The sequence below is a fragment of the Pseudophryne corroboree genome, chromosome 1 (genome assembly GCF_028390025.1).
Source record: "Pseudophryne corroboree isolate aPseCor3 chromosome 1, aPseCor3.hap2, whole genome shotgun sequence".
NCBI classification, from domain to species: domain Eukaryota; kingdom Metazoa; phylum Chordata; class Amphibia; order Anura; family Myobatrachidae; genus Pseudophryne; species Pseudophryne corroboree.
Window position 1 is genome coordinate 378,724,294 of NC_086444.1, and position 1,153,433 is coordinate 379,877,726.

The 1,153,433-nt window shown below is 43.5% G+C and overlaps 3 protein-coding genes and 3 pseudogenes across 11 annotated transcripts; 2 read left to right on the forward strand and 4 right to left on the reverse strand.

Moving 5' to 3' along the window:
* Positions 1-10,908: 10,908 nt before the first annotated feature.
* TMEM233 (transmembrane protein 233) lies at positions 10,909-82,035 on the reverse strand. The gene is made up of 3 exons (XM_063913159.1): positions 81,471-82,035; positions 41,591-41,725; positions 10,909-11,597 (listed from the first exon to the last, which is right to left on the reverse strand). Exons 1-3 carry the CDS (start codon positions 81,642-81,644, stop codon positions 11,586-11,588), a joined length of 321 nt encoding a protein of 106 aa, XP_063769229.1. The 5' UTR covers positions 81,645-82,035; the 3' UTR covers positions 10,909-11,585.
* LOC134886538 (uncharacterized) lies at positions 80,552-497,862 on the forward strand. Of its 6 annotated transcripts, none has more exons than XR_010170633.1 (5): positions 80,552-80,692; positions 345,816-346,010; positions 349,274-349,341; positions 496,156-496,235; positions 496,449-497,862. XR_010170633.1 is itself a non-coding variant. In XM_063913158.1 (3 exons), exons 2-3 carry the CDS (start codon positions 271,697-271,699, stop codon positions 272,981-272,983), a joined length of 714 nt encoding a protein of 237 aa, XP_063769228.1. In that variant the 5' UTR covers positions 80,552-80,692; positions 271,606-271,696; the 3' UTR covers positions 272,984-273,185. The 6 variants fall into 6 exon arrangements, 1 of the variants encoding a protein (XP_063769228.1); XR_010170645.1 differs by having other exon boundaries at positions 496,156-496,217; XR_010170651.1 differs by having other exon boundaries at positions 345,861-346,010.
* RTN4R (reticulon 4 receptor) lies at positions 303,065-619,885 on the reverse strand. Of its 4 annotated transcripts, none has more exons than XM_063913155.1 (4): positions 619,543-619,885; positions 618,948-619,356; positions 437,229-437,355; positions 303,065-304,902 (listed from the first exon to the last, which is right to left on the reverse strand). In XM_063913155.1, exons 3-4 carry the CDS (start codon positions 437,233-437,235, stop codon positions 303,461-303,463), a joined length of 1,449 nt encoding a protein of 482 aa, XP_063769225.1. In that variant the 5' UTR covers positions 437,236-437,355; positions 618,948-619,356; positions 619,543-619,885; the 3' UTR covers positions 303,065-303,460. The 4 variants fall into 4 exon arrangements, with proteins under 4 accessions (XP_063769225.1, XP_063769226.1, XP_063769227.1 ...); XM_063913156.1 differs by lacking the exon at positions 619,543-619,885 and adding an exon at positions 467,303-467,366 and having other exon boundaries at positions 618,948-619,533; XM_063913157.1 differs by lacking the exon at positions 619,543-619,885 and adding an exon at positions 511,709-511,781 and having other exon boundaries at positions 618,948-619,533.
* LOC134945138 (5S ribosomal RNA) lies at positions 452,456-452,574 on the reverse strand (annotated as a pseudogene).
* Positions 619,886-687,520: 67,635 nt separating the features above from the next.
* LOC134948144 (5S ribosomal RNA) lies at positions 687,521-687,639 on the reverse strand (annotated as a pseudogene).
* Positions 687,640-690,313: 2,674 nt separating this feature from the next.
* Positions 690,314-690,432, forward strand: LOC134948148 (5S ribosomal RNA; annotated as a pseudogene).
* Positions 690,433-1,153,433: the final 463,001 nt, after the last annotated feature.

Sequence of the window (1,153,433 nt, forward strand, 5' to 3'; positions counted from 1 at the left end):
TGTGATTATGATACTATAGCCCAGTTTATCTTGAATACCAATTGTAAGTCCTAAGGTGAAAAGATCTTTTAGTATTGGATGTTATGGAAATATACGTGTATAAGGAGGAGTAGAGATGTGCATATTTTGAGGATTAGTAGGATCAGTTAGTAGGGTAGTATATCCCTTTAAATCACTCTGGGACATGTACAACTTACCTGGGAATATACCCCTTTAAATCACCCTGGGACATTTATGATTTACCTGGGAACCTGTATTTTGTAATGGGGGAAGTAACACACAGGACCACATGACAAATGGTATAAAGGAAGTGACCAGACCAGGTCCACTTATGCCTTGACAAAGACCCTAGAAGGGTAGAAACGCGTCGGCTATATGAGGACCTGGTCACAATTCCTATAGCCGGGAATGAGTTCAAAATTTTGAACAGAGTCAGAGTGGAGGATTCAGCACTAGCAGAAAACATTTTGGGGGGATCAGACAGCTAGCGGTGGAGAGACCTAACCAGCACAGGTAACTGCAGTACCTGTGGGATGGAAGTTACACCGTAATACATCAGGCGTCTGTCGGGTCCGGTGAGATACTTTCCCCATTTTTGTATGTAACATCAAAAAGGCTGAAGCCTATACCGCTGAACTCTGTTAAATGTTTCCTTGTTGCTGAATGGAAAAGTTTTTTTAAGTAAATTTTTTTTTATTGAAGACTGAGAAAACTTTTTTAATAAATGACTTTTTTTTTTTTACCTACACATTTGGATTATATTTCTATCTTTGGTGTGGATACTGTATATTATATGAAAACTTTCTTAGAGAATCACAACGTATATCTGCAGAGGTGGATTTGTTCTTGAACAGCACTGTATTTTATTCCTGTTTTTTTTTTTTTTTTTTGCACTATACTATTGTATACTAGTCCAGTGCAGTTTTATTGTCATAACTAATAATTATCTGCATTGTCACTGTGACTGTGTGTGTGTGCCTGTATCTGCTGTGTGGATTTCACGTTCAGTGTTTACACAGATATATCTATCACTATAGTCTGTACCCTAAGGGACTAGGGCCCTCATTCCGAGTTGTTCGCTCGCTAGCTGCTTTTAGCAGCAGTGCAAACGCTAAGCCGCCGCCCTCTGGGAGTGTATCTTAGCTTAGCAGAAGTGCGAACGAAAGGATCGCAGGACGGCTGCAAACATTTTTCAAGCAGTTTCTGAGTAGCTGTAGACCTACTCCTACCTTGCGATCACTTCAGTCTGTTTAGTTCCTGTTTTGACGTCACAAACACGCCCTGTGTTCGGCCAGCCACACCCCCGTTTCCCCAGGCACGCCTGCGTTTTTATCTGACACGCCTACGTTTTTCAGCACACTCCCGGAAAACGGTCAGTTACCTCCCAGAAATGCCCCATTCCTGTCAATCACTCACCGATCAGCAGTGCGACTGAAAAGCGTCGCTAGACCTTATGTGAAACTGCATCGGCTTTTGTGAAAGTACTTCGCGCGTGCGCAGTGCGCACCATACGCATGCGCAGAAGTGCTGATTTTTTGCCTGATCGCTGCGCTGCGAACAACGGCAGCTGGCGATCAACTCAGAATGACCCCCCAGGTGCGTCAGGGTCGTTTATATAGTGCATCACAGTATTTACCGATTATACGTATTATACTGTGCACTCAGTCACCTACTACCGGATTTATTTGCAGGTGTTGTGTACTGGGGACTCAGTCGCATACTAAAGAATTTATTCGCAGGTAGTGTACTCTGTCTGGCTTTATCGTACTCATATGCTCTATTGTTACACTTACTGAAATGTCTAACAAAAAGGGTAGTAAATCTGGGGACGCTCCTGCATAATGCAGGGCATGCACCAAGGATTTACTTGAGGGGGAAGTTTTAAATGATGGTTTGTGTAATGTGTGCCATACCTCTCCCAGTCAGTCCGCAGCTCCTGCAACCAATCAGGAGCCACCCTGGGCTAAGTTCTCAACTCTGTTGGGTACTCTGGTGGACCGCCTTACGCCTACTATGGGATCACCTGTGCTACTACAGTCACAAATTGTCCCTATGGTTAATCCGCATTGGGTGGATAATATGTCTAACCAGTTGCAGCAATTAAACTAATCTTTGGTTAGACATAAATCTGCTATAGGTCACACTCGTGCCACTGGGTCATCTAAGCGGGCTGCTACTTCCTCACAGTCCACGCATCTCTCAGAAGTTTCTTCTGATGAGGATGGGGAACTGACTGTTCTGTCAGACACTGAATCAGATGCTTCTGACGAGGAATCTTCTTTAGAGGTGGATGTCCCTGACTTGGTGGTTGCTATTAGACAGATCCTCCAAATATCTGATGATGATGAGGATACCACTGCGGTGGCTAAGAAACCTGACAAGTTTAAACGTCAGAGGGTAACTAAAACTCTATTACCACATTCTGACCATTTAGTGGACATACGCTGAGAACCCTGGTCTGAACCAGGGAACAAATTCCCCCTACCTAAATGGGCCTCAGCTCGATATCCTCTCCCTGCAGAGTTATGTAACAAGTGGGAAAATCCGCTGCCGTTTGGTGGTATCTTCTACTCTGCCTGTCACTACTGTCACCGCACTGAAGGAACCGACAGACAAACGTGTGGAGGGCTGCCTGAAATCTATTTACTCCCTAACAGGTGCTGTACATAGACCCACTATTGCTGCCTCCTGGGCGGCAAAAGGTATTGAAGCATGGGTTCAAGCACTGGAGGACGAGCTACCCGATTAATGATCTGACAAGGCCAGACAATATCTGTCTCACATTACCACTGCTGCCTATTATATTCAGGAGGTAGGTGTATTGGCGGCTAAGGCGTCGACTACGTCTGTCCTGGCCCACTGTATTCTCTGGTTGAGGTCATGGAAGGTGGACCTGGACTCCAAAAAGACCTTGGAGGTACTCCCTTTTAAGGGAGACATCTTGTTTGGGGAGACCTCTATAAAATTGTGTCTGATTTAACGGCTGCTAAGACTGCATTTCTTCCAAATCCTACTCCCTCTGCACACAGGGCAAAAGGTAACACTTTTCATTCCTTTTGGCCTCATGGGAAAACAAAAGGTCAGGCATACCCGAGACAGTCTCGTGCTACCAAAACCACAAAGCCCAAAACAAAACAGTCCTGGGCAGCCCATCAGCCTGCTTCTAAACAAGACAAGCCTGCTGCATGACAGGGTGGGAGGTATCCCAGGGTGGGAGGCCGACTTGTACAGTTCACCCAGGTCTGGTTGTTAAAGACCACTTCAGACGCATGGGTGCGGGAAGTCGTCTCTCACTGGTACGCAGTCACCTTCAAGAGACGTCCCCCTCGCCAGTTTTGCATCACGGTTATCCCTTCGGATCCGTTAAAAGCGCATGCTCTACAATTGGTGGTGAGTTCCCTTCTGGATGCAGGAGTGGTGGTGCCGGTACCTCTGTCCCAGAGAGGCAAAGGATACTATTCGACCCTGTTTCTTGTTCCAAAACCCAGTGGGTCTTTCCGGCCCATACTCAACCTCAAATCATTGAACAAGTTTGTGAGAGTATCCAAGTTCCATATGGAAACTCTGCGCTCAATTGTACTAGCCATGGAACCCGGAGACTATATGGTATCCCTGGATATACAGGATGCATACCTGCATATACCTATTGCCATGTCGCATCAGCAATATCTGCGGTTTGCTATTGGCAACATCCACTATCAGTTCAGGCTCTGCCATTTGGACTGGCTAAGGCCCACTCGGATCTTCACCAAGGTTATGGCCGTGATGACGGCTCATTTCCGTTGCCAGGGAATCAGGATCCTGCCGTATATGGACGACTTGCTGATCCTCGCAAACTCCCACGATGTCCTTCTAAGCCATCTACAACTGACAGTAAGCTTCCTACAAGCCCATGGGTGGCTCATCAATTGGAAGAAGTCCTTGCTGGTCCCAGCTCAGAGCATGGTGCACCTAGGGGCACTGCTGGACACACACAGTCAATTGCTGTTTCTGTCTCCAGAGAAGATTCTGAAGCTTCAGGACAGGATACAATGCTTCCTTTGTTGGCCCAGAGTATCGATACACTCGGCAATGCAAGTACTGGGTCTGATGGTGTCGGCATTCGACATGGTGGAGTACACTCAATTTCATTCCCGCCTTCTGCAGAGGTTAATCCTTTCCAATTGGGAAGGCCTACCTCATCGGATCAGGTCTCATATGATCACTTTGACTCCGGAAGCTTGTCTGTCGCTGACCTGGTGGCTTCAGGACCAGTAATTAAGCATGGGCCGTCCCTTCTGGATCCTCAACTGGGTCCTGCTGACAACGGACACCAGCCTGAGGGGATGGGGCGCGGTGTTGGAGCAACACTCTTTTCAGGGTCGGTAATCACTCCTCCCGATAAACATTCTGGAGTTGCGGGCAGTGTTCAATGCATTGTCTCTTGCCCTGCCTCTAGTACAGAACAGGCCTGTTCAAGTACGGTCAGACAACGCGACCACGGTAGCATACATCAACCATCAAGGAGGCACTCAAAGCCACATGGCAATGTTGGAAGTGTCAAAAATCCTTCAATGGGCAGAACGCCATCTGCCAGCAATATCGGCAGTGTTCATTCCGGGTGTCGTCAACTGGGAAGCGGACTTCCTCAGTCGCCTGGACGTGCATGCCGGAGAGTGGAGTCTTCATCCGGAAGTCTTTCAACTCTTAGTGGACAAGTGGGGCCTACCAGATGTAGACCTGATGACGTCTAGACACAATCACAAAGTTCCAGTCTTCGGATCAAGGGATCCTCAAGCAGCGTTCGTGGACGCACTAGCCATTCCATGGAACTTTCGGCTGCCTTACGTGTTCCCTCCAGTGTCACTCCTGCCCAGGGTCCTGCGGAAGTTCAAGCAAGAAGGAGGATTAATACTTCTAGTCGCTCCAGCGTGGCTCAGATGGCATTGGTTCTCAGACCGGCAGGGTCTATCGATAGAGCGTCCTCTTCTACTTCCTCAGCGACCAGACCTCCTCGTACAGGGCCCTTGTCTCTACCCAGACCTGGCCAGGCTGGCTTTGACGGCGTGGGTCTTGAAGCTTCACTCCTAAGGGCAAAAGGATTTTCTGAGGCGGTCATCCAAATTATGTTGAAGGCCCGCAAACCGGCATCTGCCCGGATCTATTACTGAGTCTGGAATTTTTATTTCACCTGGTGTGCTGATAAGAACTATGATGTTCACAGATTCAAGACGTACAGAATCCTGGCTTTCCTGCAACAAAGCCTGGACTTAGGCCTTTGTCAGGCCTCCCTCAGGGTTCACATATCTGCCTTGTCGGTGTGGTTTCAGAGAAAAATTGCATCCTTTGGATGCCGGGTTCTCATACCCGCTAAGGCGCATCCCCTCCCTTGAGGAACTGCTTTAAGACATCCCCAATATATTCCCTGGGGAACACAGTGTACCCCGATGCAGAAAAGGAGATTTATGGTAGACTTACCATTATTAAATCTCTTTCTGCAAGGTACACTGGGTTCCACAGGGAAAACATTGGGTGTAGAGATGGATCTTGGTCCAGGCACCAACAGGTTAAAGCTATAGCTGTCCCAGGATGCATTGGGGCCTCCTCTATAACCCCGCCTCCAGGCACTGTGAGCTCAGGTTCGTTAACCAGCTTTTTTGTGATTTTGCTGCAGGATTCAGAGCTGCGATTTATCAAATGTCAGTCCACAGTATGGGGCTATGTCCAACCTTTACATCAAAGCCCAGGACATCCAGTACAAATGTGTCCTCATACTTCATTGCTGCAGTCGCACCAATCAGCCCCTCTCGGTGTGCCAGGTCCATGAGAATCTGCTAGCATCAGGCATCTTTCTTATTTATCTACAAAAGTTGTTGTGTCTCTGACAATTCCAAGTAGATTTATAAAGTTAGAATTCATAAGCTTCCTTGGCAGGAGCAAATAGCTTAATGAGTAAGCTGTCTGTGGTGCATTGTGCAGTGGCACAGGTTGCACCTCCCATGTGCCTCCAGGAATACCTGCAACAAGCTCCACTGAAATGACACACATCTAGCTGCTCGATCCCTGCTACAATTAGGGTTACAAACTTTCCATTGACTCATTGTGCTGCTCCATCCCCTGCTATAGTGACCAACAGCACTGCAGGCTTTCAATGGACCCACACATCCCCCTTTGAGCTGCTTCAGTCCTGCTCTAGTGACAACAAACTTTCTAGGCTTCCCAAAGACTCTGCTCCTACTCTGCATCAGTGATGGCTAGTCCCCTGTACATGATTAGAGGAGCAAATGTAGCCTCTCCTACCCAAGATCTTTCTACTTCCTCCTGCTATCAACCCTCCAGGAACCTACCTTCCACCAAATTCAATCAACTCTCCAGCAATTAACTCCTTTGGCTTCTTGCACAACATGCCACCTTACTATCACCCGCTGTCATATCATAATAGTCCTTGCGCTTAGTGCAGTAGTGCTCCATTACTATGTGCCTCTAGTTCGCTGATTGCTTTAAATGCCCCTTAACATTTCCACATCACCTAGTCTATACCACAAGCCAAACTGTCCCACTTGACTTTACTATCACTCTTTACCCCCTTCTAGAATGTAAGTTGTCATAGGCAGAGCTTTCTCTACATTATATCTCATTACTATGTCTGTCTACAAGATGGGTTACTTGTGTTTGATGCTGAAATTTTTTTCTGTATGCCATGTGATATTTTGTTAATGACATCAAAGCATTTATTATTCTGCTCTGTTGTATGTCCCTTGTCATGTCTGTATGCCATGCGACTTGCATCCATGTACGTATTATCCATTTTCTGTTGTACCCATTCACTTGTTATTATGCATACTGTGGCACCTTATAATCAAATAGGATGATTGTTTGACAGCTTGTCATTTTTATTTATTTCTTTTTTATAAAAAAAAATCTACAATACGAGCTATAGAGCTGTGCCCAAATATTTTAATCCACTTATTTTTTATTTGACATGTGCACAAAACATCTCAGAAGTAAAAGTTTTATTTAAACTAAAAAAAAGAAAAAAGAAAAGAAAAAGACACGTAACAAAGTAGTTCAATTTTGGTCTGGTAAAATGGTATAACAGGAAAGATAATAAAAGCGAAATACGCTTTAAAACAATTTTCATTTCAAAAGAGATTAAAGAAAATTAAACTGATTGTCAAAACATTTTGTTAGAAAATGTAATGTCTGTATTATTCATAATGCAACAACAAATTAATGGTCATCACAGTAGTGCAGTAAATAGCACAGCTCCGGGGTCACGGGTTTGAATCCAACCAAGGCCATAACTTTGTGGAGCCGATATGTTCTTCTCATGTTTGCATGTGCTCCCTCCAGGCATTCTGGATTCCTACGATAATCCAAAATATACAGTACAGTATACAGTAGGTTAGTTGGCTTCTGACAAAAAATAATAAAAGTGAACCCAAGGGTGTGTATGTTGTCCACGTGGGAATAGAGGACCTGATTCAGAGATGGATACAGTTCACACTGCTGCTGTGTGTTTGGATGCAGCAGCGATGTGAAAATATGTTAATGCCACAGGAGGGCTCTGAGGGACAATGTGTAGATGGGCCCACATTTTTAGCCAAAAATTGTGCTAGTACCTACATTTTACTCCATGTTAAATTGTAGAGTTTAATATAATTGTTTTTATTACTACTGTACTTATTGCTTAGAACTGCACACTTTCTTCTGTGTGGCACTACAAGTCTCAGCAAGGTATGATCTCTTGTGTTTAAAATTAGGGTGTGCAGTCCAGCCCCCACCCTCGCCTTCCCCGCCAGACCTAGACGCTTGGCAGAACAATTCCAACAAGGTAATATGGATGTCATATGCAGCAGATACCATACCTGATCTAGAGAGATAGAATTCAAAGCATAAGGATAACTGCTATGCCTAAAGGGGCTGCTCTGCTACATGTGGGTAAGGTCCTGATAGCCTTATGGATTATGACCATAGGACAAATTTAATACAAATTTAATACAAAGTGACATCTCATCTTCCACTTATTTTACACTTATTTTTTATTTGAAATTTTGGTAGAACTGTAAAATATATGAGTACACCCATGATACACCCATGATATGCAACAATATATATCTTTATGCCCTTTAGCTTGCTCAGCATGCCAGCCCTTTACTATTACAGCACAGTTGTTTGCTTGTCTATAATGAGGAGACCCGCACGTCTTTTCATGAGCAGTGACAGCCTGTGCAGGCATGAGTATACTGTACAGCTGGAGTACATCTTGCCTCAAGTCGAAAACCTGGGTGATCAGTCTCTGTGAGCACTTGAGTATATGTGCCCATACTTTGTGAAATCAGCTATCTAGCTCTTTTCTCTTCTGCTGTCTCTGTGCATCGCTTATCCATCGTACACTATGGGCCTAATTCAGACCTGATCGCTGCTGTGCGTTTTCACACAGCAGCCGATCACGTCTGAACTGCACATGCGCTGGCGCAGAGGCAAAGGCAGAAGCTGGGCGGGAGGGGGTGGGCCGGTGGCGTTGGGACGGCATTTTAGGGGCATAGTCTGGACAATGCAGGCGTGCCCGGACCGTATGATGGGCAGGCCGCGGGGGCTGCATGACGTCACACACAGCCGATGTGACCCGGACAGCAATGGGTAGCTCCCTGTCAGCGTGCAGGAGCTGCGCTGGTAGGGAGCTACTCTTCAGGTACAAAAGCATCGCCGCCATGCAATGCTTTTGTACCTGTGCGGGTGTCGGGCGGGGGGGGGGGGGGGATGTAAGGCCTTAAAGGCGGGGCGGACTAGCCCTGTGCTGGGCGTCCCTCCGCATGTCTGAGTGACTGATCGTAGCTAGAATTAAGTCTGAATTGGGCCATATATCCTTTACCAATGGAGAATGTATGAGCAATGCTTTCTAAATGGATGATTCAAGGCATACCTCCCAACATGACCCTCTGCTCCTGGACCTCCCTCTTAATTTATGATTGCCATCACCTGTGGTGAAACACCTTTCTTATTCATTAACCTGTTCAACACAGGTGATGGCAATCATACATTAATAGGAAAGTCCAGAAGCAGAGGATTGTGTCTCCTGGAGAGGGTCATGTTGGGAGGTATGTCCAAGGGTCGCTGTCAGGGAATCGCATAACCCAGAGGAAGCAATAATACAGACAAATGCACTATATAGCACATTTATTAAATAAATCTATCCTTTAGAATGTATTGCATTAATATATACCTACAATATTCCAGGACTACTTACATCATTTTTTATATTTTTTTATTAAATACAAATAAAGTATGTGCGTAAAAATATTAGCATGATGGTCAAATGAATATATAACGCATTGCATGACATAACCTTAGCTGCTGGAAAACAAAAAGTGGCAAAATAAAGAAAATGATGATATTGCTTCTCACATATTGCTACTTAACAACCATGTTTGTGACATTGTAGCAGAGAACATGTACTGTATTGCAATGCAGCTGAAAGTTGTAATCCTGAAGAAATCATTGACATGATTGTTTCTTGTATGTACACTCCCTGGCTGCATGTTCCGATAGCTAGGGACAGTACTGGGTGTGTGCTAGAACCAGCCTGAGTTGGTGTAAACTGAGGTGGAAGTATTATAGCTGCACATATAGGGTTAGATGTATTATGCAGCGTTATGGGGAGACGTGGTATCAGCGCACATTGGGGGTAATTCAGAGTTGATCAAAGCAGCAGTTGTGTGCAATCTGAAATCTAAATTGCAGTGTAAAAATAAAGCATCCAGTATTTACCCTGCACAGAAACAAAATAACCCACCCAAATCTAACTCTCTCTGCAAATGTTATATCCACCACACCTGCAGTGCACATGGTTTTGCCCAACTGCTAACAAATTTGCTGCTGCAATCAACTCTGAATTACCCCCATTATGTCCATTATGTCTACTGACCATTTATACATTGGGTGGCACATCGGTGCGCTATTTTAAGATAGCAGTGCTGTTAATAACGGGGGGCGCATAGCACCCATGTCATGTGCTACACATCTCATTAATACATGGGGAGAAGCAGTTTCAGCACACATAACGTGTGCTGATACCACTTACCTCCCATAACACCCTTTCATACATCTATCCCACAATAACAGCACTCGTTGGAACGGTCAGTGTGCAGTAGACTCTGACAGTGCTAGAATTTACTTGGTGCAGTCGCTGACCAGGGTGGCGGCAACATTAAGCCTATTTTAATCCACCCCTGCAACAGGGTACAGGAATGCCCAAAAAGGGGATAATCTGTGTTGACTAGTGACTCTTAGTCTATTTATTAGACAATAAAGAGGCTAAAGTCTGTTAGCTGGAAAATGGTTCTTTCCTTGTTTTGTATTAACTTTGCAGTAATGTAACTTTTTAGAAGTAAACAAATTTGTATGTAAAGAACACACAACAACATAGCATATAAACAATATTCTAATCTTTACAAATATATATAACTTGTATGTCACAGACAGATTATAGGATAAACATTTAATTTAGTACAAATTTACGAAAATCTACAAACCAACAAATATAATAAATACAGCATATTTATCAAAATAAATACAACATTCTGAAAAATACATATACAATGAACATATCCCTCTTTTTATAAGCATTGCAGTTGCTAGTACATAAAATGTTTTTTTGTTTTCTTTTTCAAAATAGATGGGGGAAGATGTATTGAACCTAGAAAAGTGATAAAGCACTGAAAAAGCCATGATAAGTGGAAGGTGATAATGCACAAGCCATGAAGCCAATCATTACGAGTTTGAAAAATGACAGGAGCGGATTGGCTGGTGCGTTATCACCTTACACTTATCACTGCTTTATCGTTTCGCCAGGCTTAATACATCTGCTCCCTTGATTAGATAGAACAGAAAAGCAGTAAAAAGTAAGCATCAGAATAATGGGGGGAATCATGGAGAAAACTTATTTTATTGCTTTCAGATTGTTTATATTTTATATAGTCTTGTGGGGCAGAGGGGCATTATGATTGATATAGTCATTTATTGGATGTATATAGCTGAGCTTCTTAGGTTTTACTTTAAAATGATGTGGATGGCATGGAGCGTAATATTAAACTAGAGGAAAATTGATAGCACAACACAGATAAATATGGTATAGTCCTGAAAGTCCAGGGAATATTTGGTGTATTTAGATAAGAACTAGGTGTCATATTTCCCATGTAGGATATAAGAAAGTATATTTATGTAACTTAATCTTAAATTCTTTCTCTATTGGAGTGTTCTGTCTCCAACTGGATATATCAGTATGTGTAACAATAAAGAAGAGGATCGTATAGAATTAATTTAAGTATCCTATGGATAATTGATGTGCAAAATAAACATTTTTTCCCTGCTGGAACCACACACACACATATATATATATATATATATATATATATATATATATACAGCATACTGTATATGCGCGCGCACACATATTTGAGATGTATAGAGTTGATTTGGATTCTTCCTGATTGTTTTGAAGTTGAATACTCTCTTATACCAACACTTGCCTCTTCCTACTCGAAGTTCTGAAGAGCCTGGTTTATACCTAATGCAAATATGATCTTCATGCTCTTATATAGACTTCAAATGGTATGCTGCAATACAATAATAACAAATGACACATTAAATATTTGAACCACTTCACAAACATATCACTTAAAACTAATATTTCACCATCCATTTGGCATAATCCATAATGTTTTTCATTAATGAAATGAATTCATTAAAACAGAGAGTTTGCTTAAAAACAGAAATCTGATGTTGTGCTGTAAATATATGTTGGATAGTGTTAAAAAAAAACATTACTGGGCTCTTGAAACCATTAAAGAATACAAAATTTATCATAAATACCAGACTTTTGAAATCGTATGTATTTTCTGAGAACTGTGACATAAAGCAGAAAGCAAGTGAGAATGTTTTCTGACTATAACGTAAGAAATGTCAGCAATATAAATAGAACGTCAGTGATTTGCCCTAAATCATGTGACACAGTCTTAGCTACAACGACAGCAGACTCCCTGGACCTGCCGCAGCCCAGCACACTGCAACGTATGCTAGGCTGGGGAGAGGCTGATGTCACTGACAGGTCAGAGGAGGGCAGTGAACCTGACCCCCATGCTGGGCCCTACCAACAAGCCTGAACCCTGGTAATTAGTAACTGCTCCTCCACTCTCTTGGCACCCTTGGAGGTCAAGTGATCACTATATACATGCAGCTGTGTGAACAACCTTGATTGGGTTTTGATTCCACACCATATTTTCTTTTTCAGAGATCTTAACACTTTGCATGTGAAGGTTACAATGCAGACAGTAATGAAAGCGAATTTTGCAGAGGTGGCATTACCTGATTGTCTTGGGGTAAGACTTGTGCTATCCCTCCTCCCCCCAATGTTTACATATAGAGTCACAACACTGGCAGGAAATTTACAATGCAGAGAACATGACCAATATAACTACACAGAGGATTCAAGTAACTGATATACAACACAGATAGCAGCCTACTGACTAATATATAATATAAAGAAGTCTAGCCATGAATGTACAATACAGAGAGCATCTCAGTTACTTATATACAACGCAAAGAGAAAAGAAGGGGAGGGTAACCTCAAAGGCTGACATCTACTGTGTGAACATGAAATAGCCTACTGAGTAATCAGGGGCGTAAGCTTATCCCAATCGCCCAGAGGCAAGTTGAAGTTTGGTGTTTAAATAAAGGGTGTATGTGTGTATATATATATATATATATATACACACACACACACACACACACACACACACACACACACACACACACACACACACACACACACACACCTTGCAGAATTATATAGATAGCACTTTGAGCTGGTCTACAGGGACCAGAGCCTGCAGTGAATTGGCAGGGCTCCAGCTACACTGTGATTTAGCCGTCTACTGCATGCGGAATCAGCATTCATCGACAGGTCCCATTACATAATCCAGCATCAGCGGTGGGTGCACTGTCGCTTGCTGCAACATAGAATGAGCAGTACCAGATGGGAGCTGTCCTGTCCCCTATTGCAGGTGTTAGTAGGGCTCCTGGGATAGAGCCGATTTACCCTGCAGCAGCAGTAGAGCTTCATTGGAAGAGCAGCAGTCACACTTGGATCCTGCTGTGAACCACACAGGTGCTGCTGTACATGCAGGTGCCCCTTTAGTAGGGCTAAGAGCCCAGCAACAGGCGACTCAATCGCCTCTGGGAGTTACACCCCTGTGCGTAATCCTTCTTTGCTCTTTATACATAATTTGCATATTTTAAGGCAACAATAGAAGTTTTATATATATATATATATATATATATATATGTGTGTGTGTGTGTGTATATATTTATAGTCTCATGTAGGGTAAGCACTCACCAATCCAATGCAGAAAGGTTTCAGGTGCCCTCCGTTAGTCACCCCTATGCACAGGTACAAACATAAAGGGCCAAATGTAATAGAGTGAGAGTTTCAAAAAGTGAGAGATTTGGTAAGGTTTTTCTTTTTTTTTTTAAAGTGGCAATCATTTACACTGCAAAACCAGGTTGATCTTAGTAGATATAGTACAACTTTTGATCAAACGTAATTGATTTTGACAGGTCACCACACCCCCATTTGATAACACTTTGATGGGGTTGGGAGGTCAGTTTCCTGGGTAAGGACCTGAGGCTATCTGAGCAATTTAAAATAGACGGACACCTAATTAGCATAGTAATCTATCCATCTTTGTGAGTTTAGAGGTCAATATATCAAACTGATACCATAAACCTCTCATTGTGAGGGTTTTCAAGTGCTGACAGGTATGTTTATTGCTTACAGATAACATATGTTAAATACAAACTTTAGCTAATGAGATTATTTCATTCTATACTCCAGTTCTTCTATTTAAACTAAATGTGTTTTAGTAACTGGGAAAGCTGTCAAAGGACTTTGCAGTACATAGTATTCTTGATAATCATATAGTGGCTGAAATCAGCACTACTTCAATTCCTAGTATAGGGGGTCATCCCGAGTTGATTGCTCGCTAGCTACTTTTAGCAACCATGCAAACGCATAGTCGCCACCTACGGGGAAGTGTATTTTCCCTTTGCAAGTGTGCGAACGCCTGGACAAAAACATTTTGTGCAAAACAAGACCAGCCCTGTAGTTAGTTATTCTGTGCGATGATTGCAGCGACAAAGGTCCCGGAATTGATGTCAGATACCCACCCTGCAAACGCCTGGACACGCATGCATTTTCCCAAACATTCCCAGAAAACGGTCAGTTGACACCCAAAAATGCCCTCTTCCTGTCAATCTCCTTGCGATCAGGTCCTAACCCAGGAAACTAACCCCCTGACCCCATCAAAGTGTTATCAAAGGGGGGCGTGTTGACCTGTCAAAATCAATTAACTTGATAAAAAGTTGTACTATATCTACTGATCTTGCTGTGTAAATGATTGCCACTTTAAAAAAACTGCAAAACCTTACCAAATCTCTCACTTTTTGAAACTATCACATTTGGTCCCATAGTATGGAGATAATGGCATTCTGTGTAATAAAGACGATAGAGGCAGACTAAACTGCAATGTTTTGAGGCTTTATTTCACCAGATTAGGTTTGTACTTGTCTGATGACGGTGGATTGAAACACTGAAACATTGCAGTTCAGTCTACCTCTATCGTCTTTATCACACAGAGTGCTGCTGTCTCCATACTATATATATATATATATATATATATACACAGTGTATATATATATATATATATATATATGTATATATATCTTGGAGAGAACTGGCACTCACCCCAAAAAGAATAATGCTCCGGTGCCCTCTGGAGTAATAAACATACAGCAATAGGAATCATGCAGCGGCACTCAGAGACTAGATCCCAGTAGGTAACGTGAAAAAAGGACTTTTAATCCATAACAGCAAATAAGGTGACCAACGTTTCGGGGCGCTGGGGCCCCTTTGTCAAGGTGATACAGTGTACAAATAACAACATACCTTAAATAAGCAGTGAAGAGACCCGCGAACGGGACGCACGCCGTTGAGAAGTGGGTGTGAGCGGAACGCCGCTCTGATCACTTCCGGGTGCAGTGACGTCAGCGCTACCTTGCGTCTATGTCCGTCATTTCCTGGATACCCAGAGCTTGCTCGGTCGCCTAGGAGACCGGCGCCCGTCGGTAAGCAGGACTCCGGATGGACGTAGGATTGGCTGGCGTGAACAACAACACAAAACAATCAGTGATGCAAAACATAAGAGTCTGAACTGGATGTATTTTAAACACCCAGCTTAAGACAACACTGTGCAAATTAAAAAAGGGGCACATAGCTTTGATTTCATAACATACATGATGCCTATAGTAGTGCATTTTCATTGTACTTAATAATTAATTAGCAGAGATGCATATATAGAGCAAAAACAGGAGACACCTGGATAAAAGCATAAGGCCTTGTGTAACCTTAGGGAAATGTTAACTAATGATCAACTGAAGGGAGCTATGGTTTGTGACATCACACACAGCTGCTGCGACCCGCAGGAGCTGTGCTGGCAGGGAGCTACTCGCCAGGTGCAAAAGCATTGCCGCCATGGGGGACAGAACCAGACATGCGGGGCGGAATAGCCCTGTGCTGGGCGTCCACGCGCATGTCTGAGAAACTGATCGTAGATGTGCGAAATTTAGCACATCTATGATCAGATCTGAATTACCCTCTAAGTTCTAAGGCAGAAAGTATGTTACCATAAATAGAGTTCCAAGAAAATGGAGTGAATTAGAGTCCCTCAGATAAAAGCTGGCCGTGGTTTCTCGGGACCTTAGGTAAAAAATGTAAAGGCGTCCCATAAAACAATGTCAAATAAAAATAATAATAATAAGTTGAGTAAAAGAACAGAACAGAATGTCAGTGTAGGATTTGTTATTCACGGTTCAGATGTGATAACACAGTTCAGAACTACATTCATGCATATAGTAAACAAGTTCTAAAAATTATATATGCTCAACCGTCTAAATGGTTGCTAAATGACAACCCGCTGTGGTGTGTTCTATTTGGCAATGGTATCTTTTGAAATCCCTGATGAATAGAAGCTAAACAATAGACAATCACTGAACAGGTCACTATGATCTTTGCATGTTTCGTTATGTGTAAAAGCATAGAAATAGTTAAAAAAAAGATGTGCGGTCCCCCCAATCCATTACCAGCTCTGGACCTCTGATACCTTGCCTGTTACTGGAAAATGAGGGGCAAAAATGATGTGAGCTTTCCTCTTTTTTCAAGTAACCAGCACCAGACTGAACCATAAGGCTTTAGCAGGGAGACACAGCATTGGGTACCCCTGTCATGAAGTTAACCAGTCCAAAACTAGTTAGCCTGGAATCCCTTGGAAATCCCTAGTAAAATAAATCTACACCCGTCCCCCCAAAAAAAAATAATAATACACGGAGTCCCTCTCCCAAAGGACAACCGGCCTTGGGCTGTGGGTGCGGGGTTAATGGTAATATTACAGTTAATAATATTGTTCTTTATAGGCAGCCTACAAGTCATAGCAGGCCTGCCCTGGCATGATGGCACTTGTAGAACTACAAGTTAAAGCATTCCCTGACAATAAAGGCCTGCTGTTGCTTTTACTTTTTTTAAAAGATAAAATATTAAAATAAAGACAAGACACAAACACTGAATGTTGTATATTTATAACAAAACAAAAAAAAACAACACTCCCCCACACAACCTGAAGTTCAACACTTCAGTGCTCCAAAGGTTCTATGCCACTGTTGGCAGTGGGGAGGAGATGATGATATACAGTAAGCAAGAGAAGGAAAAGCACAAAGGGGAAATAACCCTGCTCATAGGAGCTTCCAGAGCTTCACAGTAATTGTCTAAATGAGAATATCTTGATTGTTGTGTATTTGTAAAGTGATTCATGTGAAAATCACTACATGACTCTAGAGAGCTGCAGTCATGCTGAAGAATGGCTACAGAGGTACTTCCTGAATTTCACGTGGATGTCAATGATGCATCTTCTGCCATCGACATTAAAGCAACACTGCATACATCCACGTCACCCTTTTCAAACATGAAGAAACAATAAACAGATGCCTGTGTGTGATACAGGGTTGGATGCAGAGACAGTGTGCATTAGCGAACAAACAAACAAACAAACAAACAAACAAACAAACAAACTGAAAACTGGATGATTAAGTAACATAGTCCTGGACTTTTGGATTAGGAGGCCAAGAAATTCTCCCAGACCTGGTGACAAAAAAGGGGCTAAAGGTGTGGCTGATGTCTGAATAGGCTCACTGTTGGGCAAAGTCACGGGACTCTCCTGCACCCTAATAGGTGTATCCTCAGGGGACCCATTGTCCATGATGATGGTGTTCTGACAACCTCAGTCGGTGTCAAGTGAGGTGAATGTGTTGGCTCACACACCCCTAGGAGATGGCACTTGCTATGTTCATACAAAACACTGTCAAATTGTACCACATACAGCAGCTGTTGGAATTATTGGAAGATCCCTGCACAGTCCCAGCTCTATCAAACCTGACAGGGGTCTGGATGCAGATGGTTTACACAGGGAACGACGGTCTTTAGCAATAGGATGTTTTATCATGAGTGGTTTTGAGCCATAACATCTTGCGTGTTGTTCTCAACTTGCGGTCTAGTTTGAACTTGGTGGTGGGAATGATGGTGCCAATGCTCCTGGGAATAAGGCATTTAGGAGAGGGAAGTCCATTTAGGAGAGGGAAGTCCATCTCTTGGAGTATATCTCAAATTGAGGGGCACCCTAAAAACATCAGAACCATCTCTAAAACATGTCTTTAACAAGTGCTGCATACTGCCCTTTCTGCTAGTTCATTGGACTTTGGATAGTGAGGACTGCTGGTGACATGTGAAATGTCCCATTTACTGGTCATGAACTGCATGGCATTGTTAGTAACTAGCTTGTGTGCTATGCCATGTGCAGAAAAGTGTGTTTTCATTTTGTTGAAGACTGTGTTACTTTGGGAAGATACAACCAACTCAATGGCAGCAGTCATAGAGGTCCAAAACAGAGCATCCTTAGTCTGGTGTATGGTGGCTTCATGCCTGGGGTGCCCCTGCTAAGCATAGTAGCCATGAAAGGCACATGGTATCACAAAATGTTGACCATGCAGGATACCATCAAAAATGGTCAGTTCATTGTGGAATGCAAAGAAAGACTTACGTCACAAGACAGTTTCTTGGAAGAAGAAGGCCAGCAATGCAGGATAACATGAGACAACCATTGACAGAGGTCATCCCTGAGTGTTGCATCACAGAGTACCTCCTGGAAGAGAGGACATCAAACTCCATGACATTCAGGTCATCATCAGCACCACAGTCATCCAAGTCCAGGAGGCGAACATGTTATAAGGAGTCAGGTACATGGAGGCCTTTCCACATTTGTATTCCAAATCCAGATGGTACCTTTGGAGCTTGAGCATGAAACATTAGATTCATGTGGAGGCAGTATGCAGGGGTTTGCAGGGATTGGTGATCAGGGGTTGGTGGTCTGTTTCAGCTTATCTAGGGGGTAGGCATGTGTGGTCCCAAACTAGGATGTCACCCACAGTGATATCACAAGGGTATCCCTCAGAGAGATGTACTGTATAATGTAGGAATACATCACTGCCAGTGCATGTACCTTAGGGCATGCGGAGGATGGCATATCTACCCACAGGTGTCATTAATGGGGTGAGCATGGATGATTTCTTATCCAATGTGATCTGCCAGAATACACATTTGGAATCCAGAGTAGTAAATATCTTTGCATTTGGCATATTAATTATTACTTGCTCTACAGTTCTGAGGGGGTGATGTGGTCTCATCAGAGCTTTGTTAAAATTCACAGGGTCAATGCAGATGCATACCAAACCATCCTTTTTTTTTTACTGCAGCAACCATAGCAAACATTCATGGGGTGGATCCTACTACTGAAGCAATGATCCCCAATGCTGTCATGCGATTTAACTCTGCCTTCACTTTATACTTCACGGTGAGAGCAACATCTGGGAGCATATACTGTGGGAAAGACAATCTTGATTAGATGCCTGTGATTTGTGACTGGTAGGTTCCCAGTGATATTACAATTGAACAGATCATTAAAGGCCCCCACAAACAGAACGATATAGCTGACAATCCGACGCATTGGAACGATAAAACAGCTATATTGTTTTGCGTGTATGCATGATATCGTTCATTGGACGCTCCCGTGGTGTCGTCGTCTGTGGCTTTACCCAATCTTTCTGCATGTTGAAAAAATCAGGCGATGCGACTGACAATCCCATGCAGCGCTATTTGGGAGGGGAGGGCATAGCGGGCAGTCAGGTACCGCACCACCCTATGTGTAGGGACTGCCTTATATGTTGCCCCTCGGAACCCCGGTTGCATCATACCATGTGTAGGAGCCTGAACTCTGGAATGTCCTGTTGAATGACATAGACATAAGCACTTAAAGTTATTAACCCCAGTTTTATGCTGTCCAGCAAGCCAAGGAGTGTTTTGACAATAATGTCCACTATATGAAAGTTTGTGGTGTGCAGCATGGCCCAGCCCACGGTCTTGATTACAAGGCCACAGTAACTAATTAGATTCACAGTGTGACAGCAGTCAGTAGGTGTTTTTGGGCTTGTGCACTGGAGGAGTTCATGTGACATAATGTTAAGCTTGGTGCAGTGTTCATTGTTCTTTTGATGCCATTATTTTTCTCGTTTTCTATTATTGTATGTTGGTAAATATGTCACCCTTTCAGGACCTGAGTTCAATCTTCTTGCAGTGGAGACCAATGTCTGGGGCATTTTCTGACGGAGCGTTTACAGTGTGAACGGTACGGTGGGCTGCTGCAACGTGCAGTGTAAAGCTGACTGTCATCAGCTTAAAGTTTGGCTCTCAGTGGGCTCTACATAGCAGTGTTAAAAGCATGTCTGTCCATTATAACATTTTTCACTAATAAGCATATATCATCAAACTTTTATAGTAGTGTGTCTGGATCCTCTTGATTCTATCCTTCCAAATAGACAAATGTGTTTGCTTTGTCAACAGACTCAGCACAAACTACGTTGAGAAAGGTATATGCCGGTACTCTTGATTTGACTGAGAGCCAAGCACAGCAGTATAAGCACCACTTCTGCTTGAACTTGTGCCATGCATCCACGATGGCATTGTTAAATATAGAGGATATATACATTGGGAGACCTTGGCTCATCACAGTCAGACTTTTGACACCTTGTAAAGTGGTCTGTGAACAAATCACCACTGGACTCTGGAGAGCTGCAGAAATGTGACTTTACAAGCTGCAGTCATGCTAAACAAATGGTAATTACTGGTAATTCCTGAACAACAAGGGGATGACAGTGATGCAACTTCCACCAACCACATTAAAGCAACCCAGCATACATCTACAATATTGATGTGTGCATTCAATTTGAAGGTATGTTTCTAACATTGCCTAAAAAATCATCTGGAGATGGCATTTTCCTATAAGGGCCAAGCTCCGAATGCTTTGTAAATCCAGCAGCACTGCAGCCCCCATAGGCTGCGTTTGCTGTGATGCTTCCATAGTACATCTGGGAGATGCTTAATAGTTGCAGTATCTCCCCCCCACACACCGCTGTTTTCGGGCTATATCCTGCAGTCTTGTACATTTTTCATGGTAAATAGGCCACTAGGTGTGATATGAATCCTAAATTCAAGAGTGATACAAGTGACACTGAGTAACTCATCTGACCATTGCATAAAAAGATTTTTGCATAGATGTCTTGTAAAATGATCATAGGTACTCGGACAACAAAATAAATCACCTGGGGTAAAATTTTCAAAAATTTAATCTTGGTATTTCAAGAGATTTGACAGTCTGTTTCCATTCGATTTCTATTCAATTTGGGTTGAACAGATTTACTAAAGACCAAATCAAATCTCAAATTAGTTCTATTGCCAAATTCATCTCACATCCCAATAGAAATCGAATTTCTCAAAAACATCAATGTTTTCCCATAGCCCAACATAGAATCCCCTCATTTACTAAAGTTCGATTTGAAATCGAACTCTAAACCAAACTCCAAATCAAACATCAAATCCCCAAATGTTTAGAATGATGTTAGACATTTGATTTTGGCTTATAAATTTAATGGTAGGAAATTTATAGTGATAACTGTTTAAGTACCCAAAAGCATGTAGGGCAGTGTGGAAGTAGTAATAATGGATGTCCAAGGTTATGGTATGTTGTGCACCTACCTGCACAATGCGAATCACCACCTGACTGAGATAACCCTGGAGGATCGATCAGAGCATCAGCAGCAGCTTTATGAGTTGAATAGTGCACATATTTATATTTATAGACATTATACTTATTCCATTAATGTGCAATAGATAGCACAAGAATACAATATTGAGCAATTTAGTTGAAAAATTTATAGACATTTAAAATCATGACTGTTGTAACTGGCTATCCTGATTCAACCCACGATGCCTACATCCTCAGCAATTCATCCCTATCTTCAAAAATGATTGTAGGACAAATGCCAGAGGGAAGGTTGTTGTGTAAGATACCAGTATGTGCTAATAAAGCAGCTAATAGTAATTGATACTATATGGTTCTAATTTGTTCCCCTACCACCAAAAAGGTTATTTAGGCTATGGCTGTTGCTCTTGGGTTCTAACGCCATTGTCAAATCCACATACTCCTGCTGAGCCACATATAGCCACCCAAGCCATGACAGAATACATGTTTGGTTTAAAAAACAAACAAACATTTGGAATGCATATTATCATATAATTTGATAAAAATGTTCAATATTGTGCTCTGCTGCCATCTAGTGCATAATAATAACACATTAAATAAACCACTCCCCCAGATTATACAATAAACAGGGAGTAGGCAGAGGTTATTTTTTTTTTTAGCAACAACTGATTATGTATGCACAGAAGGTGGAAGGCAGGCAAAAAAGAGCTTCTCCTTTAATTAGTGTGCATGTAATACATTTGGACCAATACAAAGCAATGAGGAAGTTCTGTTTGATTTTGCATTCGATTTTGCTGGGGATTTTAATGGGGATTTGAGGTTGGATTTGATATGGGAAATTCATAAATTCAACTCTAAATCCTTTCCCAAACTCGACCAACATTGAAATCGATTTGAAAATCAAATACAACATTTGTTTTTAGTAAATAAGGAAAATGTAAAAAAATGTAGACTCAAAAGGAATTGATTTCAACCGATTTTGAAGATTAAAAAAACACAGGCGCCTTTATTGAACAGAATAAATTGCTGCTTTCCCAGGGGTAATTGGTTTATAAACCCCTCATAATCAGCAAAACAAGAAAAACAATAGGAAAGCGCTAATTTGATCTGTAGTAGATTTTATTGAAAGGTTATTTCTAAAAACTTAAATTAATACCGGCCAGTATCAATAAAATTCACTCACATTTAATAAAAATATATATTGCACATATCTATACAGACAGTGACCTAAAAAACTGTAATACAACTGTAAACCAAGTCTCTGTATAATGTCCTTAAGTGATACTTTGTATTATAGCAACACGCTTGCCATTCAGTCCACAAATCCAATGTAGCGAATAAAGCATGCACTTAAAAGCTCCTTTGTTTGCAATAGATAGTACCCTGTTACCTTGATAATGCATTTAGTGGCTTTTTGTTGGTTTCACTGCCAAGTTAATTTGATAATTAGCAATCATGCATGGCCGTGCAAAAATAGTGTCTCACTATGTCCGGAGCTATTGTCAGCAGGTAATATATCACAACATGTTTTGTGGCTCAGTCAGCAAACCTATTACACCGCAATTGGATGATTCCCCTCCCGGCTGCAGCTTTCTTATTCAGCCTTATCTGGAGTCCATAAATCACCTCTATGTCAATGATGTTCCTCCCAGCTGCTCGTTCACCATCAGCCTTAACAGGAGTGTCAGGTCACTTCTACACCACTTAACCCCTCTTTGCAATGGGGTAAAATATGAGCCGGCCGGCTGGTAAGTAAAACTCCACTATATCTCGTGGATGGGAGACGAAGCAGACGCGTTTCCCCGCCTTAAGACCTCGGCGGCTTCCTCAGTGTGAATCACTCTCCCTGACTGCACGTCCTTTAAAACACATTTCTTTCCCACGGCCCGTGCTGGCGTTGATGTAATGCTCCTCACGCCTCCTTTTCACAGCTGACACCAACACATATGCTTAATAGCTTAACTCCTTCGTCAAGTCTGAGCCCCATTATCGGCTCATCCGTATAGCAGCATCACTTACACATATCTTCAAACATAATACTTTCAAGAGCTTCATGGTGTTTGATATTAATAATACTAATATACATATAAAAAAAACATTTAACTCATATAAATATAAATATAAATACATATCGGTTTCTTTCAACAGCAACACTGGTTACTATCCCCTATAGTGGGTGAGCATAATTAAGCATATTATCAATTCATGCATTACCCTCAATCATACATGCAATTCCCATATTCCCAATTTAGTAGAAGCAATATACACTCTACCTTTGTCTTTCTTAGATACATAATTATAATAGTAATAACCTCCCTCCTATGGATATACACGCATATAGATACATAACATTTTTAATTATTATTTAGATTTTAATATTACTTCACTCAAATAGCATTTATACACCTTAATACAATATAGACAACACCTCCTACAGACCACCCATCATTACCTAGCTTATACTGTATTTATCACACCTCTACTACAGGATTCCTCTAAAATAGATGTATTTCATATTTTTCCATATTTTAATAACACATTATATGAGTATATGCAAGTAAAATCCAGGACACTGATATACAAAATTAATTCACTAAATATTTTAAGTTCACAAGCCCCATCTAGTTTGTTGCACAGACTCCTATATAACCATTTCTTTTCGTCCCATCAAATTTCACTCCATATCCTCATATCATATTTGCAATTTATACTCCATTTAACTTTATCATGTCATTAAGGCCTGAAGGGACCATTGTATCCATTCTAAATGTCCAGTACGCTTCGATCACCCCCCTATTAGTCACCTTGATTTGTTCTATACCAATCATTTTAATATTTTCCACTTTTGAATTCTGACATTAAATCACATGGTCTGATAGTGGGTGTTTTGCACCTTTCATGATATTTCTCCTATGCTCCATATACCTAACATGAAGAGTTCTGGTAGTTCGACCTATATATTGTTTGCCACATTGGCATGAAATAAGATAGATAATATAAGAAGACATACAATTCATGAATTCCCCAATAGGGAATTTTTCTCCCGTTCTAAATGACTCAAAACTGGTGCTCTTCCTAGGTAAATTCCTACAGGATAAACAATTTAATTTCCTGCATTTATGGTAACCTATTGGTTTTTCTGGGATCCACATATTTTGTACACCCATTTCCAGTTTCCCTTTACTCACTAGGCACCAATTTTTTTCTCAAATTATCGGCCTTTCTAAAGATAGTATATCCCTTTGGATTCACCTGTGGCTTCAAATATTCATCTAGGAGTAGTAATGAGGTATTCTTCCTTATAACTTGGCTGATCTTACGTGCACAACTATTGTACTTTGTAGTAAAGGCAACACATCTATCCATATTTTTATTACCCGACTGACTCTGAACCTTGGGTTTAAGTAATAGCTCTCTCTCTATTCCTTCCATCTCTATCATCGCTGCCTCTAATAAATTTTGTGGATATCCCTGTTCTTGAAATGACTCCATAAGTTTTTCCGCTTGCTTCCGATAAGTGGATATTGAGGTACAATTTTGCCTCAATCTAACAAACTGCCCCCTGAGGATATTGGTCTTCCAGCATCTCTTATGAGAGCTGTTATAATTAAGATATCTATTTTGATAAACCTCCTTAATGTATGTGTTAGTGATCAATTGATCTTCCTCTACTGATAGCTCTATATCCAAGAAACTAATTTTTGTGTTGTTATAATTAAATGTAAACTTAAGACCATATTCATTCTTGTTTAGACTATTAGTGAAAGCATGCAATGCTTCCAAACTACCACCCCAAATTATAAATAAATCATCTATAAAACGGCCATAGTAGACCAGATCCGCCCCGAGTCCACCTCCCCATACATGTTGATCTTCAAATACTCCCATGTACAGGTTAGCGAAACTTGGAGCGAATCTGGCCCCCATGTCTGTAAATAATATTTAGTGTCAGTTTGAGTCATTTAGAATGGGAAAAAAATTCCCTATTGGGGAATTCATGAATTGTATGTCTACTTATATTATCTATCTTATTTCATGCCAATGTGGCAAACAATATATAGGTCGAACTACCAGAACTCTTCATGTTAGGTATATGGAGCATAGGAGAAATATCATGAAAGGTGCAAAACACCCACTATCAGACCATGTGATTTATTGTCAGAATTCAAAAGTGGAAAATATTAAAATGATTGGTATAGAACAAATCAAGGTGATCGATTTGATCGACTTCGGAGAAGAGAAGCGTACTGGTCATTTAGAATGGATACAATGGTCCCTTCAGGCCTTAATGACATGATAGAGTTAAATGGAGTATAAATTGCAAATATGATATGAGGATATGGAGTGAAATTCGATGGGACGAAAGGAAATGGTTATATAGGAGTCTGTGCAACAAACTAGATGGGGCTTGTGAACTTAAAATATTTAGTGAATTAATTTTGTATATCAGTGTCCTGGATTTTACTTGCATATACTCATATAATGTGTTATTAAAATATGGAAAAATATGAAATACATTTATTTTAGAGGAATCCTGTAGTAGAGGTGTGATAAATACAGTATAAGCTAGGTAATGATGGGTGGTCTGTAGGAGGTGTTGTCTATATTGTATTAAGGTGTATAAATGCTATTTGAGTGAAGTAATATTAAAATCTGCATAATAACTAGAAATGTTATGTATCTATATGCGTGTATATCCATAGGAGTGAGGTTATTACTATTATAATTATATATCTAAGAAAGACAAAGGTAGAGTGTATATTGCTTCTACTAAATTGGGAATTGCATATATGATTGAGGGTAATGCATGAATTGATAATATGCTTAATTATGCTCACCCACTATAGGGGATAGTAACCAGTGTTGCTGTTGAAAGAAACCAATATGTATTTATATTTATATGAGTTAAAAAATTTTTATATGTGTTTTAGTATTATTAATATCAAACACCATGAAGCTCTTGAAAGTATTATGTTTGAAGATATGTGTAAGTGATGCTGCTATACGGATGAGCCGATAATGGGGCTCATACTTGACGAAGGAGTTTAGCTATTAAGCATATATGTTGGTGTCAACTGTGAAAAGGAGGCGTGAGGAGCATTACTTCAATGCCAGCAAGGGCCGCGGGAAATAAATGTGTTTTAAAGGACGTGCGGTCAGGGAGAGTGATTCACACTGAGGAAGCCGCCGAGGTCTTAAGGCGGGGAAACGCGTCTGTTTCGTCTTCCATCCACGAGATATAGTGGAGTTTTACTTACCAGCCGGCCGGCTCACATTTTACCCCATTGCAAAGAGGGGTTAAGTGGTGGAGAAGTGACCTGACACTCCTGTTAAGGCTGATGGTGAACGAGCAGCCGGGAGGAACATCGTTGACATAGAGGTGATTTATGGACTCCAGATAAGGCTGAATAAGAAAGCTGCAGCCGGGAGGGGAATCATCCAATTGCGGTGTAATAGGTTTGCTGACTGAGCCACAAAACATGTTGTGATATATTACCTGCTGACAATAGCTCCGGACATAGTGAGACACTATTTTTGCATGGCCATGCCTGATTGCTTATTATCAAATTAACTTGGCAGCGAAACCAACAAAAAGCCACTAACTGCATTATCAAGGTAACAGGGTACTATCTATTGCAAACAAAGGAGCTTTTAAGTGCATGCTTTATTTGCTACATTGGATTTGTGGACTGAATGGCAAGCGTGTTGCTATAATACAAAGTATCACTTAAGGACATTATACAGAGACTTGGTTTACAGTTGTATTACAGTTTTTTAGGTCACTGTCTCTATAGATATGTGCAATATATATTTTTATTAAATGTGAGTGAATTGTATTGATACTGGCCGGTATTAATTTTAGTTTTTAGAAATAACCTTTCAACAAAATCTACTACAGATTAAATTAGTGCTTTCCTATTGTTTTTCTTGTTTTGCTGATTTTGAAGATTCATACAGTATTTTTCAAAATCGAATTTAAGTAAATATACCCCCTGGTCTATAATTTTTGCTTTGTTTCCATATTAGTGACTTTATTGTGCTGCATATTCTATATTCTACAGAAAATGTAATACAAAACTTTGTTTATGTCATATAATGCTCTTATTTATGGTCCTATTTGTGTTAAACATGCAGTGTAACCCAATGAGCCTAGATCTAGAAGTGGTACATCTATTTTGAGTCCCGTAACTTTTTACAGAGCAGAGTACAAGTTATGATGTTATTTTCCGGGTATACTGATTATTGAGGCAGCAAAAATCATGATAAAAAGTCATATTTTCCCACTAGCAACTTCCCTTTATCTCTATAGACTGTACACATTTTATAGATTTGGCTTATAACTCTTGAAAGTGTTGTTATATTTCTGTAATGACCAACTGTGTAATTGGTAATGTTGGGGGACAGCTTTTGTTATACTTCTTTTACTGTAGAATACAATTATTACAATCTGCTGATAATTATAGTCTAACATAAATATTAAGCATAATGATTAAAGAGATGGAAATAGTAATCCAAAATGATATGGTCCTAGTGCGCACCCTTTAGCAGCCTCAGTATAGTGTAGAAAATGTGGTCACACCTTTTTCCCAAATATACAAAGTTTAAACACAGTTTATAATTCTCAACATAGGCGCATAAAGGGGGTGATTCAGACCTGATCGTTTTCGCACTGCGGGCGATCAGCAATAGACTGCTCATGCGTATGCACCACAATGTGCACGCGTGTTGCCAAACAACAACAGTCATCGCCAACCAGCGGCAGGATGTTGCGAAAATTCAGATTGCATGGGCGTTCGCAAAGTGATTGACAGGAAGAGGCCGTTTCAGGGTGATAACTGACCGTTTACTGGGAGTGTCAGGGGAAACGCAGGTGTACCCAAGCGTTTTCAGGGAGGGTGTCTGACATAGACTCCGGCCCCGATTAGCCCGTTCTCATTGCACTGGAGGAGTAAGTCCTTGGCTGCGCACAGACTGCACACACTGGATTTTTGCAGCTCAGTGTACACATGCGATTGCACACCTGCACAGCAAATTTACACTCCCCCTTCGGTGGCGACTATCTGATCGCAGGACAGAAAAGTTAGCAGCCCAGCGATTAGGTCTGAATTACCCCCAAAGAAAACATTAACCACACTTCCCTTCGATAAGATTCTTTTTCTTCCACTTCAAACATAGGGGTATATTTATTAAGGTCCCGATTTTGACAGATTTTGAGTTTTTTCTTCAAAGTGTCATCTTGGGAATTTACTAAACTCAAATCTCGGCAGTGATGAGGGCATTCGTATTTTTTTTGAAGGCAAAGAAAAAAAATACAAATGAATACACCATCGGTCAAACACGCCTGTTATTTTATACAACTCGGTAATTTACTAAAAATTCGTATTCACAATCACTGCCTGCAATAGCCAAACACTGCCGTGAAAAAATACAAATCGTAAAAGAAAGCAGTTTTCAAATAGACCTGCTTTTTTTCTGATAGGCATGCACGGATCAATGAGATCCGTGCATGTTTATCAGTGGGAAGGGGTGTGAAAGTGTTAAAAATCAGAAAAAAAAATTGCATGGGGTCCCCCCTCCTAAGCATAACCAGCCTCGGGTTCTTTGAGCCGGTCCTGGTTGTAAAAATACGGGAAAAAAATGGGCTGGGGTTACCCAGGTTAAGTGGGGTCACTCTTCTGGTTGACCCCACTTAACCTCGCGGTCTACCGCAAAGTTCCCATCATTGGATATAATGTAGCGCCGCTGCGCTACATTGTATCCACAGTGCGCCACCTGACTGAGCACACAGCCAATCAGGAGAGTGCCATGACGTGGCGCTCCCTTATTGGCTGAAGGGACCCTCTTTGACAGGAGTCATGGGGGTCCCGACATTCGGGGAAAGGGGTTCCATGTGTAAACAATACATGAGACCCCTTTCAGTGCGTGGACCGGGTATTTCGCTTTTTTATTTTACCAAGTACGTGGATTATAACTTTTAAGAAGAGGACCGATCTACCCCGGATTCTTTGTAAGTATAATTTTATTTACAGGAACCCCTGGATTCTACTTGAGAAGAGGACCGAGTGCTTCGTGTCAACTTAGGTAAGTATGTGTGTATGTAAGTGTGCATGTATGTTGATTAAACTTTTACTTTCATGGTGTGTGAGTTTTGTTTTTATTTGGGTATTTTTTTTGTAGTAGAACTACAGGTACTAGCGGCCCCGTTTCCCCCCTGCATGCTGGTACTTGTGGTTCTCCAAGTACCAGCTTGTGGGGGAGGCTTGCTGGGACTTGTAGTTCTGCTACAAAAAACAATATTCTTGTTTTACACAAAAGGCTTTCAGCCCTCCATCCACCGCCCACGGATGGGGGGGGGGGCAGCCTTGGGCTTCACCCCTGGTCCTTGGGTGGCTGGAGGGGGGGGACCCCTTCATTTAAGGGGTCCCCACTCCTCCAGGGTACCCAGGCCAGGGGTGACTAGTTGGTGATTTAATGCCAGGGCCGCAGGGACCAATATAACAGTGTCCCCCGGCTGTGGCATTATCTGTCTGACTAGTGGAGCCCGGTGCTGGTGTTAAAAATACAGGGGACCCCTACATTTTTTGTCCCCCCTATTTTTTGCACCAGGACCAGGCACAGAGCCCGGTGCTGGTTGTTAAAATATGGGGGAACCCCAGTCCATTTTTTCCCTGTATTTATACAACCAGGACCGGCACAAAGAGCCAGAGGCTGGTTATGCTTAAGAGGGGGGACCCTATGCAATTTTTGGGGGGATTTTTAACACTTTATAGACTTCTTTTAAGGTACATAATGAAGCCCTGCACGGATCTCACAGATCCGGCCGGGATTCATTGTGTTAAGTCCAGCAGTGTTACACTAATCACTCCCGTAAAACACTGCCTGACATTACGAATGACATCTACATCGGAAAACACGAAAATGCAGAATACGACAGCATAGTAAATGAGGTGTAAAAAAACCAAACAGTTGCAAATTCACACATTCGATGTCATTCGTGTTTAATCTCCCTCCAAATCCCGACAATTACGAATCTTAGTAAATATACCCCATAAAGGGAAAAAGAAAAGCAAAGGATCCATGGCCCTTTTATACAAACCTTCTCACTGCTTTATATACATTTATACCCATGCTGAGGGTCTATCTGTTCTAGAGAACAAGGAGGGCATCTGAGCTAAAGACCCACTAGATGTGTCTACTATTTTTACTTTCATTGTGTATCCCCAACAATATTATGTACAGTGATGGTGATTACCTGCTGTGGATGGTTATCTGAGATGTCTGATTATTTCCAACCACTGGGAGTGTTTGGTTAAAAGGGAGCACCCCACCATACTGCAATTTAATTCATAGATTATTATATATTTATGTTCCACTTCGTGATTACTGGGGAACATTTGCATCCTTACTGTATTACACAAAGGGGTAAATTTACTAAGGTGGGAGATTTTTAGAACTGTTGATGTTGCCCATGGCAACCAATCAGATTCTACTTACCATTTATCTAGCTGCTTCTAGCAGATAATAGATATAATCTGATTGGTTGCTATGGGCAACATCACCAGTTCTAAAAATCTCCCACCTTAGTAAATTTACCCCAGAGATTTAGTTTGCTTTTCTTTCTCCCTTTATGTATTAACTACACATCTGCTGAAGTGGAAGACAAAGCATCAAAGGGAAGTGTGGTTATTGCTTTCTTTATGCGCCTGTAAGGAGATGGGAATTGTTTGCTTCCAGCCAGACTGTATGGAACATTATACTGTTTCTCTAACGTCCTAAGTGGATGCTGGGGACTCCGTAAGGACCATGGGGAATAGCGGCTCCGCAGGAGACTGGGCACATCTAAAGAAAGCTTTAGGACTAACTGGTGTGCACTGGCTCCTCCCCCTATGACCCTCCTCCAAGCCTCAGTTAGATTTCTGTGCCCGACGAGAAGGGTGCACACTAGGGGCTCTCCTGAGCTTCTTAGTGAAAGTTTTTTCAGTGAGACCTGCTGGCAACAGGCTCACTGCATCGAGGGACTAAGGGGAGAAGAAGCGAACTCACCTGCGTGCAGAGTGGATTGGGCTTCTTGGCTACTGGACATTAGCTCCAGAGGGACGATCACAGGTTCAGCCCGGATGGGTCCCGGAGCCGCGCCGCCGGCCCCCTTACAGAGCCAGAAGAGCGAAGAGGTCCGGAGAAAGCGGCGGCAGAAGACGTTCCTGTCTTCAAATAAGGTAGCGCACAGCACTGCAGCTGTGCGCCATTGCTCTCAGCACACTTCACACTCCGGTCACTGAGGGTGCAGGGCGCTGGGGGGGGCGCCCTGAGACGCAATAAAACATGACAGAAATACCTTACATGGCAAAAAATGCATCACATATAGCTCCTGGGCTATATGGATGCATTTAACCCCTGCCAGAATATACAAAAAACCGGGAGATAAGGCCGCCGAAAAGGGGGCGGAGCCTATCTCCTCAGCACACTGGCGCCATTTTCCCTCACAGCTCAGTTGGAGGGAAGCTCCCTGGCTCTTCCCTGCACTACAGAAAGGGTTAAAAAAGAGAGGGGGGCACTATTTAGGCGCAGTATTAAAACATACAGCAGCTATAAGGGGAAAACACTTATATAAGGTTATCCCTGTATATATATAGCGCTCTGGTGTATGCTGACATACTCTCCCTCTGTCTCCCCAAAGGGCTAGTGGGGTCCTGTCCTCTATCAGAGCATTCCCTGTGTGTGTGCTGTGTGTCGGTACGTTTGTGTCGACATGTATGAGGAGAAAAATGATGTGGAGACGGAGCAGAGTGTCTGTAACAGTGATGTCACCCCCTAGGGGGTCGACACCTGAGTGGATGTACTGTTGAAAATTACGTGACAGTGTCAGCTCTATATAAAAAAACAGTGGTTGACATGAGACAGCCGGCTACTCAGCTTGTGCCTGTCCAGACGTCTCATAGGCCGTCAGGGGCTCTAAAGCGGCCGTTACCTCAGATGGCAGATACAGACGCCGACACGGATACTGACTCCTGTGTCAACGGTGAAGAGACAACCGTGATTTCCAGTAGGGCCACACGTTACATGATTGAGACAATGGCAAATGTTTTTATACATTTTTGATAATACGAGTACCACCAAAAAGGGGTATTATGTTCGGTGAGGGAAAAACTACCTGTAGTTTTCCTGAATCTGAGAAATAAAATGAGGTGTGTGATGATGCGTGGGTTTCCCCCCGATAACAATTGATAATTTCTTAAAAAGTATTGGCTGCATACCCTTTCCCGCCAGAGGTTAGGGTGCGTTGGGAAACACCCCCTAGGGGGGATAAGGCGCTCACACGCTTGTAAGAACAAGGGCTCTACCCTCTCATGAGATGGCCGCCCTTAAGGATCCTGCTGATAGAAAGCAGGAGGGTATCCAAAAAGGTATTTACACACATACTGGTGTTATACTGCGACCAGCTATCGCCTCAGCCTGGAGGTGCAGTGCTGGGTGGGCATGGTCGGATTCCCTGACTGGAAATATTAGGATAGTATATTATTGCCTATAGAGCATTTAAAAGATGCATTTCTATATATGCATGATGCACAGCGGAATAATTGCCGACTGGCATCAAGTATAAGTGCGTTGTCCAATTCTACCAGTAAAATGGTCAGGTGATGCGGATTCCAAACGGCATTTGGAAGTATTGCCTTTGAAAGGGGACATTTGGGGTCGGTCTTTTAGACCTGGTGGCCACGGCAACAGCTGGGAAATCCACGTTTGTACCCCAGGTCGCCTCTCAAAATAAGACGCCGTATTATCAGGCGCAGTCCTTTGTTGGCAAGCGGACAAAAGGTTCCTCTTTTCTGCTCGTGACAGAGGGAGAGGAAAAAGGCTGCAGAGATCAGCCAGTTCCCAGGAACAGAAACCCTTTCCCGCCTCTGCCAAGCCCTCAGTATGACGCTAGGGCTTTACAAGCTCAGGCACGGTGGAGGCCCGTTCTCAATGAATTTCAGTGCGCAGTGGGCTCACTCGCAAGTAGACCCCTGGATCCTTCAGGTAATATCTCAGGGGTACATATTGGAATTCGAGACGTCTCCCCCTCGCCGTTTCCAAAAGTCGGCTTTACCGACGTCTCCCTCTGACAGGGAGGCAGTTTTGGAAGCCATTCACAAGCTGTATTCCCAGCAGGTGATAATCAAGGTACCCCTCCTGCAACAGGGAACGGGGTATTATTCCACACTATTGTGGTACCGAAGCCAGATGGCTCGGTGAGACCGATTCTAAATCTAAAATCTTTGAACACTTACATACAGAGGTTCAAATTCAAGATTGAGTCACTCAGAGCAGTGATTGCGAACCTGGAAGAAGGGGACTACATGATGTCTCGGGACATCAAGGATGCTTACCTTCATGTCAAAATTTACCCTTCTCACCAAGGGTACCTCAGGTTATGGTACAGAACTGTCACTATCAGTTCAGACGCTGCCGTAGGGATGGTCAACGGCACCCCGGGTCTTTACCAAGGTAATGGCCGAAATGATATCCCTTCGAAGGAAGGGAATTTTAGTTATCCCTTACTTGGACGATTCCCTGATAAGGGTAAGATCCAGGGAACAGTTGGAGTTCGGTGTAGCACTATCTCAGGTAGTGTTGCGGCAGCACGATTGGATTCTCAATATTCCAAAATCGCAGCTGGTTCCGACGACTTGTCTTCTGTTTCCTAGGGATGATCCTGGACACAGTCCAGAAAAAAGGTGTTTCTCCCGGAAGAGAAAGCCAGGGAGTTATCCGAGCTAATCAGGAACCTCCTAAAACCGAACCAAGTCTCAGTGCATCAATGCACAAGGGTTCTGGGTAAAAATGGTGGCTTCCTACGAAGCAATCCCATTCGTTAGATTCCACGCAAGAACTTTCCAGTGGAACCTACTGGACAAATGGTCCGGGTCGCATTTTCAGATGCATCAGCGGATAACCCTGTCACCAAGGACAAGGGTATCCATCCTGTGGTGGTTGCAGAGTGCTCATCTTCTAGAGGGCCGCAGATTCGGCATTCAGGACTTGGTCCTGGTGACCACGGATGCCAGCCTGCGAGGCTGGGGAGCAGTCACACAGGGAAGGAATATCCAGGGCTTAGGGTCAAGCCTGGATACATCACTTCACATAAATATCCTGAAGCTAAGGGCCATTTACAATGCTCTAAGCTTAGCAAGACCTCTGCTTCAAGGTCAGCCGGTGTTGATCCAGTCGGACAACATCATGGCAGTCACCCACGTAAACAGACAGGGTGGCACAAGAAGCAGGAGGGCAATGGCAGAAGCTGCAGGGATTCTTCGCTGGGCGGAAAATCATGTGATAGCACTGTCAACAGTATTCATTCCGGGAGTGGACAACTGCGAAGCAGACTTCCTCAGCACGACCTCCACCCGGGAGAGTGGGGACTTCACCCAGAAGTCGTCCACATGATTAAAAAACTCGACAGGTATTGCGCCAGGTCAAGAGACCCTCAGGCAATAGTTGTAGACGCTCTGGTAACACCGTGGGTGTACTAGTCAGTGTATGTGTTCCCTCCTCTGCCTCTCATACCCAAGGTACTGAGATTGATAAGATGGAGAGGAGAAAGCACTATATTCGTGGCTCCGGATTGGCCAAGAAGGACTTGGTAACCGGAACTTCAAGAGATGCTCACGGAGGATCCGTGGCCTCTACCTCTAAGAAGGGACCTGCTCCAGCAAGGACCCTGTCTGTTCCAAGACTTACCGCGGCTGCGTTTGACGGCATGCCGGTTGAACACCGGATCCTGAAGGAAAAAAGGGCATTCCGGATGAAGTCATCCATATCCTGATCTAAAGCCAGGAAGGATGTAACCGCAAAAACATTATCACCGCAATTGGCGAAAATATGTTGCGTAGTGCGAGGCCAGTAAGGCCCGACGGAGGAAATTCAACTGGGTCGATTCCTACATTTCCTGCAAACAGGAGTGTCTATGGGCCTGAAATTGGGGTCCATTAAGGTTCAGATTTCGGCCCTGTCAATTTTCTTCCAAAAAAGAACTAGCTTCAGTCCCTGAAGTTTAGACATTTGTAAAAGGGGTACTGCATATACAGCCTCCTTTTGTGCCTCCAGTGGCAATTTGGGCTCTCAATGTAGTTTGGGTTCCAAAAGTCACATTGGTTTGAACCACTTAAATCTGTGGAGTTAAAATATCTCACATGGAAAGTGGTCATGCTGTTGGCCCTGGCCTGGGTCAGGCGCGTGTCAGAATTGGCGGCTTTATCCTGTAAAAGCCCTTATCTGATTTTCCATTCGGACAGGGCGGAATTGAGGACTCGTCCTCAGTTTCTCCCTAAGGTGGTTCCAGCGTTTTCACCTGAACCAACCTATTGTGGTGCCTGCGGCTACTAGGGACTTGGAGGAATCCAAGTTGCTGGATGTTGTCAGGGCCCTGAAAATATTTCCAGGACGGCTGGAGTCAGGAAATCTGACTCGCTGTTTATCCTGTATGCACCCAACAAGCTGGGTGCTCCTGCTTCTAAGCAGACTATTGCTCGTTGGATTTGTAGTACAATTCAGCTTGCACATTCTGTGGCAGGCCTGCCACAGCTAAAATCTGTAAAAGCCCGTTCCACAAGGAAAGTGGGCTCATCTTGGGCGGCTGCCCGAGGGGTCTCGGCTTTACAACTTTGCCGAGCAGCTACTTGGTCAGGGGCAAACACGTTTGCAAAATTCTACAAATTTGATACCCTGGCTGAGGAGGACCTGGAGTTCTCTCATTCGGTGCTGCAGAGTCATCCGCACTCTCCCGCCCGTTTGGGAGCTTTGGTATAATCCCCATGGTCCTTACGGAGTCCCCAGCATCCACTTAGGACGTTAGAGAAAATAAGAATTTACTTACCGATAATTCTATTTCTCATAGTCCGTAGTGGATGCTGGGCGCCCATCCCAAGTGCGGATTGTCTGCAATACTTGTACATAGTTATTGTTACAAAAATCGGGTTATTATTGTTGGGAGCCATCTTTTCAGAGGCTCCTCTGTTATCATACTGTTAACTGGGTTCAGATCACAGGTTGTACAGTGTGATTGGTGTGGCTGGTATGAGTCTTACCCGGGATTCAAAATCCTTCCTTATTGTGTACGCTCGTCCGGGCACAGTATCCTAACTGAGGCTTGGAGGAGGGTCATAGGGGGAGGAGCCAGTGCACACCAGTTAGTCCCAAAGCTTTCTTTAGATGTGCCCAGTCTCCTGCGGAGCCGCTATTCCCCATGGTCCTTACGGAGTCCCCAGCATCCACTACGGACTATGAGAAATAGAATTATCGGTAAGTAAATTCTTATTTTTACTTAAAGGACCACTGAACCATTTCAGATATGATCAAAGAAGGTAAAATACATTGTTAATTGCTAATTTGACATTATAATTCAGCTATGTTAAAATGTAAAGTATTGCTGTCCTACTCCATTACATGTAACTGAACTCCCCTCCTCCAACACCGTCACAACATCTTTAATATGGCCTTAAGGGATGTGACATAGTTCATAAAGATGAGCCTAGCTTGTTGTGAGATCATTGGCCCAGCCATTTATGAATGCACCAATCCATGCTATACATTTCTGCCTAGCTATCAGCCACCTGATTGGTAACAGGAGCATATCTCGCCTAAGGGGACAACCTGCTGTAAAGGAGTGAAAAAGAGCACAGGAGGCATATTATATTAAGTTGAATGTAAATACTCCATAGATTTCAAATATGTAGTCCTAAATTTGGGACATGGACAGGCATGGCCTGGTAGCTGAAGAGCAGTGGTGCACCACTGAAAATCCAGCACGCCTAAAGCATCTGAAGCAATAGGATGCTCCCAACCCCCATCCTCTCCCCTAACTACACCAGGGACGTGCAGTCAGGGGAGGCAGGGGAGGCAGTGCCTCCCCTGTCATTAATGATTACAATAATATAAAGAAACTTATGACACATTCTGTGTCATAAGTAAATGCTTTATATTAATGTATTCATGTTTTCATTGTAAAAACAGGTTTAAATTAGTGAAGGAGGCACCGAGAGCGGTGCCTCCCGCGGACAATTATAAAGGATTGGAAGCGGGGGGCGGGGCTAAGAAATGGGCAGTAAAAAGCCCATTTAAAAAGCGCTGTAAGCGGCACTAGTGTGAGTGCCTCAGTGACAGGGGCGTGCTTGCAGCCCATATCAAAGCACGCCCCTGTCACTGAGGCAGATATGATTGGGCACCAGAATGACAGCTCCCCCCTGGGATCCAGCCCACCCTCCACCCTGAGAGAGGCTCCTGCACCAGAGCACCTGTTCCAATGGTCTGCTCACCTCTCATTGATTGCCGGGTCCCGTTCTCACTGCCGCCGGGATTGACTATTGCGCCAGGTAAGGGCCAGCATCAGGGGCGCCGCCGCCCGACATACTCCACCATCCTCCGCCCCTCCACATGTCCGTGTCCGCGCCGCTGTAGAGAGCCGCTTTAGAGAGCCGGATGTCCCGCCATCTCCCGTGTCCGTGCTGAGCGCTGCTGTGTACAGACCATAGGCTGCCCTGCACTCTGTGTTTCAGATAGCAGGGCAGCACATGGACCGTACACAGCAGCGCTCAGCACGGAGATGTGCGCACTGTGCCAGGGTATGTGGGGGTGGGGGGGGGGGGCAGCAGGGCAATTACACCATATGTGCCAGGGGAAAAGAGGAGGGGGGGCAGGCAATTACACCATATGTGCCAGGGGAAAAGAGGAGGGGTGCAGGCAATTACACCATATGTGCCAGGGGAAAAGAGGAGGGGGGCAGGCAATTACACCATATGTGCCAGGGGAAAAGGGGAGGGGGGGCAGGCAATTACACCATATGTGCCAGGGGAAAAGGGGAGGGGGGGCAGGCAATTACACCATATGTGCCAGGGGAAAAGGGGAGGGGGGGGGGCAGGCAATTACACCATATGTGCCAGGGGAAAAGGGGAGGGGGGGCAGGCAATTACACCATATGTGCCAGGGGAAATGGAGAGGGGGGACAGGCAATTACACCATATGTGCCAGGGGAAAAGGGGAGGGGGGGCAGGCAATTACACCATATGTGCCAGGGGAAAAGGGGAGGGGGGCAGGCAATTACACCATATGTGCCAGGGGAAAAGGGGAGGGGTGGGGGTCGTCATTACTGGATATATGCTGGGGCATAAAGGGGGGGGTGATTACTAGATATGTGCTGGGGCATAAGGGGAGGGGGGTGGTGATTACTGGATATGTGCTGGGGCATAAGGGGAGGGGGGTGATTAGTGTGTGTGTGTGTGTGTGTGTGTTGGGGTATAAGAGGAGGGGGGGTAATTACTGTGTGTGTCGGGTATAAAGAGAGGGGGACGATTACTACCACTGTCTTTATCAACCGGCCTGCAGCTGTAATCCCGCTTCCAGGCATACCCTCCGCTGCTCTCCTTAACCGGCCCTGGCTGCTGCTGCTTCCTAGACTTCGCTGGCATTGGTGGCGGCATCGGACTGGGAATTAGCTGTTGGGGCAACTTTAGCAGGCATTGGCAGCTGGCATGGGCGGCAGTACAGTAGCGGGCACTGGCAGTGGCCATAGCGGCGGTGGTAGCAGACATGCCTCACCAGCCACTGACCTCACTGCACGCCACTGAACTACACCCTTGCATTGCCACATGCAGCAATGACGTTCTCACTGCTCTTGTTCACCACAGTTATAGTAACCAGAACAAAAGTCCTGGCTGTTATCAATATGGTGGTACAGACTCCCAGATTTGTGACTGTCCTGCTTAAACTGGGACAAATATAAATCCATTAATATAATGCCTATGACATATATTGATGTCAAATAGCGTCTTCCTCATTAAATACAGAAACCCAACAGCAAAGTGTCCATGGAAATTAGCATTTTCTTTAGAATTAGAAAAGTTCTGGAGACATTGAATACATCACTAAACCTGTGATGTATTCAATGTCTCCAGTGAAAATTGAGAGAGGAGGTTGGTGGGGTGTGTGCTGGTACTACTAACCCAGGCCCGGCGCAGGGGCCCCTGGGTCAGCAATCACCCCCCCCCCCCCCCCCCCCCGGAAAACTTCTCCTCTCTGCCCACTATCACTGTTGGCGTGTCTGTATAGCAGTGCATGCACATCGGGCAGGGAGTGAGATGGGACTGCTATCACTGAGCAGAAACAGTTTCCTCTCTCTCACAAAAATGAGAATACCTTTGCTTTATTTTTTCCACCTCCTCTCTCTCTCTGCCTAATATGCCCCTGCACTTCTATACAGACACAACTGCAGTGGCATTAGGCAGAGAGAAGTGTTACAGGTGGGCCCCTGGAACCACCACTGTGCAGGGCGTGATGCGCATACTATTTTGTCCAACTATTTTCATGAGGGGACGTGGGCAAGCCACTCTGATGCCCCCCCTCCCTCCCTTTCCCCTTAAGTACCATGGCGTTCAAGCCCTGACTTTATAACATTCAAAAATACACAAAGGTTAAGGTACTTTAATTGCAATTTAGTGATCACAAGAAAGAATTTTTCTGTGCAAACTAAACTTGAAGTCTCAAGGATACTGAATCAACACGTGAAAAACACATCAGGAGTCAACTGATAAATAGTGACGTTTGGACAAAGATAAATGTATAATGATCCACTTTAATATTACATCAGTTTGATTTTTTTAATTCAAAAGTTACCCTTTAGACACATATCTTAAGAAGGAAATTAAGTCATTGTTTGCAATAGATCAGTTTGTTGACAGCCAATGTCAGCAGAGAGATTGTAGTCAGGATGCCGACAGTCAGGATCCCAACTGTCACAATGCTGACAGATCCCAACAGATCCCGATGGTTAGTATAAGGGTTAGTTTTAGAGTCAAGCACCAGGGGGGAAGGTTAGGGTTAGGCTGTGGGAGGGGACGGTGAGGGTTAGGCACTGTGGGGTAAGGTTAGGGTTAAGCTGTGGGAGGGGACGGTGGGGGTTAGGCACTGGGGGGGAAGGTTAGGGTTAGGCTGTGGGAGGGACGGTATGGGTTTGGCACTAGGAGGAAGGTTAGGGTTAGGCTGTGGGAGGTGACGGTGAGGGTTTGGCACTAGTGGGGAAGGTTAGGGTTAGGCTGTGGGAGGGGACGGTGAGGGTTAGGAACTAGGAGGAAGGTTAGGGTTAGGCTGTGGGAGGTGACGGTGAGGGTTTGGCACTAGTGGGGAAGGTTAGGGTTAGGCTGTGGGAGGGGACGGTGAGGGTTAGGAACTAGGAGGAAGGTTAGGGTTAGGCTGTGGGAGGGTACGGTGAAGGTTAGGCACTAGGAGGAAGGTTAGGGTTAGGCTGTGGGAGGGGACGGTGAGGGTTAGGAACTAAGAGGAAGGTTAGGGTTAGGCTGTGGGAGGGGACGGAGAGGGTTAGGCACTAGGAGGAAGGTTAGGGTTAGGCTGTGGGAGGTGACGGTGAGGGTTTGGCACTAGTGGGGAAGGTTAGGGTTAGGCTGTGGGAGGGGACGGTGAGGGTTAGGAACTAGGAGGAAGGTTAGGGTTAGGCTGTGGGAGGTGACGGTGAGGGTTTGGCACTAATGGGGAAGGTTAGGGTTAGGCTGTGGGAGGGGACGGTGAGGGTTAGGAACTAGGACGAAGGTTAGGGTTAGGCTGTGGGAGGGGACGGAGAGGGTTAGGCACTAGGAGGAAGGTTAGGGTTAGGCTGTGGGAGGGGACGGTGAGGGTTAGGAACTAGGAGGAAGGTTAGGGTTAGGCTGTGGGAGGGGACGGAGAGGGTTAGGCACTAGGAGGAAGGTTAGGGTTAGGCTGTGGGAGGTGACGGTGAGGGTTTGGCACTAGTGGGGGAGGTTAGGGTTAGGCTGTGGGAGGGGACGGTGAGGGTTAGGAACTAGGAGGAAGGTTAGGGTTAGGCTGTGGGAGGGTACGGTGAGGGTTAGGCACTAGGAGGAAGGTTAGGGTTAGGCTGTGGGAGGGGACGGTGAGGGTTAGGAACTAGGAGGAAGGTTAGGGTTAGGCTGTGGGAGGGGATGGAGAGGGTTAGGCACTAGGAGGAAGGTTAGGGTTAGGCTGTGGGAGGGGATGGTGAGGGTTAGGCACTAGGGAGAAGGTTAGTGTTAGGCTGCAAGAGGGGGCAATAAAGGTTAGGCTGTGAGAGGGGACAGTTAGGGTTAGCCTACTGAAGTGAACGGTAAGGGTAAAACTATAGGAGGGGTGGGTTAAGGTTATGGTTAGAATACTTGCTGAGATCCGTCAGCATTGTGACCATCAGAATTCTGCTGTTGAGATCCTGACGGATGGCATTTCGTACCCAACACCAGCAAAGTACTATAAATTAGTATACATTTCAAATATTCACTTTTCTGAATTATTAAATCTTGGAAATTATTAAGTTGTAAAGAAAAATTTGGACATACCGTTGTAAAATGAACAACACAGAATGTTGCAATCACCAGTAGACCGATGATTATTGATGCAATTGCAACATACAAGGCATTACGTCCCAACCTCCTCGATCCATCAATGTCTCCATCATTATAGCTGTTTAAGGCCTGGGGTATTAAAATGGACAATATCAGTTACTCTCTTAAACTAAGATGTCTATTATATTGTACATACTGCATATCATAGATAAATATTATTTACAATTATTAAATATATCCATATACATGATTTATTGCAATATGTTATACATATTCAGTTTGTTCATTAATAATAAAATACTGTGAAGAATGTTACTGGTACTCCCACTACTCATTTTAGAACTTTGATAGATACAGTATAGCTACAGATAGCTGATAGATACAGTAATTACTGAAGTAATAAACATGCTTGTCTGTGTATTTTTCCACAGTAATACTTTTATTTACAGTATATTAGCTTCATTATGGTAAGATAATGATTATAGCACAAAGCACATGCCTCAATAGGTGGTAGAATATCTAGGCACACACCTGCCAACTACTTGCTGCAAGTTTGCTGTGTTCCTTAAGGTGTGTACACACGGTGAGATCTTTGCTATGTTCGATTTTGACTATGCGATTTCCCTTGAACTCCCCCAGAAACCAGATAGCACAGATTGTACAGATTTTGACTATCTGTGCTTGAGATTTTGTCTATGTACGATTTTGACTAAGTGCCAATTCTGACTATACTTTGTACTAGATAGTACGCTAGATAGTCAAGCTTGACTTGCCTGCACAGTCTATCTAGCCTTACGCTACCGACCCCACGGGAGCGCGCATCGGGATCGAATCTGTATCGCAAGCTGCCTAACACCTTGAGATATGCACTAACTTTTCATAAGATTTTGACTATATAGTCAAAATCTTACAGATTTATCACACCGTGTGTACACACCTTTACTGTATCGCACTGCTCACGTGCCAAGGTGTTGTTGCGATCATGCTTGCACTGATGTTTCTATCGCTGAATGATTGACAAGAAGGGGCCATGGACTGCATTTGTTAAGAATGCATTTTAAGGATGTAATTTCAAGGATGCAGTTAGAACCAGAGTTTGAACTGGATTTGGATTTTGGACTACTCTAGATTCTAAAATGAAACAATTTACAAACACTGCAGCTCAGGATCATTATGTGGCCTCTCCCAACCAGGCCTACCACCCCATTGGCTGAGAACCTCAGTACTGTCCCAGTCCCTACCCCTCACGGTGAGCAGGGAGCTGTTGGGGGTGGGGGCGGGGGAAGGGGGGTTGGGAGAGCACCAGGCTCAGCAGGGACATTTTCATTGAACATTAGTGTGATCCCCACAATTTCATAACCACCAGTGCTGCGCCCATAAGACCAGGACATTTATAATTTTATCAAAATAATGTTATCCCAATTTCCCCACCTCTGTCGGTTAACCGCAAATGTGTTCTTACCGTGTGTCCCACAGTGTGCTATTCCTGTAATGTCTACTTCACTGCCAGCGGTGATCTATGCAGTGTACCCCAGATGGTTGCCTCAGATGGTTTCTGATTGGTTATCGTTAAAGATGGAAGGGAGGAAGGAGAGTCACTGTGCTACATCTAGGACTGCAGCTTGTATGTAAGATTTGTTAATGTACAATGTGTAAAAAAAAATGTGTTTAAAAAAAATGACTAGCTGATGTGGGACAATATCTAATTTATAAAAAGTGAGAGTCACAGCGCTCTCCAATTTAATGAAATTAAATTTTTTAAGGTGTTTTAAATATGTCAATACAACATCTAAGGACAATGCAGGTACATACTACCAGGGACAAAGCTTTGTCCCTGGTGGTGTCCTGAGATGTTGTCTTGACAAAGGTCCTATATGGTTTAAAGTATGAGTAAATTAAAAATTGGTTACATTGGAATTATTTTGTGAATGCTCTAAATTCCTGGTCTCATTATGTTGTATCTTTGATCCTTAGGAGAGCACCCATCTCTGGACTGATATTTTACGCTGTGAGTGCAGACACCCTTGAGATATATATATATATATATATATGTATATACATATATACAGTACTAATTCCTACACTCTCACCATAAACTAGGGCTATCAGCTGGGGTGCCAATCAGAGTCCCACATAGCAAGATGTGGGGCCCATAGTACAATACAGGTTTTTTCCACTCCAGTGGAAAAAATGATAGCACTCTCCAAACTTCGAAATCAATTAGTCAACATTGAAAATTTAATAAAGGTAGTCTCACAGTTCCAAGGTGGTATTCAGAAACGATCTCCAATGTTTAGGTCCTCGGCGGGACCTTTGTCAAGGAATGCACAGTTAAGTCAGCAGTGTCAGCGTCATAACAAACATCAGAGTAGCAGGGAAACCGGAGACAGAGATATTGCCTCACCGGCCCCTGCTAAATACCCCTCAAAAATGTGCAAAAGAGCATAGGGCACGCCCCCAGCACGTCTGCAAAGCCGCGTGGAGCGCACCTGTGGAACGCAGGCACGTCACTTACGCCGGAAGTGGGCTGCGTCCCTGGTAACAGTAGATCCTCGAATGTATCCTGCGAGTGAACCGCATGCGTGGAACGCATCGCGTCACTTCCGGTGATTACCGGAAGTTGGCTATCACTATGGTAACCGGGATAAGCAGCAGGTTTACTGTCCGCGGACGTCACATGACACTTTTTTGGAAAACATAATCAGACACATTAGGAGTGCGTCCCACGGCCCGGAGAAGTCCCGCCCCCGTTGTCACAATGGTGACAGCAAATAAAGTTTGGATACATAGAATAGGGTATAGCAGAGGCCGGTGAAGTCACACAGAAGGGATACTTATTACACAATTAATTAGAATAGTACAAGAATTTAATTCTAATATGACTACTTAGTTCAATAGTATTATGGGCTATGCAAACAATAGGGTAAAGGCATATAGTTCATGAAATAATGATAATGGTAAATACAAACATTTCACAAAGATCGACAGAGGGATACTTATTACACAATTAATTAGGATTCAATTCTAATATGACTACTTAGTTCAATAGTATTATGGGCTATGCAAACAATAGGGTAAAGGCATATAGTTCATGAAATAATGATAATGGTAAATACAATCATTTCAAAAAGATCGACAAAGGTTTTTTTTCATTCATTCCTCGCAGGGCTATTGTGTCAAGTTTATATATCCACAGGCTCTCTCTTTTCCGCAATAGGAGTGCACGGTCACCACCCCTGGGTGGTGGTGGGATCCAGTCAATCAATTTGGACCTTAGGTCAGAGACCTGATGTCTTAATGCCATAAAATGTCTGGCCACTGGTAGTGTTGCTGTCCCCGTAGCTATTGCTTGATGGATTGATGTCCTGTGGTTCGCCATACGGTCCCGGAAGCATCTCGTGGTCATCCCCAGATAATATAGTCCGCAAGGGAAAGTCAAAATATAGATCATATGGTCCATAGCACAGTGGAGCCTGTATTTTATAGCTATGGGGCGACCAGAGTGTGGGTGTGGGAAAAATGGGCCAGTCAGCATGGCCCTACAAGTAGTACACCCCGTACATTTGAAACATCCTGGACGTCTTTCATATAACCATGTAGTACTCTGTGTCCCCTCATCACTGGCCATGGGCCTCAACAGTAGTTGTTTTAAGTTTGCTGATCTTCGGTAAGCCATCATAGGCGGTGAGCTACGTTTTAACTTCAGGCGATCGTCTGTGGCTAGAATTGGCCAGTTCTTACGTAAGCTCCCCTTAAGCTTATTTGAGAAGTTATCATATGTAGTGGTGAACACCATCTGTTCAGGTGTGTGTGTGGTCTGTGTGACAGTTGGGCTGGAACCAAATTTGTTCCTAGCCTTCGTTAGGCACCTGAGTACATTCTTTTTCCCGTAGCCCCGTTCAAGGAATCTGGAAGTCATCTCAGATAACTGGGATTCCATGATGTCACGATCCGAGTTATTTCGCATTACTCTTAAAAATTGTGAAACTGGAAGATTATCCTTGAGGGCAGGTGGATGTTGGCTGCTTGGGTGCAACAAAGTAGTCCTGTCCGTTGGTTTTCTGTAGAGGCTAGTGCAGATCCGTCCTCCCTCCAAGGTGATCGAAATGTCAAGGAAACTCACATTGTGCGAGTCAATCTGGTACGAGAATTTCACCGGTGTATCCAGATCGTTTAATGAAGCAATCATCAGGTCAAATGATTCAGTCGTCCCCTTCCACAGTAGGAAAATATCATCTATAAATCTTTTATAGAACAATATATGTTCACCAAACTGGGGTAGGATATGGTCTTGCTCAAATTCGGACATGAAGATATTTGCGTACGCCGGCGCTAGGTTCGATCCCATCGCGGTCCCCTTCCGTTGCAGATAGTACTTCCCTTGATACAAAAAATGATTCTGCTTGAGGACTAGACTGGTCAGATCCAATAAGAAAGGTATAGGTGGCCCGGTAGGTGGTTGCTGATGCCAGGCGTTGGCCAATGCCTGTAAACCTTGCTCATGCGGGATGATCGTATATAAAGAACAGACATCCATGGTCGCAAGTAGGGTATCTTCAAATCCATCAGGAAGGGCTAGGAGCTTTTGTAGAAAATCTGTTGAGTCACGTAGGTAACTATCACCCTGTTCTACTATGGGCTGGAGGAATGTATCTACATAGATGGCTAATGGTTGTAGTAATGAGTTCTTAGCTGAAATAATGGGTCTACCGGGCGGCTTTGTGAGTGTCTTGTGTACCTTAGGGAGGGTGTAGATAATCGGACATACCAGGAATTCAACTGTGAGGAAATCATGTGTATTCTTATCAATATGGTGTTCCTTGATGGCACCGTCCATTAGGTTGTCTACTGTCGCTTTGATCTCTGGAATAGGGTTGTGTGACAGACAGATGTAGGTTGTCTCGTCAGCCAATTGCCTCATAATTTCTGCATTGTAATCAACCCAGTTCTGCACTACCACTGCTCCCCCTTTGTCGGCGGGTCTAATTACAATGCTCGTATCCTGTCTCAGTGAGGTTAGTGCTTTGCGTTCTGCCAAAGTCAAATTATCAAAGCGTTTATTGGATGTAAGCGTCAGAGCATCATGCTCGAGCATATGGGTGAATGTCTTGATACTTGGATTGGAGGAGGCTGGATCGAATGTGGAGGGCTTTCGAAATTGCACGTTATCCCTACCCATATCAGTAGAGAAATGTTCACGTAACCTGAGTTTACGTCCAAACTTATATACATCTACTGCGGTGTCAAATTGTCGATGGGGTGCAGTTGGCACAAACGAAAGACCCCTAGAGATGAGTTTTTTAAATTCAATAATTTTTATTTGATTTTTGATTTTGCATTAACATCTTACATACAAAACAAATCTAAAACTACAAACATACCCAGATTACACAGAAACAGCTGTACATTTACAGGGCACATGGAACAACCAGTGGATAACATTGCATAAAACACACAGTCGCAGCTCGTCGGTGTTTGGGCGTGGCATACCCAAACACATCACTATCCATAGTAGCAAAAGCATAGCACGTTAAGCGCAGTATAATGAGACATAGCGTAGCAACGCAGCAACGCCGGCCGCGAGGGCACCCACCCCCAAATCATCCCAGGCTAAAAGAAAAAAGGAAAGGGGGTACAAGTCTAAACATCATCTATCTCGAAAATATCTAGATTCCAACCACCTACCCCATATTGTGAATAATTTCTTCTCCGCCTTCCTAGCCAGGAACACAAATTTGTCATGTGCAATAGTTTCATTGACCAGGGATATCCAGGCCCCAGGTGTCGGGGCCTCAGCAGCCAGCCACAGCCTGGCTATGCAGACCCTAGCCAGGGCGCATAGATTGATGACATATCGCCTGCTGGACGGATCAAGAGCTTCCTCGTCCACAACCAGCAATGTACACAGCACAGGCGTACATATAGAAGAGGGAATACCGGTATCAATTATGGTGCGTATAACAACCTTCCAGAACAGAGACACGCTAGGGCACACCCAGAGCAGATGCCAAAAGTCAGCACCCATGGCTCCACACTTAGGGCACCGTGAGCCATGAGATCCCCCAATGTGTGTTAGCCTTACCGGGGTCATATACACCCTATGTAAAATATATAGTTGTATTTGCTGGTATCTGACAGAGGAAGTGGAGATCCGATGGGATCCCAGGGCAGTGCTCCACGCGTCATCGGATAGCACACCTATATCCGACTCCCATCTACCCCGGAGACAAGTCAGAGGGTCACTATGGTGCATCTGAAGAATACGACCATATATCTTCGAGACCAAGTGTCCCGAGTCCAGTGTTCGCAGCATTAATTTGACCGGGGAATCAACAAGGACCGGAGGGCCATTCGGAAACTGGGCGGCCAAAGCGTGTCTCAGCTGAAGGAAACAAAAGAAAAACCCGGAGGGGATATTGTGTGCCTGTTGGAGTTGCTGGAATGAGTTAAAGGTCCCATCGCTATATAAATGGCCTAAAGAGTACACTCCCCAGTGTCCCCAGACCTCCCGGACCTGAAGTCGGCATAGCTCTGGCAGCCCATGAGCATTATCCAGTGGGGCATCAGGATCAACACCGTGGCCTCGCATCACAGAGTGCACCAATTTCCATATTAGGATGGATTGTTTAATCAGTGGCAATGAGGACATTTTGATGCTACCGCAAAGGAGTAGCTGTAACGGGGAGCCACCGGGATAGTCATGGCGTATCATCAGTGAGTGCAAGGCCAGGGCATCGAGGTCGCCAACCCACTCCCAGACATGTGCCAGCTGTGCTGCATAGTAATAAAAACGGAAATTCGGGAGGGCCAGACCCCCCAGTTCCCGTGACCTGGTCAGGGTATCCAGTCTCAGACGTGCACGCCTGCTAGCCCACACCAGGGAGGAAAGCAACCCATTTATTTGTTTAAAAATCTTCTGCGGAATATAAACGGGAGAGTGCTGCAGGACATACAGGAGTTTGGGCTGAGAAACCATTTTAACCATGTTAACCCTTCCCGTAACCGTTAAAGGTAACTTCCCCCAGGCCTTCACCCGGGTACGGAGATACGTAATTTGAGGAGTGATATTCAGGGGGGAGAATTTCTGAGGATCATTAGACACCCAGATGCCTAGATATTTGAAGGAGTCCACCCACCGCAGCGGGAGAGTTACTAACGGGGCGGAGGGGACTTCACCCTGAAGTGGGGTGATAGAGGATTTTTCCCAATTAATCAGGAGCCCAGAGTAACGCCCGAATCCAGTAATAACTTCTAAGATCTTAGGCATACTCAGCATAGCGATCCACAAACAGCAAAATATCATCGGCGTATAAGGCCACCTTATCCTCACGGGCACCCACTTTAAAGCCATAGATCCCCACATCCGCCCTCACGAGGCACGCAAGGGGCTCAATGGCCATGGCAAACAGAGTAGGAGATAGTGGGCAACCTTGCCGTGTACCCCTAGATAGAGGAAAGGAGTGGGATACAAAGCCATTCACCGCAACCCTCGCCGATGGAGAGGAATACAGTAATTGAACATATTTAATAAAGTTTGGGCCTATGCCAAATCTGCGCATAACTTCCCACAAATAATCCCACTCCACAGAATCAAAAGCCTTAGCGGCATCCAAAGAAACGACTATGGAGGAGGAAGGGTCCCTATGGGGAATCTGTAGGAGGGTATACAGACGTCTAAGATTAATGGAAGTCGATTTAGTGGGCATAAATCCCGTCTGATCCGGATGTATTATATGAGAAATGTCACGATCCGGGTATCTGGACGCCATTTCTTACCCATCAGATGCCTCCTAAGGCTGGCTCAGCGCTCCAGGACCGGATCCCATCTGTTATCCTAATGTTCACATTCCTGCATCCTCTCCTGTCTCTCTGAGACGCTGTCACAGTAACGCCTTATTACATCTGGCATGGCGTCTCCCGCGGCCTCCGCCGCCGTCCCTGAGCTTCTGCATGCAGAGTGTCAGAGTGGCGATTACGTCAGCCGCGGCCTCCGCTGTGTCCGCGTGGTTGGATGTGCACTTGTCAGCCTGGCGTCTCCTGTCTCCAGTGGCCGGCGCCGCCATTACTGTTTTCATTACCACATGGATTACAAACCAAACTTCCCTCCAAGTGTCTGCATGGGCGCAGCCATCTTGGATTCTGTCAGCTGATCATTTCCTCCAATCTGTTGTCAGTATTGTTAATCTGCATAATTGCCTAGCCAATCCCTTCCTTGCTGCAGGTATAAATACACTGTGCCTGAGCAAGGAAGGCGTCAGTGCTTTGGTTGTCAAACCTAGTTCCTGTTTGTCTCTCTCCTGTGATTGTCTTCCAGGTTCCAGCTCCTGTCTCAAGACTTCCACCATAGAGACCCGCACCAGCATTCCACCTGCGGTGTAGCCTGACTCTCCAATCCATTGTGGATTCATCTGTTTCCAGCTACAACATTACCTGCTTCCAGCTCAGCTTCCAGCAGAGTACAGCTTCCCTTAAAGGGCCGGTGTCCTTTCTACACTTTACCACTCTCCACCGGTATTATTATTTCTCCGCTCTCAAGTTCTACATTTCAGTTCATATTTCATCGCTCCCAAGTTCATTTATTATTTAACTGGTTCCAGCCAGTATCCACTCCGTGCTAACAACAGTCTGGTTCCAGCCAGTATCCACAGCAGCTGTTTTATCTTCAGCAACCCAGCTTTTCCTGGAACACCAGCTGGCACAATCCTGGGTTATCTCCTTTGCTACAGTCGGGCCTGGTAAGGACTTTCCATCTAGAAGATCATAAGAACTATCTCACACTACCAGTGCCCTGTGGCTCCTGCCATCCTGTAGTACCCAGGAACTGTATTTATTATTTGCTGACTTTTACGTTTTCTTTTACTGCTGCTGTGTTGCGGAGTTGTCATAATAAACATCATTGACTTTTATCCAAGTTGTCGTGGTCACGCCTTCGGGCAGTTATTATTCATGTTACTTACATGTCCAGGGGTCTGATACAACCTCCCAGGTTCCGGTACATCTCAGCCCCTACAACTGAGGCTGCCTCCCGTCAGCTCAGGCCCTCAGTTGTGACAGTAAGCACTGACCTAATGAATCCAGCCGGAGACCAGGATCAAGCGGCCAGGCCGATGCAAGAACTGGCAGCCCGACTAGAACATCAGGAGGCTGCACAGGGCCACATCATCCGCTGTCTCCAGGATCTCTCTACTCGGCTGGATGGGATTCAGACAACTCTCCGTGGATCAGGCGCATCTGGTGCGTCAACCACAGTGACTCCAGCTATAACCCCACCCACCTTACCCATTTCTGCTCCACGTCTTCATCTTCCAACGCCAGCAAAATTTGACGGATCTCCAAGATTCTGCAGGGGATTTCTCAACCAGTGTGAGATTCAGTTTGAGCTACAACCTGGCAATTTTCCCAGTGACCGTACAAAAATTGCCTACATCATCTCTCTTCTCAGTGGCTCCGCCCTTGACTGGGCATCACCGTTATGGGAGAGGTCCGACACCCTGCTATCTTCTTACACTGCATTCGTGTCAACATTCAGGCGCATCTTCGACGAGCCAGGCCGGGTAACCTCAGCTTCATCCGAGATTCTCCGTTTACGCCAGGGGTCACGTACTGTAGGACAATATCTGATACAGTTCCAGATCCTGGCATCCGAACTGGCATGGAACGACGAGGCCCTGTATGCTGCATTCTGGCATGGCTTATCTGAGCTTATTAAAGATGAGTTAGCTACCAGAGACTTACCTTCTAAGTTAGATGAGCTAATCTCACTCTGCACGAAAGTTGATTTACGTTTCAGAGAGAGAGCAACTGAGCGTGGAAGATCATCTGCTCCAAAATCTTCTGCTCCTCCTCCTCGTCAACTGTCACCATCTAAAGATGAGCCCATGCAAATTGGCCGTTCCCGTTTAACTCCTGCTGAGCGCCGAAGACGTCTCTCTGAGTCTCTTTGTCTTTACTGTGCAGCTCCGTCTCACACCATCAATGCCTGTCCCGAACGTCCGGGAAAACTCCAAACCCTAGCTCGCCCAGGAGAGGGCCGGCTAGGAGTAATGATCTCCTCTCCATCTCCTCATGATTGTAATCTCCCAGTCTCGCTTCAAGTTGCTCAACGTTATCGGAACGTCATTGCTCTCCTTGATTCCGGAGCAGCTGGGAACTTTATTACTGAAGCCTATGTTAAACGGTGGTCCCTACCCACCGAGAGACTTCCTTCCTCCTTTTCCTTAACTGCCGTGGATGGCAGTAAAATTTTTGATACTGTTATTGCTCTAAGGACTCTACCAGTTCGTCTGAGAGTGGGAGTTCTTCATTCCGAACTTATTTCACTTTTAGTGATTCCAAGAGCCACACATCCTGTGGTCCTGGGCCTTCCATGGCTCCGTCTTCACAATCCTACAATTGATTGGACGACTACGCAAATCCTGGCATGGGGTTCCTCCTGTGTAGAGACATGTTTGTTTAAAGTATTGCCTGTCTGTTCTTCCTCCCCCAGGTCGTCTGATGTTCCACCTCCTCCATATCAAGATTTCACGGATGTGTTCAGTAAAGCTTCTGCTGATATCCTTCCTCCTCATAGAGAATGGGACTGCCCGATTGATCTCGTTCCAGGGAAGGTTCCACCTCGAGGCCGAACTTATCCGTTGTCTCAGCCTGAGACGCATTCTATGGAGGAATACATTAAAGAGAACCTAGCAAAGGGGTTCATTCGACCTTCTTCTTCCCCAGCCGGCGCAGGCTTCTTTTTTGTAAAAAAGAAAGATGGTGGTCTGCGGCCGTGCATCGACTACAGAGGTTTGAACGACATTACCATCAAGAACCGTTATCCTTTACCCCTGATTACTGAGCTCTTTGACAGAGTTAGCGGAGCTACCATCTTTACAAAGCTGGACTTGCGAGGTGCATACAATCTCATCCGGATCCGTGAGGGTGACGAGTGGAAGACCGCCTTTAACACCCGTGACGGACATTATGAGTACCTCGTCATGCCCTTCGGATTGAGCAATGCTCCAGCTGTCTTCCAGCATTTTGTCAATGAGATTTTCAGAGACATTCTATACCGTCATGTCGTGGTCTATCTAGACGATATCCTCATTTTTGCCAACGATTTAGAGGAACATCGTTTTTGGGTTAAAGAGGTTCTGTCCCGTCTCCGTGTCAATCATCTCTATTGCAAATTAGAAAAATGCGTCTTTGAAGTCAAGTCCATTCCGTTTCTAGGGTACATTGTGTCCGGTTCCGGACTAGAGATGGATCCTGAGAAACTACAAGCAATTCAGAATTGGCCGGTACCCTTAACCCTCAAAGGGGTCCAGAGGTTCTTAGGGTTCGCCAATTATTACCGAAAGTTTATACGAGACTTTTCCACCATTGTGGCGCCTATTACTGCTTTCACCAAGAAGGGTGCTAACCCGTCCAAGTGGTCTGAAGAAGCCATGCAAGCTTTTCATCTTTTAAAACAGAGGTTCATCTCTGCGCCTGTCCTGAAACAGCCTGACATCGACTCTCCTTTCATCCTAGAGGTGGATGCCTCCTCCGTTGGAGTAGGAGCGGTGTTATCTCAGAGGGCTAAAGATGGCCATTTACATCCTTGCAGTTTCTTCTCCCGGAAGTTCTCCCCAGCTGAGCGCAACTATGCCATTGGCGACCAGGAGTTGCTAGCCATCAAGCTCGCTCTAGAAGAGTGGAGGTATCTGTTGGAGGGAGCTTCTCATTTAATCACCATACTTACAGACCACAAGAACCTTTTATACCTGAAGGGCGCACAATGTCTCAACCCTCGTCAGGCCAGATGGGCACTTTTCTTTTCCAGGTTCGACTTTAAACTCCAGTTCTGTCCGGGCTCTCAGAATCGCAAGGCCGATGCCCTTTCCCGCTCATGGGAGCAAGAAAATGAGTCAGAGTCTTCAGACAAGCATCCTATTATAAATCCGTTGGCATTCTCCACGGTAGGGATGGACTCTACGCCCCCATCAGGGAAAAGTTTTGTGAAGCCGATGCTAAGGAAGAAGCTCATGCATTGGGCCCATGCTTCCCGTTTTGCCGGACATACAGGTATCCAAAAAACCCTGGAGTTTATCTCTAGGTCCTATTGGTGGCCAACTCTGAAAAAGGACGTCTTGGAGTTTATTGCATCTTGCCCAAAGTGTGCCCAACATAAAGTATCCCGCCAGTCGCCTGCGGGGCAACTGGTTCCACTATCCGTTCCCCGTCGACCATGGACCCATTTGTCGATGGATTTCATTACAGACTTACCCATGTGCAACAAGTTCAATACCATCTGGGTGGTAGTTGACCGGTTCACCAAGATGGCACACTTCATTCCTCTCACCGGTCTTCCGTCAGCTTCCAAGTTGGCTCAAGTATTCATACAAGAGATCTTCCGACTCCACGGTCTTCCTGAAGAAATTATCTCAGATCGAGGAGTTCAATTCACAGCCAAATTCTGGCGAAGTTTATGTCAAGTCCTTCAAGTCAAGCTAAAGTTTTCCACGGCTTACCATCCTCAGACCAATGGTCAAACCGAGAGGGTGAATCAGGACTTGGAGGCCTTCCTCCGCATCTATGTGTCCTCCTCTCAAGATGACTGGGTTCAATTACTTCCCTGGGCCGAGTTCTGTCATAACAACCAGTATCTTATTGACTGGAAGGGTTACGGCCCTGAGGAACGTTCATGGACCAATGCTTCTGATGTCCATGCTCCTGCCTTGGTCCGGAGATTCCATTCCAAGTTTCCTCAAAAGCCAAAGAAGTGTCCTGGGGCCACTCCTAAAGGGGGGGGTGCTGTCACGATCCGGGTATCTGGACGCCATTTCTTACCCATCAGATGCCTCCTAAGGCTGGCTCAGCGCTCCAGGACCGGATCCCATCTGTTATCCTAATGTTCACATTCCTGCATCCTCTCCTGTCTCTCTGAGACGCTGTCACAGTAACGCCTTATTACATCTGGCATGGCGTCTCCCGCGGCCTCCGCCGCCGTCCCTGAGCTTCTGCATGCAGAGTGTCAGAGTGGCGATTACGTCAGCCGCGGCCTCCGCTGTGTCCGCGTGGTTGGATGTGCACTTGTCAGCCTGGCGTCTCCTGTCTCCAGTGGCCGGCGCCGCCATTACTGTTTTCATTACCACATGGATTACAAACCAAACTTCCCTCCAAGTGTCTGCATGGGCGCAGCCATCTTGGATTCTGTCAGCTGATCATTTCCTCCAATCTGTTGTCAGTATTGTTAATCTGCATAATTGCCTAGCCAATCCCTTCCTTGCTGCAGGTATAAATACACTGTGCCTGAGCAAGGAAGGCGTCAGTGCTTTGGTTGTCAAACCTAGTTCCTGTTTGTCTCTCTCCTGTGATTGTCTTCCAGGTTCCAGCTCCTGTCTCAAGACTTCCACCATAGAGACCCGCACCAGCATTCCACCTGCGGTGTAGCCTGACTCTCCAATCCATTGTGGATTCATCTGTTTCCAGCTACAACATTACCTGCTTCCAGCTCAGCTTCCAGCAGAGTACAGCTTCCCTTAAAGGGCCGGTGTCCTTTCTACACTTTACCACTCTCCACCGGTATTATTATTTCTCCGCTCTCAAGTTCTACATTTCAGTTCATATTTCATCGCTCCCAAGTTCATTTATTATTTAACTGGTTCCAGCCAGTATCCACTCCGTGCTAACAACAGTCTGGTTCCAGCCAGTATCCACAGCAGCTGTTTTACCTTCAGCAACCCAGCTATTCCTGGAACACCAGCTGGCACAATCCTGGGTTATCTCCTTTGCTACAGTCGGGCCTGGTAAGGACTTTCCATCTAGAAGATCATAAGAACTATCTCACACTACCAGTGCCCTGTGGCTCCTGCCATCCTGTAGTACCCAGGAACTGTATTTATTATTTGCTGACTTTTACGTTTTCTTTTACTGCTGCTGTGTTGCGGAGTTGTCATAATAAACATCATTGACTTTTATCCAAGTTGTCGTGGTCACGCCTTCGGGCAGTTATTATTCCTGTTACTTACATGTCCAGGGGTCTGATACAACCTCCCAGGTTCTGGTACATCTCAGCCCCTACAACTGAGGCTGCCTCCCGTCAGCTCAGGCCCTCAGTTGTGACAAGAAATAACTGCATTTAATCTGCCCGCCAGCACCTTGGCCAAAATTTTAATATCAGTGGGTAAGAGGGATATAGGGCGATAGGACTCGACTTTCCTAAGATCTTTGTCAGGTTTGGGGAGAACCACAATCACTGCCTCAGCCATGGATGGAGGGAGAGATTCCTGTGTGAAGATTTGACTATACAACTCAAGTAGACGGGGAACAAAGAAATCCAAGTGATGCTTATAGACCTCGGAAGGTATGCCATCCAAGCCTGAGGCCTTCCCACCAGGGGAGGCCCTCACGGCTGCCACAATTTCATCAGAGGAGATAGGCGCCTCTAACATAGCACAAGCCTCGCTGGACAAAGTGGGGAAGCAAACCCCGTCTAGATAATCATTCAGTTGTGACAAAGTACAATCCAGTTTGGATTCATATAAACGGCTATAGTAAGATACAAATTCAGCCGCCATTTGCGGAGTCTGTGTCAGGGGAATACCAACAGAGTTCACAATCTCTAGCACAACACCAGTAGGTCTATCACCTCGGGCCAGGGAGGCCATGTATGACCCGGGCCTATCACCAGTAGCGTAAAATGTATGGGAGGAGAAAAGGAGTCTATGCTGAGTCTTTTCCATCAGATAATCCTTCCATTCCTTCTGAGCCGACAACCAGGCTAGCCTAGAACTGTTCAAAGAATCTTGTAGATATTGTAATTCTGCAGCGACACTCCGGGCCTCCAACTCCACCTCCCGCCGCCTATAAAATGACTTCAGACTAGACACCCTTTTAATCAAACTCCCCCTCAGAAAGGCCTTAAACGTGTCCCATAGAATAGAGATAGATTTTTCAGCACTATTTAGTTCAAAGAATTCCCGCCATGCAGCCACCAAGTCCGAGCCGTCCCCCATATGTACAAGCCAGAATGGATTAAATTTCCATTTAATTGCTTGGCTTGGCCTCTAGAGCAGTTAAAGTCTAAGGTAAAGGACAAGGGGGAGTGGTCAGAGATACCCCTAGTCTCGTACCTAATACCACTAACCCGGGGCACCATGTCGCTCGAGAGGAGGGCCAGGTCAATCCTGGAGAACGAAGAATGAGAGTGAGAAAAACAGGAGTATTGTTTAAGAGACGGGTGTCTCAATCTCCAAGGATCAACCAGGCCCAACCCTGACACCACATTTGCAAAAACGGAGTTCCCAGGACATGCTGCGAATGAAGACATAGAGAGCCTGTCCTTCGCCGCATCTAGCACATTATTGAAGTCCCCTAGGCAAATAACGGAGATCCCGGGGGATGAGGCCATGAACCCAGCAGCCTTCTTAAGAACATCAGGGGAATAAGGAGGGGGCACATATACAGCTAGAAGGAGGACAGGAACATAAAATAGTCTACATTTCAAAAACACATATCTCCCCCAGGGGTCCGTTTGTATAGACTCCAGCACAAAGGGGACGGTCCGCCTAATAAGGACTGAAACACCACGAGAGGCAGAAGTGTGCGTGGAGTGGTATGCCCATCCCACCCAGGGTCTTTTCAAGGATAAAATCTTACTACCCACCAGGTGAGTCTCCATGAGGCAGACAATATCAGTGGCATAATGTTTAATCTGTCGGAGTACCAGGGACCTCTTGACTTTATCATTGAGCCCTCTCACGTTCCATGATAACATTCTAAGCCCAGCCATAGGACGTCAGGAGTGTAATGAGCGCAATCCCCCGCGGCCGGCCATGCCAGCCACGCAGAAGCGCAGTCGCCGCGCGCCAATGCTTAAATAATGCAGCTGCGATCCACATACATACACAACATAAACTGCCACACATAAAATAAGTACAACCCGAAACTATTCCCTGCCCCCCTCCCTGTATACCACCCCCAACATGCAGCATACTTGGATCCCAAAACAAAATACAAACACCTAAAGAAAAAAATAAACAATACTTCGTAGCACCATTAGCTAGTGCAAACGCACCGCAATCGGGGCCAAGAATATAATGACCCTCGGGAGAGAACAAAATATAGAGGCAGCCACCAGCCACCGATTACCGGCCCCCCCCCCATAAAATTGAGGGGAGATTATAGAGGTCCACCCCCTGGGTCAACCTAATACACAAAGCGAAACATATACGGATATCAGAGAAACAAACCTAGCAAACCATATATGCAGCCCTCTCCCGCCCTCCCCCCCTGGGAGAGGCGAGCATAAAAACAAAAAAAAAACTACATGAATGAATAAAAATACAAAAACCACATAACAGAGATATCCGAGCAGGCAAATGAGCAACCACACAACCCGTCCCAATCTCAGGAGCGGAGTAGCGGGGAATAAAATGGTCATCAGTATCAATCAGACCCTCCCACATCCTACCGCCTTGCAGTGACTAGCTTATATGAACACAACAGGTAAAATACACAGCAAGGAAAACAAAAAAGGGGAACCGGAGAAAGTCTGCCTCCAGAGTTAGGCCGGGTGTTCAAGGATCCGCAAGGGCCCTTCTCGCCGGAAACCGTCTGTCCAGCCATACCATGGCCTCACGAGGAGTTGCAAAAAATTTTGTTTCCCCATCAGCCACCACCCGCAGCCGAGATGGGAAGAGCATGGCATATGGCAGGTCAAGTTCACGGAGTCTCCTCTTAACAGGCAGGAATTGAGCCCTATCTTTTTGTACATCCACCGCAAAGTCCGGGAACACCGATATGGGCACCCCGTTCCATTTCAAAGGGCCTTTGGTACGAGCCAGCCGTAACACTATGTCACGGTCACGGAAATGGAGAAACTTAGCAATAAAGGTGCGGGCTGGAGCCCCTGGGGGCAATGGGCGCAGTAGAACTCTATGAGCCCGTTCAACTGAGAAGTATGGCGAGAACTCCTCAGATCCAAAGGCGTCCCGGAGCCATTTCACGAGAAACTCCTCGGGAGCGGAGCCCTCCTCCTTCTCGGGCAGGCCAACGAAGCGGACATTATTACGTCGCAGGCGTCCCTCCATGTCTGTCAGCTTTTTGCGCACATCCGTCATCTGAGATTCTAACACATCGGTGCGACGGCCCAGCGGACCGACAGAGTCTTCAACATTGGATATACGGGTCTCTGCCTCTCCCACTCTCTCCCTAACCCGCTGCAGGTCTTGATGAATAATGGAGAGGTCCGACTGCACCTGCCCAATTTTGTCAGCCAGACGTGCCTCGCTGGCGGTCACAGCATCCAACACTCTCTGTAGTGCGGCATCTGGAGGGTCAGAGGAGGCGGAACTATATGCAGGAGATGGGGGTGATGCCTCAGATCTTACAGTCTCCCCCCTCTGTTGCTGAGATCCAGGATTACGGACAAACTTATCCATTGCTCCCGCCGCCGCTCCAGTCTGGCGGCCTTTCACCATTTTGGACAGCACGGTGTCACTCCCTCCAGTCGACCGGGTATATCAAAGCAAATATAGGCAGGGGGGGGCGCCCGCACCACCACCCCACACACCGACCAGCGGGCGTGAAAGAGGATATAGATATGTATAAATAGGCAGCAGGGTTAGAGATTCCAAGTGGAAAGCAAAATGTCCGCTGAAGGTATCAGGGGGGGCAGGGACCGTCCCCCCCGAACAGAACCGTGGGTTGCAAGGGATCCGTCCCCTGACGCCAACCCCCAGGCGCAGCAGATCCGCTCACTTTACTTATAATGGAGGCAGGGTCGACAAGCCGGAGGAACGAAGCAGGGGGGGGGGAGGATAGATTATATGCAGCTCACTGACACAGCTCCAAGCACTAATATTACTAATAGCCCTCACAGTGGTGGCTCGTGTCTCACATATCAGGGTCCCAGTCAGGAAGGGGACAGGAGCCAGGTGTCCTGAAAATGGCCGCAAAGGCAGGGGTTTTGATATAGGACAGCTGCACTGCCAGAGGCTCCGGCTAGAGGCACAGCTAGAGGCTCCGGCAACCAAGTCCCCCAGTCAGCTTCAGCGGACGGCGGCGGATAGCGGGAGCCGCACTTCCGGTTCCCCAGGCGGCGAGAGTCCACGGCAGCCGGGCAGCGCAGGCACACTGGATCTGAGATCCGCAGATCGACAGGGCGGCAGAGGAGAGTCCCACACTCCCGTCCCCCAGCGGGAACGGCTGGCCGCAGCGGGCGACGGAGCACCACAGGAGCCGGACTTCCGGGCAGGGGGAGACACGAGGCAGCGCCGGCTCAGCACGGATCAAGCAGGGCTCCAGGGCATCAGGTAACAGCCGCAGCCTGCTTGAACTCACTCCAGGGGGGGCAGGAGACACTCACAAGTCGATGGTCACAGCTGTGGACCCAGGGGGGGAATATAGGATATTAATTCAGGATCAAACGGCTGGAGAGCTGCACACTGCAAGTGCTACTCCATGCCCGTCCAGGCCACGCCCCTAGAGATGAGTTTTATAGTGGGTTCATCCAGTGTTTTTTTTGAGAGGTTAAAGACTAAGTCTGGTGTGGAAAAAACCTGTATTGTACTAAGGGCCCCACATCTTGCTATGTGGGACTCTGATTGGCACCCCAGCTGATAGCCCTAGTTTATGGTGAGAGTGTAGGAATTAGTACTGTATACAATTGGGGGCAGTGTAGTTTTCTGCATTGTCTCTTTCTCTGCACCCACCTTCCTTTATACCACTTATATAGCAGGTACTTTGACATGAGATTCATCACTCATTTGGGATATATACACATTGTATAGCTGTGCATAGGGTTGTTTTCTGATTGAGGATACTGTGCTATATTTGTGTTAATTCATTTACTATCATACCGCATTGGACAAGCTCAAAGACCATCCGAACTTGGAAGCTAATCATTGCGGGCCTGGTCAGTACCCGTCAGGGAGACCACGGGGAATACCAGGTGTAGTAAGTATTATCTCTGAATCACATCCATTGTGCACGATACGTATTGGCATGGCACATAGCCAATTGGGCTTTCTTGATGACAACTTCCTTGCACGGGCTGAGCATGGTGTTGTCTCCCTCACGGACGATGACGCAGAAAAAGTCCTGTTTGACCAATCAGATTTTGAAACACTACCGGCCGAGACACCTACAGACCTGTACCACCAACTTCTTAGCTTAAAAAGGAGGGAGATAGACCTGACCTTACACGGACAATTCCTCTCCGAATATTATCGGAAGAAACAGATACCCCGAGGCTTTAGGATTAACAACATCCCCACACTGGGTAGAAATAACCCCACCTTTTGTAGCTGCTGGTGTGGGGTCCTAAATAAATGCTCCCTAGACCTTATGCTCTTGGTAGTGGAGGAGGTTGTCATTGAATTAAAGAAAATCAAAGCACAAATTGACATATTTAATGGAGCGCATTTGTTAACAATTAGAAATGATAAAACCACTAACCTGGTGTTAGGCGCCGGGGTCCGCTCGTCGGTGCGGCCCGGCGCCTAGCAACCAGGGACGCCGTACGCGGACAGCCGCCGGCTCCCTGGCAACGCTGGACGCCGGGCGCGCTGAGCCGCACGGACCCTAGCAACGGGGACGCCACTGGTGGACCGTGTTCCCCGTTGCTAGGCTTTAAGAGTTAATGTATTCTCCTGCTCTCTGGCCATGCAGCAAGGCAGCTGCACGGCATTTATTCTAATCAGCCTTTTGGCAGCTGATTGGAGGACTCCTTGTTAAATACACTCCCAGGGCTTCTCACAGACGCCGGTAATAGCTTCCTGCATGCTGTTTCTGTTTGCTGAGAGTCTGTTCCAGTCTTGCTGTATCCGGTCATTCCAGTATTCGGAAGTCCTGAACTCGGAAGTTTGTCATCTTATTCCTGGAGTCCTGACTAATCACCATATAACATCCAGTGGTGTTCGTGAGTCGCGGCCTTGCCGTGTGTTGCGGCTTGTCCGCTTTATTATTTATTATTTGTGTTTTGGAGCATTTTGCGGAGGGTTCCGCTTCCACAGGTCCACTCTGGTATCCGGCGGTGCTGGGTAGGAGTATTGGACAAGTGGATTTTGGTTGTCCTTTTCCCTGGCGGGTTTCCGCACATACTTCTGTTTTTGTTAGTTAGCTTGTTGCCCCTGGCCTGTTGTCAGTCAGAGGTCCTCTTGTTATCATCCTGCCTCGGATTTCCCTTTGTCTCTCACTAAGACCGGGGGGCACCGGAGTTGGGCAGACATAATCCGCCCTTCAAACGTGGCTGCCAGGGGCTCAAGAAACCATAGTCTCGCAGGGGATTTCCGATAGCACGGGTGAGACAATAGAGTTAGGGCGCCAGGGGCAACTAGTCTTCCCTGCTCCCGTTACCTGCATTCCATTCCAGCGCTCTGGTCCTTGTCATAAAATCTCCTCCGGTCAGGAGTGCTGGAATCATAACATTATTACCGGCCATACCAAAACTTAAAATTAAATGGAGTTTAATTTTTTCTTATTCAGTTTTTGTAAGAAATTGTCGGCCTCATGAATCCAACAGGGTTAGGACCAAATCCTGGTCAGCTCTTAGTCAGTCAGATTCAAGAACTTACTCAGATGGTTCAGGATCTTTCCCTTCGGGTGAAGTCGCAGGAAGATCTTTTACGGACTTCCCCGAGGGTAGTTCCTGAACCAAAAATGCATTTGCCTGACCGTTTTTCTGGGGATAGAAAAGAGTTTTTTAATTTTAAAGAATCCTGTAAACTTTATTTTCGTTTAAGACCGATCTCCTCGGGTACTTAATCTCAGCGGGTCGGGATTATTATTTCTTTGCTCCAGGGGGATCCCCAGACTTGGGCATTTGGTTTAAAAGCAGATGATCCGGTGTTGTTGTCAGTAGACGCTTTTTTTGGGTCTTTAGGACTGTTATATGACGACCCCGATAGAGAGGCATCCGCTGAAGGTCAGTTGCGTGCTCTCAGACAGGGTAGGAATCCCGCAGAGGTTTATTGTACAGAGTTTCGCCGGTGGTCGAACGACTGTGGCTGGAATGACCCAGCCCTGCGCAGTCAGTTTCGCCTCGGCTTATCAGAATCTATTAAAGACAGTCTCCTCCAGTATCCCGCTCCTGAGACTCTCGATAAACTCATGGAGCTTTCTATTAAGATTGATCGTCGTCTCAGAGAGCGGAAGGCTGAAAAAGGAGCATCGGTCAGGTCATCTCCGTGTGTATATTCCATCCCTGAGGACATTGAGGAGCCCATGCAGATGGGTCTCTCCCGGTTGTCTCCTGAAGAGAGAGCCAGAAGGCAAAACTCTGGTCTTTGTTTGTACTGTGGGGGTAAGGGACATTTTGCTCGTAATTGTCCGAATAAGTCGGGAAACGCCTTGACCAGGTGAATTGTGAGGGGGTTCACCTAGGTCTGCAGCTTATCTCCTCGCATAACTCCCTTTTAGTCCCAGCTAAGGTTTCCTTTGGCAGCCTCAGTTCCTCGGTGTCGGCTTTTGTCGACAGTGGAGCCGCAGGAAACTTTATGGATTTAACTTGGGCCAAGGCCTTAGGCATTCCTCAGTTATCTTTGGGTAGGAGTGTCACCATGCATGGTTTAGATGGGAGTCCACTGTCCAATGGGGTTGTTTCCCTCTGTACACCCCCTGTACTACTTACGGTAGGAGCTCTTCATTCTGAAAAGATCGAGTTCTTCCTTACCCATTGCCCAGCAGTTCCAGTGGTTCTGGGTCACCCTTGGCTGGCCTTTCACAATCCCACCATTGATTGGCGGTCAGGGGAGATTTCTCAATGGGGTGCCTTCTGTGATAAGGAATGTATTTCGTTTCCAGTCAGAATAGCTGCTGCAATTCCTGAACTCATTCCCGTGGAGTACCAGGAGTTTGCTGATGTATTCTCCAAGGGCAATGCAGACATTCTGCCTCCCCATCGGCCTTATGATTGCGCCATTGAGCTAATTCCTGGTGCCGCATTGCCAAAGGGAAGGTTATATGCTTTATCCGGGCCAGAAACTGCGGCCATGAATGACTATGTTAAAGAGAGCCTAGGGAAAGGATTTATTAGGTCATCTAAATCTCCTTTAAGTGCAGGCTTCTTCTTTGTGGAGAAAAAGGATGGCTCGCTCAGACCTTGCATTGACTATAGAGCCTTAAATAAAATCTCAGTTAAAAATACTTATCCTCTGCCGCTGATTTCTGTCCTCTTTGATCAGCTGCGTTCGGCTGTGATTTTCTCCAAAATCGATCTAAGAGGAGCGTATAACCTCATCCGAATCAGGTCCGGAGATGAGTGGAAGACAGCCTTCAGTACTCAGTCGGGTCACTACGAGTACCTAGTGATGCCGTTCGGCTTGTCTAACGCTCCAGCAGTTTTCCAGGACCTCATTAACGATGTGCTCCGTGACTTCCTAGGGAAATTCGTGGTCGTTTACTTAGACGACATCCTGATTTATTCTGACTCTATTGAACAACATGTTACCCAGGTGCGTCAGGTTCTTCAAAAGTTACGTGAGAATCATCTATATGCCAAACTGGAGAAATGCGAGTTTCATGTCACGGAGGTATCTTTTTTAGGATACATTATTTCCCCTCGGGGATTTTTCATGGAACCAAAGAAGCTTCAGGCCATCCTTAGTTGGGCGCAACCCACCAATTTAAAAGCAATTCAGCGCTTTTTAGGGTTTGCGAATTATTACAGGAGGTTCATTCATTCCTTCTCCGACCTGGTTGCTCCCATTGTGGCCCTGACAAAGAAAGGAGCGGATCCTACCAACTGGTCGCGTGAAGCGGAGTTGTCCTTTCGGGCCTTGAAACAAGCTTTTGTCTCGGCTCCAGTCCTTAGACATCCCAATCCAGGATTGCCCTTCGTTGTGGAGGTTGATGCCTCGGAGGTTGGAGTAGGGGCTATACTATCTCAAAAGGATCCAGAGTCTCAGGAACTACATCCTTGTGCCTTTATGTCTAGGAAATTCTCCTCCGCTGAATCCAACTATGACGTTGGTAACCGGGAACTACTGGCAATAAAATGGGCTTTCGAGGAGTGGAGGCATTGGCTGGAGGGAGCAACACATACCATTTCAGTATTGACTGACCATAAGAATCTGCAATACATCGAATCAGCTAAGCGGCTGAATGCCCGGCAGGCTCGTTGGGCTTTGTTCTTTACTCGTTTCAAGTTTGTTATAACTTTCAGGCCAGGTTCCAAGAATACCAAGGCAGATGCTCTGTCACGCAGTTTTCTTCCGGTTCATGATAACAGTCCTGTTACTCCCATACTTCCATCTTCAGTCATTTGGGCAGGCCTCACACAAGATTTATTTACCCAGTTAAAACAGCTTCAACACCAAGCTCCTGGAAATTCTCCTGCTGGTCGTCTTTACGTCCCTGAGTTCCTGAGAGCTAATGTTTTGACTGAGTTCCATGATAACAAAGTTTCCGGGCATCCAGGGATCTCTAAGACATTGGAGTTAGTCTCCCGCTCAGTATGGTGGCCTGGTCTTTCTAAAGACGTTAAGGAGTTTGTTTCTTCATGTCAGGTTTGTGCACAGCATAAGGTTCCCCGTTCCTTGCCTATCGGGCAACTTATGCCCTTGAATGTCCCTCTCAGGCCATGGTCTCATGTTTCCATGTATTTTGTGGTGGACCTTCCCCTTTCAGCTGGATGCAGAGTCATTTGGGTGGTAGTAGACCGTTTTAGCAAGATGGCTCATTTCATTGCCCTTCCCCGACTGCCATCTGCCCAAGGATTGGCAGTGTTGTTTCTCCGCCATGTTTTCAGACTTCATGGATTGCCCACTGATATTGTTTCTGATCGGGGTCCACAATTCGTTGCACAATTCTGGAAGGAGTTTTTGTGCTTCATTAAAGATGAGATTGTCATTAACATCTGGTTACCACCCACAGTCCAACGGGCAAACCGAGCGAGTTAACCAATCATTGAAACAGTATTTGCGTTTGTACTCAGCCAAACTCCACAATGATTGGTCCGAGTTTCTTCCATTGGCGGAGTTTGCTTACAATAATTCTTGTCATTCCTCCACCAACGTGTCTCCATTCTTTTCAGTTTTTGGTTTTCACCCCAGAGCTAATTCTTTTTTTCAACATTCCTCAGTTTCCTCGCTAACCTTAACCTCCCATCTCAGAGCCATTTGGAAAAAAGTGCACCTTGCTCTCAGAAAAGCGGCCTTTCGTGAGAAAAATTTTTCTGACCGGCTCCGACGTCCTTGCAATTTTAAGGTGGGAGATAGGGTATGGTTGTCGACTCGTAACATTAGACTTCGACAATCTTCAGCTAGGTTGGGACCCAAATTTATTGGACCATTTCATATCATTAAAAAAGTTAACCCAGTTGCTTTCCGGTTACGTTTACCAAAATCTCTTCGGATTGGTAATACGTTTCATTGCTCCCTGTTGAAGCCATACATTTCTTCCAATAAATTTCCTCGGAAGATCTCTCAGGGAAGATCTCCAGTGGATGTACAGGGACAACAGGAGTTCCTGGTGGAGAAGGTTCTCGATTCCAAGTTGTCCAGGGGCCGGCTTTATTTCCTGGTTCACTGGAGAGGTTATGGTCCAGAGGAAAGGTCCTGGGTCCTGGATAAGGATCTTCATGCCCCAAGGCTCAAGAGGGCATTTTTTCGGGAGTTTCCTTGGAAGCCTGGCTTTAGGGGTTCCTTGACCCCTAATCAAGGGGGGGGTACTGTTAGGCGCCGGGGTCCGCTCGTCGGTGCGGCCCGGCGCCTAGCAACCAGGGACGCCGCACGCGGACAGCCGCCGGCTCCCTGGCAACGCTGGACGCCGGGCGCGCTGAGCCGCACGGACCCTAGCAACGGGGACGCCACTGGCGGACCGTGTTCCCCGTTGCTAGGCTTTAAGAGTTAATGTATTCTCCTGCTCTCTGGCCATGCAGCAAGGCAGCTGCACGGCATTTATTCTAATCAGCCTTTTGGCAGCTGATTGGAGGACTCCTTGTTAAATACACTCCCAGGGATTCTCACAGACGCCGGTAATAGCTTCCTGCATGCTGTTTCTGTTTGCTGAGAGTCTGTTCCTGTCTTGCTGTATCCGGTCATTCCAGTATTCGGAAGTCCTGAACTCGGAAGTTTGTCATCTTATTCCTGGAGTCCTGACTAATCACCATATAACATTCAGTGGTGTTCGTGAGTCGCGGCCTTGCCGTGTGTTGCGGCTTGTCCGCTTTATTATTTATTATTTGTGTTTTGGAGCATTTTGCGGAGGGTTCCGCTTCCACAGGTCCACTCTGGTATCCGGCGGTGCTGGGTAGGAGTATTGGACAAGTGGATTTTGGTTGTCCTTTTCCCTGGCGGGTTTCCGCACATACTTCTGTTTTTGTTAGTTAGCTTGTTGCCCCTGGCCTGTTGTCAGTCAGAGGTCCTCTTGTTATCATCCTGCCTCGGATTTCCCTTTGTCTCTCACTAAGACCGGGGGGCACCGGAGTTGGGCAGACATAATCCGCCCTTCAAACGTGGCTGCCAGGGGCTCAAGAAACCATAGTCTCGCAGGGGATTTCCGATAGCACGGGTGAGACAATAGAGTTAGGGCGCCAGGGGCAACTAGTCTTCCCTGCTCCCGTTACCTGCATTCCATTCCAGCGCTCTGGTCCTTGTCATAAAATCTCCTCCGGTCAGGAGTGCTGGAATCATAACACCTGGTGGATAAGCTGCAGACGCAGATAGATAACTACAAAAAAGAGATTACTGCAATTAAGCGCAGCAAACTGTTTACGGTCACCGCAGATTATCAAAACCACATGGTCTATAGGTGGTTGATGGGTGACTCTAGGTCCAATAGACAACAGAGACCCTTTAGACCACGACGCCAGGTACGCAGATTGCCCAATACTAACGATACCGGCTCTTCTACTTCTGCCTCAGATACAGATCTTTCAGATAGTCGCTCAACACAGATGCTTTTTTTAGAGCATACCGCCACCCCCAACCTCCCTCCGGCAACAAGCCACGGAGGCCGCACCCAAGGAAGGGCAGACACCTGGCGAAAATGCAGGGACAAAACTGCGACTTAGTCTTTAACCTCTCAAAAAAAACACTGGATGAACCCACTATAAAACTCATCTCTAGGGGTCTTTCGTTTGTGCCAACTGCACCCCATCGACAATTTGACACCGCAGTAGATATATATAAGTTTGGACGTAAACTCAGGTTACGTGAACATTTCTCTACTGATATGGGTAGGGATAACGTGCAATTTCGAAAACCCTCCACATTCGATCCAGCCTCCTCCAATCCAAGTATCAAGACATTCACCCGTATGCTCGAGCATGATGCTCTGACGCTTACATCCAATAAACGCTTTGATAATTTGACTTTGGCAGAACGCAAAGCACTAACCTCACTGAGACAGGATACGAGCATTGTAATTAGACCCGCCGACAAAGGGGGAGCAGTGGTAGTGCAGGACTGGGTTGATTACAATGCAGAAATTATGAGGCAATTGGCTGACGAGACAACCTACATCTGTCTGTCACACAACCCTATTCCAGAGATCAAAGCGACAGTAGACAACCTAATGGACGGTGCCATCAAGGAACACCATATTGATAAGAATACACATGATTTCCTCACAGTTGAATTCCCGGTATGTCCAATTATCTACACCCTCCCTAAGGTACACAAGACACTCACAAAGCCGCCCGGTAGACCCATTATTTCAGCTAAGAACTCATTACTACAACCATTAGCCATCTATGTAAATACATTCCTCCAGCCCATAGTAGAACAGGGTGATAGTTACCTACGTGACTCAACAGATTTTCTACAAAAGCTCCTAGCCCTTCCTGATGGATTTGAAGATACCCTACTTGCGACCATGGATGTCTGTTCTTTATATACGATCATCCCGCATGAGCAAGGTTTACAGGCATTGGCCAACGCCTGGCATCAGCAACCACCTACCGGGCCACCTATACCTTTCTTATTGGATCTGACCAGTCTAGTCCTCAAGCAGAATCATTTTTTGTATCAAGGGAAGTACTATCTGCAACGGAAGGGGACCGCGATGGGATCGAACCTAGCGCCGGCGTACGCAAATATCTTCATGTCCGAATTTGAGCAAGACCATATCCTACCCCAGTTTGGTGAACATATATTGTTCTATAAAAGATTTATAGATGATATTTTCCTACTGTGGAAGGGGACGACTGAATCATTTGACCTGATGATTGCTTCATTAAACGATCTGGATACACCGGTGAAATTCACGTACCAGATTGACTCGCACAATGTGAGTTTCCTTGACATTTTGATCACCTTGGAGGGAGGACGGATCTGCACTAGCCTTTACAGAAAACCAACGGACAGGAATACTTTGTTGCACCCAAGCAGCCAACATCCACCTGCCCTCAAGGATAATCTTCCAGTTTCACAATTTTTAAGAGTAATGCAAAATAACTCGGATCGTGACATCATGGAATCCCAGTTATCTGAAATGACTTCCAGATTCCTTGAACGGGGCTACGGGAAAAAGAATGTACTCAGGTGCCTAACGAAGGCTAGGAACAAATTTGGTTCCAGCCCAACTGTCACACAGACCACACACACACCTGAACGGATGGTGTTCACCACTACATATGATAACTTCTCAAATAAGCTTAAGGGGAGCTTACGTAAGAACTGGCCAATTCTAGCCACAGACGATCGCCTGAAGTTAAAACGTAGCTCACCGCCTATGATGGCTTACCGAAGATCAGCAAACTTAAAACAACTACTGTTGAGGCCCATGGCCAGTGATGAGGGGACACAGAGTACTACATGGTTATATGAAAGACGTCCAGGATGTTTCAAATGTACGGGGTGTACTACTTGTAGGGCCATGCTGACTGGCCCATTTTTCCCACACCCACACTCTGGTCGCCCCATAGCTATAAAATACAGGCTCCACTGTGCTATGGACCATATGATCTATATTTTGACTTTCCCTTGCGGACTATATTATGTGGGGATGACCACGAGATGCTTCCGGGACCATATGGCGAACCACAGGACATCAATCCATCAAGCAATAGCTATGGGGACAGCAACACTACCAGTTGCCAGACATTTTATGGCATTAAGACATCAGGTCTCTGACCTAAGGTCCAAATTGATTGACTGGATTCCCCCCCCCCCAGGGGTGGTGACCGTGCACTCCTATTGAGGAAAAGAGAGAGCCTGTGGATATATAAATAAACTTAACACAATAGCCCCGCGAGGAATGAATGAAAACAACCCTTTGTCGATCTTTTTGAAATGATTGTATTTACCATTATCATTATTTCATGAACTATATGCCTTTACCCTATTGTTTGCATAGCCCATAATACTATTGAACTAAGTAGTCATATTAGAATTGAATCCTTGTACTATCCGAATTAATTGTGTAATAAGTATCCCTCTGTCGATCTTTGTGAAATGTTTGTATTTACCATTATCATTATTTCATGAACTATATGCCTTTACCCTATTGTTTGCATAGCCCATAATACTATTGAACTAAGTAGTCATATTAGAATTTAATTCTTGTACTATTCTAATTAATTGTGTAATAAGTATCCCTTCTGTGTGACTTCACCGGCCTCTGCTATACCCTATTCTATGTATCCAAACTTTATTTGCTGTCACCGTTGTGACAACGGGGGCGGGACTTCTCCGGCCCGTGGGACGCACTCCTAATGTGTCTGATTATGTTTTCCAACAAAGTGTCATGTGATGTCCGCGGACAGTAAACCCGCTGCTTATCCCGGTTACCATAGTGATAGCCAGCTTCCGGTAATCACCGGAAGTGATGCGATGCGTTCCACGCATGCGGTTCACTCGCAGGATACATTCGAGGATCTACTGTTACCAGGGATGCAGCCCACTTCCGGCGTAAGTGACGTGCCTGCGTTCCACAGGTGCGCTCCACACGGCTTTGCAGCCGTGCTGGGGGCGTGCCCTATGCTCTTTTGCGCGTTTTTGAGGGGTATTAACAGGGGCCGGTGAGGTAATATCTCTGTCTCCGGTTTCCCTGCTACTCTGATGTTTGTTATGACGCTGACACTGCTGACTGTGCATTCCTTGACAAAGGTCCCGTCGAGGACCGAAACGTTGGAGATCGTTTCTGAATACCACCTTGGAACTGTGAGACTACCTTTATTAAATTTTCAATGTTGACTGATTGATTTCGAAGTCTGGAGAGTGCTATCATTTTTTCCACTGGTGTGGAAAAAACCTGTATTATATATATATATATATATATATATATATATACTGTATATGTAGTAACAGACCCAGTCTGGGACTACAGCTCCTGCCCAGCCACTGCCCCTTGGCTGGCTGACCACTGCCCTCTATGCCCTCTGCCCTTTCCTGATAATGCTGTTTCTGATGTGGCCTGGGTGTTGGGTGGGCTTGTTTAATTTTCTTTTCACTCTCACTTTCTCCTAGCAGTCTCATTTTCTTATTCCCTCAGTCTCTACTGTACCGCTTCCTTTACTCGCTGTCATCTGGGCCACCTCTCTCTCTCTCTCTCTCTCTCTCTCTCACTTTCCTGTTGGATCACCTCTCTCTTTATCTCTCTCTCTCTCTCTCTCGCTCTCTTTCCATTTGGTCCACTTCTCTCTCCCCTTCCCCTACAAATAGGGATAAAGGTCCTGCTCACAACACAGTTCCTTCAAATCTGAGCTGTCCCCAAGAAATCAGGACAGTTCGGAGGTATATATAAATATAGGGGGGCCCCAAGCCAATGTCTCACCTAGGGTACCCTGAGGTCTTAATCAGGCTGTGACGAATAGGAAAATTTGTATTCCAAGTTGAAAAAAAACCCCAGATTGTTTTATTTTAGTAAAATGGGAAATGTCCATTCTGTGTAACCTAAAAGAAATAGGCAAAACAGTTTTCTTTCTTTTAATCTTACATGTTATACACAGGGAAATCTTTATTTATTCAAAGGTAACAACTACCTCCTCCCAAAACACATGGGGCATACAGCTTGTCTTAGTATGTCATCCGCCACAAACTGAATGTGACCTCCCGAGGCATTCACAAGGGGTTTCCTAATCTAACTAGTTGGCAGTGAAAGGTCTTCATGGGGATTCCCTACTTTGTTCACACATCAATACAGATTATCTGAATCTTTATTAATGTGGGAAAAACACCATAACCAGTTCTATGCAGCTTCACTGCTTTATATAGACATTCTTTCCTTTTTATATCCCAGTTTCCCAATATATTAGCCAACCCCATTGAAATGAATGGTGCATAGAAATTAATGGGCAACAGAAAATACTGGGAAAAATACATTGCAACACTCTGTAAATTGCTTGTGTATTGTAAACCACTAGTAGGTATGTATGAATGGACTACTTTAAGTTTGTTGCTATTCTCTGAAAACAGTGTAATGGAACAAGCAGCATCGAAAACAAACAGTAAACAACAGCACGTAGAATGGGTTGCAGTTAAAATGCCACCGGACGGGATCCCAGCGGTCAAAATCTCGAAGCCGGAATCCCTACTTATGGCCACAATACTGACATCAAAATGCAGACAAAGGTGGGAATCCCGGCATCAAAATACTGACGCCTAGAATATCGATCATCCACTCAGCGGGATGCGTTCACATCCTGCCACAGGGGTAAGGTTAGGTTTAGGCATTAGAAGGGGGGTTAGGGTTAGAGTGTAGGGACGGGAAGGATAGGGTTAGGTACCGGGGAGGGAGGCAGGGTTGCCATCAGGGGGATGCTAGGGGCAAAGCTGTCCTGGGCCCGGCCTCCCTGACAAAGGGGGGAGGGCCCGGGATACCCATGCAACCACCTGCCTGCCCGCCACCGTCCCCGCCATTCCGCTGTCGTCCGCACTGTTGTGCGGCTGTCCTCTGACCCTCCAGCAGCTCTGTATTGAAACGTCCCTCCCAAAATGGCCACCGCCACAGAGGAGACAGTTATTCAAGATACTAGAGCCTCTAGTATCTTTAATAACTGTCTCCTCTGAGGCGGTGGTCATTTTGGGAAGGACATTTTCAATACAGGGCTGCAAAAGGATGGAGGACAGCAGCAGAACAATGGGGATGGAGACGGACAGGCAGCGGCATGAGCATCCCAGGCCCTCCGACAGCGGCAGCAATAGGGGAGGGAAGGAAGGAATCCTCGGACAATGAGCAGAACCCCTGATAACTAATAGCTACTTGCATAATTATTGTGTGACCATAATATGGTGTCAGGGGCATTACTGTGTCGGGCATAATATGGTAACGGGCATTACTGTGGGGACTTAATATGGTGCAAGGGGCATAAAATGGTGTTTCCCTATGTCTGCATAGAAATTAGATTTTTGTAGAATCTCTATTTGCTTTTATTTTTATTTTTTTGGGGGGGCTGACTATTTTGTTAGTCCCGGGCCCCGCCAATTTTGTCAGTCCCGGGCCCCACAATTTCTGATGGCAGCCCTGGAGGGAGGGTTAGGTTTAGGCACTTAGAAGGGGAGGTTAGGGTTAGGGTTAGACACCAAGCAGGGAGGGTTAGGGTTATGCACCCCTGGGGAGGGTTACGGTTAGGCAACCCTAGGGAGGGTTTGGGCTAGCACCAACAAGGGTTAGGGTAGGGGACAGGGGACGTTCAGGGTGTTAACTATAGAGCAGTCGGGATTTTGATTGTCGGGATGCCGTTGTCGGTATTCTGACCGGCGGCATCCTGCCCATTGGGATTACATACTGAATCCTGCAGAACCAACTGTGAATGCAATAGGTATGGATACCTTGAATAGAATGTGTTTTATTTTAACGGCCATTAACTTGCTTTAAAATGCAGATCATATTCAATGTTTAAATGCCTGGATTAAAGGCCTAAGAGAAGCTACCTGCAATACACTGCACTATGCTTAAAGACAGGAAAGCTAATGGGAAGCAGGAATTACAACTCCAACACAAACATAAGCTTGTATATATAAATGATACAGTATATATAGTGTTATAGTGTTACGATTGTAAGTGTTATTCATTGTTTATGTTGTTTATATGATGGTATGAAATGTGCAGTTTGTATAGCTGTAATGAGTTTTGTTTATAATATGTACTAATTTCTATCGCTCTAGATTGCGTATTGGCATGGCACATAGCCAATTGGGCTTTCTTGATGACAACTTCCTTGCACGGGCTGAGCATGGTGTTGTCTCCCTCACGGACGATGACGCAGAAAAAGTCCTGTTTGACCAATCAGATTTTGAAACACTACCGGCCGAGACACCTACGGACCTGTACCACCAACTTCTTAGATTAAAAAGGAGGGAGATAGACCTGACCTTACACGGACAATTCCTCTCCGAATATTATCGGAAGAAACAGATACCCCGAGGCTTTAGGATTAACAACATCCCCACACTGGGTAGAAATAACCCCACCTTTTGTAGCTGCTGGTGTGGGGTCCTAAATAAGTGCTCCCTAGACCTTATGCTCTTGGTAGTGGAGGAGGTTGGCATTGAATTAAAGAAAATCAAAGCACAAATTGACATATTTAATGGAGCGCATTTGTTAACAATTAGAAATGATAAAACCTCTAACCTGGTGGATAAGCTGCAGACGCAGATAGATAACTACAAAAAAGAGATTACTGCAATTAAGCGCAGCAAACTGTTTACGGTCACCGCAGATTATTAAAACCACATGGTCTATAGGTGGTTGATGGGTGACTCTAGGTCCAATAGACAACAGAGACCCTTTAGACCACGACGCCAGGTACGCAGATTGCCCAATACTAACGATACCGGCTCTTCTACTTCTGCCTCAGATACAGATCTTTCAGATAGTCGCTCAACACAGATGCTTTTTTTAGAGCATACCGCCACCCCCAACCTCCCTCCGGCAACAAGCCACGGAGGCCGCACCCAAGGAAGGGCAGACACCTGGCGAAAATGCAGGGACAAAACTGCGACTTAGTCTTTAACCTCTCAAAAAAAACACTGGATGAACCCACTATAAAACTCATCTCTAGGGGTCTTTCGTTTGTGCCAACTGCACCCCATCGACAATTTGACACCGCAGTAGATATATATAAGTTTGGACGTAAACTCAGGTTACGTGAACATTTCTCTACTGATATGGGTAGGGATAACGTGCAATTTCGAAAACCCTCCACATTCGATCCAGCCTCCTCCAATCCAAGTATCAAGACATTCACCCGTATGCTCGAGCATGATGCTCTGACGCTTACATCCAATAAACGCTTTGATAATTTGACTTTGGCAGAACGCAAAGCACTAACCTCACTGAGACAGGATACGAGCATTGTAATTAGACCCGCCGACAAAGGGGGAGCAGTGGTAGTGCAGGACTGGGTTGATTACAATGCAGAAATTATGAGGCAATTGGCTGACGAGACAACCTACATCTGTCTGTCACACAACCCTATTCCAGAGATCAAAGCGACAGTAGACAACCTAATGGACGGTGCCATCAAGGAACACCATATTGATAAGAATACACATGATTTCCTCACAGTTGAATTCCCGGTATGTCCAATTATCTACACCCTCCCTAAGGTACACAAGACACTCACAAAGCCGCCCGGTAGACCCATTATTTCAGCTAAGAACTCATTACTACAACCATTAGCCATCTATGTAAATACATTCCTCCAGCCCATAGTAGAACAGGGTGATAGTTACCTACGTGACTCAACAGATTTTCTACAAAAGCTCCTAGCCCTTCCTGATGGATTTAAAGATACCCTACTTGCGACCATGGATGTCTGTTCTTTATATACGATCATCCCGCATGAGCAAGGTTTACAGGCATTGGCCAACGCCTGGCATCAGCAACCACCTACCGGGCCACCTATACCTTTCTTATTGGATCTGACCAGTCTAGTCCTCAAGCAGAATCATTTTTTGTATCAAGGGAAGTACTATCTGCAACGGAAGGGGACCGCGATGGGATCGAACCTAGCGCTGGCGTACGCAAATATCTTCATGTCCGAATTTGAGCAAGACCATATCCTACCCCAGTTTGGTGAACATATATTGTTCTATAAAAGATTTATAGATGATATTTTCCTACTGTGGAAGGGGACGACTGAATCATTTGACCTGATGATTGCTTCATCAAACGATCTGGATACACCGGTGAAATTCACGTACCAGATTGACTCGCACAATGTGAGTTTCCTTGACATTTCGATCACCTTGGAGGGAGGACGGATCTGCACTAGCCTCTACAGAAAACCAACGGACAGGAATACTTTGTTGCACCCAAGCAGCCAACATCCACCTGCCCTCAAGGATAATCTTCCAGTTTCACAATTTTTAAGAGTAATGCGAAATAACTCGGATCGTGACATCATGGAATCCCAGTTATCTGAAATGACTTCCAGATTCCTTGAACGGGGCTACGGGAAAAAGAATGTACTCAGGTGCCTAACGAAGGCTAGGAACAAATTTGGTTCCAGCCCAACTGTCACACAGACCACACACACACCTGAACGGATGGTGTTCACCACTACATATGATAACTTCTCAAATAAGCTTAAGGGGAGCTTACGTAAGAACTGGCCAATTCTAGCCACAGACGATCGCCTGAAGTTAAAACGTAGCTCACCGCCTATGATGGCTTACCGAAGATCAGCAAACTTAAAACAACTACTGTTGAGGCCCATGGCCAGTGATGAGGGGACACAGAGTACTACATGGTTATATGAAAGACGTCCAGGATGTTTCAAATGTACGGGGTGTACTACTTGTAGGGCCATGCTGACTGGCCCATTTTTCCCACACCCACACTCTGGTCGCCCCATAGCTATAAAATACAGGCTCCACTGTGCTATGGACCATATGATCTATATTTTGACTTTCCCTTGCGGACTATATTATGTGGGGATGACCACGAGATGCTTCCGGGACCATATGGCGAACCACAGGACATCAATCCATCAAGCAATAGCTATGGGGACAGCAACACTACCAGTTGCCAGACATTTTATGGCATTAAGACATCAGGTCTCTGACCTAAGGTCCAAATTGATTGACTGGATCTCACCCCCCCCAGGGGTGGTGACCGTGCACTCCTATTGAGGAAAAGAGAGAGCCTGTGGATATATAAATAAACTTAACACAATAGCCCCGCGAGGAATGAATGAAAACAACCCTTTGTCGATCTTTTTGAAATGATTGTATTTACCATTATCATTATTTCATGAACTATATGCCTTTACCCTATTGTTTGCATAGCCCATAATACTATTGAACTAAGTAGTCATATTAGAATTGAATCCTTGTACTATCCGAATTAATTGTGTAATAAGTATCCCTCTGTCGATCTTTGTGAAATGTTTGTATTTACCATTATCATTATTTCATGAACTATATGCCTTTACCCTATTGTTTGCATAGCCCATAATACTATTGAACTAAGTAGTCATATTAGAATTTAATTCTTGTACTATTCTAATTAATTGTGTAATAAGTATCCCTTCTGTGTGACTTCACCGGCCTCTGCTATACCCTATTCTATGTATCCAAACTTTATTTGCTGTCACCGTTGTGACAACGGGGGCGGGACTTCTCCGGCCCGTGGGACGCACTCCTAATGTGTCTGATTATGTTTTCCAACAAAGTGTCATGTGATGTCCGCGGACAGTAAACCCGCTGCTCATCCCGGTTACCATAGTGATAGCCAGCTTCCGGTAATCACCGGAAGTGATGCGATGCGTTCCACGCATGCGGTTCACTCGCAGGATACATTCGAGGATCTACTGTTACCAGGGATGCAGCCCACTTCCGGCGTAAGTGACGTGCCTGCGTTCCACAGGTGCGCTTCACACGGCTTTGCAGCCGTGCTGGGGGCGTGCCCTATGCTCTTTTGCGCGTTTTTGAGGGGTATTAACAGGGGCCGGTGAGGTAATATCTCTGTCTCCGGTTTCCCTGCTACTCTGATGTTTGTTATGACGCTGACACTGCTGACTGTGCATTCCTTGACAAAGGTCCCGTCGAGGACCGAAACGTTGGAGATCGTTTCTGAATACCACCTTGGAACTGTGAGACTACCTTTATTAAATTTTCAATGTTGACTGATTGATTTCGAAGTCTGGAGAGTGCTATCATTTTTCCCACTGGTGTGGAAAAAACCTGTATTATATATATATATATATATATATATATACTGTATATGTAGTAACAGACCCAGTCTGGGACTACGTCTCCTGCCCAGCCACTGCCCCTTGGCTGGCTGACCACTGCCCTCTATGCCCTCTGCCCTTTCCTGATAATGCTGTTTCTGATGTGGCCTGGGTGTTGGGTGGGCTTGTTTAATTTTCTTTTCACTCTCACTTTCTCCTAGCAGTCTCATTTTCTTATTCCCTCAGTCTCTACTGTACCGCTTCCTTTACTCGCTGTCATCTGGGCCACCTCTCTCTCTCTCTCTCTCTCTCTCTCTCACTTTCCTGTTGGATCACCTCTCTCTCTCTCTCTCTCTCTCTCACTCTCTCTCTCTCTCTCTCTCTCTCTCGCTCTCTTTCCATTTGGTCCACTTCTCTCTCCCCTTCCCCTACAAATAGGGATAAAGGTCCTGCTCACAACACAGTTCCTTCAAATCTGAGCTGTCCCCAAGAAATCAGGACAGTTCGGAGGTATATATAAATATAGGGGGGCCCCAAGCCAATGTCTCACCTAGGGTACCCTGAGGTCTTAATCAGGCTGTGACGAATAGGAAAATTTGTAATCCAAGTTGAAAAAAAACCCCCAGATTGTTTTATTTTAGTAAAATGGGAAATGTCCATTCTGTGTAACCTAAAAGAAATAGGCAAAACAGTTTTCTTTCTTTTAATCTTACATGTTATACACAGGGAAATCTTTATTTATTCAAAGGTAACAACTACCTCCTCCCAAAACACATGGGGCATACAGCTTGTCTTAGTATGTCATCCGCCACAAACTGAATGTGACCTCCCGAGGCATTCACAAGGGGTTTCCTAATCTAACTAGTTGGCAGTGAAAGGTCTTCATGGGGATTCCCTACTTTGTTCACACATCAATACAGATTATCTGAATCTTTATTAATGTGGGAAAAACACCATAACCAGTTCTATGCAGCTTCACTGCTTTATATAGACATTCTTTCCTTTTTATATCCCAGTTTCCCAATATATTAGCCAACCCCATTGAAATGAATGGTGCATAGAAATTAATGGGCAACAGAAAATACTGGGAAAAATACATTGCAACACTCTGTAAATTGCTTGTGTATTGTAAACCACTAGTAGGTATGTATGAATGGACTACTTTAAGTTTGTTGCTATTCTCTGAAAACAGTGTAATGGAACAAGCAGCATCGAAAACAAACAGTAAACAACAGCACGTAGAATGGGTTGCAGTTAAAATGCCACCGGACGGGATCCCAGCGGTCAAAATCTCGAAGCCGGAAACCCTACTTATGGCCACAATACTGACATCAAAATGCAGACAAAGGTGGGAATCCCGGCATCAAAATACTGACGCCTAGAATATCGATCATCCACTCAGCGGGATGCGTTCACATCCTGCCACAGGGGTAAGGTTAGGTTTAGGCATTAGAAGGGTGGTTAGGGTTAGAGTGTAGGGACGGGAAGGATAGGGTTAGGTACCGGGGAGGGAGGCAGGGTTGCCATCAGGGGGATGCTAGGGGCAAAGCTGTCCTGGGCCCGGCCTCCCTGACAAAGGGGGGAGGGCCCGGGATACCCATGCAACCACCTGCCTGCCCTCCACCGTCCCCGCCATTCCGCTGTCGTCCGCGCTGTTGTGCGGCTGTCCTCTGACCCTCCAGCAGCTCTGTATTGAAACGTCCCTCCCAAAATGGCCACCGCCACAGAGGAGACAGTTATTCAAGATACTAGAGCCTCTAGTATCTTTAATAACTGTCTCCTCTGAGGCGGTGGTCATTTTGGGAAGGACATTTTCAATACAGGGCTGCAAAAGGATGGAGGACAGCAGCAGAACAATGGGGATGGAGACGGACAGGCAGCGGCATGAGCATCCCAGGCCCTCCGACAGCGGCAGCAATAGGGGAGGGAAGGAAGGAATCCTCGGACAATGAGCAGAACCCCTGATAACTAATAGCTACTTGCATAATTATTGTGTGACCATAATATGGTGTCAGGGGCATTACTGTGTCGGGCATAATATGGTAACGGGCATTACTGTGGGGACTTAATATGGTGCAAGGGGCATAAAATGGTGTTTCCCTATGTCTGCATAGAAATTAGATTTTTGTAGAATCTCTATTTGCTTTTATTTATTTATTTTTTTTTTTTTGGGGGGGGGGCTGACTATTTTGTTAGTCCCGGGCCCCGCCAATTTTGTCAGTCCCGGGCCCCACAATTTCTGATGGCAGCCCTGGAGGGAGGGTTAGGTTTAGGCACTTAGAAGGGGAGGTTAGGGTTAGACACCAAGCAGGGAGGGTTAGGGTTATGCACCCCTGGGGAGGGTTACGGTTAGGCAACCCTAGGGAGGGTTTGGGCTAGCACCAACAAGGGTTAGGGTAGGGGACAGGGGACGTTCAGGGTGTTAACTATGGAGCAGTCGGGATTTTGATTGTCGGGATGCCGTTGTCGGTATTCTGACCGGCGGCATCCTGCCCATTGGGATTACATACTGAATCCTGCAGAACCAACTGTGAATGCAAATAGGTATGGATACGTTGAATAGAATGTGTTTTATTTTAACGGCCATTAACTTGCTTTAAAATGCAGATCATATTCAATGTTTAAATGCCTGGATTAAAGGCCTAAGAGAAGCTACCTGCAATACACTGCACTATGCTTAAAGACAGGAAAGCTAATGGGAAGCAGGAATTACAGCTCCAACACAAACATAAGCTTGTATATATAAATGATACAGTATATATAGTGTAATATACTCTGCTGCTCTTTGATCATATAAAAACATGAAACCACAGAGGCAGGTTGAAGGTGTAATCAGTTTGTGTGATAAATAATTATTACTTAAAAAATGAACGCACTTTCCTGTGTGAGGTGATTCTCATAACCAGATGTGTTTTACATTCAGCGACAGTTGCGTATGATGGAAAGCTTTCAGGATGAGCTGTGATATGACACATTTACTACTCTGCAAATATAAACAAGGACGTCACTTCTCACTAACTAGAACAGTATATTTCATGTAGTGGCCCCTTCAGCATAACAGAACGATTGTAAGTGTTATTCATTGTTTATGTTGTTTATATGATGGTATGAAATGTGCAGTTTGTATAGCTGTAATGAGTTTTGTTTATAATATGTACTAATTTCTATCGCTCTAGATTGCCTCAGGAATACAAATATTTTACCACAGAGACTGCTGTAGTAATGTACAAATGTCCCATTGATTTACAGTTTTAATATGTTTATTATCAAGGATATTTGTGTATATTTTAATGACTTGCTTAATAGTTTCACAGTCACATAAAGCAGATTCAAAGGAGCTTTAAGTCTCATTTTGCATAACTGGAGATGAGAATCATTAGCAGATAACCATCTTATTTCACTATATCACAGTCTACCTGAAGCCCAGTAGCACTTCTAGTATAAATTCATTTGTGCCTGCAAAACATTGCAAATATGTAAATATATTTTCCAATTAATAGCCATGGGATATATATACACTGCTTATTTACCACCAAACTACCTCTAATTCCAACTTGGACTGACTACTGTCACACAGTGGACGACTATATTTATTTATAACTGAGTCAACAAGAGGAACACAGTGTACATTACACTGAATTATGAGATGCTTATATCTATCATTTCTATTAATCTTAATTATTTGGACATCAATAAAAAACAAATATAATTTGATTTACAAAAACTTAAGGAATATAAACATTTAAAAAAATTACAGCATTTTAGTGAATGGTGCTAAATTACTTTATGGTTTTTTTTATCACCGTATATATCCATTGATAGATAAAGTCAATAGTTATTACTTACCATTATAGAGAAGACAAATGAGACAATGTTTATTGGATATGCCGGGCAGAAACAGGCAAATATTGAAAGGATCAAGTAATTGCTGGGCCTGGGACCCTGCGAGGATTCATTTTCAACGTTAGCCTCAGGGCGCACTTCCCTTTTGATTTCTGGATTGGATGGAGTTTGAGACATGGAAATTCAGTGCACAGAAATTGGTCTATCCAGAAAATTTCAGCAGTCTAGTCTGTGTCTGAGGGGCGTCTGTGTAACCAAAGTTAGGAGTTCAAGGAAGGAGTGATCTCATCTCGGCTGATGCCTGATCAGCAGAGGAGCCAGGGTACAAGTGCAGGATGTCAGACTCAGAGACATTCACAGAGGCTTCAGCAGTGAAAAGCAGATTACTTCAGTGAGGTTGCAATTTACAAACTTGGTAGTGCTACTTGATGCCTTGTGTACATTCGTTCTAGCTAGGCTGGAACTGTTCTAGCACTGTATTGCGGTTTTATGGGATATTTCCCTGTTGGGATTCAAACTATTACTCAGTTTTTAACTCTTTTATGGATATGATTGAAGTTTATAATAATTCATTAGAAATCTCCTATATAATAGCCCAGATCTGTGACTCTGTGCCTGTGTGTATAACGCTGGGCGTGGCTAGGAGCTGTCATTGGGTTAGCAGCAGGTTTATCACACCCAGTCCACAGCTGATTGGGCGAGAAATGCCCTCCCACACAGGTTACATCCAATGGGAGGCTCTGCCCTTTAGCTGCTGTGTGTTCCCAGAGCAGGATTTGCAATGGGGCTGATGGAGCTGCAGCTCCATGTCCACACCACAAAATAGACCAACTGCATCTACAGCAACATACCCGCCAACAATTTACACATAAAAATCGGTTCAAACTGAAAAAGGGGGCGTGGCCACCGATAAAGGGATGTGGCCACGCCCCTTTTCCTATACTTTCAATGGCAGTTTGGAGAGCCAAAAATTAGTACAGACCATAAAAAAAGGTACTGTGCCTGCCAAAAAGGTACAGTTGGAGGGTATGCCACTGCATCTGCAGCAAGTTTCTGCGCTGTAGATAGGAAAAAAAAATCCTTTTACTGCAGCGTACTATGTCCTGGGGATCCGGTCTGAAGATCGACAGTGTCTAGGTCGACAATGTTTAGGTCGACCACTATAGGTCGACAGTCACTAGGTCGACATGGATGGAAGGTCAACAGGGTTTCTAGGTCGACATGTGCTAGGTCGACAGGTCTAAAGGTCGACATGAGTTTTTTAAAATTTTTTTCTTTTTTTGGATTTTTTCATACTTAACGATCCACGTGGACTACGATTGGAACGGTAAAGTGTGCCGAGCGAAGCGGTAGCGGAGCGAAGGCACCATGCCCGAAGCATGGCGAGCGAAGCGAGCCATGCGAGGGGACGCTGTGCACTAATTTGGGATCCCGGTCACTTTACGAAGAAAACGACACAAAAAAAAAAAAAAATCCTCATGTCGACCTTTAGACCTGTCGACCTAGCACATGTCGACCTAGAAACCCTGTCGACCTTCCATCCATGTCGACCTAGTGACTGTCGACCTATAGTGGTCGACCTAAACATTGTCGACCTAGATACTGTCGATAAAACGAACCACACCCATGTCCTGATGCCAGTCCGCCTGCCCCCTCTGGCATCAACAATCCCCACTCCCTAGCCTCGGGGTAGGTGAAACAAAAGCTGCTGCGCCTACCGGCATAGATGTGTATGAAAGCGACGCAGTGGAAGGCTTTCATTGCCATCCCTGCGCCGCATACTCTCTGAGCCCCAGAGGCTCCTCTGCGCGTGATGCCACAGAAGTGCCACCCCGCCACAGCTGTGCCCAGATCTCCAGAGGCTCTGACTCCACAACGCAGCACCTGGGCTGCCGGCCTGGAAGCCTTGAGATGGCTAATGTAATGGATAGAGTGGGTGATATCACAGAGGGTAATGTCTGGATGCTGAATCAATGTAAAAAGGTGACAGTGCTGTGCAGTGCAGTGGGTGTGCAGTGTCACTGACACTGCACAGCACTCTCACCTTTTACATTGATACAGCAAGTCAGTCAGTTCTGCTAGCCAGACACTATTGTTAGCGCCGGTGTCCCAACGCACCACATTACAGGGAAGTAGATGCACCAAATAAACTACAGCTCCCAGCAGCCCTTAGCGCCGAAGCATTCCGGCACTAAGGGCTACTGGGAGCTGTAGTTTATTGAGTGCATCTTCTTCCCTATAATGCGGCGCGTTGGGACACTGGCGCTAACAATAGTGACTGGCTGCTTGGCTGATGTGCGAGTCCCTGGGAGAGCCACTGCCAAAGGGAGGAGAAGCATTACCCACCCCTCCCCCACTCGCAGTACCTCTAGGCCCCATCCACGGCATCCCCACCCCCCCTCCACCACCCGCGGTGGCCCCAGACCCCTCCCCCACTCGCAGCACTCCTGCAACTTCCCCTCCCCTCCCCCACCCGCCGCACCACCATGCCCGCCCCTCCCCCACCCGAGGTGGCTCCGGACCCCTAACCGCGGCACCCGCCCCTCCCCCACCTGCAGCACCCCCGCAACCACCCCTCCCCCACCCACGGCACCCCCAGACCCATTCCCCCATCCGCATCTCCCCTGCACCCGCCGCTCCCCCAACCACAACACCTACTAGGCGATTCATCAGGCTCTGTGTGCGCTGTTCACACTGTTGCAAAGGGCTACAACCCCTTAACCATCGCACGCCCTTTCTCCGTGCAATATTTAACCACTCAGACAATTATGATAGGAGGTAATACTCCATATTAGAGATGAGCGGGTTCGGTTCCTCGGAATCCGAGCCCCCCCGAACTTCACCCATTTTACACGGTTCCGAGGCAGACTCGAATCTTCCCGCCTTGCTCAGTTAACCCGAGCGCGCCCGAACGTCATCATCCCGCTGTTGTATTCTCGCGAGATTCGTATTCTATATAAAGAGCCGCGCGGCGCCGCCATTTTCACTCGTGCATTGGAGATGATAGGGAGAGGACGTGCAGTGTTCTCTCAGTTGTGTTCAGTGTGCTTGCAAATATCTGTGCTCAGTGTGCTGAAAATATCTACGTTCTCTGCCTGAAAAACGCTCCATATCTGTGCTCAGTGTGCTGCAAATATCTGTGCTCAGTGTGCTTTATTGTGGGGACTGGGGACCACCAGTATTATATAGTAGGAGGACAGTGCAGAGTTTTGCTGACCAGTGACCACCAGTATTATACGTTCTCTGCCTGAAAAATGCTCCATATCTGTGCTGCATTGTAGTATATAGTAGGAGGACAGTGCAGAATTTTGCTGACCAGTGACCACCAGTATTATATCAGTACGGTACAGTAGTCCACTGCTCTACCTACCTCTGTGTCATCAAGTAAACTATCCACCCATACCTGTGGTGCATTTTAGTTGTTGTGCGCAGTATATATAGTAGGAGGACAGTGCATAATTTTGCTGACCACCAGTATATAATATATAGCGGTACGGTACAGTAGGCCACTGCTTTACCTACCTCTGTGTCGTCAAGTATACTATCCATCCATACCTGTGGGGCATTTTAGTTGTTGTGCGCAGTATATATAGTAGGAGGACAGTGCATCATTTTCCTGACCACCAGTATATAATATATAGCGGTACGGTACAGTAGGCCACTGCTCTACCTACCTCTGTGTCGTCAAGTATACTATCCATCCATACCTGTGGTGCATTTTAGTTGTTGTGCGCAGTAGTAGGAGGACAGTGCATCATTTTGCTGACCACCAGTATATAATATATAGCAGTGCGGTACAGTAGGCCACTGCTCTACCTACCTCTGTGTCGTCAAGTATACTATCCATCCATACCTGTGGTGCATTTTAGTTGTTGTGCGCATTTGTAGGAGGACAGTGCATAATTTTGCCGACCACCAGTATATAATATATAGCAGTACGGTACAGTAGGCCACTGCTCTACCTACCTCTGTGTCGTCAAGTATACTATCCATCCATAACTGTGGTGCATTTTAGTTGTTGTGCGCAGTAGTAGGAGGACAGTGCATAATTTTGCCGACCACCAGTATATAATATATAGCAGTGCGGTACAGTAGGCCACTGCTCTACCTACCTCTGTGTCGTCAAGTATACTATCCATCCATACCTGTGGTGCATTTTAGTTGTTGTGCGCAGTAGTAGGAGGACAGTGCATATTTTTGCTGACCACCAGTATATAATATATAGCATTACGGTACAGTAGTCCACTGCTCTACCTACCTCTGTGTCGTCAAGTATACTATCCATCCATTCCTGTGGTGCATTTTAGTTGTGCGCAGTATATATAGTAGGAGTACAGTGCATAATTTTGCTGACCACCAGTATATAATATATAGCAGTACGGTACAGTAGGCCACTGCTCTACCTACCTCTGTGTCGTCAAGTATACTATCCACCCATACCTGTGGTGCATTTTAGTTGTATGCAGTATATATAGTTGGAGGACAGTGCATAATTTTGCTTACCACCAGTATTTAATATATAGCAGTACGGTACAGTAGGCCATTGCTATTGATATATTACTGGCATATAATTCCACACATTAAAAAATGGAGAACAAAAATGTGGAGGGTAAAAGATTAAGATCCACTTCTACCTCATGCTGAAGCTGCTGCCACTAGTCATGGCCGAGATGATGAAATGCCATCAACGTCGTCTGCCAAGGCCGATGCACAATAAGTAGAGAGCATGTAAAATCCAAAACACAAAAGTTCAGTAAAATGACCCAAAACTCAAAATTGGAAGCGTCTGATGAGAAGCGTAAACTTGCCAATATGCCATTCACGACACGGAGTGGCAAGGAACGGCTGAGGCCCTGTCCTATGTTCATGGCTAGTGGTTCAGCTTCACATGAGGATGGAAGCACTCATCCTCTCGCTAGAAAAATGAAAAGACTTAAGCTGTCAAAAGCACAGCAAAGAATTGTGCATTCTTCTAAATCACAAATCCCCAAGGAGAGTCCAAATGTGTCGGTCGCGATGCCTGACCTTCCCAACACTGGACGGGAAGAGGTGGCGTCTTCCACCATTTGCATGCCCCCTGCAAGTGCTGGAAGGAGCACCCGCAGTCCAGTTCCTGATAGTCAAATTGAAGATGTCACTGTTGAAGTACACCAGGATGAGGATATGGGTGCTGCTGGCACTGAGGAGGAAATTGACAAGGAGGGTTCTGATGGTGAGGTGGTTTGTTTAAGTCAGGCACCCGGGGAGACACCTGTTGTCTGTGGGACAAATATGGCCTTTGACATGCCTGGTCAAATTACAAAAAAAATCACCTCTTCGGTGTGGAATTATTTTAACAGAAATGCGGACAACAGGTGTCAAGCCGTGTGTTGCCTTTGTCAAGCTGTTATAAGTAGGGGTAAGGACGTTAACCACCTAGGAACATCCTCCCTTATACGTCACCTGGAGTGCATTCATCAGAAGTCATTGACAAGTTCACAAACTTTGGGTGACAGCGGAAGCAGTCTACTGTCAACTAAATCCCTTCCTCTTGTAACCAAGCTCCTGCAAACCACACCACCAACTCCCTCAGTGTCAATTTCCTCCTTAGACAGGAAAGCCAATAGTCCTGCAGGCCATGTCACTGTCAAGTCTGACGAGTCCTCTCCTGCCTGGGATTCCTCCGATGCATCCTTGAGTGTAACGCCTATTGCTGCTGGCGCTGCTGTTGTTGCTGCTGGGAGTCGATCGTCATCCCAGAGGGGAAGTCGGAAAACCACTTGTACTACTTCCAGTAAGTAATTGACTGTCCTATAGTCCTTTGCGAGGAAGATGAAATATCCCAGCAGTCATCCTGCTGCAAAGCGGATAACTCAGGTCTTGGCAGCTTTGGTGGTGTTAAACGTGTGTTCGGTATCCAGCGTTAATTCACAGGGAACTAGAGAATTGCTTGAGGTAGTGTGTCTCCGGTACCAAATCCCATCTAGGTTCCATTTCTCTAGGCAGGCGATACCGAGAATGTACACAGACCTCAGAAAAAGAGTCACCAGTGTCCTAAAAAATGCAGTTGTACCCAATGTCCACTTAACCACGGACATGTGGACAAGAGGAGCAGGGCAAACTCAGGACTATATGACTGTGACAGCCCAATGGGTAGATGTATTGCCTCCCACATCAAGAACAGCAGCGGCGGCACCAGTAGCCGCATCTTGCAAACGCCAACTCGTTCCTAGGCAGGCTACGCTTTGTATCACCGCTTTCCATAAGAGGCACACAGCTGACAACCTCTTACGGAAACTGAGGAACATCATCGCAGAATGGCTTACCCCAATTGGACTCTCCTGGGGATTTGTGACATCGGACAACGCCACCAATATTGTGCGTGCATTACATGTGGGCAAATTCCAGCACGTCCCATGTTTTGCACATACATTGAATTTGGTGGTGCAGAATTATTTAAAAAACGACAGGGGCGTGCAAGAGATGCTGTTGGTGGCCCGAAGAATTGAGGGCCACTTTCGTCATTCAGCCACTGCGTGCCGAAGACTGGAGCACCAGCAAACACTCCTGAACCTGCCCCGCCATCATCTGAGGCAAGAGGTGGTAACGAGGTGGAATTCAACCCTCTATATGCTTCAGAGGATGGAGGAGCAACAAAAGGCCATTCAAGCCTATACAGCTACCTACGATATAGGCAAAGGAGGGGGAATGCACCTGACTCAAGCGCAGTGGAGAATGATTTCAACGTTGTGCAAGGTTCTGCAACCCTTTGAACTTGCCACACGTGAAGTCAGTTCAGACACTGCCAGCCTGAGTCAGGTCATTCCCCTCATCAGGCTTTTGCAGAAGAAGCTGGAGAGATTGAAGGAGGAGCTAAAACGGAGCGATTCCGCTAGGCATGTGGGACTTGTGGATGGAGCCCTTAATTCGCTTAACCAGGATTCACGGGTGGTCAATCTGTTGAAATCAGAGCACTACATTTTGGCCACCGTGCTCGATCCTAGGTTTAAAACCTACGTTGTATCTCTCTTTCCGGCAGACAGAAGTCTGCAGAGGTTCAAAGACCTGCTGGTGAGAAAATTGTCAAGTCAAGCGGAACGTGACCCGTCAACAGCTCCTCCTTCACATTCTCCCGCAACTGGGGCTGCGAGGAAAAGGCTTAGAATTCTGAGCCCACCTGCTGGCGGTGATGCAGGGCAGTCTGGAGCGAGTGCTGACATCTGGTCCGGACTAAAGGACCTGCCAACAATTACTGACATGTCGTCTACTGTCACTGCATATGATTCTGTCACCATTGAAAGAATGGTGGAGGATTATATGAGTGACCGCATCCAAGTAGGCACGTCAGACAGTCCGTACGTATACTGGCAGGAAAAAGAGGCAATTTGGAGGCCCTTGCACAAACTTTCTTTCTTTTACCTAAGTTGCCCCCCCCCTCCAGTGTGTACTCCGAAAGAGTGTTTAGTGCAGCCGGTCACCTTGTCAGCAATCGGCGTACGAGGTTACTTCCACAAAATGTGGAGAAGATGATGTTCATCAAAATGAATTATAATCAATTCCTCTGTGTAGACATTCACCAGCAGCAATTGCCTCCAGAAAGTACACAGGGACCTGAGATGGTGGATTGCAGTGGGGACGAATTAATAATCTGTGAGGAGGAGGATGTACACAGTGAAAGGGGTGAGGAATCGGACGATGAGGAGGAGGTGGACATCTTGCCTCTGTAGAGCCAGTTTGTGCAAGGAGAGATTGATTGCTTCTTTTTTGGTGGGGGCCCAAACCAACCAGCCATTTCAGTCACAGTCATGTGGCAGACCCTGTCGCTGAAATGATGGGTTTGTTAAAGTGTGCATGTCCTGTTTATACAACATAAGGGTGGGTGGGAGGGCCCAAGGACAATTCCATCTTGCACCTCTTTTTTCTTTAATTTATCTTTGCATCATGTGCTGTTTGGGGACTATTTTTTAAATCTGCCATCCTGTCTGACACTGCAGTGCCACTCCTAGATGGGCCAGGTGTTTGTGTCGGCCACTTGGGTCGCTTAGCTTAGTCACACAGCTACCTCATTGCACCTCTTTTTTTGTTTGCATCATGTGCTGTTTGGGAACTATTTTTTAAATCTGCCATCCTGTCTGACACTGCAGTGCCACTCCTAGATGGGCCAGGTGTTTGTGTCGGCCACTTGGGTCGCTTAGCTTAGTCATCCAGCGACCTCGGTGCAAATTTTAGGACTAAAAATAATATTGTGAGGTGTGAGGTGTTCAGAATAGACTGGAAATTAGTGGAAATTATGGTTATTGAGGTTAATAATACTATGGGATCAAAATGACCCCCAAATTCTATGATTTAAGCTGTTTTTGAGGGTTTTTTGTAAAAAAAACACCCGAATCCAAAACACACCTGAATCCGACAAAAATTTTTCAGGGAGGTTTTGCCAAAACGCGTCCGAATCCAAAACACGGCCGCGTAACCGAATCCAAAACCAAAACACAAAACCCGAAAAATTTCCGGTGCACATCTCTACTCCATATAATACAAATATTGTACGCCACAAAGGCGTGCAAGGTTTAAGGGGGCGTAGTCCCTTACGACGGTGGGAAGAGCGCCTGTAGGGCGCGATGAATCACCTAGTTGTTTTTATATGATGTATTGTTTTGCATTTATTATTCTCTAAGATAGCCCCATGAATAATAATAATAATAATAATAATAATAATAATAATATTTAAAATAATAAGAAGAATATACCTGTCCGGTTTCAGCTGCCCATGAAGAGGAGAATCATCGAAGCAAAACACAGCAAATCGTCATTCATAGGCCTCATACCTGTTGGTGTTAAAATGATTAATTTTACTGGTGGTTTTATTCCAGTTAAATCACGAAAAGATGTAACAAGAAAACCCATTTTATCAAATAGGACCCTAACTATGTGTGTTTTTGTCGGTTTCATTGTTTTTGCTTTGTGATGCTTTTTCTTTAGATGCTTCTTGTTCCATTTCAAAATGTTAAAAGAACACATCAACTGGAAAATGTCATTCATCTCAGTGAGAGCACATGGGGAGCATAGCGTTAATATATTATTAGCTTTTATTTTTAAACTGCTAATATATTAGGTAGTGCTGTACTTTTGAAGGGATCATGATACAAATAAATAACATACAAAGATGTCTTTACCCAAATGAATTACAGTATAAGAAGTCTAGGGAACAAATAGTACATAAGGTAATTGTGGTATGTAACTGACACATCCGTTTGGCTTGAACATGATCAGACTGGAAGCTTGCACAGAGAGAAGTGTGTGACTGAGCAGCATGGACCTGGGGGATACGGTCATTAGGTCGATCACACTTAGGTTGACAGTCATTAGGTCGACCACTATTGGTCGACATGCATTAAGTTGACATGGTCAGTAGGTCGACATGCGTTTTTCTATTATTTTTTTTTTACTTTTTCATACTTTCCGATCCACGTGGACCACGATTGGGAATAGTAACCTGTGCCGAGTGCAGCGGTATCGGAGCGAGGCACCTTGCCCGAAGATCACTCGCCATGCGAGGGGAGATGGTGCACTAATTGGGATTCCCATCACTTTACGAAGAAAACATCAAAAAAAGTTAAAAAACTCATGTCGACCTTGTTCATGTCAACCTAATGGCCATATCGACCTTGTGACCATGCCGACCTAATGCATGTTGACCTAAGTGTGGTCGACCTAATGACCCATACCCGGACCTGGAGTAGAAATGCTTAAATGTGTTTCCAAGTGGTACAAAGGTTTTCCATTTGTGATAAATTTGAACACCAGACAGGCAAAAATCTGAGCAAGGTGAACAGGTCTGAACTTTTTTGGAGCATAGATAGGTAATGTTCTAAATGTTCTACAATTTAGACAAACTGAGCACTGAAATAGGTATATCTTACAATACAGTTCTATTAGTCGTTAATGCAGTCCCATAGCACTAGGGCTGGCGTGAAGCGGTAAGCGGGGATATGATAGCACATTAGTATCGTATGAACTTGTTACTAACTTTATTTTTTGATAGTTTGTTTAACACAGACATTTAGAAAGCAATATACCTTTTTTTTTCTTTTCAAGATTAAGGAGCATATTTATCACAATCTGCATTTTTAATGTATTTTAGTCCTAAATTCACAATGGGAAAATCTTAATTTTCACCTCAATTTAGTATTAAACTCCTGCTGGGAGACAGACTCCAAACAGAGCCCATCCTGGCAAAAAACTGGTAGTAGAGGGATAGCTTATGCTATCACTCTGCTTCCTGGTGTGTATCCAGATAGCGTACTGCGATACAGTAGCCCATAGGCTACTACAGGCTAAAGCCATTTTAAGATAGCTTAAATTAATGGTATTTTATAAGAGTTTTTGTTCAATTATATTGTAAATAAGGGAAATGACCTTGGGTCAGTGACACAGGGACTGGTTCAGAGATAGATGCTATTAAGATAGCTTGTGCGCAGCAGTTGTGAGATATTATGGAAAAAGGCGCCCACTGCAGGATTTTCTAATCAGCTGCAGTGACCAAAGGAACAGCATCGGATTACCATCAGGCAGTCATTAGCCATCTGAGTAAGCCTCGGCTGACATACAACGGCCGCCTGAACTCAGCAGCCGAGGTCAGTAAATCTGCATCAGAAGATGCAGACACTGGCAACGGCACACCCAGAAAATGGGTTCAACATGCCACAGTTTTCTGAAATAGATGCCCTCTCTGCCCTGATACTGTGACTGGAGGTGCCGTTATATCACTGCACTGCGGGTCTGGTACATGTACAGTCCTCCCACCATCAGACAACTGCAGGAATAATAAAAAATGCATCTACTATATCTCTGAATCAGGTCCACACTGTCTATAAATCTGCAAAAAATCCCCAATATTCTGTGAGAGAAAATCAATTAATCCCTGTAATTTACCACTGCTAGTTAACCCCCTGTGGATATTCAATTGTCTATAACCCTGAATGTGTTTTTTTTCACCTGCCTGAAGCTGGTGGACAAAATCCCCTATACTCAGCCCCGTTTTTACAGCCACGATTGCGTAAACACATAGGTCCATGAACTTATCACGAATCCTATGTATTTTTGCCCAAAAATTGGAAAATAATTTTTTGGGGGAGAAAATCTTGAACAAATTGGAAAAATATAGCGAAAAACTCCCATTATTCATGGCTGAAATTTTTGGGGGCTGATTGAATTACTCTGTGTATATTTATTCTTCACCACTACTTACCTAGCCAAATGCATATTATGATACTCTTCACATAGGGACAGATGTACTAGGACTTGGAAGGTGATAAAGTGAGAGAGAAAAAGTACCAGCCAATCAGCTCCTAACTGCCAGTTTGTGTTTGAAAAATGACATTTGGGAGCTGATTGGTTTGTGGTTTATCTCTCTCCAATTTATCACTACCCAAGGCTTAGTAAATCTGCCCCTATGTCAGGATATGGGACTACATTTAAGGTAACCATAATACTTTTAATTTCATCATACCTCGTGATTCCCTAAGACAAAGAAACCCAAATAATAGAGATGTGCAGCGGGCATTTTTCGTGTTTTGTGTTTTGGTTTTGGATTCGGGTCAGCGGTCGTGTTTTGGATTCGGACGCGTTTTGGCAAAACCACCCTTTCGGGTTTTGGATTCGAATGTGTTTTGGATTCGGGTGATTTTTTAAAAAACCTCAAAAACAGCTAAAATCATAGAATTTGGGGGTAATTTTGATCCTATAGTATTATTAGCCTCAATAACCATAATTTCCACTAATTTCCAGTCTATTCTGAACACCTTACATGTCACAATATTATTTTTAGTCCTAAAATTTGCACTGAGGTCACTGGATGACTAAGCTAAGCGACCCAATTGGGCGGCAAAAACACCTGGCCCATCTAGGAGTGGCACTGCAGTGTCAGACAGGATAGCACTTAAAAAATAGTCCCCAAACAGCACATGATGCAAAGATAAATAAAAAAGAGGTGCAAGATGGAATTGTCCTTGGGCCCTCCCACCCACCCTTATGTTGTATAAACAGGACATTCACACTTTAACAAACCAATCATTTCAGCGACAAGGTCAGCCACACGACTGTGGCTGAAATGACTGGTTGGTTTTGGCACCCACCAAAAAAGAAGCAATAAATCTCTCCTTGCACAAACTGGCTCTACAAAGGCAAGATGTCCACCTCAACATCATCCTCCGATTCCTCCCCACTGGAATCCACCATCAAAGGTCCCTGTGTACTTTCTGGAGGCAATTGCTGGTAAATGTCTCCATGGAGGAGTTTATAATTCATTTTGATGAACATCATCTTCTCCACATTTTGTGGAAGTAACCACCTACGCCGATCGCTGACAAGGTGACTGGCTGAACTAAACACTCTTTCGGAGTACACACTGGAGGGGGGCGGGCAACTTAGGTAAAATAAAGCCAGTTTGTGCAAGGGCCTCCAAATTGCCTCTTTTTCCTGCAAGTAAAGAGAGATACAACGTAGGCTTTAAACCTAGGATCGAGCACGGTGGTCAAAATGTAGTGCTCTGATTTCAACAGATCAACCACCTGTGAATCCTGGTTAAGCGAATGAAGGGCTCCATCCACAAGTCCCACATGCCTAGCGGAATCGCTCCATCTTAGCTTCTCCTTCAATCTCTCCAGTTGCTTCTGCAAAAGCCTGATGAGGGGAATGACCTGACTCAGGCTGGCAGTGTCTGAACTGACTTCACGTGTGGCAAGTTCAAAGGGTTGGAGAACCTTGCAAAACATGTAAATCATTCTCTACTGCGCTTGAGTCAGGTGCATTCCCCCTCCTTTGCCTATATCGTAGGCAGATGTATAGGCTTGAATGGCCTTTTGTTGCTCCTCCATCCTCTGAAGCATATAGAGGGTTGAATTCCACCTCGTTACCACCTCTTGCTTCAGGTGATGGCAGGGCATGTTCAGGAGTGTTTGCTGGCGCTCCAGTCTTCGGCACGTGGTGGCTGAATGCCAAAAGTATCCTGCAATTTTTCAGGCCACCGACAGCATCTCCTGTATGCCCCTGTCGTTTTTCAAAAAATTCTGCACCACCAAATTAATTGTATGTGCAAAACATGGGACGTGCTGGAATTTGCCCCCATGTAATGCACGCACAATATTGGTGGCGTTGTCCGATATCACAAATCCCCAGGTAAGCCATTCTGCGATGATGTTCCTCAGTTTCCGTAAGAGGTTGTCAGCTGTGTGCCTCTTATGGAAAGCCGTGATACAAAGCTTAGCCTGCCTAGGAATGAGTTGGCGTTTGCGAGATGCTGCTACTGGTGCCGCCGCTGTTGTTGCTGCCGGAGGCAATACATCTACCCAGTGGGCTGTCACAGTCATATAGTCCTTAGTCTGCCCTGCTCCACTTGTCCACATGTCCATGGGGACACTTTTTCTGACGTCTGTGTACATTCTCAGTATCACCTGCCTAGAGAAGTGGAACCTAGATGGGATTTGGTACCATGGACACACTACCTCAAGCAATTCTCTAAGTCCCTGTGAACTAACGGTGGATACCGGACACACGTCTAACACCAACATAGTTGTCAAGGCCTGAGTTATCTGCTTTGCAGCAGGATGACTGCTGTGATTTTTTATCTTCCTTGCAAAGGACTGTTGGACAGTCAATTGCTTAATGGAAGTAGTACAAGTGGTCTTCCGACTTCCGACTTCCCCTCTAACGATCGACTCCTAGCAGCAACAACAGCAGCGCCAGCAGCAACAGCAGCAGTAGGCGTTCAACTCAAGGATCCATTGGAGGAATCCCAGTTAGGAGAGGACTCGTCAGTCTTGACATTGACATGGCCTGCAGGACTATTGGCATTCCTGTCTAAGGAGGAAATTGACATTGAGGGAGTTGGTGGTGTGGTTTGCAGGAGCTTGGGTACAAGAGGAAGAAGGGATTTAGTTGTCAGTGGACTGCTTCCGCTGTTACTTAAAGTTTTTGAACTTGTCAATGACTTCTGATAAATGCGCTCCAGGTAACGTATAAGGGAGGATGTTCCTAGATGGTTAACGTCCTTACCCCTACTTATTACGGCTTGACAAAGGCAACACACGGCTTGACACCTGTTGTCCGCATTTCTGTTGAAATATTTCCATACCGAAGAGGTGATTTTTTTTGTATTTTGGCCAGGCATGTCAATGGCCTTATTCATCCCACGGACAACAACTGTCTCCCCGGGTGCCTGATTTAAACAAACCACATCACCATCAGAATCCTAATCGTCAATTTCCTCCTCAACGCCAGCAACATCCATATCCTAATCCTGGTGTACTTCAACAGTGACATCTTCAATTTGACTATCAGGAACAGGACTGTGGGTGCTCCTTCCAGCACGTGCAGATGGTGGAAGGAGCCACCTCTTCCTGTCCAGTATTGGGAAGGTCAGGCATCGCACCTGCCGACACATTTGGACTCTCCTTGGGGATTTGTGATTTAGAACGCACAATTCTCTGCTGTGCTTTTGACAGCTTAACTCTTTTCATTTTTCTAGCAGGAAGATGAGTGCTTCCATCGTCATGTGAAGCTGAACCATTAGTCATGAGGAACATAGGAGAGGGCCTTAGCTGTTCCTTGCCACTCCGTGTCGTAAATGGCATATTGGCAAGTTTACGCTTCTACTCAGACGATTTTAATTTAGATTTCTGGGTAATTTTACTGAACTTTTGCTTTTTGGATTTTACATGCTCTCTACTATCACATTGGGCATCGGCCTTGGCAGACGACGTTGCTGGCATTTTATTGTCTCTGCCATGACTAGTGGCAGCAGCTTCAGCACTAGGTGGAAGTGGATCTTGATCTTTCCCTATTTTACCCTCCAAATTTTTTTTCTCCATTTTTTAATGTGTGGAATTATATGCCAGTAATATATCTGGAATTAGACGGCAGTAATGTCTGGAATTAGATACCACTAGATAGATACCAGATACCACTGTGACTGGAATGATGATTACCTATGCACAGTGACAGGACACTACCACAGCACCCTACAGCAGCAAGATGCAGCACAAGACACTGAGCCCTGACCAGTGATACTGAGCACTGATGATACTACTGAGCAGTGATACTGAGAACTGACACTGAGCAGCACAAGACACTGAGCACTGACCAGTGATACTGAGCACTGATGATACTACTGAGCAGTGATATTGAGAACTGACACTGTGCAGCACGATGCAGCACATGACACTGAGCACTCACCAGTGATACTGACCACTGATGATACTACTGAGCAGTGATACTGAGCACTGATGATACTACTGAGCAGCGATACTGAGAACTGACACTGAGCAGCACGATGCAGCACAAGACACTGTGCTAGTATTAGTAATGTATTACCGAGCAGCACGATGCAGCACAAGACAATGAGCACTGATACTGAGCACTGATGATACTACTGAGAACTGACACTGAGCAGCACGATGCAGCACAAGACACTGTACTAGTATTAGTAATGTATTGCTGAGCAGCACGATGCAGCACAAGACAATGAGCACTGATACTGAGCACTAATGATACTACTGAGAACTGACACTGAGCAGCACGATGCAGCACAAGACACTGTACTAGTATTAGTAATGTATTACTGAGCAGCACAAGACAATGAGCACTTATACTGAGCACTGATGATACTACTGAGAACTGACACTGAGCAGCACGATGCAGCATAAGACACTGTACTAGTATTAGTAATGTATTACTGAGCAGCACGATGCAGCACAAGACACTGTACTAGTATTAGTAATGTATTACTGAGCAGCACGATGCAGCACAAGACAATGCACAGTGATACTGAGCACTGATGATACTACTGAGAACTGACACTGAGCAGCACGATGCAGCACAAGACACTGTACTAGTATTAGTGAGCAGCACAAGAGCACTCTGGAATTGTCACCCCCCCCCAGATTCTACTGTGACTGGAATGATGATGACCGATGCATAGTCACAGGACACTACTACCACAGCACCCTACAGCAGCAAGATGCAGAATAAGACACTGTACTAGTATTGCTGAGCAGCACGATGCAGCACAAGACAATAAGCACTGATACTGAGAACTGACACTGAGAGAACGTAGCCATGTCCTCTCTGTACTCTCTACAATGCCCGAGTGAAAATGGCGGTGACGCGCGGCTCTTTATATGGAATCCAAATCTCACAAGAATCTGACAGCGGGATGATGACGTTTTGCCTCGTACGGGTTTTCCGAGTCAGGCGGGAATAACCAAGCCGGGCTCGGAACCGTGTTTGACACGTGGAGTTCTGGGGGGTTCGGATCTCGGCGAACCGAACCCGCTTATCTCTAATAAAAATACATCATGAAAATAGCATTATCATTGAAAATGTTCTTGAACATTTCTGTGCTTTGTTCCCTCATTGTTTATAATATGACATACTCACCATCACTATAGATTATATACTCTTCCTCATAAATAGTTCACATTCTCCTTGTGCCTTCAAACTCCTCTCTCTCCAACTTCCTTTCTCAGCCTATCCCAGTGGTCAGACTCTTTTAATCATCGGGATGAGCATTCGTTTTATCTTGTATTCTCGGGACTATACTTAGTTTATGATTTCCTTATTACTCCTTTCCACCTCTCAGATCATCACCTTATCACCTGCAAGTTCTCCATTTCTTTCTGCTACTGAATGCTACCAAGCATCCTCATTCCCACAGAAATATTAACTGTTCATTTTCTAAAACATTCCAGCTCTTCAACGACAAGTTCTCTCAACACTTTTTACATTCACTTGATATTGTGCACCATATCTTAATTAAACTCTGAAAATAGCCATTGTAGAAGAGATTCCAGTACTCTTCACACTCCACGACTGCCTCACTGTTAGCCATAAGAAAGCACAACATCTTCAAAAGATTTATATCAGCCTAGAATGCAGAAGGATCAGAACATTTTTAGGTTGGGGGACCAAGATATAATCTTATTTTGGTGCCCCCTAAATAGCTAAATCCACATCCAGAAAAGCCAGATACAGTACATACTAAATATGTATTGGCTGTCTCATGTAATTAGAGGCCAGAATGTCTGATGTTTGGTGTCACTCCAGTTCAGCCTTGTCACTCCAGTTTCCCCACACGTGTTACTCCAGTTCTTCCATGTGACTCCAGCACCCCATATGTTAGTCCAGCCCCCATCCCATGTGTCACTCCGGCACCCACCATCTTCATTTCTGCTTCCCGTCTCTGAAAGGAAGAGGAGGCGCTAACTGAATGGGAGAGCAGGGCAGGAGGTGGGTGCCCACACATGCAAACAAGTGCATGTCAGTGTTGACACGGTGGACATGGCAGGGAAGTAAATCAAGCATTGGCAGTGACCAATGCATTGCTGGCGCTGAGGTGTCTGACAGCTGTGGCTGCGGCTGGTTAGACCATGGCCGCCATTAGTCTGGCACAATGTGAAAGAAGGAGCGGTACGGATGGTGTAATGGTTAGCAATACTGCCTCACAGCACTGAGGGGTTCAATTCTCACCACAGCGTTAACTGTATGGAGTTGGCATACTCTCCACGTGCTTGTGTCGGTTTCCTCCGGGTACTTTTTTTTTTGCCACACTCCAAAAATATATTGGTTAATTGGCTCCGGACAAAAAAAGTTAACCCTAGTGTGTAAATGTGTGCAGGTACATGTGTTTACGGCAGACTAGATGGGCCAAGTGGTTCTTAAATTCTATGTTTCTAAGGGTCAAATTCTATGTTTCTAAGGATGTCTCTTTCTGAGCCAGCCTTCATTTATTATATTAACAGATTAAGTTGCACCCTCCTCTGGCTGGCACCTTTAGGCAGTTGCCTAAATCCACCTAATGATGGTGACCGCCTATCACTGACCTGGTTTGAGGAGGTTGTGGACTCGGGGTTTCTTCCGATGACCGGGAAGTGGAACCGCAACTGGGCCGCAGCAGAGATGGCCGGATGTAAGTCTTCCTCATGCAGGATCTGATCGGCGGACAGGAGGCACGTGCGGACGCTGAAGGTCTCCTGAAAGAGAGAACTTAACAGGTGCTGGTAAATCACGGAGGTGCTTGGAGGCACGGAGGTGCTTGGAGGCATGGATGTGCTGGAGGCACGGAGGTGCTTGGAGGCACGGATGTGCTGGAGGCACGGAGGTGCTTGGAGGCACGGAGGTGCTTGGAGGCACGAATGTGCTGGAGGCACGGAGGTGCTTGGAGGCACGGATGTGCTGGAGGCACGGAGGTGCTTGGAGGCACGGAGGTGCTTGGAGGCACGGATGTGCTGGAGGCACGGAGGTGCTTGGAGGCACGGATGTGCTGGAGGCACGGAGGTGCTGGAGGCACGGAGGTGCTTGGAGGCACAAATGTGCTGGAGGCACGGAGGTGCTTGGAGGCACGGAGCACTGGAGATCACAGGTACAGTTGAACGATGATACTCAGGCGCCGGAGCACTGCCTGGCGTCTGAATTTAAACTTCCCGCCAGGGCCTGATTGGAGGACGGGCCGATGACGTCACCCGCAGCTCCCGAGGACGTCGGACGTGGAGGCCTGCTAGACGGAGCGCCGGACGCCGGGACCCGCCAGCGAGGACGGCCGCACGGAGACCCAGCGCGCCCGGAGAGGTAAGTATGAAGACCGCGGCGCCGTGACAGTACCCCCTCCTCTAGGAGTGGCCCCTGGACACTTTCCCGGCTTCGTAGGATGTCTAGCATGGAAGATCCGGACTAGTTGAGGAGCCGAGACCTCAGAAGCCTTTATCCAACTTCTCTCCTCAGGACCATATCCTTTCCATTCCACCAGATATTGCAGATTCTTGTGAAGGTAACGCGAGTCTAGAATATTTTTGATCTCGAAGTCTGTTCCTGTTTCAGTCTCCACTGAGGTGGTGCTAGAGGTCTTTGAATGGAAACGATTAAGGACGAGAGGACGAAGAAGAGAAACATGGAAGGCGTTCGGTATACATAGGTGCGAAGGTAAACCCAGCTTGCAGAACACAGGATTCAGGACTTGTAGCACAGGGTAAGGACCGATGAATCTTGGAGCAAACTTCATGGTGGGCACCTTCAACCGGAGATTACGTGTGGACAGCCATACCCTGTCGCCAACCTTGTATTGTGGAGCGGCTCGCCGTTTCTTATCCGCAAAGAACTTGTACCGGACTGAAACCTTCTTAAGATTAGCATGAACCTTACTCCAAATTTGTCTGAAGTGTAGTAGAGTGGACGTTACGGCTGGAACCTCTTCCATCGGAAGGCTTAGTAATTCTGGAACACTTGGATGTAACCCATAGTTGATGAAAAATGGAGATTCACCAGTGGAAGAATGAAACGAATGATTATGGGCAAACTCTGCCCAAGGTAACAACTCCACCCAGTTGTCCTGTGAAGGGGAGAGATAAAGACGGAGGAAAGTCTCTAGATCTTGATTGACTCGTTCCGTTTGTCCATTCGTTTGGGGATGATAAGCGGAGGAAAACTTAAGTTTAATCTGTAGAGTCGAACAGAGGGCTTTCCAAAACCTTGCGGTGAACTGTACCCCACGATCAGAGACTATTTCCTGTGGCAACCCATGCAACTGAAAATGTTCTTGGATGAACAGTAGAGCTAGTTTCGGGGCTGTTGGTAGACCAGTCAAAGGAACGAAGTGTGCCATCTTCGAAAAACGGTCGACGATTACCCAAACGGTGTTGCAACCCTTGGAATGGGGCAAGTCAGTGATGAAGTCCATGGAAATATGAGTCCAGGGTTTCATAGGAATGGACAGAGGACGAAGCAACCCAGCAGGAGGTAAACGGGGAGATTTATGCTGTGTACACTGGGGACAGGAATTAACGTAATCCTGTACATCCTTCCTCATGGAGTCCCACCAGTAAGATCTTTGCAGAAACTTGTACATCTTCTGGGCGCCGGGATGACCGGATAATTTGGAGATATGGGCCCACTGAAGTATCCTCGACCGGAATTTGACCGGTACGGACATTCTTCCAGGAAGAGGACCTGGAGTAGTCGAGGCAGCAGAGACAGAAATTGGATTTAGAATTAAACTCCGTTTAAAGGAATCCTCATCATCTGTGGGAGTTTGTGAACGGGACAGTGCATCCGCTTTGGTATTGAAAGTCCCGGCTCAGTATTTGATAATGAAAGAGAATCGAGTGAAGAAGAGTGCCCATCTAGCTTGGCGAGGATTCAAGCACTGTGCGGTTTTGATATACAACAAATTTTTGTGATCAGTGTAAATGGTAGTCACATGTTTGGCCCCCTCTAAGAGATATCTCCACTCTTCCAAGGCAGATTTAATCGCCAAGAGTTCCTGGTCTCCAATAGTGTAATTCCGTTCAGCTGGAGAGAATTTACGAGAGTGAAAGCCGCACGGATGTAATTTCTTATCTGAGGCATACTGAGAGAGAACGGCCCCAACTCCGACCGAGGATGCGTCGACTTCTAGGAAGAAAGGTTCCTCGAAATTTGGTTGTTGGAGTACCGGAGCAGACATAAAAGCTGATTTCAAGTGGGAAAAGGCCTCTATGGCTTCGGGAGGCCACAACCCCAGGTTGGAACCCTTTCTCGTTAGGGCGGTAATGGGTGCAACAATGGTGGAGAAACCTCTAATGAACTTTCTATAATAGTTCGCAAAACCCAGGAACCTTTGTATTGCTTTCAAGGAGAGTGGCTGTGCCCAGTCCCGAATGGCAGAGAGTTTCTCCGGATCCATGCGAAGCTCCTTCCCCGAGATAATATAACCGAGGAACGGTATTGATGTTACTTCAAAGGTACACTTGGACATCTTGGCATAGAGATGATTCTCACGTAGATGGCGGAGTAACTCTTTGACTTGTAATCTGTGTTCAGCAAGGTCTTTTGAAAAAATCAGGATGTCATCCAAATACACCACGACACTTAGATATAACATGTCTCGGAATATTTCGTTGACGAATCCCTGGAAGACTGCAGGAGCATTGCTAAGACCGAACGGCATCACCGGGTACTCATAATGCCCATCCCGGGTATTGAAGGCGGTCTTCCATTCATCTCCCTCTCTGATGCGTATAAGGTTATAGGCCCCCCTCAAATCGAGCTTGGAAAAAACATGGGCACCACGAACTCTATCAAATAACTCTGTGATTAGAGGCAAGGGGTATTTATTTTTGATGGTAATATCATTTAAGCCGCGGTAGTCGATACATGGTCTTAACCCTCCGTCCTTTTTTTTCACGAAGAAAAAGCCCGCTCCAGCCGGGGAAGTAGAGGGGCGGATGAATCCCTTGTGAAGATTGGTTTTGATATAGTCAGACATAGCCTGTGTCTCTGGGAGGGACAGAGGATAAATGCGACCCCGAGGCGGCATTTTTCCAGGGATAAGGTCAATGGGGCAGTCCCAAGCTCTATGGGGTGGTAACTGGTCGGCTGCTTGTTCCGAAAACACATCTCTAAATTCTTGGTATGCCTCTGGAATAGGTTCCTCCTCCGCCTTAGAAGAAACACGAAGCGGACAAACAGGGGTGAGACAGTTAACGTGACAAAAAGAACCCCAAGACCGAATCTGTGCGGTCTTCCAATCGATATGGGGATTGTGACTTTTGAGCCAAGGTATTCCGAGAACCAGATCGTGATGCATTTCCGGGATCACCAGGAACTCCAAGTATTCTTGATGTAGAGCCCCGACCTGTAGTTTAACTGGAACCGTGCGTTCTGTTATGATACCCTTGGATATCCTAGTACCATTGATGGCTGTCAAGGAAATAGGCCGTTCAATGGACCGTACTTCCAAATTCAGGCTTTGAACACAGAGGGAAGAAACGAAATTCCCCGCAGCTCCAGAGTCCAACAGGGCTTCAAAAGACTTGGAAGTGGCCTTGGTGATTAACGTTACAGGAAGCAAACAGTCCGAAGTGGGAGAAGATTTGGTCGTAACCCCCAACTTGACTCCTCCGGAACAAGCTAGGCCTTCTCGTTTCCCGGACGGGATTTGCAGGACTTGATGAAGTGACCCGCAGCTCCGCAGTACAGGCAGAGCTTACCCTCATGACGACGTTGCCGCTCCTCCGGGGACAATCGGGATCGGTTAATCTGCATGGGTTCGTCTGGACTTGGACCCACCGCTTGCCTTGCAGGAGGAAGCCGGAACCTAGAACGATCCGATCGACTACGTTCTCCTCCACGTTCCTGCATCCGGAGATCTACCTTGACACAGAGGGAGATCAATTCCTCTAAAGAATCCGGAAGCTCTCGAGTGACCAACTCGTCCTTCAGGCGATCAGAAAGACCGTTCCAGAAAGCAGCTCTCAGAGCCTCATTATTCCAACGAAGTTCAGAGGCAATGGTTTGGAAATGAACCACATACTGACCCACGGATCGGGAGCCTTGACGGATGCGGAGTAAGTCAGAAGAGGCCGAGGTCATCCTGCCGGGCTCGTCAAAAATTAGTCGAAAAGACGTGATGAATTCAGAGTAATTGGAAACCAGTGAATCAGAACGTTCCCATAATGGAGACACCCAGTCCAAGGCAGATCCTTCCAGCAGAGAAATAATATATGATAACTTGGACCGGTCTGTAGAAAAGTTGTTTGCTAGTAGCTCGAAATGTACCTCGCATTGGTTTAAGAAACCACGACAATTCTTAGGATTCCCATTGTAACGGGATGGCGTAGGCAGCTGAAGGCGCGGAGTGGCACCGGCCGATGGTTGGACATTGCTGTAGTGGCAAGTGGTGCAGCTACCAGAACTGGTGCCGGAATTACTGAGGCTAGAGACGCCTGAATCTGATCCAGATGTCCGGACTACTCCTGGAGGTACTGCATCACCTGACCTTGTGCCGCTTCCTGACTTTGTACACGGGAAGCCAGGTCCTGAATGGCACTTGAGTCCATGTTCCGATTCCCCGGGTCCATGTGGCCTGAGTATACTATCACTGACCTGGTTTGAGGAGGTTGTGGACTCGGGGTTTCTTCCGATGACCGGGAAGTGGAACCGCAACTGGGCCGCAGCAGAGATGGCCGGATGTAAGTCTTCCTCATGCAGGATCTGATCGGCGGACAGGAGACACGTGCGGACGCTGAAGGTCTCCTGAAAGAGAGAACTTAACATGTGCTGGTAAATCACGGAGGTGCTTGGAGGCACGGAGGTGCTTGGAGGCACGGATGTGCTGGAGGCACGGAGGTGCTGGAGGCACGGAGGTGCTTGGAGGCACAGAGGTGCTTGGAGGCACGGAGGTGCTTGGAGGCACGGATGTGCTGGAGGCACGGAGGTGCTTGGAGGCACGGAGGTGCTGGAGGCACGAATGTACTGGAGGCACAGAGGTGCTTGGAGGCACGGATGTGCTGGAGGCACGGAGGTGCTTGGATGCACAGATGTGCTGGAGGCACGGAGGTGCTGGAGGCACGGAGGTGCTTGGAGGCACGGAGGTGCTTGGAGGCACGGATGTGCTGGAGGCACGGAGGTGCTTGGAGGCACGGAGGTGCTGGAGGCACGGAGGTGCTTGGAGGCACGGAGGTGCTTGGAGGCACGGAGGTGCTGGAGGCACGGAGGTGCTTGGAGGCACGGATGTGCTGGAGGCACAGAGGTGCTGGAGGCACGGAGGTGCTTGGAGGCACGGAGGTGCTTGGAGGCACGGAGCACTGGAGATCACAGGTACAGTTGAACGATGATACTCAGGCGCCGGAGCACTGCCCGGCGTCTGAATTTAAACTTCCCGCCAGGGCCTGATTGGAGGACGGGCCGATGACGTCACCCGCAGCTCCCGAGGACGTCGGACGTGGAGGCCTGCTAGACGGAGCGCCGGACGCCGGGACCCGCCAGCGAGGACGGCCGCACGGAGACCCAGCGCGCCCGGAGAGGTAAGTATGAAGACCGCGGCGCCGTGACACCGCCATACCATAAAGAGTATATTTTTGAGACTGCCAAACAATATACTGTAGGGGACAAAGCAACTGTTTTGAGAGAATCCGCGCACTCTGATGCACTTATCAGGCACTTCTACCCGCAACCTCTGGAGATGTAGGCATAAATCTGCATAAAGTGTGATTTTGGGGCTGGGAGGGAGTGCCGGATGCACCATAATCTGCAGCGTGCACTTACCATGGGAGAAGCAGCTTAATGCGCTAATCCAATGCATTCTCACACAAAAATGTGACCATCATGACCAGCACGGGGCTAGTTGTACAAACAATTGCATTAGCTACCGGCTGCCTTACACGGGAACTAATTCTCTCAAACCATTGAATCACCCCCTTAAAGCGCAGTTGCGCAGCCATCATATAATAGCCCTCGCATATCAATTAAATTAATTAATATAATATTAACCCCCTCATTATCTCCCTCAGTATAATCAAAATAACTCCTTAATATTTATTAACTACAATTAAAGCAATAACACCTTCATTTTAACTTTTTTACGGGCATAATGTAGCCTTCCTCCATATCTTACTCCCATATACTTATTAACTCTACTATACCCTTTTTCTCCTCATAACGTAACTAGAGATGTGCGGCTGGCACTTTTCGTGTTTTGGTTTTGGTTCTAATTCCCCGGTCGTGTTTTGGTTTTGGATTGGTTTTGCCAAAACCATTCTTTCGTGTTTTGGTTTTGGATCTGGATGAGTTTTGAAAAAAACATAAGAACGGCTAAAATCACAGAATTTGGAGGTAATTTTGATCCTACGGTATTATCAACCTCAGTAACATTAATTTCCACTCATTTCCAGTCTATTCTAAACACCTCACACCTCACAATATTGTTTTTAGGCCAAAAGGTTGCACCGACGTTGCTGTATGACTAAGCTAAGCGACACAAGTGTGCGGCACAAACATCTGGCCCATCTAGGAGTGGCACTGTAGTGTCAAACAGGATTGCAGATATGAAAAAAGGCCCCAAACAGCACATCATGCAAATATGTAAAAGATTTGCAATGAGGTAGCTGTATGACTAAGCTAAGCGACACAAACAATTGGCCCATCTAGGAGTGGCATTGCACTAACGCCGGATACCGGACGCACGTCTAATACCAGCATAGTTGTTATGGCCTCAGTAATCTGCTTTGCAACAGGGTATATATATATATATATATAAATATATATATATATTTATATATACATATATATATATATATATATATATTAGTGATGTGCACCGGAAATTTTTCGGGATTTGTGTTTTGGTTTTGGATTCGGTTCCGCGGCCGTGTTTTGGATTCGGACGCATTTTGGCAAAACCTCCCTGTAAAATTTTTGTCGGATTCGGGTGTGTTTTGGATTCTTTTTTTTTTTTTTTTTTTTTTACAAAACCCCCTCAAAAACAGCTTAAATCATAGAATTTGGGGGTCATTTTGATCCCATAGCATTATTAACCTCAATAACCATAATTTCCACTCATTTCCAGTCTATTCTGAACACCTCACACCTCACAATATTATTTTTAGTCCTAAAATTTGCACCGAGGTCGCTGGATGACTAAGCTAAGTGACCCAAGTGGCCGACACAATCACCTGGTCCATCTAGGAGTGGCACTGCAGTGTCAGACAGGATGGCCGATTTAAAAAATAGTCCCCAAACAGCACATGATGCAAAGAAAAAAAGAGGTGCACCAAGGTCGCTGGATGGCTAAGCTAAGCGACCCAAGTGGCCGACACAAACACTTGGCCCACCTAGGAGTGGCACTGCAGTTTTCTAGCGAGAGGATGAGTGCTTCCATCCTCATGTGAATCTGAACCACTAGCCATGAACATAGGCCAGGGCCTCAGCCGTTCCTTGCCACTCCGTGTCGTAAATGGCATATTGGCAAGTTTACGCTTCTCATCAGATGCTTTTAATTTTGATTTTTGGGTCATTTTACTGAACTTTTGTAGTATACTTGACGACACAGAGGTAGAGCAATGGACTACTGTACCGTACTGCTATATATATACTGGTGGTCAGCAAAATTCTGCACTATAAGGAGTAGTGATGAGCGGGTTTGGTTCCTCGAAAGCCGAACCCCCCACGAACGAATATGAATCTCGCGAGAATCCGACAGCGGGATGATGACGTTCGGGCGCGCTCGGGTTAACCGAGCAAGGCGGGAAGATCCGAGTCTGCCTCGGACCCGTGTAAAATGGGTGAAGTTCGGGGGGATCAGATTTCGAGGAACCGAACCCACTCATCACTAATATATATATATATATATATACACACGGCAGCATCACTGGAATTATATGGCAGTACCACTGGACATATACGGTAGTATCACTGGAATTATATGGCAGGATCACTGGAATTATATGGCAGGATCACTGGAATTATACGTCAGGATCACTGGAATTATACGGCAGGATCACTGGAATTATACGGCAGGATCACTGGACTTATACACCAGTACCACTGGAATTATACGGCAGGAAGACTGGAATTATACGGCAGGATCACTGGAATTATATGGCAGGATCACTGGAATTATACGGCAGGATCACTGGACTTATACACCAGTACCACTGGAATTATACGGCAGGTACACTGGAATTATATGGCAGGATCACTGGAATTATACGGCAGGCTCACTGGTTTTATATGCCAGTACCACAGGAATTATATGGCAGGATCACTGGATTTATACGCCAGTACCACTGGAATTATACGGCAGGATCACTGGAATTAAATGGCAGGATCACTGGATTTATACGGCAGTACCGCTGGACATATATGGCAGTATCAATTAGTGATGAGCGGGTTCGGTTCCTCGAAATCCGAACCCCCCCGAACTTTACCCATTTTACACGGTTCCGAGGCAGACTCGGATCCTCCCATCTTGCTCGGTTAACCCGAGCGCGCCCGAACGTCATCATCCCACTGTCGGATTCTCCCGAGATCCGTATTCTATATAAGGAGCCGTGCGTCGCCGCCATTTTCACTCGTGCATTGGAGATGATAGGGAGAGGACGTGTAGCGTTCTCTCAGTTTCTGTGTTCAGTGTGCTGCAAATATTTGTGCTCAGTGTGCTGCAAATATCTGTGCTCAGTGTGCTTGCAAATATCTGTGCTCAGTGTGTTGAAAATATCTATGTTCTCTGCCTGAAAAACGCTCCATATCTGTGCTGCATTGTAGTATATAGTGAGAGGACAGTGCAGAATTTTGCTGACCACCAGTATTATATAGCAGTACGGTACAGTAGTCCACTGCTCTACCTACCTCTGTGTCGTCAAGTATACTATCCATCCATACCTGTGGTGCATTTAAGTTTTGCGCAGTATATATATAGTAGGAGGACAGTGCATAATTTTGCTGAGCACCAGTATATAATATATAGCAGTACGGTACAGTAGTCCACTGCTCTACCTACCTCTGTGTCGTCAAGTATACTATCCATCCATACCTGTGGTGCATTTAAGTTTTGCGCAGTATATATATAGTAGGAGGACAGTGCATAATTTTGCTGACCACCAGTATATAAGATATAGCAGTACGGTACAGTAGTCCACTGCTCTACCTACCTCTGTGTCGTCAAGTATACTATCCATCCATACCTGTGCTGCATTTTAGTTGTGTGCAGTATTGTATAGTAGGAGGACAGTGCAGAATTTTGCTGACCACCAGTATATATATAGCAGTACGGTACAGTAGTCCACTGCTCTACCTACCTCTGTGTCGTCAAGTATACTATCCATCCATACCTGTGCTGCATTTTAGTTGTGCGCAGTATTATATAGTAGGAGGACAGTGCAGAATTTGCTGACCACCAGTATATATATAGCAGTACGGTACAGTAGGCCACTGCTCTACCTACCTCTGTGTCGTCAAGTATACTATCCATCCATACCTGTGCTGCATTTTAGTTGTGTGCAGTATTATATAGTAGGAGGACAGTGCAGAATTTTGCTGACCACCAGTATATATATAACAGTACGGTACAGTAGTCCACTGCTCTACCTACCTCTGTGTTGTCAAGTATACTATCCATCCATACCTGTGCTGCATTTTAGTTGTGCGCAGTATTATATAGTAGGAGGACAGTGCAGAATTTTGCTGTCCACCAGTATATATATAGCAGTACGGTACAGTAGTCCACTGCTCTACCTACCTCTGTGTCGTCAAGTATACTATCCATCCATACCTGTGCTGCATTTTAGTTGTGCGCAGTATTATATAGTAGGGGGACAGTGCAGAATTTTGCTTACCACCAGTATATATATAGCAGTACGGTACAGTAGTCCACTGCTCTACCTACCTCTGTGTCGTCAAGTATACTATCCATCCATACCTGTGCTGCATTTTAGTTGTGCGCAGTATTATATAGTAGGAGGACAGTGCAGAATTTTGCTGACCACCAGTATATATATAGCAGTACGGTACAGTAGTCCACTGCTCTACCTACCTATGTGTCGTCAAGTATACTATCCATCCATACCTGTGCTGCATTTTAGTTGTGCGCAGTATTGTATAGTAGGAGGACAGTGCAGAATTTTGCTGACCACCAGTATATATATATAGCAGTACGGTACAGTAGTCCATTGCTCTACCTCTGTGTCGTCAAGTATACTACAAAAGTTCAGTAAAATGACCCAAAAATCAAAATTAAATGCATCTGATGAGAAGCGTAAACTTGCCAATATGCCATTTACGACACGGAGTGGCAAGGAACGGCTGAGGCTCTAGCCTATGTTCATGGCTAGTGGTTCAGATTCACATGAGGATGGAAGCACTCATCCTCTCGCTAGAAAACTGCAGTGCCACTCCTAGGTGGGCCAGGTGTTTGTGTCGGCCACTTGGGTCGCTTAGCTTAGTCATCCAGCGACCTTGATGCACCTCTTTTTTTCTTTGCATCATGTGCTGTTTGGGGACAATTTTTTTGAAGTGCCATCCTGTCTGACACTGCAGTGCCACTCCTAGATGGGCCAGGTGTTTGTGTCGGCCACTTGGGTCGCTTAGCTTAGCCATCCAGCGACCTTGGTGCACCTCTTTTTTTCGTTGCATCATGTGCTGTTTGGGGACTATTTTTTAAATCGGCCATCCTGTCTGACACTGCAGTGCCACTCCTAGATGGGACAGGTGTTTGTGTCGGCCACTTGGGTCGCTTAGCTTAGCCATCCAGCGACCTTGGTGCACCTCTTTTTTTCTTTGCATCATGTGCTGTTTGGGGACTATTTTTTAAATCGGCCATCCTGTCTGACACTGCAGTGCCACTCCTAGATGGGACAGGTGTTTGTGTCGGCCACTTGGGTCGCTTAGCTTAGTCATCCAGCGACCTCGGTGCAAATTTTAGGACTAAAAATAATATTGTGAGGTGTGAGGTGTTCAGAATAGACTGGAAATTAGTGGAAATTATGGTTATTGAGGTTAATAATACTATGGGATCAAAATGACCCTCAAATTCTATGATTTAAGCTGTTTTTGAGGGTTTTTTGTAAAAAAAATCGAATCCAAAACACACCCGAATCTGACAAAAAATTTTCAGGGAGGTTTTGCCAAAACGCGTCCGAATCCAAAACATGGCCACGGAACCGAATCCAAAACCAAAACACAAAACCCGAAAAATTTCCGGTGCACATCACTAGCATCAATGGACATATACGGAAGTATCACTGGACATATACGGCAGTAGCACTGGACATATACATCAGCACAGGGATACCACCACTGGACTGATGCAGGACAACACATCACCACTGCAATGGACTGGACTTATACAGCAGCACTGGAGGGTATCCGTTCAGATGGTCGACCATGTTATGGTCGACAGTCATTAGGTCGACCACTATTGGTTGACATTGACATGGTCGACATGGACACATGGTCGACACATGAAAATGGTCGACACATGAAAGGTCGACACATGAAAAGGTCGACATGAGTTTTTTTACTTTTTTTTCTTTTGGGGAACTTTTCCATACTTTACGATCCACGTGGACTACGATTGGAACGGTAATCTGTGCCGAGCGAAGCGAAGGCACCATGCGTGGCGACGCGGTGCACTAATTGGGGTTCCCAGTCACTTTACGCAAAAAACGACACCAAAAAAAGTTAAAAAACTCATGTCGACCTTTTCATGTGTCGATCATTTTCATGTGTCGACCATGTGTCCATGTTGACCATGTCAATGTCGACCAATAGTGGTCGACCTAATGACTGTCGACCATAACATAGTCGACCATTCATACCGGAACCGCACTGGACATATGGCAGCAGAGGATACAGTGGCGTAACTAGAAATTTTTCTCCCCCAAGCCAAAAAATTCTCTGGCGCCCCCCCCCCCCCCCCTTCATAATTGTCACTAGCAAAGCAATGAATCTGCGCGCGTGCCGCAAAAAGGGGCATGGCCTTGCTGAAATGGGCGTGGCTTTGCATATAGGGGCGTGGCGTTGCATGAAAAGACTACCTAACACCCCAGTTTTGCAACCTGCACGCCAAGACGTTGGCCACCACAAGAAAAAAAAATAATCCTGATTCATGCCCCTTACATTATTTGTCATTTTTCCTCCTTATAGTAATGCCCAGTATACATTATGCCACATACTGCAATGGCCCTTAGACATTATGCCACACACCATAATGCCCCCGACACATTATGCCACACACCGTAAGGCCTGTGACACATTATGCCACACACCGTAATGCCTGTGACACATTATGACAGGAATCGCAATGCCCGTTATACAATATGCTACACACTGCCATGCTCCTGATACATTATAGCACATACAATGCCTGTGACTCATTATGACACACACCGCAATGTCTGTGATATATTATGCCACACACTGCAATGTCCGTGATACATTATGCCACACACTGCAATGACCCTGAGACATTATCCCACATACCACAATGCCCGTGATATAGTATACCAAGCCCCTCCTGCGGTGCAACCCCTAATATAATTAGCTGCGCACGCCTATGTGCACCGCAATGCGCAGGCGCGTCGTACGGGTACAAAGAGGATCATTGCTGTGTAATGGATTTAACGAAGAATCCATTCGTACAGCCGATCGCAAGGTAATTGACTGAAAGAGGGCGTTTATGGGTGTCAACTGACCGTTGTCTGGGAGTATTTGGAAAAATGCAGGCGTGTCCAAGCGTTTGCAGGGCGGGTGTCTGACGTCAATTCCGGGACCAAAAAGTCTGAAGTGATCACAGCGGCTGAGTAAGTCCAGAGCTACTCAGAAACTGCAACAAACTTTTTTGTGCTGTCGGCTGCAAAAGCGTTCGCACACTTGCAAAGCAAAAATACACTCCCCCATAGGTGGCGACTATCTGATCACATTACAGCAAAAAGTTGCTAGCGAGCGAACAATTCAGAATGACCCCCAATGTCCCGGTTTAAAGGGATAGTATGGCAAGACTATGTATGACTGTTAAAGATCTGGAAACTTACAATTTGCTATCATGCTAAAGCACAGAAGTATAAGAGATTTACCGATACTTGCCTACTTCAAATATCTCCTCTCCGGGAGAAGCCCGGAGAGGAGACACTGCAGGAGACTTTGGGGGGCGGGGCTGTGACATCATTAAGCCCCGCCCACACCCTACGGACTCTCGAGTACGGGAGAGTATCTCTTCATCCTGCCCGCATCACTAGGGTGCGAGCAACTTGGATGTGGGAGACATGCCTACTCTTCCGGGGGTGCGGGGGGCTACCTCAAAAAACATGAGCCTCCCGCAGCTTCAGGGAGAGTAGGCTAGTACGGATTTACCACTTAGACCAGATTTCACTATTTTATATGTCTCCTTTTATGTGTGATGGACTAATGATCCACCTACTGTTGCTTTTTGTGACTTCCTTACAGTCTATTTATTAACATTTGGCAGAAGGTCAGGCTTTCTATCACTATGGGGTATATGCAATTGCCGGCGAATCGCGGCAATTTTTCGCCCGTTTTTTAATTCGACACAATTCGACCGTCGAATTCCAGCAAGTGGGTGCCGGAATTCAACATATTCAATAAAAAACGGATTCGACAGTCCCGCTGTCGAAAAACGGCCGATTTGACGGATTTTGATTAGACTTGTAAAAATGTAAAAAAACCGGTAAAAACGGTAAAAACACAGAAAGAAAATTGCGTGGGTTCCCCCCTCCTAAGCATAACCAGCCTCAGGCTCTTCGAGCCGGTCCTGGTTCTAAAAATCTGGGGGAAAAACTGACAGGGGATCCCCCATATTTTTAAAACCAGCACCGGGCTCTGCGCCTGGTGCTGGTGCAAAAAATACGGGGGACAAAAAGCGTAGGGGTCCCCCGTATTTTTTACACCAGCATCAGGCTCCACTAGCTGGACAGATAATGCCACAGCCGGTGGTCACTTTTATACAGCGCCCTGCGGCCGTGGCATTAAATATCCAACTAGTCACGAGGCTGTCCCCCCCATCGAAGGGCTGCGGATGGGGGGCTGATAGCCTTGAGTAAAATGATAGAATATTGTTTTTTCCAGAAGAACTACAAGTCCCAGCAAGCCTCCCCCGCAAGCTGGTACTTGGAGAACCACAAGTACCAGCATGCGGGTGGAAAAACGGGCCCGCTGGTACCTGTAGTTCTACTGAAAAAAAAATACCCAAATAAAAACAGGAGACACACACCGTGAAAGTAAAAGTTTATTTCATACATGTCGACACACACATACTTACCTATGTTGACCCGCCGACTGCCACGCCCCCCTAGTCACTAAAGAATCCGGGGTACCTGTGAATAAAATTATACTCACCTGATCCAGTGTCCGGATCTTTTTAAATAATCCTCGTACTTGGCAAAACAACAAAACAGCAACCCGGACCAAACGGACTGAAAGGGGTCCCATGTTTACACATGGGACCCCTTTCCACGAATGCCGGGACCGCACGTGACTCCTGTCACAGAGGGTCCCTTCAGCCAATCAGCGAGCGCAACGTCGTGGCACTCTGCTGATTGGCTATGCGCGTCTGAGCTGTCAGACAGCGCATCGCAAAGCCTTACCATTATATTCAATGGTGGGAACTTTGCGGTCAGCGGTGAGGTCACCCGCGGTCAGCGGCTGACCGCGGGTAACCCCACCGCTGACCGCAAAGTTCCCACCATTGAAACTAATGGAGGGAGCTGTGCGATGCGCTGTCTGCCGGCTCAGATGCGCATACAGCCAATCAGGAGAGTGCCACGAAGTGGCGCTTCCTGATTGGCTGAAGAGACCTTTCTGTGACAGCAGTCATGGGGGGGTCTCTGCATTCGGGGAAAGGGGTCCCATGTGTAAACATGAGACCCCTTTCAGTCCGCCTGGTCCGGGTGTTCGTTTTTTGTTGTTGTTGCCAAGTACGAGGATTATAATAAAAGACCACAGGACACTGGATCAGGTGAGTATAATTTTATTTTCAGGTACACCGTGGATTCTACTTGGACAAGTGGACAGAGGTCGGCATGTGAACATAGGTAAGTATGTGTGTGTCGACATGTGTGAAATAAAGTTTTACTCTCACGATGTGCGTGTCCTGTTTTTATTTGGGTATTTTTTTTCCAGTAGAACTACAAGTACCAGCGAGCCCATTTTTCTCCCGCATGCTGGTACTTGAGGTTCTCCAAGTACCAGCTTGTGGGGGAGGCTTGCTGGGACTTGTAGTACTACTGGAAAAAACAATATTCTTTCAATTTTCAAAAGGCTATCAGCCCCCCATCCGCAGCCCTTGGATGGTGGGGACAGCCTCGGGCTTCACCCCTGGCCCTTGGGTGGCTGGAGGGGGGGGGACCCCTTGATTGAAGGGGTCCCCACTCCTCCAGGGTACCCCGGCCAGGGGTGACTAGTTGCGTATTTAATGCCACGGCCGCAGGGTGCTGTATAAAACTGACCCCCGGCTGTGGCATTATCTACCCAGCTAGTGGAGCCCGATGCTGGTGTAAAAAATACGGGGGACCCCTACGCCTTTTGTCCCCCTTATTTTTTGCACCAGCACCAGGCGCAGAGCCCGGTGCTGGTTTTAAAAATACGGGGGATCCCATGTCAGTTTCCCCCCGGATTTTTAGAACCAGGACCGGCTCGAAGAGCCCGAGGCTGGTTATGCTTAGGAGGGGGGACCCCATGCATTTTTTCCCCCTGATTTTTACCATTCCATTAAAAAAAAAATAAAAAAAAAATATTTTTAAAAATATATAAATAATACTTGTGCCTCCAAAATAGACAAACCAAGTACCTAATCCCTTCTAATATAAATAGATATGCTATTACCAATAAAAAAACAAAAAAAAAACCATGTTTTTTAAATTTTTTATTAGATTCCGCCAGCAAAGTGTGGCGGATTGAAAATGACGAATTTACTGTCTAAAAGCACTGTTGTCGAATTTACAATCTTCAATTGAATATACTTTTGTCGAATTGCCGCATTTGTACCATTGCAGAAATGTCGAATTTGACAAATGTCGAATTTCCAAAAGTCGAATTTGGAAAGTCCGTTTTTTTGTCGAAAAGTACTGAATTGCATTGTCGAATTTTTTTTTTGGGCGAAAATGTCCCGTTTTTCGACATTTTCGGGAATTCGACCGCAATTGCATATACCCCTATATCATCTGCAGAATTAGAAACTGGCCATAAAATACACTGTTTTCTTCTATTGGCCAAGAGCGGTAAGAGTTAACCCACCATTTTATCAGGCCAGTCTTCAGAATTATTCCGAAGTGTGACCTTTATGTGAACAAAATTTAAGTGGATTCCAGTGCACACAAGTTGTAAGAAAAAGAGAGAGCAATTTTTAAAAACGTTTTTTCGCAAATGATAACTCACACTGAGGGGAGTCATGTTGCTTATATTTATGCGAATAAAGTCACAGCTGGGGTACTGCGCACGCGAGTTGTAAAAAAAAAAAGTTTTTTTTTTAATTTTTGTTTGCAAATGACAACTCACACTGTGGATTCACAGTGCTTATATTATTTATGTGAATGCAGTGTGGTACAGCCTGCAAAGTCACAGTGCAACACCAGTGTGACACACTTAAGGGAGGTACACATGTAGCGATGGGGTGTGGTGTGCGTTGCCTGCGGCCGGGTCCCCGGTGGCCAGTATACCGGCGCTGGGATCCCAACCGCCGGCTTGACGACAGCGGGGCGAGCACAAATGAGCCCCTTGCGGGCTTACTGTGCTTGCCACGCTGCGGGCACGGTGCCACGCTACGCGCGCCATGCTATCTATTCTCCCTCCAGGGAGGTCGTGGACCCCCAGGAGGGAGAAAAGGTGTTGGTATGCCGGTTGTCAGGATTCTGGCACCGGTATACTGTGCGCCGGAATCCCAACAACCGGTATACTGAATACCACCATATGCGATGTGTGCTTAAATTCTAAGCAATCTGACTAGTTTGCTTAGAAATGATACATACATCTCTCTGTGTGTATGCCCCATAGCAATAGCGATGCGCGCTCCTGCACGTCGCTAAACCCAGTTCTAGATTGGCCTGCATGCAGGCACAATCTATTTAGTGAAGTGAGTGTCCCCCTGCCCCACCCCCCTCTCGCTCAGCACACATCGCACTGTGTGCTGAGTGGGGGGAGAGATGTGTACTGAGCGGTCTGTGCTAGATTGCTCAGCATGTATCGGTACGTGTGTACCCCTCTTTAGACTATCGTAGATGTAACTAAGTTCCTGTACTAAAAAAATTAATAAACAACGACTTGCTAACTCCCTGTTCTGTAACCCAGACAATATTAACAACACTAAGGAGCCTGGGGGACTGGAGTGGACACATAGGTCAGCTCCGCACTGGAGTGGATGGACACTGGACAGATAGGTCAGTTCAGCACTGGGGTGGATAGACACTGCACAGATACTGTAGGTCTGCTCAGCACAGCACTGGAGTGGATGGGCAGATAAGTCAGGTCAGGTCAGCTCAGCACTGGAGCAGATGAACAGATAGGTCAGGTTAGCTCAGTACTGAAGTGGATGGACACAGTGGACAGATAAGATATGTCAGGTAAGCTCAGCACTGGAGTGGATAGACACAGTGGACAGATAGGGCAAGGTCAGCTCTGCACTGGAGTGGATGGACACAGTGGACAGTTAGGTCAGCTCAGTGGCACTGGAGTGGACAAATAGTTTAGCTCAGCCACTGGCATGGATGGACACAGATAGGTCAGGTCAGCTCAGCCATTGGAGTGGATGGACACAGGGGACACAGATAGGTCAGGTCAGCACAGCACAGCACAGCACTGGAGTGGATGGACAAAGCATGGAGTCAGCACAGACCATCAGAGCACACAACTCTACAACGGTCCTATATGAAATGGTGCCTGAATCACTGCCGTAGGGACTTACTGTATATCGAAGTCAAGACCCGCAAGTTCCTACACTGTGATGATAACATTGTGCTTCCGGATTCCCTCGGATTGTATAAGTTCTGGTGGGCTTGCTCATCTTTAATTTGTGTATATGTATATATACAGTATATGAAGGTTCATGCCTATTTTTTGGCTGGAACGCCATTCCTGAAGGTCATTTCTAAAATGACATCATCAGAAACGGTGTTCCGGAACGTCTGAAACCTGCTCTGCTGTCGCTGCTGCTTCCCGTGTCTGAGGGTAGTAGAGCGCAGCCCCTCACTGTGTCTCTGTCTCCGGCGGCCACTAAGAATGTTGCTCGCCCATCAATTAATCAGAGATCATGGACCGGCAGCGGCAGCTGCTGATTGGCTCACTTTGATTGGCTGTGATTGGCAAGCTTTGATTGGCTCACTAGCCGGCACCATACTTTGAATGGCCGCCTGAGAGGGGACATAGTGAGAGGCAGTAGAGATGCGTTGTGCGCTCTCCTCCCCTCCCTTCGGTAAAAGGCATCTGTGGGAGCAGCAGCAGCAGGAGCAGCAGCAGCGGGAGCAGGTGCAGCGGAGCCAGAGGTGAGCAGCACTATACCAGGGGCATTGTGTATCTGGCACTACTGGGGGCATGTGTAAGTGGTGCTGTTGGGTACACCGTGTATCTGGCACTACTGGGGGCACTGTGTATCTGGCACTACTGGGGGGCATTGTTTATCTGGCGCTACTGGGGACACTGTGTATCTGGCGCTGCTGGGGCCACTGTGTATCTGGCGCTGCTGGCAGCACTGTGTTTCTGGTACTGCTGGGGCACTGTGTGTTTGGTGCTGCCAGGGGAATTGTGTATCTTGCACTGCTGGGGGCATTGTGTAAGTGGCACTGCTGGGAGAATTGTGTATCTGGCACTGCTGGGGGATTTGTGTATCTGGAGCTGCTGGGGGCTTTGTGTATGTGGAGCTGATGGGGGCATTGTGTATCTGGTGCTGCTGGGGGCATTGTGTATCTGGCACTGTTGGGGGCATTGTATATCTGGCGCTGCGGGGGGCATTGTGTATCTGGCACTGCTGGGGGCATTGTGTATCTGGCACTGCTGGGAGCATTGTGTAAGTGGCGCTGCTGAGCTCATTGTGTATCTGGTGCTGCTAGGGGCATTGTGTATCTGGCACTGCTGGCGGCACTGTGTTTCTAGCACTGCTGGGGGCACTGTGTGTCTGGTGCTGCCAGGGGAATTGTGTATCTTATGCTGCTGGGGGCATTGTGTAAGTGGCACCGCTGGGAGCATTGTGTATCTGTTGCTGCTGGGGGCATTGTGTATCTGGTGCTGCCAGGGGCATTCTGTGTATGTGGTGCTGCCGATGGCATTCTGTGTATCTAGTGCTGCTGGTGGCATTCTGTGTAACTGGCACTGCCGGTGGCATTCTGTGTATCTGGCGCTGCCGGGAGTATTGTGTGTCTGGCGCTGCTGGGGGTATTGCGTATCTGGAATTGCTGGGGGCATTGTGTAAGTGGTGCTGCTGGGGTCATTCTGTATCTGGCACTGTTGGGGGCATTGTATATCTGGCACTGCCGTGGGCATTGTGTATATGGTACTGCCGGGGGCATTCTGTGTATGTGGTGCTGCCGATGGCTTTCTGTGTATCTAGTGCTGATGGTGGCATTCTGTGTATCTGATGCTGCTGGTGGCATTCTGTGTATCTGGCACTGCCAGGAGTATTGTGTGTCTGGCGCTGCTGGGGGCATTGTGTATCTGGCACTGCTGGAAGCATTATGTGTTTAAAAAAAAAAAAGTTTGTGCACAATTAATGACCCGCCCCCCCCTGGTGACTCCACCCACATCACCGTCTACCTCTGCCCCACCCACAGTTCCTGAACCTATTTTTCTACAAAAATAGCACCGTGTATGCTTACCATACTATCCATTTAAACAGGGACACTTATGAATTACACAGGTTCTGTGGCTGGCTGACTACAAGCATGCATTTCACCTGGTTTTAATCAGCTAGAGTAAGTCATAAGTGTTCCAGTTTAAAGGGATAGTATGGTAAGCCTGTATACAGTATATGGCCTCTTATCAATACAGAGCTAGTGATTAAGGGGTCTTGGATGGAGATAAAGTGGAGATAAAGTGGACAGAGATAAAGTACCAACCAACCAGCTCCTAACTGTCGTTTTTCAAACACAGCTTGTAACATGGCAGTTAGGAGCTGATTGGCTGGTACTTTATCTGCGCCCACTTTATGTCCATCCAAGGCTTAGCTAATAGACCCAAAAATCTTTAAAAATTCAAGAATTATGATAGGAAATGAAAGAGGTAGAAATTAAAAAGACTGTTGTACGGGATCATAGATGTGCACAGCTAATTCTATTAGGGGGTGCATTGCCTTTTGGGCATGTCTTGCACCGCCTTTTGGCCATGCTAGCACTATTTTACATTCTCTCAGTAAAATCACATAGTACTTAATAATACAAGTAGATATAATACACCCCAAAGAAATAAAATGAAACATAATGGTGCAACCGCTGGCCAGTACCGATTGTCCGCTACGGCATAACCCTGAGTCCCAGCTGCCGCTGCACCCTATCACTGCTTGCACTTCCCCAACCAATCCCTAGCCCAGTGGCAGAACTAGAGAGTGGTGGGCCTAGGTGCATATATATTGCCCTCCCCTTCCCACACACATCCCACCGATGGCAACCCCCAGCACCTACACCCAGATTTTGAGTGGGCCACTCTGAAAACTATGGGAGATTTAGGGGGTCGAACATTTGAGTTTTAATATAACACAAGTAAAGTTTAACATTTACACATGTGCCATCAAAGTCTCAGTGGCTTCTTTATATGCCATCAGACTCCTCTTCTGTAGGACACCAGCATTTTTCACACTTGTCCCCAATCCCACCAGCTACTGACAGTAGTGTCTCTTATATACATTATGCCACACAGTATGAGCCGAAATTCACGTTGTGCCACACAGTATGAGCAGAAAATCACATTATGCCACACAGTATAAGGCAAGTTCCCATTATGCCCACAGTGTGAGACAAAATTTACATTATGCCGCACAGTATGAGGCGAAATTTACATTACGCCACACAGTATGAGCCGTAATTACCACTGTGCCACACAGTATGTGCCGAAATTCACATTATGCCACACATTATGAGCTTAAATTCTCATTATGCCACACAGTATGAGCTGAAATTCCCAATATGCCACACAGTATGAGACAAATTCACATTATGCCACACAGTATGAGCTGAAATTCACATTACACAACACAGTATGAGACAAATTCACATTAGGCTACTCAGTATGAGCCAAAATTTACATTACGCCACACAATATGAGCTGAAATTAACATTATTCCACACATTATGCCATACAGCATGAGCCGAAATTCACATATGCCACACGGTATAAGCCAAAACTCACATTATGCTACAGTGTTTGAGATGAAATTCACATTATGCCACATGGTATGAGCCAAAATTCACATTATGCCACATGGTATGAGCCGAAATGTACAGTATGCCACACAGTATGAGCCAAATTCACATTATGCCACACAGCATGGGCCGAAAATTATCATTATGCCAAACGGAATGAGCCAAATTCACAACATGAGCCAAAAAACACGTTATACCACTCACTCACAGTGACAGACAGTACTGCTGAACAACTGCTGGCTGATTCATTAAGTCAATGGGGCCGATTCAATTGTTCTTGCACCTCCTGCTGGGCATCTTTAGCAATAGGCGTCTATCGGACATATTCAATTGTTGCTCCAGTCAGATGCCCATTGCTAGTTCAGGCGCCTGTTAGCCTAAAAAGCCTGAATGGGCGTCCAATGTCCGTATTTGGGCGCTTTGGGCAGCCAATCTACTGACTTTTTAACACATTTTCTCTTGCACCTCTGGGGAAAAAACTGTTTGCCGCAACTAATGGGTGCCTATCGGAGCAACAACTGAATAGCTCCAATAGGGGCCAATTCAATTGTTTTGGGCATCTAAAAATACTTTTAGATGTCCAAACAATGCTAACAATTCAATTGTGCTTGGGTGCCCATGCACTTTGCGCATGTCGTGCCCAAACAGACCGGATTTAGCCAACTAAAATGGCTAAACATGACCAAACTCCTGCTTTGGACCACACACACAGTTTCCTCGACAGGCTGCTGAGCGCCCTAACATCAGAACAATTGAATCTGCCCACTAGTGCCCCTGAAACACATTATTTACTACATGGTGCCCCCAAACATATTTGATAATACACAGTGAACCCTAAACACATATACCAAACAGTACTCGCTCAAACATATTATGTAACACATAGTGCCCCCCAAAAATATTATATATTACATAGTGCCCCCCAAATACATTATGTGACACATAGTGTCTCCAAACACATTATATTGTATATTGTCACAAAGCTCATCTTCTATTACCTCTCTGTTCCACTATGGTTGTCACTGTCCTGCTGTACAGGGTGGGCTGTGTGGAGTGACACATGGGCAGTTACTGCCTTGTAGCGTCCTGTATTCCACCTTTCTTACTTGTGGGTGTACGCCACTGAGCGCTCCTCGCCTCTGGCCACTCCATGGATAACTCCTCACTCATCTCTCCTTTGCCCCCCTCCTTCCCAGCAGTGGGTTCCGGTAGCGGGTGCTGCTGGGACATGCATCCTGTACTGCCTCTGCATCGGCATCTCTCTGTCCCCTTAGTCCCCACATCACCGTGCCTGCTGACCAGGCGCAGCAGGGTATGTGTGTGGAGTGCAGGCATGTGTGTGAGGAGAGTGCTGGACATTAGGTGGTGCCTGTGCACACCAGGCACCCCCCGTGCGCATGCTTATGTACTGTATAATGGAGAAATGGATCCGAATTAAACATGTTCTAAGCGACAAACATTGGAAGGAAAACCAGTGAATCAACTGCAACTGTCTAGAATCGCATGCCGAGGGGCCACCCAGCCCAGGGAAAGGCCACCCAGCATACTAAAGGTGGCCAGCGATGCAATCACAATTCAATTGTGAACACATTGCTGATTAAGGGAAGCCCCCCTGCCTGGGCAGCCTGGCTGTGAAGGCAGTCGGGCGCCACCATTTTCTCCATTGCAGCAGCCACGTGTGACGTCATGCGGCCACCCCGAAACTGGCCCTGACCAGCCCCCTCTTTTGTTTGAGGTTCCACCTGTCCGTATCCAGCTACGTAACCCAACTTCTTTGCTTCTCTTTGGGCCATTGTACATTTTTCAGGGTTAGCTGTGAAATCTGTGGATTTTAATGAGGCCAGTACTACCTCAACCTACTGTAGATACGATTCCCAGTCTTGCGAGTGTATAACTATAGAGATGTGCGGCGGGCACTTTTCGTGTTTTGTGTTTTGGTTTTGGATCTGGATCCCTGCTCGTGTTTTGTATCTGGATTGGTTTTACCAAAACCACCCTTTTGGGTTTTGGATCTGGATGATTTTGGAAAAAACATAAAAACCACTAAAATCACAGAATTTGGGGGGAATTTTAATCCTATGTTATTATTAACCTCAATAACATTCATTTCCACTCAGTTCCAGTCTATTCTGAACACCTCACATCTCACAATATTGTTTTAAGGCCAAAAGTTTGCACAGAGGTATCTGAATGACTAAGCTAAGTGACACAAGTGGGCGGCACAAACACCTGGCCCATCTAGGAGTAGCACTGCAGTGTCAGACAGGACGGCAGTTTTAAAAACTAGGCCCCACCGAGCACATAATGCAAAGAAAAAAAGAGGTGCAAGATGGAATTGTCCTTGGGCCCTCCCACCCACCCTTACGTTGTATAAACAGGACATGCACACTTTAACAAACCTATCATTTCAGCGACAGGGTCTGCCACACGACTGTGGCTAAAATGATTGCTTTGTTTTGGCCCCCACCAAAAAAGAAGCAATTAATCTCTCCTTGCGCAAACTGGCTCTACAGTGGCAAGATGTCGTCCTCATACTCAGATCCCCCCCCCCCCCCCCCCAGTGCTTACATCCTCATCCTCACAGAGAAATAATATACAAACAAACAAATCCCCGTCATTTAGGTGTCAGTGGACTGCTTACTCTATTACCCAAAGTCTCTGAACTTGACAATGACTTATGATGAATGCACTGCAGGCGACGTAAAAGGGAGGATGTTCCAAGGTGGTTAACGTCCTTACTCCTACTTATTTTGGATTGACAAAGGCAACAGATGGCTTGACACCTGTTGTTCGGATTTGTGGAGAAATAATTCCACACCGAAGCGGTGTCTTTTTTGGTATTTTGCCCAGGCATGATAATGGCCCTCATTCCGAGTTGTTCGCTCGCTAGCTACTTTTAGCAGAAATGCAAACACCGACCTCTGGGAGTGTATCTGGGCCCTCATTCCGAGTTGTTCGCTCGCTAGCCGCTTTTCGCAGCAGTACACACGCTAAGCCGCCGCCCTCTGGAAGTGTATCTTAGCTTAGCAGAATTGCGAACGAAGTATTCGCAATATTGCGAAAAGATTTTTCTGTGCAGTTTCTGAGTAGCTGGAGACTTACTCTTCCAGTGCGATCAGTTCAGTGCTTGTCGTTCCTGGTTTGACGTCACAAACACACCCAGCGTTCGCCCAGACACTCCCCCGTTTCTTCAGCCACTCCCGCGTTTTTCCCAGAAACGGCAGCGTTTTTTCACACACTTCCATAAAACGGCCAGTTTCCGCCCAGAAACACCCACTTCCTGTCAATCACACTCCGAACACCAGAACGAAGAAAAAACCTCGTAATGCCGTGAGTAAAATACCAAACTTCTTAGCAAATTTACTTGGCGCAGTCGCAGTGCGAACATTGCGCATGCGCAATTAGCGGAAAATCGCTGCAATGCAAAGAAAATTACCGAGCGAACAACTCGGAATGAGGGCCCTTAGCATAGCAGAATTGCTAATGAAAGATTAGCAATTTCTAACGAAAGATTAGCAATTCTGCTAATATTAGCAGAATTGCTAACGAAAGCAATTTCCTTGCAGTTTCTGAGTAGCTCCAGACCTACTCCTAGATCACCTCAGTCCGTTTAGTTCCTGGTTTGATGTCACAAACACGCCCAGCGTCCGACCAGCCAGTCCTCTGTTTCTCTAGCCACTCCTGCGTTTTTACCTGGCATGCCTGCGTTTTTTAGCACACTCCCTGAAAACGGCCAGTTTCCGCCCAGAAACACCCACTTCCTGTCAATCAGCAGAGCGATTGAAAAGCTTTGTTCGCCTGAAAGTAAAATAGCATAATTTTGTGTAAATTTGCTTAGCGCGTGCGCACTGCTGTGCATACGCATGCGTGTGTGCAGAACTGCCGGATTTTAGCCTATTAGCAATTCTGCTAAAATTAGCAGCGAGCGAACAACTCGGAATGAGGGCAAATGGGCTTTTTCATCCCATGGACAACAACTGCCTCCCTCGGTGCCTGATTTAAACAAACCACATCACCATCAGAATCCTCCTCATCAACTTTCTCCTCAGCACCAGCAACAACATTATCCTCATCCTGGTGTACTTCAACAGTGACATCTTCAATTTCAATATCAGAAACTGGACTGTGGGTGCTCCTTCCAGCACTTGCAGAGGGCGAGCAAATGGTGGAAGGAGCCACCTCTTCCCGTCCAGTGTTGGGAAGGTCATTCATCGCAACCGCCGATACACTTGGACTCTCCTTAGAGATTTGTGATACCATCTTAGAACGCACAGTTCTTTGCTGTGCTTTTGCCACCTTAACTCTTTTTATTTTTCTAGCAGGAGGATGAGGGCTTCCATCGTCATGTGAAGCTGAACCACTAGTCATGAACATAGGCCAGGGCCTTAGCCGTTCGTTGCCACTTCGTGTCGTAAATGACATATTGGCAAGTTTATGTTTCTCCTCAGACGATTTAAATTAATTTTTTGGGGTCATTTTACTGAACTTTGGCTTTTTGGATTTTACATGCCCTCTACTATGACATTGGGCATCGGCCTACTGTATGGCATTTCATCGTCTACTGTATGTTATGACTAGTGGCAGCAGCTTCAGCACTAGGAGGAAGTGGGTCTTGATCTTTCTCTATTTTATCCTCCAAATTTTTGTTCTCCATTATTTTTCTGGAGTTATATAACACAGTATGTGGCACAGGAGAGCGTACCCCTATACCACACAGTGCAAACCCTGTAAAAATGATTTGGATAATAACCCTTTTGTTTGGAGTTATTATAATAATATGCAGCACAGGAGAGCGTACCCCTACACCACACACACACGGTAAAGCCTGTTAAAATTATTTGGATAATAACCCTTTTATTTGGAGTTATTATAATAATATGCAGCACAGGAGAGCATACCCTTACACCACACAGGGCAAACCCTGTAAAAATTATTTGGATAATAACCCTTTTATTTGGAGTTATTATAATAATATGCAGCACAGGAGAGCGTACCCCTACACCACACACACACGGTAAAGCCTGTTAAAATTATTTGGATAATAACCCTTTTATTTGGAGTTATTATAATAATATGCAGCACAGGAGAGCATACCCTTACACCACACAGGGCAAACCCTGTAAAAATAATTTGGATAATAACCCTTTTATTTGGAGTTATTATAATAATATGCAGCACAGGAGAGCATACCCTTACACCACACAGGGCAAACCCTGTAAAAATTATTTGGATAATAACCCTTTTATTTGGAGTTATTATGATAATTAGAGATGAGCAGGTTCGGATTTAATGCCAGAATTAACGGCAGTTCGGTTTTATCTGGATTTTTCTTATTGGCTATCCAAAACACGTGACATCCGTGAGCCAATAAGATGCCGTTTTGAGATCCAAGTAAAACCGAACCCGCTCATCTCTAATAAAAATATGCAGCACAGGAGAGCGTACCCCTAAATCACACACACACGGCAAAGCCTGTAAAAATTATTTGGATAACCCTTTTATTTGGAGTTATTATAATAATATGCAGCACAGGAGAGCATACCCTTACACCACACAGGGCAAACCCTGTAAAATTATTTGGATAAAAACCCCTTTTAGTGCAAATTAAGTTTTTAGTGGTAAATACAAGGTAAATACATATAACAACAATACTTAGTACTAAGTTGTAAACATTAATCATATCTAGGGCCTGATAAATGGACTGGATTCCAGCAGATAACACACCAGAGCAACTAATAAAACTTTATGGACATCCCATAAAGAGAACAGAAATATAAACAGACCTGACTACAAAGATATAATAAAAAAACAATTAAAGTCAATGAACCAAATCCTCAAAAAGTACAAGTAGTACAAGTAGTACAAGTAGTACAAGTAGAACAAGTAGAGCAAAGAGAAAGTGAGAAAGAGAAGAGAAGGGGGGGGGGGGGGGGATAAAAGACCTGATCCAGTGCTGGAGAAGAAAAAAAGAAATAAGTAAAATCTGTGAGATTCAATCTCATACAAGAAAAGTCAAGTATGGGTATGCTTTAGGGCAGGGCTGGCCAAACCGGTCCTCGAGATCTACCAACAGTTCATGTTTACCATGCCTACTGGAGATCTTTAGAATTGTCAGTTAGGAATGAATGCAGCACATCTTAATTAGTAATGACTACACCAGTGCACCAGCTAGGTGGTCTGGAAAATGTGAACTGTTGGTAGATCTCGAGGACTGGTTTGGCCAGCCCTGCTTTAGGGGGACTGATGACGGCCATTAGCAAGAATCTCCCTATATGCTGGAATCTTTGAATGTCAACCATCTAAACCAAGTATTTCTAAAACGTGTGTAGCCAATGTCTACAGAGGACATTATGTGTCATACATTTCCATGTAAAGATAAAATCCTATGGAACCAGTCTAACACGGTTGGAGGAGAGGGAGAGCGCCAGCGGACAGGAATAACCGCTTTAGCTGCATTGTTGAGGTGACATAATAATGATTTTTTGTAGTTGGAGATGGACCCAGAGGAGAAGTGGAAAAGCCAAAACAGCGGGTCTGTGGGAACATCTTTCCCTAGTATTGTAGCAGAGAGGGAAAAAACCTCCTTCCAATAAGGTTGCATGACGGGACAGAGCCACCAAATGTGGAATGGGTTTCCCAGTCCATTAGAGCATCGCCAACAAACATTAGAGACACCCAGTCCCATTTTGGAGAGGGTATCAGGGCACCTATACCATCTAGAAATTAGTTTATATTGGGTCTCAATGACTAACGTGCTAGCTGAGCAGGAGTGAGCTAGTTTAAACATTTTTTCCCACTGGCCGTCGTCAAGGTCGGCACCCATTTCAGCGTTCCACACCTGAGTGAAAGGAGGCAGGATCACACTAGAGTCAGCCAGAAGGCTATTGTAAATTTTAGAAATAGAATGGGTAGGGATCTCTGAACTAGCGCAGAGACGTTCAAAGGGTGTCAAAACAGAATACCAGGACCTGAAGGGGCCATACGATTGCAAAAAGTGGTGAACCTGTAGGTAGCACCAGAAGTCTCCCGAGGACAATCCCCATGTAGTCTGTAAATCTGAGAAAGATACAATCCCATCCCCACTCACCAGCTGTCCAACACGAAAGAGGCCCTTGTCATACCAGGAATGAAGTGCCTTTATATTCCAACCCAGGGAGATATGAACATTGAACAAGAAGTAAAGGTATGAAGAAGTCAACGAAGAAACGGACGGCAATTTCCTAACCGTCTTCCAGCAAGATAAAGTCGGGCCAACAGTAGGATGGGAAGGGTTAGGAAGAGCTGGGAGCCATGGGTCTACAGCTATAGGGATTGACAGAGAATGTTTTTCTATTTCAACCCACTGTTTAGAGGCATCTGGTCTGGACCATTCCATAATCCTGCTCAAATGACAAGCCTGATAATACCCCTGAATATTAGGGAGACGAATCCCGCCTCTCTCTTTCTGTCTGAACATCAAACTAAACCTCAGACGTGGACTTTTCCACCCCAAAGGAAATCTCTAAATAGTGCTTGGATATCCTGAAACCATTTCAAGGGGATTTTGATAGGAAGAGTGTCAGGAATCAGCATTCAGTGGCATCTCACTTACCAGCGCGTTGGTGTGCAGGCCTCCGGAGGTCACGGCCCCAGTCTGCGGCTGCATGAATGCGCTATCCATGGGCACGGTGCCCATTGTCATTGTGTACCCCTGAAGTCCATCTAGTGTGTACCCACCATCTGTGCAACATGGGTGCCGCCATGACACTTGCAGTCAGCTGACCTGCAAACACACAATCCTGCTCTTTGTCTGCACACATGATTCAAGCATCCAAAACCTGCTGACCAGGGGATATAAATCCAGAACATCGGCTCAGTCTCATCACCTTGAGCAACGCAACACATCCAGTGTACAGCGTCTCCTGGCTCCAATCTCCTTTCTCCAGTGATTTCCTTGCTCCAGTGTCTCTATGGAACTACAGGCTCCAGCCATCCTGCTCTGCTACAACTCCTTCCACAGTCAGCTTCCACCTCTGCATGCACTAAGAGACTCTCTCCAGGTGCTACTTACCATTCTCACCTGTGTGTGTTGTTTATCTGCGTTCAGCACTGTGCTATTCCATCTGGCACTTAAAACAACCAGCTTGCAATTTACAAACTGACTCCTGCTTTGGCCTTGCTTGGCTTTGTGGACTTTGTGCATATATACAGACTGTGTGAACTTATTGCTGTTGGTTTCCAGATCAATCTCCGGAGTTACTATTGCCTGTGTTCACTGTCATCAGCTGCATTACTATCGTCTGCATTTTTGATCCTGTTACCCAGGGCCGTAACTAGGTGTGTGCGGAAGAGGCCGCACATAGCGCTGCAGAGTAGGGGGCTCTGTTGGCAGCGCTTCTCAATTACCTGTTTTAATTACTTTCACTTGCTGCTTCCCCTGTTTTTGAAGCCCAGCATCTCCTGACCGCCCCTGTCTCCTACCCCCACCACTTCCGTCACTAATACCTATACAACATTCATGAACTCCACTAAAGATTCCTTCTTTAGTGAAGTGCATGAATGTGGTATAAAGAGGATTTGTGTCCAAATCCATTTTCTTGCAGTGGTCTATAAATGTGTGTGTATTATATTATACAAATATAAAAATGTGGGGAGGTGTATCATAGCATGGGCTTTCTCTGGGATCAGTCTTGTCATGCCCCTTACCCATGAGGCATGCACCTTATGTCCCTTTTGGAAAAATGGGGAGGGGGGGGGGGCACCAATTCTCTCTCTGGCACAGGGCACCAAAAAGTCTAGTTACGGCTCTGCTGTTACCATCAACTTCCAAGTTGACAATCGATGTTTGCCATTGGCTTCCAGGCCGGTCATCACTGTTATTAATTTCATTGGTTTACAGATCATCACCTGTGACTGTTGTTATACCTCTGTCAGCTTCTTTGCTCAAACCATCAGTATTGTTATTCTGCATCAGTGACTGTTCATACCTCTGTGTGCTAATAAATATCATTGCGCACATGCGCAGGAATCTTCTACAGCCTCCTTGTTTCCTCCACCGCACCATCACTGACCCACTAGTGCCCCCTCCGGGAACAGACACAGTTACAGACCTGACAAAGAGCCTGCAATAGATAGAGAATTTTAGGGAGATAATTCATTTTAAGTATTCCCAGTCTCCCAAAGCAAGAAAACAGTTTTGAAATCCAAGTCTGGAGATCGGGCCGTAACCTAACCAATAACAGGGCAAATTAGAGTCAAATAAGTGTGAGAGATCCCTAGTAAGAGTAACCCCTAGATACTTAAGTTGAGAAGCATTACAGGAGAAAGGAAATGCCAGTTTAAGCCCCGCCACCATTGAAGGAGGAGACATGATGTTCAAGGCTACCAATTTGGAAAAATGTATTTTAAAATTGGAAAGGTCCCCGAAAACTTTGAACTCCTCAATCAAGTTAGGGAGAGAGATTACCGTATTAGTAATAGTGGCAAATAAGTAATCGGCAAAAAGGGCGAGCTTGTGTTCATTACCCTGTACCTTGATTCCTGAAATATTAGGATTAAGCCTGATTGCCGTCGCTAAAGCCTCAATGCAAATAATGAATATTAAAGGTGAAAGCGGGCATCCCTGTCGGATACCATTATGAATATCAAAAGAGCCTGACAGAGAGCCATTAATCCTAATTCTAGCTGTGGGGGAATTGTATAGGGCCAAGATTTGTTGAAGGCACTAAGGACCCAATCCCAGATGTCCCAGCAGGCCGGCCATGAAACCCCAATCAACCCTATCAAAAGCCTTTTCGGCATCAGTAGATAACAGAATAGCGGGGGAGTCCGAGGTTGAAATGTAATGGATGAGAGCTACTATCTTGGAGGTGTTGTCCCTAGCCTCATGGCCAGGGACAAAACCCACTTGGTCAGTATGTATGAGGGACGGCAAAATGCATTTTAATCTATTTGCAAGAAGTTTTGTAAAAAGCTTTATATCAGTGTTGATGAGAGAGATAGGCCCGTAGCCGGGTTTAGGAATAACGGTAATGTGGGCTTCCAGAGACTGACGAGACAAAGGTGCATTATCTGAAACAGTATTGCAAGCCTCTAGAAACAAAGGAATCAACATATCTCTAAAGGCTCTATAGTAAGTAATAAAGAAGCCATCTGGGCCTGGGCTCTTTCTGGATGGGGTTGATTTGAGAGCCTCTTCAAGTTCCAAAGAGGAAAATGGTTTCTCAAGCCCCCCACTAGCTTCAGCAGTGAGTCTGGGAAATGCGATTTTCGTAAAATAGGAGTGAATGACCTTCAGCTTCTCGTCAATATCTGTGTAGCCCACATGGGAGGGTAAATTTTATAACGATGAGTAATAGGAGCAAAACGTCTCAGCTATATCGCCTGTATTGTGTAAAGTGAAACCCTGCTCATTTTTAATAGAGGGAATATATGAAAGGGCTCTCTGAGAGCGTAAAGCCCTGGCTAAGATCTTGCCAGGTTTGTTCCCCCAGCGATAATATCTATTACGGCATTTCCGAAAGGAGAATTTAACTTTGTCTAGGAGCAACTTGTTGAGTGACGAACGGGCCGAAACAAGCTCTGCATAGACGTCAGATGAGATGGTATCTTTGTGGGAGGATTCCAGAAGCTGGATTGTCCATAAGAGCCCATCAATCTGACCCTGCCTCTGCTTCTTAAGATAGGACCCCAATTGTATACATTTGCCACGCACTACACACTTCTGTAGTGACAAGGCTCGACACCTCAGGGGAAACATTGGATTCTATGTACATGTCTAGGGTTTCCTCTAATTGAGTTTTGCAATAGGGATCGTTTAGGAGCGATTCATTGAACCGCCAAGAGCGGAAGGTAGGGTCGGGGTTGCCAAGTGCCAGGTCCAGACGGACAGGCACATGATCCGACCAAGTTGTCAAGCCTATAGATGCGTCTCGGACCAACTGAAGATAGCTATGATCTAAAAGGATGTAATCTATCTTAGAATAGGAACGATGAGGGACAGAGAAATTAATAAAATCCCGAGTGGAAGGATGGAGTATTCTACAAGCGTCAGACAGCTGGTGAGTGTGGAGTAGGCACCTCAACCGTCTCGACAGATGGGTCAGAGTAGATGAGGAAAAAGAGACGTCAAGCTGAGGGTCAAGAGCCCAATTAAAATCCCCTCCTATAATTAAAATTCCCTGTTTAAGCGAATCGATTTTGTCAAAAATCCTGTCTAAAAACATGAATTGCCCTTGGTTGGGAGCATAGATGTTTACAATAGTAAAAGTAGTGTTAAATATGGTGCAAACTAGCAAAAGGATAATAACCCTTTTATTTGGAGTTATTATAATAACATGCAGCACAGGAGAGTGTACCCCTACACTACACAGGGCAAACCCTGTAAAATTATTAGGATAATAACCCTTTTATTTGGAGTTATTATAATAATATGCAACACAGGAGAGCATGGCCCTCATTCCGAGTTGATCGTTCGCAAGGCGATTTTAGCAGAGTTGCTCACGCTAAGCCGCCGCCTACTGGGAGTGTATCTTAGCATCTTAAAATTGCGAACGATGTATTCGCAATATTGCGATTACAAACTACTTAGCAGTTTCAGAGTAGCTCCACACTTACTCGGCATCTGCGATCAGTTCAGTGCTTGTCGTTCCTGGTTTGACGTCACAAACACACCCAGCGTTCGCCCAGACACTCCCCCGTTTCCCCGGCCACTCCTGCGTTTTTTCCGGAAACGGTAGCGTTTTTTCCCGCACGCCCATAAAACGGCCTGTTTCCGCCCAGTAACACCCATTTCCTGTCAATCACACTACGATCGCCGGAGCGATGAAAAAGCAGTGAGTAAAAATACTATCTCCATTGTAAAATTACTTGGCGCAGTCGCAGTGCGAATATTGCGCATGCGTACTAAGCGGAATTTCACTGCGATGCGATGAAAAATACCGAGCGAACGACTCGGAATGAGGGCCCATATCCCTACACCACACAGGGCAAACCCTGTAAAAATTATTTGGATTAAATATTAGTAACCCCTTTATTTGAAATAAATAATATACAGCACAGGACAGCACCACTGGACTTATATGGCAGTACTGCTGGAGTTATAAGGCAGTACCACTGGACTTATATGGCAGTACCCCTGGACTTATACAGCTGTACCGCTGGACTTATACGGCAGCACCACTGGACTGGACTTATACGGAAGCACCACTGGACTTATGGCAGCACAGGGCACCACCACTGGAGTTATGGCAGCACAGGACACCACCACTGGACTTATGGCAGCACAGGACACCACCACTAGACTGATGCAGCACAAGACAGCACCACTGGACTGGACTTATACAGCAGCACCACTGGACTTATGGCACCACAGGACACCACCACTGGAGTGACTGGACTGATGCAGCACAGGACACCACCACTGGACTGATGCAGCACAAGACAGCACCACTGGACTGGACTTATACAGCAGCACTGGACTTATGGCAGCACAGGACACCACCACTGGACTTATGGCAGCACAGGACACCACCACTGGACTGATGCAGCACAAAACAGCACCACTGGACTGGACTTATACAACAGCACTGGACTTTCTGCAGCACAGAACACCACCACTGTGACTAGACTGATGCAGCACAAGACCCCACCATTGGACTGATGCAGCACCAAGACACCACCACTGGAATGATACAAAAGATCAGGTCTCCACCCCATGCGCCACGCCACTTTCCCGCACAGACACTGAGGAGACACGTCCTCTCGCTACACTCTCCAGGACTGTAGTGAAGATGGTGGCGATGCGCGGCTGTTTATATGGGATCCAAAACCTGCGAGAATCCAACAGCGGGATGATGACATTTTGCCTCTTTCTGATTTCCGAGTCTGGCGGGAAAATCTGAGCCAGACTCGGATCCGGACTTGGAGCGTGAAGTTTGGGGGACCTAGATAGGCTGCCACATAGGCAATATGGGGTTTCATGGTCATCACCCTTTGGAAAGTTTCCGGCTCTCCATGTACACTGACGGGTAGGACCTTATACTGGAAAAGGCCTTCAGGGGTAGAAAAATATGTATTTTCCTTGGTTGCAGGTGTAAGAGGAATCTACCAGTAGCTCTTTGTGAGATCAAGGTTAACTATTTGCTACCGGCCAAACTATCTACCACCAGTTCATCCACCCATGGCATCAGATAAACAATTAACTGGACACACTGTTTAACTTTCTCTAGTCATTGCAGAACCATAAGATGCCATTGAGTTTTGTAATCATCACAATTGGGATACACCACTTACTGGTAGACTCTCAATTATCCCCAGTTGTACCATGCTGTCCACCTTCCTTCTAACTACACCTAGTCTCAGGGATCCTGCAGTGCTTTTGTTTCACTACTACCCCTGGAGGTGTGACAATATCTTGTTCAATCAAGGCCGTGCACCCTGGTAAGGAGGAGAACATGTCCTTGTTCTCTTGTACTGTACTATCTCCTTCACCTGCAACTTTTGCTCTATGTCCAGGCTAAGTTCTATGGTAATCAAGGATATTTCCACTACCATACTCAACAATCTTGGTACTGAATCCTCATCATGGTATGGTTTCAATAAATTTACATGATATATCTGCTTTTCCTTCTTCCTCCTGCCAGACCTTATAATTCACAGGGCAAATCGCTTTAATCACCTTATAGGGCCCCTGCCAATGAGTGAAAAGCTTGGTGAAGCAGCTCAACCAGTCTGAAGCAGGTACAGGATGTCTTCTAGATGCTGGATGAAGGGTCTCCATTGCAGCCTCAAAATGACTCAAAATTAATCCCACGCATATTTCGCTTGATTTGTAGGAACACAAAGATGTCACAGGGGGCCAGATCTAGACTGTACGGTAGATGACCAAGGTCCTGGCAGGGGTGGATTTAGGGGTGAGGGTGCCCCTAGGTACAACAATAAAGGCCGTCCCCCTGCCTAATTTTATTATTTTTATTGATTGGCTATAAGCAGTCATTTGATGATAGCCAATAGATTTATAATAAAAGCCACTATGACATTAATTGATATTTAATTATGTAAGCATACTAAGTAGGACAGCTTAGAGGGGCCATATGTGCATGTCCTACCCATTTACACTCCATTCAAGATGGTATATGGTACAGTACAGTGGAAATGTTTCTGCTATTACTGGTACATTTCAGGATGACTTTACCAACACAAGCATCCAAGTGCTACTCCCCAACAAGTGCCGTCCCTAGGCACATGCCTCATGTGCTTAATAGGAAATTCCTCACTGGGTCCTGGATGTGTTCATTGGCCAGAAAAGCCAATGTCGTGATGGAGATGGTCACCACGAGCATGAATTCTTTGACAGCTCCTGGAAATGACTTCCAGAACTTGCAGATAGTGTTGGCTGGGGTTCAGATGGTGCTTCTTCCCCAAAAGCTCTCGCAGATCATTCTTATAGTTGTAAAAGATCATAGCTCTCCAATGGCCTCTATTGAGCTCCTTAATGAGTCTGTGAAGGATGTAAACATGCTGACTTCTGCATGTGTGCAGTGCTGCTTATATATGGTTCTGTGCCTTGATATTTTACAGTAATTAGTCAGAGATTATAGTTCACAACCACACAGTCAGTTTTTGTCTACACTACCTAAAAACTGCATATTCAGAAAGTTATTGCACACCCCTCGTATAGATGTATAAAATGATTTACTGTATTTCCTAATGGAAGCCACATATTCAGCGAAAACAGTTTGTTTTTTTTGTCCAGATAGGGCTTTGATAAATAGACACAAAAACACACAGCCTTACAGTCTTCTTAAGCTTGTCTCAGCTCATCAAGCAGTACCATAATGATTTACTGACACCTTGTGGTGAAAGCTCTGGATACTTTTATTTTTAAATTCAGCAATGACTGAAGCAGTGGGCCACCACACCCTGTTTTTTTCTCTAGTGGCATATTTCTGCCACCATGCAAATATCTGATGTACACAGGACCCTTCCTAAAGGTGTCTATTTAGAAATGAAGGGCCTAATTCAGAGATGGATGCAGCAGCGCCACATCCACCTGGTTTGCACATGCACAATGACCGCAGTGTACATGCGTGACATTACACATTGCGACCACATGTGAGTGACAGCGGCAGCCGACGGAGGAGGGGGGGGGGGGTTGTTGCGGGGACGCGCCAGGAGCATTTGTGGGGCGGCTGCATGACATGACATACAGCTGCTCCGAAAAAAAAATGCCCTTTTGCCTCTGCAATTTAATTGTGGACACATCGGACACATGCTGGGTGGCCTTGCCTTGTGCAGATCTGGCTACACATACCTCCCAACTGTCCCGATTCTATTGGGACATTCCCACTATCCCGTACGCGGCTCACAGTGTCCCGTGGGCGGGGGCAGTTGGGGGAGCCTGTGATCACCCGCAGTCTGCTCTGCAAAGCAGCTGGTGATCACTGAGCATGCAGACGGCATCTATTCAGTGCTGGGAGGTGAGCAGGGGGTGCCCAGCTGCTTAGGAAGCACTGGGCACGCCCCCAAAATGGCGAAAAACGAATCCACTTTGTGAGACCATGCCCACTAAACATAAACCACACCCATTCTATCTGAGGCCACGCCCCCTTTCCTGGTCGCCGTGCGAGCGTCCAGCTCACTTAATTGAAAAGTTGGGAGGTATGGATACATGAACATCCAGTGATATAAAAAGAACCTTTGAGCCACCAAAACAAATTTCTGAAATGGCCCTGAAGGTTTATAGGTAGCAACTTCTCCTTCATAGGGACTGATTCTGAGTCGGAGGCAGTCGCGGCCTTCCTTATGTTTTTTACTGCAGTTGCGCCTGGGACTCTATGCTTATGTCACAAAAATGCCCTTCCCTGGTTTACCCACAATCATGTCTACAGATGCTGCAGTCATGCTTTGTGCATCTTTAAATGCCACCATTGTTCACGCTATTGAAACTTGCACAAGCCAATTGTTAGGAGCAGATCATTCGAGTATGGCCTCCAGTGTGAGCAATTCAGTGTCTCTGTAAGGAATCACTTTCAGTAGCCCGCCAGTATTACGCAGTGGTGCAAGTAGATTTTATTTTAGTTGTACTCTGTGAGCGCGCCACAGACACGTGTGCCAAAAAATGGGTGTGGCCGCATGCCACATGGGGTGTGTCTAAAGAAAATAGGGGCATGATACAAATATGGGGGGCCAGATACACATATGATCCCAATAGTGGAGTGCCAGATACACATATACCCCCAGTAGTGCATTGCCAGATAAACATATGCCCCCACGGTGCCAGAAATGCCCCCACAGTGCCAGATACAAATATACCCCCCAGTGCCAGATGCACATATGCTCCCACAGTGCCAGATAAAAATATGCCCCCACAGTGCCAGATACACATATGCCCCCAGTGCCTAATATGCCACCACAGTGCCAGATAAAAAGATGCCCCCATAGTGCCAGAAATGCCCCCACGGTACCAGATACACATATGCTCCCAGTGCCAGATATGCCCGCACAGTGCCAGATACACATATGCCCCCAGTGCCACATATGCCCCCCAGTGCCAGATACACACATGCCCCCAGTGCCAGGTACACATGCTCCCTAGTGCCATGTACACATATGATCCCAGTGCCATGTATGGCCCCCTCAGTGGCAGGTACACACACTCCCCTGCTCACTGCAGCGCTCACCTCTCCTGTGCCCCTCCTGTGTCTCCATCGGCGGCGACATGTCTCTCAAATGGGCGCCAGTAGGTGAGCCAATCAGAGCTCGTGGACTGGAATCTAATCAGGAGCTGTAGCTGCTGGTACGCGAGCTCTAATTGGTTCACAAACCGGCACCTCATTTCAGAGACAAGCTGCCGCCGCCGGAGACACAAGAGGGACACAGGAGAGGCGCGCGGCTGGCAATTTCTTACCAGTACGCAGTACCACCCCGTATCGCCCTACTCGCAGCACTGGTGTCACGCCAAATACACGCCCATACTATGATACATGTGTGTCTGCTTAGCCAGATGGGAAATTCCCCACTGGGTCCTGGATGTGTTCATTGGCCAGAAAATCTACCACTTTCCCGAACTTGTGGGTGCATTGTCGTGATGGAGATGGGCACCACGAGCATTAATTCTTTGATGACGCCTGGAAATGGCTTCCAGAACTTGCTGCAGGTATTGGTTGGCGTACCAGTCCCAGTGATGGTGCACTGCTGCACAAGCTACTAAATGACTAGTCATGTCCAGTCTTGTCCACAAAACCACTCAAATACAGGGGTTCAGATGGTGCTTCTTCCCCAAAAGCTCTCGCAGACCATTCTTATAGTTGTAAAAGATCATTGGCCCTCATTCCGAGTTGTTCGCTCGGTATTTTTCATCGCATCGCAGTGAAAATCCGCTTAGTACGCATGCGCAAAGTTCGCACTGCGACTGCGCCAAGTAACTTTACTATGAAGAAAGTATTTTTACTCACGGCTTTTTCTTCGCTCCGGCGATCGTAATGTGATTGACAGGAAATGGGTGTTACTGGGCGGAAACACGGCGTTTCAGGGGCGTGTGGCTGAAAACGCTACCGTTTCCGGAAAAAACGCAGGAGTGGCCGGAGAAACGGTGGGAGTGCCTGGGCGAACGCTGGGTGTGTTTGTGACGTCAACCAGGAACGACAAGCACTGAACTGATCGCACAGGCAGAGTAAGTCTGAAGCTACTCTGAAACTGCTAAGTAGTTAGTAATCGCAATATTGCGCATACATCGGTCGCAATTTTAAGAAGCTAAGATTCACTCCCAGTAGGCGGCGGCTTAGCGTGTGTAACTCTGCTAAATTCGCCTTGCGACCGATCAACTCGGAATGAGGGCCATAGCTCTCCAGTGGCCTCTGTTGAGCTCCTTAATGAGTTTGTGAAGGACGTGAACATGCTTACTTCTGCATGTGTGCAGTGCTGCTTATATATGGTTCTGTGCCTTGATATTCCACAGTAATTAATAAAGATGTGCGGCGGACACTTTTCGGGTTTTGTGTTTTGATTTTGGATCTGGATCCCCACTCGTGTTTTGGATCTGGATTGGTTTTGCCAAAACCACCCTTTCAGGTTTTCGTTTTCGTTTTAGATTTGGATGATTTTTGAAAAAACATAAAAACAGCTAAAATCACAGAATTTGGGAGTAATTTTGAGCCTACGGTATTATTAACCTCAATAACATTCATTTCCACTCATTTACACTCATTTCCAGTCTATTCTGAACACCTCACACCTCGCAATATTGTTTTTAGGCCAAAAGGTTGCACCAAGGTAGCTGGATGACTAAATTATGCGACACAAGTGGGCGGCACAAACACCTGGCCCATCTAGGAGTGGCATTGCAGTGACAGACAGGATGTCAGTTTAAAAAAAGTAGGCCTCAAAGAGCACATAATGCAAAGAAAAAAAAAGAAGTGCACCGAGGTAGCTGGATGACTAAGCTAAGCGACACAAGTGGGCGGCACAAACACCCGGCCCATCTAGGAGTATAATTCCAGTGATATTGCCGTATAATTCTTGGAATACTGGCGTATAATTCCTATGATATTGCCGTATAATTCCTGTGACATTGCCGTATAATTCTCGGAATACTGGCGTATAATTCCTGTGACATTGCCATATAATTCTCGGAATACTGGCGTATAATTCCTGTGACATTGCCGTATAATTCTCGGAATACTGGCGTATAATTTCTATGATATTGCCGTATAATTCCTGTGACATTGCCATATAATTCTCGGAATACTGGCGTATAATTCCTGTGATACTGCCATATAATTCCTGTGATACTGGCATATAATTCCTGTGATTCTGACGTATAATTCCTGTGATATTGCCGTATAATTCTCAGAATACTGGCATATAATTCCTTTGACATTGCCGTATAAGTCTCGGAATACTGGCGTATAATTCCTGTGACATTGCCGTATAATTCTCGGAATACTGGCGTATAATTCCTGTGACATTGCCGTATAATTCTCGGAATACCGGTGTATAATTCCAGTTATCCTGCTCTATAATTCCGTATAAATCCAGTCCAGTGGTGCTGCCATATAAATTCAGTGGTGCTGTCCTGTGCTGTATATTATTTACTCCAAATAAAGGGGTTATTATATTTAATCCAAATAATTTTTACAGGGTTTGTCCTGTGAGGTGTAGGGGTATGCTCTCTTGTGCCGCATATTGTGTTATATAACTACAGAAAAATAATGGAGAACAAACATTTGGAGGAGTTAATAGGGAAAGATCAAGAACCACTTCCTCCTAGTGCTGAAGCTGCTGCCACTAGCCATGACATAGACGATGAAATGCCATCAACGTCGTCTGCCAAGGCCGATGCCCATTGTGATAGTAGAGGGCATGTAAAATCCAAAAAGCCAAAGTTCATTCAAAAAGCCAAAGAAATTTAAATGGTCTGAGGAGAAACGTAAAGTTGCCAATATGCCATTTACGACATGGAGTGGCAAGGAATGGCTGGGGCCCTGGCCTATGTTCATGACTAGTAGTTCAGCCTCACATGACGATGGAAGCCCTCATCCTCCCGCTAGAAAAATTAAAAGCGTTAAGCTGGAAAGAGCACAGAAAAGAATTGTGCGTTCTGAGATGGTATCACAAATCCCCAAGGAGAGTCCAAGTGTGTCAGCGGTTGCAATGCCTGACCTTCCCAAAACTGGACGGGAAGAGGTGACTCCTTCCACCATTTGCACGCCCCCTGCAAGTGCTGGAAGGAGCACCCACAGTCCAGTTCCTGATATTGAAATTGAAGATGTCACTGTTGAAGTACACCAGAATGAGGATATGGGTGTTGCTGGTGCTGAGGAGGAAGTTGACGATTAGGATTCTAATGGTGATGTGGTTTGTTTAAGTCAGGCACCGGGGGAGACACCTGTTGTCCGTGGGATGAAGAAGCCCATTGTGATGCCTGGGCAAACTACCAAAAAATCCACCTCTTCGGTGTGGAATTATTTCTCCACAAATCCGGACAACAGGTGTCAAGCCATCTGTTGCCTCTGTCAATCTGTAATAAGTAGGGGTAAGGATGTTAATGACCTAGGAACATCCTCCTTTATACGTCACCTGCTGCGCATTCATCAGAAGTCAGTGTCAAATTGTGAAACTTTGGGTAAGAGCGTAAGCAGTCCACTGACGCCTAAATCCCTTCTTCCTCTTGTACCCAAGCTCCTGCCAGGGCCGAAACTAGGGGGGGGGGCTAGGGGGGCAGGTGACCTGGGCGCCGGATTGGAGGGGGCGCCGAGACCCCCAAACACCGCCGCGGCACTTTTAAACCCCCTTCTCCCGAGTGCCCAGCTCGGGGGGCGGGGTTTCGTGGAATGACGCGATTGCGTCGTGACGTCACGGTGCAAACGCGTCATTCAACGAAACCCCGCCGGAGGAGGGAGAACTGAAGGGGGAGCCCGGAGCCGCGCAGACGAGGAGGGAGAGGCGGCTGAAGAGCGGCGAGAACCGCTTCAAATGTAAGTCAGCCCCTCTCCCTTCCTCTCTCTCTCTCCCTCCCTCTCCCCACCACCTGCCGTAATGTTTAAAATGGGGACCTGTGCCTGCGTACTGTGTAAAATGGGGACCTGTGCCTGCGTACTGTGTAAAATGGGGACCTGTGCCAGCGTACTGTGTAAAATGGGGACCTGTGCCAGCGTACTGTGTAAAATGGGGACCTGTGCCAGCGTACTGTGTAAAATGGCGACCTGTGCCAGCGTACTGTGTAAAATGGGGACCTGTGCCAGCGTACTGTGTAAAATGGGGACCTGTGCCAGCGTACTGTGTAAAATGGGGACCTGTGCCAGCGTACTGTGTAAAATGGGGACCTGTGCCAGCGTACTGTGTAAAATGGAGACCTGTGCCTGCGTACTGTGTAAAATGGGGACCTGTGCCAGCGTAATGTGTAAAATGGGGACCTGTGCCAGCGTACTGTGTAAAATGGGGACCTGTGCCTGCGTACTGTGTAAAATGGGGACCTGTGCCAGCGTACTGTGTAAAATGGGGACCTGTGCCAGCGTACTGTGTAAAATGGGGACCTGTGCCAGCGTACTGTGTAAAATGGGGATCTGTGCCAGCGTACTGTGTAAAATGGGGACCTGTGCCAGCGTACTGTGTAAAATGGGGACCTGTGCCAGCGTACTGTGTAAAATGGGGACCTGTGCCAGCGTACTGTGTAAAATGGGGACCTGTGCCAGCGTACTGTGTAAAATGGGGACCTGTGCCTGCGTACTGTGTAAAATGGGGACCTGTGCCTGCGTACTGTGTAAAATGGGGACCTGTGCCAGCGTACTGTGTAAAATGGGGACCTGTGCCAGCGTACTGTGTAAAATGGGGACCTGTGCCTGCGTACTGTGTAAAATGGGGACCTGTGCCAGCGTACTGTGTAAAATGGGGACCTGTGCCAGCGTACTGTGTAAAATGGGGACCTGTGCCAGCGTACTGTGTAAAATGGGGACCTGTGCCAGCGTACTGTGTAAAATGGGGACCTGTGCCAGCGTACTGTGTAAAATGGGGACCTATGCCAGCGTAATGTGTAAAATGGGGACCTGTGCCAGCGTACTGTGTAAAATGGGGACCCGTGCCAGCGTACTGTGTAAAATGGGGACCTGTGCCTGCGTACTGTGTAAAATGGGGACCTGTGCCTGCGTACTGTGTAAAATGGGGACCTGTGCCAGCGTACTGTGTAAAATGGGGACCTGTGCCAGCGTACTGTGTAAAATGGGGACCTGTGCCTGCGTACTGTGTAAAATGGGGACCTGTGCCAGCGTAATGTGTAAAATGGGGACCTGTGCCAGCGTACTGTGTAAAATGGGGACCTGTGCCAGCGTACTGTGTAAAATGGGGACCTGTGCCAGCGTACTGTGTAAAATGGGGACACTTGCCAGCGTACTGTGTAAAATGGGGACCTGTGCCAGCGTACTGTGTAAAATGGGGACACTTGCCAGCGTACTGTGTAAAATGGGGACCTGTGCCTGCGTACTGTGTAAAATGGGGACCTGTGCCTGCCGCAATGTGTAAAATGGGGACACTTGCCAGCGTACTGTGTAAAATGGGGACACTTGCCAGCTTACTGTGTAAAATGGGGACACGTGCCTGCCGCAATGTGTAAAATGGGGACACTTCTTCCTGCCGCAATGTGTAAAATGGGGACACTTTTTCCTGCCGCAATGTGTAAAATGGGGACACTTTTTCCTGGATATGAAATTTATGTTAGAAAAGGCAGTTTTTCAGGTTAAAAAGTTCTGAAAGAGATATATATATATATATATATATATATATATATAATATTTTTATTCATTTATTTATTTATTTATTTTTTATTTTATTATTTTTATTCATTTATTGTAAAGTAATTTTTTTTTTTTTTGCGGGGGGCGGGGGGGGGGGGGGGGGGGGTGTCAAATGACTACCTTGCCCCGGGTGACAGAAATCCTAGTTTCGGCCCTGCTCCTGCAAGCCACACGTCCAACTCCCTCAACGTCTACTTCCTCCTCAGTCAGGAACGTCAGTAGTACTGCAGGCCATGTCACTGTCAAGACTGAGGAATCCTCTCCTAACTGGGATTCCTCCAGAGGATCCTTGAGTGGTAAGCCTGCTGTTGCTGCCGCTGCTGTTGTTGCTGCTGGGAGTTGATTGTCATCCCAGAGGGGAAGTCGGAAGACCACTTGTGCTACTTCCAGTAAGCAAATGACTGTCCAACAGTCCTTTGTGAGGAAGATGAAATATGACAGCAGTCATCCTGTTGCAAAGCGGATAACTGAGGCCTTGACACTTATGTTGGTGATAGACGTGCGTCCAGTATCCGCCATTAGTTCAGTGGGACTTAGAGAATTGATGGAGATTGTGTGTCCCCGGTATCAAATCCCATCTAGGCTCCACTTCTCTAGGCAGGCGATACCGAGAATTTTTTAAATTTTTATTAACAGTTTCTTATATAGCGCAGCATTTTCCGTTGCGCTTTACAATTAGAACAACAGTAATAGAACAAAACTGGGTAAAAACAGACAGACATAGAGGTAGGAAGGCCCTGTTCGCAAGCTTACAATCTATAGGGAAATAGGCATAGATATACAAGGATAGATGCTATCTATTGCATAATGGTCCACCAGACTGCTACGTTCTTAATGGGTTGTATGATGATACACCGCAATGTTGGCCAAGTGTCAGGAGGGTGTGAGAGTAAAGAAAGACAAAATATGTGGTGTTATGTATACTACACAGAGAGGATGTAATTAGATAGGGAAGCACTGAAGGTTATGTGGGTGGTCTGGAATTTGATAGGCTTGTCTGAAGAGGTGAGTTTTCAGGGAACGTTTAAAGGTTTGGAGACTAGAGGAGAGTCTTATTGTGCGTGGGAGGGCATTCCACAGAGTGGGTGAAGCCCGGATAAAGTCCTGTAATTTGAGTGTGAACAAGTAATGCGTGTGGATGAGAGACGTAGATCTTGTGCAGAGCGGAGAGGTCGGGTAGGGAGATATTTTGAGATGAGTGAAGAGATGTATGCTGGTGCAGTTTGGTTAATAGCCTTGTATGCAGAGGCGGATTGGCCATAGGGTTTACAGGGAAGATTCCCGGTGGGCCGACGCACCCATGGGGCCTGTTTTGTTTGAGGACATGTGGTCCTATTAATAGACATAATGAATAAAATGCTAAATAATTTGCATATATGAAAATGACTTTGCCACTTAGCCTGTGATTGCAGATGATCTAGTGTATGCTCTGTCTGCCTGCTTGGCTGACATATAAGATTGAGTGAATAGTGATTGGGATACGGTTGGTGTAATAAGCAAGAAAATATATCTTTCTACAGAATGATATAGTTTACTAAATTCTAAAGGTGTATCATATAATGTGCTTATAAAATTAAATGTTATTTCCTTTTAACTTCCCCTTGATGCTGGACATCCCCACTATCTGGAAAGTCTTGGGGGGAGGGTGCTGCTGTCACGGCCCATGGCTAGACCTTACACCTCTGGTGCTGCCCATGTGGGGACACTAGTACAAATTTTTCCAGGGCCGCTTTTTGTTCCCAATCCGCCCCTGCTTGTATGTCAGTAAAAGTATTTTATATTTAATATGGTAGTATACCGGTATCCAATGGAGGGACTGACAGAGCGGATCTGCAGACAATGAACGTCTAGCGAGGAAGATTAGCCTCGCAGCTGCATTCAAAATGGATTGTAGTGGTGAGAGCCTATGTTTGGGAAGACCGGTCAGGAAACTATTACAATAATCAATGCGGGAGATAATGAGAGCAAGGATTAGAGTTTTTGCTGTGTCTTGTGTAAGATATGGTTGTATTTTAGATATGTTTCTTATGGGCCCTACATACATGCCGATCCGCCGCCAAGCTGCCCGACGGCGGATACGGCCGACGAGCGACCCGGCGGCGGGGGGGCAGTGACGGGGGGAGTGAAGTTTCTTCACTCCCCCCGTCACGCCGCTCCATTGAAGTGCAGGCAAATATGGACGAGATCGTCCATATTGGCCTGCATGCACAGCCGACGGGGGACCAGCGATGAACGAGCGCGGGGCCGCGCATCGTTCATCGCTGGAGCCTCCATACTGAAAGATATGAATGAGTTCTCGTTCATTTATGAACGAGATCGTTCATATCTTTCAAAAAAATCGGCATGTGTGTAGGGCCTTAGATGTATGTAACATGATCTTGACACAGAGTGAATGTGGGGAACAAATGTACAAAAATGCGATTGTATCCAGTGTCCACTTAACCACGGACATGTGGACAAGTGGAACAGGGCAGACTAAGGACTATATGACTGTGACAGCCCACTGGGTAGATGTATGGCCTCCTGAAGCAACAACAGCAGCGGCAACAGTAGCAGCATCTCGCAAATGCCAACTCGTTCCTAGGCAGACTACACTATGTATCACAGCTTCCTGTAAGTGGCACACAGCTGACAACCTCTTACGGAAACTGAGGGACATCATTGCAGAATGGCTTACCCCAATTAGACTCTCCTGGGGATTTGTGATATCGGACAACGCCACCAATATTGTGTGTGCATTACATCTGGGCAAATTCCAGCACGTCCCATGTTTTGCACATATAATTAATTTGGTAGTGCAGAATTTTTTGAAAAATGACAGGGGTGTGCAAGAGATGCTGTCGGTGGCCAGAAAAATTGCGGGCCACTTTCGACATTCTGCCACCGCGTGCCGAAGACTGGAGCGACAGCAAATACTCCTGAACCTGCCCTGCAATCAACTGAAGCAAGAGGTGGTAACGAGGTGGAATTCAACACTCTATATGCTTTAAAGGATGGAGGAGCAGCAAAAGGCCATTAAAGCTTATACATCGACCTACGATATAGGCAAAGGAGGGGGAATGCACCTGACTTAAGCGCAGTGGAGAATGATTTCTGTCTTATGCAAAGTTCTCCAACCCTTTGAACTTGCCACACGTGAAGTCAGTTCAGACACTGCCAGCTTGAGTCAGGTCATTCCCCTCATCAGGCTTTTGCAGAAGCAGCTGGATAAATTGAAGGAGGAGCTAAGATGGAGCAATTCCGCAAAGTATGTGGGACTTGTGGATGGAGCCCTTCATTCGCTTTGCCAGGATTCAAGGGTGGTCAATCTGTTGAAATAAGAGCACTACATTTTGGCCACCGTGCTCGATCCTAGTTTTAAAGCCTACGTTGTATCTCTCTTTCCGGCAGACACAAGTCTGCAGAGGTGCAAAGACCTGCTGGTGAGTAAATTGTCAACTCAAGCGGAACGTGACCCATCAACAGTTCCTCCTTCAATTTCTCCCGCCACTGGCGCTGCAAGGAAAAGCATAAGATTTCCTTGCCCACCCGCTGGCGGTGATGCAGGGCAGTCAGGAGCGAAAGCTGACATCTGGTCCGGACTGAAGGACCTGCCAACGATTACTGACATGTCTACTGTCACTGCATATGATTCTGTCACCATTGAAAGAATGGTGGAGGATTATATGAGTGACAGCATCCAAGTAGGCATGTCAGACAGTCCGTATGTATACTGGCAAGAAAAAGAGGCAATTTGGAGGCCCTTGCACAAACTGGCTTTATTTTACCTAACTTGCCCCCCCTCCAGTGTGTACTCCAAAAGAGTGTTTAGTGCAGCCGGTAACCTTGTCAGCGATCGGCGTAGGAGGTTACTTCCACAAAATGTGGAGAAGATGATATTCATCAAAATGAATTATAAATTCCTCCGGGAAGACCTTTACTAGAAATTGCCTCCAGACAGTACAGAGGACCTGTGATAGTGGATTCCAGTGGGGACGAATTAATACTCTGTGAGAAGGAGGAGGATGTACACAGTGAAAGGGGTGAGGAATCGGAGGATGAGGTCGACATCTTGCCTCTATAGAGCCAGTTTGTGCAAGGAGAGATTGATTGCTTCTTTTTTTGTGGGGGCTCAAACAAACCAATAATTTCAGCCACAGTCGTGTGGCAGACCCTGTCACTGAAATGATTGGTTTGTTAAAGTGTGCATGTCCTGTTTATACAACATAAGGGTGGGTGGGAGGGGGTGGGAGGGCCCAAGGACAATTCCATCTTGCATCTCTTTTTCTTCTTATCATCATGTGCTGTTTGGGGACTATTTTTTTTAAAGTGCCATCCTGTCTGACACTTCCGTATATGTTCAGTGGTACTGCCAGTGATTTGGGCGTATAATTCCAGTGATTTTTCAATTTAATTTCAGTGATTTGGACGTATAATTCCAGTGATTTTGCCATTTAATTCCAGGGATTTGGATGTATAATTCCAGTGATTTGGATGTATAATTCCAGTGGGAATTTTTGTGTCACTTGGCTTAGTCATACAGCTACCTCATTGCATCTCTTCAACATCTTTGCACGAGGTACTGTTTGGGGCCTAGTTTTTGAAAAGTGCCATCCTGTCTGACACTGCCGTATGAGTCCAGGGGTACTGCTGTATTAGTCCTGGGGTACTGCCGTATAAGTCCACCAATTGCAGAATTTTTTTTAAATGACAGTAGAGTGGGCCGCAATTGTTCGGTCCACGGACAGCATCTCCAGCACAGAGATGCTGTCCGTGGACTGAACAATTGCGGCCCACTCTCGACATTCAGCCACTGTGTGATACTACTAGATGGGCCAGGTGGTTGTGTCGCTTAGCTTAGTCATACATCAACCTTGGTGCACCTTTTTTTCTTCTTTCCATTATGTGCTGTTCGGGGACTAGATTTTGAATAGTGCCATCTTGTCTGCAACTGCAGTGCCACTCCTAGATGGGCCAGGTGTTTGTGTTGCACACTTGTGTCGCTTAGCTTGGTCATACAGCCACCTCAGTCAATATTGTGAGGTGTGAGGTGTTCAGAATAGACTGGAAATGAGTGGAAATGAATGTTATTGAGGTTAATAATACCGTAGGAGCAAAATTACCCCCAAATGCTGTGATTTGAGCTTTTTTTATGTTTCCCCCCCAAAAAAATCATCCAGATCCAAAACCAAAACCGAACATGAAAGTGGAATTAGAACCAAAACACAAAACACGAAAAGTGCCAGCCGCACATCTTTAATCTGAATTACCCCCACAGTGCCCTAATATTACACTCCAGTACACATAGCACCCCATATTAGATTCTAGTATTCATAGCTTTCCTCCCACATACTACTCTTCAGAACATACAGCACCCCCATAATACATTCCAGTAAACACAGCCTCCATATACTACCCTCCAGTACACACAGCACCCCCATATTACATTTCAGTTTTCACTGCCCCCTTCTCCATATTACCACACAGTATACACACACACCCATATTACATTCCAATATGCACAGCTCCCTCCCCTATATTAACCCCAGAACACACAGCATCTCCATATTCCATTCCAGTATACACAGCACCCCCTATCCCATATTACTATCCAGTATGTACTGCCCCCTCCACCATGTTACTGCACAGTACACACAACACGCCAATTGTACCAGGCTTTTTTGCTTCATATAAAACTCAGCAGAGAGCCAGGACAGTGTGTTGAGGTAGCACAGGCAGCGAGTCCAGTGAGTAGTGACTCTCAGATCAGTTGAGGAGCAAGAGTTAAGGGGGGAGCCACTGAGGGGAGTATGAGGTATGCCACACAGCCCAACGGGAACTGTCCCACCGACCCAATCCACCCTATACCTGGCATGCCAGTGTCAGTGCTAATGTAAGCTAGTAGGCCTACCAGTTGCAGGCAACGCATTAAAGATAAGTGCATAGGTACATAAGGATTGGGTGACAGCAGCAACTGACTGTCCAAACCTTTATATAAAAATAGTATTGATCTGGTTAGGTTTAAAATCTGCATTGCTTCTACCCATTAATGGGCACTTAAGACATTGGAGGTAATTCCAAGTTGATCGCAGCAGGAAATTTTTTAGCAGTTGGGCAAAACCATGTGCACTGCAGGGGAGGCAGATATAACATGTGCAGAGAGAGTTAGATTTGGGTGGATTATTTTGTTTCTGTGCAGGGTAAATACTGGCTGCTTTATTTTTACACTGCAATTTAGATTGCAGATTGAACACACCACACCCACATCTAACTCTCTCTGCACATGTTATATTTGCCTCCCCTGCAGTGCACATGGTTTTGCCCAACTGCTAAAAAAGTTCCTGCTGCGATCAACTTGGAATTACCCCCATTGTTTAGATCTATAATGTATAGGTACTGTAGATCAATTGCAAAGATGTGTCCATCATCATCATCATCATCATCATCATCATCATCATCATCATCATCATAGATAAAGATGCCTATAAGATGGTGAAGATATGCATTCTAAAAGGTGTATCTTAAGGTATGTAAAAATTTAAAACTGTGTGTATCTACAGTAATATATACTGTACTGTATGCTTCTTCTTCAGACGTGATCTAAGGGGCTGCAGGTACAGTATATGTAGGTAAATGTGGGTCTATGTAGCAGCATTTTGGTATGCAGGCACCATTCCAATAGACATGTTTTTAATTTAGCAGGCATGCATTCCACTCTAAATAAGAAGTGCAGAGTCTGATCGCAGTGTGCAGTCAATGCTTTCTCTTAATGGGGCAGATGAGCTAAGCCTTGGAGAGTGATAAAGTGGAGAGAGATTCTACAGTTCCAATCAAGTGGCTCCTAACTGTAACTTTTCTTTTTTAAAACAATTTTTTCTTTATTGAAGTATGTATAAATTACATACAGTGCATCCGGAAAGTATTCACTGCGCTTCACTTTTTCCACATTTTGTTATGTTATAGTCTTATTCCAAGCTGAAATAAATTAATTTTCCCCTCAAAATTCTACACACAATAACCCATAATGACAACGTGAAAAATGTGTTTTTGAGATTTTTCAAAATTTATTAAAAATAAAAAACTAAGAAATCACATGTACATAAGTATTCACAGCCTTTGCCCAATACTTTGTTGATGCACCATTGGCAGCAATTACAGCCTCAAGTCTTTCTGAATATGATGTCACAAGCTTGGCACACCTATCTTTGGGCAGTTTTGACCATTCCTCTTTGCAGCACCTCTCACGCTCCATCAGGTTGGATGGGAAGTGTTGGTGCACAGACATTTTCAGATCTCTCCAGAGATGTTCAATCGGATTCAAGTCTGCGCTCTGGCTGGGCCACTCAGGACATTCACAGAGTTGTCCTGAAGCCACTCCTTTGATATCTTGGCTGTGTGCTTAGGGTTGTTGCCCTGGTGAAAGATGAATCGTCACCCCAGTCTGAGGTCGAGAGCACCCTGGAGCAGGTTTTCATCCAGGATGTCTCTGTACATTTGCTGCATTCATCTTTCCCTCTATCCTGACTAGTCTCCAAGTTCATGTTGCTTAAAAACATCCCCACAGCATGATGCTGCCACCACCATGCTTCACTGTAGGGATGGTATTGGCCTGGTGATGAGCGGTGCCTGGTTTCCTCCAAACATAACTCCTGGCATTCACGCCAAAGAGTTCAATCTTTGTCTCATCAGACCAGAGAATTTTGTTACTCATGGTCTGAGAGTCCTTCAGCTGCATTTTGGCAAACTCCAGGCGGGCTGCCATGTGCTTTTTACTAAGGAATGGCTTCCATCTGGCCACTCTACCATACATGCCTGATTGGTGGATTGCTGCAGAGTTGGTTGTCCTTCTGGAAGGTTCTCCTTTCTCCACAGAGGAATTCAGTAGCTGATCGTGCAAGTACTGAGATGCCCACTTTTACCTGTAATAATGACTGGTGCATCCTTATACAGTACATCACTTTCAGTTGCACCACTGAATCTTGCAGCAGCTCTATGGCAAATGCAGTGTCTCCTTCTGATCACAGCATCCTATGCTTGTGGCTGCATGTTTGTGAACACAGGCACTTGCATTGAGCCACCTGTGAAACTCCCATAATATCAGAATCAGAATCACTTTATTGCCAAGTATATCAGTGCACAATACACAATACACAAGGAATTTGTCTCCGATAGCCACCGCTCTCAGACAGTATACATACATAACAAGACCAAAACACACATGGGGAAGAGCAGCATGATAGGTACGTAGATACATGTGCCAGGTTAAATTGCAAATGGAATGGGCTAGCTGTACTGCCTCCCTGATGGCAGCCTTCTGAACATGTCATGAGCGGGGTGGGATTGATCACCGATGATCCTTTCCGCCCGCTTAGTAACCCTTGCCCAATATATATCCTCAATCGCCGGGAGATTTGTCCCTATGATTTTTTCTGCTGCCCCCACTATTCGCTGTAGTCTGTTCCTGTCCTGAGTTGAGGCCGAGCCAAACCACACTATTATCGAGGTGCAGATAACGGATTGGATAATAGCTGAGTAGAAGAGCACCAGGAGTTCCTGCGGCAGTTTGAACTTCCTAAGTTGGCGTAAGAAATACAGCCTCTGCTGGGCTTTCCCCACAATGCCGTCGATGTTGGCCTTCCACTTCAGATCCCTAGCAATCGTGGAGCCTAAAAATCGAAAGGATTCAACTACCGCTACTGCACTGTCCGCAACTGTTAGTGGGGGGAGTATAGGGTGATGCTTCCTGAAGTCTATGATAATCTCAACTAGAGATGAGCGGGTTCGGTTTCTCTGAAACCGAACCCGCACGAACTTCATGTTTTTTTTCACGGGTCCGAGCAGACTCGGATCCTCCCGCCTTGCTCGGTTAACCCGAGCGCGCCCGAACGTCATCATGACGCTGTCGGATTCTCGCGAGACTCGGATTCTATATAAGGAGCCGCGCGTCGCCGCCATTTTCACACGTGCATTGAGATTGATAGGGAGAGGACGTGGCTGGCGTCCTCTCCATTAGAAATTAGATTAGAAGAGAGAGAGAGATTGTGCAGAGTCAGACAGAGTTTACCACAGTGACCAGTGCAGTTGTTGTTAGTTAACTTTTATTTATTTTAATATAATATATCCGTTCTCTGCTATATCCGTTCTCTGCCTGAAAAAAAACGATACACAGCAGCAGCCAGTCACACAGTGTGACTCAGTCTGTGTGCACTCAGCTCAGCCCAGTGTGCTGCACATCAATGTATAAAAGGCAAAGCTTATAATAATTGTGGGGGAGACTGGGGAGCACTGCAGGTTGTTATAGCAGGAGCCCCCAGGAGTACATAATATTATATTAATTTAAAATTAAACAGTGCACACTTTTGCTGCAGGAGTGCCACTGCCAGTGTGACTAGTGGTGACCAGTGCCTGACCACCAGTATAGTAGTATATTGTTGTATGTATTGTATACTATCTCTTTATCAACCAGTCTATATTAGCAGCAGACACAGTACAGTGCGGTAGTTCACGGCTGTGGCTACCTCTGTGTCGGCAGTCGGAACTCGGCAGGCAGTCCGTCCATCCATAATTGTATTACAATATATACCACCTAACCGTGGTATTTTTTTTTCTTTCTTTATACCGTCGTCATAGTGTCATACTAGTTGTTACGAGTATACTACTATCTCTTTATCAACCTGTGTACAGTGCGGTAGTTCACGGCTGTGGCTACCTCTGTGTCGGCAGTCGGCAGGCAGTCCGTCCATCCATAATTGTATTATTATTATAATATATACCACCTAACCGTGGTTTTTTTTTCATTCTTTATACCGTCATAGTGTCATACTAGTTGTTACGAGTATACTACTATCTCTTTATCAACCAGTGTACAGTGCGGTAGTTCACGGCTGTGGCTACCTCTGTGTCGGCAGTCGGCAGGCAGTCCGTCCATCCATAATTGTATTATTATTATAATATATACCACCTAACCGTGGTTTTTTTTTCATTCTTTATACCGTCGTCATAGTGTCATACTAGTTGTTACGAGTATACTACTATCTCTTTATCAACCAGTGTACAGTGCGGTAGTTCACGGCTGTGGCTACCTCTGTGTCGGCAGTCGGCAGGCAGTCCGTCCATCCATAATTGTATTATTATTATAATATATACCACCTAACCGTGGTTTTTTTTTCATTCTTTATACCGTCGTCATAGTGTCATACTAGTTGTTACGAGTATACTACTATCTCTTTATCAACCAGTGTACAGTGCGGTAGTTCACGGCTGTGGCTACCTCTGTGTCGGCAGTCGGCAGGCAGTCCGTCCATCCATAATTGTATTATTATTATAATATATACCACCTAACCGTGGTTTTTTTTTCATTCTTTATACCGTCGTCATAGTGTCATACTAGTTGTTACGAGTATACTACTATCTCTTTATCAACCAGTGTACAGTGCGGTAGTTCACGGCTGTGGCTACCTCTGTGTCGGCAGTCGGCAGGCAGTCCGTCCATCCATAATTGTATTATTATTATAATATATACCACCTAACCGTGGTTTTTTTTTCATTCTTTATACCGTCGTCATAGTGTCATACTAGTTGTTACGAGTATACTACTATCTCTTTATCAACCAGTGTACAGTGCGGTAGTTCACGGCTGTGGCTACCTCTGTGTCGGCAGTCGGCAGGCAGTCCGTCCATCCATAATTGTATTATTATTATAATATATACCACCTAACCGTGGTTTTTTTTTCATTCTTTATACCGTCGTCATAGTGTCATACTAGTTGTTACGAGTATACTACTATCTCTTTATCAACCAGTGTACAGTGCGGTAGTTCACGGCTGTGGCTACCTCTGTGTCGGCAGTCGGCAGGCAGTCCGTCCATCCATAATTGTATTATTATTATAATATATACCACCTAACTGTGGTATTTTTTTTTCTTTCTTTATACCGTCGTCATAGTGTCATACTAGTTGTTACGAGTATACTACTATCTCTTTATCAACCAGTGTACAGTGCGGTAGTTCACGGCTGTGGCTACCTCTGTGTCGGCAGTCGGCAGGCAGTCCGTCCATCCATAATTGTATTATTATTATAATATATACCACCTAACCGTGGTTTTTTTATACCACCTAACCGTGGCAGTCCGTCCATAATTGTATACTAGTATCCAATCCATCCATCTCCATTGTTTACCTGAGGTGCCTTTTAGTTCTGCCTATAAAATATGGAGAACAAAAAAGTTGAGGTTCCAAAATTAGGGAAAGATCAAGATCCACTTCCACCTCGTGCTGAAGCTGCTGCCACTAGTCATGGCCGAGACGATGAAATGCCAGCAACGTCGTCTGCCAAGGCCGATGCCCAATGTCATAGTACAGAGCATGTCAAATCCAAAACACCAAATATCAGAAAAAAAAGGACTCCAAAACCTAAACTAAAATTGTCGGAGGAGAAGCGTAAACTTGCCAATATGCCATTTACCACACGGAGTGGCAAGGAACGGCTGAGGCCCTGGCCTATGTTCATGGCTAGTGGTTCAGCTTCACATGAGGATGGAAGCACTCAGCCTCTCGCTAGAAAAATGAAACGACTCAAGCTGGCAAAAGCACAGCAAAGAACTGTGCGTTCTTCGAAATCCCAAATCCACAAGGAGAGTCCAATTGTGTCGGTTGCGATGCCTGACCTTCCCAACACTGGATGTGAAGAGCATGCGCCTTCCACCATTTGCACGCCCCCTGCAAGTGCTGGAAGGAGCACCCGCAGTCCAGTTCCTGATAGTGAGATTGAAGATGTCAGTGTTGAAGTCCACCAGGATGAGGAGGATATGGGTGTTGCTGGCGCTGGGGAGGAAATTGACAAGGAGGATTCTGATGGTGAGGTGGTTTGTTTAAGTCAGGCACCCGGGGAGACACCTGTTGTCCGTGGGACGAATATGGCCGTTGACATGCCAGGTGAAAATACCAAAAAAATCAGCTCTTCGGTGTGGAGGTATTTCACCAGAAATGCGGACAACAGGTGTCAAGCCGTGTGTTCCCTTTGTCAAGCTGTAATAAGTAGGGGTAAGGACGTTAACCACCTCGGAACATCCTCCCTTATACGTCACCTGCAGCGCATTCATAATAAGTCAGTGACAAGTTCAAAAACTTTGGGTGACAGCGGAAGCACTCCACTGATCAGTAAATCCCTTCCTCTTGTAACCAAGCTCACGCAAACCACCCCACCAACTCCCTCAGTGTCAATTTCCTCCTTCCCCAGGAATGCCAATAGTCCTGCAGGCCATGTCACTGGCAATTCTGACGATTCCTCTCCTGCCTGGGATTCCTCCGATGCATCCTTGCGTGTAACGCCTACTGCTGCTGGCGCTGCTGTTGTTGCTGCTGGGAGTCGATGGTCATCCCAGAGAGGAAGTCGTAAGACCACTTTTACTACTTCCACCAAGCAATTGACTGTCCAACAGTCATTTGCGAGGAAGATTAAATATCACAGCAGTCATCCTACTGCAAAGCGGATAACTGAGGCCTTGACATCCTGGGTGGTGAGAAACGTGGTTCCGGTATCCATCATTACTGCAGAGCCAACTAAAGACTTGTTGGAGGTACTGTGTCCCCGGTACCAAATACCATCTAGGTTCCATTTCTCTAGGGTTGCGATACCAAAAATGTACACAGACCTCAGAAAAAGAGTCACCAGTGTCCTAAAAAATGCAGCTGTACCCAATGTCCACTTAACCACGGACATGTGGACAAGTGGAGCAGGGCAGGGTCAGGACTATATGACTGTGACAGCCCACTGGGTAGATGTATGGACTCCCGCCGCAAGAACAGCAGCGGCGGCACCAGTAGCAGCATCTCGCAAACGCCAACTCGTTCCTAGGCAGGCTACGCTTTGTATCACCGGTTTCCAGAATACGCACACAGCTGAAAACCTCTTACGGCAACTGAGGAAGATCATCGCGGAATGGCTCACCCCAATTGGACTCTCCTGTGGATTTGTGGCATCGGACAACGCCAGCAATATTGTGCGTGCATTACATCTGGGCAAATTCCAGCACGTCCCATGTTTTGCACATACCTTGAATTTGGTGGTGCAGAATTTTTAAAAAAACGACAGGGGCGTGCAAGAGATGCTGTCGGTGGCCAGAAAAATTGCGGGACACTTTCGGCGTACAGGCAGCACGTACAGAAGACTGGAGCACCACCAAAAACGCCTGAACCTGCCCTGCCATCATCTGAAGCAGGAGGTGGTAACGAGGTGGAATTCAACCCTCTATATGCTTCAGAGGTTGGAGGAGCAGCAAAAGGCCATTCAAGCCTATACAACTGACCACGATATAGGAGGTGGAATGCACCTGTCTCAAGCGCAGTGGAGAATGATTTCAACGTTGTGCAAGGTTCTGCAACCTTTTGAACTTGCCACACGTGAAGTCAGTTCAGACACTGCCAGCCTGAGTCAGGTCATTCCCCTCATCAGGCTTTTGCAGAAGAAGCTGGAGACATTGAAGGAGGAGCTAAGACAGAGCGATTCCGCTAGGCATGTGGGACTTGTGGATGGAGCCCTTAATTCGCTTAACAAGGATTCACGGGTGGTCAATCTGTTGAAATCAGAGCACTACATTTTGGCCACCGTGCTCGATCCTAGATTTAAAACCTACCTTGGATCTCTCTTTCCGGCGCACACAAGTCTGCTGGGTTTCAAAGACCTGCTGGTGAGAAAATTGTCAAGTCAAGCGGAACGCGACCTGTCAACATCTCCTCCTTCACATTCTCCCGCAACTGGGGGTGCGAGGAAAAGGCTCAGAATTCCGAGCCCACCCGCTGGCGGTGATGCAGGGCAGTCTGGAGCGACTGCTGATGCTGACATCTGGTCCGGACTGAAGGACCTGACAACCATTACGGACATGTCGTCTACTGTCACTGCATATGATTCTATCACCATTGATAGAATGGTGGAGGATTATATGAGTGACCGCATCCAAGTAGGCACGTCACACAGTCCGTACTTATACTGGCAGGAAAAAGAGGCAATTTGGAGGCCCTTGCACAAACTGGCTTTATTCTACCTAAGTTGCCCTCCCACAAGTGTGTACTCCGAAAGAGTGTTTAGTGCCGCCGCTCACCTTGTCAGCAATCGGCGTACGAGGTTACATCCAGAAAATGTGGAGAAGATGATGTTCATTAAAATGAATTATAATCAATTCCTCCGCGGAGACATTGACCAGCAGCAATTGCCTCCACAAAGTACACAGGGAGCTGACATGGTGGATTCCAGTGGGGACGAATTGATAATCTGTGAGGAGGGGGATGTACACGGTGATATATCGGAGGATGATGATGAGGTGGACATCTTGCCTCTGTAGAGCCAGTTTGTGCAAGGAGAGATTAATTGCTTCTTTTTTGGTGGGGGTCCAAACCAACCCGTCATTTCAGTCACAGTCGTGTGGCAGACCCTGTCACTGAAATGATGGGTTGGTTAAAGTGTGCATGTCCTGTTTTGTTTATACAACATAAGGGTGGGTGGGAAGGGCCCAAGGACAATTCCATCTTGCACCTCTTTTTTCTTTTATTTTTCTTTGCGTCATGTGCTGTTTGGGGAGGGTTTTTTGGAAGGGACATCCTGCGTGACACTGCAGTGCCACTCCTAGATGGGCCCGGTGTTTGTGTCGGCCACTAGGGTCGCTTATCTTTCTCACACAGCTACCTCATTGCGCCTCTTTTTTTCTTTGCGTCATGTGCTGTTTGGGGAGGGTTTTTTGGAAGGGACATCCTGCGTGACACTGCAGTGCCACTCCTAGATGGGCCCGGTGTTTGTGTCGGCCACTAGGGTCGCTTATCTTTCTCACACAGTCAGCTACCTCATTGCGCCTCTTTTTTTCTTTGCGTCATGTGCTGTTTGGGGAGGGTTTTTTGGAAGGGACATCCTGCGTGACACTGCAGTGCCACTCCTAGATGGGCCCGGTGTTTGTGTCGGCCACTAGGGTCGCTAATCTTACTCACACAGCTACCTCATTGCGCCTCTTTTTTTCTTTGCGTCATGTGCTGTTTGGGGAGGGTTTTTTGGAAGGGACATCCTGCGTGACACTGCAGTGCCACTCCTAGATGGGCCCGGTGTTTGTGTCGGCCACTAGGGTCGCTTATCTTTCTCACACAGTCAGCTACCTCATTGCGCCTCTTTTTTTCTTTGCGTCATGTGCTGTTTGGGGAGGGTTTTTTGGAAGGGACATCCTGCGTGACACTGCAATGCCACTCCTAGATGGGCCCGGTGTTTGTGTCGGCCACTAGGGTCGCTTATCTTTCTCACACAGTCAGCTACCTCATTGCGCCTCTTTTTTTCTTTGCGTCATGTGCTGTTTGGGGAGGGTTTTTTGGAAGGGACATCCTGCGTGACACTGCAGTGCCACTCCTAGATGGGCCCGGTGTTTGTGTCGGCCACTAGGGTCGCTAATCTTACTCACACAGCTACCTCATTGCGCCTCTTTTTTTCTTTGCGTCATGTGCTGTTTGGGGAGGGTTTTTTGGAAGGGACATCCTGCGTGACACTGCAGTGCCACTCCTAGATGGGCCCGGTGTTTGTGTCGGCCACTAGGGTCGCTTATCTTACTCACACAGCGACCTCGGTGCAAATTTTAGGACTAAAAATAATATTGTGAGGTGTGATGTGTTCAGAATAGGCTGAAAATGAGTGTAAATTATGTTTTTTGAGGTTAATAATACTTTGGGATCAAAATTACCCCCAAATTCTATGATTTAAGCTGTTTTTTAGGGTTTTTTGAAAAAAACACCCGAATCCAAAACACACCCGAATCCGACAAAAAAAATTCGGTGAGGTTTTGCCAAAACGCGGTCGAACCCAAAACACGGCCGCGGAACCGAACCCAAAACCAAAACACAAAACCCGAAAAATTTCCGGCGCTCATCTCTAATCTCAACCTACGTCAATGCATTTAACTGTAGATTGTTAGTGCTGCACCAGGTGACCAGCCGACCTACCTCATTCCTGTAGGCAGTCTCCTCTCCCTCCAAGATCAGGCCAATTAGCGTGGTGTCGTCCACAAATTTAGGGAGTTTCACCGACATGTCCTTGGAGATGCAGTCATTGGTGTAAAAAGAGAAGAGGAAGGGGGGAAAAAACACAACCCTGGGGGGTGCCCGTGCTGGTTGACCACCATATGCCCACTGAACAGACCATTTATGTGTGCACTTCCTTCCATTCTCCACTCAGGAACATCCATCACTTTTCTGACACACTTCTGATACCATCTGTCCCAATTGCAACAGCACCTTTGTGCATACCGTACACTCCATACTTGCCAAACCCTCCCGGAAGCAGCGGTAAACTACCGATTTTTAGGGTAGTTCCCCACAGCTCTGGAAGGGTCTGTGACTCTCTCGCAACCACCTGCATCCTGCCCGCTTCCTATTAAAGTGGGTAGGACAGAGATAAAATCCTGAAAAACACATCAGCAGTGAAAAGGGCTAAATATGTAAATCGTGTCTTTTAGCCCTGCACATACTGTACTTCACAGGAATTTCTCTGGCTTGGGTGCAGGTCCTAATGACATGACAGTCCTGTCCCTTCCCCCAAAGTGATCTGTTGTGTATCCTCTCCGGAGCAAAATAAAGTGGGCAAATATGTTGCACTCACGGTAACTCATTCTGCATAGGAGAGTTCACAATTTTTCAGGTATGTTCAGTTGCAAATAATCTATCAACTAATAATAATCTATTGCAACTAATAAGTCTTGCAATAGACAGAGAAAGCTAATTGCTGATTGGATGCTTGCATGCACTGTTAGCAAATCACTTTTAAGAGTTTATGTTTTATTAAGTCTTAGAATAAATACTGTGTACTGAGGATATGTTTCACTTACAGATCATTGATTCTTATTTTATAGCCCTGTCATACTGTAAAATGTTGAACACAGCAGAATACAGGATAATGAAAGACACTAATGTGTCCCTAAATCTCTACCATAAAGTGGAAATAAATTGATAAACGAATAAACCATTAACTTTAACATTCCCTTCAAGAAAAGTTGTGAAAGTGATTATTTTTTTTTTTATACAGACTTGTACCACGTTTGGAATGTCAGCCTCTATTAACTGGAAGCATGAATGATATGCTCTTATATGGAAATGTCCATTATCTCAATCAACCCGTTTCACATGTGGAAATGCTAGTTTTCATAGTTTTAGGTAATGGGCCCATTCATTATTAGGGGCCTGATAGGACTGCCTAGAATTCAGCAAACTCCAAAAACTTAAAGATGTCAGAAACTGCCTGTGGGAGCCAACGCCATTTCCAGATGGTGTTGTTTCCTAGAGCCACGCTCCTCCATATACTGTAGGAAGGAGGTCTGTGCTTGCAAAAATGTCACTGTCGCCACCACAGTGAATGCAGCCTTGGTTTGTGTAACCTCGAGAAACCTCTCAGGCTGCATTCTTAGCACTTGCTTAAAAGTGTTATGACCATGCAGACCAACAGGAAGCTATGGGTAAATACAGTTACTTCGATCAACCTGTAGTGTGGCTAAACTGAAGACACTTCATAGCCCCCCAACCAGGGCCACTGACGCGGGCATACCTGGGTGCAGGGTGGTTGCCAATGGAGACGGTTCACCTATTCCCCCTCATTGTGTACACACCTATGGTGGTCTAGAGAGAGTTAAATAAGTGAAGGTTGCCAAAGCCACCTAACGTGGCGCTGGGAGAGCCTTTTGTGAGGAGCTTCATTTAGCTGTTTTCCTTTCTACCACTGCAGTGCCTCCTCTTTTTTCTTCCACTGGGGCTTCTTCTGTGGACAGCTCTTCCTTCTTTTTTTTTGGGAGGTCTTATTTTCTCCCTAAACTGAATTTAAAGTTCTTCTACGGCGCTCAACCACCTGCTGCCTGAACAAATAATTAAGGATCATCTTCCCTCTAGAATACAATTAAGACAAATATAACAATATCAGGGCTTGCCACTGGTGCTGTCTAATTAACAGGGATAGTCTCTTGTGTTCCCAATATTTAACAATACATAGGTCTTCTTTTCTATTATACGTTCTTTCTTCCCTCTCCCTCCTGATGCTGTACTTAGTTCAGTTTGTGGAAATAAAAAATGTCCTTTATTTCAATAGCATTTATTTCTGATCCTCTCATGTGTCTTCCCACTGATTATGTGAGTCTTTTCTTTTTTCTCCTCCACTATCCAGTAAATTCTTCCAGTAGCAGTAGGCAAGAGTATATGTCTCAGAGAAAAATATTATAAAACTGCATCTAGCGCATTAACTCTTAAAAGTTACTGTATGGTTTTATTACACACAAAACACATTAAAATGAGTAAAAAATCAATTCTATAAAAACATTCCAAAGAAATAAATCTTTCCTGCAAGTTTACCTACCGGAGCAAATGGCTCACAGCGAGATGAGCGTGTTAAGCCGAAATGTTGTTAGTCTCCCGGGAACTGGCTTTTTACTTCTGTCTCATATCTGCCAAAGCTCTCATTAAGCTTTTCTACATTGGAGCATAACTTTCACCTGGCTGCCGATACATTTCCACCCCAATGGGTCTTTGTCAAGGCAGACGTGAAAGTAAATGATTTTAGAATTTCCTCCCTCTCTGCTTCTCTCCCATCACAGCACAGCACCCCTCACAGTACAGCACCCTTCTCTTATCACAGTACAGCACCCCTCGGGATCAGTATGATTTTCCAGTGGTCGGGATCCCGGCTGTCATGATCCTGACCACGGGATCCCATCTGCCGTAATGCCGGCAGCGGGGCAAGTGCTAGAAAGCCCCTTGCGGGTTTGCTGCACTCGCCATGCTGCGGGCAAGCTGCATTCGCCAACACTGTGAGCATGGTATACAAGATAGGGGGAATAGGGGTTCTGCACTCAAATAAGGGTGCCTGTCAAGTGACACTATTCCTGCTGTGAGGAACGAGGTATACGCCCAAAATACCTCAGTAGGTTACCAGTAGATAAACTATAGGTAATCTATATACATGCAAAGGGTTGTAGATCCTCTAGCGCAAAAGTGCTATTATAATGGACAAATAACACTTACTTTTCTAACAGTAATTTTATTTTCTCAAAAAGTTCATGGATAATATAGACATGGTAATCAATGGTTTAAACTGAACATGGGGTCATATGTACGCTATAACTGATAAACCTAATAAGTACCGGTATACAAACATTTAGACAACATATAACATAGAAGGAATATGTGAGGTTGAAAGTGAAATTAGAGATGATGTTCAATAGTTCTTGCAAATTTTAGTGATGGTTGCAAGTCTCCTCTGGGTTAAAAATATGCTTTAGTGACGTTTTACGTCTTACCCCTTAGTGTATCTGTTGGGAGAATTTTTCTTTCCTCAAGATCTTTCTTCAAACCGTGGAAGTAAACCCAATAGATGTGTGATTTCAATGGTTCAAAGTCCAAATATGTGCTGTTCTTTGAAGTAAATGATAGAAAGTACCTTGGTTTTTCAAAGATGAGGTGTCTGCTGGCAGACAAGTCAACTCCTGTATCAACGCGTTTCACCCCTGGCGTGGGGCTTCCTCAGGATCAATGGAGTATCCTATCCTCATCCCTGGCTTGTTATTTAACCTAATCTGGCCGGATGCCACTTCCGGTAATTCACTTCCGGTTCTGGTACGACGTACTTCTGGTTCCAGTTGGCAGATTTACGTATGGTTGGCGCTTGATTGGATTGGCTGTCGGTCTGTGAGCTGTGACTAGCTCATGACCAGTACCAAATTCAAACAGATGCTGTAGTTGCCTGACAGGCACTGGGGCAGTGACAGTCCTGACGCTGGCTGCCAAAGTAATGTGCCAATATGACATACCATTTCATATCAGCACACTTCGAGCAGTGAACCTTTTGCAGTAAGGGTTATAACATATGGCAGTGTCTGAATGCAGTTCTGCCACTGTGATATATTGCCATTTCTGGTGTGATGGGGAGAAGCATTTACCTTCACCCCCATGTGTTATAACAGCAGCAATTTTGCTGTTGATATCAATTTGATTTTCTAGCCTTGTAAAGTGGGTCCGGTGTCTTCAGGGGTGTCTTCTGGGTCCAGCGGTCATGTCCTCATGACTTCCAGTGGATTCTGCAGTGCTTATGGGATGAGTATATCGCTAACCCGACCCTAACCTTTAACCACACCTAGTGCCTAACCATAAACACCCCAACCATAGCCTAACTCCAGCCTTTCCCCTAGTACCTAGCAGGGCCATCTTAACAGCAGTGTAGGACCCTGGGCAAAGCAATGAACTGGGGCCCCTACACATCCTCCAGCGGTAGGGGTGGGGGTGCTATCAGCAGCAGCGTTGATGCCCTGTGGGTGGTAGGGTGTTTTATCTTTCGTTCAGCAGGTAGGACTTGGAGCAGTCATTTCTGCTAATTACTCCTTTACTGCAGATATGGTGGGAGATGGGGCGGGAGGCAAAGGCTGGCTGGCAAGGGGGGCAGGTTGCCATCTGCACCCTGGGCCAGTAAAATTGAAGTGATCCAGTGCCTCCTGGCTGCATTAGTTCTGACTGCTTAGGACTGCTCTGAGTTATAACTTTTAACCCCCCTGCCTGGCTGCTGAACAGCAGGGGCTAGCAGAAAATGGCTGCTCCCATAGCAGGCTATTTGAAAATGGCCACTGCTGACTAATGGGGAGCCATGTGTCCTTTCCCAGGACCCTAGGGGCTGGAGAGTAGATACAGGGGTTGTGGCTTATTGGTGGAGTTGGGCTGCTCTTCCTTTTGCTGTATAGACAGGGAGGGGGCTACACAGGCAAGTACAGTTAGGAGCAGTCTAGAATAGTGCTACAGATGAGTCCTCCGTTATCTTGGCTGGCTGAGGCGTTAGTCACGATCGGACATATGCAGCATGCCTGGGCGCAGGGAGGCGCGCCTAGTCGTAGGGAGGTGCACCTAGTCGTAGGGAGCATTTGGCATTACCTTTAAGTGTAATACCTGCGATCATCCACCAGATGTCGCTTTTTAAAATCACCACTGTGCATGCGCGTGGGCTCCAGTAAGATACAATACCGAAATACATAGTAAGAACTACTTTACTGGTGCGTCTCATTATGCTACAGTATGCTACAGTATGCCATACAGTATATTACAGTGTACAGACGTACTGTAAATACAGTAGTACAGTATATACAGATGCAAACGAACGTGATAAAGTCACAGTATAGTCCATTTACAGTACGTTAGGAATATGTGAGCATCCAAGTCCCGCAGACAAATCAACAAATAAAACCAGTAGTGTACGCAGACGCAAACGGACGTGTTACAAGTACATTGTGGTCTATTGATGTTAGGGATACTGTATGTTAGCGTCCTAATCCCGTAGCCATTATGGCATAATCAAAACCAATGGGCTTCCCGTGATTAGAGTCCCGGGTTCGAATTCCTAAAGTACTGTACGAATGCATGTTAGTTTTTTCCAGACACTTTATTATTTTTTTATCTATCATACTGTACTATACTTTCACATTCAATAGAAGTGTGCACACAAGTTTTACATAAAGCAGGGCAAAGCTGCAGGAGCATTTCTACTGTAAAATACACAGCGGCTATGAGGATAAGGTTCTATGCACCGTACGGTACACATACAATTCTGTAGCAGGGCAGATTCGATTGAAATGGCTACCACCTGTGACTCCTTGCCTCATGGCAGCCCTCAGCTATGGAGCGAGTGATGGCATAGGTTTTGCAAGTTACAGGGAAATGCTGAAGGAGCATCACAATCCCCTAGCTAAAATACATAGAGGCGATAGGGCTAGGCGAGCTCTATGCACATTATTGATACACCAGACTTGATCGCCTAGCAAGTTGACAAAAAGGCCACTGCCTGGCTCCCCCCGCCTCGTGGCAATACTTGGCTATCGAGCGAGCGACGGAGTAGGTTTTGCAGGCTATGGGGCAATGCTGAAGGAGCGTCACAATCCCCTAGCTAAAATACACAGGGGCGATAGGGCTAGGCGAGCACTATGCACATTATGGTACACCAGAATCGATCGCATAACAAACTGACAAAATGGCCACCGCCCGACTCCCCCCGCCTCATGGCAATGCTTGGCTATGGAGCGAGCGACGGCATAGGTTTTGCAGGCTATGGGGAAATGCTGAGGGAGCGTCACAATCCTCTAGCTAAAATACACAGGGGCGATGAGGCTAGGCGAGCTCTATGCACATTTCGATACACCGGACTCGAACACATACTGTAGCAAGTTGTCAAAATGGCTGACACCAGTTATCCCTTGTCCAGTGGAGGCCCTCGGCTATGGAGCGAGTGATGGCATAGGTTTTGCAAGTTACAGGGCAATGCTGAAGGAGCGTCACAATCCCCTAGCTAAAATACATAGAGGCGATAGGGCTAGGCGAGCTCTATGCACATTATTGATACACCAGACTTGATCGCCTAGCAAGTTGACAAAAAGGCCACTGCCTGGCTCCCCCCGCCTCGTGGCAATACTTGGCTATCGAGCGAGCGACGGAGTAGGTTTTGCAGGCTACGGGGCAATGCTGAAGGAGCGTCACAATCCCTTAGCTAAAATACACAGGGGCGATAGGGCTAGGCGAGCACTATGCACATTATGGTACGCCAGAATCGATCGCAAAACAAACTGACAAAATGGCCACCGCTCGACTCCCCCCGCCTCATGGCAATGCTTGGCTATGGAGCGAGCGACGGCATAGGTTTTGCAGGCTATGGGGCAATGCTGAGGGAGCGTCATAATCCCCTAGCTAAAATACACAGGGGCGATGAGGCTAGGCGAGCTCTATGCACATTACGATACACCGGACTCGAACACATACTGTAGCAAGTTGTCAAAATGGCTGACACCAGTTATCCCTTGTCCAGTGGAGGCCCTCGGCTATGGAGCGAGTGATGGCATAGGTTTTGCAAGTTACAGGGCAATGCTGAAGGAGCGTCACAATCCCCTAGCTAAAATACACAGGGGCAATGAGGTCCCGTAGAGTGATCAATGAATAAATATAACATATACAGCAGTACGGGATTTGGATGCTCATACTGTACTCTAATACCCCCTTATCCCCATAAGCCACTGTGTATTTTAAATAGTGGAATGTGACGCTCCTGCAGCTGTGTATTGATTTATGTATAATCTGTGTGCACGCTTCTATTGAATGTGAACGTATATTACTATAGACTCCAAAAAAAAAAAAAGTGTCAGAAAAACAACAACATGTATTTGCACTGTGGGAATGGAACCTGGGACTCTTAGCATGGCAAGCAGCACACCTCACCCCTCGGACACGACGGCTCATGACAACTGCGCAAGCTCATGTGTAATTTTACTGTAAGCAGTGATCCCTTCACATTGATTTTTGTGTAGTGGACTTGGTCGCTCATGTTTGACGCTTTAGCAGATAATAGAATGAATACTTTCTGCATGACATGGTATTTAGCCAACACCTCCCCCCACCCCCATCCCGCTTCCCCCTTTCCCCTGCTCATTTCTCAGACAGACAGGGAGGTCAGGTTACAATAAATTGTCATTACAGTACTAATGTAGACAGTAAGTAAATGAAGAGCTGATAAGAAGTGCAGACACAAGCTCATACAATAGACAGGGAGGGAGGTCAGGGTACAATAAATGTGCAACACAATACTACAGTATACTGTATATGAAAATCACATAGAGAACTGCAGTCATGTTGATAGGTGTGTAAATGGTACAGTAGCAGTGATTCCTTCTCATAAAGTACTGTACAACACAGATTCTCTATCGCCGATGATCTACAGTACTGTGTTGCTCGAACAGTTAATTGTGTCAGGATACACTCATATTTATTGATATGCCTACGGGTGCTCATTACTGCTGTGTGTTTTAGATAGCAGAATCAGATGCTCATGCAGATGTACCCCGATTCATGTGAAACCTGTGTGCACCCTTCCATTGAATGTATTACAATGGATTACATAGAAAAAAAAATTAATAAAGTGAATGTCAGGGAAAAAAATATACATTGGCACTTTGGTAATCGAAACAAGGACTTTCAGCGTGGGAGGCGAGAGCCTTCATTGTTTGCCCACGTGGCTGCATGGAAGATACACAAGTTCATGTGTAAAAGTAATGCAAGCAGCGATTCCTTCCCATTGGTGTTTGTTTATGCCGTTAGGAGACTCAGACGCTCATATTTCAAAACACGGTATTTAGTGCACTGTACATACTTTAAAGTCAATGAGCTACATTATTCCTTTCACACATTAGTTGTGTCTGCATACACAAGTGTTTTAAAATGTTCATTTGCGTCTGTATAAACTATTTTTTTTAACTCTCTGCGTCTGACCTTTGGTCACCATCTGTGTGTACAGTATGCAGTACAGTACTGTATATTAACATTACAGTCGTCACTGACCATTTGCCAGAGCTTGTACTGTAGATCAATCCACCGCTATTCGATCTAAAGTACTGGATTAGTGGAGCATTAGCCACCCAGTGGTGGAGATGTGTATTGCATGCTGAGTATCTAGTCATGCCTCAACGCGCCTGTCCGTGATTAAACTCAGCAACCTAAGCTATCGCCTAGGCATGACTAAACCTCCGTCTAGGCGCAGAAACAGCCAAGATAACGGAGGACCCATCTGTATGTAGACTTCTGGGCCTGATTCACCTTTGGAGAGATTGTATTGGGAGTAAGCTGCTGTCTGCAAACTAAAGCAGATAAAAACTTGTATACCATTATTATACTGTATAGCTCAACCTCTGCTCCCACATTGTAGACACTGCCACTGTAAAACTCTACCCCCATGTACACTGACACTGATCAGTCCCACATGTTCCCCCACTTTGTATACTCTGTCATTGTGCAGCCCCCCTTTGACCCCACCCTGTGTACACTGGTACTATGCAATCCCACCTGTGCCCACTGACACCGTGCATCCCCTCTGTGCCCCCACCCTGTGTACACTGGTACTATGTAGCCCACCTGTGACCACTGACACTGAACATCCCCCCTGTGCCCCCACACTGTGTACACTGGTACTATGCAGCCCACCTGTGCCCACTGACACTGTGCATCCCCCCGTGACCCCACTCTGTGCACACTGGTACTATGCGGTCCCACCTGTGCCCACTGACACCATGCATCCTCCCTGTGCCCCCCCCCCCTTGTGTACACTGGTACAATGGAGCCAACCTGTGCCCACTGACACCATGAATTCCCCTGGGCACCCATCCTGTGCACTCTGGTACTATGAAGTCCCACCTGTGCCCACTGACACCATGCAGAACCACCAGAACATTGCAACTTGATAGGTTGTATAGTTTTTGGCAAAAAACACATTTGTGCACATGTGTTACCTCCATAAACTATAAACTGATGCTTACCCTGAGTACATGTTGTTGCTGATATGAGTTACAGTACTGTATCATCTGTATGCTCCTGGGACAGGGATGTTAATGGTTTATTGTGATTTATGAATTGCTTATTCAAACACCTCAGTGTTGTGAATGTGTTGGTTTTGTTCTGCACCGTCTTACTTTTTTTTTTCTTGATATATATATTTTGTGTAATTTGGACATTGAAGGAACTGAGGGAGGTGATGTGAAGTGGTTATTGTACAGTGTATTGGACCTCATTCTGGTCCAGTTGATGTTGCTACTTATTATCGGTACTTTGCTCAGGCGCGGGACCCGTTGAGTGACAATCACTGACAATCTGCTGCCATCTTACGTCCTACATCGCAGGACTGCAATGTAGGAAGTACAGTAGGATGGCAGCAGATTGTCAGTGATAGACAGTCAGCTGCCATTTTGGGGCGGGGAGTGGTGGCAATGCTCTCAGGTTCCCATAAATGAGGCATGTCTCTGCTGTTTAGGGGGAGAGAAGAGGCCAGGAATCTGTGCAGGCTGTCTGATGGGGAGTCAGTGATCTGATGTCTGCATCCTAGGATGCAGGTCAGATCACTACTGCAGTAGGAGGCATCTACTTGTAATAGACACCTCCTGCTGTATCACCATACAGCGCTATTACTGCTGCTTCCAAGGATGTGACATCCACATCTGAATTAGGCCCATTATTTCCTACGTTTTATAGTCATTAGTATAGTCATTAGAATAGTTTCTGTTTGTCACACAGGACTAGTAGGCAATGGATTGCTCTTAGACATAATGATTTTTCAGATATTTCACTACACATTTAAAATCCATCCACTTTAGATAAACCATGCCTGCAGTTTTTTATGTGCCACATCCATTTTGATATTGCCATGTGCTGGTAGAGAAGCCAGGGCCACTTGATTTCATTTGCCCCCAAGCTAAAAGTTGCCAGCCAGCCCCTGGGGGAGGAAGAACACTAAACTGTATAAGGGGGCATTGGGCTGAATGAAGGAGCCCTGGTACATGACTTCCAGGGTGGTAGGGGTTGAGTAATATGCAGTGGAGCGGTGGATAGTGGAGTGTGCTTAATATTCATCCTTTTCATGTGGGAGGGCAGCTTGCTTGACTGCAGATATCTACAGTTCCTGGAAATAGATTTCTTAGCTTTCAATGGGATAACAAACTAGAGAGTCGCACCTTTCATGAGGTACTGGGAACTTGGGGTCAGAGTTCGGGAGCCAGAGCAAGCCATCAACAAAAATAAAAAACTGCATACCAGACGTGTGGAGCTAGAAAAGGGACCAGCTGCTGAAAGGCTGATATCTCTGGTTCTGGGCACAGCAGAGACAAGCTGTCAGTCTCCATCGAAAGAGGATAGTCCCTTTTTTTGAAGTATACCCTCAGAAAAACTATATTTGAGAAAGAACCTGAGATATCTGACTGGGAAGAGCAATTAACAGGCTCAGATGGGGACCACTGCTTTGAAGTCGTATATCTCCGGTTCCCCAAGGCCGATTTAAAAAAATCTAGTACCCCTGGGAAAAAAGGGACCCTCAGCTATCAGCCAAGGGCCCTTACACTTCTGGGACCCTTGGGCAACTGCCAATTTATGCTCATATGAAAAGACGGCCCTGTCCTTACTGCAAGATCTCCGGCTGCTGAGTGTCTGCGTCTGCTAGACTTTGGGCTTCAGTTCAGGCACCAGTGACAGGAATAACAGAAGCAAAGGGTCAGACCCAATTGCCTTAGGGAATGTATCCTGCCCGCAGGCTGTACCTTGCCCACCACTGTTATAATGCCTTGTATGCAATTGTTAATAATACCCTAGGGTATATTCAATTAGAATCGGAAACTGATGTCTTGTCGGAAAGATGGCAGTTTCCAACTGCAATAAGTTGGAAGGGGTTCCGACCTATTCAATCCTGCCTCATTTTTTCCGACAAGTCAGGAATTCCTACTTGTCGGAAAACTGTCAGAATACACGTGGATCGGCGGCTTCAGCTGCCGAGCCGCGTGTATTGTCGGAAGCAGGGTCAAACTGAAAAGGTTTTAGCCCAGTTTCTGACAATGCCAATCCGACTTTTAAAAAAGTCGGATTGACACTGTCGGGAATGGGCCAAACCTGTTGGGTTTGGCCCGGCATTGAATAGAGAGCTGTCGGGTCCTTTCTGTCGGAAAGGACCCGACAGCAATTGAATATACTCCCTTGTTTGTATAATTTACTGTCCTAAGTCCATAGAAGATTGTGTTCCTTTGTATGGTACATAACTCAGAAAATAATACAAAAAATTCTAGAAGGCAAAACAAAAAGTTGAAATTAGTTTAAAGAGTAAATTTAACAAGTAATAGTAGGCACGTGTTATTGTTCCTTTTGCTAGCATGCACATTTCTCTAAAAGACAGCATTCTGACACCTGATTGCGCAAAGTGCATAAATGCCTTACAAAACAACACTAATTAGGCTTACCATACCATTCTTTTAAACCAGGACGCTCATAAATTACACAGGCTCTGTGGCTGATTAAAACCAGGTGAAATGCAGGCTTGAGCTAAGGATGGGTACACACCTGACAGGTACTGTATGTTGGTGGACAAACTGTTGCACTGTCCAAGTGGCCAGTCAAGGTAAGTGTACACACTTGTCGTTTGGCCGTTCAATTTGTCAGTCCCTGTCATGCAGCTGGGCAGGCATTTGAATTGCCAAGCTGTGACATCGGCCCCGCAGCATGTGTACACACAACACGATGCGCCGATATATCTGCAGATATATCGGTCATCGGCTATGCTGCGTGGCCGACGCAGTATGACTATGAATTATGGCCCTCATTCCGAGTTGTTCGCTCGCTAGCTGCTTTTAGCAGCATTGCACACGCTAAGCCGCCGTCCTCTGGGAGTGTATCTTAGCTTAGCAGAATTGCGAACGAAAGATTAGCAGAATTGCGAATAGAAAATTCTTAGCAGTTTCTGAGTAGCTCCAGACGTACTCAGCCATTGCGATCAGTTCAGTCAGTTTCGTTCCTGGTTTGACGTTACAAACACACCCAGCGTTCGCCCAGACACTCCCCCGTTTCTGCAGACACTCCTGCGTTTTTCCCAGAAACGCCAGCGTTTTTTCGCACACGCCCAGAAAACGGCCAGTTTCCGCCCAGAAACACCCACTTCCTGTCAATCACACTCCGATCACCAGAACAATGAAAAATCCTCGTTATTCCGTGAGTAAAATACCTTACTTTTGTGTAAAATAACTAAGCGCATGCGCTCTGCGAACCTTGCGCATGCGCAGTAAGCGACTAATCACAATATAGAGAAAATCGGCAACGAGCGAACAACTCGGAATGACCACCAATGTCGTTTACAGACATATTGGTAGCACACACTTGCCGATGTGCACATAATATATCGGCACTTAAGTTGAATGAGACATATATCGCCCATTGTATACCCAGCATAAGTCAACCAGCCTGTGTGGTTCTTTAGTGTCCCGATTTAAACATATAGGAGGTCATTCCGAGTTGATCGCACCAAGCAACTTTTTGCTGCTGGTGCGATCAACTAATCTCTGCCTACGGGGGAGTGTATTGTAGCATAGAAGGGCTGCGATCGCTTGTGCAGCTCTGCTATGCTAAAGTTTCACTCAAAACAAGACTAGCCCTGGACATACTTACCCTGTGCGATGGATCCAGCGATGATGGGGCCGGATTTGACGTCAGACAGCCACCCTCCGTTCGCCTGGACACGCCTGCGTTTTACTTACTGCTCCCCAAAAATGGCCGCCAACGGACAGGTGACGCCCCGGAACGCCTTCCTTCTGTCAATCTTCTTGCGGTCGCTGCTGCGACCGCTTTCTTCATAACCAGCATCGTTGCCCGGCGACGACGTGCGTGTGCAGTGCGCATTCCAGACCCGTTCGCACCGCAGCGAAGAACCGCTGCGTGCGAACGGTTCGGAATGACCCCTATAGTGTGGTAAACCTAATAATATTGCAATACAATAGTGCATGTGCACATGGTCAAATTGGAGTATATGTGTCACATAGGGCCTAATTCAGGGGGTAATTCAGATCTGATCGCAGCAGCAAATTTGTTAGCTAATGGGCAAAACCATGTGCACTGCAGGGGGGGCAGATATAACATTTTGTAGAGAGAGTTAGATTTGGGTGGGTTATATTGTTTCTGTGCAGGGTAGATACTAGGGAGGCCAATCCCGGGATCGGGATCGGCGGGATCCCGGGATTTGGCCCCAAAAATACCGGGATTTGAATCCCGGGATTGGAGCCTCCAATCCCGGGATTCACGGGATTAGAGTGCGCATGCGCATCTTTGCCGGACAGCGCTGAGCACTACAGCACAGCGCTGCCCGGCTGTCAGCGATATAACACTGACCTCGCTGGCGGCATTTCAAATGTAGCGCCGGCCGCCAGCCAATCAGAGCTGGCAGACCGGCAGCCAATCAGGGAAGTGGCAGCAGCCGCGGCTCCTGATTGGCTGCCAGAATGCCAGTTTTGACTGGCTGGCGGCCGGCGCTACATTTGAAATGCCGCCAGCGAGGTCAGTGTGTGTGTGTCCATGGCTGGTGCCCGCGGCGCATTAATTAGTAAGTGTTCTCTACCTACACCCACACTCCCTCTCTGAGCCTGAAATCCTCCTTGCTCGCTACACCCACCTTCCCTTCCTGCTCCCTACACAGCCACCCTCCCGCTGCTCCCTACAACCACTCTCCCTTCCTGCTCACTACATCCACCCTCCCTTCCTGCTCCCTACACCCACCTTCCCTTCCTTCTCCTTACATGCTCCATACACACCCACTGTCCCACTGCTCCCTACACCCACCCTCCCTTCCTGCTCCTTACATGCTCCCTACACTCACTCTGCCGCTGCTCCCTACACACACCCTTCCTTCCTGCTCCTTACATGCTCCCTACATCCACCCTCCACCCCTCGCTGCCCTCTACATATACTCTCCCTGCTCCCTACACTGCTCCCTACTGCAATCCGGGATCGAGCATTTTTCAATCCCGAATCCCGGGATTGAAAAAATGCCCCGGGATTGGCCTCCCTAGTAGATACTGGCTGCTTTATTTTTACACTGCAATTTATATTTCAGTTTGAACACACCACAGCCAAATCTAACTCTCTCTGCACATGTTATATCTGCCCTTCCTGCAGTGCACATGGTTTTGCCCATTAGCGAACAAATTTGCTGTTGTGATCAGATCTGAATTAGGCCTTCAGACTTGATCGCTGTGCTGCAAATTTGCATAGGACTGCGATCAGATAGTTGCCGCCCAGGGAGAGTGAAAACCCGCCCTGTTCAAGTGTGCGAATGCATGTGTATGCCATGTGAAAATTCGGCCAGACAGCGGACAGCTGCAAATCCGTTTGCATCTCACTCACCATCAAATGATTTTTCCAGTCTATGCAGTCTGTGCGCAGCCCAGGACTTACTCCTACAGTGCGACACAAACAGGCTGATTGGGGCCGGGTGCTGACGTCACTCACCCTCCCTCAAAACGCTTGGCAACGCCTGCGCTTTTCCTGACACTCCCTGAAAACGAGCAGTTACCAGCCACAAACGTCCTCTTCCTGTCAATCACATTGTAAACGCTTTGCGATCTAAATTTTTTGCACAATCCTGTCGCTGTTTGGTGACATGCCGGCATATTGCGGTGCATACGCATGCGCAGTCATTCGATAATCGTCCGCTGTGCGAATTTGCACAACAGCAATCAAGTAGTAAAAAAAGGGATGGAAAACCAGTGTGCAATTAAAACCAAAGGTGCAGCCAAAATAAGCGTGACACAGTGCACATCCAAAACACTAAAACAATAGGTATAAAGAAGGAGTTACGCATACATATGGTGCTCAAAGGCGGTGACACACACAGGTGTGTTCACACTACTTGGAGGTATAGATAGGACTTGATTGGAAGAGGCAGTTACACTTCTGACGAAGGACTTTTAAAGTCCGAAACACGTTAAGTGTTCTCTTCCGATCTCTGCACTATCTCTTTGTGTTTTCATGTGCCTAACCTCAAACGCATGCTGTGTGGAGGTGATCACATTCTATTTTACAGATTAAAACATCCATCTGTCCAAATTCCCCGCTCTGGTAGGACCTGGAGGTTTTTTGCTGTCTGCCGAGCTGTATGCCTTAATAGGATCATTGTGACATGCTGGTTTAACAACTTTTGTTTGTAAGTGCACCGATTTATTAAAATTATCATTTTAAAAGGACCACTGCACATCTTTTTTTGTATTTTATGTGCCCAACCTCAAACACACGCCGTGTGGAGGTGGTCACATTATATCTTTCAGATTACATGTAAGGACGGTGAAAAAAATCCAGTCATTATTCATCTCAAGCATTCCTTTGGAAACATATTGGGGTGATTATTGTTTTGAAAGTCCTATGCATGAAACTATTTTAGGTGAACTATATTTTCTCCTCTGAGCGCCATATGTATGCGTAACTCCTTCTTTATACAACAGCAATCAAGTCTGAATCGGGCCCATTGTCTGGTGTGCTTTTGTGCCCCAGTGACCTTTAAATGGAAACAGAAGATCATACTTGGCCTAAGATTACTTCTGTTACAAGATTTGTTGTGCTATAAAGTTTAGCCAGCAGATGGTAGTATTATCATGTGTATGGAGCGTATCAAGGATTTCTTGCTGGCACATTGGTGTTTTTGAAATAATTTTAGATATTGTACCTTTTATTTCAGTCTAAAAATATTATATTCAAAGATCTATTCCCTTCTGGAGGTCAAGCAGTATTCACATTAGAAAAAAAACTAAAACCAACATAGCTTTTGAAACATCTAAAAGAAATTTAATAAAAGAAAGAAGATAAACCCAGGGGAAGGCTGTAGACAGATTGTTAGAGGTATAACTGAGCATGGGTGTTTTATTTGGTAAAATAATTATAATGATGACTCAAAAGGGGATTCCAGCAATTTTAAATTCTCTTCACCAATCAATACCAATATGGATTGCAAATCATTATCTTTCTATTTCTACAGCATTATGGTGAACACAATGAACTTAATAATGCTGTTCTAGCACATACGGGAATCTCGGTGACCTACTGGATATCAAATGGATATAACTGCTGCTCACAGCCCCCTTTCCATGACTCATTCATTAGAACAAACCTTGGTAGGCAGCCAGCTGTAACTATTCTTACATTTTGAAAGAGAGCTAACACCTGTTCCATTGCTGAGGGAAAGAAGATACACTGACATCTTGTATTTTGGAAAAAACAATGTGTCCCAAAAATGAAAAGTGATTTGTAGATCAACTAATTATCAATTATATTAAAAAGTATATTGAGATCTCTTTGAATAACCCAAAGGTCTACATTGTGTTGTCTGTGTTTATTATTAGAACTGCTGATAAATGCAGATAGGATGAAAGTACTGTATGTAGTATTTTCAGATGTCTTATGTTAGCAATTGTGTATTTCATATTACAGTAGCTTCTGTCCTTTCTCCACCGACACATTTAATTTGAAAATGCATCATGTACAGTATAAAGCCCTTATGTGGTAAGTAATTGTTGACATCCACTTTGGACTAGACGTTTCATACTGTACATCAAAACAGACAAAGGAGGCAGTTACAGAACTTCAAATCTAGGGGGTTAGTCAGGTTTGTTAGCTAACCAAAAAAGCACACTATTGAGCAAAACCAAGTAGCTCTGCAGGTGGGGCAGATGTAAAGTGTAAAATCTAACTCTATCTGCCTATGTTACATCTGCCCCACCTGCAGTGCAACTTGGTTTTGCCCAATAGCATGCTCTTTTTGTTTGCTAACAACCCTGAATAAGGCCCCTAATACAGAAAGTGAATTGTTGTAATATTCATTTCATTGTTTAAGAGAGTGTGAATGGTACAAATGGGTTCCTCCAGTAGGGCCTGGGGCACGAAGGGCCCACCAGGGAATGCAAGGATAGGAGCCTTAGGGTGTGACCAGAGGGGGTGTGGACAGCTGCCACAGAGGTTTGGCTAGCTATTAGAGAGTGCAAGGACTGGGCCCCTTGGTAAATATATATTTAATACTGCTAGTGCATGCATGATAATGTAGCAGATTAATAATGGCAATGCATTGTAGAAAATACACCATAGTCCCAAGAGGAAGTTGGCCCCTAGGCAGTGGGGCCCACCGGGAGTTTCCAAAATGCCCCTGTGGCCCAGTCCAACCCTGGTTCCTCTGCAGTTATGTAACATTGGGATCTATCAGCTCTTACCTGCCATGTTACAGGCTGTGTTTGAAAAATAACTGTTAGAAGCTGATTGGTTTGTACTTTATCTCTGTCCACAATATCTTTCTCCAAGGCTTAGTAAATAGACCCCCTAGTTTCTATAGGTGAAAGAATCTTTCACCATAAAAATGGATGTTCAAGAAACAGGTAGAGTTTCAATGATAGGCTGTATTTCCTTGTAGGGCTTGAACATTGACCCTAGAAGACCTCTGATTTAGTTATGCCATTTACTTTTTTGTCTCCTTATCAACAATTGGATCCAGACTAATATTGTGGATGACTTTGCTATTAATATACTGTAAAATCAGATAATCTGACATGTTTTGGACCAGTCGTCAGCCATAGATATACACAAGGATGTAGCTACCATAAGTGCAGGGAGTGCAGCTGCTATGGGGCCCAGAGCTGAGAGGGGCCCACCTTCCCTGTAATACTTATGTTTGTTAAATACATTTTTCACCATTGATAGATACATACGGTCCTTACAAACTTTTGCCTTGGGGCCTACAATATATCTAGTTATTCCCCTGGACATACTCAATGTAATGTGGTATAAAATGAACTGTAGAACAATATAACAAGTGCTGCAGATAGGTGTCTCTCTAGAAGCATTGGGACAGGGCAGAGGCGTCACTGCCCCTGATCACACCTGTTGCGGGCTGCCGCGAAAAGGATGTGTGGCCGTGCAGAGGGGCGTGGCTTAGCAGGAGGGTATGGCCTTGTGGCCCGAACCCCTATTTTTGGCATTACAGGGGTTTGGGTTGGGTGATACGGGCTGCCCCGGGTGTGTGTGTGTGTGTGTGTGTGGGGTGGGGGGGTGGGGGTGCTATGGCTGCAGTGCCGGCTCCTACAAGGTGATAGGATCCAGGTGCTGCACGTAATGTTAAAGTGCAGCACCTGACTCCTGTCATTGAGCAGAAGCCATCATTTTGGTGTCACCCCTCAGCGGGTGACACTCGGGTGCAGCCTTCCCCTTATGATGCCACTGGTACAGGGGCCTCTTCAAAATGTTGCTATGGGGCCCACAAAGTTCTGGCTATGCCCTTCGGATATACAGTATTTTTGCACACATCCCCATTATAGAGTCTCTAAGCAAATGGACATCTCTTCTCTTTTAACTTGACAGAATCAGTTGATTGGTGTTAACATGAAGTAAAGTGTTCTAGAGCTTTATTGTTGATGGAAAACTCAAGTGACCATGGCAGTGTTAGCCCCTGGTTGGCCTGAAGGCGACATATAAAAAGAGAGGAGAGCACCCTTTTCCCTGTGTTTTCTGTATTGAGCATGCCCTATGTTTCCAGTGATATCTGAAGAGCAGATATCTAGAAACATGGTGCTTGCTCCTTATTCCTGATGGAGAGGTAAATATTGTGAATGGGTACAGGGTCTGCAGTATGAGCCCCCTGGACCCAAGGTCCCATGTGCACCACACACCCTGCACCCATTATAGATAATAAAATGCTATTGTTTTGTAAATGAAAAGCAAAAGTATGCATGATACTGTATCTCAGGATAAAACAAATAATTTAAGTCCGCTGATGCCATGGTGTAGAGCAGAGGTTCCCAAACGCGGTCCTCAAGGTACCCCAACAGTCCAGGTTTTAAGTGTATCCATGCTTGGACACAGGTGACTTAATTAGCACCTCACTCAATTTGATTTAACCGTCTGTGCTGAGCCACGGATATACCTAAATCCTGGACTGTTGGGGTGCCTTGAGGACCGCGTTTGGGAACCAGTAGCGGATCTTGCCACAGACAAGCAGGACTTTTACCCGGGGCGCCGCCTTCCGGAGGGCGCCGGTGCCATCCGGAGGGTGCCGCACCAGGGCAAGATATGCTGCTGCTGTGCCCCCCGCTGCCCACTGCGCCCCCCGCTGCGCCACCCGCTGTGGAGAGGACCTTTACTGTGCAGTGCGCGATGACGTCATTGCGCACCGCACAGCAAAGGTCCTCTCCACGAAGGGAACTAGATGCTACGCGTCTAGTTTCCCTTCTTGGAGAGGACCTTTGCTGTGCGGTGCGCGATGACGTCATCGCGCACCGCACATCATTTCAGAGCGCTACTACTGTACAGGGGGCGTAAATAACCACGCCCCCTGTATGAAGCCACGCCCCCTATTGCCGCCCAGGGCGCAAAAAGCCCCTGAACCGGCCCTGTTGGGAACCTCTGCTGTTGCACACAAAGGTGTCCTTCTACATCACTGCACCAGCAGATTTGCTCTTGCACTTGTAAGGTAGTACATTCTCATCAATGCTTTTAAAGGTTTGACTCTGCCACACATGGCGCTATGTTCCTGGCTGACAGTAGATCCAACCTGTAATTTTCACACTTGCGTTTCACTGTTGTATGCACACAGCAGAAAGCAGAAGCTAAGCGCACATATGACGCAAGTCTTTTCTGTTTTTTTTCTTTACTTTTGAAAACAGCGGAGTCTTAAATCCGCTCATCACTAAGATACATTATATCCCTGAATATATTTCTATCAGTGCAAATGCTATTTATCACATATTATGTTTATATTTAATTAATTGTTATTTACATTTCACCTGTTTGTTTATATTTGTATGGATGTCACTTAAAATTACTAACTAATGTGCACACTTCCAAATGTCCATGCAGGTGAGAGGTTTTGTATTTTCTTATATGCGAGGGGTGTTCAATAAATAAGGCAGTGGCGTAACTACTGCCCCCGCAGTCCTCGCGGTGGCTTGGGGGCGAGGGGCTGCGGGGGCGCCACTGACTTAGAACAGATTGACATGCGGACGAGCGTCCGCATGTCAATCTGCGGTCTCCTCTCCCTCCCTGCTGTGTTGGAGGGACACGGAACGCACATCGCGCGTCTCTCCTGTGTCCCTCCCTGGCTCTCCCCCGGCCGGTCTAAGGAAGTGCCGTTCGTGAGCTCTGATTGGCTCACGAACCGGCACTTCCTTTATTAGACCAGCGGGGGAGAGCCAGGAGGGACACAGGAGAGACGCGCGATGCGCTCCGTGTCCCTCCAACACATGGAGGGGGGGGGGCAGGCACTTGGGGCATATACCTGGCACTGTGGGGGGAAGATCTGGCACTTGGGGCATATACCTGGCACTGTGAGGGGCAGATCTGGCACTTGGGGCATATACCTGGCACTGTGGGGGGCAGATCTGGCACTGGGGGCATATACCTGGCACTGTGGGGGCAGATCCGGCACTGGGGGCATATACCTGGCACTGTGGGGGACAGATCAGGCACTGGGGGCATATACCTGGCACTGTGGGGGCAGATCTGGCACTGGGGGCATATACCTGGCACTGTGGGGGCAGATCTGGCACTGGGGGCATATACCTGGCACTGTGGGGGGAAGATCTGGCACTGGGGGCATATACCTGGCACTGTGGGGGCAGATCTGGCATTGGGGGCATATACCTGGCACTGTGGGGGCAGATCTGGCACTGGGGGCATATACCTGGCACTGTGGGGTGAAGATCTGGCACTGGAGGCATATACCTGGCACTGTCGGTGAATATCTGGCACTGGGGGCATATACCTGGCACTGTGGGGGAATATTTGGCACTGGGGGGAGCAGGCACTGAGGGGGCATATGTGGCACTGTGGGGGAATATCTGGCACTAGGGGCATATACCTGGCACTGTGGGGGAATATCTGGCACTGGGGGCATATGTGGCACTGGGAGCATGGCCCTAGCAACAAGCACTACCCCCTAGCAACGAGCATGACACCCAGTGCATGAAACCCCTAGCAACGAGCATGACACCCTGAGCATGAAAACCCCTGGCACCGTGCATGGAACCAAGAGCATGAAACCCCTGGCAACGAGCAGGTAATTTAAAAGTAATTAGAAGCCTTACTGTAGAACTTAATGTGTAATGGGCATTACGGTGTGTGGCATAATGTATCACGGACATTGCGGTGTGTGTCATAATGTATCAGGCATTACGGTGTGTTGTATACTATATCACGGGCATTGTGGTATGTGGTATAATGTCTCAGGATCATTGTGGTGTGTGTCATACTGTGTCACAGACATTGTATGTGCTATAATGTATCAGGGGCATTGCAGTGTGTAGCATAATGTATAACGGGCATTGCGATTCCTGTCATAATGTGTCACAGGCATTACGGTGTGTGGCATAATGTGTCTGGGGCATTACAGTGTGTGCATAACGTGTCATGTGCTTTATTGTGTGTGGAATAATGTCTAAGGGCCATTGCAGTATGTGGAATAATGTATACTGGGCATTACTATAAGGAGGAAAAATGACAAATAATGTAAGGGGCATGAATCAGGGTTATTTTTCTTTCCTGTGGTGGCTAACGTCTGGGCATGCAGGTTGCAAAACTGGGGTATAAGGTAGTCTTTTCCTGCAATGCCACGCCCTCCACGCAAAGCCACGCCCATTTCTACAAAGTCACACCCCCTTTTTGCCGGCGCGCGCCTTTGGCGCGCGCATTTTTCTACCTCTGCCGGTGCCAATTACGGGGGTTATGGGGGGGGGGGGGGGGGCGCCGAAGGATTTTTTGGCTTGGGGGAGAAAAATTTCTAGTTACGCCACTGAAATAAGGTAACAAGACCTCAACTTGTACATTCAGTATATGTATAATCAATAGTATGGCTTTGGTGCAGATTATTTTTCCACATAGGTCCCATACTTGTCTAACTATTTGTTCAAATGGTACACTGAGGCATCTGTTCCGGCATAGAGGAAATCAATGTTAATCACCTGAAGCCAAGACATGACTTCTTGCTGAATGTCACTGTTGGTTGTGAATCGCTTTCCACCCAGGTGCTTCTTCAATGGTCCACAGAGATAAAAATCACTCGGTGCTAGGTCAGGGCTGTAGGAAGGATGGTCCAGTACCTCCTAATGGTAGTGCTGTAACAACTCATGAATGCGGGTGGCTAAGCGTAGCCTGTTTGCAGAAACCCAGGTTGTTTTTGACTATTTGCCCTCCACAGCTACCTCAATGTGTCACAATAACAGTCAGCATTCACAGTATCTCCCTTGATGAGGAAATCAAGAAGCACACCCTTGTGGTCCCAAAACATGGTCACTCTGATGGAGTTGTTTTGAATTTCTTGAAGGTGCAGATGATGTGTGGTTCCATGTCATGGATGCTTGCTTCCTCTCCAGTGTCACATGATGCACCTAAATTCCAACCCCTGATACAATACACTGCAGGAACTGCACTCTCTCCTCATGGTAATTCATCAAGTGAACGAGAGACAATTCCATCTTTTCGGTTTTGTGAACTTCTGTGAGTTGCTTTGATACGCAATTGAACATTTTTTTCTGTACCCCAGTTTCTTGTGAAGGATTTTGTGTACAGTACACACTGAGATGTTTAGTTTGCAAGCAATATCACTAACTTAGAGGTGTCTGTCCTCCTGAATCAGACCTTCAATGTGGCACAAATTGTCATCTGTGGTGGACATGCCTGGCCAGGCAGATCGCTGCTTATAATGAACATCTGTCCTGCCATTATCAAAGGCAGTGCACCAAACCCAAACCTGTTTTGGTGACATTATCACCATACACCTCGACAAGTTGGCAATGAATTTCAGCTGCTGATGTGCCCATTAGATGCAGATATCTGATCACACTACGGACCTCAATGTTTGACCATGTTTCTGCCAGCCCCACCATCTTCCAACTGATACTGGGACAGTATGATTGATATGAGGCGCAGTCTAATGGCCATGAGGGGAAGCAGTGGTCTACAATCTCTGGCCTGGTGGGAAATTAGAATGAAATAGAGAAAAGTACACGTGAGACGTCTTGTTACCTTACTTATGGAACCACCCTCGTATAACAAAGAAGTGCCAGCTATTGTGGAGTGCAAGAATGGCACTATAGTCGGTACATTGTATATTGCATCGATGAGTATTAGAGGTGAGTGAGACATTTGTTGTCCTCAAATCTGAGTTCCTGCTTCCCCTTGAGGCTTCTGCTATAAAATCTTAAGTAGAACTCCCATCTTAGTAAATTTACCCCACTGTCTCTGTTTTACTAATTGTTTAGAATTAATGCATTTCAGAAAATAATGCATTATTTTTTTTAATGTAGCAATAGCACTGTAGGCTTGATTATAAAGAATCTAGAGTGAGATTTACTAAAAGAGGTTTTCTATGCAGTTTGTAAACTACCAGATATCACATGCAGATTTTAGAGCCAAAGCGCCAGATTTAAAGGGCAGTTTACAAAGTCCTAAACTGCGTGTGATTTCCTGAAAACTGCATGGAATTTTCAGCAAACTGCCAGTTTCAGCCTGAAACTCATTAGTGTTTAAAACATGTTTTTAACTATACCGACAGGAGTGTATTGGTGGCCTCGGTGGGAGCTTTCCTGGTGGTCTGGACAAATTTTGGGCCACTGGAATAATTTCTCTGTTTTATTTTTATTTTTTTAAACGTGCCCTGGCCAGCGTTCATCAGGAGCCAGCCCTGGAGAGCATGTCAACTAAAGAGTTGGAGGAAGGATCCTCCTCCAGTCCTCACAAATGGTGGCTGCTGGAGTATGAGCTGAGGACTGCATTGGGTAGCACTGCATAAGAGTCCTAATGACCCCAACACCACATGGCTCCTGGGGGCTCCCCAAGCAGTGACCACTGGTGGCCACCTCTTCCAGACACACCAGATCCCAGCAGCAGTAGCTGGAGCAGAGAGATGGAGGGACTGCTCAGGAGACATACTGTCTACTGGAATAGCAGAAAAAACAGGTCCTCTTTTCCCAGCTCAGTGTCCCAGTATCTCCCCAGCCCAGTACCCCCAATCTCACTGATGTCCCGCACTCCAGTGTTTTCCCCTTCTCCAGCCCAATGTCCCCCACCATCTCACTGACCCCCATATCCCAGTGTCTCCCAACCAGACAGCCTAGTGTCTCTCCCCTTCCCTCCTTAACCAACTCACTATCCCTATCTAACTGCCTGTGTCCCTCCACCTAGAACCTCCCAGGCAGCCCAATCACAGTTTCACCCCTCCATTTAGCCCAGTGTCAATTCCTTTGCTAGACTATTGTTAACCCATCCCACCCCATCTCAATGTTCCCCTTCTAATCTAGCTCAGTGTCCCTCCATCGCACTGTCCCACCATCCAGCCCTATGTCCACCTCATATATCACTCCCTTGTGGGCATGGTATTTCATGTGAGATCACATCCCCTTTTCCATTACCTTTCTCATCCCTTTGAGACTTTTGTGTGTGCAAAGGTCTCAGTATCCACTACTAGACAGTTTGGAGGTATGATGTTTACTGGGATACTGTCAATACTGGGGCTAATGGTCTGCTAACCTCACCAATGTTTGCTTTTTTCCATGCCTACATAGGGCCACTTTTGGAAATTTTTCCAGGGCCACTTCAAATCCCCAATCTACACCTGCATACCAATTTGACTTGACACTTAAGAAATTTAATTTTGTAACTTCAGTCTATAAACACTTTGGAGCTTCCTTATTAACTTTGTTGAGGGCCTGTAGGGAGAGGGTATAGGAGAGGACAGTTGTATAGTGGTGATGGTATCGGGATGCCGAAAGAATACAGAAAGCACCAGAGGCGTATGGGCCATAGGGTTTATAGGGATGATTCCAGGTGGGCCGACGCACCCGTGGGGCCTGTTTTGTTTCAGGACATGTGGTCCTTTTTATAGACATAATGAATAAGATGCAAAATAATTTGCATATATGAAAATGACTTTTCCACTTAGCCTGTGATTGCAGATGATCTAGTGTATGCTCTGTCTGCCTGCTTGGCTGACATATAAGATTGAGTGAATAGTGATTGGGATACGGTTGGTGTAATAAGCAAGAAAATATATCTTTCTAAAGAATGATATAGTTTCCTAAATTCTGAAGGTGTATCATATAATGTGCTCATAATATTTAATTTATTTCTTTTTAACTTCCCCCTTGATGCTGGACATGCCCACTATCTGGAAAGTCTTGGGGGGAGGATGCTGCTGCCATGGCCCATGGCAAGACCTTACACCTCTGGTGCTGCCCATGTGGGGCTTTACTAGTACAAATTTTCCCAGGGCCGCTTTTTGTTCCCAATCCGCCCCTGGACAGCGCTAACCCGATGCTCAGGATCCCGACACCTATTTCATGAGTAAACTACCCCTAACCTCCCTAACCCTCCTTTCCTGCAGCCTGACCCTAGCCCTTCCCCACCCCCACAGCCTAATCCTAACCCTCCCCGGTGGTGCCTAACCCTAATCCCCCTTACCCGCAGACTAACCCTAAAACTCCCCTGGGGTGCCTAACCCTAACTCCACGCAGCCTAACACTAACCTCCACACCCCACACAGCCTAAACCTACTTCCCACCCCCCATCCTTCCGGCAAACAGTACCACTGAGGACTCACGAACAGAGCTTTATCAGGATTCCAGTGATCAGGATCCTGCAGCTGGCATTTCCTTCCATGACGGGAGGCCAGCGTCTGCATTCCGAGAAGTGTCGGTATTCCGGCATCAGTATTCCGACTGCTTGGATCCCGTAAGTCATGATCCTCATTGGATCCTGTATAAGGTACTTGTTAACCAAGTGTTGCTGAAAGTTGTCTTGTGATTTTTTTTTAAATTATTATTACTCTTTGCTGTGTTTATTATTTACATTAAGTCTGCTTTACTGGAGTTTTATTTGTGTGCAGAAAAGGGGGGGGGGCTCTATTCACGAAGAACAAGATGCAAATGTGATACTTACTAGTTTTAAGTAGACATTCAGTAATACTTACCTTTCCAGCAATAACATCTGATAAGCTGACCCCTTCACTATCCAACCAACCAGTGTGGAGACTCAAATACTGCGATTTGTATAAGTCTTGTGCATACAGTGCATGCACCGGCAGTGCCTTGCATGCCAGCGTCTGCTCAAGTCAGAAGGCAGACGTGCTTTTCTGAAGTCATATCATACCTGCTGCAATGATCGCTGGACTGAACAAAGGAATCAGAGCGAGTGGCCAGGGAAGATATTTTTAGCAGGGGCAAGATTTCTCCACATAAACCCTTGTCTGATTAGGATGACTAGGTGAAAAGCCCTGTTAACAGTAAAACAGGGGTAATCAGTTATTCACGACTAGAGCCTAGGGATGTTGACAAGAGCCAGTTGTCCAAAACTAAAGCTGGGCATACACTGCACAATTATCTGGTAGACCATCTGTCCAATCTGGCTGGTTGAAATGACAATATACCATATGCTCCCAAAGTGGACAAAAAAATGGATATAAATTTCAGACAAATTGGTTAAACCACTGACTTAATCAGTTTGCCTGAACGACTTTTGTCCATTTTCCAGTGTTTAGGAGCAATTGGTCGATTGTCATTTGCTTCTATACATTACTAGATTTTCATTCTAACCAGGTAGATTGGACAGATGGTTTGCCAGATACTTGTACAGTGTATGCCTGTCTTAAGCTAGGTATACACTGGCAGATTTTTTTGGTCGTGCTGACAATTGGTCCGATTATTCACCTAGAGGAGGCTCCTGATATCTGTACTACACACTTCATTCATAACACTGAAAAATCGGATGATTTTTTTTTTTAAATCGATCTTTCCAAAAAATCGATCTGTACTCCACACTAGATTATTTTAATACTTGGGGGCATGGATCATGGGTGTGTTTTTGTCCAAAAGGTTGGCTTAAATGAAAAGTGGCCTGGTTTTTTTGGGCCAGGTGGAAGGCAATCTTACCTTATTTTTCCCTATATATTTATTATGCACCTGTGTATGTTCTTGCTTTTGACCTCCACAATGGATCCTGTGCAAAATCAAGCCTGTGCTGTGTTTGCCCTTGCTGCTGTCCCTATTTTAAATGACATGAAAAGAATGAGAAGATAAAGGAGAATGCGCTGCTGGACCAAGGAATGGCTGCTAAATAGACAAAAGTACTCACATATGCCTTTATTCCAGCAAATTCATCAGAATGAGCCTGATGATTTCAGAAATTATCTCAGGATGAGTGATGAACAATATGTGGAGTTGTTGGAACTTGTCACTCCATATATCCAAAAACAAGACACCATCTTAAGACCAGCCATTCCTCCAGAACAAAGACTTCGTGCAACATTAAGGTTTTTGGCCACTGGGAGGTCCCTGCAAGATTTGAAATTTACATGTGCTATATCTCCTCAAGCTTTGGGTTACATAATACCAGAAACCTGTGTTGCACTATTTGCTGCATTGAAGGATCAATATTTTAAGGTACTTTAATAATCTACATATCATGCATACAATAATGCCCTTACACATGGTTTCTAAACAAAACATTTTATTGACAAAATAACTAAATGTAGAATACATTTTGCAGGGGGCGTGACTTAGCTGTGAGAGAAGGTGGACGTGGTGAAACCAAGCTCCTGCAAAAATACTCATATTTAACGATCACCGTCCACGCCACATACTCAGTGAAACCCACCAGAAGCCTGTCACAGCTCCCCTGCACTAGGTGGGTAGGTTGCGGAGCCGGCGGGTGCCCCCTGCGCCCGTGCGGGTTGCGGCCTGTCTGCCTGGTTGGAGCCGGGGACTCGAGCCGGGTGCTGCCCCGGACCGGAAGTGACGCGGCGGGACCTCGATCACGGCCGTGGACGGCGGCGGCCCTTCTCCTGACCCCCCTGACGGCATCTTCCCTGCCTCCTGCCGGACCGCCCTGTGCGCCATCACACCCGCTAGCCGCGGCACCCGCTGTGTACATCCGAGAAGCGGGAGCGTGCGCGGCTGTGCTCCCTGGACGGGACGCGGCTAGCGCTGCCTCCCTCGTCTGTCCCCCGATCTCTGTTCCCCACTGCAATACAGTGAGGGGGAGACCCGTGCCTACAGAGGTAATCCCCACTTCCACCAACGCAACAGACGGGGACACGGGAACCAGAGCTGCAGAGGCCCAGGATTGGAACCTAGCAGCGCCATTTTAAGTGCTGGCAAAGAGTGCCAATAACAAGAGCTGCTAAGCTGGGGACGTGGCCTAGCTACTAAACAGGGCGGACATGTTTCTATCGCCGAGGTGACCACCCTGCTTCCTTTTCCTCCCTGCACCGCTGCCTACTGGGACCCGGATCCCCTGGAGACCGTTGCCTGTGGTCCGCCTGTGTCCCCTCCTGCGGCTCTAGACGGAGAAGCTGCGGGCCGGTGGAAGCCGCGGGCGGGCCTCTGACGTCACTGCCCGCTGTACCCGGCGCTGTGGTTCTCTGCTCCGGGGAAACACCATCTGCCGTCCCCTGTGGCTGAGACTCCTGCGGGCGGTGGCTGCCTGGCTGGAGGGGTGAGGGGAGCTCCCTGCATGCTGGAGGTGCCTGCCCCCCTCCTGGATCTCCCACTGTGCTGTTCCTGGCTCAGCAGGTGGGATCGAGCTTCTGCATATTCACCCACCCAGCACGCCTGACGGAGGCATCCCCATATAACGTGCCTGGAGGAGACACCGCAGACGCGACCACCAACACCACCGGACCCGCTGCTCTGTGGCCTCCTCGCATCCCGGAGGCTTACATTTCCGGGCCTGGTGGGGGACCCGGGGGCCCCGGGATCGCGGGCCTCAGCATCGACGTTCCTGCGGGGATGATGCCGCTGAACCCTACCAGTGGACTAGCTGCCACCTGCTAAGTCCTGTGTGCGCTGGCGAAAGGCTCCTGAACCTGCTGCGGCTGTACCGTCTTTTTGCTTGGTTGCATATCACCTGCTTTCAACGGGCGACTGCCGCACCACCTTTCTGACGCACTGAACCTTCCACCGGAGAAGAACGTTCTGCCTTACCCGAGGTACCTACCCGTGTTCGGCCCTACGACCTTTGGGTCATCCACTCCCTTCACCAACATTGGGACCCCGGTTCGGCACCTGATGTCCCACACCCCACATCCAGCCGGTGCACCAGTGTGTACTCACCCACTTTAGAAGAAATGTCACTTTAACATTTATCTACCTGTATTACGACTGCCGGTGGGCGGGACGTCTGTGACGACCGCATCTTAACACGATTCCGGACCCAGCAGCTACTTCCCTGCACCCATATCTGTGGATACATGGCATACATTGCTATTCCATGAAGGGAACACCTTTGGAACTTTAACTGCTGCACCCGAAGTCTTAGTCCTCATCCCCGGAGTCAGGCCGCAATCCTCGACCGCGAGACGAATTTCTATCCTTCTACTCGGGCTGTGAAATTACGCCCTTCACCCCCACGCAATATCTGCTCTCACACGCCATCTCTACCCCTTGCATCACAATGGCCTCACAGTGCGAGAAGCCTCCCTGGACGGCGGATCATATTCGCCACACTAACATCTGCTACTGCCGATTCCCCCTCCCCGCAGAGGCTTCTGATCCTGCCACTCTATCTACGAAATCTCTACCTATGTGCAAATCCTGCACTACAACATCAACAACCCTCCTTGAGCTTCCTGTCACTACTGATCCATGGCACTACCGGATTGGACCCTACTGACTCTCCTGGAGCAACAGACGCCCGGCCCTCAACCATCTTACAACTCTTTACTACCAACTGAGTGCACGAGGTGAACTCTGCCCTTGCCTTATCTAACAGCTGAATTGCCTTTCAGAAGTTGCATGCACTCCCCCTACTGCAGTCGCCCTGTGGGACTGCGCGACCTGTGATTACGGCCAGTATTCTATAAATATTTTGTATTAATTTTTTTTTTTGTCTCGGGTTGTTATGTAACTGATGACTTTTCATACTGTGTCTGCTTTCAATTGACTAAACCTAGAGTTAGTGGGGTACAACCAACACTTTGCACCCTAGATCCGGGTGTTCCCCCTCCCCTAATAACCCGGTGCTCTCTCCAGTCCCCTCACTTCCTGTCATTTCCCCCGCGGCATTAGTATGTAAGTTGTAACTCCCCGCCTATGCAATTTCTCCTGGGGACTCCCGACATGTTCTGATACTTTATGGTTATATCCTGCCCTGGTATTACTCATTGTATATTATAAACATATCTTAGCACCAGCTTTTGTGTGAGTATTTAACGCCTGCTTATCCCCCCCCTTTTACAGGGGTATGGATAAATTCATAGACAAAAACATGCCTTCCAGAAACTCCAACCCAGCTAATAAGGGCGGGAAAAATAAGGCACCCCCTCCAAAATCGACACCATCCTCTCCAACCCACTCCGATCCTGGCATGTCTGAGGCCTCAGGAGACAAATCCTCACCTCTTACTGCGAAGGAGATCTCGGGCTTCCTTATGCCCCTTATAGACAAGAGGTTTGAGGGCCTTCAGGCACGGCTGGACGCTGGCTTGGCCCGCATTGACTCCCATGCCTCACGTATTACGGCATTGGAAACCCGGGTGGGGGATGCAGATGATCTTATTCAATCATGTCAATCCACGTTAGAGGCCCATGATAGAACCACACTACAGTTACTTGAAAGAGTAGATGACCTTGAAAACAGGTCTCGTAGGAATAATCTACGCTTTGTGGGGGTTCCTGAGTACATCACTGGGACGGCCCTTATCACTTTTCTAACCGATGCCCTACCATTGGCCCTAAATATTTTGGAGGACATTGACATACTTCACATTAAAAGGGCACATAGAATCGGCCCACCCCAAGAAGGGACCAAACGTCGGTCCCGACCGGTGCTAGCACGGTACCTGGACTATAGAACTAAGGAAACTATACTATCCACTTACCGCAAATCCGGGGAACTTATAGTTCAGGGCCATAGAATCTTGATTTTTCAGGATTTTTCGGCCATGATGTCCCAGAAACGCAGGGAATTCTCTGAGGTATGCACCTATTTGCATGATAATAAAATCCGCTTTGCGCTGTTGTATCCGGCCAAACTTAGGGTTTTGTTGAATGGCACCCAGGTGTTCTTCACAGATCCTCTGACAGCAAAATCCCAACTCATGGCCCAGGACTCCCCCTCATCATCCCCACCTTAATAATGTCTCACTGGGCACTACCCACCCTGGGCAGGATACAATTCTGTTTACCATGTCCCCAGAGTATTGCATACTCTTGCTTTCCCTCCCTATTTTGATTTTATTTGAAGTTGATTGAGTGCGCACCGCTAAAAATTTGGTAGGTGCCCACTATCTGTTTCATGGTTAGGAAAATTGTTGAAAATGTTAATTTGAGGTATTTCACCATAACAAGACCACGTTCACATGCATATGTTTATCTGATGTTAACAACTTGCTTACTTTTTGTATTTGTATCTATTTTGTCTATTGCTGGTTATGTCCTGGAGCTCGGGGGAAACAATTTCCCTGCTTTTCTACCACACACTACTAATATATTTACCACTATCTGCCTCTTGATGTTCCTCCTGGGGAGGGTGAGTAGCCATGCTGTCTACGCCCTCTGATCCTATTACCTCCCTACCCCCGAGGCCCCTGCAAATTTTATCTTGGAATGTTGGTGGATTAAACACTCCTATCAAATGCAAGAGAGTTACGACCCACCTTAAACGTTTCCACCCTGACATAGTATACATTCAAGAAACGCATTGGGTCACCTCTGAATCAAATTCGCTAAAGGCTACCTGGATAGACACATGCATCTCCGCCTCCTTTAAGCGAAAAGCTAGAGGCGTTGCTATTGTTTTTAGGAAGGGCCTACCTATTTCTATCCTCTCACAAACCATAGACCCTGAAGGTAGATATATTATTCTTGACGTCGAACTGTACCACTCTAGATACACACTTGTCAATGTCTACGCCCCAAACATTAACACACATCACTTCCTTCAAGACCTGGGACACCTCCTGCGTAGTAGATGCAACTACTCTTTAATTCTTGGGGGTGACTTTAATATGGTGGAAGACCCTTCCCTCGATAAATCCCCCCCTCTTTTGCGAAGTGCGAACACGTCACACCGACATCTCACAGCGTTTCGACATAATTTACAACTATCCGACCCATGGCGAATATTAAATCCTACGGACAGGACCCACACTCATTTATCTTTGGCCCACGGTTCTCTCTCTCGCATAGACAAACTCTATATCTCTGATGACCTAATGACAGACATCCAACAGGTTGATATTTCTGACATTGTTATATCGGACCATGCCCCCATACTCTTGGCCCTCTCTCACCCACAGATGCAACCTACTGACCGCATCTGGCGATTCCCCTATTACTTAGCCCATTCTGACGAGTTTAAAGCGTATCTCGTTCATCATTGGAACAATTATGTAGACGACAATTTAGACTATTGGGACTGCCCGGCTCTTTTCTGGGAAGCTTCCAAGGCAGTGATGAGGGGTCATATTATCAGCTACGTTTCCCGTAAAAGGAAGGAATCGAAAATCGAATATGATAACCTTAAAATAGCAATGCATGACTCATTTCTGCTTTACACTGCGAACCTGTCTGAGAATACCCTAGCTGCATATAAACAATCTAGACAGTTCCTTGAATCCTACCTAGCAACCCAAGCTCGTCATTCCCTGGAATACACTAAACACAAGTTCTATCGTTGGGGAAACAAAGCAGGCAAACTTTTGGCTTCTCTTTCCAAACCATCTAAGCCCCGTCCCACAATCACCTCTTTAAAACACCCTTCCACCGGAACTGTACTCACCAAATCCCAAGACATACTGTCACTATTTCAATCCCACTTTGAAACCTTATTTCACTCCTCCCCTATCAACACCGCTCTGCAAGACACTTTACTAACTGACGCAACATTACCGAAATTAAGTACAGAACAAAGAGACGCTCTAACAGGAGATATCACTATGGAGGAACTTAACTCCGCTATCTCTAACCTTCCTCACAATAAAGCCCCTGGCCCCGATGGTTTCTCTGGGGAATACTATCATATACTACAACCTCACCTCACCCCCACTTTATTAGAATTACTCAAAGGCATCCAAACACATGGATTGACCTATCCTACCTTTAACGCTGCACACATAATTCTTCTACCCAAACCTAACAAGGACCCCACACTGCTAACATCTTATAGGCCAATAAGCCTGCTTAATGTCGATTACAAGCTCTTAGCCAAGATTTTAGCCACCCGCCTTCAAACCATCCTTCCTGACCTATTGACTGACCACCAAATGGGCTTTGTCCAAGGTCGTCATGCAATTAAAGCAATCCGAACAGCAATAGCAGCGATCGCTATGGCGAACAATTCCCCCAGGGAACAGAACATGCTTCTCAGCTTGGACATCCACAAAGCATTTGACACGGTCTTATGGCCGCATCTATTTAAAATATTGGAAGGGAGGGCTTTTGACACGGGTTTCGTAGATCTCATACAACACCTATATTCCACCCCCTCAGCTTCTTTACTAATTAATGGCATGGTGGGACCTCAATTTAGCTTGGAAAGGGGGACGCGTCAGGGGTGTCCGCTATCCCCCTTACTGTTTAACCTGGCCTTAGACCCCCTACTGCGATCTCTGCAAAGCGACCCCACATTTCAAGGCATTAAACTTGGACACCGAGAAGTTAAAATATCGGCATTTGCAGATGACATTCTCCTTTATATTGGTAATTCGGAATCCTCCTTTACATCTATTTTACACATAATCAAAAATGTCAGCTCCATATCGGGCCTATACATCAACATGGATAAGTTCACTGCAATGTTCCTGGGTGGCACGGTTGGGCGCCCCCGTTGGGCCCCGCGATTCCCATTCATATGGGCAATGAATTATATCCCCTATTTAGGAGTCCTATTACCCCGTAACTTACATTCACTGTACAAATTGAATGTTACCAAGGCTATTCACGTACTTACCGAGAATGTAAAATCATGGAGCCGTTTGACTCTATCGTTCTTGGGCAGAGCTAATCTTCTCAAGATGATAGCGATCCCACGCCTATTGTACCCCATCCAATCATTGCCAATTTTACTAACTAAAACTGACTCTCTCCACATTAACTCGACTATCCGTAGGTTTATCTGGAATGGCACCAGAACCAGAATTGCTTTGCGAAAACTACAACAGCCAAAAAATAACGGAGGTATAAATCTTCCAGACATTGTAACCCACAATCAAGCAGCCCTCCTACGTCACTTACGTGACTGGATCTCTAAAACGTCAATATATACTGATACGTCCCTAGAACAAAATTTCTTGGCTGATTATGACCTAACCTGTTTCCTCCACCTTCATGACCAGGAAATCCCAGAACCGATACGATCCAACCCGTTATTATGGTCCACTAGACCGCTATGGCATATCTTGCGCCATAAAAAGGGCCTTAACTCATACCATTCCCTCCATTTACCCCTACTCCGGAATCCCAACTTCCTCGATGGCATGGCTGCTCACCCTTTCATTGCTTGGAGTATGGAGGGCTTGCATACTTTGAAGTCAGTGGTCTCTACTACCCAAGAACGCTCTCTCACTCCTGGGGAATTATCAGTTACCTTCCCTATAGTGGCCTCTCACCCACTGGCACTCTTACAATTACGTTTTTACACGGCCCTTGTACTGAAACATTTCTCTAAAAAAGATTGGCACAATCCTTTGGACAACCTTTTGACCCACCCACCGCCCCAGCGCAAAGCTCTATCCATTCATTATATTTTTTTAAGAGATATATTAGATAATGCTGCCATACCAGAAGGGATGTCGAAATGGTTAAGTCATTTCCCGACCCTAACTATACCGACACTGGAGAAAGCTTTAGTGTTTTCTCAAAGAACTCTATCGGCTAGCATGTACACTGAATTATTCTTGAATACATACCACAACACATATTTATCACCACTAAAGCGCTATCGCATGGGCACTTCGGAGAGCAATGCTTGCTTACGCTGCCACCAGGAAGAAGCGGATACTTTTCATTGCCTATGGGCTTGCCCCGTCATTCAGTATTTTTGGCACCTAATCCGCAGATATGCGGAAGCCAAACTAGTTAATCATGTCCCCTTCACTCCGGAATGGGCGATTCTGGGATTATTTGACCCCCATCAACGAATAACCCTGGCATGCAAAAAACTCCTGCTAGCCATCAGTGCAGCAGGAAAGAAAACAATATTACAAGGCTGGTTGGACAGTACACCGCCTCAAATACCCTTATTCTTGACTAAATTACAATTTATTTTCAAGATGGATTGGATGGAAACACTATTACATAAAGAGAGGGAAGTGGAGAGATTTTTCTTAATGTGGGAATCATATATAGATACACTACCCCTTTCCACTAAAACGCAAATACATCACAGCCTAAAAAACACTGTATGGTATCTCACGAGGTTAGCGATACAAGATCCGCCAATTACGTTGCTTTGATATCCCCCGAGCTCCGGATGTGACTAATACTGTACGAGTCTATACTGATGTTGCATATTCATGCAACTTTATGACCCTACCAACTCCCTACCACATATATCGGCATGTTTGTAATTTCTCAACCCAACTCTCTGTGAGTAAGTACGATGATCGTTGTGGTCTATTGATTTATTGTTTGCAATATTTTCTGTTGCTGTTTTTCCTTAACTGTTAATACCTCAATAAAAAAGTAATTAAAAAAAAAAAAGAATACATTTTGCACACAGAAACTTTATTAATGTGAATATTGTCAACTTAACTGTAAGCAACTGCTCCTTGCATTAAATAACTGTAAATGTTTGTCACAAAATCACAAAACCTATAAATAATGATATATATAATAGTGGTGAGCGGGTTCGGTTCCTCGGAATCTGAACCCCCCTGAACTTCACCCATTTTACATGGTTCCGAGGCAGACTCGGATCCTCCCGCCTTGCTCGGTTAACCCGAGCGCGCCCGAACGTCATCATCCCGCTGTCGGATTCTCGCGAGATTCGTATGCTATATAAGGAGCCGTGCGTCGCCGCCATTTTCACTCGTGCATTGGAGATGATAGGGAGAGGACGTGTGCAGTGTTCTCTCAGTTGTGTTCAGTGTGCTGCAAATATCTGTGCTCAGTGTGCTGCAAATATCTGTGCTCAGTGTGCTTGCAAATATCTGTGCTCAGTGTGCTGAAAATATCTACGTTCTCTGTCTGAAAAACGCTCCATATCTGTGCTGCATTGTAGTATATAGTAGGAAGACAGTGCAGAATTTTGCTGACCAGTGACCACCAGTATTATATCAGTACGGTACAGTAGTCCACTGCTCTACCTACCTCTGTGTCGTCAAGTATACTATCCATCCATACCTGTGGTGCATTTAAGTTTTGCGCAGTATATATATAGTAGGAGGACAGTGCATAATTTTGCTGACCACCAGTATATAATATATAGCAGTACGGTACAGTAGTCCACTGCTCTACCTACCTCTGTGTCGTCAAGTATACTATCCATCCATACCTGTGGTGCATTTAAGTTTTGCGCAGTATATATATAGTAGGAGGACAGTGCATAATTTTGCTGACCACCAGTATATAATATATAGCAGTACGGTACAGTAGTCCACTGCTCTACCTACCTCTGTGTCGTCAAGTATACTATCCATCCATACCTGTGGTGCATTTAAGTTTTGCGCAGTATATATATAGTAGGAGGACAGTGCATAATTTTGCTGACCACCAGTATATAATATATAGCAGTACGGTACAGTAGGCCACTGCTCTACCTCTGTGTCGTCAAGTATACTACAAAAGTTCAGGAAAATGACCCAAAAATCAAAATTAAAAGCGTCTGATGAGAAGCGTAAACTTGCCAATATGCCATTTACGACACGGAGTGGCAAGGAACGGCTGAGGCCCTGGCCTATGTTCATGGCTAGTGGTTCAGATTCACATGAGAATGGAAGCACTCATCCTCTCGCTAGAAAACTGCAGTGCCACTCCTAGATGGGCCAGGTGTTTGTGTCGGCCACTTGTGTCACTTAGCTTAGTCACACAGCTACCTCATTGCACCTCTTTTTTTCTTTGCATCATGTGCTGTTTGGGGACTATTTTTTGAAGTGCCATCCTGTCTGACACTGCAGTGCCACTCCTAGATGGGCCAGGTGTTTGTGTTGGCCACTTGGGTTGCTTAGCTTAGCCATCCAGCGACCTTGGTGCACCTCTTTTTTTCTTTGCATCATGTGCTGTTTGGGGACTATTTTTTGAAGTGCCATCCTGTCTGACACTGCAGTACCACTCCTAGATGGGCCAGGTGTTTGTGTCGGCCACTTGGGTCGCTTAGCTTAGTCACACAGCTACCTCATTGCACCTCTTTTTTTCTTTGCATCATGTGCTGTTTGGGGACTATTTTTTAAATCTTCCATCCTGTCTGACACTGCAGTGCCACTCCTAGATGGGCCAGGTGTTTGTGTCGGCCACTTGGGTCGCTTAGCTTAGTCATCCAGCGACCTCGGTGCAAATTTTAAGACTAAAAATAATATTGTGAGGTGTGAGGTGTTCAGAATAGACTGGAAATGAGTGGAAATTATGGTTATTGAGGTTAATAATACTATGGGATCAAAATGACCCTCAAATTCTATGATTTAAGCTGTTTTTGAGGTTTTTTTTGTAAAAAAGCACCCGAATCCAAAACACACCCGAATCCGACAAAAAATTTTCAGGGAGGTTCTGCCAAAACGTGTCCGAATCCAAAACACGGCCGCGGAACCGAATCCAAAACCAAAACACAAAACCCGAAAAATTTCCGGTGCACATCACTAATATATAAGTGTGCCCAGTATCCTGGGTTGAAGGTGTAGTACTTGCTGATGGTGGATAATATGACTGTCTTGGTTGCTGCATGTGTGTTGGGTATGTTTGCATTGTATGTTGATGTTGGTATGTTGGCTGGAACATGTGTGATTGTCTGTAGTGACCACTTGAAGTAATGGTGCAACTGTCATCAAGTTCACCATTATTAGCTTTGCAAAATATGTCATGTATCAATCTTTCTGCAGTGTGTCGATATTGTGGGTCTAAATTCCTCATCTTTGCAGCTATAGTCACTCCATAGGCATCAAACAAATCAGTTGGTTTGTTGAAGAAATCTTTGCATGACTGTAGAATGATGTGTGTGATGGTGTCATGGCTTCCTCCAGATGTGCGGCTTCATCTTCTGCCTCTAGTGGGCATGGTTGTATGAGTGTTTGACATGACGGGTGTTTCTTCCCCTGTTGGCGACTATGTGGCTGGTGGTTCATCACTGAAAAGTGCTGGCTGGGAAAGTACATAATCATTGTTAAAATATTGGACACTTTAGATTAATGTTATTTGTTCTGTTTCCACAATTTCCAAACATACCAACAGAATGGCAACAGAGTTTGAGCAAAAGTGGAATTTCCCAAATTGTGGTGGTGCTATAGATGGGAAGCATGTTCGCACCAAACACTGGCTCTTACATTTATAATTACAAAGTGTTTTTAGTATTATCTTCATGGCCATTGTGAATGCAAATTATGAGTTTATTTTTGTTGACATTGGTAAAAATGGTAGTGTTTCTGTTGGTGGTGCATTGGAGCAAACAAAGTTCCATGATTATCTGAAACAGGGCAGATTATGCCTCCCAACACCAACAGAAAACAAAGGGTGGGTTTAATTTTGTATTTGTTGGAGATGAGGCCTTCGCTTTACATCCAGATATTTTGAGGCCTTTCCTACAGAAGCTATTAATCCCACCAAGGCGCATCTTTAACTACCGTTTGGCCTGAGCTAGACATGTAGTGGAGAATGCCTTTGGCATAATGAGTACTAGATTTAAAATTTTCCACACAAGCATCAATTTGTCTGTGGCAAAAATAAATAAAGTTGTTTTAGCTTGCTGTGTACTTCATAATTATCTGCGAAGGAAGAACAGGCAACAAGCCCCAGAAAATGATTTGGAGGACAGTCAACAGCTAATAGAGGAGATTGAGCAGTGGACTCCACTTGAAGTCAGTGGAGGCCGCAATTTCTCTGAAGAGGCAAAATTTAACCAAAATAAATATTGGTATTACTTTAATGGAGAGGGGGCAGTTGAGTGGCAAAATGTATTTTGTATTTTTTTTGCCCTTCAAACATGTGAGAATATTGGATTTATTTGTCAATAAAATGTGTGTATGTTAAAGTGCAGTGTGTTGTGGTATTTCTCCACAAACTTACCAATCCAATAATATCTTGGCTTTCTGTAAGTTGGCTTTCAAAGCGGTCTTGGGTTTTGTCCAGGTTTGAGATTGAGGGGCTTGGCAACTCCTGGTCTGCGGTGAAAGATAGCATGTCATAATACCAAAGATGTGGGGTATAAACTTCCTGAGTGCCTGCTCCCAACCTTTCGGACTCCTGCACTTTGTTGAGTTCTTTTTTATATACTGTACATAAGTTGGCAATCTTGCTCTTCACAAATTCTGCATTGGCATTGGGGTGGTATGGCTTGCAAACCTGGATAAGGGCTTCCAAGGCAGCATTCCTTTTCTGCTTATTTAAATAATCTGCAGACTTGGACTGCCACAAACAAGGATGTTGTTGATAAGTTTCAATAAACTGTCTGATAAATTATTTGTTTTTCTCTGCAGACCTTGTTGTTTGTTATCTGTTGATTGAAAAATGGAGTCAAAATCAAACCAGAAAAACATTGCAAAATGCATCATTGCTAGGGATGCTCTTTGGCCATTGATGTTTGTTTGTCATCCATGATGTTGAAATTATTCAAAATACATATGGGCCCATTGTGAATATTCTGGCACAACATCAATAGTGACCAACCTTACTACACACAACCACGAACAAACTTCAGAAACAAGAACCAATATAACAAAAATGTAGTTATGTTATATCTCCAATAGCAAAAATGCATGTTGGAGGGTGGTGATTGCACTTATACATCCCCATCATTAACTTATTAATGCATAACATACAATACCAAACACAATTTACCTTCATGTTTTTTTTTTTTTAATGTTCAATAAAAAACACATACTAAACTAAATAGCAATATGCACTCAGTGGTGTCTAAAACACCACAACAATGGTTTTGAATCCAGACTAATGTGGTTTATACTTTAAAAAAGTGCTATGGAACTACAGAAATCAACATGACCACAGACAGTAATCTAACCACACAAACAAAAACAAAAATTCAATGTTTGAGACTAGACTGACAGTGTTTTTTAAGGGCAACTAACAATACAGTGTTTATAGTACAATGGGGATGATTAAATTGCAAGAAAAACCATGAAAAATATTGTGTGCATGATGTACATAAACATAAGTGAGTACATTTTAATCCATTTAATAAACATCATTTAACAACTTAAACAAATAACATGGAATAATTACACCCAAACAACACTAATATGGGCACTTTAATTACTACTACAAATGGACATTTGGGGTATCAGAATATGTAAAATGCAAAATAAATAAAAACACTTTGTAGTACCTGATGAAAAGTGGTGTGAAGATTTCGTAAGATGTTGGCACGACCAGTCCACAGAAACCTCGGAGGCAGTCAGTTGAACAGGCACCAGAATGTTGGCAGTTCTTGATTGTGTGATTGTTGTGTGTCTCACAATCCCCCACAAATGAATGTTCATTAGTGACGATATTTTGTGGCAGAAGGTCTGCCTACAGCACACACCTCATGACTGTTTGGAGCCAAAACAGCTCCGCGGCTGCACCTCGGACATCTGGGCAAAGTGCCAAACAACTTGTTTGCAGCAACAACGCCAATACACCTGAACTCATCATGACAGAACCAGAAGATAGGTCTGGGCAAGCTACCAAAGAAAATGATTTAGGCAAAAATAAACAAACACCACACCTGAACTCATTATGGAAGAGCCGGAGGACAGGTCTGGGCAAGCTGCCAAAGAACATTCCAGAGAACACGCTGTAAGCAGAGCCACACCAATGGCAGCAGCAGAAACAGAAACCATGGTGCGGTTCTTTGATAGATGGGACTATGATTGTCTACAAAAATACTATAAAAGAGTGAATCAGTGAAAATCCAAAATAATGCCGCGCATGATTCAGATACTACAATCAAAATATGGTCACACACGCCAGAAGGACCAAATCCAAAAAAGATGGTCAGACCTTAAAAGAAAGGAGAAGTTTAAACTTGTCAGCAATAGGAAACAAATCAGAAGTGAGTACTTTTCCATCACCTATTACTTGCACAACACCACCATTACATGTTAAGCCATAATACATGCTTAATGTGTGCTGTTAATTTTATAGAACAACAAGTGATGAAAACTCAAAAGCAACACACAAAAAAAAACTACTGAAAGGCAGAATGCCAAGGACACTGGAGATGTGAGTGTGGGCAGAGGCCAGGCAGAAGAAAACACAGGTACAGTACATGCACACTTCCTTTAAGTGTACCAAACACATGTTGCTTAGGGCAGTGTCATGATCCTTATTAAACTAACAACATACATGTTTCACACAGTGACAGAGGTCATAAAAATAAAACAGGAGAAAAATGGCACCTCCTCAGATAGATAAACACACCAAGATAAGAAGCCGGTTCTGCAACAGGTATAGCATACCTTGCAATGCATTTCAGATGGGGACTGTAACCAACCACTATCACATACATAAAATCAGTAATAACACGTATCTTCTCCTAAAGATCCTATAGTGATATCAGATGACAGCACAGAGGATGACATACCTACACATATGAGGAAGTCAAGAATTGATGTCCAGACAGCTGCAAAACATAAACAAACACAGCCCAGCAGAAGAGATTGCCATTCTGGTGTAGGAGTGCACGGCTAAAATAATCCTCATAAAGGAACAAACGTGGGATGTGGAGTCTAACTTAAAATATATCCTCAGTGTGACTTCATCAGAGTGTAGTTGTAACATTCTCCCAAAGGGACAGTATAATGTGTGGTAGTTATTGATATCCAGTTTTTTTTTAGAAAAAAACAACCCTGTTGTGAGTTAAATTGTGTGTGTACACTGACTGCACCTGTTTATGTAAAGTGCATGTAGAGAAGTATTGTACACAAATACACATTTGTGAGTGTTTGTTGGACTGCAATTATGCAATAGACGTGGCTCATTCAAACCGGGTCCTTAACGCACCCCAACAGGCCAGGTTGAAATAATGGGGGTCATTCCGAGTTGTTCGCTCGGTAAAAATCTTCGCATCGCAGCGATTTTCCGCTTAATGCGCATGCGTAATGTTCGCACTGCGACTGCGCCAAGTAAATTTGCTATGCACTTAGTAATTTTACTCACGGCTTTTTCATCGGTCTGGCGATCGTAATGTGATTGACAGGAAATGGGTGTTACTGGGCGGAAACAGGCCGTTTTATGGGCGTGTGGGAAAAAACGCTACCGTTTCCGGAAAAAACGCAGGAGTGGCCGGAGAAACGGAGGAGTGTCTGGGCGAACGCTGGGTGTGTTTGTGACGTCAAACCAGGGACGACAAGCACTGAACTGATCGCAGATGCCGAGTAAGTCTGAAGCTACTCAGAAACTGCTACGAGGTGTGTAATCGCAATATTGCGATTACTTTGTTCGCAATTTTAAGATGCTAAGATTCACTCCCAGTAGGCGGCGGCTTAGCGTGAGCAACTCTGCTAAAATCGCCTTGCGAGCGAACAACTCGGAATGACCCCCCATATCTGCAGTTTGTGTAACATGCTTAAAACAAACTGGACAACTTAATAATGAAGTGATGTGTGGACATACATTAATATCCTTAACACCTGGACTGTTGGGTCTCCCTGAGGAACTATTTTGGGCCCCTATGGCATGATTGTATGGAAAATGTTGGCCATAGTAATGGCACTTTACTGTTTGTGTGAGTTTGGCCAGACACAAATAACCATTTTAATATTGTCAACAATATTATAAAAATGTTATGCATATCTTTTGGTGTTTTAATTTTCTTGTGTGAATGTGCCTTTAGGGGTTAACACATACTAATTCATACTGTAACTCCTCCCATAAGGGTGAAAAATGCTGTGCTGCTGGCCAAACAAATGAAACTTAAATTTGATACACATGTGTAATTGTAATGATATGTTGACACAGGTATTTGCTATCATATTTAGAGTGTCCAGGTGGAGAACAATTGAAACCTGATGGCAGTAGCAAGTTTGTGGGGGTGTATGATGAAACACAGTATTGATTAAATTATGTCAGTTTACAGTATTGTAGCTAGTTTTTTGTGTGCAAAAATTACTTTGTGTGCTGCCAAGCATTGTGAAATGTAAGTGCGCACAGTGTGAATGCACATACAGTAAGTGGCTAGGATGGTTGTAATATTTATCAATGGTGTTTGCTTGCCATAAGGCAAATTTAGAATCAGCACTATTTTACTTTTTTTTTTTTTTTAAAAAGACTTGTATATTAGACAGCAACTTAGTTTACATTTTAAAGTACTATAGTGATAGTGTGTAGTGCTCGTTTTTCAAAATTACTTTGCTGTGCAGCACAATATGCATTGTAGGGTTAAATCAGCGCAAGGGACACTGTATGAGCTGTCCAAGGTACTTACTGACAGATGACTTGCAAACACAACACAGGAGTAATATGTTGCCACCCACAAGGCAGATGACGTATGTATGAAAAATCGACTGATATACTGTATGGTGAGAGTATTGAGAATGCACACATACTGGCCGATATCAGGGTTTTTTGACCAAGATTTTTGGTCTGGGCCGATTGAGAGGAAATTCGATCGTTCGGGTGTGTGTGAACTAGTGATGAGCTTGACAGAAATATTGCCAAAAACACTGAAACGATCGTTCGTACATACTATACAATAAATCAGACTGATGTCCCAATTATTGGCAAATCGGCCCAATAATTGTATAGTGTATACCTAGCAATACAGTATTCAGTTTTCTGATCTTAAAAACTGTGTTCATCATTACTAACATAGGGCCTAATTCAGCTTCAGACGCTATTGTGCAAAAATGACGCATGCGTAAGGTATGTGTTCTCTTTTAGGGACGCGGTACGGACAACGGAAGCGTGACATAACATGCAGCCCCTGTAACCTAAAAAAAGGGCGCCTGCCGGCTGCCTTCGCAGCTAGGCTGCGTAGGCAGGAGGCAACCCTAAACATGCGAGCACATTGCTGTAGTTATGCGATTTTTGTGCAAAACTACAACTCAAGCTTAATTAGACCCATAGTACGATTATGTACTACAGTTGTTTGACTTTTGTAGAATCCAGCTGCAAGTAGCAGTTCTGGAAATGAATTTACCTAGCTGTCAAGGCAGTTATCCTATAAAAACACGCTATGGCATGCTGCACAGCTCAATATGCAGATATCAAGATGTACCTCATAGAAATAATTCTGATGAAAAAGGACTGCTCTCTCATGCTTGCTGAATACCTCCGATGTGACTAAGAGCTCATGTGCCTTACCCAGTGGAGTTTTTGGAAGGCATCAATGTGCCTCCAGCACAACGGCAGGGTGGTAAGTATAGCCTGCATTTTATCTATACATATATGGTTAAAAAAGTACAATACTAACAGGCTAAGAAATGTAAGTACAGGAAAATGTCATGTGTTGCTATAAAGTAGAGATGAGCGGGTTTGGATCTCCGAGATCCAAATCCCCCTGAACTTCACGATCTGACCTGGGAACCGAGTCCAGCTCGGGACTTCCCACCAGACTCGGATCCCAGAACGCGGCAAAACTTCATCATCCCGCTGTCGGATTCTCATGGGTTTTGGGTTCCAAATCCGCCATTTTCACTCCGGATTTGGAGAGTGAGGGAGACAGACTTCTGTCTCTCTCTGTGGGTGGTGGCATTGGGTGCTGTCCTGTCCCTGTGTTGTCCCTGTGCTGTTAGGGGTGCTGTCCTGTCACTGTGGTGTCCTGTGCTGTTAGGGGTGCTGTCCTGTCACTGTGGTGTCCTGTGCTGTTAGGGGTGCTGTCCTGTCACTGTGGTGTCCTGTGCTGTTAGGGGTGCTATCCTGTCACTGTGGTGTCCTGTGCTGTTAGGGGTGCTGTCCTGTCACTGTGGTGTCCTGTGCTGTTAGGGGTGCTGTCCTGTCACTGTGGTGTCCTGTGCTGTTAGGGGTGCTATCCTGTCACTGTGGTGTCCTGTGCTGTTAGGGGTGCTGTCGTGTCACTGTGGTGTCTTGTGCTGTTAAGGGTGCTGTCCTGTCACTGTGGTGTCCTGTGCTGTTAGGGGTGCTGCAGCTGTACATGAGTGTCGCTGTCCTGTCACTGTACTGTACAGGGGCACTGTCCTTTATGCTGTAAAAATACAAGGGTGCTGTGAAAATACAGAGCTGCTGGTTCTGTCCTGTATGTTGTAAAAAATGCAGGGGTGTTGTAAAGGTACACTAGCCCTGTCTTGTAGGCTGTAAAATTATAGGGGTGCAGTGAAAATAAATGTACACTGGCCCTGTCTTGTGTGCTGTGAAAATTAGAGATGTGCGGTGGACATTTTTCTGGTTTTATGTTTTGGTTTTGGATCTGGATCTCCGTTCGTGTTTTGGATCTGGATTGGTTTTGCCAAAACCACACTTTCAGGGTTTCATTTTGGATGTGATTTTTTTTAGAAACCCCCCAAAACATAAAAACAGCTAAAATTACAGAATTTTGGGGGTATTTTTTTGATCCTACAGTATTATTAACCTCAATATCATTAATTTTCACTCATTTCCAGTCTATTCTGAACACCTCACACCTCACAATATTGTTTTTAGGCCAAAAGGTTGCACCGAGGTAGCTGGATAACTAAGCTAAGCGACACAAGTGGGCGGCACAAACACCTGGTCCATCTAGGAGTGGCACTGCAGTGGCAGACAAAATGGCAGTTGTAAAAACTAGGTCCCAAAGAGCACATGATGCAAAGAAAAAAAAGAGGTGCATGATGGTATTGTCCTTGGGAACCCCCCACCCACCCTCATGTTGTTTAAACGGGAGGCATTTGATATGCCAGCTGTCGGGATCCCGACGCTCACCATACCGACGCCGGAATCCTGACAGTCAGCATACCAACAACTATTCTGACTCTTGGGGTGTCCACAACACCCCTGGAGGGAGAATAAATAGTGTGCCTGCAAAGGGCTCTTTTGCGCTCATCCTGCTGCCTGCATGCCGGCGGTCGGGATCCCAAGTGCTGGCATAACACACTACACCCATTTAAACAGGACATGCATCGTTTAATAAACCCATAATCATGTCAGCGACAGGTGATCCCCCTGGAAAAAGCTTGCCAAGTTCTACAAATCATAGCTAGCTACAAACATAGCACCTCCATATTTGATGACTTTTCACATTATGAGAAGAGGCAAGAGGAAGAGGACAGTGTCAAGAAGGTAATTAGAAATTAGAGAGGCACACGCAATCAGCAACAACACACAGGTTTTCACCTCCACTCCTATATTGGTGTGGAACAGAAAGGACTTTAACCAAGCAAATATATAATTACCACATTATTGGACAAACTGAAAAACTAGGGGCCAAAGCCTCAGAATTTGTACCCACTTCTCCATTTTCAGGGATTAAGATAATCTCGGATTTAATGCTGGGATTAAACTGGTGTATGCCACAACATCAAGATTGGATATTTTCCCCTCCACGGAGTCTGTAGACTTACTTTGTAAAAAATTTGTTGGTTTCTTTTTTTCCATTTTTTAATTGCATTTTATTTACACATTTTGTGGCAGATGCCTTATTTTAGATTTTCACAGCTCCCAGTTACACGCATGTAGGCATACCTGTTTGTCCCAGTTACACACATGTGATCATACCTGTGTGTCTTATTTATTTTATTCATATTTTATTTTTAAATAAAGCAGCCCCTTAGATGTTTTAGCAGCCCCTTGTGAGCCCCCACAGCAGCCCCGGATCAGGCAAGTTGAGTTCAGGTGGGTTTGGTACAGTACTAAGCAGGACTGTGCAGTGAATTTTTTGTTATTGACCCCTGCCCTAGTGGAGCTACAGTCGAAACTCATTTCATACTATATGTAGGACTGTGGGAGAAAGCAATGCTAACCTCTGTGCCGACAGCATGCCCCAGCCTGGCAAGCCAGACATCTTCCTGGCTGTAAGCCACCATGAGACTCCATACTGGACCTTATTCAGTAATACCCCTTTTACACCTAAACGTGGGTTTTAGCCAGGAGCCTGACACGGGTGCTACCCGGCTGCAACCCACGTCAACCCCCTTTCCTTCTGCAGTCACCAACCCCGGTATATTACCGGGTTGGTGACATTGCCAGTGACATGGCGGGGGTGGCGCTGGGAGATCACATGATCTCCCAGTGCCACCCTTCCATACACTGTGAAAGGGAGCCGGGTAGCATCAACCCGGCTTCCGTTTACACAGCACAGCTGGCCGGGTTGAACCCATGTTCAACCTTGCAAGCTACCTGAGTTGGAATACCGGGTCACTCGACCCAGATTATTCCAACTCGGCCCTTTTACAGCAAACAGAAACACGGGTTATGCATGTTCATGTGCATTAACCCATGTTATATGCTGGTTGGTGTAAAAGAGGAATGACTGTTTGCGCCTCACAGGAGCTCTTGGCCCATCTAGTGCTGAAGTGCAATGGAAAGCTGATTCAATGCAAGATCACTGAAGCTCTAGTCATCTGACACCGCAAGGTCTTGTAATAACCCTACACAGCCCTTACATTGTACAATTATTAAGGAGAAAACATTTACAAAATAAAAGTAAAGAACCTGCATGGATTCACTAGGGGGAGATCATGTCAAACAAATCTTATTGACTTTTTTGACTGTGTGACTAAAGTGATGGATAAAGGTGGAGCCATGGATATAGCTTATCTAGACTTTAGTAAGGCTTTTGACACTGTTCCACATCGCAGACTGCTAAATAAACTTGGAAGCTTGGTATTGGATACTAGGATTATTGAATGGATAAGATCATGGTTGCAGGATAGTAAACAGAGAGTTGTGGTAAATGGAGTGCATTAACAGGAGGGAAATGTTACAAGTGGAGTACCCCAGGGATCTGTACTTGGACCAGTGCTTTTTAATATCTTTATTGGTGACATTGCAAGTGGCATTAAAGGGAAAGTATGCCTTTTTGCAGATGACACAAAGGTATGCAACAGGGTAGACACACCAGGTGGGGTAAATCAAATGACTGATGATCTAGGTAGACTAGAGGAATGGTCAAGAGTGTGGCAATTACAGTTTAATGCCCAAAAATGCAAAATCATGCACTTGGGTCTCAAAAATCCAAAGGCTAAATATAGTATTAATGGCACTATACTGGAAACTATTGAGGAGGAAAGGGATCTAGGAGTCACTATTTCAGGTGACTTAAAGGCAGGTAAGCAATGTAACAAAGCAATGAGGAAGGCTAGTCAGATGCTTGGCTGCATTGGGAGAGGAATCAGCAGCAGAAAGAAAGAAGTAATAATGCCACAGTATAGGTAATTGGTACGGCCTCATCTAGAATACTGTGTTCAATTCTGGAGACCATATCTTCAAAAGGATATTAATACATTAGAGACTACAAAGAAGGGTAACTAAAATGGTGCATGGCCTACATCACAAAACATACCCAGAAAGGCAAAAAAACATCTCAATATGTATAGTTTGGAGCAGAGAAGGGAAAGGGGGGACATGATAGAAACTTTCAAATATATCAAGGGTTTTAACAAAGTCCAGGAGGGAAACATTCTCCAAATGAAGAGAAGCAATAGGACACGAGGACATGCACTGAGATTGGAGGGGGGGAGTTTCAGGAGAAATATGAGGGAAAATTACTTCACAGAAAGGGTAGTATACAAGTGGAATAGCCTCCCATCAGAGGTGGTAGAGGCTAAGACAGTAGAGCAATTTAAACATGCATGGGATAGACATAGGGATATCCTTACAAAGAAATAAGGATCAAATAAGTTTTGAGATAAAAATATGGTTAAAAAAAGGGCAGACTAGATGGGCCAAGTAGTTCTTATCTGCCGTCAAATTCTATGTTTCTATGGGGGTCATTCTGACCTGATCGCACGCTGCAGTTTATCACAGCAGTGCGATCGGGTAAGAACAGCGCATGCGCCGGCGCCGCAGTGCGCCGGCGCATGCCAGACAGCCAAAGGCCGTCGACCCGCTACGATCGCCCCTGCCTGATTGACAGGCAGAGGCGGTCGCTGCGGGCCGGGGAGGGATGAGTAGCTCCCGGCCAGCACACTAAAGCTGCGCTGGTCGGGAGCTACTCTTGAAGTGCAAAGGCATCGCCACTGTGCGATGCCTTTGCACTTCTGGGGGGGGAGGCACTGACATGCGGGCAGGGATAGCCCTGTGCTTGGCGTCCCCCCGCATGTCAGTGTGAATGATTGTAGCTGTGCTAAACTTAGTACAGCTACGATCATCTCGGAATGACCCCCTATGTTTCTAACCCTGTACAACAAATGCGCATCTTGTAAATAATCATCATTAATAATAAATCAAAATGAAGGTTGACTAATTGGAGCCATTCATTTGAGTCCCTAACATGAAATAATTGAGAAGAACCTCTCTCTAATGCTGGGTACACAGTGCACGCTAGAAGATATAAATGAGCGGGTTCAGACTGGGACCCCTGGAATTATATGGCAGACATATAGACAGAGGTGTGTTTGGAAAATCTAGTTTTCCCTGGGAGTTGCACTAGATTATAATTCTGTCTCTTCTAAGCCTGACTGATTTTGGCCACAAATGTGGTCTCATTGGAAAACACTTTGTCAAAATTGCAATTTCCATTTCCACCTTTGCGGCTATGTTTTCACAAATATGGTTGTGATGTTGAAGCTTGTTTCACATTCTGCTCTAGGCTTTAAGTTAAACATAGAATCAAGTACAGCAGCACCCCTGGAATTATATGGCAGCGTCTCTTTACAGCAGGTAGGTAGCACCTCTGGACTTTTACAGCATAGGTAGCAACCCTGAAGAATTACACAGCATAGCAGACAGGCAACAGCAACCCCTGGACTTAAAAAGCAGTGGGGCAGCACCCCTGGACTGATAGGGCAGAGGGGCAGCACCCCATATAGAGCAGCACCCCTGGAATGATGTGGCAGACAAAGAAAAGACGTGCAAGATAGAATTCTCCTTGGGCCCTCCCACCCACCCTTATGTTGTATAAACAGGACATGCACACTTTAACAAACCAATCATTTCAGCGACAGGGTCTGCCACACGACTGTGGCTGAAATGATTGGTTTGTTTAGGCCCGCTCCAAAAAATAAGCAATTAATCTCTCCCTGCACAAACTGGCTCTACAGAGGCAAGATGTTGTCATCATCCTCCGATTCTTCCCCCTCTTCAGTGTTTACATGCTCATCCTCCTCCTCACAGAGAAATAATTCCTCACCGAAGAGGTGGATTTTTTGTTATTTTGCCCAGGCATGACAATGGGCTTTTTCATCCCATGGCCAACAACTGTCTCCACTGGTGCCTTATTCAAACAAACCAAATCACCATCAGAATCCTCATCGTCAACTTCCTCCTCAGTGCCAGTTACACCAATATCCTCCTCATCCTGGTGTATTTCTACAGTGACATCCTCAATCTCAATATCAGCAACTGGACTGGCGGTGCTCCTCCCAGCACTTTCTGGGGGCATGCAAATGGTGATAGGAGCCTATTCTTCTCATACAGTCTTGGGAAGGTCAGGCCTAGACATCGCAACCGTGGACACACTTGGACTCTCCTTGGGGATTTGTGATGAGCGCACAGTTGTTTTTTCCTGTGCTTTAACAAGCTTTATTTTTTTATTTTTCGAGAGGGAGGAGGGCTTCCATCTTCATGAGAAGCTGAACCACCAATCATGAACATAGTCCAAGGCCTTAGCCTTTCCTTGCCACTTCGTGTCGTGAATGGCATATTGTCAATTTTACTTTTCTCATCAGATAATTTATTTTTTTCTTTTGGTTCTTAATTTTTAGTACATTCCCTCTATGACATTGGCCATTGGCCTTAGCAGACAATGTTGATGGAATTGCATCATCAATGTCATGACTGGTGGCAGCAGCAGCTTTAGCACTAGTACTAGGAACTGGAAGTGGTTCCTGATCTTTCACTATTTATTCCCCCAAATTTTTGTTCTCTATTTCACAGGACAGCAACCCTTTATTATTACAGCACACAGAACAGTGCCCCTTTATTTTCACAGCACCCCTGTATTTTTACAGCACAGGACAGGGCAAGAGTACATTTATTTTCACAGCACCCCTGTATTTTTACAGCATACAGGACAGGGCCAGTGTACATTTATTTCACAGCACACCTGTATACAGCATACAGGACATGGCCAGCCCCCCTGTATTTTAGCAACACAACTGTAATTTTACAGCAAACAAGACAGGGCCAGTGTACATTTATTTTTTACAGCACCCCTGAATTTTTACAGCATAAAAAACAGGGCCAGTGTACATATACAACACCCCTGTATTTTTTTACAGCATACAGGACAGAACCAGCACCCCTGTATTTTCACAGCACCCCTGTACTTTTACAGCATACAGGACAGTGCCAGCACCGCTGTATTTTAACAACTCCCCTGTAATCTTACAGCATACAAGACAGCTTGATAAAGGGAAGGTAGGGTCAGGGGAAGGGGAAAGGAAAAACTCAAGCACAGGTAACAGGAATTAAATAATACGGTTGACACAACCAGCGAATTGATAAACCTCAATTATCTGAAATGTTATCCCTATGTTATCCCTATGAAAAGGGTTTCAGAAATGACTCGTGTGGAGGTGCTCCCCTGAGAGTAGAATAACATTAAATAGTACACAGGAGAAAAAGAAACTCTCGTTTTTTGGGGGGCACTCATTAAGGAATTTATATCAATATAAAATATAACTTTTATTTCTTACAATTAAAATAATGTACCACAAACCAAGAAAAAAAACATTGACATGTACACATAAAGGGTTTAAAACCACACTCATAACTCGGTGTGGAATATTAGTATCACGTTAGGAGATAAGTGCAATTAATTGAGTGTCACTTGTAATTGATGATATCTAAGTTGAAGGTTATCTATGCAGCAAGCAAATTCTCAACCCACAATTTCATATAGTTTATAGGGTAGTTTCACTCTGTGTTGGATATAGCTAATTAATTAGCACTTTTGATATAGGATATTATATATACCACAACCAATTGTTGCTCTAGATCAGCGGTGGCCAACCCGTGACTCTTGAGCCGCATGTGGCTCTTTCTTTATTCAAATGTGGCTCCTGACACTTGAGGTGCACAACAGATCCAGAAACCGCTGCACTCCAGCCAGACACGCAGCAGCATTATGGAGACTGACAACTGAGGAAGCCAGATACTAGAGTTGAGACACCCACCGGCAAACAGAGGACAAATAAGGCGCTGCTGCAATGGCAAGAGTTGAGGGACTGTAGTGACACATGAGAGTGGGCTGGAGTGACACAAAGGAGAGCTGACTGGAGTGACACAGGAGGGGGCTGGCAGGAGTGACTCATAGGGGAGCTGACTTGAGTGACATAGAAGGGTGCTGGCAGGAGTGAAACATGGGAGAGTTGGCTGGGGTGGCAGGAGTGACACATGGGGGAGCTGACTTGAGTGACATAGAAGGGTGCTGGCTGTAGTGACACAGAAGGGTGCTGGCTGTAGTGACACATGGTGGAGATGAAGTGTATTATGTGAATCTGTCTTTTTCAATATACACTGCTCAAAAAAATAAAGGGAACACTTAAACAACACAATGTAACTCCAAGTCAATCACACTTCTGTGAAATCAAACTGTCCACTGATTGACAATCAATTTCACATGCTGTTGTGCAAATGGAATAGACAACAGGTGGAAATTATAGGCAATTAGCAAGACACCCCCAATAAAGGAGTTGTTCTGCAGGTGGTGACCACAGACCACTTCTCAGCTCCTATGCTTTCTGGCTGATGTTTTGATCACTTTTGAAAGCTGGTGGTGCTTTCACTCTAGTGGTAGCATGAGACGGAGTCTACAATGCACACAAGTGGCTCAGGTAGTGCAGCTCATCCAGGATGGCACATCAATGTGAGCTGTGGCAAGAAGGTTTGCTGTGTCTGTCAGCGTAGTGTCCAGAGCATGGAGGCGCTACCAGAAGACAGGCCAGTACATCAGGAGATGTGGAGGAGGCCGTAGGAGGGCAACAACCCAGCAGCAGGACCGCGACCTCTGCCTTTGTGCAAGGAGGAACAGGAGGAGCACTGCCAGAGCCCTGCAAAATGACCTCCAGCAAGCCACAAATGTGCATGTGTCTACTCAAACGATCAGAAACAGACTCCACGAGGGTGGTATGAGGGCCCGACGTCCACAGGTGGGGGTTGTGCTTACAGCCCAACACCGTGCAGGACGTTTGGTATTTGCCAGAGAACACCAAGATTGGCAAATTCGCCACTGGCGCCCTGTGCTCTTCACAGATGAAAGCAGGTTCTCACTGAGCACATGTGACAGACGTGACAGAGTCTGGAGACGCCAAGGAGAACGTTCTGCTGCCTGCAACATCCTCCAGCATGACCGGTTTGGCAGTGGGTCAGTAATGGTGTGGGGTGGCATTTCTTTGGGGGGGCTGCACAGCCCTCCACGTGCTCGACAGTGGTAGCCTGACTGCCATTAGGTACCGAGATGAGATCCTCAGAACCCTTGTGAGACCATATGCTGGTGCGGTTGGCCCTGGGTTCCTCCTAATGCAAGACAATGCTAGACCTCATGTGGCTGGAATGTGCCCGCAGTTCCTGCAAGACGAAGGCATTGATGCTATGGACTGGCCCACCCGTTCCCCAGACCTGAACCCAATTGAGCACATCTGGGACATCATGTCTCGCTCCATCCACCAACACCACGTTGCACCACAGACTGTCCAGGAGTTAGCGGATGCTTTAGTCCAGGTCTGGCAGGAGAGCCCTCAGGAGACCATCCGCCACCTCATTAGGAGCATGCCCAGGCATTTTAGGGAGGTCATATAGGCACGTGGAGGCCACACACACTACTGAGCCTCATTTTGACTTGTTTTAAGTACATTACATCAAAGTTGGATCAGCCTGTAGTGTGTTTTTTCACTTTAATTTTGAGTGTGACTCCAAATCCAGACCTCCATGGGTTAATAAATTTGATTTCCATTGATCATTTTTGTGTGATTTTGTTGTCAGCACATTCAACTATGTAAAGAACAAAGTATTTAATAAGAATATTTCATTCATTCAGATCTAGGATGTGTTATTTTAGTGTTCCCTTTATTTTTTTGAGCAGTGTATTTTATGTGGATCGGCTTTTCAATTATTTTATGTGGAAGTAGCTTTTTTAATATATTTTATGTTGTATCTGACTTTAAAATCTATTTTATGTGGATCTAGCTTTTTCAATTTCTTTTTTTTGTACCAGGGGCGTGGCCTAGCAGGAACAAGGCCACACCCCATTTTTACACATGCAACTTTGGTTCGATGTCGGCTCTTAGATGTACCTAACGAGATATTTTTGGCTCTTTGTCTCTGACTGGTTGGCCACCCCTGATCTAGATTGTAAGTGTATGTAACCACACATACAACTGTAAGAATTGCCTAAGACACATCCTACATTCCATGTATATTTTTCAGATGGTTACACATTCTGAAAGTAAGAAATGGCTGATTAAGTATTAATCCACTGACAATATCAATGTGAAGGAAATGCTTCCCAGTACCACAGCCAGTAGTAGTTGAGAATACCAAAAATGATAAATTCCAAAGAACACAACCACAATTCCTAATTTCACACCCACAATTTTATGTGGGTCCTTTAGACAGTATTAAACATATTTCAAGGGTTTGCGGTATCACACCCAAAGATCCCTATAGATCACGTGATGTATAATCTCTTGTAGAGGTAATAGCGAAATAATGTTACAATATTCAATAAATATAGGGTATAAATACCCAGATTATAAGCAGGACTTGCTATGAAATTGTCTTAGTACAAATACTGTAAATTTACCCAGTGCAGTATACAGGTTCACATATTATTAATGTACTCCATTTCTAATAGGCATATCCAGTATATAGAGTTCACCACTCCACATCTCAGGTGTTTGAAAGTATGCTCTCTGTTGTAGATTCAAAATATAAACAGGAACACTTATATGAATCTAAACAAACTAAGACAGGAATGTATCCAAAGATTGTTACACATTTGTAACTGTTGTATCGGTATTGGGAGGCAAATGAAACAGTGTATAATGTCACCAATATTGGTCCTCATCCTAATACAACATATTGTTCATGTGTACTTATTGCCTGGATCTGGGGATATAGAAAATCCCATATGTTGTTTAGATGTGTAATAATGTATATATAAAAAAACAAAGAAGGAAAAAGGCACACCTATTATTGGTGCAGCGAGGCAGCTGCTGTTCACTGTGTGACATGCATTGATACAGTGAATGAGCGTGCTTCAACTGCATCTAAGGGTTGGAAACAGACAAAATGCTTCTACTTTTGAAAAGATGACCCCGGACACCCTGATGTAACAGCGCAGGGGGTCCTGTGAGTCCTCATTAACAATGAGAGAGCATAGAAAAGAGTGCAGGTTATGTAGTAAATCAGAAGAGTAAGTAAAGTGCACTAATTCCTAACGAGTGTAAGCTGCTTCCCTGCATGTGTAAGAACATTGATGCAAGGTGAGCATTACTCTCTTATCCACCCCATAGTGCCTGTAAAGAAGATAGTTAGGTAACTATCCTAATCTGTGTATATATACTCCTAGTATTTTCTATGATTCTAACATCTCACTCTCTCATCTTGTCAGTGGCGGTTCTTGCCACGGGCAAGCGGTACTTTTGTCCGGGGCGCCGCCTTCCGGAGGGCGCCGGCGCCATCCGGAGGGCGCCGCACCAGGGCAAGATCCGCCACTGTGCCCCCCGCAGTGCCCCCCCGCTTTGAAGGGAACCAGACGCGTAGCGTCTAGTTTCCCTTCATTGAGAGGACCTTAGTTGTGCGGTGCGCGATGACGTCATCGCGCACCGCACAGCAAAGGTCCTCTCCATGAAGGGAAACTAGACGCTACGGTCTAGTTTCCCTTCGTGTAGAGGACCTTTGCTGTGCGATGCGCGATGACGTCATCGCGCACCGCACAGCATAGTGGCACAGACACTAGGGGTCATAATTGACCTCTAGTGTCTATGCTGTTCTATGAGAAGAGAGAGGGGAGAAGAGCAGTGCCGCCGGCGGAGGGGGTCTGGATCAGGAACGGGGATGGTAAGTATTCTTTTTATTTATTTATTTATTTTCTTGCAGCGCCGTGACCACGCCCCCAATTGAAGCCACGCCCCCATATTTTGCCCGGGGCGCCACAAGTCTTAGAACCGGCCCTGCATCTTGTATAATCAATTATGATATCCCAACATAAGTGTGCTCTAATTGTGTTTTTATTTTGTCACTTTTTATCATTTTTTTAATTATTTCCCAGTATACTTCTTAAATTTTATTTCATATGCTACGCATTACGCATTACCCATATCGATTAGTATACATAATGGGCATTAACCAGTGGAAATAGGCTTAATTACGAGGACCAATATTGGTGACATTATACACTGTTTCATTTGCCTCCCAATACCGATACAACAGTTACAAATGTGTAACAATCTTTGGATACATTCCTGTCTTTGTTTAGATTCATATAAGTGTTCCTGTTTATATTTTGAATCTACAACAGAGAGCATACTTTCAAACACCTGAGATGTGGAGTGGTGAACTCTATATACTGGATATGCCTATTAGAAATTGAGTACATTAATAATATGCGAACCTGTATACTGCACTGGGTAAATTTACAGTATTTTTACTAAGACAATTTCATAGCAAGTCCTGCTTATAATCTGGGTATTTATACCCTATATTTATTGAATATTGTAACATTATTTCGCTATTACCTCTACAAGAGATTATACATCATGTGATCTATAGGGAGCTTTGGGTGTGATACCGCAAATCCTTGAAATATATATAATACTGTCTAAAGGACCCACATAAAATTGTGGGTGTGAAATTAGGAATTGTGGTTGTGTTCTTTGGAATTTATCATTTTTGGCATTCTCAACTACTACTGGCTGTGGTACTGGGAAGCATTTCCTTCACATTGATATTGTCAGAGGATTAATACTTAATCAGCCATTTCTTACTTTCAGCATGTGTAACCATCTGAAAAATATACATGAAATGTAGGATGTGTCTTAGGCAATTCTAACGGTTGTATGTGTGGTTACATACACTTACAATCTAGATCAACAATTGGTTGTGGTATATATAATATCCTATATCAAAAGTACTAATTAATTAGCTATATCCAACACAGATTGTGACACTACCCTATAAACCCTATGAAATTGTGGTTTGAGAATTTGCTTGCTGCATAGATAACCTTCAACTTAGATATCATCAATTACAAATGACACCCAATTAATTGCACTTATCTCCTAACGTGATACTAATATTCCACACCGAGTTATGGGTGTGGTTTTAGACCCTTTATGTGTACATGTCAATGTTTTTTTCTTGGTTTGTGGTACATTATTTTAATTGTAAGAAATAAAAGTTATATTTTATATTGATATAAATTCCTTAATGAGTGCCCCCCAAAAAATGAGAGTTTCTTTTTCTCCTGTGTACTATTTAGCATACAAGACAGGGCCAGTGTACATTTTTACAACACACCTGTATTTTTTACAGCATACAGGACAGAACCAGCACCCCTGTATTTTCACAGCACCCCTGTATTTTCACAGGATACAGGACAGAACCAGCAGTCCTGTATGTTCACAGCACCCCTGCATTTTCACTGCATACAAGACAGTGCCCCTGTACAGCACAGTGACAGCCTGGACAGCAACACACATGTACAGCTGCAGCACCCCTAACAGCACATGACACCACAGTGACAGGACAGCACCCCTAACAGCACAGGACAAAACAGTGACAGGACAGCACCCCTAGAGAGCACACACTGACCACTCGCAACACCACCACCCACAGAGAGAGACAGAGGTCTGTCTAACTCACTCTCTAAGTCCGGAGTGAAAATGACAGCGACGCATGGCTCTTAATATGGAATCCAAAACCCGTGAGAATACGACAGCAGGATAATGATGTTTTGCCTCATTCTGGGATCCGAGTCTGGTGGGAAATCTCGAGTGCTGTGAAAATAAATGTACACTGGCCCTGTCCTGTATGCTGTAAAAATACATGGGTGCTGTGAAAATAAATGTACACTGGTGCTATCTTGCATACTGTAAAAATATAGAAGTGCTGTGAAAATAAAGGTACACTAGCCCTTTCCTGTATGCAGTAAAACTACTTGAATGCTGTTTTTAAAATGAAAGTACACTGGCCCTGTCTTGTATGCTGTAAAATTACAGGGGTGCTGTTAAAATAAAGGTACACTGGCCTTGTCTTGTATGCTGTAAAATTACAGGGTGTTCTTAAAATACAGGGGTGCTGGCCCTGTCCTGTATGCTGTAATAATACAGGAGTACTGTGAAAATAAAGGGGTGCTGTGAAAACAAAGGTACACTGGCCCTGTCTTGTATACTGTAAAAATACAGGGGTGCTGTGAAAATAGAGGGGTGCTGGCCCTGTCCTATATGCTGTAAAAATTCAGGGGTACTGTGAAAATACAGGGGTTTTGTGAAAATAAAGGTACACTGGCCCTGTCTTGTATGCAGTAAAAATACAGGGATGCTGTAAAAATGCAGGAGTGCTGGCCCTGTTCTTTATGCTGTAAAAATGCAGGGGTGCTGTTGTGAAAATAAAGGTACACTGGCCCTGTCTTGCATGCTGTAAAAATACAGGGGTGCTGTGAAAATACAGGGGTGCTGGCCCTGTCCTGTATACTGTAAAAATACAGGGGCACAGTGAAAATAAAGTTACTCTGGCCCTGTCCTGTATGCTGTAAAAATACATGGGTCCTGTGAAAATAAATGTACACTGGTGCTGTCTTGTGTGCTGTAAAATGATAGGGGTGCTGTTTTTAAAATAAAGGTACACTGGCCCTGTCTTGTTTGCTGTAAAAATACAGGGGTGCTGGCCCTGTCCTGTATGCTATAAAAATACAGGGGTGCTGGCCCTGTCCTCTATGCTGTAAAAATACAGGGGTGCTATTGTTAAAATAAAGGTACACTGGCCCTGTCTTGTATGCTGTAAAAGTACAGGGGTGCTGTTGGTAAAATAAAGGTATACTGGCCCTGTCCTGTATGCTGTAAACTTACAGGGGTACTGTTGTTAAAATAAATGTACACTGGCCCTGTCTTGTATGCTGTAAAAATACAGGGGTGCTGTGAAATACAGGAATGCTGGCCCTGTCTTGTATGCTGTAAAAATACAGGGGTGCTGTGAAAATAAAGGTACACTGGCCCTGTCCTGTATACTGTAAAATTACAGGGGTGCTGTTTATAAAATAAAGGTACACTGGCCCTGTATTGTATGCTGTAAAATTACAGAGGTGTAGTTAAAATACAGGGGTGTTGGCCTTGTTTTGTATGCTGTAAAATTACAGGGGTGCTGTGAAAATAAAGGGGCACTGTTCTGTGTGCTGTAATATTAAATGGGTGCTGTCCTGTGAAATGGAGAACAAAACTTTGGAGGAATAAATAGTGAAAGATCAGGAACCACTTCCAGTTCCTAGTACTAGTGCTAAAGCTGCTGCTGCTGCCACCAGTCATGACATTGACGATGCAATTCCATCAACATTGTCTGCTAAGGCCAATGGCCAGTTGTCATAGAGGGCATGTAAAATCCAAGAACCAAAAATTAAGAACCAAAAGAAAAAAATAATTATCTGATGAGAAAAGTAAAATTGACAATATGCCATTCACAACACGAAGTATCAAGGAAAGGCCTATGTTCATGAATGGTAGTTCAGCTTCTCATGAAGATGGAAGCCCTCCTCCCTCTCGAAAAATTACAATTATTAAGCTTGTTAAAGCACAGGAGAAAACAACTCTGCATTCAGAGATATCACAAATCCCCAAGGAGAGTTAAAGTGTGTCTGCAGTTGTGATGTCTAAGCCTGACCTTCCCAAGATTGTATGGGAAGATGACGCTCCTACCCCCATTTGCACACCCTCTGCAAGTGCTGGTAGGAGCACCACCAGTTTAGTTGCTGATATTGAGATTGAGGATGTCACTGTATACGTACACCAGGGTGAGGAGGATATTGGTGTAGCTGGCGCTGAGGAGGAAGTTGACGATGAGGATTCTGATGGTGATGTGGTTTGTTTGAATAAGGCACCAGTGGAGACAGTTGTTGGCCATGGGATGAAAAAGTCAATTTTCATGCTTGGGCAAAATACCAAAAAAGCCACCTCTTTGGTGAGGAATTATTTCTCCACAAATCCGGACAACAGGTGTCAAGCCATGTGTTGCCTTTGTCAATCCATAATAAGTAAGGGTAAGGATGTTAACGACCTAGGAACATCCTCCCTTATACGTCACCTGCTGCTCATTCATCATAAGTCATTGTAAAGTTCAGAAACTTTGGGTAATAGCATAAGCAGTCCTCTGACACCTAAATCTCTTCTTCCTGTTGTATCCAAGCTCCTGCAATCCACACCACCAATTCCCTCAACGTCAATTTCCTCCTCAGTCAGGAACACAAGTAGTCCTGCAGGCCATGTCAATGGCATGACTGACTAGCCCTCTCCTATCCGGGATTCTTCCGGAGGATCCTTGAGTGGTACGCCTACTGCTGCTGCTGTTGTTGCTGCTGGGAGTCGATCGTCATCCCAGAGAGGAAGTCGGAAGACCACTTGTACTATTTTAACTAAGCAAGTAGTACAAGTGGAAGATGAAATATGACAGCAGTCACCCTGTTGCAAAGCGGATTACTGAGGCCATAACAACTATGCTGGTGTTAGACGTGCATCCGGTATCCTTCATTAGTATAGTAGGATTTAGACAGTTGTTGAATGTACTGTGTTCCCGGTACCAAATCCCATTTAGATTCCACTTCATTAGGCAAGCGATTCCTGGACTGTACAGGGACATTAAGGAAAGTGTCCCCAGTGTCCTCAAAAATGCGGTTGTACCTACGGTCCACTTAACCACGGACATGTGGACAATTGAGCATGGCAAACTAAGGAGTACATGACTGTGACAGCTCACTGGGTAGATGTATTTCCTTCTGCAGCAACAACAGCAGCGGCACCGGCACCATCACCAGCATCTCACAAACGCCAACTCGTTCCTAGGCAGGCTACGCTGTACATCAACGGTTACCATAAGAGGCACACCACTAACAACCTCTTACGGAAACTGAGGGACATCATCGCACAATGGCTTACCCCACTTAGACTCTCCTAGGGATTTGTGATATCCGACAATGCCACCAATATTGTGTGTGCACACTTCCCATGTTTTGCACATATTATTAATTTGGTGGTGTAGAATTTTTTGAAAAATGACAGGGGAGTGCAGGAGATGCTGTCAGTGGCCTGAAAAATTGTGGGCCACTTTTGACATTCAGTGACTGCATGCCGAAGACTGGAGCACCAGCAAACACTCCTGAACCTGCCCTGCCATCACCTGAAACAAGAGGTAGTAACAAGGTGGAATTCAACCCTCTATATGCTTCAGATGATGGAGGAGTAGCAAAAGGCTATTCAAGCCTATACATCCACCTAGGATATAGACAAAGGAGGGGGAATGCACCTGTCTCAAGTGCAGTGAAGAATGATTTCCGTGCTGTGCAAGGTTCTCCAACCCTTCGAACTTGCCACACGTGAAGTCAGTTCAGACACTGCCAGCTTGAGTCAGGTCATTCCCCTCATCAGGCTTTTGCAGAAGCAGCTGGAGAAATGGAAGGAGGAACTAAGACAGAGCAATTCCACAAAGTATGTGGGACTTGTGGATGGAGCCCTTCATTTGCTTTGCCAGGATTAAAGGGTGGTCAATCTGTTGAAATCAAAGCCCTACATTTTGGCCACCGTGCTGGATCCTAGGTTTAAAGCCTATGTTGTATCTATCTTTCCGGCGGACACAAGTCTACAGAGGTGCAAAGACCTGCTGGTGAGAAAAATGTCAGCTCAAGCGGAACGTGACTCGTCAAAAGCTCCTCCTTCATTTTTTCCTGCAACTGGGGCTGCGAGGAAAATAATAAAATTTCCTAGCCAACCCGCTGGTGGTGATGCAGGGCAGTCAGGAGCAAGTGTTGACATCTGATCCAGACTGAAGGAGCTGCCAATAATTACAGACATGTCTACTGTCACTGCATATGATGCTGTCACCATTGAAAGAATGGTGGATTATATCGGTGACAGCATCCAAGTAGGGATTTCAAACAGTCCGTATGTATACTGGCAGGAAAAACAGGCAATTTGGAGGCCCTTGCACAAACTGGCTTGTCTGAAACTACAGTGCCACTCCTAGATGGGCCAGGTGTTTGTGCCGCCCATTTGTGTCTCTTAGCTTAGTCATCCAGCTACCTCAGTGCAACCTTTTGGCCTAAAAACAATATTGTGAGGTATGAGGTGTTTAGAATAGACTGGAAATGAATGTTATTGAGGTTAATTATATTGTAGGATCAAAAATACCCCCAAATTCTGTTTTTATGTCTTTAAAAAAAAAAAAAAAGATCCAAAACCAAAACCCGAAAGGGTGGTTTGGGCAAAACCAATCCAGACCCAAAATCAAAACCCAAAAAGAGTCTGTCGCACATCTCTACTATAAAGTGTACACATTGATAGCACTCCTCATAAATTAATATTCATTGTCTCATGGTTCAATCAACATCTGACAACTCCATTGTTTCCAACCACAGATGAGGAGGTAACTGGTGAAATGCCGTCAGGGCCAGTTTAACAACAGGTTAGCATGTATGAGGGAACCCACACATACATCAGCCACACAGCACTAGTATCAGCGGCACAGATGCATAAAGGGAACTGGAGGTTCTATTTAATGTGACCTGGAGACACTGTAGTGTGCTGAACACATTAGTGCTACTGGCAGCAGCTACAAATTACACCTATTTATAAACATTGCCAGTATATCATTCTGACATAGGGTCCCCACAGATTAGTTGCCCTGGGCAACCCACAAACCTTACCTGGCCCTGAATGTCAACATGTGGCCAAATATATGAAATCCTTATACATACAGTATGTTTCCATTTCCAGAACCATCATGACAATATGCTGCAGAAACAATCCAACAGTGTATACATTAGAGATGAGCGCCTGAAATTTTTCGGGTTTTGTGTTTTGGTTTTGGGTTCGGTTCCGCGGCCGTGTTTTGGGTTCGAACGCGTTTTGGCAAAACCTCACCGAATTTTTTTTGTCGGATTCGGGTGTGTTTTGGATTCGGGTGTTTTTTTCAAAAAACACTAAAAAACAGCTTAAATCATAGAATTTGGGGGTCATTTTGATCCCAAAGTATTATTAACCTCAAAAACCATAATTTACACTCATTTTCAGTCTATTCTGAATACCTCACAATATTATTTTTAGTCCTAAAATTTGCACCGAGGTCGCTGTGTGAGTAAGATAAGCGACCCTAGTGGCCGACACAAACACCGGGCCCATCTAGGAGTGGCACTGCAGTGTCACGCAGGATGTCCCTTCCAAAAAACCCTCCCCAAACAGCACATGACGCAAAGAAAAAAAGAGGCGCAATGAGGTAGCTGTGTGAGTAAGATTAGCGACCCTAGTGGCCGACACAAACACCGGGCCCATCTAGGAGTGGCACTGCAGTGTCACGCAGGATGGCCCTTCCAAAAAACCCTCCCCAAACAGCACATGACGCAAAGAAAAAAAGAGGCGCAATGAGGTAGCTGTGTGAGTAAGATTAGCGACCCTAGTGGCCGACACAAACACCGGGCCCATCTAGGAGTGGCACTGCAGTGTCACGCAGGATGTCCCTTCCAAAAAACCCTCCCCAAACAGCACATGACGCAAAGAAAAAAAGAGGCGCAATGAGGTAGCTGACTGTGTGAGTAAGATTAGCGACCCTAGTGGCCGACACAAACACCGGGCCCATCTAGGAGTGGCACTGCAGTGTCACGCAGGATGTCCCTTCCAAAAAACCCTCCCCAATCAGCACATGATGCAAAGAAAAAGAAAAGAAAAAAGAGGTGCAAGATGGAATTGTCCTTGGGCCCTCCCACCCATCCTTATGTTGTATAAACAAAACAGGACATGCACACTTTAACCAACCCATCATTTCAGTGACAGGGTCTGCCACACGACTGTGACTGATATGACGGGTTGGTTTGGACCCCCCCAAAAAAGAAGCAATTAATCTCTCCTTGCACAAACTGGCTCTACAGAGGCAAGATGTCCACCTCATCTTCACCCTCCGATATATCACCGTGTACATCCCCCTCCTCACAGATTATCAATTCGTCCCCACTGGAATCCACCATCTCAGCTCCCTGTGTACTTTGTGGAGGCAATTGCTGCTGGTCAATGTCTCCGCGGAGGAATTGATTATAATTCATTTTAATGAACATCATCTTCTCCACATTTTCTGGATGTAACCTCGTACGCCGATTGCTGACAAGGTGAGCGGCGGCACTAAACACTCTTTCGGAGTACACACTTGTGGGAGGGCAACTTAGGTAGAATAAAGCCAGTTTGTGCAAGGGCCTCCAAATTGCCTCTTTTTCCTGCCAGTATAAGTACGGACTGTGTGACGTGCCTACTTGGATGCGGTCACTCATATAATCCTCCACCATTCTATCAATGTTGAGAGAATCATATGCAGTGACAGTAGACGACATGTCCGTAATCGTTGTCAGGTCCTTCAGTCCGGACCAGATGTCAGCATCAGCAGTCGCTCCAGACTGCCCTGCATCACCGCCAGCGGGTGGGCTCGGAATTCTGAGCCTTTTCCTCGCACCCCCAGTTGCGGGAGAATGTGAAGGAGGAGATGTTGACAGGTCGCGTTCCGCTTGACTTGACAATTTTGTCACCAGCAGGTCTTTCAACCCCAGCAGACTTGTGTCTGCCGGAAAGAGAGATCCAAGGTAGGCTTTAAATCTAGGATCGAGCACGGTGGCCAAAATGTAGTGCTCTGATTTCAACAGATTGACCACCCGTGAATCCTTGTTAAGCGAATTAAGGGCTGCATCCACAAGTCCCACATGCCTAGCGGAATCGCTCCCTTTTAGCTCCTTCTTCAATGCCTCCAGCTTCTTCTGCAAAAGCCTGATGAGGGGAATGACCTGACTCAGGCTGGCAGTGTCTGAACTGACTTCACGTGTGGCAAGTTCAAAGGGCATCAGAACCTTGCACAACGTTGAAATCATTCTCCACTGCACTTGAGACAGGTGCATTCCACCTACTATATCGTGCTCAATTGTATAGGCTTGAATGGCCTTTTGCTGCTCCTCCAACCTCTGAAGCATATAGAGGGTTGAATTCCACCTCGTTACCACTTCTTGCTTCAGATGATGGCAGGGCAGGTTCAGTAGTTTTTGGTGGTGCTCCAGTCTTCTGTACGTGGTGCCTGTACGCCGAAAGTGTCCCGCAATTCTTCTGGCCACCGACAGCATCTCTTGCACGCCCCTGTCGTTTTTTAAAAAATTCTGCACCACCAAATTCAAGGTATGTGCAAAACATGGGACGTGCTGGAATTTGCCCATATTTAATGCACACACAATATTGCTGGCGTTGTCCGATGCCACAAATCCACAGGAGAGTCCAATTGGGGTAAGCCATTCCGCGATGATCTTCCTCAGTTGCCGTAAGAGGTTTTCAGCTGTGTGCGTATTCTGGAAAGCGGTGATACAAAGCGTAGCCTGCCTAGGAAAGAGTTGGCGTTTGCGAGATGCTGCTACTGGTGCCGCCGCTGCTGTTCTTGCGGCGGGAGTCCATACATCTACCCAGTGGGCTGTCACAGTCATATAGTCCTGACCCTGCCCTGCTCCACTTGTCCACATGTCCGTGGTTAAGTGGACATTGGGTACAACTGCATTTTTTAGGACACTGGTGAGTCTTTTTCTGACGTCCGTGTACATTCTCGGTATCGCCTGCCTAGAGAAGTGGAACCTAGATGGTATTTGGTAACGGGGGCACACTGCCTCAATAAATTGTCTAGTTCCCTGTGAACTAATGGCGGATACCGGACGCACGTCTAACACCAACATAGTTGTCAAGGCCTCAGTTATCCGCTTTGCAGTAGGATGACTGCTGTGATATTTCATCTTCCTCGCAAAGGACTGTTGAACAGTCAATTGCTTACTGGAAGTAGTACAAGTGGGCTTACGACTTCCCCTCTGGGATGACCATCGACTCCCAGCGGCAACAACAGCAGCGCCAGCAGCAGTAGGCGTTACACGCAAGGATGCATCGGAGGAATCCCAGGCAGGAGAGGACTCGTCAGAATTGCCAGTGACATGGCCTGCAGGACTATTGGCATTCCTGGGGAAGGAGGAAATTGACACTGAGGGAGTTGGTGGGGTGGTTTGCGTGAGCTTGGTTACAAGAGGAAGGGATTTACTGATCAGTGGACTGCTTCCGCTGTCACCCAAAGTTTTTGAACTTGTCACTGACTTATTATGAATGCGCTGCAGGTGACGTATAAGGGAGGATGTTCCGAGGTGGTTAACGTCCTTACCCCTACTTATTACAGCTTGACAAAGGGAACACACGGCTTGACACCTGTTGTCCGCATTTCTGGTGAAATACCTCCACACCGAAGAGCTGATTTTTTTGGTATTTTCACCTGGCATGTCAACGGCCATATTCCTCCCACGGACAACAGGTGTCTCCCCGGGTGCCTGACTTAAACAAACCACCTCACCATCAGAATCCTCCTGGTCAATTTCCTCCCCAGCGCCAGCAACACCCATATCCTCCTCATCCTGGTGTACTTCAACACTGACATCTTCAATCTGACTATCAGGAACTGGACTGCGGGTGCTCCTTCCAGCACTTGCAGGGGGCGTGCAAATGGTGGAAGGCGCATGCTCTTCACGTCCAGTGTTGGGAAGGTCAGGCATCGCAACCGACACAATTTGACTCTCCTTGTGGATTTGGGATTTCGAAGAATGCACAGTTCTTTGCTGTGCTGCTTTTGCCAGCTTGAGTCTTTTCATTTTTCTAGCGAGAGGCTGAGTGCTTCCATCCTCATGTGAAGCTGAACCACTAGCCATGAACATAGGCCAGGGCCTCAGCCGTTCCTTGCCACTCCGTGTGGTAAATGGCATATTGGCAAGTTTACGCTTCTCCTCCGACAATTTTATTTTAGGTTTTGGAGTCCTTTTTTTTCTGATATTTGGTGTTTTGGATTTGACATGCTCTGTACTATGACATTGGGCATCGGCCTTGGCAGACGACGTTGCTGGCATTTCATCGTCTCGGCCATGACTAGTGGCAGCAGCTTCAGCACGAGGTGGAAGTGGATCTTGATCTTTCCCTAATTTTGGAACCTCAACATTTTTGTTCTCCATATTTTAATAGGCACAACTAAAAGGCACCTCAGGTAAACAATGGAGATGGATACTAGTATACAATTATGGACTGCCTGCCGACTGCAGACACAGAGGTAGCCACAGCCGTGAACTACCGTACTGTACTGTGTCTGCAGCTAATATAGACTGGTTGATAAAGAGAAGATGTCTATGTAACTATGTATGTATAAAGAAGACTGAAAAAAATCCACGGTTAGGTGGTATACAATTATGGACGGACTGCCTGCCGAGTGCAGACACAGAGGTAGCCACAGCCGTGAACTACCGTACTGTACTGTGTCTGCAGCTAATATAGACTGGTTGATAAAGAGAAGATGTCTATGTAACTATGTATGTATAAAGACTGAAAAAAATCCACGGTTAGGTGGTATACAATTATGGACGGACTGCCTGCCGAGTGCAGACACAGAGGTAGCCACAGCCGTGAACTACCGTACTGTACTGTGTCTGCAGCTAATATAGACTGGTTGATAAAGAGAAGATGTCTATGTAACTATGTATGTATAAAGAAGAATGAAAAAAAACCACGGTTAGGTGGTATACAATTATGGACGGACTGCCTGCCGAGTGCAGACACAGAGGTAGCCACAGCCGTGAACTACCGTACTGTACTGTGTCTGCAGCTAATATAGACTGGTTGATAAAGAGAAGATGTCTATGTAACTATGTATGTATAAAGAAGAATGAAAAAAATCCACGGTTAGGTGGTATTACAATTATGGACGGACTGCCTGCCGAGTGCAGAGACACAGAGGTAGCCACAGCCGTGAACTACCGTACTGTGTCTGCTGCGACTGGATGATAAATTATATAAAAAATATATATATATCACTACTGCAGCCGGACAGGTATATATTATATATTATATAATGACGGACCTGCTGGACACTGTCTGTCAGCAGAATGAGTTTTATTTTTATAGAATAAAAAAAAAAAAAAACACACAAGTGAAGTCACACGACGAGTGTTTAACTTTTTCAGGCAATCACAATATAAGTATACTACTAACTATACTGGTGGTCAGTGTGGTCAGGTCACTGGTCAGTCACACTGGCAGTGGCACTCCTGCAGCAAAAGTGTGCACTGTTTAATTTTAATATAATATGTACTCCTGGCTCCTGCTATAACCTATAACTGGCACTGCAGTAGTGCTCCCCAGTCTCCCCCACAATTATAAGCTGTGTGAGCTGAGCAGTCAGACAGATATATAATATATATAGATGATGCAGCACACTGGCCTGAGCCTGAGCAGTGCACACAGATATGGTATGTGACTGACTGAGTCACTGTGTGTCTCGCTTTTTTCAGGCAGAGAACGGATATATTAAATAAACTGCACTGTGTGTCTGGTGGTCACTCACTATATAATATATTATGTACTCCTGGCTCCTGCTATAACCTATAACTGGCACTGCAGTAGTGCTCCCCAGTCTCCCCCACAATTATAAGCTGTGTGAGCTGAGCAGTCAGACAGATATATATAATATTATATATAGATAATAGATGATGCAGCACACTGGCCTGAGCCTGAGCAGTGCACACAGATATGGTATGTGACTGACTGAGTCACTGTGTGTATCGCTTTTTTCAGGCAGAGAACGGATATATTAAATAAACTGCACTGTGTGTCTGGTGGTCACTCACTATATAATATATTATGTACTCCTGGCTCCTGCTATAACCTATAACTGGCACTGCAGTAGTGCTCCCCAGTCTCCCCCACAATTATAAGCTGTGTGAGCTGAGCAGTCAGACAGATATATATAATATTATATATAGATAATAGATGATGCAGCACACTGGCCTGAGCCTGAGCAGTGCACACAGATATGGTATGTGACTGACTGAGTCACTGTGTGTATCGCTTTTTTCAGGCAGAGAACGGATATATTAAATAAACTGCACTGTGTGTCTGGTGGTCACTCACTATATAATATATTATGTACTCCTGGCTCCTGCTATAACCTATAACTGGCACTGCAGTAGTGCTCCCCAGTCTCCCCCACAATTATAAGCTGTGTGAGCTGAGCAGTCAGACAGATATATATAATATTATATATAGATAATAGATGATGCAGCACACTGGCCTGAGCCTGAGCAGTGCACACAGATATGGTATGTGACTGAGTCACTGTGTGCTGTGTATCGCTTTTTTCAGGCAGAGAACGGATTATAAAGTAAACTGCACTGTCCTCACTAGTAAACTCTCTCCACTCAGTCTCTACACTTCTACAGTAACAGTACTCCTCCTAGTCAGCTCCAGTAAATCTCTCTCAGTCTCTTATAATCTAAATGGAGAGGACGCCAGCCACGTCCTCTCCCTATCAATCTCAATGCACGTGTGAAAATGGCGGCGACGCGCGGCTCCTTATATAGAATCCGAGTCTCGCGAGAATCCGACAGCGTCATGATGACGTTCGGGCGCGCTCGGGTTAACCGAGCAAGGCGGGAAGATCCGAGTCGCTCGGACCCGTGAAAAAAAACATGAAGTTCTGGCGGGTTCGGATTCAGAGAAACCGAACCCGCTCATCTCTAGTATACATTACTGCACAGACAGAGGGAGAAGAGGACACCCTTATTGCTCTACATCATCATGCCATTGACATGGGTACTGCACCACCTGATACTGCTGAATTGAGATAACTCAGCAGGCTCAGCATGATGCCACCCTGGTATTCATATGACAGCTGCTGTGGGTGATTTAAGATGCAGCCAAAAGGTCTTAATGCACTCCCAAAATTGACAGACGCATAAAGTCACAAAGGAGCTTAACGCCCCAAATCTTTATGTATTTAGTACAAATGACTGCTAAATGAAAGGGTTTAACAGTATATGTAATGGAACTTTATACAAATAAGTATTGTACGTTAGAAATAGATGAATATAGCTGTACATAATGTAGAAGTGCTGGGGGAGGGGAGGGGGAGTGTGCTGTAAATGTATTATCCTGCTTATATTCCTGTCTTTCCCACATCACCTACTAGAAACAGGCCTCATACTCGCTTGCTGTCTTCTGGGTTACTAGATCTATCTTATAGTAACACCAGGTTGTGCAGTAGACTGCATACCACTATACCATTTGCTGCATAAAGTAGCACATCACCAGATTAATCAGGGCAACTTAATCTGCTCTTCTAAAAAGTCACTGAGATTTTACATTTACTAAACATATATTGCACTTAGCTCATGAGAAACAAACAATATTACATGTCCAAAGTAATTATTGTTTTTTTACATACCCAAAAGGTATCCCTATGCCATACTTGCCTACTCTCCCGGAAGCTGCGGGAGGCTCACATTTTTTGGGTAGCCCTCCGCACCCCTGGAAGAGTAGGCAAGTCTCTGGCATCCTGCTCGCATCCTAGTGATGCGGGCAGGATGGAGAGATACTCTCCTGAGTTCACGGGTCCGTGGAGTGGGGAAGGGGTTTAAATGATGAGAATCGCATAATTTTAGCCCCGCCCCCTTCCCACAGACCCGCAAATCGCATTTTTTTCCGAATGTGGGGGTGGGGTTTGATGATGTCACAGCCCGCCCCCTGAAGTCTCCTGCAGCGTCTCCTCTTCGGGCTTCTGCCGGAGAGGAGACATTAAAATTAGGTAAGTCCTGGGCCATGTCTCCCCTTGTTCTGCTTCTGGGAGAAAAGTTAGAAAATTACTTTGTACATGATTATCTGCATTGACTTGTTCTACCATTGTCATATAATTGTAGCGCCCTATAAAATGAGTTTCCATTCTGCACTTAAACATCAGAATAGGACACCTTTATTTAATATGCACATTGGTATAACGGGATCCGATCATGTGACCAGCACTCAGGATTCCACTGGTCACCAGGCCGACACTGGGATCCCAATCAATCAAAATGCTGGCAAACAGAATGCCGACTCATAGGCACTATTTCCACTTGTGGGTGTCCACCTATAGAGTGGGAATAGAACCTGTGGCGAGCGCAGTGAGCCAACGAGTCAGCAAGGGGCTTTGTTGTACTCACCCCCCCCCCCCCTCCCCTCCACCAGAATTCTGCTGCCAGGATCCCGGGGTCGGTATGCTGACTACTGGGATCCCCAGCACCGGTCTCCCAGCACCAACCCGGTTTAACAAGTAATATGAAAAATAGTAAACTCCAGACCTTGTCAGCATATACATTAGTGTTCAGGGTACACAATAATGTGAATGTGATTATGGGGTAATTGTTATAGTCTTGCAATGCAGGGGTGGTGAGTTCCCTGGAAGACTGCCCGATGTTTAAAAGGTGCAATCAGTTAATAGGCAAAACCAGGCTGGGCCCCTGAGATGTAGTGGTCTGTGACCAATGACATAACTGATGAATTTGCACCCAAGAATGTCATGTGAATGGCTTTCTGGAGAACACATACACTGTGGCCAAAAGTGCAAGAAATGACCCTCAGATTCCTGTTTAGTACTAATATGCTGATTTCTGTAAGTGCAGAGATCAGCTGCAATGGGATGTAGCTGATGATCAGTCTCCCCATATATATGTGCCCCACTTTGCTCTGCATTAGGAGGAGGGAAAGGTCTCAGGGTGACAGTAGAGGGTGGTGATACTATCGGGGGGGGGGGGGGGGATTTAATATGGGTGGGGGTACGTATGTTAATACATATATAGTAACACAGGCACCCGAAAAATGGGGGGGGGGGGAGCAGTGGCACTATGGACACCTACAATATGGACACTAGTGGTGGTGATGGTGGGATGGTGTATAACACTGGGGGCTAGATGCATCATCGCTTGGAAAGTGATAAAATGGAGAGTGAAAAAGTACCAGCCAATCAGGTCCTAACTGCCGTGTCACAGGCTGTGTTTGAAAAATGGTAGTTAGGAGCTGATTGGCTGGTACTTTTTCACTCTCCATTTTATCACTTTCCAAGCGATGATGCATCTGGCCCCGGGTATCTATTACCTCTGGGGGTGGGGAGTAATGTCTCTACAGAGCTATTGCTACAAGGGAATCTGATTCCTCGTGGCTCTATATAAATAACGGATAATAATAATACAGGTTGAGTGTCCCTTGTTGGGACTAGAAGTATGTTAGATATCGGATTTTTCCGTATTTTGGAATAATTGCATACCATAATGAGATATCATGGTGATGGGACCCAAGTCTAAGCATAGAATTCATTTATGTTTCATATACACCTTATACACACAGCCTGAAGGTCATTTTAGCCAATATTTTTAATAACTTTGTGCATTAAACAAAGTGTGTGTACATTCACACATTTTTTTTATGTTTCATATACACACAGCCTGAAGGTCATTTTAGCCAATATTTTTAATAACTTTGTGCATTAAACAAAGTGTGTGTACATTCACACATTTTTTTTTATGTTTCATATACACCTTATACACACAGCCTGAAGGTCATTTTAGCCAATATTTTTAATAACTTTATGTATTAAACAAAGTTTGTATAAATTGAGCCATCAGAAAACAAAGGTTTCACTATCTCAGTCTCACTCAAAAAATTCCGTATTTCAGAATATTTGGATATGGGAAAATTGTTATTTTTATTTTTATTTTTATTATTATTATGGGGCAGGGGTATATAAGGTCATGTTACAGTGAGAGCTTTTGGACATGGTGGAATGGGGCGAGACAATTGCTATAAAATATTTACATACATTTTGTAAAACATGTTTTTTATCTAACTAAATAAAAAAAAAAACTATTTTGAGGGTTTTCTTGTAAAAAAAAAATCATGAGTGAAATGGTTAAGAAGGAGATAAAAACAGGGAAATGAGGAAAAGGGGAAGAAAATAGTGAAATAAATCAGAGGTTTAAGAAAACAGAAAGAGCACAAAGAAAAACCAAATTAAATGAAAGAAATATAGTTTTAGTATTTCAAGTTATATTTTTAATTAAGATTGTTTACAATGTTGTTTGTTAAAAGATACATTGTTATTTGGTTTTTAATTTTTCAACAGCATGTTTACAATTTTGTCAAACACTATTGAATATGAATGTTTAAAATCACTGCGATAATAAAAAAAGTCACTAAAAATATACATTAATAAATAAATTAAATAAATAGAAGATAGAGCTTAAGATAATTAGAGATAGAAACCAAATGGAGAGGGAGAAACTGAAGAGAAAGTTTAGTAAATATCTTAAATCCTGAAGTGAAGAGATGGCAGATTACATTACTATACAGTGAGCGATAAAAGAAATGAACTAGGGGGGAATAATTACAGTGTGTCATAGTGAGGAAATAGAGTAAAGGTAAGAGAATGGAAATATGTTTACATTTAATGCTAAACAAATACACACAGATATCTTCTGTAGACTCTCTTCAATGCAGTCCCCATCAGGGCCATCTTAATGTATAGACTCATGGCAAGTGACGTAACTACAAAGGGTGCAGGGGGTTGACTAATACTACTTTAACCATATTGTTGCTGTTTGAGTTGATGTTAAGTAAATTACTGTATTGAAGTCAGATTTAGAAAAGCAATTGATTATTTATTGTAGGGACCACGCCCGTATACAGGTTGGGAGACCACATTCTCTCCACCTGGGTCAAAATTAATCAACCCAGAAACATGTCAATACAATGATTTTTATAACATCCAGTTACGCCCCATTCTTATAACCCTCCCATATGATTTCATGCATCTTGAGTACAGTGTTATGCTCATATTAGGACAATTGTCAAAAACAACAAAGAGATATTTAGCAAGCACATCCTTGTGACGAAGCTGGCTCCTGTTCTCAACCATGTGTCCTTGATAATATTAAAGTATACAATTTCCTAATTTTTCATTGTTTTCAGTTGTGTGTGGGGGTAATCCTTATTAGGAATTAACTGGACTTCGGATATGCGTACGTGGACTTCGTACTAGCCAAATAAGTTGGTTTTTGTACTTTAGTCTGTATAAAGTTCATCTGAATATACTTTCCTATTTAAGCTAGAAACAAAATGGAGTCTGTTATGCTTTTAGACTATAATGGTGAATATGAGGTCACCTTTGATATTGTGATTATTATGTGTATGCATAATATACGTACCATCCTGTAGTACATATAAATAGCTGTTAGGCCTTTAGAATGTTGCCTCTGTCACAGTATTTGACAGGGTGCAGCTGCTATGGGGCCCTGGCTGCTTCCAGGGCCTGCAGCTCCCACTGCACCCTGCCATTGGGTACCTCTGAGGCCTGCCACTCACCCTTCAGCCCAGTGGCATGCGGTGAGGTCAGTGGCTGGTGAGGCACTGCAGCCATAATGTCCACCGAGTCCCACCGATGATCCCTACCGCCGCCAAGCCAATGCCTGCTACTGCCACTGAGCAGATGTCTGCTACTGCCACCGTCCCTGATGCCCACTACCCCTACCACTAATGGCCACCACCCCCACCAATGGCTTACAAAATCACACACCATCAACTACCCCGGCCACCCCCGCCACTATTTCGCATATCAGTCCGATGCCACCGCCGCCAATGCCTGCAGCCTGTCTGCTCATCACACTTGTGATAAGCAGGTGGCTAATATATTGTAAATTTTTATTTAAAAAAACCCCAAAAAAATGAACTAGTCTTTGGGACTGGGGAGGGAGTGGAAGGAGGACATAAATGCAATTTTGTTATACAGTGCTTCCCTTAACTTAATAGCACCATGGGTGTGAGAGGGTAATGCTAGGGAGAGGGTGACACCAGAGAGAAGGTGACAGCAGTGGGTGACAGGAAGAGGGTGACGCCAGGTAGAGGGTGACAGCAGTGGGTGACACCAGATAGAGGGTGACAGGGAGAGGGGTGACAGCAGTGGGTGATGCCAGAGAAAGCGTAACAGCAGTAGCAGTAGGTAAGACTGTGACAGAGAGAAGGAAAGGGTAATGGGGACAGGCAGTGAGTGACAATTATATTGCTATTTACTTGCCTGGTCCAGGGCCTAGAACTGCAACGTGGCTCTTCCTTTGAGGTTAACTCCGGGGATCGCCGGTGGAAACTGCAAGCAGGAATCCAGGTTCGGAGGTAGAGTGAGAGAAGAGGGGATGAGCGGAAATCGTGCCTCTCCTTCCTCCTCTGGCCGGACTGCACTCAGTGACAGCTGCAGCTCATGATTTTAGTTAGTGGCAGAGTAGGCCAGAGACGGGCAGTGAAAGTGAGGTGGGCGCAAGTAAAGGGACTGGGGGCTCTCTGGCTGGGCCGCACACTGGGAAATTTCTCAGCAACCACATCCCTGACCAGCGGCACCCCACCTCTGCCACGGTGCACGGGCAGAGCCGGATTAAGGCTCCAGGGGGCCCGGGGTACTTAAGACATGGGGGGCCCCTAAGGACTAATATATAGTTATATAGGGTATATGGCATTCAATTCAAATAACTGGACACAAGAGTCTCCTTCACAATCAACGTTTCGGTATTATTAATCTTTTAACCTAACGCGTTTCGTCCATTAGACTTCATCAAGGTGATGATGGACAAAGTCTGATGGACGAAACGCGTTGGGTGTACCTCTACTGACTCTCCATTTTTACAGATAAGCATTACTCTCTTATCTTAAAATAGCTTTTATTAGTATTATATTGCTTTTACTGGTTTTATGTGATTCTGGGTTCTAGCTAAATTATACATTTTTTATCCATTCTTTTTGGTATTTTTTAAGCTTTTACCTTCTATTTTTTATCCCATCACTATGTTTTAAATTGTACAAATAAATATATTGTTACTTTTTTTCTAAACCGTATCCTGCAATATTCTTCATTTTTATATCAATATATTAGACACTGCAAGTCGCTGATACCCCTATCCCCCCTTTTTTCCATATATATATATATATATATATATATATACACACACACACACACACACACACACACACACACACACACACACACACACACACACACACACACAGTGATAAACTGCACTACATCACATACTGACCACGGACAGTCTGTATTACACCCAGACTGACCCTATATATACTGCACTACATCACATACTGATCATGCACACAGTACTACACCCAGACTGACCCTTTACTCACTACACTACATCACATACTGATCATGCACACAGTACTACACCCAGACTGACCCTTTACTCACTCACTACACTTACAGAATAAGCTTTCACACACTACACACCAAACTGACCTTTACACCATAAACTGACAAGTTGCGCACACTACTATGCAGAGAGAGCACCCCAGCCTTGCCGCCTAGCACGTCCCCGGTTACATTGCGCAGGGTGGGCCAGAGCAGGTAAACAGAGAACAGCAGTGCTGCCAGCAGCGCACCGACATCTCCCTCATCCCGGCGGCACTTCCAGGTGTGGGGCGTTACCCTGCGATCCATCAGCTCCTTGCGGATGTACACTAGTGTACATGGCAGAGACAAAACAGGTGAGGTTGTGAGGGTGTGCGGGCGCAGCGTAGTACGGAATGGGCGCCGAGCGCTGTATGCGGTACGGGAATATAGAGGAGCGGGGGGGGGGAGGATGGGGCGTTTGGGTTAGCTAGGGTTACCAGAGTGATACCACAGCCAATAATAAAAATCCAAGATGACAGGGCGGACGCATGCCTTGGTGCTCCCTCCCCAAGCCGCCCCTGCCCAATCATAACATCCACAGTGACAGGGGCGTGCTTTCATTTGGGCTGAAAGCACGCCCCTGCGAAAGAGGCACTAATACCAGTGCCGCTTTCAGTGATTTTTTGAATGGGCTTCTACTGCCCGATGTTTGGCACCGCCCCTCGCTTCCACTCCTTTAGCATTGACAGCTGGAGGCACCGAGAGCGGTGCCTCCAAAACACTATTACAACCTGTTTTTGCAAAGGTAAAACTAAAAACTATTAGAATAATATAAAGGATAAAACAGATAATAAGAATTTACTCACCGGTAATTCTATTTCTCGTAGTCCGTAGTGGATGCTGGGCACTCCGTAAGGACCATGGGGAATAGCGGGCTCCGAAGGAGGCTGGGCACTCTAGAAAGATTTATGACTACCTGGTGTGCACTGGCTCCTCCCACTATGACCCTCCTCCAAGCCTCAGTTAGGACACTGTGCCCGGACGAGCAGACATAATAAGGAAGGATTTAGAATCCCGGGTAAGACTCTTACCAGCCACACCAATCACACCGTACAACTCGTGATACTATATCCAGTTTGACAGTATGAAAACAACTGAGCCTCTCAACAGATGGCTCAACAATAACCCTTTAGTTAACAATAACTATTTACAAGTATTGCAGACAATCCGCACTTGGGATGGGCGCCCAGCATCCACTACGGACTACGAGAAATAGAATTACCGGTGAGTAAATTCTTATTTTCTCTAACGTCCTAGTGGATGCTGGGAACTCCGTAAGGACCATGGGGATTATACCAAAGCTCCCAAACGGGCGGGAGAGTGCGGATGACTCTGTAGCACCGAATGAGAGAACTCCAGGTCCTTCTCAGCCAGGGTATCAAATTTGTAGAATTTTGCAAACGTGTTTGCCCCTGACCAAGTAGCTGCTCGGCAAAGTTGTAAAGCCGAGACCCCTCAGGCAGCCGCCCAAGATGAGCCCACCTTCCTTGTGGAATGGGCATTTACAGATTTTGGCTGTGGTATGCCTGCCACAGAATGTGCAAGCTGAATTGTACTACAAATCCAGCGAGCAATAGACTGCTTAGAAGCAGGAGCACCCAGCTTGTTGGGTGCATACAGGATAAACAGCGAGTCAGAGTTTCTGACTCCAGCCGTCCTGGAAACATATATTTTCAGGGCCCTGACAACGTCTAGCAACTTGGAGTCCTCCAATTCACTAGTAGCCGCCGGCACCACAATAGGCTGGTTCAGGTGAAACGCTGACACCACCTTAGGAAGAAATTGGGGACGAGTCCTCAATTCTGCCCTATCCATATGGAAAATCAGATAAGGGCTTTTACATGATAAAGCCGCCAATTCTGACACTCGCCTGGCTGAAGCCAAGGCCAATAACATGACCACTTTCCACGTGAGATATTTTAGATCCACGGTTTTTAGTGGCTCAAACCAATGTGATTTTAAGAAAACTCAACACCACGTTGAGATCCCAAGGTGCCACAGGGGGCACAAACGGGGGCTGAATATGCAGCACTCCTTTCACAATGCCTGAACTTCAGGTACTGAAGCTAATTCTTTTTGAAAGAAAATCGACAGAGCCGAGATCTGTACTTTAATGGAGCCAGACTTAGGCCCATATTCACTCCTGCTTGCAGGAAATGTAGAAATCGACCTAGTGGAAATTCCTCTGTTGGGGCCTTTTTGGCCTCGCACCATGCAACATATTTCCGCCACATGCGGTGATAATGCTTTGCCGTAACATCTTTCCTGGCTTTAATAAGCGCAGGAATGACTTCTTCCGGAATACCCTTTTCCTTCAGGATCCGGCGCTCAATCGCCATGCCGTCAAACGCAGCCGCGGTAAGTCTTGGAACAGACAGGGCCCCTGCTGAAGCAGGTCCTGTCTGAGCGGCAGAGGCCATGGGTCCTCTGATATCATTTCCTGAAGTTCCGGGTACCAAGCCCTTCTTGGCCAATCCGGAACCACGAGTATCGTTCTTACTCCTCGCCATCTTATTATTCTCAGTACCTTTGGTATGAGAGGCAGAGTAGGGAACACATAAACCGACTGGTACACCCACGGTGTCACTAGAGCGTCCACAGCTATCGCCTGAGGGTCCCTTGACCTGGCGCAATATCTCTTTAGCTTTTTGTTGAGGCGGGACGCCATCATGTCCACCTGTGGCCTTTCCCAACGGTTTACCAACAGCAGGAAGACTTCTGGATGAAGTCCCCACTCTCCCGGGTGTAGGTCGTGTCTGCTGAGGAAGTTTTCATCCCAGTTGTCCACTCCCGGAATGAACACTGCTGACAGTGCTAGTACGTGATTTTCCGCCCATCGGAGAATCCTTGTGGCTTCTGCCATTGCCATCCTGCTTCTTGTGCCGCCCTGTCGGGTCACATGGGCGACTGCCGTGATGTTGTCTGACTGTATCAGTACCGGCTGGTTTTGAAGCAGGGGTCTTGCCTGACTTAGGGCATTGTAAATGGCCCTCAGTTCCAGAATTTATATGTAGGGAAGTCTCCTGACTTGACCATAGGCCCTGGAAGTTTCTTCCCTGTGTGACTGCTCCCCAGCCTTGAAGGCTGGCATCCGTGGTCACCAGGACCCAGTCCTGTATGCCGAAACTGCGGCCCTCTAGAAGATGAGCACCCTGCATCCACCACAGTAGAGACACCCTGGTCCTTGGAGACAGAGTTATCATTTGATGCATTTGAAGATGTGATCCCGACCACTTATCTAAGAGGTCTCACGGGAAGGTCCTCGCATGGATCCTGCCGAATGGAATTGCTTCGTATGAAGCCACCATTTTTCCCAGGACTCGTGTGCAACGATGCACCGATACCCTTTTTTGGTTTTAGGAGGTCTCTGACTAGAGATGACAGCTCCTTGGCTTTCTCCTGTGGGAGAAACACTTTTTTCTGTTCTGTGTCCAAAATCATCCCCAGGAACAGTAAGCGAGTGGAAGGAACCAGCTGTGACTTTGGAATGTTCATAATCCAGCCATGCTGTTGTAGCACCTCCTGAGATAGTGCTACTCCGACCAGTAACTGCTCCCTGGACCTTGCCTTTATAAGGAGATCATCCAAGTATGGGATAAATAAAAACTCCCTTTTTTTTTTTGAAGGAGTATCATCATTTCTGCCATTACCTTGGTAAACACCCTCGGTGCCGTGGACAGTCCAAACGGTAGTGTCTGGAATTGGTAATGGCAATCCTGTACCACAATCTGAGGTACTCCTGGTGAGGAAGGTAAATAGGGACATGCAGGTAAGCATCCTTGATGTCCAGGGATACCATGTAATCCCCCTCGTCCAGGCTTGCAATAAACGCCCTGAGCGATTCCATCTTGAACTTTGTTATGTAAGTGTTCAAGGATTTCCATTTTAAAATGGGTCTCACCGAACCGGCTGGTTTCGGTACCACAAACAGTGTGGAATAGTAACCCCGTCCTTGTTGAAGTAGGGGCACCTTGACTATCACCTGCTGGGAATACAGCTTGTGAATTGCCTCTAGCACAGCCTCCCTGCCTGAGGGAGTTGTCGGCAAGGCAGATTTGAGTAAACGGCGGGGGGGAGACGCCTCGACTTCCAGCTTGTACCCCTGAGATACTACTTGAAGGATCCAGGGATCCTCCTGTGAGCGAGCCCACTGATCGCTGAAATTTTTGAGGCGGCCCCCCACCGTACCTGGCTACGCCTGTGGAGCCCCCGCGTCATGCGGTGGACTCAGAGGAAGCAGAGGAAGAATTTTGATTCTGGGGACTGGCTGCTGGTGCAGCTTTTTCCCTCTTCCCTCGTTTGACCCGCCTGCTTTTTTGAAGCCGAAAGGACTGTACCTGATAATACAGTGCGTTTCTTAGGCTGTGAGGAAACCTGAGGTAAAATATTTTCATCCCAGCTGTTGCTGTGGATACGAGGTCCCAGAGACCATCCCCAACCAATTCCTCACCCTTATAAGGCTCTATGTGCCTTTTAAAGTCAGCATCACCTGTCCAGTGTCGGGTCTCCAATACCCTCCTGACAGAATGGACATTGCAATAATTCAGGATGCCAGCCGGCAAAATATTCCTCTGTGCATCCCTCATATATAAGACGACGTCTTATGTTCGCAAAATAGTATCCCTGTTTGAAAGGGGTACAGACCACGCTGCAGCAGTCTGCAGGTCTCAGTCTAGTACCTGAGTGTGTAATTACAGACTTCAGGATAGCCTCCTGCTATTTATCAGCAGGTACCTTCAAAGTGGCCGTATCCTAAGACGGCAGTGCCACCTTGACAAACGTGTGAGCGCCTTATCCAACCTAGGGGATATCTCCCAGCGTAACTTATCCTCTGGCGGGAAAGGGTACGCCATCAGTAACTTGTTAGAAATTACCAGTTTCTTATCGGGGAAACCCACGCTTTTTCACACTTCATTCACTCATTTGATGGGGGAACAAAACACTGCCTGCTTTTTCTCCACACACATAAAACCCTTTGTTTTTAGTGGTACTTGGGTTAATGTCAGAAATGTGTAACACATTTTATATTGCCGGGATCATGTAACGGATGTTCCTAGTGGATTGTGTATATGTCTCAACCTCGTCGACACTGGAGTCAGACTCCGTGTCGACATCTGTGTCTGCCATCTGAGGGAGCGTTGATGGCCTTTGAGACGTCTGGGCAGGCGCGGGCTGAGAAGCCGGCTGTCCCATAGCTGTTACGTCATCCAGCCTTTTATGTAAGGAGTTGACACTGTCGGTTAATACCTTCCACCTATCCATCCACTCTGGTGTCGGCCCACAGGGGCGACATCTCATTTATCGGCATCTGCTCCGCCTCCACATAAGTCTCCTCATCAAACATGTCGACACAGCCGTACCGACACACCGCACACACACAAGGAATGCTCCAATGAGGACAGGACCCACAAAAGCCCTTTGGGGGGACAGAGTGAGAGTATGCCAGCACACACCAGAGCGCTATATAATGCAGGGACTAACTGAGTTATGTCCCCTATAGCTGCTTTTATATAATTTATACTGCGCCTAAATTTAGTGCCCCCCCTCTCTGTTTTAACCCTGTTCTGTAGTGTAGACTGCAGGGGAGAGCCAGGGAGCTTCCCTCCAATGGAGCTGTGAGGGAAAAATGGCGCCTGTGTGCTGAGGAGATAGGCTCCGCCCCTTTTTCAGCGGACTTTTCTCCCGCATTTTTATGGAATCTGGCAGGGGTTAATATACATCCATATAGCCCTGGGGGTTATATGTGATGTATTTTTGCCAGCCAAGGTGTTTATATTGCTGCTCAGGGCGCCCCCCCCCCCCAGCGCCCTGCACCCATCAGTGACCGGAGTGTGTGGTGTGCATGAGGAGCAATGGCGCACAGCTGCAGTGCTGTGCGCTACCTTGGTGAAGACTGATGTCTTCTGCCGCCGTTTTTCCGGACCTCTTCTTGCTTCTGGCTCTGTAAGGGGGACGGCGGCGCGGCTCCGGGACCGAACACCAAGGACTGGGCCTGCGGTCGATCCCTCTGGAGCTAATGGTGTCCAGTAGCCTAAGAAGCCCAATCCGGCTGCAAGCAGGCGAGTTCGCTTCTTCTCCCCTTAGTCCCTCGCTGCAGTGAGCCTGTTGCCAGCAGGTCTCACTGAAAATAAAAAACCTAAATCTATACTTTCTTTCTAAGGGCTCAGGAGAGCCCCTAGTGTGCATCCAACCTCGGCCGGGCACAAGATCTAACTGAGGCTTGGAGGAGGGTCACAGTGGGAGGAGCCAGTGCACACCAGGTAGTCATAAATCTTTCTAGAGTGCCCAGCCTCCTTCGGAGCCCGCTATTCCCCATGGTCCTTACGGAGTTCCCAGCATCCACTAGGACGTTAGAGAAACTTATGACACAGAATATGTGTCATAATTATCTTCTTTATATTATTTTAATCGTTAATTACAGGGGAGGCAGTGCCTCCCCAGCCTCCCCTGACTGCACGTCCCTGCTTCACCCCCAGCTGCAAGGCAGAATGGCCATCTGGGATGTAGCAGCGTGGGAGGGGGCCCACACAATGACAAATGTCTCAGCCTGTCCCACCCGCTCTGCCCTGCCTTCTACCTGGCCGTCTGCAGGGAGTGCAGTGCCGCGATTCACAGGTATTTAGGGGGCAGGGCCTAATACTGTAAAGTGCCCGCCCCCATCAGAGGCATGTGCAGTGTGCGGTAATCAGGTAATGTCTCTCCTGCTTATTCCCACTCCCTCTCTCCCCCTCTCTCTCCTGCTCACTCCCTATCCTCTCTCTCCCCCTCTCTCTCCTGCTCAATCCCCCTACCTCTCCCCCCTCCCTCTCCTACTCACTTCCACTCTCTCCCTCTCTCTTTCTCTCTCTCTCTCTCTCCTGTTCACTCCCTCTCTCCTCTCTCCCCCTCTCTCTTCTGCTCACTCCCCCTCCCTCTCTCCCCCTCTCTCACTTTAGTTTACTCCCTCTCTCTACCCCCCTATCTCTCCTACCCGCTCCCCCTCCCTCTCTCTCCTGCTAACTTTCTCCCTCTGTCCCCCCTCTTTCTTGCTCACTCCCCCTCCCTCTCTCTGACACTCTGTCTCACTCTCTCTCTGACACTATCTCTCCCTATATCTCTCTGTCTCTCCCTGGTGCTGCCGCTCCCTCTATGACACTTTCTCTCTCTCTCTCTCTCTCTCTCTCTCTCTCTCTCTCTCTCTCTCTCTCCCTAACACACACTCTTTCTCTCTCTGCCTGATGCCCCCCTTTTTCTCCCTCCCTGACACTCTCTTTCTCCCTTGTTCCCCTCTCTTTTACTCACTCTCTAACACTCTGTATCTCTCTTTCCCACTCACTCCCACTCCCTCTGTCTATTTTGCTCCCCTTTCTCTCTCTCTCTACCCCTGACACTGTCTCTCTGTCTCTCTCTATCTGACACTGTCTCTCTCTCTCGTCTCCTGACACTGTATTTCTCTCTTATGCACACTATTTCTCTCTCTCTCTTTTTCTGACACTGTCTCTCTCTCTCCCTGACACTGTAATTTCATTTCTCTCCCTCTTTGACACTATATCTAACTCTCCCTGACAATGTTTCTGTCTCCCTGACACTTAAACACTCCCTGTCTGACCCCCCCCTCCTCTTTCTCTCTATCTATCTCCGTGACACCCTTGATCTTTCCCTCTGTCAATGATGCTCTCACTTTCTCATTCCCCTCTTTCTCTTTCCCTCCCTCTCTGACACACTCTCTCTCACTTCCGCTCACTCACCTCCCTCTCTCTCTTACTCCTTCCACCTCTCTCACACACACCCTCTCTCCCTGATGCCCTTTCTTTCTGAAGACCTCTCTCTCTCTTGCTCCTCTACCTTTCTCTCATTCTCTCTTTTTCTCCCCCTGCCAAACTCTTTATTTCACTCTCACTCCCCTCGCACTTTCTCTTCCTCCCCTAAGCGGCATTGTAGTGACAAGAGTGGAAAGGGGGCTTTCAAGATTTTGCTATTGGGCCCACACAGTTCTAGTTATGCCCCTGCTCATGGTACCTCAACGCTTCACCCCTGGTCCTTGGGTGGCTGGAGGGGGGAACCCCTTGATTTAAGGGGTCCCCACTCCTCCAGGATACCCCGGCCAGGGGTGACTAGTTGGGGATTTAATGCCAGGGCCGCAGGGACCAATATAAAAGTGTCCCCCGGATGTCGCATTATCTCTCTGACTAGTGGAGCCCGATGCCAGTGTTAAAAATACAGGGGACCCCTACGTTTTTTGTCCCCCGTATTTTTTGCACCAGGACCAGGCGCAGAGCTGGTTGTTTAAACATAGGGGAACCCCAGTCATTTCCCCCCCATATTTTTACAACCAGGACCGGCTCAAAGAGCCCGAGGCTAGTTATGCTTAGGAGGGGGGACCCCACGCAATTTTTTTGGGGGGATTTTTAACTCTTTCACACCCCTTCCCACTGATAAACATGCACGGATCTCACTGATCCGTGCATGCCTATCAGAATACTGTAAAAAAAAAGCAGGTCTATTTGAAAACTGCTTTTTGTTACGATTTGTACTTTTTCACGGTAGTGTTTGGCTATTGCTGGCAGTGATTGTGAATAAGAATCTTTAGTAAATTACTGAGTTGTATAAAATAACAGGAGTGTTTGACCGATGGTGTATTCATTTGTATTTTTTTTCTTTGCTTTCAAAAAACATACGACTGCCCTCATCACTGCAGAGATTTGAGTTTAGTAAATTCCAGAGATGACACTTTAAAGAAAAAATACAAAATCGGAAGCTTAGTAAATATACCCCATAGACTGGATGGGCCATTTGGTTTTTATCTGAGAACAAATTCTATGTTTACCTATATTTATATATATATCTATATTTATGCATCTTCATACATCTAGCCTCAATACACCATGCAGTGCCAAATGCCTGACGCGAGTGAGCTGGGAAACTTTGCAAACATTGGGCATCTTTTTTATTTTGCAGAAAATGCATCTTACAGTATGCTGGACATACATCAGGATGACCCGCATCCGATGTGAGTTATATAATGATTTCCCTTGAACTCCCCGACAGCTCCCTTGCAGTCTTGGACACACGAGTGGCACTAACGATCGATTGTGTGCCTCACAAAAAAAAAAAACGTCCAGGGAAATGACACTCAAAATTGTACGCATCACATCATAGGTGCATAAAACATGGTATGATGTGCATCCAATTATGACGGATAATGTGGGCTGCATGTATGATCAGAGGATGCAACATTCGACCCACGGGGCCACGCATCGCATCATAATTGTACACAAGACATGCATGATGTACACACGTTGCATCGTATGAGGCGTCAAAATCGTGTATTTGTACACGATATCGACCTAGTGTATCGCCAGCTTTAGTTGCAACACAATGTGATTATCATGCACGAGGAGACTGTGCTGATTAATTTAATATATGACACTTGTATACCTATGTCTGAGTCTTTATACGGAGTAGAACAGAACAGTATTGGAAAAAAGCTGCAGCTGTTACATTGTAGTACTCATTGTAGTACATTATCGTACACAGGGCCTAGGGCAGTGTTTCCCAACCTCGGTCCTCAAGGCACACTAACAGTCCTGGTTTTAGTGATATCCAGGCTTGAACACAGGTGACTTAATTAGTACCTCAGTAATTTTGATTTAACCATCTGTGCTGCAGCCTGGATATCACTAAAATCTGCACTGTTGGTGTGCCTTGAGGACCGCGGTTGGGAATGCCTGGCCTAGGGGGTCATTCCGACCCGATCACACGCGCAGTTGTTCGCAGCGCAGCGATTGGGTCGGATTTGCACATGCGCTGGCACCACAGTGCACCGTGCATGCCAGAAGGCCTAAGGCCGTAGTTACCTAGCAATCAGGCAGAGGCGGTCGCTGGGCGCGAGGGGGTGGTACGGCAGCATTTGGCAGGCATTTTTGGGGTGTGGTCCGGCCAACGCAGGCATGGCCGGACCGTGCGAGGGGCGGACCGCAGCAGCTGTGTGATGTCACACGCAGCCGCTGCGACCTGGGGCAGCGACGAGTAACTCCCGGCCAGTGTGTGCGATGCTTTTGTACTTGTGTGTGTGTGTGTGTGTATGTGTGTGTGTAGGGTGGGGGTGGGGTTTCAGAAGGACATGCGAGGCGGAATAGCCCTGTGCTGGGCGCCCCCCTCGCATGTCTGGGAAGATGATCGTAGCTGTGCTAGATTTAGCACAGCTACGATCAACTCGGAATGACCCCCCTAATTCAGACCTGATCGTAGCAGCAAATTTGTTAGCAGATGGGCAAAACCATGGCCCTCATTCCGAGTTGTTCGCTCGCTAGCTGCTTTTAGCAGCATTGCACACGCTAAGCCGCCACCCTCTGGGAGTGTATCTTAGCTTAGCAGAATTGCGAACGAAAGATTAGCACAATTGCGAATAAAAATTTCTTTGCAGTTTCTGAGTAGCTCCAGACTTACTCAGCCATTGCGATCAGTTCAGTCAGTTTCGTTCCTGGTTTAACGTCACAAACACACCCAGCGTTCGCCCAGACACTCCCCCGTTTCTTCAGACACTCCCGCGTTTTTGCCAGAAACGCCAGTGTTTTTTCGCACACTCCCAGAAAACGGGCAGTTTCCGCCCAGAAACACACACTTCCTGTCAATCACAGTACGATCACCAGAACAATGAAAATTCCTCCTTATGCCGTGAGTAAAATACCTAACTTTTGTGTAAAATAACTAAGCGCATGCGCTCTGCGAACCTTGCGCATGCGCATTAAGCGACTAATCGCAATAAAGTGAAAATCGGCAACGAGCAACAACTCGGAATGACCACCCATGTGCACTGCAGGGTGGGGGCAGATATAACATGTGCAGAGAGAGTTTGATTTGGGTGTGGCGTGATAAAACTGAAACCTAAATTGCAGTGTAAAAATAAAGCAGCCAAATATTTACCCTGCACAGTAACAATATAACCCGCCCAAATCTAACTCTTTCTGCACATGTTATATCTGCAGTGCACATCTGCTAACAAATTTGCTGCTACTATCAGGTCTGAATTAGGCCCACAGATTCAGATTCAGGGACTGAGGGGGTCATTCCGAGTTGTTCGCTCGCTAGCAGTTTTTAGCAGCCGTGCAAACGCTATGCCACCCCCCACTGGGAGTGTATTTTAGCTTAGCAGAAGTGCGAACGAAAGGATCGCAGAGCGGCTACAAAAAAAATTTGTGCAGTTTCTGAGTAGCTTCAGACCTACTCAGCGCTTGCGGTCACTTCAGACTGTTCAGTTCCTGTTTTGATGTCACGAACACTAGAGATGAGCGGGTTCGGTTTCTCTGAATCCGAACCCGCCAGAACTTCATGTTTTTTTTCACGGGTCCGAGCGACTCGGATCTTCCCGCCTTGCTCGGTTAACCCGAGCGCGCCCGAACGTCATCATGACGCTGTCGGATTCTCGCGAGGCTCGGATTCTATCGCGAGACTCGGATTCTATATAAGGAGCCGCGCGTCGCCGCCATTTTCACACGTGCATTGAGATTGATAGGGAGAGGACGTGGCTGGCGTCCTCTCCGTTTAGAATTAGAATAGATTAGAGAGACACTTGATTTACTAATTTTGGGGAGCATTAGGAGTACTCAGTAGTGTACAGTGCAGAGTTTTGCTGATAGTGACCAGTGACCACCACTTTTATTTATAATCCGTTCTCTGCCTGAAAAAAGCGATACACAGCACACAGTGACTCAGTCACATACCATATCTGTGTGCACTGCTCAGGCTCAGGCCAGTGTGCTGCATCATCTATTATCTATCTATATATAATATTATATATATCTGTCTGACTGCTCAGCTCACACAGCTTATAATTGTGGGGGAGACTGGGGAGCACTACTGCAGTGCCAGTTATAGGTTATAGCAGGAGCCAGGAGTACATAATATATTATATAGTGAGTGACCACCAGACACACAGTGCAGTTTATTTATTATATCCGTTCTCTGCCTGAAAAAAGCGATACACACAGTGACTCAGTCAGTCACATACCATATCTGTGTGCACTGCTCAGGCTCAGGCCAGTGTGCTGCATCATCTATATATATTATATATCTGTCTGACTGCTCAGCTCACACAGCTTATAATTGTGGGGGAGACTGGGGAGCACTACTGCAGTGCCAGTTATAGGTTATAGCAGGAGCCAGGAGTACATAATATTATATTAAAATTAAACAGTGCACACTTTTGCTGCAGGAGTGCCACTGCCAGTGTGACTAGTGACCAGTGACCTGACCACCAGTATATAATATTAGTAGTATACTATCTCTTTATCAACCAGTCTATATTAGCAGCAGACACAGTACAGTGCGGTAGTTCACGGCTGTGGCTACCTCTGTGTCGGCACTCGGCAGCCCGTCCATAATTGTATATACCACCTAACCGTGGTTTTTTTTTCTTTCTTTATACATACATACTAGTTACGAGTATACTATCTCTTTATCAACCAGTCTATATATTAGCAGCAGACACAGTACAGTGCGGTAGTTCACGGCTGTGGCTACCTCTGTGTCGGCACTCGGCAGCCCGTCCATAATTGTATATACCACCTAACCGTGGTTTTTTTTTCTTTCTTTATACATACATACTAGTTACGAGTATACTATCTCTTTATCAACCAGTCTATATATTAGCAGCAGACACAGTACAGTGCGGTAGTTCACGGCTGTGGCTACCTCTGTGTCGGCACTCGGCAGCCCGTCCATAATTGTATATACCACCTAACCGTGGTTTTTTTTTCTTTCTTTATACATACATACTAGTTACGAGTATACTATCTCTTTATCAACCAGTCTATATATTAGCAGCAGACACAGTACAGTGCGGTAGTTCACGGCTGTGGCTACCTCTGTGTCGGCACTCGGCAGCCCGTCCATAATTGTATATACCACCTAACCGTGGTTTTTTTTTCTTTCTTTATACATACATACTAGTTACGAGTATACTATCTCTTTATCAACCAGTCTATATATTAGCAGCAGACACAGTACAGTGCGGTAGTTCACGGCTGTGGCTACCTCTGTGTCGGCACTCGGCAGCCCGTCCATAATTGTATATACCACCTAACCGTGGTTTTTTTTTCTTTCTTTATACATACATACTAGTTACGAGTATACTATCTCTTTATCAACCAGTCTATATATTAGCAGCAGACACAGTACAGTGCGGTAGTTCACGGCTGTGGCTACCTCTGTGTCGGCACTCGGCAGCCCGTCCATAATTGTATATACCACCTAACCGTGGTTTTTTTTTCTTTCTTTATACATACATACTAGTTACGAGTATACTATCTCTTTATCAACCAGTCTATATATTAGCAGCAGACACAGTACAGTGCGGTAGTTCACGGCTGTGGCTACCTCTGTGTCGGCACTCGGCAGCCCGTCCATAATTGTATATACCACCTAACCGTGGTTTTTTTTTCTTTCTTTATACATACATACTAGTTACGAGTATACTATCTCTTTATCAACCAGTCTATATTAGCAGCAGACACAGTACAGTGCGGTAGTTCACGGCTGTGGCTACCTCTGTGTCGGCACTCGGCAGCCCGTCCATAATTGTATATACCACCTAACCGTGGTTTTTTTTTCTTTCTTTATACATACATACTAGTTACGAGTATACTATCTCTTTATCAACCAGTCTATATATTAGCAGCAGACACAGTACAGTGCGGTAGTTCACGGCTGTGGCTACCTCTGTGTCGGCACTCGGCAGCCCGTCCATAATTGTATATACCACCTAACCGTGGTTTTTTTTTCTTTCTTTATACATACATACTAGTTACGAGTATACTATCTCTTTATCAACCAGTCTATATATTAGCAGCAGACACAGTACAGTGCGGTAGTTCACGGCTGTGGCTACCTCTGTGTCGGCACTCGGCAGCCCGTCCATAATTGTATATACCACCTAACCGTGGTTTTTTTTTCTTTCTTTATACATACATACTAGTTACGAGTATACTATCTCTTTATCAACCAGTCTATATATTAGCAGCAGACACAGTACAGTGCGGTAGTTCACGGCTGTGGCTACCTCTGTGTCGGCACTCGGCAGCCCGTCCATAATTGTATATACCACCTAACCGTGGTTTTTTTTTCTTTCTTTATACATACATACTAGTTACGAGTATACTATCTCTTTATCAACCAGTCTATATATTAGCAGCAGACACAGTACAGTGCGGTAGTTCACGGCTGTGGCTACCTCTGTGTCGGCACTCGGCAGCCCGTCCATAATTGTATATACCACCTAACCGTGTTTTTTTTTTCTTTCTTTATACATACATACTAGTTACGAGTATACTATCTCTTTATCAACCAGTCTATATATTAGCAGCAGACACAGTACAGTGCGGTAGTTCACGGCTGTGGCTACCTCTGTGTCGGCACTCGGCAGCCCGTCCATAATTGTATATACCACCTAACCGTGGTTTTTTTTTCTTTCTTTATACATACATACTAGTTACGAGTATACTATCTCTTTATCAACCAGTCTATATATTAGCAGCAGACACAGTACAGTGCGGTAGTTCACGGCTGTGGCTACCTCTGTGTCGGCACTCGGCAGCCCGTCCATAATTGTATATACCACCTAACCGTGGTTTTTTTTTCTTTCTTTATACATACATACTAGTTACGAGTATACTATCTCTTTATCAACCAGTCTATATATTAGCAGCAGACACAGTACAGTGCGGTAGTTCACGGCTGTGGCTACCTCTGTGTCGGCACTCGGCAGCCCGTCCATAATTGTATATACCACCTAACCGTGGTTTTTTTTTCTTTCTTTATACATACATACTAGTTACGAGTATACTATCTCTTTATCAACCAGTCTATATATTAGCAGCAGACACAGTACAGTGCGGTAGTTCACGGCTGTGGCTACCTCTGTGTCGGCACTCGGCAGCCCGTCCATAATTGTATATACCACCTAACCGTGGTTTTTTTTTCTTTCTTTATACATACATACTAGTTACGAGTATACTATCTCTTTATCAACCAGTCTATATATTAGCAGCAGACACAGTACAGTGCGGTAGTTCACGGCTGTGGCTACCTCTGTGTCGGCACTCGGCAGCCCGTCCATAATTGTATATACCACCTAACCGTGGTTTTTTTTTCTTTCTTTATACATACATACTAGTTACGAGTATACTATCTCTTTATCAACCAGTCTATATATTAGCAGCAGACACAGTACAGTGCGGTAGTTCACGGCTGTGGCTACCTCTGTGTCGGCACTCGGCAGCCCGTCCATAATTGTATATACCACCTAACCGTGGTTTTTTTTTCTTTCTTTATACATACATACTAGTTACGAGTATACTATCTCTTTATCAACCAGTCTATATATTAGCAGCAGACACAGTACAGTGCGGTAGTTCACGGCTGTGGCTACCTCTGTGTCGGCACTCGGCAGCCCGTCCATAATTGTATATACCACCTAACCGTGGTTTTTTTTCCTTTCTTTATACATACATACTAGTTACGAGTATACTATCTCTTTATCAACCAGTCTATATATTAGCAGCAGACACAGTACAGTGCGGTAGTTCCCGGCTGTGGCTACCTCTGTGTCGGCACTCGGCAGCCCGTCCATAATTGTATATACCACCTAACCGTGGTTTTTTTTTTTTTCTTTATACATACATACTAGTTACGAGTATACTATCTCTTTATCAACCAGTCTATATATTAGCAGCAGACACAGTACAGTGCGGTAGTTCACGGCTGTGGCTACCTCTGTGTCGGCACTCGGCAGCCCGTCCATAATTGTATATACCACCTAACCGTGGTTTTTTTTTCTTTCTTTATACATACATACTAGTTACGAGTATACTATCTCTTTATCAACCAGTCTATATATTAGCAGCAGACACAGTACAGTGCGGTAGTTCACGGCTGTGGCTACCTCTGTGTCGGCACTCGGCAGCCCGTCCATAATTGTATATACCACCTAACCGTGGTTTTTTTTTCTTTCTTTATACATACATACTAGTTACGAGTATACTATCTCTTTATCAACCAGTCTATATATTAGCAGCAGACACAGTACAGTGCGGTAGTTCACGGCTGTGGCTACCTCTGTGTCGGCACTCGGCAGCCCGTCCATAATTGTATATACCACCTAACCGTGGTTTTTTTTTCTTTCTTTATACATACATACTAGTTACGAGTATACTATCTCTTTATCAACCAGTCTATATATTAGCAGCAGACACAGTACAGTGCGGTAGTTCACGGCTGTGGCTACCTCTGTGTCGGCACTCGGCAGCCCGTCCATAATTGTATATACCACCTAACCGTGGTTTTTTTTTCTTTCTTTATACATACATACTAGTTACGAGTATACTATCTCTTTATCAACCAGTCTATATATTAGCAGCAGACACAGTACAGTGCGGTAGTTCACGGCTGTGGCTACCTCTGTGTCGGCACTCGGCAGCCCGTCCATAATTGTATATACCACCTAACCGTGGTTTTTTTTTCTTTCTTTATACATACATACTAGTTACGAGTATACTATCTCTTTATCAACCAGTCTATATATTAGCAGCAGACACAGTACAGTGCGGTAGTTCACGGCTGTGGCTACCTCTGTGTCGGCACTCGGCAGCCCGTCCATAATTGTATATACCACCTAACCGTGGTTTTTTTTTCTTTCTTTATACATACATACTAGTTACGAGTATACTATCTCTTTATCAACCAGTCTATATATTAGCAGCAGACACAGTACAGTGCGGTAGTTCACGGCTGTGGCTACCTCTGTGTCGGCACTCGGCAGCCCGTCCATAATTGTATATACCACCTAACCGTGGTTTTTTTTTCTTTCTTTATACATACATACTAGTTACGAGTATACTATCTCTTTATCAACCAGTCTATATATTAGCAGCAGACACAGTACAGTGCGGTAGTTCACGGCTGTGGCTACCTCTGTGTCGGCACTCGGCAGCCCGTCCATAATTGTATATACCACCTAACCGTGGTTTTTTTTTCTTTCTTTATACATACATACTAGTTACGAGTATACTATCTCTTTATCAACCAGTCTATATATTAGCAGCAGACACAGTACAGTGCGGTAGTTCACGGCTGTGGCTACCTCTGTGTCGGCACTCGGCAGCCCGTCCATAATTGTATATACCACCTAACCGTGGTTTTTTTTTCTTTCTTTATACATACATACTAGTTACGAGTATACTATCTCTTTATCAACCAGTCTATATATTAGCAGCAGACACAGTACAGTGCGGTAGTTCACGGCTGTGGCTACCTCTGTGTCGGCACTCGGCAGCCCGTCCATAATTGTATATACCACCTAACCGTGGTTTTTTTTTCTTTCTTTATACATACATACTAGTTACGAGTATACTATCTCTTTATCAACCAGTCTATATTAGCAGCAGACACAGTACAGTGCGGTAGTTCACGGCTGTGGCTACCTCTGTGTCGGCACTCGGCAGCCCGTCCATAATTGTATATACCACCTAACCGTGGTTTTTTTTTCTTTCTTTATACATACATACTAGTTACGAGTATACTATCTCTTTATCAACCAGTCTATATATTAGCAGCAGACACAGTACAGTGCGGTAGTTCACGGCTGTGGCTACCTCTGTGTCGGCACTCGGCAGCCCGTCCATAATTGTATATACCACCTAACCGTGGTTTTTTTTTCTTTCTTTATACATACATACTAGTTACGATTATACTATCTCTTTATCAACCAGTCTATATATTAGCAGCAGACACAGTACAGTGCGGTAGTTCACGGCTGTGGCTACCTCTGTGTCGGCACTCGGCAGCCCGTCCATAATTGTATATACCACCTAACCGTGGTTTTTTTTTCTTTCTTTATACATACATACTAGTTACGAGTATACTATCTCTTTATCAACCAGTCTATATATTAGCAGCAGACACAGTACAGTGCGGTAGTTCACGGCTGTGGCTACCTCTGTGTCGGCACTCGGCAGCCCGTCCATAATTGTATATACCACCTAACCGTGGTTTTTTTTTCTTTCTTTATACATACATACTAGTTACGAGTATACTATCTCTTTATCAACCAGTCTATATATTAGCAGCAGACACAGTACAGTGCGGTAGTTCACGGCTGTGGCTACCTCTGTGTCGGCACTCGGCAGCCCGTCCATAATTGTATATACCACCTAACCGTGTTTTTTTTTTCTTTCTTTATACATACATACTAGTTACGAGTATACTATCTCTTTATCAACCAGTCTATATATTAGCAGCAGACACAGTACAGTGCGGTAGTTCACGGCTGTGGCTACCTCTGTGTCGGCACTCGGCAGCCCGTCCATAATTGTATATACCACCTAACCGTGGTTTTTTTTTCTTTCTTTATACATACATACTAGTTACGAGTATACTATCTCTTTATCAACCAGTCTATATATTAGCAGCAGACACAGTACAGTGCGGTAGTTCACGGCTGTGGCTACCTCTGTGTCGGCACTCGGCAGCCCGTCCATAATTGTATATACCACCTAACCGTGGTTTTTTTTTCTTTCTTTATACATACATACTAGTTACGAGTATACTATCTCTTTATCAACCAGTCTATATATTAGCAGCAGACACAGTACAGTGCGGTAGTTCACGGCTGTGGCTACCTCTGTGTCGGCACTCGGCAGCCCGTCCATAATTGTATATACCACCTAACCGTGGTTTTTTTTTCTTTCTTTATACATACATACTAGTTACGAGTATACTATCTCTTTATCAACCAGTCTATATATTAGCAGCAGACACAGTACAGTGCGGTAGTTCACGGCTGTGGCTACCTCTGTGTCGGCACTCGGCAGCCCGTCCATAATTGTATATACCACCTAACCGTGGTTTTTTTTTCTTTCTTTATACATACATACTAGTTACGAGTATACTATCTCTTTATCAACCAGTCTATATATTAGCAGCAGACACAGTACAGTGCGGTAGTTCACGGCTGTGGCTACCTCTGTGTCGGCACTCGGCAGCCCGTCCATAATTGTATATACCACCTAACCGTGGTTTTTTTTCCTTTCTTTATACATACATACTAGTTACGAGTATACTATCTCTTTATCAACCAGTCTATATATTAGCAGCAGACACAGTACAGTGCGGTAGTTCCCGGCTGTGGCTACCTCTGTGTCGGCACTCGGCAGCCCGTCCATAATTGTATATACCACCTAACCGTGGTTTTTTTTTTTTTCTTTATACATACATACTAGTTACGAGTATACTATCTCTTTATCAACCAGTCTATATATTAGCAGCAGACACAGTACAGTGCGGTAGTTCACGGCTGTGGCTACCTCTGTGTCGGCACTCGGCAGCCCGTCCATAATTGTATATACCACCTAACCGTGGTTTTTTTTTCTTTCTTTATACATACATACTAGTTACGAGTATACTATCTCTTTATCAACCAGTCTATATATTAGCAGCAGACACAGTACAGTGCGGTAGTTCACGGCTGTGGCTACCTCTGTGTCGGCACTCGGCAGCCCGTCCATAATTGTATATACCACCTAACCGTGGTTTTTTTTTCTTTCTTTATACATACATACTAGTTACGAGTATACTATCTCTTTATCAACCAGTCTATATATTAGCAGCAGACACAGTACAGTGCGGTAGTTCACGGCTGTGGCTACCTCTGTGTCGGCACTCGGCAGCCCGTCCATAATTGTATATACCACCTAACCGTGGTTTTTTTTTCTTTCTTTATACATACATACTAGTTACGAGTATACTATCTCTTTATCAACCAGTCTATATATTAGCAGCAGACACAGTACAGTGCGGTAGTTCACGGCTGTGGCTACCTCTGTGTCGGCACTCGGCAGCCCGTCCATAATTGTATATACCACCTAACCGTGGTTTTTTTTTCTTTCTTTATACATACATACTAGTTACGAGTATACTATCTCTTTATCAACCAGTCTATATATTAGCAGCAGACACAGTACAGTGCGGTAGTTCACGGCTGTGGCTACCTCTGTGTCGGCACTCGGCAGCCCGTCCATAATTGTATACTAGTATCCAATCCATCCATCTCCATTGTTTACCTGAGGTGCCTTTTAGTTGTGCCTATTAAAATATGGAGAACAAAAATGTTGAGGTTCCAAAATTAGGGAAAGACCAAGATCCACTTCCACCTCGTGCTGAAGCTGCTGCCACTAGTCATGGCCGAGACGATGAAATGCCAGCAACGTCGTCTGCCAAGGCCGATGCCCAATGGCATAGTACAGAGCATGTCAAAACCAAAACACCAAATATCAGTAAAAAAAGGACTCCAAAACCTAAAATAAAATTGTCGGAGGAGAAGCGTAAACTTGCCAATATGCCATTTACCACACGGAGTTGCAAGGAACGGCTGAGGCCCTTGCCTATGTTCATGGCTAGTGGTTCAGCTTCACATGAGGATGGAAGCACTCAGCCTCTCGCTAGAAAACTGAAAAGACTCAAGCTGGCAAAAGCACCGCAAAGAACTGTGCGTTCTTTGAAATCCCAAATCCACAAGGAGAGTCCAATTGTGTCGGTTGCGATGCCTGACCTTCCCAACACTGGACGTGAAGAGCATGCGCCTTCCACCATTTGCACGCCCCCTGCAAGTGCTGGAAGGAGCACCCGCAGTCCAGTTCCTGATAGTCAGATTGAAGATGTCAGTGTTGAAGTACACCAGGATGAGGAGGATATGGGTGTTGCTGGCGCTGGGGAGGAAATTGACCAGGAGGATTCTGATGGTGAGGTGGTTTGTTTAAGTCAGGCACCCGGGGAGACACCTGTTGTCCGTGGGAGGAATATGGCCGTTGACATGCCAGGTGAAAATACCAAAAAAATCAGCTCTTCGGTGTGGAGGTATTTCACCAGAAATGCGGACAACAGGTGTCAAGCCGTGTGTTCCCTTTGTCAAGCTGTAATAAGTAGGGGTAAGGACGTTAACCACCTCGGAACATCCTCCCTTATACGTCACCTGCAGCGCATTCATAATAAGTCAGTGACAAGTTCAAAAACTTTGGGTGACAGCGGAAACAGTCCACTGACCAGTAAATCCCTTCCTCTTGTAACCAAGCTCACGCAAACCACCCCACCAACTCCCTCAGTGTCAATTTCCTCCTTCCCCAGGAATGCCAATAGTCCTGCAGGCCATGTCACTGGCAAGTCTGACGAGTCCTCTCCTGCCTGGGATTCCTCCGATGCATCCTTGCGTGTAACGCCTACTGCTGCTGGCGCTGCTGTTGTTGCCGCTGGGAGTCGATGGTCATCCCAGAGGGGAAGTCGTAAGCCCACTTGTACTACTTCCAGTAAGCAATTGACTGTTCAACAGTCCTTTGCGAGGAAGATGAAATATCACAGCAGTCATCCTACTGCAAAGCGGATAACTGAGTCCTTGACAACTATGTTGGTGTTAGACGTGCGTCCGGTATCCGCCGTTAGTTCACAGGGAACTAGACAATTTATTGAGGCAGTGTGCCCCCGTTACCAAATACCATCTAGGTTCCACTTCTCTAGGCAGGCGATACCGAGAATGTACACGGACGTCAGAAAAAGACTCACCAGTCTCCTAAAAAATGCAGTTGTACCCAATGTCCACTTAACCACGGACATGTGGACAAGTGGAGCAGGGCAGGGTCAGGACTATATGACTGTGACAGCCCACTCGGTAGATGTATGGACTCCCGCCGCAAGAACAGCAGCGGCGGCACCAGTAGCAGCATCTCGCAAACGCCAACTCTTTCCTAGGCAGGCTACGCTTTGTATCACCGCTTTCCAGAATACGCACACAGCTGAAAACCTCTTACGGCAACTGAGGAAGATCATCGCGGAATGGCTTACCCCAATTGGACTCTCCTGTGGATTTGTGGCATCGGACAACGCCAGCAATATTGTGTGTGCATTAAATATGGGCAAATTCCAGCACGTCCCATGTTTTGCACATACCTTGAATTTGGTGGTGCAGAATTTTTTAAAAAACGACAGGGGCGTGCAAGAGATGCTGTCGGTGGCCAGAAAAATTGCGGGACACTTTCGGCGTACAGGCACCACGTACAGAAGACTGGAGCACCACCAAAAACTACTGAACCTGCCCTGCCATCATCTGAAGCAAGAAGTGGTAACGAGGTGGAATTCAACCCTCTATATGCTTCAGAGGTTGGAGGAGCAGCAAAAGGCCATTCAAGCCTATACAATTGAGCACGATATAGTAGGTGGAATGCACCTGTCTCAAGTGCAGTGGAGAATGATTTCAACGTTGTGCAAGGTTCTGATGCCCTTTGAACTTGCCACACGTGAAGTCAGTTCAGACACTGCCAGCCTGAGTCAGGTCATTCCCCTCATCAGGCTTTTGCAGAAGAAGCTGGAGGCATTGAAGAAGGAGCTAAAAGGGAGCGATTCCGCTAGGCATGTGGGACTTGTGGATGCAGCCCTTAATTCGCTTAACAAGGATTCACGGGTGGTCAATCTGTTGAAATCAGAGCACTACATTTTGGCCACCGTGCTCGATCCTAGATTTAAAGCCTACCTTGGATCTCTCTTTCCGGCAGACACAGGTCTGCTGGGGTTGAAAGACCTGCTGGTGACAAAATTGTCAAGTCAAGCGGAACGCGACCTGTCAACATCTCCTCCTTCACATTCTCCCGCAACTGGGGGTGCGAGGAAAAGGCTCAGAATTCCGAGCCCACCCGCTGGCGGTGATGCAGGGCAGTCTGGAGCGACTGCTGATGCTGACATCTGGTCCGGACTGAAGGACCTGACAACGATTACGGACATGTCGTCTACTGTCACTGCATATGATTCTCTCAACATTGATAGAATGGTGGAGGATTATATGAGTGACCGCATCCAAGTAGGCACGTCACACAGTCCGTACTTATACTGGCAGGAAAAAGAGGCAATTTGGAGGCCCTTGCACAAACTGGCTTTATTCTACCTAAGTTGCCCTCCCACAAGTGTGTACTCCGAAAGAGTGTTTAGTGCCGCCGCTCACCTTGTCAGCAATCGGCGTACGAGGTTACATCCAGAAAATGTGGAGAAGATGATGTTCATTAAAATGAATTATAATCAATTCCTCCGCGGAGACATTGACCAGCAGCAATTGCCTCCACAAAGTACACAGGGAGCTGAGATGGTGGATTCCAGTGGGGACGAATTGATAATCTGTGAGGAGGGGGATGTACACGGTGATATATCGGAGGGTGAAGATGAGGTGGACATCTTGCCTCTGTAGAGCCAGTTTGTGCAAGGAGAGATTAATTGCTTCTTTTTTGGGGGGGGTCCAAACCAACCCGTCATATCAGTCACAGTCGTGTGGCAGACCCTGTCACTGAAATGATGGGTTGGTTAAAGTGTGCATGTCCTGTTTTGTTTATACAACATAAGGGTGGGTGGGAGGGCCCAAGGACAATTCCATCTTGCACCTCTTTTTTCTTTTCTTTTTCTTTGCATCATGTGCTGATTGGGGAGGGTTTTTTTGGAAGGGACATCCTGCGTGACACTGCAGTGCCACTCCTAGATGGGCCCGGTGTTTGTGTCGGCCACTAGGGTCGCTAATCTTACTCACACAGTCAGCTACCTCATTGCGCCTCTTTTTTTCTTTGCATCATGTGCTGTTTGGGGAGGGTTTTTTGGAAGGGACATCCTGCGTGACACTGCAGTGCCACTCCTAGATGGGCCCGGTGTTTGTGTCGGCCACTAGGGTCGCTAATCTTACTCACACAGCTACCTCATTGCGCCTCTTTTTTTCTTTGCGTCATGTGCTGTTTGGGGAGGGTTTTTTGGAAGGGACATCCTGCGTGACACTGCAGTGCCACTCCTAGATGGGCCCGGTGTTTGTGTCGGCCACTAGGGTCGCTAATCTTACTCACACAGCTACCTCATTGCGCCTCTTTTTTTCTTTGCGTCATGTGCTGTTTGGGGAGGGTTTTTTGGAAGGGACATCCTGCGTGACACTGCAGTGCCACTCCTAGATGGGCCCGGTGTTTGTGTCGGCCACTAGGGTCGCTAATCTTACTCACACAGCTACCTCATTGCGCCTCTTTTTTTCTTTGCGTCATGTGCTGTTTGGGGAGGGTTTTTTGGAAGGGACATCCTGCGTGACACTGCAGTGCCACTCCTAGATGGGCCCGGTGTTTGTGTCAGCCACTAGGGTCGCTTATCTTACTCACACAGCGACCTCGGTGCAAATTTTAGGACTAAAAATAATATTGTGAGGTGTGAGGTATTCAGAATAGACTGAAAATGAGTGTAAATTATGGTTTTTGAGGTTAATAATACTTTGGGATCAAAATGACCCCCAAATTCTATGATTTAAGCTGTTTTTTAGTGTTTTTTGAAAAAAACAACCGAATCCAAAACACACCCGAATCCGACAAAAAAAATTCGGTGAGGTTTTGCCAAAACGCGTTCGAACCCAAAACACGGCCGCGGAACCGAACCCAAAACCAAAACACAAAACCCGAAAAATTTCAGGCGCTCATCTCTAACGAACACGCCCTGCGTTTGCCCAGCCACGCCTGTGTTTTTCCTGGCATGCCTGCGTTTTTCCGAACACTCCCTGAAAACGGTCAGTTGACACCCAGAAACGCCCTCTTCCTATCAATCACTCTGCGGCCAGCAGTGCGACTGAAAAGCTTTGCTAGACCTTGTGTGAAACGACATAGTTTGTTGTAATAGTACGACGCGCGTGCGCATTGCGCCGCATACACATGCGCAGAAGTGCTGATTTTTTGCCTGATCGCTGCACAGCGACCGAAATCTGCTTGCGATCAACTCGGAATGACCCCCCGAGTATCTTTTTAAAAAATATATACATTTTTTATTATTGTAGTTCAATTGCAAATTTTGCTTAGGTTTCCCTCATTAATGAGTTAACACACTAATTTGGATTGTGCACCTGTAGAAGTTTTTTCTCAATATCTTATTTAACTTGATTTCACAATTATTAAATTAACTAGTGCCTGGTTACAGTTTTGTACTTTTTAAGTTGCGGAGAGCATTGCTTTCTGGAGCTTGTGCTTGATAGGCAGCAATATCTATAGATGGCATAGCCTATAGAAACCTATGGGTTTCATTTTGCAAAAAGCCACCAGATCTGAATCCAAAGAGTAAAGGGGGGTACTCACGGAGATAGCCATGCTTAAAATCTAAGCAATCTGACTAGATTGTTTAGATTTTAAGCATGGATCTCTCGTGTGTATGCACCCCCCAGCGATAGCGATGCGCGGGCTATTGCCGGTGCTAGATTGGCCATGCAGGCTCAATCTAGCATAACACTCTTTTCACCCGCTGGGTGAAATGAGCGGCCGCCCCCCCCCTCGCTCAGCACACATCGTGCTGTGCTGAGCAGGGGGGGGGGGGGGGGGAGAGATGCGTGCTGAGCGGTTCGCACATCTCCCCCACATCTCACCCGTGAGTATGGAACTTAACTTTCTCTTCCTAATGGCTTGTGCATGCGCATTAGGACTTCTGGCTCATTACCTTGGAAGTCAATCCTTCGTCAGGAGCACTCTATGGAAGGGATGTGTCGGCGGGTATATATATTCATGCAAATTGGTGTTAATGCGGGCATGCATGCAAATAGGGGTAGGATGAGTTGTATTCAAATTGCAGTACATGATATAGCCCACTCTCTGAGGGGAAAATTTACTAAGATGGGATGTTGCCCATAGCAACCAATCAAATTCTACTTCTCATTTATCTAGCACCTTCTAGAAGATAATACCTGGAATCTGATTGGTTGCTATGGGCAATATCCCATCTTAAATAGAACTCCCATCTTAGTAAATTTTCCCCTGAGTATTTGCCTACAACTGCCCCAACGGGAAGCAATCACAAGACCGCCTGTTGGGATCCTAGTGGTCACAATGCTTATGCTGGAATTACGAAAGATGGTGAAATGCTGTTCCACAGGCTTTTCTCCCTCTATGGGTGTCCACGACACCCATAGAGAGAAAATCTAATCTGTGGCGAGCGCAGCGAGCCTGCAAGGGGCTTTCTTGTGCTCACCCCGCTGCCAGCATACTGGTGGCCAGGATCCCACTGTCGGGATCATGATAGCCAGGATACCGGCCACCGGTAACACGTATGTATTCGGCCCTGGCAACAAAGAAGATAAAAACTTTATTGCTTAACTGTCAATCTGCAGAGACAGTACACGTGCACCAGAAAACCAAAGCATTGGTGCTGGGTGACCGGCGGTGGGTATCCCGTCAGTCAGCATACCAACCCCGGGATCCTGACCTTATAATGCCGGCAGGAGGGGCATAACAAAGCCCCTTGTGGGCTTGCTGCGCTCACCACGTAGCAAGCTCAGTGGCTTGCTGCGCTCGACACAGGTTCTATTCCCACTCTATGGGTGTCGTGGACATGCCGACTAACAGGGAATAGTCCCTGTTAGTCGGCATGCCGACTGTTGGGCTTTTGATCGTTTGGGATCCCGGCATCAGCATGGTGACTGCCAGGATCCTGAGTGCTGGTCACATGACCGGATCTCAAACCAAAAACCATTCAAAAAGTTCTATTATATTAGGAGAAGACTTCACTCAGGGGGTCATTCTGACCCGATCACACACAGCAGTTTTTTTGCAGCCGTGCGATCGGGTCTCAACAGCGTATGCGTGCGGGCCGCAATGCACAGGCGTGTCGCTGCCCGGCGATGGCCGTTGCCAGGCAGCATAAAAAAGAATGAAGAAAGCGTTCGCAGCAGCGAACGCAAGAAGATTGACAGGAAGAGGCTGGCTGGGGGTGTCAACTCACTGTTTCCTGGGAGTGTATGTCCGAATGCAGGCGTGCCCGGCTGTTTCCAGGGAGGGATCCTGACATCACCTCCAGGCCGGATCGTCACAGTGACTGAGTAAGTCCTGAGCTGTGCAGAGACTTTTGTTTGTGCAGCTCTCTGCACAAGCGATCGCACACTTGCACAGCATTTACCCCCTCCCCCTGTAGGCGGCAATTACCTGGTCGCAGCAGTGCAAAAATCCGCCTGCATGCAACCAGGTCTGAATGACCCCCTAAGGTCAGCAAGTGGTACCACTTAAACACATGTAACCACTTGTTATGTAGTGTGTGTGTATATATATATATATATATATATACATATATATACACACACACAGTGACGGATGGCGGTCATTAGGTCGACATACATTGAGTCGACATGCATTAGGTCGACGTGATCACTAGGTCGACATGGTCATTAAGTCGACATGTGCTGGGTCGACAGGGAAAAAGGTCGACATGCGTTTTTCACAATTTTTTTCATTTTTCGACCTTTTTCATACTTAATGATCCACGTGGACTACAATTGAGAACAGTAACCTGTGCCAAGTGCAGCAGTAGTGGAGTGAGGCACCGTGCCTGAAGCATGGCGAACGAAGTGAGCTATGTGAGGGGTTACGGTGCACTAATTGGGGTTCCCCATGACTTTTTGAAGAAAACTACACAAAAAAGTAAAAAACTTATGTCGACCTAATGACCATGTCGACCTAGTGTTCATGTCGACCTAATGAATGTTGACCAAATATGGTCGGCCCAATGTATGTCGACCTAACTCATGTCGACCTAATGAACCACACCCTATAGTGACATGTAAAATGGAAATGTATTATTTAAAGTCTGTATTACTTGTATTGCTTTGGGGGCATTGGATTTTAGTGCTGCACACTGCACATATACATTTCACAGACATTGGTGACAGTTGGAGAGAGGGGCGGAGTGATATAGCTTGTGAGTGATTGGTCCTGTCAGGGAAAGAAGTTTGGGGGTACCTGTTTTTGAAGAGCAAAGCATACACCATCAGCTCCATCTCCCCATAGTGTCACCAATAGATGGGAGTGTGACAGTGTAATAGATGTAGTGCATTCCCAGAGTGTCGTTACCTGAGGAGGACTTGTGAGTAGCTGCCTGTCACCACTGAAGGGGCCAACTCGAGCCTTGTCACTATCCCTAGATGCCTGTCAGCATGTGAGCAAACTAAAGGTACAGGAGCTGCGGCTGGAGGAGAGTTACCTCAGCATAAGGGATCCCTGGTGTCCATGAACACAGTGATGGCATGAGGGAGTGTTGACAGGACAGAGGCCAGCAGCTGCTAATAGAAGGGAGCACAATTTCATCAATATACAGAGAGAGGAAGGGGACTAGAAAGCGGATATGACAGTAAAATAAAGCACCATTCAGATCCATCTAGAGCGGATGGTAACTAGCTAGGGGGCAGAGTCGGAGTGCCTATATAGCTGAAGTAGCTCAGCTAATGGTGAGAATCAAATCCAATACTAATGCAGCAGACATCCGCAGCTACTATGCTAGTAATATGCCTGGACAGACAAGTAACCCTTTGTCAAGCTGTCCGTACAATATATGTTCATACAGGAGATTGGTCTACTTTTACTAGCGTTGCAGGCAGGAGTTATATTTTATGTATATTGAAACAAACTCCAGTGGTATAAAGTGGAATAGACTATTGAATTGTAAAAATAAGATGGAAAAATAAGACATTGCTTCCCTACCATAGAGTACAAGAGAACTAGTGTACTGGATACCTGTAGGACCCTATGAGGTATATTTACTAACATTCACATTTCTGCCGATTTCAGTTGAAATAGAAGTTGACTGACATCGGCCGTGCAAAATTGCAACTTTCTGATTTTTAATTTGGTAATTTACTAAGCTACCGTGTTTGTCATATTCGTGTTTTCTGATGTTGATGTCATTCATATTTCAGGTGTGTGTTTTCTGGCCGTATGTGTCTGTGTTCGGCCGAACATGTATATTTGGATGCATGATTCATATATTTCAAGTGCGGCAGTGTTTTTTGGACAGTGCGGCCGCGTTTTTACATTTACTTTCGACTTTGAACGTGATGCGTGATTGGTTGTGTAGAATACGTGGGAGTGTCAAAGCACAGCCATATAAATACACTCCAAACCATCCACACCTCGTGGGTTTAGTTAGTGGAGAGGTGAGAGATAGTAGTCTGAGGAGTTGGTGAGTTTAGTGGTTTTCTATTTATCGATTTCTGATTGCTGTAGTGTGTTTGAAAGTGGTCTTGACTTTATTGTTGTATTGTTATTTAGTAGTTTGTCTTATTTTCTGTGAGTTTTTTTCATTTAGTCTCTTGTCACTGTGTGTGTGTGTGTGTGTGTGTGTGTGTAAATTCCTGCTGCGATCAACTTGGAATTACCCCCAATGTTGTTTTTTATTTGACATAAAATTAAAAATTTGACAAATACCAGTTTTGGATTCATTAGTAGCAACATATGTTTATTGATTCAAATTTTAGATCATTAATTAAATGCTTCATAACCATTTACAGTAGTGATGTGCACCGGACATTTTTCGGGTTTTGTGTTTTGGTTTTGGATTCGGTTCCGCGGCCGTGTTTTGGATTCGGACGCGTTTTGGCAAACCCTCCCTGAAATTTTTTTGTCGGATTCGGTTGTGTTTTGGATTCGGTTTTTTTTACAAAAAACCCTCAAAAACAACTTAAATCATAGAATTTGGGGGTCATTTTAATCCCATAGTATTATTAACCTCAATAACCATAATTTCCACTAATTTTCAGTCTATTCTGAACACCTCACACCTCACATTATTATTTTTAGTCCTAAAATTTGCACCGAGGTCGCTGAATGACTAAGCTAGCGACACAAGTGGCCGACACAAACACCTGGTCCATCTAGGAGTGGCACTGCAGTGTCAGGCAGGATGGCACTTCAAAAAAATAGTCCCCAAATAGCACATGATGCAAAGAAAAATGAAAGAAAAAAGAGGTGCAAGATGGAATTGTCCTTGGGCCCTCCCACCCACCCTTATGTTGTATAAACAGGACATGCACACTTTAACAAACCCATCATTTCAGCCACAGGGTCTGCCACACGACTGTGACTGAAATGACTGGTTGGTTTGGGCCCCCACCAAAAAAGAAGCAATCAATCTCTCCTTGCACAAACTGGCTCTACAGACGCAAGATGTCCACCTCCTCCTCATCGTCCGATTCCTCACCCCTTTCACTGTGTACATCCCCCTCCTCACAGATTATTAATTCGTCCCCACTGGAATCCACCATCTCATTTCCCTGTGTACTTTCTGGAGGCAATTGCTGGTGAATGTCTCCACGCAGGAATTGATTATAATTCAGTTTGATGAACATCATCTTCTCCACATTTTCTGGAAGTAACCTCGTACGTCGATTGCTGACAAGGTGAGCGGCTGCACTAAACACTCTTTCGGAGTACACACTGGAGGGGGGGCAACTTAGGTAAAATAAAGCCAGTTTCTGCAAGGGCCTCCAAATTGCCTCTTTTTCCTGCCAGTATACGTACGGACTGTCTGACGTGCCTACTTGGATGCGGTCACTCATATAATCCTCCACCATTCTTTCAATGGTGACAGAATCATATGCAGTGACAGTAGATGACATGTCAGTAATCGTTGGCAGGTCCTTCAGTCCAGACCAGATGTCAGCACTCGCTCCAGACTGGTCTGCATCACCACCAGCGGGTGGGCTCGGAATTCTTAGCCTTTTCCTCGCACCCCCAGTTGCGGGAGAATGTGAAGGAGGAGCTGTTGATGGGTCACGTTCCGCTTGACTTGACAATTTTCTCACCAGCAGGTCTTTGAACCTCTGCTGACTTGTGTCTGCCGGAAAGAGAGATACAACGTAGGTTTTAAATCTAGGATCGAGCACGGTGGCCAAAATGTAGTGCTCTGATTTCAACAGATTGACCACCTGTGAATCCTGGTTAAGCGAATTAAGGGCTACATCCAGAAGTCCCACATGCCTAGCGGAATCGCTCTGTTTTAGCTCCTCCTTCAATGTCTTCAGCTTCTTCTGCAAAAGCCTGATGAGGGGAATGACCTGACTCAGGCTGGCAGTGTCTGAACTGACTTCACGTGTGGCAAGTTCAAAGGGTTGTAGAACCTTGCACAACGTTAATGTTGAAATCATTCTCCACTGCGCTTGAGTCAGGTGCATTCCCCCTCCTTTGCCTATATCGCAGGCAGATGTATAGGCTTGAATGACCTTTTGCTGCTCCTCCATCCTCCGAAGCATATAGAGGGTTGAATTCCACCTCGTTACCACCTCTTGCTTCAGATGATGGCAGGGCAGGTTCAGGACTGTTTGCTGGTGCTCCAGTCTTCGGCACGCGGTGGCTGAATGCCGAAAGTGGCCCGCAATTTTTCGGGCCACCGACAGCATCTCTTGCACGCCCCTGTCGTTTTTTAAATAATTCTGCACCACCAAATTCAATGTATGTGCAAAACATGGGACGTGCTGGAATTTGCCCAGATGTAATGCACACACAATATTGGTGGCGTTGTCCGATGTCACAAATCCCCAGGAGAGTCCAATTGGGGTAAGCCATTCTGCGATGATGTTCCTCAGTTTCCGTAAGAGGTTGTCAGCTGTGTGCCTCTTCTGGAAAGCGGTGATACAAAGCGTAACCTGTCTAGGAACGAGTTGGCATTTGCGAGATGCTGCTACTGGTGCCGCCGCTGCTGTTCTTGCTGCGGGAGGCAATACATCTACCCAATGGGCTGTCACAGTCATATAGTCCTGAGTCTGCCCTGCTCCACTTGTCCACATGTCCGTGGTTAAGTGGACATTGGGTACAACTGCATTTTTTAGGACACTGGTGACTCTTTTTCTGACGTCTGTGTACATTTTCGGTATCGCCTGCCTAGAGAAATGGAACCTAGATGGTATTTGGTACCGGGGACACAGTACCTCAATCAAGTCTCTAGTTGCCTGTGAATTAACGGTGGATACCGGACACACGTTTCTCACCGCCCAGGCTGCCAAGGCCTGAGTTATCTGCTTTGCAGCAGGATGACTGCTGTGATATTTCATCTTCCTCGCAAAGGACTGTTGGACAGTCAATTGCTTACTGGAAGTTGTACAAGTGGTCTTCCGACTTCCCATCTGGGATGACGATCGACTCACAGCAGCAACAACAGCAGCGCCAGCAGCAGTAGGCGTTACACTCAAGGATGCATCGGAGGAATCCCAGGCAGGAGAGGACTCGTCAGACTTGACAGTGACATGGCCTGCAGGACTATTGGCTTTCCTGTGTAAGGAGGAAATTGACACTGAGGGAGTTGGTGGTGTGGTTTGCAGGAGCTTGGTTACAAGAGGAAGGGATTTAGTGGTCAGTGGACTGCTTCCGCTGTCATCCAAAGTTTTTGAACTTGTCACTGACTTCTGGTGAATGTGGTCCAGGTGACGTATAAGGGAGGATGTTCCTAGGTGGTTAACGTCCTTACCCCTACTTATTACAGCTTGACAAAGGCGACACACGGCTAGACACCAGTTGTCCGCATTTGTGTTGAAATAATTCCACACCGAAGAGGTGATTTTTTTGTATTTTGACCAGGCAAGTCAATGGCCATATTCGTCCCACGGACAACAGGTGTCATCCCGGGTGCCTGACTTAAACAAACCACCTCACCATCAGAATCCTCCTTGTCAATTTCCTCCCCAGCGCCAGCAACACCCATATCCTCATCCTGGTGTACTTCAACAGTGACATCTTCAATTTGACTATCAGGAACTGGACTGCGGGTGCTCCTTCCAGCAATTGCAGGCATCGCAACCGACACAATTGGACTCTCCTTTGGGATTTGTGATTTAGAAGAACGCACAGTTCTTTGCTGTGCTTTTGCCATCTTAACTCTTTTAAGTTTTCAAGCAGGAGGATGACTGCTTCCATCCTCAGGTGAAGCTGAACCACTAGCCTTGAACATAGGCCAGGGCCTCAGCCGTTCCTTGCCACTCCGTGTCGTAAATGGCACATTGGCAAGTTTACGCTTCTCCTCAGAGGATTTTGATTTAGATTTTTGGGTCATTTTACTGAGCTTTATTTTTTTGTATTTTACATGCTCTCTACTATCACATTGTGCATCGGCCTTGGCAGACGACGTTGATGGCATTTCATCGTCTCAGCCATGACTAGTGGCAGCAGCTTCAGCACGAGGTGGAAGTGGATCTTGATCTTTACCTATTTTACCCTCCACATTTTTGTTCTCCATTTTTTAATGTGTGGAATTATATGCCAGTAATAGATCAACGTATAATACTGGTGGTCACTGGTCAGCAAAACTCTGCACTGTACTCCTCCTATATAATATACTGGTGGTCCCCAGTCCCCACAATAAAGCAGGGTGAGCACAGATATATGCAGCACACTGAGCACAGATATGGAGCGTTTTTCAGGCAGAGAACGTATAATGCTGGTGGTCACTGGTCAGCAAAACTCTGCACTGTACTCCTCCTATATAATATACTGGTGGTCCCCAGTCCCCACAATAAAGCAGTGTGAGCACAGATATATGCAGCACACTGAGCACAGATATGGAGCGTTTTTCAGGCAGAGAACGTATAATACTGGTGGTCACTGGTCATCAAAACTCTGCACTGTACTCCTCCTATATAATATACTGGTGGTCCCCAGTCCCCACAATAAAGCAGTGTGAGCACAGATATATGCAGCACACTGAGCACAGACATGGAGCGTTTTTCAGGCAGAGAACGTATAATACTGGTGGTCACTGGTCAGCAAAACTCTACACTGTACTCCTCCTATATAATATACTGGTGGTCCCCAGTCCCCACAATAAAGCAGTGTGAGCACAGATATATGCAGCACACTGAGCACAGATATGGAGCGTTTTTCAGGCAGAGAACGTATAATACTGGTGGTCACTGGTCAGCAAAACTCTGCACTGTATTCCTCCTATATAATATACTGGTGGTCCCCAGTCCCCACAATAAAGCAGTGTGAGCACAGATATATGCAGCACACTGAGCACAGATATGGAGCGTTTTTCAGGCAGAGAACGTATAATACTGGTGGTCACTGGTCAGCAAAACTCTGCACTGTACTCCTCCTATATAATATACTGGTGGTCCCTAGTCCCCACAATAAAGCAGTGTGAGCACAGATATATGCAGCACACTGAGCACAGATATGGAGCATTTTTCAGGCAGAGAACGTATAATACTGGTGGTCACTGGTCAGCAAAACTCTGCACTGTACTCCTCCTATATAATATACTGGTGGTCCCCAGTCCCCACAATAAAGCAGGGTGAGCACAGATATATGCAGCACACTGAGCGCAGATATGGAGCGTTTTTCAGGCAGAGAACATATAATATTGGTGGTCACTGGTCAGCAAAACTCTGCACTGTACTCCTCCTATATAATATACTGGTGGTCCCCAATCCCCACAATAAAGCAGTGTGAGCACAGATATATGCAGCACACTGAACACAGATATGGACCGTTTTTCAGGCAGAGAACGTATAATACTGGTGGTCACTGGTCAGCAAAACTCTGCACTGTATTCCTCCTATATAATATACTGGTGGTCCCCAGTCCCCACAATAAAGCAGTGTGAGCACAGATATATGCAGCACACTGAGCACAGATATGGAGCGTTTTTCAGGCAGAGAACGTATAATACTGGTGGTCACTGGTCAGCAAAACTCTGCACTGTACTCCTCCTATATAATATACTGGTGGTCCCCAGTCCCCACAATAAAGCAGTGTGAGCACAGATATATGCAGCACACTGAGCACAGATATGGAGCATTTTTCAGGCAGAGAACGTATAATACTGGTGGTCACTGGTCAGCAAAACTCTGCACTGTACTCCTCCTATATAATATACTGGTGGTCCCCAGTCCCCACAATAAAGCAGTGTGAGCACAGATATATGCAGCACACTGAGCGCAGATATGGAGCGTTTTTCAGGCAGAGAACATATAATATTGGTGGTCACTGGTCAGCAAAACTCTGCACTGTATTCCTCCTATATAATATACTGGTGGTCCCCAATCCCCACAATAAAGCAGTGTGAGCACAGATATATGCAGCACACTGAGCACAGATATGGAGCGTTTTTCAGGCAGAGAACGTATAATACTGGTGGTCACTGGTCAGCAAAACTCAGCACTGTACTCCTCCTATAATACTGCTGGTCCCCAGAATAAAGATATTTGCAGCCCCCTGAAACAAAGTGAGAGGACGCCAGCCACGTCCTCTCACTATCATTTCCAACGCACGAGTGAAAAATGGCGGCGACGCGCGGCTCCTTATATAGAATCCGAATCTCGCGAGAATCCGACAGCGGGATGATGACGTTCGGGCGCGCTCGCGTTAACCGAGCAAGGCGGGAGGATCCGAGTCGCGCGGACCCGTGAAAAAAAAGGTGAAGTTCGGGCGGGTTCGGATCCCGAGGATCCGAACCCGCTCATCACTAATTTACAGTGTCCAAAAAGTCAAAAAGAGCCTCTGGTCCTGTATGCACTCCTACTGAAGCTGAAGATGCTGATGAAGCTGGTAAGTACATTAGCATTCGGTGTGTTATCACATCACTTTGGATAAAATAATAATTTTTATATTTGTTAGGTCCATCCACACATGTGTTGCCACCATGGAAACGCAGTCTAGGTGTGTCATCAAGGCCAATACACGTCACACCACACCACCACATTGACGCATGTCAGAGGTATCAGCCGTGCCACCACTGCATCTCCTGGACAGTCTGCAGCCAATGTCACCACATTCGCCACACCTGCCTGGTGAGTAAAAAAATTACAACACAAAAAGGACACATACTTTCACATACACACTTTACCATAAGTCAAACATTGGGCTAAATTTTCTAAACTATGAATTCTATTTAAGATGGGATGTTGCCCATAGCATCCAATCAGATTCTACTTCTCATTTATCTTGCACCTTCTAGAAGATAATACATGGAATCTGATTGGTTGCTATGGGCAACATCCCATCTTAAATAGAACTCCCATCTTAGAAAAATTACCCCATTGTAGTTTCACATTTAGACAAAGTGACAAAGTGGTGATGCAAATAATGCACCGCTAACAAACGTATCATTATGGTGTTAAATCACTTATACAAATAGAATTGATGTGCATATGTTGTCCATAGCAAACAATCAAATTCAGAATATAAATTAGCAAATGAATGCCCTAAAAGAGTAACAAATATTCATAATGGGGATAAGGACAACATCAACAAATTACGTATTAAAGTAACTTACCTTTTGTAGCCCTAGGAAGGAAAACACATAGGATATTCATCATTAGTTGATAAAATTATACTTACACACAACTGGTTTCTCATTTCAGGAGACACCATTCTTCAGCCAACTCAGCCAGGCCAAGTACAGCAACCTGAAAATGAACAGACATTTACTTTAAATCTGCCAGCAATACCACCGCCTGACCCAACTACTACACATATGTCAACTCCTCCAATTCAAAGTACACCTGAACACGACATAAGCCCAACCACACCACTACCCCAGTTTCACGAACAGGTTTTTTGGGACAGCTGGTCCACCCAGCAGGCAAATAACCTTGAATGTTTGCATAGGCAAACACAATGTATTGGTAGTCTGGCCAATCACGTACCCAGATTATGCAGAATCAACAGCTTACAAAATACAGAACTCACCAGAATGTCTAACATGAGGGTAGACAACAATAGGATGCTAGACACATATCAAAGAATAATGGATGAGAACCAGAGGCTCCATCAAGCCTACCTGCATATATTAACAGCCACCCAAAATACGCAAAAGAGCATGGTCTGCATCATGGAAACCCACACAACAGCCACTAGAGACTTGAATGTCACTCTTACAACCCTAACACAGCATCTAACTCATCAATTTGAACAAACAAGCACCAGTTCTACAGGCAGAACCCATTTAGTGTCACCTGTAACCTCGCCACCAAGACGTTCTGTACGAACATGAACAGACATGAGTGGAAAAAGGCCATCCAGCTCCAGAGGACGACCGGGGAAATAATTTCTCAGAAGAATGTTGTGTCTGGAATGGACATTGAAAATTTTATGCAAGTAGCATTTTGCATGTTCTGGTCACAATTAAGGCCATGGTTTATTTTTTGATATGAAATGTCAAAATTTGGGATTTCCTAAACTAAAACCAAGGTGAAAAAAGGAAAAAGTTGTCTGTGAATTAATTCTATAGTAATTTGAGTACAGTTGTTGAAGTATATAATATGCATTGTCAAATTCCAGCAACATAGATTACACATGCATCAGTGGTAAAGTATTGATATAGAGAAGAGTGAACAAAAAAAAAAAAAAACTATTTATTCTATTATAAAAAAATACCTTAGGGAGATGTAAAAGCATGACCAAACATACACAAATCAAACGGAAAAAATCACATAGAGTACTGTGCTACTATAATGTTTATACTAACTTTACTTTTTAGTTATTATAGAGTGAAATGTATAATGCATACAGTAAAAGTGATATGTTGTTTAAAAAACTAAAAAAAAAACACATTAAAACTTTAACACTATTTTCTAAACCATACAGGGATGTTTTAACACTTACCTTAGTTGGAGAGTAGTGACAGATGTTAAACACGCCAGCCAAAAGCAGTTCTTTTTGCAATGTCTTAATTTCTACAAATCGAGGCCTTTTGCGGCCGAGTTTAAGGTATTTTCGTCCACATTCATAAATACGAATCCTTGGTAAATTACCGTGTTGTATGAAATAACAACAGCATTTGACCAATGGTCTATTCATTCGTATTTATGTAGTCAGCCGAGAAAAACAATACGAATGGCCCAAATACTGCCGAGTTTACTGTTTAGTAAATTACCGAGATGCCACTTAGAAAAAAAGGTCAAACTCGTATGAAATCGGGACCTTAGTAAATTTCCCTATCAGTCGGAAACCTCTAACTACCCATTACTTATTATCTCAAAGGTTTTATTCGCTGCAGCTTCACTACCGTACAGCTGGAGACATCTTTTTCAGCCCGTGTAGACACAGGAAGCAGGAATATATAATATACTTAGTAATCTGGTGTAAGGACTGGAGACCTATAATAGTTTGCTTCTCAATACAAGGGAAGTAACTGTACCTGATATCTATAGATATATGGATAATATATATATATATATATATATATATATATATATCATAAACCAGGACTTCAATTACTAGTAAGGCAGGAGCTGTGCACAGTTATTCATAAAACTTGGGGGAGTAAATTATTGTTTGTTACTATACAACTAGGACCAGTTATGCAAATGAAATGAGTTACCTTGCTGGTTATTAATGTGATATGTTATAAATGTTCTGTGACATTGGAAGAGGAAGTGAGTGTAATTATATTAATAAATCTACCTGATTCTTGAGCAGTATCTAAAGGGCAAGGGGGCGATAAATACTTTCTTAATTAATTTGTGGAAAAATTATAATAAAAAAAGGGGTTTGCCCAAGTAGGCCCTATATGGATCAGTGAGTACACATACTTGGATGGAGGCACATCAGTTATTTTTTTAAGTAGCCCATATACATCTAGCATTATAAATTGGGTTACACACTAATGATAGCAATGATTATATTTAGTCCTTGCTAGGGGAATCGTGTGTAAACAGCATCCACACAGATCTGACAACTAAACATGGATTGATATAGTCTTTAGGAAGTGTAGCTATAAACAGAATCTTATAAGACAGAGAGAACTGCAAAGACAATAAGAGCATAGAGTACAATGCAATCCTGCAACCTGAACATAAACATGAGCTGCAAAACTCTGTGTTTTGAGTTGCATTTATCCAATGTAGGAATGTTATCATCATGTACTATAAATAAATGATTTAGGCCAGGACATTTATAGGCCTTAGTGAGGCAGCACGTGACCATTAATACCCCATTTCACACAAAAACACCAGCTTTAGCCTAATTCTGAACCCAGACACTGAGCATGAGTTGAAGCTGGGGTTTCAGTACTTACCCCTTTTCACACATGGGTGACAAATGCCATCTCCAAGCTCTACTGTGCCTGCCAATCTGCTCCTTTTAGGCATGAAAGGATGGGATTTGTACTATGTGGCATAATATGTAAGGAGGAAGAGGGTGATTTGTCCTGTGTGGACTAATGTGTAAGGGGGTGGTTTGTAATATTTGGCATACTGTGTAAGGGGAGGGGGGGGGGGGGTTATACTATGTGGCAATGTGGCATACTGTGTAATGGGGATTTGTACTGTGGCATAATATGTAAGAGGGGATTTGTATTGTATGGTAATGTGGTATGCTGTGTAAGGGGGATTTGTACTGTGTAGCATAATGTGTTAAGCGCACTACTTCTATGGCATATTGTGTAAGGGCACTACTTCTGTTGCATATTGTGTAAGGGCACTACTTCTGTGGTATATTGTGTAAGCGCACTACTTCTATGGCATATTGTGTAAGGGCACTACTTCTGTTGCATATTGTGTAAGGGCACTACTTCTGTGGTATATTGTGTAAGCGCACTACTTCTATGGCATATTGTGTAAGGGCACTACTTCTGTGGTATATTGTGTAAGGGCACTACTTCTGTGGTATATTGTGTAAGGGCACTACTTCTGTTGCATATTGTGTAAGGGCACTACTTCTGTGGTATATTGTGTAAGCGCACTACTTCTATGGCATATTGTGTAAGGGCACTACTTCTGTGGTATATTGTGTAAGGGCACTACTTCTGTTGCATATTGTGTAAGGGCACTACTTCTGTGGTATATTGTGTAAGGGCACTACTTCTGTTGCATATTGTGTAAGGGCACTACTTCTGTTGCATATTGTGTAAGGGCACTACTTCTGTGGTATATTGTGTAAGTTGCAGAAATGTGCGGTAAGGTGATGCAGGTGAGGTTGAGCCTTTCCTGTCATACTAAATTATATGCCAGAGTCTTGACTATATAAAGTATATGAAAAATACAAGAATATATTAGAAATATCTTCTTTGTATTATTCTAATAATTTTTATAGTCAAAACTCTGGAGTAAACAGTCTATGGCAGGGTCCTATATTTCCTTTATATATCTGATCAAAACTCACCAAATTTACAGCAGTATACATTATACTACTGCACCTTTGTATAATGCCTACATGAACCCTTGGTCTCATATATTGTGTGTAAATCTAGCTCTGGTACTAGCCAGTGCCTTCTCAGCCATTTACCCCACCGGACGCCCCCTGGTAAGGGGCACTACTACTGTGTGGGGTAACGTGCATAAAGGACACAACTGTATCAAGACCACAGCCCACAAGAACACAATCCTTTTTGGGAAGTGCGCTGTCACTTTTTAAAATATGGGGAGGGGGACACTAATGCTCATTCTGGTACAGGGCACCAAAATGTCTACTTACAGCTATGACAAAATGAGTGCTGCTGGTGGCTGATCAGAAGTAATACGAACAAACAAAAGCACATCTGTAGCCAATGCCACATAATTTACCCCAAAAAATTACAGGTAAGCACAATATTCTGATTGTAATCATTTATACTGAATGACTCAACAGGAATAGTCATGAAAATAATCTTGTAATACTAGGCATGTTGTGAACTAAGAATAATAATTCTAATAATTATTTTATTTATATAGCGCTATTTTTGCAATAGTACTGAAGGCTCTTAACAGACAGAATGAACATACAGTGATACAGTACAGAAACAATGAAGTACAGAAAAGATTTTCATAAGCATGGAGAGAGATACTAAATGGACATTAAGGAAATACTTAGTAAACAGGAAAGTCTTCCTTCTGTTTTTGAAGGATTCTAGAGTGTGCAGGAAAACAAGTTACATAGTGGTGAGCAGCTGCAGGAGCTCTTCTCCTCATCCCAGCATACGCACCAGGGAGGTGCTCAAAGTACTATTTTTTTCCCTATATTTTTTTTCTAAGGGTGCAGGGCCATGCCTCCTGCGGTTAGGCTATGCCCTCCGAAAAGTTCTTGGTCCCGGCCAGGCACTCTATTGCCCCAAGATTTGGAACTGCATGACTAAAAGGATTATCCCCAGATGAATTCTTGGACATTCTAGATACTGCTGAAAGTCCTTCATCTACAGATTGTAATAACTGAGGAGAGCAGTATGGAATCAGAAGCTGTTTCAGATACCTTGGGCCCTGGTCATGTAATGCTTTGAATGTCATTAAGCCAGTCTTGAAAGCGATTTGCCATCTTACAGGCAACCATTGGAGAGAGTAGAGAATGGGTGTTATGTGGCTGCATCTTTTACCATCTTTAAGCAGTGCAATTCTTTTGCCAGGAAACCAAGGTAGAGGGCATTGCAGTAGTCTAATCGAGACAATACAAATGCATGTATGACTTTTGGAAGATCTTCAGAGGAATTAAGTGCTTTATTCTGGCTGTGTTCCTCAGATGAAAGAATAAGGATTTGATTGTGCTGATATCTGATGTCCAGTTGGTTGGCTATGCTGCAGTCTTGTCCTTTGATGTTGAGGTCCTATCATAAGGACCACTGTTTTATCAGGATTCAGTCGCAGCCAACTGGCACGCATCCACTCCTGGAACTCAGCTAGATAGCCATTTAGAGTTGTTATTGGGTTCTCAGTACCCATGGGCAAAGGACAGGTACAGTTGTGCATCATCTGCATAGCAGCAGGCCATTAGTCTGATTATTTCACCCAGTGGTAGCATATATACTGCAAAAAGCATGGGGGATAGTATAGTACCTTGTGGAACATCACATGGCAATGGCACTAGTGACGATGAGTATACTCCAGAGTAAACTCTCTGTGACCGGCCAGTGAGAAATGATTTGAACCAGCTAAAGACTGGTTCAAATCATTTGGGAATGACTGTGGTTATAGTTGTAGGTTCAATTGAGGAGAAACACTTCTCCACAGTAACATTAGAGAACTTCAGCTGTGAAGAGGAGTATTTCCCCATCACTGCGATATATACACAGTCCTGCTAAGGAGAAAGTGAACATAAAATATTTTTCTTGCTGACATTGATCCGAGGGAAAACCCCATAGTGCTGTATTCATTAATATATTCATTTCCTCAATTACCTTTTATGTGGAACAGTAGTAAATAGGATAGCACAATCTCACTGCATTTGCTTTGCATCCTTATCCGCTTTGACTATGTGCTTGAGAATTCAAAAGGGGGATAGCTGAGACAGCTTTTACTGGAGGTATTTTCATATTCAATTAAATATGTATCAGTAAGCTTTAGCAACTAGGAAAATGGCTATACTAATATGCAATTGCACAGCAGTTGGAAAGGTTATATTAATCCATTGTACAATATGTAATGTGTATTTCTGAACTCATCTGTGTGCTAAAGAACTGCTTGGTCTGCAGTCTTACTAGTGCACACTGTTACTGTAAGACCTAGACAGCTGCTTGTTCTGTTTGCACATAGCAGTCAGTGTAAAACTTCCTATCACTATGAAGAATGCTGCTTTGCTGTGGTTCAGTGCAAAGTTTGCACATAAATGTAATGCTAGTATCCCTGTTGTCTGTGCTGATTGTTGTCATATACGAGGTGTGGCTATTAAATAACTGAGACTGTACTTGTAAAAAATAAACCACACTGCATGAGTTAAAAGAGAGTGGGGGAACACTGACTTTGGACTATCCCAAAGTGGTTTTACAAGTTTTACCCCTCTTGCACAGATAGTTTGCTGACACTCAGTGTTAGAAGAAGTTGTGTTTTTCCCTTGTGTCATATAAATGCTTAGTTTAAAAGTAGAGCAACGTATTACCTTAAAATTTTTATTTAAATTTAAAAAACTCCCACCGAATCTTCCGTATACTAACCGAGCCTTATGGAGCAGATCGTATGTCACATGCACGTGTATTTAAGCTGCACAAAAGATTCAGTGACAGTCGTGATGATGTCAAAGATGATGAGCGTCCCAGAAGTCCTTGCACATCAAAAATAAATGAAGAGAAAAATGGTGAACAAAGTGTCGCTGGCGCTAGATCCGTATGGATGTGTGAGGAACCCCAATGGCGGGGTTCTGTATCCCTGAATGGGGATTTGATCCTTCAAATGATAAATAGTAACTCAATAACGATGGATATAAAACACATATAAATATTTAATGTTAAAAACATACAATACGTTAATACTGAACGTGCATGGTAACCATGGACAATCCAAGAAGGTGACTTGTGCTGTTTTTCTTTATAAACCACAAAAAGTATTCTCACCCTTTTACTGTGGTGCGGTGGGCTAGCTTATGAAATAAGCTGGTGTGGTCCTGGGCTGAGTCAGCCTAGCACCACCGCAGAAGATTTATCAGCATGGATTCACCTCCAGTTCACATGTGCTTCTCCTCAGTCCAAAAACTCTGGTATTGTACAAATCTTCTTTTATTGAACATCAAAAATAAATGAAAATGTGGGAAAAATTTAGAAAACTGTTCGAATTGACCATCAACTCAGCATCCGAATGATAGCAGAAATGGTAAACATCGACAAAGCAACTTTTAGACAATTTTTTCATCTTAACAGATGGTTCCAAGGCTTCTCACTGCTGAGCAGAAAGAAAATAGAAAGCAAATTTATATAGACATTTTGGAACAAATTCAGGCGTGATTTGCATTTTTATAGATAATGTTTGTACCCGTGATGAAACATGGATCTTCCTGTACAATCCTGAGACAAAACGCCAGTCATACACTGGAAAACGCCATCATCATCACCAATAATGAAGAAAGCACATCAAAGCAAATTCATATTCAATGTTAATGTTTTTTGTTGATATCAAAGGTATAAATTTGATAGACTTGGTGCAAGAATGCAGAACAACAGTGAACCAACATTACTACAAAAATGTTCTAAAAATTTTGCGGGAAAGAATGAGAAGAAAGAGGCCAGAGTTGTGGTAAAATGGTTTCATCCTTCATCAGGACAATAAACAAGCCCACACAGCTCTTTATCTGTGAAACAGCTTTTGGCTGAGAAACAGATTGCAGTGCTAGAACACCTTCCATACTCCCCAGACCTAGCACCATGTGACTGCTTTATTTTCCCTAAAGTCAAACTTGTACTCAAGGTAACCCGTTTTGCATCAGCTACTGAGGTAAAGACGAAAAAGACGAAGCTGTTAAGACAGTTCACTAATTATAAGCTACAGCACTGCTTTGATCAATGTGAAAAATAAGAATGCAGCGGTGTGTGAATGCAGAAGGGGAGTACATAGAAGGGGAATGGAGTTAAAATGTACTTAATATAAATAAATGTAAATTATGGCATCAGTCTTGTTATTTAATGACCACCCCTCATATACTTTGGGGGTGATTCAGACCTGATCGCTGCTGTATGTTTTCGCACAGCGTGCTATTAGGTACTAACTGCACATGCATATGTACCGCAATGCGTATGCCCATCGGACAGCAACAAAGGGCATCACCAGTCAGCGATGGGATGGTGCGAAAATTCCAATCGCACAGGCGATTGGAAAACAGCTTCCTCCTGTCAAAGTGATTGACAGGAGGAAGCCGTTTGTGGGTGGTAACTGAGCATTTATTGGGAGTGTCCATAAAAACGCAGGGGTGTCCAAGCGTTTTCAGGGAGGGTGTCTGACGTCAGCTCCAGCCCCGATCAGCCTGTTGTGATCGCACAGTAGGAGTAAGTCCTAAGCTGCGCAGAGAATGCACAAAGTGGATTTTAATAGCTGAGCATACACATGGGATCGCAGACTTTCACAGCAAATTTACACTCCCCCTGGAGATGGCAACTATCCAAATGCAAGACAGCAAAATTAGCAGCCCAGCGACCGGGTCTGAATCACGCCCTTTGTCCTTTATTTTAATATATCCCCATAATGTTCATTTAGCTCTTTTGTCTGACTACAGAAATCTTGGATTGTGTACTGTGCTCCCTGTAAAATGTTATGATCCCCAAATTTTCTGGACACTGCTACCTACAGATCTGGGGACTCTTCTCAAGTCACCCTATTCATTTGCTAGTGGTAGAGGGTTGTCTGCGCAACAAGTTTTATCCTTATCAATTTGGTTAACTTTTTTGCGTGTTTACTATGTGTTAGGTCATATTATTATTATTACATTTTATTTATAAGGCGCCACAAGTGTTTCACAGTTACATACAAAGGACAGTACAGGGAGACAAAACTTAGCATTACAGTAAATAAATAACAAAAATAGAGTGCAGGTAACAAAGAACACCACATTTCTCAAGACATAATACAGCTAAGATGTAAGTAGTGAGGGAGTGATCATCGTACTACTAGGGACTGGTGGCCATAGATGGAGATGAGCCTTTACCAGCAGGAGAAAAAGTGGGTACAGATGGTCGCTGAGTAGGGGAGAGCTGCGAGTGAAATGTGTTGAGAAGAGGGCTTAGATAACAATAGGAAAGAGGGCCCTGCTCTGAAGAGCTAGCAATCTAGTGGGTAGGGTCGACAGACAGATGACATGAGGTGCAAGCAAGCGGGAGGTAGCCTGATGGCAGTATGTAAGCAGAGCTGAGATTTTCAAGGCATGAGGCAGGGGGGTGGAGGAGCAGCCTCAGGACTAGGTTATGCATCAGGAGGGTATGCTTTGATGAATAGGTGGGTTTTTAGTGCCCGTTTGAAGCTTTGTAAGGTCGGGGAGAGTCTAATGGAGCGGGGGGGGGGGTGCGTTCCACTGAAGGGGTGCAGCATGGGCATAGTCTTGAACTCAAGCATGGGAAGCAGTGATCAGGGCGGCGGAGAGGCGACGATCATTGGTAGACCATAGGGGGTGAGAGGGAGCATGAAGGGAGAGGAGGTTGGAGATGTAGGGAGCAGTGGAATTAGATATGGCCTTGTATGTGAGGAGTTTGAAGAGGATTCTGTAGGGGAATGGGAGCTAGTGTAGATTTTGTTGAAGGGAAGTGGCAGATGTGGAGTGTCGGGAGAGGAAGATAAACCTAGCTGCGGAGTTCAGGACAGATTGGAGGGGAGCAAGATGGGAGCAAGCGAGGCCAGTGATGAGAACATTGCAGTAGTCGAGTCGTGAGATGACCAGTGAGTGGATGATAATTTTAGTTGCACTCTGGGAGAGAAATGGCCTGATGCGAGCAATGTTGCTTAGCTGGAACCGACAGGATTGTGCTAGAGCTTGGATGTGGGGTGCAAAGGAGAGGGAGGAGTCAAGAGTGATGCCCAAGCAGTGGAGTTGGGGAATGGGGTAGATGAGATGGTGGTGCTGTCAACAGTGATAGAGATATTGGTAGGGGGTGTTACTCTGGATGGGGGAAAGATGAGTTCAGTTTTGTCCATGTTGAGCTTCAGAGAGCGCTCAGACATCCAGGAGGAGATTGCGGAAAGGCAGCTGGAAACCTGAGAGAGGACAGAGGGGGACAGATCAGGAGAGGAGAGGTAGATTTGTGTGTCATCAGCATAGAGGTGGTATTGAAGGCCAAACGAGTTATGAGCGCAAGAGGTGTACAGGGAGAACAGAAGAGGGCCAATGACAGAACCTTGAGGGACACCAACAGGAAGGATGGAAGGGTGTGAGGTGGTGCCGGAGGCAGACACAGAAAAGGAGTGGCTAGTGAGGTAAGAGGAAAATCAGTCAAGGACAGTGCTAGAGAGGCCAGCATTTTGGAGTGTGCAGAGGAGGAGAGGATGATACACGGTGTCAAAGTCATATATATGATATAGGAGTAGAAAAAGATTTATAGTGTTTACATAATAATAATAATACATTTTTACTCCAGTAAAATATACAATAAACATATATCAATGGGTGTCACATAGAGAATGTCATTGGTATATTAACATTACAATTCCTTAAAATTGGGTTTATCTAGCTATTTCTCTTTTCTTATTCATATAAAAGCATTGAACAGGCAATCACTACAAAGTTGTGCATTAAGGAACAGAAAGGCAACCAGCAATAGCTAGCTTGGGACCACCTGCCTCTAATATTGTCACAACTTTGTATTGTTTGTTTCTTGAATGCTCTTATATGAATAAGAAAGGAGAGATAGCTAGACAGAGACAGTTTTAAGGAATTGTAATGTTTAAACATCTATGCCATTGATGTGTTATTGTATATTTTACTGGAACAAAATATTTTTTTTTTTAGCCAAACTGTTTTATTGAATACAAATGTCATACAACCTTGGAAATACAAACATAAGATCAAAAAAGAGGTACCAGACATGGAACCCATAATTCATATCATAAGAGGGGGCTGGTGGAGTGGTCCTGTGGTGATCCATTAATCGGATAGCAGAGAATATATACTAAGGTGGGAGGAGAGGGGGAACTACTGCGGTACCCAAAAGCTGATGCATAAAGAGAGGACTCCTTAATTTCCAACCATGGCAACCAAGTGTCTGAAAAGAACGTAAGCTGGCTGGAAGAGAAGGAAATAATATCCTCCATATCCATGTAATGGTCAATCCTCTTAAACCAGTCCTTAATGGAGGGGACAGTGGGGTCACAGATTTTGCTGCATTATTGAGATGACTAAGGAGGGATTTCTTATAAGTGCCAGTAGTAGCAGAGGAGAAGGAGTCTGTTACCCCCACATTCCCTGTGGAAGACTCCATATGATTTCCATTTAGCCCTGGAGAAATATTTGCCATTTGGAGGAGATTGGAACCCAGCTGTGCTGTGAGTACTCCGTAAGTCAGTAGAGCAGTGAATTTGCCGGCTAAGAGTAGATGGTGCACACTTTGCTAGTAGTGTGCAGTGCGAGAGCGATCAGCAGTGTTCAAACATGGCAAACATGCCTCATTTGGCACTGGCACATGGAATAAAAGGGTACCCAGTTATCCGGGAACATAGACCTTTAAAAATATATGGTCACACACGGAGATAAAACCATTCAAGTTGGACATTTTACAAAGGAGGGGTGAGACACCCATATGAAAGACACATGCATGTGTAATATTAAAAGGGACTTTACAATACACAGAAACACTTGGAGGATTTGTGTGGTTGTAACCCTTGAACCAACCAGCAGATATGTACAGCATTTTATTATCACCTATTATGTATGTTGTATAATAACATACATCAAAAGTTCATGATCAACATGATCAAAAGTTTACATACCCTGGAGATTTTGGCCTTATAACATGCACACAAGTTGACACAAACGGGTCAAGTCGACCTGTCATTGGCTACAGCAGAATAAAGTGAAGGTTCTGGAGTGGCCATCTCAGTCTCCTGACCTCAATATCATTGAGCCACTCTGGGAAGATCTTAAACGTGCAGTTCATGCAAGACAACCCAAGAATTTACAGGAACTGGAGGCTTTTTGACAAGAAGAATGGGCAGCTTTACCATCTGATTAAATAAAGAGCCTCATCCACAACTACCACAAAAGACTTCAAGCTGTCATTGATGTTATATCCCTTTCCTGTTTTATACAGTTCAATTACCTTTTCCCGCAGATCCTTTGACAGTTCTTTTGCTTTCCCCATGACTCAGAATCCAGACACGTCAGTGCAGCACTGGATGAAAGATGCAAGGGTCTTTCAGGAGTCCAGAAACTCACTGACCTTTTATACACACACACTGATTACAAGCAAACAGATCACAGGTGAGGATGGTTACCTTTAGTAGCCATTCAAACCCGTTTGTGTCAACTTGTGTGCATGTTATCAGGCCAAAATCTCCAGGGTATGTAAACTTTTGATCAGGGTCATTTGGGTAGTTTCTGTTGTCATTATGATTTAAAAAGAGTAAACACAGTTGTTTGACAATAAATGGCTTCACCCAACCACTAACCATGAGTGAAAGAAAAGTTTGTGAGTTACCATTCATATTCTCTGACAAATGGCCAGAAAATCACAAATTCTACTAGGGTAATTAAACTTATGAGCACAACTGTATATATATATAAAATGTACAAGAAGAGAGGGCACTCACCAGGCTTCAGCACATAAAAACTTGAAACTTTAATTCATCCCATTAAAAATCACGGTCGGCGTTCCGGCTCATGGCAGAGCCTTTCTCAAGACCATAGCAGTGCTCAGGGCACCCAAACAGTAAAATGCAGACCAAACCATAATTACCCCACCAGTGGCTCTATACATACCAGCTCATCCCTCATTCCAGATTCCCGCATCTGCGCGTCACCGGAAGTGACGTTGCGCGGTATCCAGACCAATTGACCAATTGATCACATCAATCACATCAAATATTAAACTAATATTCCATACCAGTGCATTAGTGTACTCATCCATACCTTACATGTGTCTACACGCTGGTGTACTGTATACAACTTCCGGTCCCTGAAACGCAGGAACAGGAAGTTATGCGGTTCAGCTATATTTACATCAGAGCGGTGCTTAAATGAAATATATCTTGATCCCTTAAAGTTGTACGATTCATCTATACATACTGTACATCAAAGCAGGAGACAATTGTCTGATAATGATACGTATGAGAAATTGCGCTTTAACCCACTACCACGAATTAAAAAAGAGATTGACGCATTGTTACTCTTAGCCCTTTCCAACAGATGGATAGATGAGAATACCAAGTCCTTTCTGACAGTGGAATACCCTATTAGTCCTATATTGTACACTTTACACAAAGTGCACAAGACACTTATAGATCCCCCTGGCAGACCGATTATCTCTGCCAAGGGCTCTATTTTACAACCAATTGCACAATTTTTGGATTATTACTTGCAACCATTGATTAAGAAAAGTAAGAGATATCTAAGAGACACTGGACATTTTATGTCTGCTATAAGAAGGTTGGGTATTATACCTGGTGAGTATAGGTTAGCTACAATGGATGTTTGCTCATTGTATACTGTGATCCTGCATGAACAAGGGATAAAGGCAGTAGAAAATGCAATGGTTGATGGACCTTACAATGGCCCGCCAATTTAATGGATGCTTGAGTTACTAAGGAGGGTCTTAGAATGCAACCATTTTCGCTCTAATGTAAATATAGCTGAACCGAACTGAATGACGGAGCCGGAGAAGACTGTTCCCTCTAGCAACCAGAGGAGCGGTCCCTCCGGTACAGAAGGGAAAAAAGATAGTGAAGTACCTACTCAGGTTGTGGTGGTAGGGGATTCTATTATCAGGAAGGCAAACAGGGAAATCTGCTACCGGGACCGTGATCACCATATGGTCTGTTGTCTCCCGGGTGCTCGGGTACGGCACATCGCGGACCGGGTAGACAGATTGTTGGGAGGAGCTGGTAAAGTCCTAGCGGTCTTGGTGCATGTCAGCACCAACGACAAAGTTAGTGGTAGGTGGGATGTCCTTAAGAAAGACTATAGGGAATTAGGCAAGAAACTTAAGGCAAGGACATCTAGGGTAATATTCTCAGAAATATTACCAGTGCCATGCGCTAGTCCAGAGAGACAGAGGGAGATCAGGGACGTAAATGTGTGGCTTAGGGACTGGTGTAGGAAAGAGGCGTTTGTGTTCTTGGAACACTGGGTGGACTTCTCAGTCAGGCGCCATCTTTTTTGTCGCGATGGATTGCACCTGAATGAGAAGGGGGCTGCGGTGCTGGGGGGCAGGATGGTTAGAAGGTTGGAGGAGTTTTTAAACTAGGAGCCTGGGGAGAGGGTTTAACTAGAAGTTACGGGTCAATGAGAACAGTAAGGTGTTACGATCCTGATGCTCAGGACAGGGAAGATCTTATGTAGTGAGTCCTGAGCACCAAGACGGAATGCTGGGATTGGGAAATGGGAAGGAAATAGCCCCTAGCACCCTACCTCCGTTGTCTTACCCGTGTTATCAATTCACGCCTGAACGACTATGGTTTCTTGGGCCCATGGCAGCCGCGTTTGAAGGGCGGGTTAGGTCTGCCCAACTCCGATGCCCCCTCAGGTCTTAAAGAGAGACAAGGCGTGAACTGAGACAGGGTAATAACAAGGGGACCTCTAACTGAAACAACCACGCTAGGGGCTATAAACTACCTAAAAACAAAAACGTATGTGCGGCACGCCGCCAAAGGAAAAATAACTACAAAGAAACCACTGTCCACTTCCCTACACGGCACCGCCGAGTTCCGGGGAGGACAGTGAAAGCGGAAACCTCCGCAAATGCACCAATTCACAGTAAAGTAAACACTAAGCGGCAGAAGCCGCTACTCACGAAACCAGGCGAGAACCCCAGATGACAAACAGGTTCACAAGGACTAGAAGGATTCCCAGGACCGGCTTCGGACCTCCAAAGTACCAAAGGGCAGGGAGCAAGATCCACCAAACACGGCTGACAGGAACAGAGTTCTGCAAGGCAGGAACAGCATACAAGAAGCTATCACCGGCGGGGCTGCAGTGTGCTGGCTCACATAAAAAGGCCCTGCTGGCCAATAACAGGAGGGCCAGCAGGACCAGCCCCCAGACCCTAATTACTAGTTGCCGTGCAGCTGCCCTGCTGCACGAGCAACCTAATAAACTATTCTTAGCAACGGGGAACGCGGTCCACCTGTGACGTCCCCGTTGCTATGCACGCACGGCGTCCTGCGTTGCCAGGGACCCGGCGGCTATCGTGCGCACGGCGTCCTGGCGTTGTTAGGCGCTGTGCGGGGGACAGGGAAGGAGAGAGGTGCGGCGGCCGTGACCGCTGCTCATTCAGGGCACGGCCGAAGACCGCCGCGCCTAACATAAGGATGGGGGTAGTGAACAAATTGGGGGTGGCAAAGGGGGGAGGGAAAGATCAGCTGGCAAGGGTAATTGCGGGGGTATTGACACAGAAATTACCGACAAAGGTATTGCCCATGGTATCCCGACATTATTATCTACATTATATACGATTATGGTCCTACAGTATGGTATATAAAATATGATGTCCATAGCATAAGGGAAAATACCTTCATCGGGGGAGGTTTTTTTTTAGAAAGACCTAATAGGTCTTATAGTAGTAGTAGTAAAGAAGGCTGTATTAAGTATGATGGGGGTGCTAAGGGAGGGAGGAGAATAACATTCGGCAAATGTAATTTTAGAAAGGCACTTGTAAATGAGGATAACATTCCATTAAAACAAACTGGCAAGGGTAATATTAAGCTAAAATGTATGCTTGCAAATGCAAGAAGCCTATCAGGTAAAATGGGGGAATTGGAATGGCTTGTATCAAAAAATCAATATGATATTATAGGTATTACGGAAACGTGGTGGGACGACTCCCACGACTGGGTTGCAAATTTGGAGGGTTATACACTTTTCAGGAGAGATAGGGCTACCAAAAGGGGAGGAGGGGTATGTCTCTATGTAAAACCATCTCTAAGGCCAAGCATAATATATGTTTTTTTTTACGAGGGGACTGGAGATAACGTGGAATCGCTATAGGTTGTGATCGCAAGCGGGGGCATTGAAGCAAATAAAACTAGTCATTGGCACGTGCTACAAACAACCATATATTAGCGTACAGGACGAGGAACAACTCTGGCAGCAAATTGAGAAAGCTGCGGGAATGGGGGACATCCTAGTGATAGGGGATTTCAACTATCCTGATATAAATTGGAGAAACGATTTGTGTGTAAAAGCTAGGAGCAGCAGGTTTCAAAACACATTAAAAGATCAGTACTTGTCTCAGTTAGTTGAGTACCCAACCAGAGGTAAAAATATTCTGGACCTAGTTATTACCAATAATGTGGACATTATATCAAACATCACAGTTGGGGAGACCTTGGGAAACAGTGACCACTATATGATCTCATTAGACATTAGTTTAAAAAAACAAAGCTATAAGGGATCAACCAAAACATTAAACTTTAGAAAAGCTAAACTTCAATAGGCTGAGGCAGGCACTAAACAACATTGACTGGGAAGTTTTGTTTCAGGGTAATGGACACTTCGGAAATGTGGGATGCTTTTTAAGAGTTGCTTGATAGCAATATTCACAAATTCATACCCAACGGCAATAAACGCAGGAGTACTAAACACAAACCAATGTGGCTTAATGAGAAGGTAAAAAAAGAAATGGCTAATAAGAGGCGTGCTTTCAAAGCATTTAAATCAATTGGAGGAGATGAGGTATTCCAGTATTACAAGGAATGCAATAAAAGATGCAAAAAGGTAATTAGAGCAGCTAAAAATTGTAAACAAAAAGAAAATAGCTATAGAGAGTAAAGCCAATCCTAAAAAGTTTTATAAATACATAAATAGTGAAAGGTTAACAAAGGAGAATGTAGGCCCTTTAAAAGATGAACTGGAAGCTTTGATAAACGATGACAAAATAAAAGTGAATATACTGAACAATTTTTTTTCATCAGTATTCACCAGGGAGGATCAGACGGTGACAGTAGTGCATAACGACAGAGATGATAATGATTTGTGGCTAGATACCTGTTTAAGTGAGGAATTAGTCCTGGAGAGACTAAGCAACATAAAGATTAATAAATCACTGGGCCCAGATGGCTTTCACCCGAGGGTTATTATGGAGCTTAGGGCTTAGCTGGCAAAACCCTTATACTTGATTTTCTATAGTTCAATTAGATCAGGTATGGTACCGAGGGATTGGCGCATATCTGAGGTAGTGCCATTATTTAAAAAGGGATCTAAAAATCATCTTGGGAACTATCGACCAGTTAGTATAACCTCTATAGTGGGTAAAATATTGGAAGGAATTTTGAGGGATAGCATAGAGGATTATCTGCGGAATTCTAAGTGTATTAGCAACAGTCAGCATGGGTTTTTAAGGGATAGATCATGTCAAACTAACTTAATTAACTTCTAGGAGGAAGTGAGCGATAATCTCGACCAGGGTAAAGTGAATGTGATCTTTTTAGATTTTGCAAAAGCCTTCGATACCGTGCCTCACAAGAGACTGATCATCAAATTAAGGGAACTTGGACTAGGAAATACTACATGGATAGGAAATTGGCTGGATAACAGGGTACAACGAGTAGTGGTTAATGGGATGTTCTCCAGCTGGGCACCAGTAGTTAGCGGAATACCACAAGGGTCCATAATTGGCCCGCTACTGTTCAATATATTTATTAATGATCTAGGAATAGGCTTGGAAAGCACAGTGTCAATCTTTGCAGATGATACTAAACTGTGTAAGGTAATTCATTCAGAAATCGATGTGGAGTCTTTACAGAATGACTTATTTAAACTTGACACTTGGGCGTCTAAATGGGGAATGAGATTCAATATTGAAAAATGCAAAGTTATGCACTTTGGGATTAGAAACAAACTTGCATCCTACACTCTAAATGGGGAAAAAGATAGGGGTAACTGTGGTGGAAACAGATTTGGGGGTGCTCATAGATAATAGGCTTAATATCAGTACAAAATGTCACAATGTCAAAATGCAGCAAAGAAGACAAGTAAAGTCCTTGCATGCATAAAACGGGGTATTGAGTCAAGGGACGTGGATGTAATCCTGCCTGTGTATAAATCATTGGTACGTCCGCATCTGGAATATTGTGTTAAATTTTGGGCACCATATTATAAAAAGATATCGGGTAGCTCGAAAGAGTTCAAAGGCGCATTACTAAACTGATTAAAGGGTAGATACACTGGAGTATTTACTGGGTTAAATTTGTATTCCCTTGAAAAGAGTAGACTAAGAGGAGACATTATTAATATCTTCAAATATGTAAGTGGGTTAATACAAAGAGTTAGCAGGGGATTTGTTTACTAATAAAACTCTGTATAGGACACGTGGGCACTCACTGAGGCTAGAGGAGAGAAAATTCCATACACAACGTAGGAAAGGGTTCTTCACCGTAAGGGCAATAAGGATTTGGAACTCCCTGCCGGAGAAGGTGATAATGGTGGACTCTTTAAACCATTATTTTGGTTGGTGCATTATAATGTGCACTGCTTAATACCAACCCAATGGGCATTTTGCCTTTTTTCAACCTCACTAACTATGTAACCATATAACTTCCTGTTCCTGTGTTCCAGGGACCGGAAGTCGTATACAGTACACCAGCGTGAGCGGCGGTGCTGCCATGGGTGGTGAATGAATGCGGGCTGCTATGAGTTTATAGACACATGTATGGTATGGATGAGTACACTAATGCACTGGTATGGAATATTAGTTTAATATTTGATGTGATCGATTGGTCTGGATACCGCGCAACGTCACTTCCGGTGATGTCAGACGCGGGAATTTGGAATGAGGGATGACCTGGTATATATAGAGCCACTGGTGGGGTAAGTATTGGTTGCTCTGCATTTTACTGTTTGGGTGCCCTGAGCACTGCTATGGTCTTGAGAAAGGCTTTGCCATGAGCCGAAACGTCGACCGTGATTTTTAATGGGATGAATTAAAGTTTCAAGTTTTTATGTGCTGAAGCCTGGTGAGTGCTCTCTCTTCTTGTACGTTATATGGAGGCATTGTCGACGTTATATGGAGGCATGGGCGTTTAATGGGCGATGCAACATTCATCCAGCATGACCCATGGTTTAGTATCCTTAGCCCCGGTCCATTCCAAGACACGGTTCAGTAATACGGCTTGGTAACAGCTGAGTATATGGGGAAGTTGTTATCCACCCATGTATTTACGACGATGTACTGTATTATGTTTAAAGCGAGGTGGTGAGTGGCCTAAGACATATTGGCGTACAAGACACGGAATTGCCTGAAACCATGCCGAGGAAATATGAATTAGGAGAGGCTGCAATAGGTAAAAAAAAATTTGGTTAGAGGGTTCATTTTCACTACATTATACCACTCCAGGAAATGCGCTTGGAGCGCCACTAATGATTGTCTGACCAAATGTCCTGTAAAAGGGGAGTAAAAGTTGAGGGAAACAGTTGGTATAGATCTTTAGAAATGTGAACTCCTAGATATTTACCCAACTTCCCGGTGTCAGGAAAAAGACCGTTTCAGATCGTTAACTATGGCAGCAAGCACAGTGAAGGTCAAAGCTACATAGTTGTCAGCGTCAGAAGGGAGATAGCAAAATGTCGGCTCCTCCGCAGTGACAGGTGTCGGGTGCTGCAGTGTGACATTATCCTACATTTCTTGGCTCCTGTCACAGAGGATAGAGCCGTCAGAGCATGTTGGACATTTAATATTTAGGCTGCAGTCATATGCATATATATAATGGGATAGAACTATCCAAGAAAGGATATAAGAAGAACTCTCTTGCATGGGTACTGCCCCTGTAAGGGAGTTCTTCTCATATCCGTTCTTGGATAGTTCTGTCTTACTACTACTCACTCTCAGGGAGCACCTACACAGAGTTATCCCCAAGGAAATTGATGAGAAATGTATGATATGTGAATAGTTCTATACTAAAACCTATCTTACTAATTGGGATTCTTCAGTGCTCACACCATCCCATTCTCCATTTCCCTCACACCATGGTATTTATAAGGTGCACAGGTTCAGGCCAGTGAATCAAAGAGATCCCCACCCTGCACCCAGGGTATACTTACGGTGTGTCCCTTCCCCTGCACAGCGCCATCTTCCCAGTGCTTTCTTATGCACATGCATTTTCCCGAATATCACTGGAAAGATGGCACTGTGGAGGAGGAGGGACCCGCTTGCAGGTGCAAGTTAAGATGTGTGGCTGGGGTGCTGCACACAGGTCCCCTCTGGCTTTAGGATGTCCCTGGCAGGAGATGTACTGTATAAGCAGTGAAAAGAGTGGAGAACTGTTTTGTTCTTTTACCTTTAGGGGATTTTAATTAAATTGTTTAAATATGTTTAAACAATCGGTTGATTTTTTTTTTTTTTAAGGTAAATCTGACTCCAAATATCCATTTCCATTTTAATAAATGTGAAACCTTTTTAAATTGGTAATACATTTGTGAAAAATATTTCTCCTTTGAAATTGCTTTTAATATTATAAAATAATCTATTGTATTTCCTACTTTTTTATCTTTTCTTTTTTTTTTTTTTTTTTAACTCAGGGCTGCAAAGTTTATTTAAAAGTTACTAGTTCTGTCCTTGAAACTATTTGTCCAAGGCAGACATATTTCTAGAGAAACAAATTTCTATAGCTTTGCACCATACTGAGCTGTCACATTTTTCATTTGAAGGAAGAACAGGTCTGTAAGGCTTATAAATTCCCAGGTAAAAATGCAGTGATTTAGGAACATTTAACCAGCAAGATTTAAAATTCAATACGAGAATGTGGCATGTGGAAATATTCAGCATAATACCCCAGTGGCGCACGCAGGGGGGGTTTCCGAGTACCCAGAAACCCCCCTCACCAAAAAAATAAAAAAAATAATTTTTTTTTTTTTTTTTTAAGTTTTTTTTCTGCATGACTATTATTATGCCTGCTGTCTTCCTGGTGGTACTTATAAGTGCTTAATAAAAGTTTACTTTATTTTAATTATAGTACATATATATCCATGTGCATACATTATATACACATGTATATACATACATATAAACACACACACACATATGATATATATAAACATGGGTGTATATATATATATGTGTACTGTATATACGTATATGCATGTTCAATATGCTATGTATGTATATATATACATATATATATGTGTGTGTGTGTATATATATATATATATAGAGGTGTATATACGGTATATATATGTGTGTAGATAAGTATATATATATATATATATGCATATATATATATATATATATATATACACACATACACACACACACACACACACACTAGTTTTACGGACCCATCATATACTGGGTCACCTCAATCCCCACCCCCGTGCTTGGCTCCACCCAGTTCTGGAAACCCCCCCCCATGCAAATCCTGCGTTTGCCACTGTACCCTGCCGAATTTCAGATGGACTGTTTGAAAAGACTTCAAGAAAACAATGATATATGTTCGGGGGCGCTTCTAGAGAGTAGGAGTCCTGTGTGCAAACTCCATCTGGACCTCGTCCTCTCTAGTCGGCAGCGCTGTAAAGACTCTGGGCACTAGGGTCATTGAGTCTAGTGCAAATGCGCAGATCTCTGGGAAAATGGCACCGCAGCCATTTTCCCAGTGTGTCAGAATGCGTTTGGAATTCCCTTTGTATGAACATATTCACAGGGACTGATGTTCACTGTACAATAGTAAGTTTATTCATACAGGGTAAAGCAGTGTACAACTGTAAACAATAAGTATTAATCAGGAGTGATTAGAGAACACAAAATGAAAGGGAGAACTGGAATTGCACTTGCAATGCTGGGAGTCTGGGAAGTACTTGGCAGTACTGGATACTTGGGAACACACTAGTGATACTGGGATTGAAAACTCACTTGTGATGCTGGGAACTGAGGGGACACGGGATGCCAGGAGACTGAGTACACGGGATGCCAGGAGACTGAGCACACGGACACACTGAAGACTGTGATTACATGAAAACGGTGTAGACTGTGGAAACACTTGAGACACTGTGGACTCTGAAAGTACTTGTAATATGATTGTTCTGTAGCAGATATAGTACCATAGCAGGATGCACTTGAGCAAAGAATGCAGGGTTGCCGTAGAAGGTTAGCACCGTAGCAGGATGCACTTGAGCAGAGAATGCAGGGTTGCAGGATTGCACTGTAGAAGGTTAGCACTGTAGCAGGATGCACTTGAGCAGGGAATGCAGGATTGCAGGATTGCACTGTAGAAGGTTAGCACCGTAGCAGGATGCACTTGAGCAGAGAATGCAGGTTTGCACTGTGGTAGAGTATGCAACATACCAGGATAACAGGATTGCACTGTAGCAGGACCACAGGATAGCACTGTGGTAGAGTATGCAACATAGCAGGATAACAGGATTGCACTGTAGCAGGATCACAGGACAGCACTGTGGCAGAGTATGCAACGTAGCAGGATAACGGGATTGCACTGTAGCAGGATCACAGGATAGCACTGTGGCAGAGTATGCAACGTAGCAGGATAACAGGATTGCACTGTAGCAGGATCACAGGATAGCACTATGGCAGAGTATGCAACATAGCAGGATAACAGGATTGCACTGTAGCAAGATCACAGGATAGCACTGTGGTAGAGTATGCAACATAGCAGGATAACAGGATTGCACTGTAGCAAGATCACAGGATAGCACTGTGGTAGAGTATGCAATGTAGCAGGATAACAGGATTGCACAGTAGCAGGATCACAGGATAGCACTGTGGTAGAGTATGCAACGTAGCAGGATAACAGGATTGCACTGTAGCAGGATCACAGGATAGCACTGTGGTAGAGTATGCAACATACCAGGATAACAGGATTGCACTGTAGCAGGATCACAGGATAGCTGTTGGAGCCTGGCAGTACTATGGGTGATTTCAGCAGTAGAGACCAGCATAACCAGGACCAGGAACTGAGACAACCTTAGCACGATGAACTGGCAACTGGGAGCCTGTGTGGCTGGCCTATATAGTGAGTTCAGGTGCTGCTCACAGCTGTGGTAACAGCTAATTACCAAGCTGCAGATACAGAGCAGAGAGTGCTGAGCCCCAGAGCAGAGAGCCCCACCCCAGGCATGGGGGAGAAACTGCATGGATCGTGACACAGTGATTTTCTTACTACACATGTGCAAAACATCAGGAATTTGTTAGTGATTTCTGCAGTACTGCTGCTGCCAATTTGGCACTCCGGAGGGTAAGTATTGAAAAAAATGGGTGCAGGGTATGCAGTGTGTGTGCACCCATTATAAATGTGTCAGTGTATATTTTGCTCAGTGCTGGGCATGGGTAATATTTTGGTGGTATGCCCTAATCATGGGAAGCTTGGCCCATCCCCGTTGAAGAAAATGGGGAAAATAAGGTATTTTAGTACCATGAAGCAGCACTCCGTGATGAACGAGCCAGGGTCAAATCCAGCAGCCTCTCTGGCCTTACCTCAACCCAGTACACAGCAGCTGAGCTGGGGAGACAGGCTGCTACTGCTGTTGGGTAAGAGGATAGGGTAGGTTGATTGCACATACTTTGGCCCCTGAAGACCTCTCCAACAAGTCGGGCCCAGGTAATTAGTACCCGCTACCACCCCGCTTGGTGGCCCTGATGTTGCAGAAGGACAGAATGTAGCCCAAACATTATATTCTGGATCAGTGCTTCCAAATTACAGTCCTAGGTACCCTTAACAGTGCATGTGTCCCATAGTCTGTGCACGAGCACTGGTGCACTCATTGCTGAGTCGCTGACTGACATATTTTATAAGATCCACATGTGGCAATAATTCATTAGCTTTTTTGTAAGGAAGCCTGGAAGATATACTATATAAGGGTTCGTTGAGTATTGGAGTTGGAAAACTGAAGCAGGGCCAAATGAAAACACATTCTAGCAGGGTGGCTGATTTGGGGTGCCAAAGCTAAAGGGGCACTGCAGCCCAACTGACCCCTACACCACAGAAAGGTTAAAGTGCCTGCTGTGCACCATTATTCACAAAAGATGAAGCACATTGCACAGCTGTCTGTATGGCTGCGGCCGCCTCCCCCTCTGCCAGCCTGTAACATGCAGATTTCTCTGCTGTGCTGAGCAGCATACAAAACCTCTTGATGTCAACCCATTGGGCCACTGAAGGGAAGAGGAGCCACTCAGCTGTGAAGAAAAGCAGGCAGGGGAAGCCTGAAGGCAAGGAGGTATGTAAGAAGGGGCTGCGGAAAGGTATGTTATGACACAGAATCTATGAGGCATGAGTCTGGAAGCGAGGTAGGGGGCATGTGGCTGAAAGGGACGCAGGGGGCATGAGGCTGGAAGGGACACAGAAGGCCAAGAGGCTGCTATGGATACAGAAGGCATGAAGCTGGAAGTGATGCAGGAGGCATGAGAATGGAAGGGGTCGCAAGAGGCATGAGGCTGGAAGTGACATAGGAGACATATGGAACACTGCAGTCAGGGGCTATATGAGCCTTTGTATTTTTTTGTCTTTATTTGTCAAAAAGTTTTCTAAAATTAAAAGCAAGTAATTTTTTTTCTGTTAATAATAAAAGGATTATTGATAAATGTAGTTTGATGGGGGCACTTTAAAAATTCTTGCACATAGTGCTGTTAGAGCTGGGAGACATTTTACTTTTTCAGTCCATGTACCATTATACACTACCACCACTGAGATTTCCTGTGTTAAAATTAGATTACAGTTTCTTTGGAGCAAAGGTATGAGGTGTAAGTCGCAGCTGTGCAGCTGGTACATTGCTCAGCAGCCCTCCACAGTGAAGGGGCCCCTCAGCTGGCAGCATTATGAGTCAGAATGACTCATTATATGTAGCCACCCACCCCTGCTGAGTGGGCTGCCAGTCCCCCCAGTACCAAAGAATGAGCAGCTATGACTGAGCTGCTGTCTGAATGTAGAGACACTGCTGCTGGAGGGAGAAAAGGCTCTGCAATCCCCTCTCCTCCCAGCTCCACCCCTCTCCTCTTCTTATTGCTCCGATCATGGCTTCCTCTCTGACTGAGGCTTTCCTTGCAACTGGGGTAAGTAAATTGCAATATATTTGTCACATACTGCCTGTCACCTTCTCCCTTTCACCCACTGCCTGTCATCCTCTCACTGTCACTCACGGCCTCTCTCTGGTGCCACTCAATGCCTCTCCAGTAACCCTCCTTCTATTACCCACTGCCTCTCCCTGTCATCCTGTTCCTCTCTCTGGCATCAACCACTGCCTCTCTCCTGTCACCCCTGTCTCTCCATGTCACCCTCTGCCTGTCACTGTCTGCTTCTTCCTGTCACCCTCTTTGCCTCTCCCTTTCGCCCACTCCCTGTCACCCTATTCATCTCTCTGCCACCCTCTCCCTGTCATCCTCTGCCTCTCCCTAATACCATTCACATGTCATCCTCTGCCTCACCATCTTACTCTCCACAACACCCTGTTTCTTCCTGTCATTCTTTGCTTCTACTTGTCACCCTCTGCCTCCTTCTGCCCAGGGGCTGGCTAGGCAGGGGGGCAGGTGCCATCTGCCCCCCGAGCCAGAGCAATTTAAGTGTTCCAGGGCCATTTTTGCATTGCATTCCCTGTGAAAAGCTGGGCCACTTGCTTGAGTCTGCCCCACAGGCTGAAAGTTGCCAGCCAGCCCCTGCTTCTCTCTATCTTGCACCCTCTGCCTCTTTCTGTCACCTTCTTCCTGTCAACCTCTGCCTCTTCATGTCATTTAATGCCTTACCACATCACCTTCCACCTCTCCCTGTCACCCTTTTCCATCAATATGGTGATAACTACTGCTGACTTGGAAACTTGGGACTTTGGATTACACTCTGACCAAGGTCATATCTGCATGAATTCTGTATATTCCTTCTGTGTTCACATGGGATCCTCAGAGTGCTTTGGGTTCCTGCCATGTTCCAAGAATATACTGGTCACATTGTTTTTGCTTTGTGTGTGATCTGGAGTTTGACTGTAAGTGCTACTGTGGCAGGGACTAATATGCCTGAATGCCTTAAACAAATCTAGAATAATAATACTTCAGTTGCTAATATAACATCTAATATTAGAATTCTAGATGCTGCAGGAGGATGCACCATGGATAATATGGGGCAGTATCTGACATCTTAATCCAATCTCAAATAATACATTGTGAAAAAGAAAAACAGTGCACTGAAACACTGATGCTATGTGAAATAAATATGATGACACTTTATACACCTGACTATGACCAAGTAAGAAAGATAATAGATTTCCCTCAGGGCCGTTCTCCTCAACAACATTTCAGTTATTTTTTTTTTTTAGAGGAAACATATCTCAAAATTCGATATAAAAAAACATACTGTAGAATAATTTGATGTATTTTAAAAAAAAGTACAATAAGTATGGAAATGGGAGCAGCTGCTTTGGTGTCCTTTAATCATAATAATTGTGTTTACCATCATAAAAACTCCATTCTGGTTAATAGTTATACAGTACTGAGATTTCTATAATCTTTTATATACGTTAAATCTCAAATGGACAATTGTATTTCTGCTGGTGAATATACTATGCAAGTGGGTATCAAATGCTGTCCTCAAGGCAATCCAGGTTTTAAGGATATCCATGTCTGAGCACAGATTCTCAAGTCAAAATGATTGAGGTTCTAATTAATTCACCTGTGCTCAATCATGAATATCTTTTAAACCTGGACTGTTGGGATGCCTTGAAGACCATATTTGGGAACCACTGTGCTATGGGGTTGGGTCTGATATGCTGGCGATCGGGATGCTGGCAGTCAGAATACCGACTGCAGCATCCTGATGATAAGAGTCCTGACGGGGCCAGGTAAGTATACTTACCTTTCCCCAATGCCCCTTAACCCCAAACCTACCTTACTGCAGCCGAAACCTAACCCCCCCCCCCACACCCCCTTGCAGCCTAACCCCAGAGCCGGCCCTAAGCATAGGCAAATGCCATGGGCATTTGGTATGCCTTGGGGCACAAGAAGCTTCTGCTGATTAAAATGATAAGTGATATGTGGCATGACTATATTCTGTGTGTGACTGCGGCTGTATCTGCATACAAAATGCTACGTTACAGTGTATTCCTGGAAATCACTGTAACGTAGTATTTCGTATGCAGATACAGTCACAGTCGCACACATAATATAGGCATGCCGCATATCACTTGTGCATCCTAGACACATAGTAATGCAAATAAGATGCAGTTTCATAAAAAAAAAGGTGCCCGACGTTAGCAGAGCTGGTTGGGAGCTGCCAGCTGACTCATACCAGGCATCTCCTGCTGCATGGCTTATTGAGGCAGGATGTATGAGGACACATCTGTATTCAAGCAGAGGCAGAGGTCACAGTGTTAGCAGCCATGTGATTGCTGTGTGCGGGTTGGTTGGTTCTGCAATAGTGTTCTGCGTAAGGGGCATTATGTGTGTCATTATGTGTACAGGGCATTTTAATGTGTGGCATATGTGCAAGGGGCACTATGTGTGTCATTATGTGTATATATGCATTAATAATGTACAGCATATGTGTAAGGGGCACTATGTGTGTCATTATTTGTATAAGGGCATTATAATGTGCGGCATGTGTGTAAGGGACATTATGTGTATTAGGGCATTAATAAAGGTTGGCATAATGTCTAAGGTGCATTATGTTTATAAGGACATTAATAATAATTGCCATATGTGTAATTACTGCGCTTATTATGTGTATAAAGGCATTACTGATGTGTGGCATTATGTGTATAAGGTGCTTTACTGTGTAGCATAATGTATAGAAAGGGCACTACTGTGTGGTCTAATGTGAATAAAGAGCAATATGGTGTGATGTAATGTATATAAGGAGCAATTCAGTGTGATGTGAATAAGGGAACTACTGTGAGGAGTAACGTATATAAGGTAAAGTAGTACTACTGTGCGGTGTAATGTGAATTAGGGACACTATCGCATGATAAAATGTGAATAAAATTGCACTACTGTGTGGCATAATTTGAATTGGGCGGACTATTGTGTGGCTATGCCCCTTCCCAGCAAGAACACACCCCTTTTTGGGCTGAGCACCGAATGTGCGCACTGTTCCTATTTAACATATAGGGGGTAGGAACACCAAAATGAGGACTGTTATGGGTGAGGGGTGATGGTGTTGGGAAAGGGGTGCAGGGTCAGAGTCGGAACTAGTGGTGGTGCTAGGGGGCACCAGGCAAAATTTTGCCTAGTGCATCGTATAGGTGAGGGCCGGCTCTGCCTAACCCGAACCCTCCCTGGTGGTTCCTATACCTAACCCCTCCTTCCTGCAGCCTAAAAGCTAATCTTCTAGCCCCAAAGCCTAACCCAAACCCTCCCTGGTGGTGCCTAAGGTTAGGTCCCTCCTTCCCGCAGCATAAAAGCTAATCTTGAAGCCCCGTAGCCTAACCCTAACCCTCCCCAGGGTGCCTAAACCTAAACCCCACTTCTGACCGGATTCTGTGCTATGCTGTATTTGTTACTTATTTTATTGTAAAAAAAACATTTTTATACTATACATACTGGTACTGTACTATTTGTCCTACTATTCTCATTTTCATGCTGTGATATTCAACTTCTGGCGCCTTTGAAAATTCTAGAAATAGAAAATGGTTTAGTGATGGGTCTTTAGCATAAAGTGAGAGCACCTACTGTATTTTAGCTATCCTTCTGATTCAGCATCTACTGTGCAATCCTTCTTCACTGAAATCACTTGGGTGGAATTCCGATTGAACTATTACACTTTTTTTTGTTTGTGTTTTTTTTTATTTTTTGTGTGATATATTTACTGCAAAGAAGAACTGAAGTGATGTAGATGAACACAGCACTGAATGACATCTATCAGATCATTATCCATCTCGCCCCACCTAATTGTTAACACTTTGCACATGCCAGAGTTTAATAGCTGGAAACCTCCATGCATGATTCATTTAAGGACAACAACCTCAACATTTATCTCACTTTATTAGTGTTCTGCAGGAAAGTGAATTTGAGTCATGTCTATTTTTCTGTCTTTTGCTTGCGGTGGATAATGAGTATGTATTTACACAGAGAGCAGTCTTGAGTGGTCAAAGAAAACACAGAATGACATTATATATATATATATATATATATATATATTACAAATAGAAATGGATTCTCGTGGGAGCCAATATGCCTTTTGTATGACAATAATTAAAAGTTTTTATTGTACAGAAACAAACGATATTTATCCTAAGCGTTCGTTATTGACACAACCTTCTAAAAATTCATATAAAACAATATTACAATCTTATACATAAATTACAGTTGGATGTGAGGATTTTACAGCCAGGTGATCACAGTCAGAACTCGAAATGGATGTATCTCCAACCAGATGTTTGTGATAAGGACTTTGTTAACCAGACGTTGCAAAACCCAACGCGTTTCGTCCGTTAGGACTTCATCAGGGGTTTGGAATCAGTTCTTATAGTAGGAGTGATTACCATTGATTAGAAAGGTTTAGAATATCCAATGATTACATCCAATCACATATTCAATTCGATAAATATAATATCTAGATAGACTTCAAAAAAAATATATAAATTTGGTTGAAATTAGATGATGTTACGTTCCCTATTTTCAATCAAGAATGGTGGAACCTTATAGTCTACCTCTGTTTATACATGTCACCAAACAGAGAACTTAGGAAAATGTCAAATCCTGAACGAAACTATTCCCTATTTTCAATCAAGAATGGTGGAACCTTATAGTCTACCTCTGTTTATACATGTCACCAAAAAGAGGACTTAGGAAAAATTTCAAATCATGAATGATACTATTCCTTTTTACAGGAACAAGTGCAACCTCACTGAATACCAACTAAAGCTGTAGTTGGTATTCAGTGAGGTTGCACTTGTTCCTGTAAAAAGGAATAGTATCATTCAGGATTTGAAATTTTTCCTAAGTCCTCTTTTTGGTGACATGTATAAACAGAGGTAGACTATAAGGTTCCACCATTCTTGATTGAAAATAGGGAACGTAACATCATCTAATTTCAACCAAATTTATATATTTTTTTTGAAGTCTATCTAGATATTATATTTATCGAATTGAATATGTGATTGGATGTAATCATTGGATATTCTAAACCTTTCTAATCAATGGTAATCACTCCTACTATAAGAACTGATTCCAAACCCCTGATGAAGTCCTAACGGACGAAACGCGTTGGGTTTTGCAACGTCTGGTTAACAAAGTCCTTATCACAAACATCTGGTTGGAGATACATCCATTTCGAGTTCTGACTGTGATCACCTGGCTGTAAAATCCTCACATCCAACTGTAATTTATGTATAAGATTGTAATATTGTTTTATATGAATTTTTAGAAGGTTGTGTCAATAACGAACGCTTAGGATAAATATCGTTTGTTTCTGTACAATAAAAACTTTTAATTATTGTCATACAAAAGGCATATTGGCTCCCACGAGAATAAATTTCTATTTGTAATCTACTTTTAATACCTTATCTGACAGAGGGTATTTCTTGTTGGTTTGAGACTAGAGGTATAGCGCAAGATATTAGGGTTGATTTTTTGTTTTATATATATATATATATATATATATATAGGAAGGAAAGAGAGAGAGAGAGAGAGAGAGAGAGAGGAAGAAAGAAAGAAAGATAAAGAAGGAAAGACTTAACATGTCACTATATATATATATATATATACCCCACTTTGGTAGGTGCTGTTGTAATTATATAATGCTGAATATAATTAAAAAATTATATTAACAAACACATGGTTAAATTTTTTTATTGTAAAGAAAATTGAAGAAAAAGAAAAAAGAACATGTTTATTTTATTTTTTTTACGTAATTTCAACACAGTCAAAATAAAAGGCATATCTATATGTGTAACATGGAGAATGTTTAAGTAAATGGATAGTATTCTTCAACAAATACCACCCAGAAACATATAATGACAGAAATAATTACAATGAACTATAATAGTCATAAACAGAGCAGACAAACAGCATTTTTACATTGTACATTATGAATTATTATTAGGTACAACTTTAATTACAAAGGCTAAACATTCATGTTCAGCTCTTTTAAAATCTTTAAAGGATCATTTCCTTACTTATATGAGAAAAAAAGAAAAACTTAAAAAAATACTTAGTCACCTCGTGAGAAGCAGCTTTTTGTGAAGCACATTCTTCCATATAGTTACAATTTCTGAAGCTCATTCATTGTCTCTCTTTTTAAAATTGCCTTTAAAACAAAAATATATTTAGACTTTCAAAGTGCATTTGAAGGATGAAGAACAGTGTCATGAAGAGAAGATGTGTGGTGATGAAATTCAGAAGCCCCGAGTTTGTTCCTGGTTGGTACATTCGGCATTGGGATTTTGACTTCACTTTTTTCGAGCAGGGAATCCTTTTTTTATTTGGGACCGTAGAAGGTTCAACAGAATCAAAAACATTGTTTTGATTCAACTTGGTTAAGGAATGATCTATTTTGCTTGTGAATGTTCCAACGGGGGAGTAACTTATTGGCTTATATGTTCTGTTTTTTCTGTGGTCAACATTTCCAATAATTTTTGTTTTTGAAATATTTTCTTTGTCTTTGATTGGGATATTTGGCAAAATTCTACTGGTATGAGAAGAAGGGCCAGCTTTGTCATTGACTGCAGTTAGTATTGGCTTATCGATTTTAGGTTGACAGCAGCTATCGGAGATCTCATAAGGATTTAGAGATGTCTTGAAACCAAACGTACTTGGTCCAATGTGATGGAAAGAAATATTGGCACACCCATCAAGATCACTCCGAGCTAGTTTTTTAAGGTCTTTCCTAGCTAAATTTGGTGGAAGGTAGCACTCCAATTCTGATGACGAACCTTTAAATGATTTCAACCAGCTCCAGAGTGATTTAGCCCTGCAGTCGCAGATCCACTGGTTTGCATTTAGACGTAAGTATTGAAGTGATACAAGAGGTGACAATATTTCTCCTTTAAGCATGGTCAAATTATTACTAAACAAATACAGAGTTGTCACTTTTTTAAGCTCATGAAAAGTCCTGGGATGGATCACATCCAATCTGTTTTGATGTACCAGTAATCTATCTAAGTTTATTAGGCCACTAAATACATTTTCAGATAAGCTATTGAGCTTGTTGCCATGTAAAAACAGGTAAGTAAGGTTCCCCAGATCTACAAAAGTATCATCATGCAGGAAATGTAAGTTGTTGTCGTGAAGATAGAGGTACTGCAAGGAGAAGAGACCTTGGAAGATTCCAGGGGGCAAGTCTTGCAGACCGCAGCGATTAAGATGTAGAGTGTGTAGATGAACAAGACCGCGAAATGTGAGTGGCGTAACTGTTTTTAGGTTATAATTGTCACTCATGTCTAGTTCTTCCAGTTTTGTTAATCCATGCAGTGCTCCAGACTCAATATGACTTATGTTGTTTGAATGTATCCATAGGATGGTAAGGTTCTGGCAGGGTGTGAAGCTAGTTGACCTCACTAAAGTTATTTTGTTATTATGAAGAAAGATGCGCTGAGTCTGTACTGGGATGTTGGAAGGAATTACAGTCAGTCTTTGCTGCTGACAGCTGAAGGTGATTTTCGGTTCATTATAACATAAGCAGGCCTCTGGACAACATTCCACTTTAAATTTGTAGATAATGCAGCAGGTAAAAAGTAACAGCAGCTTAGCGCCTGTGGAAGAAGAGAAAATAATGTGTTTAGTTTAGTTTCACGTTGGATACAGTACTTGGGAATATGATTCTTTTATTTTAACATAGAAATGAATCTATTATAAAGATATAAACAAGTAACTAAATAACTATGAAGACACTGGTGTTTCAAATGCATGTTTAGTGCAGGCTAAAAGGCAAGAAACTATACAAAATATACCTGCATAAGGTATGTAGGAATGGAGGCCCACTGAATAATAATAATAATAATAATAATAATAATAATAATAATAATAATATATTGCGGAGGTGCTGAAATACATTTAGCATAATAACCATGATATAGCTAAAATATAACACAACAATTAATAATTAGTGAGCATGATAGCAAGCAATGCAGTGTAATGGAAATGTCTTAGTACCTAAGTACAGTATATCCTCCCAGTGCATCGAAATAAGCCAGTGATTAATTGACATGATTCTCTCTTCCCAGGGGCCTTGGACTTTTTGCATGAAGTGGTAAACATGAGGCACTATTGTCACAGAGTACCATTTGTCATACTCTGGTTTTCCTATGAGGAAGCTAATGGCAGACATCACACACACAACATTGATAGATTTATGTTTTCATAACAACCATAGGGACTGACTGGCTAGCAGAAAGATTTAAAATGATAAAAATAAAAACTGACGCTCCATGTTCAGCATTATTATATTCATTCTGTAATATAATAAATGATAGACCACACAAAATATGAATCACCTTCACAGCTCATAGCCTTTTATAGTTTATTCATTGATATAGGGCCTGATTCTAAGTTGTATGCTAAGTAGTAACAGCTGCAACTCTTGTCACAGCCGCTACTGCTAATTTATTGTAATGTCATAGGAAGCATCTTGGGTACATAGACGCCTCCCATCGCTGACTGGAGATGCCCTTTGTTGTTGTTCGATGCGCGTGCACATTGTGGTGCATACGCAGTTACTACCTGATCACGCGCTGTGCGACACACAGCAGTGATCAGGACAGAATCACCCCCCTTTGCACATTTTGCATACCCTTCCCCACTGCAGTGCAATGTGGTTTTGGCTGGGTATCAGATTCTACCGTCTACCTGGATTTCCTCTTTACTCTAAAGGTGAGATCCTTGCTATGCCCGATTTTGACTATGTGATTCCCCTTCAATTCCCCCATAGCCAAGATAGTACCGATTTTGACTTTGAGGCTAATTCCGACCTGATCGCTAGGATGCGTTTTCGTACAGTGGGCGTTCAGGTCTAAACTGCGCATGCGTATGCACCACAATGTGCAGGTGCACTGCACGGGTGCAAAGTGGATCACAGCTCAGCGATGGGTTTATGCGAAGGATCCATTCACATGTGCATTCGCAAGTAGATTGACAGATAGAAGGAGTTTGTGGGTGGCAACTGACCATTTTCTGGCTGTGTTAGGAAAAACTCAGGCGTGTTCAAATGTTTGCAGGGAGGGTTCCTGATATCAATTCTGTTCCCGGACAGGCTGATGTGATCGCAGCAGCTGAGTAGGTTCTGGGCTACTCAGATACTGCACAAAGGGGGTCATTCCGAGTTGGTCGCTCGTTGCCGATTTTCGCAACGGAGCGATTAAGGCAAAAATGCACATACACATGGTACGCAGTGCGCATGTGCTAAGTATTTTAGCTCAAAACTTAGTAGATTTACTCACGTCCGAACTAAGAATTTCCATCGTTGAAGTGATCGGAGTGTGATTGACAGGAAGTGGGTGTTTCTGGGCGGAAACTGGCCGTTTTCTGGGAGTGTGCGGAAAAAAGCAGGCGTGCCAGGATAAAACGCGGGAGTGTCTGGAGAAACGGGGGAGTGGCTGGCCGAACGCAGGGCGTGTTTGTGACATCAAACCAGGAACGAAACGGGCTGAGCTGATCGCAGTGTAGGAGTAAGTCTCGAGCTACTCAGAAACTGCTAAGAATTTTCTATTCGCAATTCTGCTAATCTTTAGTTCGCACTTCTGCTATGCTAAGATACACTCCCAGAGGGCGGCGGCCTAGCGTGTGCAATGCTGCTAAAATCTGCTAGCGAGCGAACAACTCGGAATGACCCCCATAATCTGTTTGTACAGCTCTGCTACATATGCGTTCGCACACTTGCACAGCTAAAATACACTCCCCTGTGGGCGGCAACTATCTGATCGCAGCAGTGCAAAAATCGCTTGCTAGCGATCAAGTCTGAATTAGGCCCAATGTACAATTTTGACTAAGTGCCAATTTTGACTATACTATGTACTAGATAGTACACTATATAGTCAAGATTAACTTGCCTGCACAGTCTATCTAGCCTTGCAATACAGATACCACCAGAGTGCACATCGGGATCGAACCGGGATCACAAGGTGGCTAACACCTTGCAATTTGCACTAACTTTAATTGCGATTTTGACTATATAGTCAGAATCGAAAGGAGAAATCTCACCGTGTGTACACACTTTTAATGCAGTCCAAATTGTTTTGCTAAATATTTGCCTACATTTTTGTTTAAATTACATATAATCAAACTTGCTATTTATGTTACAGCATAATATGATTGCTTTATTGTTGTTGCACTTTGCAAGATTCTTCTTTCAAGTCTAGAATTTTGGAAAGTAGTTTATTATTGCCTGCAGATGTCACTGTTACTGTAAGTATTTACAGAGAGGTTAACAGATGTCATACTCCAGCATACTGATCAGTAGACAGCAAACTAAGAAAGGAACATTTTCTAAAAAATAGATAAATTACATTCTACACACAACTGTATATTAGAAATTGTATCTTGGCGACTGAAAACTAACACCAAGAACAAAATAATAACCCACAGATTAAATATATATTGATGTTGACTTTACAATAAAAATACCAGGCCTTTTGTGCAATTCATATATTATAGAGTGTCAGCAAATATTGCAGAACGCTGCGGTCTCATTGTCACTGACTACATCGGGATCTCCATTCTGAGATATGCTTGTATGTCTTATTCTGAGCAAACCATAAACCTGCCGCAACTTTATTTTCCCAATTAGCTCCTTCCCATCCCCTGAGTACTAGCTCACATCCTATGTTATACTCTGTGGTGTTGACCTATATTTTCCATGGGTTCCTTTCCTATTTCTCTCTTGTAGCTAACAAGGACTTATCTTTGCAGGTTCAGCAGGGTCTTTACACATTAGGAGGCCATCGATCATTGCAGCAGCAATGATATGTCTTTTTTTTTTAGAACATGTTTATCTTGCACTAATCTCTCAAAATCCGAACATCAACAGAATGTGATAAATATCAACACTGATTGCATACTGATACTTGGTTTATGGGCCAGTGCAATACAGGGCCTAATTCAGAGATGTACGCTAATGCTGCCGCAGCTACAAATGTGTATACGGGGACTGTGCGAAAATATGTAAAGGCTGCAGACACCTGGATTTGTAGTGAGATGCACACTGGCAGCTGTGCAAATCCCAGCGGCTGTGTACAATGACACAGCATCGGTCGCAGATCAGTTGAGTAGCCCTATTGTTGTGCCAGGACGTAAGACGCTGGAGCTATTGCAGCAGAATACGGTATCACCATTGCAGGATGAGACATGCCATGAAAATGGTCACCATACTCCTGCGTTTTGATCATCACTCCCCATTACCTCCCCCAAATGTCAACCACTTTGTGACTAAGTCCTCTCTGCCACCGCTGTTGCAAGGTCATGGTGGGACACATGGAATGCGTATTAGATGCATGCGCAGTTGGAAGATAATATCTCAACTAAGTAAAAATTGGGTTGTGTCCATCTCTAAATCACAAACATAGTCCTAAAGACAGGGATGTACAGCATAATGGATATATTCAAGCTGCATGAAGACAAAAAATACATAAATCAAGAAACACATGTGCACTTCATGTGTCAGTATGCTAGATGCAGTCTCTAAAATATATTTATTTATATTATAAATGCTTACGGGGGTATTCAGTTAGCCACAGGGTTTACCCCGCAACTAATTGCCGCACTGGTGCAATCCAATTAGCAGGGATTATCCCACGTGTGAATGCCTGATGTGGGGCAAAACCTCACAGTACCATGTAAAAACTGCAAAATCGGGGGTTTGCATGCGGGAAGACCCCATTGATTTAGCATTTTACGTGGAATCAGTGGGTTTTCATGTCTGAATCCCAATTATTAGCACACGAATACATTTAATTGAATAGATTTTCCTCCAGCTGCAGGGATTTTAGCCAGCAATTAACCCCTTAGACTAGTATTACTGGACGCATTTTTGCGCACTTTCTTTTATATTTCATGAGCCTTCAACTCAGTATTTATACAAGAATCTAAAATACTATACAAGATAAAGAAAAATGCTGATACAAAATCTATACACTAAGAATACTGAGAGTAACAATGATTTTGATAAACTCCTAAAATTAACATGGAGTAAAAGTGAAGGTCTTAGCACAAATTTGGCAAAATGTGCTAGCCTATCCATCGCATCCAGGTGAACTTCATTAGATGGGTCCCTAACATCTCTAGTAATAAAACACATTATATAAATAAATAAATAAATAAATAAAATAATTTAAAATACTTCAGATGGAGGCAGTAGCAGGACTAAAAGTAAGAGTGAGTTTTTGGTCATCTATAATGTTTAATAGTTGTTTGTTATTACAGTAAAAGATGCGTAAATAGGTTTCAAGAGGAAATGTGTGTCATGGATTGTGTAACTGATTACCCAAACCTCTTTTGTGGCCACCATCCTAAACACCTTAGATTTTCTTTTATGTTAGAATTGTGGAAATAGGCCAGCAACACACAGGTAGTATACAAATGGATCAGTCTTCATATAGATATGTGCACACACTGCTCTAATACACATCATAATCATTATATGTATAATAACAGTAAAAAGGTGGACATCTTACACCGTACTGCAGTATTTACTTTATGAGTTTCCCTAATTTGATATGCAGAGGCAAACTAACGAAATATGAATGCCACAAAGGTTTAGTCCCAGAGAGTACTGCTGTGTTTTGCTGATAATTTTAGAGAACAAGAAAAGTGTGTAAGACTGAATATAATTCCCAGCATCTGTTCTTATGATTTATTGAAGATGAATATTTAAAATATAAAAGAATTGTATTACAATTATGTCCATAAGTCATGCTGTGTTGGAGCACAGACAGTCTTATGTCCATGTAGAGTACAATGCAAGTGATGTGTATAGACACAGTGAACTGTATTCAATTTTTAGCAACTGTTAATAATATGTGAGTTGCAACAATCCATTACATTGCTGAATTGAAAACTGCATAACCACCTACATAAAAGAACTTACTAAGGTGCCTTAGCCAACTCCCCGGTGGCCGCAACATGCAGATGTATTTTCTAGGACTCTGCAGAAACCAGATAATTAATTAGGTTCATAACTTTTAAATAGTGATGGAGGGGGCTGTGAGCTGGAAGATCAATCACAAGCAACAATTTCTTGATTGCAGCTTGTATTTTGTCCTCCCACTCATAAAACCCACTGGTTTTCAGATGGGTCTATATTAGAAAGAAAGGAGCACTGGGGAAAAACAACTACACAGAACAGCCTCAGGGGTTTCTACTGGGGGGTGAGGCATGTTAGAAAAATCTTGTTTTAGGTGGCAGGGCAGCTTTAAATTATGTTACGTACTGTAATTTATTAAGTACAAGCCCAACTAATGTTTATTCACTCTATTTGAATTAATATAGAAGACAGAAAACAAAAGATAAGATAACAGAAGTTACAATAAAGGTGGGATTAAGAGATTGGGTGAGTGTTCATTTAAAAATGTAAGAGTTTGCAGGGCGTAAATTCATACCAGGCTCCTGAAGGCAATAAAGAAGGAGATGCCCCAATCCCCCTCTAGTGGCTCCGGCTTTCACATGTGCTGATGTCCATCAGAGCAGTAGCACAACTGAGAGGGCAAAGGAGGAATTGATGTGATCACAATGTTTATTCTCAGTGGTCACATTATGACAGATGCAGCCCCATATACACATTACGCCAGGCGCAGCGCCTTTTACACATTACACCAGGTGCAGCGCCTTTTACACATTACGCCAGGTACAGCTCCTTATACACATTACATCAGGTATCGCCCCTTATGCAGGTTATGCCAGGTACAGCTCCTTATACACATTACTCACACATTATACACATTATGCCAGGTAGAGCCCCTTATACACATTACGCCAGGTGCAGCTTCTTATATACATTATGCCAAGTACAGCTCCTTATACACATTACGCCAGGTACAGACCCTTATACACATTACATCAGGTACAGAACCTTATACACATTATGCCAGGTACAGCTTCTTATACACATTATGCCAGGTACAGACCCTTATACACATTACACCAGGTACAGCTCCTTATACACATTATACCAGGTACAGCAACTTATAAACATTACACCAGGTACAGAACCTTATACACATTATGTCAGGTACAGCCCCTTATACACATTACACCAGGTACAGCTCCTTATATACATTATGCCAGGTACATCCACTCATACACATTATGCCAGGTACAGCTCCTCATACATATCATGCCAGGTACAGCTCCTCATACATATCATGCCAGGTACAGCTCCTTATACATATTATGCCAGGTACAGCCCCTTATAAACATTACGCCAGGTACAGCCCCTTATACACATTATGCCAGGTACAGCTCCTTATACACATTATGCAAGGTAGTGCACATTATTCACATTACACCAGGTACAGCACCTTATATATGTTATCCCAGGTATAGCTACTTATACATGTTACACCAGTTAGAGCACATTAAACACATTACTACAGCTACAGCCCCTTATACACATTATGCTAGGTACAGCTTCTTATACACATTACACCAGATACAGCCCCTTATACACATTATGCCAGGTACAGCTCTTTATACACATTATGCAAGGTGGAGCACGTTATACACATTACACCAGGTACAGCACCTTATACATGTTATGCCAGGTACAGCTCCTTATACACGTTACGCGAGATAGAGCACGTTGTACAAATTACTCCATCTATAGCCCTTTATACACATTATACCAGTTACAGCTCCTTATACACATTACGCCAAGTACACCCCCTTATAAACATTATGCCAGGTACGGCAATTTATACACATTATGACAGGTACAGAACCTTATACACATTACACCAGGTACAGCCCCTTATACACATTAGGCCAGGTACAGCTCCTTATAGACATTAAGCCAGGTACAGCTCCTTATACACATTCCAGGAACAGCACATTATACACATTACACCAGGTACAGCTCCTTATACACGTTACACCATGTACAGCTCCTCATACACATTATGCCAGATACAGCCCCTTATACACATTATGCCACATACAGCTCCTTATACATATCATGCCAGGTACGCCCCTTATACACATTACACCAGGTTCAGCTCCTTATACACATTATGCAAGATACAGCCACTTATACATATTACACTAGGTACAGCCCCTTATACACATTATGCCAGGTGCAACTCCTATTCTGCATTCCTCCTTATCATCATTACTCTACCCCATGAGAGAGTGAAAGAGGTAGCTGTGTGTGTCTGTGTCATCTTACTTGTCCTATATGCTCAGGAACCCGGATCCTGTGACCGACACCGGCTCCAGTATCACCCACCCACGTGCTCCTGTACCTGGAAACCACTCTACAGGAGAGGATGGAGTGGGGCGGAGCACATGGTAGACACAGCGTATCCTGCACTGACTTCAATATTTACAGCACAGTCACATACAGCTGCATACTATCGGTGGGATTCCAGACAGTGCGCCCACACTACAAATGCACGGTGGGCAAAGCACCATCCACACACACATAGTTATGGATCTGGAGGGAGTTGTCTGGTAGATGGAGAGGTTGAACAACCATAAGAGGTCTAGAACACCTCAGTAAAGTACTAAAAAGTTTATCTTTCTATTGACACGTTTATGGAGCATGTAATTCTTTTGATACATGTAACAATTGCACATTTATAAACAGACCATGAAATAGGCAGTTGGAGACCTCTGTTAGACCAGTATGGGGAAGACTTAAATGTCTAAATATGGGCCTAATTCAGACCTGATAACAGCAGCAAATTTGTCAGCAAATGTGCAAACCCACATGCACTGCAGGTGGGGCAGATATAACATGTGCAGAGAGAGTTAGATTTGGGTAGGGTGTGTTTAAATTGAAATCTAAATTGTAGTGTAAAAATAAAGCAGCCAGTATTCACCCTGCACAGAAACAAAATAACCCACCCAAATCTAACTCTCTCTGCACATGTTATATCTGCCACACCAGCAGTGCACATGGCTTTGCCCATTTGCAAACAAATTTGCTGCTGCGATCAGGTCTGAATTAGGCCCTATGTTCAGCCAATTGCTGTTGAGCTTTGAGATAAGCATCTTAGAATTGTTTCCTATTTGCAGAATTATAAGAAATTATTGCTTCCCTTATGACTGCTTTATGGGCCCTACACACTTGTCGACACGCCACCAAGCTGCCCGATGGCCGATACGGCCGACGGCGGGGGGGGGGGAGGTGACAGGGGGAGTGAAGTTTCTTCACTTCTCCTGTCACCTGGCTCCATAGCAGTGCATGCTAATATGGATGAGATTGTCCATATTGGCCTGCATGTTTAAACAAGCCGGAACCAACGAAGAATGAGCGCGAGGCCGTGCATCGTTCATCGCTGGTACCTACACACTAAAAGATATGAACGGTATCTCGTTCATTAATGAACAAGATCGTTCATATCTTTCACTGGTATCGACCAGTGTGTAGGGCCCATTAGAGGCTTGCCAAGGCAAAGGTGGGTTGTCCTCATAATGGGAGAGGTTAATTGAGCAATATACTTCCCATACAGCCTCTACTTTATTGCAAATCTTTGGTGACTGGGAAACGGGGAAATTTCTCTTATCTGAATCAATATGTAAATCTAGCCACATAATGGCATGGTCCAACATACATGTCAGTTAAATTTCCAAACGTACATTTTTGGGTAACAATGCAGTAGAAGGTAGCATATAATCTATACTAGATAAAAGTCTGTGAGTGGCTGAAAAACAGTTAAATTTTTTGGTATGAAACACCCTCATGATATATGTTAGTTGTAATCTACAGGCAAACATTGGAACCCCAAACTTGGTGGTTTTACTACTACACCTGGCGGGGTATTGCTTGTCTAATTGTTATGAGATTAAATTTAAGTCACCACACACCTGATGAGGAATAAGGAGTGCCAGTACTTTTTGGATAAATACCTTTGAATTTACATTTGGAGCATAAACTTTACATAGAACACATTTCTGACATGCTATGGAAACTGTACATATATAATAACAGCCAGCAGGATCCGCTGCGGTATAAATAAGATGCTGCTCATATTATATGTTAGCGAGGCCAAAAGGCGATTTTTAGCTGATACGGTATAAAGTGACAGGACCATTTTTGTAGTTACATTAATTCTACACACTGGAGGTGCAATCCAAATTTTGATCCGATTGTCCATTTGGGCGTTATCGTTCACACAACGCAAGCCCTGCATCGGTAATGATATCATTGTGTCAACCACCTTTTCATCCCCTTAGGGGAGGTTTATTATATTCATAATTACATGGTTTTTCTATTTCCCAACTGAAGAAAACCTATGTTAAATGTCTGCTTCCTAACACAATGGGAAATAAGAGAATTAGTGATAAGTCAGTCAGTTAGTGAGTGAGTGAGTGAGTGAGTTAGTGAGTGAGAGATACGGTAAAAAGTAACAGGACCATTTTTGTAGTTAATGCAATTCTGCACACTAGAGGTGCAATCCAAATTTTTATCCAATTGTCCGTTTGGGCATTACGTTCATGCAACGCAAGCCAAGCATCGGTAATGACGTCATTATGTCAGCCCCTTGTTCATCCCCTTAGGGGAGGTTTATTACAATTCTAGTTACATAGTTTTCGTATTTCCCAAATAAAGAGTACCTTACATTTCAGCTTCTTAACATATCGGGAAGTAAGAGAATTAGTGATAAGTGAGTGAGTGAATGAGTAAGGGCTTACACACACACACACACACACACACACACACACACACACACACACACACACACGGATAAAGACTCACACACACAAACACACACACGGATAAAGACTCACACACACACACACACACACACACACACACACACACACACACACACACACACGGATAAAGACTATGATAGTATACTTGACTATTGTTTAGACTTCAACAATCCCTGGGGGTCCCTTTTCTGTCCAAATCAGACACCCAGACTGAAGAAGATTGACTAATCCTGTTTTTTAGCAGCAGCATTAGAACAGTAACCCTATCTGCGCCCGAGCACCAACCTTGGTTAATTTTTCTTTGTTGCACCCAGATTGAAGTACATGGAAACTGAACATCTCCATTCATATCAACTCCAGTTACAAAGAGGCCAAGATGTGTCGCACATCACAGCCTTGATACGAGGTGGTCTCTCCTCAGAAATGTATGCAAACTATTTAGCATCTATTTATTGATGCTCTACTTTATTAGCAGTAGGAGGCAGTATTGATCTATTTATAGATACTGAATAATAACATGTCTGTTCTCAAGGTCACTTGCGTTTTGAAATAGGCCCAATAACAACCCATGTTTGGACTGTGCAAAATGTTCTCTTTACATCCTACAACACACAAACATGCAGCCTTATCATTGTGGGACAAGAATGAATTTTAACATTAACCCACCTGCTTACACTGAGGGATATCACAGGGGCAACCCTGTGGAAACACTATCACAAGAGTGAACAGGACTTCCGACAAGAAATAGCTGGTAGTACGAAACAGCCAATAACAAAGGATACAAAACTCCCAAACAGCTCAGCTAAATAGAAACATTGTTTTTGAACAGTGCAGTGCTGGAGGGATAATTTATGGCTCAAGTTCAGAACATAGAACCCCCTGGGCTACTACTGCAGCTATCCACATGGCCATCTATTGGAAATAGTAACCACCTTGCCCGAAGCATGGAGAGTGTAGCAAGTCCACAAGGGTACATGTTTTAGGGTCTGAACATGTTTAATGATGTTCTGAAGCAGTTAATTATGCTAACCCAGGGGGTCCCATGTTCTGGACTTGAACCTAATTTAAAAATGGGCAGGCATCATAGTGACATATACAAGGAAAGCCCTTTTGGCGCAAGTTTTATACTGTTACCCAGTGTTGGACTGGGGCATGAAGGGCCCACTAGGGCTAGGCATCATATTGACATATACAAGGAACAACCTTTTGGCACAAGTTTTATACTGTTACCCAGTGTCGGACTGGGGCATGAAGGGCACACTGGGGCTAAGCATCATATTGGTTTGAAGAACACAGAGTCATAAAATTAAACCACAAGACAAAATATGAAACAGAAATTTGTAAATAGTCCAGAAAACTCCAGCAGGTAGCACAGGATCAGTCGAAATTAGAAACCAAACCAAACATTTCGGTAAAATTGAAATGTCATTGCTGTGGGATCAGTACCCAGAGATGTCTCAGCTCCCTCCTGAAGGTAGGCCTCAGCATCAGCCACTGTAGTAACATCCACAAGCGAGGAGCTGTCATACAGGCTTAGGTGTGCAGGGTACAAAAAAAGCTAATTTCTTGTTTTGTTGAATCAGATGTCAGCAAAATGGGAAAAAAAATTCTGGGCTTTGGAGGAATGATGTTGAAATATAATCTTTTTGTAATTGTCCCAAATTAAGTCACGGTGTTTGTAGGAGCTCCATTATATAAATAATTGAGGAATTTAAAAAGCAGAGCTCGAGGGGCAAGCTCCTGTTGGGTATGATGGAGACACACATTGAGCTCTTTCTATGACCAAGTCACCACAGACATCTTGGATATGCATAAAGAGGGTAATATATTATGTATAATCACAGTCTCTTTACAGTCTCTGGGAGACCTACAATACTGTAGTTTGTGTGGTTCGACCAATTTTATAGGTAATCAAGTTTTTTCCATATCTGATCATTCCATTTTAGTCGACGATTTTTTCACAGTAGCCTCATCATGAAATAATTCCTCCAGTTTTTGTCCAAAACCCTTTGTGAAAGTTGTGACAGCTGGCATTTAATGTCAGCAGTTTGTGGCTCTAAATGGGGGCCCAATAGCATCTCTAACTGCATGTACCATATACCCATAGGTAACTGGGTATCAGGAGAAGGCAGAACCTGCTCACATGCCAGGTGGTGAAGCAGTCTCAGATGCCCTGGAGGTGTGTCAGCATCGGCTATCTGTGGGGGACAGGTTGCTAAATCAGCGACGTCCGGTGGCTGAGTTAGCAGCGTCCGATGGGGCAGGGGACATTAGTTGGAGGCCAGTCAGCACCCGAGGGAGCTAAAAAGGCTGGGCGTTAGCAGAACAGCATGAAATTTCACATGCCGAAGTCAGAACTGGAAGTTCCACTGTAATGTAAATATTCTGGTAGAGGGTTAAGTGGAACGCATCTGTAAGTTGTACAATGACGAAATCACAAAGGACCTGTTATATTTAAAATTAATAGAAGCAGTGGGGTACAGTGTGCTGCGAAGGCTTGTGACAAAGTGTATCACTCCTGAAATGAACTGAATTTTTATACCTTTTTGTTATGCTACTGTATGTGTCACTACACACTGGATTCCCTTCTTATAGTGAAACTAGTCCAGCAGATGCCAGTTGCAGCTTTGAAGGGGAAACCTACACTTTGTTTTAGAGGTAACAAGACCAAATTATCTATTCTGGTGCTTGGTTCACTTTGTGTGGGGGCACTCTGTTTTCATTAATGTATTTATTATTAACACAGCACAGAACCTTGCCAGCATCAACATATATCTCTGCATTAATGGGGGAGCCTGACATCTCCGGATATGTGGCCTACTCAGAAATTATTGCATTTTCAGTGGTCGTGCCGCCCCCTTAATCTGGGTACACACATGTAGAATCACCCTGCTGTACAGGTTAATGCTCCCGTTTAGCAGAGCAGTGTGTCCCTGGCCTGACCTGCTGCTGACACCCGTACACACATATAAAATAAGGACGTGAATTATATATGTGTGTATGGGCATCTAGTTGATTGGGAGGTTGGCCCGACAAATATTAAACTGCACATAACATGCAACCTCCCAATCCCAATCCCGACCGTTACAGGAGTGCTATAAGCCATTTATCAACTAACGCACCTGCATCGGCACTGCATACACACCTATACAATAAACTCCCGATATCGGAAGAACGGACCAAAGATTGTATACTGTAGATGTGTACCCAGCTTTGCAGTAATTTAATTTCACTTTGTGAAAGAATCTTTTATATACACCTACTTTTAAAATAAGGTCTGTGCCCCTCTGTCAGCTTCAGTTGCAGTTTTGCTATTTTAGCAAAACTGCAACTGGCTGCGATCGCATGCTGGGGGCCGCCCAGCACAGGGCAAGTCCGCACAGCATGCAAATGCGGTCGCAATGCGGTCGCAATTCATTGCTGATTTGTGGAAAACCCCCTGCCAATGCAGCCATGCTGCAAAGGAAAGCACAGTGCAGCCATTTTCCGGGTCACAGCGAGCTGCGTGTGATGTCACATGGTTGCCCTGAACCTTCCCCCATTTTCGTCACCATGCCCATCCAACGCTGCGTCACTGCCCCCGCAATGGGGCATCGCTGCCCCGTACCGCTCAGCGAATGCATCTGTCTGTCAATCAGGCAGAGGCTTTTGCATAACTGAGATGCAATCGTATCTCCGCGCACCTGCAGAGCAGGCCCTGCATGTGTGCACTGCGGGAGCAGATGGGTTGTCTGATGCTGAATAACCCCCAGTGTGTACTGTAGGATTTTACACCCCTCACATATATCAAAGACAGGCACCGGACAAATAAGCACATCCTACACTGGCACATTCCCATAGACAGACAAAAAGAGAAATCTCACACACTTTTTTTTGGCATTTGGATGAAGCACCTTTTATTTATTTATTTATTTATTTATTTCCCTTAAACATGAGCAAACAGGGACAGATTGGCCATAGATCCCATTGAGTTTCTATAATGGGCCAATGTTCCTCATGAAGTATTACAGGTCAATAATTAAATTTTTTTAAATGCATAATTTTTCCAGTTAATCGGGGCCGATCTTAGCATGCTAGTAGGCAGCCCTTCATGTTGGCTGGACACTCCCCGGGAACAGTGTGCCACTTTGTCAGTGGTATTGGCTTTTGGCTTTTGCTCCCTGGCGTTTTAAAACATTTTTATATAAAAAGCATCTACTGTATCTATCTATCTATCTATCTATCTATCTATCTATCTATCTATCTATCTATCTATCTATCTATCTATCTTTCTATCTTTCTGTCTGTCTGTCTGTCAATCTATTTATTTATCTTGTACATTCAAAAAATGTTTTATATACTGTATGTATTTACACAGTATACTGTATGTTCAAAATTGTTTTATATATGTATTTATATATGTAATCCAAAAGTATATATTTTGCACACGTTTTCACAGCATAGTATAACGTCCATAAAATGTGGTAGTGTAAAGCCCTTCCATGAAACCCCCCCCATTTTTTTTTTAACTCTAAGGAGCATATACCTTAAGAGTATATACTGACACAAATGCAGTGAAGTATTGAAATGTATTCTATGTTTAATAAAGTAAGCAGTATAATAAAGCAAGGCATTATTATTTAACTTTTCTGTGCAGAGACCATATAAATATAGGGGGTCATTCCGAGTTGTTCGCTCGGTAAAATTCTTCGCATCGCAGCGATTTTCCGCTTAATGCGCATGCGCAATGTCCGCACTGCGACTGCGCCAAGTAAATTTGCTATGCACTTAGGAATTTTACTCACGGCATTTTCATCGTTCTGGCGATCGTAATGTGATTGACAGGAAATGGGTGTTACTGGGCGGAAACTGGCCGTTTTATGGGCGTGTGGGAAAAAACGCTACCGTTTCCGGAAAAAACGCAGGAGTGGCCGGAGAAACGGGGGAGTGTCTGGGCGAACGCTGGGTGTGTTTGTGACGTCAAACCAGGAACGACAAGCAGTGAACTGATCGCAGATGCCGAGTAAGTCTGGAGCTACTCAGAAACTGCTACGAGGTGTGTATTCGCAATATTGCGAATACATCGTTCGCAATTTTAAGATGCTAAGATTCACTCCCAGTAGGCGGCGGCTTAGCATGAGCAAATCTGCTAAAATCCGCTTGCGAGCGAACAACTCGGAATGACCCCCATAGTTCTATAGATGACCGTCTGTGAAATGCACCATACTGTATATAAACAGATGGACATTAATCGTCACCTCTACATATAGTCAGAAGATTGGCAAGTGAAAAGCAATTAGCTATCTAATCATAGCTTTGAACAATCTGTAAATCGTTAATTGAACATGTTGCTTATTAATTCTTTCAATGCTTTTACAGCAAGAATACCAAATATCCACAATTTCTTTTATAAAACATTTTAGAACATTTCAGATTGCATGATTGAGGAGTTTTATCTGAATGACAGAATTCGGTTCTAGGAGCAAAATAGATGTTAATACTAAATTTAGTATGGTGTAATCTCAAAATAGAAGCAAATGTAAAACTATGGGACCAATAAACTGTTCCATATGTACAGAATGTAATGTAGCATTACCAGGTACCATAGTATCCGTTTCCCAGCTCACAACTACAGTGAACTGACCAAGTAGTTTGAAGATTTTTGATATATTTAACGTTTTAGCTAAAATATCTTAGCTCTTGAACGTTATTGACTACATGTTGAAATTACTTATTTACAAATGTCTTTGGCACTATGAGTGGACCTGATTTGACACTACAGTAGGCAATAACTTATTTTAGGTGTGAAATCTCCAGCGATATCTATAAGCAAGTGCAAGGCTTTACTAAGGAACCGCCTTAGGTTGTGGCCCACCAGTTTTGCCATGCTAGGCAGTTGTTGATTATGGAAACAGGAATGAGATGCAACACAATTTTAGATGAGGTTGAATTTAAAATACTGTAAGTATCAAACAAATGGGTCATTAGCCAAAAAGTGAGGGAACAAATAGCATCTAGATAGCCAAACTATTGGCCTATAATGCCTGCTACTCAGAAAAGCAGGAAACACTAAGCAGATATTTATACCCAGAAGATGTGAACAGGCTTTGGCAGGATGAGCAGGGATTGTAGGGCAGTATGGATGGGGTAATGGTTAGCGTTAGTGCCTCACAGCACTGAGGTCATGGGTTCGATTCCCACCATGGCCCTGTGTGGAGTTTGTATATTCTCCCTGTACATGCGTTGGTTTCCTCCGAGTACTCTGGTTTCCTCCCACAACCCAAAAATATACTTGTAGGTTAATTGACTCCTAACAAAAATTAACCCTAGTGTGAATGTGTGTGTACATGTGGTAGGGAATATAGATTGTAAGCTCCACTGGGGCAGGGACTGATGTGAATGGCCAAATATTCCCTGTAAAGCGCTGCGGAATATGTGTGCGCTATATAAATAACTGGTAATAAATAAATAATAAATGAGCAGATACATCTGATGCTGCCAATATATTTGCTTTCTGTTGCATAGTATGTTATTTACTTGTGTCAAGTTCCCTTGAATAAACTGCGCTATATAATATGCTGACACTTTATAAATAAAAGATAACATTAATATGCCAGGATTACAATTTATGTCACTATCTTTATGTCAGATAGCTAAATTACACCAGCTGATGCAATGAAGACTGGGACATCTGGGTATTACAGCATTGGAAGTACAGAAACACCACTGCAGTCATGAAAGAAAGTACTTCAGTGAGCTACATAACAAAAACAAGATACAAAGCAGCGAGAAAAGAAAGAATGGAGTCAGTATGTGTGCACATGCCTCATATCAGACCGAGCTTGTGTAGTTATTATCCACAGCCTGGAGCTATTTTTTACTTTTCTTGTTGGTGTACAGTATGTGGATAAATTGACTGAAAGGTGTAAAACTGAAATGACCTTTATTAAGTATATTATGTGGCTCAGTAACAGTTGGACACAATTTTCTCCCAAACATATACGGGAAATGTTGCACATACTGTATGAAAAAGTGCAGTTATGGGCAAACCGTATGTTCAGTTAAACTGTAAAACAGTATCATATGTGTCAGTCAGAAATATGTAAGGTATACCGGTGTGTATACTCATCAACTCATGCCTCATGGTAGCATACAGACCGGAGAGGCTAGTAATTAATGCTAAAGGGGCATTATCCTATTTGTACTGAATATAAAAATGTAATGAGGAATTATAAACACAAGAGATATAGGGTCAAATCTAAAAATAATCCGCTCATTTTCCATTTTCCAATTTTACAACTAAAGCTGAATAAGGCCCAAATAACTAAATAAAAATATACCGTATATACAAGTGTGAAATTACTTTTCATTCAAACTTTAGTAACATTATCATCCAATATAATTAAAGGATAACTCTGCTTCTCACCTCTATTGGGGAATGCAAGTGTTTTGCTCGCCGGCGGCCACTAGATAGCGCCTGACAGAGCAATTCATGTGTTGCACCAGTTGGGCGCGTACAGCCGCCGGTGCTGACATTACTGTTAAGTTTTTCTGTAATTTTGACAGGCTGGTAACTAGTATCAGATAAAACAGGAAACAAAACATAGGACATTGCAATTCCATTTTGATTATGTGACTTACATTACAATTTTATTTATTGGAAAAGCAAACACTAACTTTATTAAACAGTAGCAAAACAAATATTAACTTGGGTATCAGTAAGAATCAAAATTAGATTGGGGACAAGAATTACACTTTGCTACTTTAATGTAAAAACATAGGGGGTCATTCCGAGTTGTTCGCTCGGTATTTTTTTCTCGCAACGGAGCGATTAGTCGCTAATGCGCATGCGCAATGCCCGCAGTGTGACTGCGCCATTAAATTTGCTATGCAGTTAGGTATTTTTCTCACGGCATTGCAAGGTTTTTTCTTCGTTCTGGTGATCGTAATGTGATTGACAGGAAGTGGGTGTTTCTGGGCGGAAACAGGCCGTTTTATGGGTGTGTGCGAAAAAACGCTACAGTTTCTGGGAAAAACGCGGGAGTGGCTGGAGAAACGGAGGAGTGTCTGGGCGAACGCTGGGTGTGTTTGTGACGTCAAACCAGGAACGACAAGCACTGAATTGATCGCAGATGCCGAGTAAGTGTGGAGCTACTCAGAAACTGCTAAGAAGTGTCTATTCGCAATTCTGCTAATCTTTCGTTCGCAATTTTGATAAGCTAAGATTCACTCCCAGTAGGCGGCGGCTTAGCGTGTGCAAAGCTGCTAAAAGCAGCTTGCGAGCGAACAACTCGGAATGACCCCCATAGTGTCTTGAAAGCATAACTCAAAGACCTTTTTTTTTATGACTGAGGCCCTTATTCGGAGATGTGAGCAAACCTGATGGTTAGTGCACATCTCCAATGGTGGCACACCTTCACATGTGCAGAAAGGGTCCTGAATCATCACGCAGTGTCCCTGAGCTACAGCCTGATTGACAGGCTGCATTGGTTTGTGGGTGGGAAGTGGGTGAAGCTGGGCTGTGTACTTCCTGACTTTAGCTACAGAGCTGTGAGGGACAATCTGAGTAACCTCAGGTTACTCATATGTTTGATGTACTTACAGATAATCCAATGCCTAGTCTTTGGACGCAGCACTCGGATCTGCGATGCTGTCATGAGGTGTCTATTTCCCTCAGACGCCTCCTGCTGCATTAGCATAGTTTCACATCGCTGCTGCATCCAAAGCCATGTGTCATTTCTGAAACCGGACCTGTGTGTGGTGGACGACATGGGGATCACTTTATCTGCAGGACAAACTCCAAGCCTGCATTGGACTTTTGGACTTACTGGGCTAACAATGTTGTCCATAATAATAACTTTCTTTATTGGTGGCGTTCAGCAGAATTTAGAGTCAAAATATTAAAATCCACAGATCCTTGGTGCTGCATGAAAGGCCAAGTTTTGCTTTGTCTAGGGCATGTTAGTGACACATTGTTTTAAACTGACCTATCCTCTGGTGTTTTGAAATTGGGTGTTTACATTTGTAACTTATTATTAGAGCACAAACCACATACTGTACATCAAGTCAAACTGAAACATGGGTCACACAAGCCCCAGAAACTAAGTCATGAAGTACAGTAACTGCCTCTGTAGTGAGCTGTAGTGCAGCAGGGGAGTACCACTGAGGGGATGCAGTTAAAATACCTGCTGTCGAGATTCCGGCGATCAGGAGACCGATGCCGGAATCCCAAAAGCTTGTGAAATGCTGACGTCTAGAGTCCTGACCACCGCAGGTTAGTCCCATTTGGTTGGTGGGTCCACACCACCAACCGAGTGGGAATAGAACCTGTTGCAAGTGGAGCAAGCCACTGAGCCCGAAGTGTGGCAAGCGCAGCGAGCCAGCGAGGGGACTCAATGTCTCATTGCCGGGATTCCAACAGACGGGATGTCGCTGTCGGTATACTGACAGCCGGCATCCCGTCAGCTGGTAAACCATATGTATTCCCCTCTGAGAATGTTAGGGGATGTAGGGACAATAGGCTGAGAGTAAGGGGGACATGTACTAAGCAGTGATAAAAGTGGAGAAGTTGCCCATGGCAACCAATCAGCTGCTCAGTATGTGTTTATAGTATGCAAATTATAAATGTTACGTCAATGCTGATTGGTTGCCATGGGCAACTTCTTTTATCACTGCTTAGAACTTGTCCCCCTTAGCCACTGTCGTCCAGCACATGGTAATAAAGTGATATATTTTATGTTAGTAATATCTGTGAAAAAATAATAATAATAATAATAATAATAATATATATATATATATATATATATATATATATATATATATATACATTATGTGTAATAAGTACTAGAGGCAAATGTAATGTGAATAATGTGCATGTGATGAGCTTGGTGACAGATTTAATTATTTTCATTAATTGTACATTATGCTTAGTATGTCCATGTGGAGAATAAGAAGGCTGTTATTGTGGGCGTGATATAAAGTATTTTTAATGAGCAAAAACAGCTTGGTAATGTACTGCCCCACTGTTCACATACAAGAGCAGACAGAAGCATATAGATTATATAGAGTAGCTCTGAGTGTACACAGGCTGCGTATAACAGACAATGGCCCTCATTCCGAGTTGATCGGTCGGTATTTTTCATCGCATCGCAATGAAAATCCGCTTAGTACGCATGCGCAATATTCGCACTGCGACTGCGCCAAGTAATTTAACAATGAAGATAGTATTTTTACTCACGGCTTTTTCATCGCTCCGGCGATCGTAATGTGATTGACAGGAAATGGGTGTTACTGGGCGGAAACACGGCGTTTTAGGGGCGTGTGGATGAAAACGCTACCGTTTCCGGAAAAAACGCAGGAGTGGCTGGAGAAACGGAGGAGTGTCTGGGCGAACGCTGGGTGTGTTTGTGACGTCAAACCAGGAACGACAAGCACTGAACTGATTGCACAGGCAGAGTAAGTCTGAAGCTACTCTGAAACTGCTAAGTAGTTTGTAATCGCAATATTGCGAATACATCGGTCGCAATTTTAAGAAGCTAAGATACACTCCCAGTAGGCGTAGGCTTAGCGTGTGTAACTCTGCTAAATTCGCCTTGCGACCGATCAACTCGGAATGAGGGCCAATGTACAATGCAAGGATAAATCAGTACATACATATGTATTATTGTTGTAGGGATCGTGATGTGGCATGCCCTCCCATTATATGAACTCAAGCAGTCAACTAGATGGTTAATGTTTTGGGTCATGACATTAATTAGCTCATTTATGCCCAAACAGACTGTAATACGGGCAGTGGTGAGATTTTAGCAATGCAGTTGCTAGGTTTGGAATTGCACTTTGTTTTAGGGCAACACCAACCTGATTTTGCCTTAAAAAACTGTACTGACTTAAATCTAAGGAAAAATGTAGGGGGTCATTCCGAGTTGTTCGCTCGGTAAAAATAGGATTTTGGTACTTACCAGGTAAATCCTTTTCTTTGAATCCATAGGGGGCACTGGAGTACTCTTGGGATATGGACGGCTTCCACCGGAAGAAGGCACTGAATAAATTAATTTTGAGACTACTCCTCCCCTCCATATCCTCGAGCACCTCAGTGTTTTTTACTGAGCCGAACAGGATCGATAGAGAGATTGACAAAAGGAGAATTACATATAACATCACGGACAACAATAAAGTTGACACATAACGTAACTGACAACTAAACAGTTGACACCATAACCGATTAACATTTGTTACATTTAAACCAGTCGTGAAAGTGTGTTACCATAAGAACCACTGAACTTACTCTAAAACAGGTAAACTGCTCTGGGTGGGCGTCCAGTGCCCCCTATGGATTCAAAGAAAAGGATTTACCTGGTAAGTACCAAAATCCTATTTTCTTTTTCATCCACTAGGGGTCACTGGAGTACTCTTGGGATGTACCAAAGTTTCCCCCATGGGCGGGAGAGCTGTTTGGCACCTGTAACACCAGGCGGCCAAAGCTAGATGCTGGTGCCGCAAACGTATCAAACTTGTGAAAGCGCACAAACGTGTGCACTGAAGACCAAGTAGCCGCACGGCAAAGCTGTGTCGTAGAAGCCCCACGACTCGCTGCCCATGACGTTCCCACAGAACGTGTGGAATGAGCTGTTACTGATGTAGGTGGCTGTAACCTAGCATGAAGGTAAGCCTGACGTATGGTCAGTCTAATCCATCTGGATAAGGTCTGCTTAGAGGCTGGCCAACCCCTCTTGGCCGCATCATAGAGAACAAACAACGTATCCGTCTTACGAACTGTAGACGTTCGGGATACATAAACGCGTAAAGCGCGAACCACATCCAACGTTCCAGAATTTTCTGTTAATACCGGAACTACTATTGGTTGATTGATGTGAAAAGACGACACTACCTTTGGTAGGAAAGCGGGATTCGTCCGAAGTTCCGCTCTGTCATCATGAAAAACTAAATACGGTGACTTGCACGACAAGGCACCTAAATCTGAAACACGCCTTGCCGAAGCTAAGGCTAAAAGAAAAATCGTTTTCCAAGTGAGAAATTTAATATCCACTTGTTGTAAGGGTTCAAAGTAAAAGGACTGTAAGAAATCTAAAACCAGATTCAAGTCCCATGGCGCTGTAGGTGGAATGAATGGAGGCTGTACTCTCAGTACACCCTGCAGAAACGTATGTACCGACGGCAACAAAGCCAATTTCCTTTGAAAGTAAATTGACAATGCAGATACCTGCACCTTTAGTGTGGATAGACGTAGTCCTCCATCTAACCCCATCTGTAGAAATAACAAAAGACGGGATAATTTGAAAGATGATGTCGGAAACTTCCGAGCTTCACACCAACCTATATAAGTACGCCAGATTCTGTAATAATGAGCTGCCGTAACCGGCTTCCTAGCTCGTACCATGGTTGGTATAACAGACTCAGGAATGCCCTCTCTTCTTAAGATGGCCTTTTCAACAGCCACCCCGTCAAACGCAGCCGCGCTAAATCGGGGTAAAGGAACGGACCCTGTTGTAACAGGTCCGGACGTAGTGGGAGTGGCCAAGGATCGTCTGCGAGTAGTCCGAGGAGATCCGAGAACCAAGTTCTCCGAGGCCAATGAGGCGCTATTAGTATGACTGTGACGGACCCTCTCTTGATCCGTTTTAGTAACAGCGAGAGCAGCGGAAACGGTGGAAACAGGTACACGAGGCTGTACGGCCACGCGGCTGTGAGAGCATCCACCGCCACTGCCTTTGGATCTCTCGTTCTGGACACATATCGTGACACTTGATGATTGTGGCGGGATGCCATCAGATCCACCTGAGGGTAACCCCACCTCTGGACCAACATCTGAAACACTTCTGGATTTAATGCCCACTCTCCTGGATGAAAATCCCGACGACTGAGAAAATCTGCCTCCCAGTTGTCCACTCCCGGAATGAACACTGCCGACAATATCACCTGGTGATATTCGGCCCACCTGAGGATCCGAGCTACTTCCCGCATTGCCATGCGGCTTCTCGTTCCTCCTTGTTTGTTTATGTATGCGACCGCCGTCGCATTGTCTGACTGCACCTGAACAGTCTGAAAACGAAACATGTGCACTGCTTGTCTTAGCGCATTGTAAATCGCCCGGAGTTCCAGGACATTTATAGATAGCAATCTTTCGTGATCTGCCCAGAGGCCCTGGAGCCGATAACTCTGAACTACAGCTCCCCAACCTCTGAGACTCGCGTCTGTTGTAAGAATTATCCAATTCCAGACGCCGAACCGTCTCCCTGCAGATAGATTGTGTATCTTTAGCCACCAGAGAAGAGACACCCTGACCTGTGGCGACAATCTCACCCTGTGGTGAATCTGCAGATGTGAGCCCGACCACTGTGCTAGCACCTCCAGTTGAAAAGGACGTGAGTGAAATCTTCCGAACTGAAGCGCTTCGAAAGCCGCCACCATTGTGCCTAAAAGGCGAATGCACAAATGTACTGAGACTGTGCGTGGCTTGAGCACTAATTGTACCAGATGACGAATGACCTGTACTTTCTGTTGTGGTAGGTAAATTTTTTGATTTACTGTATCGAAAATCATCCCTAGGAATTGAAGTCGTTGAGACGGAATTAGATGTGATTTCTTGAAACTGACTATCCAACCGTGCTGAACTAGTACATTGTACGTTAGCAACGCATGCTGGAGAAGCATCTGTTGAGACGGAGCCTTGATGAGTAGATCGTCCAAATACGGAACAATTATTACTCCTAGGGATCTGAGATGAGCTATCATCACGGACATCACCTTGGTGAATACCCGAGGCGCTGATGAGAGGCCAAACGGCAGAGCCTGAAACTGGTAGTGGTCTCGTCTTATTGCAAACCTTAAGAAACTCTGATGAGGTGGCCAAATCGGAATGTGTAAGTACGCATCTTTGAGATCCAGCGCAATCATGAATTCCTGTGGCTCTAAACCTGCAATTACTGACCTGAGAGATTCCATCTTGAATCTGTAGTAAGTGACGTATTGATTGAGACCCTTTAGGTTCAATATTGGCCTGACTGAGCCATCTGGCTTTGGTACCACAAACAGACTGGAATAATAACCCCGCCCCTGTTCTTGCACAGGGACCGGAATCACAACTGCAGCATTCAGCAGAGACTGAATGGCAACCTGCAGAACTGCCTTCTTGTCGTCCGACACAGGCAGTCCTGTCTTGAAAAACCTCCTTGACGGAAGACAATCGAACTCTATTTTGTAACCCTCTAACACTAAATTGCGGATCCACCCATCTGTGGACGTCTGAAGCCACGCCCCCTGAAAGCTCTGAAGGCGTGCTCCCACAATTGGAGATCCGAGATGGGCTGGGAGCCCGTCATGCCACTGGCTTGTTAGTGGTCTTAGCGTCTTGACGACGTGCATTGGATTGTTGGGCACCACGTCCCCGACCTCTTCTACCAAGCGTGACCGCTCCTGTGCCCCGCCCACGAAAGGGCTGAGTTCTAAAGGATTTGAACGCCGGACCAGAATATTTCCGTTTAGGTACAGTTGTAGGCGATGGAAGAAACACAGACTTTCCTCCCGTAGCCTCAGAAATCCATCTGTCCAATTCAGGACCGAAAAGCTTCTCGCCACCGTAAGGTAATGCCTCTATACCTTTTTTAACCTCCGCCTCCGCTTGCCAAGAACGTAGCCAAAGTGCTCGTCGTGCTGTGACTAGCGATGAAGAAAGGCGAGAAGTAAGCTGACAGACGTCAGTAGAAGCTGTACATAGATATTCAGCAGCTTCCCAGATTTGATCCGCGAGAAGTATAAGATGATCATCCTGTAGAGCCGACTTGAGCTCTTTTATCCATACCATTAATGCTTTAGTAACCCAAATGCCAACCAACCCAGGTCTCAGCAGCACTCCTGCTGCTGTATACATGGACTTTAGCATAGATTCTATTTTACGATCTGCAGGGTCTTTAAGCGTAGTAGCAGTTGGTACTGGTATGGTTAACTTCCTTGTAAGTTTAGATACGGACGAATCCACCAAAGGTGGGTTCTCCCATGTAGCTGTCATGGACTCTGGAAACGGGTAACTCGATTTAAATCTACGAGGTATAGAAAACCGTTTATCCGGATTCTTCCGTGTTTCCAGTAACATTTTATTAAGAGATTCCGAAACAGGAAAACACATCGGAGATCTCTGTCGTTTAGTAAAGACTACTTCATCATTCGTCAGAGGCTCCTCAGTTTCCGTAAACTCCAGCGACTGACGCACTGCTCTGATGAGATTATCAATGCCTGGGCTGTCAAAATCGTCACTGTCTGACTGTTGGTCTATTTCGCCCTCCTCATACTCATGTTCAGTGAGGTCTAGCATCGCAGAAACTGGCAAATAATTAGGAAAAGGAAACTTATCCTTTCCACCCAAGGTGGACTTTTGACCAGATTGAGACTCCTCTGGTAACTCAAGCGGTCTCCTCTTAAACTCAGATCTTGCCGCCTCCCGCTCTTCACGAGAGGCGGCCAATTCTGATTGCAAACCAGCTAAGACATTTGCAAGCATAGCCCATGGAGGGTCCGGAGACGAACCTGGCTTTAATTCTGGAGTGGAAATCGTATTTGTATTAATAACACATACTGTACATGTGGTAGATCCATCAGGCAACACACTTTTACAGACATGACAAGAAAATTGTTTCTTAGATTTTGCTGGTGTCTTACTCATTATGAAGACAGACAATACAAACTACACACAGACAGTTTGCACGACTCAGTAATAACACTAAGGTTCTTTGTATATATCAGGCAAGTGCAGTGCACGCCAGCAATAAGAAAACTGATTCCCAAATTCCCCTAACACCCCTCTTAAGTAGAGATGTAATATAGGAACCCTGGAACAGACAGGAGAAACATGAAGTATGTTAAATACCAAGTTTTCCGTATAATACACAGTCAAAGCTTAATACTGCTAATACTGCTAATGTGTCTCCCCCCACCCCCACGAACTCCGTGTACAGCACCGGGTCGGAGGCACCGTGGAACACACAGCATAGGGCCGTGGAGCGGCCTATACCTGTGTAGCCAAGGCAGCGGGGAACTCATCGGCTGCTGCGGCGCTGGGAGCGGCGGTCAGCGGGAGCAGAGAGCGTACTGCACAGAGCCGTGGAGCGGCCTATGCACACGCGCTCCGAGTCGCGGGAGAACACACAGCATAGAGCCGTGGAGTGGCCTATACCTGTGTAGCCAGGCAGCGGGGAACTCATCGGCTGCTGCGGTGCTGGGAGCGGCGGTCAGCGGGAGCAGAGAGCGTCCTGCATAGAGCCGTGGAGCGGCCTATGCACACGCGCTCCGGGCCGCGGGAGAACACACAGCATAGAGCCGTGGAGCGGCCTATACCTGTGTAGCCAGGCAGCGGGGAACTCATCGGCGGCTGAGGTGCTGGGAGCGGCGGTCAGCGGGAGCAGAGAGCGCACTGCATAGAGCCGTGAAGCGGCCTATGCACACGTGCTCCGGGCAATGTATCTAGAATGCGGCGCTGGATAATGTGCTCAGGCTGTCCCCCAATACATTCCCTCAACAGTGGGGCGGCAGCGTAAGCTGACCGCCCCTACCCAACATACCTGGACAGTAACGAGGTCTATGACGGGGCTTCTTATTCAAGCTCCGTCCAGCTTCTAGCAGGCAGCCTGCACGTGGTGTGAGGGAGCTCTTTACAGAGAGGTCCGACACTCACAGCTGCTCTCAGCAGCTTCCACTATCCCTGACCCACGCCTCTCAGAAGGGGGGAAAGGATGTGGCAATTATTGAAAGAAAAAACAAAACTTAGAAAAAAATTCCAATACTTGTGGACAAACTCCACCAGCCTTCTAACTGTGTCGAGCACAGAAAAAACACTGAGGTGCTCGAGGATATGGAGGGGAGGAGTAGTCTCAAAATTAATTTATTCAGTGCCTTCTTCCGGTGGAAGCCGTCCATATCCCAAGAGTACTCCAGTGACCCCTAGTGGATGAAAAAGAAAATCTTCGCATCGCAGCGATTTTCCGCTTAATGCGCATGCGCAATGTCCGCACTGCGACTGCGCCAAGTAAATTTGCTATGCAGTTAGGATTTTTACTCACGGCTTTTTCATCGTTCTGGCGATCGTAATGTGATTGACAGGAAATGGGTGTTACTGGGCGGAAACAGGCCGTTTTATGGGCGTGTGGGAAAAAACGCTACCGTTTCCGGAAAAAACGCAGGAGTGGCCGGAGAAACGGGGGAGTGTCTGGGCGAACGCTGGGTGTGCTTGTGACGTCAAACCAGGAACGACAAGCAGTGAAATGATCGCAGATGCCGAGTAAGTCTGGAGCTACTCAGAAACTGCTACGAGGTGTGTAATCGCAATATTGCGAATACATCGTTCGCAATTTTAAGATGCTAAGATTCACTCCCAGTAGGCGGCGGCTTAGCATGAGCAAATCTGCTAAAATCCGCTTGCGAGCGAACAACTCGGAATGACCCCCCGTAATAGGGTGTGAGAATCAGAAAGTGGGAGATTTTGGTAAAATTCTGTTTTTTTAAAGTGGCTATCATTTACATGGCAAACCAGATTAATTTTGCCATGTAAATGATCGCCACTTTAAAAAAACAGGAGAATTTTACCAAAATCTCTCACTTTCTGATTCTCACACCCTATTACATTTCCCCCCATGTGTCTACATACCTGAAATCTCCCTGTTGCCTGCATCTCGCAGGCTATTACATTTGGACCTCTGTGTTTTTATTTTTCACTATATTGCACCTGCTCTGAGTAAAGAAACAGAAAGTTTACTTTAGCGTCCTCTGTGTGCTTCCTGTCACGGGATGCTGGCAGCTTCTGGTCCTGTGTCAGTGACACCACAGCTCACAACCTGTCACTTACAGATGAATAGACATGCCAGTTACCTGTCTGCCAGCCCTATCTTGCTCTACATACTGTAAGTCAAGCAGAAGAGTGGTCAGAGTGGCAGTGAGGTGCAGTGGTAGTGGGCATTATGACAGGCAGGTAAAGGGTGAAGAAGTGCACCAAAGGAGAAGTTGCCCATAGCATGCAATCAGCTTTAAGGTAGCATTGATTAAATACATTATAGGTACAGTAGAAGCTGATATAGGTACATTCTAGGTATAGGTACAATAGAAGCTGATTGGCTGATATGGCAAACTTCGCACTGATCCATTTCTCCACTACACTGCAACAAGACAGTCTTCAGGGGCAGCCAGCATCTCCTGGACCATTGGAGTAATGCATACAGGGTCGGGACGTAAAGCCATGCTCCTTCCAGCTAAGCCACATCATCTTCCTGTTAAGCCACAACCCGGTTTAAGCACCACACGCCTTAGGCGTGTGCATAGAGTCTACAAACTGCATCAGGTGTTATCAAGGTAAGTGATGCCCCTGAGGTACCCAAAATATATGGGGCTTGGCCATACAGCTGTATTTCCTATCTGCCAGAAAACATGTTTTTATAGGGCTAGATGCATTATTGCTTGGAGAGTGATAAAATGGAGAAATAAAAAGTGCCAGCCAATCAGGGCCTAACTGCCATGTCACAGGCTGCCCCTGAAAAATGACAGTCAGGAGGTGAATGGCTGGTGCTTTTTCGCTCTTCATTTTATCACTTTCCAAGCGATGATACATCTGGCCCATAAGCTTTAGTATAAGGCGGTTGACCAATAACATTAAGGAGATGCCAGTGACACAGCATGTTGATCGCATCTGACATTTAGTAGTTACCACCGCTTACACATGTGATTGGTGGGAGAGCATGACACCAACATTCCCATTTATATAACTTATGATGCATGCAGAGAAGTGGCCTTCGGAGCTCTGCTTATATCAGGTTTGATAGTGAGACTGAAAGCTGTACAACACATCAGGGATGGACATAAAATTAGTAGTGATGTGCACCGGAAATTTTTCGGGTTTTGTGTTTTGGTTTTGGATTTGGTTCCGCGGCCGTGTTTTGGATTCGGACGCGTTTTGGCAAAACCTCCCTGAAAATTTTTTGTCGGATTCGGGTGTGTTTTGGATTCGGATGTTTTTTTACAAAAAACCCTCAAAATCAGCTTAAATCATAGAATTTGGGGGTCATTTTGATCCCAGAGTATTATTAACCTCAATAACCATAATTTACACTCATTTTCAGTCTATTCTGAACACCTCACACCTCACAATATTATTTTTAGTCCTAAAATTTGCACCGAGGTCGCTGGATGGCTAAGCTAAGTGACCCAAGTGGCCGACACAAACACCTGGCCCATCTAGGAGTGGCACTGCAGTGTCAGGCAGGATGGCACTTCAAAAAAATTGTCCCTAAACAGCACATGATGCAAAGAAAAAAAGAGGTGCACCAAGGTCGCTGTGTGACTAAGCTAAGCGACACAAGTGGCCGACACAAACACCTGGCCCATCTAGGAGTGGCACTGCAGTGTCAGGCAGGATGGCACTTCAAAAAAATTGTCCCTAAACAGCACATGATGCAAAGAAAAAAAGAGGTGCACCAAGGTCGCTGTGTGACTAAGCTAAGCGACACAAGTGGCCGACACAAACACCTGGCCCATCTAGGAGTGGCACTGCAGTGTCAGACAGGATGGCACTTCAAAAAAATTGTCCCCAAACAGCACATGATGCAAAGAAAAAAAGAGGCGCACCAAGGTCGCTGTGTGACTAAGCTAAGCGACCCAAGTGGCCGACACAAACACCTGGCCCATATAGGAGTGGCACTGCAGTGTCAGACAGGATGGAACTTCAAAAAAATTGTCCCCAAACAGCACATGATGCAAAGAAAAAAAGAGGCGCACCAAGGTCGCTGTGTGACTAAGCTAAGCGACCCAAGTGGCCGACACAAACACCTGGCCCATCTAGGAGTGGCACTGCAGTGTCAGGCAGGATGGCACTTCAAAAAAATTGTCCCCAAACAGCACATGATGCAAAGAAAAAAAGAGGCGCACCAAGGTCGCTGTGTGACTAAGCTAAGCGACACAAGTGGCCGACACAAACACTTGGCCCACCTAGGAGTGGCACTGCAGTGTCAGACAGGATGGCACTTCAAAAAAATTGTCCCCAAACAGCACATGATGCAAAGAAAAAAAGAGGCGCACCAAGGTCGCTGTGTGACTAAGCTAAGCGACACAAGTGGCCGACACAAACACCTGGCCCATCTAGGAGTGGCACTGCAGTGTCAGGCAGGATGGCACTTCAAAAAAATTGTCCCCAAACAGCACATGATGCAAAGAAAAAAAGAGGCGCACCAAGGTCGCTGTGTGACTAAGCTAAGTGACACAAGTAGCCGACACAAACACCTGGCCCATCTAGGAGTGGCACTGCAGTGTCAGGCAGGATGGCACTTCAAAAAAATTGTCCCCAAACAGCACATGATACAAAGAAAAAAAGAGGCGCACCAAGGTCGCTGTGTGACTAAGCTAAGCGACCCAAGTGGCCGACACAAACACCTGGCCCATATAGGCGTGGCACTGCAGTGTCAGACAGGATGGCACTTCAAAAAAATTGTCCCCAAACAGCACATGATGCAAAGAAAAAAAGAGGCGCACCAAGGTCGCTGTGTGACTAAGCTAAGCGACACAAGTGGCCGACACAAACACCTGGCCCATCTAGGAGTGGCACTGCAGTGTCAGGCAGGATGGCACTTCAAAAAAATTGTCCCCAAACAGCACATGATGCAAAGAAAAAAAGAGGCGCACCAAGGTCGCTGTGTGACTAAGCTAAGCGACACAAGTGGCCGACACAAACACCTGGCCCACATAGGAGTGGCACTGCAGTGTCAGACAGGATGGCACTTCAAAAAAATTGTCCCCAAACAGCACATGATGCAAAGAAAAAAAGAGGCGCACCAAGGTCGCTGTGTGACTAAGCTAAGCGACACAAGTGGCCGACACAAACACCTGGCCCATCTAGGAGTGGCACTGCAGTGTCAGGCAGAATGGCACTTCAAAAAAATTGTCCCCAAACAGCACATGATGCAAAGAAAAAAAGAGGCGCACCAAGGTCGCTGTGTGACTAAGCTAAGCGACACAAGTGGCCGACACAAACACCTGGCCCACATAGGAGTGGCACTGCAGTGTCAGACAGGATGGCACTTCAAAAAAATTGTCCCCAAACAGCACATGATGCAAAGAAAAAAAGAGGCGCACCAAGGTCGCTGTGTGACTAAGCTAAGCGACACAAGTGGCCGACACAAACACCTGGCCCATCTAGGAGTGGCACTGCAGTGTCAGGCAGGATTGCACTTCAAAAAAATTGTCCCCAAACAGCACATGATGCAAAGAAATAAAGAGGCGCACCAAGGTCGCTGTGTGACTAAGCTAAGCGACCAAAGTGGCCGACACAAACACCTGGCCCATCTAGGAGTGGCACTGCAGTGTCAGGCAGGATGGCACTTTAAAAAAATTGTCCCCAAACAGCACATGATGCAAAGAAAAATGAAAGAAAAAAGAGGTGCAAGATGGAATTGTCCTTGGGCCCTCCCACCTACCCTTATGTTGTATAAACAGGACATGCACACTTTAACGAACCCATCATTTCAGCGGCAGGGTCTGCCACATGACTGTGACTGAAATGACTGGTTGGTTTGGGCCCCCACCAAAAAAGAAGCAATCAATCTCTCCTTGCACAAACTGGCTCTACAGAGGCAAGATGTCCACCTCATCATCATCCTCCGATTCCTCACCCCTTTCACTGTGTACATCCCCCTCCTCACAGATTATTAATTCGTCCCCACTGGAATCCACCATCTCAGATCCCTGTGTACTTTCTGGAGGCAATTGCTGGTGAATGTCTCCACGGAGGAATTGATTATAATTCTTTTTGATGAACATCATCTTCTCCACATTTTCTGGAAGTAACCTCGTACGCCGATTGCTGACAAGGGGAGCGGCTGCACTAAACACTCTTTCGGAGTACACACTGGAGGGAGGGCAACTTAGGTAGAATAAAGCCAGTTTGTGCAAGGGCCTCCAAATTGCCTCTTTTTCCTGCCAGTATACGTACGTGACTACTTGGATGCGGTCACTCATATAATCCTCCACCATTCTTTCAATGGTGACAGAATCATATGCAGTGACAGTAGACGACATGTCAGTAATCGTTGCCAGGTCCTTCAGTCCGGACCAGATGTCAGCACTCGCTCCAGACTGCCCTGCATCACCGCCAGCGGGTGGGCTCGGAATTCTTAGCCTTTTCCTCGCACCCCCAGTTGCGGGAGAATGTGAAGGAGGAGCTGTTGACGGGTCACGTTCCGCTTGACTTGACAATTTTCTCACCAGCAGGTCTTTGAACCTCTGCAGACTTGTGTCTGCCGGAAAGAGAGATACAACGTAGGTTTTAAATCTAGGATCGAGCACGGTGGCCAAAATGTAGTGCTCTGATTTCAACAGATTGACCACCCGTGAATCCTGGTTAAGCGAATTAAGGGCTCCATCCACAAGTCCCACATGCCTAGTGGAATCGCTCTGTTTTAGCTCCTCCTTCAATGTCTCCAGCTTCTTCTGCAAAAGCCTGATGAGGGGAATGACCTGACTCAGGCTGGCAGTGTCTGAACTGACTTCACGTGTGTCAAGTTCAAAGCTTGCAGATCGTTGAAATCATTCTCCACTGCGCTTGAGTCAGGTGCATTCCCCCTCCTTTGCCTATATCGTGGGCAGATGTATAGGCTTGAATGGCCTTTTGCTGCTCCTCCATCCTCTGAAGCATATAGAGGGTTGAATTCCACCTCGTTACCACCTCTTGCTTCAGATGATGCAGATGATGTAGGTTCAGGAGTGTTTGCTGGTGCTCCAGTCTTCGGCACGCTGTGGGTGAATGCCGAAAGTGGCCCGCAATTCTTCGGGCCACCGACAGCATCTCTTGCATGCCCCTGTCGTTTTTTAAATAATTCTGCACCACCAAATTCAATGTATGTGCAAAACATGGGACGTGCTGGAATTTGCCCAGATGTAATGCACGCACAATATTGGTGGCGTTGTCCGATGTCACAAATCACCAGGAGAGTCCAATTGGGGTAAGCCATTCTGCGATGATGTTCCTCAGTTGCCGTAAGAGGTTGTCAGCTGTGTGCCTCTTATGGAAAGTGGTGATACAAAGCGTAGCCTGTCTAGGAACGATTTGGCGTTTGCGAGATGCTGCTACTGGTGCCGCCGCTGCTGTTCTTGTTGCGGGAGGCAATACATCTACCCAGTGGGCTGTCACAGTCATATAGTCCTGAGTCTGCCCTGCTCCACTTGTCCACATGTCCGTGGTTAAGTGGACATTGGGTACAACTGCATTTTTTAGGACACTGGTGACTCTTTTTCTGACGTCTGTGTACATTTTCGGTATCGCCTGCCTAGAGAAATGGAACCTAGATGGTATTTGGTACCGGGGACACAGTACCTCAAACAAGTCTCTAGTTGCCTCTGAATTAACGGTGGATACCGGAACCACGTTTCTCACCACCCAGGCTGACAAGACCTGAGTTATCCGCTTTGCAGCAGGATGACTGCTGTGATATTTCATCTTCCTCGCAAAGGACTGTTGGACAGTCAATTGCTTATTGGAAGTAGTACAAGTGGTCTTCCGACTTCCCCTCTGGAATGACGATCGACTCCCAGCAGCAACAACAGCAGCGCCAGCAGCAGTAGGCGTTACACTCAAGGATGCATCGGAGGAATCCCAGGCAGGAGAGGACTCGTCAGACTTGCCAGTGACATGGCCTGCAGGACTATTGGCTTTCCTGTGTAAGGTGGAAATTGACACTGAGGGAGTTGGTGGTGTGGTTTGCAGGAGCTTGGTTACAAGAGGAAGGGATTTAGTGGTCAGTGGACTGCTTCCGCTGTCATCCAAAGTTTTTGAACTTGTCACTGACTTCTGATGAATGCGCTCCAGGTGACGTATAAGGGAGGATGTTCCTAGGTGGTTAACGTCCTTACCCCTACTTATTACAGCTTGACAAAGGCAACACACGGCTTGACACCTGTTGTCCGCATTTGTGTTGAAATAATTCCACACCGAAGAGGTGATTTTTTTTGTATTTTGACTAGGCATGTCAATGGCCATATTCATCCCACGGACAACAGGTGTCTCCCCAGGTGCCTGACTTAAACAAACCACCTCACCATCAGAATCCTCCTTGTCAATTTCCTCCCCAGCGCCAGCAACACCCATATCCTCATCCTGGTGTACTTCAACAGTGACATCTTCAATTTGACTATCAGGAACTGGACTGCGGGTGCTCCTTCCAGCACTTGCAGGGGGCGTGCAAATGGTGGTAGGCGCAAGCTCTTCCCGTCCAGTGTTGGGAAGGTCAGGCATCGCAACCGACACAATTGGACTCTCCTTGGGGATTTGTGATTTCGAAGAACGCACAGTTCTTTGCTGTGCTTTTGCCAGCTTAAGTCTTTTCATTTTTCTAGCGAGAGGATGAGTGCTTCCATCCTCATGTGAATCTGAACCACTAGCCATGAACATAGGCCAGGGCCTCAGCCGTTCCTTGCCACTCCGTGTGGTAAATGGCATATTGGCAAGTTTACGCTTCTCATCAGACGCTTTCAATTTTGATTTTTGGGTCATTTTACTGAACTTTTGTTTTTTGGATTTTACATGCTCTCTACTATGACATTGGGCATCGGCCTTGGCAGACGACGTTGATGGCATTTCATCATCTCAGCCATGACTAGTGGCAGCAGCTTCAGCACGAGGTGGAAGTGGATCTTGATCTTTCCCTATTTTAACCTCCACATTTTTGTTCTCCATTTTTTAATGTGTGGAATTATATGCCAGTATCAATAGCAATGGCCTACTACTATATATACGGCGCACAACTGAATTGCACCACAGGTATGGATGGATAGTATACTTGACAACACAGAGGTAGGTAGAGCAGTGGCCTTCCGTACCGTACTGCTATATATACTGGTGGTCACTGTCAGCAAACTGCAAAACTAAAATGCACCACAGGTATAGAATCTAGATGGATAGTATACTTGACGACACAGAGGTAGGTAGAGCAGTGGCCTTCCGTACCGTACTGCTATATATACTGGTGGTCACTGTCAGCAAAACTCTGCACTGTACTCCTCCTATATAATACTGCTGGTCCCCAGTCCCCACAATAAAGCAGTGTGAGCACAGATATATGCAGCACACTGAGCACAGATATGGAGTGTTTTTCAGGCAGACAACGTATAATACTGGTGGTCACTGGTCAGCAAAACTCTGCACTGTACTCCTCCTATATAATATACTGGTGGTCCCCAGTCCCCACAATAAAGCAGTGTGAGCACAGATATATGCAGCACACTGAGCACAGATATGGAGTGTTTTTCAGGCAGACAACGTATACTGGTGGTCACTGGTCAACAAAACTCTGCACTGTAATCCTCCTATATAATATACAGGGTGGTCCCCAGTCCCCACAATAAAGCAGTGTGAGCACAGATATATGCAGCACACTGAGCACAGATATGGAGTGTTTTTCAGGCAGACAACGTATACTGGTGGTCACTGGTCAGCAAAACTCTGCACTGTACTCCTCCTATATAATATACTGGTGGTCCCCAGTCCCCACAATAAAGCAGTGTGAGCACAGATATATGCAGCACACTGAGCACAGATATGGAGTGTTTTTCAGGCAGACAACGTATACTGGTGGTCACTGGTCAGCAAAACTCTGCACTGTACTCCTCCTATATAATATACTGGTGGTCTCCAGTCCCCACAATAAAGCAGTGTGAGCACAGATATATGCAGCACACTGAGCACAGATATGGAGTGTTTTTCAGGCAGACAACATATACTGGTGGTCACTGGTCAGCAAAACTCTGCACTGTACTCCTCCTATATAATATACTGGTGGTCCCCAGTCCCCACAATAAAGCAGTGTGAGCACAGATATATGCAGCACACTGAGCACAGATATGGAGTGTTTTTCAGGCAGACAACGTATACTGGTGGTCACTGGTCAGCAAAACTCTGCACTGTACTCCTCCTATATAATATACTGGTGGTCTCCAGTCCCCACAATAAAGCAGTGTGAGCACAGATATATGCAGCACACTGAGCACAGATATGGAGTGTTTTTCAGGCAGACAACATATACTGGTGGTCACTGGTCAGCAAAACTCTGCACTGTACTCCTCCTATATAATATACTGGTGGTCCCCAGTCCCCACAATAAAGCAGTGTGAGCACAGATATATGCAGCACACTGAGCACAGATATGGAGTGTTTTTCAGGCAGACAACGTATACTGGTGGTCACTGGTCAGCAAAACTCTGCACTGTACTCCTCCTATATAATATACTGGTGGTCCCCAGTCCCCTCAATAAAGCAGTGTGAGCACAGATATATGCAGCACACTGAGCACAGATATGGAGTGTTTTTCAGGCAGACAACGTATACTGGTGGTCACTGGTCAGCAAAACTCTGCACTGTACTCCTCCTATATAATATACTGGTGGTCCCCAGTCACCACAATAAAGCAGTGTGAGCACAGAAGTATGCAGCACACTGAGCACAGATATGGAGTGTTTTTCAGGTAGACAACGTATACTGGTGGTAACTGGTCAGCAAAACTCTGCACTGTACTCCTCCTATATAATAAAGCTGCTCCCTAGTCCCCACAATTAAGCAGTGTGAGCACAGATATATGCAGCACACTGAGCACAGATATGGAGTGTTTTTCAGGCAGACAACGTATACTGGTGGTCACTGTCAGCAAAACTCTGCACTGTACTCCTTCTATATAATACAGCTGCTCCCCAGTCCCCATAATTAAGCAGTGTGAGCACAGATATATGCAGCACACTGAGCACAGATATGGAGTGTTTTTCAGGCAGACAACGTATACTGGTGGTCACTGTCAGCAAAACTCTGCACTGTACTCCTCCTATATAATACAGCTGCTCCCCAGTCCCCACAATTAAGCAATAAGTACAAATATTTTTGCATCAAGAATTCAAGATTAATAAACGGAGAGGACGCCAGCCACGTCCTCTCCCTAACATTTCCAATGCACGAGTGAAAATGGCGGCGACGCGCGGCTGCTTATATAGAATCCGAATCTCGCGAGAATCCGACAGCGGAATGATGACGTTCGGGCGCGCTCGGGTTATCCGAGCCATACGGGAGAATCCGAGTATGCCTCGGACCCGTGTAAAATGGGTGAAGTTCGGGGGGTTCGGTTTCCGAGGAACCGAACCCGCTCATCACTAAAAATTAGTGAGTCAAGTGATTTTGCCTGCTTGGCTTCAGAAGTTTAGAAAAGAAAATAATATAATAGAGGCTACTGATGTTACTGATGACTGCTAGTCTTGGAAAATAAAGTCAGAATAAAGAAAGTACCTTCTGAACCTTCTCCCCCTAACTACTATAGCAACAGTTCACCTTGGTATAGGATTCCTGTATTTCTCCATTAAAAATCATGAATACTTATTATTTGTCTACCAGGTATATACTGAATAATTGGAATGTAGGATTTCAACTGATAATTTGCTCGTTGAAAATCTTGTAGCACAAGTGGAACTCTCAGGATGACTGACCAATGATTGTTCCATGCTGAGGAAGAAGATCCTTAAAATCTCTTATGGAGATGAAAGCAGGTTTCTTACTGTGTTCATAATAGAACAATGCCTTGCTATATCTCTGCTGGTGCCCTGTGTATAGACTAGACACTGAGTGCGGTCATGTACGCCAGCAATCTGAAAAGATAACTCTTTATTTTTTCATCACTTTTGCTGCATCAACAACACATAATCCACAAATCCTGCCAACACAAGTCAAAAGCTAGATAGGAGCAATGACACCGTCATATTTTCTCCTGTATCTCTACTATCCTTGAAGTTATACTTTTTTATATATATAAAAAAAAAAAATATATGAAATGTTTTTTTTTTTTTTTTTTATGTGGTTTCAAGCGCAGAAACACAGACAAAAATAAAATATTAAGGTCTAAAAAAGTCACAAAAAAGGATCTTGGCTCTAAATAAACATTTATCTAAATATACATTCTCTTTGCTGAGATATTTAATTTTATCACCTCCATTATCACCCCAATTATTTCCTTTGTATTTATTTAGACAGATCTTAAATGGATAATTTGACATATTGCAGCAGAGATTCATTGTGCATTTTGAACACATAGGGCCTAATTCAAGGTTGATTGCAGAACAACATTTTCCTCTAATAGGCAAAACCATGTGCACTGCAGGTGGGACAGAGGTAACATGTGCAGAGAGATTAGATTTGGGTGGGTTATATTGTTTCTGTGCATGGTAAATAATGTCTGCTTTATTTTTACACTGCAATTTAGATTTCAGTTTGAACACACCCCACCCAAATCTAACTCTCTCTGCACATGTTATATCTACCCCACCTGCAGTGCACATGGTTTTGCACATTAGAGGAAAATGTTGTTTTGCAATCAACCTTGAAGTAGGCCCATAGGACCTTATTCAGTAAGGAGTGCAGATTATGCTTTTTCTCAGAATCTGCAATCCTTGCAATCGCATGCTGGGGCCTCCCATCGCAGGGCAAGGCCATCCAGCATGCAATCCGCCGCCCACCCAATGCAATTACAACATGGTCGCTGAAATTGTGGATGCCTCCTGCTAGCATAGCTGCTGCGACAGCAGGAGTCTCGCCACATTTTCTTGATTGGAGCCCCTAAAATGCCAAAGACACGCCCCCCCATTTCCCCAATGCCACCCCGAAAACGCTCGGTTGCCGGCCCCCATCCTACTTGCGAACGCCTCTGCTTGTCAATCAGGCAGAGGCGTGCACAGTTAATGCAATCCAACACATTAACTACATGCGCAGGACAGGACCTGCACGTGTGCAGAGCACGCCTTTCTCAAAATCTGCAGTCGCATCGCAATCGCGATGCAACCAGAATAAGTACTATAGACAGAAGGATTATCTTATTGGTGTCTGTGAGACATCTCTCTTCTGAGATACATTAATAAATGATGGACTGCAGTGCTTGTGCTAGGCTAAACTGAATCTTCCAAATACTTTGCATATATGACTTCTATAAGCATCAAGTGCTTATAGAAGTCCAGGACTATTATCACTTTGATAGGGTTTTGAGGTTAATTATATGAGTGCTACTTTTAGGCGGCATTCAAGAGAGGTATTATTCTAGTAAGTCCATGACTGGTAGGAGGATCTTATTGAGCAGATAGGTCTTCCCTTTAGCCTGTCATAATACACCAACTCCTTTTTTTTTAATATGGGGTGGGGATTGAGATGTCAAGGTAGATAAGGGTCCCAGTACTGAAGGCACTGTGAGCAAATATTCTAGCATTGTATATGGACTAGAATCCAGGAGCTGCTTCAATGTTCTGGTTAAAATTAGTAATTTAATTGTGGCCTCCTGTGTACAGTTTATCATTCTACTTAATTTAATTTACTTACCTTAAGCTACCCACTGGCACTAAAAAATGACCAAACCTCCATGAAGTGACAGGTACATTGACTGATAGGGGCACATGCATTGGCGTTTCTACAATGGGTGTGGTGCACATGGGCCCTTGGGTCCAGGGGGCCCACACCAAACACACTGCACCCATATTTTAATACTTACCTTTCTGGAGTCCCGTGTTGAGCGCTGCAGCTGTGGCGATAATCACAGTCAAAATGGCAGCCGTGCATGTGCAGCAGTGAAACTGATCTCCAGATCCGTGCAAGCGCAGTAGACTCCGGCACAATGCAGGAGACTGCTGCGCCATTTTGGAGGAGGTGGCCCACCTGGATTCTGCACAAGGGCCTTCTCCTCTATTAAAACAACCCTGGGTACTTGCACTAACATACTGGCTTATAGGCTTTAGTGTTGTTGACTTTCTCTTTGTCCCTGACCATTGCTTCTTGCTCTTACTTTAGTCCCTTTTCCTGACATTATTTTTTACTGCTGATTTTGTTAACTGCTTTGTCCAATGCATGTAATAGCCTACTTGTCCTACAGTATCTTACCCTTCGGTTGGTTGTTAGCAAAACTGTCTACTGACTACAGATGTATGTACAAGACCTGGGGGTAGCTGAGTTCTTGTGAGCACATTAGAGTAGACACCCTGTCAATGATTGTACAAAATCTCTCCAGTGTTTTAGTGTGTAACAGTGTAAATCTAACTCTCTCTGCACATGTTATATCTGTTCCACCTGCAGGGCACATACAGTAGTTTTGCCCATTAGGGGAAAATGTTATTTTGCAATCAACCTTGAATGAGGCCCATAATCCTCTAATTTATGGCATAATAATAATAATAATAATAATAATAATAATAATAATAATTTTATGTATATAGCACTGTTCTCCCATAGGACTCAATGACTAGACTAAAAAACATAAAATCACAAAATACAACACAGAACCAACGAACACAATATGGGGGTTTAGATATGCAGGAAATACCACGACCAATGAATTACTACAAAGTGTGTGGCAGCCATTTTGGGTCAGCAGTAGCAGGGATTATTTATCATCCCCATGAAGGATGTAGGTGAGGCTGCCATTTTAGGCGCACTACATATGATTACAATGGGCAGAACTGGTAATGGTGATGACGATGGCTGAGACAACATTAAATGGTAAGATCATCAGACCCATGCATTTTTTTATTCTACACAGAGCACCAGGCAAGGCAGCCATGTTGGGTGCACTATACTGGTTACAATGTGTGAATAAGCAATATATGTATAAAGGACATATTTCTATAAAATGAACTGCGAGTCAGTGGGACACATCTGTGGTTGCCCATCCTGCCATTTCATATTTGAAAAAATGTTTAACTACACATTCTTCTGTTCTTTCTACTGTACCATACTATAGAACATATCATTCTGAATATGCTGATGTGTTTTCTACAGTGCCCCTACAGGAAAGGTTAATTCTTTGTCTGAACATTCGAACAGAGCTATGCAGGAATGCGGGATGCAGTCAGAACGTCGGCTGTCGGGATCATGACTGCAGAAATACAGACAATGGAATCCCAACACCCTTTAGAATCCCGATGCCGGAACTTGGAAAGGGCCAGGAGACAGACGCCAGAATCCCAACCATAAGTATACCTGTCAGATTAGGTTTAGAGTTGTTGTAGGCTGGGGTGTGTGTGTGTGTGTGTGGGGGCGGGTGTGGTTAGATGAGGGCTATGCGGCATGGAGGGAGGTTTAGGATTAGGCAGCGGCGATGGGACTTAGGTTTATGCACCTCCAGGGGGGCAGTTAGGATCAGACACTAAGGGGTAAAGTTCAAGTTAGGCTGCGGGAATAGAGGGTTAGGATTAGGGGGTAGGGGAGGGGGAAGAACACCCCACACTCACCGCTGTCGGTCATACCATTGTCTGGATCCTGGCATCAGTATTATGACCGCCGGGATACCTAGCACTGACATTACATACTGGAACCATATAATACATAGGAGACATCTGAAATATGGTTTTATGCATATCACGCTTCTCCTGATGGAACAGGGGTTTTATTTAAAAAAAAATATATGGGTGTTTCTGTAATACATATTCCCTTGTAACTAATCTATTTCATCACATAAATGTCCAAAGATTTAAGATCAGAAATAATTTGATACAATTTAGACAGAAGGACGAATGGATAACAGATATTGTTAGGCATATACTTTTGTTTCTGTAATGCATCGGTTATTTTTTAAGGATTTTGTAAATAGTACTGATGCTCTTATGTCCTGTCTTATAATTATTTGTATAAACACCAAGGTTCATCAAAAATACTTTACATTCTACTGCTGATCAAACAAATTTAGCTGTGAGCCTAAAATCATTACTTTTAAAATTCAATGAGCCCTGACAGAGGCAACATCTGACAAAACGCCTAATAAATGAATGTATGTTCTAGCCGCTGTTTGTTTACCCAGTCTAAAATAAACATAGGACCCAAGACACCCATGGCAACTGCCTACTTAAAGAAGATATATTAAATGTGACTGTGCACTCCATATCATTCCTTTTGCTCTGCTCCATTTAGTGGGCTTCAACCTTTTGCCTATAGCTATAACCACTTTGCTTATACAGTATATTAATGGATTTCATTGTTGATTTTCCTTTATCCAAAGGACTGACTGTTATATAGGTGATTGGAATTCAGTGCAATGTCTTACCTTAGTCTTTTGACCTGCTTAACAATTACCAAACAACTGGACAAGATATTTGTAGATATTGATAATGTATTCAAGTATAGTCGGAGTAGCACCTAATTCCTATTTGCGGATGGGATGTGTAATGTTTTGCACTTCACATCTCCGTGGATGAGTGTACACAGGGCCTTATTCATGTTTGTATGCAATGGCCGATTGTCACACAACGGAGTGGTTATAGGCAGACTGGACATGCGCAAAGTTACTGCTGCAATCCTGCTTGCAATGAGGTTTACATTGCAAAGTGATTGACAGGAAGTGAATGCTTAGAGGTGTCAACTGGGAGTTTATGGGGAGTGGTTGTAAAACGCAGACGTGTCATGGTCATTTTCTGGGCATGCATCTGCCATCAGCTGTGAGCTCGTATGTACAAATACATGGTTCCTGCGTTCCTGATGCTGTGTTCAGTCTGTATAGCTACCCCTTAACCGTGATGTTCCATGTTCTTGTCTAAAGGCTGTGACTATGTACGCAATTGCGAGTGAGTTTCCTGGGCAGCAGCTTCACTTACGAACATTAGCAGTTCTGGTGCCTAGAAAATCACAATAGCAATTGCAAACAAACAAGAATTAGGCCCACAGCATTGTGCAATTACAAGAGATTCTGAGACATACCTAACTCAATTGCACCCCCATTTGCGGCTGAATGGGCATACCTGGATGGCAATGGGGCGTTCGTATGTAGGGTAGGCACGCTGAGGGTGTGTAATCAGTGTGTGGTCAGAATTGTGGGCTTCAGAGGACCTAACAATGTAAAGCCACCATCCTGAGGCCTAGCTCTACAATTCTAAGCATGGGTGGTCTGTAAAGAAAACCAGAGTGGAGCACTCTCCTGAGCATATAGCACCAAACTTGCACAGAGTGGTGGATTTGTGAGGGTTAACAGGCATCACTACCGTAAATGTTGCTATGGGACATGGTGATGCTGTGTTGCACCTGTACTTTCTAGGGGTATATTCAATTGGTGTTGAAAACGGCCGTCTGTCGAAAAGACGTCAGTTTTCGACTTTTTAACTATCTCAGTCCGACATAAAAAATGTCGGACTGAGATGAGGGACCCAGAGGAGGAGGGGGGGGGGAGCCGCGGGGAGATGGGGGACAGCCGCGGGCAGACAGGGGAGATCAGCGTTACAGTAGCGCTGCAGCAGGATGTCTCACTGCCGCGCCACTCACGGCAGCATCCACCCGGCTCCAGCAAATGAGGTCACGCTTGCTGGAGCCAGGTGTACACTGCCGTGAGGTTGGGCGGCTGTGTGACATCCTCCTGCGGCGCTACTGTAACGCTGATCTCCTCCGTCTGCCCGCCGGCTGTCCCCGCTGGTCTCCTTGTGGCCCCCCCCTCTCCTCCTCTGGGTCCCTCATCTCAATTCAACTTTTTAAAAGTCGAATTGAGATGAGATTTGAATAGGGGTTGTCGGATCCATTCCGACAAATGTATGTCTGAATGGATCCGACCCTGACTGAATATACCCCCTAGGCTATAATGGTTGACTTACAGATGTCACAAGTGAGGATTGTTAGCCTATTCTTTTATGCTGCATGTCTATCAGAGTATGAGCCGTTAAAAATATAACTAGTATGGACACATATTGGCTGAACACTAGCTATTGTGCAGGGTGTGTTTTTTTCTCTCGCCCCCCTGCTTCCCAATGCTTTCCCCCTTTTCCTCCAAGAACTGAGTTGTAACAACAGTACGTGTGCTCATGTTGTCAAAGCTCAGTGATGGTAATGCAGGCTATATATAGTTGGATGTAAGAGTAAGAACGCATGTTTCCCAGCATATTTTCCTTGCACCTAGTATAAGGCTGGCGCATGTGCACAATGATGTAGATTATTACCAAACCAAGTGTATGGATAGGGGGCAATGGAGCTGCAAGATATGCACTAATCTGCCTATGTGAGCAAATGTACACAATTTTCTGTGCAAGCAATGTTGGAGCACATGTGCCCCTAATTTCCATTCAACTCAGTATCAGTCCCACAGTGCACACAGATGTCTAATCAATGCATATGTTCAAGACATATTCAATCAGGAGATATGGGACCAATGCAGACTTGGGCATAAGTTGGCTGTAATTATACACACATTGCATGTATGGATAAAGATGCAGATATTCACCTGTATGCAGCACATCTGTGTAACCACTCGCTTTGTTCCATAGCTGTCATCATTATCATTCTGCACCTGCAACAGCCCTAACCTCGCTGCAAGAGATCTGTCAGAGTACAGGTATGACTTTGCTTACACTCATTTCGGCATAGTCCGCGGTTGTGTAGATACACCTTCTACCTGTCCGCCCTGAATGTAGCCTACATGCGAACCCTTCACCTGCACCTGAAAATGCCACTGGGTATGACTTTGAATAACCAGTACATACATCTGTTTGGCTACGGAGCATGAACAGTGTGATACTATTCATGCTATAGATTTTTACTTTATCTGTTCTTCATTGGGTTGAGACTGAATTATTATTTATTAAGTAAAGAAAGTACTATATATGTATGGTACAAAATTTGTATACAAAAATTTAAAAAATACATAATAATATATAGACTGTTTGGGGAGCCCCGTTACAAACAGATTATACTTTCTATATTCTACATTTGTTTCTAATCTGTTCACTAGTGCAGCAGAAAGTCTTCTGTGCACAAAGTTTGGAAACAAAAGATAAGGATTTAGTTATCCTTTAATGCAAAGCTATTTCCATCTATGTGTGTATTTGCATGCATGCACATATAGGGATTACCATACATCTAGAAGACCATTATAACACTCTCATGATAATAAATACCTAAACTATTAATCTTAAACTATAAAAGTTCATCAACCCTACCTGATGTGAAATTGCTTTGCCTGGATGATCACACTTTCTTCTTTCTAGTCAGTTTTAACTGTTCATATTACCTTTACTTCTCCATAAATATATTAGCATCTAACTCCTGCTGAAAGTCTTTGTCTTGCACTCAATTACATATTGCATTAACTACAACAGTCTACAGGTCTGATTCAAGGTCATTCACTCACCAGCTCTTAATAATGGTCTCTCACCACTAGAACCTCATGTAAAAATCCATTATCTGACACTGGCCAGTGGCTGTGAAATATATTTCCTCTCTCCGCTTCCTTACTTCTATCCTCCCTAAGTTCAAAACTCAGATCTTAAATGTTAGTGTTCTTTTACATTCTTGCCATGCATCTTGTACTCAAATGCTACGTACATATTCACCTGTGAAGCCGCATCCCTAAATAGTGTATAAACATTCCCTATGACAGAGGTCCATGCTTGAGCAAGATCATGTAACCAATAACAGGACCACATTTGTATTTATTTATTTTTTATTCTTACTTTTTTTCTAGAGTAGATCTACAGATGCGATATATGTACTCGGTTGGTGCACATGGCATGCCGACTCAGTAGTAATGTAATTTAAAGCATTGTAGATATTAGAGACAGGATGTACTGTATCAAGCAGTGGAGCGAGATAAATTTGAGTAGCTACCCAAGACAACCAAAACTAAATATAATTTAAAAATCTAAGCTAGATAAATGACAGTTATGGTGGGCACACACTAGACGATTTTGTAAACAATATCGCTCATTTTTACCAGTGTGTATGCTGCTAGCGATGCCCAATGCACGCTAATGACCCCCGCTGTCGGCTGTACATGCAGCTCAATCTGACTATATAGTCAGATGCTGCATGTTCGGGCCAGCCGCGGCATGATGTCACTCTGCGATATCACTTACGATATTACATAGTGTGTATGCACTATGTCGGTGGGTGGGAGGGGAAAGGAAACACTATGCAATATCGCTCATGGAGCATATCGCATAATGTGTACCTACCATTAGAAGCTAATTGATGCTATCAACCGTTTCTCCACTTGATATCTCCAAGGCTTGATACTTTTCCCATTAGAACTTTAAATCTGATGGTAAAACATGTTTAAAGTTCTGTTGCCCTATACTGTTAAAATGCATTAAATCACATTATTACCGTGATGGCATGGAGTGTTCAACACTCTGCTGTCCACATTCTCAGTGTCAACATTGTGACTATTTACAAAAACGACATTCCATGAAAAACGATGGACCTGATACAGAGCTGGAATTATATTGGGCATACATTGCTCAGAAAAAGTGTGCATAGAAAAGAATGTGTAAGTTAGCCCATATGCAGATATGTACTGTATATACTCTCTATGATGTATTTGCACTTGGTTTCCTGCTAGGCATCATCATCATCATCATCATTGAGCACTGGCTTCTGCTCTGTTCTAGGTTCATAGTTCGTATTTGTGTGAAAACTCCCCATCATGTTATGGTGCTTTGTAAAAACAACATACCGAGTTATTAATACTGTACACATTAATATCTGTTTATGTACAGACAAATGATTCACTATGCTCTGTTCAATACATAGTGAAAGGGAAGGATCTCAAGCACTGGCTCCTAGGCCCATGTTTCTTAGTTCTTAATGGAAGAATTCCTCTTTAGTAAATACAATGTTCTATTGTACCATTTTTTTTTATAGGAGAAGTAGAACTCAGACAGTGAAATGGTTTTATCACAGTAAGCCATGAAATACTGTAATTCTAAAAACATAAAGGGGTCAAGGGAGATTTACAATTCATGGTAAAATCAACTGCAGATACAATGTGAATGTTAATATATCAGACCTACATTATTCATTTTTTTTGTTAGTAAAACTCCCCAAACTCCTTGTGGCTCTTATTCTAAAGTCTACACTTCAAAACTGCTCTCTGGAACCTTTATTTTAAATAGCTTTGTACTATCGTACCATGAATGATACCCTCCTATAATTCCATTTTCCTTTGCAAAAACTCTGTGTGGGGCTTGATATGACTGCAACTGAGGGAATATATCAGTCAGCTAAAACATTTTGTTTGGAGACAGCAGCCTGAGTTCTGATTTAGAACCAGTCAGTCAGGAAGCTCCTCAGTAGAAACGTGAGGGAGGAGCAGCAGGTTGTTCTATGAAAGTCAATGCAAAAAAGATGTATACTCAATAGCCTCTTGTCACTATATCATTTGATGGGTGACTGTGGTTGCCATGAGAGTCTCAATTAGCAACTACAAATCATAACAGCATTTTAATATAAAACACAAATGACATAATCTACAACAAAAACAATTTTTTTATGTCAACCAAGCGATTTGTGCATAAAAACATTACATTTACATTATTTTAATATGGGATTATATCTAAAATGCAGCTACCAATATTATAGTAATAAAAGCAGCAATTGCAAGTGCTATAGGGGGTCATTTAGAGTTGTTTGCTCGCTAACTAATTTTAGCAGCCGTGCACACGCATTGTCGCCGCCCACCGGGGAGTGTATTTTTGCTTTGCAGAAGTGCGAACGCCTATGCAGCAGAGCGCCTGAAAAATCTTTTTGTGCAAAACAAGACCAGCCCTGTAGTTAGTAGTGTGCGTTGATTCTAACGATGGAGGGACGGATTTTGACGTCACACAGCCGCCCAGCGTTCGCCCAGCCACGCCTGCGTTTTTCCTGACACACCTGCGTTTTTCTAAGCACTCCCTGAAAACGGTCGGTTGCCACCCAGAAACGCCCACTTCATGTCAATCTTCCTGCGTCCGGCCGTGCGACTGAAAGCTTTGCTAGAACCTGTGCAAAACCACAATGCTCTTTGTACCCGTACAGCGCGTGTGCGTATTGCGGTGCATATGCATGCGCAGATTAGCCTTTTTTTTCACAGATCGCTGCGCTGCGAACAATGGCAGCTAGCGATCAACTCGGAATGACCCCGATAGTGTGTATGTGGTTCTGAAAATATAATCCTAATTATAAACTGACCAAAAAGCGCAGCTAAAGCAAAGTTAACAAGTAAATTCAGAAAAAGGGACAAGCACAGCAATGCAGAGTGATACAGAGATGTTATATTATGCTCAGAGGTAGATTGGCTTTTTCTGCAGCATTTTGTTCCATCCCTGCCATGCAAACCTTTTGAGAATGTCTTACATTTTATATTTTAAACTCAAACAGGATAAGCTATCACAATGGTGCTGGCTACATCTGAACTGTATGTTTCAAGTTCTTTAGAGTTCACATAGCAGATCAATAGATTTTTTTCAATAGAATGAGCACAACATGGTAGTTACTTTATACTCTGAAAAAAAAAGCAGCATTCTACTAGCCTGCCATTTGAGCTTTGAGGAAATGGAAACATACCCTTTAAAGTAGAGGAAAATAGAACAAGGACATAAAAAAGGCTCTCTAAAACATAGCTTTAATAAGCAATTAAAACAAAGCAGCTTGTTGTATAGGGTAGACAGTCTTTCAGCCAAATGATTTGTAGTTCATGATAAATCGCTTTTTCTTACTGATACACTGACATACCACTGACATCTAGCCATTTAAAATCCACTGATCAAACTTTCATTAAAGTGAAAATAGGATCCCAATTGAGATGTTTTATCAGTTGAACACAATATGATTGCATTTTGTTTTTCAGAGCAGACAAAACCAGTTTTAGAGCATTTTGAATTGACAAAGCCTCTGTACCAATTAGTGCTCTGTGTCATCATTTGGAAGAGTTCTAGTTGCTTGCCTGCTAATACGCATCCAGAGTGGGTGTGTAGACTCACATACAGTCATTCCTTCATGCCTTTACGTATTATACACAGCAACTTGCAGTTATTATACACAGCAACAGTGGTTAACATTGCTGCCTCAAATCACTGGGGTCATATGTTCGATGCCAACTAAGGTCCTATATGCAGGGCCGCCATCAGTGGCATAGGCCTTTCTATAATGGGTGTAGTGTGTGCGGTGCACGCAAGCCCCTAGGTCTGGGGGGGGGGGGGGGGGGGGCACACCACACACACTGCACCCATATAGTAAACTTACCCCTCTGAAGTCCTGTAGTGGCGGACACAAATCACTTGGAAAATGGCTGGCATTATGCCAGAGTCTACTTTAGGGGTGGGCAACATGCGGCCCGCGGGCCGGATGCGGCCCGCGAACCGATTCTGCCTGTCCCGCTGTCCCATACCACTGTGCAATGACAAGCGGCCCGGCTGAGCCGCTTGTCATTGCGCTACGAAGCTCCGAGACGCAGCGCCGCTGAGGAAATACCCGGTCTGCTGAGCGGGATTTCCTCTGTGACATCAGGCGCTGGGCGGCATAGGGGCGGAGCCACGGCAGGAGAGTGCAGCGGGTAGCAGCAGCGGCTCTGCGCAGCGCAGCGGGCAGCGGATCTGGCAGGGAAGGTGGATAATCTGGGCAGCAGATCTGCCAGTGAAAAAAACACATCTAAGGTAAAGCTGCTATATGGGTAGGGGGGGGGGGGGGGCGGGGGGAGGAGGAGGAGGGCGGGGGGGAGAGGAGGAGGAGGAAGGAGAGTGGAGAGGAGGGGGGTAGAGACTGCTGCATAGGTTCAGGGGAAGGGGTGAAGGGGGGTAGTGACTGCTATGTGGGTTCAGGGGTGGGGGAAGGGGGGTAGAGACTACTATATGGGTTTAAGGGAGAGGGGAGCTGTGAATACGATTGATAACAGCATTACACAGGATGCTGTTTGTTTGTTTGTTTTCAGCAGTTTTTTATTTTTATTTTTTTTATTACTGGATATGTTTTTTAAGCCAAGTACCCACGGGCCGATTTGGGAGAGATGTGTGCTGAGCGAACCGCTCAGCACACATTTCTCCTGCCGCTCAGCACAGCGCGATCTGTGCTGACCGTGCGGGGGGAGACGAGGGGGGGCGATCACTTCACCCAGCGGGTGAAGTGAGCGACCCGCTAGATTGGCCTGCATGCAATCTAGCAGCAGCGATAGCGATGTGCGGGGCCGCGCATCGCTATCGCTGAGGGGGCTACACACATGGTGTGTGTGTGTTTTTACAGTTATATATATATACATATGTATGTATGTATGTATATATATATATATACATATACACACATCTGTATATAATACTATGTTTTTATAGTTATTTATATATATATATATATATATATATATAATGGATGGAGACAGGCGGCACTCAAGCAGACTCAAATAGAGTGAAAAAAGCGGTCCGTTTATTGATCCATATATTGGATCAATAAACGGACCGCTTTTTTCACTCTATTTGAGTCTGCTTGAGTGCCGCCTGTCTCCATCCATTATATTGAGGATCAGCATTGTTTCTCTAGGAGGGCACTGCAGCACATTGCCATTTGGAGAGGGAGTGCCGGGATTACTACACTTTGTGTATATATATATATATATATATATATATATATATATATATATATATATATATATAAAAACTATGGGCCTAATTCAGAACTGATCGCTAGGGTGTGATTTTTGCACTGCTACGATCAGGTAGTCACCGCCTACAGGGGGAGGAGGGTAATCGCATGTGCAGGAGAGCTGCAGAAACAGAAGTTTGTGCAGTCTCTGCGCAGCCCAGGACTTACTCTTCCAGTGGGATGATCGGGGCCGGAGTTGACGTCAGAAACCCTCCCTCCAAACGCCTGGTCTCTCCTGCATTTTTCCGTGCACTCCTCTAAACCGGTCAGTTACCACCCACAAACGGCCTCTTTCTGTCAATCACCTTGCGATCGCCTGTACGATTGCTTTGTTCGCACCATCCCATTACTGCCCGACGCTCCCCAGCGCGGCGGACCGACGTGCCTGCGCACTGCAATGCATGCGCAGTTCAGACCCGATCATCTGCTGTGCGAAAATACACAGCAGCGACCGGGTCAGAATTGGGCCCTATAACGGGTCTTATTTTTCAGCAACTACTGACTAAGAAGCTGATTCAGACCTGATCACTGTGCTGCAAATTTTGCTGTCCTGCGTTCGGGTAGTCGCCGCCCCCAGGGGGAATGTAAATTCACCCGTGCAAGTGTACGATCGTATGTGTACGCAGAGCTGCAAAAATCTACTTTGTGCAGTCTCTGCGCAGCCCAGGACTTACTCCTACAAATATTTGTCATTTATATTAGTCCCCGCCCATGTGTGTGGCCCTCGAACATTCACTGGAAGTGTTAAGCGGCCCCCCAGCTGAAATAATTGCCCACCCCTGGTCTACTTCTACATAAGTCCCCAAATGGGAGTAGCCACACCCCCATGAAGGACCACAAGCTCCTAAGGCCCAGCACAATTCTTGATGGTCCTGATCACATATGAGAGCTACAACTATGCTAGAATGAGTGGGACTCAAATTATAGGGACCCATGGACCAATAGGACATTCCGTACATATACAGTATATTTTTCTTTTATAGTCAGACTACCCTCTTGGGCTATAGTTCTTGTTACTCTGTCTATAGTTCTTGTTATTCTGTCTGTAGTTCTTGTTAAATTAACAGATTTACTTAACATATTGTAAATTTAAAATAATCATTTTCTTTATTTTCTTGAGCATAGTTAAGCGTTTTATGCAAAACAGAGGTCATAGTTTATGGATATACACCACTGATGTGTTTGTTCTAATTTACTCTACTCCCTAAAAGCTTCTAATGCATATAAGTTGGCATGAGTCTACAACTGCCATCCAAATTATCTTAAGAGAAAAACATAATTGGATAAAAAAAGGCAACAATTGGATCAAAGTGGCAGCTGCAGACCTCTGTGCCAGACTGTTTGAAGTCAATATGTGTAATGGCTTCATAAACTTAGCCAAACTACTGATTACATTGACTACAGATGTCATCTGACGGGCAAAATGAAATAAAAATGAAGACCCGCCTTTTCCTCATCTGAATCATTCACAACCTGGCACATCATATTTCTACTTCTGAGAAGTGCAGATTACAATTTAGCAAAATCAATATCCATGTCTGTGTTAGAAATGTAAGGAAATGTTATATATTTTAATATGAACTGCAAAATGAAAATAAGAATTTACTCACCGGTAATTCTATTTCTCGTAGTCCGTAGTGGATGCTGGGACTCCGTAAGGACCATGGGGAATAGCGGCTCCGCAGGAGACTGGGCACAACTAAAAGAAAGCTTTAGACTACTGGTGTGCACTGGCTCCTCCCACTATGACCCTCCTCCAGACTTCAGTTAGGATACTGTGCCCGGAAGAGCTGACACAATAAGGAAGGATTTTGAATCCCGCGTAAGACTCATACCAGCCACACCAATCACACCGTATAACTCGTGATACAATACCCAGTTAACAGTATGATAACAACTGAGCCTCTCAACAGATGGCTCAACAATAACCCTTTAGTTAAACAATAACTATATACAAGTATTGCAGACAATCCGCACTTGGGATGGGCGCCCAGCATCCACTACGGACTACGAGAAATAGAATTACCGGTGAGTAAATTCTTATTTTCTCTGACGTCCTAAGTGGATGCTGGGACTCCGTAAAGACCATGGGGATTATACCAAAGCTCCCAAACGGGCGGGAGAGCGCGGAATGTGCAAGCTGAATCGTACTACAGATCCAGCGAGCAATAGTCTGCTTTGAAGCAGGTGCACCCAACTTGTTGGGTGCATACAGGATAAAGAGCGAGTCAGTCTTTCTGACTCCAGCTGTCCTGGAAACATACATTTTCAGGGCCCAGACTACATCCAACGACTTGGAAGCCTCCAAGTCTTTAGTAGCCGCAGGCACCACGATAGGTTGGTTCAGATGAAAGGCTGACACCACCTTAGGGAGAAATTGGGGACGAGTCCTCAATTCTGCCCTATCCATATGGAAAATCAGATAAGGGCTTTTACATGACAAAGCTGCCAATTCTGATACACGCCTGGCCGAAGCCAAGGCCAACAACATGACCACTTTCCACGTGAGATATTTCAATTCCACGGTTTTAAGTGGCTCAAACCAATGTGACTTTAGGAAATCCAACACCACGTTGAGATCCCAAGGTGCCACTGGAGGCACAAAAGGGGGCTGAATATGCAGCACTCCCTTAACAAAAGTTTGAACTTCAGGTAGTGAAGCCAGTTCTCTCTGGAAGAAAATCGATAGAGCCGAAATCTGGACCTTAATGGAACCCAATTTTAGGCCCATAGTCACCCCTGACTGTAGAAAGTGCAGGAAACGGCCCTGCTGAAATTCTTCCGTTGGGGCCTTCCTGGCCTCACACCACGCAACATATTTTCGCCATATGCGGTGATAATGGTTTGCAGTTCCTTCTTTCCTAGCTTTAATCAGCGTAGGAATGACTTCCTCTGGAATGCCCTTTTCCTTCAGGATCCGGTGTTCAACCGCCATGCCGTCAAACGCAGCCGCGGTAAGTCTTGGAACAGACAGGGCCCCTGCTGCAGCAGGTCCTGTCTGAGCGGCAGAGGCCATGGTTCCTCTGAGATCATTTCTTGAAGTTCCGGGTACCAAGCTCTTCTTGGCCAATCCGGAACAATGAGTATAGTTCTTACTCCTCTTCTCCTTATTATCCTCAGTACCTTTGGTATGAGAGGAAGAGGAGGGAACACATAAACCGACAGGTACACCCACGGTGTCACTAGAGCGTCCACAGCTATCGCCTGCGGGTCTCTTGACCTGGTGCAATACTTTTCTAGCTTTTTGTTTAGGCGGGACGCCATCATGTCCACCTGTGGCCTTTCCCAACGGTTTACAATCAGTTGGAAGACTTCTGGATGAAGTCCCCACTCTCCCGGGTGGAGGTCGTGCCTGCTGATGAAGTCTGCTTCCCAGTTGTCCACTCCCGGAATGAACACTGCTGACAGTGCTAACACGTGATTTTCCGCCCATCGGAGAATCCTTGTGGCTTCTGCCATCGCCGTCCTGCTTCTCGTGCCGCCCTGTCAGTTCACATGAGCGACCGCCGTGATGTTGTCTGACTGGATCAGTACCGGCTGGTTTTGAAGCAGGGGTTTTGCCTGACTTAGGGCATTGTAAATGGCCCTCAGTTCCAGAATATTTATGTGCAGGGAAGTCTCCTGACTTGACCATAGACCTTGGAAGTTTCTTCCCTGTGTGACTGCCCCCCAGCCTCGAAGGCTGGCATCCGTGGTCACCAGGACCCAGTCCTGTATGCCGAATCTGCGGCCCTCTTGATGATGAGCACTCTGCAGCCACCACAGCAGAGACACCCTGGTCCTTGGAGACAGGGTTATCAGCCGATGCATCTGAAGATGCGATCCGGACCACTTGTCCAATAGGTACCACTGAAAGGTTCTTGCATGGAACCTGCCAAATGGAATTGCTTCGTAGGAAGCTACCATCTTTCCCAGGATCCGCGTGCAGTGATGCACCGACACCTGTTTTGGTTTTAGGAGGCCTCTGACTAGAGATGACAGCTCCTTGGCCTTCTCTTCCGGGAGAAACACTTTTTTCTGTTCTGTGTCCAGAACCATCCCCAGGAACAGTAGACGTGTCGTAGGGATCAGCTGTGACTTTGGAATATTTAGAATCCAGCCGTGCTGTTGTAGCACCTCCCGAGATAGTGCTACCCCGACCAACAACTGCTCCCTGGACCTCGCCTTTATCAGGAGATCGTCCAAGTACGGGATAATTAAAACTCCCTTCTTTCGAAGGAGTATCATCATTTCGGCCATTACCTTGGTAAAGACCCTCGGAGCTGTTATGCACACCAGTGCCAGCAGGAATGTACTGGTGTCTGAACGGTGAGGGATGCAAAACAAATGAACTCACAGACAGACTGGGGAATATGACATTACATACACAGAAGGTGATAGGGTAACAAAATAAACACAAAGTGAACAGAGAAGCCCAAAGGCTAAGAACCTGGGTGTCTCCCTAGTATTAGGAATGCTCAGATGGAAAGAAGCGAGATGTAGTGATTTAATACGTAGAGAACCCGAAATGCTGTTGCTAAGGGCAACAGCAAAACCCTAAAGGGTTACCAACAGGTGTGGCAGTAAACTCCTTGGTCAGAGATGGAATAATAGACACAAGGAGAGTCTCCACAATCCTAGTCCTCACTTGCAGTGCACTGGTTCAGCTTACTGCCACTAAACTGACACCTGAACACCTTGCACAGTGAGAAAGGATTTTGGCAGGCAAGTCTGAGAATACAGCCGCAAACTTGCTAGGTTCACAGAGTAGCAAAAGAACCCCAGCAGGTTAAACGACTGACTCCAGTCTTACTGCTAGGTCTGGATTGGCAGAGTGTAATACCAAATCCCAAGGCCTATTTGCAGTAAGCAACAAACAAATACAAAGTTTACACAGTACTAGCTAGATTTCAGGAACTGACTAACCAACAAAGATTCAGCAGCATCTGCCTAACCTGAGAAGAAGGTTTATATAGCAGGTGCTGTCCACGCCCCACTCAGACCTCACAGACTGTGAGCACAAAAACCAGCACCGGATCCCCTGCCCTGCACAGAGCCTGTAACCACTGCACAGCAAAAGACCCGAACCGGAGTATCAGCTACGCTCAGGTTACTCCGCTAGCACTTGTCTCCCGGTTGCCATGACGACGTGGCAGCACAGAGCAGGAGACCCTAACAGTACCCCCCCTCTGACGAGGGGTCAAAGAACCCCTACCACCGGGTTTATCGGGGAACTGCGAGAAGAAAGAGCGTAACAGTCTGGGGGCATGAAGATCACAACTGCGCACCCACGACCGCTCCTCCGGGCCATACCCCTTCCAGTGCACCAAAAATGACAGCCGACCCCGAACCATCTTGGAGTCAAGAATCCTTTCAACAACAAACTCCCTCTGGCCACGTATCAGAAGAGGGGAAGGTCTTCCACTGGAAGAAGGATTACTAATCGCCCGTTTTAAAAGGGAACAATGAAATGTTTTATTGATACCCAAAGAACGGGGTAGGTCTAACTGAAATGCCACCGGATTGATGACCCTAGTGATCTTATAAGGACCGATGAACCGGGGGCCTAACTTATGAGATGGCTGTCTCAACTTCAAATTCTTGGTAGACAACCAGACGAAGTCTCCTAATTTGAAGCAGCAGGGTCTTTTCCGCTTATCAAAAACCCTTTTGGTCACTAATGACACAGACACAAGGGCTTTCTTCACTTTCCTCCAAATACCTCTAAGGACCGAAACCACAGAGGAACCACCAGGCGTGGAGTCCAGGGGGTCAAAAGAATTGGCCTTAGGATGATGCCCATACACACAAAGGAAGGGAGAGATCCCTGTAGCAGAGTGAGCCGCGTTGTTATAGGCAAACTCCGCCATGGACAGATGAGCAACCCAGTCAGTCTGACACTTGGAGACATAACACCTGAGGAACTGCTCCAAGGACTGGTTCACCCTTTCAGTCTGCCCATTAGACTGCGGATGGTAGCCTGACGACAAGCTGACAGAAATCTGGAGATCGGAACAAAATGCCCTCCAGAATTTGGCCACAAACTGGGATCCGCGGTCAGAGACCACATCAAGTGGCAACCCGTGGAGGCGCACAACATGCAGCATAAATAATTCAGACAGGCATCTGGCCGATGGCAGCCCAACCAATGGAACGAAGTGCGCCATCTTCGAAAACCTGTCAACGACAACCCAGATGGCTGTCATCCCCGAGGATTTGGGCAAGTCCACCACAAAATCCATTGAAATGTGGGTCCATGGCTTAGATGGAATAGAGAGTGGATGTAATGGGCCAACAGGAACCCCTCTAGGAGTCTTATTTCGGGCACAGATGTCACATGCCCGAACCCACTGATCCACATCCCTAGCCACCGAGGGCCACCACACCGCCCTAGATAGCAACTCCCGAGTTCTGGCAATACCCGGGTGACCTGCCGACTTCTTGGCATGGAATTCCAGGAACACTCGCTGTCTTAACCTAGGAGGCACAAACAAAAGACCTACCGGAAGGTCTGGAGGAGCCTGCTCCTGTGCTCTAAGGACTAATGACAAGAGGTCCTGGGTAATGCCCACTTTAATACATGATGGGGACACAATGGGCAATGGCTCCTCGGTGGTCTCCTGGATTGGAGCAAAACTCCGCGAGAGCGCATCAGCCTTGATGTTTTTTGACCCAGGGCGATATGTTATCAAAAAATTAAAGCGAGCAAAAAACAAAGCCCGTCGTGCCTGCCTGGCATTGAGGCGCTTCGCTGACTCTAAATATGCCAAATTCTTATGGTCGGTGAGAATTGAGACCACAAACTTAGCCCCCTCAAGCCAGTGTCTCCACTCCTCGAGTGCATCCTTAATAGCCAACAATTCCCGGTTACCCACGTCATAATTCATCTCGGCAGGCGAAAATTTACGGGAAAAGTTAGCACAGGGATGAAGGCGATTATCAGACACCCCCATCTGAGAGAGCACTGCCCCAATACCCATCTCAGAGGCATCCACCTCCACCACAAAAGGACGCTCTGGATCTGGGTGTCGCAGCTCCTTGGCCGAGACAAATGCCCTTTTGAGACGGGCAAAAGCCGCTTTGGCCTCACAAGACCAGTGAGCAACATCCGCCCCTTTCTTAGTGAGTGCCACCAAGGGCGCCACTATAGACGAAAATCCAGCGATAAATCGTCTATAAAAATTCGCAAAGCCCAGAAAACGCTGAAGCGCCTTCAAACTAGTGGGCTGCACCCAATCCAGGACTGCCTGTACCTTGGAACCATCCATTTGGAAACCTTCTGGGGAGATAATATATCCTAGAAATGCGATTTGCTGAACTTCAAATTCGCACTTCTCCAGCTTCGCCCCAAGCCGGTGGTCTCTGAGTTTCTGGAGGACTAAGCGTACATGCTTCCGATGTTCCTCCGGGGAATGGGAGAAGATTAGGATGTCATCTAAGTATACAACTAAGAATCTATCCAAATATTCCCTGAGCACATCGTTCATGAAGTCCTGGAAGACTTCCGGGGCATTACAGAGCCCAAAAGGCATCACCAAATATTCATAATGCCCTGAGTGGGTATTAAAGGCAGTCTTCCATTCATCCCCCTCTCTTATTCGGATTAGATTGTACGCACCGCGTAGGTCAATCTTAGAAAAAATGGTGGCAGTACGAAGCTGGTCAAACAAGACCGAAATGAGAGGCAGTGGGTATGAGTTTTTAATCGTGATACGGTTCAATTCCCTGAAGTCGATGCAGGGTCGCAACGAACCGTCCTTTTTACCCACGAAGAAGAACCCCGACCCAACTGGAGACTGTGAAGGTCTGATAAATCCCTTAGCCAAGTTCTCCTGAATGTACTCTGCCATAGCCTGAGTCTCAGGACGTGACAGGGAGTACAACCTGCTCTTGGGAAGCTTAGCATTCGGCAACAAATCAATGGCACAGTCATAGGGGCAATGGGGAGGCAGTACCTCTGCAACTCTTTTGGAGAACACGTCCGCAAAATCTGCATAACATCCTGGCAATCCTGGCAAACTTAGCTGCAAAAGCCTGACTGGAAGGCTCAAGCAACTCCTGAAACAATCAGTACCCCAACTAAGAATCTCCCCAGAGACCCAGTCAAATTGAGGATTGTGGGCCCTTAACCAGGGTAACCCCAACACCAATGGGGCAAAAGTACAGACAGTCACATAAAAGGACAATTTTTCAGAGTGTGTGGCTCCAATAAACAAAGAAATCTGGCTAGTGCAAGAGGTAATTTTACCCTGGGATAATGGTTCCCCGTTTAACCCACAAATCTCAATTTCCGATGCCAAGGGTACTAAGGGAACAGAGTGTTTCAGGGCGAATTGGCGGTCCATAAAAACCCCGTCGGCCCCACTGTCCACAAAGGCCTCAGTCTTGACAGTTTGACCGAGGATCTTCAAGGTCACCGGAATGATAAAAGTCTTCTTGGGAAATTCTGACTTCTGGCCTGACAGGATATTTCCCATCACCCTCAGGCCCTGAAGTTTTCCGGCTTTTCTGGGCATGATACTAGCACATGACCTTTATTCCCACAGTACAAACATAACCCCTGCTGTCTCCTCCGCGTCTTCTCACGCGAGGAGAGGCGGGTAGCCCCAATCTGCATAGGCTCCTCGGAAAATTCCTCAGAGTCTGAGGTTCCCTTGGGAAAGAAGGAAACCTCGGTCTCCCTTTCAAGCCTGCGCTCTCTCAGCCGTCTATCCACCCGAATGGATAACTGCATGAGCTGATCCAAGCTATCAGGCAAGGGATATTGTACCAGTTGGTCTTTTAACTGGTTAGAAAGACCTCTTTGGTACTGGTGTCTCAGGGCTGGGTCATTCCACTGGGTATCATGGGCCAACCTCCGAAACTCCGTACAATAAACCTCAACTGGCCTTCGCCCTTGCTTAAGGATCGAAATCTAAGCCTCGGCTGAGGCCGTCTTGTCAGGGTCATCATACAACATACCCAGTGCCGTAAAAAAAAAGCATCAACACTTTTAAGCGACGGACAGTCAGGCTGCAACCCATATGCCCAGACCTGTGGGTCTCCTTGTAGCAAGGAAATCACTATGCCCACCCGCTGAATCTCCGACCCAGAAGACTGAGGCCTAAGCTGGAAATATAGCTTGCAGCTCTCCTTGAAACAAAAGAACTGCGAGCGATCTCCAGAAAAACGATCCGGGAGATTTACTTTCGGCTCTTTAACCCCTGAAGGTACTGCTGCTGCGGGAGCTCCGCCAGCGGCCTGTGAGGTGTGCATTTTAATGGACAAATCATTAAATTGTCGAGTCAGGACCTGCACCTGATCGACCACCTGTTGCAAAGTATTTTGAGGGGTATGCTCCATATTCCCACAAAATTTCAACAGGAGTATTGGGCTGCTGAATATGTTATGCACACCAGTGCCAGCAGGAATGTACTGGTGTCTGAACGGTGAGGGATGCAAAACAAATGAACTCACAGACAGACTGGGTAATATGACATTACATACACAGAAGGTGATAGGGTAACAAAATAAACACAAAGTGAACAGAGAAGCCCAAAGGCTAAGAACCTGGGTGTCTCCCTAGTATTAGGAATGCTCAGATGGAAAGAAGCGAGATGTAGTGATTTAATACGTAGCGAACCCGAAATGCTGTTGCTAAGGGCAACAGCAAAACCCTAAAGGGTTACCAACGGGTGTGGCAGTAAACTCCTTGGTCAGAGATGGAATAATAGACACAAGGAGAGTCTCCACAATCCTAGTCCTCACTTGCAGTGCACTGGTTCAGCTTACTGCCACTAAACTGACACCTGAACACCTTGCACAGTGAGAAAGGATTTTGGCAGGGAAGTCTGAGAATACAGCCGCAAACTTGCTAGGTTCACAGAGTAGCAAAAGAACCCCAGCAGGTTAAACGACTGACTCCAGTCTTACTGCTAGGTCTGGATTGGCAGAGTGTAATACCAAATCCCAAGGCCTATTTGCAGTAAGCAACAAACAAAAACAAAGTTTACACAGTACTAGCTAGCTTTCAGGAACTGACTAACCAACAAAGATTCAGCAGCATCTGCCTAACCTGAGAAGAGGGTTTATATAGCAGGTGCTGTCCACGCCCCACTCAGACCTCACAGACTGTGAGCACAAAAACCAGCACCGGATCCCCTGCCGTGCACAGAGCCTGTAACCACTGCACAGCAAAAGACCCGAACCGGAGTATCAGCTACGCTCAGGTTACTCCGCTAGCACTTGTCTCCCGGTTGCCATGATGACGTGACAGCACAGAGCAGGAGACCCTAACAGGAGCCGTGGATAGACCGAACGGCAACATCTGGAATTGGTAATGACAATCCTGTACCACAAATCTGAGGTACTCCTGGTGAGGATGGTAAATGGGGACATGCAGGTAAGCATCCTTGATGTCCAGTGATACCATGTAATCCCCCTCGTCCAGGCTTGCAATAACCGCCCTGAGCGATTCCATCTTGAACTTGAATTTTTTTATATATGTGTTCAAGGATTTCAAATTTCAAATGGGTCTCACCGAACCGTCCGGTTTCGGTACCACAAACATTGTGGAATAGTAACCCCGTCCTTGTTGAAGTAGGGGCACCTTTACTATCACCTGTTGTAAATATAGCTTGTGAATTGCCTGTAACACTGCCTCCCTGTCTGAGGGAGTTGTTGGTAAGGCAGATTTGAGGAAACGGCGGGGGGGAGACGTCTCGAATTCCAGCTTGTACCCCTGAGATACTACTTGAAAGATCCAGGGATCCACCAGTGAGCGAGCCCACTGATTGCTGAAATTTTTGAGACGGGCCCCCACCGTACCTGGCTCCGCCTGTGGAGCCCCAGCGTCATGCTGTGGACTTAGAGGAAGCGGGGGAGGACTTTTGCTCCTGGGAACTGGCTGTATGCTGCAGCTTTTTCCCTCTACCTCTGCCTCTGGGCAGAAAGGACGCGCCCCTAACCCGCTTGCCCTTATTGGGCCGAAAGGACTGTACCTGATAATACGGTGCTTTCTTTGGCTGTGAGGGAACATGGGGTAAAAATGTAGACTTCCAAGCCGTTGCTGTGGAAATGAGGTCCGAGAGACCATCCCCGAACAACTCCTCACCCTTATAAGGCAAAACTTCCATGTGCCTTTTAGAATCTGCATCTCCTGTCCACTGCCGAGTCCATAACCCTCTCCTGGCAGAAATGGACATTGCACTTATTTTAGATGCCAGCCGGCAAATATCCCTCTGTGCATCCCTCATGTAAAAGAGTGCGTCTTTAATATGCTCTACGGTTAGCAATATAGTGTCCCTGTCTAGGGTATCAATATTTTCCGACAGGGAATCCGACCACGCAGCTGCAGCACTGCACATCCATGCTGAAGCAATAGCAGGTCTCAGTATAACACCTGTGTGTGTACTGTGTATATATATTCTTCAGGATAGCCTCCTGCTTTCTATCAGCAGATTCCTTCAGGGCGGCCGTATCCGGAGACGGTAGTGCCACCTTCTTTGACAAGCGTGTGAGCGCTTTATCCACCCTAGGGGATGTTTCCCAACGTGACCTATCCTCTGGCGGGAAAGGGTACGCCATTAGTAACCTCTTAGAAATTACCAGTTTCTTATCAGGGGAAGCCCACGCTTCTTCACACACTTCATTTAATTCCTCAGATGGAGGAAGGAGGAAAAACCACTGGTAGTTTTTTCTCTCCAAACATAATACCCTTTTTCGTGGTACCCGGGGTAACATCAGAAATGTGTAACACATTTTTCATTGCCTCAATCATGTAACGTGTGGCCCTATTGGAAGTTACATTAGTCTCATCGTCGTCGACACTGGAGTCAGTATCCGTGTCGACATCTGTGTCTGCCATCTGAGGTAGCGGGCGTTTTAGAGCCCCTGATGGCTTTTGAGACGCCTGGGCAGGCACAGGCTGAGAAGCCGGCTGTCCCACATTTGGTATGTCGTCAAACCTTTTATGCAAGGAGTCGACACTGTCGCGTAATTCCTTCCACAGCACCATCCACTCAGGTGTCGACCCCGCAGGGGGTGACATCACATTTATCGGCATCTGCTCCGCCTCCACATAAGCCTCCTCATCAAACATGTCGACACAGCCGTACCGACACACCACATACACACAGGGAATGCTCTGACAGAGGACAGGACCCCACAAAGCCCTTTGGGGAGACAGAGAGAGAGTATGCCAGCACACACCAGAGCGCTATATAACACAGGGATCCCACTATAAATGAGTGTTTTCCCTTATAGCTGCTTATTTTATATATATTGCGCCTAAATTTAGTGCCCCCCTCTCTTTTTTACCCTTATGTAGCTTGACAACTGCAGGGGAGAGCCAGGGAGCGTCCTTCCAGCGGAGCTGTGAGGGAAAAATGGCGCCAGTGTGCTGAGGGAGATGGCCCCGCCCCTTTTCCGGCGGACTTCTCCCGCTTTTTCTGGAATTCTGGCAGGGGTATTTATACACCTATATAGCCTTCCTGACTATATATGGTGTAGATTTGCCAGCCAAGATGTCTTATATTGCCCTCAGGGCGCCCCCCCCCAGCGCCCTGCACCCATCAGTGACCGGAGTGTGAGGTGTGTATGAGGAGCAATGGCGCACAGCTGCAGTGCTGTGCGCTACCTTGTTGAAGACAGAAGTCTTCTGCCGCCGTTTTTCCGGAACACTTCTTGCTTCGGGCTCTGTAAGGGGGCCGGCGGCGCGGCTCCGGGACCGAACACCAAGGTCGGGTCCTGCGGTCGATCCCTCTGGAGCTAATGGTGTCCAGTAGCCTAAGAAGCCCAAACTACCACCAGTTAGGTAGGTTCGCTTCTTCTCCCCTTAGTCCCTCGCTGCAGTGAGTCTGTTGCCAGCAGATCTCACTGAAAAATAAAAAACCTAAATATACTTTCTTTCTAGGAGCTCAGGAGAGCCCCTAGTGTGCATCCAGCTCAGCCGGGCACAAGATCCTAACTGAAGTCTGGAGGAGGGTCATAGTGGGAGGAGCCAGTGCACACCAGTAGTCTAAAGCTTTCTTTTAGTTGTGCCCAGTCTCCTGCGGAGCCGCTATTCCCCATGGTCCTTACGGAGTCCCAGCATCCACTTAGGACGTCAGAGAAATAAAGGATAGACCATTTATTATATCAATTATTATATGTGATCAATAAATATAATTAAGATAATGAGGCTCTTGCTAAGTTGTCTGTACACATGTATCCTTAGCGCAATTTAAGCAACATTTTGCAGCATGGGGAATATTTACCAGGGCCGTCAACAGAAATCTTGGTGCCCGGTACCATGATATGTATGTATATATATATAAAGTCCAGGGACATTTGCACACTTCCATATGATTAACACAGGTGCTCCCTTAATTCTGTTCCATTTGGTTCAGAGCAAGGTACGGGTATTCACAAAGGGCACTCAAACATATTATATAAAAAAAAATCTTGTATTTATTTTCACCCAGGTCGGGCACTCCAAAAGATATTTATATAGGTGGCTCCATTTCAAGCATGTTATTTTCTCTTAAATGATGTATAAACAACCAGGCAACCAATGTGCCTACATATCCAGCTTGAAATATGATCCTAGTAAAAAGAGCATGTTACTTATCTGTCTGTCGACTTTGGTCAGTGAATGACCGTTAAAGACCAAACCATCACCACCCATATGTACAGTATATCTCTCCTTCCTCCCCCACACACCCCACAGTCTGTCTCTCCCCAATGACTGTATACTGCATTCCCAGCTCCTTCACCCCATCCCAAAGCCCTGTATCCTCTCACCAATCCACCCTTACCCTTAATGCAAATTAGCACAGGAATGAAGGTGTTTTGTTGGTAAAACAGTGCATGTGGCCAATAGGAATGCTTTTGTATGATTTTGGGTCAATTTTTGATCGATTTTCTTTGGGTTTTTAGAGATTTTTGGTCGATTTATGGTGAATAGTACACATATGGAACTTCAAATAGAACTCACATCACCCAGTGATTTTAAAATGAAACTCAAAATTGACTTTTAGTAAATTAGCTATTTGGAATAGAAACACTATAGTTGATTTTGTGGGGGTGTTGGTTCTATTCTGGTTGATTCTAAATAGAACCAAAATTGACTTTTAGAAAAATACCCCCACATGCCCATCAATAAAATGTGAGCCTATATCTGCAGCTAGATATGTCATTAGGTGTCTATTCATGAAGCAGTGAAAAGTGTGGAGAATTGACCCAGTGGAGAAGTTGTCCATGGCAACCAGTCAGCATTGAAGTAACATTATAATTTGCACACTATAAAATTATACAGAGCAGCTGATTGGTTGCCATGGGCAACTTCTCCACTTCTCAACGTTTCACTGCTTCATGAACAGACCTCTTAATCAGATAGGTTGTCAGATATGCCACTTGTGCCTCCTGATGCTTAGGGGTAAATTTTCTAAAGTTTGAGTTTTTTAAGTGGAGATGTTGCTCATAGCAACAAATCAGATTTTACTTATCATTACTCTAGCACCTTATGGAAGATAAAATATAGAATCTGATTGGTTGCTATGGGCAACATCTCCACTTCTAAAAAACGCACACTTTAGTAAATGTATTCCTCAGAGAGTTAGCACAGGGTAGGGATGAGGCATGCAGAGGCAGAGCACAGTAAGGAGCATGTTTGAGTAATAATGAACCAAGGCAGAACCGCATGGAGACATATTTATGCCTGTTAGTAGCTGTGGGGGAGATTTATCAAAGTTTGGAGAGCGATACAGTACCAACCAATCTGCTCTTTACTGTAAAGGCCACCTTAAATCAGTGGGCGAAATCCCCCAATTCCCTGACTTGCTGGTACCGGCAATCCGCCGACCATATCCGCTAATCGTCGGCCAGTAATGATGGGCGATCAGTCAGGGAATCAAAGAAAGTAACCATGTTAAAAATGCCTGATTCACCAATCGACCTGGATTTTTAAACATGTTTAATTTTCCCAGCACTGGCCGTTGGGGGATCAGGGCATTGCCCCAATACATCTGTGATGTATTGGGTCCTTAACTGTAATTTTTCAAACACAGGGCTTAATGCATCACAGAGAGAGAGAGAGAGAGAGAGAGAGAGAGAGAGAGAGAGAGAGAGAGAGAGAGAGAGAGAGAGAGAGAGAGAGAGAGAGAGAGAGAGGCTAGAAGCCTTGTAAATGATTGCCCCTTTAAAAAAAAAGTCAGAGTTCAGCTAGCATCCCACACGTCGGGCGAACTCGGACTCCATTAGATCCCAAGACCTGCACAATATTCTTTGTGTTTGTTAGTGATGTGTGTTTTGTGACCAAATTCAGAGTAATTAATCTGTAAAAGCCCTTATTTTCTTACATAAAATATTACAAAGATGCTGGACTCCTGCTTACATGTAAGAGTATAGAAACAGGCCTCAAATGAGCAGTGTGTAGACAGATGTACAACAGACACCTAACTTAGGGTCTAATTAATTTCAGACCTGATCTTTGCTGTGTGAAATCGCGCAGCGGACGATTATCATATGACTGCTCATGCGTATGCACTGCATTGCGCACACGTGACGCCAAACAGTGACAGGATGGTGTGAAGATTTCGATTGCTAGGCGTACGCAAGGTGATTGACAGGAAGTGGGCGTTTGTGGGTGGTAAGTGGACGTTTTCTGGGCGTGTCACAAAAACGCAGGCGTTCCCAAGCCTTTTCAGGGAGGGTGTGTGATGTCAGCTCTGTCCCCCATCAGCCTGCTGTGATCGCACTGTATGAGTAAGTCAGACTGCACAGTATGGAACGGATTTGCAGATATCCGGGGAAATTTTTGCACAGCGTACACTTGCATTTGCACACTGGCATGGTTGGGTTTTCACTCTCTCAGGGCGGCGACTATCCGATCGCAGACCTCTGCAAGTTTACAGAGGAGCGATCAGATCTGAATTAGGCCCTTAATCATATTAGTCTTCTTGTTTAGAAAGTAAATATTCCAGAAAATGCGATCACCTCTGCCTGTCAATCAGGCAGAGGAGGACGTGGGGCAGGGGCGGCAATGCTCACTTTCCACGGCAGAGATGGAGCATTGCAGGGGTGGCAACGGAGAAACAGGGGGGGACGATGGGGAAACGGTGGGCGTGAAGGGGGTGTGATCGCGGCGGCTGGTTGGCGTCACACACAGCCGCCGTGATCGGAAACATGGCTGCGGTCCTCCGGTGGGCACAGCAAAGTTGCGCCGACAGGGGGCAACCTTAATTTCTGCTAACAAGCAGAAAGTGCACTGCGATTGCAGTTTCTGCTCGATGAAGGGGGAGGCGGTAGTCAGCATCCTGGGCGGTCTTGCCCTGCGATGGGTGGCCCCCAGAATGTGATCAAAAGGATTGCAAATTCTGCTACTTATCAGAATCTGCAATCCCTTCTGAATTAGGCCTATTGACTCACGGATTTTAAAATTATGGATCCAATTCAGTAAGGATTGCAAATTCTGCTAAGTAGCAGAATTTGCAATCCTTTTGATTGCATTCTGGGGGCCGCCCATCGCAGGGCCATGACGCCCAGCATGCTATCAGCCGGCCCCCCTGAGACCACACTGAAATTGCAGTTGCACCGCAATTTCAGCGTGATGGCTAAAAATAGGATAGCCTCCTGTCGGCGCTGCCTTGCTGTGTCCGCAGGAGGCCCGCTGCCATCTTTGTGATCACAGTGGCTGCGTGTGACGTCACACAGCCACCGTGATCACACCCAAGACACACCCCCATTCGACTGGCGCCTCCCCCATTTTCATGCCGCTGCCCCCACAACGCTTTGTCACGCCTAGGAGATGTGCCTCGTTCGCATCATCTTAATAATTTTTGCAGTTGGATCGCGTTTTGCGATCCATCCTGAATAGGGCCCCATGTTCTATAAAAGAACATTTTTTTTTATAATGTTTCTTGTGGTAATGATGTTATTCCTATTTATTTACCTCTGTTCACACAGCTGCTCACCTGAACTGTGCCTCCCCAGGCCACACAGCCAGTCACCTGAACTGTGTCACCATCCCAGAACAGACAGCTACTAACCTTAACTGTGCAGCCCTAGGCCACACAGTCAATCACCTGAACTTGCCCCCCCGGCCATAATAAAGAAATACACCGTTGTGAATAAAGATAGCCAGATGACTCCTCACTAATGATAGATTCACTATTAGTAAGTTGCGCAAGAATACAAGTGGTTACATATCCATATAAAATTTATTATCACAATTAAGACCACAGATAAAAAATATTTAGGTATCTTTTGTTGTTACCTAAATATTTTTTTATTTGTGGTCTTAATTGTGATACTACATTTTATATGGATATGTAACCACTTGTATTCTTGCGCACCTTACTAATAGTGAATCTATTAGAACTTTTGTTGTGTTATTGCCACCTGTTGGGCATAGAGTATGGAGAAGAGCCCTGGTGTAATTGGCACAGGACTGGTTTTACCCAGGAGGGTGTGTCTACATACTTTTTAGTGGGCCCAACCAGCTGGCCTGTGGCTCTCTGGAATCATGATAGCGAACCACTTCTTACTGCTTGTAATTCCTCTATGGTTCCAGCAGCCCAGGTGGGAAAATCCCTCTACTGCTAATCCTTAAATCAGGGTGGACCATGTTGATTTTCCCATGATTTTGGGGTAACCAGCACTAGACTGTGAGCAACTATTTATTTATGTTGAAAATGCAGAAGTAGGCAGACACTGTCCACCTACCAGGGCAGGATTATAGAGGGGGCAACAGCTGCAGTCGTCCGGGGGCTCCCACACATAAGAGGCCCACACAAATACTACATTAACGGAAGGCAGGACAGCATTTTGCTGCCTGCGCTCCAGGTCTCCCCGGCTCAGCGTGTTCTCCGCTCCTTCCCCAGCAGCAGCTGTGGGTGTGTAGCGGCTGGTGACCAAAGGCAGAGAGACCGCTCTCGTGCTGAGGTGGGAAGACAGCATTGCAGACCACAAGGTGTCAAACAGTAAGACTGTGCCCTGTCGTGTACTTTATCATTGTTCTGGGAGGGAGGATGGATGCTAAAGTACATGAAGTACTGTACATGCTGAAGTAGATGTCTGTTTACTTTTAACAAGTCCTCACTTACAAGCTGGCCACAAGCTATATAGAATAGGAAGTAATACGATTGTGTTAATACTAGGGCCCCCCACAAGTTTATTGCCCAGGGGCCCCCACAAACCTATATTCAGTCTTGCTACCTACTTCTGTGTAGCAAGCTGACTGGTCAGAAGTTGACTGGACTTCTGGAAAACTTTAGATTGGTTGGCTGTCTGATGAAAAAGTTGGTTAGGTGCATGGCCGGATTGGCCATTCTTGTAATTCTGTCAAAGGCCAGAAAGGCTGATTGCATGATGGGCCAGACCAGCTGCCTTTCGGTGTTGGGGGTGGGGGAGTTGTTCAAAATTTTGCTACAGGACCCATAGAGTTCTAGTTATACCCCTGGTGACGATAATAGTTATTGCTAACACTGTGAAATGTTGCTTTTATAAGTTATTTTATTACTCTCTCAAGTAAATGAAAAATCCATCTCTACTAATTGAAGCAGATGTTAGATCCAAGGCTCGCAGGTGTTATTAAATCATCATATCCCCATTGTTCATGTAGTGAGAGTTTGTAGCTGCCCTTACTGCAGTGACACAGCGCCATGTGACATATTACTATGCTTAAATAAAAACATAATAATGACAATACACTTGTGTGCCTTGATCCTCTCTAACTACAAACGCAAAGAGGCAAGGAAAGCAATTCTGTAATCACTGGAGACCTAGTTACTAAATACTATATTGATATTGTTGCCTTCCAGCAGATATACAAGCCAATAATATTATTTCCAGGCTGGCACAGGCATTTATTCATCTCAATATCCATTGCTGTGCCAATAGATAATTGCATCGCAAATGGATTTTTGAAAAGATATTGTAAAAATGTAAATTTATAATGTGTATAAAAGGGCAATTTGGATCAACTTATCCTAACTAGCCATAACGTATAACTGAGGCCCAAACTGAAAGATACATTTAAACGATTCAGAAAAACAGTCTGTCTGGTACAGCTGTGGGGCTGTATCTATCATGTGGTATGAGGGGAGCACAGTTCATTGGGCACCAGACAAACATATAATAATATCTATTATATACTAATAATGTTGTTTTCTTTTTTTTTTCTTTTTTCTTTTGCTAAATGTTCTGTGTCGGATGCCATATTATGGGGTATATGCAATTGCCGGAGAATCGCGGCAATTTTTCGCCCGTTTTTTAATTCGACACAATTCGACCGTCGAATTTTGGCAAGTGGGTGCCGGAATTTAACATATTTAATAAAAAACGGATTCGACAGTCCCGCTGTCGAAAAACGGCCGATTTGACGGATTTTGATTAGACTTGTAAAAATGTAAAAAAACGGGTAAAACGGTATTTATTTATTTTTTAAATGGAATGTTAAAAATCAGACAAAAAATTGCGTGGGGTCCCCCGTCCTAAGCATAACCAGCCTCGGGCTCTTCGAGCTGGTCCTGGTTCTAAAAATCCGGGGAAAAAAACTGACAGGGGATCCCCCGTATTTTTAAAACCAGCACCGGGCTCTGCGCCTGGTGCTGGTGCAAAAAATACGGGGGACAAAAAGCGTAGGGGTCCCCCATATTTTTTACACCAGCATCGGGCTCCACTAGCTGGACAGATAATGCCACAGCCGGGGATCACTTTTATACAGCGCCCTGCGGCCGTGGCATTAAATATCCAACTAGTCACCCCTAGCTGGGGTACCCTGGAAGAGTGGGGACCCCTTCAATCAAGGGGTCCCCCCCAGCCACCCAAGGGCCAGGGGTGAAGCCCGAGGCTGTCCCCCCCATCCAAGGGCTGCGGATGGGGGGCTGATAGCCTTGAGAAAATTGAAAGAATATTGTTTTTTCCAGTAGTACTACAAGTCCCAGCAAGCCTCCCCCGCAAGCTGGTACTTGGAGAACCACAAGTACCAGCATGCGGGTGGAAAAACGGGCCCGCTGGTACCTGTAGTTCTACTGGAAAAAAAATACCCAAATAAAAACAGGAGACACACACCTTGAAAGTAAAAGTTTATTTCATACATGCTGACACATACATACTTACCTATGTTGACCCGCCGACTGTCACGCCCCCCTCGTCACTGAAGAATCCAGGGTACCTGTGAATAAAATTATACTCACCTGATCCAGTGTCCAGGTCTTTTTAAATAATCCTCGTACTTGGCAAAACAACAAAACGGCAACCCGGACCAAACGGACTGAAAGGGGTCCCATGTTTACACATGGGACCCCTTTCCACGAATGCCGGGACCCCACGTGACTCCTGTCACAGAAGTCCCTTCAGCCAATCAGCGAGCGCAACGTCGTGGCACTCTGCTGATTGGCTATGCGCGTCTGAGCTGTCAGACAGCGCATCGCAAAGCCTTACCATTATATTCAATGGTGGGAACTTTGCGGTCAGCGGTGAGGTCACCCGCGGTCAGCCGCTGACCGCGGGTAACCCCACCGCTGACCGCAAAGTTCCCACCATTGAAACTAATGGAGGGAGCTGTGCGATGCGCTGTCTGCCAGCAGACGCGCATACAGCCAATCAGGAGAGTGCCTTCCTGATTGGCTGAAGAGACCTTTCTGTGACAGTGTCACGATCCGGGTATCTGGACGCCATTTCTTACCCATCAGATGCCTCCTACGGCTGGCTCAGCGCTCCAGGACCGGATCCCATCTGTTATCCTAATGTTCACATTCCTGCATCCTCTCCTGTCTCTCTGAGACGCTGTCACAGTAACGCCTTATTACATCTGGCATGGCGTCTCCCGCGGCCTCCGCCGCCGTCCCTGAGCTTCTGCATGCAGAGTGTCAGAGTGGCGATTACGTCAGCCGCGGCCTCCGCTGTGTCCGCGTGGTTGGATGTGCACTTGTCAGCCTGGCGTCTCGTGTCTCCAGTGGCCGGCGCCGCCATTACTGTTTTCATTACCACATGGATTACAAACCAAACTTCCCTCCAAGTGTCTGCATGGGCGCAGCCATCTTGGATTCTGTCAGCTGATCATTTCCTCCAATCTGTTGTCAGTATTGTTAATCTGCATAATTGCCTAGCCAATCCCTTCCTTGCTGCAGGTATAAATACACTGTGCCTGAGCAAGGAAGGCGTCAGTGCTTTGGTTGTCAAACCTAGTTCCTGTTTGTCTCTCTCCTGTGATTGTCTTCCAGGTTCCAGCTCCTGTCTCAAGACTTCCACCATAGAGACCCGCACCAGCATTCCACCTGCGGTGTAGCCTGACTCTCCAATCCATTGTGGATTCATCTGTTTCCAGCTACAACATTACCTGCTTCCAGCTCAGCTTCCAGCAGAGTACAGCTTCCCTTAAAGGGCCGGTGTCCTTTCTACACTTTACCACTCTCCACCGGTATTATTATTTCTCCGCTCTCAAGTTCTACATTTCAGTTCATATTTCATCGCTCCCAAGTTCATTTATTATTTAACTGGTTCCAGCCAGTATCCACTCCGTGCTAACAACAGTCTGGTTCCAGCCAGTATCCACAGCAGCTGTTTTATCTTCAGCAACCCAGCTTTTCCTGGAACACCAGCTGGCACAATCCTGGGTTATCTCCATTGCTACAGTCGGGCCTGGTAAGGACTTTCCATCTAGAAGATCATAAGAACTATCTCACACTACCAGTGCCCTGTGGCTCCTGCCATCCTGTAGTACCCAGGAACTGTATTTATTCTTTGCTGACTTTTACGTTTTCTTTTACTGCTGCTGTGTTGCGGAGTTGTCATAATAAACATCATTGACTTTTATCCAAGTTGTCGTGGTCACGCCTTCGGGCAGTTATTATTCATGTTACTTACATGTCCAGGGGTCTGATACAACCTCCCAGGTTCCGGTACATCTCAGCCCCTACAACTGAGGCTGCCTCCCGTCAGCTCAGGCCCTCAGTTGTGACAGACAGGAGTCACGGGGGGGTCTCTGCATTCGGGGAAAGGGGTCCCATGTGTAAACATGGGACCCCTTTCAGTCCGCCTGGTCCGGGTTTTCCTTTTTTTTTTTTTTTTTTTGCCAAGTACGTGGATTATAATAAAAGACCACGGGACACTGGATCAGGTGAGTATAATTTTATTTTCAGGTGCACCGTGGATTCTACTTGGACAAGTGGACAGAGGTCGGCGTGTGAACATAGGTAAGTATGTGTGTGTCGACATGTGTGAAATAAAGTTTTACTCTCACGGTGTGCGTGTCCTGTTTTTATTTGGGTATTTTTTTTCCAGTAGAACTACAGGTACCAGCGGGCCCGTTTTTCTCCTGCATGCTGGTACTTGTGGTTCTCCAAGTACCAGCTTGCGGGGAGGCTTGCTGGGACTTGTAGTTCTTCTGAAAAAAAACAATATTCTATCATTTTACTCAAGGCTATCAGCCCCCCATCCGCAGCCCTTGGATGGGGGGGACAGCCTCGGGCTTCACCCCTGGCCCTTGGGTGGCTGGGGGGGACCCATTGATTGAAGGGGTCCCCATTCCCCCAGGGTACCCCGGCCAGGGGTGACTAGTTGGATATTTAATGCCACGGCCGCAGGGCGCTGTATAAAAGTGACCCCCGGCTATGGCATTATCTGTCCAGCTAGTGGAGCCCGATGCTGGTGTAAAAAATACGGGGGACCCCTACACTTTTTGTCCCCCGTATTTTTTGCACCAGCACCAGGCACAGAGCCCGGTGCTGGTTTTAAAAATACGGGGATCCCCTGTCAGTTTTTCCCCCGGATTTTTAGAACCAGGACCGGCTCGAAGAGCCCGAGGCTGGTTATGCTTAGGACGGGGGACCCCACGCAATTTTTTGTCTGATTTTTAACATTCCATTTAAAAAATAAATAAATAATAAATATATTTTTAAAAATACATAAATAATACTTGTGCCTCCAAAATAGACAAACCAAGTACCTAATCCCTTCTAATATAAATAGATATGCTATTACCAATAAAAAAAACACAAAAAAACCCATGTTTTTTAAATTTTTTATTAGATTCCGCCAGCAAAGTGTGGCGGATTGAAAATGACGAATTTACTGACTAAAAGCACTGTTGTCGAATTTACAAACTTCAATTGAATATACTTTTGTCGAATTGCCGCATTTGTACCATTGCAGAAATGTTGAATTTGACAAATGTCGAATTTCAAAAAGTCGAATTTGGAAAGTCCGTTTTTTTGACAAAAAGTACTGAATTGCATTGTCGAATTTTTTTTTTGGGCGAAAATGTCCCGTTTTTCGACATTTTCGGGAATTCGACCGCAATTGCATATACCCCTATACCTTTATATCCAAATAATAGGGATTGTTAGCCAGACAGTATAGTTTTATACTTAGCGGTCTACTTACTAAGGGGCAGGTTTCATTTTTCAGCTGGATTGTGGTGTTTACTGACAAAATGCAATCCCACCAATTTACTGAGGCCAAGAACGCTGTAATCACGCCGAGATACCACATTTTAGAATACATTTGAACATTGACGCACCATCAATGTTTATTCTACTATAGCTTTAGAAACCCAAGAAGTTAATCACAAATGACATGTCCATAAGAATGAATTCTCAGGAATCTGGGTGGATTGTGGCACCTCCAGTGAATTTACAGGCGGCAGCATTACGTTATTGTGCAAAAGCGATTTTTGCCTCTGAGTGACCAACTGTCTTTGTGTGTGAGACTCGTTGAGGTTCTGTGTAGATGAACTGGGCAGGAGGGTGCTGGGAGAGAAACTCTCGTCCGTTTTGGCAGCACACACTTGCATGGCTGCTTGGATGGACTCAGGGGCGTAGCCAGAACTTTGTAGAGAAATTAATAGAGGCGCTAATGAGATCCACACACCAGATTTTCACAGGTTCAGTAACAACCAAAGAATCAGATGAATTAATAAAAAATATATATATTTATTAAATGACAATACTCTAATAAGAATAAAAATACTATTTCATAATAGACAATTCATAAGTGATGTTACTTATAACTTTTCTTGATTGGTCAAATACAAGGGTTTAAAAACACATGAATTATCTGGGCTTTGACTACTATAATAAGTGTCATTTAAATTTCACTGAACTGGATAATTGGAAGTTCAAAATGTAACAGAGTGTTGCAGTCCTTTGGAAACACTGTTACCACAGCTACTAGATGTGGTTCCTGAGTATATCACAGTAACTGCACGTTTTGAGGATTAAGCTTCAATAAAGATTACCGGCATGAATTGGTTGTATATATATGAAATTACCTCTCCATAAGGGCTGGTAAACCCGAGCGTCCCCGGGTAAGTCCAGAATTTGCCCAATAGGTGGTATAGCTGGAGGGTGCGTGACGTATCTGAATGTGTCAACCGGCCGCTGGGTTTGTTCGATTAACCTGCTGGTATTCACCTTGTTACTGCTATGCAGATAATGGTGGGCGGCAGGCGTGTGGCTGCTGGATCAAACGCCGTCTAGGGTGTCCGGCTGTATTGGCAACCTTCCTTCCAGACTACCTGGACGTGCACCGTCCGCCGGTAGACAACGGGGTGGAAGATGCTGGAGACGGTCGTCGTAGCCGCACAACGCCTGCGGCTGGATATGGAGCCAAATAGAAGTCGCCCGTGACTGTCGTAGGTGAATGCCAGGTGAGGTGGCTGTAACCTGGAAGCGTCCTGGATGCAGGTGTTCAGTGAAAGAACAAAAGGGGAGGAGTCCTGATGCGTTTCGTCACGTGACCCGTGACTTTTTCAAAGACAGTATAGTTTTATACTTAGCGGTCTACTTACTAAGGGGCAGGTTTCATTTTTCAGCTGGATTGTGGTGTTTACTGACAAAATGCAATCCCACCAATTTACTAAGGCCAAGAACGCTGTAATCACGCCGAGATACCACATTTTAGAATACATTTGAACATTAACGCACCATCAATGTTTATTCTACTATAGCTTTAGAAACCCAAGAAGTTAATCACAAATGACATGTCCATAAGAATGAATTCTCAGGAATCTGGGTGGATTGTGGCACCTCCAGTGAATTTACAGGCGGCAGCATTACGTTATTGTGCAAAAGCGATTTTTCCCTCTGAGTGACCAACTGTCTTTGTGTGTGAGACTCGTTGAGGTTCTGTGTAGATGAACTGGGCAGGAGGGTGCTGGGAGAGAAACTCTCGTCCGTTTTGGCAGCACACACTTGCATGGCTGCTTGGATGGACTCAGGGGCGTAGCCAGAACTTTGTGGGCCCCATAGCAGCATACTGAATGGGCCCCTGTCCCAATGCTTCTAGATAGACACCTCTTCGCAGCAGTTGTTAATTTTCTGCCACATAACAGTGTCCTAGTTCATTTTCTTCCCCATAGTAGTGCCCTATTTTATTTTCTGAATCATAGTAGTGCCTTTGTTAACATTATGTCACATTGTAGGGCTGCCAGTACACATTATGCAACAAAGTAATTCACATTATGACATACAGGGTCCCAGTTCATATTATGTAACATTCTAATGCCCTCCAGTTCATTTCATACCACATTACAATTAGCAAGTCCAGGGGCATTACTAGATTGTTAGTGCCCCAAGGCAAATGTTTGGAGGGCTCCTATGTATCACCCAATGGTGAAAAATGTACATAACACATGTAACTGTGACAGGGAAGGTGGTCCCTCTCAGCACTGGGCCCCATATCAGCTGCACTCCCTGCACCTACTGTATGGTAGCTATGTCCTGTATATAACACATGTAACAGTGACAGGGAAGGTGGCCTCTCTCATCACTGGGCCCCATAGCAGCTGCACTCCCTGCACCTATGGTAGCTATGCCCTGTATATAACACATGTAACAGTGACAGGGAAGGTGGCCTCTCTCAGCACTGGGCCCCATAGCAGCTGCACTCCCTGCACCTATGGTAGCCATGCCCTGTATATAACACATGTAACAGTGACAGGGAAGGTGGCCCCTCTCAGCACTGGGCCCCATAGCAGCTGCATTCCCTGCACCTATGGTAGCTACACCCTTGGACGGGCTATACCCCTGAGCTAAAAGTTAGCAGCAAGAACCTGTTTATTGGGCAGTTCCTGCTTCAGTTGGTGATCATAGATACCTTCCCTTCCCACCCTAACTGAAATTAGTATTTCTTTATGTCATCTGAAGTGCTGGTACTCAGGAGCTGGCTTAGATTTTCAATGGAAAGCCTTCTACAACAGTAATCAGTTTAATGTGCAGAAATTCAAATACCAATGTACTAAAAACATTCCTATGTATGATATGTAATAAAAAAATACACCAGTATGAATCAAGACAGCCAGAATGACTCCTCACTACTGCATAATGATTTATTATTAGGATCTATTTAAGTAAATAGGACGAGATGTAATGAAGACTTAGGGCTTAATTCAGACCTGATCGCTGGGCTGCTAATTTTTCTGTCCTGCGATCAGATAGTCGCAGCTCAAGGGGAGTAGAAATTCGCCCATGCAAGTGTGCGATCGCATGTGTACGCCGTGCTACAAATGTCACTCAGTCAGATGACAACTGCAGATCCACTGTGTGCAGTCTGTGCACAGCCCAGGACTTACTCCTCCAGTGCAGAGAGAACAGGCTGATCGGGTCCAGAGCTGACGTCACACACCCTCCCTGAAAATTCTTGGGAACGCCTGCATTTTCCCTGATACTCCCAGAAAACGGTCAGTTACCACCCACAAAAGGCCTTTTCATGTCAATCACCTTGAAATTTTCACACCAGCTTGTCGCAGTTTGGCGATGCCTGTTGTTATTTGGTGACATGCGTGCGAAAAAGCACAGCAGTGATCGGGTCTGAATCAGGACCTTAGTTTGGCAGCCGTGGGGGATGCCGGCTGAACTCTAATCATGTTAGTTAGCTGGCATTCCACATGGCCACTGAACTTGGACTTCATTACTGTTGGCAGAGTGTTGCGGTGTTGGATAGGGATGTTAGTCCACACAAAGGCACTTAACTTTTATTGGTTTATTTAGAGAACAGGGGGTAACAGTTTAATATACACAGAAGAGGTTCTGCAGCAGCAGGAACTTACATCAAAATGACAGGGTAACACGGTAGTTACACTGTGGCTTTAACTATGCAGGGTGAGGCTATGTTCAGGCAAGGTCTCTCTGTACGCAGGAGACTCTCCCAGGAAGAACTCGGAAGGGCGAGCGGTCCCTCCTGGACAGTATCATCAGGCACCTCCTCCTGCATCACCCAACATTAGGGGGAAAACACTAGAGCTGACTCTAGAACTGGGACAGATAGATTACTGAGTGCTCTCCTCTCCAACAATTACATCTCAGACATAGTTTTTTTAGGAGAAAAATGCTGCAAAAGGTTATGGACAGTGGGGATTATTCAAGTCCGGTCGTAAGGCAAAGTTGTACGCAATATACCAATGTTTGGTACATTGCGCATTTGCAGTACGGGTCCTGCATCGTTGGACATCATACAGTAGTAGATGTCAGTTGATTGATAGTCTGCAGCCGCTTAGGGTGGGGAGGGAGCCAGTGACATGCGGTGGGGTGAGGCAGGTGAGGCAGAGCCTTTCCTGTCATACTAACATTTGTGACAGAGTTTTAACTGTGTAAAGTATATGAAAAACACAAATAATATGTTAGAAATACCTTCTTTGCATTATTCTAATAATTTTTTATAGCAAAAACTCTGGAGTAACAAGTCTATGGCAGGTAAGGCAGTACCTCACCTGCCTATCTTTTCCGCTCATCTCTGATCAAAACTCACCAGATTTCTAGGAGTTTATACTGCCGCACCTGTGTATAATGCCCAGATGTACCCTTTGACTCAAATATTGGGTGTAAATCTGGCTCTGAGGCTAGTCAGTGCCACCTGAGTCATTTAGCTCACCGAACATCCCTGGAGGGAGCGGTGGTGGCCTCTACTTATACCAGATGCATCATTCTGCATTCCCATATCTGAGCATCGCTTCTGCTTCCAAGTAAGCAGCAGCAATGCAGGGCCGTAACTAGGTGTGGGCGGATAGTGCTTAGCACACAGCGCAGTTGCTCTGTGGGCGCACCATCCGCGTCCACACTGATTGGCTGCCACCAGCTGCAGCGTTGCCCATGTACAGTATATTATTAGCGTTGCGCCCAGCTCCTTCCCTGCTGGAGGCAACGCTGCTAATATACCTTCCAGGCACAGCAGGCACTGCTGGGCAATCTGTGTCTGTGAGTTTCTCTATCTCTCCCCATGTGATCTGCTCCGCCCCCCTCCTCCTGCTCTCCTGCACTGTAGTGTACACTGGCTTCTGGGTCCTGTAAAAGAGATGGCTCAGCTGCTGCTGCTAAACACAAGTGAAGTTGCTCTCTCTACCTCCCTTCCCTCGTGCAGACTCTAATGCAAGTGCTGCTTATACTGCAGGTATGTGCTTATTAATATTTATTTCAGTAAAACAAATAACATTAAGAATGACTTTCCTTTTGTTTGGTAATTCTGGACTGTCTCTCAGTGACTTTTTAGATAAACTACTGTACTGCAGTGTAGAGAGTTTGTAAAACCCCCCCAAAAAACTGCACATACATTAATCTAATATCCCCTGTAAATTGAAAACATAATATTGTGTGTAAATATTCTTCTGCTATAGTATAAGACTGGCGGACGCTACCGTGCTGTGTAATGTGACTGGCAGACGCTACCATGCTGTGTAATGTGACTGGCGGACGCTACCATGCTGTGTAATGTGACTGGCGGACGCTACTGTGCTGTGTAATGTGACTGGCGGACACTACCGTGCTGTGTAATGTGACTGGCGGACACTACCATGCTGTATAATGTGACTGGCGGATGCTACCGTGCTGTGTAATGTGACTGGTGGACACTACCATGCTGTGTAATGTGACTGGCGGATGCTACTGTGCTGTGTAATGTGACTGGCGGATGCTACTGTGCTGTGTAATGTGACTCGCGGATGTTACCGTGCTGTGTAATGTGACTGATGGATACTACCATGCTGCGTAATGTGACTGGCGGACGCTACCATGCTGTGTAATGTGACTGGCGGACGCTACCATGCTGTGTAATGTGACTGGCGGACGCTACTGTGCTGTGTAATGTGACTGGTGGACACTACCATGCTGTGTAATGTGACTGGTGGATGCTACCGTGCTGTGTAATGTGATTAACAGATGCTATCGTGCTGTGTAATGTGACTTGTGGATGTTACCGTGCTGTGTAATGTGATTGGAGGACGCTACTGTGCTGTGTAATGTGACTGGACGATGCTACCATGCTGTGTAATGTGACTGGTGGACGCTACCGTGCTGTGTAATGTGACTCGCGGATGTTACCATACTGTGTAATGTGATTGGAGGACGCTACCGTGCTGTGTAATGTGACTGGCGGACGCTACCATGCTGTGTAATGTGACTAGTGGATGCTATCGTGCTGTGTAATGTGACTTGCGGATGTTACCGTGCTGTGTAATGTGATTGGAGGACGCTACTGTGCTGTGTAATGTGACTGGCGGACGCTACCATGCCGTGTAATGTGACTGGCGGACGCTACCGTGCTGTGTAATGTGACTCGCGGATGTTACCATGCTGTGTAATGTGATTGGAGGACGCTACCCTGCTGTGTAATGTGACTGGCGGATGCTACATTGCGGTGCAATGTGACTAACGTACACTACCATGCTGTGTAATGTGACTGACAGATACTACTGTGCTGTGTAATGTGAATAATGGGCGCTACTGTGTGGTGTAATGTGACTAACGGGTGCTAATGTGCAGTCTAATGTGAGTAAAGGACACTACTGAGCAGTGTAATGTGGCTGGCTGACGCTACCGTGTGGTGTAATGTGACTAACGTATGCTACTGCGCTGTGTAATGTGACTAACGGAGGGGTGACAATTCTCTTTCTGGCAGAGAGCACCAAAATGTCTAGCTACCGCTCTGGCAGTGGCATAACTAGCAGTGTATGATTGATGGGATGGGGGATGAAGTAGCATTAATTTCAAAACATGAATGGGGGGGAACGAGTCGGGGCGCCAATGCGGTTTCTTGCACACAGTGCTAAAATGTCTAGTTACAGCACTGTAGCAATGTACTTCCCAAACATCTGAATCATCCCCAGTGTGTACAGAGTAAAAACTTCTGAAATTGGAAAGTATATATAGTGGCAGATGCTCAATTAGCTTAGTGATATCATACAGGTGCTTGAAAGGGAGGGGGTATTTCTAAGCAAGAAAAAAAGCATTTTGTTTCCTCCAGCACCCTGAATGATAGCAGTAACCGTGTATAAATCCCACATAATATTAGAATTCAGAGATCTCAGTTTCATATACTTGCGCAAATGTATAATTAATAGTGATGTGCACCGGAAATTTTTCGGGTTTTGTGTTTTGGTTTTGGGTTCGGTTCCGCGGTCGTGTTTTGGGTTCGAACGCGTTTTGGCAAAACCTCACTGAATTTTTTTTGTCGGATTCGGGTGTGTTTTGGATTCGGGTGTTTTTTTCAAAAAACCCTAAAAAACAGCTTAAATCATTGAATTTGGGGGTCATTTTGATCCCATAGTATTATTCACCTCAATTACCATAATTTCCACTCATTTCCAGTCTATTCTGAACACATCACACCTCACAATATTATTTTTAGTCCTAAAATTTGCACCGGGGTCGCTGGATGGCTAAGCTAAGCGACACAAGTGGCCGACACAAACACCTGGCCCATCTAGGAGTGGCACTGCAGTGTCAGGCAGGATGGCCCTTCCAAAAAATACTCCCCAAACAGCACATGACGCAAAGAAAAAAAGAGGCGCAATGAGGTAGCTGTGTGAGTAAGCTAAGCGACCCTAGTGGCCGACACAAACACCTGGCCCATCTAGGAGTGGCACTGCAGTGTCAGGCAGGATGGCCCTTCCAAAAAATACTCCCCAAACAGCACATGACGCAAAGAAGAAAAAAAAGAGGCGCAATGAGGTAGCTGTGTGAGTAAGCTAAGCGACCCTAGTGGCCGACACAAACACCTGGCCCATCTAGGAGTGGCACTGCAGTGTCAGGCAGGATGGCCCTTCCAAAAAATACTCCCCAAACAGCACATGACGCAAAGAAAAAAAGAGGCGCAATGAGGTAGCTGTGTGAGTAAGCTAAGCGACCCTAGTGGCCGACACAAACACCTGGCCCATCTATGAGTGGCACTGCAGTGTCACGCAGGATGGCCCTTCCAAAAAATACTCCAAAAACAGCACATGACGCAAAGAAAAAAAGAGGCGCAATGAGGTAGCTGTGTGAGTAAGCTAAGCGACCCTAGTGGCCGACACAAACACCTGGCCCATCTAGGAGTGGCACTGCAGTGTCACGCAGGATGGCCCTTCTAAAAAATACTCCAAAAACAGCACATGACGCAAAGAAAAATGAAAGAAAAAAGAGGTGCAAGATGGAATTGTCCTTGGGCCCTCCCACCCACCCTTATGTTGTATAAACAGGACATGCACACTTTAACCAACCCATCATTTCAGCGACAAGGTCTGCCACACGACTGTGACTGAAATGACTGGTTGGTTTGGGCCCCCACCAAAAATGAAGCAATCTCTCCTTGCACAAACTGGCTCTACAGAGGCAAGATGTCCACCTCATCATCATCGTCCGATTCATCACCCCTTTCACTGTGTACATCCCCCTCCTCACAGATTATTAATTCGTCCCCACTGGAATCCACCATCTCAGGTCCCCGTGTACTTTCTGGAGGCAATTGCTGCTGGTGAATGTCTCCATGGAGGAATTGATTATAATTCATTTTAATGAACATCATCTTCTCCACATTTTCTGGAAGTAACCTCGTACGCCGATTGCTGACAAGGTGAGCGGCGGCACTAAACACTCTTTCGGAGTACACACTGGAGGGAGGGCAACTTAGGTAGAATAAAGCCAGTTTGTGCAAGGGCCTCCAAATTGCCTCTTTTTCCTGCCAGTATACGTATGGACTGTCTGACGTGCCTACTTGGATGCGGTCACTCATATAATCCTCCACCATTCTTTCAATGGTGAGAGAATCATATGCAGTGACAGTAGACGACATGTCAGTAATCGTTGGCAGGTCCTTCAGTCCGGACCAGATGTCAGCATCAGCAGTCGCTCCAGACTGCCCTGCATCACCGCCAGCGGGTGGGCTCGGAATTCGTAGCCTTTTCCTCGCACCCCCAGTTGCGGGAGAATGTGAAGGAGGAGATGTTGACGGGTCGCGTTCCGCTTGACTTTAAAATTTTCTCACCAGCAGTTCTTTGAACCTCTGCAGACTTGTGTCTGCCGGAAAGAGTGATCCAACGTAGGTTTTAAATCTAGGATCGAGCACGGTGGCCAAAATGTAGTGCTCTGATTTCAACAGATTGACCACACGTGAATCCTGGTTAAGCGAATTAAGGGCTCCATCCACAAGTCCCACGTGCCTAGCGGAATCGCTCTGTTTTAGCTCCTCCTTCAATGCCTCCAGCTTCTTCTGCAAAAGCCTGATGAGGGGAATGACCTGACTCAGGCTGGCAGTGTCTGAACTGACTTCATGTGTGGCAAGTTCAAAAGGTTGCAGAACCTTGCACAACGTTGAAATCATTCTCCACTGCGCTTGAGACAGGTGCATTCCACCTCCTTTGCCTATATCGTGGCCAGATGTGTAGGCTTGAATGACCTTTTGCTGCTCCATCCTCTGAAGCATATAGAGGGTTGAATTCCACCTCGTTACCACCTCTTGCTTCAGATGATGGCAGGGCAGGTTCAGGTGTTTTTGGTTGTGCTCCAGTCTTCTGTACGCAGTGCCTGTACGCCGAAAGTGGCCCACAATTCTTCTGGCCACCAACAGCATCTCTTGCACGCCCCTGTCGTTTTTTAAATAATTCTGCACCACCAAATTCAAGGTATGTGCAAAACATGGGACGTGCTGGAATTTGCCCAGATGTAATGCACGCACAATATTGCTGGCGTTGTCCGATGCCACAAATCCCCAGGAGAGTCCAATTGGGGTAAGCCATTCTGCGATGATCTTCCTCAGTTGCCGTAAGAAGTTTTCAGCTGTGTGCGTATTCTGGAAAGCGGTGATACAAAGCGTAGCCTGCCTAGGAACGAGTTGGCGTTTGCGAGATGCTGCTACTGGTGCCGCTGCTGCTGTTCTTGCAGCGGGAGGCAATACATCTACCCAGTGGGCTGTCACAGTCATGTAGTCCTGAGTCTGCCCTGCTCCACTTGTCCACATGTCCGTGGTTAAGTGGACATTGGGTACAACTGCATTTTTTAGGACACTGGTGAGTCTTTTTCTGACGTCCGTGTACATTCTCGGGATCGCCTGCGTAGAGAAGTGGAACCTAGATGGTATTTGGTAACGGGGGCACACTACCTCAAGCAATTGTCTAGTTCCCTGTGAACTAACGGCGGATACTGGACGCACGTCTAATACCAACATAGTTGTCAAGGCCTCAGTTATCCGCTTTGCAACAGGATGACTGCTGTGATATTTCATCTTCCTCGCAAAGGACTATTGGACAGTCAATTGCTTACTGGAAGTAGTACAAGTGGTCTTCCGACTTCCCCTCTGGGATGACGATCGACTCCCAGCAGCAACAACAGCAGCGCCAGCAGCAGTAGGCGTTACACTCAAGGATGCATTGGAGGAATCCCAGGCAGGAGAGGACTCGTCAGACTTGCCAGTGACATGGCCTGCAGGACTATTGGCTTTCCTGGGGATGGAGGAAATTGACACTGAGGGAGTTGGTGGTGTGGTTTGCGCGAGCTTGGTTACAAGAGGAAGGGATTTACTGGTCAGTGGACTGCTTCCGCTGTCGCCCAAAGTTTTTGAACTTGTCACTGACTTATTATGAATGTGCTGCAGGTGACGTATAAGGGAGGATGTTCCGAGGTGGTTAACGTCCTTACCCCTACTTATTACAGCTTGACAAAGGCAACACACGGCTTGACATCTGTTGTCCGCATTTCTGTTGAAATACTTCCACACTGAAGAGCTGATTTTTTTTGTATTTTCACCAGGCATGTCAATGGCCATATTCCTCCCACGGACAACAGGTGTCTCCCCGGGTGCCTGACTTAAACAAACCACCTCACCATCAGAATCCTCCTTGTCAATTTCCTCCCCACCGCCAGCAACACCCATATCCTCATCCTGGTGTACTTCAACACTGACATCTTCAATTTCACTATCAGGAACTGGACTGCGGGTGCTCCTTTCAACACTTGCAGGGGGCGTGCAAATGGTGGAAGGCGCAAGCTCTTCCCGTCCAGTGTTGGGAAGGTCAGGCATCGCAACCGACACAATTGGACTCTCCTTTGGGATTTGTGATTTCGAAGAACGCAGTTCTTTGCTGTGCTTTTGCCGCAAGTCTTTTCTTTTTTCTAGCGAGAGGATGAGTGCTTCCATCCTCATGTGAAGCTGAACCACTAGCCATGAACATAGGCCAGGGCCTCAGCCGTTCTTTGCCACTCCGTGTCGTAAATGGCATATTGGCAAGTTTACGCTTCTCCTCAGACGCTTTTAATTTTGATTTTTGGGTAAATTTTTTACTGATCTTTTGTGTTTTGGATTTTACATGCTCTGTACTATGACATTGGGCATCGGCCTTGGCAGACGACGTTGATGGCATTTCATCGTCTCGGCCATGACTAGTGGCAGCAGCTTCAGCACGAGGTGGAAGTGGATCTTGATCTTTCCCTATTTTTTTAACCTCCACATTTTTGTTCTCCATATTTTGCGCACAACTAAAAGCCACCACAGGTATACAATGTAGATGGATGGATAGTATAGTATTACTTATGGACGACGAGTGCACTGACGACACAGAGGTAGGTACAACCGTGGCCTACCGTACTGCTGCTTATATATATATATAATATACTGTATAACGGACCTGGTGGACACTGTCAGCAGACTGCTAAACTAGTATGAAGAAAGAAAAAACACCACAGGTATACAATGTAGATGGATGGATAGTATAGTATTACTTATACTTATGGACGACGAGTGCACTGACGACACAGAGGTAGGTACAGCCGTGGCCTACCGTACTGCTGCTTATATATATAATATACTGTATAACGGACCTGGTGGACACTGTCAGCAGACTGCTAAACAAACTAGTATGAAGAAATAAAAAAAAAACACCACAGGTATACAATGTAGATGGATGGATAGTATAGTATTACTTATACTTATGGACGACGAGTGCACTGATGACACAGAGGTAGGTACAGCCGTGGGCCTACCGTACTGCTGCTTATATATATATATATATATATATATATAATATACTGTATAACGGACCTGGTGGACACTGTCAGCAGACTGCTAAACAAACTAGTATGAAGAAAGAAAAAAAAAACACCACAGGTATACAATGTAGATGGATGGATAGTATAGTATTACTTATACTTATGGACGACGAGTGCACTGACGACACAGAGGTAGGTACAGCCGTGGCCTACCGTACTTCTGCTTATATATATATATAATATACTGTATAACGGACCTGGTGGACACTGTCAGCAGACTGCTAAACAAACTAGTATGAAGAAAGAAAAAAAAAACACCACAGGTATACAATGTAGATGGATGGATAGTATAGTATTACTTATACTTATGGACGACGAGTGCACTGACGACACAGAGGTAGGTACAGCCGTGGCCTACCGTAGTGCTGCTTATATATATATAATATACTGTATAACGGACCTGGTGGACACTGTCAGCAGACTGCTAAACAAACTAGTATGAAGAAAGAAAAACAAAACACCACAGGTATACAATGTAGATGGATGGATAGTATAGTATTACTTATACTTATGGCCGACGAGTGCACTGACGACACAGAGGTAGGTACAGCCGTGGCCTACCGTACTGCTGCTTATATATATATAATATACTGTATAACGGACCTGGTGGACACTGTCAGCAGACTGCTAAACAAACTAGTATGAAGAAAGAAAAAAAAACACCACAGGTATACAATGTAGATGGATTGATAGTATAGTATTACTTATACTTATGGACGACGAGTGCACTGATGACACAGAGGTAGGTACAGCCGTGGGCCTACCGTACTGCTGCTTATATATATATAATATACTGTATAACGGACCTGGTGGACACTGTCAGCAGACTGCTAAACTAGTATGAAGAAAGAAAAAAAAAACACCACAGGTATACAATGTAGATGGGTAGATAGTATACTATTATTACTTATACTTATGGACGACGAGTGACGACACAGAGGTAGGTACAGCCGTGGCCTACCGTACTGCTGCTTATATATATATAATATACTGTATAACGGACCTGGTGGACACTGTCAGCAGACTGCTAAACTAGTATGAAGAAATAAAAAACACCACAGGTATACAATGTAGATGGATGGATAGTATAGTATTACTTATAAATATGGACGACGAGTGCACTGACGACACAGAGGTAGGTACAGCCGTGGCCTACTGTACTGCTGCTTATATATATATAATATACTGTATAACGGACCTGGTGGACACTGTCAGCAGACTGCTAAACTAGTATGAAGAAAGAAAAAACACCACAGGTATACAATGTAGATGGATGGATAGTATAGTATTACTTATACTTATGGACGACGAGTGCACTGATGACACAGAGGTAGGTACAGCCGTGGCCTAACGTACTGCTGCTTATATATATAATATACTGTATAACGGACCTGGTGGACACTGTCAGCAGACTGCTAAACAAACTAGTATGAAGAAAGAAAAAAAAAACACCACAGGTATACAATGTATATGGATGGATAGTATAGTATTACTTATACTTATGGACGACGAGTGCACTGACGACACAGAGGTAGGTACAGCCGTGGCCTACTGTACTGCTGCTTATATATATATATATATATATATATATATATGTAAAATATACTGTATAACGGACCTGGTGGACACTGTCAGCAGACTGCTAAACAAACTAGTATGAAGAAAGAAAAAAAAAACACCACAGGTATACAATGTAGATGGATGGATAGTATAGTATTACTTATACTTATGGACGACGAGTGCACTGACGACACAGAGGTAGGTACAGCCGTGGCCTACCGTACTGCTGCTTATATATATATAATATACTGTATAACGGACCTGGTGGACACTGTCAGCAGACTGCTAAACAAACTAGTATGAAGAAAGAAAAAAAAAACACCCCAGGTATACAATGTAGATGGATGGATAGTATAGTATTACTTATACTTATGGACGACGAGTGCACTGACGACACAGAGGTAGGTACAGCCGTGGCCTACCGTACTGCTGCTTATATATATATACTGTATAACGGACCTGGTGGACACTGTCAGCAGACTGCTAAACAAACTAGCATGAAGAAAGAAAAAAAAAAACACCACAGTGTTTTTCAGGCAGACAAACGTATACTGGACTGGTGGTTACTATCAGCAAAACTGTGCACTGTACTCCTGCTATAACTGCTCCCCAGTCCCCACAATTAGGCAGTGTGAGCAGAGCAGTGCACTCAGCACAGATATATCATGCAGCAGTGCAGCACACTGAGTGAGCACAGCCACAGATATGGTGGATCGTTTTTTTCAGGCAGAGAAACAAAGGATTAAAATCACTGGTGGTATAATCAAAACCCTGCACTGTACTCCTTAACAGCTGCTCCCCGTCCCCAATCCTCCCCACAATTATAACAATGTCACTCTTAGACTTAGTCTTTTCTATTACGGAGAGGATGCCAGCCACGTCCTCTCCCTATCAATCTCAATGCACGTGTGAAAATGGCGGCGACGCGCGGCTCCTTATATAGAATCCGAGTCTCGCTAGAATCCGACAGCGGGATGATGACGTTCGGGCGCGCTCGGGTTAACCGAGCAAGGCGGGAGGATCCGAGTCGCTCGGACCAGTGTAAAAAAAAGGTGAAGTTCGGGCGGGTCGGATTCCGAGGATCCGAACCCGCTCATCACTAATAATTAAGCCCCCAAGCCATGTGAAGGCCACTCTGTATATTGGGGGTCCCTATTGCTATATCTAGGAGCAGGGTGTGGCACCCAAAAATCAGCATAAGCCAGAAAGCCCAGGGCAGCATACCAGTGAAAAAACTATAGTGTTAATAAATTAGTGTTAGGAAGCCGAAGCTATAAGGAAGTGATGCAAAAATGAGATGTACTTAAAATAAGAAATAGTGTTAAAGAAATTAGTAAGTGATAAATGTTAATAGAATGTAAAGGTCTGCCACACTGAATCCATCCAGCTCAGCCAATCCAGGGGCACCACACCCCACACCTCCATAACCCCAATCTGGGTCTATGATTACCCAGCAAAGAGCTGGCTCCTTACTTAAATATATCTAAGCTTAGAGCTACCTACCTTGGAGCAACCCCATAATGCTCCATATTGCATATCAGGACCTGCACCTCCTCCTAATGCAGGATCCTTTCTGCCTCTCACAACAGACATATATAGTGGCAGATGCTCAATTAGCAGGTGCTTGAAAGGGAAAGGTATTTCTAAGCAAAAAAAAAAAGCATTTTGTTTCCCACAGAACCCTGAATGATAGCAGTAACTGGATATAAATCCCACACAATATTAGAATTCAGAGATGTATGATTAAGCCCCCAAGGCCTCTCTGTATATTGGGCTTCCTAACACTAATTTAGTAACACTATAGTTTTTTTCACTGGTATGCTGCCCTGGGCTTTCTGACTTATGCTGATTTTTGGGGTGCCACACCCTGCACCTAGATGTAGCGCTAGGGACCCCCAATATACAGAGAGGCCTTGATGTGGCATGGGGGCTTAATCATACATTTGCGCAAATATATGTAACTGAGATCTCTGAATTCTAATATTGTGTGGGATTTATATCCGGTTACTGCTATCATTCAGGGTGCTGGAGGAAACAAAATGCTTTTTTTCTTGCTTAGAAACTGGAAAGTAGTTAATGCATCTACATATATATATATATATATATATATATATATATATATATATATATATGTGTGTGTGTGTGTGTGTGCTAGGTAGTCAGATAGTGCATATGGGCATAATTAATTAGCCTCACATCAGCATACTCTGCATAAACTAAATACCAGTAAATGTCAATCTTAAAAATTTCAGTTGCAAACCAAGGTAAAACACTGTTCAGTAAATACCAGACATTCCTTTGCTGCTCTATTTAAAATCAAGGTGAAGATTTATCAAATCTTGGGGCTGTGGGGCTATTCAGAGATGGACGAAGTGGTTTAAAATTTGCAAACGGACGCTTTTCGTCCGTCTGCGCATGCACCGGAAGGATGCGATCATATTATAATAGGCAGCGGTCGTCCGGGGGTGGCGACACGGCATTGGGGGGAGTGAATCAGGAAATGCAGGCATGTAATGGCCGTTTTCGGTGCTGGCCAATGACGTCTGCATTTCCTGTGATCAGAAACATGGCAGCGGTGCGCCTGTAGGGGTCAACCTCTATTTGAGTTTTTTTGCGAAAATTGTTGGGTGGTGCCACACATGCTGGGCAGCCTTGCCCTGTGCTGGTTGGACCCCAGGATGCAATTTTAGTTGTCGCCGTTTTTGCTAAAATAGCAAAAGCTGCGACCAACTCTGAATAATCTCCTATATGTGTGAAGCGGCAGCTCTTATGTGCTGATGCTTTTCAGTGGGTGAAAATTTTAAATGGCAGTAACACCGTTTAAAGCATGAATGGCTTTACACTTAAGGGCGGTACACTCGGGGAGATGTGTGCTGAGCAATCTAGCACAGAACGCTCAGCACACATCTCTCCCCTTGCTCAGCACACAGCGTGATGTGTGCTGAGAGGGGGGGGGGGGGGGGCGGGCGCTCACTTCTTCCAGCGGTGAAGTGAGCGATCTGACTAGATTGTGCCTATATGCAGGGGTCGCGCTTTGCTATCGCTATGGCACATACACATGGAGCAATCTAGTCAGATTGCTTAGAATTTAAGCACACATCTCAACGTGTGTGCCCCCTTTACGGGGAGATTTAGCAAAGCTTGGAGAGACATACAGTGAAAAGAGATAAAGTACAAACTAATCAGCTCTTAACTGTTATTTTACAAGCTGTGTTTGGAATATGACAGTAAGGAGCTGTTAAGATTATTTGGTAGTTTATATCTCTCCACTTAAGCTCCTTCCAAGCTTTGATAAATCTCCCCCTTGATGTTAGTGAGGCTTTACATTTTCACCTGAAACCCGCTAAGAAGCAGCAGAGTATAAAAGCTGCCAGTTCTGAAACATAGCCCTTGGAGAATGATAAAGTGGAGACGCTGCTCATACCAACCAATCAGCATCTATCTGTCATTGTACAGGCTGTGCTAGAGAAATTACAGTTATAAGCTGATTGGTTTCAATAAGCTACTTCACTTTTATCACTCTCCAAGATTTGAGAAATCTTTCCCCAAAATAATGTATTACCTCCCAAAATTGATTCTTTTGGTTGGTTTTAAGTAGAAATGAGTGGGTTCGGTTCTCCGAGAACCGAACCCCTCCCCCAAACTCCACGTGTTTTACATGGGTCCGAGGCAGGCTCGGTTGTTCCCGCCTGACTCGGAAAACCGGAACGAGGCAAAACGTCATCATCCCGCTGTCGGATTCTCGCGAGATTCGGATTCCATATAAAGTGTCGCGCGTCGCCGCCATTTTCAGTCGTGCATTGTAGAGGGTACAGAGAGAACATGGCTACGTTCTCTCAGTGGCAAATCTCAATATCAGTGCTCAGTATCAGTGCTTATTGCTGCTCAGTAATACTAGTACAGTGTCTCTCTTGTGCTGCATCTTGCTGCTGTAGGGTGCTGTGTTAGTAGTGTCCTGTGACTGTGCATCGGTCATCATCATTCCAGTCACAGTGGTATCTGGGGGGTGACAATTCCAGAGTGCTTTTGTGCTGCTCAGTAATACTAGTGCAGTGTCTTGTGCTGCATCGTGCTGCTCAGTGTCAGTTCTCCGTAGTATCATCAGTGCTCAGTATCATCAGTGCTCAGTATCAGTGCTCAGTATCATCAGTGCTCAGTATCAGTGCTCAGTATCATCAGTGCTCAGTATCAGTGCTCAGTATCATCAGTGCTCAGTATAATCAGTGCTCAGTATCATTAGTGCTCAGTACCAGTGCTCAGTACCAGTGCTCAGTATCATCAGTGCTCAGTATCATCAGTGCTCAGTATCATCAGTGCTCAGTATCATCAGTGCTCAGTATCATCAGTGCTCAGTAGTGATGAGCGGATTCGGTTTTACTCGGTTTTACTCGGTTCTCAAAACCGAATCTTATTGGCTCACTGATGTCACGTGTTTTGGATAGCCAATAAGATTCGGTTTTGAGAACCGAGTAAAACCGAGTAAAACCGAATCCGCTCATCACTAGTGCTCAGTATCATCAGTGCTCAGTATCATCAGTGCTCAGTATCAGTGATCAGTTTCTTGTGGTGCTCAGTAATACTACATTACTAATACTAGTACAGTGTCTTGTGCTGCATCTTGCTGCTGTAGGGTTCTGTGGTAGTGTCCTGTCACTGTGCATAGGTCATCATGATTCCAGTCACAGTGGTATCTGGTATCTATCTAGTGGTATCTAATTCCAGATATTACTGCCATCTAATTCCAGATATATTACTGTCATATAATTCCACACATTAAAAAATGGCGAACAAAAATTTGGAGGGTAAAATAGGGAAAGATCAAGATCCACTTCCCCTTAGTGCTGAAGCTGCTGCCACTAGTCATGGCAGAGACGATGAAATGCCATCAACGTCGTCTGCCAAGGCCGATGCCCAATGTCATAGTAGAGAGCATGTAAAATCCAAAAAGCAAAAGTTCAGTAAAATGACCCAAAAATCTAAATTAAAATCGTCTGAGGAGAAGCGTAAACTTGCCAATATGCCATTTACGACACGGAGTGGCAAGGAACGGCTAAGGCCCTCTCCTATGTTCCTCATGACTAGTGGTTCAGCTTCACATGAAGATGGAAGCACTCATCCTCCCACTAGAAAAATTAAAAGAGTTAAGCTGGCAAAAGCAAAGCAAAGACCTGTGCGTTCTAAATCACAAATCCCCCAGGAGAGTCCAATTGTGTCGGTTGCGATGCCTGACCTTCCCAACACTGGACGGGAAGAGGTGGCTCCTTCCACCATTTGCACACCCCCTGCAAGTGCTGGAAGGAGCACCCACAGTCCAGTTCCTGATATTCAAATTGAAGATGTCACTGTTGCCACCTCAAACTGAATATTTCAAAGACAGAGTTAATTATATTTCCACCGGCTAATAGTAGGTACCAACCTGATATCTCTATCACTGTTGAAAACTCGACTATCTACCCTACCCCACAAGCTCGCTGCCTAGGTGTCATCCTTGACTCTGATCTGTCCTTTGTTCCCCACATTCAATCTGTCTCAAGATCATGTTACATGCATCTAAAAAACATATCCAAAATACAACTATACCTTACACAAGACACTGCTAAAACTCTAATCCACGCTCTCATTATCTCCCGCATTGATTATTGCAATAGTCTCCTAACTGGTCTTCCCAAAACGAGACTCTCACCACTACAATCCATTCTGAATGCAGCGGCGAGGCTTATCATCCTTGCTAGACGTTCATCGTCTACAGATCCACTCTGTCAGTCCCTCCATTGGTTACCTGTACTCTACCGCATACAATATACAATACTTTTACTCAAATACAAGGCCATTAACCAAACTACACCAACGTACCTCACTTCGCTTATCTCAAAATATCTCCCAACCCGACCTCTTCGCTCTTCACAAGACCTGCGTCTCTCATCCACACTCATTACTCGCTCCCACTCATGAATGCAGGACTTTCATCGGGCTGCACCCACTCTGTGGAATGCCCTACCACGCACAATAAGACTCTCCTCTAGTCCCCAAACCTTCAAGCATTCCCTGAAAACTCACCTCTTTAGGCAAGCATATAAAATTCCAGAACCGCCCACATAACTTTCATAAACCTTCTTATCAAATTGCATCCACTCTGTACAGTCCACACATATCCTCATATGTCTACTCATTCTTCACTGTCCCTTCCTCTCAAACCTGGTTCATCATTGCTGTATGACCATATCATACAGCCCTCCAAGAACCTTTGCAATCAGGCGAACAACTATGCAATAGATAGCACCTTTCCTTGTGTACACATGCCTATTTCCCTATAGATTGTAAGCTTGCGAGCAGGGCCTTCCTACCTCTATGACTGTTTATCACCCAGTTTGTTATTGTTATTTGAAATTGTAAAGCGCAACGGAATTTGCTGCGCTATATAAGAAACTGTTAATAAATAAATAAATAAAATAAGTACACCAGGATGAGGATATGGGTGTTGCTGGCGCTGAGGGGGAAATTGACGAGGAGGATTCTGATGGTGAGGTGGTTTGTTTAAGTCAGGCACCCGTGGAGACACCTGTTGTCCGTGGGATGAATAAGGCCATTGACATGCCTGGTCAAAATACAAAAAAAAATCACCTCTTCGGTGTGGAATGATTTCAACAGAAATAAGGACAACTGGTGTCAAGCCGTGTGTTGCCTCTGTCAAGCTGTAATAAGTAGGGGTAAGGACGTTAACCACCTAGGAACATCCTCACTTATACTGTATGTCACCTGGAGCGCATTCATCAGAAGTCATTGACAAGTTCAAAAACTTTGGGTGACAGCGGAAGCAGTCCACTGACAACTAAATCTCTTCTTCCTCTTGTACCCAAGCTCCTGCAAACCACACCACCAACTCCCTCAATGTCAATTTCCTCCTTAGACAGGAACGCCAATAGTCCTGCAGGCCATGTCACTGGCAAGTCTGACGAGTCCTCTCCTGACTGGGATTCCTCCGATGGATCCTTGAGTGGACCGCTTACTGCTGCTTTTGCTGCTGGCGCTGCTGTTGTTGCTGCTGGGAGTCGATTGTCATCCCAGAGGGGAAGTCGGAAGACCACTTGTACTACTTCCAGTAAGCAATTGACTGTCCAACAGTCCTTTACGAGAAAGATTAAATATCACAGCAGTCATCCTGTTGCAAAGCGTATAACTGAGGCCTTGACAACTATGTTGGTGTTAGACGTGCATCCGGTATCCACCGTTAGTTCACAGGAACTTAGAGAATTGCTTGAGGTAGTGTGACCCTGGTACCAAATCCCATCTAGGTTCCACTTCTCTAGGCAGGCGATACCGAGAATGTACACAGATGTCAGAAAAAGTGTCCTCAGTGTCCTAAAAAATGCAGTTGTACCCACTGTCCACTTAACCACAGACATGTGGACAAGTGGAGCAGGGCAGACTAAGGACTATATGACTGTGACAGCCACTGGGTAGATATATTGCCTCCTGCAGCAACAACAGCGGCGGCACCAGTAGCAGTATCTCACAAACGCCAACTCGTTCCTAGGCAGGCTACGCTTTGTATCACCGCTTTCCATAAGAGGCACACAGCTGACAACCTCTTATGGAAACTGAGGAACATCATCACAGATTGGCTTACCCCAATTGGACTCTCCTGGGGATTTGTGATATTGGACAATGCCACCAATATTGTACGTGCATTACATGTGGTCAAATTCCAGCACGTCCCATGTTTTGCACATACAATTAATTTGGTGGTGCAGAATTTTTTGAAAAACGACAGGAGCATGCAGGAGATGCTGTCGGTGGCACGAAAAATTGCGGGCCACTTTCGGCATTCAGCCACCGCATGCCAAAGACTGGAGCGCCAGCAAACACTCATGAACATGCCCTGCCATCAGCTGAAGCCAGAGGTGGTAATGAGGTGGAATTCAACATTCTATATGCTTCAGAGGATGGAAGAGCAGCAAAAGGCCATTCAAGCCTATACATCTGCCTAAGATATAGGCAAAGGAGGGGGAATGCACCTGACTCAAGTGCAGTGGAGAATGATTTCCATGTTGTGCAAGGTTCTCCAACCCTTTGAACTTGCCACACGTGAAGTCAGTTCAGACACTGCCAGCCTAAGTCAGGTCATTCCCCTCATCAGGCTTTTGCAGAAGCAGCTGGAGAGATTGAAGGAGGAGCTAAAAAGGAGCGATTCCGCTAGGCATGTGGGACTTGTGGATGGAGCCCTTAATTCGCTTAACCAGGATTCACAGGTGGTCAATCTGTTGAAATCAGAGCACTACATTTTGGCCACCGTGCTTGATCCTAGGTTTAAAGCCTACGTTGTATCTCTCTTTCAGGCAGACACAAGTCTGCAGATGTTCAAAGACCTGCTGGTGAGACAATTGTCAAGTCAAACGGAACGTGACACGCCAACAGCTCCTTAATTTTCTACCGCCACTGGAGCTGCCAGGAAAAGGATAACATTTCCAAAACCACCCACTGGCGGTGGTTCAGGGCAGTCAGAAGCAAGTGCTGACATCTGGTCCGGACTGAAGGACCTTCCAACGATTACTGTCTACTGTCACTGCATATGATTCTGTCACCATTGAAAGAATGGTGGAGGATTATATGGGTGACAGCATCACTGTAGGCATGTCAGACAGTCCGTACGTATACTGGCAGGAAAAAGAGGCAATTTGGAGGCCCTTGCACAAACTGGCTTTATTTTACCTAAGTTGCCCCCCCTCCAGTGTGTACTCCAAAAGAGTGTTTAGTGCAGCCGCTCACCTTGTCAGCGATCGGCGTAGGAGGTTACTTCCAGAAAATGTGGAGAAGATGATGTTCATCAAAATGAATTATAAATTCCTCCGTGGAGACATTTACCAGCAATTGCCTCCAGAAAGTGCACAGGGACCTGTGATGGTGGATTCCAGTGGGGACGAGTTAATACTCTGTGAGGAGGAGAATGTACACAGTGAAAGGGGTGAGGAATAGGACGATGAGGATGAGGTGGACATCTTGCCTCTGTAGAGCCAGTTTGTGCAAGGAGAGATTGATTGTTTCTTTTTTGGTGGGGGCCCAAACCAACCAGTCATTTCAGCCACAGTTGTGTGGCAAACACTGTCGCTGAAATGATTGGTTTGTTAAAGTGTGCATGTCCTGTTTATACAACATAACGGTGGGTGGGAGGGCCCAAGGACAATTCCATCTTGCACCTCTTTTTTTTATTTATCTTTGCATCATTTGCTGTTTGGGGACTATTTTTTTAAGTGCCATCCTGTCTGACACTGCAGTGCCACTCCTAGATGGGCCAGGTATTTGTGCCGCCCACTTGGGTCACTTAGCTTAGTCATCCAGAGACCTCGGTGCAAATTTTAGGACTAAAAATAATATTGTGAGGTGTGAGGTGTTCAAAATAGACCGGAAATTAGTGGAAATTATGGTTATTGAGGTTAATAATACTATAAAATCAAAATTGCCCCCAAATTCCATGATTTAAGCTGTTTTTGAGTTTAAAAAAAAAAAACACCCGAATCCAAAACGCATCCAAATCCGACAAAAATCCAAAAGGGTGGTTTTACCAAAACGCATCCGAATCAAAAACACGACCGCGGAACCGAATCCAAAACCAAAACACAAAACACGAAAAATGCCCGCTGCACATCTCTAGTTTTAAGACACAGAAACATTCCATAGGATGTTTTTTTGTAAGATAGGATTGATGCTGTATTTATTAATGTTGTGTTATTATAAGCTTGCTGATTACAACCTTTCATTGATTCAATGCATTCTCCTATCTAACTCAGATGTGTCATTTAAGTCCAAGTTCTCCTGTTCTTTCTGACCAACTAGATTAAAATATAAAAATGTAAAATACCATTACAAAGCCATCTTTAAATATAAAATGAGGTTATACTATAGTCCAAGTTTCTCTTGGTTTAAAAATAAATAGTACTGAATGCTTCATTGTACAGACTGTATTTGTCTTAATATTCTAAAAAGCTTTTTTTGCTAATACAGCAAGTGCTATTTTGAGCGAACATGCGTGCTACAGTAGATCTGAAATTTATTTTTGGAAATATGTGTCCAACCACCTCACATTTACATTTGCCCACTCAGTACCATGTGATCTCCTAATGTTACTGTAAGTCACAAATCACTATGTAATATACGCAGAGAGATATATTGAATAACTAGTTCAGAAAGCAGTTTTAACATATAGTTAATATATTATGTTTTATTGAAAAGACTAAACATTATAAAGTCTGCATCGTGGACCCTTCTTCCGAATCAAATTATCAAATGCACCTAAACACACTCAAAGTGGTTTACCTATATAGGGTTTTTGCAAACTGCCAATTTTGGTGGTTTTGTTGTGGCAGCAATATTTTGCCTGTAAAATAAATGACTGCATTAAATCCTACAGCAAAGCTGCTAGATTTGTCAGATTTACTCACCAGAATATATAGCAAGTGCCAGCATCAGGACTAATAGGATAGCCTCAATGGAGTCAAGTAGACACGGTAAATTACAGCGGTTAACTGGATACCGCCTTATATAACACAACACTTATTATTCTCCCCCTCCTCCTTAGCTCATTATTTCAGTAAATAGTCCTTCTATTCTCACCTGGTGACTCCTTCTTCAATACTTCCCCAATCAGAACAGCATCATGATACTGTCTCTGTGCACTGCAAAGCTTTGCAAAACCCAGCATGTCACATTTACTGAATTAGAGTTTTTTATATCATTTTTTCAATTCAATGCACCTTAAATGATAAGACCTTGTGTAGATGGTAAGAATTGCATCAATCACACACAAAGAAATGTATTGACTATTTTTATTATTATGTACATATCTGTTTCTATATACTGTATTTGCTATGCTATTGTCTTTTTACCTGTACTCCATAATTATTTCAAACTGCTCTATCATTGTTTCACACCTGTGTTATGTAACATTATTTATTATAGTATTATAGTGCTACTACCATCATAGTTTCAGATAATTAATTTTCTTTTTATAAGACTCTAGTTCTACTTTCATATTCACCAGCAGTGTCCTTACCTGCATATTAACATTTTGACTGCACTGCTTTTGCATCTCACTGCTACAGTACCCTTACTAATGTCATTTCTCCTCCCCATTCTCATCGACACCATGTCCCTCCTGTTTTCAACTCTCTACCATTTTCATCAGTTTTCTTCTACCTCCTGTTTCAATCCCTCTCACCTTTCACTAGTCTCCTCTCCCACCTACTCCCCGTGTCTACCTTCCTTTTTCCTCTCCACCACTTTGTTACTCCCTCCTTCCTCCTCCTGGCCTCCATTTTCAAGCACTTCTCTCTTCCCATGGTACAATTCCACCCCAGTAAGGCACTGCACCTTCCTTTTCTCTCAGGCAAGTGTCCCCACCTCCACTTGCTTCATCTTAAACTCCCACATTCCTCCTTGCCCACTGGCAGTTTGCCTATATTGCCTACTTCGCTACAACTTCCCAGCGCTGTCTCTCCCTGCACCAAATCAATCTCACCATCATGCTCCAGCACACCTTATAATTTCATTCATATCTCTCCTTTCACTCTGTCCCTCTCTCCTGCACCCTCTGGAATGTCAAGTCTGTCTGCTAAAAACAGTTCCCCACCCACAACCTTTTTATCTCCAACTCCCTGAATCTCCTAAAACTGTATCATGGATTTCCTCATTTAACACCACATGTCTTGCTGTCTACTCCTCTTGTGGCCTTTTATTCTATCTAACTCCTTGGGAGTTATAATGTGGGGTTGGCATAGGGGTCCTTCTCCACCTTTGCTGCTTATTCTAGTTCATACCCTTAGAACCCTCCCTGTCATTCTGCTTTATTGAGATATATGCTAGTCACCTCTTCCAACGTTTTCACCTTTCAGTAGCTGACATCTAGCATCCCCTTGTCTTGTATCCCAACTAATGACAACTTTGCCTCATGACTTCTTCCTTCCTTCCTTCCTTCCTTCCTTCCTTCCTTCCTTCCTTCCTTCCTTCCTTCCTTCCTTCCTTCCTTCCTTCCTTCCCACCCTCCCTCACTCCCTCATCTACTTGACTTAAATATCCCTATTGATGTTTAAACTTATTGATGTTTCCACTGACCTCTTTACTTCTAATCACCTTTTGGTTTCTCTCAATGGACCTCCTTGCTCTTCCACATGAGTGGGCACTTCCCTTATCTGGTCTTCATTCACTGTTGCGATATCTGTGACTTACCAATTTTCAATCCCCTCTCTCTGACCATCATCCACCTAACTATGGACATGTGGACAAGTGGCATTGATCAAAGAAATGACTAGATGACCGTGACAGTCCACTGGGTGGGTGTGTCACCCTGGGCAGCAGCAATGCCAGTAGCCAGCAGTGACAGTAGCATCATTCTCATCATTCTTCTAGCCAGCAGTGACAGTAGCATCTCCCTCATCATCCTGTTACTCTATGTATTGCTGGCTTCACTAAGAAACAAACCAGCCTGAGTGTCGTCATACACCAAATCAAACTTTAGGAAAAGCTGTTAGAGAAGAGAAAGAAGATCTGAAAGCAAGCAATTCTGCTAAATATGTTGGCATTGTAAATTAAGTTCTGCATTGGCTTTGCAAATACATAAGGATTTGTAAGGTCCTGAAATATGGTTACTACAACCATTATCAACCATGCTTGATCCTAGGCTTAAGTCCGACCTCATGCCTTCCTTCCCAAATAACTCTGATCAGATTCATAACAGATTTAAACAAATCTTTGTGATCAAGTTTTCAGATCAGCTCACAAATGCCAACTCCACTCCTTCAGAGACATGTTTTCGCAGGGTTACATGTATGATGAGCATAGCACACCAATATGAAAATTTTCTATGACATCTGGTTAAGCTAATAAGAAATCCTCCAATTTCACAGTGACACCTCTACCACATCTCAATATCATACAGTTTCTCTTAGTACTAATTAGCATCCCAGACAGTCCCTTTGCATTCTGGAGAGAACAAAGTATTTGATGCCCCTTGTATTTAACTAGCAAAGGGGTTCTTAAGCTGCCCACACTCTACTGAAACAGTGCTTAGGAGGCTACCACCAAAAAATGTGCAGAAACTGGTATCTCTCAAAATTAATTACATTATTTTTGAGGAATACCATAGCTGTCAATTACAACATGATTTGTAGTGCCAGATTTCAGTGGGGATGAAATGATATTGGGTGATGATGATAATTTCATTGACATCAGTGATGAGGAGCATTTAGACTATAATGACAATCACATTGTTAAGCCTTCATGCCCCAGTCCGACTACTGGCTGAAGATGACCATTAAAATAATAAATAAGTAAAACCGACCTGTATATTATAATTTAATAACCCTGGGGGTCATTCCGAGTTGTTCGCTCGCAAGTGGATTTTAGCAGATTTGCTCATGCTAAGCCGCCGCCTACTGGGAGTGAATCTTAGCATCTTAAAATTGCGAACGATGTATTCTCAATATTGCGATTACACACCTCGTAGCAGTTTCTGAGTAGCTCCAGACTTACTCGGCATCTGCGATCATTTTACTGCTTGTCGTTCCTGGTTTGACGTCACAAACACACCCAGCGTTCGCCCAGACACTCCCCCATTTCTCCGCCCACTCCTGCGTTTTTTCCGGAAACGGTAGCGTTTTTCCCCACACGCCCATAAAACGGGCTGTTTCCGCCCAGAAACACCCATTTCCTGTCAATCACATTACGATCGCCAGAACGATGAAAATGCCGTGAGTAAAATTCCTAAGTGCATAGCAAATTTACTTGGCGCAGTCGCAGTGCGGACATTGCGCATGCGCATTAAGCGGAAAATCGCTGCGATGCGAAGATTTTTACCGAGCGAACAACTCGGAATGACCCCCCCTGTCCATTCTACAGGCCAAGAAGCAGCAACCAGAATGTTTTCTTTTGTGAAAGAATCCTGACTATAGTGTGATTAAAGCACTGAAACGTTGACAACTATTTTGATTGTTATCAATTTATTTAAGCGGAGTGCCGTACCTTGGAATAAAGTAATATTTTTACTGTGAGGGCACCCATGCTGTACTACAGGTATTTGGGAGTGCCGGATCTCCGAATCTATCTATCTGTCTCTCTGTCTGTCTCTCTCTCTCTCTCTATATATATATATATGTATATATACACACACGCACACATGGGGGCTACCCTATTAGCCCCGATGGCTGTGTCCTTTTCCCCCCGATGCCGGCACTTATCGGGGATTATGCTTTGTCTGCCTCACGCATAAATTATTCTTACTATCAGTGTTCTTAGTGCTAGGAGTGTGCATCTGCATCTCTATTCCTCCAGGATAGTATTAGAAGTCTCGGAATGATAGCACCTCTTGATATCTTTAGTAATAGGGTGTGCAGTCCAGGCTCCCCTTTTTCCTTGTGCCTCAGGCATGCAAAGCATAATTCCTGATAAGCAGCTGCCAAAGCCCAGAAATTACATGGGATCGGGAACTTTTTCCTGATCCCATGTGTTATCGTGTGATCTTGGGTCCAATGGATACTGCAATAATGACCATCGGTTATTATTTGTGACATCTGTCTGTTTTTAATGTCTGAAATTGCATCGGGCTAATAGGATACTTCCCATGGAGAGAAAAAACAGAGGTGATGAAGGGGCAAGGGACACAACCGGGGCTTGCTGCAAAGAAGGGGCTTACTGCTGCCAGCATTACCAGCAGGCCAGCCAGGTACAGTACTAATAATGAGTCAGACTGACTCGTTATAATACACCACTGGCTGCTGCAACACAGGCAGTAACAAAAAGGGAGAAGCAATCCTCTCCCCTCACTTCACCACCAGCTCCTCCTCTCTGTTTCCTCTCTGAGGTGGTCACACTGTGGGGAGAGGAACTATCCTGCCGGCCCCTGCCAGCTAGCCCTTGCAGCCCCCTCACACGCCACTTTCCTTCTTGGGCTGATGTGTGCCATGGAAGGGCTTAGAGGTAGAAGACATCAGTGGTTGGTATAATGGCCCTCATTCCGAGTCGTTCGCTCGGTAATTTTCTTCGCATCGCAGTGAAATTCCGCTTAGTACGCATGCGCAATATTCGCACTGCGACTGCGCCAAGTAATTTTACAATGAAGATAGTATTTTTACTCACGGCTTTTTCTTCGCTCTGGCGAACGTAATGTGATTGACAGGAAATGGGTGTTACTGGGCGGAAACACTGCGTTTTCGGGGCGTGTGGATAAAAACGCTACCGTTTCCGGAAAAAACGCAGGAGTGGCCGGAGAAACGGGGGGAGTGTCTGGGCGAACGCTGGGTGTGTTTATGACGTCAAACCAGGAACGACAAGCACTGAACTGAACGCAGATGCCGAGTAAGTCTGAAGCTACTCTGAAACTGCTAAGTAGTTTGTAATCGCAATATTGCGAATACATCGGTCGCAATTTTAAGAAGCTAAGATACACTCCCAGTAGGCCTAGGCTTAGCGTGAGCAACTCTGCTAAATTCGCCTTGCGAGCGATCAACTCGGAATGAGTGCCAATGTGAATAAGGTGCACTACTGGAGCATAATGTGAATAAGGGGCATTACTGTAGGGTATAATATGAATAAGGGGCACCACTGTGTGGCATAACATGAATAGGAGGCATTGTGTGGCATAATGTGAATAAGGATCATTATAATGTAGCAAAACTTTTTAAGGGGCATTACTGTGTGACATAATGTGAATCAGGGGCTCTACTGTGTTGTGTAATGTGAATTGTGGCCACTACTGTGTGGTATAGCATCCATATAAGTGGCACTACTGTGTAACATAGTGTGAATTGTGGACATTACTGTGTGGTGTTATGTGAACAATGGGCACTAATGTGTGGCATAATGTGAATTGAGGGCACTATTGTATGGCATGTTAATTTTGGGCACTACAGTTTGTGTGGCATAATATGAATTGGGGGGATTATATTACAGTACATAAAGTATAATGTATCACTGATAGTATTCATCATATACAGTATGTGTGTTGATTTTTTGTGTGTGTTGGGGCGGAAGATGGTGGGGGAGGCAATGTACTGTATATTATCTTGTCGGAAAGATGGTAGTTTCCGACAGGTTTAGGTCGAAAGGGGTTCCGACCTATTCAATGCTGGGCCATTTTTCCGTCAAGTCGGGAATTCTCGACTTGTCGGAAACCACGTGGATTGTCAGATTAGCCGCGGATCCACATGTCCCGCAGCCAAATCCGACAGGTTTTGGCCCTGGTTCCTACAATGTCAATCTGACTTTTTTAAAGTCGGATTGACATTGTCGGAACCAGGGAGATGAGACAGCGTGTAGCGGGGACGGATGCTGGGGTCTGGGTGAGTAGTGGAGCGTGGACGGGCTGGCGTGGACGGGGGACCAGCAGTCAGAACGGAGCGGCGGGGAGTGGCTGTCAGGATGGAGCGGCGGGGACCGGCTGTTGGGACTGAGGGCCGTGGATGGGTGAGCAGCGGGGAGTGGGTGAGCGGCTGTCAGTTGGATTTGGCCAGCTCATTGAATACTGTAAAACAAAAGTATTGTAGCGCATATAGATTGGGCAACAAAATTTATTGCTTCATTTCAAAAACAACAATAAAATTTAATACATCATATAAACATCACCACTGGCCGGTAATTTAAACACATCAATATATCATTTTAAAAAACATAAAATATGCTCTTTTCTGTCTGGACAATATTAATAAATTTAGACAAAAACTCATTCAGCAATATCCTCTATAGTGTATATTTTGACTGCTATACTAGATCAGTCCACTTAGATAATGTAGCAGTCCTTTGGGATATTTAAAACACTGTATCGCTGTAGAAATGATATGGCAACGTGACACACTGCACGCTGATCCTTCCAACCAGCAAGATCACTGGTAACTGTAATAGAGGATTTCAATGAGAGCAACGTAACAATGTCCATTCAGTGATTTAAATCCGGTGAAGCTTAAAACTTAATTCTTTACAATGTCTGGCCAGACAAGATATGTATGCTCACCGCTCTCTTCCAGCATTAAAATCTCCGTGGCTTCCTCCCGGCTGCTGGTGCTTTCAACCTTTTAGAGCAGTCATCTCTGGAGGAGGTCATCCGTGTAGATCTAATAAATATTGCTGGCGGTGGGCAGTACAATTGGCAGTGGTATGAAGTAGAAGTATACGAGTCCTTAACGCGTTTCCCCGCCTCCCTCCGGGTTCAGCGGCTTCATCAGAAATATGATTTTTCTGATGAAGCCGCTGAACCCGGAGGGAGGCGGGGAAACGCGTTAAGGACTCGTATACTTCTACTTCATACCACTGCCAATTGTACTGCCCACCGCCAGCAATATTTATTAGATCTACACGGATGACCTCCTCCAGAGATGACTGCTCTAAAAGGTTGAAAGCACCAGCAGCCGGGAGGAAGCCACGGAGATTTTAATGCTGGAAGAGAGCGGTGAGCATACATATCTTGTCTGGCCAGACATTGTAAAGAATTAAGTTTTAAGCTTCACCGGATTTAAATCACTGAATGGACATTGTTACGTTGCTCTCATTGAAATCCTCTATTACAGTTACCAGTGATCTTGCTGGTTGGAAGGATCAGCGTGCAGTGTGTCACGTTGCCATATCATTTCTACAGCGATACAGTGTTTTAAATATCCCAAAGGACTGCTACATTATCTAAGTGGACTGATCTAGTATAGCAGTCAACATATACACTATAGAGGATATTGCTGAATGAGTTTTTGTCTAAATTTATTAATATTGTCCAGACAGAAAAGAGCATATTTTATGTTTTTTAAAATGATATATTGATGTGTTTAAATTACCGGCCAGTGGTGATGTTTATATGATGTATTAAATTTTATTGTTGTTTTTGAAATGAAGCAATAAATTTTGTTGCCCAATCTATATGCGCTACAATACTTTTGTTTTACGATTTCTTCTTCTGATAAGGTTGAGTAGCCTTATTTGTTGGCTGCATCTAGATTGGTGTGTATCGAGCGCTTGGCTATATATTTTATTGTCATTGTATACTGACCTGTCGGATCCTTTCCGTCAGAAAGGAACCGACAGGTATTGAATACACCCCATAGAGTAGATATTGTTGCAATCCTACTACAAAAGTCAGAGCTATCTAAATCATAAATAGATCTATTAACCACTTAACCACTTAACTGCCTAATCCCCCCCCACCAAAACCACTAAGAAATAGTTTTTTTATGATTGAAACAGGTTAAGAACATTTATTTAAAACATAGCCAACAGATTTTATAATTAAAAAATAAATAAAAAAATTCCAGTGATTGGTGGACTGCAGGAACTGAAGGATGGAACCAGGAAACTGGGGGCTTGGAGGTCCTTCTGAGAGGGGCATTTCCAACTGTTTGCATCAGATGCGACCATGTCAGGGAAAGCACCAAAAGAGTAATGAAATCTGCCCTAAAGTGTATTATGTCAATACTGGGCGGATTGCTATATGTTGCTAAACTAAACTGTTACTTTCTATGGTGTATTTGTTACAGTTGTCATTTTATGCAATACTGAAAAGAACTACTGCAGTTAAGCTGGGTACACACTACATGATGTGTGTACCCAACAACATCGCGGGCAATGCGACACGACAAGGGGGGGGGGTGTTTGCATTGACAAGTGCATACACTCTTGCCGATGTCAGCGGCGATGAAGGGATGACCTTTGAAATGTCTCCATAAAAAAATAACCTAGGTAAAATAGGCATCGCTCACCATATGCTAATCCTGGACCTTACCCTTCCAGTCATCACCCCACTTATCTATGAAAAATCATAAATTAAATTGAAAATCAACAAATGGTTTTCTGTGTACTGGCTTCAGGCCTGCATTTCTTTACATTCACAGACAATCACTTATCTCAGCAACATAGACTTTTTGTTGTAAATATCTACAATTCAGAATTTAGATTGCAAAAACAGTATTTTTAGATTCCCAAAAGACCCCAAAAAGATTCCTAAACTGTGGGGAAGGAGGAAGGTTAGTGTAAGGGTTAGGATTTAGGGTTAGGGAAAGGGGAAAAAGTCACCAATATGCTAATTATGTCGAAGGGCTGCATGTCGTCCTTTGACCACATGGACATTCTCATGTTGATCTGATGCATGTTGACCTAACATACCAAACCCCTCTAAATGGGCCCCTTTCAATGAAGAAGCTTTTCTATTAATCTAAAAGCACAGTAAAATTAAGTGGAGCTACAAAATATTACAAATAATAGTATTTCAGCATCATTTTCATACATTTTGCTTGCAAATAACAGAAAATATAAAATGTGTTAACCTTTTGCAAAAAGTTATGGGCCCAAATGTAATAGCCTGTGAATTGATGGCGCAGGTAGGAGTTCAACAAGGTAGAAGCTAAATTTTGCATTAAAACTAATCGCCATTTTAAATGAAGCAGCCAACTCGCTAAAATCAGCACAAATCTCAGGCTATTACCTTTGGGCCAGGGAGTCCATTCCATGTTTATCTATATAACTGAAGACATCTGCACAGAAAATGCTATTTATTTATACAGCTCCTTTTTGACCAAATAATGCTTGTTGTCTATAACTGAAGTTCTAATCTGCCAATCTCTTTTAATCTGTTCTAGCCACCATTTATCAGTCCATCACTTAACCTGCAATTTTCTTCTTATCTTCACCTGAATTGGTGGGACCTTGAGTTGCTTAGTTTCTTTGTTTTTTATGTATTTATTTTATTCAGATGGGCAAGATGAAATGAAATACACAGTAAGATGATAAAAATGGGATAACCTAATGATATTATAAGTGTGCTTTAAAAAATAACAAGCAAAAGCTTAACTTCAATTGTTTTATTATTTTCTAAATCATTTAAAAACATGAAATAACATTCAAGTTGAATTGTGTTAACTACAAGCTAATACGACAGTGTATATTGTATATTTACAATATAGGGGGGAACCAATGCACAGGATACCAACGCTGGAATCCCGACAGCCGGTAAAATGCCGGAATCTCAACAGTCAGAATCCCAATCCAGCCCAGCCCAGCGCAGTGTGTCCCTTTGTGGGCTCGCTGCGCTCGCCATGATTCGGGCCCGATGGCAACCATAATCTATTCCCCCTCGGGTAGTGGCGTGGACCATCACACAAGTAGGGATTCCGGGCAGAAGTCGGGATTCTAACCGCTGGCATTTCAACGGGTGTTGGGATTCCGGCGTCGGTATTTCGACCGCCAGGATCCCGACAGTTGGAAAAATAACTGCGTCCCGATTGAGAGGCTGTTGAAATATATAGGTTCTAATTTAAACATATAAAAATGAAGAACTGAAAATACCTTATATACAAACAGGGTCGGACTGGCCCACAGGGGTACGGGGAAACCCACTACAACCTGGTTGGGGGGGCTCCTTCATCTAGGAATCAGGTTCCAGACTGTGCATTTGAATTATACACTATACATATCTTACATTATATTGCACAGGACTATGGTGTATTTTCTACAGTGCATTGCTGTTATTTATCTGGTGCATTATCATGAATGCACTAGCAGTATTTACTTTATATATTTGTAAAGTGCCCCAGACCATGCAATTGTTAATGGTTAGCCAAGCCTCTAAGCATGAGCCCCTGCCACTGCATTCCCCCGGTGGGCCCTTCATGCCCCAGACAGTCCGACACTGTGTACAAAAAAATATAAAACTTTCTCAACAAAGATAATACAGGGAACTTACATACCATCCAAAGTCAAATCAAGCATTACATAAGCATGTATATCTTTTAAAATTAGCAGAACTGAAAAAAAATATTTTTTATAGTGAAATTTTCAGTAAAATCACTGTATTCAATAAGAGAGCAACAGGTTAATGATCATACGGTCTGGATGCTGGCGGTCAACCCATACCGCTGGCATCACGAAGGTAAGTATTGGGGCGAGGGTTAGGGTTAGGGCCCGGGGGGAGGAAGGAGGGGGTAGCCGTAGATGCCACCCCCGAGTCTTAGCCCCATTCGCCACCCCTTGTGATTAGCTGTAGCTGCCACCCCCCACTATCTTTGCCCTAGCCGCCACCCCAGGCGGATTAGGGTTAGGGTAGGGGGCAGTGGAGGGATAAATTCATTACCTCGTCCCTTGTCGGCATTCAAAAAATTGGGATGCCGCAGTTGGTCATGTGATTTCCTATCACACCCATACATGCTGCTAGCACAAAATTATGAGTGAGACACAGTACATGGCAAAGTAACTATTTAAAACAGCATTGCATGCATTAACATATTTTTACAGCCAAAAAATATATAATGAAATATGCACCTGACATGCCTGGTTTTGTAAAATAATAAACACATCGTCATCAAACAGTAAAAAGACTGGAGAACCACTCAGCTCTTAACTGTCATTTTTCAAACTCAGCCTGTAACATGACAGGAGCTGATTGGCTGGTACGTTGGGGACTATGCATGCATCAGTGAAATGCCCTGTATGAGTGATAATAGGGCTTATCACTGCTTCCTCCAATTCAGAGAAGGGGTTACCATGGAGGGTATCTGGATGATAGAAAGTGTCTATGTCGATAGTCAATAGGTTGACACCATATGGTCGACATGCATTAGGTTGACAGGTACAAAAGGTCAACAGGTACAAAAGCTTGACAGATGAAACATCGACAGTGCTTAAGGTTGATAGATTCAAAAGGTCGACATGACAATGTCAACACACAAATGGTCGTATTCCAACATTTGCCTGGTTTACTATTCATGTGGACTACAGCTGTACTAGTGATGCTTGCACACGTAACGCCCCCTGTACCAGTGACGCTTGCACACGTAACACCCGCTGTAGTAGTGACGATTGCATACGTAATGCCCCCTGTAGCAGTGACACTTATACACATTATGCTGCACAGTCACACATACACCACATACACATATACATACACACACACACATACTGTACATACATTACACACATACAGTTCAATCGCACACACACACACATACATACATATACACAGATACTGTACACACACACACACACACACACACACACACACACACACACACACACACATACATATACACTCACACTCACTCTTTCCAGCCACTTACATAAAGGAGTCTGGCAACTCGTCCTTCTGTGTTGCAGGCAGCAGCCTGGCTCTGTGTAACTCTGCCACTTATTCCCGTGTAGCTTCGACCCCTTTTAGATCCGCCCAGCACACTGCACTGTGAGGTGAGTCTGTGACAGGGGAGGGGGAGAGGAGGCTTTGTGATGCCGGCGCCGCTGCCTGTCATAGAGTGTGACAGGCGCAGCAGCCGGCATCAGCAGGGTATCTCAGCAGCGGGGATGCAGAGCAGGCAGAGCGCCTCTCCTTCCTGGCGCTTACCTGCTTTGCATCCCTTTGCTGAGCGGTAACCGCCGAGCGAACGGGTCCCTACTGCGCATGCGCCGGCGCTGTAGTACGCCGGCGCATGCCAGACGGCCGAAGACCGTAGCAGGGCTGCGATTGCCTATGGCTGATTGACAGGCAGAGGTTGATCGCTGGGCGGGAGGGGGCGGAACGGCGGCATTTTTGCTGCCGTTTCGTGGGAGCGGTCCAGCCAACGCAGGCGTGGCTGGACCAAATGGGGGCAGGACGCAACGGCTGCGTGATGTCACATGCAGCCGCTGCGGGCCGGGGAGCGATGAGTAGCTCCAGGCCAGCACACTAAAGCTGCGCTGGCCGGGAGCTACTCTTGAAGTGCAAAGGCATCGCCGCTGTGTGAAGCCTTTGCACTTCTGCGGGGAGGACCGACACTGACATGCGGGGTGGACTAGCCCTGTGCTGGGCGTCCCCCCATATGTCAGTTTGAATGATCGTAGCTGAGCTAAATTTAGCACAGCTACGATCAACTCGGAATGACCCCCCCATAAGCCAAAACACTGGCCAGTCTCCAATAAAACGGCGATTGTAGATTTCACTGTGTGAAACTCATAGATCTCTGTGATATACATAGTGGGAACATAACAATTGGCAATTTTTATTTGTGTATAATTGGATGGTAGACTTCTTTATAATAGTTGTCCTTGAGTTTACAATCATTTATTTATAACACAATATATCATACAGGATATTAGTAATGTGAAGGCTGCACAGATGGGACTTGATAATGCAATAGATGGTGGCAACAATATTGTTAGTATATGAAATGAACTTGCTAAAACTGAGTTTTTGTAATGAAAGCAGAAATGTGCGCTGTTGGCAGCAGAATCTCTAACAGACTTTGTTCTTCATTTGCTTGCTTTCATACAATAAAAAAATATGATAATAAATATTAAACTGATTACTAGAACGCAAGATCCCAAAATATAAAGTTGTGTGGAAAATGTTACTAAACATGTAATTTATATTTTCAGATATTACAATAATTAATACTAAAAAAAAATACAAATCTGAATAAAGTAATGCAAAAGATAAATGTTAGCCGCCCAAAAGCTTATAATAACAGAGGTCATTCATAAAACATATAATAATCTTTATACAGAGGCGTAACACTGGGAGGCAACGGAGTCATCTGCCACCGGGCTCCTGCTCTGAAGGGGGCACCTCTCCTCCCATTCTGTGACACCATTAAATTAAGTTAATTGATAGTTTCCGCTATCTCTTCAGTGGCCAACTTCCTCACTGGTCACTGCAACTTACAAATCACACTTTTTATTACACTGTAGATACACGTTTTACAAGTGTCATACCCAGGATTAGAAACCACAACCTATTACATTGGAAGCAGACACCTTACTGATGAAGCTGGTTGCTCCTGTATAGGAAATAATAGAATTCTAACTATATGAAGTTACTTCTCAGACAATTACACATAACTTCATATAGTAAGAATTCTCATACTTCATGCACAGGAGCAAATAGCTCCACCAGTGAAGTGTAACAGGTCATGGGTTCTAATCCTGGGCATGACTGCTAAGAAATGTGTGATTTAAAATAAAAGACAATGAAATGTATATATACAGTATAGTGATGAGCGGGTTCGGATCCTCACGATCCGAACCCGCCCGAAATTCACTTTTTTTTTCACGGGTCCGAGCAACTCGGATCCTCCCGCCTTGCTCGGTTAACCCGAGCGCGCCCGAACGTCATTATCCCGCGGTCGGATTCTCGCGAGATTCGTATTCTATATAAGGAGCCGCGCGTCGCCGCCATTTTTCACTCGTGCATTGGAGATGATCGTGAGAGGACGTGGCTGGCGTCCTCTCAGTTTCTATGTTCAGTGGGCTGCAAATTGTGCTGCAAATATCTGTGCTCAGTGTGCTGCAAATATCTGTGCTCAGTGTGCTGCAAGTGCAAATATCTACGTTCTCTGCCTGAAAAACGCTCCCTATCTGACTGTGCTCAGTGTGCTGCAAATATCTGTGCTCAGTGTGCTAATTGCTTTATTGTGGGGACTGGGGACCAGCAGTATTATATAGTAGGAGGACAGTGCAGAGTTTTGCTGACCAGTGACCACCAGTATTATACGTTCTCTGCCTGAAAAACGCTCCATATCTGTGCTGCATTGTAGTATATACTGTAGTAGGAGGACAGTGCAGAATTTTGCTGACCACCAGTATAACTATATATATAGCAGTACGGTACAGTAGTCCACTGCTCTACCTACCTCTGTGTCGTCAAGTATACTATCCATCCATACCTGTGGTGCATTTCAGTTTTGCACAGTTTGCTGACCACCAGTATATACTATATAGCAGTACGGTACAGAAGGCCACTGCTCTACCTACCTCTGTGTCGTCAAGTATACTATCCATCCATACCTGTGGTGCATTTCAGTTTTGCACAGTTTGCTGACCACCAGTATATACTATATAGCAGTACGGTACAGAAGGCCACTGCTCTACCTACCTCTGTGTCGTCAAGTATACTATCCATCCATACCTGTGGTGCATTTCAGTTTTGCACAGTTTGCTGACCACCAGTATATAATATATAGCAGTACGGTACAGTAGGCCACTGCTCTACCTACCTCTGTGTCGTCAAGTATACTATCCATCCATACCTGTGGTGCATTTCAGTTGTGCGCAGTATAGGCCATTGATATTGATATATTACTGGCATATAATTCCACACATTAAAAAATGGAGAACAAAAAGGTGGAGGGTAAAATAGGGAAAGATCAAGATCCACTTCCACCTCGTGCTGAAGCTGCTGCCACTAGTCATGGCCGAGATGATGAAATGCCATCAACGTCGTCTGCCAAGGCCGATGCCCAATGTCATAGTAGAGAGCATGTAAAATCCAAAAAAATAAAGCTCAGTAAAATGACCCAAAAATCTAAATCAAAATCGTCTGAGGAGAAGCGTAAACTTGCCAATGTGCCATTTACGACACGGAGTGGCAAGGAACGGCTGAGGCCCTGGCCTATGTTCAAGGCTAGTGGTTCAGCTTCACCTGAGGATGGAAGCACTCATCCTCCTGCTAGAAAACTTAAAAGAGTTAAGATGGCAAAAGCACAGCAAAGAACTGTGCGTTCTTCTAAATCACAAATCCCCACGGAGAGTTCAATTGTGTCGGTTGCGATGCCTGACCTTCCCAACACTGGACGGGAAGAGGTTGCGCCTTCCACCATTTGCACGCCCCCTGCAAGTGCTGGAAGGAGCACCCGCAGTCCAGTTCCTGATAGTCAAATTGAAGATGTCACTGTTGAAGTACACCAGAATGAGGATATGGGTGTTGCTGGCGCTGGGGAGGAAATTGACAAGGAGGATTCTGATGGTAAGGTGGTTTGTTTAAGTCAGGCACCCGGGGAGACACCTGTTGTCCGTGGGACGAATATGGCTATTGACATGCCTGGTCAAAATACAAAAAAAATCACCTCTTCGGTGTGGAATTATTTCAACAGAAAAGCGGACAACTGGTGTCAAGCCGTGTGTTGCCTTTGTCAAGCTGTAATAAGTAGGGGTAAGGACGTTAACCACCTAGGAACATCCTCCCATATACGTCACCTGGACCGCATTCATCAGAAGTCAGTGACAAGTTCAAAAACTTTGGATGACAGCGGAAGCAGTCCACTGACCACTAAATCCCTTCCTCTTGTAACCAAGCTCCTGCAAACCACACCACCAACTCCCTCAGTGTCAATTTCCACCTTACACAGGAAAGCCAATAGTCCTGCAGGCCATGTCACTGGCAAGTATGACGAGTCCTCTCCTGCCTGGGATTCCTCCGATGCATCCTTGAGTGTAACACCTACTGCTGCTGGCGCTGCTGTTGTTGCGGCTGGGAGTCGATCGTCATCCCAGAGGGGAAGTCGGAAGACCACTTGTACTACTTCCAGTAAGCAATTGACTGTCCAACAGTCCTTTTTTGCGAGGAAGATGAAATATCACAGCAGTCATCCTGCTGCAAAGCGGATAACTCAGGTCTTGGCAGCCTGGGTGGTGAGAAACGTGTTTCCGGTATCCACCGTTAATTCACAGGGAACTAGAGACTTGATTGAGGTACTGTGTCCCCGGTACCAAATACCATCTAGGTTCCAATTCTCTAGGCAGGCGATATCGAAAATGTACACAGACGTCAGAAAAAGAGTCACCAGTGTCCTAAAAAATGCAGTTGTACCCAATGTCCACTTAACCACAGACATGTGGACAAGTGGAGCAGGGCAGACTCAGGACTATATGACTGTGACAGCCCACTGGGTAGATGTATTGCCTACCACAGCAAGAACAGCAGCGGCGGCACCAGTAGCAGCATCTCGCAAACGCCAATTCGTTCCTAGGTAGGCTACGCTTTGTATCACCGCTTTCCATAAGAGGCACACAGCTGACAACCTCTTATGGAAACTGAGGAACATCATCGCAGAATGGCTTACCCCAATTGGACTCTCCTGGGGATTTGTGACATCGGACAATGCCAGCAATATTGTGCGTGCATTACATCTGGGCAAATTCCAGCACGTCCCATGTTTTGCACATACATTGAATTTGGTGGTGCAGAATTATTTAAAAAACAACAGGGGCGTGCAAGAGATGCTGTCGGTGGCCCGAAGAATTGCGGGCCACTTTCGGCATTCAGCCACCGCGTGCCGAAGACTGGAGCACCAGCAAACACTCCTGAACCTGCCCTGCCATCATCTGAAGCAAGAGGTGGTAACGAGGTGGAATTCAACCCTCTATATGCTTCAGAGGATGGAGGAGCAGCAAAAGGCCATTCAAGCCTATACATCTGCCTACGATATAGGCAAAGGAGGGGGAATGCAACTGACTCAAGCGCAGTGGAGAAAGATTTCAACGTTGTGCAAGGTTCTACAACCCTTTGAACTTGCCACACGTGAAGTCAATTCAGACACTGCCAGCCTGAGTCAGGTCATTCCTCTCATCGGGCTTTTGCAGAAGAATCTGGAGACATTGAAGGAGGAGCTAAAACAGAGCGATTCCGCTAGGCATGTGGGACTTGTGGATGGAGCTCTTAATTCGCTTAACCAGGATTCACGGGTGGTCAATCTGTTGAAATCAGAGCACTACATTTTGGGCACCGTGCTCGATCCTAGATTTAAAACCTACGTTGTATCTCTTTTTCCAGCAGACACAAGTCTGCAGAGGTTCAAAGACCTGCTGGTGAGAAAATTGTCAAGTCAAGCGGAACGTGACCCGTCAACATCTCCTCCTTCACATTCTCCCGCAACTGGGGCTGCGAGGAAAAGGCTAAGAATTCCGAGCCCACCCGCTGGCGGTGATGCAGGGCAGTCTGGAGCGAGTGCTGACATCTGGTCCGGACTGAAGGACCTGCCAACGATTACTGACATGTCGTCTACTGTCACTACATATGATTCTGTCACCATTGAAAGAATGGTGGAGGATTATATGAGTGACCGCATCCAAGTAGGCACGTCAGACAGTCCGTACGTATACTGGCAGGAAAAAGAGGCAATTTGGAGGCCCTTGCACAAACTGGCTTTATTTTACCTAAGTTGCCCCCCCTCCAGTGTGTACTCCGAAAGAGTGTTTAGTACAGCCGCTCACCTTGTCAGCAATCGGCGTACGAGGTTACTTCCAGAAAATGTGGAGAAGATGATGTTCATCAAAATGAATTATAATCAATTCCTCCGTGGAGACATTCACCAGCAATTGCCTCCAGAAAGTACACAGGGACCTGAGATGGTGGATTCCAGTGGGGACGAATTAATAATCTGTGAGGAGAGGGATGTACACAGTGAAAGGGGTGAGGAATCGAACGATGAGGAGGAGGTGGACATCTTGCCTCTCTAGAGCCAGTTTGTGCAAGGAGAGATTGATTGCTTCTTTTTTGGTGGGGGCCCAAACCAACCAGTCATTTCAGTCACAGTCGTGTGGCAGACCCTGTCGCTGAAATGATGGGTTTGTTAAAGTGTGCATGTCCTGTTTATACAACATAAGGGTGGGTGGGCCCAAGGACAATTCCATCTTGCACCTCTTTTTTCTTTCCTTTTTCTTTGCATCATGTGCTGTTTGGGGAGTATTTTTTTGAAGTGCCATCCTGCCTGACACTGCAGTGCCACTCCTAGATGGGCGAGGTGTTTGTGTCGGCCACTTGTGTCGCTTAGCTTAGCCATCCAGCGACCTTGGTGCACCTCTTTTTTTCTTTGCATCATTGCTGTTTGGGGACTATTTTTTAAATCTGCCATCCTGTCTGACACTGCACAAGTGGCCGACACAAACACCTGGCCCATCTAGGAGTGGCACTGCAGTGTCAGGCAGGATGGCACTTCAAAAAAATAGTCCCCAAACAGCACATGATGCAAAGAAAAAAAAGAGGCGCACCAAGGTCGCTGTGTGACTAAGCTAAGCGACACAAGTGGCCGACACAAACACCTGGCCCATCTAGGAGTGGCACTGCAGTGTCAGACAGGATGGCACTTAAAAATATAGTCCCCAAACAGCACATGATGCAAAGAAAAATGAAAGAAAAAAGAGGTGCAAGATGGAATTGTCCTTGGGCCCTCCCACCCACCCTTATGTTGTATAAACAGGACATGCACACTTTAACGAACCCATCCTTTCAGTGACAGGGTCTGCCACACGACTGTGACTGAAATGACTGGTTGGTTTGGGCCCCCACCAAAAAAGAAGCAATCAATCTCTCCTTGCACAAACTGGCTCTACAGAGGCAAGATGTCCACCTCATCATCATCCTCCGATTCCTCACCCCTTTCACTGTGTACATCCCCCTCCTCACAGATTATTAATTCGTCCCCACTGGAATCCACCATCTCAGATCCCTGTGTACTTTCTGGAGGCAATTGCTGCTGGTGAATGTCTCCACAGAGGAACTGATTATAATTCATTTTGATGAACATCATCTTCTCCACATTTTCTGTCAGTAACCTCGTATGCCGATTGCTGACAAGGTGAGCGGCTGCACTAAACACTCTTTCGGAGTACACACTGGAGGGAGGGCAACTTAGGTAGAATAAAGCCAGTTTGTGCAAGGGCCTCCAAATTGCTTCTTTTTCCTGCCAGTATACGTACGGACTGTCTGACGTGCCTACTTGGATGCGGTCACTCATATAATCCTCCACCATTCTTTCAATGGTGAGAGAATCATATGGAGTGAAAGTAGACGACATGTCAGTAATCGTTGGCAGGTCCTTCAGTCCGGACCAGATGTCAGCACTCGCTCCAGACTGCTCTGCATCACCGCCAGCGGGTGGGCTCGGAATTCTTAGCCTTTTCCTCGCACCCCCAGTTGCGGGAGAACGTGAAGGAGGAGCTGTTGACGGGTCACGTTCCGCTTGACTTGACAATTTTCTCACCAGCAGGTCTTTGAACCTCTGCAGACTTGTGTCTGCTGGAAAGAGAGATACAATATAGGTTTTAAATCTAGGATCGAGCACGGTGGCCAAAATGTAGTGCTCTGATTTCAACAGATTGACCACCCGTGAATCCTGGTTTAGCAAATTAAGGGCTCCGTCCACAAGTCCCACATGCCTAGCGGAATCGCTCTGTTTTAGCTCCTCCTTCAATGTCTCCAGCTTCTTCTGCAAAAGACTGATGAGGGGAATGACCTGACTCAGGCTGGCAGTGTCTGAACTGACTTCACGTGTGGCAAGTTCAAAGGGTTGCAGAACCTTGCACAACGTTGAAATCATTCTCCACTGCGCTTGAGTCAGGTACATTCCCCCTCCTTTGCCTATATTGTGGGCAGATGTATAGGCTTGAATGGCCTTTTGCTGCTCCTCTATCCTCTGAAGCATATAGAGGGTTGAATTCAGGCCCGGCGCTACCCGCTCAGCGAAGGGATGCAGTGCAGGGAGGCGCTGGGATGGATAGGTGCTTCCCCTACTCTGCATCCCTTCCCTGCTGCACCGTCCTGTCCCCCCTGCTGCTGCTGCTGCTGCCACTGCTGTGTCTGTCACTGTATGACAGGCACTGGCAGCGGGCACCTGCAGCATGATACGCCACCTCCCTCCCCTCCCCTCATCTGTGTGACAGCGCCGAGTACGGGACAGAAGGGGGCGGAGCTACGTGGGACTGTAGGGTGTGTGGCTAAACGGGTCATAAGGGGGCGGAGCTACACGGACCTGGCTGCTGTACAGAGGGAGACTGGATTAGGTAAGTGGAGGGTGAGAGAGAAGTGTGTGTGTGTGTATATGTGTGAATTGTGTGTGTGTGTGTGTGTGTGTGTGTGTGAGGTATGTCTGTGCGCGCGCTCTTTGGACGCCACTACTGGGGGGGCATTATGTATAAGGACGCTATTACCACAGGGGGGCATTACGTATAAGGACGCTATTACTACAGGGGGGCATTACGTGTAACAACGCTACTACTGGGGGGGCCATTACGTGTAAGGACGCTACTACTACTGGGGCTGGGGGCATTACATATAAGGACGATACTACTACTGGGGTGCACTACGTATAAGAACGCTACTACTACTACTGGGGGGGCATTATGTACAAGGACGCTACTATTACCGGGAGGGCATTACGTATAAGGACGCTACTACTACTGGGGGGGCATTATGTATAAGGATGCTACTACTACTGGGGGGGCATTATGTATAAGGATGCTACTACTACTGGGGTGCATTACAAATAAGGACGCTACTACTACGGGTGGGGCATTACGTATAAGGACGCTACTACTACGGGTGGGGCATTACGTATAAGATTAATAAGATTGTGCTACATTGTGGCGTAATTTTAAATGGGGGTACTACTGTGTGGCCATGCCCCTTACTTGTGAGACCACACCCCTTTTCCCGGCGCGCGCCAAAGGAATATGGGAGGGCGCAAATTTATAGTTTGCAGGGGGGCGCCGAACACCCTAGCACCGGCCCTGGTTGAATTCCACCTCGTTACCACCTCTTGCTTCAGATGATGGCAGGGCAGGTTCAGGAGTGTTTGCTGGTGCTCCAGTCTTCGGCACGCAGTGGCTGAATGCCGAAAGTGGCCCGCAATTCTTCGGGCCACCGACAGCATCTCTTGCACGCTCCTGTCATTTTTTAAATAATTCTGCACCTCCAAATTCAATGTATGTGCAAAACATGGGACGTGCTGGAATTTGCCCAGATGTAATGCACGCACAATATTGCTGGCGTTGTCCGATGTCACAAATCCCCAGGAGAGTCCAATTGGGGTAAGCCATTCTGCGATGATGTTCCTCAGTTTCCGTAAGAGGTTGTCAGCTGTGTGCCTCTTATGGAAAGCGGTGATACAAAGCGTAGCCTGCCTAGGAACGAGTTGGCGTTTGCGAGATGCTGCTACTGGTGCCGCCACTGCTGTTCTTGCTGCGGGAGGCAATACATCTACCCAGTGGGCTGTCACAGTCATATAATCCTGAGTCTGCCCTGCTCCACTTGTCCACATGTCCGTGGTTAAGTGGACATTGGGTACAACTGCATTTTTTAGGACACTGGTGACTCTTTTTCTGACGTCTGTGTACATTTTCGGTATCGCCTGCCTAGAGAAATGGAACCTAGATGGTATTTGGTACCGGGGACACAGTACCTCAATCAAGTCTCTAGTTGCCTGTGAATTAACGGTGGATACCGGACACACGTTTCTCACCACCCAGGCTGACAAGACCTGAGTTATCCGCTTTGCAGCAGGATGACTGCTGTGATATTTCATCTTCCTCGCAAAGGACTGTTGGACAGTCAATTGCTTACTGGAAGTAGTACAAGTGGTCTTCCGACTTCCCCACTGGGATGATGATCGACTCCCAGCAGCAACAACAGCAGCACCAGCAGCAGTAGGCGTTACACTCAAGGATGCATCGGAGGAATCCCAGGCAGGAGAGGACTCGTCATACTTGCCAGTGACATGGCCTGCAGGGAGTTGGTGGTGTGGTTTGCAGGAGCTTGGTTACAAGAGGAAGGGATTTAGTGGTCAGTGGATTGCTTCCGCTGGCATCCAAAGTTTTTGAACTTGTCACTGACTGCTGATGAATGCGGTCCAGGTGACGTATAAGGGAGGATGTCCCTAGGTGGTTAACGTCCTTACCCCTACTTATTACAGCTTGACAAAGGCAACACACGGCTTGACACCTGTTGTCCGCATTTGTGTTGAAATAATTCCACACCGAAGAGGTGATTTTTTTTGTATTTTGACCAGGCATGTCAATGGTCATATTCGTCCTACGGACCACAGGTGTCTCCCCGGGTGCCTGACTTAAACAAACCACCTCAACATCAGAATCCTCCATGTCAATTTCCTCCCCAGCGCCAGCAACACCCATATCCTCATCCTGGTGTACTTCAACAGTGACATCTTCAATTTGACTATCAAGAACTGGACTGCGGGTGCTCCTTCCAGCACTTGCAGGGGGCATGCAAATGGTGGAAGGCGCAAGCTCATCCCGTCCAGTGTTGGGAAGGTCAGGCATCGCAACCGACACAATTGGACTCTCCTTGGGGATTTGTGATTTAGAAGAACGCACAGTTCTTTGCTGTGCTTTTGCAAGCTTAAGTCTTTTAATTTTTCTATCGAGAGGATGAGTGCTTCCATCCTCATGTGAAGCTGAACCACTAGCCATGAACATAGGCCAGGGCCTCAGCCGTTCCTTGCCACTCCGTGTCGTAAATGGCACATTGGCAAGTTTACGCTTCTCATCAGACGCTTTCAATTTTGATTTTTGGGTCATTTTACTGAACTTTTGTTTTTTGGATTTTACATGCTCTCTACTATGACATTGGGCATCGGCCTTGGCAGACGACGTTGATGGCATTTCATCATCTCGGCCATGACTAGTGGCAGCAGCTTCAGCACGAGGTGGAGGTGGATCTTGATCTTTCCCTATTTTAACCTCCACATTTTTGTTCTCCATTTTTTTTAATGTGTGGAATTATATGCCAGTATCAATAGCAATGGCCTACTACTATATATATTGCGCACAACTGAAATGCACCACAGGTATGGATGGATAGTATACTTGACGACACAGAGGTAGGTAGAGCAGTGGCCTTCCGTACCGTACTGCTATATATACTGGTGGTCACTGTCAGCAAACTGCAAAACTAAAATGCACCACAGGTATAGAATCTAGATGGATAGTATACTTGACGACATAGAGGTAGGTAGAGCAGTGGCCTTCCGTACCGTACTGCTATATATACTGGTGGTCACTGTCAGCAAACTGCAAAACTAAAATGCACCACAGGTATAGAATCTAGATGGATAGTATACTTGACGACACAGAGGTAGGTAGAGCAGTGTCCTTCCGTACCGTACTGCTATATATACTGGTGGTCACTGTCAGCAAACTGCAAAACTAAAATGCACCACAGGTATAGAATCTAGATGGATAGTATACTTGACGACACAGAGGTAGGTAGAGCAGTGGCCTTCCGTACCGTACTGCTATATATACTGGTGGTCACTGTCAGCAAACTGCAAAACTAAAATGCACCACAGGTATAGAATCTAGATGGATAGTATACTTGACGACACAGAGGTAGGTAGAGCAGTGGCCTTCCGTACCGTACTGCTATATATACTGGTGGTCACTGGTCAGCAAACTGCAAAACTAAAATGCACCACAGGTATAGAATCTAGATGGATAGTAAACTTGACGACACAGAGGTAGGTAGAGCAGTGGCCTTCCGTACCGTACTGCTATATATACTGGTGGTCACTGTCAGCAAACTGCAATACTAAAATGCACCACAGGTATAGAATCTAGATGGATAGTATACTTGACGACATAGAGGTAGGTAGAGCAGTGGCCTTCCGTACCGTACTGCTATATATACTGGTGGTCACTGTCAGCAAACTGCAAAACTAAAATGCACCACAGGTATAGAATCTAGATGGATAGTATACTTGACGACACAGAGGTAGGTAGAGCAGTGGCCTTCCGTACCGTACTGCTATATATACTGGTGGTCACTGTCAGCAAACTGCAAAACTAAAATGCACCACAGGTATAGAATCTAGATGGATAGTATACTTGACGACACAGAGGTAGGTAGAGCAGTGTCCTTCCGTACCGTACTGCTATATATACTGGTGGTCACTGTCAGCAAACTGCAAAACTAAAATGCACCACAGGTATAGAATCTAGATGGATAGTATACTTGACGACACAGAGGTAGGTAGAGCAGTGGCCTTCCGTACCGTACTATATATACTGGTGGTCACTGTCAGCAAACTGCAAAACTAAAATGCACCACAGGTATAGAATCTAGATGGATAGTATACTTGACGACACAGAGGTAGGTAGAGCAGTGGCCTTCCGTACCGTACTGCTATATATACTGGTGGTCACTGGTCAGCAAACTGCAAAACTAAAATGCACCACAGGTATAGAATCTAGATGGATAGTAAACTTGACGACACAGAGGTAGGTAGAGCAGTGGCCTTCCGTACCGTACTGCTATATATACTGGTGGTCACTGTCAGCAAACTGCAATACTAAAATGCACCACAGGTATAGAATCTAGATGGATAGTATACTTGACGACATAGAGGTAGGTAGAGCAGTGGCCTTCCGTACCGTACTGCTATATATACTGGTGGTCACTGTCAGCAAACTGCAAAACTAAAATGCACCACAGGTATAGAATCTAGATGGATAGTATACTTGACGACACAGAGGTAGGTAGAGCAGTGGCCTTCCGTACCGTACTGCTATATATACTGGTGGTCACTGTCAGCAAACTGCAAAACTAAAATGCACCACAGGTATAGAATCTAGATGGATAGTATACTTGACGACACAGAGGTAGGTAGAGCAGTGGCCTTCCGTACCGTACTGCTATATATACTGGTGGTCACTGTCAGCAAACTGCAAAACTAAAATGCACCACAGGTATAGAATCTAGATGGATAGTATACTTGACGACACAGAGGTAGGTAGAGCAGTGGCCTTCCGTACCGTACTGCTATATATACTGGTGGTCACTGGTCAGCAAACTGCAAAACTAAAATGCACCACAGGTATAGAATCTAGATGGATAGTATACTTGACGACACAGAGGTAGGTAGAGCAGTGGCCTTCCGTACCGTACTGCTATATATACTGGTGGTCACTGTCAGCAAACTGCAAAACTAAAATGCACCACAGGTATAGAATCTAGATGGATAGTATACTTGACGACACAGAGGTAGGTAGAGCAGTGGCCTTCCGTACCGTACCGCTATATATACTGGTGGTCACTGTCAGCAAACTGCAAAACTAAAATGCACCACAGGTATTGAATCTAGATGGATAGTATACTTGACGACACAGAGGTAGGTAGAGCAGTGGCCTTCCGTACCGTACTGCTATATATACTGGTGGTCACTGGTCAGCAAAACTCTGCACTGTACTCCTATATAATATACTGGTGGTCCCCAGTACCCACAATAAAGCAGTGTGAGCACAGATATATGCAGCACACTGAGCACAGATATGGAGCGTTTTTCAGGCAGACAACGTATACTGGTGGTCACTGGTCAGCAAAACTCTGCACTTTACTCCTCCTATATAATACTGCTGGTCCCCAGTCTCCACAATAAAGCAGTGTGAGCACAGATATATGCAGCACACTGAGCACAGATATGGAGCGTTTTTCAGGCAGAGAACAGATAAAACTGGTGGTCACTGATCAGCAAAACTCTGCACTGTACTCCTCCTATATAATACAGCTGCTCCCCAGTCCCCACAATTAAGCAATAAGCACAAACGGAGAGGACGCCAGCCACGTCCTCTCCCTAACATTTTCAACGCACGAGTGAAAATGGCGGCGAAGCGCGGCTCCTTATATAGAATCCGACAGCGGGATGATGACGTTCGGGCGCGCTCGGATTAACCGAGCCATACGGGAGAATCCGAGTATGCCTCGGACCCGTGTAAAATGGGTGAAGTTCGGGGGGGTTCGGTTTCCGAGGAACCGAACCCGCTCATCACTAGTAATTTCCCATTATATCTTTTCTCCATTGTGCTCTATAGTTTAGGTTGCCCTCGAACTGTGTTGGACTAATAGGATTAAAACCATAAAGTCTTTACATATATGTACATATACACTTTAGTATCTAAGTGTCATGATTAATAGCAATAGCGTGCTATGAAATATTATTTGGGATGTATGGCTAACATCAGCAGACTAATAACTGAATCTTTTATAGATAGTATGAACTTATAGAGTATTATATGGTAAAAAGGTTGTGTTTAATGTAATTTGGCTTAAAAGGAAAGAAAATAAATTAAAGTTGGCTTGAGTTGTGGGTGGGATCGGGTTTGTTTGGGTTTTGAACTCGGGACCCTGTGGCTAGATGGCCAGTTGCATTCCCTTTGAACCACCAGAGCCTCTTATGAATTGAATGGATAAATGTTATGACTAATAGTAATAATGATGTGTTATGAAATAATGTTTGTGAGGTATGGTTATTACCAGCTGAGTAATAATGAATCTTTTATGGATACTATGTACCTATAGAGTGATACATACTAAAGAGGTTGTGTTTAACATTATTTGGTTTAAATGTAAAATAAATAGAACAAAATAAAAGTTAACTTGAGTTGTGGGGATTGTTTTGTCTGGGCTTTAAACTCAGGTCTCTGTGGATGAATGGCCAGCTACATTTCCTCTGAGCCACCAGAGATTCCCTTGAATTCAGTGTATGTTTTTGTTATGTTAAACCTGTAATTGAAATGTTCATTATATCTCCTGGTCAGTCTCTTATATATTTATATATATATTTATTTATTTAGATATGATTTTAGATATTTTTAAATATATGTCGCTAATTTTATGCGGTTTAATGATTATACCACCAAGATTGTTTGAATTGTTATACTTTTGATTTTTTTTATAATGGTGATTTCATACTCCATATATATGTATAGAATTGATACAAACAACAGATGTGATAAATTAATGTCATTAGTGTTTTGATTGGTCCACTCTATTTTAAAAACCACACCAATGCTGCTGCAGAGAATATCCTCTGACGAAACCGCCTGCCAGTTTAGCGGAGAAACGCGTAAGGAAGGCACCTACATTTTGCTGCCCATTATTATTATCCACCTTCTCTGCTTGCCGGTGAGCCTCCAAACAGGGTAAAGGCTATTGCGGGACCGAGCTAAGGAGGTCCGCACCCTGTCCATCCGAAGCCGCTACAGCCATGAGTAATCCGTGACATCTATTGCGGCAAGACAGAACAGGGGTGGAGTATATCGCTGTGGCCACAATCCAACACAGCGTACTCCCCCTGTCAGTAAAAATTCTACAAGCGACTCAAAACATTAATTGTTATCTTTAATCCGGCCAAAGAGACATTTAACACGGCAACATACAATTTGGGGTCGTAGCATACCGCTGTGGACAGTTCAACACACAGCGTTCTCCCCCTGTCAGCATTATAAATCTCACCAAGTGGCTGCAATTAAAGACTGCAACTTTGTATCCCGGCCTATAAGAGATGGTTGTCCAAGAGTAACAATTGTTACCAAATACACAAGAGACACTATATGGACATTTTTCACAAATGAACTTTAAGGGCAATTTACTAAAGAGCTATTGTATGTGGATCTTTTTATATTGATCATAGTAATTTTATACATAAATTTATATATATGTTTTTATGTTGTATACTTGGAGTATAAATAAATTAAATACATTTAAATCCATTAAGGTTTCCGGCGCTCCCTTGATAGTGTATACTATCTTTTGCATATACATACCATATGTAGCTATCCGGTACTCAGGGTGAACAGTAGCAGCGTGCTCAGGTACCTTTCCCAATAGTAATATAGATACACATAGAAAGTGGACGCACTCCAAGTCAGTCATTACAATAAAACAGACACCAGCATACCATTATAGTATACCTACAGTGCTCCCTCACCCGCCAGCAGGTCTCGATGGAGATGCTTTGGCGCAGCGGTGTGCTGATATAATTAGTGTTCACTCTAGGATTTTTTTAGGGCAGGGTGCTGATCACGGGGAGGGCACATTTTTACATTCGGGAGGGCACATTTTTAAGTTAGATGGGCAAACTTAGGTACATAGTATAATGCTTGGTGCTCCCATTCCTATAGGCAAAAACTCGGAGAGTGCGCGCCGAAGGCGTGCAGCAAAAATTTAGGGGCATTTTTTCATGGGGAAGGGGCGTGGCCACATAATAGTGGCAATTCACATTACACCACACAGTAGTGCACTTAATACACATTGCACCAAGTAGAACCTCCTATACACACTGCGACAGGTAGAGCACGTTATACATATTGCGCCAGATAGAGCACTGAGGCACACTGCACCAGGTAGAGAGCACTAAGGCACACTGCACCAGGTAGAGAGCACTGAGGCACACTGCACCAGGTAGAGAGCACTGAGGTACACTGCACCAGGTAGAGAGCACTGAGGCACACTGCACCAGGTAGAGAGCACTGAGACACACTGCACCAGGTAGAGAGCACTGAGGCACATTGCACCAGACAGAGAGCACTGAGGCACATTGCACCAGGTAGAGAGCACTGAGGCACATTGCACCAGGTAGAGAGCACTGAGATTGAAGTTTACAGCTGCAAAATACTTACAAGGTTAATTTAGCCCAGGGGGACTCTCGTGTGCTTACCGGGTCCGGCGGCGCACGGCTGGGTCCGGCGGCGTGGCGGGGTCTGGCAGGCAGCAAATGGCGGGGCGGCGCAGAAAAACTGGCAGGGCGGTATTCACCTGTCTAAAAAAGGGGCAGGGCGCAGCGCCCTGTGAAAGACACCTAGCGTGAACACTAGATATATATATAAAAAAAACACACAAACGCCTCATTCACTTAAACACACACACACGTCTCTTTCACTTAAACACACACGGCGCTTTCACACACACACATGCCTCCTTCACTTAAAAACACACACGCCGCTTTCACACACACACACACACACACATGCCTCCTTCACTTAAAAACACACACACGCCCCTTACACACACACACACACACACACACACACACACACACACACACACACACACACACCGCTTTCACTTAAACACACACACGTCGCTTTCACTTAAACACCCACACATGCCTTACACACACACACACACACACACACACACACACACACACACACACACATGCCTTTCACTTACACACACACATGCCTTTCACTTACATGCACACACATTCAGAACGGACACCCCTCCATATATTTGTAAGGTAGCGTGTACCCAGACCAGGGGTGTGCTCTGTACATAGGCCCTCATTCCGAGTTGTTCGCTCGTTATTTTTCTTCGCATCGCAGCGATTTTCCGCAAACTGCGCATGCGCAATGTTCGCACCGCGCCTGCGCCAAGTAAATTTGCTAAGAAGTTTGGTATTTTACTCACGGCTTAACGAAGACATTTTTTCGTTCTGGTGATCAGAGTGTGATTGACAGGAAGTGGGTGTTTCTGGGCGGAAACTGGACGTTTTATGGGAGTGTGTGAAAAAACGCTGCCGTTTCTGGGAAAAACGCAGGAGTGGCTGGAGAAACGGGGGAGTGTCTGGACGAACGCTGGGTGTGTTTGTGATGTCAAACCAGGAATGAAACTGACTGAACTGATCGCAGTGGCAGAGTAAGTGTCGAGCTACTCAGAAACTGCAAATAAATTTCTGATCGCTATTCTATTCACTATTTTGCGAATCTTTAGTTCGCTAATCTGCAAAGCTAAGATTCACTCCCAGTAGGCGGCGGCTTAGTGTGTGCAAAGCTGCTAAAAGCAGCTAGCGAGCGAACAACTCGGAATGAGGGCCATAGTCCTGTAGAAATGCTCAAATGCCTCCTTTAATCCTCTCCTCTCACACACATACCTCTCACATACACACAAACACACCTCTCACACACATGCCTCTCACTTACACACACACATGCCTCTCACTTACATACACATGCCTCTCTCACACACACACACACACACACACACACACACACACACACGCCTCTCACTTACATACACATGCCTCTCACACACACACACGCACACACACACGCCTCTCACTTACATACACATGCCTCTCACTCACTTACACACACACACACACACACACACACACACACACACACACACACACGCCTCTCACTTACACACACATGCCTCTCACACACACACATGCCTCTCACTTACACACACACATGCCTCTCACACACATGCCTCTCACTTACATACACATGCCTCTCACTTACACACACACACACTCACACACACATGCCTCTTACTTACACACACACACACACACACACATGCCTCTCACACACACATGCCTCTCACACACACATGCCTCACACACACACACACACACACACACACACACACATGCCTCTCACACACACACATGCCTCTCACTTACATACACATGCCTCTCACTTACACACACATGCCTCTCTCACACACACACATGCCTCTCACACACATGCCACTCACTTACACACACACACATCACTCACTTACACACACACACACACACACACACACACACACACACACACTTAAAAACAAGCACACACAAAACACAGTGCATCCCCCCCCCACGTCCCCCTATCCCCCACCCCCCATACAGTGCATACCTTTGGCTATCATCAGGCTGACCAAGGAGCAGGGAGCTCTGAGCTTCCCTCGGCTGGCTTGCTTAACTGGAAGAGCCCGGGAGGAGCTGCGCTCTGGGGCTCCCCCTAGCTGCAGCCAGTGCCAGCTCTCTGTAAATACAGGAGGCAGCTTCCGTGTCACTGACACAGCTCCTCCGTCTGCAATAGCAGCGAGCGGTCCTCAGGCAGCGGGAGACAGTGGAGGAGATATGCCCCCTTGTGGTTAGGAGCCCGGCGGCAGCAGACTCCACTGCCTCCACAGTTCCGCCACTGTCAGCAGAATCGACACCTGCTTGACAATTTACAGGACTGATGTCTGCTAGGTTCATGTTGGCTAAAAGAAAAACATTAGTAATTACTTCTGTAATTTTACTGCTTACAGTATGTTTTACAACTGTTTTTATATTAGAATATTTGCTGGTGAGCCTATTTCTACACTTTTTGGGCTGGTCAAAATGGCCAAAAAAGTGTTTTCTTTTATCAAGTTTCCAAGAAAATGAACTAAATGCAAATGAGTGCATTTTTTTTTAACCGATACCAAGTATTACTTTGTAGAAATGTGGACATTAGAACCTCCCATCCCTGGATTTCCTGATACTTTCTGTAGCATAGTGTGATATTGTCTGATGGTCACCTGAAAATAGCCCAAACAACAAAAGATGGTACACAGTATGAAAGAGGGGACTATGCCCTTTTTTCCAGCTGACTTCGGGATTCCCTACTGCGTCATAAACATGACCAGACTGCTGGCTGAGAATCAAGGGATATTGGAGATGCATACCTTCACGAATAGGCAGGGCACACTTTTGGAGCCATCTAGGGGAGCTACCCATCTGTAAGAACACTGGTTATGGTAAAATGACACTTTTTGATGACAGCTGAGGAGGGGAAAGAATATCAGAGATGGCTTAAGTTCTGACAAATTTATTCGGTAGAAACGTATAAGGTGGTTATGCAAAACAAAACCTCAGTCTTGGTACTTCTGTATTTGTAAAGCAACATCCTGCTAAAAGTCTTAAGGAGAGGCTGCAGTGAGATACAATACTGCTGTATAAAGACTGGTGTCCCTAGTAAGAAGAAGGCATGCAATCAGTATGTCTCGGAGGGGGCTTTCAGCTAAGGTAAATTACCAGTGATTTGGGAAGGCTTGATTCATTTTTTGTCCAGGTTCTAAAATCAAAAGGTGCCTACAGATAATTAAGGCTATTCATTTAAATAAAGATAGCGGGAGGAACAGGGCCAGATTAGCAATGGGGCGGATGGAGCTCCAGCTCCAGGCCTCCACATAAAAATAGGCCCATCATCATGGCAGCATGATGATGGCCAGCCATCAGCTGGATACATAGTTGCCCATAAATCATAACTATTAAGATTAGATTTCTATTTTTCTCCCAAAATTATGCAATTGTTATATATTTTTACATAATTAGGGAGACATTGGGGCTGATACTGTAGGGGATATACATGCCCATTTGGCTCTGGACACACCCACACACAGCACTTGTCACACCTCCCCGATTCTCACAATAGGCCCTTGAATATTTTCAGCCCCCAAGCCCAAGTGGCCTTTAATCCGGCCCTGGGGAGGAAGCATGGATTCGGTGTCCTTTTCATCACAGCTAAATACCTACAGAATAAACTAGTACTGCCTATCTCCACCTACACACACACACACACACACACACACACACACGCACACACACACACACGCACGCACACGCACGCACACACACACACACACACACACACACACACACACTTACTCTCCCTCCACTTACCTAATTTTTCTAAAAAGTCTGGCTGGCCGGATCTGAAGCAGCTTATCCTCTTCCTCTGACATACAGCAGCCCTGGTCCTGTCTAGATCCTCCCCTTCAGTCCCATGTAGTTCCACCCCTTTATTCCCATGTTGCCCCCCTCTGCCACTTTCTCAGGGGGGTGGGGCTGGGAGGACACTTCAAGCTGCTGACACTGCTGCCTGTCATACAGTGTGACCAGCACATCAGCTGGCAGCAGCAGGGGACATCAGCAAGGTTACAGAGTTGGGAGAGTCTGGTGCCTGCCTGCTTTGCATTCCCTTGCTGAGCAGGTAGCATCAGCCCTGTAATCAATGCTGGCCCTGACCAATTTGATTACCGAGGCAAAATTGTGGCTGGTACATCACCCCCACAATGTGAGACTTTTTGCACTCCCGAGAAGGGGGCATGGCCTCACCGAATGGGCATGGTCTTTTGACAGTGGATGACTGTGGAAGCAGAGGGTGTTAGTGTCTCCAGCAATCAAATCACTACCCTTTGTGTCTCCAGCCATAAAATATCCCCACTTCTGTGTCTCCAGCAATCTAGCCTCCCCCCACTTTGTGTCTCCAGCCATCAAATCTCCCCCACTTCTGTGTCTGCAGCCATCTAGCCTCCCCCCACTTTGTGTCTTCAGCCATCAAATCTTTCCCCCTTGTGTGTATCTATCCATCAAGTCTCTCACCACCTTGTGTCTCCAGCCATCAAGTTTCTCCCCTTGTGTGTCTCCAGCAGTGATGGACTGGGGCCAAAAATCAGCCCTGGCATGCGCGTGTGCCGTGAAAGGGGGCGCGCAGACACTATCCATGGGGATGTGCCACGAGTCAGAGGCCTGATCTCCAGTAATCAAATATCTCCCCTTTGTATTGTAGGTCTCCAGCAATCAAGTCTATCCCCATTTTGTGTCTGCAGTCATCAAATCTCTCCCCCTGTGTGAGTCCAGACTTCAAGTCTTCCCCCATCTTGTATCTCCAGCCATCAAGTCTCTCCCCCTTGTGTGCCTCAAGCCATCAAGTCTGTCCCCCACCTTGTGTCTCTGGCCATCAAGTCTCCAGCTGTGATGTCTCATACCCTTGTTTTTCACAGCAATCAAATTTATCTTCCTTGTGTATCTCCAGCAATCGAATCTCTACCCCTTTGTGCAGGGTCGGACTGGCTATCTGGCACTTCTAGCAAAGGCCTGTTGGGCCGGTCCAGCCACACAGAGAGCCGGGATGGCCATGCACAGCGCAGCCTTCCAGCTCACTATTTGCCTGTAACCCCCAGCTTCTTTCATTTGAGGCGCTTTCTTCTGTGAATGACACAGATGTGACCTTAGGTCATGCCAGCAACACAATAATGGAAGCTGCAGAAGCTGTATGATCGGCGATGGGCTGTACAGGCTTTCAGTGCTGCAAAGCCTGTACATCTCATTGGAGGACAGCCACTATCAGTCAGGACTTCTGAAATCTTGAGCTCAATGGCCAGTCTGCTCAAATGCTCATATGCTTTTTCAGATGCCCCTAAGCATTTGCCTATACTGCCTATACCTAGGGCCATCTCTGTATATAACACTATGCATCTACTTTTATTTTTTGGAATCCTTGTTTACTTCCTCTTTCTTGCCTGTGAGCATTTCATAGAACTTATAGTGGGTCTCTGTCAGGATTGCCAGTCATAGGGTGTCATGTTTCAAAGAGGAAACTATGGTAAATAGAGGGAGAGATTAAGACAATTTTTTTTGTGATAAATGATACATCTCCCACATCGACTGACTGACCAGTACTGCCTCGACACAAAGAAGTAAGACTCCAGTGCTCCAACTTTCCCTTCTCTTCTACATTAAAGAAAATCCCTCTACAAATAATCTACCTAAAAATGGTTTAGAAAGGAGAGAACACAACAGACTGACTCTGGCATGGAGCTGCATCAGTAGAAGGTTCTATAGAGTGGCACAATGCTTATGAGGTTACTGATAGGCAGTGTATGAAAGCTAAAGAAAGAACATATCATATACATGAAAAGGGGGAGTGGAAACATAATATGCGGAACATTATAAACTCCTGTAAAAACAAACAAACCTGAATTGGTTATTACATTGTGGTGAGCAGCCATTCCTCCAGAATAGTCTCATACACTATTGAGACTAATTAAATGCGAGAGAATTTCCCCCCCGCCCCATTTAAGTTTACTAATTTCTTCATTTATTTTCCTTTAACATTTGTATATTAACATACATCTATTTTGAGCAATAATAATGACTGTATCCCAACACATGCACATATGTATATAGTTCTTTATTACCTTGCATGTTTATAACTTGAAATCTTTCATTTTCTTTGAATTCTCTTGTGAACCAAAGAAGAGCTGTTCCTCATTCCCACAAGTCCAAACAATGAAAAGGAACGTGTACATCAACCACTGGATGTGCCTACAAAGGAGGAAATGTTGTTACTAACCAATAAACCTTCAAACAGCAGCAATACCTTTTTTATACATGATATGCCTGAAGCCAGTCAGCCTGGGCTGGCAGAGATTTCAACATCATAAAAAACAGCTCTGGATGTGAGATTTCCAATATCCAGCAAGTCTTCAGAAACAATCTAAATCATAAGATCTTAGTCATGTACAAGCCACTACTGGCAATCTACAACACTTCAGATGCAGCTCGGCAGCAGTGGGTACCAGCAGTTGATACCACTTATACAGATTGAGATATGGATTTCCCAAAATGCTTTCACCCAGGGCAACAAACTGGTATCTCTCCCTTATGTAAGAGATTTTCACTCAATATGAGTTGGTTACCTAGACTTTAAGAAGCTTAAGCTGATTTAATGCAACCTGCACCAATTTACTATGTGCTAATGTGAGCACATATATGTGCCTTAAACTAGTGTTAGAGCACCCACTGTAATTATTACTCAAAACTGGTTACACGAAACTAGGAGATGAAATGAGCATGGCTAGAACAGACTATAGCCAATCAATGCACTAGGAGGATATAAAGTACAGTATATCAAGTAGTAGTAGACCAGTGGAGACGTTATCTATAGAGTAGCAACCAATCTGCTTGTTTCAAATCTAATTGGTTGCTATGGGCAACTTCTCCACTGTTTACACTGCTTGATACATCAATCCCTCAGAATGTTAACAGCTGCACAGATTTCAGCTTGTATCTTGCTCTCCATGTGTGCACAAGTTGTAAATTGGAAGTGGTAGGCCAACATATAGCCAAACCAAGTATCAAAATGTCAGTAAAAGTACAGAGTAATTATATGAGGCTGCTGTCAAAGTGGTTTAAGAAGATTGTGGTGCCAAACAAACCTATAAATAAACATTAAATGTGTTCACATATGTAATGCTATATGTGCATAATTTAACTAGAAAGAAAAATTGTGTATTCAATAAAAGGAATACAGTTTAGAGAATATTTTAAGAATAGGTTATTGTTTTCCTGTTGACCGTTTTGGCAGCAATGACAGAGATTATGGAACACAGCACTGCGCTTTGGGTATTCCCAATCAAGTATGCAATAAAAGTGTGAGTCAGCTCTTTGTCTGACAAATGAGCGCAGCGATCAGGTCACTACAGCACATGCGTATGCACCGCAATGATATGAGTACAAAGGGGATCATTACTGGCGATGGATTTAATGAAGAATCCATTCGCAACGCCGATCGCAAGGCGATTGACAGGAAGAGGGTGTTTGTGGGAGGCAACTGACCGTTTTCAGGGAGTGTTTGGAAAAATGCAGGCGTGTCCATGCATTTGCAGGGCGGGTGTCTGACGTAACTTCCGGGACCAAAAAGACTGAAGTGATCGCAAGGGCTGAGTAAGTCCAGAGCTACTCATAAACTACAATAAACTTTTTTGTCCCGCTCGGCTGCACACGAGTTTACACACTTGCAAAGCAAAAATACACTCCCCCGTGTTTGCACGGCTGTTAACAGTAGCTAGCGAGCAATCAACTCAGAATGACCCCCAATGGGCCTAATTCAGCATGGATCATTATTCTGAGAAATTGTAGTTATCTATGAGTAGAAAGGTGCTGCCCCAATAGGAAGAAAAAATGTCCCATGCAAGTTTGCGGATGCATCACACATCACGATCCAGTTACAGATGTATACTTAATTTCCAAAACAACAAAGATTGTTTGCCGTCTGACCAAATGTAAGTAGGTCTGAGGCTGCAACTAATCTGATACGGCCTGGAAGTGGTCTGCGCTGACATCAGAGACCCTCCCCAAAAACGCCTGGGCATGCCTGTGTTTTCACGGATACACCAAGAAAACCACAGGTTTCCACCCAGAGACGTCAGGTTTCCTCTCATTCAAACAGCGGCTACATTGCAATTACAATCATTACGCCATTTTCTGTCTCTATTACCCCTCGTGTGTGTGCAATGTGAACGTTAGGAATGCACAGTCGTTCTATAATCGCTCAATTTGCTAATTCTCTGAATCCATGCTGAATTAGGCCTTTAATTCAGTACACAAAGGATTAATAGTAGTTGAATAGTAAGCAGAAGCAGATTGTCTCAGTCAAGCTCAAATGTCTCTTGTGAAGATGCAGAGTTCTTTTGCAAAGGTGAGCATTCTTCTCCTAACCTCTCTACTGACCAGAATGTCTTAGGGATAGATGGCCTGATTCATATTTGTAAGTAAAGCAAATTATCAAGCAACTGGGCAAAACCATGATGCACTGCAAGTGGGGCAGTTATAATGTGCAGAGAGATTTAGATTTGGGTGGACTGTGTTCAAGCCAAAATCTACTGTAAACTGCAGTGTAAAAAAAAGCTAACATGATTCAGGCCCATATTCACAAGCTAGTACAATGACTTTAATCAGACTACAACCAGCTCATCTTTGCTACAGAAATCTGTATCCTCGTAAGATACTGGTAATTACACATCTGCAATCTATGTTGGGAAATCCTGAAGACGGGAAATATTTATTTATAATCTATGCCCAAAAAAGCCTATTGCATTTTGAAGTATATAATACCCCTCATTTAGCACCTCATGTTGGGAATGACTGCGGTTGAAACTCCAATTGTATTACATCATATAGTGGGACTCTGGTTCCCATATACTGTACGCATATTTGGTACCAATGTTCTTACATCTGTACACTTTGTGCACTTTTTTTAATGTATAGTTTTCTAATGAAATGACACAATTGTATTATTTGATTCATTATATATTTTATTTTATTAATTGATATCTGGTCTACATAGCACAATTTTACATTCTTCTGGGTTAACTATAGTGACCACCTGGACCTGATGGATATAATGTTTCCATATCCTGATGGCTCTGTGCACTGAAATATAATTTTCGGAATACAAAGGTTTTGTGAATTGATTTATGATTTCCACCTTTTTCTGCTTGTGGACAGCAGGCTCATACAGTTGTAGCTACAAAATTAATCCCTCATTACAGTGAAAAGCTTATGCGCAGAGGAATTATTGTTGATCAGATTTAATTAATATAACTGGAGAAGAATGTATTAATTATTGGTTCCACTGAATAATTTTGTGATTCCGGCCTAATTTAGATAAGAGTTGCCAGGTTAACAGAAATTCACCATGAAGCTAATTAAAATAGTGGCCAGCTCTAACAGCGCTGATAATTAATCACTTCCACTGATACACACATATGCTGTATTACAGTCTACTGTACTTGTCATTTTATACACTTTACACATCTTGAGGTGTGTGTCCTTAATAGGGCAGTACAAGACTTTGCAGGTTTAATTTACAGGACACAAATTGGAATGATTTACACAGTAACTTCTATAGTAAGTGAATGTAACACATACTGCAGTATGTGTGGTTACAGACAAAAACTAAATGCTACTAGCAAAATAGCTGCAAAATGTCTAAACGAAGTTTTAGGGTGAAGCAGGTAATTTTGCAAAGATTCACAATACAGTGATTCCATCTCTGAGTTCCCCATTTCCTTTCCTTTCTACAGAAAGTGGTTCTGTGCTGTTATTGTAAATTTACAATTTGCTGACTGTATAGCCGATATAGCTGAGATGCCAGCAGTCAATTCTGCTGTATGGTGTGGCTGTATACAGGGCCAGTTCGAGACTTTGTGGCGCCCAGGGCGAAAGTTTCCTTTGGCGCCTGGCACCCCCGACAGGGAAAACAGGGTTAGTGCGCGCCATAGGTGTGCGCAAAAAACCCAGTGGTGTGGCCTCATGGGGAAGGGACGTGGTCGCAGTTATGCCTCCTGTAGCTGTGCCCTCAGTAGTTGTGCCCCCAGTTCTGTGCCCCCTGTAGCTGTTCCCTCAGTGGTTGTGCCCCCAGTACTGTGCCCCCTGTAGCTGTGCCCTCAGTAGTTGTGAACCCAGTACTGTGCCCCCTGTAGCTGTGCCCTCAGTAGTTGTTTGCCCCAATACTGTGCCCCCTGTAGCTGTGTCTCTTGTCGCTTACAAAAATAAACAAATAAATACTCACCGTCCCCGCTCCTGATTCCCGACCGCTGCTGCCCTCCGTCTCTGGCCGCCGGCGCCGCTCCTCAGATCTATGGGAGAGACGTCATGACGTCTCTCCCATAGCACCACACAGAACCTTTAGGTCAATTATGACCTCAAGCATCTATGACCGCTCCCACAATGGTGTGCGGTGCCTGATGACTTCATCGTGCACAGCATGGCACCAGTAGCGGATCTTGCCACGGCGGCGGCGCCCTTGGGATGGTGGTAACACCCTCGGGACAGTGGCGCCACGGGCAAAAATCCTCCTTGCCCATGGCAAGATCCGCTACTGGCGGTATAGTGTGACTGGGGTAAGCAGATCTCACCTGGAAATGTGTCAAATTTTGTGGCCAATAGCAGAACGAGGTGAATATACTATGAATAGATTTTAATTTCATTCATTTTAGAATTTACTTATATATTCTACAGAGAAAATCGTCTATCTGATAAACACCAAATTTTCCCCTAAGATACTGTGGTTATATTTTAGGGATACTGTGGGTGGTACAAAAGGGCAGTATATCACGACCAACTATGGTCTTTATCGCGGTAGCCAATTAGAGGCCATTTTTTTACAGTCGAAATTGGACCCATGATCCCACAAAAACACATGGGATCGGTGATAAATCCATGATCCCATGTGTTATCGCGACTTCGGCAGCTGCTTGTTAGGGATTATGCTTCAGGTGCCTGTATCTGGGGAAATGGATGCTGGCATTGTGGCTAATAGGATTGCCCCAGTGATCCTATTAGCAGTGGTAAAGTACTGCTGCTAATAGGATATCACCCTGTATCTTCTATTCATACTGGGCTGGATTAATGGGCACAAGGCCTGGTGCTGAAAATGGTCATGGGCTTCTTGTGAGAAGCAGAGGAGTTGTCACCAGTTCTGTGTTGGTGTAGCAAGTGTTATATAGGCATGCACACTTCCTAGTGTTACATAGGCATGCACACTTCCTAGTGTTACCCCTTCCACACTATCAGCCCTAAAGTCTCCCTAAACACATACAGTATAAACAGAAAAATTGCTTCAGTTTGGAAAGAAAATAGAAATTCAGTTTTAATACGTTTATGGCCAACAGTAAGGCCACCTGGGCTTTCGGTAGTCATCACACTGTGATGATAATGGGCATAGTTTTATGTATTGTCCCCACTGGTAGGGAGCTACTCTTCAGGTACAAAAGCATCGCCGCCGCGCAATGCTTTTGTACCTGTGTGTGTGTGTGTGTGTGTGTGTGGGGTAGGGGGGGGGGGGCAGAGCCAGACATGCGGGGCAGACTAGCCCTGTGCAAGGCGCCCCCTGCATATCTGTAAAAGTGATCGTAGCTGTGCTAAATTTAGCGCATCTACGATCAAGTCTGAATTACTCCTAGAGTGGACTTTAACTGGCAGTAAGTGTACAGGTGGGAGACTGTAAAGTAACACTGAGCCCGACTGATTCTCGCGATAGATTCAAGAAACCGGTTGAGAATGGTGACATGCCTATACAGTACCTGCTATATTCTTGGGAGCCACAAGATGCAAGCTAATCTTAAAGCATGTCATTGTTCCTATTGTTGAACTCAGTTTCTGGAGTCAGGACTCTGCCCGCTACCCAGCAGTCCTGATCAAAAGAAAGCTACAGGGAAGAATGAATCTAATCCGCATACACAACACTCAGAAGCAAGTGTTGGTAGTGACTATTCCCTTCAGAGAGAGTATTTTGCAAGTTTGCATATCTTCCGTGAAATCACATGGATCAAATCATGTATTATGGTGGTTTTGTCTTGGGCTTCAATCCTGACAAAACCACATTCTTTTGTTTCTATGGACTAAGGGGCAGATGTATAGATGGGTCCACAGTTATCTTAACTCGTTTTCTGCACCTAGGCACAACATGACTTATTAGCATAAACCCTTCATCTATTGTTCTCAACTGCAATACAATACAAAGAACAATACAGCAGGGGATTAAGTCATTACAGCAGGGGATTAAGTTTGATTGGCCAGTTTCCGTTAATCCTATTTAAGGTCAAGATAAATATGGACCCATCTGTACTAAGCATTGGAGGGTAATAAAGTGGATAGAGATAAAGTGCCAACCAATCAGCTCCTGTCATTTTTAAACACAACCTGTAGCATGGCAGTTAGGAGATTATACTTTACTTCGCTCCACATTTATCACTACCCCTAAATCTGGTAATAATATTTTGGCCAAAAATGTATTAAAAAGCTTTACATCTACAGCATATTTAACACAGAGGTTCATCTGTAAAATTTAGAAAACGATCTTAGAGATTATTGTTAGTATGTGCGTCCTGTGAGAAAGGGGAGAATATCTAAAATGAGGCGATGTAATACAAAACACACCAGATCTTGGGCTCTCGAGGAATAAGGATGAAATTGACACCTCTCCAGTAATTACATCATTATGAAGATACAATCCAAGGTCTCTTTTCCTTCTGAGATTTTGGAGAAGTTACATTTTTGAAGTAGGGGGCTTTTAGCTTCTAAAGTAGACTTTAAAATAGAGAATTCCATTATGTGTATGTTGTATAATTTAGCATAACAGAGATTAAAGGTCTTTGTTATTTTAAATGCATAATATGCTTGTTTTTTTTAACACTACATTTGAGGCAGGGGATTGTTTTACAGTAATTTGTTTAAATTAAGCGGTCATACACACTAGCACATGCTAGCAGTTGCTGATGCTATTTATAGGGGATTGGGATTTAAGGCCCATATAGACGGGCCGATGCAGGAGAGATGTGTGCTGAGCGAACCGCTCAGCACACATCTCTCCCACCGCTCAGCACAGCGCGATCTGTGCTGAACGTGCGGGGGGAGACGGGGAGGGGGGCGCTCACTTCACTCAGCGGGTGAAGTGAGCGACCCGTTAGATTGGCCAGCGCCAGCGATAGCGATGCGCAGGGCAGCGCATCGCTATCGCTGTTAGGGCTTCACACGGAGCGATCTTGCTGAAAATCTAAGCAATCTAGTCAGATTGCTTAGATTATCGCTCCGTGTGTACCCCCCTTTAACCTCCGGATAGAGATAATGATCAAGGTATTGGTTAAACACGTAAAATCTATATTGTATAAAATACTGTGTAAGCAAAGTTTTTATGTCTATCTTGTGAAAATATTGGTTTTAATATAAAATTATTGTATACCACTCTATTAATTGTGACCATTGGCCTTGTTTCTTGGATGATTCTTGTTGGTGTGAGGGTGTAATTGTAGAGCCCTTAAAGAACTCACAGACAAGCTCAGACATTTTATGGAACATTAATATGTCATCTGACTTCACCTGATTTTAAACAAAGAAATTGAACACTTGGGTCAGAACTTTCAAGTTTAGAATCCAAAGCCTCTGAAGCATAGTTGAATTTAACCTGCTATATTGTATATTCATTGCATTTGTATTATTAAATTACATTAATCCCACTATTCTAGTGCCCTCCCAGTTTTATTTAAGACAAAAGCACCTATTCAATTGTCTATGAAAACATTTTCACTGTAATTTTACCGCAAATTTCGATTCACCAACTCTGAGCAGGAGATAAACTTGAGGAAAATCCCTATTTTAAGTTATAAATGTAAGGATTTGTTTCTGAACCCCTGGGACAATCCCCTAGTTAATGTTATGCTCCATAGTAGTGCCCTAGTTAATGTTTTGCACCATGGTAGTGCCCTAGTTAATGTTATGCTCCATAGTAGTGTCCTAGTTAATGTTATGCCCAATAGCAGTGTCCTAATGTTATGCTCCATAGTAATATCCTAGATAATGTTATAACTCATAGTAGTGCCATTGTTATTATGCTCCATAGTAGTGTCCTTACAACCCATAGTTGTGCACTAGTTAATGTACCCATAGTAGTGTCCTAGTTAATGTTATGCCCTATACTAGTGCCCTTGTTAATATTATGATCCATAGTAGTGTCCTAGTTAAAATTATGCCCTATAGTAGTTCCCTAGTTAATACTATGCCCCATAGTAGTGCCCTAGTTAATTTTATGCCCCATAGTAGTGCCCTAGTTAATATTATGCCCCATAGTAGTGCCCTAGTAAATATTATGCCCCATTGTAGTGTCCTAGTTAATATTATGCCCCATAGTAGCGCCCTAGATAATATTATGCCCCTTAGTAGTGTCCTAGTTAATGTTATGCCCCATAGTAGTTCCCTAGTTAACATTATGTCCCATAGTAGTGCCCTAGTTAATGTTATGCCCCATAGTAGTGCCCAACGTATTTGTGATGGCAATGCTTCAAGTGCTCCATGCCTATTGACAGCTTTGGAATCTGATATGACCCACATCTGCAGTTGTTCACAATCCTTCCTATGTTTACAGCTATAAGCATAACTGTTAGCTAACATGGGTAGAATCTGGTAAAAGGCATTTTGGGGGTTAACAGGGTCCTTCATCTGCAAGACTCAGCATAGCATAATGAGTTCCCCAATTAATGATGTCACAGCAAGGCATCTAAAGTGCCACATTTGTAACTCGTTTTGTCATCTGGATAGTTCTTTTTTAATGCCTTAGATTGAAGGTCTTATGGGCAGGGTTCTCTCTACCCTCTGTTTTATGTCTGTTTCTTCTCTGTCAGCTTTATATGTCCTTGTTCTGTTTCTATGTAGAATTTATTCTACTGTCATGATCTGTAGTGTTATGTGATGTCTGATAAATACAGTATGATAATGATGATGATAATGATAATGTATATCCATCTACCCTAGTCCTGACAGCCTTACCTGTCTCTGTCACTACCTTTGATAAGAAATAAGTGATTACAGAGATTGGCTATTGGACTTGATGGCTATATGATCCCACTTGATAACGAACAATTCAATTTCCCATTACATGAATTTACTGACTCAGAGAAAGAGATTGGACTGAAAATGAATGGAAATCTGCGCATAGAATACCTGCATTTATGTACAGTAATTCTCCAAAATATTCTTTTACAGAAATAAAAATAATCCACAATTCTGTATATGAAAAGGGGAGAAAGGTCAGTTATGATTTATTGGCATAACCCATTTCTGCCCTTACTGTGTTCACAAATCTAATAAGTTTTAAATATTTAGCAAAAAAATTATATTATAGACTTTGTACGAATGAATGGAAAAAATATGACAATGATTATTATAAAGTTTAACAATTATTATTTATTAAAATATCATACCATAATGTAGTTCTACTTGTTATTTTGGTTATAATAAAATCTATGCCTAGTAGCATTCCCTATGATAAGTAACAAAAAGGAATGTGATCTCCATATATAGTATATTAGTATATACTGTACATTAGGCTTTATTAAATAATTAGCAATCATAGCCAGGGGTGTAGCGAGGGTGGCTCCGCTGGAGCGCGAGCTCCGGGTGCTGAAAAAGTTAGAGGGCGCCCTGCCACCTGACTCCCCCCCTCCCTCCACCCGCTATATCACGGGCCGCTGTTCAGGCAACCACAGCGCATGAGGAGGTGAAGCAGAAAGGGCAGACTTGGTATGGAACAGGGCAGGCCAAAGGTGACAGCAGGAGACACTGACAGCCAGCACATGCCGGAGCTCTGCCCTCCTCTTTATATGTCTCACTGCTTGTAGCTGTGCAGCAGGGGTACTTCTGTCCAGCTACACCACTCTCTGCCCTGGCTGCTGCTGCACCTCTTTCTGCCCTGGCTGCTGCAGCACCTCTCTCTGTCCTGGCTGCTGCAGCACCTCTCTCTGTCCTGGCTGCTGCAGTACCTCTCTCTGTCCCAGCTGCTGCTGCACCTCTCTTTGCCGGGCTGTTGCAGCACCCCTCTCTTTCCCCCGGCTGCTACAGCACCTCTCTCTCTACATTGATGCTGCAGCACCTCTCTTTGTCCCAGCTGCTGCTGCAGCACCTCTCTTTGTCCCAGCTGCTGCTGCACCACCTCTCTCTGCATTAGAAGCTGTAGAGTAACATGTATAAGCGGCTCTACTGTAGTGTAGCGTGTATAAGAGGTACTACTGTGTGGTGTAATGTAAATAACGGACACCACTGTGCAGTGTAGTCTGAACTGGTACTATTCTATGGCCATGCCCCTTCCCCATGAAGCCACGCTCCTACATTTTTGTTATGTGCCTTTGGTGCGCACTGCCCCAATTTTAAAAATGGGGGCACCCAAAGGAAACTTTCGCCTTGAGCTCCACAAGGCCTAAAATCGGCCCTGTCACCAATTTTTTATTATTTTTTCTTTTTAAATATCAGATGCACCCAATTCAGTAAAGGGGAGGGGGCACCAAAACATACCCTTGCTTCGGGCACCATGGCACCTAGCTACACCTCTGATCATAGCTAACTACTGGCATGGTTGGATCTAGTCGTAGTCAGCACTAGTTTTTATGCAGTGACAGAACAAGCCTCATAACTGCAGAGACTTTATTCCAAGTGGCAAATACCAGACAGTGTATGTAACCCATTAAGGAAACAGAGGTAAAACACTTTCCCTTTGGACAGAGACTGCCAAAAAAATCACCATTGATTTCTAATATATATCACCAGTGGGGTAAAATGCTATTTAGTGTGCCATCAGGTAATTTATATATTTATATATTTATATGTTTGTCCATATGTTTTATGTTTGTCATGTTAACATTTGTCACGTGTACCGGTACTGGAGAAATTGCATAACAAACAGCTACACACAGAAAATCCGTATTTATTATTCACTCGGTTTTTATTTATTAACTTATTCATACAAATAAATTGAGATTTTAATCAGATTTCTGTCTCATTGTGAACATCTTTTATTGTTATTAAGTATAGTTTACTCAAGCTAGGGGTGCGCTAAACACTACATTCATCATACCTGTCACGTCTTCAGTGGGATCCTATAGTATACCCACATAGTGTAATATAGCAGCAACGAACTAGAGGGAGCTATGGCCCTCATTTCGAGTTGTTCGCTCGTTATTTTTCTTCGCATCGCAGCGATTTTCCGCAAACTGCGCATGCGCAATGTTCTCACCGCGGCTGTGCCAAGTAAATTTGCTAAGAAGTTTGGTATTTTACTCACGGCTTAACAAAGAAATTTCTTCGTTCTGGTGATCGGAGTGTGATTGACAGGAAGTGGGTGTTTCTAGGCGGAAACTGGCCGTTTTATGGGAGTGTGCGGAAAAACGCTGCCGTTTCTGGGAAAAACGCGGGAGTGGCTGGAGAAACGGGGGAGTGTCTGGACGAACGCTGGGTGTGTTTGTGACGTCAAACCAGGAACGAAACTGACTGAACTGATCGCAGTGGCAGAGTAAGTATCGAGCTACTCGGAAACTGCAAAGAAATTCTGATCGCTATTTTATTCGCTATTTTGCAAATCTTTCGTTCGCAATTCTGCAAAGCTAAGATTCACTCCCAGTAGGCGGCGGCTTAGTGTGTGCAAAGCTGCTAAAAGCAGCTAATGAGCGAACAACTCGGAATGAGGGCCTGTGTGCAGGAATAGCACCCTTTTTCTTTTAGCACTAGTTATATCTACAGACAGCTATATTAGTACTCATATACTCATAGCTGGATCCAGCTTTAAGTATAAAGACCCCTGAGGGCATAAGTATGTTATATATAGGAAAAAAATGACATGGTGATGCATTTCATATACACTATACAGAACTGTGGCTTTAAAATCAGAATATCCATAAAGATGACTAAAAGTGGAAATCAGATCTGCTTAGGTCTGCAGGTGAATCTCTTATGGGCTGCTTGTCGCTCCACGCGCATAATTACAGTCTGGGTAAAATCTTTGCTATCTGACAAATAATAGCCAAAAGTATAATTATTATTGATTGTCATAATAGTTTGGGCTGTGTAAGCATCCAAATCTACAGTAAATGAGATTGTTTTCTTTTTCGTAACCATCTGTATTTAACTCTTTGCATCTGGATACATTGTTGTTGAACAGATCAATCTTTTCAATAAAAGAAAAGACATTTATACAGTTTTTTTATGTGCCATGTACCAATCAAGCCAAGTTGAAATATTGCTCTTTTTCCTTCCCACATGCTATACTCTCTCAGCAAACCTGCTCATATTTTCTTGCCATTGGCTTTGTCTCAGTAAAGATGTCTTTCTCTAGTGTTTACAACATGCAACATCAACTGTAGACAGCACATAGGAAAGCTAATACAGAAGAAAGAAGTGGTGTTACTGGAAACAGCTAATCAGATTCTGCAGCTCTGTCCACTAGATGAGAACATAAATGGAGAGAGCTTATTACTCGGGGACTAAAATGACCAGGAGCACCAATCCTTCATCAACACTTTTTAACATGGAAACAGCTATACAGACAACATAGTTAGAGCCAGACCAACTAGACTAAGCGAAAGTGTGTGGTCTGGGAATTTTTATTTACAAATATATCCAGAAGTAACACATAACTATTGGCCTTGACTGAGCTAAAATAAATACAATGCTTGTGTGACAAAGATTTTGTAAGTTGTAGTAGCATGCACATACATCTCTTTATTGCATCTCTTAATTGCATATTGCATTTCAGCATGAAGAGACAGCCATAATACTTGATACCTATAAGACATAGTGAAACACCACTTATAGTTCCTGAGCAGGGCTTACTGATGTTCTGTGCCAGCCTCACCCCTGAACACATGACTTTATGTGAGGGGACGTGGCCGCTGGTAGGATTAAATAGAGATCTGCTTAGATGCTTGGGGAGGCTCTACACACTGCAGAGTGTATTCCTAGGGTGATCCGGTCTTTAGGTCGACTGCACTAAGGTCGACCACTATTGGTCAACATGCATTAGGTCAACATGGTCTATATGTCGACATGGTCACTAGGTCAACATGGAAAAAGGTCGACATGAGTTTTTCAAATTTTTTTCAATTTTTTTAAAACTTTTTAATACTTTACGATCCACGTGGACTACGTGGACTACATTCTTGCCCAAAGAATGGTGGGCAAAGCGAACTATGCGAGGGGGCATGGTGCACTAATTGGGGTCCACGGTGCACTTTTCGAAGAAAACGACACCCCAAAAATTGAAAAAACTAATGTCAACCTTTTTCCATGTCGACCTTGTTCATGTCGAACCAATGACTGCGTCGACCTATTTCAGGTGTCGACCTAGTCAATGACGACTAATAGTGGTCGACCTAGTGACTGTCGACCTTGTTACTGTCGACCTTATCCACACCCATTTCAGGCAACCTGCTAGCCAGATGCAGGGGCAATGGGCAATGACATGACTCCCTATGGCCCTGACCTCTTATCACACTAATAAACGATTACTTTTGAAACAATTCATCTATGAAAAATATTTGTTTAAATGAGATTAAAATAATGGCATAATTAATCTAAAAGGTGCATCATTTAGTAAAATAGACACAGTAAAACACCTTTCTAAATTGCATAAGTCAACTTCCCATTCCTGGCTGACTCTGTAATAGGAAGTTTATTTAGCAAGTTAATTGTTTTCAAAGGAACACTGCTATTTTTCAATTTAAATGTGTGCAGCTCTAAAAGTATTTTGCTGTAGTTAGGTTAAATGCTTCAGAAATGGCTAATTGTGTAGTTGCATGCTGTTGTTTTTTTTAACACTATCACTGTTCCAGAAACTGTAATATATAGAATATATACCATATAAAAATGGTATTTTAGAATCTTTATTCAGTTGTTCGGTATATTGAGCTGCCAAAATGCATATTAGTGTTTTCACTTTCAAACGTCTATTGAAATGCATAGACAACTTTAAATATTGTATTAGAAATCCTTCCATATTATCACATAGCACAGATGACTGAAAGAATACGGTAAAGTTTTAGGTTTAAAATCTTTAAAATCTCTATTATATAATGCTGCAAGGCGTGTGTCTAGCATATGTGCTTCAGAGAGCTGCAGGAAGGCCCCACCCCCACTATCCACTCACAGCTCTTACTGGCTGCCTTCTAGACAAAAGGCACAGCCTAATTTCTCTCCAAGTCAGTGCTGTCAGTCCCTGGAACTGGCTCCCTGCCCACTCACTGCTCCCAGCTTGAGACACCTTCAAGACCTCCAAAAGGCACACTATTCCGCCATCTCCATTTCTCTCCATCAGATGATGGAGATGGGGAGGGAAGAGGTGGACAGAGCTGACTTGGAGAAAGAGAAGAGGAAGATAGAGATGAAAACGAAAGGGAGGGGGCAGAGATGAAAGAGAAAGTGAGGAGAGAAGGACAGAGGTGAATAAGGGGAGGGGGGGGGGTAAAAGGGAGAGGCAATGGGAGAGTGATGAAAGAGAGAGACCAATACAGAAAAGGGGAAGAGGAGTGACAGTGATGAGAGAGACAGAAGGGTGTTGGGTGGGGCAAAGATGGAAACATGAGCGATGATGCCAGTGTCAGTGTTTGGAGCTGGCATCCATCCCCATTTCCCAAATCACCCAAATCAACTAGAACAGGGGTGTCAAACTCGCAGGCCCTACCGCATCCTTTTGCGGCCCGCTGGCAGGGGTCATTATGGGTTGCAAAGGAAAAGAGAGACTCTTTGTTGGGGCACGCTTGAAAAAACTAAAACTTAACTTTTAATAGGAATCTAATTAAATTATGGTACACAAGAGCAACACACATATATATACATTTTTTATGACACTTTTAGGAAACGGCCATAAACTTGTTATAGCCTTTCTCCCCTTGTGTTTTTTTATTTATTAAAAGAAATAATTCTCAATCATAGAATAATTAAGAGTAATCAATCTACAATTAATATAACTGATAAAGATGACAGTGACACCTGAGCCGAAAATATTAGAAATTAGATTTAAATATCACAGGGTAATGGGAAATCCTTAACATAAAAATCATAGGCAGTAGATATGGTACGATTAAACTACAATTGTAGTCTTGCAATAATTACCTATAGAAGTGATATATCCTGGTAAAGGTTAATCTGCTACCTTGGAATTTATGATAATAACGTGCAATAGATGAGAGGACGAATACTTATTGCAAATAAATAATAAATCAGAAAAACTAATTAAGTAAGAAGAGGGAAATGTAGGTGTGAAAAATGGTAATGGTCAAAGGTTGCTCCAACACCTCTGCTTTTCACATGAACACAGAGGTATTTATTACTGCACCTGATATTCCCTAGCAGTCTCCCATATAGGTACTAATCAGGCTGTTCACTGCTTAGCTTCCAAGATCAGACGAGGTTGGGCGTAGCCAGTGAGATATGGTAGTAATATCACATAGATTGTGAATGCAATGGTGTATGGTTATTGGCATATACCAGAAGAAGTACTTCTATTGTTCATTATTATGCACAGTCTCTCTGTTGCTTTTGCATTGCCGAATAGATGTATGACTGGCATCAAAAAATGAGAGAGTACTGGAAAATAGAATCTAGGAAACGTATAGGTTCAGGGCCCGTCTTCTACTATCCACTGTCAAATGCATATCTCAGACAGTGGACATAGGATGAGAGAAATGGGTTACCTGTGCCTAATGAATATAAGTGTGAAATTACATAGGTATCTTAAGTCCTAACGACAGTAGCAAGATAGGGGGCTTAAGGGTGCAAAATTGAACGTTTCACAAAAAAATATGTAAGTAGCAGATTAAACAAATCTTAAATAATTAAATGATCAGAATTTCATATTATACGATACCAGGAGGTGAATGGGCTGAGCCGTGCACTGCTCAGCTCCACTTAACACAGACGGCCGTTTCACCGGAAGGTGGCTTGTTCACTGTGTGAAGAAGTGGTGGAAAACAGTCTATTTAAGGCAAAGATGGGAGTGGTCTAAATGTGGGGACCAATCATGAGGCAGAGAAAGAGGTAGATGTGATGTTGATGTAACATCCTGCGCATCACTTCCGGTCTAAGAACCGGAAGTTGGAATAATAATTATACTTATTGGCCACAGATATCTGGGGCAGGGTTAACACAGACTGGACCGTGTTAACTGAATCCGCTTCCTTCTCTCCCTATCTGTCCCCACACTGCATCCTCGTCCGCCCAACTTGTCTGCACCACCCACCTCATTCAGTCATGGCTGATGCAGGAGGAGAGGAGGCTGTGTTCTGGGCAGTCTAACCACTGCCCACACTGCCCACTGCACCCTGTCATGGCTGCTGTAAGAACAGATGAGGCTGGGTTCTGGGCAGGTTTACCACTACCTGCACTGCCCACCGGTGCCCATATCAACAGACGGCCCGCCCTGCCTTCAGAGATAATGTCAGATCACATGTTTCCTGTGAGGAGGGAGGAGGGAAGCCGCCCTGAGAGAAAAAAGAATGCCCATGCAAACGCTGAAGACTGTGAGTGTGAGTCTCACCCACAGAGATTTTCTACAGCTAATAAAAAGGTTAGACCTTCCCTCCAAAGTCCACATACTGTGTATGTTAACCTGCTTCCTCTCTGTGTGTGATTTCCCCGCCTCTCCCCAGAATGGAAAAATATCCTGCATCAGTCTGATATTTGTAAGCAAACTGTGAAAATCAGTGTATGAACATAAAATAAGATGCTAAATTTTATGTTCATATGCTGGTTTTCACAGTTTGCTGTTTTGGAGGTACATGATGTTATCATTGCTTTGGAATTATTGTTATATATACTGTGTGTGTATGTATATATATATATATATATATATACACAGTATATGATATGAGGCTAGCAGCACACATTTACATTCAACAGACGGAGTGCAAGGCTCATACAGGTTACGATATGAACAAACATAGCCAGCAGCATCCAATTTGAATAGAAAAAATTACTTGGTATTTATTGCATATAGCAATGAAAAAGTGCAATGCATTTCAAATAAAGTGCATCAAAAACATGGGAGACCGGGTTAAGTCACATTCAAGCAGCATCATGAAAACAGGAGTACTTATCCCACAGATGTCAGGGTAGTAAAACAGTGCCAGTCATCCCACAAGGTTTAACGTAAGAGGAGACCGCACAGTTGATATACAGTATGAGGGGGAATATCACAGCTCCCAGTTCACACTGATATGTGGTATTATTAATAGATAGAGGAGAGGGGCTGCACAATGATATATGAGGGGGCATATCACAGCTCCTAGACTCTTTCTGCGGCCCACAAAAGACTTAAGACACATACACAGAGTGTGATTTTCCGTGCGATATGGACTATATAATCAATATCACACAGAAACATAGTGTCTATCGCACTTTGTGTATAAGCTTACAATGCCGATACGTGGTCCTGCGGGATCGGCATCGCAAGAAAATATAGTGTGTGCAGGCAGGGCCAATACTGACTACATGCCTTAGGGCACAATATAGTCAGTATCGGCCAAAAGCTTGCATTGCACCGTGTGTATGCAGCTTTAGACCTTGATTATTTGGCGCAGTTGGGATTTTGAGTTTGACATGCCTGACCTAGACGATACCTAGGAGATGTATCATAGTGGCAAAGATCGTCACAGAGTTGGGTAGCCTAGTGCTGATGAGATGTGTCTAACAACCTGACCGGCTCCACTGGGCATGCACGAAATCTCGCAACCATAAAGTAAATGTGCACTTATCATTTTTTAATCTAAATGTTTTTATGTCACCATATAATAGTATGGTGACAGCGAAATCGTTATATGCAGATACCGTAGAGAAAAGTAATTTTTCGCTATGATATGTCCGGTTACGGATCAATGGATCGACCTGGATTTGGTCGACAGTCAATAGGTCGACCACTGTTGGTTGACACTGACATGGTCGGCACAGGAAAAAGGTTGACACATTAAAATGGTCGATATGGGACAGGTCAACACATAAAAAAAGTCAACATGATATTTTTAAACTTTTTTTGTTGTGGTTTTTTGCATAACATGACCAGGAACCCCAATTAGTGCTCCACATCCCATTTCATGGTTTGCCTCACTTGCCATGCTGTGGGCAGGGTGCCTTACCCAATCATAGTCCAACTGTATGTAAAGTATTATCAAAGTTAAAAATATTAACAACAACAAAAAAGTCATGTTGATCTTTTCATGTGCCTGCATGTCCCGTGTTGACCATTTTAATGTGTCTACCTTTTTCCTGTGCCGACCCTGTCAATGTCAACCAATAGTGGTCGACCTATCAACTGTCGATCAAATCCATGTCGACCTACCATCCGGATACCAATATATGTTTTCATATATACAGGGAGTGCTTGTAAGTGTCAAATAGCGCTGGTTATAATGCATTTGACACTTACCACCTCTTTATACATATCCCCCTGTGAGGCTCTAGACACATGGGAGGAGGGGGTGGGATAGGGTCATGACCTGGAGACACACAGGGTCACACAAGATTGTAACCTGACAAATGTCAGGTCAAAAATACTAGTTTTATAATTATACTATTGTACTAATACTGCAAATCGACCTGTGACGCCAATCATGACAGATTTGCTCCTCTCTACTATGTTGTGGTGTAAAAATGTACTACAAAATTCATGTTAGCTATCAGTGATACCTAATTATGAGACAGATGTACTAAGTATTTGGAGTGTGATAAAGTGGAGAGAGATAAACTATCAGCCAATCAGCTTCTAGCTGTCATTTTTCAAACACAGCCTGTAACATTGCAGGTAGTAGCTGATTGGAGGGTACTTTACTTCTCTCCACTAATTCACTCTCCAAGGCTTAGTACATCTCCCCCTATGTCTGGCAAAATGTAATAAGTGTAATACTGTAAATCAGTTGTTGACAAATGCCAACCAAGCAGGGCCATCATAACATGTAGGCATACTGGACAGATGCCCAGGGCTCCACAATTCTAGGGGCCTTCCAATAGGAGTGGGTGGTTATCACACAATTACAGCAGGACAGTATTTTGTGCCTGCCCCCCAGCCTGCACCACACAGTGAATGGCTGTCAGCATGCCGACTGGTGGATAGCTAGAGCTATCTACATATCAGAGTCCTGACATCCATTCACATAGGCATATTATATTTATGATGCCGATTTGCTTGCATCTGACAATTGTTCCTGTATATGACTGAAATGGTGTGACTTGGTGCTCCTGACAGAAGCACAACTGCGTGGATAGGAAAATACAGTACATGGGTGTTTTAGAGCTGGGGTAAATACATGTTGATGGTGATGATACTCCGCACTTACTTGCCACTTCTGATTCTGATTGTGAATTCATCACTGAAGCTGATATTTACAGTGCATAAAGAATATTGTGATTTTTTTGTGATTATTTTAAAAATAATTTAAATTTTTGCCCATTTCAGTTGAAGAAACGTGTTATATATTTGGCTTCTCATTGAATGTATGGCACATTTAATGGAATTAACAGAAGATGCTGAATATAAACTTATGGATGGACATCTTAGGTATACTACCATTGTCAGCCATTAATAAAGGTCTTTTTTCTCTGCATATTTTTACTTGAATATGTCTAGTAAACCACAATCGTGACAGTTATTTTATTCATTATGAAATATAATGCCTTCATTTCATGTTGTTTTGAAGTCAATAGAATGGAGATAGGAAAGAATTCATATTCCTTTTTGCCAACAGATTTGTCTTGTTTTGAACATAGCAGTATGTGGTATTTCTAAGTTATGTTAATAAGACGACGATTCTCTTGTCATCTTTAGACATGTGAAAAATGTTGAAAATGTGATTATGCTGCTTTCATTTGTCCACACATTGTTTATCACTGCATATTTTGCAAATCCTCTATCTGTATTGTATAAAAAGCACTGCGACTGTGGATGGATGACACTTTTGATGAAAGATGCTAAAACTAAGTATTAGGAGGCAGAGTTTAAAATTCTTGGAGTGATAGTCTTTGTACGGTTCAGTATTTTGGATATTAAGACAGAGCTTGATTCAAGTTATACGCTCTAATAGCAGCTGCTACTGCTAAATTATGGTAACGCTGCAGGAGGCATCTTGTGTAAATAGATGCCTCCAACCGGCTTCTGTGATCGGCTGCTGCGTCAGATCATCTATGTGAAAATCAGCCATCTGAGTACTCCTCAGGTAGCTCAATATGGTCAGGCTGATCAGGCCTCCGGGACCAGTAAATCATACCTCCCAACTGTCCAGATTTTTGTGGGACAGTCCAATTTTTTTTCCGGACTGTCCCACTGTCCCACCAGCGGTTCGCAGTGTCCCGCGGTGGGGGGGAGTAGTTGGGAGGCTCCTGTCACTTACTGCCCTCCAGAGCAGTGGTGAATAGACAGGTCTATTCACTGGACACAGAATGACTGGGGACATGCCAGCAGCTCACAGAGCGCTGGGCATGCCCCTTCAGTGACGAAAACGGGGACATGGCTCGCGATCGCCGCACTCCCATGAAGCCATGCCCCCTTTTTCATAAGCCACATGCAAGAGAGTTAAGCATTGCTCCAGATGATGGGAGGTATGAGCAAATCTGTATCGGGAAAAGCAGATGCTGGCCTCAGCACACCCAGAAAACAGGGCCAACACATCCCAGTTTTTGGGAACATGGCACAGCTCATCCCATCCTAACTCCCAAATGGCTGCATGTCAATCATGCTGCAGCTTAGGGGGCACTGGGAGCAGGGGCGGCTCCAGAGGTGGGGCTGCAGCTCAGTTCAAAATTCAGATAAGCGATCCATACCAGCTGCCAGTGAGTCAGTTTGAGGTGACAGTTGGTGAAAGTTGTTATGGCTTCCCTATTTGAAATTTTCACTCCTATTTCCATTTTTTTTCTCAACTATTTTACCTCATCCATACTATATGGGGGTGATTCCGAGTTGTTCGCTCGCTAGCTGCTTTTAGCAGCATTGCACACGCTAAGCCGCCGCCTTCTGGGAGTGTATCTTAGCTTAGCAGAATTGCAAACGAAAGATTAGCAGAATTGCGAATAGAAATTTCTTAGCAGTTTCTGAGTAGCTCGAGACTTACTCCTACACTGTGATCAGCTCAGCCCGTTTCGTTCCTGGTTTGACGTCACAAACACACCCAGCGTTCGGCCAGCCACTCCCCCGTTTCTCCAGACACTCCCGCGTTTTTTCCTGACACGCTGCGTTTTTCCGCACACTCCCTGAAAACGTCCAGTTTCCGCCCAGAAACACCCACTTACTGTCAATCACCTCAACAATGAAAATTCTTTGTTCGGACGTGAGTAAATCTACTAAGTTTTGTGCTAAAATACTTACCGCATGTGCACTGCGTACCATTCGCATGCGCATTTTTGCCTTAATCGCTCCGTTGCGAAAATCGTCAACGAGCGAACAACTTGGAATGACCCCCTATGTTCAGGTTTTCAATAACCCTCCCCATCACTAATTATCTAATTCGTTATTTTTACCCCTCCTCCCACCTCTATCATTCTATCCTAGTCTCCTACATCTCCTACTCTCTCTCCTCCTCCTTTTACCCTCTAGCTGCTCCTACCAACTCATACCCACTGAACCGTCCTTTACATTCTCTACATTTGACAACTTTGCTTCTTGACTTCCTAACTTCCTCTCTTCTGACTTTCCCTCCATTATCTTAGGCAATTTCAACATCCCAATCGATACCCCCACAAAATCACCTGGCTCGAAATTCCTTATCCTCACTACTTTGCTTGCAATCTCCCAATGAACCTCCTCAACCTCCCATGTGAATGGGATCTCAATTGATCTGGTCTTCACTAACCATTGTGATATTTCTGATTTCTCCAACTACACATTTCCCCTCTCTGACCACCATCTGCTCTCTTTTAACTTATCTCTCTCTGCTTCTACATCGCTACATCCTAAGGCTACCATCACTAAGCGTAACATTCAGGCCATCAACACAACTTTCCTATCCTGCCTGTTGACTCACTTCTCTCTCCTATTCTCTCTCTTTCATGCCCTGAACAAGCCACTTCCCTATGCAATGCATCCTTTACTTCTGCTCTTGACTCTGCCGCTCTACCGACCACTATTCACTCTCACAGATCAACACCTCAACCCTGGCACACCAAATGCACCAGATATCTGCAAAAATGCTAACATACTGCCAAGCGACAACAAAATCACGTTCTAAGGCAGACTTTATCTATTTCAAACTTTGCTTTCATCCTTCAGTGCTGCTCTTTACGTTGCTAAACAGTCTTCCTTCAAGAACCTCATCCCAGTTTTCAAACTCCTGGCGATGTCCTCCTCTCTCCACCTCAACTCCTCTCCTCACACTCTATGTTCTTGACTTTGCCACTTAGTTTGAATCCAAAATTGACTCCATGTCAGGACATCACATTGCACCTCCAGCAACCAGTTGCCTCCTTTCCCTTACAACACGTTCCCATCCCTCTTACCAACCCTGACATCTTTTTCCCATTTATCTGGTGAGGAAGTCATGGCGTCATTCATTCCTCCCCCCTCCACTTGACCCTATCCCCTCTCACCTCCCCCGCTACCTCTTTCCTACCTGTTCCCATCTTGCCCACCTACTCTATCTCTCCCTTTCATCAGGCACTGTCCCTTCTGTCTTTAAGCATTTAAGTCTTTACTAGTCTTAAAAAATCTACCTTTGATCCACACACTCTCTCCAACTACTCACCCATCTCTCTCCTCCCTTTTGCCTCCAAACTCCTTTAGTGCATTGTCTACAAATGCCTTACTGTCTTTTTTCCTCCCACTCTCTGCTTGACCCATTCCAGTCTGGCTTTCATCCTCTCAACTCCACTGAAGCGGCCCTCATGAAAGTCTACAATAACCTTCTTTCTGCTAAATCCAAGGGCCACTACTCTCTGCGTATTCTCTTTGACCTCTCTGCTGCTTTTGACACTGTAAACCACCCTCTCCTTCTGCAAATCCTTCACTCACTTGGTGTGCATGATACTGCCCTCTCCTGGCTATCCTTTTACCTCTGACTGTTCCTTCTCTGTCTCCTCTCATGACTCTACCCCCACTTCCACTAACTGTAGGTGTCCCCCAAGGTTCTGTTCTTTGTCCTCTCCTTTTTTCTCTCTATATGTCCTCTTTAGGTGAGCTCATTAGCTCTTTAGACTTACAATATTATCTCTATGCTGATGATACTCAAATCCACCTTTCCTCCCTTGACCACTCCCCTCCACTCCTTACTCGTATCTCCAACTGTCTCTCTGCTGTCTCTTTTTGGATGTCACAACGCTTTCTTAAACTTAACTTATCTATGACTAAGCCATACTTGCCTACTTTTGAAAAAGCATTTCAGGGAGATTGTGAAAGTAACACCTAGCAGCGTGGACGTGGACTGCCACATCTGAGAGGCATGTCATAAACATGACTTACTGTACATCCAAATATGAGCCCCAAAGTTAGTAAGATTTACTTGTTGAAGAAAAGACACTGATATTTTGCAGGATTTGTTAATGTATTGTGTTTTACATGAGGTTCCATATATTGTAAGTGGCCACAACAAACCTTATTTAAAATGCATGTAGTGATATAGATCATTGTGCCTTATAACCAATGCAGGTGAATGGCTTTGATGAGTCCATTTGAATGTATATATCTATGATTTATTTTTCCCCCCCAAGAATGTAACAGCTGCATAATGGGGATAAGGTGCAATCAGGGAGATTGCTGGACTATTCAGGGAGTGAGGGAGATTGTTTCTTTTTCAGGGAGTCTCCTGCAGAATGAGGGAGAGTAGGCAAGTATGGACTAAGCTGATAATTTTCCCACCCTCCCGCACAACCTCACCTCCCACAATTTCATTATCTATTGATGGCATGACTATCTCCTCTATCCCCCAAGTGCACTATCTTGAAGTAATCCTTGACTCCTCCCTCTCCTTCAAACCACACATTTAGTACCTCTCAAAAACCTGCTGTTTTCATCTTTCTCACAAGGGATGCCACTAAGACCTTTATCCACTCACTGGTCATCTCCAGACTGGACTACTGTATTCTTTTCCTATCTGGTATCCCTGACAAACACCTCTCTCCACTCCAATCTATCTTTAATGCTGCTGCCTTGCTCATCTTTCTCACCAAACGTACTATGTCCACCTCCCCTATCTTACAAGCCCTTGACTGGCTTCCCTCCCCTTCTAAATCCAATTCAAACTTCTCACACTCACTTACAAAGCCCTCTTCCACTCCTCTCCCATTTACATCTTTGTCCTTATCTCATTTTACACCCTCACCCATCCTCTTTGCTCTGCTAATGTATGCCGCCTATCCTACCAACTGATTACCTGCTCCCTTTTCTATCTCCAAGATTTTGCACATGATGCTCCCTTACTATGAAATTCTGTACCTCTCGCTTCAGACTCTGCACCTCTGTACAAAACTTCAAACGGACTCTCAAGACCCACTATTTCACCAAACCCAGCAAACTCTCATCCTAAACCCTCTGTCCCACGCTGTCTATCCCTTCTGTGTCACCCTTGTCTGTCTGCCCTCCCTTTTAGAATGTAGGCTCTCACGAGCAGGGCCCTCATCCCTCATTTGGTTTTCCTTCTCTTAAACTATCTTCTACTCTATACTCCCTTCTCAGCACCAAATCTGTTGGTTTTCGCCACCCTGATACTTATGTCAGTGCCATCTGCTTATGCAGCTACTGTATGTTAATATAGCCTGTATTTGTCCTATGTTGTCTTGAACTGTAAGTTTGTCATTGTTTTCTTGTTTTGATTATTTAAGTACTTTGTAATTGGCCATTGCAGATCCCTTGTGGCAACATATAAATAAAAGTTAAAAATAATAATAATAATAATAATAATAATAATAATAATAAAATTCACAACTGCTGTAGAGACATGTTTCTCTAGAAGAATTGGACAGGGTCCACAAATGTTACTATGGGGCCCACAAAGGTCTGGCTTTGACCCTGAATACTAGCCTGACTTATTCAGTAGGGTCAAGGCTACATTATATCAAGCTGCGACCATCTATTTGCATTACTTATTTGTCAGTTCTGGTTTGACTAATGCAGGAAAGCAGATTTTCATTGATTTTCTAAAATATCAAAATCCAAATGTAGTTTTTATGGATTTATTAATATTACTCTCAAAACACAATTCTCTATTGCACATATGATATTTTTCCATTAATATATTATGTACAAGTAGGGTTATATACTGTAATTTTTGCCCTTACTCGTTAAGTGGAAGTATATATAGAATGCATCAAAGTCTAATGTGCACCCTTTCCTTCTACCTTCATATTAGGATTAATAATTGCAGCTGTTTAAAAACATAGTAACACAGAACATAGAATTTGACAACAGATAAGAACCACTTGGCCCATCTAGTCTGTCCATGTACATACACACACTTACATGCTTTAGTTAATTTTTGGTGGGAGCCAATTAACCTACCAGTATAATTTTGGATTGTGGGAATAAACCGGAGTACCCGGAGGATACCCATGCAAGCATGGGGAGAATGTACAAACTCCACACTGTTGGGGCCATGGTGGGAATCAAACCTATGGCCTCAGTGCTAGACAGATGTTTTGAAGTTATTGGTCAAAGGTTTGGATGCAGAGTTTAAACTCAGAGGTAACTGATTTTGCCCAATATTCATATACTGTCTCTTTCGCATAATCTGTGCCTACTATGCCAGTGCATTAAAAAAATATCTCACAATGGGCCTGATTCTGATTTGGAAGTAAAGCAAAAAAAGCAAGTAACTTTGTATCTGCAACAAAACATGTTGCAATGCAAGGGGAACAAATACATTTATAGTTTTCTGTGCAGAGTAAACACTGGCTGCTTTTGCATGTATCCCACAAATGTTAGCTTTATTTTGACACTGCAATTTAGATTTCAGTTTGGACACACCCCACCAAATCAACATCTCTCTGCACATGTTACATCTTGCCCAACATGATTTTGCCCAGGTGCACAGTTACTGCTTTTTGTTTTTTGTTTACTTCCAAATCAGAATCTGGCCCAATGACATCAATTTAGAGATGGACAAACAAAATAAAAAATTAGATTGAAGACTATTAACAAAAAAAAATGCATTAACAGTTAGAAGCAGCTATGATTCCAGTTGGTTTTGAATATTATATACTCCGGGGTATTTTACATTTTTTTGTGTTAATTTGTCTCCTAGACATATAAGCAATGTCCTGCTAAGTTACTTGTCATTGTGCTGTCACTTTGGTTCCAATAATAGATTGTGATCAGTGTACATATGGCAATTTAAATATTGTAACAGTGGATCAGCTTAAAATGGCATTAAAGCTTTCAGTAATTACCAGATAATTTGTGAAGTGACTACACGCATGCTTATTATTGTTCAACTAATTTTTTAATTGCTGAGATATATTTGTAAACAGCACAAAGTGCTGCATTGCAGGTAGTCATTATTTGCTTGGGTGAGCAGTGAGGGTGTACTGAAGCAGATAGTATTTCCATTGGGCACAGTATAAATGTGGTTGTTGTGAATTCTATCTATCTATCTATCTATCTATCTATCTATCTATCTATCTATCTATCTATCTATCTATCTATCTATCTAGTAGATTTCTATCACTTTGGCTAGATTCTAGCTGGACAGATGATTAAAAGGAAATTAAATCATAGTCTGTTGAGCTTTTCATTCCTTTCTTGGCGATCATTCCTTGGCATTCCCTGGTAGTTATGTTAATTCTAACACTGAATTACTATCTGAACTGTTTTTTCTGACCTTGCACTGTGAATGTGACTACTCTCTGGATTACTGCCTGCCCCTGACCATTAATATCTGTTATTTTAGTCTAGACTCCCATGTCTTAAAAACAATCCTTTCATTAACTAGATGTCTGGAGAGTTTCAGCTTCTGCGTAATTACTGTTTCTGTACATTGTGTATCTCTTATTTGTCTATCATCTTCCAGCCAAACTGCTCTACAGAATTTTAACCTCTGGATAAGAAACTATTAGTGGCAGTGACATACCATGAGTTTTAGATGTGTTTGAAACCAGAGGATTACCCTTAATTGCTTCATAGATTCTTCAGCTGTTCTATTAAATGGTTCCTAGGAGCAACTGTTTCATTCACATGCATTTACCCCCATGCAGAACTTGAACTTTTGGCTTAGAATTTGATGGCAGATAAAAACCACTTGGCCCATCTAGTCTGCCCTAAACAGATGTACACGCACACACATTTTTAAGGGAGCCAATTAACCTACGAGTATATGTTTGGATTGTGGGTGGAAACTGGAGTACCTGGAGGAAACCCATGCAAGCCCGTGGAGAAAATACAAATTCCACACAGGCCATGGTGGGAATTGAACCCATGACCCTAGTGCTGTGAGGCAGTAATACTAGCCATTACACTGTCCATATTGCCCTGAGATACATGAGAGACAGTCTAGATACAGTAAGTGCTTCATCTGACCATCCACATCATCTACTAGGACTTGTATATTGTTTTTGTGGAATAGAAAACAAAGATATTCTTTGCCTATGAATCTATTGCATTTGCAACTAATGTAATTAAATTATCTTGCCTTAAAGAACAGGTTCCACTCTTACTCTAATTCAAATGTTTCAGTTAAATTGTTCTCCACTCTGAACCTCAGAGTGGAACATGCTTTTAGAACCTTGCATGCTAACATGGCAATTTGCTTGTGGCTTTATAATACCTCATTAAGGGTTAATCAGAGTTGTTCGCGAACCATAAAAGTTAGCAATTGGGAAAAAATATGTTTCACTGCAAGTGGGGCAGATAAAGCAGCCAGTATTTACCATGCACATAAACAATATAACCCACCCAAATCTAAATCTCTCTGCACATGTTACATCTGTTCAACATGGTTTTGCCCAATTGCTAACGTTTGTGGTTTGCTATCAACTCTTAATAACCCCCTAAATCCAAGACTTTGCTAGTGATATTTTCATAAACTTCTTTGTAATCATGCACTTAGATAAGAACTTAAATTTACCAGATGCAACCATTTACGGGCCACAAAGAAGCCACAATTAAATGAATTCAACACCATTTGTGCAGAATTTGCACATTTCTTATAAAATATAACATTATTCACAGAAATAAATCAGAAAAGTGTCAGCAGCTACAGAGCCAGATTTCAGTTAATGAGTTACCTGCTGTTCTCTATTCCACAGATATACTGTAGGGTCTAGAGTAGAGCCGGATTCATATTGCATCAAAAATACATACAGAGATCAAGATGCAGCCAGTCGATCAGAAGTGGCTGCCAATTGTCATCATCATTGTGTATTTTGTTCCAGGACTCAAATTGCTACTAGTTATCAGCTTCATGACAGATAGTTTGTCTAATACATGTTTGCTGAATGTGCTCTTACTACATTCGTCCAACACTTGCCAGCCCCTCCCTCCATTCAGCCACTCAAAGGAGAAGTAAGGGCTACATGTGACCATATCTACATGGGTGTGGTTCGTTTTATCGACAGTATCTAGGTCGACAATGTTTAGGTCGACCACTATAGGTCGACAGTCACTAGGTCGACATGGATGGAAGGTCGACAGGGTTTCTAGGTCGACATGTGCTAGGTCGACAGGTCTAAAGGTCGACATGAGGATTTTTTTTTTTTTGGTGTCGTTTTCTTCGTAAAGTGACCGGGATCCCAAATTAGTGCACCGCGTCCCCTCGCATGGCTCGCTTCGCTCGCCATGCTTCGGGCATGGTGCCTTCGCTCCGCTACCGCTTCGCTCGGCACACTTTACCATTCCAATAGTAGTCCACGTGGATCGTTAAGTATGAAAAATCCCCCCCCCAAAAAAAAATATTTGAAAAACTCATGTCGACCTTTAGACCTGTCGACCTAGCACATGTCGACCTAAAAACACTGTCGACTTTCCATCCATGTCGACCTAGTGACTGTCGACCTATAGTGGTTGACCTAAACATTGTCGACCTAGACACTGTCGATCTTCAGACCGGATCCCATCTACATACTACTACAATTACTACTATTAATAATAATACTGTTATTTCTATGGCACTTTTCTCCCAAAAGCACTCAGTACTTTAGATTTGCATTTAAAAAAAAGAAGGATTTAAAATAAACTTTTTTTTTTTTTAGCAATAAAGTGACATAAAGGAAATGTTTGAGCAAACAGGTACTGTGAGCCCTGAGTCCTTTTTGAAGGTTTCTAGAGTGGAGAACTAAAAAACTGTTTGAGGAAGCAAGCAAAACAGTTGCAAAGCCAAAACCTTGACAACCAAATGAATTAATGGAGATACTGGGTACTGCTAGTATGCCAGCTAGAGAGACAGAAGGGGCTTGGCAGGTGAGACAGAAGGGGCTTGGCAAGTGAGATAGAAGTGTACATGGCTTGAATGAAAGTAGGGGGCTGACTGGTGAGACCGAAGGAGGCTGGAGCTGCAGAAACAATGGGGGATGAGCCTAAAGAGAACTGGGGGAAGTGGCTGGAACTTATTATGAATTAGCAGGATTACTTTCATATTACATCCTCCTTTGCCACCCCAACTGTGCTACTGCACATGCGCTGCTATAACTGTACAGCATAGAAAATTGTTTAGTGAATTCTATTCAATGCTCAAAATAAGGGTTCTATGGGGTGGTCTTCAGCATGCCGACTGTCGGGATCCCAGCGCACAGTATACCGGCGCTGGAATCCTGACAGCTGATATACCGACACTTTTTCTCCCTCGTGGGGGTCCACGACCCCCCTGGAGGGAGAATAAAATAGCGTGGCGCGCGTAGAGAGCCACCGTGCCTGCAGCGTGGTGAGCGCAGCGAGCCCGCAAGGGGCTCATTTGCGCTCGCCACGCTGTCGGTATGCCGGCGGTTGGGCTCCCGGCGCCGGTATGCTGGTCACCGGGAGCCCGGCCGCCGGCATAACATACTACACCCGTTCTATGTACTACCGGGAGATAGAGGGGGCTAAATGAAAAAGGCAGATAAAAGACCTGTACATATTGCTTCTTGATATATACTAAAGGGATTTGCTCTGCCTCCAGCCTGCTAGCGCTATTAACAGGCTACAATATTGTCGCTGCACCTGGGTCACTAGTGCTGCCATAGGCACCTATGGTAGCGTTAAGTGTCTAAAGTGTTACTAAGAGTAGAGGTAACTTACCGTCAGGTGTCTTCTCCAAGCGCTGGTATCGCCATTTCCAGCTGCAGGTATCTGCCTCTCCACACTGTAGAAGCAGGAAGTGAGCTCTGTTACTTGGCCGGTTGTCAATAAAGGTTTAAAAAAAAAAAATCTCACTGCTGCAGCTCTATGGAGATGGAGATCGGTGAGTCACAGTCACTCCTCTATCTCTGCTCTGCTGCCTGACACCGTCGAGGGGGTGACTTAACTTTCACTCTCCTTGGCAGGTCTATTACTAGTAACAATCGCTGTAGCCAGATCTTGCTTCGCAGTGGTAGTAGGAGCAGCTTTATCTCCATGCTAAGTGGAGTTTTAGTACATATACCTGTTAGTCCTAAAGGCTTTGATGCACAACTTTTTTTGATATCATTTCTCTTATGCATTAAATAATGAATTAGCCTAGTCTAGTTTTACAACTATATACAGTGCATCCGGAAAGTATTCACAGCGTTTCAGTTTTTACACATTTTGTTATGTTATAGCCTTATTCCAAAATGGAATAAATTAATTTTTTTCCTCAAAATTCTACACACAATACCCCATAATGACAATGTGAAAAAAGTTTTTTTTAGATTTTTGCAAATTTATTAAAAATAAAAAATGAAGCAATCACATGTACATACTGTAAGTATTCCCAGAGTTTGCTCAATACTTTGATGCACCTTTGGCAGCAATTACAGCCTCAAGTGTTTATGAATATAATGCCACAAGCTTGGCACACCTATCTTTGGCCAGTTTCGTCCATTCCTCTTTGCAGCACCTCTCAAGCTCCATCAGGTTGGATGGGAAGCGTCGGTGCATAGCCATTTTCAGATCTCTCTAAAGGTGTCTTGTTTCTTACCTGGTCAGTTTTAATAAATTAAATGAATACAATTTGGTTTTGTAATTTAACCCTGTTGTTTATTGTATATATCAATATATAAAGTCGGTTGCTTGACGGAGTTGAACCGCAATTGCGGGTGCTCTGTACTTATGTGAAAAATCCTCTGAGCCACGAGAGCTCCTTTTGAGATAAAACCCCTTTTGTAGGTACCTTGTTTTTTCTCCTGGTCAGTTTTAATAAATTAGATTAAATCAATGAATGCAATTTGGCTTTGTAATTCAACCTTATTGCTTGAATAGAAAGAGAATATTTATTCTTAGTATAATGCTCATTTAACATACCACCAAAGAAACGATTAATTTGATAAAATTTATGTATTGTTTATGAACTGTTATATTAAGGAAGGTCCATGTATATATCTACAACAGCTGAGTGCAATTTGATTAATCCATGTATTGATTGGCTCGCCGCCCTTTAAAAATGGGATTAGCCAGACTGCAGGTATACTTCTCTAACGAAACCGCCGGCCCTTTAGGCGGAGAAACGCGTAAGAAGGGCTCTACTATTCTGATCCCGGTGCCCTGAGACGTCCATGATATCCTGTTACCGCACTGAAGTGCCCACCAGACATTCAACTGGGGACAAAGCTAAAGCGTGACCAAGTGAAAGGCGGTCCGTACCCCGTAGAAAGCCGAGGCGGCTGTGAGTATATCTCTGTCTGAGGCGGGCAGCGGCTGGGATGATTAAGGGGTCGTAGCATACCGCTGTGAAAGACAATCATCACACAGCGCTCTCCCCCTTCTGCTACATATCAAAGTTATTTTGTGAATGTAACTGAATGCAAAGAGACTGTTACTACCTATTACCATTTAAAAGTGACACAGCCAGATTTAACTAAAAATATCAAGCGGGTTTGGAACGGATCATTATAAATAAACAATTGGACATTCATTCAACCTGAGCTCAGGGCATAGATGGATCATTGAGTGCATATTGTTGTTTTTTAAAATATCCGGATATTATCCTTTAAATTGTTTTTCTCTAACGTCCTAGTGGATGCTGGGACTCCGTCAGGACCATGGGGAATAGCGGGCTCCGCAGGAGACAGGGCACATCTAAATAAAGCTTTTAGGATCACATGGTGCGTACTGGCTCCTCCCCCTATGACCCTCCTCCAAGCCCCAGTTAGGTTTTTGTGCCCGTCCGAGAAGGGTGCAATCTAGGTGGCTCTCCTAAAGAGCTGCTTAGAAAAAGTTTTTTTAGGTTTAAATCTCAGTGAATCCTGCTGGCAACAGGATCACTGCATCGAGGGACTTAGGGGAGAGATTTCCAACTCACCTGCGTGCAGGATGGATTGGAGTCTTAGGCTACTGGACACTTAGCTCCAGAGGGAGTCGGAACACAGGTCCTCCTGGGGTTCGTCCCGGAGCCGCGCCGCCGATCCCCCTTACAGACGCTGAAGACGGAGGTCCGGAAAGCAGGCGGCAGAAGACTCCTCAGTCTTCATGAAGGTAGCGCACAGCACTGCAGCTGTGCGCCATTGTTGCTACACGTCTCACTGATTCAGTCACGGAGGGTGCAGGGCGCTGCTGGGGGCGCCCTGGGCAGCAATATTAAATACCTTTAGTGGCAAAATAAATACATCACATATAGCCATTAAGGCTATATGTATGTATTTAACCCAGGCCAGTTTTCTTAAAACCCGGGAGAAAAGCCCGCCGAAAAAGGGGCGGAGCTTATTCTCCTCAGCACTCAGCGCCATTTTCCTGCTCAGCTCCGCTGGTGAGGAAGGCTCCCAGGACTCTCCCCTGCACTGCACTACAGAAACAGGGTAACAAAGAGAAGGGGGGCATAATTTGGCGATATTGATATATTAAAAGCGCTTATATCAAAAACAACACCTTCTAGGGTTGTTTATATACATTTATAGCGCTTTTGGTGTGTGCTGGCAAACTCTCCCTCTGTCTCCCCAAAGGGCTAAGAGGGTCCTGTCTTCGATTAGAGCATTCCCTGTGTGGCTGCTGTGTGTCGGTACGTGTGTGTCGACATGTATGAGGACGATGTTGGTGTGGAGGCAGAGCAATTGCCGGTAATGGTGATGTCACCCCCTAGGGAGTCGACACCGGAATGGATGGCTTTAGTTATGGAATTACGTGATAATGTTAGCACATTACAAAAGTCAGTTGACGAAATGAGACGGCCGGAAAACCAGTTAGTACCGGCTCAGGCGTCTCAGACACCGTCAGGGGCTGTAAAACGTCCCTTACCTCAGTCAGTCGACACGGGTACCGACACAGATGAATCTAGTGTCGACGGTGAAGAAACAAACGTATTTTCCAATAGGGCCACACGTTATATGATCACGGCAATGAAGGAGGCTTTGCAGATCTCTGATACTGCTGGTACCTCAAAAAGGGGTATTATGTGGGGGGTGAAAAAACTACCTGTAGCTTTTCCAGAATCAGAGGAATTGAATGACATGTGTGACGAAGCGTGGGTTAACCCAGATAGAAAACTGCTAATTTCCAAGAAGTTATTGGCATTATACCCTTTCCCACCAGAGGTTAGGGCGCGCTGGGAAACACCCCCTAGGGTGGATAAGGCGCTCACACGTTTATCAAAGCAAGTGGCGTTGCCGTCTCCTGATACGGCCGCCCTCAAGGATCCAGCAGATAGGAGGCTGGAAACTACACTGAAGAGTATATACACACATACTGGTGTTATACTGCGACCGGCAGTAGCCTCAGCCTGGATGTGCAGTGCTGGGGTAGTGTGGTTGGATTCTCTGACTGAAAATATTGATACCCTGGATAGGGACAGTATTTTATTGACTCTAGAGCAATTAAAGGATGCTTTTCTTTATATGCGAGATGCTCAGAGGGATATTTGTACTCTAGCATCAAGAGTAAGCGCGATGTCCATATCTGCCAGAAGAAGTTTATGGACGCGACAGTGGTCAGGTGATGCGGATTCCAAAAGGCATATGGAAGTATTGCCATATAAAGGAGAGGAATTATTTGGGGTCGGTCTTTCGGACCTGGTGGCCACGGCAACTGCCGGCAAATCCACTTTTTTACCTCAGACCCCCTCCCAACAGAAAAAGACACCGTCTTTTCAGCCGCAGTCCTTTCGCTCCTATAAAAACAAGCGACCAAAAGGACTGTCTTATCTGCCGCGAGGCAGAGGAAAGGGTAAGAGAGGGCAGCAAGCAGCCCCTGCCCAGGACCAGAAGCCCGCCCCGGGTTCTACAAAGCCATCAGCATGACGCTGGGGCTTTACAAGCGGACTCAGGAGCGGTGGGGGGTCGACTCAAGATTTTCAGCAATCAGTGGGCTCGCTCACAAGTGGACCCGTGGATCCTGCAGATAATATCTCAGGGTTACATGTTGGAGTTCGAAAGGTCTCCCCCTCGCCGGTTCCTAAAGTCTGCTTTACCAACGTCTCCCTCAGAAAGGACGTCGGTTTTGGAAGCCATTCACAAGCTGTATTCTCAGCAGGTGATAGTCAAGGTACCCCTCCTACAACAGGGAAATGGGTATTATTCCACACTATTTGTGGTACCGAAGCCGGACGGTTCGGTAAGACCTATTCTAAACCTGAAATCCTTGAACCTGTACATACAGAAATTCAAGTTCAAGATGGAGTCACTCAGAGCAGTGATAGCGAATCTGGAAGAAGGGGACTTCATGGTGTCCCTGGACATAAAAGATGCTTATCTGCATGTCCCAATTTACCCCTCACACCAAGGGTATCTCAGGTTCGTGATACAAGACTGTCATTATCAGTTTCAAACGCTGCCGTTTGGTTTGTCCACGGCCCCTCGGGTCTTTACCAAGGTAATGACCGAAATGATGGTTCTTCTACGAAGAAAAGGCGTATTAATTATCCCTTACTTGGACGATCTCCTGATAAGGGCAAAGTCCAGAGAACAGCTGGAAGTCGGTGTAGCACTAACCCAGGTAGTGCTTCAGCAACACGGGTGGATTCTGAATCTTCCAAAATCTCAATTGACCCCGACAACTCGTCTGCTGTTCCTGGGAATGATTCTGGACACGGTTCAGAAAAAGGTGTTTCTCCCGGAGGAGAAAGCAAGGGAGTTATCCGAACTTGTCAGGAACCTCCTAAAACCAGGAACTGTGTCAGTACATCAATGCACAAGAGTCCTGGGAAAGATGGTGGCTTCTTACGAAGCGATTCCATTCGGCAGATTCCATGCACGGACATTTCAGTGGGATCTGCTGGACAAATGGTCCGGATCGCATCTGCACATGCATCAGCGGATAACACTGTCACCAAGAACAAGGTTGTCTCTCCTGTGGTGGTTGCAGAGTGCCCATCTGTTAGAGGGCCGCAGATTCGGCATACAGGACTGGGTCCTGGTGACTACGGATGCCAGCCTACGAGGCTGGGGAGCAGTCACACAGGGAAGAAACTTCCAGGGCGTGTGGTCAAACCTGGAGACGTCCCTTCACATAAATATACTGGAGCTAAGAGCGATCTACAATGCTCTAAGCCTGGCAAAATCGCTGCTTCAGGGTCAGCCGGTGTTGATCCAGTCGGACAACATCACGGCAGTCGCCCACGTAAACCGACAAGGCGGCACGAGAAGCAGAAGAGCAATGACAGAAGCTGCAAGGATTCTGCGCTGGGCGGAGAATCATGTCATAGCACTGTCAGCAGTGTTCATCCCGGGAGTGGACAACTGGGAAGCAGACTTCCTCAGCAGACACGACCTTCACCCGGGAGAGTGGGGACTTCATCCAGAAGTCTTCCACATGATTGTGAACCGTTGGGAAAGACCAAAGGTGGACATGATGGCGTCTCGCCTCAACAAAAAATTGGACAGATATTGCGCCAGGTCAAGAGACCCTCAGGCAATAGCTGTGGACGCTCTGGTAACACCGTGGGTGTACCAGTCAGTGTATGTGTTCCCTCCTCTGCCTCTCATACCAAAGGTACTGAGAATTATACGGAAAAGAGGAGTAAGAACAATACTGGTGGCTCCGGACTGGCCAAGAAGAACTTGGTATCCGGAACTTCAAGAGATGCTCACGGAGGATCCATGGCCTCTACCTCTAAGAAGGGATCTGCTTCAGCAGGGACCTTGTATGTTCCAAGACTTACCGCGTCTGCGTTTGACGGCATGGCGGTTGAACGCCGGATTCTAAAAGAAAAGGGCATTCCAGAGGAAGTTATTCCTACCTTGATTAAGGCTAGAAAGGAAGTGACTGTACAACATTATCACCGCATTTGGCGAAAATATGTTGCGTGGTGTGAGGCCAAGAAGGCTCCAACGGAAGAATTTCAATTGGGTCGATTCTTACATTTCCTGCAAGCAGGATTGTCTATGGGCCTAAAATTGGGGTCCATTAAAGTTCAAATTTCGGCCTTATCAATCTTCTTCCAGAAGGAATTGGCATCAGTGCCTGAAGTACAAACTTTTGTCAAAGGTGTACTACATATACAACCCCCAATAGTGCCTCCAGTGGCACCGTGGGATTTGAACGTAGTTTTGAATTTTCTCAAATCTCATTGGTTTGAGCCTCTAAAATCGGTAGATTTAAAATACCTTACATGGAAGGTAACCATGCTATTGGCCCTGGCTTCAGCCAGGAGAGTTTCAGAGTTGGCGGCTTTATCATACAAAAGCCCATATCTGATTTTCCATTCGGACAGGGCAGAACTGCGGACACGTCCTCATTTTCTCCCTAAGGTGGTTTCGGCTTTTCACTTGAACCAGCCTATTGTGGTGCCTGCGGCTACTAGCGACTTGGAGAACTCCAAGTTACTGGACGTTGTCAGAGCATTAAAAATATATATTTCAAGGACAGCTGGAGTCAGAAAATCTGACTCGTTGTTTATATTGTATGCACCCAACAAGATGGGTGCTCCTGCGTCTAAACAGACGATTGCACGTTGGATCTGTAGCACAATCCAACTTGCACATTCTGTGGCAGGCCTGCCACAGCCTAAATCTGTAAAGGCCCACTCCACAAGGAAAGTGGGCTCATCTTGGGCGGCTGCCCGAGGGGTCTCGGCATTACAACTTTGCCGAGCAGCTACGTGGTCAGGGGAGAACACGTTTGTAAAATTTTACAAATTTGATACTCTGGCTAAGGAGGACCTGGAGTTCTCTCATTCGGTGCTGCAGAGTCATCCGCACTCTCCCGCCCGTTTGGGAGCTTTGGTATAATCCCCATGGTCCTGACGGAGTCCCAGCATCCACTAGGACGTTAGAGAAAATAAGAATTTACTTACCGATAATTCTATTTCTCATAGTCCGTAGTGGATGCTGGGCGCCCATCCCAAGTGCGGATTGTCTGCAATACTTGTACATAGTTATTGTTACAAAGATCGGGTTATTACTATTGTTGTGAGCCATCTTTTCAGAGGCTACTTCGTTTTTTGTTATCATACTGTTAACTGGGTTCAGATCACAAGTTGTACGGTGTGATTGGTGTGGCTGGTATGAGTCTTACCCGGGATTCAAGATCCTTCCTTATTGTGTACGCTCGTCCGGGCACAGTACCTAACTGAGGCTTGGAGGAGGGTCATAGGGGGAGGAGCCAGTACGCACCATGTGATCCTAAAAGCTTTATTTAGATGTGCCCTGTCTCCTGCGGAGCCCGCTATTCCCCATGGTCCTGACGGAGTCCCAGCATCCACTACGGACTATGAGAAATAGAATTATCGGTAAGTAAATTCTTATTTTACTGATGTTTTATATGTGGACCATATTAAATTTATGATATAAAATGAATTTGTTTTCAGCGCTCCCTTGATTAAATCTATTTGCATATTCTCTCTAAAGGTGTTCAATCGGATTTAAGTCTGTGCTCTGGCTGGGTGATATTCACAGAATTGTCCTGAAGCCACGCCTTTGATATCTTGGCTATGTGCTTAGGGTCGTTGTCCTGGTGAAAGATGAGCCGTCACCCTAGGCTGAGGTCAAGAGCGCTTAGGAGCAGGTTTTCATCCAGGATGTCTCTCTACATTGCTGCATTCATCTTTCCCTCTATCCTGACTAGTCTCCCAGTTCCTGCCACTGAAAAACATCCACTGTTACCACCATGCTTCACTGTAGGGATTGCATTAGCCTGGTGATGAGTGGTGCCTGGTTTCCTCCAAACATGATGCCTGGAATTCACGCCAAAGAGATCAATCTTTGTCTCATCAGCCCAGAGAATTTTGTTTCTCATGGTCTGAGAGTCCTTCAGGTGGGCTGCCATGTGCTCTTTACTAAGGAGTGGCTTCCATCTGGCCAATCTACCATACAGGCCTGATTGGTGGATTGCTGCAGAGATGGTTGTCCTTCTGGAAGGTTCTCCTCTCTCTACAGAGGAATGCTGTAGCTCTGACAGAGTGACCATCGGGTTCTTGGTCAACTCCCTGACTAGGGCCCTTCTTACCCGATCGCTTAGTTTAGATGGCCGGCCAGTTCTAGGAAGTGTCCTGATGGTTCCGAACTTTTCCATTTATTGTTGATGGAGACCACTGTGCTTATTGGGACCTTCAAAGCAGCAGATATTTTTCTGTACCCTTCCCCAGATTTGTGCCTCGAGACAATCCTGTCTCGGAGGTCTACAGACAATTCCTTTGACTTCATGCTTGGTTTGTGCTCAGACATGCACTGTCAAGTGTGGGACCTTATATAGACACGTGAGTGCCTTTCCAAATCATTTCCAATCAACTGAATTTACCATGGTGGACTCCAATTAAACTATAGGAACATCTCAAGGATGATCAGTGGAAACAGGATGTACCTGAGCTCAATTTTGAGCTTCGTGGCAAAGGCTGTGAATACTTATGATCATGTGATTTCTTAATTTTTTATTTTTAATAAATTTGCAAAAATCTTAAAATTTTTATTTTTTTTCATTGTCATTATGGGGTCTTGTGTGTAGAATTTTGAGGGAATTTATTCCATTTTAGAATAAGGCTGTAACATAGCAAATGTGAAAAAGTGAAGCGCTGTGAATACTTTCCGGATACACTGTAATAACAATTTCTGTTCATTAACATTCTAATTAAGACAAAAATATATTGTAGATATAGGTAACACATTGCTTCTTTATAGTACCAACTACTAAATAAACTCCATGTTAAATGCTGAAATATATATAATAAAGCAGAGAACTTGTCATTTCTTGGATATTCCTTCTTACGTAGTGCCTTACATCATAATGAAAGTAGGTCACTTTTAGTTGATTGTTAGCAGGGCCAGGCCGCAATTTCATTGTTATGAGCCAACCTGATCCAATGCTCTACCTCTTCACCTGCCTCTCTCCTTCTTCTGGCTTCACTCCATTTGTGCCAACTTCCACCACCTATCCCCTGTTATGCATAGAGATTTCACTGCATAATAAAATCTTGAGAAAGTTGGAGAAGTCTGCTTTCCACAGCATTCTACAGAGAAAGTGTCTTGGGGAGGAATATTAATATAATGTGGAGACTGTGAAGTGTAATGTTATGTGGGAACTGGTATAGGGAATATAATGTTGTGTGTGGACTAGTTGGAGATGCATCTTATGTAACTACTGGTGGGGAGGTTTAATTTTGTGTGGGGAATAATGTTGTGCTAAGTAATATTATATATGCGGGTAGGGGGTTAAAGTTATGGGTGAACAGACCCATTATAAATTTTATAAGGGAAAAATTAGAAGTAAAAGTCAAAGCGCACCTGAGGGTGAGGTGATAGTGGCTTCAATTGGAAATAAGGCTGATATTTAGATAAAGAGGACCACTTGTTGTATATGCGATTTAGAAAAAAAAAATCTAAGAAAACTTAAAATGAAAACTAAAACATAAAACTTAAAAACAAGAATAATAAATACTAAAAATTAAATATCATTCAATTGATAAGCTACAAAAATAAAAAAAAATGATGAAAAAGCATAATGAGAAAAATAATAATAATTAAAATAATGACAAAAATAATAGAGCGATTCTAAAAGGAAAGGTAATTCATGAAAAAGGAAGGTTACAAAGGAATAGATAGAAAAGAGGAAGTGCCTAAAATTGTGTATATAGTGGTTTGTATAATAAGTTGAAGTATAGAAATAATATTAAGGTACTATTGTGTGTGTGTGTGTGGGGGGGGGGGGGATTTTGGTGTGCATTAAGACTGACAATGTATAGGTCAACAGTCAATAGGTTGAGACCATATGGTCAACATGCATTAGGTCGACAGTCCTTCATCACAGACTGCCAGCTGAGTAAGCTTTAGCTTACTCAGGCTAGCCATCGCGTGGGGCCTTGTGAGGCCAAGAAATCTGCATCTGAGACGCAGACCTTGGTCTCGCCACTCCCAGAAAACAGGGGCGACATGCCCCAATTTCCCAGAAACGCCGGCTGCCTCCCCCCCCCGAATGTCTCTGTCTGTCAATCAGGCAGAGACTGTTGTTAATTTGTGATCCACATGTAGGTCCCACTCTGCACATGCGCAGAATGGGTCCTATGACTGCAGTTTACAGATAATCGGGATCCAATGTGAAGGGTGGCCTTAGTCACTAATAACAACCTACTTACTCCACTGTTTACTGCATTAATTGAAAGCTGTGTTAATTTCATTTTTTGGCAAATTGAGAGGATTTTCACATGTTTAGGACAATGTCCTAATGGGATCTGATGCAGCCCAAATTGCTGATATTATTGTCAGTTGAGATGTTGGGACATTTCTTGGTTCAGTCCTGTGTAGCAACTTGCAACCTACTTACCCACACAGGGAATTTCTAAAGAACAAGTCTGCAAGTCACTGCATGTCTCTTAATTTTCTCCCTTCTAACAAGGAAACCTACTAAAGAAGGCTGGAAGAGATCATCATGGACGCATGTGGTTAACAGTTATTTCAGGCATAATATTCACTTTAGTAAGACATACTGAGCCTAATTCTGAGGTGAGAGTAAGTAACAAAGTAACAAAGCAAGTACCTGCACCTTGGCAAAACCATGTTGCCGTGCAGGTGGGGCAGATTTGAAATGTTCAGAGAGCTTTAGGCTTGGTAGACACTTGTACGACAGGTGATCGGGCCTATGGTCTGACTGACTTCCCTTTGGCCTGGACCATGCCCGATTGCCTGTACACACCAGTCCGATGTAATAAAGAAATGATAGATCACTGTTCTCTCCTTCATTACAAAGCACTGGGTCTCATGCAATATCTTCCGGTTGGCCATGCAGCATGGCCGACTGGAAGGACCCACAGGGGTACGTAACAGTGTGTGCACACTAGCCGATATGCACAATTTGTCATGCTGATACGGCAAACCATGTGTGTACCTGGCCATAGATTTGAGAGTGGTGTGTCCAAACTCAACTCTGCAGTGTAAAAATAAAGCTGCCCAGTATTTGTGGGTTATATGCAAAAGCAGCCAGTATTTACCCTACAAGCAAAATTAATAAAATTATTTGCACCCCTTGCAGTCCAGGTCTACAGTTACTTGCTTTTTTTCTGTACTCCAAAATCAGGCCTACTATTTATCAGCCTTTTATATACTGTACCATATACTAGAGCTATTGTGTATATAAGTATATATAGTTAATGTCTACTGTTTTGTGCCGGAAATATGCCTGTGGTAATGGTTTTTTTCCCAATGTGCATCTATTCAATATGAACTGTATGCTGTTGTAGAGATGAGCGCCTGAAATTTTTCGGGTTTTGTGTTTTGGGTTCGGTTCCGCGGCCGTGTTTTGGGTTCGAACGCGTTTTGGCAAAACCTCACCGAATTATTTTTGTCGGATTCGGGTGTGTTTTGGATTCGGGTGTTTTTTTCAAAAAACCCTAAAAAACAGCTTAAATCATAGAATTTGGGGGTAATTTTGATCCCAAAGTATTATTAACCTCAAAAAACATAATTTACACTCATTTTCAGCCTATTCTGAACACATCACACCTCACAATATTATTTTTAGTCCTAAAATTTGCACCGAGGTCGCTGTGTGAGTAAGATAAGCGACCCTAGTGGCCGACACAAACACCGGGCCCATCTAGGAGTGGCACTGCAGTGTCACGCAGGATGTCCCTTCCAAAAAACCCTCCCCAAACAGCACATGACGCAAAGAAAAAAAGAGGCGCAATGAGGTAGCTGTGTGAGTAAGATTAGCGACCCTAGTGGCCGACACAAACACCGGGCCCATCTAGGAGTGGCACTGCAGTGTCACGCAGGATGGCCCTTCCAAAAAACCCTCCCCAAACAGCACATGACGCAAAGAAAAAAAGAGGCGCAATGAGGTAGCTGTGTGAGTAAGATTAGCGACCCTAGTGGCCGACACAAACACCGGGCCCATCTAGGAGTGGCACTGCAGTGTCACGCAGGATGGCCCTTCCAAAAAACCCTCCCCAAACAGCACATGACGCAAAGAAAAAAAGAGGCGCAATGAGGTAGCTGACTGTGTGAGTAAGATTAGCGACCCTAGTGGCCGACACAAACACCGGGCACATCTAGGAGTGGCACTGCAGTGTCACGCAGGATGTCCCTTCCAAAAAACCCTCCCCAAACAGCACATGACGCAAAGAAAAAAAGAGGCGCAATGAGGTAGCTGTGTGAGTAAGATTAGCGACCCTAGTGGCCGACACAAACACCGGGCCCATCTAGGAGTGGCACTGCAGTGTCACGCAGGATGTCCCTTCCAAAAAACCCTCCCCAATCAGCACATGATGCAAAGAAAAAGAAAAGAAAAAAGAGGTGCAAGGTGGAATTATCCTTGGGCCCTCCCACCCACCCTTATGTTGTATAAACAAAACAGGACATGCACACTTTAACCAACCCATCATTTCAGTGACAGGGTCTGCCACACGACTGTGACTGATATGACGGGTTGGTTTGGACCCCCCCCAAAAAAGAAGCAATTAATCTCTCCTTGCACAAACTGGCTCTACAGAGGCAAGATGTCCACCTCATCTTCACCCTCCGATATATCACCGTGTACATCCCCCTCCTCACAGATTATCAATTCGTCCCCACTGGAATCCACCATCTCAGCTCCCTGTGTACTTTGTGGAGGCAATTGCTGCTGGTCAATGTCTCCGCGGAGGAATTGATTATAATTCATTTTAATGAACATCATCTTCTCCACATTTTCTGGATGTAACCTCGTACGCCGATTGCTGACAAGGTGAGCGGCGGCACTAAACACTCTTTCGGAGTACACACTTGTGGGAGGGCAACTTAGGTAGAATAAAGCCAGTTTGTGCAAGGGCCTCCAAATTGCCTCTTTTTCCTGCCAGTATAAGTACGGACTGTGTGACGTGCCTACTTGGATGCGGTCACTCATATAATCCTCCACCATTCTATCAATGTTGAGAGAATCATATGCAGTGACAGTAGACGACATGTCCGTAATCGTTGTCAGGTCCTTCAGTCCGGACCAGATGTCAGCATCAGCAGTCGCTCCAGACTGCCCTGCATCACCGCCAGCGGGTGGGCTCGGAATTCTGAGCCTTTTCCTCGCACCCCCAGTTGCGGGAGAATGTGAAGGAGGAGATGTTGACAGGTCGCGTTCCGCTTGACTTGACAATTTTGTCACCAGCAGGTCTTTCAACCCCAGCAGACCTGTGTCTGCCGGAAAGAGAGATCCAAGGTAGGCTTTAAATCTAGGATCGAGCACGGTGGCCAAAATGTAGTGCTCTGATTTCAACAGATTGACCACCCGTGAATCCTTGTTAAGCGAATTAAGGGCTGCATCCACAAGTCCCACATGCCTAGCGGAATCGCTCCGTGTTAGCTCCTTCTTCAATGCCTCCAGCTTCTTCTGCAAAAGCCTGATGAGGGGAATGACCTGACTCAGGCTGGCAGTGTCTGAACTGACTTCACGTGTGGCAAGTTCAAAGGGCATCAGAACCTTGCACAACGTTGAAATCATTCTCCACTGCACTTGAGACAGGTGCATTCCATCTCCTATATCGTGCTCAATTGTATAGGCTTGAATGGCCTTTTGCTGCTCCTCCAACCTCTGAAGCATATAGAGGGTTGAATTCCACCTCGTTACCACTTCTTGCTTCAGATGATGGCAGGGCAGGTTCAGTAGTTTTTGGTGGTGCTCCAGTCTTCTGTACGTGGTGCCTGTACGCCGAAAGTGTCCCGCAATTTTTCTGGCCACCGACAGCATCTCTTGCACGCCCCTGTCGTTTTTTAAAAAATTCTGCACCACCAAATTCAAGGTATGTGCAAAACATGGGACGTGCTGGAATTTGCCCATATTTAATGCACACACAATATTGCTGGCGTTGTCCGATGCCACAAATCCACAGGAGAGTCCAATTGGGGTAAGCCATTCCGCGATGATCTTCCTCAGTTGCCGTAAGAGGTTTTCAGCTGTGTGCGTATTCTGGAAAGCGGTGATACAAAGCGTAGCCTGCCTAGGAAAGAGTTGGCGTTTGCGAGATGCTGCTACTGGTGCCGCCGCTGCTGTTCTTGCGGCGGGAGTCCATACATCTACCCAGTGGGCTGTCACAGTCATATAGTCCTGACCCTGCCCTGCTCCACTTGTCCACATGTCCGTGGTTAAGTGGACATTGGGTACAACTGCATTTTTTAGGACACTGGTGAGTCTTTTTCTGACGTCCGTGTACATTCTCGGTATCGCCTGCCTAGAGAAGTGGAACCTAGATGGTATTTGGTAACGGGGGCACACTGCCTCAATAAATTGTCTAGTTCCCTGTGAACTAACGGCGGATACCGGACGCACGTCTAACACCAACATAGTTGTCAAGGACTCAGTTATCCGCTTTGCAGTAGGATGACTGCTGTGATATTTCATCTTCCTCGCAAAGGACTGTTGAACAGTCAATTGCTTACTGGAAGTAGTACAAGTGGGCTTACGACTTCCCCTCTGGGATGACCATCGACTCCCAGCGGCAACAACAGCAGCGCCAGCAGCAGTAGGCGTTACACGCAAGGATGCATCGGAGGAATCCCAGGCAGGAAAGGACTCGTCAGACTTGCCAGTGACATGGCCTGCAGGACTATTGGCATTCCTGGGGAAGGAGGAAATTGACACTGAGGGAGTTGGTGGGGTGGTTTGCGTGAGCTTGGTTACAAGAGGAAGGGATTTACTGGTCAGTGGACTGCTTCCGCTGTCACCCAAAGTTTTTGAACTTGTCACTGACTTATTATGAATGCGCTGCAGGTGACGTATAAGGGAGGATGTTCCGAGGTGGTTAACGTCCTTACCCCTACTTATTACAGCTTGACAAAGGGAACACACGGCTTGACACCTGTTGTCCGCATTTCTGGTGAAATACCTCCACACCGAAGAGCTGATTTTTTTGGTATTTTCACCTGGCATGTCAACGGCCATATTCCTCCCACGGACAACAGGTGTCTCCCCGGGTGCCTGACTTAAACAAACCACCTCACCATCAGAATCCTCCTGGTCAATTTCCTCCCCAGCGCCAGCAACACCCATATCCTCCTCATCCTGGTGTACTTCAACACTGACATCTTCAATCTGACTATCAGGAACTGGACTGCGGGTGCTCCTTCCAGCACTTGCAGGGGGCATGCAAATAGTGGAAGGCGCATGCTCTTCACGTCCAGTGTTGGGAAGGTCAGGCATCGCAAACGACACAATTGGACTCTCCTTGTGGATTTGGGATTTCAAAGAACGCACAGTTCTTTGCGGTGCTTTTGCCAGCTTGAGTCTTTTCAGTTTTCTAGCGAGAGGCTGAGTGCTTCCATCCTCATGTGAAGCTGAACCACTAGCCATGAACATAGGCCAGGGCCTCAGCCGTTCCTTGCCACTCCGTGTGGTAAATGGCATATTGGCAAGTTTACGCTTCTCCTCCGACAATTTTATTTTAGGTTTTGGAGTCCTTTTTTTTCTGATATTTGGTGTTTTGGATTTGACATGCTCTGTACTATGACATTGGGCATCGGCCTTGGCAGACGACGTTGCTGGCATTTCATCGTCTCGGCCATGACTAGTGGCAGCAGCTTCAGCACGAGGTGGAAATGGATCTTGATCTTTCCCTAATTTTGGAACCTCAACTTTTTTGTTCTCCATATTTTATAGGCAGAACTAAAAGGCACCTCAGGTAAACAATGGAGATGGATGGATTGGATAGTTTACTAGTATACAATTATGGACGGACTGCCACGGTTAGGTGGTATAAAAAAACCACGGTTAGGTGGTATATATTATAATAATAATACAATTATGGATGGACGGACTGCCTGCCGACTGCCGACACAGAGGTAGCCACAGCCGTGAACTACCGCACTGTACACTGGTTGATAAAGAGATAGTAGTATACTCGTAACAACTAGTATGACACTATGACGACGGTATAAAGAATGGAAAAAAAACCACGGTTAGGTGGTATATATTATAATAATAATACAATTATGGATGGACGGACTGCCTGCCGACTGCCGACACAGAGGTAGCCACAGCCGTGAACTACCGCACTGTACACTGGTTGATAAAGAGATAGTAGTATACTCGTAACAACTAGTATGACACTATGACGACGGTATAAAGAATGGAAAAAAAACCACGGTTAGGTGGTATATATTATAATAATAATACAATTATGGATGGACGGACTGCCTGCCGACTGCCGACACAGAGGTAGCCACAGCCGTGAACTACCGCACTGTACACTGGTTGATAAAGAGATAGTAGTATACTCGTAACAACTAGTATGACACTATGACGACGGTATAAAGAATGGAAAAAAAACCACGGTTAGGTGGTATATATTATAATAATAATACAATTATGGATGGACGGACTGCCTGCCGACTGCCGACACAGAGGTAGCCACAGCCGTGAACTACCGCACTGTACACTGGTTGATAAAGAGATAGTAGTATACTCGTAACAACTAGTATGACACTATGACGACGGTATAAAGAATGGAAAAAAAACCACGGTTAGGTGGTATATATTATAATAATAATACAATTATGGATGGACGGACTGCCTGCCGACTGCCGACACAGAGGTAGCCACAGCCGTGAACTACCGCACTGTACACTGGTTGATAAAGAGATAGTAGTATACTCGTAACAACTAGTATGACACTATGACGACGGTATAAAGAATGGAAAAAAAACCACGGTTAGGTGGTATATATTATAATAATAATACAATTATGGATGGACGGACTGCCTGCCGACTGCCGACACAGAGGTAGCCACAGCCGTGAACTACCGCACTGTACACTGGTTGATAAAGAGATAGTAGTATACTCGTAACAACTAGTATGACACTATGACGACGGTATAAAGAATGGAAAAAAAACCACGGTTAGGTGGTATATATTATAATAATAATACAATTATGGATGGACGGACTGCCTGCCGACTGCCGACACAGAGGTAGCCACAGCCGTGAACTACCGCACTGTACACTGGTTGATAAAGAGATAGTAGTATACTCGTAACAACTAGTATGACACTATGACGACGGTATAAAGAATGGAAAAAAAACCACGGTTAGGTGGTATATATTATAATAATAATACAATTATGGATGGACGGACTGCCTGCCGACTGCCGACACAGAGGTAGCCACAGCCGTGAACTACCGCACTGTACACTGGTTGATAAAGAGATAGTAGTATACTCGTAACAACTAGTATGACACTATGACGACGGTATAAAGAATGGAAAAAAAACCACGGTTAGGTGGTATATATTATAATAATAATACAATTATGGATGGACGGACTGCCTGCCGACTGCCGACACAGAGGTAGCCACAGCCGTGAACTACCGCACTGTACACTGGTTGATAAAGAGATAGTAGTATACTCGTAACAACTAGTATGACACTATGACGACGGTATAAAGAATGGAAAAAAAACCACGGTTAGGTGGTATATATTATAATAATAATACAATTATGGATGGACGGACTGCCTGCCGACTGCCGACACAGAGGTAGCCACAGCCGTGAACTACCGCACTGTACACTGGTTGATAAAGAGATAGTAGTATACTCGTAACAACTAGTATGACACTATGACGACGGTATAAAGAATGGAAAAAAAACCACGGTTAGGTGGTATATATTATAATAATAATACAATTATGGATGGACGGACTGCCTGCCGACTGCCGACACAGAGGTAGCCACAGCCGTGAACTACCGCACTGTACACTGGTTGATAAAGAGATAGTAGTATACTCGTAACAACTAGTATGACACTATGACGACGGTATAAAGAATGGAAAAAAAACCACGGTTAGGTGGTATATATTATAATAATAATACAATTATGGATGGACGGACTGCCTGCCGACTGCCGACACAGAGGTAGCCACAGCCGTGAACTACCGCACTGTACACTGGTTGATAAAGAGATAGTAGTATACTCGTAACAACTAGTATGACACTATGACGGTATAAAGAAAGAAAAAAAAATACCACGGTTAGGTGGTATATATTGTAATACAATTATGGATGGACGGACTGCCTGCCGAGTTCCGACTGCCGACACAGAGGTAGCCACAGCCGTGAACTACCGCACTGTACTGTGTCTGCTGCTAATATAGACTGGTTGATAAAGAGATAGTATACAATACATACAACAATGAATATACTACTATACTGGTGGTCAGGCACTGGTCACCACTAGTCACACTGGCAGTGGCACTCCTGCAGCAAAAGTGTGCACTGTTTAATTTTAAATTAATATAATATTATGTACTCCTGGGGGCTCCTGCTATAACAACCTGCAGTGCTCCCCAGTCTCCCCCACAATTATTATAAGCTTTGCCTTTTATACATTGATGTGCAGCACACTGGGCTGAGCTGAGTGCACACAGACTGAGTCACACTGTGTGACTGGCTGCTGCTGTGTATCGTTTTTTTTCAGGCAGAGAACGGATATAGCAGAGAACGGATATATATTAAAATAAATAAAAGTTAACTAACAACAACTGCACTGGTCACTGTGGTAAACTCTGTCTGACTCTGCACAATCTCTCTCTCTCTTCTAATCTAATTTCTAATGGAGAGGACGCCAGCCACGTCCTCTCCCTATCAATCTCAATGCACGTGTGAAAATGGCGGCGACGCGCGGCTCCTTATATAGAATCCGAGTCTCGCGAGAATCCAACAGCGTCATGATGACGTTCGGGCGCGCTCGGGTTAACCGAGCAAGGCGGGAGGATCCGAGTCTGCTCGGACCCGTGAAAAAAACATGAAGTTCGTGCGGGTTCGGTTTCAGAGAAACCGAACCCGCTCATCTCTATGTTATTGCATGTTCCTCATCTCTAAATAACCCTCTCTACATGTGCACATTATACTGTAGCTCTAAAATAATAACACCTTTTTCTCATGTTAGTAAAAATAAGCATAGGTTATTATCAAAAAGAGGGTAGGTCATCAGATTAGTATTAAAGGCTTAGAAATTGTAATATATCTGAGAACTAGGATGATGTATTTTGGTTGCATCCTCAGAGGTGGCTGCAGCATGGACGTTACCATGGAAGCCAGATGGAAGAGAAATCATTTGAAAGATACTAGAATTTCTGCAAAGAGCAGGATATTATAAAAAGCATGATTGAAAGAAAATGTGTACAAAATGTGAATAGATGTTGATACTAGTATAAATAACAATTATTCACCTGTTAAATAATATGCTAATGACCATTAATTATCTGGAACTTAATCTTCAAAGTTTCCCTAGTGTCTCTTAACACTTTTTTTTTTTTAAACATAATTAGGCTATTGTATAATACATAACTAAAACTAGAGTGCTACATAAAACATTTAGTGGGGGTGGGGGTGGGGGGAGGACGACGAGAACGTAATGTTTCTGCGAGATTAAACTTGGTGGAAGCAGCTTTGAATTTTCAGCGAGTTGGAATGTGAACTTGACGAATGTAATAGGTTGTAAGTTTGAGGCAACTCTCACTGGCATTCCAGCATGTTTCCAGCACATATCTGGAAGCACTCTATTTAAATATAAAAAAAAGTGTAAGGTCTCCCTTCTAATCTTTAGTGCTGTATCAAATCCCATATGGACATTAATCTGTCACTTGGTCAGGCCCTAAGGCTGGAGGCAGTTTGGGGCACCTGTACGCGGATCTCGAATACTGCGATCGGAAGTCAGCTCCGATCCGGCAGCTAAGCATGCAGCCAGCAGTAGGAGCGAGCAGCAGACAATGTAGGCAGCAAGCAGCAACTCAAATGGCCGATGGAGGGCTGCAGCGCATGCCCAACCACAGCAGCTCCTCTTCCATGGGCCTCAGCTTAGATAAAGCATCTTAGTAAGTTCATAAAGTTTCAATGAGGACCAAATCCAAGAATTTTAAATTTGTATTTTTTTATAACCTGACTTATGTTTTTGACAAGTGAATGATGTCACTTCCAGTTCAGGTCTGGAAGTACCACATTTCAGCACTTTCTTCAGCCTTATAATGATAGAATCCACACACAGGATACATTTAAGCCTTAAAGAAGAGACCTTGCATCTAGACAGGCGTTGGATACTTGTTCCTCTGAAACACTGGACTTGGTTTGGGTCATAACTTACAAATATCTGGAATGCTTGGAGCCTAAGCAGGGTATATCCGGAGGTACTCTGCTAAAACTACCTGCGACTCCTACATCTCCATTTGTTATGATTCACTCCTATTCCTACTGGTCTTTGATATGATTATATTTTTACACACTCCTTGCCATTAATATAAGCTATTTCAATTGTGTGTTTTTATATATTTATAATGATACCATTTTATTGCTTGTATTTCTATACATGCTGAATCAGCATTCAACGTGTTTTTTATCAAGTATCTATTCAATGTTATTACAATATTTGAACTGAATTAGTATCCATGAAATTTTAGAATAATTTTTCTGTTAATTATCATACATATACTTATGTATTGATACTCATTGTACTTGGAATGTGATCATATAGCATGCCACATTCAATCATTCATGTGGTACTCACTGGTAAGCGCCTATCACGTTATTTGCAGTTTGCAATCTTCCTAAAAGTTATTAAGGCTCATTTACAGTTAATTATCTCCAAAACTATTATAGCTTACAGAGCCGTAGTTTCAGTTCAAACCACAGACATTTTTTACAATGTTTTGCTGGTACCTAAAGAGTTCTAGATATGACAAAGAAACTAATTTAAAAAAAGTCAGATTAAGTCATATAAGGAGGACATTTAAATTGTTGATGCTTCTCAAAAGAGAAATTATATAAGTGAATGCAAAGAATACTGATGTTATTTGGAGGATACAAGAATGAAATTTAACTTCAAATGCATTATATGTGGCTGTATATATGGAAGAAAATGCAAGGAAATCTGTAGCGTCTTGATAAACACCATTTAAAATTGCTGATTTAACACAAAATTGTAGTTATAACTAAGTTTAAGATTGATAGAGCACCTGGTTCAGATTGTTCTATCATTGTGTGCCAAATGAGTTCAATTCAGTAAAATAGAAACTAGCAGTTGTAAAGTTCACTTTTCCAAGGTCAAAACATATTTTTGTTGTCAGTCATCAATTCCTGGTTGTCTATGTGTCTCAAAATATGATCTAGGTTACTGTACATGTAGACAGACCATCAGATTGTTCATTGTAGCACAGATTATTTTAAGTAATGAGTATGCTGTACTAGAAGTAACCTGATTGTTTGAGTAATTGTGTGTTGTCAGAGTTTTATCTGACAGGGACAGTGTCTTGATTAAGGGAAATGAGATTTAAATACTGGAAAGTGCAGCATCTCCTACCAGCACAGAGTGGAAATGTTAGGTTCATGTCACATGGATGAGGGAATACTATGTACAGTATATTAATGGATGCCTTTGCACCAAAATATTTGTAGATTTAAAATCGTTAACCAATTTTTGAAAAGGAAATAACATTTCTGCCAAGAAATTACAGACAAAGCACCTATCAGTATCAGCTGTGTGTTCCTGATCAGCCAATCAGACGCAGTTTGATAGTACTCCCGATAGTTATCATCATCATCATCATCATCATCATTATTATCATCACTGAGTATTTGCATCTGCAAATAATACAGGGTAGATATGCATATATGAGTCTTTGACTTAGTCTGCAGCCTCACTCTTCCATTCCTCCTTTTCGGGAGCATGCATGTATGTTAGATTCACTCAAATCTGCATAGGCGCATATGTGTGAGGCCTGTTTTCTGTGCATACATACAATATTACATATTTTGTACCTGTGGTACATTTATTATATTTCCTACTATTCCATCTCTCAAATTTCTATTTTTTGAAGTGCTAACTATCCACATTTTCAACCCCTCCTGCATGTGTGTTACACCCCCAGACCACCCTCAAACTTCCCTTAAGCATTTATCATGAGCTATTTAAATATCCCATTTACTCATCAACATTCCTCTTGTGTCTCTAAACTATTGTCTCTCACCCAGGGATGGGCAATAAGTGGCCATCCAGCTGCTGTAGTTCCACAAATCTCAGTATGCACTGCCAGAGTATTGCTACTTGGCCATGCTAAAACCATTGTAGGGGATGCATTGCCATAACTAAACATTTTGGTGCTCTATGCCAAAAAGAGAATTGGTCCCCCACCCTTACGAAGGAGGTATAGTCAAAAATAAAGGGGCGTGACTTTGTGGGGAAGGGGCATGGTCACAGAATAGTACCAATGCACATTACACCACACATTAGCGTCAGTTATTTACAATACACCACACAGTAGTCTAGTATATCTGTCCCTGCTATAATCATCCAGAAAATCATTTTTAAATAGAGCTGCTCTGGTGGGGCTTATCATAGCAGAGCAATGATATATAATAAATAGACCCCTCTTTATTTCCCCACTTCCCTCTCTCATTTCCTTCCTAAGTACTTTGCTATTCTTTAGATACCTCAAAACTTTCTAACCCACAATACAGAGGTGACAGGGACAGGGCAGTGGGGACAGAACAGAGGGGACAGGACAAAGGTGAAACACACAGAATAAAAGTGACAGGGCCAGGACAGAGGTGAAAGGGAAAGAATAAGGACAATGGTAACAGGGACACGACCATGATAGAGTGGCTAGAACAGAGGGGGCAGGACCAGGACAGGAGTGACATGGCCAGTACTGAGATAACATGGACAGTACGGTGGGGTCAGGAAAGAGGGGACAGGACTAAGACAGAGGGGACAGGAAAAGGACAGGGGTGACATGGCCAGGACAGAACAGAGGGGACAGGAGAGAGAGGTGTTAGGAACCGGAGAGAGGTGAATGGGCCACTACAGAGAAGACAGGGACAGTAGAGTGGGGAAGAACAGAAATGACAGGGCCAGGACAGTGTTGACTTGACCAAAATAGAGGTGACTCACTGGAGTCACTGCTGCTGGTTGCTGCTGTCCCACTTCAACCTGGGGTGGATTCTAATGCTGGAAACTGGGCTGGGCTGTCCAAGCTGCCTGGCTTGACATGTCCTGGACCAGCTCTCATCTCATTCAGTGCCCTCTACCCGAAACGGTGCATCTTATCGCGGCTCAGGGCACTGTGGGAGTGGGCTGGGGCTGGGAGAGATGTCATGACATCTCTCCCAGGAGATGCAGTGGCCAGAGATGGGGGAGATGGAGCATTTGGTTGGACAGCTGCAGCACTGCCCAGCTAGTTGTAATGTATGTAATGGTGCGCAGGGCAGAGAAGGAGCTGGGCATGCCGTACTGCTACATACAATACAGCAGGCAGCGCTGCAGCTAACGGTGGTGGGGCTGGGGCATGAAAGGACAATAGTATGGCCCTACGGGTGTTGATGGCAGGATCTCCACTGTGCTGTGTGCCAGTCACCATCGCCACCACCCTAGTTATGGTCCTGCTGGGATGTATAGTTCAACAGCAGATGAAGGGCCGCTTATTGCCCATACCTGCACTAACCTCTTCTCTCGACCTCTGCCAGTGGACTTAGGAGGACATTTACTAAGCAGTGAGAAGAGCAGAGAAGTGAGCCAGTGGAGAAGTTGACTCATCAACCAATCAGCAGCTCTGTATAATTTAATAGTATGCAAATTATAGATGTTACTTCAGTGCTGATTGGTTGCCATGGGCAACTTCTCCACTGGCTCACTTCCCCGCTCTTATCACTACTTAGTAAATGTCCCCTTAACGCTTCTACTCGTCATGACAACTGCCTTGATACTATTTTTACAGACCCTGTTCAGTTTTTGATTCCTTCAACACTACTCTCCCTCTCTTAGACCAGCACCGTATCACCTGCCATGCTTCTACCACCTTAACCTCTTTTTACACAAATTAAATGAAGAATCCACGTACTCACAAAATGTCAGTTGTATAAATTGTCAACAAATATAGCAAATCCAGGATCACAAATCCTCTTAATTAAAGCCCTTGGTAAAATTGCCACAGCTACTATTTCTTTTCAGCATAGGCCATAATTCCAGCTGTGGCACACTGAACAAACAAACTCCCTTCAAAAACGTCTCTATAAAGTTGAGTGTCTTTGGCAAAAGTCTCATACATCTCATAAGTCTGTCAACTTCCCCAACTCCTATCAAAATACTCTGTTCACTACTAAGCAAATGTACAGTACCTCCAAACTTTCATCTCCTCTGAGGTTTCTTAATACAAATGCTTCTGTGCTGCCTGATGTTTATTTGCGTCTCACATGGTCATGCCCCTATGTGATGTCCAAGATCCCCCCTTCACAGACTCCTTCATCATTGGTTAGTGAATGCAGCTACCTGACACACCCCATTATCCCCTTTTATATTTTGCACACAGCACAGAAGCAATCACATATCACATTCACATGTGATTGTCAGCAACTCTGGCATCTGTAACTATCCACCCCACATTCTGCGAGATTTACATATCATATTGTGACACTTGCTTTGCTGCAATGCAGCCGGCTCCACACAGAGAATAGGGGAAGAGCTGCAGCATGAGAGGTGGCCAGTATGCCATCCTGAGGTGATGTATGTTTACACTAACATAGTAACAATAATCCCCATATTTCAGTGTGGTCCAGATTAGGAGTTAAGAGTAAGCAGTAGATATTAGTGATATCTGCTGCTTTACCTATATAATGAGTTTCAAATAATCTGTGAGTGATGATGAATATGCCCTAAATTTCTCTGCACATTTTAGCTCTGCCCCACCTGCAGTGCAACATGGTTTTACCAAGGTGCATAATTACCCAACCAAGGGCACATCTAGAGAGGAGGATCCATCTGGGCCCCATCCTCTCTAGCCGGCAGCACCGTAGATCTGGGCACTAGGGTCACTAGGGGACCCTAGTGCTGTCTCAGAGTCTAGTGCGCATGTGCAGATCTCCGAGAAAATGGTGCTACAGCCATTTCCCCAGTGATTTCCTTAATGCACATGCGCAAAACACTGGTAAAATGGGGCCATACTGTTGCTGATGAGGGATTCTGGATGGTAAGCATTGGAAAAAATTTGAGCAGGATGTGCGGTGAGGGCTCCCCTGGACCCCGGGGGCTTGTGTACCCTACACACACTGCACTCATTATAAATATACCAGTGTATCCATCTCAGAATCAACTCCACTAAGTTTAAATTGTGAATGTGTGTAAATTCTTTATTGTGCAATAGTATACCTATACTAAAATGGATTATATATATCTTTCTGCCATCGTAGACCTACTCTGAGAAGATTTAAAAAAAGAAACAATGAAAAATGTCTCTAAAAAATACATAAATGCTACATTTAATCTTACAATATGGATGCACACATGCAAATATGTACACAAACAGCTTTAAACTAAAGACTGTAGTTGACATCTGTTCACAACACATTTGAGGTGATAAAATATTATATGAGCTTTATAAATAATAGGTTTCATGACACTTTAATAGATTTTGTCTGCTGAAGTGGAACATTTTAGAAATAATTATTATTCCCCAAATACTCTAGAAAGGATTTATATTCAAAGTTATAATTTCTTCATCTTTTGATTATAAATTCATAAGAATTTACGTGTCCAGTTTTGTCACTTAGCATCTGGGGCTGAAAGTGTTTACTCCCAAATACATATATTCTGCATTTTACTCGCCAATTAGGAATACACTGACAGTTTTCTCAATTGTAAGATTAGTATATGCAAACATATATTAAACATAAATGCTCTATTTTTTTATTATAAATGAAAAAACAAAAGCAAATAATATTCTATAATAATACATTATATAATTGGGCGATGATTTGCTAATATACACCTAAAAAATTCTTGTGCAATAAATGTCTCACAGGTCACATTATTAATTGATGGAATATAATTGCAGGTGGGAAATTGAAAAAAGCCAGCAGCTGCTGGGTTTTGGTATTGGATTACAGGACAGAAAATGAGACACAGTGATTTCTATAGAAATCGCACATCCAGAGCAAGTCATATTTTTCCTAAAATTTTTGTTTTTTAGGAAAATTCAGCAGGACTTGCTCTTTGCACCTCAGCAGCTGCCTCACCCACGAGGACTAATTAAGCAACTGGAAGTTTCCAATTATCTTAACTAGTCAGTAATTACTCACCTCACAAAGCAGGGTCTTCTATCTTCTTCCAGCGCCTGGAGCTGGTCTTCTGTAGCATCGATGAGTATGTAGTCTGTGTGTTTGAAAGTGAGTGTATGTGTAAGTGTGCATGACTGTGTGTGTCATCCCCCCTGGATCCCACTGCAGGGAGAACTAGATTACATCTCCCAGCAGCCCTTGCATCTCCCAGCACCCCTGGAGCCTCCCAGCAGCCCCCTCCCTAATGGCAAGATAGAGGGGAGACCACTGGGAGACCAGGAGGCCACTGGAGAGCACTGGACAGGTATTATTTTTTTTAAATTGTATTTTTTTCAAGTGCCACTGAGTTTTCTGCTATGAAAACCCTGCAACCATTTTTTTTTATTGGATACTCTGTGTATCAGGGACACACATACCCGTAGTAATCCAAAACTGGGAGCGAACAAGATTTTTTTTTTACCTCACTAGACCTTGCACTCAATTGAATTCCATCCTTAAAGTGTTTCAGTTGATTTCAAAATACATATTCTTACCAACCAAGGTCTTCACTTTAATGATCAATAATATTTGAGAAAAAAAGAGAAAATGTGGTACTGCAGAATGCAACAATCATGAAATCTATGGTTTTAGTATTTCCTGAATCCCTACAGAGTTCATCATAAGGAACTGGAAAACTATGGCACATCTGTAAATATTTAATCTGGAACTGATAATATCAGTATGAGAAGTACAGTTGTTATGGAGGCCACCAAGAGACATATGGAAACTCTCACAGTTACAGTGTTCAATGGCAGAGATGGGATAACCTAAGATGGGATAGCAAACCCAATAAAAACATTAAATTAGATGGCTTTTGTGTTATTCTAAACTATGCAATCTTTTACAGCTTCTTGTTATTTCCATATCTCACTTGTTCCAAAATATAATAGTTTCAACTTTCTAAGCCAATAAGACTTGAATAAAAAAGGGCAAAAATCTGAGAAACATGAAAGAGCAAGCTGAGCTTCAAGGAACAGGTAAACAGGCAAACAATGTAAGTCAAGGCAGTCTGAGTCAGTACCAGCTGTCAATTCAAGATCAGAGACAAACAGGTATAGTGGAGAGCATTCAATATCATCAGCACAAGGTGTGTTAATTTCCTGCTTTATATACCCACAGCCTGTAACAAGCCTTCCTCGTTGTGGCCTGGAAGTGGGCAGAGAGGAGGGACTGTTCAGAAAATCAAGTATACGAGAAGAGCAAAAACCTAAACAAACTAATGTACTATTGGCTCTCTTTGAAAAAGCTCCCAGACAGGAGTGAAACGGGTTAGAGAATTACCTGTTGCAACATTTGTTCTTTGCATTGCATTACACACCTCAGCTTCCCGAGCCACCACCAACCTCTCTGCCGCTTCCCGGACATCGGGGGCCCCATCTGCCTATACGCCATCGTCAGTGTACCGGAGCTGCAGCCAGATACTATAACTGCACCCTAGTTGCACCACATGGAGACGCACCCCAGATGCTGATGTAGCAAGCCGGTTGGCAGTTGAGAGGGTCATTACTATTGCACTATCCAGAAGCTGTGATGTGGACACAGCCAATATTGTGTGTGTCACAAGGAGACTTGATGCCATTAATTTGCATGGATTACAACATCACAGCTATTATTGCCTCCTATTCAGGTACTAGCAGCACCAATTATATACAATTTTGGTCACATTGATTTCATATATAAAAGGCCAATTTCCAGACTGGATTATGAATTGGAAAGCTAAAACCAACATGTGGGCCCTATAGGAGCTCCTCAACAACAAATATATATTCACCTGTGTGGAAAGGACACCTCACATATGACAGTGGTCATTTGTAAAGAAACTCTTCTGTAATCATAATAGACCAGCCTTATATGTTTTGTTATTGTATTATTGTTAATGTTGTTATTGTGTTTTTGTGTACAAACGGTTGCGACAATTTTTATGTGTACATTTATTGAATAACAGACATAAAAACATTAAGTCTGTACAAAATAAATAAAAAGATCTGTCTTTTTTATTATATGATTAGTCCTATGCTGTATTTTGTGCACATGTCAGACTACATGGTGATAAAGATTAGTGCATGCTCCCACTAAACTGAAGTTCTCTTCTTATACATCAACCGTCAGGTTGATATGTAGAATATTGTTCATATGTTCACAAACATGTAGAGAGTTTTTTTCTGCTGCTGTGATTGAATAATAACGTTTTTTCAATATATGATTAATATTTTTTGTATTAACCAGCACCTAGCTGTTTTTGTTTTCTTACTGTACATTCAGTGTAGCCTAACTGGCTAGAGTGCTGGCCTCAAGTTCACGGGGTCCTGGGATCATACCCTGAGAAGCACATCAGTACTTTGTATTACAGGATCATTCTTCTAACAGTTGGCCCTATATTGTTTTTCTCTTTTGATTTTGGACCTTCACAATAATTGCTCCCCTGCTGAAAATATTAATCATTAATATGGGTCATTGTTCAAGTGTAACTGTTCAGTACTTTGAGTTCACTGTGACTATATTTTTTTGTCAAACTCACATTACAGGTGAAAGCTGAATACATTGGACAACCATGTCAAAGCAAAAGATTACCAGGACAGCCAGAAAAGTACATCCCAAATTACCAGTAAAGTATAAATTTAGCATTACATTGCAACAACTGTTGTACTGTGCGTCTTGGTGGGGATTCTATATAGTGGGAATTACTCTGATAAATGTCAATTGCCACATGCATCGTGTCTTCGCTAAACACAGTTTCTATGCATTGATGCCCTTTAAAAATGTGAACAGTATTTTATGCATCCATGGAATCTCTCCTTTTATTTCATGTTCTCATTAGAAACACTGAATACCATGGATAGATACAGCAGAACATAAGAAGCCAGAACAATGAAAAACAAGGACAACACCTATTTGCAGGGATTTACCACACTTATTAGTCTATAACAGTGATCACCAATCCATAGCTCGCAAGCTTCTGTCTGAGGGCGCAGCATCAGATCACTCTGTGACACCATCAGCCATCTGAGTGACTCTCAGTTTCTGAAGCCCAGCTGCCGCTGCTCCTTCAATGAGGCCAGGGAATCTGCATTGGAAGACTGAGAGCCTGGCCTTGGCACTACCACAAAACAGAGTTAACACATCTCTGTTTTGTGAAACAGATCCCATCGCTGGCACCAAACGGTTGCAGACTGTCAATCACTTGACATCTGCAGTATTACTGCACGCAAGGACGCAGGACCCATACTGCACATGCGCAGATTTCCTATAATCGGAAAACTGCCCGAAACCTTCTACTATTCCCACACCTGACTCAGACCCATAGATTTCCAGTAAAAGATTTTGTAATGTGGTACACTAGAAATATTATTTACTGTATTTAACTGAAGTGTGTTTGTTTTACGTTTGCTAAAATCTAGACAAATGGAGATACGCATGGCTGAACACATATAGAATATCAAAAAATGTCTGAGTACACATTCATGGTCAGCCTATTTCACAGAAATCCAGAAATGTTCAGAGGTGTCAGTAAAAAAAATGTTGGAGTGAATCCAATTAATTAAACCCTAGTGGTAAGCCAATAAAGCTGTAATGAAATGGGGTTTTAAACTCAAGACTTTAGCCAGGTGGCTTAAATTCTGGGATAGCTCAGAAGAGAAAAACCATTTCATGGAACCTAATAGCTGAAGAAATCCAGTACAAGACCATATTGCAGATAACCACTATCTCCATGAACATAAAGAAGTTTAAAGATTATATTAACTCCATGTTGAAGATGACACACACAAAAAATGAATTGGAAAGCATACAGTATAGCCTAATTATTTACTGTTTATACTTAAGCAATTTGTTGGGATCTTATGCCATGCCTCAAATAATCTTTTCTTCTCCTCATATCAATATATTACTTTCATTACCGCTTGAGAATCCCTTCTTCTCAAGCTCTATTCGCTGTTTTACGTGCTGTAGATAAATCAGTATTTTACCCCTCATGTTTGAGAATCACAATCAATGGAATGACTGAAATGATTTACTGCCAACTAACATATACTCTTTTCAGTCGTTCCACCGTGTTTTTCTGTGATTAATTTACAAATGAAATCATTAAGTCACGTTAAACTGTACTTTAAAATATTTCCCTTTATCACAATATTTAGTCTAAAAAAATTGACAAGCTGCTGACAGATTTGTTATTGTATGATACAGTTTTCACATAAACAAATAATAATCTGTTCTCTATTGATGTATTAGCTAACAAGGTAAAACATATTTGGCTTTTTTCAATAAATAAATAAATAAATGATTAAATAAATAAATAACAATACTAATAAGAAATAAACAAAAATGAACTTTTTTGTTTGTAAAACATTACAGGGTTGAATAAATGATGTATCAACTATTTAAACAAGTTAAATACTTTTAAAGCAAATATGTATGCATGTAAAGGAGCTTCTACATTCAATACATACATCAGAGTGGTTCATTTACATATACTAAAGGACCTGATTTAGAGTTTTATGCATTTGCATTCCAAAAATTGTGATCTTTTATGTGTATTTTGCATCTTAGGAATTTTGACATATTTAAAAGATACAGTATGTAATAGTACTAACGTGATATACATAATTCAATGCTGTTGTAATAACATTTATATAGGAAGAAAATCACGCAATCTAAAAATTAAATGAATGGGGTATCTCAGAAATATGAGCTTGACCAATGCTTGCTCTATGAACATTTATAAACCCAAAATTCTTTACACATTATCTTACAAATTATTTACAGCACAAACATAATAATACAATATGAGGAATATTGAAATATTACTTCTACAAAAATGTACAAAATGAAATTCCTGACCTTAAAATCTCCAACCCAATAGTAACAAATGAAATAGATCTTTAGAATTCCCTCACTTTACGCCCTTCCTCTTGTTCATTTCTATATCTAGGACTATCTGTAAACATTATAAGTTATAGCAGTGGTTCCCAAAAGTGGCCCTCAAGGCACCCCAACAATCCAGGTTTTAAGGATGTCCATGCTTAGGCACAGGTGACTTAATTTGTACTCCAGTTTGATTACACTATTCAGGGGCGTCTGTAGAGAGGAGGGGTCCCGTGTGCAGACTCCGTGTGTGGGCTCCCTTCTCTCCCGTAGCCGTTGCGCCGCTGCTAGCACTCTGAGCGCTGTAGACTCTGGCACAGTGCCAGAGTCTACAGCGCATGCGCAGGACTCTGAAAATGGTGGCTGCACCATTTTTTCGGAGTCCTGCGCATGCACTGTGCCAGAGTCTCTAGTGGTCAGTGCTCTTGCAGCGGCGCGACGGCTACGGGAGAGGAGGGGGCCCACACATGGTCAGCGATGGACTCCGGAAAGGTAAGTATAGGAGAAATGGGTGCATTGTGTGCCCTCCCAGAACTCAGTGGCCCGTTTGCACCGCACACACTGCACCCATTATAGAAATGCCAATGCATCTATGCCCAAACAGGGATATCCCTAAAACCTGGACTATTGGGGTGCCTTGAGGATTGTGTTTGGGAACCACCAAGTTAAGGTAAAACACGGTCTGTGTGAGGGGTTATAATTTCAGTAAAATTAAACTATCAAGATTAAGGGGGGCATTTATCAAAATGAAGAGAGAGATAGAGAGATAAAGTAGAGGTAAAAAAAAAGCACTAACCAATTAGCTCCAGGGCCGTCTTTTCGTATGGGCTCAATGGGCTCTTGCCCAAGGGCCCCAGGAGTATAAGGGCCCTAGGCTGATAGCTGAGGGTCCCCTCTTTCCAGAGGTACCAGATTTTTGAAAATCGGCCATAGGGAACCAGAGATATCGAACTTCAAAGCAGTGGTCCCCATCCAAGCCTGTTAATTGCTCTTCCCAGCCAGATATCTCAGGTTCTGTATGACTTAAGAGTTTTCTGAGGGTACAGTTCAAAAGCTGGGACTCTCCACTTTCGGTGGACACTGGCAGATTTTCTCTACTATGCCCAGAACCAGAGATATCAGCCTTCAAGTAGCTGGTCCCTGCTCCAGCTCCACACGCCTATTATGCAGTTTTATATATTCATTGGTGGATTGCTCTGGCTCCTGAACTCTGATCCCCAAGTCCCCAGTACCTCCTGACAGGTGAGGCACTCTAATATTTTATCCCATTCAGAGCTAAGAAATCTTTTTCCAGGAACTTGAGATATCTGCAGTCAAGCAAGCTGCTCTCTCACCAGAAAATGATGAATATTAAGCCCACTCCACTATCGACCCCTCCCTTACATATTAAACACCCCCTACCACCCTGAAAGTCATGTACCGAGGCCCCTTCATTCATCCCAATGCCACCTTCTACAGTTTAGTGTTCTCCCTCCCTCCCCATCTGTGCAGTAAAGCAGTAATTAGCAGAAATTACTGCTCCAGGTCTTATATGCTGAGCAGAAGATAGAACACCCCATACCGCCCGTGGTACATCAAAGCTGCCGCTGATAGCATTCCCCCCTGGAGGATGGGTAGGGGCCCCAGTGCATTGCTGTGCCCAGGGGCCCACACTGCTGTTAAGATGGCCCTGATTAGCTCCTCATTTTTCAAACATAGCCTGTAAAGTGAGAGATGCTGATTGGTTAGTACTTTATATATCTCCATTTTAACTCACTTCATGCTTTGATAAATAACCCCCTTAATGATTTAGATGCCAAATTAGTATTGAGACTGGAACAAGGGAACTCAATAAGGAAAACTTAAGTGTATATTTGCAAGTGCTAGCAGTTTTGGAAGGGGAATTGGAAAACTGGAGTTCTTCACATTTGAGTAGCACAACTTGACTGGTGCAGCCGTAACTTGGTTGGATAATTCACGTCTGGACTATTAATATTCATGATTATACTTTCTCTATGAATTATAGGAAGAATAGCAAAGGTGGCAAAATGCATATTTTAGAAGTGTTCTGAAAGGGACTATGAAATTAATAATAAAGTTCTTGATATCATGAATACATCACCTTGACCAGCTGGCTCACATTTTGTGAGTACTCAGAGAGCTTAGATTTGATATTGTAAAGCAACAGAATGGAAAGTTACCAATTCACAGAGGACTCTGACTGGCAACCATAAGCCAGTAAAACCACATACAGTACTGAGAGGCCATTATGAGAAAACATTGAACACACTGGTTTAGAAAACAATATAGTCAGCACAACCAGCATGGATTTATCAAAGACAGATCTTGTCATACAAATCTATTTGAATTTGGGGATATGGCTTGAATGCCAAACTTGGTGTATGCTTCCCACTATAAATCCACAGACATCAGAATATTTTCCCCTACTCAAAAATAAATTGGCAATTAGGATTACTTGAGAAATCTTCCACACAGATTTCAAATACTCTCTAATTATAAAATCTGTCAATCTGCATTAGTTTGGTGCATACTCAGCTATATTTGAAAACAATATTTAAAGTTTGTCTGCAAACACAAATAATGTACCTTAAGAGGAAACAAACAAAACTAAACACCTTGCAAATCTGCTAATCTAGTACACTTATTTACACCAAGAGCTAACACTACTGAGAGGGGTCTTTTACCAGGACTCACAAAAGTTGGAAACTCTTCCAAGTCCAACACAACAGGGTAAGTCTCCAGACCCTGATGGTTCCTTATCACTTCTAACTATGTAGATAAATTATTTATACTGATAGCAGAAATTACTGTACTTGGACTTTCTAGATTATTCTAAATCATTTGTGCCAAATGCCTTACCTTTTGTTTGCTGTATAATCTAGGAGAGGCCGACATCTCTAAATGGCAGCATCATTAATTATAAAATCTCTATTCAGGGAAGTGGCACAGATCTCACATGCTAACAATTCAGTATTGTTAACAAGATGGAAGAGCTGGTCTTCTTGCATTACAAACTGATCTCAGTACATAATGCCATTAAAAAAAAGCACATTTTACATCTTGGAAGACAGGTAAAGGTGTGACGACATCAAAATCTTAGGAATTCTATAGTAAGAATTCAGAGCAAGATCTTTATATTGACCACATCAGCAGAAATATAAACACATATCAGAACCTACTCCGAGGGACATTCTTGTAAGGATGCATAAGGATGCATTTTTTTCATATCAAAGAACCAATTGTGAGCCGTCAGGCACTCAGAAATTGTTCCCATATACTGTCATATGGTACTTTTAGTACTTTGTGCCAAAAGTTGGTTATTATAATGTTAAATTAAATTATATGTTACTCTATGAAGTACTACACATTGAACCATTACCTCATACTGTGCTCTGTGTCAGTAACACTAGTCATCATAGGTGGACTATTTCTGTTTCTACTTTAGTAACCATGCCACTGCATATATCCCACTATTACCCCCAACCCTGCAGACACACTAAATACATTTAATTATTACTTTCTGTATTTTATGGCAGTCAGGGAGATGTTGAAATTCATAACTTTCCACTTAGCACCCTTGTTAGAGTCCTGTGTTATGGTTAATTTATGTTCTATTAATGCATGGTGAGGCAACTCCTCTAAAATGTATAGACTAGCATTAATACCTTGCATAAACAAAAAGGAAATGTAATAGTGGTTTAAGAGGGCCACTTTTCCTCACATACTCTCCTTTTATACAGATAATCACTTTCTTCTTTGTTATACGGCTAAAGGGTCATTTAAGTTTAATGGAGTGGATATATTATTTATTCATTTAAAAAGGCCCCATAACAGGCTACCTCTAGATTCCCAAGGGTTTTACACTGCATAATAAAAATACACCTAATTACTTTCAACTTTCATTTTTGAGCTAGCCAAACTAATTCCTGACCCCACCTTACCTACATTGAATCCAGTCAAGTAATTTTCTTCACGTAACTTCAATCCCAGTTTTAGGTTTCTCTTTCTTAAGCATTTTCTAATACTAAGACATAGAGAGTGTCCTCACAGGACAACACTTTACAAATGCCACTTAATACTTTGCTGACAAACAGAAAAAATGCACAGGAGCTACCTCCTTCTTGTACTGTATATCTAGATGTTTTAATCATTTGGATATTATGAAACTAGGAAACAGTCCTACAAGACTACCCAGATATTTGCCATGCCAATCTAAACATTGTTGGTGTAACTACAATGAGGGATATTATACATATCTTTTTGAATGGCCTATCTCTCCGTTGGTTATGTTGGGAAATCCACAACGTTATAAAATACAGTATGTTATACTTGCAGATCTGGCACCTTCTTCAAGTCTAGTACTGCTCCATCATTATCCACCACAACTACAGAGTATTGGAAAACCCCTCCTATTCCGCCTTTAAGAAAATGGTAACTAAAATTCAGAACAGTTGTGATATGGATGTGACTGCACTGAAATACTCAACTTCAGCTTTTTAACCTCTCATGAAGTGGTCTCCAGTACTACAGTATGTCATGTTTCTACTCTGACCGGCTCTCATCAACTGGCAGAAGCCTTAGGCAAGCACCCAACTGTACTGTATGTTGTCAAAAATAATGAAAATGAAAAAAGTGTCATCAAAAGTATTTATACCTGTACCTAGTCTTAGGCTATGTAGCAGGTCCCGGATATGAACTTGCATGGTTAATTCTCATATTTACTCTGACTGATGGTATGTGATTTAAGTGAAGCATGTGTGCAGCCGAGACAAGTGGAGTGTATGGCTTACAGTGCATATTGGGACAGTTAAGAGATTGTGAGAAGTGTAGGTGTGAGTAGGGTCAGCACTAATGAAGAGGTGTTTTCAGAAAGTGTTTAAAGACTTGAGTGTGGGACAGAGTCGACCTCTGTACTCACAGCAGTGATCTCGCCCTTACTATACTTGCCCTATGTTGAAACATCTCCTGGTTCCAACTATGTAATGTAAAGAGTAGTGAGTGTGAGATGCTCCTGAGCCTCTATAAGGTCCTGTCTTCATGTGCATGGTAGAATGGACAGGCACATTGTGTAAATTATGGCTTTTGACCAACTGTACTTGAGACCCTGTATGAAGAGTGCCAAATAAGGTAACAATTTAGGTTCTAGATGAGTTATTAGGAAGGGACAAGAGAGAAGGGATTTGTTGAGGCATTTGTGGTGAACTTATGGTCGGTGTCAAGAAAAGAGGGTTGTGGCCTGTTTATTGCTCCTAAATACTAAGGTGAGGGGTCCTTGCATCAGTACCAGAAATGCACATGCTGATCCCATTAAAAACCAGTAGAAATCTTCATGCAAAGAACATAAAAAGCACTAAATATGAGGAAACCTACTGTATACTGAGAAATGTTTGGTGAGATATGGAGGGAAATGTAATAACCTGTGACTTGCATGCATTGGCAAGATTCCAGCAAGTCTGACCATTACACAATGTTTTGCAGTGCCAATTATTTAAAAGGCAAAACCGTGTTTTGCCATTTAAATGATTGCCACTTTAATATACTGTGCAGACTCAACGGAACAAAGATGATTCTTGCAAGATGCAGGCTATAATATTCTCACCCTGATGTCTGATGTCTAACCTAATCTGAAGGTCCTTTATGATTTATTTCTTAAGTATTTATTATGGTGAGCATTGTAATTATTCCCCATCTACAAATATGCATATAATATAAATATAAAAATGAAATAGCTGCCTAAAGTAATACTGACAGATAGTGATAAAAACAAATAATTAAACCCACACTGAAAGGTGCTGAATAAGCACTACTCTGAAATATGCCACAGTCTCCTTATAATTGATTTCAGATCTGTCATCGTATTTTGCAGGTATGCATACATTTTACAATGCAATAAAAGCCGTGATAGGACAAGACCCAGAAGCAGTTAACTGTTGAGACATCCTTTGAAATGCAAACTAATTATGATCATAGACACCCTGTGGCACATAATATTACAAAGGAATTGACTGTTATTAGCATTAAATATGCATTGTAGATGTAATATTGATTCAGCAGGCTTTCACAAGCTAATGGCTATTCTCCGCCCGCATTTTCAAAATTCACCTGCAAAATGCTTCTGAAAATAAACTATACAGTATAATATCAAAGCAATCAGAAGAGGAGACATTTCCATTAGCATCTTAACTCTGACCACTGATGTCTATCTAGTGACCCAAGCACATTAAGATGAATACGGCATAACTTTCTTGTCTGTACAGTAGCAACATCAAGGGCTATCTGAAAATCTTTGCCATGTGGTCAAGCACAAGGCTTAGGTGCCATGAGTTCTGGCCAACTATTGGGTTTAGGTAAACACAGGTCCCCAGGTTTTGCTACAGAAATTGATTTTTGCTGACAGCAAATAGTCTTGCCCTTTACTGTATATTAATGGGGCATTGGCGGCTCCTACCTGTTTGGGTGAGGAAGGCTGCCCATACTGCAGTCTGGATGGCGCCGTGGTATGGACTATTGCTAGAAATAAGGAGTCAAACTGTTTAGTAAGCATTAAAGCAGCATTGTATGTTAGTAATACCATTCTCAGGTGGCATTACCATAACAGCAGCATTTTATTTAATGCAGTACTGTTTCAATTACATATATTTTTATTTTTTTAAATAAAAGTTATTATAATGTAGCTACAATGTTCTCCAGTGCCACTTCTTCTACTGAACTGCTGTTTAAATCCCCCACTGCATGTCCCAAGTAATAACAAGAGCCAAGCAGGAGAGTATTTATAAACAGCTTGTTTCCTTGGCAGAAGAAGTTAGATAGTGGGCTGCTTGGTGCAGGGTAGTTTGTGGCAGATTTGCTGAAGTTTCTCCCTACCACGCACTCTAAAGAATGTACAGTGGTCTCATTTCCATTAGGAAATAAATGCTCTTGGCCACCAGAAAGTGTGAGGGGAAATTTACTAACAATCGTCTTGGTGCTATTTGCCAATCTTTTGCGATAATACCGCAATTTAGCAAATCATGAATTTACTAAGGACCAGTTCGTATGGAAATCGCAAGTGAAATGCGACTTCACACTCTAAATCATGGAAAATAGCCATTGCAAAAAACATCGTTAAAATAAATGTTTTGCCAATGCAAATCATAAATTTACTAAGAATTGTTTTTGCTAAAATCGCACCACAATCACTTCTCAATGCACCAAATTAATGCACTTGCTGTTAGCCGGGTTGGTATTAATTTACACTGCAGTGCTGCAAGCATGGCGGTACGGGGCGGTACTGCGTACCGGTAAGAATTTTCCAGCCGGTACGCAGTACCGCCGGGCCAACTGCCAAGCTTGCAACCCGCTGCTGTGTCAGGAAAGGAGAGGAGAGTGCAGCATGAGCGCGGTACCTCAGTGCTCAGTCAGACTTTGGTGTTGGTCTCTGGCGGTGGTGTGTATCTTCTCATTGAGGTGCCAGTTTGTTAGCCAATCAGAGCTCACGGACTGGCAGCAGCGGCTCCTGATTGGCTGCCGGTCCAGGAGCTCTGATTGGCTAACGAACCGGCGCCTCATATGAGAAGATACGTGCTGCCGCTGGAGACCAGAGTCTGACTGAGCAGCACTGAGGGACTGTGCTGTGCTCTCCTCTCCTATGCTGACACAGCAGCAGCGGGTGAGCAGCGGGGAAAGGGAGGTAGGGTTCGGTATATTGACTGTGATTTCTGGTGCTATGGGACATATCTGGCCCTGTGGGGCATATTTGGCACTGTGGGACATATGTATAACTGGCACTGTGGGGCATATCTGGCACTGTGGGGTATATGTACAGATGGAGCCTTCTTTATCTTGGCCTTTAATAGGATTAACTGAGCCAGGCCAGTCAGACTTAATCCCCTGCTGTAATGATTTAATCATCTGTATTGTATTGCAGCTGAGAACAATAGATGAAGGGCTTATGATAATAAACCATGGTGTGCCTAGGCGCAGCAGAGAAGCCAAGATAAGCTTGGCTCCATCTGTATATCTGGCACTGTGGGGCATATCTGGCACTATGGGACATATGTATAACTGGCACTGTGGGGCGTATCTGGCACTACTGGGGTCATATGGGGTCATATGTGTATCTGGACTCCCATATGTGTATCATGCCCCCATTGTCATTGGCCATGCCCCATCCATGTAACATGTGGCCACACTCATTTTTGTTGCACGCACACAGTACCACTAAGAAAGTTTTTCTACTTGCATCACTGATTGACAGTGCAGTCACAGCCAACAGCTCGATGTTACATCCAGCTCCCATAAGTCTTTCCCATTAGTAATGAGCATTTGACACAGTACCAGTGTCCAAGTATACAGCAGAGGGAAGTTTTAATACTTATTAGCCAACAATATTAGCCAATAATTATGACAGCCACTGCAGTACATTAATCACCAGATCAGATGTCTTGGCATGAATTATCCTTCAGGTACTGTAGGATGTCTCATTCAACACTAGCCCCAGAGAAGAGAGAAGTCTGAGTACACTGCAGCCAACAGGTGGTAAATCCTGCTATAAACTACAAGTCCAAAACTTCTGTGATATATCACCAGTTTTCTTATGCATTAGTCACAAGTGGCATGTCCCGCTGTATACTAGTCACCAGTTGGGAAGTCCTAAAAATTATACGGTATATACCAACCACAAGGTGTGATCTCCGACACTAACCGATAGAGTCTGCCCTGCTACATACAGCAGCCACCAGAGTGAAAGTATTGCTATGCATTAGCTACCACGTGAGAAGTCCTGCTTTGCATTATCTGACAAATGGAAATTCCTTCCCTACACTAACTACCAGTGAGAAATCTCAGCTACACATTAATCACAAGTTGTGAGCTCCTGACAAAGACGATGTTTGAGGTCCTGATCTTGAGATTATACAGTACATTCAAGACTGTCCTATGGACATTTATTTCTTTCACTTTGTACTTTTCATTGTTTTGATTCATTTCCTGGACACCTAAATGGCGTACGTACCTTTTTGCTTAGATATGCATGTAAGATTACTTGACTGATCATGTTATTGCTGGGAGGTGGATGAGAGGTGAAAAGGTCTACAGTCAATAGGTCGACACCATATGGTCGCCAGTCCATAGGTCAACAGGTACAAAAGGTCGACATGTAAAAGGTAGACAGTACAAATGGTCGTCAGGTTCATAAGGTCGACATGATTATGGTCAACACACATATGGTCGACATTTATTTTTAATTTACTATCCATGTCATAAACTATCATCTTTTTTAACCTTGTGACGAGCGAAGTGAGCCACCATGCCTGAAGTGCGATGAGCGAAGCAAGCATTTTTACTAATCCAGGTCATATAGAGTTAAACATGCAAAATAACACCCAAAAAGAAAAAAAATTTGTCGACCTTTTTGTGTTGATCATTTTCATGTCGACCTTTTTACTTTATCACCTTTTGTACCTGTTGACCATTTGTACTGTCTACCTTTTTCATGTCAACGCTTTGTTCCTGTTGACATTTAGACAGATGGCCACATTGTGTCGACCTATTGACTGTAGACCTTTTGACTGTCTATCTGTTAATCCACACCCATTATTGCTTCAGCTTGAAAATGCAATAGTCAGAACTGTCACATAGCCCCTTTCCAGGGGTGTTTTCAGAGAGGAGGGGGCCCGTGCGCAGACTCTGAATGGACCCCCTCCTCTCCACGGTGAAGTAGTCTCCAGTATTGTGCTGGACTCTGCTGCACATGTGCAGGTCTCCGGAGACATGGCGCCCGCCATGTTCTGGAGACCAAATTCGAATTGCGCATGCGCAGCTGCCATTATGACAGTGATTTTTGCCATGGCTGCTGCGGCCGCAGCACTCATCGTGGGACTCCGGAAAGGTGAGTATTAAAACAGCATGAGTGCAGTGTGTGCGGCGTGGGCACCCTTGGAACCAGGGGCCCGTGTGCATCACACACATTGCACCCATCATAGAAACGCCAATGCCACTTTCCTTTTAAGTGCAGTAGGACTGGTCAGCAAGACATTACCATGTTTCTTTTTTACATTGTGCCTCCCATGTTGCAGTGTTCTGCCAAATGAATATCAGGAAGATGATTATTGTAAGTCTTGCTGTCAGTTCAGAGGGAACAGAAATACCGTATAAATAACATTAATTGCAAATCATATTATCAATTGGAGGCTACGGTGTTAACGTTTAGTAGACTTCTCCTTTAATGAACTATTTTTTTGCAAAACAGTTTATCAAGTTTCAGTTTTAGGATAACACAAATCTAATAATCCAGTTTTAAAGCTAGCAAGAAAAATGTGATTATTCGCTTTGATCAGCTGTTTATGTCTGTAAACGGCTCCCAGTTTCTCAATTAAATTGGTTAAACTGTGAAACAGCCATGGGCAAATCTTCTTTTCCTAGCATTTCAAATGGACAAAGAAAGACACCAGGGCATAGTTACGAACAACAAAAATGACTCAAAGTGGCTCTTTTATGTATTTTTTTGTCAGCTCAGCCCATTTCATAGTGCGCACCTACTTACTCAGTTTTGAAAGCACTCCCATAAAAGGGAGAAGCATATACATTTGCAGGTGTGTGGATGCTAGAGGTAGAAATACATAACTCTAAATTCCAACTTACTTTCACTTTAATATCACTTCTCGTGATCACATTTTTAATTTTTCCTCCTAAAAGACTTCACAGGTTAAGGATCATTTATGTAGAAATGTATTATTAGAGGGAGGGGACATTTGCATTGTTTATAATAATATGTCTTTGTGTATTTGAATGTGCTTTTCCCCCAAAATGCAAGTGGAATGTGCACAATGTGTACCATTGATAGTATTCCATTCTAAGCACAGGCCTTGTTCACACAGTTGCGTGATGATGCCATATGCCTCATTGTGCAGCAGTAGAGCCCTGCAGTGTGTATCGTCGCTGTACTCTGCACACCAATGTATGATAATGCAATTCACAACATAGCGCAGAGATGGACACAGCGTTGGATGGGCTGTCATACTGCGAAATGCGCCACCTTTATCTGCATACCCTGACTTTGTGGAGTTTATGAAGAGCAGGACTATAAAGTCAGTAAGTACCTATGTATAAAACTTACTGAGTAAAAACACAAGTAGCATACATTGAACTACGTCACTTGAAAATTGCTCTAGCAACTTCTAAACAAATGCCTACACCTGTAAGTTTGCCTAAACCTGTATTGCATCCTCTACAATTTTGAAAGTAAAATAGCTACATTTCAATAATATTCCACAGGGTTAAACACTGGGATAGACTGAAATATGAATACATGTGTTTGTCAGTGTTAAATATGCTTGTGGTTTATAAAATGGATAATTTAAAAGAAATACGCAATTATGCATGAAAAAATTTAAACGTCAACAAATTATTATTGTTATTTAAGAAAATGATCGCACTGTCAGCTGCATGAAAAATAATTTCATTTAATCTAATTCCATTGTTGGAATTGTTGTTATCATCATCTCCAACATAATATATTAATTATGATAGTTATCACATTTCGAGTAACTGGACTGCATTAATAAAGAAGATTTACAAACACTGAGACAATATTAAACAAGGTCTTGGAGCCTTGTCTGTGTCTAAACACAACTCTGCACATTGTAATCAAAATGACAAAAGATTTAGAGGTCGAGTAATTGAATTTATTATTGCAGAGGCATGATAATTGGATCCAAGCAAATGATAGGGTATTTATATTTTTTCATTTAACTGTTAAAAAACATTGTAATTTTGTCTCTATTAGACTTTTTCTTTTCTTTCTTTTCTTTCCATATATCAGCGTTACACATAGCAGGCATTATTAATGTTGATTGTTAGATTATTGCACTGCCAAGGATCTACGTTAGTGATAGTCAAGTCATTGAAATGACACAATGATTACACATTAGCTGACACATTTAAAGTGGAACTAAACCCAAAACAGTATGTCGTATGAAAAGTCAACATTCAGAATGTTGACACCAGAATGTCGTGTCATGATATGTCTGTGAACAACGTAATTCACAGACATATAGGGGGTGTACCCAGCTTAACTCTAAACGTAACCCTAAAAATGTACTGTGAACATTCTGTGTCAACATGATGAATGTTGACATTAAAAACATGTCAACATTTTAACTATTTCAACATTTGTGAATGTCAACATGTTTCTTGTTGGCATTATGTCCATGTTGACATTCTGAATGGATACACCCGGCCAAAACATATAATTTTATGGTATATAATAAGGGATATAAATTGAAGGGTGGTGCCCACAACATGGGTCAATGGATCAGTACAATGGCACCACTTAGGGGTTGCGGGGAATGTGGACCACACCAGGTGACACCAGCAGGGTGACATGAAAATTCTGGAAGCCAGGAGCAGGTGCTGCACAATAATGTCACAGTGCAGTACCCAGCTTCTGGTCACTAAAGTGCTGCCCATCAGTCCCGGATGGCTTGCTGCAATGCATGATATGCTGGCGACATGCCCAGTAATCCGTGGCTCTCTTCCTCATGTTCTGGGTGGTCACTGTTTACTGTGGGAGTCTGAGGGAGGACAGAAGAGAGGACGGTCCCAATGGAACCCAGAGCTGCGAAGATCTCCCTGTCAATAAGTTAAACATAACTGGAGGGAGGGGGAGCACAAGTTTTAGGATAAATGTAACTGATGGCAAGAGGAGATCTAGTTATAGGATAAATTTATCTTTGGGGAGGGGGCACTGGTTGAATGAAACATATAGCTGGGGGAGGGAGTACTGGCTATAGGAAAAATGTAACTGAGGGAGAGGAGGCACTGGTTATCTGGAGTGGGGCATTAGCTGTAGGATAAATGTAACTGGTTCTGGAGAAGGGGTACTGGCTATAGCATAAATGTAACTAGGGATAGAGGGGTCTTTGCTAATAAGATGGATAAATGTTACTGGAGGAGGAAGGGGCACTTACTATAGGATAAATGTAACTGGAGGGGGCCTTGGCTATTGGATTAATGTATCTGGGTGGAGGGGATATTGGTTATAAGATGAACGCGAATTGTAATTTAAAAGTATTATTTTCATTTTGCCACTATTGCCATTCTATTCAGTGATATATGAGAATTACAGTTTATGAGAAACATTTATACAAAAAACATTATTAAGTATTCTGTATGGTCTGATAATGGAAGAGGTCCATGGTGGTAATACCATGGGATACTGCATTGGGTGACACTAACCTTAGTGACGCCATTGGGTCAGCATGCTGTTTGAGAATGGTTCATTATGATCCTTTTTTTGAAAACTGATAAACTAGTAAGAAAAAAGATTCATTACAATTGGAACTATTCACATGCATAATCTGTGTGAGAAAAAGTTAATAACCCTTATTATAGATGATGATGATGATGATGATGATGATTAACTGCATTGTTTTATTTTACTACTTTAATATTAGAACCCCTAGGATATTGGAGCCAGTGTCTTCCCTGCCCTAACTGACCCAGCTGTAATGATTTCCCAGCAAATCCCAGGAGTGCATGTGGGCTGTTAGTTACAATTAACATTTTGTTCCTTGTCCTGTTTCCATACCCACTTTGCATCCAACATTTTAGTTAATTGTTGCATTGAGCCTTTTCTTTTTGGATTAGTCTGTGTCTTTGCATTCTGTTTTCCCTGTCCTCTTGTGTGCGCTTGTACTGTTAATATTGCTACCTTCAATGTTTCTCTATTTGGACCTACAGTTTGCTCTGATGTTGATTGAAATATCCTATCCAAGTACTGAAAACATAAGAATACCTGAGGGCAGTTCAGAAATAAAGGATAGCTACTTAGTATGGAAGGTGTAACTTAGCATTTACTACCTCACAGCACTGAGGTTGTAGGTTCGATACCCACCACGGCCCTAACTGTGTGGAGTTTGCATATTCTCCCTGGTACCCTGAGCAGACTAGAGAAGCCATGTGGTTCTTCTTATTTACCGTCAAATTCTATGATTCTAAGTGCATGTTGAGACTGGGAACTCGGGCTATCAGTAGCGGTTTGGGTGTCAGAACCATTCCCTTCCCCATCCATGAGTTTTTCCTGGCTCAGTCTTGTCTGATATCTTTTATTGTGTTTGGGTATTCTGTATTCTATTTATGTTTGTATTTAACCCTGCTTGGCTACATTATTTTACAATAAATTGTATGACTGCATGATCTGGACTTATCCTTTCTTGTATCCTGTTGTGACTTCTTTCTTTGGTTACCATGAGTCATGCTGTAATACCACTCTGCATAATCTCTCAAGGTACGTAGCCTATAAATGTATGTTCTTGCCCAGATATTCCATCTTCTCTCAGTAACTGATAAGCCACCCCATGATGATTACAGCAGCAATACTATGCAGCATACAGTAGGTGGCTGTATAACCATCTAAAATATTGTTACATACTGACAATTCTATAATTGGTTTATCCTGCCATCAGAAATTTTCCAGGCTTAACTAGAGATGTGTGAAGCAGATTCGTTATAATGCAAGTGTAAAAAATGACATGCCAGTGAGATTTAGAGTGGTAACAGATGCAGCTTCAACAATAAGACAATTACAAATCAAATTTCTGAAGACTATGCACTGTACAATGTTTAAACTAGAAAGTTAAGTATATATTATTTTACTATGTATTATTATTTACACAAAAAGCAAAGTGTACACTATTTTGATGAAAATGTGCATTTAATCTTCCTTAAAATCTCCTTGATTGGTGAGGAATATGGCTTCAGATATTGCATAGATCACATTATTAAGGCACTGAACTACAGCATATAATTGTACATCTGGTCACCCGTATTCACCTCTACTTCCAGATCAGTTAGAAATGGAGGACTCCAACTGACCAGATTTTCTACTATCCAGTTTACAGTCTTGCACAACAGAACGGATCATGAATCAGACATGATGGTGCTATACACCATGCAATGGTCAGCATGCTAGTTTAAATGTAGAAATAAATATATTTCTCATGTACATGTAATATTAATTCAGTTATCTGATTACTGCTGCAATGTTCCCCCTGAAGGGCATACAAGGTTACGCCCCTTGGTGATGCAAACAGACAAGAATCACTAAGGGGGCAGTGACAGTTAGGGCCTGTAGTTGACACTTAGTAGTCCGGCACTCCCTCTGTGATCTGGGAACAGGCCATGGCAACTGCTGTGAGGGCTCTAAAATTAGCTCAGTAGTACTCAACGCATCCACCCATGTAATGATGCAGGTACATTAACGTTTGTAGAAAGTGTGTGTGTATGGGGGTGTGATAGGGGGGACATTCTACACATACCAGTGACTACTACAGGAAAGGGCTAGCATCATACACAATAGCTCCCGGCAGAAATTGAAATAATAACTGTGACATCTGAGTGACAGTTAAGAGCCATCTCATTACTGATTGATAAGCATATTGCAAGTGTGAAGAAAGAGGAGTGAATATATTTTTCTATTTTGAAACCTAGTTCATGTCCTTAGATGTAGAATAGATATTTGTCAACCTCACTGCAGGTCTTCTTGTGCACTCCTTTGTGTCAAGCTCAAAATGTATGATGTTTTGAGGGCATGGCCTCAGTTAACGACCCCAGTTTTTTCATGCTTCAGGCTTGCCCAGCTCTACAGGAGCTGCTGGGCAGCCCCCAGCCTCTCTCTGGTCTCATTGCTGCTTGGTGACCCTTATGCCAACAATGTATTGTGCTATACAGTAGACTTATGGGTATAGAAGGGAAATGTCACCAGGAATATGTATTTTAATCAACTTATAACTCAGGGGGTAATTCAGACTGAATCGCTGCAGCCGCATCAATCGCAGTCTGAATTACTTTGTGGAGTGAGCACGCGCAGCGGCCGCACTGCACGTGTGCACCCGGGAGCCCAGTGAAACGCTATCAGCATCTCACTGGCTGCAAGCGCCTCTGCCTGTTACGTTCCTGATGCTCAGTACTAGAGAGATGTTGCATAGTGAGTCCAGAGCACCAGGACGTGACGCTGAAATAAGGGATGGTACGGGAATAGCCCCTAGCACCCTACCTCCATTGTTTTACCCGTGTGGTCAGTTTACGCCTGAGTGACTATGGTTTCTTGGGTCCACGGCAGCCGCGTTTGAAGGGCGGATTAGGTCTGCCCAACTCCGATGCCCCCAGGTCTTAGAGTGAGACAAGGCGTGAACCGAGACAGGATAATAACAAGGGGACCTCTAACTAAAGCAACAGAAAGCTAGGGGCTACTAACTACCCTAAAACTAAATATATGTGCGGCACGCCGCCAGAGGAAAAGAACAACAAAAGATACCACTGTCCACTCCCCCACACGGCACCGCCGAGTTCCGGGGAGGACAGTGAAAAGCGGAAACCTCCGCAAAAACCACCAATGCAAAATAAACACAAGGACCAAGCGGCCTAGGCCGCAACACGCGGCAGAAGCCGCTACTCACGAAACCGGGAGAGAATCCCAACAAGCGAGAACCCCCAGATGACTGCAACAGGTTCACTTGGACAGGAAGGATTCCCAGGACCGGCTTCAGAACTCCAGGACTCAGGAGCACAGGGAGCAGGATCGACCAGATACAGCTAACCAGGAACAGACGTTGCAAGGCAGGAACAGCATACAGGAAGCTATCACCGGCGAGGTTGCAATGTGCTGGCTCCCATAAAAAGACCCTGCTGGCCAATGACAGGAGGGCCAGCAAGACCAGCCCCCCAGACCCTAATTACTAGTTGCCGTGCAGCTGCCCTGCTGCACGAGCAACTAATCAATCCTATCTGGCAACGGGGAACGCGGTCCGCCAATGGCGTCCCCGTTGCTATGGACCCAGCGGCTGAGGACGCCCGGCGTCCTAGCGTTGCCAGGGACCCGGCGGCTACAGTACGCACGGCGTCCTGGCATTGCTAGGCGCCGGGCGGGCAGGGAGGGAGGTGCGGTGGCCGTGAGCGTCGCTCGGAAGCAGACCGAGCGGCGCCGCGGACCGTGGCACCTAACACTGCCTGATTGACAGGCAGAGGTGGTTGCGGGGTGGAAGGGGGCGTGCCAACGGTGCTGGAACGCCATTGGCGGGGTGCGGTCCAGACAACTGCGACTCAGAACGCGGTGGGTAGCTCCCTGCCAGCGCACATGAGCTGCACAAGGAGGGAGCTACTCACAAGGTACAAAAGCATCGCACAGCTTTTGTACCTGTGCGGTGGGTAGGGCTTGACATGCATTGTAGAGTAGCCCTGTGCTGGGTGTCCTCCCACATGTCAGAGTAAATGATCGTAGATATGCTACATTTAGCACAACTACGATCAGCTCTGAATTACCCCCCCCCCCCTCCATAGGAAAAACAAAGAGATATCACTATTACAATCTAGAGCCACCAGCGATCCTCATGTAGATCCTCATCCATGAGTAATGGTGATGATCTGATAGTCCAATGTTTAAAAAAATGTTTTTTGTACACATACACACACACACACACACACACACACACACACACACACACACACACACACACACACACACACACATATATCCATATAGGGTCGCACTCACATCAATGTTTAAGTGCAAAATTCTGGTGAGTACTATTCATGTAGTATCTGTTTTTATTGTAACCTTTTTATTATCATTTTTGTAACTACATTGTGCTCTTTCTGTAAATAAACTAAAGTATTATTTTATTATGTCTGTTCATACAGAATATCCTCTGAAACTTTACTTTTTGAAGAACCTGCTGATACCTTACAGTAGGTTATCTTTACAACTATCGGGTTATTGTAACTAAGGGCCATTGCAAACTGTTATGCACACCAGTGCCTGCAGGAAAGTACTAGTGTCAGAACTGTTATGCACTCCAGTGTCTGCAGGAATGTACTGGTGTTTGAACTGTTATGCAAAACAAATGGACTCACAGACAAACTGGGGAATATGACATAACGTACACAGAAGGTGATAGGGTAACAAAATACACACACAGTGAACAGAGAAGCCCAGAGGCTAAGGAACTGGGTATCTCCCTTGTATTAGAACTGCTCAGATGTAAAAAGCAAGATGTTGTGTTTTAATACGTAGAGAACCCGAAATGCTGTTGCTAAGGGCAACAGCAAAACCCTAAAGGGTTACCAACGGGTGTGGCAGTAAACTCCTTGGTCAGAGATGGAATGATAGACACAAGGAGAGCCTCCACAATCCTGATTCTCACTTGCAGTGCACAGGTTTAAGCTTACTGCCACTAAACTGACCCCTGACACCTAGCACAGTGAGACAGGATTAGACAGGCAAGTGTTAGAATACAGCCGCAAACTTGCTAAGTTCACAGAGTAATAACAGAACCCCAGCAAGCTAAACGAATGACTCCAGTCTTACTGCTAGGTCTGGATTGGCAGAGTGTAATACCAAATCCCCAGGCCTATTTGCAGTAAGCAACAAACAAATACAAAGCTACACAGTACTGGCTAACTTTCATGAACTGACTAACCAACAGAGATTCAGCAGCATCTGCTTACCCTGAAAAGAGGCCTTATAAAGCAGGTGCTGTTCACGCCCCACTCAGACCTCACAGACTGTGAGCACAAAAACCAGCACCGGATCCCCTGCCGTGCACAGAGCCTATAACCACTGCACAGCAAAAGACCCGAACCGGAGTATCAGCTGCGCTCAGGTTACTCCACTAGCACTTGTCTCCCGGTTGCCATGACGACGTGGCAGCACAGGGCAGGAGACCCTAACAGTACCCCCCCTCTGACGAGGGGTCAAAGAACCCCTACCACCGGGTTTATCGGGGAACTGCGAGAAGAAAGAGCGTATCAGTCTGGGGGCATGAAGATCACAACTGCGCACCCACGACCGCTCCTCCGGGCCATACCCCTTCCAGTGCACCAAAAATGACAGCCGACCCCGAACCACCTTGGAGTCAAGAATCCTTTCAACAACAAACTCCCTCTGGCCACGTATCAGAAGAGGGGAAGGTCTTCCACTGGAAGAAGGATTACTAATCGCCCGTTTTAAAAGGGAACAATGAAATGTTTTATTGATACCCAAAGAACGGGGCAGATCTAACTGAAATGCCACCGGATTGATAACCCTGGTGATCTTATAAGGGCCGATGAACCGGGGCCCTAACTTATGAGATGGCTGTCTCAACTTCAAATTCTTGGTAGACAACCAGACGAAGTCTCCTAATTTGAAGCTGCAGGGTCTTTTCCGCTTATCAAAAACCCTTTTGGTCACTAATGACACAGACACAAGGGCTTTCTTCACTTTCCGCCAAATACCTCTAAGGACCGAAACCACAGAGGAACCACCAGGCGTGGAGTCCAGGGGGTCAAAAGAATTGGCCTTAGGATGATGCCCATACACACAAAGGAAGGGAGAGATCCCTGTAGCAGAGTGAGCCGCGTTGTTATAGGCAAACTCCGCCATGGACAGATGAGCAACCCAGTCAGTCTGACACTTGGAGACATAACACCTGAGGAACTGCTCCAAGGACTGGTTCACCCTTTCAGTCTGCCCATTAGACTGCGGATGGTAGCCTGACGACAAGCTGACAGAAATCTGGAGATCGGAACAAAATGCCCTCCAGAATTTGGCCACAAACTGGGATCCGCGGTCAGAGACCACATCAAGTGGCAACCCGTGGAGACGCACAACATGCAGCATAAATAATTCAGACAGGCGTCTGGCTGATGGCAGCCCAACCAGTGGAACGAAGTGCGCCATCTTCGAAAACCTGTCAACGACAACCCAGATGGCTGTCATCCCCGAGGATTTGGGCAAGTCCACCACAAAATCCATTGAAATGTGGGTCCATGGCTTAGATGGGATAGAGAGTGGATGTAATGGGCCAACAGGAACCCCTCTAGGAGTCTTATTTCGGGCACAGATGTCACATGCCCGAACCCACTGATCCACATCCTTAGCCACCGAGGGCCACCACACCGCCCTAGATAGCAACTCCCGAGTTCTGGCAATACCCGGGTGACCTGCCGACTTCTTGGCATGGAATTCCAGGAACACTCGCTGTCTTAACCTAGGAGGCACAAACAAAAGACCTACCGGAAGGTCTGGAGGAGCCTGCTCCTGTGCTCTAAGGACTAATGATAAGAGGTCCTGGGTAATGCCCACTTTAATACATGATGGGCAAACAATGGGCAACAGCTCCTCGGTGGTCTCCTGGATTGGAGCAAAACTCCGCGAGAGCGCATCAGCCTTGATGTTTTTTGACCCAGGGCGATATGTTATCAAAAAATTAAAGCGAGCAAAAAACAAAGCCCATCGTGCCTGCCTGGCATTGAGACGCTTCGCTGACTCTAAATATGCCAGATTCTTATGGTCAGTGAGAATTGAGACCACAAACTTAGCCCCCTCAAGCCAGTGTCTCCACTCCTCGAGTGCATCCTTAATAGCCAACAATTCCCGGTTACCCACGTCATAATTCATCTCGGCAGGCGAAAATTTACGGGAAAAGTAAGCACAGGGATGAAGGCGATTATCAGACACTCCCATCTGAGAAAGCACTGCCCCAATACCCATCTCAGAGGCATCCACCTCCACCACAAAAGGACGCTCTGGATCTGGGTGTCGCAGCACCTTGGCCGAAACAAATGCCCTTTTGAGACGGGCAAAAGCCGCTTTAGCCTCACAAGACCAGTGAGCAACATCCGCCCCTTTCTTAGTGAGTGCCACCAAGGGCGCCACTATAGACGAAAATCCAGCGATAAATCGTCTATAAAAATTCGCAAAGCCCAGGAAACGCTGAAGCGCCTTCAAACTAGTGGGCTGCACCCAATCCAGGACTGCCTGTACCTTGGAACCCTCCATTTGGAAACCTTCTGGGGAGATAATATATCCTAGAAATGCGATTTGCTGAACTTCAAATTCGCACTTCTCCAGCTTCGCCCCAAGCCGGTGGTCTCTGAGTTTCTGGAGGACTAAGCGTACATGCTTCCGATGTTCCTCCAGGGAATGGGAGAAGATTAGGATGTCATCTAAGTATACAACTAAGAATCTATCCAAATATTCCCTGAGCACATCATTCATGAAATCCTGGAAGACTGCCGGGGCATTACAGAGCCCAAAAGGCATCACCAAATATTCATAATGCCCTGAGTGGGTATTAAAGGCAGTCTTCCATTCATCCCCCTCTCTTATTCGGATTAGATTGTACGCACCGCGTAGGTCAATCTTAGAAAAAATGGTGGCAGTACGAAGCTGGTCAAACAAGACCGAAATGAGAGGCAGTGGGTATGAGTTTTTAATCGTGATACGGTTCAATTCCCTGAAGTCGATGCAGGGTCGCAACGAACCGTCCTTTTTACCCACGAAGAAGAACCCCGACCCAACTGGAGACTGTGAAGGTCTGATAAATCCCTTAGCCAAGTTCTCCTGAATGTACTCTGCCATAGCCTGAGTCTCAGGACGTGACAGGGAGTACAACCTGCTCTTGGGAAGCTTAGCATTTGGCAACAAATCAATGGCACAGTCATAGGGGCGATGGGGAGGTAGTACCTCTGCAACTTTTTTGGAGAACACGTCCGCAAAATCTGCATAACACCCTGGCAATCCTGGCAAACTTAGCTGCGAGAGCCTGACTGGAAGGCTCAAGCAACTCCTGAAACAATCAGTACCCCAACTAAGAATCTCCCCAGAGACCCAGTCAAATTGAGGATTGTGGGCCCTTAACCAGGGTAACCCCAACACCAATGGGGCAAAAGTACAGACAGTCACATAAAAGGACAATTTTTCAGAGTGTGTGGCTCCAATAAACAAAGAAATCTGGCTAGTGCAAGAGGTAATTTTACCTTGGGATAATGGTTCCCCGTTTAACCCACAAATCTCAATTTCCGATGCCAAGGGTACTAAAGGAACAGAGTGTTTTAGGGCGAATTGGCGGTCCATAAAAACCCCGTCGGCCCCACTGTTCACAAAGGCCTCAGTCTTGACAGTTTGACTGAGGATCTTCAAGGTCACCGGAATGATAAAAGTCTTCTTGGGAAATTCTGACTTCTGGCCTGACAGGATATTTCCCATCACCCTCAGGCCCTGAAGTTTTCCGGCTTTTCTGGGCATGATACTACCACATGACCTTTATTCCCACAGTACAAACACAACCCCTGCTGTCTCCTCCGCGTCTTCTCACGCGAGGAGAGGCGGGTAGCCCCAATCTGCATAGGCTCCTCAGAAAATTCCTCAGAGTCTGAGGTTCCCTTGGGAAGGAAGGAAATCTCAGTCTCCCTTTCAAGCCTACGCTCTCTCAGCCGTCTATCCACCCGGATGGATAACTGCATGAGCTGATCCAAGCTATCAGGCAAGGGATATTGTACCAGTTGGTCCTTTATCTGGTTAGAAAGACCTCTTCGGTACTGGTGTCTCAGGGCTGGGTCATTCCACTGGGTATCATGGGCCAACCTCCGAAACTCCGTACAGTAAACCTCAACTGGCCTTCGCCCTTGCTTAAGGATCGAAATCTGAGCCTCGGCTGAGGCCGTCTTGTCAGGGTCATCATACAACATGCCCAGTGCCGTAAAAAAAGCATCAACACTTTTAAGCGACGGACAGTCAGGCTGCAACCCATATGCCCAGACCTGTGGGTCTCCTTGTAGCAAGGAAATCACTATGCCCACCCGCTGAATCTCCGACCCAGAAGACTGAGGCCTAAGCCGGAAGTATAGCTTGCAGCTCTCCTTGAAACAAAAGAACTGCGAGCGATCTCCAGAAAAACGATCCGGGAGATTTACTTTCGGCTCCTTAACCCCTGCAGGTGCTGCTGCTGCGGGAGCTCCGCCAGCAGCCTGGGAGGTGTGCATTTTAATGGACAAATCATTAAATTGCCGAGTCAGGACCTGCACCTGATCGACCACCTGTTGCAACGTATTTTGAGGGGTATGCTCCATATTCCCACAAAATTTCAACAGGAGTATTAGGCTGCTGAATATGTTATGCACACCAGTGCCTGCAGGAAAGTACTAGTGTCAGAACTGTTATGCACTCCAGTGTCTGCAGGAATGTACTGGTGTTTGAACTGTTATGCAAAACAAATGGACTCACAGACAAACTGGGGAATATGACATAACGTACACAGAAGGTGATAGGGTAACAAAATACACACACAGTGAACAGAGAAGCCCAGAGGCTAAGGAACTGGGTATCTCCCTTGTATTAGAACTGCTCAGATGTAAAAAGCAAGATGTTGTGTTTTAATACGTAGAGAACCCGAAATGCTGTTGCTAAGGGCAACAGCAAAACCCTAAAGGGTTACCAACGGGTGTGGCAGTAAACTCCTTGGTCAGAGATGGAATGATAGACACAAGGAGAGCCTCCACAATCCTGATTCTCACTTGCAGTGCACAGGTTTAAGCTTACTGCCACTAAACTGACCCCTGACACCTAGCACAGTGAGACAGGATTAGACAGGCAAGTGTTAGAATACAGCCGCAAACTTGCTAAGTTCACAGAGTAATAACAGAACCCCAGCAAGCTAAACGACTGACTCCAGTCTTACTGCTAGGTCTGGATTGGCAGAGTGTAATACCAAATCCCCAGGCCTATTTGCAGTAAGCAACAAACAAATACAAAGCTACACAGTACTGGCTAACTTTCATGAACTGACTAACCAACAGAGATTCAGCAGCATCTGCTTACCCTGAAAAGAGGCCTTATAAAGCAGGTGCTGTCCACGCCCCACTCAGACCTCACAGACTGTGAGCACAAAAACCAGCACCGGATCCCCTGCCGTGCACAGAGCCTATAACCACTGCACAGCAAAAGACCCGAACCGGAGTATCAGCTGCGCTCAGGTTACTCCACTAGCACTTGTCTCCCGGTTGCCATGACGACGTGGCAGCACAGGGCAGGAGACCCTAACACAAACACAATAACAGCCTTTATTGAAACAGTGGGAGCGAGAATATGCAAATGCTAATCTCCCCCTTCCCCTTGTGCACCAGTGTGTGAAAGACAGTACAAGCACTGAGGTGCCCACTTTTAGATTCCGGTAACTGTGCAACTGCATCAGTGGTCTCTACCATCGGCGCACCATCGACACTTGTGACAGCCTATGGGCTACTCAATGTTGCCATCTCAAATTCCCTCAACCTTGTTCAGGTCCGTTAAGTGCTCTGATGGGTTTAGATGCTAGGGGTCGTAGCTAAATATGGGTAGGTGTGGCCATGCACTTTTGGGAAACTTTTGTTATACTCCTATAACATGCCCATGACACAGCATTTTTTTTAACAACACTTCAGCCCGCCTCCTAGTCACTAGCCAGGAACGCCCATGGCTGTATGCCGCTAGCTCAACTGCAAGCAACTTCATATGCAACAGCGGTCTCTACGTACACTCAGTGGTAAAACTCATAGGGAATTTCTGTAACTTTCGTGCATGAGCAGTGGCAAAACAATGCTCAACTGCGTAAAAATCAACATTGTGTCAACCACTGAAACAGGCCTAAGTAACTGTGTAATAGTTTGTGTCACATAGACTGTGCAATTGTAACTAAGTGATTTGGGGACCTATGAGCCTGGTACCCTAGGTAGTGGCACTCTACTAGGTAATATAGATTCTTACTTAGGGGGGTGCATCATTTAATGACAGACTGATAACAATGTTACAATACCTGTGTTTACAACTTGTGGCTTTGATATTAAATCTGCACACACAAGGATCCCTTCTACACCTAACACACAGCCCATGAGCTTGAGCAAAGGAAAGTAACAGAGTAGAAGTGTATTGCCTACTGTACGCAGACACACAGATACCTCACATCAAATGCACAGTAATAGTAATTACACTATATGGTATGAGGTTCAAATACCGACTCCCAATAAGGGTACTATTCCCAGACGGAATACCGGCGAAGTAGGTGCTACCCCCTCTGTGGGTGATACCCCCATAGAGGTAGGATAGAACCTGTGGCAACCAAAGCTCGCCACCAAGCCCGCAAGGGGTTTTGTTGTGATCCCCCCCACGGCATTCTGGCACATGGGATGCCTATGTCGTTATACTGACATTTGGCATCCTGTGCGCCAGCATCCCAATCCAATCACCACTATACTAAGCAGGGGCGCTTTAAGAGAGGAGGAGACCCGGGTGCAGCCTCCTCCGTTCAGGCCCCCTTCGCTCTGCCGGCAGCACTGAGAGTCTGAGCACTAGAGCGCTCAGGCTTTACTGCGCATGTGCAGATCTCCGGGAAAATGGCACGGCGGCCATTTTCCCTGAGATTTCTCTACTGCGCATGGATGAAGCGTGTGCGGTGGGGGCCCCCTCTGGACTCAGAGGCCCGTGTGCACCGCACACACTGCACCCATTATAGAAATGCCAGTGATACTAAGGTTTTTATTGCCAATCTTTTGAAAAAAGGTTAAGTTGTCAATACTTTATGAATATTTTATATGTGTCATACACATCTTAACAATTGAAAGAATTCCCAGGAACGGGTATAAAAGTATAGCTATGAAGGCCAATTTATAAATGGTATAAACATTTTGACATATTTAGAAACAATAATGCTTCCAACTCTTAAAAGCAGACAATTTGTGGGTTATTTTTCCTTCCCAAAGGCCACTAGAACTGCTGTATGATATAATTTATATGCAATGCAGTGCTAGTTAATTAATCAGCAGTGTAACTGTTTAATTATTTCTAGATGATTCATCCCAGCTAATAATGATAATGTAATATTTATTAGAATTTGCTAAAAAAGAGGATAAGACTATTCATTATAGATTATGAATACAGGGGTGGTTTAATTATTCATAGATACCTGTAATAGAATAGTTGACTAAAAAATTTGTAGAATTTATAAAACAATGTCAATCATTAATACTTAATTATTGTTCATAAAAACGCTTATTGCCCTCTTATAATTATCCCTTTTAGACTGAGACCACAACCGGCTATAGTACATTTTTGCAATATGTTTGGAACATGCCAGGGGAAATTTGAGTTTGATAATTTACTTATTACAATGAAGCCTTATTAGAATTTGCATTAATAATTTTGTAATTATGTCTAGAATAGTAATGACTGCTATTCGTGTTGCTTTACATTTTGTAACACCTTGAAACAAGACATCCACAACTGTCTTTATAATTATTACTCAAATAGTGATCATAGTAATATTAAAATGAGTGTGATAAAATGATCCTTTAATAGATAATGACACCCAGTATAATATCTGCTATCAGTGCCTATTTACCATGTACAGTAGGCACATGCCAGCACTGTTCATATTTAACAAAAATGACTACATTTCATTACGCGTATTTGTGGTCTCTCGTTTTTTGTTCATTACCCGTTGACTATTTATCTACTCATAGCTCAATGCCTACTAATAGCCTGGCTGTTAATTGAATTGTGTGTCACAAAAATGTGCTTTGTTTTACTGGACGGACATGTGTAGCAAAATGCATCAGCATTTAAAATTAAATGTAGCTTTCACTTCTGGCTCCTACTGTATGTCTAGAAAGACAATCTATGCAGAGAGGGGGTAGGGGGTGGGAAGAGAAGTGCAAGTTAATTGACACACTGGAGGTGCAATGTATTTAGAATAAGTTACATCCAGGGCCAGCAGATGGTGGGAGGGCCCTGACAGGTGGCCACACCCCATAAGGTTCCCTTTTGAGGAAAGATGCGTGGCCATGCCATCTTAGAACAGGGCTGCTGAAAGCAGAGCCTAGGTACTGGGGGGAAGGGGGTTGTGCATTGCCAAATTCAGGAGGGGTTGCTAGTCCCTAACAAAAAAACAATAATATTAATGTGTTCCCCTCAACAGCACTGCATAGGCGAATCCTGGACAATTGCATCACTAAGCTATGTGACATCCGGTGTGGTGGAAATAACCCATGTGCACACTGAAGGTGCAAGACAATAAAAAGAGGGTATTGTCATGTGGTAAGGGGGCATGGCCTTGTGGCCCGACTCCTAGTTGCATCACTCCTCAGAGGCTGTCTGCAGTGCCGTATCCTACATTGGGACAGGCGCCGCGTGCTGCATGTAATGCTACAATGCAGCACCTGGCTCTTGTTACTAGAGAGGAGCCGCCAGCATTTTGGAGTCACCCCTCGGCAGGTGACACCCGAGTGCGGCCTGTACCCCCATAGTGATGTCACTGACCCTGGGTGCTCCTGTCTACATCTTCAAACATATCTATAGGAGGAGTTTCGACAGCCATTCCTGAATATACAGTATAGTGTAAAGATACATGCAGATGATAATGTTCATCAGCATACTGTTTATCTTTTTTGTTGATAAAAACAAAATGAAACAATAAAAAAATATGTCTACTGTAATCTTTGACAAATACTAATAAAAATTAAAATTTGAACAAAAAAATAATAATGATGTCTACCAGTGATAAAGCTGGGGATCAGGGAGCATGATGTATTACCAGGCAATGCCAGGTTGGGCATGTCACACTATATTAAGGGCTTTTACTCAGATGATCAGGGTTTTGAATATGAGATGCTGTGCCTGGTTCAGAGATGGAGACTACTGCTTCTGCACTAGTGACCATCGGTAGAGTCGCAAGTGCGATAATATAAAAATACTAGCTTCAGCTTTCCCCTTGTGTACTATTGGGCACTGGAAGGTGCAAGTTCTGAGACCCACATTTTCTGGCATCCTTGGACACAGTAGCACCATCGCGTCCACCATCGACACTTGCACCATCGACATTTGCCTATGGCAGGTGCAATGTCTCCTTCAGAACATGGCCCCTGTGGAAAACACAGAAAGCTTCCAATGATACGCCGGCAACATTCCCATAATATATCCCCAACATGAAGGATATTTTTTGTATATAATTTGGACCTCCTCACAGTCACTGCCCGGGAATGCCCATTGCTTGAATACTCTATCTCTTATATCAGTAACCCCGAACACAGTAGTAACTTTGTGCTTACAGTCAGGGTAACGCATGCGCCATGGGGTTTTCCAGCAAATTTTGCATATAAGCAGTAGCAAATAATTGCTCAACTGTGCCAACATCGACATTGCGTTCAGTTGACATCCATCACTGAATCAGGCCCACTGTATTTTTTTTCATACTAGTCAAAGTGAGATGTTGGCCTAAGACGTTATCTGTTCTTATTGCACAATTACTAACTGAACTGTTCCTAATTTCTAGATATAAACTGTTTTGACAATTTCTCCCTGTTTGACATAGGAAATTCTCCTACCTTTTCAACTGCATAGTACTATTCCTCTTCTGTCCATGATTGATTTACTATTTGCTTATTCTGTTATCTTTTCTAAATTAGTATTTATTTAAACAGTACACTTACAATAGAATGCAAACAAATTATATTCTAACAAATGTTATAATGGGAGTTCAATGTTCTTCAACAAAGTGACCCTGGAAACAAATTGAACATGGTGACAAATATGCAATTTTCACTTGAAATTACTGTTTTTCATGTAGATTGTTTTGCTTTTATTTCTGTGTTAACAAGGTAGCACTCTAATCAAATTCTATAACCACAAATATTGTTCTGGAATGTCCTCAAATGATATCCATCACTATGACACTTCACTGCCATTAGAGATGAGCAAATGACTGACCTTCTTCCTCATTTGGTGGTAGAATATAGCACATTTCACTGCATGGAATTTGAACTAAAATACTTTTGACTAGCTGGGCTAAATGTAGAGACATTGGTTTGATACTAAGGAGGGGGGGGGATTCAAATTTACTGTGGCTAATGGATCCCCAGGGGCTAATTCAATTGATGATGATAGCCGGCACTATCAGGGATTTTGCTTCACCTGCCCCGGAGGCAGGAGTAACAAAATCCATGATAAGTTACGTTTTTTTACAGCCGCAATCGTGAAAACACATGAATCCGGGATAAGTTTCCAGATCCCTGTGTTTTCGCAAGAAAACTGGTAAATTTTACAGCAATAAATGAGCATTAATTGAATTGCCAGGTAAAAAACTTCTCCACTGGGTAACTTCTCCACTGGCCTACTTCTCCACTATTTTCACTGCTTCGTACATCTTCCCCTAACCCTACTATGAGTCTCTCTATTCAGATCAGTAATCTTTACAGTATTTGAGTATGTTTGTGTCCTCTATGTTCCCCTTGTTGGGAGAGCTGCATTCTGTTGTTGACTCCTATGCCGCATACACTCCGGGCACTAAGGCCCAGAGTCTGCAGGGGGTGCAACCTGATGTGCTACAGCAGCCATTTTTACTGTAGAAGAGTTGTCACAATACTGCACACAGATGTAGTTCTTAGCACCAGAGGTGACACACTCAGATACCTGCTATTACCCACTGTTTGATACCACTGCTGTTAACCCCTGCATTACCATTGTATTCCTGCATTAGCCTGTTACTGGTGTCTACCAATAAACCCAGCATCTTAATATGTTAGGCTCCGTGTAGCCTAACTGACACTTTCACATCCGCTGTGCACCTATTGTGACCACCATATCAATAGGATATATATCAACACCCCATGTCTTAAATAATGCTAGAAATTAATGCAAACTGTAGAGATTTTAGTCTCCTGTATACAATATAGTCAAAACATATGGCTATGATGGACCATAATATTGTTTAGCTGCACAAGTTACATGATAGGTTTCTAATATGGCCACATACGTGCACACCCCTCCCCTTAGAATGTAAGCTCTCACGAGTAGGGCCCTCTTCCCTCATGTGCTTATCCTTTTCATACTTTAATAATCCTCAACTGCCCAAATCCCGCAGTTTTTTTTGCCCACCTTGGAACTTATCTCTATGTCGTTTACTATCCCATAGATTGTAAGCTTGCGAGCAGGGCCTTCCTACCTCTATGACTGTTATCACCCAGTTTGTTATTGTTATTTCAAATTGTAAAGTGCAACGGAATTTGCTGCGCTATATAAGAAACTGTTAATAAATACTAGTGTAGTTATGCTTAGTTACCCTGTACTTGTCCTATATTGTCTTCAACTGTAAGTCACTGTTTTCCTGTTTTGATTATGTGCATATGTACTCTGTAATTGGGCGCTGCGGAACCCTTGTGGCACCATATAAATAAAGGATAATAATAATAATAATAATAATAAGAAGAAGAAGAAATGGTCAGATTCCACAGAATTGGCAATTCAGTGCTGGACCAAATCACATGGTAGCCTGTCAGTACAGATGATAGATGAGTCAACACTAAATATCTGCTGCCTGAACTTTGCTGCATTACAGTGATTGTGATCAGATCATTCTCAGTATGCTGGCTGTTTTGGTAACAGCGCTTACCAATGCCATGTGCATCTGCAGTTACCAGACCTGCTGTAGGCCTTATGGGCAACATCGTCACCGATGGCCATGCAGTATGGCCCCCCTCCACCCAACCGCAATCACTCATCACTGGCATCGGCAAGTGTGTTGTGTACCTGCCCTGCCGTTGTGTCCCGTCGCTGACAGCATTGCGCTGGGTACATATCTTCTAGTGTGTATCCAGCCTTTATAACACTTATTTTCAGTTGTTGAGTTTACATACTGTATATATTATATTGTTATATTATATAACAAATGTGTATTTGTCTGTTACCATTTGTTGTTTGTATTTATGTTGCCATTAAATAAAAATGATTAATGTATTTCATGTTTACCTGTACGGGGTTGAAAAACTAAACAAAAATGGAGTTAAACGAATATGTTATGGATGGCAGCATAGTTCTGTACCACACATTACTGACATTTCTTCAATTAAGAGGCAATTAACTGAATAAGTCTGTTCTCAGTTTAATCAGTGCACATCTATTACCATGAAACACTGGCCTGCATGGAGGCTATATTTGCATGTGCAGGGCATTGCCAGGAACACTGCAGAAAAGAATTTGAGAGTATTTATTAATATTTGATTTCTCTGCAAAAATCTGATATTCTGTGCATCCTATTTCCCAAAGGCGCCACTGCCTTATTGGTTATTAATAAGATTCAACATAACAACAGCAACTATAATACACTGCTACAGACACTGTACAACAGCTAATGCAGTAATCTGTTTTCTTTTGAATTTGTGTAGCTCATCATTTCATGCAAATTGTTTAATAATACCCAGCTAAATGCAGCATGAGCTTTGATAAATAGCGCTGAGAACATTAAAAACTGCACAAAAGACAGTATGTGTTTATCAATACTGCTGTCATTTGATGCCACCAAAAGCTAAGTACAATCTAAATATGTAGGATGGTATAACAAAAAATAATAAAAATGACAGCATTCATTCTCCTTCCGCTATTTTCATGCATCTACGCCGGCTGACGAATATTGTGTAAATTTGCTCTAAAAAAGCTAAAGCACAATCTTTCTGCTCTTTCATCATCAACCGTACTATCACCTTCGAGGTGCAAACTGTCCTTATAGGAATTACTGGGTAGATCAACTATATATTTTTATATGTACAAACATGAAATTTGGATTTGTAGGACATGATTACTGAAATTAGTAAGAAAGAGAAAACTTTCAAGCATGCAAAGTATAGTTTCTGATTCTGATACGGTTGCAGCACCCACGTTACCTCCCAGTCAGCGTACAGGAACACCCCTTACATTTCTGTTACTGTGCGTCCAAGTCTGTACTGCAACTCTGTACATACAAAACTGGGATGCATTTGCGTCAGTGGCGGCACCACTCAGATGCATATGCAGATGAATAAGCATTGGCCATTTGTGTGTAAATTGGAATAGCCGCATAGTAAGCAGTTGTAATTTGAGGTCATTTTAATTAGAGATGAGCGGGTTCGGTTTCTCTGAATCCGAACCCGCCCGAACTTCAGCTTTTTTTACACGGATCCGAGCGACTCGGATCTTCCCGCCTTGCTCGGTTAACCCGAGCGCGCCCGAACGTCATCATGACGCTGTCGGATTCTCGCGAGGCTCGGATTCTATCGCGAGACTCGGATTCTATATAAGGAGCCGCGCGTCGCCGCCATTTTCACACGTGCATTGAGATTGATAGGGAGAGGACGTGGCTGGCGTCCTCTCCATTTAGATTATAAGAGAGAGAGATTTACTGGAGCTTAGGACTAGGAGGAGTACTGTAGAAGTGTAGAGAGTGCAGAGAGTTTACTAGTGAGTGACCACCAGACAGTGCAGTTTATTTAATATATCCGTTCTCTGCCTGAAAAAAGCGATACACACAGTGACTCAGTCACATACCATATCTGTGTGCACTGCTCAGGCTCAGCCCAGTGTGCTGCATCATCTATATATATTATATATCTGTCTGACTGCTCAGCTCACACAGCTTATAATTGTGGGGGAGACTGGGGAGCACTGCAGTGCCAGTTATAGGTTATAGCAGGAGCCAGGAGTACATAATATTATATAGTGAGTGACCACCAGACAGTGCAGTTTATTTAATATATCCGTTCTCTGCCTGAAAAAAGCGATACACACAGTGACTCAGTCACATACCATATCTGTGTGCACTGCTCAGGCTCAGCCCAGTGTGCTGCATCATCTATATATATATTATATATCTGTCTGACTGCTCAGCTCACACAGCTTATAATTGTGGGGGAGACTGGGGAGCACTGCAGTGCCAGTTATAGGTTATAGCAGGAGCCAGGAGTACATAATATTATATTAAAATTAAACAGTGCACACTTTTGCTGCAGGAGTGCCACTGCCAGTGTGACTGACCAGTGACCTGACCACACTGACCACCAGTATAGTTAGTAGTATACTTATATTGTGATTGCCTGAAAAAGTTAAACACTCGTCGTGTGACTTCACTTGTGTGTTGTTTTTTTTTTTATTCTATAAAAATAAAACTCATTCTGCTGACAGACAGTGTCCAGCAGGTCCGTCATTATATAATATATAATATATACCTGTCCGGCTGCAGTAGTGATATATATATATTTTTTATATCATTTATCATCCAGTCGCAGCAGACACAGTACGGTAGTTCACGGCTGTGGCTACCTCTGTGTCTGCACTCGGCAGGCAGTCCGTCCATAATTGTATACCACCTAACCGTGGTTTTTTTTTCTTCTTTATACATACATACTACTACGACATCTCTTTATCAACCAGTCTATATTAGCAGCAGACACAGTACAGTACGGTAGTTCACGGCTGTGGCTACCTCTGTGTCTGCACTCGGCAGGCAGTCCGTCCATAATTGTATACCACCTAACCGTGGTTTTTTTTTCTTTCTTCTTTATACATACATAGTTACATAGACATCTCTTTATCAACCAGTCTATATTAGCAGCAGACACAGTACAGTACGGTAGTTCATGGCTGTGGCTACCTCTGTGTCTGCACTCGGCAGGCAGTCCGTCCATAATTGTATACCACCTAACCGTGGTTTTTTTTTCTTTCTTCTTTATACATACATAGTTACATAGACATCTCTTTATCAACCAGTCTATATTAGCAGCAGACACAGTACAGTACGGTAGTTCACGGCTGTGGCTACCTCTGTGTCTGCACTCGGCAGGCAGTCCGTCCATAATTGTATACCACCTAACCGTGGGTTTTTTTTCTTTCTTCTTTATACATACATAGTTACATAGACATCTCTTTATCAACCAGTCTATATTAGCAGCAGACACAGTACAGTACGGTAGTTCACGGCTGTGGCTACCTCTGTGTCTGCACTCGGCAGGCAGTCCATAATTGTATACTAGTATCCATCTCCATTGTTTACCTGAGGTGCCTTTTAGTTGTGCCTATTAAAATATGGAGAACAAAAATGTTGAGGTTCCAAAATTAGGGAAAGATCAAGATCCACTTCCACCTCGTGCTGAAGCTGCTGCCACTAGTCATGGCCGAGACGATGAAATGCCAGCAACGTCGTCTGCCAAGGCCGATGCCCAATGTCATAGTACAGAGCATGTCAAATCCAAAACACCAAATATCAGAAAAAAAGGACTCCAAAACCTAAAATAAAATTGTTGGAGGAGAAGCGTAAACTTGCCAATATGCCATTTACGACACGGAGTGGCAAGGAACGGCTGAGGCCCTGGCCTATGTTCATGGCTAGTGGTTCAGGTTTTTTGGAAGGGACATCCTGCGTGACACTGCAGTGCCACTCCTAGATGGGCCCGGTGTTTGTGTCGGCCACTAGGGTCGCTAATCTTACTCACACAGCTACCTCATTGCGCCTCTTTTTTTCTTTGCGTCATGTGCTGTTTGGGGAGGGTTTTTTGGAAGGGACATCCTGCGTGACACTGCAGTGCCACTCCTAGATGGGCCCGGTGTTTGTGTCGGCCACTAGGGTCGCTTATCTTACTCACACAGCGACCTCGGTGCAAATTTTAGGACTAAAAATAATATTGTGAGGTGTGAGGTATTCAGAATAGACTGAAAATGAGTGTAAATTATGGTTTTTGAGGTTAATAATACTTTGGGATCAAAATGACCCCCAAATTCTATGATTTAAGCTGTTTTTTAGTGTTTTTTGAAAAAAACACCCGAATCCAAAACACACCCGAATCCGACAAAAAAAATTCGGTGAGGTTTTGTCAAAACGCGTTCGAACCCAAAACACGGCCGCGGAACCGAACCCAAAACCAAAACACAAAACCCGAAAAATTTCAGGCGCTCATCTCTAATTTTAATGAGTAATTTCTGACATAAACAGAGCTAAAAAGGTTTTTATTTATGACATAAGCAGAGGAAAAACATAGCTTAATTAATTAGGAATTATTGTCTTTCCACCATCCACATCTGTAATCAGACTCCTTTATGGCTTTCTATGGACAGTTCTGAAAAAGGGATCCGAGGGAAGGCGGGGGTTGGTGGTGGTGGGGGGAAGTTTAGGCTGCGGAGGGAGGGTTAGGATTAGGCTGCAGGAAGGGCAGGTTAGGTTTAGTCTGTGGAGAGGGGTGTTAGGCAACCCTGGGGAGGGTTAGGTTTAGGCTGCGGAAGGGGAGGGTTAGGGGGTCATTGGGGGAAGGTAAGTATGCTTACTTGTCAAGATTCTCACTGTTGGGATGCCACAGTTAGTATTCTGACCACCGGCACCCCGACGGCCGGCAAAACGATCCCAACTACTGAAAACTATGGATTTTGCAAAGCAGACAATTAAGAATGTTTTGTGGAGGGATGTAGTAGGCATCATGTTGGCATTAATTGCAGTTTTGTAAAGCTCCTTTACTCTGTGAATCGCACCCCTAATTTATGCATCTGAGTATTATTATTATTATTATTATTAAATTTTATTTATAGGGCGCCACAAGTGTTTCACAGTGTCATACATACAGCAGACATTATAACAATACAGGGTACACAGAACTTAACATTACAGTAACAGAAAAACTAAAACAGGGCACAGGTAACAATTAGCACCTTAATTCTCAGTACATAATACAGCTGAGATGAAAGGAAGCAAAGGAATAGTTGGCATACTATTGGGGGCAAACAGCCACTGGAAGAGATAAACAGTAATGCAGGTATAGACATTCGCTATGTAGTAGGGAGCTGTAATTGAAGTGCAAGAGAAGATGGTTGTGAGAACAGGAGGGAAGAGGGCCCTGCTCCGAGGAGCTCACAATCTAGGGAGTATGGTTTCAATTGAAAATATAGTAATCATTTTTCATGTAACTGCAACAAACAGGCACATTTTGTTTTTCTTCCATCTAATTTTGCACCTAACAGTGTTTCAACATTAACATGATTAAAGATGGACTGTTACCTTCAAACTTCCAAAAGGGACCAATAAAATGACTTCTCATCTTTGTCTTCCTTCAGTTTGTCTAGACTGCATATAAATCAGTTTATTTAACTCTGCCTCTCACCCCACGCCTATCATTTCAGAAAAGTCCTTGCCATATAATCACAGGCCTTTTGTAGCAGATAACAGCCAGCATTTGACCATACATTACTCCCAGTGTTGAGCGGCATCTCATAGATATCAATAGGAATCTGACCTAAGTGGTCATTAAAATGTCTGTAAATTTGTAGCTTTACGGATTCCAGCACAGTTTACACTAGAGATGAGCGGGTTCGGTTACTCGGAATCCGAACCCCCCCGAACTTCACCCATTTTACACGGGTCCGAGGCAGACTCGGATCCTCCCGTCTTGCTCGGTTAACCCGAGCGCGCCCGAACGTCATCATCCCGCTGTCGGATTCTCGCGAGATTCGTATTCTATATAAGGAGCCGCGCGTCGCTGCCATTTTCACTCGTGCATTGGAGATGATAGGGAGAGGACGTGTGCAGCGTTCTCTCAGTTGTGTTCAGTGTGCTGCAAATATCTGGGCTCAGTGTGCTGCAAATATCTGGGCTCAGTGTGCTGCAAATATCTGTGCTCAGTGTGCTGAAAATATCTACGTTCTCTGCCTGAAAAATGCTCCATATCTGTGCTGCATTGTAGTATATAGTAGGAGGACAGTGCAGAATTTTGCTGACCAGTGACCACCAGTATTATAGCAATACGGTACAGTAGTCCACTGCTCTACCTACCTCTGTGTCGTCAAGTATACTATCCATCCATACCTGTGGTGCATTTTAGTTGTTGTGCACAGTAGTAGGAGGACAGTGCATAATTTTGCTGACCACCAGTATATAATATATAGCAGTACAGTACAGTAGTCCACTGCTCTACCTACCTCTGTGTCGTCAAGTATACTATCCATCCATACCTGTGGTGCATTTTAGTTGTTGTGTGCAGTAGTAGGAGGACAGTGCATAATTTTGCTGACCACCAGTATATAATATATAGCAGTACGGTAGAGTAGTCCACTGCTCTACCTACCTCTGTGTCGTCAAGTATACTATCCATCCATACCTGTGGTGCATTTTAGTTGTTATGCGCAGTAGCAGGAGGACAGTGCATAATTTTGCTGACCACCAGTATATAATATATAGTAGTACGGTACAGTAGGCCATTGCTATAGATATATATTACTGCCATATAATTCCACACATTAAAAAATGGAGAACAAAAATGTGGAGGGTAAAATAGGGAAAGATCAAGATCCACTTCCACCTCATGCTGAAGCTGCTGCCACTAGTCATGGCCGAGACGATGAAATGCCATCAACGTCGTCTGCCAAGGCCGATGCCCAATGTCATAGTAGAGAGCATGTAAAATACAAAAAACAAAAGTTCAGTAAAATTACCCAAAAATCTAAATGAAAAGCGTCTGATGAGAAGCGTAAACTTGCCAATATGCTATTTACGACACGGAGTGGCAAGGAATGGCTGAGGCCCTCTCCTATGTTCTATGTAAAGACTTAAGCTGGCAAAAGCACAGCAAAGAACTGTGCGTTCTACTAAATCACAAATCCCCAAGGAGAGTCCAATTGTGTCGGTTGCGATGCCTGACCTTCCCAACACTGGACGGGAAGAGCTTGCGCCTTCCACCATTTGCACGCCCCCTGCAAGTGCTGGAAGGAGCACCCGCAGTCCAGTTCCTGATAGTCAAATTGAAGATGTCACTGTTGAAGTACACCAGGATGAGGATATGGGTGTTGCTAGCGCTGAGGAGGATATTGACAAAGAGGATTCTGATGGTGAGGTGGTTTGTTTAAGTCAGGCACCCGGGGAGACACCTGTTGTCCGTGGGACGAATATGGCCATTGACATGCCTGGTCAAATTATACAAAAAATCACCTCGTCGGTGTGGAATTATTTTAACAGAAATGCGGACAACATTTGTCAAGCCGTGTGTTGCCTTTGTCAAGCTGTAATAAGTAGGGGTAAGGACGTTATCCACCTAGGAACACCCTCCCTTATACGTCACCTGGAGCGCATTCATCAGAAGTCATTGACAAGTTCAAAAACTTTGGGTGACAGCGGAAGCAGTCCACTGACAACTAAATCCCTTCCTCTTGTAACCAAGCTCCTGCAAACCACACCACCAACTCCCTCAGTGTCAATTTCCTCCTTAGACAGGAACGCCAATAGTCCTGCAGGCCATGTCACTGTCAAGTCTGACGAATCCTCTCCTGCCTGGGATTCCTCCGATGCATCCTTGAGTGTATCGCCTACTGCTGCTGGTGCTGCTGTTGTTGCTGCTGGGAGTCGATCGTCATCCCAGAGGGGAAGTCGGAAGACCACTTGTACTACTTCCAGTAAGCAATTGACTGTCCAACAGTCCTATGCGAGGAAGATGAAATATCACAGCAGTCATCCTGCTGCAAAGCGGATAACTCAGGTCTTGGCAGCCTGGACGGTGTTAAATGTGTTTCCGGTATCCACCGTTAATTCACAGGAAACTAGAGATTTGCTTGAGGTACTGTGTCCCCGGTACCAAATACCATCTGGGTTCCATTTCTCTAGGCAGGCGATTTCGAAAATGTACACAGACATCAGAAAAACAGTCACCAGTGTCCTAAAAAATGCAGTTGTACCCAATGTCCACTTAACCACAGACATGTGGACAAGTGGAGCAGGGCAGACTAAGGACTATATGACTGTGACAGCCCACTGGGTAGATGTATTGCCTCCCGCAGCAAGAACAGCAGCGGCGGCACCAGTAGCAGCATCTCGCAAAAGCCAACTCATTCCTAGGCAGGCTACGCTTTGTATCACCGCTTTCCAGAAGAGGCACACAGCTGACAACCTCTTACGGAAACTGAGGAACATCATCACAGAATGGCTTACCCCTATTGCTCTCTCCTGGGGATTTGTGACATCGGACAACGCCAGCAATATTGTACGTGCATTACATGTGGGCAAATTCCAGCACGTACCATGTTTTGCACATACATTGAATTTGGTGGTGCAGAATTATTAAAAAAATGACAGGGGCATGCAAGAGATGCTGTTGGTGGCCCGAAGAATTGCGGGCCACTTTCGGCATTCAGCCACCACGTGCCGAAGACTGGAGCACCAGCAAACACTCCTGAACCTGCCCTGCTATCATTTGAAGCAAGAGGTGGTAACGAGGTGGAATTCAACCCTCTATATGCTTCAGAGGATGGAGGAGCAGCAAAAGGCCATTCAAGCCTATACAGCTACCTACGATATAGGGAAAGGAGGGGGAATGCACCTGACTCAAGCGCAGTGGAGAATGATTTCAACGTTGTGCAAGGTTCTGCAACCCTTTGATCTTGCCACACGTGAAGTCAGTTCAGACACTGCCTGCCTGAGTCAGGTCATTCCCCTCATCAGGCTTTTGCAGAAGAAGCTGGAGACATTGAAGGAGGAGCTAAAACAGAGCGATTCCGCTAGGCATGTGGGACTTGTGGATGGAGCCCTTAATTTGCTTAACCAGGATTCACGGGTGGTCAATCTGTTGAAATCAGAGCACTACATTTTGGCCACCGTGCTCGATTCTAGATTTAAAACCTACGTTGGATCTCTCTTTCCGGCAGACACAAGTCTGCAGAGGTTCAAAGAGCTGCTGGTGACAAAATTGTCAAGTCAAGCGGAACGTGACCCGTCAACAGCTCCTCCTTCACATTCTCCCGCAACTGGGGCTGCGAGGAAAAGGCTAAGAATTCCGAGCCCACCCGCTGGCGGTGATGCAGGGCAGTCTGGAGCGAGTGCTGACATCTGGTCCGGACTGAAGGACCTGCCAACGATTACTGACATGTCATCTACTGTCACTGCATATGATTCTGTCACCATTGAAAGAATGGTGGAGGATTATATGAGTGACCGCATCCAAGTAGGCACGTCAGACAGTCCGTACGTATACTGGCAGGAAAAAGAGACAATTTGGAGGCCCTTGCAGAAACTGGCTTTATTTTACCTAAGTTGCCCCCCCTCCAGTGTGTACTCCGAAAGAGTGTTTAGTGCAGCCGTTCACCTTGTCAGCAATCGGCGTACGATGGTACTTCCAGAAAATGTGGAGAAGAAGATGTTCATCAAAATGAATTATAATCAATTCCTCTGTGGAGACATTCACCAGCAATTGCCTCCAGAAAGTACACAGGGACCTGATATGGTGGATTCCAGTGGGGACGAATTAATAATCTGTGAGGAGGGGGATGTACACAGTGAAAGGGGTTAGGAATCGGACGATGAGGAGGAGGTGGACATCTTGCCTCTGTAGAGTCAGTTTGTGCAAGGAGAGATTGATTGCTTCTTTTTTGGTGGGGGCCCAAACCAACCAGTCATTTCAGTCACAGTCATGTGGCAGACCCTGTGGCTGAAATGATGGGTTTGTTAAAGTGTGCATGTCCTGTTTATACAACATAAGGGTGGGTGGGAGGGCCCAAGGACAATTCCATCTTGCACCTCTTTTTTTCTTTAATTTATCTTTGCATCATGTGCTGTTTGGGGACTATTTTTTAAATCTGCCATCCTGTCTGACACTGCAGTGCCACTCCTAGATGGGCCAGTTGTTTGTGTCGGCCACTTGGGTCGCTTAGCTTAACCATCCAGTGACCTTGGTGCACCTCTTTTCTTCTTTGCATCATGTGCTGTTTGGGGACTATTTTTTTAATCTGGCATCCTGTCTGACACTGCAGTGCCACTCCTAGATGGGCCAGTTGTTTGTGTCGGCCACTTGGGTCGCTTAGCTTAACCATCCAGTGACCTTGGTGCACCTCTTTTCTTCTTTGCATCATGTGCTGTTTGGGGACTATTTTTTTAATCTGCCATCCTGTCTGACACTGCAGTGCCACTCCTAGATGGGCCAATTGTTTGTGTCGGCCACTTGGGTTGCTTAGCTTAGCCACACAGCTACCTCATTGCACCTCTTTTTTTCTTTGCATTATGTGCTGTTTGGGGACTATTTTTTAAATCTGCCATCCTGTCTGACACTGCAGTGACACTCCTAGATGGGCCAGGTGTTTGTGTCGGCCACTTGGGTTGCTTAGCTTAGTCACACAGCGACCTTGGTGCACCTCTTTTTTTCTTTGCATCATGTGCTGTTTGGGGACTATGTTTTGAAGTGCCATCCTGTCTGACGCTGCAGTGCCAATCCTAGATGGGCCAGGTGTTTGTGTTGGCCACTTGGGTCGCTTAGCTTAGTCATTCAGCGACCTCGGTGCAAATTTTAGGAGTACAAATAATTTGTGAGGTGTGAGGTGTTCAGAATAGACTGGAAATGAGTGGAAATTATGGTTATTGAGGTTAATAATACTATGGGGTCAAAATTACCCCCAAATTCTATGATTTAAGCTGTTTTTGAGGGTTTTTTGTAAAAAAACACCCGAATCCAAAACACACCCGAATCCGACAAAAAATTTTCAGGGAGGTTTAGCCAAAACGCGTCCGAATCCAAAACCAAAACACAAAACCCGAAAAATGTCCGGTGCACATCACTACTTTAGACCAGTGTGTAAAAAGAATGCTACTGCTGCCACTGCTGAACAGTGCTGCGGCCTTGTAAAGCCAGCAGTGCTTAGTGATATAAGGAAGGAAATATGAGCTGTCTCCAAATAACAGTTACAATGAAGGAAACCAAGGAGTCTTTAAAATGAAGGGGTCTTTTTATGAAAGGCTCATATCCTTCACTGGGGGACTTCTGCCATATTTCCTCAGCTGTTCTTAAACATAGAATTTGACGGCAGATAAGAACCATTTGGCCCATTTAAACTGCCCCTTCTTAAGGTGCCCATACACTAGACAACCTGCAAATGATGATTCCTCGTTAACGATTTCCCTTGAACTCCCCTGGCAGTAGGGAAGGACAGAAGCTCAGACCAACGAACAGCGGGACCGCGCATCGTGATCGTTACCATTCACAGATGCTGAACGATTTGCACTATTATGAACGATTTGTAGTTCCGATCCATCGGAAATGACCAAAACGCTCATAATATCGTCTAGTGCAGAGGTTCCCAAACTGTGTGCCGTGGCTCCCAGGGGTGCCCTGGGTTGGTGGTCCAGGACCTATTCAAATTATTCATGGTCAAAATAATAGGCAAAACCAGTGCTGGTGGCTGCCAGTCATAAAATATGTGGCCAAACAGAAGAAAATCTTGTCCCTCACCACACAACTGACCCTAAGGATGACATATAAATGCGATCTACATAATGTAATATTTCTTTCTAAATTTCTCAATAAGAAATTTTTGGCCTAGGGTTGCCGTGAAAAAAATTCTTATATTCTAGGGCGCCGTCATTCAAAAAAGTTTGGAAACCACTGGTCTAGTGTATGGGCACCTTTAGACTGCAAACCTCAGTATGGTGTTGGCTGAAGGTGCTCACTGAAAACAATACTTTATTATTAAAATAAATATTACCATTTAAAAAATATATATATTTTTTTCTTTATTTAACTTAAAAAAAAAAACCCTCACAAAACTTGTATTTACTATTTTTATGGAATCCAGATTTGGAGCTGATATGCCACATCATACAAGTGTTTCTTGACAACTAATTGGCAAGGCAGGTGGCAGGACTACGCTTACCACTGCCATTCAGCGTGGCTGAAAAACAAAGCATTATTCAGCTGCCCCAGTGATAAATTGCAGAACCAATGATTTTCTATCGCTGCAGTGAGTAATGATAGAAAGTATTTCTTTCAGTGTGGTCCTAATAAATAAATCCCTAGGTATTTTAATAAATAGATCCCTAAAATAATAAATGATTATGTTGATTTGTAATGCTTTCATTATAATACTACTAGATGTATATCTTCAGACATAATTGGTTGACATTAATTATTATTTTGAAATGGCAACGACCATTAAGTGTTAACCAAGCAGCACAAATTTACAAAATCAAATGAGTTAAATACTTTAAAACATCTGTTAGTGTTCAGAAAATTGCAGCAGCTGTTAGATGCATTCATTTCCTGCATTAAACCTGCATATGTTCCAAAGTATCAGTGGAATAAATTATGCAATCTACATTGGCTGTGTGCCACTGATATCTCCAGGGGCCTGGGTCCCATTAGATCACTATGGTTAAGACCCCTGATACTTTCCTGCATACAATAACTGCAGGGCTTTGGAATGTTGTGGACCCATGAGAAAGAAAAGATGTTCCTGATATTGGAAAAAGGTTAGCCAGAACTGAAAGATTAGAACGTGGTATACATTGCAGAACTGCTCTCTTTCAGTCATTTTTAGCTAGTACTCTAGTCAAGGTTGGACTGGGCCTCAGGGAATCCCCCGGTGGGCCCCACTGCCAGGGGCCCCACCTCCTCCTGTAGGGATCAGATTCTAGACTGTGCATTTGAATTATACATTATGTATATGTAACATGTATACTGCACAGGGCTATTGTGTATCTTCTGCAGTGCATTTCTGATATTAATCTGGTACATTGTCATGCACGCACTAGCAGTATTTACTATATTTATTTATCAAGGAGCTCAACCCATGCACTCTCTATTGGCAAACCAATGTGGCGGCTGGCAACACCCTGTGGGTAGTGGTCACACCTAAACACGGGCCCCTATCATTGCATACCCTCCGGTGGGCCCTTTATGCCTCAGTCCGACATTGACTGTAGGTAATAAACAGCACGAGGAAGAGATGGACACTTACAATGGGCACCAATTGGAAATAATAATCTATGGTGCTTTTTGTCCTAATAATGCTCCATTCAATTTACCCTAAACTGTCCAGTTTATATACAGGACATCCAGGCATACTCTAATACGTTATAGTCCAGTAAGATACTTTTTGCAGCACAGTGAAGACTTTGGGGCAGATCTATAAAACTTTTTATTTGGTCATAGCTCCAATAGTTTAGCAATTTACATGGCAATTTTTAATTTACCTAAACATTGAAAGGCAAATTGCCATGTAAATATTTACTTTTTCAAACCTCAATAAAGAAATAATTCACCCCATTTCTCACAATGACAGAAATAGTTGATGTATACGAATCGCCTAGTCAAACAAATTAGAAAAATTGAGTCAACTGAAAATATTTTTTTTCTTATAGACCGAAAAATTTGACGTATAAATTAATGATCTATTTATGGAGAGTTTGGCATTTTTTAACATTATGAACAGACTGGATTTGTGATAAAGTTCCCGAGTCTGTGGGAGAGAAGCTCTAATTATAACAGCAATAGTGTAGCACTTATTATAACAATCCTACTGAACAAAATAGAGGCTTTAGTGTAACATTTTTATATACAAGGGGGACACACACCCATGTCATCCTTATTGTATATTTAAATTTGCATGTAAATTCTATGCAACTTTGATCATAGCACCCTTTTAGCTATTCATTGCAGTTTTAAAATTAAAATTCTAGATTGTCAGATAACTATATGGTGGATACTAATATATTTACCAACTCTCATTGTTGCTGGCATCATGTACCACTGAGGAACACTTTGGTTGGAGACAGCCCATTATGCCCAGTAATCCAATGGCAGTAGCTACACCACCGTATTTATTTACATTTTAAAATGTTAAAGCTCAGACTCTAATAGTAATATACATACTAAAATGGATAGGTGCTGTTCCTGTAATTTGAGGCATTATGCTTAAAATATACCAAATGACAATAAACATGGCGCCATCCTTTCTGACGTTGTCTGTGCCCTTTCTCACCTTATTACTTTGTTCACATGTTCATCAAATTGACTGTAGAAAACAAATCTCATTAATCATGTCTCTGACATGACATTATCTTCTAACAGTAGCAAATATAACTGGGTCCTAGACAGAAAATGTCATAGTTGTTTTTTTACTAGTACATTTTTATTAGTAGTTTTGAAAACACAGCCAATGTCAGCTACGAGCAAACAAATAGTAAATAACAAACATAGGTGACAGGATAATAAAAAACAAAAACATACCAACATATCAAAATGAACAACAATATAAAGTCTATAAGGTTGTGAAGAGATAATGAAGCTATTAAAATACACGATGGCATACAAAAAAGGAGACATATAAAACAAACCACAACACACAAAACACTACAACCTCCTTTAATGAAATGGGAATATATAAGACCAAGCTATCATAACTCTTTTGAACATATACTACAATCTTAGACAGGGCTGGGGGGATCAGGGGTTTTCCTATATTGGGAAATAGCCGATCTGGTGGTAATAAAGATTTGACCACTTATATATCTGAAATGTGACTGGAGAGAGGTTGGGTAATGGTGAAGAAAAGCAGTCTCAGCTGCTAATGGGAAAGTGATCCCTGTAATTTTAGAAATGGGACTAAAAATGTCAATCCAAAGCATGTTAAGTAGTGTGCACAACCCAAAAATATGCAAAAGGGTACTAACCTCTCCAAAGTTTCTTCAACAGAGCCAAGAGATGTTGGGACAAAACCTATGCATACATATATACCGTGTATCAGCTCAACCAGCATTTCTGAATGATTAATGCATTTGAAAATTTTAAACTCATTCCGAAATATTTTCTCCTAATCTTCATCTGATAAAGAAATGTGCAAATCCTCCTTCCATTTGAACTGAACAGATAATTTGGCCATTTCACAAGGGTCCATACACTATGTATTCATCCTGAGATAGCACCTTTCAGAGAGGGGTAGTACAATTTGGAAATTACAGTGGATGGGGTAGAGCTAGGGTCATGGAACCTGTTGGCAGTGTTTGAAGGTAATGCCAGATACGTTGATACTTCTAAAAATCACAAGTAGGAAAACAGCATTGAGATTTCAACTGTGCAAATTACTTGATGATACCGGTATTTTCCAGTAAATCAAGACACCTGGGCAACCCCAGATGTCATAGATGTTTTAATTTACGTTACATATGTAAATGCTAATTAATTTTAGTATATAACACTCATATAATCTTAATTTACTTTATGTGGGGAATTCAGTTCTTAGCAATATCTGCAATGTGCCATGAGAATGGCATAATGATGGTTGGCATATTGAAACCTTGTGGACACCAGAGAGATACTCAAAAAAATGAGTGATATTTGGCTATGATTATCTTTAGAATTGTGTGCAGCCAAACAACATGGTGAGAATTGTACTAGCCCAATATGTTAACTACATATATGTTTTGCAAGTGGTGACAGAATGTCTTCTGAAGTATATTTACAGACTGGATTTGTGGGCATTCCCTGTGCAGTGTTAGACTGGGGCATGAAGGGCCCATGGGGGTAATGCAGTAGTTGGGGCCCATGTGTCCAGCCACCATAGGGAATTGGCTAACCATTAGAGAGTGCACTGTCTAAGTCTGACCGTGTCCCTATGCCTAATTTGCTAATGAAGTAAGAAATACCACATGATCAACCTGTGTTACATGTATGGTTTAAGATTGATTTTATTTTTAATCTACACAGTAGCTGCAAGATCTTTGTTTGTTCTACATCATCTATGCACTTGGCAAGAGCAAGAGGGGCTGACACAAGTTACTTCCCTCAGCCATAGAACATAAATAATTCTGTATACAGTGACAAATGATATCACATGCCTAAATTTTAATTACTAATTTTTACTAATCTTTAGCTCATTAGTATTGTAACATTCACATTGTTGTGTTTTGCAGTAATTTATCTATATGATTTTCTAATCTACTATAAACTGGCTCTACTGTAAAATCAGTCTCATACAGGGCAAGATTATCTTTAAAGCAGTAGAAGTGGCTGCCTAGGTCCTGGTGGGAAATGAGTGAGGAGGGGAGATCTGTTTGGCAGGGTGATCTCTGTGAGGGGGTAAATATATACTGTATGTATGTATATATACACACACACACACACACACACACACACACACACACACACACACACACACACACATCATTGGGTCCATTGAGCTGTCTTTGGAGTAATATTGTAATTATGGCATTATTCTATTCAGTCACAGAGGTATGACTTAGCTCTAGCCTAAAGCTGGGAACACACTATAGTATCAGCGTAATATGTAAATTCTGGACGAATAGGAAAAACATAGCGTCCGGATCAGCTTTACAGTGTGTATGACCAATCTGCATTTTCCCACAGTCGCATGCAATATCATCTGCATGCCCAAACGCCATACAAGGTAATGAAGGATGGAACAGGGGATCATTCCGTCCTTCATTACATCATTCTGGTCTCTACCGCGGTAGCGCTATGTTGGCATGTTGGCCGTTATATCTGAAGCAGTGTGTGTACCCAGCTAAGATATTTATGAGTTGTAAACATTTGTTTTTAGAATTCTATTTAAACAAACTTCTTCTTGTTTCTTGTTTTTAGTAGTGAGTAACATTGTCACTCATTTCTCTACTTCAAAAAAATGGAAAGTTTTTTAACTGTTCAACGCAAACAGTAATAATTTAAGTGAAAGGTAAATATTCAAAATATAGTGGCTAATTCAGACCTGATCACTAGCAGGCGATTTTTGCACTGCTGCGATCAGATAGTCGCCGCCTACCGGGGGAGTGTATTTTAGCTGTGCAAGTGTGCGAACACAGGTGTAGCCGAGCTGCACAAACTGATTTTGTGCAGTCTCTGCTCAGCCCAGGAATTAGCGGCTGCAATCACTTCAGCCTGTCCGGGACCATAATTGATGTGAAGAACCCTCCCTGCAAACGCATGGACACGCTTGCATTTTTCCAACCCCTTCCTGAAAATGGTCAGTTGCCACCCACAAATGCCTTCTTCCTGTCAATCTCCTGGCGATCACCTGTGCAAACGGATCCGTCGCACAAACCCATCGCTGAGCGGTGATCTGCTCTGTACCCGTACGACGCGCATGCGCATTGCGGTGCATACGCATACGCAGTTTGGACCTGATCGCAGGCTGTGAGAAAACGCAGCCTAGCAACCAGGTCTGAATTACCCCCATGATGCCAAAGGTCCTGCAAGTGCAGTATTCCCAATAGCCCAGCTACTGTAGGCATCTAATATAGTTTGCATATGGTCCAAGAGTGATATAAACAGTCCAGTGTCTCTGTTGGGACTTTGGGGCACAGGTCAGAATTTTAATAATTTGCTAACTTTTATGTATCATAATTATTATTAAAGTTATATAGAAACAAGCCCATAATAAGTAGCATAATGTAGTCAAAGGTATGAAACCAAAAGCTTACTAGATCCTGATTAATTGTTTTCATTAATTGAATCTATTAACATTATAAAATGTGGATCATTCTGATCAGTCATTGTCTGAATATTGTAAGAATGTAATATTGTTTGCATTTTACAAAATTATACAGGATAAATATTTTGCAGACATTTTATTGATGTTATTTATGTATAAAGTGCTGACTTATTACACAGCATGTACGTTGACGAGATTATGATATAAACAAAATGTGCACAAAGAAAAGAAACAAAAAAATATAGAGGATTGTGGATAAATGAGCCAACGGGGAAAAAGGTATCTAAGATAGCGGTAGAACAATTGCAGCTGTTGATAAGCTATTGTGGCAGCTGGAAGGATTAGTATAAGTATTATCATCCACCCATATTTAACCCCTTTCCTGAAGAGTACGAATGGGAATAGTCCTCCACTTATACATTAAGACTGGGAGAGGGAGGGATGTACTAAACTTTGAAAAGTGATAAATTTCACGGAGATAAAATACCAGCCAATCAGCTCCTAACTGCCATGTTACAGGCTGAGTTTGAAAAATAACAGGAGCTGGTTGGTTGGTTCTTTATCACCATGCGATGTATCACTTTTCAATGCTTAGTACATCTGGCCCCGGAGGAGAAATCCTACTCATCCTCCACACCGAAAGGAAAGCTTTGAAAAAAAGATAAACATTTTACCTCTTCCCCACTAATCTAGATAACTGTTGAGGATTGCTGGTGACTGCTAGGACAAATTGGGAAGTGATACCATTGTGCAGGCTCACCCCAATATCACTTTTGTGAACTAAGAAAATAAAAGGAATGTAAAAATTGGGGGAGGCACCTCAAGTCCCTCTATCTCCCCACCATTGCAGCCCAGGACACTTTTTGGCCCTGGCATCTGTGCCCATGCACACTTGAAAGGGGGCACATGTGACATAAAAGGGGTGCACAGACACTGCTCATGGGGGCATGCTGCAAGTCAGGGGGCGTGGACTTACGGATCGCCTCCATATTGCTTAGCAATGGGCATTACGAGCACTACAGGTGGCAGGGGACAAACAATAGATCCGGAAGCTGCCTTCCCGACTCTGTTGACCGGACTGGCCCACCAGCCCATCGGCCCTTCTGACATTTGCCAAAAGTGACATATGGGCAGCCGGCTCTTATGGCAGCTACAAACTTGAGAGTGCTTTCATTTGATATAGGAAAGTTTAATAACCTAAAAGCTAGTATGATCGCCATACATTAACTTCCTGCACTACAGAAAAATCATGGAGTCCAGGAGTGGGGGAAGATCTCCACACTCTGGATTTAAAAAAATAAAGGGAATCCACATTGGAAAGAGTGGGGCGGGGGGTGGTGGAGGGGGGGGGGGGTCACCCGTCATCATCATCATCACAAGACATTGTTACGATGAGCTATGAAAACACACATTTCCATATATGGGTGGGAAGGCACGATGGGCCCTATCACACCCATAGTTGCAACTGAACTCACATATAAAATAGCGGAGTCCTCTCTTTCAAGACGTGGTCCTTAGCAGGTGTTGTCTGATGATCTCCTGTGATGACCAGCCAATATCCCCCTGAGCTACAGAAACCTTTTGTTTTCCACAGATATGGTAACAGGAACACTGGGGGTCATTCCGAGTTGTTCGCTCGCAAGCTGCTTTTAGCAGCTTTGCACACGCTAAGCCGCCGCCTACTGGGAGTGAATCTTAGCTTATCAAAATTGCGAACGAAAGATTCGCAATATTGCGAAAATACTTCTCTGTGCAGTTTCTGAGTAGCTCGAGACTTACTCTGCCAGTGCGATCAGGTCAGTGCTTGTCGTTCCTGGTTTGACGTCACAAACACACCCAGCGTTCGCCCAGACACTCCTCCGTTTCTCCAGCCACTCCCGCGTTTTTCACAGAAACGGTAGCGTTTTTTCACACACTCCCATAAAACGGCCAGTTTCCGCCCAGAAACACCCACTTCCTGTCAATCACATTACGATCACCAGAACGAAGAAAAAACCTCGTAATGCCGTGAGTAAAATTCCTAACTGCATAGCAAATTGGACATTGCGCATGCGCATTCGCGACTAATCGCTCCGTTGCGAGAAAAAAATTAAGAGCGAACAACTCGGAATGACCCCCACTGTACCTTATATCCCCCATAGTAGCCCACACACATGTTTGAAGGAGGGGAGTCCCCTCTTTCAAACAATGTGCCCTATCAGCATTAGTTACTATCTGACGCATTAGTGGACGAATGCCTTGGAGACATCTGCATGTGATACTCAGATAAACCTGTGATGTTAACCTTTGCAAGTGGCTATTTTGGATGACTTATTTGTGGCCCCGCTTATTAACACTGTCAGTTTTGCTTTTCCTTTATAAAGATATGGATTTATTACTGCTTGACCTATGTGTGTGTAACCCCTGTGACAGATTATTGTTTACATTGGCAATAATCTCCATACAGCAGCAGCCGGCACTCCCATAAACAATCAAAGTGCTCAGGTGCCAGAATAAGAATGTGTACAAGTCCAGCAATAGACGACACTCTGAAACAGCACAAGTTCAAAAGCAGTGTATTCCCCCGTCAACGTTTCGGAGCCCAAAGCTCCGTCGTCAGGACAAGATAGCAGTGTACAGGAAGAAGGCGTTTGTAGGTGTCAACTGACCATTTTCTGGGAGTGGTTGGAAAAACGCAGGGGTTCCCAAGCGTTTGCAGGGTGGGTGTCTGACGTCAATTCCGGTCCCGGACAGGCTGAAGTGATCGCAGAGGCTGAATAAGTACTGGGCAACTCAGAAACTGCACAAAATGTTTTTGTACCGCTCAGCTGCACATGCGATCGTATACTTGCACAGCTAAAATACACTCCCCGGTGAACGCAGGACTGCAAAATAAAAAACCAGATAGCGACCGATCAGGTCTGAATTACCCCCATGGTTTTGCCCATCTGCTAACAAATTTGCTACAATGATCAGGTCTGAATTAGGTAGAGAGGTGCAGCGGGCACTTTTCGTGTTTTTTGTTTTTGTTTTGGTTCTGGTTCCATGCTCTGGTTTTGGATCTGAATTGGTTTTGCCAAAACCACCCTTTTGTGTTTTGGTTTTGGATCTGGATGATTTTTGAAAAACAAACCCTGTAAAAACAGCTAAAATCACAGAATATGGGGGTAATTTTGATCCTATGGTATTATTAACCTCAATAACATTCATTTCCACTAATTTCTAGTCTATTCTGAACACCTCACAATATTATTTTTCTAAGCGACACAAGTGTGCGACACAAACACCTGGCCCATCTAGGAGTGGCACTGCAGTGGCAGCCAGGATGGCACTTAAAAAAAAATAGTCCCCAAACAGCACATCATGCAAAGAAGTAAAAGAGGTGCAATGAGGTAGCTGTATGACTAAGCTAAGCAATACAGGTGTGCGGCACAAACACCTGGCCCATCTAGGAGTGGCACTGCAGTGGCAGACAGGATGGAACTATTCAAAAACTAGGCCCCAAACAGCGTATCATGCAAAGAAGAACAAGAGGTGGATTGAGGTAGCTGTATGACTAAGCTAAGCGACACAAGTGTGCGGATACCGGACGCACGTCTAACACCAGCATAGTTGTTATGGCCTCAGTAATCCGCTTTGCAACAGGGTGACTGTGGTTATATTTAATCTTCCTCGCAAAGGACTGTTGGACAGTCAATTGCTTAGTTGAAGTAGTACAAGTGGTCTTCCGACTTCCCCGCTGTGATGACGATCGACTCCAGGCAGCAACAACAGCTGCGGCAGCAGTAGGAGGAAGTGGTTCTTGATCTTTACCTATTTTATCCTCCAAATTTTTGTTCTCCATTATTTTTCTAGAGTTATAAAACAAAATGCAGCACAGGAGAGAGTACCGCTACACCACACAGGGCAAACTCTGTAAAAATTATTTGGATTAAATATTAATAACCCCTTTATTTGGAGTAAATAATATACAGCACAGAACAGCACCACTGAATTTATATGGCAGCACCACTGAACTGGACTTATATGGCAGTACAACTGGACTGGATTTATACGGCAGTACCACTGGAGATATATACGGCAGTATCACTGGAATTATATGGCAGTACCACTGGACATATACGGCAGTATCACTGGACTAGATTTATATGCCAGTACCACTGGATTTATACGGCAGTATCACTGGACATATACGGCAGTACCACTGGACTGGATTTATACGTCAGAATCACTGGACTGGATTTATATGGCAGTATCATTGGACTTATATGCCAGTACCACTGTAATTATACGGCAGTATCACTGGACTTATATGGCAGTATTACTGGACATATACGGCAGTATCACTGGACAGGATTTATTTTATATGACAGTACCACTGGATTTATACGGCAGTACCACTGGACATATACGGCAGTATCACTGGAATTATATGGCAGTATTACTGGACATATACGGCAGTATCACTGGACTGGATTTATTTTATATGCCTGTACCACTGGATTTATACGGCAGTACCACTGGACATATACGGCAGTATTACGGAATTATATGGCAGTACCACTGGACATATACAGTAGTATCACTGGACTGGATTTATACACCAGCACCACTGGATTTATACGGCAGTAACACTGGACATATACGGCAGTATCACTGGAATTATACGGCAGTACCACTGGATATATACGGCAGTATCACTGAACTGGATTTATATGCCAGTACCACTGAATTTATATGGCAGTATCACTGGACATATATGGCAATATCACTTGACATATACGGCAGCATCACTGGACTTATGCGGCAGTATCACTGTACAGATACGGCAATATCACTGGACTGGATTTATATGCCAGTACCACTGGATTTATACGGCATTATCACTGGACTTATATGGCAGTATCACTGCACTGGATTTATACGCCAGTACCACTGGATTTATATGGCAGTACCACTGGAATTATACAGCAGTATCACTGGACATATACGACAGTACCACTGGACATATACGACAGTACCACTGGACATATACGGCAGTACCACTGGACATATACGGCAGTACCCCTGGACATATACGGCAGGACCACTGCACATATACAGCAGCACAGGGACACCATCACTGGACTGATGCAGGACAACACAGCACCACTGCAATGGACTGGACTTATACAACAGCAATGGACATATGGCAGCAGAGGACACCACCACTGTGACTGGACTGATGCAGCACAAGACACTATCACTGTACTGATGCAGGACAACACAGCACCACTGTACTGGACTTATACAGCTACACTGGAAATATGGCATCAGAGAACACCACCACTGTGACTGGACTGATGCAGCATAAGACACTACACTAGACTGAGCAGCACAAGACAGCTCTGGAATCACCACCCCACTTACCCTACTGCACAGACACTGAGGACGGAGACACGTCCTCTTGCTACACTTTCCAATGCCGGAGTGAAAATGGCGGTGACGCGCGGCTCCATATATGGAATCCAAAACCTGCGAGAATCCGACAGCGGGATGATGACGTTTTGCTTCATTCTGGTTTCCGAGTCAGGTGGGAAAACCCGAGCCGGGCTCATATCCGGGCTCGGGTAGTGACGTCCGGTAGGGTTCGGTTCTCAGGGAACCGGACCCGCTTATCTCTAGAATTAGGCCCCGAGTTCTATTCTCCTAACTCATAATACTGTGACATTTTACAGTGACATTTTAAGTAATTATTTTGTTCTCTCATCATTGCAGTTAGTTGAAAAAAATACAATGATTAAGAAAATAATTACAAATATTTTGAACATACAAAATTATTGAAAGTCAATAGATCAGGTGCATTTGATAACAATACTGTACTAGAACAGATAGCTGTACTTGTAGTTAGTTATGTGACATTTTTACTCTTGGCAGGCGGCGTTCCAAATAATTGGCATATGACAATAATACTATCTATGGGGGTGATTCAGACCTGATTGCTGGGCTGCTAAATTTGTTGTCCTGCGTTTAGATAGTCGCTGCCCAAGAGGAGTGTATAGTGCAAGTGTGCGATCGCATGTGTACGCTGAGCTGCAAAAAATCCCTTAGTCAGCGGACAGCTGCAAATCCGTTCGCAGCTCATTCACCATTGAATGATTTTTCTACTGTGTGCAGTCTGTGCGCAGCCCAGGACTTACTCTTACAATGCGATGAGAACAGGCTGCTTGGGCCAGAGCTGATGTCATTACCCTCCTTGAAAACGCTTGGGAACGCTTGCGTTTTCCCTGACACTCCCAGAAAACGGTCAGTTACTACCCACAAACGGCCTCTTTCTGTCAATCAGCATGAGAATGGCAGTGCGATTGGAATTTTCGCACCAGCCCGTTGCTGTTCGGTAATGCCTGTTCTTGTTTGGTGACACGCGTGTGCATAGCGGTGCATATGCATGCCCAGTCTATCGATAATCGTCCGCTGCGCGAAAATGCACAGCAGTGATCAGGTCTGAATTGGGCCCTATGTTTGTAAAGTGCTTAGGTGGTTTACACCTTGGGCATACATTACTGGAGCTGGATTACCAGGTGAGATCATCTAAATGACACATATACAGTAGGATGCATTTAATGTAAGTTCCCCATGCTACATAACTGGATCTGTGAATGTGGCTAGATATTTCACATAGTATCTATCTTATTAAGCTGTTTTACATATGCTATTTGTTCCGGATCATTTAAAACTACGCAGTAGCTATTAAATTCAAAAGCATTTGTCCTGTTCACACAGCATCTAAACAATTTAAAACTTGAATTGATATAAATTGGTATTTTAGCTGTGGACTACACGTGTGCAGAGACAATTATCAAGCTAATGGGATCATTTAAAAACATGCAACTGCTGATGTTTTCATTTTGCAGAATTGCAGGGTTTTCTTTCCAGTTAATCAGTGACCATGTGCTCTATTACTACATTAAACCTGTAGATACTGATAGTATAAAATATTTAATTCTGAAATAATCTGAAGCGTAATGATTTATACATCTTTGCTACAGTATTTGCTTGCAGTCTTATGGCATCATTTACAATTGGATACATTTGTTTCCAAAACAAAGGTGTAAAATGTGTGTCAAATTGACCTGTTTGTTTTGTGTTGCACGTAACTTAAGCTAGGTACACACTACACGATGTTTGTACCCAGCCTCATCGCGGGCGTCATTACCCGGTGTTGGGGTCGGCATTGGTAAGTGCATGCACACTTACTGATACCGGCAGCAATATACCAACAGCCTGTTGGCCCTGCAAATCAGTGGCAATGGGGGTTCTTCACTGCAGTGCAAATGGGTCAGGACTGTGGCTGTGCGGCGCCCGCAATGCGCACGTGCGTCATTGCCTGACGACGGTCATCGCCAGGCAGCGACGCCGCCAGCACTGAAAGTGATCGCAGCAGCGATCGCAAGAAGATTGACGGCAGGGAGGCGTTCCAGGGCATCTACTCACCGTTTTCCGGGCATGGAGATCCGAACGCAGGTATGTCCAGGCATTTGGAGGGCGGATGTCTGACGTCAATCCCGGGACCTTCATCGCTGGATCCGTCGCACAGGGTAAGTAGGTCTGATCCTGGTTTTGTTTTGCAGGAAACTTTTTTAGCATAGCAGGGCTACACAAGTGTTCGCAGCCCTGCTAGGCTAAAATACACTCCCCCCATAGGCGGCGTCAAGTTGATCGCACGAGCAGCGAAAAGTTGCTACGTGCGATCAACTCGGAATGACCACCAATGCATGGGAGCAATGGTAAGCACTAGACGATGTACTTTAAGCACATAGTGATGTGGCAGCATACAGTACTTGAGACACCAGTCATATTAAATTGTGAAAAAAATGGCATTTTTGCATGTGGCACAGACTTGGTAGCCATAATCTGTTTGGTTAGCCAGAACTTTATGGGCCTCATAGCAACATTTTGAAGGTGCTCTTGTCCCAATGCTTCTAGAGACACCCCTCCACTGAAGTTGTTAATTTTATGCCCCATAGCAGTATCCTAGTAAACTTTTTGAACCAGATTAGTGCTTTAGTGTTATGCCCCATAGTAGTGTCCTAGTTTATTTTATGAACTACAGTAGTGCCATAGTTCACGTTATGTCACATTGTAGGGCCGGTACACATTATGCAGCATAGTATGCCCAGTTCATTTTATGTCACTTTACAGTGCCCCCGGTTCATACAGTATGATGCCACACTATAGTAACTCCACTTCATAGTGTGCCACATTACAGTGCCCCAGTTCATATTATGTAACATTATAATGCCCTCCAGTTCATTTTATACTATATTACAATGAGCAGGTCCCGGGGCATAACTAGATATATTGTAGCCCCAAAGCAAAGTTTGTAAGGGTTCCTATGTGTGACCCAATCGTGAAAATGTATATAACACATGTAACTTTGGCAGGAAAGGTGGGCCCCTCTCAGCTCTGGGCCCCATAGTAGCTGCACTCCCTGAACCTATGGTAGCTATGCCTTTGGTTAGTGCCTTTACAGCTACAAATGCCAGCATATTCACGGATACCATATACAGAAATTATTATTTTTTCATTAGCTCACTATTACCTTAACAGTCACCACACAGTGGTGTTGGGATGAGATCCAGTGCTTCCATCACAAGGTGGATTTATTCCCAAGGGTGCATTTTCGTTTTCCGCAGTGTCCTCATTTCCAATACTATAACTGTATTGCAAATGAGAACACTTGCCCTGATCTAAAGAGGGGCAATCCATAAAATTATTATTATTACCAGTTACTTATATAGCGCACACATTTTCCACAGCGCTTTACAGAGAATATTTGCCCATTCACATCAGTCCCTGCCTCAGTGGAGTTTACAATCTATATTCCCTATCACATGTACACACACATTCACGCTAGGGTTAATTTTTGTTGGAAGACAATTAACCTACCAGTATATTTTTGGGTTGTGGGAGGAAACCGGAGTACCCGGAGGAAACGCATGTACGGGGAGAATACACAAACTCCACACAGTTAGGGCCATGGTGGGAATCGAACCCATGACCTCAGTGCTGTGAGGAAGTAATGCTAACCATTACACCATCCGTACTGCCCTAAAATTGCTCAGTTTAGGTCTATTAACCCCTTCACTGGGGGTAATTACAATTTTTTTCTGCATAACAAAATTAGCTACAAAATATTTATTAAACTGTTGAACAATATAGTTGTAATAATAATAATAATAATAATAATAATAATAATAATTTATGCAAGTCCACCATAAGGGTACAGGCAGGGCAGTAGAGAGCTTGGCTGGCCCCCCTTTGACAGGGGGCGTGGACTAATCACAGGAGGTGTAATCATGCACCCTTAGAAAAAAATACTGAAAAAAATGGTATTTTAAGTGCCTCCATGGCCACACTGCAGCCCAGCACACAGCAGGGCTATGAAAAGCTGCAGCTGCTACTGCCAGTTCATGGGGAGGGGGCCCAGGGTTCCTCCATCATACCTGGGCCCGGGTAATTTGTACCCTCCCCCCCCTCTCTCAGCACCACTGGGTACAGGCAATACAAGTGTATGAGGCCTAGACAGGAGGTATCTGGTGGCTCCAATATTCCCATTTGCAAAGTTCAGTAGGTGCCTGCACTGGGGCCTCCCTCTTTCAGAGAAGTCTCCAGACTGCTATGGAAATGATATGTAAAATTTAAAGAAGAAAATGGTATGATAGTGCTTTCAGAGCAGTTCAGTCATGCTGGGCGTCTGTAGTTATGGCTTTTCGACAATCAAAATGTCTGCAATCGATATATACTTATAAGTTATCAAGGGGATTAACCAGTTACCTTACCTAGGGCCCCATTGGTTCTCAGTCTGGCTCTGTTTTGCCCTTACACCTTGGGATGTACAGACTTAGAAAGATTGCTCTCAGCTAGAATAATATCTGAGCTGTAATACAGTTCACAGCACTGGAAGTGTTGTGGATAAAGTAAATCCCAAGGCAGAAGGATTATAAGATTAATGTTGACCTGTGCAGTGAAGCAGTGAAATTAACTGTGTAAAGCCACCATGTGCTTTGGTCTGTGATGCCTTTTGATGCCCTATGTTTGTATGTTGTGCCCTACTGTTACTTGGAAATATTAAATCATAGCCAGTAATTATCTGCTGGGAGTGGGACCCTGCATGCACTCCGGAAGCTGCACTGTTGTGCTACTGTGCAACTGGATCCTGTAAAAAGAGAGAGAAAGAGAGAGATAGAGAAATTGTGAGGGTGTTCTCAGAGGCATATATATATATATATATATATATATATATATATATAAAGAATACAAGGTGTTGGCGCTCACAAAGTACATTTAACATCCTGCTGGGGTGCACCTCAGGCGTATCCACAGAATCCATCCATAGTAGGCCATATATATTCATCCAAAACTAGAAAGAGCACTCACCAGTCTTCTTTCTTTAAAGTTCCAAATGTTTAATTAACTTACAGCATGGTGAACAGAACAATGTCGACGTTTCGGGCCTCACATGGCCCTTTTTCAAGACACAGATGTCCAAATGAAGGAGAGCATATCACATCACTGGCCAAACTGGGCTTATTTATACCAGTGAAGTGAGCACACAGCCAGCCCACATGACACACCCACAAACCATAAAACACATTTTATGCATTAGGTTAATTAGGATCGAAATAGAAGCATCAGATCGGTTAACTTATAACCTAAAGAGAGTTATATCAATTATAGTGCAAACCACATTATAGGAAATTTCCACAAGTTCTCACAGTCTTTTAAATCTCTTAAATCATTTAAATCAGATCCGAGCTCAGAAGATAGGATGTAAATAGTCCCGTCTTATCAGACATCCCCCAGTGTACACCAGACTCCACAATTCAGTTCCCCTCATATTGAAATAGCTTATACCAAGAGCGCACTGGTTCCTGCCACCTTCTATCGCTTCCGCCAGCCACATATGCGGTCATCAACCAACGCAGTGTGATGGAGTACTTCCGCCCGCCACAGAGGTCAGCTGGTAGGGCGCGCATAGCCGCCCCATACAAACGAGCACACAGGCACTTTCGTCAACAACATCAAAGCAGCGTGCCTCCGCCAACCAACAAACTCACTAGCTAGTAGCTTCCGCCAACCACAAACACTAAATAATACAAGACACTCTGCGCTAATCAGATCTATCAGGCTTGAAAAATTAGAGTGAATTCACATATAAGAATATAAAAAACATTTATCCAATGAATTGATCATATAGATCTTCAAATAAATATATATACTATTACTCACTGAATACAGATAGTTAAAAACAGTGTACATACACAAATAACCATGTAAATAAACCTAGTTGGATCCTATGTCTATTAGCCGGCTACAAATTGCAAATCTATATGCGGGAGGATCAGATATTAAATGTAAACCGTGTCCACAGTCTGTCATGTGAAAAATATCCTCATTAGTGATGTATTTATAGATGACCACAGGTTGTTCACTTATCAATAGAACAGAGACCATATAATGGAATAAAAAGTTCATCAATTGATGTTTAAAAAGTCTCAACAACCTCCTTGTAATTGACAACAGGCTCCAAATAGCCTAAGCAGGCTAACTGTATTACGCTCACCCTCCGTCTCAATGTAGGCTCAAATCCTTCTGTCTCTTTATGTAATCCCAGACAGACTCCATGATGTTGAGATCAGGTCTCTATGACGGCCATATCATCACTTCCAGGACTCCTTGTTCTTCTTTACACTGAATATAGTTCTTAATGACATTGTCTGTGTGTTTGGGATCTTTGCCCTGCTGCAGAATAAATTTGGAACCATTAGATGCCTCCCTGATGGTATTGCATGATGGATAAGTACCTGCCTGTATTTCTCAGCATTAAAGCACAAAGAAACAGAAAACGGGAAAATGGGCATCAGATGAAAGACACATCATGCTTACTTCCCTTTGAAATTGGAAGATGTACAGCAGCTCAGAACTAGTAGAAACTAGTGGTACCCAGGTACACCCGTCTACTGTTCGGAGAAGTCTGGCTAGAAGTGGTCTTCATGGAAGAATTGTGGCCAAAAGCCATAAATTTGATGTGGAAACAAGGCCAAGCTACCCAACTATGCTCAAAACACAGAAACTGGGGTGCAGAAAAAAGGGCAGCAGGTGCTCTGGACTGATGAGTCAATATTCTAAATATTAGGCTGTAACAGAAGACAGTTTGTTCGCCAAAGGGCTGGAGAGAGGTACAATAATGAGTGTCTGCTGGTAGCAGTGAAGCATGGTGAAGGTTCTTTGCAAGTTTGGGGCAGCATTTCAGTAAATGGAGCTGGGGATTTGGTCAGGATTAATGGTGTCCTCAATGCTGAGAAATACAGCATACTTATTCATCATGTAGTACCATCAGGGAGGCATCTGATTAGCCCAAACTGATTCTGCATCAGGCAATGATCACAAACATACATCCAATGTCATTAAGAACTATCTTCAGTGTAAAGAAGAACAAAGAGTCCTGGAAATGATGATATGGTCCCCACAAAACCCTGATCTCAACATCATTGAGTCTGTCTGGGATTACATGAAAACACAGAAGTATTTGAGTAAGCCTACATCCACAGAAGATCTGTGGTTAGTTCTCCAAGATGTTTGGAACAACCTCCTTGCCGATTTAAGTACACCAAGCAGAATGTATGCTGTTTTACAAGGAAATGGTGGTCACAACAAATATTGATTTGATTTAGATTTCTCCTATGTTCATTCACTTTGCATTTTGTCAGTAGATACAAAATAAACTACTGTACTAACACTTCTATTTCTGAAGCATTCTTACTTTGCAGCATTTTTGTCATACCTTCCTAATATATATATATATATATATATATATATATATATTGTTATATTGTTATATTGTTATATTGTTAATGCTGATTAATTTACAGGACGAAAAAGCAATAACCTTCTACACTAAAGTTCAGGCTGCTGCGGACGCTGAATATAATCCTTACCTACGTACTTGACAATATATATATATATATATATATGTATATATGTAATACATAAAGCCTAGTTTGGATTTCCTGTTCATAGGTCTGCTTGTATCAGTATTATCATATGACTAATAGAGTTTTGAGCCACAATAAGAAGACATCACTATATGCTGTACTTTTGTCTGTCAAGGTGTTGGATTGCCATGTTACTGGAAGTAGTGACCATCCAGGGGTGTAGCATGGATAGAGCTGGGAGGCAGCAGCTGGAGGGGTTGTCAGAATAGGGCAAATTACATTTAAGGAGATAGTAATAGCAGTTTATTAATTCAGGGATGGAAGCAATATTGGCATACAGTACAAGTAGCAGCTTTGCTAGTAACACACAAGGGACACAGCTGTCCCTATATTAGTGATGTGAACCGGAAATTTTTCGGGTTTTGTATTCGGTTCCGCGGCTGTGCTTTGGATTCGGACGCTTTTTGGCAAAACCTCCCTGAAAATTTTTTGTCGGATTCGGGTGTGTTTTGGATTTGGGTGTTTTTTTTTACAAAGAAACCTCAAAAACAGCTTAAATCATAGAATTTGGGGGTCATTTTGATCCCATAGTATTATTGACCTCAATAACCATAATTTCCACTCATTTCCAGTCTATTCTGAACACCTCACACCTCACAATATTATTTTTAGTCCTAGATAATTGTAGCGTGTTACAGAAGATCATTGCAGGGGGTGATAGGAGATCATTGCTGGTTGTGATAGGAGATCATTGCAGGGTGTGATAGACCATTGCAGGGTGTGGCAGAAGATCATTGTAGGGTGTGATAGAAGATCATTGTAGGGTGTGATAGGAGATCATTGCAGGGTGTGATAGAAGATCACCGTAGGGTGTGATAGAAGATCATTGTAGGGTGTGATAGGAGATCATTGCAGGGTGTGATAGATCATTGCAGGTTGTGATAGGAGATCATTGTATGGTGTGATAGATAATTGTAGCGTGTTACAGAAGATCATTGCAGGGGGTGATAGGAGATCATTGCAGGTTGTGATAGGAGATCATTGCAGGGTGTGATAGACCATTGCAGGGTGTGGCAGAAGATCATTGTAGGGTGTGATAGAAGATCATTGTAGGGTGTGATAGGAGATCATTGCAGGGTGTGATAGATCATTGCAGGTTGTGATAGGAGATCATTGTAGGGTGTGATAGATAATTGTAGCGTGTTACAGGAGATCATTGCAGGGGGTGATAGGAGATCATTGCAGGGTCTGATAGACCATTGCAGGGTGTGATAGGAGATCACTGCTGCAGTGCCGTAACTAGACATTTTAGCGCTGTGTGCAAAAAACGGCATCAGCGCTCCCCCCATGCAACATAAGGGCAGTATATAGGGGCGTAGCTTCATGGGGAAGGGGTGTGGCCACAAAATTATACCAATTCATACTACGGTGCACAGTAGTCTCCATTATTCAAATTACGCCACACAGTAGCACCACTACACCATGTAGAACCCGTTTTACACATTACAGCGGACAGATTCCCCTTTTTACACATCACGGCAGTGTCCCCTTTTTACACATTACGGCAGACAGAGTCCCCTTTTTACACATTATGGCAGACAGAGTTACCTTTTTACATTACGGCAGAGAGAGTCCCCCTTTTACACATTATGGTAGACAGCGTCCCCCTTTTTACACATTACGCCAGACAGCGTCCTCTTTTTACACATTACGGCAGACAGCGTCTCCTTATTACACATAATGGCAGACAGCGTCCCCCTTTTTACACATTACGGCAGCCAGTCCCCCTTTTACACATTAGGTAGACAGGATAGATAGATAGATAGAGAGATAGATAGATAGATAGATAGACAGATAGAATAGATGATACTTACCATCTCTCCGCAGGCTCAGGCAGTCAGGCTGCTCAGTGCTGGCAGCTCTGGAGGCAGGGGAGAAGGAGGAGGTGGGAGGGGGACTTGGGAGCTGCAGCAGCGCACTGTAATTGGTAGCAGCGCCGCTCTCCTTTCGCATTGGCTGGCCGTCGCCGCTGTGAATGCTGGAATGAGGGAAGTACATCCCAGCATTCACACTCAGCAGTGGCAGCTAGCCTATGTGGAAGGAGAGGGACAGCTGCAGCTGTGCTGCCAGCAATTACAGTGCGCTGCTGTGGCTCCTGAGTCCCCCTCCCTCCTCCTCCTCCTCCCCTGCCCCCGGAGATCATTGATATATGCCCACTGACTGACATGTGGGTGAATACTACCCAGAGCCGGCCCTAGGCATAGGCAAACTAGGTAACTGCCTAGGGCACTTGGAATGCCTAGGGGCACGAGCAGCTCATGCTGATTAAAATGATATGCGGCATGCCTATATTCTGTGTATGTCTGTGGCTGTACCTGCATATGAAATGTTACATTACAGTGTATTCCTGTAAATCACTGTAATGTAGCATGTCATATGCAGATACAGTCCCAGTCGCACACAGAATATAGGGGTACTACAATGAGGAGTAACATATATAAGGTAAAGTGGTACTACTGTGTGATGTAACGTGAATAAGAGACACTATCACTACTGTGTGGCATAAATTTAATTGGGGGTGCTATTGTGTGGCCATGCCCCTTCCCAGCAAGAGCACACGTCGTATGTGCCCACTGTTCCTATTTAAAATATAGGGGGTAGGAGCACCAAAATGAGAACTGATATGGATAATGGGTGATGTTACTGGGAAAGGGGCGCAGGGTCAGAGGCGGAGCTAGCGGCATTCTAGGGGGCACCAGCCAAAATCTTGCCTAGGCCATCATATTGGTTAGGGCCGGCTCTGATACTACCTGTGCATGTCATCAGGGTGTTTGCACATTGTGTAACTCAGTGTATGGCTGCTTTTGCATGTAAGGGGGAGGATCACAACAGGTAATGCACAAGTTATGGACAAGTTATTTTGAGAGTGCATTGTGTGTGAATGACATTGAATGACAGTCTGTGTGATGGACGCTGCAGACTTTGTTACTGTTGCTACAAAGATGGTTTGCAAACATTTCTGTTGCTGCCAACTGCTTATGAAAGGAAGAGTATAAAATTCTGTTAAAATAGACCACCGAAACCAAATAAACGAATAAACTGAAACCCCCCCAAAAAACCCTCATGTCGACCTTTTCCATGTCGACCTATTTCAGGTGTCAACCTAGTCACTGTCAACTAATAGTGGTCGACCTAATGACAGTCAACCTAGTTACTGTTGACCAAACAAAACCACACCCATTTGGGGGTGGTAACGGGGAGTGGTGGCAAAAATGCAGGCGTATCATGGCCATTTTTGGGGCGTGTATCTGACGCCAGCTGTGATCATGTACGCAGAGAAACATGGCACCTATGTCGCTACTGCCACAGCCAGTCTGCATACTCATAGACCTTCTTGAGCAGTCAATGTTCCCTTTTGTTGCGTGTAGGCTGCAAATGTGTATGGAGTTGCAAATTGGTTTGCTATCGCTTCGGTGGGCGGCTCTTTTCATTTCTGGACAGCAGCTTCACTTGCTAACATTAGCAGTTACCCAGGCAAGAAAATTGCAATTGCCTCTGTGTAGAACTCTGAATTTTGGCCCAATGTTTGTTATCAAAACCACAATGGTATATTTATTTATACTACATAGAGTATAGAAAAGAAGGTGGCAGTCTCTGAACTGTCAAAATAGCAATAGCAATTGTAAGAATACACACAATTATGTGACACAGCAATGCAACAATCACAGAAGTAGAAATAGATTAACCTCACAAGTAGATACAGTAGGACATGGCTAAAGAGACAATAGGCGATGCATGAAAATATCAGTAGATATAGTGGGGAATTCAATTGCAGGCAAAGGGTATGAGTAGCCATTGCAGCAGCACTGAAACGCCAGCAATGGCACCACATCTCGCACCCCCCCAATTTGCACAATCTTGTACGCAGCCCTATGGTCCGAGCTGCCATAAAGTGCAGCTATTGCCACAATTACTCGCGGGGATGAAAACATCAGAAATCGATGATTGACAGTACTTGAAGTTACCAGCAATGGAAAATACTGAGCAATACACATGCAATATGTCTCTAGTGTAGGCACTCACAATGTAGTATGTGTTTAGCATGAATTTTTAGATGCAAACAATAATATGTACTATAGATAGCTACTTATTAGAGACTGTTGACATGTAGAGATGAGATCGTAACAATACTACTATCACTTGGAATGATTTCAACAACAGATGACACACAATTAGCTTCAATGACTCCCTTAACTCCAAAGATCACAATGCAATCCCTAATAATCCCTACCCAGGATAATAACTATAGCCACATACCACTTTTATACACAATAGTGCAGCATGGAAATACACATTGGCAGTATTGTTGTGAGCTCGGTCTTTCGGTGGATACAAGTGGCATTTTTTTTACTATGGGCTGCAGGGCTGCAGTTTCCCCCAGCAGGGCCAGATTAAGCCTTAAGAGGGCCCGGGGCACTTAAAACAAAGGGGTTGCGGGAGAGGGGGTGGGGTGTATATTAGATTGTGCATACCTCCCAACATGACCCATTCCAGGACGGACAAAAAGCTGTGCTCCTGTACTTCCCTTTTAATATATGATTGGTATCACCTGTGTTGAACTATTTAATTGATAAGAAAGGTATTTCCTCAACACAGGAGAGGAGAAGATGCTGGGATCCCTGGGTCAATTACAGCACCCTCCCTCCTACTATCTCTACTCTGGTCGTGAAGCTCCATCGGTAGGTCATGAAACCTGATACTCCTGTATCTCTGCCTGCGCTGCATACGGTCCTACTCACATTCTGGCTGCCTTGTTCTGCTGCTACACAAGAGGGAGAGCTTGTTGTGCTCTGGCCTGGGAGGCCCCTGACAGAGGGGTGCCTGGGGTACATAATCCCTTGGTCTTCCCCTTAATCTGGCTATGCCCCCCAGGTAAAATCCACAACCCAGCTCACTGTCAGTGAAGCCAGATGTAGTCTGTGAGACTGCACTGGCTTCACTGTGGCTGGCAGTGACTTCCTATTGGAAGTCATGCGCCAGGTCTTGTCATCTGTGAACTGTACATAGTACAGGTGCTGGAACCCAGGTGTTGGCGGGGACAAGGCGGTGTAGACCACGAAGCATTGCCAGTGGCAACCCTCCTCCTCTCCCAAGGTAGGAGCCGCAGCTGGTGGGTAACATAAATGTTTGGCACATACAATATAGTTGCCTACCCTCCCGGATTCTGGGGTAGAGTCCTATTTCAATTTTTTAGCTATAGTAGTGACAATTATTTGCATGCTTTATATTATTATACTTTAAAATAAACGGAAGCTACATATTCTATATATTTCCACAAATTGTGCTTTGTTTAATACTAATAGGAATTCCTTGTGCTTTCTTAATGTTCACACATAGGCAAGTGTGAGGCTGATCCGAAGAAAAGTGTTATTTCCACATATTCTTTCCTCAGCCTTATAATAAACCTCTTCTTCTTGTACATTTTGATCAAATAAGTGCCATATACAGTATCACCACATATCCTGTAACATTACAGCTCTGGACTGAAATATATATTCTTACAAGATATTTATGGCCTGTCAGATGTAGAAAGCCAGTATCTATCTATCTATCTATCTATCTATCTATCTATCTATCTATCTATCTATCTATCTATCTATCTATCTATCTATCTCTTATTGACCTTTTGTTTAGTCTTAGAAGGAATCCTTTGTGATTTCTGAATGTTCACACATAGGGAAGTGTGAAGCTGAGCTGAATAAAGAAAAGTGTTTTTACACATATTAATTCTCACCCTTATGTTAAACCTCATCTTCTACATCTTGTAAACTGTCAACTTTCAGCCTATATTTATCTTTTAATGACATAGCTATGGCCTGCCAGATACAGAAAGCCAGTCATAATGCACAGGGGAGCAACATCGCCAAGTCTCATAACCACATTATATTCCCATTCGCTCCAGAAGCCACCAGTCTGCTCTTCTGAGCATGTGCGAGGGCTAGCACCCAGTAACTCCCCATGTACAGTAACTAGAATGATTTCATTATTAAACATGGTAACCAAATCAAACTGAACATTTACAAGTGATTTTAGCAAGGAGTCTGCAAGGGATGCTGCAGTTTTAAGGAATAACTTACTGTTTTTGAGTAGGCAAAATGCTATTTTATTGAATAGATCCTGACGTGAAATCAAGAGCCTTTCCCTGTACAGCAAAATCCATGGCTAATCGAATTCCCTCTATGTGTGTCTAGTTACCTTTATCACCTTCCTAAAGCTAAACATCTAAGAAGTATGGGATTGTCATATCACTCTGGAGTTGATTTTTCTTAACATAAGGGTTTAAAAGTTACAACTGTGCTGGCTGCTGGGAAATATGGGGTGTAACCCAATATACTGTAGGTGACTATACCCCAAATTGGTCACAGCTAGTTTTACTTACAGATTTATATCTGAGAGCAGAACAGAGGGTATAGGTCTCTCTAGTCTGCCCATTGGGGCTGTTTTGTTTTCTCCTTAATAGTATCTTAAAAATAAGGATCGTATCTAATTAGTCACAGTAATTTACGACTGTTAATTGACTCTTCTGGGGTTATCCTATTAGTCCCAATGCTGGCACTTATCAGAAATTTTACAAAACCAAATTAGTGATAAGTAACCATTTTTTCCACAATGGCGGCTGTGGAGACACATAGGTTTCCAAGAGAAAACAGGTAATTTTTCACACGGAAAAAACGGACTATAATTGGATAGTCAGATAATGACCATCGCGCAAAAATCACAATAAAAGTAAATTTTTTCTGTGCAAAAAATTACCGTGGCTAAATGGATGCCGCCGTAAGTCTTAGCAATAGCACAATGATTGTCCCATGTGCACTCTTGAATTTATTTTACTGTTTGAGCCCTGATCATAACTCCTCTTCATGGATTTATCATTTTTTCTGTAGAAAAATATCTTCCTTATGTTACCTATGGATCTTCTTAACTACATTAAAGTGTATCTTCTCGTTCTAGAACTCATATTATAGATAGGAAATAGTCTGTTCCTTCTCTATTCTAAACTGTTGTACTGCTTATTATTATTATTATTATTATTATCCTCATCATTATTATGATGAATAAATATAATAATAATAATAATAATAATAATAATAATAATAATAATAATAATAATAATAATAATAAATGTAGCACTTTTCCCCCAATAGGAATCAAAGTGCTTGACTACAGCTTCCCTCAATAGGAATCAAAGTACTTGACTACACAGCTTCCATACCAAATAGCTCCAACAATATTTTCTCTGATCACTCATTATAAAAAAAAGGGGGAAGCTGACTGAGTGATAGATGAGGAGAATTCCTGAATCGGCTGAAAATGTCTTGTGGTAAAGCAAGTACATGCCACACAGATAGTTCTATGGTCTGAATCATACTTGCCTACCTGACCCTCTCCATGAGGGAGTAAATGCTCTGTTCCTGGACTTTCCTGGTAATGTATGATTGCCATCATCTGTGGTGAAACACCTTTCTTATCAATTAACCAGCTCACCACAGGTGATGGCAATCATACATTACCAGGAAAGTCCAGGAACAGAGCATTTTCTCCCTCATGGAGAGGGTCAGGTAGAAAAGTATGGTCTGAATAGAACTCATAAGTTGACCAATGTGAGACAGCACAGCTAGCCATCTTGCCACTGTGCCCACCTTGCTGTCCTATTTTATTCTGTAATTTTCTTCTGGGTGTCTGTGTCCCACATGCAATGCTTTACATTTTAATGTATTCACTTTAATATTCCCCATTTAATCCATTCCTTTTTTCAAAGGTTCTATTATGACAAAAAATTGTTACCAGCAGTACTGTTCAGTGTCATTACTGCTTGCAGTGACACTTCCAATGATTCCACCATACTGTATTTCTGTCCAGAGACGTGCGGCAGTGTCTCCCTCCTCATCCTTCTTCTATTTACTTGACATGTGCAAAAACATAGCTGTTTAACCTGGCCATAGGAAAAGCATAGGGTCATTCATTTGTCTCCAGTGCCAGCCATAGAAAGAGTATGTTTGAAGATGTCATTGCCTAGCAGTGAAAACTGTGCATTTCACCACACGTTAAAAAGGATTTAGCGATGCGATCCCCACAGAGTCCAAAGCGAGGTTAGGCTGGATAAATCTCTTAACCTTATATTGTCATCTTCGTACATCTCACCACTGGCATAAGAGCTCTAATTAACTACACTTCTTTATACCGTCCGTAAACAATATTTTTAGCATCTGTAAAATGATATAACTGCTGTACCAGTACCAGTCCAGTAATATTAGTAGTGAAACCATAAAATCCCTGACATACTCTGCTGTTTACCTTCTGCTAAGCTTAAAGCACTGACTACACCACTCTGTCACTATATCCATTTCACAATCATTGGGTCACATCCAATGACATTCATTTCTTGAACTGATTTATTGTGGAATATTGCATTAAATGTCTTGTCACTGATTTGCCCTGATCCTTACCAAATAAAAAGTAAGGAAAAAATAGATATGTCTGGCACTCCCTTAATCAAATCTATGCAGTCATGTCATTTTTTGGACTATAAAAAGTAAAACAAATACTTCATGTGTAAGTGATTCCATTTATTTAGCTACTATTGATGAAAGACTCACAAGTCTATAGTTACAGTATTATGATATTGTATATCACCTTTTTATTTTTTGAAGGACTGCTGTACTGTATTTGCCATTTTTCCATCACTTTTCATTTATTCCTGTCAGCAGCAATTGTTAGATGAATAGAATATCTAGATATGAACCTTGAAAAAAATAATATATATATATAGATACTGTGTATATATATATATATATATATATATGTATATATATAGATACTGTATATATATAAATATATATATGAAATATATATGAATAAAAGGCATTGATCAACTGCACTCACCACCATTCCTACAGGTATATTTGTATTGCATGAGGCATGTGGCGACATTGTTTACATTTTGTATCTACTGTATACGTACAGTATAATAAAAATGTAAGGGTTGTGTCTGTACATAGCATTTGTCACGATCCGGGTATCTGGACGCCATTACTTACCCTTCAGATGCCTCCTAAGGCGGGCTCAGCGTTCCAGGACCGGATTCCGCTGTTCCTGAGTTTCCACATGCAGAGTGGTCTTTTCATCAGCCGCGGCCTCCGCTGTGCCCGCGTGGTTAAATGTGCATCTATCAGCCTGGCGTCTCCTGTCTCCGGTGGCCGGCGCCGCCATTACTGTTTCCCAGACCACATGGATTACAAACCAAACTTCCCTCCAAGTGTCTGCATGGGCGCAGCCATCTTGGATTCTGTCATCTGATCATTTCCACCAATCTGCTGTCTGTGTTGTTGATTTGCATAATTGCCTAGCCAACCCCTTCCTTGCTGCAGGTATAAGTAAGCTGTACCTGAGCAAGGAAGACGTCAGTGCTTTGGTTGTCAAACCTAGTTCCTGTTTGTCTCTCTTCTATGATTGTCTTCCAGGTTCCAGCTCCTGTCTCAAGACTTCCACCATAGAGACCCGCACCAGCATTCCACCTGCGGTGTAGCCTGACTCTCCAATCCATTGTGGATTCATCTGTTTCCAGCTACAACACTACCTGCTTCCAGCCTCAGCTTCCAGCAGAGTACAGCTTCCCTTAAAGGGCCGGTGTCCTTTCTACACTTTACCACTCTCCACCGGAATTATTATTTCTCCGCTCTCAAGTTCTACATTTCAGTTCACATTTCATCGTTCCCAAAGTTCATTTATTATTTAACTGGTTCCAGCCAGTATCCACTCCGTGCTAACAACAGTCTGGTTCCAGCCAGTATCCACAGCAGCTGTTTTACCTTCAGCAACCCAGCTCTTCCTGGAACACCAGCTGGTACAATCCTGGGTTATCTCCATTGCTACAGCCGGGCCTGGTAAGGACTTTCCATCTAGAAGATCATAAGAACTATCTCACACTACCAGTGCCCTGTGGCTCCTGCCATGCTGTAGTACTCAGGAACTGTATTTATTCTTTGCTGACTTTTACGTTTTCTTTTATTGCTGCTGTGATGCGGAGTTGTCATAATAAACATCATTGACTTTTATCTAAGTTGTCGTGGTCACGCCTTCGGGCAGTTATTATTCATGTTACTTACATGTCCAGGGGTCTGATACAACCTCCCAGGTTCCGGTACATCTCAGCCCCTACAACTGAGGCTGCCTCCCGTCAGTTCAGGCCCTCAGTTGTGACAGTAAGCACTGACCTAATGAATCCAGCCGGAGACCAGGATCAAGCGGCCAGGCCGATGCAAGAACTGGCAGCCCGACTAGAACATCAGGAGGCTGCACAGGGCCACATCATCCGCTGTCTCCAGGATCTCTCTACTCGGCTGGATGGGATTCAGACAACTCTCCGTGGATCAGGCGCGTCTGGTGCGTCAACCACAGTGACTCCAGCTATAACCCCACCCACCTTACCCATTTCTGCTCCACGTCTTCATCTTCCAACGCCAGCAAAATTTGACGGATCTCCAAGATTCTGCAGGGGATTTCTCAACCAGTGTGAGATTCAGTTTGAGCTACAACCTGGCAATTTTCCCAGTGACCGTACAAAAATTGCCTACATTATTTCTCTTCTCAGTGGCTCAGCCCTTGATTGGGCATCACCGTTATGGGAGAGGTCCGACACCCTGCTATCTTCTTACACTGCATTTGTGTCAACATTCAGGCGCATCTTCGACGAGCCAGGCCGGGTAACTTCAGCTTCGTCTGAGATTCTCCGTTTACGCCAGGAATCACGTACTGTAGGACAATATCTTATACAGTTCCAGATCCTGGCATCCGAACTGGCATGGAACGACGAGGCCCTGTATGCTGCATTCTGGCATGGTTTATCCGAGCGTATTAAAGATGAGTTAGCTACCAGAGACTTACCCTCCAAGTTAGATGAGCTAATCTCACTTTGTACGAAAGTTGACTTACGTTTCAGAGAGAGAGCAACTGAGCGTGGAAGATCATCTGCTCCAAAATCTTCTACTCCTCCTCCTCGCCAACTGTCACCAACTACAGATGAACCCATGCAAATTGGCCGTTCCCGTTTAACTCCTGCTGAGCGCCGAAGACGTCTCTCCGAGTTTCTCTGTCTGTATTGTGCAGCTCCGTCTCACACCATTAATGCCTGTCCCAAACGTCCGGGAAACTCCAAATCCTAGCTCGCCAAGGAGAGGGCCGGCTAGGAGTAATGATCTCCTCTCCATCTCCTCAAGATTGTAACCTCCCAGTCTCGCTTCAAGTTGCTCAACGTTATCAGAACGTCATTGCCCTCCTGGATTCCGGAGCAGCTGGGAACTTTATTACTGAAGCCTATGTTAAACGGTGGTCCCTACCCACCGAGAGACTTCCTTCGTCCTTTTCCTTAACTGCTGTGGATGGCAGTAAAATTTTTGATACAGTTATTTCTCTAAGGACTCTACCAGTTCGTCTGAGAGTGGGAGTTCTTCATTCCGAACTTATTTCATTTTTAGTGATTCCAAGAGCCACACATCCTGTGGTCCTGGGCCTTCCATGGCTCCGTCTTCACAATCCTACAATTGATTGGACGACTACGCAAATCCTGGCATGGGGTTCCTCCTGTACTAAGACATGTTTGTTTAAAGTGTTGCCTGTCTGTTCTTCCTCCCCCAGGTCGTCTGATGTTCCACCTCCTCCATATCAAGATTTCACGGATGTGTTCAGTAAAGCTTCTGCTGATATCCTTCCTCCTCATAGAGAATGGGACTGCCCGATTGATCTCGTTCCAGGGAAGGTTCCACCTCGAGGCCGAACTTATCCGTTGTCTCTCCCCGAGACATATTCTATGGAGGAATACATTAAAGAGAACCTAGCAAAGGGGTTCATTCGACCTTCTTCTTCTCCAGCCGGCGCAGGCTTCTTTTTTGTAAAGAAGAAAGATGGTGGTCTGCGGCCGTGCATCGACTACAGAGGTTTGAACGACATTACCATCAAGAACCGCTATCCTTTACCCCTGATTACTGAGCTCTTTGACAGAGTTAGCGGAGCTACCATCTTTACAAAGCTGGACCTGAGAGGTGCATACAATCTCATCCGGATCCGTGAGGGTGACGAGTGGAAGACCGCATTTAACACCCGTGACGGACATTATGAGTACCTCGTCATGCCCTTCGGATTGAGCAATGCTCCAGCTGTCTTCCAGCATTTCGTCAATGAGATCTTCAGAGACATTCTATACCGTCATGTCGTGGTCTATCTAGATGATATCCTCATTTTTGCCAACGATTTAGAGGAACATCGTTTCTGGGTAAAGGAGGTTCTGTCCCGTCTCCGTGTCAATCATCTCTACTGCAAATTAGAGAAATGCGTCTTTGAAGTCAAGTCCATTCCGTTTCTAGGGTACATTGTGTCCGGTTCCGGACTAGAGATGGATCCTGAGAAACTACAAGCAATCCAGAATTGGCCGGTACCCTTAACCCTCAAAGGGGTCCAGAGGTTCTTAGGGTTCGCCAATTATTACCGAAAGTTTATACGAGACTTTTCCACCATTGTGGCGCCTATTACTGCTTTCACCAAGAAGGGTGCTAACCCGTCCAAGTGGTCTGAAGAAGCCATGCAAGCTTTTCATCTTTTAAAACAGAGGTTCATCTCTGCACCTGTCCTGAAACAGCCTGACATCGACTCTCCTTTCATCTTAGAGGTGGATGCCTCCTCCGTTGGAGTAGGAGCGGTGTTATCTCAGAGGGCTAAAGATGGTCATTTACATCCTTGCAGTTTCTTCTCACGGAAGTTCTCCCCAGCGGAGCGCAACTATGCCATTGGCGACCAGGAGTTGCTAGCCATCAAGCTCGCTCTAGAGGAGTGGAGATATCTGTTGGAGGGAGCTTCTCATTCAATCACCATCCTTACAGACCACAAGAACCTTCTATATCTAAAAGGCGCACAATGTCTCAACCCTCGTCAGGCCAGATGGGCACTTTTCTTTTCCAGGTTCGACTTTAAACTCCAGTTCTGTCCGGGCTCTCAGAATCGCAAGGCCGATGCCCTTTCCCGCTCATGGGAGCAAGAAAATGAGTCAGAGTCTTCAGACAAGCATCCTATTATAAATCCGTTGGCATTCTCCACGGTAGGGATGGACTCTACGCCCCCATCAGGGAAAAGTTTTGTGAAGCCGACACTAAGGAAGAAGCTCATGCATTGGGCCCATGCTTCCCGTTTTGCCGGACATACAGGTATCCAAAAAACCCTGGAGTTTATCTCTAGGTCCTATTGGTGGCCAACTCTGAAAAAGGACGTTTTGGAGTTTATTGCATCTTGCCCAAAGTGTGCTCAACATAAAGTATCCCGCCAGTCGCCTGCGGGGCAACTGGTTCCACTATCTGTTCCCCGTCGACCATGGACCCATTTGTCGATGGATTTTATTACAGATTTGCCCATGTGCAACAAGTTCAATACCATCTGGGTGGTAGTTGACCGGTTCACCAAGATGGCACACTTCATTCCTCTCACCGGCCTTCCGTCAGCTTCCAAGTTGGCTCAAGTATTCATACAAGAGATCTTCCGACTCCACGGTCTTCCAGAAGAAATTATCTCAGATCGAGGAGTTCAATTCACAGCCAAATTCTGGCGAAGTTTATGTCAAGTCCTCCAAGTCAAGTTAAAGTTTTCCACGGCTTACCATCCTCAGACCAATGGTCAAACTGAGAGGGTGAATCAGGACTTGGAGGCCTTCCTCCGCATCTATGTGTCCTCCTCTCAAGATGACTGGGTTCAATTACTTCCCTGGGCCGAGTTCTGTCATAACAACCAGTATCATTCTTCATCTTCCTCAACACCATTCTTCACCAACTTTGGATTCCACCCTAAAGTCCCTGAGTTCCAACCGCTTCCAGCAACTTCTGTTCCCGCAGTGGATATCACCTTGCATCAGTTTGCCAATATCTGGAAGAGCGTACGATCAGCTCTGCTCAAGGCATCGTTCAGGTACAAGAAGTTTGCGGATAAGAAGCGTCGAGCAGTTCCTGCTCTCAAGGTGGGTGATCGGGTATGGTTATCCACGAAGAATTTGAGGTTAAGAGTTCCCAGTATGAAGTTTGCACCTCGCTACATCGGTCCTTTTAAAATTGATCAAGTCATCAATCCTGTTGCTTACAGACTCCAGTTACCTCCCTTCTTAAAAATACCCAGGACATTCCATGTTTCCCTGTTGAAACCACTAATCTTGAATCGGTTTCATTCCTCACTTCCACCAACTCCGAAAGTCCAAACTCAACGAGGCGTTGAGTATGAAGTGGCCAAGATCCTGGACTCACGTCACCGTTACGGTCAACTTCAGTATCTCATTGACTGGAAGGGCTATGGTCCTGAAGAACGCTCTTGGACCAATGCCTCTGACGTCCATGCTCCTGCCTTGGTCCGAAATTTCCACGCAAAGTTTCCTTTAAAGCCTAAGAAGTGTCCTGGGGCCACTCCTAAAGGGGGGGGTGCTGTCACGATCCGGGTATCTGGACGCCATTACTTACCCTTCAGATGCCTCCTAAGGCGGGCTCAGTGTTCCAGGACCGGATTCCGCTGTTCCTGAGTTTCCACATGCAGAGTGGTCTTTTCATCAGCCGCGGCCTCCGCTGTGCCCGCGTGGTTAAATGTGCATCTATCAGCCTGGCGTCTCCTGTCTCCGGTGGCCGGCGCCGCCATTACTGTTTCCCAGACCACATGGATTACAAACCAAACTTCCCTCCAAGTGTCTGCATGGGCGCAGCCATCTTGGATTCTGTCATCTGATCATTTCCACCAATCTGCTGTCTGTGTTGTTGATTTGCATAATTGCCTAGCCAACCCCTTCCTTGCTGCAGGTATAAGTAAGCTGTACCTGAGCAAGGAAGACGTCAGTGCTTTGGTTGTCAAACCTAGTTCCTGTTTGTCTCTCTTCTATGATTGTCTTCCAGGTTCCAGCTCCTGTCTCAAGACTTCCACCATAGAGACCCGCACCAGCATTCCACCTGCGGTGTAGCCTGACTCTCCAATCCATTGTGGATTCATCTGTTTCCAGCTACAACACTACCTGCTTCCAGCCTCAGCTTCCAGCAGAGTACAGCTTCCCTTAAAGGGCCGGTGTCCTTTCTACACTTTACCACTCTCCACCGGAATTATTATTTCTCCGCTCTCAAGTTCTACATTTCAGTTCACATTTCATCGTTCCCAAAGTTCATTTATTATTTAACTGGTTCCAGCCAGTATCCACTCCGTGCTAACAACAGTCTGGTTCCAGCCAGTATCCACAGCAGCTGTTTTACCTTCAGCAACCCAGCTCTTCCTGGAACACCAGCTGGTACAATCCTGGGTTATCTCCATTGCTACAGCCGGGCCTGGTAAGGACTTTCCATCTAGAAGATCATAAGAACTATCTCACACTACCAGTGCCCTGTGGCTCCTGCCATGCTGTAGTACTCAGGAACTGTATTTATTCTTTGCTGACTTTTACGTTTTCTTTTATTGCTGCTGTGATGCGGAGTTGTCATAATAAACATCATTGACTTTTATCTAAGTTGTCGTGGTCACGCCTTCGGGCAGTTATTATTCATGTTACTTACATGTCCAGGGGTCTGATACAACCTCCCAGGTTCCGGTACATCTCAGCCCCTACAACTGAGGCTGCCTCCCGTCAGCTCAGGCCCTCAGTTGTGACAGCATTTTTTTTTAATATACTTCTTTGGTCTGTTTATGACCTGTGGAGAATTTTTTTCCAGATATTTTATCTATTTGTCTGTTTGTTCGTTCCAGCATCACGCAAAAACTACTGGATGAATTTGGATTGTGTTTTCACTAATGTATAGCTTAGTGACCTACAAAGAAACTGAGGCATGTACAGCATGATTTTGATGTGATATTAGGGAGAGGAGCAATAAAGGAAAACCAGACGCTTGACACTCAGCAAACTAAAAGTTTGTGTACCTATCATGCTTCTGCAGAACTTGACTCCAACCAATGTATGCAACAGAACCCAACTTAACATGACTGCACTGCAGAGGAACAAATGGAGGCAGAGACTCTAATGGTATGTGGTGCTGGTGAGACTGTATTTATGCCAGGTATAACCATTTCCATTATCCCAAAAATTTTTCCTGTTCAATTCAAGTGCCTTCAGATTCCTGTAAATGTCTGCTTTGATATGACTATCAACAAGTCACAGGGGCAAACGCTCAGGGCTGCACGTGTAGATCATTGGACCTGCTGTTTCTCCCATGTGCAGCTTTACGTGGCTTGCTCACAAGTTAGTAGCTCCAAACACTGGCATTTCTATAATGGGTGCAGTGTGTGCGGTGCACACGGGTCCCTGAGTCCAGACCACACACACTGCACCAATTTTTTTAATACTCCCCCCCGCGCCGATTTCACCGGTGCTGTTAAAACCTCGTAAAAATGGCACAGTGGCCATTTTCCCAGAGATCTGCGCATGCGCAGTAGAGTCTGAGCCCTCTAGTGCTCAGACTCTACAGTGCTCCTGTAGAGAGGAGGGGGGCTGTACAGAGGAGGCTGCACACGTGCCTCCTCCTCTCTTAAAGCGCCCCTGGCCCCAAGAATCTGTTTGTGTTAATCCATGAAGGAAAACCTTTAAATATTGTTTACAAAGACATTTTATGATCAATGTGTATAATATAAAATATACATCACATTATTAGATGGCACTACTGTCTAAAATGAATTCCGCTGAGCAATAACTGACATCCACGCTAGCGAATCCACAGGCAAACACTAGTGTGTATATACACACTATATAAGACTTGATGAAGGATGAAACGCATTGGGCCTCCCTCACTGTGACCTCCAGCTTTATAAATATAAGACACCTCCTATTTTTTTATATAATTTTTTTTATATATTACTTTTCATATACCACTTCTTCAATTTACTTTTAATAGGCTTATTATTTGTCTTAGTACAGTTCCACCTACAGTCTGTTGAATTTTATGCTCTTTATATACTGTCTTAAATAAAGGGCTCTTGTTAACTTTTAATTGAATATATTTATTGATCTTTTATCACGTAATATTATTGATTATTAGTACTGTAACAACACCAGTGGTCGCTGATATTCCCATCTAATCTGCTCACATTTCTCGCTCAGCAGTTTACCACTGCTACTTATTTGGGGTTAGCTGACACTCTATATCACAGGGAGTGCCTTTTTACCAGGCTAATTGATTTGTACAAGCTAAGGGGTATACCACAAGCGGCGCTGATCTTCACCATATATATATATATATATATATATATATATATACTGCATATATATGTATGTCCATAGAAAAAGATGAGAATTGCGCCCTCTGGGGTAGCATATTACTGGATGTTAATGGGTTCCCATCACCAATTAAAGGCACCCAAATAATGAAGGTTTACCTCATACAGTTGTATTGAACCACTTTTCAAATTGCAGCTTTAACATATAATACCCAGGATGATATTCACTGTACATCAATATTGATCCTCAGAATGGTATGATGCAATAAAATAGAAGAGAGAAGGCAGGCACGATAGTGTAATCCAATTTAACACACCATTTAACAATTAAAAACAAACATATGCCAATACATTGAAAATAGAATAGATAGCTTATATTAAAGTTCTCATAACACATTGTAGGAACAGGTAGAGATTCGGTCAAACATCCTTAACATGTTTTGTCCTTCATGCAAGTGTCTGGAATTCATTCATGTAGCCAGGATGTCCCTTTAGCTATATTTATACCCAATACAATCAATTATGCCTTGGTAATCATGTCACTTCCTTTGTGTGTCCACAGGAAGTGTCCATGTTGACCTGATTAAAAGTGTCACTTCCTGTGTGTGCCCACAAAAAGTGTTCATGTTACCCCGGTTAATCGTGTCTCTTCCTGTGTGTGTGTCCACAGGAAGTGTCCATGTTGCCCTATGTTAATTGTGTCACTTCCTGTGTGTCCCCACAGGAAGTGTCCATGTTGCCCTGGTAACGGAATCTAATTAAAACAGGATGACGTTTAAACACTGTTTAATAATGTTGCTATGTTGCTCCGGCTAACGGCATCTCCCATTTTTAATTTTCAGAGTTAATTTCTTCCGTAGCTTCCGTTCTTCCGTAGCAAATATAATGTAGTAAACATAATTATGTCTACAATACAGCTGGGTATATATTTTTCCTTTAGTGTAGCTGGCTTCTCTGAATATATTACATTAAACACATAAAATATATTTAAGCAGCTGTTTCTTTGTCTCCTGTATCACACCCAGGGCGGGATGTACTAAAGGGAAAATGCAGTAAAACCCCTGTTTTCGCGGGTTTTACTGCATTTTCATATGTACTAACACTTGTCCGCCGGATTTTCGACGCTGATGGTATCGCCATCTTTTGATGGCGATACCCTATAGAAGCCAATAGGCTTCTTACCGCCAGCCGCTGCCCCACGCTGCTCACGCCAACCCCCCTCCCCCGGGGCATACCTCTGTGCATGCAGCCCTGGTCCTGGACCCAAACTCCTCCTCCTCCTCCAGCAGCACAGCCGGAGGTTCCTCCGGCTGCAAGGAGGAGGAGCCTGGGATTGACTGCTGCAGTGCCTTCTTGCCGGTCTGGGAGGTGAGACCCCAGGGAGGTGACGGAAACCCCCCACACACCTTCTGACAGGAATCGCGGGGGGCCTCTGTCACTGCATTGCGATGTTAATCGCATACTTTATGTTAGTACATATGCAATTAGCATCGCTGTGGTGGGCGGCGATGTATTTTAATACATCCCGCCCCCACTCCCTTCGGTTTTCAAATACTTTTTGAGATGGATAAACTGGACAATGGTTCACTCACTGCTGTGTTGTGATGGTGTGCACACAAGAAGTTGGTCTAGTTGTGCTTTCTGGGGAGTGACTAGTGCCTCTGACATGTTGGACTGACTTACGTTAGTTTCCTCTCCCCTGAAATGACCTTTTAAATACCTTGTGTACCATTGCAACAATTCACTTCTTTACAAAGCAGTAGTAGAAACAATACATTTCCCAGTCGTCCAGCCCAGCCAGGACAGAGATGTCTCAAAGGCGGGGTGGCAGGACAGGGACCAAAATCTGGATTATAATGCCTAAACTGGGACACGTGTGGGGTACATATGGTTTAATACTTTCATGTTCATCCCTTTGCTTTTTGTCTTTCCTTAATGTACTGTATCCAAATATATTTTTTTTCATACTGAGCAATCTTTTTGAGCTTTAGAGAGTTTCATTGTGTGTTTAGCCGCTTTTAGGCAAACATATATATATATTTTATTGTACTATTATGGGGTCTATCTATATTTCTTGCATGCTGCCAGTTGCTTTAAGAACCATAATGTTTTTTTCTTTTCTTTTCTTTACTTTTATTACTATATCTGGCACACAATTCTATTGCATTTAATAGGGCCTTTTTTCACTTTATTGCACTGCTCCTGCGCTCCACATCTCAATTCCCACGCTGCCAGAAACTCACATAAAAATTTCTCATTTGAACAGTCATCCTTTCTAAAGTCTAAAACCTTTGTTTCTGCTACCTGGATATTAAATCAGGATGACTAATGGTCACTATAACCCAAGTTCTCTCTCCTACAGACACATTTGATATTATATGTCTTCATTTGCAAGACCTAATTCTAGAATTGCTCCTTGGTTGATACTGGAAGATTTAGCAATTGGCGCATTCTTGTCCACATCAGGCATGAAATCTCTCAGAATTATCACCACAGTTTTCATTAGCATTTTAGTGATTTAATCTACTAATACAGGAGCACAGTAGTCTTTCAATTCCTCAGCTTGTCTTGGTGATCTGTAAATGGAAAACCCTCCCTCCTTACCTACATACAGTGGCTTATCTAAGGGGGTTATTCCGAGTTGATCGTAGCTGTGCTAAATTTAGCACAGCTACGATCATCTTCCCTGACATGCGGGAGGACGTCCAGCACAGGGCTAGTCCGCCCCGCATGTCAGTCGCCGCACCCCCCCGCAGAAGTGCACAGCGGCGATGTCTTTGCACTTCAAGAGTAGCTCCCGACCAGCGCAGCTTTAGCGTGCTGACCGGGAGCTACTCATCGCTCCCCGGCCTGCAGCGGCTGCGTGTGACATCATGCAGCCGCTGCGGCCCGCCCCCCATTCGGTCCGACCACACCTGCGTTGGCCGGACCGCACCCACGAAACGGCAGCCAAACACTGCCGTTCCGCCCCCTCCCACCCAGCGATCACCTCTGCCTGTCAATCAGGCAGAGGCGATCGCTGTCCTGCTATGTCCTTCGGCCGTCTGGCAAGTGCCGGCGCGCTACGGTGCCGGCGCATGCGCAGTAGGGACCCGCTCGCTCTGCTGCGTTAAAAAGCAGCGAGCGAATGGGTCAGAATGACCCCCTATAATGGGTGCAGGGTATACGCAGGACATGGTTCCCTGTGCCCAGGGGGGCCCACACTGCGCACCTTGCACTCATTCTAGTATACCTACATCTCCAGAGTCCCATGCAGTACCGCCAATCATCCAAGATTTGTACATGTACAGTATAGCACAAAAATCACCTGGAACATGGCTCGGGCACAGTGCCAGAGTCCACTCACATCTGCGCTGTGGAGAGAGGAGGAGTCTGTACAGTGGATGCACATGGGCTCCCACCTCTCATAATCTGCCCCCGCCTAAATAATCTTAATTCTATCTGCAGCATCCTGTATTAAAGTTGCCATTATCAAGATGCAGTCAAATGGTTGACAATGACAATGTTGTCATACATATTGTCAACACAATGTCAACAGTTATTTTGAAACGGTTAAATATCGTCATGCACTGTGTCGACATTTCGGACTGTCAACAAGTGAAATATTGACATTGTCAGAATGTCGATATTATGGTTAGGCTGCATGAGGGAGGGTTAAGGTTAGACTGTGGGGGGTTAAATTATATTGTCTGAGGACGATGAAAATGCTGCCTGCCCAGGCTAACGGACAAATAGCCCTATGTCTATTCCAACATCTTTGGAAGATACATAATTAGTTACAGCATGTACAGTAAATCAACCTCTTCCTAGACTGACCAATTTAGCAGTCTTTACCATGTGCATCCCATCTCTAAACAGTAACTCAGAGCAGGCACTTTTTATTAGGCAGGATACAGAAAAGTACAGGATGGGCCACATTACAAATTTCAACAAATCCCAGCATTGAAAAATGTGATCGCTTTCCCTAGCCATACTGGAACTAGTGGCGACTAAGACACTTGGCCCTGTGTAAGCCATTTCTAACATAGCGTTATGGTGAATCGCAGCATAAAAAAAATACATTTGGGTGGGGCTATCATTATTGATAATATTTTTGTGATTGGACTTGAACTTTTCTTTTGGTATTTTGTTGAAGGTGGCAAATTGATAAAGGTTTTGTTAAAAAAAATACACTATTTTTTTTTAAATGCTGTTTCTCCAAATTAGCTGTACAAAGTCTCTTGAAAATGTAAAAATGTAGCTTGCTAATATTTTGCATGATATTTTGCATTCAGATCATGTTTTCTATCCCAGAGTTACTACGGAAGGCTGAGTTAATCAATTAAAATCTATCTATCTATCTATCTATCTATCTATCTATCTATCTATCTATCTATCTATCTATCTATCTATCCCTATATACATTTCGTTAATAGATACGGTGGATGTGTAATTTAAGAGTGAACTTAGGGGGTCATTTAGATCTGATCATAAATGTGCTAAATGTGCCAGCACAGGGCCAGTCCGCCCGCATGTCAGGGCTTTCCCCCCCTGCGAAAGTATCGCATGGCGGCAATGCTTTTGCACCCTACGAGTAGCTCCCTACCTGCGCAGCCTAGTTGCGTTGGCAGGAGGCTACTCGCCGCGTCCCGGGTCGCAGCAGCTGCATGTGACATCATGCTGGCGCCACGGCCCGCCTCCGCAACGGTCCAGACATGCCTGCATTGTCCGGACTGCGCCCCACCAACGGCGTTCTAACACCATTGGCACGCCCCCTCCTGCCTCGCAACCGCCTCTGCCTGTCAATCAGGCAGAGGCGATCGCAGCCCTGAGATGTTTTTGCATCTCTCTGGGCTTCAGACTGCGATCGCTGCTGCTGCAGCTGTATCACAGTGGCATCATTAGGGAGTTGTGGGGAGTGCGGCCTGGGTGTCAGGGGGTGACACCAAAATGCCTGCTCCTCATCAGTGACAGGAGCCAGGTGCTGCAGTGTAACAGTCTCCTGCAGCACTCGGCTCCTGCCATAGATGAGGAGCCGACAGTACAGGAAGACTGTCTCTGGCGGCAGCCCAGCATGTCTAGAGATGCTGGGCACGCCCTCTGAGTGCTGATCGCGGGATCCCCGTGAGGCCACACCGCTCTTTATATGGCCACATCCCTTTATATGTGTCCACACCCCCTTTTCATCAGATTCAGAGTACGCACTGGGTGTCACACCTGGTGACACCTCTGATGTATCATGACTTGGAGAGAGATAAAATGGAGAGAGATAAGGCATCAACCTATCAGGGGTTTGTGTACTAAGCCTTGGAAAGAGATAAAGTGATAAGAGATAAAGGGGGAGATGTAATAAGCAGTGATAAAAGTGGAGAAGTGAGCCAGTGGAGATTTTGCCCATGGCAACCAGTCAGCATTAACATAACATTTGCATGCTAGAAAAGTATACAGAGCAGCTGATTGGTTGCCATGGCAATTTCTCTACTGGCTCACTTCTCCACTTTTATCACTGCTTAGTACATATCCCCAAAGTACCAACAAGCTCCTATCTGACATTTTTCAAACACAGCCTGTAACATGGCAGTTACAGTAGGAGCTGATTGGCTGGTACTTTATCTCTGTCCAGTTTATCTCTCTCCAAGGCTTAGTTAATAGACCATTAAGTCTGTAAAATTACAATTAGCAGCTGATTGGTATTTTATCTCTCTACACTTTATCTTTTTCCAAAGTGTTATACATTGCGCCCCCCCCACCCCCCTATATGGAAATGAAGAAAAGCTCAATTTGGTATTTTATCTCTCTTCACTTTATCTTTTACCAAAGTTTGATACATTGCCCCCCTCTATATGGAAATGAAGAAAAGCTCAGTTTATCTAATAGAGTGCTAGCTCTCATTTCTAGGTGTGTATTAGATTTTATCACACTGCTGTCCAGCATATCCGGCAAATAACTGAGATCACCTGGGAGTGACCTCTAACAAAATAATAACCTTGAGGTGGAGAAGAGATTGTGTGAAGTTAAAATTCACTATATGGTGTGAATTTTCAAAAACCAATGTTGTTCATTCCTACAGGTTTGGCACTACAATACCCATGATGCTCAGCTGTTAGGCAGGTGCTAATTGTATATGCATACTCCAGGGATTAACAGTCATATCTATGTAATGATTTTAACAAATAATTTACAAATGAATTCCTGCTTCCAGGATTTGAAAGTATCTGGTGTATCCTGAGGAAAATGACTTATTAAATTGCTTAGCTTTTCTTCTTTAATGCAAAACAGGTAATTGAACATTTCACCTTGAAATTGCTCTAGCTTTACTTCTGTCATTTAATATTTATGTTTTAAACATTGAAAGATGTTTCTTGATTTTTGTTTTCAGTCTTAGTATTCTGATGGCATTTTATCAATATTTGAATTAGTTATAACTTCAATAGTCTTAATGGCTTTTTTCAAAGCTCAGCGATTGGAGACACTCAGAGAATGACACATACTCAATCTTGTGTGAAAGGGTGAAATATTTATTAAATACAGCCCATCATTTCCAATATATGTGTGCGAAATTCATAATCATGAAGAAAAACCTGCATACACATAAAGATAAAGGGATTCAATCAGATCTCAGCATTAGAACACCTTTCTCTAAAGAAAAAAATATTTGTATCTACATCTTTAAAAGTTAGTTGTACTCACATAAAATGAAAGGTATGGTATTATTCATTGTTATCACTTGAGCAAAGCATGTGCGATATATATGAGTGTGATTACTACAATTACAAGAATGGATCTATGTGTCTTACATTGTTATACAGACAACTTATTTTTCTTATCATGTCTTCAAGAAGTCAGCAGGCTTGAGATATGATTCCTAGTATCGTGAGTGAGTCCTACAGGTTTCCTTTGCAGCTGATTACATTCTAAATCCAGTTTTCCACAAATAACAGCATTATTTATAATATCTATGACCTGCGCTTCGAAGACACCTCTGTAATATACAGCGTGCACATCTCATCCCTAGTCTAGCCCGCTATAAATATGTGATTGTCACTGAACTTAAACCTTGTCAATATAGTTGAATATGTTATTTTTGTAACAAAAAATAAATACATTGTAATCAGGTGTTTAGATTTGTTTTACAACTGATAATGGGGGTCATTCCGAGTTGTTCGCTCGCAAGCTGCTTTTAGCAGCTTTGCACACGCTAAGCCGCCGCCTACTGGGAGTGAATCTTAGCTTCTTAAAATTGCGAACGAAAGATTCGCAATATTGCGATAAGACATCTCTGTCAGTTTCTGAGTAACTCGAGACTTACTCTGCCAGTGCGATCAGTTCAGTGCTTGTCGTTCCTGGTTTGATGTCACAAACACACCCAGCGTTCGCCCAGACACTCCTCCGTTTCTCCAGCCACTCCCGCGTTTTTCCCAGAAACGGTAGCGTTTCTTCACACACTCCCATAAAACGGCCAGTTTCCGCCCAGAAACACCCACTTCCTGTCAATCACATTACGAACACCAGAACGAAGAAAAAAACGTGTTAAATTCCTAACTGCATAGCAAATTTACTTGGCGCAGTCGCAGTGCGGACATTGCGCATGCGCACTAAGCGGAAAATCGCTGCGATGCGAAGAAATTTACCGAGCGAACAACTCGGAATGACCACCAATATCCATTCCCTTCTTTCAGTAGCGTAACTTGTCTCAAACACCAAGAAGGTCACTTATGTCTTTTCTGTGTCTCATAGTCAATGTGCTGTTTAACCAGTGACTATAGGGGGTCTATTTACTAAGCCTTGGATGGAGATAAAGTACACGGAGATAAAGTACCAGCCAATCAGCTCCTAACTGCCATGTTACAGGCTGAATTTGAAAAATGACAGTTACAGTAGGAGCTGGTGGGTTGGGACATTGGGCCTAATTCAGACCTGATCGCTAGGCTGCGTTTTTGTACAGCGGACGTTCAGGTTTAAACTGCGCATGCAAATGCACCGCAATGCGCAAGCGCGTTGCACGGGTACAAAGCGGATCGCCGCTCAGCGATTGGTTTGTGAATGGGTGTTCACAAGGAGATTGACAGAAAGAAGCCGTTCGTGGGTGTCAACTGACCGTTTTCTGGGAGTGGTTGGAAAAACGCAGGCGTGTCCATGCGTTTGCAGGGAGGGTTCCTGACGTTAATTCCGGTCCCGGACAGGCTGAAGTGTTTGCAGCAGCTGAGTAAGTCCTGGGCTACTCAGAGACTGCACAAAATCTGCTTGTATAGCTCTCACTTGCAAAGCGAAAATACACTCCCCTATGAGCGGTGACTATACGAATGCAGGACTGCAAAAAAACCCTAGCTAGCGAACAGGTCTGAATTAGGCCCTTTATCTCCATTCAATGCTTAGTAAATAGACCCCATTAGGTATGAGGTTATATTGCATTTGTTCCTATTGCATTTATTCTCCTTTTGTATACAAGTCAGAAATGTATTAGTGACATCAGTAACTGGTAATATACCAGAGGTGTCACCGGGTGTGGTGACACCCGGTGCGCACCCCTGATCTCCTGCCGTGATCGTGGCAAAAAAGGGGGCATTGTCTTGCACTTAGGGGGCGTGGCTTCACAAGGATCCCGGAATCGTCACTCCGGGGGTGTGCCCAGCATCTCCGGAGATGCTGGGCTTCCCCCAGAGACAGTCTCCATGCGCTGTCGGCTAATCTTCTATGACAGGAGCCGGGTGCTGTAGGAGGCTTTCTCACTGCAGCACCTGGCTCCTGACACTGCGGAGGAGCTGACATTTGGTGTCACCCCCCTCCAGGTGTCACACCCGGGTGCGGGCCGCACTTCCCGCACCCGCCTTGTGACGGCGCTGTACTATACCACTTATTGAGATATTGCTAAATCCTTTCTCATTTCTATCACAATTAAAATCTAGATATATTGACTTTTACCATAACCTACTGTTATTAACATTCAACCTCGTCTGCTATTTCTGTAGCTAACTTGCTGTTTAAACTATCTTCCTCTATGTTAGTAAATCTACATACTGTATTATAGCTTAGTGTCATCTGCAAGTGAGGACATCTTGCTTTCCAAGCCATCGACAAGGTCATTAATTAAAACGAGTGGAAAGGACAGGATTCAATACCAATCCCTGTGGTATCCCCATAACAACTGAAACTTAGTTTTGCCTACAGTATGTTACATTTACAGTACAGTAAGCCTGTGCATTTTATCATTCAGTCAGTTATCTAACTACAGTATGTACTTTAGGATATGCCCAGAAGATATGGTGCTGGGAGAGGATTATCACACCCCAATTAAATTGAAAGTTAAAGACAGGGAGAAGATAGAGAGATCATGAAAGAACAAAAAGAACATAATAGAATTGGTGACCTCTGCATTCAGATTTACTAACACCACCACAGAACTTGGGTGTAGCTCTATAAAGAGAATATTTTCATACAAAAGTTTGAAGCAATATAACAGTTTAGAGCACTTTAAGTAAAACATTTTAAATTTATAAAAAGGTTCTTTGCATGAACTACTGTATCTCAATGCCATGGAAGTAGAATAAAGCATTCTAAATTCTAACTAATATAAATTAAGGTTATATAGATGGTTATTCTGATGTGGGCAGATGCTATCATTGAGGACATGTACGGTATATGTAGTTACTTATAAATGTCTAATTCTTTATACTGTAATGTATTTTTATCACACATCTTTTCTTACTAAAACTATTTAGGACTTTATGTTCTAATAGGACCTGGCAGTCCAGGAAGCAATTATAATGCTAAAGTGGTTGTCAACCTAAATAAATGGATAGCATTGCTGCACTTTGTGTACATGCATATAGATGCCCCTGATATACTCTACAATCCTAATATACATCTTTTTTGTCCAATGACAACATACAGTTGCTATTACTGCAAACACATGCTAGCTACTATTCTGCCGTTGTAAGAGGACTTGAGAGGATGCACTTAGGTTCCTGACAGTCTGTATCCAAACAGTCAGAATGCCGTCAGTGGAATCCCAAAGGTCAGAGTCCCGATAGATACTGACGTATGAACTGGGCTGAGGCTTAGGCTGCGGGCAGGAATGGTTAAAGTTAGGCTAGTGGAGGTAACATTTAAGGTTGCAGGATGGGTGGGTTACTTACTGGAATCTGTCTGGATACTGACATTCTGGATTTTGAATGCTGGGATTTTGTACCCAACCTAACTAGAGGATTCTATTGATTGTTTAGGTGAACTGTAAAGAGACATGTAGATACTACAGTACAGCAATTGAAATATATACAGTAGCACACAAAATGACAGCATAGCTTCACAATAAAGCACCATGTGGAATTAGTACTATGCCAACTGTTGTATCGTAATTTGGTAAATTTCCACTATGCCTGCCCAGAACAGTGTTCATACACAAATTCTCCCATACAGATTAGCGAGATTAGCAAGATTCTGCCACTGAGGCTTGCCTGCACTTGGATAGGCAGAACAGGTGTGTTCTAATTTAGGCCAAGTACAGTGCATGAAGTGCATATTAAACATGGAGCCTTCTTCATCATTGCAGTTTCTCTGCCTAAACAAAGGATTAGTCGCACCTAGGCGATATCTTAGGTTGTTGAGTTTATGCATGGACAGACATGTTGAGGCACGACAACATACACAGCATGCAATAGCGGCGGATTGAGCTACATGCTCTGGCAAATGGTCAGTGATGACTGTAATGTTACTGTATACTGTACACAGAGGCCAATGGACCATAGCAGTAACACGTTCGTTTGCATTTGTATACACTAATTTTATTTATTGGTTTGTCTGCGAGACTTGAATGCTCACATATCCCTAAAGTTAATGGACAATAACTTTAACAAGTTTGTTTGCATCTGTATACACTATTTTTATTTATTGGTTTGTCTACGGGACCTACAGCATTGCCCATACAATGTACAGTAAAGTACTGTAGTACTGTAGTAAAGTAGTAGCACTATAGTGTACAGTACTGTATGTCAATGGAGACCACATGCATGCGCAATGTTGATTTTAAAAAGCGACAGGTGGATGATCGCAGGTATTACACTCACCGGTAACGCCAAACGACTAGGCACTTCGTCTTGCGCCTAGGCACGCTGCAACTCTGTGATAGGGACTAACGCCATAGACAGAATAGATGAGCAAGGCTCCATCTGTACCTTCATATGGCCAGACACAGGTAAAAAAGGTAGATAGTGAGGTTAGTTGCTGGCAGTAGCACCAGCAAAGCACTTGTGGCTGTCTATTTGCTAACTGTTGTCTATATGCTTTGTCTCCTACAGTATATTATGCTCGTTTTGTATCTGTTTCATTTTCTGTTTACTATTTGTGCATGCAAGACAGGGATGATCCACTACATTATGTAGTTAAATTGATGCCCCATAGCAAATACATTTGTTGCACATAAAATAAAGGCTTTACAACTCTGCATTATTCCCAGTCTGTTCAGTATAACTCGGTATAATGCTAATGGTATCAATAGGGTCTGGTATTATAAAAAACAGTGCAATATCAATATAGTTCAAAAAAGAAAACAATAGTTACAATTCTGCATAAAGGAGAAGCCAAGAGGATTGTTGCTATGGAAGATGAAAAAAAATCAATACACATATAATTTATGTAGGTCAGAATTTTAAGAAGCCTAGTAATAAAGATGACTTCTATGAGGAGATAATAATTAATATTGCCTAGCATTCTCTCAGTTATTCTAACTGTTCCTGGAAAATGTGTAAACAGGGCATGTAATTGGACCATTTGTAGACATGATGGATATGATAATAGGAAGAGAAAGTAAATTATATTATAAATAAAACTAATTTTACACGTAATATATTGCTGTTAAATCTAAGTATTTCCTATGCACAGATTTACATTTAATGAGTATAAGACTCAGTTACAAACATGCAGTCGTTCACTACTCTTACTTTTTTTAGGGGCATCACAAAATGCTCCAATTTGTATTAAGAAGCACCATTGCTAAATTACTTATTTGGTGGATGGGACTACCCATGATCATGCATGATTATGACCAGTGACCCAGCAGGCCACACGGTCGGCCATAAATCAAAATTTAGAATTGTATATTTTTCCTTACAAAATCATACAATGTTTCAACTTTTAAATATTTAGTGTTTGGGGATAATAGTGTAGGGGGTCTACATGCCTGCATGGCATGGGCTACACCCGCATTGCACTGGTCTCAGCTACTCCACTTCAATAGGCACCAGACTATTTTCAGACCCTGGCCCATGTGACTATACATTTGGCACTAGTAAGTACACTGAAGGGTTTTCAGGGTAAGATGACCACATCTTCAGGAAAAGTCTGATGGAAGATGATTTCAAGATTTTGCTATGCTAAGTTCTAGTTATGCCCCGGTGGGATCTATTCCATTTTATGCTTAATGGGTTAAATCCCAGACTTTTATAACAGGTGAATGAAGGGCCTTATTGGCCATGAAACATGCGGAGCAGAAGGTATTTTGAGAGCAGCAACAGATAATGGTTCAGAGAAGCACCAATATCATTTATCTTCCCTGTCTCTGTGTGTAGAGTGTATACAGTCAACCCTGACAGTATGACATTGCTCACAGGCATTTTATGTCTGTATATATGCTTGGATCCAAAGCTCCAGTTGTAATCCAGTCTTATCACACCCGAGTACAGCAAGGGGAGGGAGCTACAGCCAAGGGGAGGGGGTCACAGTTTTAGATTTGAATAAGCAAAGCAGTCTGAATCAGATGCAAAAATGCAAATGTATCTGCAAACATATTTTGTGATTCTGTAGGCATCTGACTCTGAATGTGTAACAGATAATATACATCATACTGTAGACCTCATGGTTTTCCAATTGCCACTTAGATGACATTGAGGAAAAGAAGGGGTGGCCATGACAGAATTGAGTTAACATGATTATCATGAGTAAAAAAAAAATTCACTGCTACAGTATTTGCTTATTTTATGCCTTTTCCACTAGGTCTTTCCAATATAATATGTTTGCCTAGAAATACTGCTGAATTTTTTTTTTTAATATGAAATATAGTAAGATTTATGTTATTTTCTTATCCTATATGGTACCATCCTTTACACATGCAAATTATAAAAATAGCATGTATAAAAAATACATGTCTATAGACAGTATACAGTACTTTTCCAGGTAAATGCAATATATAACTACAGTATAAAAGCAATATCTAGTGCACCAAATACAGTAAATAAATAATAAAAAATACCATATACAGTATGTGGACCAACTATTACCACAATGTACTCTTGCGAATCAAACTATTAGAGAATATATAATAGATTATTATAAAGAAGATAAAACACATGCTGTTAATGCAATGTACTGTACTGTTACAATGAATAGTCTCATACTTCAAATAAGTGGTCCATTAGGGATCTATACTGACATAGCAGTCTCTTGTGAATGAGCTCTACTTCATTCTATATAATTGGAATCATCACCCACTCGAGTAGACCCTATCACCCAAGTAGAAGAAAATATCACTCTGTGCAATAAATATATTTAAAAGACCAAAATGATCACTTACATTAAGGAAAACATGACAAGTCCTAAGCAAATAATTTCCCTGGCATTACTAGCTAAATGGTGGCACCTCTTATAGTTCCTCCTTACATTTCACCACGGTTACAGAAGCCTGAATATCACACAATAATGATTCACTGTACACACAGGGTATTATTAAGTCCATTACTGTAGTCATTGGTCCAGGATAACATCCATTATACAGAAACTGCATATCATGTGTTTGTGTTCGTATCTATCTATCTATCTATCTATCTATCTATCTATCTATCTATCTATCTATCTATCTATCTTTCTTGTTGGGACCTTAGAGCATTTTATAGCTGGGATCATAAGAGCCATCTCTGTGGATTCAGTGCCTGATGACCCCCCATATTTGTGCTGCCACTATCCATGTCTATGCACGGCATTGTTCCGTCATATCAGTATTGCGGTACTTGAGCATTCCAATAGTTTAATTTAACTCCTATGGTTGTGAATCTGACTGAAGAACATTCTTCAATTTACAGTAAGTGAAATTTGAGAAATAAATACATATTTTAGAACTGATAAAAGTAAAAACAGAGAATAAACAAAGGAATGATAATGTAGAAGCCAATACAAAATTCTCACATGAATATAGTCAAATATGTTAGGTGCATATTACACACTTGTTCCAATAGAATAAAGCTCATTGCATTGAAGAGCTTACAATATATGATGGAAAGAAGTAAGAAACTACAGACAGAAACACTGGAAATATGGGAATTGACAAAGACAAGAACAACAGAACATTGTAATACAATATATATATATATATCATGACTAGAGATGAGTGACATTTTGAAAACTGTTATATGAAATATTAGCCTCATTCCACAATTGACAAAGAATTTTTGTGTGTTTTGCCAAAAGAACCTGGCCTTAAGTTTTCTCAGTCCTGCTGCAACCACTCACATATCAGAATGAATTGTCTATCGTGGTTCCAGCTGAGCTTGAATCACAAAGCACAAAAAATATTGCCATCATTTATAAGCATTTTCCCTTCACATTTATATCTTTACAAATTACATGCAATAGCTTTCAGTTCATGAGGGGGAAGGATTTGTCATTAATCTAAGTTAGACAAATATTGTTAAGATTCTGGCCCTACTGTGAAAATCTCTACCTCCCAAAGACAGGTTAATTCACAGCTGAGACTATTTAATTGTATGCTCCAGAATTACCATACTTTCTAAAAACCATTATTTCTTATGTTGTATATATTTTATGATATAAAATAAAATAATATAAATAATATATAATACATAGAATATTAAATTAGTGTTGATTTTGCGGTCATTTATGAAAGCTGAAGCAAAGGGAATACATTGTTCTTTTTCTATTACAGATTAGAACATAAAATAATTCATCTGATTGCTCGAGTGGCCAACACCAACTTTCTTCAGCCTTTGAGCCAGTTTTTGTTAAGAACAAATATTAGTAAATAGACAAGATAGATGGTCCTAAAGAGGATCAGTGAGGCCTTTTCTACTCAACTTTAAACTGATCATGTAGCACAAGTCCCCCTGGCCATAATCATGCTTTAATTGATAAAGAAAAGGCATAATAAATATAATATCATTATATTATTATTATTATTATTATTATTACTACTACAGGTTGAGTATCCCATATCCAAATATTCTGAAATACAGAATTTTCCGAAATACGGAATTTTTTGAGTGAGACTGAGATAGTGAAACCTTTGTTTTCTGATGGCTCAATGTACACAAACTTTGTTTAATATACAATACTTTAATACACTACTGTATTTAATGACCTGTGTGTATAAGGTGTATATAAAACATAAATGAATTGTGTGAATGTACACAAACTTTGTTTAATGCACAAAGCTATTAAAAATATTGGCTAAAATGACCTTCAGGCTGTGTGTATAAGGTGTATATGAAACATAAATGCATTCTGTGCTTAGACTTAGGTCCCATCACCATGATATCTCATTATGGTATGCAATTATTCCAAAATAAGGAAAAATCCGATATCCCAAATACTTCTGGTCCCAAGCATTTTGGATATGGGATACTCAACCTGTATTATTATTATTATTATTATTATTATTTTATTCTCATGTTAAAGGTTTTTTTTTATACTTGCAGTTTATGCTTGTGGAGCATTCACCAAACTTGTATTTCTTTATCTAAACCAACAGGTAATTTAATTGGAAAATTCCAATATTTAGATGGTTCGCCAAAACCTTGGTGAATTTATTACATATTAACAGATTACCCCTAATCACATTTTCTGATTATAAAATTACTCTTGTTGAGAAAGAAATATCTACTATTCTCCAAGTTAAATTACATATTATAATTTCTGAAATTCAGGAAACAAGCAGTAAAATGTTTATACTTAACAGAAGAAAAAAAGCTCTGGATTGCTAAGTAAAGAAGAATACCTTCACTTGTATTACACTTAGATTAAAAGACAAATCAATTCCACATCTTCTTCCTAACGGTCAGAGCTCATCAAGTCACCACATCCTACCTCTGTTGGCTTTAATGCTCTACAAGAGATTCTGCACCTACTAATTTCCGCCCAAACCGTTTATCCACTTTTTAGAAGCCATCAGTAATATGTATAAGCTATGGACTTGTTATGAAAGTTGCAGATGAGAATTTCCATGACATACTGTAGCACAACAGTAAGCAGTAAAATATCATTAATATTATTGAATATTAGAAGTCCTAATCAAGTAGCAGAGATTCTGAATCAGTATATGTATTATCCATTATATTTGTCACATTATTATTACTATTTTTTCTTCAATTGTATTTTGGTGTAACCAACTATTCCACTTGAAGTTTGCGCTGTCTCAAGGATATATACAGTGATGTGACAAGAAATCACATATACTGGATAAAAGTCCAACACACTTTATTATAAGCAGGTTACAACTTCATACACCAGGCTTGCAGTTCAGGTTATTAGGCAGTTCTCAACGGCATATGGTACAGCAGTACAGGATCACATCAGCATAGTTCACAGCAGCACAGGATCATGTCATATGATCATATCACAGGATCAGTGGCCCTGACATCCCCACATCCCCCTCTGGATGCTAGTCACCATCAGAAACAAAGTCTCTGTGCCCTGAACAGATACTTGAAGGCAAATTACATGTGCAGTTTAATTAATTAGCCTAGCTTCTGGCTGACAACTGATTGAAGCAACACCTGAACTAGACCCTTCGTTCCTGCTGCTGCTCTGCTAACTCTGGGAAATCCTGATTTCCCACATTAACTCCATATGGAACCATGCTGTCTCTGCCACAGTATATTAAAACTATTTAGTGAGAGATACCCTGTAAACAGCAGGAAAATTTGAGCATCCCCAGGATATATATATATATATATATATATATATATATATAATATATATATATATATATATATATATATGTATATGGGGTACCTAAGATATCTGCTGTGGTTTGCAATTACAGCCATCATAGGTTTCTAAGGGAGCTGCTAAATTGTAAGATGGCGATAACCATTGTAGCCTATATATTGTCAGATGGCTTTAACCATTGTAGCCTATGGGCCACAAACTGCAACATGTACAGTACTAGTAGTGAGATCTGTATGGCTGCTTGCACAGTAATCACTTTACTTTTACACATCACAGAGATGAGCTACTGGCTGAGCCCCTATCAATGCAAATAATTTTGAATACATTTGGGTGTATCTTAATTTCTCATTGCCACCAAAATTGTTTAATTTTCTGGTGCAAAACTTGATCATTAATAAACATACTCTATATAAGTGTTTAGTATTCAGCATTCACTGCCTCAAGAAAGTATTGAGCAATTCACCTTAAGTATCAGAATTTAAAGGTAGGTAGAGACTCTACCACTGTTTCCTGCTGTGGCACAGTGGTTAGCATTGCTTGGATAATGAGTTAGGCTCAAAACTAGGGTCCTCTATTTGGAAATGTATATGTTCTCCCTATGCCTGTATGAGATTTATTCTGGTACTCCAGTTACCTCCTACAGTCCAAACAACATACTGGTAGGTTCATTGGCTGCTGACTCAAATGTGTGTGCCTGTGTTAGGGGGTTATACAATAAACTGTACTGGGGCAGGGCTAGATGTGAATTACAAATATTCTCTCTCTCTACAATGCTTTGGCACTATATAAATAATAATAATAATATTAATAATAATAATAATTAGCTGATGTGCCCGATTTCAGCCAGGCAAAGGTTTGCTGGGTGGAACATTATACCCCTTTTCACTCCCTTAGGAGTCAAAAAATGCCTGCTTGGTGGGTGGCTGCAAATAATGGTGACCGGGATATATAGGTGTACTATGGTGGCACTGATCATGCCGGTATAACTCTTCCTGTTTTGCCTCTTTACTGAGGTGAAGCAGGAAGCAACAATGACGAGATGTATGAACATCTCGTTTGCCGCAGCGTAGGAGTGAAAGCTCCCCCTCTCCGGTGATCGCCGCTAGAGTGCATAGTGCATCAGCCTAGTGCTGACGCACTGTGTCTCTCCCCCCAGCCGACTATCTGACATGCATTAGATCTTGCAAGTCTTGTGAGATCTCCCGTGCAGCCCGGAGCCGGCATAGCACCCCTGTCATATAGTACACACTGCCATAGTAATACATGGGGGTGAAGTGGTATCGGTGCGCATACCGTGCAGCTGATACCACTTCTCCCCCCATACCGACTAATCACACATCTATCTCATAGTTTCCAGACCACTCAGCAGATCACATGTTCCAGGTCACCTAGCAGGTGCACAGGGAGAGTTCACCAACATTTTCTTGAGCACAACGATGATGCATTGTAAATGGTAGATGTACATTTTTCCACATACTGTAACTCCAAGATGAAGCAACCAATAAAAATACCAATATTTTTCTGTAAATCTACAGACCAAAACTTTTCATTTGGTATATGATATGCCCTGTTCAGACAACGGCAACACAGAATATGTCACTCATAAAAGTCACCATTCTGCTATTAATATAATAATAATAATAATAATAATAACAACAATAACAATAATAAACACACACACTGTGTGAGAAGATCAGGAGTATGAGAAAATAAATATTAGCTTTACAAAGTGCACTTTGCCCATAACTTTCTCCCCCATGGACAACTTGAAATTGCCTCCACAAAGGTTGCTGGAAAATATCCTCCATACCTTAAAAGACAAATAATGCATGTTAATTATCGGGGGCATGATTAACATTCTGCCTCGCATCATTGCTCCAGTACAGAGATAGATGATGCGAAAATCAGTAGCAGTGAAAAAATTCATTAGTGCTAGCACTAGTGCGCTGGAGTGAACTAGGGTTCTCACAGGTTCACAAGCTCCCGGTGTCCGGCGGAAGAACGACAATGGCGGAGGAATCCAGGAGGACCCCGGTGCTGCTTCAAATTTGAGCGATTTGTGACTGTCCCACCAAAATTTGGGCAGCTGAAATACCGTTTTGTGACGTTACACACCCAATTTTGCCTGTGTGCCTAGTACAAAAGGGACATGCTGGCATTCCTTGGCCTGGTTGCTGGTATCTGCAGGGATCCAAGGATTTGTACAGACGAATGAGAAGAGTTTGGTGTATTTGAGCATGTTCGCTTGTGCTCTGAAGTGCAGAAACAAGACATCATTTTGCAGGTTGGGATAATTGAATGAGATAAAGTGCTGAAGGAGGTGCATATATGAGAGTGTTCCATGCTTTATGAGATGGCCAACAGCGTTTCTCTCCCCTTAAAAGTACTCACGTTTTTCACTACTTCTTCCTTTTAGTCATAAGGGAATGCAATTTGAGCTTTCCACTTGTACAGTAGTTCTATAGGAATAAGGTTCAAATATGCAAAATGATGTATGTAATAAGTCACATAGCAGTTTAAAGAATAATTTACATTAAGGAAAAAATGTAGGTCAGCAGTATTTTAAGAGAAAAACAAAGGGGCATACTTAATAAACATAATTATTCCAAAAAATAAAAAAAGAGATAAATATATCTTCTCTAGTGGCAGTTACAGTGCAGTCTAAAATTCAACTAGGGAACCAAAACAACTGCCACCCCAAACGCTGCCAGATATCACTGGCCGGGACTCACAGGCAGTTGGTGCGGCTCCCATATTTATCTCTTTTCTTATTGTGAATGCTGGGGGGGCTGGGGGGGGGGAGGGGGGATGTTGGTCACGGTGCTGCCGCAGCTTCCCCGCTGGAGGTCCCAGTGCTGAGTGACAGCTCCTGGGCCACGGTGCCCTCCCTGCAGTCCCAGCCTGCTGCTGCTGTGGTGGTCATGGGACAATGTTGCCACAGTTATCGGGGATTTTGTTTCACCTGCCACGGTCAGTCGAAACCAAATCCCTGGAAACAACCCCGTTTTCACCCAAAAACGGGATTGCTTCTCACGAAAACACATAGGTTTCAGAGAACTTGTGTGTTTTAAGGATGAAAGCTGTTTTTTTACGGGCAATCCTAATTGGATAGCCAGTAAAAAAAAAAATCAGTGAAACATCTGAAAAAACTGCGAACAATGGAAGTTTTTCTGCACCCAATATTTTATCTCCTGCAATAGGATACCGCCCTATGTATGTTATTCCCTGGTACATAAAACATAAAAGGAAACTGACATTTTGGGGGAGATTCAAATGTTTGAAAAGTTGGTTCGGTGTCTGTTTTTTCCTGTCTCTTAGATAGGAAAAAACAGACTCCCAACTGACTTTTCAAACATTTGAATCTCCCCTTTGAGTGCAATGGGAAAGGATCAGAATAGGTAGGGCTTAGTTATTTTATTCCTTTTTAGAGAAGTATCTCTTTTTAGATGCTTACAATGTCTCAAAGAGCAAATTCGTGTGTAGATGTCTGCAAACTGTGAGATATCATACTGTATATTCAGTGGAAATATTTAATTAGTGAAAAGTCATTGGAGTTAGGGAACTATTCTGTTTTATACTGCATTCGTTATTTATTTATTTTTACTTTCTGAATAATAGCAATAAACTGGCTAAATGAGCACTCCTATTGAATTATTTTAAAGCAGTTTATTTTGTAATATTTAGTGGTTATTGCTGTCTGGCTGAAAGATCTGACAGTATTGTATTTTTAAGTAAGGTCAACATGTAATTTGCCCTTATAAGCTTTAACAGGGCTATTTTTTCAATTGCATCACCAGTATTCTTATAGATCGCTCTTGTAATGAAGCTGAGGACATTAAAACACTTTTCTGTGGTTTTTGATACTCAATACTGGATTGGAAACAAGTCAATTTTCAAGAGTACACAGTAATGACTGACCATTACTTTTTTTTTCATTTTGTTCTTCAAGTGTGTTTGATTGTTTCCTTAAGTTGAATCCAGGCCAGTTTTGTTATGTAGATGTAAAACTATGTTTGTTTATGCATTTGACTATATAATGTTATTATTATTCTGTAATACCATAACCTAAAATTACAATAACACAAACAATAAAGTAAGTTCAAACACACGAACACAGGAAGGAAAAAAAATCACACAATGAGATCTTAATACAACAGAGTGACAATAGCAGTCAGTGCCCCGGGAAGGCAGATAGACAGGATTAAAGCTGCTGAGTGAATAAGTTCAAACCAGAGACAAAGACAATGCTGGGTGAGAAACAAGTTTATGGAGGGCCTAGCTCTTGAGAGTTTACAGTCTAAGTGAATAGAGGTAAACTGGTAGGTAGACCTTGTAAGAGATAATGGGGAAGGAGAGAGGGCATTAGTTAATATTCTGATGAGTGATGGCCAGCTTTGTTGAACAGGTGAGTTTGAAGGCTGGTAGGGAGAAATATAAGGTGGTGAAATGAGTTCCAGAGGAAGGGAGCAGTACAAGAAAATTCTTGGATGTAGGAATGAAAGGAAATGATAAGTGTGGAGTAGAGGTGACAGAGGAAAAGCAGAGGTGGCGAGAAGGAGTGTGTACTAAGATTAATTTGGATACATTGGAACGGGGAATGATTAAGTGCTTTGAAAGTTAGGGTGAATTACGGAGTTAGAAATAGGAAAGGTTGAGTAAGTGCAATAAGATAATAAGATGAGATGGGCAGCAGATCTGAGAATGAATTTAAGAATAAAGAGGTAACGTAGAGGAAGGTCAAAGAGTAAAAGGTTGAAATTGTCCATACAGTAGAAAACAAGTAGGAGATTTGATTGCCTCCAGGGTGCAAAAAACTCTGATCCTGAAGACATTCTGGATATGAAAGCAGAAGGACTAGGAGGTAAAGGAGAGAAAAAGAGAAAGAGAGAGAGGAGGGGAAGAAAAGGGGCCCTAGAGGGAGGGGAGACAGGGAGATCAGGCTGAGACATGTTCACTTTAAGAATGCACTGACACATCCAAGAAGAGATGGAAAAGATACTGTACAGTTGGAGATATGAGAGATGGTGTACAGGGAGAAGTTAGGAGGGAAAAAGTAACATAGTAACATAGTATCTAAGGTTGAAAAAAGACAATTGTCCATCGAGTTCAACCTATTTGTGGTCTCCTATGCACGATTATTTTGCAGAATATTTTGACAGAAGTTGATGACTGCCGTTACGTTTTACCCCTCTTTTTTATAATAACCATAGTGCGTGACTATTCCCCATAACCCTGGATATCCTTATCCATTAGGAATGTATCTAACCCATTCTTAAAGGTGTTGACTGAGTCCGCCATTAAAACTCCCTCAGGCAGGGAATTCCAAACACGTATCGTCCTTACCGTAAAAAAGCCTTTACGCCGTATTGTGCGGAATCTCCTCTCCTCTAACTTGAGCGAGTGTCCATGAGTTCTCTGTGTTGATCTGACTAAAAACAGGTCCTGCGCAAGATCTGTATAATGTCCCCTTATATATTTGTAAATGTTGATCATGTCCCCTCTTAATCTCCTCTTTTCCAGTGTAAACATGCCTAGTCTTGCAAGCCTTTCCTCATATTCCAGCGTCTCCATACCCTTAATTAATTTGGTCACCCGCCTTTGAACCTTTTCTAGCTCCAGGAAATCCTTTTTGCAATAAGGTGCCCAGAATTGTACACAGTATTCAAGGTGTGGCCTCACAAGTGATTTATATAATGGGAGTATAATACTCTCGTCCCTAGCATCAATTTCCTGTTTTATGCATGCTAATATCTTATTAGCCTTCTTTGCTGCAGTCCTACTTTGGGTACTACTGCTTAGTTTGCTATCTATGAGGACACCTAAGTCCTTTTCCAGTACAGAATCCCCTAATTTTACCCCATTTAGTAGATTTTTGTTCTTGTTACCACAGTGCATTACCTTACACTTGTCTGTATTGAAGCGCATTCTCCATTTCGCTGCCCAAGCTTCTAATTTAACTAAGTTGTTCTGAAGCGACTCAGCATCCCCCCCTGCATTTATAACTTTACACAATTTGGTATAATCTGCAAAAATTGACACCATGCTCTCTAGACCTTCTGTTAGGTCGTTAATTAAAATATTGAACAATAGCGGTCCTAATACTGAGCCTTGCGGCACACCACTTAGCACTTCAGTCCAAGTTGAAAAAGATCCATTAACCACAACGCGCTGCTCCCTATTATCTAACCAGTTTTTGACCCAAGTGCATATTGTGCTTCCTAGCCCTGATTCTTGTAGCTTGTAGATAAGTCTCATGTGTGGTACAGTGTCGAATGCTTTGGCAAAATCTAAAAAGATTACAACCACCTCTTTACCCTGATCTAGGTTTGCGCTTATTGTTTCATAAAAGCCAAGTAAATTGGTTTGACAGGATCTGTCCTTCATAAACCCATGTTGATTCCTTTTAATGACCTTATTGACTTCAAGGAACTTCTGAATACTATCTCTTAGAATACCTTCCAATACTTTCCTCACTATAGATGTAAGACTAACTGGTCTATAATGACCTGATTTATATATTATCACCAAACAAGTAATAATGGAGAATGAGATTATAGTAAATTGAAATTAGAGAAGATTGAGAGTAGAAGAGGTATAGAGAGAGATGAGAAGGGGGCCAAGGACAGCCCCCTGTGGAAAACCAACAGGAAGAGGAGAGGTAGAGGCAGATAAGGAATGGCTAGAAAGTTAGGAGGACAACCGTAATAGAACAATGTAATGGAGCCCAAGAGAGTGGAGTCTCTCATGGAGGAGAGAGTGGTCAACTGTGGCAAAGGCCGCTGACAGGTCTATGATGGAAAAATAACCCACTGATTTATTGGTGCAAAGGTCATTAGTGATCTTGGTTAGGGTAATTTCTGTAGAATGAAAGACTGATCGAAGCTGATCAAGGGGAGAGTGGGAGCAGTGGAAGGTGGACAAGTTTGTTTTAGAATGAGAGAGATAAGAGCATGTTTAAAAGTGGAGAGGACAGTTTCAAAGGATAGAGAGATTACAAAGGAGATCCAGGTGAGAGCACGCATCGTGAGAGAGAGAGACAGAGTGCAAGAGAGTGAGTGGAGGAGTTGAGAAAGAATGAAGTTAGATATAGGGGAGGAGAACAAAAGAAGGGAATCAATATCTATGGTGGTGGTGGTGGTGGTGGTGGTGGTGGGAAATAAGGAAAGGTGAGCTGGACAACAATCGGAAATAGGGGAGTAGCAGAAGAGGGATTTTGGGAGGATATATCCTGACAGATCGTAGTAATTTTGGTAGAAAAGCAGCAAGAAAAATTAATGGCCATGAGGATGGATTGGGGAGAAGGGTAGACAAAATTGAAGGTGGCAAAGACATGGTGAGGTTTGGTAAGAAATGGTAGATTAGAAATAAGTTTGTTAAAAGAGAGAGTGGAGGAGACATAGTGGAGCATCAATGAATAGTGAAGGGGGTCAGAAAGTAAATCGGATTTTCTCCAGTGCCATTCTGCTGTGTAGGTACATTTGTGGAGGTAGCAAGTCAGTCTAGAGTGTCAAGGTTGGGGTGTGGAACACAGGCCATTGGTATTAATTGCCAGGGCAGCAAAGCCAGTGACAGAAATAAATGTACAGTTAAAGAAGGAAGCAACTTTTTCAGGGCAGAAAAGTGTATGGATGGAGGAAAGAACAAGTCAAGAGATGAGGAAAAAGAATAAACATGAAGTTCTCCCAGTTGATTGTAGTTTTAAGAAAGGTGGTGCAATGAAAGAGTAAGATGGAGAGGAAGATGAGGTGGCAGTTGGAAGGGGTGAAGGGGAGGTTGGTTAAATCGGAGATGTCACAATAGAGAGAGAAGACAAAAGTATGACAAATGGAGTGAAAAGGGGTGGAGGATCATTAAATGAGGACAAGGGTATGCAAGGAAAAGGAGTTTAGAGACAGCAGTATCTATGATATTACAAATATGGATATGGACATCACCTACAATGAAGTGGGGAGTTCATAAGGGTGAAAGTGGGGAAGTCAAGCAGCTGACTAGTCTAGGAATGTGGACCAGGAGGATTATGGATGACTGCGACTAGGAGGTGAAGATTAGGTTGCATTTTAGGAGAAGCAGAGTGAGAGCTAAGTATGAATGACACAATAAGTTCCCTGGGGGAGAGAAAGATATCCATGCTACCAGTGACATGCCATGGGGTGAGGCAGAGCCTTTCCTGTCATGCTAATGTTTATTTCCAAGTTTTGACTGTTTAAAGTATATGTAAAATACAAAGAATATGTTTGAAATATCTTCTTTGTATTATTCTAATCATTGTTATAGGCAAAACTCTGGAGTAAAAAGTATATGGCAGGAGAGGCCATACCTATCTTTTCTGCAAATCTCTGACCAAAACTCAGCAAATTTCCAGGAGTTTATACTGTTGTGCCTGTGTATAATGCCTACATGAACCCTTTGGCTCATACTGTATATTGTGTGTAATTCTGGCTCTGGTGCCAGCCAGTGCCTCCTGAGCCATTTAGCTCACCGCACATCCCTGCATGCCACCACTCTGTCAGTAACCAGGGTGGGGAATTTGAGGGAAAAGGATGGCTTGTTGAGAGATCAGCCGGGTAAGTGGTGTCATGTTGAATGATCCAAGTCTTGATGATAGCTGAGAGGTGAATGGAGTTGAAAATGAAGTGATCATGAACAGGGACCTGTTTGCTACACACAGACCTGGAGTTCCATGAAGCACAAGAGTGTGATATACAGTGGGGCAAAAAAGTATTTGGACAGCCACCGACTGTGCAAATTGATCCACTTAAAAAGATGAGAGAGGTCTGTAATTTCCATCATAGGTACACTTCAACTGTGAGAGACAGAATCTAAAAAACAAAAACTAGGAAATCACATTGTATTATTTTTAAACAATTTATTTATATATTCTTGCGGAAAATAAATATTTGGACAATCAAAAGGTTTAACTCAATACTTTGTAATATAACCTCGGTTGGCAATTACAGAGGTCAAACGTTTCCTGTAGTTCTTGACCAGGTTTGCACACACTGTAGCAGGTATTTTGGCCCACTCTTCCATGCAGATCTTCTCTAGATCTATCATGTTTTGGGGCTGTCGCCGGGCAACACAGAATTTCAACTCCCTCCACAGATTTTCTATTGGGTTGAGGTCTGGAGATTGGCTAGGTCACTCCAGGACCTTGAAATGCTTCTTATGGAGCCACTCCTTAGTTGCCCGGGTGGTGTGTTTGGGGTTCATTTTCATGCTGGAAGACCCAGCCATGTTCCATCTTCAATGCTCTTACTGAGTGAAGGAGGTTTTTGCCCCAAATCTCACGATACATGGCCCCATTCATCCTCTCCTTAATACTGATCAGTCATCCTGTCCCCTTTGCAGAAAAGCAGCCCCAAAGCATGATGTTTCCACCCCCATGCTTCACAGTGGGTATGGTGTTCTTGGGATGCCATTCATCATTCTTGTACCACCAAACACTGCGAGTGGAGTTTAAACCAAAAAGTTAGATTTTGCTCTCATCTGACCACATTACATTCTCCCAATCCTCCTCTGGATCATCCAGATGGTCACTGGCAAACTTTAGATGGGCCTGGACATGTGCTGGCTTAAGCAGGGGGACCTTTCGGGTGCTGCAGCATTTCAATCCATGACGATGTAGTGTGTTACTAATGGTAATCTTTGTGACTGTGGTCCCAGCTCTCTTGAGGTAATTGACCAGGTCCCCCCATGTAGTTCTGGGTTGATTCCTCACCGTTCTCAAGATCATTGATACCCCATGATGTGAGATCTTGCATGGAGCCCCAGGTTGGGGGAGATTGTCAGTGATCTTGTATTTCATCCATTTTTTAATAATTGCGCCAACAGTTGATCTCTTCTCACCAAGGTGCTTGCCTATTGTGGAGTAGCTCATCCCAGCCTTGAGCTCTACAATTTTGTCACTGGTGTCCTTAGACAGCTCTCTGGTCTTAGCCATGGTGGAGAGGTAGTAATCTGACTATTTGAGTGTGTGGACAGGTGTCTTTTATACAGATAACCAGTTCAAACAGGTGCCATTAATACAGGTAACGAGTGGAGGATAGAAGAGCTTCTTAAAGAAGAAGTAACAGGTCTGTGAGAGCCACAAATCATGCTGCTTGGTAGGTGTCCAAATATTTATTTTCCACTAGAATATACAAGTAAATTGTTTACAAATCATACAATGTGATTTCCTGTTTTTTTTTCTTCCAGATTCTGTATCTCACAGTTGAAGTGTACCTATGATGGAAATTACAGACCTCTCTCATCTTTTTAAGTTGGTCAACTTACACCATCTGTGGCTGTTCAAATACTTCTTTGCCGCACTGTATGTACTTGAAAATAGGAACTGGAAACTGAATTGCTTTTTTAGTTATCAAATGAACATAGAAACATAGAATTTGACGGCAGATAAGAACCACTTGGCTCATCTAGTCTGCCCTTTTTTAACCATATTTTTATCTCAAAACTCATTTGATCCTTATTTATTTGTAAGGATATCCTTATGTCTATCCCATGCATGTTTAAATTGCTCTACTGTCTTAGCCTTTACCACCCCTGATGGGAGGCTATTCCACTTGTCCACTACCCTTTCTGTAAAGTAATTTTTCCTCATATTTCTCCTGTACCTTGCCCATCCAGTCTCAGCGCATGTCCTTGTGTCCTATTGCTTCTCTTCATTTGGAGAATGTTTTCCTCCTGGACTTTGTTAAAACCCTTGATATATTTGAAAGTTTCTATCATGTCCCCCCTTTCCCTTCTCTGCTCCAAACTATACATATTTAGATTTTTTTAGTCTTTCTGGGTATGTTTTGTGAGGTAGGCCATGCACCATTTTAGTTGCCCTTCTTTTTACAGTCTCTAAAGTATTAATACCCTTTTGAAGATATGGCCTCCAGAATTGAACACAGTATTCTAGATGAGGCCGTACCAATGACCTATACAGTGGCATTATTACTTCTTTCTTTCTGCTGCTGATTCCTCTCCCAATGCAACCAAGCATCTGACTAGCCTTCCTTGTTGCTTTGTTACATTGCTTACCTGCCTTTAAGTCACTTGAAATAGTGACTCCTAGATCCCTTTCCTCCTCAGTAGTTTCCAGTATAGTGCCATTAATACTATATTTAGCCTTTGTATTTTTGAGACCCAAGTGCATGATTTTTCATTTTTGGGCATTAAACTGTAATTGCCACACTCTTGACCATTCCTCTAGTCTACCTAGATCCTCAGTCATTAGTTTTACCCCACCTGGTGTGTCTACCCTGTTGCATACCTTTGTGTCATCTGCAAAAAGACATACTTTCCCTTTAATGCCATTTGCAATGTCACCAATAAAGATATTAAAAAGCACTGGTCCAAGTACAGATCCCTGGGGTACTCCACTTGTAACATTTCCCTCCTGTGAATGCACTCCATTTACCACAACTCTCTGTTTTCTATCCTGCAACCAAGATCTTATTCATTCAATAATCCTAGTATCCAATCCCAACCTTCCAAGTTTATTTAGCGATGTGGAGCAGTGTCAACATACTGTAGCCAATACTTACCCTTTAAGTTAGATTCAGGTAAATCAGAATGATTATGTTATTTGTTGAGAATTACTTCATTAGAAAATGGCCAAGATGTGGGAAGATAAACTCCTAAAAATTCAGGTGTTTCCAGGACATACCGTAAGAGTGGGCAAGTATGGTACACAGTCCATATAATAGACATTTGCGAGTATATAATATGAAGCACAAAACAAATGCAATATTTACACTTATAAAAATAAGATTTTACTTACCGATAAATCTATTTCTCGTAGTCCGTAGTGGATGCTGGGGACTCCGTAAGGACCATGGGGGATAGACGGGCTCCGCAGGAGACAGGGCACTTTAAGAAAGAATTTGGATACTGGTGTGCTCTGGCTCCTCCCTCTATGTCCCTCCTCCAGACCTCAGTTAGAGAAACTGTGCCCGGAAGAGCTGACAGTACAAGGAAAGGATTTTGGAATCCAGGGCAAGACTCATACCAGTCACACCAATCACACCGTATAACTCGTGATAAACTTACCCAGTTAACAGTATGAACAACAACGGAACATCAGATCAACCCTGATGCAACCAACATAACCCTTATTTAAGCAATAACTATATACAAGTATTGCAGAAGAAGTCCGCACTTGGGACGGGCGCCCAGCATCCACTACGGACTACGAGAAATAGATTTACCGGTAAGTAAAATCTTATTTTCTCTAACGTCCTAGTGGATGCTGGGGACTCCGTAAGGACCATGGGGATTATACCAAAGCTTCCAAACGGGCGGGAGAGTGCGGATGACTCTGCAGCACCGAATGAGCAAACACAAGGTCCTCCTCAGCCAGGGTATCAAACTTGTAGAACTTTGCAAAGGTGTTTGAACCTGACCAAGTAGCCGCTTGGCAAAGCTGTAATGCCGAGACCCCTCGGGCAGCCGCCCAAGAAGAGCCCACCTTCCTTGTGGAATGGGCATTAACTGATCTAGGCAGTGGCAGCCCAGCCGCAGAATGAGCCTGCTGAATCGTGTTACAGATCCAGCGAGCAATAGTTTGCTTTGAAGCAGGCGCCCCAAGCTTGTTGGAAGCATACAGGATAAACAAAGATTCTGTTTTCCTGACCCTAGCCGTTCTGGCTACATAAACCTTCAAAGCCCTGACCACATCTAGTAACTCGGAATCCTCCAAATCACGAGTAGCCACAGGCACCACAATCGGTTGGTTCATATGAAAGGATGACACCACTTTTTGCAGAAATTGTGGACGGGTCCGCAATTCTGCCCTGCCCATATGGAAAACCAGATAGGGGCTTTTATGTGACAAAGCCGCTAATTCTGACACACGCCTAGCTGAAGCCAAGGCTAATAGCATGACTACCTTCCACGTGAGAAATTTTAACTCCACGGTTTTGAGTGGCTCAAACCAGTGTGACTTCAGGAAACTCAACACCACGTTAAGATCTCAAGGTGCCACTGGAGGCACAAAAGGGGGCTGAATATGCAGCACTCCCTTTACAAATGTCTGGACTTCAGGAAGAGAAGCCAGTTCTTTTTGAAAGAAAATGGATAGAGACGAAATCTGGACCTTAATGGAACCCAATTTCAGGCCCAAAGTCACTCCCGACTGTAGGAAGTGAAGGAAACGGCCCAGCAGGAATTCCTCCGTAGGGGCATTCCTGGCCTCACACCAAGCAACATATTTTCGCCATATATACGGTGATAATGTTTAGCCGTCACGTCCTTCCTAGCCTTTATCAGCGTAGGAATAACCTCATCCGGAATGCCTTTTTCTGCTAGGATCTGCGGTTCAACCGCCATGCCGTCAAACGCAGCCGCGGTAAGTCTTGGAACAGACAGGGCTCCTGTTGCAACAAGTCCTGTCTTAGAGGCAGAGGCCATGGGTCCTCTGTGAGCATTTCTTGCAGATCCGGATACCAAGTCCTTCTTGGCCAATCCGGAACAATGAGTATTGTTCTCACTCTTCTTTTTCTTATGATTCTCAGCACCTTTGGTATGAGAGGAAGAGGAGGAAATACATAAATCGACAGGAACACCCACGGTGTCACTAGTGCGTCTAAAGCTATCGCCTGAGGGTCTCTTGACCTGGCGCAATATCTCTGTAGCTTTTTGTTGAGGCGGGATGCCATTATGTCCACCTGTGGCAGTTCCCACCGCCTTGCAATCTGCGTGAAGACTTCTTGATGAAGTCCCCACTCTCCCGGGTGGAGGTCGTGCCTGCTGAGGAAGTCTGCTTCCCAGTTGTCCACTCCCGGAATGAACACTGCTGACAGTGCTCTTACGTGATTCTCCGCCCAGCGAAGAATTCTGGTGGCTTCTACCATCGACACCCTGCTCCTTGTGCCGCCTTGGCGGTTTACATGAGCCACTGCGGTGATATTGTCTGACTGAATCAAAACCGGTTGGTCGCGAAGCAGGGACTCCGCTTGACGTAGGGCGTTGTATATGGCCCTTAGTTCCAGGATGTTGATGTGAAGGCAAGTCTCCTGTTTTGACTTGGAAATTTCTTCCCTATGTGACTGCCCCCCACCCTCGGAGGCTTGCATCCGTGGTCACCAGGACCCAGTCCTGAATGCCGAATCTGCGGCCCTCGAGAAGGTGAGCACTCTGCAGCCACCACAGGAGAGACACCCTGGCCCTGGGGGATTCGGTGATTAACCGATGCATCTGAAGATGTGATCCGGACCATTTGTCCAGTAAGTCCCATTGGAAGGTCCTCGCATGGAACCTGTCGAAGGGAATGGCCTCGTATGATGCCACCATCCTTCCCAGGACTCGAGTGCAGTGATGCATTGACACCTGTTTTGGTTTTAATAGATTCCTGACCAGTGTCACGAGCTCCTGAGCTCTCTCTATCGGGAGATAAACCCTTTTCTGGTCTGTGTCTAGGATCATGCCTAGGAGAGGCAGATGAGCTGTAGGAACCAACTGCGACTTTGGAATATATAGAATCCAGCCGTGTTGCCGTTACACTTCCAGAGAAAGTGATACGCTGTTCAGCCACTGCTCTCTTGATCTCCGCAGGAACACCATCATCTCCGCCATTACCTTGGTGAACATTCTCGGGGCCATGCAGAGACCAAACAGCAACGTCTGAAACTGGTAATGACAATCCCGTACCGCAATTCTGAGGTACACCTGATGAGGTGGATAAATGGGGACATGAAGGTATGCATCCTTTATGTCCCGAGTCACCATAAAATCTCTCCCTTTCAGGCTTGCAATGACCGCTCTTAGCGATTCCATCTTGAACTTGAACCTTTTCAGGTATATGTTCAGGGATTTTAAATTTAATATGGGTCTGACCGAACCGTCCGGTTTCGGGACTACCACATGGTCGAATAATAACCCCCTCCTTGTTGAAGGAGGGGAACCTTGACCACCACCTGTTGAAGATACAATTTGTGAATTGCAGTTAACACTGTTTCCCTCTCGTGGGGGGAAGCCGGCAGGGCCGTCGGTGAGGGGGCATCTTCTCAAAGTCCAGCTTGTATCCCTGAGACACAATATCTATTGCCCAGGGATCTAACAGGGAGTGAACCCCCTTGTGGCTGAACTTACGAAGGCGTGCCCCCACCGTGCCTAGCTCTGCCTGTGGAGCCCCAGCGACATGCGGTGGATTTTTGTAGAGGCCGGGGAGGACTTCTGTTCCTGGGAACTAGCTGTGTTGTGCAGCTTCTTTCCTCTGCCCCTGCCTCTGGCAAGAAAGGACGCACCTCGGACTTTCTTGTTTCTTTGTTCGAAAGGCTGCATTTGATAATGTCGTGCTTTCCTAGGCTGTGTAGGAATATAAGGCAAAATATCAGAATTACCAGCTATAGCTGTGGAGACCAGGTCCGAGAACCCTTCTCCACGCAATCCTCAGCCTTCCCTATGCCTCTTAAATCGGCATCATCTGTCCATTGCATATTCTACAGGACACGTCAAGCAGAAATCGACATAGCTTTGACTCTAGGACGCAGTATACTCATGTCTCTTTGGGCATGTTTTATATATATATATCTCTTAAGACAGCATCTTTAATATATATATATATCTCTATATATACATATATATATCTATATATCTATATATATATATATATATATATATATATATATATATCTACATACTAGGGTCTCAATCTCTGCTGATAAGGTACCTGTCCACGCTGCCACAGCGCTATAAACCCATGCCCACACAATCGCCGGTCTGAGTAGTGTACCAGAATGTGCACGCTATCTGCAGGATCCCTGAGAATAGCTTTTACGTCAGGGCTACCTTTTGGGCAAACGTGACACCCTAAGGGAAGATTCCCATCCTATCCTGGCCCTAGTGGGGAAAGGATACTGCCTGAGAATTCTTTGTGGGAAACTGCAGTCTCTTGTCTGGAGATTCCCGCTCTTTTTCCTCATGAGAGGAGGGAAATTTACCTCAGCTTTCTTCCCCTTAAACATGTGTACCCTTGTGTCAGGGACAGATGAGTCATCAGTGATATGCAAATCATCTTTTATTACAAAAATCATATTGAATACTTTTCTGCCATTTTGGCTGTAACTTTGCATTATCGTAGTCGACACTGGAGTCAACCTCCGTGTCGATATCAGTGTTTATTATTTTGGATAGTGAGCATTGAGAGACTCTGAAGGTCTCTGTGACACAGGGACAGACATGGGTAGATTTCCTGTCTGTTCTCTAATCTTTTGTGCAATAAATTCACCTTAGCACTTAATTACACATATCCAAACAGGTGTCGGCGTTGTCGACGGAGACACCCTCACACACACATATTTGCTCTATCTCCTCCTTAGGGGAGCCTTTTACCTCAGACATGTCGACACACACGTACCGACACACCACACACTCAGGGAATGCTCATCTGAAGACAATTCCCCCATAAGGCCCTTTGGAGACACAGAGAGCGAGTATGCCAGCACACACCCCAGCGCTATTAACCCAGGAATAACACAGTAACTTAATGTTAACCCAGTGGCTGCTGTTTATATTGATTTTTGCGCCTAATTATGTGCCCCCCCCTCTCTTTTTACCCTCTTCTACCGTGTAACTGCAGGGGAGAGACTGGGGAGCTTCCTCTCAGCGGTGCTGTGGAGAAAAAACATGGCACTGGTGAGTGCTAAGGAAGAAGCCCCGCCCCCTCAGCGGCGGGTTTCTGTCCCGCGTTTCTGTGTAAAAATATGGCGGGGGCCCATGCATATATACAGCGCCCAACTGTATATATGGCCACTTTTGCCAAGAGGTCTCTAATTGCTGCCCAGGGCGCCTCCCCTGCGCCCTGCACCCTACAGTGACCGGAGTATGTGGGTTTAGTGTGGGAGCAATGGCGCACAGCTGCAGTGCTGTGCGCTACCTCATATGAAGACTGGAGTCTTCTGCCGCCAATTTCGAAGTCTTCTTGCTTCTGTCACCGGCTTCTGTCTTCCGGCTCTGCGAGGGGGACGGCGGCGCGGCTCCGGGATCGGACGACCAAGAGTGCGATCCTGCGTACGATCCCTCTGGAGCTAATGGTGTCCAGTAGCCTAAGAAGCAGGACCTATCTTCAGTGAGTAGGGCTGCTTCTCTCCCTTCAGTCCCACGTAGCAGAGAGTCTGTTGCCAGCAGATCTCTTGAAAATAAAAATAAAAACCTAACAAAATACTTTCTTTTTAGCAAGCTGAGGAGAGCTCACTAAGTTGCACCCAGCTCGTCCGGGCACAGATTCAAACTGAGGTCTGGAGGAGGGACATAGAGGGAGGAGCCAGAGCACACCAGTATCCAAATTCTTTCTTAAAGTGCCCTGTCTCCTGTGGAGCCCGTCTATCCCCCATGGTCCTTACGGAGTCCCCAGCATCCACTAGGACGTTAGAGAAATATAATTTTCGGAACACATCAGCTTGCATCTTCTTCTACAAAAGGAGTATATCGTCCTTCAGAAGAAACTGAGGGTTTGTTCCTTGTAGAAAATCATCATGGTTTCACCTGGCAGATCATCTGATATCTTGACAATCGGAAGTACTTTGATGCTTATTACCTATACATCAGAGCAGCGCCACATCCCATCTCAACAACAACAGCATGTATCATGTCTGCAGTGGAGACTACCCTCACAGTAGCTCGTAGCAAGTCCAACTCACAGCCACTGTGGGCTGATAGAAGAGGTGTCCTCTGGACACTACAGGAAAGTTCAGACCATAGGCCTGATTCAGAGATGTACAGTATTGCAATAACATACTAATTCTGCAGGAGTTGTCTGTAGGAAAAAGACGCCTCCAGCATGCATGCAGAGCAGATCTACGTGCTGTGTCAGAAGATGCAGCATTAGAACTTACAATTGAAATTGGTATGGAGCATCTGTCCTGTATCACCTATGAATCCGAGGACTATTAGTAAAGGTTTTTACAGGTGCGGCCTATGCACAGGTTGCAAAAATATTGAAAACACCTTTGGTATGAAACTAACAGAAGTGATTGTAAATGGAAAAACACACAGAATAAGAGCGTTAATTACCTGTCACACCTCAAATGTTATCTATGGAATTGAATGTTCTTGTAATAAATTTTATATTGGTCGCACGAGTAGACCACTTAAGACCCGGATACGGGAACATTTAAGGAATATAAGAAAGGGGTTGGAAACGCATGCACTTTTATTGCACCTTAAAGAAGCTCATCAAAGTAATACAAATTATATAAAGAATTTCTATGGGTTAAAAAAGATCACGGGGGACATAAGGGGTGTGGATGTGGCACAAAAGTTGGCACGTAATGAAATGAACATGATTTTTAATTTCAAAAACCCTGGTCCAGAATGGATTAAATAAGGACTTTGAATTAAAGTGGTTTTTATAATCCTCCATAATTTATGTTATTGGGATACCTGAATTTGGTTTTATGTTTTCCTTTTTCACTTTCCTTTTCTTCTTATTGGCCCCTTTTATTCTAAAATGGTATTTTTAACGTGTCAAAATTTATGTTTTTAATATTGTTTTATCTTCGTATATTCCATATGCTGTTGATTCACGATAACATTGATTACATATTGGGAACATGTATGAAATTCTGAATCCATAAGATAGAGAAGATACGACACAGTCCGGTATTATGGATACCTAAATAATATGAACTTCCAGAAATCGGAACACATCAATGGAACGCATAACTTCCGGATTGATGACCACTTCTGGCCAGTGATCTCCGAGGGAACTCAGTTATGCGGAATGTCCAAGGTCAGGATCTGTTCCTGGCCAGCCTCTAAAATGAGAGGAACACTTCCGGACTGATCAGGAACAATGTATCACAAGGTCTTATTTGTTACAGCGGGACATAAATATGGAAAAGTTGAAGTGGACTATGTGAATGAGTCACAGCATAGATATTTAGTATAGGCCGTAATGGGTAGAAGATCCATGTCTGGTATTAGGCCATTCTTTGATAGGGTTTAAATAGTGAAGTCACGGTTTTTCCTCCATATGCCTTGAAAAGACACTGTGTAGGTGTTGAAACGCGTTGGATAAAGGAGGACTCTGTTTCATCGGAGGACGTCTTCTCACCTCTGGCTCCACAAGTTCCAGGGACGCTTGGGATATGTGTCTTCGATTTTGAGCTCAATTGTTTACTGTTGTTGTAGACCAATGCATATGGTGAGAGGCCAACCCTTCTGTCATATTACATGTTGTTTTGTTTTTGAATAACTGATACTGCTCCATTGGAGATTTTCTTTCTCTTATATGAGTTTTGGACAATGAAGTGGTGACTAGATGGAATAGGGACACCTCAAAACCATTATCTACACGGGAATTACCCACTTTATCAATAAGCGTCACATGTCTATCCGCAGTTGGTAGACCATCTAAAGTGGTACGAGGCCTGACAATTCTGCCCGCATGATATTTAAATTCACTCTCTTGTTCATTTTACATATTGCACTATGAGATGTTTTTTTCCTGTTTTCTAGCATAAACAGTGTTTAAACAGTAACTGCCAAAAAGTGCTGGTGGACCCTGTATGGTGAACCTTTTTTTGCTTGTTCAGTCTGTTTGGGGTGTAAGGTGACACTTGATTCACTAAATGGGATCATTTGGCCGCTTTCACATAGGCACATTTTGCTTTATATCTATATCCACTTGTCTAACAATTTTTATATGGGGCATTCAGAAGATGAGGGAAATATAAAAAATGTAATCTAAATATCTGCTTTGTTCTACAATTTGGCATATCTTGCTGACTGAATTTGGCCTTTTGTCAAGAATTTTCAGTTATGCCCCAACCACACAACAGAATTGACTGGCTTCTTCAATACTCTATTTTTAGACTATAGCACAGGTTCTCAAACTCAGTCTTCAGGACCCCACACAGTGGATGTTTTGCAGGTCTCCTCACAGAATCACAAGTGAAATAATTAGCTCCACCTGTGGACCTTTTAAAATGTGTCAGTGAGTAATTAATACACCTGTGCACCTGCTGGGTTACCTGCAAAACATGCACTGTGTGGCATCCTGAGGACCGAGTTTGAGAACCTGTGGACTATGGGGATAATGCAGAGTTGATCGCAGCAGCAAATTTGTTAGCAGTTGGGCAAAACCATGTGCACTGCAGGGGGGGGGGGGGGGGGTGCAGATATAACATGTGCAGAGAGAGTTAGATTTGGGTGGGTTATATTGTTTCTGTGCAGGGTAAATACTGGCTGTTATATTTTTACACTGCAATTTAGATTTCAGTTTGGACACACTCCACCCAAATCTAACTCTCTCTGCACGTGTTATATCTGCCCCTTCCCTGCAGTGCACATGGTTTTGCCCAAATGCTAACAAATTGGCTGCTGCAATCAACTCTGAATTAGACCCTATATCATACCTAAATAAGGAGTGCTAAAGAACTAGTTTGGAATATATTAAAATAAATAACCTATCAACTAAATAATGATAAAAATTTTAATAAAACGTCAAAATATTTTAAGATTAAAAACATAAAAATATTAGAAACGATGAAACAATGAGTTGTTAGTACAAATATAAATGGTTATATTAAGAATATTTAAAAAAACAAAACATGTTTTAAACTTGTAGCAACAATATATCCTGCCAACTGATGAATTGTTTAGAAATTGACAAAATACCATCAGTATCTGTATGTAAATGTCATGCCAGACATCAATGAAGCCTGCTAGGACCTTTATAAATGAACTGTGAAGATGACAGCTGGCTTGTCCTCTCTTAAATTTGAGAGTGGAACCATTCTGCAGTGATAGTTTCCAGTCCGAGTGGTTTGCATAGAAATAGTTTCATCGCACACCAATGCACTTGATAAGCAGAAAACGTAATTATTTTCTACCTGAATTCTGTATCCTCCTATGAGGAAGCACAGTTTATACATTTGGGTTGCCATAGTAACCAGTGCTGTCATCCTGACATTCCTGGGGAATCCCTGCTGCTAGGGGGAAGAGGCCAGATCCAGCAAAGTTGCAGCCAGCATTAAATTACTCATATTTTTGGCAGTAACAGTAGAGTACTAAGATGTAGAATGTCTACCTTATAACAATCTGGCCACACCCTGACCAGCTTGGTATATTATACATATCCTCTCTCCATCCAGCTCCCTTCACAGCCCAAGAAAAAACATCTGTATAAGTCTACATGATAAGCAAGCATCTCCAGCAAAAAAAATGTAAAAGAATAAATGGAAATAAGTTTGCTATGCTGCAAGAAAGTAACTGTGGGAAGAGTAGAAAGGTGTATACTTTTTGTATTATTTTCATTTTAATCAATACTACCCATAGCATAAAAATATATTTATTGAAATATACTGATAAGGGAAAAACTGTCTATTTCAGCATAATAATAATAATAATAATAATAATAATAATAATAATAATTTTAATAATAATGATAATAATAATAATAATAATAATAATAATAATAATAATAATAATAATAATTATTATTATTATTAACTTCTTCACCATGAAAAAATACTTTATACAAAAATGGGGTGAAAATGGACTAGCGACAAAGGGGCAAAAAACCACTAGATAAAGTAATTGCACTGAAAGGATAATCACAATATCTTCTGATATTTGGTAATATTTATCTGAGCAAATAAATTGTACTTTGGTTGTTTTTTCCCACTAAAATAACACATGGGTTGTGGATCTATGTCCAAATATTACAATGTATTCTGATTAACTGCACTAAATGCAAATGTATGTGATATTTGCATTCGATTGAAATTGTTATATGCATTTCAAAGTGAATGTTTTACAATTTACAAAATCCTGTTCAAAGGGAAAAACTGCTTATACAGCAATGGTTTCAATAGCTGAATAGATAGATAGAAAAAAAGAAACCACTGGGATTTGAACACAATATACCATTGTATATTGGTCCAGACACAATTTTAATGAGGGTAATAAAATATGAAAAATTAATTCATAACGTTGCTATAAAATGAAATGCTTGACTTTGCAATGTTGTAAAAATTAAAATGGCTCAATGTTTTTTTTCCCCTCCTAAGTAGGCCCTGTCACTAGATTCTCTAATATCTTTTTATTACTGTACTACACAGTGCCTTATGGAACCTAGAACTATAATGTGTAATCAAATATATCCCTTTACAGTGTCTCCGAGAGGAAAGAGAGCTGCAATGAAATGTGGGTCTGTTGACCTATCAAATAGCTTCCATGAAGGCTGGCTGCAGGAAGCTGCACGGTGTATAGCTTTTGCACACCACTCCATTAGTGCTGGAATCTCCAATGGGATAATTATAAATAAAACAACATCCATTACAGAGCTCTGATCATAAACAGGTGGTGGGAAGGGAGAGGTCATAATTTAGATGGAGAACCCCTTTAATGTGTATGGCAGAACACAGTATATTACTTCAGGCTTTGCTTGACATCTCCTGAAAGTGTTCCATTTGAGGTTTACATATACAAGTTAATATATGAAGCATTTTTTTGCATATTATACTGCAGCTCCTTCATTCAAGTAATAAAAAAATGTTAATTTACTGGAAATAAGCTGCACTCTTCACTGGCACTGTTGCATTGTTCCTATGTATAAAATCACCAATCCACATCATGCATTTTTATTGCATGTCTATCATCCATACTCAGCTGATTCAGGTATAGAAACACCTTCATTCTGTTATGGAAAATTGCTGCAAAACTGAAAATGTGCACTAATACAAACATGTACACTAACATACAGAAGCATACACATGTGCATGCTCACACACACAAATGTTTTTTTGGGATTATTATGCTCTGACCAAGAATGTATCCTATTGTGCAGTTCAGTGTGTTGTTTCTTTATTTTGTGTAGTTGCTTGTACTGTAGCTATTAAAGATAAATTATGCCTTCTGGTACCTAGGCCACATCTGAAAATATGTTGCAAGTGCAAAAAAAGTGCAGACTTTTTAATGCTATTAGTAGACATTTATTCCCTTTGTATATTTTTCATAAAATGCTAACCAAGCCACAGTGAAAGATGCTGTATTGCATGTTATTTATATAGCAAAGACCTTGCAAGCGAACATCAAAGCCCAAAATCCAAATTCAACAATGTTGACATAAATCCCTTTCCCTTCTCATCTAGACAAAATACAAATCAATAACACTGAGCTAAGCCTTGCATAATGAAAGTTCAATAAACCACATTACTTTATTCAGTTGAGTTAGGAAACCTAAAATGTCTCTGAAAATTTAAATTAATATTATTACGTGTCTGAAATGTATTTAGTTAAACACCTATGACAAGACAGCAGAGCCAGTCTCACCCTAGATGCTATGAATTACATTAACCTCAATGCAAGTAAATATATGGCTGTGTTCTCACCACCCAGAGCAGTGATTGATAGAACATAAATGCTGTTCAGTAGGCCTGAAAAGAGTTTCACATGATTTAATATGACTGCAGTAAACCCGTAATGTTAGAAGATAAGCAGATTTTCGAAGTCACCACAAGTGTGCCAAGTTAATACTAAGAACGCTGTCTCAAACAAGGACACTTTTTTAAATAAAGTCTTAGAATTGCACAGTATAGTGCATTTCTGCAAAGAATAATATACTGCAGACTTATAAAGTTCTCTGTCACATATGCTGCATAACATGCATATAATGATATCTCACTCACTACAAAGATATATCAGTAGGACATGTACAGAAGAAAGGGACTCATATGCCTCTAGTTCTAATAAAAGTGTCAGATTTACAATTTAAATCCTTGAATATAGAGATATATTTTAGATCGGGTCTCATTTGTACAGAATCCTATTGTACCACATATTGATTTGCAAATGAATTGCTTACTTGCTATTTGCAGCCCTACAACTGATAAATAAAGATTCTACATAGAATTTATTAAAGAAGAGGACAGGGGATATAAAAACCTGATAAACTCTACCAGACAGAGCATTGTAATATAATATTGTAACAACAATTTTATAACAAGACAGTTAAGTAAACCTTAAAAGAACACTTTATTGGGGCTCATCTCTTTTATGAAACAGGAGATGATCTATGTAGTAATGCACATTCACCGCATTGTACTGTATGTACAAACTCTCAGTAAATATATTGTACTGTGCTGGGATTGCTGTTAAGATTACACTCCAGAGAACACAACCAACATAATGATCAACACTTTGTGTGGTGAAATAATGAGTGGCATTGTAAAAGTCAATATACTGTAATGTAGATCATAGAAAAATATCTATCTATCTATCTATCTATCTATCTATCTATCTATCTATCTATCTATCTAAATGATATGTATATGTATACTTATGGATTCAAAAACAAACATATCTATCTATATATATACATACAAATCATTCTACATGTGACCTTATGATTTTTACAGTCTGAAATGCAATAGTTGCTTTAGCTTTAATTATTTTTTTACTACATGCATTTAACTTTTAGAGATGTGTCAGGGATGTCTTAGGCAGTGCCACTAACACCCAGGATCATATGATTGCGGAGGGCGTCTGCATTTTATCATACAGTAGCTTGCTTGGTGGATTATGCAGACCTACTGTATCACGACTGTGAAACATTGCATAACAGGCAATGCACAAACCCTCATCTGGTTAAGATCAAGGTGGCAGTATACAGTACTATATATGCATCAATGTCCATTGTTTAAAAGACAGCACAAAGTGTTATGGTAAAGTAAAAGCAGAATTCAATGTGCAGGAACCTATTGCTAATCCTGCATATTGCGCATAGGAAATGTAACGGTCACGGTTATCCACTTTTAATTTAGGTGTGATTTAAAATACCGTCACTAACTCGCTAACACTGCATATTCATGGAATAGAGCTGAAGACTCCATCCTGGGTACCATTTAGCATCACTGAGAATCCCTGAAATGCAGTGAACAACTGAGGAAGTACTCCCAGAACACATATTATAAATAGACCATATGAACAGCATATTCAGATGTTATATCAGACACAAAAACAAGTTTATCATGTTACATAGAGCAAAGAGCTGAAGTGACCCAGGGGACATATCCACCGCAAGATCCGGTAGCTGTCTCCCAAGTGTCCTTCTGGATTCCTGACCTACTTTGTGCTATGTATTGCACTATAGCTGTGAGGATAGCGTATGAAATAGTAATTCCCAATCCCCCATCCTTTAATAATCGACTTCTTAAAATGATTTCACCAGTGTAATATTAAACAGTGCCTATAACTGCAAAATATTTATTGCACTAGGAAAAGTCCTAATCTAAATACATCGGATTAGGAAAGGCTCCCTGTTTTTATATGCATCCCGAATCTAGATTATGCAACATAAATTTAGTACTGTAGCTCTCCTCTAGGTTGCTTAAAGATAGAGCACTATGTTGCTAAACATACAAAAACTAAAAAAAAAAACAAAAACAAAAAAAACAAACAAATAAAAAACCCAAAAAAATAAAAAACAACCCCGCACACACACCTTTTAAAAACTGGAATCACATGTAAATATTATCAGGCATTAGTGAACGTGAAATGATAAAACAAGGAAACCTACCTTGATTACACAGTATTTTCATTGTGATTCTTTTTTATATTCCGTTATACACAGACTCAGGAAAAATAACGCAATCCTTAGGAAATTGAAACTTCAGTAAAATAAACCACACTCCAACATACAAGAAAGAATATTCCCCATCCAGCTGCCCCCTTCAGTCTTTGGAGTAAAACACAAATCTTCCTGTTTGCATATAACATCCATTCAGAACAGCTATTGCCTTGTCTTCATGTACCCAAATCGCAACTACTTCTGTACCGGGTAGTTGTGAGCTTCCACCACGAAGGCAGCTGGTAATGAGATCTCCCTGTCTTCCCCCGCACTGTGGTTGCACATCAGCGTGTGATGTGCTTCCTCCGGCTGCCAGGCGCTGGGGCCAAATCACTGTTCTTTTCCTTCCCTGGTTACTCTGTGGAAAAGCAGTGAGAGGAAAAGCAACGATGAATGTTTTATGGAACTGGATCAGGGATTGAGAGGTGATGAATGTTTTATGGGATCATGTGGTTTGACGTGAGGGGAATCAGGCTTGATCCGATTTACAGGAGACAGACTGGAGCAGATGGGAGGGAACGAACAGAGAAAACAGCAAACAAACCGGGATAATGAAACATTGCAAGTCCGAGCTGGTGGAGTGCGCTGTCCATTCAGCACCACGGATCTGCTGTGCAAAGAGGCTCTGGAGTTTCGGAACGCTTGGAATTAGCTTTGATTTGGCAGAATATACAGTCATGTGCCAGGCTCAGGGAGTTATACTAGTGTAAAGAAGTACTATCACACAGTGGTGATGAAAAATGGCTGGGAATAGTTAATTAAGGAGGTAAAATCTGACATACTGCTCACACTTAACAATCACCGTTTCTTATTAACGCATACAAATAATGAAAACTGATAATTAGAAACCTCTAAAAGAGCTGGACGAATACTGTGAAATCACACACACACACACACACACACACACACACACACACACACACACACACACACACACACACACACACACACACACACACACATCTATCTATCTATCTATCTATCTCTCTCTCTCTCTCTCTCTCTCTCTCTCTCTCTATCTATCTATCTATCTTATATATATATATATATATATATATATTTATAAACATATGTGTGTGTGTGTCTGTGTAGTGTGCATCAACATATTTATTAACCCTTTAGCTGCAAGTTACAGTTTAGTGGCATAAAGTGATCTGGGTTAACCTTCCTTTATTAGACTAAGCTAGCAGACCATAAAATAGGATTTCAATCTAAGACCAGATCATTGTGGCACTGGTGTCCTAGTGTTATTTGGTAGGTATGGTTTAAACCATTGCTGTTACAGTGCTTAAGTTTACATAGCATTACTGGCCCCTCTGGCAGTGGAAGGATTAGGATCTTACAGCTAGACTGAAATGGGAAGTACAAATGAGATTACATTTCTGAGAAATGGAAGGAAATTTATAATTTGAAAGCTTATGTACAAATCACAGCTGTCTCAACATCTTCAAACTTGCATGCAACATTTAACCCTTTTTTTTTTTTTTTTAAATGATCACAAACAAGCAAACATTGACATGGAAAGTGGTGGAATTGGATAAATGACCTGCAAGTAATTTTTATTTACTACATCATATAGACCTGTGATATGAGGTCTTACCTCTGCTATAAATTAATATAAGCTAAAATGGGGGAAAAATTGTTGAAACATCTCAAGTCAGTGTGTGATTGTATGATTTTATACATTTTCATTCCATTATATTGAATACATTAAAGCACATATAAGCACAATAGTAAGACATTAAAATACTGAGTTCCCTAAAGAATCACCATCATTAACTTTTTATATGATAATTACACCAACATACAATGCATCACTTTGTAGATAATATTTCATTATTGAAGCTAAGGCACCCTGAGCAAACCCTTGCAAAAATGGGGAAAATATGGAGGGAGGGGGGCACAAATAAAATCAGCTCCGATATTGTACTCTGATGCTCATAATACAAACAAATTAGTTTAGACTCGATAAACTTTAGTAGCGTTATTGGAGCAAGTTAGCATTTTTACTTAATAGACTATACATTTACAGTACATGCACTCAGTAATTGTAGGTATAGGCCTTGAAAACTTTAACTCATGTGAATTTGAAAGGTCAACCTTCAATGAATATGCATGACATTGACTTGTAATTAGCATGGAAGAACCTTCACTATTTTTTAAAAGTACTTTTTTTAATTCATAATTATAATTTTATTTTACAATAAGGGAACACAGTTTTTAATAATAATTTCAAATACTTATATTAAGTAGCAACAGCATGTTACTATAGGGATATCACTCAATACAAAATGCTTATTTTAAAATGAATATATTTCACATTCCAGAGTAAAACTAGTGCACTAAATGTGCTGCTAATATCAAACAAGTGTTTTTTCACTTTAGTTATAGTGTAGCCTCTAGATGGCATTGCACTATTTATGTCTAAATTACTATTTTCTTTAGTGGCAGAAACAATATGACATCTCTCATTGGTATTAATAAAAGTACTGTAAATATGTTATACAAGAGTGCTACATTATATTTTAACTCCTTTATATTGCAAAGTTGTTCGCCCCTCAGTGAAAGAGTTAGGATTATAACGGGTTATCTACTTAAGCTAATTTTGTATATACTTTTTCTTTGAAATTCATTTAGTTCTGTGGGACACATACACAATTTGTTTAGATTAAATTGAAGTTTTATATTTAATTTCATCACTTTTGGACACAAAACTAGACAAAATTCATAATAATACTTTTTAAAACTTTTCTCACAGTTACAGTGCATTCGGAAAGTATTCACAGCGCTTCACTTTTACCACATTTTTTTTATGTCACAGCCTTTTTCCAAAATGGAATAAATTCATTTTTCCCTCAAAATTCTACACACAATACCCAAAATGACAACATGAAAAGTTTTTTTGTGTGATTTTTGCCAGTATTCAAAGCCTTTGCCATGAAGCTCAAAATTGAGCTCAGGTGCATCCTGCTTCCACTGATCATCATTGAGATGTTCCTACAGTGTAAGTGGAGTCCACCTGTGGTAAATTCAGTTGATTGGACATGATTTGGAAAGGCACACACCTGTCTATATAAGTTCCCACACTTGACAGTGCATGTGTGAGCACAAACCAAGCATGAAGTCAATGGAATTGTCTGTAGACCTCTGAGACAGGATTGTCTTGAGGCACAAATCTGGGGAAGGGTACAGAAAAACATCTGCTGCGTTGAAGGTCCCAATGAGCACAGTGGCCTCCATCATCCATAAATGAAAGAAGTTCGGAACCACCAGGACTCTTCCTAGAGCTGGCTGGCCATCTAAACTGAGCAATTGGGGGAGAAGGGCCCAAGTCAGGGAAGTGACCAAGAACCCGATGGTCACTCTGTCAGAGCTACAGCATTCCTCTGTGGAGACAAGAGAACCTTCCATAAGAACAACTATCTCTGCAGCATTCCACCAATCAGGCCTGTATGGTAGAGTGGCCAGATGGAAGCCACTCCTTAGTAAAAAGCACATGGCAGCCCACCTGGAGTTTGCCTAAATGCACCTGAAGGACTCTCAGACCATGAGAAACAAAATTCTCTGGTCTGATGAGACAAAGATTGAACTATTTTGTGTGAATGCCAGGCATCATGTTTGGAGGAAACCAGGCACCGCTCATCACCAGGCCAATACCATACCTACAGTGAAGCATGGTGGCAGTAGCATCATGCTGTGGGGATGTTTTTCAGTGGCAGGAACTGGGAGACTAGTCAGGATAGAGGGAAAGATGAATGCATCCTGGATGAAAACCTGCTCCAGAGCGCTCTTTACCTTGGACTGGGGCGACGGTTCATCTTTCAGCATGACAACGAACCTAAGCAAACAGCCAAGATATCAAAGGAGTGGCTTCAGGATAACTCTGTGAATGTCCTTGAGTAGCCCAGCCAGAGACCAGACTTGAATCCGATTGAACATCTCTGGAGAGATCTGAAAATGGCTGTGCACCGACACTTCCCATCCAACCTGATGGAGCTTGAGAGGTGCTGCAAAGAGGAATGGACGAAACAGCCCAAAGATAGGTGTGCCAAGCTTGTGGCATCATATTAAAAATGACTTGAGGCTATAATTGCTGCCAAAGCAATCCACGCCACCAACCGAGTGGAAATATAACATGTGGCGAGCAAAGTGAGCCACCGCGCCTGAGCTGTTGCGAGCACAGTGAGCCCGCGAGGAGACTCACTGCCTCGCTTCCAACAGACAGGATGCTGCTGTCGGTATACTGACAGACGGCATCCCTTGTACCTGTAAAACATACAAATTATATATATATATATATATATATATACCACAAATGAATCTGCACTTGCTCCAAATGATGATTATTGCCCCGGTGCCTTCCGGAAAAAATCCACATGTATAAAGTTATCCAACAAGCGATGGCACTCAGGAGTCCGGTCTCAGCAAATAAAGTGCATCAGTGCAAAACGTGCTTTAATGAGATTACTTCATATTGGGTATGAAGTGATCTCATTAAAGCACGTTTTGCACTGATGCACTTTATTTGCTGAGACCAGACTTCTGAGTGCCGCCGCTTGTTGGATAACTTTATACATACATATATATATATAAATATATATATATGTATATACACAACAGTATCCTAATTTTGCGCCTAGATAAAAGCAGCACTGCGGAAGAGATCTCTGTTGACAAATATCAATTACACATAGAATAAAAACACAATTCCCAAGTGCGCTGTATTGGTTGTTTTTACATAGATTCTTCCAAGGAAACCCAATTGGATGTACACTGTACACTGGAGAATATTAATTCCTGGGGTCCTAGAACAAATAACTCCTCCCCTGAAAATCACCCAAGCAAGAGGCCCAAGGCCAATTAGTAAAAAATATTCTGAAACTTCCACATGTATGGGTGCTGCTAAAGCTATCTAGATCCAATTGTGAATTTTACTGGAAGTTTCAATGTCCATATTATTTTTATAAAACCAGCTATTCAGTTGTGATGTATACATTTGCCATCAAATCTGAGTAAAACCATTTCTGATTATAAAAACTGTATAATATATTCAGGTGGTTTGAAGGACATCAGTTTATGGGTATTATCACTTCTGAGATGAGCTTGAATACAAGCTATTTTTAAGAGCCATATATGAGATGAATTTTTTCATTCTCAAGGTTATCGTATGACATTTTATACATAGATTTTTAAATACTTTTCTGTTCCTACTTTCAATACTGTTACCCCTGATGAAGTCATGTAGATGAAACGCATTGGGTCTGTCAGCCATGAGCTATTAACCCAGTCTGTGAAGACACTCCCTTTGAGCTCACACCTTGCTAAGGTGAGGGAGTGTCTAAGTCATCATCATACACTGGATATTTATTACGGACTTACACTTTTTATAAATTCTATGTAAAAACACTGTAAAACTGTCTGTAAAGAAATCTTACTAAACGTATATGCGTTTAATCTGTGACATTGGGGGTCATTCCGAGTTGATCGTGGCTGTGCTAAACTCAGACATGCGGGGGGACGCCAGGCACATGGCTAGTCCACCCCACATGTCAGTGCCGCCCCCCCCCCCCCGCAGAAATGCGAAATCATCACACAGCGGCAATGCTTTTGCATCTCAGGAGTTACTCCCAGCCAGCGCAGCTCCTGAGGCTGGCCGGGAGAACCTCTTCGCTGCCCTGGGTCACAGCGGCTGCATCTGACGTCACGCAGCCGCTGCGGCTTGCCCCCCCGATGGTCCGGACATGCCTGCTTGATACTGCCATCCAGCCCCCTCCCGCCCAGCGACCACCTCTGCCTCAGAGGCGATCGCTAGGCAATGACAGCCTTCGGCCATCCGGCATGCATCGGCGCACTGCAGCGCTGGCGTATGCACAGTTCCGACCCGATCGCTGTGCTGCAATAAACTGCAGTGAGGGATCGGGTCAGAATGACCCCCATTAAACCAATATTTTTTACTAATTGGCCTTGGGCCAATTAGTAAAAAATGAGGGGTTACTTGTTCTAGGACCCTAGGAATTAATATTCTCCAGTGTACAGTGTACATCCAATTGGGTTTCCTTGGAAGAATCTATGTAAATACAACCAATACAGCACACTTGGGAATTGTATATATGTATATATATATAAATGCAATTTATGGCACTCACTGTTCCAATACATAAGCCAGGGTGCCTTCCTCACAGATACATATGGAATATGAGTTCCCTGGGGTACCTTTAGCTCAGTACTCCCATTGCTTTGAAAGAACCAGGTGGCATTCTTCGGGCTTTGCAACTCTGTACATGTGTATAACATCCAAGTAAAGTTTACAGCAAAAACAATCAGATGAAGTGCATAGTGGAAATCACCAATGTTTCAACACCACTAGGGTGCTTTTTCAAGGTGCCATGCTGCAGGGCAGGTTGATAAAAACCAAACAGCTGTTTGGATAAGGATATTTTAGCACCGAGTCTGCTACAATTCAAAATAGTGGAAAAGAAATCCCTAGGATGTACTAAATGTACTGGTGTCTATAAATGTTGACAATGTAATGTTTGTCAGTATGTACAGAACAGTCCAAAAAAATGTGAAAATACTATGGGTACATGTGAATTTTCAATTAAACAATTCATGAATTAAAATAGTTAATCAATCATTTATATGCTTGAATGTCCGTGCAAATTGAAACATATTGGGAAAACTAAACGTCAGTTAATGCTGTGGATACACGAACACATTGGGGCCATTAAAAATAATGTAGAAAATCATTCAGTTCCAAAACATTTTAAAAACAAACATACTCTAAAGTCCCATACACACGGTGAGATTCGGGCTATGCCCGATTCTCATTATGCGTCAAGGGCCAGGTCGGCATCGCAAGCACATAATGAGTGTGCTTGCGATACTGGCTATGTGCGATTTTGGCTAAGTGTCAATTTTGACTATCTCTTCTATAGAGATAGTCAAAATGTACTTGTCTGCACAGTCTATCTATGCTTGCAATGCAGACCGCGCATCGAGATCGAATCGGTTTGGCAAGGGGACTTTCACCTTGCGATCTGCACTAACTTTTCTTACGATTTTGACTATATAGTCAAAATTGTAAGGAAAAAAATCTCATCGTGTGTACACGCCATTATGCAGATCAAAATCTATTTAATTTAAAGCTTTGGAGTTAGTAAAACTAGGGGAAAAAGAGGATGGAATCTCCAGAACAAGTTATCTCAAAGAGAAATGTTTTGGGCCCTCATTCCGAGGTTGATCGCTAGCTGTTTTCGGTCGCTGTGCAGCGATCAGGTTAAAAATGGCAATTCTGCGCATGCGTATGCGGCGCAATGCGCACGCGCAACCTACTTTCACAACGGCCGTTGCAGTTTCACACAAGGTCTAGCAACGCTTTTCAATCGCACTGCTGGCCGCAGAGTGATTGACAGGAAGTGGGTGTTTCTGGGAGGTAACTGACCGTTTTCGGGGAGTGTGTGAAAAAACACAGGCGTGTCACATACAAATGCAGGCGAGCCTGGGGAAATGCAGGCGTGGCTGGCCGAACGCAGGGCGTGTTCGTGACGTCAAAACAGGAACTAAATAGTCTGCAGTGATCGCACACTAGGAGTAGGTCTGGAGCCACTTTGAAACTGCACAAAATTATTTTGTAGCCGCTCTGCGATCCTTTAGTTCGCACTTCTGCTAAGCTAAGATACACTCCCAGAGGGCAGCGGCTTAGCATTTGCACGGCTGCTAAAAGCAGCTAGCGAGCGAACAACTCGGAATCTTGGATCTATCAGTTTAATTCTATGGTACCACATGGCCTTAACGAGTCATATGAAATTGCACCTTTTTTTTAATAAATATTAACAATACTATTCATGGAAAATTTTTGTATAATGTATGGTCTCTTCTCGCTGCTTTTTTAATTAATAGTTTTTATTTGAAATCCATGCATGCTAGCAATATATATATATATATATATATAAACAAACACGAGGAACCACTGCACTCGCCATTCCCAGGGGTTGGGGTGCGGTGGGCTGTGACCACCGAACTCAAATATACCAAACAGAAAACCCAGCACTCTCCTAAGCAGCTTCATTCACCTTAATGCTTTAATATACATCTAAATAAACAATGGGGTTTTGGTTTATGAATTGTACAATGCATGTAAGCTTGCAGCCCACTCCACGGGACCCCATTTCACCGCAAGTCCTACTCTATCACAAACTTTCACGTAGGTTTCAATAAAATCTATGTGAAAGTGCTGTGTCTGTCAGCGTAGTGTCCAGAGCATGGAGGCGCTACAAGGAGAAAGGCCAGTACATCAGGAGACATGGAAGAGGCCGTAGGAGGGCAAAACCCAGCAGCAGGACCGCTACCTCCGCCTTTGTGCAAGGAGGAATAAGAGGAGCACTGCCAGAGCCCTGCAAAATGACCTCCAGCAAGCCACAAATGTGCATGTGTCTACTCAAACGATCAGAAACAGACTCCATGAGGGTGGTATGAGGGCCCGACGTCCACAGGTGGGGGTTGTGCTTACAGCCCAACACCGTGCAGGACGTTTGGCATTTGCGGGAGAACACCAAGATTGGCAAATTCGCCACTGGCGCACTGTGCTTTTCACAGATGAAAGCAGGTTCTCACTGAGCACATGTGACAGACGTGACAGAGTCTGGAGACGTCAAGGAGAACGTTCTGCTGCCTGCAACATCCTCCAGCATGACCGGTTTGGTGAAGGGTCAGTAATGGTGTGGGGTGGCATTTCTTTGGGGGGCCGCACAGCCCTCCATGTGCTCACCAGAGGTAGCCTGACTGCCATTAGGTACCGAGATTAGATCCTCAGACCCCTTGGGAGACCATATGCTGGTGTGGTTGGCCCTGGGTTCCTCCTAATGCAAGACAATGCTAGACCCCATGTGGCTGGAGTGTGTCAGCAGTTCCTGCAAGACGAAGGCATTGATACTATGGACTAGCCCGCCCGTTCCCCAGACCTGAATCCAATTGAGCACATCTGGGACATCATGTCTCGCTCCATCCACCAACGCCACGTTGCACCACAGACTGTCCAGAAGTTGGCGGATGCTTTAGTCCAGGTCTGGGAGGAGATCCATCAGGAGACCATCCGCCACCTCATCAGGAGCATGCCCGGGCATTGTAGGGAGGTCATACAGGCACGTGGAGGCCACGCACACTACTGAGCCTCATTTTGACTTGTTTTAAGGACATTACATCAAAGTTGGATCAGCCTGTAGTGTGTTTTTCCATTTTAATTTTGAGTGTGACTTCAAATCCAGGCCTCCATGGATTAATAAATTTGATTTCCATTGATAATTTTTGTGTGATTTTGTTGTCAGCACATTCAACTATGTAAACAACAAAGTATTTAATAAGAATATTTCATTCATTCAGATCTAGGATGTGTTATTTTAGTGTTCCCCTTATTTTTTTGAGCAGTGTATATATGGAAAAAATCAGTAGCATATGACAATAATCAACATTATATATATATATATATATATATATATATATATATATATATATATATATAAATGTTGATCATTGTCGTATGCTACAGATTTTTTCCTTTTTCAGTTTTTTGGCATTTCTCTATGGAGAACCCATTATACCATTCTAAAGACGGTGTTTTAGTATTTTTGCTCTCACCATACAGATGTAGCCACCTTTATCTTGACCGATTCTCCGTCAAGACGGACGTTTAGTCACGCTAAGGCGATAGCTGAGTTTAATCACAGGCAGGCGCGTTGAGGCGATTCTGGATACTCAGCATGCATTACACATCTCCACCACTGGGTGGCTAATGCTCCACTAATCCAGTACTTTCGATCGTACAGTATAGTGGCGGATTGATCTACAGCTCTGGCAATTGGTCAGTGACGACTGTAATGTTAATACTGTAGGCGTAACGGGAGGCGGTGGAAAAAGATGGTGACCTACACTGTGCTTTTAAAATACATGTACAGTACATGAGCGTCTGAGTTCCCTAAGGCATAAATGGGAATGGTGGGCTAGCGGGAGTAGGTGGAAAATACCGTGCTTTACAAATGCGAGCGTCTGAGTCCCCTAAGACATAAACCAACACCAATGGGGAGGGGGCCGAGCGCTATTTGCTGTACTTTTACACATGAAATTGGGAACCTCTCATGAGGCATCGTGGGCTAGCGATTAAGGCTCCCACCTCCCACGCTGGGGGTCCAGGGTATGTGCCTTTTTTTTTTTTTATTGTAATAATATACTGTATTATTTTATTTTCATTGTAAGACAGTCAATGGAAAGGTGCACACAAGTTACATATAAATCAGAGTACATCTGCAGGAGCGATTCTTTACGCTAAATGCAACTACACAGCGGCAATGAGTAGAAATGAGTGTATTCTGACGCAACGAATTGAGCAAAACAACTTAGGGAGGAGCTTTAATCTCTCCATTGTAATCTTTCTAAGTATAATGGAGAGAGATAAAAGCTCCTCCCTAAGTTCCTAGATGCCAAATCACCGTCCTTAGTATCTCTGTACAGTATGTTCTACTAGTGTATTAATTAGCACGAACAGCTTGAAATGTACAGTTGCAAGTTTAATCTTTCTATGTATAATGGAGAGAGATAAAAGCTCCTCTGAAAGTTCCTAGATGCCAAATCACCGTCCTTAGTATCTCTGTACAGTATGTTCTACTAGTGTACTAATTAGCACGAACAGCTTTTAACTGGATGCCAAATCACCGTACTTAGTATCTCTGTACAGTATGTCCTATTAGGGTACTAATCAGCAAGAACAGCTTGTAACGTACAGCGGCAAGTTTAATCTTTCTATGTATAATGGAGAGATCAAAGCTCCTCAGTAAGTTCCTGGATGCCAAGTCACCGTCCTTAGTATCTCTGTACAGTATGTTCTATTAGTGTACTAATTAGCAAGAACAGCTTGTAAAGTACAGCAGCAAGTTTAATCTTTCTATGTATAATGGAGAGAGATAAAAGCTCCTCAGTAAGTTCCTAGATGCCAAATCACCGTCCTTAGTATCTCTGTATAGTATTTTCTATTAGGGTACTAATTAGCACGAACAGCTAATTAGTACCCTAATAGAACATACTGTACAGAGATACTAAGTACGGTGATTTGGCATCCAGGAACTTAGGGAGGAGCTATTATCTCTCTCCATTATACATAGAAAGAATAAACTTGCCGCTGTACGTTTCAAGCTGTTCGTGCTAATTAGTACCCTATTGGAACATACTGTACAGAGATACTAAGTACGGTGATTTGACATCCGGTAAAAAAGCTGTTCATGCTAATTAGTACACTAGTAGAACATACTGTACAGAGATACTAAGGACGGTGACTTGGCATCCAGGAACTTACTGAGGAGCTTTGATCTCTCCATTATACATAGAAAGATTAAACTTGCCGCTGTACGTTACAAGCTGTTCGTGCTAATTAATACACTAGTAGAACATACTGTACAGAGATACTAAGGACGGTGATTTGGCATCTAGGAATTTACAGAGGAGCTTTTATCTCTCTCCGTTATACATAGAAAGATTAAACTTGCAACTGTACGTTACAAGCTGTTCGTGCTAATTAATACACTAGTTGAACATACTGTACAGAGATACTAAGGACGTTGATTTGGCATCTAGGAACTTACAGAGGAGCTTTTATCTCTCTCCATTATACATAGAAATATTAAACTTGCCACTCTATGTTACAAGCTGTTTGTGCTAATTAGTACACTAGTAGAACATAGAGTACAGAGATACTAAGGATGGTAATTTGGCATCCAAAAAGTTAGGGAGGAGCTTTTATCTCTCTCCATTATACTTAGAAAGATTACAATGGATAGAGATTAAAGCTCCTCCCTAAGTTCATGGATGCCAAATCACTGTCCTTAGTATCTCTGTACAGTATGTTATACTAGTGTACAAATTAGCACGAACAGGTAGTAACGTACAGTAGCAAGTTTAATCTTTCTAAGTATAATAGAGAGATAAAAGCTCCTCTGTAAGTTACTAGATGCCAAATCACCGTCCTTAGTATCTCTGTACAGTATGTTCTACTAGTGTACTAATTAGCATGAATAGCTTGTAACGTACAGTGGCAAGTTTAATCTATAGAGATAAAAGCTCCTCCCTAAGTTCCTGGTTGCCAAATCACTGTCCTTAGTATCTCTGCATAGTATTTTCTATTAGGGTACTAATTAGCACAAACAGCTAATTAGTACCCTAATAGAACATACTGTACAGAAATACTAAGTACGGTGATTTGGCATCCAGGAACTTACTGAGGAGCTTTTATCTCTCTCCATTATACATAGAAAGATTAAACCTGCCATGTACGTTACAAGCTGTTTGTGCTAATTAGTACCCTAATAGGACATACTGTACAGAGATACTAAGTGCGGTGATTTGGCATTCAGTTAAAAGCTGTTTGTGCTAATTAGTACACTAGTAGAACATACTGTACAGAGATACTGAGGACGGTGATTTGGCATCTAGGAACTTACAGAGGAGCTTTTATCTCTCTCCATTATACATAGAAATATTAAACTTGCCACTGTACGTTACAAGCTGTTCATGCTAATTAGTACACTAGTAGAACATAGAATACAGAGATACTAAAGACTGTTATTTGGCACCCAGGAACTTAGGGAGGAGCTTTTATCTCTATCCATTATACTTAGAAAGATTACAATGGAGAGAGATTAAAGCTCCTCCCTAAGTTCGTGGATGCCAAATCACTGTCCTTAGTATCTCTGTACAGTATGTTCTACTAGTGTACTAATTAGCACGAACAGCTTGTAACGTACAGTGGCAAGTGTCATTTTTCTAAGTATAATGGAGAGAGATAAAAACTCCTCCCTATGTTCCTGGATGTCAAATTACCATACTTAGCATTTCTGTACAGTATTTCCTATCTAGCCAGAAACCCTGCATCCTGTGCAAGCTAGGCGGACAACTGGAGGGTACCTGAAACACAGTTGCTTCCCGTTTCCCTTTCCAGTGTCACATAAACGAGTGGTTGGTCTACCCCGAAAGCCAAGAGTCTCCTCTTTTGTATGGTACCAATCCTGTGTCTCTGGGACACCCAAAACCAGAGATATCAGTACACAAAGTGGACCCATTTTCCCATAGACTATAATGGGCCCATTAATTCAGACCCACCATGGGTTCCGACGCTTGCCATGAGCCTTGTGGGGGTCACAGAAATTTGGGGTTGGTACCCTCCGGTAGCTAATTGTCTCCCCTTCCATACCAACCTAGCGATGAAGGCTTTTACCTCCCACGCTGAGTACCAAAGTGCCAACCCTTTTTTTATATGTTCCCGTGACATTCACTTTATTTTTATTTTTTCTTTGTTATACATTCAATGAAAGGGTGCACACAGGTTTCACATAAATCAAAGTAAATCTGCAGCAGCAATTCATTCGGCTATATACAAATACACAGCGGTAATGAGTATAAATTAGTGTATTCCGACGCAACTAACTGAGCAACACAGTACTGTAGATCGTCTGCATTTGTGTATTGTACCTAACCTGAACTTCCTCCCTGTCCACTGCATGACTTGTGCAGGCTCCCAGGGGGGAAGGGCGATGGGGGTATGGAGAGGCGGTGGAAAATACAGTGCTCTTGAAATACAAGTATTAGCGTCTGAGTCCCCTAAGGCATAAACCAACACCAATGGGAAGGAAGTGCCAACCTTTTTTTAATGTGCTCCTGTAACATTCACTTTATTATTATTTTTTTTCTTTGTTATACATTCAATGGAAGGGTGCACACAGGTTTCACATAAATCAGAGTGGGCGGGGGATTTTCCTACATACAGTAGTATACTGTTGCACATGTCTTGTAACCTGATCAGAACTCCCTCCCTGTCTACTGCATGTACTTTGCAGGCTCCCAGGGGGGATGGGGAAAGTGGGATGGCGTAGGGCGAGGCAGTGGAAAATACAGTGTTCAAAGAAAAGGCATAATCAAAACCATGGGGAACTTTGCGGTGTATCGTTATGTGCATTGACCTCGCTTATCCCTATCACCCCTGTGTATTTTAGCTAGGGGATACTGACGCTCCTTCAGCATTGCCCCGTAGCCTGCAAAATCTGTGCTGTTACTTGTTCCATAGCCGAGTGCCTCCATGGAGCTAGGAGTCACAGGCGGTAGCCATTTCAATTGAGTTTGCCCTGCTATAGAATTTTATGTGTACCGTACAGTGCATAGAACCTTGACAGTAGAAACTCTCCTGCAGCTTTGCCCTGCTTTATGTAAAACTTGTGTTTTGTCAGTTTGCTATGCGATCGAGCCCGGTGTAACGTAATGTGCATAGACCTCACTTATCTCTATCGCCCCTGTGTATTTTGGCTAGGGGATTGTGACGCTCCTTCAGCATTGCACCGTAGCCTGCAAAACTTATACCATCTCTCACTCCATATCCGAGCGCTGCCTGCCACATGGTGGGGGTTCAGGGGCAGTGGCCATTTTGCCAGTGTGCTATGCGATCGAGTCCGGTGTACCGTAATGTGCATAGACCTCACTTATTCCTATCGCCCCTGTGTATTTTAGCTAGGGGATTGTGACGCTCCTTCAGCATTGCCCCATAGCCTGCAAAATCTGGACGGCTACTTGCTCTGTAGCCTAGGGCCTCCATGGGGCAAGGAGTCATAGGTGGTAGCCATTTCTATTGAGTCTACCCTGCTACAGAATTGTATGTGTACTGTACGGAGCATAGAACCTTAACAGTAGAACCGCTCCTGCAGCTTTGCCCTGGTTTATGTGAATAAAAATAATAATAAGGTGTCTGGAAAAAACTAACATGCATTCGTACTTTAGGAATCGAACCCGGGACTATGAGTATAGGAAGCGGAACACTTCACCACTTCGCCGCAGACAGATGAATAGATCCATTGGTTTTGATTATGCTGTAATGGCTACGGGATTAGGACGCTAACATACTGTACAAAACTCCTAATCTCAAGAGGCAATAGTGAACTTCTAACACGTCCATTTGCGACAGTATACACTACTGGTTTTATGTTGTTTTGTCTGCGGGACTTGGACGCTCACATATTCATAAAGTACTGTAGATGGATCATATTCTGTATGCTGTACTATTTGCATCTGTACCGTATATACTGTATTAAATAACGCAGCGTAATGAGTATTCACTGTATTAAATAATGCAGCGTAATAAGTATTTACTGTATGCAGTGTAATGAGACGCCTTAGTAAAGTAGTCCTTATTATATATTTCAGTATTGTATTTTACGGGAGACCACACGCATGCGCAGTGGTGATTGTAAAAAGCGATATCTGGTGGATGATCACAGGTATTACATGTAAAGGTAACGCCAAACGCTCTCCGTGCGATTAGGTACGCCTCTCTGTGACTAGGCGCGCCTCCCTACACCCCGGGACGCTGCGTATGCTCGATCGGGACAAACGCCTCAGCCAGTCAAGATAAAGGTGGCTACATCTGTACTATGGAACAAAGTTTCCGTTTGCTTCTCAAGTTGAAAGAAATGTACTGTTTTATATCAATGAAACGGCCTCTAAAACCTGCAATACCAAAAGATGGACTAGTTTATTACCAAATGAAGAAAATATACAGTGAATATGATTGCAGCCACACTTCCGGCCTATGGATGTTTCCAGCTGAGGAACTTCTGGTCCGTGTCCATCATGGTGGTGGAATCTGCAGAGGATGGAGGAGGCGCGCCATTTTTCTGATTTGCGGCCACCTTGGATGGGGCACCATATTGTCTGAGGGACCATGTACCTGTAAGTCTGGACTTGGGACTTACGGTATTGTGGCCATCTTAGTAGAGGCAAACGGTGATGTGGCTATCAAAGAAAATTGGAGACATTCTCGGAGTGTTATTTGGTTAAAATTTGTATCCATTAATGTGTGAATAAGAACACATGTATAACTTGTAAAGGAGTTCATCAGAAAGGATATATTTCCGTATTTCCGGTTTTATCATTAACGGACATATTGGTGGGGGTGTACATATATTTATATTCTGTATTGTGGAAGTGAGGTCACTTCTTGTTTAGTGGAGCAGATTACACCTACCCCCCATCTACCTATTAGTAAGAGTATAAAAGGGGTCCTAGGAGCACTGGTAAAGTATCCTCCTGATGAAGTTCTAAAATATTTGCTGTGGATGAAATGCGTTGAGAGAATCCTCTATACTCCTAAATACTGGCTTGGGAAAAAAAATCAAAACTTTTGCCTGATATAAAGGGTACATGCACAATTTATATGAATATAAAATTAACTGGAAATTGGTCTATAATGCACTAGGAGGCATTTTTTTTCTGTCACTATTTTTCCAGTTATTTATACAGATGTGAACCATTGGATTTAACTACACAAGCTGCCACTGAAACCACACAGGAAGGGCATCACGTCACAAAGGATGTAACAGCTTCCACTCTTCTTGGAAGGCTTTCCTCAAGATTTTGGAGTGTTTCTGTGGGAATTTGTGCCCATTGACTCTGTAGATCATTTATGAGGCCAGGCAGTGATGTTGGTAGAGTAGGCCTGGCTCGCAATCTCATTCCAGTTCATCCCAAAGATGCCTGATGGGGTTGAGCCCAGGGCTCTGTGTGGGCCAGTCAATTTCTTCCCCACCAATCTCATCAAACCATGTCTTTATAGTCCTTGCTTTGTGCACTGGGTCACAGTCATGTTGGAATAAAAAAGGGCCTTCCCAAAACTGTTGCCATAAAGTTGGAAGAATAGCATTGTCCAAAATGTCTTGGTATGCTGAAACATTAAGATTGCCCTCCACTCGAGATAAAGGGCCTAGCCAAAACCCTGAAAAACAGCCCCATACCATTATTCTTCCTTCCCTAAACTTCATAGTTTGCATAATGCAGTCAGGCAGGTAATGTTCTCCCAGCATCCTCCAAACCCAGACTCACCTATCTGACTGCCAAACAGGTAAGCATGTTTCGTCACTTCACAGAACACATTTCTACTGCTTCACAGTCCACTGTTGGTGTGCTTTACATCACTCCATCCGACACTTGGCATTGGACTTGGTGAGGTGAGGCTTGCATGCAGCTGCTCGGCCATGTAAACCCATTCCATTAAGCTCCCGTTGCACAGTTTTTGTGCTTATGTTAATGCCAGTGGAAGTTTGGAACGCTTCAGCTATGGAATTAGCGTTGACGACTTTTGCACACCATGCACCTTAGCTGTCATTGACCTGCACTCTGTGATTTGACATGGTCTTCAGCTTAGTGGCTGAGTTGCTGTTGTTTCTAAACGCTTCCACTTTCTAATAATAACACTTACAATTGACCGTGTAATATCCAGTAGGGATGAAATTTCACAAACTGTCTTATTGCAAAGGTGGCATCCTATCACAGTACCACGCTTGAAGTCACTGAGCTCTTCAGAATGACCCATTTTGTATCACAAGTTGGATACAGTTTTGGATACTGTGCAGGTTATTGTTCAGGATGGATACAATGCAGGACAGATACAGTGTGGGCTGGATACAGTGTCGGTCGGATACAGTGCAGGTTATAGACCAGGGGTGGCCAACCAGTCAGTGACAAAGAGCCAAAAAACCTTGTTAGGTACGACAAAGAGCCGACATCGAGCCGATGGCACACATGCGAAAATGGAATGTGGCCTTGTGCCTGCTAGACCACACCCCTGGTATAAAATACATTGAAAAAGCCAGAATGACATAAAATAATTTTTTAAAGCCAAATCCATTAAAAAAGCCACTTTCACAAAAAATAATTGAAAAAGCCAGATTCACATAATAAACTTCAGCTCCTCTATGTGTCACTCCAGCCAGCACCCTCCTGTCACTCCAGCCAGCTCCCCCATGTGTCACTCCTGCTAGCACCCTCCTGTGTCACTTCAGCCAGCTCTCCCGTGTCACTCCAGCCAGCTCCCCCATGTGTCACTCCTGCTACCACCCTCCTATGTCACTCCAGCCATCTCCCCCATGTGTCACTACTTCCAGCACCCTCCTGTCACTCCAGCCAGCTCCCCCATGTGTCACTCCTGCTAGCACCCTCCTATGTCATTTCAGCCAGCTCTCCCGTGTCACTCCAGCCAGCTCCCCCATGTTTCACTCCTGCTACCACCCTCCTATGTCACTCCAGCCAGCTCCCCCATGTGTCACTACTTCCAGCACCCTCCTGTCACTCCAGCCAGCTCCCCCATGTGTCACTCTTGCTACGACCCTCCTATGTCACTCCAGCCAGCTCCCCCATGTGTCACTCCTGCTAGCACCCTCCTATGTCATTACAGCCAGCTCCCCCGTGTCACTCCAGCCAGTTCCCCATGTGTCACTCCTGCTACCACCCTACTATGTCACTCCAGCCAGCTCTCCCATGTGTCACTACTTCCAGCACCCTCCTGTCACTTCAGCCAGCTCCCCCATGGTCACTCTTGCTACGACCCTCCTATGTCACTCCAGCCAGCTCCCCCATGTGTCACTCTTGCTACCACCCTCCTATGTCACTCCAGCCATATCTCCCATGTGTCACTACTTCCAGCACCCTCCCACGTCACTCCTGCCAGGACCCTCCTGTGTCTCTCCAGCCAGCTCTGCCATGTGTCACTCTAGCCCACCCTCATGTATCACTACAGCTCCCCCATCAACTCGTGCCATTGCAGCAGTCCCTAATGTGTCCTCTGTTTGCTTGTGGGTGTCTCACCTCTAGTATCTGACTCCTTCGGTTTTCAGTCCCTGTAGTGCTGCTGTGTATCTGGCTGGAGTGCAGCAGTTTCTGTATCTGTTGTGGTCACATGATTTAGAGGGTTGGGAGCCACATTTGAATAAAGAAAGAGCCACTTGCGGCTCAAGAGCCACAGGTTGGCAACCGCTGTTATAGACAGTGCAGGTCAGATACAGTGCGGGTCAGATACAGTGTGAATTGGATACAGTGTGGGTTTGATACAGTGCAGATTGAATACAGTGCAGGTCGCATACAATGTGGGTTGGATACACCAAGAGTGCACTTACTGTGACACCAGGTGGGAGGGGTGCCTCCGATGATAGATGCCCCAGGTGGTGTCTGTTAGAAGGTTGATGCTGGCATTGTCGGCAGTGTCAGTGTCCAGACTGTGGCCTCTGTGCGGGTGTGCCAGCAGTTTTGGCAGTGCTGGGTTGCTGGTGGTGTCCTCTGTGTGGGTGAGTCAGCATTGTCGGCAGTGTGGGGGGCTGGCTGTATCAGCTGTGTCAGCAGTGCCGGCGGTATCTCTGTGTCAGCAGTGCAGGGGTGCTGCCGGTGGTGTCCTCAGTGTGAGCGGTGTTTGCGGTGAATTGTGTCTTTAATGCTATGCTCATGGAATGCTATGGGCAAGCGATAATTCGCTTTGATCCATGATAGACGGCTCTCTCAACAGATCAGTAGTCAGCCCATTGAATACAATGGGACTGGCACCCGAGGCAAAAAAACTCAAGATCTGACAGCAGGATCACAAGGTTTTGCCTCGATTTTGGAACTGGGGCAGGCAGGGAGATACGAGCTATGGCTCGGATCGCCACAGATCCCAGAAGTTTGGGTGGGCCCAGTTCTCAGACAACTGGACCCACTCATTTCTAGTAATTACCATATTTTCAAATTCATCTTTTACACCTAGCATAGACTGGTGCAAGTGCTCATTGATAATGCTGATTACTACTAGCAATGGATAGTTGAATACATACAATAATAATAGACACAGAGAGGGGTTGGAATAAATATAATATTGTATGTAGAGGAGGGGGAGAGAACATAATAATGGATACAGAGGTTGGACACATAATAACGGACACAGAGAGGGGTTGGGGTATACATTATAATGGATGTGGAGGAGGGAGAGACAACAAAAAAATGGGCACGGAGGGGGGGAGTAGATGACATATTAATGAACACAGAGAGAACATAATAATGGACACAGAGGAGGGTGAGAGAACTAAATAATGGATATGGGAACACACACAACAATGGACCCAGAGAAGGAGGAGAGAACATAATAATGGTCACATTGGAGGGGAGAGAACATAATAATAGATGCAGAGGAGGTGGAGAGAACATATTAATGGATACAGAGGAGAGCGTAATCATACACACAGAGAGGGGTCGGGTGGACACAGTGATTTATACAGAGGAGGAGGAAGAAGGGAGCACAAGGGGGTGTATTCAATAACTGTTGGATCCATTCAGACATGCATTTGTCAGAATGGATCCAACAAGGGCTATTCAATGGTCGGCCAAATCTGACTGTTGGATTTGAGACAAATCCGACTGTCGGATTTGGCCGTACCTGGGGTGCTGTTCTGCCGGGTGCGCTGACAGCGGCAGCAGGGGGAGCAGGCGGCGGGTGGAGCTGGACGGCGGTGTGGGGAGCTGCCAGTGTCTGCGGAAGCAGAGAGTGATGTCTGTGGCGGGTTGGGGAGGCGCTGCAGGGAGAGAGGTGCCTGGCCGGGGGACTTTTTTCCCTGCCAGTAGTGAAACGTACTGTCTGACATGCCTATTTGGATGCTATCACTGAAAGAATAATCAACCATGAATATTACACTGTGGTACAGCCTTCAGTGTCACAGTAATTGTATGGAATAATAAATCTACAGTGTCACAACATGTGTATGAATATTACACTGTGGTACCACTTACAGTGTAACAATACTTCAATGAAATTGGGGTACCACCTACAGTGTCACAATATGTATAAGAATATTACACTGCAGTACCACCTAGCAGCATCACAATACTTGGATTAAATTGGGGTACTACCTACAGTGTCACAATATGAGTATGAATATGATAATGTTGATATTATCTTAAACTGTAAAGCTATACCTTTAAACACACTTTTATAATGGAGCCGCTGCGGCCGCTAGACTTAATACACACGCTACGCGCTTTGTACGCTATTTGCGTACAGAGTCCCGTACCTTGTACGGACTTAGCGTACAAACGCCGCGCTGGGGGTACAAAGTACACACAGCGCGCGCACACACTCTTGATAAACTTTAAACCTTATTAGCAATGCAATGCAATGATGTTACACCTTAAACCTTACACAGCGGTGACGGTATAAAGTACCCGCAGTGCGTACAAACCTTATCAATACACTCTTAAACCTTATACAGTTAGGTAATGTAATACGCTTTAAACCCTAGCAGGGAAAAGAGGACACAACACCGATTTGTAGTTAAACACTGGGCTCCGAAACCTCAGCGTATATATCTGGAAGGGGATAACAATACAATTTATACACTACAAAATACAACACAGTAAAATGGCTACAGTCAATGTACATACATGAGAATATTCGCTTGCGCAACCTGGTCCAGTCCTCCGCTAATCAGGTAGATAGCGTTAAGAGTCTTGTGATAGTGACCTGGCCTGCAGCTCGCTCTTTATTCAGTAGATCAAAACATAATACAATAGACACTGTGTGCTCTTCTTCCATTGGTTCGGGGGTGGGACATATCCTGTGCACCGGGGACCATTGGTCAGCTCAAGAAGTGGGCGATGGCTAGGACTTGAGATGTGGTTTCTGTTGTTTACATCTGAGTTCCCGCCCCATGACCAGTTAAACCCATCACAGTAAACATACATAAATCTGGTATTATTAATAACTTAATGAGGTAATATATAATAATGTTCTTATTCCCACCAGATTAATGTTTACGTGACTCTGAACAATATGATCCCACACATGATATGATTATCTATTTCAATCCTCAAAATATACATATATCCACATATATCCATATACTCATATATATATATATATATATACATATATATACACACACACATACTCCTGCTATTACAATTTGTTAGGAATTATATATATATATATATATATATATATATATACAAACAAACACATACATCTCCATGAGTTTTGACTATGAATGTTAATATTTTAGATTTCTAACTGTCTGGTTTTGTGTTTTGGTTAGCTATTGTTAATTGATTTTCTAACAGCGTCGGTTCCTGGGTATTGTCTCTTCGTTTGTTTTTGCCTTCAGGTGAGACAATGACAATCCAGTACTCATTGTTTAAAATAGAAACTCGGCTATCCTAGTAAACAAAGGTGTTTGCCTTCTTCATAGAATTTCAAAGCTTAGTGTAAATAAGGCCATTGTATTTTAGTCTCTGGGAGTTTTAATTTATGTGTGACTGATCTTCATGCTATTTAGAAGAAAAAGCAGACAGTGTGGGATTTATACAATATATATATTAGATTTATGATATGTCTTTGTGGCTTTTTCATGAGAGTACAAACTCCACTGTAATTACTCATACCACGCTCAAACCGCGCAGGACCGCGGGAGTGACCATACACAATTTGCGAATATGTGCATGCACAGCCGAACACGCATGCACACGGAGGCCACCTATGTGGTGTTTGTATGTAATGTGTGTTTTGTAATATTTTCTGACTTCGACAGTCCACCCTTTGGCAGTCATCAATAACTGCCACTAACTAATCAATAAACAGGAAAAAAAAATATTACCTATACAATATATACTAAAGCTTGGATGATCGGGGAAGAGTTGTAGGTGGGAAATGTATGACCTAGTGGGATAGTAAAAAGCATGTATGTATGAATCCATGTCTGAGGGGCATGTATCATCGTGCCATATATGTTCTAGATAAGCTTCGAGGTATTGCGAAGTAAACATTAAATCCTTCTTATCCCGTATTAAGGGTCTGTAAGTGGGCCAACAAACACTACCGAGCTCTTTTCGGCTTCTTGTTCCAACAAATGGGGTGCACATTTAGTTGATGATACATGGAGGGGGAACATATGTGAGTGCTAATATATGTGGATATCACCTGTCGACTATGTGTGTCACTAACTGAAGGTTGTAGAGTTGAAGATAAGACACATATCTAAAATACAATCACTTAACATTTTCGTAATCATTCTTGGGTGTAGTTGATGTCTTTTCCAGATCGATGTATCTGGGCAAAGGGGGAGACAAAGGAAAAACGGGTGAAAGAAACGGGCCATGGAATTCATTTGCAATCCTTATAACAATGTCTCTATGGATGGGTCGTAAATCAAATCTGCTGCTGTAACAAAGCCCCCGCTCCTTAAACTCATCAAATTTGTGCCGTGCTTGCGCCGCGTTAGAATTCGAACACACCTAAATATCAAGCCAATAATTATGACGACTCCAAGGATACAAAGGAGAAACTTTCCTACACTCATAATAACATTTTGAGCCCATTCTCCTAAACCTGAAAACCAATTGCGTGGGTTCAACCATGAGATCCAGCCGGTCAGTTCATTACTCACAGCAATCAGGGTAAGGTTGTGTCTCCTTCGGAACTCCCACTTCAACTGCAAGATATCGTCCATCTTTTGATCGATGATCTCGGTTGGGTCATCAGTGCTGCTTGTAATATACGTGCAGCACTTCACCCCATATTGAGTTGCCAAAGTGACACAGTACCCACCCGTCACGGCTGTGATATAATTAAGGACCATCCTGTGCTGGATCAGTTCCGTTTTGTAAGCTTGCAACTCCCTACCCGTATACCTGAAGGTGTCGTCATACATCTCAGTGATATTATCTATCAAGTTCGCTAGCGCATGGATATACCTATAATTTATAATTCCTCTGGCAGTACGGGTGATGTCTAATGCGAGAAGGAATTGAATCCCGGTGGATTCGTGGATCAAATCAGAGGCTACGTGCTCTGTTCTTTCTATGAGGTGTCTCTTGACGATGTGTTCATAGTGAGTATGAGTATAAGGAGCCTGAGCACTGCGGTGAACATCTTTCATCTTATCATGGATTATGGTCATGACCTCTGGCAACACTCTCCCAACGTAACACAATCCCTCTGAGTTTGGGTAAGCCACTTATACGCCTTCTTTCCACATATGAAATAGACATCATCGGGGAGAACATAGGGGACAGAATATGACATTACCATATTACAAATTTTCCAAGTGAAAAACCCAATACCTAGTTCTCCCATCTGCTCAGTACAAGTATCAGGCTGGATGATATGAGCACAGTACCCTGGTGATACTTCTCCAACCCACATGGTCTTGCTTCCTCGAGTATACCTATACCGGAAATATCTTCCACTGTTGGCTATTTGGCGTACAAGTTCAGAGTCTATGGGTATCTTATCAGCTCTGTGCGAAAAGGCCATGGTCTGGTTATTCCATGTCACCTCCCAATTTCCCGGCTTTCGGTAATTGGAAATATTGAAACATAATAAGGATCTATCTACATGATACTGGTGGAGCTTCAAACTAGGGGGCCTAGAAATATTAAATTTCTTGTCCACCGGTCTCCCACCCCGTAATTCGAGTATCTCATCTATTGCTAAAGGGTACGGTACTAATCCTGACTTGCTCTGACCTTGAGGTACTTGTGAGCACACCCAGCATTCTGTTTGGTTTAAGACCTTACCCACTAGTGAGTGGTAATCACTCAATGGATGACGGTCCATGTTGATATTAAGGCTGGACTGACATCTCTGGATGCACCCATCCTCGACTATGTTCTCACAATTCTTACAAATATAATTTTCCTCAGCCAATAACCCTTCACAGTGCCTCCGAGCTCCCTGACTACCAGATCGTTTTCTGATACTCGCCTTTGCTCGAGTGATGTGTTTGCTCTTGAGATTCTACAAATCCATCCTCGCCATCAGAACCCAATCCAGATCCTTTCTCGACCTCTCTGGTACTCTTACCGAAACAGACTGTTCTGGTCAACAACAGGGTTAACAGGAAAACCCGGAACGCAGTCTCTTGGGGTAAGTGCATCTTGTTAAGGGAAGAGAAAGGAAACAAGAAGGGGGAGGAAAAGGGAAGGAGAGAAGGAGGGTAGTGGGAGATGGAGAAAATAATAAAAAAAAGAAAAACTGGTGCGACAACCGCCTCTTGGTCTTGTTGTTCTCCGCGCTCAGGTGCCGTTTCAACCGTACTGCCTCTCAGCCTTCCTGGAACTGACACTCCAGTGATACGATGTTCTCTCCGGGTCAGCGACCTTTCTGTAGGAAACATAAATCTGTTTAACTGTTGTGTATTTTCAGTTGTGTGATCTTTGGGAAGTGAGAAGAGAGGGGAAATAATAAAAAGAAAATTTGTCAGATTTGCGTTCACCATCAGGCTGTCACACCATCATGTATATCGGTATCTATGCACAGTCTATCTTTACCAGTATTCCCATTCTCCACCCTTTGTGCATTACCAGGCACACTGATACTGGAGTCCCTATGCTGGTGAGATATACTGGATTTAGGCAGAGCTCTAAAAGACCGAATAGGCATGTGGCGTTTGAACTATAATCCTGTCAGTGAACGTAAAAAATGAAGAGGAAACTTTGAAGACAAATCACAGAGTTTACCTGGCCGCCCCTGTATCTACAAGGAATGATCTACCAGCTACATCAACTGTGACCTCAGGTTCACTACCAAGGCTAGCAATCAACTTCACTGGCTGCAGACTACAGGTGTGGCCCAACCCCTATTGTATATTGTGACCCTCCCGCAGCGAACTGGCAGCTACAATATGTGAGGGGGGTAACTGAGAATTTTCGGAGACTTGCCAGTCCCTCCTAGGTGGATACCTCCTTGTTTCCCCTACGTGTGGCTCATAATTTTTCCTATGTGATCCCTGATCCCAATTACGTGTATCATAACTTTGCTCATGTTCTTGTCTAGGGGGTCTGAATTTTTGTGTGCTGTTACAATTGCTGGCAAAATGTCCTTCCCTTTTACACAGATAACAAACTCTTGGCTTTCTCCATGAGTCAGGGGCCTGGGGTTTTGGCTGATGGGGCTTTGCTGTAAGAGCATGTATACTTACTGTCATCAGCCTTTCCCCCTGTACCTCTCTGTGCTTAATGATGTTCCTATCATGCTCGACAGCGGACTCTCTCAATGCAGCCACGAGATACCTCTCCAGTTAGGTAGAGAGGTTTGTACCCTTGTTCTCAGTGCCTCCTTCAACCCGTCCATTAATACTGACACAGCAACCTCCCTGTGATGTACATTTTCCTTAATGTCCTCGATCCCAGTGTATCTAGCCATTTCCTGCAGTGCTCGATGGAAATATTCAGATGCCGTTTCACCTTCTTTTTGTCTTATGGAAAAGATTTTATTCCATTTGACAACAGTTGGGAAATATACTCCTAATTACAGATTGATTTGTCGTACATTCTCCTGAGTGTGCTCTTCAGTGAGAGGTACTTCTGCGTCTAATTTGCAATCAGTAATGAATTTCGCGGGGTCAATATTGGAAGGTAAACATACTCGTAGCACTGTTCGCCAATCTTTGTGGGTTCGGTGGCGTTACCTAATTCTTTAATAAACCTCTGGCATGTGACTAGATCCTTTCTGGGATCGGGAAATTCAGACATAATTGTCCTCAATTCTGTTCGGCACCAGGGACAATGCATAGCAATGTTTCTGATGGGAGTGATTCCCTGAGCGTCAGTCCTCCCATTGGGGACTGCGTTCACCCTGACAGGATTTAGTTCAATTACATCATTCTGAGTTGATTCTACAATGTGAGGTGCAATTGTCTCTGCATAATGTACGGTACCGTACTTACCTGTGGACACGACCTCACCTATCCCTCCGCTAGGGGCCTTTACTACTGATCTTACTGGTTGAGCCGTGCCCACCTGAGTGTTCTGTATGGTGGCTGCTAGAGAGAGTGCCGATATCGTGCTGGGCACATCTTCTTGCTCGCAGTCCTGAGGAAAGTTTAAAATGGGATACAACTTGCACGGGTTAGCATTAGCACATTTATCAACTATACTCTTATCAGATACCAGTATGCCATTGTCTGTAGCCACTTTCTCCCCTACAATATACGGTGGTGGTGTTGATGTGGTTGCCATCATTTTCCTGCTAGGTTTGGAACCTGCTGCGTGAGCTAGTTCCCTCTGCATATCGCCCTCTTGCTGCCATAAATGTAAACAATCTGCATGTCTAATAATTTGTTTTCTGGATTTTATTAGACATATCCTACTCCTTAAATTCTGCAATACCTCTGGATCAAAACTACCTATCCCAGGAAATGATGCTTTATCCCCCACAGTCATTCGTGTCCATTCATCACAAAATGTCTCAGTGTGGGGACCATACTTCCCCCACATTACCAACCGAGCTGACCCCCTGGGTCTCAATTCTGCTGTCTGAACCCTGACTGAGGAACGTCCCTGTGTTGTGCACTTGGCTCCCATTGTGGACCCTTTTAATACGGGAAAACTTCCTAAAATGCTCCAAACACAGTAGTCTAACGGTGGAAGTCCTTAAAGTTCTTCCACTAACTTCTTCTGCTCCGAGTACCACGGATCGGCCCGTTTTAGCAGACACGTGTAGCCAATGCAGGCCCTACTTCGGCCTATATCCCCTGGGCCTTTAGGAGTAACTTACCGTACCCAGTGAATATCTGCCTAAAAGACAATGTCTACACAATCACGCTAGCATGTGCTCTACACAACGCGTATGATGACGAGATTTACGCACAAATATGCAAAACTTCGTATCACGTTGCGCCACATATTGCTCACACAACCGTGCAGTCCAATCGTACTGCTTATAGACACTTGCTATCTATAAGTTGAAGGATCACTGGAGTCTTCACACTGTGCTCCAAAACAGCCGGAGTGTAATACCAAGAAAACAACAACTTCACACTCCATTGCACGTATTCACCTAGACCGTGCTCACCAAGTTCACCGAGTTTACCGAGTTAGTTCACCAAGTTCACCGAGTTCACCAAGTTCACTGAGTTCACCGAGTTCACCAAGCGGGGTTCAATACATTCACACCTTTTTCAGCCCACACTAACACTCTATAGTTTTCAGATCAGAAAAATATCCTTTCCTGTTAACTGATAGCTTTCCCCAGAGGTAATACAGTAGAAAAGGTTTTATTTAAACTAAATTTTGGAAACCGAGCAATTTGTGCTATTGTAGCGTGGCTACTGTTCCGCCCCTAAACTAAACAATGCTATTGTGTAATTTGTACTTAGCGGTCGTACCCTTATGCACGTTGCGTAAACACGCGACCATGCGTATGTCTTTACGTTGCGTACGCAGTCCCGTACTTTGTCCGAGACACGTGTACAAAAACCGTACGTCCGCAATAGTACAAATCCCACACTTCTATAAATGTAAGCGATATTACCTATAATCGTTTACTTAACACAACACAGTTTCTTTCTGTATAAACCTGTTTAACTAGGCCAGACTGTATTTGTGTTTTAAGTTTACTTCCCTAATATTTATTCTATATTTTAACTAAATAGCAACAAATTTCTCAGCACAGGTCAAAATGAATCTAATAATCACTACTCGTTCCTAGGCAGGCTACGCTTTATATCACTGCTTCCCGTAAGAGGCACACCGCTGACAACCTCTTACGGAAACTGATGGACATCATGGCACAATGGCTTACCCCACTTAGACTTTCCTGGTGATTTGTGATATTGGACAACACCACTAATATTGTGCGTGCATTACATGTGGGCAAATTCCACCATGTCCAATGTTTTGCACATACAATTAATTTGGTAGTGCAGAATTTTTTATTAAATGACAGGGGCGTGCATGAGATGCTGTCGGTGGCCCAAAAAATTGTGGGTCACTTTTGAAATTTAGCCACTGCATGCCGAAGACTGGGGCGCCAGCAAACACTCCTGAACCTGCCCTGCCATCACCTGAAGCAAGAGGTGGTAACGAGGTGGAATTCAACACTCTATATGCTTCAGAGGATGGAGGAGCAGCAAAAGGCCATTCAAGTCTATACAAACACCTATAATAAAGACAAAGAAGGGGGAATGCACCTGACTCAAGTGCAGTGGAGAATGATTTTCTCTTTGTGCAAAGTTCGCCAACCCTTCAAACTTGCCACACGTGAAGTTAGTTCAGACACTGCCAGCTTGAGTCAGGTCATTCCCCTCATCAGGCTTTTGCAGAAGCAGCTGGAGAAATTGAAGTAGGAGCTAAGGCGGAGCGATTCCGCTAAGTATGTGGGACTTGTGGATGGAGCCCTTAATTCGATTTGCCAGGATTCACGGGTGGTCAATCTGTTGAAATCAGAGCACTACATTTTGGCCACCGTGCTCGATGCTAGGTTTAAAGCCTATGCTGTATCTCTCTTTCCAGCAGGCACAAGTCTGCAGAGGTTCAAAGACCTGCTGGTGAGAAAATTGTCAACTCAAGCGGAATGTGACCCGTCAACAGCTCGTCCTTCATTTTCTCCCGCAACTGGGGCTGCAAAGAAAAGGATAAGATTTCCTAGCCCACCTGCTGGCGGTAATGCAGGGCAGTCAGGAGCAAGTGCTGACATCTGGTCTGGACTAAAGGACCTGCCAACGATTACTGACATGTCTACTGTCACTGCATATGATTCTGTCACCATTGAAAGAATGATGGAGGATTATACGAGTGACAGCATCCAAGTAGGCATGTCAGACAGTCCGTATGTATATTGGCAGGAGAAAATAGGATTTTAATACCTACCGGTAAATCCTTTTCTCTTAGTCCGTAGAGGATGCTGGGGACACTTCAAGAACCATGGGGTATAGACAGGATCCGCAGGAGACATGGGCACTTTAAGACTTTCAAATGGTGTGACCTGGCTCCTCCCTCTATGCCCCTCCTCCAGACTCCAGTTTAAGGAACTGTGCCCAGGGAGACGGACATTTCGAGGAAGAAATTTATTGTTAAACCACAGTGAGCATCTTACCAGCTCACACCTCAGGCATGCCACAGACCATGGCATTCAACAGAACCCAAGCCAACGGCATGAATTATTTTGCAACAATATGCTGACAAAATCGTAACACAATCTGTGTGTAACCACAACCAATAACTGCAGATACAGTACGCACTGGGACGGGCGCCCAGCATCCTCTACGGACTAAGAGAAAAGGATTTACCGGTAGGTATTAAAATCCTATTTTCTCATACATCCTAGATCCTCTAGGATGTATGAGAAAATAGGATTTTAATACCTACCGGTAAATCCTTTTCTCTTAGTCCGCTGGGGACACTTTAAAAACCACGGGGTTATACCAAAGCTCTAGAATGGGCGGGAGAGTGCGGACGACTCTGCAGCACCGAATTGACCAAACATAAGGTCCTCAACATCCAGGGTCTCAAACTTGTAAATTTTCGTAAAGTGTTTGAACCCGACCAAATAGCTGCTCGACAGAGTTGCAATGCCGAGACCCCTTCGGGCATCCGCCCCGGATGAGCCCACCTTTATGGTAGAGTGGGCTGTCACTGATTTCGGTAACGGCAATCCAGCCGTAGAATCATCCTGCTGAATTGTATGACAGATCCAGTGCGAAACAGTCTGCTTGGAAGCAGGATTTCCAATCTTGTTGGAAGCATACAGGACAAACAGTGCTTCTGTTTTCCTAAGTGGAGCCGTTCTGGTGACATAAATCTTCAAAACCCTGACAACATTTAGAGAATTTGACTCTGCAAAGGCGTCAGTTGCCACCGGCACCACAATAGGCTGGTTCATGTGGAACGATGAAACCGCCTTCGGCAGAAATTATTGACGAGTCCTCAACTCTGCTCTATCTTCATGGAAGATTAAATAAGGACTCTTGGGAGACAATGCCGCTAACTCAGACACCCGCCTTGCGGATGCTAAAGCCAATAACATGACCACTTTCCAAGTGAGAAATTTCAACTCCACCTGTAAAGGATCAAACCAATGTGATTGAAGAAACTGCAACATCACATTAAGATCCCATGATGCCACTGGGGCCCAAATGGAGGTTGGATATGCAAAACTCCTTTCACGAAAGTCTGAACTTCTGGAAAGGAGGTCAATTGTTTTTGAAAGAAAACCGATAAGGCCGAAATTTGTACTTTAATCGAGCCTAACTTTTGGTCTGCATCCACACCTGCTTGCAGAAAATGGAGAAAACGCCCTAACTGAAATTCTTCCGTAGGAACCTTCTTGGATTCACACCAAGACACATATTTTCTCCAAATACGGAGATAATGTTTTGATGTTACTCCTTTCCTAGCTTGTAGAAGTGTAGGAATGACTTCACTGGGAATACCCTTATGGGTTAGGATCCAGCGTACAACCGCCAAGCCGTCACACTTAGCTACGGTAAGTCGTGATATACGCACGGCCCCTGCTGTAACAAATCCTCTCATAGAGAAAGAAGCCAGGGATCTCCTATGAGTAATTCCTGAGGATCTGGATACCAAGCTTTCCTTGGCCAGTCTGGGACCATGAGGCTCGCCGGATTTCCTTTTTTATGAACCCAGAACTTTTGGAACGAGAGAAAACATAGGGAATACATATACTGACTGAAAACCCCCACGGTGTCACCAGTGCCTTCACTGTTCCTGTTTGAGGGTCCCTTGACCGGGAACTCTGAAGCTTCTTGTTGAGACGAGATGCCATCATTCCTACTTGAGGAAATCCCAATGTCATGTCTTCGAAGACTACTTGGAAGAGGTCTCCCCCCTCCTGGATGGAGATCGTCTGCTGAGGAAGTCTGCTTCCCAGTCGTACACTCCTAGAATGACCATTACTGACAAAACGCTTTTATGTTTTTCCACCCTGCGGAAAATCCTTGTGGCTTCTGCCATTGCTGTTCTGTTTTTCATTGTAGAAAATCGTTGTAAACGGCCCTTAACCCTAGACCGTTAATGTGGTGATCAGTTTCCTAACTTGACCATCTTCCTTGGAAGTTTTCCTCTTGAGAGACTGCCCCCCAGCCTCGGAGGCTTGCATCTGTGGTCACTAGGATCCAGTCCTGGATCCCGACCCTGCGCCCCTCTAGGATGTGAGAACTGTGCAGCCACCCCAGGAGTTAGATTCTGGTCTTGGAAGACAGGATTATCCTCCGGTGTAAGTGTAGGTGGGAACCGGACCCCTTGTCCAACAGGTCCCTCTGGAACACCCTGGCATGGAACCTGCCAAATTGAGTGGCCTCGTAGGCCGCAACCATCTTTTCCAGCAACCGAACGTTTGATGAAACGACACTCTTGCTGGTCTCGGACTTTGTTTGACCAGACTCTGAATCTCCAGAGCCTTTTCCACTGTAAGAACAAAACTCCTTGTAGTTCTGTGTCTAGTATTATTCCCAAAACAGACAACCGCGTCGTTGGGACCAACAGTGATTCTGGCAAGTTCAGGAGCTAACCCTGTTGTTGAAGAACTGTCAGGGAGAGTGCAATGTTTTGCACCAACTGGTTCCTTGAACTCGCCGTTATCAGGGAACTGTCCCAGTATGGGAAAACTGACTCCTTACTAGCGACGGAGAAGTATCATTATCACCATCACCCTGGTGACAATCCTTGGAGCCGTGGACAGACCCACGGCAACGTCTGACATTGGTAATGACACCCCTGAATTGCAAACCTCACTCAAGCCTTCTGCAGAGGTTCTTTATGTCTACTATGACCATGGAAATTTTTTTTTTTTTTTTTCAGATTGGAGATCACTGCCCTGAGAGATTCCATCTTGGATTTGAATTTCTTCAAGTAGAAAATGAGGGATTTCAGATTCAGGATTGGTCTGACCAAGCCGTCTGGTTTCGGGACCACGAAGAGGCTTGAATAAAAACCTTCTCCCTGTTGTGACAGGGGAAAACCAGGTCAATGACCTGATCCTAATGCAACCTAAGAATTGTGTCTCATACTACCTCCCCATCCGGAGGAGAATTTCTAATTTGAAAAATTGGTGAGAGGAAATGTCTGGAAACTCCAGTATGTACCCTTGGGACACTATTCGTAAAAACCCACAGGTCCAGGTCCATTCCAGGACTGACTGATGAGTTTTTAGACGTGGCACCACCAGTGTGGACTCCCGCAAGAGAGTCCCAGCATCATGCGGTGGATGTGGCAGAACAGAGGATGATATTTGCTCCTGTGATCTTGAAGAGGTTGCGGACCTTTTCCCTTTCCTCCCTCCTCTATCTGCAAAGAAAAGGGAATCTGTATCTATTGGGCTGGAATGACTGCATCCAACAATGATGCTTCATCATCCGTTGTGAGGGATCATAGGGCAAGAAGGTAGACTTACCTGCGGCCTCTGCCGAGATCAACTTAACTAGGACTTCACCAAACCAGTCTTCACCTTCATAGGGAAGAGACCCCATTTCTTCTCGGAGTCAATATCAGCATTCCATAGGTGAATCCACAATGCTCTCCTAGGCGAGACCGCCATAGAATTGGGCCGCTAACCCAAGAGTCTCATATCATTTGCAGTCGCACAAAAGTATGCTGTAGTGTCCTTGATATGACCCAACGTAAGGAGTATCCTATCTCCTCACCAGGGTATCTATAACGGCTGACCAGGTAACCGACCAGCGCCAGCAACACCCATATCCTCATCCTGGTGTACTTCAACAGTGACATCTTCAATTTGACTATCAGGAACTGGACTGTGGGTGCTCCTTCCAGCACTTGCAGGGGGCGTGCAAATTGTGGAATGCGCCACCTCTTCCCGTCCAGTGTTGGGAAGGTCAGGCATCGCAACCGACACAATTGGACTCTCCTTGGGGATTTGTGATTTAGAAGAACGCACAGTTCTTTGCTGTGCTTTTGCCATCTTAAGTCTTTTAAGTTTTCTAGCAGGAGGATGAGTGCTTCCATCCTCATGTGAAGCTGACCCACTAGTCATGAGGAACATAGGAGAGGGCCTCGGCCGTTCCTTGCCACTCCGTGTCGTAAATGGCATATTGGCAAGTTTACGCTTCTCCTCAGACAATTTTAATTTAGATTTTTGGGTCATTTTACTGAACTTTTGTTTTTTGGATTTTACATGCTCTCTACTATGACATTGGGCATCGGCCTTGGCAGACGACGTTGATGGCATTTCATTGTCTCGGCCATGACTAGTGGCAGCAGCTTCAGCATGAGGTGGAAGTGGATCTTGATCTTTCCCTATTTTACCCTCCACATTTTTGTTCTCCATTTTTTAATGTGTGGAATTATATGCCAGTAATATATTTATCAATAGCAATGGCCTACTACTATATATACTGCGCACAAAAACTGAAATGCACCACAGGTATGGATGGATAGTATACTTGACGACACAGGGGTAGGTATAGCAGTGGCCTACTGTACCGTACTGCTATATATTATATATACTGGTGGTCAGCAGACTGCATAACTGAAATGCACCACAGGTATGGATGGATAGTATACTTGACGACACAGAGGTAGGTAGAGCAGTGGCCTACTATACCGTACTGATATATATTATATATACTGGTGGTCAGCAAACTGTGCAAAACTGAAATGCACCACAGGTATGGATGGATACTAGTATACTTGACGACACAGAGGTAGGTAGAGCAGTGGCCTACTGTACCGTACTGCTATATATTATATACTGGTGGTCAGCAAACTGTGCAAAACTGAAATGCACCACAGGTATGGATGGATAGTATACTTGACGACACAGAGGTAGGTAGAGCAGTGGCCTCCTGTACCGTACTGCTATATATTATATACTGGTGGTCAGCAAACTGTGCAAAACTGAAATGCACCACAGGTATGGATGGATAGTATACTTGAGGACACAGAGGTAGGTAGAGTAGTGGCCTTTTGTACCGTACTGCTATATATTATACTGGTGGTCAGCAAACTGTGCAAAACTGAAATGCACCACAGGTATGGATGGGATAGTATACTTGACGACACAGAGGTAGAGCAGTGGACTACTGTACCGTACTGCTATATATATAGTTATACTGGTGGTCAGCAAAATTCTGCACTGTCCTCCTACTATATACTACAATGCAGCACAGATATGGAGCGTTTTTCAGTCAGAGAACGTATAATACTGGTGGTCACTGGTCAGCAAAACTCTGCACTGTCCTCCTACTATATAATACTGCTGGTCCCCAGTCCCCACAATAAAGCAATTAGCACACTGAGCACAGATATTTGCAGCACACTGAGCACAGATTTGGAGCGTTTTTCAGGCAGAGAATGTAGATATTTGCACTTGCAGCACACTGAGTACAGATATTTGCAGCACACTGAGCACAGATATTTGCAGCCCACTGAACATAGAAACTGAGAGGACGCCAGCCACGTCCTCTCACGATCATCTCCAATGCATGAGTGAAAAATGGCGGCGACGCGCGGCTCCTTATATAGAATACGAATCTCGCGAGAATCCGACCGCGGGATGATGACGTTTGGACCCGTGCAAAAAAAGGTGAAGTTCGGGCGGGTTCGGAACCCGAGGATCCGAACCCGCTCATCACTAATATATAGATATATACAGACATAGCCCTTTCTGATATGCATTACATTCACATGCAATCTTTTTTACCCAGTCAGATATTGATGGCGTCGACAGGGCCACCCACTCACATCTGTGTCCCTAATATAGTTTTCTTTTGTGAAAAAAATTCATAATTCTCCGACCTTTTGTACCAAGTACCACCAGGAGTCGGCGGTGCCGACAGGGTCATTCCCACAGTCGTTTGTGGGAAGCACTCTGCCACAGACATGCTGACACACGTGTATTAACCACCCACTGACATATAGTGTACAGATTCACAGTATAATTCTGTCAGAGAGACACAGATAAGTTTGCCAGCTCATAACCCAGCGCTTTCTGAATGGTTTTGAAGACTATATAATAATAATGCCCCAAACCTGCAGCACTTTTATATTGAATATATATTTCACATTTACTGCCCCCCCCCCCCCGTTTTACACCCTGATACTGTCAGCAGTGTGAGGAAGGACCAGCGTTTCTACCACAGAAAATGGCCCTGGCTGTGTGAGCTGTGAGGGCTAAGCCCCGCCCCCGCTATGGCGCGCTTCAGACCCGCTATTTCTGTTACTTTCTTTATACTGGCGGGGATTAGGACAGTGCCCCTGGCACCTATGTCCCCTGTTGCCAGTCCATATTGAGGTATACCTGCTGCCCAGGGTGCCCCCCCCTTGCACCCTGCACCCTGTAGTGCCTCTGTGTGGGAGCATGGCGCGCAGCACGGCCGCTGTGCGGTACCTCATAAGCCATCACTGAAGTCTTCTGATCTTCTTCTACTCACTTGTCTTCTGACTTCTGGCTCTGCAAGGGGGTGACGGCGGGCTCTGGGAATGAACCCCTAGGCGTACCTAGTGTTCCAAACCCTCAGGAGCTAATGGTGTCCTGTAGCCAAAGAAGCAGAGCCTTTAAACTCCCTAGAAGTAGGTCTGACTTCTCTCCCCTAAGTCCCACGATGCAGGGAGATTGTTGCCAGCAATCTCCCTGAAAATAAAAAGCTAACATAAAGTATTTTCCGAGAAACTCAGTAGAGCTCCTCAGTGTGCATCCAGTCTGCCTGGGCACAGATCTAAACTGGAGTCTGGAGGAGGGGCATAGAGAGAGGAGCCAGGTCACACCATTTGAAAGTCTTAAAGTGACCATGTCTCCTGCGGATCCCGTCTATACCCCACGGTTCTTGAAGTGTCCCCAGCATCCTCTAGGACGTATGAGAAAGAGGCAATTTGGATGCCTCTGCACAAACTGACTTTATTTTACCTAAGTTGTTCCCCCTCTAATGTGAACTCCGAAAGAGCGTTTAGTGCAGCCGGTAACCTTGTCAGCGATCGGCGTAGGAGGTTACTTCCACAAAATGTGGAGAAGATGATGTTCATCAAAATGAATTAGAAATTCCTCTGGGATGACCTTGACCAGCAATTGCCTCCAGAAAGTACAGAAGGACCTGTGATGGTGGATTCCAGTGGGGACGAATTAATACTCTGTGAGGAGGATGTACAAGCTGAAAGTGGTGAGGAATTGGAGGATGAGGATGAGGTCGACATCTTGCCTCTGTAGAGCCAGTTTGTGCAATTATATGAGTGACCACATCCAAGTAGGCACATCAGACAGTCTGTACGTATACTGGTAGGAAAAAGAGGCAATTTGGAGGGCCTTGCACAAACTGGCTTTATTTTACCTAAGTTGCCCCCATCCAGTGTGTACTCCGAAAGAGTGTTTAGTGCAGCCGCTCACCTTGTCAGCAATCGGCATACGAGGTTACTTCCAGAAAATGTGGAGAAGATGATGTTCATCAAAATGAATTATAATCAATTCCTCCGTGGAGACATTCACCAGCAATTGCCTCCAGAAAGTACACAGGGACCTGAGATGGTGGATTCCAGTGGGGACGAATTAATAATTTGTGAGGAGGGGGATATACACAGTGAAAGGGGTGAGGAATCGGACGATGAGGAGGAGGTCGACATCTTGCCTCTGTAGAGCCAGTTTGTGCAAGGAGAGATTGATTGCTTCTTTTTTGGTGGGGGCCCAAACAAACCACTCATTTCAGCCACTGTCATGTGGCAAACCCTGGGGTATATTTACTAGTATTCATGTTTGAGTCGGTTTGTGTAGTGTTTAAACTCGTTTTGTATCGGGTGCATTTTCATGCAACTTTTTGAAACTATATACGCAAAGTTACGAAGCAGTCGACTTTGTGGTTTTCATGTTTTGCGATGTCGATGCCAGTCGTTTTTTTTTGGACCATTCTCGGCCGTCATTGTCATTTGCGTACGTCTTTTGGTTGTTTTTTCCGGTATTTTTTCTAAGTTAAACGCGGCAGGGTTTTTTTAAGACCCCGACCGCATTTTCACTTTTAGTTTAGTTTTTCATCCCCGTTCGTGATTGGTTGTGTTTCAGATGTAGGAGTGTCTGTGCGCAACCATATAAATATGCCCCAAACCGTCTGCACCTCGTGGGTTTAGTTAGTGGTGAGGAGGAGGGAGGTTGTGCTGTGGAGGTAGGTGAATTTGTGATTTGGTGAGGAGTGTTGGTAGTGATTTCTGAGTGTGGTATTGTGTTTGAAAGTCATCTTGTCATTCTTGTAGTCTTGTTTTTTTTGTGGTTTTGTCTCATTTTTTGTCCAAGTTATTTTTCTTTATAGTCCCTTGTCAGTGTTTGTGTGTGTGTGTGTGTGTGTGTGTGTGTGTTGTGCAGTGGTAGTGGAGGAGTGTGTTGTTTGTCTATTTTTTTTCTGTGTTAAGTGTTTAGACACACAATTATGTGTGACTCAGAGGTGGGTGAGGTGGAGGGTGTGAGTGAGGGGGAGGAGGTCGGTCAGGTGGAGGAGGTGAGTGAGGTTGCTGCAGCAGCCTCAAGTGACAGTGATAGTGACAGTCAGACAGCTACGCAGCCACGCACCACTACTAAGACTGGGCGGAATGTAAAGTTTAGTTTTGCTGAAAATGTTGCATTGGTGCATAAGCTGATGAAGTATCAGCGGCAGCTATTTGGGCCTGAGTCCGCCAAGGTGCCAACACAGAGGAAGACGGTGTTGTGGGTGAAAGTTGTTGCTGCTGTCAATAGTGAGGGGGTGGTCAAGCGGACGGAGGACACGTGCCGCAAACGGTACTATGACATAAAGCGACGTGTCAAGTCCAAAATGGCCAAGGAGGCGAAGTCGGCTCAAAAAACCGGTGGTGGCCAGCCCTATATTGCAAGATATCTGGAGTACGAGAAGCCCATGCGGAGTGTAATACCTCCTGAAGTAGTCTCTGCAACCCATGTCCGGGATTCAGTTAGGCCCAGGAAGAATGGTGAGCATGTGTATTTGCTTTAACATTCTATGACCTTATTTATTTTACTTTTTTTAAATGTGTGTCATGTCACGTTGCATATTACTCCCATTTTCAAGTGTGGGTCAGCAAATACATTGTTTTGGGTAATGTTTTATACAAAAGCCAATGTAACATCTTACTTTATTGTATGTCATGTGTTTTTTTGCAGTATATTTTGCATGTGTAGTTTGGACTTGGTGTGTAATTGAATTGTCCTGCAATAATGTTTTCCTTTTGGACATTTTTTGTTTTTAAATTTGGACTATGTTTTATATTTAGGTTATCCATGTGCAATGTTTCAAAAACAGTGGTTGTCATGTTAGAGGCTGGAGTAGTGGAAAGTGGTTTGGAAACCACTTACATGTTTAATGTCATTAATACAGAATGTAATATTTTTTTTTTAAAATCCAGTATTTGTTTGCTCAGTTTGAATTTGTATTTGTACCGTGACACAACACTGCAGTGTAATTTTTGTTTTTGTTTTTGTTTGGCTCATATAGTGGTAATGTGTGTTTGGAGTGCCACATCACAGAGCAATTTATATATTGCATCTGTAATATTTTTCCTTTCATTACAAAATGAAGATGTGTGTGTTTGTGGTTGTTAATGTATGCATTTTTACTTGTGGCCTATGTCATTGTCCTGTACATGTTTTCCTGTGTTGAACTTTCCATAGTGCATATGGCTATTGGACAATGTTTATTGCTTTATATAGTGTTTTTTTTGTTTCCGGTCCTTATGTTTTTCATAAAAATAAAGCAAGCATTTCTTAAAGAATACATGTTTATAAGCATAATGGGTGGATGTATCAACAATAGCATGAATACATGAGTGTTTTTTTTTTTTTTTACAGTGTTTGAAAAAAGCAGTACTACTTGTCCTCCAGTAACTCCCAGCACATCTGATGATGATGACGCTGCGGAAGCAGGTAAAGTGTCCATTGTAGTATAGGGTATGTTTGTAAAGGAATGGCTATAACAAAATTTCACTTTCATTAATAGGTCCATCAAAAGAAGTCTGGAGCAGCAGAAGTGGGACTTCTGTAAGACATCACCACAAAAAACCTGTGGCAGCAAAGAAAGCAAGGTCTGATGTCCAGGGCCAACCACAGCAGGCTACCCCGCCACAAAGATTATCGACAGTATGTTCTGTCCCCCCACTCCAAATTTAGGACACACCTCCAAGATGTCATCCACACTCCCCTCATCTTGATTGTGAGTATCAAACTGAAATAGATGTAAACAATTTTAGATCGTAATCAAACTTTTTCTTGACTGCATTAAGTCAAAACACATCAAAAACTTATATACTTACCGAAGTAAGTAAAACATGAAATGGAATCCAAGCAAAATGGCCTTGTCCACATCCAGTAAAGATATGTATGTCCAGTTGAGCCATACAGTAGCACATTGTGTGTAAGATGCTGCAGCAGAAACTCATGTTTAATGTTTGCAAATAGTAAGGTTGTTTATCAAATTTTCACATGTGTGTTTGAGCTCACATTGCCAAATACATATAAAAACATTACTATGTTTGTTTTAGAAAAGCTATAATGTAACACATTATGGATTCCAATGTGTTTTTATGGTGGAGTATGTCTGATCTACAATAAAACTAAAGTGTTTGCTTTCACAATTAAGCAACCAGACACATTTGCCACAAACAGGCATATGTATGTATTTAAGTTATGAGTGATGATGTTGCTAGGCAGAATATCTGAAAGCAACAGTGAATGACATGTGTTACATGTGTAGTGATTTGTTTTCATTTATCAAACATATGGATAGCTAACGGCACATTTTTCGACATTTCAGCTTCTAGTCCTGGTAACAGCATCCCTCCGCAACAACAGCAACACAGTGACATGGAGGAGACAATCATCTTAGAAATGCAGCCATTAAGCCAAGGAATCAGCCCCCCAGCACCTGTGAGTACACCACCACAGCAAAGCACACCACCACCACAACACAGCCCAACAACACCAGTAACACAAGGCCCTGATCAGGTGTTTTGGATCATTTGGGCTAGACAGCAGGCCACTAATGAAGATTGCCTGCGTAGCAGACACAAATGTTTGCAAGCCTACCATGTCACCTCAGAAGAATAACCAGAAATATGAGTAGACAAAATGAACAAACAACCAGAATTGGCAATACCATGGAACTCATGCGTACAGACATTACACAGGTCATGGGCAACTTACAGCGCATAATGGAAGAACAGCACAGACTAATGGAAGAACAGCACAGACAACAGCAAAGTTATATGAACATTTTTCAAAACAATCAAAAGATTCATGAAAGTTTATTCCGAATTGTAGACAATCAAAATGCTGCTACACGTGAACTCAATGCCACCCTCACTAACCTTTATGACACACTCAGATCCATGCACCAACAGCAAACAAGCAGCAGTTATGGTACGACTACTCCAAATATCACGCCAGTCTCATCACCACGAAGACGCTCCACCAGAGCACGACAACATAACAGTGTTAAAGGCAAAGGGCAGGACAAGCAGGCACCCAAAAAAAATTAACACAAAACAAACAAATTTTACATTTCTGAGAAGTAATTCAAAATAATTAGTAAGTGTATGTTTGGCAAAATATAAATAACACTTAGCTCCTTGACAATTTATACAACATCATTAATTATAAGTGGCACAAACAACAGCATAAAATTTGTACGCACATTTATTCTTTACCATCTTTGTTTTCTTATGGAGGAGGGAAATGTTGTTGGATCTGCACATACATGTTAGCAGGAAGTAACCAGACCACTTGATTTTTTCTAATCATTACTCTTTCTATATTCCAATCATTCTCCTATCCTGCACACACAATCATTGCCAGGCAGCCACATACATGTTAGCAGGGAGTAACCAGACCACTTGATTTTATTCTAATCATTACTCTTTCTAGATTCCAATCATTCTCCTATCCTGCACACACAATCATTGCCAGGCAGCCACATACATGTTAGCAGGAAGTAACCAGACCACTTGATTTTATTCTAATCATTACTCTTTCTAGATTCCAATCATTCTCCTATCCTGCAGCCAATCCACATTACAATGTGATTGTTAACTATTTTACTTTTCTTCTCTATACAACATTACAAGAATAACACAATTGAGTTGCGTAAAAAGCTTTTAATATGTTGTCATTGAATTAAGATAATTCATTGCCAAAATGAATGTCATTATTGTTGGGCCATGTTTGTGTGTGTTAAAAATGAGTAATAATGTTATTACACATGATTCAGAAACAAAAACAAAAAAATTTTTACAACCAAAAAATACATAATGTGTATAATAATGTATATATGTGGCAAACTGTGTATTTACTCACAAATCAGCAAGTTTACTGCAGCAAACATTACGAAATAAATTATTTTGGATGAGAGTAAGTTTGTGTCCCTTAAATATGATGGAGCATCACACATAGGGACACATGTATTCCTCAAGGCTAACATATTATATGTTGAGGACTGTTTATTTAGAACACAGGTACTCAAACTCGGCCCTCAGGACTCCACACAGTGCATGTTTTGCAGGTCTCCTCACAGAATCACAAGTGACATAGTTAGCTCCACCTGTGAACCTTTTAAAATGTGTATGTGAGTAATTCATACACCTGTGCTTCTACTGGGTTACCTGCAAAACATGCACTGTGTGGGGTCCTGAGGGCCGAGTTTGAGAACCTGTGCATTAGGACGTTACACACATTCATAAAGTAAAATACTAAATAAATTACTATGTGGATTATGTGTGCTTGTAATAAATTATCAGTGCAAGTTTAAGAACACTTATCCAGACTTAATGCATGGCACTCATAATCTGTTGCTTTGATTTTTCAAATAAACACAATACACATGCAACATTAGTTTTGCATAAAGCGAGGGTATGTTTGTATGTCTCAAGGAGACAGACACATTCTGAGTAATGGTTTTTACAATAAAAATGGCCCAACATCTATTTATGATTACACAACAAATGAAATTAGCAAACCAAACTTACCTTAGAAATAGCGAGTGATGAGCTCTTGCCTAACCTGCCTCCCTACATCTGTACTCCAAGTATCACCAGATGTCTCTAATTCCTCTGCTTGCTGGCTGCTTTCTTCATCCTCCTCCACCTCCTCCTCAACATGTGGCAGATGTTGTTGCAAACACATGTTATGAAGAAAGCAGCAGCAGAACACAATTTAAGTCACCTTCGAGGGACTATACAACAAAAGGCCACCAGACTTATCCAGACACCGAAACCTAGATTTCAGCACACCAAAACATCTTTCTATCACATTCCGCATGGACTTATGTGCATGATTGTAATTGTGTTCAGCAGGGGTATCAGGTCGGGACAATGGAGTTAGAAGCCAAGAGAAACAGCCATATCCTCCATCTCCTAAAACACAGATATAGTAACGTGATTCATGTTAAGATACAGCAACACATAAGTAACACACTGTGGGCAAGATGTATTAACCTGTAGAAGGCATAAGGAAGTGATAAACCAGTGATATGTGCAAGGTAATAAAGGCAGCGGACAATCTGTTCCTAAATGTTCATTTACATATTGGAGCTGATTGGCTGGTGCCTTTATCACCTTGCACATATCACTGGTTTCTCACTTCCTTATGCCTTCTACAGGTTAATACATCTGCCCCTGTATTTGGACAAAGTATACGCAGGTCTACACATATCAAATTACATACCCAGCAGCCACCCTTCTGGCATTTGTTCGTCCTCAAACGTATCAAAGAGGGATGACTGACTGAGGATGAAGGAGTCATGGCAGCCCCCAGGGTTACCAGCAACAACACTCATTATTTTGAGATTTGCATCACAAACCACCTGCACATTTGTGGAGTGTTCTTGATGGTGATTAGTATATATGTGCTGCCTGCCCCTAGGTGGTCTCAGCTGAATGTGTGTGCAATCTATGGCTCCAAGCACATTGGGCATGCCAGCCAGCTCATAGAAATCTACCCTTACATCATGCCACTGAGACTCCTGGGTAGGGAAGCAGATTGAGGCATCAATGTGGGGCTGCAAAACAGCCAACACCTGTGTGTATATTTGAAAGAACAATAAACATGAGATTTTAGGACAGAACTGTCCACCGAGAAATAAAAAAAAAGAAAAAAAAAGAAGAAGAGGTAGTTAGGTATACATCACCTGTGTTAATATTCTCGAAAATGGGGGCAGTGAGATTCCTATGACATCCCCAGACACAGCCTGAAAGCTACCAGTAGCCATAAAGTGCAACACAGCCAGGAGTTTGTGCAGGCCTGAGACAGAGCGAGAGCGTGCTGTCTCAGGGTCTAGGCCCAGTTTGACAAGGTCATACAGACGGAAAATGTTGTAACGATTTAGATGGAACATCTGTATGACCATATCATCGGACAATGCGTTCAAGTTTAAACGCCCCCTAAAAAAACGAGGCCTGCGCAGCCTCCACGGAACCTGTACAACCTGCTGACCATGTTCAGTTTGTTGGCCCTGGTTACTTACAGGCTGATGCCTGAGTCTGAGGAATCCCACAGCACACAAAATATCACTGGTCCACAGTCCTGCTGCCATTTCTGAGTGTAGGTGGATTGAATTGGGCCTAACATCCTTTTATAGGCATCCGTATTCAGGTGTGATTGATTTTTGAGTTGCAACACATGTAAACACGCCTGAAAAAAGCAGGTCTATTTTTTTGCCGCTTTTTTTAACGATTCGCAAAAAAATACGACCGCATTTGAGCACTCAGAGACTAACACCCAAATACGAATGAATAGTGAATTCCCGTATTGTATGAAATAACCGCCGCGTTTGACCGATGGTCTATTCATTTGTATTTCTGAACTTTGCAAATCAAACCATTATGAATAGTCCAAACACTGCCGAGATTGGTGCTTAGTGAATTTCCAGATTGGGACTTAGAAAAAAAACACAAATCGGCCAGTAAGTTTGTGTCCCTTAAATATGATGGAGCATCACACATAGGGACATATGTATTCCTCAAGGCTAACATATTATATGTTGAGGACTGTTTATTTAGAACACAGGTTCTCAAACTCGGCCCTCAGGACTCCACACAGTGCATGTTTTGCAGGTCTCCTCACAGAATCACAAGTGACATAATTAGCTCCACCTGTGAACCTTTTAAAATGTGTATGTGAGTAATTCATACACCTGTGCTTCTACTGGGTTACCTGCAAAACATGCACTGTGTGGGGTCCTGAGGGCCGAGTTTGAGAACCTGTGCATTAGGACGTTACACACAATCATAAAGTAAAATACTAAATAAATTACTATGTGGATTATGTGTGCTTGTAATAAATTATCAGTGCAAGTTTAAGAACACTTATCCAGACTTAATGCATGGCACTCATAATCTGTTGCTTTGATTTTTCAAATAAACACAATACACATGCGACATTAGTTTTGCATAAAGCGAGGGTATGTTTGTATGTCTCAAGGAGACAGACACATTCTGAGTAATGGTTTTTACAATAAAAATGGCCCAACATCTATTTATGATTACACAACAAATGAAATTAGCAAACCAAACTTACCTTAGAAATAGCGAGTGATGAGCTCTTGCCTAACCTGCCTCCCTACATCTGTACTCCAAGTATCACCAGATGTCTCTAATTCCTCTGCTTGCTGGCTGCTTTCTTCATCCTCCTCCACCTCCTCCTCAACACGTGGCAGATGTTGTTGCAAACACATGTTATGAAGAAAGCAGCAGCAGAACACAATTTGAGTCACCTTCGAGGGACTATACAACAAAAGGCCACCAGACTTATCCAGACACCGAAACCTAGATTTCAGCACACCAAAACATCTTTCTATCACATTCCGCATGGACTTATGTGCATGATTGTAATTGTGTTCAGCAGGGGTATCAGGTCGGGACAATGGAGTTAGAAGCCAAGAGAAACAGCCATATCCTCCATCACCTAAAACACAGATATAGTAACGGGATTCATGTTAAGATACAGCAACACATAAGTAACACACTGTGGGCCAGATGTATTAACCTGTAGATGGCATAAGGAAGTGATAAACCAGTGATATGTGCAAGGTAATAAAGGCAGCGGACAATCTGTTCCTAAATGTTCATTTACATATTGGAGCTGATTGGCTGGTGCCTTTATCACCTTGCACATATCACTGGTTTCTCACTTCCTTATGCCTTCGACAGGTTAATACATCTGCCCCTGTATTTGGACAAAGTATACGCAGGTCTACACATTTCAAATTACATACCCAGCAGCCACCCTTCTGGCATTTGTTCATCCTCAAACGTATCAAAGAGGGATGACTGACTGAGGATGAAGGAGTCATGGCAGCCCCCAGGGTTACCAGCAACAACACTCATTATTTTGAGATTTGCATCACAAACCACCTGCACATTTGTGGAGTGTTCTTGATGGCGATTAGTATATATGTGCTGCCTGCCCCTAGGTGGTCTCAGCTGAATGTGTGTGCAATCTATGGCTCCAAGCACATTGGGCATGCCAGCCAGCTCATAGAAATCTACCCTTACATCATGCCACTGAGACTCCTGGGTAGGGAAGCAGATTGAGGCATCGATGTGGGGCTGCAAAACAGCCAACACCTGTGTGTATATTTGAAAGAACAATAAACATGAGATTTTAGGACAGAACTGTCCACCGAGAAATAAAAAAAAAAAAAAAAAGAAGAGGTAGTTAGGTATACATCACCTGTGTTAATATTCTCGAAAATGAGGGCTATGAGATTCCTATGACATCCCCAGACACAGCCTGAAAGCTACCAGTAGCCATAAAGTGCAACACAGCCAGGAGTTTGTGCAGAGCGAGAGCGTGCTGTCTCAGGGTCTAGGCCCAGTTTGACAAGGTCATACAGACGGAAAATGTTGTAACGATTTAGATGGAACATCTGTATGACCATATCATCGGACAATGCGTTCAAGTTTAAACGCCCCCTAAAAAAACGAGGCCTGTGCAGCCTCCGCGGAACCTGTACAACCTGCTGACCATGTTCAGTTTGTTGGCCCTGGTTACTTACAGGCTGATGCCTGAGTCTGAGGAATCCCACAGCACACAAAATATCACTGGTCCACAGTCCTGCTGCCATTTCTGAGTGTAGGTGGATTGAATTGGGCCTAACATCCTTTTATAGGCATCCGTATTCAGGTGTGATTGATTTTTGAGTTGCAACACATGTAAACACGCCTGAAAAAAGCAGGTCTATTTTTTTGCCGCTTTTTTTAACGATTCGCAAAAAAATACGACCGCATTTGAGCACTCAGAGACTAACACCCAAATACAAATGAATAGTGAATTCCCGTATTGTATGAAATAACCGCCGCTTTTGACCGATGGTCTATTCATTCGTATTTCTGAACTTTGCAAATCAAACCATTATGAATAGTCCAAACACTGCCGAGATTGGTGCTTAGTGAATTTCCAGATTGGGACTTAGAAAAAAAAAACACAAATCGGCCAGTAAGTTTGTGTCCCTTAAATATGATGGAGCATCACACATAGGGACATATGTATTCCTCAAGGCTAACATATTATATGTTGAGGACTGTTTATTTAGAACACAGGTTCTCAAACTCGGCCCTCAGGACTCCACACAGTGCATGTTTTGCAGGTCTCCTCACAGAATCACAAGTGACATAATTAGCTCCACCTGTGAACCTTTTAAAATGTGTATGTGAGTAATTCATACACCTGTGCTTCTACTGGGTTACCTGCAAAACATGCACTGTGTGGGGTCCTGAGGGCCGAGTTTGAGAACCTGTGCATTAGGACGTTACACACAATCATAAAGTAAAATACTAAATAAATTACTATGTGGATTATGTGTGCTTGTAATAAATTATCAGTGCAAGTTTAAGAACACTTATCCAGACTTAATGCATGGCACTCATAATCTGTTGCTTTGATTTTTCAAATAAACACAATACACATGCGACATTAGTTTTGCATAAAGCGAGGGTATGTTTGTATGTCTCAAGGAGACAGACACATTCTGAGTAATGGTTTTTACAATAAAAATGGCCCAACATCTATTTATGATTACACAACAAATGAAATTAGCAAACCAAACTTACCTTAGAAATAGCGAGTGATGAGCTCTTGCCTAACCTGCCTCCCTACATCTGTACTCCAAGTATCACCAGATGTCTCTAATTCCTCTGCTTGCTGGCTGCTTTCTTCATCCTCCTCCACCTCCTCCTCAACATGTGGCAGATGTTGTTGCAAACACATGTTATGAAGAAAGCAGCAGCATAACACAATTTGAGTCACCTTCGAGGAACTATACAACAAAAGGCCACCAGACTTATCCAGACACCGAAACCTAGATTTCAGCACACCAAAACATCTTTCTATCACATTCCGCATGGACTTATGTGCATGATTGTAATTGTGTTCAGCAGGGGTATCAGGTCGGGACAATGGAGTTAGAAGCCAAGAGAAACAGCCATATCCTCCATCACCTAAAACACAGATATAGTAACGTGATTCATGTTAAGATACAGCAACACATAAGTAACACACTGTGGGCCAGATGTATTAACCTGTAGACGGCATAAGGAAGTGATAAACCAGTGATATGTGCAAGGTAATAAAGGCAGCGGACAATCTGTTCCTAAATGTTCATTTACATATTGGAGCTGATTGGCTGGTGCCTTTATCACCTTGCACATATCACTGGTTTCTCACTTCCTTATGCCTTCTACAGGTTAATACATCTGCCCCTGTATTTGGACAAAGTATACGCAGGTCTACACATATCAAATTACATACCCAGCAGCCACCCTTCTGGCATTTGTTCGTCCTCAAACGTATCAAAGAGGGATGACTGACTGAGGATGAAGGAGTCATGGCAGCCCCCAGGGTTACCAGCAACAACACTCATTATTTTGAGATTTGCATCACAAACCACCTGCACATTTGTGGAGTGTTCTTGATGGCGATTAGTTTATATGTGCTGCCTGCCCCTAGGTGGTCTCAGCTGAATGTGTGTGCAATCTATGGCTCCAAGCACATTGGGCATGCCAGCCAGCTCATAGAAATCTACCCTTACATCATGCCACTGAGACTCCTGGGTAGGGAAGCAGATTGAGGCATCGATGTGGGGCTGCAAAACAGCCAACACCTGTGTGTATATTTGAAAGAACAATAAACATGAGATTTTAGGACAGAACTGTCCACCGAGAAATTAAAAAAAAAAAAAAAAAAAAAAGAAGAGGTAGTTAGGTATACATCACCTGTGTTAATATTCTCGAAAATGAGGGCTATGAGATTCCTATGACATCCCCAGACACAGCCTGAAAGCTACCAGTAGCCATAAAGTGCAACACAGCCAGGAGTTTGTGCAGAGCGAGAGCGTGCTGTCTCAGGGTCTAGGCCCAGTTTGACAAGGTCATACAGACGGAAAATGTTGTAACGATTTAGATGGAACATCTGTATGACCATATCATCGGACAATGCGTTCAAGTTTAAACGCCCCCTAAAAAAACGAGGCCTGCGCAGCCTCCGTGGAACCTGTACAACCTGCTGACCATGTTCAGTTTGTTGGCCCTGGTTACTTACAGGCTGATGTCTGAGTCTGAGGAATCCCACAGCACACAAAATATCACTGGTGCACAGTCCTGCTGCCATTTCTGAGTGTAGGTGGATTGAATTGGGCCTAACATCCTTTTATAGGCATCCGTATTCAGGTGTGATTGATTTTTGAGTTGCAACACATGTAAACATGCCTGAAAAAAGCAGGTCTATTTTTTTGCCGCATTTTTTAACAATTCACAAAAAAATACGACCGCATTTGAGCACTCAGAGACTAACCGCCGCGTTTGACCGATGGTCTATTCATTCGTATTTCTGAACTTTGCAAATCAAACCATTATGAATAGTCCAAACACTGCCGAGATTGGTGCTTAGTGAATTTCCAGATTGGGACTTAGAAAAAAAAACACAAATCGGCCAAACTCGGATTTTTAGTAAATATAGGCCCCTGTCACTGAAATGATTGGTTTGTTAAAGTGTGCATGTCCTGTTTATACAACATAAGGGTGGGTGTGAGGGCCCAAGGACAATTCCATCTTGCACCTCTTTTTCTTCTTTGCATCATCTGCTGTTTGGGGACTAGTTTTTTAAAGTGCCATTCTATCTGACACTGCCGTACAAGTCCAGGGGTTCTGCCGTATAAGTCCAGGGGTACTGCCGTACAAGTCCAGTCCAGTGGTGCTGTCTTGTGCTGCATCAGTCCAGTGGTGGTGTCCTGTGCTGTATATTATTTACTCCAAATAAAAGGGTTATATACATTACTTATATTATTATCCAAATCATTTTTACAGGGTTTGTCCTGTGTGGTGTAGAGGTACGCTCGCCTGTGCTGCATATTATTATAACAGCTCCAAATAATAGGGTTCTTATTAAACAAATTAATTTTACAGGCTTTGCCGTGTGTATGTGGTTTAGGGGTACGCTTTCCTGTGCCACCAATATTGTGCGTGTATTACAACTTGGCACATTCCAGCACGTCCCATGTTGTTTGTGTCACACACTTGTGTCGCTCAGCTTAGTCATACATCTACCTCATTGCGCCTCTTTTTCTTCTTTGCATGATGTGTTGTTTGGGGCCCAGTTTTTTTAATTGGCATCCTGTCTGCCACTGCCGTGCCACTCCTAGATGGGTCAGGTGTTTGTGTAGCACACTTCTGTCGCTTAGCTTAGTCATACAGTTACCTCGGTGCAACCTTTTGGCCTAAAAACAATATTCTGAGGTGTGAGGTGTTCAGAATAGACTGGAAATTAGTGGAATTAATGTTATTGAGGTTAATAATACCGTAGGATAAACATTACTCCCAAATTCTGTGATTTTAGCTGTTTTTTTTTTAAATCATCCAGATCCAAAACCAAAACTCGAAATGGTGTTTTTTTCAAAACCAATCCAGATCCAAAACACAAGGATGGAACCAGAGCCAAAACCAAAACACAAAACACGAAAAGTGCCCGCCACACATCTCTACATTGAACCATTAGATAGAAAATGTGCCACTTACAGTACTTAGTCACACTCAGTTCCATATTTCTGAATTTTGGATATGGGAGACTCAACCTGTAATTCTAAATTTTGTGCCAAGACCTGGAGGCACCCCAGGTTCCTCCATTATTGCACTTCAAAGATCAGCATACCCTATAACTACTGATCCCATCCATGCCTCCAGAACACTGATACATATACAATGGTAGTTGCTATCATTATGTAGAATAGTAACATAGTAACATAGTTTAAGACATTGAAAAAAGACCATTTGTCCATCGATTTCAACCCATATATGTTCTCCTACTCTGTATTATTTTCAGGACTAGTTTTATCTGTTTGATAAAGTCAGCCATTGTGTTGTATTTCCTAATTTTATTGTAACTATAGTACGTAATCTATCCTCCATAACCCTGTATATTTTTATCCATTAGAAATTTATCTAGCCCATTCTTAAAATTATTGACCAAGTCTGCCAGCACTACTCTCTCAGGCAGGGAATTCCAAACTCATATTGTCCTCTGTGTGCGAAATCTCCTCTCCTCTAACCTAAGTAGGTGTCCAGGGTGTGGTTCATCAAATCAACAGTATCTAGGTCGACAATGTTTAGGTCGACCACTATAGGTCGACAGTCACTAGGTCGACATGGATGGAAGGTCGACAGGGTTTCTAGGTCGACATGTGCTAGGTCGACAGGTCTAAAGGTCGACATGAGGTTTATTTTTTTTTTGGTGTCGTTTTGTTCGTAGAGTGACTGGGAACCCCAATTAGTGCACCGCGTCCCCTCGCATGGCTCGCTTCGCTCGCCATGCTTCGGGCATGGTGCCTTCGCTCCGCTACCGCTTCACTCGGCACAGATTACCGTTCCAATCGTAGTCCACGTGGATCGTTAAGTATGAAAAAAATCAAAAAAAGAAAAAAAATGTGAAAAACTCATGTCGACCTTTAGACCTGTCGACCTAGCACATGTCAACCTAGAAACCCTGAGGACCTTCCATCCATGTCGACCTAGTGACTGTCGACCTATAGTGGTCGACCTAAACATTGTCGACCTAGACAGTGTCGACCTTCAGACCGGATCCCGGTGTCCACGTGACTGTAGGACCAGTAGAGTAGAAACACCTTGCCGTGGTATATGAATTGCCGTATATTTGCAAATGTGAGTAATTGAGAGCTATGCATTTCTATTATTAGGCAGGATGTAAATCTCTTTAACAGTGTGCTGGGTAATTTTTTTTCTTGATTAGATTAAGTCCTTCCTTACATGCACCTGGCACATATGGGAAACCACCACTCACGGCAACATGCCTCCCAACTGTACCGCATTTAGTGGGACAGCCCCATTTTCCTAGGACTGTCCCGTTGTCCCACCTGCAGGCTGCAGTTTCCTGTGGTGGTGGTGGGGGGTGCAGTTGGGTGGAAACATACACCCCTGCTCGTAGCAGAGCAGTCAGTAAGCAGCATGTACTGTAAATAGATGCTGTGCACATCTAGTCACAATACAAGGAGATCCCACGGGTGAATCAGGGGTGTTGTAAAGATCTGCCCTGTTTCCCAAGGCTCTTCCCCTTTGTGCCCACGCCTTCAGTGCACCAAGGGTCCCCATCTACTGTCCACCAATATTGGGCATCTCTACTCTGCTGGTCCCATGCTACATAATAGCATTTACTTTGGGTCAGAGGCATAAATAAGGGGCGTCGAGCAGGGCACGTGCCCTGGGCACCTTGGCAGGCCCAGCAGAGGGGGGAGGCGCCGCCGGCGGCCAGGGCTTCATGCCCACTCACCCCCGCTACTGTTCCTTTGCCATTGGGCCGTCTTTCATCCCGCTGTTATGTGATAATGTGAGGGGAGGAGAGCACAGCACCTCTCCTACCCCTCAATGTGCTCAGTGTCTGGTGACGGTCTCCAGTGCGGCGGCTGGGCTATTCTCCTTGGTTTGGTAGCCAATCAGAGCTCGTGGACCGGCTTCTGATTGGCTGCCGGTCCGCGAGCTCTGATTGGCTAATGAACCGGTGCCAAGAAGATACCCGCAGCCAGAGACCGGACTGGACTTCATGGTGCGTTGAGGCCGGGCAGGAGTGGTGCTGCTCGCTGCTCTCCTCCCCTCACATTATCACATATCAGCGGGGAGCGGGAGCCCCAATGTGTATCTGGCAGTGGCACTGTGGGGCAATGTGTATCTGGCAATGTGTATCTGGCACTGTGGGGCAACGTGTATCTGGCACTGTGGGACAATGTGTAAAAAGGGTCTCTGCCTGCGTACTGTGTAAAAAGGGGACTCTGCCTGCGGACTGTGTAAAAAGGGGACTTTGCCTGTGTACTGTGTAAATAGGGGACTCTACTGCCGTAAAGTGCAAAAATTGAATGAAGGTGTGCTGAGAGACGACACAAGGGGTAGGTGATAGTGTGCTGCGAGACGACACAAAGGGTAGGTGATAGTGTGCTGAGAGATGACACAAGGGGTAGGTGATAGTGTGCTGAGAGACGACACAAGGGGTAGGTGATAGTGTGCTGAGAGGCGACACAAGGGGTAGGTGATAGTGTGCTGAGAGGCGACACAAGGGGTAGGTGATAGTGTGCTGAGAGATGACACATGGGGTAGGTGATAGTGTGCTGAGAGGTGACACAGCGGGTAGGTTATAGTCATGTTGGCATGCCCCATTTTCAGTGGCCATCCCCTTTCTGGTATGTGACCACGCCCTTTCTGGTGTGTGGCCACGCCCATTATTTCGGTGCGCACATACTTGACTGTGGGTTTTTTTTTGGGGGGGGGGCAACTCTTCATCTTGCCCTGGGCTCTGAAAATCCTAGTTACTTGCTTTGGGTCATTCATTTATGCATTTCTCTCTAAATTGAGAGCCAACTCACCTGGAGACAACCAAGATTTCTCTAGCAGGGCACTACAAAGATCAGCATACTCTTCAAGCATTGATCCCATCCATGCCTCTCATAACAGTGAAACACAGAATGGTAGTTGCTCAAATTAATTTATAGGCCCATCACATGTGCATGGAAGGGAGGGGTTAATCTAGACAAGAAGATCCCAGCCCACTGGATAGATGAGCAAAAGAGATTTAAATCTGACACAGTAATAGAAATGCTAAGATATCAGTTACTAAATGTAGTGCCATATTGGAGGATCTTGGGGTGTCTCTAGGTAAGTTACAGTAGCTCTCAATTTAGAAATACATATATCTATGACCCAAAGTAGTGCCATTATTATGTAGTGTAGCACCACCACAGCAGAGCTGTATGGAATCAGTAGCTGGAGGGTATGCTGATCCATGTAGTGACATATTGGAAGATCCTGTGGAACTTCCAGATAACTTGGCTCTCAATTTAGAAAAATAAAATAAAATGAATCAAAGTGATGTATTATCATGTAGTGTAGGACCACCAGAGCAGAGACGTCTTTCTGTGTCTGGTGTCATACAGTATGCAACTGTATGTATAGTAACTGAAATTTTTGCATTACTATTATCATATAGGATGTATGTTTCTTTTGCTGGCCTAGTGCAGTGTGCTGGATGAATTGGTTTGTATTTGTTGTCCAGATTAATCCCATACCTTACATACACCTGTGAAGGGCCAATAAGTTGTTTTGAACAACTTCCATTCAGTGTATTAAGGTTTTCTTCAACAAAAAATGATAATTGATTCATTGGTGCTTTATGTCAGATCACTCAGGGGGTTATTCAGAGTTGTTAGCAAACCAAACAAGTTAGCAATTGGGCAAAAACATGTTGGCAGGTGGAGCAGATGTAACATGTGCACAGAGAGGTAGATTTGGGTGGAGTGTTTTCAAACTGAAATCTAAATTGCAGTGTAAAAATAAAGCAGACAGTATTTACTGTACCATGCATAGAAACAATATAACCTACCAACATCTAAATCTCTCTGCACATATTACATCTGCCAAACCTGAAGTGCAACATGGTTTTGCCCAATTGCTAGCCTTTTTGGTTTGCTAACAACTCTGAATTAGGGGTGTGCACCAGGCCATTTATCGGGTTTTGGTTTTGATCTCCTTCTTGTTTCGGATCTGGATAGGTTTTGCCAATACCACACTTGCGGGTTTTGGTTTTGGTTGTGGATCTAGATTTTTTTAGAAAAATAATCAAAACAGCTAAAAAAAAAAACAAAATTTGGGGGTGTTTTTGCTCCTACGATATTATTAACCTCAATAACATTCATTTCCACTCATATACAGACTATGTTGAACACCTCACAGCTCACAATATTGTTTTTATCCAGTTTAGGCCAAAAGGTTGCACCAAGGTAGCTGGACGGAGCAGCAGCAGCCCTTGGATGTATATACTGGGAGGACAAAATATTTTAAAAAAGAATGTATTTAAAAAGAGATGCATTAGGCATTTCAGTTCACAAAAAGACGATTAAGGTGAAGAATAAAAAAGACAGTATTTTAGATTTAATTAATTTAATTTAAATTTATTTTTAATTTAATTTATTTAATGTAATTTATTTAGTCTCAAATTCTTAATTTCCTCAAAGATATCTTCGATATGCAGAAAGTTGACTGTGTGTGTGGAGAGTTTATTTATATATTCATTTAATTTTAATGTATCTAATTTATAATTATTATTCATTTGAATTAATTACAATGTGGTGATAAGAAGAGTTATGAAAAAAAGACAATAAGTTATAATAAGAATATGAGCACCACACTGTGAAATGGATGGAGCACGCTTGTATGTATTCTTAGATGTATTGCACTCTCCCTGCTTGCTCCTTTCCTAACAGCACACAGCACAGAAGGTACACGTCCTTACTGTGCACTCTCCAAGTCACGAGTGAAGATGACGCTAATCACCGGGACAGTGGGATGATGATGTTTTGCCTCATTTTCTGATCCAAGTTAGGCACACAAAACCGAGCCTGACTCGGATCTGGTATCGGATCTCAAAGTTCGGGGGGTTTGGTTCTCAGGGAACCGAACTCGCTCATCCCTACTCTGAATAACCCCCTCTGTCCATTTGGCAACCAATTATATCAGAATATCCGGATAATGACATTAAACATTCAGCATCTGAAAAATTGGAGGAGCATAGAAGCAATTGGCAATGCACACCACCAAAGTAAATATTGCTGTTTAGTTTAAAACTTTAATGTAAAGTACATTGTTTTACAAAACTGTACTGCAAGTGTAGTAGTGTAGTGTACTTTTTAAACTACAATAATCCAACAGAGTTAGGACAGGTACACAAGATCCTCTCAGGTGCACAAGGCTGACCACCCAGAACACAAATTCCCCAACACTTGCATTGCCACGACACCATTATCAATTGAACTATTCAAGATTTATATGGACAAAACTTATAATTACTCAATGTGTTTCTTACAATCCACTGTATAATTATTTGTCCCCCCTAACTAATAGTTGGAAAAGTCTGTAAAATATTGTAATCAGGGTATTTGGGTAACCCTAGGACACAACTGCTCCCACTCATCCCCATGGTTAATTAAAACACTAATTTGCCTCCATCTGTAAAAAGTCATAAACTGACAATCAATTTTATAAAAATAAAAAATGAAATAAACAATAATAAAAAATTAAAGATTCAGGAATTTCTTAAAAAAAGAAAAAATCTAAAAATTTTGCTGTATAGGCCATCAACATTTGCATGGTCTGTTCCCCATTGAGGATGTCCATTAGAACTAGAGATGTGCTCCTGACTATTTTTGCTGGTTTTGGTTTAGTTCTAATTTGTTGTCTGGGTTTTGATTTAGGATTTGGGTCTTTTTTTGTTCCTAGGGTATTATTAACTTCAATAACATTTTAGGCCAAACACTGCAGTGAGCTTGCTGGTTACTAACCAACAGAGCAGTGGCACAAACACAAGGCAGTTTATAGCAGATCTAGAAAACATTGCCACACAGCAGTTTCAGAAAAGAAAAGTGGTGCAAGATGAAATTGTCCTTGGGACCCCCCCATGATGGATTTTAAAAAGGACATGCACAGTTTAGCAAACTAAGCACTTCAGTAACAGGGACTGACACTTTTGTGGCTGAAGTACTTGCTGTGTTTGGGCCCCCACAAAACAATTTTTTGGAAGGACTACATATGGTCAGTAATGAGGAGGTTGATGATGAGGGTGTTAATTACATTATAATTTTGTCAAATAAATTTCATAACTTGCCGCAAATGATGTAACATTGAGAAGGTGACTAGATGGCTAACATCCCTACCTCTACTAACTTTGGTCTCACAAATGGAGCAGATGCCTTCATAAACATTGTCAAGATTTTGGTAAAAATGATCCCACACCCAAGAGGTGGCATTTTTTGTTTTATGCCCAGGCAGCACAATGGCTTTCTTTTTATCATGGGCAAGAACTGCAGCCAGTGGTGGCTGACTTACACAACAACATCATCAACATCCACATCTTCAGTGTCAGATAGTAGTAGTACACACATATCCACCTTATCCTCTTTCACTTCCACACAGCATCCTCAATTTTTGTATGTTCTAATTACCATCTTTACTTGTACTGCTCCCCACATGTGCAGAAATGGTGGAAGGATGTGAAAGAAGCTTGTCTATGAGGACAGTGTGAGAAATGGCGGATTTACACATAGCTAATGTGGACACCCCTAAATGTTCCTCAGGAATGAGTGACAGTTCTGAATGCACAGCTTGTTCTACTGTCTTATTGGTTTTCATTGATTTGACACCTGTACTAGACTCTGAGTGAAAAGTTCTTACATCGTCATGAGACGCAGAAAAGGATGCTTCACTGACAGTTTCAGAACCACCACTTATAAATAAAGACCAAGACCTGAGCCTTTCCTTGCCACTTCATGTGGTGACACTCCTGCACATGTTATATCTGCCCCACCTGCAGTGCAACATGGTTTTGCCCATTAGATAAAAATGTTGCTGCTGCGATCAGGTCTAATTAGGCCCTGAGTTTTATCTGCTACAACATATCAAGAAATGTTTTATATAATGTTTTACAGAGGTTATTTATTCACTTTTCATTGTCACCTTATGCGGCTCTCTTCCTCATCAATTTGTCCGAAATGCAGTAAGGGGGTAATTCAGACCTGATCGAAGCAGCAAATTTGTTAGAAGTTATAACATGTGCAGAGAGAGTTAGATTTGGGTGGAGTATGTTCAAACTGAAATCTCAATTACAATGTAAAAATAAAGCAGCCAGTATTTACTCTGCACAGAAACAAAATAACCCACCCAAATCTAACTCTCTCTGCAAATGTTATATCTTCCACACCTGCAGTGCACATGGTTTTGCCCAACTGCTAACAAATTTGCTGCTACGATCAACTCAGAATTACCCCCTAGACCCGATGTAAGGTACCCCTATTCAAACATTTTGGCTTCAAGTTAAGCAATCTGGAAGAATGCGTAACTTTTTTACCACTTACCCCAGAATGGGCCATCTTTTCATCCAGGGGAAATTGGGAAATGAAAGTGGCCCTGGAAAATTTGTTGAAGTGGCATCACATGGGCAGCACTAGAGGTAAACCATGTAACCATGGCGGCAGTACCACTCATCACATGTCAACAAACAAAACAGGCCCTACGTGCACATCGGCCCAAGGGACATCTTCCCTGTGAGCCCTATGTCCAATCCGCCACTTTTGGCATTCTTACAACTAGTTTTAAAATTTCACTGGGGTGCCGCAAACTGCTATTGATACTCTGAGCTGTTTTGAGGAAATGTATACTGCAGCAGTGGATACACCCTTCTCATGTTTCTATGCAAATGTTTAAAGATAACATTTTTCATGTGTTTAAGATGGACTGCCAGGAAAAATCTCTAAACAAAGAACAATGACTTGACAAGTTTTATTCCATCTGGGAATCTTTTATTGATACCTTGGACATTTCCATTAAATGTCAAATTCACAATTGCTTTCATAGAACAGTATGGTATTAGATCAAAATATTTACGTCTGATCCTCCTAATCAACTCGATTCCTTAACCTCTCTTTCTCCTTTGACCCCCCTTTTCATTCTTCTCTATTTCTTTACTACAAATTTTACCATAATTATGTTAATTATATTCAATTGATTGTATGATGTATGCAATATTTATTATTTCCCTTGTAATCACTTATAATAATTATTTCCATATGGCTTTGTATCCTAAATATTGGAAATCTCTAATAAAAACACATTTGATAAAAAATAAACTGTGACTCAAATTTGTAACATTAGTTCTCACACATGTGCATTGTATTCTATAATGAAGAACTACAGACATTAACAGTAATTAACTAAGTGTTTGCCATGTACACCATAAAGATTTGCTAATCAATAGTAGAAATACTTTTCTTCAAATAGATTAAGTAAATTGTACAAACAGCTCAAGGGGATGGAGTGCTGCACCATAAACTCTGCAATAACTTGAACATATATTTGATTTGTGTGTTAATTTGCAATGTTTCTACTGCTTTGGTCAGTTACACTTTTATTTTTGTCTAAATGATTTTCAAATCATAATTCTATTCAAGATTATTTGCATTATTTTCATGGATGTGTAATGTGTCATTGGGCTCTGCAGCACAGGTAGTGTGAATAAGGGCATAAATAAAAATTAGAGATGTGCGACTGGCACTTTTCGTGTTTTGCGTTTTGGTTTTGGTTATAATTCCACTTTCGTGCTTTGGTTTTGGCTTGGTTTTGCCAAAACCACCCTTTTGTGTTTTGGTTTTGGATCTGGATGATTTTTGAAAAAACATAAAAACAGCTAAAATCATAGAATGTAGAGGTCATTTTGCTCCTACAGTATTATTAACCTCAATAACATTCATTTCCAGTCTATTCTGAACACCTCACACCTCACAATATTGTTTTTAGGCTTAAAGTTGCAATGAGGTGGCTGTATGGCCAAGCTAAGTGACTCAAGTGTGCGGCACAAACACCTGGCCTATTTAGGAGTGGCACTGCAGTTGCAGACAAGATGGCACTATTCAACAACTAGTCCCCAAACAGCACATAATGCATAAAAGAAAAAAAGGTGCACCAAGGTTGCTGTATGACTAAGCTAAGCGACACAACCACATGGCCCATCTAGTAGTGTCACACAGTGGCTGAATGTCGAGAGTGGGCTGCAATTGTTCGGCCCACTGACAGCATCTCCAGCACGCCCCTGTCATTTTAAAAAAAATCTGCAATTGGTGGACTTATATGGCAGTACCCCAGGACTAATACAGCAGTACCCCTGGACTCATACGGCAGTGTCAGACAGGATGGCACTTTTCAAAAACTAGGCCCCAAACAGCACCTCATGCAAAGATGTTAAAGAGGTGCAATGAGGTACTGTAGCTGTATGATTAAGCCAAGTGACACAAACAATTCCCACTGGAATTATACATCCAAATCACTGGAATTATACGTCCAAATCACTGGAATTAAATGGCAAAATCACTGGGATTATACATCAAAATAACTGGAATTAAATAGCAAAATCACTGGAATTATACGTCCAAATCACTGGAATTAAATGGCAGTACCACTGGACATATACGGAAGTGTCAGGCAGGATGCCACTTTAAAAAAAATAGTCCCCAAACAGCACATGATGATAAGAAGAAAAAGTGGTGCAGCATGGAATTGTCCTTGGGATTCCCACTCACCCTTATGTTGTATAAACAGGACATGCACAGTTTAACAAACCAATCATTTCAGTGACAGGGTCTTCCACATGACTGTGGCTGAAATGATTGGTTTGTTTGAGCCCACACAAAAAAAGAAGTAATTAATCCCCCCACCAAAAAAGAAGCAATCAATCTCTCCTTGCACAAACTGGCTCTACAGAGTCAAGATGTCGACCTCATCCTCATCCTCCGATTCCTCACCCCTTTCACTGTGTACATCCTCCTCCTCCTCACAGAGAATTAATTCATCCCCACTGGAATCCACCATCACAGGTCCCTCTGTACTGTCTAGAGGCAATTGCTGGTAAAGGTCTTCCCAGATGAATTTATAATTCATTTTGATGAACATCATCTTCTCCACATTTTGTGGAAGTAACCTCGTACGCCGATTGCTGACAAGGTGAGCGGCTGCACTAAACACTCTTTCGGAGTACACACTGGAGGGTGGGCAACTTAGGTAAAATAAAGCCAGTTTCTGCAAGGGCCTCCAAATTGCCTCTTTTTCGTGCCAGTATACGTACGGACTGTCTGACGTGCCTACTTGGATGCGGTCACTCATATAATCCTCCACCATTCTTTCAATGGTGAGAGAATCATATGCAGTGACAGTAGACGACATGTCAGTAATCGTTGGCAGGTCCTTCAGTCCGGACCAGATGTCAGCACTCGCTCCAGACTGCCCTGCATCACCGCCAGCGGGTGGGCTCGGAATTCTTATCCTTTTCCTCGCACCCCCAGTTGCGGGAGAATGTGAAGGAGGAGCTGTTGACGGGTCACGTTCCGCTTGACTTGACAATTTTCTCACCAGCAGGTCTTTGAACCTCTGCAGACTTGTGTCTGCCGGAAAGAGAGATCCAACGTAGGTTTTAAATCTAGGATCGAGCACGGTGGCCAAAATGTAGTGCTCTGATTTCAACAGATTGACCACCCGTGAATCCTGGTTAAGCGAATTAAGGGCTCCATCCACAAGTCCCACATGCCTAGCGGAATCGCTCTGTTTTAGCTCCTCCTTCAATGTCTCCAGCTTCTTCTGCAAAAGCCTGATGAGGGGAATGACCTGACTCAGGCTGGCAGTATCTGAACTGACTTCACGTGTGGCAAGTTCAAAGGGTTGCAGAACCTTGCACAACGTTGAAATCATTCTCCACTGCGCTTGAGTCAGGTGCATTCCCCCCTCCTTTGCCTATATCGTAGGCAGATGTATAGGCTTGAATGGCCTTTTGCTGCTCCTCCATCCTCTGAAGCATATAGAGGGTTGAATTCCACCTCGTTACCACCTCTTGCTTCAGATGATGGCAGGGCAGGTTCAGGAGTAACCAAACAAACAAAAATAACAGCGCTGATCTAAAAAATATGTGTACTTTTTATTAAATACAGTTTAAAAGCAATTTATACATATAGATACCAAATTCCTAAGTACCGATTAATCCTGCAAGCATGACATAATAGACATAATTAATACAGTGCGGTCTAGAAAAAGCCTTGATAGTAATTTTAACTGTGAAATAATTGATTACATCACATGAGTGTAATCACTCTAGCCTGACAGTCTCTTCCAGCAGTGATAAAATGATTTAGTAGAAGCCAGTCAATTAGTAGCAGCAATTAGTAGTATTAACAGTTTCCACTGAGACAGGTTTATCAGTGGATTTTGCAGTTCAAAGCAAGTAATGATGAATTAGTGCGTGTTTTAAATTGAACTGTCAGAGATCAATGAAAATGTCCGTGTAGCTAGTACATACGACCTGCCTTATGGGTTAAGATTTAACCTTTGTGGTCCGATGTTTGGTATCTCCCGACTCCTGGTGCATTAATTGGCCGTTTTCATGGGTCTTATCCGGAGTGTCCAAAACAAGGGTCCAATTCGGAGCAGGTTAAGAAGGCTTAAGCAGGCTTGAGCAACCGGTACCGGGTAGGGTGAATAGCTCTTACGTGTTTCTCCGCCTGTCACTTATTCAGCGGCTTCCTCAGAGGAAGCCGCTGAATAAGTGACAGGCGGAGAAACGCGTAAGAGCTATTCACCCTACCCGGTACCGGTTGCTCAAGCCTGCTTAAGCCTTCTTAACCTGCTCCGAATTGGACCCTTGTTTTGGACACTCCGGATAAGACCCATGAAAACGGCCAATTAATGCACCAGGAGTCGGGAGATACCAAACATCGGACCACAAAGGTTAAATCTTAACCCATAAGGCAGGTCGTATGTACTAGCTACACGGACATTTTCATTGATCTCTGACAGTTCAATTTAAAACACGCACTAATTCATCATTACTTGCTTTGAACTGCAAAATCCACTGATAAACCTGTCTCAGTGGAAACTGTTAATACTACTAATTGCTGCTACTAATTGACTGGCTTCTACTAAATCATTTTATCACTGCTGGAAGAGACTGTCAGGCTAGAGTGATTACACTCATGTGATGTAATCAATTATTTCACAGTTAAAATTACTATCAAGGCTTTTTCTAGACCGCACTGTATTAATTATGTCTATTATGTCATGCTTGCAGGATTAATCGGTACTTAGGAATTTGGTATCTATATGTATAAATTGCTTTTAAACTGTATTTAATAAAAAGTACACATATTTTTTAGATCAGCGCTGTTATTTTTGTTTGTTTGGTTGTTTCAGTTAAGAGGGTAGAGTACTCTCCCTCTTTTTAACAGCTGCTATCTAAACAAGAGTGTTCTTTTATACTAATTTCATGCACACACGATCTATATAGCAATTAGCGCTAAGCTGTTGTTTGTTTGCAGGTTCAGGAGTGTTTGCTGGTGCTCCAGTCTTCGGCACGCGGTGGCTGATTGCCGAAAGTGGCCCGCAATTCTTCGGGCCACCGACAGCATCTCTTGCACGCCCATGTCGTTTTTTAAATAATTCTGCACCACCAAATTCAATGTATGTGCAAAACATGGGACGTGCGGGGGCGTGGCCTGAGCGTTAACCTGGAGAGTTGTGCTGTGGCTGAGCTCCAGCTAATTGGGTGTTAAACCTGCTTATTGCTGCTGGCCCCTGCCGCTAATCAGCCCTACTCAGCTCTACCCACGACTGTGGCCAGTAACCTTTGTTCAGGGACACCATCGGGTGGCCCCTCCGGCGTGTTTTGCGGCTGAGGCCTACCACTTGTCCAGAAGCCGGGGCCGGAGCGCGGCTGAAACGGGACCCGCGGCTGCCCACCCTCTCGCCTGGGAGCCCCCTCATACCTCCTCCAGCCTGCCTTAGACCCTCGGGCACAATTGGGGCAGGAAAGACTCACTGCCTGTCCCCTGGAACCACAGATGCTGTGTGAGATCTTCAGCCTGTGTATATGACGGCGGCCACCTTGGATCCCACAGCTAAAATGTAAATGGAACTGTTCTACATCCACTCCTGGTGCGCAGCTCACGATCCCCATCTCTTCCACATACCTCTCCCCTCATCCCCCCAGAGTGACTGTGAACTTGCCCTGCTAAGGCCCTACACGGCTGAGAGTACATCCTGCGGGCTGTCATCGGGAAACGGCTACACAGGCGCTCGCGACCTTTAGCCGGGTCACGCACGGTTCGGCCGAGTCGTGGATTCTGTGACCCCCGTCCTCCAACTAACTGCTGCGACCCCCAGCGGACCCCCGGCCACCCTGAATCCCTCTATTACCTCCTGAGGACCTCCCCCAAAGCCGCGACCTATTTGAAAAGCCTAGCTGAAGCACATTATATGAACTGCCTCCCTTGCTACTCCGCGGCGGTCATCTTCCTAACGGCTGCTGGTGCCAACGCGGCCTTCCCACCGAGGCTATGTGAACACCAAAAGTGGAACGTGACCAACTGGGTTCTATACGCTGCCACTCTGCTGATTCCAATGCTTACAGGCGTTCGACTGACGTATACTATGCTATAATACGACCAAGCCACGCAGAGGGGATAGCGGGTTATACTTCTAATTGGGATATGTCCTAATGTTTTCTTCCTCGAGGCCCTGTTCTGGACTCTGTTCTCTTCACTCAGACAAATGACAAGACGGCGCCGCTCTGGTAACGCATCAAAAGCCAAGTCCGCAACCACACAAGCTGCAGCCTTTCATACTCTATTTGGCACCCCCGTTCCTGACCCCACCACCTCCACCCCTCTCACTGACTCCTTGCCGTCAACCATCATGGAGGATACCGAGGCCCTGCCCTCTCCAAAACATCGCCAAGCTGGGTCTGTCAGTAAAGACTCTGCCGATATGGCGGCGGTCCTCATACAGCTACGCTCTCTTCTGACTCGCCAAGACATTCAACAAGATTTGTCCAACATGGAAAAAAGAATTAATGATTCCCTACAAGCGAGTCTCTCCACCATCCAGTCTGATCTCACGCAAGTAGCAAACAGAGTGGTCGACCTGGAAGATCACAGAGATGAGACGGACTCTAAACTCGCCGACCTCCACGATCTTGTACCTCGATACTCACGTACCACCACTGAAATGAGACGTAGACTGGACGATATAGATAACAGAGGTAGGCGGAATAACTTGAGGGTCAAAGGTCTACCCGAAGATGTGCAGCCCCAGGGCTTGGTCGCGGCGTTGACTACAATATTCAACGGCCTTCTTGGTGCCGACCCCAGCTCTCAAATAGTGTTTGACAGAGCACATCGGGCACTACGACCGAGAGGAGCGCCCACGGAGCGACCTAGAGATGTCATCTGCCGACTACATTACTTTCAGGTGAAAGAGAATATTCTACAGAAATCCAGACAGGCCTCGACCATAGATTTTAAAGGCCACCACATACAGATTTTCCAGGACCTTTCCTGGGTGACCCTACAACAGAGGCGTCTTCTCCACCCCCTTACGGAAGCTCTTCGGAAAAAGGATATTAGATTCCACTGGGGCTTTCCTTTAAGTGTCCAAGTCACCCGTGATGGGAACCGATATGTTCTCGAGGACTATGAAGGTGTCCCGTCATTCTGCACCGCACTGGGTCTACCGTTAATCTCACTGCCAAATTAGACGGACCCCCTGGAGCTTCCCACTACGGCACTTCCTCACAGGGAACCTTGGAATAGAGTGGGCGCCTCCAGACGATGCAATCGGACTGGCAGAACTGATGAAACATCTGAAATTTCATGACTGCGTTTGCCATCCTAAATTGTGATATCCTTTTTTTAGGTTACCTCACTGAAGGCTCACATAGATCTTTTTACTGGTTATTGAATATATGAGCTTCAACTGCCCAGAGACTGCCTACTATTGTCTTATTGTTAGAAGCTAATTACGTACTTAACCTGGGAGGTTTCTTGTGGGCTGTGTGGGATTAGGTGGCGAGATGGGAGGAGGTGGTTGATTGGTTTCCCTCCGCCCATTTCCTTCCTGATCATGATGTATCCCTTTAAAATACCCTTTTACTTAACTATCTAAAATTGTTGAACCCGGTATCACCCTTTGGACCCCCCTCTCTGCTGTACATTTCTTAGACCATGGGATGCGTAATTTATACCCATGGCTATCAATGCAGAGATTGCTATTATATGTTGTTGTCTATATTTCTTTTTTTGTTTCTCCATTTCTTTTTCTATGTTAAAATAACTATGTCTTCCTTTCTTTCCTCATGTGTTTACCCACCTACACCCCCCCCCTCCTCCCGTTCCACTACCAATTCCAGGTTATTTATGGTGCGGCAATGTGTCGGAATCGTAGTCAAGGTAAATCGTTCAGTCAGTTGATCCATGCTTTCTTTTCTATATGGCTAGCTTAAAAATTGTTTCATACAATGTGAAAGGTTTAAATATCCCAGAAAAGCGATCAGGCCTACTACACACCTTACATACTGATGGAGCAGTGGTTGTTTTCTTACAGGAAACACATTTCAAGCAGGGGGCCTCCCCGGGTATTCGCTCTCGTCATTTTCCCAATGGTTACTTTAACGATTATTCTGGAGCGAAGGCTAGGGGTGTTGCCATTCTTTTTGCCAAGCATCTGAGACCGCTAGATGTTTCCGAAATGTTGATAGGTGATGGGAGGGGGATTCTGGTTAGAGCTTCCATAGCCCATCAGACATTCACCTTTGTAAATCTCTACCTTCCTAACCGAGGACAAACTCAGTTTCTTAGGGAATCATTAGAACTAATAGAGCAAAACCTGATGGGTACCTTGGTAGTGGGAGGAGATCTTAACTGGGTCCTTGAACCCCGCTTGGATTCCTCCTCTGGGTCCCCATGGAATACTCTTAGAGAGTCCAGACGATTTAGAGCTGTTCTACATGATTTTCAACTGGTTGACGCTTGGCGTCTTCTGCACCCTTCAGATAGAGACTTTACTTTTTACTCACCCCCACATAACTCATATTCACGAATAGATTGCCTCTGCGTGAGCCATGCCCATCTGGATCTATTGATTGATGCAACTATCGGCCAAATAACAATATCAGACCATGCCCCAATTACACTCACACTTTCTCTCCGCCATCCCCCCCCCCCAAACACTGGCGCTGGCGGTTCAATGAACAACTCCTTCGAGACCCTGTTTGTCGAGCTCAAATTGAGACAGCAATAGACGACTACATCTCTTTGAATGCGACTGATGATGTATCCCCGATTACATTATGGGAGGTACATAAATGTGTGATTAGAGGCCAGTGCATACAACTAGGCTCGCGCCTGAAAAAACAGAAGGTTGAGTGTAGAAACGCCTTACTAGAGAAAATAAAAAAACTGGAACTGATTCATAAGTCCACGTTGGCGTCGGACACATTTGCCGAACTCCAAACAGCGAGGCAAGCTCTTGCTACTTTACTCAGCGACGGTACCCGCAGGGCGTTCCGTAAATGTCGACATAAATATCATAGATGGGGAAACAAACCTGGTAGACTTCTGGCACGTGCTCTTAGAGCTCAGAGATCTCTAACGTACATACCTAAACTCACAGGTGCTGACGGGGTATCCCGGACCTCTGATACAGAGATAGCGGAGATTTTCCATAACTATTATTCAGCCTTATACAACCTGACCTCTACGCGGACATTAACTGCACGCAAAGACCACAAACATAACATACAGAAGTTTTTGGAGGAAGTCACTTTCCCGACTCTTCCAACGGACATTGCTCGGGCCCTAGATGACCCTTTTACTGGGAAAGAACTGCAGGCTGCCCTAAAGTCGTCTCCTAACGGTAAAAGCCCAGGGCCGGATGGTTTCCCAGTCACATATTATAAGGCCTTTCAGGATAAACTCGGTCCCCTTGTCCTGCAGGCCTGCAATGCCATATCATCAGCGGCTCCTTTATCGAGCCAGTCCTTGAGCGCCCATATTACTGTCATCCCAAAGGACTCTAAAGACCCGACTCTCCCTTCCAGTTATAGGCCGATATCGCTATTAAATGTAGATGTTAAATTATTTGCAAAACTCATGGCTAATCGCCTTAAGCCATTACTGCCAGATATACTACACCCTGATCAAGTCGGCTTTGTTATGGGCAGAGAGGCAAGGGATAATACAATTAGAGTCATTGATCTGATAGCACACGCGCAGATAACTGATACTCCCCTCATGCTCCTTTCCACAGACGCAGAAAAGGCCTTTGATCGGCTGGATTGGGATTTTATGGAGGTAATGCTTCGGCGCTTGGGTCTGGGAGATGTTTTCCTACAGAGGATTCTCTCATTATATAGAGCCCCGTCTGCTCGGGTTAGGGTGAATGGCGTCCTTTCCAAACCCATATCAATCTCCAACGGCACACGCCAGGGTTGCCCGCTGTCACCCCTAATTTTTGTTCTATGCATGGAGGCCCTGGCTCATGCGATTAGATGCAACCCTAACATTGCGGGCCTGCAGGTGGGCAAAACTGACCATCGTCTGGCCCTCTTTGCGGATGACTTATTGGCGGTCATAACGAATCCTTTGATTTCACTACCCAACCTTATGAAAGAATTTGCGCGGTTCGGAGACATGTCGAACTTTAAAATTATTATTCTTGAAATCTCAAAATGAAGCAATGAGTATTATAAAAATATAATTTTATTAACAATATCAGTAAAATGATTAATTAGTAGTTGGATATACAAACAAAGAAATAAAGGGGGAAAAGAGAAAACAAAAAGAAACTGGAACGAATGATATAGGCGTAAATGCTTGGTGAACGTTCCAGTGCTGTCCGGGTTTCAGACACATAGATTTTCCACAGCTAACTGCCTGATAATATAATCCTGAACTGAAACAAGTCGATAGGCAGCTCATCAATGATGATAATGGTTATGATTACTGGCCACTTGTATTAGGAAAGAGAATAGAAAAGACTGAATAGATAAGATGAATCTGCTGTCAGTGTTAGACGCTGAGCATGGTCGTCCCAATCTTCTACTGAACTGAGTATTCCTCAATAGTCTCCCACTTGAGTACTAACTCAGCCCAACACTGCTTAGCTTCCAAGATCGGAAGGATTCGGGCGTTGCCAGTGTGGTATGAAAGTAGAAAGTATATCCAATGTTGGTGGGCTCTGGAATCACTGATGAGAGTTCACGAAAATTGTAGTAAGAATAGGATAGTTGATAGATGGGAGAAGAAAATAGGGGATCTGCTGCCAATGTTAGACAGGGACGGATGCCCCTGAATCAATGGTGAGAGTCCTGAAAATAGGTAAATATAGGAAAGAAATAATGGAGATATGAGGAAAGGAAATTGAAACTAAATTGCTCTAATTAGCAACCTGTAGTGGGTTAAGGCTGAACACTATGACATTAGTGAAATATTTCTTGGTAATTGCACCTGAAGAGATCGTCAAAATAAATACTTCATTTTTGAACGAATATAGTAAAGATATGAAGAGAATAAATTTGAGCTAGATTGCTCTGTATAGCAACCTGTAATGAATTAAGGCTGAACACTAAAACATTGGTAAGGTGAGTGAAAATTTCTAGGTAATTGCACCTGAAAAAGTTATCAAAATGTATACCTCAAAAATGAAAACAAGCAGATGTCCTTTTGTTTTCCAACAAAATAGAGAAGATGGTTAGAAAGTGGCTAATTTATAATCTAATACTATAAACAATAGTGAAATGTAACTGATGAAAAAACCAAAAGTAGCTAAGTACATTCTCTATAATAATTCAACCAATCCCTTTACCTTGTTTTCCTCCACACTAGCCACCTTCACTGCCTTTCCCCTTTCTTTCCCCTTCTCCCCATACTGCCATCTTCCACTCATTTATTTACGCACGTACCTATTTATTTCGTACACCCTGGCCTTAAAAAATCATTACCATATATTTCCATCTTAATAATTTATTACAACCTAGATATTCGACACCACAGAGCAATAACACAGTTTGAGCTCTCATTCAATACGTATCATGTCAGACGCCCCCCCCCCCCCTTTTTTTGTCCCCGTCTTGCCAGTCGCTGTGCTTTTTTCATCTCTGGCTACCCATTCCCCTTCCCTCTCTTCAGCTACTTTGCTACCTTAATATATTTAAACTAATCTAATTTATATCAATTAATCAGAATCACCTTACTGACATGGCAATATACATGCATGTCTCCCTTTTTTTTTTTTTTTTATATATTGCACATGCGGGTCCAGCATACTGTCATTAAATTATTAAAGTTATCGTTATAATTCTCAGTTTTTACTGAATACAAAAAAGACACTAATTTGCTTATTTTGTTTTATTTTTTATGCTCGTGAATGGGCTCCAGATTGTAAGACAATAAGAATGGCATACCATTAATTTCAAGAGTGAATACAGCCTCGCAACAATCTCAATATGGGATGACACACCCCCTTATTGACTGGATAACGGCCAGCCTTTTCATAATAAAGCCCGCAGGAGCCTGCAATGTATCAGGAAGTGACCAAGCCCGGTGAACGGGCGAAACGCGTCTTCCACACACCCCTGTCCGGGGACACAGCCATCCTCAGCCTGCCTCAGCTCCGTTCAGCCACGTCCTATCCAGGACCAGCATTCACCCAACTCTTCCTGTCCGCCATGCGCTCTCACTACGGGACATCTGACACCGCATCCTAAAGACATCCCGTACAGACTTGGACTAACCGTGCATTATTCAGCACAGCGGCCACACGGCATTACAACGTCGGACCTCTCCACGGACGTTTTCCATCTGCTCAGCGTCCCACCTTGATCTAGCGTCTCCCAGTGACGGACCCGCTTCACGGACGTCTCCTGTCTGCACCTAATCCCTGTCTCGCTCCAGAAGCACGGCGCAGGACTCATTCACCTTGGACTCGGGTAATATCTTTATATATTACCCGAACTACACACTTAAACCAACATTGCTGCATAATACACCATATCTGGTCCATCGCGACCATTAGCTTCTTTTTTTAAATGATCTCTTTATATTCATTGTTCTGTCAAACATTATATGGCACGGGTTAATTGTAACCAAGGTTAATTATAACCATATTTCCCTTATCCCGTTAATTGATGCTTTTTTTTGACAGCTTGTTCATTTAATTTGAATTATCAGCTATTCAGAGACTTCTCTCTTGTTACAATTATTATAGAGAATGTACTTAGCTACTTTTGGTTTTTTCATCAGTTACATTTCACTATTGTTTATAGTATTAGATTATAAATTAGCCACTTTCTAACCATCTTCTCTATTTTGTTGGAAAACAAAAGGACATCTGCTTGTTTTCATTTTTGAGGTATACATTTTGATAACTTTTTCAGGTGCAATTACCTAGAAATTTTCACTCACCTTACCAATGTTTTAGTGTTCAGCCTTAATTCATTACAGGTTGCTATACAGAGCAATCTAGCTCAAATTTATTCTCTTCATATCTTTACTATATTCGTTCAAAAATGAAGTATTTATTTTGACGATCTCTTCAGGTGCAATTACCAAGAAATATTTCACTAATGTCATAGTGTTCAGCCTTAACCCACTACAGGTTGCTAATTAGAGCAATTTAGTTTCAATTTCCTTTCCTCATATCTCCATTATTTCTTTCCTATATTTACCTATTTTCAGGACTCTCACCATTGATTCAGGGGCATCCGTCCCTGTCTAACATTGGCAGCAGATCCCCTATTTTCTTCTCCCATCTATCAACTATCCTATTCTTACTACAATTTTCGTGAACTCTCATCAGTGATTCCAGAGCCCACCAACATTGGATATACTTTCTACTTTCATACCACACTGGCAACGCCCGAATCCTTCCGATCTTGGAAGCTAAGCAGTGTTGGGCTGAGTTAGTACTCAAGTGGGAGACTATTGAGGAATACTCAGTTCAGTAGAAGATTGGGACGACCATGCTCAGCGTCTAACACTGACAGCAGATTCATCTTATCTATTCAGTCTTTTCTATTCTCTTTCCTAATACAAGTGGCCAGTAATCATAACCATTATCATCATTGAGGAGCTGCCTATCGACTTGTTTCAGTTCAGGATTATATTATCAGGCAGTTAGCTGTGGAAAATCTATGTGTCTGAAACCCGGACAGCACTGGAACGTTCACCAAGCATTTACGCCTATATCATTCGTTCCAGTTTCTTTTTGTTTTCTCTTTTCCCCCTTTATTTCTTTGTTTGTATATCCAACTACTAATTAATCATTTTACTGATATTGTTAATAAAATTATATTTTTATAATACTCATTGCTTCATTTTGAGATTTCAAGAAAAATAAGAGTGCGCCCACAAAAGAGTCTTCTTTTCTCCTTCCCCTTTGCATGTTTCATTACTGACTCAGGGTGCACCACCAAATCTAAGACCAACTAGAAAACAGTGGTTTTCTTTGCACACCGTCTTATTTTGGTAATTACATTATCCGCTCTATACTTTATTATTCCCCTGTGCGGTATACCCCCCATACATGAACTTTAAAATTAATTATTCGAAATCCATGGCAATGAATGTCACGCTCCCACCTGCCACGGCATCCCTCTTGTCGCAATCATTCCAATTTACATGGCAAAAATCCCATATCACATATTTAGGAATTCAAATCTCATCGGCACTCACCACTATAGCTAATATTAATCATACCCCTCTACTTCGCAAACTGAGACAGGAGATGAGGCACTGGCTCACGCAGAGGTTCTCATGGCTAGGCCGTATAAATATAGTGAAGATGAACGTTCTCCCCAGGTTGCTATACCTTTTTCAAACCATCCCTTTGAAACTTCCCCCTCAATTCTTAGCTGAAGCACACAAGGCGATAAGCCATTTAATTTGGGGCGGTCGGAAGCCTAGGTTCAAGCATAGCCATTTATCTAGGCTGAAATCTCAAGGCGGACAACAATTACCTATGATTACTACATACTACCATGCCACACTATTACATAGAGTTGTGGACTGGTCACGCCCCACTTCCCATAGGAAGCAGTGGGTTGACCTGGAGTCTTCTTCCACCAATCTTAACCTACAGGCAGTGCCCTGGTCCCCTAGAGTTGGTCGCTTATCACATCCCACTGTGGGGCCCACATTAGCTTTATGGCGGACGCTTCGCTACAAGATGGGAATCTCATCTAAACGAACATCCCTTATGCCTATTTTCGACAACCCGATATTCCCCCCGGGAAGGTCTAATAAGATTGCTTCTAGATGGGAGGAGGCGGGTGTAACTAGGGTAATTCACTTGCTTGCACATGGCAAACTCAAAACGTTCTCTGAAATACAGAAAACGGGCGATATACCCGCTAAAGATTATTGGTTCTACCTTCAGGTACACCACTTTGTTACCTCACAGCGAGAGGCGATAGACCTTTATAAGGCTCTCACTCCCTTTGAGTCCATGTGCAGTCAAGAGATAGCCCCCTCACATGTAGTGTCGGGTATCTACAAGATTCTTCAACAGGGTTCCTTTCCTACGGCCCCTTCTTTTTGTGACGCCTGGGATAAAGATTTAATACATTGGGGAATCAAGATCCAATGGGACACACACTGCAGGGTTATGGCACAATGCTCCACTAGCCTAGACGTTGTGGAAACACAATACAAATTGCTGACGAGATGGTATAGATGCCCGTCTCTTCTACATAAATTTTACCCCTCAGTTTCCCCTCTATGCTGGCGATGTAGTAGGGATACTGGAACACTGATCCACATATGGTGGGACTGCCCGTCAATTGCCCCATTTTGGAATACAATTATGGATCTATCAACAAAGATTTTGGGAGGCCCAGTTCCACCGGGTCCCGACTTTTGGCTATTATCACATTCAGATATACCCCTTTCCTGCTACAAGAAGTCCCTCCTTAAGCACTTAAATAACGCGGCAAGAGCTGTACTCCAGGTGCATTGGAGATCCACCAACCCACTGACAATATGGGAATGGTTCCAACGCATTGATTTTTACATGCATATGGAAGATGTTTATTCTGACGCCTTAGATAAACACTCAGACTATATAGCTACCTGGTTTCTTTGGATTGACTTTAAAACCACTAAGACCTATGCTGACTATGCACCCTGAATACACACTAATGATGGAGGTTGTTGGGGCCCCCACAGTGCCCTCTAAATGTTTTACGTTTGTGGCCTATATACTCCCCCCCCCCAATTCCTCTTCTCCCTTTTCCCTTCTTCCCCTTGTCCTCCTCTCTTTGTTTGTTTCCAAATGTTTACTACCTCACACTTTGTTTAAATACTGTGTTACTAAGCGATATTGTTACGGGGTTGCTCTTTATTTCAGATTCTGTGACTTCTGCTGAACGGTACACAGTTTGAGATAATATATAGGAATCTGTTAATCTTTCCTTTTCGCAACCATTTACTGATGTTTTATAACTACAGTTGATAAGATACGAGACTGTTGTCTATGTTCTACTTTTGATATGTTTGTTGACATATTTGGAAAATGTTCTATATTGCAAAATGAAAATAAAGAATAAAAAAAAAAAAACATGGGACGTGCTGGAATTTGCCCAGATGTAATGCACGCACAATATTGCTGGCGTTGTCCGATGTCACAAATCCCCAGGAGAGTCCATTTGGTGTAAGTCATTCTGTGATGATGTTCCTCAGTTTCCATAAGAGGTTGTCAGCTGTGTGCCTCTTCTGGAAAGCGGTGATACAAAGCGTAGCCTGCCTTGGAACGAGTTGGCGTTTGCGAGATGCTGCTACTGGTGCCGCCGCTGCTGTTCTTGCTGCGGGAGGCAATACATCTACCCAGTGGGCTGTCACAGTCATATAGTCCTGAGTCTGCCCTGCTCCACTTGTCCACATGTCCATGGTTAAGTGGACATTGGGTACAACTGCATTTTTTAGGACACTGGTGACTCTTTTTCTGAGGTCTGTGTAAATTTTCGGTATCGCCTGCCTAGAGAAATGGAACCTAGATGGTATTTGGTACCGGGGACACAGTACCACAATCAAGTCTCTAGTTGCCTGTGAATTAACGGTGGATAACGGAAACACGTTTCTCACCGCCCAGGCTGCCAAGGCCTGAGTTATCCGCTTTGCAGCAGGATGACTGCTGTGATATTTCATCTTCCTCGCAAAGGACTGTTGGACAGTCAATTGCTTACTGGAAGTAGTACAAGTGGTCTTCCGACTTCCCCTCTCGGATGACGATCGACTCCCAGCAGCAACAGCAGCGCCAGCAGCAATAGGCATTACACTCAAGGATGCATCGGAGTAATCCCAGGCAGGAGAGGACTTGTCAGACTTGACAGTGACATGGCCTGCAGGACTATTGGCTTTCCTGTGTAAGGAGGAAATTGACACTGAGGGAGTTGGTGGTGTGGTTTGCAGGAGCTTGGTTACAAGAGGAAGGGATTTAGTGGTCAGTGGACTGCTTCCGCTGTCATCCAAAGTTTTTGAACTTGTCACTGACTTATGATGAATGCGCTGCAGGTGACGTATAAGGAAGGATGTTCCGATGTGGTTAACGTCCTTACCCCTACTTATTACAGCTTGACAAAGGCAACACACGGCTTGACACCTGTTGTCCGCATTTGTGTTAAAATATTTCCACACCGAAGAGGTGATTTTTTTTGTAATTTGACCAGGCATGTCAATGGCCATATTCGTCCCATGGACAACAGGTGTCTCCCCGGGTGCCTGACTTAAACAAACCACCTCACCATCAGAATCCTCCTTGTCAATTTCCTCCTCAGTGCCAGCAACACCCATATCCTCATCCTGGTGTACTTCAACAGTGACATCTTCAATTTGACTATCAGGAACTGGACTGCGGGTGCTCCTTCCAGCACTTGCAGGGGGAGTGCAAATGGTGGAAGGCGCCACCTCTTCCCGTCCAGTGTTGGGAAGGTCAGGCATCGCAGCCGACACAATTGGACTCTCCTTGGGGATTTGTGATTTAGAAGAACGCACAGTTCTTTGCTGTGCTTTTGCCAGCTTAAGTCTTTTAATTTTTCTAGCGAGAGGATGAGTGCTTCCATCCTCATGTGAAGCTGAACCACTAGCCATGAACATAGGCCAGGCCCTCAGCCGTTCCTTGCCACTCCGTGTCGTAAATGGCATATTGGCAAGTTTACGCTTCTCCTCAGACGCTTTTAATTTTTGGGTCATTTTACTGAACTTTTGTGTTTTGGATTTTACATGCTCTGTACTATGACATTGGGCATCGGCCTTGGCAGACGACGTTGATGGCATTTCATCATCTCGGCCATGACTAGTGGCAGCAGCTTCAGCACGAGGTGGAAGTGGATCTTGATCTTTCCCTATTTTACCCTCCACATTTTTGTTCTGTGGAATTATATGCCAGTATCAATAGCAATGGCCTACTACTATATATACTGCGCACAACTGAAATGTACCACAGGTATGGATGGATAGTATACTTGATGACACAGAGGTAGGTAGAGCAGTGGCCTACTGTACCGTACTGCTATATATTATATACTGGTGATCAGCAAACTGTGCAAAACTGAAATGCACCACAGGTATGGATGGATAGTATACTTGACGACACAGAGGTAGGTAGAGCAGTGGCCTCCTGTACCGTACTGCTATATATTATATACTGGTGGTCAGCAAACTGTGCAAAACTGAAATGCACCACATGTATGGATGGATAGTATACTTGACGACACAGAGGTAGGTAGAGCAGTGGCCTTCTGTACCGTACTCCTATATATTATATATTGGTGGTCAGCAAAATTATGCACTTTACTCCTACTATATACTACAATGCAGCACAGATATGGAGCGTTTTTCAGGCAGAGAACGTATAATACTGGTGGTCTTTGGTTAGCAAAACTCTGCACTGTACTCCTCCTATATAATACTGCTGGTCCCCAGTCCCCACAATAAAGCAGTGTGAGCACAGATATATGCAGCACACTGAGCACAGATATGGAGCATTTTTCAAGCAGAGAACGTATAATACTGGTGGTCACTGGTCAGCAAAACTCTGCACTGTACTCCTCCTATATAATACTGCTGGTCCCCAGTCCCCACAATAAAGCAGTGTGAGCACAGATATATGCAGCACACTGAGCACAGATATGGAGCATTTTTCAGGCAGAGAACGTATAATACTGGTGGTCACTGGTCTGCATAACTCTGCACTGTACTCCTCCTATATAATACTGCTGGTCCCCAGTCCCCACAATAAAGTAGTGTGAGCACAGATATATGCAGCACACTGAGCACAGATATGGAGCGTTTTTCAGGCAGAGAACGTATAATACTGGTGGTCACTGGTCAGCAAAACTCTGCACTACTCCTCCTACTATACTGCTGGTACCCAGAATAAAGATATTTGCAGCCCCCTGAAAGTTCTGAAACAAAGTGAGAGCCACGTCCTCTCACTATCATTTCCAATGCACGAGTGAAAAATGGCGGCGACGCGCGGCTCCTTATATAGAATCCGAATCTCGTGAGAATCCGACAGCGGGATGATGACGTTCGGGCGTGCTCGGGTTAACCGAGCAATACTGGAGTATCCGAGTATGCCTCGGACCCGTGTAAAATGGGTGAAGTTCGGCGGGGTTCGGATTCCGAGGAACCGAACCCGCTCATCACTAACAAATACCAAAACAAAAACAAATTTCGAAGAGTGTGATTCGTCGAGTGAAGATCTGGGAGTGGTTCCGAAGCTACATAATACTAGTGGCAGTATCTATGATCACAATAGTACAATTTCAAGCTTTGCTCCTACTTCTAGGGGTACCATTATCTACACACAAATTTCTGCGCAATTTTTCTTTGCGGTAAACACAGCAGCATCCGTGGTGGCAGGAAATGCCTCTACCCAGCTTGAGAAAACATCAGTGCACACCAATACATAACAATAATTCCTAAAGGGTGTTGACTGTACGAAGTCGATTTGTATTTCCTGAAAAGATCCATCTGCAGGAGGGATATGGGATGGCTCTGTTGGTATTGCTTTACCAATATTCTTCCTCAAGCAAGCAAAGCAGGACATTGCTCTCTTTACCTGCATGAGAATAGAATCCTGGCGCACACCAGTAGGCTCTCATCAGCCTGCACCTACCCTCTTTGCCTAGATGAGTCAGATCGTGTGCCACCTCAGCTAGACTTGGAAGGTATGCTCTGGGGGCTACTGGCTTACCGTGTCCACCTGCCCACAGTCCTGAGGACTCCTGGCCATACCCCTTTGTCCTCCAGACTGCCTCTTCCTGCAGGGAACACAAATTTTTGTATCTTAATTTAACTATCGTGTGTGTGCAATGTAGAGTACCATGAGCATAACTCAAAAAGAAAAAAAAAGAAAAAAGAAACATCTCTAGAGGAGAGAAGGAAGAAGAAAATGAAAAAGAAAATGTCAGGTTTGCCATTCACCAACAGACATATCAGTGTCTATACAAAATTTCCCTTCACCAGTATTCCCATTCTCCACCCTTTGTGCATGACAAGGCACACTGCAGTAATACTGGTGTCATCGTGCTGTTGAGATATACTGGGTTTTGGCAGAACTCTGAAGGACCTAGGCATGTGGAGTTTGAACTGTTCTTGGGTCCATGTATTGTACCACCCTGTGTGAACTCAAAAGATGAAGAGGAAACTGTAGAGAAACAGAATAGAGGTTGGTGACAGATGAGTTTGTAGAGGTGGAGAAGATTTTATAAAAATTTGACAACTGGATTGGGCACTATGGGGAAGTGATTCTCTACTTGGTCTACTCCCCTTAAAAAAAAATTCTGTGTGTCTTAGCTCTACTGGGACTATCCCAGCCATCAATCCAGTGTCCTGTCCATCCGAAGTTCATAGGGAACCCGGTATCTGTGAGATAATTTCCTCTACCTGTGATGGACATGCATCTAGAACAGTAGAATGCGACATTAGTCTTCAAGTTTTGTCAAAGGGTAATGTTGCATTTATTTTGTTCTTCTCATTAGCCGAATCTGTGTTTTCTATATGGCTTATGATTCCTTACTATATGTCCCTTGGTCCCGTCTATGTGTTTAATAATGTGGCTTGTGTTTTCTGTCTAGGGGATCTATATTGACTATATTGACTATGTGTCCTACTACTCCTACAATCTCTGGCAAAATGCCCTTCCTTCCTACAAGTGTAACATATTATTGACCATTAGGGATTTGGTGTTTGGACTGATGGGTCTTTCCTGTATGTGCCAGTATACTTACCGTCCTCAACCTCTCCACCTGTTGTTCTCTGCGCCTAACACTATTCTTGTGATGTTCAATAGCACACTATCTAAAATTAGCTACTGTGACCCCTTTCCAATTTTGCAAAGAAGTCTGCACCCTGACACTCAATGCCTTATTGAGCCCGTCCATTTGCACAGAGACAGCCACCTCCCATTTGCCGAATTAGTGTTACCAGTGATCTTATCCAGATGGAGAGTTTTCTATTTCTGCAAAAGACAAAAACAAAAAAAAGTTTAACAAGCTTCTAGGTCATTCGAAGTATTTCATTCAATCCTTCTCATCCCGTATTAAGGGTCTGTACATGGTCCAACAAACATTTCCAAGCTCATCTTTACTAGGGGCATTACTAGGAATGAATACTTCTTATATGGTAACTGAAAGAAATACCCTGGGGTTACCTTGTCTCTGCCCGCTTCCCTACTGGCAAATACTAAATGTGCAGACAGGTTTTTTTTCTCCATTTCTGACGTTACTTTCTTGATTTTTTGGTTTTTTTTTTTACTATATATGTACACGAATGATACCATACTTACCTGTTCCACTGGTCTCAGCCACTTCCCCCACAGGCTACTGCTCTTCTTTTACCGGTTGGATACTCCTCTGGGTGCATGAGAAATGGCTGAAAACAATCAGGTCACCTTCTTCTCCTAAATAAAACTTCAACATTCATTAGTACATGTATAGGTTACAGTAATATTTTTCATATTTTTATTATTTTCTATAGTTTGTATGCTGGCCGTAACTGCTTCCACATCTACATAAGGCGGTGTACTTGCATTCTCTTTTTTCCCCCTACTTATTTATTGTTGCTACAAGTTCAAACAGTTCTTATATTTCCATTCTTGTCTTATATGACTTTGGTTAGACATACCACCTGCAATACCTTAGGATCAAACTCCCCAACCCCTCTTGCTGTCACAGGTTTAAACAATTTGTATGTCTGACCCTTTGTTTTCGGGATTTTATCAGACATAGTCTTATCCTTAAGTTCTGCAATACCTCTGGTTCAAAGCTGCTCACCTTAGGGAATGGTACCCTATCTTTGTCAGTCATACATACCCATTCATTGCAAAAAGCCTCCATGTGTGAACCATATTTTTCACACATAATAAACCTCGCTGACCCCCTGGGCCGCGGCATCTCAACCTGAACCCTAGTTACCAAACGCCCACTGCTTGTGCAATTGGATCCCATCGCGGACTTTTTGCCAATAAACGTAATCCCCAATGCACACCGCAGATAGACGGTGAAAGACACCCAACGCTTTCACTCGCTCCTTCTCCACTGAGTACCACGACTCACTCCAATAGTGACCACCGCGTACCCAGCGAGGCCCTAACTGGTTTCTATTCACTGGAAGTGTTTAGGAGTGACTTACCTATTCCAGTGAATATCTGCCGCTGGAGAATTTCCTGAGAGAGACCAGCGAAAACTCCCTATACACCTATACACAAATCACACTTGCGTATGCTCTATACAGCGCTAATGATACCGCGATTTTATGCAAAAGCTCGTAAAGGGGTATCCAGTTGCGCTATATATATCGCACCCACAAATGCGCGGTCCAATCGCACAGCATATAGGTACTTGTTACCTATCTGCCGTACAAACACGGGTTGTTGTACAAACTGGAACCCTTAGTCCGGAGCGTAATACCAAAAAAACCTTTTTACTTCAATACTTCGCAATACAATGCACTATCACGCTCCTCTACAAATCACCTCACGATTTGCGTATTTCAATCTATATTAACGTCAGTCAGCCACTTCACGCCACCAAGCCTCCTCTTACTTGATGTACCACGGGACCCGACTTCCGGGGTTCAGTTCCACTCACTCCTACGTTCGCTCGCTCAAGTACACTTTGTCTTTTCTGTACAGAAAATTTTGATTCATTGAGATAGGCAGCTTTACCCCAGAGGCAATACAGTTTTTAAACTAAATTTAGAGTAACCTGCTTTTGAAATCTGATAGTTATGTGCTATTGTATTAAATGTCTACTATTCCACCTTTGAACTAAACGACACTATTGTATAATTTGTACTTAGCGCCCGCATTCTTACGCACTTTGCGCAAACACGCGACCGTGCATGTCCCTTACGCTGCGTGCGCAGTCGTTTACTTTGTCCGAGACATGTGTACAAAACCCTGCGTCCGCAATAAAACAAATCACACAGCTTCTATAAATGTGAGCAATACTAACTACTATTGCACACTAGACACAACTTGTTCTGTATAAACTTTTATGCAGACCTGCTTTTGTGTCTTTATACTTACTTCCTTAGACATTTATTTTAGTTTTACCTATATAGCAACAAATGTATCCTATTTCACACAGATCTATAATGACTCTAGCAATAATCAATAATTTAAATGATACAGATGTAGCCACCTTTATCTTGACTGTTTCTCCGCCGAGACGGGCGTTTAGCCACGCTAAGGCGATAGCTGAGTTTAATCACAGGCAGGCGCGTTGAGACGATCTAGATACTCATCATGCATTACACATCTCCACCACTGTGTGGCTAATGCTCCACTAATCCAGTACTTTCGATCGTACAGTATAGCGGCGGATTGATCTACAGCTCTGGCAATACTGTAGGCGTAACGGGAGGCGGTGGAAAAAGTATGGAGTACAGTACTGTATGTGTATGGAGACGCAACTACAGTAATTGTGTAAAAGGAAGAATGTACAGTACAATGTATAAACACCGTGCTTTTAAAATATATGAGCGTCTGAGTTCGCTAATGCATAATGGGAATGGAGGACTAGCAGAAGGCGGAGGAAAACACCGTGCTTTACAAATGCGAGCGTCCGAGTCCTCTAAGGCATAAACCAACAGCAATGGGGCGGGGGCCGGGCGCTGTTTGCAGTACTTTCACACATGAAATTGGAAATCTCTCATGAGGCGTCGTGGGCTAGGGGTGAAGGCTCCCACCTCCCTCACTGGGGGTCCAGGGTTCGAGACATGATGTGCTTTCTTTCTTTTTTTTTTTTTTTCTGTAATAATGCACTGTATTATTTTATTTACATTGTAAGACAGTCAATGGAAGGATGCACACAGGTTTCACATAAATCAAAGTACATCTGCAGGAGCGATTCTTTACGCTAAATGCACCCAAACAGCGTGAATGAAATGAGTGTATTCTGACGCTACCAACTAAGCAAAACAGTACTGTAGATCTTCAGCGTTTGTGCATTGCACAGGACCTGAATTTCCTCCCTGTGCAGGCCCCCAGGGGGGAAGGGCGATGGGGGTAGGGGGGAGACGATGGAAAATACTGTGCCTTTGAAATGCAATTACAGTACATGAGCGTCCGAGTACACTACGGCATACTGTAAACCAACACCAATGGGAAGGAAGTGCCAACCTTATTTTTAATGTGTTCCCGTGACATTCACTTTAACATTTTTTTTTTTCTCTCCAATACAGTACATCCAATGGAAGGATGCACACAGGTTTCACATAAATCAAAGTACATCTGCAGGAGCGATTCTTTACGCTAAATGCAACCTACAGTACGGTACTGTAAGTGAGCAAAATAGTACTACAGTGGGCGTTTGTGTATTGCACATGACCTGCATTCCCTCCCTGTCTACTGCATGATCTGTGCAGGCTCCCATGGGGGAAGGGCAACAGGCTAGCAGGAGGCGGAGGAAAACACCGTGCTTTACAAATGCGAGCGTCCGAGTCCTCTAAGGCATAAACCAACAGCAATGGGGCGAGGGCCGGGCGCTGTTTGCAGTACTTTCACACATGAAATTAGAAATCTCTCATGAGGCATCGTGGGCTAGGGGTGAAGGCTCCCACCTCCCTCACTGGGGGTCCAGGGTTCGAGACATGATGTGCTTTCTTTCTTTTTTTTTTTTTTTTCTGTAATAATGCACTGTATTATTTTATTTACATTGTAAGACAGTCAATGGAAGGATGCACACAGGTTTCACATAAATCAAAGTACATCTGCAGGAGCGATTCTTTACGCTAAATGCACCCAAACAGCGTGAATGAAATGAGTGTATTCTGACGCTACCAACTAAGCAAAACAGTACTGTAGATCTTCAGCGTTTGTGCATTGCACAGGACCTGAATTTCCTCCCTGTGCAGGCCCCCAGGGGGGAAGGGCGATGGGGGTAGGGGGGAGACGATGGAAAATACTGTGCCTTTGAAATGCAATTACAGTACATGAGCGTCCGAGTACACTACGGCATACTGTAAACCAACACCAATGGGAAGGAAGTGCCAACCTTATTTTTAATGTGTTCCCGTGACATTCACTTTAACATTTTTTTTTTCTCTCCAATACAGTACATCCAATGGAAGGATGCACACAGGTTTCACATAAATCAAAGTACATCTGCAGGAGCGATTCTTTACGCTAAATGCAACCTACAGTACGGTACTGTAAGTGAGCAAAATAGTACTACAGTGGGCGTTTGTGTATTGCACATGACCTGCATTCCCTCCCTGTCTACTGCATGATCTGTGCAGGCTCCCATGGGGGAAGGGCAACAGGCTAGCAGGAGGCGGAGGAAAACACCGTGCTTTACAAATGCGAGCGTCCGAGTCCTCTAAGGCATAAACCAACAGCAATGGGGCGAGGGCCGGGCGCTGTTTGCAGTACTTTCACACATGAAATTAGAAATCTCTCATGAGGCATCGTGGGCTAGGGGTGAAGGCTCCCACCTCCCTCACTGGGGGTCCAGGGTTCGAGACATGATGTGCTTTCTTTCTTTTTTTTTTTTTTTCTGTAATAATGCACTGTATTATTTTATTTACATTGTAAGACAGTCAATGGAAGGATGCACACAGGTTTCACATAAATCAAAGTACATCTGCAGGAGCGATTCTTTACGCTAAATGCACCCAAACAGCGTGAATGAAATGAGTGTATTCTGACGCTACCAACTAAGCAAAACAGTACTGTAGATCTTCAGCGTTTGTGCATTGCACAGGACCTGAATTTCCTCATATACTGTATGCTGTACTACTGTATTTGCGTCGGTGTCGTACTGTATATACAGTACTGTATTAAATAATGCAGCGTAATGAGTACAGTATTTGCTGTATGCAGCGTAATGAGACGCATTAGTAAAGTAGTCCTTATTATGTATGTCAGTATTGTATTTTACGGGAGACCACACGCATGCGCAGTGGTGATTGTAAAAAGCGACATCTGGTGGCTGATCGCAGGTATTACACGTAAAGGTAACGCCAAACGTCAAATGTCTGTCTCCGTGCGATTAGATAGCCTCTCTGTGGCTAGGCGCGCCTCGCTACGCCACAGTACGCTGCGTATGGTCGAACGGGACAACCGCCGCGGCCACTCAAGATAAAGGTGGCTACATCTGTATGATTCAGATTGGATAGCTATCTTGCAGAACATACACTGATATAAATATACACATAGTTATAATAATTATATATATGTACCATTCACTGGTCTCCTATGAGACTCATTTACCCATTCAGTGCTTCTAATTTGCATATCAACAGAGGTTCATATGCCTGTTCAAGAAGGTAGTGGGACAGGTTAATTAAGATTTCAATGGCTATCCTAAACTAGCAAGTTACTAAATCCTAGAGGTAAAAGAAAAAAAAACTTTTTTCTTTTTTTCTTTTATATCTGTGTGTAATTCTTACATCAAGTATTCATCTCTTAACTCTCACTAGGCCCAGCTGAAACTATTTGTAATTGACTATGGCATGGGTTAAATAAATGCATTGGTAACTCATAAATGGTGTTTGATGTGACCAAGGAGAGCTGATTATTCTGAGCAGTGAAAATCAGCCACTTAGAAAATTACCTTCCCAAAGATGGCCGCTGCTCCTCCCCCTTCCACATCCATGAGGATTACACAAAATGGTGGACAGGCCATGTGGTTAGTCCAAAATGGAGGACAGACCATGCGGCTTCCTTTGTCACAAAGAAATCACACATCATACAAGCACCAGAAGTTATTTTAGGCCTGAGTTAAAAATAAAAACTATATCAAGGCTATGCAGCAACTTTTAAATGTACTTTTAACCCTACTTAACAGATAAGCAATCCAAACTGAATCAAACTCAATATGACTTATTTTAACCTTGTTTTGCAACAATAAAAATAAATTTTTGCATCTTAAATATTATGAGAAACGCATTGTCCCTTGAATTTCATATCAGCGTCTTACTAATAACACAACAATACACACGGATATGATGATTTTCTCAGCTTTTATGATGCGTCCATCACAAGCTGATCGACCACAGCGTCGCGTTTATAATGTACAGTGCATCATTAAGAACGTGATATCGCTGACCAGCCCCCATCTAAGAATGCCAAATTGATTTCTCACAAATATTTAAAATGCCCGCTCTAATATATATTGCAGACGCCAGGCGCATCTTATTACCATATATGATAAAAGTGCGCTGTACATCGCAAAACACTGTATCCCATAAGAGAAAACAATACACCCACACATAATCTGAGTTCCAAAGCTCATTGATGTATATATTTGTTATTAAAAAGGATATGGATTCAATATATATTACAAAGTACAGTATACCTATAGTTACATGGTTACACTCACACAGTAAGCAGTTAAAACATAGATACATACAATTACATGCCATTACATACAGTTTTAGCTACAGGCCAGCGATACAATACCATATCTTTCTCATATAAATTTGTCCCTCCATATGACTCTCTCTCTCTCTCTGTAAAATCATGCAAGTACTCCATCATCGTCTGAGACCAAAAAGCCAGTGAGCTCCTTTGTGATCAATGTGTTATCTAGTTTCTGGGGGAGGGGTTCATGATGAGTCACTATTCTCTTTGTATATGCTGATCAGGTTCAGCCTTGAAGACATCCAAAGGGCTTTTATACATGTAATCATAACTATCCGCTGCAATGTCCCACAACTTCACAACAAGTATCAAATGAATCTACACATCAATCTGGTTGCCTCAATAGTAAACATGACCGGTCTATTTGGTTTCGTTCAAATAATACACATACATGACATTACTTCAATATATATATAATTTTAAATCATCATGATGTCTGGTGCTTGATATCACCACAATTATGTACTGTATGAAATAAGTGTCGAATCCATCTCTGTGTCATGTCCATGTAAATGCGTGTGTTACCTGTGCTCGCTGCGCATATTTGCAAGTATAGCGACTTATATGTGTTTAGAGCTTGTATGTTCTCTTTATGTAATATTTTTTTGACTTCGACAGCGGATACCGGACACACGTCTAACATAAACATAAGTGTGAAGGCCTCAGTTATCCGCTTTGCAACTGGATAACTGCTGTCATATTTCATCTGCCTCACAAAGGACTGTTGGACAGTCAATTGCTTACTGGAAGTAGCACAAGTGGTCTTCCGACTTCCCCTCTGGGATGATGATCGACTCCCAGCAGCAACAACAGCAGCAGCAGCAGCAGCAACAGCAGGCGTACAACTCAAGGATCCTCCAGAGGAGTCCCGGTTAGGAGAGGACAGGCAGGTGTACCATTCAAGGATCCTCCGGAGGAATTCCGGTTAGGAGAGGACTCCTCAGTTTTGACAGTGACATGGCCTGCAGTACTACTGACATTCCTGACTGAGGAGGAAGTTGACATTGAGGGAGTTGGTGGTGTGGCTTGCAGGAGCTTGGGTACAAGAGGAAGAAGGGATTTAGGTGTCAGTGGACTGCTTACGCTCTTACCAAAAGTTCACAATTTGACACTGACTTCTGATGAATGCGCAGCAGGTGACATATGAGGGAGGATGTTCCTAGGTGGTTAACATCCTTACCCCTACTTATTACAGATTGACAGAGGCAACAGATGGCTTGACACCTGTTGTCCGGATTTGTGGAGAAATAATTCCACACCAAAGAGGTGGCTTTTTTGGTAGTTTGCCCAGGCATCACAATGGGCTTCTTCATCCCATGGACAACAGCTGTCTCCTCTGGTGCCTGACTTAAACAAACCACATCGCCATCAGAATCCTCATCGTCAACTTCCTCCTCAGCGCTAGCAACACCCATATCCTAATCCTGGTGTACTTCAACGGTGACATCTTCAATTTCAGTATCAGGAACTGGACTTTGGGTGCTCCTTCCAGCACTTGCAGGGGGCGTGCAAATGGTGAAAGGAGATACTTCTTCCCGTCCAGTGTTGTGAAGGTCAGGCATCGCAACCACCGATATACTTGGATTCTCCTTGGGAATTTGTGATACCATCTCAGAACGCACAGTTATTTTCTTTGCTCTTTCCAGCTTAATTTTTTTAATTTTTCTAGTGGGAGGATGAGGGCTTCCATCGTCATGTGAAGCTGAACTACCAGTCATAAACATAGGCCAGGGCCTCAGCCATTCATTGCCACTCCATGTCGTAAATGGTATATTGGTAAGTTTTTGTTTCTCCTCAGACCATTTATATTTCTTTTTTTGGGTCTTTTTACTGAACTTTGGCTTTTTGGATTTTACATGTCCTCTACTATCACAATGAGCATTGGCCTTGACAGACGACGTTTCATTGTCTATGTCATGGCTAGTGGTAGCAGCTTCAGCACTAGGAGGAAGTGGTTCTTGATCTTTCCCTATTTTATCCTCCAAATGTTTGTTCTCCTTTATTTTTCTGGAGTTATATAACACAATATGCGGCACAGGAATGACTGATGGCTGATGGCCAGGACACTACCACTGTTCTGATGCAGCACAACACAGCAACACTGTGAGGGACTTGTTGTTATTATTAATATTATACGTCAGCAGTGGACATATAGCAGCAGTGTATACCACTGTGACTGCCTGGTCACTGGAATGACTGATGGCCAGGACACTATCACTGGTCCGATGCAGCACAACACAGCAACACTGTGAGGGACTTGTTGTTATTAATATTATACGTCAGCAGTGGACATATAGCAGCAGCATATACCACTGTGACTACCAGGTCACTGGAATGACTGATGGCCAGGACACTACCACTGGTCTGATGCAGCACAACAGAGCAACACTATGAGGGACTTGTTGTTATTAACATTATATGTCAACAGTGGACATATAGCAGCAGTGTATACCACTGTGACTGCCTGGTCACTGGAATGACTGATGGCCAGGACACTGCCACTGGTCTGATGCAGCACAACACAGCAACACTGTAAGGGACTTGTTATTATTATTATACATCAGCAGTGGACATATAGCAGCAGCGTATACCACTGTGACTGCATGGTCACTGGAATGACTGATGGCCAGGACACTACCACTGGTTTGATGCAGCACAACACAGCAACACTGTGAGGGAGTTGTTGTTGTTATTATTAATATTGTACATCAGCAGTGGACATATAGCAGCAGCGTATACCACTGTGACTGCCTGGTCACTGGAATGACTGATGGCCAGGACACTACCACTGGTTTGATGCAGCACAACACAGCAACACTGTGAGGGACTTGTTATTATTATTATACGTCAGCAGTGGACATATAGCAGCAGCGTATACCACTGTGACTGCCTGGTCACTGGAATGACTGATGGCCAGGACACTATCACTGGTCCGATGCAGCACAACACAGCAACACTGTGAGGGACTTGTTGTTATTAATATTATACGTCAGCAGTGGACATATAGCAGCAGCATATACCACTGTGACTACCAGGTCACTGGAATGACTGATGGCCAGGACACTACCACTGGTCTGATGCAGCACAACAGAGCAACACTATGAGGGACTTGTTGTTATTAACATTATATGTCAACAGTGGACATATAGCAGCAGCGTATACCACTGTGACTGCCTGGTCACTGGAATGACTGATGGCCAGGACACTGCCACTGGTCTGATGCAGCACAACACAGCAACACTGTAAGGGACTTGTTATTATTATTATACATCAGCAGTGGACATATAGCAGCAGCGTATACCACTGTGACTGCATGGTCACTGGAATGACTGATGGCCAGGACACTACCACTGGTTTGATGCAGCACAACACAGCAACACTGTGAGGGAGTTGTTGTTGTTATTATTAATATTGTACATCAGCAGTGGACATATAGCAGCAGCGTATACCACTGTGACTGCCTGGTCACTGGAATGACTGATGGCCAGGACACTACCACTGGTTTGATGCAGCACAACACAGCAACACTGTGAGGGACTTGTTATTATTATTATACGTCAGCAGTGGACATATAGCAGCAGCGTATACCACTGTGACACCCTGGTCACTGGAATGACTGATGGCCAGGACACTACCACTGGTCTGATGTAGCACAACACAGCAACACTGTGAGGGACTTGTTGTTATTAATAATATTATACATCAGCAGTGGACACATAGCAGTAGCATATACCATTGTGACTGCCTGGTCACTGGAATGACTGATGGCTAGGACACTACCACTGGTTTGATGCAGCACAACACAGCAACACTGTGAGGGACTTGTTGTTGTTATTATTATTATTATTATTATTATACATCAGCAGTGGACATATAGCAGCAGTGTATACCAGTGTGCAGGGGCGGATTGGGATGGAAAACCAGCCCGGGAAATTTCTGGAAGCAGCCCTAATGGAGGCGGGGTCTGTTGAAGTGGTGGGGTATGTTGAGAGGGTGGGATACTCTTCATAGAGCCTGACACAGCTGTCCTTGCATCTTTTGCTGCAGTTGGGCCTCTGACATTTATGCTAATTCTACTACATAACCCTTCCATGGTGGCATTTGTCTACTCTTACTATATACAGTACTTTACTGTCCTAATCAATGGTCATTGCTTAGTCTGGCTCAAGTTCAGAACATGGGAACCCTGGTCTATTAGTTTCACTATTCACGTGGACATCTAATGGGAACAGTAACCTGTGGCAAGCAAAGTGGAGCAAGCGACGCAAACCCACGATGGTACATTTATTGTTTTGACCAGTGTAGTTATACTAATCCAAGGGATCCCATATTCTGAACTTGAATCCTTAGTTCTGCTAGATTACTTATGCTCCTACACTATATTTTTGTTACATTCTGTGGTATGCGGTTAACTCGTCGAGATCCCGACTGTCACAATACCGATGCCGGGATCCCGACGGCGGGGGGCACCATACTGCTGCCGGTATACCAGTGAAGTAGATCATTCCCCTTCTATGGGTGTCCACAACACCCATAGAGGGAGAATAGAACCTGAGGTGATTGAAGCTTGCCACCGAGCCTGCAAGGGGCTTCGTTTTGCTCGACCCCCTGCCGGCATTCTACCGCTCATGATGCCGATGTCGGGATACAGATGGTAAATCATACCGAACCGCACAGTCTCATCTGTACCTTTTATCCTCTTTCTTCTTTGTACATTCTGTCATGCCCTACACTTTACTCTTGTTCCACTTCACTTATTATATAGTCTCTCATTTATTTTATCATAGTAATATTATGCTCATTATCTTTACTCTTCGTCCTTTACTTTCTCCAAATTTCTCTTTTTAGTTTCCTTAATTTTTTATCTGTCCACGCTCTCATACTACATACTCATACTATATTATACCGCACACAGATCCCTTTCCCTCTATATTACAAAACACGCAAGTACCTGTCCCTCTATACTACAACACACACAAGTCCCTGTCCCTCTGTGTTAGAAAACACACAAATCCTTATCCCTTTATATTACCAAACCCAAGTACATGTCCCTATATATTACAACACACGCAAGTACCTGTCCCTCTATAGTACAACAGTCCATGTCCCTCTACATTACAACTCACGCAAGTCCCTGTCCCGCTATATTACAACACACAAGTCCCTGTCCCGCTATATTACAACACACAAGTCCCTGTCCCTCTGTATTACAGCACACACAAGTCCCTGTCCCGCTATATTACAACTCACGCAAGTCCCTGTCCCGCTATATTACAACACACAAGTCCCTGTCCCGCTATATTACAACACACAAGTCCCTGTCCCTCTGTATTACAGCACACAAGTCCCTGTCCCTCTGTATTACAGCACACGCAAGTACTTGTCCCGCTATATTAAAATACGCAAGTCCCTGTCCTTCTATATTACAACACCCGCAAGTCCCTGTCCTGCTATATTAGAACACACAAGTCCCTGTCCCTCTGTATTACAACATACACATGTCCCTATCCCTCTATATTACAACTCACAAGTGCTTGTCTCTCTATATTACAACATGCAAGTCCCTGTCCCTTTATATTACAACACGCAAGTCCCTGTCACTCTGTATTACAACACACACAAGTACTTGTCCCTCTATATTACAACACGCAAGTCCCTGTCCCTCTATATTACAACACGCAAGTACCTGTCTCTCTATATTACAACATGTAAATACTTGTCCCTCTATATTACAACACACAAGTCCCTGTCACTTTATATTACAACCGCAAGTAAGTCCCTGTCCCTCTATATTACAACACGCAAGTACCTGTTCCCTTTTCTTGACTCTTTACACTCTTTGAAGCCTCTTTAGTCTTTATACTTTAGTCTCGTTTATTTTATCTTCCTTTTTCTCCATAATAGCTTACTGACATATTTTCCTTCCTAATCCCTGACATAGAGCCTCTTACTTGCCTTATTCTCTCTCTCTCTCTCTATCACATACTTTTCTTTGCCACCTCAATTTATTTTCTTTCACTCCACTTTTATTTTCATTAGTAATCCATATACCTCTCTGTCCTCTCCCTCATCCCTTCTTCTACTGCATCTTACTGTACTTTACCTTGCACTGAGCTACTGAACCTCTTTCTGCCTCTGTAGTCGGTTTAGTCACTTCTCTGCAGCAGACTCAGAGCAGTGCCGAGTGCTGGCCACGCCCCCTACATGACGTCATGCCTAGTCCGGAGCTTGCTGTATGAGGAAGTGCTGCACGGACTGCAGCATCACTGGCAGTTGCTGTGCACTGTGTGCAGGGGCCGTTTCCAAGCTCTGCCTGATCGGAGCTGAGCTCCGATCGTGGACGGAGGCCAGGTGGAGGGGTGAGTCAGCCTACTAAGGGGACAATGGGACCGGCCAACCAGGAACTGGCCCGGTGTCCCGGCGTCCCAATCCGCCCCTGCCAGTGTGACTGCCCGGTCACTGGAATGACTGATGGCCAGGACACTACCACTGGTCTGATGCAGCACAACACAGCAACACTGTGAGGGACTTATTATACAGCAGCAGTGGACATATGGCAGCAGAGGACACCAGCACTGTGAATGGTCACTGGACTGACTGATGCACTGGACAGTAGCACTGGTCTGATGCAGGACAACACAAATAATTATACAACATCACTGGGCATATGGCAGCAGATGACACCACCACTGTTTAACGGTCACTGGACTGACTGATGCCCAAGACACTACCACTAGTCTGATACAGGACCACACAGCAACACTGTAAGGGACTTATTAAACAGCAGCACTGGACATATGTCAGCAGAGGACACCACCACTGTAAAAACCCACACTTCAGTAAATATACCCCTATGAATAAGTATAGGTATTTGCAGACTTGTGGATGTAGAAGAGTGAAAAAAACAAATCAGTCTTGTCATAGAAATAATATAAATTGAAGTTTGGATAGAATGGTGACTGGAATGAGAGAGAGGAGAAAATAAGTTCTTTTTTTGGACTAATTGGGGGCATTTGAACTAGCTGTGTTGTGTCACTGCTGACATCACCATTTATTATGGTACCTCAATAATATTGATTTTCCACATCTATGCAATGTAAAGATCAAATCTGTGATGCTGGTGGTTGTGAAGTGCTAGAAAAATGGCTTACTGAATTGCCAATGTTGAGTTTTAAGTAGCATTGGGGCATTATTATGCAGATAACATAAAAACACTTGGTTACCCAAGAAAATACAGAGGAAAGAAGTAATGAGAAGAGAGGCAGATTTGGGTGTCACTAGCATAGAGGTTGTGCTAGAGGATGAATGTGTTAATTTGTTCTCCAGGGTGTACAGTACATTAAGGAAAAGCCTGGTGGGCCCCCCCCCCCCCAAATATTGGGACTGGAGGAGAGAATATACCAGAGATGGAACACTGAAGGAGCAGTTTAATTGGCAGCAGATGAGAGTTCCAGGTTTGACTCTACTTCCTAGGTGTGAAACCTGCTGGGGTTGGAATGCCCCCCTTTCATATTAACAGTGTCGGGACCTGCCCTATTACAAGCTGCTCCCTGACACTGAGTGGCTTGTTTCCTAGGGCTGCCCCCTCATAGCTGCCAGATCCATCATTCTAGTTACTTCCTTCTCTCTTCTCCCCTCTCCACCCTCAGTTCCCTTTTCCTGCTTGCCCCAGTCACGGCACCCCCAAACCATACTCATTACAACTGTTACTCTTTCCTGCTCTCTCTGCTCACAGCTCCAACCCCACACAACCTGTGGTTAGTGGTACTGGCAGTTAGGTTATATTGGTGCTGGGAGATTATAAAAGGGGTGCTGGGCAGTTATATTAGAGGTGTTGGGTGGTTAGATTAGTGATACTGGCATTAGATTAGGGTTGTTGGGCAGTTATATTAGAGGGGCTGTGCAGTTAGTTTTGTGTGTTGCTGGGCAGTTAGATAATTGGTGCTGGGAGATTATATTAGGGGGGGCTGGGCAGTTAGATTGATTGCTGAGTGGCTATATTAGGTAATGGGTGATTATATTGGTGTACTGGGCAGATAGATTAGGGGTGCTGGAAGGCTATATTAGGGGGCATGGGTGGTTAGATTAGTTGTTCTGGGTGGTTATATTAGTGATGTTTGGTGGTTTGGTTAGGGATGCTTGCAGGTTATATTAGGGGTACTGGGTGATTAGATTAAGGATGCAGGGAGGCTATATTGGGGGGTGCTGGATGGATAGATTAGCATTGCTGGGAGGTTAGATTAGTGGTGCTGGTTGGTTAAATTGGGGTGCTGATAAAGTAAGGGTGTTGGGCTGTCAGATTAGCAGTGCTGGGTGATTAGTGGTGTTGGGTGATTAGAATAGGGATGCTGGGAGGTTGTATTATGGGTGCTGGCCAGTTAGATTAGGGATGCAGGGAGACTATATTTGGGGGTTCTGGTTGGTTAGATTATCAATGCTGGAATGTTAGATTTGGGGTGCTGGGCTGTTAGATTATGGGTGCTGGACAGTTATATTATATCTCGCTTCTGACAAATATTTAAAAGGGGCAGACTAGATGGGCTAAGTGTTTCTTATCTGGTTAGATGGGCCAAGTTCTACGTATGTTTATATGTATGAGAGGCCACTGCTGTTGCAGAATAACTGCTAGGAACCTGTTCCGGGTGCAGGAGGAGGGCATTGAATATGCATACAGCCCTGACTCAGCCTTGGGAGCGGGGGGCACCATGTAAACTGCTGTGCTCTGTGTCTCCTGTATGAGAGCTACTGCCACATACTGTAGCTGCTGATATATACAGTACCTGCCTGTGTGGCAGAAAGTTGCTGCTGCTAGTGTACATGAGAGAAACAGATATAAGAAAATTGTAACCCTGCAGAACTACATGTAACAGCTTGGACTCCACTCTTCCCCTTGCTGTGACAGAGGTTGTTAGTTCTGGGTATTGGCTGTTAGAAAGAGGTCTCCATTCATCATTACAGACCATATACACAGAAACAGCAGTGCTTTGCTCATGGTTTGTGTGCTGCACTCTCTCTGCATCTACCCACTACCTCCCCAGCTGCCATGTTTTGTTACTAATCCTCTTACCCAATTCCCACCACCTCCATTCTCCATATGCCACCATCACCCCTGCTACCTTCACCAGTTGCCATGTATCACTACCACGACCATCAACTTCACCACTTACCCCAGCTGTGATGTATCCCTACTACTATTACTACTACCCAGTCCTCCTACCATCATCACCCACCACCACCTCCCCCAGCTTCCATGTGTCACTACTACTACTCCTACCCAGTACCCACCATTTCCCCAGCTGTCATGTGTCCCTTCTACTATGACCATCATCACTCCCATCCACTAGCTGCCATGTGTCACTACAATGACCCCTATCCAGTCCCACTAGCTCTACTATATCACCACTCCACCACCTTTCCCCAAATGCCATGTGTCACTACTACTACTTCTGCAAGTCTCTCCTACTGCAATCATCATCACCTCCCATTGCTGCCATGTCTATGTAGAGCTGCCTGTCACTTCTGTAGGGCAGCTCTCCAGCTATGTTTACCTGCCCATGACCATGGAGGCTGAGAGTAGTTTTGAGGATTGGGGGGGGGGGTAACCTATAATATTGTGCCTAGGGGAGACCTGATCAGTAAATCTGCCTCTGGGAGGATAAGTGACTATTAGACTAAGGGGAGTAAAGAAATAACTGAAATTAAAAGTGTAGGAAATGGTGGATAGGGTATACAGGAACTTTAAGGAGCTAATACTGTTGAAAATTGCCAATTTTTTTATTGAATTACAGTAGGTGGTAAATTATGGGCTGTAATTGAGGAGTGGTGCAGGTAGCAGCAAAATGAGTTAAAGGTGGCAAAATATAAACATACATGTGAAGATCTATGAGCCTTCCTCCCTCTCACAAATATAGTATGTGCTGGCAGTGTATCCGGGATTGGCAGCGGCGCGTGCAGAACCCAGGTCTCGGCACTAGGTTTCACTCTTCTAAACTGACCCCCAGACTCATGTGAAACTAGCCAATTGGCGAGTTTAGGAGAGTTAATCCTATTGCATGCTGACTGAATCCTGAGTTCATCATGGCGGCTGTAATATACAGCGTGCCACTGCTGATCACGGATACACTGACAGCACATATAAACATACATGTGAAGATGTATGTAATACATGTGCTTAGTGCTCCCCCTGCCCTAGGTAGTGGGCGCTGCTGACCAGCTGCTGTAGCTGCTGCTGAAAATAACAAATGCTCACAGAGTCACAGATCATTGTTTAAACTGAAAGGATGTATTTATAGTGGAGGATATTGTATATTATATAGATATATATATATATTATGGTTCACCTGGATTAATGAGTAAGCTTTTAGAACCACACTACAGAAGTCTTCACTTATAACAGCTGTGCTTTTCCCAAAGAGAAAGATGTTCTCCTTGGTACTGGGATGCTGCCAGGATTTAACTCAGGATAGTAAGAGCTTACACTGATAATCGAGTTACTGCATGATATAGAATGGAGTAGAACTTTACTGTAGTGATAGTAAACAGGACAGAATTGAATTTGCAGATGAGTACTATAATAGCAGCACAATGGCCCTCATTCCGAGTTGATCGGTCGCATTGCGAATTTAGCAGAGTTACACACGCTAAGCCGCCGCCTACTGGGAGTGAATCTTAGCTTCTTAAAATTGCGACCGATGTATTCGCAATATTGCGATTACTAACTACTTAGCAGTTTCTGAGTAGCTCCAGACTTACTCTGCCTGTGCGATCATTTCAGTGCTTGTCGTTCCTGGTTGACGTCACAAACACACCCAGCGTTCGCCCAGGCACTCCCACCGTTTCCCCGGCCACTCCTGCGTTTTTTCCGGAAACGGTAGCGTTTTCAGCCACACGCCCCTGAAACGCCGTGTTTCCGCCCAGTAACACCCATTTCCTGTCAATCACATTACGATCGCCGGAGCGAAGAAAAAGCCGTGAGTAAAATTACTTTCGACATAGTAAAATTACTTGGCGCAGTCGCAGTGCGAACATTGCGCATGCGTACTAAGCGGATTTTCACTGCGATGCGATGAAAAATACAGAGCGAACAACTCGGAATGAGGGCCAATATACTAGAAGTATACAGATAATACACTGGAGGCAAAATACAGAAGGTTCAGGTAATGCTGGGGGTATGAGGGTGCAGAGAAGGCTGAGTAGATATGTAGCAGGATCCAGGAGCAGAGCTGGAGGTATATCTAAAATTATCTGGGAATACACAGGCAGGAGTCTGAAGACAAAGCTAAAAGGCAGTGAGGAACCCGGACTTCAGCAGTCTAGAGTTTTCTCCAAGTGGCAGAATCAGCGAGCTAAACACTAGGGCTTAAGCAATAACGGGCAAGGAGGCTAAGCCTTCCCTGCCTTAAATCATGATCATCAGCCAATCAATTTGCATTCTGAGAGACAAGCCTATATTATACTAATCATGTGCAGCTGTGCACTGTACATAAAAAGAACAATGTACTGGCTGCTTAGTAACAGCAAGGACTAAGAACCTGCGTGTCTGCCAGGAATCCTGGTTGCTGGTACTTTATCTACAGCAACTTTATCTCCATCCAAGGCTTAGTAAATAGACCCCATAGAAACATAAACTTTTATGGCAGATAATAATCACTTGGCCCACCTAGTTTGCCCCTTTTTATTTACCTTTCACAACGGCCGGGACCTGATGAGGGGGAGAGCCGCAGTGGCAGCTCATAGTACATTGGCTTTAAAGTCAGATTTACTCCATTGGTCCTCAGCAGTTTGCATGTAGTGTGTGTGTGTTTTGAGTGACATAATTTAAGTTTGGATCGTCAGAGATTGTGGTGACTGGAGATGCATTGTCTAAGGGCTGAAGATAGTGTGAAAGAAATAACCAGAAAGAAAGGGATAACCAGATCACAGCTAGGTAGAGTAATCACAGGGGAGGGGGGGGGGGGATATTTCCTTATTGAAGATGAGAATGAAATGTAACTTGAGTGCTTACATGGTGTAGTGATGGAAAGATATGGATAAAATGGTATTACTGTAGCTAAGGTAGGTAAACCTTGAAGTAGTGCATGTACACAACAAGCAGCAGTTAGGATGAGTCACTCCTACAACTCAGATTACAGAAAAAGTATATAGGAAAGTTATAGCAGCACTACAGCTGTTATACAAATGTTAACTTTAAAATAAAAAAATGAGGTGTGTTGACCAGATATTAACTTAAATATATTGACTTAATTATGTACAGTATAACTGATAAACAATGCATTTCAATAAAAATAGTGGTATATACGATTTAACAGTATAAAGAAACACTGAAACAATAGTAAAGGGACTATATAAGACCCTCCAAACTCAATTTCAATTAAAGTAATGCTTACACTGGTCTCTTGTTCCTAATACTGGCTTGCAGCATTTCATAATGCCGCTGGTAAGTAGATAGTGGGGGTCCAATTTGGGTATATACAGTGTATGTATTTATGTATATATGTATGTATGTAATATATATATATATATATATAATATATATATATATATATAGTCGTGTGCAGGCTGGCACTCTCTCCAAACAATAGTATGATACCTCGGTGCCTCCAGAATAGGTCTTGCGACCAAATACAGTCCGGGAAAGCTGTGGCACTCGCAGGCTTTGCAAAGAAATCAATACAGGACACGGCGGTCTCTGCTTTTAAACTTCAACGTTTCGATAATTTAATATCGTCATCAGGATAACAAATACAGGTACAGTGAACACAATATATACATTACTCACCCTCCACGTGCACACCCTCCCCGCGAGCACCGGGTCTTCTGACGACACCCCCTTGCGTCGCGCACTTCCTGTGCGCCCGGCCGCTCACGCGGTCACCTAGCAACCAAAATAATCAAAATAAACACCATGTGATTCACTGGACACGGAGACATCAAGAATCTGCCGCAGGGGAATACAGAGATACACTATGGTTGAACACAGTACACAGGCATAATAACATGAATGATTCTGAGTAATCAATCCCTGGATTGATAAAGAAGTCCCATGATCGCAATGCGCCTGTAGGGAAGAAATAAACATAGGCACAGACTAACAGATACGGCCATGCATGTGTATACAAGTCAGCATAATTAAAGCCTCAACTCTAGTGTGTGTAACCGAGCCCGTATGTGCACCTCCTACTAGAGAAAAAAAAAAAAAAAAAAAAAAACAGAATGGTATACGCATTGAGGGGGTTAATGGGAGATATAGACAGAATACTTTATAAAAAGCAATTCAAGGGAAGGTGTTCATTTAAACCCCTAGGTGCGATCGTGTTCAGGCGGTGTATCCAGCGTGTTTCTCTCTGAAGGAGGGCTTTACCTCTGTCACCGCCTCTAAGACGTTTAGGCTCAGAGTCAATGATTTTGTACCTGAGTGTCGCAAGGCCATGATTGAAAGATTTAAAGTGTCTAGCCACTGGTTGATTAAGGCCACCTTTGCCACCTTCCAATGCATTGCGGATGGCCGACCTGTGCAGTGCCATGCGTTCTTTAAACTGCCTGGTGGTCTTCCCTACATAGAGAAGACCACACGGGCAGCGGATGATGTAAATCACATGTGTGCTGCTGCATGTAAGTACTTGTCTGATGGCAATTCGTTCCCCTGAATGTGGATGAGGGAAAGAATTGCCAGGTTCCAAGTAACTGCATGTGGTGCATCCAGTGCAACGGTAGCACCCTGTCTTCCTAGAGAGAAACGTGCTGGGACCGCTACCTTTTCTGTCTGAAATGTCATTCTTGACTAGCCAGTCTTTCAAGTTACGATTTCTGGTGTAACTAGACATAATCTTGGTGTTACTCAGCATCCGAAGGTCTGGGTCAGAGGTGACCACCGGCCAAAGATTTTTCGTTGCCTTGGCAATGGCAGGACTGGCTGAATTGTAGCGTTGTACAAACGGAATCATGTTCTGGTGTTGTTTCTTCTTCGTTGCGGATGGAACAAGGGTATCTGCACGGGGAATGGCTAATACCTTCTTCTTTGCTTTTATCAAATTGTTGTAATTATACCCTCTCGTAACAAACTGTTTGATCAGGATATCAATTTCTTTATTAGTCTCGGCCAGATCATCCGAAATGCGATGGATTCTTAGAAACTGGGAAAACGGGAGACCGTTTTTAGTGGCAGCTGGATGTTGGCTGCTTCCATGTAAGATAGTATTCCTATCTGTCTCCTTTTTGTAAAGTCCCGTGCATAATTTCCCGTTCCTAAGGGAGATCTTAACGTCCAGGTAATTCACTGATTGAGAGCTCATCTGATAGGTGAATCGGATAGTACCCTCCATGGAATTCACCCTTGTGATCAGATCAGAGAATTCCATCTCTGTTCCTGTCCAAATGAGTAGGAGGTCATCAATGTAGCGCGTAAAGAACACGATCTTATTCGCCACATTGGAATCGCTGAAGAATGCCTGTTTCTCAATCTCAAACATATAGGTGTTGGCGAATGCTGGTGCCACGCAAGATCCCATTGCGCAGCCTTGTTGTTGGACAAACCAGCGTGAGTCGAAGAGAAAGTAATTTCTTTTCAAGGTCAATTCTAATAATTTCAGAAAGAACGACACATCTGGACCTGTATAGATGGAACTGGTTGACAGGAGCCGGAACACTGCTTCCAACCCACCCGAGTGGGGGATATTGGTATATAGGCTGACAATGTCCATGGTACACAGCCTGGCATTCATGGGGAGTACTGGTAGATTCTGTAGTCGAGTAATTAATGTCGTAGTGTCCTTTAGATAAGTCTTCTGTGCTTGGACCACAGGCTGAAGAAATGTGTCCAAGTATTGGGAAATCTTGTAGTAGATGGAGTCTCTTGCCGAGATGATCGGGCGACCGGGTGGTGCCACTGGGTTTTTATGGATCTTCGGCAAGGTATATAGGACAGGTGCCACCGGGTTTTCTTGAATCAGTGACTGCATGATAGAGTTAGAAATGACTCCATCTGTTACTGCTTGCTGTAGAATCACCCTCAGTTCCTGGTTGAATCTTATTGTGGGATCAGCTGTTAGTTCCATATAGACTGTGGTGTCCTCCAATTGTCGATAGATTTCATTTTTGTACATAAGGAGGTCTTGTATAACAATGCCGCCACCTTTATCCGCCGGGCGGATGACAATACTGTTGTCACTGCTCAGGGTTTTCAAAGTTGCCCAATCTGCTTTAGACATATTGGATCTAGGCAGTTTTAACGACTGGACAATACCCTTGGCGGCCTTATCTAAGGACCGATTGAAACAACGAAGTGAGGGATTCATGCTTATGGGGTCAAAAGTGGATCTGTTCTTGAACTTTGGTAGCGGGTTCACGGGGTGAGCTGTATTCTCCTCCGTCTCCCCAAAGTGCTCTCGTAGTCTTAATTTTCTATCAAGGCGATAGGAGTCCAGTTTCCACTGGAAGTCATCAAATTTAGTAGTAGGTATAAAGGTGAGTCCTTTGTTCAACAGCATCTTTTCTTCAGTCGTAAGGGACCTGCTGGATAAATTGAAGATCATTTCTTCACTGTTGTCTTCTTTTTTTGCTTTGAGGAGCCTTTGCCACTGTCCTCCTCTTCTGGTAAAAGGTCTCCTGTGGCTTCTCGCTGTGCTCGAGTACTTACCCCTAAAGGGGGCTTGCCAGTATTGGTTCTGTTTGATGCCTCTCCCTCGCTTTGGGATGACTGTCCTCCACTCGACGTCTCGGTATCCCCAGCAAATTTCCTAAAACGTCGTTGTTTAGGTCTGTAATCTCTCTTATGTCCAGGGAAAGCTGCCCAAGGGTAAACCTTGCCTTCTGCGTAATCTTTCTGGACTATTGTCAATTTGTTGGACTTAAATTTGATCAGGTCTCGACGATATATCTCAATTTGTGTGTTCAACTTAGCTATCCAATCTGTATTGGAGTCCTTTTGTAATGTCGGAAGATGTAATGTTTCGAATTCAGCTTTCTTAAGTTTGATCTCTTTCAATTCCTTTGATGCTTCTGAGATCACCAGACAGGAAGTGCGCGACGCAAGGGGGTGTCGTCAGAAGACCCGGTGCTCGCGGGGAGGGTGTGCACGTGGAGGGTGAGTAATGTATATATTGTGTTCACTGTACCTGTATTTGTTATCCTGATGACGATATTAAATTATCGAAACGTTGAAGTTTAAAAGCAGAGACCGCCGTGTCCTGTATTGATTTCTTTGCAAAGCCTGCGAGTGCCACAGCTTTCCCGGACTATATATATATATGCATGCGGAGGAACAGTAAGGGCACCGGACCAAATAACCAGCCATACCAGTGAGTGCCAGATCATTACATTGAATATATATATATATATATTAGTGCTGGGCAAGATAACGCGTTAACGCCATAAGGCAATAACGGCGATAATATTGTAAACGCTGTTAACGCTGCTGCGCCGGAAGCAGTAGCGGAAGAAGCCATCGGAAGCAGTAATTCATCTGACCCCCTTGATGGAGAAGCCGCTGGATGCCGCCGGAGAAGAGGAAGCCCTCGGATGCCGCCGGAGAAGAGGAAGCCGCCACCGCCATAACCTCTTGAGACTGAGACATCTTCACAATATCTCTGTGAGTACTGGTTTTTATATAGGGCCCTAGCAAAGGCATAGGATTCCCTTATAGCTGCTCTTTAGCATTTAGTTTTTAGTTAGATAGGTAGCGATTAACTTAGAAGTTCTAACTAAGTTACCCAGCTCCGGCCAGCGCGCGCTACGGGATCCCACTCACCCAGTCCCACCACGGCGCAGCTCCCGCTTGTGTTCTAAGTTAGAACACAAGCGGGAGCTGCGTCACGGTGGGACTGGGTGAGTGGGATCCCGTAGAGCGCGCTGGCCGTAACTGGGTAACTTACGCGTGGCTGAGGAGAAACCTTGGTCGCGTGGGTTGCAGCACGCAGGGCAGCCCTTCTCTTCTTTGGCGGGCGCCGCTGTGGGACTGGATGGTCCCGCAGCGTGCGTGCTGGCCGGCGCACAAGTATCAGAGACAGCGCAGGAAGCACTTCTCACCGGCGGCTATTCACTGGTTCTATCAACGCCACTGTGGGACTGGATGTGACAGGTTTATGTACATTGGGGCTGATATTGCTTATAGTAACAGGAGAGTTAGTGGATGGGATTGGAAGTTTGGGCCTCCTTCGTTCATTAAGGTCTCCCTGCTGAGCTATTATACTCCCTTTTATTGCTGGGGTGCCTAATCTGCTATAAAAAAAAATAGTTTTTTTTATTTTTTTTATTTTATTTATTTAAAAATGTTTTCACAGAAAATGGAGAAAGGAACCGAAATCTTACATGGACATTTTCATTTTAAATCTCTACCAGATGGCACAGTTGATAAAACCAAAGTTATTTGTAAACACTGCAAAGCTGAATTTTCTTATCACCGGAGTACTTCGAGTCTGAAGTATCACTTAAATGCAATACACACCGTTGATGACAGCAACTCACCCACTCAAACAAACAGTGGAGGGAAGCTTCAGCAGACTACATTGGATACAGCGTATGGGAGAAGTATAGATAAACAAAAGCAAGAAAAGCTAACAAATAACATAGCGAAGTGGATAGCTACAAACTGCAGGCCAATTAGTATTGTCGAAGATGTCGGTCTGAGGAACGTTCTTAGGATCGCAACGAATGACAGCACGTATGAGCCTCCCTCAAGACGCACCATCACAAGAAGAATACATGACTTGTATGAAAATGAGAGGACTACAAAAGCGATGGCGTTACAATGAGCACCACATATTGCTCTCACTGGAGATTACTGGACATCGCTGGGTAACCATAATTACCTTGGAGTTACAGTGCATTATATTGATGAACACTGGGAGCTACATTCACATGCTCTGACTGTAATGAAAACAGAAGAGAGACATTTTGCTGAAACGTGCGCTGAACATTTTATTCATGTTGCACAGGAGTGGAACATTTCAGATAAAGTCGGCACACTTAGCACAGATAGTGCAAGAAATATGATTGCTGCTGCAAGACACCTGCGTTTTGAGCAAGTCCCCTGCACTGCGCACAGTCTCCAGCGTTCTGTCACAGTATCTCTGCAGAACAGTGAGTTTGACAATGTCCTGGCCAAATGCAGAAAAGTTGTAGGCCACTTTAAACACAGTCCAGCAAGTGCTGCAGAATTACAAAAACAACAAATTCAACATAGACAAAATAAGGAGTAGCTTATACAAGATATTCCAACCAGATGGAATTCGACTCTGGACATGATAAAAAGTGTCTGTAGAAATGAACAGGCACTGAGGGATGTCCTCACCACACACAACACCAAGATTGCCATGCCAACTACAGCTGAAATGGACAAACTGCAGAGGTTGGAAACGCTACTGGAGCCCTGCAGGTATATTTTACATACTTCATATATTTCATTTTTCCACTGTCCTGTCTGTAAAAAATATAGCATGAATGGGATGTAATTAGGTAGGTTTAGGCACTTACTGGTGGTGGGTAGGAAGCAGGGAGGGTTAGGGTTAATAAGGAGCAGGGAGGGTTAGGGTTAGTAGGGAGCAGGGAGGGTTAGGGTTTGGCTGCATGGAGGGAGAGTTAGGGTTAGGCAGCACCAGCGGACTTTTAGGGTTAGGCACTATGCAGGGAGGGTTAAGGGTAGGGAGGGTTAGTATACTTACCGGGGACTTTTGGGTATCTGGATTCCAGGATGCCGCTGTCGGTCTTCTGACCACCAGCATTCTCCTATACCCAAAGAAATGGGTTTGATTTTTTTTGCTGTTGCAGGTATGTGACTGAACTTCTGGGAGGAGAAAAGTATGTTTCATGCTCTGTGGTTCTGCCTGCTTTTTGCCATCTCTCTCGGGTCATGGAGAGTTGAGATGATGACCCTGCCTACGTGGTCAAATTTAAGTCTACATTCAGAACAGATCTGGAGACACGCAAAGAAAATGCCAACATTGCATATCTGAAGATTGCTACCGCATTGGACCCTAGATTCAAGGACCTCAAGTGTATACCCAGAGCTGAGAGGGGTGAGGTGTGGGCCTTAGTCACCAACTTACTAAAGGAACAGAGGTTTGTTGCAGAGAAACCTGTGGAAGCAACAACATCAGAGCCACCAAATAAAAAGTTAGCCCTATTGGCTGCTTCATCAGAGTCTGATTCTGAACAGGAGGAAGATTCAGTTGAGAACAGTGTGCGTCGATTCAGAGCGGAGCCCACCATCAGTACAGAGTCCTGTCCATTAGAGTGGTGGTCTAAACATGCAGGCTCACACAGCAGGCTGGCCTCCATTGCACAGAAGTACTTGGCCACACCTGCAACATCAGTACCCTGTGAAAGGTTGTTTTCTCTTGCTGGTCATATTGTACAGAAGAAGAGAGTTTCTTAATCATCTGAAAATGTTAATAACCTTGTGTGTCTTAGCAACTGGCTTGGTGCAGAGGAGTAAATAGGTTACACACCTAAAATATATCTGTCCAATCTGGTGGGAACAAAAATCTGGCAAAGAAAACAGATTTAGATTCTCAGAAAACATATTTTATTTTTAATTTTAATTTTTAACGTTTTTTAAATGCTACCGTGTTAAGGGAAAACTGCAAACCAAATGTGTTTGCAGTGTTTAATGTTATTGCACTGTTGTTCATATAGAAGTACTAAAAGTGCGCAATACACCACTTTTGAATTCATTATTGACTTTAGTCGGCTAACAATACGATTAATCGCTATCAATCGCATGAAATCCTGCGATTAATTGCGATTAAAAATTTTAATCGTTGCCCAGCACTAATATATATATATATATATATATATATATATATAGTATGAGCAGGTTCAGATCTCATAGTCCGACTGTACTTCCCGCCAGACTCAGATCCCAGATCGAGGCAAAACGTCATCATTCCACTGTTGGATCTTGCAGGTTTTGAATTCCATATAAGGAACCTTGTGTTGCCACCATTTTCACTCTGGACTTAGAGAGTGAGGGAGACAGGCCTCTGTCTCTCTGTGGCTGGTGGCATACAGGGGTGTTGCTGTCCTGTGCTGTACAGGGGTGCTGCTGTCTTCTGCTGTACAGGTGTGCTGTTCTATGGTGTCCAGTGATGTTAGGGGTGCTGCTGGCCTGTTCTGTACTGGGGTGCTTTTCTGGGGTGCTATCCTTTAGTGTCCTGTGCTGTAGTCCTGTGCTGTACATGGGCACTGTTCTGTGTGCTGCAAAAATAAAGGGGGCAGTAAAAATAAAGGAGCCCTGTCCTGTGTGCTGCAAAAATAATGGGGCACTGTTCTGTGTACTGTAAAAATAAAGGGGTGCAGTAAAAATAAAGGGATGCTGTTCTGTGTGCTTTAAAGATAAAGGGGCACTCTTCTGTGTGCTGCAGAAATAAAGGGGTGCTGTGGCCCTGTTCTGTGTGCTGTAAACATAAAAGGGCACTGTTCAGTGTGCTGTAAAAATAAAGGGGCCCTATTCTGTATGCTGTCAAAATAAAGGGGTGCTGTGGTCCTGTCCTGTGTGCTGTAAACATAAAGGGGCACTGTTCTGTGTGCTGTAAAAATACAGGGGTGCTGTGGCCCTGTACTGTGTGATTTTAAAATAAAGGGGCACTATTCTGTGTGCTGTAAAAATAAAGGGGCACTGTTCTGTGTGCTGTAAAAATAAAGGGGCGCTGTCCTGTGAAATGGTAGAACAAAAATTTGGAGGAAAAAATTGTTAAAGATCAGGAACCACTTCCCAGTACTAGTGCTGAAGCTGCTGCCACCAGTCATGACATTGACGATGCAATTCCATCAACGTTATCTGCTAAGGCCAATGCCCAATGTCCTAGAGAGCATGTAGTAATACAAGAAGCAAAAATTAAGAACAAAAAAAAGAAAAATTATCTGAGAAATGTAAAATTGGCTATATGCCATTCACGACACAAAGTGGCAAGGAAAGGCTAAGGCCATGGCCTATGTTCATGACTGGTGGTTCAGCTTCTCATGAAGATGGAAGCCTTCCTCCCTCTCACAAATTTTTTTTAAATAAAGCTTGTTAAAGCACAGGAAATAACTGTGTGTTCAGAGATATCACAAATCCCCAAGGGGAGTACAAGTGTGTCAGCGGTTGCGATGTCTAAGCCTGACTTCCCCAACACTGTATGGGAAGAGGAGGCTCCTACCACCATTTGTATCCCTTCTGCAAGTGCTGGGAGAAGCACCGTCAGTCCAGTTGCTGATATTGAGATTGAGGATGTCACTGTAAAAGTACACCAGGATGAGGAAGATATAGGCATAGCTGGCGCAGAGGAGAAAGTTGATGATGAGGACTCTGATGGTGATGTGGTTTGTTTGAAAGTGGCACAAATGGAGACAGTTGTTGGCCATGTGATGAAAAAGCCCATTGTCATGCCTGGGTAAAATACCCAAAGATCTACCTCTTCAGTGTGGAATTATTTCTCTGAGGATGCAAACACTGAAGGGAGTGAGGAATCAGAGGATGATGATGAGGATGACATCTTGTCTCTGTAGAGCCAGTTTGTACAAGTAGTGATTAATTGCTTCTTTTTTTGTGGAGGCCCAAACAAACCAATAATTTCTGCCATAGTCATGTGGCAGACCCTGTCGCTGAAATGATTGGTTTGTTAAAGTGTGCATGTCCTGTTTATTCAATATGAGAGTGGGTGGGAGGGCCCAAGGACAATTGTATCTTGCACGTCTTTTCTTTGTCATTCTAGGGGTGCTGCCCTAAATGGGGTGCTGCCCCACTGCCATTTAAGTCCAGGTGTGCTGCTGCCTGTCTGCTGTGCTGTGTAATTCTCCATGGGTGCTGCCTATGCTGTATAAGTCCAGGGGTGTTGTCTGTCTACTGTATAACTCCAGAGGCGCTGCCGTATAATTCCAGGAGTGCTGCTGTACTTGATCCTAGGTTTAAATTAAAGTCTATAGCAGAATATGTAACAAGCTTTAATATCCCAACCAAGATTTTTGAAAACATATAGCCACAAAGGTGGAAATGGAAATTCCAAGTTTGAAGTTTTCCAATAAAGTGAGGAGAGACCACATTTGTGGCCAAAGTCAGTCAGACTCAGAAGAGACAGAATCATAATCCAGCGGAACGTGACATGGCAACATCTCTTACTACATTTTCTCTGGCAACTGCTGGATAAAACTAAATTTTCCAAACACACCTATATCTATATGTCTGCCATATAATTCCAGGGGTGCCCTGTCTACTAGTGTGCACTGTGTACCCAGCATTAGAAAGAGGTTCTTCTCAATTATTTAATGTTAGGGACTCAAATGGATGGCTCCAATTAGTCAACCTTAATTTTGATTTATTATTAATGTTCCACATTTTGGGATTATTTACAAGATGTGCATTTGTTGTACAGGGTTCTTTTCCTTTATTTTGTAAATGTGTCTTTTCCTTAGTAATTGTACAATGCAAGGGCTGCGAAGGGTTATCGCAAAAATTTGCGGTGTTAGAAGAAGAATTTCATTGATCTTGCATTGCATCAGATTTCCATTGCACTGCAGCACTAGATGGTCCAGGAGCTCCTGTGAGGCACAAACAGTTACTGAATAAGGGCCCAGTATGGAGTCTCATTGTGGCTTACAGCTAGGAAGCTGTCTGGCTTGCCAGGTTGAGGCATGCTGGTGGCACTGAGATTAGCATTCCTTCCTCCCACAGTCCTACTTGTAATATAAAATGATTTTTGACTAGAGTGGTAAACTCTTCTAGGGCAGGGGCTGAATAACAAAAAAAATTCACTGCACATTCCTGCTTAGTAATATACCAAACCCACCCGAACTCAAGGGGTTCACAAGGGGCTGCTATAACATCTAAGGGCAGGTTTATTTAAAAATAAAATATGAGTAAAGACACACAGGTATGCTCACATGCATGTAACTGGGACACACAGGTATGCTCACATGCATGTAACTGGGACACACAGGTATGCTCACATGCGTGTAACTGGGACACACAGGTATGCTCACATGCGTGTAACTGGGATCTGTGAAAAACAAAAATACATCATCTGCCACAAAATATGTAAATAAAAATGCAATTAAAAAATGGGGGGGGGAAAAGAAACCCACAAGATTTTCACGTAATACGTCTCCAGACTCCGTGGAGGGGAAAGTATCCAATCTTGATCTGTGGTACAAACCAGTTTATTTGCATCCTGAAAATGGAGAAGTAGGTACAAATCCAGAGGCTTTGTCCCCCTAGGTTTTCAGTTTGTCCAGTAATGTGGTAATTATACATTTGCTTGATTAAAGTCCTTTCTGTTCCACACAAAGATAGGAGTGGAGGTGAAAGCCTGTGTGTTGTTCCTGATTGCGTGTGCCTCTGTTAGGGTCTCCTGCCCTGTGCTGCCACGTCGTCATGGCAACCGGGAGACCAGTGCTAGCGGAGTAACCTGAGCGCAGCTGATACTCCGGTTCGGGTCTTTTGCTGTGCAGTGGTTACAGGCTCTGTGCACGGCAGGGGATCCGGTGCTGGTTTTTGTGCTCACAGTCTGTGAGGTCTGAGTGGGGCGTGGACAGAACCTGCTATATAAGGCCTCTTCTCAGGTTAAGCAGATGCTGCTGAATCTTTGTTGGTTAGTCAGTTCCTGAAAGTTAGCCAGTACTGTGTAGCTTTGTATTTGTTTGTTGCTTACTGCAAATAGGCCTGGGGATTTGGTACTACACTCTGCCAATACAGACCTAGCAGTAAGACTGGAGTCAGTTGTTTAACTTGCTGGGGTTCTTTTGCTACTCTGTGAACTTAGCAAGTTTGCGGCTGTATTCTCAGACTTGCCTGCCTAAATCCTGTCTCACTGTGCAAGGTGTTCAGGTGTCAGTTTAGTGGCAGTAAGCTGAACTTGTGCACTGAAAGTGAGGATTAGGATTGTGGAGACTCTCCTTGTGTCTATCATTCCATCTCTGACCAAGGAGTTTACTGCCACACCCGTTGGTAACCCTTTAGGGTTTTGCTGTTGCCCTTAGCAACAGCATTTCAGGTTCTCTACGTATTAAAACACAACATCTTGCTTTTTCCATCTGAGCATTCCTAATACTAGGGAGACACCCAGTTTCTTAGCCTCTGGGCTTCTCTGTTCACTTTGTGTTTATTTTGTTACCCTATCACCTTCTGTGTACGTAATGTCATATTCCCCAGTCTGTCTGTGAGTTCATTTGTTTTGCATCCCTATCCGTTCAGACACCAGTACATTTCTGCAGGCACTGGTGTGCATAACAGTTCAGACACCAGTACATTCCTGCAGGCACTGGTGTGCATAACATATTCAGCAGCCTAATACTCCTGTTGAAATTTTGTGGGAATATGGAGCATACCCCTCAAAATACATTGCAACAGGTGGTCGATCAGGTGCAGGTCCTGACTCGACAATTTAATGATTTGTCCATTAAAATGCACACCTCCCAGGCCGCTGGCGGAGCTCCCGCAGCAGCAGCACCTTCAGGGGTTAAGGAGCCGAAAGTAAATCTCCCGGATCGTTTTTCTGGAGATCGCTCGCAGTTCTTTTGTTTCAAGGAGAGCTGAAAGCTATACTTCCGGCTTAGGCCTCAGTCTTCTGGGTCGGAGATTCAGCGGGTGGGCATAGTGATTTCCTTGCTACAAGGAGACCCACAGGTCTGGGCATATGGGTTGCAGCCTGACTGTCCGTCGCTTAAAAGTGTTGATGCTTTTTTTACGGCACTGGGCATGTTGTATGATGACCCTGCAAGACGGCCTCAGCCGAGGCTCAGATTTCGATCCTTAAGCAAGGGCGAAGGCCAGTTGAGGTTTACTGTACGGAGTTTCAGAGGTTGGCCCATGATACCCAGTGGAATGACCCAGCCCTGAGACACTAGTACCGAAGAGGTCTTTCTAACCAGATAAAAGACCAACTGGTACAATATCCCTTGCCTGATAGCTTGGATCAGCTCATGCAGTTATCCATCCGGGTGGATAGACGGCTGAGAGAGCGTAGGCTTGAAAGGGAGACCGAGGTTTCCTTCTTTCCCAAGGGAACCTCAGACTCTGAGGAATTTTCCGAGGAGCCTATGCAGATTGGGGCTACCCGCCTCTCCTCGCATGAGAAGACGCGGAGGAGACAGCAGGGGTTGTGTTTGTACTGTGGGAATAAAGGTCATGTGGTAGAATCATGGCCAGAAAAGCCGGAAAACTTCAGGGCCTGAGGGTGATGGGAAATATCCTGTCAGGCCAGAAGTCAGAATTTCCCAAGAAGACTTTTATCATTCCGGTGACCTTGAAGATCCTCGGTCAAACTGTCAAGACTGAGGCCTTTGTGGACAGTGGGGCCGACGGGGTTTTTATGGACTGCAATTCGCCCTGAAACACTCTGTTCCCTTAGTACCCTTGGCATCGGAAATTGAGATTTGTGGGTTAAACGGGGAACCATTATCCCAAGGTAAAATTACCTCTTGCACTAGCCAGATTTCTTTGTTTATTGGAGCCACACACTCTGAAAAATTGTCCTTTTATGTGACTGTCTGTACTTTTGCCCCATTGGTGTTGGGGTTACCCTGGTTAAGGGCCCACAATCCTCAATTTGACTGGGTCTCTGGGGAGATTCTTAGTTGGGGTACTGATTGTTTCAGGAGTTGCTTGAGCCTTCCAGTCAGGCTCTCGCAGCTAAGTTTGCCAGGATTGCCAGGGTGTTATGCAGATTTTGCGGACGTGTTCTCCAAAAAAGTTGCAGAGGTACTACCTCCCCATCGCCCCTATGACTGTGCCATTGATTTGTTGCCAAATGCTAAGCTTCCCAAGAGCAGGTTGTACTCCCTGTCACGTCCTGAGACTCAGGCTATGGCAGAGTACATTCAGGAGAACTTGGCTAAGGGATTTATCAGACCTTCACAGTCTCCAGTTGGGTCGGGGTTCTTCTTCGTGGGTAAAAAGGACGGTTCGTTGCGACCCTGCATCGACTTCAGGGAATTGAACCGTATCACGATTAAAAACTCATACCCACTGCCTCTCATTTCGGTCTTGTTTGACCAGCTTCGTACTGCCACCATTTTTTCTAAGACTGACCTATGCGGGGCGTACAATCTAATCCGAATAAGAGAGGGGGATGAATGGAAGACTGCCTTTAATACCCACTCAGGGCATTATGAATATTTGGTGATGCCTTTTGGGCTCTGTAATGCCCTGGCAGTCTTCCAGGATTTCATGAACGATGTACTCAGGGAATATTTGGATAGATTCTTAGTTGTATACTTAGATGACATCCTAATCTTCTCCCATTCCCTGGAGGCACATCGGAAGCATGTACGCTTAGTCCTCCAGAAACTCAGAGACCACCGGCTTGGGGCGAAGCTGGAGAAGTGCGATTTGAAGTTCAGCAAATCGCATTTCTAGGATATATTATCTCCCCAGAAGGTTTCCAAATGGAGGGTTCCAAGGTACAAGCAGTCCTGGATTGGGTGCAGCCCACTAGTTTGAAGGCGCTTCAGCGTTTCCTGGGCTTTGCAAATTTTTATAGACTATTTATCGCTGGATTTTCGTCTATAGTGGCGCCCTTGGTGGCACTCACTAAGAAAGGGGCGGATGTTGCTCACTGGTCTTGTGAGGCTAAAGCGGCTTTTGCCCGTCTCAAAAGGGCATTTGTATCGGCCAAGGTGCTGCGGCACCCAGATACAGAGCGTCCTTTTGTGGTGGAGGTGGATGCCTCTGAGATGGGTATTGGGGCAGTGCTCTCTCAGATGGGAGTGTCTGATAATCGCCTTCATCCCTGTGCTTACTTTTCCCGTAAATTTTCGCCTGCTGAGATGAATTATGATGTGGGTAACCGGGAATTGTTGGCTATTAAGGATGCACTCGAGGAGTGGAGACACTGGCTTGAGGGGGCTAAGTTTGTGGTCTCAATTCTCACCGACCATAAGAATCTGGCATATTTAGAGTCAGCAAAGCATCTCAATGCCAGGCAGGCACGATGGGCTTTGTTTTTTGCTCGCTTTAATTTTTTGATAACATATCGCCCTGGGTCAAAAAACATCAAGGCTGATGCGCTCTCGCTGAGTTTTGCTCCAATCCAGGAGACCACCGAGGAGCCGTTGCCCATTGTGTCCCCATCATGTATTAAAGTGGGCATTACCCAGGACCTCTTATCTTTAGTCCTTAGAGCACAGGAGCAGGCTCCTCCAGACCTTCCGGTAGGTCTTTTGTTTGTGCCTCCTAGGTTAAGACAGCGAGTGTTCCTGGAATTCCATGCCAAGAAGTCGGCAGGTCACCCGGGTATTGCCAGAACTCGGGAGTTGCTATCTAGGGCGGTGTGGTGGCCCTCGGTGGCTAAGGATGTGGATCAGTGGGTTCGGGCATGTGACATCTGTGCCCGAAATAAGACTCCTAGAGGGGTTCCTGTTGGCCCATTACATCCACTCTCTATCCCATCTAAGCCATGGACCCACATTTCAATGGATTTTGTGGTGGACTTGCCCAAATCCTCGGGGATGACAGCCATCTGGGTTGTCGTTGACAGGTTTTCGAAGATGGCGCACTTCGTTCCACTGGTTGGGCTGCCATCGGCCAGACGCCTGTCTGAATTATTTATGCTGCATGTTGTGCGTCTCCACGGGTTGCCACTTGATGTGGTCTCTGACCGCGGATCCCAGTTTGTGGCCAAATTCTGGAGGGCATTTTGTTCCGATCTCCAGATTTCTGTCAGCATGTCGTCAGGCTACCATCCGCAGTCTAATGGGCAGACTGAAAGGGTGAACCAGTCCTTGGAGCAGTTCCTCAGGTGTTATGTCTCGAAGTGTCAGACTGACTGGGTTGCTCATCTGTCCATGGCGGAGTTTGCCTATAACAACGCGGCTCACTCTGCTACAGGGATCTCTCCCTTCCTTTGTGTGTATGGGCATCATCCTAAGGCCAATTCTTTTGACCCCCTGGACTCCACGCCTGGTGGTTCCTCTGTGGTTTCGGTCCTTAGAGGTATTTGGAGGAAAGTGAAGAAAGCCCTTGTGTCTGTGTCATTAGTGACCAAAAGGGTTTTTGATAAGCGGAAAAGACCCTGCAGCTTCAAATTGGGAGACTTCGTCTGGTTGTCTACCAAGAATTTGAAGTTGAGACAGCCATCTCATAAGTTAGGTCCCCGGTTCATCGGCCCTTATAGGATCACCAGGGTTATCAATCCAGTGGCATTTCAGTTAGATCTGCCCCGTTCTTTGGGTATCAATAAAACATTTCATTGTTCCCTTTTAAAACGGGCGATTAGTAATCCTTCTTCCAGTGGAAGACCTTCCCCTCTTCTGATACGTGGCCAGAGGGAGTTTGTTGTTGAAAGGATTCTTGACTCCAAGATGGTTCGGGGTCGGCTGTCATTTTTGGTGCACTGGAAGGGGTATGGCCCGGAGGAGCGGTCGTGGGTGCGCAGTTGTGATCTTCATGCCCCCAGACTGATACGCTCTTTCTTCTCGCAGTTCCCCGATAAACCCGGTGGTAGGGGTTCTTTGACCCCTCGTCAGAGGGGGGGTACTGTTAGGGTCTCCTGCCCTGTGCTGCCACGTCGTCATGGCAACCGGGAGACCAGTGCTAGCGGAGTAACCTGAGCGCAGCTGATACTCCGGTTCGGGTCTTTTGCTGTGCAGTGGTTACAGGCTCTGTGCACGGCAGGGGATCCGGTGCTGGTCTTTGTGCTCACAGTCTGTGAGGTCTGAGTGGGGCGTGGACAGAACCTGCTATATAAGGCCTCTTCTCAGGTTAAGCAGATGCTGCTGAATCTTTGTTGGTTAGTCAGTTCCTGAAAGTTAGCCAGTACTGTGTAGCTTTGTATTTGTTTGTTGCTTACTGCAAATAGGCCTGGGGATTTGGTACTACACTCTGCCAATACAGACCTAGCAGTAAGACTGGAGTCAGTCGTTTAACTTGCTGGGGTTCTTTTGCTACTCTGTGAACTTAGCAAGTTTGCGGCTGTATTCTCAGACTTGCCTGCCTAAATCCTGTCTCACTGTGGAAGGTGTTCAGGTGTCAGTTTAGTGGCAGTAAGCTGAACCTGTGCACTGAAAGTGAGGATTAGGATTGTGGAGACTCTCCTTGTGTCTATCATTCCATCTCTGACCAAGGAGTTTACTGCCACACCCGTTGGTAACCCTTTAGGGTTTTGCTGTTGCCCTTAGCAACAGCATTTCGGGTTCTCTACGTATTAAAACACAACATCTTGCTTTTTCCATCTGAGCATTCCTAATACTAGGGAGACACCCAGTTTCTTAGCCTCTGGGCTTCTCTGTTCACTTTGTGTTTATTTTGTTACCCTATCACCTTCTGTGTACGTAATGTCATATTCCCCAGTCTGTCTGTGAGTTCATTTGTTTTGCATCCCTATCCGTTCAGACACCAGTACATTCCTGCAGGCACTGGTGTGCATAACAGCCTCTCTATTTTTTAATCACCTTCTTGACTCTGTTCTCTTCCTCTTGCCTCTTCTCATAATGTGAAGTCATCAAATATGGAGGTGGTATGTTTGTAGCTAGCCATGATTCGGAGAACTTGGCAAGCTTTTTCCAGGGGGACCACCTGTCGCTGAAATGATGGGTTTATTAAACTGTACATGTCCTGTTTAAACAACATGAGGGGGTGTGGAAGGGCCCAAGGACAATTCCTCTTTGTTTTTTCTTTGCCTTATGTGCTCTGTGGGGCCTAGTTTTTAAAACTGCCATCCTGTCTGCCATTGCTGTGCCACTCCTAGATGGGCCACGTGTTTGTGCCACCCTCTTGTGTCGCTTAGCTTAGTCATCCAGCTACCTCGGAGCAACCTTTTGGCCTAAAAACAATATAGTGAGGTGTTTAGAATAGAGTGGAAATTAACGTTATTGTGGTTAGTAGTAATACTGTAGGAACAAAAAAAATGATTTTAGCTATTTTTACCCCCCAAAAATAATCCAGATCCAAAACAAAGACCAAAAACCGGAAGGTTGGTTTTGTCAAAACCATTCCAGATCCAAAACACGAAAGGAGACCCAGATCTAAAACCAAAACCCAAAAATGTCCGGTGCACATCTCTAATATATTAGAGATCCTCGCTCTCGCTCTTGTGCTCTCGCTCTTGTGCTCTCGCTCTTGTGCTCTCGCTCTTGTGCTCTCTCTCTCTCGCGCTCTCTTGTGCTCTCTCTCTCGCGCGCTCTCTTGTGCTCTCTCGCTCTTTCTTGTGCTCTCTCGCTCTTTCTTGTGCTCTCTCGCACTCTCTTGTGCTCTCTCTCGCGCTCTCTTGTGCTCTCTCTCTCGTGCTCTCTCTCTTGCGCTCTTTCATGCTCTCTCTCTTGCTCTCTCTCTCGCTCTCTCACTCTCTCTCGTGCTCTCTCTCGTGCTCTCTTGTGCTCTCTCTCGCGCTCTCTTGTGCTCTCTCTTGTGCTCTCTCTCTCGCGCTCTCTTGTGCTCTCTCTCTCTCTCGCGCTCTCTTGTGCTCTCTCTCTTGTGCTCTCTCTCGCGCATGCTCTCTTGTGCTCTGTCTCTTGTGTGCTCTCTCTCGCGCTCTCTTGTGCTCTCTCTCTCACTCTCTTGTGCTCTCTCTCTCGTGCTTTCTCTCTCTCGCGCGCTCTCTCTCCCGCTCTCTTGTGCTCTCTCTCTCTTGTGCTCTCTCTCTCGCGCTCTCTTGTGCTCTCTCGCGCTCTCTTGTGCTCTCTCGTGCTCTCTTGTGCTCTCTCTCGTGCTCTCTCTCTCGCGCTCTCTTGTGCTCTCTCTCTCGCACTCTCTTGTGCTCTGTCTCTCGCACTCTCTTGTGCTCTCTCTCTTTCTTGCGCTTTCTTGTGCTCTCTCTCGCACTCTCTTGTGATCTCTCTCTCGCGCTCTCTTGTGCTCTCTCTCACGCTCTCTTGTGCTCTCTCCCTCTCTCTCGCGCTCTCTTGTGCTCTCTCTCGCTCGCGCTCTCTTTTGCTCTCTCTCTCTCGCGCTCTCTTGTGCTCTCTCTCTCTCACGCTCTCTTGTGCTCTCTCTCTCACGCTCTCTTGTGCTCTCTCTCGTGCTCTCTTGTGCTCTCTCTCTCACGCTCTCTTTCTCGCTCTCTTGTGCGCTCTCTTGTGCTCTCTCTCTCGATAGATACAGTATTATATGAGAGGCAAGTAGTTGGTCACTCTGCTCGGCAGTTTATCAATTTAATTATGATACCAGAACTCAATAGTATATGGTATAAAATAAAGATGCAAAGCACTCCGTTGTTTGTAGAATGTTTATGCTAAATTTTTTTTCACATTTAAACATTTATTTTTATTTTTGAATTAGGGGTTATGTCTGCAGTAGCTGCCAAAATATTTATATTTTTATACGTTTTTAATAATTTTAAACATTTTCTGGACTTTGTCATCTAGCACTCTACTTAGAATTGGATCTTGTTTCAGGGGTTCATAGTTTTTATTCAAAGCTCTTCTAATTTTTATAAAATTGTATTTGGAGAAGAGTGGTACAAATTTTGATTGTGTATTCCCTTCCTCTCCAAGTTCAGTTTTAGGGATAAGTAAAGAATTAGCTACGGCTTTGTTTTCTCATAGACTTCCAAAAATAAATCTTCTGGATATTTCTTAAAGTCTTTAAACATGAGGTTAGCTTGAGTTTAAAAATATTTACATTATGAACAATTATGACTAATATGGTTAAATTGACTGAAATAAATTCTCTTTTACCATTGCTTAAAATTGTCACTATTATAGCGTAAAAAATTGCTTGTATCTACAGGTTTTATGAAATTAGTAGAAATAATTGAAAAGAAATTCATCTTATGGTGTGTACACATGGTGAGATCTTTGCTATGCCCGATTTTCACTTTGCGATTTCCCCTGAACTCCCTGGAGCCCAGCACCACCAATTTTGACTAACTTTTCTTGTGATATGGACTATGTGTGCTTACGATTTTGGCTTATGTGAGATTTAATTGACATGTGAGATGAACTAGATTGTACACCGATCTAGCAAGGATTGACTTGCCTGCACAGTCTATCTTTTCTTGCGATACTGACCTGGCGGGACCGCATCCGGATCGAATTGGGATCGCAAGTGGCATAACTCCTTGCGATTTGCACTAACTTTTCTTGCGATTTTGACTATAGTCAAAATCGAAAGAAAAAATCTCACCGTGTGTATACACCATTAGAGTTTCAGAGTGGATAAATTTGTGTGTTCTTTAGATTCCAATTTTTCATGTTAAAGTGAGAAACAAACTCCTAGTACAGATAAGTGTTGTCTTTATTCTTTTATTGCTTAGTCTAAACATATCTCATTCTACCTATGGTTCAGATATCTCGATTAAAATCTACATATGCAGTAGGTCAAAAATATTGGGGCTTGATGTCAGAGAATGTAATTCCTTTGCTGATTGAAGACATCTGGTTTGGTGTAAGTTGTATGGAAGACAAATTAAAATATTTCTACTATCTAATTTAGAAGTTTTTAGTAAATTTTTATGGTTGTTTCCCTCATCTACTTCCTTTGAACTTGAGCTTTTTATTCTTTTTGGTGTACCTAACATCTCTTATTGTTTGGACACAACTGGTATACTTATTGCAATATTAGATTCCCCTGTGGGTCGAGCATCTACTGTATATCTCTGCCTATATGTTGCATCAGATCCTTTTCTTTGAATCTTGATATCTACTGTATATTTGTACTAGGTGTATACTTTTTTATATTTTGTTGTGGTTTCTCTCTAGATTTATTTGGAGAGGTACTGTATTTTGGGGTCTGGAACGTTCTTACATAAAGCCTTTCTAAATTATCTTTTTCCCTTTTTCAAGTTCCTTTATTCTCTTCTTAATTTCCTATGTTTATTTTCCTCAAATCTTTCCATCCATTTTACAGTAACTTCCTCATTAACCTTCTCAAACACTAACTTAATTTGTTCTATATTTAATTATTATATTCATTAATACAAATTAATTCTTATTTAGGGCTGGAGTCAATTCTATTTGAAAACTTGAAAATGGAGGGGTTGTATTGTCTAATACCAAATGGAATTAGTTTTCTATCAACATGTCTTTTATTCATGCTGTCTAACCATTTTTTTTATTTTTATTTCCAATATTTACTTCCAATTTAAAAAGATCTTCCAATTTATAATATTTAGGTTATCTACTATCAGAAGAATTTACGCTGCTGTATTGCTATTACATTGGGAGAGAAAGGACATCCCTACCAGGGAAGCAACTTAATACTACAACATAGGAACAAAGGGTGCAGGTGCACCATACACCATTAAAATTATTATAACCATAATATAATATTTGAGGTTCTTGGCATATATTGGCCAGTATATGAGCCTGCCCACCTGCTTCACGGTGACCTCATCGGACAGGTCCCTAACACTATAAGGGGTCACCTCCGGGATGCAGAGCACCCCCAGACCACCCCAGCCAAACCACCCCAGGGCATCACACAGAAAAAATGATAGGAGTGAAAGATCAGTGTTAAGCAAATGAAAGAGGCTGCTGAATGTAAAAGAAAAGAAGAGGACAGGAGTAAAGTGTTAGAATGTGAAGTTTAGCTGAGCAGTGTTAGAAGTGTAAAAAATTTGTGCAAAAAGCTACATGAATATAAAAACAAACACAATGTGATATAAGTGTTAAAAGTAAATGTAAGGTGGTGATGCCCCAAGGTGGCCCAGCCAAAGCAATATAGGGAGCTCCACGCCCCAAAAGCTCACCACCAAACTGACTTTGTATATAATTAAAAGGATCATACCTATGTCTTTTGTGCAGTCAGAATGTGCTGGTTCCCTGTTTAAAAGCCTGAGAGGCAGTGGGTGGGGTGCTAATCCAGAGATGAGGGCTGTCAATCCCTCAGGTGTGTATACACACACGTAATATAGACTATATGGAAACGGGGCCTGGACTGCACACCCTAGCTTATTATAATGGGATGTGCTACCTTGCTGGGACTAAGTACTGTAATACTACAACATAGGAACAAAGGGTGCAGGTGCACTATACACCATTAAAATTATTATAACCATAATATAATATTTGAGGTTCTTGGCATATATTGGCCAGTATATGAGCCTGCCCACCTGCTTCACGGTGACCTCACCGGACAGGTCCCTAACAGAAAGGACATCCCTACCAGGGAAGCAAATTGACTGTTTTAGTAACATTAGGGAACCAGCATGTGAGCTGTAAAACAGATCACGGACTAGAGCCCAACATTTTAAAAACAGTGTACTCTATGTGCAATTTGTATCTTCCCTTTCTGGTTTACTATGCTGTCTAACTAATATAACTATGGGTAAGTTTGAAACAATCTATTTTCCTGTAGGAATCGAAATGCTTAATTTTATATTAAATCCCTGCATTCAGGAGATCATGATTTAGGGATGTATTTGTGGAACAAATATTTACTAAATGGCTAGACAGGAAGTTGCTATGTAGGCAGTGGCATTACAAGGGGGGTGCGGCCAGCAACCGGGTGTCACCCGCCGAGAGGTGACACCAAAATGTTGGCTCCAGCTCAGTGACAGGAGCCGAGTGCTGCACTGTTACTTTATGTGAAGCACTCGGCTCCCTTCACCAGGTAGGAGCTGGCACTGCAGGAAAAGCACTCTGCGGTAGGCAGCACGCACCTCCCAAACCCCCAAGTGATGAAAAACGGGGGTGGGAAGTAAAGCCCAGTCCCCTCTCACGAAGCCCGCCCCCCCTCTTGCGAAGCCCCATCCCTTTTACTGGCAGCGCCGCACCGGGTGTCTAAGGCGTAAAAGTTACGCCTCTGTATGTAGGGTATATGCTCCCTGCAATTAGGCATGCTATTTCTCTTCCTACTGGTAGGATTATGGATATAAGAGCAATATCTGAAACTGATAAAGTATTTAGATTTCTTATTACCTATGTTTGGAGTCAGGGGGATTATTAAATTATTATTATCCAAAGTGCTAGAAAACTTAAGCAATGAAACTGCTAGCACATTACAAAAATCAATGCAGTAATGTCTGACGTTAGAACTGGATAAATCTGCCATTAAAACTGATCTTGCAGAAAGCATTACATTACAATTTATGCTGGTCAGTAAAGGAGAAGCACAAGCCCCAAGGAATACTGTATGTGGATTTCTAAAAATGTACTATAGCTGTTTGATCATACAGATCTGAACACTTTAGACAATAAGTATGAAACTCGCATCAAGGTGAATCCTGGAATTTGCTTGGTCAGTAGCTCTAAGGACAACACATTGTTGTTGTAGGTTTTATCATACTGTATATTTGCCCATTATGTTTACTAAATGTTGTCTTGATCATAAGTATAATAAAATGACTAAAGACTATGGGGTAGATTAATCAAAACTTGTAAAGAGAAAGTGGTGAGCGATATACTGTAAAATGAGAGTTAATTGCTCATTTATTGGTGCTTTTTTCCCCTCTCCACTTTATTTCTATTCTGCATTGATAAATTCCCGCCCAAAGTATGAACCAAACACCTTCTTCTCACTGTAATTTTACAAGCTGTGTTTGTACTTTAACTGTCTCCAAAGTTTGATAAATCTCCCCCTATGTATGCAGAAAAAGGAATATTAAACTATTGTTTTGATATAAACATACAACAAGGTAACAAAGTACAAGAAAATGACCCATGTTGTACCTGGTTTTATCACTATTCCTCACTAATATATATATATATATATATATATATATATATATATATATTAGGGATGTGCACCTGAAATTTTTCGGGTTTTGTGTTTTGGTTTTGGGTTCAGTTCCGTGGCCGTGTTTTGGGTTTGAACGCGTTTTGGCAAAACCTCACCGAATTTTTTTTGTCGGATTCGGGTGTGTTTTGGATTCGGGTGTTTTTTTCAAAAAACCCTAAAAAACAGCTTAAATCATAGAATTTGGGAGTCATTTTGATCCTATAGTATTATTAACCTCAATAACCATAATTCCACTCATTTTCAGTCTATTCTGAACACCTCACAATATTATTTTTAGTCCTAAAATTTGCACCGAGGTCACTGGATGGCTAAGCTAAGCGACCCAAGTGGCCGACACAAACACCTGGCCCATCTAGGAGTGGCACTGCAGTGTCACGCAGGATGGCCCTTCCAAAAAATACTCCCCAAACAGAACATGACGCAAAGAAGAAAAAAAAGAGGCGCAATGAGGTAGCTGTGTGAGTAAGCTAAGCGACCCTAGTGGCCGACACAAACACCTGGCCCATCTAGGAGTGGCACTGCAGTGTCACGCAGGATGGCCCTTCCAAAAAATACTCCCCAAACAGCACATGACGCAAAGAAGAAAAAAAAGAGGCGCAATGAGGTAGCTGTGTGAGTACGCTAAGCGACCCTAGTGGCCGACACAAACACCTGGCCCATCTAGGAGTGTCACTGCAGTGTCACACAGGATGGCCCTTCCAAAAAATACTCCCCAAACAGGACATGACGCAAAGAAGAAAAAAAAGAGGCGCAATGAGGTAGCTGTGTGAGTAAGCTAAGCGACCCTAGTGGCCGACACAAACACCTGGCCCATCTAGGAGTGGCACTGCAGTGTCACGCAGGATGGCCCTTCCAAAAAATACTCCCCAAACAGCACATGACGCAAAGAAGAAGAAAAAGAGGCGCAATGAGGTAGCTGTGTGAGTAAGCTAAGCGACCCTAGTGGCCGACACAAACACCTGGCCCATCTAGGAGTGGCACTGCAGTGTCAGGCAGGATGGCCCTTCCAAAAAATACTCCCCAAACAGCACATGACGCAAAGAAGAAAAAAAAGAAAAAAGAGGTGCAAGATGGAATTGTCCTTGGGCCCTCCCACCCACCCTTATGTTGTATAAACAGGACATGCACACTTTAACCAACCCATCATTTCAGCGACAGGGTCTGCCACACGACTGTGACTGAAATGACTGGTTGGTTTGGGCCCCCACCAAAAAAGAAGCAATCAATCTCTCCTTGCACAAACTGGCTCTACAGAAGCAAGATGTCCACCTCATCATCATCGTCCGATTCATCACCCCTTTCACTGTGTACATCCCCCTCCTCACAGATTATTAATTCGTCCCCACTGGAATCCACCGTCTCAGATCCCCGTGTACTTTCTGGAGGCAATTGCTGCTGGTGAATGTCTCCACGGAGTAATTGATTATAATTCATTTTAATGAACATCATCTTCTCCACATTTTCTGGAAGTAACCTCGTACGCCGATTGCTGACAAGGTGAGCGGCGGCCCTAAACACTCTGTCGGAGTACACACTGGAGGGAGGGCAACTTAGGTAGAATAAAGCCAGTTTGTGCAAGGGCCTCCAAATTGCCTCTTTTCCCTGCCAGTATACGTACGGACTGTCTGATGTGCCTACTTGGATGCGGTCACTCATATAATCCTCCACCATTCTTTCAATGGTGAGAGAATCATATGCAGTGACAGTAGACGACATGTCAGTAATCGTTGGCAGGTCCTTCAGTCCGGACCAGATGTAAGCATCAGCAGTCGCTCCAGACTGTCCTGCATCACCGCCAGCGGGTGGGCTCGGAATTCGTAGCCTTTTCCTCGCACCCCCAGTTGCGGGAGAATGTGAAGGAGGAGATGTTGACAGGTCGCGTTCCGCTTGACTTGACAATTTTCTCACCAGCAGTTCTTTGAACCCCTGCAGACTTGTGTCTACCGGAAAGAGAGATCCAACGTAGGTTTTAAATCTAGGATCGAGCACGGTGGCCAAAATGTAGTGCTCTGATTTCAACAGATTGACCACACATGAATCCTGGTTAAGCGAATGAAGGGCTCCATCCACAAGTCCCACATGCCTAGCGGAATCGCTCTGTTTTAGCTCCTCCTTCAATGCCTCCAGCTTCTTCTGCAAAAGCCTGATGAGGGGAATGACCTGACTCAGGCTGGCAGTGTCTGAACTGACTTCACGTGTGGCAAGTTCAAAGGGCAGCAGAACCTTGCACAACGTTGAAATCATTCTCCACTGCGCTTGAGACAGGTGCATTCCACCTCCTTTGCCTATATCGTGGGCAGATGTATAGGCTTGAATGGCCTTTTGCTGCTCCTCCATCCTCTGAAGCATATAGAGGGTTGAATTCCACCTCGTTACCACCTCTTGCTTCAGATGATGGCAGGGCAGGTTCAGGTTTTTTTGGTGGTGCTCCAGTCTTCTGTACGCGGTGCCTGCACACCGAAAGTAGCCCGCAATTCTTCTGGCCACCGACAGCATCTCTTGCACGCCCCTTTCGTTTTTTAAATAATTCTGCACCACCAAATTCAAGGTATGTGCAAAACATGGGACGTGCTGGAATTTGCCCAGATGTAATGCACGCACAATATTGCTGGCGTTGTCCGATGCCACAAATCCCCAGGAGAGTCCAATTGGGGTAAGCCATTCTGCGATGATCTTCCTCAGTTGCCGTAAGAGGTTTTCAGCTGTGTGCGTATTCTGGAAAGCGGTGATACAAAGCGTAGCCTGCCTAGGAACGAGTTGGCATTTGCGAGATGCTGCTACTGGTGCCGCCACTGCTGTTCTTGCAGCGGGAGGCAATACATCTACCCAGTGGGCTGTCACAGTCATGTAGTCCTGAGTCTGCCCTGCTCCACTTGTCCACATGTCCGTGGTTAAGTGTACATTGGGTACAACTGCATTTTTTAGGACACTGTGGAGTCTTTTTCTGACGTCCGTGTACATTTTCGGTATCGCCTGCCTAGAGAAGTGGAACCTAGATGGTATTTGGTAACGGGGGCACACTACCTCAAGAAATTGTCTAGTTCCCTGTGAACTAACGGCGGATACCGGACGCACGTCTAACACCAACATAGTTGTCAAGGCCTCAGTTATCTGCTTTGCAACATGATGACTGCTGTGATATTTCATCTTCCTCGCAAAGGACTGTTGGACAGTCAATTGCTTACTGGAAGTAGTACAAGTGGTCTTCCGACTTCCCCTCTGGGATGACGATCGACTCCCAGCAGCAACAACAGCAGCGCCAGCAGCAGTAGGCGTTACACTCAAGGATGCATCGGAGGAATCCCAGGCAGGAGAGGACTCGTCAGACTTGCCAGTGACATGGCCTGCAGGACTATTGGCTTTCCTGGGTAAGGAGGAAATTGACACTGAGGGAGTTGGTGGTGTGGTTTGCGCGAGCTTGGTTACAAGAGGAAGGGATTTACTGGTCAGTGGACTGCTTCCGCTGTCGCCCAAAGTTTTTGGACTTGTCACTGACTTATTATGAATGCGCTGCAAGTGACGTATAAGGGAGGATGTTCCGAGGTGGTTAACGTCCTTACCCCTACTTATTACAGCTTGACAAAGGCAACACACGGCTTGACACCTGTTGTCCGCATTTCTGTTGAAATACTTCCACACTGAAGAGCTGATTTTTTGGGTATTTTCACCAGGCATGTCAATCGCCATATTCCTCCCACGGACAACAGGTGTCTCCCCGGGTGCCTGACTTAAACAAACCACCTCACCATCAGAATCCTCCTTGTCAATTTCCTCCCCAGCGCCAGGAAAACCCATATCCTCATCCTGGTGTACTTCAACACTGACATCTTCAATTTCACTATCAGGAACTGGACTGCGGGTGCTCCTTTCAACACTTGCAGGGGGCGTGCAAATGGTGGAAGGAGCAAGCTCTTCCCGTCCAGTGTTGGGAAGGTCAGGCATCGCAACCGACACAATTGGACTCTCCTTTGGGATTTGTGATTTCGAAGAACGCACAGTTCTTTGCTGTGCTTTTGCCGCAAGTCTTTTCTTTTTTCTAGCGAGAGGATGAGTGCTTCCATCCTCATGTGAAGCTGAACCCCTAGCCATGAACATAGGCCAGGGCCTCAGCCGTTCCTTGCCACTCCGTGTCGTAAATGGCATATTGGCAAGTTTACGCTTCTCCTCAGACGCTTTTAATTTTGATTTTTGGGTCATTTTTTTACTGATCTTTTGTGTTTTGGATTTTACATGCTCTGTACTATGACATTGGGCATCGGCCTTGGCAGACGACGTTGATGGCATTTCATCGTCTCGGCCATGACTAGTCGCAGCAGCTTCAGCACGAGGTGGAAGTGGATCTTGATCTTTCCCTATTTTTTTAACCTCCAAATTTTTGTTCTCCATATTTTGCGCACAACTAAAAGCCACCACAGGTATACAATGTAGATGGATGGATAGTATAGTATTACTTATACTTATGGACGACGAGTGACGACACAGAGGTAGGTACAGCCGTGGCCTACCGTACTGCTGCTTAGTGCTTATATATTAATATAATATACTGTGTGTATAACGGACCTGGTGGACAGTGTCAGCAGACTGCTAAACTAGTATGAAGAAAGAAAAAAAAAACACCACAGGTATACAATGTAGATGGATGGATAGTATAGTATTACTTATACTTATGGACGACGAGTGACGACACAGAGGTAGGTACAGCCGTGGCCTACCGTACTGCTGCTTAGTGCTTATATATAAATATAATATACTGTATAACGGACCTGGTGGACAGTGTCAGCAGCAGACTGCTAAACTAGTATGAAGAAAGAAATAAAAAACACCACAGGTATACAATGTAGATGGATGGATAGTATTACTTATACTAATGGACGACGAGTGACGAGTCGACACAGAGGTAGGTACAGCCGTGGCCTACCGTACTGCTGCTTAGTGCTTAATTATATATATAATATACTGTATAACGGACCTGGTGGACAGTGTCAGCAGACTGCTAAACTAGTATGAAGAAAGAAAAAAAAAACACCACAGGTATACAATGTAGATGGATGGATAGTATAGTTTTACTTATACTTATGGACGACGAGTGACGACACAGAGGTAGGTACAGCCGTGGCCTACCGTACTGCTGCTTAGTGCTTATATATAAATATAATATACTGTATAACGGACCTGGTGGACAGTGTCAGCAGACTGCTAAACTAGTATGAAGAAAAAAAAACCACCACAGGTATACAATGTAGATGGATGGATAGTACAGTATTACTTATACTTATGGACGACGAGTGACGACACAGAGGTAGGTACAGCCGTGGCCTACCGTACTGCTGCTTAGTGCTTATATATAAATATAATATACTGTATAACGGACCTGGTGGACAGTGTCAGCAGACTGCTAAACTAGTATGAAGAAAGAAAAAAAAAACCCACCACAGGTATACAATGTAGATGGATGGATATTATAGTATTACTTATACTTATGGACGACGAGTGACGACACAGAGGTAGGTACAGCCGTGGCCTACCGTACTGCTGCTTAGTGCTTATATATAAATATAATATACTGTATAACGGACCTGGTGGACAGTGTCAGCAGACTGCTAAACTAGTATGAAGAAAGAAAAAAAAAACCACCACAGGTATACAATGTAGATGGATGGATAGTATAGTATTACTTATACTTATGGACGACGAGTGCACTGACGACACAGAGGTAGGTACAGCCGTGGCCTACCATACTGCTGCTTAGTGCTTATATATAAATATAATATACTGTGTGTATAACGGACCTGGTGGACAGTGTCAGCAGACTGCTAAACTAGTATGAAGAAAGAAAAAAAAACACCACAGTTATACAATGTAGATGGATGGATAGTATAGTATTTCTTATACTTATGGACAACGAGTGACGACACAGAGGTAGGTACAGCCGTGGCCTACCGTACTGCTGCTTAGTGCTTATATATAAATATAATATACTGTATAACGGACCTGGTGGACAGTGTCAGCAGCAGACTGCTAAACTAGTATGAAGAAAGAAAAAAATAACACCACAGGTATACAATGTAGATGGATGGATAGTATTACTTATACTTATGGACGACGAGTGACGAGTCGACACAGAGGTAGGTACAGCTGTGGCCTACCATACTGCTGCTTAGTGCTTAATTATATATATAATATACTGTATAACGGACCTGGTGGACACTGCAGTGTCAGCAGACTGCTAAACAAACTAGCATGAAGAAAGAAAAAACAAAACACCACAGTGTTTTTCAGGCAGACAAACGTATACTGGACTGGTGGTCACTGTCAGCAAAACTGTGCACTGTACTCCTGCTATAACTGCTCCCCAGTCCCCACAATTAGGCAGTGTGAGCAGTGCACTCAGCACAGATATATCATGCAGCAGTGCAGCACACTGAGTGAGCACAGATATGGTGGAGCGTTTTTTTTCAGGCAGAGAAACAACGGATTAAACTCAAAACCCTGCACTGTACTCCCTAACAGCTGCTCCCCGTCCCCAATCCTCCCCACAATTATAACTAACTAAGTTCTAATATAATACAACGGACTCGGAGAGGACGCCAGCCACGTCCTCTCCCTATCAATCTCAATGCACGTGTGAAAATGGCGGCGACGCGCGGCTCCTTATATAGAATCCGAGTCTCGCGAGAATCCGACAGCGGGATGATGACGTTCGGGCGCGCTCGGGTTAACCAAGCAAGGCGGGAGGATCCGAGTCGCTCGGACCCGTGTAAAAAAAAGGTGAAGTTCGGGCGGGTTCGGATTCCGAGGAACCGAACCCGCTCATCACTAATATATATAATATAAATAAACACACACACACACACACACACACACACACACACACACACACACACACACACACACACACACTTGTGCTCATAAGTTTACATACCCTAGCAGAATTTGTGATTTTCTGGCCATTTGTCAGAGAATATGAATGATAACTCACAAACTTTTCTTTCACTCATGGTTAGTGGTTGGGTGAAGCCATTTATTGTCAAACAACTGTGTTTACTCTTTTTAAATCATAATGACAACAGAAACTGCCCAAATGACCCTGATCAAAAGTTTACATACACTGGAGATTTTGGCCTGATAACATGCACACAAGTTGACACAAACGGGTTTGAATGGCTACTAAAGGTAACCATCCTCACCTGTGATCTGTTTGCTTGTAATCAGTGTGTGTGTATAAAAGGTCAGTGAGTTTCTGCACTCCTGAAAGACCCTTGCATCTTTCATCCAGTGCTGCACTGACGTGTCTGGATTCTGAGTCATGGGGAAAGCAAAAGAATTGTCAAAGGATCTGCACAGTGGCGGATTCAGGGGGGGGGGGGGCACCAAGGCACGTGCCCCCCCCTGTCATTTAGAAGAAGATTTTTTTTTAATTGATAGTGCTGTGCACAACACTGTAAGGGAAAATGGGACGCGGCGGCCCCCTGCAGTACGGGGGGAGATGGTGCAGTCCTGTTGCTAGACTGCACTGAAGTCCCCCTCTGACCGGTCCGCGTCCTGCTGCTGAGTGCCGTCCTGACACCCGTGCTGCTGCCAGCTGCTGTGCGGTGCTGGCAGCATGAAAAGCCCACTCCCCCCCACCCCTCACCTGTGTGTCAGTGGCTCGGTACATATCAAAGGAGAGGGCGGAGCTACACAGATCATAATGGGCGGAGCTAAACAGGACAGAAGGGGCGGAGCTACATGGACCAGGCTGCTGCAGTGCTGTACTGAGGGAGACAGTGGCTTAGGTAAGTGGTGGGTGACAGAGAAATGTGTGTGTGTGTGTATATATGGTGGGTGTGTATGTGTGTCTATGTGTGTGAATTGTGTGTGTGCGCACACGTTTTATGGATGCTACTACTGGGGGGGTGCATTACGTGTAAGGACGCAACTACAGGGGGGGCATTACATATAATGACGCTACTACTACTGGGGGGGCATTACGTATAACGACTTGACTACTACTGGGGGGGGCATCACATGTAAGGACGCTACTACTACTGGGGGGGCCATTACGTGTAAGGACGCTACTACTACTGGGGGGCATTACGTATAAGGACGCTACTAGAGAGGGGGCATTAATTATAACGCTACTACTACTGGTGGGCGTTACATGTAAGTACGCTACTACTACTGGGGGGCATTATGTATAAGGATGTTACTACTACTGGGGGAGGCATTACGTATAAGGATGCTACTACTACTGGGGAGGCATTATGTATAAGGACGCTAATACTACTGGGGGGGGCATTATGCATAAGGACGCTACTACTACGGGTGGGGCATTACGTATAAGATAAATAAGATTGTGCTACATTTTGGCGTAAATTTAAATGGGGGTACTATTGTGTTGCCATGCCCCTTACTTGTGAGACCACACCCCTTTTCCCGGCGCGCGCCAAAGGATTATGGGAGGGCGCAAATTTATAGTTTGCAGGGGGGCGCCGAACACCCTAGCACCGGCCCTGCTGCAGCCAGATCTCCATATCTGACATCAGGTAAAGGTCCGCTCCCCATCCTACCCCTGGTACCTTCCGTCCACTCTTCTCAATGCCAGTACCAGGGAACAGTTTCCATAGCAGGGGGCCATCAACAGTGTTAGTGTGGGGGTACGGGGGTGGTATATCAGTGGGTAGGGGTAATTCTTTGTGTTCCCCCCACCAGCCCACTGCGCCCATCGATGTCATTGCCCCCCCACCTAGATCCTACCTGCCAGTTCAGTCACAGGGATCCCCCTGCCCCCTTCCCATCCTGCCTAGCATCCCCCACCATCTCACTGGCCCCCCTCCCATCCCAATGTCTCCCACCCTACCAGCCCTGGGTATTCCCTCCCTTATTAAGCCCAGTGTACCCCCTTCTCCAACATAGTGCCACCCCTTCCCACCATGTCAGTGCCTATTTCCCATTCAGCCCAGTGCCCCCCTATATATCATCCACTGCCTCTCCCCATCAACCTCTATCTGGTGTCATCCATTGTCTCTCTCTGTCACCCTTTTAATGTCACCCACTACCTTTCCCTGTCTCCTACTGCCTCTGCCGTCACCTTCTCCCTCTCATCATCCACTTCCTCTCCCTGTCACCCTCTCCTTTCACACACTGCCTTTCCCCTGCATCACTATCTCGACATCCGCCTCTCTCTCCTGTTACCCTCTTCAAAGCATCACCCTCTCCCTCTCCATGTCAACTTTTCCCTGTCACCCACTGTGTCTCCGTGTCTACCATTCCTGTCACCCACTAGCTCATGGATACAGCATTCCCTTTGAAGCCACGCTTATTATTGTGGGCCACACCCACTTTCCCGGGAGCGTGCTTGCCTTTGGCGCACAAAGTACCCCCCAAGTCATGGTGCCCCCCCTGTCATTTTTTTCTGGATCCGCCCATGGATCTGCGGGAAAAGGTAATTGAACTGTATAAAACAGGAAAGGGATATAAAAAGATATACAAGCAATTGAGGATGCCAATCAGCAGTGTTCAAACTCTAATTAAGAAGTGGAAAATGAGGGTATCTGTGGAAACCAAATCACGGTCAGGTAGACCAACAAAAATTTCAGCCACAACTGCCAGGAAAATTGTTCGGGATGCAAAGAAAAATCCACAAATCAGCTGAAATACAGGACTCTCTGAAAAAAAGTAGGGTGGTTGTTTCAAGATGCACAATAAGGAGGCATTTGAAGAGAAATGGGCTGCATGGTCGAGTCGCCAGAAGAAGCCATTACTACGCAAATGCCACAAAGCATCCCACTTACAATACTCCAAACAGCACAGAGATAAGCCTCAAAACTTCTGGAACAAAGTAATTTGGAGTGATGAGACCAAATTGAACTTTTTGGCCACAACCATATACGTTACATTTGGAGAGGAGTCAACAAGGACTATGATGAAAGGTACACCATTCCTACTGTGAAACACGGAGGTGGATCTCTGATGTTTTGGGGATGTGTGAGCTACAAAGGCACTGGAAACTTGGTCAAAATTGGTGGCAAGATGAATGCAGCATGTTATCAGAAAATACTGGAGGAAAATTTGCACTCATCAGCCCGGAAGCTGCGCATGGGACGTACTTGGACATTCCAACATGACAATGATCCAAAACACAAGGATAAGTCGACCTGTCATTGGCTACAGCAGAACAAAAGTGCAGGTTCTGGAGTGGCCATCTCAGTCTCCTGACCTCAATATCATTGAGCCACTCTGGGGAGATCTCAAACGTGCAGTTCATGCAAGACAGCCCAAGAATTTACAGCCCAAGAAGAATGGGCAGCTTTACCATCTGAGAAAATAAAGAGCGTTATCCACAAATACCACAAAAGACTTAAACATGTCCTTGATGTTAAAGGGGGCAATAAATGGTATTAAGAACTGGGGTATGTAAACAGTTGAACCTTTTAAACTTTTCTATTGTTTCCCAATTTGCCTACGTTTGGTTTTGTTGTGACACAGATTTTTATAAATGTCCAGGATTTTGCATAATCCTCACTAGTTTCTCTATTTGTCTGGTTTATTATTCATCTGTATACTTAAGTGGTACTTCCTGTTCTAGTGCCTTAAATAGCCCTTGGCTTTGGCAGAACAGTATGCAGCTATCATTTGGCTCCTGGCACTCAAGCTGTGAGTATGCTACCTCTGTTGCTACCCTTGGTGTTCTAATAAGGTTGGTTTGTAAGTATACTTCTGTTCTTAAATTGCAGATCTAGTGTTGGACTAAGCTGATTGAGCCCTAGCTGCCATTTGTTGTCTTATAAGTTATCAGGTATGATCCCCATTGGGTGGTACTTTGGTACCTTTGTTTTACATTTTTAAATCTTTTGGGTGTTTGCCTGACAGGCTATATGCCCTACTTTCATTACAGTGGTTCTTGTGTAAGAAAGGAGTAACTAACCACACCACTATGATTTAGTGTTTTGTTCAGGTAATTTCACCTGTTGTGGTTATTGGTATTCTAACGGAGGTAAAATATGAAGGTGGAGGTTTTCCTAGACTACTGTTAGGGTCTCCTGCCCTGTGCTGCCACGTCATCATGGCAACCGGGAGACAAGTGCTAGTGGAGTAACCTGAGCGCAGCTGATACTCCGGTTCGGGTCTTTTGCTGTGCAGTGGTTATAGGCTCTGTGCACGGCAGGGGATCCGGTGCTGGTTTTTGTGCTCACAGTCTGTGAGGTCTGAGTGGGGCGTGGACAGCACCTGCTTTATAAGGCCTCTTTTCAGGGTAAGCAGATGCTGCTGAATCTCTGTTGGTTAGTCAGTTCATGAAAGTTAGCCAGTACTGTGTAGCTTTGTATTTGTTTGTTGCTTACTGCAAATAGGCCTGGGGATTTGGTATTACACTCTGCCAATCCAGACCTAGCAGTAAGACTGGAGTCAGTCGTTTAGCTTGCTGGGGTTCTGTTATTACTCTGTGAACTTAGCAAGTTTGCGGCTGTATTCTAACACTTGCCTGTCTAATCCTGTCTCACTGTGCTAGGTGTCAGGGGTCAGTTTAGTGGCAGTAAGCTTAAACCTGTGCACTGCAAGTGAGAATCAGGATTGTGGAGGCTCTCCTTGTGTCTATCATTCCATCTCTGACCAAGGAGTTTACTGCCACACCCGTTGGTAACCCTTTAGGGTTTTGCTGTTGCCCTTAGCAACAGCATTTCGGGTTCTCTACGTATTAAAACACAACATCTTGCTTTTTACATCTGAGCAGTTCTAATACAAGGGAGATACCCAGTTCCTTAGCCTCTGGGCTTCTCTGTTCACTGTGTGTGTATTTTGTTACCCTATCACCTTCTGTGTACGTTATGTCATATTCCCCAGTTTGTCTGTGAGTCCATTTGTTTTGCATAACAGTTCAAACACCAGTACATTCCTGCAGACACTGGAGTGCATAACAGTTCTGACACTAGTACTTTCCTGCAGGCACTGGTGTGCATAACATATTCAGCAGCCAAATACTCCTGTTGAAATTTTGTGGGAATATGGAGCATACCCCTCAAAATACGTTGCAACAGGTGGTCGATCAGGTGCAGGTCCTGACTCGACAATTTAATGATTTGTCCATTAAGATGCACACCTCCCAGGCTGCTGGCGGAGCTCCCGCAGCAGCAGCACCTGCAGGGGTTAAGGAGCCGAAAGTAAATCTCCCGGATCGTTTTTCTGGAGATCGCTCGCAGTTCTTTTGTTTCAAGGAGAGCTGCAAGCTATACTTCCGGCTTAGGCCTCAGTCTTCTGGGTCGGAGATTCAGCGGGTGGGCATAGTGATTTCCTTGCTACAAGGAGACCCACAGGTCTGGGCATATGGGTTGCAGCCTGACTGTCCGTCGCTTAAAAGTGTTGATGCTTTTTTTACGGCACTGGGCATGTTGTATGATGACCCTGACAAGACGGCCTCAGCCGAGGCTCAGATTTCGATCCTTAAGCAAGGGCGAAGGCCAGTTGAGGTTTACTGTACGGAGTTTCGGAGGTTGGCCCATGATACCCAGTGGAATGACCAAGCCCTGAGACACCAGTACCGAAGAGGTCTTTCTAACCAGATAAAGGACCAACTGGTACAATATCCCTTGCCTGATAGCTTGGATCAGCTCATGCAGTTATCCATCCGGGTGGATAGACGGCTGAGAGAGCGTAGGCTTGAAAGGGAGACTGAGATTTCCTTCCTTCCCAAGGGAACCTCAGACTCTGAGGAATTTTCTGAGGAGCCTATGCAGATTGGGGCTACCCGCCTCTCCTCGCGTGAGAAGACGCGGAGGAGACAGCAGGGGTTGTGTTTGTACTGTGGGAATAAAGGTCATGTGGTAGTATCATGCCCAGAAAAGCCGGAAAACTTCAGGGCCTGAGGGTGATGGGAAATATCCTGTCAGGCCAGAAGTCAGAATTTCCCAAGAAGACTTTTATCATTCCGGTGACCTTGAAGATCCTCGGTCAAACTGTCAAGACTGAGGCCTTTGTGGACAGTGGGGCTGACGGGGTTTTTATGGACCGCCAATTCGCCCTAAAACACTCTGTTCCCTTAGTACCCTTGGCATCGGAAATTGAGATTTGTGGGTTAAACGGGGAACCATTATCCCAAGGTAAAATTACCTCTTGCACTAGCCAGATTTCTTTGTTTATTGGAGCCACACACTCTGAAAAATTGTCCTTTTATGTGACTGTCTGTACTTTTGCCCCATTGGTGTTGGGGTTACCCTGGTTAAGGGCCCACAATCCTCAATTTGACTGGGTCTCTGGGGAGATTCTTAGTTGGGGTACTGATTGTTTCAGGAGTTGCTTGAGCCTTCCAGTCAGGCTCTCGCAGCTAAGTTTGCCAGGATTGCCAGGGTGTTATGCAGATTTTGCGGACGTGTTCTCCAAAAAAGTTGCAGAGGTACTACCTCCCCATCGCCCCTATGACTGTGCCATTGATTTGTTGCCAAATGCTAAGCTTCCCAAGAGCAGGTTGTACTCCCTGTCACGTCCTGAGACTCAGGCTATGGCAGAGTACATTCAGGAGAACTTGGCTAAGGGATTTATCAGACCATCACAGTCTCCAGTTGGGTCGGGGTTCTTCTTCGTGGGTAAAAAGGACGGTTCGTTGCGACCCTGCATCGACTTCAGGGAATTGAACCGTATCACGATTAAAAACTCATACCCACTGCCTCTCATTTCGGTCTTGTTTGACCAGCTTCGTACTGCCACCATTTTTTCTAAGATTGACCTACGCGGTGCGTACAATCTAATCCGAATAAGAGAGGGGGATGAATGGAAGACTGCCTTTAATACCCACTCAGGGCATTATGAATATTTGGTGATGCCTTTTGGGCTCTGTAATGCCCCGGCAGTCTTCCAGGATTTCATGAATGATGTGCTCAGGGAATATTTGGATAGATTCTTAGTTGTATACTTAGATGACATCCTAATCTTCTCCCATTCCCTGGAGGAACATCGGAAGCATGTACGCTTAGTCCTCCAGAAACTCAGAGACCACCGGCTTGGGGCGAAGCTGGAGAAGTGCGAATTTGAAGTTCAGCAAATCGCATTTCTAGGATATATTATCTCCCCAGAAGGTTTCCAAATGGAGGGTTCCAAGGTACAGGCAGTCCTGGATTGGGTGCAGCCCACTAGTTTGAAGGCGCTTCAGCGTTTCCTGGGCTTTGCGAATTTTTATAGACGATTTATTGCTGGATTTTCGTCTATAGTGGCGCCCTTGGTGGCACTCACTAAGAAAGGGGCGGATGTTGCTCACTGGTCTTGTGAGGCTAAAGCGGCTTTTGCCCGTCTCAAAAGGGCATTTGTTTCGGCCAAGGTGCTGCGACACCCAGATCCAGAGCGTCCTTTTGTGGTGGAGGTGGATGCCTCTGAGATGGGTATTGGGGCAGTGCTTTCTCAGATGGGAGTGTCTGATAATCGCCTTCATCCCTGTGCTTACTTTTCCCGTAAATTTTCGCCTGCCGAGATGAATTATGACGTGGGTAACCGGGAATTGTTGGCTATTAAGGATGCACTCGAGGAGTGGAGACACTGGCTTGAGGGGGCTAAGTTTGTGGTCTCAATTCTCACTGACCATAAGAATCTGGCATATTTAGAGTCAGCGAAGCGTCTCAATGCCAGGCAGGCACGATGGGCTTTGTTTTTTGCTCGCTTTAATTTTTTTATAACATATCGCCCTGGGTCAAAAAACATCAAGGCTGATGCGCTCTCGCGGAGTTTTGCTCCAATCCAGGAGACCACCGAGGAGCCGTTGCCCATTGTTTCCCCATCATGTATTAAAGTGGGCATTACCCAGGACCTCTTATCATTAGTCCTTATAGCACAGGAGCAGGCTCCTCCAGACCTTCCGGTAGGTCTTTTGTTTGTGCCTCCTAGGTTAAGACAGCGAGTGTTCCTGGAATTCCATGCCAAAAAGTCGGCAGGTCACCCGGGTATTGCCAGAACTCGGGAGTTGCTATCTAGGGCGGTGTGGTGGCCCTCGGTGGCTAAGGATGTGGATCAGTGGGTTCGGGCATGTGACATCTGTGCCCGAAATAAGACTCCTAGAGGGGTTCCTGTTGGCCCATTACATCCACTCTCTATCCCATCTAAGCCATGGACCCACATTTCAATGGATTTTGTGGTGGACTTGCCCAAATCCTCGGGGATGACAGCCATCTGGGTTGTCGTTGACAGGTTTTCAAAGATGGCGCACTTCGTTCCACTGGTTGGGCTGCCATCAGCCAGACGCCTGTCTGAATTATTTATGCTGCATGTTGTGCGTCTCCACGGGTTGCCACTTGATGTGGTCTCTGACCGCGGATCCCAGTTTGTGGCCAAATTCTGGAGGGCATTTTGTTCCGATCTCCAGATTTCTGTCAGCTTGTCGTCAGGCTACCATCCGCAGTCTAATGGGCAGACTGAAAGGGTGAACCAGTCCTTGGAGCAGTTCCTCAGGTGTTATGTCTCCAAGTGTCAGACTGACTGGGTTGCTCATCTGTCCATGGCGGAGTTTGCCTATAACAACGCGGCTCACTCTGCTACAGGGATCTCTCCCTTCCTTTGTGTGTATGGGCATCATCCTAAGGCCAATTCTTTTGACCCCCTGGACTCCACGCCTGGTGGTTCCTCTGTGGTTTTGGTCCTTAGAGGTATTTGGCGGAAAGTGAAGAAAGCCCTTGTGTCTGTGTCATTAGTGACCAAAAGGGTTTTTGATAAGCGGAAAAGACCCTGCAGCTTCAAATTAGGAGACTTCGTCTGGTTGTCTACCAAGAATTTGAAGTTGAGACAGCCATCTCATAAGTTAGGGCCCCAGTTCATCGGCCCTTATAAGATCACCAGGGTTATCAATCCGGTGGCATTTCAGTTAGATCTGCCCCGTTCTTTGGGTATCAATAAAACATTTCATTGTTCCCTTTTAAAACGGGCGATTAGTAATCCTTCTTCCAGTGGAAGACCTTCCCCTCTTCTGATACGTGGCCAGAGGGAGTTTGTTGTTGAAAGGATTCTTGACTCCAAGGTGGTTCGGGGTCGGCTGTCATTTTTGGTGCACTGGAAGGGGTATGGCCCGGAGGAGCGGTCGTGGGTGCGCAGTTGTGATCTTCATGCCCCCAGACTGATACGCTCTTTCTTCTCGCAGTTCCCCGATAAACCCGGTGGTAGGGGTTCTTTGACCCCTCGTCAGAGGGGGGGTACTGTTAGGGTCTCCTGCCCTGTGCTGCCACGTCGTCATGGCAACCGGGAGACAAGTGCTAGTGGAGTAACCTGAGCGCAGCTGATACTCCGGTTCGGGTCTTTTGCTGTGCAGTGGTTATAGGCTCTGTGCACGGCAGGGGATCCGGTGCTGGTTTTTGTGCTCACAGTCTGTGAGGTCTGAGTGGGGCGTGGACAGCACCTGCTTTATAAGGCCTCTTTTCAGGGTAAGCAGATGCTGCTGAATCTCTGTTGGTTAGTCAGTTCATGAAAGTTAGCCAGTACTGTGTAGCTTTGTATTTGTTTGTTGCTTACTGCAAATAGGCCTGGGGATTTGGTATTACACTCTGCCAATCCAGACCTAGCAGTAAGACTGGAGTCAGTCGTTTAGCTTGCTGGGGTTCTGTTATTACTCTGTGAACTTAGCAAGTTTGCGGCTGTATTCCAACACTTGCCTGTCTAATCCTGTCTCACTGTGCTAGGTGTCAGGGGTCAGTTTAGTGGCAGTAAGCTTAAACCTGTGCACTGCAAGTGAGAATCAGGATTGTGGAGGCTCTCCTTGTGTCTATCATTCCATCTCTGACCAAGGAGTTTACTGCCACACCCGTTGGTAACCCTTTAGGGTTTTGCTGTTGCCCTTAGCAACAGCATTTCGGGTTCTCTACGTATTAAAACACAACATCTTGCTTTTTACATCTGAGCAGTTCTAATACAAGGGAGATACCCAGTTCCTTAGCCTCTGGGCTTCTCTGTTCACTGTGTGTGTATTTTGTTACCCTATCACCTTCTGTGTACGTTATGTCATATTCCCCAGTTTGTCTGTGAGTCCATTTGTTTTGCATAACAGTTCAAACACCAGTACATTCCTGCAGACACTGGAGTGCATAACAGTTCTGACACTAGTACTTTCCTGCAGGCACTGGTGTGCATAACAACTACTTGAGTATATGCACTTTAGTATTCTGCTGCTGCACTGTTGTGCCGTCTTGTGTCTGTCATTAGGGCCTGGGAGGCACTAGTGGTGATGGTGTAGGTAATCTGGTTTTTATGTTATATTGATTTGAATTGTTTTCAATGTTTATTGTTCAGATGTTTTGAAGTGCCTGTCTTGATAAAGGTCCACACATGGACCGAAACGTTGATGAATAACGGCATCACCATTGAACCTGATAAAAATAAGTTGATACAACAAGTGATCTCAGAGACTGATTCCGGCGAGAGTGCACCATCCATTCTGGTGGTAGTTGCGGTATATTGTTGGCCTATATGGCCATTAGGAGCACCCGCCCATTTATCCATGTGAATTGATGAGAGTGCAGGACATTCTGTGGAGTGTATATATATATATATATATGTACAATAAAGGTGTATAATGAGCGCTTAAAACCTAAACCGTTTACAATAAATACATAAAAATTCGTGCATAACCATTCACGTTAATTCCAAACAGCACTCCCACGTGTAGGGGCTGCAGTATAGACTCTCTTATTGACTCGTATTTCGCTGAGTCACAATTACAAATGTTCAAATAGGAATAAAGTCTCTGCGCCTTCAGTGCTTGGGTATGGAAACTTCCATCTGTGTATAACCAAAATGATATTTATATGCGTACCGGAAGTATGATCAAATTGTGCCTGTAGTGGTATCTTTAATTGGTCATCTCCCCTTGTCTTCTTACTCCATGTGTAAACGCCCTCAGCGGGGTGTTGAACCACAATTTACATAGGCAGAGAGGGAAGATGTGTCAGCAAGAATGCTCTTACTGTTATAAAGTGACTCGTGCCATAATTGTGCCAAAAAAAATGTTTTTTATATATAAAGTGCTCTGTGCCTATAGTGTTTCTATAAACCACTATATTTCTTGTGATTTCTAATATAGATAATCAGAATCACACCCCAGTGGCTAATAAAAAAATAAATAAAATAATAAAAGGAAGGTAATGACTCACTCCTTTTAAGAATGCTGCTCCTATGAGGCGATCATTGACCTAGTCATGTACAGTAAGGATAACTGTGGAGAGATAACGTGTTACCCTGCAGACTGAGTAACACGATGTGTAATTACACAGATAATAACGTATACTCAGAAGATGTGCTGGTGTCCACTGTCTCCTGTGTTATTATTGCAGCACTTTACCGGTCTCTTGTTTTATTTCTGTTACTTCTGTAAAAGTTTTCTGATCTCTCTCTCACTCTCCCTTTTCCGCATTGTGGAGACAGGAGCCTGGATTATACCCTCCACACTGCAGCCTGGCTCCTTCCACCAAGAGCAGGCCTACCACCCGGCTGCAGCTAGTCCCTCTCATCTCTGGATAGAAGTAACAGAAATAAAACAAGAGACCGGTAAAGTGCTGCAATAATAACACAGGAGACAGTGGACACCAGAACATCTTCTGAGTATACGTTATTATCTGTGTAATTACACATCGTGTTACTCAGTCTGCAGGGTAACACGTTATCTCTCCACAGTTATCCTTACTGTACATGACTAGGTCAATGATCGCCTCATAGGAGCAGCATTCTTAAAAGGAGTGAGTCATTACCTTCCTTTTATTATTTTATTATTTTTTTTATTAGCCACTGGGGTGTGATTCTGATTATCTATATTAGAAATCACAAGAAATATAGTGGTTTATAGAAACACTATAGGCACAGAGCACTTTATATATAAAAAACATTTTTTTTGGCACAATTATGGCACGAGTCACTTTATAACAGTAAGAGCATTCTTGCTGACACATCTTCCCTCTCTGCCTATGTAAATTGTGGTTCAACACCCCGCTGAGGGCGTTTACACATGGAGTAAGAAGACAAGGGGAGATGACCAATTAAAGATACCACTACAGGCACAATTTGATCATACTTCCGGTACGCATATAAATATCATTTTGGTTATACACAGATGGAAGTTTCCATACCCAAGCACTGAAGGCGCAGAGACTTTATTCCTATTTGAATATATATATATATATATATATATATATATATATACACTCTCAAAAAAATAAAGGGAACACTTAAACAACATATCCTAGATCTGAATGAATGAAATATTCTTATTAAATACTTGGTTCTTTACATAGTTGAATGTACTGACAACAAAATCACACAAATTATCAATGGAAAGCAAATTTAATAACCCATGGAGGTCTAGATTTGGAGTCACACAAAATTAAAGTGGAAAAACACACTACAGGCTGAACCAACTTTGATGTAATGTCCTTAAAACAAGTCAAAATGAGGCTCAGTAGTGTGTGTGGCCTCCACGTGCCTGTATGACCTCCCTACAATGCCTGGGCATGCTCCTGATGAGGTGGCAGATGGTCTCCTGAGGGATCTCCTCCCAGACCTGGACTAAAGCATCCGCCAACTCCTGGACAGTCTGTGGTGCAAACGTGGCATTGTTGGATGGAGCGAGACATGATGTCCCAGATGTGCTCAATTGGATTCAGGTCTGGGGAACGGGCGGACCAGTCCATAGCATCAATGCCTTTGTCTTGCAGGAACTGCTGACACACTCCAGCCACATGAGGTCTAGCATTGTCTTGCATTAGGAGGAACCCAGGGCCAACCGCACCAGCATATGGTCTCACAAGGGGTCTGAGGATCTCATCTCGGTACCTAATGGCAGTCAGGCTACCTCTGGCAAGCACATGGAGGGCTCCCCAAAGAAATGCCACCCCACACCATTACTGACCCATTGCAAAACCGGTCATGCTGGAGGATGTTGCAGGCAGCAGAACGTTCTCCTTGGCGTCTCCAGACTCTGTCACATGTGCTCAGTGAGAACTTGCTTTCATCTGTGAAGAGCACAGGGCGCCAGTGGCGATTTTGCCAATCTTGGTGTTCTCTGGCAAATGCCAAACGTCCCGCACGGTGTTGGGCTGTAAGCACAACCCCCACCTGTGGACATTGGGCCCTCATACCACTCTCATGGAGTCTGTTTCTGATAGTTTGAGTAGACACATGCACATTTGTGGCTTGCTGGAGGTCATTTTGCAGGGCTCTGGCAGTGCTGCTCCTGTTCCTCCTTGCACAAAGGCAGAGGTAGCGGTCCTGCTGCTCGGTTGTTGCCCTCCTACGGCCTCCTCCACATCTCCTGATGTACTGGGCTGTCTCCTGGTAGCGCCTCCATGCTCTGGACACTACGATAACACAGCAAACCTTCTTTCCACAGCTCACATTGATGTGCTATCCTGGATGAGCTGCACTACCTGAGCCACTTGTGTGGGTTGTAGACTCTGTCTCATGCTACCACTAGAGTGATAGCACCGCCAGCTTTCAAAAGTGACCAAAACATCAGCCATAAAGCATAGGAGCTGAGAAGTGGTCTGTGGTCACCACCTGCAGAACAACTCCTTTATTGGGGGTGTCTTGCTAATTGCCTATAATTTCCATCTGCTGTCTATTCCATTTGCACAACAGCATGTGAAATTGATCGTCAATCAGTTGTTTCCTAAGTGGACAGTTTTTTATTTCACAGAAGTGTGATTGACTTGGAGTTACATTGTGTTGTTTAAGTGTTCCCTTTATTTTTTTGAGCAGTGTGTGTGTGTGTATATATACATTTGTGTGTGTGTGTGTATATATATATATAGGAATGTTACAATGCATTTAGAAATGCACCTAAAACAAGATATACATATTCAATAACTTGGAGGGGCGCCCAAGATGGCTGCCTCACCTTTTGTATGCTCCTGATCATCTCCATAAAACAGCTTAAATTCACCACAACTGACCTATGAATCATCATAAATATCCAAGGACTTACCTTTAACTTGTACTACTCTACGCGGGCATCTCATCAAAACCAACGGATTGCATTCCTGCGCTGAGATACACACTGGATTGAATCCTGGACTGAATCCTCTGCAAACCTCCACTGAGAAATCCTTCAGTTTAGCAGCTGCTGCACTCTGCATTGGACATTGCCCAGATAAGGTACTGTGGATTACAACCTATCTTTGGCTACATCTAGCCCCTCACTTAGACATCATCCACCTCTGTTCTCTGAGCAACTAATAACTGACATTGCATTAATCTACTAATATCAGTATATTCAGGCTCTGAATTGCTGAAGGCTCACTGTTTCAACTCAGGATCCATTTCCCAGGACATGTTATCACTTCCCCCCACACACAAGAAACCTACTTCAAAGGCCTCTCACACTGAGACTTTTCACACCTACACAGTAGGAATTGGCTTCTAACACCTTCCCAAAAGTCTGCCTATGCTAGGATAATTGATTAAATCAGCAGCTATTTTATTTATCACTTGCTTCAAATATACCCAATAGGTTATAGCAATAACTTTGTTCATAAACCCATTAGAATTTTGGATCAAATACCGATTGGGGGAAAACAAAACACAAAAAGGAAGAAAAAAAACAAAAACAAAAAAACACTGCTTTCTCTCCCTCTCTCATCATCATATGCAGCTCAAACTCATAGTAATCTGTCATTGATGACCAAATGTATACATATTGCTCCAGCTTCATTCTTTCACTCCGCCCACCACTTTCTGCAGTTCCTATCACACCATCACAGGCTTCTATTCTCCAATCCCTTGGCATTTTAAAAAGAAAACACAGGCGCATTCGTGGGAAGCGAGCAGGCAGGAAACTTATTTCCCCCGGTAACCATCTACGTCCTTTGCCCACCTGCTCACCCCCATACACAAAGAACAATCAAATAGAAGTAATACCCAAAAGACGGCCCTATGTTTGGAAGGACAGAACTGTCAACTCTCGCTTTGTGACCCCCATACCCAGAGCTCCTGCACTTAACATAAAGAAAACTGAAGGCCCTCTGGTATGCCCAATCAGGTCAGTCCTTTGTAATGCCAGATCTATAAGAAACAAGACTGCAACAATTGCTGACCTTATTGAATCTGCAGATCTAGCCTGTATTACAGAGACCTGGCTAGACGAAAATGCAGCACCTATATTGGAGGCTGCGGTACCAACAAACTACTCTGTCATCCACAACCCAAGACTGGACCGCAGGGGTGGCGGGGTGGCTATCTGCTTCAAAAATGAACTTAAACTTAGGGTCCACCCTATTGAAATTACTCGCTCATTTGAGTGCATTGCTGCCCAGAGTTCGACAGGATTAGGTTTCAGAGTACTTCTCATCTACCGGCCACCTGGAGATGGAAAGATATTTCTACAAGAAATTGCAGACACTGTTGCTGGCCTGGTTCTGGAACATCAAAGATGGCTCATCCTCGGGGATTTCAATGCATGGGTGGATGATGAGCTCTCACGCCTTGGCCAAGACCTCCTGTGCACAATGAATGGTCTGGGCTTCACACAGATAATTCCCTCTGCCACACATAAAAGTGGTCACACTCTTGATCTTGTCTTTCAGATTGGATTAGAAGTCACTGACCTAAAAATAAACCCAGTCATCTGGTCAGACCACTACTCCCTCTGGTTCTCAGTTGCAACCCCTCAAATAAGATCTCTGCCCGTGGAGTTGACCAGGTACCGTCCAAGGAGGGGTATGACTCCCCAGGCTCTTGCAGCAAATATGGATCTCTCTGCTATACTGGGTGCCTGTGAAGATCCCTGTTCCCTAGTCCGTTATTATAATAGGGATGTTAAGGCTGCAATTGATATTATCGCCCCTGTGCGTATAAGACCTCGTAAACCACATCGTCAAGCTCCATGGTACGACAACAGTGTTAGTGAGCTCAAGAAAAGGGGGCGTAGACTGGAAAGACGATGGAGGAAGACTAACCTAGTGGATGACAAAATAAAACTAATAAAGCATAACGAAGAATATCAATCGACAATCACTCGCAAGAAATCACAGTTCCTGTCAAATGAGATCACAGCAGCAAACAATAGGCCAGCTCAACTTTTCCGCACAGTGGAGATGCTTTGCAAGCCAGCATGCCTGCAGACTGATGAGACCCTTTCCCAAGCAAGATGCAACGAGTTTGCAAACTTCTTTGCAGATAAAATATCCACCATCCGGGCTGGAATATCCACAGCGCCATCAAAGGAGAGCCAAACTACAAAGCCTGCCAATATAAGCTACCTGCCTTCATGGACCAGCTTTGACCCAGTGGATGTAAAGGACACTGCTGAAATTGCTCGGATTTTGCGTCCCACCACCTGTGGCCTGGACCCAGCCTCAACCAAGCTTCTAATAGGTTGTACGGATATAATCGGTCCTGTCTTTGCAAAAATTGTTCAATGCTCTTTGCAGACAGGCATTTTTCCTGGACCCCTAAAGGAAGCAATTGTTAGACCACTTCTTAAAAAACCTAATTTAGATCCCGACTGCATGTCCAACTACAGACCGGTATCAAACCTTCCTTTCCTAGGAAAGGTTATTGAGAAAGTGGTTGCAAATCAACTGGAAACTCGCCTGACAACCCATGATATTTATGATCCATTTCAATCAGGATTCAGGAGAAGACATAGCACTGAAACAGCCCTGGTGTGTGTGTTAAATGATCTTCTGATGGCAAAAGACAGAGGTGACTGTTCAATATTAATCCTTCTGGATCTCTCGGCAGCATTTGATACCGTGGACCACGGGCTTCTGATTGAGCGACTGATACACTTCTGTGGTCTGGATGGCACAGTCCTAAACTGGTTCAAATCATTTCTCACAGGCAGGTCACAGAGAGTATCATCTGGATTATACTCATCACCACCAGTGCCATTGCCATGTGGTGTCCCACAAGGTTCTATACTATCCCCCATGCTTTTTGCAGTATACATGCTCCCATTGGGCGAAATAATCAGGCGCCATGGCCTGGTCTACCACTGCTATGCAGATGATACACAACTGTACTTGTCCTTTGCTCCGGGCACTGATAACCCAGTAGCAACCCTGAATGGCTGTCTAGCTGAACTACAGGAGTGGATGAGCGCCAGTTGGCTGCGACTGAACCCGGATAAAACAGAGGTCCTTATAATACGACCGCAACATCAAAGGACAAGACTGCAGCATAGCCAACCAACTGGACTTACACTCGGGGATTCAGAATTACAGACCAGTGATCATGTGCGGAATCTTGGCGTTGTCCTGGATGATGGCTTGACACTTAAACATCAGATATCAGCCACAATCAAATCCTCATTCTTTCACCTGAGGAACATAGCCAGAATCAAGCACCTAATTCCCTCAGATGATATGCCAAAAGTCATACATGCATTTGTATCATCTCGATTAGACTACTGTAATGCCCTCTACCTTGGTCTACCAGCAAAAGAATTGCAACGCTTACAGCTGGTGCAAAACACAGCTGCCAGGCTGTTAACCAAACAGCCCCGTTCCAGCCACATAACACCCATCCTCTACTCCCTTCACTGGCTGCCTGTAAGATGGCGAATCCTCTTCAAGATTGGCTTACTGAGTTTCAAAGCATTACATGACCAAGGCCCAAGGTACCTGAAACAGCTTCTGATCCCATACTGCCCCACTCGATTACTGCGATCTGTAGATGAAGGACTTTTAGCAGTACCTAGAATCTACCGTAATTCATCTGGGGGTCGAGCTTTTAGTCATGCGGCTCCGACTCTATGGAACTCACTTCCCAGCACAGTGCGAGAGGCCCCAACTATAGAATCCTTCAAAAGTAGACTCAAGACTTTCCTGTTTACTCAAGCATTTCCATAGTGTCTCTTTTAGTATCTTCATGCTTCTGTATTTTATGAAAAATGTACTTCATTATTTTTCTGTACTATATTATGCTGTGTATCTGTTAAGCGCCTTGAGTCCTATTGGAGAAAGAGCGCTATATAAATAAAATTATTATTATTATTATTATTATCTGGTAAGCAATAAAAATCCCACTGAATGTTTAATCACTTGCCGGAAGTAATTATTATTTGTTTATGTATCTAGCAGAAAAAAAATCACCTTATACAATTTGATCGGTGCAGGGGCACTTTACCCCTCCACGGAGTCACAGTTGGATAAATTCCTCCCGGCCGCTGGTAATATCTCCTTTTTAATTGCGGTTTTATTCAGAATAAATTCAGCTAGTGGCAATGATGGTAAAGGTGGTATGGGAACTCGTCTCCCCAGGCTATGCGGTGTCTAGCTGCAGTTCGTGTCAGGAGAGCAAAGACACGCTTGCCGCTCCCGTAAGCGCACCGCTATATGGTGTAATATAGTGCAGGGATTCTGCTGGTTTCTTAAGAGAAAGCGGGATCAAATCAATTACTGGCTGGTATATACTTAGTCGACTGATCGGTAATCGATTTGATCCCGCTTTCTTTGGAGAAACCAGCAGAAAGCGTTTCCTTGCTCTCCTGACACAAAAATTGATTGTACTTTTTAAAATACAGTAATTTCTGAATAAATCTTACAGAAAACAGTTATGTAATCTATTGATCTTTTCCCATTATCTTTCATAATTGTGTATAATGAAGGTATGTAAAAATGGTTTATACTTTTAGTGGCAGTGTGAATATATTTGGATGTATGCCACTTATGCTGTAAAATATGTAATATGGGATGTGGTTATGTGACCGGCGGTCAGGAGACCGACGGTAGCATAACCTCCCCCTACATCCTGCCCCTCACTTTCCTGACTGTTGGCATGCCGACCAACAGGGACTATTTCCACTCGTGGGTGTCCACGACACCCATAGAGTAGAAATAGAACCTGGTCGCCACCGAGCCCGCAAGGGGCTTGCTGCAATCACCACCCACTGCTGGGATTCCACTGCCGGAATCCCAGTGTCTGTATGCTGACTGGAAGTCTACTGACTGCCAGTCACGCATACCACACCCAATAAATGTATAGTTGCAAAACATTTCTACTAGAAAGTAACACTTAAAATGATGAATTAAAAAAATGTCCTGTAGAGGGGGAACATCAGAAAAAGAGAAGGGGCCAGCTTACATATAGTAATAGCAGCCAAATGTAGCATTTTATCTATTAAATTTTGAGCCCAGTCAGAAAGTTTCTGAGGAGTCAATATTATGGATATATGGGTCTATGTAGGTAAGAAGACCCTGAAATCAGGCTAGTTGAGAAAAGGTTTGAAGTCAGTGCAGTCAGATATCATCTGAAATCAGGAAGCGCAGATGAGTACAGTAAACAGCAGGGATGTTTTATACAAAGTACCCTGTGGCATAGACAAAGGTGGAAACAGAAACTTTAAATAGAGATGAACAAATTAATTTGACAAATTTGGAAATTTTGTTGCTATTATCTCTAGCACAACATTTGAATTACAAAAGATATTCATATAACAGCACTCTTTCATTTTAACCTACATAGGTAATATTATCAAAGAACCAAATAATATAATTAGTCCATTTAATGATGCTACTGGTAAGGAATCCAATCAGGCTATTTCTAATTATCTGAGTATTAAGGATTATATTACTGTTCAGAAAAATAGGGAATTCACTCAGAATTATATACTGCTCAAAAAAATAAAGGGAACACTGAAATAACACATCCTAGATCTGAATGAACCACTAGAGTGAAAGCACCGCCAGCTTTCAAAAGTGACCAAAACAGCCAGAAAGCATAGGAGCTGAGAAGTGGTCTGTGGTCACCACCTGCAGAACAACTCCTTTATTGGGGGTGTCTTGCTAATTGCCTATAATTTCCACCTGTTGTCTATTCAATTTGCACAACAGCATGTGAAATTGATTGTCAATCAGTGTTGCTTCCTAAGTGGACAGTTTGATTTCACCGAAGTGTGATTGACTTGGAGTTACATTGTGTTGTTTAAGTGTTCCCTTTATTTTTTTGAGCAGTGAATGTGTGTGTGTGTGTGTATATGTATGTATGTATATATATATATATATTATATATAATCCCTCTCTCAAAGATAGAAATCGAAGAGGTTGAATACAAGATATCTCAGTTATAGCACCTCTGAAATTAGAAATAACAACTTACAAAGTCGTGATTTTAAACAATCACCTGCACATAACACTTTGCTCAAAAACAAAGTAGATGAGATTGATTGATGGGAATAAAAATGTTAACTTGCATCTCATGAAGACAACACATAATGAAGCTGAATATAAAATATAGATAATGCTGGATAAAAATGTTTTAACTTATTTTCAAAATAGTTTGGCGTAGTTAGTTAGAAGATATAATAAAAAAGGAAAACCTAGATTCTTCAAGCCCCAACCTTGCCTCTAAAAATATAATAAACTGTACAGATTGGATTGATATAGTTTGGGATCCCGGCATCGGTATGGTAACTGGCGGGATAACAAACACCGGTCACCCGAACCCAACCCATCACTGACTGTGACAGTTTGCATAGTATGACTTGAATCACATCTAACACCCAGAATTTTAATCCTTACAGCTGGATAGGTGGTATGGGGAAATGAAGGGACGTTCTTGCGCAGTCCCATATGGGCTTCTTCCATCAAATGTAACATATGGAGGCTGCATATATACCTGTAAGTACAGTAGGCATATTATTGGCAGGTGCTTGTTGCTTTGTTTGAAAACAAAATTCATTAAAAAAAAGTTTTCCTACGATAATGTCCAGCAGCCACAGTCTGTTCAGCACAAGGATGAATTTCCTTGGAGAAACAGGTACAAATAAATAAATGTGCTTCTCCCTAGGACAAAAACAGCCCAGTGCTTATGCACTATGGATCACCCAACACCACCTGGGCAGAGAGTTTGGTGTAAGAAATGGCTAAAGAATAGTTATGTATTTTTTAGCTAATGCCCTGTCAGTATTTCGGTATGTTCACACTTGTAGAGGGTAGGTCAGAAGTCAGTGTGCAGCAAACCACCTTCCCGCCACTTCAACTCTTGTAGCCTTTATTTGAAAATGTCGCTTTAAACAACCATTAGCACCAAAGTGTTGACGCTCAGGTGTTTTGTCATAACAGGTAATAATGTATCCACTGCATTTTTATTGGTTTTGTGAAGGTACACTGTGAAATTTTCCTCACTTTCTGAAACTGTAAGTTCTAGTATACCCATGACTTTCAGAGCTCACTGGCACTTGTATTCTCACTATTTCCATTTCCATAACATTTCTAAGAACATGCCACTCTTACCCATGCACTCATCATCTCCCACTCTGACAATTATATGCTTCTCTTCTCTGGCATCCCCTTTTTCTCACCTTTCCCCCAGATAGTCACATCTAAAACAAAAAGGGAAAAAAGAGGAGGAAAAATGAAACCAAGAAAACGGAAACCTAAAAAGAGGAAAAAGAAATTAGTGAAAACGGACACGCCTAGCAATGGCGATATAAATGTGGATCCCCTCACAGCATCCATTAGTCAAAATGATTCTGTGGGTAATGAAACAGATAAGGTAAAGATTTTTAACCTAAGTACACATATTCTTTCCATAAGTGAAACATCTGTATTACAAAAAGGGTCTGAAATACGCTCCCAGTAATTTTGTTGATTCCTTCAATTTGTATATAGATTTACAAAAATACGTTAGAAAACTTACAGTTAAAAAGTTTTTTGCCTATCAAGTCCAGCAGGATGTTCAGAATACTCTCCCTCTTACCCCCTATAAACCTAAGTCTGTATTCTTCCCCAGACATGTACAGGGGCCTTTTCTTGAATCCTTTGCTATACTAGTAATGGAAGATCTGAATAAATTACAGGATCAACCAAAAAAATTGTTTAATTTGACAGCAAAGGAAAGAAAAGCATTGGGTGACCTGAGGAGGGCAGACACTTTTGTTATCAAGCCTGCAGATAAAGGGGGTGGGATCATTTTAATGGCTGCGGACAAATATGAAGGTGAGGTCCTTAGATAGTTGAATGACACCACTGTATATAAAAAACTAAGAAATAATTCAAACGACCAAATCTACTCCAAACTCAGAATTCTTGTTGAGCAATATGAAAAGAGGGGGACTTTGAGCCAAAAGGAGATGAGTTTCATTTTGGTAGAAAATCCCATTGGGCCTGTAATGTATATTCTCCCGAAGGTCCATAAGAGTCTAGTGGACCCCCCGGGACGACCGATTTATATCCGGGGTGGACTCAATAACTGCCAATCTGCTGCAAGTCATTGACCACATTCTCCAACCCCTAGTTCTTTTGAACAAATCCCATCTTAAGGATACTAAAGATTTCCTTGTGGCCTTAGAAACCATTAAATGGGAAGAGGGAGATTATCTGGTTACTGCTGATGTCACCTCCCTCTACACCATTATCGACCATAGACAAGGTGTACAGGCGGTCAGACCCTTTCTGAACCTATCAGATCTGTCAGACGATGTAAAGGAATTTACTGTAGACGGGATAACATTTATTCTGGAGAATAATTTCTTCTTGTTTAAAGACCAATTTTATCTCCAGAGAACAGGGACGGTGATGGGCACCAGGTTCGCCCCAAGCTATGCCAACCTCTCTATGGGGTTGTGGGAGACCGAAGCCATCTGGTCGGGCGATGGCTTTGGGGCGAGCCTGGTGTCCTATCACCGCTATATAGATGATATTTTTTTCGTCTGGCGTGGTGACGCAGACTCCCTGGTTACTGCTGATGTCACCTCCCTCTACACCATTATCGACCATAGACAAGGTGTACAGGCGGTCAGACCCTTTCTGAACCTATCAGATCTGTCAGACGATGTAAAGGAATTTACTGTAGACGGGATAACATTTATTCTGGAGAATAATTTCTTCTTGTTTAAAGACCAATTTTATCTCCAGAGAACAGGGACGGTGATGGGCACCAGGTTCGCCCCAAGCTATGCCAACCTCTCTATGGGGTTGTGGGAGACCGAAGCCATCTGGTCGGGCGATGGCTTTGGGGCGAGCCTGGTGTCCTATCACCGCTATATAGATGATATTTTTTTCGTCTGGCGTGGTGACGCAGACTCCCTGAATGTTTTTTTGTGAGGTCCTTAATTCCAATAATAGGAACATTAAGTTGTCTTTCACCATAGATCAACAACTGATTAACTTCCTTGATATACAGGTTGAGTATCCCATATCCAAATATTCCGAAATACGGAATATTCCGAAATACGGAATTTTTTGAGTGAGACTGAGATAGTGAAACCTTTGTTTTCTGATGGCTCCATGCATACAAACTTTATTTAATGCACACAGTTATTAAACATATTGTAGTAAATGACCTTCAGGCTGTGTGTATAAGGTGTATATGAAATATAAATGAATTGTGTGAATGTACACACACTTTGTTTAATGCACCAAGTTATTAAAAATATTGTCTAAACTTACCTTCAGGCTGTGTGTATAAGGTGTATATGAAACATAAATGTATTCTGTGCTTAGACTTGGGTCCCATCACCATGATATCTCATTATGGTATGCAGTTATTCCAAAATACGTAAAAATCTGATATCCAAAATACTTCTGGTCCCAAGCATTTTGGATAAGGGATACTCAACCTGTAACAGTTTACATAGATGATGGAAGGATCAATACCAAGACGTACTCGAAACCCACAGATTCGGGCAGCTATATTTTAACTGATAGCTGTCACCATCAGAGTTGGCTCAAATCTATACCTGTGGGCCAACTAAAAAGGCTAAAGAGGAATTGCAGCGATAATGCCACCTTTCAAGAACGAGCCAGCATCTTATCCCAACAATTTTAAATCTGTGGTTATAAAAGTGCAAATTTAGCTAAGGTCATGGAAGATATTAGCTTAGTGGAACATCAGGATCTCCTAAAGGTTAATAATATGGAAAGGGAGAAGGATAAGACATATGAATGGGCGTTCATAACAGAGTACACCACACAACATAAATCTATAGAAAAAATGCTTAACAGACATTGGAACCTTGTGAGAAATGACCCTGTCATTGGTCCACTTGTTCCCACTAAACCTGTGCATATATATCGCAAGGCTCCAAATTTGAGATCCAAGTTAGTTTCAAGTGCCCATCACACTAAAGCCTCTGCACCTGGAATAGTCTCAAAAGGCTTCTTCAGGTGTGGGAGTTGCATGGGCTGCAGAAATATAAAAAGCGGGGGCAGTAGTAAAATTGAAAAAATCCTCATCAATGGGAAAACTGTAGAAATAAAGGATTTTATTACCTGCGATACGAAGAACATAGTGTGTGCCATTACGTGTAAATGTAATTTAACATATATCGGACGCACATCAAGACCTTTTAAAACGCGGCTAGGTGAGCATATTAGGAATATCAAAAAAGGGTTGGAGACCCACTCCCTTTCTGCTCATTTAAAATCAGAACATGGGTGCCGTACTTCAGATATCAGTAGTTTCTGTGGACTGAGACACATCAGAGGTACGCAGCGTAATAACAATACGGCTGTCTGGCAAAAACGGAGATGAGCTGTATTTTTAACTATAATACTCTGCATCCTGCAGGTTTGAATAATGATTTCGAGCTAAAATGGTTTATGTAAATGTACAATGATGTGTGCGATGGATATTAATACATCATTGTGAATTTGGATTATGAATTTGAGATGTTTTTAAGCTCTAGTTTTTGCTGATATTAGGGCATGTCAAGTAATATGATTTCTATATTATATGCCATCCTTTCCCCGCTGGGGAGTCTACTAGTGCACTTTATATTCATCTTTGAGCCTTGTTTATGTTAATTTTTAGTGCATGCGAATCAATATGGTTTAAGTCATATGTAATCTCTATTCATTTGGGAGCTCACTAGTGCACTTTATATTTATTTTGTAGGCGCACTATGTATCTTTTATTTATTAATTCCAGGACTCTTTACATCATAGTATGCTGCCTCTATTGGAAAACTACACATCCTATGGATCCTTTCACCAGGATTACATCACTTCCGGGTTTGACACTTTCCTGCCTGAATATAGGCAATCAGACTCCAGTGAACTACATTTCCCATATGCCCCGGGACAGGATGTTGCATCGAGGATGTCTGTCCATTTTATAGTACACAGAAACTCCAATTCCCAGAATGCCCGGGACCCATAATTTCCGGCCGACGTGAATGTTTTTATTATAGTTTTGCCAATTCAGTGTCTCCACAGGATATAATAATAGATGTATAATAGATGTTTCTAAGAATGTGAATGGGTAACACTGTGATCTATTTGCTGTGAAAATGGCAAAGAGGATAAATACCACATAATAATAACCAATTCTAACTAACTAAATTATGACATCACTTCCTGTTGAATTTCTATTGGGCACATGCCCTTTAAATATCAAGCAACTGCCACACTCCATTATGTCTTGATAAAGGCCCAGGCCAAGGCTGAAACATGTTGACAACAGGAGTGTGAGTAGTTATTTACCTATTGGATATTTCAAACAAAAACTTTTCTGCTGCTTTGAAACTTTTAACCCCTTTGCCGATTTTTGCTGCTATTTTTCTATTTGTTTATTTTATGGATGGACTCTATTTTAAGTGTTCATGTTTGTGATTTTTATTAAATCCACTTGAGGAGAGTGAGTTTCTTTGGGGAGCCAACATTACCACTTTATGAACACAGTCCGGGAAACAGAACTGAAAGATACCTTTTATGGGAGTATCATCACACCGAGCACTGTGAGTTGGGGTATGCTTGAGTGGACCCATATTTCACTCCTTTCCATAATAAAGATACCTTGATGTGTTTAACACCCACCTTGCGAGTGTGAGTTCTTGGGTACGCTTTATTTATATATATTTCCATCCTAAAACATCACGCCGGGCGTAGTTCAAGTGGGCGAGGCCACGGCATTGGGCAAAGAAACCTTGATGGGCTTATAGCTTCTTAATCAAAGTGTGAGTGGGGTACGCTCCTAAGCCACCTCTTTATCATATAAAAAATACACTAAGAACTGTGGATACATAAAAGGAATCTACTACACATTGGTCTTTATTTTTATTCCCTACATGTTACTATACTCTGGAGAAATTCCATCAGAACATTCGCTTTGAGGACTCCATCACAGGAACCTTCATTAAGGGACGTTATGGTGATTTTTATTTGTCTATAATTTTGTGTTAAAGCGCTGTGGTTATAAACACAGATCTCTGATTTTGTGGTTGTAAGTTCTAGTATACCCATGACTTTCAGAGCTCACTGGCACTTGTATTCTTACTATTTCCATTTCCATAACATTTCTAAGAACATGCCCTTTCTCACCCATGGTGACACCAAAACTCTTACCCATGCACTCATCGTCTCCCACTCTGACAATTATATGCTTCTCTTCTCTGGCATCCCCTTTTTCTCACCTTTCCCCATTTCTATTGATCATTAGCACTGCTGTCCTTCTAATAGTTCTGCTTTGACGACCTCCTCTGCAACCCGCTTCAGTGGCTCCCAATCCCCATCCAGACCGAATTCAATCTCCTGTCTCTCACTTACAAAGCACTTAATTTGTCCTTCTACATCTCTAACCTCATTTTGGAGCCCTTCTTCCTCATGTTCATACTCAGTTTATCCACTGTCCTTGCTTTCATGGCTCCTTGTCTCTTGTCTCCTAGTCCCTGTCAAAGACTCTGATTCTGCGCTTCTCCTTTGCTGAATACCGTATCATTGAATAATGATCTGCCTTCCCCTCCCTGTTACTCGCCTCCACTTGTCTGTCTAGATAATGTACAGTGAATTGCCCAACTCTCCACATCCTTTGTAGATTGTTGGTATGTTACTCTGAATTGTCATCAACCTACAGTTACTGTACCACTGATATACAAGTTCCTCTTTCACTTGTATTTTAATTGTACAGTGCTATGTGTTCCTTAACAATAATGTATAATAACTGTAAGCACCAGCATGCCTTAGCATCCATTGCCTATAGTTGGCCTGTAAAATAAACACGAAGAAACTTCTATCATCCATATATTACATATTACACTCACTCACCCCACTCTATTTCTCAGCTGTATCTATGGGGTGTCCTACTGTTGCTTTTTTACTTGTAATCCAGAAGGGTTCAAAAAGAACCACAGTAACATTGAGAGTGCTGCTCCTTTTACTAACAGTGCAAAGAAACAGTTACTCTCATGGTTACATACAATGTACAGTACCCAATTCATAAGTTGAACTAAGTTTACAATAATATTAATGCTACATAAACTTCAAAACTGAATTCATAATTAGAGATTTTTTTTTATATAATCCTTACAGAAACCACATGCTGTATAAAATAAACCTGCATATCCATGTTTTTTTAATTTTACTTCATCAAGGAAGATACTTGATTGTTATAATCTAAAGTATTTGCATACTACAAATGTATTTAAATCAAACAAGATAACTCTGGAATACTGTTAAGTATTGTTTGTGGTTGGAATTGTAGTTGACCTCCTTAAAATGGGTACAGGTGAATAGTTAGGATAAACTAGTCTTTATTTTTTAATCCAGAAATATAATGGCGACTTGATTTAGTGTATACATAAAAGGACAAAAATTATTATTATTATGAATATAAAATCTTAAGCATAAAGCAATTAAAAATTCCCAGCATAAGAAGTGCATAGAAATGACATAAATATACAGTGGAAAACAAACTTTGTTTTCAAATTTAGTATAAATCCCATGGGAACAAACACGTGTGTGTGCTACTACCTCTAATCACTGGATTATTGTCACTTAGACTTACAGTATCTAAAGTTATCAAATCTTAAAAAAGCTCTCTAGGACAGCTACAGCTTTTCAAAGTATTATTTTGGTCTGCTTATGTCTCTTCAAATAAAAGTTCTAAAGCTTTATACATTCCTGTTAGTATCTTTGTCTCCGCTAAGCATTCTTTTTATCTTCAACATCTGACCTTTAGGTGTATTTTTAATCAAATATGAGCAAAGGTAGAGTACAATATCTCCACCAAAGGGTACTGCATGAGGATGAAATCGTGTAAAGTATAATATAACCATGTGTTCTTTTTGTATTGCAATTGCTTCAATATTTTTAGAGGTATTTTAATCTCATTCATGGTACGATATTTAGGCCACTCATAAAGTGCAGTAAAATTTACTTTTTTTAACCCAGGTATTATTTTATATTCAGATACCATATCTGTGAACCAACGGTGTGAAACAAAACATTTGTGATCTGTCTTTTAAATGTAAAAAATCTAAAATGGCGTTAATATTGAAGTCAGTTTTAAGTCTGTTTAAACATAAAATATTCTTTGTTTAGTCAAATTTTTGACTGATGGGTGGCGTACAGAGCCAGAATAAGAGTCCATGGGGCCATATGAAAGATACTAGCTCTGAGCGTTCTCCTAATACTTTGTCCCTATAAAATGGGTATATGGCAAAATAAGGCTAAAGTTGGCCCTAAAAGTTAAGATTATCTGTCCACCCATTCAACTAGTTAGTTGGTTGAAATGAAAATCTGGTAATGTATTGGAGCAAACAACAATTGACCATTTTGCTCCTAAACACTGGAAAATAAAATGGTCTTTCAGACCAATTTTAAAGTCTGTTTGATTTTATTAATTTGTCTGGACAAATGCTTTTGTTTGTTTTCTGGCATTTTGGAGGAAATGGTTGATTGTCATTTGGTCACACACATTACCAGATTTTTGTTCCAACCAGACAAAGAAAAAATTATTATTAGTAATATAAAGCATTCTTACAAATACTTTTGTTTCTTCTATTTTTTACTTTGTTTTTTCTTTTTTTGTTGCAGAGAATCTGTCACCTGAAGTGCAAGTATCCAGTTCTTTTGGGCATGTGGGAGCCAGAACCAGATCACACATGTCCTCCATGACACAGGACTGGCAAGCTGTAAGACTTGGAGTTGAGTTTTGCATGACCTTTTATTGAGTAATCAGCAGGACAAAGATTCACTATTAGAGGGAAATGTATTAAAACTTGGAGAGGAATAAAGTACAAAACAATCAGCTCCTAACTGCAATTTTTCAAACACAGCTTGTAAAAATGGCAATTAAAAGCTAGATGGAACTTTCTCTCAATTTTATCTCTTCAGATGAATTGCTTTCAATTTAACTTAGTTTATTTATTGTCACTTCAACATTAACAGCTAGCTTGTACAGCATCTAAGGCATATATAACGTTTCTTTGTGGGTTAAAGCAGGAGTTACATGGATGACTAGATCAGAAATTATCTTATTTGCTTTTGCTAAGCTCCTCCTAGCAACAATGTCCTCCATCTTTGGTAGATTGTCCAAGGATTCCCTCAGCTGCTTTAACTACCCCAACTAAAGATACATGGTCAGAACACTTGGCATTCCATTACCATATCATGATGGTGTAAATTTAAGAGGATTTTAATTTTATCTTAAAAAGAATAGGCATTGCTGAGCCATCATGACTACAGCTGTGATACTGTATAAGACGAAAAATCATCGGTAAACTTACATTCGTTGACCATATCTACCTTAGAGCCATTCAAGAATAATGGCTTTGTGACAGATTTTATAGATATCCAATTGAAATACATAGGATATGCCAGTGGATAGGCTGGTCATATGATCAAAACCAACATTCCAAAAAGGGGTGGGTAAGTATTTTTACCCTCCCCCTTGCCCCCTAACCCTTCCTTCTTCCAAACACTAACCCCCCTGGAACCTGACCCAACCATCCCCCCACAGATTAAACTTAACCTACCCTCTGGGGACTCCAGGCAGAGATCAAATCAGGATTCCGGTGTTCGGAATCCCACCGCCGTTATTTTGATCATTGTCAGGATCACCACTTAACAAGTTGCTCAACCTCATTTATTATAACTATCTTTGGGGTCTATTCATGAAGCAGTGAAAGGTGTGGAGAAGTGAGCCAGTGGAGAAGTTGCCCATGGCAACCAATCAGCATTGAAGTAACATTTATCATTTGCATACTATAAAATTGTATGGAGCAGCTAATTGGTGGTCATGCGCAACCTTTCCACAGGCTCATTTATTCGCTCTTTTCACTGCTTCGTAAATAGACCCCTTTATTCCCACCAGTAATCAAGCCCACTATTGTAGTATCATTTGAAAATTTTACAATAAAATTAGACTGTTTGAAATACAATCAGATGTTAAAGAATATAAAATGGGCTTAAAACATACCCTTGAATGTATATATGTTCAGATGAGAGCACAGTCAAAAAAACAGACAATCACACAAAGGCACATCAAAACCAATCTCTCAAAGACTGACAACTGGCACAACTGGTATAACAGCATTGAAAGCAGAACTATTATACACAAACAACAACTTTGCATATGAGTCCCTATTCTCTATATAACATGGAAACTTTTGGAGAAATGTAAGAGCAGCATCCTAAGTGGATCTATTTCACCTATATGCAAATTGATGGTAGTGTAAACCCACTGGGATGTCATCCTTAAGGTCTCCCAAAATCACTCTAAAAACACTTTTTAACTTATTAAGTGAGAGCAATGGGGCTATAGTCATCTAAACTAGATACCAATGGAGATTTAGGGGCAGGAACAATTATATACTGTATGTCCTTGAATAATACACTTTGCTAATGAGAAATTAAAATTCCTACTGTAGCAAAGATACCCAGGACCTGGGGCCTTCCTAACATTTGTTTTATTTAAACATAGCCTAACATCCGACTCAAATAGAGTAGAAAAGCTATCTAATGGGGCTCACATATTTTCACTGCAGGGGTTAAATTAATCTTATAGAACCTTGCATAAAATTCCCTAATGGGTATGGCAACTTGAAAGCTACACAGGCAAAATAAAACTGTGGTATGACTGCAGTGCAAGGATGCACATCTTTGAGGTGGGGCAAAAGGTCCTGTTTCTCATCCCTATGTGGCAGAACAATTACAGGCTACCTACACCATTCTACAGTGGATTAATGATTTCAATTATGTAGTGGCCAAAGAGATGGGGTATTAGAGGCAGAAGGTATACAACATCAAACATGCTCAAAAGTATCATGATAGGGAAACTTGTGTGTTAGCTGTGTGTAGTTTGCCTGTGAATGATCAGGAACCTGACAATTTGGTAGATCTGGCAACTGCTGCTAAAGAGGGGGATCCCTGGCAGATGTCCACTACAGTGAGGAGCTGTCTGAGGTGCAGTTAGAACAGCTATCTGACACACTACAGCCCTACCAGTTCGATTTCCCAGGGAAGCTTTGGAAAACACAATTGGTCACATATCATATAAACACAGTATCATACTTCCATAGAAGTGTTACCTGAGGCCCATAAGAGATCCTAATGTATCACTCCATTTGTTTTGTTGTTTTAAGTTTCTGGTCAACCCTTTGGGATAAAACATGCTCCTGCATATTTCCAGCACCTGGATAATGACCTACTGGAAGGCCAGGAAAGATGTACAGTTGATTACCTGGATGACATTGCAATATTCATCCATACCTGGGAAGAACAGGTAATTTCTCTAAATAGTGTGTTAGGACAAATCACTTGGGCAGGTCTGATGAGAGAGGTGTAATATCTAGGACACTGTGTAGGAGGAGTTTCTTTCCGCATAGGCCCTGACAAAGTAGAGGCTATTGCTGAATGACCTACTCCTAAGTCTAAAAAACAGGTCATGTTGTTTTTAAGTACTGCTGATGCGTCCGAAAATTTGTACCCCAGTACAGCACACTAGCCAAACCCCTGCCAGATTTAACAAAAAAGAAATCATACAGGTCATCAATTAGACATAGGACTGTGAGAGGGCCTTCATAGCTTTGAAGTCAGCTTTAGCTCAGTCTCTTGAGCTGCATGCCTCAGATTTCAAAAAGAGGCTCATAGTACAGACTGATAGCTCTAATTATGGGTTAGGCACTCTGCTCAGTCAGGTCAATGAGCCGGGAGAACCAGTGCCGTAACTAGACATTTTAGCACTCTGTGCAAGAAACGGCATCGGCGCCCCCCCCATATTTAAAATAGTGTCAGTGCGTGACCAAAATATAGGGGCATGCCTTCATGGGGAAGGGCCATTTTTACAAAATAACACCAATTCCTATTATGCTGAACAGCAGTCTACATTATTCGAATTATGCCGCACAGTAGTACCACTTATACACATTACACCAGTTAAGGCATCCTAACACACATTACACCAGACAGAGCCCCCTTTCACTCATTAAGCCAGACAAAGCCCCCTTTTATGGCTACTCTTCTGGATAAGTAGGCACCCAAATCCATTTTAATATATTCCAAAATCCTTTTTTAATCTTACCTTTCTCTTACTCTGTATGAGCTGGCTGAGGGCTGCTGTGCTCTGCCTGCAATTCATTATCGCTCTTTGTCTTTTTGAAGAGCGGAAAGTGGAGCTGGGGACACAGGAGGAGGATGCTGGTACAGGAGGAGGGGTGCTGGGTATTAGAGGAGAGCCAGGTATAGGAGGAGGTAGGAGATGGGGAAAAGAGTAGTAGGCTGGGATAAGAGAAGGAGCAGGGGTACTGGGTATTAAAAGTTGAGGGGAGCTGGGAGCAAGTGGACAGGAGGAGTGGTGCTGGGTATTAGAGGAGGGCCAGGAACAGGAGGCGGGGCACAAGAGTAGTAGGCTGGGACAAGAGAAGGAGCAGGGGTGCTGGGTATTAAAGGTGGAGAAGAGACGGGAGCCAGGGGACAGGAGGAGTAGGCTGGCACTAGCACACGTAGGAGAGGAAGATTAAAAATACAAAAAAAAACCCTGGAACCTCACTGAATGTACAGATCCCTTGTCATACATAGTAGAAAGTGGGTGGGGCGCTATCATTAACTCTGCCCCTCCCATATCCCCCCGATTTGCTCAATTAAGTTGTGGCGGAGCTGCCCAGCCCAATGAGTAATCTGGGCTTAACCTGTCCCTGAATGAAAAAATAAAATTATATATATGTATATAATATATATAGAGATGAGCGGGTTCGGTTCCTCGGCATCCGAACCCCCCCGAACTTCACCCATTTTACACGGGTCCAAGGCAGACTCGTATCTTCTCGCCTTGCTCGGTTAACCCGAGCGCGCCCGAACGTCATCATCCCGCTGTCGTATTCTCGCGAGATTCGTATTCTATATAAGGAGCCGCGCGTCGCTGCCATATTCACTCGTGCATTGGAGATGATAGGGAAAGGACGTGCAGCGTTCTCTCAGTTGTGTTCAGTGTGCTGCAAATATCTGTGCTCAGTGTGCTTGCAAATATCTGTGTCCGGTGTGCTGAAAATATCTACGTTCTCTGCCTGAAAAACGCTCCATATCTGTGCTCAGTGTGCTGCAAATATCTGTGCTCAGTGTGCTTTATTGTGGGGACTGGGGACCACCAGTATTATATAGTAGGAGGACAGTGCAGAATTTTGCTGACCAGTGACCACCAGTATTATATCAGTACGGTACAGTAGTCCACTGCTCTACCTACTTCTGTGTCGTCAAGTATACTATCCATCCATACCTGTGGTGCTTTTTAGTTGTTGTGCGCAGTAGTAGGACAGTGAAGAATTTAGCTGACCACCAGTATATAATATATAGCAGTATGGTATACCTACCTCTGTGTCGTCAAGTATACTATCCATCCATACCTGTGGTGCATTTTAGTTGTGCGCAGTAGTAGGAGGACAGTGCATAAAAATGCTGACCACCAGTATATAATATATAGCAGTACGGTACAGTAGGCTATTGCTATTGATATATTACTGGCATATAATTCCACACATTAAAAAAAGGAGAACAAAAATGTGGAGGGTAAAATAGGGAAAGATCAAGATCCACTTCCACCTAGTGCTGAAGCTGCTGCCACTAGTCATGGCTGAGACAATGAAATGCCATCAACGTCGTCTGCCAAGGCCGATGCCCAATGTCATAGTAGAGAGCATGTAAAATCCAAAAAACAAAAGTTCAGTAAAATGACCCAAAAATCTAAATTAAAAGCGTCTGATGGGAAGTGTAAACTTGCCAATATGCCATTTACGACACTGAGTGGTAAGGAACGGCTGAGGCCCTTGCCTATGTTCATGGCTAGTGGTTCAGCTTCACATGAGGATGGAAGCACTCATCCTCTCGCTAGAAAAATGAAAAGACTTAAGCTGGCAAAAGCACAGCAAAGAACTGTGCATTCTTCTAAATCACAAATCCCCAAGGAGAGTCCAATTGTGTCGGTTGCGATGCCTGACCTTCCCAACACTGGACGGGAAGAGGTGGCGCCTTCCACCATTTTCACGCCCCCGGCAAGTGCTGGAAGGAACACCCGCAGTCCAGTTCCTGATAGTCAAATTGAAGATGTCACTGTTGAAGTACACTAGGATGAGGATATGGGTGTTGCTGGCGCTGAGGAGGAAATTGACAAGGAGGATTCTGATGGTGAGGTGGTTTGTTTAAGTCAGGCACCCGGGGAGACACCTGTTGTCCGTGGAACAAATATGGCCATTGACATGCCTGGTCAAATTACAAAAAAAATCCCCTCTTCGGTGTGGAATTCTTTTAACAGAAATGCGGACAACAGGTGTCAAGCTGTGTGTTGCCTTTGTCAAGCTGTAATAAGTAGGGGTAAGGACGTTAACCACCTAGGAACATCCTCCCTTATACGTCACCTGGAGCGCATTCATCAGAAGTCATTGACAAGTTCAAAAACTTTGGGTGACAGCGGAAGCAGTCCACTGACAACTAAATCCCTTCCTCTTGTAACCAAGCTCCTGCAAACCACACCACCAACTCCCTCAGTGTCAATTTCCTCCTTAGACAGGAAAGCCAATAGTCCTGCAGGCCATGTCACTGTCAAGTCTGACGAGTCCTCTCCTGCCTGGGATTACTCCAATGCATCCTTGAGTGTAACGCCTATTGCTGCTGGCGCTGCTGTTGCTGCTGGGAGTCGATCATCATCCGAGAGGGGAAGTCGGAAGACCACTTGTACTACTTCCAGTAAGCAATTGACTGTCCAACAGTCCTTTGCGAGGAAGATGAAATATCACAGCAGTCATCCTGCTGCAAAGCGGATAACTCAGGTCTTGGCAGCTTCGGTGGTGTTAAACATTTATCCGGTATCCAGCATTAATTCACAGGGAACTAGAGAATTGCTTGAGGTAGTGTGTCCCCGGTACCAAATACCCTCTAGGTTCCATTTCTCTAGGCAGGCGATACCGAGAATGTACACAGATGTCAGAAAAAGAGTCACCAGTGTCCTAAAAATGCAGTTGTACCCAATGTCCACTTAACCACGGACATGTGAACAAGTGGAGCAGGGCAGACTCAGGACTATATGACTGTGACAGCCCACTGGGTAGATGTATTGCCTCCCGCAGCAAGAACAGCAGCGGCGGCACCAGTAGCAGCATCTTGCAAACGCCAACTCGTTCCTAGGCAGGCTACGCTTTGTATCACCGCTTTCCATAAGAGGCACACAGCTGACAACCTCTTACGGAAACTGAGGAACATCATCGCAGAATGGCTTACCCCAATTGGACTCTCCTGTGGATTTGTGACATCGGACAATGCCACCAATATTGTGCGTGCATTACATGTGGGCAAATTCCAGCACGTCCCATGTTTTGCACATACATTGAATTTGGTGGTGCAGAATTATTTAAAAAATGACAGGGGCGTGCAAGAGATGCTGTCGGTGGCCCGAAGAATTGCGGGCCACTTTTGGAATTCAGCCACCACGTGCCAAAAACTGGAGCACCAGCAAACACTCCTGAACCTGCCCCGCCATCATCTGAAGCAAGAGGTGGTAACGAGGTGGAATTCAACCCTCTATATGCTTCAGAGGATGGAGGAGCAGCAAAAGGCCATTCAAGCCTATACAGCTACCTACGATATAGGCAAAGGAGGGGGAATGCACCTGACTCAAGCGCAGTGGAGAATGATTTCAACGTTGTGCAAGTTTCTGCAACCCTTTGAACTTGCCACACGTGAAGTCAGTTCAGACACTGCCAGCCTGAGTCAGGTCATTCCCCTCATCAGGCTTTTGCAGAAGAAGTTGGAGAGATTGAAGGAGGAGATAAAACGGAGCGATTCCGCTAGGCATGTGGGACTTGTGGATGGAGACCTTAATTCGCTTAACCAGGATTCACGGGTGGTCAATCTGTGAAATCAGAGCACTACATTTTGGCCACCGTGCTCGATCCTAGATTTAAAACCTACATTGTATCTCTCTTTCTGGCAGACACAAGTCTGCAGAGGTTCAAAGACCTACTGGTGAGAAAATTGTCAAGTCAAGCGGAACGTGACCCGTCAACAGCTCCTCCTTCACATTCTCCCGCAAGTGGGGCTACAAGGAAAAGGCTAAGAATTCTGAGCCCACCCGCTGGCGGTGATGCAGGGCAGTCTGGACCGAGTGCTGACATCTGGTCCGGACTGAAGGACCTGCCAACGATTACTGACATGTCGTCTACTGTCACTGCATATGATTCTGTCACCATTGAAAGAATGGTGGAGGATTATATGAGTGACCGCATCCAAGTAGGCACGTCAGACAGTCCGTACGTATACTGGCAGGAAAAAGAGGCAGTTTGGAGGCCCTTGCACAAACTGGCTTTATTTTACCTTAGTTGCCCCCCCTCCAGTGTGTACTCCGAAAGAGTGTTTAGTGCAGCCGGTCACCTTGTCAGCAAGCGGCGTACGAGGTTACTTCCACAATATGTGGAGAAGATGATGTTCATCAAAATGAATTATAATCAATTCCTCCGTGGAGACATTCAACAGCAGCAATTGCCTCCAGAAAGTACACAGGGACCTGAGATGGTGGATTCCAGGGGGGACGAATTAATAATCTGTGAGGAGGAGGATGTACACAGTGAAAGGGGTGAGGAATCGGACGATGAGTAGGAGGTGGACATCTTGCCTCTGTAGAGCCAGTTTGGGCAAGGAGAGATTGATTGCTTCTTTTTTGGTGGGGGCCCAAACCAACCAGTCATTTCAGTCACAGTCGTGTGGCAGACCCTGTCGCTGAAATGATGGGTTTGTTATAGTGTGCATGTCCTGTTTATACAACATAAGGGGGAGGGACCAAGGACAATTCCATCTTGCACCTCTTTTTTTTCTTTAATTTATCTTTGCATCATGTGCTGTTTGGGGACTATATTTTTTTAATCTGCCATCCTGTCTGACACTGCAGTGCCACTCCTAGATGGGCCAGGTGTTTGTGTCGGCCACTTGGATCGCTTAGCTTAGTCATCCAGCGACCTCGGTGCAAATTTTAGGACTAAAAATAATATTGCGAGGTGTTCAGAATAGACTGGAAATGAGTGGAAATTATGGTTATTGAGGTTAATAATACTATGGGATCAAAATGACCCCCAAATTCTGATTTAAGCTGTTTTTGAGGTTTTTTTGTAAAAAAACAAACCCTAATCCGTCAAAAAAATTTCAGGGAGGTTTTGCCAAAACGCGTCCGAAACCAAAACACAAAACCCGAAAACTTTCCGGTGCACATCTCTATAAATATATAAATATATATATATATATATATATATATATATATATATTGCTCAAAAAAATAAAGGGAACACTAAAATAACACATCCTAGATCTGAATGAATGAAATATTCTTATTAAATACTTTGTTCTTTACATAGTTGAATGTGCTGACAACAAAATCACACTAAAATTATCAATGGAAATCAAATTTATTAACACATGGAGGTCTGGATTTGGAGTCACCCTCAAAATTAAAGTGGAAAAACACACTACAGGCTGAGCCAACTTTGATGTAATGTCCTTAAAACAAGTCAAAATGAGGCTCAGTAGTGTGTGTGGCCTCCACGTGCCTGTATGACCTCCCTACAACCCACACAAGTGGCTCAGGTAGTGCAGCTCATCCAGGATGGCACATCAATGAGAGCTGTGGCAAGAAGGTTTGCTGTGTCTGTCAGCGTAGTGTCCAGAGCATGGAGGCGCTACCAGGAGACAGGCCAGTACATCAGGAGATGTGGAGGAAGCCGTAGGAGGGCAACAACCCAGCAGCAGGACTGCTACCTCCGCCTTTGTGCAAGGAGGAGCACTGCCAGAGCCTTGCAAAATGACCTCCAGCAAGCTACAAATGTGCATGTGGCTACTCAAATGATCAGAAACAGATTCCATGGGGTATATTTACTAAGCTCCCGATTTTGACCAAGATGGTGTTTTTTCTTCAAAGTGTCATCTCGGGAATTTACTAAACTCAAATCTCGGCAGTGATGAGGGCATTCGTATTTTTTTACGGCTGTGTAGTAAAAATACGAATGAATACACCATCGGTCAAACGCGGCTGTTTAGGTATAGAACTCGGTCATTTACTATGCATTCGTATTTGAAATCTCTACCGTGAAAATGCATGTGCGGCCGTGAAAAAATGCAAATCGTAAAAAAAAGTAGACCTGCTTTTGAGAAGCGTGTTTACATGTGTTTCCAATTCTACATTACTCACACCTGAATTTTTGGACCTTTAAAAGGGACCCAAGCACATTTTTAACATCTCTCACTCTGAAATGGCTGCTACCGTGTGTAGTAATGATTTCTTGTTTGCTGGGGGATACCTGAGACTGCTCCATGAGGCAACAATAAACCAAGGCCAGGAAACTGAACATGGTCAGCAGGTTGTACAGGTTCCGCGTAGGCTGGGCAGGCCTGGTTTTTTTAGGGGGCGTTTAAACTTGAACAAATTGCCCGATGACCAGGTTATACAGATGGTCCGGCTTTATAGATAAAACATTTTCCGTCTGTATGACCTTGTCAAACTGAACCTAGACCCTGAGACAGCACGCTCTCGCTCTGTCTCAGGCCTGCACAAACTCCTGGCTGTGTTGCACTTTATGGCTACTGGCAGCTTCCAGCCTGTGACTGGCGATGTAATTAGTATCTCACAGGCTACCTTTTCTAAATATTTAATTCAGGTGAGTTAAAACATACATACACGTCTATGTTTAAGTGGTGCTTCTGTTATGTAATATAACACAGTATTGTATTGATTACAGGTCATGACACTCACCTTAAATTTTGTAATGTCCACTCATGTTTTGGATGTTTTGGATGCCCACATAGATGCCTCTCTCTGCTTCCCTACCCAGGAGTCGCAGTGGCATGCAGTCAGGGTAGCTTTCTCTGAGCTTGCTGGCATGCCCAATGTGCTGGGTGCCATAGATTGCACACACGTTGAGCTGAGCCCACCTAGGGGCAGGCAATATATTTATACCAATAGACATCTGGGCCAATCTACTAATGTGCAGGTGGTTTGTGTAGCAAATTAAACAATACACATATTCCGTGTGAATAATTTATTACCTTGAACACAGGCATTTTTTGTGTAACAATTCAAAAAACATTTGTAACAAACTATCTGCTGCAGCCATCATTATTATTTTTTTGTGTGTGCTGGGTGCAGAGGATTGCCCTGGTTCGTTGGTCTGGGTTCTGCTGGAGCGTCTAACTGGGGAGTTAAGTGGGGTCTGGCTTGGTGTAGTTGTTCCCGAGCTAGAGCTTAGTTGGTGTGATGCCAACACATTAAGGCTTTGGCTCAGGTTATTTAGGCTTGCAGTGAGTTGGCTATTAGCGGCAGTGTTTGCAATAATTCTGGACAGGTTTTCGTTAATCATTTGGTTGTGTTGAATCAGTTGAATGAGAGCTTGTTGCTGCCGCTGTTGCTCATCCATGATGCGTTGCAGATTGGCTTGCATTTGGGTGTTGTCTGCCCTCATCTGCTCCATTGAATTGGCAATTCTGCCAACCTGAACTATCAGTCTGCCTGAGTTTCTACTGAGTCTAGGCAGATGATGGGGCAGACTGGCAAGGTATTGGGTGTGGGTGTTCAGGCACGCATAGTGTTGCCCTTGTTGTGTGGCCCAACTGCTCCAAACCTCTGGGGCCATTTGTTGCTGGGGTGGTGTTGGGCTCAATTGGGGGCTGTGGGATGTTTGGGGTGGTTTGGGTACGTCCTGCGGCGTGGTTGGCTGGGTAGGATCTATCGCTTGCAGGTGTAGTGTGTACGTATCCTGCTGGTCACTTTCCTGCTGGGCATCCTCAGCCATGATGGATGGTTCTGTATGGGGTTGAAGACAGCCACTATTTAGTCAATATTTTGCATTGGTCTTATTATAGCTTTATGCCAACATGCATTACTTCTTTAATATTCATGTTGGAATTGATAAATAGATTGTGGCCTAGACTTAACTATGTTGCTCACCTTTTTGTATAAATATGTGGCTTCTAACGGTCACTACTCAGTTGAAAAATGTTTGAGGGAATTGTTGGACTCTGAGCCATAATTAATGTGCGAACACGAAGAACTCTAACAAATACAAATTACTACATTTACATATTGTGTATGAAGCTTTCTTTTGTACAACACATACAATACAATAAATGTGTTGAGCAATACACTCATACATTGTTCAAGGCAGTCAGTGGTCTGGCCAAAACTTAAACAAATATAGTGGTAAAAAATGAATACATTAACAATGGGGGAAAAAAGTCTTAAGGTGGCCTATGTTTAGAACTGGTGATGTTGGTCATGCAAAACAATTGGATGAGACTTAACATTTATGTAGCTGTTTCTAGCAAAGATTAAAAATAAAAAATGTTGTTGCTATGCCCAACATCACATCTGAAAATTAACCAAAAAAAAAAATACCTTACCCCCATGTGCTTGCTGTTGGTGATTATTACAATGATCACTGTTTAATTGTGACACATTTTTTTTTGCTGTGCACAAACAGTGGGGCAGATGAATTAACCTGGAGAAGACATAAAGAAGTGATAAACCAGTGATATGTGCAAGGTGATAAAGGCGCCAGCCAAACAGCTCCAATATGTAAATTAACAGTTAGGATCTGTTTGGCTGCTGCCTTTATCACCTTGCACATAGCACTGGTTTATCACTTCCTTATGCCTTCTCCAGGTTAATACATCTACCTCACTGTTTTTTAACTTCTTTACAAGTAATTGTTATGTTTACTCCCCAGACAGCTGAGGGGATTGTGGATCCTCGCTTTGTGGGCTTGCCAAAATGGCTTGTGGTGGCAAGGCCGACACTGTGGAGATGCGCCGTTGGGGTGGTGAGGATGCTGCTGGTGATTCAGCCTCAAGACGGCGTCTCTTGGTTGGCCTCCTATGTTGAGTATCCGAGCCCTGTGATGTGCGTCTTAGTGGAGGGGGGTTTGCTGAAGAAGAACCTATGTGATAAAATAAACATTAACATTCTGCTTTTCTATGTGCTTTCAGAATATGTGTTTACACTAAAAGCTTACCTGCATTGCCAGCATCTGCATCTCTTGGCAGTGTGGGATGTGGCCTGGCTGTGCTGTTTCTCTTTCGTACTGTAGAAATATGAAGAATGTCCTTATGAACATACTATTATGTTTATATGTTTATGCAAATTCCTTATTGTGATGTAAACATATGTGGAACCAGATGAGAAGTAAACTAAACTATACTTATGCTTTTCTGCCTGACTTTATTGGGTCCGTATAGTTGAAATCAGAAACAATTTCACCAACCAATCCATACACAAAGGTGCATAATGAACAATATTATACTACTTAAAACCCAAACATGGTAGCTTGACACAACCAGAATATTGGGGGTAATTCCAAGTTGATCGCAGCAGGAAATTTTTGAGCAGTTGGGCAAAACCATGTGCACTGCAGGGGGGGCAGATATAACATGTGCAGAGAGTTAGATTTGGGTGGGTTATTTTGTTTCTCTGCAGGGTAAATACTGGATGCTTTACTTTACACTGCAATTTAGATTGCAGATTGAACACACCCCACCCAAATCTAACTCTCTCTGCACATGTTATATCTGCCTCCCCTGCAGTGCACATGGTTTTGCCCACCTGCTAACAAAGATCCTGCTGCGATCAACTCAGAATTACCCCCCTTGCTCGCTATTTTTAAAAATTTTGCTGCTAACAACAAAACACTACCCCCAAATATCTGCACAAAATTGTAAGCATCAAATACAAATATGCATGAAAAATCACATCAACCACACAAAGGAAAACCCAGAACAACACACAATAACCATAAGTCCATTGAAAATCTTTAAAAAAACAAAAAACTTTTCATAAAACACATGAATCACACTTCTTTAAAATACACCTACAACAATTTACTTTTGAATTAAAACACCAGAAAAAGCCCAAGGCAACCTGCTAAATTGACAATACAAAGAATAAAAACATAACTAATTGTGATTAAAACTACATCACCAACACATTAGAAAAATGAACCAACTTACAATCACAATTAGCTAGAAGACATTTCAGACAACTAAGGACAAAGCACAGATGTTTAAATTATAAAAAAAAAAAAATTAAACTCACCATCCTGCCTTGGGCGATCCGAATCCCGGACATGAGTCGCACCAACCACTTCTGGTGGAATCAGAGTACGCACAGGCTCCTCCCAATCCTGATATGACGCTCGGAAGGGGTGTCCACCCCCTGCTTGGCGGGCTGATTTAGCCTCCTTAGAAATCTTAGCCTTGACACGGCGCTTGATGTCGTAGAATCACTTGCGACACGTGTCCTCGGTCCGCCTCACCACACCCTCACTATTAACAGCTAAAACGACCTTCCCCCACAGAACAGTCTTCCTGCGTGACGAAACCTTTGCAGCATCATGGCCAAACAGCTGTCGATGATGCCTTATCAGCTCCCGCACCAATGCCATATTCTCAGCGTAGCTGAATTTAACATTGCGGCCCGTCTTTGTAGTGGTGCGTGGCTGCGGAGCCACAGCACCATCACTGTCACTATTACAGGAGGCCGCAGCAGCAATCTCCCCCTCACTCACCTCCTCCACCTCACTCACTTCCTCCACCTCACTCACCTCCTCCCTCTCACTCACCTCCTCCACAACACTCACATCTGACTGGGACATAATCAGGACAAACAACAAATAACACTGAGAAAAAAACAGTAAACACACTCCTCCACTACCACTACACACCAAACACACACACACACACACACACACACACACACACTCACTCACTCACTCACAAACAATGACAATAGACGTTAAAAAAAAAAAAACTAGACAGACTTTTAAATAACTACACAACAAGTATGACAAGACTACTTACACACACAGTACAGCACTCAACAATCGCAAAGAACCTCCTCAAAACCGCCAAAAACTCCTAACAACTCACCAATTCCTAACACACCTTCCTCTCACCTCTCCACTAGCTAAACCCACGAGGTGCGGATGGTTTGGGGCGGTTTTATAGTAATGAGCACAGACACTCCTCCATCACGAATCAAACCAATCACGGACGAGTGACAAAAACGAAACTTAGAAAAAAAAAGCGGCCGGGAACGGATAAAAACTGCCGTAAACGAAAAATGATGCAGTCGGGGAAAAAAAACTCATAACACGTAGAGATGAGCGGGTTCGGTTTCTCTGAATCCGAACCCGCCGAACTTCAGCTTTTTTTACACGTGGCCGAGCAGGCTCGGATCCTCCCGCCTTGCTCGGTTAACCCGAGCGCGCCCGAACGTCATCATCCCGCTGTCGGATTCTCGCGAGGCTCGGATTCTATCGCGAGACTCGGATTCTATATAAGGAGCCGCGCGTCGCTGCCATTTTTCACACGTGCATTGAGATTGATAGGGAGAGGACGTGGCTGGCGTCCTCTCCGTTTAGAGTGACTAATAGTACTAGAGAGAGAGAGACACAAATTTTGGGGAGCATAATATAGGAGGAGTACTACTTGCTGCTGATAGTGTGACCAGCGGCAGTGACCAGTGCCACCAGTTTAATGAATCCGTTCTCTGCCTGAAAAAAAACGATACACAGTGTGACACAGTCACACATACCATATCTGTGCTCAGCCCAGTGTGCTGCATCATATACTGTATATCATTATCTGACTGCTGAGTGCTCACTGCAGTGCTCACACAGCTTAATTGTGGGGGAGACTGGGGAGCAGTTATAGCAGGAGTACATATTTTAAGTACAGTGCACACTTTTGCTGCCAGAGTGCCACTGCCAGTGTGACTGACCAGTGACCACTGACCACCAGTATTGTGATTGTCTGCTGACCACCAGTATATTGTGATTGTCTGCCTGAAAAAGTTAAACACTCGTCATGTGGTGTTTTTATAAACGCATTCTGCAGACAGTGTCCAGCAGGTCCGTCATTACATAATATATACCTGTCCGGCTGCAGTACTAGTGTGATATATATATATATATATATATATATATATATTTTAATTTTATCTCATTATCATCCAGTCTATATTAGCAGCAGACACAGTACGGTAGTCCACGGCTGTAGCTACCTCTGTGTCGGCAGTCGCTCGTCCATCCATAATTGTATACCACCTACCCGTGGTTTATTTTTTTTTTCTATCTTCTTGATACTAGTAGCTTACTTTAGGAGTCTGCAGTGCTGACAGACAGTGTCCAGCAGGTCCGTCATTACATAATATATACCTGTCTGGCTGCAGTACTAGTGTGATATATATATATATATTAATTTTATCTCATTATCATCCAGTCTATATTAGCAGCAGACACAGTACGGTAGTCCACGGCTGTAGCTACCTCTGTGTCGGGACTCGGCAGTCGCTCGTCCATCCATAATTGTATACCACCTACCCGTGGTTTTTTTTTTTTTTCTATCTTCTTGATACTAGTAGCTTACTTTAGGAGTCTGCAGTGCTGACAGACAGTGTCCAGCAGGTCCGTCATTACATAATATATACCTGTCCGGCTGCAGTACTAGTGTGATATATATATATATATATATTAATTTTATCTCATTATCATCCAGTCTATATTAGCAGCAGACACAGTACGGTAGTCCACGGCTGTAGCTACCTCTGTGTCGGCAGTCGCTCGTCCATCCATAAGTATACTAGTATCCATCCATCTCCATTGTTTACCTGAGGTGCCTTTAGTTGTGCCTATTAAAATATGGAGAACAAAAATGTTGAGGTTCCAAAATTAGGGAAAGATCAAGATCGACTTCCACCTCGTGCTGAAGCTGCTGCCACTAATCATGGCCGAGACGATGAAATGCCAGCAACGTCGTCTGCCAAGGCCGATGCCCAATGTCATAGTACAGAGCATGTAAAATCCAAAACACCAAATATCAGTAAAAAAGGACTAAAAAATCTAAAATAAAATTGTCGGAGGAGAAGCGTAAACTTGCCAATATGCCATTTACCACACGGAGTGGCAAGGAACGGCTGAGGCCCTGGCCTATGTTCATGGCTAGTGGTTCAGCTTCACATGAGGATGGAAGCACTCAGCCTCTCGCTAGAAAAATGAAAAGACTCAAGCTGGCAAAAGCACCGCAAAGAACTGTGCGTTCTTCGAAATCACAAATCCACAAGGAGAGTCCAATTGTGTCGGTTGCGATGCCTGACCTTCCCAACACTGGACGTGAAGAGCATGCGCCTTCCACCATTTGCACGCCCCCTGCAAGTGCTGGAAGGAGCACCCGCAGTCCAGTTCCTGATAGTCAGATTGAAGATGTCAGTGTTGAAGTACACCAGGATGAGGAGGATATGGGTGTTGCTGGCGCTGGGGAGGAAATTGACAAGGAGGATTCTGATGGTGAGGTGGTTTGTTTAAGTCAGGCACCCGGGGAGACACCTGTTGTCCGTGGGAGGAATATGGCCGTTGACATGCCTGGTGAAAATACCAAAAAAATCAGCTCTTCGGTGTGGAAGTATTTCAACAGAAATGCGGACAACATTTGTCAAGCCGTGTGTTGCCTTTGTCAAGCTGTAATAAGTAGGGGTAAGGACGTTAACCACCTCGGAACATCCTCCCTTATACGTCACCTGCAGCGCATTCATAATAAGTCAGTGACAAGTTCAAAAACTTTGGGCGACAGCGGAAGCAGTCCACTGACCAGTAAATCCCTTCCTCTTGTAACCAAGCTCACGCAAACCCCCCCACCAACTCCCTCAGTGTCAATTTCCTCCTTCCCCAGGAATGCCAATAGTCCTGCAGGCCATGTCACTGGCAATTCTGACGAGTCCTCTCCTGCCTGGGATTCCTCCGATGCATCCTTGCGTGTAACGCCTACTGCTGCTGGCGCTGCTGTTGTTGCTGCTGGGAGTCGATGGTCATCCCAGAGGGGAAGTCGTAAGCCCACTTTTACTACTTCCACCAAGCAATTGACTGTCCAACAGTCCTTTGCGAGGAAGATGAAATATCACAGCAGTCATCCTGTTGCAAAGCGGATAACTGAGGCCTTGACAACTATGTTGGTGTTAGACGTGCGTCCGGTATTCGCCGTTAGTTCACAGGGAACTAGACAATTTCTTGAGGTAGTGTGCCCCCGTTACCAAATACCATCTAGGTTCCACTTCTCTAGGCAGGCGATACCGAGAATGTACACGGACATCAGAAAAAGACTCACCAGTGTCCTAAAAAATGCAGTTGTACCCAATGTCCACTTAACCACGGACATGTGGACAAGTGGAGCAGGGCAGGGACAGGACTATATGACTGTGACAGCCCACTGGGTAGATGTATGGACTCCCGCCGCAAGAACAGCAGCGGCGGCACCAGTAGCAGCATCTCGCAAATGCCAACTCTTTCCTAGGCAGGCTACGCTTTGTATCACCGGTTTCCAGAATACGCACACAGCTGAAAACCTCTTACGGCAACTAAGGAAGATCATCGCGGAATGGCTTACCCCAATTGGACTCTCCTGTGGATTTGTGGCATCGGACAACGCCAGCAATATTGTGTGTGCATTAAATATGGGCAAATTCCAGCACGTCCCATGTTTTGCACATACCTTGAATTTGGTGGTGCAGAATTTTTTAAAAAACGACAGGAGCGTGCAAGAAATGCTGTCGGTGGCCAGATGAATTGCGGGACACTTTCGGCGTACAGGCACCACGTACAGAAGACTGGAGCAACACCAAAAACGCCTGAACCTGCCCTGCCATCATCTGAAGCAAGAAGTGGTAACGAGGTGGAATTCAACCCTATATATGCTTCAGAGGTTGGAGGAGCAGCAAAAGGCCATTCAAGCCTATACAATTCAGCACGATATAGGAGGTGGAATGCACCTGTCTCAAGCGCAGTGGAGAATGATTTCAACGTTGTGCAAGGTTCTGCTGCCCTTTGAACTTGCCACACGTGAAGTCAGTTCAGACACTGCCAGCCTGAGTCAGGTCATTCCCCTCATCAGGCTTTTGCAGAAGAAGCTGGAGACATTGAAGGAGGAGCTAACACGGAGTGATTCCGCTAGGCATGTGGGACTTGTGGATGGAGCCCTTAATTCGCTTAACAAGGATTCACGGGTGGTCAATCTGTTGAAATCAGATCACTACATTTTGGCCACCGTGCTCGATCCTAGATTTAAAACCTACCTTGGATCTCTCTTTCCGGCAGACACAAGTCTGCTGGGGTTCAAAGACCTGCTGGTGAGAAAATTGTCAAGTCAAGCGGAACGCGACCTGTCAACATCTCCTGCTTCACATTCTCCCGCAACTGGGGGTGCGAGGAAAAGGCTCAGAATTCCGAGCCCACCCGCTGGCGGTGATGCAGGGCAGTCTGGAGCGACTGCTGATGCTGACATCTGGTCCGGACTGAAGGACCTGACAATGATTACGGACATGTCGTCTACTGTCACTGCATATGATTCTCTCCCCATTGAAAGAATGGTGGAGGATTATATGAGTGACCGCATCCAAGTAGGCACGTCAGACAGTCCGTACTTATACTGGCAGGAAAAAGAGGCAATTTGGAGGCCCTTGCACAAACTGGCTTTATTCTACCTAAGTTGCCCTCCCACAAGTGTGTTCTCCGAAAGAGTGTTTAGTGCCGCCGCTCACCTTGTCAGCAATCGGCGTACGAGGTTACTTCCAGAAAATGTGGAGAAGATGATGTTCATTAAAATGAATTATAATCAATTCCTCCGTGGAGACATTGACCAGCAGCAATTGCCTCCACAAAGTACACAGGGAGCTGAGATGGTGGATTCCAGTGGGGACGAATTGATAATCTGTGAGGAGGGGGATGTACACGGTGATATATCGGAGGATGATGATGAGGTGGACATCTTGCCTCTGTAGAGCCAGTTTGTGCAAGGAGAGATTAATTGCTTCTTTTTTGGTGGGGGTCCAAACCAACCCGTCATTTCAGTCACAGTCGTGTGGCAGACCCTGTCACTGAAATGATGGGTTGGTTAAAGTGTGCATGTCCTGTTTATACAACATAAGGGTGGGTGGGAGGGCCCAAGGACAATTCCATCTTGCACCTCTTTTTTCTTTCATTTTTCTTTGCGTTATGTGCTGTTTGGGGAGTGTTTTTTGGAAGGGCCATCCTGCGTGACACTGCAGTGCCACTCCTAGATGGGCCAGGTGTTTGTGTCGGCCACTAGGGTCGCTTATCTTACTCACTCAGCTACCTCATTGCGCCTCTTTTTTTCTTTGCGTCATGTGCTGTTTGGGGAGTGTTTTTTGGAAGGGCCATCCTGCGTGACACTGCAGTGCCACTCCTAGATGGGCCAGGTGTTTGTGTCGGCCACTAGGGTCGCTTAGCTTACTCACACAGCTACCTCATTGCGCCTCTTTTTTTCTTTGCGTCATGTGCTGTTTGGGGAGTGTTTTTTGGAAGGGCCATCCTGCGTGACACTGCAGTGCCACTCCTAGATGGGCCATCTGTTTGTGTCGGCCACTAGGGTCGCTTAGCTTACTCACACAGCTACCTCATTGCGCCTCTTTTTTTCTTTGCATCATGTGCTGTTTGGGGAGTGTTTTTTGGAAGGGCCATCCTGCGTGACACTGCAGTGCCACTCCTAGATGGGCCAGGTGTTTGTGTCGGCCACTAGGGTCGCTTATCTTACTCACACAGCTACCTCATTGCGCCTCTTTTTTTCTTTGCGTCATGTGCTGTTTGGGGAGTGTTTTTTGGAAGGGCCATCCTGCGTGACACTGCAGTGCCACTCCTAGATGGGCCAGGTGTTTGTGTCGGCCACTAGGGTCGCTTAGCTTACTCACACAGCTACCTCATTGCGCCTCTTTTTTTCTTTGCGTCATGTGCTGTTTGGGGAGTGTTTTTTGGAAGGGCCATCCTGCGTGACACTGCAGTGCCACTCCTAGATGGGCCAGGTGTTTGTGTCGGCCACTAGGGTCGCTTAGCTTACTCACACAGCTACCTCATTGCGCCTCTTTTTTTCTTTGCGTCATGTGCTGTTTGGGGAGTGTTTTTTGGAAGGGCCATCCTGCGTGACACTGCAGTGCCACTCCTAGATGGGCCAGGTGTTTGTGTCGGCCACTAGGGTCGCTTAGCTTACTCACACAGCTAACTCATTGCGCCTCTTTTTTTCTTTGCGTCATGTGCTGTTTGGGGAGTGTTTTTTGGAAGGGCCATCCTGCGTGACACTGCAGTGCCACTCCTAGATGGGCCAGGTGTTTGTGTCGGCCACTAGGGTCGCTTAGCTTACTCACACAGCTACCTCATTGCGCCTCTTTTTTTCTTTGCGTCATGTGCTGTTTGGGGAGTGTTTTTTGGAAGGGCCATCCTGCGTGACACTGCAGTGACACTCCTAGATGGGCCAGGTGTTTGTGTCGGCCACTAGGGTCGCTTATCTTACTCACACAGCTACCTCATTGCGCCTCTTTTTTTCTTTGCGTCATGTGCTGTTTGGGGAGTGTTTTTTGGAAGGGCCATCCTGCGTGACACTGCAGTGCCACTCCTAGATGGGCCAGGTGTTTGTGTCGGCCACTAGGGTCGCTTAGCTTACTCACACAGCTACCTCATTGCGCCTCTTTTTTTCTTTGCGTCATGTGCTGTTTGGGGAGTGTTTTTTGGAAGGGCCATCCTGCGTGACACTGCAGTGCCACTCCTAGATGGGCCAGGTGTTTGTGTCGGCCACTAGGGTCGCTTAGCTTACTCACACAGCTACCTCATTGCGCCTCTTTTTTTCTTTGCGTCATGTGCTGTTTGGGGAGTGTTTTTTGGAAGGGCCATCCTGCGTGACACTGCAGTGCCACTCCTAGATGGGCCATCTGTTTGTGTCGGCCACTAGGGTCGCTTAGCTTACTCACACAGCTACCTCATTGCGCCTCTTTTTTTCTTTGCATCATGTGCTGTTTGGGGAGTGTTTTTTGGAAGGGCCATCCTGCGTGACACTGCAGTGCCACTCCTAGATGGGCCAGGTGTTTGTGTCGGCCACTAGGGTCGCTTATCTTACTCACACAGCTACCTCATTGCGCCTCTTTTTTTCTTTGCGTCATGTGCTGTTTGGGGAGTGTTTTTTGGAAGGGCCATCCTGCGTGACACTGCAGTGCCACTCCTAGATGGGCCAGGTGTTTGTGTCGGCCACTAGGGTCGCTTAGCTTACTCACACAGCTACCTCATTGCGCCTCTTTTTTTCTTTGCATCATGTGCTGTTTGGGGAGTGTTTTTTGGAAGGGCCATCCTGCGTGACACTGCAGTGCCACTCCTAGATGGGCCAGGTGTTTGTGTCGGCCACTAGGGTCGCTTAGCTTACTCACACAGCTACCTCATTGCGCCTCTTTTTTTCTTTGCGTCATGTGCTGTTTGGGGAGTGTTTTTTGGAAGGGCCATCCTGCGTGACACTGCAGTGCCACTCCTAGATGGGCCAGGTGTTTGTGTCGGCCACTAGGGTCGCTTAGCTTACTCACACAGCTAACTCATTGCGCCTCTTTTTTTCTTTGCGTCATGTGCTGTTTGGGGAGTGTTTTTTGGAAGGGCCATCCTGCGTGACACTGCAGTGCCACTCCTAGATGGGCCAGGTGTTTGTGTCGGCCACTAGGGTCGCTTAGCTTACTCACACAGCTACCTCATTGCGCCTCTTTTTTTCTTTGCGTCATGTGCTGTTTGGGGAGTGTTTTTTGGAAGGGCCATCCTGCGTGACACTGCAGTGACACTCCTAGATGGGCCAGGTGTTTGTGTCGGCCACTAGGGTCGCTTATCTTACTCACACAGCTACCTCATTGCGCCTCTTTTTTTCTTTGCGTCATGTGCTGTTTGGGGAGTGTTTTTTGGAAGGGCCATCCTGCGTGACACTGCAGTGCCACTCCTAGATGGGCCAGGTGTTTGTGTCGGCCACTAGGGTCGCTTAGCTTACTCACACAGCTACCTCATTGCGCCTCTTTTTTTCTTTGCGTCATGTGCTGTTTGGGGAGTGTTTTTTGGAAGGGCCATCCTGCGTGACACTGCAGTGCCACTCCTAGATGGGCCAGGTGTTTGTGTCGGCCACTAGGGTCGCTTAGCTTACTCACACAGCTACCTCATTGCGCCTCTTTTTTTCTTTGCGTCATGTGCTGTTTGGGGAGTGTTTTTTGGAAGGGCCATCCTGCGTGACACTGCAGTGCCACTCCTAGATGGGCCAGGTGTTTGTGTAGGCCACTAGGGTCGCTTAGCTTACTCACACAGCTACCTCATTGCGCCTCTTTTTTTCTTTGCGTCATGTGCTGTTTGGGGAGTGTTTTTTGGAAGGGCCATCCTGCGTGACACTGCAGTGCCACTCCTAGATGGGCCAGGTGTTTGTGTCGGCCACTAGGGTCGCTTAGCTTACTCACACAGCTACCTCATTGCGCCTCTTTTTTTCTTTGCGTCATGTGCTGTTTGGGGAGTGTTTTTTGGAAGGGCCATCCTGCGTGACACTGCAGTGCCACTCCTAGATGGGCCAGGTGTTTGTGTCGGCCACTAGGGTCGCTTAGCTTACTCACACAGCTACCTCATTGCGCCTCTTTTTTTCTTTGCGTCATGTGCTGTTTGGGGAGTGTTTTTTGGAAGGGCGATCCTGCGTGACACTGCAGTGCCACTCCTAGATGGGCCAGGTGTTTGTGTCGGCCACTAGGGTCGCTTATCTTACTCACACAGCTACCTCATTGCGCCTCTTTTTTTCTTTGCGTCATGTGCTGTTTGGGGAGTGTTTTTTGGAAGGGCCATCCTGCGTGACACTGCAGTGCCACTCCTAGATGGGCCAGGTGTTTGTGTCGGCCACTAGGGTCGCTTAGCTTACTCACACAGCTACCTCATTGCGCCTCTTTTTTTCTTTGCGTCATGTGCTGTTTGGGGAGTGTTTTTTGGAAGGGCCATCCTGCGTGACACTGCAGTGCCACTCCTAGATGGGCCAGGTGTTTGTGTCGGCCACTAGGGTCGCTTAGCTTACTCACACAGCTACCTCATTGCGCCTCTTTTTTTCTTTGCGTCATGTGCTGTTTGGGGAGTGTTTTTTGGAAGGGCCATCCTGCGTGACACTGCAGTGCCACTCCTAGATGGGCCAGGTGTTTGTGTCGGCCACTAGGGTCGCTTAGCTTAGTCATCCAGCGACCTCGGTGCAAATTTTAGGACTAAAAATAATATTGTGAGGTGTGAGGTATTCAGAATAGACTGAAAATGAGTGGAAATTATGGTTTTTGAGGTTAATAATACTTTGGGATCAAAATGACCCCCAAATTCTATGATTTAAGCTGTTTTTTAGTGTTTTTTAAAAAAAACACCCGAATCCAAAACACACCCGAATCCGACAAAAAAAATTCGGTGAGGTTTTGCCAAAACGCGGTCGAACCCAAAACACGGCCGCGGAACCGAACCCAAAACCAAAACACAAAACCCGAAAAATTTCAAGTGCACATCTCTAATAACACGGCCACAAATCCACAAAATTGGCCGCATTCTACCTTTGAAAAACACGAATGACATCGACATTGGAAAACACGAAAATGAAAAATACGACAGCTTAGTAAATGAGTCGTAATAAATTAAAAAAGTTGCAACATTACACATTCAAAGTCATTCGTGTTTGAACTTTAATCCCATTCTGAAAAATATGAATTTTATTAAATATACCCCCATGAGGGTGGTATGAGGGCCCGACGCCCACAGGTGGGGGTTGTGCTTACAGCCCAACACCGTGCAGGATGTTTGGCATTTGCCAGAGAACACCAAGATTGGCAAATTCGCCACTGGCGCCCTGTGCTCTTCACAGATGAAAGCAGGTTCTCACTGAGCACATGTGACAGAGTCTGGAGACGCCAAGGAGAACGTTCTGCTCAGTGGCGGAACTAGCGAGCGGTGGGCCCATGTGCAACAAAATGGCTTGGGCCCCCCCCCCATCCAATCCAAGTCCACCCCCTCACCCCTGGAGAGGATCTGATGAGGGGGACCTGCTCAGGGAAGTGGATACCTAGCAACAGTGCCGTAACTAGACATTTTAGCACTGTGTGCAAGAAACGGCATCGGAGCCCCACCCCTGCATGCAAAACAGGGGCAGTGCGCGCCGTAGGCGCACGCAAAAATACATAGTGGCGTGGCTTCGTGGGGAAGGGGTGTGGCCACAAAAATACCAATTCATAAAACGGTGCACAATAGTCTCCATTATTCAAATTACGCCACACAGTAGCACCACTACACCAGGTAGAGACCCTTTTACACCTTACGGCGGACAGATTCCTCTTTTTACACATTACAGCAGACAGCGTCCCCTTTTTACACATTACGGCAGACAGCGTGCACTTTTTACACATAACGGCAGACAGCGTGCACTTTTTACACATAACCGCAGACAGCGTGCACTTTTTACACATAACGGCAGACAGCGTGCACTTTTTACACATAACGGCAGACAGCGTGCACTTTTTACACATAACGGCAGACAGCGTGCACTTTTTACACATAACGGCAGGCAGATTCCCCCCTGTTAAACATAGCGGCAGGCAGATTCCCCCTTGTTAAACATAGCGGCAGGCAGATTCCCCCTTGTTAAACATTGAAGAAAGAGTTTCTTTCTCTCTCTCTCTCTCTCTCTCGGCTCAGGCTCCTCGGTGCAGCGTCAGACGATTCCCGGGCAGGAGAGGAGGAGAGAGCCGCCGCAGCGCTGTGTTATTGGTGGAGGCGCTGCTGCCCCTCTGCTTCACTATAGGCTGTTCTCGGAAGACAGCCTATAGTGAAGCAGAGGGGCAGCAGCGCCTCCACCAGTAACAAAGCGCTGCTGCGGCTCCCTCCTCCTCCTTCCCCCGTACCGCTGCTCCTCTCCTCTCCGGGCGGCTGTGCGCTGCGGGCAGCGGTTGCGCACAGCGGTATGTAATGAGTCAGTTTGACTCATTACATGCTTTGGGCCCCTGGACAGAGGCGGGCCCCAGTGCAACGCACTGGTTGCACTGGCGGTAGTTCCGCCTCTGGTTCTGCTGCCTGCAACATCCTGCAGCATGACCGGTTTGGCAGTGGGTCAGTAATGGTGTGAGGTGGCATTTCTTTGGGGGGCCGCACAGCCCTCCATGTGCTCACCAGAGGTAGCCTGACTGCCATTAGGTACCGAGATGAGATCCTCAGACCCCTTGTGAGACCATATGCTGGTGCGGTTGGCCCTGGGTTCCTCCTAATGCAAGACAATGCTAGACCTCAAGTGTCTGGAGTGTGTCAGCAGTTCCTGCAAGACGAAGGCATTGATGCTATGGACTGGCCCGCCTGTTCCCCAGACCTGAATCCAATTGAGCACATCTGGGACATCATGTCTCGCTCCATCCACCAATGCCACGTTGCACCACAGACTGTCCAGGAGTTGGCGGATGCTTTAGTCCAGGTCTGGGAGGAGATCCCTCAGGAGACCATTCGCCACCTCATCAGGAGCATGCCCAGGCATTGTAGGGAGGTCATACAGGCACGAGGAGGCCACAGACACTACTGAGCCTCATTTTGACTTGTTTTAAGGACATTACATCAAAGTTGGATCAGCCTGTAGTGTGGTTTTCCACTTTAATTTTTAGGGTGACTCCAAATCCAGACCTCCATGGGTTAATAAATTTGATTTCCATTGATAATTTTTGTGTGATTTTGTTGTCGGCACATTCAACTATGTAAAGAAAAAAGTATTTAATAAGAATATTTCATTCATTCAGATCTAGGATGTGTTATTTTAGTGTTCCCTTTATTTTTTTGAGCAGTGCGTGTGTGTGTATATATATATATGTATGTATGTATGTGTATATATATATATATATATATATATGTGTGTGTGTGTGTGTGTGTGTATATATATACACACACACACACACACACACACACACACACACACACACACACACACACACACACTCTCTCCTATATAATAGCCTAGATCTGTCACTCTATGACTGTGTGGATAACGCTCGGCATGGCTAGGAGCTCTCATTGGGTTAGCAGCAGGTTTATCACACCCAGCCCACAGCTGATTGGCTGCTGTGTGTTCGCAGAGCAGGATTAACAATGGGGCTGATAGATCTGCAGCTTCAGGCCCACACCCCAAAATAGGTCCATTGCATCTGCAGCAACATACCCTCCAACAATTTACATATAAAAATTGGTACAAATTTGAAAAGGGGGCATGGCCATGGCTAAAGTGGCGTGGCCATGCCCCCTTTCCTATACTTTCAATGTAAGATTGGAGAACCAAAAATCAGTACAGACCATAAAAAAGGTACTGTACCTGCCAAAAAGGTGCAGCTGGAGAGTATGCCACTGTCTCTGCGCTTTAGATAGGGGAAAAAAATCCTTCTATTGCAGCGTCATATGTCCTTCTGCCAGTCCGCCTGCCCCCTCCGGCATCAAGAATCTCCACTCCCTAGCCGCGGCACAGGTGGAACAAAAGCTGCTGCGGCCACCGGCATAGATGTGTATGAAAGTGGCACAGCAGAAGGCTTTCATAGCCCTCCCTGCGCCGCATACTCTCTGAGCCCCGGTCCCTCCTCAGCGCGTCATGTCACAGAAGTGCCTCCTCGCTACAGCCTTGCCCAGATCCCCAGAGGCCCTGACTCTGCAACACAGCAGCTGGGCTGCCGACCTGGATGCCCCGAGATGGCTAATGTAACTGGCTGGCAGAACTGACTGACACGCTGAATCAATGTAAAAGGTGACTGTGCAGTGTCACTGACACTGCACAGCACTCTCACCTTTTAGATTGATTCAGCGAGTCAGTCAGTTCTGCCAGCCAGTCACTATTGTTAGTGCCAGTGTCCCAATGCGCCATATTACAGGGAAGTTGACGCGCTTCATAAACTACAGCTCCCAGCAGCCCTTAGTGCCGAAGCATTCTGGCGCTGAGGGCTGCTGGGAGCTATAGTTTATTGAGTGCATCTTCTTCTCTGTAATGCGGCGCGTTGGGACACCGGCGCTAACAATAGTGACTGGCTGCTGTGCGAGTCTCCGGGAGAGCCACTGCCAAAGGGAGGACAGCAGCTTAGCTGCTTCCAGGAGGAGAAGCAGGAGAAGCATTGCCCGCCCCTCCCCTACTCGCAGTACCTCCGGGCCCCATCCGCGGCACCTCCCTCCACCACTTCTCAGAAAGCAATCAGAGGAGAGGCATAGAGAGGGGTGCAGGGCCACATGGCTTCACTGACCAGACAGCAAATAGCTTGCGAGTGGCGAGTGTGACCCATGCTGCAACACGGCAGTTATCAGATGCCGGCCCAAGTTGCTGACAGTGGATTGGACAGGGTGCATCTGTCACCCTGCCCAGTCCGCCTCTGCTTGTATGGTGGGTGCGCTCAGCAGGAGAGGCACTCAGCGCACACCAATACATACAAGCGCTGCAGCGGCAGGAGGCAGGAAGGGAGATAGAGAGTAGCAGGCCGTTCAAGTGGTGCTGCCAGATGGTGCGTCCACAGTGCATATGCGCTGTGGGCAATTCAATATTGGCCCACACCTAGTTACGGCTCTGGGGAGAACATCCTGTTATTTTCTTAAGAAATTCCTCCCCGTGAGGTGACCTATGACACCACTGCTTTTACATTTGGTTGGTATGGTTGGGAGGAGTTACACGGGACATTGTTCTGTGAACACCTTCCTACCCAGCTGACGGATACCTGCACCGCCCAACGTTAATTGCACTGCAGGTGTATAAGTAAGGTATGTTTGTTACATGTTCTTTGTGTAAGATGCCTGACGAAGGGAAATAAATCCCGAAACGTTGCTGCAAAGCTGCTGTCTCCTGAGTGACATTTCTTTAAGACCACTTGAGCATTTTGAGTGGTCACATTTCTTTGACCACTTTAAGACTATTGGAGTTGCTTTATTTTCTGTGAGAAGAGGGTACCGGTCTATTGAACTTTGATTGATTTTTATATATATATATATATATATATATATATACATACACACACACACACACACACATAAGCTGCAAAAAAAAAAAAAAAAACTTACATTTGTGATTACATACACTACACATCCATGTAACAATAGGTGTAAACCTACAAATAAGCTATTTGATTTTGTGCTAATATACAACAGAGTCTGATACTGTATGTGAATTACAATGTTTTACTTTATTGATTTGTCATACTACATAGCAACTGGTTGCTGTATAAAAACACAAACACACAATAAAAGAATAATATAACTATAAATAACCAAAATCATTTATACAACATACATAATAGATCAGTGGTTCTCAAACTCGGTCCTCAGGACCCCACACAGTGCATGTTTTGCAGGTAACCCAGTAGGTGCACAGGTGTATTAATTGCTCACTGACATTTTAAAAGATCCACAGGTGGAGCTAATTATTTCACTTGTGATTCTGTGAGGAGACCTGCAAAACATGCACTGTGTGGGGTCCTGAGGACCGAGTTTGAGAACCTGTGTAATAGATGATAATAAATGTTATACTTATCTGTTGGTTGGATCAAGGTTTAAAACCACAACACATCTTCAGGTGTTTCTGTGTATTGTTGTTATCAATGTTTCTTAAAGTATAACTGTTATATAATGTATCTACTGTTGTTAGCCAGCAAATTCACTGCTCTCCCGGCTAATGGAGTACTCACAGCACGGCTGAGTTCCAGTCTCCTCCAAATGGCAAATTCTCCATGGCAAATTGAAAATCATAGGGGGTCCTCTACGGGCAATGCGTGGGCTCCTTATCTAATGTTTTTCACTTCTATACAGTGGGTGCAGTGGCGGAACTAGTGAGTGGTGGGCCCAGGTGCAACAATATGGTTAGGGCTCTCAACCCTAAATGAAAGCCTCTTCGTGCATGCATAAGGTGTGTGTCCAAAAAGGTTGTGTGGTCTCATTGCCATATACTAGACAGCATTAGTGACCATCATGTACTACAGACAGTATCACTGACCCCATATACTACAGACAGCATCAGTGACTGTCACACAGCATTAGTGACCTGCATATACAAGAGCGTTAGTAACCACCCTATACTATACACACCATTAAATAACTCATTCTTAAACATGCAGAGACTCCAAGATAAAGCCAATTAAAATGTCCTGAAAATCTTCATGTCTAAAAGGGCCCTGATTGCTGCTCCCACTGCTTTATAATACAGTATATAAATATATTTCAGCAACTTCTCTCACTCCATACATTTTTTTTATTACCAGTTATTTTTATAGTGCACATACGTTCCACAGTACTTTACAGAGAATATTTGGTCATTTACATCAGTCTCTGCCCCAGTGGAGGTTACAATCTATATTCCCTACCACATGTACACAGACATTTACGTTACGGCTAATTTTTGTTGGGAGCCAATTAACCTACCAGTATATATTTGGATTGTGGGAGGAAATCCACACAAGTATGGGGAGAATATACAAACTCCACACAGTTAGGGTCATGGTGGTAATTGAACCCATGACCTCAATGCCGTAAGGCAGTAATGCTAACCATTTCATCAACCGTGCTGCTGTTGTTATACTGTATTATGATTTTTTTACAATGTAGATCATACTCCTAATTGCCCCATTATGATTCTTTTGTTTTTTTCCTTCTTTTCATTGTATGTATAAGCATGTTTTAGGGCAGAATGATCTAAAGATAGGGTAGAAATACATAACCAATATCAGTAGATGCGTGGGTCCAATTCCAGTGTGACTTCATCTCTCATTTTATTTTTTTTACATACACTCCTATACCGACTTCCTGGCACGTATGCACACCAGTGACCAGGGAGGCCAGGCAGGAGTGGGGAAGGACATCTAACCTAGGGTAAGCAAAGTAAAGGTGAGGTAAAATCATTGCAAATACAAGCAGATTGATGACCATATGCACTAACATGCCTGAGAAATCCAGACTATTAGCTGCTGGTCAGGTGCAAATGTAGAGTTGATAATGTGAAGGCAGTCACCAGCACTAATGAACAGCTTGTGATTGGTCACTTGCAAATGCACAGCTGTTACTGATAGGTGCTCTCTTCAGTGCCTGGGCAAATATGATGCTACTTTTTTCATTTCAGCAATCCCCCCCTCCAACCTCAAACACAAGACAGAGAGTTGCAACATATCTTGCTATGCTAGCCTTCTTTGCTCTGGCTGACTCTGGCAGTAAGGCTTTTCATTGCAGCTGCTCATGCCTCCAGTCCAGTGCACACACTGACAGTAGATAGCTTCTTTACTGTCCCTCCTCTACAATCCCACTCCTAAAGTCCCAGCATTGCAGGGTGTGCCCTCAGCCAGGCTCTAGAGCAGATACAGAGAAGAGATGATTCAGCTGCCGACTTGAAGGGTGATTATGTTTCACCCTTCATCTTAACTATTAACACTGCTGTTGTGGCTCCCTGCCTTCTGTCACCTGAAACAGAGGCATAGCTAGAACTTTGTGGGCCCCACAGGAAAAAGTGTAAGGGCCACCTTTCCCTTATGGGCACACCTAGCACCTCTGCCCTCCCCTTGCCATGCAGACTTAACACACCAGCACAACCCCCTTCTCCCTTACTGGGCACTTAGCACATCTTCACGTACCTTGCCACCCCCATACTCCCTTTCTGAGCTCTTATCACCTCTTCCCCGCCCTTACCACCTCTCCTCTTACACTAGCCACACCAAGCACCTCTTCCAACCCCCCTCCCTTACTGGACACCTACTGTAGCACCTCTTTCCCCTCATTTATTTATTATTACCAGTTATTTATATAGTGCACACATATTCCACAGCACTTTACAGAGAATACTTAGCGATCAGTCCCTGTCCCAATAGAGCTTACAATCGATATTCCCTATCACATGTACATGCACACACATTCACGCTGGGGTTAATTTTTTTTTGTGGGGAGCTAATTAACCTACCAGTATATTTTTGGATTGCGGGAGAAAAGCTCAGTACCTGGAGGAAACCCACGCAAGCACGGGGAGAATATACAACCTACACACAGTTGTGGCCATGGTGGGAATTGCACCCATGACCTCAGTGCTGTGAGGCAGTAATGCTAACCATTACACCATCTGTACTGCCCACCATCCATACTCCCTTGCTACCCTTATCCTCCCTTACTGGGCACTTAGCACCTCTGCCCTTCCCTTGCCACTCAGACCTAACACCAGCACAACCCCCCATCCAGATAGTACCTTTTCTCCCCCTTGCCAGTGCAGCTGCCTACCTTTCCGGTCAGTAGGTAGGTAACTGGGCATCTCTGTATTCAGGGGTAGGTGGCCATGATCCGGGCAGCTGGTAGAAGGCCTGACATCATCGCCCCTCTCAGCAGACTGCTAGATAACTCAAGGGGGCCCCACGCTAGATGCCGTGAGAAGACAGCTGGCAGTGGATTCCCTGGTAGGAGGAGTGACATCATTGCCTCTCTGAGCAGGCTGAAAGGTCCATATTAGTACAGTGCTGGACACAGGGAGAGATGGCTAGGGGTGGGGAAAGAAACTCTAGGTTATGATGATGGTCATTGAGGTGAGAGAAGCTCGATGCAGGGAGGTGGATCCAGGGAGACATAGGCGGGTCCAGGGAAGGGGGATGGGGGTCAGGCTATGTAGTCCTTGCACCTAGGTAGCTAGCATTCATTTGTCACAACCCGCAGCACAGTGGCAAGCGGCATATGAGTCAGTCTGACTCATTATAATGCCGCTGACTGCAGGCCTCGGTGCAATGTACTGGCTGCAGCGGAGCAAGTTCTACCACTGAGTGGGAGCTTTTTCAAAGAGTAATTATAAGCCATTCACAGAGCCTTTATATACACAGTGTCTTGATTAGTATATAGATTAGATTTGATTGGTCAAATAGTTTTTTCATGCTTAATGACTACAAATAGAAACACTTGATTAGGTTCACTGATTTTATACTAGCTGAATCAAACAGATAGCATTTATAAAACATATCACCATCAGCATAATAAATAATCATTGAACCACATTTGTAATAATAATAACAAAAAATTAAGTAAAATAACATGAAATAAAATAAAAATGAAATTTAAAAACAGTTTGACCAATGAAATCTATATACTAATCAAGACAGTGGGTATATAAAGGCTCTATATGTTATATACAACACTATAGCATATCTATCTATATATTATAAGTATATTTAAAAAAGAAATCGCATGTACTCTTAATATTCTTCCGTATCAATGTCTTTGCTCAGCACGTCTCCCTGATAAAAATAATTGTAATAACCTACATATCATATATTATATGCTGATGTACATATATAATACTTCTCTTCAAAGGAATAGAAGTGTTAGATCACCAGGAGATGCCGTAAAACTTGAGGAAGGAAAGTACAGTATAGAGGAAATTTTAGGAAAATTTACTTCTCGGTAAGGGTAGTGGACAAGTGGAGAAGCTTTCCATCGGAGGTGTTAGCCTTCCATCAGAGGGGTTAACAATTTCTAGATTAAACTTCTGCATACTTACCTACCTTAGGTAAATAATACCGGTCAATAATAGGACCCCTACGGAATTACATCTTTAGTATTTAATTATACCATAACTGCATTTCTTTTGAAATGCCCCATATATCATCATCTTTTTTCCTTTCTCTTCCCTATTATTGGGATTATTGGGATTATTGGGATTATATGCATATACTTACCGCAATATAGTCTGTATGGTTTTTGTTCACTGATTAGTGATTTTTCTCACTATTGAATTGTAGTAATTTTTGTATCTAATAGGTTCCTGTTAAATATTACTGGGAATTTATGATCTTTAACTGGGTAGCTTTGCTACATATCATATACATAGGACTGCTTCCGGCACCTACAATTGATTAGTAATGAAGAAGGACTGTGAATAGGTAGCATTCCCCCCTTTAAAAGCAATGGATCATTGGCTACCCAATTACCTGTGATCAAGCTTTGTGAAACGTACGTCAGGTCTTCTAAGAGGGCGAGTCACGTGGTGCGCACACGTGACCCACCGGTCCATCAGTGGAACAGCAGTGTGGCAGCTGGGAATGGAGGGAGTGTCTGTTTGCCGCTGGCCAGAGCGGCCGCAGGAGGACGGGACCCCGCGCGGTTGATGGACGGCAGGGATCGTCCCTGAGTGTAGACGTCTACATGTGGGACTCTGGGGTGGCATTTCCCCCTTCTCTCTGCGTCCTGTCTCGGGAGTGGTAACTATATAGACACAGTGGTGGCCAGTGAATCTATTCACAACTTTACACGTGATATTTAAATACCTTGTTTCCATCTTAAAGGATCAGGACAATAACCATGAGGATACAAATTGTTTAATATTTATACAGTGCTATTCTCAAGGTGTTATTTCAAGAACAGCAACATGTCCTGTGACAATGTATCATCTCTTTTTTTGACATATATAACATTTGGCAAGTATCAATAGTGGCTGCAAATACTGGCAGTAGCAGCAACACTGCATCAGAGAGAACAGCTAATTATGATATGCTAATGAGCCTTTCGGGAGTTACCTATTGTTACATTTAGCAAGCAGTAACAGTGGCTACAATTACTGGCAGTAGCAGCAACACTGCATTAGAGAGAACAGCTGATTATGATATGTTAATGAGCCTTGTTAGCTATTGTGATGATTTTTTCCATTATTCTTGTGTTGGGGTATATATAGGAAGACAATAGTGGTAAAGAGAGAATAAGTAGTAATATTATCATGCAATTTGGCTTACACTGACAATAGCCAACAGTGGTTAAAACCACAATTAACCTCTCGGGAATGTACCGCATTAGAGGCAAATGTGCAGTTTTAAATCTCTGCACTACCTGTCATAAGGCACCAGGGAATACCCGCCTGAGTCTCCTTGCTTGATACCTCCTCTTTCTTCCTTCTGGCCAAGTTGGGTGCACCTACCCTCTCTCATTCCTCGTCCTATACCTGCTGGCAAGACGGGAGAACAGCAGAAGGGAGGTTTGTCTATATCTTGGCCACTTTTCACACCTCTATGTGTTCAAAGTACAATATGTCTTTAATCTAGCACACTGAATTAAGGTAACAGCTGTTGAGAAATTAAGAGACACATATGCTTCACACCTAGGTTTCAGTATTATGGTCATCATCATAGGAATTTAAAACTTCCAAATGCATAAGTGGCTGCTGGTAAGAACTAAAGCTTCTGGGCCTCATACCTTTGTAAAGCAATTAATATCACTTGTGAACTATTGACAAAAACTGAGGTATCGGTACCTCATACCTCTGGCAGTAAACGATATCAACATATGTAATTGCTTGGTAACTGTTAAAAAGAACCAAAGCTCATCATGCCTTATACCTCTGTCAAGCATTTTGAAATCATCTGACAGCCTGTGAGAGAAATCGAGGTATTGGTACCTCATACCTCCGATTGGATATGATTGTAAATAACACCTCTTTTTCACTTCAGCATTTTGAAATTGTCAGATTGTTGCTGAATTAACTGTTTGATAGCCATCGATAAAAACTGAGGTAGTGGTGCCTCATACCTCTGTCAGGACTCTTGCTCAAACTATTGGGATATATGTGGAAGAATTAATGGTAAAGAGATTTGGAGTGATACGGCGTGGGTTCTTCACAGAAAAGATTTGCCTTTTGAGATATAGGTGTACTCAGTTGTGGATAATCAAGGCACACTGCTTTTGGAGTATTATTATATGACTGTTGACACGAAGCAACTTATTAATCAGACAATTGCCTTAAGTATTTCTACCCCAATACTTCCTCCCTTAATCCAGCAAGTGGAATGTCTGACAAACTGCTGAAAATGGAGGCACATGTACCTCATACCTCTACATAGCAGCTATTGTGATCCATATCTAAGGTAAATTGATTCCCCCTTTTGGGTGATTAACCTAAGAATAATTGGGATAGAATACACGGGGTGTATTCTTATGATACGGGTGCCCTGTATTCTCTCATTGTATATGTGTGTGAACCAACACAAACTTAAAATCCTTATCTCTTTACACAGGTGGCACCATTTTTATGTCTTATTGATGGCATGCCCTTGTCTGTTACATCTCGAAAGAAACGGCTACACAGACACCTCTCCTCGTTAACTGGGCCACACACTGATACATAAGTGACCCAACTCAAAATAATCCCTCAAGTGACCTATGATTCAAAATTACTGCCCTGAGAATTTATACATGGGCAATATAAATGATAAAGATGATGGTCACATTATCAAATTTTTGATACATTTTGATTTAATCTTACATTTATGAGAAGGGAATTATCACACAGACGGACTTAAACATATTTAATTGTTTTGACTGAGGTCATCTAGATAAGACCATATATTTTTTCAACATATTTTTGCAATAAGATCACATATTTATTAGTTTATTCATATGGATGTTGTATAATAATTTTTAAGGCATACCTAATAAAATTTGTAATTTTAAGACTATTATTATTTTTTCATTAGTACATATTAATTTTTCTTGTCACCTCAGATAAGAGTGCTTCCTACCAGGGTTATCTTGTCTTCCTTGTAGTCGTTTCCATGATACTTACCTACCTGTTCAGCCTTTTCCTGATAGCTGATCTAGCAAACCTTGAAGAAAGATGATGGTCTAACAATATATTCTGCATTTAATAGTTTCTGCATAATAAAAAAAAATGGTTATATAAGTTAATGCAGCAAACTGTAATGTAGTACAACCATCTTTTTGCTAGTACACATGCAATAGGCTTATCCAGGTGTGCCTAGAAAATTAGATAGCTTGGGTGGAGGCACTTAAAGTATCCTATAGTTAAGGGAGTGTTACATTTTGAAGGCATGGATGGGGTCTCCATCAACTGGCTTTGTCTAACTGCTGCAGTTCTAAATGACTTATCCAGCAAAAAGCTAAAGATAAAGCTAAATCTTCAAATGTAGCTCCTAATGCACTTATTAGTTCACCTTGTGAAGTGCTTCCAATATATACTTTATAACACAACCCTTTTTACATCTCCCACTGATGCCTCAATCCGCTCATCATCAGTCTCCATAACACTGTGATTTGGGATTCTGGATAAGGAATATTAATGGTTCCTGGTCTGTATTTCAAAAATAAATCATGCAATGCTATAGTGAAAGGTCAACATTGTCCTGCTGCAACAATCTTTACTGTGATTTGTATATAGGTTAATGGGTTATTGTCAGTGTGAACCTCAAAGCTAACTCTGTACAAATAATAATGGAATTTCTTTATGATACACCAATTACCTCTGTCAAGAATCTTAGGAGGCCCATAGTATTGTCTTTCTCAGTAGATATCCCAAGTTCTGTACCCATATTTTTATAAAAATATTGCAGATTTTCATCTTTCTCCAAAATATCAGTATTTCACTCAATTAGGTTTTATTGTACTACCTTATTTCCTGAGTTCCTTGGATTGGGAATCTTTTACCCTCTTTTTTAGAAATTCTCCAAATGATCCTCCTACCCAATAGGTAGTAAAAAACGAAAAATGTGGTACAAAATATTAATGTGCAGTTGTCACGGTCCGGGTAACTGGACACCGTTTCCTGCCTGGTAGGTGTCTCCTGAGGTTGGCTCTGCAAGTCAGGGCCGGGCTATAGCTATGTTTTGGCTTTCATCTCTTGCTTATGGCCTGCAGCGCTGGTTCAGCAGCTTCCTCATTGTACTAATTTGTGGTGGTGTGGCGCTCTCAGCCCTGCCGCAGCCGTCACTGCCGCGTCTGTAGTTCCCCACTGGATGTGCATCCTCTGTATGCCGCGGCCGCCATCATCATCCCTGTGGCCGCTGTGCGCGTGTGGGAACATGGAGTTTCTGCTGTTGTGGCCTCTGCCACCATTACCGTTTGACACATGGTCTCAGAGTGCTTTTCCCCTTCAATCCCCGTCAATGGGCGCAGCCATTTTGGATCTAATCGCATGATACACTCGTCACCTATCCGCAGTGCTGCTGGAGTCTGAACCTAACTGTCAGCCAATCCCTGCTATTGAGCAGGTATAAATATCCTGTCTCAGCACCCAGAGGGTTGTCAGTGCTTCCATTGTCTCTCCAGCGTTCCAGTATGCAGCTTCATTAAGGACTCTCCTGTGAACTCTCCCTGCAGTATAGCCTGACATCCTCTGCGGTGCAGCTCCAGTTCTCCGGTGCTGAGGCTCTGTGGTGCAACCTGACTCTCTCTAGTTCCCGCACCCAGCGCTAGCAGAGTGTATGACTCCGGCTTCCAGCAGCCACTCTCTAGTAGTCCTCTGTCTCCGTTACTCACTCCAATAGTGAAGTATTTACCTGTGATCCCTAGCATCACTCAAGCTTTACCTGTGAACCCTAGCATCACTCAAGCTTTACCTGCGATCCCTAGCATCACTCAAGCTTTACCTGCGATCCCTAGCATCACTCAAGCTTTACCTGCGATCCCTAGCATCACTCAAGCCTTAACTGTGATCTCTAGCATCACTCAAGCCTTACCTATGATCCCTAGCATCGCTCACGCTTTATCTACGATCCCCAGCATCACTTTATATTCCACCTGTATTTCCAAGTGTTATTAAGCACCTTCACTTATCCTCCAGATTATTGGTCAATACCAGTTGTGATTCAGAGACTCACTTGTGACTGTTATTGTTTGGTTGCACATTCTTATGATTTAATAAAAACCCTCAAAGACACTTCCTGTTGTCGTGGTCACGCCTTCGGGCACTTGGTACTACAAACTCATGTCTAGGAGTCCCCTCCTGCCTCCTAAATTCACGTACCCATTAGCCCCTGCAACTGAGGCCTCTAGCTAATGACACCAGCCCGCAGTTGTGACAGCAGTGCAACACTGAGAAATGGTAGCTGTATAAATGCGTTGCTAAATTAACTCAATAGGATTTGATTATGTTGCCAGTCCAAAAGGATTTAACTAAGGAGGGATTGGATTCCGTTAAACTGAGGAGAAATAATGTCTCCTGTAAGATAACAAGTTCTGCAAAGGACAATGTCTTATTGCATTCGTATGATTGTTGTTAGGATTGCTGAGTCCCAGAAATGAAATTGAAATTGATGAAATAAAAAACAAACAAATGCACTGGGTATTGTGAACTGTAAAAAGCTGCAAAATCAAGTACTAAAAGGACGGTGGGGTGGCTGTGTTTGGGGGAGCCGGAATCCCGAACTCCCACAGGTACACAACTTACCCTATCAACGATAGCGATGGCCTCACTCCAGCCACCTGATCCAGCCACCTGATCCATGTCTCGCTGCTTGGGTTTTCTCCCACGTCGATACGGCTGTGCTGCCGGAGATGCCGAGAAGCCTTTACACCTCCGGAGCTTCTGAACCTGTTAAACAGCAGCTTCCGGTGGTGCTAAGCTACTGTTTGGCCGCTCGACTCTCCGAGGGGAGAGGAGACTCACTTGTTAGCCTGCTGCTGTGCAGGGCACGTTCCTGCATGGGATGCCCAGGTGTCTTCAGTATTTGGATATGTAGATCCTTAGTGTAAGTCCTGCACTTAGCTGTGCTGTATGGGATGTTTCCTCAATGTGTATCAGCCACTGGCCTTCATCAGGAGGTTGGATGTATGGGTTTGGGTTTAATTGGCTATTTATCACGTCCCAGTGATCTGTCATCACCACTGGCATGGCTGCTGAGTCTAGTAAACTGTATAGAGAAAAAATATATATATAAAAATCATATATGTATTTTATGAATAATGTTGCTGTGTTATTCATAATTTTCTTGAGGGTGTTGTGTCCAATAATAAAGGTAACATCCCTGATGTTGCCAATGGTAGTGTTAGTACTAATTGATGTGGTTAGGCTCATTTCTAATTGCTGCACAAATTAAAGCTGTGCCCTTCCTGAATGAATATTCCTTGTGCTTATTTCAGACCCTGTTACTGTGTGTGTATATGTATATGTGTGTGTATGTGTGTGTGTGTGTGTGTGTGTATGTATATATATATATATATGTATGTATGTATGTATGTATGTGTGTGTGTGTGTAAATATATATATATAGGCCCGCAATGGTGTGGCACTCGGCTGGATAAATGGACAATAAACCAGTCAGGTCTTACAGGTTTATTGTCCATTTATTCAGCCGAGTGCCACACCATTGCGGGACTATATTTATACATTGGTATATGTGGAGGCACCGGCGCAGCTATTGGAGTTTTCGTGGAGTGCCGGTCTGAAATTGCTGTGTATCTTGGGCTGTGCTATCAGTCCTAATGGACAAGGCACCTGTTATTTTATTACCTGTTCAAAATCTACCCAGGATTTCTTTGGATTTTCACGGTGGTTGGAGGTGAATATCACCCACGGCTCTGTTTGTTCAATGCAAAGGAACTACATGTGAGTCGGTAAGAACAACTGGTTTTATACATTTATTTTGAAATAAGCATACAAGTATCTTTGTTGAGAGACTGCAACATTTGTGGCTTAACATGGCGGAAGGAGGAGAAAGGGATGAGGAGTTCCCGTTTAATCCTGCATTATTTTCCAGGAGTGATACTTTTGGTTTTTCTGAAGCGGAGGCAGAAGCTATATTGGAATTACAGGGTTTAAATGCACAACCTGAGGCTTCTTCTTGTGATATCTTATATAAAGAGCTTTGGAAATTAAAAAGGAAGGAAATTGATTATAAATTTCATGCTATCTCTTTAAGTGATCACTACCGTGCTAAAGTCATCCCGCGTGGGTTACGTATGAAGAATGGACCAACTGTGGGTAGACAAGATCCACAGTTTTGTAATAAGTGGATTGGCATACTTAATCGCTGCTCATTTGATTTGATGTTGCTTATAATTGAGTATGCTAAGAGTGAACAGACAACATTAAGGGACAAGATAAAAATTTTTAAGGATCAATATTTGACTACATTAACGACTGACACTGAGGGTGACTGGCTGAGCAAATTAGAGAACCAAGTTGCCACATATCGCCGAGATTTACTAAAATTTAAAAAAGAGAAATTCTCTAAAGTCCAATTAGATTATGAACAACATACGGTGTATCAGTGGATCTCTGGTAACAGGGGGACCTCTAATAGACGCCCATTCTTTAGGCGTTATCCAAGATTTGGGGAATCTTCCTCTCAAGATTATACCACTAATAGTGATTCTGATTTCTCCCAGACGGGTAAAGCCCCTTTAGGGACACAAACCCGTTCAAAAATCAAGGCAAAAAATGTAAAGCAACAAGGAGGGGTGGCCAAAATAAAAGAAGGGGCCCCTGGAAAGAAACCTCCAGCAGCCAAGAGGAAATAATATTCAATCTTTCCTCTTATGATTTATCTAGGACGGAGCAGTCCTTACTAAGTAGAGGCCTATTGTTTATCCCGACCACATATTTTGATGACTTTAGATGGCAACAAGAGAAGCATCAGATATTTCGAAAATTAAAAATTAAGGAGTTCTTTAATAAATTTGTGCTCTCTACAAGTGATATACAACCTGACCCTGTGCCAGAACAACTGAAAAAAATTCTACCTAAATCTAATTATGATCCTAATACGAACAATCCTAGTCTGAAAACATATATGCGACTAGTGGATAAAGAAATTGGTATGGTAACATCTGGTCCTACGGTTGTTCATCCTAATTTATCTCCTGGTGAAAAATTAGCTATTAAAACCTTATCTGGCAATACAGATTTGATTATCAGACCCGCCGATAAGGGTGTGTCAATTGTACTACAGGATGTGCAAGACTATCATAGGGAAATTCTACGCCAATTAAGTGACACCAACACCTACAGGGAACTGTCATTTGACCCGGTGAATACGTTTCAAAAGGAATTGGGACTGATTCTTAAAAGAGCAGTCGATAATAACATAATTAATCAAAAATTAGCAGATTCATTACTTCCTAAGTTTCCACTGACCCCTCTCATTTACACCCTCCCAAAGGTGCATAAGGGGTTAACCCCCCCCTCCAGGATGGCCGATTGTGTCGGCGCGGGGCTCGTTGTCACAGCCAGCCTCGGTATACCTGGATGCATTACTTCAACCTTTGGTTAAAAAACACAAGAATTTCTTATTGGATACTACTATGTTCTTGAATGAACTGATTACTCTGCATGAGATTCCTGAAGGGGCATGGAGGATCTGTGCAGATGTGGTGAGCTTATACACAGTGATACCACACAAGGCATGTTTACAGACGGTTAAGGAGTTTTTGGTTAACAGTAGAATATATTCTGATAGTTTTGTGGAATTCTGTATAAGTTTATTGGAATTTGTTTTGAAGAAAAATTATTTTCTGTTTGACAATAAGTATTACATTCAATTGAGCGGATGCTCAATGGGTTCTGCTGTCGCTCCGATGGTAGCTAATATCTTTATGTTCAATATAGAACAGAAAATCTTTTTTTCCAACCCAGATATCTCATCCAATATTGTATTATACAAACGTTTTATAGATGATTTATTTATAGTTTGGAGGGGCACTGATATATCTTTCACTGAATTGATAGAAATTAATAATAGTAGTCATTGTCCTATTAAATTTACTATAAGAATGAGTCAAGAAAGGATCGATTTTCTTGATGTTGATATCCAGATTGAGGCCCAAAAGTTTGTGACATCGGTACATACGAAATTAACCGATCGTAATACACTTCTTCAATATACTAGTTGTCATCCCCCTAGTTTAAAGAAATCACTGCCTTATTCACAAATGTTGAGAATTTGGAGAATTAATTCTGACAGCACTTTAGCTAAAATACAGATTGAGTCTTTAATTGAGAAACTTGTTACAAGAGGTTACCCCAGACAAGATTAGGTGAAAACTAGGGATAGAGTAATGACCCTTGATAGAACACATTTGTTAGAAAAATCTGAGACAATAAAGAATGAGAATACTCGATTCCCGGTAATTAATCAATTTAATACTCAATCTAAAAATGTCAATGAGGTACTTAAAAAGCATTGGCACGTTATTAAAACGGATCGTCAATTGCCCTTTGAAAATATGAATCCCATGCCATGTTTTACAAGAGGTCGAAATTTAAGAGATTTACTGGTACATGCCGATATTAGTGTTACTAATAAAGATAAACCATCACACTTTCTTTCCAGCAAAAGCTTAGGCTGTTTTAAATGTGGTTATACCACTTGTGGTTATCTTATTCCTGGTGACACTTTTTGTCACCCCCACACAGGTAAGGAGTATCGTATTAGACATCATTTAACCTGTAATTCGACCTATGTGGTGTACCAAATTATCTGTCCCTGTGGTCTCTCCTATATAGGAAAGACCCAGGGCAGATTTAAAGATCGTATGTCGGTGCACCGATCGGCTATTAGAGCTGCTCTGGTTAGCAAGAGCAAATCGGACCAGCCGGTAGCTCAGCATTTTGCTGAATTCAATCACAGTGTTGCTAGTATTAAATATAGAATGATCGATTTTGTTAAGAAGCTCCTAAGGGGTGGTGATCGCAATCGATTGTTGTTGCAACGTGAGACAGAGTGGATTTACCGTCTGGGAGTATTATCACCTAGAGGGTTAAATGAACACCTGAGCTTTAGTTGCTTTTAGGAATTACCCTTTTGAAGCAATGGATACTTTTTTTCAGAGCCGTGTGTGTGATTATTTGTTTGTTGTCATGGTTATGGGAGTCACTAACGTGATGATGTAATACGTGTTGGACGTTAGGGGGAAGTTTAGACGGACCTCCTGGCGCGAATTCACTCTGGGTGTATGATTATAAAGGTATGTAATGTCATTTATGTGCATTGTATCCTGACGATAGTGCAATAAAGCACTGAAACGTTAAAGTAAGACCTGACTGGTTTATTGTCCATTTATCCAGCCGAGTGCCACACCATTGCGGGACTATATTTATACATTGGTATATGTGGAGGCACCGGCGCAGCTATTGGAGTTTTCGTGGAGTGCCGGTCTGAAATTGCTGTATATATATATATATATATATATATATATATATGTGTGTGTGTGTGTGTGTAAAAACACCATATATGTATTTTATGAATAATGTTGCTGTTATTCATAATTTTGGTGAGGGTGTTGTGTGTCATAGTAAAGGTAACATTCCTTGTTGTTGCCAATGGTAGTGTTAGCACTAATTGATGTAGTGAGGGTCATTTCTAATTGCTGCACAAAATAAAGCTGCACCCTTCCTGTATGAATATTCCTTGTGCTTGTAATTTACTGATTACTATTCACAAGGGTAGGGTATCTTGTTAGGGTTCAAGCTGCACCTAAGCTTACATGAGATAATAAATCCCTACAAAAGTGCTATATATCTGTACTACCTATAATAGGGTTCTTCCTTGCACCTGTTAGGCCAGGGGCCACTTTCCTATCATATTCCGTATTATTTTTCTCTCCTAGTTTTTTTTAGCAGATTCATTTGCCATTAAAGGGCTTAGACTTGCATCTAAATCTTTTTCTGTCTCTATCAACATTGCACATAAAGGATCTGATTCAGCATGGATCGCAAAATCATTCTCTAATGGGCAAAACCATGTGCACTGCAGTTGTGGCAGATATAACATGTGCAAAGAGAGTTAAATTTGGGTGGGTTATTTTGTTTCTGTGCAGAGTGAAAACTGGCTGCTTTATTTTTACATGGCAATTTAGATTTCAGTTTGAACACACCCCAACCAAATCTAACTCTCTCTGCACATGTTATATTTGCCCCACCTGCAGTGTACATGTTTTTGCCCAATAGAGAAAAAAATTGCTTTTACAGTCCATGCTGAATAAGGCCCAATGTTACAAGTTCACCCATCCAGTTATCTGTAACAGTATGTGGGGTTGAACAACCCAATACAGGGTCTTTTTTGTGCAAGCACCTCCCTTTCTGAAAATTCAGAGATAGTCCCCACCTATCCCCAAACACCTTTGTGTTTTTTTTCTTTCTGTTGGCACCAAAGAAATGAATCTTCACCTGTGATACACTCCTTCTCTTCTGCTAATCCCAAGTTTAATTATAATTAATTGTATAGTTATACTTTTCCATCTCAGCAGTGCCTCCAAATGTAACCCACTTTTACCCTAGTAGGGGTATTACTGATTAAAAGTACTTTAGCAAAACTTTAGAATTTTTCTCAGCAAAGACAATTTTTCCCATTATTTCTGTAGGTTTAACAAACAAGCATAGCAAATGTTGCAACCCATATTCTATATACAGTATATGTATGTATGTGTGTGTATATATGTATATATGTGTGTGTGTATATATATATATCAACACACACACACACACTGTCAAAGTCAGAAAAATATCACGATGCACACTGCCATATTTGCACCTCACACAGGTCCGCGCTGCGCATGCGTGCGCTCTCCCGTGCGTGCGCATACTCGCTGTTGCGGGCACCCGCAGGCGCACGGTATGCGCATTTACGGTAGAGTTTCTGTGCGCCCAGCGTGCGACTCAATTGTTATATATTTTCACCATATAATGTATTTTGTAGATCATGGTCCCCTTGATAGATTCTGAAAGTTTAGTTAATATAACATGTTCATGGACAGAGAGATCCCTCTTTGTTTGATACGAAGGGTCAGACATGGGTCATACAGTGGTGTTTAGTATCCATCGGAAGAGTATTTAATTAGCAATATTCCGGTGTTGGTTTGAAGCAGATTAATCGCTCGTGCGAATAGTTATGGACATAAGAAGTTTATGTACATTTACTATTATTTGCACTTACTTATCCATGCGGCGGGAAACCTAGTTTCCCACCCACCTGAGCAGTTGGAAATGGTCTCAGCCCACCTGTATGAATCAACCTATGACCTTTTGTTATAATGCGAAGACGAATTCCTGTGTCCAATGAACAATGAGATTGTAGGGACCATTGAATTGTATTGTGTGTGGGGCATAAATAGACAAGCCGACCATATCCAGCTCACTCTCTTCAACGGTTCTCATTGCTGATAATCGGGAGCTGGATATCAAGGCGCATGCGATCGTTCCCCTTGTGCGTAAGTTTTTCTCCGCAATCATATTGTCTTTCTTGTTATTGTGAGCCATATCTCTCTCTCTCTCTCTCCTCCTCTTTCTCTCTCATTTTCCCTTAAACGTAATTGTATTGTATTGTATTTCCTGTGTAGTTATCTGGTTAGTTAGTCTATGTTATATTGTAGTGTATGATTTGTATTGTATTATTCTTTTGCAAGTATAACATTTATATAAGGCGTTAGACCCTAAGCCAGTGGTTCCCAAACTTTTTTGAATCACGGCACCCTAGAGTATCAGAATTTGTTTCACGGCACCCCTAAGCTAATAGTTTCTTATTGAAAAATTTAGAAATAAATATTACATTAAGTAAATTGTCTTTATATGTCATCCTTAGGGTAACTTCTGTGGTGAGGGACCAGATTTGCTTCTGATTGTCAATATATTTTATGATTGGCAGCCATTAACACTGGCTTTGCTTTTTACATTGACCATGCAGAATTTGAATTGGTTCTGGGCCACCAACCCGAGGCACCCCTGCAAGTGTCCCAAGGCACCCCAGGGAGCCACGGCACACAGTTTGGGAACCACTGCCCTAAGCCCAGTATTTGTGTATTTCTTATAGTGTTAAGTATTCTCAGAGCGTCGGTGATGCTCAAACAGCTTTTGAGTTAATAAGGTTACACTGTGTTGCATCTACACTCTATCACTACACTAAAGGTCTTCCTGCATATTACATTGTTTATGGTTTAGATATAAAGGTTTAACATTGTGAGCGTTAGCGCCGCTGGTGATCTCCTCGTGGTCCCGGGTGTTCGCTACGCTATAGCGAAACATTACGTTAGTCGGCAGCCAATAGCGTGCCTGTCTGTGATCTCTTGGCCGTGAGCGAACGTGACGCTTGAGCGTCTCGACTATGGCTAAGCGATCGTTACGCAACGTGTGTACCCTTACGGTATTCCATACGTCAATAGCGTACAGTGTTCTTAGACCTCTTAAAGGATTTTAAGTAAGACAAATATTTAGCTTTGTCAATTGGCGGCTCGTCCGTCCTTCACATATCTGCACTAGGTAATTTCAGCAGACATTATCCATCAGCAAAGGGCGGGAGATCATATTCCTCGTAGTGCTGTCTGGATAAGCGTCTGCTTTGCTTAGTAAAGGGTGCTGAGGGAATCCGGAACCGGAGGTAAGAACAACACACTAGTGTCCTTTAAAACTGTTTATTTCTGTCTTGCGTACGCACACACGCATATCTGCATTTCTTTTATTCGTGTATTTTCATATATCACTCTCCTGTTTGCCATTTTATAATTGATAAACGTGCTAAGAGAGATTTGTCGCTATTTCATAGTTAAAGTGTAAAAGTAATACATTAAGGGATAAAGTGCAAAGCACGCACGCAGCTCTACCTAAAGATACAAGGAGAGATTGGCGTGGTGTTCGGTAGATGATCGAGGATCATCTACATTGATAAACGTGTAAATTGTGTTACGGTGGATATTTGCTTTGCGTACACGTGTCTCTAACAAAGGGTGAGACTCGCGTACGCAACTCAAAGGCCGACGCACGCAGCGTATATTACGTAACAGAGCGTCCGGGCACGCTCACGTAACAAATCACACACTAGTGTTATTGTAACAGGCGAAAAGGTGGCAATGCAATAAATAGCGCAAGTCTATTTTAGTGTCCGAAATTTAGACTAACAGATCCTTCTCCAAATTTACAACACATCTGGTCTAAAGGAAAGAAAATTTCTGCGCAGAAATAGAAATAGAAACAAAAGTGTACATGTGATGAGTGAGTGTTTTGTATATATAAGTTTATACAATTTTTGAGGTTGAACCACCAGAAGTCGAGTACTCGTGAGGTACATGCATGTAAGTGACGTACATGGTGGCTAGGGAGGCATCCCTTGTTAAACATAAATCTGAGCATTAGAGTATAGCAGACCAGGAGGTCATACTGTAGTACAGACCAGGAGGTCCAGAACAGACCAGGAGGTCCAGGTACAGCAGACAAGGAAGTCCGCTATAAATAGAGAAAAGAGCACAACCCAGGGGGTTGGTGCAGAACCCATATAGGCCATTAAAGCTCATGCTGAAGGAATTCGCAGCCGAAATTTTCGATTCCACTGGTCGCTCTGCACATAAGATTAGTTGCTTATGTTCTGAACGATTGTACCGCACGTAATTGTGTGCATTAGTTAAATCTGACCAGTACCGTTTGTGTACGAAACGGGTCATAAATACTATTTGTACATTCTGACGTGATTTGTGTAATTTTTTATTTTTTTAAAGGGAAGTTCGCTGGTCACTCAGGAATTGTCCAACAACCAATAGTTACTGGAAAGGGTCAATGCTCTGTGGAACACACTCACATGTTCCAGTAAATAAAGGTTCATAGGGGCCCTGGGTCGAGTACGCCAGCACTAGGGCAGTGTGTAGATCGTATTGGTCGGCGTGGGCGAGTGAGTGGGGTACTCGGTAAACCGCCACCGTCAGCCTATCTTGAACATTTTGGTTTTGTAAGGGTTCGCTGAAGACCCTGATTGAAGGTCAGAGGTGGTGAAAGCAACGCCTACAGGTATGGGGGCCAATTGTTCAGGTAGGGGGCGATCAACCTCGGTTCGGGTTGATTCAGTGAACCGACCAGTCGGGTCGGCAAGGTACGTAATGTGTGAAAAATACGGTTCACACACAGAGGTTTTATGTGATGAATGGGAGAGAATGACGGTACATGACGGGGAGAAATTCCCAAGAGTAGGTAGCTTTAGCCCAGAAGTGTTACAAAATCTAAGGAGGAGGATATGTCTCATTAAATCAACAAAGAGACGAATCAAACATTATGATTATTTGCAGTTATGGCAACAGGAGGGTGAAATACAGAGAGGATTGGCTCAGGCGGCGGGATCTAACCCTATCAAGAAACTGATAGCCACGGCCCCGCCGCCACCATACATATCAGGAGAGAAATTGGTTGCGGAGAATGACGCATTAGGGTGTAACAAACAAACACTTAGCAACTGTGTAAATGTTAATAAGTTAACCAATGCAAGTATTAACCCGTGCAAGTTGTACCCTGTTTTGAACTTTCCCCAGGAGTGTGATCAAGAGGACGAATCGGCAACAATATCAGCGCTCTCTCTAGCAGCCACCATATCAGAAACTACAGTAGGCACGGCCCAACCCTTAAGATTAGTAACAAAGGCCCCTAGCGGAGGGACAGGTGAGGTCGTATCTACGGGTAAGTACGGCACCATACACTATGCTGAAACCATTTCACCACAGGCTGTAGAATCTACACAGAATGATGTTGCTAGACTTAATCCTGTTAGGGTGATAGCTGTTCCAAATGGGAAAACCGACACCACAGGAGTCACTCCCATTAGGAACATTGCCATGTATAGCCCATTTTCCCGAATGGAATTAAGAACCATAGTGTCTGAATTCCCTGACCCTAGGAAAGACTTAGTTGCTAGCCAGAAATACATCAGAGACCTAGGGAACACTTTAGAGCCCAATAACAAAGACTGGCAGGTATTGCTGAGGGCTTGTTTACCCTCCAATGTCGACTCGGCTCAATTTTTAGCTGACTGTGGCTTGGATCAGGATGTACCTCTTACAGATGTGTACACAAAGATAATGTAAAAAGGATAAGTTTACAGTTACAGGAGTATTTCCCAGCTGTAGTTAAATGGAACAAGATATTCTCCATAAAACAAAAAGAGTCAGAAACAGCTGCAGAATACTTTCACAGGGCATTATTAGATATGGCAAAATACACAGGCATAGAGGACATTAAAACAAACATAAACCATCGAGAAGTAGCAGTATCTGTACTAATGGATGGTTTAAAAGAAGCATTAAAGACAAGGGTACAGACCACGCAACCATGTTGGCGAGGTCTGTCGGTGGCTACTTTGAGAGAGGCAGCTATTGATCACGATCGGAATATCACCAGACACAGGGAATTACAAGGTGATAAGTTAATGACCGTAAGTATACAGGCCCTGACCACAAGGCAGCCTTTGTATAAATCACCAAACCCTGTGGGTAAGTCAAATGTGGTAACCTGTTTTTCTTGTCATAGAGAGGGACACTTTGCACGAGACTGTAAATCGAGAAACATACAAAAGTCTTATCAACCCCCTAGACAACGACACGACACACGACATTGGGAGCAGGGTCCACAGAAACGGAGTTATGAGCCACATGCAGGGGAAACAAAAAGATACCCCCCGAACAGAGACTGGCAAGCCTCTGGTAGTTCCCATTTAACCCCTTCTCAAGTAGTTGCTGCCAGCGGGATTCAGGGAGGTCACCATACCCAATAGGGGTGTGGCCATACCTGTAATCTGCAGCCAGTAAAATTGATTGCAAGTCTTGGAAGTGAACCCGAAATTGCAATTAATGTAGCTGGTAAATCATTAAACTTTCTTGTAGATACAGGGGCGGCCAAATCAGTGATAAATTCGACAGTGGGCATGAGAACCACTGGTAAGACAATTCCAGCCATGGGAGTAACGGGAGTAGTCCAGCATTACCCTGTTAGCAAACCAGCCGAGATTACAATAGGGCCTTTACATACCAAGCATTCCTTTTTGCTGGCTGCATCGGCACCAACTAATCTCCTGGGAAGAGATTTATTGTGTAAAATGGGGTGCGTCATTTATTGTACTCCTGAAGGTGTATTCTTGGACATACCTGAGAATCACGCTCAGGAAGTGCGAGACATGTTAGACTCCCCATCAAAATTAATGTCACATACCATTATGACAAATAGGACTCCCTCCCAGGTAGAAGAAATGACATCCCAGATACCAGAGTCACTTTGGACTAAAGATGGACAGGACACTGGATTAATGGCAAACGTAGCTCCGGTAGTTGTACAAGTAAAAGATGGTAGGATAGCTCCAAAAATCCCACAGTACCCTCTGAAGCCAGAGGTGGAGTTAGGAGTTTACCCAGTAATAGAGCGCTTGCTACAACAGGGCATTCTGGTAAGAACATCCAGCACTGCCAATAGTCCCATCTTCCCTGTGAAAAAGAGTGGGGGGAGGGGTTACAGGCTAGTGCAGGATCTAAGGGGGATTAACAAAATAGTTGAGAGTCAGTTCCCCGTAGTGCCAAATCCAGCTGTCATCCTTATGCAAATCCCTCCCACTGCGAAATTTTTCACTGTTATTGACCTCTGCTCCGCTTTCTTTTCGGTACCTCTGCACTCTGACAGCCAATATTTGTTTGCATTTACATACAGAGGAGTCCAATACACATGGACTCGATTACCACAAGGTTTCATAGATAGTCCAAGTATATTTTCTCAGGCTTTGCATGATTGTTTACAGTCTTTCCAACCAGGGAGTGGATCAATATTGATACAGTACGTGGATGATTTACTACTGTGTTCAGATTCATTGGAAGCATCCCTGAAGGATACGAAACAGCTCCTGTTTCATCTTTCAGACACAGGACACAAGGTTTCCAAAGACAAGTTACAATTATGCCAAACTAAAGTAAAATATTTGGGACACTGTCTAACACAAGGACTGAGACACCTGACCGCTGATAGAATTCAAGCAATTAGAGACATGACTCTGCCTCAAACCCAGCAACAGATCAGAACGTTTTTAGGAATGTGTGGGTATTGCCGTAACTGGATCCCAGGATTTTCCATTCTAGCATTACCTTTGCAGGAGATGGTTTCCTCAAACAAACCTGATCGGATTTCGCATACAGACGAGTCCGAGATGGCATTTGAGAGACTTAAACAGTGCCTAACGCAGGCACCAGCATTAGGTATGCCAGACTATGGGAAACCCTTTGAGCTGTACGGAACAGAAAGTGCTGGTTGCGCGGCAGGCGTCCTAACCCAAAAGCACGGTGATGCCAGCAGGCCGGTAGCATACTACAGCGCTCAGCTAGATACGGTAGCGCGATCCCTCCCCACATGCTTGCGAAGCGTTGCTGCGATAGCATTGCTAGTAACGAAAAGCGAAGATGTAGTGCTAGGTCACAACCTCACAATTCATACACCACATGCAGTGTCAGCCTTGTTAAATTCTGCCCAAACCAGGCACGTCTCATCAGCGCGGTTTACAAGATGGGAATTGGCACTAATGGCCCCCGTAAACATCACCATAAGGAGATGCAGTGCATTAAATCCTGCAACATATCTCCCAGGTGTGCCTGGACAGGCACAAAGGGTGGAGGATGAGAGTGGTGGGGAAGGAGGATTTAATACAAAGGAGGACACACATGATTGTATGGAATACTTGACCCAAAATTTTACCGCAAGGCCTGACATCAATGACAACCCACTAGAAGATGTAGATCTAACCTTCTACACGGATGGTAGTTGTCACAGACAGTCAGACTCGGGAGACTTGTGTACTGGATACGCAGTCGTAGATGACCAAGGCACCATAGAAGCTGAACCGCTAGGCCCACCTCACTCAGCCCAGGTTGCTGAACTGGTCGCCCTAACCAGAGCATGTGAATTGGCTAAGGGCAAGTCAGCCAATATCTACACCGATTCTAGATACGCATTCGGGGTGGTCCATGATTTCGGAGCCCTATGGCGCCTCAGAAATTTCATGACAGCAGCTGGTACACCGGTAGCGCATGCAGCTCACATCAAAAGGCTTCTAACAGCGATACAGGAACCCGACAGAGTGGCTGTTATCAAGTGTAAAGCACACACATATAGCCAGGACCCAGTATCACTTGGTAACAGCCGAGCAGACGAAGCTGCTAAGTTAGCAGCTGGTACTCCCAGACAGACAGACACCACACAATTGATGGTATTTAATACCATCAACACACAGAAGTTGTGTGAAATGCAAAATTTGTGTTCCACACAGGAAAAGGCAGTCTGGAAGGCAAAGGGATATGGCCAGGAGTCCTCAGGACTCTGGACGGATGGACAAGGTAAACCAGTGGCCCCCAGAGCATATCTTCCATGTTTAGCTGAGGCAGCACACGGGCTGACTCATCTGGGCAAGGAGGGAATGTGCAAGTTGGTAAGAGCATATTGGTGCGCCCCAGGATTTTCGTCTCATGCGAGTAAGAGAGCAATGTCATGCCTTACCTGTTTGAGAAAGAATATCGGAAAGGCAATACCAACAGAACCATCTCATATCCCACCTACAGGCGGCCCTTTTCAGGTAATACAGATTGACTTTATTCAATTACCCCCTTGTCGAAATTTGAAATATGTACTTGTTTGTATAGATGTATTCTCAAATTGGGTCGAAGCATTTCCTGCGGCCACAAACACCGCTATGTTCACTGCTAAGAAAATCGTGCAGGAATTTGTATGTAGATATGGTATCCCTAGAATAATCGAAAGTGATAGGGGTACCCATTTTACAGGTGATGTCTTTCAAGGAATGTGTAAGTTGATGGGAATTGATAGCAAGCTGCACACTCCATACCGTCCACAGGCGAGTGCGAAGGTGGAAAGAGTGAACAGCACTATTAAAAATAAACTGAGCAAAGTTATGGCAGAGACAGGATTGACATGGCCAGAAGCTTTACCCATTGTACTGTACAGCATCAGAACCACTCCCAGGTCCCCTCTTAATCTGTCTCCCTTTGAAATCTTGTTTGGTCGACAACCGCATGTTATGATTAACCCTCAGGATGATTTGAAGTGTAACAATGAAGTGACTGTAAAGTACCTGGTTAACATGAGTAGACAGCTAAGGAATCAAAATGATAATTTGAAGTTAGTGATTCCTGAGTTACCAGATAGTAATTGTCATGACATTGAACCTGGGGATTATGTAATGATACAGAATTTTCTACGCTCAGGTTGCCTTATAGACAGATGGGAAGGACCATACCAAGTCTTATTGACTAGCACTACTGCATTGAAGGTTGCCGAGAGAGAGACTTGGGTTCATTCGTCCCACTGTAAGAAGGTTGCTGATCCAGAGAGGTCCCGTGATAAGGAACAGACGGTAGAGGAAGTTGTATCACTGGAGTGTCTGTTCCAGGAGGACTGAGGCGGCACCTGAGCATCGGAAAATCATAAGATCAAAAGCAGTTGTCGATTCCCTGTTCCCTTTTATTGTTTTTCTCCACTTCCCATCCCCTCTCCCTCAATTATTTTTTTTCCCCTCCTCATTCTTCTCCGTTTCCTCCTATAAGATGGACTTGCCCCAAGAGACTGTGATCCGGATTTTCCTGTTGACAATGATGTTGACCAGAGCAGTCTGTTCCGGCGAGAGTACCATGGAGGTCGAGAGAGGTTCTGGAATGGGTTCTGATGACAAAGATGGAGGCGTAGTTTTCCAAGAACAACTTAACCAACAAGTAAAGGCGAGTATCAGAAAACGATCCGATAGCATTGACAATAGAAGGAATTGTGAAGGATTGTTAGCTGAAGAAAACTGAATCTGTAGGCTCTGTGACAATGTAGTTGAGGATGGGTGCATTAAGAAATGCCAATCCAGTTTTAATATCCACATGGACCGGCATCCATTGAGTGACTATCACTCCTTAGTGGGTAGTGTGTTAAATCAAACAGATTGTTGGGTATGCTCTCAAGTACCTCAAGGTCATAGCAAATCAGGACTAGTACCATTTCCTTTAACGGTAGGGGAGGTACTTGAGCTAAAGGGTGGGAGACCAGTGGACAGGAGGTTTAATATCTCCAGCCCTCCTAGTTTGAAGCTCCACCAATATCATGTGGATAGATCCCTAATATGTTTTAACATTACCAATCCCCGAAAGCCGGGAAATTGGGAAGTGTCATGGAGTAACCAAACCATGACCTTTTCATATAGAGCAGATAGAATGCCTACAGATACAGAGCTTATACGCCACATAGCCAGTAGAGAAAAATCTTTCCGATATAGGTATACCCTAGGAAGTAGGATTACGAGAGTTGGAGAAGTATCACCAGGATACTGTGCACATATCGTACAAACGGATACGTGTACTAGACAGATGGGAGAATTAGGGGTAGGAGATTTCACATGGAGGATGTGTAATATGGTTATGTCCTACTCCGTCCCATATGTTCTCCCCGATGATGCATATTTCATATGCGGGAGGAAGGCGTATAAGTGGCTTGCCCCAAACTCTGAAGGATTGTGTTATATTGGAAAAGTACTGCCTGAGGTAATGACTGTATCACATGCCAAAATGAAAGATATACACCGTGGTGCCCAAGCTCCTTATACTCACACCCATTACGAGCACGTAGTTAAAAGGCAACTGACAGAAAGGACAGAGCATTCGGCCTCTGACATGATCCATGAATCCACCGGGATCCAATTCCTAATCGCGCTAGATTTCACTCGCACCGCTAGAGGAGTGCTGAATTATAGATACATATCTGCGCTTGCAAATTTGTTAGACAATATCACAGAAATGTATGATGACACGTTTAGGTATACTGGAAGAGAACTTCAAGCTTATAAAACAGAACTGGTTCAGCATAGAATGGTTCTTAATTATCTCACGGCAGTGACAGGTGGATATTGTGTCACACTGGCAACGCAGTACGGCGTGAAATGCTGCACATATATAACGAATAGTACCGAGGACCCGGTCGAGGTCATAGACCAAAAGATGGACGATATTCTCCAATTAAAGTGGGAATTTCGCAGGAGACACAATCTCACTCTTGCTGCTGTGGGTAATGAGCTGACTGGTTGGGTGTCATGGTTGAACCCGCGAAATTGGTTCTCTGGTTTAGGAGAATGGGCTCAAGGAGTCATAATGGATGTAGGGAAGTTTCTCCTATGTATCTTAGGTGTTGTCATATCGATTGGCTTGATATTTAGATGTGGTCAGGCTTTAATGAAGTGCAAACGTAGTACCAGGGTAATGAGTCTAAGGAGTGAGGACATTGTAATTCCAATGGATTTGATTTATGACCCAACTGTAGAAACAATGATGTGATGAAAATGCGATTATACGGTCCGTTTCTTTCACCTGTTTTTCCGGTTTCTCCAAGGTAAAAAGACCCACTTTTGACGAGGAATTTGATGATCCTGTATACAGACAACTGATGGATTAAAGAAGAAGTTTTGACAACCTTATACACAGATATTTGATGAACTATGCCATAGACCCCCAGTTTCCCTAGAAATTTTAAAATCACGCTAGCCCAACACTTTTGTAAGTCTATGGACATTGACAAAGCTTTTTGCCCACACCTTTTGGCAAAAGCCCAAAGAAGACTGCATTCAACAGACACCGAACAAGACTTCAACCGACAAATGTTCATTAACCTGACATAGAATACCACTGCATTTACCATAAGTGTTCTTTATCTTCATCTCTACAACCTTCAGGTAATGACACACATAGTCGATAGGGAATACAGGCACAGATATCAGCAATCACATATTCCCCCATTCATGTATCATCAACTAAAATGTGCTCCCCCATTTTGTTGCAACCAAAATCCGAAAAGAGCTCGGTAAAGTTTGACAGCCCATCCACAGACCCGTACCGCGGGATAAGAAGGAATTCAAATGTATACTTCGCAATACCTCGAAGCTTGATTTACAACACGTACGGCACGATGATATATGACCCCCCAAACATGGATTCATACACACATGCTTCTGCTATCTCACTAGGTCATACCCTTTTCACACCTTCTTCTCTCCTCCCCTACCCAACCATGGAAATGTATTTACACCTGACATATATTTTTCTCTTTTTGAAATGTTTTAGGAAGTGGCAGTTATTGTTGACTGCCAAAGGGTGGACTGTCAAAGTCAGAAAAATATCACGATGCACACTGCCATATTTGCACCTCACACAGGTCCGCGCTGCGCATGCGTGCGTTCTCCCGTGCGTGCGCATACTCGCTGTTGCGGGCACCCACAGGCGCACGGTATGCGCATTTACGGTAGAGTTTCTGTGCGCCCAGCGTGCGACTCAATTGTTATATATTTTCACCATATAATGTATTTTGTAGATCATGGTCCCCTTGATAGATTCTGAAAGTTTAGTTAATATAACATGTTCATGGACAGAGAGATCCCTCTTTGTTTGATACGAAGGGTCAGACATGGGTCATACAGTGGTGTTTAGTATCCATCGGAAGAGTATTTAATTAGCAATATTCCGGTGTTGGTTTGAAGCAGATTAATCGCTCGTGCGAATAGTTATGGACATAAGAAGTTTATGTACATTTACTATTATTTGCACTTACTTATCCATGCGGCGGGAAACCTAGTTTCCCACCCACCTGAGCAGTTGGAAATGGTCTCAGCCCACCTGTATGAATCAACCTATGACCTTTTGTTATAATGCGAAGACGAATTCCTGTGTCCACAGAACAATGAGATTGTAGGGACCATTGAATTGTATTGTGTGTGGGGCATAAATAGACAAGCCGACCATATCCAGCTCACTCTCTTCAACGGTTCTCATTGCTGATAATCGGGAGCTGGATATCAAGGCGCATGCGATCGTTCCCCTTGTGCGTAAGTTTTTCTCCGCAATCATATTGTCTTTCTTGTTATTGTGAGCCATATCTCTCTCTCTCCTCCTCTTTCTCTCTCATTTTCCCTTAAACGTAATTGTATTGTATTGTATTTCCTGTGTAGTTATCTGGTTAGTTAGTCTATGTTATATTGTAGTGTATGATTTGTATTGTATTATTCTTTTGCAAGTATAACATTTATATAAGGCGTTAGACCCTAAGCCCAGTATTTGTGTATTTCTTATAGTGTTAAGTATTCTCAGAGCGTCGGTGACGCTCGAACAGCTTTTGAGTTAATAAGGTTACACTGTGTTGCATCTACACTCTATCACTACACTAAAGGTCTTCCTGCATATTACATTGTTTATGGTTTAGATATAAAGGTTTAACATTGTGAGCGTTAGCGCCGCTGGTGATCTCCTCGTGGTCCCGGGTGTTCGCTACGCTATAGCGAAACATTACGTTAGTCGGCAGCCAATAGCGTGCCTGTCTGTGATCTCTTGGCCGTGAGCGAACGTGACGCTTGAGCGTCTCGACTACGGCTAAGCGATCGTTACGCAACGTGTGTACCCTTACGTATTCCATACGTCAATAGCGTACAGTGTTCTTAGACCTCTTAAAGGATTTTAAGTAAGACAAATATTTAGCTTTGTCAACACACACACACACACACACACACACACACACACACACACACACACACGGTGAACATGTGAAATAGGACAGACTGCATGGGTGAAGAAGTTCTTAGCTGCTTTCAAATGTTTCAAATTCTCTGTTTCTATCCAATGTTGATTATCACTTAAATCTAACTCTCTCTGCAGGTTTTATATCTGCCCCCCTGCATCAGTAGATGCACTACAGAGATAAGGTATGATTTTAATTTACATTTTTATTAAGTTAAATGACAAGTGTCCACATGAGAAATGTGATATTGATATATTGTTGCACTGTGTGCATTGATTATAATTACTAGCTTTTTGCCCGCGGCTTCACCCACGTGGAAATTTTTACGCAATAAGACTATTTTTATTGCGCCCATCTTCAAGTTAAAGTTCACTACCCAACCCTTAAAAGAATTAGAATGAAGATACATAGCCTATATGTTAATGTACAGTCTAAAGAACATATCAATTTTAAAAATGCATTTAGCAGTTCCTGAGTTTATCTCGTACAAACAACCAAACATACACACATTCCTTACCCGGCATTGCCCGGGTATTTAGAGTTCTTTTTGTTCTTTTCAACTGAACTTGGGCTTACATGTCATCGAGACTGTCACCAATTAGCTGTCATGACTATGGTTTTTGTGAACCTTGTGTTCGTGAAGTCTATGCAGGCGACTGGAGCACTATGTGTATATTTGGCTGGTCTGTAGGAATCAGTGAGACGAAGGAGAATCCCTGACCGGGGATCGAACCCGAGCCTCAGCAGAGGGAGCCGTATCCTGACCACTGGATCACCAGGGACTTGGTGTTGCTAGTAGGATGGTGTATGTATTGGTGAGATTGAACTGGGTATACTGTCACAGGAGTAGGTGCTTGTGTACTCAAAGTTACTATGAAATAGGTTCTCTGGAGTTGTGCAGAACTGGGCAGGTTACTGACGAGATTGAGAACTGGACTGGTTACTGGTGAGACTGGAACTGGGCTGGTTACCGGTGAACAGTGAACCGCACTGTGAACCATGCTGTGTACTGATATACTAGAATGCAACTGTAATCCAGGCTGGTACCGGATATAACTGGAAACAAAACTGTAAGTAGAACGATGACTGTGGCTGTGACTTTAAGAAAATGCTGAAGAACACTGCAACTGGGTCTTTAAGATGAGACTGAAGAATACTGCGGCTGTGGCTTTAAGACGAAACTGAAGAAATACTGCAGCTGTGACTTTAAGATGAGACTGTAGAATACTGCAGCTGTGGCTTTAAGATGAGACTGTGGAAATACTCCAGCTGTGACTTTAAGATGAGACTGTAGAATGCTGTAGCTTTAAGATTAGACTGTAGAATACTGCAGCTGTGTCTTTAAGACAAGACTGTGGAATTCTGCGGCTATGGCTTTAAGTCAAGACGAGTACTGGATATCAATGGTAACACAACTGTAATCCAGACTGGGTAGCAAGAGCAGAGTTTTTCGGAAACCAAAGAACAAGTGTTACCTTTTAGGGAGCTCAGCTTCTAAGCTCACACCAAGCTGTGTGTGACACTAGGAACTGGTAGAGTTTGCAACTCAAGTCTATATATACACTGCTCAAAAAAATAAAGGGAACACTTAAACAACACAATGTATCTCCAAGTCAATCACACTTCTGTGAAATCAAACTTAGGAAGCAACACTGATTGACAATCAATTTCACATGCTGTTGTGCAAATGGAATAGACAACAGGTGGAAATTATAGGCAATTAGCAAGACACCCCCAATAAAGGAGTTGTTCTGCAGGTGGTGACCACAGACCACTTCTCAGCTCCTATGCTTTCTGGTTGATGTTTTGGTCACTTTTGAAAGCTGGCGGTGCTTTCACTCTAGTGGTAGCATGAGATGGAGTCTACAACCCACACAAGTGGCTCAGGTAGTGCAGCTCATCCAGGATGGCACATCAATGCGAGCTATGGCAAGAAGGTTTGCTGTGTCTGTCAGCGTAGTGTCCAGAGCATGAAGGCGCTACCAGGAGACAGGCCAGTACATCAGGAGACATGGAGGAGGCCATAGGAGGGCAACAACCCAGCAGCAGGACCGCTACCTCCGCCTTTGTGCAAGGAGGAACAGGAGGAGCACTGCCAGAGCCCTGCAAAATGACCTCCAGCAAGCCACAAATGTGCATGTGTCTACTCAAACGATCAGAAACAGATTCCATGAGGGTGGTATGAGGGCCCAACGTCCACAGGTGGGGGTTGTGCTTACAGCCCAACACCGTGCAGGACGTTTGGCATTTGCCAGAGAACACCAAGATTGGCAAATTCACCACTGGCGCCCTGTGCTCTTCACAGATGAAAGCAAGTTCTCACTGAACACATGTGATAGAGTTTGGAGATGCCAAGGAGAATGTTCTGCTGCCTGCAATATCCTCCAGAATGACCGGTTTGGCAGTGGGTCAGTAATGGTGTGGGGAGGCATTTCTTTGGGGGGCCGCACAGCCCTCCCTGTGCTCGCCAGAGGTATCCTGACTGCCATTAGGTACCGAGATGAGATCCTCAGACCCCTTGTGAGACCATATGCTGGTGCCGTTGGCCCTGGGTTCCTCCTAATGCAAGACAATGCTAGACCTCATGTGGCTGGAGTGTGTCAGCAGTTCCTGCAAGACAAAGGCATTGATGCTATGGACTGGCCCGCCCATTCCCCAGCCCTGAATCCAATTGAGCACATCTGGGACATCATGTCTCGCTCCATCCACCAGTTGGCGGATGCTTTAGTCCAGGTCTGGGAGGAGATCCCTCAGGAGACCATCCACCACCTCATCAGGAGAATGCCCAGGCGTTATAGGGAGGTTATACAGGCACGTGGAGGCCACACACTACTGAGCCTCATTTTGACCTGTTTTAAGGACATTATATCAAAGTTGTATCAGCCTGTAGTGTGTTTTTCCACTTTAATTTTGAGTGTGACTCCAAATCCAGACCTCCATGGGTTAATATCTTTGATTTCCGTTGATAATTTTTGTGTGATTTTGTTGTCAGCACATTCAACTATGTAAAGAACAAAATATTTAATAAGAATATTTCATTCATTCAGATCTAGGATGTGTTGTTTAAGTGTTCCCTTTATTTTTTTGAGCAGTATATGTATATATATATATCAACTGACATTTCTCATGTGGACATGTGCACTATATCTGTGTCTAAGTGATGACAGCAATCAAAAGATAGCATTATCCACTTATTCAAATGGACAGAGCTCCAGAACTTCAGTCTGTGTGAATGCAATGCAGCTCATGCATTGTATAGTTAGTTAGATAGTTACAATGGTAATCTGGAACAATATGGTGATACAGAAACAATAATGTCCTAATGTGAGATGAATGTAGCAGACACTTTGGATTTACATAGGAACCTCCACAAACTGACCAGAGAAATGTCTGATTAGTATATTGTGGGAGACGGTCCTTAGGTCGACAGCCATTAGGTTGACATGGATATTAGGTCAACATGTCAAAGGTCGGCAGATGAAAAGGGCGGCATGAGTTTTTCACAATCTTTATTATTTATTATTATTATTATTTTTTTTTTTACTTTTTGCATACTTTGCGATCCATGTGGACTATGATTAGGAATAGTTACCTGTGCTGAGTGCAGCGGTAGGAGAGTGAGGCAGCTTGCCTGAAACATGGAGAGTGCAGTGAGCCATGCAAGGGGACACGGTGCACTAATTGGTGTTCCCGGTCACTTTACAAAGAAAACGACACCCAAATAAACTTTTTCTTTGTCGACCTTTTGCATGTCGACCTGATTATCATGTCTGCCTTTTCCAAGTGTCAACCTAGTGCCTGTCAACCAATAACAGTTGACCTACTCAGTGTCGACCTTAATAGGGTGGACCCAACAAACCCTTTTCTATATCGGAGAGAGTTCTAAACAGATCCAGCATTGGATAGAAGTTTCCCTGATGGAATCTGCAGAAATGAAGCAATTCGCTTATCAATTAAACAAATACATGCAGTAAGCTGCAAGTAACAGTAATCAAACAAGGAATCCCAGTAGTAATTGGCACAGGTCCAGAGGGTTTATAAATGGACCGTTATATCCATTCCACAGCTCTGACATTTTTCACCTCATTAGTTTTTTTTAAAGAGTCACAGCATAGTTATTTTAATGCTACAAAGTGGTGTCTTTGCAGCCATATTCCCCCCAAATCTCATAATAATATCAGCCTACAATTTTAATAATTACAACATAGTTCTTATGATGTTATAAGCTAGTATTGCAACTTAACTTGGAATTGACTATCTGGTCTTTACCATCCCCCATGCAACCTCTGCACCATTCTGCACTTTTTCTGCCACTTCCGCTCCTTCAATCCCCTTCTTCCTCTTCCACATTCTAGCAGCCAGCCCACTTCTTCTCTTCCTTTCTGCATAGACACCTGCCAGCACAAAAACAATACAAAATAATTTCCACCAAACTATTATGTACAAAATTATAGCAAGGTACCTATGTATGTTGTGAGGTCACAATACTGCATTTCCACCCTCCATATTAACCAATGGTTTGGCTCTGAATGTGATGTGTGATGGTTTACAAGCACTATTTAAAACCGCTGCTTAATAAATTCTCCCCACAGTGTCCATAAAAGTCTCACTATGAGTCTGGTGCAGAATTAAATGCAAGTAGGCTGTAATTGGCCTTGCATTGTGTGTACAGAACTAAATGCATATATTTGCCTCTATATAGAGCAGTACATGTCTTTGTGGCTGCACCACCAACATCTTCCAACAGTCATCATCATTTCCAGTATGCATGTGCACCTGCATTAACATTGCATACACACAACTCTGTATAACACACAACTGTTAATATACTTTCCCTTAACTTTACCACCTAGTCACCTTCCATCAGCTGAAAGTGGCACTGTCACTGTGTGGCATATGACTCTGCATAAGCCGTACTTGCACAAGTCTGACACTGAAGCATGACCAGTGTGAATAAAACTGGCTTGCATTCAACCCTGCATCAGCTCCAATATTTTTGTGACAAAAATAGTACAAACAACCACATAAAAGATATGCTCTCAGTTTTACAATAACAAGTCTCCATCTACCATGTTTACTGGTCCCAGTATCAGTAGCAAAGTTCCCGCAGCTGCCTTTACCCAATATGCGGCAGTTAACTTGAGTGTCCTTTGCATCACAGAGTGTGATAGTAAGCATGTGCATGCACTGTAGATGGCTGCATGTGTCCTGCACACTGCACCAAAATCTCTCTTGTGTGAGCATGAGAAGTATTTGCCATGCCCAGGGCCGGATTAAGGCTGGTGCGGACCCAGGGGCAATAAAGTTGTGGGGGCCCCCCCAGTAAAACTGCTTAAAAACACCCCCACCCCCTGTGTAACACACACGCGCACACACAGCTGCACCAGTACAGAGACGCCCCAGCCCCCCCCCCACAACACAGAATTGATCAAATAAATTATACATAACCAAATTTACATACTCACAGTCCCCTTCCTCAGAATAAAATAACTAATTAATTGACTCACCCAGCCCCCAGTCCTATTCTCTCCTTAAGAGAAGCAACAGGATGTGGCAATGTCTCAATGGGCTGGGCTGACTGGTGTGGCACTGGCCTGCAGCAGCATTTCATCCTTTTCCACCTGAGTACCGTCCCTACTCCGAGTACCGGTTAGTGATGGGTAGTTCATGAATGATTAGTTCAAAATGAACTAATCTTCAAAGTGAACTAGTTCATTCAGTTCACTGCTCTGGCAAAGATTAGTTCATCAGGAAGGAGGAGTTAGACACAGACAGAATAGAGCCAGCAGCTGCATTAGGCTAGTCACTGTCTCACTCACTGGATTTTCACTTCCTGAATCTGATGCTGTAAAATTAAAGTTAAAAGTACAACACAGCCCAGCAATACATATCTAATAAAAAAAATCAGCTGCACTGCCTAGACAAAGTCTATGTGTGTCTATGAGTGAGCATGTGTGGTCATGCTGCTCACCTTTCTGTGATACAATCACTGTCCTATTAGTCCAGATGTCCAAACACTTGCTGCTGCTTCTGGTACTACTGGCTACTGAGCATACTGCTGTGCTAAATCTTCTGCTGGGTGTTGTGTAGGTGCTGCAGCAGCACTGTTGCTGTTCAGTGCTCACTCAGCAATACTCATGAGCCAGTACATCTCTGCTGCCACAAGTGGCACTGCTGTGCTCATACATGGAGTGGACTCACTCTGTGGAACTGATTGAGCTACATTGTCCTGGCGACTCATGAGTCATTCTCCTTGCAAGTAGCTCAGCAGTTCAGTGATTCATTCAGATCACTGATAAGCTCACTGACTCAATTACTCATAGTCATATGAGTCAGTACAGTATCCCTAAGCTACCATGTCTGGCACTGCTGTGCTCAGGCATATGCATTGATTGTATGGAGCTGATTGAGCTATATTGTCCTGACGACTCATGAGTCATTCTCCTTGCAAGTATCTCCACTTTATCTCTATGGTCTGTTACATTGGGGCAAAGGGACATTTTTTTTCCTTTTTAATTACTGTATTTTAAAAGCAGAAAAAAATGACTTATTACATTACTCTGAATTTGGGTCTTTCACTTGCATATTATGAAGTAAAAATTAGTACCAACAATGGGATTAATATTGCAGAGATAAACATGTCACTATAAGGTTGCTATATAAGTTATTGCTTTTCTTAAATATAAAAAAACTGACATATTAAACATATCTGATCATTTGAACAAGACTATAACTCCCACAATGAGCTAGTATTAGAAATACAGACTCTATGGGGTATATGCAATTGCGGTCGAATTCCCGAAAATGTCGAAAAACTGGACATTTTCGCCCCCCAAAAAAAAATCGACAATGCAATTCACTACTTTTCGTCAAAAAAACGTCCATTCCAAATTCGACTTTTTTAAATTCGACATTTGTCAAATTCGACATTTCTGCAATGGTACAAATGCGGCATTTCTTGTAAATTCGACAACAGTGCTTTTAGAAAGTAAATTCGTCATTTTCAATCCGCCACACTTTGCTGGCGGAATCTAATAAATTTTTTTAAAAACATGTTTTTTTTTGTGTTTTTTTTATTGGTAATAGCATATCCCCATGCAATTTTTTTGGGGGGGTTTAACCGTTTTTTAAACATTTTTAAAAATCTAATCAAAATCCGTCAAATCGTCCGTTTTTCGACAGCGGGACTGTCGAATTCGTTTTTTATTGAATATGTCGAATTCCGGCACCCACCTGCCGGAATTCGACGGTCGAATTGTGTCGAATTTAAAAACGGGCGAATAAGTGCCGCAATTCGCCCGGAATTGCATATACCCCTATGCGTAATAGTCTAGACTAGTTCTAAATCCATTCACTCCTTTCAGTCTCAGAGTCAGTGAGTGAAATGAACTAAATTAACTACATTAACTAATCTTCTGAACTAATCTTTTCAGTGAACTAGATCATAATGAACTAATCACCAAAATGAATAAGATTTCCCCTCACTAGGACTCCTTGTGCCTGCTTACACTGGTACTGCTGCGCGGCGCTGCTGAAGAGGTGGGTCAGCTTGGGGAAGCGCTGCGTGACCTCTGACATCACGCGGCACAGCCGGGCAGCATCTGAGCCGAGTGCTCTTGTGCTCAGTGCTGCTGGCTCACTCACACTGTCAGGGGGGCACAGATGTATGTGGGGGCCCCTAATGTGTGTGGGCACCGAGACGACCTCCCCTGTTGCCCCTGCTTTATTCCGGCTCTGACCATTCCCCCAAAGATTACATCAATGTAAGAGGCATGTGTAATGTAGAAGCAGTTACTTCTTCACAGTGAGAACAATTATATAATACTTGGGGAAAGAATTATCAAAGCTTGGAGATAGAGTGGAGAGACATAAAGTGCCAACCAATCAGTCCCTAACTATAATTTTTCAAATTCAGTCTGTAAAATGACATTTAGAAGCTGTTTGGTTAGTACTTTAGCTCTCTCCAAGCTTGGGGAAAGATTTATCCAAGTATTACATATTACTCATTGTGGAAGCAGTTCCATATCATGTACTATATACTTAACGGTATTCTTTATAATATGAAAGATCACTTTACATAAATTCTCAACAAACCCTAAATATCAGTCTTGTACACTGGTGCCAGCGAGTAACCGAGTAATTATCATGCCTGGCAAAGGGATGCGGTCAGGATGCCGCTGGACGGAATCCCGGCGGTCGAAATACCGACGCCGGAATCCCGACCGCCACAATCCCGACCGCCACAATCCCGACATATTCTCCCTCCGTGGGTGTCCATGACACCCATAGAGGGAGAATATAATAGTGTGCCGAGCGTAGCGAGGCACCGTGCCCGCAGCGTGGCGAGCGAAGCGAGCCCGCAAGGGGCTTCGTTCCGCTCACCACCCCTGTCGGGATTGTGTGGTCGAGATTCCGGCGTCGGTATTTCGACCGCCAGGATTCCGACCGGCGGCATTTAGTACTGATCCCCTGGCAAACGGTGTAAGTGAGGGGTGGATTACTTTGTTTTGGGATTTAATGGAGAAATAAATAAAAATATCTATCTAAAAAGCATTAAAGTAACGAAGGCAGCTGTGAATTTATTTTCACTTTACCATTCTAATTCACAATATAATTTTTATTCTCTATAGTTACATATTTGTGTAGTTTACTGTATATTACAATACATTGTCTCAACATATGTGAGACGATATTGAACCAGTGCAGGTGAGTAGCCATCTGGACACTGCGAAGGCTGAAAAGCAGGCCAAGTGGCAAGTAATACAGCTGTAGGTTTATTGCATATGAACGCATTACCTTATTTACTTGACCTTTTATTCTTTGTTTAAGACCTCTGCATCCCACAGGAATCAGGATCAATTCACCTTCAGCCATTTAACAAACTCCTTTTTATTGTGTTTTCTACAGCTGAGTTTGATAAATGTAATGTTGGAGTGCAATTAATAAAGGGAAAAAACAAAACGCAGGGTTTTTTTTGAAAGAGGAAATGTAATAAAGTTTTTTTTTTTTACTTTTATAGAAGGTAAAGTGTCTCAATGTAATATTGTTCTATTCATACTGTGGACAAATTATCATTAAAATAGAATAATGCTTGGCTAAGACATTTTTCAGGATAATTCTCCAACTTATATCATATGAGAACAGTTGGGTGCAACTTACATTATAAAAATGTGAAAACGAATGAAGCATATACTGTATTTGCACATATAAGGATCATTCTGCCTGGGAAGCAAATGTAACAAATTTACACCAACTGCCAATAATGCAGTGCATCCAGAAAGTATTCACAGTGCTTCACTTTTTCCACATTTTGTTATGTTACAACCTTATTCCATAAATAAATTAATTTCCCCCCCTCAAAATTTTACACACAATACCCCATAATAACAGCAGGAAATAAGTTTTTTTTTTATATTTGCAAATTTATTAAAAATAAAAAAATCACATGTACATAAGTATTCACAGCCTTTGCTATGAAGCTGAAAATTGAGCTTGGGTGCATCCTGTTTCCACTGATCATCCTTGAGATGTTTCTACAGCTTAATTGGAGTCCACCTGTGGTAGATTCAGTTGATTGGAAATGATTTGGAAAGGCACACACCTGTCTATATAAGTTCCTACACTTGACAGTGCATGTCTGAGCACAAACCAAGCATGAAGTCATAGGAATTGTCTGTAGACCTCAGAGACAGGATTGTCTTGAGGTACAAATCTGGGGAAGGGTACAGAAAAATATCCAATGCTTTGAAGTTCCCAATGAGCACAGTGGCCTCCATCACCTGTAAATGGAAGAAGTTCGGAACCACCAGAACTTTTCCTAGAGCTGGCCGGCCATCTAAACTGAGCGATCAGGGGAGAAGGGCCCTAGTCAGGGAGGTGACCAAGAACCCGATGGTCACTCTGTCAGAGCTACAGCATTTCTCTGCTGAGAGAGGAGAACCTTCCAGAAGGACAACCATCTCTGCAGCAATCCACCAACTAGGCCTGTATGATAGAGTGGCCAGACAGAAGCTACTCTTTAGTAAAAAGCACATGGCAGCCTGCCTGGAGTTTGCCAAAATGCACCTGAAGCACTCTCCGACCATGAGAAACAAAATTCTCTGGTCTGATGAGACAAAGATTGAACTCTTTGGTGTGAATGCCAGGCGTCGTGTTTGGAGGAATCCAGGCACCGCTCATCACCAGGCCAATACCATCCCTACAGTGAAGCATGGTGGTGTTAGCATCATGCTGTGGGATGTTATTCAGCAGAAGGAGCTGGGGGACTAATCAGGATAGAGGGAAAGATGAATGCAGCAATGTACAGAGACGACATGGATGAAAACCTGCTCCAGAGCGCTGTTTACCTCAGACTGGGGTGACGGTTCATCTTTCAGCATGACAACGACCCTAAGCACACAGCCAAGATATCAAAGGAGTGGCTTCAGGACAACCCTGTGAATAGCTTTGAGTGGCCCAGCCAGAGCCCAGACTTGAATCCGATTGAACATCTCTGGAGAGATCTGAAAATGGCTGTACACCGACGCTTCCTATCCAACCTTATAAAGCTTGAGAGGTGCCGCAATGAGGAATGGGTGAAACTGCCCAAAGATAGGGGTGCCAAGATTTTGGCATCATATTCAAAAATACTTGAGGATGTACTTGCTGCCAAAGGTGCATAAACAAAGTACTGAACAAAAGCTATGAATACTTATGTACATGTGATTTCTTAGTTTTTTATTTTAAATAAATTTGCAAAAATCTCAAAAACACTTTTCTCACGTTGTCTTTATGGGGTATTGTGTGTAGAATTTTGAGGGGGAAAAATTAATTAATTCCAGTTTAGAATAAGGCTGTAACATAACAAAATGTGGAAAAAGTGAAGCGCTGCGAATACTTTCCGAATGCACTGTATGTAAATATGCATAGACTTACTATACTAGCCCTTTAAACTGGGACACTCATGATGAATTACACAGGTTCTGTGGCTTGCTGACTTCTAGCAGGCATTTCATCTGGTTTTAACAGCTAGAGAACCTGTGTAATTCATGTGTGTCCCTGCTTAAAGGGGATGATATCGTGTTACTATCAGACGCGATTCCAGCAGTCAGCATCCCGAAGCCGGGATCCCTGCCGCAGAATGCCGGCAGGGTTGTTAGGGTGAAGGGAGGGGGTGAGCACAACAAAACCCCTTGAGGGCTAGCTGTGCTCACCACGCTGTGGGCTCATGTTGTGGACATCCACAAGTGGAAATAGCCCTGTTAGTCGGCATTTCGGGAATTTGAGTGGGCGGGATGTAGGGGTCGGTATTGTGACCTGAGGACACCTGAATGCCGCTCACATAACTACATCCTTTTTAAAGTGATAGTATGGTAAGCCTAATATGCATCCAGAGCAATGTACACATGCCTAAACCAGCATTGGCAGCATATGCACCACATTTACAGCTGATGTATATACACATAAGCCAATTATAATTGCAAATATGCCCATAGCTTAATTAGGCTCATTACTCACTACACCATGGTTTCACACCAAATAAATAATAATGAAAAAAGTGTATACCTTAATTATAGACATTTTGACTACTCACACAACCCTACTAATGCATTATTTCTTTATAGCCACCTCACACCTCTTTATTTTAAGAAAAAAATTATGATAAATGTTTTAACACCAATATCTATTAAATAAATACTCATTAACCACTAGTATCAAACAATTACTACCAAAGTAGAGTTAGAGTCAATTTGATATTTCTGGGACATTACTGTGCTCAACATTGTGGGTTAATGCTATTACATGAATCCACAGGGGTGATTCAATTGTTTATCAGTCCCACAGTTCCCATGTAAAGTGACCAGGAGCTTTCGAGTGTTTTGCGCACCCAGGCCCGAGGCTGCAGTTATCACAGATTTCTGATTGTACCATACTGAAATGTGAGCAGGGATCTGCGTAAAGTAGAACTTTATGGTTGTGTGCAAGTGCCTTAACTGCAGCACTTGAGAAGCCAATTGAATTGTTGCCCATATTAAAAAAATGTGAAATGTGTATCTGATATTGTGTACAACTATCTGATACCATCATAGGAATGCTTGCCTAGCTAACCCTGCATCATTAACACTTTCAGCACAATTTAGATCTATACATTCCCTTCACTTGCAAGAAACATACATTTTTACAAAGAAACACATTTTGTGTGTTGCCATGGAGGTAGCACCGCAATCAGGTAAAGCTCTCATGATTATATACATGATCAATGAGGAATACATACAACATACATAAGATGTCTCAAAGAGATTTGAATGCTGTACATGGATTTTTAGTCATTTTATTAATGGCTCCTATTTATTTCAGAAATGAAATACAGATCGGGATGGGAGTTAAAATGGAGGAAATAAAATATAGTGCAGTTATTTCAAATACCTACACACTGTATGAAATCGCATACACAATATGACTGGCCATGGCCAACATGGGCTCATCTGGAGAACAGAAAATGAATTCTCTTCTTTGGTGTTGAGTAAATACAAATATTAAGGATGAAATTAATCAAGAAACATAATTTTTAGCTGTCACAGGTGATTGTGTACCCTTGATATATTTAACATACTGTATACACGAGTTCCTATATATACCCTTGATATATTTAACATACTGTATACACGAGTTCCTATAACTAAGATAAATAAAACACTTATTAAACCTTCAAGGAGACCGATTGTTTCTTCACTTGGATGCCTTTGGAAACCATTTTCTAAATACATAGATTTTTAATTTATAACTGGTGGTACAGAACACATGCTATTACTTGAAGGACACCACTGACTTTATTAATACATCGGATGCACTTGGACCAGCTTACTCGAAACATTAGACCATAAAAGCCTGTAGATCTGTATTAGTCATATTGATAGTCATTCTCTAGCCTTATCTCTGCCAATCCAGTCTCTAGGGACACAACCATATAATTTTTGTTATTGCCTATAGAAATTGTACGATGTAAGAATTATTTTCTCTTTGAGATTTCTTTTTTTTCATGCATCTGAGGGGGACTGCTATGGGGTCCAATATGGCCCCCTCATATGCAAACCTCTTTATGCATATGTATAGAGTGGTATATTTTCACATAGGGTAGGAAGGGCTGAATATGTGCACACTTTAACAAACTGATAAAGTATAAAAATTCTATTGACACGTTTTTATAAAAATATCATTCAAATTGATCACAATGAATATTCATATAAAATTGTCACTATTCCATATGACAGCTGTAAAATTCTCCACTTTTGGATGTATACAATAAATACTTCATAGGAATACAAATATTAACAGTGATGCGTTAATTATGATTTAAAAAACAACAACAACAACAATCCAGTAAATCTACACACTTTGTCTCCTTGGAGAATTCCTCATGGATATGTCTCTATGGTTAGTCGATCTAACTAAAGTTCTCCATTGTGTTGCACTTTTGATTTTAACTAAAATGGTGTTTTTGTGAATAGCCCTCTATTATAGGCTGAGTGTAACAAACTGCAAACCTTTGGTGCTTGTATGACAATAAATGGTTGAGAAATAAGGCTTCAGGTAAACAATGGCTCTTAGGACCTGGCAAGCAGGTCCTCCTTTCTTACTTGAGCAAAAAGTAGTCAGCTGCAATTCAACTCAAAGTATTTTTTTTAGGCTTATTGATGATGTATTCTTGGTGTGTACTGGTGGGGCAGAGTTACTGACAAAATGTATGCATAATTAAATATATTGGACTCCACCATTAGCTTTACACTTTCATTTAGTGAAAGTCTCATTAATTATTATGATAGCTATGTGATGAAGAGTGTGGACACACTTTCCACAAGACTCTACAGAAAAGATACTGATAAAAACTCCATCCACTTCCTCCTAAACATGGGGCAATATTTACTAAGATTCGTGTTTGAGTCGGTTTGTGTAGTGTTTAAACTCGTTTTGTATCGGGTGCATTTTCATGCAACTTTTTGAATCCATATACGCAAAGTTACGAAGCAGTCGACTTTATGGTTGTCGTGTTTTCCGATGTCGATGGCAGTCGTGTTTTTTTGGCACATTTACGGCCGTCGTTGTTTGCGTACGTGTTTTTGTTGTATTTGCTGTTTTTTTTCCTAAGTTAAACGCGGCAGGGTTTTTTTTTTCCAAGCGGCCGCATTTTCACTTTCAGTTTCGAGTTTCATCCCTGTTCGTGATTGGTTGTGTTTCAGATGGTAGGAGTGTCTGTGCGCAACCATATAAATACGCCCCAAACCGTCCGCACCTCGTGGGTTTAGTTAGTGGTGAGGAGGAGGGAGGTTGTGCTGTGGAGGTAGGTGAATTTGTGGTTTGAAGAGGAGTGTTGGTAGCGATTTCTGAGTGTGGTATTGTGTTTGAAAGTCGTCTTGTATTTTGTAGTTTTGTCTCATTTTTAGTCCAAGTTATTTTCCTTTATAGTCCATTGTCAGTGTTTGTGTGTGTGTGTGTGTGTGTGTGTGTGTGTGTGTCTGTGAGTTGTGTAGTGGTAGTGGAGGAGTGTGTTTGTCTTTTTTTTCCTTGTGTTAACTGTTTAGACACACAATTATGTGTGACTCAGAGGTGGAGGGTGTGAGTGAGGGGGAGGAGGTCGGTCTGGTGGAGGAGGTGAGTGTTAGTGAGGTTAGTGAGGTGGAGGAGGTGGGTGAGGTTGCTGCAGCAGCCTCAAGTGATAGTGACAGTCAGAGTGCTCTGCAGCCACGCACCACTACTAAGACTGGGCGGAATGTAAAGTTTCGTTTTGCTGAAAATGTGGCATTGGTGCGTGAGCTGATGAAGTATCAGAGGCAGCTATTTGGCCCTGAGTCCGCCAAGGTGCCAACACGGAGGAAGACGGTGTTGTGGGCAAAAGTTGTTGTTGCTGCTGTCAATAGTGAGGGGGTGGTCAAGCGGACGGAGGACACGTGCCGCAAATGGTACTATGACATAAAGCGACGTGTCAAGTCCAAAATGGCCAAGGAGGCTTGGAAAACCGGTGGTGGGCAGCCCTATATTGCAAGATATCTGGAGTATGAGGAGCCCATGCGGAGTGTAATACCTCCTGAAGTTGTCTCTGCAACCCATGTCCGGGATTCCGATAGGCCCAGGAAGAATGGTGAGCATGTGTATTTGCATTTACATTCTATGTTTTTTTTTTTTTTTAAATGTGTGTCATGTGACATTGCATATTACTCCCATCTTCAAGTGTGTGTCAGCAAATACATTGTTTTGGTTAATGTTTTATACAAAAGCCAATGTAACATCTTACTTTATTGTATGTCATGTGTTTTTCTGTCAGATATTTTGCATGTGTAGTTTGGACTTGGTGTGTCTCTGAATTGTCCTGCAATAATGTTTTCCTTTTGGCCGTTTTTTCTTTTAAAATTGTGACTATGTTTTATATTTAAGTGATCCATGTGCAAAGTTTAAAAAACAGTGGTTGTCATGTTAGAGGCTGGAGTACTGGAAAGTGGTTTGGAAACCACTTACATGTGTAATGTAATTTTTAGATAATATTAATTATTTTATTAAAAAAACAATATTTTTTTGTTTTTGCTTGTATTTGTACCGTGACACCACACTGCAGTGTAATTTTTATATAAATTGCTGCATTTTGTTTTTGCTCATATAGTGGTAATGTGTCTTTGGAGTGCCACATCACAGAGCAATTTATATATTGCATCTGTAATATTTTTCCTTTCAATACAAAATGAAGTTGTGTGTGTTTTTCTTTTTGTTTTTTGTTTTCTTTAACTTGTGGCCTATGTCAGTGTCCTGTACATGTTTTCCTGTGTTGATGTTGCCATAGTGCATATGTGTTTTGGTCAATGGTTTTTTTTTGTTTTTTTTAATAATTTCTGGTCCTTATGTTTGTTTTAAATAAAAACCAAGCATTTCTAAAAGAATAAATGTTTATAAGCATAATGGGTGGATGTATACACAATAGCATGAAATTTTTTATTTATTTATTTTATACAGTGTTAGAAAAAAGCAGTACTACTCGTCGGCCAGTAACTCCTATCACATCTGATGATGATGACGCTGCGGAAGCAGGTAAAGTGTCCATTGTAGTATAGGGTTTGCTTGTAAAGGAATGGCCATAAGAAAATTGCACTTTCATTAAAAGGTCCATCAAAAGAAGTATGGAGCAGCAGAAGTGGCACTTCTGTAAGACATCACCACAAAAAACCTGTGGCCGAAAAGAAAGCAAGGTCGTATGTCCCGGCACAAACACAGCAGGCTACCCCGCCATGAAGATTATCGTCCGTATGTTCTGTACCCCCACTCCAAATTTTGGACACACCTCCAAGACGTCATCCACACTCCCCTCATCTTGATTGTGAGTATCAAACTGAAAAAAATTTATAAAATATCAGAATGTAATCAAAATCTTTCATAACCGCATTAAGTCAAAACACATCAAAAACTAAAATACTTACCGCAGTAAGTAAAAGCTGAAATGGAATCCAAGCTAAATGGCCTTGTCCACATCCAGTAAAGATATGTATGTCCACTTGAGCCATACAGTATGACATTGTGTGTAAGATGCTGCAACAAAAAAGCATGTTGTTTTTTTTGCAAAAAGTAAGGTTGTTTTTCCAAATTTCACATGTGTGCTTGAGGTAACATTGCAAAATACATATAAAAACATTACTATGTTTGTTTGAACAAAGCTATAAGGTAACACATTATGTATTCCAATGTGTTTTTATGGTGGAGTATGTGTGAGCTACAATAAAATGAAAGTGTTTGCTTTCCCAATTAAGTAACCAGACACATTTGCCACAAACATGCATATGTATGTATTTAAGCTATGAGTGATGATGTTGCTAGCCAGAATAGTTGAAAGCAACAGTGAATGACATGTGTTCCATGTGTAGTGATTTGTTTACATTTCACAAACATATGGATAGCTAACGGAGATTTGTTTAACATTTCAGCTTCGAGTCCTGGGAACAGCATCCCTCCGCAACAACAGCAACACAGTGACATGGAGGAGACAAACATCTCAGAAATGCAGCCATTAATGCAAGGAATGAGCCCCCCAGCACCTGTGAGTACACCACCACAGCAAAGCACACCACCACCACAACACAGCCCAACAACACCAGGAACACAAGGCCCTGATCAGGTGTTTTGGACTATTTGGGCTAGACAGCAGGCCACTAATGAAGATTGCCTGCGTAAGCAGACACAAATGTTTGCAAGCCTACCATCTCACCTCAGAAGAATATCAAGAAATCTGAGTAGACAAAATGAACAAACAACCAGAATAGGCAATACCATGGAACTCATGCGTACAGACATTACACAGGTCATGGGCAACTTACAGCGCATAATGGAAGAACAGCACAGACAACAGCAAAGTTATATGAGCAATTTTCAAAACAATCAAAAGATTAATGAAAGTTTATTCCGAATAGTAGACAATCAAAATGCTGCTACACGTGAACTCAATGCCACCCTCACTAACCTGAATGAAACACTCAGATGCATGCACCAACAGCAAACAAGCAGCAGTTCTGGTACGACTACTCCAAATATCATGCCAGTCTCATCACCACCAAGAAGCTCCATCAGAGCAGGACAACATGACAGTGCTAAAGGCAAAGGGCAGGACAAGCAGCCACCCAAAAAAACGTGAAAAAAATACAAGTTAGACATTTGTGATAAGTAACTCAAAATAGTTAGCAAGTGTGTTTTTTGCTAAAAAAATATAACACTTAGCTCCTTGACACTTTTTTCTACATCATTAATTATAAGTGGTACAAACAAAAACATAAAATTTGTATGCACATTTATTCTTTACCATTTTTTTTTTGTATTGGAGGAGGGAAATGTTGATGGAGCCACACATACATGTTAGCAGGAAGTAAACTGACCACTTGATTTTTTTCTAATCATTACTCTTTCTAGATTCCAATCATTCTCTTTTCCTGCAGACAATCCAAATTACAATGTTATTGATACATATTTTAGCTTTCTTATCTATACAACATAACAAGAAGAACACAATTGAGTTGTGTAAAAAGCTTGTAATATGTTGGCTTTGTTTTGTTTGAAAAACATTGTCTAAATTAATGTCAGTATTGTTGGGACATGTTTGTGTGTGTTAAAAATTAGTAAGAATGTTTTTACACATGATGCTGAAACAAACAAATATGTACTTTTACAACAAAAAACAAAAAATGTGTATAATAATGTATATGTGTGGCAAACAGTGTCTTTACTTACACATTATCAAGTTTACAGCATCAAACATTAGGAAATAAATTATTCCTGATTACAGTAAGTTTGTGTGTCTTAAATATGATGGTGCATCACACATAGGGACACATGTATTCCTCAAGGCTAACATATTATATGTTGAGTGTTTTTTGGGAACACAGGTTCTCAAACTCGGCCCTCAGGAACCCACACAGTGCATGTTTTGCAGGTCTCCTCACAGAATCACAAGTGACATATTTAGCTCCACCTGTGAACCTTTTAACATATGTCTGTGAGTAATTCATACACCTGTGCTTCTACTGGGTTACGTGAAAAACATGCACTGTGTGTGGTCCTGAGGGCCGAGTTTGTGAACCTGTGCATTAGGACGTTACACACAATGATAAAGTGAAATACTAAATGGATGATGTGGGCTTGTAAGAAATTAGCACTGCAAGTTTATGATCACTTATCCAGACTTAATGCATGCCACTCATAATCTGTTGTTTTGAGAATAAAAATACACACAATACACATGCAACATTTGTTTTTCATATAGCGAGGGTATGTTTGTATGTGTCAAGGAGACAGACACATTCTGAGTAATGGTTTTTGGAAAAAAAGGCAAAACATCTATTTATGATTACACAACAAATGAAATAAGCAAAACATGCTTACCTTAGAAATAGCGATTGATGATCTCTTGCCTAACCTGCCTCCCTACATCAGTACTCCAAGTATCACCAGATGTCTCTAATTCGTCTGCTTGCTGGCTGCTTTCTTCCTCCTCCTCCTCCTCAACATGTGGCAGATATTGTTGCAAACACATGTTATGAAGAAAGCAGCAGCAGAACACAATTTGAGTCACCTTGGAGGGACTATACAACAAAAGGCCACCAGACTTATCCAGACACCGAAACCTAGATTTCAGCACACCAAAACATCTTTCTATCACATTCCGCGTGGACTTATGTGCATGATTGTAATTGTGTTCAGCAGGGGTATCAGGTCGGGACAATGGAGTTAGAAGCCAAGAGAAACAGCCATATCCTCCATCACCTAAAAGACAGATATAGTAACGTGATTCATGTTAAGATACAGCAACACATAAGTAACACACTGTGGGGCAGATGTATTAACCTGTAGAAGGCATAAGGAAGTGAAAAACCAGTGATATGTGCAAGGTAATGAAGGCAGCAGACAATCTGTTCCTAAATGTTCATTTACATATTGGAGCTGATTGGCTGGTGCCTTTATCACCTTGCACAGATCACTGGTTTCTCCCTTCCTTATGCCTTCTACAGGTTAATACATCTGCCCCTGTATTTGGACAAAGTATACGCAGGCCTACACATATCAAATTACATACCCAGCAGCCATCCATCTGGCATTTGTCCGTCCTCAAACTTATCAAAGAGGGATGACTGACTGAGGATGAAGGAGTCATGGCAGCCCCCAGGGTAACCAGCAACAACACTCATTATTTTGAGATTTGCATCACAAACCACCTGCACATTTGTGGAGTGTTCGAAATGGTGGTTTGTATATATGTGCTGCCTGCCCCTAGGTGGTCTCAGCTGCATGTGTGTGCAATCTATGGCTCCAAGCACATTGGGCATGCCAGCCAGCTCATAGAAATCTACCTTGATGGCATGCCACTGAGACCCCTGGGTAGGGAAGCAGATTGAGGCCTCGATGTGGGGCTGCAAAACAACCAACACCTGTGTGTATATTTTAAAGAACAATAAACATGAGATTTTAGGACAGAACTGGCCACCGAGGAATTAAAACAAACACAAAACAGAAGAGGTAGTTGGGTATACATCACCTGTGTTAAGATTCTGGAAAATGAGGGCTGTGATATTCCTATGACATCCCCAGACACAGCCTGAAAGCTGCCAGTAGCCAGAAAGTGCAACACAGCCAGGAGTTTGTGCAGGCCTGAGACAGAGTGAGAGCGTGCTGTCTCAGGGTCTAGGCCCAGTTTGACAAGGTCATACAGACGGAAAATGTTGTTACAATTTAGACGGAACATCTGTATGACCTTATCATCGGACAATGCGTTCAAGTTTAAACGCCCCCTAAAAAAACGAGGCCTGCGCAGCCTCCGCGGAACCTGTACAACCTGCTGACCATGTTCAGTTTCTTGGCCCTGGTTACTTACAGGCTGATGTCTGAGTCTGAGGAATCCCACAGCACACAAAAGATCACTGGCCCACAGTCCTGCTGCCATTTCTGAGTATAGGTGTATTGAAATGGGCCTAACATACTTTTATAGGCATCCTAATTCAGGTGTGAGTGATTTTTTATTTGCAACACATGTAAACACGACTGAAAAAAGCAGGTCTATTTTTTTGCCGCTTTTTTTAACGAATCGCAAAAAAATACGAACGCATTTGAGCACTCAGAGACTAACACCCAAATACGAATGAATAGTGAATTCCCGTATTCTATGTAATAACAGCCGCGTTTGACCGATGGTCTATTCATTCGTATTTGTGAACGTTGTCATTCAAACCATTACGAATAGTCCAAACACTGCCGAGATTGGTGCTTAGTGAATTCCCGGATTGGGACTTAGAAAAAAAAACACAAATCGGACAAACTCGGATTCTTAGTAAATACTGGCCATGGTCTGCCTTTGTCACAACTGCTAAGTGTAGTACAAATTATGTCTGATAATATTGAATTACTACAATCCCTACATGCAATGGGAAACAGATATATTGAAAGAGGGTACTCAGAGTATGAAGTCCAGGAAGCCATATCCCAATCCCTTAAATTGCCACGTGAACAAGCTTTGGCAATAAGGACTACAAGGATGCTATGAGTTGAATGGTGTTCACCTTGACTTATTCCATTGCATCACACATAACACAATTTTGAAACACTGACATATTGTGCATTCCGATGAAGCTATGGGTCCTCTATGCTAAGAAAAAAAACTTAATTTTGTTACAAAAGAAGTAATAATATTAAAGACATTGTTGCAAAATTGGATCTTGGACCAATGAAGACCCGTACCTGTCTGAAACCCAAAAATGGAGTTCACAAGTGTAATGGGTCTGTTAGCTGCAAGCTTCTTTGTGTTGGAACTCACTTTTTTGACCCCATAAAAGATTTTAAATCTGAGGTTCAAAACCATCTGACTCTGAACAGCCATTTTGTTTATCTGATTTTATGTCCTTTTCCACTACTTTATGTGAGGAAGACTATCAGATTATTTAAAGGATAGCTTTTCATTGTTCTTTAATCAAAAATGCAATGTTTATGGGGGATTCTAGTAAGCCACCTGTTGAGAGACATTTTATGTTGTGTAAACATTCCTGAAAGGATTTTCACCTTCCACCTATAGACCATATATCCCTACATCTCTATCTCTCTTTCCCCATGCCTTACTCTCTTTCCCCATTCATCTCTCTCTTTCCTCACCACACTCTCTTTCCCCATGCCTCTTCTATTTTCTTATGTCCCCTTGAGACTATCAACCATAGTTATGCCTCTGCTGCTGGTAATTTGAAACTAGTATGCATCCAGTTATGTGTTAGCACCATCTCCTTTTAGCTGAGTTTATTGAAGCCCTATACTAAAGAATACAGGCAATCTCATTGATCAATGGGTAACTGCTGCAGCTGCAATTGTAACTGTAAGTAATCTATATCTTCCTTTTAACACGTGTTATCCTTAACTAACAATTATGTGTCACATCAATGGGCATTCTTTTTATTTTATTTTGCTTATTTCTCTCTTGTCTTTGCCTCTCTCTGCCCTCTCTCTACCTGTATCTGCACTCTCTGCTTCTCTCACTCCTTTCTTCTCTCTGCCTCTCTCGTTCCTCTATCTGGATCTCTCTCCTCTCTGCACCCTCTTTTTCTCCTATCTGTGCCTTACCCTATCATCTCCTTTCTCTCTCTGCCACCTCTCTACTCCCTGTGCCTCTCTCTCCTCACTCTGCCACTCTTTCCTCTCTGTGCCTGTCTCTCTTACTTCTCTATTCTCTCTACTCTATGCCGCCTCTCTTTCTCTCCTCTATCTGCCTGAAACACAAACCCTTCACAGCATGGGCATGTCCTCTGCTAACTCCACTTAAAAGAAAAGTATAGATCTGCCTCTGCTGGGCTCCTGTTCAGGGATAATTCGGCTTATCCCTAGCATCTGCCACCATCAGCAGCTCTCCCAGCAGCAGTGACTCAAAAATCTGCTCCCACGGCAGTGCAGTGTGCAGGAAAGACCTGCACTGCTGCTGCCTTATGTGTGTTTGTTTATATATATTTATACAAGGGGGTTTGCAATAAATTTCTGGATGTGCAGTGCCTAGGTAGAGCACATACAATCTGACTGGTTGTAAACTATCTCTGACTAAAACAGCACAGCACACCAAAGTCAGCATATTTAGTTCTTTAACAAACTCATTATGAAGCCAACAAAGGCAACTGGAGAGCCATGATCTTCTACAACTACAAGAGTGGTTTTCGCAGAGAAGCAGGAGAATTTTGACAGACTGCAAGCTGCTTTTGGTGAGGACACAACATCACAAACCACTGTGTTTGAGTGGTTTGCAGAATTTCGGTGTGGGAGATGGATCCTGGAAGATGAGGAATGCTGCAACTGACCTGTGTCTGCCATCACTGAGGACAACATTGCTGCAGTATGCACCATGGTTAAAATGGATGCCAGGGTGACCATGCCCAGTTAGAGAAGGAGATAGGCATCTCATTGGGATCCATCTGCTCAATACTTCATGAAAAGCTTGTCCTGAGCAAGATTTCTGAATGTTGGATGCCTCATCAGTAGAAGAAGGCTTGGGAGACTTGGTGCTGCAACATGCTGGCCAGGTTTGATGGCAGTCACTCAAACTCTGTTTGGGAAATCATCAGTCTTAATGAATCCTGGATCAACAGCTTCAACTCGAAAACCAAACAACAGTTGTCCCTTTTAACTAGAGATGAGCGGGTTCGGTTCTCAGATAACCGAACCCTACCGGACTTCACCACCCGAGCCCAGATCTGAGTCAGGCTTAGGTTTTCCTGCCTGACTCAAGAAACCAGAATGAGGCAAAACGTTATCATCCCACTGTCGGATTCTTGCGGGTTTTGGATTCCAGAAAAGGAGCCGCGTGTCGCCACCATTTTCACTCTGGCATTCGAGAGTGTAGAGAGAGGACGTGTCTCCGTCCTCTCGGTGTCTGTGTCCTCTGCTGCATCTGTCCAGTCACAGTGGTTGTGTCCTCTGCTGCCATATGTCCAGTGTTTCTGTATAAGTCCCTTACAGTGTTGCTGTGTTGTACTGCATCAGTTCAGTGGTGGTGTATTGTGCTGCATTAGTCCAGTAACAGTGGTGGTGTCCTCTGCTATCATATGTCCAGTGCTGCTGTATGAGTCCAGTCCATTGCAGTCGTGCTGTTTTGTCCTGCCTCAGTCCAGTGGTGGTGTCCCTGTGCTGCCGTATATGTCCATTGATACTGCCGTATATGTCCAGCGGTACTGCCCTATAAATCCAGTGATCCTGCTGTAGAATTCCAGTGGTACTGGCATATAAGTCCTGTGATCCTGCCATATATGTCCATTGATACTGCTGTATATGTCCAGCGGTACTGCTGTATAAATCCAGTAATCCTGCTCTATAATTGCAGTGATCCTGCCATAAAATCGCAGTGATCCTGCTGTATAAGTCCAGTGATACTTTCGTATAATTACAGTGGTACTGGCATATAAGTCCAGTCCAGTGATACTGCCATATATGTCCAGTGATACTGCCATATATGTCCAGTGATACTGCCATATATGTACAGCAGTAATGCCGAATACGTCCAGCGGTACTGCCGTAAAAATCCAGTGATACTGGCGTATAAGTCCAGTGATCCTGCCGTATAATTACAATGTAATGGCGTATAAGTCCAGTCCAGTGATACGGCCATATATGCCCATTGATTCTGCCGTATATGTCCAGCAGTACTGCCGTATAAATCCAGTGATCCTGCCGTATAAGTCCAGTGATCCTGTCATATAATTCCAATGATCCTGCCGTAAAATTCCAGTGGTACTGGCATATAAGTCCAGTGATCCTGCCGTATTATTGCAGTGGTCCTGCCATATAATTCCATATACATCCATATAATTTCATATAAATCAAGTCCAGTGGTGCTGCCATATAAGTTCAGTGGTGCTGTTCTGTGCTGTATATTATTTACTCCAAATAAAGGGGTTATTAATATTTAATACAAATAATTTTCACAGGGTTTGCCCTGTGTGGTGAAGAGGTATGCTCTCCTGTACCGCATATTGTTAAATAACTCCAGAAAACAAATGGAGAGCAAAAATTGGGAGTCCAAGTGTGTCAGCGGTTGCAATGCCTGACCTTCCCAACACTGGATGGGAAGAGGTGGCGCCTTCCACCATCTGCATGCCCTCTGCAAGAACCACTTCCTCCTAGTGCTGAAGCTGCTGCCACTAGTTATGACATCGATGATGAAATCCCATCAATGTCATCTGCCAAGGCCAATGCCTAATTTGATAGTAGACGGCATATAAAATCCAAAAAGCCAAAGTTCAGTAAAAGACCCGAAAAAAGAAATTTAAATGGTCTGAAGAGAAACGTAAACTTGCCAATATGCCATTTACGACACGGAGTGGCAAGGAATGGCTAAGGCCCTGGCCTATGTTCATGACTAGTAGTTCAGCTTCACATGACGATGAAAGCCCTCATCCTCCCACTAGAAAAATTATGAGTTAAGCTTGAAAAATCACAGCAAAGAACTGTGCGTTCTAAGATGGTATTACAAATCCCCAAGGAGAGTCGAAGTGTGTCGGCGGTTGTGATGCCTGACCTTCCCAAACCTGGATGGGAAGAGGTGGTGCCTTCCACCATTTGCATGCCCTCTGCAAGTGCTGGAAGTAGCACCCACAGTCCAGTTTCTGATATTCAAATTTAAAATGTCACTGTTGAAGTACACCAGGATGAGGATATTGGTGTTGCTGGCGCAGAGGAGGAAGTTGACAAGGAGGATTCTGATAGTGATGTGGTTTGTTTAAATCAGGCACCGGGGGAGACAGTTGTTGTCCGTGGGATGAATAAACCAATTGTGATGCCTGGGCAAAATACCAAAAAAGCCACCTCTTCAGTGTGGAATTATTTCTCCACAAATCCGGACAACAGGTGTCAAGCCATGTGTTGCCTCTGTCAATCTGTAATAAGTAGGGGTAAGGATGTAAAACACCTAGGAACATCCTCCCTTATATGTCACCTGCAGCGCATTCATCAGAAGTCATTGTCAAGTAGTAAAATTTTGGGTAACAGTTTAAGCAGTCCACTGACACCTAAATCCCTTCCTCCTCTTGTACCCAAGCTCCTGCAAGCCATACCACCAACTCCCTCAATGTCAACTTCCTCCTCAGTCAGGAACGTCCGTAGTCCTGCAGGCCATGTCACCGTCAAGACAGAGGAGTCCTCTCCTAACCGGGATTTCTCCATAGGATCCTTGAGTGTTACGCATACTGTTGCTGCCGCTGGGAGTCGATCGTCATCCCAGAGGGGAATTCGGAAGACCACTTGTACTACTTCAACTAAGCAATTGACTGTCCAACAGTCCTTTGTGAGGAAGATGAAATATGACAGCAGTCATCCTGTTGCAAGTCAGATAACTGAGGCCTTTACAGCTATGTTGGTGTTAGACGTGCAGTTGGAATACACCATTAGTTCAGTGCGACTTAGAGAATTGGTTGAGGTACTGTGTCCATGGTATCAAATGCCATCTAGGTTCTACTTCACTGGACAGGCAATACCGAGAATGTACAGAGATGTCAGAAAAAGTGTCCTCAGTGTCCTACAAAATGCAGTTGTACCCACTTAACCATGGACATGTGGACAAGTGGAACAGGGAAGACTAAGGACTATATGACCGTGACAGCCCACTGGTAGATGTATGGCGTGCCCCAGCAACAACAGCAGCAGCACCAGTAGCATTATCTCGCAAACACCAAGACATTCCTAGGCAGGCTACATTATGTATCACCGCTTTCCATAAGAGGCACACTGCTGACAACCTCTTACAGAAACTGTGGGAAATCATTGCACAATGGATTACCACAATTAGACTCTCCTGTGGATTTGTGATATCGGACAATGCCACCAATATTGTGCGTGCATTACATCTGGCCAAATTCCAGCATGCATCATGTTTTGCACATACAATTAATTAGGTGGTGCAGAATTTTTTGAAAAATGACAGTGGCATGCAGGAGATGCTATCGGTGGCCCGAAAAATTGCAGGCCACTTTCGGCATTCAGCCACAACGTGTCAAAGACGGGAGCGCCATCAAACACACCTGAACCTGCCCTGCCATCACCTGAAGCAAGAGGTGGTAACGAGGTGTAATTCAACACTTTATATGCTTCAGAGGATGGTGGAGCAGCAAAAGGCCATTCAAGTCTACAGTATACATCCACCTACGATATAGGCAAAGGAGGGGGAATGCACCTGACTCAAGACACTGCAAGCTTGAGTCAGGTCGTTCCCCTCGTCAGGCTTTTGCAGAAGCAGCTGGTGAAATTGAAGGAGGAGTTAAGATGGAGCGATTATGCTAAGTATGTGGGACTTGTGAATGGAGCCCTTAATTTGCTTTGCCAGGATTCAAGGGTGGTCAATCTGTTGAAATCAGAGCACTACATTTTGGCCACCGAGCTCAATCCTAGGTTTAAAGCCTATATTGTATCTCTCTTTCTGGCAGACACAAGTCTGCAGAGGTTTAAAGACCTGCTGGTGAGAAAATTGTCAACTCAAGCGGAACATGACCCGTCAACAGCTCCTCCTTCACTTTCTCCCGCAACTGGGGCTGTGAGGATAAGATTTCCTAGCCCACCCACTGGCCATGATGCAGGGCAGTCAGGATCAAGTGCAGACATCTGGTTCGGACTGAAGGACCTGCCAATGATTACTGACATGTCTACTGTCAGTGCATATGATTCTGTCACCATTGAAAGAATGGTGGACGATTATATGAGTGACAGTATCCAAGTAGGCATGTCAGACAGTCCATATGTATACTGACAGGAAAAAGAGGCAATTTGGATGCCCTTGCACAAACTGGCTTTTTTTACCTAAGTTGCCCCCCCCCCCCCCCCCTCCAGTGTGTACTCCGAAAGAATGTTTAGTGCAGTTGGTAACCTTGTCAGCGATCGGCATAGGAGGATATTTTCACAATATGTTCATCAAAATGAATTTCTGTATAAATTCCTTAGGAAAGACCTTGACCAGCAATTGCCTCCAGAAAGCACACAGGGACCTGTGATGGTGGATTCCAGTGGGGACGAATTAATACTCTGTGAGGAAGGGGATGTACACAGTGAAAGGGGTGAGGAATTGGAGGATGAGGATGAGGTTGACATCTTGCCTCTGTAGAGCCAGTTTGTGCAAGGAGAGATTGATTGCTTACTTTTTGGTGGGGGCCCAAACAAACCAATCATTTCAGCCACAGTCATGTGGCAGACCCTGTCGCTGAAATGATTGGTTTGTTAAAGTGTGCATGTTCTGTTTATACAACATAAGGGTGGGTGGGAGGGCCCAAGGACAATTCCATCTTGCACCTTTGCACCTCTTTTTCTTCTTTTCATGATGTGCTGTTGGGGTCTAGTTTTTTTAAGTGCCATCCTGTCTGCCACTGCAGTGCCACTCCTAGATGGGACAGGTGTTTGTGCCACACACTTGTGTTGCTTAGCTTAGTCATACAGCTACCTGATTGCACCTCTTTTACTTCTTTGCATGGTGTGCTGTTTGGGCCTAGTTTTTTTAAGTGCCATCCTGTATGCCACTGCAGTGCCACTCCTAGATGGGCCAGGTGTTAGTGCCGCACACTTGTGTCGCTTATGCTGCTTTCACATCGCAAAACCTGCTTTTGAAATGGTATTTGAAACGGTTCTTAAAACGGGTCTGAGCAGTTAAACCCCTTTCACATCTCATGTTGTAACCATTAAATTACCATTTCATTACCGTTTTGGTACCTTTCACACTGAACCCGTCTCACCCATAGAAAACAGTGGTTGTCATTATAAATGGACTTTTCTGGCCCACACATTATTAATAATTATTAATTAATTCATTATTAATAATTTGGATAGTCGTACAATGGAACCCAGCAGCTTGAAGCATTTTTGCTATGTTTTTATATATGAGGGTATCCTTGACTGTCCCAGTAATTTGGCAGCAGATTTCCTCATCCTAAAGCAGCTCCCTCACCTCTTCTTCACTCCAATTAGACATTTTATAATGGCTTTGCAGTCTAAACGTTTATAAAGCCACTCTCACATGTGTCTCCTGTGTTTTCCAAGCTGTTTCCTGGTTGTGGCTGCTGACATCACACATGGAGACAGCCTATGACCTGCTGGGGCTTGCAAATACCGTTTCAGACCCTTTCACACTGCACAGTGAAATGGGACTGAAACGGGTAGGACCCTTCTTTTTTACCGTTTCAAAATACCGGTATTTTGAAAACGGTAAATTGAAGGGGACCCTTTCACATCGCAGCTTGACCCGTTTAGGAAGCCAGTTAAAATGGCAAAATACCGGGTACAAGCTGCGGTGTGAAAGGGGTATTAGTTTAGTCATACAGCCACCTTGGTGCAACCTTTTGGCCTGAAAACAATATTATGAGGTGTGAGGTGTTCAGAATAGACTGGAAATGAGTGGAAATGAATGTTATTGAGGTTAATAATACCGTAGGATCAAAATTACCCCCAAATTCTGTGATTTTAGCTGTTTTTATGTTTTTTTCAAAATTCATCCAGATCCAAAACCAATAATCGAAAGGGAGGTTTAGGCAAAACCAACCCAAAACCAAAACACGAGTGAAGAATTAGAACCAAAACACAAAATACGAAAAGTGCCCGCCGCACATCTCTACTTTTAACCCCAGTTGGAGGTGCACTGCTACAGAAGTTCTGACTTTATTACAGCATGGCCAAGCACGTCCAAGCAGAAGGTGGCTGGTTTTATGGCCAAAACTGGTCATGTAGCTGCCGTACCATTCATACAGCAGTGCCCTGTCACTGGAGGCTGGTACTCCAACAAATGCCTGCCAGAAGTGCTGGAAGTAATTTCCAGGCACCTTCCAAGACCTCTTGTTCAGTTTTATGAATTAAAACTTTTGTCAGATATATATATATATATATATATATATATATACACACACACACACATACAGATGGATCCACGCTAATCGTGACTTCACCTGCAACTAGGTGCGCCCGGCAAGGCGCAAGTCTGGAAACAAATGGGATGAACGTGCTTTGTAGACGCGCATGCACCCGATTCGAAGTGAATGGGAGCGTCTCTGTTAGCTTGGTGGTATGCCGAGTTGCAGGTGCACCTAGGCATGGTGCGTTCCCCCACCTGCGATGCTGCCACGCTGAATGAGTGTGGCTCCATCTATCTATATATATATCTATATATATATATATCTATATATATATATATATATATATATATATATATAATATAGTATATAACAGTTTGTTTTTGGACCGACACTCCCACTTATAGATCCACTATGCTCCGGTACCCTTAGAAATTCACCTTGACAAATGGGCGAGACGGCCACGAAACGTTGGAGCTTGATGTGAGGATTTAATTACACTTTGCATGGTTTAAGACTCTGAATGACGCAGTTATTTCGTCTAAGTGGTATATATACGTGAAGCAGGTTCATCATTGCCGCAATGTATATGCACATGCACGCACATCATGGCAGCGACATGCGCCCATGTCTAAACAGTTGCATCCGTTATCACACAATGTATTTTCTATGGATCGCTGCTTCGTTGTTGCAATTATTTGCACATTTCCTGGAAACATACACACTAGTGGCGACAAACAATTCACACCCACGGATACTCGCAAGTGGAATGACAGCAACTACATCTGCATATAAATACCAAAAACACTCGGACAAAAGACAACACATTCTGATTAGGCAGTGGAAGTTCTCTGGTTTTAGTATACCTCAATTTATTAATAAATATACCAAAAAATTCAATAATATAATACAAACTTATACAAAAATTGTTAAATAAATGTAATTATATAGCTTATAGCAATCTAGAAAGAACTCTCTGAATCTAGGCAGTGCTGCTTTATGAAAATGATCATATTAAACACTTTAGTGTAACAATGCTTAATGCGATCTACACAAAAATAGCACATGCTGAATTGAAAGATTCAAATACACATAATGACCCAGAGTTATTGTAATAATGGAATAATACTTTGCCCAAGTTATCGATTAGTTATAAAAATAAAACAGCAGATGCTCTGGTTACAGAAATAGAAAATCTGTCAGAATTAGAGGTCTATAAGAATTCCCTTTTTTACCACTAAAGATAAACTTATTTAAAAAAAGAGTTGGATGCCCTGAAGAATAAGACATTTATGAGAGAAGCTGAGGATTAAAGATCAGACAAAGTTCAGTCTTATTCTAGGAATAAAAAGAAGCATTTAGTGTCTGAACCTTTACAGAGTAGCTTCTGGTTACAAGAGCCCTTACACTCTGCTGAGGAAACAATATTCTAGCGAATACATGAGGGACAGTCTAGAATGGAAATCTATTTCCTCCAGATATAAAGATAATCAAAGTCCCCATAATCTAACAGATTTACATTTTTTAACATGTCCCAAAAAAGGTGCAAACAATTGTATGGGTAGGAGTTATTTTCTGAGGGCTACATTAAATCCCCATGAGGCTAAAATTTGCTCACACAAACCCAGTATCTATTGTTCTTCCTAATGACTGAAAAACATTAAGTGGTTTCTAGGTTACTGCAAGAAAATGTAAATTCATTTATTTAACATTATGTTTTTATTGTGCTTTTTAAATAACGTTTAAATTTGCTTCAAAATACGGTATGAAAACAGGCCAACATATACTTGAACAGAATACACATAGGGCCTAATTCATGGTTGATTGCAAAACAACATTTTCCTCTAATGGGCAAAACCATGTGCACTGCTGGTGGGGCAGATATAACATGTGCAGAGTGATCTAGATTGGTGTGTTCAAACTGAAATCGAAAGCTTAAACTTCAAACGGACATGGCGGGAGTTCTGCCGGCAGACTCATCAGCCCCTGGGACCGACACAGAACGAGAGCCAACAGTGAGTGACACTGGAGCAATGCCTGAAAGCACAGCAGCACAGCGGTGCCATTTACCTTTTGCCACAGAAGAATTGATACTTTTTCCAGACACTGTTTTACTACACAGCAACTGCACACTTAAAGCAGAGCATATAAACAGAAGAAGAGAAAAATACCATTGTTACCACCAGGAGTGAGGCATAAAGGGCCAAAGTATTATAAGCACACTTTTAACTCTAAAGGTACAGGGAAGGTAATTCGCCTTCAGTGTTTTCCCTGTATAGAACAAACCAATCATGGATTATTATTAACCTATCATGAACCATACTGACACAGCAACTTTGCAAGAAAGTTGTAAGAGAACATTATTATATGTTGTGTCTGTCTATTTTATGTTAGTAAATGTTGTTTTGTACCCCAGTATACCAGTATCAGGTCACCATGCTGTAATTACTTCTATTAACTGCTTTTATATAAAATAACATTGATTTTTATACAAATTTATGTACGCATAAATTTTTTTTGCGATTGGAAATTGTGATCTCAAATGATAAAAAATAAAGAAATTCAATCAATTTGATCAACTTAAGAATATTTATCATTATTTATATTTTCATAGTCAGGGACCAGGTATGCGCTAGATAAACGTCCTACTACCTAAACTGGTGAATCATTTAAAAGACTCAAATATCTTTATCAGTAACGGAGGTGTTCATGCAAAGATCAGAAAAAGACCTAAGCCTGCCACATGAGATTAAATTACCTATTCAACAATTTCCGGCTGCCAACCAGGTGTATATAATCCATTTAGAAGTACCAGGAGGATAAAGTGGGTTATTTAAGATTGGAATAAGAAGCAACACTACAGATAATAAGAAGCAACACTTCCAGGTCTCCAGAGTGGGGCCAATAGTCAGATGGGATGTAGTTAATATACCAGCTGTCGGGATCCTGGCATACAGGATGCCGACGCTGGAATCCTGACAGCCAGTAAAATGCTGGCGGTTGGAATACCGACTGTTTCCTGGTATTCCCACTTGGGTGGTGGGTCCACGCCACCACCCGAGGGAGAATAGAACCCATGGTGAGCGAAGTTTGCCACTGAGCCCTTTTCCATGGTCCCATTCAAGGTCTAAATAATAGCCTGAAAACATGTAGAGACAATGAGCAGCATCTTTTCCACCCTGGAGATTCTGGCAGAAGAGTACTGTACTGCATGCCTGAACATGGGCTTCATATCCCCACACACAAACTGCAGAAAAGGCTAGGTAAGGAATCCAACAATGATTGTCTGTAACTGAGAATATGAGAAAGAACATACATTATAAAAAGTTACATATAGCCCGATCATGAAAAATGTACCGAAGACCACTGCTCCAACTCCTTTCTAAGTGTATGAATTAAGGAAATGTGGTTTTGGGTTAATAGTTGGCTAATGTGTGGACAGAAGAAAAGTAATAGTAAAGAAAGTACTTCATATGTGAGGGATGGTTTTTAAAAGGAAAGGAAGTATGGAGGGCAGATACTATCTCTTTCAATTTAGTAACATTCAGCGTAGTAGACAAATGACTGAATCACCTGAGTTCTTGTAGCATATTACTAAGAGATGTAACAGGAATAGTGACCACAGCCAGTTAGTGACCACAGTTTATTTGACAAGATGGCAACATAGTAGTGCATTGAGCCAACACACATCCAGAGATATTCAAATTTGCTCTTATTGCCCTCTCCAGGGCCTCTAAATGAAGAGCACTGGTGATAGTGGACACCCCTGTTGCATCCCATTAGTGATATGTATCTTATCAGACATGACCCAATTTACCTTGACCTGTGCCAAAGGGACTCAGTAAAGGGAGAGTAGCGTATAAAAGTAGTCATTATCTCCATCATTAAGCTCCAGTCTACATGGTCAAAAGCCTTTTTGGCATCAGTAGAAAAGAGTATGATTGGAGTGTTTGGTGCGCATAGCATGGTGTATCAAGTTGATGATTCTTGGAGTGTTATCTTTAATCTCTCTAACTGGGGAAACCTACTTTATCTGAGTGAATTAGATCAAGAAGAGAATTGAGGCAAATGTCACGCATAACTTTATATCCACATAAAGTATGAATGGTGTAATGGTTAGCATTACTGCCTCACAGCACTGAGGTAATAGGTTAAATTCCCTCCATGGCCCTGTGTGGAATTTGTATATTCACCCTGTGCTTATGTAGGTTTCCTTGAGGCACTCCAGGTTCCTTCCACAATCCAAAAATATACTGGTAGGTTAATTGGCTTCTGACAAAAAAAATTAACCCTAGTGTGCATAAACATGTTTTTAGAGCAGACTAGATGGGCCAAGTAGTTATCCCATCAAATTCTATGTTTCTATGTAGGATATGGGTCAGTAGCTTATACAAAGGGAAGATCCTTTACCCTCCTTTGGTATAACAATTATAAGAGTATAATATGGTAAAACCATAATATAATATACCCATAATATAAAAACTGAAAATGTTGTCAGGAAGTCCAGCTAATGCAAAGCATAATAGACAAAATACATTGAAGAATTGTGGTGCCATGAACTCTTTCCTGTTTCTGGTGTTATCTTGTGGATTCTGGGACTATCAGATAAGTAATTAATGTTATGTAGGAGTATTTATAGATTTTTATTGTGTGGTGTTTTATCACAATTTAAAAAAATACTACACCATGTAAGCCACTTTATTTTGTTTTGCATGGGAAACAAATGCTAATGGATGATTGCACAATTTTGAGAAACAGGAGAAGAATTATAAAGCAAGTTATACCGTAGCCAATCTTAGGAACCATAAAGAGGAAAAAGTAATGTTTCCAATGTGTTGACTGGCACACAATATGACTATTATTCTTTAACAGCAATCATCAATTACAATTTTTTTTATACTATATGGCACTTTTCTCTCACTTCCTTTTAGTAATACACACACACACACACACACACACACACACACACACACACGCACACGCACATGCACTCAGCCCACCTAGCAGTTAGTCCTGGTCGACCTTGCATGGCATTCTATACTGTAGCGCTCCAAAACCTGCCAAGCTGCCCCCTCACTTAAAATAACTACCTACTCCTGATATAAAGTGTAAGGACTTGTTTTCCCACTTTTTTTTTATTGTCACTAAAATGACTGGGAGTTAGTTTAATTTGAAGATTATCAGCACTTTTAAAGCACACAATTGGCTTTTCCTTGGATTGTTGTTTAAAATGGTATCTAGGTGAAGGATCTAAAAGTTTTTATTAATAATACTTTTGATTTTCTGAGAGACACTAACTTGCTTGTATGGGTTGTGGTCATTAGGTCAACATGCATTAGGTCGACAAGCATTGGGTCGACCACTAAAGGTCAACATGCACTAGGTCAACAGGGTGTCTAGGTCGACAGGTTCATCAGGTCGACATGTGCAAGGTTGACGGGTCAAAAGGTCGACATGAGTTTTTCATGATTTTTTTACCTTTTTCATACTTTACGATCCACGTGGACTACTAATGGGAATGGGAATCTGAGCCGAGCGCAGCAGTAGCAGAGCGAGGCCCCTTGCCTGAAGCATGGCGAATGATGTGAGCCAAGCGAGGGGACGCGGTGCACTAAATGGGGTTCCCCGTAACTCTATGAAGAAATCAACACCAAAAAAAGTTAAAAAACACATGTAGACCTTTTGACCTGTTGACCTTGCACATGTCGACCTAACGACCCTGTTGGTCTAGACACCCTGTCGACCTAGTGCATGTCGACCTTTAGTGGTCGACCAAATGCATGTCGACCTAATGTGTGTCGACGCAACGACCCATACCCGCTTGGATACCAGAACCAAAGATCCATTATATTTATTATTTGGTGTCTTCTTTTTCTGAACTAATAAAGATGACCTATCCAAATGAAGTGTGTTTTGGATGGCTGAGTCCAGTAGTTCAGTAGGATATATTTCTTTAAACAAATTTAGTAGTACAGCCCGCCTGTTCAACAAATTTGGAGTTTTCTTTATAATTTAATTCTATATAATTGACCTTTCAGTATACTGTTTAACCATGTAACCTGGTGATTGCTATTGTATTCTAAATAATTATTCTAATTTACATCTTTATGGTAATCGGACATAGAGATCTTACCTTCTATTATCTTGAGTGTCATATACAAAAAACTGTATTGTTTTATTTCGTATAGTGTGTGTGAGGTTAAACAATATTCTTCCTCTTCTTCCCCTTTCCAAAAAAATAAAATAAATTATCGATATAATGAGCATTCTGAAGTCGCTGTCCCAAATGTGCTGTTGTTTGAATGCACCCATATACATTTTGGCATAACTCACAGTGAACATGTTCCCCGATTGCTGTGCCTTTTAAATAAAAAGTAATTGTGATGGAGACTATAATAAATAGAGATTAGAATACATTTGTGCTGTTCTCCAGAGACCCCATGAACTTCCCTCAGACTATTCTCGACTGGCAATTATCCTACTGTATGTCATGTAGGATATTGTATATAGTAGAAATGTGCACCTGGCCACATTTGCTGGATTTGGATCTGACTCTGGTTCATTGTCAGACTTTGGATTTGTATTTGCCAAAATGCTGTGACTGGTTTTGGATTTTTTCAAAAATGTATAAAATAAGTAAAAATCACATAATTGTGGGGCTTTTTTGTTCCTAGAGTACTATTAACCTCAATAACATTATTTTCCACAAATGTCCAGTCAATTTTGATAACCTCACACCTCACAATATTGTTTTCACCAATATTGGCTAAATGCTGCAGCAAGCTGGCTGGTTACTAAGTGACAGAGCAGCAGCACAAACACACAGTATAGCATATCTATGAAACATTGCCACAACCAGTGGCAGAAATGAAAGGTGGTTTAACATGGAACTGTCCTTGCAGTAGCAAATGCAGGATTTTTAGAGGGTGGTTTCCAAATGCAATTCACATTCTCCCACTCTGCAGAACATTGGAGCAAATACAGGAGCCTGGGGGAATGATATAAGAACCTAAGAACAACCCTGGACATTAATGTAAATATTGGTCTTTTTATACACTGTATAGTGTATGGAATACAGTATTAATAAATAACACTATAGATGGTCTATAGTATAGGCTGTATCATCCATATTTAACTAATTTAAATAAGATAATTGGTCAGGAAAAGGTTAAACATACTATAATAAATAAATTCTCCCACCTTATGGTAAGGCTCCTGTCTCTTAATCCTGGTAGCTACTCTCTGGTCCAGTACACTGATTGAGGACTCAGATCCACACAAGCAGCAAACTTGGCAGAAGAAGCTGCTACCAATGGGCTTGTGCAGCAGCTCTGCTCTTTCCCTTAAATTACATAATGTGGTGCCAGCTCTAGTAATCGTATTATATACCATTGCTATTGTTGTCATAATTTGAGCTATTTGCCAAGAGAAGAGGGGTTTCCAGGCAACTGGAACCCCCCCTGCATTTGCCTATGCCATGGGTCCTCCCACCCACCTTTATGTTTAATATTAAAAGTAAATGCACAGTTTAACAAACCAAGCACTTCAGTGACATGGACTTTTGTGATTGAGGTGCTTGGTTTGTTTGGTCCCCCACAAAATAAGCTACCAATGGTCTTATGGCAACAGCTCTACAGTGGTAAGACGTCATCATAATTGCCATCCTCACCCTCATCAGTATGTACATCATCCTCATGCAACATTAAATCATCCCTGCTGGAATCCACCATGACAGAAGTCTTTGCACTTTGAAGTATTTGCCAGGAAAGATCTTCCTCATGGAATTTATAGTTCATTTTAATGAACATAATTTTTCCCACATTATGAGGAAGTAGCCTCCTACTCTGTTTGCTCACAAGGTTCCCAGCTGTGCTGAAAACTCTCTCAATGCAAATCCAGTTTGTACAAGAACCTCTAAATTGACTTTTTCCCTTCCAGTACTCAAAGAAACTATGTGACATGACTATTTTCATGACTTCAAACAAATAATCTTCCACTATTCTTTGGATGGTGACAATATCAGATGGAGTTATGGTAGAGGTGTCACTAACGTTGGGCAATTCTTTGAGACCAGACCATACAGTATGTCAAGATGTTGTGTTGACTTATCTGCATTACCACTGGGTCTTTTGAGAAACCTGATTTTTTTTTCTGGCTGCTGTCAAAGAAACTGAAGGAAAACATAGTGCCATGTGTCACTTGAGCAGCCAATTTGCTCACCAGGAGCTCTTTGCATCTCTTAAGATCTGGGCCAGCTATAAAAAGACACAACTTAAACCTAGTATTAAGAATGGTTGCCAAAATGTAGTGGTCCGATTTTAAGATATTGGCAGCCCTTGGATTCTGGTGAAGCGAAAAAAAGGACATAATCTACAAATTGAACATACTCTTCAGACTAGCTTTGTATCATCTCCTCCTTCAATTTCTCCAGCTGATTTTCCAAAGCCTAATTAGAGGAATCAACTGACTTAAGCTAGCAGTGTTGGAACTCACTTCAAAGGTGCCTACTTCAAAGGGTTTGAGCACCTTGCTCATGACAGAAAGTACTCTCCACTGCAATGGGCTGAGGTACACTCCCCCTCCTCTATATACAGATGGTGTAATGGTTAGCATTACTGCCTCACAGCACTAAGGTCATGGGTTTGAATCTGTAAGACTTTAAACAAACAGGGTACCAAAGTGATTTAATATGGGGCAATCCAAGAAAATATAAAACAAGTCAACAATTTGGGAATAATATAATAATAATAATAATAATAATAATAATAATAATAATAATTTTATTTATATAGCGCTCTTTCTCCAACAGGACTCAAAGCGCTTTACAGATATCAAAAACAATGCACATGATACAGAGGATTTGAGTAATACAACAATAGATAAGCCACACAAACATAAAAGAAAACCTTAAGCACACAAAAAGCATAATGCAGGATTGGTGTAGGCATTTTGGGTAATAACTTCCAAGAGTTGTGTATTCTACCCTCACAAGGTACCAGGTGCGGCAGCCATCTTGGGCGCTCAGCATAGGATTACCCAGGGTGGAATAGTCCACCCCTAGAAGAGATGACACAAAATGGGGGTGATTTCAGAGTCCTACAGTTCAGAGTAGGGTTCCATCAAAACCATCAGGCCTATGTATTTTTCATCCCATCCACAAGTGTACCATATGGGGCAGCCATGTGGGGCGCACTTTGAAGGTTACACTGTGGGAGGTGAGCCATACAAGGGCCAAGTTCTTATATGGGAAAACTGATGCTTATGTAGTAGTATGATGTACCCTGCATGTAGGGCACAATGGAAAGGTGTGCAATCAGTGGAGGTAAAACATTACATGAAAAACAGATGGTGGGGTTGAAGTGAGCAATGGAAAGACAGAAAAAAAACCACACAATAGCAGGCAACTAGTGGCAGAAGTAGGATTGGGATAACATTATTTTGATCAGATCTTAGTACGGGTGGGTAGGAGAATGTGGGGGGCATACTCAGAAGCAATGGGGATGTCCCTGCTGAGCCTGGTCCTGGTGCTGTGCCCCCACAGTTCTCTGTTCATCTTGATGGTTAGGCCCAGGGGCAGAATTGATGTTCTCAGCCAGAGAGGAGGTAAGCCTGGTCTTGGTGTTCTCATGTTTGAGGCGAGGAGAGGCCACATAAAGTTCCAGAGTTTTTTGGTTGTAATGCAGTCCTTCTGTTATCTTGTTAGTTTGTTTGCCTTCTGTTTTCCTTCGGTTTAACACAGGTATAACACTGCTGTTGATTTTCGCTGCCACTTGATAATCTATTCATGAGCTCGATTACCATTTTGAGATAGTTTGAACACAGTGACAGCCATAAGAGGTCATGTAGATGTATTTATAGTTCACAGTCATGAGTGTTTTCAGAGTACAGTCTCATATTATGTTGCAAAATCAGATATTTTGTTTGCTATAGCATTAGTTTTGGGTGATTGGTATGTAGTCACTTTGTTTACAGTGAGTGACTATGACAATAGTGGTTATGTCGAATCATGAATTACCACAAGGTTGTAAATACTACTGAAAAGCATTTAATGCAGCTTGTAATGACTGGTAAAGCAGCATGTTTAAAGTTAGAATGCCTGCACTGTTAAAAGGCTTTTATGACATTACAACTGTCATGAAGGTGGTGCAAGTATTCTGGTTTAAATATATTCATTGCTGACAAAGGGACTGTCCAATTCACATACGTATCCCCATTCTGACACAGATAAGGTTAAATGAGGTGTCTACTGTGGCAGATCAGTGTGGGATTTATTAATCAATCAATTAGGTTTAAATCCCTGGCTCTTCAGTCGTTCAACAGTCCGACAGAAAATGGATTATTTCCTGTCCTCAGAGATCACAAAACGGAATCTACTGCAGGTGAAACATTTATTTATTAACAGTTTCTTATATTACTCAGCAAATTTCATTGTGATTTACAGTTTGAAACAATGATGAAACAAAACTGGGTAATAACAAATAGTCATAGATGTAGGAAGGCCCTGCTCACAAGCTTACAATCTACAGGACTAAATGTTTTACAGGCTAAAAAAGTGCTGGTATCAGTTTTTGGTTGAATGTGCTGGTGAGAAAACACAGTAATAAATAAATAATAATTTTGGCAATGAAAACCTGTACATGATAATTGCATTTCTCTTCATGATTAAGCTCCTGAATCTTTAATGGGAACACCCATATGGCTAATGTCATATAAGCCTTTATTTCTTATAATTTATTTTGATCCTTATATTGTACTGTACAGTTATTCCTTTTTTACCTATACTAACATTGCAGTACAATTAGATTTTTCTTCCTTTCCTGCTACGATCACTGTATTTTGGCACACTGAGCTCATTTTATGCAATATGCCAACAGACTGAAAGTCACCAGTTGATACAGTATTACAATTTGCTGATTCAGCAAAATGTAGCTTTGTTTGACCTAGTCAAGTTAGACAATGAATATAAATGTAGTATTGATTGCTATAAATTCTGCAGATAATCCACAATACCTCAAGCCATGACTACTGATTGATGTTGAGACTTGATATTCCTAGTTGCACTTTCAGCAAATGAAATTACAGCATTGTGTAACAACAATATTAAGTGTGCATTAAGTAGCAGAATAAGAAAACAATATTCAAGACATACTCGCAAAGTTTTCTTTTTGATGAATTTCAGATGAGTTTTATGGGGCTTGTAAATAATCTAATGTGCTACAAAGAATAAAAAAAAACCTGTAAATTAATTGCAAAATAATAAACTTTGATTTATTTTATGCTGGGGAAGATGATGGAGAATTTATTAATGTCATGAAAATGTTGAAACACAGTTTAGAGTTAATTATATATCAGTACTGAAATAGGTCTTCGAAGTTTCAAGGAATTATCACAACAGAGGTCCTCACAGGAGCAGTTTCTGGGAATGAATATTCATTAACAGTCTTCTCAAATTGAGCAGTGATCTTGTTTTGTGTGTTATTAAGGGAATCATGCTGATACATTTTTTGATTGGTTTTGCATTGGAAATAACTAGATTAACATATATACTAGATATAAACGGGTAATAAATGTGATGCCCAATTAACTAAAAAGGCACTATTATTAAGGACACTTCAAAGTTCTAAAAGTTACCTATTGATTTAAATAAAAAAAACCCTAAGGAGTTTTGAGTATTGATTATGTAGAGGATACCCTTGGGTGGATTCACTTTCAAGCACCAGCTTACCTGCCATTTCTTCACTTCAAGCCAAATGATGATCTCCACTCAGTGAGGTGTAAATAGAACTCCCCCCACTCCCCATTATAGTATCTTGCTTCAACAGATTTTAGAGAAAAGTAAAAAGAGTTTGGTGGTCAGGAGTAGAGATGTTCATGTCATTTTGCCTGTGAAAGAGAACAGGATAGACAAATGTGTGTAACAATTTACTAGGCAATTATAATCTTAGAATCTACTTAGATGGATTAGATAGTAAAGCACTGCGTATTTGTGAATAAATTGTACTGTAAGGTATGGCTGGGTACACACTTGCCGATGCACATCAGATGTGATATCATGCAATATTTCCCCCAACAAACGATATCGTTCATACACATTGAACAATATTGTTTGGTATACTGGATGACGGCACCCGGGCTCATTCTGTCTTCAAGGAGAAAACTAAAGATATCGTACATTGTTAACGACCCGCTGGAGCAAGCATCATTAACGATATAGTGAATATATATTGGACGATGTAAATGGTATATCGTCCGGTCTGCCAAGTATGTACCAGCCTGTCATATTGTCTCATGAGGAATCACCAACATACAGTAATATGTCAGGAGTTAAGTTTTTTTGAGTAAAGAAAATGTAGGATCCATATCCATAAGCTTTTTCTCTGCCTCCATGAAGTATTTGGCTTCAGGCAAAGCTCTTGCTACAGTACATCAAGACTTTAGAATTACTTAATGTGCAAATAGAACAGCCAATCAGTGAGGTCTCCTTCACTCCTCACCAAATGTGCAAAGAGAAGAAATAAATGGAGAAAAATAAACTTAGCTGGTGCTATTCACCAATTTCTGGGTCTAATAGACTCTGCAGATGTTCCTAATTCATAAATATACTATCATAAAAAATAATATAGGTCAGCTATATACAGTGAAGTACAGTTTTAATATAAAATACATATATAAACATACATACTGTACACACAAAAAAATAATAGTCAGATTTGACAAAGATCCAAAGTCAGTATATGTAGCAGGTAATTACCGAATAAATAAGAACTGTAGCCAAATAGTTCTTATAAGTGTTAGGATTTGATTCAGGAGTTCTGGATAATCACACCAAAACACTTGCTTGGTAGTAATGAATACTGATCATTCACTCTGCTGACACTGACTGGGACCACTGCTGGAACCACCAATGCGTTTCCACCCCGTTTTGTCAGCTCTTGCTGTCTTTTCTCATTGGAGTTCTTGATTTTAAGTTAAATGGTTATTTATTTTGGTATGTCTTCCTGTTGTGTTCTCTTATGCATTACATTGACCTGTTACAGAATAATTGCAAATATTTAAAAAAGAGTGCTGAACATAAGTATTAGGACTTGTGTTGAACATGAAGGCAGAGAATAAAAAGACAAACTACTGTTGTCTTGCTTATTATGAGAAGGCAAGCTATGTTGAAATAGATGAGAATGAGAACAAGGTTTGCCTTTATTTTGAATGAATATTATCTGAGCATTCTTAGGACTGGATGTCTTTTCTTCTTGATATTAGGTATGCATATCAGTATTTTCTTTGGTCATATCAATTCTCTTCAGCTAGTGTCTCAGAATGCTCACAAGCTAAAGGGACTCTGGTGATCTGATATTGCATTAATCAATACAACAATGAAGCATCCATTTGTTCTTAGGCTATGTAGAGATATACCTTTCAAGTCTTCTGTTTGTCTGTTATACCCCTTTCACACTGCACAAATAACCTGGTATTGACCTGGCACATTGCTGGGTCGACACGGGTCGGTGTGTGGTGTGAAAGGGCCATGGTTGAAATCCCGGGTCGCCTGACCATGTAATTCAACCCGGGAATAAAGCAGTGTTATTCCTGGGTTGAATACCGAGTAAGTGGCAGCGTGAATGGGTTCCCGGGTCGATGCAACCCGGGACCCGTTCACTAGATAGGGAGAGGTGGGGTGGAGATGAGCTCATCTCCTAGCGCTGCCTCCACTGCTGACTCCACCTCACACCACTATGGCAACTGACCCATCAAATTGCCAGATCGGGACGCCACCTGTTAGGGTCCAATGCTGGATCTCACCCGGGAAGAACCCGTTTCCAATTTTCGGGTTGTATTCGGCATTGGCAGTGTGAAATGGGTATTAGTAACTAATTGCCATTTAATAAATCACTAATGTAGAGTTCTAGAGATGGGTGTGGTAACAAACTTTCCTTGCTCTTTCCTAATAGTGCCAATGCCTTATACTAAAGTGTACTGAAGAAAATAAGCTGACATATGATTGAGGTAATTATACATGCTTTTTTGTATTTTCAAAAGAAGTTGCCAATACATTGGTCTATTTGAGATATTATAAAGCCACAATTAGTCACATTTGGCAATATATAAAAGAGAGAAAGACATTGGCAGTAATTTATAAACTGCAAATTATGATACTTTAGTTTTGCACTGGTGTTCATCGAGTATTTACACAGTGCACTGCATGAAACTTAATATCCACTCTTGGAAGAAGTCACCAGAATCTAGAAGTATACCTTATGAAGTGGCTCACTCTGCCAAAGTGTTAGCACGCGTTTCTCAACCTATGCCTGTTTCCTGCTTCCTCTGAGGAAACAGTCAGTGGCTGAGAAACGCGTCTTAGGGTCCACTGAATTGTGACTCAAAGTGAAATCCAAGTATGGACCCTGGCAGTATCAGCATGTGTGAAAGGTCTGCCTTTAATCCATCAATAGCTGAGCATTCCCTCCCTGATCAGCATTCCTACTACAAGCTGCACAGCCTTGCTGTGATAAGCAGACTATGCACCTCACTAGTTTCTGAGGCAAAGACTTTAATTAAGGTGGTTCAGCAGGCAGAGCAACATGTGCATATCTGACAGTAATGCTAATTTCATACTCTGGATTATCTGAAGTGTTATTTGACACACTATAAGAAAAACTTCAGTGTGCTTTATAAACCACCAATGTACTGACTACCTGTGGATCACATATGATTTTCCTTGATATCAAGGCAATACATTATTATTCTATAATTAATCAAAGAGCATTAATCCCTTATCACCAGGATTCCTCCATGATTAAATGTGATTTCTAAGGCATGGTGTGGTAATGCTCTTACTCCCATTTGGAGAGTTATCTGCTGATCTACATTTATCTGTTTGAGTTCTTATTTGTATTCTTTGGTGCCTGATTCTAACTATATAGATGTATATGTAATTTTAAATGGTTATCACATATTGCATGCTTATATTTTTTTAAATCAAATTATTATTGTACTTACTTTAATGTATTTGACAATTTTTGCACTTTTTAGGAAACTTTTGTTAACCCTATATTTTATTATGTGAGAATCTATACTGAACGGACAGTAGGTGATGCTATATTTTAAGATATCACTGTAGACTTATTTCTTCTGATAGTGTTATCTCTTCTAGATTATTCTTTTACTGTAAATCTTCAATGTTATGAAATTTCAATGTACTGGTCACATACAGTAGCTTATCCTTCAAACTTCATTGTGTCAAAATTCCCTGCATGTTTGAGACTTGAAAAAAGCAGCATATTCTGCAAAGGGGTAAGGGTCCAGACTTTTGGGCCTAATTCAGACCTGATGCCCCATGCCGTGTGTGCACGCTTACCTGCCGAGTAGCTCCCTGCCTGTGTGTGCACAAGTGAGATGTGAAGGCATCTCACTGGTGCGATTGCCTCTGCCTAATTGACAGGCAGAGGTGGTCGTGGGGTGTATTAATGGCATTGCAGCAGCGTTTTTGTGGCATGGTCCGGACAAAGCTGGCGTGTCCAGACTATTTATGGAGCCAGCCACCGCGGGCAAAAACATGGCGGGTAGCTGCCTGCCTAGGCTGCGTAGGCAGGGAGCTAATCGGCAGGTATGAAAGCATTGCCGCTGTGCGATGCTTTCGCACATCTGAGGTGGGTACGGCCTGGCATGCGGAGCGGACTAGCCCTGTGTTGGGCGTCCCCCCACAGATTGTGATCAGGGATGTGTTTTTTTGCACATCTACGATCAGCTCTGAATTAGGCCCTTAATGCTACAGAAGAATACAGGTACTCTTCCAGTGACATCTTCAGAGCGTATATGAGTACCTAAACACTGTATTTAAAATAGATTAAAAAAATTTAAATTGAAGAAACTGGTTGACCATGCTTTATAATGACCATAATCAGCTGTGGAATTGAAAAGTTGAGCTGTTGCTATCCAGAAATGACTTAAGATGAGTTGTGGGAGGTTTATACTACATTTAAACTAGAGGTTAAATATCTGGAATGTAATAAGACAGACAGATGGGCATAAACAATTATAAGATTATTAGTTAATGACCAGCTAATTTGCATAAGATAGTGGGACTTTCTCAAAGGGCATGTTGGATGTATTACTCAAGCTACATAAAAGATCCAGTTTAAATAGTAAGTGGTTCTTCTAAGAAACCTTGATAAAGGAAATGACATGCAGGAGCATAACATTGGACAAACAGAGAAAATGGCACAACTGCAATCAATAGGGGAGGACATAATGTGTAAACACATGGTAGCCATAATTTTGAGCCGGTTACCTGACACAAGAAGAGTTGACACCAGGCTTATGGGTAAACAGCAGCTTTTATAGGAAATCATAACACACAGACATGATGATTAAATTTGTTTGTGGTGAAAACCCTGTTACACAGTTCCAAAAAAGGCATACAGGGACAGCAAAAGCAGAACCTAACACATGAACTCATATAATCAACAATTATGAGGTAGGATTTTTGCAAAAAGGCTAAAGTCACAAGATCGATGTTTAACTGAGTGTAGATGAGTGAATTTGATCACACCAGAAGGAAACAGACACACAGTCACTTTTTTGGATTCACATTCATTATATACAGTCACTTACAGTATTTAATGAAGGACAAAGTTGAAGCATTTATCAAAATATCAAAATACATTCCCATTTTAAAGTGACAATGAAAATTAATTATTTATTATTTATTAACAGTTTCTTAGATAGTGCAGCAAATTCCGTTGCGCTTTACAATTGGAAATAACAATGATATAAGAAAACAATGATATAACAAGACTGGGTAATAACAAACAGTTATAGAGGTAGGAAGGCCCTGCTCGCAAGCTTACAATCTATAGGGAAATAGGCATGGATACACAAGGAAAGGTTCTATCTATTGCATAGTTGTCTACCAGATTGCAAAGGTTCTTGGTGGGCTGTATGATATGGTCATACAGCAATGATGAACCTGGGTCGAGAGGAAAGATGAGAAGACGTGAGGATATGTGTGGACTGTGCAGAGTGGATGCAATTTGATAGGAAGGTTTATGAAAGTTATGTGGGCGGTTCTGGATTTTGATACGCTTGCCTGAAGAGGTGAGTTTTCAGGGAAAGCTTGAAGGTTTGGAGACTAGAGGAGAGTCTTATTGTATGTGGTAGGGCATTCCACAGAGTGGGTGCAGCCCGATTAAAGTCCTGCAATCGTGAGTGGGAGCGAGTAATGAGTGTGGATGAGAGACGCAGATCTCTTGAAGAGCAAAGAGGTCGGGTTGGGAGATATTTTGAGATAAGCAAAGTGATGTACGTTGGTGTAGTTTGGTTAATGGCCTTGTGTGTGAGTAAAAGTATTTTATATTCATTACGGTAGAATACAGGTAACTAATGGAGGGACTGACAGAGTGGATCTGCAGACGATGAACATCTAGCAAGAAAGATTAGCCTCGCAGCTGCATTCAGAATGAATTTTAGTGGTGAGAGTCTCGTTTTGGGAAGACCAGTTAGGAGAATATTGCAATAATCAATGCGGGAGATAATGAGAGCATGGATTAGCGTTTTAGCAGTGTCTTGTGTAAGGTATGGTCGTATTTTGGATATGTTTTTTAGATGCATGTAACATGATTTTGAGACAAATTGAATGTGGGGAACAAAGGACAGATCAGAGTCAAGGATGACACCTAGGCAGCGAGCTTGTGGGGTAGGGTAGATTGTCGAGTTTTCAACAGCGATAGAGATATAAGGTTGGTACCTACTATTGGCCGGTGGAAATATAATTAACTCTGTCTTTTAAATATTAAGTTTGAGGTGGCGAGATGTCATCCAAGATGGCAGATAGGCATTCAGTGACACGGCCCAGTACAGATAGGGACAAATCAGGGGAGGATAGGTAGGTTTGAGTATCATCTGCGTACAGATGATACTGAAATCCAAAAGAGCTGATTAATTTACCAAGAGATGAGGTATAGATAGAGAAAAGCAGAGGACCCATGATTGAGCCTTGAATACTCCAACTGAAAGAGGTATCAAAGAGGAGGTAGATTCAGAGAAGCGAACACTGAAGGAGCGATTAGATAAGTAGGATAGGAACCAAAAAAGGGTTGCGTCTTTAAGACCTAGGGATTGTAGTGTTTGTATGAGAAGAGAGTGGACAACAATGTCAAAGGCAGCAGATAGATCTAGAAGAATAAGTAGTGAGTAATGGCCTTTAGACTACGTAGTGACTGTCTCTGTGGAGTGTTGGGAACAGAAGCCTGACTGAAGTGGGTCCAATAAATTGTGTGAGTTAAGAAAGTGTGTGAGTTGAGTGTAGGCAAGTCTCTCAAGTAGCTTAGAGAGACAAAGGAGATGAGAAATAGGACGGTAGTTTGAGAGAGAGTTAGGGTCAGAGTTTTGTTTTTTCAAAATGGGAGTAATCACTGCATGCTTGAAGAGTGAAGGAAAAATACCAGTAGAGAGAAAGAGATTACAGATATTAGTTAAGGTAGGGATGAGCACCAGAGACAGAGCTTTACTTATTTGTGACGGTAAAGGATCAAGAGCAGAGGTAGTAGAGAAGCAGGATGAGAAGAATGATGATACTTTATCTTCATTTGTGGGATCAAATGAAGAGAGAGTGACAGAGGGTTCAGGTAAAGAACTGAGCAGGTCACTGGCTGCCGAAGAGTATACCATTTCATCTCAGATCTTATCAATCTTCTCCTTGAAGTAGGAAGCAAGATCTTGTGCCTTGATAGTGCTGGTGGGGTAGGTGAGGGAGGATTCAGAATTGATTTAAATGTATTAATGAGTAATTTGGGGTTAGAGGCTTGAGCAGAGATAAGAGTTTGGAAATATGTTTGTTTGGCAGTGTCCAGGGCATTTCTATAAGAGTGGTAGACATGTTCCTCCAAGAGACCCACTGGTTAGACGATCCTAGACATACATTTTCCTATCCAAGGGGCTCGTAGGGTATCTCATCTCCATACCATTCTAAGTATATTGGGGTTGCGATACTGTTTTACGCCAATCTCCAATATTCTATACTGAGAAAGCTCTATGACCTTGAGGGTAGATTTCTGTTATTAGACGTATGTATTAATGATGTTGTATATACCCTTCTCAACCTCTATGCACCCAACATCTCACCCGATTCTTTCTTTGTAGACCTTTTAACGAGGCAGCCAGAATTTAATTGTCAGCGGAGACTTCAATTTAGTGGTCGACCCATCCATGGACAGATCCAGGGTAAGTGCCTCCACTGCTATGATTCTCACACAACTTCTATCTTCCTTCTGCTCCCAGTCAGACCTCTTGGACCCCTGGCAGATACTCCATCCCACTCAGAAGGACTTTTCTTTCTATTCCCATCCTCATTCTTCTCACTCTCGAATTGATTATATCTTTACTGCCACTCACCTCCTTTCCAAAGTTACCCACACCTCCATTGACAACATCATTATATCCGACCATGCCCCTATATCTCTCCATATCCAACTAGCCATGTCCCCCTGCAGTCCACCCCATTGGCGTTTCCCTGCCTATGTACGACAATCTACTGATTTCCTTCTCTATATGAAGCAATCTTGGCTCATCTATACTTTGGATAACAACGATCAGAGTCTAGACTCACCAGTCTTCTGGGGAGCGGCTAAGGCCGTCCTCTGAGGACATGTTATGTCATACACTCACTCTAGATGGAAGAAGTTTTCTTCTCAATTACAGTCCTTAAGTACCACGCTTACCTCTGCATATAGGAGGTATACCCAGCATGATACCCCCACCCACAAAGAGGCTTATCTCTCAGCCAAACTTGTCTATGACACATTCTTCACGGAACGTGCCCAATTGTCCTGTGATTATCAACATAACAGGCTCCATAGGTGGAGCAATAAATCAGGCAAATTGCTGGCCAATATGATTAAAGGTCCTAAAGCCCGCACATGGGTAAACGCAATCAACAGCTTGGGCACGCTGAGTTCCGACCCCAAAATCATTTGCACTAAATTTAGAGACTTTTATCAATCTCTGTAGGCCAAGGGCCCTGACGACTTGGATGCCAACCTCTCTTTTCTGGAGGAGGCTGCTCTTCCCATTTTGACTCAGGAGGAGAGAGACTCTCTAGAGAGTCCGGTCAAGGTCGAGGAAGTTGTTGACGTTATCAAGACTTTACCGAATAACAAAAGCCCCGGTCCTGATGGCTTTGGCGCAGAGTTTTATAAAATGCTTCGTGATGAGCTGGCCCCTACCCTCACGTCTCTTTATAATCATATCCTTACCTCCAAACAAACCCCAATTAGATTTAATGAGGCCACGATTATAGTCATAGCGAAACGTGGAAGGACCCCTCTCTACCTGGCTCTTACAGGCCGATTTCCCTCCTTAATCAGGATTTTAAAATCCTTACAAATTTGATGGCCAATAGGTTATAGCTCTGTCTCTCTCGTATTATATCGCCTGTACAGCTGGGCTTCATTAGACATAGACAATCTGTACAGAGCATCAGAACCGCCTTGGCGGCCATAACGTACTCATAATCTCATGGATAATATCCTAATAAACCTTGACGCGGAAAAGGCTTTTGATAAGATTGCCTGGTCTCACCTCGCAAGAGTTTTATCATATCAGCAATATGGTGATAACTTTCAAGGCCTTGTTGACTCCCTTTATGATGCCCCTAATGCGCAGGTGATAGTCAATAACATTTCCTCATCTCCCTTTATCCTTGAAAGAGGGACCAGACAGGGCTGCCCTCTTTCCCCCCTCCTCTTTAATCTAGCTCTAGAGCCTTTTATACGTTACATCCTTAATCTCCCTGTTTTTCGAGGTGTTAAAATTGTCGACAGAGAGGTTAAATTGATGGCATTCGCAGATGACATCCTTCTTCTCACCTCCAACCCGAGACAATCCGTCATGGCATTACAGAATGCTATCTCTTGTTTTTCCTCCTTTACAGGGTTCTCGATTAATTTTGATAAATCAGAGGCATTGGCTATTTTTCCCCAGATCACTACAGGATGGGACACTCCTTTTCCATTTCGGTGGGCCCCCGCCCATATTACATATCTTGGAGTCCTTCTTCCTTCTGAGCCTGCTTGTCTTTACTCTGACAACATACATCCCATCCTCGCTAAAATCCAAACTGAATTGGTGCTATGGCAAAAACTGCCCCTTAATCTTATGGGTCGCTGTAATCTGGTGAAGATGGCTAGCGTCCCCGAATTGCTCTATGTCCTTCAGATGGTACCTGTCCTGCTCTCTTAATCTGACCTCTCTCTCCTTAACTCGTCTATTTCTAAATTCATCTGGGCCAGTAAAAAGAACCAGAATAAGCCTCTTTAAATTATCTCAGACGGTACAGAATGGGGGGCTGAATCTGCCGGACATAGAGCAATACAACAGAGCCTGTCTTCTTCGTTTCGCAGTGGATTGGCTCATGGGTACACCGGTCTTTACCAATTCGCTAATTAACTCCCAACTCTACACCCCTCTGCATCTTAGCTTTTTCCTACATGCATCCAAATCTGACTTACCAGCTACTTTTCTAGACAATATACTCCTAACTTCCACTGCGGTGGCATGGAGATTATCTAGGAAATCTCTAAAATTACAGCACACCTACTCCCTATTTCTTCCTCTCCTTGGTAACCTACACTTTCAACTGGGTCAGGCCTCACATCCTTTCAATGCTTGGCATACTGCTGGTCTTACACGAGTCAGTGATTTTACTGAAGCACTAACCAAATATGACATTAACCCTAACCACGGATTCTACTTATTCAAGCTTCACACTATGTACATTCAGTCCTCTCCCATCTCAGCTCATCAGACTTTGTTAACAGCGTAGACGCGCTTCTGCGCTCCGGGACATGCTCCATCTCATCTCTATATGCCCGCATTCGAGTAGAACATATCCCCACTGCTGAACTGCCCCAAGTACAGACACGGTCATCTCACATTCCTTCCATGTCCTCAGAAGCCATAATGGACAGTTTTACAACCTCCTTTAAACTTATTCCGGCTAGTTTATATCGGGAAATGTCCTACAAGATATTACATAGAGCCTATATCTCCCCAAAGAGGAGTCATTTGATGGGTTTATCTGACTCTGCAAAATGCTTGAAATGCTCTGCGCCAGTAGCTGATCTTATGCATTGCTTTTGGCACTGCCCCCACAGTCAAGAGTTTTGGGCTGAACTACAGATATATGGTGCCTCCGAGTTAGGTCTCCACTTCCAATGCACTGTCCCTTGGGCTCTCTTTGGTCATACCCTGGATCAACCTGACCTTTCCCCCAGGACACGAAATTGATAGTGATTCTCTCAGCGGTAGGCAGGATAGCTATGCTCCAGCAATGGATCTCCAACAACCCCCCCACACTGCCACTAGCTACCTCTAGACTCCTCTACCTATTCACAATGGACTGGCTGGAAACGTCTCTAAATAAAGAATTACTAACTCCTGCATTGTTTAAATGTTGGGGACGATTTATTAATAGATTGCCCACCCTAACAAAATTAGCTGTCAAACAAAGTTTTCAATGCACCACATGGTATGGACACCAACTTTTATCTGATGGCCCTCCCATTTCTCTCCCGTAACCACGTAATCCTCTCCACTTCTTTGCTCTTCTGGTTTTCCTCTCTCTACTGCTGCGTTTCTTGCTGCCGCTTCCCTTGACCTTCCTTATCCCTTCCCTCTACACCCTCTCTATTATTCTCCGTTGTCTACATATCTTCTCTCGCTCTGTTGATATCTCCATGGATGGGTCGGCAGTTCCCTCACCCTGGCAGGTATTGTTTTTTCTATTGTTTTTTCTATGTCTTTTTGTTTCTTTTATTTTTTAGTTACTCGTTCCGCAACGGAGAGAACGTATTAGTATGTTGTATGGTTTGTACTGTTTGCATTCTTGTTTTTGTATCAAATTGGTGATAGATAGCTCTATGATTTGGCTTTTCCAAGACTTCTATAACACTGTCATCTACAGTTCTTCTATTTTGTACTAGAAAATGAAAAAATGAGCTTTTGCTTTATATCCCGTTGTCCACACAACTTGAAGGTCTTGGACCTTATTAGTCTTTATTTTAGAATGGGTACTATGCTTATTTCTGACATTGATTGTTATATTTTCTGAACCTCAATAAAATATATATTGGAAAAAAGAGTGGTAGACAGTCTTGAATGTGAGGAAGTCGCTTGAAATACGAGATTTATGACACTGATGTTCAAATTTACGTGTGAGTTTTTGTAGTTGTCTTGTTAATTTAGAGTACCATGGTTGACATCTAGGCCTACATGGAGTGTGATGGGTAGCTTGAGCCACTTCATCAAGAGCTAGTTCTAGAGTCTCATTCAGGTGTGATACAGCCATCTCAGGAGAGGTGAATGCAGAAATAGGTGAAAGCAGTTTTTGGAGTGAGGTGGAAAGTGCTTGAAGATTAATTGTGTTAGTATTTCTGGGGGTTTGAGGAGGATTGGAGGACTTCAGCAACACAGAGTTTGAATTGATGCGGAGAACATGCAGGTGATAAGGTTGTGATCTGAGAGGGGGAAAGGAGTTTTAGTGAGTTTAGAAATGGAGCATAGTCTTGTGAATACTAGATCAAGGCAGTGGCCCTCCAGATGAGTAGAGGAGTCAGTCCATTGGAAGAGGTCGAGAGAGGAGGTTAGAGAGAGTAGTTTGGAGGCGTGAGAAGCAGATTTTGGACAATCAATAGCAATATTGAAATCACCCATGATGATGATGATGTCATCAGAGGATAGGAAGTGAGGGAGCCAGGCAGAAAAAATCATCCAGAAATTGTTTGGGATGCCCAGGTGGGCAATAGATAGCTGCAACATGTAGAGAGAAAGGAGAGTAAACCCTGATGGAATGTACTTCAAATGATGTAAATGTAAGTGATGGAACCTGTGGTAGAACAGTGTGTGCAAAAGATTTGGAAAGTAATAGTCCAACTCCTCCTCCTTTATGGTTACCAGGCCCGGAGGTGTGTGTAAAGTGGAGCCCACCATGTGAAAGTGCTGCAGGGGAGGCTGTGTCTGATTGTGTGAGCCATTAATTTACAGGACATAAGAACAACTTAAAAACTTCTTATACAGGGATGTAATCAATTTGCCAGTTGTCGGGATTCTGGCGGCCAGGATCCCGACAGCCGACAGTGCCGACAGCCCGAATCCCAGCACACTGGGGTTATTCCTACTCGTGGGTGTCCGCAACACACATAGGGGGTCATTCCGAGTTGATCGCTAGCTCGTTGTTCGCAGTGCAGCAATCAGGCTAAAAATTGGCATTTCTGCTCATGCGTATGCACCGCAATGTGCACACGCGACGTACAGGTACAAAGTCCTTCGTGGTTTTGCACAGGTTCTACCAAAGCTTTCATTCGCACGGCACAACGCAGGAAGATTGACATGAAGTGGGTGTTTCTGGGTGTCAACCTACCGTTTTTAGGGAATGCTTAGAAAAATGCAGGCGTGTCGGGGAAAACACAGGCGTGGCTGGGCGAACGCTGGGCCGGTGTGTGATGTCAAAAGCCGTCCCACCATCGTTAGAATCAACGCATACGAAGAGTAACTACAGGGCTGGTCTTGTTTTGCACAAAAAGATTTTGCAGGCGCTCTGCTGCACAAGCGTTCGCACTTCTGCAAAGCGAAAATACACTCCCCAGTGGGCGGCGGCAATGCGTTTGCACGGCTGTTAAAAACTGCTTACGAGCGATAAATTCAGAATGACCCCCATAGAGTGAGAATAGAACCTGTGGTGAGCACAGTGAGCTTTCAAGCCTGCAGTGTGATGAGTGCAGCAAGCCAGCAAGGAACCTCTTTGCACTTGCTCCACTGCCGGAATTCTGGCAGACAGGATGCCGCTGTCGGGATCTTGACAGCCGGCATCCCGCCAGCCAGTAAATAGTGTGTATTCCCTTACAATAGGCAAAAAGAAAAAAGTACTCCTATGTAGGGCACTCACTGGAATGGTGTTAATTGGTATTCCACAAATACCAGATGTGTCCACTTACATCTTTGCTTTTTTACAAATTTGGCACAACATGCAAAACACGGCTAAGCTGTTTTTCACGAGTAGCGAGTGGATGAATTTGAAAATTTTTGTTTGCCGTAATAGAATATGTATAAAGTAACATATTAAAGAGGCAATTCAGAAAAATCACAAAGCATGGCTAAATCTCTGAGTCTATATGCCATAGACTCAGAGATGTAGCCATGCTTTGTGATTTTTCTGAATTTGCCTCTTTAATATGTTACTTTATACATATTCTATTACGGCAAACAAAAATTTTAAAATTCAAAACTGTGCCATGCAAAACTGTGCCATACATGGTGGGATATAGCAAAGATGTATGTGGACACATCTGTATATTAAATGGTAGAAGTCTAGATATAAAAAAATGATTAAAATATAACCTTTATTAGCATTTTAATTAACGTAGTATAAAAACTAGCAAAATATATGTGAAAATAGTGATAAAAAAGAAAGCAGTGAAAATAAGTAAATATTAGATAATAAAAATAATAAACACTTCTCTCTCAATTACTGTATGTCTGTGTGTCTCTTTCCATAGTCCTGTTATACAGTAAGTGTTGACCGATAGCATCTGATCTCAGTCGTGCATAATCATAGTACTGTATTTGTTATACCACAGGTTTTAACTATTATAAATGTTGCACAAATTGTATTTAGGTATAGGATGTTAGTGTATAACATCAGGTAAAACAATAATTATTAAATATGTTCACTTAATGACATTTCTCAATTTTGATTATGATTAACTTCATTCACATTGCTTGGCAAGATCTTTTAATCAATTTTCATTACACTCCACTCATGTAAATTTTGTTATATGTTTATGCAGGAAGTAGGAGAACCGGTGATAGCCACCTTTTATATGTTACCTAAATACATAAACATGAGCCTTTACCTCCAGGAAGTCCAATCATGTCTGGTATTAAGTTTCTGATAGAACAAGCCATATTTCTTTATACTTACCTCACAAAATATGGTGTGAATTTACCTTCTTACACAGAGGACACAACTTTTTATGGAAATTGTATGAAATTCATACTGATGAAGGGGTTCTACTGGCAACATGTAATGTAGAATCACCTTATACCAGTATGAAACATGAAATGGGCATTCAATCTGTAAGACATTTCCTTGAAAAAGAGGCAATGAGAAATTTAAGTTACTTTCTCATAAAATTACTTACCTTTGATTTGAATACATACATTTTTAATGACAAAATGTATCTGAAAAATAAGGACATAGTGATGGGGGTGGCTTGTGCCAATATGTATGCCAACATCTAGTGTGGATGGTGGCAGAATACCCTGGTCACAAATGAGGATAATGAAAAATACAGCAAACATGTCATTTTATGGATGAGGTATATACACGCACCTTTCTATTTTTATGGGATGGTCCAAAGGACAAATTCATCAGGTTTATTGATTTCCTCAATCTGAATGATTTGAACCTCAGACTCACTTATGAGATCAGTGAGAAGGAGATTACATTCCTTGATTTGAAAATATGTAGGATTGATGATGGTTGGATTGTTACGGATCTTTACAGAAAACATACAGCGACCCACAGTGTGTTGCATACTGTATGTCTAGCAGTGAGGTGAGGCAGGTGAGGCTGAACCTTTCTTGTCATACTAACATATACAGTATGTCAGAGTTTTGATTATATAAAAGGTATATGAAAAATGCAAAGAATATCTAACAAAAATATCTACTTTGTATTATTCTAATGATTTTTATAGTCAAAACTCTGGAGCAAAAAGTATATGGCAGGTGAAGCAGTGCCTCCCCTGCCAATCTTTTCCTCACATTTCTGATCAAAACTTACCAAATTTCCAGCAATATATACTGCAGCATCTTTGTATAATGTCCACATGAACCCTTTGACTCATATATTTTGTGTAAAACTGGCTCTGGTAATAGCCATGCCTTCCCAGCCATTTACCTCACCGCATTTCCCTGATGTAATTTACAACCTGTACTTACAGTAATTCCCAAAGGTTAGTTCCTGCAATTGAGGAAAATTGTTCAGACACATCAGTTTGAGATAAGATCTCAAGAACTTATCAATTGACTTATTAATCAAGTATATAGTAGAAGGGTAATTTTATTAATTGCTCAGTATGCAGTGAGGAAGAAGAGTAGAAATGCTCCTCTGTATTCCAACAAGATTAATCTACAGAATCAGAAGTGGCCCATTTTGCATTTTTGTAGGGGATTACTGTATAGAATGGTGTGAAATACAGGATATACTTCAAATACATTGGTAAATACTTAAGCAAGTTCCTGATCTGGATAAAGAAAAAAATATATGAGTTGGAGACAGTCATCTAATCTTAAAGATAAACTGGTCTGGAGCCGAAACGTACAGAAGGAAAGGAAACCAACAATCGAAGGGTCTTTTAAGTGTAGAGATTGTAAAGCGTGCAATTACATACACCATACAACTGAATTTGAGGACATTTATCACCATAGGCACATCATGCTTAATTTCATCAATTGTAAAATGGCTGGAGTTGTATACTGTGAGAGCATGGTATTTAACAATAAATGAACGTTTCATAAGGAGAATTTTGTGAGGAGCAATGCAGGCAGACTAAGATATTAATCTAACTACTCATTTAAGTGGAACTCTTGTAATACTACAGGCCATAAACCAGGGACATCAGCAATGCAAACTTGTTATTCAAGTGGAAACAGTAGAATATGTTTATTTCTTAATTAAAGCTGGAATATACAAAAAATAATTGAAGATTCTTAGAAGTAAAATGCAAAACCATGAAGTACTGTACTCTCACTGAAACTAATTACAGAAACAAAATGATCAATCAAGGTATTTCCCTACCAGATAATAAATCAACCCAGCAAAGCAATAGGAAAATTGCTCTACATAGCTGCCATCACCAGACTTGACATTATAGCAGCAGTGGGTATCTTGTATAGAAGGGACATATTGATTGGAATGCTGTAACAAAGGAGGTCATTCCGAGATGATTGCAAGTAGCAACTTTTTGCTGCCCGTGCAATCAACTAGATGCCGCCTATGGGGGAGTGGATTTTTGCATAGCAAGGCTGCTAACGCTTGTGCATCCCGGCTATGCAGAAAAAGTTTTGTGCAGAAGTAGACTAGGGTAAGAGTTACTCACCCTGTGCAATAACTTCAGCATTGCAGGTCCCGGAATTTACATCAGACATCCGCCCTCCAAACATCTTTACACGCCTGCGTTTGGATCTCCACGCCCCAAAAACAGTGAGTTGACGCCCGGATCCGCCTTCCTCCTGTCAATCTTCTTGCGGTCGCCGCTGCATCCGCTTTCTTCGTTGGAGGCATCGCTGCCTACCTGCGCAATGCAGCCACAGCGCATGCGCAGTTCCGACCCGATCACATGGCTGTGAAGAAGCGCAGCGTGCGATCGGGTCAGAACGACCACCAAAAGTTACAAATAAAATGAAGTAAAGTAACAAGCATGAATTCCAGCAGTTGACAAATTCAGTTTGACTGTAGGGCTGTGCAATCAGTAAGCCAATCTTTTGACTTTGATTCCTCTATTTTACTGTACTACTAACCATGGGCAGATCCAGAAGAAAATGAAAGGGATGATAGGGATAGGTTGGGTGGTTAGTGATAGGTATATTTGTGAACTCTGAAGGCGAACTCACTCCTGGGGTGTGCTCTCACTACAAGGGGCATGGCCTCACCAGATATTCTGTCCTTGCAGGCCACAACACTAGTAGTAGTACCCCTTACACATTATGCCACACAGTAGTACTGCACCTTGCACAGTACGCCACACAGTAGTAGTAGTAGTGCCCCTTACATATAATGCCGACACAGTAGTAACACCCCATGTTCATTAAGCCACCCAGAAGTAGTAGTGCCACATAATAATAATAGTAGTGACACATAATGTCACAGAGTGGTAACACCCCTTACTCATTAAGCTACACAGTAGTAGTAGTTGAAGGCATGTACACTTAATGCCACAGAGTAATAGTAGTGCCTCGCCACCACCTCCCTCTACCTCCATATCACCCATTTAGTGTGTCTGGTAGAGTGTGGAGAAGAGAGTTGATGCTTCAAAAATAGCAAGTAACTCTGTATATGAAACAAGCACTGCAAATTGGGCATAATTCAAGGTTGATTGCAAATCAACATTTTCTTCTAATGGGCAAAACCATGTGCACTGCAGGTGGGGCAGCTATAATGTAAAGAGGGAGTTAGATTTGGGTTGGTTATTTTTTTTTCTGTGCAATTTAGAATTCAGTTTGAACACACCCCATCCAAATCTAACTCTCTCTGCACCTTTTATATCTGCCCCACCTGTTGTTTTGCAATCAACCTTGAATTAGGCCCGTAGTACATTATTTTTGCATGGAGGGTAAACACGGTCTGCTTTTGCATGTTAGGCCACAAATGTTGGGCAGTATTATTTTACACTGCAATATAGAACTGTATTTTGACATGCTCCTCTCAAATCTAAGGGGTTTATTTTCTGAAGGTCGATCAATAATTTTTTAGTAATTTCAAATTGATGAAAATCAATCTCAATTGATATTGGGTTGCAGGGGCTAAAACACACATTGACTAACAGATGATTTTTTTACTGATTTTTAAAAGTTAGTCAATGTGTGTTTTAGCTCTTAATATCCAACATCGATTTAGATCGATTCCTATCCATTGAAATTCAACCATTTAGAAAAAATATCCACCAAAGGGGTATACTGTATTTACTAAAGGTCAGGTTTTCAGAAGTGGAGATGTTACCCATCGCAACCAATCAAATTGTACTTGTCATTTATCAAGGAATGTTTAGAAGATGTTAGCTAGAATCTGATTAATTGCTATGGGCAACATATCCACTTCTAAATACCCACACACAATTTAGTAAATACACACATCAGTCTCTCTGCACCATTTAGATCTGCACCAGCAGTGCAACATGCTTTAACCATGGTCCAAGTTACTTGCACTTTTTGCTTTACTCCCAACTCAGAATCAGCCCCAATTTTATCACTGATACTTATATAATATTCCAGGAGGGTGGTGCTGGTGAGAAGCTTATATATGCAGAGGAGACTGCTAGTGAGCTAAGGTTGGCATCACCTCAGCACTCATGCATGCCTCCCAACTTTTAAGGTGGCCTACCTGGGATGTTGGCATGCGCCTACCACATGATCCAAAAATAAGAAGATGTGGCTTAACATTGAGGGGGCATGGCCTAATAGGAATGAGGAATCTACAAGTCATGCCCCCATTTTTCATCATGGTGGCTGCAGGACAGCCACCAACCTAGAGTCAGAGCCGGCAGCATGTGCATGGATGACAGGCGCTTGCACTGAGAGCAGCAGTGTCGGCATGTCTCCACCCAACCTCCCCCTGCCTGTGGGTGGGTCAGCGGGACAATCCAAAAAAAAATGCATCTTTAAAGGTAGTGATATGAATTTCTATAGTAGTTTGTGATCTGCACTAATGACTGCTGAATAGAGTAAATATCATTCACTGAAGTGGATATAACCTCATCTCTTTATTAATGGTAGACAAAGGGCCTACTGCAGACCTGATCGCAGTAGCAACATTTTTCTCCAATGGGCAAAACCGTGTGCAATGCAGGTGGGGCAGATATAACATGTGCAGAGAGAGTTAGCGTTAGACTGAAATCTAAATTGCAGTGTAAAAATAATGCAGCCAGCATTTACCCTGCACACAAACAATATAACTCACCCAAATCTTACTCTCTCTGCAAATGTTATATCTGGCCCCCCCCCCCCCCCCCTCTCTGCAGTGCACGTGGTTTTTCCCATTGGCTAACAAATTTCCTGCTGCAATCAGATCTGAATTACTATAGGCCCATAGTAATGTTTCACAAAGTGGATGCAGTTAATACACCGGCTGTCGGGATCCCAGCATTCGGGAGACCGATACGTGAAACCCAACAGCTCGAGAAATGCCCCTGGACGGAATCCCTATGAAAGCGGGGTATTCCCACTTGGATGGTTGGTCCATGCCACCAAGTGAGTGGGAATATAACCTATGGCGAGCTAAGCAATCCACTCCCTGAATCGTGGGGAGCACAGCCAGCACGTGAGGGGACTTGTTGCATCGCTGTTGGGATTCAGACAGATGGGATGCCGCTGTCGGTATAGTGCCAGCTAACATACCACCTGCCAGTAAATCATATGTATTCTGCAGTGTGTGAGGACATCTTCAATATAATACAAGTCCGCTACAGATTATATATGTAAATATAATTCACTGCTGATGTGGGAGGTTCAATGTTCATCAAAGTGGCAGAACAAGAAAGCAGAGAACAAAATGTTTCTAAACTTGATGTGCTTACTGCAGTTAATGGTTACCATTTCAGTGGAAGGTACAGATATAGGGGCTGATTCAGGTCACATTGCCACCACAATTTCAGTGACAGACCTCCCATGCTTATGCGCAGATCCCGTCCTGCGCATGCACCCATAGTTAATGTGGTCGGTCTGCATTAACTGCGTACTCCTATGCCTGATTGGAATGCAAGGGCGTTCAGTGGGCGGGCAGGAGGAGGAGGGGGATGGTGACCGAGCATTTTTGGGGTGGCTTTGGGGAAATGGGGGTGTGTTGGTGGCATTTTAGGGGTGGCTAAGTGATGACACACGCAGCCGCTACGGTCTAAAAAATGGTGGCGGGACTCCTGCCGTCGCAGCCAGGATGCACCGGCAGCAGGCATCCACAGTTTCTTTGACCACGCTGTAATTGCGGTGCAATCACAATTACAGTGTGATCTCAGTGGGTGGGCGGTCGGTCGGTAGCATGCTGGATAGCCTTGCCCTGTGATGGGCGGCCGTCAGCATGCGATTGCAAAATCTGCCAAAAAGCATAATCTACAATCCTTACTGAATTAGGCCAATAGTTTATACTGCAGCATACTGTACTTACAAGGAAATGGGACAATTCATGCCTACTGCTAGTACATGTCTTAAGCACAGACATGGCAACAGTACTTTATTGATGAGTAAATATAGAGCCAGCTGGCAACAATAACTAAAAGCACATATTTTAAGATAGATTGTGAGTAAAGAGGTATTAATAACAATGCATAAAGCTAAAGCTTGCTATATCAAAGCATAGATGCAGTGGCAGAACTGTGGGAGGCAATGGTGTCAGCTCCTGACCTGCAGGGGGCACTTCTCCATTGCCTCCCACCCAGGAGCGGATTTACTGCTAGGAAACCAAAGCAGCTGCCTAGGGCCCGATAGGTCCAGGGGGCCTGGCCAGTGCTTAATTGTCTAGCAGTAAATTCGCTAATGCTTCCCAGTGTAACGCCCACCAGCAGTGTCAGCCAGCTCACCCGCTGCCCATCTCCGCTGATGCTCATACATACCTTCTCCAGCCACGGACATTGTCACCTTTCTCACTTCCCTCTCCTGGACAAACAACACTGATCAGAGGCAGAAATGCCAGAGACAATAGGGCTCCTGCTGTGAAGGGGGTACAGGATGCATAACAGTAACCGGCATAGGACCATACATATCCCCTATCCTGAAAGGCCAGCCATTTTGTATGATCCTGTTCAATCCCGAAGGTCTGGATGTCCCCTGAAAGGTGAGATTTCCAGCTTTTGGGAACCATTGTCAGCTTGTTGATAGACCCATGGGCCGCGGAGATATCTGCCTGCAAAACTATAAAACCGCATTTTTTTCCTGACCGGAGACAGGCTCCAGGGGGACCCTTGTGTCAGTCTCTTCCCATTCTGGCATTTCCAGTCCGATCCTGGCGACCTGGGTGTCCCCTGAAAGAGGAGAGTCCCTGCTTTTTGGAACCGTTGTTTGATTTTTGATAGAACCAGGGGTCACGGAGATATCTGGCTGCAAAGTAGGCGGGACCATGCATTATCTATGGGGAAATTAAATGAGCTCTCTGTTTGTGGAACATTTAATCCTTGTCTTGGCTGGAAATCTCTGGTTCTGTAAAACTTAGAGTTTGCTCGAGACACTCGAAATTTAAAGGAGACTCTTAGCTTCCAGGTGATCCTGGATCCAAGTTTCTATCCCTAATAGAACCGGAAATATCCTGCTTCAAGCACCGTGTTCTAGTGCCAGCTCCACATTAGAGATAAATCCAGTTTCCTTGGTAGCATTTGTTTGACCTTTGACCCCTGATATCTCTGGAAACACCGGCCAGATCTACTTGACCCAGGTACCATCCGATAGCTGAGTCTCTCTTATTCAGGAACCGGTGAAATCTAATATTTAGACACCCCAGTCTGCGGAGCTATCCCCCTCAGAAATGACCACCCCCTCCTGAAAATATGGATTATAAAGCCCACCCCCACTGGTCTTCACCCTTGTGTGTTCAAGATCAACCTACCCCCACCTACAAGTCAGTGAGGGTGCTTATCTTTCTTTTTCCATCCCTGACACCCTCTCGCTCTGCCATCTCATATTCTCTCACTTTCCCTGATACCTTCTTTCTTTCTCGCTCCTCTCTTGGTCTCTCTCTTCCTGACACCCCTCTCTCTCTATCCCTGATACTCTCTCACTCTCCTTTCTCTTTCTCTCATTCCCTCACTTTCCCTGACACCCTCTCTCTTGCATGCCTCTCTCTGTCTCTCTTCCTGACACCCTCTCTCTCACCCCATCTCTATCCCTGACACTGTCTCGCTATCTCCCCCTCTTCTTCCCCCACATTCTCTGACCCCCCTGTCTTTCTCTGATACCCTCTCTCTCTTGCTCCTCGCTCTACCTTGATACCTTATCTCTCTTTCATTCTCCCCTTTCTCCTCCTCTCTCTCCCTCACCCCCCCCCCCCCACCTTTCTCTTTTTATCTATCTAGCTATCTATAGGGGGGCACCAACATTTATCTTGCCCTCTGGGCGCATGGGACAAACTTACGCCACTGCATAGATGAATATATTGACATTTATGATTACAATTTTGCAGTATTGATAGAGTTGTCTAATTTACCTATTTACTGGATTGTTTAATCCTCAAAGGACCATAAGTAGCAGTTAAATAAATAAATAAATTAATAAAATAAATAAATTAATTAATTGAATTAATGCATTTGGGATTGGGTTGCCTCCACCTCTTTGCCAAGGAATAAAGAGAAAGCACCCCTGTTGCAGTGTACATGATTTTCCGAAACTACCTAATCCACTGGACACAATTGATGAGTGTCACTCTATAGCAGTGGAGTGTTACATTTTGCTCCACCAGATTGTGGCGATTCTTTCATATGTACTGTAGGTTTACGCAGCAGATTTTTTTGCATCTTTAAATACTGAGCAGATTATAACATTTTTTTCTGTCATTTTTTCTGTCAACAAGTAGTTTTAGTTATGTGACAATCTCAATTTGTGCATAAATTACCATTTGAATTATTCTTAAATTATTTTATATAAATAGTTACAGGCTGATTTAAGAGCTACAATAAACAAAATAAACACTGTGCACCTTGTCAAACCATGTATAGTAGCATTACAGATGGGGCATGTTTAAAATGCAGTGTAAGACTAAAAATTAAGCTGTCTAGCACTTGTGGGCTACATGCAAAAGCAGCCAGCATTTACCCACATTCAAATATAAAAATAAAAGAATGTATGCACCCATTGCAGTGGTTTATCCAGGTGTAAAGTTACTTACTTTTTTTTTTTGCCTTACTCCGGACTCAGAATCAGCCCCTTAATATTATATACTTTTGCTAAATAAATGTGATATTGCATGCCAAAAAAAAAAAAAGAGTTTGCAATTACAGTATTTACTGCCTGGACTGTTTTTTCCCTTGTCTATTCTTATATACGTTATAACCCAAACCTCTCTACTTAATTCTAACCAGGTACTGTACATAGCTAGTCAGATGTAACAGAAAATTGGGCAGTATTTCATAATGACTTTTTTTTTTATAAATGTTCTAATCATTTTTAGGCTTATGCAAACATCCTGTTGGCACATGACAGCTGTCAGTCGGTGTGGGCAGTCAGAAGACCACATGAACAGGCCCCCTATGTAACCTAACTGATGAGCCTTCCTGTCAACCAGCTGAACATGTCCATGTGCACAGATAAACTGGAGATGGATACTGTTGTTCAGAGCATGAACAGTGTGGTGGGATAGGACTGTACGATGCCAGCTTTATTTTTTTAAATTTTTTTACCAGATATCCAGAGAAAAAAAAAATGTAGACTGCAATACAGTTACTGTTCATTCTTTTTACATTGATACATTAGGTCTGTGCTTTCCTAGACCTTAGTTGTAGTTACAGAAATTAATATACTGTTTAATTTATATATAGATAATGCAAAATTAATGATATAGACACAATTTTACATGACATGTATTGTTATTTTGTTTCATAGAATATTTGCTAAATATTTATGTTTTTTAAAATTATTTCACTATATAATAATTCATCATCAGATCTGAGCACCTTTTGCGAATATGCAAATCGAATCTAATTATTTCACAATTATGTGAGCAATTAACATCTAATTAGGATTTTTTTGCAGAACATTAACATATCATTTGATGCTTAAGGACTTAATTGGAACTCAAGGGGATAGAAAAACTGGTTATAATAGATACCAGTAGAACTGAATCTAGTATTCAATGGCTACTTAATAGAAAACTTGCAAAATGTATTCTTTGATATATGTGTCAAGAAGGTTTAGCATGGTTTTCTAATAATGGGCCTAATTCAGAATTGATCGCAGCAGCAAATTTGTTAGCAGTTGGGTAAAAACCATGTGCATTGCAGGGGGGGCAGGATAACATGTGCAGAGAGAGTTAGATTTGGGTGGGGTGTGTTAAAACTGAAATCTAAATTGCAGTGTAAAAATAAAGCAGCCAGTATTTACCCTGTACACAGGGCCAGATTAAGCCTTGGGGGTGCCTGGGGCACTTTAGAAGGGGGGGGGCTGTGTATAAGATTGTGCATACCTTCCAACATGACCCATTCCAGGAGGGACAACATGCTCTTTACATGGACTTCCCTCTTAATATATGATTGTAGTCACCTGTGTTAAATTATTTAATTGATAAGAAAGGTATTTCAACACAGGTGATTGCAGTCATAAATTAAGAAGAAAGTCCAAGTAGTGAGCATATTGTCCATCCTGGAATGGGTGATGTTGGGATGTATGGATTGTGTATATTAAGTTTAGCCCAATGGTGTATGTTAGATTTAAACTAATAGTTTATTAATACTTGGGTATTGTTTATCGCTCCATCTAATTGAAAGACAACTATTATATAAAATGTTCTTGTATTGGAACAAAGACAACTTAAACAACCTTATAATACACATAGAAAAATAAAATCTATAATTTATCTTGTCACATGCAAGAATAGCAGCAGCCTCTGTACTACTTACACACTGGGACAGGAATCAGGAGGACTCTGTGTGTGTTTGTGTGTGTCTCTCTAGACCCTCATTAGATAGTAAGTTATACAGGGCTCCCACCTAGGTGTGGAGAGAGCTGTAAGTAAAACAGGGATCCCACCCTGTGTCACTTACAACTCTCACTTTCATCCTATCTCTCCTCTTGTTGGGGAGCTCTGTCGATAATTCATGAATCTGATGCATAAGTGGGAAAGCTGGTGATGTCAGTGTGCTCTGCCTGGGGGGCCCACTGACAGAGGGGGGCCCGGGGTACAGTATTCCCTGCATCCCCCCCCCCTTAATCTGGCTATGCCTGCACAGAAACAAAATAACCAACCCAAATCTAACTCTCTCTGCACATGTTATATCTGCTACACCTGCAGTGCACATAGGGGGTCATTCCGAGTTGATCGCTCGCTAGCTATTTTTTGTAGCACTGCGATCAGGTCAAAACTCAGCAAAACTGAACATGCGCATGCACCGCAATGCACAGGCGCGTCGTATGGGTACAAAGAGGATCGGTGCTGGGCGATGGATTTAACAAAGAATCCATTCACACAGCCGATCGCAAGGTGATTGACAGAAAGAGGGCATTTATGGGTGTCAACGGACCGTTTTTTGGGAGTGTTTGGAAAAACGCAGGCGTGTCCAAGCATTTGCAGGGCGGGTGTCTGACGTCAATTCCAGTCTGAAGTGATAACAGCGGCTGAGTCAGTCCAGAGCTACTTAGAAACTGCACAAAACTTTTTTGTACTGCTCGGCTGCGCAAGCATTCGCACGCTTGCAAAGCTAAAATACACTCCCCTATAGGCAGCGACTATCTGATCGCAGCACTGCAAAAAATAGCTAGTGAGCGATCAACTCGGAATGACCCCCATAGGGCCTAATTCAGAGTTGATCACAGCAGCAAATTTGTTAGCAGTTGGGCAAAACCATGTGCACTGCAGGGGGGGGGCAGATAAAACATGTGCAGAGAGAGTTAGATTTGGGTGGGGTGTGTTCAAACTGAAATCTTAATTTGCAGTGTAAAAATAGAGCAGCCAGTATTTACCCTGCACAGAAACAAAATAACCCACCCAAATTTACCTCTCTCTGCACATGTTATATCTGCCACACATGCAGTGCACATGGGGGGTCATTCCGACCCGTTTGCACGCTGCGGTTCATCGCAGTGGTGCGAACAGGTCGGTTCTGCGCATGCGCGGTGGATGCAATGCGTAGGCATGTCGTTGCTCAGCGACGGTAGTCGCTGGGCAATGACGTCGGGAACGAAGAAAGCGGTCGCATCGTGGACCACAAGAAGATTGACAGGCGGAAGGCGGATGGGGACATCTACTCACCGTTTTCTGGGCATGGAGATCCGAACGCAGGCGTGTCGAGGCGTTTGGAGGGCGGATGTCTGACATCAATTCCGGGACCTTAATCGCTGGATTCATCGAACAGGGTAAGTAACTGCAGGGCTAGTCTTCTTTTACACAAAACTTTTTTAGCATAGCAGGGCTGCACAAGTGTTCGCAGCCAGTGTCGGACTGGGGAATGTAGGGCCCACCGGGGAAATGCAGTGGTAGGGGCTCATGTTAGGGGTGTGGCCAGTCTGCAGAGGGGGTGTGGCCTGCCACCTCATTGGTTTGACTAACCATTAGAGAGTGCAAATTTTGGGCCCCTTCATAAATATATATACAGTAAATTCAGCTGCTGCATGCATGATAATGTACCAGATTAATAACAGATTAATAACAGCAATGCACTGTACAAAATACACCTATGGGGTACATTTACTAAGCAGTGATAAGAGCAGAGAAGTGAGCCAGTGGAGAAGTTGCCCCATCAACCAATCAACACTGAAGTAACAGCTATAATTTGCATACTATAATATGATACAGAGCTGCTGATTTGTTGATGGGGAAATATCTCCACTGGCTCACTTCTCCGCTCTTATCACTGCTTAGTAAATGTTCCCCTTAGTCCAGTATAAGGTAACATATGTATAATGTATAATTCAAGTGCACAGTCTAGAACCTGATCCTTAGAGAGCAGGAGGTGGGGGCCCAGGCAGTGGGGCCTACCGGTGGTTTCCCCTGTACCCCTGTGGGCCAGTCCGAGCCTGTTCGCAGCCCTTGTATGCTAAAATACACTCCCCCATAGGCGGAGTCTAGTTGATCACATGAGCTGCAAAAAGTTGCTACGTGCGATCAACTCGGAATGATCCCCATGGTTTTGCCTAACTACTAACAAATTTGCTACTGCGATCAACTCTGAATTACCCCCAATGTCAGTACTCTATTTCTTACAAAATAACTTTATCAGTTGGTTACCAATGTGTTTTGTACAGTATGTCTGATGTGGCTATTAACCATGCAACATAATCCAACTGATTACTAATTTAAATAAATATACACATAGTGGGTGATCCTTGAAGTCTAATACATTGCACAATATCAGGAAAATCTTGCTTGTATTAGCTCACATGTGATACCGATGTATGCTTATACAAGCCGGAAGTTTGCATTGCTGCAGATTGAATGAGGTGCTGATGGGCAGTGGTGTACCTACAGAGGGTGCAGCTGCTATGGGGCCTGAACTGCTTCCAAGTCCCCCTTCACCCCCACCCATGGGGGGTCATTCTGATCCGTTCGCACGAAGCGGTTCTTCGCTGTGGTGCGAACTGGTCGGAAATGCGCATGCGTGGCAGACGCGTTGCGCATGAGTGTCGTTGCCTGATGAGAAATGTGATCGCACCAGGGACAGTCCTTTATACAGCCTCACTCTCTGTACTGCTGGGACATGTAGTGCTCCTGTTGGGGACAGTCCTTTATACATCCTTACTCTCTGTACTTGCTATCGCAAGAAGACGGACAGGCGGGAGGCGTTTCGGGATGGATACTCACCGTTTTCCAGGCGTGGTGAGTCCAATTCATGCGTGTTGAGGCGTTTGGAGGGCGGATGTCTGACGTCAGGACCGGGACCTTCATCGCTGGATCCGTTGCACTGCAGCCCTGGTCTTGTTTTACTTGAAACTTTTTTAGCATAGCAGGGCTGCACAAGCATTTGCTGCTGTGCTATGCTAAAATACACTCCCCCATAGGAGGCGTCAGGTTGATTGCACGGGCAGCAAAAAGTTGATACGTGCAATCAACTCGGAATGACCCCCATGGTGAGAAAAGCGGCTGTAGTCGGTAGCACCCCCCTCCCCCTCAGCTTCCAGCTACTCGTAGGATGTATGGGGGGGGGGGGAGGGCAGTGCGGGGGCACTTCCTGGCTAGTTCCATGTCTTGTCTGCCAGTGCAGTGATTCGCGGGTATTTAGTGGGCAGGGCCTAATTCCATGAAGTGCCTGCCCCCATCAGAGACTTCTGCTGTTTTCAGGATGGACAAGTAATGTATCTCCTGCTTGTTCCCCCCTCTCTCTCTCCCTGATATTATATCACTTGCTCCTCTCTCTCCCTGACACACTCTCCTTCTCTCTGAGACTATCTCACTCTCACTCTCTTTTACTCCCCTCTCTTTCTCTGTACCTCCCTCCCTGACACTCTTGCTTACTCCCACCCTCTCTCTCTCCGATGCCCTCTTTCCCCCCTCGTCCCTTTCTCTCTCTTTCTCCCTGACACCCTCTCTTTCAGCCCTGACTCTCTTTTTCTCATTCCCTCTTTTTCCATGAAACTCTCTCTCTCTCCCTCTCTTTCTTGCTCCTTTTGCTTTCTCTCTCTCTCTCCCCCGACACCACCTATGAGTGTCTCTCTCTCACTCTCCTCTCTGCTCCCATAACCCATAAGGGTGGGGGGGACCCTTTCAAGATTTTGCTATTGGGCCCCCAAAGTTGTAGTTATGCCCCTGCTGATGGGACTTTGTGCCGAATTAAATTGACTCTAGACCAGTGATTCCCAAACTTTTTTTGAGTCAAGGCGTCCTAGAGTATCAGAATTGTTTTCATGGGACCCTTAGGCCAAAAATGTCTTTTTGAGAAACTTAGAAAAAATATCAAGTTAAGTAAATTGTGTTTATATGTCATCCTTAGGTACAGTTATGTGTGAGGGACAGGATTCACTTCTGTTTGTCGACATGTTTTATGTTTGGAAGCCGCAAGCACTGGTTTTGTCTATTACATTGACCATTAATAAGTTGAATTGGTCTTGGATCGCCAACTCAGGGCACCACAGCAAGTCCCCTTAGGCACCCAAGGGTGCCTATGCACACAGTTTGAGAACCACTGCTCTATACTGAGTATCTTTCTTGACAAATTACAGTTAAAAAACAAACAATCAATCCAATACACTTAGGGGTAGATTCAATTAGCCATGGGATCTACCAGCCCTGAGCTATTCAACCAAGGGCCGCTACCCACGCGTTAAGCCCCAGATGGTGCATCTAAATTTAAAAGCATCCTATGGAACTTAGGGGTCTATTTACTAAGCCTTGGATGGAGATAAAGTTGCTGGAGATAAAGTACCAGCCAATTTTCAAGCACAGAATGTGGCATAGCAGTTAGGAGCCGATTGGCTGGTACTTTATCTCCAGCAACTTTGTCTCAATCCCAGGCTTAGTAAACAGACCCCTTAATGGGTGAGTTAACCCATAGAGTCCTGCCCTTACCATCAAATCTATGGGTTAACGTATATTACCTGGTTAACATTAAACCTGGAGCTTTAAACATGCAGTTAACACATCATGTAACAGAATCTGTGTCTTATTATAGCTGTGAAAGAAACTGTAAAAATGCCAGAGTTCTATTTGAATTTCCCTGTGTGGGTGTGTCTAATACTAGAAGACCCACAGAGATAAGTGAACATAAGGCAGGGTTAGGGCAAGGTAAGCAGGTGGTACTTCGTTAACTGAGGCACTTGGAGATTAGCAGGACTATTGCAAGTCAAACTGGTACAAGCATTAGGAGCATGCAATACACAGACACAAGTATTGCAGATAGCTCACTGTAAAATAAAGTCCATGGGAGAAATGTAATAGGGTGTGAGAATCAGAAATTGAGAGATCTGGGTAAAATTCTCCTGTTTTATTAAAGTGGCAATCATTTACATGGCAAAGTCAACCTGGTTTTGCCATGTAAATGATCACCACTTTAAAAAAAACAGGAGAATTTTACCAAAATCTCTCACTTTCTGATTCTCACACCCTATTAGATTTCCCCCCGTAAGTCAGTTGGCTGCAGCACACAGGTACACTGGGACTTAGCAGGTAACTCTCAGTAGCATAATATCCATAATACAGTGTAATATGCACCACATGGAAACACTGTGATTCAGCAGGTAACACATAGTATAATAAATCAGTTAAATGCAGCACATGGATACACTGAGATTCAGACACCTAGGAATGACTTGACAAAGGTACTCACTGGTCTTGCACAGGGAGACTGTAAGAGTAACAGAGGTAGACTTGATGATGTGGTTCAGGAAGGCTTGTGAAGCAGCTTTAAATTAAGAAGTTACAGGTGCTACCCACAGCTGCTTCATCATCTGAGCTCCACAGACTGCACATACCAGGGTGTTCTAGAAGCAATAGAGATGAGAGCCACACCACAGGAGGGTAGTGGTATTGCATGGATTGTGACAAAAACATTGAACCTGATTCAGATGCAGTTGCAATACTGACACAGAAGCATTCTTTTTAGTGATGGAACTGTGAGGCATTGCAAGTGTATCAGCCAGCTGCAAGTGAGTAGCCTGTGTTGTCCTCAAGAGTGTCTGGTCTGCTACAGCTGCTGATTGATGAATTCAATCTTCTCTATCAAACAGTGCCTTGGGTACACTAGTGGGCATTCCTAGGCTGGGTAGCATAATTACCTCTCTACGGTGGCAGTGGCCCTCTATTCTAGTGGGAGAATTGGGAGGATCTCCCTTGTTAGGTCTTGGAGCCCCTACAGTGGTGGCCCTTCAATACTATCCTCTAAGGTTGGTCCTGGGGCTATGTGTAGTTCTGCCCACATGCAGACTGCCACAGCTTGTTGTTGCAGGGTCATGGATGCAGCCTCAGTGTGGTCACATAACAATAGAAAGTTCACCTCCAGTGTCATATTGGATAGTCTTAGTGCGGTATCAGTTCCCATTCCAGTGTGATATTGGATAGTCTTAGTGCTGGACCAGTTCAATATAGAGCTCTAAATACCTCACAAGATGGACACCTGGTTTCCCCTCCTCTCTATGGGTCTTTCCAGCTGAGCTCTCTCAATTTTTACATTAAGTGGGCATTCTAACAGCTTGGTCCAAGTTCTTATTATCGTGTGTGCTGCTGGGGCTCCTGTGTCCTTTGCATATTTTGCGTACCTGAGGTGCTTCATTGTGATTGTTCATCTGCTCTCCTGTTGTCCCTCCACATCCTTGTCATGTGCTATTGTCATTCTTTCCTTCCTATCTCCCACTTCAGCTTAAGGGAACACAGCTTTAGAGGCTGTTGCAACTCCTGGTACACTAGCAGTTGATCTTGCTCCTGTGGTTGCGGCTCTTTTGCCCCTTGCTGAGGCTCTTGGTTATGCAGTCTGTTGCCCATTTACCTATGCTTTCCCTTATTGCAGCCACTGTATAGCTCATTCCTGATGCACAGCAGTTGTGGTCATTAATGGATTGTACAAAATTGGTCCATAATTGGAATTACACCTAAAAGCAGTTTTGTCCACTTGACTCCACAAGATGAAATCATAGCATTATGCTAATCTTGACACTAATTTAAAATGACATTAAGTCCTTATGTTGACAATAACAAAGTCAACAGTCAAAAGTTGTACACCATAATGTCAATGTTCATATTGTTGACAAGGTTAAACTGTGGACACCCAACATGTCAACACCAGTAAAATGTTTACACAGTCAAAATGTCAAAATATGACTAGACAAACTATCAAAATCACTCACTGATTGCTATTGCAAAAACTATCCCACAAAATGCCAACACTAGACAGCCAATTAACAACCCTTGCTAAGTGAATACAGGGTTTTGTACATATTATATAGCTTGTGCATGTGGGTTTAGCTAACCAATAGGAAAGAACCAGATACTGCTAAATGGTTTCTGTCAGTTATGTGTCAGTTTCCGGCTAATTTGCAGTGGGTTTTGCCTTAAACAGGTTCCAGTTAAACAAATGGGTGTGTGGTAATTTTAAACCTATGAATTGGCTCAAAAAACTTTTGGTGATGTCCATCAGTTTTAAAATGGGGCCAAAAATGGGCTTAGTAGATTTCCCACGAAGACTGTATAGTGGGGGTAATTCCAAGTTGATCGCAGCAGGAATTCTGTTAGCAATTGGGCAAAACCATGTGCACTGCAGGGGGGGGGGCAGATATAACATGTGCAGAGAGAGTTAGATTTGGGTGTGGTGTGTTCAATCTGCAATCTAATTTGCAGTGTAAAAATAAAGCAGCCAGTGTTTACCCTGCACAGAAATAAAATAACCCACCCAAATCTAACTCTCTCTGCAAATGTTATATCTGCCACACCTGCAGTGCACGTGGTTTTGCCCAACTGCTAAAAAATTTCCTGCTGCGATCAACTTGGAATTACCCCCAATGTACAATAATTTAGTTACACCCTAGTCAAATGCATGTTAAATTCTATTTTACAGATTGACATGAAACTTCCAAAACTTGCATTATTTACTTCCCATTGCTATATAATACATTTTACATACATTTTTGCCATTTTCTTAAATGTAAACATTATGTATGCACTGCACTTTAATAATACTCTTGCCCATAGAGAGCAAAGCAGTTTCATTATTACATACAGTATGTATTAAATATATTGAAATATAATTGAAAAATATATTGAAATATATTGAATTAGAATGCTTGCACAGAGATATAATTTCTATGTAAATTAGGTAATCAACATCTCATCATGCTTTGGGTCATGTATAAAATCAATCCTATACATGTCTAAGAGCTAAGTTTTTTTGCTTATCACAGCTCTATAGAGATCTAAATGACTTTGTGACAGGAGGGAATGTTATAAACTGTTTGGCAGGACCTACAATAATAGAGATTGTTGAACTTGCTGATCTTTCTTAGGAACTGTGACAAAGAAATGTTGGCATAGGGAAAGACATTCTAAACTGGCAGCAATAGCACTTTTTATGAACATTTATAAAATACCAAATAATATGGTAGGTACTGTAATGTCAAATAGAGGGATATTCTTTGTTCACATATCTGCACCTTGGTCCAGAATCTTTTTAGCATACAGTAGGTTCACATACACTTTAGATTGACGTGGCTAATAAAATACTTTATTACTTTAACACCCCTTTCACACCACATTTATAATCTTCTTATGGGTTGATGTGAAAGGGTCTACCTTGGATGTGTTACTTGGGAATCCAGCTATGGTCACTACCAGGGTCAAACCCAGCACCGACTCAGGTAGCCCACGGTGTGAACGGTACAACCAAGGTAATCCTATTAGTATACAGAGAGCTTGGAGAGTATGTAATCTCCAAACACAAGCAAAAGGAATAACCCAAGCATAGTCTGCAGTCTGAATGGGATCAGTATCAATTACTGACGGCCAGGATGCCGGCCATCAGTATACATATAACAGAATCCCAGCTGTCAGTATGCTGGCAGCATGGCGAGTACAGAGAGTGCCCTTGCAGGCTCAGTGGCTCGCTGCATTCACCACAGGTTCTATTCCAACTCTATGGGTATCGTGGACACCCACGATTGGGAATAGCCCCTGTGAGCTGGGATTCCGGCTGGCGCCATTGTCAGCAGAAGGGATTCCGGCGTTGGTATCCTGACCTCCATGATTCCGACTGCCGGAAATTTAACTGCAGCCCATCTGAATGTGGTTTCAAGCAGCTGGGACATGGTTTGAAACCGTGATCAATAACCCAGGCCAGACCTGGGTTTTTGGTGTGATAGGGGTATGAGTGTCTATGCGGTCTATCTCATGTCAAAAATCACATGTGGAAATTAAACACAACAGAAAATATTGAATAATTTGTCCCATTCAACTACTGTAGTTCAGTGTTTTGCTGTGCCTTTCTAAAATTTACTTTGAATGTGTGTGAAAAGGAAACTAGGGTCAGCAATAAAGGTTTGTAAAGTCTTGTTTGCTCTGGACTGTTTCAGTGTACATTATCTACTGTAAAAGGTCCCTCAGTTAGAAATATTTGTTTCACGCATAGGTACATTGCCTAAAAAGTGCACATTACATTATTAATATAATTTCCAATTTTGTGTATAATTATAGATTTAGCCATGTTTTGATTTAATTTGGATTTTTTTCTACAATTGTGATATATAGCCCTAGTATTAAAATCCATAGTAAAACAGCATTCTTTTTTTCAATTAATAGATATGTAAAGAAATTCAGTGTACCAGATTTATGGTATAAAGTGCTGTTAGATTTAAGGCCTTTACCAAAGAATACAACACAGAACATCTGTTCTTTCTATGGCTCACAGAGAGAATAATTTCCTCATTCTTTTTCTTCCTGTAAGCTCTCCGTTATAAGAATCTTACAGGCATCACATTAAGCATCTTTCATCTTCATCATGTTAAGCATCTTTCAACTGCTCAGATAAGCAGTTTAAACAGTAATGCTTTTAATGCTTAGTCTGTCTGTAATTCAGAGAAAGCAGTTCAATTGAAAGTTATGTTAGCAAAAGCAGATGGTTTTCAAACTATAGAAGGTAGAGGTCTGCATATAATGCAAAGATTTGATGAAGCCAAATGAGGAATACAGGATGAAAATATAATTACTTTCCAAAATATTATTATGTGCGGAAAACTATTTATGGAAAAACAATGCTTTATGTTTAAATGACACAATTACTTTGGTCTTATAGTAGACTGCCTTAAATAATAATCTACTTTCTAGCATTAGATAACCCCCTATATTACTAGTTAGTGAACTGCTCATGCACTTTTTGTGTAAAGAATTATGTCTAGCTCTGTCTTTTTTATTTTAATATGTTACAGGACAAAAATATGGCATGCATAATAATATACATTAAGTCTCAACTGCCAGTAGAATATACAGACATTTAGCACATTTCATTTTGTCCAAGTTCAGTTATGTCTGCTTAGTGCATATTCTACGTGCATGCAGTCTTGCCAACTTGGATTATGCCTCCATGACAATGCACTGTACAACTATTGGCATTGGTGCAAGTCCAGATTTATTAATTTGTTTATTCAATAATTACAAGTTATTTATATAACACACACACACACACACACACACACACACACACACACACACACACACACACACACACACACACACTGTAGATAAATGTATATACTGAGGTAAAAATATTTTGTCATAGCCTAATTAACCTACCAGTAAGTTATTGAAATGTGGGAGTAGACTTGAGTACATGGAGGAAACCCATGCACACACACAGGGAGAATATACAAACACAAGACACATAAGGCCTTTTTGGAGAAAGTAAAAGTGAAAAAAAAAAAGAATCCAAAGTTTGGCCTACTAAAACTTTCGGCCTACTCCCTTCATTTAATAACATTTCTTGTATTTATTTGAAAGTTACACTTTTCTCCTGTAATACTGCTCACCAAATCCTTATGCCTTATACGTAACATATACATTTTAAATTGCAAAATAAAAATATGCAAGCCCAATAAACACCTCAAACTTCCTGCCAAAAAATAATTCCTATAAGATTGTCTTTATTACTAAATTGAATAACACAATATTTATCCAGTTAGTCAGTATGTATTATAAATGTTTATAACTGTGTCTAATTCTGAAAGCAAATTATGATGTTTGATACCTGTATTAATTTTGTTGCAATCATTCAAGCTTCCTTTTGTTCTTCTTTTTGGATAGTGAGGCTGGTGAAGAAAACTGTACTATATTCCAGACTAAAGCCCTTGTTTATCAATGTGAGTGATAAATTGCACCAGCAAACCAGCTCCTAACTTCCATGTTACAGGCTGGGTTTGAAAAATGACAGCGAATTGGCTGGTGCAATTTATCACTCACAGTGAAATGTATCACTCATTGATAAATAAGGGCATAAATGTAATCAATGATTTGTAGAGGCAGAATTCTCCAGCACTATTTCATTACCTAATTTTGGGCCTGATTCTGATTTGGGAATAAAGTAAGAAAGCGTAAGTAACTGTGCATCTGGGCAAAACCATGTTGCTTTGCAGGTAGAGCAGATGTAACATGTCCAGAGAAACTTAGATTTTTATCTCAATAAATGTTATTGAAAAAAGAGCAATACAAGTTCTACAAAGACATTACACACAAAGAAGTAACAACTTTTATCTGAAATAAAGAAGCATTAGGGAGGGGTAGGAATAATAAATAAACACCAAAAGCATGAAACAAGAGAAATCAGAAACATATGAGCAAATTGCTGCACTCAATGCATTGAAAGAGGGGCAGCACCCACTTAAGGAACTCAAAAGACACAGAGGTTGACTAAATTAAGGGGATAAAAGTCTGTGGGGAGAGTAGAGTAGTATTCATACCAGAGGCTCCATTTTACAAAAGGAGATGAAGGTCCTGAGGAATATCTAAAACACAAATATACAATCTTATAGCTATGTTGAACTTAGGAAATAATTTTGAGTGTGGGAGGCAGGTCAGGCCTTTTCCAATATTGGGCCAATGCTACCCTAGTGGCTATAAGGATATGGGATCAGCATAATATCACGGCTGTCGGGATCCCGGCGGTCAGGCGACTGATTCCTGGATCCCGACAGCTGGAATATCAGCGGCGAGTGGAGCATAGCCCCTTGCAGGCTAGCTACGCTTGCCATGCTTTGGGCCTGGTTAGCGACCTTAGGTCTCCACAGGGTTATATTCCCCCTTGGGTGGTGGCATGGATCACCACCCGAGTGGGGATTTTGGCTGGTGGTGGGGATTCCGACCGACAGTATCTCACAGGGTGTTGAGATTCCGGCGTCAGTCTCCTGACAGCCAGGGACCCGACAACCGGCAAATTGAATGCCTCCCATATTTACTATGAGATTGTACAAAGGGGGAAAATGATGTAGTAAAGCAATATTGGGTAGTTGAGGAGTGACTCCGCTGTAACCTGAGAGAGGAAGTCTGAAAATTGCCAGCCACAGGGGTCCAAAATTGCAGTGTACGAATACAGTATTTGTGGGCCACAAGGAGAAACAGTCAGTATTTACCCTGCATGCAAAAAATGTATTGAGTATATTTGCACCTTGTGCATTGTAACATGATGTGTCCAGCTGCACAGTTACTGTACTTGCTCTTTCTTAATTTATCCCCAAATCAGAATCAGACTCTTTATGGTTAGGAGAGTCTTACACATTTGTGCTGCTGCAGATTGACACTGAGCAAGCTTACAAATCAACAAGCTCACCTAAATATTTCTGTCAATACAAATCCGGCAAATAATATTCACAAAATATTCAACATGAAGTTTCCTAATGTCTAAAAGCATAAGTCATAATTTTTGAATTAATTTAAATAAGGTTTGAAAGTAACACATTATTTTATTGACGTATTACTTTACCGAATATCTGCACATTCACTAATTATTTACAATGATTTCCTCCATCTCCTAAATTCCTCAGTAACATTATCTAAAATGCTGATGAGTAGCTAGAGCTCACATCACAAGTTAGCACTTGTCTAGGGTTTGCTGCTGCCTGTGCACTCTGCTCTGTCTACACGGAATACATAGTATTTCCCGGCTGTCGGGATGTCAGCAATCACATGACTGACCATGGCATCCCGACATTGAAGTATTTCTACCCCCCGTCCTCTACCCTAACTCTAACCCTCCGAGGGTGTCGGCTATGGCTAACCATCGGGCGGTTGCAGCTTCGGCTAATCCTCTATAGAGCCTAAACCTAACCCTCCATAGTGCCTAACCTTAACCCCTCCAGGCCCGGAACTTAACCCCCAAACTGATTCTCAACTTTGGGATGTCGGCTGTCGGTGATCCAGCTCCGGTCTCCTGAGTGGTGTCAGGATTCCAGCGTCGCATTCCGTCTACACCTGTTGTAGCACATTTAAATACTTGTGTATATGAAAGCCTGTTTAGGCAGGCAGAGCACACAAATGTCTCTGTCAGAAAGAAGCCATGTTTGCCTGACAGAGCAGAATGAAATTAAGAGGAAAAACACATGCCTTTACAATAGAGATCACAACATGGTTACATTTCAATGGAGAAAAATGGACCTGTACCATAGTTTCTCGATATATTAACATCGACTGACTCAAAATCCAAAATAGGAAAATGCTCTTTACATTATTGATGTGCTTAGTTACTCTATAAATGTACATTAGTTTACATGGTAAAGCTTATTTTTCTTAAAATTACTTTGTGGCACTGTAGTATGGCACTTGTACTTGTAAAGGGATGCGGTCATGTGACCGGCACTCGGGCTCCCAGCGGTCACCATGCCGATGCTGGAATCCCGAGCTGTCATAATACTGCACACTGGAAAGTAGAGATGAGCGCCGGAAATTTTTCGGGTTTTGTGTTTTGGTTTTGGGTTCGGTTCCGCGGCCGTGTTTTGGGTTCGACCGCGTTTTGGCAAAACCTCACCGAATTTTTTTTGTCGGATTCGGGTGTGTTTTGGATTCGGGTGTTTTTTTCAAAAAACACTAAAAAACAGCTTAAATCATAGAATTTGGGGGTCATTTTGATCCCAAAGTATTATTAACCTCAAAAACCATAATTTACACTCATTTTCAGTCTATTCTGAATACCTCACACCTCACAATATTATTTTTAGTCCTAAAATTTGCACCTAGGTCGCTGGATGACTAAGCTAAGCGACCCTAGTGGCCGACACAAACACCGGGCCCATCTAGGAGTGTCACTGCAGTGTCACGCAGGATGTCCCTTCCAAAAAACCCTCCCCAAACAGCACATGACGCAAAGAAAAAAAGAGGCGCAATGAGGTAGCTGTGTGAGTAAGATAAGCGACCCTAGTGGCCGACACAAACACCGGGCCCATCTAGGAGTGTCACTGCAGTGTCACGCAGGATGTCCCTTCCAAAAAACCCTCCCCAAACAGCACATGACGCAAAGAAAAAAAGAGGCGCAATGAGGTAGCTGTGTGAGTAAGATAAGCGACCCTAGTGGCCGACACAAACACCGGGCCCATCTAGGAGTGGCACTGCAGTGTCACGCAGGATGGCCCTTCCAAAAAACCCTCCCCAAACAGCACATGACGCAAAGAAAAAAAAAGAGGCGCAATGAGGTAGCTGTGTGAGTAAGATAAGCGACCCTAGTGGCCGACACAAACACCGGGCCCATCTAGGAGTGTCACTGCAGTGTCACGCAGGATGTCCCTTCCAAAAAACCCTCCCCAAACAGCACATGACGCAAAGAAAAAAAGAGGCGCAATGAGGTAGCTGTGTGAGTAAGATAAGCGACCCTAGTGGCCGACACAAACACCGGGCCCATCTAGGAGTGGCACTGCAGTGTCACGCAGGATGGCCCTTCCAAAAAACCCTCCCCAAACAGCACATGACGCAAAGAAAAAAAGAGGCGCAATGAGGTAGCTGTGTGAGTAAGATAAGCGACCCTAGTGGCCGATACAAACACCGGGCCCATCTAGGAGTGGCACTGCAGTGTCACGCAGGATGTCCCTTCCAAAAAACCCTCCTCAAACAGCACATGACGCAAAGAAAAAAAGAGGCGCAATGAGGTAGCTGTGTGAGTAAGATAAGCGACCCTAGTGGCCGACACAAACACCGGGCCCATCTAGGAGTGGCACTGCAGTGTCACGCAGGATGGCCCTTCCAAAAAACCCTCCCCAAACAGCACATGACGCAAAGAAAAATTAAAGAAAAAAGAGGTGCAAGATGGAATTGTCCTTGGGCCCTCCCACCCACCCTTATGTTGTATAAACAGGACATGCACACTTTAACCAACCCATCATTTCAGTGACAGGGTCTGCCACACGACTGTGACTGATATGACGGGTTGGTTTGGACCCCCACCAAAAAAGAAGCAATTAATCTCTCCTTGCACAAACTGGCTCTACAGAGGCAAGATGTCCACCTCATCATCATCTTCCGATATATCACCGTGTACATCCCCCTCCTCACAGATTATCAATTCGTCCCCACTGGAATCCACCATCTCAGCTCCCTGTGTACTTTGTGGAGGCAATTGCTGCTGGTCAATGTCTCCGCGGAGGAATTGATTATAATTCATTTTAATGAACATCATCTTCTCCACATTTTCTGGATGTAACCTCGTACGCCGATTGCTGACAAGGTGAGCGGCGGCACTAAACACTCTTTCGGAGTACACACTTTGGGAGGGCAACTTAGGTAGAATAAAGCCAGTTTGTGCAAGGGCCTCCAAATTGCCTCTTTTTCCTGCCAGTATAAGTACGGACTGTGTGACGTGCCTACTTGGATGCGGTCACTCATATAATCTTCCACCATTCTTTCAATGTTGAGAGAATCATATGCAGTGACAGTAGACGACATGTCCGTAATCGTTGTCAGGTCCTTCAGTCCGGACCAGATGTCAGCATCAGCAGTCGCTCCAGACTGCCCTGCATCACCGCCAGCGGGTGGGCTCGGAATTCTGAGCCTTTTCCTCGCACCCCCAGTTGCGGGAGAATGTGAAGGAGGAGATGTTGACAGGTCGCGTTCCGCTTGACTTGACAATTTTCTCACCAGCAGGTCTTTCAACCCCAGCAGACTTGTGTCTGCCGGAAAGAGAGATCCAAGGTAGGCTTTAAATCTAGGATCGAGCACGGTGGCCAAAATGTAGTGCTCTGATTTCAACAGATTGACCACCCGTGAATCCTTGTTAAGCGAATTAAGGGCTCCATCCACAAGTCCCACATGCCTAGCGGAATCGCTCCGTGTTAGCTCCTCCTTCAATGTCTCCAGCTTCTTCTGCAAAAGCCTGATGAGGGGAATGACCTGACTCAGGCTGGCAGTGTCTGAACTGACTTCACGTGTGGCAAGTTCAAAGGGCATCAGAACCTTGCACAACGTTGAAATCATTCTCCACTGCGCTTGAGACAGGTGCATTCCACCTCCTATATCGTGCTCAATTGTATAGGCTTGAATGGCCTTTTGCTGCTCCTCCAACCTCTGAAGCATATAGAGGGTTGAATTCCACCTCGTTACCACTTCTTGCTTCAGATGATGGCAGGGCAGGTTCAGTAGTTTTTGGTGGTGTTCCAGTCTTCTGTACGTGGTGCCTGTACGCCGAAAGTGTCCCGCAATTCTTCTGGCCACCGACAGCATCTCTTGCACGCCCCTGTCGTTTTTTAAAAAATTCTGCACCACCAAATTCAAGGTATGTGCAAAACATGGGACGTGCTGGAATTTGCCCATATTTAATGCACACACAATATTGCTGGCGTTGTCCGATGCCACAAATCCACAGGAGAGTCCAATTGGGGTAAGCCATTCCGCGATGATCTACCTCAGTTGCCGTAAGAGGTTTTCAGCTGTGTGCGTATTCTGGAAACCGGTGATACAAAGCGTAGCCTGCCTAGGAAAGAGTTGGCGTTTGCGAGATGCTGCTACTGGTGCCGCCGCTGCTGTTCTTGTGGCGGGAGTCCATACATCTACCCAGTGGGCTGTCACAGTCATATAGTCCTGACCCTGCCCTGCTCCACTTGTCCACATGTCCGTGGTTAAGTGGACATTGGGTACAACTGCATTTTTTAGGACACTGGTGAGTCTTTTTCTGACGTCCGTGTACATTCTCGGTATCGCCTGCCTAGAGAAGTGGAACCTAGATGGTATTTGGTAACGGGGGCACACTGCCTCAATAAATTGTCTAGTTCCCTGTGAACTAACGGCGGATACCGGACGCACGTCTAACACCAACATAGTTGTCAAGGCCTCAGTTATCCGCTTTGCAGCAGGATGACTGCTGTGATATTTCATCTTCCTCGCAAAGGACTGTTGAACAGTCAATTGCTTACTGGAAGTAGTACAAGTGGGCTTACGACTTCCCCTCTGGGATGACCATCGACTCCCAGCAGCAACAACAGCAGCGCCAGCAGCAGTAGGCGTTACACGCAAGGATGCATCGGAGGAATCCCAGGCAGGAGAGGACTCGTCAGAATTGCCAGTGACATGGCCTGCAGGACTATTGGCATTCCTGGGGAAGGAGGAAATTGACACTGAGGGAGTTGGTGGGGTGGTTTGCGTGAGCTTGGTTACAAGAGGAAGGGATTTACTGGTCAGTGGACTGCTTCCGCTGTCGCCCAAAGTTTTTGAACTTGTCACTGACTTATTATGAATGCGCTGCAGGTGACGTATAAGGGAGGATGTTCCGAGGTGGTTAACGTCCTTACCCCTACTTATTACAGCTTGACAAAGGCAACACACGGCTTGACACCTGTTGTCCGCATTTCTGTTGAAATACTTCCACACCGAAGAGCTGATTTTTTTGGTATTTTCACCAGGCATGTCAGTGGCCATATTCCTCCCACGGACAACAGGTGTCTCCCCAGGTGCCTGACTTAAACAAACCACCTCACCATCAGAATCCTCCTGGTCAATTTCCTCCCCAGCGCCAGCAACACCCATATCCTCCTCATCCTGGTGTACTTCAACACTGACATCTTCAATCTGACTATCAGGAACTGGACTGCGGGTGCTCCTTCCAGCACTTGCAGGGGGCGTGCAAATGGTGGAAGGCGCATGCTCTTCACGTCCAGTGTTGGGAAGGTCAGGCATCGCAACCGACACAATTGGACTCTCCTTGTGGATTTGGGATTTCGAAGAACGCACAGTTCTTTGCGGTGCTTTTGCCAGCTTGAGTCTTTTCAGTTTTCTAGCGAGAGGCTGAGTGCTTCCATCCTCATGTGAAGCTGAACCACTAGCCATGAACATAGGCCAGGGCCTCAGCCGTTCCTTGCCACTCCGTGTGGTAAATGGCATATTGGCAAGTTTACGCTTCTCCACCGACAATTTTATTTTAGGTTTTGGAGTCCTTTTTTTACTGATATTTGGTGTTTTGGATTTGACATGCTCTGTACTATGACATTGGGCATCGGCCTTGGCAGACGACGTTGCTGGCATTTCATCGTCTCGGCCATGACTAGTGGCAGCAGCTTCAGCACGAGGTGGAAGTGGATCTTGATCTTTCCCTAATTTTGGAACCTCAACATTTTTGTTCTCCATATTTTAATAGGCACAACTAAAAGGCACCTCAGGTAAACAATGGAGATGGATGGATACTAGTATACAATTATGGATGGACTGCCGAGTGCCGACACAGAGGTAGCTACAGCCGTGGACTACCGTACTGTACTGTGTCTGCTGCTAATATAGACTGGTTGATAATGAGATGTAGTATGTATAAAGAAGAAAGAAAAAAAAACCACGGGTAGGTGGTATACAATTATGGATGGACTGCCGAGTGCCGACACAGAGGTAGCTACAGCCGTGGACTACCGTACTGTACTGTGTCTGCTGCTAATATAGACTGGATGATAATGAGATGTAGTATGTATAAAGAAGAAAGAAAAATAAAAACCACGGGTAGGTGGTATACAATTATGGATGGACTGCCGAGTGCCGACACAGAGGTAGCTACAGCCGTGGACTACCGTACTGTACTGTGTCTGCTGCTAATATAGACTGGATGATAATGAGATGTAGTATGTATAAAGAAGAAAGAAAAAAAAAACCACGGGTAGGTGGTATACAATTATGGATGGACTGCCGAGTGCCGACACAGAGGTAGCTACAGCCGTGGACTACCGTACTGTACTGTGTCTGCTGCTAATATAGACTGGTTGATAATGAGATGTAGTATGTATAAAGAAGAAAGAAAAAAAAAACCACGGGTAGGTGGTATACAATTATGGATGGACTGCCGAGTGCCGACACAGAGATAGCTACAGCCGTGGACTACCGTACTGTACTGTGTCTGCTGCTAATATAGACTGGATGATAATGAGATGTAGTATGTATAAAGAAGAAAGAAAAATAAAAACCACGGGTAGGTGGTATACAATTATGGATGGACTGCCGAGTGCCGACACAGAGGTAACTACAGCCGTGAAATACCGTACTGTGTCTGCTGCTAATATAGACTGGTTGATAATGAGATGTAGTATGTATAAAGAAGAAAGAAAAAAAAAACCACGGGTAGGTGGTATACAATTATGGATGGACTGCCGAGTGCCGACACAGAGGTAGCTACAGCCGTGGACTACCGTACTGTACTGTGTCTGCTGCTAATATAGACTGGTTGATAATGAGATGTAGTATGTATAAAGAAGAAAGAAAAAAAAAACCACGGGTAGGTGGTATACAATTATGGATGGACTGCCGAGTGCCGACACAGAGATAGCTACAGCCGTGGACTACCGTACTGTACTGTGTCTGCTGCTAATATAGACTGGATGATAATGAGATGTAGTATGTATAAAGAAGAAAGAAAAAAAAACCACTGGTAGGTGGTATACAATTATGGATGGACTGCCGAGTGCCGACACAGAGGTAGCTACAGCCATGAACTACCGTACTGTGTCTGCTGCTAATATAGACTGGTTGATAATGAGATGTAGTATGTATAAAGAAGAAAAAAAAAAAAAACCACGGGTAGGTGGTATACAATTATGGATGGACTGCCGAGTGCCGACACAGAGGTAGCTACAGCCGTGGACTACCGTACTGTACTGTGTCTGCTGCTAATATAGACTGGATGATAATGAGATGTAGTATGTATAAAGAAGAAAGAAAAATAAAAACCACGGGTAGGTGGTATACAATTATGGATGGACTGCCGAGTGCCGACACAGAGGTAGCTACAGCCGTGAACTACCGTACTGTGTCTGCTGCTAATATAGACTGGTTGATAATGAGATGTAGTATGTATAAAGAAGAAAGAAAAAAAAAACCACGGGTAGGTGGTATACAATTATGGATGGACTGCCGAGTGCCGACACAGAGGTAGCTACAGCCGTGGACTACCGTACTGTACTGTGTCTGCTGCTAATATAGACTGGATGATAATGAGATGTAGTATGTATAAAGAAGAAAGAAAAAAAAAACCACGGGTAGGTGGTATACAATTATGGATGGACTGCCGAGTGCCGACACAGAGGTAGCTACAGCCGTGGACTACCGTACTGTACTGTGTCTGCTGCTAATATAGACTGGATGATAATGAGATGTAGTATGTATAAAGAAGAAAGAAAAAAAAAACCACGGGTAGGTGGTATACAATTATGGATGGACTGCCGAGTGCCGACACAGAGGTAGCTACAGCCGTGAACTACCGTACTGTGTCTGCTGCTAGTATAGACTGGATGATAAATAATGATATAAAAAATATATATATATCACTACTGCAGCCGGACAGGTATATATTATATAATGACGGACCTGCTGGACACTGTCTGTCAGCAGAATGAGTTTTTTAATTTTTATAGAATAAAAAAACACCACACAAGTCACACGACGAGTGTACTTTTTCAGGCAGACATTCAATCACAATATACTATACTGGTGGTCAGTGTGGTCAGGTCACTGGTCACAGTGGTCAGTGGTCAGTCACACTGGCAGTGGCACTCTGGCAGCAAAAGTGTGCACTGTTTAATATGTACTCCTGGCTCCTGCTATAACCTATAACTGCTCCCCAGTCTCCCCCACAATTAAGCTGTGTGAGCACAGTCAGATATTATACATAGATGATGCAGCACACTGGGCTGAGCACAGATATGGTATGTGAGTGTGACTGAGTCACTGTGTATCGTTTTTTTCAGGCAGAGAACAAGAACAGAACGGATTATTAAATAATAATAAATTATAAAACTGCACTGGTGGTCAGGTCACTGGTCATCAGTCACTAGTATAACTCCTCCTAAGCTCCAGTAAGTAAATGAAGTGTCTCACTCTCACTCTCCTATCTATTTTAATTTCTAAACGGAGAGGACGCCAGCCACGTCCTCTCACTATCAATCTCAATGCACGTGTGAAAATGGCCGCGACGCGCGGCTCCTTATATAGAATCCGAGTCTTGCGATAGAATCCGAGCCCCTCGCGAGAATCCGACAGCGTGATGATGACGTTCGGGCGCGCTCGGGTTAACCGAGCAAGGCGGGAAGATCCGAGTCGCTCGGACCCGTGTAAAAAAACATGAAGTTCGGGCGGGTTCGGATTCAGAGAAACCGAACCCGCTCATCTCTACTGGAAAGCCGACACACAGGGTCTATTCCCACTTGTGGGTGTCCATGAGTGTGAATAGAACATGTGGTGAGTGCAGCAAGCCACCGAGCCCGTTGTGTGGCGAACATAGCGTGCCCACAAGGGACTCTCAGATGTGCTACCCCCCCCCCCCCCACCGGCATTCTGCTGCCGGGATCCTGTGGTCGGTATGCTGACCGCCGGGATCCCGGCCGCAAGCAAAGCATTACCACCTCCTTGTAAATTCTCCTGGCAAACCTATATGTTTATGACCATTTGTGAAATATGGCATATATTTTGTAGAAAAGTTCTAAAACTTTTGTTCAAAACAGGTGTCTACTCAAAGTACAGCATTTTATTTAAAGTTGCATGCAGTGTCGGGCTGGGGCATGAAGTATCCTCTGGGGGAATACAGTGGTAGGGGCCCATATTTACGGGTGTGGCCACTCTCCAGAGGGGATGTGGTTGTTAAAGCGTGCATGGGCTAGACGCCTTGACAAATTTATTTAGTAAATACTGCTTATACATGTATGATAATGTAACAGATTAACAACAGCAATGTGCTATAGAGAATACATCATAGTCAAGTGCAGTATAAGGTGACATATGTATAATGTGTCATTCAAGCGCACATTCTGGAACCTGATCCCTAGAGGGGGGGGGGGGGGGCAGGCAGTGGGGCCCACCAGGAGTATGCCCTGTGCCACTGTGGCCCAGTCCGACCCTGGTTGCATGTGGAGATTAATAAAAAAAAATAGATGAGTATTTGTCTTCCAGATCAATGTCTCTTTTCAGCTGCCTATTACTATTATCTGCCTGTAATAAAAGAGAGACATGGTTACTATGGCATTTTATTTGATGCAGCTTTATACTGTAACACTTGCATTCGAGCATCACATAAGCGAGTTCTTATTTTCAGCAGGCTACAACAGAGGTACTTCTGTATAATAACCATCTACCCAGTTACAGATAAATGATTGCATACAATATATATATATATATATTTTCATAATTTAAATAGAACCAACCTTAAAGAAAAAAACAAATACTAGTTTTGGATAGTCAGACTTTTGACAGAAATTTATTCTGGACTAATTATAGACCATTTTAATGGCCACTCATTTTCACCAGAGGTAAATTAACTGTAAAGGTACCAGAGTAAATGTTATGCTCGTTTGCTTTCCTAGTTGACAGGTTTGCAAGAAAGCAACCTTACAGTATGTGTCAGTCTGGTATCCCTGGTAACTCCTAGTGGATTTAATACAATCACCTACTTGATTAGTGGTTAAAATAAAACCCTGTATTGTCAAAGCACAACCCACAGGATCATAGTAATTGCAGGAACAATTAAGGAGGGCCATTGCACCAAGCCTAGGATGTAACCCTACCTTGAAAGAGTTATTTTTACTTCTTCTAATGAACTGCAATCTTATGTTCCTCTACTAGCTTGATGGTGTTATGAACTCCCCTGGGTTTCAGAGAAACCAAACCTGACAGGAGATCGCAGTGAGCACAATAGGTTGTTTATTGTGGGGAACACTTGATGAGGCAAAAGTTCATAAAAACAGAAATACTTAATATGCAGATGCTGAGCAATATAGATGAACACTGATACAGAAGGAGTCTTGTATACACACAGGTAGTGAGGAAGTGTAGATAAGCTTAATGATACAGATTCCCACTTGATGAGGCAACTGTTCATGAAAACAGGAATACTGTTACGAGCACTGCAGTGGCTCAGCACTAGTCCCAGTCTTTGCTAGGCGACTGGGACATCACAGCGCTTCCATCCAGAGATTTTTGGGACATCCACTGGGACGTGTAGCACTCTGGCTATACAGAGTTTGCAATCAAAGAGGGGATTGTCCCAGCTAGCCTCCAGATTGGCTCTCCTCCCCTTTAATCCTTCAGACACTCCTGCCTGACCTTGCTGGTTATAGTACCCAGTTATTGCGGGATCCCTTGCTGCTATGTTTAGTACTCTGGATCTTCCTGGCTACTTCTTTCTAAAGCAGCTATTACAGAAAAACCTGATATGTCTGTTAAAAATCATGCAATGACAAGCTTTGATCAATTCTGCACACCTGGTCTGTCTGCTAACATCCTTCAAGGACAAGCTTTGGTCAATCCAGCACACCTGGTCTGTCTGCTAGCATCCTGCAATGCCAAACTTTGGTCAATACTGCACACCAGGTCTGTCTGCTAACATCCTGCAAGGCTAGGCTTCAGCTAATCCTTCACATCTTTCACTAACATCTTGCAAGGACAAACTTTGGTCAATCCTGTACACCTGGTCTGTCTTCTGACATCCTGCAAGGCCAAGCCTTGCCCAATCCTGCACACCTGTTAATCTGCTGACATCCTGCAAGGCCAAGCTTGACCAATCCTGCTCACCAGGTCTGCCTGCTGAAGTCTTGCAAGGCCAAGCTAAAGCCATTCCTGCACACCAGTCCTGTCTGTTAATATCATACAAGTCCAAGCTATGTCCATACCTGCACACCCGGCTTGTCTGCTAACATCCTGTAAGGTCAAGCTACCGCTGATCTGTGTATAGTTTGCCTGACTGCTGTTACCCTGCATGGCTGAAACACAGGTCTGTTTGCATCTGCCTACATTTTACTCAATTTCTCTGCTACCTCTGGTACAGGTGGATCACGTAAGACCCAGTGGTACTGAAGTCTATGCGAAGTGTGACTTTGTTACCAAGACTCTGCTATATCATCTATCTTCAATCATTATCCTGTACTCTCTGGGGTCTTTGGTCTATTGGGTGAGCTCCTACTGCTGGAGGAATTAAGTCCAGGGGGCACCCTAAGTACCGGTGTGCGCAACCAGCAATAAGGGAACAGCTGGGGGTTTCTAATAGTGAAAAGCCTCTTGAGCACTTTAAGCATCTCATCCCAATAGTACCAGAGCTCCTCTCAACAGCTAGCAAGTCCAAGGTTCCTACATTCCCTAGTAGTACTGGAGTACTCCACTACATCTTGCAAGTCCAAGAATCTTTTCTTTGGAGCCCTCCATGGCATCTATCAAGTCCAAGGATCTAGCCTTTCCTAACAAATTCTTGATATGTAGATGCTTGGCTACTGAAACAGCAGGAGTCTTCTATAAATACAGGTAGTGAGGAAGTGCATGTAAACTTAGTGGTACAGATTCACGCTTGACGATGTACTGGTTCATGAAAACAGGAATACTTGATATGCAGAGACTGGTATAAATAATAAGCAAACTAGAGTCCAGAATCACAGCATTACACAATCAAACTTGAATATGCAGGGATATCATATGCAGATAAAAAGAAGTTTTGACATAAATGAGAACCAAACAAAACATGCAATAATAGCAGTAAAATGATAACCTGAGCAGTTGCAGAAGTTTCTTAAGGATTGCAGACTTGATACTAACACTACAGTCCAAAATGAACGAACGAACGAACGAACGAATGAATAAATAAATAAATAAATACAGGAATTGAACTGGAAGCATGAGAGTACCAAATACAGGACCAAACACAAAAATCCAGATCTCTGGCAGGTAACATTAATGACTCAGCCCAGAATGCTGAGCCCAGGAAGATTAAATAGCCCAGGAACCAGGAGTTTTCCATGCTAGTAATTGGAAAACAATACCCAACACTTGAACACAATTCCAAGACAGAAATGCAATGTCTAGGCAGATTCCAGAATTGCAGCAGACAAATAAGCTCCCTGGTGACCCCTGGTAGTAAGGCAGCATACAACAGGGACACACTACAAACAGACAGGAATATTGTAACAGATGGAGACCAAGTTCAATGAAATCTTGCTTTTGACACACTTACACAGAAATAGAATCTACTGAGGCTTCAATATAGTCTACTAAAAGACACAATATGCCAATATTTCTAACAAGAGCTATAGCCCATTGAGCTGCCAAGGCCTATCACATTATTGATGGGGTATTGAAAGTTTTCATGCCTGGCCTGACTGGGACGGTGGCAAGCAAGGGCGTCGCTACCATAGGTACAGTGCAGCTGCTATGGGGCATAGAGCGGAGAGGGGCCCACCTTCCTTGTCACAGTTACATGTTTTAGATACACCTTTAACCATTGGTTGGTACATAGGGTCCCTTACAGACTTTTGCTTTGGGGCCTGCAATATATTTAGGTATGCATCTGGATCTGATGCATTAATACATTACATACATACATTACAATTACACTGGAGGGCATTACAATGTTACATAATATGAACTGGGACACTGTTATATGGTACAATATGAAATGGAGGCACTATAGTATGGCATAATATGAACTGGGGCACTGTAATGTGACATAATATGTACTTAGATCACTGTATGTCATAATGTGAATTGAGGGCACTGTGTGGCATAATGTGTACTATACTGAAAGCCCTACAATTAGAGATGTGCGGCAGGCACTTTTCGTGTTTTGTGTTTTGTTTTTGGTTCTGGTTCCATGCTCCTGTTTTGGATCTGGATTGGTTTTGCCAAAACCACCCTTTCATGTTTTGGTTTTGAATCTGGATGATTTTTGAAAAAAAACACCCATAAAAACAGCTAAAATCACAGAATTTGGGGGTCATTTTGATCCTATGGTTTTATTAACCTCAATAACATTTCCACTCATTTCCAGTCTATTCTGAATACCTTACACCTCACAATATTGTTTTTAGGCCAAAAGGTTGCACCAAGGTGGCTGTATGACTAAGCTAAGCGACACAAATGTGCGGCATAAACACCTGGCCCATCTAGGAGTGGCACTGTAGTGTCAGACAGGATGGCACTATTCAAAAACTAGGCCCCAAAGAGCACATCATGCAAAGAAGAAAAAGAGGTGCAATGAGATAACTATTACTAAGCTAAGCGACACATGTGTGCGTCACAAACACCTGGCCCATCTAGGAGTAGCACTGCAGTGGCAGACAGGATGGCACTTAAAAAAAACTATTCCCCAAACAGCACATTATGCAAAGAAGTATAAGAGGTGCAATGAGGTAGGTGTATGACTAAGCTAAGCGACACAAGTGTGCACCACAAACACCTGGCCCATCTAGGAGTGGCACTGCAGTGTCAGACAGGAATGCACTATTCAAAAACTAGGCCCCAAACAGCACATCATGCAAAGAAGAAAAAGAGGTGCAATGAGGTAGCTGTATGACTAAGCTAAGCGACACAAGTGTGCGGCACAAACAACATGGGATGTGCTGGAATATGCCCAGAAGTAATACACGCACAATATTGGTGGCACAGGAGAGCTTACCCCTACACCACACAGGGCAAACCCTATAAAAATGATTTGGATAATAATATAAATAATGTATATAAGCCTTTTATTTGGAGAAAATAATATACAGCACAGGACACCACCACAGGACTTTTGGCAGCACAAGACACCACCACTGGACTGATGCAGCACAAGGCAGCACCACTAGACTGAACTTATACGGCAGTATCCCTGGACTTATACGGCAGTGTCAGACAGGATGGCACTTTAAAAAACTATTCCCCAAACAGCACATGATCCAAAGAAGAAAAAGAGGTGCAAGATGAAATTGTCCTTGGGCCCTCCCACCCACCCTTATGTTGTATAAACAGGACATGCACACTTTAACAAACCAATCATTTCAGCGATAGGGTCTGCCACATAACTGTGGCTGAAATGACTTGTTTGTTTCGGCCCCCACCAAAACAGAAGCAATCAATTTCTCCTTGCACAAACTGGCTCTACAGAAGTAAGATGTCGACCTCACACTCATCCTCCGATTCCTCACCCCTTTCAGTGTGTACATCCTCCTCCTCCTCACAGAGTACAGGTTGAGTATCCCTTATCCAAAATGCTTGGGACCAGAAGCATTTTGGATATCGGATTTTTCCGTATTTTGGATTAATTGCATACCATAATGAGATATCATGGTGATAGGACCCAAATCTAAGCACAGAATGCATTTATGTTTCATATACACCTTATAGACACAGCCTGAAGGTCATTTTAGCCAATATTTTTAATAATTTTGTGCATAAAACAAAGTGTGTGTACATTCATACAATTCATTTATGCTTCATATACACCTTATACACACAGCCTGAAGGTCATTTAATACAATATTTTTAATAACTTTGTGTATTAAACAAAGTTTGCATACATTGAGCCATCAGAAAACAAAGGTTTCACTATCTCACTCTCACTCGAAAAAGTCCGTATTTCGGAATATTCTGTATTTTGGAATATTTGGACATGGAATACTCAACCTGTATTAATTCGTCCCCACTGGAATCCACCATCACAGGTCCCTGTGTACTTTCTGGAGGCAATTGCTGGTCAAGGTCTTCCAGGAGGAATTTAAAATTCATTTTGATGAACGTCATCTTCTCCACATTTTGTGGAAGTAACCTCCTATGCCGATCGCTGACAAGGTTACCGGCTGCACTAAATACTCTTTCGGAGTACACACTGGAGGGGGTCAACTTAGGTAAAATAAAGCCAGTTCGTGCAAGGGCATACAAATTGCCTCTTTTTCCTGCCAGTATACATACGGACTGTCTGACAGGCCTACTTTGATGCTGTCACTCATATAATCATCCACCATTGTTTCAATGGTGACAGAAGCATATGCTGTGACAGTAGACATGTCAGTAATCATTGGAAGGTCCTTCAGTCCAAAACAGATGTCAGCACTTGCTCCTGACTGCCCTGCATCACCACCAGTGGGTGGGCTAGGAAATCTTATCCTTTTCCTCGCAGCCCCAGTTGCGGGAGAAAATAAAGGAGGAGCTGGTGACAGGTCATGTTCCGCTTAAGTTGACAATTTTCTCACCAGCAGGTCTTTGAACCTCCGCCGACTTGTGTCTGCTGGAACGAGAGATACAATGTAGGCTTTAAACCTAGGATCGAGCACGGTGGTCAAAATGTAGTGCTCTGATTTCAACAGACTGACCGCCCTTGAATCCTGGCAAAGCGAATGAAGGGCTTCATCTACAAGTCCCACATACTTAGTGGAATCGCTCTGTATTAGCTCCTCCTTCAATTTCTCCAGCTGCTTCTACAAAGCCCTGATGAGGGGAATGACCTGACTCAAGCTGGCAGTGTCTGAACTGACTTCACGTGTGGCAAGTTCAAAGCGTTAGAGAACCTTGCACAAGATGGAAATAATTTTCCACTGCGCTTGAGTCAGGTGCATTCCCCCTCTGTCAAAAGTGGCCCACATTTTTTGACAGCATCTCCTGCACGCCCCTGTCATTTTTCAAAAATTTCTGCTCTACCAAATTAATTGTATGTGCAAAACATGGGACGTGCTGGAATTTGCTCAGATGTACTGCACACACAATATTAATGGCGTTGTCCGATATCACAAATCCCCAGGAGAGTCTAAGTGGGTAAGCCATTGTGCGATGATGTCCCTCAGTTTCCGTAAGATGTTGTCATCGGTGTGCCTCTTCGGAAAGTGGTGATACATAGCGTAGCCTGCCTAGGATTGAGTTGGCATTTGCGAGATGCTGCTACTGGTGCCGCTGTTGTTGTTGCTGCGAGAGGCAATATATCTACACAATGGGCAGTCGCAGTCATATAGTCCTAAGTCTGCCCTGTTACACTTGTCCACATGTCCGTGGTTAAGTAGACAGTGAGTACAACTGCATTTTTTAGGACACTGAGGACACTTTTTCTGACGTCTCTGTACATTTTCAGGATTGCCTGCCTAGTGAAGTGGAACCTAGATAGGATTTGGTACCGGGGACACACTACCTCCATCAATTCTCTAAGTCACACTGAACTAATGACGGATACCGGACACATGTCTAACACCAACATAGCTGTCAAGGCCTCAGTTATCCGCTTTGCAAAAGGATGACTGCTGTCATATTTCATATTCCTCACAAAGGACTGTTGCACAGTCAATTGCTCAGTTGAAGTAGAACAAATGGTCTTCTGACTTCCCCTCTGGAATGACGATAGACTCCCAGCAGCAACAACAACAGCGGCAGCAGCAGTAGGCGTGCCACTCAAGGATCCTCTGGAGGAATCCCAGTTAGGAGAGGACTCCTCAGTCTTGCCAGTGACATGGCCTGCAGGACTACTGACGTTCCTGACTGAGGATGAAGTTGATGTTGAGGGAGTTGGTGGTGTGGCTTGCAGGAGTTTGAGTACAAGAGGAAGAAGGGATTTAGGTGTCAGTGGACTGCTTACGCTCTTACCCAAAGTTTCTGAACTTGACACTGACTTTTGATGATTGCGCAGCAGGTGACGTATAAGTGAGAATGTTTCTAGGTTGTTAACATCCTTACCTCTACTTATTACGCATTGACAGAGGCAACACACAGCTTGACACCAGGGCCAATATTTACTAATATTCGTGTTTGAGTCGGTTTGTGTAGTGTTTAAACTCGTTTTGTATCAGGTGCATTTTCATGCAACTTTTTGAATCCATATAGGCAAAGTTACTAAGCATTCGAGTTTATTGTTTTCGTGTTTTCCGATGTCGATGCCAGTCGTTTTTTTTTGCCACATTTACGGCCGTCATTGTCGTTTGCGTACGTGTTTTTGTTGGATTTGCTGTTTTTTTCACTAAGTTAAACGCGGCAGGGTTTTTTTTTCCAGCGGCCGCATTTTCACTTTCAGTTTAGATTTTCATCCCTGTTCGTGATTGGTTGTGTTTCAGATGGTAGGAGTGTCTGTGCGCAACCATATAAATACGCCCCAAACCGTCCGCACCTCGTGGGTTTAGTTAGTGGTAAGGAGGAGGGAGGTTGTGCTGTGGAGGTAGGTGATTTTGTGGTTTGAAGAGGAGTGTTGGTAGCGATTTCTGAGTGTGGTATTGTGTTTGAAAGTCGTCTTGTCATTCTTGTTGTCTTGTATTTTGTGGTTTTGTCTCATTTTTAGTCCAAGTTATTTTTCTTTATAGTCCCTTGTCAGTGTTTGTGTGTGTGTGTGTGTGTGTGTGAGAGTTGTGTAGTGGTAGTGGAGGTGTGTGTTGTTTGTCTTTTTTTTTCCCTGTGTTAAGTGTTTAGACACACAATTATGTGTGACTCAGAGGTGGAGGGTGTGAGTGAGGGGGAGGAGGTCGGTCAGGTGGAGGAGGTGAGTGTTAGTGAGGTTAGTGAGGTGGAGGAGGTGGGTGAGGTTGCTGCAGCAGCCTCAAGTGACAGTGACAGTCAGAGTGCTCCGCAGCCACGCACCACTACTAAGACTGGGCGGAATGTTAAGTTTAGTTTTGCAGAAAATGTGGCATTGGTGCGTGGGCTGATGAAGTATCAGAGGCAGCTATATGGGCCTGAGTCCGCCAAGGTGCCAACACGGAGGAAGACTGTGTTGTGGGCAAAAGTAGTTGCTGCTGTCAATAGTGAGGGGGTGGTCAAGCGGACGGAGGACACATGCCGCAAACGGTACTATGACATAAAGCGACGTGTCAAGTCCAAAATGGCCAAGGAGGCCAAGGAGGCTCGGCAAACCGGTGGTGGGCAGCCCTATATTGCAAGATATCTGGAGTATGAGGAGCCCATGCGGAGTGTCATACCTCCTGAAGTTGTCTCTGCAACCCATGTCCGGGATTCAGATAGGCCAAGGAAGAATGGTGAGCATGTTTTTTTTTTTATAAGTTGTATTTTGTAATCTGTGTCATGTGACGTAGCATATTACTCCCATCTTCAAGTGTGTGTTTGCAAATACATTGTTTTGGGTCATGTGTTAGCTAAAAGCCAATGTAACATCTTACTTTATTGTATGTCATGTTTTTTTCACACAGATATTTAGCATGTGTAGTTTGGACTTGTTGTGTCTACTGTATGTTTTTTTTTTTAAATATGTGTCATGTGACGTTGCATATTACTCCCATCTTCAAGTGTGTGTCAGCAAATACATTGTTTTGGTTAATGTATTATACAAAAGCCAATGTAACATCTTACTTTATTGTATGTCATGTGTTTTTCTGTCAGATATTTTGCATGTGTAGTTTGGACTTGGTGTGTCTCTGAATTGTCCTGCAATAATGTTTTCCTTTTGGGCGTTTTTTCAGTTAAAAATTATGACTATATTTTATATAAAAGTGATCCATGTTTTTTTGAATTAAAATAAGTCGTTGTCATGTTAGAGGCTGGAGTACTGGAAAGTGGTTTGTAATACATGTGTAATGTCATCTTTACTGAATGTTTTTTTTTTAATAAGTTTTAAAAATAAAATTTTTTTGCATGTATTTGTTCTGTGACACCATACTGCATTTTTTTAAAACTTAACATTTGCTGTTTTTTTTGTGTGGTCATATAGTGGTAATGTGTATTTGGAGTGCCACATCACAGAGCCAATTAGATATTGCATCTGTATTATTTTTAAAAACAATACAAAATTAATTTGTGTTTTTTTTTTTTTAAAAACCCATTCCTTTAACTTGTGGCCTATGTCAGTGTCCTGTACATGTTTGCCTGTCTTGATGTTGCCATAGTGCATATTTTTTAATTTTTAATTAATTTTTTGGTATATCTGGTCCTTATGTTTTTTTAAAATAAAAACCAAGCTTTTCTAAAGGTATAAATGTTTATAAGCATAATGTGTGGATGTATACACAATAGCATGATTTATGAATATATCTCTTTTTATACAGTGTCTGAAAAAAACAGTACTACTCGTCGGCCATTAAATCCTAACACATCTGATGATGATGATGCTGCGGAAGCAGGTAAAGTGTCCATTGTAGTATAGGGTATGCTTGTAAAGGAATGGCCATAACAAAATTGCACTTTCATTAAAAGGTCCATCAAAAGAAGTATGGAGCAGCAGAAGTGGCTCTTCTGTTAGACATCACCACAAGAAACCTGTGGCCGAAAAGAAAGCAAGGTCGTCTGTCCCGCCACAAACACAGCAGGCTACCCCGTCATGAAGATTATCGTCCGTATGTTCGGTCCCCCCACTCCAAATTTTGGACACACCTCCAAGACGTCATCCACACTCCCCTCATCTTGATTGTGAGTATCAAACTGGAAAAAAAGTGTAAAATGACAGAACATAATCATAATCAGTCATAACCGCATTAAGTCCAAACACATCCAAAACAAAAATACTTACCGCAGTAAGTAAAAGCTGAAATGGAATCCAAACTAAATGGCCTTGTCCACATCCAGTAAAGATATGTATGTCCACTTGAGTCATACAGTATGACATTGGGTGTAAGATGCTGCAACAAAAAAGCATGTTGGTTTGTTTGTTAAAAGTAAGTTTGTTTTTCAAAAAATCTCATGTGTGCTTAAGGTAACATTTCAAAATACCAACCAAAACATTACTATGTTTGTTTGAACAAAGCTATAAGGTAACACATTATGTATTACAATGTTTTTTTTATGCTGGAGTATGTGTGAGCTACAATAAATCTAAAGTGTTTGCTTTCACTATTAAATAACCAGACACATTTGCCACAATCAGGCATATGTATGTATTTAAGCTATGAGTGATGATGTTGCTAGGCAGAATAGTTTAAATGACATGTGTTCTATGTGTAGTGTTTTTTTTTTTCATTTCACAACCATATGGATAGCTAACGGAGATATGTTTAACATTTCAGCTTCGAGTCCTGGGAACAGCATCCCTCCGCAACAACACCAACACAGTGACATGGAGGAGACAAACATCTTAGAAATGCAGCCATTAATGCAAGGAATGAGCCCCCCAGCACCTGTGAGTATACCACCACAGCAAAGCACACCACCCCCACCACAACACAGCCCAACAACACCAGGAACACAAGGCCCTGATCAGGTGTTTTGGACTATTTGGGCTAGACAGCAGGCCACTAATGAAGATTGCCTGCGTAAGCAGACACAAATGTTTGCAAGCCTACCATCTCACCTCAGAAGAATCTCAAGAAATCTGAGTCGACAAAATGAGCAAACAACCAGAATAGGCAATACCATGGAACTCATGCGTACAGACATTACACAGGTCATGGGCAACTTACAGCGCATAATGGAAGAACAGCACAGACTAATGGAAGAACAGCACAGACAACAGCAACGTTTTATGAGCATTTTTCAAAACAGTCAAAAGATTAATGAAAGCATATTCAGAATAGTAGACAATCAAAATGCTGCTACATGTGAACTCAATGCCACCCTCACTAACCTGAATGAAACACTCAGATGCATGCACCAACAGCAAACAACCAGCAGTTCTGGTACGACTACTCCAAATATCACGCCAGTCTCATCACCACCAAGACAGTCCACCAGAGCACGCCAACATGACAGTGCTAAAGGCAAAGGGCAGGACAAGCAGCCACCAAAAAAAAACGTAACAAAAAAAACATAGACATTTGTGATAATTAAAGTTAGCAAGTATTTTGATGCTTTACAAAATATCACACTTAGCTCCTTGCCCCTTTTTTAAACATCATTAATTATAAGTGCACCAAATTAATTGTTAAAAATAGTACGCACATTTATTCTTTTTCATTTTTTGGGGTATTGGAGGAGGAAAATGTTGATGGAGCCACAAATACATGTTAGCAGGAAGTAAACTGACCACTTGATTTTTTTCTAATCATTACTCTTTCTAGATTCCAATCATTCTCTTTGCCTGCAGATACAATAATTGCCAGCCAGGCAGAATGTCTTTAGCAGGAAGTAAACTGACCACTTGATTTTTTTTCTAATCATTACTCTTTCTAGATTCCAATCATTCTCTTTGCCTGCAGACAATCCAAATTACAATGTTAGTGATACATATCTTAGCTATCTTATCTATACAACATTACAAGATTAACACAATTGAGTGGCGTAAAAAGCTTGTAATATGTTGCCTTTGCTTTGTTTGAAAAACATTGTCCAAATAAATGTCAGTATTGTTGGGACATGTTTGTGCTAAAAATTATTAAGCATGTTTTTACACATGATGCTGAAACAAACAAATATGTACTTTTAAAAAAAAATCTGTTTATAATAATGTATATGTGTGGCAAACTGTGTATTTACTTACACATCATCAAGTTTACAGCATCAAACATTAGGAAATAAATTATTCCTGATTACAGTAAGTTTGTGAGTCTTAAATATGATGTTGCGTCACACATAGGGACACATGTATTCCTCAGGGCAAACATATTATATGTTGAGGAGAGTTTTTTGGGAACACAGGTTCTCAAACTTGGCCATCAGGAACCCACACAGTGCATGTTTTGTAGGTCTACTCACAGAATCACAAGTGACATAATTAGCTCCACCTGTGAACCTTTTTACATATGTCTGTGAGTAATTCATACACCTGTGCTTCTACTGGGTTACGAGAAAAACATGCACTGTGTGTGGTCCTGGGGGCCGAGTTTGTGAACCTGTGCATTAGGACATTACACACAATGATAAAGTGAAATACTAAATGGATGATGTGGGCTTGTAAGAAATTAGCACTGTAAGATTTTGAACACTTATCCAGACTTAATGCATGCCACTCATAATCTGTTGTTTTGATATTAAAAAGACACACAATACACATGCAACATTTGTTGACTATATAGCGAGGGTATGTTTGTATGTGTCAAGGAGACAGACACATTCTGAGTACTGGATTATGACCAAAAAAACAAAACATCTATTTATGAAGACACAACAAATGAAATAAGCAAACCAAGCTTACCTTAGAAATAGCCATTGATGATCTGTTGCCTAACCTGCCTCCCTACATCAGTACGCCAAGTATCACCAGATGTCTCTAATTCCTCTGCTTGCTGGCTGCTTTCTTCCTCCTCCTCAACATGTGGCAGATGTTGTTGCAAACACATGTTATGAAGAAAGCAGCAGCAGAACACAATTTGAGTCACCTTGGAGGGACTATACAACAAAAGTCCACCAGACTTATCCAGACACCGAAACCTAGATTTCAGCACACCAAAACATCTTTCTATCACATTCCGCGTGGACTTATGTGCATGATTGTAATTGTGTTCAGCAGGGGTATCAGGTCGGGACAATGGAGTTAGAAGCCAAGAGAAACAGCCATATCCTCCATCACCTAAAAGACAGATATAGTAACGTGATTCATGTGAAGATACAGCAACGCATAAGTAACACACTGTGGGGCAGATGTATTAACCTGTAGAAGGCATAAGGAAGTGAAAAACCAGTGATATGTGCAAGGTAATAAAGGCAGCAGACAATCTGATCCTAAATGTTCATTTACATATTGGAGCAGATTGGCTGGTGCCTTTAACACCTTGCACAGATCACTGGTTTCTCACTTCCTTATGCCTTCTACAGGTTAATACATCTGCACCTGTATTTGGGCAAAGTATACGCAGGCCTACACATATCAAATGACATACCCAGCAGCCATCCATCTGGCATTTGTCCGTCCTCAAACTTATCAAAGAGGGATGACTGACTGAGGATGAAGGAGTCATGGCAGCCCCCAGGGTAACCAGCAACAACACTCATTATTTTGAGATTTGCATCACAAACCACCTGCACATTTGTGGAGTGTTCAAAATGGCGGTTTGTATATATGTGCTGCCTGCCCCTAGGTGGTCTCAGCTGAATGTGTGTGCAATCTATGGCTCCAAGCACATTGGGCATGCCAGCCAGCTCATAGAAATCTACCCTGACGGCATGCCACTGAGACTCCTGGGTAGGGAAGCAGATTGAGGCCTCGATGTGTGGCTGCAAAACAGCCAAAACCTGTGTGAACATTTTAAAGAACAATAAAACTTGAGATTTTAGGACAGAACTGGCCACCGAGAAATTAAAACAAACACAAAACAGAAGAGGTTGTTAGGTATACATCACCTGTGCTAAGTTTCTGGAAAATGTGGGCTGTGAGATTCCTATCACATCCCCAGACACAGCCTGAAAGCTGCCAGTAGCCATAAAGTGCAACACAGCCAGGAGTTTGTGCAGGCCTGAGACAGGGCGAGAGCGTGCTGTCTCAGGGTCTAGGCCCAGTTTGACAAGGTCAAACAGACGGAAAATGTTGTTACGATTTAGACGGAACATCTGTATGACCTTATCATCGACAATGAGTTCAAGTTTAAAAGCCCCCTAAAAAAACGAGGCCTGCGCAGCCTCCGCGGAACCTGTACAACCTGCTGACCATGTTCAATTTCTTGGCCCTGGGTACTTACAGGCTGATGTCTGAGTCTGAGGAATCCCACAGCACACAAAAGATCACTGGCCCACAGTCCTGCTGCCATTTCTGAGTGTAGGTGTATTGAAATGGGCCTAACATCCTTTTATAGGCATCCTAATTCAGGTGTGAGTGATTTTTTTATGTGCAACACATGTAAACACGACTGAAAAAAGCAGGTCTATTTTTTTGCCGCTTTTGTTAACGAATCGCAAAAAAATACGACCGCATTTGAGCCCTCAGAGACTAGCACCCAAATACGAATGAATAGTGAATTCCCGTATTCTATGAAATAACAGCCGCGTTTGACCGATGGTCTATTCATTCGTATTTTGGAACGTTGTCATTCTAACCATTATGAATAGACCAGACACTGCCGAGATTGGTGCTTAGTGAATTCCCGGATTGGGACTTAGAAAAAAAAAACAAATCGACCAAACTCGGACTTTTAGTAAATACTGGCCCAGTTGTCCAGATTTGTGGAGAAATAATTCCACACAGAAGAGGTGGCTTTTTTGTTATTTTGCCCAGGTATCACAGTGGGCTTGTTCATCCCATGGACAACAACTGTCTCCCCCGGTTCCTGATTTAAACAAACCACATCACCATCAGAATTCTCCTTGTCAACTTCCTCCTCAGCACCAGCAACACCCATATCCTCATCCTGGTGTACTTCAACAGTGACATCTTCAATTTGAATATCAGAAACTGGACTGTGGGTGCTACTTCCAGCACTTGCAGAGGGTGCGCAAATGGTGGAAGGAGCCACTTCTTCCCGTCCAGTGTTGGGAAGGTCGGGCATCGCAACCGCCAACACACTTGGACTCTCCTTGGGGATTTGTGATACCATCTCAGAACGCACAGATCTTTGCTGTGCTTTTGCCAGCTTAACTCATCATTTTTCTAGTAGGAGGATGGGTCTTCCATCGTCATGTGAAGCTGAACCACTAGTCATGAACATAGGCCAGGGCCTTAGCCGTTCCTTGCCACTCCATGTCGTAAATGGCATATTGGCAAGTTTATGTTTCTCCTCAGACCATTTCAATTTATTTCTTGGGGGTCTTTTTACTGAACTTTGGCTTTTTGTTTTTTCATGCCCTCTACTATGACATTGGGCATCAGCCTTGGCAGATGACGTTGATGGCATTTCATCATCTATGTCATGACTAGTGGCAGCAGCTTCAGCACCAGGAGGAAGTGGTTTTTGATCTTTCCCTATTTTATCCTCCAAAGTTTTGATCTCCATTATTTTTCTTGTATTATATAACACAATATGCGGCACAGGACAGCACCACACAGGGCGAATCCTGTAAAAATAATTTGGATTAAATGTTAATAACTCCTTTAAATGAAGTAAATAATATACAGGACAGGTCAGTACTAATGGATTTATATGGCAGTACCACTGGACTGGATTTATATGGCAGTGTCACTGGAATTATACAGCAGTACCACTGGAATTATATGGCAGTACCACTAGAATAATTCAGCATTATCACTGGAATTATACGACAGTATTTACTGGAATTATACAGCAGTACACTGGATTTATTATGCATTACCACTGTACTTGATTTATATGGCAGTATCACTGGATTTATATGCTAGTACCACTGGAATTATATGGCAGTATCACTGGAATTATACGGCAGTACCACTGAATTTATATGGCAGTACCACTGGACTGGATTTATATGGCAGTATCACTAGATTTATATGTAAGTACCAGTGGAATTATACGGCAGTATCACTAGACTTATACAGCAGTATCACTGGAATTATACGGCAATACCACTGGATTTATATGGCAGTACCACTGGATTTATACGGCAGTACCACTTGACTGGATTTATACGGCAGTATTACTGGAGTTATATGCCATTACCACTGGAATTATACGGCAGTATCACTGAACTTATACGGCAGTACCACTGGACTGGATTTATATGGCAGTATCACTGGAATTATACGCCAGTACCTCTGGAATTATACGGCAGTACAAATGGACTGGAATTATACGCAGTATCACTGGAGTTGCATGGCAGTATCACTGGAATTATACGGTTGTACAACTGGACATATATGGCAGAAGCACTGGACATATACGGCAGTACCATTGGACATATACAGCATTACCACTGGACTGGATTTACATGCCAGTACCACTGGACTGAATTTATATGCCAGAATCACTGGCATATAAATACTGGCATTTATATGCCAGTTTCACTGGACTGGATTTATATGGTAGTACCACTGGATTTATGCAGATAGTACCACTGGACATATATGGCAGTATCACTGGAATTATATGGCAGTACCACTGGAAATATACTGCAATATCACTGGATTTATACGGCAGTATCACTGGACTGGATTTATATGGCAGTATCACTGGATTTATATATCAGTTCCACTGGATTTATACAGCAGTATCACTGGACATATACGCCTGTACCACTGGACATATACGGTTGTACCACTGGACATATACGGCAGTACCACTGGACATATACGGCAGTACCACTGGACATATATGGCAGTACCACTGGACATATACGGCAGTACCACTGGACATATACAGCAGTAACACTGGATTTATACGGCAGTACCACTGGACATATAAAGCAGTATCACTGGACATATACGGCAGTATCACTTGAATTATATGGCAGTACCACTGGGCATATATGGCAGTATCACTGGACTGGATTTATATGCCAGTACCACTGGACTTATATGGCAGTACCACTGGACTGGATTTATACGGCAGTATCACTGGACATATACGCCTGTACCACTGGACATATACGGTTGTACCACTGGACATATACGGCAGTACCACTGGACATATACGGCAGTACCACTGGACATATATGGCAGTACCACTGGACATATACGGCAGTACCACTGGACATATACAGCAGTAACACTGGATTTATACGGCAGTACCACTGGACATATAAAGCAGTATCACTGGACATATACGGCAGTATCACTTGAATTATATGGCAGTACCACTGGGCATATATGGCAGTATCACTGGACTGGATTTATATGCCAGTACCACTGGACTTATATGGCAGTACCACTGGACTGGATTTATACGGCAGTACCACTGGACTTATACGGCAGTACCACTGGACTTATACGTCAGTACCACTGGACTTATACGGCAGTACCACTGGACTTATACACCAAGACCACTGGACTTATAAGGCAGTACCACTGGACTGGAATTATATGGCAGTATCAATAGATTTATACTGCATTATCACTGCAATTATACAGCAGTACCACTGGACTTATATGGCAGTATCACTGAAATTATACGGCAGTACCACTGGACATATACAGCAGTTTCACTGTATTTATATAGCAGTACCACTGGACATATACGGCAGCACCACTCCACTTATACGGCAGTACCACTGCACTTATACCGCAGTACCACTGCACTTATACAGCAGCACCACTGCACTTATATGGCAGCACCACTGCACTTATACGGCATCACCACTGCACTTATATGGCAGCACCACTGCACTTATACGGCATCACCACTGCACTTATACGGCAGCACCACTGCACTTATACGGCAGTACCACTGCACTTATACGGCAGTACCACTGCACTTATACGGCAGTACCACAGCACTTATATGGCAGTACCACTGGACTGGAATTATACGGCAGTATCACTGGACTGGAATTATACGGCAGTATCACTGGATTTATACTGCATTATCACTCGAATTATACAGCAGTACCACTGGACTTATATGGCAGTATCACTGGACTTATACGGCAGTATCACTGGACTGGATTTATACAGCAGTATCACTGAAATTATACAGCAGTACCACTGGACTCATACAGCAGTACCACTGGACATATATGGCAGTTCCACTGGACATATACGGCAGGTCCACTGGACATATACGGCAGTCCCAGTGAACATATATGGCAGTTCCACTGTATTAATATGGCAGTACCACTGAACATATATGACAGTATCACTGGACTGCATTTATATGGCAATATAACTGGAATTATATGACAGTATCACTGGAATTATATGGCAGTACCACTGTACTGGATTTATATGGCAATATCACTGGACCTATACACCAGTACCACTGGAATTATACAGCAGTACCACTTGATTTATATGGCAGTACCACTGGAGTGGAATTATACGGCAGTGTCACTGGAATTATATGGTTGTACCACTGGACATATATGGCAGATCCACTGGACATATACGTCAGTACCACTGGACTGGATTTATATGCAAGGACCACTGCACCAGTATGGCTGTACCACTATATGCCAGTACGGCTGTACCACTGGACATATACGGCAGTACCACTGGACATATACGGCAGTATCACTAGACTGGATTTATATGCCAGTACCACTGGACTGGATTTATATGCCAGAACCACTGTCATATAAATACTGGCATTTATTTGCCAGTATTACTGGACTGGATTTATATGCTAGTACCACTAGATTTATACAGATAGTTCCACTGGACATATATGGCGGTATTACTGTAATTATATGGCAGTATCACTGGATTTATCCGGCAGTACCACTGGAAATATTTGGCAGTATCACTGGACATATATGGCAGTATCACTGGACTGGATTTATACGGCAGTATTACTGGATTTATATGCCAGTTTCACTGGAATTATACGGCAGTACCACTGGACATATACGGCAGTACCACTGGACATATACGGCAGTACCACTGGACATATACGGCAGTACCACTGGACTGGATTTATATGCCAGTACCACTGGACTGGATTTATATGCCAGAACCACTGGCATATAAATACTGGCATTGATATGCCAGTATCACTGGACTGAATTTATATGCTAGTACCACTGGATTTATACAGAAAGTACCACTGGACATATACGGCAGTTTCACTGGACATATACGGCAGTATCACTGGACTGGATTTATATGCCAGTACCACTGGACTGGATTTATATGCCAGAACCACTGTCATATAAATACTGGCATTTATTTGCCAGTATTACTGGACTGGATTTATATGCTAGTACCACTAGATTTATACAGATAGTACCACTGGACATATATGGCGGAATTACTGTAATTATATGGCAGTATCACTGGATTTATCCGGCAGTACCACTGGAAATATTTGGCAGTATCACTGGACATATATGGCAGTATCACTGGACTGGATTTATACGGCAGTATTACTGGATTTATATGCCAGTTTCACTGGAATTATACGGCAGTACCACTGGACATATATGGCAGTACCACTGGACATATACGGCAGTACCACTGGACATATACGGCAGTACCACTGGACTGGATTTATATGCCAGTACCACTGGACTGGATTTATATGCCAGAACCACTGGCATATAAATACTGGCATTGATATGCCAGTATCACTGGACTGAATTTATATGCTAGTACCACTGGATTTATACAGATAGTACCACTGGACATATACGGCAGTTTCACTGGATTTATGCGGCAGTACCACTGGACATATATTGCAGTATCACTGGACATATAAGGCATTAGCACTGGACATATAAGGCAGTAGCACTGGACTGGATTTATACGGCAGTATCACTGGACTGGATTTATACGGCAGTTCCACTGGAATTATACTGCAGTATCACTGGAATTATACAGCAGTACCACTGGACATATACGGTAGTACCACTGTACTGGATTTATACGCCAGTTCCACTGGACTGGATTTATACGCCAGTACCACTGGATTTATACGGCAGTACCACTGGACATATACAGCAGTATCACTGGACATATACAGCAGTATCACTGGACATATACGGCAGTATCACTTGAATTATATGGCAGTACCACTGGACTGGATTTATATGCCAGTACAACTGGATTTATACGGCAGTCCCACTGGACATATACGGCAGTATCATTGGAATTTTATGGTAGTACCACTGGACATATACGGCAGTATCCAGAGGCGGATTGCCCATAGGGTATACAGGGAAGATTCCCGGTGGGCCGACGCACTCGTGGGGCCTGTTTTGTTTGAGGACATGTGGTCCTTTTTATAGACAAAATAAATAAGATGCAAAATAATTTGCATATATGAAAATTACTTTGCCACTTAGCCTGTGATTGCAGATGATCTAGTGTATGCTCTTTCTGCCTGCTTGGCTGACATATAAGATTGAGTGAATAGTGATTGGGATACGGTTGGTGTAATAAGCAAGAAAATATATCTTTCTAAAGAATGATATAGTTTCCTAAATTCTGAAGGTGTATCATATAATGTGCTCATAATATTTAATTTTATTTCTTTTTAAATTCCCTATTGATGCTGGACATGCTCACTATCTGGAAAGTCTTGGGGGGAGGGTGCTGCTGCCATGGCCCATGGCTAGACCTTACACCTCTGGTGCTGCCTATGTGGGGCCACTAATACAAATTTTTCCAGGGCTGCTTTTTGTTTCCAATAGGCCCCTGGCAGTATCACTGGATTTATATGGCAGTACCGCTGGACATATACAGCAGTTTCATTGGAATTATATGGCAGTATCACTGGACATATATGGCAGTATCACTGGACATATACAGCAGCACAAGGTCACCACCACTGGAGTGATGCAGGACAACACAGCACCACTGCAATGGACTGGATTTATACAACAGCACTGGACATATGGCAGCAGAGGTCACCACCACTGTGACTGGACTGAAACAGCACAAGACACTACCACTGTACTGATGCAGGACAACACTGGACATATATGGAAATATCACTGGACATATACTGCAGTACCACTGGACATATACAGCAGCACAGGGACACCACCACTGGACTGATGCAGGACAACAAAGCACCACTGCAATGGACTGGATTTATACAGCAGCACTGGACATATGGCAGCAGAGGACACCACCACTGTGACTGGACTGATGCAGCACAATACACCACCACTGAACTGATGTAGCACAACACAGCACAACTGGACTGGACTTATACAGCAGCACTGGACATATGGCAGCATAGGACACCACCACTGTGACTGGACTGATGCAGCACAAGACACCACCACTGGAATGATGCAGCACAACACAGCACAACTGGACTGGACTTATACAGCAGCACTGGACATATGGCAGTAGAGGACACCACCACTGTGACTAGACTAATTCAGCTCAAGAAACTACCACTGTACTGATGCAGGACACTGATGATGGAGACATGTCCTCTCGCTACACTCTCCAATGCCGGAGTGAAAATGGCAGCGACACGCGGCTCCTTATATGGAATCCAAACCCTGTGAGAATCTGACAGCAGGATGATGATGTTTTGCTTCGTTCTGGTTTCCGAGTCAGGCGGTAAAAGCCGAGCCGGGCTCAGATCCGGGCTCGGGACGTGAAGTCCGGTAGGGTTCGGTTCTCAGTGAACCAAACCCGCTCATCTCTATGTACAATGTGACATAATATGAGCTAGGGCACTACTATGGGGCATAACTAGGGCACCATTATTAGTCATACACTTAACACCTGCTGTGTAGAGGTGTATCTCTTTGTGCTTTGGGACAGGGGCCCCTTCAAAATGTTGCTATGGGGTGCATAAAATTCTGGCTGCGACCCTGGTAGCAAGGCTTCAGCAGGGCAGTTTCTGGATAACTCACCTGGCAACAAATTTGCACCTGCTTATTGGAGAGACTCTCCCTGTCCACAGGTTTAGTAGGCACCCAGTGTTGAATGAATTTTGGCAGTCAACTGGGACAGGAAAATACTCCCTCAATGAATAAGAGAAGAATAAATTACATTTACCTACTGGGCATTCTGAGCCATTTCTCAGATTAAACATACTGTATGTAGTCTTTTACAATGAGATCATATTTTCACCCACCCAGCGCTTCTTACATAACATGGCTAACCAGTCATGTAATAAATCCTGCACAGTATCTGCCAGCACATAGTGCAGCTTCCCAGAATGTCTTTGGTCCACTTTGGGGACTATTAGTGATCCTAGCTCCATTAGTGAACATATTAAATTACTTAATGGTGCATAGAGGACATACAGTACTTGCCAACATTTAGGAACTGTAAAAACAACCCTACCTACATAAATCAGTTTCTTTCTAGGTTACTAAACTGTACAATAGTGAAAACACGATCCAATAGTTTTTGTGTGATGCCAAAGCACACAGATTAATAGACATACAAAAATACTGAAAATTATTATTCACATTGTCGGGATCCCAGCTGTCAGAGTTCTGGCATCAGTATCCTGACCCTGTCAGAATTTTGATGTCGGAATTTTGATGGGTGTCGGGATTCCAGCGCCGTAAAAACCCGTAAACCTTTACAGTTTTATTTTATGTATAAATTCGAGGTGTCAGCAGTCACCTGTAGCCAGAAGTTTCTACTGATATATATTGCTCAGCGCCTAGTTTAGTCTATAAACATAACCCTGTACATCCTTCAACACAGACCAGAACTGAGATCTAGCCATATTTACACTCACAAAACATGGGACAACTGAAATATATCACAGTTAAGCCAGCCCATCTTAAATGTACAGCAGCTACACACAAACAAGGAAGGAGACTAATCCTATGCATGCCAATCCAGACAACATAAGGCATAGTGTTCTGTCAAATTCACGTTGTATATACGCAAAATCCACAGCCAAAGAAACACTAATAAACCAACAACACAAAAAATACCCATATGAAGCAACCACTGAGTTTACAACTCGCGCCTAAAACATTACCAGAATTTGTCCTAAACATATACTATATACCAGCTTCTGCCTGGCGAGTTTGACAGAAGCATGCACAGATCAGTGAGATCTGTGCATGCTTCTGTCTGCAAAAGTGTTTAAATAGTTAAAAAAAATCAAGACGTACAGTTCCTCGCAAAAGCATTACCAGCCCCAGGCTCTTTCAGCTGGTCCTGGTTGCTAAAATACAGGGACAGACGTAGTGGTCCCCCCGTATTTTTTGAAACCAGCAGCAGGCTCCAGTAGTCAAGGAGATAACGCCACAGCTGGGGGACACATTTATACAGGTCCCTGTGGCTGTGCATTACTCCACCAACTAGTCAGCCCCCTCCAGGCACCCAAGGTCCAGGGCTGAAACCTGGGCTGTCCCTGGCAACCCTGGGCTGTGAATGCTGGACTTATAGTGCAATTGAAAAATTAAGAAAAGCATTGTCTTTTACCTGTGGAACTACAAATCCCAGCAAGCCTTCTCCAAATGCAGCTAATTGAAGAAACAAAAGTACCAGTATGTGGGTCAATAAAGGGCCCACTGATACCTGTAGTTCCATCTGTAAAAAAATGTTACAATAAAGACAAGACACACACTCACACATAAGGGGCCTACACACTTGGTGACTGGCCGCCGAGCTGCCCGACGGCTGATACAGCCGTCAGATGACCCGGTGGCAGGGGCGGGGTGAAGAAACTTCCACCTCACCCGGCCCCATAGCCCTGCATGCTAATATGGATGATATTGTCCATATTGGCTGGCAGGTTTAAACGAGCCAGCACCAACGATGAACGAGTGCGGGGCCACGCATTATTCATCATTGGTGCCTACACACTGAACGATATGAACAATATCTCATTCATTAATGAATTAGATCATTCATATTTTTCACCGGTATCGGCAAGTGTGTAGGGCCTATTAGATATGCTTACCTACCATCCCAAAAACTGATTCGGTCCCCTTGATAAAAAAAAATAGTACTTATCGGTCATTGCAGATAATACAAAAAATGATTCCATAAAACAAAACTGTGACCATTTAAACCTTTTACAAGCTCCACAGGTATCTGAGCTGCAAGTCAGTACATTCCCATCACTACTTCCTGTGGCCACAGAAGACCGTCTGTGGAAACATCCCCTGCATCAGGTATAACTCTGTCCAGACAAAGTACTTCTGCCAGAAAGCAATAGCTGACACTCCTACATGAATCATCACCTGCAATGATGTGGACATGATAATTAAGCACAAAATAAAGGAGAATGTCATACAGTAAGTAAGCATAGCATATGGGCATAGTATAGGCTTGTATAGCTTATGGGCATGTACCTGGCAGCATACATACACAACTCCTCTAGTAGTTGGCATGGAAGGAATCTATTATGTTTTTACCAATGTGATGAAACCACAACCTTATGTTGCACAACATTGGTTTGGATGCATGGGAATAGAATGATGTATACTAAAATAAATGGTTTGTGTTTTGTTTATAAAACCAATTTCCTTGGCTCCATGAAGCCATATTACCTGGTGCCCCTCCAGTTCCAGAACACAGGAAATGGCAAATGTGTTCTGTGCACCTCTCTGATATGTCAGAGCCACGCTATGCTGCTGCGGCTCCCGGCTAGTGGCGCCAGGAAGTGCCCACTAGCAGGAGCAGATGACAGCTTCAAATTCCTGCAAGCATGTCTGCGGGCAGTCAGTGTGAGCCAGCCTGGCCATCATTGTGAGCCTGCCTGGCCTCAGTGTGAGGGGGCTATGGGACTGGCCCCGGACAGCAGTATGAGCCAGTGGTGGAAATGATGCTACTGTACTTGTTCATCGGAGCAGCTGGCATGACAGAGAGGTGATGGGTGGCCACTGAGGGTGCAATGAGACCAGTTCAGAAGGAACCTCAGAATCCCAAACCACCCCTGGCTTATTGTATATTGATTCTTCCAGCTGCTCCTTAGTGTCATAGCTACTCAACATCAAATGAAAGCCATCAATTTGTAATAGGCAATTGACATTTACATTTGGACTACTATAGGAAAGAAAATGTAATTTGATTTTAAAAAGTGGTAAATAGCAGATGTTTTTATCTAATTTAATTTGTGTTTGTATTTAATTAAATGTTATATTGAAAATTTGACTATCACATTTAATAATAATTATCCAGATTATTCTCTCTTGTATTTATGACAGTACGTTTGTTATGATTCCCGTACTCCAGACCAGAGGAGATCTTATGGCAGAGGTCTGAGTACAGGAAAGATATACTGGTTGTGGGAGCAGGAGAGCCTAGTAACCCCTGGCGCCCTAACTCCGTTGTCTCGCCCGTGTTATCAGAAATCCCCTGCGAGACTATGGTTGCTTGAGCCCATGGCAGCCGCGTTCGAAGGGCGGATTATGTCTGCCCAACCCCGATGCCCCCTCAGGTCTTAATGGGAGACAAAGGGAAATCCGAGACAGGGTGATAACAAGGGGCCCTCTGACTAAGCAACCAGGCCAGGGGTTACAAGCTAACTAACTAAACCAAAGAAGTATGTGCGGACTAGCCGCCAGGGAAAAGGACAACTAAAGATCCCCTGATCCGTCACTCCTATCCAGCACCGCTGGATACCAGAGTGGACCAGGGAGAGCGGAATCCTCCGCAAAAGCTCCAGAACACAAAGATACAAAATAATAAACAGTAAGCGGTCAAGCCGCAACACACGGCTATGCCGCGACTCACGAACACCACAGGATGTTAAAGGTGCTCGGTCAGACTCCAGGAATAGATGACAAACTTCCGAGTACAGGATCACTGAGGACAGGAACAACCGGATTGAGCAGGACTGGAAACTCTCTGTAACTGACACAGGCAAACAGGAAGCTATCACCGGCGTCTGTGAGAAGTCCAAAGGGTGCTTATAACTGTGAGCTCCCCAATCAGGAGCCAGACTGGGTAATCACAAGTAATGCCGTGCAGCTTGCATGCTGCACGGCCAGCACACCATTAATACAAATTAGAAAAGACCCAGCAACGGGGAACGCGGCCCGAACGTGGCGTCCCCGTTGCTAGGGTCTGAGCGGCTCCGTGCGCCCGGCGTCCAGCGTTGCCAGGGAGCCGGCGGCTGTACGCGCACGGCGTCCCTGGTTGCTAGGCGCCGGGCCGCACCGACGAGCGGACCCCGGCGCCTAACAGTACCCCCCCCTTGAGGAGGGGTCAAGGAACCCCTAAAGCCAGGTTTCTGGGGAAATTCTCGAAAAAATGCCCTCTTGAGCCTCGGGGCATGGAGATCCTTATCCAGGACCCACGACCTTTCTTCTGGACCATAACCTCTCCAATGCACCAAAAAATAAAGCCGACCCCGGGACAACTTGGAATCGAGAACCTTCTCCACCAAGAACTCCTGCTGACCCTGTACATCAATTGGTGATCTCCCCTGAGATATCTTATGAGGAAATCTACTGGACGAGACAAATGGTTTCAGCAATGAGCAATGGAAAGTATTTCCGATCTGTAAAGTTTTTGGTAAACGTAACCGGAAGGCAACTGGATTGACTTTTTTGATAATGTGAAATGGTCCAATAAATTTAGGACCCAATCTGGCTGAGGTTTGTCGAAGTTTAATGTTGCGAGTCGACAACCATACCCTATCTCCTACTTTAAAAGTGCACGGCCGCCGGAGCCTGTCAGAAAATTTCTTTTCCTGAAATGCCGCTTTTCTGAGAGCCAGGTGCACTTTTCTCCAAATGAGCCTAAGATGAGAGGTCAAGGTCAGTGAGGAGACAGAGGAATGTTGAAAAAAGGAATTAGCTCTGGGGTGAAAACCAAAAACTGCAAAAAATGGAGACACATTGGTGGAGGAATGACAGGCATTATTGTAAGCGAACTCCGCCAATGGAAGAAACTCAGACCAGTCATTTTGGAGTTTGGCCGAGTACAAACGCAAATATTGTTTTAGTGATTGATTAACTCGCTCAGTCTGCCCGTTGGATTGGGGATGGTAGCCTGACGTTAAAGATAATTTCATCTTCAATGAGACACAAAAAGATTTCCAAAACTGTGCAATGAATTGTGGACCCCGATCAGAAACAATATCAGTGGGTAACCCATGGAGTCTGAAAACATGGCGGAGGAATAAGACTGCCAATCCCTGGGCAGATGGCAATCGGGGAAGAGCAATGAAATGGGCCATTTTGCTAAAACGGTCCACTACCACCCATATGACTCGGCATCCGGCTGACAGAGGGAGGTCCACCACAAAATCCATGGAGATATGAGACCATGGCCTAAGAGGAACATTCAAGGGCATAAGCTGACCGATAGGCAAAGAACGGGGAACTTTATGCTGTGCACAGACCTGACACGAAAAAACAAACTCTTTAATGTCTTTGGAAAGACCAGGCCACCATACTGAGCGGGAGACTAATTCCAAAGTCTTAGCGATTCCCGGATGCCCGGCAACTTTGCTATCATGAAACTCCGTCAAAACAGTTGCTCTCAAAAACTCAGGGACAAAAAGACGACCAGCAGGAGTATTTCCAGGAGCTTGATGTTGAAGCAGCTTTAACTGGGTAAATAAATCCTGTGTGAGGCCTGCCCGAATGACTGAAGACGGAAGTATGGAAGTAACAGGACTGTTGTCTTGAACTGGAAGAAAACTGCGTGACAGGGCATCTGCCTTGGTATTCTTGGAACCTGGCCTGAAGGTGATAATGAATTTGAAACGAGTAAAAAATAAAGCCCAACGAGCCTGCCGGGCATTCAGTCGTTTAGCTGATTCAATGTATTGAAGATTTTTGTGATCAGTCAAAACTGAAATGATATGAGTCGCTCCCTCAAGCCAATGCCTCCACTCCTCGAAAGCCCATTTAATAGCCAGCAATTCCCGGTTACCAACATCGTAGTTGGATTCAGCAGAAGAGAATTTCCTGGACATAAAGGCACAAGGATGTAATTCAAGGGAATCCGGATCCTTCTGAGACAGGATAGCCCCTACTCCAACCTCTGAGGCATCAACCTCAACAATGAAAGGCAATTCTGGGTTGGGGTGTCTGAGGACAGGGGCTGAGACAAAGGCTTGTTTCAAGGCCTGAAAAGATAACTCAGCTTCACGTGACCAATTGGTAGGATCTGCTCCCTTTTTAGTCAGTGCCACAATGGGAGCAACTAGGTCAGAGAAAGAGTGAATAAATCTTCTATAGTAGTTCGCAAACCCTAAAAAGCGCTGAATTGCTTTTAAGTTGGTGGGTTGCGCCCAACTGAGGATGGCTTGGAGCTTTTTTTGTTCCATACGGAATCCCCGAGGGGAAATAATGTATCCTAAAAAGGATACCTCCGTGACATGAAATTCACACTTCTCCAGCTTGGCATATAGGTGATTTTCACGTAATTTTTTTAGAACCTGACGCACCTGGGTAACATGTTGTTCTACAGAGTCAGAATAAATCAAAATATCGTCTAAGTAGACTACAACGAATTTTCCAAGAAATTCACGGAGCACATCGTTAATGAGATCCTGGAAAACTGCCGGAGCGTTAGACAGGCCGAATGGCATAACCAGATACTCATAGTGGCCTGACTGAGTACTGAATGCTGTTTTCCACTCATCCCCTGACTTGATTCTGATGAGGTTATATGCTCCTCTTAGGTCAATCTTAGAAAAAATCACAGCCGAACGTAGCTGATCAAAGATGACAGAGATCAGTGGCAGAGGGTAAGTATTTTTTACTGAGATTTTATTCAAGGCTCTAAAGTCAATGCAGGGTCTGAGTGAACCATCCTTCTTCTCTACGAAAAAGAAGCCTGCACTTAAAGGGGATTTAGATGGCCTGATAAATCCTTTCCCTAGGCTTTCTTTAACATACTCATTCATGGCCACGGTTTCAGGTCCGGACAATGCATATAACCTTCCCTTAGGCAAAGTGGCACCAGGAATTAGCTCAATAGCACAATCATAAGGCCTATGGGGAGGCAGAATATCCGCATTGCCCTTGGAAAAAACATCAACAAAATCCTGGTATTCCACAGGAATGAGTGCGGGAATGGCAGCAGCTATTCTGATGGGAAGCGTAATACATTCTTTATTACAGATGGTACCCCATTGTGAGATCTCCCCCGACTGCCAATCAATGATGGGATTATGAAAGGCCAGCCAAGGGTGACCCAGAACCACTGGAACTGCTGGGCAATGGGTGAGGAAAAACTCAATTTTTTCAGAATGCAGAGCTCCTACCGAGAGTAGAACAGGAGGTGTACAGAGAGAAATAACCCCATTGGACAAGGGACTCCCATCTAAACCATGCATGGTGATACACCTACCCAAGGCTAACTGAGGAATACCTAAGGTCTTGGCCCATGTTAAATCCATAAAGTTCCCTGCAGCTCCACTGTCCACAAAAACAGAGACCGAGGAACAGAGGCTGCCAAAGGAAACTTTAGCTGGGACTAACAGTGAATTATTTGAGGAGATAAGCTGCAGACCAAAGTGAACCCCCTCACAATTCACTTGGTCGAGACGTTTCCCGACTTGTTCGGACAACTACGGGCAAAATGTCCCTTACCTCCACAGTATAAACAAAGACCAGAATTTTGCCTTCTGGTTCTTTCTTCAGGAGACAGTTTGGAGAGACCTATCTGCATAGGCTCCTCTATGTCCACAGGGATGGAAAAAACACAAGGAGTTGACCCGACAGATGCTCCTTTTTCAGCCCTCCGCTCTCTGAGCCGACGATCAATCTTAATAGAGAGCTCCATGAGTTTATCGAGAGTCTCAGGAGCGGGATACTGAAGGAGACTGTCTTTTATAGACTCAGATAAGCCGAGGCGAAACTGACTGCGCAGGGCTGGGTCATTCCATCCACAGTCATTCGACCAACGGCGAAACTCCGTACAATAATTCTCTGCGGGATTCCTACCCTGTCTGAGAGCACGCAACTGAGTCTCGGCGGATGCCTCTCTATCAGGGTCGTCATATAACAGTCCTAAAGACTTCAGAAAGGCGTCTACAGAAAATAAAGCCGGATCGTCTGTCTTTAAACCAAAAGCCCAGGTCTGAGGATCCCCCTGAAGCAGAGAAATAATAATTCCAACCCGCTGAGCCTCCGTACCTGAGGAGACTGGTCTCGAACGAAAATAAAGTTTACAAGACTCTTTAAAATTAAAAAACTGTTTTCTATCCCCAGAAAAACGGTCAGGCAGATGCATTTTTGGTTCAGGAATGACCCTTGGGGAAGTCCGTAACAGATCTTCCTGTGACCTCACCCGAAGGGACAGATCCTGAACCATCTGAGTAAGTTCTTGAATCTGACTAACTAGAAGCTGGCCAGGATTTGGCCCGACACCGGTGGGATTCATGAGGCCGATAAATCTCCCAACTGAACAAGGGAAAAATTAACTCCTGTTAATTTTAATTTTTAGTTTGGGCCGGTGATAATGTTATGATTCCCGTACTCCAGACCAGAGGAGATCTTATGGCAGAGGTCTGAGTACAGGAAAGATATACTGGTTGTGGGAGCAGGAGAGCCTAGTAACCCCTGGCGCCCTAACTCCGTTGTCTCGCCCGTGTTATCAGAAATCCCCTGCGAGACTATGGTTGCTTGAGCCCATGGCAGCCGCGTTCGAAGGGCGGATTATGTCTGCCCAACCCCGATGCCCCCTCAGGTCTTAATGGGAGACAAAGGGAAATCCGAGACAGGGTGATAACAAGGGGCCCTCTGACTAAGCAACCAGGCCAGGGGTTACAAGCTAACTAACTAAACCAAAGAAGTATGTGCGGACTAGCCGCCAGGGAAAAGGACAACCAAAGATCCCCTGATCCGTCACTCCTATCCAGCACCGCTGGATACCAGAGTGGACCAGGGAGAGCGGAATCCTCCGCAAAAGCTCCAGAACACAAAGATACAAAATAATAAACAGTAAGCGGTCAAGCCGCAACACACGGCTATGCCGCGACTCACGAACACCACAGGATGTTAAAGGTGCTCGGTCAGACTCCAGGAATAGATGACAAACTTCCGAGTACAGGATCACTGAGGACAGGAACAACCGGATTGAGCAGGACTGGAAACTCTCTGTAACTGACACAGGCAAACAGGAAGCTATCACCGGCGTCTGTGAGAAGTCCAAAGGGTGCTTATAACTGTGAGCTCCCCAATCAGGAGCCAGACTGGGTAATCACAAGTAATGCCGTGCAGCTTGCATGCTGCACGGCCAGCACACCATTAATACAAATTAGAAAAGACCCAGCAACGGGGAACGCGGCCCGAACGTGGCGTCCCCGTTGCTAGGGTCTGAGCGGCTCCGTGCGCCCGGCGTCCAGCGTTGCCAGGGAGCCGGCGGCTGTACGCGCACGGCGTCCCTGGTTGCTAGGCGCCGGGCCGCACCGACGAGCGGACCCCGGCGCCTAACAACGTTACATTATTATATTGGATACAAATAGTGTAAAGTGACTTTGGCATTTACAATTACTAAAGTTATGCCATACAGTATCTCTATGCTCTCTGTACACTATTGTTGGAGGTGTGGGAATACATACACGCAAGATATACTATATGTCTGATGCAAATACTACTGTTTTTGAGCTGGATGCATCTTAAGATCAGTCTACTTTTCAATACTTTCCATTTTTAAATTGAAATACTGTACTTGCATTGCGGCACAGATTAAGAAATCTGATGTTTTTCCTTTGTAAGACATACTCTCACTCCAATCAACTTCTCCCGTCAACCATTGCAAACTTCTGCTACTCCACAAATGTTGAAGACATTTTTGTGATGTGATTCTTAGATTGGATGCTACTGTATGTTCCTTTAAAATGCTCTTTCTGGTTTCATGTCTGCTTTGTTTATATGTAGTTATCCTTGGGCTCATAACACATGTAATTGTGACAGGGAAGGTAGGCCACTCTCAGCTGGCCGGCCCTATAGCAGCTGCACTGCCTGTTCCTATGGTAGCTACTGCCTTGGCTCTAGGGTTTTCTTTTACATGTCTTAACTTTACAGTGCCGCTGGGATGCAAAGCATCCAGCATGTCGGCTGCTTTGGTTGCCTAGCAATGGTGCCCAGGTTGATGTTGCTCGGAGACAGCATGATGTCATCACTGGATGCCCCGCTGTCTATGCCACAGGTTTCTGCCGGATGCACCTGTGTGGTTTGTCTTCCCTTTATATAGTGGTTAGTAGCTCTTTTTCTTGCTGTACAGTAGGTTGATATTTATATGACTAATGTATTCCTGATGCCTGTGTGGATGGACACCGGAATGTTGACATGCAATTCTTAGTGTTTTAAATACTTTTATCAGCTTTCTAAAATACAGGAAATTCTGTCCATTTGTTCCATTTCTATCTATCTATCTATCTATCTATCTATCTATCTATCTATCTATCTATCTATCTATCTATCTACAGTGTCTATCTATTTGCTCTTTCTGCTTTGTTTATATGTACTTACCCTTGCACTTTAGGATTTTCTTGTGCATGTCTTCTTTTTACAGTACTACAGGGATGCAAGGCATTCAGTATGTTCCTGGTGGATTCACCTGTGTGGTTTGTCCTCCCTTCATATGGTGGTTGGTTACTCCTGTCTGTATGTTGTTATTTATATGACTATTGTAATCCTGACAACTGTGTGGATATGTTAACATATAGTTCTTAGTATGGAGTGCCAACCCATTGTTCCATTTGCCTTTCTTTCTCTCTTTCTCTCTTTCTCTCTTTTTCATCTATATCTATTTATAGATGAGATTGATTTTATATATATATATATATATATATATATATATAACAAACAGGAACAGCCCGGCACTCCACTCCAAATGTGGACAACTGCTGTGGTGCCCTCCCAATCAGGAACACAGAGTCCCGAATAGACAAACGTGGTGATGTGGGCGGCACTCCAAACAGACTTCGCAGCGTAGGTAAACAAAACTTTATTAGGCCAACATGTTTCGGGGACCAAAACCCCGTCCTCAGGGCCAGACGTCTGGCCCTGAGGATGGGGTTTTGGTCCCCGAAACATGTTGGCCTAATAAAGTTTTGTTTACCTACGCTGCGAAGTCTGTTTGGAGTGCCGCCCACATCACCACGTTTGTATATATATATATATATATATATATATATATAGCAGCAGTAAATGGATGGTACGGCACTCCAAGCGTCTTAAATAAATCAGTCTTATACCAGCATTCCTTATGCTGGTATAAGACTGATTTATTTAAGACGCTTGGAGTGCCGTACCATCCATTTACTGCTGCTGTCACTTCCTCGTTCGGGCACTCGGCGCACAAATACCACTGACGGGAGAGCCGGACCACCAATTGTATGTATATATATATATATATATATATATATATAATAGCTGAAAACAAACACAACTTTAAATAGTATCCAATTGTTTTCTTACTTTGATTCTCCAATGGAGGCTGATGTCACAATTAATCTTCTAATTCACTGCTAATTCACTGCACAAAGAGTTTAAGACTGTCAGAAAAGAAATGCTTACGCAGCCTATTACTTTGTTATTCCCTATTTCATTTATTTTTTGCAGAAGATGCTCATTAGAATGAACTATAGCTAATTCTCAACAAACTGACACAAAACAGAGGTTAAAGATTGCCCTAACAATTCCGTTTTTGATGCAAATGTCAATGGTTGAATTTCAAGTTCTGTCAAGCATTTTAGGCCTTCACATATATTAAGCAGTGTTATTAGTTGCGCTTTTATCTAGGGAACCACAGTGTAGGTTTAGTTGTCCTTTTACACAATCTATGAACTGCATTAAATTAAAATGAAAGTGCAAATTATTAAAAAAATATTTTGTAGAATTTCTTGGAGCATAAACTAAATGAATGAAATTGATGATGATTAAATGTGTTTAAGAAGAGTCAATCAATCATGGTGCCAGCAATTTTTAGATGTGTTTCTTATTATTTGTTCTGTGGCAAAAACTGTACAGATATAATCCAGAGACAAACCAAAGGCAACAAGAGAATAAATAGAGCATTATATGCTCTGGAAGGTTTTACCATGGGCCAGCATCCAATTATCAAAAATTACACTTTACTTTTCTAGGCCCAAGTTATCGACAATTTGGAATTACCAGTGGAAATAACCACTTACAACATGTGATTTTGCTAGTAGTCTTGAAAGCAGGTCCTTGGAAGAGAAATTAATACTGTATGTGTATAGGAAATGAGTTATAAGTGACTAATGATTATGATTTATAATATTATTCCCACTTATGCTCTTGCAGGATTAGTGAATGTAATCCTTGGATAACTATGTGTTAAATTCATAGTATAATTTATCAAGGATTGTAAGGGTATCTAGAGAAAATGAAGAAAGAAATATTTGATAATTCTTTTATGCTAATTTCAGTTAGGAGGTCATAAAGTCAACTAAGCCACATTCAGGAACATTTCAATTTAGATTTTTAGTTTATAACTGTCTCACAATGCTGCTGTTTATTCAGTTGAAGCAACTAATTAATGTAAACCTATCCTTGAACCATAGAATTCATTGTATGCCTGATATTCTTGAATTTATCAAAGATCTTCTACTCATTCTCATTATGACAATAATCAGTTATGCGTAAAGGTTTAGTTACAAAATGGAAATTCATAAGACTGATTTTTTTTAATGTATTTTAATCTTTTTCTTGAGGGATTTCTGCCACCATTTAATCTAATTCCTTTTGACACTTCATCCATTTGAACACTGAGCAGTTTGAGAACAAAGAGATGAAGCTGCCGGAATCTTTGAAAGCTGAGAACAAATTGCAATACGTATTCAAACAGCTTTCTGCTGGTCGGTCAAACATATATTATCTACTAAAAGCACAAAGAATTTTTTAAGTATAATTAGAAATAAAGTGTCTAGAGAAACCTTACAGAAGGATTGTTAAGATTGGTTCTTGTCTTATTGCAGAAACATTTTCCTTTATATGACTTTATGTTTGACAGAGTAATTTGGAATTATATGTTTTACTAATGTCTCTTTAAAAACTGCATTTTAAGCAGAAATGTATAAAACAACATTTTAAACACAAATACATTTGCTTACAGTGCATCATGAATTTGGCATGAATGGGTTGAATCCATGGAGATAAGAATACATTTTACTTATATTCCAAGTATTAAGTGGAGCTAAACTCAACTGTGAGAGAGGGGAGTTTTACTGTACTTAGATCATTAAGGTATTGTATAACCCAATGACAAAAAATGTCTTCCTCTTCAGTTTGTTTATTTTAGATGACCATCTGAAAGCTCTTAGAATACATTTTGTAGTTTGGATTGTTTCTGTCTTAAAGTCATAAGTCAGCCCTTAAAAATGACTTTTTTAATATTTTGTATGCCAACTATCAAAAAATCATAAAACATCAGTTTGTCTTGAGTGTAGGATCCTGATATAACATTTTAATACAATGCTGATTCATTTACATTTTTTGGTAGATGACAGATTATAATACCTGATGCACTAAAATATATTTATAATTATTTTGGGATCTCCATTTTAACTTTTGCATTTAGTAAATCTTTACTTATCTGAAGTGTAGTTAATATGTTCCAGACTGCATAGGATTAATTCAAAATACTACCAACAATCTTGACACTTCAATAAGAATCGAGTTAGTAGAATAAAACTGAAGTGGACACAAGGAACCAGGAAATTTTGGTAAATTGAACCTTCAGTATACAACAAATCTGCATCGCCAGTATTTAATAAGATTTTGAAATATTGGCAATGTGAACAAAGTTGTATACTGTAGGACTTTTTTTCCCAAAATTGTGGCTGTACATTTCTGACTTATTAAACGTTGCTGACAATGATAATGATGAAGATAATGATGATTGCTTGATACTGCTGCCAATGTAGCTGTTTTCTATGCCATATCTGGACATTTTGTATTTGTTCTTTGTAATTTAAGAGTATAGTGGCTATGCATTGAGTAATTAGTGCCATAAAGCCATTACTAACATACATGCTACTCCATAGGCTCTCCTAACTGCCCACCACACATGAGCAGCGGTCCTTTTGTTACCCAGAGAGGAGAGATAGAGTGACTTGTGAGCAGGGGTGTGGAGCTACATGGGACCAAGCAGGGCTGCTGTCAGAGAGAGAGAGAGAGAGAGAGAGAGAGAGAGAGATAGATGCATTGCTACAGATGCCTGTCCAGCCATACAGTGATGTAGTGTTGCTACTTCTGAAGTAAGCATGTATGTGTAGTGTTTGTGTGTGCAGTGTAAACAATAGGGGGCAGTGTGTGGGGAGAAGGTGATGGGGCAATGTGTGCAGGAGTCAGCAGTGAGGTGTGATGTGGTATTGAGATGGGGGGCACCAATAAGGCGTGGGTTGGAAAGTGTGAGCTATAGGTGACAGTAAGGTGTTAGGAGAGCAGTGGGAGCTGTGGAAGGGAGGAGGGCAGTGAGATATGGAGGGAACTAGAAAGCGCTTTGAAAGGGGTAATGAAAATGCTTTGGGGACATATAGAAAGAGGTAACAGTAAGAGACAAATTCTTTTTTTGGGAAGGGGTGCAAAAATGTTGGCCTGACCCCTGGATCTGCCTCTGATTACAGGAAGTCCCTGGTCAATGGATTTTTGTTTTTGTAAAATTGTGCAGTCTCTGTATAGTAAAATGAAAGACTGTGCCACTGAACAGAAAACTTTACCAGTGATTAGGAAATATTTGCTTTACTTTTATTTTTGCTTTTTTTATGTCTTAAAAGTTTGCATCAGTTGTTTATAAAGGCATTTCTTGTAGTTACAGGTCTGTTCACATTATTCTCCTTAGTTACATAAGTTATCAACATGATTATTATTACTTCACTCTGACTTATTATGATCAGCAGTACAATGACCAATTTTGATTCTTAGTCACTATTATCATCAGAGTTAGACAATGAAACAGCAAAAAGAAAAGTATCGTTAAAAGCACCACTCATGTTGGGAGAATGCAAACAGACTGCTTTGGGATTGAGGGAGGATCTCATGGTGCACTTTATTTTAGATTTTTTTAAAGGAGAATCCTGCTATGGAAATTTACAATATAGTCCCAAACTGTGTTCATATTCAGTGTACAGTCAATCTCTACCTCTATTCACTTAGTCCCTTTATATATTTTCATTTTTTATTAGATAATGTATTACTATTTATGATCTTAATATATATTAGATGTGATATTTTGGCTATTTGTGGATTAATATATACTTTATATAGTTTTAAATATTCTATAGCATTAAACTGCATCTAGCACTTGTCCTTATTGATTATCTAAATAGCTGAAATGTAAAGGATGTTTACACTACATACTGTATACTGTCTGAGATGCAAATGATTTATCAGTGCAGAGGGGGATTCCTTAGAGTAGGGGTGGGCAACAGGCGGCCCGCGGGCTGGATGCGGCCCGCGGACCGATCCTGCCTGGCCCGCTGTGCCCCACCAGAGTGCAATGACAAGCGGCCCGACATGCCGCTTGTCATTGCACTGCTCTCAGACGCGGCGCCGCTGAGGAAATCCCGGTCACGTCACAGGGTCAGCTGACCGGGATTTCCTCTGTTATCATGCGCTGGGAGGCACAGGGGCGGGCGAGAAGCGGTGAACGGCATCCGATTTGAGCAGCAGGAGGGCGTGATTATGCAATGCGTTTCCCACCCATACCTTCCCTACAGTGTGTCTCCCGGAGGGCATTTTTAAAATGACAGAATTTAAGGTTTTATCATTGATAAATAGACCACTAAAACATGTACACGTCTGCACATATATACATATAAGCAGAATGGGAATCCTACTGCGGCCTTCAACAGCTCAGTCCTAAAAACCACATAAATCAGTAAAAACATCTCTATTCTACTTTGGGAAATGTATATAACGTCCCAGGGATTCAGGAACCATTCTAGAAGGGGGCGTTATAAATACATCATTCCTTCACTTTATACTCAGCATTAAATGAGTGATAGCTCTATTGCATTAAAAAAGCACATTGCATTGCCAGGATAAACAACAAGAGGTCAGTTGTGGGGCTGTCTCACTCCCCTCTCCCAGAAAACGGGGGCGCTGTCTGCCGTAATGTGTAAAAACGGGGACGCTGTCTGCCGTAATGTATAAAACGGGGGCGCTGTCTGCCGTAATGTATAAAAACGGGGGCGCTGTCTGCCGTAATGTGTAAAAAGGGGACGCTGTCCGCCATAATGTGTAAAAACTGGGGCGCTGTCTGCCGTAATGTGTAAAAACGGGGGCGCTGTCTGCCGTAATGTGTAAAAACGGGGGCGCTGTCTGCCGTAATGTATAAAACGGGGGCGCTGTCTGCCGTAATGTATAAAAACGGGGGCGCTGTCTGCCGTAATGTGTAAAAGGGGACGCTGTCTGCCGTAATGTGTAAAAACGGGGGCGCTGTCGGCCGTAATGTTTATAAACGGTGGTCGCTGTCTGCCGTAATGTTTAAAAACGGGGACGCTGTCTGCCGTAATGTGTAGAAAGGGATCTCTTTTTGAGTATTTTGTGTGTGGCCCTCGAATATTCGCTGGAAGTGTTAAGCGGCCCCCCAGCTGAAATAATTGCCCACCCCTGCCTTAGAGGCATAGTGAAGCCTGACATGAGATGAGAACAAAACTGATCATTAAATTAGGACCATTTAATAGCTCTGTATATTTTGTAACAGATCTGATGACACCTCTATTTGTAATTATTTTTAAGGTTACTGAATTGAGTGAGTAGAGGAACCTGATTATAACCTGCATATGGACATTGTCTGGCCTGTCTGCAGCTATGGGGCAGATTTTATTAACTGTGAAGTACCATAGTAGTTTCACACAATGTGTTTCTGTGCAAATAATGGCAATTATGGTAAATAAAACTTTGCTATTGTTTCTATTATTACCATAATTATCCTGTACAAACATATTATTCAAAGCTTCAACAGAACCTCACAGTTAATTATTTTCCCTATAAGCTGGAAATATAATATGTTATGTTTATAATATGTTTAGCATAGCTGAATTTGGCCTCTTTCTGAATTACAGTATGTAGAAATGTAACCTCTCCAGTAAGACAGAGTTAATTGTTATTTTCCCTATATGCTGGAAATATAATATGTTTAGCAAAGCTGGAATTTGGCCTATTTCTGAACTATGTAGAAATGTACCTCTCCAGTAAGATATTAAATATTTAATGCATGTATGTATAGATAAGATATTGTTGTTACCCTTACTTTCCCAGAGCTAATCAGAATCTAAAAGAACAAAGGGTTGCTGGTAATTAAGGGTGTTTATTGAAAAAATAACAAAAACACAGACCATTTGCAAAACTGAGGCAAAGCAGGTAGTAAATAGACCAGGTGTATATGCAGCTATGGGAAAAAAATAAGGCATAGATGGTTACAGACTGAGGTATTGTCGGTAAATGGATTGTCCAGAGAAATGCAGAAATGTCAAAAGCTAGAACACAGGATACTTGCAGACTGAGGTAATGCTGGTAAATGGATTATCTAGGTATATGCATAAATTATTGGAACCCAGTAAACAGAATATTTGTAGATAATGGAATGCAGGTATAAACAGCTACAGCAGACCTTGCAGGATGTAGGCAGGACAGGAGTCCAAGAACAACCACAGCTTGGCCTCTGCAGGGTATTTGGCAGACAGGTAATCAGGTATAACAAGAACAACTCCAGATCAGCAACTTCCTCACATAGGAACATGAAACATAACGACCATCAAAGTGTATTGGCCTCAAGCAGACTTTAAAAGGCGGATGACAGGTGTCCAGACTTTGCTGATTAAGTGATCACTCACCAGGCAACTAATCTGCAAGAATGTTCAAAGAGCAGCACCTCTAGCAAGGAGAGGAACTGCAATCCAGAAATGTCTGGTGACTCCTGGTGGTGAAACAACAAATAAACAAACAAAATAGACATAACAATTGTGATTATAGCTATTTCAAAATATGACAAATATATGATATAGTAATAGTTAAATACAGATGCATTAATAACATTTATTAGCATGTTGTCAATATCTAAATTTACTGGTGATTTATAGTTCCAAATTGTTTTATCCTTTAGGTTCTAATGTTTATTTTACAATATTTTGATTTTACTTTATCCTCTGTTTGATATTCTGGGTTAACTGAAATTTTATTAAACTGACAATAGTAAATTAAGATTTTCTTTGCACAAACGAATACACTTTTATCTCTAGCCAGCAACTTCCATGTTCCAGAGCCTACAAACACCTCTTTAAAAGTTTGTAAAATTAAATTTCAAAATGCATTAGGACAAAGTGCATCACCCCCCCCCCCCCACCACCACCACCACCACCACCACCACAACCACCACCACCACCACCACCACACACATAACTTTTTTTAGATTTTGCAACTTTTTATGCATCTAGAGTGTCCAAGTACAAATAAATAATGTGCAGCTTAAGTGAATGACCCAAACTTTATATATCACAGCCAAACACCAACAGACAGCTCATGGAGCCTTAAAAGCAATAAATATGGTATGTGAATGTTGCTAAACTATGAACTGATTTTGAATTTGATACTTGTCCTTTAATTTTCTTGAATGCTCCAGGCATTAAAATATATGGATAAGATCAAAACTGTGTCGTGCAACTAATATTAAAAGAAGAACTCTTTGATGGAGATCATTCATTGCCCATATGCATGAAAGACTAGATTGAATATTTTCAGTTGGGTTGTAAATATGAGGGGCTTATTGAACAAAACAGAAACTATTTTATTGCCATTTGCATACATGATTCCTTAATTGCTATAGGCAATAGTTTGCTCCCATCCAAATTCTAGATAAGAAAATTATCAAGAGACATTTTATTAACCATTGTAATCAAAATTGTGTGAACATTTTATTGCTATTCAAATCAATGTACTATTTTGCAAAGAAAAAAATATTGGAAAACAATGGTTCAAACTAAGTTAACAGTGCAATAGATTACTATTTATGTTACATGGTGCCAATCTCATACCAGTAGGGCAAATAAAACTATGGAAGGCATGATTCTTAAATATGTCAATATTTATTTTCATAGTTCTAGTGCAATGCAATTTAAATGCCTGCTACTGATTTAATAACAGGGCTACAAAAAAGTTTCTGTCACATTGGGCCTGATTCAGAGGTGGATTTGAATCCTGTCATAACTGCATCTTTGTATGTTGCCATACTGAGAACTTACGCAAATGCTACAGCTGCTGTCTTCTGTACAGAGATGACCATTGGCTGCATCTCTAATTCACAAGTTGTTTACGAAGCTGCTGAATTAGATGTACATTGGTCACACCAGCAAACTTCAGCGGAACCCACGGCTGCTCATAATGTCCTTTGGAACTAATACATCGGAGCCAGTAAAACTGGGCCCAAAAACGCAGTCACAGGTTGCACTATGTTCACAAAATGCTTGCATACAACTGATTTTGACAAACCCTTCCCCTGTTACCTCCCATAGACGCTTCCTGACTTTCTGAGTCCAAATCCTCACTATGACCGCCAGTGGTAAACAATCACAACATTGCACAGTTTGACTCGGACAAAACACAAAAAACATTGGCTAACTGCACAAACATCGGCACAGCATTCACCTCGGAATCAAGACTATTATTGCAGAGATCACGTAGTGACAGAAACAGCTATATCTTCAAAAGTGCTTGTTGTCTTCATAGTGACAGCTCCAGAGGTGGGGTTGCAGCACAGTCCAACATTCAAATAGAGTAGCCACACCAACTGCCACCCTGAACACTGCCAAACATCACCAGATGGGACTTACTGGCAGTTGGTGAGGTTCCCCTATTTGAATTTTGGACGGTGTTGCACCCCACCTCTGCATCGGCCACTAATTGTAAGTCTTATCTCTCTGTCAATGAAGAATAATTATTAAGTATAATAATATGAAAAATCTAAAAATTCAATATAAGGCAACCGGTATTACTTAATATTTTATGCTGTTGCGCAATCCCTTACTAAATTATCTAAAATATTACTTCTATCTTCATATGAAACAAAGAAACAAAATCTGACCACAAATGTTAATAATGGGTAATTAAAAACTACAATTTATTAGGGATGAGCGGGTTCGGATCCCTGAGAACTGAACTCCCCTGAACTTCACGCTCTGAGCCCGGATCCGAGTCTGGCTCGGGATGACTCATCAGAACGAGGCAAAAAAAAATCATCCCGCTGTCAGATTCTCGCAGGATGTGGATTCCATATAAACAGCCACACATCTCCGCTATTTTCACTACAGACTTAAAGAGTGAGGGAGACAGGCCTCTGTCTCTCTCTGTGTGTGGTGGCATCGAGTGGGGTATAGTGTGTGCTCTGCAGGGGTGCTTCTGCATTCAATGTAAAGTACCTGTGCTGTATTAGGGGTGCTGTCCTGGCTATCACTGGTGTTTCATGTGCTGTTACGGCCATGTGCTGCTGTACATGGATGTAAAAATTAAAATAGCACACTGCTCATGTATGTTGTAAAATATAGGGGTGCTGCTGGCCCTGTATGTTGTAAAAATTCATGGGTACAGTTGTTAAAAATGTAAAGCACACTGCTCCTGTATGCTTTAAAATATAGGGGTGCTGCTATTCAAATAACATTACACTGGCCCTGCCTGTTATCAAAATTCATGCGTTCAGTTGTTAAAAATTACAAGCACACTGCTCCTGTATGCTGTAGAATATAGCGGTGCTGCTGTTCAATTAACATTACACTGGTCGTGTATGCTGTAAGAATACAGGGATGCTGTGAAAATAAAGGGGCACTGTTCTGAGTGCTGTAATAATAAAAAGGTGCTGTCCTGCGAAATGGAGAACAACAATTTGGAGGAAAGAATAGTGGAATATCAGGAACCACATCCAGTTCCTAGTACTAGTGCTGAAGCTGCTGCTGCCACCAGTCATGACATTGACGATGCAATTCCATCAACGTCGTCTGCTAATGCCGATGTCCAATGTTATGGAGGGCATGTAAAATCCAAGAAGCAAAAATTAATAATCAGAAAAAAAAGAAATGATCTGACGAGAAACATAAAATTGGCAATATGCCATTCACGACACAAAGTGGCAAGGAAATGCTAAGGCCTTGGCCTATGTTCATGACTGGTTGCTCAACTTCTCATAAGGATGGAAGCCCTCCTCCCTCTTTAAATTTTTTTAAAATTAAGCTATTTAAAGCACAGGAAAAATAACTGTGCATTCAGAGATATCAGAAATCCCCAAGGAGAGTCCAAGTGTGTGTGTGCGCAGTTGCAATGTTTATGCCTGACCTTCCCAAGACTGAATGGAAAGAGAGGTCTCCTACCACCATTTTCACACCCCTTGCAAGTGCTGGGGAGAGCACAGCCAGTCCAGTTGCTGATATTGAGATTGAGGATGTCACTGTAGATGTAACCCAGGATGAGGACGATATAGGTGTAGCTGGAACTGAAGAGGAAGTTGATGATGAGGATTCTGATGGTGATGTGGCTTCTTTGAATAAGGCAACAGTGGAGACAGTTGTTGTCCATGGGATGAGAAAGCCCACTGTCATGCCTGGGCATAATACAAAAAAAGCCACAGCTTTGGTGTGGAATTATTTCTCCACAAATCCGGACAACAGGTGTCATGCCGTGTGTTGCCTTTGTCAATCCATAATAAGTAGGCGTAAGGATGTTAACAACCTAGGAACATACTCCCTTATGCGTCACCTGCAGTGCATTCATCAGAAGTCATTGTAAAGTTCAGAAACTTTGGGTAAGAGCGTAAGCAGTTCACTGAGACCTAAATCCCTTCTTCCTCTTGTACCAAGCTCCTGCAAGCCACACCACCAACTCCCTCAGTGTCAATTTCCTCTTCAGTCAGGAACGGAAGTAGTCCTGCAGGCCATGTCACTGGCATGGCTGACAAGTCATCTCCTAACTGGGATTCCTCTGGAGGATCCTTGAGTGGTACGCCTACTGCTGCCTCTGCCGCTGTTGTTGCTGCTGCTGAGAGTCGATCGTCATTCCAGAGGGGAAGTTGGAAGACTTGTACTACTTCAACTAAGCAATAGACTGTCCAACAGTCCTTTGCAAGGAAGATGAAATATGACAGCAGTCACCCTGTTGCAAAGTGGATTACTAAGGCCATAACAACTATATTGGTGTTAGACGTGCATCCGATATCAGCCATTAGTGCAGTGGTATTTAGACAGTTGATGGATGTACTGTGTCCCAGTACTAAATCCAATCTAGATTCCACTTCAATAGGCAAGGGATTTCTGGACTGTACAGGGACATTAAGAAAAGCGTCCTCAGTGTCCTGAAAAATGCAGTTGTACCCACTGTCCACTTTACCACGGACATGTGGACAAGTGGACCAGGGCAAAGTAAGGACTACATGACTGTGACAGCCCACTCGGTAGATGTATTGCCTCCTACAGCAACAACAGCAGTGGCACCAGTAGCAGCATCTCACAAATGCCAAGTCATTCCTAGGCAGGCTACGCTGCATATCATCAGTTTCCGTAAGAGGCACACCGCTGACAACCTCTTATGGAAACTGAGTGACATCATCGCACAATGGCTTACCCCACTTAGACTTTCCTGGGAATTTGTAATATCGGACGACGCCACCAATATTGTGCATGCATTACAGCTGGGCAAATTACACATGTTTTGCACATACAATTAATTTGGTGGGGCAGAATTTTTTGAAAAATGACAGGGGCATGCAGGAGTTGCTGTTGGTGACCCAAAAAATTGTGGGTAACTTTCGACATTCAGCCACTGCGTGCTAAAGACTGGAGCACCAGCAAACACTCCTGAACCTTCCCTGCCATCATTTGAAGCAGGAGGTGGTAATGAGGTGGAATTTAACACTCTATTTGCTTCAGAAGATGGAGGCCATTCAAGCCTATACATCCACCTATGATATAGGCAAAGGAGGGGGAATGCACCTGACTCAAGCACAGTGGAGAATGATTTATGTATTGTGAAAGGTACTCCAACCCTTTGAACTTGCCACACGTGAAGTCAGTTCAGACACTGCCAGCTTGAGTCAGGTCATTCCCCTCATCAGGCATTTGCAGAAGCAGCAGGAGAAATTGAAGGAAGAGCTAAGACAGAGTAATTCCACTAAGTATGTATGACTTGTGGATGGAGCCCTTCATTCGCTTTGCCAGGATTCAATGGTGGTCAGTCTGTTGACATCAAAGCACTACATTTTGGCCACCATGCTCGATCCTAGGTTTAAAGCTTATGTTGTATCTCTCTTTCCGGCAGACACAAGTCTGCAGAGGTGCAAAGACCTGCTGGCGAGAAAATTGTCAACTCAAGCAGAACGTGACCCATCAACAGCTCCTCCTTAATTTTCTCCCGCAACTGGGGCTGCGAGGAAAAGGATAAAATTTCCTAGCCCACCTGCTGACAGTAATGCAGGGCAGTCAGGAGCGAGTGTTGACATCTGGTTTGGACTGAAGGAGCTGCCAATGATTACTGACATGTCTCCTGTCACTGCATATGATGCTGTCACCATTGAAAGAATGGTGGAGGATTATATCGGTGACAGCATGTCAGACAGTCCATATGTATACTAGCAAGATAAAGAGGCAATTTGGAGTCCCTTGCACAAACTGGCTTTATTTTACCTAAGTTGCCCCCCCCCCCCCCCAGTGTGTACTCCGAAAGAGTGTTTAGTGCAGCCGGTATCCTTGTCAGTAATCAGCATAGGAGGTTACTTTCACAAAATGTGGAGAAGATGGTGTTCATCAAAATTAATTATAAATTCCTCCATGCAGACCTTTACCAGCAATTGCCTCCAGAAAGTACACAGGTACCTGTGATGGTGGATTCCAGTGGGGACGAATTAATACTCTTTGAGGAGGAGGATGTACACACTAAAATGGGTAAGTATTCGGAGGATGAGGACGACATCTTGCCTCTGTAGAGCCAGTTTGTGCAAGGAGAGATGTATTGCTTCTTTTTTGGTGGGGGCCCGAACAAACCAGTCATTTCAGCCACAGTGGTATGGCAGGCCCTGTTGCTGAAATAATTGGTTTGTTAAAGTGTGCATGTCCTGTTTATACAACATAAGGGTTGGTGGGAGGGCCCAAGAACAATTCCACCTTCCACCTCTTTTTCTTTCTTTGCATTATGTGCTCTTTGGGGCCTAGTTTTTAAAACTGCCATCCTGTCTGTCACTACCTAAGTTGTCCCCCCCCCCCAGTGTGTACTCCGAAAGAGTGTTTACTGCAGCCGGTAACCTTGTCAGCAATCGGCATAGGAGGTTACTTCCACAAAATGTGGAGAAGATGATGTTCATCAAAATTAATTATAAATTCCTCCAGGAAGACCTTTACCAGCAATTGCCTCCAGAAAGTACACAGGTACCTGTGATGGTGGATTCCAGTGGGGACGAATTTATACTCTTTGAGGAGGAGGATGTACACACTGAAATGGGTAAGGAATCGGAGGATGAGGACGACATTTTGCCTCTGTAGAGCCAGTTGGTGCAAGGAGAGATGAATTGCCTTTTTTTTGGCGGGGGCCCGAACAAACCAGTCATTTCAGCCACAATTGTGTGGCAGACCCTGTTGCTGAAATGATTGGTTTGTTAAAGTGTGCATGTCCTGTTTATATAACATAAGGGTTGGTGGGAGGGCCCAAAGACAATTCCATATTGCACCTCTTTTTTTTCTTTGCATTATGTGCTCTTTGGGGCCTAGTTTTTAAAACTTCCATCCTGTCTGCCACTGCAGTGCCACTCCTAGATGGGCAAGGTGTTTGTGCCACCCACTTGTGTCGCTTAGCTTAGTCATACAGCGACCTCAGTGCATCTCTTTTTTTTCTTTGCATTATGTGCTCTTTGGGGCCTAGTTTTTAAAACTGCCAAAAAGGCCCCAAAGTATAAGCTACTTTAACAGTACCAGAGAAAACTTCCAAGCTAGAGGAAAAGATAGCCAATCTAGTCCAAAGAGGTCTCAATCTATCAGGAAGTGATGCCAGATGGATAGAGGTAGCATCTAGACTAAATTACGGAGTTGCCAATCCCAGAGGATATCCTTTCATGGCCAGGGGGCAACCAGAGTACATGTCCAGCAGTGTTAATATTGCAAAGGATTTTCAATTTAGTTTTAGTCATAGTCGCTTATTTAAAATTGGAGTTGGTTGAAAGTTAGAGTTTAGTCTTGTTTTTTACTTTATTTTAGTCAACAATTAGATAGTGGATCTCAATTTTCATTTTTGTCTTATTTTTGGTCAATGTTTTAGTTTTGAACTTTAATTGTACTGTAATAGATTTTGCTGAATAACATTTCTTTAAAATTCCCTTGAGAAGTCAACTACTGTATGAGTTTACTAGTAATCTAGGCTCAGTAGGCTGTGAATGTGTTACATACTGAGTCTGATTTATCATACTACTCCCATAGATCATATACAAATAAATACCTTAAGTATGTTAGAACAAACAAGTGCAATATACAGTACTATACAATTCTATTTTCTTCAAAGTAGGTAATTTATTTTCTGCAAATATCTAGAACACATCTTTATTTAAAAAATTAAAACCCTACTTTCAGTGTTAATTTTGACAAGGATTTTAAATTAACTTTTAGTCTTAGTCACATTTTTTTGCTTTGTTTTTGTTAAGTTTTAGTTAGTAGATTTCAGTCTTCATTTTAGTCCTGAAATAAACTGCAGTTGACGAATACTTTTAGACAAAATTTTCATCAACAAAATTAACACTGATGTCCAGCCATAAGGAATGCATCAGTTCACACTGAGAGCAAAAGAAGAAAGTCCACCCAGAGGGCCTAATTCATGTTTGTATGCGATGTTGATGTTCACACAACTGATCAATTATTGGTAGTTGCACATGGGCCACGATCTCACTGTGCACATTACCTTAGTGATAACACAGTGAGAATTTAAATACAGAATGATTGACAGGAAGGTACCTTTTGGGGGAGGTAACAGGGAGTGGCGGCAAAAATGCAGACATTTCGCTGCTTTTTTCGGGGCACGTAACTACTTTCAGCTGCAATCATGTGTACAGAGAAACAGCGCAAGCGACGCTACTTCCACGGCCAGTCTGCATGAAAATAGACTCACTCGGGGTGTATGTTTAATATTCCCGATTCCCCAATCCAGCTGTTGGGGGATCAGGACATTGAAGCAATTAATCGCTAATGGGGTCAATTACACCAGAACAGAACACAACATAAAAAAAACATAATTGTCCAGGTAAGACAAAAAAATGTTGAGTATTTTTGCCTTTGTCTATTACAGTGCAGTGTTGTACAGTACAGTAAATGTATTTTTTACGATAGTATTGAAAAAAAAATCAACAAAATGACTATTAATCTTATATTCAATTAAATTAATTTGTACTGTGTTTTTTATTCTATGAGCTTGATATTTCTCATAGCAATGTTTAGAATTGCTTTGCCTATTACATAGCAGCTGTAATCTTTGGGCTTTAACTGGCTATCCATAGAGATGGAATGATCACAGGGACAAAATGAAAAGTCTGTAATTTCATTTAAATAAAAGGTTAAAATCGATTACTAACAGCTTGATAAACTACTGAGAACTCAACACCACCTCTCACTGTGCCTAAAGGCATTTATTCTAACCTAACATTTCTTGTACATGTTTCTTAAAAGGTGATGTTGAGCTCTCTCTATTTTATCAAATTATTTCAGAATAAAGTTTTACAGTCAAGCAACTATTGTTAAATTTTTTGTGTATACAGTTAAGAAAAGCTGTTCTTGTAAAAAGGACATTTATTTTACAATGATTTCATGCAATTTTTTCAAACAGTTTGCAAACACAGTGCAACACTAGAGTTTCCTCTTACTAAGAACCTAGAACAACCACTATTACTACAATACTTGCAGATGACCAGAGGTAAAGTTAAAAAAATAGTGGTAGATAACCAACCATCAGGGAGTTTATACCTGGTATTGTACAGGGATTATTAGTTATGAGCTGTGAGGATGCAGTCATGAGAATGGTTAACAGTAAAACCTTAAAAATCTCCTTCTAATGTTAAGTGCAGGACAGGTGAATAATAATAACCTCTTTCATAGTATGGGATCCTATTCCTTCCCTTAAGAAGCTAAGTGGGATAAGGAAGATGAGTATAGTAACACCAATGCTAGACATTCTACACTTTCCATACACCAGTGGTGGCCAGACTTTGTCCCAAAGAAACCCTAACAGTTCATGCTTCCCAGACCAACCCTGTGTCTTATTAAATGTGTCAGTTAGTAATTAATACACTTGTATACCAGTTAGGAGATCTTAAAGATATGAACTGTTATGGGTCACTGCTATAGGACTTTGGCTACTGCTGCCATATGCTTTGTGCAGGTTTAAGTGTAAAAAAAATAAAGACAAATACTGTATACAGCTACTTAAAAACAGATAGGGGAGGTACTTCACAATTGCATCTTTGAAAATCTATTTATTTTCTCCTATTGTGCCTGTTTAGAGGGGTTCTGCCCTGGGAAGCCATTCTCCTGTATTATAGAAAACTTATACACCGAGGCGTAGCTATGCCTAATGGAGTCACATAGCAAACAAACTTTTCATGCAACCCACCACCATACTGCAGCCCAATGTGTCCCCCTGCACTTCATCCACCTTCTGTACTTCGGCCTACAACACTGCAACCCAATATCATCTTCCCTGCACCGCACCTGTACACCTTCTGTTCTCCTACACACACACACACACACACACACACAAACACACACACACACACACACACACACACACACACACACACACACACACTGAAACCCAATTTCCCCCTGCTCTCGCACTCACCTTCTATGCCATCTAAAGGCATATTGTAATGCCTTGGGCTGGTTGGCTTGTGCTGATCTGGGGGGTCCCATGCTCTGGATTTAAATTTTGGGAAAATTTTAGGGACCCACCAGATGAGGTCACCTGATTGTGCTAGGTCGTCCTATATTTTTGTCCCTAAGCACCTTAATTTTACTCTCTTTTATATCACAGAGATTATTGTAATTATTCTGATAAGCAGTGTTTAGTACTTAGATCAGGCATTCTCACCCTTGGTCCTCAAGACACACTAAGAGTGCAGATTTTAATGAGACCCAGGCTTCAGCACATATGATTAAATAAGAAAAAACTGAGGTACTAATTAAGCCACCTGTGCTTAAGCCTGGATATCACTAAAAACTGGACAGTTAGTGTGCCTTGAGGACAGAGATTGGGAAGGACTGACTTAAAGTGTGCACCTGCATTTTCACTTTCTACGTGGAGCTACAAGTCTCAGCATGGCAGCACCTCTCATTATGTTTAGAATAAAGGGTGTGCAGTCCAAGTCCCCCTATATTTTATATTGTGTGCATGTGTAGTCTTGAAATGGGAGACTCCTGCAGCTTGGATTAGCACCCCTCTCACCTGCCTAAGGGTGTTTTTAATTAGCACAGGTTTCTAGCATTTGCAGACTGCATATTGGAAAAGGCGCTATTAATGGTAAAGGCGCTATTAATGGTGAGTCCTGAATATGCAGTATTTATATAATTTGTCAGTTTTAGGGACAAGTTCGGGGTGTGGGGAGAACTGGATTGGTGTGGCCTGGTTGTTGCTTTGGGGCATCATATTGTAACACTTAATCTAGCACTTTTCTAGCACACAAATTGTTTTTTAACAAATATAAAATTTTTAAACACCTTAATTATTACCTCTCAACTAGCTTCTGCTTCTTACTAATGTAACACTTTTAGGACTTAAACCTCTCCTAGTGTGATGCTTTGAAGTAGTTGGCTTGTGCTGGCCTGGAGGGCCCCCTACTCTAAAGACAAACCTTAAGGACAGATTTTGGTATCCCTAATGCACACTGAGTGACTTTTGAAATAATACTACATAATAGAAAAATATACAGAGATCTTGTTTGCTTATATTTGTAAATATAAGGTTTAAGCCTCAAGGCAAATTGGCAAGGCATCTCTGTTTCACTGGGGTACCCTAACAATATGTATGAGTCCAGGGCACAGGACCCCACCACGCCGGCACAGGCTGGACACCTCAGGGCAGCACACATGTGAAAATTAAGACATTAGTAAGGATTAATTAAGAAGCACATAGTTTTGCTATATAAGTGATAGGTGTGATTAAAATAATAAAAAATATAAAAAATTGATTAGAAAGTTTTTCTAATCACATTTTTAATATTTTTGTATTATTTTAATCACACCTATTACTTAATCACACCTATTACTTACATGCCCCCAGCCCCTTCCCCCCCACTGCAGGCAGAGTAGACTGCTGCTCAGTGGCAGTGACTTTCCAGTACCCCCCCCCCCCCCCCCCCCCAGTGCCTCTGGTCAAGACCCCTGCATTATACAGGTACAGAGAGGAGGATGCATATGTAAAAAGTTCCTTTAATTTAGAAATAAATACATAAATATTTGTATTGAATGTACAGCATGTATTTTTCAGATTAAGTTATTTTTTTGGGACGTTCTCAAACTCTGGCACAAAATATGAACAAATGGCTGATTAGCCATACCATTCTTACTACTGAACCTGAAAAACAGAGAAACTGCTAAATTATTAAGTGAAGCCACATAAATTTGATAACAATTATTCACCCATCTCCCTACTTGTTTTAAAATGTTCAAGAGAAGTGCAAGCCTAGCTGTGTCAATTAGAATGTCAATTAATTTTAATGTAAGCCTAATAACTGTAAACAATGACTACAAATATTTTTGAACTGAAAGAGCAACTCATCAATATGTTCTGTATTATGCACTAGACATACTGTATATTATTATTTGAATTTTGTCCTAATTGAATCCATGTGCCTTTACCAGCTTGATCCATTTTGATTTGGCTAAAAATAATTAGCCCTGTCGGTTGATAATGATATCTCATGAAATTTAATTCCTGACATACGCTTGTGTTTTGATACAATATCTGAAATCCAAAATAAAATAAAAAAAACCTAAGGAAAATGAAATAGAATAACCTTGAAGGCCAAAAAGCAGATGGATTTTAATATTTTTAACAACTTTAACATTTCAAATGTAACAGTACACTAAGGGATGAATGTAATGGCCTACAAGTTTCAGGTACCAGTGGGATGTTCAGTGATTTAGCTGCTAGATTTAAATCCTGCTTTTGCCTTTTATAATGTTACCACTTTAATATTTTGGCTACACTGCCACAAACACACAGCTTTCTGTAACTTGCAGGTTATTATATTTACCCCTCAGAGTCTTCCGTTGCAATTTTGAGCAGTTTGGTTAATAGGAAACAAAATTGTAAATTTCTGTAATTGGAATATGAAATTCACCATATATTTCACCATATATTTTCCCAAGCCCCTTTCCCAGCACCATCATCCCTCACCCATAGAAGTCCTCATTTCAGTGCTCCTACCCCTTATATTTTAAATAGGAACAGAGCACACATTCCAAAAAGGGGCATGTTCTTGCTGGGAAGGGGCTTGGCCACACAATAGTACTCCCAATTCAAATTACTTCACACAGTAGTGCAACTTTATTCCCATTATATCATGCAATAGTGTCCATTATTCACGTTACATCACACAGTAGTACCACTTACCTTATAGACGTTACTAATCACATTAGTGCCCCTTATTCACAATTATATCACACTGAATTGCTACTTATTCACATTATACCACACCATATTGCTCTTTATTCATATTGGACCACACAGTAGTGCCCTTTCTATATGTAATGTATACACAGTAGAGTACCTTATACACATAATGCACACATTAATAATGTCTTTATACACCTAATACCACACAGTAATGCCCCTTACACATATGACACACTTTATTAATGTTCTTATAAACATAATGCACCTTTTACATTATGCCAACCTTTATTAATGCCCTTATACCCATAAAGGCCCTTACACATATGCCGCACATTGTTAATGCCCTTATACACACAATGGCAAACATAATGCCCCTTACACATATGCCACACATTATTAATGCCCTTATACACATAATGACACACATAATACCTCTTACACATACGACCAGTGCCGTTTCTTGCGGCGGACGAGCCGTGCAACTGCACTGGGCGCCCGCCGCGGCACTTTATCCATTCACAGCTCCCCCTCATCACTCCTCTTCCCAAGTACTCCGTTCGGGGGGCGGAGTTTTGCGGAATGACGTGGTTGCGTCGTGACATCACAACGCAACCGCGTCATTCCATGAAACTCCACCCCCGAACGGAGTACTAGGCAGGAGAGCAGTGACGTAAAAACAGTGGGGCAAGCAGGGTGCCCGGTGCATCGATCCCACCCACCCACCACCATTATCCCACAGCCGCCCACTGACACAAATCCGCCGCCGAGCAAGACCCGCCGTGGTGCTCGGCGGCGTTACTACAGCAGCTCCTAGACTTCCTCCTTGCTAGCTACTGCCGGGAGCATCTGCCGCCAGTCCTCACCACCCCCCCTGCTCCAGACCAGAGTGTCATACTGTCATTCCTTTTAGTATCTCCTCTGTCCTTGCTGAATTTGAGTGGTGAGGGGGGGGAACCAGACACATGGAGAGGCAGAGAATAAGGGTGTTTGCGGGGTGCACACAGGCAAAGAATGAAGGGGGAGGGAGGTACACACAGAGGCATACAATAAGGGGGGCACACACAGGCACAGAATGAAGGGGGAGAGGGGTACACACAGAGGCGTAGATTAAGGGGGTGCACACACAGGCACAGAATGAAGGGGGAGGGGGTTACACACAGAGAGGCAGAGAATAAGGGGGGCACACACAGGCACATAATGAAGGGGGTTACAGAAAGAAAGGCATAGAATAAGGGGTGGACGACAGAGATGCAAAGAATGAAGGAGGAGTGGGGATACACACAGAGGCATAGAATAAGGGGGAGGACACAGTGAAGCAAATAATGAAGGGGGGAAGGGACACAGGGAGACATAGGTGGGTATCCAATTATCCCTGATGCGGTTTTGCACGATAAAAACGTCCGGTCATCACGATTAATGACCAATGGTCATTATCGCGGTATCCAATTACAGACCATTTTTATTGGCCAAAATTGGACCCGCGATCGTGCGATAATACATGGGAACAGGAATAAGTCCCCAATCCCATGCGTGAGCGCAGCTCCGGCAGGACACTTATAGCGGATTATGCTTCCGGTGCCTGAGGCACCGGAAGCAAAATCCCTGATAAATGCCGGCATCAGTGCTAATTGGATAGCCCCCGGCGATACAATTACCCCAGCGGTCATTGACAGTGGGTAATTGGATATCCCCCCATAGAATGAAGGGGGAGACGATGCGTGCTGATGGTGTGCTGAAAGACGACATGGGGAGGTGATGGCGTGCTGAGAGACGACAGACAGGAAGGTGATGTGTGCTGAGAGCCCTCACACAGCCCTCGCAAGTGGCATTACACAGCCCTGGCAATGATCATGACACCCGTCCCAGAGCATGCAACCCCTGGCAACCAGCAAGGATCCCAGAGCAAGAAACCCCTGACAACCAGCATGGATCCCAGAGCATGAAACCCCTGGCAACCAGCATGACACCCAGCACGTGAAACCCTTGGCAATGAGCAGGTAATTTAAAAGTAATTAGAAGCTTTACTGTAGGGCATAATGTATCAAGGGCATTGCGGTGTGTGGCATAATATGGTGCAGGGGAATTACTGTGTGGGGCATAATATGGTGGAATTTTTTTTTTCCTGTGGTGACCATGATCTGTTGGTGCAGGGTCAAAAACTGGGGTCTAAGGTAGTCTTTTCAGGTAAGACCACTCCCATTTTAGCGAGACCACGCCTATTTTAGCAAGTCCACGCCCCCTTGCCGGGAGCGGGCGCACATTTTAATTCTTTATATCTATGGGGGGGGGGCGCATTTTTTTATGTCAATGCAGGGGAGGGGGGGCGCATTTTTAAATCTCGCACTGGGAGCCAAATTGGCTAGAAACAGCCCTGCATACGACGAACACTATTGCACAACCAACCCACCCGCAAACAGCACTCACAAGGCCCTTAATACTGTGACCTCTGCCTCTGCTTAGACACAGATGTGTCCTCATACTGTACATCTTGCCTCAATACACCATGTAGCAGGAGATGCCTGGTGTGAGTCAGCTGGCAGGTCCAGGCCAGCTCCGCTAATGAAGGATACATATATTCTGTGTGCGACTGTGGCTGTATCTGCATACAAAATGCTACGTTAAAGTGAATTCCAGTATTACTCCATAATGTAGCATTTTGTATGCAGATATAGCTGCAGTCACACACAGAATATAGGCATGCTGCATATCATTTTAATTAGCAGAAGCTTCTTGTGCCCCATGGAATTCCAAATGCACTAGGCATTTACCTAGTTTGCCTATGCCTAGGGCCAACTATGGTGATGTCTCAGTGTGTCTTCAGCTCAGTATTCCATAGAGGAGTGATGTGCCCTGTGCAGTGGCAAATGCAGGATTTCTAGATGGGGGATTCCAACTGCTTGATGTTAGAGTGCATGCGGCCAGTCCATGAAGAGGGCATAATTAGAATGAAGTAGCTATAACTAAGGAGGCCAATCCTGGGACTTTTTTTCAATCCCAGGTATCGGGATTGAAAAAAGTAAATCCCGGGATTCCCTGGATACCCGGGATTGGTTTGAAGACCTACCCACCCAATCCCAGCCTACACAAATACTCACCATCATGGGTGGGAGTCGGGCTTGTGGGTGGTGAGGTGCAGTCCAGGTGCCTTGGGTGTCTAGTGTCAGACTTACCATCATGTATGGGAGGGCTTGCGGGCTGTGGGTGACAGGTGCGGGTGGTGAGGTGCGGTCCTGGTGGCGCTGGTGGCTGGCATCAGACTGCACAGCATGACCTCTGACATCATCTCACGCTGCACAATAGGCACTGCCAGGGGCAGGAGGAGATGGGAAGAGGGAATCAGGCTGCGTCTGAGCCTCCTGAGATTGCTCAATGCTGCCCGGCATTAAAAATACAATGGGGCAAGAAAATTCTGCAATCCCCGGGATTGGAGCTTTCAATGCCAGGATTGAATCCTGACCATGTTTTGGTCTAAATAACAGGATCCCCCCTATCCCGGTATTGGCCTCCATGCCTATAACATGCATCTTACAAAGTGCAATGTACTGTATGTCATAATTCCCATATATACAGGTCCAGTAAGCCTTTAGATGTGGCAGTATGGACATCCTGCCTGAGCTGAATGGTTTATATCAGATGTGGGCACCAATCCAGAGCATTGGAGCAAGTCTGAGGGAGCGGTAAAAGAACCTAGAAACTGCGCTGGACATATATGTACACATTACAGTATTAAAAATGAACCCTATAGATGGTATATAGCAGAGCACCCCTAACAATGCATTTTTTATGGATTCCTAATCGGTACCACATGTGTATTACTGGTTGACACATTTTAAAAGATCCACAATTATTGCTAATTATATATTTGTAAAAGTGAGGATAGTTTAAAAACATGCAGCTCTAGTACAATTGCTATAGTAGTCATGGTGAGGGCTAGAGATGGGTGTTTCCACTCAACTGGAACCCCCCTGCTTTTGCCTATGCCCCTGTGTGTCTGCTCAAAGAGACTGCTTACACTACATGAGAGACCCTGCCTACTCCACTGTTTCACCACCACTATATATCTATGTGGGCGCATACTCTATTGCTGCTGAGGTTTATTCGTATATATGCTCACTACCTTCAGCCAGCATACTGGTGCAGGGATCCCAACCACCGGCAGCGCGGCAAGCGCAAAAGAGCCCCTTGCGGGCTTGCTGCACTTGCCATGCTGCGCTCACCACACTGCGCTTGCCATGCTGCGCTCGCCATGCTGCACTCGCCATGCTGTGCTCGCAATGCTGCGCTTGCCACGCTGTGGGCATGGTGTAGTGCTATGCATGCCACGCTACTTACTCTCCCTCCAGGGGGGTTGTTGACCCCCAAGAGGGAGAATAGTTGTTGGTATGCTGGCTGTCGGGATTCTGGCACCAGTATACTGAGCGCCGGGATCCCGACAGGTGGCATATCAAATGCCTCCCCTGACAGGCAGATACAGACCTTACAGCCAGGGCACTTACAGCTGGAGCCCTTATAGCTGGAGCCCTGATGCCCTGACCCCTGAAGCAGCATGCCCACAAAGGAGCATCCTGCTAATGTAAGTCTCTGAAGCATGCTGCACAGGGGATTGGGGTGCAATGGGAACATTACAGATGGAACCACGCTCATCTGAGGTTGCTCTACCACAGGCGTGCACTCCTGGCGTGACTAGGCAATCCGTCCGCCTGGTCATGCCAGGAGAGCACAGAGATTCATTCTTTGAAGGAGAGAGCATCTCCATTCGGCATGCACCCAGAAGGAGACACTCTCCCATTCTAGTGAATGGGGCGCATCTCTGTCATGGGTGCACGCACCCGCCTGGATGGAGACACTGTTGTTGCTAGTTGCAGCTGCGTGGGTGCGCCCAGGCACAGACGGAGCCACGACTAGCATGGCTCCATCTGTATGTGCAACTGGCACTATACTGGGAGACATTATGTGTAACTGTCATTTTACTGGGGGACATTATGTGTAACTGGCACTATACTGGGGAACAGTATGTGTTACTGGTACTATGCTGGGGGATAAATTCAGATGTAGCCACGCTCGTCGTGGCTGCGCTTAGTTGCACCCACAGCTGCAGGTGTGTGATGCATACACACACCAGCGTACGCACGCATATATTCACACCCGTGCCACATATGCATTGCTGGATTGCAGGTGCAAATAAGCAAGGCCAAGAATTACCACGATGCATGCAGACATGCGTATATTTTGCAGCAATGATGAGCCTGGCTACATCTGTATATATATATATATATATACACAAATGTGTCAACGATTACCTTTCTGAAAAATGTGTCATGGCCTGCCATTCATGGCACTAGATAATCTTTCCTGTCAAGACATACATGGCAGGTCATGTGTAAATCGTCTGAAATATAGCGCAGTACCACTTTTCAGACAGCAGGTGGCATTTTCAGAAACTGAGCAAGCAGAAAGTCTGAGAGAAAGATTCTAGAGGGGGTAATTCAGACCTGATCGTAGCAGCAATTTTGTTAGCAGATGGGCAAAACCATGTGCAGTGTAGGAGAGGCAGATATAACGTGCAGAGAGTTAGATTTGTGTGGTGTGTTCAAACTGAAATCTAAATTGCAGTGTAAAAATAAAGTAGCCAGTATTTACCCTGCACAGAAACAAAAAAATCCACCTAAATATAACTCTCTCTGCACATGTTACATCTGCCTCCCCTGCACTGCACATAGTTTTGCCCATCTGCTAACAAAATTGCTGCTACTGTATGATCAGGTCCAAATTAGGCAGGCAGGCTTATAAAATATTCAAGAAAGGGGTTTGTGGGAGCCGCACCGGTCTAGCAACAATTTTTGTAAGAAAAGCAATCTGAGTAATGTCCTCTGAGAAACTGAAATTTGTGTTATAGAATTGCTTCAGATTAAGGTAACTGTGCATATAGGAAGATATTATATCTTTCAAGGTGCACTAAATATAGTTACCATTCAGTGGTGCTCCCATGAGTCAAAAATATATTGAGAAAGATACCAAATAAGAGAAAATGGAAAAAGAAGTAGACTCTTGTTTGGGAGCACTCTAACTCAGAGGAACTAAGTTGTATACATGTCTTAGACTGGTAAAATCATGATTTTAATAGATTCTTATTAAAATATATAGAATTATCGGAGTTCAAAATTTATTATATGTGATTCAAGACTATTGTGCAAAAATATCTATATCAATTTAGTAAATAATTAGCGAGAATTGCTATAGTATAATGTAAGCCGGAAAAGTTTAAGAATTCACAAAAAGGGGGGAGGGGAAAAACCTTCTAGTCTCAATGGTGTCTGTCAAATGAATATATGACCATCATTCTTACTGCAAAAATCCCAAATGGAAAAAGTAGTTGCAGGAAATTAAATCATTGGTCATATGAATCCGAGTACCTATCTGTGACTTAGAATTGGGCAAATAAATTTTGCAGCCCAATTCTAAGTCACAGATAGGTACTCGGATTCATATGACCCATGATTTAATTTCCTGCAACTACTTTTTCCATTTGGGATTTTTGCAGTAAGAATGATGGTCATATATTGATTTGACAGACACCATTGAGACTAGAAGGTTTTTCCCCTCCCCCCTTTTTGTGAATTCTTAAGCTTTTCCGGCTTACATTATACTATAGCAATTCTCGCTAATTATTTACTAAATTGATATAGATATTTTTGCACAATAGTCTTGAATCACATATAATAAATTTTGAACTCCGATAATTCTATATATTTTAATAAGAATCTATTAAAATCATGATTTTACCAGTCTAAGACATGTATACAACTTAGTTCCTCTGAGTTAGAGTGCTCCCAAACAAGAGTCTACTTCTTTTTCCATTTTCTCTTATTTGGTATCTTTCTCAGGCTTATAAAATAGCCTGCAAATTTTACCTACACAAACTGTACAATAAAATAATGTTAGTACAGTGTTCCTGCAAAATGTGTTTTTCTTTTCTTTTTCTTCTTAAAACATACTTCCACCCCACTGTGTGCTATTCCTGTAATGTGCACCTCCACTGATTGCACACCCTGCCAGCAGTAACCTACACAGTGCGCCCCACATGGCTGCCTTGGATGGTTCCTTAGTGGGCAGGGTGTGTTGCATTTGGATCTTTCCATGCAGGGTATATCATACTCCTACTCACGTGTCAGTTTTCCAATACATTTATTTGGCACTTGTATGGCTCATCTCCGACTGTGTAACTTTTGTAGTGCACCCAACATGGCTGCCTTATCTGCTGTGCTTGTGGATGGGATGAAAAATACATGGACCTGATGATTTTGTTGGAACCCTACTCTGAACTTTAGAACTCTGCAATCTCCCCATTTTGTGTTATCTCTTCTAGGGGTGGACTATTCCACCCTGGGTAATCCTACGCAGTGCGCCGAAGATGGCTGCCGCACTTGGTACATTGTGAGGGTGGAATATACAACCCTTGGAGGTTATTACCCAAAATGCCTACGCCAATCATCCATTATGCTTTCTGTGTGGTCATGGTTTTTTTTTTTATGTCTGTTTTTTTTTATGTGTTACTTAAATCTTCTGTATTTCTGTTTGAGTTCAAGTTGGTGCCACGGATAGCTGCCTTGGTGCTGCTCTGCCAAACAGCCTTCATTTTTAGTTTTACATGTATAATATGTTGAGTCTATTGTACAGTTGCAATGTGCAGTATGAACTCACACGTGTAATGTTTGTAATGTATGCTACATTTATCCATCAGGCACACAGGAAAATCAGCAGCTGAAGCTAATTGTGAAGTATTAATATATCTCCAATACATCTCTCATACTAACTTCCATACAGGTACCTGGTTCTCTCATCCCAGCATCTGGGCTACTCTGCAATACTCTATAGCATCAGGGAGCCCTGTGCAGCAATGCGGGAAAGCAGAAGCTGGTGCTTCTACTTTTATCTCTTTCCTTATCAGGGTTTGGTAACAGCTCTCTCTCATTCAGTATTCAATGCTGATAGCAGATATTGAACAACAAAAGAGTTGTTTCCTGTCAATACCATGATATACATTTTTCTACCTCTTTAATACTCTGTGGTCAAATGCTGCCTCAAAAACAATGTCTTTTTCTCCTGTGCATATTACAAGTCAGAGTGGGCTGCTTTGATGCCGAGGCTATTTGATTAACTGTATTTCTAAATACTAGAGCAATATATGGCACTGCATTGGCTCAATATTTTACATTGATTTTGCATGATCAACAAATATATTGTGAAACTGTCACACTGGGTGAAAGCAATTTAAAGATATAGGGCCTAATTCAGACATGATCGTAGATGTGCTAAATTCAGCACATCTACGATCAGCTTCTCTGACATTACGGGGGGATGCCCAGCACAGGGCTAGTCCGCCCCGTATGTCAGGCCCTACCCCGCTGCACAAGTACAAAAGCATTGCACAGTGGCAATGCTTTTGTACTTGAAGAGTAGCTCCCTACCAGCGCAGCTTGTCAGGGAGCTACTCGTCGCGGTCTGGGTTGCAGCAGCTGAGTGTAACATCACGCAGCCACCGCAGCCCGCCCCCCACATAGTCCAGGCATGACTGTGTTGCCCGAACTGTGCCCCTAAAATGGCGGCCAAATGCCGCCAGCCCGCCCCCTTCCGCCCAGCAACTGCCTCTGCCTGTCAGTCAGACAGAGGTGATCGCAGGGCTGAGACGGCCGTCGGTTGTCTGACATGTGCATGTACTGGTTTGCCCTTATGATCTCCTCCATGTTACTGCAGTACATAACATTATACCTCTACAGTATTTTTGTACACACTACAAGATAACACGCACAATTTCAGAGTGTGAGCCAAATCATTGCTAAAATAAAGAAGGAGAATAAGAAAACAAGTGAGATAAACCAGTGCCTGCAATACAGTGGTATTGAGGTCAGTTTACCCACGGTTTGTTATCATGCCTTTGAGAGGACTTTACTTAGAATCAACACACCTACCAAATGCACATGGTACGTATAGTCATTTTCAATATCTGTTTAATTTTTTACTTTAGAGTTTCAAAATATGTCACTATATTTAATATTATGAAGCCAGGAAATCACATTCTTTTTAAATGACTGTGCAGTTTAATGTAGAAATACAGTACAAATTAGTGCTTCAAAATATGGCACCAAATAGTATAATGTAATTAAATTACTGACAGTGATTTTGTGACTTTCATACACTGTTTTCCCCAACACACAGGAAGGAGCAATTAATTTGGAGACAGTGCATGTGCTACTTTGTGAGTAAGAGACTGTACAAAAGTCTCAATACAACATCAATTAGCATTAACAAAAGGCAGGGGAGGGGAAATGGAAACCTAATTTTTTGTCTGTCTGAGGACAGTGCACTGGGCCTGATGTACTAAGCTTAAAAAATGATAAAATGGAGAGTGATAAAGTACCAGCCAATCAGCTTCTTACTGCCATGTCACAGGCTGTTTTTGAAATATGACAGTTGGGAGTTGATTGGTTGGTGGTTTATCACTCTCCACTTTATCACTTTTTAAGGCTTAGTACATCTTACCAACTGTCGAAGTCAAAAGTATTACATAGAGAGAACATACAGACTCCACACATTATGAGTTGCTATGCTTGCGAATACGCACAGCGCGCACAGCAATATATGGTAACATACGCATTTACACAGACATGCCACAAAGATAGATTCAACACATATTTCATACAGCACATAAATTTAAACATATCAAGCACCAGACATCATAAGGTTTTAAGTTATATAATGGAGTGACGTCATGTATGTGTATTATTGGAGCAGAGCAAGATGGACATGTCGTGCTTGGTGTCAAAGTAACCAGATTAATGTGTGTGTCTATTTGATGCCTGTGATTAGGTTGTAGCACATTGCCATGAGTAGATATGACTAAATGTATGAAAGCTAAAGTCACTCTTATTAGAACAATGAACTTCCTGGAAGACAGCATGTTTGCAGCTTGGTACCGGTGGCTATCTCCTGTAATTACACCATCAAGGCTGGATGTTGCTTGCATATGAACTGACCAATGACTCATCATGAATGAGAAAGTTCCCTCCCCTAGACCAATAGCAAGAGATCTGTACACGCCCAACAGCCTCAGTGTATAGCTGATCACACACGCAGAGCCGGCTGCCCTGTTTTTCCCAGACGCTGATCGAGATGGGTTTCTGCCGATACTCTGCTGTGAGCATGGAGTGGGAGCGTAGTGAGCATTGAGGGAGATGGTAATTGTATTGCTGGCCGTGTCTGTATTTGAATTAGTTTGTAATAACTTCTTACTGTGTAAATTGTAACCATGTAACTATATATATACTGTACATTGTGATATATTGAATACATATCCTTTTAATAACAAATATATACATCAATGAGCTTTGGAACTCAGATAATGTGTGGGTGTATTGTTTTCTCTTATGGGATGTAGTGTTTTGCAATGTATGGCGCACATTCATAGTACATGGTAATAAGATGCGCAGGTGTCCACAGTATATATTAGAGCTGGCATTTTAAATATTTGTTAGAAAGTAATTTGACTTGAACACAACTGTCTCCAAATTAATTTCTCATTACCCCTGTGTGTTGAGGCAAACAATAGATGAAAGCAGGGACGCTTTAAGAGAGCAGGAGGCCCGTGTGATTTCTGACATCGCTGGGCTGAAAATCGCTCAGTGCATACACACTGAGCAATTTCCCCCATGCCCAGCGATGTCAGTGGGGGTTAATGGCTTTCCATAGTAGGTCGCTATGGAAAGCTGTCCACCCCACCGTTCATCTGTTGGTAATACCAGCAGATGAACAGCAGCTGCTGGCGATGAAGCAGGAGCACGCATCAGCGCTCACCACTCATCGTCGGGGCATACATACTGGGCAAATTTCGAGCTGAAAGCAGCTCAAAACACCAAAAGTGATCTGCTTTCAGCTCAAAATCGCTGGGGTAGGTTGCACCAATACACATACAGTAATGTACACCTTTGTCATTTGTTTTTATTTAACCCCTTTGACAATACTGTATTCTTGCTGAATTGTCATAGATATACTGTAGATAGTACTTTACATTTTGATTATTATCTCTTATTTTTCATTCATTGTACTTTAGGAGAGTCAAGAAAATAATAGATGAGCTGACTGCTGATAATGATGAGCTTACTGCCATAGAACTCCATCGTATTCTGCAAGCTGAGTATGGCCTTGACATCTCCTGTAGTAGTATAAAAAGAATGCGGAGGCAACTTGGTTGGACTTATGCCGGTGCTAGGTACTGTAGTTTTAATTTCAATTGCAATTTAAATTAAATTAGCATTTTAAAATACAATACACAATGGTATAATACAATTTCTATACAGTTTGTATACAGTACGGTAAAATAATTACAGCTGTGAAATCTGCATCTGATTTTTATTTAACATTATCTTAGTTTTGATGCTCACTTATCCTATTTCCACTGTAAAATGTATACCATTTTACATTCCTGTCAGAGGATGACTCACATGATTAAGGATGTTAACAAGGAAAAGAGAGTTCAATAGGCTCATCAATAGATTACTATTGGAGAAAATTTTGACAATGTCATATTTACAGATGAAACTTCTGTAGCACTTGAGATGTTTGCAAGGAGGTCCTTCTGCAAACATGGCCATTTATCATTTAAACCATCTCCAAAGCACTCATTAAAAGTACATGTGTGGGGTGGTATCTCCCGCAGGGGCCCAGGACGAATTTTAATTTTTGAAGGTACATATAAAGTACAGAAGTAATGTACATTACTATGTTGTTTTTTAATATCTTCCTATTTAGAACTACTGTCCAGTGACTAAGTTCAATTCTCGATTCAGCTTACCACCACCAGCTGCACTGTCATTTACAATCCTGTACATTACAATAATCAAGCTGTAAGGTATTGGATTTCACTGTACCCTGTTTAACCAATTGCAATTTTTTTATTGTTCTGTTACTGATAGTCAGAGGGAGAGTGTTAGAGTCATATAGAAAGAGACAAAGTAAGAGGGAAAGAAACACTGAGAGACAGAGTCAGGGGGAGAGCGATAGGGTCTGGAGGAGAGAGAGACAACGTCAGGAAACAGAACCACAGAGAGATAGTTAAGGGGAGAGAGATAGAGTCAAGGAGAGAGAAGTAGAGTTAGAGGGAAAGAGACAGTCAGATGGAGAGAGAGTGAGGCAGAGTCATGTGAGAGATAGAGTCAGTTGGAGAGAGATAAAGTCTAGGAGAAAGAAAATCAGAGGGTGGGAGACACTGAGAGACAGAGTCAGGGAAGAGAGAGTCAGGAGGAGAGAGATGCAGTAGAATCAGAGGGAGGGAGATAGTCAGAGGGAGAGGAATAGAGTCTTATGGAGAGAGGCAAAATCAGAGGGAGAGACACACTGAGAGACAGAGTCAGGGGGAGAGCGATAGAGTCAGGAGGAGAGAGAGACAAAGTCAGGGGACAGAGACACACAGAGATAGTTAAGGGGAGAGAGAGAGAGTCAAGGAGAGAGAGTTAGAGGGAGAGAGACAAAGTCAAATGGGAGAGAGAGAGTCAAGGAGATAGAGTTATAGGGAGAAAGACAAAGTCAGATGAAGAAAGACAGTGAGACTAAGTCATGTGAGAGAGATAGAGTCAGGGGGAGAGAGATAAAGTCTAGGAGAAAGACAAATCAGAGGGTGGGAAACACTGAGAGACAGGGAAGAGAGAGTCAGGAGGAGAGAGATACAGTAGAGTCAAAGGGAGAGAGACAAAGTTAGAGGGAGAGAGACACTGAGAGACAGTCAGGTGAGAGACAGAGTCAGAGTTGGCTGGTTGGAACAATATCATTCAATGTACACTATGGACAGCTTTATCAATGAATTGAAAGCAGTGCTCTTCCTTCACACCTGCTCCCTGATCACAGCCAGCAGTGGCCCTGTGTGCCCCTCACCCACCATAAGCAGAGTGAAAGTAATCACAATACCCTGTTTGACATTCCTGAAAAAAAAAAATTTTCTTTGAACAAAGCAGCTTATATTTAAACGCTTTTTTTAAGAATTAAAATTTATATAAAAGAGAGTTGCTTTCCTGGGGTTTGAACCCTGGGTACTTGGTTACTAAATCAAAACATTTTCCACTAGACTACGTTGGTGTCTAGTAAACATTATTCATTTGTCCTCTTTCTGTACTTCTGTACTTTTTGTATCTGTTCTACAACAAATGTAGGTGTAAAGCTTACATGATGCACTGACCACCCAGTGGTGAAACTATGAATTGTCATGGCACAACATCATAGAACAACACAAGGAAGTTATGTCCTGCCAAACTGAGTGCCATGGCACTGTTTTCATAAAGGTAATGGTGGACACATCTGTTTATATATATATATATATATATATATATATATATATATGTACACACACACACACACACACACACACACACACACAGATTGAGCCTCCATTATCTTTGCTGTTTCTTCACCTAAACAGAGGTTTAGTCGCACCTAGGAGATAGCTTAGGTTGCTGAGTTTATTCATGGACAGGTGCGTTGAGGCACGACTACATACTCAGCATGCAATACACTTCACCACTGGGTGGCTAATGTTCCACTAATCAAGTACTTTTAGCAAATAGCTGCAGATTGATCTACAAGCTCTGGCAAATGGTCAGTGACAATTGTAAAGTTAAATGTACTGTATACTGTACACACAGACCAATGGGCAGATGGAAAGTCAATAAAAAATATTTTATACAGATGTAAACAAACATGTTAGAACACTTATCCTTTGCCGTGTTACTGTATGTGAGCGTCCTAGTCCCATAGACAAAGCAATTGCATACAGACGCAACTAATATGTAAAAGCAATAATGTAGTTCATTGACATAAAAGTATGTACTCTGTTCTGCAGTATGAGTGTACAAGTCCTGTAACGGCATACACAAGCACCAATGGGGAGGGATTAATGCTTACAGTACATTTACACAGGAGCTTTTCTATTTCGCATGAGGCGTCATGTTTGAGTGGTGAAGTGTGCCGCTTCCCATGCTAAGAATCCCGGGTTCGATTCCCACAGTGTGAGTGCATGTTTGTTTTTTCCTGACACTTTATTAATTTTCTGTTATGTAAGCTAACAGCTATGGAGCCAGCAATGGCATCAGTTTTGCAAAGGTCAGGGCAATGCTGAAGGAGTGTCTCAATACCCTAGTTATATTACACAGGAACAATAGGGATAAGCGAGCTCTATGCACATTACAATACACCAGACTCAATTGCATAGCAAGTTGACAAAGTGGCCGCCGCCCGTGACCCTGTGCCTCTCGGAAGCCCTTAGCTATGAAGCCAGTGATGGCTTCAGTTTTGCAAGAGTCAGGGCAATGCTGAAGGAGCGTCTCATTACCCCAGCTAAAATACACAGCGGCAATAGTGTATCTTGATGCAACTAACTGTTCGAGCAATGCTGTACTGTAGTTTATTGATGTTATTTACATATGAGATCGTGTCTATACAGTACTGTGTTGTACATTTATTGTAACCTGAGCTCCCTCCCTGTTTATGAAATGAGAAGGCTCCCAGGAGGGATGGGGGAAGTGGGATGGGGATGGGGGGAGGTGGTGGCCAAATACAGAGTTTTGAAATATGAGCGTCCAAGTCCTGTAACGTCATCCACAAACACCAATGGGGAGAGATTTATGTACTGTACATTACTCTATTAATGTTCAAGTCGCAATTGTGCTTACATGTTTCAGTATAATACTGTATGTTACACAGTTATATAGTTACAACAAGGAATTTGTAAGGACAGTGATTTGCGCCAGTAAAAACAGGTACAGTATGACTGCTACTGTACAGTACTTGTGCAAAGCAGTCCTGACTCTAAGCTACCCCCTGCTAGTCCCCCCTGCGATAGAGAACACATCCTGTGTACCACAAAGCTTCTTACTGTACTGTATAGTATAGTATCTCAATGTCTGCTAATACTCAGAAGTGTGAGGTGCAAATGTTTTATTAGTAATACATTAGGTACTGTACAAAGAAACATAGATTTTGACGGAAGATACTGTAAGAACCACTTGGACCATTTAGTTTTCAGTTAAACAGACAAAAGACTTTGGACAAGGTTATTCTAAATTACATTTGGAATTTAATGTATACAGTAGATATCTGTCCACACTGTACTGTACATACAGTATTTCCTTTATCCTGCCATGTATGGTATAGCTCGTCTTAAAATCTCAGACTATAAGATTTACAGTACAGTAGCCATGCTTTGTGATTATTCTTAAGTTGCTTCTTTAATATGGTATTTTATACATATTCTACTGTATTATGGCAAACAAAATTGTTGGGTGTATAGTAGGCTGGTCTATAAATATACTGTACAGTAAGTCAGTTTCCAAAGAAACACTGTTCAATACTGTACATCAGGGATGGGAAACCCTCAGTCCTAAAGCTGTTGTTGAACTACACATCCCAGCATGACCTGCAACAGTTTTAACATGGCCAAATAGCAAAACTGTAGCAAAGCATGCTGGTATGTGTAGTTTATTCAACAACAGCTGGAGGACCGAAGGTTCAGTGTGAAGTAAAAATAAAAATGGATCAGTAAAGAAAATGCTCCATGTACAGTCCTGTACAGGATTGTTAATCTTTTCACAGGAAATGTGTAATAGAGGTATACTGTGTACAGTAAATGTACAGTAATATTTTTTTTAAATTACAAACACACAAATGCATCCCAGATGCAAATCTGCTGTATTTTACAGTACAGCAAACAGCTTATGGTGTCAGGACTCACTTATCCCCACCCATAGTCACTTTGTATTTTAGATAGCGTAATGAGATGCTCCTGCAGCATTGCCCTGATTCATGTAAAACCCGTGTGCACACAGTACTTCTATTGAATGTAAAGTTACAGTACAGTACAGTATATTACAATAGGAAAAAAATTAATAAAGTGTCAGGGGAAAAAAGGCATGCACACACCTCATGACAGATACACAAGCTCATGTCTAAATGTACGCAATTATCCCATGCCATTGGTTTTAGATTATGCCCTAATGGCTACGAACTTGGCCACTCACATACTGTACTGTACTGTACTATGGGGGTCATTCCGAGTTGATCACTAGCTGAATTTGTTTGCAGCGCAGCGATCAGGCTAAAAAACTGCAGTTCTGTGCATGCGTATGCGGTGCAATGAGCATACGGGCACAACGATCGATGTAGTTTTGCACAGGGTCTAGTGATGCATTTCAGTCTCACTGCTTGCCGCAGAGTGATTAACATGAAGTGGGTGTTTCTGGGTGGCAACTGACCGTTTTCAGGGAGTGTGCAGAAAAACGCAGGCGTGCCAGGAAAAACACAGGAGTGGCTGGACGAACGCCTGGCGGGTTTGTGATGTCAAATCCGGAACTGAATAATCTGAAGTGATCGCAAGCGATGAGTAGGTTTTGAGCTACTCTGAAACTACACAATTTTTTTTTGCAGGCGCTCTGTGATACAACTGTTCGCACTTCTGCTAAGCTAAAATACACTCCCAGTGGGCAGCGGCATAGCGTTTGCACGGCTGCTAAAACTAGCTAGTGAGCGATCAACTCGGAATGACCCCCAATATCCCTAACTTCAATTGACAATACTGTAGCTTAAACTCCTTGTTTTGTGTATGTATACACTATATTTATTAATTGTTCATTCTACGGGACCTCATTGCCACTGTATATTTTAAATAGGGGATTCAAATGCTCCTTCAGCATTGCCCTGTAGCCTGTAAAACCTATGCCATCGCTTGCTCCATAGCAGAGAGCTTCCATGAGGTGGGGGGACTCGGGCGGCAGCCATTTTGTCAGTTTGCTATGCGGTCGAGTCCGGTGTATCGTATGGTGCATAGAGCTCGCTTATCACTATTGCCCCTGTGTATTTTAGCTAGGGGATTTAGACGCTCCTTCAGCATTGCCCTGTAGCCTGCAAAACCTATGCTGTCACTCACTCCATAGCGGAGGGCTTCCACGAGGCAAGGGGTCACGGGCGGCAGCCATTTGGTCAACTTGTTATGCGATCAAGTCTGGTGTATTGTAATGTGCATAGAGCTTAGCACTATCACCCCTGTGTATTTTAGCTCCTTCAGCATTGCCCTGTAATTTGCAAAACCTATGCCATCACTCGCTCCATAGCTGAGGGCTTCCATGAGGCAAAGGGCCACAGGTGGTAGCCATTTCAATCGAGTCTGACCTGCTACAGTATTGTATGTGTACCGTACAGTGCATAGAGCTCGCTTATCCTCATAGCCACTGTGTATTTTAGATACGCTCCTGCCGCTTTGCCCTGCTTTATGTAAACCTTGTGTGCATACTTCTATTAAATGTGAAGGTATAGTACAATAGATACAAAAATAAAAAAAATAATACAGTGTGAGCATTGCTTAAAGTCATCCTAGAGAGGTGGTGGAACTCACCCCCCTCCCCAAGGAGAAAAAGAAGTAAAGTTATTGCAGTGTGCCACCAGAAAAGGGGGTGTGACCTCAAAAGGGGCATGATCTAAAAAAGAAAGGGGCGTGGTCACACAATAGTAATAATGCCCACAGTAGTAGCACCCCGTAATACACATAATGCCCACAGCAGTAGCGCCCCTTATACAATGCCCACAGTAGTAGTGCTCCTTATGCAATGACCACTGTACTGGTAGTGCCCCTTATATAGAACCCATAGTAGTGGTGCCCCTTATGCAATGCCCACAATAGTAGTGCCCCTTATGTCCCCAGGAGTGATGTCCCTTATGAAGTGCCCCCTTTACAATGCTCTTAGTAGTGCCCCCAGTAGTAATGCACTTAATGGTAATGCCCCCAGTAGTAATGTTGCCTGCAGTAATGCCCCCAGTCATTTAGCCCCAGTAGTTACACCCCCAGTGGTAATGCCCCTGCAGTTATGACCCCAGTAGTTTATCCCCCAGTTGTTTAGCCCCCATGTAGTTTGCCTGTTAGTAATGCCCACAGTAGTTTGCCCACTTGTAGTTTGCCTCCTTGTAGTTCAGCCCCTGTAGTTATGCCCCCTTTTAGTTTGCCCCCTTTTAGTTTGCCCCCTTGTAGTTTAGCCCCCAGTAGTTTAACCCTTGTAGTTATGCCCTCCTGTAGTTTGCCCCAAGTAGTAATACCCCTGTAGTTATACCCCCAGTAGTAATGCCCTCCTGTAGTTTGCCCCCAGTAGTAATGCCCTCCTTTAGTTTGCTCACAGTAGTAATGCCCCCAGTAGTAAGCCCCTGTTAGTACTGCCTTCAGAAGTTAGCCCCCATGTAGTTTAGCCCCCAGAAGTAATGCCCCACTGTAGTTTGCCCCAAGTAGTAATGCCTCTGTAGTTATACCCCCAGTAGTAATGCCCTCCTGTAATTTGCCCCCAGCAGTTAGCCCCCATTAGTAATGCCCCCAGTAGCTTGCCCCCTTGTAGTTTTCCCCCAGTAGTTTGCCCACAATAATAATGCCCCCAGTAGTTTGCCCACAATAGTAATGCCCCCCAGTAGTAATACCCCCAGTAGTTTGCCGCAGTAGTAATGCCCCCCCAGTAGTAATGCCCCCAGTAGTTTGCCCACAGTGGTAATGCCCCTTCCCCCAGCAGTAATGCCCCAAGTAGTTTGCCCACAGTAGTAATGCCCTCCCAGTAGTAATGCCCACAGTAGTAATGCCCCCCCAGTTGTAATGCCCCCAGTAGTTTGCCCCCAGCTGTTAGCCCCCATTAGTAATGCCCCCAGTAGCTTGCCCACAGTAGTAAAGCCCCCAGTAGTAATGCCCCCAATAGAAACGCCGCTACACATAGGGAAAAAAATAAAATAAAAATCACCATACTCACCAATCCCCGCTCCCACTTCCAGACAGCTGCAGTCCTTCCTTCCGGCACCTGCTCCTCAGCACTATGAGAGAGACGTCATGACGTCTCTCCCATAGCACACAGTGACAGAGCCGGAAGCCTGAGCTCAGTACTGAGCTCCTGACTCCAGCTGCTGCTGCGGAGAAAGAGGCGAGCGCCCGCTGGTAACACAATCTCAGTGGGCCCCCAGCATCTTCCAGCAGCGGCGGCGGCACATAGCGGGTTAGGTGAGCCGGAGGAGGCGGAACTGTGTTCCATCTCCGAGTGGAACTGACGGAACGCAGTTCCGCCCCATTCCAACTCACTTTAACCCCTGAGTGTCAGGAAAAAATAACATGCATTCGCACTTTCAGAATGGAACCCGGGACTCTCAGCATGGGAAGCAGCACACTTCACCACTCGGACACGTCGCTGATGCATAAGCCCATTGGTTTTTATTATGCCATAATGGCTACTGGATTTGGAAGCTCACATGTCCCTAACATCAATATACCATATCTGTAACATGTTCTTGTGCATCTGTATACACTACTATTTTTATGTGTTGATTTCAGGACTTGGATGCTCACATATTCCTAATGTCAATGGACTCTACTGTGGCTTTATCATGTTTGTTTGCATCTGTATATACTGTACTACTGTATTTGCATCTGTACACTGTAATATACTGTATGACATACTGTAGCATATTGTAGCGTATTGAGACGCACCAGTAAAGTAGATATTACGCTGTAGTTCAGTATTGTATTTTAATGGAGACCACATGCATGCGTAATGGTGATTTTAAAAAGATGATCACAGGTACTACACCTAAAGGTAACACCAAACGCTCTGTACGCTTCCTTATGACTAGACAAGCCTCTTTGCGTCCAGGCATGCTGCGCATGCCTGTTCGCGATTAATGCCTCAGCCAGCAAAGATAATGTAGGTTCCATTTGTGTATCTATATATATATATATATATATATACACATATATTTATACATATATATATATATATATATATATACATTTACACACACACACACACACACACACACACACACACACACACACACACACACCTTTCTTTTCTTGTGGTCCACACAAGATTTAGACTTTGATAATTAGGGCCAGTTGGGATTTTGAGCTTGACATGTCTGGTCTACGGCTATAAAGTTATATGTCAAATACATAGTTTCTAATTCAAATTACACAGAGTATCCCCCTTTTACCACAAGTGGAGTCAATTCAGTTATTGCAGCTGTGAAATGATTATTCTAAAAAAGTTTTACTTTTATAAGAGGTTAAAAGAAAACTTGCCTCAAAATTTACCTTCTAAACAAATGATTACAAAAGCATGTAACAATGATAAAATTTCTGCCAATGAGGAAGAAATATTACATTAGCCAAACCTAGATTATCACAAAGTAATGTAAATTGTTGCAAAGTATACAGAGGCCCTCATTCCGAGTTGTTCGCTCGGTAATTTTCTTCGCATCGCTAATTGCGCATGCGCAATGTTCGCACTGCGACTGCGCCAAGTAAATTTGCTAAGAAGTTTGGTATTTTACTCACGGCATTACGAGGTTTTTTCTTCGTTCTGGTGATCGTAATGTGATTGACAGGAAGTGGGTGTTTCTGGGCGGAAACTTACCGTTTTATGGGAGTGTGTGAAAAAACGCTGCCGTTTCTGGGAAAAACGCGGGAGTGGCTGGAGAAACGGAGGAGTGTCTGGGCGAACGCTGGGTGTGTTTGTGACGTCAAACCGGGAACGAAGCTGACTGAACTGATCGCAGTGGCAGAGTAAGTGTCGAGCTACTCAGAAACTGCTAAGAAATTTCTATTCGCAATTTTGAGAATCTTTCGTTCGCAATTTTGCTAAGCTAAGATTCACTCCCAGTAGGTGGCGGCTTAGCGTGTGCAATGCTGCTAAAAGCAGCTTGCGAGCGAACAACTCGGAATGAGGGCCAGTATATCATGCTAAATCACCATTAATGCAATGACTGAAAATAATTCCAAAGCAGCAATGTTTTTTGTAATACTGTAACTGTTGATAAGGAATGCAAGAGGCCAATTACGTAAAGAATGAGCCCTACAAAAATAAGCATCAAAGCAGCATCAATGCAAAACTGTTTCACATTACAAAAAAACTATTTTCATTTAGGCTTTATACAAAAGAATATAACTGATAAAATCTATATGTACTAGTTATTCTTATATTTTCGCTGTGGTTCAGTGACACTTACAGTAGATCACATCACCGATCTGAGAATTCATTTCTCAAACTGTTTTTTATTAAACTTACCAATATCCTCCTTACCCCCTTACATAAAGCAGGGTTACTAATTGTGTGTGGTGGATATTAGTTTGATCACCATACAGATGTAGCCATACTTATTGCGGCTACATTGTCACGTGCATTCGAACCTCCTGTGCCACAGCCGCGTGGTGCCACGTATATTAGACGTGCACGCGCCTATTTGCATGAATGGGGGTTGGCAAAAGATGGCAGATGTAGCCAACATGACCATGGCTACATCTGTATTTATTTTATCCATTACCTAGTAAATTTTACTTTACTACAGCATTCTACTACGGATGCCATTTTAGTGAATATCCTTAAAAGCTACGTTTTAGCAATATTTGGGTAGGACGAGTGCCCCACGAAAAGAAAGTATTTTTCTTTATTGTTTGCATCTAAATAGCCTACTCTCATGGGTGCATCTCCAACATTAGAATTATTACACAGCCACAGAGTTCTTATTGCTTGTGATAGTTGGATAGTTTCCCAGCCCCCCCACCCCCCTATTCTATATTTTACTTTACATTCCTGAGCTCCGGAATACACCCATTCTCCTATACTGTGGGAAAACAACACTTTGTGTTTGACATTTTTAAACATCTTTTTAGGGGCAAATGCAGGATTTGTGGGGGGCACTGGCATGCAGTGGCAAACGCAGGATTTGCATGGGGGGGTTTCCAGAACTGGGTGGAGCCAAGCACGGCGGTGGGGACTGAGGTGACCCGGTATGTGCTGGGCCCGTAAAACTAGTGTGTCTGTTTGTGTATGTGTATATATATCTATCTATCTATCTACACATATATATACCGTATATACACCTATATATGTATATGTGTGTGTGTATGTATATATATATATATATATATATATATACAGACATACATACATACATATACACATAGCATATTAAACAGGCATACATATATATATATATATATATACATACAGTACACGTATATATACGCATGTATATATATCATATGTGTGTGTGTGTGTGTTTACATATATGTGCACATGGATATATATGTACTATAATTAAAATAAAGAAAACTTTTATTAAGCACTTACAAGTGCCACCAGGAAGACAGCAGGCTGCAGAGGACACTAGACAACCATTAATAATACTCATGCATCCAAAAAAAAAAGATTTTTTTTTTTGGGTGGAGGGGGGTTTCTGGGTGCTTGGAAACCCCCCCTGGGTGCGCCACTGCCATGTGCTATGAAAGGCAAGCACATGCACAGACAGTACCCACAGGGGCATGCCGCAACATGCTACAACATGGCTTTGCTAAAGGAATTGATGGAGTGATGTTCGGCTGTGCATAATCACAGCCTGGCACGCCATGTAGCATGCCGTGATGCAGCATGCCACATCGCAGTGAGTGAGCATGGCTACATCTGTACACACAAATGCACACATACATATACACAGAAATACATATACATAGCACACAAATACATATACATAGAACACTAACACACATATATAGAAAATATACACACAGAACATATACACACAAACACATAGAATACATATGTTCATACATATACACAGCTAAAACACATACACACATAGTAGACATACACACAGACACAAAGCACATACACACACACAAATAGAACACATACACACACAGAACACATACTGTACATAAACATAGAACACACACATATACACACATGCACACACACATAGAACACATATTGCACATAAACTTACACTGGAGCCTGCCCAGATGCCATAGGCCATAATTGCTGGCCTGGGACACATTTCACCATTAGGCCACGCCCCCACAGCAATTTGTGGGTCGGCGGGGAGGGGGAGACAATATGACGTAATTATATGAGAATTGTCATATTTATCTGCCCTCTCAGCACCACCTCACGAATCACGACATACAGCCTCGAGGGACGGGGCTCCAAACTCCGGCCGTAGGACAACAGCACTTTGAAAAACAAAATTGATCTACCGGGGAGGTGGGGTGGTTTACTCTGAAACCCCCACTGCATGCACTTTGTTCTTAATTAAACTGTTTATATATATATATATAGCAATCAGTAGCCTTAATACTGTAAATTTAAGCAAATAGTTTCTAAAATGAAACCCTGTCCACTGGAAATGCCCTTACTGCAAGATTAGAAGTGTCCATTTCTCAATTGAATTAGCTTGTTAGATGCAGTCAATGGTGAGATTATGGTCATGGTAGATTTGAAACAGCACTTTTTAGACTTGCTTGCAATCACATTTTGTACTGTATCTCTTAGAAGCAGTAAAGTTAAGGTTTTAATAGTTTTGGCCTTCGGTAACCTGTATGCCATTTAGCTAAAGGTATATAGTAACAAATATTTTTTAGAAAGTACAAAGTAAGGTAATATATGAGATAGATCTTTTGGGCATACTATACAAAAAATCATCTAAGTAATGGACTAAAATAAAAAGCTTGAAATTTGCAACCTAACATTTTAATATAGCCAATTAAATATATATCTTTGCTGTAAGTACTCTAGGGCCATTGTATCAGATGGAGGCACTGCATTTGAGAAGGGAGGAGGGGTGGGTACCTGGCCAAACTATTACATTATACTTTTCCCTGTCCAGGTATACTGTGATAACCAAAAGGTGCATGGGCTGTTCAAACAACCAAGACATTTTTCGTATGTACAGAATAATAGCAAATACTGAGAGTAATCTAAACATACAGAATTTGGTAAAAGGTCAGACAAGATCTTGTGCAGAACAATAATACAGACAGAAAAAAATGAAACAAATGTTGATTTCCCCAGACCCCTACAGAAGAATGACCTCACTTGTTAGGCTGTCACAGATAGCTGCAGAGCTAATTCCAGGAGACCAGCCTCCAGTTGCTCCAGAAAGTCCAGACCAGTGACTGCCTTCCTCCAGAGAGTACAGACCAGGCCATTGTGTTGGAACTGGGTCCCTTCCTCACCATCCTCAGCCCTCAACACCTCAGCATCTCATCACTTTCATCAGCCTCTCAACACTGTCCCCAGACACTCCTCATCATCCTCAGTCCCTCATCACCATCCTCAACCCATCATATCTTTCCTCTGCCACAGACTCATCACAGTCCTCAGCTACAGCCACCATCACCTTCCTTTGCCCCATCACCTTTCTCAGCGCCATCATCTTCCTCAACCCCATCGCCATCCTCAGCCACAGCACCTATCAGCTTTCTCAGCCACAGCCCCATCACCTTTCTTAGCCCATCACCTTCCTCAGCCCTATTACCATCCTCAGCCATAACCTCTATCACCATCCTCAGCCACAGCCCCATCACCTTCCTCAGCCCCATCACCATCCTCAGCCCCATCACCATTCTCAGCCCCATCACCATTCTCAGCCCCATCACCATTCTTAGCCTTAGCCACATCATCATTCTCAGCCCCATCACCATCCTCGACCACAGACCCTTCCTCAGCCCCATTACCATTCTCAGCCACAGCCTCATTGCTTTTCTCAGTCCCATCACCATTCTCATCATAGCCCCATCACCTTTCTCTGCCCCATCACGATACTCATCCCCCAGCCCAGAGCTGCCCAGGCTAGGCTGCAAGTGAGCTGTAAGGGTCCTGGCTATGGCTGCACGGTGCCCTGTGGCTTTTTTGGCAACTGGAACTTGCGCTCTACTGGAACCACCTTCCCTATGGTATGTATAATATGTACAAAATAGTATGTAGCCTGAATGCTGACATTCAGAATTTTAATATTCAAAATGTGAACACTGCAATATTGGCATTCAGAATATTAACATGTTCAGTCAACATGGTGAAATGTTCATAATGTCGATATTCTGTATAACATCAATATTCACAATGGTGACACTGAAAAAATGTCAACATTTTTAAAATGCTTTCTCAGATGTTTAAATTGTCGACCTTGTATAGTATCATCCACATGTACTGTATATCTATAGGGACATCAAAGTTACCCAATTTGCAGAATTTATCAAGCTCCTTGTGTAACTTGACCCCAGTAGTCATCTTCACATTGAATTACCTATAATTTCCCATGATTAAAGCTCCATCAGCAGTGAGCTTTACCATTTGATAATAAGCTATCAGGAAATTATGTCTTTTGCTACTGCATTAAACTATCAGTGAAAGATTTTTCAATAGGAAAGCACTACAGTGGGACCGCCTCTTTTAGGAAGCATGATGAAAGCAAGTTCTTTTTTCAATGATGAAAGCATTGTTCAGTATCTCAGATTAATTAGGAGATACTGTACAGAATGAAAAATGTATTCTTATTTTTTTTAACAAAAAACCCTAATAAATAATAAATAGGCCAATTAACAGTTTGTGACGGACTGATTGATTCTTCAATAATGCAGTACAGACTTGTAACATTGGGAATAACTGCAGGAAGGGAAAAACTGCAAGAAGGTCAATATAAAAAAACAAAACAATAAAACAAAACAAAGAAAATGTACTTATCATAGCTAAGGGTAGTTGTATTACCTGTATGATAATAATGTTATGTATTTTTTAATTGACCAAAACAGGCTTAAGCCCAATTAATTTGCCCACCATTACATCATTTTTTACACTGAAAATTCAAGGCACAGTAAATAACAAAAAAGTTTTAGTCCATGGACAGACCCATGGTCCAAGCTGGGTTGGCAAAAGTAAATTAAAGTAGAAAAGTAGAAAATTTTATTTTCTAATTGCTTCATATTAAACAATTACTTGGTTTAACACTGGTGGGCCTAAATGGTTCACCTGGTGCAATTCAATGTATAGAAAGGCATGAAGTTTTGTGGGATGATAAAGAAGGCATGAACCTACAATAAAAATCCACCCTCTTATTTATTTTCTACTATTCTACTTCTTTTGAAAAATTGTTTCTATTATTGTGTTAAAATACTGCTTACTTTTGTCTCATTTACATAGTAGCTTAAATTAAACTTCAGAGAAAGGAGAGAGGACAGTGGGGATGCTAATTAGCTCTCTTGTGTGCTTACAGCTTTGTTTTTTTTACGTTAGCCAAAAGGCTCCAAGGCCCTGTCCCCCATCGTCTGCCTCCACCCACCTGTGTATGTGCCGCCAACAGCTGCAGGGCTCCCTATCCCCCTTGTAATGCACGATGCACCTCTGCTAATGGACAATTGCTGGGTATTGCTTTGTCTCCTCCTCTCCAGTTTTCCACTCTGTTGCACTGCTTGAGGTGCCTGTGACTTATCATGTCACATGCACAGAGAGAGGAGCCACGTAGTAGTTGAAGTGAGTCACCACACTGAAGGTGGGGTGGTGTATGCAGCACCAGTGCCTGCCAGGTGTATTTACTGCCCCCCCCCCCCCCATGTGTCAATGCCTCTGGCTGGGTCTGCACAGCTTCTATGTGAAACTATCCAATGGGAGTCTGGGGGCAGGCTTAGAAGGAGAATGAAGCCTAATGCTGAGTCCTGGGTGCCGCAAGGCTACTGTTATACACACAGTGCTGCAATCCCGGGGAATTTACAGCAGCACAAATATTACTAACAGCATAATGTGTATGTTTATATGTGCTAAGCGCCCCCCACCCTGCACTGGGGGCTACTGCTGCCACTGCATACATACCTTGGCAGAGGACACCAGAGTTGCTGGTTCACACTGTTCTTTACTAAACATTTCCATCTGTGAAAAGGGCATGTCTGGAAGTCATGTGGACAGCTACCTTGTGAACACATGGAAAAGATCCATCACATGGGAATTTTATGAGAGTGTCATGGGCATGTAGTCAGTCCTTGGTGGTATTTGAGCTGGGCATACAAAAATTGATCTGCCTCTAGAAGTGGGCTTGTGTAATGCTGATACTACTGTATGTCACATGTGCAGTTTTCTAAAACCTGTTAGAAGTGGCCACATACAAACCTACATGTGAGTCAGTCCAAACTGTACACAGTGGTGGCATTGGGGTCGATGACACATGGTGCTGCCAATAGCCCCCCCCCACATGTACCAAAAGAGCATGATCTCAAAATGGGGAGTGGCCTCGTGGAAAGGGGTGTGGCCTCATGGGAACTCCCACTTTTACATCACTGTGGGGGCATGGCCTCATGAAAAGTTCTCCATTTTCATCACTCTGGGGGTGTGCCCAGCATCCCCACAGATGCTGAGCTGCCCCTGAAAACAGTCTGCACTAGCCAGATCCTTCTCAGTGATAGGAGTCAGGCACTGCAAGATAGTGTCCTACTGCGGTGCCCAGCTCTCTGTCAGGAGCTGACATTTTGGTATCACCCCCCCTGGAAGAATGACACCTGGGTGAAGTCTGCACCCCTTGCACCCCACTTGTGATACCACTGAGTTTACATACGGTATGCTGTAACTCAACTATTGTATGTTCTGTGATATGACATATTTTACATACATATGGCGTTACACAATATGTTAAGCTATAGTTCCTCCTCAGATCTCTGGTACATCAACGGGAGGAAGATGTATTTCCCTGCCTAGAATTTATGACCTTTTTTTTGCTTGTACTAGAAACGTTAATATTAGTATTTTCAGGGCAGGACTTGTTTTTTTAGCATATGTTAAAAGGCCAAACAAACAATAATGAAATAAATAAATACGTTTATTTATGATTTTTCCTTTATTTTCCTTATTTTACAAATTGTTTTAATTAATGAAATATACACTTACAGTAAATTATTTGGCAACTCACAACGTTTATAGGAATTCCAAATACGTTTAGTTTATTGAAGGTTGGAATAAGGCTCCATCGAGAATATGGAAATAGATTTTTATTATAAATGCAAAGGGAATCCAAGTGGATTATAAAACTGGATTTCATGAATGTTATGGGATTTAATGACAAAATTTATATTGCTATCTTTGTTACTGTTTTGTTGATGTGGTCTTGGGATTTGTTTTTTATATCCAATTTTGATTGCTGTCTTCACACTTACTGAATATTATTTATTGACCTAGAAATTCAAACATACTCTATATCTTAGAAAAGTGACAGATTATTTGTTCATGATAAAAAAACGTCACTTACAGAAAATATCTGTCATTGAAGTTATATAAAGCCTTTGATATATAATATGTGTGGTTCACTACATACATTATCTTCAATAGCACTGAAGATTTGGTCTGTTTTTTTAATTGTGATTTATGTGTTAACATTCAATTGCATAAACCTAGATGGAATTCATTCCTTCCATACCAAAGCTTTAATTTTTCACTCTAGATGTTATACATGTAGCCTCAGAGAACACTTTATTTCTCCTCCTCAATTGTTACAATGATACCGATCCACTAAATCTAGCCTGTTTAAGTCTTTTGCATTAAAGAGGTTTCTCCTGTAAGGACACGTATAGAGTTTGTGGAAAACTGTTGGTTGGAAAAAATGTATGTACAGGATTGAGAATGTAGCAGAGTTTCCGTGCACACCAGTGAATGCCTTACAACAATGAACAGCCCAGTTAGTTAACCAAGTACAGAGTTGAGTGAAGTGGCGTGCCATATGGTTCACCAGCCGGTGGGTGTATGTAGGCATTGGGTAGTGATGCAGGATGCTGAACAATGGTTAAAACAGCAGCTAAACACGAGTGTCACTGGAGTTAAGTGGAAGCCTACTGTCTTCCACTGTGGCACTTCTCACAGTCTCAATATGGCTCACGCACATGCTAAGTAATAGCCTCGGTGGCTAACTTGGTACAGGTAATGAAGGACTCGCAACACGGAGTTCACACAATAGTGCTCTGCACTTTCAACAGTCCATGGTGTCAAATTTCTAGACCCATGAGAATCTTTCTTATGATGCAGTAATCAGTGGGTAGTTGAGGCATCTGTCATTGTGCAGCAAGCACTTAATACAATTCCATATTTATTGTAATTTTTTTTAAAGCAATGAAGGGTTGCAAGTCACAGCTCATTCTTATTGTAATCTAACACAGCAATGGATTCACAAACAACTTTAGAACAAAAATAAAAACACAACAGAGGAGCGCTGATATTGCATTACATCGGCGTAATATCAGATAGCAGTATAGCCAGCTTCACACAGTCACAAAGAAACAGATAGTAGGCTTATCTAACTAACTTGAATGTGCAGGTCTCCAGAAACTACTCTTTATAGACAATTCAGCAATTCTTGTCAGAACCAAGAATATCTAAAATAATATATGCAATAATCTGGTTTTAAAAAGCTTTATTCCAATTGACAATTGTCATGAAAGGAACTGTACATGACAATGCAGCCAATCACATTAGCTTAATATGTTGATTACCAAATAAATGAATATTGTCTAAATGAATAGTGTCATCAGCCATGTGACCAGAGGTGACGTCTGCGTGGAAGACAAAACTTTATGGCATACAGTAGTCATGGGCATAAATTCGGGTAACAGCTAGCAGATTGAATAGTAGATATTTGTTACATTTGTTCATTAACAAAATAAACCATTATGTTTAGATAGCTCATTGTGGATGGTTGACAGCAATCGCATAGCCTGAAGCTTGGTGACAATTAATTAGTACTCAACAATCACTGATAACTTTAACACACTGATATCCTTCTATGGACCTCTTAACATACACGTTTTAATACAGTATATTATTTGTGTTAGAATTCATTTAATTAAGACTAAATAAAATGTATGCTTTATACTCCTCAGCCTTTGGGGAAGAGTGCTTTACAATCCATGTACGCATCCTGGTATTTGGCAAAATAATAAAACATATGGCACCACGCAGCTAACTCTAGTGAGGTCCCAATACTAATGGCAGGTCAATTGTGCCCAGTGTCATAGAAATGAAAGGAAGCAGATTGATTGGACACAGCAAAGCAGTTCACAGGTTCTGATCAATCAGAGTACTCCCATTAATTCCTATGGCAGTGCCTGAGAATGACCTACCATTAGCATTGGGGCCTCATAAGGGGCAGCCTTGCATTATCCCTGTTTGTTTACTACTGTATGTCAAGAAACAGGAGTTTGCATGGAAGGAAGAGGATGATTTAGCCAAATTGCCTCTCCGCGGCTACTCATTTTTGGGGTATTTTTTTCAGCAGGTTTGGGACAAGAATGCCTAGGGTTTCTCTACTATTCATGGGTGAGTCTAACCATTTTTGTCATTTAGTAAATTGGCAAGATTTGGTAACGAAGATATAATGGTTTGTTCTAGGATTTAACGAGGGCAAATAGGAAACTGGAGACATCATATTAATCAAGTGAGGGATATTTGTACATGAACATACCATTATTGGGGAAAAATTTAGAATGTGGTGATACATTCATTAAAACTGTTAATCTCCAGTATATATTAACTCAATATAAGGTGAAGGTAATCAGTTTAATATATAGCTACTAAAAATGGTTATTAAAATTGATTGAAGCTTGATCACAACTCTGGGGATCATTATTATTAACTAGTTTTTTTATTTCACTGTGAATCTTTTTTTATTTTTACCCCTTTATTAATATCCCTTTAATTTAATTTAATATCCCTTTCATTTTACCCCTTTATCATCAAATATCCAATTTTGTATTTAAATATTTGGGCCAGTGTGTTATTTATTGGAAAGTAGTAGGACCAAGGTTCATTACACCTATAGCTTAGTCGCAGGAACTCCTCTGAGCTGACCTCAAATCTATTTGAGAGAAATGAAGGCCCAGTTGGAGGCATCCACAAGAAGAGAGATTTTCAGAGAATCCCATAATTTAGATTTGTGTGAGCCTGTTTCAGGTAAGAGAGTAAAATAATAGGCAAGCAAGTGTTACATATAAAAAAAACTGCATTTTGGAGTACAGGACATCTTTTAGCCTAAAGCTTGGTACACACTGTCAGATTTTTTTTGAGGTCAGCCCAACAATCGGCTGATTTTTCTGTAAATTGTAGGCACCAATATCTGACCTACACATTAAAAGACTTCTTTTTTTAAAGTTAACAATTTTCTGGCACACCACAATGCATTTGCAAATGTCTGCCCACAAGGAGGATAACACAGTGAAACAAAGGAAATATGGGCAGATTATTGAGAATGAATACACACTGGTCGTTAGTGGGAGATTGTGGCCAAGTTTTTGGTTTAGGACGACAGAACGGAAAATTGATTGTTTGTGTGTGTGGGAAAGATTTTTAAGAAAAATCGCCAAAATGCCGAAATAATCATTCGTACACACTATACAATAACTTTGGTTGTTCTTCCGATTATTGGCAAATTGGTGTGTACTTAGCTTTACAACTGAGTTGCAATGTCCTTTTGAATGCAATGTGCCTATTTATAAAGGTCTTTAAATGCAATAATCATGTTGAAATTTCAGTTTTGCATGATTATCACATTTTTAAGTATCAAACCTAATTATGAATGTATTATCACAACAATGTATCTTTTATTAATTTAGGGATAGAAGAATAAGGAAATATTAATTAAAGTGTATGGGGATATTGGGAAAATCCTATTTATCAAGTTTTAAAAACACAAAGTTGACTGTTTAAATTAATTCCATCTCAGGTTGGCATTATCAGCCACAATGATCCTGAAAAGCTGTGCAACCGTGGTCTACCTCTGCTGTGACTGCTGTTCCTTCTTCTCTCCTTTTCTCCTTAATTAACTGCAGGAAAATGGAGTTGCACCAGGGAAAAAATAAAAGTAAATTTTATATATATATATATATATACATCACTTGTGGCCCGGCACTCTCCGCATAGCAGGATTACTCTGTCTGTTGCCTTCCGTAATTAGGAGAGTGAAGCAACTCCCCAAATATGCAAGTCTTAAACGGCGGCACTCAGAACAAAATGACACAACACTGCAAGTTGTTGCCAACGTTTCAAAGCAGACAGCTTTTTCGTCAGGGCATAAACATTACATACATACACTCACCCTTTATGTGCTCACAATCACCACGCCGCTTCCCGCCGCCGGCCTCCTCCGTTCAGCCGTGCGCGGGTTGATGACGTCACCGTGCGACCCGTCACCATAGAAACAACTGTAAACAATGTTTTACAATATAACAGTGCTCAGATGTTACAGATAGACATTAATGGAAACATACATAATGCACCCAAGTACTATGTATCCTGCTATAAAAGCTAATGCATAACAATAATAGTTTAACTAATCATATAATGCACTTACTAACAGGGCTATAAGAAACTATGTAAAGCATTGTTTTCATTGAGCCCTTTAGGGCTGAGGGTATCAAGCAAAAAGATCCGCCTAGCCTCTCGCTGCCTAAGCAGCTTGGAACGGTTACCTCCTCTGGGTAATGCTGGAATGTGATCAATTATCTTATGTTTAAGTGAAGTAGGGGAATGTCCTGCCACGGCGAAATGCCGGGCAACAGGTTGTTCACTTTTTCCAGAGAGGACAGCCTCCCGGATCGCAAATCTATGTTGTCCCATTCTAATCTTGAATTCGCAGTCGGTCTTGTCCACATAATATTTACCACAAGGGCATATCAACACATAAATTACGAATTTAGATGAGCAAGACAGATGGTGATAGATTTTAAATGTTTGATTCTTAAAAGGATGTTTAATCACGTCCCCGGTCAACATGTAGCTGCATGTTACACACCCGAGACATTTAAAGCAACCAGGCTTTTTATTGCCCAAACAGGTAAAAGGCAAATTGCGTTTACCAAAACCCGTAATGTCGGTACGCACTACAAAATCGCGGATATTCCTGCCCCATGAATGGCAGCACATAATCTTTTTGTTGCCTAAACCCGAAAGCTTTTTATCAGAGGCAATGATGGGCCAATACGTGTTAACAGCTTGTCTGACCTTGTCACTAGCTAGATTAAACCTGCTAGGCCAAATAATCCTATCAGAAGTAGATTTAGCATTTTTAGATTTGAGGGTATCCGTTCTAGGGATTGCTAATACTTTTCTTTTGACTTCTAAAAGTGTCTTTCTATCATAACCCCGTGCCTCAAATTTGTCCACCATTAGGTCAAGTGATTGTATGGCCTCATCATCCTCACTGCAAATGCGTCTCACACGTAAAAATTGGGAAAAAGAGAGACCCCTCCGTATGGGCATGGGATGATGGCTGGTGGCCTGCAACAATGTATTGCGATCAGTGGGTTTAACAAATAAAGATGTTTTAATTTTGTCCCCGCATCTTTGAATTCTAACATCCAGAAAATCAATGCTGTCAATATCAGATTTACAAACCAGTTTGACAGGGCTGTCGCTGTGGTTGTGTCGTTCAATAAGGGATTGCAATGTATCTACATCTCCCAACCACAGCAGCAGCATATCATCAATACAGCGTGAATAGTGCAGTATCTTGCTGGCAACATTATGATCATTAAAGAAAATATCCCTCTCCACTGAATCATATAAGCATTTGCATACGACGGGGCCACCGAGGACCCCATCGCACACCCAGCGAGTTGAAGGAAAAATTTACCATCATAATAGAAATAATTCCTACTTAGTACCATTTCCAATAAGCAGCAAAAGAAATTGACGTCTGGTCCCTTATACCAAATATTATCAGTGATAAGTTGTCTAGTTGCCGCAATGCCTTCGGCATGAGGTATACAAGTATACAGTGAACTAACGTCAATGCTGCTGAAAATGACATCAGAGGGAAGTTTATCCAGCTTCATCAGTTGTAACAATAATGAAGTCGTATCCTTCAACACATATGGAGCATTTTGTACACAAGGCTGAAGATATGTGCTTAGGCAGCGAGAGGCTAGGTGGATCTTTTTGCTTGATACCCTCAGCCCTAAAGGGCTCAATGAAAACAATGCTTTACATAGTTTCTTATAGCCCTGTTAATAAGTGCATTATATGATTAGTTAAACTATTATTGTTATGCATTAGCTTTTATAGCAGGATACATAGTACTTGGGTGCATTATGTATGTTTCCATTAATGTCTATCTGTAACATCTGAGCACTGTTATATTGTAAAACATTGTTTACAGTTGTTTCTATGGTGACGGGTCGCACGGTGACGTCATCAACCCGCGCACGGCTGAACGGAGGAGGCCGGCGGTGGGAAGCGGCGTGGTGATGGTGAGCACATAAAGGGTGAGTGTATGTTTGTAATGTTTATGTGTTAAAACAAGGAATAGAGGACTGCGCTGTCGTACTACCCTGATCAACTCAAGCTGCTATGGAGCGAAAATTAGGATTTCCACTATCCCCACAGAAACACTAAAGAAAAGAATAAAATGTCTCCCAGCGCTAATGTTGTCAGGTATGGAGTCGATGGTCAATGGCAATATCTGCTCATAGAAATATAAATCACTCAAAAAACAATATAATTTATAAATAAAATAATATTTTATTAACCTAACACAGGATAAAAATTTCCAATATATATATATATATAAATGTGTAATGGACCCTAATATCCAGGTCCTCTCTATTCTTAAAAATCTAAAGTGATCCTAATACCGGTATACACAAGGACAATCACATACAACAAAAAACATAAAAAACACTGTGATACGCTAAATAGCGATTTATTCACTTGAAAGATCTTTATATTCCTCAGGTACGTATAGGTATATGGGGGTGGTTGTTATACCACAGTCATTGATCATATAAAGAGTGAGTCCAATGGGTTAAACATCAGTGATACGCTAGGTAGCGATTTATTCACGTGATAGATGCTTATATTCCTTAGGTGAAAATATGCATGTGATGTCTCAGTCACTGCTCATGCAGGAAATTGGTCCAATAAAAGTTCTGGTTAATACCAGCCAACCTGTATAAAGTCCTTCCTGGATAAGGATCAAGTATTAAGGATAAAGAACTGACGATTCCAGCCTTAATACTTGATCCTATTAGGATTAGGATCACTTTAGATTTTTAAGAATAGAGAGGACCTGGATATTAGGGTCCATTACACATTTATATATATATATATATATTGGAAATTTTTATCCTGTGTTAGGTTAATAAAATATTATTTTATTTATAAATTATATTGTTTTTTGAGTGATTTATATTTCTATGAGCAGATATTGCCATTGACCATCGACTCCATACCTGACAACATTAGCGCTGGGAGACATTTTATTCTTTTCTTTTTTGTAATGTTTATGCCCTGACGAAAAAGCTGTCTGCTTTGAAACGTTGGCAACAACTTGCAGTGTCGTGTCATTTTGTTCTGAGTGCCGCCGTTTAAGACTTGTATATATATATATATATATATATATATATAATCCATGTAAAATCCAAAAAGCCAAAGTTCAGTAAAAAGACCCAAAAAAAGAAATTTAAATGGTCTGAGGAGAAACGTAAACTTGCCAATATGCCATTTACGACACGGAGTGGCAAGGAATGGCTAAGGCCCTGGCCTATGTTCATGACTAGTTGTTCAGCTTCACATGACGATGGAAACCCTCATCCTCCCACTAGAAAAATTATAAGCGTTAAGCTGGAAAAAGCACAACAAAGAACTGTACATTCTAAGATGGTATCACAAATCCCCAAGTAGAGTCCAAGTATGTCGGCGGTTGTGATGCCTGACCTTCCCAAGACTGGACGGGAAGAGGTGGATCCTTCCACCATTTGCAAACCCTCTGAAAGTGCTGGAAGGAGCACCCACAGTCCAGTTTCTGATATTAAAATTGTAGATGTCACTCTTGAAGTACACCAGGATGAGGATATTGGTGTTGCTGGCACTGAGGAGGAAGTTGACAATGAGGATTCTGATGGTGATGTGGTTTGTTTAAATCAGGCACCGGGGGAGCCACCTGTTGTCTGTAGGATGAATAAGCCCATTATGATGCCTTGGCAAAATACCAAAAAAGCCAACTCTTCGGTGTGGAATTATTTCTCCACAAATCCGGACAATAGGTCTCAAGCCCTGTGTTGCCTCTTTCAATCTGTAATAAGTAAGGGTAAGGACGTTAACCACTTAGATACATCATCCCTTATATGTCACCTGCCATGCATTCATCAGAGTCAGTGTCAAGTTCTGAAGCTTTGGGTAAGAACGTAAGCAGTCCACTGACACCTAAAACCCTTCTTCATCTTGTACCCAAGCTCCTGCAAGCCACATTACCAACTCCCTCAATGTCAACTTCCTCCTCAGTCAGGAAAGTCAGTAGTTCTGCAGGCCATGTCACTGGGAAGACTGATGAGTCCTCTCCTAACCAGGATTCCTCCAGAGGATTCTTGAGTGCTATGCCTACTGCTGCTGTTGCTGCTGTTGTTGCTGCTGGGAGTCGATCATCATCCCAGAGGGAAATTCGGAAGACCACTTGTACTACTTCAACTAAGCAATAGACAGTCCAACAGTCCTTTGTGAGGAAGATGAAATATGACAGCAGTCATCCTGTTGCAAAGTGGATAACTGAGGTCTTGACAGCTATCTTGGTGTTATATGTGCATCCAGTATCCACCATTAGTTCAGTGGGACTTAGAGAATTGTTTGAGATAGTGTGTCCCTGGTACCAAATCCCAACTAGGTTCCACTTCACTAGGCAGGTGATACAGAGAATGTACAGAGATGTCAGAAAAAGTGTCCTCAGTGTCCTAAACAATGCAGTTGTACCCACTGTCCACTTAACCACGGACATGTGGACAAGTGTAACAGGGCAGACTAAGGAATATGTGACTGTGACAGTCCACTGGGTAGATGAATTGCCTCCCGCAGCAACAACAGCAGCGGCACCAGTAGCAGCATCTCGCAAAAGCCAACTCGATCCTAGGCAGGCTACGTTATGTATCACCACTTTCCGTAAGAGGCACACCACTGACAACCTCTTACGGAAGCTGAGGGACATCATCGCACAATGGCTTACCTCAATTTGACTCTCCTGGGGATTTGTGATATTGGACAATGCCACAAATATTGTGCGTGCATTACATCTGGGCAAATTCCAGCACGTCCCATGTTTTGCACATACAATTAATTTTGAGGTGCAGAATTTTTTGAAAAATAACAGAGGCATGCAGGAGATGCTGTTGGTGGCCCTGAAGAATTTCGGGCCACTTTCGGCATTCAGTCACCACATGCCGAAGACGGGAGTGCCATCAAACACTCATGAACCCGCCCTGCCATCACCTGAAGCAAGAAGTGGTAACGAAGTGGAATTCAACACTCTATATGCTTCAGACGATGGCGGAGCAGCAAAAGGCCATTCAAGCCTATACACCTACCTACGATATAGGCAAAGGAGGGGGAATGCACCCAACTCAAGCACTGTGGAGAATGATTTCTGTCTTGTGCAAGGTTCTCCAACCCTTCAAACTTGCCACACATGAAGTCAGTTCAGACACTGCCAGCTTGAGTCAGGTCATTCCCCTCATCAGGCTTTTGCAGTAGATGCTGGAGAAATTAAAGGAGGAGCTAAGACGGAGTAATTCTGCAAAGTATGTGGGACTTGTGGATGGAGCCCTTCATTAACTTTGCAAGGATTCAAGGATGGTCAATCTGTTGAAATCGGAGCACTACATTTTGGCCACCGTGCTCGATCCTAGGTTTAAAGCTTACGTTGTATCTCTCTTTCCGGTAGACACAAGTGTGCAGAGGTTCAAAGACCTGCTGGTGAGAAAATTGTCAACTCAAGCAGAATGTGACCTGTCAACAGCTCCTCCTTCATTTTCTCCCACAACTGGGGCTGCGAGGAAAAGGATAAGATTTCCTGGCCCACCCACTGGCAGTGATGCAGGATAGTCAGGAGCGAGTGCTGACATCTGGTCTGGACTGAAGACCTGCCAACGATTACTGACATGTCTACTGTCACTGCATACAATTGTGTCACCATTGAAAGAATGATGGACGATTATATCGGTGACAGTATCCAAGTAGGCATGTCAGACAGTACATCAAATTGAATTATAAATTACTCTGGGAAGACCTTCACCAGCAATTGCCTCCAGAAAGTACACAGTGAAGTACACAGAAAGTACTGTGATGGTGGATTTCAGTGGGGATGAATTAATACTCTGTGAGGAGGAGGATGTACACACTGAAAGGGGTGAGGAATTGGAGGATGAGGATGAGGCCGACATCTTGACTCTGTAGGGCCAGTTTGTGCAAGGAGCAATTGATTGCTTCTTTTTTGGTGGGGACACAAATAAACCAGTCATTTCAGCCATAGTCATGTGGCAGACCCTGTCACCGAAATGATTGGTTTGTTAAAGTGTGCATGTCCTGTTTATATAACATAAGGGTGGGTGGGAGGGCCCAAGGACAATTCCATCTTGCACCTATTTTTCTTCTTTGCATCATGTGCTGTTTGGAGACTAGTTTTTTAAAGTGCCATCCTGTCCGACACTGCCGTACAACTCCAGGGGTACTGCCGTATAAGTCCAGGGGTACTGCCATATAAGTCCAGTCCAGTGGTGCTGTATTGTGCTGCATCAGTCCAGTGGTGGTGTCTTGTGCTCCCATAAGACCATTGCTGGTGTCCTGTGCTGTATATTATTTACTCCAAATAAAAGGCTTATATACATTACTTATATTATTATACAAATCATTTTTTACAGGGTTTGCCTTGTGTGGTATAGGGGTACACTCACCTGTGATGCATATTATTATAATATCTCCAACTAAAACAGTTATTATTATCCAAATTAATTTTACAGGCTTTGCCATGTGTGTTGTTTAGGGGTACGCTTTCCTTCGTCTCCAATATTGTGCGTGTATTACATCTGGGCAAGTTCCAGCACGTACCATGTTGTTTGTGCCACACAATTGTGTCGCTTAGCTTAGTCATACAGCCACCTCCTTGCACCTCTTTTTCTTCTTTGCATGATGTGCTGTTGGGGCCTAGTTTTTTTAAGTGCCATCCTGTTTGCAACTGCAGTGCCACTCCTAGATAGGCCAGGTGTTTGTGCCGCACACTTGTGTCGTTTAGCTAAGTCATACAGCTACCTCATTGCACCTCTTCTTCTCTTTGCATGATGTGCTGTATGGGGCCTAGTTTTTAAGTCTGCCATCCTGTCTGCCACTGCAGTGCCACTCCTAGATGGGCCAGGTGTTTGTGCCGCACACTTGTGTCGCTTAGCTTAGTCATCCAGCCCCCTCTGTGCAACTTTTTGGCCTAAAAACAATATTGTGATGTGTTCAGAATAGACTGGAAATTAGTGAAAATTAATGTTATTGAGGTTATTAATACTGTAGCATCAAAATTACCCCCAAATTCTGTGATTTTAGCTGTTTTAATGGTTTTAAAAAAAAATCATCCAGATCCAAAACCAAAACCAAAAGGGCGGTTTTGGCAAAACCAATCAAGATCCAAAACACAAGCATGGAACCAGAACCAAAACCAAAACAGAAAACACGAAAAGTGCCCGCCTCACATCTCTTTATATATATATATATATATATATATATATAAAATAAATAAATAGATGCGGGGGCGCACGGGTAACGTTCAGTGGGCACTAAGAGTGCACGTGAATCTGTGATTTTAAAAGAATAAATATATATAACGTAAAAACTATAAAACTAACCCAATTAATGGGTGGCAGCAACCTTAAACAATGTGATATGTGCTTGGATGGGACATAAAGGGTAAAATATGAAACTAGTGAAGATAAGGGCGCCTATTTAGTGTTTCTTTAAAGAATTGATATGAAGTGAATCAAGTGGTAATGTATGGACATCACTCATCTGGTATATACACTTTCTTCGGTCTCATGACCAGTGCACATATGTAAAAATAAATAAAACAGAAATATCATAGCGCGTACAATTTTAAAGCATATTTCACCATAAAAAATAGAAGTACCCAGTACCTATGGCGGCTGATCGCAGCGGGCACTTTGTTAAGCCTAAATCCGCATTTAATATAAGTTATTCCTGTTACCGGAAGTTACGTTCTACCTTCCTTTTCCGGACCCGGAAGCGCCTTTGCGTTCCAGCGTGCGTTCCACGCCGTCTTTTATGATTCTTATTTCCCTGACAAACAGTACCAATTATTAAAACAGTTTAAAAGTCTCATGAATGAATATAAATTTGTGTCAAGACTGTTTCTATTTTATTTATATATCCTTCTTGCAAATCTCTTGGAATATTCTCACTTTCCTTGACAGGAAGTGAGGTCATTACTTGTTGGACCATGTGTTAGATCCTCACACTGCTCACATGTATAAATAGGATACCTGTTCACTACTGACTATATCCCCATGATGAAGTCATACTGCTGACGAAACGCGTTGGGACTGCTGTACCTGAGACCTCCTTATGGACAGATAAGCTTTTTTAACTCAAATTTCCTGTACGTTTGCACTTTTACCAATATTGGATTTTTATGGAAAACATGATGTATCCGATTGTACATACAGATTGATAAGCTCGAATCTTGTTATATTTTGTACGCTTGCATTTTTACTATTTTATACCTTCTATGTTATATGTTGTATTAAAATTTTGTGAAAAACCCCAATAATCCCTGCTGGTGGATTTTTACCATTGAGGATTTGCTTATCCTTAGGAGGTTTTTTAGATACAACTACTTCTATTTTTTATGGTGAAATATGCTTTAAAATTGTACGCGCTATGATATTTCTTTATAATTTATTTTTACATATGTGCACTGGTCATGAGACCGAAGAAAGTGTATATACCAGATAAGTGATGTCCATACATTACCACTTGATTCACTTCATATCAATTCTTTAAAGAAACACTAAATAGGCGCCCTTATCTTCACTAGTTTCATATATATATATATATATATATATTTATATATATATATATATATATGATAGGAGTGATAGTTATGCTTAGTATAGACCATTCAGCAGGATAATAGGAGTGCTGGGTATAATATATAGAACCTAGGACCAGCCCTTGTAAAATGGGAGACTCTATGACACTGCTTCAATACTATGCACATGGCCGAACCTATTTTGGTGCTCTTGCAAAATAATATAGGTTAGATCACGCACTGTAAAACTCTACTTGGACAGTGGGTTTTTGCAACTGTATGGTCACTATTTTGATTGTGGTACACACAAAATCAATCATATAGCCTGGGCACTTAAAACACATAATCACACTTCCCTCGGATTTGGTCTGCAGGTCTCTCTGTTTCTCTATTAGGGGCAGATTGATCACCATCTGCATCTGAGGATGCGGATGTGAGGTCATAAAATTTAGAGATGTGCATCTGCCCATTTTGTTTTTTTCTACGTGTTTTGGTTTTGGATTGGTTTTGCCAAAACAGCCCTTGTGTGTTTTGGTTTTGGTTCTAATTTTTTTTAAAATCATAAAAACAGCTAAACTCACAGAATTTGGGACTGTTTTTGTTCCTACAGTATTATTAACCTCAATAACATTAATTTCCACTCATTTCCAGTCTATTTTGAACTCCTCACAGCTCACAATATTGTTTTTATCCAGTTTAGGCCAAAAGGCTGCTCCGAGGTTGCTGGATGACTAAGCTCAGTATCAGAAATTGGAGGCACAAACACCTGGCACATCTAGGAGTGGCACTGCAGTGGCAAACAGGATGGCAGTTTTAGAAACTATGCCCAAAAAATGCTCCAGAGAGCACATAACCCAAATAGATAAGTTGCAAGATGGAATTGTCCTTGGGCCCTCCCACCCACTCTTATGTTGTACTAACCTAGTGGATGACAAAATAAAACTAATAAAGCATAATGAATAATATCAATCGACAATCACCCGTAAGAACTCACAGTTCCTGTCAAATAAGAACACGGCAGCAAACAATAGGCCAGCTCAACTTTTCCGCAGATTGGAGATGCTTTGCAAGCAAGCATGCCTGCAGACTGATGAAACCCTCTCCCAGGCAAGATGCAATGAGTTTGCAAACTTATTTGCAGATAAAATATCCACCATCCAGGCTGGAATCTCATCAATTCCATCAAAGGAGTGCAAAACTACAAAACCTGCCAATGTAAGCCACCTGCCTTCATGGACCAGCTTTGACCCAGTGGATGTAAAGGACATTGCTGAAATTGCTCAGATTTTTCGTCCCACCACCATGTTCAAAGCTCTTTGCAGACAGGCATTATTCCTGTACCACTAAAGGAAGCAATTGTTAGACCTTTTCTTAAAAAACATAATTTAGATCCTGACTGCATGAGCAACTACAGACCAGTATCAAACTTTCCTTTTCTAGGAAAGGTTATTGAGAAAGTGGTTTGCAAATCAACTGGAAACCCGCCTGCCAACCCATGATATTTATGATCCATTCCAATCAGGATTCAGGAGAAGACATAGTACTGAAACAGCCCTGGTGTGTGTGTTAAATGATCTTCTGATGGCAAGAGACAGAGGTGACTGTTTAATCTTAATCCTTCTGGATCTCTCTGCAGCATTTGATACCGTGGACCATGGGCTTCTGATTGAGTGACTGATACATATTTGTGGACTGGATGGTACAGTCCTGGTTCAAATAATTTCTCACAGGCAGGTCACAGAAAGTATCCTCTGGAGTATACTCATCACCATCAGTGCCATTGCCATGTGGTGTCCCACAAGGTTCTATACTATCCCCATGCTTTTTGCAGTATGCATGCTCCCACTGGGTGAAATAATCAGGCACCATGGCCTGGTCTACCACTGCTATGCAGATGACACACAACTGTACTTGTCCTTTGCTCTGGGCACTGATAACCTAATAGCAACCTTAAATGGCTGTCTAGCTAAGCTCCAGGAGTGGATGAGTGCCAGTTGGCTGCAACTGAACCCAGATAAAACAGAGGTCCTTAAGATAGGACCGCAACATCAAAAGGACAAGACTGCAGCATAGCCAACCAACTGGACTTACACTTGGGGATTCAGAATTACAAAACACTGATCGTGTGCGGAATCTTGGCATTGTCCTGGATGGTGGCTTGACACTTAAACATCAGATATTAGCCACATTCAAATCCTCATTCTTTCACCTGAGGAACATAGCCAGAATCAAGCACTTAATTCCCTCAGATGATCTGCCAAAAGTCATACATGCATTTGTATCTTCTCAATTAGACTACTGTAATGCCCTCTACCTTCATCTCCCAGCAAAAGAATTGCACCGCTTACAGCTGGTGCAAAACACAGCTGCCAGGCTGTTAACTAACCAGCCCTATTGTAGCCACATAACACCCATCCTCTACTCCTTTCAGTGGCTGCCTTTAAGATTGGGAATCATCTACAAGATTGGCTTACTGAGTTTCAAAGCACTACATGACCAGTAACACAAGGTACCTGACGCAGCTTCTGATTCCATACTGCCCCACTTGATTACTGCAGTCTGTAGATGAAGGACTTTTAGCAGTACCTAGAATCTCCCGTAATTCATCTGGGGATTGAACTTTTAGTCATGTGACTCCGACTCTATGGAACTCACTTCCCTGCACAGTGCGAGAGGCCCCAACTATAGAATCCTTCAATATTAGACTGAAGACTTTCCTGTTTACTCAATCATTTCTATAATGTCCCTTTAGTATCTACATGCTTCTGTATTTTATGAAAAGCTGTTCTGTACTTCATTGTTTCTGTACTATATTATGCTATGTATATGTTAAGAACCTTGAGTCCTATTGGAAAAAGAGTGCTATATAAATAAAATTATTATTATTATTATTATTATTATTAATAATAATAATAAACAGGACATGCACAGTTTTACTAAACCAATAATTTCAGCGACAGGGACCATCACTTGTGGCTGAAATGATTGGTTTGTTTTGGCCCCCATAAAACAATTTTTTAGAAGGCTTTCCTCCGTTAAGAATTACTGTGAGGATGTTGATGATGAGGTGTTAATTACATTATAGGAGAAGGAATGGGTGCAGATACACTATGCAATCATTACTGTAAATTACAATATATAATATATAATAAGGTTGTTAGCATATAATTGGCCAATGATATAGGCTTGCCCACCGCGTCAAGGTCACCTCTATCGAGCAAGTCCCTAACACTTTGGGGTTCATATTGGGGCGCAGGGCACCCCCAAATCAGCCCAGCCACGACCCGCCCCAAGGCCTCACACTAGTAGAAAATAGTGAGGTGTAATAAATTATAGAATAAGCAGAAGTAGTTACTGAGTGTAGAAAGTGTGTTAAGATTAGATATAAATAGATAGATATAAAATAGGTGAAAAAAATATACATGGATAAAATAACAGGAAGTGAAAAAATAGTGAATATAAGTGTTAGGGTGTGATGCCCTAGAGTGGCCTAGACAGAACAGTTCAGGGGAACCCACGCCCCAATGGGCCACTCCAGGGCATCACAGCCTAACACTCATATTCACTATTTTTTAGAGATGTGCAGTGGACACTTTTCGGGTTTTGTATTTTGGTTTTGGATCTGGATCTCTGTTCGTGTTTTGGATGTGTATTGATTTTAGCAAAACCACACTTTCGGGTTTTGGTTTTGAATCTGGATGTTTTTTGAAAAAAACATAAAAAAGCTAAAATCACAGAATTTTGGGGTATTTTTGATCCTATGGTATTATTAAACTCAATAACATTCATTTCCACTCATTTTCAGTGTATTCTGAACACCTCACAATATTGTTTTTCTGCCAAAAGGTTGCTTTCGGAGTACACACTGGAGGGGGGACAACTTAGATAAAGTAAAGCCAGTTTGTGCAAGGGCATCCAAATTGCTGCTTTTTTCTGCCAGTATACACATGGACTGTCTGACATGCCAACTTGGATGCTGTCAATGATATAATCCTCCACCATTCTTTCAATGGTGACAGCATAATGTGCAGTGACAGTAGACATGTCAGTAATAGTTGGAAGCTCCTTCAGTCCGGACCAGATGTCAACACTTGCTCCTAACTGCCATGGCATCACCGCCAGCAGGTGGGCTAGGAAATTTTATTCTTTTCCTCGCAGCCCCAGTTGCAGGAGAAAATGATGGGTCACGTTCCGCTTGAGTTGACTATTTTCTCACCAGCAGGTCTTTGCACATCTGCACACTTGTGTCCGCCGGAAAGAGAGATACAACATTGGCTTTAAACCTAGGATCGAACACTGTCACCAAAATGTAATGCTGGATTAAACAGATTGACCACCCTTGAATCCTTGCAAAGTGAATGAAGGGCTCCATCCACACATCCCACATACTTTGCAGAATCGCTCCATCTTAGCTCCTCCTTCAATTTCTCCAGTTGCTTCTGCAAAAGCCTGATGAGGGGAATGACCTGACTCAAGCTGGCAGTATCTGAACTGACTTCACGTGTGGCAAGTTTGAAGGGTTGGAGAACCTTGCACAAGACGGAAATCATACTCCACAGTGCTTGAGTCTGGTGCATTCACCCTCCTTTGCCTATATCATAGGTGGATGTATAGGCTTGAATGGCCTTTTGCTGCTTCTCCATTGTCTGAAGCATATAGAATGTTGAATTCCACCTCGCTACCACCTCTTGCTTCAGGTGATGGCAGGGCAGGTTCAGAAGTGTTTGCTGGTGCTCCAGTCTACGGCACACAGTGGCTGAATGTCGAAAGTGGCCCACAATTTTTCAGGCCACTGACAGCATCTCCTGCAAGCCCCTGTCATTTTTTTTATAAATTCTGCACCACAAAATTAATTGTATGTGCAAAACATGGGACGTGCTGGAATTTGCCAAGATGTAATGCATGCACAATATTGGTGGCGATGTCATATATCACAAATCCCCAGGAGAGTCTAAGTGGGGTAAACCATTGTGCGATGATGTCCCTCAGTTTTTGTAAGAGGTTATCAGCAGTGGGCCTCTTACAGAAAGCGGTGATACATAGCGTAGCCTGCCTAGGAACGAGTTGGCATTTGTGAGATGCTGCTGCTGGTGCCGCTGCTGTTGTTGCTGCAGAAGGCAATACATCTACTCAGTTTGCCCTGCTCCACTTGTCCACATATCCATGGTGAAGTGGACAGTGGGTAAAACTGCATTTTTCAGGACACTGAGGACACTTTTCTTAATGGAAGTGGAATCTAGATGGGATTTGGTACTGGGGACACAGTACTTCCATCAACTGTCTAAATCCCACTGTACTAATGGCGGATACTGGACGCACGTCTAGCATCAGCATAGTTGTTATGGCCTCAGTAATCCACTTTGCAACAGGGCGACTGCTGTCATATTTCATCCTCCTTGCAAAGGACTGTTGGACAGTAAGTTGCTTAGTTGAAGTAGTACAAGTGGTCTTCCGACTTCCTCTCTGGGATGATGATTGACTCCCAGCAGAAACAACTGCAGTGGCAGCAGCAGTAGGCGTACCACTCAAGGATCCTCTGGCGGAATCCCCGATAGAAGAGGACTCATCAGTCATGCAAGTGACATGGCCTGCAGGACTACTGACATTCCTGACTGAGGAGGAAATTGATGTTGAGGGAGTTGGTGGTGTGGATTGCAGGAGCTTGGGTAGAACAGGAAGAAGGGATTTAGGTGTCAGTGGACTGTATGCGTTATTACCCAAAGTTTCTGAACTTGACAATTACGTATGATGAATACGCTGCAGGTGATGTATAAGAGAGGATGTTCCTAGGTGGTTAACGTCCTTACCCCTACTTATTATAGATTGACAAAGGCAACACATGGTTTGACACCTGTTGTCCGAATTTGTGAAGAAATAATTCCACACTGAAGAGTTGGCTTTTTTGGTATTTTGCCCGGGCATGACAATGGGCTTTTTCATCACATGGACAACAACTTTCTCCACTGGTGCCTTATTCAAACAAACCACATGACCATCAGAATCCTCATCGTCAACTTCCTCCTCAGTGCCAGGTACACCAATATCCTCCTAATCCTGGTGTACTTCTACAGTGGCATCCTCAATCTCAAAATCAGCAACTGGACTGGTGTTATGGTGATAAGAGCCTCCTCTTTCCATACAGTCTTGGGAAGGTTAGGCCTAGACATCGCAACTGTGGACACACTTGGACTGTCCTCTGGGATTTGTGATATCTCTGAACGCACAGTTGTTTTTTCCTGTGCTTTACCAAGCTTATTTTTTTCCATTTTTCGATATGGAGGAGGGCTTCCATCCTCAGGAGAAGCTGAACCACCAGTCATGAACATAGGCTAAGGCCTTAGCCTTTCCTTGCCACTTCGTGTCGTGAATGGCATTTTGCCAATTTTATATTTCTCATCAGATCATTTCTTTTTTTATCTTATCATTAATTTTTGCTTCATGGATTTTTCATGCCCTCTATGACATTGGGCATTGGCCTTAGCAGACGAAGTTGATGGAATTGCATCATCAATGTCATGACTGGTGGCAGCAGCAGCTTCAGCACTAGTACTAGGAACTGGAAGTGGTTCCTGATCTTCCACTTTCTTTTCCTCCAAATTTTTGTTCTCTATTTCACAGGACATCACTCCTTTCCTATTACAGCACACAGGACAGTGCCCCTTTTATTTTTACAGCACTCCTGTAATTTTACAGCATAGACGACAGGGCCAGTGTACATTTATTTTAGCAATAACACCCCTGTATTTTTTATCGCAAACAGGGCCAGTGTAATTTTATTTTAACAACAGCTCCCCTGTATTTTTACAGCATACAGGACAGAGCCAGTGTACATTTATTTTAACAACAGCCCCCCTGAATTTATACAGCATACAGGACAGGGCCAGTGTACATTTATTTTAACAATGACTGCCCTGAATTTTTACAGCATGCAACACAGTGCTAGGGTACATTTATTTTAACAACAGCATCCCTGTATTTTTACAGCATACAGAGCCAGTGTATGTTTATTTTAACAACAGTACCCCTGTATTTTTACATCATACAGGGCCAGTGTACTTTTATTTTAACAATAGCACTCCTGTATTTTTACAGCATACAGGACCAGGGTACTTTTATTTTAACAACAGCACCCTTGAATTTTTACGCCACACAAGACAGGGCCAGTGTACATTTATTTTAACAATAGCACCCATGAATTTTTACAGCATACAAGACAAGGCCAGTGTATTTATTTTTATAACAGCACCCCTGAATTTTTACAGCATAAAAAACAGGGCCAGCACTCCTGTATTTTCACTGCATACAGAAGGACAGTGCCTCTGCCCCCTGTACAACACAGTAACAGCCAGCATAGCAACACCCATGTACAGCTGCCGCACCCCTAACAGCACATGAAACTCCAGTGACAGACATAACAGCAACCCTTTCATCACAGGGACACCACAGTGAAATGAACAGCACCCCTACAGAGCACACACTGACCCCATCTGACACGGCCCACAGGGAGAGGCAGAGGTCTGTCTCCCTCACTCTCCAAGTCCGCAGTGAAAATGTTGGTGATGCACGGCTTTTTATATGGAATCCAAAACCTGCGAGAATCCGACAGCTGGATGATGACGTTTTGCCTCGTTCTGGTTTCTGAATCTGATGGGAAGTCCCAAACCGGACTCGGATTCTGGCTCGGATGGTGAAGTTCGGGGGGGGGGGGGTTTAAGGATGGGAAAGGGGGGGGGGGTATGGAACCAAAACCAGCTCATCTCTACTATTTTCCCACTACCTCCTATGTGTGTAATTTTATCCATGTATATTGTTTTCACCTACTGTATATCTAATTTTAAAACACTTTCTACACTCAGTAACTACTTCTGCTTATCCTATACTTTATTACACCTCACTATTTTCTACTAGTTTGATGCCTTGGGAGGGGTTGTTAATGGACTGATTTGGGGGTACCTTGCACCCCGATGTGAACCCCAAAGTGTTAGGAACTTGCTGGATAGAGGTGACCTTGATGCGATGGACAAGCGCATATATTTGGCCAATTATATGCTAGCAACCTTATATTATATATTATATATTGTAATTTACAGTAATGATTGCAAAGTGCATCTGCACCCATTTTTTCTCCTGTAGTACCATCAAATCTCAGCAGATAGCACCTATCATTACAACCACTAGTGTGTGCAGTCTAGACCCATGTCCTTGTTAATTACATTATAATCTTGTACAATAAATGTTGTGTCTTTGCCGCAAATGACGTAACATGGAGGAGGTACCTAGATGGCTTACAGTCCTAATTCTACTAAATTTGGCCTCACAATTGGAGCAGATGCTTTCATAAACATTGTCAGGATTGGAGTAAAAATAATCCCACTCCCAATAGGTGGCTATTTTGGTCTTCTGCCTAGGCATTGCAATGTCTTTCTTTTTAGCACGGTCAACAACTGCAGCCACTGGTGGCTGACTTACGCAAACAACATCATCATCCACATCATCACTGTCAGATAGTACACAGATATCACCCTCATGCTGTCCCAGTTCCACACATAAATCCTCAATTTGTATTATGTCCTCTTCATCAGATTCATCATCACCATCTTTACTTCTACTGCTCCCCACATGTTCAGATGGTTAAGAAATGGTGGAAGGAGGTGAAAGAGGCTTCTCTATGAGGACAGTGTGAAAAATGTCAGTGGTCATGGACACCCCTAAACGTTCCTCAAGAATGTCTGATGGTTCTGATTCTGAATACGCAGCTTGTCTTACTGCCTCTGCAGATAACTTTCCTTTTGATTTTATTTCTTTAACATTCTAAAATTAAATGATTTTACATATCCTATGCCCCAGGGCATCTGCCTTAGCAGATGACATTGATGGACTTGCATTGTCAATGTCATGAATAGTGGCAGCAGCTTCAGCACCAATAGTCTCCTCTATTTCTATACGTGTATGAGTAGGAAATACTATACTGTAGTCTGACCAGAAGTGTCACAGTACTTATGAAAATAAAATAAACATTGTATAGTACACTGGGGTACAGCACAAGCAAAAAAAAAATTGATCATTATAATTTTAGGCTTTTTTTTGTAGCTTTTATTATTTTAATTTTACACTGGGTCAGAGTTCCTGGATGAACAGACAGATCACCCCTTTTAGATGCAGCAGAAAGGGCACCCTTGACTGATACAGCAGACAGGGCACCCCTGGACTAATACAGCAGACAGGGCACCCCGGGACTGATACAGCAGACAGGGCACCCCTGGACTGATACAGCACACAGGGAACCCCAGGACTTATACAGCAGACAGGGCACCCCTAGATTTATAGAGCAGACAGGGCACCTCAGGACTGAAACAGCAGACAGAGCACCCCTGGACATATACAGCAGACAGGGCACCCCAGGCATGACTCAACATACAGGGCACCCCAGGACTGAAACAACAGACAGGGCACCCCTGGACTGATACAACAGATAGGGCATCCCTGGACTTATACAGAAGACAGGGCACCCCATGACTGATACAGCAGACAGATCACCCCTGGACTGATACAGCAAACAGTACACCCAAGGACTGATACAGCAGACAGAGCACCCCTTTCAAATACAGCAGAAAGAGCACCCCTTGTAGATACAGCAGACAGAACACCCACCCCACACCACAACACCAGCCTCACGTCATGCCAGGCAGACACAGTACTGAGATGGACATGTTTGTCCAGTACTCTATCCAATGCCGGAGTGACGATGATGCCAATCACTGGGGACTTATATAGAATCCGAAACCAGCAAGAATCTGACAGTGGAATGGTGACATTTTGCCTCTATGATGTAATCGAGGCGAGTGGGAAAACCCGAGCCGGGCTCAGCTCCAGGCTCGGATCATAAAGTTTGGGGGGTACGGTTCTCAGGGAACCGAACCCATTCATCTCTTTTAAAATTGTCCACACTCGCAGTGGCATTGCATGGATGTATCGATAGTTGCATGCAGGAACAGAGATTGCAAAGTGAAGTTTGTCCCTGTGATGACTCTCCACAGCACTATCAGGGTATGTTTTGTGAAAAATATCCTGACTGTGTGCTGCGCATGCACAGCCACCCAAAATTGCTGCCATTACCGTCACTGCTGGCACGTCCTCCCTGTCGCAATGACCCCGTCATACCACAATGCCCCCTGACCGCTGATCATACTCACCAGCGGTGAGTTAGTATAGGAAATGTGATCTGGGTTATTATAAAACTGAGAATTAAAGGGTTTTAGCAGTTTTTCCCAAAAACTACTCCAAAAGCCCTTTAATATATTCAGGTGAAACTAAAATAATGTGAAAAGGGTGTGAAAACACCCTTTTTCACATTATTTTATGAAAATAAAGTTGATAAATATACCCCTTATCCTCCGTATTGCTCAGAAGTACATAAAAAGAGGAGAAAACACAACAAGAGGCTTGTGTAATATATAACAGGTATTGAAGTCATTATCACAACAAGTCACACTTGCTAGATCCACAAGGATAGCTTCTATGTAGACTATTGGATTTGTGGGGTGATACAATGGTGTGTAGAAAGTATGCATGTCATCTCAAAGTCCACAGTGGTTCTATACCATCACCACATGAATAAAGATTAGGGTTGCTCCTTCATAAAGCACTCACAATTTGTGGTAATAATAAAAGGCACATCAAGTAGGTCTTTTATCTTTGTGGTATTTTTTTAATGTCTCATAATCAATCCTACATATTCCCTCCAAATGGCGTATTAAAGCACCCAAAGTCCAAAGATGTAACTATGACAAAACATGGCACACATTTGGTCTGAGCAGGATCACATCAACATGCCACCTATGCGTTTTGATGCATGCAAGGGTCTTTGTTGACACCTTGGAAGGTCACAATTGATCCAGAAGACAGCCTGATTAGTTTGATAGAGCCTTTGAAACAACTGGCTTAGCTATAGAACACTAAGTATATTCCATCATCAATTGGAAGCCAACCACAATGGATATTTGTGTGGCCTTGCAAAGAACTTATGAAGGTAAGGGTGTTATGAGGGGAATAAAGCTCAGATACTGTACACTCTGTATGAAACTAAACTGGGTGTAAGGACATTAATGAATACATTGATTAGATGGTGCCCATTATCCAGCAATTGGCATCCAGGTACGTAGATTACAAAGAGGTTGCTACAGCTATTTTGCAGAACCTTACCCCAGAAATCAAGTTTTTGGTAATATCATTGGCGTCAAATGATATCCGGACTATAGATCTACACTAAAAAGGTCTACAGTCAATAGGTCTACCACTAATGGTAGACATGCATAAGGTAGACAGGGTCAAAATGTCAACATGATAATGGTCAAAACACATATGGTACACACAAGTTTTTTAATATGTTTTTTAATTTTTTCCAATTTTTTCATACTTTACCATCCACATGGCCTACAATTAGGAATAATAACCTTGCCCAAAGCATGGTGAGAAGGGGACGTAGTACACAAATGGGGCTTGTTTGTGGCAGAAAAGGATAAAACACCCCCAAAAACCCACAAACAATTGTGCCTACCATTTTTGTGTCAACCATTTGCATATCTGCAGACCACTAAGATTATAAGCAAGAACCAGCATGGGTTTGTGAGGGACAGATCATGTCAAACTAACTTAGTTAACTTCTACGAGGAAGTGAGCGACAATCTTGACCAAGGAAAAGCAGTGGATGTGGTCTACTTAGATTTTGCAAAAGCCTTTGATACAGTGCCTCACAGGAGACTAATCATCAAATTAAAAGAGCTTGGCCTAGGAAAAACTGTTTGTACATGGATAAGTAACTTGCTTGACAACAAGGTACAGCGAGTAGTGGTCAAGGGAAGTCCTCAAGCTGGACACCAGTAGCCAGCGGAATGCCACAGTGGTCCCTACTTGGGCCACTACTGTTCAACATATTTATCAATGACCTAGAAATAGGCCTGGAAAGCACAGTGTCAATCTTTGCAGATGATACTAAACTGTGTAGGGCAATTCATTCAGAAATAGATGTGGAGTCTCTGCAGAATGACTTATCTAAACTTGAAATCTGGGCGTCTAAATGGAGAATGAGGTTCAATATAGAAAAATGCAAGGTTATGCATTTCGGGACTAAAAACAAACTTGCATCCTACATATTAAATGGAGAAAGTCTAGGGGTAACAGTTTTGGAAAAAGATTTGGGGGTACTCATCGATAATAAGCTTAATAACCGTATACAATGTCAAAGCGCAGTAAAGAAGGCAAGGAAGGTGCTAACGTGCATAAAACAGGTAATTGATACAAGGGACGAGGATGTAATCTGCCGCTGTACAAATCATTGGTACGTCCGCACCTGGAATATTGTGTTCAGTTTTGGGCACCACTGTATATAAAAGATATCGGTGAACTCGAAAGGGTTCAAAGGCGAGCTACTAAATTGATTAAAGGGCTAGAGGGACTGGATTACGAGGAAAGGCTTACTCGGTTATTAATGTCTTCAAATATGTAAAGGGACACTACAAAGAGTTATCAGAGGAATTATTTATTAAAAGAACTCTGTTTAGGACACGTGGGCACTCGCTGAGGTTGGAGGAGAGAAAATTCCGTATGCTATGGAGGAAAGGGTTCTTTACTGTTAGGGCAATAAGGATTTGGAATTCCTTGCCAGGGAAGGTGGTTATGATGGACTCTGTAAATGCATTTAAAAGGGGATTGGATGAATTTCTGATTGAAAAGGATATCCAAGATTACAACATTTAAAATATTGATGTTGTTAATCCGGGTGTAACGTGATTTGTAGTTGTTAACTAGTCATAAAACATTCTTCAGCAGGTACAGTAAAATCAATGCAACTTAATACAAAATACAGGTTGAACGCGATGTGCATTTTGCCTCTTTTCAACCTCAATTACTATGTTACTATTTCCATGTCGCCCTTTTGAACCAGTTGACCTTTTGACCCTGTTGACCTTTCCTACTGTCTGCCTATTCTGTGTCGACCCTGTCAACCTAATGCATGTCTACCACATGTGATAGACCTATTGACTTTAGAGCTTTTTAGTGTAGATCTAATAATCCACACCTGAGTCAAATACCACTACATTAACTACTGATATTGTAAGGGTAAAGCTGCTACAATACCAGGATACCTGTGAATGATATTGCTGGAAAATCTGCCTTATACTGTGTATACTAATGACTAATATACTAATTTAGAAAACAAAAAACACTTTATTTTCCACAAATTAGGGCAAAAGGCTTCAAATTGCAGGCTAAAAGACCAAAGTGGTATGCCGAAAAAAGCATTATAACAAAAGTGAGTCAGCTTTGAACATAACAGTCATAGAAAAGAATTCGTATACACGGACTTAGGGACCACTACACATTTTAGTTGCAATGAAAAACAGTTCATCTTATTGAGTAAATATGAACCCATTATAGGTATTAGGAATAAAGGGCCTTATTCAGCATGAGTTGAGGTTGTGCAACTATTCGCACAACTACAACTCACTTCACTAGCATGCGGGGGGACACATAGCACAGGTCAAGTCCACCCCGCATGCCCTGTCCATCCCGCTAACATGTGAGCATTTTGCTAAGCAGCGAAGGACTAGCATGATAAGCGTAGCCACCTGCCTACGCAGCCTAGAGAAAAATACGTATTAAAAGTATTAAAAATGTTCATGTTACTGTGACTATGCTTGCTAGTGGAGCTTTTTCATCCTTCATATAAATAGCATAGTACAGTAGTATTCAGAATTACAAAAGGGATAGAATGTGAACTGAAAAAATGAGAGATGCCTAAACAAACCTTGGAAAACAGTTCTTGAATTAGTTAATCAAATGTATGCAAAAGTTCATAAAATCCTGTGAATTGTTGAACTTTCTCAGTATCCAAAATATCAGTCAAGGTGTGTGCTTGTTTGAGCAAGATTAAGCAGTCCTAAAAGGTCTTGAATATGTTTATGCCTATTTATCATTTTCTGAGTCTGTTAGAGTGATGTGTAACATATATTGCAAATTATGAATACATTTGACTTTGAGTTGTTGTTTTAGATTTAGTTCTAGGACTTTGGCCAGGGATGGAGAACAAAAGGGTATAGTATATATTTTTATAATATTACAGTAGCTTTGTTTTTGTTTTTTATAACAGACCAGGACTTGGGTGGAAGAGTCCCCCTTTTAATTAAAAAAAATGTACTTTGATTATTTCAGGCTAAAAGATCCAAATGCAAATGAAGTTGACTACAGTGCCAACAATGGATAATGGTGTTTGCACCAACAAAGAACACAATTGCATCCTGCAGCCTGAGAATTTCTATGCTACCAGTTGTGAGTATCTAGACCAGGTTGGGGAAATGTGAACTTACTTGAGAAAGACTTTAATACATTCAATCTCAGCTCATAATAATGCTGTCTTAAAGCAAATACTGTTAAGTATCTGACAGAGACAATTGCAGCTCTGATAAATGGTGTTATTAACCTGCTTTTAGTAGGGTTGTGCTACCTCTTTCAGGGGAAGAAAATAGAGCTCATTGGGAGAGTGTACTGCTTTGACATCTAGACTTGCTTTTATGAATAGTGATAAACCAATCATCATATGTTTCCTGAGCAATTGGGGTGATGAGGATGGGGACATTCAAGTGATATCCAACGCATGTGATTCATTATGACTATTCAAAATTATCTCACTGGTTTTCAGACTGTACATCTAGACCAACCAACTCCTTTGTTTTAGATTACTTCCAACTCCCATGTGATAAAACTGTCGACCAATCTGTGTGCTGTGACTGTGAGAGCAATATGTAATGGGAGAGAGTGGAATCACATATGGGTCTTAAAGTGACATTTTTAAGAAAGGCATTCAAATATGCTAAGAAGACACAATTTTCTGCATCATTTAAATCCTCACCTTCACACTGTAGTCATATAAGGAGTTGGAGGAGGACAACTTCATTGCTGCACTAGAGACAAGTATTAGTCTGAGTCTTTGCCCCATCTCTTTCATTCACTTTCACAATCCATGAGAAGGCAGATACAGTGAAATAAAAAAACAAAAAGGATGTGCTAGTGAAGTCAGCCACGAAAGATAACACTATTGTGAACTCTGTAGACTGCTCTTCAGTTGTGAGTGGAATCAGAATTTCAGAACCAGGAATGCAACTAGAACTTTGGGGACTCCGTAGCAAAATATTGAAGGGGTCCACAAGCCCCCACATCTCTCTATAAAAATTAGTTTGTTTGCACTCAGAACATAGAGAAAACATGCATGGAAATAAAATAAAGTAACATATATACAAACATTTGAAGATTCCCCATTTTAAATCTAATGGGTAGTCCCCATGGAAAAGTTAATGAAAATGGACTGCTGCAACTTCCTCTGGTATAGCAGATTTAATTGCTATCTGTTGGATGGGTCCAGGCCTATATTAACAATGGGGCAATGAAGCTCCAGCTCCAGGCCTCCACATAAAAATAGGCCCATCCACATAACAACTTGATAATGACCAGCTGCCTAGCTGGCCACATGATTGGCCATAAATCATAAGTATTAAAATTGTATTTCTAGTTTTCGAACACAATTATGTAATTTCCCTATTTGTATATGCATTTTGCTTATTAACATTGGGTCATCTTCAGACTTTAGTGAAGTGTGTGGCCAAGCCTTGTCATGCATTCCTAATAGAAACATTTTTTTTTCTCATAAAATCCTTTAACCAATATTTGTATTAAGAAGATGCAAGTATAACAGTGTTGTTTTATGTTCTTAATTGCAGGTTATGTGTTGTAAAGCACAGTACTACGTGTATTTGAAGTAACTACCAAGACAACAAGTGCATATATGTTATACAATTTTAAACACAAATTAAAAATGATTTGCCAACATATACCTTTAATTAACATTTTTTTTTATACAGAGTACATGATATGATAAGAAATCCAGAATTCTTTGCTTTTTTTTTACCTTGGTGTACCCTCCTACTTGCCATCTTCCTTGTCCGTACACTGCACCTGGGTCATGTGATGCTTACGGAGGCTGATGTGGTTCATGATTGACTTGTGGAAGCAGAACTAGTGATTGCAGCATCAGGACCATTGAGCGCAGTTTACAAAAAACAATAATGTCTTAAGGTGTGTACACACTGGCCGATACATCGGTGATACTATTGAACGGCTGATATATTGCTGTTCCGTTGGCAAGTGTGTACCAGCGAAACGTCTATGAATGACATTGTTCACAGCCCTGCAGCACAGCCGATGGTCTGTGTGCTGTGCTGTGTGTACGGGTGGTCAGCCAATTGCCCGTACACTCGCTGCACAAGTCGGTGGTGATTGACAGCGCAATTGGGTGGGCGCATGTAAATGCCAGCCCAATTTGTGACGTAAGTCACAACAGATCAGGCTGTGTGTATGCACAACACACTGCCCAATCCATATGTAGGTATATCTGCATATCAATTAATCTGCAGATATATCAATAAGTGTGTACCCAGTATAAGTCTATGAAATGAGCCACAAAGTATTATTATTATTACATTTTATTTATAGGGTGCTACAAGTGTTTTGCAGTGTCGTACATACAGCAAACATTAGAACAATACATGGTACACAGAACTTAATATTACCGTAACAGAAAAACGAAAACAGAGCACAGGTAACAATTAGCAACACAGTTCTCAGTACACACTACAGCCAAGATGAAAGGAAACAAAGGAGTAGTTGTCATACTACTGGGGGCAGACAGCCACTGGAAGAGATAAACAGTAATGAGCGACAGAAGATGCAGGTATAGACATTCGCTAATTATCCTGAACAACAACATTAGTTACAGTAATGGACACTATACAGTGTTTGTGAATTTGGGAAGTAGACTGCTTATTAACATTTTTTTGACTTGCAGCATGCCTTACGTTTCTATTACTAGTGGTAATTGGTGGCCATTATTTTTGTTTTGCTGGTGTCTATTTTTTTTAGTTTTATCCCCCTTTGTTTCTTCTAAAATTACCCTCTCTCCATCTGGCTCCTGAGATTGCAATCTTTGGATGCAGCTTTACATCTTCTTGATACAGCAACTGTAAATTGAAGCAAATAGATTAAGAAGATTAAAATATTGTCCATGAAGCACTAACAACCAAATACTACTAAACATAAAGAAGTACCTTGAATACTGCGACTGAAGCATCTTAAAAGTATGGAGATTTAACTTATGTGGTATTTCTGTGTTCACATGACTTTGGAAACACACAAGTACTACTGTATATGTTGGTTTACTTGAAGTGTATTATGTGTTTGTACAATATATTGCATTTTTAGTATTTATTACATTATATTAAAAGAACATACTTTGTTTAACACAAAAATGCTGCATCGTTCTTTCTTTACATTCTTAACTATGTTAAAGAAGGATTGCATGATGTGACACAGATGATGTTTGGGCTCTATTTATTATTAATATGTAACCCTTCAAGGACCTCAAGGAGCATTATTTCTTTGCATTTCTTCTCATAGGAGGTATTATTTATATTTAAATGTAGACTATATCCAGTCCATGCAGCTTCTCTCTTCATCCTCAACCATTTTTATGACCATATTTTAATGTCCAAAAAATATTTTTGCAATTTTTCCACACTCTTGGGAACATCTGATAGCATTAACTGCCTCACATACCCCTTGCCATAATTGTTTCTTCCTGGACAGAGAGATCTAGGCAGACAAGGACCCCAACATTTTGTCATCAATAGGCACTGTGGCAAACCCCAGGGCACAGTTTTCCTCATAATTGAAGCAAATATTGTGGCCACTTTTAGTTTTGTCTGGTTCAGGCCGACACCCTTCCCTTTTACCATCCGCTCCTCCCGCCTGCATAACTACTGGTGGTGCTGTACCTCCTTACTGTAACCTCCTTCCACTCTCCATCATCACACAAAACACTGAAAAAGGATAAGACAGAACATTTAAAAATGAAAGATAAAACAAAACTCACTACTCACATAAAAGTAAGACAATATGGAAAAAAGTGGCAATCTTTTCAAAATACCACAGATAGAAAAGACCACACACTAAAGACACAGACAAAACTCTCTTAAATTGTAATAGAAGTAGCAAATCAACAACTCACAATGCGTCTTTAAAACAAAACCTCTATAGGTGCTTATCTTCTTCCTAATAATCAAAAATAATCTAAACATAAACCTTAGCTTATATAGAGCTGGTGGGCCAAAATTGCCAGTTTTCCGCTTGAACCAATAATATAAAAAAATAAGTCACTATGTTTCAATAAGTCAACAGTGGATTGCAGCATTTTTCACAACTGCAATTTCTGTTGCATCATCTCTGTTGACAATGCTGAGATGCCAGCTTCAATCTCTAATTAATTATTTGATTTGGTAAAAAGTCACAGTTTGCTAACACAGAGTTAATCATTATTCCTCTAGTTTTATTTACTACATCATTATATTTCATTATGAATCATGTTGTTGGAAGCAACTGAATCATGGCCATTTAATATCTCATGTTCATCCTTCATGTAATTATTAACGAAGCAAAACGCCATGTAATTTACCAATCCTAAAATGTTTATAGTGCTATATTAGCACTGCTTCTGTAAACACGTAGGACACCACTCTGTCTCACAATCTTCTCTCATCACCCTCAATTAAGTACTGTATGACTAACATGAATAATGCTAGATCTAAATCTGTATTATGGTAAAGAAAGTGCAATAATTCCACCTGGTTTTAAGGAAGCAGAGGGCAGTGGAGCAGGACTCCTTCTGCTACACAAAACAAAAATCAAGTACTGTAGTTTTTTTGTGATAGTGTAGTTTTAGAAAATGTGATTGTAGAAAATATGAAAACTGGACCATCAAATATCCCTTTAAGTTCAACACAGAGCAACTGACCAAGGTGTGCCAAATGCTCAAAGGACACTGTCAAAAAACAGTCAATCCCACCCCACTGTCTGGCTGCTGTCAGACACCATGCCACAAAGGAGCAGTAACAGGGGTGTTTTAAAAGAGGTGGGGCCCCCTCCTCTGCATAGCACAGTAGTCTCCGGTATCATGTCGGAATCTACTTTGCATGCGCAAGTCTCCGGAAACATGGCGCCCACCATGTTCTGGAGACCAAATTTACTACTGTGCATGCCTGGTGGCCATTTTGGATGTGATTTTCACTACTGCTGCAGCGCCCAACGCTGGAATTCGGAGAGGTAAGTATTAAAATATGGTTGCAATGTGTGTTGTGTGGGCCCCCAGGGGCCCATGTGCACAGTCTCCAACTGTGGAAAGTGCTTCACAGCCCCGTAGACATCACTGGCACACGAAAAATAGCTCAGTGTGTATGCACTGAGCTATTTTCCTGCCAGCGATGTATACGATCATCGCTGTGCATACATGCTGTATGTACCTTTAGACATAAGTTTTTTTTATTTATTTTGGTTTGTTTTCAACTTTTTTGATACTTTACTATCCACATGGACTACAATTGGGAATAGTTACCTGTGCCAAGCGCAGCGAGGCACTTTTCCCGAAGCATGGCAAGTGAAGCGAGCCATACGAGGGGACGCAGTACACTAATGGGGCTTGTTTGTTGCAGAAAAGTGACAAAACACCACAAAAAACAATAAAAAATTCTGTCTACCTTTTTTGTGTCGACCATTTCCATGTCAACCTTTTGACCCTGTCAACCTTCCCTACTTTCTACCTATTCTATATCGACCTATTGACACTGTCGACCTTTTGACCTAATGCATGTTTGCCATTAGTTGTAGACCTATTGACTGTAGACCTTTTTAGTGTAGATCTAATCATCCACATCCTTCCTGACATCTGTAAGGTTATTGTTTTTGCACAAGAAAAAACTTTTCCAAAAGAACCTATGCCTATTGGGGGCTCAACATAATTGCAATAAATTATCACTGCCCTATGGTTACCTTTAAGATGTTTCATCATACCATATTGTTCATCAAGTGCTTACAACCAGATCTGTGCCCAGGAGGTGGACAAAAGACAGGCAGCCTGCTTTCCAATTTGATGACCAAAATGTATTTCTTTGCTATACTGTAGCTGATAATAATGCTCTCTTGTACATAATGAGGGGCATTTATGAAGATGCCTAGTAGGATTGAGAATACCAGGAAAGGGGAGATATAACACTTGTCTCCAATGTACTGTAGCAGCAACAGACCACTGAAAATACTAATTACTGAACACAAGTTACATTTTCTCTTGAGTAGAAAAGTAATTGCACAGAGCTTTAGCATGTCTGGATGGGTGATGGATGTACATGTTTAGGTTCTCCATCAAAGTACCTTTCAGACAACTTTAAGCCTACTAACTTTTGTCTTTTACTGAGCTCTGATAAAGAGGCATCACTAGAGGGGTGCAGACCACACCCAGTTGTCATCCTTCCAGGAGGTGACACCAAGATGCTAGGTCCACCTCAGTAACTTGGAGCTGGGTGCTGGGAATCTCCAAGGGCAGCCCAGTATCTATGGGAATGCTGGGCATGCCCATGGAGTGTGGCCAAGTCCTTCTTAGTCATGTGTGGAATGCTGCTTTGGTGCACTGGGTGTTACCAACCCTGGTGATGCCACTGATCTGATAGCTAGACATTTTGAATAAACAAGAATCCTGATTCTTATTCTTAGATGTCTTTCTTGTAACTGTACCCAACAACAAATGCATCACCACAAACACAAAATGCATGACTTTTCAAACACAAGTGCTAATTTAGGCATGTGCTGCAAACTTTGTTCTACATAGTTTTTAATAGGCTAGATCAGAATTTTTAATAGACATGACATAAAAAAGATTAAGTCTAAGCTAGTGTAAAATTGATGAAGACATGGACAAATGCGGATTTAGTTTAATTGGAAATAAACATTGCAATACAAATTCATCACTCATACATGCGTATGACTGTTGTGGAAAGATACAAAGATAGAAAAATAACTGTTATTGAAAAGATAGAAAAACAGAAAAAATACTCCCACATATACAATCTGCCAAACCATATGGGCATGAAATCTCAAGAAAATAGCACTTGAAATGTAATATATTCCAACTAAACTTCAAAATATTATTTTCTATCATGTGCATTTATGGAATACTCAATCATAATTACAATTTGTACCTGATATAATGCAAACTGTGTATCCAAAGTAGAACATTTTACTTAAACTTCTTGGTAATTATTCTTTCTCATTTGTTAACATTTTATTGTTCTATTTCATAGGAGTTCTTACAAAATTACTGTATACTGTATATCATTATTTACTAAGTAGCAAATGAGGTCACAAAATAAATACTTTTATGTTCTGACCTTTTAGAAATGGTTAAAATGTTTCACAGTAGAAAAAAAACTTAGATTAAAAGCCTTACAAAAGAAAAATCTGACTTTAGTGTTTGGAAAGGAGTTCCTAACTTTGTAGACATGTTGAATTTTGACTCCGAGGGGTATATTTACTAAGGTGTGAATTTTTTTTAGAAGTGGCAATGTTGGCCATCGCAACCAATCAGATTCTATTATCTTTTAGAAGCAGCTAGATACAGCTTCACTTTTTCCACATTTTGTTATGTTACAGCCTTATTCCAAAATGGAATAAATTAATTTTTAACCTCAAAATCCTACACACAATGGTGGTCATTCCGAGTTGATCGCAGCCAGCAACTTTTTGCTGCTGCTGCGATCAACTAATCCACGCCTATGGGGGAGTGTATTTTAGTTCAGCAGGGCTGCGATCGCTTGTGCAGCCCTGCTAAGCTAAAAAAATTTCAAGCAGAACAAGGCTAGACCTGGACATACTTACCCTGTGCGATGATCTCAGCGATGCTGGGGCCGGCTTTGACGTCAGACATCCGTCCTCCGTTCTCCTGGACATGCCTGCGTTTTCTTTACCACTCCTCGAAAACGGCTCCAAACGGTCTGGTAACACCCAGGAATGCCTTCTTTCTGTCAATCTTCTTGCGGTCGGCTCTGTGACCGCTTTCTTCCCCTGTCGCCGGGCAATGACATGCGTACGCAGTGCGGCCGCCGTGCATGCGCATTCCAGACCCGTTCGCACCGCAGCGACAAACCGCTGCATGCAAATGGGTCAGAATGACCCCCAATACCCCATAATGACAACGTGAAAAAAGTTTTTATGAGATTACTGGAGCAAAACAAAATTTTCAGAGGAAGGTGAGGTAGAAGGATGGGTTAGCAGGGTAGTAATAGAGAGAGAGAGAGAGAGAGAGAAAGAGAATAGTTAGAGTAATAATGAAAGAGTGGTGTAGAGAAAGGGGGAGACCAACCACTCAGCTTCTGTTATTTTAAAGGTTGAGCTTGAAAAATTACAGAAGCTGATTGGTTGGTACTACATCTCTCTTAACTTTATTTCTCTCCAAATTTGATCAAGCTAACCCCAAAGAGAACAGAAAACACTGCAGCTGCCATCTACTAAGCAGGGATTCATCAGCACCAGGACCTGAGGGAGAAGTTGTTGTCTTCTCTGGTTCATGTCACTCAAAGCACAACAGTCTAAGGGGGGTGTGGTATGGTATGCCGGCGGCTGGGCTTCCCGCGACCAGCATACCGGCGCCGGAAGCCCGACCACCAGCATACCGACAGCGCGGCGAGAGCAAAATGAGCCCCTTGCAGGCTCTATGCGCTCGCCACTCTGCGCGCCATGCTATTTAATCTCCCTCCAGGGGGTTGTGGACCCCCACGAGGGAGAAAAACTGTCGGTATGCCGGCTGTCGGGATTCCAGCGCTGGTATACTGTGTGCCGGGATCCCGACAGTCGGCAACCTGAAGACCACCCTCTAAGGGTGCTGGATGGGTGACACCAAACAAGACATACTGATGTACAGCTGCAAGTTGTGTAGTTCATAAATCCTAGTCAGGATCAGTAATATGATAGCACCAGTAAGATTGGCACTTTATCTCTCTCCACGCTTTGAGAACTTTCCCCCATAGTAACTAAACTGACATTGAAGGGGACTTACATGATTAAACCACTCTTTAGAACTGATTTTCTTAGATATTTTGTTACTCTACAAGATGTTAAATGTGATTAAACACAATGTGGTTCCAAATTTCAAACAGCTCCCAGCATAAACCTTGTTAACTAAATGCATATTTGAAAAACATTGATGTTTATGGAAATCCGTAATTTTAATAAACAGATTACTCATTCCTACATATTATTTACATTACTGCAAATGTTTACCTCAGTTTATGTACTGTGGGCCTAATTCAGGGTTGATCACAAAAGCAAAATCTTTCTCTAATAAGCAAAACCATGTGCACTGCACGGGGCGGGGGACAAATATAACATGTGCAGAGAGAGTCCATGGTCCATGTCACCATTATCCTTCTGCAGCATCATGAAGCCTGACTTTTAGCAGAGGCATAAATGATGAATCCCTAGGAAAAAGGCTAAGAGGACGTGTCAACAGGGCTCCAGTGAGGAGAGTGGTGGGTTTTGTGATATTCTTCTCCTTATTTAGGCAGGCAGCATGATGTAGGAAACATTTAGATCAATATGGAAGAAAGCAAATATAGCTTACTATGGGGGAAAGCTGTATTGTTTGCCATGCAGGGAATAGCTCCTGGTTTCATGCCCTGGGGCTACTAGATGAAAACAGACTTTCCACGCTGTGTGTGTTAAGTACAGGGTTAACATGCACTAACCCTTTCCCTGTGTGGTAAACATAGGGCTAACATGTGCTAATCCATACATTCCACATTTTGTTCCATATGCGTTAAAACCCGTTTAGATGGTGCCTTTTATTGCTATCGCAGTTTTTGAAGCTTTAAGGAAAAGTTCTTACTTAGGGGGTAATTCCAAGTTGATCGCAGCAGGAAATGTTTTAGCAGTTGGGCAAAACCATGTGCACTGCAGGGGAGGCAGATATAGCATGTGCAGAAAGAGTTAGATTTGGTCGGTTATTTTATTTCTGCGCAGGATAAATACTGGCTGCTTTATTTTTACACTGCAAATTAGATTGCAGATTGAACACACCACACCCAAATCTAACTCTCTCTGCAAATGTTATATCTGCCACCCCTGCAGTGCACATGGTTTTGCCCAACTGCTAAAAAATTTCCTGCTGCGATCAACTTGGAATTACCCCCTTAATGTGAAGGGGTAAACCCCATTTATTAAATCAGGCAGTGCGTATAATTAGCCACAAGGTAAACCCCATGGATAATTGGATTCCCCCTATAATTAGAATTATATAACATTTTTATTCATGTAATTTCCACTTAACATCTATATATTAATCATTTATTTAGGGCTTCAATTAGAAAGCATATTTTTCAAAAGTAATGCCTAAATTAAATTACAATATTTATCAATATACAGTCATTTCCATGAAAATACACATACATGTTAAGCTTTTTTAAGTATTTGAATGTACTGTCAGCCTCCCTCGTCTTCAATCTGTTGGATGGGAAAGACTGTGAGAATATTATGCTCCTGGTGTTGAGAATTTGTTTGTATGCACATACAGTAGGCACAGATGGTTGAAGTTAATATACATTATATATGTAATATCCCATAAAGGTGAGAATACAGATGTTGTGGTCTGGGTTTAATTTGGTTTTACCTCTGTGGCAAATCAGTCTTCTTACTTCTTCCTTCAGTGCAACTATCAATGCAGACCACAACCAAACAAACACCGACAGCATGTACGCAAAATATTCTTTGTTTTATTAATAATGACCCCATATGTTGACTGGAATGGGTCAGTTTGTCTGAAAATAATCACTGGCAAGTAGTTCACAAATAACGTTCAAGACAAATTTCACTTTAATTCTGAAATATCTGTTTCTGCACAATCAAATCTAACATAACAATTGCAGTACTGATTTAATCACCATTTATACCTACAGTCCCTTTTAATATTCAGTACAAGCGCAATAAACGTTTCTTCTTAAATAAATGCAGATCCCACATTTTAACTGGTGATGTCCAGGACGGTACAGTATGCCATATGAGTACTCTTCAAATTATTTAAGTAATGCTAGTCCAAGTCACATTTGAGCTCTTGTGTGTACTTGCTGGTACCTTTAACAGAATGTATGCAGAAAAAAAGCAAATTATACTTACCGATAATTTAATTTCTTCAAGATACTTCATGGCAGCCATTACTCTGGGGATTGTATCCCATCCTCCTATAATTAGACAGGTAGTTTTTTTCAGCAGCTAAGTACCGCCAACTCTGGGTATAAAGTGACCCTCCTCTTCCTCCTCCCTAGTCTTTTGAATGTCTCCTTACCGACACCTTCTGTGAAAAAAACTTAAGGTAGGGAATATCATAGGCTGCCATGAAGTATCTTGAAGAAATGAAATTATCGGAAAGTATAATTTGCTTTTTTCTTCTGCGTTCCTTCATGGCAGCCATTACTCTGGGATATACCAACGCTCAATACAGAGAGGGTAACAAATTAGAAAGAGACCACGGTTTAATGCTGAATAGAAATAACTATTTATTCCAAAGCCCTTTCAAGGACTTTTTTCTCAAAGTGGGAGTCTCCAACATGCAACGCATAATGACTAGAGAATGTATGTATAGATGACCAGGTAGCTGCTGCACATATGTCCCTTGCCAACACTTGAGCCTTCCTAGCCCATGATGCTGCCACCACCCTGGAAGAGTGTGCCTTTAGTCCTCCTGGAACCTCAGACCACTTTCCTCATACACAAATGTTAGCAGTTCTCTAATGCATCTGGAAATGGTTTGCTTAGAAGGCAGGTCACCTCTCTTTGGTCCTGAATGCAGCATAAACAGGTGTTTGGTCTTCCGAAACTCCTTCACTCTCTCCAGATAAAATGAGATTGCTCAGGTTAAATCTAAATTGTGCATCCTTTCTTCCTCCTTGTTCTGTGGTTCCAGATAAAAAGAAAGGCAAGACAATTTCCTGACCCAAATGAAATTTTGAAACAACCTTAGGTAAGAAACTCGGATTAGTTCTAAGAACAACTCTATCTGGAAGGAAATTTAAATAAGGTTCTTCTGACCACAGGGCTTGTAGCTGACCAACTCTCCTGGCCGACGTAATAGCCACTAGAAAAAACACTTTCCATGTAAACAACTTTATTGAGATCTCCTGTATTGGCTCAAAAGGCAGCACCATTAAGGCATTTTACACCAAATTTAGGTCCCACAGTGCAAGGATTGACCTAACTCTAGGGCGTATCCTCTTTATCACCTGACAAAACTTTTTTATTAAATTGTCCTCCGACAACCTTCGGTCAAGGAACACGCTGAGTGCTGCTATTTGGACTTTGATAGTCGACACCGCCAGACCTCTCTCGAAGCCCTCGAACAGGAACTGTAACATGTGAGACGTATCTGCTTTCTGAGCGTCTAAATTTTAACTGGCCCAGGAAATAAAACTTCTCCAGACTCTATAATATGCACTTAAAGACACATTCTTCCTTGCCTGAATTAGCAAATCGATGACCTGTTCGGACAGGCCCTTTTTTCTAAGTAACTGCCGTTCAACTTCCATGCCATCAAATGAAGCTGCTGAAGGTTCGGATGTAGCAGCGGCCCCTGGTGTAGCAGATCTCTCCTCAGTGGTAGTCTCCAAGGTCCTTGTTCCACCATCCTCCTCACTGAGGGAAACCAGACTCTCTTTGTCCACAAGGGAAGAATTTTTATGACTTGTGCCTTCTCCTCATTAATCTTCTTTATTACCCGGGCAATCATTGGAAACGGGGAAACACATAAGCCAGTCTGAAATTCCACGGAAGAGAGAAGGCATCTACTCCCCCTGTTCCTGGTAGATGATAATGGGAAAAAAACAGGGACACCTTTGCATTGGTATGTGTGGCCATCAGGTCTACTTGAGGCTGTCCGAATCTTTGAACGATGTCCCGGAACACTACCTCGTTTAGTTCCCATTCTCCTGCTAGCACTTGTTGTCTGCTGAGGAAGTCTGCTACCAGATATCTTTTGCCTGGAACATGCAGGGCTGACAAGGACCGAAGGTAGCTTTCCGCCCACTGAAGTATCCTTGACACTTCCACCATTAGTGCTTGACTCTTAGTGCCTCCTTGCCGATTCAGATAGTCCACCACCGTTACATTGTCTAAAAACACTTTGAGATAGTTCCCACATAATTGATTCTGGAAAAATATTATCACATTCCAAACTGCCCTCATTTCTCTGTGATTTGAAGATAGTCTCTTCTCTCTCTGATTCCATTGGCCTTGGCAACTTTGCTGCAGCAGATGTGCTCCCCAACCTACTGCGCTTGCGTCTGTTGTTAACACTAGACACTGATGTCCAGACAAATATGTGCTTCTTTTGATCAGCTCCACCTCCAACCACCAATCTGGGGACCACCTTGTATCTTGACGCAACCCTATCCGATAGTTTAGACAATAACCTTTTCGACTGAACCGGAGAATGTCCATCTGTAGTTTCCTCATTCTCCATCTCGCCCAAGGGACTATATCTATGGTGGACGCCATCATTCCTAACAGACTCATCGCTTGACGTAACGTCACTGTGCTGCACCTTCTTACCAGAACTGCCAGCTCCTGTATTTTTCTGCATCTCTCTTCTGACAGACTTACTGTATTACATAGCTGCAAGTATCCAGTTGTACTCCCAGAAACTGAATTCTTTGTTCTGGTTCTAACTGGCTCTTCTCCCAGTTTATCAGCCAACCATGATTCTGAAGAATCTGTAATCTCTTGTCCAACGCCACCGTCACCTCTGCTTCCGATCCCCCAAATATTAGCAGATCATCCAGATATGACCAAATTGCCACTTGTTAATTTCTTATGACCGGCAGGAGTGATGTAAGGACTTTCGTGAACACACTTGGTGATGTCTTTAGACCAAACGGAAGGCAAGTAAACTGAAAATGCTTTCCGAGCACGCAGAATCTTAGATACTTTCTGTGATGACTGGCTACAGGTACATGAAAACAAGTGTCCTTTAGGTCTATGGACCCCATAAAATCTTTTCTCCTTACCCCTATTAGAATTGACTTTAGGGTTTCCATATGAAATGTTCTTGTTTTTCTGAATCTGTTTAGGCGTCTGAGGTCTAGAATAGTTCTGAACTCCCCAGAGGGCTTTTTTATTAGGAATATTCTTGAGTAAAATCCGCTTCTTATCTGGAACTTCGGGACAACCTCCACTGCCTTTGCTCTGATCAATTTCTTTAAACTGTCCCTTAGGGCTTCTAATTCTGGAGCCAGAGAAGGTGTTTCCGATACCAGAAAATTGTTGACGCCTGGAACTACCGAAAACTCTATTCTGTAACCATTGGCTATGACATCCAACACCCACGTATCTTGAATTGACTCTCTCCAATGACTGATAAATTCCTGAAGTCTGCCGCCTACTGGAATGGAGTCCAGAACTCCACAATAGTCATTGTCTGCGACCTCTTCTGTAGGACTGACGAAAGGAGTGACAATTCATCCCTGACGAATACCTGCCCATGTAACCACCACCTGGCCTATAGCTCCGGGCCTCTTTAAATTGTTGCCTGGAGGAGGGAACAGGAAATTTATTCCTTCTATCTTGAGGTAATTTTGCTGATTTACTTCCTGACATTTTCTGTATAATGGCTTCCAATTTATTGCCAAATAACAATGATCCTTCAAATGGTAAAGACACCAGTCTATTCTTGGAATGGATATCTGCTGCCCAAGGTCTAAGCCACATAGCTCTCCTTGCCATTATTCCTGCTGCCATAGACTTTGCAGCAAAATTTAGAACATCTAAGGAGGCCTCACACAGATATTCTACTCCTTTCATCATTATATTCAAATTTTTCATCAGACATTGTCTTGACATTTTCTCCTCTAAGTCTGTAGACATTGCTGACCCCCAGACTCTTAATGCTCTGGATACTGAAGCAACTGCTACACCTGACTTTAATAACACAGCTGAGGAAATATGTAGCTTTTTTAGGGCACTTTCCATTCGTTTATCCATACCGTCCCTTAGAACTGCACCACTCTCCAACAAAATAGTAGTCTTTGAAACTACCTCAGCAACTGCAGCATCAATTTTAGGTACCATACACCAGTTTAAAACCTGCTCATCCTCAATAGGAAACATACAGTCAGTCTTTTTAATATTACCAAGCCTTTTATCAATATTTTGCCATTCTTTACTGACAATGTCTTTTAATGCTTTGTGAACTGGAAAACTCCTAGTTTTTTTCGAACACTCTGCAAACAGTATATATTAATCACCACATTTTCCTTCAGGCTCTTTATAATTCATAGTCATATAAATATTCTTTAACAGACTGTCCACCAATTCAAAATTGCATTTCCTATCCTCCTCCTGTATTTCCTCTGAATCCATGCTAGAAAGCACTTGATACTCATCATCATAACTACAATCATGTGAGACTGAATCCTCCACTGAATCAATGCTAGTCAAAGACCTAGACCTTTTACTTCCTTGCAACTCAGACAGCTGCTGCTTGGTAACAAATGATCTCTTCATCCATTCTTTCAGATCCTGTATTTGTCTGGACTGATCAGAGTCACTGGCCTCATTTCTAGTGCAATCTTCACAGAATTTAGTATTCTCCACAGAAGAGAAGATTTTATTACAGGCAGCACACTGAATTTCCTTGTGCTTCTCTTTACACATCCTCTTCTTAGGTGGAGGCACACTCTTTAGGGCAACAGTTGGCTTTGGGGAAGAAGGCTCCTCCATGATATTGCTGCTGGTATGAACAGGAACCTGCCCAGCCATCCAGGGAGACACTGCAGTCTGAATCTCCGTGTGCAGTGCCATTTTTTCAAACAGCTCCTTATCATAGAGCCGCAGCACTTGTGCAGAGTGTCCCTCTAAGCCTCCAGGAATGCCTGCCACCCAGCACTTCTGCCCGCCAGCCGCCACTGTCGAGCGCTCCCTTCCACCCACCAGTGCGTCCCTTTCCCTAGCCGCGCTTCTGCCCACACAGCCGAACTTCTGGTAAAGCTCGGCTAGCCAGTGCTGCGGAGTGGGGAGAACCCAAGCACAGGGGAAAAGCAGTATATGCACTATGTTGCAGCGATGCAGAGAGGCATCTATACAATAGCAGGTTGAGGGCAGACACCCTAAGCTGTTCAGTGGGGACTTACTCATACCGCCCCTAGCACACTTTGCCACTCTTCCCAGGGAGCCACACTCTTCCAGTATAAAGCAATAACCGCAAACTGGGAATATTAGAGGTAAGCCTAAAAAAAACAAAACAAAAATAAAACGACAAACACTACTCTGTTCTTATAGGAGACAGGAAAAAAGACTAGGGAGGAGAAAGAGGAGGGTCACTTTATACCCAGAATTGGCGGTACTTAGCTGCTGAAAAAAACTACCTGTCTAATTATAGCAGGATGGGATACAATTCCCAGAGTAATGGCTGCAATGAAGGAACGTAGAAGAAATATTGGTTCACATAAGCAGGATCTTAGGATGTTGTTACCCTGTGGAAGGTAGGCACAGCTTACTGGAACATGTTTGCTTAGTGCTGAGAACACTGAAAAGGCTGTGGCACTGCAAGATCCAGCTACTCTTTGCTGCAGCTTATCGCAAAGATTCTTCGATTTCTGCAGGAGCGACTCTATCAGCACTCATCACTTTACTTGTAATAATGTCCTCTCTCTTGTTCTCCTGTAGCTGCCATTTCAGCACACAGTCAGATTCTCCTCCTGCCTGCTGACAATTACTCAACTTCATCTGTCCTCTCTTCAACTGTCATTTTTGTAATCAGCTTTATTTACAGTGACACTGGCCTCTACTTCGTTTTTCAAAGTAGGATTTCACAACCTATGAGATGGGCGTCATCACATTCAGAGTAATTGTGACAACTCCTAAATGGGCATCAGTTAACAGATCTGGCAAAAGGAGAGAGCTGGGACTCAGAAGGGACATGTGCCTCTGTATAACAGCTATGGAAAACATATTGTGAAACTATACTGGATGACTCCTGTGATTTGCCCTGTCAGAGAAAGAGGAGCAGAGTGGCACATCTCAGGTACATGTGGTCAGGTAAATTGCACAGGAGGCACTGGCTAGTACCGAAACTCTGGTGTGTACATTAGCATGACAGGAAAGGCTCTGCCTCACCTCGCCGCACATCACACACAGTGGCGGATCCAGCAGGGGCAATGAGGGCAATCGCCCCCATAACACACTGTGACCCCATGCCTACTTACGAATGCTGCTACTCTGGGAAGTCCTTGCTGTAATGCCGCAGCTACTGTGGTAAGCTTCCCTGGACCAGCCGCGCTGCTCTCTGAACTCAGCAGCGTTGTGACTACTAAGGATTCAGAGAGCAGCAGAGATCCAGGATCAGAGAGCAGCTCAGCTGGTCCCAGGAAGCCTACCATAGTAGCGGCATAACAGCAAGGACTTCCCGGAGCAGCAGTATTCATAAGCAGGCATGGGGTCACTTTGCTGCCAGGTTCAGAGAGCAGCGCGGCTGGTCCAGGGAGCTTGTTGAGAAAGTCTGCTGGGTGATATATATATGTATATTTTCTACATACAATCTATATATAATATATATATATACAGTGGTCGAAGTGGAAATTTTGAAGTGGGGGTATGCAAAAGTCAAGGATGTAATTATGCGTGCCTCCAGGAAAGAGGGCATGGTCACCCAAGAGGGGGCGTGTCCCATGTAGTAGAACCCCTTATACTATCTAGGACTGGTGCCCCTTTCATTTTATAGCACACGGTACGAGCTGAAATTCACATTATAGCACACTGAATGAGCCAAAATTCACATTATAGCACACTGAATGAGCCAAAATTCACATTGAAGCACACTGAATGAGCCGAAATTCACATTGTAGCACACTGAATGAGCCGAAATTCACATTGTAGCACACTGAATGAATGAGCCGAAATTCACCTTGTAGCACACTGAATGAGCCGAAATTCACCTTGTAGCACACTGAATGAGCCGAAATTCACCTTGTAGCACACTGAATGACCCGAAATTCACCTTGTAGCACACTGAATGAGCCGAACTCACATTGTAGCACACTGAATGAGCTGAAATTGTGACAGCAGGGACAGCCATAGTGACGACAGGGAGAGAGACAGTGACGACAGGGAGAGAGACAGTGATGACAGGGAGAGTGACGACAGGGAGAGAGAGTGATGACAGGGAGAGAGAGTGACAGGGAGAGAGAGAGACAGTGATGACAGGGAGAGAGAGTGATGACAGGGTGAGAGAGTGATGACAGTGATGACAGGGAGAGAGAGTGATGACAGGGAGAGAGAGAGTGACGACAGTAACGACATGGAGAGAGAGTGATGACAGGGAGAGAGAGTGACAGGGAGAGAGAGAGACAGTGATGACAGGGAGAGAGAGAGTGATGACAGGGTGAGAGAGTGATGACAGTGATGACAGGGAGAGAGAGTGATGACAGGGAGAGAGAGAGTGACGACAGTAACAACATGGAGAGAGAGTGACGACAGGGAGAGAGAGTTATGACAGTAACGACAGGGAGAGAGAGCAGAGGCGTAACTAGGGTAGGGCGAGTGGGGCACGTGCCCTGGGCGCCTTGGCAGGCCCAGGAGAGGGGGGCGCCACCGGCGGCCAGGGCATCATGCCCCACTTGCCCCCATCACGCCGAAATGTGAGGGGAGGAGAGCGCAGCGTCTCTCCCTCCCCTCACCGCCTCTGCCAGCACTAGCAGCGCTGCCAGCAGCGCTGCGTGTGTCCGGTCTCCGACGGCGTTAGCCAATCAGAGCTTTCGGACCGGCTCCTGATTGGATGCCGGTCTGTGAGCTCTGATTGGCTAGTGAACCGGCGCCACACAGCCGCCGGAGACCTGGAGTGGTGAGGGGAAGGAGAGGTGCTGCGCTGTGCTCTCCTCCCCTCACATATCAGAGGCGAGCCACAAGCGGCCGGTGAGTGACCAGGGGGGAAGAGGGGAGCATAGTGGGGCATGTAACTGGCACATTGGGGCATGTATCTGTTGCAGTGGGGCATGTATCTGGTGCAGTGGGGCATGTAACTGGCACTGTAGGGCATGTATCTGGCACTGTGGGGCATGTATCTGGCTCTGTGGGGCAATATATCTGGCACTGTGGGGTATTGTAACTGGCACTGTGGGGCATGTATCTGGCACTATGAGGCAATGTATCTGGCACTGTGGGGCATTGTAATTGGCACTGTGGGGCATGTATCTGGCACTGTGTGGCATGCATCTGGCACTGTGGGGCAATGTAACTGGCACTGTGGGGCAATGTAACCGGCACAGTGGGGCATGTATCCGGCACTGTGGGGCATGTATCTGGCACTGTGGGGCAATGTATACGGAACTGTGGGGCATTGTATCTGGCACTGTGGGGCATTGTATCTGGCACCGTGTGGCAATGTAACTGGCACTGGGGGCCATTTTCAGTGGCCACACCCCATCTGGTGCATGGCCACACCCCTTCTGGTGTGTCGCCACGCCAGAAGGCGTGCGCGCACATGCTTCTTTTGGTGGTTTTTTTTTTGGGGGGGCACCATTTTCCATCTTGCTTCGTGCTCCGAAAACCCTAGTTACGCCTCTGAGAGAGAGTGACGACAGTGACGACAGGGAGAGAGAGTGACGACAGTGACGACAGGGAGAGAGAGTGATGACAGGGAGAGAAAGTGACGACAGTGATGACAGGGAGAGAGTGACGACAGGGAGAGACAGTGACAACAGGGAGAGACAGTGACGACAGGGAGAGAGAGTGACAACAGGGAGAGAGAGTGACGACAGTGACAACAGGGAGAGAGAGTGACGACAGTGACAACAGGGAGAGAGAGTGACAACAGGGAGAGCGAGTGATGACAGGGAGAGAGAGTGACAACAGTGATGACAGGGAGAGAGAGTGATGACAGTGACGACAGGGATAGACAGTGACGACAAGGAGAGACAGTGATGACAGGGAGAGACAGTGACTACATGGAGAGTGACGACAGTGATGACAGGGAGAGAGAGAGCGACGACAGGGAGAGAGTGACAACAGTGACGACAGGGAGAGAGAGTGACAACAGGGCCAGAGTGACGACAGTGACAGCAGGGAGAGAGGTGACAGCAGGGGAACATTACCTCATTTGTTGCTGGCAGCGGTGGGCTGCTGGCGGCAGCGGCAGGTGGCTGGCGGTGGGCGATGGGTGGCTGGCGGCGGGCAACTGGTGAGCGGTGGCGGCAAGCGGCTGGTGAGCAGTGGCGGTGGGTGGCTGGTGAACGGCGGTCGGCTGGCGGCTGTGAGCTACTACAGTGCTCTACACAGCCGCTGGCCGCCACGCAGAGACAGGGAGCACTATGTGCAGCAGGATGGCCACTTCTCTTGCCTCCTGCTGCACTTTCATGTGCTCATTTCCGGCTCAGTGGAAGAAGTGGCGGTATATGTATATATATATATATATATATATGAACAAGGGGGGGATGAGGGATAAATAGCGGCCAAGGTGTCAATAAAAATGGGTTGCCAGTTAAAATATTAAAATGTATTTATTAAATTAGCATAAAAGATACACATAAAAAAATGGGAACAACAATATATACACACAACTGAACTAAAAGCACTTAAATGAATATATGCACTTAAAAAATAGAATTTTTCCTTATCTTAGAATGATAAGACCCCTTGAAGAAGTCTCATCAGACGAAACGCGTTGGGTGACCTGTACCTACCTCATTCTAAGATAAGGAAAAATTCTATTTTTTAAGTGCATATATTCATTTAAGTGCTTTTAGTTCAGTTGTGTGTATATATTGTTGTTCCCATTTTTTATGTGTATCTTTTATGCTAATTTAATAAATACATTTTAATATTTTAACTGGCAACCCATTTTTATTGACACCTTGGTCGCTATTTATCCCTCAACCCCCCTTGTTCTTACATTAATTTCAGGGAATTGCCACCCCTGTATCCATTTGAGGGAAACAGCGGACGCCCCACTAGTAGTGTAGGGGAGTGTCTTATGAGCCAGTTATCACACAACATATCTGTTTTTATCGCATGTGGCGCAGTAACAATCCTTGTTTTTACATATATATATATATATAGCAATACACAGCTGGCACTCACAGGGACTAAATCAGGGATCAGGGAACTTTTTTACCTTTTACCCCAAAATATATTTAGATACGCCAACGTTACCCCCTTGATTTGAAAGGAAGGAAATCATATATTATTGTGCATAAATACTGGTTATCACTGTTTATATGGCATTTCAGAGATACTTGTTTTTATTATTTTCGCCAATTATTTTTTGGCAATGAATGGGTTCATTAACACTTTCTCCCCAAAACACTAGAATGAATGTAAGAAAGATGGATGAGGGGAAAACAAGAAGGACACGACTTTTAGGAGACAGATGGTCACATCCTCACCTTAGTAATGTCAGTGGGAATTTCCAACTGTTATGTGGGCCACTGTCTGATTCTGCAGAACTCCGTCAGCAATCAGCCACAGAACACTTCAAGTTCTGTGTGTGGGTTGGCGGGCAGCTGGCGGGAGGACAGGACACCACAGGACGGGTCGGGCGTGAGGGAGCGTGGTGTGATGTCAGCACGTCACACTGCAGCCAGGAACACAGCACAGGGAATCCAGGAGCACAGTGCAGCGCGAGCAGGAGGGAGCACGGTGTGACATCAGCACGTCACATTGCGAGCCAGACGGTGCTGGATGGGGCTGTGTCTCGGCAGCGTGACCATCCATTATCCCCAGGAATTTAATTTTTACCCCATTTGGGGTAATTTACCCCTGTTCCATGACCACTGGACCAAATAAATAACTGACACAGTTGCTTATGTTAAACATAAGCAACTGTGTCAGTTATTTACTTAGTCTCCGTGAGTGCCAGCTGTGTATTGCTTTGCATTATTCTGGAAGGCAGGGCACCAGAGCAAGTTTCATTATGATACATGAGGAGTGCCGGACATAAAAGCCATAATAAATATATATATATATATATATATATATGCATACCTACATACATACATACATATACACTGCTCAAAAAAATAAAGGGAACACTTAAACAACACAATATAACTCCAAGTCAATCACACTTCTGTGAAATCAAACTGTCCACTTAGGAAGCAACACTGATTGACAATCAATTTCACATGCTGTTGTGCAAATGGAATAGACAACAGATGGAAATTATAGGCAATTAGCAAGACACCCCCAATAAAGGAGTTGTTCTACAGGTGGTGACCACAGACCACTTCTCAGCTCCTATGCTTTCTGGCTGATGTTTTGGTCACTTTTGAAAGCTGGCAGTGCTCTCACTCTAGTGGTAGCATGAGACGGAGTCTACAACCCACACAAGGGGCTCAGGTAGTGCAGCTCATCCAGGATGGCACATCAATGCGAGCTGTGGTAAGAAGGTTTGCTGTGTCTGTCAGCATAGTGTCCAGAGCATGACAGCGCTACCAGGAGACAGGCCAGTACATCAGGAGACGTGGAGGAGGCCATAGGAGGGCAATAACCCAGCAGCAGGACCACTACCTCTGCCTTTGTGCAAGGAGGAACAGGAGGAGCACTGCCAGAGCCCTGCAAAATGACCTCCAGCAAGCCACAAATGTGCATGTGTCTACTCAAACGATCAGAAACAGACTCCATGAGGGTGGTTTGAGGGCCCGACGTCCACAGGTGAGTGTTGTGCTTACAGACCAACACCGTGCAGGACGTTTGGTATTTGCCAGAGAACACCAAGATTGACAAATTCGCCACTGGCGCCTGTGCTCTTCACAGATGAAAGCAGGTTCTCACTGAGCACATGTGACAGACGTGACAGAGTCTGGCGACGCCAAGGAGAATGTTCTGCTGCCTGCAACATCCTCCAGCATGACCAGTTTGGCAGTGGGTCAGAAATGGTGTGGGGTGGCATTTCTTTGGGGGGCTGCACAGCCCTCCATGTGCTCGCCAGAGGTAGCCTGACTGCCATTAGGTACCGAGATGAGATCCTCAGACCCCTTGTGAGACCATATGCTGGTGCGGTTGGCCCTGGGTTCCACCTAATGCAAGACAATGCTAGACCTCATATGGCTGGAGTGTGTCAGCAGTTCCTGCAAGACGAAGGCATTGATGCTATGGACTGGCCTGCCCGTTCCCCAGACCTGAATCCAATTGAGCACATGTGGGACATCATGTCTTGCTCCATCCACCAACCACAGACTCTCCAGGAGTAGGCGGATGCTTTAGACCCGGTCTGGGAGGAGATCCCTCAGGAGACCATCTGCCAACTCATCAGCAGCATGCCCAGGCGTTGTAGGGAGGTCATACAGGCACGTGGAGGCCACACACACTACTGAGCCTCATTTTTACTTGTTTTAAGGACATTACATCAAAGTTGGATCAGCCTGTAGTGTGTTTTTCCACTTTGATTTTGAGTGTTACTCCAAATCCAGACCTCCATGGGTTAATAAATTTGAGTTCCATTGATAATTTTTGTGTGATTTTGTTGTCAGCACATTCAACTATGTAAAGAACAAAGTATTTAATAAGAATATTTCATTAATTCAGATCTAGGATGTGTTGTTTAAGTGTTCCCTTTATTTTATTGAGCAGTGTATATATAAAAACATAGAATTTGACGGCAGATAAAAACCTCTTGGCCCATCTAGACTGCCCTTTTTTTTATCCAGATTTTTATCTCAAAACTTATTTGATCCATATTCCTTTGTAAGGATATCCTTATGTCTATCCCATGCATGTTTAAATTGCTCTACTGTCTTAGCCTCTACCACCTCTGATGGGAGGCTATTCCACTTGTCCACTATCCTTTCTGTGAAGTAATTTTTCCTCATATTTCTCCTGAACCTCCCTCCCTCCAGTCTCAGTGCATGTCCTCGTGCCCTATTGCTTCTCTTCATTTGCAGAATGTTTTCTTCCTGGACTTTACTGGTCATTCCGAGTTGATTGTTAGCTGCTGTTGTTCGCAGTAATCAGGCTCAAAATTGGCATTTCTGCGATTGCGTATGCTCCGCAATGCGCACGCGCGATGTACGGGTACAAAGGCATTTGTTGTTTAGCACAGGTTCTAGCGAAGTTTTCAGTCGCACTGATGGCCGCAAGAACATTGACAGGAAGGGGGCGTTTCTGTGGGGTCAACTGGCCGTTTTCAGGGAGTGTTTGCAAAAACGCAGGTGTGTCTGGAAAACGCAGGCGTGGCTGGGCGTTCGCTGGGCGGGTGTATGACGTCAAATCCGGACACAAATAGGCTGAAGTGATCGCAAGCGCTGAGTAGGTTCAGAGCTTTTGCAGATCTCGGCTGCACATGCGTTCGCACTTCTGCTAAGCTAAAATACACTCCCCAGTGGGCAGCGGCATAGCATTTGCACGGCTGCTAAAAGTAGCTAGCAAGCAATCAACTCGGAATGACCCCCTTTGTTAAAACCCTTGATATATTTTAAAGTTTCTATCATGTCCCCCCTTTCCCTTCTCTGCTCCAAACTATACATATTAAGATTTTTTAGTCTTTCTGGGTATGTTTTGTGATGTAGGCCATGCACCATTTTAGTTACTCTTCTTTGTACAGTCTCTAATGTATTATTATCCTTTTGAAGATATGGCCTCCAGAATTGAACATAGTATTCTAGATGAGGCCGTATCAATGACCTATACAGTGGCATTATTACTTCTTTCTTTTTGCTGCTGATTCCTCTCCCAATGCAGCCAAGCATCTGACTAGCCTTCCTCATTGCTTTGTTACATTGCTTACCTGCCTTTATGTCAACTGAAATAGTGAGTCCTAGATCCCTTTCCTCCTTAGTAGTTTCCAGTATAGTGCCATTAATACTATATTTAGCCTTTGGATTTTGAGATCCAAGTGCATGATTTTGCATTTTTGGGCATTAAACTGTAATTGCCACACTCTTGACCATTCCTCTAGTCTAACTAGATCCTCAGTCATTTGTTTTACCCCACCTGGTGTGTCTACCCTTTTGCATACCTTTGTGTCATCTGCAAAAAGGCATACTTTCCCTTTAATGCCATTTGCAATGTCACCAATAAAGATATTAAAAAGCACTGTTCCAAGTACAGATCCCTGGGGTACTCCACTGGTAACATTTCCCTCCTGTGAATGCACTCCATTTACCACAACTCTCTGTTTTCTATCCTGCAACCACGATCTTATCCATTCAATAATCCTAGTATCCAATCCCAAGCTTCCAAGTTTATTTAGCACTCTGCGATGTGGAACAGTGTCAAAAGCCTTACTAAAGTCAAGATAAGCTATATCCATGGCTTTACCTTTATCCATTACTTTAGTCACACAGTCAAAAAAGCCAATAAGATTTGTTTGACATGATCTTCCCCCAGTGAATCCATGCTGTTTGGGATCCTGTAAATTGCTGGATTTGAGAAAGTCTACAGCTCTTTCTTTTAAAAGTGTTTCCATCAATTTCCCTACTACTGATGTAAGACTCACTGGTCTGTAGTTGTTTGCCACTTCCTTGCTTCCACTTTTGTGCAGTGGGACCACGTTTGCTCTTTTCCAGTCCTCTGGACTTACTCCTGTAGCTAATGACTGGTTGAATAATTCTGTCAATGGTGCTACCAGCACCTTTTTAAGTTCTTTTAGTAACCTTGGATGTATCCCATCTGGCCCCATAGATTTGTCCACTTTCAGCTTTGAGAGTTCTGTTAGGACCTTTTCCTCTGTAAATGTACTTGTTTCATTTTCTTGAATATCCCTGCAACTTAACTGTGGCCCCTTCCCCTCTCTTTCAGTAGTGAAAACTGAGCAAAAATAATTATTAAGATGATCTGCTATTACATTGTCTCCCTCAACAAGACTCCCAGTCTCTGTCTTTAGTTTTATAATTCCGCCTTTTGTTTTTCTCCTTTCGCTTATATACCTAAAAAAAGTTTTGCCTCCTTTTCCCACTGGCTGGGTCATTTTCGCCTCAGCTTGTGCCTTAGCACATCTGATTACCTTTTTAGTCTCCTTCTGTCTAACTAAATATATCTCTTCGTCTTCATTATTTTGTGTCTGCTTATATTTCCTAAAAGCCATCTTTTTTTCTTTCACAATATTTGCTACTTCTTTTGCAAACCACACTGGCTTCATTTTCCTTGTGTTTAATATAAAGGTCTGTTGCCTTTAATATTGCACTTTTTAAAGTTTCCCACCTCTCCTGCACTGCTTCCAAGTTCCTCCACTCTGCCAAAGAATTGCTTACACATTTTCCCATCCCTACAAAATCAGCCTTCCTAAAATCCAACACCTTTGTTTTTGTATAGGATGAGTCAGTCTCTGTCCTTATGCTGAACCATACTGCTTGATGGTCACTGGATCCCAGGTTCTCACCCACTTTTACATCTGATATTCTGTCTCCACTTATTAAGTCTAATATTGCGTCTTTCCGAGTGGGTTCGCTCACTGTGTATATACATTATATATATATATATATATATATATATTCCTCACCGTTCTCAAGATCATTAATACCCCACGAGGTGAAATCTTGCATGGAGCCCCAGGTCGAGGGAGATTGTCAGTGATCTTGTATTTCTTCCATTTTTTAATAATTGCGCCAACAGTTGATCTCTTCTCACCAAGCTGCTTGCCTATTGTCAAGTAGCTCATACCAGCCTTGTGCATCTCTACTATTTTGTCCCTGGTGTCCTTAAACAGCTCTCTGGTCTTGGCCATGGTGGAGAGGTAGCAGTCTAACTGTTTGAGGATGTGGACAGGTGTCTTTTATACAGATAACCAGTTCAAACAGATGCCATTAATACAGGTAACGAGTTGAGGATAGAAGAGCTTCTTAAAGAAGAAGTAACAGGTCTGTGAGAGCCAGAAATCTTGCTGCTTGGTAGGTGTCCAAATATTTATTTTCCTTAAGAATATACAAGTAAATTGTTTAAAAATCATACAATGTGATTTCCTAGTTTTTTTTCAGACTCTGTCTTTCACAGTTAAAGTGTACCTATGATGGAAATTACAGACCTCTCTCATCTTTTTAAGTGGGTCAACTTGCACAATCGGTGGCTGTCAAATACTATGCACAATCGGTGGCTGTCAAATACTATTCTGCCCCACTGTGTGTGTGTGTGTGTGTGTGTGTGTGTATATATATATATATATATATATATATTAGTGATGAGCGGGTTTGGTTCCTCGGAAACCGAACCCCCCCGAACTTCACCCATTTTACACGGGTCCGAGGCATACTCGGATTCTCCCGTATGGCTCGGTTAACCCGAGCGTGCCCGAACGTCATCATTCCGCTGTCGGATTCTTGCGAGATTCGGATTCTATATAAGCAGCCGCGCGTCGCCGCCATTTTCACTTGTGCATTGGAAATGTTAGGGAGAGGACGTGGCTGGCGTCCTCTCCGTTTATTAATTGTTGATGCAAATATTTGTGCTTGCTTATATCTTAATTGTGGGGACTGGGGAGCAGCTGTATATTAATATAGGAGGAGTACAGTGCACAGTTTTGCTGATCAGTGACCACCAGTTTTATCCGTTCTCTGCCTGAAAAAAACGCTCCTTATCTGTGCTCAGTGTGCTGCATATATCTGTGCTCACACTGCTTAATTGTGGGGACTGGGAAGCAGCTGTATTATATAGGAGGAGTACAGTGCAGAGTTTTGTTGACAGTGACCACCAGTATACATTGTCTGCCTGAATATTTTTATAGAAAAAGATAATAAAGCTCTTTATTATCTTTTTATATAAAAATATTGAAACAAACAATTGTATTTTCAATGTAAATGACATTTTTTGTATCATTTCCTTTTAATGTAAATGTGAATCTGAACTATACTGTCTTAACAATAAAAAGATGTATGTGTTTTAAATATGGGTGTCTATATGTGTAAGGTCATCCTCTCTTTATAAAGTAATCAGTAAAAATATTTCAATTAAAGTAGTCTATGAAATAAGTGCACTCCACAGAGATACCTTTTATCTCATATATATATATATATATATATATATATATACATACACACACACAGTATATATTTTGTTTGTACCGGTTGGTGTGCTTTACCCTAGTGCGCTTTGTCCACATGCATCTATAAGCCCTGTGAGCAACACAGTGTGTGGCAATGTGTTCATAGATATGCTATAAACTACCGTGTGTTTATGCCACTACCTTGTCACTTGGTAACCAGCCAGCTCGCTGCAGCCTTTGACTAATATTGGTGAAAACAATACTGTGAGTTGTGAGGTGGTCAAAATTGACTTGAAATGCCTGGAAATTACTGTTATTGAGGGTAAACATGAACAGTGTAAGTACAATCATTTATTCAATAAGCAATTATTTCATTAGATATACATTTTTCAGTTTCAATTGTTAGCAGTTTTTTTATGTTACAATTTATAATAATGTAATTTAATAAAAGCACTTTAATATTGACTTGAATGCAAATTTTTTAATTTACATGTACATTATATAGCATTTGTTTGCAATGTAAATGTTTGCAATTGTCCCTGGTTAATGCATTGTACCGCAAAAACTTCCTAGTTTACATGAGTACACCTGCCAATAAAACTGATTCTGATTATTCTGCAAGTACCCTTTAATTTTTTGCAAGTTCAATGCAGACACTAATCTTTGCTATGTTAGTAACACGCCTCACCATTATAAGTAAAGTGTTATCTTGAAAATGTCTCTGGGTGATACAGTACTTCAATTCTAATTAGAAAATTACATAATAAAATATGATTCATGTACAAAAAAAATGCAGAGGCTCTACCTATTTGAAGTATCTTTCAGAATATGAACCATGCATTCCTTTGCACATAACCTCAGTAACCTGCTTTCGTCTTTAAAATGAAAACATTTTCCTACCAGTGAGAGGAAATGTGTAGCTTCAAGTAATATTAAAAATAAGGAACTAGAATTAATACTTACTTGCAGCAAAGTCTATTCAATAGAATATTCCATACACTAAAATTCAGATTCATATGATGAGGTAGAATTTTATTTGTTATATTTAAATATTTCAGAAAACCCACCACAGTTAATTGTTGCTGAGTAGTCAAGCAGAGAAGAGACATAGGGGGTTATTCAGAGTTGTTGGCAAACCAAAAAAGTTAGCAATTGGGCAGAACCATGTTGCACTGCAGGTGGGGCAGATGTAACATGTGCAGAGAGATTTAGATTTGGGTGGGGTGCAGCTGAACTGCAACATGGTTTGTCCAGTTGCTTACCTTTTTGGTTTGCTAACAATTCTGAATAACCCCCATATGTAGGATAAAAAGATAAGGTAAGTATACATTTTATCATTTTCAGCATAAATGTAAATGATTAATACAAAGTAGAGTGTACGAATATAATACATATTTATTATATTAAAAATATAAAAAAACATAGGAACCATAAAATTAAATTGGTTTATATCTGATGTTGATTTATAAAACGATTTATTTTAGCTTCAAGACTTTTATTTAATTTTTTTATTTATTTTAACTTCTGACATTAAGTAAAATAAGTCGAGCGATGCTATGGTGGCATAATGCCCTATTTAATTACAGTAAGTGCCTTTTAGATAGACATGTTTCATTAGCAGACAGCATATGGTACAACAGATATGCTTTATGACAATATTTATATTTTACATTTTATTTTTATTATATTGCATTTATTAGAATAGTTGATAAGTACAGTTGCTTTGAATGTAATAGAAACACATTCCATATATAGAGTCTGAATAACTGGATTTTTTATGTATTCTATTCTATTCTCATACATTTATTACAATAATGTAGCTAATGCTAAGTGATTTGTGGTTAGACTATTGTACTATTCTTTAAAGCTAAGCTTTCTTGTTGGGTCAAAGGCTTTCTATCTCTACTGTAAATGTCTTTTGTTCTCCTTTCAAGTCTTTTTGCAATCTATTTCTTTAATGTAAAGTACTTCACTTAAAGCTATACTCATATTTTAATCACTGTTAAATGATTTATATTTCATTCTGAAGTGGTCAAAGTTTAAAAGGAAATGATTAAATATTGTTAAAACTGCTTGTTGCTATTTTTTTAACATTTACTTTTCAATGGTATATGCTTGCTGTAAAGAAATCAGTAGTTTTCTTAAAATGTTCCATGTTTAGATGTAAAGCATCAATCATTGTTATAGAACAATTTAGTAGCACTGCATGCTAAGTATACAAAACCTTCCCAATATACTGTGTAGGGCTTTAACTACATTTTGTGCTGCCCTAGACCATATTTAAAACATGCATGCTATTTAAATTCTTAACTCCATCATTTGCTTAACAACAAATTCATTTTGAAAATTAACTAGCAGGCAACTATTAACTAGATATGAAAAAATAAGTTAAGAAAATAAGATTGAAATATCATGTTTGTACTATACTTGTAGATTGCTGTTCTCTGTTTGTTACATATTATATTTAGGCTCTTAATCAATTAAAAAACTCCATAAACTTTCACAGATAATAACTAATGGTATTCAATATAAATTGAAGCCAGTGATAGTGGAGGTAATAAAGAATAGGTAAGGAAACTATCTTGAGTAAGCTAAGCATACCACTAACATTAGAAGCTGTATATAGTGTACCTTTCCAAAATGCAAAGAGAAGAAAGACATTGCCTCCTGCTGAGCTCTCTACCAGGTATAAACTGGAGATGTTCGCCAGCCCAAATCTCGGGTTTTGGGTTCTTGTTTTAGATCTGTATCTCCTTTGTGTTTTGGCTCTGTATGTGTTTTGCCTCTAACTCCCTTGCGAATTTTGGATCTGTATTTGTTTTGTATCTGTATTTTTTCATAAAAACAGCTAAAATCACAGAATTTGGGACTCTTTTTGTTCTTATAGTATTATTAACCTCAATAACATTAATGTCCACTAATTTCTGGTCAATTTTGACCACCTCACTGCTCACAATATTGTTTTCATCCAGTTTAGGTCAAAAGGTTGCATCGAGGTCGCTGGATGACTAAGCTAAGTGACAGCAGTGGGCAGCACAAATTGTGGCATTTAAACTTCCAACATGGCACATCTAGGAAACAGAATGGCACTGCAGTGGCAGACAGGGTGGCAGTTTAATAAACTATACAATTGTTTGTTGTCACAGTCAGCAATGCTCCAAAGAACACATAATGCAAAGAAAAGAAGTGCAAGATGGAATTGTCCTTGGGGCCTCCCACCCACCTTTATGTGTATATATTAAACAGGACATGCACAGTTTAACAAACCAATCATATCAACAACAGGGACTGTCACATGTGCTGAAATGATTGGTTTGTTTGGGCCCCCACAAAAATTTTTTTAGAAGGGCTACCTCCAATCAGTAATGACACAGAGGATGTTGATGATGAGGGTGTAAATCACATTAAAATCTTGTACAATAAATTTAAATGACGTAACAGAGAGGAGGTGCCTAGATGGCTAACGTTCCTACTTCTACTAACTTTGGCCTCACAAATGGAGCAGATGCTTTTACAAACAAACATTGTGGTAAAAATAATTAAAAGCCATTGGAGTAAAAATAATACCACACCAAAGAGGTGGCTTTTTTAGTCTTCTGCCCAGGTATCACAAGGGCTTTCTTTTATCATAGTCAACAATTGCAGCCACTGGTGACCGACTTACACAAACAACATAATCAACATCCTCAGTGTCAGATAGTAGTACACACAAATCTCCGTCATCCTGTTCCACTTCTACACACAAATTCTTAATTTCTGTTATATCCTCCTCATCATCACCATCTTTACTTGTACTGCTGCCTACATGTGCAGAAATGGTGGAAGGAGGTGAAAGAGGCTTCTCTATGAGGACAGTGTGAGAAATATCAGACTTACACATAGCTGACATGGACACCCCTAAACGTTTCTCAAGAATGTCTGATGGTTCTGATTCTGAATGCACAGTTTGTCTTACTGCCTCAGCAGCTAACTTTCCTTTTGATGTTTTTTTTCTTTACCAATTTAAAATTAAATGATTTTACATGCCCTAACTTAAGGCCTCTATGCCCCTGGGCATCATCCTTAGTAGATGACATTGACAGACTCTTGTTGTCAGGACTGGTGGCAGCACCAGCACTACTAGTATGTGGTTCCTGCTTTCCTCTCAATTATTTGTCCTCCATATCTATCCACAAACACAATTGAAGTGAAGTCAGAAATAGTAATCAAACAATGTGGTTTAATTTCACCAACAGTGTTACACAATATGTGCATCAGTCAGAATAGTAATCAAACACTGTGGTTTAATTTCACCAACAGTGTCACACAATATGTTTATGAGTACAAAATAATAATATACTGCGGACTGACTGGCAGTATCACAGTACTTATAAAAATAAAATAATACAGTACACTGGAGTACAGCACAATAATATATAATATATTTATATATATATATATATATATATATATATATATATATATATATACATATATACATATATACATATACACACACACACACACACACACACACACACACACACACACAAACACAGTATGTATATATCTTGCAGGTAGGTGGCACTCGCGGCAGCTATGAATAAATACACAGACCCCAGCAGTCTGTTCAATGTTTCAATCTTATTTCAGATTTTCGTCAGGACAAAGATAAGTAATACAATCTTACCTTAAATACAAACACCATGTGAAGACACATCCTGGCCCATCACAGATGTGGTCTCAGTGATGTCATAATTGACAAGTGAACCCATCACCACAAAACTACATTTACAGTGGTCTAGATTCTAGAGAGATCAAAAAAGGTACATTGCTGAATCCACTTAGGGGAATAAATGATACATTTGTAAACTTTTAGAATATATACTGTTACATAACATATTAACCATAGACTTCTCATATCACATTAACAACTGTTCAATTATGACGTCACTGAGGCAGCATCTGCGATGGGCCAGGGCGTGTCTTCACATGGTGTTTGTATTTAAAAGGTAAGATTGTATTACTTATCTTTGTCCTGATGAAAATCTGAAATCAGATTGAAATGTTGAACAGACTGCTGAGGTCCGTGTATTTATTCATAGCTGCTGCGAGTGCCGTCTACATGTGAGATATATTTGGTGACTGACCAGTTTGGCCTAATACACCTGGAGGGTGCCCGGGCTCAATTATACTGGGTACAGCAGTGGAGTGCTGGCTCTGCTTCATATGTTTACGATCTGACGGATGGTCCCCACATCGGTCATCTATAGCAAGGCACCTGTCTACTTTTCATCAGGTGATTACTCATTCTACATGTTGTCTATGGTGTTTAATGCAGTGGGCTTAGCTTGACAAGTTCATCTCCTGCACTGAATTAACCTGTGTAGCTCCGATATGGATGATACGGAAGGTATCGAGTCTGTGATACAATTGGAGACAGGTGCGACCTTCAGCTTTTCCGATTCAAAGAGTGCTTATATGATGGAGAGGATTTGTCTTGTGATGAGATCTATAAGGAATGGTATAAACTCAAGAGACATAAAACAGATATTTATCACTGCATTACTTTATCGGATTACTTTAAGTGCAAATAAAAAATTTGCGCCGTTTTAGGATAAAGAATGTCCCTACGATCAGCCAACATAATGTGGCCTTTTGCAAGAAATTGATATCTATCCTTAATAAAGGTTCTCTGGACTCAATCCTTTTAGTGATTGAAGAAGCTACCCGGGAGCTAAATGTGACTAAAACTAAATTGGAATCTTTTGAAGCCATTAATAAACCAACTTTGAAAGCAGATAACTACACTAAATAGCTTGATGAGCTAAGAAACAGATGGATAAATACACAGCTGACCTTGTGAAATATAAGAAATCCAAATTTTGCAAGGTCAATGATGATTATGAAAAGCAAAATGTATACACATGGTTGATGGGCTCTAAACAAATGCCTTAAAAGAGAGTGGTGAAATCCTTAATGGCGCTTCACACGAACCGATTGCTGCCTTCTGAATCCAACAATGGACTTATCCCGGATAGTCCAAAAAGTAAAACAATGGAAATAGTGGTGGCGTGGACTAGATGGCGCTAACGTTCAAGCAGTGATGGTGAATATGAGAGTGCTAGAAAAAATACTTAGCTGGGTTGTCTCCAGACGAAAGATCAGGTGCAATTTAGGTCCAGTTGCTGATGGAGAGCTCAGCCATATTAAGAAAAGAACAGAAAAAAAATATATATATATGTGGCGGTATCGTTTGCAATAGGCAAAATGTAAAAATGTTTTAACAAGGATTATTTCGTCAGTGAGGACTGGGGATTTTCACTAGGTGATATGAATAGTCAGAAAATAGATAGTCTTTTAAATCCCAACATTCAGAGACAGTATCCTCATATGAACACACCTGACTTACTCAAAGACAGGTGGTGACAGGTCCATAAAGGTATCTTTTTAAAGATGTAATGTGCTCTTTATCAATAGGTGGTTTAAGTGAGCGTACCTAACACTCACGTGAAGGACAGTAGATATCCTCATATAGCGGTTTCTTTCTATGACATCATTCCGCAGAGATTGCCGTGATAGTTCAATGTTCAATGATGGAGTGCTCGATCATATATGGAATGTGAAACATAGACACACAATATGTAGTATGTTCAAGATACGTAAGATATCCTAGAAGCTATATATAGGCGTACCTAGGTATCTTTCTAGGTTACAAATGCAAACATGAGATTCTTATAAACACACCTGACTTACATAAAGACAAGTGTCTGGATGCCCATAACGGTATCTTTCAAAAAATATGCGGTTCTCTATCAGTCGCTAGTCAGTAACCAATTTTATAATGGTAGGAGAGGCGTACCTCACACTCACATGTGGAACGGTCGATGTCCTCATATAGCGGTATCTTTAAAGAACCTCGCTCCAAAGGTATTAAGAAGGTGAATTTTTTTTTTTTTTATTCCAGGTATACAGCATAAAATAACATAAAACCGGCTAAACTCAGCGCACGAGTCCGGCTCTGATGGAAGTAAGAACCGTCTTGGAACCATAAGGGGCCAACTTTGGGGTTCCAAAAAAAGAAGATAATTGTATAATTATGACAAGGTCCTACCTTCCTTCAGAGTCCAGAAAAAAAGGGACAAGTCCGCCGCAGAGAAGCCTCCTCAGAGCCAACGCGTTTCGAGTCAGGAGACTCTTTTTCAAGGCATGAGGGACAAACAGGTTCCCCTATTTATGGTAAAACATGGTGACATCATTTCCTGTCACATGACAGGAAAAGGGTATTATAAAGTTAGAAAAAAATAAAATTTCTCATTGCTATTTAAAATATATGTCAGTATACCAATAACTGCATTATAAGCATAAAATAGTGCTCTTATGAGATGAAGATTCACACATAGAATTATGGGACATGTAGTTTTTTCATAATCTAAAGAACCTCCGTGACCGGAAGTAGTTAGACTGCTGGGAAATGTAGTCAAAGTCTATACAGGAAGTTGCACTGTTGTCGGCCTGATAACTTTGTTATTAACCTAAAGCAGGCTTTTTTGGATAATCTCCTTCAAAGATTTACATATGTAATGTTAGACAAGTTAAACACAAAGAGAAGTTTTTCTAAATGAAGAAAAATGTCCGCGACCGGAAGTTGCACGGCCTCATGGGTAATGTAGTTTTCTTTGCCGGAAGCCACTCTGTCTGTGGCTGTATGGTGCATGTTTTGATCCCGGAAGTGATGTACGCGGAAGGGATGCCGCGGGGATTCTGGGAGGTGTAGTTTGTAGTTCTTAGATGTGTATAGCGGCTAAAATGAAAGTAAAAGAGCCGCTATAATGCTGGGTCTTGTAGTTCTACGTGCTACCAGCATAATTACAGCAAAATTAAAAAGTTATTTCTTTTCCATCGCTTTCTTTTGCAAACAACATGATGATCAATGGTCTCTGTTTTATTTGCTGGAGGATTTGAAAGAAACAATTATGAACATACTAATTAGTCGAATATAGATTAATAAGGCTTAATAAGGCATTACTAGGTTGGTGGGTAATAGGGTGCGAATGTGACCCGTATGAAACATGCATTATGAAATCGGTGTATGATGAACCATATAGTGCTTAAGAATTAAACCATGCTGTGTTGTAGAAACGACATGCTGTTTTTGAGGGTGAAATTAAAATTAATTTTCCCTGATCTTAAAAGTGACGGGACTGCCAATAGTTTAGATAGTGTATATCGGTGTCCTTTTTTCTCTGTACTCATGGTTTGTTCCCTCAAAGGAACCACTTTAATTCGAAGTCATGATTCAGCCCGCCTGGAGTAAGAGTATTTAATTGAAAGATGGTTTTCATTTCTGATATCGCAAGATTTTTCTCTGTATTTTTATCCTTCCACGTGGCTTTGATATGTTTAATTCCAATAAATCTCTTGATGTGTTGAGAGGAGCATCCATGTTTGATTTTGAAATGGTTGGAAAGGTGATGGGTCTCTACTCCTTTCTTAACATTCCGTAAATGTTCTCCTATTCTGATTTTTAAGGGTCTGGTGGTTCGACCGATATAACAAAGTCCACAGGAGCATTCAATTAAATAAACAACATTGGCTGTGTGACACGTTATGAAGTCTTTTATCTTGAACTTGACATTGTTGACCGTTATTTCACAATATTTGTTAGTGGTGTCTTTGACGTTCTTACACCCAATGCATAAACCACAACGATGAAAACCTTTGGTTCTGATTAGGTTACGAGTTGGCATTGGTAGCGTGCTTTTTACCAGTTGGTTTTTTAGATTTCTGGATTTTCTATAAATGAAATTAGGTTTTTTTGGAATAATACCCGAGAGAATAGGATCTTTCGTTAAAAGGTACCAGTTTTTATTGATAATTTTTTCTATTTGTTTATGTTGGCCATCATATTGGGAAATGAATGACCACTGTAGTCTATCTGACTTCTTTTCTTTATCGTTTTTTTCCGTTTTCTTTGAAAGTAAGGATGTGCGATCTATCTTTTCTACCTCGCTTAAGACTTGGTCGAGTGTTTCTTCTTTGTATCCTTTCTTGAGGAAATCTTCTTTCATCTGTAGGGATTGTTGTTTGCAAACCTGTCGGTCGCTACAGTTTCTATAAACTCTTAGAAATTGGCTTTTAGGTACCCCTTTTAGCCACAGAGAATGATGTTGGCTGTCTGTCGGGATGTACGTAGTGACATCCGTCGGTTTATGGTAGACCATAGTATTCAAAATATTGTTTTCCTGATAAATGGTCAAATCTAAAAAGTTAATTTGTTCATTACTGGTGACCACGGTGAATTTTAGATTTACGTCATTCACGTTCAATGATTCAAAGAATTTTTGCAGGTCTTCTAATGGAGATTTCCAAAAGAGGAGGACATCATCTATATAGCGGTACCAATGTGTGAGGGGTCCTCCCCAAGCTATGTCGCCATAGATGGCTTTATTTTCCCAAAAGCTCATAAATAAATTGGCATAGCTTGGGGCGAATTTAGTTCCCATAGCTGTACCGTTCTTCTGAAGGAAAAAATCACCGTTAAAGAAGAAAAAATTATTCTTTAATATGAAATTAATGGATTCCAGAGTGAAAGCCTTTCTTTCTTCGGTCAGGTCCGTATTGTCGAGGAACCAGGTGATGGCTTCCAATCCCTGTTCATGCTTAATACAGGTGTATAGGGATGCCACATCAGCCGAGGCCATATACATGCCTTCTTCCCACTTGATGTTTTGAAGTTTTGTAATGACATCTCCTGTGTCCTTCAAATAGGAGGGAGTAGAAGTTACGAGAGGTTGTAAAATGGAATCTACCAGGGAGGAGAGATTGGATGTTAGACTCCTAGTACCAGCTATAATAGGTCTCCCTGGGGGATCTACTAGACTTTTATGGACTTTTGGGAGTATGTAAATGGTGGGAGTTATTGGGTCTTCTATGTTCACAAAATCATACTCCGTTTTAGATATACCATTACTTTGTCTGTGTTTGTCCAAAAGTTGGAGGAATTTTTCTCTGATCGTATTAGATGGATCGCTTTTAAGCTTGGTGTATGTCTCAATATCTGTCAGCTGTCTATTTACTTCTTTGATGTAATCCTCGCGGTTTAGTATAGCAATACCACCGCCTTTGTCGCAGGGTTTGAAAATGATCTCTTCGTCTTTACTCAATTCCTCAATGATTCGCCTTTCCCGTTTATTGAGATTGAATCTCATCTTTGGTTTTTTGAGGTTCTTTACTTCTTCCAAGACCAGTTTAGAGAAGGTCTCAATGAAGTTGCCTTTGACGTGGGTTGGATAGAATTTGGACTTTTTCCTTCTTTTGCCGGAGTCTTCTTCTACCAGAACCGCAGGGGTATCTGGTTCTTCTTCTAGACCTCCTATCTCAGTTCTCTTGTCCAATTCCTTTTGGGTGAAAAATTTCCTTAGAGTAATTTTTCTAATGAACTTTTGGATATCAATATATTTTTCGAAGTCATTCATATATGACGTAGGGGCATATTTAAGACCTTTATTTAGAATTCTCATTTCCTGTTCCGTTAGCTTCCTTTTACTGAGATTGAAGACCAGATTGGTCTTGGAGAGTACCTGATTGGTGTTGGTAATAATCTTCTTCTTCCAAGTTTTCTTCTTATTCCCACCTCTGCAGCCTCTTGATTTCTTATGATTCTTCTTCCTTTTCTTTTTTATTACACTCCGATCCGTAGATGTATTAATTTCCGGTTGATCTGGATAATTGGATTCAGGGTGATTAGGGACAGGTAGAGATATGTTTATAGTTGGATTGATTAGACACGGTCCCTCTTGGGGGACCTTTCTCCTAAAAAAGGTTGCTTCCTTGGTTGTGTCTCCCTGTTCCTGCGGCGAGTAGATCTCTCTCTGTCGCTTCTGTTTGGTCGACCATCATCCCTGAAGGTAGATCTTTTTCGGTCCTTCTCATCTGATCGCCCATTGTCTCTACGGGTGTTGGTTCTTTGATTATCATTTGTTTGGCCGTTCTCCCTCCTTGATGTTTCATAATTCTCACATCTATGTTGTTGCTGTCTTTCTCTTGGGATTGGTGTTCTTGCTCGTCTATGACGGTTTCCCCAATCAAAATTCTTAAAGTCTTCGCGTCTATAGTGTCTTGATGTGTCTTCTCTCCGATGATATCTGTTATAGTCTTTGTCTCTATCCCAGTTTCTGTGATTTCTGTCCCATCTTCTCCATTGTTCACGTGGGTAATGTTCTCTTTTGTTTCTCCAGTTCTCTATGTTGTGTTGTTTCCTATCATCGCAGTGAGGATGAGGATGGTGGTCATGTCGTCTATCTGTGGACCGCATGAAGTGTCTTGTTCAAAAAGGGCTATGCATTCTTGGTTTGTATCTTTGTTCTCCGCGGAGCTAGAAAAGGACATCACCGAAAAAATCAACAAAAACACAGAATTCTTGGTAAAGAAAAAACAAGGAAAACTGCAGAGAGACTATGATTTTTATAAATTTGGAATTATCAGAAAAAATCCAACACAACGGAAAAAAGGAGAAACAAATGCAAGAGAACAAAGATACGAACCAAGAATGCATAGCCCTTTTCGAACAAGACACTTCATGCGGTCCACAGATAGACGACATGACCACCATCCTCATCCTCACTTCGATGATAGGAAACAACACAACATAGAGAACTGGAGAAACAAAAGAGAACATTACCCACGTGAACAATGGAGAAGATGGGACAGAAATCACAGAAACTGGGATAGAGACAAAGACTATAACAGATATCATCGGAGAGAAGACACATCAAGACACTATAGACGCGAAGACTTTAAGAATTTTGATTGGGGAAACCGTCATAGACGAGCAAGAACACCAATCCCAAGAGAAAGACAGCAACAACATAGATGTGAGAATTATGAAACATCAAGGAGGGAGAACGGCCAAACAAATGATAATCAAAGAACCAACACCCGTAGAGACAATGGGCGATCAGATGAGAAGGACCGAAAAAGATCTACCTTCAGGGATGATGGTCGACCAAACAGAAGCGACAGAGAGAGATCTACTCACCGCAGGAACAGGGAGACACAACCAAGGAAGCAACCTTTTTTAGGAGAAAGGTCCTCCAAGAGGGACCATGTCTAATCAATCCAACTATAAACATATCTCTACCTGTCCCTAATCACCCTGAATCCAATTATCCAGATCAACCGGAAATTAATACATCTACGGATCGGAGTGTAATAAAAAAGAAAAGGAAGAAGAATCATAAGAAATCAAGAGGCTGCAGAGGGGGGAATAAGAAGAAAACTAGGAAGAAGAAGATTATTACCAACACCAATCAGGTACTCTCCAAGACCAATCTGGTCTTCAATCTCAGTAAAAGGAAGCTAACGGAACAGGAAATGAGAATTCTAAATAAAGGTCTGAAATATGCCCCTACGTCATATATGAATGACTTCGAAAAATATATTGATATCCAAAAGTTCATTAGAAAAATTACTCTAAGGAAATTTTTCGCCCAAAAGGAATTGGACAAGAGAACTGAGATAGGAGGTCTAGAAGAAGAACCAGATACCCCTGCGGTTCCGGTAGAAGAAGACTCCGGCAAAAGAAGGAAAAAGTCCAAATTCTATCCAACCCACGTCAAAGGCAACTTCATTGAGACCTTCTCTAAACTGGTCTTGGAAGAAGTAAAGAACCTCAAAAAACCAAAGATGAGATTCAATCTCAATAAACGGGAAAGGCGAATCATTGAGGAATTGAGTAAAGACGAAGAGATCATTTTCAAACCCTGCGACAAAGGCGGTGGTATTGCTATACTAAACCGCGAGGATTACATCAAAGAAGTAAATAGACAGCTGACAGATATTGAGACATACACCAAGCTTAAAAGCGATCCATCTAATACGATCAGAGAAAAATTCCTCCAACTTTTGGACAAACACAGACAAAGTAATGGTATATCTAAAACGGAGTATGATTTTGTGAACATAGAAGACCCAATAACTCCCACCATTTACATACTCCCAAAAGTCCATAAAAGTCTAGTAGATCCCCCAGGGAGACCTATTATAGCTGGTACTAGGAGTCTAACATCCAATCTCTCCTCCCTGGTAGATTCCATTTTACAACCTCTCGTAACTTCTACTCCCTCCTATTTGAAGGACACAGGAGATGTCATTACAAAACTTCAAAACATCAAGTGGGAAGAAGGCATGTATATGGCCTCGGCTGATGTGGCATCCCTATACACCTGTATTAAGCATGAACAGGGATTGGAAGCCATCACCTGGTTCCTCGACAATACGGACCTGACCGAAGAAAGAAAGGCTTTCACTCTGGAATCCATTAATTTCATATTAAAGAATAATTTTTTCTTCTTTAACGGTGATTTTTTCCTTCAGAAGAACGGTACAGCTATGGGAACTAAATTCGCCCCAAGCTATGCCAATTTATTTATGAGCTTTTGGGAAAATAAAGCCATCTATGGCGACATAGCTTGGGGAGGACCCCTCACACATTGGTACCGCTATATAGATGATGTCCTCCTCTTTTGGAAATCTCCATTAGAAGACCTGCAAAAATTCTTTGAATCATTGAATGTGAATGACGTAAATCTAAAATTCACCGTGGTCACCAGTAATGAACAAATTAACTTTTTAGATTTGACCATTTATCAGGAAAACAATATTTTGAATACTATGGTCTACCATAAACCGACGGATGTCACTACGTACATCCCGACAGACAGCCAACATCATTCTCTGTGGCTAAAAGGGGTACCTAAAAGCCAATTTCTAAGAGTTTATAGAAACTGTAGCGACCGACAGGTTTGCAAACAACAATCCCTACAGATGAAAGAAGATTTCCTCAAGAAAGGATACAAAGAAGAAACACTCGACCAAGTCTTAAGCGAGGTAGAAAAGATAGATCGCACATCCTTACTTTCAAAGAAAACGGAAAAAAACGATAAAGAAAAGAAGTCAGATAGACTACAGTGGTCATTCATTTCCCAATATGATGGCCAACATAAACAAATAGAAAAAATTATCAATAAAAACTGGTACCTTTTAACGAAAGATCCTATTCTCTCGGGTATTATTCCAAAAAACCTAATTTCATTTATAGAAAATCCAGAAATCTAAAAAACCAACTGGTAAAAAGCACGCTACCAATGCCAACTCGTAACCTAATCAGAACCAAAGGTTTTCATCGTTGTGGTTTATGCATTGGGTGTAAGAACATCAAAGACACCACTAACAAATATTGTGAAATAACGGTCAACAATGTCAAGTTCAAGATAAAAGACTTCATAACGTGTCACACAGCCAATGTTGTTTATTTAATTGAATGCTCCTGTGGACTTTGTTATATCGGTCGAACCACCAGACCCTTAAAAATCAGAATAGGAGAACATTTACGGAATGTTAAGAAAGGAGTAGAGACCCATCACCTTTCCAACCATTTCAAAATCAAACATGGATGCTCCTCTCAACACATCAAGAGATTTATTGGAATTAAACATATCAAAGCCACGTGGAAGGATAAAAATACAGAGAAAAATCTTGCGATATCAGAAATGAAAACCATCTTTCAATTAAATACTCTTACTCCAGGCGGGCTGAATCATGACTTCGAATTAAAGTGGTTCCTTTGAGGGAACAAACCATGAGTACAGAGAAAAAAGGACACCGATATACACTATCTAAACTATTGGCAGTCCCGTCACTTTTAAGATCAGGGAAAATTAATTTTAATTTCACCCTCAAAAACAGCATGTCGTTTCTACAACACAGCATGGTTTAATTCTTAAGCACTATATGGTTCATCATACACCGATTTCATAATGCATGTTTCATACGGGTCACATTCGCACCCTATTACCCACCAACCTAGTAATGCCTTATTAAGCCTTATTAATCTATATTCGACTAATTAGTATGTTCATAATTGTTTCTTTCAAATCCTCCAGCAAATAAAACAGAGACCATTGATCATCATGTTGTTTGCAAAAGAAAGCGATGGAAAAGAAATAACTTTTTAATTTTGCTGTAATTATGCTGGTAGCACGTAGAACTACAAGACCCAGCATTATAGCGGCTCTTTTACTTTCATTTTAGCCGCTATACACATCTAAGAACTACAAACTACACCTCCCAGAATCCCCGCGGCATCCCTTCCGCGTACATCACTTCCGGGATCAAAACATGCACCATACAGCCACAGACAGAGTGGCTTCCGGCAAAGAAAACTACATTACCCATGAGGCCGTGCAACTTCCGGTCGCGGACGTTTTTCTTCATTTAGAAAAACTTCTCTTTGTGTTTAACTTGTCTAACATTACATATGTAAATCTTTGAAGGAGATTATCCAAATAAGCCTGCTTTAGGTTAATAACAAAGTTATCAGGCCGACAACAGTGCAACTTCCTGTATAGACTTTGACTACATTTCCCAGCAGTCTAACTACTTCCGGTCACGGAGGTTCTTTAGATTATGAAAAAACTACATGTCCCATAATTCTATGTGTGAATCTTCATCTCATAAGAGCACTATTTTATGCTTATAATGCAGTTATTGGTATACTGACATATATTTTAAATAGCAATGAGAAATTTTATTTTTTTCTAACTTTATAATACCCTTTTCCTGTCATGTGACAGGAAATTATGTCACCATGTTTTACCATAAATAGGGGAACCTGTTTGTTTGGTCCCTCATGCCTTGAAAAAGAGTCTCCTGACTCGAAACGCGTTGGCTCTGAGGAGGCTTCTCTGCGGCGGACTTGTCCCTTTTTTTCTGGACTCTGAAGGAAGGTAGGACCTTGTCATAATTATACAATTATCTTCTTTTTTTGGAACCCCAAAGTTGGCCCCTTATGGTTCCAAGACGGTTCTTACTTCCATCAGAGCCGGACTCGTGCGCTGAGTTTAGCCGGTTTTATGTTATTTTATGCTGTATACCTGGAATAAAAAAAAAAAAATTTTCACCTTCTTAATACCTTTGGAGTGAGGTTCTTTAAAGATACCGCTATATGAGGACATCGACCGTTCCACATGTGAGTGTGAGGTACGCCTCTCCTACCATTATAAAATTGGTTACTGACTAGCGACTGATAGAGAACCGCATATTTTTTGAAAGATACCGTTATGGGCATCCAGACACTTGTCTTTATGTAAGTCAGGTGTGTTTATAAGAATCTCATGTTTGCATTTGTAACCTAGAAAGATACCTAGGTACGCCTATATATAGCTTCTTGGATATCTTACGTATCTTGAACATACTACATATTGTGTGTCTATGTTTCACATTCCATATATGATCGAGCACTCCATCATTGAACATTGAACTATCACGGCAATCTCTGCGGAATGATGTCATAGAAAGAAACCGCTATATGAGGATATCTACTGTCCTTCACGTGAGTGTTAGGTACGCTCACTTAAACCACCTATTGATAAAGAGCACATTACATCTTTAAAAAGATACCTTTATGGACCTGTCACCACCTGTCTTTGAGTAAGTCAGGTGTGTTCATATGAGGATACTGTCTCTGAATGCTGGGATTTAAAAGACTATCTATTTTCTGACTATTCATATCACCTAGTGAAAATCCCCAGTCCTCACTGACGAAATAATCCTTGTTAAAACATTTTTACATTTTGCCTATTGCAAACGATACCGCCACATATATATATATTTTTTTTTCTGTTCTTTTCTTAATATGGCTGAGCTCTCCATCAGCAACTGGACCTAAATTGCACCTGATCTTTCGTCTGGAGACAACCCAGCTAAGTATTTTCCCTAGCACTCTCATATTCACCATCACTGCTTGAACGTTAGCGCCATCTAGTCCACGCCACCACTATTTCTAAACAAATGCCACCTAGATCCTTTAGTCAGAGATGTATGTTTAATGCTGCCCATTATACAGGCTCATCAGCAGAATCGGGGACTGGGAACAGTGACTCCGATCAGGCAGGCTCTCAAAGTAAGGATAATCAGACCCCTTTAGGAGTCAGTACAACTTAATGTCCGGCTGAAGAGAATCTATATGTGCTGGTCAGAGCAGAACAAGAGGCATAAGATGGGCCTGGAGACCACTGCTTCCACAGAGGACTTCATTTTTAACCTATCGGACAGAACACTTACATCTACTGAATTGAGTGTCCTTAATTATGGGTTATCATTTGTACCTACCTGTGGGTTTAAGTGGAAGATTGAAGGCTTCAAACTTAATAGAGCATTACACTTGAAGGAGTTCTTTTCTAATAATGATTCAGGTTCATGCATAGTGTCATCTGAGATTCTGGTCAAACTGAGATCAATTTTTATCTGGATCTCATTTTGACCCAATATTCTCTAATAGTTCTTTTAACACTTTTTCTAGATTATTGAATGATACGGTACTAAATGATGTTCAGTTATGTCAAAAAAGATTTTCTAATATGTCACGGGAAGAGAAAAAGCTATTAAAGATTTACAAAGTTATGATGATATAGTTAAATGCCCGTCAGACAAGGGGGGATCGATCACTGTTTTAAATAAATGTGACTACCGTGCTGATGTTTATAGACAGTTATCAGACAGCCATACTTATCGACTGTTGCCAGGTGATCCTGGCTTGAAATTTAAATTAGAGCTTGATCAAGTTTTTGGACAACGGTGTTAAGGGTGGAATTATTTTATTTGAAATTCAAAAAGCACTTGCAGTGCGTTTTCCCGTTGCACCGGCCCTATATACATTGCCCAAAGAACACAAGTCCTTAATTAACCTTCCTGGCAGACCTATCATATCTGCCAGAGGGTCGTTGTACCAGCCCATCTCTATCTATTTGGACGCATTTTTACAGGATTGTGTGCAGCGGGAGAAAAACATTTCTTAAGGATACTCTTTGTTGACTATATTGGATGCATTACCGTCGCTGCATAAGAACTTTTTCTATGTACAGCTGATGTTACTAGTTTATACACAAGCATTCTTCATGACCAGGGCTTGTAGGCAGTTAGAAAGATCATCACTGACAATATTGCATACCAGGGTCCAGATGTTGATTTTTTTGCAGCTTTTGGAGTTAACATTGATAAGAAATTATTTTCATTTTGATAGTAAGTTTTACCTACAATTGGCAGGGTGTGCCATGGGTTCTTCTGTGGCACCATCTTTTGCCAATTGCTACATGTTTTTTGCTGAAAGATATATATTTTTTCTGACAGATCTATTGCAAATGAATTGACGGTATTTTTGAGATATATAGATGATCTATTAATTTTATGGTCTGGACCTGTGGCGATGCTAAAAAAAAAGTCTTTGATGATCATAATGATTTGTGTCATCCAATCAAATTTAGTTATGAAATTAATTTTGACAGTGTACACTTCCTGGATGTTACAATTCAAAAAATAGGGGGTAGGTTGGAGACTGTAATTTATACCAAGCATACGGATCGAAACAACTTGTTAAACTATAAAAGCTGTCACCCTTTGAAATTGAAGACTACCATACTCTCAATTTTATGAGTATTACACATTACCAGTGATATGACTCTGGCCCTTAGTCAATTAGAGGATATGGTTCAAAAGTTTTTGGTTAGAGGTTATAGCCTTAAGAGTCTACTTAAGTAAAAAGAGAAAGCTATAAAAAAACATAAATGAATTATTAATCCCGAAGGTAAAAACTGATGATGAGTCTAAGATTATTTGGGTTAACCATTATAACACATCAAGTCAGTTGATAAAAAAACAACATACTAAAACCTTGTGGCCAATTGTTAAAAATGATCCTGAATTAAAATCAATGGCAGATTGTAACATCATGCCCTGCTATACGAAAGACCGTAGCCTCCGGGACCTTTTGGTGAAAACAGCATCACTTATCCAAATAGAGAGAGAGTGGACATTTCCTTAGATTCTAGAAATTAGGGTGTTTCAGATGTCCAAACTGCACCATGTGCAGCTACAGTATATGCTGAGTGGTAGCTCTTTTAGAAACCTGCATACAGGAAATGTTATTCAGATAAAACACTTTGTAACCTATACCACTAACTTTGTAACCTATACCACTTTGTAACCTATACCACTAAATTATATGTCCATGTACAGTAGTACGGTGTACAGTACGTAGGCAAAACAGACAGAATGTTTAAAGAAAGAATGACCATGCACCGTACATCCATTCATCAAGCCCTTGAAAAAGGTAAAACTGATCAGTAGAATGTTACATAACATATTAACCATAGACTTCTCATATCACATTAACAACTGTCCACTTTATGTAATCAACGGGATGATTTGACATACAACTACATCAGGTCATTAGCATATAATGTAAATACAAATATCAAATATTATGTCTGCGGCTTCAGCATAGATTTAAAGCAATATTACTATGGTTAAACTGGGATGTATAACTGACGTTAAAAAGTCTCACACAATCTCATAAAAAGGGAAGTGTTAATAAAATATTCAACACTTCATCAATAATTCACATTGGTTAAACACGCTACATATCTGTGGCTATACTAATTACAAAAAATACACCATCACGCAATGCAACAACCTAGCATTGGTCCATACTTTATTATTTCCAAGACAGATCGATTCATAAGAATACCTGTAGTCCTCGGTTTTCATTTAGCCCTTTTGGAGAAAGGGTATTAAATTTGAATATCCACTCTGCTCAGGGACGTCTTAAGCAAGGAGTGGGCCCATGTGCAGACTCTGGGTGGGCCTCCTCCTCTCCATGGCGCCATAGGCTCAGACACTGTGCCGGAGCCTACTGCGCATGCTCAGGTCTCTGGAAACATGGTGCCCGCCATGTTCCAGAGACAAAATTAAAACTACACATGCACTGTGGCCATTTTGGAAGGGATTTTTTGCGCAACAGCAGTGTCTGCAGCACCTGACACTGGCCTCCAGAGAGGTAAGTACTAAAATATGGGTGCAATGTGAGCGGTGTCGCCCCCGCACACATTGCACCCATGATAGAAATGCCAATGACTCAGATCTCAGCTCTTGCTTCAAAGAGAAGCAATCACCCCCGCCCTCCCCCTAGATTAAGCTGGAATGTGGTCATTGATTTTATAATGAAGAGAGGCTAAATTATGATTAGCCTTTAAAAAATGCCTGGCAACAGCCTGTAGTACTTATCTTTATCCTGAAGAAAATCTGAAATAAGATTGAAACACTGAACAGACTGCTGGGATCAGTGTATTTATTCATAGCCGACGTGAGTCCCACCTACCTGCAAGATATATTTGGTGACTGACCAGTTTGGCCTAATACACCTGGAGGGCACTGGGCGTAATTATCCTGTGTACAGCAGTGGAGTACCGGCTCTGCTTCGTATGTATATATATATATATATATATATATATATATTGTGGCAGTCCAGTCCGAATGCCACCCCAGGTGTTTGCAATACAGGGCAACAGTTCAGGTGCCCCGGGCTAAGGTGACCTGGGTTTAGGGCTGGACCAAGGGGAAGCCCAGGGAGGTGTTGGGACACAGCAGGTTGTCTCTTTAATGTTGTGTCAAAGATTATCTGGCAGTTGGAAATTATAGTATTGTATTGCTGTTGATACACAGAAATACAATGCAATTTCATACATGAGGTCCCATCCATGCAGGTCCGGTCCTGATATTGGAGCAAGCGCTCCTAGCAATCAAGCACACCTGTGCCATACTTTTATAAAGCTCATTAGGGCAAGAGCTCAGGGCTCCTAATACCAACAAGTGGCCAGGTGATAGAGGGTGGGCCAGTGGGTTAGAGACAGAGAGCCTGAGATTGTGTACATGCTGTTTGTGAACTTGCTGTGAAAAGTCTGTTTATTATGCTGTGGAAGTAAACGGACTGCATTTCTTTCATACAACTGTGTCAGTGTCTTGTCTGGTGGAAGGTCACTTGTTACAATATATATGTAAAAATATTTTCTAATTATATTTGAGGCTTTTTAGATTTTATTATTTTAATGTTACACTGGGGCAGAGCCCCTGGATGGATGGACAGATCACCCATAGGTGGACAGAGCACCCCATGTCAGATACATCAGATGACAGCATCCCAGGATGATACTGATACAGTGCATGGATGTACACAATGTATACTGTTTTTTTTAACACTGGGGCAGAGCCCCTGGATGTATATGGACAGATGAGATCACCCCTTGTTGTCATATACACCATATGACAGCACCCCTGGATTGATACTGATATATACGACACACCAGCCCCTGGATGTACACACACAGTATACTGGGCTTTTTAACAATGGGGCAGGAAGAGCCCCTGGATGTACAGTATATGGATTGATCACTCCTTGTTGTCAGATGCACCAGATGACAGAACCCCTGGCCTGAAACTGATATATGTCACACCAGCCCCTGGATGTACACACAATATACTGGACTTTTTTAACACTGGGGCAGGCAGAGCCCCTGGAATTTATAGAAACAAATGAGATCACCCCTTGTTGTCAGATACACCAGATGCCAGCACCCCTGGACTGATACTGATATATACAACACACCAGCCCCTGGATGTACACACACACTATACTGGGCTTTCTCTTTTCATCAGTATTCACGAAAGAGGACAGTTTGACGAGAGTAGAGCATAACATAAACTATAATAATGACCCATTGCTTGGTACTTGGTTAAACTAGGGAGTAGTCCGAGAGAGACTAAGTAAAATTAAGATAAATAAATCTCCTGGGTGGGATGGACTCCACCCCAGCGTTTTTATGGAACTTAACATAGAGATATCGAGATCTCTATATTTGATTTTCAGCAAGTCAATTAGATCAGGAATGATACTAAAGGACTGGCGTATAGCAGAGGTAGTCCCAATATTTAAAAAGGGTATTAAAAAGCACCCCAGGAAGTATAGAACCGGTAAGTTTGACATCTATAGTGGGGAAAATACTAGAAGGTATATTAAGGGATAGCATACTAGAGTACTTGGATACCTCCAAGGTTATTACTAGGAATCAACATGACTTTGTGAAGGACAGGTCATGTCAAACTAACTTAATAAGCTTCTATGAGAAAGTGAGCGATAATATTGATCAGGGTAATGCAGTGGATGTGATCTTTTTGGACTTCGCTAAGGCCTTTGACAAAGTTCCACATAGGAGACTAATTCTCAAACTAAGAGAGCTTGGGGTAGAAAACACTATTAGTACTTGGTTGAGTAATTGGCTGTTCAATAGGGAACAGCGAGTGGGGATTAATGGGATGTACTCTGAATGAGCTTCAGTACTCAGTGGAATACCGCATTGTTCAGTACTCGGGCCATTGCTGTTTAACATATTCAATAATGACCTAGGAGAGGGACTGGAAAGCACAGTGTCAATTTTCACAGATGATACTAAAGAGTAATTAATTCAGACAAGGATGTTGAGTCTCTACAGAATTACTTATCTAGACTTGAGGGCTGGACGGATAAATGGAGAATGAAGTTCAATATAGACAAATGTAAAGTTATGCACTTTGGGACTAAGAACAATCAGGCAGCCTATAAACTAAATGGGGAAAATGTAGGGATAACGGTAGTTGAAAAAGATTTGGGAGTGCTCATCGATAATAAACTTGGTAGCAGTATGCAATGTCAAAATGCAGCAACAAAAGCTAATAAGGTGTTAGCATGCATAAAACGGGGTATGGAGACAAGGGATGAGAGCAGAGCCGACCATAGGCATAGGCAAACTAGGCAATTGCCTAGGGCATTTGATATGTCTAGGGGCATCAGCAGCTTCTGCTGATTAAAATGATATGCGGCATGCCTATATTCTGTTTGTAACATTTCATATGCAGATACAGCCACAGTCCCACACAGTATATAGGCATGCTGCATATTATTTTAATCAGTAGAAGCTGCTTGTGCATCCTAGCCACATAGCAATGCAAATAAGATGCATTTTCATAATAAAAAAGGTACCCGACGTTAGCATTGAGGCAAGATTTATGAGGACACATCTGTATCCAAGCAGAGGTCACAGTGTTAGTGGCAGTGTGAGTGTTGTATGCATGTGAGTGGGTTGGTTGTGAAGTAGTGTTCAGAATATGTGTAAGGAGCATTATGTGTGTCATGTAAAAATGCATTAATAAAGTGCAACGTATGTGCAAGGGGCACTATGTGTGTCATGTGTATGAGGGCATTAATAATGTGCGGCATATGTGTAACAGGGTACTACTGTATGTGTGTCATTATGCGTATAGGGGCACTAATAACGTGCAGCAAATGTGTAAGGGACATTATGTGTAAAAAGACATTAATAAATGTTGTCATAATGCGTAATAATGTGTCTCATATGTGTAAGGGGCATTACTCTGTGGCATTATGTGTATAAGGTGCTCTACTATGTGTCGTTGCGTATAGAAAGGGCACTACTGTGTTGTCTAATGTGAATAAAGAGCAATAGGGTGTGGTGTAATGTGAATAAGGAGCAATTCAGTGTGATGTAATGTGAATAAGGGGCTGTACTGTGAGGAGTAACATTTATAAGGTAAAGTGATACTACTGTGGGATGTAATATGAATTATGGACACTATCATATGATCAAATGTGAATAAAGTTGCAGTACTGTGTGGCGTAATTGGAATTGGGGTTACTATTGTGTGGCCATGCCCCTTGCCAGCAAAAACACACCCCTTTATGGGCTGTGTGCCAAATGTGCAAACTGTTCCTATTTAAAATATAGGGGGTACAAACACCAAAATAAGGACTGCAATGAGTGAGGAGTGATGGTGCTAGGAAAGAGGTGCAAGGTCAGAGGTGGAACCAGCGGTGGCGCTAGGGGGCACCAGACAAAATCTCGCCTAGGGCATCATATTGGTTAGGGCCGGCTCTGGATGAGAGGGTTATCCTGCCACTGTATAAATCATTGGTGCGGCCACACCTGGAATATTGTGTACAGTTCTGGACACCTCACTATAAAAAAAGATATCTTGGAACACGAAAGGGTTCAGAAGCGAGCCACTAAACTGGTTAAGGGGTTAGAGGCACTGGATTATGATAAAAGACTTAAAAGGTTAGATATGTTCACACTGGAAAAGAGGCGACTGAGATGGGACATTATTAATATCTATAAATACATTAAGGCACAATACAAGGATTTATCAAAACAAATTGTTTATAAAAAAAAACACTACATAGGACACGAGGTCACCCCCTGAGGCTAGAAGAAAAAAAATTCCATACACAATGGAGAAAAGGGTTCTTCACAGTAAGAGCAGTAAGGATTTGGAATTCTCTGCCAGAGAAGGTAGTAATGGTGGACTCAATAAATGTAAAAATGGATTAGATAAATTCCTAGCAGAAAAAAATATCCAGGGATACAGCATTTCATTAATATAAAAATTATAATACAGGTTGAACTTGATGGACATTTGTCTTTTTTTCAACCTCAACAACTAAGTAACTATGTAACTATGTAACACTGGGGCAGGAAGAGTCCCTGGATGGATATGGACAGATCACCCCTTATTGTCAGATACAGCAGATGACAGCAACCCTGGAGACACACCAGCCCCTGGATGTGTACTCTGTGTACTGGGCTTTTTTTAACACTGGGGTAGGCAGAGCCCCTAGATGTATGCACACATGAGATCACCCCTTGTCAGATACACCAGCACTCCTGGACTGATAATGATTAAAGATCATCCCTTGTTGTCACTGTATGTAGCCAGCAGCCCCACACCCCACGCCGCACACCCCAGCACTAAGACGGACATGACCGTTCAGTGCATTCTCCACAGCCAAAGTGAAAATGGCACCGATCACTGGGACCATTATAGATATCCAAAACCTCATGAGAATCCGACAGCATGATAACATTTTTCCTCATTTTGGGACTTGTATCCCAAAGTTCCAGTGGGTCTGTTTTTCTGAGAATCTGACCCGCTCATCTCTAGTATAATCACATTCAATGCCACTGACTTACTGTAGGTCCTCAGGTAGAAAGGACCACAAAAATTCAGCTACAAGGTAGACGTAAATATATTAGTACAAAATTGTGGTTTAAATAATGTATTATGAGATTCTTGTATCTTTAGCTATGTGTAATTTAATACAGGATACAGACTCCTTGATGATTGCTTCTAGTCCCAAGATGATCATATGATGCTAAGAGGTGATAAGCAGAGATACTTCATAAATGCATGAATCATTGACATTCAATTAACAGCCACTCTAATATGTGGACATCTCAAATGGGTCAATCTGAAATGTATGGAAGATAAATTATATTCATAATGGGGATGGTAATGAATTGAAAGAACACTGTTTGCAGTGCATACAGTATCTTATATGTTGTCACACGGTGTACAGTATGTGCCAAAACTGTGTGACTGCAAATACGAAATATGGAGCTATGAGCAGGTGAAATCCTGTCTACACTTATTACTGAAAAGAAATTAGGACGTACAGATGGAGCCTAGCTCACCTAGCCTTCTCTGGTGTGCCACGGTGCACCAAGGTTTATTAGCATAAGCCTTTCATCTATTGTTCTCAGCTGCAATACAATACAGAGAGAACAATACAGCAGGGGATTAAGTCATTACAGCAGGGGATTAAGTCCAACAGCTCTGGCTCAATTAATCCTATTTAGAGATGAGCGGGTTTGGCTCTCCGAGAACCGAACACCCCCGAACTTCACGTACCAAGCCCGTATACAAGTCTGGCTCGGGACTTCCCGCCAGACTTGGAAACCAAAACGAGGTAAAACGTCATCATCCCGCTGTTGGATTCTCGCGGGTTTTGGACTCTATATAAGGAGCCGTGTGTTGCCCCAATTTTCACTCCGGCATTGGAGAGTGTAGCGAGAGGACGTGTCTCCGCCCTCACTCAGTGTTTGTGCAGGAAAGTGGGGTGACGATTCCAGTGCTGTCTTGTGCTGCTCAGTCCAGTATAGTGTCTTATGCTGCATCAGTCCAGTCACAGTGGTGGTGTCTTCTGCTGCCATATATCCACTGTATAAGTCCACTGCAGTGGTGCTGTGTTGTCCTGCATCAGTACAGTGGTAGTGTCTTGTGCTGCATCAGTCCAGTCACAGTGGTGGTGTCCTCTGCTGCCATATGTCCAGTGCTGCTGTATAAGTCCAGTCCAGTGGTGCCGTGTTGTGCTGCATCAGTCCACTGGTGGTGTCTTGTGCTGCATCAGTCCAGTCACAGTGGTAGTGTCCTCTGCTGCCATATGTCCAGTGCTGCTGTATATGTCCAGAACATTGCAGTGGTGCTGTGTTTCCTGCCGCATATGTCCAGTGGTACTGCCATATAATTCCAGTGATATGGCCGTATATGTCCAGTGGTACTGCCATATAAATCCAGTGATACTGCCATATAAGTCCAGTGATACTGCCGTATAAATCTAGTGATACTGCCGTATATGTCCAGTGGTACTAACATATAATTCCAGTGATGCTGCCGTATAAATCCACTGATACTGCCTTATATCTCCAGTGATTCTGCCATATATGTCCAGTGGTACTGCCATATAAATCCAGTGGTACTGCCGTATTAATCCAGTCCAGTGATGCAGCCATATATGTCCAGTGGTACTGCCGTATATGTCCAATGATAATGCCACATATGTCCAGGTGGTACAGCCATATAATTCTAGTCCAGTGGTACTTCCGTATAATTCCAGTCCAGTGGTACTGCCATATAATTTCAGTGATACTGCCGTATATGTCCAATGGTACTGCCGTATAAATCCAGTGATAATGCCATATATGTCCAGTGGTACTTCCATATAATTCCAGTGGTACTGCCGTTTAAATCCTGTCCAGTGACACTGCCGTATAAATCCAGTGATACTGCCATATATGTCCAGTGGTACTGCCATATAATTCCAGTGATACTGCCATATGTGTCCAATAGTACTGCTGTATAAATCCAGTGTTTCTGTCATATAATTCCAATTATACTGTCGTATATGTCCTGTGGTACTGCCATATAAATCCAGTCCTGTGATACTGCCGTATATGTCCAGTGGTACTGTCGTATATGTCTCGTGGTACTACCATATAAGTTCAGTGTTGCCGTCATGTATATTATTTATTCCAAATAAAGGGGATTTTAATATTTAATCCAACTAATTTTTACAGGGTTTGCCCTGTGTGGTGTAGAGGTATGCTCTCCTGTGCTGCATTTTGTTATATAACTCCAGAAAAATAATGGAGAACAAAAATTTGGAGGATAAAATAGTGAAAGATCAAGAACCACTTCGTCCTACTGCTGCCGCTGCTGTTGCTGCTGCTGAGAGTTGATCGTTATCCCAGAGGGGAAGTCAGAAGACCACTTGTACTACTTCAACTAAGCAAATGACTGTCCAACAGTCCTTTGTGAGGAAGATGAAATATGACAGCAGTCATCCTGTTGCAAAGCGGATAACTGAGGCCTTGACAGCTATGTTGGTGTTAGATGTGCATCCGGTATCCGCCATTAGTGCAGTAGGACTGCAATGCCAAGCCTAGATGGGCCAGGTGTTATTGCCGCACACTTGTGTCGCTTAGCTTAGTCATACAGCTACCTCATTGCACCTCTTACTTCTTTGCATGATGTGCTGTTTGGGTACTAGTTTTTCATTAAGTGCCATCCTGGCTGCCACTGCAGTGCCACTCCTATATGGGCCAGGTGTTTGTGCCACACACTTGTGTCGCTTAGCTTAGTCCAGTGGTTTCCAAACTTTTTTGAATCACAACGCCCTAGAATATCAGAATTTTTTTCACAACACCCCTAGGCCAAAAATTTCTTATTGAGAAATTTAGAAAGAAATATTACATTAAGTAGATCGCGTTTATATTAGAGATGAGCGGGTTCGGTTCCTCGGAATCCGAACCCGCCCGAACTTCAGCTTTTTTTACACGGATCCGAGCGACTCGGATCTTCCCGCCTTGCTCGGTTAACCCGAGCGCGCCCGAACGTCATCATGACGCTGTCGGATTCTCGCGAGACTCGGATTCTATATAAGGAGCCGCGCGTCGCCGCCATTTTCACACGTGCATTGAGATTGATAGGGAGAGGACGTGGCTGGCGTCCTCTCCATTTAGATTAGAAGAGAGAGAGATTGACCTGATTTACTGGAGCTTAGGAGTACTGTAGAACTGTAGAGAGTGCAGAGTTTACTAGTGACTGACCACAGTGACCACCAGACAGTGCAGTTTTATTTAATATATCCGTTCTCTGCCTGAAAAAAACGATACACAGTGACTCAGTCACATACCATATCTGTGTGCACTGCTCAGCCCAGTGTGCTGCATCATCTATGTATATATCTGACTGTGCTCAGCTCACACATCTTATAATTGTGGGGGAGACTGGGGAGCACTGCAGTGCCAGTTATAGGTTATAGCAGGAGCCAGGAGTACATATTATTATTAAAATTAAACAGTGCACACTTTTGCTGCAGGAGTGCCACTGCCAGTGTGACTGACCAGTGACCTGACCACACTGACCACCAGTATAGTTAGTAGTATAGTATACTATATTGTGATTGCCTGAAAAAGTTAAACACTCGTCGTGTGACTTCACTTGTGTGGTGTTTTTTTTTTTATTCTATAAAAAACTCATTCTGCTGACAGACAGTGTCCAGCAGGTCCGTCATTATATAATATATACCTGTCCGGCTGCAGTAGTGATATATATATATTTTTTATATCATTATTTATCATCCAGTCGCAGCAGACACAGTACGGTAGTTCACGGCTGTAGCTACCTCTGTGTCGGCACTCGGCAGTCCGTCCATAATTGTATACCACCTACCCGTGTTTTTTTTTTTCTTTCTTCTTTATACATACATACTACTACTACATCTCTTTATCAACCAGTCTATATTAGCAGCAGACACAGTACAGTACGGTAGTCCACGGCTGTAGCTACCTCTGTGTCGGCACTCGGCAGTCCGTCCATAATTGTATACCACCTACCCGTGGTTTTTTTTTCTTTCTTCTTTATACATACATACTACTACTACTACATCTCTTTATCAACCAGTCTATATTAGCAGCAGACACAGTACAGTACGGTAGTCCACGGCTGTAGCTACCTCTGTGTCGGCACTGGGCAGTCCGTCCATAATTGTATACCACCTACCCGTGGTTTTTTTTTTCTTTCTTCTTTATACATACATACTACTACTACATCTCTTTATCAACCAGTCTATATTAGCAGCAGACACAGTACAGTACGGTAGTCCACGGCTGTAGCTACCTCTGTGTCGGCACTGGGCAGTCCGTCCATAATTGTATACCACCTACCCGTGGTTTTTTTTTCTTTCTTCTTTATACATACATACTACTACTACATCTCTTTATCAACCAGTCTATATTAGCAGCAGACACAGTACAGTACGGTAGTCCACGGCTGTAGCTACCTCTGTGTCGGCACTGGGCAGTCCGTCCATAATTGTATACCACCTACCCGTGGGTTTTTTTTCTTTCTTCTTTATACATACATACATACTACTACTACATCTCTTTATCAACCAGTCTATATTAGCAGCAGACACAGTACAGTACGGTAGTCCATGGCTGTAGCTACCTCTGTGTCGGCACTGGGCAGTCCGTCCATAATTGTATACCACCTACCCGTGGTTTTTTTTCTTTCTTCTTTATACATACATACTACTACTACTACATCTCTTTATCAACCAGTCTATATTAGCAGCAGACACAGTACAGTACGGTAGTCCACGGCTGTAGCTACCTCTGTGTCGGCACTGGGCAGTCCGTCCATAATTGTATACCACCTACCCGTGGTTTTTTTTTCTTTCTTCTTTATACATACATACTACTACTACATCTCTTTATCAACCAGTCTATATTAGCAGCAGACACAGTACAGTACGGTAGTCCACGGCTGTAGCTACCTCTGTGTCGGCACTCGGCAGTCCGTCCATAATTGTATACCACCTACCCGTGGTTTTTTTTTCTTTCTTCTTTATACATACATACTACTACTACATCTCTTTATCAACCAGTCTATATTAGCAGCAGACACAGTACAGTACGGTAGTCCACGGCTGTAGCTACCTCTGTGTCGGCACTCGGCAGTCCATCCATAATTGTATACTAGTATCCATCCATCTCCATTGTTTACCTGAGGTGCCTTTTAGTTGTGCCTATTAAAATATGGAGAACAAAAATGTTGAGGTTCCAAAATTAGGGAAAGATCAAGATCCACTTCCACCTCGTGCTGAAGCTGCTGCCACTAGTCATGGCCGAGACGATGAAATGCCAGCAACGTCGTCTGCCAAGGCCGATGCCCAATGTCATAGTACAGAGCATGTCAAATCCAAAACACCAAATATCAGTAAAAAAAGGACTCCAAAACCTAAAATAAAATTGTCGGAGGAGAAGCGTAAACTTGCCAATATGCCATTTACCACACGGAGTGGCAAGGAACGGCTGAGGCCCTGGCCTATGTTCATGGCTAGTGGTTCAGCTTCACATGAGGATGGAGGCACTCAGCCTCTCGCTAGAAAAATGAAAAGACTCAAGCTGGCAAAAGCAGTAGCACCGCAAAGAACTGTGCGTTCTTCGAAATCCCAAATCCACAAGGAGAGTCCAATTGTGTCGGTTGCGATGCCTGACCTTCCCAACACTGGACGTGAAGAGCATGCGCCTTCCACCATTTGCACGCCCCCTGCAAGTGCTGGAAGGAGCACCCGCAGTCCAGTTCCTGATAGTCAGATTGAAGATGTCAGTGTTGAAGTACACCAGGATGAGGAGGATATGGGTGTTGCTGGCGCTGGGGAGGAAATTGACCAGGAGGATTCTGATGGTGAGGTGGTTTGTTTAAGTCAGGCACCCGGGGAGACACCTGTTGTCCGTGGGAGGAATAGGGCCGTTGACATGCCTGGTGAAAATACCAAAAAAATCAGCTCTTCGGTGTGGAAGTATTTCACCAGAAATGCGGACAACAGGTGTCAAGCCGTGTGTTCCCTTTGTCAAGCTGTAATAAGTAGGGGTAAGGACGTTAACCACCTCGGAACATCCTCCCTTATACGTCACCTGCAGCGCATTCATAATAAGTCAGTGACAAGTTCAAAAACTTGGGCCGACAGCGGAAGCAGTCCACTGACCAGTAAATCCCTTCCTCTTGTAACCAAGCTCATGCAAACCACCCCACCAACTCCCTCAGTGTCAATTTCCTCCTTCCCCAGGAATGCCAATAGTCCTGCAGGCCATGTCACTGGCAATTCTGACGAGTCCTCTCCTGCCTGGGATTCCTCCGATGCATCCTTGCGTGTAACGCCTACTGCTGCTGGCGCTGCTGTTGTTGCTGCTGGGAGTCGATGGTCATCCCAGAGGGGAAGTCGTAAGCCCACTTGTACTACTTCCAGTAAGCAATTGACTGTCCAACAGTCCTTTGCGAGGAAGATGAAATATCACAGCAGTCATCCTGTTGCAAAGCGGATAACTGAGTCCTTGACAACTATGTTGGTGTTAGACGTGCGTCCGGTATCCGCCGTTAGTTCACAGGGAACTAGACAATTTATTGAGGCAGTGTGCCCCCGTTACCAAATACCATCTAGGTTCCACTTCTGTAGGCAGGCGATACCGAGAATGTACACGGACGTCAGAAAAAGACTCACCAGTGTCCTAAAAAATGCAGTTGTACCCAATGTCCACTTAACCACGGACATGTGGACAAGTGGAGCAGGGCAGACTGAGGACTATATGACTGTGACAGCCCACTGGGTAGATGTATGGACTCCCGCCGCAAGAACAGCAGCGGCGGCACCAGTAGCAGCATCTCGCAAACGCCAACTCTTTCCTAGGCAGGCTACGCTTTGTATCACCGCTTTCCAGAATACGCACACAGCTAAAAACCTCTTACGGCAACTGAGGAAGATCATCGCAGAATGGCTTACCCCAATTGGACTCTCCTGTGGATTTGTGGCATCGGACAACGCCAGCAATATTGTGTGTGCATTAAATATGGGCAAATTCCAGCACGTCCCATGTTTTGCACATACCTTGAATTTGGTGGTGCAGAATTTTTTAAAAAACGACAGGGGCGTGCAAGAGATGCTGTCGGTGGCCAGAAGAATTGCGGGACACTTTTGGCGTACAGGCACCACGTACAGAAGACTGGAGCACCACCAAAAACTACTGAACCTGCCCTGCCATCATCTGAAGCAAGAAGTGGTAACGAGGTGGAATTCAACCCTCTATATGCTTCAGAGGTTGGAGGAGCAGCAAAAGGCCATTCAAGCCTATACAATTGAGCACGATATAGGAGGTGGAATGCACCTGTCTCAAGTGCAGTGGAGAATGATTTCAACGTTGTGCAAGGTTCTGATGCCCTTTGAACTTGCCACACGTGAAGTCAGTTCAGACACTGCCAGCCTGAGTCAGGTCATTCCCCTCATCAGGCTTTTGCAGAAGAAGCTGGAGGCATTGAAGAAGGAGCTAAAAGGGAGCGATTCCGCTAGGCATGTGGGACTTGTGGATGCAGCCCTTAATTCGCTTAACAAGGATTCACGGGTGGTCAATCTGTTGAAATCAGAGCACTACATTTTGGCCACCGTGCTCGATCCTAGATTTAAAACCTACCTTGGATCTCTCTTTCCGGCAGACACAAGTCTGCTGGGGTGCAAAGACCTGCTGGTGACAAAATTGTCAAGTCAAGCGGAACGCGACCTGTCAACATCTCCTCCTTCACATTCTCCCGCAACTGGGGGTGCGAGGAAAAGGCTCAGAATTCCGAGCCCACCCGCTGGCGGTGATGCAGGGCAGTCTGGAGCGACTGCTGATGCTGACATCTGGTCCGGACTGAAGGACCTGACAACGATTACGGACATGTCGTCTACTGTCACTGCATATGATTCTGTCACCATTGAAAGAATGGTGGAGGATTATATGAGTGACCGCATCCAAGTAGGCACGTCAGACAGTCCGTACTTATACTGGCAGGAAAAAGAGGCAATTTGGAGGCCCTTGCACAAACTGGCTTTATTCTACCTAAGTTGCCCTCCCACAAGTGTGTACTCCGAAAGAGTGTTTAGTGCCGCCGCTCACCTTGTCAGCAATCGGCGTACGAGGTTACATCCAGAAAATGTGGAGAAGATGATGTTCATTAAAATGAATTATAATCAATTCCTCCGCGGAGACATTGACCAGCAGCAATTGCCTCCAGAAAGTACACAGGGAGCTGAGATGGTGGATTCCAGTGGGGACGAATTGATAATCTGTGAGGAGGGGGATGTACACGGTGATATATCGGAGGATGATGATGAGGTGGACATCTTGCCTCTGTAGAGCCAGTTTGTGCAAGGAGAGATTAATTGCTTCTTTTTTGGTGGGGGTCCAAACCAACCCGTCATATCAGTCACAGTCGTGTGGCAGACCCTGTCACTGAAATGATGGGTTGGTTAAAGTGTGCATGTCCTGTTTATACAACATAAGGGTGGGTGGGAGGGCCCAAGGACAATTCCATCTTGCACCTCTTTTTTCTTTTATTTGTCTTTGCGTCATGTGCTGTTTGGGGAGGGTTTTTTGGAAGGGACATCCTGCGTGACACTGCAGTGCCACTCCTAGATGGGCCCGGTGTTTGTGTCGGCCACTAGGGTCGCTAATCTTACTCACACAGCTACCTCATTGCGCCTCTTTTTTTCTTTGCGTCATGTGCTGTTTGGGGAGGGTTTTTTGGAAGGGACATCCTGCGTGACACTGCAGTGCCACTCCTAGATGGGCCAGGTGTTTGTGTCGGGCACTTGGGTCGCTGAGCTTAGTCACACAGCTACCTCATTGCACCTCTTTTTTTCTTTGCGTCATGTGCTGTTTGGGGAGTGTTTTTTGGAAGGGCCATCCTGCGTGACACTGCAGTGCCACTCCTAGATGGGCCAGGTGTTTGTGTCGGCCACTAGGGTCGCTTAGCTTAGTCATCCAGCGACCTCGGTGTAAATTTTAGGATTAAAATAATATTGTGAGGTGTGAGGTATTCAGAATAGACTGAAAATGAGTGGAAATTATGGTTTTTGAGGTTAATAATAATATGGGATCAAAATGACCCCCAAATTCTATGATTTAAGCTGTTTTTTAGGGTTTTTTGAAAAAAACACCCGAATCCAAAACAAAAACACACCCGAATCCGACAAAAAAAATTCGGTGAGGTTTTGCCAAAACGCGGTCGAACCCAAAACACGGCCGCGGAACCGAACCCAAAACGAAAACACAAAACCCGAAAAATTTCAGGCGCTCATCTCTAGTTTATATGTCATCCTTCGGGTCACTTGTGTGGTGAGGGACAGGATTCGCTTCTGTTTGGCCACATATTTTATGATTGGCAGCCACCAGCACTGGTGTTGCCTATTATATTGACTATGAATAATTTGAATTGGTCCTGAACCACCAACCCAGGGCATCCCTGCAAGTGTACCGAGGCAACCCAGGGAGCCACGGCACACAGTTTGGGAACCTCTGGCTTAGTCATACAGCTACAGATGGGTCCATGGTTATCTTGGCTAGTTTGCTGCGCCTAGGCACAACATGGTTTATTAACATAAACCCTTCATCTATTGTTCTCAGCTGCAATACAATACAGAGAACAATACAGCAGGGGATTAAGTCATTACAGCAGGGGATTAAGTCCAACTGCCCTGGTTCAATTAATCCTATTAAAGGTCAAGATAAACATGAACCCATCTGTACCTCGGTGCAACTTTTAGGCCTAAAAACAATATTGTGAGGTGTGAAGTGTTCAGAATAGACTGGAAATGAGTCGAAATTAATGTTATTGAGGTTAATAATACCATAGGATCAAAATTACCCCCAAATTCTGTGATTTTAGCTATTTTTATGTTTTTTAAAAAAAATCATTCAGATCCAAATCCAAAGCCAAAATACAAAAAGGGTGGTTTTGGCAAAACCAATCCAGATCCAAAACATGAGCGATGATCCAGATTCAAAACACGAAAAGTGCCCTCCGCACATCTCTAATCCTATTAAAGGGATAGATGAGCAGGGCTCCATCTGTACTCATGTAGATAGAGTTGTGAGGGCAATGTAAACAAAAATCTGCCTTTTCTGTAGGTGTATCTTTTGTACCAAGTTAAGTGTGCACCTACTGTATGATGATGACTAATACCAAACCAAGTGTACACATACAGAAGAGCAGTTCAGACTCCGAAATCAGACAGCCGAATTTAGGGTTACAGGGCTCAAACTCAGACTTTGTCAACAGTCAAAATGCCGTTATCCCAGAAATCTTATAGCTTGTGTGTTTCTAATAAAAAAAATCAATCCCAAGGGGAGGAATGCTAAATCTAAATTTCCCATAATTCTCTGTGCATGCATTTTTTTTTATCATGGTGGCAGATTGGATCTCTCCCACATTTGAGCAAACAGCTAACCTTCTCTGCCCCAGAAAAGAACCACACTTTTTCCTCAGTTAAGAATAGCCAAGGTGTAAAACCCTGATTATGTGAGTCAGCCAGCGTGAGAGATGGGAGAGTGTGCAGTTTTGGCATCTCTTTTTGTGCTGAATACTGCAGACCCTGGCCTGTTGACTTTTTGTACCTTTTAACCTTTTCTACTGTCTACCTATTGCCTGTTCACACTGTCGACCTTTTCACTCTGACAACCCTTTGCATGTCAACCATTTGGGGTCAACCTATTGACTGTCTATCTTTTTACTGTAGATCTATTGAACCACACCCTTACATTTTGTTCTTGAATGGGGATTAGTAAACCTTGGTAAGAAACTATTGCACTGACTGTTTGCTGGAATCAAAGCTTATTTTGAAGCACTCCAATGGTTGCTACACTCACATATAAGGCCATTGTAAAGATGCTCATTTGCCATTTAGACACTAGAACATGTAGGCAAGGGAGAAAGGATCACTGTCAGCATCAATAATTACAGATGTCCACAGGCTGGCTGCTGTGCTTGTAACACTTGTATTACAAATCACATTATTTTAAACTTTAGAACACCACAGTCTGCAGTGATCTTTGTTTCCTTTTCAGAGACCGTACATAAAGCAGGTCCAAAAACAACAGCAACTCTGTCCAAGGGCGTAAGTTCATTCCAGTCACCCAGAGGCAAGTTAGAGTTTGGTAACTCCCCCCCTCTTAAAAAAAAAAAAGGGAAAACAAACATGATGTGTATAAAAATACACGACTTACACAATTATATAGATAACACTTTATGACAGTCTACAGGGACCAGAGTCCACAGTGAAACTGCATGGCTTCTGCTACACTGAGAAACAGCCATCTGTGGCATGCAGTATCAGCATTCACTATCTTCAGTCCAGCAGCAGTGGCGGGTGCACCATCATTTGCTGCAGCGCAGGCTGAGCGATACTAGTCAGGAGCTGTCTTGTCCCATATCGCAGGTGTTAGCTTGGCTCCTGGGACAGAGCTGATTAACTCAACAGCAGCGGGTGTGCCGCAGAGCTCTATTGGAAGATCAGCAGTCACACTTGGATCCTGCTGTGAACCACACAGGTGCTGCTGTACATGCAGGTGCCCCTCAGGGCTTGGAGCAGGCGTCTGCATTGCCTTTGGGTTGCACCAACATTCTCTGCTGAATTGCCAGCAGCTTAAGTCGAGTATATCCTGTTACCTTGCTAACAAGACCTGTCTATGAATTATAATTATTATAATACACTTAAAGTTGATACAAGTGGCTGAGAGTGACAGACAAAGTGAGAGGCAGGTTGAGAGCCTGCTAGTTTCCAAAAATTTCCATCCTAATAAAAAATTATCTTACAGTACCTATATATTGTTTACACTACTTATTGTTTGCAGTGCAAAGCATTCTATCAAAAATAAAAGTTACTTCTTTTACTGCTCAATTGTATTTGTCAGTAAATTTACCTCTTCTCCTCAAAATAATTAAGTTTTCATCACTTTTAAAATCACCCATAAAAATATACCCTGTACTTATAATATATTGTCTGCAGAATTGTAACACAGTTTTCCTAGGAATCTGCAAAGGTTTGGGCTACTATGCTGGCACGGTATTTATCAGGAAAATGATCTGCCACCTCAAAAATATATGTTGCCAACATTATTAAAAGCACCCACAAAAAATTATATTGTGCATACTGTATAATGTATGGTGTGCAGAAATGTATCGAAGTTTACCTAGGAAACTGCAAAAGTTTGGGCTACTATGCTGGTATTTGTCACTGCACTTATCAATCCCCCCCCCCCCCCCCCACTACAAAAAAAATAAAAATTTCCAACACTGTTGAAAAAAATATTGTACTTATACTATGTGCAGAGTTATATCACACCTTACCTAACAAGCTGCAAAAGTTTGTGCTACTACGCTGGTATTTATACACCAAAAATGTATCTTGTATTTGTGTGCGGAGTTACAGTTTGCCTAGGAAGCTGCAAGTTTCCCCTTACCCTATCTTATTGCATACTAATAACATACTGTTTACCAGTTGCAATTTAATTGTAAATTCAGATATGTTATAATAAGTGATGGATCAGTTTATGGATTTGGATGATCATATTAGTACTAGCAACATAGGCACTACCACTACTAATAATTTAACATCATTTACTAGTGGAAACAAACTTGATGTGGGAAGAAGAAAGTTTAAGCAAGGCTGTTTCAAATCACATAAAGCATGCTCAATGTCAAATAAACCATCAGTTCATCGTGAGGTTATTGGCAGTGGAAATGTGTAGTGATTTGGTAAAAAAAGGAAAAAATGGCTTTTCTACAATACACCACCCAAAGTGGCAAAGAAAGCCTCAGACCATAGACATTTTTTTGCTAAACATGGTTCTATTAGAAACAAGCCCAAGAAAAAAGTGAGTGACCAACATAGTCTTACATCTTCTGTAAGTGTCCAAGCACTCACTTCTCACTCTTAGGAGCAAATTTACTAAAGATTGATTTTTATAAATTTTAACTTGGTCTACATTGATGTTGTGTTTCAGTGTCTAAATCATACATTTACTAACAGAATTTATTTTTGCATTGTTTTTTAAAAACAATGTAAAAGATAATGTAAATGTGTGATTTACAGTAGATCCCGTGTTACCTACTCCTGAATAGTGTTTACCAACAAAAAAAGATTACTTATCAACTCTGGCATGCCTCTTCCTGAAAATACAATGGCATCTTTTTCTGTCTCAATTATTGCAGATTCAGGATTTCTGAATGGGACTAAGCTCATCATTGAACTTGAAAATTTATAATTTCCTAATGAAATGTATTTGGGTTGGAGTCAGACTTGTCTTGAAGTTTAACAAGTATTTGGACTCTAACATGTACTTCTGCTGAAGCAATTGGAAGATACTGTTTTTGTGTTTTCACTGGGTTAAGGTTACTGTCATATTCAACATGTATATCAAGGGGGTGTGGTATAATAGATCTACATTGTCTAGGTAGAAAGTCAATAGGTTGAGCACATATGGTCAACATGCATTAGGTCAACAGGTACAAAAGGTTTACAGGTACAAAAAGTAGACAGATGAAAGGTTGACGTAGGTGCTGAGTCCACTAGATAAACTCAAAGTGCCTTTGGAACATAAACATAAGAACTTTCTGATACAGTATCTCACATTTTGACTGAGAGCCTGTTCAGACCTGCAGATGAAATATCAGGTAAGTTACAATAGAGTGCGTCGTAATGGACTACTGGGAGAGATTCACAACCCTTCAATTTTGAACCTTCAAGAGCAGTGAATAACTTTGGTCCAAATGTGACCCATATTTATGACTTCAAATAAATTTTTAAATGAAAGTTTGTTGAAGTGGAGGAGACATTAACGAATGAAGTGGTCGACCAAGCTTGTCTTCCAGGCATAGACTGATGCCACTCTTCCCTCCTCTGTTGACAACTGTGTTATGAGCCACGGCTGTGGCTCATTCCTGTTTTGCATTTTTGTTCTGTATTTTATGTTATACTTCTGTTTATGTTCCCCGTGGGTGTCATGGGGTGCTCGGAGCTCACCCTTAAGGAGGGGATACTGTTATGAACCACAGGTAGTGGTTCATTCCTATTTTATGTTTATAAAGTTGTCTTGCATGCCAGGATTTCCCGTTGCTCTGTTTTAGAATACTCTTGTCTGCTGCCGCTGGTGGGTCTGTGTAATTGCAGCTTGTTCCCATGTGTTCAGCCTCACCTGGCTGCTAATTGTATCTTGTCAGTTTGGAGTCATGCTAGAGGGCAGCTGCACGAGATTATTAATTAGGCCTCTCTGTTATATGCTGGCTGACTGCAATTCACAGATGCTGGTGATATTTCTTGGTTTTCAGTCTGCGTGAAGTCTGACCTGGTTCCTGCCAGTCCCTGAGCTCCTGTATAGCAGTGTCTGACTAGCTGCTTCCTGTGTTGATTCCTGTGTCAGTCCCTGTGTCGATTCCTGTGTCTGATCCCGTGTCCTGCTGTGAGGCGTTCCTGCCCTGAGGTCCAGTGGCTTTGCCTATCCCTGGTCAAGTTCCTGGTTTCCTGGTGTCCACCGGTCTGTCGTTTGGGATTCTGCCTGTCCTCCAGTTCTGAGAGTGTGTGTCGGCATCATTGAGGGTTCCTGTCCGTTTGCCAGTATTCGTACCGGTTCCGTGAGTAGCGGCTCTGCCACGTCCGTTGGCCTAGGCCGCTGTATTTCATTATTGTTTCTGTCCCTGGTGTTTTGCAGAGGGTTCTGCTTATGCTGTCACCGCCGGTACACAAAGGTATTGTGTCGGCGTGTGATCAGCATTTCCTTTGTTGTTATTTTCCTTTGGCGGTTTCTCCGCACATACTTTAGGTTTTTAGTTAGCTTGTAGCCCCTGGCCTGTTTGCTTAGTTAGAGGGCCTCTTGTTATCATCCTGTCTCGGATTTCCCTTTGTCTCTCACTAAGACCGGGGGGCCTCGGAGTTGGGCAGACATAATCCGCCCTTCAAACGCGGCTGCCAAGGGCTCAAGAAACCATAGTCTCGCAAGGGATTTCTGACAGCACGGGTGAGACAACAGAGTTAGGGCGCCAGGGGCTATTCCCTTTCCATTCCCCTTTCCCAGCGTTACGTCCTGGTGCTCTGGACTCACTTCATGAACATCTCCCTTGTTCTGAGCACCAGGAACCTAACAAACTGTACCATCACAACCTATGACTAAAAGCTCCTCTGTACCTCCTTCTCCAATCAAAACTTCATGGATGCTGTTTCAAATGTCAGATGCATTCCCTGATATACAGTAGGTACTACATGACTTAAGTTTTTGGATGCAGGCTTAGATAAAATGAAAAAATATGCTCCTCTTTGATAGAACGTAAGTAGAATTTCACTTCTTGTTTCACTTGAGCAAGGATGTCGTCCTTTTGACTATAAAAGTATAAGACTTTTAGTGGAACAGAATTTTGTTGTGCCTGCAGTTTCAACTCTTCTCGTACCTTTTGTATCTCTTGTCTAAATTTATTTTTATATGTTATGAGGTAGGGAGAATCTGTGCATATTAGACCAACATCTTAAAAAACAGAAGTAGCTATCATTGCTGTTGCTCTGTCACTCATACCAAATCTTTGTCAGGTATGTTCCATCTCCTTCAACTTAACTTGCATTTGAGCTGTGGAAGACTTCTCCTTAAGACTTAATGATGGTAATTATGACTGGTCACCATCGGTGGATTCACTTTCCGAATATTTTTCCCTGTAAAATCCATTAATAAAGATTTGGAGTATAAAGCTTCATCCTATCACCTTGACCTCTCTTTGGAGAATATCCTCGTGATGAACTGATCCTTTAAGAAGTTTTTCCATTTCAGAAATATCAACACCTCCTATGCGACTGATGCAGTTGCCCCTCTGGTCCAGGAGGAAAGCCTGCTCCTTTGAAGGAATGTTCCGATCCATCAGACAAAAGCAAGACTGAAAATCTTTGCACTTGCAGGCTGCAATGTAAAAAATTTGCATGCATATAAGAAATAGATGTTTTTTCATAAATTCTAATACTAATCACTTTCTTTGATAACCTGTCGGCAATCACTTAAAAATTGTGGTTCCTTGTATCCACCACTCTCAATACCCAGACTTTGTCTTTCATGGAGACTACTTCTAAGGACATCCTCATAAGTGGTAAGCTGATAGGACACTAAATCTTTTGGAATGTCAAACAGGGGGCAAGCAAATGTCTGAATAATGAAAATTTGGACAGAGTCATGGTTACTTGCAATAATCACACAAGTATGCAGTCAGCAGTAGTGAGCAAGACAAAACCTCTCTGCCCCCAAGAACATCTGAATGCTATATATGTGCCCTGGTACATATTTGCTCCATACCCCATGCAGCGCGCCTTATTTGTACCCTGCCATACCGCTGCTTGGTTTTCTAAATAGCATTGAGCTACAGTAAATTGCAAAATAACATACTGCGGCGCTGGAGAATGTAATAAAACTTTCTGTGCACCAGATGTCGCTTTTCTTAAACTGCACTGCACATGCGTTAAAAAGCTAAAAAGCTCCTGTAGCACCACCCGCTGAAAATACTCCTCCCTCATGCATCCATAATGGGCTCCCCATAACCACCATGTTGTGTACAACATTTCTGATTAAGCTAAATAAAGAAACAAAGGGCGTGAGTGAATCCCACAACAGCAGAAACCTACATTTTTTTTATCTACAGTATATATACACACACATTACTTTTATTTTTACATAGAACATTTATTTCTAAGCTGCAGTGATCATATCTAAACTAGAGATGAGCGCCTGAAATTTTTCGGGTTTTGTGTTTTGGTTTTGGGTTCGGTTCCGCGGCCGTGTTTTGGGTTCGACCGCGTTTTGGCAAAACCTCACCGAATTTTTTTTGTCGGATTCGGGTGTGTTTTGGATTCGGGTGTTTTTTTAAAAAAACACTAAAAAACAGCTTAAATCATAGAATTTGGGGGTCATTTTGATCCCATATTATTATTAACCTCAAAAACCATAATTTCCACTCATTTTCAGTCTATTCTGAATACCTCACACCTCACAATATTATTTTTAGTCCTAAAATTTGCACCAAGGTCGCTGGATGACTAAGCTAAGCGACACTAGTGGCCGACACAAACACCTGGCCCATCTAGGAGTGGCACTGCAGTGTCACGCAGGATGTCCCTTCCAAAAAACCCTCCCCAATCAGCACATGACGCAAAGAAAAAAAGAGGCGCAATGAGGTAGCTGACTGTGTGAGTAAGATAAGCGACCCTAGTGGCCGACACAAACACCGGGCCCATTTAGGAGTGGCACTGCAGTGTCACGCAGGATGTCCCTTCCAAAAAACCCTCCCCAATCAGCACATGACGCAAAGAAAAAAAGAGGCGCAATGAGGTAGCTGACTGTGTGAGTAAGATTAGCGACCCTAGTGGCCGACACAAACACCGGGCCCATTTAGGAGTGGCACTGCAGTGTCACGCAGGATGTCCCTTCCAAAAAACCCTCCCCAATCAGCACATGACGCAAAGAAAAAAAGAGGCGCAATGAGGTAGCTGACTGTGTGAGTAAGATTAGCGACCCTAGTGGCCGACACAAACACCGGGCCCATTTAGGAGTGGCACTGCAGTGTCACGCAGGATGTCCCTTCCAAAAAACCCTCCCCAATCAGCACATGATGCAAAGAAAAAAAGAGGCGCAATGAGGTAGCTGACTGTGTGAGTAAGATTAGCGACCCTAGTGGCCGACACAAACACCGGGCCCATTTAGGAGTGGCACTGCAGTGTCACGCAGGATGTCCCTTCCAAAAAACCCTCCCCAATCAGCACATGACGCAAAGAAAAAAAGAGGCGCAATGAGGTAGCTGACTGTGTGAGTAAGATTAGCGACCCTAGTGGCCGACACAAACACCGGGCCCATTTAGGAGTGGCACTGCAGTGTCACGCAGGATGTCCCTTCCAAAAAACCCTCCCCAATCAGCACATGACGCAAAGAAAAAAAGAGGCGCAATGAGGTAGCTGACTGTGTGAGTAAGATTAGCGACCCTAGTGGCCGACACAAACACCGGGCCCATTTAGGAGTGGCACTGCAGTGTCACGCAGGATGTCCCTTCCAAAAAACCCTCCCCAATCAGCACATGACGCAAAGAAAAAAAGAGGCGCAATGAGGTAGCTGACTGTGTGAGTAAGATTAGCGACCCTAGTGGCCGACACAAACACCGGGCCCATTTAGGAGTGGCACTGCAGTGTCACGCAGGATGTCCCTTCCAAAAAACCCTCCCCAATCAGCACATGACGCAAAGAAAAAAAGAGGCGCAATGAGGTAGCTGACTGTGTGAGTAAGATTAGCGACCCTAGTGGCCGACACAAACACCGGGCCCATTTAGGAGTGGCACTGCAGTGTCACGCAGGATGTCCCTTCCAAAAAACCCTCCCCAATCAGCACATGACGCAAAGAAAAAAAGAGGCGCAATGAGGTAGCTGACTGTGTGAGTAAGATTAGCGACCCTAGTGGCCGACACAAACACCGGGCCCATTTAGGAGTGGCACTGCAGTGTCACGCAGGATGTCCCTTCCAAAAAACCCTCCCCAAACAGCACATGACGCAAAGAAAAATAAAAGAAAAATGAGGTGCAAGATGGAATTGTCCTTGGGCCCTCCCACCCACCCTTATGTTGTATAAACAAAACAGGACATGCACACTTTAACCAACCCATCATTTCAGTGACAGGGTCTGCCACACGACTGTGACTGATATGACGGGTTGGTTTGGACCCCCCCCAAAAAAGAAGCAATTAATCTCTCCTTGCACAAACTGGCTCTACAGAGGCAAGATGTCCACCTCATCATCACCCTCCGATATATCACCGTGTACATCCCCCTCCTCACAGATTATCAATTCGTCCCCACTGGAATCCACCATCTCAGCTCCCTGTGTACTTTGTGGAGGCAATTGCTGCTGGTCAATGTCTCCGCGGAGGAATTGATTATAATTCATTTTAATGAACATCATCTTCTCCACATTTTCTGGATGTAACCTCGTACGCCGATTGCTGACAAGGTGAGCGGCGGCACTAAACACTCTTTCGGAGTACACACTTGTGGGAGGGCAACTTAGGTAGAATAAAGCCAGTTTGTGCAATGGCCTCCAAATTGCCTCTTTTTCCTGCCAGTATAAGTATGGACTGTGTGACGTGCCTACTTGGATGCGGTCACTCATATAATCCTCCACCATTCTTTCAATGGTGAGAGAATCATATGCAGTGACAGTAGACGACATGTCCGTAATCGTTGTCAGGTCCTTCAGTCCGGACCAGATGTCAGCATCAGCAGTCGCTCCAGACTGCCCTGCATCACCGCCAGCGGGTGGACTCGGAATTCTGAGCCTTTTCCTCGCACCCCCAGTTGCGGGAGAATGTGAAGGAGGAGATGTTGACAGGTCGCGTTCCGCTTGACTTGACAATTTTCTCACCAGCAGGTCTTTCAACCCCAGCAGACTTGTGTCTGCCGGAAAGAGAGATCCAAGGTAGGCTTTAAATCTAGGATCGAGCACGGTGGCCAAAATGTAGTGCTCTGATTTCAACAGATTGACCACCCGTGAATCCTTGTTAAGCGAATTAAGGGCTCCATCCACAAGTCCCACATGCCTAGCGGAATCGCTCCGTGTTAGCTCCTCCTTCAATGTCTCCAGCTTCTTCTGCAAAAGCCTGATGAGGGGAATGACCTGACTCAGGCTGGCAGTGTCTGAACTGACTTCACGTGTGGCAAGTTCAAAGGGCATCAGAACCTTGCACAACGTTGAAATCATTCTCCACTGCGCTTGAGACAGGTGCATTCCACCTCCTATATCGTGCTCAATTGTATAGGCTTGAATGGCCTTTTGCTGCTCCTCCAACCTCTGAAGCATATAGAGGGTTGAATTCCACCTCGTTACCACTTCTTGCTTCAGATGATGGCAGGGCAGGTTCAGTAGTTTTTGGTGGTGCTCCAGTCTTCTGTACGTGGTGCCTGTACGCCGAAAGTGTCCCGCAATTTTTCTGGCCACCGACAGCATCTCTTGCACGCCCCTGTCGTTTTTTAAATAATTCTGCACCACCAAATTCAAGGTATGTGCAAAACATGGGACGTGCTGGAATTTGCCCATATTTAATGCACACACAATATTGCTGGCGTTGTCCGATGCCACAAATCCACAGGAGAGTCCAATTGGGGTAAGCCATTCCGCGATGATCTTCCTCAGTTGCCGTAAGAGGTTTTCAGCTGTGTGCGTATTCTGGAAACCGGTGATACAAAGCGTAGCCTGCCTAGGAAAGAGTTGGCGTTTGCGAGATGCTGCTACTGGTGCCGCCGCTGCTGTTCTTGCGGCGGGAGTCCATACATCTACCCAGTGGGCTGTCACAGTCATATAGTCCTCAGTCTGCCCTGCTCCACTTGTCCACATGTCCGTGGTTAAGTGGACATTGGGTACAACTGCATTTTTTAGGACACTGGTGAGTCTTTTTCTGACGTCCGTGTACATTCTCGGTATCGCCTGCCTAGAGAAGTGGAACCTAGATGGTATTTGGTAACGGGGGCACACTGCCTCAATAAATTGTCTAGTTCCCTGTGAACTAACGGCGGATACCGGACGCACGTCTAACACCAACATAGTTGTCAAGGCCTCAGTTATCCGCTTTGCAGCAGGATGACTGCTGTGATATTTCATCTTCCTCGCAAAGGACTGTTGAGCAGTCAATTGCTTACTGGAAGTAGTACAAGTGGGCTTACGACTTCCCCTCTGGGATGACCATCGACTCCCAGCAGCAACAACAGCAGCGCCAGCAGCAGTAGGCGTTACACGCAAGGATGCATCGGAGGAATCCCAGGCAGGAGAGGACTCGTCAGAATTGCCAGTGACATTGCCTGCAGGACTATTGGCATTCCCGGGGAAGGAGGAAATTGACACTGAGGGAGTTGGTGGGGTGGTTTGCGTGAGCTTGGTTACAAGAGGAAGGGATTTACTGGTCAGTGGACTGCTTCCGCTGTCACCCAAAGTTTTTGAACTTGTCACTGACTTATTATGAATGCGCTGCAGGTGACGTATAAGGGAGGATGTTCCGAGGTGGTTAACGTCCTTACCCCTACTTATTACAGCTTGACAAAGGGAACACACGGCTTGACACCTGTTGTCCGCATTTCTGTTGAAATAGTTCCACACCGAAGAGCTGATTTTTTTGGTATTTTCACCAGGCATGTCAACGGCCATATTCCTCCCACGGACAACAGGTGTCTCCCCGGGTGCCTGACTTAAACAAACCACCTCACCATCAGAATCCTCCTGGTCAATTTCCTCCCCAGCGCCAGCAACACCCATATCCTCCTCATCCTGGTGTACTTCAACACTGACATCTTCAATCTGACTATCAGGAACTGGACTGCGGGTGCTCCTTCCAGCACTTGCAGGGGGCGTGCAAATGGTGGAAGGCGCATGCTCTTCACGTCCAGTGTTGGGAAGGTCAGGCATCGCAACCGACACAATTGGACTCTCCTTGTGGATTTGGGATTTCGAAGAACGCACAGTTCTTTGCGGTGCTACTGCTTTTGCCAGCTTGAGTCTTTTCATTTTTCTAGCGAGAGGCTGAGTGCCTCCATCCTCATGTGAAGCTGAACCACTAGCCATGAACATAGGCCAGGGCCTCAGCCGTTCCTTGCCACTCCGTGTGGTAAATGGCATATTGGCAAGTTTACGCTTCTCCTCCGACAATTTAATTTTAGGTTTTGGAGTCCTTTTTTTACTGATATTTTGTGTTTTGGATTTGACATGCTCTGTACTATGACATTGGGCATCGGCCTTGGCAGACGACGTTGCTGGCATTTCATCGTCTCGGCCATGACTAGTGGCAGCAGCTTCAGCACGAGGTGGAAGTGGATCTTGATCTTTCCCTAATTTTGGAACCTCAACATTTTGTTCTCCATATTTTAATAGGCACAACTAAAAGGCACCTCAGGTAAACAATGGAGATGGATGGATACTAGTATACAATTATGGACGGACTGCCGAGTGCCGACACAGAGGTAGCTACAGCCGTGAACTACCGTACTGTGTCTGCTGCTAATATAGACTGGTTGATAAAGAGATGTCGTAGTATGTATGTATGAAGAAGAAAGAAAAAAAAACCACGGTTAGGTGGTATACAATTATGGACGGACTGCCGAGTGCCGACACAGAGGTAGCCACAGCCGTGAACTACCGTACTGTACTGTGTCTGCTGCTAATATAGACTGGTTGATAAAGAGATTTCGTAGTATGTATGTATGAAGAAGAAAGAAAAAAAAACCACGGGTAGGTGGTATACAATTATGGACGGACTGCCGAGTGCCGACACAGAGGTAGCCACAGCCGTGAACTACCGTACTGTACTGTGTCTGCTGCTAATATAGACTGGTTGATAAAGAGATGTAGTAGTATGTATGTATAAAGAAGAAAGAAAAAAAAACCACGGGTAGGTGGTATACAATTATGGACGGACTGCCGAGTGCCGACACAGAGGTAGCCACAGCCGTGAACTACCGTACTGTACTGTGTCTGCTGCTAATATAGACTGGTTGATAAAGAGATGTCGTAGTATGTATGTATGAAGAAGAAAGAAAAAAAAACCACGGTTAGGTGGTATACAATTATGGACGGACTGCCGAGTGCCGACACAGAGGTAGCCACAGCCGTGAACTACCGTACTGTACTGTGTCTGCTGCTAATATAGACTGGTTGATAAAGAGATGTCGTAGTATGTATGTATAAAGAAGAAAGACAAAAAAACCACGGTTAGGTGGTATACAATTATGGACGGACTGCCGAGTGCCGACACAGAGGTAGCCACAGCCGTGAACTACCGTACTGTACTGTGTCTGCTGCTAATATAGACTGGTTGATAAAGAGATGTCGTAGTATGTATGTATGAAGAAGAAAGAAAAAAAAACCACGGTTAGGTGGTATACAATTATGGACGGACTGCCGAGTGCCGACACAGAGGTAGCCACAGTCGTGAACTACCGTACTGTACTGTGTCTGCTGCTAATATAGACTGGTTGATAAAGAGATGTCGTAGTATGTATGTATAAAGAAGAAAGAAAAAAAAACCACGGTTAGGTGGTATACAATTATGGACGGACTGCCGAGTGCCGACACAGAGGTAGCCACAGCCGTGAACTACCGTACTGTACTGTGTCTGCTGCTAATATAGACTGGTTGATAAAGAGATGTAGTAGTATGTATGTATAAAGAAGAAAGAAAAAAAAAACACGGGTAGGTGGTATACAATTATGGATGGACTGCCGAGTGCCGACACAGAGGTAGCTACAGCCGTGAACTACCGTACTGTGTCTGCTGCGACTGGATGATAAATAATGATATAAAAAATATATATATATCACTACTGCAGCCGGACAGGTATATATATTATATAATGACGGACCTGCTGGACACTGTCTGTCAGCAGAATGAGTTTTTTATAGAATAAAAAAAAAAACACCACACAAGTGAAGTCACACGACGAGTGTTTAACTTTTTCAGGCAGTCACAATATAGTATACTACTAACTATACTGGTGGTCAGTGTGGTCAGGTCACTGGTCAGTCACACTGGCAGTGGCACTCCTGCAGCAAAAGTGTGCACTGTTTAATTTTAATATAATATGTACTCCTGGCTCCTGCTATAACCTATAACTGGCACTGCAGTGCTCCCCAGTCTCCCCCACAATTATAAGCTGTGTGAGCTGAGCACAGTCAGATATATAATATATACATAGATGATGCAGCACACTGGGCTGAGCAGTGCACACAGATATGGTATGTGACTGTCTTGTACTCCTGGCTCCTGCTATAACCTATAACTGGCACTGCAGTGCTCCCCAGTCTCCCCCACAATTATAAGCTGTGTGAGCTGAGCACAGTCAGATATATAATATATACATAGATGATGCAGGCATGCAGCACACTGGGCTGAGCAGTGCACACAGATATGGTATGTGACTGAGTCACTGTGTGTACCGTTTTTTTCAGGCAGAGAATGGATATATTAAATAAAACAACTGCACTGCTGGTGGTCACTGTGGTCAGTCACTAAACTCTGCACTCTCTTCTACAGTATCAGCCTCAGGTCAATCTCTCTCTCTCTCTCCTAATCTAAATGGAGAGGACGCCAGCCACGTCCTCTCCCTATCAATCTCAATGCACGTGTGAAAATGGCGGCGACGCGCGGCTCCTTATATAGAATCCGAGTCTCGCGATAGAATCCGAGCCTCGCGAGAATCCGACAGCGTCATGATGACGTTCGGGCGCGCTCGGGTTAACCGAGCAAGGCGGGAAGATCCGAGTCGCTCGGACACGTGAAAAAAAACATGAAGTTCGTGCGGGTTCGGATTCAGAGAAACCGAACCCGCTCATCTCTAATCTAAACCCAGTATTATTTATTAATAATACTCCCACTATTAGATCCAAAAAACCCTAGGAGTTGAACAGCTACCTATTGCAGTATATTTATTAACAACATTGCTAAAAAATTTCTTAAATAAGGATAAAACCAGCAATAGCTATGAAGAATAGATATAAGGGAGATATTCATTTATTAATTTTGTTTTAATGTTATGGATCTGTAAATCTGATTTTTTATCTGTGTAATTTTGTCAACATTAAAGTGTATATTTTGGAGATTATAAAGAGTCGCAAGATTTTTAATTATGCATCCATTCTGTAAAGGTTGAAACTCCCATTAACCACCAGCTTAATTCATTCCATTATATTTGCATATTATTCATGTATCAGAGGACAGAGCGCCATTGTCATTTTTTTTTCTTTGAGTATGGTGAACCAGCATCCCACAGAATACAACAGTTCATAATTTGATTTATTAATTGTGCCGCATAAAATAGTTTTATTATTAATACTATTATTATTACTATTACTATTACTATTATTACTATTATTATTATTATTATTATTATTATTATTATTATTATTACTATTATTATTATTACATTGAAATAAATAAATAAATACATATAGAAAATACCGCAGCCCATACTTAAATGATCATCTACAGTAGCACCCAGGGCCATAACTAGTGGTGTGTACAAGTGGTGCCGTCACACACACCACGGGTCCCTGGTGGCAGTACCTGCATGTAGCTCGCAGGGTACCTGGACGAAACCCTGCCACCTGTAGCGCTACAGCAGAGCCGATAGGAGTGTTCAAGGGATGCCCAGGAGGGCACCCTGCAGCCTGTGGAGCTGCATAGAACACCATTAGGATGTTCCGGGCAATGATCTACTTCCCATACCCAGAGGCACAGGAAGTACTGCTGCTTTGTTGTGGTGCTGGTAGCATCAATGTTATTTTCAGGGCTTTTGAAAGCTAAAGCAGGAGGACAAGCAGTGTGAGCCTCCCCCTGCAAAAGCATTAGCAATAAGTAGTAACGAATACTAGGCTTTGCAAAGCCAGAAGGTTACACTATAACAGAGAAATTCACAGTGTGGGATCCCCCTGTAATTATTAGAGATTATCGGGTCTGGTTCTCCAATAGCCAGACCCACCCAAACATTGCAATCTGAGCCTGGATCCGAGCCCACCTAAGGTTTTCCTGCCTGACTCGGATCCCAAATCGAGGCAAAATGTTATCCTGTCGCTGTCAGATTCCCACAGGTTTTGGATTCTATATAAGGCCCCCCGGTGATGGTGCCATTTTACTCCGGCTGTGAAGGTTGCAGTGCAGCCCAGAGCTCCTAATACAGGGGCAGCATTACCCCTTGGCACACACTGGTGTTGTTTTTTTGTCACTGCCTACAGTGCATCCCAGAGCTCCTAACAGAATACAGGGCAGTACTAATCCTTTATTGGTGCACACTGGTGCCCGCAAGTTTTTGGTGTGTGCCACCAAGACTATAATATAAGTGCAGTAATTCGCAGCAGTGTGTGAAAAAATAAATATGAAAAATGTTGAGTGTGTTTAGGGCAATACATTGGCACAGTGTTACAATAATGCTCAGTAGGTGCCATATAACTGTTAATAATGTACAGATGTGTCCTTATAAGATGTTGCTGCATATAGTAGCGTGGTGTAGTGGTGCCGTGATGTGTTGCATACCCTGATGCATTGTGTAAACACTGCACTAATGCCTATGGGAGCGGGAGCTTGCGTGTGCATGCGAATGCTTCCCAAGTGCTACACTCTTTACACAGGGTAGTGGGTGCATAGCTTGTGTGTTCAGGGCCATGCTGTGCTACCCATTAATATTATAAACACTGTGAGAGTCACAAAGTAAAGTTGTCATTTGTTAAAAAAAAGGCTAAAAAGTTTTTTTGGGTAAAACTTGTCTTTGTTCAGGTCCAAGCCATGTCACCACACTCTTATAAGCCATGTGACAGACACAGTGTGAAGTTTATGTCATTTGTTAAAAACGAGAAAAATATTTTTTTTGCAAAATGTGTGTGTGTTCAGTTCCAGGCAGTGGCACGGTCTTACAATAATGCTCAGTAGGTGCTGTGCCACCACATTAATTGCCCTACATTAGTGTCACCTCTACCATGACTCAATCTGATATGGTATCCATTCATGGAATGGTGGAGGGTTATTTTAGTGACTGTATACAGTACAAATGAACATGTCAGACAGTCCCTTTAATTACTGGGAGTAAAAAAGGCTATTTGGAACCCATTGTACAAACTCACAACGCTTTACTAAAGCTGCCCACCCACCAGTGTGTACTCGGAAAGAGTTTTCAGCAAAGCCGGGAAACCTGTGAACAATCAGTGTAGGCAGCCACTTTTTCAAAATGTGGAAAAATGATGTTCAAAAAAATTAACTACAAATTCCATGAGGAAGACCTTTCCCACCAATTATGTCAAAGTACAGAAACATGTAATGGTGGATTCCAGCGAGAATGAGATAATATTATGTGATGATAATGTTAACACTGATGAGGGTGAGGATGATAATGACATCTTCCCACTGTGAAGAAGAGATCATAAACAAAAAAGCAGTGTTATTCTTAGCCCATTGTTATATTGTTTTGTGGGGGCCTAAACAAAGCAAGCACTTCAGCCATAAAAATGACAGTCACTGTTGCTGAAGTATTTGGTTTGTTAAACTGTGCCTGTCCTATTCAATATCCAACATAAGGGTGGGTGGAAGGGCCCAAGAACAATTCCATCTTGCACCACTATTCTTTTCAGTCACTGCTGTGTGGCAATGTTTAACAGATGTGCTATAAACTGCTATGTGTTTGTGACGCTGCCCTTTTGCTTAGTAACAAGAATGCTCACTGCAGCCTTTGGCCAGTGTTGGTGAAAACAATATTGTGAGCTGTTAGGTGGTCAAAATTTACTGGAAATGGCTGGAAATTAATGTTATTGAGGTTAGTAATACTGTAGGAACAAAAAAAAAAGGCCCAAACGTGATTTTAGCTGTATTTAACATTAGAAAACAAAATACAGATCCAAAACCAAAACACGTGAGGGTGGTTTTGCAAAATTAGAACCAAAACCAAATCCCCCTTAAAAAAATACAGATTCAAAACTTAAACCAAAACACGGGCGTTGGCACACATCTCTAGTTTTTTTAAGTGGAGATGTTGCCCATAGCAACCGATCAGATTCTAGCTATTGACTTCTAAAAGGTGCTAGATGAATGAAAAGGAGAATTTGATTGGTTGCTATGGTCAACATCTCCACTTCTAAAAACCGGCACCTTAGTAAACATACTCCCAGATGTATGAGGACACATTTGTACCATTCCTTTAAAGCGGAACCACATTCTTGAAATGGGGAAGGTTTACAATCAGTTCCTCATGTTACCACCTCAAAATCCTCTACCACTGTAATAAAACAAAAGTTTTCTTCTTATAAAAAGATGGTGAGAGATAAGGAACAAACATGATTAATTAGCTTTGGGGTTAAAATTATGTTAAGGGTTAATGTTGAATATAAGTGTGGACATTGTGAACATATCGACTTTATGTCAAAGGTGACATGTTGCAACTTGCAAGTAGACATGGTACACGTTGACAAAATAAACATGTCAGCATGTACTGTGTCAACATGGTGTGCCTGTCAACATAGATTTGACAGTATGATTGTCAACATTTTGAATGTCAACAAATCAAACTGAACCTCCCTATAATATGTAATGAAAAACCAACACCTGCCGTAGCTTTAAAAATTAAATAATACTCTACTTTCCTGTTAATCAGAAGTAGATATACCAGTATTGATGTCATCATCATCATCATCAACACATTTTTATATCATGACTTTAGTTCCTGAAAAATATACTCCGAAGTAGAAGCATAGCTGAGGATGTGTGCAAGTCTCATTAGGTTGCATATGCATGCCATGGGGCATGTTTCACATGAGGTCTTATATGTTCTCCAATTGTACTGTATGCTTTATTGCAAGGTTGTATCCTAGCAATAGAATTAGTCTGTATGCTGACCCCTCAGCCTCTATGCTGTTTGATGTTTCACTGTCATTCTCTGCCTTCTCTGTCTTTTCCATGGGTGGATTGGCCATAGGGCACACCAGGAAGATTCCTGGTAGGCAGACATGTCTGTGGGTCCTGTTTTGTGTGTTGCCATGTGCCCCCACATGAAATGCCGCCCACCGCACTCAGTACACTGCATTGCTCCCATTCAGTCTCTTATTCCATATCTGCAGTACAGCAACTCTGCCATGCAGTGATGCTGCTATGGCTACAAGATTTTACAGGTTTCATTCCCAATCCACCCCAGCCTCAGACAACTGCAGCAAAAGATGAAAGGAAGGCCACAACTGTGTACAATCAGGCCCTACGACCCCACCCCCTCATCAGACTGCATCCCCATTAGGGCTGCTTCAATAAACTTCCCGGGCTAGTTTTCCATCCCAATCCGCCCCTGATCTTTTCTATAAGGTATATGAGATTACCCATTTATGGGGGTAATACCAAGTTGATTGCAGCAGGAATTTTGATAACAGTTGGGCAAAACCATGTGCACTGCAGGGGAGGCAGATATAACATGTGCAGAGAGAGTTAGATTTGGGTGTGGTGTGTTCAATCTGCAATCTAATTTGCAGTTTAAAAATAAAGCATCCAGTATTTACCCTGCACAGAAACAAAATAACCCACCCAAATCTAACTCTCTCTGCAAATGTTATATCTGCCCCCCCCCCCTGCAGTGCACATGGTTTTGCCCAACTGCTAACAATTTTCCTGCTGCGATCAACTTGGAATTACCCCTATGTACACTAATTTTCTCTTTTCTCTCAACTGTTTCCACCCCCTTCCCCACCCATCAGGTATACCTTTACCAGTTGTCTGACACAAATATAACTACAATTTACTATTTTTAGTCAATCCCCATTTTGAACTTCTATCAATTTATTTTTTTCATAACAAGCTCAGTATTGAAGTTATTTTATTTTATATTTAATTTTTAATATTATTAAGCAAATCATTTTGTGCCATTTTCATAAATGCCAAACATGTTTCTATTTAAAACCTGGTACCGAGTCATATCTGAAAAATATTTTCTAGTTCTCCGGACAAAACATTGTAACACCTTTGAAATTAATTTCTTTCCCTCAGGGAGGGGAATCTACTGTAAGCACTGATGTCTGCAACAATTATTATCTTCTTGACATACTTATTTTTCTAAATTTACTGGAAAGAAAAATCACAACTAAGTAATTTTGTTTGACTTAAGATTGTGATGCTGCATATCCTTGAACGATCACATTATCTGGATGTACTACTGCATTCTAAGTTTCTGGACCACGCATATTATTAATGTACCAACAAACCACTTTTCATTTTTACTGCTTGGTGCTCTGACAACCAATTAATGAAGCAACAGCGCAATGACGTACAGTACACCAAACCAACCTCTATGTACCTGCATCTTCTATACACTTCCTTTCTAGGTTCTGGTTTAATAATAAGATAGCACTGCTTCATTGTTACAGAATTTTATATATAACGTGACAACTGTTCTCTTTTCTAAAAAAAACACACAAAAAAACACAATGATTTTAAGTTAGAAATCAGTCTAGTAGTCACACATACAGTTTTACTTCTGCTTGTACAGCTCATAAGCAGAAATAAAATAGGAAATAACTCATAATAGTGGCAATATTGTAGGTTACAATAAAGTAGAGATGAGCAATTCAGTTTTGCTGAAATTGAACACACCCAAACCTTGGGATCCTGATATAAACCAAGTCCCGGCTCAGATCATTTTGGGATCCCAAGTTGAACCAAGTCCTGGCAAGGGTCATTCTGACAAGTTTGGAAGCTCAGATCTAAAAACTGAATTCTTGTGTTTTTTTGATTGTTTGTAAACATCCCTCATGATTTCAGAAGTTTCACACTTGACTGGAAATGAGGGTTATTGATATTACGAATGCTGTAGGAACAAAAAAAAAAAAAAAGAATAAAAACACGGGAGTCTTCACACATCTTTACAATACAGTGCATACTTTATCTTTGCCATTGAATCCCTTGTTAGTTTTAATATACTGTAATACAACAAAAATGGTAAAAGAGAGGCAAAAGTTGGGTCATGAATCAGCATTTTGTTTGCCTGTAATTTAGGAAATTTAATTGCTGTACTAAACAACAAAGTCAGTCTGGCTATACTCCTCTAATGACAGAGGCCTAACTGCAGGGTGGCTAGATTGGCAAATGTTCAGGTGTACACAAGGTAGTGGGGGCCCACCTCGAAATCAGTCACTAAACAATGTAGACTAAATATGTGATTTGGCAATTAATTTCTGTGTACGTAGTACTATTAAGTTACATTTCAGTTTACTTAGAGTTGTAACTTCTAAGTAAAATGGTATGATAAACCTGGGTATCGGCAGCGCTGTGTGTTTCACAGCAGTCGCTGTACTCAGGGCACAACAGTGCTCAGCTTCTCCTTCTTATAAAAGCCCGCCCATAGACCATACTTACCGACTTTTCGGCTGCTCTCTCCGGGAAAGAGCAGCCAGGTCGGATCAGCAGGGTGCGGGGAAGGGTAGTGAGAAGAAGAGGGGGCGGAGCAGAGGCGGAATGAGGAGGGGCATTGCTGACATATCGTGTCATTTAAGCCACGCCCCCTCTGTATAATGCTGCTATTACAGGCATTTTACTGCAGGGGGCGTGGCTATGATGACGCGATTCAACAAGAAATGCATCATCGGCTGCCTGGACCGCCAACTTTACTCACTAAGTGGGCGGCCAGGCAAGGAGGGAGCACATAAATCGGGAGGCTTGCCTGCTTTTCCGGGGGGCCAGGAGGGTCACCCGATTTTCGAGAGCCTCCCGGCCATTCCGGGAGAGTAGGCAAGTATGCCCTAGACTCCTGTGTAATCAACCAATGACAGTCTAGAACCGGACTTATACAAGAAAAAGAACTGAAGCTGAGTGCTGCGTCATGAGTGCAGCCGCAGCTGTGACACAGCACTGCCAGTCCCAAGGGTCATACAGCCTTCGCACATATTACATGTAACATTAAAGGTATGTTTAAATGTTTTAACCGCCCCCCCATGCTACAGCATTTGGCACTACCTTACCGTACCACCTTACATATTTCTAATATGCATGATATAGAAATTATTCTTATATCATAAAAATGTACACCTAAGGGTTTTAAAGAAATTAAATAGATGTCCCACCTTGAGAGATTGCCAGGGGCCTCCAAGTCTCTAGTTACAACAATGTCTAATATAATTTTTACTAGTGAAGACACAATATCTAATAAATGTTACATGTATTGAATGTCATTTAATTTGTAGCGAATTGTAGAAGTGAAGAAGAAACAAAGTGTCAGCAAAAATAGACTTAGGTCAAAGTGTTTTTTTTTTTAGTAAAAGTAACATTTCTTTTATGGACTGGTTAGTCCATGTGGGCAGTTGAGATGATTATGAAGCACATCTGGAACAACAATTAAGTTCAAATCACTATTCACAGTGGTAGGAGTATGAGGATCATGACACAGTAATACTATGATGTGATAGTTATCCTTGCAGAGAGAATGAAGCTGAACATTTACCACCAAGCTATAAAACAAAATATTAAATTATGAGAATTGATACAACATATAAAGGGAGAGACTAAAGTATTAGCAAACAGGTAAAGGCCCATGATATGATTCCATAACCAACTTCCTTTCAACCAAGGGGATTAAAACACACACTCCAGAGTAACATAGTCCCCAGCACGGTGTCTCCTCCTTCACAAATAACATGAGGAATATGGATCCCCCATGGGAGTGGTATCAACAAGCTCTATGTGGGTGATATCATCAAAGGTAAAATGCTCCAAATAGCACTAGTAACCTACAGTAACTTCTATCTAACAGCAGACAAATCTCTCAAAAACACACCTGAAACAGAACTTGCAATGACTTCATCTATGTGCCCTGAAAATGTTTCTCCAAATAGACACCAAATCCCTTTTCAGAGAGATGGATACAATTCTGTACATACAGGTGGGCGTAATTGCAATGCAGCATGTGATGTCTCAGCACCACACTTCCATAACTTACAGCAAAATGCCCAACAGCCGAATTTACCTTTCTACATGCCTTGCCCATCTAAGGACCACTAGCAGGACACCACAAACAGTGGGTATTGTTTCAGACCATGCAAATTTTGTTCCAACAAATGAATCCACAAGCCATTTTATGTTCACCTTTACTGCTTAAATTAGATTAATGGATTTACCTAAGTAGTTCCCTACAAGGCAAATAACTAGACCAGTGGTTCGCAAACTTTCTTGAATCACGGCGCCCTAGAGTATCAGTATTTTTTCACATCACCCCAAGGATAAAATTCATTTTATTGATAAATTTGGAAGAAAATATTAATTAAGTAAATCATGCCGGTCATCCTTAGGTAGTGCTTCTGTACAAGACCACATGTTTTATGATTGGCAGCCATTAGAACTGGTTTTGCCTATCACTTTGACCATAAATAGTTTGATTTGGTTCTGACACCCGAGTCACCACAAGAGCCTCGCGGCACACCAAAGTGCTTAGACACACAGTTTGGGAGCCACTGAACTAGTGTATAGGGCAGGGGTAGCCAACCCTGGTCCTTGAGAGCTACCAACAGTTAAAGTTTTCCAGGTCTCCTCACAGAATCACAAGTTAAGTAATTATCTCCATCTGTGGATCTTTTAAAATGTGTCAGTGATGACTGCACCTGTGCACCTGCTTGGTGAGCTGGAAAACGTGATCTGTTGGTAGCTCTTGAGGACCAGGGTTGGCTACCATTGGTATAGGGAATAGGTGAAACTTTGGACATCATATTACAGAGTCCAGTGCAATAAAAGCCTATAACACCGAACAGAGCAATGTGGGGAAAAAAGAGGGATCTGTCGCCAATGGGCATCAAGCCACCTAAAACATCTAAAAATGACCCACTACCCAAACACATTGAGGGTTGAAACCTGGAATGACCAATAAATGAATTGAGGGGGGATCAACAAACATTAACACCAAAGCAACATAACAGACAACACAAACAAGATTAGCCAGTGAAAGGGAAAGATCGACTCATTGTAACCCACGTTATTGGTTAACACAGCTAATTGAATTCAGGCCTTAGTGTCAGTAGATGTAAAAACAATAATCAGCATTGTTATAGAGCAGATATATGTAGTGTGCAGTCACACATCTAATCACTTGCAGCCGCACACTGCATAAATCTGCTCAGAGGCAATGCTGATATTTTTCACAGAGTAAATAGAATTCTCTATCTTAGAATTTTCTAGCTTTCTATGCAAGAACAGATCTCTCAATGAAGTATCTGAATGAAATGTCAAAGGCAATGGGTTTGAATCCCAGGTATGTCAGCATCTTGAAATGTAATAAAGGGAAGTGTGACTGAATAACAAAAAGCTCTCAAGTTAAGTTCATCATTGTTGTATAGGTATTAGCAATGGAAGGGGTGGGGAAAGGAGACAAGGGGGTCAGGAGATGCTAAGTTTAAAAAATGGGGAAGCTACAAGTGAAAGTAATTAAAAAATAATTGATAAGTGCAGACAACAGCACACCCTACCCTGCAGTGCTATGTGTGGTGGCACACTCTGCACCACCCTAGTTATGGCCCTATTATAAAGCTAGCGGTAGGTAACGATGTGGAATAGGAGTAGAAAATGTAAGAAGCTTGTACTGTAGAGCCAAGAAAACACTGTACAGTGTTTACAGTATTGTATGTAGAAAAGAAAACAAGCTTTGGTTTTCACCAGTGCTGGATTACCAAATAGGCAGATTAGACACCCGCCTATGCGCAATTTGCTTTTTAGGGGCCCATGACAACAGATAAAAATAATATTGATTTGATCTAGAAAGGAAACAACAATTGGGGAATGGCTTGCCGGCCTGTGAGAAGGTTGTGTTCCTGTGGAGTTTCCATTATGACCGGGGTTAAATCCCCTCCACACTGAGCCTGGAACTGTGGTGCTCCTGGTAGCAACTTCCACCCCTGTACTGTGCCAGGGAGAGAGAGTTGCGGAGCCAGGGAGCAAGTTCTGGAGCTCCTACAGGTTGCGGCCCTCTCCCACTCCCAAGCTGGGGACACAATTTGAGTCACCGGCGGCTGCGGACTTCCGGAAGTCCAGGAGCACTCACGCCAGCAATGCTCGCCGCTACCTCCCTCCCTCCATGGCTGACTACCCGCACACCCTACCTGCTGACTGCCGCTGCCCTCCTGATGCCTACATCAGTGACAGTGCGGACACAGGGGCTGTGCTCACAACACCCCACAGCTCCCAGCAGCCATCTTAGATGGATGTATCCTGCAATATCCCCTTCTAGTAGACACCCTGAAGGGAGAGGGGGTCTTGGGGTCTGCTATTGACTGCTGGCTGCTGCACTGTGTCCTTTGGGGAGTCCCTTGGGACTCCTGGAAGACCCCTACAACTGCACCTGAGGTGAGCTTCCACCATTGCTGTGGAGGGGTCCTTTGGCCCCTTTCTTCATATCACACTCAGGTACATAGTCCAGCCTGCCTCTCTATCTACAGTTGTCTCTCCCTGATTTGCAGGCTGGTGCACAAACAGGGATTGTGGCACTCTGACCAGTCCCAAATCAGGTTTGCCCACCTACTCCACCTCTTTTATACTCACTCAGGGATTCTCTGACTACCATTACAGCCCCCTTAAGTTATATTCCTATCTCAACCCCAGCTGGTAGCAACCAGATTTATTTCTCCCCTCTGGACTCCTCTGATGTGCTGGTTGACGTGTTGGGTGGTATGCGGTGACGCCCTGACCGCAGGCTGGTCCGCGGCCGTTGCCCTCCACCTGAATTCCTCACTAGCATATTCCAGAGCCCATGGAGGGCAGCATCTCCACTATTGTAATTGAAGCTGAGACACTGACCCCCTCGGGTGGCCACTGAAGTTACCCCGCTATCAGTTATTGATTTATTTTACAATATCAACTCAGAATCCTGTGCCTTGTTCTACGAAGTTATTGCAAGCTCCTTCCCATCCTTGGTGAGCACCTTCGGCCTTACAAGGCTTGACTTTTCGCTCACACTGGAGCCTGATATGTGAACCTAAAGTTGTTCTCTGGCCTGCCTGGACCACCGTCCTAACCTGATGTTTTATCTGCAGACTGTGTCCCTTTTTTGTTCCCTTTCCCTACATTTTCCCTCCTCTACAGCTGGGTTTTTTATTTTTCATGATGTAAAAAAAAAAAAAAAAAAAAAATCTTTGCAAGTCCCAACCAATTTTCTTGGATCAAAGTTGAATGGCCCCCAGAACCCCACTATGCCCAAGGACTCTCCCTCTTCTCCATGCTCGTTGGATGCTGGTATAGACATTCAGATTCAAGCAGTAATGACGAGTCTACTGGAGGGAGTTCAATCTGCATTTAAACAGGAACTCTCTATTACGGTATACAAGTCGGACCTCACAGCTCTTGGTAACAAAACAGATGCTTTGGAATCAAAGACTGATGATCTCTGAAGCTCCCAGAACCGTCTCGACAAGGAGCTCACGCGGCTGCATGAGGAATTGGATGCGCTTAAAGAACGGCAGGAGGACCAGGAGAACCACTCTCGTCATAAAAATTTGCGCATATGCAACATTGCAGAATCGGTCCTCGGCCCTGCACTGTTGTCATTCTTGAAAGACTTCTTCCAACATCTCATATCAGATCTTACAGATGAGGATTGTCTTTGTGATAGGGCTCATATAGCGCTTCGTGCAAAACCTTCCCCCACTCAACTTCCCAGAGACGTCATTGTCCGTTTTCATTATTTCCGCTCAAAAGAAAAATTCCTGTCGTCCATCCGCGACTCTCCAGAGCTCCTGTTCAAAGGCATGCACATACAAGTTCTCCAGGATTTGGCTTCCCCTACCATCCAAAAATGATGGGATCTCCAACCTGTGACTAGGATCTTGCGACAGCACTAGATTCAGTACAGATGGGGATTCCCCTTTCAACTTCAAGTTTCAGTAAAAAAACTCTATCCACTCAGTTAAGAAGTTGGCTCAAGGACAAGAACTATTGGCCAAGCTTGATCTCCGTCCATCATCTGCACTCGAAGCTACGGCCTCATCCCCTAAATCGCAACATCTCAACCTCCTTTGCCAGACAGGACAAGAGTGACCCGCCAGCGTACTGCGGACAGTGAACCTCCCTGAACTAAGAGGGTACCCTTTAGCTGTTTGTTCTTATGGTTTCAGGGCCATGCTTCTATGTTCTGTAATATCTGATGGTTGACAGAGGCTTAGCCCTCCATTTTATTTTTTTGATGTGTACACTCTTGGCTGTTGCAATGTTTATCTATGTCCTGAACTTTCATAGATATTGTGTGTTCGGTGTTATATTATTACGTCAGTCTCCCTCTTCCCTTTCCTCACTACCCCTCCTTTCTCCATCCTATCATTCCCCATCTACCTTTTACTCCTCACCCCCCCTTCTTTTTTTCCCTTACCCATTTGTTTTGACACAATTCTCTACTTTTTGTATCATGCTCTCTCATTAAGTATTGAGGCCGCTCCTGAATTTTATTGTTACGGTCCAGGCAGTCTTAACTAAACTGCATAATCTCTCAGTTACCCCCCTGTATTCCCTTTTAGATATTAAAAATGTTTTTTTAAGCTGCTCTCTCTTGTTGTGGTCCTTAAGTGGGACCCACAATTTCAAGGATTTTCCCCGTATAGGTTCTCTTTTCTTGCTCTCTTTTGCTTTTTTCTTGTGGCTGTCTTCCGTTCCTTTTGCTCTCTCTGCTTTCTTTTCTTGGGGTGGCCCCTGCCGGGCTCATACTGTAAATTTTCAGGTTTTATAAGCAATATATAGCACCCCTTTTTGTACATAACCATGCCTCTTAAAATATTCTCTGTCAATGTCAATGGCTTGAACTTCCCTAGGAAACTTACTGTGTTTCTGGGAGCCTGTAGGAGAGAAAAAGTTGGTCGTGCCTTTCTCCAAAAAGCGCACCTCACTGGTTTACATGCCCAGCTTAGAGGTAGGTGGTTTTCTCAGTCCTTCTTCGCCTCCGAGACTTGTAAGAAATGTGGCTTGGCTGTCTTAATTCACTGTAACATTCCATTTGTCCACTCTAAAACGGTGATTGACCCTAAAGTGTGTTTTCTTATGGTAATCGGTACACTCCACTCCATGATTCTCACTTTAGTCTCCATGTACGCTCCAAACCAAGACCAATCCCTGTTCTTTGATTCCCTGTCTAAGCACCTGGACAAGGAGGCGCAAGGTCACATTATTATGGGCGGCGATTTTAATACAATCATTTACTCATTGTTAGAAAGAACCAGTCCTCCTCCTCACGCTTTTATGACAACACTCTCTAAGGCCTCTCGTACCCTTATTGCATTCTTAAAACATCATGGTTTTAGTGATACCTGGCGGACACAACATCCCCATACTAAAGACTTTACCCACTTTTCGGCCCTACAGCATCAGTATTCTAGGATTGATATGATTCATATTTCCTATGCCCTTATTTCACTGACCACTGATGTGGGCATCACTCCACTGACATAAACAGATCATGCAGGGGTCTTTCTTCTTATAGATGTATACCGTTCACCCCTGAGAAGGTACAAATGGCACCTTGACAACTTACTTTTGCAACATCCTTCTATGATGGCTGAAATTAGATTGGCAATCACTCGCTATTTCTCAGAAAATGCATCTCCAAACATCTCCCATAGTGTCAAAAAAAGGATTGGGGGTAGGTGTATGCGCTCTATTAGGATTAAAGCACGCCCGGGGGGGGGGGGTATTGGAGTTACCCTAATGAACTCCCCCAGATATGCAAGATAATTGGTGATTTGTTACTGTCCCCTTTTTTTGGCACTGATCCTTAACAACCTATTGCAAGGTGTATACAAAATATGATAGTGCTGATATGCAAATATCAATCACATTTATTTCATAAAAGGAGGTGCATAAAAAACAAAAACGTGGAACACATAAAACATATGAATTTTCCAGAATAAAATTAATAAGAAAGCATATAGGTAACTGAAATACAATCATACCTGTAAGGGTAATAGGAGCCGCAGGTGATGAGTGAAACAGAGTACCCCAGCTAAATACCCTGCTTCTTGGCTCCTATGGTTTTATTACCACTGAACTGACGTTCAGTCTTAAACATCCAAAAGATGGTGAAAGCAGAGCAGGGCAACACCAACGCGTTTCGGGAAACTTAGGTCCCTATTTCAAAATAAGATGCCTTTTGTGCTGTAGTCCTGTGCTTATATTGTCTGCTGTGACCATTCAAGTGCGGCCGTGTGTAGTGCTGCTGACTTCCAGTCTGGACTGACCGGAACCCGAAAGTGATGTCATGGACCTGGAATGCAAATACAGCTGGAATGCAAAGAGGAAATGACATCACTTCCGGTTCCGGTCAGTCCGGACCGGAGGTCAGCTGCACTACATGCAGCCAATATAATTAATTTTCGAAGTTTAAGACTGAACGTCGACAGTCAGTGGGAATAAAACCATAGGAGCCAAGAAGCAGGATATTTTCCCCTTATTAACTCAACATAAAGTGTACCCCAGTGCTTCTCTGCTCTCTCAAATTGATTCTTTACGTGGTCAACTTACGATCCTCCTTACTAACCGCACAGCGCTATTTCTGCAGAAACTTCGGCAATACTTTTATGATAAAATTGATTCCTTTCTGGCCAATAAACTGCATCATAAACAGGTGCTAGGTGCCATAGACAAATTATACTCACCGCAACGTAGTTCCTATACATATGGCCCAAAAGTAATGACTGAAGACTTCAGGTCCTTTTATAGCTCCCTTTATAACTTGTCGGATTTGCTCTTTTTGTCTTCTGCTCTAGTCCAGGGAATACACTCATACCTGTCCGATACCTCCCTGCCAACTCTCTCAGATGTCCAGTTAGATGCACTTAATAGCCGGATCTCGGATGAGGAGACGATTGCTGCTATACACTCCATGCTTACATCTGCTGCCCCGGTCCCTGATGGTTTTACTGCCCAATATTATAAATTATTTGTAAAAGAACTGGCCCCGCATCTTTCCTCTTTATTCAATGATATCCTGGAAGGAGCTTCCTTTCTGCCAGAGACAATCCGGGCTGATATTGTGGTAATCACGAAACCTGATAGAGATCCGACTAATTATAGACCAATTTCGTTATTGAACGTTGACTTGAAGATAGAGGTAAAAATTTTAGCTAATCGTCTGGCCCCTTGTTGCCTAACTTGGTCCACCCATGTCAAGTTGGGTTTATCCCTGTATGCCAGGCGTCGACACAAACCACTTTCCAAGAAAAAAGCACAGAATTGGGCGCTAATGTTTAAATCGAATGTTAGCCGCACGTTCCTGGGGCTTGGTTCCTCTGCCACCATTTAGATACAACAAAAAAAGACAAAAAGACTGGAACTGCGCTTAACATTCAATTAAAGATTTTATTCATTCCCACAATAAAAAAGATATATATATAAAATGTATATACTAATACAATTATCGGCCGGTTTTCATATATTGCACAAATAAAAAAAAAATATATATATAGCATTTAGTGCCTCTATAGCACATAACTATTCTACACAGAGAAATTTTCTCCTTAAAACATACATTAAAACATTAGTGCACATAAGGGAACTCCACTAATTAAAATAACTGCCTTTAGGTGACTCCTATAACATTGCAGGCGTCCCTGCAATGTAAGGTAATTCGTATAATGTCCGTTTGTTTCTATGACATAAAGAGATTAGTAGGTTATTGCTTCAGTCATTTATTCCAAACTGTCCCAAAGATCATAGGTTAGCAAAGCAGTATTGTTAGAGCAATATTGACAAATGTATAATACGTCTTTTCTTTTGGCACTAAGATGTCACAGCTGCCTCTGAGTGAGATGTTTTAAAACTCAGGTATAAGAGTGTCCCAAAGATCGTCGGTCAGCAAAGCAGTATTGTTAGTGCAATTATGTCAAGCTTATAATATGTCCTTCCCTTTAGCACTAGGGTATAACAGCTGCCTCTGAATGAGATGTAGTATAACTCAGATAGGGGAGCGTACTCCCTATTCCCCCTTAGCACTGGGGTCCGGATGTCCGGGTACTGAGTACGTTAGTGAGAAAATGAGACAGCATGCAATTGCTTGAAGGATTGATTAAGCCGGCCGGCTGTAAACTCACTTGTCCACATACGCGTTTCTCCACCTTAGTATGTCCTCGGCGGCTTCCTCAGTGTGAGGACACAATACATTTGTCAATATTGCTCTAACAATACTGCTTTGCTAACCTATGATCTTTGGGACACTTTCCAAGAAGACTGACGTTTTTGGGATTATGGAGACATAATGTTTTTGAATATAAATCCTAAAGCAGGTGGTGTATTAGAGCAAAAGAGAGCAAGAGACCAGCCATGCAGTTTCTGAAATATTATGACAAAATGTTACTGTATAAGCACTCATTCCTAACTCTGCTAAGTGCTGTTTGGTATACTGTATCTGGCTTCCATGAGGTAGTTGTCCATTATTTCAGCTTCCATTGAGCTTTTTGAAAGCGGTAGAAGTTATCGATTCTTTTTTTTTATTTTTATTTTCCCCTATTTTTAATTTTCTCTTTGACTTGTGCCTTCTGGGGGTCCACTTCTTCACCAAACCCAGCCAAATCTCATCCTAACCCTCTGTTCCACGTTCTCTATGTACCCCATCTGTGTCACCCATGTCTGTCTACCCCTCCCCTTTAGATTGTAAGCTCTCACGAGCAGGGCTCTCTTCCCTCATGTGCTTATCCTTTGTCTTACTTTAATAATCTTCAACTGTACCACATCCAGTAGTCTTCTGCCACCTGATACTTATTCCAGTGTCATCTGCTGATGTAACTATGTTTATTTACCCTGTACTTGTCCTATACTGTCATCAACTGTAAGTTGCTGTTTTCCTGTTTGATTATTTATGTACTCTGTAATTGGGCGCTGCGGAGCCCTTGTGGCGCCATTTAAATAAAGGATAATAATAATAATATAGGGTGTATAATCACCAGGTGTATCTCACACATCGCTCAGTACAGTATACAGGGTGTATAATCCCCAGGTGTATCTCACACATCGCTCAGTACAGATTACAGGATGTATAATCACCAGGTGTATAACACACGTCACACAGTACAGTATATAGGGTGTATAATCCCCAGGTGTATCTCACACATCGCTCAGTACAAATTACAGGATGTATAATCAGTTATCACCAGGTGTATAACACACGTCGCACAGTACAGTATACATACTGGTCACAACAATGCAGCAGATATTGAGCACTGATCAGGATACTAGAAGTGACACAGAGCTGCAAGATACAGCAATGGCCTACTTTACTGTACTATATATGTATACTGCTGGTCACCAAAATGCTGCACTGTACTACTATATATACTGCTCACAAAAATGCAGCACAGATATGGAATGGATACTTGCAGTGACACAGAGATGCAAGATACAGCAATGGCCTACTGTACTGTACTATATATGTATACTGATGGTCACCAAAATGCTGCACTGTCCTACAATATACTGCTCACAATTATGCAGCACATATATGGAATGGATACTTGCAGTGACATAGAGCTGCAAGATACAGCAATGTCCTACTGTACTGTACAACTATATACTGTTGGTCACCAAAATGAAGCACACTGAGCAGATATTTGCAGCACACTGAGCACAGATATGGAGCTTTTCAGGCAGAGAACGTAGATATTTGCAGCACACTGAGCACAGATATTTGCAGCACACTGAGCACAGATATGGAGCGTTTCAGGCAGAGAACGTAGATATTTTCAGCACACTGAGCACAGATATTTGCAGCACACTGAGCACAGATATAGAGCTTTTCAGGCAGAGAATGTAGCCACGTCCTCTCCTTTCAATCGCAAATGCATGAGTGAAAATGGTGGCGATGTGCGGCTCTCTATATATAGAATACGAATCTCGCAAGAATCCGACAGCGGGATGATGACGTTCGGGCGCATTCGGGTTAACTGAGCAAGGTGGGAAGATCTGAGGCTGCCTCGGAACCGTGTAAAATAGGTGAACTTCGGGGGGGTTCGGATCTCGGAGAACCGAACCTGCTCATCTCTACTTCTCAATATAACATGCAATTGCATTACTTTTTTCAGTATCTGTTTCAGACACTAGCTTCAATCAAACACTAGATGCCTTGTTTTACAGTCCGTCATATAACCTCTAAACTCTCATCCTCATCTCAAAAGGACAGTATTTCTATGTGGTATAAAAATCTAGTGTCTCCTCTTAAGAACATTTGTGGTTCAATTTTAATGGGTAGCTGATTTGAATATTTCTTAGTTGGATAAAGAATGTGAAGGTATCTTTCAGAATGTATTTAAAATATCTAAATTATTAAACATTCTGAGATTATCAAACTTGTGCACGGGGTATATACAGTATTATCTCAGGCTTAATAAGATTTGACTTATAACTGCTCAGTTTTTTGGATGAACTGTAGTGAGCTCCAATGTGTTCTACATTTTGTTTGGTTCTGAACTGAAATTCAAGTTCTGTGGAAGCAAATCTTTGATTTGGTTCATTTGTTACAGGGATAAACTTCACTCTCTCACTGGAGATCACACTCTTTTATCATTACCCTTCCAAACCAAACTGAAAATATGTAACTGGTTATACCCATTTTGCCACTAATTCAGCTATTGCGCAATTTTTGAAGAGTCTAGTTCCCCTAACCTTATTTAAGGTCATTGCCAATACCCAAAGAAGTCATTACATGTAGACAATAGGTTTCAAGTACATTCTCCTAATTCGCATAATGATTGATGTGCTCTAACGGGTAAATGTACTAATATGGGAGTTCTATTTAAGATGGGATGTTGCCCACAGCAACCAATCAGTTTCTGCTTCTCATTTATCTAGCACCTTCTAGAAGATACTATCTCGAATCTGATTGGCTGCTATGAGCAACATTCCATTTGAAATACATTTCCCATCTTAATAAATTTACCCCTACTTATCTGTTTAATATATATGGTGAAATTTGGTAATATTAAATTGATTTAAAAATATATATAATAACAATGAAAATAAAGATGCAATGATTATCACCATGTGATTATGATACAGTAGCCTTTCTTACTACTACTAATTCCATTTTCACCTGGAATAAATTGATTCAGAGCTCATCTTATTGCTACTCAGATTCCAGTGCCAGTAGTGTGGATTTAATGTCATTAGGCTGGTCATGCATAGTCTCTACTTCATCCACATCCAAGAGAAGCAAAGTAAATGTGTCATATCCATATAAACTTTTATTACTCTTTGATAACTTTTTGCTTGCCTCGTCATCATTATAGTCTTTCGAAACACATATTGCAAACTAAAGAGAATTCAATTAGCTAATTACACAGTCCATGTTTTTTTTTTTACAAGTATGTGGTTTTTTGGGGTTTGCTGATAATTGCTTGAGTCTAACAGCTGAGAATATTCAAGAGGACATACAGTATGTAACTGTCCAGCCTGCTGACATGCTCAACATCCTTACAATCAATACAGGTCAACGTGATCTGCTGGAGAGATGACAGTTCCAAAGGGCTGTGGGGCTCATCATCAGTGTCTCTGGCAAAAAAGGTTGCCACCTGCTGCAAATAAAAAAAAAAGAAAATATTCCCCCAGCACATAACTATAAACTAGTTAAAATGCTAGCAAATAAATACATAAATAAATAAATAAATAAATAAATAGCAAAAGTGTTAAATACATTTGCAAATATTTGATAATCCATTCACCATTTCCCAGCTTTAATGTTAAGAAAAATGTAAGCAGACATGAAAACATGAAAATATTAAGAAGGTACATTCCCCAAGCTAATTGTGTCAGAGGGGGGCATCTGAATCATGGACATTTATCATGTGGACCAACTCCTGTGGCAGTATACATTGCACAGTCTCCTTGAGTTACTCCATGGCACACCACCTTTCAACACTGTTGCCATCTTGTCTTTTTTACTTTCAATTTCATGCTATAAAAACACTGCCTTAGAGTGCTTGAACTAGCCCACTGCATTAACAGCCTGCACTACTGAGACAATATCTGCATCTTGCATCACACCAATGTATTTGTGACCTAGCTTCCAAGGATCACAGCACAGTTTAACACTATTGCTGCCACCAGCATCACATTCTCATCATATGAGATCTTCACATTTCTACCCTACTTGGTTTAGATGGCTGGCTTTCCTCCTATTCCTCCTGCTGTACTCCCTTTGCATACTTACCTACTGTACCGCAGGCTGCCTATCCTCCTCTTTACTTATTCTCCTTTTGCCCTTTATAATAACAAAAAATACAATACAAACATAGAAGCATCAACTCTCCCTGACAGTACACGCAACACAAACCCACCACACACACTGAAAGATGAAAACTGCCAAGAAATGAAAATAAAACACAAGAGGCAGAGAAAAAAAAAAAACATTAAAATTATACAATATAAGACAATTGTCAGATCATGTGGAATTTCTCCTGTATGGACATACAGTACTCACAGGAACCTATGTTCAAAGTGCAATAGCAGGTTTAGATAAGCTGAAGGCTGCATAAGCCTGAGGCCATATAAGCGATCAACTTTTTGTGATTGGTTGTTAAATGACTAAGCAGTTGCTAGGCAGATCAGTTTTCCCGGTTGGTTTTTTCCTATTGGTTTAAGGGGTTGTGCATCAGGATGAAGAGGAGGGTCTTAGGTTAGTATATAGGGGGTGGCCATCTTGCTAGACTCCCTCTTGCCTTTCAGTTTATGCCCCTGGAAGGATAAGTACTATTGCTTATTTTCACTGCCTGTAAATTGTTTTTGTTTTTTTTGAATTTCATTTGCCTTCTCTACGGCATTATACAGTGCTGTGCCCCCTCTCTGCGTGTCATTGTCTACTTTTGCAGATTCTCCCCCCTCTGCCATGCCTCGTCCAAAACGTGCAGCTCCCCCCCCCCCGGCGCCTCGTGGATGCGGGGAGCGCCTTCCGCTCCCGCTCCCCGAGCGTTGCGCCACAGAGAGGACTTCCCCCTGTTTCAGACAGGCGGCGGGGACGGGCAGTTACAGCCCGCTCCCCTGCCGCACGGAGACGGGCGGCCAGCGGCCGCTCGTCACGTGGTGCCGATGCGCGCGGCTCGGCCGGGCCGCACGTCCCGGCGCTCGCAGCGGGACGGGCCTCTCCTCTCCCTCCTGCCTCGGGCGTCTGCAGCACTTCCCCTCCGGCGGCCGGCGGCCGTTCTGCACGTGGCGCGGGTGCGCGCGGTCCGGCTGGGCCGCGCTCCCCGGCGCCTCCCGCGGGCGAAACGACTTCCCTCCCTCCTTCCATAAGTGCCTCCGGCCCTCCTCCTCCATCCCCGCGGTCGGCTCTCGGCGGCGTCCTGGGGGCACAAGCTGTGCCGGACGGCCGCGGCAGAGCTGCGGGGGGCGAGGGGGGGGGTCAATATGCAGCTGGGGGATATGAGCCCGGGGCAGCGGGTAGCGGCTCCCGCTGTCCCCGGGACAATACAGGGCCCCATACTACCCCCCTCCAGCGGGGGGTTTAGCACACCGCACCTCAATTTAAATAATATTGGGCCGTTTGGGCCTAGTGTCGCCAGGGTGGGGGACGTGGCAGCGGCGGCCGCCACACCCGCCCCGGCGGCAGTCACATGGCAGGGTTTTCCCCCGGCCTCGGTGGCCTGCTCGGGCTCCTCCTGGGTGTCAGACGCCCCGACGCCATTAACGGCGCCCCCGCTCGTCGGTTTTCAAACCCCTCTCAACGCCCTTCCCGGTCCTTTTCAGTTTGCGTCCACACAGACATCCGTCTCGGCGGCTTATATGACGCCCGGCGGGGCGCTTTCGGTAGCAGCGCAGCAAGGCTTCGCGGGGAGCCAGTCCTTCCCCGGGGGTTTTGCGTGGCCTCCGGCTCCAGCATTCCCCTTAGCCGCCAGCATGCCTTCCATGGGCTTCATGACGGTGTCCGGCACACAGTTTTCCCCGCACGGGGCCAGCGCGGGCGCCGGCGTGCAGTCCACGTGGTCGGTCGGTGGCCCCCGAGTCGCGGTGCCCTTGCCGGCCTTTGCGGGCCTGCAGTCAGGGCAGGCACCGGGCGGTGGGTATCAGGTGGCACAGAGTTGGCCCCCTCTCGCGGCGCCCCCTCAGTTCCTTCCGGCGTCATACGGATGGGCGGGGGCGGGCGGCTGCCCGCCGCATACGGCGTGGCGGCCGTCTTACCCCGCGAGTTTCGGTGCAGTGAGCGGGTCAGCCTTTACGCAGTCGATCGGGTACACCTCGGCGGGGGCCCCCTCCCTGCAGCTGCCGGGCGGCCATCCGCCACGGAACGGGGGGACGGGCTCTCCGCCTCCGCATTTGCGGACAAGTGTTAATGATGTTCTGGTTCCCCCGGTGCCGGTTGTCCCCTCTTTTTCTCCCTTGCAGGTTCCGTCTAATTCAAGGGCTACGCCCGTCACGAGGCGAAGGTCACGGACAAGCGCGACTGCGAACGTGGAGGTACGGCCATCAGCGGAGGCGGGTGCAGCGGACGACGCGGTTCCGGGTCCTTCAAACTCCGGTGAGCTAAATATTCCTTTACACGTTTCAACTTGTAGTTCCTCGTCTTCTAGCAGCGTATCATCCGGCTCTCCGCGGCGCCCGCGTAAATTAGCTAGGCTCATCGCGCGGCGAATGGCCAAGGAGGCGCACAAGGTGGCCGCTCCTGCGCAGGTGGTCCCCTCCGACCCTCCCCGTTACGGCGAGATGGTACATTGCGCCAACACGGCAGTGACAAGAGGGGTTCGTAAGCGCATGCGGGAAAAAATACGTAAGGGGAAGTATGTAGACATATTCACCCTTACAGAGGAAATGCGGCAGGGTTTTGACGCGGCCAAGAAACCGGGTGGTATTGGGGAAAATGCGTTTCGCAATTTTCACCAGTGGCTGCGTGGGTTTTTGGTGTTCATGGCTTGCTACACGGAATCGCGTCCCGCGGAGTATGCCAACTTGGTGAAATATTTGTTTTTAGTACACGATATGTACTTAAAATCCAAGGGTTCCGCGTGGCGGGATTACGACGAGAAGTTTCGTCGCAATCAGGATGGCAACCCCATCCTGCCCGCGGGTTTTAAGGATGTTGAGGTGTGGTTGGAGGTCACGCAGCAGGTCAAACCCACCCCGGACGTCACGGCCAAGAAGCCCGGGGCGGCCGGGGCGGTGGCTTCTCGATTGACGGGAAAAGGCAAGTGCTTTGCCTACAACGACGGCAAATGCGGCAAAGGAACGGGCTGTCGTTTTCGCCACTCATGCAGGTTGTGCGGAGCCAGTCACCCGGCCAAGGAATGCACCGCGGCGACAGGCGGTAAGCCTGCCGCTTCCACCGAGGCCGGTGGAATTGGCAAGTAAGGCCTTCTCCCCGATTATAGTTCCCAAGTTGCAGCGCTGGCTTACCTTGTACCCCGATGAGTCGGCGGCATCGTTTCTCTTGCAGGGCTTTCAGCACGGTTTTCGTTTGCCAATCCCGGATTCGGTGTATGTGGTTGCACGCCAGAATTTGAGATCGGCTCGGGAATTCCCGCAGGAAGTCCGGCGGAAGGTTGACGGGGAGATTGGGCTGGGGCGCATGGCTGGGCCCTACGCCCTTTCCCCGTTGCCCTCCTTGTGCATTTCCCCAGTAGGGGTAGTGCCCAAGAAGGCCATAGGTAAGTTTCGTTTGATACAGCACTTGTCGCACCCGCCGGGGCTGTCGGTCAACGACGCTATCCCGGAAGCCCAATGCAGAGTTCGATATCAGTCGTTTGACGACGCGCTGCGATTAGTGCGGGATTGTGGTCCGGGGAGTCTGTTGGCAAAATTGGACGTGGAGTCGGCCTTTCGGCTACTCCCGCTACACCCAGATTCCCTGCGGTTTCTGGGTTTCAAAATAGGGGGCGAATTCTACGTCGATCGGTGTCTCCCCATGGGTTGCTCTGTCTCCTGCGCCTACTTTGAGTGCTTTAGCACGTTTTTGCACTGGTGCGTCCAGACCGCCTCCGGGCAGATGGGGGTGGCTCACTACCTGGATGACTTTCTTTTTGTAGGCCCCGGAGACAGTTCGGTCTGTGGGGACATTCTCTCGGTGGCCAGGTCATTATTCTGCGCTTTAGGGGTACCGGTTGCGCAGGATAAGTGCGAGGGTCCTTGCACTTGTCTTAGCTATTTAGGTATCGAGATTGAAACGGTAGGGGGGTGCTGTCGCTTGCCCGAGGATAAGGTGCGGAAACTATTGGGTTTGATTACAGACTGTTTAGGAAAACGCAGGGTTCGGCTTAAACAGGTGCAGTCCTTGCTTGGTTCTCTCAATTTTGCGTGTCGGATTATCCCCATGGGTAGGATTTTCTGTCGCAAACTTGAGCGGGCCACCACGGGACGGTTCGACAGAATCACTCCGTGTACCTTTCCCGCGAGATCAAGGATGATTTGCGGATTTGGGTCTCGTTCCTGGTGTCCTTCAACAGGGAAGTGTTGTGGCCCGCTCCTTGTTGTTCCAGTAAGCAGCTGCAGTTGTTCACGGATGCTTCAGGCAGTCGAGGTTTCGGCGCGTTCTTCGCTGGCTCATGGTGCGCTGCGGCCTGGCCGGCATCTTGGGTAACGCGTGGGTTTACCAAGAACCTGCTTCTGCTGGAATTGTTCCCGATCTTAGTGGCGCTTGAGTTATGGGCCGGACGGTTCGCAAATAGGGACATTTTGTTTCTTTGCGACAACTTAGGGGTAGTGCATGCGATTAATAACCAGCGTTCCTCATCTCCGCAGGCGCTGCGATTGCTAAGGCATTTAGTGTTGGTTTGTTTGCAGCGCAATATTAATTTTAGGGCTCGCCACGTACCTGGAGTTGACAATGGAATTGCGGATGCATTGTCCCGGTTCCAGTTTGACAAATTCAGGACGTTGGTTCCGGGAGCGGAGGCAGAGGGGTTACAATGCCCACCTTCTGTCTGGCAGATGGTCGAAGCGGTTTAACGGCGTTGGCCAGGTGTGCACTGGCTCCCTCTACGCTACGAGCGTATGATGCTGCATGGCGGGATTGGTCAGCCTTTCAGAGTAGGTACGGGGTAGCAGGTGAGTCCTCGGCCGACGCCCTGTTGACCTTTGTTTGGGAGCATTACCAAAACGGTAGGTCAAAAGCGGCCATGGCTACTGCCCTTGCGGGCATCGCCTTTCACTCGCGACTCCACGGGACAACGGACCCCACGGGGTCGTTTGTCCTTTCCAGAGCGCTGAAAGGTTGGGCTAGGTTGCACCCGGCGCCTGCGGATTCACGTAGGCCTATAACGTTGCAGCTGCTAGCGGAATTGCTGCGTGTGCTACCTCGGATTGCGTCCTCGGAATTTGAGGTGGCATTGTTTAGTAGCGCGTATGCCCTGGCCTTTTTCGGGGCTTTTCGGGTGAGCGAGCTAGTGGCGAGCAGCAAGGCGTCCCGGGAATCGGGTCTGCTCTACGAGAATGTGCGCTTGCAGGAGGGCCTGTTGCTCTGTAGGATTGTGCGGTCCAAGACAGATCAAACTGGTCGGGGTCGCTGGTTGTCCTTGGAGGCTCAGGGAGGTATGGGCGTTTGCCCGCTGCGGTTGACGCAAGAGTATGTGCGGTTAAGACCTCCGGGGGGCAACCAGTTGCTGGTGCACGCGCAGTCGGACCCTCTGACAAAGTTTCAGTTCTCATCGGTGTTCAAGAAATGTTTGACGGCGTTGGGCTTGCAGGAGGCGGACTTCGGTACTCATTCCTTTCGGATTGGGGCGGCTACCCATGCGGCGGCCGCTGGTTCATCACCAGCGGCTATTCGGGAGTTGGGTCGCTGGAAGTCGGCCTCCTATAAGTCCTATATCCGTATAGATAAGTTATAAGTGCGCCTGTTGCGCTAACCCAAAAACGTGTTTACTCGTCGGTTTTTGAACGCTTACCGTTCAGGAATCGAGGGTGTGAAGCGAATTTTTAAAATTTTTCCTCCGAGGGGGCCTAATTTCAATTGGCTGTTCTACCAAGGTCCACGGGAGGTTTTTTGAGTTTTCTCCTTCACTTGGGTTTTATTGGTTACGTTGTGTTTAAGTTACAGATTATGTGCATAATCTGACATTAGGATATTTTCTTTTACAGCTGTCAGCAATTTTGGAGACCACATATGGATGGTTGGTCATTCATATGTTTTTTGGGCGGAGAAACATCCCATGGCATCTAGGGCGACTGAGATTTTTGGGTCCCGGCAATTTAGATGGTTAGGTGTTAGGGGCATGTTATGGGGTGATTTGTTGCGCGTCCTTTTTTTCTAGGGAGCGCCGCTGGGGTCGCCCCAGTTGTATTATCATTCATCTGGGTGGTAATGATCTGGGCCGAGTTAAAGGCATAGACTTGATTTTGTCTATAAAGGCGGATGTGGTGGCGATACGTTGTCACTGGCCTGGGGTATGCATTGTCTGGTCGGAAATGGTGCCCCGTTTCCATTGGCGTGGTGCGGTGCGTTTCTCAGCGCTGGAGAAAGCACGCAAAAAGGTGAACTCGACGGTGTCTCTGTTTGTCAAGGCCATAGGCGGAGTGGCAATTAAGCATCCTCTGCTGGTGCTGCGGAACAGGCAGTTCTATAGAGAGGATGGGGTTCACCTTTCTCCGGAAGGAGTGCAGTTTTTTCTGGAAGATATTTTCGGTCTTTTTCGTTAGAGCTAGTTAGTTTCTGGTTGGTTAAGGTTCTGTTTGCGGATGGCGGTGGCGGTTTGGAAAACCTTGGTGGCGGGAAATCGCTGCCAACCAGCTGTCACACAGGCATAAGTGGTCATTGTGGGGCTCCCTCTTTAAATGGACGGCAGGTGTGTCCTTTTCTTGCGGTTGGATATTTAGACGTTCCCCTGCGGGAACCGAACGTTTGCCAGAGAAAGAGGGGTAAGGCCAGCACAATGCGGGTTATGCGGGAAGGAGGCGGGGTATGTGTACTCCCCTCCTTGGTTTGGTGGTTTGTCATCTAGGTGACGGGTGCTGGTGTTTGGCAGCGGTTTTCTGTTTGCCATCCTCCAAACTAAAGTTAATATATATTCAATTCAATTCTAATTCGGCCTCAATTATTAGTTTAAAGAGTTGGTCAGCGATTAATAAACATCGTCTGACCTTTAACTCCAGCTACTGTGTCCGTGTCTTTATTTCAGTGTGTGGTGTGGTTTTATTTAGTGATAAGCTAGCTTAAGTAAAAGGTTTATGTAATCACAATAAAGTTATGAGCGGCTTAGATAAGCTGAAGGCTGCATAAGCCTGAGGCCATATAAGCGATCAACTTTTTGTGATTGGTTGTTAAATGACTAAGCAGTTGCTAGGCAGATCAGTTTTCCCGGTTGGTTTTTTCCTATTGGTTTAAGGGGTTGTGCATCAGGATGAAGAGGAGGGTCTTAGGTTAGTATATAGGGGGTGGCCATCTTGCTAGACTCCCTCTTGCCTTTCAGTTTATGCCCGCCCGCCCTCCCAGAATGCGTCTACGTTTTTTGTTCTTGCTGTGGGCTATTGAAAGCCAGATTGGCGGGAAATCGCTGCCAACCAGCTGTCACACAGGCATAAGTGGTCATTGTGGGGCTCCCTCTTTAAATGGACGGCAGGTGTGTCCTTTTCTTGCGGTTGGACATTTAGACGTTCCCCTGCGGGAACCGAACGTTTGCCAGAGAAAGAGGGGTAAGGCCAGCACAATGCGGGTTATGCGGGAAGGAGGCGGGGTATGTGTACTCCCCTCCTTGGTTTGGTGGTTTGTCATCTAGGTGACGGGTGCTGGTGTTTGGCAGCGGTTTTCTGTTTGCCATCCTCCAAACTAAAGTTAATATATATTCAATTCAATTCTAATTCGGCCTCAATTATTAGTTTAAAGAGTTGGTCAGCGATTAATAAACATCGTCTGACCTTTAACTCCAGCTACTGTGTCCGTGTCTTTATTTCAGTGTGTGGTGTGGTTTTATTTAGTGATAAGCTAGCTTAAGTAAAAGGTTTATGTAATCACAATAAAGTTATGAGCGGCTTATGTATACAGGGTAAAACAGTACTCAGGAGACAAACAACAACAACAACAACGGGGATCAAAGTCCGGTCACAATTGTTGTATAAGCAGAGTCGGATTAAGGGGGGGGCATAGGGGGTACTTTACCCTGGGCACCCCTCTCTTAGGGGCCCTCCATGCCTGCCATCCTGAACCCCGTACTTCTGTGGGATGCAGGACGTCTGCGTCTCAATAGAAACCACAACCGTGATCACAGCTGCTGCTCAAGTTGGAGAGCTCTGTACACATGCTTAGCCACTGCTGGTACGAAGGGTCCCACTCCTCAAATTCATCTCTGCATTGACCTGGCTACCTGAACCCTCCTCTCAGCTGGGCCCCTGGTATGTGTGTATCTGTCTGCGTATGTATGTATGTATGTATGTATGTATAGCATGTGTCTGGTGTGCAACGTATGTGTGTGTGTGTGTGTGTGTGTGTGTGTGTGTGTGCGTGTGAGAGACATAGGGATGCAGTATATATTTTTTTTATACACAGTCACACAAAAATCCTAATATATATATATATATACATATATATATACATAGATACATACATACACACACTTTAACAAAATTCAGCACTCACCATAGCAAGCTCACTTATCCTCACCACATCAACAAATAAATGATGGGGGTTTATTTAGTGAATTGGCCAAAGCCAATTATGTGGCATAATTATTATTATGTGTGAAACAGTTGCCAGGTTTTAAGACTCTGTGATAGTGTTGGACCTGCAAGTAGGTGGGGTACCTTGGCGATCGATTTGCAGGCTTCTGTGCATTGGCCAATTCACTAACTAAACCCCCGTCATTTATTTATTAATTTTCTGTTTATATTTATTTGAGTATGTGGTCACGGGCTACATGCACCCCACCCTATGAGTGGTAACTGCAGTCATGTACCCCGCTTCTGGGGTGGCGAGTGCTGTGGTATATGTATATATATATATATATATATATATAAGCAGAAATGGCCGGCACTCTCTCCTCACACTTAGCAATGCCTCGGTGCCTCCCAAACTGGTCTCACAACCGAATACAGATAGGAAAATGGTGGCACTCGCAGGACTTGTTACCAGTAATAAATGACACAGTGGTCAGGAATCAGGAATCAACATTTCGTTAATTTAATAACGTCATCAGGATGCAGACAAAGTAAATGACAAACAATTTATACCCACTTACCTCACCTCCTGTGTCCTCGCCATCGCCGTCGGCGCCGGGTCCTGTGACAACACCCTTGTCCTTGTGGTCTCCTCTATGTGGGGAAGACCACTAGACAATTTAAAGAACGCATGGCATTACATAAATCCTCCATTTGCCAGGCATTTGAAGGTGGCAAGAGTGGTACCAATCAGTCTGTTGCGAGGCATTTTAGAGCATTAAATCATGGCCTTGCAACATTGAGATATAAAATCATTGACACTGTCCCTAAAAATCTACGTGGGGGTGATAGGGGTAAGGCCTTTTTACAGAAAGAGGCACAGTGGATTCACCGTCTTAGTACCATAACTCCTAAAGGTCTTAACGAGCACCTTCCCTTAAATTGTTTTCTCTAAGTGCTATTTTTCTTTGTTCATTCTATTAGTTATATACTTGAGGTGTATACTTACATTTTTGTTTAGAGTTAGTACTTATTTTTTAAGAGCATCTGTCTAGATTCAGCACAGTTTACCCGTTACCCCTCAGTCTGCTACATTATTATTCTTTGCGACACTGGTCTATATTTTGACATGGTGCGTCCCTTATTTTTGGGATTTTGTTCCCAGAGTTTCTTGAGTCCATAATGTGTAGTGCAGTATGCTATATCAGTGTAGACGATCTATGAGGAGAGGTACAGGAACGAGCGCTGTTTGCCTGCTTTCATTCATGCTACATGTCACTTTGATTATTTATTTTTTGTTGCACCAGGTTGTCTAGCAACCCCCAGACGCGGCCGGGCGCACAGGAAGTGCACAGCGCTGGAGGGTGTTGTCACAGGACCCGGCGCCGACGGCGATGACGAGGACACAGGAGGTGGGGTAAGTGGGTATAAATTGTTTGTCATTTACTTTGTCTGTATCCTGATGACGTTATTAAATTAACGAAACGTTGATAACTGATTCCTGACCGCTGTGTCATTTATTACTGGTAACAAGCCCTGCGAGTGCCACCATTTTCCTATATATATATATATATATATATATATGTGTGTGTAAAAAATAGAATTAATCAGTGCCTAATAATGCCCAGAAAATGACGGTGGGGACATAGAATGAAATTTAGTGAAAAAAATGGGACAAGCACTTATCTCAGAAAGGAATATTCGGTACTCAGACCAATATCATCACAGTAATATGCAAAAGAGAAAAATAAACAACCAATAGTGTGTACTGTTTAAACCTATATGTACTTATAGCATTTTTCTACTTAGTGAGTGTTAATTGGAAATGCTCCCAGAATATCACACTCCACAATAGCATAGTAGAAAGATAATTTTTTCACATTTAATTAAGTACATAAAAGATATCCACGGTTTAAAATGAGCAGGAGATCACACGTACAAGAAACAAATGATATAGAAGCTTATCTGTCCATAAAAATAGGGTCCAGGATATCTCCCTTCACATTTACTTTAGTACATAAATTAAACCACGGTTTAAAATGAGCAGGTATCACACATACAAGAAACAATTGATATAAAACTTATCTGTCCAACAAAAGAGGGTCCAGGGTAACTTCTGACGCTTTTCGTCCCAATGCAAAGGACTTCATCAAGGGGATAATGTCCCAAAGACATTTAGATGTATTTATACCTCTGGCACTGAAGATGGTGGAGACATGTGGAACAAACAACATGACCTCACTTCCGGTCATCAGCTGACAGGAAGTGATTAGCAATGTGGAACAAACAACATGACCTCACTTCCTGTCATCAGCTGACAGGAAGTGATTAGCAATGCATACAAAAACTCTTTAATTTGTAATGGAGAGTAGAGAAAGATAGAAAACAGGGGGGTTATAGCTTAATTGCAAAATGTCAATCTAATGTTAAAAACTAGAGCAACTTTCTTAAAATGCATTTGTGATATGTAATTGACGTCACTTCCGGCCCCGAAAGCGGCGAATGTATTAAAACCAATATAAGTGCAACAATGGAGTAAAATATAAATATATGGCTACTAGTGTCTTAACATATAAACAGGCTTTAGCTAAAAGGAAGTCAGCCAAGGATCATATTTCCGAGCGCTCCTGTGCGCTATACACTGCTGACCCGCACACCGTGCTTCCTGTCAGCTGAATGGAATGCACTTCGTGTAGGTAGTGGAACGCTGAAGTGGGGCCGTGGAGCGCGAGAAGACTTCCGGTCACGGAGAGTTAGTCGTTGTTGCGGACTCAGGATGTGTAGCAAGTTAATACAATATTATTTTTTATGCAAAGTTCATCTGGTAGGATGTCAGTAAAGTGCTGGTCCAATCTTAAATAAGATTCATTGATATTATAAATCCTTTGGTGGTCCATTAATTGAGGTAGTCCTGTATAAGTGATATATAAGCAGCTGAAGGGATGATTCCAATTGATTCCGTGATCTGTGCTAATATGGAAATGTCAATGAGTATTATTTCATACATATGTGACAATCATAAAAAAGATAAAATATATAAGAAATATATAGGAATATATAAAGTGACTGTGTGAGTAAACTGACATTAGTGCAAAAAGTAAAATATAAGTAAAAATGGCTAAATAAAATGCATGTAGACAGCCATTCTAATTCATAAAATTTTCGTAGGAAATGAATAAGAAAGGTGTAATCTCAAAAGATTCATTAAAGCCCAAGGGGGAGAGGGTACCCAACTCAAAAATCCAAAACATCTCTCTTTTTGAAAGTTTCTTAAGGATGTCTCCTCCCCTCTCTCCTAATTTTACTAACTCTATAGCTTTAAATGAAAAATCGTCCAGGTTGCAGTTATGGCTTTCAATGAAGTGTCTATATATGGCATGTGTGGTAATTTTATTTTTTATGTTTTGCACATGCTCCTGGATGCGCAATTTGAGGGTCCTTTTGTTCTTCCCCACATATTTCATCCTACATGTGCATTCCAGTATATATATGACCATATTTGAGTTGCAGTTTATAAAGTCTTTTATCTTATATTCTTTAGAATAGTCGTGGTTATCGAATAGTTTCCTTTTTGCATGTATGAACTTGCAGATATTACATCCACCACATTTATAGCATCCTTGACACTTAATTGTGTTTGTGGGTTTAGTTTTTTCTCTGAATAGGCTGGGTGCTAAAATATCCTTCAGACTTTTTGTCTTCCTATATACGATCTTTGGTTGGGGTGGAAGAAGGTCCTTGAGTATGGGATCCATTAAAAGAATATTCCAGTTTCTCTTTAATGAATTTCTAATAATGTCCTCCTGACAACTGAAGGTGGTGACAAAAGGAACAAATGTATTTCCTGGATTGTGTTTCTTTGTAGCATATACTTCTTTGTCTTTTTCCCACATGTCCACTTTAGCGATGGCATCACTAATAGTCTTATCCGGGTAATTCCTTTCCCTGAATCTCTCGGCATATCTTAGTACTTGCTGGTCTCCATCTTCTTTCATACTGCAATTCCTTTTGATCCTTGAGAATTGTGAAAATTGTATATTGTTTTTCCAGTGCTTGGCATGGCATCTGTTAAAGTGCAAGTAACTAATAGTGTCTACTGTCTTGATAAAATTTGAGGTAGTTATCTTGTTTCCTTCTCCTCTCAACACCAAGTCGAGATATTCCACCTTCTCGTGGTCAATGTTGTACGTAAATTTTAAATTAAAACTGTTGCTTGAAATCAATTTAAAAAACTCCAGAAAAGATGCTTCATCACCTTCCCAAATGATTATGATGTCTATATATCTCTTGTACAACTTCAGGTTTTTCCAGAATGGATTGTTGGCATAAATACAAACCTCTTCCCAACTACCCATCAGCAAGTTTGCGAAACTTGGGGCGAATATCATCCCCATAGCAGTCCCACATATTTGTAAGAAAAAAGACTAAAAATTTAAACTAGTTGTGACTTAAAATAAATCTTATAAAATCACAGATTCCATTTTTATGTAAAAGCGACATCTCATTATCTCTATCTAGAAATTTCCGAGAAGCTTCAATGCCTTTATCATGTTCAATGCAGGTGTATAGGTATTGGACGTCGATCGTCACCCATAAGTAAGTGTCCTTCCATTCAATCTGTGTCACAAGTGCTAAGATACTGCTGTGTCCTTTAGGTATGAGGGTAAGTTTCTCACATACTTGCTCAAAAAAATGTCGATGTACTCCGACAAGTTGGATGTTAGCGACCAAATCCCTGCTATAATGGGTCGTCCTGGAGGTTTTGTTAAGGACTTATGTATCTTAGGCAAAAAGTAAAACACAGGGATAGTTGGAGTAGACACTATCAGGAATTGGAATTCGTCTTTACTGAGTACCTTATTGTGAAGATAATGTAATAATAACGTCCTTAGTTCATCAGTGAATGGATTTGTGGGGTCCTTTGCCATTCTCTTGTAGGAGGTGTCATCACTCAGGAGTCTATGGGCTTCTTCTTCATACGCTTCTCGATCCAAAATCACTACTCCTCCTCCCTTGTCAGCTTGTTTGAATACTATATCAACATTCTGTTGGAGATTTTTAAGGGCTTCCTTTTCAGCATTTTTTAGGTTGGCTTTTCCAGTATGGTTCAACTCATGGTCGCAAAGGTCTTTTATTACGAGGTCATAAAACACATTAATGTGGTTGCCTTTTGACTCTAATGGATAATGGTTGGATTTCTTTTTTAGGCCAGATTTTGATGGTAGATCTTGGTGAACTTCAGTTGTCTTTTCTTTCTTATTGAAGTGTCTCTTTAGCGTCAAAGATCTTATGAATAAATTTAGGTCGATGAAAAGCTCAAACCTATTCGTGTTGTTAGAAGGGGCAAATCTGAATTCTTTTCTAAGTAGTGATGCCTCCACCGCTGTCAGCTGATGCTTTGATAAGTTAAATATTCTACATATACATACATGCTGTACATGGAAACACCTCCCAGTAAATCCTGCAATTACCCCAGATCAGGGCTGGGCTGCTGGCCCCCTCCCCGACAGAAAGTTTCAAACTGCCTGTTCCACGTATGTTCTATTGTGAGATCTAGGCATGCCGCCATATGCCAGAGATGTTTGTGGGTTATGTGTTACAGCATATACTGTGCCTTTGGGAGGGCATCTAGGCAGCTGCTGTCATACAGTATATGGAGTGCTGGTCATTGCAAATTGAATTTTATATATATATATATATATATATGAGGATCAAAAAATAGTCAATGCGCTGCTTCCACTTTATCCACAAACAGGTAAATATTAAATGAGTCTTTCCTGTAGTCTGTTTGTTTTCGCACCCGGATTCCACAGGAGAACCTATGGATGGCAGCTCCGTCCTTCAAAAGGCCACTAGGTGATAGTGGAAAAAATCTAGAAAAGAAAAGTGAAGAACAAGCGCCTAATGGTGCAGTAATTTTGGACTTTGATCTCTGTCACAACAACATTCATGTAGGTATTAAGAGTACCAGATGAGTAAATATGGCAAGCACATCAAAAGCTGTTGTCTTCCGTCTTTTGTTCACAGCCAGGGGGTCGGAACACTTAAAAGGTGACGACACGTCATGGGGGGTATTTGATCCTCCAAAGCTCAGATAGAATCAGCTCACAGCACAGGGATTCTACAGATAAACATAAAATACGCCTCTCATAGTGCAATATTGTTGTTGCAATGCAGGATCGTAAATCACTTTTATAAGTAATGAGTGTACCAGAAGGTGGAAGTATAACAGCACGTCACGGATGGTCTTTATCCACCAGTACTCAGCATGCGATTGGATCTATAGTTTAAAGATACAAAATACACTCCTCATAGTGCAGTATGACCTGATGTATTGCTGTTTACAGTATTAATCAATTGATAATACGCGTACCACATCAAAAGAATATTCAGGCATAGTACAAGGTCTTTTTCAGGACAGGTATTACACGTCACTGCTAGTGAGCACTCTCATTTCATGGTCCAAACCAGTAGTAGTATAAACAGTGATTTTAATTCTCGTATCAGAGGTAAAAAACAATAATAAAAATACACAAAAAATAAAAAATGGCTTATCTGAACAGAAAAAGGAGAGGGAAGTTTTTGAACGGCAGTCCAGGAATCTGTCCACAATGAGTGCCTTAGTCTGGAGGTAGTCAGGAAAGTCCTCAACGCGTTTCACCTTCAAAAGGCTTCCGCAGGAGTGTCTATAGGGATTAGAACTGGCTTCCTTCTTAAAACTCTCCAGAATTATGGGTGGGGATCAATTATGCAAATTACTTCCGGTGGTATTTTCCTGCCAAAAGTGATTACACCAAAAAAACACATGTATTATCTAAATTATCTATACAGCCACAATAGATAAATAAATTCATAAAACCATTAAAGAGAAATTCCTACACTCCAGGCATTTATGATATATATAATTCACAACCTGGTTAACCGGAAGTGACGTCCCGGAAGTCTAGGAGCTAAAATATTATATTTTAAAACGTATTTATTAACCCCGTATTTTGAATCAAGGGTGCATGATAGAGCCAGGCACAATAAGACCGGAGGTATGTGTTTAACTTGAAATTAGTTGCAGCTGAGAGCCGCAGACAGCTATCCGTGGACGGCCTTTAGCGGAAGACATCGTCGATCAACTTCGGAAGTAACTACCGGAAGTTGTCATGCGTTCCACCATGTGGGCCGCGGTGGAACGCATAGCGCCAGGGACGTATATGATAGCCATTGATATTACCGGATGTACCATTCCGGAAGGGACATGCGTTCCACAGTACAGCATAATAAAACACAAGCAAGAAACGCACATATTAATTGAACTATTAAAAGGGGTGGTATTATTAATACATATATATATATTCTAACATGCTGAGGTATTCAGGCTTTGATAGATTATAATGTTAGAACCAAAGTGCAATATCTCTAATCAATATACAATGTATTAAAAACATAATACAACCAGATAAATAATTAAAAGATTACAAGCGTGTAGTTAGTATCAAAAGGGATATGAAAGGTAATATTTCTAGATCAGAGAAAAGGAGCAATTTCGTATCCCTCATTATGACCTGATGGACTCAGAGTGTTCAGAGTAAAAATCCAAAACATTTCCCTTTGAGATAATAATTTCAACAAGTCACCTCCTCTTGTTCCTAACTTCACGTTTTCTATGCCCTTGAACGTAAATGTATCAGTGCTTGAGGCGTGGTGGGTAGAGAAATGTTTTGAAAGAGGATGGCTCTCGACTTTGTTCTTAATATTTCTTAAATGTTCTTGTATCCTCAATTTGAGGGGCCTTTTTGTTTTGCCCACATATTTGAGTCCACACCCACACTCTGCTAGGTAAATAACGGATGTGGTGTTACAATTAATAAATTGCTTTGTTTTGTATTCCTTCATATTGGTTGAATTGTGAAATGTTTTCCTGTTTGGGTGTACATGTTTACAGACAATGCAATGTCCGCATTTATATGTGCCGGTGCATTTTGGCATAGATTGAGTGATTTTCCGTGTCTTCAGTTGGCTTGGAGCGAGGATTTCTTTTAGATTCCTAGATTTCCTGAATATAATTTCTGGACGGTCCGGTAAAATTGTACTCAAAACGGGATCCATTTTGAGGATGTGCCAATGTTTAGTTAGGGTTTTTCTGATTTTCTTATCTTCACTGCTGAATTGTGTAATGAAGGGGACTACTAGATTTTTTTTCTTTACGTGTAGTCTTCATTTCCAGTAGATTATCACGTGTCAATCCTTCACCTTTCTGAAGTGCCGTGTTAATGATACTATCCGGATAACCTCGTTCTCTGAACCTGTTCATATATATTCCTGATTGCTCTTCATAAGCCTCTTGATCTGTACAGTTGCGTTTAATCCGGTAAAGTTGGGAAAATGGAATGTTATTTTTCCAGGAAGTGGTATGGGCACTTTTATAATATAGATAACTATTAGTATCTACTGCTTTAATATAGTTCTTTGTAACTACTTTACAGGCTTCATGAGAAAGTACTAGGTCTAGAAACTCCACCTTGGTCCTACTGCTTGAATAGGTAAACTTCAAATTGAAGTTATTGGCTTGCAGTGATTCGATGAATTCTGTGAAAGATTCCTCCGTCCCTTCCCAGATCAGGATAATGTTGTCTATATATCTTTTGTATAGACGGATGTTGGATGAAAATAAGGGGTTATTGTAAATATGCTGATCTTCAATTTGAAGTTTACCTATTCAAGCAGTAGGACCAAGGTGGAGTTTCTAGACCTAGTACTTTCTCATGAAGCCTGTAAAGTAGTTTACATTATACATTATAAAAGTGCCCATACCACTTCCTGGAAAAATAACATTCCATTTTCCCAACTTTACCGGATTAAACGCAACTGTACAGATCAAGAGGCTTATGAAGAGCAATCAGGAATATATATGAACAGGTTCAGAGAACGAGGTTATCCGGATAGTATCATTAACACGGCACTTCAGAAAGGTGAAGGATTGACACGTGATAATCTACTGGAAACGAAGACTACACGTAAAGAAAAAAATCTAGTAGTCCCCTTCATTACACAATTCAGCAGTGAAGATAAGAAAATCAGAAAAACCCTAACTAAACATTGGCACATCCTCAAAATGGATCCCGTTTTGAGTACAATTTTACCGGACCGTCCAGAAATTATATTCAGGAAATCTAGGAATCTAAAAGAAATCCTCGCTCCAAGCCAACTGAAGACACGGAAAATCACTCAATCTATGTCAAAATGCACCGGCACATATAAATGCGGACATTGCATTGTCTGTAAACATGTACACCCAAACAGGAAAACATTTCACAATTCAACCAATATGAAGGAATACAAAACAAAGCAATTTATTAATTGTAACACCACATCCGTTATTTACCTAGCAGAGTGTGGGTGTGGACTCAAATATGTGGGCAAAACAAAAAGGCCCCTCAAATTGAAGATACAAGAACATTTAAGAAATATTAAGAACAAAGTCGAGAGCCATCCTCTTTCAAAACATTTCTCTACCCACCACGCCTCAAGCACTGATACATTTACGTTCAAGGGCATAGAAAACGTGAAGTTAGGAACAAGAGGAGGTGACTTGTTGAAATTATTATCTCAAAGGGAAATGTTTTGGATTTTTACCCTGAACACTCTGAGTCCATCAGGTCATAATGAGGGATACGAAATTGCTCCTTTTCTCTGATCTAGATATTACCTTTCATATCCCTTTTGATACTAACTACACGCTTGTAATCTTTTAATTATTTATCTGGTTGTATTATGTTTTTAATACATTGTATATTGATTAGAGATATTGCATTTTGGTTCTAACGTTATAATCTATCAAAGCCTGAATACCTCAGCATGTTAGAATATATATATGCATTAATAATACCACCCCTTTTAATAGATCAATTAATATGTGTGTTTCTTGCTTGTGTTTTATTATGCTGTACTGTGGAACGCATGCCCCTTCCGGAATGGTACATCCGGTAATATCAATGGCTATCATATACGTCCCTGGCGCTATGCGTTCCACCGCGGCCCACATGGTGGAACGCATGACAACTTCCGGTAGTTACTTCCGGAAGTTGATCGACGATGTCTTCCGCTAAAGGCCGTACACGGATAGCTGTCTGCGGCTCTCAGCCGCAACTAATTTCAAGTTAAACACATACCTCCGGTCTTATTGTGCCTGGCTCTATCATGCACCCTTGATTCAAAATACGGGGTTAATAGATACGTTTTAAAATATAATATTTCGCTCCTAGACTTCTGGGACGTCACTTCCGGTTAACCAGGTTGTGAATTATATATATCATAAATGCCTGGAGTGTAGGAATTTCTCTTTAATGGTTTTATGAATTTATTTATCTATTGTGGCTGTATAGATAATTTAGATAATACATGTGTTTTTTTGGTGTAATCACTTTTGGCGGGAAAATATCACCGTAAGTAATTTGCATAATTGATCCCCACCCATAATTCTGGAGAGTTTTAAGAAGGAAGCCAGTTCTAATCCCTATAGACACTCCTGAGGAAGCCTTTTGAAGGTGAAACGCGTTGAGGACTTTTCTGACTACCTCTAGACTAAGGCACTCATTGTGGACAGATTCCTGGACTGCCGTTCAAAAATTTCCCTCTCCTTTTTCTGTTCAGATAAGCCATTTTTTATTTTTTGTGTATTTTTATTATTGTTTTTTACCTCTGATACGAGAATTAAAATCACTGTTTATACTACTACTGGTTTGGACCATGGAATGAGAGTGCTCACTAGCAGTGACATGTAATACCTTGTACTATGCCTGAATATTCTTTTGATGTGGTACGCGTATTATCAATTGATTAATACTGTAAACAGCAATACATCAGGTCATACTGCACTATGAGGAGTGTATTTTGTATCATTAAACTATAGATCCAATTGCATGCTGAGTACTGGTGGATAAAGACCATCCGTGACGTGCTGTTATACTTCCACCTTCTGGTACACTCATTACTTATAAAAGTGATTTACGATCCTGCATTGCAACAACAATATTGCACTATGAGAGGCGTATTTTATGTTTATCTGTAGAATCCCTGTGCTGTGAGCTGATTCTATCTGAGCTTTGGAGGATCAAATACCCCCCGTGACGTGTCGTCACCTTTTAAGTGTTCCGACCCCCTGGCTGTGAACAATAGACGGAAGACAACAGCTTTTGATGTGCTTGCCATATTTACTCATCTGGTACGCTTAATACCTACATGAATGTTGTCGTGACAGAGATCAAAGTGCAAAATTACTGCACCATTAGGCGCTTGTTCTTCACTTTTCTTTTATATATATATATATATATATATATATATATATTAGACATGAGCAGGTTCAGTTCGTCGGGATCCAAACCCCCCAAACTTTACGTGGTTAACACGGGTCCAAGGCAGTCTCGGCTCTTCCCGCCTTACACGCAAAACCCGAATGGGGGAAAACATCATCATCCCACTCTGGGATTCTCATGAGATTCGGATTCCATATAAAGAGCCATGCGTCGCCGCAATTTTCACTCGTGCATTGTTGAGATAGCGAGAGGACGTGGCTATGTTCTCTGCCTGAATAGCCCAATATCAGCTAAATCTCAGCTCAATATCTGTGCTCAGTATCAGTGCTGCATTGTGGTGACCACTATATATATAGTATTACAGTACAGAAGTCCATTGCTGTATTTTGCTGCTTTGTGTCAGTTCTATTATCCAGAACAGTGCTCAGTATCTGTGCTCATTATCATTGCTGCATTGTGGGGACCACGGACCAGTATATAGTAGTACAGTACAGTACAGTGCTGTACTTTGCTGCCCAGTGTCAGTTCTATTATCCTGAACAGTGCTCAGTATCTGTGCTCATTATTATCATTGCTGCATTGTGGTGACCACTGACCAGTATACAGTAGTACAGTACAGTAGTCCATTGCTGTATTTTGCTGACCCATGTCAGTTCTATTATCATGAACAGTGCTCAGTATCTGTGCTCATTATTATTATCATTGCTGCATTGTGGTGACCGCTGACCAGTATATAGTAGTACAGTACAGTAGTCAATTGCTGTATTTTGCTGCCCCGTGTCAGTTCTATTATCCTGAGCATTGCTCAGTATCTGTGCTCATTATTATTATCATTGCTGCATTGTGGTGACCACTGACCAGTATATAGTAGTACAGTACAGTAGTCAATTGCTGTATTTTGCTGCCCCGTGTCAGTTCTATTATCCTGAACAGTGCTCAGTATCTGAGCTCATTATTATCATTGCTGCATTGTGGTGACCACTGACCAGTATATATAGTAGTACAGTACAGTACAGTAGTCCATTGCTGTGTTGTGCTGCCCTGTGTCAGTTCTATTATCCAGAACACTGCTCAGTATCTGTGTTCATTATTATCATTGCTGCATTGTGGTTACCACTGACCAGTATATAGTAGTACAGTACAGTAGTCCAGTGCTGTATTTTGCTGCCCAGTATCAGTTCTATTATCCTGAACACTGCTCAGTATCTGTGCTCATTATTATCATTGCTGCATTGTGGTGACCACTGACCAGTATATATTATAGTACAGTACAGTAGTCCATTGCTGTATTTTGCTGCCCTGTGTCAGTTCTATTATCCTGAACAGTGCTCAGTATATGTGCTCATTATTATCATTGCTGCATTGTGGTGACCACTGACCAGTATATAGTAGTACAGTACAGTAGTCCATTGCTGTTTTTTGCTGCCCTGTGTCAGTTCTATTATCCTGAACAGTGCTCAATATCTGTGCTCAGTATCAGTGCTGCATTGTGGTGACTAAAAGTCCAGTGTCTTGTGCTGCATCTTGCTGCTGTAGGGTGCTGTGCTAGTGTCCTGTCACTGTGCATAGGTCATCATCATTCCGGTCACAGTGGTATCTGGTATCTATCTAGTGGTATCTAATTCCAGACATTACTGCCATCTAATTCCAGATATATTATTGGCATATAATTCCACACATTAAAAAATGGAGAACAAAAATGTGGAGGGTAAAATAGGGAAAGATCAAGAGCCACTTTCACCTAGTGCTGAAGCTGCTGCCACTAGCCAACTCGTTCCTAGGCAGGCTACGCTTTGTATCACCACTTTCCATAAGAGGCATACAGCTGACAACCTCTTACGGAAACTGAGGAACATCATCGCAGATTGGCTTACCCCATTTGGACTCTCCTGGGGATTTGTGACATCGGACAATGCCACCAATATTGTGCGTGCATTACACGTGGGCAAATTCCAGCACGTCCCATGTTTTGCACATACAATGAATTTGGTGCTGCAGAATTTTTTAAAAAACGACAGGGGCATGTAAGAGATGCTGTCGGTGGCCCGAAGAATTGCAGGCCACTTTCGGCATTCAACCACCGCGTGTCGAAGACTGGAGCACCAGCAAACACTCCTGAACCTGCCCCGCCATCAGCTGAAGCAAGAGGTGGTAACGAGGTGGAATTCAACCCTCTATATGCTTCAGAGGATGGAGGAGCAGCAAAAGGCCATTCAAGCCTATACATCTGCCTACTATATAGGCAAAGGAGGAGGAATGCACATGACTCAAGTGCAGTGGAGAATGATTTCAACGTTGTGCAAGGTTCTGCAACCCTTTGAACTTGCCACACGTGAAGTCAGTTCAGACACTGCCAGCCTGAGTCAGGTCATTCCTCTCATCAGGCTTTTGCAGAAGCAGCTGGAGAGATTGAAGGAGGAGCTAAAACAGAGCGATTCTGCTAGGCATGTGGGACTTGTGGATGGAGCCCTTCATTCGCTTAACCAGGATTCACGGGTGGTCAATCTGTTGAAATGAGAGCACTACATTTTGGCCACCGTGCTCGATCATAGGTTTAAAGCCTACGTTGTATCTCTCTTTCCGGCAGACACAAGTCTGCAGATGTTCAAAGACCTGCTGGTGAGACACTTGTCAAGTCAAGCGGAACGTGACCCGCCAACAGCTCCTCCTTCATTTTATACCGCCACTGGAGCTGCCAGGAAAAGGATCAGATTTCCAAAACCACCTGCTGGCGGTGATGCAGGGCAGTCAGGAGCGAAAACTGACATCTGGTCCGGACTGAAGGACCTGCCAACAATTACTGATATGTCGTCTACTGTCACTGCATATGATTCTGTCACCATTGAAAGAATGGTGGAGGATTATATGAGTGACAGCATCCAAGTAGGCACGTCAGACAGTCCGTACATATACTGGCAGGAAAAAGATGCAATTTGGAGGACCTTGCACAAACTGGCTTTATTTTACCTAAGTTGCCCCCCCTCCAGTGTGTACTCTGAAAGAGCATTTAGTGCAGCCAGTCACCTTGTCAGCGATCGGTGTACGAGGTTACTTCCACAAAATGTGGAGAAGTTGATGTTCATCAAAATGAATTATAATCAATTCCTCCAAGGACACATTTACCAGCAATTGCCTCCAGAAAGTACACAGGGACCTGTGATGGTGGATTCCTGTGGGGACGAATTAATACTCTATGAGGAGGGGGATGTACACAGTGAAAGGGGTGAGGAATCGGAGGATGATGATGAGGTCAACATCTTGCCTCTGTAGAGCCAGTTTGAGCAAGGAGAGATTGATTGCTTCTTTTTTTGGTGGGGGCCCAAACCAACCAGTCATTTCAGCCACAGTTGTGTGGCAGACCCTGTCGCTGAAATGATGGGTTTGTTAAAGTGTGCATGTCCTGTCTATACAACATAAGGGTGGGTGGGAGGGCCCAAGGACAATTCCATCTTGCACCTCTTTTTTTTATCTTTGCATCATGTGATGTTTGGGGCCAATTTTTTTAAGTGCCATGCTGACACTGCAGTGCCACTCCTAGATGGGCCAGGTGTTTGTGCCGCCCACTTGGGTCGCTTAGCTTAGTCCAGCGACCTCGGTGCAAATTTTAGGACTAAAAATAATATTGTGAGGTGTGAGGTGTTCAGAATAGACTGGAAATTAGTGGAAATTATGGTTATTGAGGTAAATAATACTATAGGATCAAAATTACCCCCAAATTCTATGATTTAAGCTGTTTTTGAGGGGGTTTTGAAAAAAAACACCCAAATCCAAAACACACCCGAATCCGACAACAATTTTTAAGGGAGGTTTTGCCTAAACGCGTCCGAATCCAAAACACGGCCGCGGAACCGAATCAAAACCAAAACAGAAAACCCGAAAAATTTCCGGTGCACATCTCTAGAAATGATGGTTATTGAGGTTAATAATACTATAGGATCAAAATTACCCCCAAACTCTATGATTTAAGCTGTTTTTGAGGGTTTTTTGAAAAAAAAAAAAACACCCGAATCCAAAACACACCCGAATCCGACAAAAATTCTTAAGGGAGGTTTTGCTAAAATGCGTCCGAATCCAAAACACGGCCACGGAACCGGATCCAAAACACAAAACCCGAAAAATGTCCGGTGCACATCTCTAACACATATATACAGTATATATATATATATATATATATATACATACACACACAATTTATTTTAGTACATATGGGCCCCCATGTCATAAGTGACATGGGCCACCCGGAATCTTAATCCGGCTCTGGGTATAAGTATTAATGTCCAAATAAACTGTCAATTGAAGGTTCTAGGCAGCAAATTAAACAGGTGGCAAATCCAGGAAATTATATACAACAATGGTAATAATATAAATTTGAATGGAAAGTTAATTGCTGGATGCTGTAAGTGATTGACGGTAGCAAGGTGAAGTCCAGATAACCCAATATAAACTTGTATGAAAACAAAAGCACAAAGTCCCACATAAATACACTGTTTGCAGTTGTTAGCAGTATGCTGAACGTTATTGCAAATGGTAAGATAAAGTCCAGGTAAACAGATATAGGGGGTCATTCCGAGTTGATCGTAGATCTGCAAAATTTTGCAGGGCTATGATCATGTCCATAGACATGTGGGGGGACTCCCAGCACAGGGCTATCCCGCCCTGCATGTCAGTGCCGCCCCCCCTCCCCCCCCCCCCCCGCAGAAGTGGTGCTTTTGCACTTTAGGAGTAGCTCCCGACCAGCGCAGCTTTAGCGTGCTGGCTGGGTGCTGCTCGTCGCTCCCGCAGCGGCTGTGTGTTATGTCACACAGCCACTGTGGCCTGCCCCCCGCACGGTCCGGCCACGCCTGCGTTGGCCGGACCGCGCTCACGAAACGGCAGCCAAACGCCACCGTTCCACCCCGCCCAGCGACTGCCTCTGCCTGTCAATCAGGCAGAGGTGATCGTAGCGCAGTGAAGGCCTTCGGCCGTCGGGTATGCACCGCCAGCGCGTGCACAGTTCTTAACCGATCACGCCGCTACGATAAACTGCAGCGTGCGATCAGGTCAGAATGACTATTATATAACAAAGAGAGCGCTAATTGATCGTATATAAACAAAGTTTAATTATAACAGAAATTACAATATAAAAATATATACTCATATAATGGATGCATACATAAGCTAAAATATGAAAGATTAATAGTAAAATTCACCAATTTACGGATCTGTCACTGATGCTTAGATCAAGAGTTAGTGGAAACCAATTATTGAAAGTTCCGTCCTAATATGAGATAATTGCTTTTATCCTGCCACCTTATTTTATTATCCAAAGGATATTGCACAGCAAATTGGAGTCTCTGTATTGAATGAATGTTCAGCTGAAAAAGAGAATCCTAATGGTGGAAATGTGCAAGGGCGCAGCTGTACATAAAAAGGAAATAAATATTTATACGTTTTAACTTGATGGAGAATTCATAAAAGCACTTATTGCAGTGTATTAATTGATACGGCTGTGACACGGAGATACAGCTGAAGACGACGCTTCACAGTTACTGCTACTATGCGGCTCTAATTACCGGCTCCCGAAGGAGATGGATTTGTTGAGCCTCGAGCAGTGCTAGAGTGTAGTTTAACTATACAGATGATAAAGTTGAAATAAGTCACTGAGATTAAGCTGGAAGGAGCACTTCGCAGCTGATGTTTCTACACTGCTCCAATTACCGGCTCCCAGAGGAGATGGATTTGTTGAGCCTCGTTACAGTGTTGGAGTGTAAGTTACTCACATAGATGGTTGGGGGAACTCTGTCCCTGTGCGATCCGTTTGTCACTGAATATAGCCGATGATTAGGCACTCAGAGTTAGTCCGTATGGGTGAATAAAGGGGCAACCTTGACGCGTTTCTCCGCTGGCATAGATGTGCGGTTTCATCAGAAGGTGTTCTCAGCAATGTGCAGATAAGTATTTAAGCAAGAGGCATCCAATCACAAAACTTCTACTGATTGCAGCATGTGTGGTCCATTAATTGCTTGGACCACCTGAAATCAGCTCTGTCCAGAGATTCTTATCCAAGTTGTTTTTTTTTAAAAGGAAACATAGTCCCATATATACTTATATATAAATGAAACCATATTATAATAAACAATGTGGAAAAGAATATATACAGACACATAGTCATATAAAGATAAAATTTCAAAGTTTTAAAAAGATTAATTATTATGGCGTCAATCAGGAACATCGAACACAAATACACAGAGAGATGAAGCTGTCAAATAGACTGGTCTCTGTGGCTCAGTGGATAAACCCCACGCTCCCATACCAACACCCATGGACACATAGTATGGATTCAACTTGTTTCCCTGAGTTGATGCTTCCCCCAGAACAAAGATACAACTGGATATATTTAGACCAGCTGCACTAAGTAATGGAGGACATCGACCCAAGGAATAGCCACACATATATACTAATATATATGTGTGTAGCTAGATGTAGACCAATCCAGCCTGAATAGAAACGAGACAATTGGAGAAAGGAATAAACAGCAGAAATGACTAACATATTGTTGATTGATTCTAAACAATTGAGAGCATTATCAAATACTCACAAATATAAATAGTATGAGATGATAGCAGAAAGCAAAAAGGAAATTGTGCATAATCATAATATCACAATAATTATAAACAAGTGTTGAACATCAAATATGATTGATTTCGATGTTCTCATTAAGACCTTGTGGAAAAAGGGTTCCCAATGAGAAAATCCAAAATGCCTCTCGTTTGCAAAGGATATTGAATCTATCACCCCCTCGCCACGTTTTGGGGATGTGTTCAATACCTTGAATCTTAAGAACTCCCATGTCACCCTGATGTTTACTATTGACATGTCTAGATAAGTTATGGAAACAATATCTCCTTAATACATTTCTTCTATGTTCCAAAAAACGGACATTCAAACTGCGTGTAGTGCGGCCTACATACTGTAGCCCACAACTACACAAAATAAGGTAAACAATATATTCAGATAAACAATTAATATAGGAAGTAATGTTAAAGGATTGTCCTGATGTGTTGGAATTAAACTGATCTCCTGGAAGGATAGAGTTGCATGTAATGCATTTCAACCTCCCACATCTGAAACATGCTGCAATCAGTAGAAGTTTTGTGATTGGATGCCTCTTGCTTAAATACTTATCTGCACATTGCTGAGAACACCTTCTGAGGAAACCGCACATCTATGCCAGCGGAAAAACGCGTCAAGGTTGCCCCTTTATTCACCCATACGGACTAACTCTGAGTGCCTAATCATCGGCTATATTCAGTGACAAACGGATCGCACAGGGACTGAGTTCCCCCAACCATCTATGTGAGTAACTTACACTCCAACACTGTAACGAGGCTCAATAAATCCATCTCCTCTTGGAGCCGGTAATTGGAGCAGTGTAGAAACATCAGCTGCGAAGTGCTCCTTCCAGCTAAATCTCAGTGACTTATTTCAACTTTATCATCTGTATGGTTAAACTACACTCTAGCACTGCACGAGGCTCAACAAATCCATCTCCTTCGGGAGCCGGTAATTAGAGCCGCATAGTAGCAGTAACTGTGAAGCGCCGTCTTCAGCTGTATCTCTGTGTCACAGCCGTATCAACTAATACATTGCAATAAGTGCTATTATGAATTCTCCATCAAGTTAAAACGTATAAATATTTATTTCAACAACAATTGTGATATACAAAAAGGAACTGTTAACTTGTATCGTTTTTGGAAGCCACTAGTCCTTTTTATGTACAGCTGCGCCCTTGCACATTTCCACCATTAGGATTCTCTTTTTCAGCTGAACATTCATTCAATACAGAGACTCCAATTTGCTGTGCAATATCCTTTGGATAATAAAATAAGGTGGCAGGATAAAAGCAATTATCTAATATTAGGACGGAACTTTCAATAATTGGTTTCCACTAACTCTTGATCTAAGCATCAGTGACAGATCCGTAAATTGGTGAATTTTACTATTAATCTTTCATATTTTAGCTTATGTATGCATCCATTATATGAGTATATATTTTTATATTGTAATTTCTGTTATAATTAAACTTTGTTTATATACGATCAATTAGCGCTCTCTTTGTTATATAATAGTCATTCTGACCTGATCGCACGCTGCAGTTTATCGCAGCGGCGTGATCGGTTAAGAACTGTGCACGCGCTGGCGGTGCATACCCGACGGCCGAAGGCCTTCACTGCGCTACGATCACCTCTGCCTGATTGACAGGCAGAGGCAGTCGCTGGGCGGGGCGGAACGGTGGCATTTGGCTGCCGTTTCGTGAGCGCGGTCCGGCCAACGCAGGCGTGGCCAGACCATGCGGGGGGCAGGCCACAGTGGCTGTGTGACTCTTTGTTATATAGTTGTCTATTGTAAATAGTCACAGAATATTTATCTGGGAGCTGCTTCTGTATTTTTTAGACAAAACTGTTTCTCTTATCCAGATTAATTTTATCAGTTGCGCCTGATTAGCTTTCTTCAAGGGAAA

What these genes read in the sequence shown, in the direction of transcription:
- TMEM233 (XM_063913159.1), bottom strand. Translation starts at nt 81,644, where the DNA reads ATGTCTCAAACTCCATCCAATCCAGAAATCAAAAGGGAAGTGCGCCCT. An exon ending in CATTTGTCTTCTCTATAATG is followed by an intron (nt 41,726 to 81,470) that starts GTAAGTAATAAC and finishes TTAATACCCCAG; the next exon opens with GCCTTAAACAGCTATAATGA.
- LOC134886538 (XM_063913158.1), top strand. Translation starts at nt 271,697, where the DNA reads ATGTCAGAGGTATCAGCCGTGCCACCACTGCATCTCCTGGACAGTCTG. An exon ending in ACATTCGCCACACCTGCCTG is followed by an intron (nt 271,779 to 272,351) that starts GTGAGTAAAAAA and finishes TTCTCATTTCAG; the next exon opens with GAGACACCATTCTTCAGCCA.